This window comes from Triturus cristatus, chromosome 2_2, assembly GCF_964204655.1.
Source record: "Triturus cristatus chromosome 2_2, aTriCri1.1, whole genome shotgun sequence".
NCBI classification, from domain to species: Eukaryota; Metazoa; Chordata; class Amphibia; order Caudata; family Salamandridae; genus Triturus; species Triturus cristatus.
The window spans coordinates 111,613,387-112,766,819 of record NC_140582.1 but is presented as its reverse complement, the minus strand read 5'-3'; the positions used below and the strand labels follow the sequence as shown (position 1 = coordinate 112,766,819).

The 1,153,433-nt window shown below is 43.3% G+C and overlaps 1 protein-coding gene across 1 annotated transcript; it reads right to left on the bottom strand.

Annotated features, from left to right (window-relative positions):
- Positions 1 to 324,003: 324,003 nt before the first annotated feature.
- On the bottom strand, positions 324,004 to 846,131 carry CPLX1 (complexin 1). The gene is made up of 4 exons (XM_085641121.1): positions 845,735 to 846,131; positions 843,787 to 843,906; positions 560,051 to 560,226; positions 324,004 to 328,972 (listed from the first exon to the last, which is right to left on the bottom strand). The coding sequence occupies exons 2-4, from the start codon at positions 843,815 to 843,817 to the stop codon at positions 328,775 to 328,777; spliced, it is 405 nt and encodes a 134-aa protein (XP_085497247.1). The 5' UTR covers positions 843,818 to 843,906; positions 845,735 to 846,131; the 3' UTR covers positions 324,004 to 328,774.
- Positions 846,132 to 1,153,433: the final 307,302 nt, after the last annotated feature.

Sequence of the window (1,153,433 nt, the reverse complement as noted above, 5' to 3'; positions counted from 1 at the left end):
CAAGACAAAAAGAAAGATAAGATGGTGCATCATGCGTCCAGCAAAAGAGAGAGATAGAGAGAGAAAAAGAGAGAAAGAGTGAGAGAGAGGAAGAGAGAGAGAAAGAAAGAAAGAGTGAGAGAGAGAGAGAGAGATACAAGGAAGAAAGAAAGAGAGAAACAGTGTGAGAGAGGAAGAGAGAAAGAGAAAGAAAGAATGAGTTAGAGAGAGGAAGAGATAGAGAAAGAGAGATAGAGAGTGAGAGAGAGAAAGGAAGAGGTAGAGAGTGAGAGAGAGAGAAAGAATGTGAGTGACAGAAAGGAAGAGATGGAAAGGGAGAGTGAGTGTTGACACTGTGGAGAAAATTCTCACAGCTCACCTTTCTGCCACTGGTGTGTCTCCAACCACGTGCCGGGATATAGGGCAGCCCTCAAGCTTATTAATCTGAAACATAGTATGGAATCAGTAATGGATGAGTACATACAACTGCACATGCCTAAATCGCTGTCCCGACTTTGTGTATCCAGGCTAGTGTACTCCATCCACTTCCACTGCCCCGAGGTGTCTACTCGCTGCTTAACACCCAGGCTGCTGTACCCCATGCACTCCCACTGCCCGGAGGTGACTGCCCACCGCTGTGCAAACAAGCCTCTCTGCTCACCTTACACCTCCAGCATGTGTCGAAGAGGGTCCACCACGTGCAGAAGAAACCTTCTCAACCATTGTGTACACGGGGCAAACTAAGCTCACAATTCACATTGAGTGTTGATTGCAGGATGGCCACCCATCATTGGAGGCCTGCAAGATAAAAAGCAAGATAAGATTGGGCATCAGGCGTCCATCAAAGGAGAGAGATAGAGAGAGAAAGAAAGAGTGAAAGGAAGACAGAGAGAAAAAGAAAGAAATAGTGAGTGAGTGAGAGGAATACAGAGAGAAAGAGAGAAACATTGAGAGTGAGAGGAAGAGAGAGAGAAAAAGAAAGAAAGAGTGAGAGGAAGACAAAGAGAATGAGAGAAAGAGTGAGAGAGACAAAGAGAGAGAGAAACAGTGAGAGATAGGAAGAGAGAGAAAGAGTGTGAGAAACAGGAAGAGAGAGAGAAAGAGAGAAACAGTGTGAGAAGAAGAGAGAGAGAAAGAGTGTGAAGGAGAGAAAGGAAGAGATGAAGAGGGACAGTGAGTGCCCATAATGTTGACAAAACCCTCACAGCTCACCTTTATGCTACCGCTGTGTCTCCAACCATGTGCCGGGACCTATTGGAGCCCTCAAGCTCCCACATCTGAAACATAGTACAGAATTAGTAATGGGAGAGTATATACGACTCTGTTTGCCTAAATCGCTGTGCCGCCATTGTGTATCCACTCCCGCCGCCCAGACGTATTTGCCCAACGCTGCCCACCCAGGCCTCACTGCTCACCTTTTCACAGACAGGGCACCCTCCCCATCATGCAGTCCTGCTCCGCAGGCCAAAAGGTCTCACATTTGGGGCTGCGTCTTGATTTTGCCATGGCAGAGGACATACTAGTGCACCTATCATCATCGCAGGTTGCACACCCGCTCAGTCCTTGCGGTGAAACTAACTCAGTGGCCAGTGAGGCTACGCACGTGGCGTAGGCTTTCCTGTTTGGTGGCTCAAGCCTACATGAGGTGTCCGGACCACCGGGACGGGCCATGAAAGTGCATGCGGTGGGAGCAACTCTAAAATGGCGTAGAGCACGTGTGCCCGGTCTTTTTTATTGGTAGGGTCACGTGTCCTGTGATGCCTGTGCTGGATGGGTGTGGTGTAGTGTGGGTGTATACCAGCAGTGAGGGAGTGGCTGTGGCATACTGGCTACTAGACCTGTGACCAGCAGATCACTACAATGAAAATCTGGGCCATGTAGCGTTGTTGTCCTTCCCTGTAAGCTTAAGCAGTGTGGGCTGACCTAGCGTATGCCAGTCCTGAGTGAGGCTGTGAAGAATGAATCCGGAGCTATTGGCGTGACTCTATCGTGATCTGTATGAGGAATGAATTGTTGCCATATTGTGCTAGATCACGCACACTTGGGCTATATTTTTCCCGGTGGTGCGGTAACATTTTGGTTTGTGCTAGTTGCCAGATTATAAATATATATAAAGCGCTCCAGCAAACTAGTATGTTAAAGCGCTTTATTAGACAAATATTTACTTGGCAGCCTGCTGCAACATCAATGCCAATGCATTCACCGCCTGCTTGACGATGTCCCTGCCCCCTCCTTCCTTAAAGTAGCAATATTGGGCTACTTTTTATTTGGGTTTTGGCTAGAGAATGCTTAAAAAATGTGGCAACACTGGCATGCGGGTGTTCTTGTTGTAGTGCTGCCGTCACCCGGGTCGCAAGCGTCGATGTGTCACTCTGTGAGCCAAGTCCCACAACATGGCCAACATGGAAGGTACGAGGAATCACTGACCCTACAGTCATCCATAGTTCCACACAAGAAAGATGGTGAACATGACACATTTGTGTGGATGTGAATGTTTATTGAACATTCAGTGGAGTATTGCAGCTGTAGCAATACTGAGCCATGCAAAGTCCAAAATTCTGTTTTTGGGACATGTAGGGCAGCCAATTAGAGACAAGCTCGTTGTCGGAGTTAGGCTGCGCCAAAATATGCACTTATACAATCACTCTGCCAATCCCCACGCACTTATAAATTCACTATACACTCTCCTTGCAGTACTCTAATCATCCAGTCTCATTGTACGTACTTGTACAATGACCGAGACAAAGTTACATAACCAAAGTTTTCTCCCACTGTCAAAGGTAAGTTGGTTGCATACGCTGTCCAGAGCACAATGTAATGTGGTAGGGCCCAGCGGCAGCATGTTGCATACATAATGAACACACAGACACAGATAGATAGTGGAATTGGGTACGGGCATGTGCGCTCGACTCCTTTTTAGTACTAGGGTCACATGCCCAGTGACGTCTGTGCTGGATGCGTGTGGTGTGAGTGTAAGCCAGGCCTCCGGGAATGGTTGGTGCTGGCAACAAGTAGAACAGTAATCATTGGATCGTACACAGAGATTCAATCATAAAGGGTCAATGATTTGTGCTGCACTAAGCTAGGGGCACCAGATGTGAAATAATACATAAAAGATTCTATTGTAAAGGGTCCATGACTTGTGGTACACTGAGGTAGGGGCACCAGATGTGAAATTATACAGAAAATATTGTATCATAAAGGCTCCATGAGTTGCGTTAAACTGAGATAGGGGCATTAGAAGCATTCAGCGTGTGCGCAGCCAGCGATGATGCGTGGTCCGGGTGGGCCGCACTGGGAGCAATGTCTCTTACCTACTGGACTGCGTCATCTGCAATTGCGACTCGATGTGAATTGTGAGCCGTGCTATCCGCAATGTAGATGGAAGGTAGTAGTCAGCACAAACATCGAGGAATGCTTTTTGTCACTTCCTCTTGACAAAATCAGAGGACATAGAGTACAATTCTGTCTGAAATTAATAAATCATGTCTCATTGTAAATTGTGAGCTCTGCTGACCGCGGTGTAGGTAACAAAAGATGAAATATGTATGGAATACATTGTCGAAATGTGTAGGTTTTGGGGACGTTATAGTTAGTTGCCTACTGGACACTGAAATTCATGAATCAAGACTGAATTCGAACTGTGAGCTCTGCTGGCCGCAGTGTAGACTGCCATTCAGTGTTCCTTTTGACTTGCAAGATGAATTTCGTGAGTGTGCTAAAGCTATAATTGATATCAAAAAAGTTCTTGAAGCAAGGATACTAAAAGGATATTATTTAGGTTTTGAAGACGTTGTAGTTAGTTGTCTACTGGACTCTGTAATTAATGAATAAACACTAAATTTTAATTGTGAACCGTCCTGACCACAGTGTAGGCCTGAGGCAGCGGTCAGCAAGGGCCCACAGCCACGTGGCATTCAGTAAAGCTGCACAGTTATTGAAAATTCAGCATGTGTGCAGCCAGCGATGAGAAGTGGTGCACTGAGTTAGTGCCACCTGATGCACTCAGCGTGTGTGCACCCTGTGATGATGCGTGGTCTGGGCGGGCCGCACTGGTAGCAATGTCTTTTGTCTAATGAATTCTGCCTCAGTAAGGCCACATGGCAGTGACCTGTGGTGCACTGAGTTAGTGGCACCTGAAGCACTCAGCGTGTGTGCACCCTGCAATGATGTGTGGTCCGGGCTGGCCGCACTGGTAGCAATGCCTTTTGTCTAATAAATTCTGCCTCAGTAAGGCCACGTGGCAGTGACTTGTGGTGCACTGAGATAGTGGCACCTGAAGCACTCAGCGTGTGTGCACCTTGCGATAATGCGTGGTCCGGGCAGGCCACACTGGTAGCGATGTCTTTTGTCTAATGAATTCTGCCTTAGTAAGGCTAGGTGTTGATGACTTGTGGTGCAGTGAGTTAGTGGCACCTGAAGCACTCAGTGTGTGCGCACCCTGCGATGATGCGTGGTCCGGGTGGGCCACACTGGTAGCAATGTCTTTTGTCTAATGAATTCTGCCTCAGTGAGGCCAGGTGGCGGTGACTTGTGGTGCACTGAGTTAGTGGCACCTGAAGCACTCAGCGTGTGTGCAGCCAGTGATGATGCATGGTGTGGGCGGGCCGTACTGGGAGGAATGTCTTTTGTCTAATTAATTCTGCCTTAATAAGGCCACGTGGCATTGAGTTGTGGTGCACTGAGATAGTGGTACCTCTGGCGCTCAGCATGTACACAGCCAGCGATGATGTGTGGTGAGGGTGGGCCGCACTAGGAGGAATGCCTCTTGCCTACTGGACTGCGTCATCTGCAATTGTGAGCCCTGCTGTCCACAGTGTAGTTCGAAGGTAGTAGTCTGTACAGACATAAGTAGGCGGTGCTGTGCCGCTGTGTTTGCAGGGGGCCTGTGTCTAGAAGGCCAGCGGATATGGTGGCAGCTAGGTAGCAGGTTGAGGGCCGCTGCTCTGGCAGACACGTTGGCTTTCACACAAGTGAACCACACCCTGAGTCCTGGCCTATTTATTCACACTTCTACGCTGGAGTGGCGTATGTTGGACCAGCCCACTGCGCTTCCACTTACAGGGGACGACGATACAGATACATGACCGAGATCTTCCCCACTGCCTGAGGTAACAGGCTTGCGTCCACTGTCCACAACACTACAAGCACCAGCAGTATATGTACACATGGAGAGGTTTGTGCTCTGCATAGTGAGGCCTGTCCAGCACATCACAGCTACACTTGGTATTGTGGGCATTATTATTGGTGGGTGACTTTTGTCCTTCCCACATGTTTGGTTGCCACATCTCACAACATTCAGCTATTGTGTGGCTGAGGGGCCATGCCATTTTTGGAAGGTCCACTGTCCTGTTGTGCGCTTCCTCGGTGGTAGTTGGGGGGTGGTCCGGGGGGGTCCTAAGGGTGGTGGCAGTGGGTTTTGTGGCCTTCTTGGGTGTCGGAGGTGCATGATCAGTAGCTCTATGACATGTGTTGGTCTTTAGATGTGGTTCTGGGCTGGGCTCCCTTTCACACTGTAGGTAGTCGTCCTACTTTACACCAGTAAAAGGCAGATGATAAAGTCCTACTGCTAACGCAGCTTATTGCCTGTTTTTGGATCGCATCGCAAATTTAGCTGCTCGTTGAAAATATCGGGAAGTGGTGTTTTCGTGTTATTTTTGTACAGGAATGCCTACTCTGCATATTATTTGTGTTAGTTGTTGCTCTCATTTGTGGCACTTTTTTTTTGAGAAAGCTATTGCTGGAAAACTGGCGATATTGCCTGTTTTCACCAGGTTGAAAATGAAATGATAATTTAAATTCACTGAAAAAACCATAGGTTTAATGAACATTATAATTAGAAATTAGCATTTGAGATGTCATCAGTGATGTCATCAGTGATGTCACTGACCATGTCATGAGTGATGTAATATGTGACGTCATCAGCAGTGCATTGCGGGGGCGCGAGTTATAGTTAGTTCTACTAACTATAACGGCCGAATTTCCATGGTTTTGTACGAGTTAAATGTACAACTAACTATAACGTCCCTGAAACCTATTGTTTTTTCCAGTGAATATATATTTATAGATATATATATCTCAAATGACTTTCCATATGTTCCAAAAAAGCAATCTTGAGCCCAACTCCTTAAGCGTGAGTTATTTTATTTACAAAATAGCAAACAAACGCCCAACGCGTTTTAGTGCAGCCACACCTTGGTCACTTGTTTCAGATTCATTGATAAATTGTTTGGGTTACAAAGGAAGATAGACATTATAAACTATGATGTCCCTTAGTATGAGTTTCCTTGATTGATGGTATTTTGTATTTATTTTCAGTTCCTTTTACCTCAAGAAAGGCACATGGTTGTCTGAAATGCATTGGAATAGGGCGTGGAATTGTTCTTTCATATGTTTGGAAACAAGCAAGAAAAGTTTCTGGAATGGAACGGACCAATTACTGTTCATTTTGCTTGATGACATTACTCGATTTGACATTGTTGGAAAGAACTTCATGTCCTAATTTCATTAAAATTCAGTTTCTGAAAGGAATACTTGCATTAGTCATAGGTATATTTTTTCAAATGGGAGATATCCCAAGGCAAGTGCGCAGCAAGTCTGAATATCAGGCTGGTACACAGCATCTTTCACAGTCAATCCTAGAATGTCATATCACCATGCCTCACCTGTGCTAACGATTCTGCACAGCATGCTGGGGCAATCCAATATGGTGCCATCAAGTTGTCTCTGTGTACATCATCTTCGGGGGACCAGATCCTCCCGTAACTGACATCACTGCCAGGGACTTTCCCACCAAAACATTAAATGGGAGCCTCTACAGTATTGGCTCTGGATGTTTGTGATTCCTCCTTTGTTCAGTGGGTCTGGGCTGCCCCATTCCCGATACATTGTGATGGTTAATTATCAGATGCAGATTTTTCTCTGCATCCCTTCATCCTTGGGAGCTGAGTGAAGCACTGTTAATTGTTCATGTTGTGTTTGGAGACCTTTGTTCCCTGTGCTGGGGAGCAGAGTAATTAAACTGACCCAGCAGGGTGGCCAAAGGTCTGGAATCTTATAATGAGCCATAGAAATATGAAAATTCCAAATGACTCATAATGTGTAAATATAGGTTCTTTGGACCTGTATATTTAAACTGGGCATACATGTTTCATCCCAGTTTGATAACTTACTGTATTATGAAGGCCTAAGGGAAGCAAATCTGCAGTTTAAGGCACATGTCCCCCTATGTCTATAAATCAGTGACACTGCAGATAAACCAGTAAACCCTACTGACCTCACCTATGAGTGCCCACTAATATTATAAGGCCTACCCCGGGTCAACATCTATCCCTGCAGAGTCCTCCCTGTGCCAGGCTGCATATGTGCAATTTCCTGGTTGTACATGACTGTAGTCTGACCTGCACAGGCTGCACATGTGTTCACGTGTAACCAGCCAAGTAACTCATTCCCTAGCTGCGTCACAGCAGCCTTACTTAAAAAGAAAACACTGGTGGCAAACACACACAGTCCCATTACCATTGTGATTACCATGGTTGAGACTTGAGTAGTGAGACTCACTCACCGTAAAAAGTACAAAAATGGCTGATCAGAAAGTAAAAAATCCAGCCAGATTATAAGGATGGAACCCATTTTTGCTACAGGCTTCCTCTTGTAAGTTCTTACCATCATTGCAAGTATCAGCAACAGTCAACAACATGGTTGAAACAGTGTCATTTCTGAATCGCATGAGTGGTCTCTATTGAATATTTAAGACTCATGAGTGCAGTACTTAGCAATCTCATCCCCATAGAGGTTTCCACCAGTCACATAATTCCATCCGCTCTTGTGTGTTGTACATTTCACTCCAGAGATCTCAACAAGTAACTGTAATGCATTCAATAAGTCCATCAGATAACTCCCATTCCTGTTAGGGAAGCAAGAAGAAGCCATGAAATTTCTTTGGGAGCAGTCTTGTCCAAAATCATGGGCCATGTCAAACTCGTACTGGCTGTGAGCATAAATGGGATCTCTCAAATGGTTGGAGACATAGCATGCTCTAGTAGGAGTAATCAGTTCAGCCACCTGTGCAGAAGTTACAATGCACAAATAAGAGGCTTCCATAACACCTTCAAAGGTGCACACAGCATGAGCTAAATTAAGAAATTCTCATCAATCTCTTAAGCATGAGCCTTCCACAAACAGGCTAAAATCAGACTCTTGCATAGGGCATATTGGCCTGCTACATAATTCCGTTACATCAAGACAGTCATGGTCAACCACATCATCATCTTCATCAGTCATAAGCAAAGGTAAAAATTCAGCAGGGTTGAGGATGTGGCGCCTCTTCAGTGTCATAATTTTGCCTATTAAGATGATGTGCTTGTGAGTCTGCTATTTATTATATGTTATGTTTAAGTACAAGTTAACAAAATCTCAACTGAGTGATGGACCATCACAGTAAACAAGTATCACATCACTATGCTATCAAACTGTTGAATGCTAACATCTACTACACCTACTGCCTGAAAGCATCCAGGATATGCTGATGCCACCAGATGAAGTGTGGCAGAATAATGGGCAACAGGTCACCTCGATTTTTCATTGGTCTGTATCAACACAATCAGCACTCACCCTTCAGGATCATTACAATAAAGAAAAAACTATTTTTCGGAATCAGGCATTCCCAAAACTTGGGTGTGACAGAGACTTTCTCTCAGCTTGAGGAAGGCACTTATGAATTTGTTGTGTAAAGGGTTTGCCACTAGAAAAATGTCGGGAATCCACTGATGACAGTAGCCCACCATTCCCAGGAACATATTGCCTTTCTCTCTGTGTTGTGGGATTAATTCTTTAAGATTGTAGAGATTCTCTCTTGGGACCTTTCCTAAATCACTTTTTAACATGATGTCCCAGATACAGAATCTCCCCCTGACAGTAGTGCAATTTTGTAGGGGATACCTTGTCACTGTTCTCTGTCAAACAGTACAACAATGCAGTACTCTCTTGTCTGCATGCATCTAGGGTTGTTGACACCACAAGCAAGTAATCAAGTTACTGGACCAGAAACAAGTTGCATGGCAGTTGCAAGGTCTCTAGCTTTTTCTTCAAAATCTGTTTAAGGATCGAGGGGGTCTCTGTATAAGGGGTTCTCTGTATACCCCCGTGGAGCACAGCATTTATGAATGGATCTTCTTTTGGAATCGGAATGCAAAAAGGAAATAACTATCCCCTGGCAGAGGAATGGAAAAAATACCTGACATGTTAGAGACCGAAAAACATTCAGCACCACAAGGTATTTGGAAGAGATTCACCACAGGATTTGAAACAATTAGAAAAACATTTCTCAAATCCTGAATTATCCTCCACTTTTTGTTCAATTTCTACAAATCCATCACAGGTGAGTTGGAAGTACTACCTAACATGTCATATAAGATGCCTTGCTTTAGCATGGATTCAATTTTGGGAGTAATTCCAGCCACTGCCTGTGGTGAGTGGTAGCATTGGGGCATACAGGATACATTTCTCTTTTATTTTTTGGCTGGTTCGGCCTGGGCAAGTCTTCCCTTGTTAGGACAGGGAACAACCCAATGGCTAACTCTTAGGTCCTCAATATAAAATATCCATCTCCATCATGTGCCTGAAGCTCAAATCCATCCGGTGTTCAATAGAATATACAATTGAGTTTGCAGAGTAGATCTGTGCCCAATAGACTGACAGAACTTGAGTCACATATTGCAAACTGGTGGTCCTCCTCAAGAGCATCTATTTTCACGTAGACTTTAGCTGGAACTTGGTCTGTGCTTTGTTTGTTCCAAATACCCACAACTTGGTCTTGTTTTCCAGAGAGTGGTAGGTTAGGGACTTCTACCATTTTAACAGTGGAGCAGGTAGTTCAAGTATCAATCAAGAATGATACGGTTTGGCAATTCACCTCTCTGATATGGGCCACTTGGGTATACCAATAGAACTCCACTAAGCACATGATCTACCGCCCCTCTCATGCACTGTTGTTGTGATTAATATGCATATGCATTTTTTGCATTGGCATTGCACTTATGTTTGACACTTGAACATTGATTTGCATTTGGTTTGGATTCAGCCTACATTCACTATTCCAGTGTCCCACACACTGACACTGACACAAATAGTATTCTTCAGCATGGCTATATCCATCCATGAAACCAACCATCCCTAAACCTCTACCTTGTTGAACAAAGTTCCTGTCCAGTGCAACACTCGCAACTCCTCACGGCAGTTCGCACTCCACTGAGATCAGCTTTGTATAAGCAAAATTTTTAAAATCAAAACAATAATTCTTGTCTGTTCCGCTATAAAACTCCAAAGTAAGCAGTCACTCTAGGGAAATGAGGAATAACGACTTCCTGGTGCTGCCACACATTTGAAGCGAATTCTCAACCAGCGTGAAATCCCCCTGACTAGCATGGTCTACTCCTCTGTGCAGAAGGATTAAACAAACACCAATCTCAGTTAGTACACTCTCACTACAGTAGTTTAATAAGTCCCTATCTTGGTGTTGCAGATGGTGCCTCATGATACAATACCTTTACCTTAAGAGACAAGTCAAAACCTTAATATAACTCAGTATCTATCCTGAGGTCTTGGACTAGATTAATCTGATAACCAAACTTCAGCTCTTTGCAGCAAGCACATTTATCTCCATAAGCACAACCAATACAGGTGAAAAAAGCATTTAAATTCTCTACTTCAACACAAAGCCCTCTTCTTCTCAAATTTGACACCACACCTCAAAAAACACTATCTCATCAGAAGCCCCAAACACCGTAACTATCGACAACGGATAACCCTATCTATACTCACATTCCTTGGCCATTGCAACTGCTTCAGGAGTGCCATCAATACTCTGAATGGGACCTTGGAAGCTCAGGGTCAATGACTGGGTCGGGGCAGATTCCAACTATCTTTGGGGCAAATTTAGACTCCCTAAGCCTCAGTGAATACTCTCCTCTGGTACCGGTTTGATGCAAAACGTTGCACCATGCAAATTTCTGGTGCAAACTCAAGTACAGGCTGCAGTAAAGGGGATGGAACTTTAATTTCGACTGAGCCTGACACAACAATCAATACATTTCAATAATGTGAATGCCAGAGTGTATTAGATTTGCAAACCATGAAGGTTTATTAAAGGATTAGCAGAGTTACAATTTTGATCATCAAATTAGTTGTAAATGCATTGGTTAATATATTTAAAAGCACAAATGCAAAGACAAACTATTACAAAGTTGTCACAAAATAAATCAAAGCAGACTCAGTTCACATGAAGTGAAATCCCTGCTCGGCCAAGGTAGGGAAAAGTAGGGAAAGTTGGCAGAAGTCAGGCAGAAGGTGTCAGTCTGAAAAGCCTCTGAAAGGCTATATATATTAAACAAAAACAGTTTTGCTTAGCTGGTGAAAAAAGCTGCAACCTAAGAGTCTTCTTACTCCTTCAGGCAAGAGAAAAATGCATCATTGATAAAGCAAGCTAGAAAAGCAGCTTCAGAGTGGAAGTCTCCATTGCAATAGTTTGAAAACACAATTTCATCAGTTTGCTACACCTATGCGCGATTCCCATGAAGGGAACCATTTAGGTTAAGGTACATTCCAATAAGACAGTCTCATTAGTTTCACAAACTAAAGTACAATTTCCCTTCAGAAGAAGATACATTTGTTTCAAGGTTCTCCCCCCAGCAGCTCGTTTGCAGATGCTTCGAGGAGGATTGCGTGGACTAAATATTCACATGAGAAACCATCAATAAATGATTCATCTTGCAAAGCTGCTGGTAGAGCTTTCTCTCCAGAAATGAAAACGAAGATACACAAAAAAGAAAAAATGGAAAAAAATAACAGGGCATATTATCAAGCACAGTGTTAAAATTATCGCCGCTTTGGCGGCAGTTAAAGCCGCGATAATGGGCTTGATAATATGCCGCAGAGAATTCCAATAGAAGCCCATGTTGACACCAGAACATGGGCTTCTATGGGAATTCTCAAGGGCATATTATCAGGCCTATTATCGCCGCTTTAGCGGCAGTTTTCTGCCGCTAAACCAGCTATAATTTTTTACGTCGTTTCTTGATAATATGCCCCCTCATTTGCTAGTGGTCAGGTAAGTGCAAACAGTTATCAATAAGCTGCAGGTGTAACATCTTGCAATTACTTGCAGACCAGCTTGATATTCATAACACTGAGTAGTCATGTTGAGGTATGAAGGATTACTGTGCGTGCAAGTCGTGGAAAGTGGTTTTATTTAGTTGTATAACAGAGATGTGTGGGACTATGAGCCGCTGTTTTTGTGTGTGGATTTTTTCTTATTACCTGCTCAAAGCAGAATTGTATTTATAATATGGAATGTGGTGGTTTCACTCTAGCTGCTGAGTGTTAGCGGGATTAACTGTACAAGGCTGGGCTCGGTGTTTGTGTAAACTTGTCTCCTAAAAAAGAGTTGCAGTGTGCACTTGCCAATGTCTGAAATTGAGAGGAGGTTTCCAGTGGTCGGGTCCCACCCATTTCCACCTGCGGAACAATGCAGCAAAAAAGTAGAGAGACTTTTGCATCTCAGAGGCCTTCCAAAGTTTTAATCCTCTTGAAAGCTGTGCTTCCTCCAAGCTGCAGGGATAACAAGGGGGGAAATTGTTCTTCACAAGTGGGACAGGGGGCACCGAGGGGCATATTTACAAGCTCCTATCGCCACGGGAATGTCACTTTTTGCGATGTTCCGGAGGCAATATGGGCTTCACCTTATTTACAAGGAAGCGTTATGCCACTTAATGTGGCTTAACACTGCCTTGTAAATAAGGCTTCCTTTCACGCTATGCTTAGCGTAAAAGGGGTGGGTAGTGGGTGTTGCGGTGGGCGTTCTACCCCAACACCCATTGATTTTGACTCTGCCCCCTATTTACAAGGGTGGTGCACATAGGAAGCAGCGCCAAAAGTAAGACCTGGAAATACCTGGTCTTAAGTTGGGAAACAAGGAGATATGCTTTATTTCTCCTCGTTTTTGCTTTTTCTATGTGTACTGCCTTGTACAGCACACATGGAAAAAGCAAACAGCCTTGGATTGTTTATATGCTGGAAGGTCCCCCTTCCTGCACATAAACAATCTTTAAAAAAATTAACTTTGGGACTTCCATGTGTAATGCATTAAGCAGCATTAACAAGGCAAATACCAAAAAATACTTTTCAAACCAAGGGCAATATTGGCATGTACTTTGGAAGTAGCAGTGGTGGCTCCTCCTCTAAGGCGGGGAAGTGGCGCCTGACTGCTCTGCAGCAGTAAAAGAATGGAAAAAATAAAATGATAATAACGTAATGTTATTATCATTTTATTTTGTCCTGCTATAGCATTTTTGTGTGAGGGGCCGGGGCTGCAGAGTAGGGAAGGAGTGGTTTGTCCACTCCTAAGTGGGCAATGACTGTTTGGTCCGCCCTCTCGACCCGCCCTAACAAGTCATGTGCACCTCCCTGTTCTCCATCCCCCCCCCCTCATTTCACCCATGTGCGCCACACCACCTGTGAGCTGTGCCGGCTGCCACTGGGAAGAAGAAATCTTCACTGACACATGAAAAAAGGGGCCTGCACTCCAGATGAGGGGTAACACATATACATAGAAATCAACTACATGCTGGCCACCTAGAAGAAATATTCGTTCTTTACAAACATCAGACAAGTGGATAAAAGTTCAGAACAGATCAAATTCTTAGATAAATTTTAATACATGACTCAAATTGTGCATTAACGGTGAACAAACAGATTTTGAGGTATCTTGATGATGAAGCAGTTGAGTGTACTGCTTACCAAAGCACACGTGAGGCAGATTCAAGAGGCCTAGACCAAGTCAACTAAGCACATGAACATAGGCCCGAAAGTAAAGTAATGACCTGAGCACACATGATGAACTCTTCCAGCCTGAATGAATATATCAAGGGAGAGGGAAGCCTGGGAAATGGGTGAAGGAATCAAACAAAGTAGAGAGTTTAATAGACAAAAATCTGTACTCCCTGCTAGAAAACAGGTGTGCATTGTCAACTAAGGCCCTGCTCAGGGGCATAGCTTGGTCAGTAAGATTGAGGGGGGTGTAAGTTACAGATTTTCCAACAACCACGATGGCATATAGTATTAAAATACATTGAATGACAAATAGGGTGCATGAGAGAGGCCTAAGGGGCAGTGGAAGGGGAGAAGAGTGTGGATTGGTAGCAGCTCTAGTTGAGAGAAAACACAATATTTTGTCAAATAACCTACATTTTTTAGGAATTTCAAGAGAGGGAGAGAGAGTGTGTTCGCGTTTTTGTCTGTGTGTATGTACATATTCCTGGGGAAATCCGACAGACACCTCTCCAAACACCCCCCCCACCCCCCCCCCCAAAGCTTCACCCTGGGATCTGCTTATGAGTGAGTGGTGTTTTCTAAACTGCTGCGCAAACTCCTGTTTGTGCATGGGCCAGAATTATGAGTTGGGTGCTAATTAACACACCTAGTAATCACTGGGTGTGTTAAATATCCCTCCCTTCATTACATTTTGGCTGGTCAAATCTGCTGGAATTTAACATGAGGAAAGTACATGGTATTTACTGTACCATGCAGATTTATGTGTGGTAAGCATCCACATGTGCATGTGACTCCCTAAAAACGTTTTGATAGGTGTTATTTATTGCATTCAATAAGTAACAAAACCTGCAATATTGTCATTTATGAGGTGAGATGAATAGCACTTTGCATCCAACAAACTCAGATTCAGGACCTTAGATCCCTACAAATAAATCAAAATTCTCGAAATTTGAGACACTTATTCAAGAAGTGGCAGAAGATGGTCCTTCTTGGTCCCCTGTGATTGTCAAGCCTGAGTTAACGAAACAACCTTGTTTTAAGGTTTGGTTTGTGTTGGGTCACTTATCCCTCATTTTAATTCTGGCCTCGCATACACGCACCTTTGACATCTTACTTGCATTTTAATTGCGTTAAAGCACCGCACTTTGCGGGTCCTTTGCCCCGACTCGTGGTGGCCATATTGGGTGGGTGATCCTTTGCGCGCTGTAGTCCCCTTTCTCTTTCGACTTGCGCGCTTATAGGTAGGTAAATTCTGGCAGTCTGCCCTATTCCAGCGGTATCATTATACCTGCAGCGCTTGTGCGTGGAAGTGTGTGTTTTTAATATCCAGTTTTTATTTATTTCTTCGGTTTGTGTTGGGTCACGTATCCCTCGTTTTAATTCTGGCCTCGCATACACGCACCTTTGACATCTTACTTGCATTTTAATTGCGTTAAAGCACCGCACTTTGCGGGTCCTTTGCCCCGACTCGTGGCGGCCATATTGGGTGGGTGATCCTTTGCGCGCTGTAGTCCCCTTTCTCTTTCGACTCGCGCGCTTATAGGTAGGTAAATTCTGGCAGTCTGCCCTATTCCAGCGGTATCATTATACCTGCAGCGCTTGTGCGTGGAAGTGTGTGTTTTTAATATCCCGTTTTTATTTATTTCTTTGGTTTGTGTTGGGTCACTTATCCCTCGTTTTAATTCTGGCCTCGCATACACGCACCTTTGACATCTTACTTGCATTTTAATTGCGTTAAAGCACCGCACTTTGCGGGTCCTTTGCCCCGACTCGTGGCGGCCATATTGGGTGGGTGATCCTTTGCGCGCTGTAGTCCCCTTTCTCTTTCGACTCGCGCGCTTATAGGTAGTCATGCTGACGCGTAGCGGTCATGCGCAGCGGTCACGCCGGACTGACGCCAGAGTTACGCCAGAGTTCAGCCCGTCTGTGCCCGTCCGGGCCCAGATGGACTCAGGGCTGGTCCGGCTGCCCCAATCTCGGTTATCTCCGGCTCACCTGAGGTACTCGAGGGATGAGCTTATGCTCAGGCGGCCACCGAAACATGCCATATGTAGGTACGTTCATAAGGGAGGGCAAGTGGCCCGGCCCTGTGGGGTGTTTAATATGGGGCGGGTACCAGCTAATGACAATTGCGCGCTGGGAATGGCTTTGTTGAATTGTCGATCCCTCCCCAGTCATGTGATAGAAATCAATTCTCTTATACTTGACTATAATCTGGACATCTTGTTTCTAACTGAAACTTGGATTTCGTCCAGTTCCGGGCCAGATATGGTCAGAGCACTTCCTCCAGGCTTCCTCATATCTCACCTTGACAGACCAGCTGGGCGGGGAGGTGGAGTTGCCATTTTGTACAGGGATACGTTAACCTGTAAGGTCCAGGATGGAGGGATAAGCGATTGTGAGAGCTGTCAATTCTCTATACGGCTTTCGCATACCGCTTCCTTGGCAGGCCTCCTTGTTTACCGTCCACCTGGGACTATGGGCAACTTTTACAGTTCCTTTTTTGAAACGGTTGCGTTTCTCGCCTCTTCCACAATTAACTTTGTGGCATTAGGTGATTTTAACATCCATTTTGATGACCCCTTGGACTCTTTGGCAGTGGACTTTCTAAGTGATTTGAAAGCTCTTGAGATTAATTTGATCAACTCAGGTGCAACGCACGAGAAGGGTCACTTGCTTGACCCGATTTTTTCGAACTCAGATCACCTCATAGCACTGCCTGCGCTGCCCTTGCCCTGGACAGATCATTTTATGGTTCCGGCCCGATGGCAGTTCGATGTTCCAGCAGCACCTACACCCAGAATCCATTTGGTGGCAAGGGCCTGGTCTAGGCTCTCAGTGGACACATGGGCAGTATACTTGGAGGCGTCTCGTCCCCCTCCCGTGTGTGACCCGTTAGTCGCTGATGCGAATTTAAACACCTGGCTGATCAACTCGCTTGATGCTGTACTTCCTAAGAAAAGATTACTCACCAGGGGTAAGAGGGTGGGCTCAGCCCCTTGGTATACGCCAGAGCTGAGAGCTTTGAGGAAGGGCTGTAAGAGACAGGAACGGATCTGGAGGAGGGACTGGGATGAAGCTAACCGGAGAGAATATCGGACAGTACTTAACTTCTATAAATCTGCCATTAGGGCAGCGAAACGCAAGTTCTATGAGGAGAGAATAAGTCACTCTTCCATGTCCTCGAAACAGTCTTTTAAGGTCATAAGAGAACTGCTGCATGTCCCTGAATCTCCGGTCACGCATGATAACCCGCGTGAAAAATGTTTAGAATTAGCCACGTTTTTCAAATCTAAAATAGAGAACATCTTGGCGTCCCTCCCTCGGTTAGTACTAGACGCATCGGTCGATTGTAATCCTGGGCCTCAGACTGGGGAGAGGATAGTTGGGCTGGATTCTTTTAGCCCAGTCACTGTGGACGAGGCTCTTGAGGTCTTGACAACCTTGAAGTGCGGGTCTCCAAGAGATCCGGTACCGGTGAAATATTTGAAGCAGGTAGCCTCTGTCATCGGCGGCCCAGTGACGGATCTTTTGAATTTATCCTTTTCTCAAGGAATTGTGCCTCCCAGTTGGAAAGGAGCGGTTGTCAGGGCCCTCCTGAAGAAGCCCAGCTTGGACCCTGCTGACCTTGCTAATTTCAGGCCCATTTCCCTGCTCCCGGGCCTTAGCAAGGTGGCAGAGAAATTGGTGAACAGGCACCTTTCGGGCTTCTTGGAATCCAATTCCCTCTTAGGTGACTCCCAGACGGGATTTCGCCCGGGTTAGGGGACGGATACTGCCCTACTGGCAGTCGTGGAGAATGCCAGGAGTATTTTGGATTCAGGGGGATCGGTGGCAGTGATCCTCCTGGACCTTAGTGCGGCGTTTGACACCGTAGACCATCAGGTGTTACTCCAGAGACTGTCGGGGGTGGGGATCTCCGGATTGGCCCTGAAATGGCTCATGTCCTTCTTGGAGGATCGTACGTTTGAGGTTTGGGAAGGCCACGAGAAGTCAACCTCGATTCCCCTCCAGTGTGGTGTGCCACAGGGCTCATCATTGAGCCCCACACTATTTAATATCTATATGGCCCCACTGGAGAGTGTAGTACTTCCACTGGGTATCAGGATCATTAGTTATGCTGATGATACCCAGTTGGTGGTTGGCCTCCCCCAGCCGGCGAATCAACCCGATGTGCTGCATACATGTTTAACCAGGATTTTCACCTGGATGTGTAACTCAGCACTCAAACTTAACGGTTCTAAAACCGAACTAATGATGTTGGGGAATTCCTCCCCTTCTCTGCTTCTTAGTAGCTGGCCCAGCTGTTTGGGAACGCCACCTACCCCAAAACAGGAGATCAAGAGTTTGGGGGTGTGGCTTGAGCAGGATTTATCCTTCAAGACACACGCAAAAAAGACCGCAGGCGTGTGCTTCGGCCTACTTCGGTCAGCCCGGAAGATCTTACCCCTCCTCCCGATGGCCGTCAGGAGGTTACTAATCCAGGGTCTTATCATTTCCCGGTTGGATTACAGTAATGCGTTGTTTTTGGGGGCCCCCGAGTCAACTCTTAACAAATTGCAACAAGTGCAAAATGCTGCCGCCAGGTTTCTGACGGACCTTCCTAGGTGGCAGTCAGCTCAACCGGCGCTGAAGGCACTTCACTGGCTCCCTGTTAAAGAGAGGGTGAAGTTCAAGGCACTTTGCATGGCCCATAAACTTCTGCAGGGAAAAGGGCCTCCGATCTTGCGGCATTTGGTTCAACCCTACAAGGCTTCTCGTGCTTTCCGATCAGACCACCAACATCTTCTGCAAAAGGCTAAAGTAAAAAAAGCTAAGACTGGCGGAAGAAGATTTTCTGTTAACGTTGCAGCACTATGGAACTCTCTTCCGTTTGCCCTTCGATCTGAAACGTGTACTTTGCGATTCCGCAAACTTTTAAAGACTCACTTGTTCCCTGCTTAGTTGCGCTGATAGTGTGTTTGGTACTCTGGAAGAGCTCTGGGATGCCCAAGGGTAACCACGCGCTATATAAGACTCAATAATAATAAGGACATCCCTAACTCACTGTCCTATAGCCCTATCCTCACTCCACTTTATAATGAAACACTCCACTCAGTAAAGATGTACAGGGTAGCTTGGAAGGAACATAGGTAGAGACACAGAATCTATCCTAACTGAATAGGGGTGATGGCGTATACATGCTTACTGTCAAGTAGGAACAAATAATTAATACAATGTGGAAAGAGAATATAATTCAGCCCAGAAGTCAACTGTTTTGTCCAATTTCTTTTTCTGATCATACCATTACATACAACGGCATACTCCCTAGAGGCTAAATCTGGGTTCAGGTGACAGGAGTCTGAAAAGGGGAAAACTTTGAGGTAGATTGTGTAAGGTTGTTTTCTGGCCATGAAGAAAGATAGAAGAAATACACATCCTGGGTACAGAACAAACCAATGCAAACGCTCCCTGAAAAATGTGAAGGAATATTATAATCATGATAAATATAAAGAGGCTGAACAATAAAATAACAAGGCACAAAGTAAGATAGGTGTCATCTTTGTGGTTCTGCAGAAAGCACCCCTTTAAAGGATCGAATGTTCCAAACTCAAGAAAGGGTGGCTATAGAAAGTATGGACTTTAATTTAACACAGGGCAGCGCTGAACATCACTTTGCTGCACTGCGTCAAAAGAAAAGGGCAGGAATGCACTGTATCTAAGAGATACGGTGCATTCTGTCCTCTTTTACTGTGCTGGGATTCAAATGTCTGCCTTGCCCAATGCAGGCCCCCTTGCTCCATGGTGCAAGGGTGCCTGTGTTGCAATCAGGTTAATTTTGTAAAGGATGGGACAACCTCCTTCCCAAAAACAACCATTACGCTATCCCTGGGAAGGCATAGGATATTTACGCATTCCCATGTTTACAGCATGTTGTAAATGCGGGAATGTGTCAAATGCAATGGATGTTACGTGGGAACACCCACAGTATCGCTCATAGCATGGCAGAGACTCACCCGGCGTTGCCTCACACCGTATCTACGAGGCCATGAAAAGCCATACAGGGTGGATTTATGTGGCCTCATGGATATGGCTCTGCAGTGTGAGATGCCAGAAGGAATAGAAAGAACTTTGAAGTGTCAGGCGGAAAAAATGCTACATTGGCCACCTGGTTATGTGGCAATGGGTAGGGGACAAGATTAGGAATTTCCCATTAAGATAAGTTACCAATCGCACCAAGCAAATTGCAAACCGTAAAAGGCCTCAGAACTTCACCACTATATGCAGGATTTTTTTTTTATGTTCAATGCTCTTGATGCTGTTGCACCTGAAGGTTATAAACTAAAGGGCATATTTACGAGCAGAGATGCATTTCTCTTGCACCACAAAAGGTGGTGCAGAAGCGACGCAAGACCTAAATGAGATTTATGAAGCCACGCAAGGCCACTTAACATGGCCCTGTGAGGCTCCATAAATCTGGAGTAAAGCAATGCAGACCAAATTGCTGCATTGCTTTACTCTGTGCAAGGGAGGTGTTCCATGGGCGTTGCATGGGTGTTCCCATGCAACTTCCATGGTTTTTGATGCATTCCCAGATTTACCAAAACTAATAAACCTGGGAATGCGCCATAAAGATATGCCTTCTCAGAGAGGTGTAACAAGGAGAAATATATTTATTTCTCTTTTTTACTTCCTCTTTCTATGTGTACTTCATTTTGCAGCACACATAGAGGACTTTGCCTCTCTGGAATGTTTTTGCACAGAAGGGTGCCCCCTTCCTACACAAAAACAACCCTGTGTGCAACACAGGCACTCTTGCACCATGGTACAAGTGTGCCTGCATTGGTGCTAGGCAGTCGAAAGGGCTCAGACACAGGGGAAAAGGCAGGAATTTACCATATTGCCTTAAATAGAGCGCATTTCTGCCCTTTCTCTGTCCTGCAGTGCAGCGCAGCAAGGTGACTTGCTGTGCTGCATTGCGGGACTTTTTCATAAATCTACCCCTAAATGTGGGAGTCCAAACAGATGCCATTGTTGTGTAATTTGGAAAAAGAATATTTGTAATACTGCCCAATGTTATTCTAATATGCAGATTATAGGCTAGCGATTAAATGAGAAGGATAGAATGCGGTCACATACATGGTGTACTGTAAATGGAGACACTTCTGGATATCATGGGGGAGGGTTCACCAAGGTAATGGTGCTTGATATGGAGAACCTCTTGCACTATATTGAATAGCTATTCATCATTGTAGTACCTGAAAAAGTGCACTTCGCAGAGGTATATAGGGGAGGATGTTAAAACTATACTGGGCCCTAATTACAGGTCTGGGTTAAAGGATTACTGCCTTGGTCTATGATTTAAGATTAGGAATCCCAGTTTTATACCATATATTTTTTAACATTTCCATCTGTATTTATCCATATTTATCTTTTGGCCATCTAACTGGTATTAATCCATATTTATTTTGTGTTTTGTGAACAGATGGTGTGAAAAACTCGTATATTTCCACATTTATTTAACAGATAAATGTGCACTCATATATTGATGCTCTTCAAGTTTTATCACATTACACAGCGCCAAATAATAAAATAATAAATCCACATTAAAATATTTGCATAATAGAACAAATGTATATTGAGATTTGCAGTAATTTAAGCAAATCGCATTGAGCTTTGTAACTCGTCATTCTGCCAATATGTACAGCTATTGGCCTGAAAGTCATTATTCTCACCATGGAGTGTCGCTCAAAAAAAGCCCAACAATCTGTATGTTTCCACTATTAAAAATAAATACAGACAGGAAACACAATCTTGTCTGTCTGTATTTATCTCTCAAAATCAGTAAACATGGCAAACAGGGAGTTCTACTTAAGATGGGACACCCAGGATGGTTGTTTTCACTTTACTGTATTATTTGTACAAGTGATATAATCCATGGTGAAATCCATTCTTCAAAGGAGTGCCACAATAGGAATCAGAATGACAACAACAAGCCTGTGCACACGTAAACAGTATCTGCAAGTCAGTTCTCTGTGTCATGTATGGTCATGGAGTGAAAGTACAACATCACAGGGATACAGTGACTGTAAAAACTAATAATCAAGGGTTGTATTTGTTCTTTTTCTTTTATTCCAGAATGGTTGCCCAGCCAATACGTGTTTCGTCTGGGGAGGTTTTGCACGACTTCTTCAGGGCTGTAAAGATGTACAATAGAGCATCTCAAAACATGAACATGCCAGCAACGGTCAAAGTGTTTTGTGTACATAGAAACCAATCCATGATAAGTGAGAACCCTGAATAAGATATAAGAACCTGTACTGAACATATACACACCAAGATTATTGAGCAACTGGTGGTGACCAGAGATAGCACCGAAAATCGATGAGAGAGAGAAAAGGTACATCGATGAGTCAAAAGGAAGAGAAAAGGGAGGAAAAGAGGAGAAAGACGGGAGGTGTAAGCAGGCCCATGGCCGGGCTGAAAAGAAGAAAGTACAGTACAACTGCGATCCAGAAAAGCCAGTGTGTGCAAGCGTATGTCTAAAATGGGTGAAAAAACAGAAAAGAAAGCATGCTGGCCAATAACAAATGTAAATTCATAATGCGAGAATGCATCATCAGCTGACCAGTTGAGGTGTAAGGGCATGCTAGGGGAAAGGCCCACTGTGAACTATAATAATTAGGCAAAAAATTCTAAGGTGGTCTAAAGCTGAGAATAACTAGCGTCATCCTACCTTCTGGCAAAACAAGATGCGAGGAGATTCTAGCAGATAATAATAGAAGGTTGGGGAGGTTAGGGGAGAGGTCAAAAATGCCAAAAGGTGCACAAACAAGACAAAATAAAGGGCAGGTAAAAGAGGTATCTCACCTCTCTGCTGGTTTTACGTCCATCCCGGCTGGTGAAGGGAGATCGATAAACATGAAATGTAACAGTCCTGTGTAGGGACCTCGAGCAAAGCCTGATGTAGAGGTTGCAGCGTGAGTGCAACTACCCAATGCGGGAAACTGGAGTACTGAAATGAGTCCGTGGATGAGCTGAAACAAAGTGAAGCTCTATTAGCCAGAATGTAACATGTGATGATGATGGAGTGGGTGGCGGTCTAATTAAAAACAGGGGGATAACGGTGTGCTCAAAGATGGAATTTACAGAGGAGTAACTGGGAGCCCCATCTGGATCCCCAAAGGACTATATAAGTGTACTACAAACGAAAGCTATAATTAATACATATAGTGCTCTTTCTCACTAAAAACCAGATGCTGGCCAAACACAACTAATATATAGCCATGAAGAAATTAAAGCAAAAGCTTAAGAAAGGGTGACACTTGTGATCTAATAAGAGCAGAAGCCCTGAGACCCTCATGGGTGATTTGCCGTGCTTTACAAATCCTTGATCAATCGATTGATTGAGAAGCCCCAGTGTTCAAAACAATGTGCAGAAAGCTGGGTCTAACTATTACTCAAAACGTGATTGTACTAACTCCTTCTTCTGGACCTTAAAAACAATCTGAATATATTTTAGGTTTTGTCATTGTTATTTCATGGAAAAAGAGAGCATGAAGGGGAATTTGCTTGCTGATACCAGCACCAGAATGAAATCCAGTCGTCTTAGAGAGAAATAAAAGTACGTTTGTGTGGCATAACAAAAGCTCAGAAAAACTAACCAAATGTTATGAAGCAGCACAATTCCACTATGCAGGCACATAGCTGCTGGGGAACAGGATGGGACTCTGAGTGAGAAAAAAGCAAGAACTACTCCATCCTATCTTGCTTCTTCTGATTATACAGAGAGAAACGCGGGAGACACATGACATCGCTCCTAACTTAAAGGACTAGACCTTTAGAAGACTTGACAAAATACTGAAGAAATTAGGGATTCATGTGCAAATAAGGCATTTAAAAAAGTTACTTAGGCAAAGTATTATCTTGGGTTAGGAACATACTGAAATGTCATTCTTGTAACATTTTATTGAATAGCAAACATTAATTCCGTATTGAACTTCGGGGCATATTAGCAAGGGCTGGCGATATAACTATCGCCGCTTTAGCGTCCGTTTTTGGGCGAAAAGCGGCGATAATTATATCGCAATATCATCAAGGACACGCTAGCGCATGTTTCCTTGATGTAGAGCCTGTTTTTTCACAGCCTCGCCTCGCATCGCTAATGAGATGAAAAAGAGGGGTGGCTGCGAAAACAACACATGTTAATATCGTGAAGGCAGCTTCGCGATATTAAGAAGGAGGTGCAGCGATAATAAAAATCACGCTATCTCAGCCTTAACTCCGGAATTTAACACCTGTTAAATTCCTGACTAAGGCATACTTTTAATGGGATATGGATTATGCTGATAGGACCACAGGGTCCTATCAGCAATGTTATCGCTGTTTTCAATGGAACATCGCTGGAAAACCAGCGATGTTCCATTGAAAACACCGCTATCGCTGAAATATTATCGCCATAGCGCTATGCGTTGTAAATATAGCGTTATCATGGCAATAATATTCAGCGATAGCTGGCGATAATTTTTCTATCGCTATGAACGGCCAGCGATAATTATCGCTGGCCGTTGATAATATGCCCCTTCGTTTTTTTAGTACAAATGTCAGAAAAAAATATTTCTAGAACTGTGGTTAAGTTCTGCCTTTCTTGCAGAGGGCAAAAACATTTTATCCAGGCATGAACCTCCTGCTGTGACAGTAATTAGATTTCACTTTAGCTCTAAGGTCAGGCGAGTCTCTTCAGACCACCAATATGGTAAAGTGCTAATCCCTGAGTAGAGTAGCCCTGTGCCAAACATCTCAAACCCAAATAACCTTAAGTTACTGTGCAAGTGGTAAAAGGTGGGGTAACCTGATTACCACATTTTACCATTTGTATTGATTTAAAATGTTGCATAAAACCACATCAGTGACGCAATTTTCCAGCATCAGCACATGGTGACCAATTACACATGCCACCAACCAGACTGATGCCAATTGTGTTACAAAAATATGGCTAACATTAGCTAATGTTTAACCTCGTTATATGAAAGAGCTTTCAATGAAAACCTAAAATGAAAGGTATTACAACATTGTAATGTTATTACTGGAACTAGAAACCAGTCCCAGATTTACAGCGAAAAGTTACATGAGCTTCTATGAGGTGTACAAATACTACTATTTTTACAGATTATCTCATATGCCGTGCTAAAATATGAGATCTGAGGTGTTATTTAGTAAGGTTTGCATATGTGCTCATGGGGGTGCAAAATTAAGTTTTGCGCCTACCAACTCTTGTATGGGAAGATAATTGAGAGAAAGCTTTGCATTGCTTTTCCCAGCCAAGTGGCTTACAAAATCTCAATAAATAACACTCAAAGTCTGCTTAACACTTAGCCACACCAAAATCAACTACACCACACCTACATCACGTTTTACCTCATAATTTAACACCACCCAAAGAAGAATTTGCAGGTGCAGTAATTCTGATTGACTGCTTTTCATAATCTCCTCCATAGACAAATGTGAGCAGACAGCTTGATAGAAGAAAGTGACATAAAAGAGGGATAGCTCGGAAGAAGCCTAGAACATTGGAATGTTGGGAGCTCCATTGAAGACAGTGAAGTGACTCTAGGCTTCTAATGGCTGGTATGAGCCTTCTGCTCCAAAATGTCAATGTTTGTTTTTCTGTTTCTCCTGTTTTAATTTAGAACATTCTACTCTCAGTAAGTGGAATGTTTTAATAGCCTTATAGCCCTTCTGCAGTTATTGCTCTCACTAGCGGGCTATAAAGCGTGTCTAGAGATACACAGCACTGGCAGCACCAACATGGGTGAAAAACTAAAGACTGCCACTGAAGTCAATGTTGTCGTGCACTGCAATTACCATGATGCATTGGGGCGAACTGAGTGCTGAGATGAAAGGCAGTGTGTTCCTACCCTCTTTTTGTTTGAAAAGTCTCCCTTGAGCCAATGAGCTGGAGAGCTCTGGCTGATGCACCGGTGCCCAGTGAGTGGTACAGAGAACTGAAAACAGCGGTGGCTCCTCCATTATGGCGGAGAAGCATCTTCCTCCACCAGTAGATGCAAAACGTGTAAATAAAATGATAATAACACAGGTTTATTATAATTTTATTTCCCTCCATAGGGTCGAGTCTAGGGGGCGGGCCATCATTAGAATGGGCATAGGAGAAATGGTAGGCACTGCTGCTGATTGTGCATGTGGGTTTGCCGGCCGTCTTAGGACAGCCAGATTGACATGTGCACTGAGATGTCTTCAAACGAGCTGTGTTGCTGGGTTAGAGACAGCAGGCACTAGCCCAGTCTCTCAGGGCGTTGAAATTCAGGGAGCTCAGGCCAATCCCAGTCCTTCTCTCATGAAGCCAACAGCATGAGACCAATGTCTGGATTGGCCGCAGGGGTGTCTGGGAGACTCAGTCTGTGCTGCTGTGGAGCCAAAAGAGCAGCGATGCAGGGGGCAGCAGATAAGTTCTATTTTTGTTTTTTTTTGTTAGTGTCGTTGTCGCCCCCTCCTCCCGCCGGCGCTGCCTCACCACTTTTTCCTGATACCAGGTGCACCTGCCTGAGAAGACTTTGGTCAGCGTTTCCAGCACCTCTCAAAGCATCTGTTGCTCTCTACTGATGGACAACTATCCTGAAACACATGCCTGGCGATACACACCACTGCCTGCACCAACAATAATGAAACACTAAAGACTTACTGAAGCAAGTGTTATCATACTCTGCATTTACCATGATGTATTGGCAGAAAACTGAGTGCTGAGATGTGAGGCAGTATGTTCCCACCCTCTTTTTGTTTGAAAGGGCATAAGGCTATATTAAAATAAAAGTGAGGTGGCAGATGGGAGTCTTTTAAATGGCAAAAAGAGGTTCAAGAGGAACTGATACTGTTAAATAATAGAGATATTTTATGACGGACTGACCGATAAGAAAGGTTGCTATCTCTTGGCATGTGAAAATGGTTTACTGCTTGTATGTCCTTACTTCCCAGCTGTAGATAAAAATAGGCTGATCTTTCACTATGGAAATTGTTTAGAAAAGCACTCGTTTTTGCTTAAAACTTCATCAAAACTGGCCCGAGCTGCATGGGGTCCATCACACACAAATTTGCTAATGTAATATTTATTTAAACTGGAATAAAAGAAATTTGTTTCAAAGTGACAAAAATACATCCCCATTAGTGTAGATATTTAAATAAGACGTGTAAATGTTTCTCTTTTTTTTCTTTGAGATCCTACTCAAATTCAAATTTAAATTCGCTTTATTCGATTTTCATTTTGAATTAGAAAACCATAAGAGCATAATACACAAATATAAATTTATACATTTTAAGCATTCTAATTAAATTCATTTGAGGAGTACCCTACTCTAAAAGACAACAACATTCCTGCCGCCCAATGGTGAGTGATATGACGTGCTGTCTGTGGAGTATTTCGTGCTTTCTGTCTATGGTCAGTAAATGATAATTCCACAGGTAAACAAAGGATAGCAGTGAATACTGTGAAACAGGTGACCAAGCTTCCATGGCAAGATGTGGGTACATGGGGGCGAAGATCAAAAGAAGCAGAAAGACTCTTGGTAGGATAATGGGTACTGCCAGGAACTTGAAAATGTGAAATGGGTAGACTTCACACAAAAATAAATGAGATGGGCATTAGAACAAAGATCCTGTTAAGATAAAGTTTCTGAGAAACATGGAATGTCCATGTCCATATCTGTTAAAAATGTATGATCTTACCGTACTCCTTTTGGAAATAGCAGAGAACAGTGCATTCCCTTGACTGTTGGGTAGTATAATTCTCCACATTGCAAGATAGATTTTACAGCATAGCTAGGTGATTGTCTCTTTAATGTAACTGAGCCAAGCTGCAATTAATTTTTTTCTGCAAGTTTTGCTTTTGTGTAATGTTTGAAGTGCATCATGTTAATGCGGAGGAGAAGAGAACTTATGCCGCCATTACGAGTTGTTCAGAGTGGTATCCTAGAGTAGTATCCCTGGGGAACTACAACCAACAACTCTGAGTGGTCTGGCCTAAAATTACTTCATCTGGAAACATCGGATCCGGTTTTACCAGGTGTAGCTCCTGGAAAAATGTGCCTGGGAGAGGGGCAGGGGCAATGGCCAAAGGCACATCCCAGCCCCTGCATGCACCCTCCAGCACTACAAGGTGAGCAGAAAGAATTTTACCCAGAGTAGCCATAGCCCCCTCATCCCTATCAGATGCACTCCCCTCCAAATGCCTCCATGCCAGGGTACCCCACACATGCTTACTTCCTGCTTAAAATAGGTGGTAACTCTGAGTATTAAACTCTCAGAATCTTGCCTTTAAGATCCTGACAATTCTGGACCCAGCCGTTTATTCTCTATGCCGGGGAGTTTAAGGGGCAGATTTACAAGCCCTGTGCCCCACTTTTGTGCCACCGTTGCATCACTTTTGTGAAGCAGCGGCGGCGCAAAGCTAGCGCCATGCTGCGACAGATTTACAACGTGACGCATCTAGGGAGATGTGTCACGTTGTAAAGTCCTGCGCCACATTAAACCCGCTTCAGGTTTAATGTATGCATGGTGGGCGTTATGTCGGAAAAAGCCTCGGAAAAGTGACGCAGTGAAATCTTCAAGATTTCACGCGGTCACTTTTCCGACGCTGGTGCGTCAAATCCTTACGCTTGCTTCAAGCAGGCGTAAGGCGTGACGCACCATGTTAGGGATAGGGCAGGTTGGAACAGTGCTGGAGTTGCGTCGCGCTTGCGACACAACTTCAGCACTGCACCAACCTTACGCCGGCAGATGCGTCACGCATCTGCTTGTCCTTGCCCCATGATCCACCGCATTGTAAATGCGGCGCATATGCTTTGGCGCAAGGGCAAACTTGCGTGACGCATCTTCCCTGGCGCATCCCTGCTGATTTGCAGGGATGCGCCAGGGAACGTAAATCTGCCCTTAAGAGTTTAACTTGTGGTCCTGGTTAACTCAAGGGGAGATACAGGCCAGCATTATAAAGCCAGGCCCCAGTATGTTAGTGTTGAGTTAATGAGGATATTGGAATTGGGCCCTTACTATTTATTTTTAAGTATATCTCTTACAGAACCATTTTTTAATATTTAAACAGAGATATAGGCAACATAAATTGTCCTGAAAGACATGATCTTTACACAGAATTGGCAAAATGAAACATTTTGCAAAGTTAGAAAAGTTGCTATGTTTTATGTAGAATATCAGACCTAACTAGGCCCCAAACCAGGCCCTTTTGTTCAACAAGCACTTGGATCATTTTTGTACATTCACCTTGTTTAGAGTTGAAATTCTGAAACGTGCAGATGCCAGCCAGATGCACCTTGAGTTTTCCTTTATCAAGGGCAGTGATTGACTCAATGGAAACCCTCATCATTATTGTGGCTTGAAAAGCATCAATCTGTAGTTGAGTGCAACCAAGACATAAATGCATCCTTGTCACCAAAGACTTCAAACATGAAGAGGCTCTGCAACATGAACTTTGAAGGATTTTCAGCATTATTAAAAATGTGTGCAAAATCACGTAGCTTTACAATAGACTGCCCTCTCCTTCAAAGTCCATGTCCCAATGGAACACAGATAATATGGCATAAACTCTCCCTTTTATGGGAAGACAACCACCACCTGTTGGAAGCTGACTTCAGATTCGACCTTCATACACTTTAGTCTGGTTTTTGACAACGCCACTGCATCGGGTAGTGGCGTTGTCAAAGACCAGATGAAGGTTTTCCAAATTCTGTCCAGACTCAGTGATCTTAGGGGCATATTATCTAACATGGGCTTCAATTGGAATTCCATAGAGCATATTATCAAGCCCATTATCGCCGTTTAGCGGCAGTTTTCTGCTGCTAAAGCGGCGATAATTTTATCGCCTGGCTTGATAATATGCCCCTTAATGCTGCTGCGCGTCTCATCAAAGTACTACATCAGTTCGACCACATTTCCCCATCCCTAATAATTTGGCTTGCGCTCACAATCCTAGCCTACATAATCTTCTAGACTTTCAGCATCACATACAGTCTGTGAAAAACAGCACACGTCCCTCCCTAGTGGAAAATGTGAACATCTTTGCAGGCTGACATCACACAAGGAGACAGGGCATCTCCAGCTTGGACAAAAAGTGTAACAGGGGAAAAGGCAAGCTTTCTCTAGCTGTGGGCCATGAATATGGAACAACATTATTGTGCATCCTCACTCCCGCAATCGCAGAGAGATCTGAAGACACATACTTCAAAGAACACCTTAAACCCCCACTCTCTCCTGTCAGGTGTACTGCACACTGTGGCGTATACTCTGCATTCCACATTTGCTCACCAGCTAGGCGGGTGTTCAACAAATGCCAGTATAGAGATACACAATTACATACGTGCATTTCCATGTGATCAAAAGATTTTATATGAAGAGCTGCACTTTTTGACAATTCAGGGAAATTAGGAGCAAGGCAGTTCTGGGTGGATGCCGACAGAGCCTCCAGCTGAGGTCTTTGAAACATGACATGTGAATACATTGCTGTGAGGAGGGAATTGAAAAATATCACTTACATAGCTTGAAAAAAAACTTTCCTGCACAAGCACTGACTCAAATTAGATTTATGAATATCCAATTACTCTCTGAATCTAACTTCAAGTGATTAGAAATGCAAAGAAATACAATACAGAAATAATACAGAATGACCTTTATTCAGCAGCATATGTTTATTTTTTTATTTTTACCAGGTTTTTCACCTTTGCACAACATATGGTTTGTTAAGTGTACTCAATCTGTGGAATTTTAAATTAAACAAAATGTGTTGATGGTAGTGTTACTTTTAAGCAATAAAGGGCAGGATGTACAAAGGTATTTTGTGATCACAAAACGTGTGTTTTGCAAAATCACAGGGTTTTGCTAATGCAAAACGGCCTTTTAAAATAGGTTACCGAATTGGAAAATGGGTATATCAAATCTTAAAATGGACGTAGAAAGGCATAACGAATCATTATTGGATGGGGCTTGTTTATGGCGTCCCTTCTTCATAGCGTTTTGATATGGTATGTATCAATCGTTTTGTGACTGAAATTCGGTCCCAAAACTTTGAATATGTGCCGAATCTTGAGTTTAGGTCGTAACACATTTGCAAAAGGGAAGGGACCCCCTTTGGGCTCTTTCCTCTTTCTAAATGCAAAAGAGGTTTGTTGGGGGGTAGGCAGTGATCCACAAGACCTTGTTTTAATGCAAAATACAGCCTGTTTCCTTTAAGGAAATCGGTTGCAATAAAAAATAAAATGTACTTTATTTAAATACGATCACAGACATGGTGGTCTTCTGTCCTCATTAATATTCATGAGATAGGTCGGAAAATAGCGAACCATTGGGAACAGCCGGCACTCACAGGTATGGTGGCCTGCTGGGGTTCGCAGACCACCATGTCTGTGACTGCTTTTTCAACAAAGCATTTTGTTTTGTATCTTCTATGTGTGCTGCGATTCTATCCATTTAACAATTCCTAAAAAAAACAAAAAATCACATGTGGCATAGTGCTAAGAATAATATACTCCGATATAAAAACAGTACTTCAGAATAAAATGTGTTAGTGCTTCTAGCGAATAATATATCCTTGGGTGCAATGAAACTTTGGTACAGGAGAAATAGAAATTGCCAAATCAGAAGCAACTCTAAAAAAAACAAATATTCTCATGTTTTTTTTGTTTGTTTTTTTAACTTTCTGAAAAAGATCCCCCACAATTAATTTAGCACTGTGTAACCTTTTTCTTATTTACTTCAGCACCTTACTTCCAATAAATATCGCCAGGTGGCCTTATATCTTTTAAGTCCCCATACTCGCTTTGCATAAGCCTCTTTCTTCAACCTTCATGGTATGGGTCATTTTGTCTTTCCAATGCAACTTTGTAGGAGGCTTACTAGTTCAGGAAGAGACACCTTCCTGCACATAAACAATCATTGGTGTTTTGCTGTTTCCATGTGTTCTGCACAACGCAGCACACAAGAAAACAGCATAAACGAGTAGAAATTATAAATTTGTCCTTATTGAGCAGGGTAAGAGCAGGTTTTCCCTGATCTTAATTTTGGCGCTGCCCCATATTTATGCCACCCTTGTAAATATGGGGCAGCATAAAAATCAATGGGTGTTGCCATGGAACACCCACGTAACACCCATTGCCCTCCCCTTTCACACCAGGGGGCCGATTAGGATGGTGGGTGGACGAAACCCTAGCGGGGTTGGGACTGGCCACCAGTGGTGCGGCGGTCCCGCACCGCCAATTAGGATTCCACCGCCACTGTGGCAGTGGCACCCTCTATTCCCAGCATTGTGGCGGGCGGTGCTCACAGCACCGCCCGCCACAATGCTGGGAATGCACGTTGTGCATTGTCATGCACAAGGTGACAGGCACCACGCAGTGCCTACCACCTTGTCCATGACAATGTAGAGCGGTACCATAGGTACCCCCCATGTGCACCCCCCAATACCCTGGGGGCCCGCAACAGACCCCTGGTAGGAAAATCTGCCCGGCTATCCATGGCTGTGTCTCCGTCATGGAAAGCCATGCACCGCTGCCCATGCTAATATGGATGGCGGTGTCTAGCAGACCCCACCACCATATCCCGGCTGGTCGACTGGTTGACCGGCGGAAAACTGGCAGACGGTCTTTCCGTCCGCCGGGATCCCACTGGCATACTAATATGGCGGGGGGAATGGGTAGCTGGCAGAGGGAAATGTTGTGATCGCCGCCGCCATTCAGGCGGTGGCGATCCGCCCGACATCGTAATCACCCCCTAAGTATTGCTTGAAAGGCATCCACATTTACAAGGCAGCGTTAAGCCACCTTAGTAGCTTAACGCCACCTTGCAAATAAGCTGAAGGGTTTATCTCCACAGGAGCGTCATAAAAAGTGGTGTTCCTGTGGCGACAGGAGCTTGTAAATATGCCCCAATGATTTCCCAGATGTAAAACCTAGAAAGGGCTCTGCTCCATCTGCCAAGAGCAGGTGAAATGCATTATCGGTAATGGGGCAACATGGGAGACACAAGCGGTAATTCCTTCTTCCACATTCTCCATTACCGTGCAACTTGCACTCGTCCACCTAGACTCTAACCGAAATCGCGAGAACTGCTTGGATATTTTCTAATAAAAAACGGTGTTTTCGATACATTCACTGCATTCTGTTTTGTTTTTTTCTACGTTCTGCAGCTGCCACTGCCAGGAGTTATTCTTTAATCATCCCTTAGCCCACAGATGTGCATTTGTTTCCACCCTGTGCCAAGGCGCTGCAAAGAGAGGCCGCTGTGCTCTCACTGCACACTGAAGCCTCACATTGCAGTTTGATGAGCCGGCCCGGGACCGCATTGCAGTCATGTTGATCAGGTCATAATTCTGAACCAAGCCCGCACCGACAATGCAGCAATTTCAGAGGGAGCAGGAAGGCACCTCAATAAAGGCGGCAGCTGAAAGGAAATTAAATGCCGAAGGATACACATAATAAAGCATTCTATTAAGGGATTTTAAAGGATTTCCCGTAAGACGCCAAGTTAACAGCACCACCACATCAAATGAATTTGAAATGAGTATGTAACTTATTGTAGTTTTCCTCTTTAAATGAATATGTGCTTTGCTCTAAATAATCGCGTAAGGGAGATTGATGTGAAAGCATTTAATTGGCAAGATAAAATCAAAGCAACGTTGTTCTATTTCCTAGATCTGCCTTGTAAAGTTGAATTTGCAGGTTTAAAAGCTAGGTTATGTAGACATTGCTGTGAGGATAACGCTGGCAACTAACAGTGAACAGTCTCAGGTGTTCAATTATGTTTCCACATTTGAGCGCTCGGGGAAGGGAGGGCATGTTTCCCAACCAAAAAGATCTAATTTGTAAAACGTATAAATACAAGGGCCCAAAGTTGTTCTCGTATATCTTTATCTCACACTTGCAGAATATCCACATGAGATAAATGTGCATACAAGTAGTCTAAAAAGAAATAATTCACCTACTCAGTGGTTATCCGAAAAAGCTGGCATTGAATGAAATGAAATTTGTACTTGTATAGCGCACTGCGCCCCAGCAACAGGGCGTCCTGGCGCTTGTACTCATACCGCTGTGGAACCCTTCCTGGCTTTCCCTGTGAAATGTCCACTCCTGGGCACCCCCAAGGTGAAGCCAGGCATCCCCAGCACTGTTGGGGCCGTTGTGGAGATTAAGTAAGCTATTGCCCAGAGTTGCAGAGTGGGACCCATGATTAGAGTAGGCACCGAGGCGAGAATTATCAGGTCCGAGGAAATTGAGCCCAAGACCCGCCGAGGCGGGAATTGAACCCTGGTCCCGGACCAGATGTCTGCATCAGGGTCTGCCGCTCTAACCATTGAGCCACACTTCTCCACTGTACCTACTGTACCTGCACTAGACACTCCCAGTAGAGGCTGGTGTAAGGGAAATGTGGTGAGGCAGGGCGGGTTGATTTTAAAATAACCCCTTGGTCTTCTGCTAGCCGCTCTGCTCGCTGGTCATCTTCTCTGGGCACAGGCCTAAGCTCCCAGCTTCCTCTGCAGCCAGTCCCAAGGCTGATCTCACCATGAGAGCAGTGTTTTGCACTCCATAGGGTACTGGGAGCCTGTGCCTGCTGATCTCTCCACCTAGCAAAGAGGCTGGGTTGGAGAGATGTCAGTGTACATGAAGGTTGGACCGTACTAAGGGGCATATTATCAAGGACGGCGTTAAAAATATCGCCAGTTTAGCGGCAGAAAACTGCCGCTAAAGCGGCGATAATGGGATTGAAAATATGCCCTTGAGAATTCCAATAGAAGCCCAGGTTCACACCAGAACATGGGCTTCTATTGGAATTCTCTGCGGCATATTATCAAGCCCATTATCGCCGCTTTAGCTGCAGTTTTCTGCCGCTAAACCGGCGATAATTTTTAACGCTGTTCTTGATAATATGCCCCTAAGACGGCTGGCTAAACCATCACTCCTCCTTCCCCTGCTACAGTGCTGTGGCCCTGCCCACAAGACTCAGCCTCGGGACGAAAAATAAAATGACCTGCATTAAGATCGTTTTATTTTTTGTTTGACTCTGCAGGCAGTGGGGTGATGCTCCTCCGCCATAACGGAGGAGCTGCCCCTGGACACTTATGTACTAGTATATAGTGAGATTTATACCGAGATTGTGATTAGCAGGACTCTTGTTCAGAAGATATTAGATCTCATATCTGAAATAATGTGGACTGACTATGTACCCAATGTACAATGACCACAACAGCAAAGCCCATCAGCATCCTGAAAATGTTGTGAAAGTCAAAGGACAAAGGACGAGTGAAGACTTGATATGATGCAGGCAGATGCCCATGTGATAAGACAATTACCTAACTGGATATGTGTTAGAAATGGGATTTCTGGTTGGCTGAGGCTTGTGCTAAAGCCAGGCAGAAACCACCACTCTAGTCAGGATAAGGGAGTTACACTCCTAAAATAACCCCTGCTCACCCCCTTGGTAGCTTGGCTTATCCTAGAGGCAGTGTGTAAAGCGTTTGCACATAACCAACAGTAATACAGTGTAAGCACTACGAAGGGACACCACACCAGTTTCGAAAAATAGCCAATATTTTTATATACGTTAAGACAAGACCAAATACAACAAAAATCCACAATACTATATTTAAAATCTGCAGTTATCAAAATAAGCTTCACACAAAGTTCCTCGATGTCGATAGCTCCATCCAGGGCTATTACGGCGTTGTGAACAACAAATCCAATAGCTCTGGCTGGTCGCGGGGTCGCGGGCCAGCTACGGTGTCGAGAAGACCCGCAAACACTACATGTGAGAAGTGCAGGGCAATGGGGCCCTTGAATTCACTCGCTGTGCAGGTCGAGCTCCTCTCTAATGGAGTCAGGAGCGCTGCTGTCGGCAGGCATCGGGTCCTGCCGTGCGAAGTGCAGCGGTGTGGCGTGCGGTGCCCCCAGGTCGCGGTGCGAGCAGCGGCTCGGTGGCGGCATTAGAATGCGTCGTCGTGAGACCAGGGTTGTGGTGCGAGATGAAGGCGGTGCTCGTCACGGTGCTAGCAGGTCACGGTGCAAGCAGCGGCGGCGTCGTTGCTGAAGCGCTGTTGTCGGCTGACGAGCGGGAGCTGATGGTGCCGGCATCGGTAGGCTAAGGCTGCGATGCGGGGTGAGGGTGGTGCTTTGTGTGACTTACGAGCGGTGCCCTCGAGCCACGGTGCAAGTAGCGGCGTCGATTTTGGCATGAAGCGGCAGCGTCAGGAAGGCCACGGCGTCCTCGTGGAGCCCGGCAGTGCGGTGCCCACAGGTCGCGGTGCAAGCAGCGTCTCGGTGGCAGCGTCAGCAGGCGTTGTCGGTGAGACCAAGGTTGCGATGCGGCATTGCGGCGCTGTCCTCTGTGGTGCCTTCAGGACACGGAGTCGGCAGCGGCGTCGTAGACGTCATCGAGTTGCTTTTCCTCTGTTACAGCACAAAACACACAGTCCCCAGTGCTGCGGCAGAAGAGCTTGAAGTCTTTGCTGTTCCTGAGACTTTGTGAACAGGGGGCCAGCTCTACCTCAAGCCCTTGGAGAGACTCACAAGTTAGGTTGCAGAAAGTCCAGTCCAGGCCTTTCATTGCCCATACCAAAAGCAGCCACTGCAGGTCAGCCCAGCAAAGCACCCTGCAAAGCGGTTGTCCCTTCCCTCAGCTTCTCCAGCCCTGCTTCTTGGCAGTCTTCTTGATCCAGAAGAGTTCTAAAGTTCAGGGGTCTGGGACCCAATATTTATGTCCAAAAATCCTTTGATCTCTTAGGCAAAGAGGGCCTGCCTTCTCTGGTGTGAATTCCTGGCAGGAGGTGGAGACGGCTTTGTCAGAGGCAGACCAGGCCCTTTGAGGTGCAAGGTAATCTCCTCCCTCTTCCCCCATCGCAGCCCAGGTCTATTCACCCTTTCCTGGCCTACCTAGACTATTGGGAGCCACTCTTGCTTCCTAGTCATCTGTCATCCAAAACCCAGACAGGCAATTCATATTCCAGCAGAGGCACACGGGATGACTGAGCAAGAAAATACCCACTTTCTAAAAGTGGTATTTTCAAACACAGAATGAAAAAATCACCTCCAATAAAAGATGCATCTTTAGATTCTGAGTTCAGGCATAAAAAACGTAATTTTCTTACCTAATTCCCTGAGCCAGTTATGTTTATAAGATGTTATAAACAAACCTCCCATTCTCTCCTATGGGGAACCGGTAGCCTTGCAATAGTGAAAAACGAAATTGACTGTAATTCACTATCGGGACATGCCAAACACACCCAGGCATGTCCCACTATTCACATACACTGCACCCTGCCCACAGGGGTACCTTGGGCCTACCTGAGGGGTGCCTGATGTGTAGGAAAAGGGAAGGTTAGGAACTGGCAGTGTGTGCGCTGACCAGGTTGACATGGCGGTCCTGGACCGAACACGGGCTCTGCGATGGCAGGCCCGAGTTACCTTTTTACAAGCCGGTCAGGTGGGTGGCACACTCCAGTGCTGCAGCCCATCAACAGCGCTTGAGTCATATGGCCCTGGCACAAGCAGTGCACTCTACTAGGAATTGACACACGAGTCAAGAAGGCCAATCATGGAAACGACAATCCATACAAATTTTACTACAGGAGCACCTGCACTTTACCACTGATCAGTAGTGCGAAAAGTGCGCAGAAACACTAAGCCAGCATAAACAGAGTCAGAACTGGGAGGTCAGAAAGCAGAAACTCAGGGGAAACACGCCAAAAGTTGCCAAGTCTAACAATATGTTTAGTCACTGGTCATGTGTGGTTTAGTATTGAAGTGTGAAAAAGCCCTTACTGGCACTTAGGGCAATAATGAAGTTTGCTTTTTCATTTGGTCACCACAGTATGCAGAACTAGCTCATTATTCTGGGGCTGGTCATGAAGTAGGCTACAACGACCAGACATCATATATAACTTCCTCTTGACAGCTTTTTGACTTTGAAATTAACCTGACACAAAAAATAATTGGAGCCGCAGTCAGTAAGGGTGCAACACATGATATATTGTCCAACCAATTTATGTAGGAAATATTTACCGAAAGTCCATTTTCATTTATCAGGAGGATGGCCAATATTGCTGGAAATGTAAACAGTGATATTCTTGGCAAGAGGAGGGGTGAATGAGTGTCCCCACACCACCCTTACTTGACTACAGACGTCCCAAACCTCCCATCTGTTGAATAGCCCTGAGCTTCCCCCAGAAAGGACTTATTATCTGCTGTCCTCCCAGGTAACATTAGCGACAAGGGCCGCTTGTAGTGTGGGGGACAAGGTACTTTTCCCACACGTGACTAACCTCTTGAACATCCCACCTCATCTATAGATGGCCAGACCTTAAGTATTCCATCAACACCTCCCCGTTTTGACTTGAGCGATGGAATACTATCTCGTATGGGGTGATGAGGAAGAACTTTACCACACTTGTCCTATTTAGGGTGGAAGGTGTATTGCCTTTTTTCCTGTCCATCATCACCAGGAAAAACTTGGCAGTGACAGACAAGAAAAATGACCCCACACCCTTGGAGAATACACCCGGGCATTGGAGCCTTCAGGCTTTTTTCTCTTTAACAAACTTCCATTTTGGGAGTTTGTTTCTAAAAAGAAAAAAAAGTTTTGTGGACCCTCAACAAACCTTAGGTAAAGAGATGATTGCTGGACCGCGGTCATCTAAACATTTGGCTGATAAAGTTCCATTTGGATGGCAGGAACAATGTCCACCCAAACAGACACTACTCCAACTGACAAACCCTAAAAAAAGCCCTGAACATGAAATTCTACATTTGAGCAGCCTGAAGAGGGATACTGTCTGGCAGTCTGCCCACCACCCACCCACCAAATATAGGGGCATATTTTCAAGAAACGGCGTTAAAATTATCGCCGCTTTAGCTGCAGAAAACTGCCGCTAAAGCGGCGATAATGGGCTTGATAATATGCCGTTGAGAATTCCCATAGAAGCCCATGTTCTGGTGTCAACATGGGCTTCTATTGGAGTTCTCTGCGGCATATTATCAAGCCCATTATCGCCGCTTTAGCGGCAGTTTTCTGCAGCTAAAGTGGCGATAATCTTAACGGGGGGCTTGATAATATGTCCCATAGTCACTTAGAAAAGTTGCCTCTGTCTCTTTTATTAGCCGTATTACTGATTTCTCTAGGCCTGACAAATGGGCCTACCCAATTACTAAACCCATAATGCTGCCTATTACTCCAGTGACTTTCATTGTTTATTTACAGTATACACTTAGAACTTCAACGTTTTCTAGCAAAATTACCCATACTGGGGGAGTGGAACATCAATCACTCTTAATCTTTTAATGTCTTTTTTATATGTATATAGAACTATGCACATTCTTCTATTGTTTCCAATAGTCAGCTGCTTCCCTTAGCCTCGAAACTACCCTTCTTCAACCTCTTAGGGAAAATGATGAGGAGCAAATTGAGCCTGACCTAGCACCAGCTCAAATTGTTCCACCTCCACCCTTCCCTTTAAAAGCTTGGTGGTTTATAGTACAATTACGTCTATATTGTCTTTAAACTCCTTATTCTAACCTTCACTGCCTTATCTACTTTCTAGTGCTCAGTTCCATGACAGCCTCATGCAGTAGACTTGAGTAGATGCAAAGAAAATCCTACCACCCTTACTCATCTTTGCGTTAGTAACGTAAGAAGCTACATCACTATGCAGACTTTTAGAGGGGGTTACTAGACTTAATAGAAGACGCTAATAGCCCTTCAAAGGTAAGGAGTCCTGGGGGCATATTATCAAGACAGGCGATAAAATTATCGCCGCTTTAGCGGCAGAAAACTGCCGCTAAAACGTCGATAATGGGCTTGATAATATGCTCAATGGAATTCCAATTGAAGCCCATGTTAGATGTGAAGGACATCTAACCTGGGTTTCAATTGGAATTCCATAGAGCATATTATCAAGCCCATTATCGCCGTTTTAGCGGCAGTTTTCTGGCGCTAAGGCGGCGATAATTTTATCGCCTGTCTTGATCGTATGCCCCCTGGTTGCATAATTTTGAATGATTTAGGGGCATATTATCAAGCACTGCGTTAAAATTATCGCCGCTTTAGCGGCAAAAAACGTCCGCTAAAGCGGCGATAATGGGCTTGATAATATGCCGCAGAGAATTCCAATAGAAGCCCATGTTGACACCAGAACATGGGCTTCTATGGGAATTCTCAAGGGCATATTATCAAGCCCATTATCGCACCTTTAGCGGCAGTTTTCTGCCGCTAAAGCGGCGATAATTTTAACGTTGTTTCTTGATAATATGCCCTTTAGTAGTTAACAAGTTTACAAACTTCACACACTGGGATAAACTCTGCGCATGATTCACAAAGCCATTTAATCTCGTACATAAGAGAAATTTCAAGACCTATGACTGTCAGGCAATCAGAAAAAGGTAAACTAGTAGCCAGAAATTCATCTACTACTGTGAAATTCTTCACTAAAAGTGTGTAGAATTGTACAGTTGTAAATACTATGCATGAAGTGGGGCCTGGTGTTACAAAGCATTGTTTTCCTTGTAAGTTGTTTAGGTTTGTAAATGCCCACAAAGTTGTTAAGTGTGTGCATCTACAGAGGCTCTCGAGATCGCATCTTTTGATTCTTGGACATCAGACCAGAACAAGACTTATTTTGAACTTTCCACCTGTGGTGATCACATTTGCCTAAATAAAATTAAAAAGACAGCTTAGCCTGCCTCAGAGAGCTGACCTTTACCAGCCACAAGCCAAGACGTGCCAACACTGACATACAATTGGCAACCACAGAGGAAAGAAAGCAATAGAATAAAAATAAAAACATTCAACCTGTTTCAAATATAATATCTTTTATATAAACGTTATGGGATCCCTTAAAATATTTGATGTACCCTGTCACATACACTCATACAAAGTCCCATGCATCTCTTTCTCCCCTTGCAAAAAGCTCAGAGTTTCACTCTGCCATGAGCTGAAAGTACGTCCCCTCCGAAGTTGGAGGGGGGAATGGATCACTTTCACACTAGAATGGGGCATGCTAGAAGGGGTTTTAACTGAAATATTTTCCCAATGCATTGAAAAAGAAAAAATGTGCTTCAGCACATTAGGGGAAATATCAACAACAACCGGTGATAATTATTGCTGAGCGCACTTAGCGCTCGGATAATTATTGCCGGCTAGCGCCGATTTTTATCCCTGAGATAGAGTGCTATTAGCAACGCTTATCTCATCAGCGATAAAAATCCTAGCGCTAACTGGCTAACGTGAGATTATCGCTGGAAACCCAGCGATAATCTCACGCAATGTGGTGTTAGCTTGTTGATAGGAACTCACAAACTTAGCCATGATATCCACCTTCCATAGGATATCATGGCTAAGTCAATCCTGAAGCAGGCGTAAGGAAAGTAGCGATAACAGGGGTTATCGCTACTTTTCCTGACGCTATGCTTCATAGCGTTAGGCTTGCTGATAGGAGAAATGTCGCTTAGTGACATTTCTCCTGTCATGCCAGGTCCGGAACGCCCACTTTGCATCGTATTAGAGATGCAAAGCTGGGCGTTAGGAATCCTGATGCTAAAGCAAGGTTTCACGCGTTAGCGTGACCTTGCTGATTAGGCGATAAAATTATCGCCGCTTTTTGGCCGAAAACGGCCGCAAAAGCGGCGATAATTTTTTATCGCCTGCTTGCTGATATGCCCCTAGGTTGGCTTTGAACAGCAGGTACATTTACTCTATTTATTATTTATAAAGTTTTATATAGAGAGAATATGACCCGTGAGGGTATCAGAGCAGTTTGCAGTGGGTGGTGGGAGTGAATAACCAGTAAAAGATACAGAAATAAAGTGCAGGTATGACATAAATACAACCATAGAAGAATAACAAATTGGAGGACGCTACCTCCCTGGGAGGTCAGAAGGAGGTAGGCGTGATCAAGAGAATGAGTGTACAACAGGTAAGGTTGATCGATATATATGATGTGGTTTCAAATTTTAGGCCAAACACTTATTCTTTAGAAATATTTTCATTTCTATGTTGAAGGAGGTGGTAGAGGGAATCAGATGGATTTCCTTCAGAAGAGAATTCCAATCTTCGGTGCAAAGCCTGAAAAAGCTGTGTTGCACGTTTTCTTTTTGTAGAAAATCTGTGGATTCAGCAGCATGGACCTCGTAATACGCATGATCTACATCCGCAAGTTAACTTCAGCTTTTGTGCTAGATATATGGGAGTGTTGAAATGTAGGGCTCTATGGGTCATGCAAGCTAATTTTAGATGAATTTGTGCTTCATAAGGGAGCCAATTTAGGGATTTCAGGTCAGGGGAGATGTTCTACATTGGGGAAAAAACAGCCTTTAAAATTCGCAGGATGACTCATTCTGTAGTACACCTGGCACAGCTGTCTAGGTATATTATGGCTTAGTTTTGTGAATAAAAGAAAATCGTACATCTGTATGTGAGAAAAATATTACTTGTTATAGTGCAGATTTACAATGCTCATTGTGAATCTGGCCATCCGCATAATCCCTTTACTTGCTCTCGCTTCACTCCTATACTCACACATTCTTAGAGAGAGCTGTGACTTTATTAAGAGACAAGCATATTTTGGAGCAGGGAGTAGTTATCTGATATTTATCCACTGCAACACCAGGGCAATGTATTGGTGCAAAACCTGCATTAACAACTCATCGCAGGCTGTCTAATGATAATGTGGAGATGTTTTAATTACTTTAAGAAATGTGCTAAATACTTTTTGTTTCTCTAATGGAAAAGCATAAATCCCAGACTCCAAACCAAGAAAGCGTTTCCCTGAATGCCTGGAAATCGTCAATGTATAAAATACATGCTTTTCCTTGTGGATGTATTCTGGACAATCAATTTTGTAACATTAGTGCAAGTTACTAAATCGTGCCAAAATATCGCCTTTATAGTTTACTGTTGGTCTGATAACATATATCTACCTCAGTACTATATGGAGAGTATAAAAACTATACACTGTATAGTGCTGTACAACCTAAAGTATTTGATGGTGTTTGCCAAACTTCCCTCGCTCTTAGAGGCTGGCCTGGAGAGTGCTCTGAATATGACGTTTGTCAATTTTTCAGCAATTTCTTCCCTTGACATGGTAATTCTCTCCAGCTTCTCTTGTGCATTAACAAATCGATGCCAGGACTTGCCCCACCTCTGTGTTCCTTATTGCTGATGTATGACAGAACAACGCAGGGAAATTGTTCACATACATTTATAATGCATTTTTTCCCCGCATTTTTTTAGAATGTATATATTTTTACAATGAATGCTATTACCATGCATTGCTTATAAATATTTATATATATAAAACATGTATTTGTGGGAGAGACACTCGCACACCCCCAATTTACCTTAAATTCGTGGTAAAAGGCATGTGTTTAGTAAAGGCATTTACGTGGTAAAAATATGAGTTGTAAAAACTGCGTAGTAAAGGCACAACTTAGTAAAACCTTGATCATAAAGGCTGTTTCCCGTGTTCTTCTGAGGCTCCTAGGAATGGGGATACCAGATTTATATACTGTTTCTGTGAGTGTAGCGAGCTCACAGCTAATAATCTGAGAGCAGTGCATTCATGAAATTTACAAGCAACTGAAGGAGTAATGCTGGTTTAGAGAACCTGCATAGCTTTGATCGCAGGTATCTACTATGGGCTTTATGAAGACGTATCACATCTATATATTAACAACATTTACACATCCTAAGGTTTATTTCAGCCCTCCTACACTCTTACTCCCTGGCCTGGAGAATGCACTGAACATGAAGGATGTTTGTCAGAATTTCAGCGATTTATTCCAAAACTTGCCAATCCTCTTAGGTCTCCCACATTGGTTTCTCCTGGGTCTCCTAAGCATGGGCATACCAATATGTATGGGTTTCTGTGGGTTTGGGTGGCAAAAGGTGGCAATTGGCTGTAGTGCTTTCCTGAAATTTAGTAGGCAACCGAGGTGAAACGCCATTTGTTGAACCCTGTTTTGTGTTTGCAGGTTTCAAGCAGTGCTGTTGAGAAACATACCTTATCCATATATTTTCATCTACACGTCCTAAGATCTTTTTCACTGGGTCATAGACGTCCCTTACTCTTATTGTCCGACCAGGGGGATATGTGGAAAATGAGATTTGACAGATTTACAGCAATTCCTTTCCAAGACATGGTAATTGTATTTAGCCTCCCTTTCCATGAACATATGCCTTCCAAGGCTTGACCCACCTACGTTAACTGAGTGTGTGCAAACCATATTTATATGGGTTTTCTGTGAGTGTTGGGGTTCTACAGCTGATAAACTGGGTGTAGTAAATTCTTGAAATTAGGATAGCAACTGAAAGCAAGATGCCAGTTTAGAGTACAGGTCATTTGTCTGCCAGTATCACCCCTTCAGTCAATGAAAACATGTCATGACCACATATTTTCTCCATCTTTACTTCGTTTGGATTTTTTCGCTGGGTGCTAGGGCTTTCTCACTCTGATTGGCTGGAGTGAAGAACATGCTGAACATGACATTTAACAGATTTGCAGCCATTGTTTTTCCAACATATGGTAATTCTCTTCAGCTTCTCTTGCACAGAAGCACATGCCTGCAAGGGCTTGACTCACATTTATGTCTCCTCAAGAGTCCATATCATGGGAACCCCAGTTAGATATTGGTTTTATGTGAGTTTTGGGTGCCCACAGATGATAAACTAGGTGCAGTGCATTCCTGAAATTTGCAGGGAAACTACAAACAAAATGCAGGTTCAGAAGACCTATCTTTTGGTCACAGGTGTCATCCCTGGTTGTATAACAGGCCACAACCATATCGTTTCCATACCTAATCATCCCATGTTACTATTGCTGAGTGCCAGACAACACTAATCTTGATTGTGTGGCTAGGAGAACACACTGAACACATGTGCAATGTAAATATGTGTAACCCTACTGGGAGGTCTAGTATTGTCTTATGACATAATTTTACTGTCTGTAAATGGGACTGTTGGATTTTGTAAATATATCTCAGTGTGAAATATGTGTGTGAAATACCAAGTAATGCCACCTGCATTATTTATACCACGTGATGTGAAGTCAGTGACTAAAAACGTTAAAACAAATGCTTTCTCAAAGTTTTGAAAGCAAAATTGATAGAAATTACATCTAACTATGGGGCATATCAGCAAGTCGAGGCGATAGAATTATCGCCGCTTATGCAGCCGTTTTCGGCCGAAAAGCGGCGATCATTTTATCGCCTAATTAGCAAGCTCACGCTAAAGCGTGAAAACTTGCGTTAGCGTAGGAATTGCTAACGCCCAGCTTTGCATCTCTAATGAGATGCAAAGTGGGTGATCCTGACCTGACATGACAGGAGAAATGTCGCTAAGCGACATTTCTCCTATCATCAAGCCCCACGCTATGAAGCATAGCGGCAAGAAAAGTAGCGATAACCCCTGTTATCGCTACTTTCCTTACGCCTGCTTCAGGACTGACTTAGCCATGATATCCTATGGAAGGTGGATATCATGGCTAAGTTTGTGAGTCCCTATCATCAAGCTAAAGCCACATTGCGTGAGATTATCGCTGGGTTTCCAGCGATAATCTCACGTTAGGCAGTTAGCGTGAGGATTTTTATCGCTTTTGAGATAAGCGTTGCTAATAGCATGCTATCTCAGCGATAAAAATCCACGCTTGCCGGCGATAATTATCCTAGAGCTAAGTGCGCTTAGCAATAATTCTCGCCGGTTGTTGCTGATATGCCCCTATATTTGCCACAGTGTCTTATCTTGCAGGAATTGTGTGAATGTGTCTACTGTGTTTGGATATGTATGGCCTCAGTCTGGTGGCCTCTCTTTTTGTGTGCTTTCCTGGTAGAAGTGATAGATGAGTATGTATAGTAGTTTGAAATAGGGAAGTAGAGGATGAAGGATGTGTGTGTCTTCAAGCAAGTGTATGTGTGTGAGATTGTGAGAAAACAATATGCGGTTTTTGTTCCACATGGTGTGAAAACATTTGCTATTTTTGATTTAGCAATTTCCCTCTCTGAGTTCTTGTCTGGTAAGAGTGTGTGAGGATTGTACGTAGTGGTGGGCACGCATATCAGATGTGCATGTGCTTGCATTTTTGAGAGAGAGAAGAGTATATGAGGGAAGTGAGCTATGTCATTTTGTTCCATACGGTGTGAATGTGATTACTGTGTTTAGATGAGTTTAGCTACAGTTGGGGGATAAAGAGCAGGGAATAACACGGTGAGATTAGAAAGAGGAGGGTTCAATATTGCATTTCAGAATTATTTTTATTATGGTTTATAAAAATCACTGAACACATTTAGTATTTTATCATGGCGTATATCAGATTTTGCAGTGTGACTTTGCATAATTATAACTAGCCATGTTTTTTTAGAAATCAACACTAGGGGGCTCATCTACAAGAAAATGATGCAACGCGGCACCACAAGCCATTTAGCTGCGCCATGCTGCATAATTTTCAAAGCACAGGGACGCGTCGTATTAACAACAATATGATGCATCCCTGTGCTTTCCCCTGTGCTGTCACACAATTGGCTGCCATGCTCCAGCGCAGGCACCCATGCGTCATCTTGCAAGGGAGCCTGCGCTGCGGGGATGAATGTTTTTGTGCAGGAAGGGACACCTTCCTCCACAAAAACAATCATTGATGGCGCTTTCCTCTAACTATGCATGCTGAAGAATGCAGCATGCACAGAAAGTGGAAAAAACAAGAAGAAACAAAAGTATTTTCTCCTCATTGAGCCATTCCTATGCCCCCACTGGGGAGGCGTAGGATTCTGACGCATCCCCAGTTTCACAAAATGTTGTAAATTTGGGAATGTGTCAAGTTCCATGCGTGGGAACACCCAGAGCAACACCCATGAAATTCCCCTTTCAAGCAGAGTAATGCATGAAAGGGGCCCATATTTACAAGGCCATGAAAGGTCATGCAGGGTGACTTTATGTGCCTTTGGAAATATAGGCAAGCCCATAGCGCCGCCGGTGCGTCAAAAACAGTGATGCACCAGCAGCACAATGGTCTTGTAAATAAGACCCCCAGATCTTTTCTACAGCTAAAAGAGGTGGTGTCCCAAATACAGTTCAATATGAGTGCAAAGTGCTTACTCTTTGGTACTGCATGATCGACTTCGTCTATAGGGCAATCTGACAATGACAGTTTCATGGTCTGCCAGACATTTTCTAATGTTGATTTCCATGCTTTTAAAACACTGCAGCAAGCTCAAATCCATGCGATTTTCCATACCTTCCAAAACGGTTGTTCAGCATATCTTTACAAGTTCAAATCTGCCCCAACTTGCAAATATGGGACACTTTTTTAGCAATATAATTTATTAATGAGGTTCACTTTTATTTGTTGCCCGACCTATTTTCAGTCCCAGTGCGATTCTGGGTACTATAAATGCTTTTCTTTCTTTCCTGGGATTAACAGCAGCAATGACACAAATGGATCCTTCCAGGTGTGAGAGTGAAATTGTGGCAACAACAGCATCCAAAGAGCAGCTGCAAGGTGCAAGGAAAGAAGGGCAGAAGACAAGCAAGGTGGTAGTCTTGTACTCAAACTTGGCGATGGCCAAAAGCCCACACTTTTTTCTTTCAAGAGCCACCCCCTGTCAAAATCATTCACAACTACTACCTTCTTGACAGTATCGTCTGATCCTCAAGGGAATGTATTGATAGGTGGACAGGCTGGATAAGTGCTGGGCGAGGTGTGAGAATCATGAGGCCAGGCTTGAGAAAAGCTGGTGGAGAAGCCGCTAGATGGTGCTTTCTAGAAGGATGTTTTTGTCTAATTGACAGCCATATTTTCGAATTTGTCACCTGCTTTCAAGCTGTTTATAATAGTTTTTAAGGTTACTTTTAGGATAACTTCTTAAATTTAAATTTTGCTTGTTTTACTATGTGTAACGGCTTTTTTGTTTTAGTAAGTAAACATATATTTAGAAATTTCTCCAATTTTTCATTTGGGTCTGAATAGTTATTGGAAATCGGTTTAATGTTTTGTTTGCATAGAATGTCACTGTGCTGCAGTCAGTAGGGATGTAGTTAACAGTTATATTAATGGCTGGATGTGTTACAAGAAGTCCTCATTACCTGTTTATGAATTTCACGAGTGAGTTTTTAAAAAACATTTTTTTCATTTAAAGAAATATCTAGCAATACAATCCCTATACAAGTGTATTGCTAATGGAATAATGAATGAATCTTTATTGTTTGGTTCATTAATAGCAATATTGCATAAAAACATTTTTTTGTGTACTTAAAAACGCATTAGATACTTCTGAAACTGTTCTGTGTAATACAATAAGTTGTCTTTATGTTTGAACTGGTATGTTTTTTGTAGCTACTTCATGAATCTTTGAAAACTTTAGCATCTTACAGTTCAATTGCGTGTCTAATGGTTTAAGGCACTGGATTATGGCAACCCCTGGTGATGCACTTTTCGGCAGCTTCGAGGTCCGTTTATAATAGTTACCTGCAGTTTGTTTAGTAATATGGGATATATCCAGTGTTGAATGATACTGCCATAAGTTAGTGTTGGCAGGAACATTGCTGCCATCATTGCTGGCAATGGCTTGAATGATGGACGTGTCAGTTTTTTTGCTAGAGTGCTGAAGGCAAATGTTAACGAACCAGCTGTTTTTTCCATGTAATTCTGTTGTGCTTGTTGATTGAATCTGTTATCTAAGTAGACTCCTAAATATTTGTACTTTGTGACTTCTTCCAGATTTTTGCTGTTCAGCCAGATATTGAGTTTGCAGCTGGATCTGTTTTGAGCAGCATGGTTTTTATCCTATGTGTGTTGATTTGCAGTTTATTTATTGTTACGTAATTCTGCAGATGTGTCCACGCCCTCTGGAGACCTACTTGCGTAAGGCTCATTAGTACAACGACATCAGCGTAAGAGAGATGTGACAGTGGTAGCGGCCCTAGTCATGGGGGTGAGTGTTAATTTGATTCATCCTTTGGGCTAGGTCGCTCATGAATAGGTTAAATAGTTGGGGGATCAGCACACATTCTTGTTTCAAACACCTATTTGTCAGGATTTTTCTTGAGACTCTTGTCCTGTCGCCTACTTTGACTCTCACCCAGGTGTTGGTATATACTTGGGTTAATCCACACAGTATGTTTCCTGGGATTTCCCAGTCTTTTAGCTTTGTCCAGAGCCTGTTGCGGTCCACGCAATCAAAGTCTGCCTTCAGGACAATGAAGCAGAGGTGAAAACTTTTCCTATCCCGTTTGCATTTGTCGCCGATCTGAGATACCGCTAGTATGTTTGTAATGCTTCCGGTTCTTTTCTTGAATCCGGTTTGATTGACTGGGATCAAGTTCTGCTCCTTTGACCACTTAATTAGCTCGGTCAGAATCATGGAAGCATAATATTTAGATTCAACATCATGTAGGGCGATGAGTCCATCGTTCGCTGGACTTGTACGTTTGCCCCCTTGTGAATTGGATTTAATATGGAGCCTTACCCGCTTTTTGGGATACTACCCAGTATTTCTACTTTGTTAAACAGCATTGAAAGTTGTGTGCCCCAGAACAATATTTCGCCCTTGAATATAGCTTATGGAATACCATTTAGTTCAGAGCACCGTTACTTCTTCCTCTCTTTATTATTTCCATGGTATCATCAATTGAGAAGTTTTTTCTGTTTGAAAAGCTTTATTACAAGAAAATGGTAATACAGAGATATCAGCGGAGGTATAAGAAATTAGCAACTAGAAAATAAGTAACAGTAAACAAGCTAATATACAGTTTTGAAGGAAAAACAGGAAAAGGGAAAGGAAGGAGGCAGATAAAAAAAAAAAGGGAAATGTTGACAACGTATTATGAAAATATAAAATCATGCTTTAAAGAGTAAGTGCCGTAGGCAAGACAGTAATCAAAAGTGTAAGTCAGAAGAACAACTATATCAATAAAATACATCCTTTAGAGTAATATAGGAGAAAAAGAGGTAATTTCCTCAAGGCGGATCAAAATTTGCCGAAGTGATATTTGATACATTCTTCCGCACCATCCGATCTAAGTATGAAGTAAGTGGTAACCAGAAGAGATCCCTATTGTGTGTAGGGTTATAGGAGGAAGCAAAAGTGGTATCAAGCCTGTAAAAATGACAAAGAGAATTCCACCAACAACGTATAGAGAGCTTTGTGAGAGATTTCCAGTTAGAGGAGATGTGTTGAAAGGCTAGAGCAAGCATAAGGTCAAAAAGACCTCAAGAGTGTGGAGGAAGATCTAAAGAATCAGGTAAACTACCAAGAAAAAGGCTAGATATAGAATACTGAGATGGGAGTGTGAAAATACGAGAGGTATATAGCCAAACAATATGCCAGAATTGAGAAACAGAAGGGCACAAGAATAAAAGATGAAAGAGATTAGCATTAGGGGTAGAGCATGTCCAACAATTAGAATCAGTGGAGGAAGAAAAACGGGACAGAGAAAGTGGAGAGAGATATAATCTGTGATATAAGTAGAATAAAGATTGAGTGAGGGAGGCCGAACGGGAAATTTTCAAAGATCTGCACCAAAGTTTATTCCACAGGGCAACGGGCCAAACACAACCCAAGTCCGCCTCCCAAGAAAGTTCCAATTTAGATTTAAGGCGATCGGGATTAGGAGCAGAAAATAATTTATAAATGAGAGAAGCTTTGGGGAAAATAGAAAGAGTTTTAAGAAGAGGAGCTTGGGAAACAGAAGAAGGGGAAGAAGGAAGAGAGTAAAAAAGATCAAGAATAAGTGTCATCAGAGTAACAAACTTTTGCAAAAAGGAACGAGGACAGTGAAAGGATGACTGAAATTGGGGAAAGGAACAAGGAGATGTCCCGTCAAAAAATTGGTGCACCCATATGATACCCTTAGACCTCCAAGTTTTCCAGAAGATGGGTCTATTATTTATAAGAATTAATGAATTATACCAGATAGTAGAACCCAGAAAAGACTCACGGGTAAGAGGAGTAGGATTAAAAAGAGGCTTTAAAAGAGAAGAGGTGTGTTTAAATAGAGGAAATGACGTGTGCGGGGCCTTGGCAGTGAAGCGTATGATCTCTTAAAAAGAAAAGGGTAGCAACAGTATTTGTTCGATGTGGAGCCAAAAAGGAGCAAGAGGGGAGGGAATGGACGCAAGCCATCTCGACGCTTGACGAAGAGAAAAAGATTTATGATAGAGACGAAAGTCTGGGAAATTGACACCACCATTGGATTTGGACTTACGAAGCTGTGCCAAAGAGATTCTAGACCTCTTTTTATTCCAAAGAAATCTTGATAAAGAAGAATCAATACGTTTAAAATAAATTGCAGGGATATGAACGGGTAACATGGAGAGAATGTAGATTAAAATGGGAGCTATCATCATCTTGATTGAGTCCATTCGTCCCCACCAAGAGAGAAAGAGGGGGTTCCAGGAAGAAAATAATTGTTCCACACGAGACAAAACCGCAGACATATTTAGGACAATTGAAGAGGATATAGAGTTGGAAAACCATATTCCTAAATATTTAATTTTGGAGCTATTCCAAGCAAATCCAGTAGAAGAAAAGACATCAGGAGTGCAAAATTTTGTAAGAGGAAGAATTTCAGTTTTATCCGAATTAATTTTATAACCCGAGACCTGTGAAAAAGAATCAAAATCAGACAGTAGAGGGGGAATAGAAGTTTCTGGAGCAGAAATGAATAGAAGAATATCATCCGCATATGCAGAGAGTTTCAATTGATTAACACCATAAGGAAAACCTAAAATGGAATCATTGTTACGGATAGAAGATAAAAAGGGTTCAAGAGCGAGAACAAAAAGTAAAGGAGATAAGGGGCAACCTTGACGAACACCCCGCTGAAGAGGGAAATATGAGGAAACCTGACCGTTGACCAGAACCGAAGCTTTAGGAGAGGAGTACAACAGAGAAACAAGGGAGATGAAATAAGGACCAAAACCATGCCAACGCAATGAAGCAAATAGGAAAGACCAATCAACTCTGTCAAAGGCCTTTTCTGCGTCAACAGAAATAGCCGCTAAGGGGATAGAAAGAGATGAAACCTTATTTAAAACATTAAGGAAGAGGCGAGAATTATCAGAAGTAAGCCGGCCTTTAACAAAACCACATTGTTCCTTACCAATGAGGTGGGGCATTAGGGGATCTAAGCGTAAGGCCAAAACTTTAGCAAACAGCTTATAGTCCACATTTACTAAAGAGATCGGGCGATAGTTCTTACAAAATTTGGGATCGCGACCCTCCTTAGGAATAAGACAAAGGGTGGCTTCTTGAAAGGTACCCTCTGCCTTACCCATCAAATAAAATGATTGAAAGAGAGAAAGAAGCTTGGGAAGTAAAAGGTCAGAAAAGTGTAAATAAAATTCAACTGAAAAACCATCAGGACCAGGAGTTTTACCTTTGGTGAGAATATTCAAAGCCGTAGAGAGCTCATGTAAAGAGAGATCAACTTCCAGGTCAGGGAAACTAAGATGAGAATTTGAGGGATTAGGAAGTTTGTCAAAATAAGCTTGGACAAGAGAGGGAGAGGGAGAAGATTAGGGAGTATAAAGAATACGATAAAATAACTGAAACTGGTCAAGAATATCCTGAGCTTTATGCAATAAAGTGTTGTCAGAAGCGTAAATAGAATCAATAAAAGAACGTTCCTTACGAGACTTAAGATAATTAGCTAGAAGCTTCCCTGCCTTATTGCGACCACCATCAAAACGAGCACTACGAAGAAGAAGCATCGACGAAGCATTGTCAGTAGTAGATTTATTGAATTCTAGCTTGGCTCGAATAAGATCCGGAGAGATGGAATTAGTAGGGGAAGAATAGAACTTATGCTCCAAAGATTTAATATGGGCTAGTATAGTTTTCTGTTTCTGAAGAAAACGCTTCTTCTTCTTGGAGACAAAGTCAATAACAAACCTGCGAGCTGTGGCCTTAAAGGAGTCCCAAAGAAGATGCGGGGAAATGTTAGAAACATCGTTTAACAGGAAGAAATCAGTAGCAAAAGAGCGAAAAGAAGAGGAGAAAAAAGGGTCAGTAAGAAGAGAATTGTTAAATCGCCAACGAGCTTGGGATGTGGGGGAAGGAGATCAAGATGTGGAGAAGTGTGGCTCAGGGGTTAGAGGCGGCAGACCCGGAAGCTGAGATCGGTCCTGGACCAGGGTTCAATTCCCCGCCTCGGTGGGTCTTGGGCTAAAAATTCCACGGACTCGATAATTCTCGCCCCGGTGCCTCCTCGACTCACGGGTTCACACTCTGCGACTCTGGGCAATAGCTTGCTTAATCTCCACAACGGCCCCTCGCGGCGGGATGCCTGACTTTCACCTTGTGGATACCCTGCTATCTCACAGGGGAATACCATGACGGGTTCCCTAAGCAAGCGCCAGGAAACCCACAGCGGGTAGCTGTGCGCTATATAAGCTCAAACACATTTACATTTACAAGATCCGTTACAATAGGAGCATGGTCCGAGATGAGTATGGGTTCGATAGAAGAAGATAGCAGGTTTTGCGATACGGAGAGAGAAAGAAAAATATAATCAAGGCGAGAGAAAGATGAATGAGGAGGAGAGAAAAAGGAAAAGTCAAGGGTATCAGGATGTGAAAGTCTCCAAGAGTCAGTGAGATGTGCTTGAGAAATAGTATCTAGAAACTGTTTGTGATGTTTGTGAGGTATGAACCAAACCGTTGACTTACGATCAAGAAAGGGGTCCACAATCTGGTTACAATCACCACCTAGAATGAAGAGGTCATCTTTATATTGAATACATTTGTTCGTAATTGAGGGCCAGAAAAGTAAATCGGGCCATAAACATTAAACACAGTCAGAGGAATAGAATTAATTGATAACTTAGCTAAAATCCACCTACCATCAGAATCTGTTTCTTGTAATAAAACTTTACATTTTAACTTTTTATGACACAAAATAACAACACCATTCTTCTTATTGGTAGAAGGAGAGAATAAAACCGTACCCACCCATCCACGCTTTAACTTGAGAGATTCAGCCTCAGAGAGGTGAGTTTCTTGTACGAGAACTATGTCAGGGTTATAGGAAGCAAGGTGGGAAAGAATCCTCTGACGTTTAATAGGATTGATAAAACCTTTTACATTCCAGGAAATTACTCTGAATTGAAACACTGTATAACATTAACAGAAACCATACCTACAGCAACAGATACAAAGAAAGAGAATTGCAAAAAGTAGAAGAGAATAGAGGCAAGATAAGAAGGTTGAATTGAGGTAAAGGAAAGGAAGAATGAAGAGTGTAAAACTGAAACAAAAACAATAAAAAGATAGGATAATGATATAAACAGAGGAAGAATGAAAGTAAATAATAAGTGGAGGGGAGGCAAAAGGAAAAGAGGGGGAGAATAAAAAGAGAAAAATACAAGAAGAGACAGTACAAATCCAAAAAGGACGACTGAAAATAACATACCTGAAGGGGACATAAAGAGGATAGCGGGGCAATGGAGAGACGCAACAAGATTGATCTCCCGGAACCAGGAGACCGGACCGCACCAGGACGGAAGATGAGGAGGACGAACCATAAAAGGGAAACGGGGAACATACCAATCGATCTGGATAAGGAGGATAAATATAAGAAACGTTTATAATAAAGAGAAACACATAGAGAAATATGCAAAAATGGAAACGCAGACCATCAAACAGTTAAAAGCGATAGAAAGATTAGGATAGAAGAAGGATTTTAAAAGAAAGAAAACCGGCAGAAGTAGGGACAGACAATGAAAAACATCATAATAGAAAACTCTTAAAAATTAATCAAAAGGTGAGCTCACAATATAAGAAACAAAGGCAATGAAAAAACATTATCTGGGAAACCTGTAAGAAAAAGGAGAGTTAAACATTCAGCCACAAGCAGAAGTAGAAGTATCCATGCCGGCAATGGACTTAATGTGAATGAAATTTTTGAGTTCAGCAGGGTCTTGAAAAGTCCAAGTTTGATTCTGATGGGTAACTTTGAAGGTGCAGGGGTGGAATTAGCCGTATCTGGCACCAAGAGAACGTAAAGGGGCGCGAAGATTCAAACATTCTTTCCTTCTTGCTGCAGTAGCATTGGAAACATCCTGAGTAAGAAAAACCCTCTGGCCCAACCAGGAGACTTGGCGCTTAGATCTAGCCGCAGAGAGAACTAGAAGTAAATCTGTGAATTTCAGAAAAAGAATGATGACTCCTCGAGGCTTAGCTGAAGTTGATGAACGAGGACCAAGTCTGTGAGCCCTTTGGATACTAAGAGAGGTGGTAGCAGGCATATCCAAAAGTTTCAGGAGGAAGGAGGAGAAAAACGAGACGGGGTCATCACGTTCCAAGGACTCAGGCAGACCATAAATGCGCAGGTTATTCCTCCTATTTCTATTTTCTAAATCCTCAGTGTGTTGCTAGAGGGCAAGAACGGATTTCTCTAGTAAGGAAATACGGTGAGAATTAACTTGGATCTCTGAAACCTGCTGTTCCACTGAAGACACTCTGTTCTCCATAGTTGACCATTTCATTTAAAAAAGCTGCAATTTATTATTGGTCTCCTCAAGGATCGGACGTAAAGCACGTATCTCCTCCAGAAGTAGCTCCATAGAGATCGGAGAGGACGCTTTATCCGGAGGGGGAGAGTCTTGTTTCAAGCGTTTAGATGACGTGGTGGGAGGAGAAGACTTATTTGAAGCGGGCTGAGATGAGGAGGCACGGTTGGGAGCTGTTGCCGCCATGTGATCTGTAGCAGAAGAAGAGTCAGCAGTTGAGGAAGAAGAAGATGTTGTTGTGGAAGAACTCTTCGAGGGTACAAAAACAAACTTCGGATTGCGAAGTTTGCCCATAGGTACTGAGGTGACAAGAGAGCGCAAGAGAAGTGAGGTGATTAGGCAGAATAAAAGCTCTTCTTGGCCTTAGCAGGCTCTCGCCGAGTTCCCCTCGAAGAACTGCCAGACAGTTCAGTGAAGAAGCCCAGAGATAAGATGGACCTCTCCACCAATATCAAAGATTTGCCTCCGGCGATGCGTCACAAAAGACAGCCAAAGTACTTGTTATCTACCATAAGATTTTAAATTGTATGGCATCTGAATGAAATTCGAAGTATTAATGGTCTTAGCCGAGACCAAAGATGGCTGTCAGGTATGGTGCATCCGTTGCCACCTCAGTCGTCACAAAGATTCTTAGCGCCACAACGCAGAGCAAAAATCCTCAAAAGAGTTAAATCAAATACTACGCATGGCACTCAAGAACATATATCTCTAGTACATCACTCAGAAGCAGTACAAACGAGCTAGGTGAAGAGACATCATTGCCCCATAACAAGGTTAGCTCCATATAAGGCTTATCTGCAAGAAAAAATACATTGTATGCCGCCTCAGCTGAAGTACGCAAATGTTAAAGCATAGGAGCACCTGATGCAAAATTAGTCTCTTTGTGACATCTTTATTCCAAAATCCATCCTGGTTAACCTTTTAAAATCACTGAAAATAAATGAGGGAGAATCAGAGGAGCAGTAATGAGAACAGGTGAAGGAGTCCGTATGTGCGCGCTGGGCTCATACGAGCGACTCGGAGCACACAAAATGGTGGACGAGATGAGGAAAGCACAAAACGCAGCATAACTGACGCATATTGGCAAAATAAAAGTTCATATAGACCTCATTAGGTGCACAACATGTCCGGTTGCCGAAAGTATCAAAGGAATCCAAATTGAAGCATCAAAATCACCACGCTCCGTGAAGGTCCATCCCGGCGCAGCGGAGCTCCGGACTCAGGCGGCCATCTACGTCGGCGTCCTAGCCACGCCCCCAATTGAGAAGTTTTGATCAGACTGTTTTCTTTTTGGTTGTTCTGTTGTTACTGTGGCCGTCTTGACTATTGTATGTTTATTGTTTGATTCGTGAGATTGTATTTTCATTTGAGGTGTATCCTTAAGGATTTTCCTGTTAAATCTTTTTACCGGGAAATCTGCCCAAATTACCTCTTACAAGTTGGAAATGTGCAAACTGTTTATTTGTTCCCAGAAAGCTTTCAAGTTTATTTGCTTTGTATTGAATAATAACAAGGTCCAGTTTGCCTTGTGTAAGGTCTTTCTCTATTCACAGAGGAGTTTTTTGTACCCCTTTCTCAGCTAGCGTACCTTTTCCCATCCTTGGTGGTCTCTGCCCGTGGTTTTATTGCTCCTGATGGCCTTTCACAGTTCTTGTTTTAGTGTTTTCACTTCTTGTGAGGTGATTTCTTTTGTCATTCCCTGATTTCCGCCTGTTGCTGTTTGTCATGAAATATGTTAAATTGAATGTAAAGTCTGTCAAAACGCTTATTACATTGAAGGATTTGTTCTTGTGACTGATCAGGGCTTGGTTCATTATTATAAGATTCAATTCCTGTGATGATGTGTTTGTCCACCTCAGACATTTTAGGTTTGTTGTGTTTAATGTGCCAGCCAGTGCTAAATTGTTTGGGAGCCTTCCAGGGTGTACTCCAAATGAAATGTGCTGTTGACTATGGTCACTCTGTGTCGAGAAGTTGATAGAGAACTGGGCTAAATGCGGCATCAGGGATAGGGAAATGATTGTATAGTCCAGTATAGATTGAAAATTTGTATGGTGATATGTGAATTTCGGTGGTGAGTGTTCTGCCTTTCTCCCATTTACGACTCGCAGTCCTAAGTATTCTAGAGCTGTCAAGAGTTCCCGACCTGTGTGATCTGGATGGTATGCTGGTAGCTGAAATTGTGGTGGGACTTCCCAATGTATGTTGTCGGATGAGAGTTTATCATCTTCGTCTGGAGTGTGAATCAGATTGGAGTTGTAGTCACCTCTTATAAGTATATCCGAGAGAGACTCAGCGCCGCATTTATGAAAAGTGACGCATCGCTGCGAGAAAACAGCGATGCATCACTTTTCATTGCGCTCTCCTTGCGACACCAATGATGCGTCGTATTTACTGTATGACGCATCATGTCATAAGGAGTTACAGATACGTCAGTATTTCTGACGTAACTGTAGGCGCAAAAATGACGCATTGCTGGAGTGTGTCACAAAAGTGACGCAACTCCAGCAATGGGGCTTTACACATGGGAAAGTCTCATATGAAATGTGCCTGCGTCAGTCTTACGCCTGCCTCATGGCAGGCGTAAGACTGACGCATTTGCGTCCTAGAAGTGGGGCAGTGAAATCTTATAGATTTCACTGTGTCACTTCTACCACCCTTTCTTGCGTCGGAAAGCCCTTCTGCATACATTATACCTGGCGCAGGTATAATGTGACGCAGGGGTTGACAAAGTGACGCATCTATGTAGATGCGTCACTTTGTAAATATGGTGCAACAAGGCTCACTTTTTACGCCGCTGGTGCGTCTGAAAGAGTGACGCATCAGCGGCGCAAAAGTGACGCGAGGGCTCATAAATAAGCCCCTGAGTGTTTCTTATCTCTGTGACTATTGATACAAGGGCCAAAATTATTGCTTTTTTGGGGGGGAACTTGGATGTATGTATATGTTGATTAGTAATACTGTTCTAAAACCCGGATTCCTGCTGTGCAAGAGTTTGTTTAATTAGCAGCCGGGGTCTGGAGATGTTAGTTGTTCACATCTGAGGTCGAGTGATATGGACACATAGACTGCCAAACCACCTGTAGGGCAGCCGAGGCTCACAGTTTTTCTTGCTTCTATGATATAGTGCGTATAACTTTCTAGGGGGAGGTTGTCCAAGGCCCATGTCTCTTGGAGCGCTATTATATCATATTCTTCCCAGTCTTATGGGGGTATACCGTCTTCAAGCTGTTTCTTGGATCCAGGTATCTTCCAAGATAGGTGCAGTTCACTCTTTGTTTTTTTTTAATGTTATCTCCCAGGGTCATTCTGTCTTGTTAGCATTTAATGTAGTTGCTTGCCAAGGCCACTGTGGAACGGAGTGTTCTATCTGCGTTTCAATGTAGTTTGTCTTAGGCTTGTAACTGGGGCAGCTTCCTTGCTCATTCTGTAGTACCAAGTAAACCTGGGTTTTCCTCAAATGAATTTTAGTGATGGACCATATTCTTTGAAGTTGCATGTTGACCAATAAGGGTTGGGGATAGTTTTTCATGTGTTGCATTGAAAGTTTTATGACCCACATGTCGAGATTTTGTGTGTGGTTTGAAATCTGTTTAACTGTGCCTGTCGACTGCCAAGTAGTTAAAGTGTGTTCTGGACGTGTGCGGTCCTCGTTAGGCAAACATTTGACCGTTAAGAGATCTGTTGATACTATATATTTTAATTCTGCTATTTCAGCTATCAGTTTTAATATATTCCCTCTACTTAATATGTCATGTCGACCTTGTGATGTTTACAGTGGTGTAAAACGATTTGTTGCGCGTCCTTGTTATTTTGGAGGGTGGCGTTTCCAGTCCAGTGATTGGGGTAGTCTGATTCTGTCGTGATTTGCATTTCCTCACTTTTAGTAGCCTCTTTGGGTATTATATTTAATTTAGATTTGGTTATTTACAAACTCATATCCGGAATTGGAGTAAAATTAACCTGCTGCTTGTCACTGTTATTTGATTCTGGGTCACCTAAAGCTGTTTCCCTGGCGATGGGCATCGCAAGATATGTGGTTCTGGCACACTGGATTTGTTGGTCATAATTGTTTATTGTTCCTTCGCCATCAGCTTTGATCCAATTTGTTTGGTTATCTTTAGTGGGGCTGGGTACTGTGTATTCCAACTTTCCAAGGCTAGTACTTTAACCACCATAACTATTTAGACTGTTTTGTAGGTGCTAATGTGCTGTTTTTGGACAAGATTGTGAACCGTTCCTGGCTTTCCTCTTCTTTGATCTTATTTCCTTAGTTACCTCGTTATGAGCGTCATTGACATTGGGTGTTGTTAGTTCAATGTTTAGATCACTTCTTAGCTGACCTTGTAGTTTTGAGCTATCTGTGCCTGACTCTTCTATTATGTATATTTCCTCTGGGCTCTGCTTGATCGAACCTTCTCCCTCTACTGTACTATAGTCCTGAGCGGCAGGCACGCCGGGTTCCGCCCCAATCTCTGAGTTGTTTTGAAAAATGGGAAATGGTTTATGTACTAGTTAGTTTGGCGCTTGATTTGTTTTTTTTCTTGCTTTCCTATCTTGCTTCTTTTATCTTCTTGACTGCCTTCAGTGTTTTGGTTGTGAGTGTTCCCTCCTTTTGTTATCTGATCGTCCTATATTGATACCCTTTTCAGTGGTATTTGCTGCTGTAGACACATTGTTTTTCCTATTGGTGCACTGATATGCCACATAACACTGCCCTCGGGGTTCCATCATTACTGGGTTCTTGTTGAATCTTTCTGTGATGATCGTTGTCTTTACTAACCCATTGTGGATTGGGCTGTTCAGTGATTGCTTGTGTATTCACTAGGTGTGCTTTTTTGATGTTTATTATTTATTTCAGGATTGCAGGTAGGGAGCTTAGTATGTTCACTATGGGCCCACATTGGCAGGTTGCCTGTTTTGAACTAGGAGTGGCTTGAACTTAGTTTGTAAGTTGTTCTAATTTTGTGTTAATTCCTGAAATGTAAGTGGCCACTATGTTAATTAGATCTATTAGTATGTCTAGCTTGTCTGATTGCATTACCATTGCCCGTGTAGTGGCTTGTAATGTGTTGAGTAGCGTAGTAAAGAAGCCAGAGTGTCCCAACTGGTAACCTTTGTCACCTACTGTGTGGTCTTTGTCTTAATTTTCTATGTTGTTGTTTCTGATGCTCTCATTGTTTCTTGTGTTTCTTGTGTTTATTTCCCCTTGTTCGGACACTCTAGGACCAGCCTGATGTCAGATGTTGTTTGGACTGATGCCCTGAAAGTAAATCACTTATTCGTTTGTTCCATGTCGGCCTTTGATAGGGCTGTGTCCTCTGATGAAATTGAGATTATACTTTCCTTGTGTTCTCCAGGGCTCTTGTTTCTGGATTCCTGGTTAGTTGTTTTTACATCCATGGCTTCTAAAAGGTGTCTGTTGCCTGAAAGGTAGAGGGATCTTAGCCAGGAGTTTTCCGTATCATGCCTTTGTGCTTGATATTTCTATTTGACACCTCGGCATCCACTTCGTTTGTTGTTGTTCTTGGTGTGGAATGTATGTTTTTTGCCATCATAATTTTGGGGTTTGAGAAGGGTCCTGTGTGTTCTTTTGTGTTAACTCAGTTTGTTCTGCCATTTCGTTGATTACCTCTTGTTCCCCTCCATCGTTGTCGGTGCCATAGTTGATTTCCTGCAGGGCATTGATATTTATTTGTACATGTGTATAGTGTTTTAGTTGTGGCTAGCTTTGCTTCTGGCTTCCATAACCCCCTTTGGTAAATTTAAAGGGTTAGTGCTGTCTGCCAGCTCTTCCCCATTCTTGGTCATCTTACACGGGGTACTTTTTGATAATTCATAAACGGAAAATAAATTGGGTTGACCCCCTGGTATTTTATTTAAGAAGCAGAACTTCGAACTTGTGTTCAGTTTGCCAAACAAAGTAAAAATTGGCGATATGAGTGGACTGCTTTGGGTGGCTGTTGTCTCACTTGTTTGTTTTGTCTCCTTTGTTATGATTTGGTTGTTGGTTTTTGGTTTTTTATTTACACGTTTCTGGTTTAGGTTCTTTTGCCCGGGAGTCCGTTGAATCCTTCCAGAGCTCAAAATCCTTTTTTAGGTAATTACGTACACCCTCTTTTATATATTTTTTTTATTTAGTTAACATTTTTTGTTATTTTATTTGCTTTTTTGTTTACTTGGTTGTTCCTTTGTCTTTATGTAGACCTTCCCCTGTTGAACGTGTGACGTTCACCATTCCACCTATGGGGAAGTTGCTGCTGCTCAATTGCGTTGTTTGGCCCCTTTCGATGAAATCTTACTTGTGAGGTGTAGGGATGGAACTGGGGAGATGTGTAGGGGTGAACTCTCTAGGGAGAGATGCACTTGTACCTGCTGTCCTTCATTGTGATGTACAAGTGCCCTCTGTATGCGGTCTCCCTTTGGAATTTTGCTCCTTGTGGCTCTGGTTGAGTGGGGCCCACCCATACACCCTTGGTAGCCCCGTTTTGTTTTGCTCTTCCTTTATTTTGCTGCCCTGTTTGGAAACCCATGCCCAATGCCCCCTCGCCGGGCTTTTGATGGGAGTATGACAGGTGATGTGACTGGGTTGGAAACAAGGTTACGAAGTTCTTGCTTTCTTGCTTCCTGGCTGCTGCCGAGTGAGAGCTTCACCAGGCCTACCTGCAAGCTGCGCCCAGACCTGGCTGAACCGCTTCTGCAGGGGCCTGGGCTTGCGCTCTGCGGTACGGGCGCTACACCGACAGGAACCTTGGTGCCATCATTGCTAGCAATGGCTTGAATGATGGACGTGTCAGTTTTTTTGCTAGAGTGCTGAAGGCAAATGTTAACGAACCAGCTGTTTTTTCCATGTAATTCTGTTGTGCTTGTTGATTGAATCTGTTATCTAAGTAGACTCCTAAATATTTGTACTTTGTGACTTCTTCCAGATTTTTGCTCTTCAGCCAGATATTGAGTTTGCAGCTGGATCTGTTTTGAGCAGCATAGTTTTTATCCTTTGTGTGTTGATTTGCAGTTTATTTATTGTTACGTAATTCTGCAAATCTGTCCACACCCTCTGGAGACCTACTTGCGTAAGGCTCATTAGTACAACGACATCAGCGTAAGAGAGGTGTGACAGTGGTAGCGGCCCTAGTCATGGGGGGTGAGTGTTAATTTGATTCATCCTTTGGGCTAGGTCGCTCATGAATAGGTTAAATAGTTGGGGGATCAGCATACATTCTTGTTTCAAACACCTATTTGTCAGGATTTTTCTTGGGCCTCTTGTCCCGTCGCCTACTTTGACTCTCACCCAGGTGTTGGTATATACGTGGGTTAATCCACATAGTATGTTTCCTGGGATTTCCCAGTCTTTTAGCTTTGTCCAGAGCCTGTTGCGGTCCACGCAATCAAAGTCTGCCTTCAGGACAATGAAGCAGAGGTGAAAACCTTTCCTATCCCGTTTGCATTTGTCGCCAATCTGAGATACCGCTAGTATGTTTGTAATGCTTCCGGTTCTTTTCTTGAATCCGGTTTGATTGACTGGGATCAAGTTCTGCTCCTTTGACCACTTAATTAGCTCGGGCAGAATCATGGAAGCATAATATTTAGATTCAACATCATGTAGGGCGATGAGTCCATCGTTAGCTGGATTTGTACGTTTGCCCCCTTGTGAATTGGATTTAATATGGAGCCTTGCCAGCTTTTTGGGATACTACCCAGTATTTCTATTTTGTTAAACAGCATTGAAAGTTTTGTGCCCCAGAACAATATTTCACCCTGGAATATAGGTAATGAAATACCGTTTGGTCCAGAGCACCGTTACTTCTTCCTCCCTTTATTATTTCCATGGTATCATCAATTGAGAAGTTTTGATCAGGCTGTTTTCTTTTTGTTTGTTCTGTTATTACTGTGGCCGTCTTGACTATTGTAAGTTTATTGTTTGATTAGTGAGATTGTATTTTCATTTGAGGTGTATCCGAAAGGATTTTCCTGTTAAATCTTTTTACCAGGAAATCTGCCCAAATTACCTCTTACACGTTGGAATTGTGCAAATTGTTTATTTGTTCCCGGAAAGTTTTCAAGTTTATTTGCTTTGTATTGAATAATAACAAGGTCCAGTTTGCCTTGTGTAAGGTCTTTCTCTATTCACAGAGGAGTTTTTTGTACCCCTTTCTCAGCTAGCGTACCTTTTCCCATCCTTGGTGGTCTATACACGTGGGTTTATTGCACCTGATGGCCTTTCACAGTTCTTGTTTTAGTGTTTTCACTTCTTGTGAGGTGATTTTTTTTGTCATTCCCTGATTTCCTCCTGTTGCTGTTTGTCATGAAATATGTTAAATTGAATGTAAAGTCTGTCAAAACGCTTATTACATTGAAGGATTTGTTCTTGTGACTGATCAGGGCTTGGTTCATTATTATAAGATTCAATTCCTGTGATGATGTGTTTGTCCACCTCAGACATTTTAGGTTTGTTGTGTTTAATGTGCCAGCCAATGCTAAATTGTTTGGGAGCCTTCCAGGGTGTACTCCAAATGAAATGTGCTGTTGACTATGGTCACTCTGTGTCGAGAAGTTGATAGAGAACTGGGCTAAATGCGGCATCAGGGATAGGGAAATGATTGTATAGTCCAGTATAGATTGAAAATGTGTATGGTGATATGTGAATTTCGGTGGTGAGTGTTCTGCCTTTCTCCCATTTACGACTCGCAGTCCTAAGTATTCTAGCGCTGTCAAGAGTTCCCGACCTGTGTGATCTGGGTGGTATGCTGGTAGCTGAAATTGTGGTGGGACTTCCCAATGTATGTTGTCGGATGTGAGTTTATCATCTTCGTCTGGAGTGTGAATCAGATTGAAGTTGTAGTCACCTGTTATAAGTATGTCCGAGAGAGACTCAGCGCCTCATTTATGAAAAGTGACGCATCGCTGCGAGAAAACAGCATGCATCACTTTTCATTGCGCTCTCCTTGCGACACCAATGATGCGTCATATTTACTATATGACTCATCATGTCATAAGGAGTTACAGATACGTCAGTATTTCTGACGTATCTGTAGGCGCAAAAATGACGCATTGCTGGAGTGTGTCACAAAAGTTACGCAACTCCAGCAATGGGGCATTACACATGGGCAAGTCTCATATGAAATGTGCCTGCGTCAGTCTTACGCCATGCAGGTGTAAGATATTGACGCATTTGCATCCTAGAAGTGGTGCAGTGAAATCTTATAGATTTCACTGTGTCACTTCTACCACCCTTTCTTGCGTCGAAAAGCCCTTCTGCATACATTATGCCTGGCGCAGGTATAATGTGACGCAGGGGTTTACAAAGTGACGCATCTATGTAGATGCGTCACTTTGTAAATATGGTGCAACAAGGCTCACTTTTTACGCCGCTGGTGCGTCTGAAAGAGTGACGCATCAGCGGCGCAAAAGTGACGCGAGGGCTCATAAATAAGCGCCTGAGTGTTTCTTATCTCTGTGACTATTGATACAAAGGCCAAAATTATTGCTTTTTTGGGGGGGAACTTGGATGTATGTATATGTTGATTAGTAATACTGTTCTAAAACCCAGATTCCTGCTCTGCAAGAGTTTGTTTAATTAGCAGCCGGGGTCTGGAGATGTTAGTTGTTCACATCTGAGGTCGAGTGATATGGACACATAGACTGCCAAACCACCTGTAGGGCAGCCGAGGCTCACAGTTTTTCTTGCTTCTATGATATAGTGCGTATAACTTTCTTGGGGGAGGTTGTCCAAGGCCCATGTCTCTTGGAGCGCTATTATATCATATTCTTCCCAGTCTTGTGGGGGTATACCGTCTTCAAGCTGTTTCTTGGATCCAGGTATCTTCCAAGATAGGTGCAGTTCACTCTTTGTTTTTTTTTAATGTTATCTCCCAGGGTCATTCTGTCTTGTTAGCATTTAATGCAGTTGCTTGCCAAGGCCACTGTAGAACGGGGTGTTCTATTTGCGTTTCGGTGTAGTTTGTCTTAGGCTTGTAACTGGGGCAGCTTCCTTGCTCATTCTGTAGTACCAAGTAAACCTGGGTTTTCCTCAAAAGAATTTTAGTGATGGACCATATTCTTTGAAGTTGCATGTTGACCAGGGTTGGGGATAGTTGGGGATAGTTTTTCTTGTGTTGCATTGAAAGTTTTATGACCCACATGTCGAGATTTTGTGTGTGGTTTGAAATCTGTTTAACTGTGCCTGTCGACTGCCAAGTAGTTAAAGTGTGTTCTGGACGTGTGCGGTCCTCGTTAGGCAAACATTTGACCGTTAAGAGATCTGTTGATACTATATATTTTAATTCTGCTATTTCAGCTATCAGTTTTAATATATTCCCTCTACTTAATATGTCATGTCGACCTTGTGATGTTTACAGTGGTGTAAAACGATTTGTTGCGCGTCCTTGTTATTTTGGAGGGTGGCGTTTCCAGTCCAGTGATTGGGGTAGTCTGATTCTGTCGTGATTTGCATTTCCTCACTTTTAGTAGCCTCTTTGGGTATTATATTTAATTTAGATTTGGTTATTTACAAACTCATATCCGGAATTGGAGTAAAATTAACCTGCTGCTTGTCACTGTTATTTGATTCTGGGTCACCTAAAGCTGTTTCCCTGGCGATGGGCATCGCAAGATATGTGGTTCTGGCACACTGGATTTGTTGGTCATAATTGTTTATTGTTCCTTCGCCATCAGCTTTGATCCAATTTGTTTGGTTATCTTTAGTGGGGCTGGGTACTGTGTATTCCAACTTTCCAAGGCTAGTACTTTAACCACCATAACTATTTAGACTGTTTTGTAGGTGCTAATGTGCTGTTTTTGGACAAGATTGTGAACCGTTCCTGGCTTTCCTCTTCTTTGATCTTATTTCCTTAGTTACCTCGTTATGAGCGTCATTGACATTGGGTGTTGTTAGTTCAATGTTTAGATCACTTCTTAGCTGGCCTTGTAGTTTTGAGCTATCTGTGCCTGACTCTTCTATTATGTATATTTCCTCTGGGCTCTGCTTGATCGAACCTTCTCCCTCTACTGTACTATAGTACTGAGCGGCAGGCACGCCGGGTTCCGCCCCAATCTCTGAGTTGTTTTTAAAAATGGGAAATGGTTTATGTACTAGTTAGTTTGGCGCTTGATTTGTTTTTTTTCTTGCTTTCTTATCTTGCTTCTTTTATCTTCTTGACTGCCTTCAGTGTTTTGGTTGTGAGTGTTCCCTCCTTTTGTTATCTGATCGTCCTATATTGATACCCTTTTCAGTGGTATTTGCTGCTGTAGACACATTGTTTTTCCTATTGGTGCACTGATATGCCACATAACACTGCCCTCGGGGTTCCATCATTACTGGGTTCTTGTTGAATCTTTCTGTGATGATCGTTGTGTTTACTAACCCATTGTGGATTGGGCTGTTCAGTGATTGCTTGTGTATTCACTAGGTGTGCTTTTTTGATGTTTATTATTTATTTCAGGATTGCAGGTAGGGAGCTTAGTATGTCCACTATGGGCCCACATTGGCAGGTTGCCTGTTTTGAACTAGGAGTGGCTTGAACTTAGTTTGTAAGTTGTTCTAATTTTGTGTTAATTCCTGAAATGTAAGTGGCCACTATGTTAATTAGATCTATTAGTATGTCTAGCTTGTCTGATTGCATTACCATTGCCCGTGTAGTGGCTTGTAATGTGTTGAGTAGCGTAGTAAAGAAGCCAGAGTGTCCCAACTGGTAACCTTTGTCACCTACTGTGTGGTCTTTGTCTTAATTTTCTATGTTGTTGTTTCTGATGCTCTCATTGTTTCTTGTGTTTCTTGTGTTTATTTCCCCTTGTTCGGACACTCTAGGACCAGCCTGATGTCAGATGTTGTTTGGACTGATGCCCTGAAAGTAAATCACTTATTCGTTTGTTCCATGTCGGCCTTTGATAGGGCTGTGTCCTCTGATGAAATTGAGATTATACTTTCCTTGTGTTCTCCAGGGCTCTTGTTTCTGGATTCCTGGTTAGTTGTTTTTACATCCATGGCTTCTAAAAGGTGTCTGTTGCCTGAAAGGTAGAGGGATCTTAGCCAGGAGTTTTCCGTATCATGCCTTTGTGCTTGATATTTCTATTTGACACCTCGGCATCCACTTCGTTTGTTGTTGTTCTTGGTGTGGAATGTATGTTTTTTGCCATCATAATTTTGGGGTTTGAGAAGGGTCCTGTGTGTTCTTTTGTGTTAACTCAGTTTGTTCTGCCATTTCGTTGATTACCTCTTGTTCCCCTCCATCGTTGTCGGTGCCATAGTTGATTTCCTGCAGGGCATTGATATTTATTTGTACATGTGTATAGTGTTTTAGTTGTGGCTAGCTTTGCTTCTGGCTTCCATAACCCCCTTTGGTAAATTTAAAGGGTTAGTGCTGTCTGCCAGCTCTTCCCCATTCTTGGTCATCTTACACGGGGTACTTTTTGATAATTCATAAACGGAAAATAAATTGGGTTGACCCCCTGGTATTTTATTTAAGAAGCAGAACTTCGAACTTGTGTTCAGTTTGCCAAACAAAGTAAAAATTGGCGATATGAGTGGACTGCTTTGGGTGGCTGTTGTCTCACTTGTTTGTTTTGTCTCCTTTGTTATGATTTGGTTGTTGGTTTTTGGTTTTTTATTTACACGTTTCTGGTTTAGGTTCTTTTGCCCGGGAGTCCGTTGAATCCTTCCAGAGCTCAAAATCCTTTTTTAGGTAATTACGTACACCCTCTTTTATATATTTTTTTTATTTAGTTAACATTTTTTGTTATTTTATTTGCTTTTTTGTTTACTTGGTTGTTCCTTTGTCTTTATGTAGACCTTCCCCTGTTGAACGTGTGACGTTCACCATTCCACCTATGGGGAAGTTGCTGCTGCTCAATTGCGTTGTTTGGCCCCTTTCGATGAAATCTTACTTGTGAGGTGTAGGGATGGAACTGGGGAGATGTGTAGGGGTGAACTCTCTAGGGAGAGATGCACTTGTACCTGCTGTCCTTCATTGTGATGTACAAGTGCCCTCTGTATGCGGTCTCCCTTTGGAATTTTGCTCCTTGTGGCCCTGGTTGAGTGGGGCCCACCCATACACCCTTGGTAGCCCCGTTTTGTTTTGCTCCTCCTTTATTTTGCTGCCCTGTTTGGAAACCCATGCCCAATGCCCCCTCGCCGGGCTTTTGATGGGAGTATGACAGGTGATGTGACTGGGTTGGAAACAAGGTTACGAAGTTCTTGCTTTCTTGCTTCCTGGCTGCTGCCGAGTGAGAGCTTCACCAGGCCTACCTGCAAGCTGCGCCCAGACCTGGCTGAACCGCTTCTGCAGGGGCCTGGGCTTGCGCTCTGCGGTACGGGCGCTACACCGACAGGAACCTTGCTGCCATCATTGCTAGCAATGGCTTGAATGATGGTCGTGTCAGTTTTTTTGCTAGAGTGCTGAAGGCAAATGTTAACGAACCAGCTGTTTTTCCATGTAATTCTGTTGTGCTTGTTGATTGAATCTGTTATCTAAGTAGACTCCTAAATATTTGTACTTTGTGACTTCTTCCAGATTTTTGCTCTTCAGCCAGATATTGAGTTTGCAGCTGGATCTGTTTTGAGCAGCATAGTTTTTATCCTTTGTGTGTTGATTTGCAGTTTATTTATTGTTACGTAATTCTGCAAATCTGTCCACACCCTCTGGAGACCTACTTGCGTAAGGCTCATTAGTACAACGACATCAGCGTAAGAGAGGTGTGACAGTGGTAGCGGCCCTAGTCATGGGGGGTGAGTGTTAATTTGATTCATCCTTTGGGCTAGGTCGCTCATGAATAGGTTAAATAGTTGGGGGATCAGCATACATTCTTGTTTCAAACACCTATTTGTCAGGATTTTTCTTGGGCCTCTTGTCCCGTCGCCTACTTTGACTCTCACCCAGGTGTTGGTATATACGTGGGTTAATCCACATAGTATGTTTCCTGGGATTTCCCAGTCTTTTAGCTTTGTCCAGAGCCTGTTGCGGTCCACGCAATCAAAGTCTGCCTTCAGGACAATGAAGCAGAGGTGAAAACCTTTCCTATCCCGTTTGCATTTGTCGCCAATCTGAGATACCGCTAGTATGTTTGTAATGCTTCCGGTTCTTTTCTTGAATCCGGTTTGATTGACTGGGATCAAGTTCTGCTCCTTTGACCACTTAATTAGCTCGGGCAGAATCATGGAAGCATAATATTTAGATTCAACATCATGTAGGGCGATGAGTCCATCGTTAGCTGGATTTGTACGTTTGCCCCCTTGTGAATTGGATTTAATATGGAGCCTTGCCAGCTTTTTGGGATACTACCCAGTATTTCTATTTTGTTAAACAGCATTGAAAGTTTTGTGCCCCAGAACAATATTTCACCCTGGAATATAGGTAATGAAATACCGTTTGGTCCAGAGCACCGTTACTTCTTCCTCCCTTTATTATTTCCATGGTATCATCAATTGAGAAGTTTTGATCAGGCTGTTTTCTTTTTGTTTGTTCTGTTATTACTGTGGCCGTCTTGACTATTGTAAGTTTATTGTTTGATTAGTGAGATTGTATTTTCATTTGAGGTGTATCCGAAAGGATTTTCCTGTTAAATCTTTTTACCAGGAAATCTGCCCAAATTACCTCTTACACGTTGGAATTGTGCAAATTGTTTATTTGTTCCCGGAAAGTTTTCAAGTTTATTTGCTTTGTATTGAATAATAACAAGGTCCAGTTTGCCTTGTGTAAGGTCTTTCTCTATTCACAGAGGAGTTTTTTGTACCCCTTTCTCAGCTAGCGTACCTTTTCCCATCCTTGGTGGTCTATACACGTGGGTTTATTGCACCTGATGGCCTTTCACAGTTCTTGTTTTAGTGTTTTCACTTCTTGTGAGGTGATTTTTTTTGTCATTCCCTGATTTCCTCCTGTTGCTGTTTGTCATGAAATATGTTAAATTGAATGTAAAGTCTGTCAAAACGCCTATTACATTGAAGGATTTGTTCTTGTGACTGATCAGGGCTTGGTTCATTATTATAAGATTCAATTCCTGTGATGATGTGTTTGTCCACCTCAGACATTTTAGGTTTGTTGTGTTTAATGTGCCAGCCAATGCTAAATTGTTTGGGAGCCTTCCAGGGTGTACTCCAAATGAAATGTGCTGTTGACTATGGTCACTCTGTGTCGAGAAGTTGATAGAGAACTGGGCTAAATGCGGCATCAGGGATAGGGAAATGATTGTATAGTCCAGTATAGATTGAAAATGTGTATGGTGATATGTGAATTTCGGTGGTGAGTGTTCTGCCTTTCTCCCATTTACGACTCGCAGTCCTAAGTATTCTAGCGCTGTCAAGAGTTCCCGACCTGTGTGATCTGGGTGGTATGCTGGTAGCTGAAATTGTGGTGGGACTTCCCAATGTATGTTGTCGGATGTGAGTTTATCATCTTCGTCTGGAGTGTGAATCAGATTGAAGTTGTAGTCACCTGTTATAAGTATGTCCGAGAGAGACTCAGCGCCTCATTTATGAAAAGTGACGCATCGCTGCGAGAAAACAGCATGCATCACTTTTCATTGCGCTCTCCTTGCGACACCAATGATGCGTCATATTTACTATATGACTCATCATGTCATAAGGAGTTACAGATACGTCAGTATTTCTGACGTATCTGTAGGCGCAAAAATGACGCATTGCTGGAGTGTGTCACAAAAGTTACGCAACTCCAGCAATGGGGCATTACACATGGGCAAGTCTCATATGAAATGTGCCTGCGTCAGTCTTACGCCATGCAGGTGTAAGATATTGACGCATTTGCATCCTAGAAGTGGTGCAGTGAAATCTTATAGATTTCACTGTGTCACTTCTACCACCCTTTCTTGCGTCGAAAAGCCCTTCTGCATACATTATGCCTGGCGCAGGTATAATGTGACGCAGGGGTTTACAAAGTGACGCATCTATGTAGATGCGTCACTTTGTAAATATGGTGCAACAAGGCTCACTTTTTACGCCGCTGGTGCGTCTGAAAGAGTGACGCATCAGCGGCGCAAAAGTGACGCGAGGGCTCATAAATAAGCGCCTGAGTGTTTCTTATCTCTGTGACTATTGATACAAAGGCCAAAATTATTGCTTTTTTGGGGGGGAACTTGGATGTATGTATATGTTGATTAGTAATACTGTTCTAAAACCCGGATTCCTGCTCTGCAAGAGTTTGTTTAATTAGCAGCCGGGGTCTGGAGATGTTAGTTGTTCACATCTGAGGTCGAGTGATATGGACACATAGACTGCCAAACCACCTGTAGGGCAGCCGAGGCTCACAGTTTTTCTTGCTTCTATGATATAGTGCGTATAACTTTCTTGGGGGAGGTTGTCCAAGGCCCATGTCTCTTGGAGCGCTATTATATCATATTCTTCCCAGTCTTGTGGGGGTATACCGTCTTCAAGCTGTTTCTTGGATCCAGGTATCTTCCAAGATAGGTGCAGTTCACTCTTTGTTTTTTTTTAATGTTATCTCCCAGGGTCATTCTATCTTGTTAGCATTTAATGCAGTTGCTTGCCAAGGCCACTGTAGAACGGAGTGTTCTATTTGCGTTTCGGTGTAGTTTGTCTTAGGCTTGTAACTGGGGCAGCTTCCTTGCTCATTCTGTAGTACCAAGTAAACCTGGGTTTTCCTCAAAAGAATTTTAGTGATGGACCATATTCTTTGAAGTTGCATGTTGACCAGGGTTGGGGATAGTTGGGGATAGTTTTTCTTGTGTTGCATTGAAAGTTTTATGACCCACATGTCGAGATTTTGTGTGTGGTTTGAAATCTGTTTAACTGTGCCTGTCGACTGCCAAGTAGTTAAAGTGTGTTCTGGACGTGTGCGGTCCTCGTTAGGCAAACATTTGACCGTTAAGAGATCTGTTGATACTATATATTTTAATTCTGCTATTTCAGCTCTCAGTTTTAATATATTCCCTCTACTTAATATGTCATGTCGACCTTGTGATGTTTACAGTGGTGTAAAACGATTTGTTGCGCGTCCTTGTTATTTTGGAGGGTGGCGTTTCCAGTCCAGTGATTGGGGTAGTCTGATTCTGTCGTGATTTGCATTTCCTCACTTTTAGTAGCCTCTTTGGGTATTATATTTAATTTAGATTTGGTTATTTACAAACTCATATCCGGAATTGGAGTAAAATTAACCTGCTGCTTGTCACTGTTATTTGATTCTGGGTCACCTAAAGCTGTTTCCCTGGCGATGGGCATCGCAAGATATGTGGTTCTGGCACACTGGATTTGTTGGTCATAATTGTTTATTGTTCCTTCGCCATCAGCTTTGATCCAATTTGTTTGGTTATCTTTAGTGGGGCTGGGTACTGTGTATTCCAACTTTCCAAGGCTAGTACTTTAACCACCATAACTATTTAGACTGTTTTGTAGGTGCTAATGTGCTGTTTTTGGACAAGATTGTGAACCGTTCCTGGCTTTCCTCTTCTTTGATCTTATTTCCTTAGTTACCTCGTTATGAGCGTCATTGACATTGGGTGTTGTTAGTTCAATGTTTAGATCACTTCTTAGCTGGCCTTGTAGTTTTGAGCTATCTGTGCCTGACTCTTCTATTATGTATATTTCCTCTGGGCTCTGCTTGATCGAACCTTCTCCCTCTACTGTACTATAGTACTGAGCGGCAGGCACGCCGGGTTCCGCCCCAATCTCTGAGTTGTTTTTAAAAATGGGAAATGGTTTATGTACTAGTTAGTTTGGCGCTTGATTTGTTTTTTTTCTTGCTTTCTTATCTTGCTTCTTTTATCTTCTTGACTGCCTTCAGTGTTTTGGTTGTGAGTGTTCCCTCCTTTTGTTATCTGATCGTCCTATATTGATACCCTTTTCAGTGGTATTTGCTGCTGTAGACACATTGTTTTTCCTATTGGTGCACTGATATGCCACATAACACTGCCCTCGGGGTTCCATCATTACTGGGTTCTTGTTGAATCTTTCTGTGATGATCGTTGTGTTTACTAACCCATTGTGGATTGGGCTGTTCAGTGATTGCTTGTGTATTCACTAGGTGTGCTTTTTTGATGTTTATTATTTATTTCAGGATTGCAGGTAGGGAGCTTAGTATGTCCACTATGGGCCCACATTGGCAGGTTGCCTGTTTTGAACTAGGAGTGGCTTGAACTTAGTTTGTAAGTTGTTCTAATTTTGTGTTAATTCCTGAAATGTAAGTGGCCACTATGTTAATTAGATCTATTAGTATGTCTAGCTTGTCTGATTGCATTACCATTGCCCGTGTAGTGGCTTGTAATGTGTTGAGTAGCGTAGTAAAGAAGCCAGAGTGTCCCAACTGGTAACCTTTGTCACCTACTGTGTGGTCTTTGTCTTAATTTTCTATGTTGTTGTTTCTGATGCTCTCATTGTTTCTTGTGTTTCTTGTGTTTATTTCCCCTTGTTCGGACACTCTAGGACCAGCCTGATGTCAGATGTTGTTTGGACTGATGCCCTGAAAGTAAATCACTTATTCGTTTGTTCCATGTCGGCCTTTGATAGGGCTGTGTCCTCTGATGAAATTGAGATTATACTTTCCTTGTGTTCTCCAGGGCTCTTGTTTCTGGATTCCTGGTTAGTTGTTTTTACATCCATGGCTTCTAAAAGGTGTCTGTTGCCTGAAAGGTAGAGGGATCTTAGCCAGGAGTTTTCCGTATCATGCCTTTGTGCTTGATATTTCTATTTGACACCTCGGCATCCACTTCGTTTGTTGTTGTTCTTGGTGTGGAATGTATGTTTTTTGCCATCATAATTTTGGGGTTTGAGAAGGGTCCTGTGTGTTCTTTTGTGTTAACTCAGTTTGTTCTGCCATTTCGTTGATTACCTCTTGTTCCCCTCCATCGTTGTCGGTGCCATAGTTGATTTCCTGCTGGGCATTGATATTTATTTGTACATGTGTATAGTGTTTTAGTTGTGGCTAGCTTTGCTTCTGGCTTCCATAACCCCCTTTGGTAAATTTAAAGGGTTAGTGCTGTCTGCCAGCTCTTCCCCATTCTTGGTCATCTTACACGGGGTACTTTTTGATAATTCATAAACGGAAAATAAATTGGGTTGACCCCCTGGTATTTTATTTAAGAAGCAGAACTTCGAACTTGTGTTCAGTTTGCCAAACAAAGTAAAAATTGGCGATATGAGTGGACTGCTTTGGGTGGCTGTTGTCTCACTTGTTTGTTTTGTCTCCTTTGTTATGATTTGGTTGTTGGTTTTTGGTTTTTTATTTACACGTTTCTGGTTTAGGTTCTTTTGCCCGGGAGTCCGTTGAATCCTTCCAGAGCTCAAAATCCTTTTTTAGGTAATTACGTACACCCTCTTTTATATATTTTTTTTATTTAGTTAACATTTTTTGTTATTTTATTTGCTTTTTTGTTTACTTGGTTGTTCCTTTGTCTTTATGTAGACCTTCCCCTGTTGAACGTGTGACGTTCACCATTCCACCTATGGGGAAGTTGCTGCTGCTCAATTGCGTTGTTTGGCCCCTTTTGATGAAATCTTAGTTGCGAGTGATAGGGATGGAACTGGGGAGATGTGTAGGGGTGAACTCTCTAGATAGAGATGCACTTGTACCTGTTGTCTTTCAGTCTGATGCACTAGTACCCGCTGTATGCGGTCTCCCTTTGGAATTTCGCTCCTTGTGGCCCTGGTTGAGTGGGGCCCACCCACACACCCTTGGTAGCCCTGTTTTGTTTTACTCCTCCTTTATTTTGCTGCCCTGTTTGGAAACCTATGCCCAATGCCTCCTCGCCGGGCTTTTGATGGGAGTATAACAGGTGATGTGACTGGGTTGAAAACAAGGCTACGAAGTTCTTGCTTTCCTGCTTCCTGGCTGCTGCCGAGTGAGTGCTTCACCAGGCCTACCTGCAAGCTGCACCCAGACCTGGCTGAACTGCTTCTGCAGGGGCCTGGGTTCACGCTCTGCGGTACGGGCGCTACACCTCCCTCCGCACTCGGTGTAGTTTCACTGGACTAAAAGACAACTGCTGACTGGCTGCCGGTGTCCTTTTATGGCTGCTGGTGTCTTTTTACAGCACCAGGGAGGAAGCTACAGGATATTATCACAGTATATTATCTGGGATGCTGCTCAGAACTGCAGACTGCTGTTTAAAAAATTGTTTTCTCATCAGCCACTTTTTAAAAAAAGAAAAAAAAAACATTCCCGGCTGGTGTCTTTCCAGGCAGCTGGTGGTTTGGATGTGCCTGAATAGCTCCGGGCATCTTGCTGCTGGCTGTGTCTGCCACTCAGTGTGGTCGGCTTCAGCTTACCTCGCCTTTGGTTCCTCCTACTGCCAGTCAGCTTTGGGAGCCTCGAGTCCATGGTCCATTGAGTTTGAGGTGTTAATCCCCCTCTGGGGCTAAGAGCTCCGTCTCCGAGCACTAATGCCATGAACGCCACGCCCAATTGCCGCTCCACAACACAACAACACTCTCACCGATTGGCATCAATGGAAACTCATATTGCTTATGGGTCTTTCCACATCCACTAAATGATCACACTTACTTATGACTGCACATACAATCACTCATCTTGGTGGTTAAATCTCAGCAAAGAAATATCCCCATATTCTGATTTTGTAATTCCAGATAACTGAGTTACGAGTGGAGACTCTACATTTGCAAAAAATAATGAGGCTTTGTCCTTATTATAACACATATTGGAGTGGAAATTCTGAGGCTTTGTCTCCAAACCTTAGAAATACTTTGTCCAATCACCCAGATTTATGCTCAAGAGCTACTTTATCCACGCTAAACACATTTCTTTAATTTCTGAATTGCTTTACTCTGCCATATGCCCTGAAAGTAGTTATACTATGGTTCACCAAGGCTCTCCCTCTATCACTCCTCACAGTATGGGTGTATAAAGTTGGAAAAGTCAAGCCTTTGCTCTTCATGAAGATGGGCCCTGACTTTACCGGCCTTCACCTATGGTAGAATTTACTTTCCCTGGCTCAAATTCCCTACAAGTTGATATCCCACTCAACAAAAGTGGTAATTAGGCTAAAGGATTTTGCACGGGCAGTAGTCTACTGCACTGTCACTCACAGATGCCCTTAGAATAAGAGGAAATGAGGAGCTGCTTCAATAGCTGAAACTTGAAAGCTATACACTGTCATTTTATTGCAAGACAGGATTCTAGCTGTTACTCGTTGCGGGAATTAATTATGAGCGTCATTGTTTTGGATGCAAACAATTTCTTTTCTTTTATTGAATGCACAATAGCTCTGTTATTTTTAACTGAACTTCTTTTGTCTTCTTCTTCGTACTTTGGTCCTCCGGAACTTTGTCGGCACCCTTGACACAAAGGATATGTCAGGTAAGAGATTGTACTAACCCAATTGTGTCACCCTTCTTGTGGAGTTAGTTGGAATTAGAACTGTTGTCTTTCTTATCCCTAAGGTGAGATTAAAAGGGGTGGTGTAAGAAAATACAACTCAGTAAGTGGTCCCTTTCAACAATCTCAGGTGTAGGTAAACGTTCCCTCCTAGTCTTTAAATGTGGTAGGAATGATCCCAAACAAAAGGTAGCTGAGAAAAGGAAAGAAAGAATGAACATTTCGCAGAAATTATATCAATTTTCCTTTGAAACTGATTCCCTCTTTACAGCCCACTCTGTTCTCTCCTCCTGTCTCTCTCGCCCTCTCTCCTCCTTGATTCAGGAATCGTCCACATACCTGGCTTAGCCATACTCTTCCGGTAGGTGGTGAGAAGGAAGACTCTGACTGTGTTCGCTCCTTGTGTTGGTTTCTTCCCTGTCAGGAACTTCTTCAGCGGGTCATTGTGGAGCTCCCTCAACAAGTCTGGACTCCTCTTGGATGCTGGCTTTTCGGTTCCTCTGCTCTGCTTCTCCACCATTTCTCCTTCATCATCGCTCAAGCTAGCTGAGACACACACCCACTCATTTGTCCTCCAAATTCCCTTTTCCATGTTCTTGGACTCCTCTTCTTGTTTCCCTGCCTTATGCATGCCGCTAGTACTCTTGTCTTTCTTTGGTCTGCCTGACTTTCTGTTTGCTCACCCTATAATACAAGAAGTGCGCAGCATTTGTTGAATTCGAGTCCAGGGATGTGATTTGTTAAGTACTCGTCCCCCACATTGTGACACCAGCATTATGCATAAAGCATGTATTTACTTCATCCAAGCAGCAATGCTGTCAAGTTTCAAAAACCAGAACACTGTATGACACATATTCAAGAACAAAACACTCAGTACATAAGACCCTTCAACATTCCATCTTCTCCATCTTTTGATTGCTGCTTCTGAGCAGATAAGTAATCTCTACATTTTTCTCATTAAAGTTATGGGAGATGATACATTTGTTGAAAGATCCCAATTTATGGATTTTTAAGTGTTAATGTATGAATTAGTAATTTGGACTATGTCTTACTAATAGAGATTAAAGTATGTTTACTTGTTAAATAGGCTGACGTTTGTGTAAAGGAATCCCTTTGTTTATGAAACAGATGGTTAATTAATTGCAACGTTTGGATAATTTGGAAATTACTTTAAGAACTGAGTTGAAAGGGTTTTTTTCCAAAGCGTATTTTGAGGATTCCTAAGGGTCGTTTTCTAAGGGCTTCTATGGAAAGGACGTCATTTGGTATTTTGTAACAAATTTGTGGACCGTGTGAGAGATTATTTGTTTATTTTTGTGTGTGGCATGCAGAAACCAGCAGTTGAAGTGATGTTGCCACCTTGTACTGAGGTAGGCACATTTTCTGCAGTCAATTGGCTTTCATAAACCGTCAGGCTATCTTTGATGGTTGGTAGGTACATTATGGAATTGCGTCCGTTTTTCTGTCAGAGAACATGATTGCTGAGGACACAGTCACTGCTTTGGAGTCATAGTTAGCATCTCAAACACATTTGGGTGTAGGGTACGTTAACCCTGCAAGAGAATGGTTATTTGACAATATAGCATTAGATAAAAATAAGGATTTGGATGAATATGGGTTTGATTTGGATAATGATAATTGTTCCTGAAATGAGTTTGTAGACAGTAAAGACAGACAAGTTGCTTCAGGAAGACCAGTAAAGGATCCATTGGGCCGGAAGTTATTCAATCCAAAGGATGTGAGACACCCTAGGAGTTCTGACTGTTGGCCTTTGGGTCATGTTGGAAATTATACCAAACAAAGGATAAGAATGCTTTTAGAGAAAGATGAAAGAAGTGGAATGAGAGCAGAGGGTTCTTGGCCACCTGTAGGTGACAAGGAAACAGTGATACTAATTTACATCTGGGGCCCTATTATACAAAGTGCCCTAGGGTGCAGGCATTTGCACCTACTTTGCGCACCCCTGGGGCATTTTGCTATAACAGAAGTGGCTGCAGATGCTTGTGCAGCCCCTTCTGTAATACCGATAGTGCTGGCCCACATAAAGCACCAGTGCTATCTGCAGGAGGCATTCCCTCATTTGCATGGGGGCGTGCCAGACATCCCTTTGCATGTGGGTGCAGTCACTGGCTGCACCCCCCTGCAAGGGGATCTCTAATCTGCTTCAAAAGTGCAGGCGTGCTGCTGCCTGCACTGTGAAAACATGGAGTGGCTGCTTTACAGCGGCTCTGTTTTTCACGGGAATGCCCTGCCCAGGCTTCTATGTGCGAAGTGTCTGGAGGGGACACTTTGTATGGTAGGACTGGAAGGAGAGGGCAGTCTTCTGGATGTGGATACTGCAAACCCAAGTTTGTTCAAGGGAGTGGTGCATATAGAGGAGGGCAAGGATCAGCAGGTTTCTGTCTTCAAAAAGTAGTGCTCATGGTAGAGCAACAAGAGCAAGAGGTCAGCAATCCTCCTCTGGTCCCGGTGAGTAATAAGACTATTTCTGGTTTTATCAATGGAAAGGTGGGAGGCAGGCTGAGACATTTCCTATGAGAATGGGCAAATATAAGTACGAATCTTTGAGTTATTGCAACTATAAGAGGTTACACAATAGAATTCAAGGAGAATCAAGTTTAGGAGATGGAACCAAGGGAGTTAGTTTTCTAGCAAGATAAAGACAAATTGTAGAGAGCAAGATACAACAGATGTTGGAAAATGGTGCTGCTGTGAAAGTGGATGAAGGGGGAAAGGTTTGTGAGAACTTTACTTCTTGTAAAGAGAGAAAGACAAGGATAGGAGACCAGATATAAGTTACAGTCTTTGAATCTTTTTGTAACTCACTGTCAGTTCAAGATGTAAGGTGTGCATATGCTGAGGGACATTTTACAGAAAGAGGATTGGATAGTGCAATTTGGATTTGAAGGATGCCCATTTCACAATCCTGATGGATGTGGAGAGTCAGCGTTTTCTTCAGTTCAGATGAGACGGCCAGCTTTTTTAGTTGCAATGTCTCCTATCTGTACTTTCATCGGAGGAGATAATGAAGGCGGCAAATTGGTCAAATGAAGTGGTTTTTGGAAAGTTTTATTTCAAACCAGTTGAGCAAGTTTCTGGATTTGCATTGAGGAACTTTGAATATGCATAATGATAGCCTCCTATCTTGTTATAAAAGCTATAGGGGCATATTATCAAGCCAGGCTATAAAATTATCGCCGCTTTAGCGACAGAAAACTGCCGCTAAAACAGCGATAATGCGCTTGATAATATGCTCTATGGAATTCTGTTAGCCCATGTTAGACGTCCTTCACATTTAACATGGGCTTCAATTGGAATTCCATAGAGCATATTATCAAGCCCATTATCGCCGTTTTAGCGGCAGTTTTCTGCCGCTAAAGCGGCGATAATTTTATCGCCTGGCTTTATAATATGCCCCATAGTGAGTAGAGAATCATGACGTTATTCAAGACAAGTAGGCTAGCATTATCCCACCCTCCCTTTCCTGTACGTTTATTGAAAGAGGAGGGGAAGGGAAAAAGTATATTACGTTTGAGTGTATAGCATTTATAAAAATTGTTTCAGTAAATTTCAATAAAGTTTTTAGTTGCAAATCTGATGTTATGAGGAGCTATTTTCTTTTAATGCTGTTTATTGATTTTCATTTTTATTAACACTAGTTCTTGACAGTAGTAATTGAGCATATTATAGCACATTCAGTTTCAGATAAAGAGAAGAAAAAGGATACAAACATTATCGTGCGTAAAGGTAACCCAGTATTCCGCTGTGAATATCGCTTCGGGATCTTGCGGTTACAAAATTACATTATGTTGAATATGTTTGATGTCAACTGATTTTAGGCACGTCTCTGTTCACATCATGGAGTGGATGCTTGCTAAGCATCAGGGAGTTTGGAGTGAATCCACATGCTGTGCAGAGAGAAATATGTCAGTATCAGGGCTGCGACAGGGGTTATTTTCTGAGGCCGGTGGTTTAGTGCGGATTAATATCATCTGTGGGTATTAATAAGGTTAGGGTGCAGAGGTGGGGGGCCAGGGCATCAGTGGTGCATTTATCCAAGGGGGCAGTGTAGTACCGATCCTGTTGTGGGATAATGATAGTGACCTTTTGGGCCATATTATCAAGAACGGCGCTAACATTATCGCCACTTTAGTGGCAGGAAACTGCCGCAAAAGTGGAGATAAGGGGCTTGATAATATGCCCTAGAGAATTCCAATTGAAGCCCAGCTTTGATGTTCTTGACACCAGAACCTGGGCTTCTATTGGAATTCTCAAGGGCATATTATCAAGCCCCTTATTGCCACTTTAGCGGCAGTTTCCTGCCGCTAAAGCGGCGATAATGTTTGCGCCGTCCTTGATAATATGGCCCTTAGTTTTGACGCTACAAAAGTTAAATATTTATGTCAGTCTGTAGGGGCAGTGGAGATGGGTAAATGTGCAATGTTAGCTTGAGTCAACTAGTGCCCTGCAGAGATCAGTGAGCCACGTGTGTGTGCTGGCGCCGCTGCTGATTTCCAAGCCATGGCTAATCTGTACTTGGCAAGGCTGAGTGCCAAGTCCAAAAATATTGTTATGATGAGGTGATAATAATTTAGGTTGATCGGTACGGAATAGTATAGTTTGAATATATATTTTGCAGATATTTAATTTGTGGCGTTGGATGACGCACAAGAAAGAGCAAGCAAGATGAATAGAGAGCAGCACCAAAAGAAGGAGAACATGGAATGTTAAAAGGTTTTATGGACTGAATGCTCTGTTTTTGCTTATGCGTCGTACAGTGTTCAAGTATTGCTTTTTGGAGGCACTAAATAAAAGGTTTTACATAATGCCAGCCACTATGGCTTTCATAAAATCACGATTCTCTATTCACAAAAGCTCTGAGAAGAGACATTTCCTGGTGAGCCTGGTTGGCAAGTGGTTGCCATGTGGCTGCTGCAGGCCCTTTTTTTCTGGGAGCCTAAAGGCATCATTTTATTTCCTTTTTTAAAAGCTTTGCTGGCTTCTCAAAGCTGCAGGGTTTGAGAAGCATTGCTCCTTGTTTTGCCCCACATAACCTTTGCTCACATTGTTACAACTCTGATGCTGCAATGCGTTTGCACTGCCCTTTTTCAATTACATTTGTAAAGTTTGATGCCTTCTCTCATACATATTTGGAAACGAAACAGTGCAAATGTGCCTCCCATTGAGCAGAATGATTTAAATGCTTTAAAAGAAATGCTTGGGTGCTTGGGGGAATCCTGATCGAAATAGTGGGTATAACAATTCAAAGACTAATAATTATAAATCGTGGCCCATGTTTATCATAGTATTGCATCACCCTTGACCCACACAAAGGCGCATAAGAGTGATGCAACAGTAAAGTCAGATTTATCAAGCCATGCAAGATCACCTTGGGGTGGCCCTCCGCGGTTTGATAGTTCAGGAGTAACACAAGGCAGTGCAAATCACTGCCTGGTGTTACTCTGCCCCAGGGAGGCGTTCTATGAGTGCAGAGTGGGTGTTCCCACGCATCCACCCATGGATTTCAGTGCATTCCCAGATTTACCATTAGCGGTAAATGTAAATATGTATATGTCCAGTATTTGTAAAGCGCAAACAATTACCAGAGGGTGTCTAGGCGCTGGGGGCCGTCAGGAAGATTAAGCGAGCTATTGCCCAGAGTTACCTGGTGCTGGGCTGATCTGCCGCCGGGGATCGAACAGTGAGCCCCCGGGTTCCGGAGTCAGTCGCCCTGGCCGCTGCGCCACACCTCTTCCCTGGGAATGTGTCAAAATGCTACTGAAAAGTGAAAGTAGTCAATATCTGCATGTCTATACTCTACATGTGCTGGCTAGGGATCCAAAAGTAAAAACTGTTGAACCAATGACCTATGCATGCTAACTGTGACACCCCATTAACAATGTGGCCACTGCTTTTGGAGCATAGCGCGCCCTGTCACATTAGTAGTCTGAGGCTGCAATGTAGTAACAGACATATCAATGCAGACACAATGCCAATTGGAGTGTTGTTACAAGAGCTGCTGTACCATGCAGACCTCTATCTTGGCCTACACTACTGCAGGCAGCCAGGTGCTTAGATAATTCCTGCCTCACGAGTATTCATGAGGCAAGAGGTGTGTGCCTCAGTGTGGGAGATGTTCACCTCACTGCTCGCAGCTCACTTGCACTGTTAAGGATTACTACAATCTTTGCTGCATATAACCTAAGGCACGGCATAGCGAATTGCGAAACATTATACTGCAACCAGTTGAATAGAGAATCTGGACCAGTGCTCCCAAATGTAAAAGCATTTGGGTTTAAGGAGGTACACAACACCTAGTCTCAAATCTATTTTTGATAAAGTGACTAGAATGTATCACTTTATCTGACATTTTCCATATTGAATCACCAATTAATTTAGCACGTCAACATTAGTGTATTAAGTTATTTCAGTGTAAGCAGGCCAATATATTCTCACTGTGGCCTCGCAGCATAACCTGTGCTCTCTTTAGAATAGTTTGAATATTACAGCAACTTTGTATTGTCTAATATAGAAGATTAAAGCATAAATTCATCAAAAAGCCAAAGTTAATTACTGCATACTAAAATAGATTGCATAATGCCCTATTGGCTGGCTATTCGGTTGATTCTATTATCACTGCCTGGTTTGACACAGTATCTGACAAATATAATGATTGGTTTGAAAGATTATGGGCCAGATGTATCAAGATTACATTTTGCCAGTCTATAATTGCAATTATTTTCTGATCTGCTATTATAGAATCGCAAAATGCAATGTATGTAGGTTTTTGCAAACATTTTGCAATTCCTACATATTCCTTAACAGCGAATCACAAATTGTGAATCGCTATTAAAGAATGCATTCCCATTCATTCCTTTGGGCCTAGAGGTCCATAAGGATGAATGAGAAGATATTCGCAATTTGCGACTACCAAATAGGTACTCGCAAATTGCGAATGCAATTTCATGGGTGCAAGGGGGGGCAAAAGGCCACCATGACACACCCCTGAAATATGCATGTGTGCACATGTGGCACACATACATGCCCTAAGGGCATGTATGTGCGCCACATGGCACTTAGAAAAATGCAAGAAAGTGCATTTTTCTAGGAATTGCAAATTACCACCAACTAGAAGTTGGTGGTAATCTGCGATTCCTTAATGCTAATTCGCAATTTGAGATAGCTATCAGAATTGCATTTAGGGAATCGCAAATTGCGATTGCCTAACTGCATTTGCAATTCAGGTAATCACAAATAATTGCGATTACCTATATTGTGAATAACAAAAACATACATTGCAAAATGCATTTTTGCGATCGCAAACTGTCCGATTCTGCGAATCGGCCCATTTGCGATCGCAAAAACATTGATACATATGGCCCTATTTGCTGCATATGTGAAGGAAGGCATAATAGATCATCATAACATCTTGGGGCATATTTACAAGCCCCTATTGCCACAGGAACGTTGCTGTTAATGACGTTCCTGTGACAATAGCGGCTTTGCCTTAATTACAAGGCGGCATTAAGCCACTTAAAATGGCTTAACGCCGTCTTATAAATAAGGCCCCCTTTAACACTACACTTAGCGTGAAAGGGGTTGGCAATGGGTGTTGCGGTGGGCGTTCCGCCGCAACACCCATTGATTTTGACGCTGCCACCTAATTACAATGGTGGCATAAATAAGAGGCAGCATCAAAATTAAGACTAGGAAAAACCTGGTCTTAACATGGCAAAATGAAGAGAAATGCTTTATTTCTCCTCCTTTTTGCTGTTTCTATGTGTGCTGCATTGTGCACTACACATAGAAACAGCAAAATGCCATGAATGATTGTTTATGTGTAGGAAGGAGTCCCTTCCCGCACATAAAAAATAATTTGCTAAATGAGGATTTGCAACTTTCATGTGTGTTATTGTGCAGCACACATAGGAGTTAAAAAACACCATTCTGATTTGTTTATAAGCATAAAGGGGCACCCTCCTGCACATAAACAATAATTCCCTCAATGCAGGTACCCTTGCACTATGGTGCAAGGGTGCCTGCATTGGCACAAGCAGCTGATTTTGGCATCAGCGCAAGGAAAAAGGCAGAGTTGTGCAGTATTTTTGTAACGGTGCATCCCTACATTTCTAAAGTGATGGAGTGTCACGTTAGCAATTTTGGAGCTAACCTGCGCTCCGCCACTTGCTTGTAAATGTTCTCCTTTGTTTTGTAGAAAGATTTTTTATGACACCTAGCAAAGCTTTGAAAACATCAGCACAAGTCTATCTCCACTCTTTAGTACCCTTTCCCTGCCTTAATGGTAGGATATTTTCTTGTATTGACAGACTTTCAAAGTCTACATACCTTTCTTTAATTCCCACCTGTATTGTACAACATGGCAGCCATGATAAAAAGGATTTAGACACACTGAATCCATCAAAAATTCTTTTTGTAAAAGCTCCAAGGTCGATTTCTCAAAATGTAATTATTTTTTCTCTTTTTCCTGCACAGTGATCGCACAAATCGAAAACATAACTCTGCTTTTGTGAGGCTAGAACTACCAGCTGGAATTTCATTCCATCGAAGAAAGAGTGGTGTTTTTGTTGATGTTGCATTTGCTGTAGCAAATTTTGTCCTTTGCAAAATGCTTTATTAAAAATAATGTGAAGAACTTGGGTTTAAAAATAAAATGTGTTAAATGTAGTAGGCAGCCATACCTAAACTCGAAAAAGGCCTGTTACATAGAAATGAAGCACTGATTCTTAACTTGACAAAACCCACGATGCTATGAATGAATATAAAAATATATTAATACTGAAAAGCTTGTTTTTCACAACAATTGACTATTGCATGATGTTTTTCTTCTGTTTTTCTTCTCTGTGCTGCAGATGTTGCAATTTCAGAGACTACTGTTTATTAGTTAGAGAATAGACACTTATTAGTATTAGACAACTGACAGTAAGGTTCTCACTGCCAAAGATGCAGACAACAGTAAGGATGAGTCATGAAAAAAGTTTTTGGGAAACAAGAAAAGATGTGCCACAACATTGAAGGACACATGGATAAAAGAGGATTATATTCTGGTTAGAAGATGGAGAGTAAACCTGTTCCCAGGAGCTTGCTGAAATCATATTGGTCAACACGAAGAAGAAAGAATATTAATGTTGCAATATGACAATGTGTATTTATATTAGTGCATGTTAGACTAGTTTCAGATTGAGATTTTCATTTATTCCTTTCTTTAGACCGAGGGCAGCAGGTGTAGGTCCCTTATCTCGGACTCTCTGAGAGGAGGCACGTTATTGATTTTCTTAGACATCTCTTCATGGAAAGTCTTAGCTTATTACTTGGTCTGAGAACACATTCCGTCTTATTATGCTAAAGCTTCATGCTTATGCTGGATTCTCTTAGCAGAACTCTTCATGAGTATATGATCTTACACCTTTTCCTTCTTGCATTTAATTTTGATTCATTTAGCATAGGGGAGATCCCTTATGGAACACGCTTGTTGCATTATTATTGTATTGATTACAATATTGAGTAATTTATTGATTTACCTTATTGTCAAATATCATTTGATTGATAATAATAACCTTTGATGATGAGACTTGGAAAATAATACTTTGATAAAGATGACAAACTAAAAGATCTATAATAAAACCTTTTAACTCACACTAAATGTCTTTATTGACTAGAATGAGAATAAATGATAACTGATAACATTTTATATTGACTGCAGCTCCTTATAGCTTTGTTGACTTCAAAGATCCATCGACACCTAAGCAGTTTATGTTTGATGAGTAGATAGAGAGAAACCCCATGCTTCAGCACATTTTACTCATGCTACTGTTTGCATGAAGGTGGCCTCATAGATGTCTCTCAGAAATATCTTGGTCCATGAGTGAAAGACTGATGCCTCTCAGAAAGTCTATTTCTGCAAGTGCATTTAATGGTTCAGAAGGTTTTTGGTGTAATTGGCTTTAGAGAACAACAAGTTTGTATCTTTTTTCCAGGGCAAATCCAAAATGGAGGTAACAAAAACAAATTATTTGATCATCATTCTGAAGCTTCTTTTTCCAGGTACTTGCATATTGGAAGGCTAGATTTGGGCCTCCTGCTGACAGGGGGATGGCTACGCTGCTTAATTTGTAAAAAAATGAGTGTCTGGATCCAAAGTTCTGCTCAGAAACCAGCGGCCATGTTATCCAATGCCACGGGTGCTGAATATCAATGCTGTGTATCTTAATTCCACCGGAAGTATGATGTTACCATGTGTGGGTTACCACACACGTCTTTACTACATAGTAAATACCACACATATCATTAGGTCGCTTCAACATTTGCTTTCACTATAGATACACTAGCCATGTAAATGACTAGCTTGAACACTGCTACCACGCATATAATTGCATCGGATATTTAAGAATATTACTTCGAACTGTTATTTTCACTTGTAATGTTGATCAGTCCTTGCAATTAGAAAAAACACTGTAATTAAAAGTTAAAATGATGCCTTAAAAACTATATTTTACATATGTATATAAAAAAACCACCATCAAGATGGCGGATCCTGAAAATAGAGAAAGTCAAATTAGTAATGGCAAAAAAAAATGTTTTAACATAAATTCAAGGTTTAGTCACACTTCTAATGGTGACAAAATAACATTATCAATACATATATATTTTTTTAAGTAGTTATACCTCACCTATGACTATGAGACTGCCTGTTCTCCTTTCGTGTACATTGTCTTCCAACCCTCTAAGGTGATCAGACGTTGTAAACAGTACCAGAGTTTCACGCACAGAGTAACACTGCCACCCACTGGACATTTAATTTATTTTCATGTGAAACCTTTTTTATAACTTTGTTAAAAAATATTGTTTTTATACATGTTTTTATTTTATCATGCAAAATGTCAATTTATATTGTAAATTGATAATAATTTAATACTCAGGTATTAAAAATGATAGCTTCCCTGGCTCCCCATTTTGAACATACAAAAGCAGGGGAGGCTCTTGAAGCTTTGCTGGCCAATTTTAATATGTTGGAATCTATGAACACAGAGGGGGGGGAGCGCATATGCACATATAAGGGGCACGATCATGGTTTAATAATTGATTATATTTTCTTGACCCCAGGTATTTTATATAGGGCTGTGACCTATAGAGTAATTAGCTCCCCCTATAGTGACCACAACCCGGTGCTACTTGAGTTAATTTGGAGTGATATTAAGGCCAATGGTACGTCACCACTGAGAGGAGAAACTGCTCTGCTATCTAAGGATCAAGGCAGAAGAATTAAGTGGGCAAAGGTTGTCCCGGAAATTTTTTTTGATAATCTTTTCCCTAAAATTGAGGCTAGTGTAGCCATTTGTCAGGACCCAGCAGCTGCTAATGCAGACAAGATGGGGGCTTTTGAAAACATATGTGTCCAAATATCTCATGACTTGTCATCCACATCACATGGGTATGGTACTAATCATCGTAAATGGTTTGACTCAAACTGTTCCAGAGCCCATAGGGCCTTAAAGAAGGCCCTTTTAACTTCCCCAAGAGACAGGGTTCTTATTGCCAACCTCAGGAAGGAGTATAAGGCCATAACTGCCAGTAGGAAGAATGCAATTAAGCAAGAGGCATGGGAGAGCCTTCTTTATGTGGATGTTTTGCGGGATAGCAGTCACTTTTGGTCTATTATTAACCACCCTTTTTTCTCCGAAACCGAGAATACGGTTATTGACAATGTAATTTCTGATTCGGATTGGATGTTTCACTTCCAGAGAGTTTATGGAAATATAGCCTCTGATGGGACACATAACCCCACAGTGGCTTCCGAGCATGCCCCTCTCGTTTTCTCCTGTTCGGAGGTGGAAAATGTAATTCTAGAGTCCTCGCGAAACAAAATCCCCAGGTCCCGATGGAGTGCCCGCAGACTTGTATTCCCACTTCCCGAAATTTTGGGCTAAGATCTTAACAAACATTTTCTGTGCTGCAAATGGCAACACCCTTCCTTCTACCTGGGTCACTTCTATTATAGTGCCGATCTTTAAGAAGGGGCAGAGAGATGACCCGGGGTGCTACAGACCCATCTCTTTGCTTGACTCCGCGATTAAGATCCTGGGCAGAGTCTTGTTGAAGAGATTGAGGGAAAACATCGAGCTGAAGGGGGGCCTTGCAAATATTCAATATGGCTTCAGAGAAAAAAGAGGCACTGTTGACCAATGCCTAAATCTCCATTTGTTGATTTCTAAGTACACGGTGGCCAAGGAGGGGTCCTTATTTTTGGCTTTTATGGACCTCTCCTCGGCCTTCGACATGGTCAACAGGTCCAAGCTTTGGGCTATTTTATTGGAGTTTGGTGTTGATCCAGCCCTTGTTCATTTTACGGCTTCTCTCCATCAGGAGTTGTTTGCAATGGTTAGGGTTACCAGGGAGGGCAGGTGCACAAACCGTTTCAAGTCCGAAAGGGGGGTTCGCCAAGGCTGTATCCTGGCTCCCCTTCTTTTCACTATTTATATCAATGGACTTGGAAATAGCCTAGCGAGCGTGGGGACGGACGTTCCGCGTATGGGGGACATACTGGTACCAGCACTCCTATACGCGGACGACGCAGTCCTATTAGCACGAACGGGAGTTGGGCTCCAAAGACTTTTGGACCAATTTGGGGCGTTTATGGCCCAGCTAGATTTAAAAATCAATGCCAAAAAATCACATACGATGGTGGTAGGCAACTGCAGGAGTAGAAAAAAACCCAAGACGTTTTTCTGCGAAGGGGAGCTAGTCTCTAGGGTCACGGTCTTCCCTTATCTGGGCGTCCTTTTTGACGAAAAGGGATCTTGGGGCCCCCAGATCAAGGTGAAGAGCGTGTCTATGGCTCGCTCCTCCTCAGCCCTCATGGGCTTTTCACGAAGATTAGGGTCTCGGCCCATGGAGGCCCTCCTGAAAATCTATAATACTAAGTGCCTATCAATCGCTTCTTACGGCGCATCTTTGTGGGGTTATGCACAGCTGGACAGGATCCAAAGAGTGGAGAATAGTTTTATTAGACAACTTCTCTCTCTCCCTAAATCTTCTCCCACCTTCGCCTTACACACGGAGGTGGGACTGGATTATTTTACGGATAGGCTGAAACTGGCCCCCCTGATTCTCTGGTTAAAAACCTGGCTCAACCCGGAGCTAACATTAAACCATGCCATTTTGACTGATGTAAGGGGTTTGGACCGAGCCCATAAAATTGCATGGTTGTCCTACCTGGAAAAATCTTTTTATCAACTAGGCCGTATTGACCTTTTTAAATTGCCTGCCTCTATCAAGAAGGAGGATGTTAAATGGACTAAAATAAATTTCATGGAGAGGGCCAGATTGGAGCGGGAGGCAAAGGAACTGGAGAAACCTTCGGTTAGGGCTCATTTTATGCTAACCTCTTCCCCTTCTTTGGAGCCCTACCTTAAAATTGTCACGAAACCTTTACACAGGTTTTTGTTGACTAAATTCAGGTTTAACATGATCCACCAGATCCTAGGTAGTGACCCCTCCTGGATAAAACCTGAATCAGGCCCCCCCTGTAACTGCGATAATTTCTCGCAACAAGACACTTTACATTTTATTATGTTTTGTGAGAGTTTCAGGGATATAAGGAAAAGTTATTTGGTCCCATTATTGAAAGAGGCTGGCTTCATACAGGTTAGGCCCGCTTTGGTTTATCTCCAACACCTGGGGTCCCCTCGTATTATTTTTTGTGTGGCAAGCTTTTTAGTGGCAGCACTTAGGATTAAAAAGCAAACTTCCCTCAATGGTAATAATGAAATAAGTGAGGTTTTAAACAGTTTTTAAATAATTATTCAATTCGCCCAGAATTTTCTAGGGTTTGTCCCCTTTTTATGTAAAATTGTAATTGAATGTTTTCATTTGTATTTTGTGATTGTATATTTGTATGGTTGTTTTTTTAAATGTCTTTTATGAGTCTAACGATTCGAATAAAGAGTATTTGTCTGACTGACTGATAGCTGAGCATTAACAAACTTACCCACCCACTGCCCCTAAACTATTTTCATCCCTTCCCAGTAGTATATTGTGTTTCCTACCTTTATTTATTTTATTTTTTTGGTTTATACAATTATTTAAAAAAATGTATTATCAAATTAATACTCCTAGATTAATAGTAATTATTACAAATAAATAACTAAGTATTATCAAAACTACCTGCCCATTGCCACCAAACCCTAAAAATGCCCTTGTCACCCAAATACACTTACCCACCCCTAAACCCTAAAAACTCTCTTGCTGCCCAAATACCCTTACCCACCCATAAACCCTAAAAACTCCTGTGCCACCCAAATAGCCTTACCCACCGCTAAAAATACCCTTGCCACCCAAATACCCCTACCCACCCTAACCCCTAAAAACTGCCATGTCACCCAAATTCCCTTACTGTGCCCTAAACCCTAAAAACACCCTTGCCGCCCAAATACCCAACCTCATTTAAACTCCCTTACTGCCCAAATACCCTTATCCACCCCAAAACCCTAAACACACCCTTGCAGCCCAAATACCCTTAATCCTATAAACTCCCTTGTCAACCAAAAACTCTTAACCAGCCCTAAAGCTTCAACCGAGTCCCAACACAAAACAAAAACAAAAAAGAAAAGGGGGCAGGTTAGGAATAACCTGACCACCCAAGGCCTCTTTGCGGGGGTGGAGGGGGTCCTCTGAATTCACAACAGGCTCCCGCACAGCCAGCCTTCAAGGTAGAAACATGGGGGGAAGTTGCTGCTTGCAAAACAGCACAGATTGCTTGCTTGTTTTAGGGAGCGTAGGCTGGAAAAGTTTATTTTCTTAAATAAATCCACCTTGCAAAAATAAATTATAAATAACAAACAGTCCTTTTTTAATTTAAAGATCCATTTATATTTTCAGCCCCCTGTCATGATGAGGGTAAGGGTCAGGATTTAGGAACCCTTGGGGCAGGTTCTTCAAATCACCCACCTGGGGTGGTTTTTTGGAGGGAGTCTGCTCCTATTTTATTGATGTACTTTAACAAGCAATGTATTTTGTTCTCTCGAATATGGGTCAGAGGGCTAAATCAGTTGCACAACAAAAAAAATACCAATAGTTGTAAATTCTCATTGCACTTGGGATGCTTTTGAAAGGTCAATGAAATACCTATTTTCAGCAACTAAAGTAGTGCTATTTTTGAGACTTGAAAGTCAAAAGGGACAAGCGGGCTATGTTGTCGCATAACAGATTGAAGAAGAGAATTAACAAATTCAGTGGAAGTAAGCGAGGTTAAAAAGGCAATTATTTATGGAGAGATCAAGGCAAAATTGGTGGAAGAGGGAGGCAAATTCACTAAAATTATGTTCTGTGTCTCTTCTGAAGCAAGCCTCCAATATGCAATTTACAGGTAAAATTCGATATTTTAGCAGCCAGGCACAAAAATAACACAAAAAGGTGAACTACACTTTCTGCTAATAATATGTTTTTCCACATTGAAATAACTGTTTTCTGTTTCGAGGTTACCGAACTTGATACAAATGTATGGACATTTACAGCTTGCACTTGACAGTTTGCCAAAGTGTAATTGAAACAAGCTGCAGCTATTAAATGGGTGTAATTTGATATACCAGCGTTTTCAGCAATATATCCATGCATTGAGCCTTCCACACACAATCACAGCTTGCTTCAGTGAAACTACAAAAATAAATATATTTCAATAATTATATGTGTATATATATATATACATATATATATATATATATATATATATATATATATATATATATATATATATATATATATATATATATATTATCTACTGGCGGTCGCCAGTAGATAGTTATAATTAGGACCGTGTTTCCATAGGAAATCTGAAAATTCTATTTTGAATAACTTTGGCGCCGGTTGACGGATCCTCGCAAAATTTTCAAAACTAATGGGGCGCTCCGCTCAGCTCCTACCCTGGAAGTCTCGGGGTGATTCGTCAAGCGGGGGCTGAGAAAAAAAGGGGGTCCCAAAACGCGTTTTCTCCATGCATTTTCCCATAGGACCTTTAGTCGAAGGTACAGCCCGAACGGCTGAACAGAATTACTTGAAATTTGGCAAAGAGGTAGTCCTCAGGTCAGGGATGTGCCTTTTGCATATATGGTGTCAATCTGTTCAGTAGTTCCTGAGAAAATTGCAGTTAAAAGTACATAAATATCTATAGGCGCGCACCGTGTGCGCACGGTGCCGTGCGCGAGCGTAATTCTGATTGGTGGTTACATGTCAGTCAACATTCGAATCGGTCGAAATCAGGAAGTGTTGTCTGCCATTTTGTGTGTGACAGTGAAAGAGAAAGGTGGAGAACGTGAAAAGGGGGCAGGGTACAGAGTTCCTGACCCCCTAGCTTTTGTCAGGGGGTCCCTGAAGGACCATGAAGGGTGAAAAATAAATATATATATTTTTTTTTAAATCGCGGGATGCGCGCACGGTGCGTGCACGGTGGAAAACAAATCATAAAAAAAATAGAATTAAAAATCAAATTTAAGTGTTTAGATGTTAGGTGGCTCTAAAAAGAGCCGTTGTGTTAATTGAGGAACAGAGGAACAAAAAAATGGCAAAAATTATAGGGTGCCGCATGTGTGCTGCTGTATCTTGCTCTCTATTAGGGGAATGCTGGTGTCCCCATAAGAGAGAATAGCATTGCACGTGTTGCACCGTATATGCACCCTCTTAAGGGTGTATATCCAGAGGAACAGAAGCAGGTGAAGCTGCTGCCGCAGATGAAGAGCTCGGCTGAGCTGCCAATGATGTGCTCGGCTGAGCTGCTGCGGATGTGCTCGGCTGAGCTGCTGGAGGGTTTTCTCTAGCAGCTTGAGCATAAGCCACAGGATGTACATCTCTAACGTGCCTGATCATAGTGAAGATACTAAAAGAGTATTTATTTTTAGGATCTCCTCTTGCATGTGTGCCTGCGTGCACCGTGCGCGCACGGTCAAAAACACTTAAAAAAAAAAATTACAAGTGTTTATAAGTTTATAGAGGATATTAACTATGCTGTTCAACTCTATCCAACTTATAAAAAAAAAAAACTGAGCCATTCCATATTACAGGATAAAGTTAATCTATAACTATATATATAGGTAGCTTATTGTAAAATAAACATTTTAAAAATATAATAATACATTCATAAATTAGCATTTAAAAAACCTTGCAAATTCACTTAAAAAACCATAGGTTTCACACACGTTATAGTTAGGAATTAGCATTTAAAAAACCTTGCAAATTCACTGAAAAAAACATAGGTTTCACACACGTTATAGTTAGGAATTAGCATTTAAAAAACCTTGCAAATTCACTGATAAAACCATAGGTTTCACACATGTTATAGTTAGCTGGACATTTCACTCGTAAAAAAACAATGAAATTCCCCCGTTATAGTTAGATCAGCTAACTATAACTCGCGCGCCCGCAATCCACTGCTGATGACGTCACATATTACATCACTCATGACATGGTCAGTGACATCACTCATGACATCACTCATGACATCTCAAATGACATCACTGATGACATCACTGATGACGTCATCCATGTGATAAATTACCACATCTTCTCACACCCTAATATAACCTTTGATCCACCGACTCAAAATTTAAGAGTTCCATTCTCAAAACCATACATACTGCAATACCAATAACTACATACCCACTTATTAACTCTTAGGTCTACATACAACTCCACTCATTCACTTGTACAGTCCCTCATACTTACAGTCACTCCATACAAAACTATCATATACATTTATGCACCTATATAGACACTCACACACTACCAATCATCCATAGAGGTACTCTCACACCTACTCAGTCATGCAAATAATCACACTCCCATTTACTCACCTATGCGGTTATACACACTCAAGTTCACTTACTCATAAAAATAGTATCACATTCTTACGCTCTTATAGAATCATTGATACAAGCACACACTCATCCATACAGTCACTCTCACAATCACACACTCTCACATCTACCCACTTATATACTCTTACACGCATATATACTGCCTTTCACATATGTAGTTAGTCACAAATGTACCACTGAGATATACATTAAATCCCTAACACACCCATACATACACTCACTCAACCATACAGTCCATCACAGATGCACTCTTAAAACCATGCACCCATAGAATCACCCACTCACACATCTATGCATAGAGTCACACACACCCTACCCACACAAACACTCAGGAACCCATACAGATACTGAGACAAGCAATCAATAACTCATATAGACACTTATATAGGTATTCACAAAACCGTGCCGCCACTTATACACCAACATACAGACACATACAAACATTTACACAGTTTAGTCACTAGTCTGCAGTAAGATACATTTAATGACTCACTTATAGAGTCTGTTACGCACCAAAGAAAATCATCCATTTACACACTTGTACACCCACTCATTCTTCAACAGGCCTTTCCCTATATATATTAAACATATTAAAATTGTTCAGAAACACATACTCAATGGATGATGTCATCAGTGATGTCATCAGTGATGTCATTTGAGATGTCATCAGTGATGTCATGAGTGATGTCACTGACCATGTCATGAGTGATGTAATATGTGACGTCATCAGCAGTGGATTGCGGGCGTGCGAGTTATAGTTAGCTGAACTAACTATAACGGGGGAATTTCATTGGTTTTTTACGAGTGAAATGTCCAGCTAACTATAACATGTGTGAAACCTATGGTTTTTTTAGTGAATATATATATATCTTCACAGAAGAAGTGCCAAAGCCATGTATTGTGAACACAACCAATGATTATATAAGCCACAAAACCCATTCAAGAAAATGACCATGGAGGGCAGGAGGCATAGCACTGGAAGCACAACACACCAAAGTGGGCAACAGTGAGACTATAATGGGATACACACAGACATTGTAGGAAAGGTGGGGTGGGCAGGGGCAGCAAACTGACTACACAGGGCAGGTGGGAGGGGATGTGGCAGCAAAGAAGAATACTCATGGCAAGCAGGAGGGTTAGTGGCAGCACAACCGCCATGGTGGGCATGAGGGAGGGGACAGGGGCATGCACAAAGGGCCATGGTGGACAGAAGAGAGGGTAGGGGCTGGACACACAAAAAAGAGGGCAGGGGAAGGGGCTTCACAACAGACCGCGCATGGCAGGCAGGAGGTGCAGTTGCTGCAAAACAGAGCATGGAGGGCAGAAGGAGTGGCAGCCAAATAGACCATGGAGTACAGGACAGAGGGGATGGGGTATGGAACTTGGACTGTCAGGGTGGAGGTGACAGGGACAGGCGGAAAACATCTAACCATGCTAGGCAGGTGGAGGGTGCAATGGCACCTCAACCGAACACTCACAGTATATAGAAGTGTGACAGGTCCATGGAATTTGGTGGGCAGAAAGGAGGGAGCAGGAGCATTCGCATAGACATTGGTGGGCAGGTGAAGGAGAGTAGGGGCAGCAAGCAAAGCACAGATGCTAAGCAGGAGGGCAATGATGAGGCATAGAATTAGGCAATGGAGGGTGGGAGGAGTGGGCAGGGACATCAAGCTTAATGGAGGGCAGTGGCAGCACATCAGACCATTCAGGGCATGAAGGAGGGGGCTCGTGCATGGACTAGGACAACAGAGGGTAGAGGAGGAGGTGGATGGGACAGCAAGCTAACTGTTCAGGACAGGCAGGAAGGGCAGTGGCAGAGCAATAGCCACAAATGGCTGGAATGATGGAGCAGGGCCATAGACTTGAACAATTGATGGCAAGGAAAAGGGGGGCAGGAGCAGCAAGCTTGGGGGGGGCGGCACAATGCCAGGCCAGGCCCCATATTGAACCCCCCACTATGCATTGCAATAGGCATCTTACTTAACGTTATAAAAACATTAGAATTTTATTGAAAAAAACAAAGGTTAAAGGGTTGTTATACTTACAAAATAGAATTAAAAAAACCTTAGAAATTCATTGAAAAAATCAATGGTTACAGGAACGTTATAGTTAGGTTCAGATACCACTGCAGCAGCTATAGTCACCTGAGCTAACTATAATTTATGCCCCCACAATGCACTGCTTATGACCTTACATATTGGATCACTCATGACATGGTCAGTGGCATTACTCATCACTTCACTGATGACATCTCAAATGACATCACTGATGACATCATTCAGTGATTGTTAGTGTTTTCTAAACATTTATGAGTTCTAAACATATATACTAAGGTTCTACAAAAGTACCACATACGCCCAGATATACAAATTTGATTTCCTACAATAGCTTGAAAACTACTGAACAGATTTACACCAAATAAGAAAAAGCGTGATCTCTGGACAGAATCTACCTTTTTCCCACATTTTGTGTAATTCTGTCCAGCAGTTCGGGCTGCAGGAGTGTCTAAAGACTCTAGGTAATTAACAGGAGAAATGCATTTTCTTTTACCTCTGCCTTTTTCTTTGACCCCAAAATTTTCCATGCACGGCTAGAATCATCAGCACACTTTTCTGTAAACTTTTTTGAAGATTTGTCAACTGGTGCAAAAGATATAGACAAGTCAAAAAACACTAAAAATTATCTTGCCATCCAAGAACCCATACCCACACTCACCTCTAAAAGTACCTTGCCAATCAAAAACCCATACTCACCCTAAACTCTAAAAATCCCCTTGCCACCCTAAACCCTAAAAAGTCCCTTGCCACGCGGAATACCATACCCAAACTAAACCCTAAAAAATCTTTTCCCACCCTAACCCCAAACAAATCCTTTACCACCCAAAAACCCATACCCACTCTAACCTTAAAAAATCTCTTACCATCCCAAAGCCCATAACCACCCTAAACCCATAAAAATTCACTTGCCACCCAAAAACCCATACCCACTCTAAACCCTAAAAAATACCTTACCACCCAAAATGCCATAACCACCAAAAGCCCAGAACATGTTTCCGCCACCCAAATACCCATACTCAACCTAAACCAGAAAAAATACCTTACCACCCAAAAACACACGACCAGCCTAAACCCTAAAAATCCCTTTATCATCCATCCCAACCTTAAACCATACTTTTTCCCTTTCCACCTAAAATCCCATGCCTACACTAAAGCCTAAAAATTCCTTTGCCACCCTAACCCCAAACAAATCCCTTACCACCCAAAAACCCATACCCACCCTAAACCCCAAAAATACTTTACAACCCAAAAAGCCATAATTACCAAAAACCTGAAAAATTCCCCTGCCCCCCAAAAACCCATACTCAGCCTAAACCCCGAAAATACATTACCACTCAAAACACCCACCCACCCAAACCCCTAAAAATTACCTTATCACTCAAAAACCCATACCCACCCAAAACCAAAACATTTCTCTTGTCCCCCCAAAAAACTATACTCACTCTAAACACTAAAAAAATCCCTTGCCACCGAAAAACCCACACGCAACCTAAACGCTAAAAATTCCCTAGCTACCCATATAACCCATGCCTGCCCCAAATCCTAAAAAATCCTTTACCTGTTAAAAACCTATATACACCCTAAGCCCTAAAAATATGCTTGCCAAACAAAAAACCATACCCCCTAAACTCTAAAAAATCCCTTGCCACCTAAAACCCCATTCAAACTTTAAACCCTAAAAGATTCATTACCACACAAAAACCCATACCCACCCTAAACCCTAAAGGTTTCCTTGCCACCCAAAACCTATGCCCACCGTAAACACCTAAAAAACAAACTTATCACCCATATACACATACCCACCCTAAAGCCTAAAAAATGAATTCCCACTCAATAACCCATGCCCACTCTAAACCCTAAAAAATGCCTTGCCACCCAAATACCCATTCCCACCCTAAACCCTAATATCAATTTCTCTTTCTATATATATATAAATCTTTCTTTCTCTCTCTCTCTCTCTCTCTCTCTCTCTCTCTCTCTCTATATATATATATATATATATATATATATATATATATATATATATATATATATATATATATATTACCTACTGGCGGTCGCCAGTAGGTAGTTCTAGTTAGGACCACGTTTCCATAGGAAATCCGCAACATTCTATTTTGAATAACTTTGGCGCCGGTGGACGAATCCTCGCGAATTTTTCAAAATAGGTGGGGCGCTACGCTCCGCTCCTTCCTTGAAAGTCTCGGGGGGATTCGTCAAGCGGGGGCTGAGATAAAAGGGGGGTCCCAAAACGCGTTTTTCCCATGCATTTTTCCATAGGACCTTTAGACAGGGCTACAGCCCGAACGGCTGAACAGAATTACTTGAAAATTGGCAGAGAGGTAGTCCCTAGGTCAAGGAAGTGCCTTTTGTAGGTTTGGTGTAAATCTGTTCAGTAGAATCTGAGAAAATAGCCTTTTAATCAATATATATATCTGTGGCAGCTTACCGTGCGCTTACGGTGCGCTTACCGTACGCGTACGGTGGCGTGCGCGAGCGCGATTCTGATTGGCCCTTAGATCTTAGTAAACATTCGAATCGGTCGAAACCAGGAAGCGGCGGCCGCCATTTCGTGTTTTTCACTCAGAAAAAAAAGAGTGATATCTTGAAAAGGGGGCAAGGTGGAGAGTTACAGACCCCCTAACATTTGTAAGGGGGTCAAAGAAGGACAGAAAAGTACAAAGAAAACATTTATTGATTTTAAAAAAAATCGCGGGGTACGCGTACGGTAAGCTTACCGTACGCGTACGGTAGAAAAAAAAAATAAAAAGAGAAATAAAATTCAGATTTAAGTGTTTAGATATTAGGGGGCTCTAAAAAGAGCCGTTGTGTTTATGAAGTGATTTTTTAGTGGTACCTACAAGTAAGTACCGATGCAGAGTCTAAGGTTCAAGAGGAAGACTCTGTTCCCTTCATCATTGAAGTGTACACCATCTCCTCTATAAATGTCTTGCATGTCGTAACGCAAGTTGTTGTGGTAAATGGAACCCATACCATAGTCACGGAGGAAAGCAGAAACAGATTTGTTGACGTGCTTTCTTGCTTTGTCAATCTGCGGACAGAAATGATTGGACCAGTTCCATTTTTGCCTTTGGCATATGTTAGAAAACACAAAGGCAGTTTTAGGGAAAAGTGAAAACAGTTGTGCAAAGGTGTCCTTCATAAGCATTTCCAGACCTACCCCAGTCAAAGTGCCTAGGTCATTGCCACCACAGTGCACTATTATGAGGTCAGGGTGTTGGATTTGCATGAAGGATTTCACCAATGGCATCAATTGGTGCCACTTTAACCCTCTCTGACCAATCCATTTAATGTCTACATTTGGCAAAGCAAGGTCTCTCACCATACCTGTTTTCTCTGCATACTTTTCACTCCAGAAGACATAGCTGTGCCCTACAATCCACACTGTGAACATCTTCCAAGGAGATCTGGATGCACTCAGGAGGTGTAATTCAGTAGAATGGGAAAATGAAATGAAAGACAGTTTGGAAATGGAGGCATACATATTTTTTTCATAAAAAAAAGAACTGATTGGCTGTTTCATACCATTCTAGAATAAAAACTAGGCTGCATGTGTAAATTAATAGAAGCATGTTTTGTATTGGTACAGAAAAATGTGTTACCAAAGAACAGTACTTTGGATTTGCTGTTAGGTTTGAAAAGTCAAGCACTCTTGCTCTGTGGAATTGAAACATTGTTTGGCGAACTTCTGACCTAACTCCACACAGCAGTGTTCCATGAGCTGTTGCTATGGTAGCAGGCAGAAGTCAAGTTGGGGGAAGGGTACTAGGCAGAAGTCAAGTTGGGGGAAGGGTACTTTTGGAAAAGGGTTGGTTTTCAACCAATAGAAAGAGAATAGGAGAGAGGTGTACAGAAAAGAGATCCTGGCTCTGATAATCTGCTGTTTGAGTGCCACATTTCTTTCACAGCTAACTAATTTTAAAGGTGAGTTTAGAGTTTGAGAGGGGATGTATATGGTAAATTAAGAAATGAATAATAGAAATGGAATTCATTTTGTTGAAGTTGTGTTTATCATTTTCTGTTTTGGGAGAAATTTAAATGTGAGGAACATGTAAAATAATATGGACTATGTTTTTACGATAAATTAAGGTGTACTGGTATAAAAAAAGAATAGTTTAAGGGTTTGAGGTTGGACTCAGTAATGCAAATACATTCAGCATCACTAAGGCTGGTTGCCCTTGCTGGAATGTAGGCAGTCACCCAGGTTACACATGGTGGTGGTCTGAAAAAGCAGTTTGGACATGTGCAATTAAAAAAATCTGAAAAGTGGATTCATAATGTGTCAGTCTGTAAAAGTGATTATCACTTGTCAAAGAAAAGAGCAGTAAGTGTGCTTTCAAATTGGCAAAGAAATTTCGTTTTGTGACTAATGTGAAAATATGACTCTGTGTGCATATAGGAATTACAGGCAGAGATTTATTGTGTACTGCTCTGGTGATTTCATTGTTGCATTAGTAGTAAAAAGGGGGAGTCATTTTTTGGTGCAGAGGCAGACTCTTAGCACACACCCAGCTGCTTTCCATGTGGAATCATGCACAGTATTTACAAGCGAGTGGGGTTTGAGGTTTCAGTCTGTAATGCAAATACATTCAGCATCACTAAGGCTGGTTGCCCTTGCTGGAATGTAGGCAGCCACCCAGGTTACACATGGTGGTGGTCTGAAAAAGCAGTTTGGACATGTGCTGTTTTCAGAATCTGAAAAGTGGATTCATAATGTATTTTTCTTTTCCAGAGGGGGAGAAAAAGGTGAATGCTCAATTGGTCACTTGCATACTTTGTGGTCTGGTCCACTTTATCTCTAAAAGATTTAAAAAAATTAGTTATTAATTTCTCAAGGATCTTGAGATGTGGTAATTGATTTTTAGTGTTTTTAAAAAAAAAAAAAAAAATACGCTTACGGTAAAAAAAAATTAAAAAAAAGTTTCAAAGAAAAAATAAAAAAAAGTTGAGAGGTAAGGTTGGCTCTTATAAGAGCCGTTGGGTTCATACAGGGATGGAGGAAAGAAAGAATGGGAGTATTATGAGCGTCTACAAACATGCTGGTCTATCTTATTGTTAATAAGGGGAAGACTGATCTCCCCAAAAACAATAAGACCACCACATCTTGTACACCTCATTTCAACCCTCCCAAATCGAGGGTTGATGTCCACAGGAAAAGAAGAAGGTGATGCTCCCACATCAGAGGAAGGGCTCAGCTGAGCTGCTGATGATGTACTCGGCTGAGCATCTGAGGCTGGGCTCTGGTGACTTACTGAAGGGTTTTCTTCAGCATGTCGAGCAAAGGTCCTTGGGTGTCTGTCCTGGAGGTGTCTCTTCATAGAGTGATTTCCAAAGGAGTATTTCCTCCTTGGATTTCCTCTTGATAAAACACGACCACAAAGTTTGCAAGTGACCAATGGAGCATTCACCTTTTTCTCCCCCTCTGGAAAAGTGAAATACTTCCATACAAAAGAAGTCTTTTGTTTCCTCCTTCTCTGGATCATGGTGGTGCTGCTGGCCTCACTCTCAGAAGAGGTCTGCTGTTCTGCCATTGTATCCCAATGTCAATCCAGCTCCTGCTCCTAGAGAATCACAAGCAGAAATGAGGGGTATGGGTGTGGTGTGGGAAGAATCTGGAACTGAAAGTAGTTTCAACCAATGAAAAGTGTTCTTTCAAGCAGTAATGAGGGGAATGGGTGTGGTGTGGGAAGTTTCTGGAAGTGAAAGTAATTTCAACCAATAAAAAGTGTTCTTTGTAAGTCACATGACCTGCCGTGCGCGCACGTGACGCTTACGGTGCGCATACGCAGCGCGTATGTCACACTCGCGCATGCGCATTACACGCCCCTGCGTAACCGCGATGTTGCTTCCGGGTGTACGCGTACGTCACGCACGTATTGCGTATCGTGCATGCGCATTACACGCCCCTGCGACGTTGCTTCCGGGTGTACGCGTACGTCACGCACGTATTGCGTATCGCGCATGCGCATTACACGCCCCTGCATACCCGCGACGTTGCTTCCGGGTGTACGCGTACGTCAGTCACGCACGCGCACCGTACTTATGACGTACGAAGCGCGTACCGTCAGCTTACCGTACGCGCACGGAAAAAAATGCATAAATAAAAAAAAAAAAACATTTCCATAATGCAGGATATAGTACATATATTATTTTATACAAAGGGTTACAAAAAATGACAAAAAAAATTTGCATTTAAAAAACCGTACAAATTCACTGAAAAAAACATGGGTATCACACACGTTATAGTTAGAAATTAGCATTTTAAAAACCTTGCAAATTCACTGAAAAAACCATGGGTTTCACACATGTTATAGTTAGGGATTAGCATTTAAAAAACCTTGCAAATTCACTGAAAAAACCATAGGTTTCACACACGTTATAGTTAGGAATTAGCATTTAAAAAACCTTAGAAATTCAATGAAAAAACCAAAGGTTTCACACATGTTATAGTTAGCTGGACATTTCACTCGTAAAAAAACAATGAAATTTCCCCGTTATAGTTAGTTCAGCTAACTATAACTCGCGCGCCCGCAATGTACTACTGATGACGTCACATATTACATCACTCATGACATGGTCACTGACATCACTCATGACATCACTGATGACATCTCAAATGACATCACTGATGACATCACTGATGACATCATCCTTGTGAAATAGTAGCAGACCTCTTCTTCCCCTAATATAACCTTTAATACACACATTTAAAAAAATGAAACTAAAATGTTCGAAATAATGAACATATCAATATCAGTTACAACAACCTATTCAGTAATTCTAAGAACCACATACACATCCACTCATTCACCAACAGTCCTATACAGTCACTCATACATGTAGTCACTCATCATATGTATTCATACACCTGTACATCCTGTTACACAACGCCACTCATCCATAGAGTTACTCACACACAAAGTCACTCATGCTAATAAAGAATCAAACATCCATTTACTTGCATATACAGTTATACACACACCACCACACCTACTTCTAAAGAAACTTACACATACTTAGTCTTTTAAACAATCACTTATAGAAACACATACTTATTCATACAGGAACTCTTTCAATCTCTTACTCTCACATATACTCAGTTATATACACCAAAAGACACATATAACAGTTAAAAACATATGTAGTTACTCATGGAGACACTATTGAGACAGTCTTTCACTCACTAACACACCTTTACACATACTCATCCACCCATATAGTCATGCACACATGCTGTTTCCAACACATACAGTGAGTCACTCATTCATGCACCTATGCACTCCGTAATACCCCCCACCGAACCATGCAGACACTCAGACTGATACTCAAAAAACCAACTAATAACCTATATTGACTCCCATGTAGCTACTCACCAACCCATGCAGCCACTTATACACAAAGTGAGAGACTGATACAGATATTTACATATTTAAACATTACTCACTAAGCCATGTATTCACTATGATACATTTTAACAATCAGTTACACAATACATTTTTTAAAAAAAATCATCCATTTAGACACTTATATACCCATTTAATCTTCCATCGAGCTTGAGATATACTTATATAAAACCTATTTAATTTTCAGAAAAACACACATTCACTGGATGATGTCATCAGTGATGTCATCAGTGATGTCATTTGAGATGTCATCAGTGATGTCATGAGTGATGTCAATGACCATGTCATGAGTGATGTAATATGTGACGTCATCAGTAGTGCATTGCGGGCGCGCGAGTTATAGTTAGCTGAACTAACTATAACGGGGAAATTTCATTGTTTTTTTACGAGTGAAATGTCCAGCTAACTATAACATGTGTGAAACCTTTGGTTTTTTCATTGAATATATATCTAGACTTCATCCCCCAAGCAGCAGTGCATCAGGAGGGGCGTTGGTAGATTGGTGGAGAAAGGGGGTGTGGCATCTGACCACCTCTCAGGAATCCAGCTGTGTGGAGATTACTAGAGGTTGCCAGTAGGTAGCTATATTTAGGACCACGGTTTCTATAGGAGAAGTGTATTTTGTTTTGCCAATAACTTTAGCACCGCTTGACGAATCCTCACAAATGTTTAAAAAATGTCCCCTTTTTGGTTCAGCTGCTGTGTTGAAAGCAGCGGGGTGATCCGCCAAGCGGGGGCCAAGAAAAAAGGGGGTCCCAAAACGTATTTTGCCCATGTTAATTCTATGGGGACTTTTCATTTTTTTGAAGATGAATATAGCCTGAACTGATGAACGAAATTTCATAAAATTTGGAAGAAAGCTAGGTGTTGGCCTAGAAATTGTGCTTTTTGTGTTTTGGTGTAAATCCGTTCAGTAGTTGCAGAGATATGTAAGTTTAAGATATCTGGTTGCCCAAAAACCTACTGAAATGGTACTGAAATTTGATGGCTACCAACACATCAAACACGTAGTGTTGACAGCCATCTTGGGACTCGTTAGAACCGAGACCCACAAAAAAAGTAAAAAAAAGGAAAGGGGGCAGGGTAGAAACACCCTGACCTGCTAGGCCTCTTGGAGTGGTTGCACTGGGACTCCCAAGAGCCAATAAGAAGAATTTAAAAAAAACTTTCAGCAGAATCAACGGATCTGGCTAAACGTAAAAAAAACGAAGAACAGGCTCCCGCGCTTTGTTCATTATCTGCCCTGGGTGGGCCAGGTCCTGGGGGCATTTTTCTTGTAATATTTAGCCTGGGGCTCAATATTATCCCAGGGACCCCCACCTCCCTCGGGCTTATTTAAAAAGAAATGAAAGTGGTACGAGCCTCCCCGCTGCCCAAAGTCCACTATATATTGTTCTAAATGGGGCGCTCTTGGACCCCCCTAAGCCCCAATGACAGCCACCTCCCTGGAGCTTCATCTAAAAGTAAAGAGGGGCCCGCGCAGACCTGGGGCCGCACTTTCCCCAGGGCATTCCATTTACATAATGCGGGGGGCATGTGGACCCCCAAACCCTGTGGACCGCCACCTCTACAAGGCTTCATCTAAAAACAAAGCAGGGGGTGGCGCAGACCCCCCACATCCCCTGGGTCGCCACCTCCCTGGTGGCTTTCAATATATATAATGCAAGGGGTGTCAAGGACTCCCCTGTAGCCACGGAAACTGCCATCTCTCTGGGGCTTTAACCAAAAACAATGCAGGGGCAATGCGGCCTCCTCACAGCCCTGCGGACCACCACCTCCCGGGGCTAAAGCACACAATGAAGGAGGTGTGGCCTTCGAAGACCTCAAAGCAATTACACTCTCTGAGACTTACTGGAGGTAATAGGAGGAGTTGTTGGCCCCCAAGGACGTATGTCTGAGCCAACTACTCCTCCTGTTACCATCAGTAAGTCCCACACTGCTGGTTTGCTGAGAGATCTTCTTGACCTGCCTCCTTTCTCTATCACTCTGCAAACATGCCTCCTGTTGCAGTACTAGTTGGGGCATGAAGTCCCCTTGGCTGCTGAGGCTCCATGGGGGCAGACAACCCCTCCCGTTGCCTCCAGTAAGTCCCACACAGCAGGGTTGCTAAGAGGTCTTCAGAGACTATGCCCTTCTTTCTCCACCACTCAGCAAACGCCTCTCCTGGCACACTACTGGTTGGAAAATGAAGTCCTCTTGTATGCTGAGGGACCTTGGAGGCCAAGATGCCCTCCTGGTACTTTCTGTAAATCCTACACAGAGGGATTTTCCTGCCCCCTTTCTTCACCACTCTGCAAACGCAATGACTACTTAAAAAGCCATAGAAAAAAAACAACGGTTATAGGGACATTATATTTAGAAATTAACATTTACAAAAACTTAGAAATTCACTGAAAAACCCGAAGGCTACAGGGCCAGTATAGTTAGGAAATGGAATTAAAATGGCCCCCCTTCTTTTCAATCTGTTCATAGCTGATCTGCCATCCTCCCTCGAAGAAACAAACAGCCAATCGCCTAAGATGGGAGGTGTACCAATAAGTAATCTTTTATATGCCGATGACCTGGTCCTTTTCAGTTTGACACGGGTAGGGCTGCAAAGGCTACTAAACAAATTGGAAATCTACACCACCATAAATGGTTTAGAGGTTAATCTAAAGAAAACCCAAGTGGTTACTTTTGGTAGAAAACGTTACCGTGGAGGAGGTTGGCTGTTTAACAACTCGAGTCTCACAATAGGAAATGCTTATAAATATCTTGGTGTCAACTTTGACTCCAGGGGCAACTTTCACAAACAGCGTAAGGTCATTTCAGTAAAAGCCATGAACCTACAGGTGAATTTTTGCAAGATCTCAAGAAATCTGTCTGGCCCAAGCTTGTCCCCATTACTGGAAGTTATGAGAGCAAAAATAGGGCCGACATTGACATACGGTGTTGAGATTTTTAGGGGGAAATTAAACTCCTCTTTTAACCAACATGTGACGAAACTCTACAAAAAAATTCTCTACTTGCCCAAATCAGCCTCTGCTGCACAGATCAGACTCGAATTGGGTCTATTAAACTATGAAATTTCTGCCACTGGAATGTATTTAAACCTGTGCCACAAATTGAGACAAGCAAACACAGGCTCATTGGAGTCCTTAATTTGGTTGGATATCTCCCAGAAAAATCCACGTGGCTCTTATAGTCGTCTTTTTAAGGATTCGATCCAAGAAATGTCTGCAGGTGTACTATGGGACCTCAACCCCAGTAAATCAGTATTTAAAACTAGCATTAAGAAATGCACTTGAATGAGGTCCCTGATCATTGATAAAGCCCAATTTGCCAAACGCAGACATGCTTGGGCAACAATTACCTCGTATGGTCGGTTATCCCCCGCATCCTACCTATCTTGCACTTTCTCCCTGCACCTAAAAATCAGTTTTATGACTTCTAGACTGGGCGATTGGCAATTTCTAAAAGATCTGCCCGTCTGGTGCCGTCTGTCAGAGGACGTAATGTGCAGAGGGTACGGTATGTCTCCTGAAACCCTGGAGCATATAGTATGTCTCTGTCCATCTTTTATGTCACAATGTAGACGTAAATTGAAAATTGAGTGGAAAAGGCTGAGAATCCGGATGTGCAGACAAGCAATTATTGCAGCTTTAACGCCAGAAAACACATGTCTAAATATTGCTTTTACAACTTTTTTACGACATGCTTACCGCACTCTTAAGCAGTAATGGGTTTGGTATGTTTTTATGCTTTCTTTAAGAGCTACTCTATTTCATGCTGTAATTTCTCAAATGTTGCTAACATTAATTTTACCTGACTGACGCTTTGCACAATCGGTTGTCATTTTATGAAATATTGGATTGCACTTACGGTTGTTGTCAAACATTTGAAATCAAATGTATTTTAAACGTTATGCTTGTCATTGCATTTTGCACACTGAGTCCTTTTACCATTTATATATCAGTGAAGCTTTTATTGCAATTTGAAGTTTTTAATAATCACTGTTCTCATGTTAAGGTTTTGTTTTTAAAATGTGTATTGCTGTTGTAATTTTGAGGTGTTCTTTTAAGGATATTTTTATATCTAAATAAAGTATATATACTATTACTGGAATTAAAATATTTTTAGAAATTCACTGAAAAAATCAAAGGTTATAGGGACGTTATATCTAGCCTCAGGTTCCACTCGTACAAAACCAGTGAAATTCAGCAGTTACAGTTAGCTGAGCTAACTATAACTTGCTCCCCGCAATACACTGATTATGACCTCACATATTACATAACTCATGCCACGGTCAGTGACATCACTCATGACATCACTGATGACATCATCAACAAAATCACTAACACATCCACACCCCCGTAGAACCTTTCATACACCCACTCCCACACAAACATTCCAAAAACCCATTCACAGACCCATACCAGTACTTACTGATTCATAGACGACACACAGACACATCCACTCACTCACTCATACAGCCACTCACTCACTAATATAGCCATAACATTTCCACTCATACACCCATACAGCCTCTCACACACTGAGTCAGGAACCCATAAAGTGTAGTAATCACTCCAGGCTGGTTGAGATATTTTAGGAGTATTTATTGTAGATCAATAGTAGAGCCCCACCAGGAGCATCCAGCAGGCAGCTCAGCCCATTTACAACTGTAATTTCCAGACCGCAACATTCCATATTAGATCATCCATACAAGGTTCCATGGGTGGAGCAGTGGATGACATGAACAGCACTATAGCTAAGATACAACATATCCTCCTTTCTTCCAGAAGGAAAACAGAAAAGAGAAAATATAGAAACAGATGTAGAAACTAGAAGAACAAATTAGAGGGGAAAGTACCGGTGAGAAATAGAGCAGAGGTAGAGAAAAAGAAAACAAACAAGAAACTGGAAGAAACAGAGAAACATAACCTGTTTCCTATCCTCCTTTCTATAAATGAGAAAAGAAAAGAAAGAATATAAAGAGAAACCATCAATGACTACCCTCTGCACACCTACTGGCCAGGCAAGTATGCGAGAGGGCAACCCAACAAGACGACAGAGAAGACGAGAAATACAAAGGATTACTCATACATCTCAATCACATATCGAAGACTGAATCAAAAAAATAGAAAACAGCACTGGGCTATAGTGTTGACAAAGGAACAAGAAGGATAAGAAACCAAACCCCCAGTGTATTGAAACCTGAAACTCTGCACTATTGTAATGGGACAAATAACCCAAACAATACACCCAGTATGGGTAAAAAGAACTTATGCAGGAGTGACATCAGATGGAGAACTAAATGTTGTGCTCTGTAAAAGTAGAAAAAAAACACAACCCACACTAGACACCTTACGTAAGGTAAAACATGCACCTTAGTGAAGGTATAAGTAAGTGTTAGGAAAAATCAGTGTAAGGACGCACCTCAACTGGAGGCAATGTGTTATGCACACAACCATGGGAGAAAACCCAACAAACACACCTCAGGGAGAGATCAAGAGTTGTGCATTGCAGGAGCGGGACCCCAGTCCACGCAAAGCACCTTGTGTACTTAAGGTAAAACATTGTCCACTGTACCAATGGGCGTAAAGCCTGTAATACACACCCTGTGTAGGGTAACAGAACAAGATTCGACGACCTTGTGTGAAGGTCTGTTGTTTTGGGCTGTAGTAAGGGGAAACATCCAGGACTGAAACCTAGACATTGTGCACTATGTGAGGGTAAAACTATTGTGCACCGTACAATACTAAAAATATTATGCACCGTACAAAGGGGACGAGGTGGGAACATTGTGCACGGATTAGGTAACTAAACACTTAGCACAAAGACACCTCACATCGAGGTAATAACGTTGTGTACTCAAGTGATGTGAACCAAACCACACGACACCCTGTGTAGGGCAATAGTAAGAGAAAAGTATGGTAAAAGTCCCTTGCAGTGTTTATAACAAAAGGGACTGAGACCGTAACCTAACTGGTTTCATAGTTGAGAATACATTGAAAAAACTATGTAGAATACACACAATGAATTAACGCCGATGAGCGACTTCTCACCCGACTTGTACATCCATGTCCTGTGTACAAACAAAACTACACATGTAGCGCAACATGCAACCTGAAGTAGATAATAACAATGACACTGTGAACCAATTGTGTTGAAAACAATTCCTAGACTGGCAGAAGGAATGCTGTTCACCTGTAAATAGAGTCAAAGATAGATCGTGTTACAGCACGCACAATCTGTTGCAGCAAGAGCAAAACAAAAATGTACCCAGTAACACACTGCCAAGACAATTTCTTGAGCAAAGAGAAAACAGCGGTAGAAGGGTCCAGGGAACTGAGTCATCTGCATAGGTGCTCTGATGTGGACATCACTTGAAAAGGAAAGTACCTGGGTCATCTTGAGGGCACCTGTGGCGGTGCTCGTTGTCAACCGGAAAAGTTCAGTCACCTCGCAAATGTCACATCTATACCACCACGGTGAACGTGGTTGGCGACAGGAAACAGAATAAAGGGGAGCAGTTGCCTAAAAAGCCAAGACAAAGATGGAGGCACGCAGCACAGCGCCGCGCCGGGTGGCTAAAAGCATTTGCGTGCGCCAAAACGTGATGAAGAATCTCCGTAGATGAGAAATCCACTCCGCCACTGGAGGCGCCAGACCGGCAGAGAAGACACTGCATGCAAACATAGGCTAAGTAAAGGTGAGCGCGTGCAATGCAGGACACGAGCGTTGTTTGTTTTTGAAACACCAGGATGTCAGTTGGGTAACGCTGCAGACAAGAGGTCTCAGCGTAGCCTAACTACCATAGACATGAACATGTTGAACATGACTTTCACCGCAGGAACTTGATATAGATGTAAGGCGTCTGTGCCCATCTGTACTGTTAAACAGTACACAAGGAAACCACGGTCAGGAGAGGATGTTGGTGCAGGTTCAAGCACCAATTTACCCTTGACGCTGACGAATTGGAAATCTGTCCCAAGAGTAGATGATCTTGTGAGGCCCAGGAAAACATGTTCCGAACTATACACGCACTCGATCCAAGTGGAGTATAGCAATTTACAGTGCACTATACAACGCACACCTCACTGCGTGTGTGTCCGGGACACAAAATCAAGCAGTCCAGGTAGAGAGGAACAGCTTTCAGCACAGACAACACAGGTAGTGGTGAGGCTTGAAGAGCATCAGGCTTACCCTCACTGAAGGCACAGCACTACAGACATTAGAAGGCTACCCTCACTTGAAGGAATATCACAGGATACAGACGTTTGGAGGCTTAAACAGTGTCAGGTTTTCCCTCACAGAAGGCACAGTACTTCCCCAGATGTTAGTATGCTTACTCTGCCACAAACGGAGCTACGTTGCATACACCAGGCACAGGCACAGCATACAGAGACTTGAGCTGCAGTAGAGGCAGGAACTGGCACAGTTGCGTAGAGGGCGACCGATGTAGAGGTCACTGGTGGGGCTCATGTGTGCCAGTTAGTTGAGTAAGTGCAGCTGTAGTTACAGGAGTTGCTTGAGCTTGAGAGAAGATTACCAGATGCTCCACACTTGAAGATGAAGATGTTGAAAGGTACACATGCAGGTTCTTTGAGGTAACTCGTCGCCATAAATTTATAGTAATCACTCCAGGCTGGATGAGATGTTTTAGGAGTATTTATTGTAGATCAATAGTAGAGCCCCACCAGGAGCAGACAGCAGGCAGCAGGCAGCTCAGCCCATTTACAACTGTAATTTCCAGACCCCAACATTCCATATTACATCATCCATACAGGGTTCAACTGGTGGAGCAGTGGATGACATGAACAGCACTATAGCTAAGATACAACATAGAGCTACTCACACACCTATTCACTCACCCATAAAGTCAATCACACAACCACATACTCACCCATACAGTTGCTCGTACACCCACTTACTTACTCATACAGATACTAGCACATAACTTACCTATACAGTCACTGACACAAGAACACACACTCACCCATACAGCCACTCTCACATTCACTCACTCACCCATACAGTCACTCATACACCTCATCACTCACAGATACTGCCTTACAAATACCCAGTTACTCACTGACACATCCACTCACCTACATAGCCATGCACACACTCACTCACTCAAACAGCCCCTTCCATACACACACAATCACTAACCCATACAGCCACTGACTCACCCACTCACTCATCCATATAGACACCCACACAGGTACTCAGACAAACAATCAATCACCCGTGCAGCCACTGACATGCCCACTCATGCACCCATACAGCCACTTAGACACAAACTGACAGACTGATACTAACATTCACACAACCAGTCACTCATCCATAAATTCCCTGAGAAACCAAATCACTCACTTATACAGTCAGTCACACACCCAGTGAATCATCCATGCAGACACTCATACACCCACTGATTCACCAAAACTCCTTGGTACATAAACATGAACTGGTGATTAATTTTAGAACTACAGCAGAACCCACTTGGGGTATAATGATGTTGCAGTACCACCACTGCCAGAATGCACTGTAACTCACAAGTGAGGCCCACTGAGTGCGGGACTACTATTCAAGCAGGTGGCTGCAATTTGTATGCTGTTTTGTTCTGTGTTGGCCTGTGAACAAGAACTTCAGAGTTCAAAACGTGTTAGGCCCTTTTTTATATGATTTGATGACAGTTGCTGTTTTCACTGCAGTCTTCATTAAAGAGGTGCACCTATCTGCGAGGGCGTCTTCTCTCAAGGGCAACCTTTCTTTGTGTATGCTAAATGGCCAGTCGAGCTGGGAAGACACACCACCGCAAGCAGAAGCGGATCTGTGGTGACTCGAGATGGTGAGCAACTATTGGAATGGGAGGCCCTGAATGAGTGACATATTACTTGCAGCAAATTCAGGAAATGAAGTGGTGATTAATTTTAGAACTCTGGCAGAAACCACTTGGGATATAATGAAGTTGCAGTACCACCCCTAACAGAATGCACTGTAACTCACAGGTAAGGCCCACTGAGGGTGGAACTACTATTTAAGCAGGTGGCTGCAATTTGTTTGCTGTTTTGTTCTGTGTTGGCATGTGACTGAGAACTGCAGAGTTTGAAACGTGTTAGGCACTTTTTGATATGATACAATGAAAGTTGCTGTTTTTGCTGCAGTCCTCATTACTGAGGTGCACCTACCTGTGAGTGCTTCTTCTCTCTAGGGCAACCTTTCTTTGTATGTGTGTGTGTGTATATATATGTATATATATTTGTGTGTGTGTATGTGTGTATAATCTTTTTAACAAGCATCTAGCACTCTCTGAATATTTCTAATTTCACTGCATGCTTTACCTTGGAGTGGTGTGCACCAACTGGAATTCTGTGACGTTCTTCCCTAACCCGGGCCCGTAGGAAGCAGGTGAGCCAGACCAAGTTCAATGTCACTTCTGCCAGCCCATCATAAGGGGCTATGTCACAGTGGTGAAAAGAACTGCAGTGGCTTTCAGTGGCACTGCCAGAAATGCAGAGCTCAGCTCATTCCTGGTGGCAAAGGAAGGGTTGCAGCGAGCCCATGGTGTGTTAAACTTGTGTCCAGGTGCCTGTTTTTTTCTCAGCTTCCAGGAGCACTGCTGCCAGGGCCTCAGAACAAGCAGCAATGTCACAAGCCAACTGTAGCATGTTTCTGAACATTCTAGCCGGCAGGATGCAATCCACACAAATGTTGTTGCATGTTCCCCTTCTGCAACACCTATATACTGTGTACTGTCTTGTAACATTTTTGGATTTGCCACAACTGTCTGGAAGCACTGTATATACTCCTAGTTCAAATGCAGAGATATTAGGGTATGGGTCTCTGGAAGTCTGGGTTATACAGATTTCTGTGTGTGATATCATAGTCAAGATGACATAGATATAGTTAGGAACCCTTTAGATATTTATTTTGAGTTCCAGGGAGGTGGTGGTCTTCAAACAGCTCCCCTCCATTTTAAAAAACAAGTCCTGGGAGCTGCTGGTCCCCGGAGGTCAAGTAAACCCATGAAGTGGGGTCTGCGCAGCCCCTCTCCAATATTTACATAAAGCCCGGGGAGGTGGTGGCACCTCGGGCTTAAAATGGGGTAAGAGGAGGGAGAAAGCAGTAAAAAAGCAATGCAAAAGCAGGAGGAAGTACTCAGAAAAATGGGGGTGAGAAAGGAGATAGCAGTAAAAAAAAATGAGGCAAAAGCAGGAGAAAGCACTCACATACAAGGGGAAAAGGAAGGAGAAAGCAGTAAAAAAACAAGGCAAAACAGGAGAAAGTGCTCAACAGAACAGAGGAAAGAATGAAGAAAGGAGTAAACAATGAGGCAAAAGCAGGAGAAAGTGTTCAGAAATATGTCAGAAATGAAGGAAAAAGCAGTGAAAAACAAGGCAAAAGCAGGGGAAGTACTCTCACATCTACTCACAGACCCAAACTGTCACTCATTCACCGACCCATACAGCCACTCACACATGCACTCACACACCCACAAAACCACTAACACATCCACTTGCCAATGAATACAGGCACTTATACATCCACTTACAGTCCTATACAACCACTCACACACCCATTCAGTGACCTCTACAGCCACACAAACATCTACTTTCAAAGGTTACAGGTTACGGTCAGGAAATAAAACTTAAAAAACCTTAGCAATTCAGTAAAAAATCCAAAGGTTACAGATATATTATAGTTAGGAAATAACATTTTAAAAAACGTAGAACTTCACTGATAAATCCAAAGGTTACAGGGTCGCTACACTTTAGGCGTAAACTAAAAGGTTGTAAGGATGTTATAGTTGGGAAATAACATTTTAAAAACCTTAGAAATTCACTGAAAGAACCAAAGGTTACAGGAAAGTTAGAGTTAGGCTCAGATTTTTATTGTACAAAACAAGTGATATTCAACAGGTATAGTTACCTGTGCTAAATATAACTTACGCTCCGGCAGTGCACTGATATTGACCTCACATATTACATCATTCATGCCATGGTCAGTAATATCACTTATGACATCACTGATGACATCTCAAATGACATCACTGATGACATCATCCATAGAGCCACTCACACACCTACACAACAACTCATATACCCACTCACACACCCATATAACCATTCACACACCCACTCACTGAATCAAAGAACCACTCACATACCCATTCACTCACCCAGACAGCCACTTTCGCATACACCTACACACACAGCCACTCACTCACCCATGCAGCTGCTCACACACCCACTTATTCACCCATACAACCACTCACACACCCAGTCACTCACACATACAGCATTTCAACAGAGCCACTCACTTCTCCATACAGCCTCTCACATAGACACTCACTCTCCAAGACAGCCACTCAGACAACCAATCAGTTAACCAAACACCTACTCAAGGTCGACCTAGTCCCTCATGCTGCCAATTACACACACAGTTGTTCACCCATACAGTCACTCACACAGACATTCAGTCACTGATGCAGCTACTCACATATCCACTCAGAGTTCCATACAGCCACTCACCCATCCAGTCACTCATTCAATCACTCACTCACCAATACAGACACTCACACACCCACTCACTCATCCATAGAGCCACTCACATACCCCTTCACTCGTCCATAAAGCCACTCACACAGCTACTCCCCCACCAATACAGGTACTCACTAATTCACCAATAGAGTCACTCACACACCCACTCCCACACCTATAGAGCTGCTCAAACATCCCCTAACACATGGATACACACAGTCACACTGCCACTTACATAATATATGTTAGGAATAGTAGTACACAACGTATAGTAATTTAACTTTTGTAGTACCTTAGTATATGTATTAACACTCATAAACTTAGAAATCACTCACAATCACTGTATGATGTCATCAGTGATATCATTAGAGATTTAATCAGTGATTCACTGACCATGTTATAAGTGATGTAATATGTGAGGTCATCTGCAGTGCATTGCGGAGGGGTAATTTATAGTTAGCTCAGGTAACTTTACCTGCTGAATTTCAATGGCTTTGTACGAGTGAAATCTGAGCCTAACTATGACATCCCTATAACCGTTGTTTTTTTCAGTGAATTCCTAAGAATTTTTTAAATTAGATTTCCTAACTATAACGTCCCTGTAACCTTTGTTTTTTCAGTGAACAAAAATAAATATATATATGCACTTTGAGAAAGGCTTGGTTAAGCCAAAAATTGTCAGTGCATTGGAACTGGCTGCTAAATAAAGAAAACGAACACACTAGTACCTGAGTGCTCGCTGTTTTTTGGCTTATTGATTCATCTAGAAATATATATATATATGTATATTTCACTGAAAAAACTGAAATTACAGAGACGTTATAGTTAGGAGATATAACTTGCGTCCCTGCAATGCACTGTTTATGACCTCACATATTACATCACTCATGACATGGTCAGTGACATCACTGATGATTTCCCAAATTGCATCACTGAAGACATTACTGATCGCATCAGCCTGTGAGTGTAAGTGTTTTGTTAATGTTTCTGAGACTTGAAGATATATACTAAGCTACAATTAAATTATTATACTTTCTGTACTAGTAATCAGTCTCATCTGAGTGGCTGTGTGCCTGTCTGTATCAGTGTGTGAGTGGATGTCTCAGTGGCTGTATGGGTGTGTGAGTGGTTGTGTGGTTGGCACTGTGGATGTGTTTGGGGGTATGTGAGCAGCTCTATGGGTCAGTGAGAGACTGTGTGAATGACTGTATTAGAGAGTGAGTGAGTGGCAATACGGGTGTGTTAGTGGCTGTGAGTGGCTTCATAGTTGTGTGAGTGTGTGTATGAAAAGCTGTATCAGTGTCTTAGTGGCTGTGAGAGTAGCTGTATGGGTGAGTGAGTAGGTGTGTAAGTGGTTGTATGGTATGAGTAAGTGAGTAGCTGTTTGAGTGTGTGTACAGATAAGTGAATGTATGTGAGTGGCTAAAAGGGTGAGTGAGTGAGTATTTTATAGATGCCTGAATGGGTATTTAAGTGGTTCTGTGGGTATGTGAGTGGTTGTATGGGCAAGTGAGTGGCTGTATGGGTAAATGAGGGGGTATGTGTAGCTGTATTGGTGAGTGAGTGGTAGTGGCTGTATGGGTGAGTGTGTGGGTGTGTGAGTACCTCTATGGGTGAGTGAGTGACAGTGTGAGTTTATGTATGGGTGATTTATTGGGTGTGTGAGTGGCTATAGGTTATATGAGTGGGTGTGAAAGTGTTTGCATGAATGTATGACAGGATGTGTGAGTAGCTGTAATGGTGAGTGAATGGGTTCATGAGTGGGTATATGGGTGAGTTAATGGGTGTGTGAGTGGCAGTATGAGTGAGGGGATGTGTGAGTGGCTCTATGGATGAGTGATTGGTTGTGAGTACTGGTATGGGTCTGTAAATTGGTATGTGATGGTTTTTGTGGGAGTGGGAGTAGGTATATGAGAGGCTCTATGAGGTGTGAGTCATTCTGTGAAGGATGTCATCAGTGATGTCATTTGAGATGTCATCAGTGATGTCATGAGTGATGTCACTGACCATGTGATGAGTAATGTAATATCTGAGATCATAAGCAGTTTATTGCATGGGTGTAAGTTATAGTTAGCTCAGGTAACTATAACTGCTGAATCTCACTGGTTTTGTATGAGTGAAATGTGAGCATAACTATAACACCTCTGTAACATTTGTTTTTTTCAGTGATTATATATACATGTTTATTTATACATAGACATACACACAGACACATGTATCTATCTGTGTGTGTGTGTATGTATATATACACACATATATATTTATTTGTGTGTGTATATCTATGTGTATATTTCTATATATATAAATATATATTTATATATTACCTACTGGTGCTCGCCAGTAGGTAGTTATAGTTAGGACCTTGTTTCTATTCAAAAAGCGTTTTATCTTTTCCCAATAACTTTGGCGCCGGTTGATGAATCTTCGCAAAATTTTCAAAACGTTAGTCTCGCTCCGGTCAGCTCCTATCCTGAAAGTTTCAGGGTGAATTGCCAAGGGGGGGCCAAGAAAAAAGGGGGGTTCCAAAACACGTTTTCTCCATGTTATTTCCCATAGGAAACTTTAGACACGACTACAGCCCAAACTGCTGAACAGAATTACACCAAATTTGGCACAAAGGTAGCCCTTGGTTCAGAAAGAGACCTTTTTTTTAAATGGTGTGAATCTGTTCAGTAGTTGCTGAGAAATTAAAAAAATAAGAGTAAAAAAAATCCATTTCCCATAGGAAACTTTATGCAAGGATACAGCCAAAACTACTGAACGGATTCACCGCAAATTTGGCAAAAAGGTACTGCTCGGCTCAAAAATCGACCTTTTCAAAAATGGTGTAAATCCATTCAGTAGTTGCTGAGAAAATCAAAAATAAAGGTTTCGATATTTAGAGGTGCGGAGGATCCGCGGATCCACGCGGTGGATTTGCGCACCCTCATGAAGACGAACTTTATTCTAATTGTCTGTCAATATTCCAAGCAAAAACCAAAGGAAATGATCGACGGAGTGTTGAACATTGCAAGCACTAACCCCCAGTCAACTGATCTGGGTTTAATCCATCACCATTCTTTAGCCCACTCTGCCACCCCAGTTCAGACATGGCCATATGCAAATCAGTCTGACCCTGTGCCTCATGGGAACAGTCCAGCCCGAACTGCCAAGCCATGTCTTCCCTGGACCAGAAACAAGCTTCCTAGGACCGGTTTCTGGCATTTCAGCCGTCTTCAGCCAGGCTTGCTTGAATCCAGTGGCAAAGTGAGCAAGGTACTCACGTCTGAGCATACCCTGCCAACTTATGGCGAACAAAGCAAAAACCAAAGGAAATGCCAGAAACCGGTCCATCATTTCCTTTGGTTTTTGCTTTGGTCGCCATAAGTTGGCAGGGTATGCAGGGTATGCTCAGACGTGAGTCCCTTGCTCACTTTGCAATGCCAGAAACCGGTCCTAGGAAGCTTGTTTCCGGTCCAGGGAAGACATGGCTTGGCAGTTCAGGCTGGACTGTTCCCATGAGGCACAGGGTCAGACTGATTTGCATATGGCCATGTCTGAACTGGTGTGGCAGAGTGGGCTAAAGAACGGTGATGGATTAAACCCAGATCAGTTGACTGGGGGTGAGTGTTTGCAATGTTCAACACTCCGTCCATCATTTCCTTTGGTTTTTGTCAATATTCCAAACCAGGAAGTGTTGGCAGCCATTTTGTGACTCGGTAGAACCGAGTCAGAAGAAAACAGGGAAACAAAGGTGACAAAGAAGAAAAGGGGGCAGGGTAGAAACACCCTGACCCTCTAGGCCTGCTCAGGGGGTCCCACAAGGACCTCCAGGGCCAAAAAAAGCATTTCTTCTTTTTTTTAAATCAGCGGAATGCGCGCTCGATACGCAGATCCGGCCGAAAAATTTTAAAAAAACAAAGCGAGGGTTTTCTCGCTTCGTTATTTTTAACCCCCTCGGGAGGGCCAGGTCCCAGGGGGATTTGTTGAATGTAAAGCTTGGGCCCGCGGAGGCCCCCGCAGCCCTGGGGACCGCCACCTCACTGGGGCTATATTTTTTCAATTAAAAAAAAATGTGTGAGGGGACTGCAGCCCCCCCCACATGCCCCGGGGACCACCACCTCCCTGGGGCTTTGGAATTGTTTGGAGGGGGGCTGCAGTCCCCTCACACATTTTTTTTAGTAATTGAAAAAATATAGCCACAGTGAGATGGTGGTCCCCAGGGCTGCGGGGGCCTCCGCGGGCCCAAGCTTTACATTCAAAAAATCCCCCTGGGACCTGGCCCTCCCGAGGGGGTTAAAAATAACGAAGCGAGAAAACCCTCGCTTTGTTTTTTTTAAATTTTTCGCCCGGATCTGCGTATCGAGCGCGCATTCCGCTGATTTAAAAAAAAGAAGAAATGCTTTTTTTGGCCCTGGAGGTCCTTGTGGGACTGCACTTGGGCTGCACTTCATCGGCGCCACAGTCCCCGATGAAGTGCATAGGCCCCAGGGGATGGGGTCCTCGGGGCGAATATAAATTACTAGTAGGAGCCGTTTTTTAATCGACAAATTTGGAGTTGCAACCCTAGCACGACGCTCAGCGCGACCCTCTGGTGTGAACGCGAGTGGTGCGCGACTCCCAACATGGCCCCCTAGTGTGAACGCGAGGGGTGCGTGACCCCCAGCATGACCCCCTGGTGTGAACGTGAGGGGTGTGCGACCCCCTGGTGTGAACGCGAGGGGTGCGCGACTCCCAGCATGGCCCCCTAGTGTGAACACGAGGGGTGCGTGACTACCAGTGCGGCCCAAAAGATATATTAAATGTTAGCATCTTGGGAGGCTCTAAAAAGAGCCCTTGTGTTTATTGGGAAATTTTTGTAGCTACATGTAAGTGCCGATGCAGAGTCTGAAGTTGCTGAGAAAGACTCTGTTTCCCTCATCTATGAAATGTACACCATCTCCCCTGTATATGCCATCCAAATTAAAAAGCAGATTGTTGTTGTATATGGACCCCATACTATGGTCTCTGAGATAAGCAGAAACAGCTTTATTGACATTTTTTCTAGCTTTCTCAATCTAAGGACAAAAATGATTGGATCACTTCCATTTCTGTCTTTGGCATATGTTAGAGTAGACAAAGGCAGTTTTGGGGAAAAGCAACATCAATTCTGCAAAGGTGTCCTTCATTAGCATTTCCAGACCTACCCCAGTCAATGTGTCTAGGTCATTGCCACCACAGTGCACAATCATGAGGTCAGGGGGTTGGAAGTGCATAAAGGATTTAACCAATGGCATCAATTGGTACCACTTCAATTCTCTCTTTCCAATCCATTTAATATCTACATTTTGTAAAGCTAGGTCTTTGTCAATACCTCTGCTTTCAGCATACCTTTTGCACCAGAAAACATAGCTGTGCCCAACAATCCACATTGAAAGCATCTTGAAGGGATCTTTGTATTTAATCAGAAGATGTCTGTACCTGAGGTAGGTAGGTGGTAGAATGAAATATATCTAAAATGGTGGACAAGATGCTGTTTTTAAGAAAGTAGAGATTTGATTGGCTGTTTAAGAACACACTAGGGGGCAAATCTACAAGGCAGCGATATAAAATGATCACTGCTTTTGCAGCCGTTTTCGGCCGAAAAGCGGCGATAATTTTATCTCTATATCAGCAAGGTCACGCTATTGCGTGAAACCTTGCCTTAGCGCCTGAATTCCTAACGCCCATCTGTGCATCTCTAATGAGATGCAAAGTGGGCGTTCATCCCAGGATAGAAATGGCGCTAAGTGACATTTCGCTTATTATCAAGCCTCAAGCAAAGCAGCATAGCGACAAGAAAAGTAGCGATAACCTCTGTTACGCCTGCTTTGAAACTGACTTAGCCATGATATCCTATGGAAGGTGGATATCATGGCTAAGTATGTGAGGCCCTATCAGCAAGCTATCGCCAAACTTCGTGGGATTATCGCTGGGTTTCCAGTGATAATCTCACGTTTGGCAGTTAGCGCTAGGATTTTTATCGCTTTTGAGATAAGCGTTGCTAATAGCATGCTATCTCAGCGATAAAAATCCACTCTAGCCGGCGATAATTATCCTAGCGCTAAGTGCGCTTAGCGATAATTATCGCCGGTTGTTGCTGATATGCCCCTACATTCTAATATAGGGTGCATTTCACTTTGTTTAGAAAGCATGTTTCTTATTGGTTATTTTGAAATGTTTGAAAGGTACAGCAGAAAGGATAAGGGCATACTTTGCAAAGCCAACCACACCTGCTGTTGTCATTTGCAACATTGTGTGGTGAACTTGTGACCAGGCAGCTAAGTTGAATGTTGCATGACCTGTTGCTATGGAAACTGAAATTAAGGACAAGGGGTGAAGATGTCAGTTGAAAAGTATTATTCTCTGTGACCAATGGAAAATCGTTTTTCAATTTGAAAAACACTGGGAAGCAATGTAATTTGTGGGTTATGGGTATATGTATGGAAAATTAGTGGGAAAGTTTGCCATTACTGGTTTTAAATTGGAGAGTGTGCTGATCTATATTCTCTCGGACTAAAAGAAAATCCTGACTGAGTGTGTAAGATTTTTCATTCAACAGATTTATTTAAAAGGTGAGTTATACTTTAAAGAGATTTATGTAATATAAATTTGACATTTTTATGAAACTTTGCTGGTTAAATTAATTTATTAAATGTACAGATATATTTTGGGATAGTTTTATTGTACTTAAAGTTTGTTTAAAAAACTAGTATGTGCACTAATATATATATTATTAAGTGTCTTGAAAGGTATAGTTGAATGATGCTTCCTATTTATTAATAATTGGTTTAATATGGATAAAGAATGTGTATTATCAAAAAAGTTTATATAAGGTGCAGTTTATTAGGTATGCATATTGCTTCTCAGTAAAAAGGTACAGATTAATAAAATGGCAAAAGTATAGATAGTTTGGTAAAATGAGGTAGAACTGTGCTGTTTGCAAGATGATCATATACAGTATTAATGATTACAATTCTGTTATTAGTTTGTACATTTTGAGTGGCTTTAGAAATCCTCATAAAAAAGGTGTTGTTGATTCTTCTTCTTAATTAAGTCTGTTGAGAGGTACAGTTTGATGTTGTTGCATATTTCTAGATTTAATTGGCAATATGTATCTCAAAGAAAACCACTACATTTTACTCTTTCTGGTATGTAGCAGTTGTCTCCTTAAAGAGAATAGTATGTCATGAGTCATGTATTTGTTTAGATGACATTTATATACTTGTAGCTATATTTACTGAATTATTGAGAGGTACCTGATAGATTACAGGAGTGCAAAGGTAGTGAATATGTGATTTTATAGGTGCATGAGAAGAGTTGTTGTGGTTTTATAATGTCTAATTTCGTAGTTAGTATGTAGGTAAATGTGCACAATCTATACAGTCCCATAACTCCCTGCAGCCTACTGATTTACTCCTGCAAAAATCTAAGTGGTAGCACTGTAGTTCAGTAAACACAGTGTGAGTATCTGTCCACTCCTGCTATCATCCTGACAGAAGCATATCCTTATCTAATCTCTGTTTCAAAACACAAGCACTTATAAACTCACCCTGCTGTCAACTACCAGCACTCTATCTACTCACTGTGTATGCACTTGTAGAATGACTCAAGTATGAAGAGACACTGTGCTACAGTCAAATGTGCACAATCTATGCAGTTCCCCAACCCCCTGCTGACTACTGATTCAGTCCTGCAATAATCAAGATAGTACTCATGCAGTGCCCCAATCACACTGTCACTCTCAGTCCACTTCTGAAATAATTCTGAGAGAACCATGTCCTTATGTAATCTCTCTGCCAAAACATAAGCACTTATAAACTCACTCTGCTCTCAACTACCAGCACTCTATCTACCCAACCACTGTGTATATGCACTTGTAGAATGAGTCTGGCATTAAGAGATATAGTGCTACAGTCCAATATGCACAATCTATGCAGTCCCCTAACCCCCTGCTGACTACTGATTCAGTCCTGCAATACTCCGGATAGTACTCATGCAGTGCCCCAATCACACTGTCACTCTCTGTCCACTCTTGAAATCGTTCTGAGAGAACCATGTCCTTATCTAATCTCTCTGCCAAAACACAAGCACTTGTAAACTGATCCTGATTTCAACTAGCAGCACTCTATGTACCCAGTCACTGTGTATGCACTTGTAGAATGAGTCTGGCATTAAGAGATATAGTGCTACAGTCAAATGTGAACAATCTATGCAGTCCCCTAACTCCCTGCTGACTACTGATTCCGTCATGTAATACTCCAGATAGTACTCATGCAGTGCCCCAATCACACTGTCACTCTCTGTCCACGCTTGAAATCATTCTGAGAGAACCATGTCCTTATCTAATCTCTCTGCCAAAACACAAGCACTTATAAACTGATCCTGCTTTCAACTAGCAGCACTCTATTTACCCAGTCACTGTGTATGCACTTGTAGAATGAGTCTGGCATTAAGAGAAACAGTGCTATAGTCAAATGCGCACAATCTATGCAGGCCGCTAACCCCCTATAGACTACTGATTCACTCCTGTAATACTCCAGATAGTACTCATGCAGTGCCCCAATCACACTGTCACTCTCTGTCCACTCTTGCAATCATTCTGAGAGAACCATGTCCTTATCTAATCTCTCTGCCAAAACATACGCACTAATAAACACACTCTGCTCTCATCTACCAGCACTCTATCTACGCAGTCACTGTGTATGCACTTGTAGAATGAGTCTGGCATTAAGAGATATAGTGCTGCAGTCAAATGTGCACAACCTATGCAGTCCCCTAACTCCCTGCTGACTACTGATTCAGTCCTGCAATACTCCAGATAGTACTCATGCAGTGCCCCAATCACACTGACACTCTCTGTCCACTCTTGAAATCATCCTGACAGACCTTTGTCCTTATCTAATCTCTCTGCCAAAACACAAGCACTTATAAACTGATCCTGCTTTCAACTAGCAGCACTCTATCTACCCAGTCACTGTGTAGGCACTTGTAGAATGACTCTGGCATTAAGAGATACAGTGCTACAGTCAAATGTGCACAATCTATGCAGGCCCATAACCCTCTGCAGACTATGGATTTAGTCCTGCAATACACCAGATAGTACTCATGCAGTGTCTCAATCACACTGTCACTCTTTGTCCACTCTTGCAATCATCTTGACAGAAGCATGTCCTTATCTAATCTCTGTGCCAAAACACAAGCACTTATAAACTCATCCCACTCTCAAGTACCAGCTCTCTATCTTCCCAGTCACTGTGTATGTACTTGTAGAATGACTTAGGCATTAAGAGATATAGTGCTACAGACAAATGTTCACAATGTATGCAGGCCCCTAGCCCCTTATAGACTACTGATTCACTCCTGAGATAATCTAGGAAGTACTCATGCAGTGCCCCTATCACACTGTCACTCTCTGTTCACTGTTGCAATCATCGTTACAGAAGTATATCCTTATCTAATCTCTGTGCCAAAGCAAAATCACTTATAAACTCACCCTACTGTCAACTACCAGCACTCTCTCTACTCAGTCACTGTGTATGCATTTGTAGAATGACTGTGGCATTAAGAGATATAGTGCTACAGTCAAATGTGCACAATCTATGCAGGCCCCTTTCCCATTGTAGACTACTGATTCAGTCCTGATATAATCCTTATAGTACTCATGCAGTGCCCCAATCACACTGTCACTCTCTGTCCACTCTTGCAATCATCCTGACAGAACCATGTCCTTATGTAATCTTTCTTCCAAAAGAGAAGCACTCATAACCTCACCCTGCTCTCAAATACCAGCACTCTATCTACCCAGTCACTGTGTATGCACTTGTAGAATGACTTAGGCATTAAGAGATACTGTGCTACAGTCAAATGTGCACAATCTATGCAGGCCTCTAATCCCCTTTAGACTACTGATTCAGTCCTGTTATAATCCTGATTCTACTCATCCAGTGCCCCAATCACACTGTCACTCTCTGTCCACTCTTGAAATCATTCTGAGAGAACCATGTCCTTATTTAATCTCTCTACCAAAACATAAGCACTTATAAACACACTCTGCTCTCAACTACCAGCACTCTATCTACCCAGTCACTGTGTATGCACTTGTAGAATGAATCTGGCATTAAGAGATATAGTGCTACAGTCAAATGTGCACAATCTATGCAGTCCCCTAACTCCCTGCTGACTACTGAATCAGTCCTACAATACTCCAGATAGTACTCATGCAGTGCCCCAATCACACTGACACTCTCTGTCCACTCTTGAAATCATCCTGACAGAACCTTGTCCTTATCAAATCTCTCTGCCAAAACACAAGCACTTAGAAACTGATCCTGCTTTCAACTAGCAGCACTCTATCTACCCAGTCACTGTGTAGGCACTTGTAGAATGACTCTGACATTAAGGGATACAGTGCTACAGTCAAATGTGCACAATCTATGCAGGCCCATAACCCTCTGCAGACTATGGATTTAGTCCTGCAATACACCAGATAGTACTCATGCAGTGTCTCAATCACACTGTCACTCTTTGTCCACTCTTGCAATCATCTTGACAGAAGCATGTCCTTATCTAATCTCTGTGCAAAAACACAAGCACTTATAAACTCATCCCAATCTCAAGTACCAGCTCTCTATCTTCCCAGTCACTGTGTATGTACTTGTAGAATGACTTAGGCATTAAGAGATATAGTGCTACAGACAAATGTGCACAATGTATGCAGGCCCCTTACAGACTACTGATTCACTCCTGAGATAATCTAGGAAGTACTCATGCAGTGCCCCTATCACACTGTCACTCTGTGTTCACTGTTGCAATCATTGTTACAGAAGTATATCCTTATCTAATCTCTGTGCCAAAGCACAAGCACTTATAAACTCACCCTACTGTCAACTACCAGCACTCTATCTACTCAGTCACTGTGTATGCATTTGTAGAATGACTGCGGCATTAACAGATATAGTGCTACAGTCAAGTGTGCACAATCTATGCAGGCCCCTTTCCCATTGTAGACTACTGATTCAGTCCTGATATAATCCTTATAGTACTCATGCAGTGCCCCAATCACACTGTAACTCTCTGTCCACTCTTGCAATCATCTTCACAGAACCATGTCCTTATGTAATCTCTCTGCCAAAAGAGGAGCACTCCTAACCTCACCCTGCTCTCAAATACCAGCACTCTATCTACCCGGTTACTGTCTATGCACTAGTAGAATGACTCAGGCATTAAGAGATGCATTACTACAGCCAAATGTGCACATTCTATGCAGGCTCCTAACCCCCTGTACACTACTGATTCACTCATGTAATAATCTTGGTAGTACTCATGAAGTGCCCCAATCACACTGTCATTCTCTGTCCACTCTTGCAATCATCCTAACAAAACCATGTACTTATGTAATCTCTGTTGCAAAGCACAAGCACTTATAAACTCACCCTACTGTCAACTACCAGCACTCTATCTACCCAGTCACTGTCTATGCACTTGCAGAATGACTTAGGCATTAAGAGATACAGCATTACAGTCAAATTTGCACAATCTATTCAGGCCCCTAAACCCTGTAGACTACTGATTCAGTCCTGCTATAATCCTTATAGTACTCATGGAGTGCCCCAATCACACTGTCACTCTCTGTCCACTCTTGCAATCATGTCGACAGAACCATGTCCTTATCTAATCTGTCTGCCAAAAGAGAAGCACTTATAACCTCACCCTGCTGTCAAATACCAGCACTCTATCTACCCAGTAACTGTATCTGCACTTGTAGAATGACTCAGGCATTGACACATGCAGTGCTACAGTCGAATTTTCACAATCTATCCAGTCCCCTAACCCCATTCAGAGTACTGATTCACTTCTGCAATTACCAAAGTCGTAGCCATGTACAACGTGTTTATTTAGTAATACAATAGTATATTTTATAAATTTATTTTAATAATGTCCTATATAAGTTTTTTATTTTACAGATATTGTTCAACATCATTTAAAAAAAATTACCATGACTAGAATAACACAAAAGAAGAAACAACAGAAAAAGGGAATATTATTTGAAGAAAACAGAACCGCAAAAATTAGATGAACTACAACATGTGGGAAAAAAGAAAAAGTCTTCTGGTAAGAGAACAAAATAATTTGTTAAAAAACTTTCAAAGGCTAAAAACAGTGTGCACAATGTGGAATGTTTAAAGAATGACCCAACAACAAAGAAGAATAAAAAGAAAAAAAGAGAAGTTAATAAAAAAATGCATTCTGAAGAATCACTGTATGGTAAAAGGAGAAAGAATCCTTTTGAAGAAATTAGAAAGAGAATGTTTTACAATAGAGTTGTTTTTAATTTGTTGAAAGATGTGAAGAAATATAAAAGATCAGCAGTTTATAAAAAGAAGAAACAGATTGAAACTATTGTTGACAAGGCTTTTGAATTAAAAAGGAAATTATTCATCTTAGTTTTAAACAGAATTCGATCACTTGCTAAGCCAAGAAATTGTATGAAGGCCAAAAGTAAGAAGAAGAAAGTTATTAACAGAATTAACTTTTGTGATATTTGTTGGGGTGAATGGAAACACAGTTCAAGTTCAGAGCCTTTTTTTAATGAAGAAAGTTATTTTCGAACCAATTCATTGTTGCTTGCAGTTGATACCAGTGGTCAAGCTTATGAGGTTAAAAATGGTTGTCCAATTGAGAAAGAGAAGATGGTTCCCAGAGATGTAGAGGAAGTGGTAGCTGATAAAGTTCTAGGGAGACGTCCTAAAGCTCCTGTGTTTACTTGGGATTGTAGTAGTATTTGTAGTATACGACAGGAATCTATTGAAAATGTACCCAATTTCCTACGAGACTATAGTAAAAAATGTGTTAAACAAAAGATTAAGATGTCGCAAGGACTAGATCCTTGCAGAGTAAGAAAAATTACTGGTTTGCTAGGTCATTCTCTGGCTTGTCTTTCAAGAAAGTGTTTTTCATCATTTTAGATTGTTAGCAGTACATCATTCTCAAATGCGGAAGTTTGTGAGAAGATTGTATTATGCTAAAAGTCCAGCACTAATTTTAAATGACTTAAACAGTGCTGTTTTGCATGGAACAGTATCAGATGTTACTAAAGTTTGTGATGAAATAGAGTTTAGTTACTTTGGTCCTGAAGAAGAGAGTGGACAAAGTGAGACATTGATAGAAGTAGATGTTGAAGAAAATGTGGAAAATAGTAGTACAGAGAAGTTTGAAGAACAAATTACAAAGTTTCAGGTAATTTCGTGTGAAAGGCCAAATTACACTTGTATTTGTTGCCGACAAACTCACTATAGAAATCAGACGAGGACATTTGATCTATATTTAAAAAGTGAAAGAGAAAACAATGATAAATGGAAGGAATTTGTAACTTATTTGTTGGTAGATGATTGCTTTGATTTGGGTACTGATCTGCGTATTTGTAAATATTGTTATAACAAATTAGACGATAATAAAATGCCTGCTAGAGCTGTCCATAATAATCTAGAGTTAGTAACTATTCCTCCAGAACTGATAGATTTAAACACGTATGAGTCTATTCTGATTCAATGTGTGCACCCATTTCAGGCTATTGTTTGCATGGAGCCTAAAATAGGTAAATTGCCTCCTACAGATTTACAGCGAGGATTAAAAGGTAGAGTTGTATATTTACCTCTAGATTTAAAGAAAAATATTGAAACTATTGGTGTAGAAAATGTAGAAAGTGAATCACTAGTTATCCTAGTTAATGGTGTTCCTACTAAGAGTAAGACAATTTGGCAGGAATGAGTTGATGTTAGGAAAGTGCAAAAGGCAACATTATATCTTATAAAAAACAATGATTACTACAAAAATGTTTATGTAGAAGAAGAAGAAATAGTTTTAAGAGATGATAGTGAAACTTCAAGTAGTCAAAATGAAAAAGTTGACATGTCCAAAAGTGAAGAAATTTATGAACATTATAGTGTACATCCATTTCATTCAAAAGAAGTGATGGGGAATAGTATTGAATTATTCCAAATGAAGGAAGCGAAGGGGACTCCCATGAGTGTATGGGAAAAAAGTTTGGAAGCTTGATGTTTTCCCCAGCTGTTCCCAACTGGAAAAGGTGGACGCTATGATGAACGATCAGTACAGATTCCTGCATCAGAATATCGGACAACAAGATTGTATGCAGAAGATCCAAGATTTCGACAATGTATCCCATATATATTTCATCTTTTGTTTGAGAGTGTCTTGTCTGGACTTTCATATGCAGTCGACCACATCTTAAAACAAGCATTGACATAGCGAATAGGTCTCGCCTTTGGGACCTTATAAGTGTTTAGCCATGCAACAGTTGCATAACTAAACACTTATAAGGTCCCAAAAGCGAGACCTATTGGCTATGCCAATGCTTGTTTTAACTGCTGCAATCTATTGAAGCCTCACGGAGAACATCAAAGCGGCCGTGCGGCCGCGAAAGCGATCGCGATCAAACATCAAAGCGGCCGCGAAAGTGAAAGTAATTACGGTAAAGCGTGACACGCGCGCCTGCGCACATGCACTGTAGCTCTAGGCGGGCCTGGTAGCACTTTTTTGAGCCCTAACAAAATGTCTCCCCAGACCAGCGCATGCGCTGGGTCAGGCGAGACCTAAACAGGAGTACATCTTAAAAGTGTGTCTGCAAAGGAATTCATGGATAAAGTACATCAGAGAGAAGATCGTTTAGAATCTCAACTGATTAATTTGATGGCAAGTCAGCGCGGTACTAATGAGTATTGGTATCGTCGTCATGGAGAACTTAAATGCATGCTAAGGAACTTAGGAACTCCTATGTGGTTTGTTACCCTAAGCTGTGCTGAATACGCTTGGGATGATTTACTTGAATTTCTTCGAGAGGCAAATTCAAATATTACAAATATTGAACACAAGACTCCTGGAGAATTGTGCTCTTTGGATCCTGTAAATGAATGCAGATATTTCAACCATAGATTTGAAGCTATGATGTCTTTTATCTGCAATAAAAAGAATCCTTCTCTTGGAGAAGTTATTGATTTCTTTTGGAGAAAGGAGTATCAAGCTAGAGGTGCTCCTCATATACATATGCTTTTATGGATCAAGGATGCACCCAAATTTGGAACTGATTCAGATGACACTGTTTTATCTTTTATTGAAGATTATGTCACATGTGCTATACCAAAAAGAACAGAAGAAAACACCTTAAAGCAACAAGTATTACGATTCCAAAGTCATCGATGTGGCAAATACTGTCGACAGAAATACAAGTCGAAGGAAAAGTTTTATACCAAATGTCGTTTTGGATTTCCACGTCCAGTAATATCCAAAGGAAGAGTAAACAGTTTCATGTCAGTAGTGAGACATACCATCACTAGAAAATCTCAAAAAAATACGTACAATTTGAGAAGAAGTGAAGAATCAAAGTATATCAATGATTATAATCCAGTTATTCTCTCAATGTTGAATGCTAATATGGATATCCAGTATGTTGTGGACAGTTCCATTGCTGTTGCTCGGTATGTAACATCATACATAACAAAATCAGAAAAGACGGAGTTGAAAGAAATGTGGGAAGAAATTTCCCACGAGAAGAGTCTTAGGAAGAAATTGTACAGTTTTAGTTCGAAGATGTTATCCCATTGAGAGATTGGAGCGTACGAATGCTCGGATTGGTTGTCGTCTGCAAGTTTATATTCAAAGTCAAGAGGGATCATTTGGGTGAGTCTAGGTCTTGCTGCAACACGAAATCGAGTACTTAAACCTATACAAGAAATCGAATATTTAGCAGTAAATGAACCGGGAAGTACAGATATTGTCAAAACAAACATGTTGGATACATACTATCCAAATAGAAGTCGTCATCTTGGGAACATATGTCTCTATGAAGTGCTGCAATTTTACAGTTTTAAGAAAAATATTTCAGAAAACAGAAATGAAGGAAAATATGCAGTGATTGGTTCAGAAGGATGTTTGGTGAAACATACTAAAGGAAATTTTATTAATCACGGGAAATGAATTGTGATAGTGCTGATAAAAGAGAATTTTACTGTTTAGCACTTTTACAACTGTTCAAGCCTTGGCGTACGGAATTGGAATTACTTGGAGATTTTAAGTGCTATGAAGATTCTTTCAATGCATGTAAAGATAACATTGAATGCCCAGTTTTTGCAAATTATCTGAAAATATTGAATGAAGAAATTGATCAAGAAGCTACTATTGCAGCTGAGATTGCTAGAGACAATTCTCAAGACAGTCAAAGTTCTGGACCTCTGAGTTAAGATCCACTAGGACAACCAATTCTTGAAAATGAAGCAGCAATTGCTATGAATGAAGTGGAAACAGCAATGCATCAAGCTCAAGAAGATATTATGGACTTAGAAAACTTGGAAGAACAACTAAATATTGAATAGAAAGAAATATCTCAGCAAGTTAGACAGCAGATCGACCATGGTTTTCTTCATGAAAAGAAAGAATGCACATGCACATCATTTCAACCTATCCGAATGTATATCAGTGGTTAAGCTGGTACAGGAAAAAGTGTCTTGATTAAAGTTTTGACCACTTATCTACGGAAAATAACTGACTCACATTTGTCTTGTGTTGTAACTGCTCCAACTGGATTGGCAGCACACAACATTAAAGGAATTACATTACATCGTTTACTAATGCTACCTGTGGAACATGAACATAAATTGGAATATCACAAGCAATCTGGAGGAGCTTGTTATGAAGTTTCAAGAGTGCTAAAGAAAATGAAAGTTCTGATTATTGATGAGGTGAGCATGGTCTCAAACTTAATGCTTACCTTTGTGCATTTAAGAATGCAGCAAATTTTAAAAACAGAATACAATGTCTTATTTGGAGGAAAACATGTGATAGTTTTTGGTGATCTACTGCAACTTACTCCTGTAAAAGTGCAACCAGTATTTAAAAGACTTGTGCACAAAGATACCAGAATGTCTTTGGGAAGTGTTGGAAACGTTAACATTTGGTCATATTTTGAGCAGAAAGAACTCATTAAAAATATGCGACAAGCGAATGATGAAGTTTATTGAACCATTCTTCAAAATATAAGAATTGGGGTATTGACAGAACATGGCAAAGAAACTTTGCAAAGTCGGATACTTACCAACTTGTCTCCAAATGAAAATATAGATCCTGCAAAAATATACAAAACAATTGCAGAAAATAAATCTATAATCTGCCTCATGCCAACACTGCGAGAGTGTTGTACATTTAATGAAAAACTTTTACAGCTGGAAAATGAACAAATAATAAAAATGGAGGCCATTGATAAAATAGAGCATGAAGGAATTACTAATATTTTGACAGAGAAACTGAAAACAAAATTGGATTCTTTGGAAAAAATCTATATCTAAAACTGCTGGTTTAGAAAAGAATTTATATGTATGTGTAAACTGTTGGGTTATTTTACGGCGTAATTTGGATGTAGAAAAAGGTTTAGTAAATGGAGCAATAGAAAAAGTTGTTGATTATGTTAATTATCAAAAAAAAGATGGAATTGAATATTTGAAAATCAAATTTGATCAGATTGAAGAAGTAAAACAAATTGCTTGTTGTTCTGCTCGTTTTTTGCTTGTTAAAGATTTGTATGTTCATAGAAAACAGTTTCCTCTTTCTTTGGCATATGCGGTGACTATTCATAATTCTCAAGGTTTGAGTGTAGACAGTGCTTTGGTAATTATTGGAAGCACCGTATTTAAAGAGGGTATGGCATATGTTGCTTTGTCCCGAGTCAGAACTTTATCTGGATTGTATTTGATTGATTTTGATGAGAGAAAGTTTAGTGCAGATGTAAATTGTGTAAGAGAGTATAATCGGTTAAGGAGACTGTATGCTCCCAATTTAGGTGAATATCCAGTATATGAAAAGCGTGTAGTAGGTAGAAAAAGAAGGTATGAGAATATCTGTAGTGAAGTTAAAGAGAAGAAAAAAAACAGGATAATGTTGAAAATCCAAGCAAAAAGACAAAGGACACTATTGAAGAGATTGTCATATATCAGTTAGAAAATAGTTCAGGTATCAACTGCTATGCTAATGTAGTGGTAAATGTTGTTTTTTTTCTTGAAAATCTGCTACAGCAAATTATAGAAAACCGAGAAAAAAGGTTTTGTTCTTTGTTGTATTCTGTTTTTGAAAAATTGATAATTGATAAAAGTAATATCCAAACTGGTTCTGATATTAGGAAGCTTCTGGATATATGTTCTGGTTCTACACAATTTATACAGAATGTGAAACAAGATGCTCAGGAATTTCTAATGTATATGCTTGCAGTATTAGAAGAAGAAGGAATACAAATTGAAAATCTATTTGGACTTTGTTATAAGTGGGAACATGAATGTGAAAATTGTACGTTTACTTCTACCACTAACATAGACACTGAGAGATTTATATATTTAACAATACCAGACTGTAAAACAGTGTCTTTCAACAAATTAATTAAAGCAGCAAATCAAAACATGGAGTGTAGCCAATGCAAATCAGAAAAGTTATCAACACTATTTATACAAAAATTTAGACAATATATAATTTGAATGATACAACGTTGTACAGCTGATGGAAGAAAATTTGAAACTTTAATTAAATATTTTGTAGCAAGTCAACTATCAATATCAGGAAGAACTTTTGTAGCAGTAGCAATTATTTTCCACAATGGACTTTCTACAACATCTGTCTATTTAAAATGCAATAAAGGATGGACATATTGTAATGATGCTCATTTAGTTTTTAGATATCGTTTGCCCAACGAATTACCGAATTCATACCTAATATTTTTAAACCCAAAGTTCTAAGAACATAATTCGGGCTATTGGGAATATGTTAAAGTGTATTAATATGATTACATTGGACAATTTCAGTAGAAGGATTTGAGGAATATCATTTGGGTTAGAGGAAAGATATTAATATGAACTAAGCACTTTTTCTGGGATATTCTGGTAACATATATTATAAAGAACATCATTTAGAATATAAGGAAATAATACAGAATTGTTGATTGAATTATTATTTAGTTCTTTCTTATTGTAGTAACAATATTCTCTTGCAAAGAAGCATTTTAAATATGTGTGATTTGTATTATATGCTATGTTATTTTTACACAATGTGCATAGATAGTTCACCATGTTGAAAATATTTTTGACACATTTGTTTTTTTTTAAACAATCCTTTGATTGTTTTTATTTTTGCCTGCTGTTATGTGATGAGTAACATTGAAATCACTATTTATAGTGAAATTCAATATATTCTGAGAACAGCAAAAAAGGCAAACAAAATAATTTATAATATGCTTAAATTATGTTGTATTTATAAAATGATAATAATATATATTATAACTGTATTTTTTCTTCTCTTTTACAGATCCTGATTCTAAAGTTAAAAAGTTTTTAAACTTTAAAATATAACAAACAACTGCACAAAATGTTTACAATATTTTGATATCTACTACTGTAAAGGTAAGGTTAAGTAATCCAAACACTATCCACCCACTACTACATCCAGGCACTATTCATACACACCTTTAAACACCTACTCACTCCTTATTAATGTCTAAAATACATCAGGTACTAACCATACAGTCCACCAGTCACTATGTTACTGGTAATGTAGTTTTTAAGTCATTTACTACTAGCATATACTAATTCAATAACTCTGTCAGTACCCAAGCAGGTATGCATTTTCTCAGATGATCTCCTTGCTATACTCTAATCATTCAGTAGAACTATGTCCTTATCTAATCACTGTACCAAAACACAAGCACTTATAAACTCACTATGCTGTCAACTACCCCCACTCTACCTACTCAGTCAGTCTATGCACTTGTACAATGATTCAGGCATGAAGAGACACAGTGCTACAGTCAAATGTGCACAATCTATGCAGGCCCATAACCCCCTATAGACTACTGATTCACTCCTGCAATAATCTAAGTAGTACTCATGCAGTGCCCCAATCACACTGTCTCTCTCTCACCACTCTTGCAATCATCCTGACAGAACCATGTCCTTATCTAATCTCTGTGCCGAAACACAAGCACTTATAAACTCACTCTGCAGTCAACTACCAGCACTCTACCTACTCAGTCAGTATCTATGCACTTGTACAATGACTCAGGCATGAAGAGACACCATGCTACAGTCAAATGTGCACATTCTATGCAGCCCCCAACCCCTTGTAGACTACTGATTCACTCCTGTAATAATCTAGGTAGTACTCATTCATTGCCCCAATCACACTGTCACTCTCTCCACTCTTGCAATCATTCTGATAGAACCATGTCCTTATCTAATCTCTGTGATGAAACACAAGCACTCATAAACTCACTGTGATGTCAACTAGCAGCACTCTATCTACCCATTCACTGTCCATACACTTCTACAATGACTAAGGCATAAAGACAAGGAGTACTACAGTCAAATGTGCACAATATATGCAGGCCCGTAACCCCCTGCAAACTACTGATTCACTCCTGCAATAATCCAGATAGTACTCATGCAGTGCCCCAATCACACTCTGACTCTCTGTCTACTCTTGCAATCATCCTGACAGAACCATGTCCCTATGTAATCTCTGTGCCAAAACACATGCCCTTATAAACTATCCCTGCTGTCAACTACCAGCACTCTGCCTACTCAGTCACTGTCTATGCACTTGCAGAATGATTAAGGCATGAAGAGACACTGTGCTACAGACAAATGTGCACAATCTATTCAGGCCCCTAACCCCTTGTAGAGTACTGATTCACTCCTGTAATAATCTAGGAAGTACACATGCAGTGCCCCAATCACACTGTCACTCTCTCCACTCTTGCAATCATTCTGATAGAACCATGTCCTTATCTAATCTCTGTGCTGAAACACAAGCACTTATAAACTCACCCTGCTTTCAACTACCAGCACTCTATCTACCCAGTCAATGTCCATGCACTTCTACAATGACTCAGTCATTAAGACACGGAGTGCTACAGTCAAATGTGCACAATCGATGCAGGCCCGTAACCTCCTACAAACTACTGACTCACTCCTGCAATAATCCAGATAGTACTCATGCAGTGCCCCAATCACACTGTCACTCTCTCCACTCTTGCAATCATCCTGACAGAACCATGTCCTTATGTTATCTCTGTGCTGAAACACAACCACTTATAAACTCACTGTGTTGTCAACTACCAGCACTCTATCTACCCAGTCACTGTCCATGCATTTGTACAATGATTCAGGCATTAAGAGACACAGTGCTACAGTCAAATGTGCACAATCTATGCAGGCCCATAACCCCCTATGGATTACTGATTCACTCCTGCAATAATCTAAGTAGTACTCATGCAGTGCCCCAATCCCACAGTCACTTTCTCACCACGCTTGCAATCATCCTGACGGAACCATGTCCTTATCTAATCTCTGTGCCGAAACACAAGCACTTTTAAACTCACTCTGCTGTCAACTACCAGCACTGTACCTACTCAGTCACTATCTATGCACTTGTACAATGACTCAGGCATGAAGAGACACCGTGTTACAGTCAAATGAGCACAATCTATGCAGGCCCCTAACCCCTTGTAGACTACTGATTCACTCCTGTAATAATCTAGGTAGTACTCATTCAGTGCCCCAATCACACTGTCACTCTTTCCACTCTTGCAATCATTCTGATAGAACCATGTCCTTATCTAATCTCTGTGATGAAACACAAGCACTTATAATCTCACCCTTCTGTCAACTACCACCACTCTAACTATGCAGTCTAAGTATCCTCCTGTCTATCCCATGCACTTCTCCAATCACTTATCAACCACTATCTACTTATCCTATTATTTTGCGAATACCAGCACTATCTTCTTATCCTATCACTCCGCCGAAATGTAAGCACTCATAAATTGACCATGTACTGTATTTGCAGCACTGTGATCATTCCAATTACTAGTAATGTACTTATGGAGTGGTCTAGCCACTTACACAAGTATACCTCCAATATTCTGTACAGTATGCATGCAGACCTCAAACTAGGTATAATGTATTCATACACTCATGCAAATTCCCACTTACCACCCATGCAGCCTAGCAATCCTCCTGTTACTCAGAGGCACTTCCTCAGTCACCCATCCAGCACTATCTTCTTATCCTATCAATCCGCCAATAGGTAAGCACTTATAAATTGACCAGGCACTCTCTTTACAGCACTGTGATCATTCCAATTACTACTCATGTACTTGTGGAGTGGCCTAGCCACTAACACAGGTACACCTACAATATTCTCTGCACAATGCATGCAGACCTCTAACCAGATACATACTATTGGTACACTCTTCTAAATACTAATGTACTACCCATGCACTCTGGGATTCCTCCTGTCACTCCCATGCACTTCCTCAATCACCTTTCCAACACTATCTTCTTATCCTATCATTCCACAAATACCTAAGCACTCATAAATTCACCATGCACTCTGTTTGCAGCACTGTAATCATTCCAATTACTAGTGATGTACTTACGCAGTGGCCTAGCCAGTAACACAGGTACACCTACAATATTCTCTGCACAATGCATGCAGACCTTTAACCAGATACATACTATTGGTACACTCCACTAAATATCCAAGTAGTACCCATGCAGCCTAGGAACCCTCCTCTCAGTCCTATGCAGTTCTTCAATCACCCATCCGGTATTATCTACTTATCCTATCAGTCCGCCAATACCTGGCCTATTATAAATTCACCAGGCACTCTGTTTACAGACCTTCATCATAGTAGTTACTAGTCATGTACTTATGGAGTGGCCTAGTCACTAGCACAAGTGCACTTACAATATGCTCTGCACAATGCATGCAGACCTGTAACCAGATACATACTATTGGTACACTCTTCTAAATACTAAGGTACTACCCATGTAGTGTAGGATTCCTCCTGTCACTCCCATGCACTTCCTCAACCACCCATCCAGCACTATCTACTTATCCTATGACCCTGCCAATACCTAAGCACTTATAATTTGACCATGCACTCTATTTGCAGCACTTTGATAATTACAATTACTAGTGATGTTCTTATGGAATGGCCTAGGCACTAACACAACTACACCTACAATATTCTGTACACAATCCCTACAAACATTTAAGCACATACATACTATTGGTACACTCCAGTAAATACGAAAGTAGTACTCATACAGCCTAGGATTCTTCCTGTCAGTCTCACGCACTCAATCACGCATCCAGCACTATGTTCTTATCGTATCACTCAGTTAATACCTAAGCACTTAATGGGCAGATTTACAAGCCCCAGCGCCACCAGTACATCACTTTTTGTGATGTAGTGGTGGCACTGGGAGCACCTCCATATTTACAAGGATAGGAAAAGCCACTTTGCATGGCTTTTCCACTCCTTGAAAATACGGCCCCTTCACACATAGCACTTTGTGTTGAAGGTGCGTTCCATGGGTGTTGCTGTGTATGTTCCCATACAACACCCATGGAACTAGATACATCTCAAGATTTACGAGAAATCGTAAATCTGGAGATGCGTGTGAATGCTGCACCACCGCAGAGGTGGCGTAGCAAGGCGCAACAAGGAGAAATGTTTTAATTTCTCCTCATTTTTTCCTCTTTCAATGCGTGCTGCATTCCACAGCATGCATTGAAGGAAGAAAATGCCTTTAGTGATTGTTTTTGTACAGGAAGGTGTCCCTTCCTGCACAAAAACAATCTCAGCACAACTCAGGCATCCTTGCACCATGGTGCAAGGGTGCCTGCACCAGCGCATGGCTACAGTTTGTGCGCCACTGCAGAGGGAAGCACAGAGATGCGACATATTCATGAAAATATGTCGCATCCCTGTGCTTCGGAAGAGTCGCAGCGCGGTACAGCCAAAGGGCTTGCAGTGCCACGCTGCAGCACTTCCTCATAGATCTGCCCCTATAAATTCACCATACACTACTAATGCATTCTTTCAGTCAATCATGCTCTACACATATATTCAACCAAAATTTCAGCCATTACCATGCAATTATTGTTCTTTTTTAAAATTAGATAAGATAGTTCTGACAAGAACTTTCTTTTTCTTCTTTTTTTTTTGTATTTTTCTGTAGTTTTTGAAGAATTTTGTAGTTTTTTTGGTGTTTTTCTAAAAAATAAACAAAAAATTTTACAAATTAAACAGGTAGGTTTTGGAATTAAACATCATTCCCAAAACAACAACACAATTAGCATTTATGGTTGCCCTGTGCTGCGCAAATAGCATCTACTGATTGTTCTCCGTAGCAGATGATGGCTTTGCAATTAGTGCAGTGCTGCTGGAGAAATGCAAATTCTGGACGAAAGTCTATTTGGAGCTGTTGATGTGGACGCTCCGGAGGTGCTAGCAATGCCTGGTGGTGGATTTTTTGCTGCACGTCTCATCTCTTCTCGTGCCAGATTACGGGGGTAAATGGTACGTAAATGCTTATACATACTCGCAGTTCCACAAGAGTATTTTTTTCCACTGCCTCGTGACAGGACCCTGTCACACAGAGAGTATGTGACTTTTGTAGCATTTACCTTTTTTTGTCCAGCCGGCAAGGTAAAAAATGTCCAGACCACTGAGTCAGGCCTCTGCTTGGGTGGATCTTCTTCCAAGATATCTTCATCTGAAGAATGATGAGGAGGTTGGGAACCAGATGCCATTGTTCAAATGGAATATTTGAAAAAACACCCAAAAAATTGCAAAACCAGCTCTTGATGGAGAAGAGATGTCTCTCATCAATTGCTCCAAACAGAATGACTAAAATGGATGGGGTCCTTCAACTGTTGCAATGGGAAATGTTATAAACCAATCAAATCCCTTTTTTTTAGGTCACATGGGATTCGTGCACCCTGCGCTCACGATAAACGCACCCGACACGACTTCGCGAAAATATATTAAACAATAATATAAGTTTAAAACAGGTACAAATATATCATTTTTATGAATACCTTAGTTAATTTCTTACACTGATATGTACATTAAAGACACATACATATTATTATAGAATATAAAAACTTTTACGGGAGTCACGCACCCAGCGTGCCCCAGCACGTATATGACGTCACGCGGGGCCCGTCACCGTGCAAGCATCGCGTACCCTAATGTGCATGTGTCGCGAATACGCAGGAAAAGGAGTCACGCATCAGTCGCATGCCTATTGCGCATATCACATGATATTATACGTATATGATGTAACTGGAAGCCACACACCCCTCGCACACCCTACGTGGATCCTTCACAACTTTTCCAAAATGGCGGCTAAAATACGCGCCCTTGCAGTGTTAGATGCGCTTTGGGTGCGCCACTCCCCCCAAAAATTTGTAAAAAATATATATAATTTTTTTTAAAGATTATATAATTAAATTAAAATAAATTTAAAAAATATATAATTATACATTATAACACTTTTATACATTTTTTAAAAAAAGAATTGCAATTTTCAGAAAAGTATATAATATTGTTTAATAACTATTAATATAAATATTAGAGGTAGTTTTAACTTCTTCCTCTTTCATTACATGTCCTACCTCTGTAGGCATAGTTAGAAATTAGCATTTAAAAAACCTTTGAAATTCACTGAAAAAACCACAGGTTTCAGCCACGTTATAGTTATAAATTAGCATTTAAAAAAACTTAGAAATTCACTGAAAAAACCATAGGTTTCAGTGGTGTTATAGTTAGTTGGACATTTCACTCATGTAAAACCAGAGAAATTCCCCCGTTATAGTTAGATCAGCTGACAATAACTCACGCCCCCGCAATGCACTGCTGATGATGTCACATATTACATCACTCATGACAGTGTCAGTGACATCACTGATGACATCACTGATGACATCTCAAATTTCACATTTCACTCATGCAAAACCATATATATATATATATACACTTACCATGCTTGGTACTGGTATGCATGGTAAAAGTCCCAAAAACATGCATACGTTATAAATGTACGCATTGTATAAGAATGAGTACATTTCAACTTCCTTTTCTCTAAAACCCATGCATCTCTTCCCTACATTTTTATTAATAATAAAAATATAAAATATTAATTAGATTAATACTCAGGTATTTAAAAATAATACCAGCGTATCAGCACACCCAAAGAAGTAATAATGTAAAAACAAAACAAAAGGAAAGTGTTTTTTATTAATTTTCAAAATGTGACAGGTGTGCTATATTATTGTCGTGTGATTCCGTGAAACTGGATGTGTTTCTGAGCTTAGATTGAGCTTTCCTCTCACCACCTTCTTATTTTCGGATTCCTGGCTTGAGGTTTCTATGTACACAGCCCTTTCCCTGGTCGCTGGCAGAAAAACAATGAAAGGAAAGTTGTTTTTATTTATTTTCCTGGGCAATTGCTGGATTTCGTGCACTTTTCCAAAAATCTGTTGCGGACCTTCATGGTGTTGAATAGAGTTGGAATGGAAGCTCTGCTTGTACTGCTGCAATCAAGTGGCTGCGATTATGGCTAACAGTAATTGCTGGATTTTCATGGCAAAAACCTATGAAGCTGTGACATGCGTAGTAACAGTAAATGTGAAGTAAAAAATGTGTGGTAATTGCTGTTTGTAGTAAAAAAACATTGTGGTAAAGACTGATCCCCGATTCCACTTAATGCATCTTTTATCCACCACCAGCCACTCCCTGTCCTTGTATCTCTCTCTTTCTTGTTCTTTGTCATCCCCATTTTCATTCCTTGTCAATGTTTTTCTGTCTTTTAGTTCCTCCTTCTTTCCTCCTTTGGTGTTTTTCCTAGTCTTGCTCTCGGTCAAGGTTTGACGAGGACAAATAAGTACCAGTCCACAAAAATGAGTTCCAGTGAGACCCACTTGCAACTACTGATGCAAATTAAACACTGTGAGGATTGTATTTTACATGTCCTTGATGAACAAGTCCCAGCATTTTCCCTCAGTTGGTATGGATTCTTAATATCATTGGCAAAATATTCATGGTACTTAATATTGAAGTCATATTGTCCTAGGTACCATTATAACAAAGTTTAGAACTTCAATGGTAAGTATGGGGCATATTTACAAGCTGGCGATAAAAAATTATCGCCGCTTTTGCTGCCGTTTTCAGCCGAAAAGCGGCGATAAATTTATCGCCTAATTAGCAAGGCCCCGCTAACGCGTGAAACCTTGCATTAGTGTCGGGATTCCTAACGCCCAGCTTTGCATCTCTAATGAGATGCAAAGTGGGCGTTCCTGACCTGACATGACAGGAGAAATGTTGCTAAGCGACATTTCTCCTATCATCAAGCCCCACGCTATGAAGCATAGCGGCAGGAAAAGTAGCGATAACCCCTGTTATCGCTACTTTCCTTACGCCTGCTTCAGGACTGACTTAGCCATGATATCCTATGGAAGGTGGATATCATGGCTAAGTTTGTGAGTCCCTATCAGCAAGCTAACGTGAGATTATCGCTGATAATCTCACATTATGCAGTTAGCGCTAGGGGTTTTATCGCTATTGAGATAAGCGTTGCTAATAGCACGCTATCTCAGCGATAAAAATCCACGCTAGCCGGCGATAATTATCCTAGCGCTAAGTGCGCTTAGCGATAATTATCGCCGGTTGTTGCTGATATGCCCCTGTATTACTTTTATTTTTCAACAACATTTTCCGAATGTTAACTATTGATTGCTTTAATTTTTTTTTATTATTTCTAAAATAGTTACAATTTTACTATTATTTTTCTTTTTATTTATGTGTGTGTGTGTGTATATATATATATATAAAGCTAGATAGATAGATAGATAGATAGATAGATAGATAGATAGATAGATAGATAGATAGATAGATAGATAGATAGATAGATAGATAGATAGATAGATAGATAGATAGATAGATAGATAGATAGATAGATAGATAGATCATTACATTTCTTTGTAAAGTCACACAAGATGGTACAAATCACCCCTAACATAGCTTTGACATTTTTTATATTTATGTTGCCTTGCGTCTCACTGCGCGAGGCAAGGACAACACAAAGGCTTCATAAATCTGTGTCGAAATGTGCAGATTTTTCTCTTCTGGTCAGATTTAAGGTAGGCATATTTAACGTATGTTCTTGCACTGAAGACAGTTTAAAATAGACTTGCATTCTTTTTCGAAGTATCTGTGCCAGCTATATTTTATTGTACTATGCTATTTTGGGACATAGTAGCTGCAGGTGCCTGGGTACACGCAGTTATGGCATCATTTGACTCCTGAACACTAGTTACATTTATTTATAGAGCACTTCACCTGGCGAAGAGCACTCTGACAACGGTATGGCAGTCTATCAAATAAACACACATTTTATTGAACGAGATTTATGGAACAGTTATGTTTATTAAGAAAGAATTACCATTCATACACTCAAAAAGCAAGTGGCATTATATATGAGCAAACATCTGTCAACTAGAAAAAACACATGAATAAAGATACAGATTTATAGCAATGCAACCAAAGCCCAGACTTCACTTGTTCTTTATCAAAACATTCATGATACCTCGATCTGCTTTTTATTTTTTTTTGGGGGTGGTAATCCGTGAAGTTTTTTTCTTCACCTGCCAAGTCAGCAGTCCCGGATTACCAAATAGGCAAAGTAGGAACTGGCCTATGGGCTCCACTCCTTTTAGGGGCCACATGACAATGGCTCAAAATAATATTGGTGTAGGCTCTATGGGGCAGATTTACAAGAAAGTGACGCATCTGTACAGATGCGTCACTTTCCCTGCGCCACCCTTAGAAACCCTTGCGCCACCATAGATGCACCGTATTTACTATACAGCACAAGGATTGACAGATGTGTCAGAAATTCCGACGCATCTGTTGGCGGAAAAGTCACGCATTTGCTGGAGTCGTGTCGCAAGCACAACGCAATTCCAGCAATGCGTGTTGAGGCCTATTCCCACTACACTGCGTCACTACTTACGCCGGCTTGAAGCAGGTGTAAGGTTTTGACGCAGTGGCGTCCTAAAAGTGGCACAGCGAAACCTTGTAGATTTCACTGAGTCACTTTTACAAGGTCTTCCTGCGTGGGAACGCCCACCCTGCATACATTATACCTGATGCAGGTATAATGTGACGCAGGGCTTTACAACGTGACGCATCTCCCTAGTTTGCGCCGATGTTGCATCAAAAAGGTGACGCAACTGCAGCGCAAATGTCACGCAAGGGGCTTGTAAATCTGCCCCTTAGTATCCATCTAGGCCGCAGGTAAATCCTTCTTATCTCCTGGCATATGTTTAGATAGGGGAGCCCAATCCATGCACCAAATGTAGGAACTCTCAGCCTGGGAGAGTGGTAGAAGGCAATGATGTGAAAATAAAACCAGAGAAAAAGATAAGAAAAATTAACAGGCAGAGACAGAAAGAAAGAAGGAACATCAGGAAAATAAAGCAAGTTCGAAAAAAAGAATGCCCCAGAGGACCAGTGTCTATCTGTAGGTTATAAACTGTTTTTGGTTTTATGGGGCATGCATTAAAGTGTTTCATCAATAGATCAATATAGAGGTGCAATGCAAGACTCCTGTACATGCCTCAGTGCTGGGATCTCAGAGTCAGTGTCAGGATAAAGGTGCATTATGTGAATCTTGATGCCTCAGGAGTGAGGCAGCTGTCCATGTTGCAGGTCAGGGTGTATGTGGATTAAGAGAGGTCTGTGAAAGTCTTAGTGCAAGGGACATAAACTGCACTGGCACTGACAGAGCTCTGTGGAAAAATCAGTAGGGCAAAGTTTAAGGGGCTCACTGTGAGAGCTCTGTCAGTGTGTCAAGTAAATGGGTATCAATGCATGGCACAAGTCCTTGTAGAGGTGTTGTGAGAGCCATGCTAATGCCCCAATACTGGAATGTCAGTACTGCATGCTAGATATTAGGGGTATTCTGAAAGCTGTATAATTGCCTCGTAACTGACATCCCAAATATGTGCAGAGTTGCAGTAGATTTGCATTATGAACACAGTGGATATTTCATTGCTTGAAGTCTAGAAGATAAGTGCACTAGGATGGTCAGGGGTACTTATATGAGTCTTCTGGATATGCCAGTATTGTTAAAGCGTTGTGTTCAGGTCAGGATTGAGGCCTATTTCAAGAATCCCTAGGATGTCAGTGCACTGTAATAGCAGTGCATGGTGCAAACCCATTCCTGTGAGTGTCTCTGCATTGGGATAAAAGTGCATGGACCAGATCAGAAAAAAAGCGACAATAATTAAGATTCTCCCTTCTTTGGGGTTCCAGTGCCAGGTCTCTCAGATAACTCTGTAAATGGGCCTCTCACTTGACATATAATGATATTAGTCAACATTACTAGTCTTACAAGTGCAGCACTGACAAGTTGATGTCCCTCAAGCGTGACGGGCATCTGCTACTGGTATTCTGATATTGAAATTCATGCAAATTTGCCAAGGGACATGACACATGAAAAGCTGCAGCATTTGCTTTTCCTGCTCAGAGATCCTCCCTACTCGGGCGAGAAAGGGATGGAATGGAAAACCTGAGCCAAGAATGGCCATTTCAAGATAAATGTTTTTCTGCGCAAACACAAAAATGTACCACTCGTCACCCTCTTATGGGGCATATCAACAAGCATGCGATAAAAAATTATCGCCGCTTTTGCGTCCATTTTCGGATGAAAAGCGGCGATAATTTTATCGCCTTATCAGGAAGGTCACGTTATTGCGTGAAACCTTGCCTGATCGCCATTTCCCTTAACGCCCATCTTTGCATCTCTAATGAGATGCAAAGTGGGCGTTCCTCCCCAGGATAACGGGAGAAATGTCGCTAAGCGACATTTCTCCTATTATCAAGCCTCACGCAAAGCAGCATAGCGACAAGAAAAGTAGCGATAACCTCTGTTATCGCTACTTTCCTTATGCATGCTTTGAGACTTACTTAGCCATGATATCCTATGGAAGGAGGATATCATGGCTAAGTATGTGAGGCCCTATCAGCAAGCTATTGCCAAAAGTTGTGTGATTATCGCTGGATTTCCAGCGATAATCTCACTTTTGGCTGTTAGCGCTCTGACACTTTGTCACTTTATCACTTTGGAGATAAGCGTTGCTAATAGCATGCTATCTCCACGATAAAATTCATAGTTGGCCGGCGATAATTATCCCCACGCTAAGAGCACTGAGCGATAATTATCGCCGGCCCTTGCTGATATGCCCCTATATTCTCCCCTTTTCTCCCCTTCCTTTTCCCTTCATCCTCTCATGAATGTTCACCAATTTCAGCTCCATTTCTCCTCAATCTCTCTTGAACGCTTCTCTATTGTTTATCCTCCTTCCTTTTCTCGTACACATGCTCAGCATCCTCTTCTCTTTCTCAACCCTCATCCCATGGCTCTTTCCTACCCTCATATATCGTGCCCCCACCTTTCACTCCAATCTCTCGACATTCCCTGAAGACATGGTCTCTGCCTCCCTCTCTCCCTATCGCTTTTCCCTGATGCATCTTTAACATATTGCCTTACTTTGTCGTTCCCATAACCTTTTCTCTCATCACACATCCAGCTTAACTTTCTTCCCACATCCTTCTCTCCCTAACATCCCTTTTCTTCATAATCCTCTTACCTACTACCCCCTCTCTAAGGCACACTCATACATCTCCTGTCACTTTAACTCTCCCCTCATGCATCTTCCTCTCTCACGTCCTCCTTTCTCAAAGCCTTCATCTTACTGAACCTTCTCATACACCCTGTGGGTTTCACTCTGCCTCACCTCCTGATCTTCAGATTCACAGATATACACAAACGCACCTACACACAGACTAACAAACATGGCAGTGCAAGATTCGAATGATCAGTTAATCAAAACAGCAGTGGGGAAAAAGCTTGAAAATCCTGTGCTCTGCAGTGCAGCAGTATTCACTCGAGGTCCTGCTGGTGACTAAAGTCGAAATATGATGTATGAATCTAGGGGCAGATTTACACGTTTGCGCTGCCATTGCGTCACTTTTGTGATGCAGCAGCGGGGTAAACAATGCGGCCAATTTACAACATGAGGTATCTAGGCAGCTGCGTCACGTTGTAAAGCTCTGTGTCAGGTATAATGTATGCAGGGTAGGTGTTCACAAGCAGGATTAATTCTACTTCTACTTCTAGGATGCCACTGCGTCAAAACCTTATGCCTGCTTGGATCAGGCATAAGGAGTGACGCAGTATAATGAGTATAGGCCTCAACATGCAGTGCTTGCGACACGACTCCAGCAATGCGTGACATTTGGGACAGCATTGCATCTGTCAATCCTTGTGCCATGGTGCGCTGTATCGTAAATACAGCACATCCATGGTGGAGTAGGTAATCACAGGCTGGTGCAGATGTGTCAGTTTCTTGTACATCTACCCCTAGGCTTAAATCAATGAATTGATGATTTATTTATTTTTTAAAAGCCAGACAAGTATTGATTCCTCAGTGCACCATGTATTGAAGAAAGTTTTTTATAGAAAACATGTCAATTGATCTGAAGACGCCAAATCACCTCCTAAGTATCTCTGCTCCGATGAGACATGCCTCAATCAAAAGGTTTCAAATGTGCATGCACGCTTCACAGAATGCGACCCCAGCCTTTGGTTTGTGGACCTGTTACAATTGTTGAGAGCTGCCTCTAAACAGTCTGCAACCACTACAAAGGTTTTTTTGTCTTTTACATTGCTCTGGGTAAAGAAAGAGAGCTGAGTAAAGAGAGGGAGAAGTAGAGGAAAAGTATGTGCGAGACAGAAAGAAAGGGCAAAATAGAAAGTAACAGACCTAGGTAGACTGAGAGAGAAAGACAGTGGAAAAAAAGAGACCATAAAGAGAGAAACAGACCTAGGAAGACTGAGTTTGAAACATGATTAGAATGCGGGTAGAGAAGAGAAAGACAGATAGTGGGAGAAAGAGATAAGGAATACAAGTGTGAGAAAGTATGAGTGCGAGTGAACATAAAAGTAAATGTGAGGTTTTGAATAAAAGACAGAAGGAGGCAGTCTAAATGACTACTCATCGTTGTCAGGCATCATGGAAAACCTTCTGTTTTATTTGTTACCTCGACTCGTGTTTAGGCTCTTAGAGCCAACTCGGACCTCAGACTCTTCTCAGGCTCGCCTCCATCCGTGGATTCTGTGGCTTGCCCACCACTTCTGTTGAAAAATCCCACTTACAATGTCTTACACAATGATGGGGAGAGGGCCCAAACAAGGAGAAATTCCACATTGTTCATGTCTGAAGAGACAGACATGAACAATGTCTGCTTCCAAATGGGGAGGATTCTACTTGACGTTTTAGGAATGGATGAGGTGCGTACATAATATGGGAGGACACACGCCATATTTTATTGTACAAAAAGACACACTTGGTCTCAGAGATTAATCAACTGAGACCAGTCTCGAAAAAGGAGGGGGTCTATGTGCTGCAGGCAAGTCCCTTGGTTCAGGACGGTAACACTCAAGCACCCTTAGGTGGCACGCTTCATCATCAGGTCAATCCTCACACCAGGAGAAAGGGCTCCTGGAGTGGGTTACACCTCCTTTTAGCAAGGAAGGAGTGCTTTGGAGTGTTTTCGGATAACTATGGGCCCGATTCACAGAATTAACTTAAGAGAAAATCCTAAACTTACTACTTTTGGTATTCACAGAATGCACTTACTACTTTTGGTATTCACAGAATGCACTTACTACTTTTGGTATTCACTGAATGGATTTACGACTACTAACTTTACGTCCGTACTCGGGCCGGAAATTCCGGCCCGGAGACGGAGCTTCCGGTCCAAGAGATGGAGCTTCCGGCCCGGAGGTGGAGCTTCCGGCCCAAGGGCGGAGCTACCAGCCCGGAGGTGGAGCTTCCGGCCCAGAGGTGGAGATTTCGGCCATGGCTAAATCTCCGCCACTGGCTGGAATCCCCACCTCTGGGCCGGAAGCTCCGCCTCTGGGCCAGAAGCTCCGCCTCCGGGCCAGAATTTCCAGCCCGAGTGCGGACATAAAGTTAGTATTCGTAAATCCATTCTGTGAATACCAAAAGTAGTAAGTGCATTCTGTGAATTCCAAAAGTAGTAAGTGCATTCTGTGAATACCAAAAGTAGTAAGTTTAGGATTTTGTCTTAGGTTAATTCTGTGAATCGGGCCCTTAGGGACTATCACAGTTAATGTCGTGGATGAGGTATTCAAGCTGCAAGATAAGTGATAGGGGGATAAAACTACCTATTGGTAGGCAGAACAATTACTTTATTTTGGTGCCCCCAAGGAATAGATTAAAACTGAGAGAAGAGTGAAACTTCAACCCAATTGTAGACAGGTCAGCATGTTTATGCCTGGAGAGTGACCTTACAAGGAGGTTCTAGGCATTCTTCAGCACTGTTATTGTATATCATTACTCATACCATCCAGAGGCTCATTTGTGGTGTTAACCACAATTTACTGCGTTGCTATCAGAGGCAGTGGCCATTAGGTAGATACACGAAGGGAGCACTGATGTGGAACAATTGTTTGGAGGAGGCCTAACCCTGTCGTTTGAGAAAGTGCATGCACAACTATGGGTAAACGAAGATAATTTCTAGTATATTTACATTTAGCCCATGCAGCTCGATTAACATGCCTGAGTTTCCATAACTACCACTAATAGATAGGGTTGCAGGTGAATCACTAACTCTGATGACTAGTCATCAAGCAATATCAGCTCTATATGCAGCACGGATTCCTAGGTAAGTCTGGATGGGATCTGCAATTGACTGACTCAGGGGATGTGAGCATGATAATAATATCTGAGCAATGCCAGGTTATAGGTGGGACAACTTAAAATCCTACATAAGGTCTACATAACCCATAGAACGATTTACAAAATATACCCATCCCAAGAAGCAGCATGTCTTGGGTGCCAAAAGGAGGACACTGATTTCCTACAAATGTTATTTATCTGTCCAGAAGTTAAACATTACTGAGAAGAGGTGGGACAGATCAGCCAAGGATTGCTTGCTGGTTAGTGGGGCTCCATATTGATCATATCTTCTCAGATTTTCTAAAAAAAAGAAGAGAACAGCAAATTCTTGTCCCATATTAGATATTAGTTTGGTATAGAGTTGCAATCTATTAGCTACAAGCCACAAAGCCACTTCTAGACAGGTCGTGTAAGGCCATGCTTGAATGGGCACTTGCTGAACAGCTACATATGTAAGGGTAAAGACTGACCCAAAAGAAGAGGGAGATTTTGCCACTTGGAGCGACTTGATATATTCTGTGCTGCTGTATCTTGATGATATCATGCCATAATCAAATTAGTACTATCCAGGGATGGTCAAATAACACAAGACACTGGCTAAAAGCACATGAACTGAAAATTTGCATGGGATTTTTTATTTTTTTATTTACATGTTGATGCTTGTATTGCTTTTGCAAGTGGGACACCAGTGAAATGGCTTTGAGAATTCCTATGCTACTTAAAGATGGTTTATGTTGTTTATGCTTAAAATAGTAAAAATAATACAAATCAACTTAAAGAAATCAGTGACTAATATAATGTCTTCTACCACCTGCATTGTGACAGTTTCTGTTCTACTGCAGAAGCGAACACAATGGTTGCAAGTACTGGAGGAGCTTGTGAAGATCAAGGGGCTGCTTAACTAAGTTATATGAAGGGAGAGTAGATTGCTGTGTTGAGTGCATCATGACACAACTGCATCCACCTCACAGACAAAGACCGCCACAGTACAACTACAGTGCATCCTATTCAATGCACAATCGCTAGGCAAACACACCATGGAGATCTGGGGCATGATCTCATCCCTCACCCGGATGTCATCTTCCTCACAGAGACCTGGCCGAACCCCGCTTTTACACCGGGAAGCACCATTGCCACCCCCAAAGACTACAAGATAATTCACCGGGACCAAACCAACAAACATGGAGGTGGAATTGCTATCGTCTACAAGAACACCGTACACTGCACAACTTCCTCAGATGAATCAGCCCCTGTAATGGAGCATCTCAACTTCCAACACCACACAGATGGAAACAACACAATCAGAGGCACCCTTGCCACTAAGACCATGCCCCAGCTTCTGCAACGCCATCCCTGACCTCATCGCCCGGATCGCCATCACCTCTGAGCACTACATCTTGCTAGGAGTTCTTAAATTCCACCTCAATGATCCCAGCAACACCAGTACGACCAACTTCCTGGACACATGTACAACATTGGCCACATGCAACTTGCCACTGACCCTACCCACATCGCAGGGCACAGATATGATCCCATCTTCATGTCCAGCAACAGAGTCAAGTACAACCACATCTCCCAGCTCACCTGGACCGACCAATACATCATCCACCTCACCATCTCAGGACTTCCCAACACTTGCATCTTACCCCCCAGCTCCTCACGCAGAAACTAGAAAAATATATCAGAAGACCAGTGGGCCTAGGCTCACAGCACCCACCTCTCAGACACAACATTCAACACAGAACAGGCTGTGAAGAACTTCTCCCAGTGGATCACCGAATGCGCCAACACAATCACTCCCGCCAAGCCAGCCAAATCCAAAGTACCTGCCAGAAAAGCCAGCTAGTTCACCACAGATCTGAAATCCACCAAACACAACTGCCAGCAACTAGAGAGGAAGTGGCACTCCAGCAAAGAGACAGGAGACCACACCACCTTCAAGGCAGCACCTATCCAGTCCTCAAACAAAGAGAGAAGCCGCTCAAATGCAAGGGGTCAGGGTTTGAACAACCAAAGAATACTGAATTGCTCCCCTCACAAAATATTTCAGAAAATAAATCTACTCACATTCAGTCTCCACAATCGAACAAGTTTAGTGCCCCGATATTTTATGAAAACACATATAGATTATTTAATTGTGTATTCGATAAGGGAACAGCCATAAAACAATTGTTAGGAAAAGTACAATCAATGTACCTAATACATCATGACATAAATATTAAAATAAAACAATACACAACTTAACAGTTAAAAACGAGGAAGACGTTTTAGAAAACTCCAATTAGTTTTTCAAAAGTAGTCACATTCCCATTATTTATGTCACTGGATATGGATGGATATGTTCTGTGACCTATTATAACTGCTCAAGCACTACCATGTTTTGTTCTCCATCAACACGTTTCAGTTGTCTTAGAATATACCACCATCCTCAGGAAAAATACATTAATTGGCTCCTCCCACCCTGATATCTGCTTCTTATACTAGCCACATACAGTTGGTGGTGTAGCAGGAGATGGGGTACCCCAGTCCCTCCAAAAGAATAGTTATAACGTAAAAGATGTTCAGACAAGGGGGCAGATTTATGTTGGACTTGCGCCACTTTTACGCCGCCGTTGCGTCACTTTTGTGATGCAGCGGCGGCGTAAACCCTGCACCACGTTGCGCCCTATTAATATCGTGACGCATCTATGGAGATGCGTCACAATGTAAAGCCCTGCGCCACATGAAAACTGCGTCAGGTTTCATGTGGGCGTTTCTATGCAGGGGGAAATGTTCCATCGCAGGAACGCCCCTGAAAAGTGACTCCGTGAAATCTACAAGATTTCACTGAGTCACTTTTCCAACGCTGATGCGTCAAAACCCTGCTCCTACTTGTAGCAGGCGTAATGCTTGATGCACCACGTTACAGATAAGGCAAGTTGGAAGAGTGCTGGAGTTGCGTGTCGCACGCAACACTACTTCAACACTGCACCAACTTTACGTCCCAGATGCGACACGCATCTGTTTATTCCTGCGCCGTGATGCGCCGTATTGTAAATGAGGCGCATTATGGGTGGCGCAGGGGTAAACTTGCGTGCCGCATCTTTCCTGGCGCAACCCTGCTGATTTGCAGAGATGCGCCAGGCAACATAAATCTGCCCCAAGATGTGTTCGTGACCATGAATCACACTCAAAGATACCAAGATCAAGTGTATTATTTCGTACTCATTATTCCAAGAGGCTATTTTAAAAGATAAAAGATAAACAATATATGAAAATATGATGTTGTGCGCACATCTGCCTCCTACTAAAATTTTTAAAATATATATATATATACATAAATGTGGTAACACGACCGGGTATCTTTGTTCCTTCCAATTCTCATAACCACAATTATCAGCCACTGGTGCTCATAAAGTCAGAAAACCAGTACCACTGCCTCCCGAAAGAAACAAAGAAAAGTGCCCTAGCAGACCATGTAGAAACCAGCACAAACTGCAATAAGTACTTCACCATCGTGAAGGAGTTCTCCATCCCTGCAGCTGCCAGGAACAGCATCACCCCCTCCCAAGAACTGTGTGACACCCTGGCTGACTTCTTCCACAACAAGATCTCTGTCTTCTACAATAGCTTCAATCCCCATCCCACTTCCTCCAACAGCATTGGCCTGCTCAAACCCATAAAAAAAAACCTGAACACCTGATCACCCACTAGGACCCTCCCCCAGCTTAAGCTACAATCTCCATCATGAACTCCTTGCACTCTGGTATACCCACAGACCCCTGCCCCCACCATATCTTCATCCTCTGGAGCAAGGTGATCGGTGAAGAGTTCAGGAAATCCATCACTTCGACCTCCTTCCTGAAGGACTGGAAACATGCTGAAGTGAGGCCCCTCCTGAATAAACCTTCCACAACCCAGCAGAATCGAAGAAGTACAGATCCGTCTCCCTGCTCCCCTTTCCAGTGAAGGTTTTCAAGAAGGCAATCAACCATCAACTCACCAAATACCTGGAAGACAGCATCCTCTTGGATGCCTCTCAGTCCAGATTCTGCCAACCAAAGCACTGAGACAGCCCTGATCACAACCACTGATGACATCATGGCACTCCTGGACCGTGATAGAAATGGCAGCACTCATCCTCCTGGCTCTGTCAGCCACCTTTGCACCATGTCACATCACATCTTGATCAACAGACTCCAATTCATCGGAATCCAGGGAGACGCCCTCAAATGGATCACCTTATACCTCACCGGAGAGCCCAGAGAATCAGTCTCCCACCATTCACCTCGGAACCACCCAAGAAGATCATCTGCAGTATCCCCCAAGGATAATCCCTCAGCCCCATCTTCTTCAACACGTACATGACCCCCCCTGGCCATCCTATCAGATCACACGAGCTCAACACCATCTCCTACGCCGACACCCAGCTCATCATATTGCTGTCCAAAGACCCCTTACCCACCAGAGCTAACTTCCACAGATGTGTGATGAACGTCACCAACTGGATGAAGTAAACTGTCTCAAGCTCAACATGGTCCCAACAGAAGTCCTCGTCTTTGGGAACAACACCTCTTCATGGAATGATGCATTGTGGCCTATGGAACTGGACCCATCCCCCACCCCGATAGAATGCCCGCAACATAGACATCATCCTGGACAGCAAGCTTCCTATGAAGAAACAGGTAAAAGCAGTCTCATCTGCCTGCTTCCACACCCTTAGGATGCACTGCAAGATCTTCAGGTGGCTCCCAGTCACCACCAGAAGGACCGTCATGCAGGCGCTGATCACCAGCAGGCTGGACTACAGGAAAACACTCTATGTAGGAATCACCACACGCCTAATGAAGAGACTACAGACAATACAAAACTCAGCGGCCAGACTCATCTCAACCTTCCCAGACTATCCGACATCACATCCGACCTCAAGAAGCTACACTGGCTCCCGATCCAGAAGAGATGCCAGTTCAAGGGGTTGACCCAAACATACAAAGCCCTGCACAATTAAGGTTATTTTCCACGCTCTACAAATCCTTGATTGATTGATTGATTGAATAAATAATGGATTTTCTCTTACCTCACACCTAGGAAAAGCAATGAGCTTCTTCTACCAGTCCTTCTCGAAACTAACTTTCAGGAGCTTAAGAAAAAGCTGAAGATTATTCTCCATACGAAATTGTGCTTCTCTGCCCTTTGAATACAGTTGTCCACCACCAAGTAACCCTTATTTGGGCAACAGCGAACTTTATAAAAAATCACCTGACATAGAATAACATAACATGATAATATATTATGTGTTGAGATAAGTTTTTTAAAGAGGGGTAGATGTGTCAGTTTTCAGGGCTGAAGGGAAATGAAGTGTTAATAGATGAAGAATATTGTAAGGGCCAGAAATCCAATCATGAATTATTGTCAGAACCCCTTTCAGAGGACCACAGGGCAAGCAGGAGTTACTGGGCACAACTGTTGGGGCTGATGTCCAGGGGCACAGCCTACTATAGGCTTTGAGCAACTGGGCCAAATACCCCTTCACACTTGACTCTCAGGGGTAGTGTGAGTTGAGCAGTCCAAGACTTCTCATGGAGGAAGTAGGTGTAGGGCTCAAAAAGGCTCACAACTCAATGTACGGTCAGCAACCCCAATAAATGAATGTCCTCCAAATACTCACTTTTATGGAAAATAGTATTTATAAACACATGACGTGAAATACACTCTTTATAAGGGCCGTATTCCAGAATTTTATGCACTTGCACCAATGTCCTGCTTTTCTGGCTGTGCACTATTGTTATTCCTGATTTACTTGAGGCAACATCCAGGTTAGGTGACACTAGAAATTATGAGTCTTAGAAGTCCCACAATGCCTATTCAAAGCCCAAAGTGTCCCAGCACCTGTGGGGCTTCAAAGAGAGCAGGTTTCCCCCCACAAGGCACTGTGACTCAAGGTGGATTCTTTCCTGCTGTAGATGAGATGGAAGGCTCAGGAGCGTTAAGTGGTTCTGGGTTGCTGTTGACTTTGGATTGTGCCGGGGATGAGTGGTAGCCTCGTCGCAGCCAGCACAGACTCTGGACCTCTATGGCTTTCCTCCATTGTTGCGGTAAGTATGGGCTGTCTCTGATAACAGACCTGGGGTTATGATTTGAGTTCTGATGACAACACAGCAGCTCTGAGTTCACAGTTACATACTGTTGATGGGCAACGCTACTCGGATTCCGCTGTGCCTTCCCCCACCTGGCATACAGGGGTTGCAAGCCAAGCACTTAATGTGGAGTGCCTGTTTGGATCCTTTTTGATCTATTTCTTGCAGTCCCTTCTCCCTTTTCTCCTGCCATCACCTTCTTGTTTGCCTTTACCTCCACAAAGCTGCAATCATATTACCCCTATGAGGCTTGCAAGAAGCCTCTTGGCCATTTTGCTTGGGGGGACTGATAACGAAGCAACCAGAGCCAGACTGGCTACCAAGCATTTCACTGGGCTTGAGGGTGAGGTCCGGTGTCACCCAGGTGCATCCTGTGCAGGTAAGAGTGGTGGGGCAGGGTGGGGGGGAGATGACCGACGACCACGAGGGAAACTCAAGTTAAAAAAACTAAAACCACTTACCTTGCGCTCACCGCATTGCCGGCTCGTACCTGCATGAGCCACGCATTATCACTGCTGTGGGGGCTTGTTTTGTTGTTGGGGATCTGCGGGCTATGATCCTGCTTGCAGCACATCTAAATAATCAATGTAAAAGAAATGGTTTTGAAGTGGGCTTACAACTTACTTTAAAGGTCATTTCTTTTAGGACTGTTTGATTGGAATGAAACTGTCAGCAGCGAGTACCGCCCTGTAACCTGAACAGAAAGTTATCACTCACTGCACACGGCACAATGTCCAGTTTTGGGGACACTAGTGTTTGTGGTGAGCATGCAAATTGGTGGCAGTTGTGTTTTGTTACTAATTTTAAACAGCTGTTCCAAAAATTTCCATTAATAAGAAGTGATGAGAATCCCAAAAAATTACGTCTGACACAAATTGCTTTGAGATTTTCCATAGAATACATAAGGCATTCAGGGGCATGTTAGCAAGACCGGCGATAAAATTATCGCTGTTTTAGCGGCAGGAAACTGCCGCTAAAACGTCAGGAAACTGCCGCTAAAACTGCAATAATGGGCTTGCAAATATGCATTATAGAATTCCAATAGAAGCCCAGGTTAGAGGTGCAGGACATCTAACCTGGGCTTCAATTGGAATTCTATAACGCATATTAGCAAGCCCATTATCGCCGTTTTAGCGACAGGAAACTGCCGCTAAAACGGCGATAATGGGCTTGCTAATATACGTCATACAATTCCAATAGAAGCCCAGGTTAGATGTGCAGGACATCTATCCTGGGCTTCTGTGGGAATTCTCAAGGGCATATTATCAAGCCCATTGTCGCCGTTTTAGCGGCTGTTTCCTGCTGCTAAAACAGCGATAATGTTATCGCTGGTCTTGCAAATATGCTCCTTATCCCCAGGATATAGCGGATTAGCAAATTTAGCGGCACAAATATGGAAATTTAGCAGCACAAATATGGAAATTTAGCGGCACTTTATTTTACTCATAATCATTCATTTTCAGCCTGAAATCGCGAAATCCTTGTGGGTCTGTATAGGGAAGTAAGACAATGACTATTGGCAGCGGTACTCGTGCTAGATGCTGGCTCTCGGGATCAGCACTGCGCTTCTAGCTGACCAATTTACTGTTCAAGCTAAATAGAATTTATTTTATGTAGGTTAAAAAGTAAATCCCACAAATAAAACGTATGTAAATGTACAATTCTACATACGTTTCAACAAGTGTTAAAATAACTACAACCGGGCAAGTAACTTTATTAAATTATTGTCTATGTGGCACACTCATAAAAATCTACGAAAGGCGCTAGTTGCCAGCATGGAAGGTAAAACAGATTTGTTTTAAAAAAAATAGTGACATGGATAGCTTAAATAAATGAATTGGGTACTTTCCTCATATAGTGAATATCCTGGTTCTTTTGGGCATACTGTGCGTTAAACCATATAGCCTGATCATTAACAGCACTATGAGCTATTTTTTCTGTATAGTTAGGCGATTGTGCTAGCCGCTCCAAAACTATTTCTGAAAAATAAAGTTTATTATTATTGCCTTTATCAAGGAACGCAAGCGCTTCTGAAAACTGACACCGTCCTGAAAACTACGTGTGGCGTGCTGTGTGCTCAACTAACTTTCCTATCCAATTTAGATGTATTTTTTTAAGTGATTGTGCGGGGAAGAGCGAGATCACTGGCGTTAACGTTAGATGTTCAAGTTTGGCTCACTTTCTTGGCTGTACTAGCCTACTGCATGATGTAACCGAGTAAGCCCTAACTTGTCTTAGCTCCTCGAGGTTCACACGTGCACGTTAACAACGTTTATTCCTGTGCACGTTAACGTTTATTCCTCACTAAGTTAAAAGAAACTGAACATTGCTCAGTAAAATCCGCTATGTGTTCCGCACACACCTATGCTGTTGTCTTGAGTAGCCGTTCTGTTTATTGTTTGAATACATTCCTGTCTTTTTGTAGGTGTCATTCCATCATAGTTTGGTTGTCTTTACAGATTGGTTACAGGAAATGCTTCAGTGCCACCACTACATTTTGATGGGTTGTTTGTGTCCTTAAATCTTAGTCCTCTGTTCCTCGTTTGAGGTGCTGGTTCTGAGATGCGTTGGTTGCGTGGCACACTGCTTACATCTGTGCCAGCTTCGTTAACCTGGAGAAAGGAAACCTATTAAATTGTGAGCCAGGTGGTGGCAGTTAATTCAAGGTCACTCCATGTTACATTTTGGTGAAAAGCCGTCGAAAAAGTGAGTCACAATAAATAAGTAGAAAGCTAATTACATGTTGCACATCAAACGTTTTGTATTGCTCAAGTAGCAACAGCTTTGTTGTTTTACCCAAATTAGACGTAATCACCCCTCCTCCAGCCTGGGCCAGCAGCCGCTACCCTTCAATTTCGTGGACACTTTTGTAAAAAAATCGCGGCATTTTTACAAAAGTGGCGATTTCGCAGGCACTTTTGTAAAAATCGCTGAATTTTTACAAAAGTGCCGATTTTGCGGCAAATCGCGAAATAGCGAAATCCTGGAGGGTCTGCTTAGGGGCATATTATCAAGAAACAGAGTTAAAATTATCGCCCCTTTAGCGGCAGAAAACTGCTGCTAAAGCGGCGATAATGGGCTTGATAATATGCCCTTGAGAATTTCCATAGAAGCCCATGTTTTGGTGACAATATGGGCTTCTATTGGAATTCTCTGTGGCATATTATCAAGCCCATTATCGCCACTTTAGCGGCAGTTAAAGCGGCGATAATTTTAACTCCATGCTTGATAATATGCCCCTTATTTTGTTCTCCATCACACGTTTCCTCGTCATTTGTCTTCTGCTACTTTCATCCACCAACTTCTTCTCATGCTCGATTGTCTCTTAGGGAGCCATGGGTGTCAACTTATCAGGCAAGTGGTATCTGTAGAATCAGCAAGGAACAGGGATAATGGACATTATCAACCAGAAGAAACATCACTAGTGACAGGTGGCTGTAGCAGCCAGCCTGTGGAACAATGGTTCGCTTCTGAAATCTCAGGTGAGAACTAGGCTCAGAACGTGAGCAGAGCTCATGGCTGCTGACGCTGCCGTCCCTACCGCGCTGAAGTCCAAACACAAGTGTGTGTTGCCGCTGAGAAGCATACACACCAGTGCTTCATTTGTTAAAAAAAAAAGCATTAGTGGTGGGCTCTTATCAGGAGGCCACTTCAGCTTGCACCACGCATTTCCCTTTCTATGCTGTCAGTGATAATAACAACACAGCTGCTAACCATCACACTACTACAAGTGTGACAATTCGGACTGTTTCAGGCCTCTAATGCTATAAGAATGGCTTGGGTGGCAAGCAATAGGCATTTTTAATGTAAATTGAATTAGTCAAGTCAAGTCAATAAAACTTTATTCATGTAGACAGTACATACATATTGAATTAATAATTAGCTGTTGTTGAGGTCATCTCAAAAATAGCCAGACAGCACCACCTTGTGGCAGACTGTCACAAGTGCCAGTGCTGAAAATTAAGTGCTGGTGCCAAGCACCGGAAACCACTGGTTCAAATTAAGCACTGAATTGCACACTGCAAGTTTGTGACCTCATTGCACCAACCACAAGTAAACTGTTGAATGAAATGGTAAAATCTAGAAACTTCAAACACATCGACAAAAAGCATTGGGAATGTGAACAGGCCAGGCTTTAATGTTCTACTGCATGCAAACACTTGAAGGCACGAATGCACACAGTTTGTTTGTAAGTCTGATCAAACTGTCTTTTTCACTGTCTCTTTCTATGTCTCTGTTCTCTTATATTTCCAAGCTTATGGTGATAATGCCATGTAAAATCAAAAGTTTGGGGGATAAAAAATAGGTAATGCCCACAGAGAAGTGGCACGAACAGTATGTGGGCATATCTGCACATGTTTGCATGGATTAGCACATTAAACAAAGAGCTATTGACTTTGCCAGTGCTTGTTGGTGCTGATGGCATGAATTCTGTCAAGAACTTAAAAAAAATGACATTTATTCACTATGCAGGATATTGCTAATCAATCAATGCGTATGCTCATTTTGCCTTCCTATATGGCTCACATTTGAAAAAAAACGACAAACACCCAAATGTAATTGTCTTCGAAACACAACATGAGCTCGCTGATGGGCTTGGCCTTTACCGCAGTGTTACAGATAATGATGTGCAGAGGTCTAGTACTGTAACATGTATTGTCTGCTATTAGCATAAAGCCTGTCTCTCAACACAAATAATTCTCATTCCTAGTTATTCCTCACAATGAAATGAGGTTCCACGAAGCCTCTTCACATTTCAAACTCTGTATATCTAATGATGCTGCTAAGAGCAACTGCTTACATGAGATGCAATCTTCTTGAAAGCATATCGAATTGCAAAATTAAAATTAAATTATGCTTCTCGTGAAGAGGTGGCAGATCAGGCCCCACATTACTTGAATGCGACAGAAAGAAATATTGCCACCTTAATATGTTTTTGACTGCAGTGCTACGGCGGTGCTTTCTTCTTATAAATTCTAATTATTAAACACATTTACGTTGTTGGACATTAAAAAATGACATTAATGTTCTCCCGTCCAACGTGAAAATAAAAAGCAGCACATCAGAAGTGAAAAATATGTCACGTTTCAGGTACAACTATGCCATCTGTCAACTGAGTTATAATTTGTGTGGCCTGTCATCAAACATGACGCTATATTACATGTAGTTATATTGGTAGTTGATATGTCACACTACAGGCAAGATAGATACAGAAAGAGAGCTGCCATTGGAGGGGATCTGGAAGCTTTTCACAGCAGCGCTCCCCTGCGCCGGTAGGTGGCATCATGCAGCTCCAAGTTGACTTTGTTCCGCCCTGGAAGTGATGGGGCGGAGCGTATATATACGACGCCCCTGCATGCTGACATCAGTTCCTTTCTCAATAAAATTAAACCTGTGAGCAAGGCAATTATGTGTCTTCCAAAGACTTCAGTAATTAAGCCATGCAGAGACTGTTGCGAAGAAAAGTCTGTGTCAGAGCCCTATGGGGTGGGCCTTTCGTGTTTGGGCTGGGTGCAAGCCTACAAGTTGTGTGAGAAGCACACTCTCATGAGCCCAATGGTGACCTGGGACCTTCAAGTGAACCTGTACATCATAGAACAACATAGAAACATCTCAAGTCCAGCTCCCACTCGAAATAAAGAGCGTGGAGGCGCTACTCCTCCCAAGACTGTTCCTGTGATAGGTCATTATTGTGGTTAAAGTCTTCGGGTAAGTCCAGGTACAAGACTAAACACAAGCAGATATGTTAATGCGAAAATGGACAAAGTCTTGTTCTCATCAGCAAGCCTAGCATTTATGTCAACCAATGTCAGTCATTTACTTGGCTCATATATGCACACCCTTTGGGACATGGACGGCAAAATCTTGCTGGTAGTCCCTGAAGACCTTCGGGCCTCCCTGGTGCAAACCATTCAGGATGCTGCTAAACACATAGGGGATGATTTATGGCGCATCCCTGTAAATCAGCAGGGATGCGCCAGGTAAGATGCGTCATGCAAGTTTACCCTTGCGCCACCACAGGTTCGCCGCATTTACTATGCGGCGCATCGTGGTGCAAGGAGAAACAGATGCGTGACGCATCTCCCGTCGGAAGGGTGGTGCATTGCTGGAGTCGTGTTGCTAGCGCAACGCAACTCCAGCAATGCTCGTGGCCTGCCCATACATAACGTTGTGCGTCACGCCTTACGCCTGCTTCAAGCAGGTGCAAGGTTTTGACGCAGTGACGTCAGAAAAGTGACTGAGTGGAATCTTGTAGATTTCACTCAGGCACTTTTCCGAGGATTTACTGCGCCGGAACGCCCTCCCCCCACCCTGCGCCGGAACATCCACATGAAACCTGACGCAGGTTTCAAGTGGCGCAGGGCTTTACAACGTGACACATCTCCCTAAATGTGTCACGTTGTAAATAGGGCGCAACGTGGCGCATGGTTTACGCCACCGCTGCCTCACAGAAGTGATGCAACGGCGGCGCAAAAGTGGCACAAGGGGCTCGTAAATCTGCCCCATAATTCGGTTTGGCATGGACACCACCAACTGCTTAGGGCAAGAATTCAGTACTAGCGTGGTCCTCCGTCACCATGTGTGGATCATGCAAGATCTATTGGTTCAGAAAACCTATCCCTTTTGGGGATTCTATAAAGGGTTGGCCCACAGACAGTGCCAGGTGTCCCGGTGCCACAGCATGCAACCCAATCCTTTTGGGTCCAGAGATGGGGATCAGTCAGACAGCAATCCGAAAAGCAAGGACACAGAACCTCTCAGTTCCCCAGCCCTGAGGCAGCAGCTTCCAGGCCTTGTTAACGTTAACTTACTCTTAGTGGCTCACAACCACCCCATAGGAGCCTGGATTCAACACTTTCCCCAGGGGTGGTTCCAGATTATGTAAACTCATGGGTTCTTCGAATTGTACAATGGTGCTGCACCCTTCTATTCCTTTTTGACCCACTAAATCTTCTACCTGCATCAGAGCAACTTTCAGAGGACCTCCTTCCAATTTTACTGTGGGGGGGTGAAGGCTTTCATATCTAAAGGGTCAATAGAGAAGGTGCCAGACTTGGAAATAGGAAATGGATGTTATTCCTGATAATTTCTGGTGCAGAAGGAAGAGGTCCTTTGCCCAGTATTAGATCTTTGCCCTCTGCAGGCCTTTGAGCCGAAGGGCAAATTCAAGATGCGCCATATCAGTCCAGGTTCTGTTTGCCCTGGTACCACAAAACTGGATGATAGTCATGGATCTGCAGGATGCATACGTTTTGGATATGACAAGACCTTTTTGCTCACAATTTAACTCATGTCTTTTCTTTGGGTCTTGAGGTTGTATCCAAGGTGATACTGTTATTTGCTGCAGCAGTCCCAGTATGTCGTGTGTGCTACGGTTGCAATTGGTCAAGCAAGTTATTCTACTAGTACATTCTCCAAGACAGTTCATAAAGCAATAAAGGCTTAATCCAGGAAGTAGAAGGTTGGGAAGTTGCATAATTTATGACACAGATAAATACACCCCATAAAAGTACTATCTGTTTGCTGGTGATGTATCTTTGAAAAAAATAGGTAAGAGAGTGAGGCCAGAAGATAGAAAATACAATGACTATAAAGTTGTCTGGCTAGGAAGCAAGCCTAAATCCAATCAAAGAACTTAAGTGGTAGCGCATCAATATACAAATAACATTGGATAAGGGTCCTGTGGCTGATGTTTTATTATTCAGTGATAAGGGGTTTGATGTAACCCAAAAATCCGCTACTTAAAAGGAATGGATCTGGGGGGCGTGGGCAAGCTGCGAATGGAGTGAGACATGCTGCACTGAGTCTCTGCTCCTCCAAGGCCTGAATAAGTTGATTCACCGGCTGTGTGGCTCATTTACAGATGCCGCACTCGGGGCCCTCTACCTGGACATCTCTTGGCACCTATGGCTGGCTTGTGCGGTGACTGAGGGGCCTTTGCGGCTCAACCGCTGTGTGAAGGGGGACATGTCTGTGTGCTGGTGGCTGCCATCTTGGGCCTCACAGGTGAGACCACACTGAGTGGCCTGCTCTTACTGCCCTGATCCTGTGCCATCTGACTTCGCCTGCGCCTGGGACTCGGCCCTGAACTCAGCCCGGACTCTGTGGGCCCACTGGATTCCCCCGGTGTTGCTGTTTGATTGGGGGATCCACCTGCCCGTTGTAGGGCCTGGCTTGGGGCTTGCCTGGCATGCTGGAGGGCCCGCCCCAATGTCCCTGTGTCAACAGGGATTAGGCCTTGAGGACCAATCTATCATGCTGCAAGCTCCAGCCCCGCTGCTGCTGATTGCGCAGGGATCCTGGCGGGGGCCCCCCAGACCCGCGTGATACGCAGCTTTGACCTGCTCCCTGGGCCCAGACTGAACCTTGGCCCTGCTGTCGCGACCCTGGGCGAGCTGCGGAGGGCCTGCCTGGCAGCGGAGACTGTGTGAGTGAGACGATCGCTACAGTACCTGGGACCTGCACGAGAAACCTGGTCTCCCCTCTCCTCTGCGATTCGGCATGGGAGAACTGGGCAGCCTACTGTGAGCATGTCTGTTTGCTGAGTGAGCCCGTCCCCTCATGGAGCCTGTGGCCTTGGTGGAACTCTGAACCCTCTCGAGTCTTGCCCTTCTTGCCGATGCTGATGAACCACCCGATGGGACAGAAGGTAAGAGCGGTCGGCTGCGAGGCTTGCGCAGCGAGGGCTCCCTGCTACCTTCAGTCTTTACTGGTGAACCCTCCAGTGGACCTGCCTGACGCTCGGGGCCTCCCCCTCATGGACTCCACCAGAGCCCAACCAGACAGTGGAGACACCTGGGTTTGGGCCTGAGGCGCTCGGGCCTGTGGCGTAGGGGAGTGGGGCCTCCCTAGTATGTTAACCAGATAGGGGAGACTGGCTGTGGAGATCACACAGCGAGTCGGCACACTCCTCCCATCACTTTGGCTCTTGGCCCCTGAGCACCCCCTCACCGCTTGGGTCTGGCTTCCCCTACCTATTTGAGATCACCTCCAGCGGGGGCATACGCTTTGTGGTGCTGCCTTGGGGCATTTGTCTGAGGGGGCCCTGTGGTCTGCCTCACCGCCGCATGCCCGATACGGGCTCCTACCCTTGCTGCCAGATGTGAGGATGGACACCTGCCAACTTTTGGACTTGAGCTATGTGGCGGCTCAAACTAAAGGGCCTGTGAGCTGCATCTACATCAGGCCCCTGGCCATGGAAAGCCCCTACTGCCTGGTTTATCCTTGGTTGTCACCTGAGCCTACACAAAGGCACCTCTAACACCTGGCTTTCCCCCCTCCTCTGACTTGTCTTCCGCCCACCCTCAGGCGGTCTGTGGGTGCTGGCCTATACCCTCAACAGCTTCATCTATATATGAGGGACCCTCTTGACCATTTTACTCCTCAACTGACTCTCCTTATGTGGCGCCCTAACGCCCCGCAGGGAGTTGAGGTGCACGCTTCCCTCCCTGACCTGGGGCCTTTGGCAAAGCTGTCTCTCCCTACAGCGTCGGGCGAGTCTGGGTGATGGTTCCTGAGTCTCGAGTGTGTCCTACATCAAGTCTCACCGTCCACCACACTTCCTGGCTGCTGATCCGCATTGGACTCTCTGTCGTTAAAGGGGTCCTACCTCCCACAGTGCCGGCACCTGTACTGCACCCTTCCAGAGGGATCTGTGGCCTACTGAGAACACCGCCATGGCCATGCCTCAATCCAAGCTGGGCAAGGATACGGCCCCCACCCCATCTAAAGAGCGGAGGACCGCGAGAATCTTTGGCGTCGCATGGCGTAACTTGAATATCAGCATATCAATCTACAGCTCAAACAGGAATATCTCAAAAATCGAAGTCGGTGTAACAATCTACGCATCAGGAGAGTTCTGCGTGGAGCAGAGGGACAGGATATCGTGGCCTTTACGGCGGACCTCCTGGAGATGGTGCGGGTGGATAATGACACCTCACCCCTGACTCTTGACAGAGCTCATCGAGTCCCTGGGCCCAAAGGGCGCCCCGACTTTGTCCTGGATATCCTCACGTGAGTCCATTTCTTCCTTGAGAGGGAAGCCATCTTGCCGAGTGTGCATGGAGTCACAGACCTATCCTACAATGGTTTTCTGATTTATATCTTCCAGGACATAGCCCCTGTCACCCTTCGACGGTGCAAAGACTTTAAGCCAGTCACAGATAACCTGTGTGACCTTAAAATTAAATATCAGTGGGGCGACCCCTGCGCCCTCATCTTTCCGTGGGAGGGCAAGCGCCAAGTTCTCTGCTCACTGCACGAGGTGAAACAGCTCCTTCACCTCCCAGTGGACACTGGGAGGTGAAGTCCTCTTCCCCTCGAGACCGATGCAAGGAGCCATCTCGGTCAGAATGGTCCACTGTTCCACCCCCCAGGCACAGGACACGGGCCAAGGATCAGCAATCCTCTCAGGCAAAACAAGACATTATCAACCATATCTGCACCCTGAGTGACTCTCCTTCTCTGACCCACCTGTCCATGCTGGCAGACTAACCTGAACTGGGAGCATTGATGTCTATGTCTGTCCAGTCCCAAATGGGGGCCCATGCCTCCGGGCCCCCTGTGAAGTTAAAACAATCTTAGACCCCTTCGATGCTCCATCTTGTTGTGCTCCTGCTACCTCTTGACTTTGAACTGCTGGATGCCCATCATACATGAGGCACCTCCTCAAGCTCTCCTAGAACTGCACCAGTATGCCCTACTTCAATATACCGGGAGGGCCTGTTGGCTGGTGACTCTCACTTCCAGTGTAGAGACTGGCTGCTGGCAGTAGAGACTCCCGATCGACCACCTTCAACGGTCATGTTCCCCCAGCCGTGCAGTGTCTTCTGGAAGAGTGACTTCTGTGGAATGGTTCTCACCTTGCCCAGCAAGCTATTCCATGACGACATTTACCTATGTTGGCCCTGTTGGCCATTTCATTTTGATTCCCTCACTCTCTCTCCTCGCCCCTCTCTCCTTACTATTTCTCTGAAGCGAATATAGGGCAGAGTTTATTTCAGGACACTTCTGGCCCACCATATGCCCTGAGAACGTACTTTCCAATCTGGCACAGGGGGTATACCTGCACAAACTTACCCTACTCAGCCATGACCCACTCCTGTTCTAGCCCACTCACAGTCCACCAACTCCTTCTTCATGATGACACCAGCGCCTCCTTTTAGGTTTCTCTCCCTCAACGTCAAGGGACTCAATTCCCCTAATAAAAGGCGCCAGAACTGGTGCTACTTGCTCTTACAGGACCCTGATATTATCTTTCTCCATCAAACCCACCTACTCTCTGCAGACACACACCTCATGACCAACTCTAAATATCCGGCTCAATTTTGGACTTGCTCTCTTTCCAAAACTGCAGGAAATACTTCCTCTCGGGTGGTTTGGGACGTTGAAGGTCATTGCCTAAAACTACAAGTGCATTGGGTTGCACAGCATCTGACTGTCCTCAATGTTTCGCACCTAATCAAGCCTAAGATTTGTTCCTGAGATCCCATCTGAGTGACTTGCTACGCGCTCCAGAGGAGGCAATTATCCTCGGAGGCAACTTCAATCTTATATGGGACCCAGACAGAGATCGCAGTACACAGACGTACTAAAGCACCAGGGCTATGTCAGCGGGTTTTAAGAGGGTCATCTCTGACTTGGGACTTATTGACGCTTGGAGAAACTTGCACCCAGATACCAATGACTATTCTTTTTTCTCACATGTCCACCGCTCATATTTGTGAATCGACTACTGCTTTCTCTCACTCTCTTTAATCCACTCTCTACAAACCACTGAGATGTCTGACATCTCTATCTCAGATCATGTCCATGTCTCGGTCACTTTCCAAACTCCAAACAGACGTCAAAGCACCCACCCCCGCTGGCTGCACACACCCCACATCTTGCACGACCCGGTGGATGTGGCTGACATCCGCAAAAAAACTGAGGACTATTTAATTACAAATGACACTCCAGAACCCTCGGAATTAATTCAGTGGGACAGCTTTAAGGCAACCATGCGGGGCACCATCTCATCTATTGCCATAGCCTGTTCCCAGGAGGCTCGCCTTATAGAAACAAATCTATCCAAAGACAATAAGGCCCTGGAGCGCAGTAACCACCAACAGCCCTCTCTGCATAATAGAAAGCGCCTTGCTATGCTTCAAGGTCAGCTATGCCTACATCTCAATAACAAAGCTGAACGCTCCCTACTGGCCCTCAAACAAAAATTTTACGTAGGAGGGGACAAAGTGGGCTCAGGTTAGCAGTTCGCTTGCAGGCACAAACCACGAGAGCGCACATATCTAAACTCAAATGGACTGACGGTTCCTGGGCCACTACTGAACACAACAAGGGTCTAGCCTTTTTAAACTTTTACAAAGACCTATTGATGGAGCAAGGTTTCGCATAAAAAGAAATTTTCTCGTATGCAGTCCTCTCGAATAACCTGTAACATTATAATCAACCTGTCTGTGAATAATAATTATGCACCACATTTTACATATCGTATCAAGAGGAAGCTTTTCTATGTGCTTTACCAATAAGTAACCCGAGTGTCCTAAAATGGCTGCCAAAAACGCGGGAACTCTTCTGCGCATGCGTCTACTACATCTATGTAGTATGACATCTTCTGTCGCTTGGGGGAAAATCTTTGCAGCTGCGCAATAGCTTTTAATATGGCTGCTCGAAACTATTCCATTAACACACATATTGAGCTGAAACTAACCCATGCAAGCTTTACTAAGCCATTAATGCAAAAGATTTAGGGGCATATTATCAAGAAACAGAGCTAAAATTATCACCGCTTTAGCAGCAGAAATAAGGGGCATATTATCAAGCATGGAGTTAAAATTATCGCCGCTTTAGCGGCAGAAAACTGCCGCTAAAGCGGCGATAATGGGCTTGATAATATGCCGCAGAGAATTCCCATAGAAGCCCATGTTTTGGTGACAATATGGGTTTCTATGGTAATTCTCAAGTGCATATTATCAAGCCCATTATCGCTGCTTTAGCGGCAGTTTTCTGGCGATAATTTTAACTCCATGCTTGATAATATGCCCCTTATTAAGTAAATGGGGTTAGAGTAGGAGTAAGTGGTATACAGTGAATTCATTTAATTTTGTATTCTAACATGTTCTTCTCTGACTTTATTGATAGTTCGTATTTGGGCCTTGGAGGGTGACCAATGTCCCTACCCTTTGCGACAACTATGCATGCATAAATCCCTTCTTGTTCTGAGACCAATGAAGTCATTGGGTGACTGCCAAACCCAAGGCCCAGCAAGGACATTGGAAGAACAACTTCTGACCCTACGAGAGGAAGAAGATGAAACATTGTATTACAGATTTATCGATCTACATATGAAATGCTTGTGGGAATAAAGCTTGTGGGTATTAAAATGAAGGGGCGGGGAGCTAGACAATAGAACTAAAGAAAGTTATTGCACTTAGTATGGTGTGATGTCCTCACCCCACTGCTTGGCCCAATCAAATTGTGGGTGTACATGGAATTGAAACATTTGGGGGTAGATCATACATTTGAATTGGTATAACAGAGGTAAGCTCTAGATTTTGCTGCAATCTGACTGAAGAATCCAACACAAGGGAAAATTTGCGGAACAACCGAGGAGGCACATCTAGGAAGGGGTCCGGACGAGCCCGAGCCGGAGAGAGTAGCACCAGAGAGGGGTGTAACGCTGGCGTTACACTAGGAGAGGTCACCTTCCCGGTCCTGAACCTATTCTGAATCCATGACATTCTGATGTCTAGGTCCTCACACCATTCTAGGTAAATATAACTTTGGAGTTAAATGCTCCGTATTTGCTCTCAGTTCTTTCTCTCCTCAGGTGCTGTCATTGCAAGAATTTAATTAATGCAAATCGATTATAAGCTAACTGTTCTATTTGTCCTGACGGAGAATTCTGGTATATCTATGTGTATTCAGATTTGACTCACAACATTTATTATTTCAGATAAACCTTTAAACCCCTTTCTGAGTCTGTGGTTCTTTGAATAAAGAAAATGTATTATTAATATTAATTCCTCAATATTCTAATCTAACACTAGATATTTCAAACGTTCATTTACTCAGGAGACAGGAATGGTAAGGTTACTGGCGTAAAGGTTTCCTAGGGTAAAATAAAATTGATGACCAGTGGATATTTGCTAGCTCATTAAATGTATGAATGTATATGAGCCCAAATGAGTGTTGTGTGTATGAATGTGTAGAGCTGGTAAACTCCGCTGCATCAGTTTTTCTTGGTAGCAGAGGCATGGTTAGTATAGTTAGTTAAATGAGGATTGTATTTGAAATTTTGAATTATTGATTTATGTGTTAACCAAAACCCGTTATGTATTGGTTTATGTTGTCTGGAAATTCCCGGGAATATTGAATAGCGGGTGGTAAATGGAAGTCACACTGCAGTGAGGTTATTGGTCTGGATCGAGAAAGTGCTGAAAGTTATGCAGGACTGGAAGCACTACGTAAGGGAATAATTTCTTGTATGATAGTGAGAATAATTGGTAGCGAGGAGTTCGCTGGTGAAAGTTTGGTATTATAGCACCTAGAAAGAGTAATACTGAAGGAGTAGCAGGTTCTCTGATGCTTGTATGAAGAGTAGGCAGAAAGGTTTACTCGTAGTGTGTGAAGAGTAAGTGGAAGGGTTTTACTCGCAGTAAAATACATTCTTGCTATTCTTTGAATTAGTGGGTCAGACACAATTGCGAATGTTTATACATTGTTAATTAATGAAAATTGTGTGGAAATTTGTGAGAAAATAAGTTTTGCGTTACCTTTGTAAAGGAGGGGTCAGTTGCGGGTGCTGCACTGACGTCACTGAGAGCCGCGCTGTGATTGGTTGGAACAGCGGGTGTGTAGCTGATGCAAAATTGTAAAGGAGGGGTCAGTAGTAAGGAGTGATACTGACGTCACAATAAAAGCCGCGCAAGCATTGGCTGAGCAAGCGAACAGCGTAGAAACAGATTGGTCTTCAGAACAGAAAACGTGCTGGTATTGGAGAATCATTCAAATTAAAGCAAGTGTCTGATTGGTCATCAAAATAGAAATCCAAAGAATAATATGGATAGTGGGGTTTACATGTACTATCCAACATTAACAGGGACACTTCCAGACAGGAGATTCGTAGGGTTTGCTTACGAACAGTACCTTAACCAGCATAAGCATGCAATGTACGGAGAAAAGAGAAAAATGTCATTTATACAAAAAGTTAAGAATTGTTTTAAAAAGGAGAAACCCATTAAGAGTAGAGAGGGGATTCCCATTCCTCCTCCTAATATGCCTGCATCATACATGATGGTGGAAAGAGGCTATCATACCTGTGTATGGTTAGAAAATTGGGTAGAATAAATAAAAGATGATGGAATATTAGCATTTCCTGAGTACGAAAGCTTTAATGGAAGAATATTGTACAATTTAAGAACACAAATGAATGAAGTAGAACCCAGACCTAGATCGACCCATTATGAGGCTTTAGAAGAATGGGAAATGGAAGCCTTTGAACAGGATAGACCACGAAGTAACAGGACCCTAAGCAAATATTATCCGAAATTTCCCCGAGAGACTAGAGATAGTCAAATGAAACAATGGAGACAGGCCATGTTGGCAGAAGGTTTATATTCTGTGTTAACATCAGAAGAGCAGACAGGAGGTAAATGTACAGAGAAAACCAAGCACTTAACCATGTTAGGTAGCGGAGAAACAGAAGAGGGATACCTAGAAGACATATTGAGGAAAACACCTCCACCTTATAATAATGGATTCAACAGAACGACCCCTAGTGCCCCGAAGATAGGAACACCTTTGGTTCCCCAGATAGTACATGACAGAGCAGACAGGGTACTTCAAGAAAAGGAAAAGGAAGCAATAAATAAAAATAGAGATGAATTGATCCAGAGAATAGCTCAGATAAACGCACATCCTGAAGCATTGACCATGTCAGTGACAATAGGTCCGGTAGTTCCATTGTATGGAGAAATATCAAACGCTCCTAAATTTCCTGTAATACCTACCTAGAGCATATAACCAAGAAAAGAAAAGATAATAGTAGATGACCAAGCAAGTGAATGTGAATCAGTAATATCATTAATGGATTTGCCCATAAGAGAGCCAATGATGGAAACCCTGAAGAGAAATTTGCCCAGTTGTTCGAAGGAAGTTAGACTAGAAACATCATCAGGAACCAATGATGGAAACCCCAGAAGTTATTGAGAGATAGTCTAAAGAAATAGAGAAACCAAAGTCACAGCCAACATTATTGGACATTTTCAAATTGAGAGTAGAATTGGAAGAAATGGTTGCTGGAAATGTGGGTCTAGACAGATTAAACACATACAGTGAGGAAGAATTACTGTTTATTTGTAGAAGCGTTACACGAAATACAAAGGCATTCCATGAAAAACTGACAAATTTGGCATCGGAAATGGGAATTGACATAGGGAAATCAAAAGTGTTGCAGAAACCATATAGAGCAGAATCTTCTGATAAAGATTTGGAAAACATGAATGTGTCTGGAAGAAAGTTACAGATCAGGGAGTTGTTATTTCTTCTACAAAAATGGGGAGATCTTGAAAGATGGAAAGTTAGGTGGGCAAAGAAAAAGGAAGAAGCACAGATTAATCGAACAACATATGAATATGCCATGAGGGAAACAGAGAAGGCTGAGAGGTTGTATCCGATGTGGGAAGTACCCGGAGGGGGGAACGTACATGTATCATGGACTAGACAGGATATTTTGTCGTTTACAAATGATTTCCCAAAATTAAGAGAGAAACCAGTGGAGTGGTACAGACAAGTTGAGAGGTTTGTGAAAGTTTCAAAGGTTCTGTTAAAGGATCTGGATGGTTTGTTCGATATAGTAGTACCTGCAGATTTGTGGAAAGAGTGCAAAAATACTATAGATTGGCCTAGTGAAGAATATCCAAGAGATGCAAAGACAGGACCCCCGTCAGACGATGTAATGAAAAAATATCATCAAGTAATCACTTTTCTGAAGAGTAAAACTCTCCCGAAAGAAACAGATTGGGTAAAAATAGACAGAACCACCCAAGAAAAAAATGAGTCTGTACATGCATACTACGAGAGTCTCTTACAGGTGTTCAAACAGTACAGTGGATTTGAAAGTTTAGAAAATAAGCACATGACTCATTTTGTGTATCGATTTGTGACAGGATTGAGATTAGATATATCCCAAATGATTAAGCAGCACATATTGTGTTGGCAATCACAGAATATTGATGACATTTTAAAATATGCTAAATATTGTGGGGACGAAATTGATAACAAATGAAAAGCCTTAAAAGAAAAAGTAATGTGGGCCCAAGTAAAATTGGCTGAACAGCAAGAACTTCAATTAAATAAACAGTCAGAAAGTCAAGGAAGAGCACAAGGTCAAGGAGACAATAATGGGGGAAAACTGCGGGGAAGGTTGAATCAGGAAGAGGCAAAGAAAAGGTTTCCCTGTCATGGGTGCGGAAGTTGGGGCATTGGAAGAACAAGTGTAAAGTTGTACAAGTTAATAATGGCCAGATTCAAAATTTAAACCCACAGATGCAGAATGAGGTGTTAATGAGTCATCAGCAACAGGGTATAGATCTTCAGAGTCAATTGCCACCTGCCCCTAAGTCAAATTTTGTGAGTCAAGCCAAGTACAGTGTGGTAGCCGGATTTCCAGAAGGAAGTGGTAAGAAAAATTTAGTAACATCACAGTTTCTTTTGCAGGATCCCCTAATCGATTATGAGCAGGAATGATGGTGCCTGAGGGGGGAGGAAGGGGAGTGCACACTTGGCGCATCCCTACCGGTAGATCAGTCAGGTCCATACATAGAAGGTAAAGTAGAAGGAAATTATATCACTTTCTTGTTGGATACTGGTGCTACCAGGTCTACTGTGAAAACAGCAGACATTCCTAACCTACCCCTCTCGGGTGAAGACATCCAAGTCGGTGGTGTTTCGAACAAATGGATTAGAACTCAGATCACAGAACCAATGGAGGTGAGAATTGGAAATTTTAAAGAAATGCATAAATTCGTGGTGTGTGATTCAAGCCCAGTAAATTTGCTTGGAAGGGACTTGTTGTGCAAAATGAATTGCACTATATTTTGCACACCGGATGGTGTTGCGATGCAAACCCCAGATGAAGATGGAGTTTACAAGTTCATGTTAGCTAAACAGGGAACAGAAGTAAATGAATTATATTCGATGGTGACCCAAAATTAATTACCTGCCGAAGTCAAACTGACTGTAAATGCAGAGATATGTGATTTTTCTGGAAAAGAAATAGGATTAATGGCAAATGTAGATCCCGTAAAAGTGACAGTGAAAGAAGGTGCTGTTTATTTGAATACCCGACAATACAAGATGAGTCCAGACGTAAAAGCAGGTGTTGCAGCAGAGATTGAGCGATTGGTCGAACAAGGCATCTTGAAAGAAATAATGAGTAGCCCTTGTAACTCATCTATAATTGGTATTAAGAAACCTAACGGGAAGTATAGGGTGGTTCACGATCTTAGGAAAATTAATAAGATTGTTGTACCATGCTGCCCAGTAGTGCCTAACCCAGCTGTGATTCTTAAACAGATACCATGGAAAGCAGGATGGTTCACAGTAATCGATGTATATCATGCATTATTTTCTATTCCATTGCATCCAGATAACAAGTTTTTATTTTTGTTCAAATTTGAAGAGCATGTTTATGTGTGAAATTGTGTGCCTCAAGGGTACACAGCAAGTCCTTCAAATTTTAATCAGATTCTCAAAAGAAGCCTTGAATCTCTTGTGTTGCCCAGAGAGTCAGTCTTGGTGCAATATATTGATGACCTATTGGTGTCGTCAAATACACGAGATGACTGTGTTACTGATTCAATTGCACTGCTAAATCATTTGGCAAAGGGTTGACATAAAGTGTCCCCTGAGAAACTTGAGTTTTGTAAAAATTCAGTTAAATACTTGGGACATCAAATAAAAAGAGGGGTTAGAAGAGTGACTTCTGAAAGAATCAGAATAATAAGACAAATGCAGTTGCCATGAACCCAAAAAGAAATAAGAATGTTTCTTGGAGTTGTAGGGTATTGTAGGCAGTGGATTGTAGGGTTTGTATTACTAGCTAAACCCCTGATACAGATGACCAGAAAGAGAGCGAAAGATCCTATAGAATGAGATGATGAAAGCATGGGATCTTTTAGAGAGTTGCGAGAGTGTTTGTGTGAAGCACCTGCTTTAGGAATGCCAGACTATTCAAAAGAATTTGCATTAATCTGCTATGAGCGGGGTAGTTGTGCACTTTCAGTTCTGATACAGAGACATGGATTGATGAGAAGGCCAGTGGCATATTTTTCTGCTACCTTGGATCCTGTGGCCTGAGCATTACCAGGTTGCCTGAAAGCTGTAGCCGCAACTTGTGTAAACATAGAACAGAGTGAGTCAATTGTGATGGGACACCCTGTCAAGGTGTATGTTCCTCATGAAGTGGTGATTCTGCTAACCAGAACCCGAACGCAGTACCTCACTCTCAGTAGGCTGACAAAATATGACAGAATAATACTGTCGCCTGAAAGCGTGACTATAGTGAGGTGTACTGTTCTTAATCCAGCCACCTTACTACCTGATCCTTATGAAGAAGAAGTGAAAGATGAGGTTGTACATGACTGTCTTGACGTGACCGAACTTAGCACCAAACCACATCCTGACATACAAGAAGAACCCTTAAAATTTGCTGATCATGAGCTATTTGTAGACGGCTCATGCATGCAACACAAGGATGGAGGATTGAGTGCTGCTTACGCTGTGCTTACGCTGTGTGTACATTAACTGGAATAGTCGAGGCATCCTATTTACCGGAAGTCAGATCTGCACAAGTAGCTGAATTAATCACTTTAATTAAAGCATGCAAAATTGGGAAAAATTGGAGAGTAACCATATTCACTGACAGTCAATATGGTTATGGGGCTGTGCATGATTTTGGCCAACTGTGGATGCAGAGGGATTTCCTGACTTCCTCAGGGACCCCTGTTAAAAATGGAATTTTCGTGAAAGAATTAATTGTGGCAATTCAATTAACAAAAGAGGTGGCCGTGGTTAAGTGTGCTGCTCACCAATCAGGAGATGACTATGTGACAGCCGGTAACCGATATGCTGACCAGGTGGCCCAACACTGTGCGAGGCATAAAATTGCTTTAAACAAGGAAATCGAAACTTGTGGAATCATCTGCCAACTTATGCTACTTGCAGGAGTGGGAATCTGGGAGGAGGTGAAAGATCTGCAGGATGCAGTAGACATGAGAGAAAAGGAAGAGTGGGTGAATTTAGGATGTCAAAGAAGGGCAGAAGATGGTGTGTGGGTTTGTTATGATGGCAGACCAATTATGCCAGACAGTATGCTTGCACCAATGGCTGATATGTACCATGGCAAAACATGTGGGCAGAGATGCAATGATTCGACTTTTCAGACAAGATTGGTTTAACGCGAAGTTCAGGAATGTAGCAGAGAGCCTTTGCCAAAGATGTTTAATATGTCAACAAATGAATCCTGGCAGGAAAACTGTGGTCTGTATGGGAAAGATTGGAAAGGCAGAGGGTCCTTTTGTAAGACTTCAGTTAGATTTCATTTGACTGCCTGCTTGTCGAGGGTTGAAATATGTACTTGTCATAGTTTGTTTATTTTCAAAGTGGGTGGAAGCATACCCGACCCGAAGAAATGACAGCTTGACAGTGGCCAAACTTTTATTAAGAGGACTCATCCCAATATTTGGTTTTCCAATAACGATTGAATCAGACAGAGGGTCTCATTTTAATAATGAAATAATTATACTAATTTGTGAAGCATTCAAAGTCAAACAAAAATTGCACTGCGCTTACCGTCCAATGGCTTCTGGGGTGGTAGAACAATTAAATAGCACAATCAGACTCGGAAAGGTGTGTGCATCCACCCCACTGGAATGGCCTGATGCTTTACCTCTGGTTCTGATGGGACTCAGAAGTATTCCAGACAAAAATACTGGATTGAGTCCCCATGAAATACTCATGGGAAGAGCCCTGAGACAGGCATGTGTACCAGGACAAGAGCTGTTGAATATAACTGATCACTTGGTTTTGGAGTATTGCAAAGAGTTGGCTGACAGAGTGCGTTCTATCTCTCATCAGGTTGGAGAAGATGCTTTCAACAGACAGCTGAGCCAATCGCATGATCTGAATCCCGGTGACTGGGTAGTTGCGAAGAATCACACTCAAGAATCGTGCCTAGCACGAAGGTGGGACAAACCGAATCAAGTTATATTGACTACTTCAACAGCTGTAAAGTGAGCAGGATTGCCTAATTGGATCCATGCAAGTCATACCAAAAGGGTATCAGCTCCTGAAGAAGAAGAGTTTCATTTGAAACGAGAAACTGATGTTGCTGAAGGTTGTGCAGCTGAAGAACTTCCCATAGAAGATCCTGAGGTAGCTGCCCAAGAACAACCGAGCACTTATAAGAACGACTGGATCCCAGTGGTGGACATACCTGAAGTATTTAAAAGATCTAGGAGTCCGACACAGTTAGATAGACAGGAAATGAGTGAGGACTAGTCAGGTGTAGAAGAACTCGCTCAGGAATATAGGGAAACAACTGTTAGGGAGCCTGAGCAGGAACAGTTAAGGAAATAACAATATACTCAGACAGAAGAAAACCAAAGCCCCATTCCTGAGTCTGAGGAGGGACAGATAGGTTTTAGAGAAAACGTTCAGGCAGAAGAAGGTAAAGAGGTAAAAAGACCTGAACAGGACCAGATAGGCATAGAAACGCAAGTTCAGGATACAGAAGCAAAACCAGACATCACTAATCCTGAACAGGGTCAGATTGAGGTAGATGAACCCATCCAGGCAGAACAGACCAGAACAATAAGCCCTGGACAAGGTCAGATAGAGAGGAAATCTGAAGATGCAGCTGATCAAGTTGTGCCAAAATTAAAGGAAAATAAAAGGAGTCTTGAAGAACCTGGCAGTGCAGTGAAATTTAAGAAAAGTCGAAAAGGTGATAATTGGCCAAGTATTATTAAGAGACTGAGATACTGATTTAAGACAATCAGTGAAGAACCTGATCAAGTAAATGAAGTAACTAGTCAATCTGCGCCTTCTACAGCAATGCCAAAAAGAAGGAGTCAAAGATTGAAGACATTTAATAACAAGTTCAGGGGTCCTGAGTGGACATATGTTATTCTTGAAGACTTTAAAAATCTCGACTTAAATCAAGAAAGTGATGAATAGCTGAATGTTGAACAAATTGATGAAGAAGTGAGTCCGACTTGAAAGAGAGAAGACGCTTAAGGTGTTATCTCATATCAGGTTCTGAATTAAAGAAGAGACTATCTTCTTGGCCAAAAATGTCTGAGGATAAAGTTACTGGAAAACCAAAACAAAACTGTATAATGAAATGATGTAGAATCTGTGTATGTAGCTTAATATTAGTCCTCATAATGTGGGTAATATTAGCTATAGCTAGTCCTTATTTGATGGTTACGAACAAGCAAAATAGTACTAATGCACATACAGAAGTAGCAAACATTAAAGGAGATAGAGTAGACTTAGAAACACCAGATGAGTTAGATTTACACTACACAGTGAATAAAAACAAAACTAACTTAAATGTATTTGCAAATCTTTTAGTACATTATGTAGAAACAATGGACGTTAGTGATTGTTATGTTTGCATGAAATTGCCAAACTCAGTAGCTGAAGGGGTAACTTATCATCACTTACCCTTGACATATGGTATTTCATGTAGTGTATTAGCTAGTCTGTTTTATAGAACTGGAAAACTGCAGTATTATTATTCAAATGTAGATGTAATATTTTCAGAAGTCCTTATGTGAAAGAGCATAAACCCTGTCCTTAGTACTAGAGACTCACAATTCATGGGTGAATATTTCCTAACAATGAAGACAATAGATATAGCTGATGCACATAAACGCAACTTAACGTGTAAATTACATGAAGAAGAAAAGATATTTTTGAATCTAGTAGAACAGAGGAGAAGGGATTTCCAAAGAAGGGCCTCAGAACGGAAACCCCAGATACCTAAATGGGCTGAAAGGGAAAATCTTTTGGCAACTGGCAAGACTCATGCTGCTATGTCTCTGGATTTTGAAAAGAAAGGGAAAATCTGTCTCCATAGATTAAAAACAGAATATAACAATGCATTTATTGGTTCCAGTGAATGTGAACATAACTTCCTAGTAATTGGGGGTTGGGTACTAAAAGGAGGAACTGATCCAGTATTTCCTGGAATTTATTATATTTGTGGAAACAAAGCCTATTTTAGGTTGCCTGGTCGCTGGTATGGGAGTTGCTATTTCGGAATAGTATTCCCTAAAGTCTATCATGTTAAGAGAATCACTGGAAGCAATAATGACAGTAACGGACTAACCCGACATAAAAGAGCCAGTTTTTCAGAAATAGTAGGTGATATATTTGGTGCATTGATACCTTCAGTGTGGGTTCTGCTGAATTCTCGAAAAAACTGTCAATTGTCAACAATAGTTGATCGGTTATCTACTGACACTGCTGGAGGATTTTTACTGATCAATACTGAACTACTTGCCGTTAGATCTATGGTTTTGCAAAATCGACTTGCCCTTGATATCTTATTAGCAAAAGAGGATGGAGTCTGTAAAATGTTGAAAGCATAACATTGTTGCACATATATACCTGATAAAAGTGTATAAATTGGAAGGTATATTAAAAATATTACACATTTGGAAGAGGAACTGAAACCACTGGAGGTTGACAGTGTATGGAAGAAAATAACAAATAGTTTTTCCACCATTAGTAGTTGGTTTTCTAACATAGGTAAGAGTATCTTAGGTCAAATACTATTGCCGATCATGGGCATAACTTTGTTAGTTCTGATGATAATGTGTTGCCACAAATGCAAGGGAAAAAGAAAAAGGTATGAATTGAATGAGAAGTGTAGGAAAAGAAAATTAGATGAAATACGACTTGAAGAATTGAAGCGAAATATCTATAAAAGAATGAAAGGATCACAATTTAAGAAGGATACAGGAAGGACTAAAAGACTTGAAGAAATCAAAAAGGTAGAATGCTAAAGTTGGCATCTGATTTAATAGAATCTAGTGATGGCATAAAATGCCATCAGAGAGGGGATTGATGGAGCAAGTTTTCGCATCCTCTTGAATAACCTGTAACATTATAATCAATCTGTCTGTGAATACTAATTATGCACCACATTTTACATATCGTATCAAGGGGAAGCTTTTCTATGTGCTTTACTAATAAGTAACCCGAGTGTCCTAAAATGGCCGCCAAAAATGCGGGAACTCTTCTGCGCATGCGTCTACTACATCTACGTAATATGACGTCTTCTGTCGCTTGGGGGGAAATTGTTGAAGCTGCAAAATAGCTTTTAATATGGCTGCTCGAAACTATCGAATTAACGTACATGCTGAGCTGAAACTAACCCATGCAAGTTTTACTAAGCCATTAATGCAAAAGATTTATTAAGTAAATGGGATTAAAGTAGGTGTAAGTGGTATACAGTGAATTAATTTAATTTTGTATTCTAACATGTTCTTCTCTGACTTTATTGATTGTTCGTATTTGAGCCTTGGAGGGTGACCGATGTCCCTACCCTTTGCGACAACTACGCATGCGTAAAACCCTTCTCGTTCTGAGACCAATGAAGTCATTGGGTGACTGCCAAACCCTAAGCCCAGCAAGGACATGGGAAGAACAACTTCTGACCCTACGAGAGGAAGAAGATGAAACATTGTATTACAGATTTATTGATCTACATATGAAATGCTTGTGGGAATAAAGCTTGCGGGTATTAAAATTAAAGGATGGGGAGCTAGACAATAGAACTGAAGAAAGTTATTGCACTTAGAATGATGTGATGTCCTCACCCCACTGCTTGGTCAAATCAAATTGCGGGTGTACATGGAATTGAAACATTTGGGGGTGGATCATACGTTTGAATTGGTATAACAGAGGTAAGTTCTAGATAGTTAGACACACTTGACCCACGAGATGCCGATGCTATGCTGAGATGCTGCCTGATTTTGCTGCAATCTGACTGAAGAATCCAACACTAGGGAAAATTTGCGGAACAATCGAGGAGGTACATCTAGGAAGGGGTCCGGACGAGCCCAAGCCGGAGAGAGTAGCACCATAGAGGGGTGTAACGCTGGCGGTACACTAGGAGAGGTCACCTTCCCGGTCCTGAACCTATCCTGAATCCTTGACATTCTGATGTCTAGGTCCTCACACCATTCTAGGTAAATATAACTGGGGGGTTAAATGCTCCGTATTTGCTCTCAGTTCTTTCTCTCCTCAGGTGCTGTCATTGCAAGAATTTAATTAATGCAAATCGATTATAAGCTAACTGTACTATTTGTCCTGATGGAGAATTCTGGTATATCTATGTGTATTCTGAATTGACTCAAAATATTTATTAATTAAGATAAACATTTAAAACCCTTTCTGAGTCTGTGGTTTTTTGAATAAAGAAAATGTATTATTAATATTTATTCCTCCCTATTCTAATCTACTACTAGATCTGTCCAGCGTATATTTACTCAGGGGACAGGAAAAGTAAGGTTACTGGTGTAAAGGTTTCCTAGGGTAAAATAAAATTGATGACCAGTGGATATTTGCTAGCTCATTGAATGTATGAACGTATATGGGCCCAAATGAGTGTTGTGTGTATGAATGTGTAGAGCTGGTAAGCTCCACTGCATCACTATACACTGACAGCCCCCATGCCCCAGAGAATAGCACCTCCTTCTTCAATGCCTGTTCCTGGGAACCTATCAGCCCTCACCATGCGCGACTCTTATATCAGCCAATATCATTAGACAAATTGACAAGGGCATTAAAACAGCTCCCAGTGGGGAAAATTCCTGGACTGGACAGTCTACCCTTCGCCTTCTATCGAATGTTCCTCCCCCAGCTCCAAAGTCATCTCCTACATTTCTTCAATAGCTTCTCTGACATCACAGGCCTCACCCCCACTATGTCAGAAGCAGAAGAAGTACTCATACCGAAGCCATCCTATTGAACTAGCTCCCTCCTGAATACCGTTGCAAAGATTTTTACTAAGATCCTTGCTAACCGCCTTGACCCCTACCTACCTGGCATTATAGACCCAGATCAAGTCGACTTTATATAGCCCATCTCATCGAAAAGGTACAATGCAGAAACATCCAGGCCTGCCTGGTGTCACTGGACGTGGAGAAGGCGTTTGATTGAGTGGATTGGGGCTTCTACACACCGTACTGCATAAAATGGGCCTAGGCCCGTCCATGATCTCTAAGCTGATGGATCCTTACACTAGACCGTGTACAGGTATTCGAGTCACCTTTACCCCCTTATTCTATTCTTCAGGGCACCAGGCAAGGCTGCCCGCTTTCCCCACTCCTGTTTGCTCTGGCAGTGGAACCCCTAGCAATTGCAATTTACCAGTCACCAGCCATCTTGGTATCCCTTTCGGAGGCTCTGATCATAAGATTTCCTAATTCGCCGATGATCTCCACCTCTATATAAACAGCCCCGGCCATCTCCCTCCCGGCTCTAGCCTCACTTTTCCACTCCTTTGAAGGAGCCTCTGGCTTCAAGATTAACATAGCTAAATCCCACACCCTAAACCTTGCCATCTCACCTGAGGAGATTCCTGGACTACAGATCCTGCTCCCCCTAAAATGGGCTGCGCAATCATACAATATCCAGGCCTCAACCTGACCCCCTCCCTAGTCTCTTGGACCCAAGCTAACTGGCCAGCCTTTAGGTGCAGCATAAGGAAAGATATACAATGGTGGAAGAATCTCCCCCTCTCCTGGATGGGGTGACTCAATGTAATACAAATGTTCCTCCGTCCAAAAGTGCTTTATTAGTTTCAAGCCCTACCCACCCCTATTCGGCAACTGGATATTCAAGTCCCCCAACGAGATCTAACCACCTTCGTATGGGACAAAGGTTGCCCATGCTTCTCAAATAAACTTCTTATGTTGACCCTGCAACGTGGAGGATTGGCATGCGCTAACCTCCTTGAATACTACTGGGCATGCCATCTTCGTCATATGTCGGAATGGGTTGTTCACGACAACAAAAAACATTGGTTTCAGATTGATCGGGCGGTTTCATGGAGGCCTCTATGGGATCTAGCCTGGCTCCACAGATCAGCCTGACCCTGTAGAGCATACATAGCTACCCCCACAAAAGCTATTCTCGACATATAGGACAAACTTGCGGTCTCTCTGGGCTGGACATCATTCCCATCTCCCAACACCGCTATTACACGTAACCCTATCTTCCTTCCAGCCTCGCAACCAAACACCTTCTTAGCTTGGACTGAGGGAGAGTGCCGCCAAATTCAGGACCTATTCCACAGGAACACATTCTTAACTTTTGAGGAGTGTAAATCTGTATCTCACATTACAGACACTGCAAAATGCAATACTATGAACTCCACCACTGGCTGCTCTACCCCACCGATGTACAGGGAGCGACTAGGGTGCTAACCCCTTTGAATCCCTAGTCCGGGCCTACGAGGATTCACAAGGTCTAATATCTCTCACATATAACGTCCTGCAACACTTGTACCAGTCCCAGCCCCACATTTACCATAGGCAATTGAACATAAAGGTTGGAAAGGAGATCTCTCCAGAACGCTGGGATCAACTCTGGCGCGATATCCCAAAAATGTATAAAAGAATTCCCCAACATGAAACGGTCTACAAAATGATGATACGTTGGTACTATACCCGAGCCCTGCCTCCACAAGATGGCAATAAATCTCTCCCCAACATGTTGGAGATGCAGGGGCGAAGCTGGCGGCTTTCTCCACATCTGGTGAACATGCCCTAGCATGAAGATCTTCGGGAAGGAAGTCCTCAGTCATATTAAGGACCCCATGGGCTTTTCCATACCAAGCTCTCCTATTTATTAGGCATTAGACCTCCTCAGTTGGTACCTATGACCCACTTAGACTGGTACCTCATTATGCAGATGCTGGGGGCAGCACGACAGTCTATAGCCTTACATTGTAAAAAGACTGTACTCCCACCTATCTCAACTTGGTTCCTCTGCTTATGGTAAGTCCTGGCCCTAGAGCTACTAACAGCCTGTCTCAACCACACTGGCATTAAGGTCGGCCACACCTGGCAGTCGCTTTTACAACACCTTGCACGGATAGAGGACTCTCGCTTCACTCTCCCTCGGCTGAGGGCGCTGCAGCTGTTCGAAGACTCTCTCATACCCTACACTGGAGGGGCCCAACATCAATCTTCCCCAAATAGCGATCCTGATGAGACCCTTTCTCCTCTTTAACTCGCTCTACCACTTCCCTCTGCCTGCACTTTGAGCAAATCTTAACCTCTCCCTACCCCCATTCCTGGTTTCTGTCCCCTCCTTTTTAGATATGTTTTAACCTGTTGGCTTTACGACTTTGGATCTCAGTAGCATAATCTCACTACCCCTCGTGGATGTTCTATCTGCCATGTTGGCTTTCAGATGAACTCTCTGCACATACACATATCATGAATCTCCCTATCCAGGGCTCTTATAAGTCATATTACCTCATTCTGCATGCCCGCTTCACTGCAACACCTGGCAGACTCATGTCACTACTTATAACCTCGCTCTCTCTGTTACTGTTGGATGCAGTCAATAATGTATGAGCTCACCAATGTGCTATGGTAATTGTGAGGACTATTGTTAACTGGAAAACTTTCTTCTCAATAAACAGATTTGAAATAAAAAAATGAACAGATCTGTCCAATGTCCAATAGATCAGTCCAATGTCCAAAGTGATGACTAAATGTGTAGTGTGTTAGGGGTAATCTGCCAGGGGAGGATTAATAAACATTCATGTGGTACTCAGTCTCATTGAGGTGTTAGCACATTCTAAGTACTGCACAGAGGCATAACAGGTCAAGGAATGTGTTTTTCAAAAACTACTTTGTCCACAGTGCGTACATTGTCTGAGAAAACTGCTGACTAAGTCCATGAGCAGCAGATAACAACCATGGTGGCCGGTGCAGGTAATCGCGGTGGGCCGGAGGGCAGTGCAGGGGGAGTCAACAGATGACGGGATAGGATTGATTTATTTATTTACTTTTCCCTATTCCATCATCTGTTGACTTCACCCCTCTCCCGCCCCACCATGCTTACCTGGGATCACTAACAGAATATCGACCACCACAATATCGACTTACACAAATATCGAGACATAAAAATCTTTGTCAAAAATATCGCCCTGTATTTAACAATGTGAACACATAAATATCGAAAAAATATTGTTGAAAAAATATCAATGTACAAAATATCATTCTTTTATATGTATAATAAATTATGTAGAATTGATAAAATAATAAATGTAACTTACATTTTTTTATTTAGATTTATTAGTAAATTCCATCAATTTTAAGTAATACATTTAATTTAAAAAAAATTAAACATACAGATATAAAATGTAAGATATATATATACTTAAAAAACAATTAATAAATATTAATTTTAATTAAATTTAAAATGCTATACATATATTTAAAAAATAACAATAAAATAAAAATCCTTTGTCCCCCCTACTTTTCATTGTGGCCATGGACCCATTGGTCCGGCATTTGCAAAAAAAACGTATGTTTTTTGAGGTTTGCAATTCCCTTCAAGGCCTCTGTTGTTATCCATGACATCCTGCTTTTTGTTAGGCACCCCAACACCAACTTGCAGCCACTAATTGATGAGATAAGCCGCTTTGGAGATGTGTCTGGGCTGCGAATAAATTGGGGCAGATCTGTAGTATTCCCGAATACTGACGCCGCCACTGCTGGTGAAGTGGAGCTCCCCCTCGGATGGGCGGGTGATACTACTAAATATCTAGGCATCCATCTACACAAAGATAGGAAACAGGTTATTCACCTGAATTATGGGCCGGCGATCGAGCAACTTACCCTGCAAGTTGAAAGATGGATCCAATTACCTCTCTTTATGGCCGGGCGTATTGCCCTTATAAAAATGAACATGTTGCCCTGGTTCTTGTACCTCTTTGTCAATATACCTCTCCCACTCACAAACACCTTCTTTTCGCAACTATGGGGTCTACTTATTAGATTGGTATGGGCGGGACGTAGACCGCAAATCGCTTGGGACAACCTGACACTCTCGTACTTAGGAGGATTTGCAGTCCCAGAACTTCACCTTTATTTTTTAGTGGCACAGGCTCAATTTGCCCATCACTGGTTTCATCCTGACACACGCATACCGTATACAAAACCTGAATGCGACCTGGCCGCTCCTATGCAGCTGGGTGCTATATTACCACTGGGCATACCCCTGGATTCTCATGACATTCAACCCCTTTCCACTACCGGTTGGGCTTGGCGTAAACTTAACAAACTGCTAGGTAGCGGGCCTCTGTATTCCCCGGCTATCTCTCTGCACAACAACTCTTTTCTGATACCAACATCTGAGACACTGGTACAACACACCCTAGCTAAACTGGAACTTTGTACACTAGGCTCACTATTTCCTTATGGTCTGGCACTAACCATGTCGGATACATCCTCACGTGCCGAGCTGACATACATGGATAAATATATAGCTGCTAGACCACTTGGGGCAGAGACTCCGCCATGGAAAGGCATGCGTGAATCGCTTTGGGGGCCCGTTGTGTGCCCCCGTGGGTCTGGCGGGGTGGGAGGATGCACTTGGGGGGTACCCATGGTTCCCCCCTACATTGGCATACACAAGGTGGCAGGCACCGCACGGTGCCTGTCACGTTGTGCATGCCAATGCACAACATGCATTTACTACATTGTTTGTGGGTGCTGATCACAGCACCGCCCACCACAATGCTGTATATGTCGGATGTGACCACCATGGTGGCGGTTGCATCCTAATTGGCGGTGCGGGAACGCTGCACCACTGGCGGCTGGTCCCAGCACCGTAGTCTGCCCCCCATCCTAATGGAGCCCAATATTTTTGCAAACAATAATAATGACTTCGATATTTTTAAAAATGATATTTCTAACCTTAAACTCGATATTCTTGACCACGATATTCTTGCTGTCGATATTTCTGTGTCTAAATATTTCCAACTCGATATTAGTGGAAGATGACATTTCCAACTCAATATTATGTCTCTATACTGCCCACCTGCACCGGCCACCACTGTATAACAAAACTTTGAAACACAATCGTAATTGCCCCATCCATGTTTCCTAGCTATACTATGTGATGTTCATAAACTATCGCATTGGTTTCCAAGTAAATGGACGCACTGGATAAGACAGTGCAATTTGGAGGAATACAAATGCATGGATCCATTTTGCATCAGCACAGCTGTCCGAATGGGATCATGAAACGGCCCATGGCCTTCTGCTCTATTTCTTACTGAAGGAGTCACTACTGCATTAAAGCAGAAAAAATCAATGTTTCTATTTGGCAATTATAGATAACAGTTCACACAAAACACAAACATTGATTTTTCTACTGGTGATCAGCGTGCCCACTGCCCAACAAAATGGAAAAAGCAGCCCACCCTCATAAAATAGCAAACCTTACACTATTCGGCCTGAATGCTCAGTAGGATTAATCTCTGGAATATCAAGCACATGAATATTGTAGCACCTAAACAGATCAAAGAGATATATAATAATACCTCCGATCTGAATGAGTTCCTTATCTAGGCATCTAGTGAATCAGAGGTTCAGTTCGTGGTGATTCAGGTACAGGTCTCTACACAATGTACTTAATTTAAGCTACTATAAATAAAGGACTTAATTTAAGACATTACTAACTACCAGTTTTCTTTTACATGCCAGTTAAACTTCCTTTTTGCCATCAACCATATGCAGCGTGATACTTCTCTAAACATTAAAGAAAATGGTGACTCAAAAAAAAACCATATATATATATATATATATTATGGCACACTAAAATCGTGGACAAAATACTGAAAGGAAAGTCATACAGGGAAGTATAGATTTACTATTCCTAACTCCAGCTATATGTATCCACTGAAAACACCATTGGTTTCAGGGGCGTTATAGTTAGCTGGACATTTCCCTCGTACAAAACCCTAGAAATTCCCCTGTTATAGTTAGTTCAGTTAACTATAACTCGCGCCCCCGCAATGCACTGCTGATGACATCACATATTACATCACTCATGACATGGTCAGTGACATCACTGATGACATCACTGATGACATCTGAAATGACATCACTGATGACATCACTGATGAGGTCATCCAGTGTGTGTGTGTTTCTGTAAATTTTAAATATGTTTAATATATATAGAGAGAAAAACCTATGGAAGAAAGAGTGGGTGTATAAGTGTGTGAATGGATGATTTAGTAGGTGTGTGACTGACTCTATAAGTGAGTCATTAAATGTATCTTACTGCAGACTAGTGACTAAACTGTGTGAATGTCTGTATCTGAATGTCTGTTGGTGTATAAGCGGCTGCATGGTTTTGTGAATAGCTATATGAGTGTCTCTATGGGTTATTGATTGGTTGTCTGAGTATCTGTATTGGTGCCTGAGTGTTTGTGTGGGTGGGGTGTGTGTGACTCTGTGCATACATGTGTAAGTAGGTGATTCTATAGGTGCATGGTCTTAATAGTGCATCTGTGATGGACTGTATGGTTGAGTGAGTGTATGTATGGGTGTGTTAGTGATTGAATGTATATCTCAGTGGTACATGTGTGAGTAACTACATATGTGAAAGGCAGTATATATGTGTGTTAGAGTATATAAGTGGGTATATGTGAGAGTGTGTGATTGTGAGAGTGGCTGTATGGATGAGTGTGTGCTTGTATCAGTGATTGTATAAGAGCGTAAGAATGTGGTACTATTTTGATGAGTAAGTGAACTTGTGTGTGTATAACTGCATAGGTGAGTAAATGGGAGTGTGATTAATTATTTGCATGACTGACTACGTGTGAGAGTACCTCTATGGATGATTGGTGGTGTGTGAGTGTCTATGTAGGTGTATAAATGCATATGATAGTCCTGTACTTAGTGACTGTAAGTATGGGTGACTGTACAGGTGAGTGAGTAGATGTGTGTGTAGATCTAAGAGTCAATGAGTGGGTATGTAGTTATTGGTATTGGAGTATCTATGGTTTTGAGAATGGACGTCTGAAATTTTGATTGAGTATATCAAAGGGTGTGAGAAGATGCACTAATTTATCACATGGATGACGTCATCAGTGAAGTCAACAGTGATGTCATTTCAGATGTCATCAGTGATGTAATCAGTGATGTCACTGACCATGTCATGAGTGATGTAATATGTGACGTCATCAGCAGTGAATTGCGGGGGCGCGAGTTATAGTTAGCTGAACTAACTATTACAGGGGAATTTCTAGGGTTTTATACGAGGGAAATGTCCAGCTAACTATAACGCCCCTGAAACCTATATTTTTTTCTGTGAATTTCTAAGTTTTTTTAAATGCCAATTCCTAACTATAACGCCCCTGAAACCTTTGGTTTTTTCCGTGAATTTCAAAGGTTTTTTAAATCCTAATTCCTAACTATATCAGGCCTGAAACCTATGTTTTTTGAGTGAATTTCAAAGGTTTTGTAAATGACAATTTTTAATGTATTTGTTGTTATACTGATTTTTTTATACTGATTTACTAAATTTTTTAAACTATTTATTTTTAGATATATTTTTTTTAATTACATTATAATTACATTATACATTACAATACAAAATATACTTTCTCAGAATGAATTACTTTAGTTTAAATACTTGGCAAATAGGCAACAGACTTTTAAGTACAGTAGTTACAATTGTTGCAATGGGCAACACAATTTCAAACACAAAGCAACATTGAGCTCAATTTGAATTTCTAGTTAAATGCAATTAGTTACTTTATGGATTACTTTTCTAACCACAGGACTGGATCCTAGATTCAGTCCTTCGACATCTCCTATAATCCGTTGAGTAAAAGCGCTTTGGTTACAGTAGTAATTTTTAAGGAATATTATTGTATTTTAAAACTTGACACTTAGAAACTTTTTCCCATAGAATCACCAATGTTATCCTAAGGCAGAAAATTCACTTAGCAGTGTTATCGTTACTTTTTCTTACTCAGTGGTGGATCCTGGATCCAGCACTGGCCAACCTCCTGTACACAGTTGAAAGAATGTGATTAAGTCATACCGACGATTTTTTAGGAATATTTTTTAGTTTGTGAAAATAGACACTTAGAAAATTTTCTGGTGAAAACCACACAATGGATTCCTATGGAAGGAAATACAAGTTACTGGTAAGTACGCTTAGAATTACTTTTCGGGGTCAGTGCTGGGCTAAAAGATGCAGCCCTGGGTTTTCTCCTGATAACAGGTGAGTAAATCGGAATGCGGAGTTTGGCTGATTTTAGAGGAATATTTGTACGTTTCAAAAATGGACACTTAGAACATTTTCTGGTGAAAACCACACAATGGATTCCTATGGAAGGAAATACAAGTTACTGGTAAGTACGCTTAGAATTACTTTTCAGGGTAGGTGCTGGGCTAAAAGATGCAGCACTGGGTTCTCTCCTGATTACAGGTAAGTAAATCGGAATTCTTAGTTTGGCTGATTTTAGAGGAATATTTGTACAATGGGGAAGGAAGGGGGAGGGGCCTGAGGTGACGTGTGCAAACACGCCCTGTGGCGCGTTTTAAATTGGGGAATTAATTCCTCTTCAATCCTTAAGTCCCCTGGGTGCCAACTAGCCCACCAGGTACCTCCAGTATGCGCCAGGGAGCTGCATTGCAGAGAGGTATTCAGAGGCCACGCCCCTTTTTACAACACTCTGCAACACAGCTCTGTGGCGCTTACTGGAGGTACCTGTTGGGCTAGTTGGTCCCCAGGGACCCTCAGGATTGAAGAGGAATTAATTCCCCAACTTAAAACGCGCCACAGTGCGTGTTTGCACAGATCTCACCTCAGGCCCTGCTCCCTACCTTCACCACTGTGCAAACACGCCCCGTGGGGTGTTGTAAGTTGGGGGATTAAGTCCCCTTGAATCCTGAGGTCCCCTTGCGGCCAACTAGCCCACCAGGTACCTCCAGTATGCGCCAGGGAGCTGCGGTGCAGAGAGGTGTTCAGAGGCCACACCACTTTTTACAACACTCTGCAACGCAGCTCCGTGACGCTTAGTGGAGGTACCTGGTGGGCTAGTTGTCCCCTTGGGGACCTCTGGATTGAAGAGGAATGAATTCCCCAACTTAAAAAGCGCCACAGGACGTGTTTGCACAGTATCACCTCAGGCCCTGCCCCCTACCTTCACCAATGTGCAAACGCGCCCGTGGCACGTTTTAAGTTGGGAGATTAAGTCCCCTTGAATCCTGAGGTCCCCTGGTGGCCAACTAGCCCACCAGGTACCTCCAGTAAGCGCCAGGGAGCTGCGTTGCAGAGAGGTGCAAAAAGGGGCGTGGCCTCATTACACCTCTCTGCAACGCAGCCCCCTGGCGCATACTGGAGGTTCCTGGTGGGCTAGTTGGCCCCCAGGGACCCCCAGTATTGAAGGGGAATTCGTTCCCCCTCTGCAAACGTGCCAGGGGGCATGTTTGCAGAGTGATGAAAGAAGGGGGTGTGGCCTCCTCCCCGATCCCGTTTTTTTAAAAATGTTTCTTTTTAAGAAGGGGGGCTGTGTACCCCCTTTCTTTTTCCTAATTTTTGGCCCTGGCGACCCCAACCCCCAGGGCCTGCCCCCAATTTGTATTTTTGTATAAAAATAAAAAAAAAATCGGGAAGGGGGCCACATGGCCCCCCTCCCAAGGCCATAATTTGCCCCGGAGACCCCATCCCCCAGGGCATGGCCTTTTTTTTTATTTTTGTTTTTGGAGGGGGGCTGCCTTGCCCCCCTTCTGTGTCCCCTTTTGGCCCCGGGGACCCCATCCCCCGGAGCCGTTTTTTAAATTATTTATTTTTAGGAGGGGGGCCACGTGGCCCCCCTGCTGGGCCACTACTGGCTCCGGGGACCCCATCCCCGGGGCCTGGCCATCTCGTTGTGGACCATGGGGGTCCCAATCCCCCCACGGTCCCAGCCGTCTCCCCGCTTCCTGCGGGAGCCGGCATTGCTTTTCCACATGGGGAGCAGCTAACATGCTGCTCCCCATGTGGAAAAGCAATCGTCTTTGCTTCATTGAAGCGAGAGCAGGTTTCCCTGCTCTCGCTTCAATGAAGCAAAGCAAATTGCAATGGCAGGGTGAGAGCCGCGAGGCTCCCGCCCTGCCATTGCAAACAGCAGTGTCCCGGGGGTGGGCACCCCGGGACACTGCAGCAGCTGGCCCTCGGGGGTGGTGGTCCCCAGGGCCAACTTTGGCTCCAGGAGGGGGGTCGCGCGGCCACCCTCCCACTTAATTTTAAGCCCCGGGGGGGTGGTGGTCCCCGGGGCTTGGGGGTCCGTAACGGACCCCCTATTTAAAATAATTAGTGCCCCAGGGAGGTGGCGGTCCCCGGGGCGTGTGGGGGGCTTGAGCCACCCCAACACTTTTTTTTCTAAACAAACATGCACTGCATACATTAAATTAAAGCCCCAGGGGGTGGCGGTCCCCGGGGCTTGGGGGGCCTTTGAGCCCCCCACCCAATTATAATGAAGCCCCAGGGGGTGGCGGTCCCCAGGGCTGCAGTGGGCCATGAGCCCCCCCGCATTTTCAATCTTGGAGTCCCGGGGGGTGGCGGTCCCCGGGGCTGCGGGGGGGCCGTGAGCCCCCCCGCTCATTCAATCTTGGAGCCCCGGAGGTGGCAGTCCCCAGGGCTGCAGGGGGGCCGTGAGCCCACCCCGCATATTCAATCTTGGAGCCCCGGGGGTGGCGGTCCCTAGGGCAGTGTGGGGGGTTTGGAACCTCCCACACTTTTTTTTTAAATTATGCCCCCGGGATTTGGCCCCCAGGGGGCAAAATGGAATATAGAATTTTTTTTTTTTCGGCCGAAATTCGCGCTGGGTGCGCAAATCTCGCCGATTTAAAAAAAAAATTCTTTCCTTGTGGGACCCCCTGAGCAGACCTAGGGGGTCAGGGTGTTTCTACCCTGCCCCCTTGTCGCGTTTTTCGCGTTTGTTTTTTAGGTTTCTTGTGCCTCGGTTCTACCGAGGCACAAGATGGCTGCCAACACTTCCTGATCTGGAGTGTTGACAGCCAATTAGCATTCAGCTCTTGCACGGCAGGGTGCGCGCTGGGTGCGGGGAGGGTCTGCGGATCCTCCTCGGCCATAGATACATATGTACTTTTAACTGTAATTTTCTCAGGAACTAGTGAACGGATTTACACCATTTAAGCAAAAGGCACGAGTCTGAACTGAGGACTACCTCTTTGCCAAATTTGGTGTAATTCCGTTCAGCAGTTCGGGCTGTAGCTGCGACAACAGGTCCTATGGGAAATTGCATGGGGAAAACGTGTTTTGGGACCCCCCTTAATTCTCAGCCCCCGCTTGACGAATCACCTTGAAACTTTCAGGGTAGGAGCGGAGCGGAGCTGGCCAAAAGTTTGGAAAATTTCGCGAAGATTCGTCAATCGGCGCCAACGTTATTCCAAATAGAATGTTGCGGATTTCCTATGGAAAATAGGTCCTAACTATAACTATTTACTGGCGACCGCCGGTAGATAATATATATATATATATATATATATTATCTACTGGCGGTCGCCAGTAGATAGTTATAGTTAGGACCGAGTTTCCATAGGAAATCTCAAAATTCTATTTTGAATAACTTTGGCGCCGGTTGACGAATCCTCACGAAATTTTCAAAACTAATGGGGCGCTCCGCTCCGCTTGTACCCTGAAAGTCTCGGGGTGATTCGTCAAGCGGGGGCCGAGAAAAAGGGGGGGTCCCAAAACGCATTTTCCCCATGGATTTTTCCATAGGGACTTTAGTCGCAGCTACAGCCTGAACGGCTGAACAGAATTACTTGAAATTTGGCAGAGAGATAGCCATAAGGTCAAGGAAGTGCCTTTTGCAGGTCTGGTGTAAATCTGTTCAGTATTTCCTGAGAAAATAGCATTTAAAAGCATATCAATATCTATACGCGCGCAGCGTGCGCGCACCGTGCGCGCACCGTGCGAGCACCCTAACGTGCGCAAGCATAATTCTGATTGGTGGTTACATGTTAGTCAACGTTCGAAGCGGTCGAAATCAGGAAGTGTCGGCCGCCATTTTGTTTGTTTTCAGTGCGAGAGTGAAAAAGGAAGGTGGCGAACGTGAAAAGGGGGCAGGGTAGAGAGTTCCTGACCCCTAGCCTTTGTCAGGGGGTCCCTGAAGGACCCCGAAGGCTGAAAAAAAAAATTATTTTTTTTTGAAAAAATCGCGGGGGTGCGCGCATTGTGCGCGCACTGTGAAAAACAAAAAAAACAAAAAAAATGTAAAAGGAAAAAAGATATATAAAAAAATATATTGATAAATACATAACTTAGCATTTAAAAAACCGTACAAATTCACTGAAAAAACCATAGGTTTCACACACGTTATAGTTAGGAATTAGCATTTCAAAAACCTTGCAAATTCACTTAAAAAACCATAGGTTTCACACATGTTATAGTTAGCAGGACATTTCACTCGTGAAAAACCAATGAAATTCCCCCGTTATAGTTAGTGCAGGCAGCTATAACTCACGCGACCGCAATCCTCTGCTGATGACGTCAGATATTACATCACTGATGACATATGTGTCTTTCTGAAAAAAAAAAAATGTAATATATGTATAGCTAATAATTAATGGAATAAGACATGGGTAAATAAGTGTCTAAATACAGTGATGTAATATCTGACGTCATCAGCAGAGGATTGCGGTCGCGTGAGTTACAGTTGCCTGCACTAATTATAACGGGGGAATTTCATTGGTTTTTCACGAGTGAAATGTCCTGCTAACTATAACATGTGTGAAACCTATGGTTTTTGAAGTGAATTTTCAAGGTTTTTGAAATGCTAATTCCTAACTATAACGTGTGTGAAACCTATGGTTTTTTCAGTTAATTTGTATATATATATATATATCTATATATATTCACTGAAAAAACCATAGGTTTCAGGGGCGTTATAGTTAGCTGGACTTTTCACTCGTACAAAACCATTGAAATTCCCCCGTTATAGTTAGTTCAGATAACTATAACTCGCGCGCCCACAATGCACTGCTGATGACGTCACATATTACATCAATCATGACATGGTCAGTGACATCACTCATGACATCACTGATGACATCTCAAATGAGCTGTTCTTGTGTGATGTAACCAATGATCATGTAAAGCACTCCAATACCTGACAAGTCTGCACTACATAAAACTGCAAAAACACAAAAAATACGTGTTTTGCACACTTCTGTCATTGGGCTATATTTGGGTTACATCTGGGTGATATTTGGGCTACATTTGGGCTCTTTTGTCTCTGGTGGCCATCTTGGGATATTTATTTGTTATGAAGTTTCCTAATTTCCTCATTTACTGCAGTCTCCTCAGTAGGAAATGCTTTCAGTTTTTTATTTTGATTCCATCAAGAAGGTATTCAGATATGTTACACATTTGCCATAAATTCTGAATGTTAGTTGCTCATTAGATCACTGTGGTAAAGCTACTGTTCACCACGGAAGTCTGCTGCTGGTATTAAAAGTGCATGTTTCAGTCTGCATGTCAGAATTTTTTAATGAAATAGAAGAGGATTTGAGAAGTCACTCAAAATGTGCCCTAATTTTTCTTTCTTCAGCACTTATCATAATTTCTATGGCAAAACGAACCCCCTCATTGTGTTCCTTTTTAAATTAAATGTTTTAAGTGTTACCAGTTTATTCCAATCAAGATGGCTTCAGGTGTGCCATACTTTTGTCATAAGTAAGACAGTAAGCGCTCTAGTTGTTCTTAAGAACACTCTGGGACATCCTATCATTGGGCTATACTTGGGCTACATCTGGGTGATATTTGTGCTACATTTGGGCTCTTTTGTCTCTGGTGGCCATCTTGGAAGACTTATTTTTTTATGAAGTTTCCTAATTTCCTCATTTACTACAGTCTCCTCAGTAGGAATACTTTCAGTTTTTTACTTTGATTCCATCAAGAAGGCATTCAGATGTGTCACACATTTGCCATACATTCAGAATGTTAGCACTCTAGTTGCTCATTAGATCACTGTAGTAAAGCTACTGCTCACCAGAGAAGTCTGCTGCTGGTATTGAAAGTGCATGTTTCAGTCTACATGTCAGACTTTTTTAATGAAATAGAAGAGGATTTGAGAAGTCACTCAAAATGTGCCCTAATTTTTCTTTCTGCAGCACTAATCATACTTTCTCTGGCAAACTGAACCCCCTCATGTTGTTCCTTTTTAAATTAAATGTTTTAAGAGCTACCACTTTATTCCAATCAAGATGGCTTCAGGTGTGCTATACGTTTATCATAAGTAGCACTGTTAGCGCTCTAGTTGTTCTTTGGAACACTCTGGGAAGCTGCAGTAAAACACAAAGGAATCAACTGACAGTCTCTGCCCTTGTTGGATGTACATGTTTTACTGAGAATGTCAGACTTCATTCTCACATGACTGAGAAAGATAATGCAAATTTACAGAAAATATGCTCTCAGTTTAGCTTATAGATCACCTTCCAAACCTCTGTGGGAAAAGCATGAGAAAATATTTTTCTCTCAATCATGATTCATGATATCCCAGCAGAAGGCTTTTTCACATGGTAAAATCACCTTAGAACATACCACAATTCCTAAAATGAGTATGGCACCATCAACAAATGATTTATAATGTAACTAAAGTCTTAAAACCTTCTATTAACTGCAATGCTTTTTAATGAGGTGCTATCATGTATATTGGTCCCAAGATGGCTGCCAACACTTCTTGGATGAAGTGCTGACAGCCAATCAGATCTCACGCTGAGATGTGTGGTTAGGCTCTGCCAAGATATATGTGTGATTTTACTTTTGATTTTCTCAGGAACTACTCAATCGATTTACACAATTTAAGCAAAAGGCATGACTCTGAACCAAGGTCTACCTTTCTGCAAAATTTGTTGTAATTCCGTTCAGCAGTTCGGGCTGTAGCTGTGGCTAAAGGTCCTACCGGAAATTGCATGGGGAAAACACGTTTTGGGACCCCCCTTTTGTCTCAGCCCCCACTACACGAATCACCCTGAGACTTTCAGGATAGGAGCGGACCGGAGCTGGCCAAAAGTTTTGAAAATTTCGCGAAGATTCGTCAATGGGCGCCAAAGTTATTCCAAATAGAATGTTGCGGATTTCCTATGGAAAATAGGTCCTAACTATAACTACCTACTGGTATATATATCACTGAAAAAAACATAGGTTTTACTGAAGTTATAATTAGGAATTAGCATTTAAAAAACCTTTGAAATTCACTAAAAAAACATAGGTTTCAGGGACGTTATAGTTAGTTGGACATTTGACTCATATAAAACCATAGAAATTCGCCTGTTATAGTTAGTTCAGCTAACTATAACTCGCGCGCCCGCAATGTACTACTGATGATGTCACATATTACATCACTCATGACATGGTCAGTGACATCACTCATGACATAACTGATGACCTCTCAAATGATATCTCTGATGACATCACTGATGACATCATCAGGTGAATGTATGTTTCTGTAAAGTTTAAATATTTTTCATATATATCTATGCCAAGGTGTATTGAAGAATGAGTGCCTGAAGGGATTATTTCTTAGGTGCGTGACTGACTCTATAAGTGAGTGATTGAACATGTCGTACTGAATGCATGGATTAGTGACTACTCTGTGTGAAAGTCTGTATTAGTCTCTCAGTTGGTGTGTAAGCAACTGCATGGGTTGCTGAATAGCTACATGAGTATCTATATGGATCTATATGGGTTATTGATTTGTTGTCTGAGTATCTGTATGTGTCCCTGAGTGTCTGTATGGGTGGGTGGGGGGGTGTATGACTCTGTGCATAGATGTCTGAGTGGGTGATTCACTTGTTGTATGGATTCAAAAGTGCATCTGGGAAGGGCTCTATGGATGAGTTACTGTGTGTATGGGTGTGTTGGTGAGTGAATGAATGTCTCAGTGGTATATGTGTGATTAACTACATATGTTTTAAGGCACTATATGTGAGTGTTGGAGTATATAAATGACTATATATGACAGTAAGTTATTTGAAGAATTCGTGTATAAATGAGTGTCTGCTTGTATCAGTAATTGTATAAGACAGTAAATATGTGTTAGTATCTCTATAAATAAGTGATATGGTGTGTCTATAAATAACGGACTTGGTGTGTATAACTATATACATGAGTAAATGGATATGTGATTGATTCTTTGCATTACTGACTAGGTGTGTGACTAACTCTATGGATGAGCGGAGGAGAGTGACTGCATGTATAGATGTATGAGTGCAGATTATACTACTGTATTGATGAGTAACTATATGTATAAGTGACTGGATGTGTGTAGACCTAGGAAACAGTGAGTGGTATGTAGTATATGGCATTGTTGTGTGTGTATAGTTTAAAAAATTAGAGCATCAGTATGTGCATCAGATTATCACGTGGATGATGTCATCAGTGATGTCATCAGTGATGTCATTTGAGATGTCATCAGTGATGTCACTGACCATGTGATGAGTGTTATAATATGTGATATCATCAGCAGTGCATTTGCGGGCGCGCGAGTTATAGTTAGCTCAACTAACTATAACAGGCGAATTTCTCTGGTTTTATAGGAGTCAAATGTCCAACTAAATATAACGTCCCTGAAACCTATTTTTTTTTTAGTGAATTTCAAAGGTGTTTTAAATGCTAATTCCTAACTATAACGTCTGTAAAACCTGTGTGTGCACATTATTGTGCTGCCTTTCGACCTGGGTATTGCTGGCCCGAAGGGGTATCATCAACCACGGGCAGAGTGCACATCCTAGATCACATGTGACAAACAGTAAACAGTAATGTGTACATTTCTATTGCTGTATACTCTGTTGTCAGGCTTTAACAGTATAGTAGTGTGTCATATGTGAGACTTTCAGATTCACGTTTGGCATGCATTCCTTAACTATAATGAACGTTATCACTATTTATGACGTAGCCTCACTGCTGATTCTCCCTCCATCCAAGCACATTCACATGTGTGCGCTTCGCGATAGCAACACTTTCAATAATACCACACACCATTGACATGAGTGTCTGCGCATATCCACAACCTTGACAACGACATGTGATGTTGGCCATTCAATGTTTTCGAACAGCATCTCATTAGCGATAGTTGCCGCCCTCCTGGTACATGCTACAATAATGTAAATTGCACATTCTGCGATGTCAAAACTGCAACAGAAACACACATAAGCACACTTCCTAGCCAGGCAGGAACTGAACAACGCCCAGGTCCCCGGAACTATTATTCACACCCGTACGCTAGCCTGGCATATGCAAGCCCAGCTCACTTTGCGTACGTATAAATAGGATAACGATGACGCCACATGTCCCTGTTCTTCTACTTTGCCTCAGGTGATATGGCCGCATCCACCTCGCATAGCACAATGCGTAAAAATAAAAAAGGGATCCATGAGGCATACACCATCGTCGCAATCAACACTGCACCTGAATTGTGAACACTGCTGCTCATCGTGTTTTGACACACAACAATGACAGCAGGTGAGCAGTGGGGCCTGGGTGCACAGGGGCTGCAATTGAGTGCAATTCTGCGGGAGAGGTGGGGTGCATCAGCCTGGGTGCGCCGGTACAAACAAGGGATATTGCCCTGCTTAATAATGTGTTCTCTGACCTCATTCAGTCACATGTCTGTCTCATTTTAATTTTAAGGACCTGCTGGACAGTACTGTAGGCCTGAGCCAGAGGGCAGTGCTGCCCTACAGACACGTGTTGAGTGCAGTGCTGCGGGAGGGTTGGGGTGCATCAGCCTGTGTGCAAAGGTGCGAAAAACCGATGTTACCCTGCGTACCGATGTGATCTCTGACCTCATTCAGTCACATCTCTGTCTCATTGTAAGGACCTGTTGGACTGTACTTTAGGCCTGAGCCAGTGGGCAGCGCTGCCCTACAGACACGTGGCGTTGGCTTTTGGGGCACTGTAGTGAGCTGATTACTAAGTGTACATGCACACAGACTTGCGCCATTGCATTACACATGCACATTATACTTCTAGCATGCGCTCTGTTCCTTTGTATGTGAACGTTGTCATAACATACTATTATTTAGCCTTGTGTATTCTCGTGCACTCCAACTCCTCTTTGAACCACGACTACCACTAACAGTTTGAAGATCATACTTCAAGAAGGAACGATGCACTCAACTGGTGCTCACCCCGTCATGATGCCCTTGGCATTCTGATGCCTTCCACCATGGTATCAAGACCGGAGACCTGCTGGACACCCTGATAACGGCACCCCGGAGCTGGAGCTCGCACCGGCACGTCCTTGGACACACTGGTTGTGCCAGGTGAGCAGTCAAACCTCGGCCCGCAGGAGCAGCAATTGAGCGGAGAAAGGGGCTGGGGTACAGCAGCCTGGGTGCACAGGTGCATGTGCAGGCAAGCGATGTTGCCATAGATAATAATGTAATCTCTGGCCTCATTTATATCTCTGTTTCATTTTAAGGACTTGCTGGACCGCACTCTTTCTCACGGACCCCAGCGCCCCAGACACACGGGTGACGGGAAGTGAACAGCGAGGGTTGGGTGCAGTAGGCCGGCTCTCTGTCTCTTCCTCCCTCGGTTCTTTTCACTCTCCCTCCCCTTCTCCCTTCCACCCACTCGCTCTCTGTCCCATTCTCACTTTCCTCCGTTCATTCTCACTACCTTTCTTTTTCTCTTAGACATGGAACACATACTTATGTTTCCTTTTTGTCTTGCGGTTTTTGTACGCTGCTTCTTTCATGTTTTACTGTTGTTCTAATAAAGTTACATTTCCATTTATTTGTGTTGTGTTAATAAAAGTTATTTTTTTTACCAATAAATAACTGAGTGTATGGGTCTTCCTTTTCTGACAACACTTGTCTGTAGTTTATTGTGAAAATCGGCGGTTGATAGTAGGTCATAAGGGAAATTTTGTTTAATTTTCAAGAGTACCTTCCAAATATAAACCAACAGACTATTACATAAATGAAGCCTGGGTAATTGTACAACGGCAAAAGTTCTATGAGTGTATCACTTTATAACACCATGAGTACTGCCCGTGTGATTTCAGAACCAATAAGGCACTGCCTAGGGCCACCGAGGCTTGAAGGACTGGCGAGGCCCACCATGCATATTTAAATAAAGCCCCGGAGGTTGCCGATCCCTGGTTTTGAGTTGGCCTCGAAGCCCCCCGAACAATTTGTAAACAATCCCCGGGGAGGTGTCGATCCCCTAGTCTGCAAAACATCTCTGTGCCCTCCCGCGCCTAATTTACATGCGAGATTAAGATCCCCAGTGCTGCAGAGACCCTGCAATATAATAATAGGATTGGCCCCGGTGTGCTCATTTAAATGAATGGCTTCATTTTTTTCCCTCCATTTTTAATATCTGGTTCCACTTTATTGAAACAATACGAGGTTTTCCTCCTCTCGCTTCAACGAGGCAAGCAAGAATTTACTATCACAGGGTGCAAGCAATGCTCCCGCCCTGTAATAGCAAACATAAATGTCCCGCGCTTGCACACCCCGGGACATTGTATGACCTGCACCTGGGAGGTGGCTCTCTTAGTGCATAACTACAGAATTAGTATAAACGCATACTAACACTACTTGCACACGTGTGATACAGCAACCAGAGTGTAGTGAAGAGGCAGAGGAAGCCCAAAATCAAAAAATATAAATCCTACCAGAGGTAGGATCACATAGTTCCATCAGCCGATGACCCTGGGATGAGTAGAAACAGATTCACCAAGACAACGGGTCTTCAGCACACGACCCTGGGATGAGTAGAAACAGATTCACCAAGAAAATGGGGTTTCAGCACAAAGCAAGCAAGCGCAAAATCTTGGTGAGTGATGCCTTCTTTTCACCTTCTCCCGCTCGTCGCAAAACTTATGTAGTGAACAGGAAGACAGCAGTGGATCCGATAAGTAGATTTATTGCAGGAAAAGAAGACAGCTTAAACAGCCACCAATAGGACCAGGCACTAAGGCATCCATTTTCTCCAGTACCGTGTGCAAACTCCCCAGGATTCCCCTCATGACAGCCCTACATTTTAACATTACATACTTACATCATAGTATCATTACATACTAACATTGTACTATGACTTATGTTGAAATAGTACACAGAGCACATAACTTGACAGCAATGAGCTCACGGTTTCATCCCGGAGTCTACAGACCAGTAAGGGTGAGTAGTTTGCTTCCCACTCCCTGTATAGTATAAACACATAATAACACTACTTACAGTTATACTACAGCAGCCAGTATGCTACCGCGCCCACAGCCTATCACTTTACAACAATCAGCTCGGTTTGATCCCCTAGTCTTCACACCGGTAGGCGTAGTACTTCGCTTCCCACTTCCGGTATAGTATAAGCGCACGGTAGAGCTCAGTAGTTTGCTTCCCACTCCCTGTATGGTATAAACGCCTACTAACACTACTTCCACAGGTATCCTACAAACACCAGAGCACATCACTTTACAGCAATGACCTCCCGGTTTAGGCTCTAGGTTTCATACCTGACTGTAGCACCATCTCATCTCAGCACAATGTCACTCTGAGCAACACCGCAGTTTCAGTCCAGTAGGAGTGACTACTTTGCTTCGCACTCCCCAACAGAGGTTACAGGGCTCCTATCCTCCTGTTTCCTACTCTTTTCGCCCTTTTCCCCCCTTACTCGCTTCAATGAAATCACAAAATGGCGGCCAACACTTCCTAGTTGCAACCGCTTGAGGTGCTCACAATCAATAAGCAGCAAGCTCATGCTTGTAACGCCTCAGCCAATCAGATGGCAGAATTCCCAAATAACGATATCTGTAAATTTAAATATTTCTCCATAACTACTGAACGGATTTACACTAAATAAACAAAAGCGTGCTTTCTAGACCAAGACCCTTCTCCCTGCCAAACTTGGGGTAATTCCGTTCACCCGTTCGACCTGTAGCCTTGCCTAAAGTTTCCTATGGAAATGAACATGGAGAAAACACGTTTTGGGACCCCCTTTTTTTCTCGAATCACCCCCAAACTTCCCACATAGGAGCTGATATGAACAAATAATTTGTTTTCGAAAATATCATGAAGATTCATCAAACGACGCCAAAGTTATAAGCAAAACAAAAAATGCTCTTCCTATAGAAACTTGGTCCTAACTATAACTACCAACTGGCGACCGCCAGTAGGTAATATATATATATATTACCTACTGGAGGTCGCCAGTAGGTAGTTATAGTTAGGACCCTGTTTCCATAGGAAATCCGCAACATTCTATTTGGAATAACTTTGGCGCCGGTCGACGAATCCTCGCGAATTTCTCAAAATAGGTGGGGCGCTACGCTCCGCTCCTACCCTGAAAGTCTCGGGGGGATTCGTCAAGCAGGGGCTGAGATAAAAGGGGGGTCCCAAAACGCGTTTTTCCCATGCATTTTTCCATAGGACCTTTAGACAGGGCTACAGCCCGAACGGCTGAACAGAATTACTAGAAATTTGGCAGAGAGGTAGTCCTCAGGTCAAGGAAGTGCCTTTTGTAGGTTTGGTGTAAATCTGTTCAGTAGATTCTGAGAAAATAGCCTTTAAATCAATATATATATCTGAGCCAGCTTACGGTACGCTTACCGTAAGCTTACCGTACGCGTACGGTGGCGTGCGCGAGCGCGATTCTGATTGGCTGCTAGATCTTAGTAAACATTCGAATCGGCCGAAACCAGGAAGCGGCGGCCGCCATTTTGTGTATTTCACTCCGGTAAAAAAGAGTGATATCTTGAAAAGGGGGCAAGGGAGAGAGTTACAGACCCCCTAACATTTGTAAGGGGGTCAAAGAAGGACAGAAAAGTACAAAGGAAACATTTATTGATTTTAAAAAAAATCACGGGGTACGCGTACGGTAAGCGTACGGTAAAAAAAAAATACAAAAAAGAAATGAAATTCAGATTTAAGTGTTTAGATATTAGGGGGCTCTAAAAAGAGCCGTTGTGTTTATTAAGTGATTTTTTTGTGGTACCTACAAGTAAGTACCGATGCAGAGTCTAAGGTTCAAGAGGAAGACTCTGTTCCCTTCATCATTGAAGTGCACACCATCTCCTCTATAAATGTCTTGCATGTCGTAACGCAAGTTGTTGTGGTAAATGGAACCCATACCATAGTCACGGAGGAAAGCAGAAACAGATTTGTTGACGTGCTTTCTTGCTTTGTCAATCTGCGGACAGAAATGATTGGACCAGTTCCATTTTTGCCTTTGGCATATGTTAGAAAACACAAAGGCAGTTTTAGGGAAAAGTGAAAACAGTTGTGCAAAGGTGTCCTTCATAAGCATTTCCAGACCTACCCCAGTCAAAGTGCCTAGGTCATTGCCACCACAGTGCACCATTATGAGGTCAGGGTGTTGGATTTGCATGAAGGATTTCACCAATGGCATCAATTGGTACCACTTTAACCCTCTCTGACCAATCCATTTAATGTCTACATTTGGCAAAGCAAGGTCTCTCACCATACCTGTTTTCTCTGCAAACTTTTCACTCCAGAAGACATAGCTGTGCCCTACAATCCACACTGTGAACATCTTCAAAGGAGAACTGGATGCACTCTGGAGGTGTGGAAATGGAGGCATACATATTTTTTTCAAAACAAAAAGAACTGATTGGCTGTTTCATACCATTCTAGAATAAAAACTAGGCTGTATGTGTAAATTAATAGAAGCATGTTTTGTATTGGTACAGAAAAATGTGTTACCAAAGAACAGTACTATGGATTTGCTGTTAGGTTTGAAGAGTCAAGCACTCTTGCTCTGAGGAATTGAAACATTGTGTGGCGAACTTCTGACCTAACTCCACACAGCAGTGTTCCATGAGCTGTTGCTATGGTAGCAGGCAGAAGTCAAGTTGGGGGAAGGGTACTAGGCAGAAGTCAAGTTGGGGGCAGGGTACTTTTGGAAAAGGGTTGGTTTTCAACCAATAGAAATGTGTGATTACATTTGAAAAAAAGGGGGAAGCACTGAGATTTGAAACTTACATGTATATGTGTGGAAAAATAGAGGGAAACTTTGCCATTATCTGGTTCTGCTGAGAGGAGAGAGGTGTAGAGAACAGAGATCCTGGCTCTGATAATCTGCTGTTTGAGTGCCACATTTCTTTCACAACTAACTAATTTTAAAGGTGAGGTTAGAGTTTGAGAGGGGATGTATATGGTAAATTAAGAAATGAATAATAGAAATGTAATTCTTTTTGTTGAAGTTGAAAACAGCAAAAATAAGGCAAAAATATTTTTTGATAAATATGTAAATATGTGTACTGTATTATAAAATGTTTTAAAAATATTAATACTTTTTTCTTTTTTTTCAGATTGATATAGAAAATTTTCGAAAACTAGAACCATTTTTAAAGCAATTTTTTTTAAAAACAAATGAATAAATATTTTTTTGAGTGGGTATGGTAAGTCAATAATAATAATTGTAGTCTCTCAAGGACCTTGTAATGTGATAATTGATTTTTAGTGTATTTTTTAAAAAAAAAAACTTACGCGCACCGTACGCGGACGGTAAAAAAAAAAAATAAACAAAGTTTTTAAAAACATATATAAAAAAAAGATGAAAGATAAGGTTGGCTCTTAAAAGAGCCGTTGTGTTCATGCAGGGACAGAGGAAAGAAAGATTGGGAAAATTAGTCTCTGCGACAAGTGTGCTGATCTATTTTGTTGTTCACTAGGGAAACACTGGTCTCCCTATGACAAATTAGATCATGACAAGAGGCGCATCGAATATCAACCCTCAGAAATCGAGGGTTAATTTCCAGAGGGCCAGCAAAAGGAGATGCTCCCCCCACAGATGAAGGGCTCACCTGACCTGCAGAAGAAGGACTCAGCCCTGCAGATGATGGTCCAGGCTGAGCTGCTGTGGATGTGCTTGGTTGACTTACTGAAGGGTTACCTCCAAAAAGTCGAGCATGTGTCCTTTTGTGTACATCCTTGAGGTGCCTCATCATGGTATGATTCCCAAAGGAATACTTCCTGTCAGGATTACCTCTTGAAAGTACACGCTGACACAGCTTGCAAGTCACTAAGGGTGCATTTACCTTTAGCTGGCCTTCAGGAAAAGTAAAATAATCCCATACATAAGAGGTCTTTTGTTTCCTCGCTCTCTGCCTCAAGGTAGTGCTGCTAGTGCTAGCCTCACTCTCAGAAGGGCTCTGCTGTTCTGCCATCGTATCACAAAGACAACCCAGCTCCTTCTCCTAAGGGATCACAAGCAGAAATGAGGGGAATGGGTGTGGTGTAGGAGAGTTCTAGAACTGAAAGTAGTTTCATCCAATCAAAAGTTGTGTTTCATGATCACATGACCTACCGTACGCTTACGGTACGCTTACGGCAAAAGTACGCATGCGCGTAAAAAAGACACGCGCTTGCGCGCATGCGCATAACAGTCACTACCCGACACTTCCGCGTAACGTGCACGTGTAGCGTACACGCGTACGCGTCCCACGCGGAGGACGCGCGGCTACGCAAATTGCGTAACTATACGCAAACAGCGTAGATAGATTACGGACGTTGCGTAAACCGTACGCTTACCGTAAGCTTACGGTACGCGTACTAAAAAAAAAATTAAAAAAAAGGAAAAAATGTATTGCTAATAAATTTTACATGTTTATTTTATAAAATATATTAAAAAAAACATATTATAGAATTTTAAAAATGTAACCATAGTCTTTAAAAAAGGATAGAAAATTAAAATAAAAATATGTTAAAAAAAATAGAAGAAAAAAAAAAAATTAGCATTTAAAAAACCTTGCAAATTCACTGAAAAAACCATGGGTTTCACACACGTTATAGTTAGGAATTAGCATTTAAAAAACCTTGCAAATTCACTGAAAAAACCATGGGTTTCACACACGTTATAGTTAGGAATTAGCATTTAAAAAACCTTAGAAATTCAATGAAAAAACCAAAGGTTTCACACATGTTATAGTTAGCTGGACATTTCACTCGTAAAAAACCAATGAAATTCCCCCGTTATAGTTAGTTCAGCTAACTATAACTCGCGCGCCCGCAATGCACTACAGATGACGTCACATATTACATCACTCATGACATGGTCAGTGACATCACTCATGACATCACTGATGACATCTCAAATGACATCACTGATGACATTATCCTTGTGACAGAGTGGTAGACCTCCTCTCACCCTAATATAACCTTTGATACAAACATTCAAAAATAGACACTAAAATTTTCAAAACAATGGACATACCAATAACAGTTACAACAACCTATTCAGTAATTCTAAGATCCACATCCACTCATCCACCAACAATCCTATACAGTCACTCATACATGTACTCACACATCATATGTACTCATAAACCTAAACATCCTGTAACACAATCCCACTCATCCATAGAGTTACTCACACACATAGTCACTCATGCTAATAAAGAAACAAACATCCATTTACTTGCATATACAGTTATACACACACCAGCACACTTACTTTAACAGAAACTTACACATACTTAGTCTTTTTAACAATCACTTATAGAAACACATACTTATTCATACAGGAACTCTTCCAATCTCTCACTCTCACATATACTCACTTATAAACAACAATAGTCACATATACTAGTTTAAAACATATGTAGTTACTTATGAAGACACTATTGAGACAGTCATTCACTCACTAACACACCCATGCACACACTCATCCACCCATACAGTCCTGCACACATGCTGACTTCAACACATACAAACAGTGAGTCACTCATTCATGCACCTATGCACTACGTAATACCCCCCACTGCACAATGAAGACACTCAGACTGATACTCAAAAAACCAACTAATAACCTATATAGACACCCATGTAGCTACTCACCAACCCATGCAGCCACTTGTACACAAAGTGAGAGACTGATACAGGTATTTACACATTTAAACATTACTCACTAAGCCATGTATTCACTAAGATACACTTAATCAGTCAGTTATACAATCAATTTTTCAGAAACAAATCATCAATTTAGACACTTATATACTCATTTATTCTTCCATCGACCTTGAGATATACATATATAAAACATATTTAATTTTCAGAAAAACACACATTCACTGGATGATGTCATCAGTGATGTCATTTGAGATGTCATCAGTGATGTCATGAGTGATGTCACTGACCATGTCATGAGTGATGTAATATGTGACGTCATCAGTAGTGCATTGCGGGCGCGCGAGTTATAGTTAGCTGAACTAACTATAACGGGGGAATTTCATTGGTTTTTTACGAGTGAAATGTCCAGCTAACTATAACATGTGTGAAACCTTTGGTTTTTTCATTGAATTTCTAAGGTTTTTTAAATGCTAATTCCTAACTATAACGCTATAACGTGTGTGAAACCCATGGTTTTTTCAGTGAATATATATATATATATATATATATATATATATATATATATATATATATATATAATGCATATTAATGTGTGTGTACGTATATATATAATTCTTTGTTCATATCAGCTCCTATGTGGGAAGTTTGGGGGTGATTCGTCAAGGGGGTGCCAAGAAAAAGGGGGGTCCCAAAACGTGTTTTCTCCATGCAATTTCCATAGGAAACTTTAGACAGGTCAAACGGGTGAACGGAATTACCCCAAATTTTGCAGGGAGCAGGGTCTTGGTCTAGAAAGCACGCTTTTGTTTATGTGGTGTAAATTCATTCAGTAGTTTTTGAGAAATATCGAAATTTATAGATATTGATATTTGGGAATTTTGCCATCGGCTGAGGAGTTACGAGCACGAGCTTGCTGCTTATTGGTTGTGAGCGCTGCAATCGGTTGCAACTAGGAAGTGTTGGCTACAGGAGGGGCCGCACCTTTAGAGACCTACTTGTTCACAGTGACCTTACAACCAGTACTGTCCAGAGAGGCATCAATATTCAAGGCTTCTTCCCCTGCGGACACTGTAAGGCCTGTGCCAATAGTCGCATGGTGAAGGAATTTTGGAACACAAGTACTAACACGATGGTCAAAATCAATCAATTCCTGACATGCAATAGTACTTTTGTAATCTATGTACTAGAATGTCCATGTAAACTTAGGTACGTGGGAAGTACAACACACATGGCAAAAAAACGGATCCTGGAACACATGAGAGCGATTACGAATAAGGATAAGCAATATCCTATCGCTCGGCACTTCGAAAGCTTCCACTTCTCGGATTGCAAAAAACTTTCCTACTATGGGATAGAACAAATCTTACCAAACAAACGTGGGGGGGATCGGACCCTACGGCTCAGACAAAGGGAATCAAGACACATCATTGGGATGTGTACCAGATTCCCAAATGGGCATAATTTGGACGAAGAGTTGTCAATTCATTTACAATCTGATTGAATGACAGGCAGTAACATTGTGACATGTGTACTATTCTTCTTTCTTCTTTCTTCTTTTTCTGTTCTTTTAAAAGATCCCGTTATGGTTTAAATCGTTCTATTTGCTTAAACCATGTTTAGTAGGAGGGAGCTAAATGTTAGCTTTGTGAACAGCATCATAGCCTACTCTAGAGTATTTTATCTAGCAATATGTTGACATGAATCCCTTTACTGAACCATGTTGTACAAGACCATGTATTTTAATGAATTTTAATGACTTTTGACTCTCTTTTTGCTTTTTCTCATTATGCTTCTTTTCTCTCTTTTATCTTGTTCTTCTGCCTGCAGGAGGAAGGGAAGGGACTGTTGCCTAGAGGAACGAGGGGGCCCCTATCCTTTTCTTCGTTTTTACTTCCAGCCACTGGGCCTTTGACAACTATCAAGTATTCTGATTACTATCAAGTACTTTTTTATAGTAGCTGAGATTCTGGTTAGATATCCATGTATTCTATATTACGATGCACTAATTAGCTATGATTAAACTTTAATTTCTATGTTTACTATTGCCAACAGGACCACGCTGCACTATAGTCTCTCTCTCTCTTTGCAATTTGATTCCGTTCTCACATTTTGATTTACACATATGGGTGTTTATAGGAACTAAGTTTAAACAGGGCAAACCAATTTGCCACGTACATACTTTAATTAACTGCAGTGTGGGACCCTGAACAGAGGTCCAGACCACCTTTTACACAAGGTGATCACTCAAGACGGACACTCGTCGATACACCAATTAGATACATACAAACATCTCCGCATGTTTTACGCACTTATCTTTATATAGTAGAGTCGGTTCTGTGCCACTATTGGGCAAACATAACATTTACTTAAATCCACATGTTATTTGTGTATCCACCTACTCAAAACAGCGGCTTTTTCCCTCCACTCACATGAGTTTCATTGCCTGAGTCTATTATAGGCTACTCCCAGTCACTATTTGACGAACATTGTCCGCTATGCGATCAGGTGTTCGCATAAAGTTTTATTTGCACTAATTGCAAATACCCTTGCCTAGAGGAAGAGCGGTTGTTGTGCGATCACGTGATCGCATAAAGTTTCATTTCTTTCACTTGTACAAACATGTAATCTTGTTTGAGTGCACAGAGATAATAGAGATCCCAACCTGGATAGAGCGCAGATCCATCTGATATTGTCAATCTAGAGAAATTTTTGCGCCACCTTGCCGGGAACTTACACGTTTTGTGGCCATTTAATAACTTTTAATATTATCACTGTGCCTAAACGCTATTTACACTATCGTGTCAAATGTTTGTTTTTGATTGAAAAATCATGATGTGCGATGACTGAAGGACATGTTTGGTTTATTATTCAACACTGTTTATCGACATGAAACAGAGTACAATATGGCGCTGTGTGTTATTAACCGTTTCTGTTGATACATGTACTATGAGTAGACTTTTCGAAGTCCTCTTTCTATGATTACTTTACGAAATAGTATGTATTGTGACAATTGTTTTGAACACGCTGTGTGAACAAGCCCGTTCGCGGGTGAAACGCGTTGCAGCAGGTTTATGATGCTAATAAACCTACCTGTGTCTAAGTGACCTTCGTTTCCCTGGTGATTCTGTTTGTCTCCGAGAGCGCGTTGGGACTCCAATTTTCGTTGATATATATATATATATATATATATATATATATATATATATAATGCATATTAATGTGTGTGTACGTATATATATAATTCTTTGTTCATATCAGCTCCTATGTGGGAAGTTTGGGGGTGATTCGTCAAGGGGGTGCCAAGAAAAAGGGGGGTCCCAAAACGTGTTTTCTCCATGCAATTTCCATAGGAAACTTTAGACAGGTCAAACGGGTGAACGGAATTACCCCAAATTTTGCAGGGAGCAGGGTCTTGGTCTAGAAAGCACGCTTTTGTTTATGTGGTGTAAATTCATTCAGTAGTTTTTGAGAAATATCGAAATTTATAGATATTGATATTTGGGAATTTTGCCATCGGCTGAGGAGTTACGAGCACGAGCTTGCTGCTTATTGGTTGTGAGCGCTGCAAGCGGTTGCAACTAGGAAGTGTTGGCTGCCATTTTGTGATTCCGTTGAAGCAAGAAAGGGGAAAAAAGGGCAAAAAGAGTAGGAAACAGGAGGATAGGAGCACTGTAACCTCTGTGGGGGAGTGCGAAGCGAAGTAGTCACACCTACCGGTCTAAAAGTGCGGTGTTGCTCAGAGTGACATGATGCTGAGATGAGATTCTGGTACAGTCGGGTATGAAACCTAGAGCCTAAACCGGGAGGTCATTGCTGTAAAGTGATGTGCTGTGGTGTTTGTAGGATACCTGTGGAAGTAGTGTTAGTAGGCGTTTATACTATACCGGAAGTGAGAAGCGAAGTACTATGCCTACCGGTGTGAAGACTCGGGGATCAAACCGAGCTGATTGTTGTAAAGTGGTGGGCTGTGGGCGCTGTAGCATACTGTCTGCTGTAGTATAACTGTAAGTAGTGGTAGTATGCGTTTATACTATACAAGGAGTGGGAAGCGAACTACTCACCCCTACTGGTCTGAAGACTCGGGGATTAAACCGTGAGCTCATTGCTGTAAAGTGATGTGCTCTGTGTAGTATTTCAATGTAAGTCATAGTACAATGTTAGTATGTAATGATACTATAATGTAAGTATGTAATGTTAGAATGTAGGGCTGTCATGAGGGGAATCCTGGGGAGTTTGTACACGGTGGTGGAGAAGACGGATGCCTTGGTGTCTGGTCCTGTTGGTGGCTGTTTAAGCTGTCATCTTTTCCTGCAATAAATCTACTTATCAGATCCACTGCTGTCTTCCTGTTCACTACATAAATTTTGCGATGAGCGGGAGAAGGTTAAAAGTAGGCAGCAATCACCAAAATTTTGCGCTTGCTTGCGTTGTGCTGAAGACCCGTTTTCTTGGTGAATCTGTTTCTACCCATCCCAAGGTCATGTGCTGAAGACCCGTTTTCTTGGTGAATCTGTTTCTACTCATCCCAAGGTCGTCGGCTGATCAAACTATGTGATCCTACATCTGGTAGGATTTATATTTTTTGATTTTTGGCTTCCTCTGCCTCTTCACTACACTCTGGTTGCTGTACCACACATGTGCAAGTAGTGTTAGTATGCATTTATACTAATTCTGTAGTTATGCATTAAACAAAGCATCATGGTCCCTTGGAGCGCCACCTCCCAGGCGCAGGTCATACAATGTCCCGTGGTGTGCAAGCGCGGGACATTTATGTTTGCTATTACATGGCGAGAGCATTGCTTGCACCCTGTGATAGTAAATTCTTGTTTGCCTCGTTGAAGCGAGAGGAGGAAAACCTTGTATCGTTTCAATAAAGCAGTGCCGGGTGGTAAAAATGGAGATAAAAAAATGAAGCGTGGTCTCACCCGTTCATTTAAATGAGCCCACTGGTGGGTAATGTTCCCGGGGCCAATCCTATCATTATATTGCGGGGTCTCTGCAGCACTGGGGATCTTAATTTCACATGTAAATTAGGCACGGGAGGGCACAGAAACGTTTCGCAGACTAGGGGATCGACACCTCCCCGGGTACTTTAACGAATTGTTCGTGGGGCTTCGAGGCCAACTCAAGACCGGGGATCGGCAACCTCCGGGGCTTTATTTAAATATGCAGGGTGGGCCTCGCCAGTCCTTGAAGCCTCGGTGGCCCTAGGCAGTGCCTTATTGGTTCAGAAATCACACGGGCAGTACTCATGGTGTTATAAAGTGATACACTCATAGAACTCTTGCCATTGTACAATTACCCAGGTTTCATTTATGTAATAGTCTGTTGGTGTATATTTGGTAGGTGCACCGGAAAATTAAACAAAATTTCCCTTATAACCTACTATCAACCGCCGATATTCACAATAAACTACAGACAAGTGTTGTCAGAAAAAGAAGACCCATACTCTCAGTTATTTATTGGTAAAAAAGAAATAACTTTTATTAACACAACACAAATAAATAGAAATGTAACTTTATTCGAACAACAGTAAAACATGAAAGAAGTGGGTGGGACTCCTCCGGAAGCAGCGTACAAACCCTGCAGGACAAAAAAGAAATATATGTATGTCTGCCATGTCTAAGAGAAAAAGAAAGGTAGTGAGAATGAACGGAGGAAAGTGAGAATGGGACAGAGAGCGAGTGGGTGGAAGGGAGAAGGGGAGGGAGAGTGAAAAGAACAGAGGGAGGAGGAGACAGAACGCCAGCCTACTGCACCCAGCCCTCACTGTTCACCTCCCGTCACCCGTGTGTCTGGGACGCTGGGGTCTGTGAGAAAGAGTGCGGTCCAGCAAGTCCTTAAAATGAAACAGAGATATGAATGAGGCCAGAGATTACATTATTATCTATGGCAACATCGCTTGCCTGCACCTGTGCACCCAGGCTGCTGCACCCCAGCCCCTTTCTCCGCTCTGTGATCAATTGCAGCTCCTGCGTGCTGAGACTTGACTGCTCACCTGCCGCAACCGGTGTGTCCAAGGACATGCCGGTGCGAGCTCCAACTCCGGGGTGCCGCTATCAGGGTGGCCCAGCAGGTCTCCGCTCGGGGACAGTGTCTTTATACCACGGTGGAAGGCGTCAGAATGTCCAGGGCATCATCATGGGGTGAGCACCCGCTCCTCCCATTTTGGCTCCACTAACCCAGTGTCTGAAAAGGGAGAAAAATATAATGTTGGAAGTGTCTTGAGGTAAATGAATGTTTCTTTCAACGTTAATAGAGAACACCAGTTGAGTGCATCCTTCTTTCTTGAAGTACGATCTTCGAACTGTTAGTGGTAATCGTGGTTCAAAGAGTTGAAGTGCACAAGAATACACAAGGTTAAATAATAATATGTTATGCCAACGTTCACATACAAAGGAACAGAGTGCATGGTAGAAGCATAATGTGCGGGTGTAATGCAGTGGCGCAAGCCTGTGTGCATATACACTTAGTAATAAGCTCACTACAGTGCTCCAAAAGCCAACACTACGTGACTGTAGGGCAGTGCTGCCCGCTGGCTCAGGCCTACAGTACGGTCCAGCAGGTCCTTAAAATGAGACAGAGATGTGACTAAATGAGGTCAGAGATTCACATCCGTACGCAGGGTAACATCGGTTGTTCGCACCTTTGCACATAGGCTGTTGCACCCCACCCCTCCCGCAGCACTGCGCTCAACACGTGTCTGTAGGGCAGCGCTGCCCGCTGGCTCAGGCCTACAGTACGGTCCAGAAGGTCCTTAAAATGAGACAGACATGTGACTGAATGAGGTCAGAGAACACATTATGAAGCAGGGCAATATCGCTTGTTTGTACCTGCACACCCATGCTGATGCACCCCACCCTTCCCGCAGCATCGTGCTCAATTGCAGCCCCTGTGCACCCGGGCCCCACTGTTCACCTGCTGTCATTGTTGTGTGTCCAAACACGACGGGCAGCAGTGTTCACAATTCAGGTGCAGTGTTCATTGCGACGATGGTGTACGTCTCATGGATCCCTTTTTTTTATTGCACATTGTGATATGCGAGGTGGATGCGGCCATATCACCTGAGGCAGTGTAGAAGAACTGGGACATGTGGCATTGTTGTTATCCTATTTATACGTACGCAAAGTGGGCTGGGCCTGCATACGCCAGGCGAGCGTAGAGGTGTGAATAATAGTTCCGGGGACCTGCGCGTTGTTCCATTCCTGCCTGGCCAGGAAGTGTACTTATGTGTGTTTCTGTTGCAGTTTTGACATCGCAGAATGCGCAATTTACATTAATGTAGCATGTACCGGGAGAGCGGCAACTATCGCTAATGAGATACTGTTCAAAAACATTGACTGGCCAACATCACATGTCGTTGTCAAGGTTGTGGATATACGCAGACACTCATATCAATGGTGTGCGATATTATTGAAAGTGTTGCTATCGCGAAGCGCACACATGTGAATGTGCTCGGATGGAGGGAGGATCAGCAGTGAGGCTACGTCATAAATAGTGATATGCATGCCAAACGTGAATCTGAAAGTCTCACATATCACACACTACTATACTAGTAAAGCCTGACAACAGAGAATACAGCAATACAAATGTACACATTACTGTTTACTGTTTGTCACATGTGATCTAGGATGTGCACTCTGCCCTGGCTGATGATACCCCTTCCGGTCAGCAATACCCAGGCCGAAAGGCAGCACAATAATGTGCACACACACACACACCAGGGGCATTGTGTAACACACATTTGATTTTTGATGTAACGTTTGAGATGCATGGCCATCACATGTGGAAGGCTAATGTACAGACCATGAATATTGATCAAGATGATCGTTGCATGTTGTGTGTAGTAGGAGATATGTGTACACAGCAAAAAAAACTTTCAAAAAAGCTCTCTAAGCAGAAGGGGTGTGTCTCATCAAACGTTGTAGAGAGAATGACTAAAATGGGTGGAGTCCTCCAACTGTTACAATGGGAAATGTTATGAACTAATCAAATGCTTTTTTTTAAGGTCATATGGCAATCGCGCATCGAGGACCCAAGGAGGCCGCACCGACAAGATTTTGAGAAAATATATTTATCATAATATAAGTTTATTACAGTTAGAAATATATAAATGTCTAAAATATTTTAGATTATCGCTTGCTCTCATATACAGTTTAAAGTTATTTAGATATAGTTTTGAGACATAAAAAAAAACAAGGGAATGGCGTACCCGACGAGACACCATACGTCTATGATGTAACACAGGGCCTAGCAGCGTGCACTCGTCGCATACACAATGCACAGCGACCGCGACCCCATACGTACATGACGTAACACGTGGCTTGGTACTGCGTACCCATCGGATACCTATGTAGCAGCTGGCGTGAACTCATACGTATATGATATTGCACGGGACGCGGTGCCACGAATCCGTCGGATGCGAAATGCGCATCCTTTATGAGTTTAGCAATATGGCGGATAGGATACGCATGGTGATTGAGCTTGGTACACTACCGGTATGGGAGTGCAGTTTTCTAAAACAAAAAAAGATATACATATTTTTGGGGGAAGATATAAAACATTACTTAATTTTTACAGTTAAAAAAAAAGAAGTATAAGAGAGTTCCAAAATTTTACAAAAAATGTGAAAAAATATGGGTTTTATAAACATTAAAATATGAAATTAACATTTAAAAAACCTTCGAAATTCACTGAAAAAAACCATAGGTTTCAGGGACGTTATAATTAGGAATTAGCATTTAAAAAATCTTAGAAATAAAAAAAAAAACATAGGTTTCAGGGACGTTATAGGTAGTTGGACATTTGCAGACTACAATTTTTGAAACTATGCACACAACAATGCTGTATACTACATACCACTCACTGTTTCCTAGGTCTACACACAAATCCAGTCACTTATACATGTTGTTTAACCCTGGACGTAGTTTGTGAAGCTACGCGAAGTGCACTTCGCACTACGCGAGCTACGCGTAGCACTTCGCGAACTGCATAGTACCCTGTTCGCACTGTGCAAGATGCCGTTTTCAATGATTGCACAGTGCGGACAAGCATCGGGCACTGTGCAATCATTGAAAACGGCATCTTGCACAGTGCGAGCTGTAGTTTTCTGCCGCTCGAGTAGATTTTTACTCGAGCGGCAGCTTTCTCAACGCGAACTGGTAGTTTCTCATCACGAGCGGTGGCGAGCATACGCGACCACTCGCAATGAGAAACCTGACCTCCTCGCGTTGAGAATCTCGCCGGGATGTTTATTTTCCACGATCCCTATCGGCAACTTGATGTTGCTGATCGCGAACAAGGAAATTGTCTCGCCGGGATGTCATTTTGCTTGCTCGCGGTCGCCAACTTGATGTTGAGGACCGCGAGCAAGCAAAAAAAGACCACTGCACTACGCAACACTACGCTACGCATGTTTGCACTGTGCTACGTGCAATTCGCGTAGTGCGAAGTAGCGCAAACTTCGCAAACTACGCGAGCGTAGCGTAGTGCTTTGCCCAGGCTTAATGTTGTTACTCATCAATACAGTAGTATAATATGCACTCATACATCTATACATGCAGTCACACTCCGCCGCTCATCCATAGAGTTGCTCACACACCTAGTCAATAATGCAAAGAATCAATCACATATCCATTTACTCATGTATACAGTTATACACACCAAGTCCGTTATTTATAGACACACCATATCACTTATTTATGCAGATACTAACTCATACTTACTTTATTATACAATCACTGATACAAGCAGACACTCATTTATACACCCACTCTTCAAATAACTTACTCTTATGTATAGTCATTCATATATTCCAACACTCACGTATACTGCCTTAAAACATATGTAGTTACTCACAAATATACCACTGAGACATTCATTCACTCACCAACACACCCATACATACATTAACCCACCCATTCAGACCTTCCCAGATGCACTTTTGAATCCATACAACCAGTGAATCACCCACTCAGACATCTATGCACAGAGTCACACACCCCCCACTCACCCACACAGACACTCAGGCACCCATACAGATACTCAGACAACAAATCAATAACCCATATAGACACTCATGTAGCTACTCACCAACCCATGCAGCTGCTTACACACCAACTGAGAGACTAATACAGATTTTCACACATTTTAGTCACTAACCCATATATTCAGTAAGACACGTTCAATCACTCACTTATACAGTCAGTCATGCACCTACTAAATAATCCATTCAGGCACTTGTAAATCCACTCATTCTTCAATACACCTTGGCATATATATATATGAAAAATCTTTAAACTTTACAGAAACACACATTCACTGGATAAAGTCATCAACGATGTCATGAGTGATGTCATTTGAAATGTCATCAGTGATGTCATCAGTGATGTCACTGACCATGTCATGAGTGATGTAATTTATGACATCATCACCAGTGCATTGCGGGCGCGCGAGTTATAGTTAGCTCAACTAACTATAACCGGCGAATTTCTCTGATTTTATATGAGTAAAATGTCCAACTAACTATAACTTCCCTGAAACCTATGGTTTTTTAGTGAATATATATATATATATATATATTATCTACTGGCGGTCGCCAGTAGATAGTTATAGTTAGGACCGAGTTCCCATAGGAAATCTGAAAATTCTATTTTGAATAACTTTGGTGCCGGTTGACTTATGTTCGTGAAATTTTCAAAACTAATGGGGCGCTCTGCTCAGCTCCTACCCTGAAAGTCTCGGGGTGATTCGTCAAGCGGGGGCTGAGAAAAAAGGGGGGTCCCAAAACGCGTTTTCCCCATGCATTTTCCCATAGGACCTTTAGTCGAAGGTACAGCCCGAACGGCTGAACAGAATTACTTGAAATTTGGCAAAGAGGTAGTCCTCAGGTCAGGCATGTGCCTTTTGCATATATGGTGTAAATCCGTTCAGTAGTTCCTGAGAAAATCAAAAGTAAAATCATATACATATCTGGGCGGAGCCTAACCACACATCTCATTGTGAGATCTGATTGGCTGTCAGCACTTCATCCAAGAAGTGTTGGCAGCCATCTTGGGACCAATATACATGATAGCACCTCATTAAAAAGCATTGCAGTTAATAGAAGGTTTTAAGACTTTAGTTACATTATAAATCATTTGTTGATGGTACCATACTCATTTTAGGAATTGTGGTATGTTCTAAGGTGATTTTACCATGTGAAAAAGCCTTCTTCTGGGATATCATGAATCATCTTTGAGAGAAAACTATTTTCACATGCTTTTCCCACAGAGGTTTGGAAGGTGACCTATAAGCTAAACTGAGAGCATATTTTCTGTAAATTCACATTATCTTTCTCAGTCATGTGAGAATGAAGTCTGACATTCTCAGTAAAACATGTACATCCAACAAGGGCAGAGACTGTCAGTTGATTCCTTTGTGTTCTACTGCAGCTTCCCAGAGTGTTCCAAAGAACAGCTAGAGTGCAAACAGTCTTACTTATGACAAAGGTATGGCACACCTGAAGCCATCTTGATTGGATAAAGTGGTAACATTTAAAACATTTAATTTGAAAAGGAACAAAATGAGGGGGTTCATTTTGCCATAGAAATTATGATTAGTGCTGCAGAAAGAAAACTTAGGGCACATTTTGACTTCTCAAATCCTCTTCTATTTCATTAAAAAGTTCTGACATGCAGACTGAAACATGCACTTTGAATACCAGCAGCAGACTTCCCTGGTGAGCAGTAGCTTTGCTACAGTGATCTAATGAGGAACTAGAGTGCTACCATTCAGAATTTATGGCAAATGTGTCACATCTGAATGCCTTCTTGATGGAACCAAAGTAAACAAGCATTGAAAATGCAATAGGTCTCGCCCTCGTTTAAGTTAAAGCAATTCTGTTTGTAATTAGGTGGCTTTTTAGCTTTGCTTTTATTAGTGTTTTTCAAAATTTCATGTACATAACATGCATATATGTATATGTATGCATGCATTTATATTTGTATTTATATAGATATGCAGATTATATATATGTTTATATATGTATGTATATATATATTCACTGAAAAAACCATAGGTTTCACACATGTTATAGTTAGCGGAAATTTTACTGATAAAAAACCAATGAAATTGCCCCGTTATAGTTAGTGCTGGCAACTATAACTCACGCGACCGCAATCCTCTGCTGATGCTAATACTGTATTTAGACACTTATTTGCCCATGTCTTCTTCCATACATTTTTAGCTATACATATATTACAAATATTTTTTTTTATAAAGACACATATGTCATCAGCAGAAGATTGCGGTCGCGTGAGTTATAGTTGCCAGCACTAACTATAACGGGGCCATTTCATTGGTTTTTTATCAGTAAAATTTCCGCTAACTATAACATGTGTGAAACCTATGGTTTTTTCAGTGAATTTGCAAGGTTTTTTAAATGCTAATTCCAAACTATAACGTGTGTGAAACCTATGTTTTTTTCAGTGAATTTGTACGGTTTTTTAAATGCTAAGTTACTTTACGCCATTCGAGGCGTGCGCGCCCACTTAACGCAGTGCGTTCCGTGCACGGTTTTTATCAACTTTAATAAGCCCTGTACATTTGGTGGCCTTCGGCCACCAAAAGCACAGGGGGTGGGGTCAATGTGGATAGTGTTTTTTTTATTTCGATTTTATAATTTCATGTTGCCAAAATATAGTTTTTTTAATGATGTAGTAAGCCCTGTACATTTGGTGGCCTACGGCCACCAAAAGCACAGGGGGTGGGGTAAGTGTGGACAGTGTTTTTTTTATTTCTATTTTTTACCGTACGCTTACGGTAAGCGTACGGTAAGCGTACTCGGCGAAATTGCCGAAAAAAAAATAAAACCGTTTTTGCTCTTGGGGGATGTTTGGGGACTCCCTCGACATGACTATGTGGGAGGGAGTTGTCAAAACAGCCCCGTAACATGTTTTTGGGCATCATGTTTGATAAATAACACTCAGTGCGAGAGACAAAATGGCGGACGCCGCTTCCTGGTTTCGGCCGATTCGAATGTTTACTAAGATCTAAGAGCCAATCAGAATCGCGCTCGCGCACGCCACCGTACGCGTACGGTAAGCGTACGGTAAGCGTACCGTAAGCGGGCTCAGATATATATATTGATTTAAAGGCTATTTTCTCAGAATCTACTGAACAGATTTACACCAAACCTACAAAAGGCACTTCCTTGACATAGGGACTACCTCTCTGCCAAATTTCTAGTAATTCTGTTCAGCCGTTCGGGCTGTAGCTCTGTCTAAAGGTCCTATGGAAAAATGCATGGGAAAAACGCGTTTTGGGACCCCCCTTTTATCTCAGCCCCCGCTTGACGAATCCCCCCGAGACTTTCAGGGTCGGAGCGGAGCGTAGCGCCCCACCTATTTTGAGAAATTCGCGAGGATTCATCGACCGGCGCCAAAGTTATTCAAAATAGAATGTTGCGGATTTCCTATGGAAAAGGGGTCCTAACTATAACTACCTACTGGCGACCGCCAGTAGGTAATATATACACATACATATATATAAATGCATATGCATATATGTGCATATTTGTGCGTGTAGAGAGAGGTAGAGCGAGGTAGAGAGGTAGAGGTGTAGAGGTAGAGACGCAGAGGTAGAGAGGTAGAGAGGTAGAGAGTAGTAGAGAGAGAGGTAGAGAAAGGTAGAGAGTAGAGGATGAGTAATAGAGAGTAGAGAGAGAGAGTAGTAGAGAGTAGTAGAGAGAGTAGCAGAGAGTGAGTAGGAGAGAGTAGTAGAGTGAGTAGTAGAGAGTGAGTAGTAGAGAGTAGTAGAGAGTAGTAGAGAGTGAGTAGTAGAGGGAGTAGTAGAGAGTAGTGGAGAGTGAGTAGTAGAGAGTACTAGAGAGTGAGTATTAGAGAGTGAGTAGTAGAGAGTAGTAGAGAGTGAGTAGTGGAGACTGAGTAGCAGAGAGAGAGTAGTAGAGAATGTGTAGTAGAGAATGAGTAGTAGAGTGAGTAGTAGAGAGTAGTAGGGAGAGTAGTAGAGAGTGAGTAATAGAGAGTAGTAGAGAGTGAGTAGTATAGAGTAGTAGAGAGTTTTAGAGAGAGAGTAGTAGAGAGTGAGTAGTAGAGAGTGAGTAGTAGAGAGTGAGTAGTAGAGAGAGAGTAGTAGAATGCATATGCATATATATGCATATATATATGTGCATATGTGTGCATGTACAGAGAGGTAGAGAGGTAGAGGTGTATAGGTAGAGGTGTAGAGGTAGAGAGGTAGAGGTAGAGAGGTAGAGAGTAGTAGAGAGAGAGGTAGAGAGGTAGAGAGTAGAGAGCGAGTAATAGAGAGTAGAGAGTGAGTAGTAGAGAGTAGTAGAGAGTAGTAGAGAAAGTATCAGAGAGTGAGTAGTAGAGAGTAGTAGAGAGTAGTAGAGAAAGTATCAGAGAGTGAGTAGTAGAGAGTAGTAGAGTGAGTAGTAGAGAGTGAGTAGTAGAGAGTGAGTATTAGAGAGTGAGTAGTTGAGAGTAGTAGAGAGTGAGTAGTAGAGTGAGTAGAAGAAAGTAGTAGAGAGTACTAGAGAGTGAGTAGTAGAGAGTAGTAGAGAGTGAGTAGTAGAGAGTGAGTAGTAGAGAGTAGTAGAGAGTGAGTAGCAGAGTGAGTAGTAGAGAGTAGTAGAGAGAGAGTAGTAGAGAGTGAGTAGTAGAGAGTGAGTAGTAGAGAGTGGTAGAGAGAGTAGTAGAGAGTGAGTAGTAGAGAGAGAGTAGTAGAGAGTAGTAGAGTAGTAGAGCGTGAGTAGTAGAGAGTGAGTAGTAGAGAGTAGTGGAGTAGTAGAGAGTGAGTAGTAGAGAGTAGTAGAGAGTGAGTATTAGAGTGAGTACTAGAGAGTAGTAGAGAGCGAGTAGCAGAGAGCAAGTAGTAGAGAGTGTGTAGTAGAGAGTGAGTAGTAGAGAGTGAGTAGTAGAGAGAGTAGTAGTGAGTGAGAAGTAGAGAGAGTAGTAGAGTAGTAGAGAGTGAGTAGTAGAGTGAGTAGTAGAGAGTAGTTGAGAGCGAGTAATAGAGAATCAGTAGTGGAGAGTGAGCAGTAGAGAGTAGTAGACAGTGAGTAGTAGAGAGTGAGTAGTACAGAGTGAGTAGTAGAGAGTAGTACAGAGTGAGTAGTATAGAGTAGTAGAGTGAGTAGTAGAGAGTGAGTAGTAGAGAGAGAGTAGTAGAGAGTGAGTAGTAGAGTAGTAGAGAGTGAGTGGTAGAGAGTAGGAGAGAGTAGTAGAGTGAGTAGTAGAGAATAGTAGAGAGTGAGTAGTAGAGCGAGTAGTAGAGAGTAGAAGAGTAGTAGAGAGTGAGTAGTAGAGAGTGAGTAGCAGAGAGTGAGTAGTAGAGAGTAGTAGAGAGCGAGTAGTAGAGAGTGAGTAGTGGAGAGTGAGTAGTAGAGAGCGAGTAGTAGAGAGTAAGTAGTAGAGAGTGAATAGTAGTGAGTAGTAGAGAGAGAGTAGTAGAGAGTGAGTAGTAGAGAGTAGTAGAGAGTAGTAGAGAGAGAGTAGTAGAGAGAGAGTAGTAGAGAGAGAGTAGTAGAGAGAGTAGTAGCGAGTGAGTAGTAGAGAGTAGTAGCGAGTGAGTAGTAGAGTAGTAGAGAGTGAGTGGTAGAGAGTAGTAGAAAGTAGAGTGAGTAGTAGAGAGTGAGTAGTAGAGAGTGAATAGTAGAGAGTAGTAGAGAGTGAGTAATAGAGAGTAGTAGAGCGTGAGTAGTAGAGAGTGAGTAGTAGAGAGTGAGTAGTAGAGAGTAGTAGCGAGTGAGTAGTAGAGAGTGAGTAGTAGAGTAGTAGAGAGTGAGTAGTTGAGAGTGAGTAGTAGAGAGTGAGTAGTAGAGAGTAGTAGAGTAGTAGAGAGTGAGTAGTAGAGAGTAGTAGAGAGTGAGTAGTAGAGAGTGAGTAGTAGAGAGAGAGTAGTAGAGTAGTAGAGAGTCAGTAGTAGAGTAGTAGAGAGTAGTCAGTCAGTGTCAGTCAATGTCAGTCAGTCAGTGTCAGTCAGTCTGTCAGTGTCAGTCAATCAATGTCAGTCAGTGTCAGTCAATCAGTGTCAGTCAGTCAGTGTCAGTCAATCAGTGTCAGTCAGTCAGTGTCAGTCAGTGTCAATCAGTGTCAGTCAGTGTCAATCAGTCAGTGTCAGTCAGTCAGTGTCAGTCAGTCAGTGTCAGCTAGAGCAGCTCTGCTGACCTGGTTCTCTGGCTCTAAAGCAGCTCTGCTGACCTGGTTCTCTCTCTCTAAAGTAGCTCTGCTGACCTGGTTTCTCGGGCTCTACAGCAGGTCTGCTGACCTGGTTCTCTGGCTCTACAACAGCTCTGCAGACCTGGTTCTCTGGCTCTAAAGCAGCTCTGTTGACCCAGTTCTATGGCTCTGAAGCAGTTCTGCTGACATGGTTCACTGGCTCTATAGAAGCTCTGCTGACCTGGCTCTATGGCTCTAAAGCAGTTCTGCTGACCTGGTTCTCTGGCTCTAGAGCAGCTCTGCTGACCTGGATCTCTCGCTCTAAAGCAGCTCTACTGACCTGGTTTCTCTGGCTCTACACCAGCTCTGCTGACCTGGTTCTCTGGCTCTAGAGCAGCTCTGCTGACCTGGTTCTCTGGCTCTAAAGCAGCTCTGCTGACCTGGTTCTTTGGCTCTAGAGCAGCTCTGTTGACCTGGTTCTCTGGCTCTAAAGCAGCTCTGCTGACCTGGTTCTCTCGCTCTAAATCAGCTCTCGTGACCTGGTTCTCTGCCTCTAGAGCAGCTCTGCTGACCTGGTACTATGGCTCTAAAGCAGCTCTGCTGACCCGGTTCTCTGGCTCTAGAGCAGCTCTGCTAACCTGGTTCTCTGGCTCTAAAGCAGCTCTGCTGACCTGGTTCTCTCCCTCTAAAGCAGCTCTGCTGACCTGCTTCTCTGGTTCTCTGGCTCTAGAGCAGCTCTGCTGACCTGGTTCTCTCCCTCTAAAGCAGCTCTGCTGACCTGTTTCTCTGCCTCTAGAGCAGCTTTGCTGACCTGGTTCTCTGGCTCTAAAGCAGCTCTGCTGACCTGGTTCTATGGCTCTAAAGCAGCTCTGCTGACCTGGTTCTCTCCCTCTAAAGCAGCTCTGCTGACCTGGATCTCTCCCTCTAAAGCAGCTCTACTGACCTGGTTTCTCTGGCTCTGCAGCAGCTCTGCTGACCTGGTTCTCTGGCTCTAGAGCAGCTCTGTTGACCTGGTTCTTAGGCTCTAGACCAGCTCTACTGACCTGGTTCTCTGGCTCTAAAGCAGCTCTGCTGACCTGGTTCTATGGCTCTAAAGCAGCTCTGCTGATTTGGTTCTCTGGCTCTAGAGTAGCTCTGCTGACCTGGTTCTCTGGCTCTAAAGCAGCTCTGCTAACCTGGTTCTCTGGCTCTAAAGCAGCTCTGCTGGCCTGGTTCTCTGTCTCTAAAGCAGCTCTGCTGACCTGATTCTCTCCCTCTAAAGCAGCTCTGCTGACCTGGTTTCTCTGGCTCTACAGCAGCTCTGCTGACCTGGTTCTCTGACTCTAGAGCAGCTCTGCTGACCTAGTTCTTAGGCTCTAGAGCAGCTCTGCTGACCTGGTTCTCTGGCTCTACAGCAGCTCTGCTGACCTGGTTTTCTGCACTCACGACGCACGCACCCGACTTCGCGAAAATATATTTAAAAATAATATAAGTTTCTTATAAGTACAAATATATTATTTTGATGAATATCTTACATAATCTCTTGCCTTAATATGTATATTAAAGACACATACATATCATTTTGGAACATAAATTTTTTTTCCGGGAGTCGCGCACCCTGCGCGCCCCAGCACGTATATGATGTCACGCGGGACCCGCAAGCGTGCAAACATCTCGTAACGTAATGCGCATGTGTCGCGAATGTGCAGGAGCGGGAGTCGCAGACTGGTCGCATACCAATCGCGCATATCACGTGATATTAAATGTATATGATGTAACTGAAAAACACGCAGCCATCGCACACCATACACGGATCCTTCATGACTTTTCAAAAATGGCGGCTAGAATGCACGCACCCACCGTGATGTGTACACTTTGAGTGCGCGACTGCGAAAAAATTGGATTTTTTTTTAAAGAAAATGATATAAATATATTAAAATAAAAAATGAAAACAAGAAAATTAATCAATATTTCAGTTTTCATTAAAAAATGTTTTTTTGCAATTTTCAGAAAAATATATAATGTTATTTAATGAATAAAATATTTATAAATAAACAGTTAAAAAACTGTAGAAAATCAGTACAAAAAATAGATATAACTACTATCACACTTAAAAGTTAGCATTTAAAAAACCTTTGAAATTCACTGAAAAAAAACATAGGTTTCAGAGACGTTATAGTTAGAAATTAGCATTTAAAAAACCTTAGAAATTCACAGAAAAAAACATAGGTTTCAGGGGTGTTATAGTTAGCTGCCCATTTCACTCGTACAAAACCATAGAAATTCCTCCGTTATAGTTAGTTCTGCTAACTATGACTCACGCGCCCGCAATGCACTGCTGGTGATGTCACATATTGTATCATTCATGACATGGTCAGTGACATCACTGATTATATCACTGATGACATCTCAAATGACATCACTGATGACATCATCCACTTGACAATCCGATACACCACATCATACACTAGTATAACCTTTCATCACTCACTGTAAAATACAGAGTACCATAATTGAAACCATTGACACACCAATACCAGTTACTACATACCCACTCACTGATTCCTAAGTCTACACACACAACTACCCATTCAACAACAGAATCATCTATACATGCAGGGCCTGATTCACAGAACTAACTTAAGACAAAATCCTAAACTTACTACCATTTTGGTATTCACAGAAGGCACTTACTCATTTTGGTATTCACAGAAGGCACTTACTCATTTCGGTATTCACAGAAGTTAGGAGTCCTAACTTTAGGACTCCTAAATGCATTCTGTGAATACCGAAAGTCTTAAAATTAGGATTTTTCTCAGTTTAGTAGTAGTATAGTTAGGACTCCTAACTTTAGGACTCCTAAATGCCTTCTGTGAATACCGAAAGTCTTAAAATTAGGATTTTTCTCAATTTAGTAGTCCTAAGTTTAGGACTCCTAACTTTAGGACTCCTAAATGCCTTCTGTGAATACCGAAAGTCTTAAAATTAGGATTTTTCTCAGTTTAGTAGTAGTATAGTTAGGACTCCTAACTTTAGGATTCCTAAATGCCTTCTGTGAATACCGAAAGTCTTAAAATTAGGATTTTTCTCAATTTAGTAGTCCTAAATTTAGGACTCCTAACTTTAGGACTCCTAAATGCCTTCTGTGAATAACGAAAGCCTTAAAATTAGGATTTTTCTCAGTTTAGTAGTTGTAAAGTTAGGAGTCCTACCACCCCGGTAGTTTTTAGCTCATTTATTTCAGCTTTTTGTGATTCATTGCAGCAGTAAGAAACAAAGTGTGTATGTTTTATTCATGTGCAAATACAATAAAAAGGTATTATTGCAGCAAAACAACAGTGGTTGCCACAAATAGAAATAGAGGAAAATAGCAGACAGTTGCAGAATGTAATATGGTGCTAAAATACACCTCTGAGCAAATCAGCAAGACTGTGTCAGCCCAGGCCCTAATGGTGTGTGTCCTATAAGTTCATTGGATCAAAGACAGCCTTGCTGGCTTCCAGTCCAGCATGGGGGCTCAATCATTTCTGCTCCGCAGCATGTATTCATTTGAAACGGAAAGGGGGTTGAGAGGGACAGAGGAGCGTGTTTCAGGAAGGAGAGCACTGTACGAATTGGAATCAAAGGATAGAACTTTAGTGTTTCTGGATCTTAGGGGCATATTTATGAAGCCCATTTCCCGTTCGCAAACGGGCCGATTCTGAGAATCGGCCCGTTTGCGAACGGGAAAAAGCCTTTTGGGATGTATCATCCCAAAAGGACCTCGCAAAATAGGGAATTGCAAAATTTGGGATTCCCTATTTTGCAAATGCATTTAAGGAATCGCAAATTGTGATTCCTTAAATACGATGTAGAAAGCACCCAAGTTGTGCGATTTCTCCTTAAGAAATCGCAAATTACCACCAACTTCAAGTTGGTGCTAATTTGCAATTTCTTTGAAAAATTCACTTTTTGGCATTTTTCAAAGGGCCATGTGGCGCACATACATGCTCTTAGGGCATGTATGTGTGCCACATGTGCACACATGCTCCTTTCAGGGGTGCAACAGGGTGTCCTTATGACACCCTTGCACCCTTGAAATTGCATTCGCAATTTGCGAGTACCTAATGGGTACTCACAAATTGCGAATGTCTTCCCATTCATTCTTATGGGCCTTTAGGCCCATAGGTATGAATGGGAAGCCATTCCTGAATTGCGACTCGCAATTTGCGAGTCACAATTAAGGAATGCCAAGGAATCGCAAAATGTTTGCGAATTTTTAATTACATCCTGTTTTGCGATTCTCAAATAGAGATTCTCTAAAAATCGCCATTTGAGAATCGCAAAAACAGTATTTGATACGTATGCCCCACTATGACGTTAGGGTTCTAAGAACGTCTGTCGATTGTTTTGGGGTTAGGTCAGCACTGGTAGACCTTAGACTGAAGAATTTTTTATTTTTTTTAAACCAGAATGTTTTGATATAACATGCTTGTTTAACTTTAGTCCATGGCGTACCGATACTTGTTATTATTTCATGAGGTTGAGATGTGATCATACATGCCACACATAAAAATGGGTGTTTTTACACAGTCTGTGGGGATTCCAAAAACAGGAATGGAACGCTTTCCCCCTCCCACAATTGCACAATTTAAAACAACCACCTCTAAAAATATATCCCATCACTTTCCTCTTTCCAAAACAATCACAACAAAATATCTGGAGCTTATAAAAGTCAGCAGCCCAGTCACCACTTCAGTAGACGCTTGTCATTCAAAAATGTTCAAAACGATTCTTGTATCAACATCTGCAGCATAAGCTTAATTGCTCTCCTTATCGACATCAGACTTCCCAGAGGACGTAAAAATAGTATAAATAAACCAATTCCCAAAGAAAAATGACTTGGGCATCCACGATTATAATGATAGACTAATAGTCTACTGACTCCTTTTTGGCAAAGTATTGGAAGTAGCAGCATTCCTCCAGATCTCAAAATTTATAGAAGAAACCCATTTACTTTTAGGCCACCAAACCGGATTCAGCCCTGGGAGAGGCATTGATTTTGCTGTAGTCAAGAACTGGTACAACCAAATAAAGCTGTCTACAAAAATGGCATAGCTGCACTGCTACTTCTGACGGTTAAGCAGTTTATGGCGTGGTCAACCATGATACTTTAATTCTTAGAATAAAAAAAAAAATCAGTAAAAAGGGCATCATTCTAGGTTGAATTTCAGTTTACGTGTACAACCGGAAAAACATGATTCATACTGCCCTTTTTTCTTCAAAGCCTTACAACACAAAAAACAGGAGCCCCACAACGGTTTTATCTTCTCACCTCTTCTTTTCAACATTTACATGAAACCGCTACCAAAGCTAATCAATTGCTTTGAACTAATCTGCCACAATTATTCAGATGACACACATAACATTTTCAAATTGGAAAATCCTGAGGACATAGGAAACTCAACAGTTGCCTCATAGCCATAGACCCGCGGCTGACTTGAATACATCTCAAAATAAAGGCTTCAAAAACCAAAATACTCACATGTGGCAACTGAAAAAATGTATGAGGCTTTGGGGCTAAAACAGCGATAATGGGCTTGATAATATGCTCTATGGAATTCCAATTGAAGCCCATGTTAGATGTCCTTCACATCTAACATGGGCTTCAATTGGAATTCCATAGAGCAGTTTCCTGCCGCTAAAGCGCCGATAATTTTATCGCCTGACTTGATAATATGCCTCTTAATTCTCCTGGCTGGAGAAACTGGGACCTACGCTGAAAATAACTAAAGAGTTAAGAACCCTTTGAATTATCATGCATTCTGGACTCTCTGTGAAGGCTAGCATGGATAAACTGTCTAAATATCCTCTCTACACTCTGAAAATACTTTGTTGTATCTTCCCACACAATATTTTTCAAAAAGGTTCAAGTTACATCATCATTCATTCCCTCAAAATTGATGTATGCCAATAGTCTATATAATGGCACCCCACTATCAGCCATGGGAAGGCTGTGGAGAGTAAATGAAGCAGTAAGAAGGATTCTACATGTAAAGACAAGCATTCTCATCACTCCTCTCTAGAAGGCTCTCGCCTAGTTACCTGTCGCAAGAAGATCCTTGTTCAAGCTACCATGCATTACTCGCAGGGCTATGAATGTTAAAGGTTCTAATTTCCATCAGCAAACAATCACCATTTCTTCCAACCTAGGAACCTACATTCCTGCATTCCAGCATTTGTTAATTCTAGTGTACAATAACAAAAATATATATGTGGGTGCACCATTTCCTTTGGACAGGCTGCCAGATTATTGAACTCATTGCCACAAACATGAGAGCTACTGAGAGTTATCTGAAAATCAGATGAATGGGTAAAATCTGGTTATTCCCAACATGATCACCAAAAAAACATATGGAGAACTTATCTGCAAACATGTGATAAGATACAAATACCAGCAGCTGATACTATCCCATGTATCACTTTTTTTTTTTTTATTAAGTTTGAAAAAGTTAAATTTTATTGAAAAAGAAAAGGGAACAGGAGAAAAAAGGGAGAAAATAAAATGTAAATATACATAGATGATAACTTAGAATACTTCCAATAATACATAGATAAAAGATCATATATTAATTTAACAAGTTAAATACAAATTTACCAAAAATCTGGTCAGTTAATAGAACAATGCATAAAATATCATGAAAACAGTAATGATAACAATAGTGAAGATAAGAACAAATGAGAATGTCAAGGGGGTTTCAACACTTCTTTGTTCGAAATTTGAGGTACAGAGTAAGTGATGTAAGTCAGCATTATGGGACGAACATGACGAACAAACATCTGGGAGTTCAACATTGAATTTATGTAAAAAAGAGGGGGAGAGAAGTAATCTATTATATATAAAAAAGAGTGTTTTAGCTGCTTTGGATGTTTTCCTTATTTTGAGCCAAATGCGATTCCAAAGTGAAATAGGCCAAATAACTTGAAGGTCGCGTTCCCAATCGGATTTTACTTTAGTCTTCTCTCTATGAGAGGTTGGTTTATGTACGTATTTATAAATTGCTGAGGCTTTGGGACCTGAACTTAAAAACGTAAAAGCATTAATGGAAGGATCCATCATTTGACCCAAGGGAGGGTAGGGAAGTTAAACATCTGTTTAAATTGAGAGAAAGATAAAATCGTGTCATTTTGAAAGAGCTGATGAACCCAGAGGAGGCCTTTTTGTCTCCAAGATTTCCAATATATGGATTTATTGTTAACCAATATACGATGATTATGCCAAATTGAGGAATTAAGAAGTGAATTGATATCAGAAGAACCCTTTAATAAAAAAGGGTCTGATAATTTATGTGTAAGTTTTATAACGGGTGTAATTAATTTTTGAGGTTTTTTGGAAAATTAAAGGAATTCCGAGAAGGAGAAGGGAGCAATAAAGGATTTTTCAAGTGATACCAAGAGAGGAGAGTCAGCAGAGGGGTTATTAAGCCAATGAGAAGATTGTCAAAGAATAAAAGCTTTATGAGAAGAAGAGAAATCGGGGAAATGTACCCCACCTTCTGTTTTAGGACGCCAAAGCTTTGCTAGTGACATTCGAGCTTTTTTCCTACTCCAAAGAAAGGAAGACAGCAGGGAGTTAATTTTTGTAAAATATTTTTGAGATATGGTGATAGGAATATTAGAAATAGTAAACAAGACAATTGGGGATAACATCATGTGATGGTATCCAACCTCCCCCACCAAGATAAATACAAGGGATGCCATCTATCAATAAGAGAAGACATTTTTGAACAACATTTATCTAAATTAAGGGAGACTAAAGAATGGATAGAGGGGGAAAAATAAGTTCCTAGATATTTTATATGATCTTTATTCCAAGAGAAATTGGTAGATTTAAAATCTTCTTTAAAGGTATATTTAGTTAGGGGTAAAATTTCGCACTTGTCATTATTTAATTTGTAACCAGATTCTGAGGAATAAGATTGTGTTTGAGATAGAAAAGCAGGTAATGAAGTGGAGGGATTAGAGACAAACACTAAAATGTCATCCGCATAAGCTGCTAGCTTAACGTGTGAATCACCATAAATGAAACCTTGAAAATCCGCATTTTGACAGAGTCTACATAAAAAGGGTTCTAAAGCTAAGTTAAAAAGAAAAGGGGAAAGAGGGGAACCTTGACGAACACCTCTGCCCAAGGTAAAGTTCGAGGAGGTGAGGCCATTAACAAATATAGCAGCTTTAGGGTTCGAATATAATAAAGATATCAGCGAAATAATTTTCGAGCCAAAACCGAACCACTTGAAGGATGAACAAATAAATGGCCAGTAGACTCTGTCAAATGCTTTCTCTGCATCCAATGCTATAGCCGCTAAAGAATCCGATAAATTAGAAGATTTTGAAAGAATATAAAAAAACAAATGAGTGTTATCAGTAATAATGCGACCTTTCACAAAGCCCGATTGCTCCTTACCTAAATGTACTGGAAGAAAGGATTCTAGGCGCAATGCCAGTGATTTAGAGAACATTTTATAATCAATATTAACCAAGGAAATTGGTCTGTAATTTCTTTATTATCCTTAGGGATAAGACAAATGAGAACTTACAAGAAAGAACCTGAAGCAGAACCAGACTGTGAAAAAAAAGTTAGGAGTTTATGCAATTTAGGGAGGAGAAGTTGGGAAAAGTTAGAAAAAAACTCAACAGTGAATCCGTCAGGACATGGGGCTTTGCCCTTTTTAAGGGTATGTAGAGCATTATGAAGTTCCTTCAATGAAATATCTGTTTCTAATGATTGAAAATCGATATCACGGTCTGGGATGTTGGCGATAGAGGAAAAATAATCAGAAATGGATTGATCGGTAGGGCATGTTTCAGGAGTATATAAAGAATTATAAAACGTATGGAATTCCTGCAAAATCTCAGAATCTTTAAATGTAGGTGTCTGTTGAGCATTTAGTATTGAGTCAATATTGAATTTATCTTTCTTTACTTTGAGATAATTTGCCAGTAATTTACCGGATTTGTTATTACCACCATAACATTTTGCACTTGATTTTAACAAATAGAGGGAGGCATTGTCAGTAGAAACCCTATTAAATTTGAGTTTGGCAGCTACTAAAGCATCTAAAGAATCTTTAGATTTAGATGTGTAGTAGGCATGTTCTAGAGATTTTATTTTAGTAAAAAGGTCTGTGGCAGATTTTCGGGCTATATGGTGCTTCCTAGAGGCAAAATGAATAACAAAATCCCGTGTGGCTGCCTTAAAAGCATCCCAAATATTGAAAAATGGAAGGGCATCAGATTCATTAAAAGAGAAATGTTCATTAAAGAAAGAAGTAAAAGACGATGTAAAGACAGGATCGAGTAGTAGTGAATTATTAAAGCGCCATCGTCTGGGGGGGAGAAGATTTATGAAGAATATCTAGAGAAACGGAAACTGGGGCATGATCAGAAATTAGGATGGAATTTAAGTCAGAAGAAATTAAAGACTGCGAGAGAACATGAGAGACAAAAATATGATCTATACGAGTGCACTGGAGAAAAGAAGGTGTATTCTCTCAAGGAGGGATTACATAATCTCCAGGCATCGACTAGGTGTCTATGTTGAAAGGAGTGTAAAAAAGCTTTATGTGCTTTAGAGGGAATAACAGAGGAAATGGAATTACGGTCAATAAAAGGATCAACAATCATGTTACAATCCCCAGCTAAAATCAAATTGTCTTGAGGGAGTTGCATTCATTTCACTGAAAGGTGGGACCATAAAGAAAAATCAGAAATAGTCGTGGCATATACATTAAATAATGTAAGGAGGTCTTCTTTACCACTAGTTCTGTGAGAAGCCAACGACCTATATCATCAGTCTCTTGAGAGATAAGTTTAGCCTGAAGAAACTTATGACAGAGGGTAGCAACACCATTGCATATGCCATCGCCCGGGGAAAAGAAAACCTCTCCAACCGAGTCTCTCTTCAACTTTAGGGATTCAGATTCATTGAGATGAGTTTCTTGAATCATGGCTATATCAACATTTAGTTTAGAAAGATGTGAAAGAACACGTTGGCTTTTACATAGGGGAGTGTAAACCCCGGAAACAGTAATCTTAAATGTATACTAGTGACACAAAATATATTAACAATTGAACAAGTAATATATTGAAACGAAGAATTACTTTTCAAACCAAAAAGAAAGAGACAAGTAAAGGGAATAGTAAAAGGGAAAGAAAAAGGAAAACACTTTGAATATGAAACTGAATAGAGAATGAAAGAGAGAAACCAAAGAGTAGAATATAGCAAGTGGAAATTAATATATAAAGAGGTCACAGAGAAGATGGATAAGAAGAATGAGGAAAAAGAAGAGAATAAAAAATAGTGGGTAAGACCACGGAATGACAAAGGTGGGAAAAAATAAGATGAGGAATAAGACAAAATGTAAAGGAGAAAGAAGAAGAATATAAGAACAAAAAATGGAACACACATACCTATAAAATTCAAAAAATGGGAAGGGGGAGGGTGAAACCACATGGAAGAGCGGTACATCGAGAACTCATGAAGGGAGGCACAGATGAAACTAAGAAGACAAGATGCAAAACAACAATGAACGGGTAACACAGGTACCTGTAAGGAAAAGAAAAACTGTTAGAGTCAAAATAACAACCTAAGAAAAATAGTAGAAGCGAAGAAATATGAACTGAACAATGGTTAGAACATTCTGAAGTCAAAAGAAAATACAAATTATCCAGCAATGCAAGAGAATAAGGGTATAACAATAATATCTAAACAGACAATGAAATAATCATCCATACTGTGAGGAAGAAGCATTGGTAGTGTCCATATTGTCATTTTTACAGAAGTTAAGGAAACTCTTAAGCTTGAGAGGATCTTCATAAGTAGTGGTTTTGTTTCTATAAGTGACTTTGAAAAGGCAAGGATGAAAGAGACCATATTTAGCACCAAGATCACGCAGCTCTGGTCTCATCTTCAAGAAATCCCTATGTTGATCAGCAGTACTTTTAGTGTAATCCTGTGAAAAAAACGTGTGACCTAGCCTTGAAACCCGTGACATTTTTTTAGAAGCTGATTTTTTAGATGCTGATAAGACTTTAAGTAAGTCTGTATATTCCCAAGAATATAAAATGACACCTCTTGGACGGGAAGGAGTTGAAGCAGCAGTAGCAACATGTTGACGACCCAATCTATGAGCACGTTGAATATTAGATGGTGGCTCTGCAGGTAAACCCAAGACTTTAGGCAAAAAGGAAACAAAGAAGGCTATAGGGTCAGCACCTTCCGTAGTCTCTGGTAAACTATAAATTCTGAGGTTATTCCTATGGTTCCTATTTTCCAGATCTTCAACATGCTTCTGTAGATGAGAGACTTGTGATTGAAGGGTATGAACCTTGGAATTAGTTGCCTGAAAAGAAGAAACATTCTGCTATACTACCACTAGCCTTTCATCCAGTTGAGACCATCTATCAGTCAAAAACTGAAGCTTTGAGTTTGTTTCTTCCATAAAAGGTTTTAGAGATCTTATTTCTTCCAGAAGAAGATTTATAGAAGTAGGTGTGGGTGATTTTGCTAGAGGGGGAGAGTCACTTTTAAGCCGTTTAGCTGTAGCTTTGGTTGAATTGACTGATGTAGGTATTGATGACTGTGATCGTTGGGAGGTACCAGATTTTGCCGCAGAGATTGATAAAGATTCCATTAGGGCAAGTTTTGAACAAGTCGTAGAGTTTTTGAGAGGTCGATGAGATGAAGAAATAGATGCATAAAATGGGAGCAACATTCTCCTCAGAGATCACTAAAGGTGAACAATATATTGACCAACTAATTTTTTAACTGAATGCTAAATGAACAGAAGAGAGCCTATTCGGGGATTAGCATATTTGTCAAGATTCAAAATTTGAATATGTTGAACATAGATGTCTTTATAAAAGGAACAAAAATCTCAAATAAAAATGACTGATATTGCATGAAGGAGAAAGCTCACAACAAATTGATATGATGAGGTATAACTACCTATGAAGTCTCAGACATTAGATTTAGAACACTAAGGAGAGCAAGAAGACATCACAAATCTTGATTGTATAACAGTAGGTGCAACCATATTTGGTCATTTAATACAAACATAATGGCTGAAGTGAATATAGTTCATCAGCGTTTGAGGTTAAAAATGATGATCACATTTGAGGAGTCAATGAAGCATAGAGTAGTAGCTTGACAGGTGACATTAATATGGCATATTAATCGAAGCATGATATTGGTGGAGACCAAACTTCACAAAACGCCAAAAGTTACAATCCAGGAGGGCAGAGCACACCAATGAATGAGAGCACAAAATGGCGGCTACAACTCAGGTAGGAATGAAGGATGAATACGAACTTCACAAATAACGTTAGCGTGTGGATTATAATATCTACATGACCTCTAAAGTCTCAAGATGCAGCACTACATTTGGGAGTTAGCGCCGACCAAACACAGAGGAGTTAAGCACCTCAGCGCAAGAAAGCCACAAAATGGCAAGCACAGCTGAGGGGGCGGTCAAGACAGTATTATAATTAAAGTACCTGAAATGTTCAAACTTCACTCAGTTCATCCTGATGTTGATGTTGAAGAATCAGGGTGCAGCGTTTCTTAGGGGATGAACGCCGGTAAAATACACAGCAAGTAAGCGCCTCAGCTCAAGAGAGCCACAAAATGGTGGGCGCAATTGAGGCGGTAGCCGAGGCAGTGAAATATTAAAAGATCCTGAAAATATGAAAGTCCATTCAGTGCAAACTGATGCTTTGGCGCTGGAGTTTCATGAAGCAGCGCCTCGTGGAAGATGAACGCCGGCAAAACATACAGAGAATAATTGCCTCAGCGCGCGGGAGCCACAAAATGGCGGGTGCAACGGAGGCGGTGGTTGAGGTATTAAAATACCTGAAATACTTAAAAATGACGGAATGTGCTTATCTCAGTCTGACGTCCAGCACTTGCGATAGATGAGGCAGCCTTTCAGACGCAATTCCGGACGCGTTGTTCGCACTAAATAAGTGAAGTTAGTGCTGCGCCATCAAGAGCTCACGGGATGTCCGCCATCCTCCGTGGGTCGTAAGCCACACCCCCCCATGTATCACTTTCTAAGTATCCAAGGAGACAACAGCAACACTATAATGTAAAAACTCACAATCCAGGGTACCATTCTGTCTCCTTGAAGTTTACAAAATTATGGAACTCTCCCAGCTAAGAAAACAAATCAGGAAATACCATAGAACTTAAAGTTTGTCACTCTCAGTCTGAATGCCAAGGAATATAAGACCTACCTTTAAAGGTGAGCACCAATCCAAATACCAGCATCAAAGTTCTACTAACAAATGCCCCTACACCACTTGGAAGCCACAGGAAGGAGCGCATTCACCCTTAAACCAGACAAAAATCTCACCTAGATGCGTATATACCAGCTATTTCTATACAACTCGTAAGAATCATTCACCCCTCCCTACATGATACTAAATCTGACTTCCCTCCAGAATATCCTTTACAGTGTTTTTTTCCCCTTTTATGCCCCCTTCTAGTCCTGGCACAAGCAATCTTTATACCCTTTTATCATCCTCAGATTAAAACAAAGATTATTTGGATCTATATGCACTTTTCTGCACAAAACATAATAAATCTAATTGTTTTACCATCTATCTGCACAATTCCCAAATCCCTTTGCATCAATGCACAGATTTCTTTAACTAGCAAGGAATGGTTTTTTTAAAAACATTAATTAATTGTGATTTTTAGAGTACATGAAAACAATTTTAATATCGTACAAAGTACCCCACAAAGTACCATCATAACCACTATAATGAATAAGATCCCAATAAGAAATAATAACAACATAAGAAAGGAAGAAAATAGAGAGAAAGAAAATTGAAAGAGAATAAATAAATAAACAAACAAATAAATAAATAAATAAATAAATAAGGAACAGAAGAGTCATCACGTTTAACCAACACAGTTTAAGCAATACCTAGGGTAACCCTCTCCCACATAAAAAGTACTCCTCCTAAATTAACATATAGCACCACAAGTCCCAAGCATATCATCCAAAACGCTAATTCTAAAATGAAAGCACTCCAAACACCATCCTAATTTATTTGGGGGGAAAAAGAATAGTGGTCACATGCCAAATGGAAAACAGTCAATGATCGCAAAGGCTCACCAAAGGACCCCAATCCTCATCAAAAACATGTATTTGATCTACAACACTGTAAATTTGGCATTCATACGTAGGTAATCTAAAAAGCTCAGCTATCCACTCTTGATGTTTGGGCACCAGTGCAGTATGCCAATGCCTTAAAATACAGATCTAGGCCATCACAAGAGCCACTGACATCCATCTATGTCAATGGGAAGACGTATTATCCAAATCAACAAGTCATGTAACAGCCATTTTGTCTGACTTCTCAAAAGTAATAAAAGTAGTTGAACTTAGCGTTTCCAATATACAATGCCAGTATGAATCTAATGCAGGGCATAACCCAAGTATGTGGTACAATTCACATGCTGTGCTAGAGCACCTCAAGCCTGCCGCATTGGGAGCTAGACCAGCTTTGTACAATTTGAAAGGAGACCAATACCAATTGTGCAGAATTTTAAAATAAGCAAAATTTAAGCACGCTTCTCTGAGCAAGAGATTGTGATACTCTAAGATTCAATGATTGTTAACCACAGAATATAGTAATTAAATTCACTCACCTTCTACAAAAGCATTCAATTTCTGACTTTAAACTAATCCTAATTCAACTACTCTCATTAATGAAGACCTGTAGTCTTAATGAATGAAAGGCACATGTTGAAAATGCAAAGCTACATTTCTAAAACTCCTTCCACAAGAACCGTAGAATAATGTGTGAGACAGATTTTCTCAGAAGATCAAAACCTGAATAGTCAAATCACAAATAAACTCTGCATTAACAACTAGTCCGTGGTTCCTGAAGTAGCATGTGTGTTATGTCCTGTACTGGGCATCCTACAGTTATGTGCAGTGGTGACTCCTTCGCTATGGCAGAGGAACGTCGTCCCACTGTTTTCTCACAGTGCGAGAAGCAAAAACATAAAATGGTAATAACTTTTAGTTATTACCATTTTATGGGGTTTTTTTTGCTGGTGGGTGTGTGGGCAGTGTTGCTCTGCTTACGGAGCAGGGCAGGGAAGGAGTGGTTTGCCCACTTCTGAGAATGCAGTGAATGTTTGGTCGGCCCTCGCGGGCTGGCCAAAACAGCCATGCGCACTTCCCTGTCCTCCATGAAGGCTGCATTGCAGCCTGCATGGAGAACATGCCCATCCCTTCAGCCCCTGGCTGAGCGCCATGTCACAGCGCTCAGACCAATAACAATGCTGCCTTGTTGCAGCGTTGTGATTGGCTTAGGGGTGGTAGCTTGGCTGCCTGCTTCCTGTTCCGACCTGGAGTAGGACACAGGCAGCAGGAGAGAAGACGCGGGACTCCGTGGGCACAAGGTAAGTGTTTTTTTTAATGCAACCCGTGGCCAAACTACTTCCCTGCGTGCCCGCCCCCACCCATGAGCCATGCCGGCTGCCTCTGTGTATGTGGGTTTGACAATGAGGAGTTGGGTAAAATCAGAAAATTCTAGACTTCGAAGAAAACAGGATGAGGAAATTTGGAAGAGGGTGGGTGGTTGCTGGGCTGCCTCATGTTGGCTGTTCTTTTTCCTGTATTGTTCTTATACATATGATGTTCAACTATCATCCAGATGTCAGAGTGTCACCCGCAACTCATTACTGGCAAAGAGAATAGTATGTAAGATCACCTTTATTGAATTTGAGATTTGGGCTTCGTGCAAACCTGTTCTTTCTCCAAGGCAGAACCCTTTGTCAGGACTCACCAGGAATAGGAGAATGGAGGAATTAATATCAATTTCCTTTGGGATTCTGGGATGCCAGTGACTTGTTTGTCTTGGGGCCGCACTGTAGCAGTGGCGTAGCACAAAACCATGCTCCCCCCAGGAGAATGTGTTGGAGGGCACCTCGGACTCCCATATGTCACCGATATTCTTGATCCTGAGGATAAAGGGGGCACTCTGAAGGATGGTAGCTCCCATATTACACAACTACACTGACCCAAGAGTTTCATCAGAGTAATCTTTTGGAGAAGGAGTTATGCAATTCTACTTTTAAAGCAAACAATGCTCTGTGAGCACATGCAATGCTGTCACATTCCCACACATACAAGGCAGACATTTTGTGTGCCCAACTTCACTGTCAACCTTGACAACCGTGCATCAGTGAGCAGAAGCCAAGAGCAATGGAGCACTCTGAATGTGGTGACGCCCTGATGTCATTAGGCACACCTGCTGGCCATTTTGGGTGGTCTCTCTCCCGTTGCTAACTATGCCAACCATACATTGGTACACATCACTTAACTATTTCCAGTATGTTATTGAGGTAAAAAATGGAAGTATACCTGCTAAGCATAAACTAAGATGCATGTCAGTGAGAGTTAGGAAGGAATTAAATGAGCTTTTGAATCCACTGTGGGCAGAAGGAGTGATTGAAACTACGGAGTCTTCTGTGTGGTCATCCCCCATCATAGTAGTGAACAAAATAATGAGTTGATGATGTGCATTAGTTTGAGAAGCCTTAACAAGGTGATATGGGTGGATGGCCATCTATTGCCCAAGACAGATGAAACAGTAACTGTATTAGGTGGGCGGTGTTTTTTCAAAACGTAACTTGTGATCTGCCATTCTACACGTTGTATTGGCTAGGCCTGGTTGAAATTTGAATTAGCCTTATGTAATTTGCATATTTTCAGTACATTTGTGTTACGCTTGTCATGAGAAATTCCCCATATTACTGCATTAGGCTAATTTGTGTGGTTGAGCACCATTTGCTGTAAAGGTTTACCATGAATGCACCATTTTCGATAAATATTTAAAGTGAATGCATGGGAACAACAGAACACAAGCTGCTGTTGCTAACAGTGCTTTTTTTGCACTATTTTGTTAGCGCCAAAATGTGTTCTTGTATCAAAAATTGAAGTAAGGATGCATTTTGTGCTAAAATATATCTCTAAATGATGGATTGCATTGCAAGTAATTACATTCAACTCTTCTAATGTTGGTGAAATGTTGCATAACTATGTGAAAGCAAATTACAAAAATTGTGCACACCACTAGGATTGGTTTTGAGGCCGAGACATCTTACTGCTTTTGTAACGCCGTATGGAGTCTTTCATTTTTGAAGAATACCTCACAGCCTTGATCCAGCGGGTTACCAACCTCAGGTACTCACTTACTATATGTTCACTTGGGCCCATAAACACACACTCATTCATATAGGCTAGTAGATACCGCTGGGGTAAATTTATTGTGCTAATACCTGTAAGATGATTTTTATCTAATTATTTCTTACCAAATCTCTTGATCCAATGTATTTTCCTCTGGTCAATGGACCTTTTAGTTAACTAAATAGATGAAAAATTACATATCATAAACCTTTAATAAATAACCACAAACTATGGAGAGTTTTAAATGTTTATCTAATGAATTCATGTGAGCCAAGAACCAAAATACAGTTAGAACACCGTCTTCAACAAGGAGAGGAAGAGAAAGTAATTCAATCAGAATAATTGTTAAACAAAATTATTACGATGACAGAGCCTGAATAAAGAGGAAAAAGAGAGAGCAGTACATTGACATACTACTCAGAATTATATTTACCTAGTATGGTGTGGAAACCAACCCCTTGGCCAAGGAATTGGAAAGGGTCCCCCAGGACAGATCAGGTGACAAAGGCTCAGGACAGGATTCAGGACAGGATAGATGTACTCTTCTAGATACGACACCTGCGTCGCACCCCTCCCTGACACTATCTTCCTCCTCAATTCTTCCGCGATCTTCTTCTATTATGTGCCTCCTCGATTCTTCCGCGATCTTCTTCTATTATGTGCCTCTTCGATTCCTCCGCGATGTTCTTCTAATTAATAGTCGAAAAATAATTCAAGTCTGGAATTGGATCTTCTTCAGTATTTTATTAAATTTTGGACAACATCTCGGTCTCTCAGCATTCTCTGTCTCTCTGTGGTAACTAATCTAACTAAACTACCTCTATTATACCTTTCTAATGGCATGTACCACCCCTAAATGTTTCGAATTAACGAAAGTCCTAACTCTGATTGGACTAGGAAAGGGGAGATGATCATCACACCATGCTAAGTTTAATACTTTTCTTTAAGCTCATTGTTCTGTGTTCCCTCCCCTTAATTTGCTTTCCCATGCTTTATTTCTCACCCGTATTCACAAGTTAATCAATATAATGTAAGCAATTTTATTTCAAATCCTTTCTGTTCTCGGGACATCATGCTGGTTCCCAGGGTATGTTACTGTTTTCTTTTGGATGACATTCAAGGCTTTGCATCGCAGCTCCTAAGTCGTTACAACTGCGCATGTGAAATGGTCACATGATGCACAAGCTTCAGTCCCACACGGAGGCCCAAATACGAACTAATAGAGAGGTCAAAGAAAAAGAGTATTAAAATAAAAATAAATGATTTCACTGTATACCACTTATCTCTACTCTATTCCCATGTACTTATATAAATCATTCGCATTAGTATTTTAGTAAACTTACATGGTTTAGTTTCAGCAAAGCATGCGCATTATCATGTGAGTTCCAAGCGGTCATTTTAAGAGCAACCGCGCAGCTGCAAAGATTTCCCTCCAAGCGATAGTACATCATACTACGTAGATGCAGTAGACGCATGCTCAATGCAGAATCCCGCGTTTAGCAGCCATTTTAGAGACACACAGGTTACTTGTTAGTAATACAAATAGGCAAGCTTCCCCTAGATTCGGTGTACGAATTTTCTGGTGCAGATTAGTACTTACAAAAACAATTATTACGGTATTATAAGTTATTTGAGAGAATTGCTTCGGAGCCAGTCTCTTTTATACGAGTCCTTGCTCCATCAGCCTTATGTTAACAGCAGTCGTTTTTTGGGCGTGTCATGAGAAAGGTGTTAATGTGGTCTTGATGACTCTCTGATCTTTCAAGGTGACATTCTTGTTTATGGGGAGAATTTGGTCAATCACAATCAGAGATTGCATTCTGTGTTTCAAGCTCTAAGATGGTAAAGGTGGAGACTAAAAAAGTAAAAATGTACGTTTGGTGATTGAGAAGTTGAGTATTTAGGACAAATCGTATCTGGGAATGATATTGTGCCTTGTCTTGGGTTGTGAAAGGCTATAGAAGAGATGTCGATAATTGTACATCATTAAGAGCTGGTGATTTCATGGGCATATGTGAATTTATAGAAAATGTTGCTACCATTTTTTAACCTTTACACCAATTTGTAAACTAAAAACTGAAGGTTATTTGGGGTTTGAGCAAGAGGGATCATTCAGACAGATAAAAGGGTGTCTGCTCATTGCACCTTTACTAAGTACCAGGTAAAATGTAGCGTATAACTTTTGATGCAAGTATTATAGGTTTGGATCAAAGGAGAGGAAACAAGGAGCACACAGTGACTTTTGCCTCCTGTACCTAAAGACCACTAGAACATCACTACTCCCTCACTGAACCAACTGTTGGCTTGCACAGAAGCAGTTGAGAAATTTAAGTCATATAAATGGAATACCAAATTTCTCATTAAACTGATCATGAGCCACTTGTACCAATTGTAAGTGGAAGCAATGTTAATTTGAGTAAAGCTGCTGCCAGATTGATATAGTTGAGCTCAAAGTTATTTGTGCACCATTTTGAGGTTGAACACATTCTTGGAAATAAAAAAAAAAAAGCTGACTGCTTGCCTTATCTACATGGAGTTGAGGATGTGGGTGACATTGATGGTGACGAATAGCAGAATCTAGAATGCCTAGAGGCGAGGGTGTGCTAGACGACGGAAAAGTGTGTTGCTGAGGCGAAGTGGAAAAAGCAGTTGCTTGTGGATCATATATTAATGAGAGATGTAGAACATGCTAAGATGGGCTGGCCCAGAGAGGGGGTCTTGCCTGTGGTATTGCAAGTGTATAGTAAAGTGTAAACAGAATTGTCCATTGACTGTGAGTGTTTTTTTGGGGAGAATACATTAATTACAGCACACACCTCTAGGTGTATATTTTATGGCCATGAGCCAAGAGTGTTATTTGAGCATGTATATGACCAAGAAAAGATTGAGAGAACAGTTTCAGTGGTCTGCTATGAAAAAGGATGTAGAAAGGTTGGTCACCAAGTGTGTCAATTGTTTTCAGAATGTCATGGATATAAAATGTAGGACGTCACCCTTGATGGGAGGTGGGTTGACCTGACAGTAGGAGATGGTTCATTGATTTTCTGGGATCTTTCCAGAGTCTCTCTGTTCTGGTGAATTATATGTCTGAGAGGGCGGAAGTAAGGTTTGTGCGTCAATCTGATTCTGGGAGTATGATTGTGGTCTTGACTGATTTTTTGGCCAGAGAGGATTTCCCATTGGAATTAGTATCCAATAATGAGGTAGAATTTAATTCCAAAGTTTCAAAAGAATTTCTGCACAGGGCTGTAATCAAGCATAAAAAGTGCAGCTTGTATCATATTCAAGGTAGTGGTGATGCAAAAAGCTGAACAGAGTAGTGGATGAGTGTATTAAATGTGGGGATGTTGCTGGCGTTGATGTGGAGCATGCATCTGAGCCATGCTGTGGGTGTACCATAATAGTACTCACAGTGATACTGTTCCACAGTTCAAAATTCTTATGGGAAGGTCATATCAGGATTTTGTCTGTCTGGCATTGTTGTATAAGGAGGGGAGAGTTTGCTGAGTCAGGATAGCTTTATATCTAGACGGTTGCCAAAAGATATGAGGGGTAGAATTGACTGTAGGCAAAAGTAAAGCGAGGAAATATATGATTTTCTTAGGTTCAAGGCATGTTGGTTAAAAAGGGGCGCTCTAGTTCACAATAAATTGCTGCTGCGTAAGGTGAGGAGAGTCTGGTGAAGTTCAGCCATGTGCTTTGGGTCAATTGAGAAAGTTAGTAAGGGAGCTAGTGCATTAATCAGGGTTGAAACTCAGAACATTTGTTTGGGAGGGATGGGCAGGATGGATGCCCATCTGTTTGAGCTGCTATTGAGGCTAATACCTCTTTGAAGAGCATGTCTGTTGATTGGGGATGTCTGAAAGTTGTGTGCTGAACAGGGAATGATGTGCTGAAAGGGGAATGGAAGAATACTGAAGAGGTGGGGGGAGGAGCTTGCCGCAAACGAAGATGGCCGCGTAGAAGGAGAGCTCCACGAGCCATCGGCGCCACAATAAACTTATCCTGCCATCTACCCACCGTTGGCAGCCGAAAGTAACCGTGAAATGCTCCGGAGCAGCTGCGCTGCAGAATGATGTGTCCTGAGCCCGACTGTGCTCACTGAGATGTGGCGGCGGAGAGCGCGACCTTCCAGCTGCGTTGTGGGGAGAGACGACTTTGAGCTCCTCCTGGCTCCGCACTGAGGCCCTGCCTGGAGGTCGTGTCTGGAGCTACGTGCACCGCGCAAAGGGGGAGATGGCGCTGGGGCTGACGGCGACCTGACCGGGGCCCGGATTTCTTACTGAGGACCGTTCGGAGGTGAGGGCTTTGGAAGGCGGCATCTACTGCCCTGGCGCGGCCTGTTTTGAATGCGCGGCGGGGTGGGAGCGGGGTGAAGTGATGTGGACTGATTCTCCCCGCTCCCCCGCTGGGCGCGACATCCTGCTTCACACGGCGGGCACTGCTGTGGCGGCTTGGGGCCTACGAGCCCCCGGAGACGCGGGGCCTTTGCTGAGCTGGGAGCCATATGGGAGCTGCAGTGCTGCGTGGTGCTGCATGCAGAGCCTTCGATCTGAGGCCTACTGTGGGGCTTGGACATTTGTATAGTTTTACGTTGCCTGCAGGCCAGAAAGGCCAGGAGAACTGCTGCTGACTGCGACTGGAATATCGAGGTGTGCTGGTGACGGCAGTGACCTAGACAGTTATCTGTTGACCCCAGTTTGTGACACACAAAGTGGTAAGAGGAGCGATACGCCGCTGGTGGTCGACCAGCTTACAGAGGCCCCCCTGCGTGCAGAACAACGCTAATGCCTCCCCATCTACTCTTACTGCATTGCACAGGAGGGGAGATATGCACTGGGAACGTGGCCCATAGTGGCACTCCTTTGATAATACACACCTGGTGCCCTGACCACTGCCCCATTTACTATCTTTACAATTGCACGCACTCTATCACGAGGAGACTTGGAATTCACCAGACGCTCACTACGTGAGTGCTCTTCTACAAACGCTACTGGGACGCTAGTTGGTTCGTCCTAACTGAAACCCATGAACCGATTGGCGACGGATACCCAGTCCTGAGCTCTTGAATTGTGCATACAGTGGCTACAAACATGGGTCGAGTGGACGAAATGCAAACTAAGCTGCCTTTTGATGCCAAAGCTACTAGGTACAAGGAACCAGACCAGACTCGATCCACGGATGCTGGACCTGAGGAGTCGGGGGAGGAACCCGGAGATGTTAGACACATGTTCGCCACAATCCAGAAGAGTCTAACAAGCATGGACAGGAAAATAGATTTGTTGGTCTACCGTATGGATAGAATGACAGAGAGGCTATACAAGCAGGCGGAACGCACCCATATGGCGGAAAGTCACATCACGGAGGTCGAGGAAGCACAAACCGCATCAGACCAAGTGCAGAGGCAAATGGCTAAAACCATATCGGACCTGCAGGACAAACCTGAAGATTTGGAGGCCCACTCACGCCGGTGTAACTTGCGCGTTATAGGCCTGCCGGAGATGATCTCCAAGGGGAATGTAGAACACTTCACTGAAAATCGTCTGATTACCCTACGTGGCCCTGAGTATTTTCAGACATGTTTGTGGTTGAGAGGGCGCATCGCTCACTGGGGCCGAGACCTGCACCGGGTGCCATGCCGCGCCCGATAATAGTTAAGCTCCTGAATTACCGTGACCCTGCTTTGCGGCGTGCTAGAGAGCTAGGGGAACTCAAATATGAGGGCTCAACCATCTCTCTCTATCCAGATTTCACGGCCAGAGTACACGAAGCGCGCTGCCAATTCAACCCCCTCAAACGGCAACTCCGGGATCATAACATCTCCTACGCCATGCTCTATCCAGCCAAGCTGAAAGTCACCATGGACTGCTCTGCGTGCATCTTCACAGACCCGAAGCTGCTGCAGAAAGTGCTGAAGGACTTGCTCAAGAACGTGAAGAAAGTACCGGCACAAGGTGGAGCAACAGCGGCAGAGATGGAGGAGGGAGGCAGCTCCATGGAGAACAACGACTAGGACACTGACTGTTGCACTCGCTTTTTGATTCGTTTGTGAATGTTTTATAATACAATATCCCTGTTTTGGGGGTCATCAGCGGAGAAAGACGCCTGGGCGCTTCTCACTCTCCTTGTCACTGGGATGCAGCTGATCGGAGGAAGAATGACCTTACCAGCACATACTAACCGCAAGTCAAATGGTACTGATTTGCAGTGTTGATTGGTTAACAGTATATTGCACGGGGATAGAGTAGGCCCATAGCTAAGTTTTGTAACGGGGTGTAAGGTGTTTTCTTCAACCCTACCTTTCTTCTCCTTTTATTATACAATACAGTTGTGCATAATAATGATCCTAGGTGGTTAAATGGCATGCTATTCTTTAGTTCTATCAGAGTGGTCCTGCTGAGGGTATCGCAATGGTGCTTCGGTAATATCCGCCCATATGTTACACACTCTATAGATGTTCAATGGGTTGTATTTCACTTGGGGGGGAGGGAGGAGAAAATTCACGATGCACAGTTGGGGGAAGCATGGTGTGGGTGGGGGGATTGTATGTTTGTGATTATTTTTATACTTTGGTTTCTGCTCTTATACATCTGTGTTACACTCCACGCTGAACTCCACTTACAAATGTATACATTGAGCATGATGTTCGATCCCACAAGTCCAAAAGGAAGAACCAAGTCCCTGACATGCTACGCATGGTATCAGGGATGTTGCCCTACCTGCCAATACTCGCACGCTGCCGCGCTGTCATTGTAGCTCATGGGCACTAACCTGTGGCTCCTGACATGGAACGTCAGAGGCCTTAATGATCAGCGCAAAACTAGAAAGGTTATGTCTTATCTCAAAAGGCACAACGTCGATGTGGCACTCCTCCAGGAGACGCACCTCCCGGTGTTGAACTTTTAACACCTCAGAAGTACAATAAGGGGCACGTTCCATGCGGCGGGATTCACCTTGCATGCCAGAGGGGTACTGACGTGGATCAACCCTGCATCCAAACTTACACTTGAAGAATTACATACAGATGCAAATGGCCGCTATGTGATATCTAGATGTAGCGGACGGGGTGTTGACTATCTACTGATAAATGTATACGGCCCTAACTTTGACTGCCCGCAATTCTACTCTGACCTACTAGGGATGGCTAGACTGTTGCCTGAAGCTCCAGAGATCAGGGGGGGGGGGACTTCAACTGTACGCTACACCCTGACCTCGATCGATCCGGAGGTCCAACACGGTGCCGTACGCAAGCAGCAGAGGTATACTAGACACACTGACAGAGTTAAACATGTTCGATAGATGGTGTTACCGATCACCCCTACCTGGGGGCTTCACGCACTACTCTGCACCACACAACCTTCACACCATAATAGATTACTGGTTTCTCTCACGGATACTACAGCACGTTTTTTGGGACTGTGAGGTGTTCCCCCGAACCTACTCTGATCATTCTCCGGTGTTCCTGGTCTTGACTGCCCCGATCAAAAGGCCTCCCCCGTTTACTTGGCGGTTTCCCCCCAATGCATTATTAGATGAGCTATTTTGAACGGAGATGAAGGAGGCTATGGAAACCTTCTTTGCGATGAATGTAGGATCTGTCCCGCACTTCACCACAGTCTGGGAAACATTTAAGGTTTATGTGAGAGGCGTTGCCATATCTAAGCACTCAGGCATGCTCAAATCGATAAGTGCTTGGAACAAATGCTGGCGGATCTACAGAGAGTGACACAGACTGCTGACAATCCCACACTGCAAGACACAGTAAAAGCTACACTAAAAGAATACCATACTGAAGCAGACAGGGAAGTGAAACTCCTGGGTAAATATGCAATAGCCAGGGTATATGGTGAGGGAGAGCGCCCAGGTGCCAACCTAGCTAATCTTGCAAAAGGAAATAGAACTACATCACATCCCATAGAATTGTCCACAGACAACTGACCCGAAAGACGTGGCGGATTGTTTTCGGGAAAATTATACGACTCTCTATCAAACTAAATCAAATGTCACACAATCTGAAATCCTAGAATACTTGGAATACATCAAATTGCCATGGCTATTTGATGGTCACCGTGAATATCTGATGCGCCCGCATGAGACGTGGGAAATTAAAGCAGCTATCTCTGCGATGCGAGCAGGTAGTGCGCCAAGACAGGACGGACTTATGGTGGGATTCTATCAAATGTTCCAGGACTTCCTGGCGCCGCATCTGATTTCTTTGTTTGAAGAAATGGCGGAGGAGGGCACAATGCCTCCCACAATGAGAGAAGCGCTTCTGGTAGTCATGTTGAAACCAGGCAAACCTCCGAACTGTTGCTTGTCCTATCGTCCGCTCTCTCTACTGAATGTCAACACCAAAATATTCACCAAGGTACTAGCAAAAAGACTAGCCCCATTAATGCCAACCTTGGTGAGAATAGAACAATCAGGCTTTATTCCAGAACACACTCTTACATACAACCTCCGCACAGTATTCGGTGCCATACAACACACTGCCCCGGATAAAAAAGCAGCAGCAATATTTTTAGACGCTGAAAAGCTTTTGATTCGGTGGAGTGGAGGTTTATGATGCTGGCCCTGGAGCATATGGGACTGGGAAGTGTTTATTTAAGCCTAATTACCACACTCTACAAACACCCTACGGCTAAAGTGAAGGTGGGGGAGGTGGTCACGACCCCACTGGAAATATCCAGAGGTACCAGACAGGGCTGTCCCCTGTCACCCTTGCTGTATGCCTTAGTAGCTGAACCATTGACGTGTGTTCTGCGTGAGTACCACAGCCATAGGGGGATACGATTCCCAAATTACAACCTTATTGTCTCTACCTACGCTGATGACACTCTCCTGTATATTAGGGTCCCGGCTACCAATGTGTCTCCTGCGCTGGGTGAAATAGTACGCTTCTGTGAACTATCGGGCCTCAAAATCAACTGGTCAAAATCGATGATATTCCCTCTGACCCCAGCAACTATCCCAGAAGAATTGGATTTCCCGCTGCAGTGGACCGAGGACCTGGTACGGTACCTGGGGATACAGATTCACACGGATCCAGAGCTTATGTTCCGTGAGAACTATGATCGCGCAGTAGCCAAATTAGAAGCTGACATTGAGCGTTGGATTTGTCTCCCCTTTCCCTACTAGGCCGAATATCATTAATGAAAATGGTGGTTCTTCCCCGCTTTCTCTTTTTATTTTTATTTATTAACATACCTATGGTCCTATCAGCTCAATTCTTCAAACATATTCGTTCATTGCTAATTAAGTTGGCATGGGCCAACAAGCAACCCCGTGCCTCTTGGAAACTGATGGTCCTACCTTATTCGATAGGCAAATTGGGAGCACCGGATCTTGATCTATATTACCGTGTGGCCCAAGCCTCACATGCCTATTTTTGACTGCACCAGCAACCTACCCCCGCACCTGCACATAGAGCGCATAACACAAGCTCCAGCGCATCTAGCGACCGCACTCCATCACCTGCCTTGTAGAACTACCGCTGCTCTGAATTCAATAAACCCTATAAACAGACAGACGGCAACCATATTATACTCACCTCATACGCCCATAGCCTGGTGCGAATGCTTACCGACATTAACTTCACCAGAGATGATAGCAGCACTGCACACTTTGGGGTTGAACATAATAGGAGTCTTTTTCAGCGATGGCCGGGGAAGGGAGGGCGTAGACCTACTGGAAAGGGAACCGAGGCCCACGTTTTTAAATACCTTTCATTACTACAGAGTCCGGAGTGCCCTAAGGCAAATGCTGGGCAACGAAATGCTGGAACCCCCGGAGGTGCGCTCTTTTACTGCAACGATTCAAGCAACATCCCCTAAACGGATAGTGGCAAAGATATATTACCCGACGCAGGAATTATATAGAGACCGCCATAATAAAGCCCGACTTGCCTGGCAAATGGACTTAGAACTGGACATTGATGACGACATGTGGAGATACTGCTGTGAGGCTACTAAGCTTAACGGGCAACATAGGCTCATCCAGTTTAAATTCTTGAATCGCATTTACTACATGCCACAACGCCTCCACAAATAAGGGCTGCGTGACACGGTCAGCTGCGATCGTTGTGGGGCACTGGAAGCTGACTTCCTAAACCTAGCATGGCTCTGCCCACAGATTGCTACCTATTGGACACAAATCTTTACTGAAATTCGGACGATAACGCAGGTAGACCTTAGCCCAGACCCGCTACTAGCCCTACTAGGCTACTCCAAGAAGATACGGAAACCCCTTAGGCGCCTGGTGGATATGGCGCTCCTAGTTGCCAAACGAGTCTAGGCAATGCGCTGGTCCAGAGGCCCCCTCCCCATGCTGAAACAATGGACTAGAGATATGCTGTTTTGCAACAGGCAAACAGAAGCGTGCAGTGAGCTCCTTCCCCCTAGGAATCGACCGAAGAACTTTTGGGGCCTTTATGCCTCTTACATTGCGACTAAAGCACTGGATCTAATTGCAACACCTATTATAGCAGAGGATGATCTGTTGACACAGTAGACATAGCTAAAGTATCGGGAGATGGGATTGTATACTACTAAGATAACTGCCCAAGGTAGCTAGAATACTAAACCTATGACCTTGTTGACCCAAGAGGAGTACAAACATAGGGTTCTATAACCTTGCAAGATCTGGTTGTTGGTAGCAATTTGGCAGTGTGGAGGTGCATCTATTACACTATGTTTGGATAGAGGGCTTATGTGGATTGTGCTTTTATTATGTATGTATCATATTGCAAAGTGGAAACTGTTTTTTTTTCCTTTGTTAATTTCCTTTAGTATCCTTAGTTCCTCTTTTATCAGCATCATTTTTGTGATTCAATTGTATTGTATTATTGAAATGGGTAAATAAAATAATAATAATAATGAAAAAAAAAAGAATACTGAAGAGATTTGAAGATGTAGTGCTAAGGGCACAAATAAGACTTTAATCAATCCATTATTAAGTCTCTTTCTGTCTTTTTTATAATTGTGTTCTCTTTTCTTTTCCAAATGGATCTGTATCCTTGTATATTTGTCTTCTTTTTCTAAGCTTCTTGTTGGTTGTATAACTTATTCAGCACAGCATACATTTCTCTTTATAGTTATGAAGTTTTGCTGTTGTTTGTATTTTTAAGAAATGGGAGGTGGGTTGTGCCCTGTACTGAAACCCTTATGGCTGCTGAGATATGTGAATTCTGGAATGTTGAGTTGGGCATAACTTGAATATTCTAGGGAGAAAATGGAAAAGGGAAATTTGGAAGAGGATTGGAGGCAGTTACACTGCCTGATGTCAGCTGTATGTTTTCCTAGGTCACCTTCAACCATCAACCAGTTCAGAAACTGGGGAATTAGATGACGAGGGTGAGAACCCACCTCAAATAATATTTGCCATCCTTGTCAGGGCTGAAATTGTATTTGACCCTCTGGTAGCTTTGGCATAAAAGTAGTCAGGATGTAACTTAGTAGCAATGTGTTAAGTAATTATGCAGCGCTCAAGCCTCTGGCCTGGACGGGCTTCCCATTGAATTTTATAAAACATATATAGACCAGCTAGCCCCTATTATTAAAAAAGGTATATGAAGACACCCTTGAGACTGGCACACTTCCCCCCTCCATGAGGGAGGCACTCATTACTTCCCTTCGCAAACCCGGAAAATCCACACTCCATTGTGACTCTTACAGACCATTGTCCCTCATTAATTGTGATACAAAAATCTTGCCCAAGGTCATACCCAATAGGTTAAACCTGCTAATGGAAAAGCTGGTCCTTCCTGATCAGGAGGGCTTTGTTCCTGGTTGAGCAACTACACACAATCTTTGTACCTTCTCTTGAATCCTGCCTAAAGTTGATCCCGAGCTGCCGCTGGCAGCAGTTTTTTTGGATGCCACCAAGGCGTATGACTCCGTCGAGTGGGATTATCTTCTTGGGGTGTTACAGAGGATGGGCTTCTCCCCTTTGCTTCTCTCATGGATACGGCTGTTATATCAACTTCCGTCAGTCAAAGTCCTAATTAATGGCCACTTATCTACAGCCTTCCCCATCAGTAGAGGTACCCGGCAGGGGTGCCCACTGTCCCCCCTGCTCTTTGCCATGGCGGTTAAACCATTGGCGGCTAAATTGAGGCAACACCATCAGGACAAGGCGCTACGCTGCAACTTGCCGCAGATCCTCATATCTCTTTATGCGGACAACATCACCCTCTATGTCAGAGACCCACAGCACAACATTAACCCACTCCTGCGGGAATTTATCGTCTTTGGAAAATTGTCTGGGGTCCACATCAATTGGGAGAAGTCACTAATCTTCCCTTTTACCCATGCGGCCAATCAATTTCCCCTAGATTTCCCATTGAAATGGTGCGATACAGACAAGGGAAGAGCTGCCGGGCCTCAATTATGGCACCACATTACAGGGTGCGGCACTCACTGGATCTCATTGCTGATCTCCCTGGCAGGGCGGGCCTCCTTAATCAAAATGGTAGTACTCCAACAGCTATTGTATCTATTTCTCAATATTCCGCACCACCCTGGAAGACATTTTTTTAAGGCATTGAGATCGGAAATGATCAGGCTAATATGGGGGGCAAACAGCCGCGCTTACAATGGAACATACTCACCAAGCCCTACTCACAGGGAGGATTTGATATTCCGAACTTCAAGCTTTATTATACATGCGCGCAGGCCCACTACGCTTATTACTGGTTCCACCCTCCCCCGTTACAAGCCACAGGCCGCAGCAGAACAGTGGCTGGCAGATCCCATACCTCTAGATGGCGTGCTTTGCGTCACCACTCATCCGCAGGACAAGGCATCAACCACGATTACATGACTCTTCTTCACTTCCCCATGCTGTACTCACCATCACTCCCACTTTCATACCATCCCCGCAGGCAACTACTTCAAGAGACGGGATTTCTTAAACGCCTAGAGCGGACTAAAGTTGCAATGTGGTGGGACCTTTACCACAATGGGACGATTCGGTCGTCAGATCAAATATTCCATGGGATCCAGCCCTCTCCTCAGGATGTATTTCTCTGCGTACTGCTCCATCAAGGCGTGCGATCTATTACGCCGGAGTTCCCTCCGGAACCCCCCATTTTTGCTCCCTTGCAGCTGATGCTGCAAGCTACCTCTCCAGGACATCTGGTTTCTACGCTGTATCACACCATACATACTAAGCAGGAGGAGTCTCCATGCCCCTCTCGTACGCACTGGAACTCAGAGCTAGGTTACGAGCTGACGGATGAACATTGGACATACTGTTGTCTACAAACAGAGCAAATCTCTGTCACCAGTAGATTGTGTATCACGCACTTTAAATTTTTACATCGCTTGTACTACACTGAAGTTAAAATGTATAAATATAAACTAAAAGATTCAGATCGCTGCGATAGATGCGACTCTCCAGGAGCTGACTTCCTCCATTTAGCCTGGGAATGTCCTAGAGCGAATGAATATTGGAGACAGGTCTTTGATGCCATGGAACAGATGACAACACTCTCCTTAGAACGCACTCCACTGGTAGCTTAGTTAGGCTATACCAAGCTCATCCCTATACCATACTGCCGTTATCTCGCTACTGTTTTGTTGATGGCTAAACACCGCGTGGCCTGTAGATGGGGTAGAGGAAGAGCGCCAAAGTTCAAAGAATGGCTCAATGACTTAATATACTGCCAGGAACAATTGACTAACTATGCAGAATCACTTCCCCAGGCATCACGGCCTAAAGACATTTGGGACTCTCTCAAAAGCTACCTTCTAATGCACCCACAAGATACCCCTGCCGACACTCCGGAAGTAGCGGCGCCATAGAGGTACTAACACAAAGAGTACATGGGGCGAGCATGGGGCATATGTTGGACTGCCCACTTCACGTCACCCCCCTCCTTAACACGCCTAGTAACATGATGCACTGTCTAATACACCAGTACTGTGATGTTGATGTCAGGCACTCCTGTATTGATTATTTCTTGAACTAATGTGTAGTCATTGCCAAGATCAATGTTAATCTTGCTATAAGGCCTGCCTCATTGTGCTGTGAGCAGAAGGAGGACAACAATGTTATCCTGGACTGGGCTACCACCTCCTCGCACCACAAACTGCTTCGGAGACAAAAGCGGTACAAAAGGGGGTGGTGATGGACGGAGCATCAGAACCAATCAAACACTCACACCCAGTCAACAGATCTGGGTTTGATCCATCACCGTTCTTTAGCCCACTCTGTCACCCCAGTTCAGACATGGCCATATGCAAATCAGTCTGACCCTGTGCCTCATGGGAACAGTCCAGCCCGAACTGCCAAGCCATGCCTTCCCTGGACCGGAAACAAGCTTCCTAGGACCGGTTTCTGGCATTTCAGCCGTCTTCAGCCAGGCTTGCTTGAATCCAGTGGCAAAGTGAGCAAGGGACTCACGTCTGAGCATACATTGCCAACTTATGGCGAACAAAGCGGTACAAAAGGGGGTGGTGATGGACCGAGCATCAGAACCAATCAAACACTCACACCCAGTCAACAGATCTGGGTTTGATCCATCACCGGTCCTAGGAAGCTTGTTTCCAGTCCAGGGAAGGCATGGCTTGGACGTCTGAGCATACATTGCCAACTTATGGCGAACAAAGCGGTACAAAAGGGGGTGGTGATGGACCGAGCATCAGAACCAATCAAACACTCACACCCAGTCAACAGATCTGGGTTTGATCCATCACCGGTCCTAGGAAGCTTGTTTCCAGTCCAGGGAAGGCATGGCTTGGCAGTTCGGGCTGGACTGTTCCCATGAGGCACAGGGTCAGACTGATTTGCATATGGCCATGTCTGAACTGGGATGGCAGAGTGGGCTAAAGAACGGTGATGGATCAAACCCAGATCTGTTGACTGGGTGTGAGTGTTTGATTGGTTCTGATGCTCCGTCCATCACCACCCTCTTTTGTATCGGAGAGAAAAGGACATTATTTGTATTCCGAAATATTGCATATGTCATTGCACGCTTTATGTAGTGTTTCATTGACTAAATCAATAAAAAGAAGTTTAAAAAAAAATTACATTCTGCAGCGCTCAAACAGTAATAAAGTAAACAAAGAAATTCTGAACCAATTTAGAAAAATAGAGGTTAATGTAATTAATACAACAACACCTAAAGGACAAAAATCTAATAAGAATAACCAGAATTATGAACTTTTAGGGGCAGGTTTATGTTCCCTGGCGCATCCCTGCAAATCAGCATGGATGCACCAGGGAAGATGCGTCACGCAAGTTTGCCCTTGCGCCACCGCAGATGCGCCGCATTTACAATGCGGTGCATCGTGGCGCAAGGACAAGCAGATGCATGACGTATCTGCCGGCGTAAGGTTGGCGCAGTGCTGAAGTTGTGTCGCAAGTGCGACGCAACTTCAGCACTGTTCCAACCTACCCCATACCTAACATGGTGCGTCAAGCCTTACGCCTGCTTCAAGCAGGCGCAGGGTTTTGACGCATCAGCTTTAGGAAAGTGACTCAGTGAAATCTTATAGATTTCACTGAGTCACTTTTCAGGGGCGTTCCTGCGACGGAATGCCCCCCCTGCGTGGAAACGCCCACATGAAACCTGACGCAGGTTTCATGTGGCGCAGGGCTCTACACCGTGACGCATCTCCATAGATGCGTCACGATGTAAATAGGGCGCAACGTGGCGCAGGGTTTACGCCGCCGCTGCGTCACAAAAGTGACGCAACGGCGGTGTACAAGTGGCACAACTCCAACATAGATCTGCCCCTTAAAGTTTAAGTTCAAAATGGTGCCATAAAGCATTAATCACCTATCGTAATCATCTGGTTGCACTTAACTGGAAAAAGGGTCAATTTTTAAGCTGAATGCAATGGAGCTTGGATCAGAACCAGGGACTGAGTTTGTCCCGGTGAAAAGTTTTTCCTTCAGACTTACTCTCTGGGATAGAAAAAAAATTATCCTCAATGGGACAAGGCAGCAGGCTGTGGACAAAGAGCCCTCCACATCGTTAGATAGCCGCTGAGCGAGGTCTTGGTGAAGTCGCTGAGTTTTGGCAGAAAAGCTAAGGGTGGGAGAAATTTGAATTTCATGCCCAGAGAAGGTCCCTCACCGGCTGGATACGTTTTCCACCTTTGGTTATTGAATATTTACACCTATGGAGTTTCAAGCTTTAATTCTTCTTGTGGGGCAAATCCGCAGGCTATAGCCACAGAGAACTACACAAGGCCAGACATCTTCTTTGCAAGGTCACAGTTAAAATTGATTTGTTGCTGTGGTGAAGAACATACCAGGAGCAACCTAAATCTTTGGACAAGCATCCATGCAACTTCGTCAGATTGGCTTGGCAGGTTGAGCCCAGTCCCCTGTTGGTTCTGAGAGTAAAATGTTATCAAAAATATTCTAAGTCCCAGGTTTCATGAAACTTCAGGAGAGGCACACCTTGATACCAGCCAAGGGTCCAGAACTTTAGGTATAGCACTTGGGGCTCAATACCCACTTCAGCAGAGGCCAGCAGCAATGTCCTAAGCCGGTCCACTTGGAATTGGTGACCTGAGAATGCAGGGAAATCCTCTTAGAGATTGTTGTGTTCCTATAGCACAAGCAACAGGTCAGCCAACTGACACTTGGAGTCACTTATGGGGTACTTGGTTCAAGACAAGCAGGTGCAATCTTCCTTCAGGTCATCCAACAGCAGGCAAGTCCCTCTTTCGATTCTTCACAGGCCCAGGAGTGTTCTGAGAAGAGGTCCGTGGAGTCCACTCTCACATCCATGGCTAGTCTGTGAATAGGGAAACTTGTGACCACTTCCTAACCAATGGGGTAAATGTTTGCTGGGGTAAATCTACTCACTTTTGCTGAACTTTCTGTGTGTTTTACTGCACACTACCCTACAGCGCCCCTCTCCACATGAATCCAGCATGGCAGAACACTTCTTCCCTTGGTCAGAGCTCACTGTGCCCACCCAGAGGTGTGGCAATGATAATGGACAAGCCCATTCTTGTGGTAACTCCAAACCAGTTCTGGGGAAGCTCCCCTCTCCCACTGGGCTTGGAGGCAAGATGACTAGCAAGAAAAAGGGTGGGAGGTCATAGGTGTGAGCTAAATCTGCCAGTGATCTTTTTATAGCTTAGGAAGGGGCTGAGCACAGCCCCTCAGACCATCCTACTCAAGGAGGAAAAGTACCTCTCCACACCAGAGACTTTTGTCCACTGTAAGGGTGCAATCTGTCTCTCACTACACAGGAGCCATTCAGTGAGGTGACAGTGAACAGTGGCAGAAAGGCCCTTTTGGCTTAGGTAGAGAAAAGACAACTTTCTAAAAGTGTCTTTGCTAAAATAGCAATATAACATCTGACTTGGACATTAAGTTGGATTTTAAATTACTATTAAAATGAATGATTGAATTATGCTTCTAGCTGCTCCCAAGTTAAGCAATATTAATTTTTATACTGTGTCCCAGTGTTTTCCTATGGGAGAGCCAGTCTTGCAACATTGTAAAACAACTTTAAAGCGTTTTCATTGCCAGAACATGTGAAACATTATATATACATGTCCTACCATATAAATACCATGCATCCAGCCATATGAGCATTTAGGGCCTACCTTGTGGTTGACTTATAAGTATTAAAAAAGAAGGCTTAGATCAGGCAAAATGTGTATTGCTCCAGAACGAAATGGCAATTCAAAATTGCCTACTGAGGCTGCATTGGCAGACCTCAAGACATGTTTTAGAGTGCTACTTTAATGGGTGATCAATGGTTGCTGCATCCCTCTAGTAGCATTTAATTTACCAACCCTGGGTACATGGAGTACCACATACAAGGGACGTATAAGTATATTAAATGTGACAATTAGGTGTATGCTGATTCAACTATGTGTAAAAGGGAGAGCACAAACACTTCACCACTGGTTAGCAGGAATGACATTTGCGGAGTCCTATGGTCAACAAAAACGGACTCAGCAAAGGTAGGCAAAAAATCTCAGGGAATAGTACACACAAGGTGGTCATTTTCAAGAATCAGACGTCTGTGTGGTGTGTTGCCACACCTCAATAGTGCTACTTTCAGCAAAGCACTTCAATGCCTCATCAGAGGAAACAAGAGTTACCTAAATGCTATTGGAATACAATACAATATCTTAAATTAGGCTAGGGTATGGTTGGCATTTTGATATACTTGTATGCTCTTCACTTGTAACATTTCTGACAGTGGGTTCATGTAGATATTAAAGAGATGAGAGAGTAAGAGAGAGAGAGAGAGAGAGAGAGAGAGAGAGAGAGAGAGAGAGAGAGAGAGAATCATTGGGCACGCCGTACATTAGATAATACAATGATGATTTGAATGCATCAAGTTCTAGAGCTAGAAACATTAGCACACAGCAAATTACTTGATCTGGTATTATGAGGATGTTGTCATACTATGTAGTGTGGCTGATTTTGTTCTTTGTCTTGCCCTGAATACAGGCTGATTTTGTTTGCGAAATTATTAGACCTTGCATCCTTAGCGTGGTTACCCCTCTAAATTGTTTCTTTCAGCCCTCCCGTTTGCTGACTTTATTTTTGCTGGCAATAGGACTTTACCACTGCTATCAAGTGCTAAAGTGCTTGAGCGCTCTCCTTAACCCTTTCACTGCTAGGCCTCCTCATGCCACACCCTTTTTTTGCTATTTGGGGTGGTTCCCACTGAGGCCCCCATAACATTTTGTTCATATAAGGTATCCACGCCAACATCATGCCCTTTGCTTCCAACATCCTGCGAATTCTTAAGATACCCAGGGTTTGTGGATTTCCCTGGTGGGGACCGAGAAATTTGCCAAACTACAGCTACATTTTGTTTTATTTGAGAAAAATGAGGAAAAAGTGTTGCAGGAGAAAGCTTCTGTGTTTTTCCCTGCAAATGGTATCAAGAAACGGTTTACATGTACTAACACCACCATCTTCCCAACTTTTAGGAACAGTCAGACTTTTGTCAGAAAACCAAACCTTTCTACACAGTTTTTCATTTTACTGGGACTTAGCTTATTTTCCCCATGTTTTGTGCTTTAACCTCCTTCCAGTAAGTGGTAGAAATGGGTGTGAAGCCAGTAATGGATCCTGGAAAGCTATACATTTCTGGTCAGTAGACAACATTTTGAATTCAGCAAGGAGTCATTTGAGTAGGTCCTTCAAGGTTTTCCTATAGGCATTAACAGTAGAAATGATAAAATATTGAAAATGAGTTTAAAAAGACAGCCATTTCTGCCTATATTTTCACCTGTAAGATATTCTAACTATGTCAGATTTTTGAACGCTATATACTGTTATGTCCGCAGGATGCCTATGGTTGTGAGGATATATAGGGCTTCTGATTCACCAAGAAACCCGAAAACCCAGAGTCAATAACTGAGCTGCACCTTGCAATGGTTTTTCATTATGTACCGGGTATACAGCAATTCATTTGGTAAAATATAAAGAGTGAAAAATAGGTATCAAGAAACCTATGCATTTCCAAAATTGGAAAAAGATATGGAGTTTAGAAGCAGTGGTTATTTGCACATCTTGAATTCGTGGGTACCCATAATAGCTTCAAAATGTCTTCTTTTCTACACACTGTCCTACATTTGAAAGGCAGAAATGCATAACAAGACAACTGGTAATAACACTTGTTCTACTATTCTGTGTTCCTTTAAGTCTCCCGATAAAAATGTTACCTCACGTGGACACATCACATATTTTCACAAAAAACTGACCCTTTTTTTGCAATGTGTCTAGCTGTGGGCTTTAGGCCCTTGCTCAGATGGCACCTAGGGAAACGTAGCAAACCTGTGCATTCTTAAAAACTAGACATCGAGGAAAATATAGGATGGGGTGAATTGTGTGGCTCTGACCAGGTTCTGTTACCCAGAATCCCTTGCAAACCTCAAACTTTGTAAAAAAAAAAAAAAAACATTTTTCTCACATTTCTGTGATGGAAAGTTCTGGAATCTGGGGTGAGGCACACACTTCCACCCACCCAGCATTTCAGCAAGTCTCCCAATAAAAATGTTACCTTACTTGTGTTGATAGGCCTAGTGCCCACGACTGGATATGGGCCAAAACACAAAGTGGACACGTTACATTTTTCCACAGAAAACTAACCATTTTTTTTGCAATGTGCCTAGCTGTGGTATTTTGGCCCTAGCCCAGCCGGCACATAGGGAAACCTAGAAAAAGTGTACATTTTATAAAACTAGATAACCAGGGGAATGAAATATGGTGTCTCTTGTGTGGCTCTCATCAGGTTCTGTTACCCAGAATCCCTTGCAAACCTCAGACTTTGTAAAAATAAAAACACACATTTTCCTCACATTTCTAAGATGGAAAGGCTGGAATCTGTACGGAGCCACACATTTCCCCCACCAAGCATTACCCCAAGTCTCCCAACACAAATGGTACCTCACTTGTGGGGGTAGGCCTATTGCCACCAACAGGAAATGGCCCAAAATGCAACATGTAGACATAATTCTTTCCAGTGAAAAAAAAATATTTTTTCAGAATGTGCCTAGCTGTGGATTTTGGACGCCAGAGCGGCCTCCACAAAGGGAAACCTAGCAAAAATGTACATTTTTTAAAACTAGACACCAAGGGTAAGCCAGGAAGGGGTGACTTGTGTGACTCTCGCCAGGTTCTGTTACCCAGAATCACTTACACACCTCAAACTTTGTCAAATAACTAATTTTCCTCACATGTCTATGATGGAAAGTTCTGGAAACATGCTTTTTGTAGCTAAATTTGAGGTTTTCAGGGAATTCTGGGTAAGAAAACCTTGAGAGATCCATGCAAGCCACACCTCCCTGGACTCCCACAGGTGTCTAGTTTTCAGAACTGTTTGGGTTAGGTAGATGGCCACCAACAGAAGTGAGGTATAATTTTTGTCAGGAGACTGAGGGGAACGATGGGTTGTCAGACATTTGTGCTGGAGTGGTGATGCCACAACATTTCCACACAAAAATGTGAGGAAAGTGTGACTTTTTAGCTAAATTTGAGGTTTCCAAGGGATTCTGGGTAATAAAATACTGGCATATCCTAGCAAGTCACACCACCAGCCAAGTGCCATCTATACACACTGCCAGCCGAATGCCATCCACGTACACCATCAGCACACTGCCAGCCAAGCGCCATCCATGCACATCACCAACCAAGCACCATCCATGCACACCGCCATCCAAAGCGCTATCCACACACATAGCCAGTTAAGAGAAAGTCCACGACCACCGCTAGCCAATCAACAGTCCATGCACACTGCCAGCCAAGCACAAGTCAACACACACTGCCAGCAAAATGCAGGTTCACACACAGCTAGCGAAATGCTAGTACACACAGACTGTCAGCCAAACTCCAGTTCACACACACACAGAAACTTTTGCTAGTGTCTAGTTGTTTTCTGCCCCCCTTGGGGACAGATAAGCATAACAATATTTCTGATGGGGACAGAAATGTCCATAATGTGTGCACATTCGGTCTGAGGCCCACTCTTCTCCCCAGCAGCTCCGCTGTGCCCTGCCACTGCGTCGTGTTCAGAGCCCCACCCTGGTAGGGTTCGAGACCCTGTGCCGGCAGCTGCTGTGTCTCTGAGTTGGTTTGCTCCTAATTGTTTTAATTTTGTCACTGTGTTTTGTATTTTATTTAACTGCTGCCTGCACTGTAATTCTGTCTATTTTGCCCCTCTGTGCCCCTCTCACTGGTGCCCTTTCTGTTTTTACATTTCGCTTTTTCCCGCCGTTCCCGCCCCCGCTCCCGCCTCCCAGCTGCTGCACGCCCCTCCCCCTCCCCCTAAGTAATGGCGGCTGCTACGGGGAGCACGAGCAGGACCCCTATCCCTCAGTTTGAGGCCCGCTCTTCTCTCCAGCAGCTCAGTTGTGCCCTGCCGCTGCGCCATGTTCAGAGCCCCACCCTGGTAGCTACCGTGTCTCTGAGTTGGTTTGCTCCTAATTGTTTCCATTTTGCCATTGTGTTTCGTATTTTTTTTAACTGCTACCTGCACTGTAATTCTGTCTCTTGTGCCCCTCTCACTGGTGGCCTTTCCGTTTTTCCCTTTTGCTTTGTCCCGCAGTAGTTGCTCCCGCTCCCGCCTCCCAGCTGCTGCACACTCCTCCCCCCTCCCCCTACTTAATGGCAGCTGCTGTGCGGTCGCGCCGCTGGCGCGCCTAAGGCAAGCTCGTCTGCGCCCGTCCGCAACCCGTCCGTGGCCAGTGCCAGAAACCCAGGTTCTCCAAGGCCCCACCGCTACGATTCCACCACCCTCCACCTGCTCAACACCCGGAAGACACGCCGACTGCAAAGGATCCGCGCCGAACATCACCCACGGACATTTCTCATGCAGACACTGCCGTAGGTCCTTCACCATCGACAAAGCCCCCACTACTGCCGAAGGCCCGCCCTAGGCACGCACCGCAGAAACCCTGACATGCATCCTCCTCAACGTGCGCTCCCTGCACCGACACGCCGTAGAGATCTTGGACCTGATCTACACCCTCTCGCCCGACGTCGCCTTCTTCACGGAAACCTGGACCAATGCCACCTCTGGCCCCGACATCGCCACTGCCATCCCCGACGACTATAAGATCCAGAGTAAGAACCACCCCCATCGCCCAGGAGGAAGACTCACCATCGCACTTAAGGCCCCCCTCTGACTCTCCACTTCCAGCACGAGTGACCCCCACTCCAACACAGAACACCTCCACTTCCAGATGCAGACCAGCCCCAGGACCACGCTACGTGGCACCCTCATCTACAGACCACCGGGCCCTCACTCCCAGTCCGCAACCACCATCGACGAGCTCGCGGCACCCCAAGCCATCACCTCCATGGACTACATTCTACTCAGGGACCTGAATTTGCACCTCGACAACTGCAACGACCCCGACTCGACCACTCTCCTCGACAACCTCGCCAACCTCGGACTGAAGCAGCTGGTCAACACACCCACTCACAGAGCTGGGCACACCCTCGACCCCATCTTCGCAGGAGGGACAAACATCCGCTACAACCACACCACTCAGCCCCTCTGGACAGACCACCACTGCGCACACTTCACCTACAAAACCACCAACGCACCCAAGCCCTCCCCGTGCCCGCCTCGAAAGAACTGGAGCAAGGTCACAGAGGAACACCTCAACACCACCCTCCGCCAACCTGCCCCCAGTGCCATGACCGGCACCAACTCTGCAGCCAAAGAATTTCACCGCTGGATCTCCTGCTGCGCCGACAAGCTCAGACCCTTCCGACACCCCAACAAACAACACTCTCTGAAGGCCGCCTGGTGCACTACCAAACTACAAGAAACCTGGCGCTCCTGCAGAGGCCTAGAGAAAACCTGGCAAAACCAGAAAACCACGGAAACACGGAACACCCACAGGAGTGCCCTGAAGGAATACCACCAGCTCATAAGAGACACCAACCGGGCCTTCATAAGAGACAAAGTCCAGACCAATGCCAAGGAACTGTTCCACATCATACAGCAATTCGCCAAACCCCCTAGTGAAACCACGGACGTCACACCTTCCCAGGAACTCTGCGACAAGCTAAGCTCCTACTTCCATATCAAGATCAAGGCCCTCTACAACAACTTCAGTGAACAGACACCTGACACCACCTCCCTCAGCACTGCGCCGATAAGCCAACCATCATGACCTGGAAGCCCGCCACCGTCGAACACAAGGAGCCTCCCTCAACTGAACCCAATCCTTTCTCTCCGGCAGAACCCTGAGGATCAGACTCCCTCCCTTCCTCTCTGAGCCCACCGATATCAACTGCGTAGTCCCCCAAGGATCATCACTCAGCCCCACGCTCTTCAACATCTACATGGCCCCCCTAGCCGCCATCGTCAGACAGCATGGGCTCACCATAGTATCTTATGCAGACGACACCCAGCTCATCCTCTCACTCACGAAGAATCCCCAAAACACCAGACTCTGTTTCCATGAAGGAATGAAGAACATCGCAGCCTGGATGAAAGACAGCTGCTTGAAGCTTAACTCAGAGAAGACCGAGGTCCTCATCCTCGGACCCTGTACCTCCTCCTGAACAACACCTGGTGGCCCTCTGCCCTCGGGAACACACCCACCCCTACAGACCACGCAAAAGACCTCAGCATCATCCTCGACTCCTCCCACTCCATGAACCGCCAGATCAATGCTGTCACTTCCACCAGTTTCAACTGCCTGCGCATCCTCTGCAAGACCTTCAAATGGATCCCCACCGACTGCAGAAGGACCGTCACCGACGCGCTCATTACCAGCAGACTGAACTATGGCAACTCCCTATACGCCGGAATCAACAGAACTCTTCTACACAAACTCCAAACCATCCAGAACGCTGCAGCCAGACTCGTACTCGGGACACCGCATCACAAACACATGACCCAACACCTACGAGACCTCCACTGGTTCCCATTCGAGAAGAGGGCTACCTTCAAACTCCTCACCCACGCCTACAAATCCCTCAACAACATCGGACCCGAATACCTCAACGAGAGAGTCTCCTTCCACGTTGCCAAGAGGAGCCTCCGCTCCACCAACCTCACCCTGGCACAGGTCCCCCGCATCCGCAGGAACAGAGCAGGCTGGAGAGCTTTCTCTTACATTGCAGCCAAGACCTGGAACGAGTTACCAGTGAACTTCAGACGCTCCCCGACCCTGAACACGTTCAGGAAGGACCTCAAGACCTGGACCTTCAACTGATCCGGAGCTGCTCCCCCCTACTCTAGCACCTGAGACCCTCACAGGTGAGTAGTTTGCTTTATAAACCCTCTGATTGATTGATTGATTGAAAAAAAGGGGAAGTAAACCTTGGCTAAGGGCCCTCTCCCTGACATGCCCATGAACATATTTCTCCTGCCTAGTGGGCTTACTTCCCCCCGGGGAGCAGAAAGACTGTGCCTATTTTTATGGGGGCTTTGGCAGGCCCATTCTGGGCAGCCCCCACCCCTAACATACAAACAAAAAAGTCCCTGGTGCCTAATGGGCTTTCTGCCCTCCCAGGGGTGCAGATCGGGAGCTATTGTCCCATTGTGCTCCGCAGGAGGTAGAAAGACTGTGCTCATTTTGTTTTTGAGTGGGGTGGGAGCATTGAAATGCCAATTGTGGGCAGCCCACACCTCTACTCTGGCTAAAACAAATGACTTCCTGGTTCTTAGTGGCCTTTCTACCCCTCGGCAGGGGCAGACCAGGTGCAATTGCCCCCATATGCCTCCCGGGGAGGGGGATAGAAAGACTGTGGCTATTTTTTGTGGGGAGAGGGGCTCGTTGGCATGCCCATTCTGGGCAGTCCTCACTCCTAAAATGCAAACAAAAAAGTCCCAGGTGCCTAGTGGGCTTTCTGCCCTCCTGAGGGTGTAGATCAGAGACCATTGCCCCATATGCTCCGCAGGTGGGGCAGAAAGACTGTGGCTATTTTGTGGGGGGTCATTGGCATACCCATTCAGGGCAGCCCCCACCCCTGAACTACTAAACAAAACAGTCCCTGGCTTCCTGGTGTGTGCTTTCTGCCCCCTGGGGGGCAGAAAGGTTGTGTCAATTTTGTTGAGATGGTGGGGGCATTGGCATGCCCATTCTGGCAGTCCCTACCCCAGCTCTACTAAATAAAATAGTCACTGCCTGCCTGGTGGGCTTTCTGCCACCCCAAGGGGACAGATTGTGATCTAGTGCCCCCATATACCCCCCAATGGGGGTAGAGAGGCTGATGTTTGCCATAAACATTGAGGGGGAACAAATGCCTTTGCCCAAGGGGCCACTACGCCCTCCCTTGTGCCTAGTGGTCGATCCCTGCTTTGGGATTATCCTCCTGTGGCTAGACTAGAGAAAGGTGCCATTGGAAAGGGGAAATTCTCCACTTTCTACCTGTCCGGTACAGAAGGCTCCAACAATCTCAACCCCAGCATCTTGACTCCGCCATCTGTCAGCCTACCTTGCCATGTGGTGCGACTCCTGTCGTGGACCGTTGGAAGTGACCTAAGTTGTTCTGCAGCCTCTTTGGATCCAGAAGAACTCTGCTGCACGACACAACCCCAAGCAGAACTGATGCATCAACACTGCTGCATGGATCTTCACCATTGCAAAGACAAGCATTGCATCGTAGCCTGCCACCTCATCAGAACTTCTGCTGTGCAACGCGTCCTCATTGTAGGTCTTTTATCCATTGTCAATGGCAGCCTCAATGACGGCTACCGACTCCACATTGCAGCCTCGCAGCTCCTCGAAATGGAAGCATCTCTCCGAATGCAAGAGGAATCCTCAGCATCGGACTTCGCATTGCAAGCTCGAGTCAATGGAATCCTCGATGACTATACAGGACCTCAAACCGCAGACTCCCAGCATCTCGGAACCGATGCATCAATCCGGCTGCATGACACATCTTGGACGTGGAACTTCACAGTGCTCCACAAACCAGGAATTAAGTTACTTTATTCAGTGGGCCTATCTGGGTCCCTGTATCCAGCCCGTGATCCATGGTGGTTGGCCTGAACTTGTGTCTTCGTCTCAGACCAACGGAATAGATATCCATAGTTAGTGCTTTGTGCTTTCTGCTGCTATTTTCACTAAAAACTTTCAAAATGCATATCTCTGGTTCTAATTTAGAGCTTGGATGCTTTAGTCTTGTTTTACTTATTAAAAAATACCCTAATGTTTTTCAAACCAGGTGTGGGATCATTTTTGTGTGGTGTTTTCACTTTATTACTGTTGAAAGTCTTGCACAAATACTTTACACATCGCCTCTGAGTTAAGCCTGAATGCTCTGTATCAAGCTACCAAAGGGGTAAGCAGAAGTTAATTGCTTGTGCCTCACCCTAACAATGGCTGTGGTGGCTGTTTGACCAGGGCACACACCAAAGTAACCCAATTTCTTACAGGTTATCATTATTAATGTATGCAGTGAGTGGAAGATTTCCTGCTTTCTTGATGCGTTTGCCAACAAGTGATAAACTAGTCAATGGTGTTAGGGATGTACAAATTTAGGGGTCTCTGCCCCTATAGGTACGAAAGATTTTTTGGGTCTAGGATCTGTTTCTTGAGAAACAGTGTTACTTGTCCTGAAAAAACTGCATCTGGCCAGGAGCCTTCCATTACTGAAGTATCTGTAATCTTGAGTAGACGGACCACAATAGCTTCTATTTTCCTCTGTTCTGTGCTCCTGGATAGGCTGCTTCTAAATGTGAGGATGGATTGATTGTCTTATTTGTAAAGACCATTAATATCATACTTTACATGAACTTTTTTGGCAGATATTATTGTTGATAAATGTTGATCAAATTGATACATTTAGAACACAAGCCTCTAATGTAAGTTTTCAATTGTTTACTGAGAATCCTCCAGTGAAATCTGAATATGAAATATCTGCCTTATTCTTATGAACAGACAAGATACCCTCACTGGCATTTCACAATCTGAATTAGTTCCCCATAGACAGGACCGGTTGATTCCATGGTGTCTTCTCCTTCCGCCCTTGCTTGTCCTGTTGGTGTTTTGGGTCATTTATCTTGGGGTGGTGAACTATCTGGCAGGAATTTTAGCTGTCTCTGGAGAACATCTGTCTTGCTGCTGCTTTGGTTCACCCTCTACATGTCTTCTCCATAGCAAAGGTTGCATTGTCGGAGGAAGAGGAGACTTTGTTCTGCAGTCTATCCTATCTGTTGAGGCTTGATATGTACCATTCCTGTGTTCTGCAGTCAAGGGAGTAGCCAGAAAATTTAAATAATCCCCACTTTGATCCATTCTTCGAACGCTATTGGGTGATTGAAGCAAGTAAGCTCCAGCCACTTTAGTAGAGCTCCCTTCATTTCGCCTTCTGTCCATCTATATCACCATCTTTAAGCCTTTCATGCATCTATCATCTAACTATCCAGCTTTTCCTACTTCTATCCATCCATACATTCATCCTTTCACCATTTAATCCATCCTCCCTTTCATCTTTATAGTCACACTCCCAATCCTTTATAAATCCTTTTACTGATCCATCCATCCATTCTTTTTCATCCATCCACTAATTTGCCCTCCTTTTATTAATCCACCAATCCATACTTTTTACCTTTCTATCCAGATATCCATTCATTCATCCGCCCAATCATCCAGCATTTGATCAATCTAGCTGCTTTCTTTCACCCACCAATTGAAATGTGGTTTTACCCTTCCACCCATCAGTCCTTTCATACTTGCAACCAACCTTTCATCCTTTTCCCCTTCCTTCTTGTCACAGTTTCTTTCTAATTGCTATAAGTATTTATTTCCCTATCTTTTGCTTTTTATTTCTTTACTGTGAGTTACTTTGCAAGCCTGGCCTCTTTTGATGTTTTCCCTTATAGCTACAGACAGGAAAGTCTCATATATAAATATGTTAACACTACCCCCGCTTAAGCTGTGTAGGCGGTGGGTTCACAACTCCACTGTCTGCAGTTGTCTGGGTACTGAGCTTCATTTTGTGGTGGTTGTTTGGACAGCCCACATTTCTCTCTGGATAAATCCCCATGGCAGCAAAGACGAGGACAAGGAAGTGCATGAGGAGGTCATACCTCAACTACTTTCTGTTAGTCTAATTTCTCTGGATCCATCTTCCATGTGCAATTTTTCATCCCAGTCATCCTCTCTGGTTGGATTTATTACTTCACCCACAGGAGTCTTGGTATTGTACTCTGGAGTCGGTTATGTGAGGACCCAGCTATTTTTTGTTTTTTAGGTGGTGCAGCCAAGTGCCTGACTGGGAGAAGCACAAAACCTCACATTAGTTATAACGGGGATGAGGAATTGGAATTGGAGTAGTTAGATGACTGGTAAGTAATCAAAACATTGCATGCTCACTGTACTACTGATTTTATGCTTTACTTTCTGCAGGCTAACCAGTCATGAAAAGTGTCCACCATAAATACTTTAAAGTTTGTCAAATATTTTTTTACCTTAAAAGTAAGGTAGCTAATATCACAAGATGGAATTAGCACCACTGTAATAATCATAGCCTTGTTGTGTCACACATTTAGCACTTAATATCAAACTTCTGCCATTTCTAAGCACTATAGATGACAGATGTTTCAATTTACATGTGTAAATGTACTCAATTTACTGACCATGGAAAAAAGAAGAGCTGAGTTGACCTTGTGGGGATTTGTATTTGTGAGTTGCCCAGAAATGGGGGTCCTTAGTTGGCAATGGTTTGCACAGTTGTCTAAGAAAGGACCAGTCTTCCTAGTCAGGGTAAGGGAGTTACACTTCTAAAATAACCTCTGCTCACCCCCTTGGCAGCTTGGCACGAGCAGACAGGCTTATCTCAGAGGTTGTGTGTAAAGCATTTGGGCACACATGCAGTAATGCAGTGAAAACACTACAAATGGAAATCACACCAGTTTGGAAAAGTAAGTAATCTTTATCTAAACCAAGCAAGACCAAAACAACAAAAATCTACACTACAGTAATAAAAATATGACTTTTAAAAGGCAGAAACAGTTCTATCCATAGCAAACTATAGATGCAACACTTTCAACACAAAGTACCTTGGGAAGGTAATGTGTCAGTTCCTTACGCACAGGGAAGGTGATGTGCCGGTTCCTTACTGCCATGCAGGGGAGGTGCTGTGTTGGTTCCTTACTGAAGGGGAGGTGATGCGTTGGTTTCTTACTGTGCAGGGAGGTGATGCTTTGGTTCCTTACTGCGACCCCAGCGTTAATATAGGTTTGGCTTCCCCTTGCAATGTGTGAGGATCAGAGATGCGTTGGTTCTCAATGTGGAGGCGGCAACGGCACTGCATTGGTTTTCTCCAGTCTTGATCCCACGATGTGTTGGTTCTTGCAGCCGCACAGCAGGGCAGCGTTAGAATCGGTGTAGAGACCCTGGACTTCATAGATCAGTACACTCGATGCGGCGTGCCATGATTTCTCCCACTGGAGGCAGGCGCTGGGTCGGTTTTTTCGGCGATGCGTTGGAAACTGGTGCGGCATTGCATTACTTTTCCAGCTCCAAACAGCAGGGATAACCTCCAGAGGCCCAGAACAGCAATAGGCACATCTTGGCAGGTCAGAACTCCCAGCGAGGAAGTTCAGGGGAGCTTGGGTGGTCTTTTTATCTCTGAGATGTCAAAACAGGAGGCAAGCGCTACTTCAAGCTTTTGGAGAACTTCCTCAAGCAGGGGACACAGGGGACACAGCACACAGCAAAGTCCTTGTCCTTTCCTTGGTAGAAACAGCCACTGCAGGCCAACCCAAGACAGCACACAGCAAAGGGGCAGTACGTTTCCTTCAGTTTCTACAGCTCTTCTCCTTGGCAAAGGTTCCTCCTGAATTCCAGAAGTAATCCAAAGTTAAGGGGTCTGGGCCCCACTTTTTATAGCACAAGTTCCTTTGTTCTCTGGTGGCAGAGAAGCTCTTTGCCCAGTCAAAACCAGGTCATTCCTCTCTGGTGCAGCTGCCCGGAAGGAGGTGTAGACAGCATTGTCCCAGGCACACCAGGCCCATTTAGGTCTGAAGGAAAACTCCTCCTCCTATTCCAAAGGCAAACAGTATCAATCCAGCATTTAAGACCATCTGGATTGCCAAAGAAGAGTTTAAAAAATATTGTATATCGCGCAAAAACGGCGCTAAGGATGGACATTCAAAAAACATATGTACTGCATCAGCTGCATATAGACCGCAGCGGGGGCAACTGTCTCCCCTTCCAGTTTTCCACTTAGCTATCTTAGCAGGGGTGTAGTATAAATCAAAAATCACCATAAAGCATTGACTCCTAAAAGACCCAGTCAACAAAATTGAATTAGCCATTTCTAGGACTTCAGATCTATGTTCAAGATCCCAAGCCTGGTTTTCCATTTTTGTTCCTGTGCTATAAGGTCGTCCTGCTGCCCCCGACTAACTTCCTGATACATCAATGCCAATTTATCCCTACGGATTATTGCCTTGACAATAGGAGTGTCCTCAAGCGAACATGTACCTTTTAAAGTGGCCTTCTCTAGAAAACTCCGCAGTTGCAAATATTTGAAAAAGTCAGCTTTATCGAGACCAAATTCCTCCTTTAAAGATGCGTACGATTTGATTTGATTATTTTCGACTAAATCCCCAATATCCCGGATGCCGACAGTGCGCCACCTACGTGCGACTGAATCCTGAAAAATAACAGGCAGTGTCCCTAATAAGCCAATCGGAGTGTAGTGGTTAAAATCTACTATATTAAACAGAAAACATACCTTTTTCCATACGTAAAACGCGGCTGATATAGTTTTAAACCGCGTTTTTTTGTAGTAACTGGGTTCAATAACCCTCACAAATAAGTATAGGGCTTCTGGGCCCAAGATTAGTTCATAAACAGAAGGAGAGGTGGCCGGGTCCCATGAAGCCCTCTCTCCAGAAATCATAACCCCTATATGCTGTAATAATGATATATAATAATAGAGACGAAAGTTAGGGACTGACCACCCCCCACGACCATTTGGTAGATAAAGCCATCTCAGGGCCCTTCTCGCTCTTTTATAGCTCCACATAAACCGGGAGCACATCCTTTCTAAACTTATAAATATAGAGTTAGGGAACCATAGCGGGATAGCGCGGAACAGATATAGGAGTTTTGGAAAGATAAGCATTTTGATGACGTTACTTCTTCCATAGAGTGATAAATGCAGGTGGTCAAGCTTTTCCAAAGTTTTGTTAGAAGCTATAATAATAGGGTCAATATTTAGAGCGGGGATATTTTCTACTTTTGAAGAGAGTTTGATACCCAAATATACTGCCTCTTCAGTAATTTTAATACCGGATGGATATCCCTTAGCCGAGTGTAAAATCTGTGTTTTTGCTAAATTCAGTTTATAGCCAGAGAATGCTGCAAATTCCGTTGTCGCAATCTCAATTCTGTTTATAGCGCTGATCACATTACTTGTAATAACTGCTAGATCGTCGGCATAGGCTAAAACCTTAACTTCGTGCTGATAAGGTTTAACTGGGACGATTAGTGCATCCTGTTCAAGCTTAAATGTTAGCGGCTCTATGTATAGGGCAAAAAGAAAAGGTGAACAAGGGCAGCCCTGTCTAGTCCCCCTGAGCACTCTAAACTCTTCGGATTCCTCCCCTGAGATACGGACTGTAGCTGCTGAATTCCAATACATAGCCTGAATAGCCCTTAAAAAATCAGGGGGGAACCCCTTCCATGCTAAAACCGACCATAAGAAATCCCAGGAGACCCTGTCAAAGGCCTTCTCTGCGTCCAACAGGGCCACCCCCATCTGAGATTCCGTCGCCTGCGCCCAATCTAACAAGGATATAACACGCCTTATATGATCAGTAGTCCCCCGGCCGGCTATAAAGCCATGCTGGCGCACTGAGACTAATGAGCTGATTACTCTGGCAATTCTACCAGCCAATAATTTGGAATAAATCTTGCTATCCGAGTTTATCAGAGAGATAGGTCGGTATGACCCCATCTGGAGCTCATCCTTCCCCTTCTTTTTAAACACAACAATCTTCGTTTTAGACCATGACTCCGGAGGACAGCCTACTGAGGCCTGGATAATGGTATTCAGTAGCTCTTCTCTGAGCTCCGTCCTAAACAAAATATAAAATTCCAGTGGGATTTTATCAGGGCCCATTGCTTTGCCACGCGGAAGTGAAAGAAGAGCCACCTCCACTTCTTCCCACAAAATTGGTTCTGACAACCCATCTTTCTGTTCTGCTGTTAATGACGAAGAGAGAATCCCAGCTAGATAATCATCTGCCTTTTTTGTTTGCTCACCAGAATATAAGCCCTCATAATATGCCTGAAAGGCCTTGCGCACCCCTTGAGGGGATTCCTGGATTATCCCCTGCGTATCTTTAATTTTAATAATATCATTTTGTGCCTCCTTTTGACGGAGCCGATTAGCAAGACCCCTTCCAGTCTGCTCCCCATATTCATAGCATTCTCTTTTATGGAGCAAAAATTTAGCGGCAGCCTCCTCTGCAAATTGCTGATAGACTTCAGATTTTTTAATAGCTAATTTGTTCAATACAGAGTTAAGATCGATTCCCTCCTTCACTTTTTGGTCCAACTCACGTTCTACAATACTCAGATCCAAAATATGCTTTTTCACAATTGCCTTCAATTTTTTACGCTTTTGGGCGGCGAAACTCAGGGTCTCCCCTCTAAGTCCCGCCTTAAACGCATCCCAGACCACCGCTACAGCAGCAGAATTCCTATTGATCTGAAAAAAGCGCATGATCCAATCCCTAATATGTTTACAATACTCCAAGTCTAACAGCAATTTACGGTCAAAAGTCCACGCAGAGTTGCGCTGAATTATAAAATCAAACCCAATCTCCAAAATTAAAGGATTGTGATCAGAAATGAACCTTGGGAGAGTGTAAATAGATGCCTTGTTCAACATAGAATGGGAAACAAGAAAATAATCAAGTCGTACCAGTTTTTTATGAGGAGCTGAGAAGAATGTGTGGCCTGACTGTCCAGAATTAAGCCTACACCAAACCTCACATAAACCATGATCCAAAATCAGTCTGCGCAAGCTTTTATAAGCTCTGGGTTTCCTGCCATAATAAGCCTGCCTGCCAGAGATATCAAAGTCCCCGTCAAGATGTAGATTCAAATCCCCGCATATTATAATTGGTTGAGGATAAGCAGACAATTCCAAATTAAGCTTATCGAAAAACTCGGATTCATCTAAATTAGGACCATATATAGTACATATTGAAAAAATCTTATTGTTAAACGTTACTTCTAACATTGCCCACCGTCCCCACTTATCCTCTTTAAGTTTCCGAGAAGTTGTTGCCCCTCTTTTACTTAAAATAGCCACACCCCTTGAGTTAATCGACTGACGTGAGCATGCAATCAAATCCATGCCCAATGTTTTTAACCAGCCCCTGTTTGCCCATGAGATATGTGTCTCTTGCAGACATAGAAGGTCCCAGGATTGCGCCTGAACTACCTTAGCCAACACTCTCCGCTTATTAGGATTATTCAGCCCACATATGTTGAGAGTACAGACTACCAATTTACTCATTTATAAAAATTGTACACAAAAAGATCCTCTGCTCCCTTCAAAAACTTCTCTGGGATCACCCCCTTTTACTAGACTACAAAAAAAAAAAAAAAAAAAAAACACAACAAAAAAGCAAGAATTTGGCTATCCAGTCGGTAGAAACATAGTATAACACAAAATTTGTCCATAACAGCAAAAACAAGTCTCCTGCAGTGCCGATTTTTTAACCCCCATCCCCTTAACCCTCCTACCCAGTGCACCCAACTCTCACCCAAGTCCCCAAAAACCCCCTCAAACCCACTCCTACCCCCACCCAATCCCACCCTACCTACCCCATAAGGCAGCGGGACCATAGCCCCTTTTGATGTAGAGCCGGGACCCCAACCCCCCAATCTCTATCTACAAAATGTCAGATATGCAGATATACTAATTATCCTACTTAGCATTTCATTAAATCAAGCAAAATATATATATAAGATTAGACATAACTCATAAGTTCTATACTTCATAGTAATCGGTACCACTATTGTCATTTGCTATTTGCTATTTATACGTTTGCAAGAATTCTTTGGCAGATACATCGTCAAAAAACATTTGTGACCGTCCCTTAACAATTATCTTTAACTTGGCCGGATTCTGAAGGAAGACCTGTATTCCCTTCGCCTGGAATAGAGGGATCAATTGACGAAGCCTCCAGCGAAGGTCTACGGTAGATTGGCAGAAGTCAGGCCTTACAAAGAAGTCGCAGTCCTTCGCATGGGCTTTCTTATTGGGACGTGCCAAGTCATATAAAGCCTCTCGGGCCTAAAAATTATTTAAAGAAATAAGAATAGCCTTTGGGAGAGATGAAGTCTGATCTGACTTCTTCCTCTGTATAGCAGGGAAACGGTGAGCCCTCTGCACCTCTGTCTGCCAATTCCAGTGAGAGAGCCCAGGAAAGGCCTCACCCAACAACTCGACTACAAATTGGCGTGGGTCTGCACCCTCCTTGCCTTCAGGAACCCCCAGAATTCTAAGGTTATTCCGCTGGGAGCGGTTTTCAAGATCGGACAGTTTCCACTGTAGGTCATCACGATGAGCTTTTAAAGCAGCAACACTTTGTTTCTGTTCATTGAGATCGTCCTCCAAAGCAGATATCCGATTCTCAGCCTCGTTAATTCTATTTGCCATATCTGCACAGGTTTTAGCGACCCTCCGTATAGAATTTTGTAACTTCCTGGAGGCATTCTGTGTGCGGATACTCTCCGCCTTAGTTTCTGCTCTATGCGCCAGAATAAGATCATGGATTGTAGCTAGCGTAATCTCTTCGCTGTTACTTCTAACATCACCAGTGTCACCCGCAGATAGAGCTGGAGGAGAAACTGAAGGAATCAGAGTATTGGGAGAGCTTTGATAATCCCACGAGGTGTCTGATCCCGCTTGACTTACTTCTTCTATGCCTCCTTCAAAGTGCAACCCCCCTGGCCAATCTTTCTCAGCGCTACAAACTGAGGAGCGATCAGACAAAGAGAAAAAGTCATCAGCGTTGGAAAGTTTATCCTGTAACATGTCAGACTCTAAAATGTCCTTCTTAGCTGGCGCGTTAGCAGAAGCATGTTCCCTCTCTCCAGCCGACGTGACTGTTCCAGCTGATCCATAAATAGAGCTTGCATCTATCAATCCATTTGTTGTCTCACATATGACTACATCACCCAAAATGCACTTGGCCTGAGAGAGGGGTTCGGGTTCAGGTACAGCTTTAGTAAGTTCCACAGACAACAATACCGCAGTGTTAGACATAGCCCCATACTTTCCTGCTTCTTCATCAGCCCCTGCATTCCCTAATGTAATTATGCTGTCCATACACACCTGTACTTCCAGGGCGCTGCTCTGAGACGTCCGCGCTGTAGACCCCTCCGGAGATTTCTTCTTCTTTTCTCTCCGCTTAAACATCGCCGGAATAGCCTGGGCCGTCACATGTAACCCCTCGTTTCCCGAGTCCAGAGCACGATCCTGCATCTCCGACCCTAGCGCTGGGAGGGGATCAGCACCCCTCTGGCCCCCCTCGGCGCTAGGTAATAAGCGGGCAGCACCGCAAAAGGGTTTTCTATTTCTTTGTATGTCAGTGCTGCGTCTCTGCATTACCTCACAGTGGTTGAGTCAGGATCCACCTTTGTTTTCGGAATGGAGGGCGAGGATTCTTGCCATGTATCATATGGAAAAGGCCTTATATAAACTGAAAGGCTATAAAAGAAGGCAGCTGGGTGTGCAATTATGGGCGCCATTGACGGGATGGATATGATTGGTATCTGTATTTTAATTCAACTAGATATGAATATGCAAGAATTTGCTAAAGTTGTGTCTATGTCTGGTTAAAGGTTTCATTATGTATGTTATGTTATTGTAATCTGCTTGTGCCGAATAAAAAATTTATAAATATAAAAAATAAAAAATAAACTATTCTAAAGGCAGCCCAGGTCTATTCAGCCCAGCATCATTCAGGAAAGGCAGGACACACATCAACCCCCCCCCCCCCCCTGTGACTGTCTTAGGGAATGCACATCCCCAGCCCCTGTCACTCCAAAGCCAGACAGTCAATACATACACCTAGAAGAGGCACACTGCATGGCTAAGCAAGAAAATACCAATTTTCTAAAAGTGGCATTTTCAAACCCAGAATATAAAAATCATCCTTACTAAAAGATGTATCTTTATAGCCTGAGTTCAGGCATGCCAAACTCCAGCTTTCCGTCTTGTCCCAATGGGAAGTTATATTTATAAGAGGTTATAAATAAATTCCAATTCTATCCTATGGGACAGATAGCCTTTCAATAGTGAAAAATGAAATACACTGTATTTCATCACTATCAGGACATTGGCACACAACTCGGTACATGTCCTACCTTTCACATACACTATACCCTGCCCATGGGGCTACCTTGGGCCTACCTTAGGGGTGTCTTACATGTAAGAAAAGGGAAGGTTAGGGCCTAGCAAGTGGGTGCACTTGCCAGGTCAATATGACAGTACCAAATTGCCCACAGACACTGCAATGGCAGGTCTGAGTTACATTTACAGGCTGTAACATGTGGGTGGCACAATCAGTGCTTCAGGCCAACTGGCAGCATTTGATTTACAGGCCCTGGGCACACACAGTGCACTTTACTAGGGACTGAGTAGTAAATCAAATATACCAATCATGAAATCACCAATCCATAAATACAATTTACAGGGAGAGCATATGCACTTTAGCACTGATCAGCAGTGGTAAAGTGCCCAGTCATAAAACCAACAAAAACAGGGTCCAAAACAGCAGGCCAATAAGCAAAAAGTCTGGGGATAAACCCGCTGGAAAAACCAGGTCTAACACCCACTATATGACATGTTCACTGCAAACGTTTAACTGACTGAACCACAGTGTAATACATGAAACATATGGTGCTCCACCGTCATTGATTAATGAAACCCTAAACTGTTTGGAGGTTAGGCTTAGTATTAAATTGGTTGCTCAATCACTGGTTTTATTGGGTCTAACAGTATGTTCTAGCTTGCAGTCCAATTCAATCTTTTGAAATAACCTTTTGTGTTATAATGCAAGGGCTGTGTATAAATTTATACATACATACATACATACATGCATACATGCATACATGCATACATACATACATATTTATTTGAATAAGACCATGAACACATTCGTGCAATTCAGAATGCAAACTTAGTAACTTATTTAAAAATAAACGAGACCCGCAAATGAGGAGGAAAATACAAAAAAAATTAACTTCTGCAACCTGCATCGCTGACCTTCCCTCATCCTTGAAAAAAATCAATGTCTTTCTCGGTGCTATTTCTTTGTGCTCATATGATTGATTTGCAATCCTGGCTGCGCCGCCTTCGGTCCCATCTGTTTGTATAGAGGCGCTATTCATTTGTGCTGCAGTAATGGATGTTTAACACTTTTCGGCACAGTAAACTAACTCATCAACAGTTTCAAAGTGCATAACCCCGCTTTCGCCCACAATGCGCTGCGGCGCGGAATGCTGCATTGATCACACAGCGGAGCATAATTGTGTCTCCGTGTCAGTGGAGTAATAGCTGCGGCTCACTGGGGTTTCAAAAAAACAATCCAGCTTTTACAAAAGCTCCTATTTAGAGCTCCCCGGCGCACCTCTATTTCTTGAGGCGTTTTTTAAAAGCAGCAACAGATATTGATTTACAGTTTGGGCCACTAGCCTCGTCTTTATTTTCTTTTGTCCTTCTTTCCTTTTGCTGCGTACGCACGTACATTAAAAATATCTCTATTGCATCCATTCTGGGGAGGGTCACTTAGGTTCATCCGCTATTCAACTGAGGATTTCGGACTTGGCACACAGCACTCACAAAATAAACCTCTCCAGGACAATGGGGTTTGCTTGTCTATTGTGGCTTTCCAGGATGCTTAACATCGACAGACGCCATTTTCTAAACCTGCCTTCAATTGGAAAACGACATGCTGTTCTATTCAAAGCTATTCAAAATGTTATTTCCACCCTGAGAAACGAGGCTGATCAGGAGGCAGTCCTGAGTGCTTTGTCCACAGAAAGACATGCATCCAGTGGGAGCAAGATGTATTATTTGATGACACTGAGTTATTCTTTATTTCGATGACCTTTGGGTCTGATCTGTTGGAGCAGTGTAATTTAGGCTCTACCATTTGGCATGGGGGAGCTGGGCCCAGGCCCAGGGCACAAATCTTCGAGAGGGCGTATGGCGCTGTCTGGAATAAGGTCATGCAGACAGCAGTGTCTCTATCGCCTGGCTCCAGGGCTGCAAGCGCTCTTTATAACATGCCACCGACCTGCTTGCTTATCCTCCCATCTCCCTCGCACCCGGCTACCACACATATTAAACCCATCCCCCGCCGACAAAGAACCAGAATCATGGTGAGAAGGTAATCTGTGATTCAGCTGAGCGGCAGGTGCAGATGTTTATGTTCAGAGGCTAGTGATGGAGCAGGTTACCAGCTCTGGTTACACACACATACCAAATACTCACCTGGGCCCATAACATTCATACAGATAAGCTAGTACATTTAGAGAATTTACCTGTAATTTGATATTCACCTTTACCAAATCTTACCAACTCGATCTTCCTGTCAATACATTTCCTTTACCCAATGAATCAGGTTGCTGAGTTAGTTTAAGGTAGAACTGACATTTACTTTCCTTCGAAATGACCACAAACTCAAAAAGTTTTAAAATCTTTATCTAATCAATAATTTTGTGAGTCATAATCAATTGCAGTCAACACCTTCTTCCTTCAAGTAGAATTTAAAATTCAAATGAAACTAGTCACAATAAAAAGATCAATAATGACAGTACCTGTAAAGGGAGGAAAAGAGAGCAGGTACAAAGACAGGTTTCACAGAATTATATTTACCTAAGGTGATAGATGAACCCAACTCCTTGAAGATGGGCCAGTTGGATTCCAACGGGACAAGTGACAGACTGAGGATCAGGACAGGCTCAGATCTGGGAAGGTGACCTCTTCTAAGGGCAACGCCAGCGTCACACTCCTCTCTGGTGCTACTCTCCTCAAATTTCTCTTCCGAAATCCCCTTTCTAGATGAATGGATTATCGATCAGTATCTCGGTCTCTCGAGCAGGGTCTCTGGCATCTGCAGGGTCAGAGACAGTGTCTCGGACAGAGTCTGTGGCAGCATACGTGTTGGGTCTGAGTCTGACAGGATCTCGCTCTGACTCTATGACGGGTCCGAATCTGACAGTTAACATACTAGCTTTACCTCAATTATACTATTCTGTGTTCATGTACCACCCCCAAAAGTTTCAATATTCGTGTTTACCCTATTCTGATTGGACAGGGCAAGGAGGTGAGTTCATCACACCATACTGAAAGTAATATTTTCTCTTTGGACCATTGTTCTATGTTTCAGAAAAAGACACATTAGAATGCGAAAATAAATGATCTCACTGTATACCACTTATCTCTACTCTATCCACATTTACTTATTTTAATCTTTCACATTAATTTTTTAGTAGAACTTATAATGTTTAGTTTAAGCAATTACATGTGCATTATCATGTGAGTTTCAAGCGGCCATATTAAAGCTTTTGTGCAGCTGCAAAGTTTTCCCCCCAAGCATAGAAGTCATCATACTACGTAGATGCAGTAGACACATGCGCAATGAAGTTCCTGCGTTTTTGGCGGCCATTTTAAGACACTCGGGTTACTTGTTAATAATACACATAGGAAAGCTTCCCCCAGATACAGTATGTCATATATAATGCAATATTAGTATTTACAAAACATATTGGTTACGTGATTACATGTTATTTGAGAGGATTGCATACAAGCAAGTTTCTTTAATACAAAACCTTGCTCCATCACTAGTAACAATTCTGATGTAGACATTCAGGGACTGACCTTTCCAACACAAAGCAAGCATTGGGATAGCCAATAGGTCTCGCCTTTGAGACCTTATAAGTGGTTAATTCCAAATAATAATGCCATCATTGGAGCATGTTTGCTTCCGAAAGACAAAAGACACAACATTCTAAAAACCCAAGCTTAGGCAAACAAAGCAAACAGTGTGTTTATAAACTAAAATACCGCGTGTATCGAAATAAAATTTCCTGTTTTTAACTGGTGCCTCTTTCTGTCCATGACTATAGATTTTAAATCAAGCTAGTTTGCATAAATCTGAATAAACTCTTTCATCAATTGACATCGTTCAACTGAAAATAAGAGGCAGCCTTGGGCGGGGAAGGGATGGCACTGGTTATTGACGACGGTGCCAAAGTAGTTAAAATAACAGGCAGTGACGGGCGGGCAGCACACAGAGCCAGGAAGTAGCACACAGAGCCAGGGGGCCAGCACACAGAGACAGGGGGCAACACAAAGAGCTACACAGCAGTATATTAACATAGGTGGAAACGCGCACAGAGGCAGAGGGACGCGTTATTATAACGGAGACACGTGTCTGCCTGTGACTCGCAGAGTACAGCAATGGCGCCTGCTGGGCCCCTGGAAAGGGGGGGCGCCCCAGGTAATGGCTACAGCAGAGCTCTACCCCATGCACTTCCTCAGGGGCGGGTGGCAATGAGCTCCTGTGAGGGCGGGGGGCTTCCAGCTGGGGAAGTAAATGATGTAACATATCAGTAACCCGGGGGAGGTGATCTCAGCTGTTGGACTTCGCTGCCTGGGAAGAGGCCAGGGAAGTTCAGTCTTTTCCCAGCATGAGGGCGTGAGATGGAGGGAAGGGATGGAACTAACTCAAGGGAAGGAGGCTTAGACTACACCAGCGAAAACACGGGGTAGCCCTCACAAAGGTGTGAAGTTGTGACTGTAAACAGACGTGCTGTGAAAGCATCAGGGACTCGCATTAACTTTCCAGAAGAGTTTCCAACAGCTGAGGGGCCAGGCCGGGGGCCAGCGCTATGAACCACAGTACAAACAAGATAACATCTAATTGAAAAAACAGCAGCAGTTAAAGCTCTGCGTACAATATAGTTAATTTAGTGCACGCTGCAGACTGAAACACACAATGTAAATCTGCAGTTTTGGGTAAACATAGCGCTATATATCGCAAGAAGTATTTCCAATTTATTGACATTTAGGAACTGAGACACAGGGTGGAAAGTGAATTTACCAGGATCACACATTTTGTCAATTGTGCTATCAGACCAATGTTTTCTCCTCTGTCAACCTGCTTCCGCTCTGCGCACAAGCGCATTAAAGCATTCTCCCCCTGCTGTTGCTGCGTGGAATGTCATGACATTACCAATCTGTACGTCTTCTTATTTTTGTTATGAGTGTACACAATGTTTCCAAGCTGTGCTCGGGAGAACGGAACACAATGGCGGTGTAGTAGCTCGCCGTCAAGTTTATGGTTAAAAGGATGAGAAAGAAACCTCCCCCAACAGAGATGTTAATCCTTTACTCGCGTAACCCACAGAGTAAGTTTTATTTCTGTAGACACAGCAGAGGCACAGCCCATACTTGTCTCCCCACAGGCAAGTCGGCCACAAAGGGCTCACAATTCCACTCAGTGATGTAATGACAAACAAGATTTGCAGTGCTGAAGGTCTGGCGGTTCAGGTTTCGCTGCTCTCTGGAAGGGCCTTGGCTTGCCAGCATGGAAACTGACATTCTGGCAATAGAACGCACCAGCGCGACGTACATATTGTTTGCTTTCACTTTTAGCACTTCTATTAGCGTTTGCAGAAAGCCCCTTACCATAAATCTTTATAAAGAAAAGCGCGGCCGCGACAGCCAAGATAAAGATCAGGGAGGAATGCAGCTGGCACTCCCGAGACCCCTAGACCATGGGAGTGAAAGTTTTGAGAAATGGCGGGACAAGCACCCGTCATTGGGTTTTTGCTTGTTTTCATTATTGAAAGCCACACGCAAATGCCAATGGGATGTGTGGGAGGAGGCAGACGCACATGGAGAAGTCTCTTGGAAGTCTGGAGTGATTCCAAGAGGCCCTCTCCGAGGGCAGCGCATGCACGCTGCGCTAGGCGAGACCTAAAAAGGAATCCGTGATGCTCATTTGATTCACAAGCAGCAGTGACAGCACCAAATTTCTTTCTGCCTAGGAAGCTATCTTGTCATAGGCCGACCCAGGCTCCACCCTGTTTATGTCATGTATGTACATTTATGCAGTGGAGTAACGATATCCCTTGCAACCCTTGTGTTTGAGGGGGGCCCAAGATCCAAGGGGCCCCCCTCCGGCACAGTGCACGGGCGGCCTTAGAGCTCCTGACTGAGAACTTAGGAGGTATGTTGACTCCCCTTATAAATGGTTAGATTAGAAAAGGGGAATTTCTTTATGGAACACCTTTTTGTAACAATTGGGTTTCTTTGCATTGTGGATATTACTATTTTGTATCTCATTTTATTACGATTTATGTTACTGTCACATTTGGGCCTTCACACTATGTTGTTAAATCTATTGAATCTATTCCTACTTTGCGTATACACTGGTTGCATAAATGCTTAAAAATAAATCCAGACACACATTGAATTCACAAAGTTGCAGATTGGTTCTAATGTTAATTCCCTTACAATGCTTCAAGTCGACTAACAAAGGTCTAGACTGCCAATGGGGATTTATATTCCATGATTTTACTAAGAGACTTAGGTGCAGATATCCACATTAGGCCTGGGCGAAAATTAAATTCCGCTTGCGGAATTTGCGTTATTTTGAAATTTTCGCGTTCCGCAGAGAGCGCGAAAATGTCAAAACGTTTGCAATCTGCCGCAAAACAGAAGTATTTTTCTTGTTTGTGCTTTAAAAATGCGTTCTCGCGTGAGCGGTAGCCACTTACCGGGTCCCTGTGTTCGCCGACGAGTTTTCCTATCCGTTCGAGTGCGCCACATGATGTTGGATTGTTGGTAGCCGGTCGCGCTATCCCGCAAGAGTTTGCGATCGCGAACACATCATTTGACCGGGAACAGGAAATAAGCATCGCGAGCAAGATGGCCATGCCCATTAGCGACTGCATGATCAAGTTAGAGATAAATTTCTCCGCGAGCCCGCAAAAACACATCGCGAACGGGTGGGAAAAGCAATCTCCGCATCTTCGCGAAAGTTCCGCGTGCTCGCGGAGATTTTGAGCAATTTCGCAATAGTTTAACAAATTCTGCCCACCCCTAATCCACATGCCATCAAGCTGTAGCAGCTAGAGGATTAGTCACTGAAGTGACGGGAGCTAGAATACCCTTCTATGAAATCGAGAGTTGCCCAAGTCCAGTCCAAGTACTTAAAGTCCTTGGTCTAGTTTGTAGGATCAGCAGTGCTGCAGTGGTTCAGAAAGAGTTGCAGCAGGTGATTAGAGTGAGTAGTAATAGGTTCGCTCATTGCAATTGTGTATATCAAGCTTGCGGTGCTTGCTAAGACTATGTGGTGCGATTTGATGGTATTTTGAGTTGTTGTGCAGATGTAGATGCACTTGTTGTGAGCAGTGGATGTTTTTATTGGACTAGTCGCAGTCCAAGATCCCAGTATAGATATGAATATTGCGGTGTAATTTGTCTGCTACGTTTTGTGGTGTCCATCCTGAGGTACCATCGACCATACAATTGAGATAGGGGCTATAACTTAACTGTGAGATTACTAACAGTGATTCGTGCTATTGGGTCCTGTTTCTCAAAGGAGAAAATGCATTAGTCAGGGTGATTACCTGCTGGCCGAGATCTCATCCGTGGGTGTGTAAGTCAGAAAGTGTTAATCCTGACTATTTTCATGTGTGATTGAATACTTTAAATTCTTTAGTGGAGCAGATAAAAGTTTTGTTTAGTGTGCTTGTTTAGTGTTGCAGGAGGTCACATTTGTGAAATAGTTAAGGAGGGTGAACTGCCGTGAGGAGTAAGTATTGCGCATAGTGTACTGTGCTGGTATTGAACAGTTGGTGTAGGTTTGGCGCTGGTTTTGGTTGTTACGTCAGTGAGAGTAGCACAGCAGTAGGATGGAGCAGAAGATACTAAGCTGAGATTGGCTATTAGTGCCAGATAATAGATACTTGTGATTGAGTTAGAATTACTCCTTGTTTGAAATAAAATGCCTATTACATGTTTCAGAGGTTTTAGAGATATGTCTGGGGACATGTGAGGGTTCCTGTTCAAGAGGACAAAGAGGCACCACCAGAAGGGGAGGCAGGTCATTATACGGCCATAAATGTGGGACACCGCACAAGCATTTGGTAGAGTGAGAGGCATAGGATCACAGAGAGTGAAACTGCTTTGAGATTTCCTCCTGTGGCACATTTAATTTGAGAATTATCAAAAATCTGAGAACAGTATTTATGAGATGAAGCCACCCCCTAGACCTGCACAATATGATGCATTAAATGATTGGGAGAGTGCTGTCAATGTCAAGAATAGGGAGAAGTATCAAGATAAAGCTTGGAGAGCAGTGCTTACTGATGGTGATGCTAAGTGGGATGCAGAGCAACAACAGTGGCGAACAGAAATAGTTGAGGGAACTAGGCTATTCCCTGCATTGTCAAGTGAGGAACCCCAGAAAGAGAAAAAGACGAAAAGAAAGGAAAAGACAGACGTCGTAGAGGTCTCGGGTGAGTTGATTTGTAATGATTCTAATGATGACTTTTTGGATGTTCTTTTGACATCTTGTTTACCGCCTTATAATGTTACCCCGTCTGATGGGTCTAGTGGTGCTATCATGGGTAGAAACCCGGAAGAAGCAACCTATTCTGGTAACACAAATCCGATGACTTTTGGAGAAATGTTAGGGGTTCGTGCCTCTACAAATTCCTCAGTTCCTTATGCTTTATATGCAATACCTGTTCTTGTCACTATTGGTAGTGTGGTTCCCAAATATAAACCAGAGTCATCTGAGGGTACAATACATTCTAAGACAGTCCCTACTGGAGTAAATACTCCAACTGAAGTTTTGTTGCCCCTGACCTTGGAAGTGACGGGAAGGTTTCCTTTAGTTGATACTAAAGTAACCCTTCAATATAATGCTCCTGTATCTTTGACTTTAAGCACAACAGGGCTCACTATGATAGATGAGCCTGTCCTGATACCTCGGAGTGAGAGTAGCTATTAACACCTCCAGAACCCAAAATGGTGTTAATTCATTGGAAATAGATAATTAAGTCAAATTGTGTAATGGGTACCCTGGAGGCCGTGAAAGTTTGGAGTCGAGCAGGGAAATGCAGCTCTCAGAGAAGAAGAAACCTGTGGATGTGAAGAGACTGAGACTGGAGTTAGACTAAATGATTTCAGGAAATCTTGACTTTTCTTGCATAGACACTTAGCAAGAGAATGAACGTGTGTATATGTGCAAGGATTTTACACATCACGCAGGACAAGCCCATGACAGGATTTCAGAGTTGGATCTGGTGAATGGCATACATCTTAACACGACCAAGTAACTGCAAATGAGTTATCACATGTGTTTTGATGAAGAAGTTATGATAAGTATGAGAGTTTCAGTGATGAAACTGAAAATTAGGAACCTTATTGGCAGTATATGGAAGTGGAGAGAGTTAGACAAATGGGACGACAGACAGGCCAAAAAGAAAGATAACAAGCATTGGCATAGCCAATAGGTCTCGCTTTTGGGACCTTATAAGTGTTTAGACATGCAACAGTTGCATAACTAAATACTTATAAGGTCCCAAAAGCGAGACCTATTGGCTATGCCAATGCTTGTTTCTGTTTATTACTGCTCTGTAGTAATGGCGGCACCCATGCTTTAGCTTAAACATCTTAAGCTAAAGTCGGGTGCCGAGATTGCTTCAAAAGTAAAGAATTGTCTATTTCTTTACTTTTGAAGCAATCTCAGCACCCGACTTTAGCCTAAGATGTTTAAGCTAAAGCACGGGGGCCACCATTACTACTAGGGGTGGGCGGAATTTGTGAAATCCACTTTTGCAAATTATCGCGAAAATGTTAAAAATTATCGCAAACGCGGAAATATCGCGAAGATGCGGAAGTTTTTTTCCGGCATGTTCGCGAGATTTTCTGCATGGTTGCGGCTCGCCAACTTACCCATGCGGTTGCTCGCGGGCGCGGCCATCTTGTTTTCAGTTGTCTCGCGGTGCATGATCGCGAGAAGAAAGCCGTGATTGCGCGACGCATGACGTCACTGCGGGCGCGAACTGTCGCGAGACAGCGCAAATGGCTAAAAACAATACAACATCTCATGGAGAACGCGACCGGATCAAGAAAACTTGTCGGTGAACGCAGGGATTCAGGTAAGGCGATCGCGCGTGCGCGAGAATGTATTATTTTACAGCGCGAGCAAGAACCAAATTATCGCAAAGCTGCGGAATGCGGAAATTTTGACATTTTCGCGCTTTCCGCGGAACGCAAAAATGTCAAATTATCACAATTTCCGCGAACGGAACGAAATTTTAGCCCAGGCCTAATTACTACATAGAAGTAATAAATAGAAAAAAACAAGCATTGGCTAACGGAGAACATCAAAGCGGCTGTGCGGCCGCGAAAGTGAAAGTGATCGCGTTCAAGCGTGGCGCGCACGCCCGCGCACATGCACTGTAGCTCTAGGCTGCCATGGTAGCACTTTTTTGAGCCCTCACAAAAAGTCTCGCCAGACCAGCGCATGCGCTGTTTCAGGCGAGACCTAAAAAATAAATTGACAGTGGGGTCCACCACAGGGGGAAGGGAGAACCACTCAGAGTGCTCAAGACAACGAGGGAACACAAATGTTCCCATTGAGGGAAGTGGCAGATGGAGGTTATGTACTTGTGCCATGGAGTAGGAGTGATTGTGCATCATTCACAAATGATTTTCCAAATCTGAGAGAGAACCCGTTCTATGGTACAGTCAAGTTGATAGGTTTGTTAAAAATCTCATACTTGTTGTGGGTTGATTTGAACACCCTTTTCTCTATTGTGGTACTGAGTGATTTTTTGGCTAAATGTAAGGTTGCTATTCAGTGACCGGAAAAAGAGCCTCACCAGAACCCAAAATCTCACGTGCCATCACCTGAGGTAATGAAAAGTATCAGCACGTGATTATATTTCTGAAGGGTAAGGTGTCTGCGAAGGACATTGATTGGGTAAAGATTAACAGGACCACACAGAAACCTTAGGACACAGTGCATGCTTACTATGAGAGAATGCTGTACATGTTCAAACAGCATAGCAGGATGGAAAACCCTGAGAGAAAAGACATTGGAGGTTTCATATCTAGGTTTGTGATGGGACTTCAACCTGAAATCTGTATAATGATCCAGCAGCATTTGATTTGTTGGCAGACACGTCCATTGATAACATATTAAGATATGCTAGATACTGCATTGATGAATTGAACATGAAACAGAAGCGATTGAAACAAATGTGTATGCTCGTCCAGATGATGGAGGCACAAAGGAAAGGTCTGAATCAGCCATTTGTAGGGAATGTGGGTGGAATACAAGGAGCTGTAGACCCTTAGGGAGGCTCTATAATGCAAGGTGGAAATGATGTTCCACAGGGTAGAGGTTGTGGTATTCGGATTGACCCAAGGAGCAGGATCAACATTGCGACGCTGCAGAGATCTAATCCTTTTCATTATTGTAGTAAATTTGAGCATTGGAAGCGCGAGTGGCATTTGAAACCAAATAGGGGGACGAACGAGAGTCAAGGTCAGAAAGCGGGAAATACCAATACAGAATGGTGTTCCAACTGAGACGCAAAATGTGCCTATACCCAGAGTGCACGTTTCTAACATGCCACAAGTTCCAGTAATGCAATTTCTTTAAGCACTGATGCCTCAATAGAATGTGAATGTTCCTAGGTTTAATATTAATGAAGTTCCAAAACTGAATTAAAACTCTTTCCAAAATCAAAATTCTTTCAACAGTTCCCCATGTTTGACACATTTGGGGGCTACAGTTCTGACCAATCACAATGACGCTGCCTGAGGGGGAGGAAGATTGCATACTTTGTGCAGTCTTAGAGGTAAACTAGAGCGAACCATTCATAGAAGGCGAGGTAAATGGCCACCCTTGTCATTTTTGATTGACACTGGTGCTACCCGTTCACAGTTAGAACAGCAGTAGTTCCAAACCTACCCATCTCAGTAAAGGAATCGAAGTTGTAGGATTTGCTAATAAACAAATGACAAACCCTGTAACAGAAGAAGTTCCTAATTAAATAGGGTAATTTGAAGAAAGACACCAATTTGTGGTATGTGATTACAGTCCCGTAAGTCTCTTGGGAAAATATTTGCTGTGTGAACTAAACTGCCCATTTATTGAACGCCCAAAGGTGAGAAATTTCAAACCCATGATGAAGATGTTGATTTCAAACTGGCAAGCCAAGGGATGGTCATTGAACTTTGCCCTTTGATAACTGCAGATGATCTACCACCGGATTTAAAAGATACGGTGAAGCTTCTAGTTTGGGACTTTTCAGCAAAGGACATAGGTCTCATAAAGGAAATCAAACCTGTACGAATAAATGTTAAGTCCAATGCTGAGTACCCTAGAACACCTCAGTATAATTTAACATGAGAAATTATAGCTGGTTTTACCCCGATGATTGATTCAATGATACAACATGTCATTTGAAAGAGATTATGGGAAGTGCATGTAACCCAACCCTTACGGGCCTGCAGAAACCAAATGCTAAATACCGGATTGTGCAGGACTTTAAAAATATTAACAATATTTGCATCCCTTGTTTTCCTGTCGCACCAAATCTATCTGTGATACTGTTTCAAATTCCATGGGAGGCTGAGTGGTTCACTGTGGTCGATTTGTATCAGGCTTTCTTCTTTATACCCTCGCAGGAGGATAGTAAGTACTAACCCTGGGCAAAGTGGGCGTAGTGGGGCTACGCGGAGCATCATTTAGTGGGGGCAAATCTACGCACACCCGCACACTCCGCGTAGCCCCACTACGCGTCTCCCGCCTCCCTCCCACCCGCTTTTAAAATGCTGTGAGAATGTTCCAAAACTTTTTAAAAAACAAATTTAAAGTAATTAAAATAACTTACCTGAGCTGCGGCGTCCCGGGGCTCCCTCTTCCTTTTCTCTCGCCGACTTCTTCCTTACAAATGCGCATGCGCGGGTGCCCGCGCATGCGTATTTCTGAGGAAGAAGTCGGTGAGAGAAGGAAGAGGGAGCCCCTGGACACCGCAGCTCAGGAAAGTTATTTTAATTACTTTAAACTTGTTTTTTTAAAGTTTTTGAACATTCTCACAGCATTTTAAAAGCGGGCGGCAGGGAGGCGGGTGGCAGGCAACTCGCTCCGCCGTGTGTGTGCGTAGCCTGCCTGCCCTACGCCTACTTCGCGGATCGCGAAGTAGGCAAAACTACACACACTCCGCGGCCGGAGCGTAGCACTGCGCCCAGGCTTAGTAAGTACCCTTTTGCCTTCTGGTTCCAGAACCTTGTTTTGGCATGGTGCCAAGTCCCACAAAGGTCTACAGAGAGTCCTTCGATCATTAATAAGATTCTTAAAAAAGAGTCTTGACTCATTGGTAATGCTCTGCTATTCAGTTCTTGTTCGGTATATTAACGACTTGTTGGTAGTGATAGATACCCAAGAGGCTTGTAAACAAGACAATATTGCATTACTGAACTAATTGACCGAGAATGGACATAAAGTGTCCCAGAAAAAGTTACAATATTGTAAAAGAGAAGTCCTGTATCTAGGACACCACATTGAGAAAGAAGCGAGGAAGGTGTCACAGAAAGAATCTCTATGATTCTAAAAATGAATCCTCCCATGACACCAAGAGAAGTCAGAATGTTTTTGGGTATGGTGGACTACTCTCGCCCGTGGATTCTCATCTTTTCCCTAGTGGCCAGGCCGTTAAAGAGGCTTATACACAAAGATGTCCCTGATCCAATCCATGGGACAACGATTATTTGGCTGCGTTCCTAGAGATGACAGAAAGGCTCTGTTGATCCCCTGCACTGGAAATGCCTGATTACAATAGAGCTTCAGCAATCAGCTTTCTTTTGCAGTGAGAGGGAGGGCTGCACTCTCTCGATGCTTACACAAATGCATGGGTTACTCTTGATCATGTAGCTGCAGGTCTGCCGAGTTGCATTAAAGCTGTAGCAGCAGTAGGTGGCAGCATTGAAAAGTGTGAGTATAGTCATGGGACACCCTCTTACTGTCATGGTGCCGCACTCTGTAGAAATAATGCTGACAAGTACTCTCACTCAGCACCTGCCAATTAACAGGTTGGCTAAATATGAAATTCTGAATTCAACTACTCTGTTACCATTGCCTGAAAATGAGAATCCTTCCTCAGAGGTGTAGCCTATGCATAAGTGGCCATACTGGTGGCTCTTACTAGAGCCTGCTGTGTTTCAGAACAACTGAGAGTGACTATTTGTACTGATTGTCAATACAGCTTTGGTGTGGTCCATGATTTTTACAATTATGGTCTAAAAGGGTATTTATGATATCATCAGGTTCCCCCATTAAAATGGGGAATATGTCATGAAACTGCTGAAAGCATTGCAATTGCCTAAAGAAATTGCTTTTGTGAAGTGTTCGGCACACAGGAGCGGAAACAACTATGTGATAGTTGACAATCCATATGCCGATGAGCTTGCACAATACTGCGCTCATGGGTCTAGAACCTGTAATGGAGATTATGTAAATTAATCTGAAAATGAGAATGACTTTATCCTTTTGTTGACAGTGGCGACATGTGGAAGAAGTTATGAGGTTGCATGTGGAAGTACCCAAAGCAGAACAGCATGGTTGGATCAGAGCAGGATGCATCAAGTGGCATGAGGACGTATGGATGTCAACCTATGGAAGACCAGTGCTACCCGCTAGTTTGTTGTTCCCAATAGCTAGGCATTTCCATGGTCCTTCACATGTTAGGAGAGATGCTATAGTTCGATTGTTTTGACAGAATTGGTTCGACCCTTGGTCCAGATTGATGGTTTAGAGTTTGTGCCACAGGTGTGTTGTATGCCAACAGATGGATGTAGGTAGAAGAACTCAAGTGATGATGAATCACATGGGAGATCGCGAGGTCCATTCAACAGGATGCAATTGGACTTTATTGAAATGCCTGTGTGTAACGGGTGAGATATTTCCTGGTAATTGTTTACATGTTCTCATGTTGGGTTGAAGCCGATCCGACAAGGAGAAAGGACAGTGTTACTGTATCTAAGTTGTTGTAGAGGGAACTCATTCCCAGGTTCGGGATTCTGACTTCGCTGTAGTCAGACAGAGGAACTAATTTTAATAATGAGGTCCTGAAAATGTTGTGTGCAGCATTGCAAGTGGAACAGAGACTGCAATGCAGCTATCGAACTGAGGTTTCTGGCATTGTGAAGAAGGTCAACAGTGCACTGAAACCATAGTTAGCCAAGGTGTGTGCTTCTATATATTAAAAGTGGCCGGATGCTCTACATTTGGTGGTGATGAGTTTTCGCAGGGTACCAGATTGGATGACAGGATTGTCTCCCCATAAGATCATAATTGATCGAGCAAGGAGAATACTGCAGTGCCTACAAATGTTCTTGTGAATATTACAGATAATCTGATTCCTGACTAATGCAAAGGGCTAGCTGATGTGGTGCAGTCTGTGTCTCACCAGGTTGGAGCTGCCATCGCTCTCCTGCATCAAGAGCAGTGGCATTACCTAAGACCTGGTGACTGGGTCTTGGTGAAGAAACACGTTCAAAATATGTGCCTAGAACCTTGCAGGAGGGGGCCTTTCAAGGTAATCTTTGTGATCAACACTCTCATTAAGTGTGGATGTTTACCAACTGGGTGCATGCCTCCAGCACCCAGAGAGTAGGGTGCCCCATGATGATGTGATGGTGCCTATCCCTGAAGAGAAGACTGCAAATGTAGAGCACCCGAGAGAACCAGGGATGTGCCTGCTCAGAGAATGAGCAAGAGACTCAGAACTTGTTGCTAGACCAAGAATCTACAGTAGCGCATCCTCTGCGGGACGGGGGTCTTGAAATGTCAGCATCTGGGGTCAAGATAGATTAAGAGACCAGGCCATTGACATAGGTGGAGGCCAAACTTGATTGTGGTGTAGGCCCTAGTGGGTTAACCAGGCACATCGAAGCTGGTGAGGAATGGCTAAAAAGGCAAGAAAGCGTGAGACTGAGTCAATCTGTTGAATGCATACTGCATACTTTCACAGAAGAAATTGAAGCTGATGAACTAAGTAGTAGTGAAGACCAGCAGCCAATACTTATGAGATACATTTTGTGGCCTATGGTAGAGCCCAAAGGCCTCGTTACGATGTTGGTCGAAAAGACTCCAAATGTCATTCAGAATTTCCTAACCCTTGTCAGAACCCATGTTTCGGACTGACCGATTACAATAGAGGGTAACAGTTCACTCTTTCCGACTCACTTCTGACCAGCTTTCAGAGACTCCGAGTCGGTTGGAGATGAATCGTGCAGGTCTATGGACCGCATTTCTGACCGACGTATTACAATGTCGGATTCGGACAGCATTTCTGAATTGGTCTGTCTGACACTAAACGGCTGTCGGTAATTGACTTTGGGGGCCCATAGCAGGCCCACCTTCACCCCAGGGCCTCCAGTTGGTGCCTGTGGTTGTACCCTTTGGACCCCTCTGTACAACCATGCACAGTGTGGCAGGCACCATGGGGTGCCCGCCACAGGGTGTTAGGTTTTCCTCAACTGCCCCTTTTTTTAATGGGAGCCTATGATGTCGGTCGGAACTCAGGCTTCCATTGAAGTCTATGGGAGTCTGACCAAATAGTGTTAAGAAACATCGTAATCGGTCGGTCGGACTCCGCGGACCCAAATATCGGTCGGAAACGATTCCGACAATGAGTCGATCGGAATGTTTTCCGACTGACATCGTAATGAGGCCCTGGGTGTTCTATGATCTGGACGATGACAGTGCAGTGCCAAGTGAACCTCTGGGAACTTGTACGAAATGTAAAACACTGCTATTGAACTTACATTGTCACTAATTGAACTTAACTGTGTCTTACTGATACTTGGAACTGATTTTAACATCTCTTTTGAACTGAGAAAAGTTAATGAACTTTGTCTAAAAGAATTTAGAAGATTCCCTAGGCCTAAGGCTGCAAAAGGAGCATAAGGATGTAATTTTAAAAGAAAACGGAGTAGGAATAGGGATGGCTCATGAAGATTCACTGTAAATATGTTAATCACATTTATCGTTGAGCTTAGTTTTGGCACTTGCACAAGTAGAAACATGTAGAAAATCTGTTTGATGCTATTTTTTTCTCAACAGTCTGATTGCAGTGAAGTCATGGAAGCTAGTAATCCCAATAGGTTGTAGATTTATAATAGCTGCTGTTGTAGTGCTAATTATATTGCTTTTAGGATTAAATTCATCAACCTCTTCGAATCCAATTGAAACTAAACCTAGATCAATCCCTAGTATTCCTGCTTGTGCTGTAGGCAATTTGTGTACCTTCAATTTTAAGGCGCTACACGTAGATGCTTCAAAGGGAGCTTTTTACTTTGATTCCTTTTTATTCTAAAGATTGTTATGTTTGTGCGTAGTTGCCTGCCTCAATAGCTAAGGGTAGTCGTTACCAACTTATTCCTCCTGCCTATGGTATTTCCTGTAGCATTTTACTTAGTCTTTCATATAGACAAAGTTATTTTGAGTATTATTTTTTGAATTACGATTTCGTTTTCTCAGAGGTCCCACTGTACAAACATTTGAACCCAAATGCCAGTCCTAAATAAACGGACACTGACACTGTCTAGAGTTTTCCAGCTCATAAGTAAGCTGGATACTGATTATGCTCCTAGGCAAAAATCGACCTGTTCTCTGACTGGTGTAAAAATGAATGAGAAGATAGAAGAAGAGTAATTTAGGGAAAAAGAAGAACCAGGTCAGACCAGGGAGAAATACATGAATAATGGAAGAACTGGAACATAAAGAGTCAGGAGTTCAACTCACATTGATGTCAGATTGGCAACATACAAGCAAGCTGTGTGTACTCAGGGTTAAATCTGTTGTCCATAATCCACTTTTGGGAAGGAGTGACTGTGAATATATTTTTGGAATTTGGAGGAAATTTAGAGTAAATATTAGGAGGAAATAACCCTGTTATTCCTGAGGTCTATTATCTGTGTGGAGAGCATGCTTACTTCTCAATGCCTAGGACTTGGTATAGCACCTATTATTTGGCTAGAGTTTTCCAAAATATTTCCCATGCGGAACATTCAGATGATCATCCCTATGGATTTTAACCAAACATAGTAGTAGTGACTCTGAGAGAGTAGGGGCTATTTTTTTTATTGGTCTGATTCTCTCTGTAGGATTAATTTTGAATGAGCTTAAATTAGAAAACTTTATTCTACAGTGGGTAGATTAGCTACTAGTACAGATTGATCATTGTTGGCTATTGATACTGAATTGATAGCTGTTTGGTCTATGGTTCTACAAAACCACATTGCGTTAGACATCGTTCTCATGAAGGAGAGCAGAGTCTGTAAAATGTTGAAGGTTCAAAATTGTTGTAGCTACATACCTGGCATGAGGGAGGAGATAAAGAGATTCATTTAGAACATTACTGAATTAAGGAGGATTTGGGAGATTTGGAAGCTACAGATGCATGGGAAGTAATTGGAAAAGTCTTTGCTGCTGTAGGCAGTTGGTTTGGGAATTTAGGCAGTGGACTTTTTGGTGCAGTATTGAGACCTATCATCGTCATCATAATCTGTGTGATTTGTTTGTTTGTTATGTTCAGGATCAGTCGTTAAATTGTAGAAAAATAAGTGGCAGGGCCCTCGTCAGGAAGATACTTCAGCTTGTACCATCAATTTTCCCTGCCAGCACTGCCAATTACACAACAACACAACTACAAACCAAGGGGCATATTTACAAGCTGGCGATAAAAAATTATCGCCGCTTTTGCGGCGCTTTCGTCCGAAAAGCGGCGATAATTTTATCGCCTAATTAGCAAGGCGTGAAACCTTGCTTTAGCGTGGGGATTCCTGACGCCCAGCTTTGCATCTCTAATGAGATGCAAAGTGGGCGTTCCTGACCTAACATGACAGGAGAAATGTCGCTAAGCGACATTTCTCCTATCGTCAAGCCCCGCGCTATGAAGCATAGCGGCAGGAGAAGTAGAGATAACCTCTGTTATCACTACTTTCCTTACGCCTGCTTCAGGACTGACTTAGCCATGATATCCTATGGAAGGTGGATATGATGGCTAAGTGTGTGAGTCCCTATCAGCAAGCTAACGCCACACTACGTGAGATTATCCCTGGGTTTCCAGCGATAATCTCACGTTAGGCAGTTAGCGCTAGGATTTTTATCACTTGGGAGATAAGCATTGCTAGTAGCACGCTATTTCAGCAATAAAAATCCACGTTACCCGGCGATAATTATCCTCACGCTAAGAGCGCTGAGCGATAATTATCGCCGGGTGTTGCTGATATGCCCCCATCACACTCCTACAAGTGTGACAATTCATACTATTCAAGGCCCTCAAAACTATAATAATGGCTTGGGTGGCGTGTATTAGTGATTGTTAATGTGTATTAAATCAATAAACAGGTGTTGCTGTGCTCATACCCAAATTTGGTAGACAGTGCCACCATGTGGCAGACTGTCCCAAGCGGCAGTGCTAAGAAATAAGTGCCGGTGTTGAGCACCGGAAACCACCCGCTGAAAATAAGCACTGCAGCGGGTATATGTTCCTGAAATCTAGAATAGGAGAAGAGCATGGAAAGGGCTTCAAAAGGAAGAGAAGGGATGCAGAACTAGAGGAGAGCCAGTGTAGGTTCTATGATGAGATGAACCACCTGGAAAACACAAGGCGTAAGATGCTAAAAACAACAAGGTTCTAAGCTGGTCTCAAGAGAATTATTTATGGGATATTTGTGATGGCTATCCTAGCGGTCAGAGGAGGATTTGAGCAGTATAATTTAGGCTCCACCCTATTTTCATCATGTGTATACATTTATGCACTTATATACGACATTCATATTCAAAGTGTGGATTAACTTCGTTAACAGTGTGTGTATGTCCTTTTAATAAATTAACAGTATTGTAACCACTAAGATTTTACACATAAATATGTCAAGTTGATCAACTGACTAATGTAATGAGGTTCTTTGCATATTCATGTTTAACATGTGCTCCCCTTTTTTATACATAATAATGTAACAGGCATCCATTTTGATTTTCGAGAAATTTTAGCTTGACGTTAGGCCTTGATTGGGAATGCTTGCTTTAATACTGCCAGTATGTTGCTTCTTTTCTTCTGCGGGTGCCTTATCATATTTCTCGTTAGCTAGAGAAAGGCGTATTGTTTGAATTAGACTACTGATAGTGAGACCTGTGGGGGGGGGGGAGTTGGCAATGGACTCAAATAAAATGATGGTAGGAAAAGGCTGTCTGTTCATGGCATACCAGGAGGGTGAAATGCTCAAGGCTACAAGCTACATACCCAAGCCTGAGAAGATGAGAACTTAGGGAGTATGTTGACTCCCCTTACACATGGTTACAGGATAGGCTGTTGGTGGCGGGAGAGAGATATGGATGTTCTTGAATCTACTGTCTGTTTTTCATTGGTGTTTCTCAAAGTAATTAAACAGACTTTCCTTTGACTCTGGGTTAGAGCAGAAATCTCTGATAGGTTTTCCTTGAGTGTAAGCTTCATGCTGAACACTACTCCTTTTTTCCCTGAACTTCTACAAATGTTCAATTCTATGCTGAAACCTTCTATGCCCCCAGCTAGAAATCCCTGCTAGAAAATCTTGATCTCAATTTATGTTTAGATTAGAAAAGCTGAATGTATTTATAGATCACCTCATTACAACAAATGGGTCTCTTTGCATTGTGGATGTTACTTTTTTGTATCTCATTTTATTACGATTTAACTTATTGGCATATTTTAACCTTTAAACATCTTTTGAATTTATTCTCAACCTTACATACTGGTTAGATAAATGTTTTAAAATAAGCCCATACATATTTTAATTACTTGATTCTTGGTCTTCATGGTGGAATTACATTGGCTTCACATTGTTGGAATGTATTTCGGATGTTTACTCTATTACAGAGCTTCAACTGGACTAACAAAGGTCCATACAAGCAATGGGGAATCATCTTCAATGATTTTTCAAAGAGGCAATGGTTCAGATATCCAAGTGTCATCACTGTCAAAGGGTTATGCCCATTCTGTGATTCATGGGGAAATGTATTGATACATGAGGGCTTTCATTTATTTCAGTTGACTGCATTGGCAATTACCTGGTAAAAAATAGGCTGAATACTTTGCAACACGTATAATGGCATTTATGTGGACAGTGCTGGAAATGGAAAAAATCTTAAGTCGATTATAAACTCTGTGTAATGGTGTGGCTGTAGAAAGTGGTGGTCATGAAGGCCAGATCCCATGAGTTGCCAACTCATGAAGAGAAGATTCAAGGACTATCAGCTTGCATACTATTTTTTTTTTAACTCTTTTTTCTAAAAAAATTGGCAACAAGAACAAAAATAACAGGGTTTGATATGGCTTATTTAATAGGTCAGACTGTATTGCATGAACTCATAAATTGTTACGGCAGTTGCTCCAGAGATCTTCATGTAACTTGCACAATTCAGGGTATAATAGTGTTGATGTAACTCAAGTGGTTAATGTACCTGCTGGTGAGATCTGTGTGTAATCTGGTCCCAAGTTTTGTTCACTGTAAAAATAGCAGTGAGGGTTATTATACCTGCTGCAAAGCGCAATGTGTAACATGCAGGTCACATGTATATATTTAAGTAAGATACCTCAATGTGTTAATATTTCTGGGGCATATTATCAAGAAACAGAGTTAAAATTATCGCCGCTTTTGCGGCAGAAAACAGCCGCTAAAGCGGCGATAATGGGCTTGATAATATGCCCTTGAGAATTCCCATAGAAGCCCATGTTTTGGTGACAATATGGGCTTCTATGGGAATTCTCCAGGGCATATTATCAAGCCCATTATCGCCGCTTTAGCGGCAGTTTTCTGCCGCTAAAGCGGCGATAATTTTAACTCCATGCTTGATAATATGCCCCTTTGTTTCAGGGATCCTTGAGTTACCTGCAGGTCACAAATTACAATCCTGGTAACATAGCTTGGTGAGTTATGCACCCACATCCAAGAACTACTGTTAACCTAAAGACATACGATTAGAACTTTGCACATTTCTATTCAATCTTTCATCATTCTATAGTTTTAAAAACTAGGTCCTTTGGGTAGTACTACATATGTATTTTTAAGTGCTTCATAACTAGTTGCCAGTGTAATTGCACATATAGATAGATATATCTAGGGACACTGAAATTATGCAATGGTGTGGCTGTGGCGTTTTTTGCATAGTTATGAAGTTGTCACATAACCCATCATCTGTTGCATAATCTGCAGATTTTATCTAAAGAAAAATTGTTTCTGGCTCAAATGGGTCAAAAGTTAATATAAAAATGCAGTGACGTGTTGACATGCAGTGGAAGGCCCTTTGCAACGGTTGACCTGCCACCTTTCTGTTACATATTGCTACATTTAGGTGTTAAACCGGTGCTAATGAGGTACAACCTATTTACAGACATTGTTAACAAGTGTACAAATTGTTAAATAATGAGGTAACACTATCATAAAATGTGCCATATTACGCCACATAATTTGCCTTTTCTTGCTGCATAATTTAGTCAACCCTGCCGCATAATTTGAACTTCCCCTGCCACAAAATTCCAGTGACCCTGGATAGACCTGACATCGTTACAAGGTATGCATAGACCTACACCTCATACCTGCAGAGCTGGGAAAGTTAAAAGCCTGCTTCCAAATCTCACTTTATGGCTTAGGCACTTGTGACATTACACTCTGGCTGAGAATGTTTTTTTTTCCTGGTGGGCAATGGCATCAAGGTGTGATCCTTTGACATTGAATTGCTTCCAGTCAGGAGACTCCTCACAGGGCAGACTGGGACAAAAAAATAGGCCAGGCAACAAAATAAAAGTGGACCTCCCATTAGTGAATTAAATAGCTAAAAAAGTGTCCCACATCTGCAAATTAAGGTAGTTCTTATCTTATAAAGACACACTGTAAAAGTGTTTTGCAAAATGTTGAAGACTGCTTAGATTTGAGCTTGATCTAGGCAATGTTTGTTTTCATATCAAGTAAGATCAACAGCAGAAACCAGCCCAGCAGACCATAAAACAGGCCCAAAACGGTCAAAAACCAACCCAACCACTGACCCGTCAGCCCAGCCCTTCAGGAACTGCCTGATTGTCCTATAGGCCAGTCCGGCCCTCACTCCTCAGGCAAAATAAGCTCCTCTTCACAATGTCAAGAATGCTGGGATTTTTCACCCACAAATGATATTTTGGCAATTCAAAGCCCAGCTAAGGAAAACTAAAAGTTATGGATGGATTGATTGAATCGATCTCAGCCACTGGTAATTACTTTGGGCTTTAATCCTCTCATTCATTTTTTGACCCACTTTGTCACCTCAGAAAAGATTTATCCATATGCGAATTAGCCCTAGTCTTTCCCCATCAAATTCAAGCAAAAGGCTCTCTGTGAACAAATCTTCTCTTTCTACAAAGAGGTCTGTGGGTGTTGAAGAGTGGTTCTATTACCAGAACCTGAAGAATAACCCCAAACCTTTCAACACAATAGTATGGGTGACGGAGTGAAAAATGGTGTGAAGTAAGTCAAAGAATGAGGTTATATACCCCTTCCATAAAATAAATTATGGGAAAGAATAGTTTGCCACCAGGTTTGGGGAGGGAGATCTGTCGGAGTCGATGCAATCTTAACAAGAGAAGAAGCCTAAGGCTTGTCATGCAGATCTAAGGGGCATATTAACAAGGGCCAGCAATAATTATCGCTGCCCCACATAGCGGTAGAGATATTATCGCCGGCTATCGCTGAAAATGATCGCCATGATAACGCTATATTAACAATACATAGCGCTATGGCGTTAATATTTCAGGAATAGCGGTGTTTACCATGGAACATCGCTGGTTTTCCAGCGATGTTCCATGGAAAACAGCAATAACATTGCTGATACGACCCTGTGGTTGTACCAGCATAATCCACCTACCATTATTAGTATGCCTTAGTCTGGAGTTTAACAGATGTTAAATTCCAGCGTTAAGGCCGAGGTAGCGCAATTTTTTTTATCGCTGCACCCCTCCTCGTGAAGCTGCCTTCGCAATATTTTCAGGTGTTTTTTTCATAGTCACGCCTTCTGTTCATCTCATTAGCGATGCAAGGCTGTGAAAAAACGGGCTCTACATCAAAAAAACATGCGCTAGCGTGTCCTTGATGATATTGCGATATAATTATTACGCTTATCGCTCGAAAACGTATGCTAAAGCGGCGATAATTATATCGCCAGCCCTTGCTAATATGCCCCTAAATATGGTAGATAAACATTTTACTGGGTTTCTCTAGCCACTTACCTCTCTTCCTTCCCCGAAATATACCAATTTTGTGGGCATACATGAAATCTCTCTTGTTTTTTCACTACAATTGAGTTGAGTGTGAATGAATTGTATTTTGTACAGGAAGTTCTTATGAGGCAGGATATTCACATACAATGTTGTATAGTTTTGTCCTTATAAATGAAAAAATAAAATGTTATAGAATAAAAAGCGAACACTCCCAAACTCGCAGGTTTCTATATATTCTGAAGCATTTTTCAATTAACTTCCCGCCATGAAACGGTCGTGGGTTTACTCCTGTAAGTATATTCTCAAAGTATGAATGAGAACCATGCAACCCCAAAACTGATGTTAGAAGGGGGGCAGCGGTAATTTGCTGTAAAAATCAAACACTCAGTTAAAATTCCACATGTGTAAATAATTAAACATATTAGTATACCTATAAATTTGTGAGCAGTGCGGGCTGAGGAATGGCACACAAAGAAACAAATAATGGCCTGTAAGGGGAAGAAGCAAAAGACTTATGAATACCAAAGGCCATATTTATCAAAAATTCATGCAACGCAATGCAGCAAGCCACCTTGCTGCGCTGTGTGAAAGGGCAGTAATGTGACATATCTACAATTATACTGCACATTCCTGTTCTTTCCTAACACAGGCACATGTTTAGCTGCCTAACACCAATGCATGCACCCTTGTGTCATGTTGCAAGGGTGCTTGTGTTGCTGGTAGGATTGTTTTTGTGCACAAAAAAGAATCCTCAGAGGCTTTTTTCCCTTTCTGTAAAATGCAGCGCATTTAGAAAGAGGAAACAACAAGAAGAAATAACGGTATTTCTCCTCGTTGCACCTCTGGTTCACCTGGTACGTGCCCAGCAGGAATCTTAGATCTAGCTCTGCATTTATGGTTACGGTCCCAAGAGTCAAACAAGCCAACTGGGGTGGCAGAACACTAGCCTATCAGGGGGGGAAACTACGGAACTCTCTCCCCCGGGCTCTCCGCGCCCAGCCGGCGCTGCAGGTTTTTAGGAAGCAGCTGAAGACTTGGCTGTTTCCACTGTAAATTAGTGAGGTCACCTGTTTTTTTCTTCTCTACCCTCCCTAAACCTATGACTTCCTCTTTACTGCCTGAATCGGCTCAGCGTTAAGACACCCTTGGGTAATGTGCGCTTTATAAAATCATTTCACTCATTCATTCTGGTGCAGAGGTATTCAATTCAGGTGCATTCCCAGGTCTACCAATTTTGATCAATCTTGGAATATATCAGAAACCATGAGTGGATGCGTGTGAACATCCACGTTCAACTTATTGCTCGCCTTCCTACCGCTGAGTAATGTAAGGCAGAGATTTGGGATGCATGGCACTACTCTGTATTTATCAAGCCACTCAAGGCCAATCAGGGTGGCTTTGTGTGGCTTGAAAAATCTCATATAGGTTTTGTGTCACTGTTGCATCCCATTGTGCGCGGCAAGGGTGATTCAAAACTTTGATAAATATGCCCCCAAGTGAGGCTGATACTGAGGATGTTGAAAAATGTCTGAGGAGGCCGCAGGAGCAGATCATGGCTAAGAGTGTGAGGTTGGGGCCGTCATCAGTAATACAGTGTTCTAGGTGACAGATGCTGCAGCTGTGTTTGGCTCAGCAGGATGCTCTTTGCATTTCACTTGTGTGATCAACATATACCTTTAACCTTACACCTCTTCAGGCAATTCCGTCTTGCCTTAGTGACTATCTTCCCTAATTCAGTGCCTTCATCTTGCCTTGTCTTTCTATCAATACCAGCATGCATCATGCTTCTACTTCTGAGATGAAAGAAGACAGGGCAGGAAGTGAGAATATGTATGAAATTACTGGCACATTGGTCCTGTGAGTGTAGCTCGGTGAGAGACCTGCACATGATTTAAAGAGGCAGTTGTGCCACATTTTACACAAATCCCTCATTAAATGTATCAGCCACAAAATCATTAATGCATGCACTTGAACTAATATTGGCAGTAATAAAAATACTAAAGTGACTTTGAAGGGCCAGGTCATTTCTGTATCATAAGTTAGAAAAAATAAAGTCACAAATAATTTGGGTAGAACCTCCCATATGAGGGAACAATGGAGTGCAACAGAAAATCTTAGTCACAATGGTCTTTGACTAAAGACAAAGGGGCAGATTTACAAGCCCCTTGCGCCTCATTTGCGCCGCCGTTGCATCACTTCTGTGATGCAGCAGCGGTGGAAACCTTGCGCCACGTTGCACCCTATTTACAACGTGATGCATCTAGGGAGAAAAGCCCAGCGCCACATGAAACCTGCTTCAGGTTTCATGTGGGCGTTACGGCACAGGGTGGGCGTTCCCTCGCAGGTACGCCTCGTAAACGTGACGCAGTGAAATCTACAAGATTTCACTGAGTCACTTTTACGGCCATGCTGCGTCAAAACCCTGTGCCTGCTTCAAGCAGGCGCAAGTAGTGACGCAGCATGTTAGACATAGGGCGCCCCTGAGCCTTGCTGGAGCCGCTTCGCTCTTGAAACGTGACTCCAGCACTGCGCCGCCTTTACGATGGGGATGCGACACGCATCTACCCATCCGTGCGCAACGGCACGCCGCATTGTAAATGCGGCACATCAGTGCAAGTGTTCTGGCGCATCCCTGCTGATTTGCAGAGATGCGCCAGACCTTGTAAATATGCCCCAAAGAGTCAATCCAGATTTGGAGAACAAACTTTGTAAAGTGTAATCATTTCAGCAAAATGTAAAATAAGGTTGATTCATAGGCAGATACGTCTTTACATATATAGGTATGGAAATTATCAGGGCACAAGTTGGGGATGCACCTGGGTATACGACGTCCACCCACTATTTTCACAGGGTGGACGCTGTCCACCCTGCCAAGACGATGGGTCCCACTGATTTATGCTGAACTTGTCCCGGTGTAATTTTCTGACAATGGGACACATTTAGCAATGCCTGGATATTGTCTGCCTTCATTCTGAGCAGCAATGTGCAGGCGGAGAGGGGGCTTTCTTATTTTAAATTCTAGCTAGCTCACAGCAAGTGCCTTAGTTACGGGGCTATCAGGCCTCCTTTTGTTCGAGTAGCTTGGCTGTGAACTATCTGGAGCCTCACACCAAGATGCAAATGCAGTGGAAGGGAAACAAACAGCTTGTTATTACTTCACAAGTTTTTAGGAGAGGCATGGTTTTGACTTTGTTCAGTCCCTGTATCTAAGAGATGTGCATTCACTGTAAGAATGTGAGATGTATTGGTCTGTCCCAGTATGTACACAAATAACAATTTAAATATCACTATTTAGTTTTATTTCTTTTATAACTCAACTCATTCCAATGCAGGGTGTCAGAGCGCTTTACATCACCCATACACATTATACATTGACTATAAATCATATAGATGTGTAGATAAATGTATAGATATGTTACATAAGACAGTGAGCAGTACACGGTGTAGGAGTCACATGTCTGTAGCTCACTGTGCTATATTTATGAACTGCGAGTAACAAAATAATCTCTTTGTTAAAAGCAGTAACACACTAACCAAGCTACATAAACTAAAAATCTGTCATCTGCTTGTTTGATGATGTTCTTTGCTAGAGACATATTACCTCTCTATGCTACTTTGATTCTAATCTGGAACTAGACAAAACACTGATAATTCCAGCAAATGTGTTAATCTCCAGAGTTATTTTACCATTATTTTTGTCTACTGAGATTTACTGGGCACACAATAATCTCTACAGCAGGTACCTTAACTCCATAAAGTATGTTAAAATGCAACCTTTGCAACTAATTAAGCGTAAGAGATGTACTGCCTTGTTGCCAATTTCTTTGTGACAGAGTTTTTGAACAATAAAGGAATAAGTTGAGGCCCACATTTTGCATACCTTTTTTGGCACAGTCCCAATGTAAAATTTCATTTGGTAAATCGTGTAATGTGCTCAAATGTGCTCATGATAGACCTGCAAAAAATTTGTGTGAGATGTAAAGATCTGATATCACTTCTTATGATGTCACTTCCTGTGAGGTCTTGGGTTGTGACATCACTTCCTGTGATGTCACACAATGAAGTCATGTGCTGTGATGTAATGTACCATGAAGTCACTTGCATACTGCCTAACTTGGTTAGTCCGCCCACTTCTTTTTTTGTCAAAATTGTTTTTATTGATTTTTAGAGTCAGCACAGAAAGCAAATGGCATCATCAGTAGTTACCCCACCGTTCACTTATTAGAAAATTGATAAAACCCAGTATGTATGACAGTGAGGCACTCCATTCTGAGCCTTGATTTCTGCATGAACTAAACAGTAATTTCAAACAAATAAAACAATAACCATAAAGACAACAATAGCCAAAGGGGTTCTGGGTGTTTGAAAGTTTTATCATGTAGTTGTATGTGTTGGCAGGAAGCAGTAGGGTGTGATTCCTCCTTATAGTGATCACTGGAGGTGGTGGATTGGGTGAGGAGGTAGAAGGGCAGGGTCTACCTTAAGAGGTTAGAATTGGAAAAGATGTAGCGCTCTTGTACGTGTGAGGTAGGCGTGCTAAGATAAATGTTATGGGGATATTCTGTTTTTGACTTCCAGAGTACATCCCAAATCACCCTCCCCAAGATCACCATGTCCATGTGTAGTCAGTGCTGATCTAATTCATTGAGTGACAATTCTGAGATAACACGCAATGGGGCAGCTTTGTAGTAGAGAGGGAAATCCTGGAGAGCAAAGCAGCCAGGCTCCTTTGGCAGTCATAGTATTTTGAATGGCAGATGAGCTCTAATATTCTGCTAGAGGAAGCATATAATGAAAGTATGCAATGTTGGAAAAAGTTCCTGGTATAAGTCTATGGGGAGGCTTTGGAAGAGGTGTAACACCCTGGGTAGGAATTACATTTTTAGATCATGTATCCTCCCCATCCAAGAAAGATACGTCAGGCACTTCTTTTCAAGTCTACCTTCAGTTGTGATTAGGGGAGTGGAAAATTGGCTCACTAAAGATTGTCAACATGGTGTAATCTTGATGCCAAGGTAGGTGATTTCTCTCTTTGCCCAAAGGAAATGTGCTGTAGCTGCCAGTGTCTCCGTTTCCGCTGCAGGTAGTGTCAGGTTCAGCATGTAGGATTTAGTCAAATACATTTTGAGCCCTGCCATATCTTCAAAACAGCATAGCTCCTCCTGGTGTTCTACTTGTGAGGAGCCCATATTTGTAAGTGTTAAGAAAACATTGTCAGCAATTAGGGAAATCTTATATTCCATGGTCCTGAAAGGTATCCCCCGGATGTTGGATGAAGACCATATTCGGGGAGTAAAGGGTTCAATACGAAGTACAAATAATAGCGGGAATAAAGGGTATCCCTGCCGTTTCCCTCACTCCAGCTTGAAGAGCATGAAGTCTACCTGTCCCCCCGAACCCTGGATTTAGGTTTGGCATAGTTAGCATATATCATTGCTATAAATTGGCCACAGAAACCGTAGCACTTAAGAGTGTCGAATAAGAAAGACCAATCTACCCGGTTGATCGCCTTCTCAGCATCTAGACTTAATGTTATTGTGGGTATCTTTTTTTGTTGGATTTTTCTAGCAGATGGGTCACTCTTCTGAAGTTATCAGGCATCTGTCTTGCCTTGATGAAACCAGATTGGTCGGGGTGGACCAGATTTGGCATCAGGTCATCCAACCTGGCAGCTAAAATTCTGAATAGAGCTTGGCGTGCAAGTTTAGGAGTGTTATGGATCTATATGAGCTGTACGAATGAGGATCTTTCATTGGCTTAGGGATAACAGAAATCAGTGCGTCACTCATTGAGGGTGTGACTGCTGCTTAGATCGCCATATGATTAAATAATGACGTCAAATGCGGGATTAGGTCTGATCTAAAGGTTTTTATAAAACTGGAATGTAAGGACATCTGGCCATGGTGATTTGTGGAGTTTTAGATTGCCTATCGCTAGTCGCACGTCTTTGTCGCTAATTGGCTCTCCCAGCATATCATTTTGTGTAGAGCTCACTTGCTGTTGTGTCAATTAAAGAAATTAGCCTATTAAAAGGCTGGGCATAGGTTGTCTCTCTTTTTGAAAATGGCTAGAGTGCACACCAGGATGTCAGCCACAGTGATATGTGCATAAAAAGGTTCATCCTGGGCACCCAGCCGTACACTTTATGATTTCCTAATCAGTTTCACCTCCTTCCGGAAATGTGTCCAGGCCCTTTCCTTGTGATCTCTAACTGGATCAAAGGGCACTTTTTGAAGTGTACAGAGGTAGTCTCTGTCTCCTTTCTCCAGTACATCCCTTCCAGCTCACAGGAATGCAGCAATGCACAAATCTGTCAGGGGGATTCCTGTACTCCTCATGTCTTCAGGCAGGCCTAAACTTTACAAAATGGAACCCAAAGTCCTCGATGTAATGTACCATTGCAAGCACATTGGCACTCAGTGTATGAACTCAGCTCTTTTCAGTACTTTACCTTCATGCATTGTGCCCTCGCAGACATGCATACATTCAACACACACATTTGCTCAGTGCACTGTTAAGTACTGTAGCCGTTTTGTGTCGTGCCGTGGTGTGCTATGTCCACACACACACACACTGCCAGTACACACATTCATCCTGCTTACACTGCACAACACTTAGAGCCTGATTTAGATATCGGTAGACCGGTTACTCTGTCACAACGGGGACAGATATCCGTTCGCTGAAATATAAATCCCATAATATCCTATGGGATTTAGATTTTGGCAGATTGGATATCCGTCACTATTGTGATGGAGTAACTTATCCACGGATATCTAACTCAGGGGCATATCAGCAACAACCGGCGAAAATTACCGCTAAGCGCACTTAGCGCTAGGATAATTATCGCCGGCTAGCGTGGATTTTTATCGCTGAGATAGCGTGCTATTAGCAACGCTTATCTCAAAAGCGATAAAAATCCTCACGCTAACTGCCCAACGTGAGATTATCGCTGGAAACCCAGAGATAATCTCACGCAATGTGGTGTTAGCTTGATGATAGGGACTCACAAACTTAGCCATGATATCCACCTTCCATAGGATATCATGGCTAAGTCAGTCCTGAAGCAGGTGTAAGGAAGCATGGCGGCAAGAAAAGTAGCGATAACATGGGTTATCGCTACTTTTCTTGCCGCCATGCTTCATAGCGTGGGTCTTGATGATAGGAGAAATGTCGCTTAACGACATTTCTCCTGTCATGTCAGGTCAGGAACGCCCACTTTGCATCTCATTAGAGATGCAAAGCTGGGCGTTAGGAAGTCCTACGCTAACGCAAGTTTTCACACGTTTGCGTGAGCTTGCTAATTAGGCGATAAAATTATCGCCGCTTTTTGTCCGATAACGGCCGCAAAAGCAGCGATAATTTTATCTCCTCGTCTTGCTGATATGCCCCTCAGTTCCTTAACCTTTCATGTATTGTGCTTTTTGCAAGCTTCCACTGCACATGCACTGCTTAGCACTACATCTCTCATGTAATGTATTTGTTGCAGATATACATACACTCAGTTCACACACTCACAATGCAGGTACTGCACAGAACTGCTCTATCCCTGTTGTACCCTTTCCAGGCACACATGCATCCAGTGCAGAATTACAACTCCTGCGCTGCACAGCACTTTACATCTAACTGATGTAGTCCAAGACTGAGTTAAGCACCCAGCAGTGGAGCTTTAAAAAGGTGAGCAAGCCTGTAGGCCGCACTCTAGTGACACAGGGTAACTAGCATTGTCAAAAGCATTTGGTTTCGCCGATATGATTAACAATACATTTTTTCTCCTATGCTTAAAATGTAATTATGTTCACAGTTGTTAATGGAGGTCTTTTGATGTAAAATTACTCTGTAGATTATTGCTATTTAGCTACAACAGTAGTCTGCGCAGTGCTGCTAATGCAGGGAATGGGGAATCATTAATAAAAGTTTTCAGATGTTTGTGCATCTTCAAAGATGCTTGGTAAATAAACTGGATAGAGTGCAAGAGACAGAGGGGGGGACATGAACCAAGAGGCAGTGGGGTAGGTATCAAGAGACTAGTGTAGAGAGCAGGAGACAGACGGATATGTGGATAAGAGATTGTGGGGCATATTACCAAGCCAGGCGATAAAATTATCGCCGCTTTAGTGGCAGAAAACTGCCGCTAAAACGGCGATAACGGACTTGATAATATGCTCTATGGAATTCCAATTGAAGCCCATGTTAGATGTCCTGCACAACTAACATGGGCTTCAATTGGAATGCCATAGAGCATATTATCAAGCCCATTATCGCCGTTTTAGCTGCAGTTTTCTGCCGCTAAAGCGGCGATAATGTTATCGCCTGGCTTGATAATATGCCCCAAAGTTTGGCGAAGAAGAGTTAGAGATCTTGAGACAGGGTACAGAAAAAGAAATTGGGGTAGAGAGCATGAGATTGGTAAGGATGACTGGACCGAGTGTTGTGGAGCCAGAGACTGTGTGGTAGGTAATAATAAAGATACAATGAGATAAGGTTTGATGTTTGAAAATCAACTGAGAGGCCTAGTGTAGATAGAGAGGAGTAGGGAGGAAGAAAGGCAAGCAGCAAGAGACAGGCATGTGTTTCTAGCATGAACTGTTGACTAAAAAACATTAGATATGTGTTGATAGAGAGTGTGAGGGAGTGGTTCAAGGGACAGGTATGTGGAGAGGAGAAAAGGAGGAAAATGCAGTGCATTAGAGAATTAATTATTGGGGTGGAGAGACTCACATACATTGCAATAAGTGCCCAAGACTCACTGGCTGAGGCTTCTTCGCACAACCCAGCCAGTGGTGGAGGAGGGGAGGGGCAAGAAAGGGAAAAGAAAAACATATGTCCATAAAAACATTGAAGACTTTCAGGACCCACCCGGGCCTACCCCCCACATGTGCCAAGGATTTGGCACCATTACTGACAAGGTTTGATGGGAGATATTTTATCATTAGTTATTTATCGTGAACGAGTCAATCTTCAAGCAGCGGTTCTGCTTGATTCCTTTTAACAATGATGTTCTTCCTGGGAGATATCAGGGAGTATTTAGCAGGACTTTTGGATGCTGCACTTGCAGGGTAAGGAAACAAAGCAGACTAACGGGGGCTAATTCAGTTCCCGAGATCCTGAGAGACTCTCACCTGGTCTCTCCTGGATTGACAGAGCAACATTCTGCATTGTCAAGTGAATTAACACAGCTGATACACTAACTGAATACAAAAAATGCATCAAAGGACAGGAGTGTGTTTAAATACTATAAGTAAAGTAAGGGACAACAACCTTTGCAAGTACCCTTTGCAATATTAAAAAATACACTTGTTGAAGACCTGTGAGTGGGAAAAAGTGAGGGAGGAAAGAAAACCCAGTTTCAAATGCTTCCAGCAATGTAGTCCGGTATGGAAGATCTGTAAGTCCACAAACTGTGCAAGAAGCCAACAAATTAATCCACTGAGACAACAAGAGGTTATTTTACACATAGAAGTTGAGCCCCCACAGACGTCTGCCACTAAAAGCCCAATCCTAGATGAAGATCAATTGGATTTGTCAATGTTTTTTAGACATGCTGCACATCCGAGTGGGCTAAATACAACATGGTATCAAGTAAAACTAAAACAGAGCTATGACACGGCCAGTGCTGACCGCGTCTGAATTTTCTTGTCTTTAAGCCATGTTGCACAGCAGCCTGCAATTTCATGTTTTTCATGGTGGACGGAAGGGTTGGAGGGTGAAAAAGAGTTGGGGGGAGTTAGCAACAAAACAGACAAGGGAAGGAGGGCTAGGGGCACCCGACACAAGGGAGGTGTGGGGGAGGAGGGAGGAAGGACTGTGGCTGGGGATCAAGCAACATGAGGGAGGTGTGGGGGAGAGAGAGGGAGCAGCAACACAATGCGGGGGTGGGGGTCAAAAGTGCGGATGGAGGCCGAAGTGAATGGAGATGCATGCATTCATGTAGAGTGCATGCAAAGAAATTAAGAAACATTTACCTGCAGGAGCCTGCAACCAGTGGACAGTCATTAGTTGTGGACAAGAAGCTGTGCTAGGTCCATAAGCCATAGCAGGGACACACAGTGGAAGCGCTTGCAGATAGCAGGAGGCACTGACCAATCAGAAGTAGGGAGACCAGAGTGAACAGGAAGCCCAGTAAGTTTAAGTAAGTCCAATGTACAGTCAAAAATACGGACTAGGTCCTGGGTGCCAGAAAAAATATATATTACCCCAACTCCAGCCACAACATTGACTCAAGGAGAGTCTTCACCAAACCCTCACCTCCCCTTTTAAGTTACCCCTCCCCAACTTATGATTGAATAGCATTTAACCTATTTTATACAACTTAAATATGATGATTAAATGGAGGCTGGTCTATTGGTCAGGTGAGATGGTGGAGATTATTGGTTAAATTATGTCTGAAAGAGTAGTATAACAAAGAAAATATGTTCGGTACCTGGCAGCCCAATACCTAGTGAAGGATATCTTCCATTTATGAAGCAGATAAATGATGAAGGGAATTTGCTATGTGTATGGTAACCTGGCAACAGGAGAACAAGACCATCAGTAATAAGCAAAAACATCAGTTAGATATCTATATGAGCAGGCTGATTGTAGTTGGACAGACATCATGTGTTTTTATGTCACAACTTTATACCACAATTCTACTGCTTCAAAGTGCTGCAAATAGTCTTAGATCATGGTATTTGTAATCAGTGACTGTTCAATTCACTGAGCTATGCTGGCAGCAATAATTTTGAAGAAAATCTGCTAAGTAACAAAGAGCAAGAGAAAATTGAATTTTTAATGAGCTGATGGATAATCAGTGAAGTATCTCTGCCCACTGGATAGATATGGAATACCTCTGCTGTCTATGTGACATCCGAGTAAACATGTTTGAGTCAAGGTGTCGGCTTAACATCCTGTGATTCTGGACAAAATCCCTTAGGGGGATATTAGCAAGAGCCTTATCGCCGCTTTAGTGGCACTTTTTGCCGCGAAGCGCTAAAAAGATTTGCGCTAACCGCAAATATCGTTGGAATCTAACACCTGCTAAAAACCTGACTTAACCATTCTAGTCAATGGGGGGGGGGGTGGATTGTAAGGTTAAGTCCTCACCTGCCTATTAGCAAGCTTTTCATTAGTGGGTAGAATTTATTGTTGGTTTTCTCGCGCTATTGCTGTGTTTCGCCGCTATCGCTGGATTTTCTATCACCTTTGAGATAAGCCTTGATAATAACGTGTTACCTCCGCGATTAAATCCAGCGATAGCCGGCGATAAAAAAAACAGCGCTAAGCGCACTTTGCGATAATTATCGCAATTTCTTGGTAATATCCCCTTAGTTTCCCTTTCCTCCAACAAATACATGATTTGAAGCTGAGGAATGTTATTGGTGCTCATTTAAAGCACTGATACCTTACAGTCGAGTTTGCACTATTAAACAAAGCTTAAAGGGAAAAACAGCACTGACACGACCAACACTGACCTGTCATAGAGCTTTTTACTTCAAGCCATGTTGAACAGCAGCCCATGCTGCAGTGCAACATGTAAAAAAGAACAGTGTGGTGGGTTTGGGACACAACACAGGCAAGTGGGAAATACTATAGTGAGTGGCGCGGGGGTGGGAGAAACTGGGGGGGTTCGAAACCACAGGAAAGTGGGAGGGGTGGCGGGTTTAGAAGCAGGAAAACTAGGAGGGTGTTTGAGCCGTGTTCAACATACGTGGAAACATAAGAGTAATTGTGTGCCTGACGTTTTCTCTCCAGAAATGCATCGAGGACAAAACACAGTTACAATCCTGAATTATTGTGAGGCGTAACAAGGACCAGAGGCTAAAGAATGGTCCACCGACCTCCAACAGTGTTTGCGTAGTTCACATTCCGTTTGAATACTCACAGGCAGTGCTTACTTTGAGCCAGTGGTTCCTGGTGCTTAGCACTGGCACTTATTTCTCATTCTATGATTTCTGACCCTGCAGGTGGCAGTATCAATATAAATTGTTCAACTTCAAAATAAAAAGAATATACCCTGCATGGTGACTGTTTGGTATGTCTTCATCGACTGGTGTGCGCCTGTACATCTGTCCAGGCAGGCAGGCATGACTGTGTATCATCTCGTTAGTGATGGTGTCATCACGCCTGTCACAAATCCAAGAAGTAATCATCAATGAATGGCTGAATTTGTGTTCCCTGAATCCCCTGCACCCTGCTACTGCCTGAGCCTAAGCCTCCCTTTGGATAATACTGCCTCATTGCTGATTCGAGGTAAGGGGGGCTGATAGAGCACATTCTGAACTTGGCAGTGAGGGCTCCCGAGGAAGAATACATGAAAGTGTGGACTTTGCTCTTGCTGCCCAGCAGAGTAGCCTGCATTGCTTGCTATCCTCAGCGTGCGCGATAAGGTTGTGACCCACCACAACAGTTGAGCTCCATGGAGCCACTTTTTGTATTGGTGCGCTGCCACCTAGCACGCTAATTTCTGAGCTTGCATGAGTCAGGTAGGCCGCATCAGCTGTACTCACTGGTATTGGCAGCATTACAGCTAGGGAAAGTGCTTGAACACAACGAACCCAGAAGGACCACACCCATCTGTACCTGCAAACCCTATGTGTGTTCTAGGCTTTTCCCCCATGTGGCAGCTGAGAATAGCCTACAGTTTCTTATCGACTGACCAACGTGAGTCAGAGCCTTCACCACACTTTGGCATGTTGATAACTTTTCTTTTTGAAATAATCACTCAAGACAGTTAATGATCCGAGAAGGATAATTGCAGGTATTCCCACATAGATCAGTGAATGAAGCACTTGCCTTTCAAATAAGAGTGATCTGCATATCACACTTTCAAATCCTGGCCATGCTGGTCCACAATTATGGTGCCGATTACGATCCGGCAAAAACCGGGTACGAGCTGTCGGTCGGAGCGTTTACTCCGTCCGACTCGTACCCGGTCGTAAAACTTCACAAACATGGAATTACGATTCGCACGGAAACACCATTGCCGTACAAATCATAAAAAACACCGACCGACGAAAATATATATACGAATGTGCTCCTGGAATGCTGCGACATGACGTCGGGATGCTGTCAGGCAGCGTTTCACGACCCAGGAACCACGATTCGAACCCACAGCAGTCCGGACGGCAATATTTTCACGGCACCAAAAAAGTGCCGGAAAAGCGAAGTACGTCGCAAAACGTCCAGAGTAGGTGGCCCGGTACGTGCCGTACCCCCCCCAGCCCCGTACGTACGCGCTGACCCCCCCCCCAGCCCCTGTACGTACGTGCCGACCCCCCCCAGCCTCCGTACGTTCGAGTCATACCCCCACCCGTGTATGTACACCCGTGTACGTTCGAGTCGTACCCCCACCCGTGTATGTACACCCTTGTACGTGTCAAACCCCCCGTGTATGTACACCTGTGTACGTTCGAGTCGTACCCCCACCCGTGTATGTACACCCGTGTACGTTCGAGTCGTACCCCCACCCGTGTATGTACACCCTTGTACGTGTAGAACCCCCCCGTGTATGTACACCTGTGTACGTTCGAGTCGTACCCCCCGTGTATGTACACCCGTGTACGTGTCGAACCCCCCCGTGTATGTACACCCGTGTACGTGTCGAACCCCCCAGTACATACACGGGGGGGTTCGACACGTACATGGGTGTACATACACGGGGGGTTCGACACATACACGGGTGTACATACACGGGGGTTCGACACGTACACGGGTGTACATACACGGGGGTACGACTCGACCGTACACAGGTGTACATACACGGGGGGTTCGACACGTACACGGGTGTACATACACGGGGGGTTCGACACGTACTCGGGTGTACATACACAGGGGGGTTCGACACGTACACGGGTGTACATACACAGGGGTACGACTCGACCGTACACGGGTGTACATATACAGGGGGGTTTCGACATGTACACGGGTGTACATACACGGGGGGTTCGACACGTACACGGGTGTACATACACGGGGGGTTCGACACGTACACGGGTGTACATACACGGGGGTTCGACACGTACACGGGTATACATACACGGGGGGTACGACTCGAACGTACACGGGTGTACATACACGGGGGGTTCGACACGTACAAGGATGTACATACACGGGGGGTACGACTCGAACGTACGGAGGCTGGGGGGGGTACGACTCGAACGTACGGGGGCTGGGGGGTGGTCGGCGCGTCTGCGGGCACATGTGTCCATGGTTGCTATGGGAGTTCGGTGCGGACGGTGTTTTTTCCATACGGTTGTAACATCGGACGCACGGGATGGATCGTAATTCCTCGGTCGGACTTCACTTTTCACATTTGTACGGTAAATCGTCCGTGGACGTGTCGGACACATTTTCCGACCCGATGACGTGCGGGGAATACTTCCCAATGCGATTCGTATGGACTATTTACCATGCGAATCGTAATTGGCAGTTTGTACGGCACTTGTGCGATTCGTACGGTAAAAAGACCGGATACGAGACGTACGGGGAATTTTTTTACCGGATCGTGATCGGCACCTATGTCTATTGGAAAGTAAGCAAATTAAGTCTTATTGGGTAACGTTCATTTACAGTGTCTAGAACTGTTGTACGGGCGATTATAAAAGTGTGCAGAGATTTTTATGCTTACCAGTATATCTTAGAAAAAATCTACACAAGTACTTTTTGTAGGTGTCTGTGGTAAAGTAGGAGATAATGCCCATCCAGTGCCTGCACAATGCCCTAGATCACACACAATTAGAGTTAGCACTGTTGCGTTACAGGTTCTCGAGAAAAGCAAATCACGTGCCTTTGAAATTTGGGGAATTTCTGTGGACAATGCAATGCACAATCTGAAGTGTAGTTACCAAAACGATTTAAGATGAAGTTAAACTGTGTGTGTGTGAGGTTGAGTGGCTCTTTAAAAGTACTTGTACGATACTCAGCGACGTAGCTGAGTGCGTCATGGGCCCTTGTGCAAGAAAGGAAATGGCCCTGTTTGAACTGCGAAATGTTATGTTATGTTATGTTAAAGGAATTTGTTAAGCACACATACACCAAGCGGTTTCATGGCGCTGAGAGCAGATGGAGCGCTGTATTGACAGGGCAATTACCTTACTGATATGCTTGGGAAAATAACCAGGTTTTAAGCTTTTTCCTGAACTGAGCATAGGGGGTCGCCATCCTCACTTCCACGGGAAGCGAGTTCCAAAATTGTGGGGCCAGAACCGCAAATCTGAGCACTCCATGCTTTCTCCGTTGGAATGGCAGAGTAGACAGTAGGTTTAGATTGGAAGAGCGCAATTCTCGGGAAGGGATATAACGCTAAATCCTAGAAGAAATAAAAGCTGGGTCATTCCCTGCAAGGGCTTTAAAGATGGTACAGCCTAGTTTGAAGGCGCAGCGTTTGGTCACTGGAAGCCAATGTAGGCTCTTCATCAGAGGCTTGACTTGATGTCAGCTAGGCTGATTGGCGATTAACCTGGCCGCGTGGTTTTTCACCAACTGCAAACGGTGTAATTGATTTGCTGGGATACCAACATATAATGAGTTGGCATAATCAATACGCAAAATTACCAAGGCTAGAACGACCAGAGTCAAGGCCTCACTGGTAAGGAATCTGCTGATCTTTCTGATTCTACGCAGATGGAAAAAGCAGGCAGAGACCACAGAGCCAATCTGGGCTTTCATGGACAGATCGCCACTAATCACAATCCCCAAGCTCTTAACAGAGCCAGCTGGAAGTGGGGAATTACCCAGAAATGGAGGCCAAAAACTAGACTTCCACGGGTTAGCTGGTCCCCCTGTCAAAATGAGCTCGGTTTTATCAGGATTCAGTTTCAATTAATTGTCATTTAGCCAATTACTGATGAAGCTCATGGTAGACAGAAAATTGGACACTGAGAAAGTGGAAGAATTGATATCAAACACTAGCTGCAAGTCATAAGCATAGTTAAATGTTTCAACCATTCTTTCACGTAGTTACCGGATCAAAGGTAATAGATACAAATTAAACAGAAGGGGTGACGGGGAAGACCCCTGACGAACTCCACAGGTCAGTTTCATTTTTTAGGATGAGAAATTGGCCAGACGGACTGCTTGAAATCTGTTGCTAAGGAAAGAGGAAATTCACTTCTGCGCCAGACCCTGGATCCCGGCGCTGCTGACACGTTGGACCATGAGACCATGATCGACCGTGTCAAAAGCGGCCGATAAGTCAAGCAGTACCAGGGCCTGGGTGAGGTTCTTGTCAGCCCCTCTTCTGAGGTCATCGATAACTGCGAGGATGACTGACTCATCTGAATGAGCAGGTCTAAATCCTGCCTGATGAGGGTCCAGGAAGTGGGAGTGTTCAATGACGGAACTAAGACAATTCGCTACATGAGCTTCCAAAATGTTTCCTAGGTAAGGCACCAGTGAAATAGGGCGATAGTTACTAAGAACCAGGGGATCAGAGTTAGTCTTCTTCAGAATCTGAACAATTTCAGCACTTTTAAAGGTGTTGGGGACAATACCAAGTTTAAGGGAATTGTTAAGAAGTGCGAGAGGTGGGTCTGGGCAATTAAGAAAGGCTTCACGTAAAAAGTGAGGAGGGCAGCATCGGTGGGGGAGCCGGACTCGACTTTACTAAGAAGGACAAAAAGAAATTCCTTTGAGATGGGGGGGATTTTGATTTAATTTATTACTTATTAGGCACGCGAATGCCGTGGCGTCTTGGCGCAGACTGTGACACATGGATAACTAGCAAGAGACTCTAAAGCTTTAAATTTGAGAGAACAACCAGGTTTTCAGCTCCTTCGATCGGGATTTGATCGAGTAAAAGTGAGTTTCTACATAAGACTGAGGAGGCCATAGAAGAGACAGCAGAAGGGATACTGGCCTTAATCGTGGCGATTTTCTCAATGAAGTAGAAATTGAGGGAGTCGCATAAAGATTGTGAAGGGACAGGTTTTGCCATGACTAAATCCGGTTTGGCAAGTTCGTCAACTATGGAGAAAATATCCATGGACTTGTTTGCCGTATTTATGATTTTTGTGGAGAAATATTGAGCCTTAGTCTAAAGGATGGCATTTTTATATTCTTTAAGCAGTATTACATAAAAAGCCTTTTTGTCCGAGGAGTAATCATATCTCCAGCTACGTTCAGCTTGCCTTAAGGCTAGTTTCTTTAATTTTAAATCGTTAGAGAACCAGCGTTGGGCGTCATGGGGGCGCATAATCTTAATTTTCTTGAGGGGGCAATGGTATCACTGGCATGTTCCAGCCACGTCTTGATGTTTTTTTCCTGGATGTGGAGAGACTCTTGTGGAATAGGAGCTGTGGCAGTTAGTAAGGAACAAAATTCCCCAATATTAGCGTGGTTCCAGTTTCTGGCCAAATGATTCCTTGTCAAAGAGTTTTAGTAAAGGAAATACTGGAAATCGTGAATGTAATGAGATAATGGTCCGACCATGTACATGGAGAAATTAAAAACTTAGAAATTTCCAAATTGGATGTCCAGACTTGATCTAAATTGTAGGCTCCTCAGCGGCACCTGCTGCACCAGTGGAAGCTACCAACAAATCAACCATCATTTGCATCGACCGACCAGTGCTAAAAAGTGTACTGATCAATATGTGCAAAAAAATGCATGTTCATTTGGTGTAAGTTTTATCTTTGCACTTGTCTGTCGGTGTTGGTAAAGAAGTAAAACACGTGATCTTCCCCTGATTTAGGAATGACAACAAGAAAACGCAGAGTTCAAAATTGCAGGGACATGTGAAGGCTTGAGACGTGTGAGAGCAGTCGTAAAGATGAGAGAAATCAGGAGTAAAGAGGAGAAAGAAATAACAAGAGAGAAGAGGGATAAAATGGAGCAGAGTAGAAAGGAAGGTGGAGAGCAAATCAGATACTGAGAGAAAGAGAAGGCAGACATGGTGTGAAGAAGAGAGTGATAAGAAGAGAGAAGATAGATTGAAAGGATTTAGAGGAGAGGATAGAAGAAATGAGCAGAGAAAGGATACAATGGAGAGACAGCTAATTATTGCTAGACAAGTGATAGTAAATAGCCAAGATCTAGGGGAGAGAGAGAGCAGAGCTTGGATAAAAGTGGCAAGGAAAACAGGCAGGGGTAGAATGGATAGGGAATGGAGAGAAAATCAGAAATACAGGGAGAAAGGTAACACTCCAGGGGTGGCAAACCAGATAGAAAATGATTAGAGAGGTGAGAGGATAGACTGTTGGAGCAAAGATGTAGGGGACAGACAGCAGAGCATGGTTAGAGGATAGAGATTGCGGCAGTTCAAGTGTTGAAAGTGGGGCACACCAGAAGTAGAAGTGGGATGTGGCCTCCTTAGAAACATTTTCCGGACAAGCACAAGTTTTTTAAACAAATTAAGGGGCATATTATCAAGCCAGGCGATAAAATTATTGCTGCTTTAGCGGCAGAAAACTGCCGCTAAAACGGCGATAATGGGCTTGATAATATGCTCTATGGAATTCCAATTGAAGCCCATGTTAAATGGGAAAGGACGTCTAATAATTTTATCGCCTGGCTTGATAATATGCCCCTAAACTCTGCTCACAGGACATCCATCCTCCCAGAGCTTGCTGCCTTCTGCCTGTGCGGAGTGCAGTTTACAACTGCACTTGATAGCACAGATGGCTCCTGAAGTGTTATGTGGCTGGTTGCACAAACATTTGCCCTTCTTGGTGCTGTGACGTTCGTGCTGGCCTCAAAGCACACAGCCCCAGTCTCTAACACCAGGGGAAGTTCTGGGATTAGGCCCTGCTCAAGAGCTGTGAACAGCAGGGCATTTGAGAGTCCTTGTGGAAACAGCACATCAGACTCCCGCGGTGCAATCTAATTAAGAGGTACACGGGATAAAGGAATATGGATGAACGGAGGTAAGTACACATTTAAAAAATTAAAAGGAATTTCGTTGTGCGCGCTGCATCGCATTTTGCGATGCAGCGCGCGCAAAGGAATTCGTTTTATTTATTTAAATGTGTACTTACCTCCGTTCATCCATATTCCGGTGTTTACATTTCCCCGCCCCACCTCACCGCCCCACGGAACTCCCTCCACGGACCGCTACTGCTTAGTGGAGGAGCCGCCACTGGATTTCAAACTTTCTTTAAAGCAGATATAGATTTTCAAAATACCGTGTTTGAACTACAGTTTTCAAATCTAACGGTTTTCAAACTGATTGTTTAAACTATTTGCCAAATACCTGACAAGTGATTAGTGGTGATCAGAGATTCAACAGAGATTAGCATCCTATCAACTAAAATAAATTGACTGTCGTTATACCAAGGGAAAACGCGTGTAATTGTGATAATAATGGCATCCTTTCCCCTGAAATCAGAAAAGAATTGCATTTTGCTGCTAACATAACAATGCTCATCTTGACCTTGAATGCTTTTTGATAGGATTTTCCTGATTGTACTGGAGACACAGAAGTGCCTTAGCGGGATGTAATTAATACTTTCGGTCTGCTCACACGTGACTGATATATATCGTATGCCAAACCCTTAACTTTCAGGACACTAAACATGCATATTTCAGAACTGGCGCAAGACGCGGGTAGAAACAAAGGGGCAGATTTACAAGAAACTGACGCATCTGTGAAGATGCGTCACTTTCCCTGCGCCACTTTGAGAAACCCTTGCGCCACTATGGATGCACCATATTTACAATACGGCGCACCATGGGGCAAGGATTGACAGATGCGTCAGAAATTCTGACGCATCTGTTGACGCAAAAGTTGCGCATTGCTGGAGTCGTGTCGCAAGCACTCCAAATTTGATGCAGTGGCGTCCTAGAAGTGGCGCAGTGAAATCATGTAGATTTTACTGCATCACTTCTACGAGTCTTTCCTACGTTGGAACGCCCACCCTGCATACATTATACCTGACGCAGGTATAATGTGACGCAGGGCTTTACAACGTGACGCATCTCCCTAGATGCGTCACGTTGTAAATGGGCCGCATTTTTACGCTGCTGCTGCGTCACTAAAAGTGACGCAGCTGCGGCGCAAAAAGTGACGCAGCTGCAGCGCAAAAAGTGACGCAAGGGGCTTGTAAATCTGCCCCAAATAGTTCAACAAATGGAGAATTAATCCTGGATTCTTCTTTTCTTCATCTTTGTTTGCAATCTTTCTTTATTTTCACAAAACTTGACTATAAATATAGAGAAACCATGTGTGTATTTTTATTCAATAGACTCAATCCTACTGTTGTTTTATAATATGTAGTGTGTGTAATTATTTCAAGGGCTTGTTATAAGAGCTTGGTGATTGCAGTTTGAACAGTAACAGGAGTTACTGGCTGAAGTTGTTAGTTGCTGAAAGCAGCAGAGATTTCCAGGTGGAATACGGGGCATAAACATCCAGAAATCAGTGCGGAAATACCAATTCAATTTCTCAGTGCTTAATTTGAGCTGATGGTTTCCTGTGCTCATGCAGAAATCAGTATGGAAATACCAATTCCTCAGTGCTTAATTTGAGCCAGTGGTTTCTGGTGCTTAGCACCGGCACTAAATTGTCAATACTGGCGCTTGTGATTGCCATACGGTAGTGCTGTCTAGCTAATTTAGAGTTGCCCACAACAACAGTCAATTATTAGTTCAATATACATACAAAATTACCATTACCTGCTGCCCAAGCCATTTGAATAGCTTCAGGGGCCTGGAATAGTCAGAATTGTGAAACTTGTGGAACTGTGACAGTTAGTACTTATGTTGTTACTATCATTGGCAGCATGGCAGGGGCAATGTGTGGTGCAAGCTGCAGTGGCCTCCTGACGAGAGCCCTGCCAGTTATGTTTTTTACAAATTAGGCACTGTAATTCCAATTTATTATTCTTCAAAAACCCATAAATTGGATTATTCCCACCCTGGAGGTACTGTTTCCTCTGATATCTGTAAATTGGGAGATTCTCTGTGAGAAGAATATCAAGTAGAAATCCAACCCAATTCATATTGGAGCCTTAAGTCAATGGGTTGGTTGCGCAACCATCTCCACCTACTGCCATCTCACTCCAACGTTCACTTTGTTATTTTAAGATGTGGTAAATTCACGTTCACAATCCTTCTGAGGTCTAAGAGTCTGATGGACAACAAATTTAAGGGTCAACTTACACTTGCATTTAAGTGATGTATAGCCGCTTAACTATTCTGTATAATATGTGGATTTCTATAGAAATGACTTGCAAACCTACTGTTGGTCATCTGAGAATTAGCCTAATTATAATACCATCAGAGACCTGTATTCAGTGCAAATCTGTGCGCAATGCAATAAAGATTCATACAGGGTAGTTGTCTTGGCCCGCCATCTTTGTTAGGTTCACACTGCTGTGGATAATGCTGTGTTTGGCGGTTGTGCACACAGATTGTATTAGAAGATGTTGGGAGGTCACTTTGACCATGTTCTCAATTGACCAGCTTCAGGAGAGGCATCCACACACCAAGTAGATCAAAATGTAGAAGCAGGAAATACTTTTTTTTGCATGGAATCACATCTTGCATGTAGATCAATAGCTTGAAACAATTTATGCTACCAAAACTTATTTGATGGTGTTCATGAGAGGTATCTCAACATAACTGCTGAGTAGAGTGTCAAAGCCTGCACAGGAATCGGAGCAAAGGAAAATGTATGAAATCACTTTGTTTTTATTGGCTGTGATTCCACTTGAAAAGAACATTGTAATATTTATCCATCATGCAGTGAAAGGTAGCAGGCAAATTACAAACAGAATATACATTCACAGTCTCTACTTCACCGTCTTCTTGCTGCTCGAAATGGTAGTGCATGCATCCAGAGACAGGACAGGAGCACCCCGTGGTGCGAAATGCGCCAGCGGTTAAGAAAAGCGCTCCTCATCTGCTTGTGCACAACAAGCATTTGTGAAAAGACAAGTATCCAAACATTTTACAGCACACAAAAAACATTTATCAGGGAAAGACTTAGAGAAAGTGAAAGGCAAGTGGAGAAAGAGGGGGTGGGAGAGATAGAAATAGACAAGACCTTGACAGACATTGCTGATACATAAAACATTACAACCAGCTCACCACAACAGGTTTATAACAACATTATAATATGACATAATATTTAGGCTGGTCAAAAAAAAGGCATGTTGAGCAGCTCTGGGATGTCCTAACTCTAGCATGGGTGTTGGATGGGAGAACCTAGCTTACATACAGTCGTATAAATGTAGACAGAGAAACTCCAAAGTGGTGTAGTGTGTGGCTGAGTCTCAAGTACACAGAGAAGCATTTATATTTAATATTGCAGTCTGATTTCATATGGCTTTCACTAAAGATCAATGGAGGGTCATGGTGGTCGATGACAAATAAATTGCTCCAGAAAGGCTGAAGCTGATGAGTTTGTCTCTCTCTTTTGCTTATCAAAGAAAGAGATTGCGATACAGAGCGCTGCAGTCTTTGAATATGCGTAGGACTCGAACACCACGAGACATGGACATTCTCTGCAGCAATAATAAGAAAAAACAAAACGATAACAAACAGAAGACCTCATTTACCTGAGATTGAACAAATTGGCATATAAAGAAAGCTATGGTGGTTGGCCAAGAGAAATTGAGAATTAGAACGAAGAACCAGGTTCTCTTTGGTCTTGCTTCCGAACTTTTGGAGGAATGGATGCCGGGCATTGTGGTATTTTACTAGAAAGTGGCCACACTGTTTTTCTGTTCCACTTAAAATTGTGATCTGTGCCATACAATACAAGATGTCTGACAATATGCATACTTAACAAAAATACTGCAGTAACTCTCAGAGGTCGCTGTAACATGCTTAGCAGTACAAGCATGTCATAAGCGATATATTTTAACAGGCCATCCGACAACATTGTAAACGGAAGTCATCCACTTACAAGCAGCTCTTTTTATAACACAAATGATTACACTAATTCTAGTCGGGACTTCAGAATGACCAACATAGGTGATTTTTTTTTCCTTTACATTTCTTCAACGTTTTCATTCGAGGAATCTGAAAACGTTACTTTATTGTTCTACGGGGTGGATCAGCAATCTCATTCCTAATTTGAGTTTTAGAACATTGATTGATTTATTAATTGCTGAGGCTTATTACAAAATAAAATTACCTTCGCTTAAGATAGCCATTAAAAAAAAAAAAAAACATGGAATTTGTACAGCAATTTTTTATTCATTAAAAACTTGCTGTTGCCTTTTAAAATTTCGATATGACCAAACCAATGTACCACTCGTGGTGTTTCAGTATCACCCTATGGGGAAAGAAAACAAGAATGGTTTAGCCTGACTTCGCCACTTGATGCACTGAGTGGGCTCCTATGGGCCCTTGACCTTTAGGCTGGTAACTCATTCTAGCCTTGTAGGAAACTGTCCACCCTAAGCAAGATTTAGATTTGACTCAGTAAACGCTCGTTTCACGCAATACAAAATCTGTGCTGGTTTTCCTGCATTTGTGTCTTTCTGAAACAAAATGATCACTATTATGTTCGAAAAAGATAATTAGGCCCTTTTTATAGAGCTGGGCAGTTGTTATGCAGAAGCACCAAAAGCACAATAATGACATTTACTAAACCAGAAGAGGGTTCTTATTTAGGGAAGAAATCCAGAGTTTAGATGTGTGTGACAACAGGGGTCACAGCTGGCAGCTGCGCGTTCTCCTCCCAGCTCACCACGAGATGCGGCGTCTGATAAGTTCTAACTTGAGGATTGCAAAGGATGGTGTGTGCCTGGATGCAGATTTCCAAACTGTGGTGCGGTTCAAATCAGCCACACACTGCAGCCAACTATAATTGAGCACACTTGTCGGGAGTGATCATGCACAAAGAAAGTAAACAACCTTCATCGAATGTGTTTGGAGGTGTACCGCCCCTGCAAAAAACAGTCCCAATCCTAAATGATTGGCAGTGCAAAATAGCCCCTCCTCTTTTTATTTACACTACCAAAAGGAGTCTGGCAATTGACTGTCCATTGAAACTTGTCCATACACACCAGGTTGTGCCAAATTTCACCACAGCAAATTCTATAGCTGCAGGATCACATATGTATGAGTATGCCTAATAATAACCAATGCCCCGGGGACCACTTTCCTCCATGTGGAATATGCTGGGCGGATGTTATTTTAAGAACAAAACGAAGAATAGGCATATTTTTTCAGTCTATATTTTTTTTAGGCTTGCGGAGTTATGTTTTGGTGGATGTGGGACATCTGTTATAAATTGGTGGATTTCCTGTTTGTTGCATTTAGAGAGTACACCTAAGCTCTTGATTTAGAGAGTATACCCCTACATACAGTTTATACATTTCTGGCAGATGTTCAACAGGTGCCAAATCCTAAATAAACCTCTGTGTTTTTCTGTCTGTCTTGCAGACTGTTTCAATGGATACTTGACCAGAGGAATTTAACATGAAGTTTAATATTCCTGAATTTGAAATACACTTTACATATTTATTTACTACTGGTCAAAGACTCTTGGAGCGAGGAAATGTTTTCCCTAACTAAACAGTTTTCAATTAACTTCTAAGATATTAAAATATTTCAAAAACCTCAAACTACGTTTCACAAGTTAGTCTCAATTTGCAGTCGGAACCCTAAGGTTTCTTAAAAGAAACAGCTTCATCTACATTACATAACTTCAAATCTTCTCACCACAAGTAGCATGGCCTCTGCATGCAACAAAAAACCCCTAAAAAATACTGTAAGCTTGAACGTATGCCAGAATTCAAACATACAAAAAGATAGCCCGGATTCTGAAAATGAAGAATAAATAACTATTATTTTGGAAGATAAAACTCTGATGGTTGCATATAGATAATCTATCATTAAAATAAGGAAACCTCTTACAATTATGTATGGAGTAATAGATCTTTTGTATTCAAGGAGATTACCTGGTGACATGAAGTGAAGGGTAAGTTGTACTTTTATATTTTTGGTTATCCTGCCAGCATAGTTTATTATGTGTGAATGATTTAGCAGGAGATGTGAGTTTCTGCAGCAGAAGTCTCAATGCCCTACCATTCAGCACAAGAGCAAGCAATAACAAAGACAAGCAAAACATCCAAATTTGGCATTTTGAAAATATTGCAACTAATTATTACTGAATCTATTTTAAAAAGTAATATGTTGACAGTGAATTATTCCTTGAAATTGAAAATTGATCATTATGACACAGTGCTTTTCCTAATCTAATGAAGAGTTTTCCTAAACAAGAATCCCAGAATGTTAACTCTAATTTTACTTGGGTGAGATAAGAGAACTATACACAGTATGTTAAGTGCCCAGTACATATCTTTCAAATGACAGAAGGAGGTAAAGTTTTAAGATGAGGAACCTTCTTCATTTTAGCTGACCTACATGTCATGATGGTAAAATTAGATCTTTTCTGATTGCTTCTCAATCAATTTCATGGCAAATGTTTGGCATGAGGTCGCCGGTGGATATTCATTCCAACATCAAATGCAATTCTTAAAAAACAAGACATGTTTGTTAGTTTTGATTGCTTTCCAATGTGTAAAACTGAATCATATATTGATTCTATTACAATACATTAGAGAGATGCTTTTGTCTGGTAACTTAATGATTGAATTACTCTATGGGTCTCTTCAGAAGGAAATTGATTTTACATATGGAATGGGATGATCTAAGAAAAGGAAGATTGAAAGGGGTGGTGGTTCATTGAAGAAGATCAAATGTTAACAGCTTCTTCTGTATGCATGCATATGGGCCCAGAAGGGAGGTAAGAACAGTTTCATTAACTTACCTCCCATGTTTCTATCTTAGGTAATGCCAATATGTTGGTCACAACAGCAACTGAATTTTCAGTTCTTCCACTGGTCTCCGATCCAGTCAGGAAACAAAAGTTTCACATGGTTCAAGTTCCAAAATTATCTCTCTTTTTTCATGAGTATGATGTGTAACCACAGATACATTTCCACAACAAGGTGGAGAGAAGCAGGGATGGCAAATGCATTCAAGAGCAAACAACCAGAGAGGCCAACCAAGTTCTAAATTAAAAACAACATAAAAAACCGAAAAACAACATTTTAAAAAAACATTCAGCTCACTCTGAGAGAAAACTCTTCCTCGTTTTGGAATGGAAACAAACAAGAAGTTGTCCCTTTTCTCTGTTAACACTGTACACAATTGCCTTATTTTATATACTTAGTACTATGGCTTATAATTAAAGTTGTGTAGAACGCAGCTCGGTATCTTGACATCCATTCAAAGGTGTCTACTTTTATGTTACTATGTACAAAAGGAATTGATGACATCAAGGGGGTCTATAGTGAGCAAAGAGAGGGCCGGGGCAGGTGGAAGGGAGGGTGAGTGTGGCAATATTGGGGTTCCCCATCCTTTGATGGGGTACCCATTGCTTTACTGTTCATGACACAAACAGTCTCGCAGTCCACTGTGATTCACTTCTTGAACATGTCTTGAAGAGGTCCGGGTAGATATTTAATGACCGTGTCCAGAATGCTCTCTTCTTCCTCCTCATCTTCATCTCCGCAGCCGGCTGGGATGGCCTTCTTTGGACGTGTCAAGCTTCCCTCAGCAGTGGCTTCCATCGCAGCCTGGGCTTCTGCTTCCTTTTCCTCCTTCTTCTTGATGCCATACTGTTGAGAGAGAGAGAAAAATGGGGAGTCACTAACTGTTCTTATTTCAACACAGTCCTTAGTCTTCCCGAAGGAGTAAACTGCACCAACTTTTGAAAGAAAAAGATGTCTCAACCACACAATAAGTACAAATATACAATGAGATTCTGCTTGATTTAAATGCATAGTTGAGCAGTTCAGAAACCATGCAGAGACACACTGATAGTCCCTTTTTTTACCAGTCTCCTCCCTCATTTTGCACGATCCCTCTGTGACTGTTTTAAGACAATATTATGCTCTCTGTAGCTTTAAACTTGATACCAATCTGCTTGATGTTGCGGTTAACATGTTCTGTTGTAACCACAGCAACAGTCAGCTGCCTACTACTATGTAAATTAGTGGGATTAATATCACAGTATTGGCTTACCCATTGTTTACAACACTCTCATATGCATTCAGTATAAAGTGGGTGAGAAGCTAAAAAGAGCCAGGTGGAAGGACCTCTGATTGCTCACAGTGTTATGTCCAGATTTTTTTTAAGGTTCCCGGTTTGGGTGGGGGCTCTGTGGGTGAAAAAGGGAGTGGTAAAAGTATAACATGTAATTTTTGGAGTAAAAGTCTCTTTACTTCTTTGTGTAACAATAAGTTGTTATCACAATAATCGAAAATGTAATTGCTGTTTCACATCTACTATATCTGTTATTGATTAAATGGGTACACATTAGCTCCTTTGAATGAGCAAAGATTCCCACTGTCAGGAATCTGTTGTGAACATTGAAAGTCAATATCAGATGCTGAATGCATTATCTTATAGGGACTAAAAACACGGGCCTTCACCAGTTATAGCTAACTGAGCCAACTATACCTTGAGCCTCCGCCATGCTGTGCTTATGACCACACATATTACATCACTTATGACATGTCCAATGTTATTATTGACTGATGAGATCTCAAACGACATCATTGATGGCATCGCTGATGACATCACTGATTACATCATCCAAGAAATGTGCCAGTTTAGTGTATGTTTATCGTACTGGAAGGTATTCAGCAAGTTACATCTATTCCTGATTTGCTATGGCCTCTTTACTGCTAATGGGTGTAAGCTTTTGCAACATGCTTGGTCTTCCGTGTGTAAAAGGAGTGAGCTCTCCTTGAAAGTAGTGCACAGGGCGAATACAGTGGACAGCAGAGACTTACCGACACAAGAGGTTGGCTATCTGTAAAAGCATTGCTACAGGGCAAAAGTTGTACGTTGTAGCTGCTTGCAAGGGGCCTTGATTGTCTGGAGGGAGTGGGCTCTGCATGAGAAGTTGTGCATAGGAGTGATGACTGTATGCACCAGGTACTTTCCCTCCAATGTGTGCTTCATTGCCCATCAGAGGTCAGCTATCTGCAAAGTCTTCAGTACAAGGTGCCTACCCATGGTGAAGACTGTTTGCAGTAGATACTTTCCTATCCATATCTGATTCATTTCACATGAGAGGTTGGCTATCCTCAAATGGTTTGGAACAGGGCAAAAGCTGTGCATAGTAGGTGCTTGGCCACGTAATGGGGTAATAGGGTTTGGGTGTCTGGAGCTAGTGGCTCCCCATGAAGATTTGTTTACAGGGCAAAAACCGTGTGTAGTAGGGGTTTGCCTAGCTCTGTCTGGTTGATTACCCACATGAGGTCGGCTATACACAGAGTGTTTAGTACAGGGCAAAGGCTGTGTGTAGGAGGAGCTTGGTTCACATTAGGGGGCTTGGGTGTCTGAAAGGAAATGTATGCATTATATGATTCTGCGCATTTAGTATTTACTTTCAAATCTAAGGTGCTCTACTGGTTTATAGAGTAATTTGAACAGTAGTTTGGATGATGTCTTCAATGATATCATCAATGATGTCATTGGTGATGTCATCAGTGATGTCATCAATGATGTAATTTAATATGTCATAAATAATGTAATATGAGACGTCATAAGCAGTGTGTGGCTGTGGCGGAAGTTCTATTTAACCCAGTAAACTATAATTAGTGAATTTCAGCTTTTTTTTTTTTAAATAGTGTTTACTTTATTACAAAGCCTAAGTATAACGTTACTTTAGCTTTTGTTTCTTTTTCAGTGAATTTCTATTTTCTTTTAGCGTGAATTAAGATCTTATCACCTTACCTAACTATGGGGTCACTTTAACCTTTTTTTCAGCGAAATTCAGTTTTTGTAATCATATTTAACCAACTCTCTCACTGAGCATACATTTTGACGGAGCACAGAAGGGGGCTGGGCGCAGGGCCTGGCCCATCCTTCCAAGAGTAGACGACCCAGAGCAGGGTAAGCAAACCCTGATCCCCAGGAGCATTTGGGGAGGTAGTCCCAAGGGGATTCTCTTGATTGGCTGACCGCAACATGTGCAACATGTTGTAACAGCCACTACAGGACTCAGGGTTATGGTCCCCATGCATTGTAGTAATAGTTTTTGAGGGTCACAAACGAACTCATATAAAGAGTAATAACTGATTCTGGTAATAATAAAATCATTTGTTGGTGGTGTTATACTCATTTTAGGAATTCAGGTGGGTTCGCAGGTGATTTTACCCTTTGAAAAATGCTGTCTCCCCACTAGCAACTGACGGACAATGTTTGACAGAAAACTATATTCTCCCATAATTTTCTCTTAGGGGTTATAGAAGGTGCTCAAGAAAGTAAAATGAGAGCACATGTTCTGTAAGTTCTCGCTATCTTCCTCAGGCACTGGAGTATAAAATCTGATATTCTGAGTAAAAGTTTTACTTTCAACAGCAGCAGCAAATCAGCTGATTCCCTTGTGTTCTACTGTAGCTTTATCACAGCATTCTAATGAACAACTAGAGTGCTAACATTCTGTATTTATGACTAAAGTATTGCACACAGCAATGCCATCGTGATAGAATTAAAGCTGTAAAACGTAAAGCATTTCCTTTAAAAGTGAAAACAATTGTGCTCATTTTATCATAGAAATTATTTTTAGTGGTCTAGAAATCAAAAATGAGGACACAATTTCCATTAGTTCTCAAACATATTTCTCATCTACGGCAGTAAAACATTCTGCCTTGCAGATTAAAACAAGTACGCTGAACATCAGAAGCAGTCTCTCATTAACTCCGTAGTACGCAAATGCAGCTTCCCCACAGATTTCTAATGAACAACTAGAGTGCTAAGAGCCTGAATTTATCACAAAAGTGTGGCACAACTGAGCCAAATCTGTAAAACTGAAAGGAATTTGCAAACAAAAGATACTGAAGTAAATGGGCAAAATGGGGGGTTTATTTTTGATATCAAAATTATTGTTAGTGCTCTAGAAAGTTAAAATAAGGACACATTTACATGAGTTTTCAATTATATTCCTCATCCATTTCAGTAAAACATTTTGACATGCAGAGTGGAAAATGTGCTTCCAACACCAGCAGCAGCCTGTCAGTTAACTCCCTAGTAATCAGCTGCAGTGTCACTACAGAGTTTTAATGAACAACTAGGGCACTAACATTTTGTATTCAAGGCAAAGGTCAGGCACTCCTGAATGTGACTTTGTTGGCATACCACTTTTGAATTAAAAAGCATTTCATGTGGAGCAGGCTGAAGTAAATGAGCATTGAGATGGTAATGCAGGAATTAAAAATGTGAGGGAAGGCATGGGTTTTTAGTCATTTGAGGCATAATATATGTTTAAAGTGTCAGAAAATAGTTAAAATGAGAGTCTGCATATGTAAAGCATCGCATTTCCACACCCTTTTACTCAACCTACACATCTACTCAGACATTTAACAGCTCCCTAATTTAAAAATAGTAACATTTATATATATATATATATCGGAAAGTTCAAATCCCTGCTACTTCCACTCAACGGCGGCGAAGAAGGAAACTCGGACCCCACTGGACTTCAGGTAAGATGTTTTTATTGCAGATCACAACCCACACACGACGCGTTTCGGGCCTCAAGAGCCCTTGATCACATGCAAATTAACCCTTCACTTTCCGCTTTTAAGTGTGTTTTGAGTGTACCACCCACTTCCCCTAGTTCCGTGTCACATGGTAATAGACAAGGTAGAAAGACTTACAATGGGCGCTAGTGTAAGCTAACTCCATTATAGGAATATGTTTACATGTAAGTCTTGATTCACATATATGTTTTTTTGTATTCTTTTACATATTTGTATCATGCAATCAATACAATTACAGGATAAATCCCTGGAATTATAAAATAGAGCAACAATATAAGTTAAAAACGAATTCTCTAACTGGATAAATCCAGTACCATGGCTGAAAAAGAAAGTGCATAAGTGCAATAGCAGCAAGAAGGACTATATTAATGTGCAAAATGTGCAAAAAAGTGCAAGAAATGGTGCAAAATGCGCAAAAATATTTCATTATACAGTGCTTAATAAATATGTAAACAATCACGAATATTGATAACAGTAAAATTCCATTTTTGTATAGAGAAATATTTTAAAATACTGTTAAAAAGCATATACTGTAAGATTGCACATATTCAAAAAAAACCTATATTCTTTGGTTTCTTTATTCTAAAAAACTATTTTGTCATAGTTTTTTTGATTCCTTTTGAGAGTTGGTGGCGACAGGTTGTATTCTTTATGCTATTCTCTCTACAACGCACATCTTTTTGTAAATATTATGTACAGATACTCTATAATACTATTGATGGTAATTAAAAAGATGAAACATGGATCATGACCAGACTCTGATGTCATACATTCCCCTTTTGGTATTCCTACTGAGCCTTTTTTTGTGTACCCATTCATAGGAAGTTGTGCATATCCTCTGTATTATTCAAACCGTTAGGCCATTTACTGTCGAATTCCAAAATGATCCTAGTTTCTAACTGTCTTAATTTACGCTCTCTATTCCCACCCCTTCGTGACTTGGGGACAGCGTTAATGACAAAGTATGTTAGACAGTTGATATCGTTAGCATGGATTCGCTTAAAATGCCGTGCCACAGGATAAGCTGGATCACTGTGTAAAATGGCTCTAATATGCTGCAATATCCTGACGTGCACCTGTAGCTTCGTACTCCCGATGTAGTTAAGGCCACAGGTGCACGACAGGACATATACAGCATATTCGGTTTTGCAGTTATAATGGCCACGTATTGGTATTGGAGATTCACTGAATGGGGTTGTGTAATGGGTCTTGTTACAGCCAAACTTGCAGGCTCTGCAAGTTGCACATTTTCTGAAGCCGTTGCTGGGTTGTAACCAGCTGGCCGTTTTCCTGGTTTCTGGGGAACTCTTGTCTAATGAAGATCCCATGGTTTTGCCTCTTCTGAATGTGATCTTCGGGGTTTCTGTTAGTCTGTTACTAAGTACAATATCAGTCATCACTATAGGCCAATGTTTTCTAACTATAGCTCTAATTTTACGTTCTTCATTGCTATATGTTGTAATTAGTCTTGGGCTGTCAATTTTAAACGTGCTAGCATCTGATATACATTGAATCTCAGTGTTGGTGTTTTTGAACAGACTTTGCCTTGGACGCATACTTGCTTTTTTGATGGCGTCACCAATGATTTTGTCACTATACCCTCTGACCTTCAGTCTTCCCACCATTTCATTAGTACACACATTAAAATCTGACTCATTGTTGCAGATCCGCTTGAGTCTCAAAATCTCTCCATAAGGGATACTTGCAATAAGATGCCTAGGGTGTGAACTTTTTGCATGCAACATGATATTGCCCGATGTTGGCTTCCTGTATAGTGTGGTGGCGAGTCTCCCTTCCTTAATGTGCACTAATACATCCAAAAATTCAATGTGTGTCTTATGTATGTGGGATGTAAAGACAAGGTTCATGGTGTTTCTGTTGATGTCTTCAATAAAAGAATGGGCTTCTGCCTCGTTCCCCTTCCATAATATAAAAACATCATCTATGTATCTCATATAGGAAACTATGTGTGTCTCGACCACTGCATGGTGTGCTTTGTTGAGAACCTGTTCCTCCCACCAGCCTACATGCAAACATGCGTAGCTGGGGGAGAAACAGGCTCCCATCGCAACGCCTCGTTGTTGTTTGTAAATATCTTTATCAAAAAGAAAAAAATTGTTGTAGAGGCACCATGAGATGAGCTCCAGAATGACTTTGTTATGTTCGTAGAATTCACTAGACCTTTGATCCAAAAAATGTTTTACCGCTTGTAGACCCTGGATGTGATCTATACTGGTATATAATGATTCTATGTCTAAAGTAATAAGACATAGATCATCAGTCCAGTTTAGTTTTTCAATTTTTTGTAAAAAATCGCCTGTGTCTTTAACATAGCTAGGTAAATCTTTAACTATGTTCTGTAAGAAATGATCAATATATTGGCCAACTTTTTCACTTACGCTGTTAATGGCCGATATAATGGGCCTGCCAGGGACGGGCATGACATTTTTATGGATTTTGGGAATAAAATATAACACGGGTAATACTGGAAACTCATTATACATAAATTTGTACTCCTCCGTGGAAATAAGACCTTCACGTCTCCAATGTGCCAGCTTTTTGTGTAAAACTGTCTTGGCTGTGTTGTATTCTTTAATGCTAGATTTAGAATAGCAACTTTCATTATTAAGCTGTCTTTGTGCTTCCAAAATATAATCTTTTTTCGGCCACAAAACCAAATTCCCACCTTTGTCCGATTTTTTTATAACCACATTATGATTTTCACTTAGCTTTTTCATTAGCTTATAATACTCTCTTTTTTTAAAAAACATATTTCTTTGTTTTCTGCTTTTATTGATTTTGTGGTTCAACTTTTTTAGATCATTGTTGATCATATCGTGATATGTATCAACAGCATCTTTCGGCATTAGTGGTACAAAACATGATTTAGATTTAAAAGGGCTGATCCCAGCCCCTTTCTGTGTTTGGTTGATTTTTCTCAGCCTCTCTTGTGTATTCAAGTCTGTGTCATCATTGAGGATTTCAGATTCTGATTGTCCATGTAGGTCTTGCAATATGAGCAAAGTAGGAATGTCCGAGGCTGCCAACAGTGGATCTGGGGTGATATTCTGTTCTGAGGGTGTGTCCTCTTGTTGTTTGCTTGACTGTAACGCAAAGAATTTCTTAAGTTTGAGCTTCCTAATGAAGCAATAAACATCAATGCGAGTGCGTGCATAGTCAAAGCTATCACCAGGGCAGAAATTCAAACCGAGTGCCAGTAGTTGTTGCTCCGCTTTGGTTAATTCTATTGAAGTTAAGTTGACAATGCTGTTGTCTTTTAGCGCCGTTTTCTTTGCCACTGTGTTTTCTTCTTCGTGCTTTTGTTTGCACCTTTTGCGCCTGTTGGCTCTTCTCTTGTTTCTGCGTTTTCTGTTGGCCTCCTTTGCTGCCTCGGTCGTAGTGTTAATAGTCTTTCCTCCACTAAAAAATCAAGCTCTTGTTCTACGTTTAATTTGGTTTGTTTCGCATGAGGACGATCTATTTCTACACTCGATCCACTCGTCAACGAAACAGTGTCAATGCTGGATGTGTCTTTATCGTTGTCGATCTCGATATGTGCACTTGCAGTGTCGCGCTTGGCTTTTTCACTGTAGTGTTGTCTTCTTGCTGTATCGAACTTGCGGGCAAAAGTAAAGATTTGGCCATTTTCATAGTCCGCTAGATCACGGGCGAACTTGTGTGACTTTCTGAATTTTATTTTTTCTTCATGTTTCTTTACTCTTTCTTTTATAGCCTCCCTTGTTTTAGTGATCAGATCTGTTGTTTCGAATTTGCTCAACTGGTTGTTTATTTCCTCAATTTCTTTTAAGATTTCCAGGCGATCGATGTTGGCATATTTTACCAAAATATTGACCAGATTCATGGAAGCCGCTAAATTGCTTTCTCCCCACTCGCGTAGCATGTTGGGGTTTGGTTTGTCGAAGCTGGGTGCCAACAGAATGCGTAATCCGCGCGGGACCCTCCCTACTTCGGCATATTTAGACAGTGACTTATGCTCCCACCATTTTGTGGTCTCCAATTTCATTTTCTTTTCTAAGTTTTTCAATAGGGACTTGACATCTAAATCTTGATCACTCTCCATATTCACCATTTGTGCTGTGTTGTTCGAAGTGCTTGGAAGGATGCCAAACACCTCCTCTGCCGCCATTTCCCTCTCTCGCACCATTTCTGCCGACATTGTGGGTTGTGAAGATTAGCTGGATTCGTGCAAGTCGTGCGAGTCGGTAAACTCTAGACTTGTCGTTCGATAGCCTTAATGTACAGTCTCTCCCCACCTACAACATTTGCCAATGCAACTCACCGGTGAAGTACGTTTTCTTGCGGGTCCTCCGACCCAGCCGATCGCGTTCTCTCACCGATGCTCGTTTTCTTTCGCAATGGTAGGGGGCGGTCGCCAAAGTTCCACCACGGATCCTCGTTGTGCTTCGGTCGTGGGCGGCCACCTACTTTGAGGGGAGGGGGTCCGGTGACGGAGGCAACCGACCTCCGTGACGATATCGGAAAGTTCAAATCCCTGCTACTTCCACTCAACGGCGGCGAAGAAGGAAACTCGGACCCCACTGGACTTCAGGTAAGATGTTTTTATTGCAGATCACAACCCACACACGACGCGTTTCGGGCCTCAAGAGCCCTTGATCACATGCAAATTAACCCTTCACTTTCCGCTTTTAAGTGTGTTTTGAGTGTACCACCCACTTCCCCTAGTTCCGTGTCACATGGTAATAGACAAGGTAGAAAGACTTACAATGGGCGCTAGTGTAAGCTAACTCCATTATAGGAATATGTTTACATGTAAGTCTTGATTCACATATATGTTTTTTTGTATTCTTTTACATATTTGTATCATGCAATCAATACAATTACAGGATAAATCCCTGGAATTATAAAATAGAGCAACAATATAAGTTAAAAACGAATTCTCTAACTGGATATATATATATATGTATATATATTAATCCAAGGTGCCTCGGATCTTTAGAGACGTCACTCCACAAGGTAGCAGGTTTCAAACCCTTTATTCGCAAGAAGCTGCGCAATTCAACTGTTCCAAGAAAAGTCCTGACGCGTTTCGCAGCTCGCGCTGCTTCTTCATGGGACGGCAATCAACGAAGGACTGGAACCTGCAGCCATTATTTGCCCACAGCGCATGCACTCTCCGGTGAGTTGCATGCTGGTAGTTGCAGTATACTTTTCCCCCATCGGTGGAGTCCGTCATTCAAACTTTAATGTTTTTTTGCCTTATTTATGTTTCACAGCCCTCCAGTGGGCTACAGGCGCAGTGCTCAACTTCAATTAGCAGCTTCCTTGTGCCGCATGCAGGCTGTGAGATGGCAGCCAAGCAGCCCCGCTTCCATATTTCACGGCGGGTGGTTCATCTCCCACGGATGAGGCGTACCGCGTACAACATTAATCCAAGGTGCCTCGGATCTTTAGAGACGTCACTCCACAAGGTAGCAGGTTTCAAACCCTTTATTCGCAAGAAGCTGCGCAATACAACTGTTCCAAGAAAAGTCCCGACGCGTTTCGCAGCTCGCGCTGCTTCTTCATGGGACAGCAATCAACGAATGACTGGAACCTGCAGCCATTATTTGCCCACAGCGCATGCACTCTCCGGTGAGTTGCATGCTGGTAGTTGCAGTATACTTTTCCCCCTTCGGTGAAGTCCGTCATTCAAACTTTAATGTTTTTTTGCCTTATTTATGTTTCACAGCCCTCCAGTGGGCTACAGGCGTAGTGCTCAGCTTCAATTAGCAGCTTCCTTGTGCTGCATGCAGGCTGTCAGATGGCAGCCAAGCAGCCCCGCTTCCATATTTCACGGCAGGTGGAACATGAATTTTTGGGTTTGCTAATAACTTTGGTGCTGTTTGATGAATCTTCGTGCGATTTTCCACAAATAATTGTATCCACCTCAGCTCCTTCATGGAAAGGTTCAGGGTGATCCTTCACACTGGGGCAGAGATGAAAGGAGGCCACAAAGTTCATGCTCCCATGCAATTTTTCATAGGAACTTTAACGAACACTACTTCCAAAACGGCAGAACAAAATTACACCAAATTTGTCAGAATTGTAGATATTTACCCAGAAAGCATGATGTGTGTAATTTGGTGTAAATTTGTCCAGCTATTTGAGAGAAATTAAGCTTCAAATGTATAGATATCTAGCAACCCTGTGCTACCATGGGAGCACAGAGTAACTATACAGCAAATGAAGCACAATGATTGGCTGAATCTGCAGGACTGAAACAGACCTGCAAAATCAAGGGCTGTGTTTAGCTGGCTGCAATATGAAGAAACATTTGTCAGCTGCCATTTTTGGACCATATGTCTTGAAAAAAAACAAAGAAAAAAAATAAAATAACATATAGATGAAGCATAGGGGTACATTGACACCCTGGCACTTGTAGATACGGTTCCTTGGGGACCTACTAGGGTAAAAGTGAAAAAAAAACAATTTTTGTATTGCTGCAGACTCGTTTTACTCTCATGGTACGCAGTACAGAAATTCGCCGAAGTACAGGGCAATTACTGCAAGATTACTGTGAAATTACGATGGGACCACCACCCCAAAAAAAGGTTGGGGTGGGTGTCCATGGGTATTGTGAGACCATGGGTATGGCCAGCAATGGGTGTTGGCAATCGGTGGGGGGTCCTGTGCATGGTGTGGCATGGTCATGCATGGGGGCTTGGACGCATGATGCATTGCCTGGCATGGAGCGTCTACTTAGGTATGGTAATAAAATATTACTTTACGTTAAAAAAAAACTAGAAATTTTGTGGGAAAAAAAACAAAGGTTAAAATGGCATTATAGATAGGTGAAAATGTCAGCTAATGTTTGTCTACATGTACAGATGAGACCATTGGCCCACTTTGGAATATGAAGATTGCATTGCACAGTGGTACCAATGCAGGTAAACTTGTGTGTCATGTACCACAAGAGTACCGTGGTAGCCGCAAAATGTTTAAAAAAGGGAGTAGGCTATGCAGAGGTTGAGTGCACACTGCGATTGGATCCAGGGCCTGGATGAACGCTGTTTGCGGGCGTTTTGGCTGGGCTGCATGTGAATAGTAGGGCTGGGTGGAACTCGTGGAGTTTCACTCTTCGAAATTCCCTGTAGTTACATAAAAACTACATAAAGATTCTTGCAGCGTTCCGCCAATCAGTGGAATGCATCTTGCACTGCTCATGCTGCAATTTAGCGCCAGTAGAGCTGAAAAATCAGTGTGAATGGCACCATAAAGTGCACAAGAGCAGACAGCCATTCAAGGTGATTTTGCTGGCTCTTGAGTAGAAAATCCACATGAGTGGCAGCAAATTTACTTGCTCACACTTGCATTTCGTGAGCCTTACGGTAACAAATTCTGCCACTTGGGTATTGGCTGGTGTTTGGCCAGAACTCTGGCTACAATTGTAACGCAGAGTTTACATAATTCTGCCAATTCCGCCAGCTGAATGAAACATTTTGCCTTCCACTAGTGAAGAGATGGCCTTTGGTCCAATTTGGAATATGAAGCTTTCACAGTATCACAGAATCATGGGATGGAAGCTTGTGTGTTTGGTACCACAAGAACACCACAGCACCAGAATGATTTTTTTTAAAAAGGGAGAAGACTATGATGGGGTTGTATGCATGCATGGGGAGGTCACAGGACCTGATCACAGGCCAGGCCCTACGCCCACCTCATCTGTGCATGGCTAAAGGACAAAGTCTGTGGGTGGGTGGGACCAGGGCATCCAGAGTAGAGTACACCCAGGGGATGGGGTCCTTTGGGGCCAAAATTGGGGAATTGGGGTCGAGAGGGGGTGGTCAGCCCCACTACCTTTTATAGTAAAAAAAGAAAAGGCGGGCCCCAGGGGATGGGGTGCCTGGGGCCAAATCCGTCCAGGGAGGGTGGCTACATGGGCCCCCTCCCTTTTTTTCATAAAATGATTTTTATTTTAAATGGGGTAGGCACAAGGGAATTGGGTCCTTGGGGTCAAAATGGACCTGAGAATGGGGGCCCTGTGGCCCCCCTCCCATTAGTATTATTTTGTTTTAAAATAAAAATTGCAAAGGCCGGCCCAGTGGGATGGTGTCCCTGGGCCCCAAAACGACATAAAAAATAGAAAAAAGAGAAATGAAAAAAAAATTCCAGCAACCGACCGGAGGCTCCGCCTCCTTCCTCTACCACTCTTCAAATACACCACATAGTGCCCTGCTGGTTGGGTGATGAAGTTCTCTTGGCTGCCGAGGGTCCTTAGGGGCGAACAAGACATCCTGTTACCTCCAGTAAGCCCCACACAGTGGGACTGCTGAGAGGTGGTCGGAGACACCGCCCCCTTTCTCCACCACTCTGTAAATGCGCCTCTCGGTGCACTGCTGGTGGGGGTGATGACCCTTTGCCTCCTGAGGGCCTCAGGACTAAAGTGGACTTCTTGCCCCAAGCAGCAGTGCACCAGGAGGAGCATTTGCAAAGTGATGGAGAAAAGGGTGTGGCCTCTGACAACCTCTCTGTAATCCAGCTGTGTGGGACTTACTGGAGGTAACAAGAGGGCTGGTTGGCCACCAAGGACCCTCTAGATCCAAGGGGACTTTATCTTCCAACTAGTAGTGCACCAGGAGGTGCATTTGCAGAGTGGTGGAGAAAGGGGGCATGGCCCCCAACAACCTCTCAGCAATCCTGCTGCGGGGGATATACTGGAGATAACAGGAGGGGTAGTTGGCCCCCAAGGGCCCTCAAGTGCCAAGGGGACTTGCCCCAACTAGAAGGTTGTGCAAGGATGCACATTTGCAGAGTGGTGGAGAAAGGGGCGATGGCCCCCACGAACCTCTCAGCAATCCTGCTGCGGGGGAGGTACTGGAGATAACAGGAGGGGTAGTTGGCCCCCAAGGACCCTCAAGTGCCAAGGGGACTTTATCCCCCAACTAGAAGGGTGTGCTAGGAGGTGCATTTGCAAAATGGTGGAGAAAGGGGGGATGGCCTCTGACAACTTCTCAGCAATCCTGCTTGTGAGACTTACTGGAGGTAACAGGAGGGGTAGTTGGCCCCCAAGGATGTCCTTGGGGGCAGCTACCTCTCCTGCTACCGCCAGTAAGACACACACCGTAGGATAGCTAAGATGTCTTTGGAGGCCACACCCCCTTTCTCTAGCACTCCACAAACACGGCTCCTGGAGCACTACTGGTTGGGAGATGAAGTCCACTTTACTCCTGAGGGACAATGGGTGCCAAGAAGCCCTCCTGGTACCATCAGTGAGTACTACACAGCAGAATTATTGAGAGCTGGTCAGAGTCCCGCGCTATTTCTCCACCGCTCTGCAATCTCGACTGCTCATTAAAAAAACATAGAAATTCAATGAAAAAACTAAGGTTACAGGGATGTTGTAGTAAGGAATTGTTTATGTAGAGGTGCCTACAAGGGATTTCGTTCATTAATCTTAGTAAAATTGAATATAAACTTGTTACTAATCTATTAAGCCCCATACGGTGGCTGAACCTTAGACCCTAGACAAATCTAAACATCAATGTATTTTACTAAATGAATATTCAGCAGAACATTAGGAAGCAGTCACTGGATGATGTCATCAGTGATGTCATTTGAGATACCATCATTCATGTCCTCATTGATGTCACTGAGCATGTCATGAGTGTTGTAATAGGTGAGCTCATAAGCAGTGCATTGCAGGGGGCGTGAGTTACAAAAACTCTGCGATGAATCTTCCCCATTTGGGATTTCCACACAAGGTCCAAGCTACCATCTCCCTTGTTCTGTCCAAACTTGATTACGCCAATAGCCTCTACCACGGATCACCTTTAACAACCATGAAAAGACTACAACGGATTCAGAACTCAGCTTCCAGACTACTCTTGCATATCAAACCGCAAGACCGCATCTCCCCTGCCTTGAATGCTCTGCATTGGTTACCGTTTGCCAGAAGATCTACGTTCAAGCTACTTTGTATCACCCACAAAGTGATACATGAAATGGGATCACTCTTCATCAGAAATAAAATAACCAAACACATTAAAAAAAGGAACCTCCGCTCTAGAGTGGCACCTCGCCTCAAAACCACAAGATACAAAAAAAAAACATGGGTGGCACATTCTTCTCTGTTCAAGCAGCCAAACTATGGAACTCTTTACCCCGCCAACATAAGATCCAGTGACAACCACCTTATCTTCAGAAAACTGCTCAAGAATTGGCTCTTTCCCACATAAGCACCATACGCAAACAGAATGGCAGCATATTTATTGTTTACAGGGTGTATAAACGATAACTGAATGAATCTTTATTGTTCAATTAATTATAATTGATACAATATTCTATCAGTAGACAAAAGCTTGTTTAAAATCACACACAATTAGATAGGAATGAAAAGACGTTTAAAACGATTAAAATAGTAAAAGGACTATTACTAGAACTATTGTCCTATCTAGCAATAAGGTGCTGTACATGGGACTTGAGGAAAAGTTTTAACATATTCTCTCTTGCTTGATGCCCGACTGAATGCTTTTATGTCTCAGTTTCCAGTGTCAGTGCGGCCCAGATTACGTCTGTGAATTTCCCTAGTCAAGCCGCAATTTGAGGTGTTTTAGCGGAAAAGCACAGGTCTGAAACTTCTCTGCAACTTTGTAGGCCAAGCAACCTGTAAATGGGGAGAACCAAGCGCTGCCACTCACTGACTAACTTTGGGCAGCAGCACAACAGATGGAGCCAAGATTCACGGTGATAGTTGCAGAGTCGGCAAGCCACTGAATTGTCCTGCCGGGCCCAAGTTGAGTTAAACTCCGTGATGGGCAGAGCGAGAACTCTCATGTAGGTGATTCTTCCCTGAGCCGGGACTGTCAGAGCTTGCTCAAGGTATGGCTGCGGTTTTCCCATAATGTATGAGGAGTCCAGTGAGGAAAGATTAAATTGGTGATGCAAGCTTTCCAGGTCCCTTTCAAAAGATATTCTCTTGGCCTGAGTATTCACTGTTTTGCTCCAGGCTGTTATTGGGATATCGGGGTTGTGCAGATTCTGGGCGTCTATGTCCAGTAATCTAATGGCTGCTGCCAAGTGCACCTGCCATGGGGAACCTTCCTTTTTGAAGAGCGTTTTAATTTGCCTTTTTAATGACATTTCAAAGGCCTGCGTGGTCCTGATATAGTATATATATACGCAAACAGAAATATACAGCATATCACTCTGTAAATAAGCACTTATTTGTATTATAGATATGTACCTATATATGAGCATTGCTTTGTATAAACATGTAGAATATATATGTTTAAAATCAATAAATAAATACATTTTAAGTATAACAACACTTGAAAAACAGAGTTTATCTAATGCATCTGTAATCTACATATACTTACTTCCTTGATGCAGCTATATACCTTCCATTCACTTGGATCTATATATTTATTACTTTTCTGCTAATTCAGCATATCCAATGCACTTCCCTATTTCTCACCCTATACTGCTATCAATATATCCTCTACTTCAACTCTCTGACTCATCTCATACCTAGATCTACTACTCTTTCCAATGCACTACCCTGTTTCTCAACCTATACCTCGATCAATATTTGTAATCTACATATACTTCCTTCCTTTATGGAACTATATACTTTCCATGTACTTATGGATCTATATTTGTATTACTTTCTTCAAATTCAGCATATCCAATTCACTACCCTATTCTCACCCTATACGTCTCTCAATATATCTTCTACCTCAACTATCTGACTCATCTCAAACTTCTTTCTACTGCTCTTTCCAATGCACTACCCTATTTCTCACCCCATACCTCTATCAATATATCTTCTACGTCCACTCTTTCATTCATCCCAAACCCCACTACTATGTTCCCCCAAATAACCCTTTCTAGACTATCCCCTTCCCTACCCTCCTTGCATCATCTGACACCTCTTTTACTATACCGATCCCCCAAAACAAGCCTTTCTAAACTCTGCCCTCTGACTCTTCCCCTCCACATCCGTTTTTACTTATCCCAAGCCTCCTCCTACTGCTATGACCTCACAAACAAAAGTCAAAATCCTTCACACTTCTATCCCTCCATTATCCTTTTCAATCAAAATAACTGACTAACATGTCCACCTCTCCAATTTCATATTTCACTATACTAATTCACCACTAATCCTTTATGGGTTCCAGAGTAGCGTGCTACTCTCCAAAAAGAGCACTTCAACTCCTCATCAGGGGTAGCAAGCACTATATAAATGCAAACCTTTTTCCCTCTCCTGTCCCTCGGCTACCCTTCTCAATCCAAATAATTGACTAACATATCCACCACTCAAATGAATTTTTTATTACACTGTACTAATTCAATTCTAATCCTTTATAAGTTCCGGAGCAGTGTGCTACTCGCCAAAAAGCACTTTAACAACCCATCAGGGGTAACAAGTGCTATATAAATGCAAACCTTTTTCCCTCTTATATCCTTCCGCTACCATTCTCAATCCAAATTACTTTCATATTTCACTATACTAATTCACCACTAATCCTTTATGGGTTCTGGAGTAGCGTGCTACTCGCTAAAAAAGTGCTTCGGCACCCCATCAGGGGAAACATGCGCTATAGATGCAAACATTTTTCCCTCTTCTATCACTCCGCTATCCTTCTGAATCTAAATATCTGTCGAATCTATCCACCACTCAAAGTACTTTCATATTTCACTATACTAATTCACCACTAGTACTTTATGGGTTCCGGAGTAGAGTGTTACTCGCCGAAAACGTGCTTCGATGTCTTGTCAGGGGTTGTAAGCACTATATAAATGCAATAACAATACAATGGTATAGTTAGCACAGCTAACTATAACTGCTGAATTTCACTGGTTTTGTATGAGTGCAATCTGAGCCTAACTATAACATCCCTGTAATGTTTGTTTTTTCAGTCAATATATATATATATATCTATATATATATATATATATATCTAATATATATATATATATATATATATATGCATGTATATATGTATGTGTATATATATATATATATTCACTTAAAAAACCATAGGTTTCACACATGTTATAGTTAGGAATTAGCATTTAAAAAACCTTGCAAATTCACTTAAAAAAACATAGGTTTCACACAGGTTATAGTTAGGTGGATATTTCACTCGTAAAAAACCAATGAAATTCCTCCGTTATAGTTAGTTCAGATAACTATAACTCGTGCGCCCGCAATCCACTGCTCATGACGTCACATATTACATCACTCATGACATGGTCAGTGGCATCACTCATGACATCACTGATGACATCATCCTTGTGATAGAGTGGCGGTCGCGCGAGTTATAGTTATTCACTTAAAAAACCTATGGTTTGTTAAGTGAATTTGTACGGTTTTTTAAATGCTAAGTTATGTATTTATTAAATTATTTTTTTTTCAAGGTTTTACACCGTGCGCGCACCGTGCGCGCACGGTGCACTTCTTGCACCGTGCGCGCGCTTTGGGCTCACGGTGCGCTGCACGCACCGTGCGGGAACCCCGCGATTTAAAAAAATATATATATTTTTTTTTTGCCCCTTGGGGGTCCTTCTGTGACCCCCTGTCAGAGCCTAGGGGGCCAGGAACTCTCTACCCTGCCCCCTTTTCACGTTTTCCACCTTTTTTCCCCCTTTCCTTTTCAGTGCGAGAGACAAAATGACGGCCGACACTTCCTGATTTCGACCAATTCGAATGTTTACGGACATCTAACAACCAATCAGAATTTCTCTCGCGCACGGCACGGTGCGCGCACGGTGCGCGCACTGTGCGCGCACGGTGCGCGCGTTTAGATATTTATATGCTTTTAAATGCTACTTTCTCAGGAAATACTGAACAGATTGACACCAGACCTGCAAAAGGCACTTCCCTGACCTGAGGACTACCTCTCTGCCAAATTTCAAGTAATTCTGTTCAGCCGTTCGGGCTGTACTTTCGACTACAGGTCCTATGGAAAAATGCATGGGGAAAACGCGTTTTGGGGCCCCCCTGTTTTCTCGGCCCCCGCTTGACGAATCACCCCGAGACTTTCGGGGTAGGAGCTGAGCGGAGCGCCCCATTTGTTTTGAAAATTTCGCGAGGATTCGTCAACCGGCGCCAAAGTTATTAAAAATAGAATTTTGAGATTTCCTATGGAAACACGATCCTAACTATAACTATCTACTGGCGACCGCCAGTAGATAATGTGTGTGTATATATATATATTTATATATATACATATATCATATTTTTCTCAGTTATCAGCATGGAAATATGGGGCTATTTTCATTCTTTTCATTTTAGCATTAGGGATCTGTATACCCTTGCTTCACAGTTCCGTGACATGGAATATATGACACCACCTGAACACTCTTGACGTTGTCATAACATTATCACTTACTCCCCAACATACCCTAACATTCACATAACATCTAATGGAAAGCCCCAATTACGTGACACTTTCAGTCTGACAAACACTATTTCACTGTTGTGCCATTAATAATAGTCTCATAACCACCAAACCTCCAGTGTCAAAACCACATTGTACTCGCCCTGCTTCCTCTGATTGTTTACTTTTTTGGTTGAGTTTCAGATTTACCCTTTCTCCCCTCTTTTAACATGCTATGTAACAGGTTTTTCTGCCATCACCTAACCGTTTTTTAGACAGCTCCAGTTATCTGTGGGAATATCTGTTGTCCCTAATACACAACATATACTTTGACCAGTTGTGGGCCAAATCCTTGCTCATTATTACATGGCGTTGTTGCTTATCTCACGTTTCTGCTCTTGATTCAATGACATCCCTTTCTCTTCTTGTGTCAGTACCACCCAGAAGCATTTCAGTCTCCCATTGATCTAACTTGATGTGATTCTTTTTATTGTTAATCACCCAGCACTCCATTGCAATCCATGTGTTTCCATCCTACTTCACCTGTTTGTTCCTCTGCCCACTCTGTGAGCTATTGCCTTACTATCCTTCCCAATGCTCCCCATTTTAAATTTTTACTTACCTTTTTTCGTGCACACTTTATTTTAACTTTTTCATTTTTCTTAACTCCTATCATGGCTATCTTCACGTTAGTACAGCAACTTAAAAATAATAAGATGGCCACCACGCATTATGCATGCCCAAACACATGCACATGTGTCAGCATGCACATACATGCATGCTTCTGGGCAAAAGCACACATTTGCTTAGTGACCCTTGCGTATGCATCAGCGGCCATCTTAGAATGAGTTCTCTGTAAAAGAAAACCCATTGAAACGTTCCTGGCAATGCATGTCAATGCATTATTATACATGTGGAAACATATGTGTATATTTGAATGACTAAGCAAAGCCAATGGCTCGGCCTTTTATAACACAGACCTATTGGCTTTGCCAATGCTTGTATACCTGATATAGCTACGTTTTAATTGCAAATGCCTCCATTCTAAACCTTTCACTTAAGTTCTGTCTAAAGAAAGAAAATCCTTTTGTACTGGTGGATTGGGGAGGATTCGTTAACTTAAGTGGGTCTTCTGTCCCCTGTCACTTCAGATCCCCAACCCATAGGCTGTTCTTTTTAGTGGCAAAGCCTAGCCTCATAAATGAACACCACAATTTATTTCATTTAAATAGAACATTACAATAGCAGAGGGATTTGTCGCAATGCAGCACACAGGCACTTTACAGCCAATTAACAAGCTTTATGCGTTCAGCAGCGGACGCCGAGAGAAGCTATTTGCTCATGAAATAAAATTTAACAGGAATCGCAGAGAAGAATCAAAAGAAAAATACCTTCATGCTTTAAAAAGGGGAGCAGGTGGGTGCCAGGAGGTGGAAGGAAGCAGAATGGATACAGAGTTATAAAGGCCTTTAAAAACATCACTTTGCGGGGGAAATGTGTGTTTTTTTTTTATTTTATTCAAGGCGGTTCCAAATTGCCTTTTTCAACATGCTTAGTATCATCCTTATTCTTAAATTTTTAGAGAACTAACATCAACACGGTCACTTTAATCAACTCTAGAAGAACCATTGGGGTTCAAGGAAAACCTGGATACACAAGCACAAACAAAGCTGGCAGAAAATAGATCCTGGAGACTGCTGGGATCTGAGGTTTCAAGGATGGCTCTGCATCAACAAGGGCAGAGACCTATCTAAATTTCATCATTTATAATTGTACCCACCATGCCAGCCTGTGCATAATTGAAATGGTTGGCAACAGTGCATACTACTGAGGATGCCCCATTACGTTAACATGCACTCTGTGCTCATGTAAGTTAATTCGCTATATTCCTTTCTAATCATCAACCTATCCATTTATTTTTGTAAATGCAATTTTCTAAAATGAAAAAAAATCAAGTACGTGGCAAGCAAAATAAATACGAAGATAAAATACACTATACGTGCAGTAGGAAAGTTACACTGTATTTTCGGACCTCACATCTCAAAGCAATGATGAACAAGCCGAAGATATTCACTCTGAACTTTCAGCTTAAAGGATTCAAAGTAAAAAGTCGGATTCAAGTCATGCTAGTCACATTTTGATATTATTGCTTAGAAACAATGGCGGCATCTCCAGTGGCGGCTGCAGTGAGGCTCTGTGGTCATGGTGGTGAGGGGGGGTAAAAGAAAGAGAAAGAAAAGGGCACTTACCTGACCACCGCCTCTCCTCCGTTCTTCTTCGTCAAGGACGCTGCAACAAGGAGCACCCAGGCTTCCAGTCTGCCCCAGCCAATCATGACGCTGCTGATGCAGCATCGAGATTGGTCTGAGCACCGTGGTTCGACGCTCAGAGAGGGAGTGGAAGCCTGGCATGTTCTCCATCCAGGCTGTAATGCAGCCTGGATGGAGAACATGCAAAGTGCTTATGATGGTTTGGCCGGCTGTCATGCGCACTTAAGTGCACATACCACTCCTCCCCCTGCTGGCTGACAGCCCAGCCCACCGGTTAAAAAAAACTGGGCCAGTAGTGTAAAAATAAAATGATAATAACGTTATGTTATTATCATTTTATTTTTCGTCTGGGGCAACGCTCCTCTGCCTCAGCAGAGGACCCGCTGCTGGGCCTCTCAAGCCAAATGCTCAAAACTTAGGAAGTAAGTCCTGGGTAAATATCACAGAGGCCAAAAATGAGAAAGATCCTTTTGTTGGATTTGGACCTTGCTTTGAAGCACATACAGGGGACTGGCGGTGGCCTTCACTCTGACTTGAGTCCTGCAGTCACTGTTTTCCATGTAACATCAGCAAATAATCAACAAAGGTGTATAATATGGGGCCAGTTTTTGTTTTGATGAGGATTAGGGCAAAAAGGCTAACGAGTGATTTGCATATCTAAAGGTTGATTAAATGTGTACAATTTGGCATGTTTCTTTCACTAGATCCAGAGTGTGAGAGAAATTTGACAAAGGAAATTTAAAAATGAGTGACATTTTGAAGACAGATCAACACAGGAAATAGATGATACCCTGCTAGGTAGGTCATCTATCTGATTTTCTTTTTTGGGGTTACTATTAAAAATAATATTATCTGTGGTAAAGTGGTGCCTTTCTGCAGTTTGTGTACTTTGCATCTGCTCTAATTTACCTGGATTTTCTACAACATTAACATTTCTTGTACAGATGTATGTTAAGTATAGGCTCCGAGGTTGCTTCTCACGAATGTGTTTTTAATCCGATGGGGTTTTCAGGAAGAGCACTCTTTTCACCATGCTGTCTTCAAGACACTCTCATCCGCATGCTTCGTTTTGCAGAGGCCAGAGTGCCTAGGACCACACAAACTATAAAATGGACCTACGTACCAAAGATACTACACATTGTCACCAGGTAGTCGCTTCTTCAGTACACCCAGGTGCTTATTAACTAGTAGCGCAGAATTTGGAAATAGGACATTCCTATCATTTAATGTCAATATCATCACCAATAAAATATGTTTTTGTTACCCTGATAACAGGGCATCTCTTGTCTAAAGCAATCTGAATTGAGAACAATATATCCAATCTGAGGCTATAAACAAGAGTTGTCACATTCTGGCAGAGAGGAATGGATCCAATTGAAGGCAATGACAAACAGTCACTGCATCAGTTCAGGGCCAAGCTGACATCTATTTTGCAGTTTCTAATGTTCAAAGCATTATTTCATGCTATAGGCTCAGAACATCACTGTCTCATTCATCCAGGAGCATACTGGGCTATTAAAAATAAATCAACTGGCCTGCCCCCTATATAAAATGTTCAGTTTTGTACCCTTTCATCATGTTTCCTATAGGAAATTAATTTCCCTTCTAGGCAAGGTTTGCAAAGAAAGCAAAACCCTGCTTTATAATGGTAATCTGAAACGTCTTGGACAAAAAGATGAAAGACTCAATGCTTGCATAGCTGTAGCTCTGATTTGTAAAGCTTTGATAAGTCATTAAGTAGCCTTTGTTGTTTGCTTAATAGTTTGCTCTATATTTAGATGGTTGCATGAGTTAATTGAATGCAAAGCCTTTTAGAGTCATCTTGGTTAGGAAGGCTATTTAGAAATGGATACAAATAGCAGAGGGAAAAACACCCCTATTCAAATCAAATTTGTACATGGCTGCAGGGGATGTATGCATCTGATATAAACTATATGTACTTTGGAACTACTGTTTAAGCCACCCTACTCTTGCATCTGTATGGTGGCAATGCCCTGCTCCATGGCCTCCTAGACTCCACACTGGCCCTCTTTAATAACACCCTACACACCGCAGCACGTCTCTTCCAAGGCATAAAGAAATATGATCACATCTCCCCCATTTTTATGGATCCACTGGCCCCCCTTCCTGGCCCACGCAATCTTCAAAACAGCTGCATAATTTTCGAAGCCATGATGCTCAACACCTCTGCCTATCTCACTGAGAAGCTGATGCTCTCTTGTGGCTCTTGGCACACCTGCAGTCAGGACACCATCAGACTGTAACTAGAAAAAGAATACGACTGTATCCATCACAACCACAAAATTGTGTTATTAATTCAGAAAAGTGCTGAAGATGCACCTGTTTAAAGCACACTGAATCAAAATGCAGTAACAGTCCACAAACAAGCTACCTATATTTATCTGAATAAAACAAGACCAAAATGACAAAAATCCAACATACACAAGAAAAGATATCACTTTTAAAATGTCTAAAATAGTTCAGTCCAAAGGAAACTATTGATGCGTCACTTTTGCCACAAAGTACTTGGGATGCGTCAAAATCAAAGACAAACAGGTGCTGGGGAGGTGATGCGCCGGAAAAGCAAAGCGATACATCAATTCCTTACTCCCAGGGCAGGTGATGCATCGGTTCCTTACTGCCAGGGGAGGTGAAGTGTTGGTTCTTTACTGCAGTGCAGGTGAGGTGATGCGTCAGTTACTTACTGTCAGGGGAGGTGATGTGTTGGTTCCTTACTGTGAGGGGAGGTGATGCGTCGGTTTCCAGACATACAGCCTCAGTTCCTTACTGCTGGACAGTATCGATGAAGAACTTGGCTCACAGTTGCAATGCATCAAAAATCCGGGCGGGCTGGGTCAATGCGCCAGGCCTGAAACAGGAGCTGCGTCAATTTTCCAGTCATGGAGCAGGTGATACATTGTATTTCTTCAGCCACACAGCAGGGCCTGCGTTGGAGTTGGAGCAGGTGCCACAGACATCAGCGACACCGTGCTCAGGACTCAGGGTGCGGTGATCTTTCAGCTCCATGGCATGCGCTAATGGATTCTTTGGCCATGCCGTGGCGATGCATTGGTTTTTCAACTGCATGGCAGTGCTGCATAAGGAAAAATAGGTACTGGAAGTCGATGCGTGGAATTTCTTGAATCCTTTGCAAGCAAAACATTCTCCAAGGGCCCAGTACAGAAATTGACACCACTTGGCAGGTCAGAAATCCCAGCAGAGGAAATTCAGGGACTGCAGCTGAAATCTTTGATTGCCATAACACTTTATAACAGGAGGCAAACGCACACAAGCCCTTGGAGAACCTTGGCAAGCAGGATACAGAAAGCAAAAGTCCAGTCCTTTCACTGCCCAAGACAGAAGCATCAAGCAGTAGGCCAGCAAAACACAGCAACAAGCAGAGTGGCAGTTCCCCTCCTACAGCTTCTCCAGGTCTTCTTCTTGGCAGAATCTCCTCTTAGTTCAGAAGTGTTCTGAAGTTATGGTGTCACAGCTCCGGTACGTATACCAGCTTCTGCCTTTGAAGTAGGCAAACTTCAAAGGATAGTCTTTGTAGTACACACAATCCTGCCTATCCCTGACCTGACTCCAGAAACACTACGGGGGTGGAGACAGCTTTGTGTGAAGACAGGCACAGCCCTATTCAGGTGTCAGTGACAACTCCTCTCATCACTCTAGCTCAGGAAGATCCATCAGCCTGGTAATGGGCAACCTGGATATGCAGGGCACACCTCAGCTCTCTTTGTATGACTGTCTAGAGTGAATGCACCAACAGCCCAGTTGCCAGTCTACACCAGATGTGGATTCCACAGGCAGGTAGAGGCACAAAATGGTAAAGCAAGAAAATACCCACTTTCTAAAAGCGACATCTTCACTAACAGATGTATTTTTAAATTGTGAGTTCAGGGACCCCAAACTCTAAATCTCTATCTCTTTCCAGATGAAAGTTACACTTTTAAGAGGTTACAAGGCAGCTCCAATGATAACCTATGGAAGAGATAGTCCTTACAATAGTGAAAAACAAAATCAGCAGTATTTCACTTTCAGGACGTGTCACACACACCAGTACATGTCCTACCTTTTAAATACCCTGCATCCTGCCCATAGGGCTACCTTGGGCCTATTTTAGTGGTGCCTTACATGTAATAAAAGGGAAGGTTTGGGCCTGGTAAGTGGGTGCACTTACCATTTCGACATGGCCGTTTAAAACATCACACATAGACATTGCAGTGGCAGGCCTGAGACATGATTGCAAGGCTACTCATGTGGCTGGCACAATCAGTGCTGCAGACCCACTAGTAAGATTTGAATTACATGAGCTGGGCAGCTTTGGTGCACTCTGATAGGGACTTACTAGTAGCTCATATATGCCGCTCTTGGATAATCCAATCACCAGTGCAATTTAGACAGAGAGCATATGCATTTTAGCACTGGTTAAAGTGGTAAAGAGCCCAGAGTCATAAAGCCAACAAAAACAGATCAGAAAAAGTAGGGGCAAGAAGGCAAAATGTTTGGGGATAACTCTGACAAAAGGACCAGGTCCAACACAGCAGCATAATTCAGAGGCCTTTCTCAAAGAACCAAGCGCATCTGGTCACTGAAGCGCTAAAGGGTTAATGCTTGAATTTCAGGGATTCACACTAATTGATTACCTCATTTGAACTTCTATAATTTAATTTGTTTACATGTGGATATTGTGATTGCACTGATCAGTTGAATACAATGAAGACAAGCTTCAAAGGGAGCATATAGTTCCAGCAACATAAACGAGTGGGGGAGCAAAGCGGGTGCTCGACACATAGAATAACAATAAATAAATGCATGTCAAATAGTGGTGGTGGTGGGAGGGACCTCGGGACCAGAGGTAGGCACCGCATGAATCTTGGTGTAGTTACATTCTACTCTAAAGGGTTTTATTGCAGAAAGCAACCAGAAGAAAGTCCTCAAAGGGAACTACAATCCAATACCCTGCGGGCACTTACAGCAGGGTCTTGGGATGAAGTGACAGGCTCCCCATTAGCTCTACAGTCAGCTGTAAGCCTGATGAACTGGATGCTCACTTAATATGGATCTGCCTTGTCCATGAGTTCAATTTCCTGGTCTATGGGGTTACAGTTGTGGGCTTAACGAGAAAGGTTAGAACATCAGCTGAGGTGTGTTCCTCGTGCTTGTTGGCTCATCAGCTGCCCTTAGATAACCTGTAAGTTAATTAATTGCCTGGCCAAGTAAAACTAAAGCATACGTTTCTCCAATTAAAACTGGTGTGTTCTCCTTTATTTTGCTTGTGTTATTGCCATGCGGCCTCCCTTAGGACTGCTCTCCAGAGAATGCTCACATAAATCCTCCAACTTCCGCTTAATAGACTCAGTTTATCTGCATTTCATTTAGGCTTCGCTCGCCAACATCTTCAACCACGTTTAGTCATCTGCCTCATATGAGAAACCAGTCACGCCCCTTTTTCATGTTGTTAATTATCAAAATGTATTTGAGGCCTTCCGTGTCCATGTTAGAACTTTTTCATTGGTCCCCGCCAGTCCGTCCTGTAGGCCCCGAAATAATTTTAACTTGTTTCTCTTAATCTCTCTTAAAACGCTCTATTTTCTCTAAAAAAAAGTAATACCACAACCTTGAGAAATTCAATTGCCTACAATGTTGATGTAAATATGTGAAATATGAAAAAGTATTTTCAAAATGGATCCAATAAGTAAATAACTAACATATAATTCACTTCTGTCGTTTCCTTGAAAGATTTAGGTTCATATTTTGCTACAGGAGCTTTCAAACCAAGCAATGATGTTTTTCTGAAAAAACAAAGGGACACGATATAGTGGCCAGAAATCTTAATTTCGAGCAATATAGAAGCGTATCCATTCAGGTATACACGCGTGAGAATAAAGAGAACTCACTGTGTGCCCTAGCATTCCTATAGCTTCGTTTGTTTGCATTCCTACTCACGGGTGTGTTCACCTACCATACTTGTCTGCCTGAGAACGCATGCGCACACCATTTGAGGGCTGCGCACGTTGCATTGCAGTGTGCGCGAGACACCCCACGGATAAGACCTGGTAAGCCAGCCCATATTTTATCGAGCAGTATGTCCGCTCACCCCTACACCCTCACCCCCCCCCCCCGTGCGCAGACGTGAAAATGAACCCATCAGACGCTGCGTTCCCTCGTCGCGCACAGTTGATGGGTTCATTTTGATGACAGCCGCGGGCCAGGCTCTATTGCTTCATCCTTCAGCGAAGTTCTCCATGCAGTACAGTAAAAGGCAGGTGCCGCCATCAGAGCCTGCGAGATGGTGATGGAGCGGCCCACACCGAAGGAGGATTTCGCTTCAGTTTGGAGAATTGTACTGTGTTAAAGCTGAGAATGCCCACAGGCATGCTACAGAATGAACACATTGAAACGTTCCGCTTGAGGTCAGAATCAAGATTCATTTGCATATAGTTGCCCCCTTCAGTATTAGTGGACACGCGCTGAAAATTATCAATGCTACCCAGAGGAATTCCCAACATGACCTAATCATTTCCATTAATTCTCCATTTTCTCTGCAGGCTATGTGTTCTCAGTGGCACATGTTCAAACACACTGAAACAGGACTTACAGAAACTATTTCTAAGGAGCAGTTATCAATCTTTGCTAAATAAAAACAACAAAAAAAACATGTATTGTATATTATATTGATCCTTACCGTCCTGGTGCAATCCCCAAAATGATTTCATGTCTCTGTACTTTGTATGATCTCATCCGAGGGCCGAAACCTGCATTTTTGGTCCAGTCCGTTTTCTTCTGTGAAATGGACACATCCTATACCTCTCTGCACTCCATACTGCTAATACCCGTTGTCTGGGCACTAAGGGGCAGATTTACAAGTCCTGTGCGCCACTTTTGTGCCGCTGTTGCGTCACTTTTGTGACGCAGTGGCGGCGCAAAGCTAGCGCCATGCTGCGTCACATTTACAACGTGACGCATCTAGGGAGATGCGTCACGCTGTAAAGCCCTGCGCCACATTAAACCTGCGTCAGGGTTATTGTATGCAGGGTGGGCGTTACGTCGGAAAAAGCCTCGGAAAAGTGACGCAGTGAAATCTACAAGATTTCACGCAGTCACTTTTCCGACGCTAGTGCGTCAAATCCTTACGCCTGCTTCAAGCAGGCGTAAGGCGTGACGCACCATGTTAGGGATAGGGCAGGTTGGAACAGTTCTGGAGTTGCGTCGTGCTTGCGACACAACTTCAGCACTGCGCCAACCTTACGCCGGCAGATGCGTCACGCATCTGCTTGTCCTTGCGCCAAGATGCACCGCATTGTAAATGCGGCGCATCTGCGGTGGCACAAGGACAAACTTGCGCGACGCATCTTCCCTGGCGCATCCCTGCTGATTTGCAGGGATGCGCCAGGGAACGTAAATCTGCCCCTAAGTATACCTGGTGGTCTTTGCTTAGGGCTAGTGATTTGATTCACTTGCAACTTTTAGCTTTGTTTCTAGGATCCGGACAAACAACCTGCACCAGTCTAGTCTAAAAGCACATTAAAGAATATGATATTTCTTCGAGCTGTGATTATCTGTCACTGTGCAGCACTCTTCCAGCAGGTATCACTGGATGTTGACAAGCCTCTGGTCTCATATATCAGTGATTCAACTATTATATGTGTTGCATCTGGCCCCTATCCAGAGCTTTGCCTTCTGTTGCCGAACCTGTTTTTTTGTCATTAGAACTCTGTGCACTTTTTTCCTCTTAACCAGCGGTAAAGTGCTTGTGCTTCCTTACTGAAACATGTTACATTTGTATTACTCCAACTTGGTACATTTAATTTACTTATAACTCCATAGAGTATGATATTATGTGTACCAAGGGCCTGCAAATTAAATGGTACTAGTGGCAGCAGCACTTATTGTGCCACCCATGGAAGTAGCCTTTTAAAAATGTAACTACAGCCTGTAATGTAGTTTAAAACTGACATTTTGGCATGCACTTATTGTCAGGCCTAAACCTTCCCTTTTCTAATACTTATAAGTCACCCCTTAGGTTGGACTGAAAGGCTCACAAGGTTGGGTGCATTGTATTTAAAACAGCAGAACATGTGTAATTGTGTTTTAAATGTCCTGGAAGTATAAAATGTTTTTCACTGATGTAAGGCCTAGCTCATCCATCGATAAACAGTGGGTTACCTTAATATGTTTAAAACGTGCTAACTTTAGTTTGGGAGGAGATAGAGATATGATATTTACACTTAAATTAACTGTAATTTAAAATCCTCTTTAATGATGATGTCAGATTTTAAGTTACAATTTCGAAAATGCCACTTTTAGAAAGTTTACTTTTTCTTGTCCCAACATACTGTTTTTCTGCCAATGCCCTAGGTCACTTGACTGTAAATAGCACTGTTGTTGGGGTTTGTATATTACTTCCAGACAGTGACACAAAAGGGGCTTAGGTGTGGACAGGATGGCCCATCCTGGTAGGATGTATGGGGAGGGGCTGCAACAAGACCATTTCACACTGCAGCACACACAAAGGAACCTGACACCTGTCCTGACCTGCCTTTTGTCACCTCAGACTGTTTGGAGCTTAGGCCAGGGGAAGGGGAAGAACTTTCTAGAACCAGTTGTGGGATAAAGACAGGGAGTTCCACCATACAAAAGCAGGTTCCAGGTATTAATACTGGATCTCCATCTCCATAGCCACTCATTTGAACACTCCTTGACCTGTGGAAGATTCAGAAGAAGGTCTGCCCTGCTGTGTAAAGAAGGAAGACTGCACCTGCCTGCCTTGATCCCAGGCTACCTAGAGTGACTACAATGGTCAGTTAGCTGACCTCCTTTGTGAGCTACAGGGTTACAACAAGCTTCAGAGACCTCTCTGCAACGGCTGAGCTGCAATAAGACCTGCCTGGATCTGCCTGAACTCTGCTGCTGACTTCTGCTGGAGTGAGTCCTGATCCAAAAAGGGTGCCCCCCCAGGCACTGGACCCTTGGCTGGCATCAGTGGAAGCTCCTTATTTGCACTGAAACTTTGCTGTCCATGATGACCACCAATGTGAAGCTCTGGTGAAACCTGCTCTTCACAACAACAGCGACAGTCCACAATGACCAGTAACGTGAGACCTGCACTTTGTGCCACAGAAATGACAGTCCACAATGACTTGTGAGCTGAAGCTCCAGCGACGACCAGATCTACGCCCTACAGCAACAACCATCAGTGAGGCTCGACTGGTTCTTTGGTCTGGAAGCTTCCTTCTCATTGCCTCCTCCAATGCACTAACCTGGCCCCTGTATCCAACCTGCATTCCATTGTGCTCAGCTTGAACTTGCGACTTTCCACTGGTCTATCGTGACCACATGACCATGAGTTGCACTTTGTGATTTTAGGCGCTAATGTCTTTTAAGTAAAATTGAATATCTCTGGTTCTGTTGATTTGATTTGTGTTGTTCTGCGATCATTTTATTTATTAAAATTCACTCTATTCTTCTAAGTTGAATTGGGATTTTTCTTGTGTTGTGTTTTCCCTTTATTACTGTTTGTGAGCTACATAAATATGTTACACGCTGTCTTCAAGTTAAGCCTGACTACTTTTGTTCCAAGCTTCAAGAGAGTTGAGGACAGGTTATTTTACTGACTTTTGTGTTTCACCCTGACAAGGAGTGTGGTTGTTGCCAGAGTGGGGGTTCCACTCCCTCTGCTGATAATCCGGTTTCCTATAATAATCATTTATAAAACAGACCAGTTCACTGATCTGAAATAGATGAAAACATAAAGGTGTCTGCAATTTTGACAAATTAATGTTGGAGGGTTGAAGGAAGTCTTTGATGGCCCTGAGACTTCAGAACAGGGGACAAGTCAGCAAGCCCTTGGAGTCACTCTGGGTACACGTAAGATACATCCAGTCCTTGTCTTCTGCAGGGCAGTGATCAGCGGGCAGGAGGGCTACACAGCAAAGCAGAAAAGCAGTTTTTCCAGAGGAGCAGTCAAGCAGAGTGGCAATCCTTGTGGCATAACGGTCTTTACTCCTGTCAGAGTTCTTCACAGATCCAGTAGTGTACTGTCTTGGTAGGGTCAGAGACCCAGTACTTATACCCAGTTGTGCCTTTGAAGTGGGGGTTACTTCAAAGAAGGGTCTTTGAAGTGCACACAGGTCCTTTCTTCCCAGCACTGGATCCAGACTATCAACAGGGGGTAATCAGACCTTTGTGTGGAAAACAGGACACTGCCTATTCAGGTGTAAGCGTCAGCTCCCCCTCTCTCCCTGCCCAGGGAGAGCCATCAGAATGCAGATGAATGCAGATGAGTTCTCTGTTACACCCACCCTTCCTGTGTCTGTGGTCGTCTAGAGGTAATGCATAAAGTCACCCACCCCAGATGTGTATTGGAGACAGGCTGCAGGCGCACAGGACAGTAAGATCAGAAAAATATCCACTTTCTAAAAGTGGCACTTCTAAAACAGTAATGTTAAATCCAACTTTACTAATAAAGAGGATTTATCATCACCATTCCAAAGATATATAACATGATGCAGGTACTCTTTTCTACTGAGTAAATATAGCTTAAAAGTGTATTAAGGAATTCTCAATGTTAACCTATGAGAGGAGTAGGCCTTACAGAAGTGAAATATGTATGGGGGCATTTGCCACTACCAGGAAATGTAAAATTTAACAGAACATGTCCTACCTTTTACTTACCCAGCACCCTGCCCCATGGGCAGCCTGAGGCCTACCCTAGGGGTGACTCATGCTTACTAAAGGGGGTGTTTATGGCTTGGCAAACAGTTTTAAATGCCAAGTCAGAGTGCCAGTAAACTGCACACACTGGCACTGCAATGGCAGGCCTGAGACATGTTAGAAAGGCTACATGTGGGTGGCACAATCAGTGCTGCAGGCCCAGTAGTAGCATTTAATTGACATGTTCTATGTATATGGTATACACCTGACAAGGGACTTATGGGGACTTTAAATATGGAAAACAGGTGTAATTCAATAGTACCGTGTTCAAAAAGTTTGAGGTGACCATACACCATGTACCCTGCGCTCACATACCACATATCTCACACTCTTACACCACACACTATGCACTCACACAGCTCACAAGGCACTCACACATCACTCACCATATACTCACCCACATCTCACCATGCACCCACACACTGCTCCTCCCTGCACTCACAAATGGTTTGCCCTGCACTCAGATACCTCTCACTCACCACTCATGCTCCACTTTCCCTCCACTAATGCACTGTTCGCCCTGCACACACATACACCTCTCACACTGCACACTCATGCACCACTCATTCTCCACTCACCCAACCTTAATCCTGCACACTCCCACACTGCTTACCCTGCACACTAATGCTCCATTCACCCTTCACTCATGCACTGCTCACCATGCAGACACTGCTAACTCTGCATTTATCAATTGCTCACACTGCATTCATACTCCAATGACCGTACACTCAGACACCAATCACCCAGCACTCAAACACTGCTAATCCTGCATTTACACACTGTTCACCCTGAATTTAGAAACTACTTACATTGCACTCAGATACCGCTGACCCTCCAATCAGATACCACTCATCCTGAACTGGACATTCCTTACTCTTTACTCGGACACCATTCACCCATCAGGGAAACACCACTCACCTTGTACTGAATCACCACTCACACTCCACTGATGCACCACTCACTTGGCACTCACACAGTGCTTCCACTAACCTGTCACTGACACATCACTCATTCTCTTCCCACACTGCTACCCGTGCAAATACACACTGCTCACCATGCACTGGTAACCCGGCACTTTCAACCACCTCTCAACTGATATACTCACACACCACTCTGCCTGCACACTAATGCACCAGCTGGTCTTAAGCATCCTGCGAGAGACTTCTGAGATTTGCGTGGTGAGCCTTTACTGCAGGGACTGCACAGTTTAGCCAGACTTAAAAGGTGCACAGTGTAAAAGCCATGTTATTTCCCCATGCGGCAATACACACTATCTACAATTGTGCATGTGGAATCGCCTCTGCATATTCTCAAGTGCAAATTTACAAACGTTTTCCAGGAGTATGCCTAGAAACCTGCCACTAATATAGGTTTACAGGCATGGCCCATAATGAAAAATGTTTTGGATTCCAAAAATGTATATATCTGCACCAATGAAAAATTCTAAAAGTGCAGATGCGGCTTAAAAAAAAGAATATCCACCCATCCATCCATCTCTCTCTCTCTCTCTCTATATATACATATATATATATATATATATATATATATATATATATATATATATATATATATATATATATATATATATATATATATATATATTATCTACTGGCGGTCGCCAGTAGATAGTTATAGTTAGGACCGTGTTTCCATAGGAAATCTCAAAATTCTATTTTTAATAACTTTGGCGCCGGTTGACGAATCCTCGCGAAATTTTCAAAACTAATGGGGCGCTACGCTCCGTTCCTACCCTGAAAGTCTCGGGGTGATTCGTCAAGCGGGGGCTGAGAAAAAAGGGGGGTCCCAAAACGTGTTTTCCCCATGCATTTTTCCATAGGACCTTTAGACACAGCTACAGCCCGAACGGCTGAACAGAATTACTTGTAATTTGGCAGAGAGGTAGTCCGCAGGTCAAGGATGTGCCTTTTGTAGGTCTGGTGTAAATCTGTTCAGTAGTTCCTGAGAAAATAGCATTTAAATCAATATATATATCTGTAAGCGCGCTCCGTGCGCTTACCGTAAGCTTACCGTACGCGTACGGTGCCGTGCGCGAGCTCAAATCTGATTGGTTGTCACATGACTGTAAACATTCGAATCGGACGAAATCAGGAAGTGTCGGCCGCCATTTCGTGTGTTTCACACAGAAAAAAAAGGGAGATAACGTGAAAAGGGGGCAAGGAAGAGAGTTACAGACCCCCTAACATTTGAAAGGGGGTCAAAGAAGGACACAAAAGTACGAAAAAAACATTTATTAATTTTTTTTTAAAAATCGCGGGGTACGCGTACGGTAAGCTTACCGTACGGGTACGGTAGAAAAAAAAAATTAAAAAAAAAAAAAAATTCAGATTTAAGTGTTTAGATATTAGGGGGCTCTAAAAAGAGCCGTTGTGTTTATGAAGTGATTTTTTAGTGGTACCTACAAGTAAGTACCGATGCAGAGTCTAAGGTTCAAGAGGAAGACTCTGTTCCCTTCATCAGTGAAGTGTACACCATCTCCTCTATAAATGTCTTGCATGTTGTAACGCAAGTTGTTGTGGTAAATGGAACCCATACCATAGTCTCGGAGGAAAGCAGAAACAGATTTGTTGACGTGCTTTCTTGCTTTGTCAATCTGTGGACAAAAATGATTGGACCAGTTCCATTTTTGCCTTTGGCATATGTTAGAATACGCAAAGGCAGTTTTAGGGAAAAGTGAAAACAGTTGTGCAAAGGTCTCCTTCATAAGCATTTCCAGACCTACCCCAGTCAAAGTGCCTAGGTCATTGCCACCACAGTGCACTATTATGAGGTCTGGGTGTTGGATTTGTATGAAGGATTTCACCAATGGCATCAATTGGTGCCACTTTAACCCTCTCTGACCAATCCATTTAATGTCTACATTTGGCAAAGCAAGATCTCTCACCATACCTGTTTTCTCTGCATACTTTTCACTCCAGAAGACATAGCTGTGCCCTACAATCCACACTGTGAACATCTTCCAAGGAGATCTGGATGCACTCAGGAGGTGTATTTCAGTAGAATGGGAAAAAGAAATGAAAGACAGTTTGGAAATGGAGGCATACATATTTTTTTTAAAATAAAAAGAACTCATTGGCTGTTTTACACCATTCTACACTAAAAACTAGGCTGTATGTGTACATTTATAGAAGCATGTTTTGTATTGGTACAGAAAAATGTGTTACCAAAGAACATTACTATGGATTTGCTGTTAGGTTTGAAAAGTCAAGCACTCTTGCACTTTGAAAATGAAACATTGTGTGGTGAACTTCTGACCTGACTCCACACCGCAGTGTTTCATGAGCTGTTGCTATGGTAGCAGGCAGAAGTCAAGTCGGGGGAAGGGTACTAGGCAGAAGTCAAGTTGGGGGAAGGGTACTTTTGGAAAAGGGTTGGTTTTCAACCAATAGAAATGTGTGATTACATTTGAAAAAAAGGGGGAAGCACTGAGATTTGAAATTAACATGTATATGTGTGGAAAAAGAGAGGGAAACATTGCCATTATCTGGTTCTGCTGAGAGGAGAGAGGTGTACAGAACAGAGATCCTGGCTCTGATAATCTGCTGTTTGAGTGCCACATTTCTTTCACAACTAACTAATTTTAAAGGTGAGTTATGAGTTTGAGAGGGGATGTATGTGGTAAATTAAGAAATGAATAATAGAATTGGAATTCCTTTTGTTGGAGTTGTGTTTATCATTTTGTGTTTTGGGCGAAATTTAAATGTAAGGAACATGTAAAATATTATGGACTATGTTTTCACCATAGATTAAGGTGTACTGGTATAAATGAGGAATACTGTTTTCTGCATAGAATCAGAAGATGACTCTGTGTGCAAAGAGGAATTGTTGTCAGAGATTTATTGCGTATTACTCTGGTAATTTTAGATTTGCATTAGTAGGAAAGGGGCAGCTATTTTTCTGCAGAAGCAGACTCTTTGCACACACCCAGCTGCTTATCCTGTAGAAACATGCATAGTATTCACAACCGAATGGGGTTTGAGGTTGCAGTGAGTAATGCAAATACATTCAACATCACTAAGGCTGGTTGCCTTTGCTGGAGTGTAGTCATTCACCCAGGTTACATATGTTCCTGGACTCAAAAAGCTGTCTGGACATGTGCTGTTTTCAGAATCTGAAAAGTGGATTGAAAATGTGTCAGACTGTAAAAGTACTTATCACTTGCCAAAAAAAGAGTAGTAAGTGTGCTTTCAAATTGGCAAATAAATTTAGTTTTCTGCCTAATATCAAACCATGACTCTGTGTGCAAAGAGGAATTGTTGACAGAGATTTATTGTGTATTACTCTGGTAATTTTACATTTGCATTAGTAGGAAAGGGGCAGCTATTTTTCTGCAGAAGCAGACTCTTAGCACACACCCAGCTGCTTACCCTGTAGAATCATGCACAGTATACACAACCGAGTGGGGTTTGAGGTTGCAGTGAGTAATGCAAATACATTCAGCATCACTAAGGCTGGTTGCCCTTGCTGGAGTGTAGTCATTCACCCAGGTTACACATGTTCCTGGTCTCAAAAAGCTGTTTGGACATGTGCTGTTTTCAGATTCTGAAAAGTGGATTGAAAATGTGTCAGACAGTAAAAGTACTTATCACTTGCCAAAAAATGAGCAGTAAGTGTGCTTTCAAATTGGCAAAGAAATTTCGTTTTCTGCCTAATATCAAACCATGACTCTGTGTGCAAAGAGGAATTGTTGACAGAGATTTATTGCGTATTACTCTGGTAATTTTACATTTGCATTATTAGGAAAGGGGCAGCTATTTTACTGCAGAAGCAGACTCTTAGCACACACCCAGATGCTTACCCTGTAGAATCATGCATAGTATTCACAACCGAGTGGGGTTTGAGGTTGCAGTGAGTAATGCAAATACATTCAGCATCACTAAGGCTGGTTGCCCTTGCTGGAGTGTAGTCATTCACCCAGGTTACACATGTTCCTGGTCTCAAAAAGCTGCTTGGACATGTGCTGTTTTCAGAATCTGAAAAGTGGATTGAAAATGTGTCAGACTGTAAAAGTACTTATCACTTGCCAAAAAAAGAGTAGTAAGTGTGCTTTCAAATTGGCGCAGAAATTTCGTTTTCTGCCTAATATCAAACCATGACTCTGTGTGCAAAGAGGAATTGTTGACAGAGATTTATTGCGTATTACTCTGGTAATTTTAGATTTGCATTAGTAGGAAAGGGGCAGCTATTTTTCTGCAGAAGCAGACTCTTAGCACACACCCAGCTGCTTACCCTGTAGAATCATGCATAGTATTCACAACCGAGTGGGGTTTGAGGTTGCAGTGAGTAATGCAAATACATTCAGCATCACTAAGGCTGGTTGCCCTTGCTGGAGTGTAGTCATTCACCCAGGTTACACATGTTCCTCGTCTCAAAAACCTGTTTGGACATGTGCTGTTTTCAGAATCTGAAAAGTGGATTGAAAATGTGTCAGACTGTAAAAGTACTTATCACTTGCCAAAAAAAGAGTAGTAAGTGTGCTTTCAAATTGGCAAAGAAATTTAGTTTTCTGCCTAATATCAAACCATGACTCTGTGTGCAAAGAGGAATTGTTGACAGAGATTTATTGCGTATTACTCTGGTAATTTTAGATTTGCATTAGTAGGAAAGGGGCAGCTATTTTTCTGCAGAAGCAGACTCTTAGCAAACACCCAGCTGCTTACCCTGTAGAATCATGCATAGTATACACAACCGAGTGGGGTTTGAGGTTGCAGTGAGTAATGCAAATACATTCAGCATCACTAAGGCTGGTTGCCCTTGCTGGAGTGTAGTCATTCACCCAGGTTACACATGTTCCTGGTCTCAAAAAGCTGTTTGGACATGTGCTGTTTTCAGATTCTGAAAAGTGGATTGAAAATGTGTCAGACAGTAAAAGTACTTATCACTTGCCAAAAAATGAGTAGTAAGTGTGCTTTCAAATTGGCAAAGAAATTTCGTTTTCTGCCTAATATCAAACCATGACTCTGTGTGCAAAGAGGAATTGTTGACAGAGATTTCTTGCGTATTACTCTGGTAATTTTACATTTGCATTAGTAGGAAAGGGGCAGCTATTTTACTGCAGAAGCAGACTCTTAGCACACACCCAGCTGCTTACCCTGTAGAATCATGCATAGTATTCACAACCGAGTGGGGTTTGAGGTTGCAGTGAGTAATGCAAATACATTCAGCATCACTAAGGCTGGTTGCCCTTGCTGGAGTGTAGTCATTCACCCAGGTTACACATGTTCCTGGTCTCAAAAAGCTGCTTGGACATGTGCTGTTTTCAGAATCTGAAAAGTGGATTGAAAATGTGTCAGACTGTAAAAGTACTTATCACTTGCCAAAAAAAGAGTAGTAAGTGTGCTTTCAAATTGGCGCAGAAATTTCGTTTTCTGCCTAATATCAAACCATGACTCTGTGTGCACAGAGGAATTGTTGACAGAGATTTATTGCGTATTACTCTGGTAATTTTAGATTTGCATTGGTAGGAAAGGGGCAGCTATTTTTCTGCAGAAGCAGACTCTTAGCACACACCCAGCTGCTTACCCTGTAGAATCATGCATAGTATTCACAACCGAGTGGGGTTTGAGGTTGCAGTGAGTAATGCAAATACATTCAGCATCACTAAGGCTGGTTGCCCTTGCTGGAGTGTAGTCATTCACCCAGGTTACACATGTTCCTCGTCTCAAAAACCTGTTTGGACATGTGCTGTTTTCAGAATCTGAAAAGTGGATTGAAAATGTGTCAGACTGTAAAAGTACTTATCACTTGCCAAAAAAAGAGTAGTAAGTGTGCTTTCAAATTGGCAAAGAAATTTAGTTTTCTGCCTAATATCAAACCATGACTCTGTGTGCAAAGAGGAATTGTTGACAGAGATTTATTGCGTATTACTCTGGTAATTTTACATTTGCATTAGTAGGAAAGGGGCAGCTATTTTTCTGCAGAAGCAGACTCTTAGCACACACCCAGCTGCTTACCCTGTAGAATCATGCATAGTATACACAACCGAGTGGGGTTTGAGGTTGCAGTGAGTAATGCAAATACATTCAGCATCACTAAGGCTGGTTGCCCTTGCTGGAGTGTAGTCATTCACCCAGGTTACACATGTTCCTGGTCTCAAAAAGCTGTTTGGACATGTGCTGTTTTCAGATTCTGAAAAGTGGATTGAAAATGTGTCAGACAGTAAAAGTACTTATCACTTGCCAAAAAATGAGTAGTAAGTGTGCTTTCAAATTGGCAAAGAAATTTCGTTTTCTGCCTAATATCAAACCATGACTCTGTGTGCAAAGAGGAATTGTTGACAGAGATTTATTGCGTATTACTCTGGTAATTTTACATTTGCATTAGTAGGAAAGGGGCAGCTATTTTACTGCAGAAGCAGACTCTTAGCACACACCCAGCTGCTTACCCTGTAGAATCATGCATAGTATTCACAACCGAGTGGGGTTTGAGGTTGCAGTGAGTAATGCAAATACATTCAGCATCACTAAGGCTGGTTGCCCTTGCTGGAGTGTAGTCATTCACCCAGGTTACACATGTTCCTGGTCTCAAAAAGCTGCTTGGACACGTGCTGTTTTCAGAATCTGAAAAGTGGATTGAAAATGTGTCAGACTGTAAAAGTACTTATCACATGCCAAAAAAAGAGTAGTAAGTGTGCTTTTAAATTGGCGCAGAAATTTCGTTTTCTGCCTAATATCAAACCATGACTCTGTGTGCAAAGAGGAATTGTTGACAGAGATTTATTGCGTATTACTCTGGTAATTTTAGATTTGCATTAGTAGGAAAGGGGCAGCTATTTTTCTGCAGAAGCAGACTCTTAGCACACACCCAGCTGCTTACCCTGTAGAATCATGCATAGTATTCACAACCGAGTGGGGTTTGAGGTTGCAGTGAGTAATGCAAATACATTCAGCATCACTAAGGCTGGTTGCCCTTGCTGGAGTGTAGTCATTCACCCAGGTTACACATGTTCCTCGTCTCAAAAACCTGTTTGGACATGTGCTGTTTTCAGAATCTGAAAAGTGGATTGAAAATGTGTCAGACTGTAAAAGTACTTATCACTTGCCAAAAAAAGAGTAGTAAGTGTGCTTTCAAATTGGCAAAGAAATTTAGTTTTCTGCCTAATATCAAACCATGACTCTGTGTGCAAAGAGGAATTGTTGACAGAGATTTATTGCGTCTTACTCTGGTAATTTTAGATTTGCATTAGTAGGAAAGGGGCAGCTATTTTTCTGCAGAAGCAGACTCTTAGCAAACACCCAGCTGCTTACCCTGTAGAATCATGCATAGTATACACAACCGAGTGGGGTTTGAGGTTGCAGTGAGTAATGCAAATACATTCAGCATCACTAAGGCTGGTTGCCCTTGCTGGAGTGTAGTCATTCACCCAGGTTACACATGTTCCTGGTCTCAAAAAGCTGTTTGGACATGTGCTGTTTTCAGATTCTGAAAAGTGGATTGAAAATGTGTCAGACAGTAAAAGTACTTATCACTTGCCAAAAAATGAGTAGTAAGTGTGCTTTCAAATTGGCAAAGAAATTTCGTTTTCTGCCTAATATCAAACCATGACTCTGTGTGCAAAGAGGAATTGTTGACAGAGATTTCTTGCGTATTACTCTGGTAATTTTACATTTGCATTAGTAGGAAAGGGGCAGCTATTTTACTGCAGAAGCAGACTCTTAGCACACACCCAGCTGCTTACCCTGTAGAATCATGCATAGTATTCACAACCGAGTGGGGTTTGAGGTTGCAGTGAGTAATGCAAATACATTCAGCATCACTAAGGCTGGTTGCCCTTGCTGGAGTGTAGTCATTCACCCAGGTTACACATGTTCCTGGTCTCAAAAAGCTGCTTGGACATGTGCTGTTTTCAGAATCTGAAAAGTGGATTGAAAATGTGTCAGACTGTAAAAGTACTTATCACTTGCCAAAAAAAGAGTAGTAAGTGTGCTTTCAAATTGGCGCAGAAATTTCGTTTTCTGCCTAATATCAAACCATGACTCTGTGTGCACAGAGGAATTGTTGACAGAGATTTATTGCGTATTACTCTGGTAATTTTAGATTTGCATTGGTAGGAAAGGGGCAGCTATTTTTCTGCAGAAGCAGACTCTTAGCACACACCCAGCTGCTTACCCTGTAGAATCATGCATAGTATTCACAACCGAGTGGGGTTTGAGGTTGCAGTGAGTAATGCAAATACATTCAGCATCACTAAGGCTGGTTGCCCTTGCTGGAGTGTAGTCATTCACCCAGGTTACACATGTTCCTCGTCTCAAAAACCTGTTTGGACATGTGCTGTTTTCAGAATCTGAAAAGTGGATTGAAAATGTGTCAGACTGTAAAAGTACTTATCACTTGCCAAAAAAAGAGTAGTAAGTGTGCTTTCAAATTGGCAAAGAAATTTAGTTTTCTGCCTAATATCAAACCATGACTCTGTGTGCAAAGAGGAATTGTTGACAGAGATTTATTGCGTATTACTCTGGTAATTTTACATTTGCATTAGTAGGAAAGGGGCAGCTATTTTTCTGCAGAAGCAGACTCTTAGCACACACCCAGCTGCTTACCCTGTAGAATCATGCATAGTATACACAACCGAGTGGGGTTTGAGGTTGCAGTGAGTAATGCAAATACATTCAGCATCACTAAGGCTGGTTGCCCTTGCTGGAGTGTAGTCATTCACCCAGGTTACACATGTTCCTGGTCTCAAAAAGCTGTTTGGACATGTGCTGTTTTCAGATTCTGAAAAGTGGATTGAAAATGTGTCAGACAGTAAAAGTACTTATCACTTGCCAAAAAATGAGTAGTAAGTGTGCTTTCAAATTGGCAAAGAAATTTCGTTTTCTGCCTAATATCAAACCATGACTCTGTGTGCAAAGAGGAATTGTTGACAGAGATTTATTGCGTATTACTCTGGTAATTTTACATTTGCATTAGTAGGAAAGGGGCAGCTATTTTACTGCAGAAGCAGACTCTTAGCACACACCCAGCTGCTTACCCTGTAGAATCATGCATAGTATTCACAACCGAGTGGGGTTTGAGGTTGCAGTGAGTAATGCAAATACATTCAGCATCACTAAGGCTGGTTGCCCTTGCTGGAGTGTAGTCATTCACCCAGGTTACACATGTTCCTGGTCTCAAAAAGCTGCTTGGACACGTGCTGTTTTCAGAATCTGAAAAGTGGATTGAAAATGTGTCAGACTGTAAAAGTACTTATCACATGCCAAAAAAAGAGTAGTAAGTGTGCTTTTAAATTGGCGCAGAAATTTCGTTTTCTGCCTAATATCAAACCATGACTCTGTGTGCAAAGAGGAATTGTTGACAGAGATTTATTGCGTATTACTCTGGTAATTTTAGATTTGCATTAGTAGGAAAGGGGCAGCTATTTTTCTGCAGAAGCAGACTCTTAGCACACACCCAGCTGCTTACCCTGTAGAATCATGCATAGTATTCACAACCGAGTGGGGTTTGAGGTTGCAGTGAGTAATGCAAATACATTCAGCATCACTAAGGCTGGTTGCCCTTGCTGGAGTGTAGTCATTCACCCAGGTTACACATGTTCCTCGTCTCAAAAACCTGTTAGGACATGTGCTGTTTTCAGAATCTGAAAAGTGGATTGAAAATGTGTCAGACTGTAAAAGTACTTATCACTTGCCAAAAAAAGAGTAGTAAGTGTGCTTTCAAATTGGCAAAGAAATTTAGTTTTCTGCCTAATATCAAACCATGACTCTGTGTGCAAAGAGGAATTGTTGACAGAGATTTATTGCGTATTACTCTGGTAATTTTAGATTTGCATTAGTAGGAAAGGGGCAGCTATTTTTCTGCAGAAGCAGACTCTTAGCACACACCCAGCTGCTTATCCTGTAGAATCATGCATAGTATTCACAACCGAGTGGGGTTTGAGGTTGCAGTGAGTAATGCAAATACATTCAGCATCACTAAGGCTGGTTGCCCTTGCTGGAGTGTAGTCATTCACCCAGGTTACACATGTTCCTGGTCTCAAAAAGCTGCTTGGACATGTGCTGTTTTCAGAATCTGAAAAGTGGATTGAAAATGTGTCAGACTGTAAAAGTACTTATCACTTGCCAAAAAAAGAGTAGTAAGTGTGCTTTCAAATTGGCGCAGAAATTTCGTTTTCTGCCTAATATCAAACCATGACTCTGTGTGCAAAGAGGAATTGTTGACAGAGATTTCTTGCGTATTACTCTGGTAATTTTACATTTGCATTAGTAGGAAAGGGGCAGCTATTTTACTGCAGAAGCAGACTCTTAGCACACACCCAGCTGCTTACCCTGTAGAATCATGCATAGTATTCACAACCGAGTGGGGTTTGAGGTTGCAGTGAGTAATGCAAATACATTCAGCATCACTAAGGCTGGTTGCCCTTGCTGGAGTGTAGTCATTCACCCAGGTTACACATGTTCCTGGTCTCAAAAAGCTGCTTGGACATGTGCTGTTTTCAGAATCTGAAAAGTGGATTGAAAATGTGTCAGACTGTAAAAGTACTTATCACTTGCCAAAAAAAGAGTAGTAAGTGTGCTTTCAAATTGGCGCAGAAATTTCGTTTTCTGCCTAATATCAAACCATGACTCTGTGTGCAAAGAGGAATTGTTGACAGAGATTTATTGCGTATTACTCTGGTAATTTTAGATTTGCATTGGTAGGAAAGGGGCAGCTATTTTTCTGCAGAAGCAGACTCTTAGCACACACCCAGCTGCTTACCCTGTAGAATCATGCATAGTATTCACAACCGAGTGGGGTTTGAGGTTGCAGTGAGTAATGCAAATACATTCAGCATCACTAAGGCTGGTTGCCCTTGCTGGAGTGTAGTCATTCACCCAGGTTACACATGTTCCTCGTCTCAAAAACCTGTTTGGACATGTGCTGTTTTCAGAATCTGAAAAGTGGATTGAAAATGTGTCAGACTGTAAAAGTACTTATCACTTGCCAAAAAAAGAGTAGTAAGTGTGCTTTCAAATTGGCAAAGAAATTTAGTTTTCTGCCTAATATCAAACCATGACTCTGTGTGCAAAGAGGAATTGTTGACAGAGATTTATTGCGTATTACTCTGGTAATTTTACATTTGCATTAGTAGGAAAGGGGCAGCTATTTTTCTGCAGAAGCAGACTCTTAGCACACACCCAGCTGCTTACCCTGTAGAATCATGCATAGTATACACAACCGAGTGGGGTTTGAGGTTGCAGTGAGTAATGCAAATACATTCAGCATCACTAAGGCTGGTTGCCCTTGCTGGAGTGTAGTCATTCACCCAGGTTACACATGTTCCTGGTCTCAAAAAGCTGTTTGGATATGTGCTGTTTTCAGATTCTGAAAAGTGGATTGAAAATGTGTCAGACAGTAAAAGTACTTATCACTTGCCAAAAAATGAGTAGTAAGTGTGCTTTCAAATTGGCAAAGAAATTTCGTTTTCTGCCTAATATCAAACCATGACTCTGTGTGCAAAGAGGAATTGTTGACAGAGATTTATTGCGTATTACTCTGGTAATTTTACATTTGCATTAGTAGGATAGGGGCAGCTATTTTACTGCAGAAGCAGACTCTTAGCACACACCCAGCTGCTTACCCTGTAGAATCATGCATAGTATTCACAACCGAGTGGGGTTTGAGGTTGCAGTGAGTAATGCAAATACATTCAGCATCACTAAGGCTGGTTGCCCTTGCTGGAGTGTAGTCATTCACCCAGGTTACACATGTTCCTGGTCTCAAAAAGCTGCTTGGACATGTGCTGTTTTCAGAATCTGAAAAGTGGATTGAAAATGTGTCAGACTGTAAAAGTACTTATCACATGCCAAAAAAAGAGTAGTAAGTGTGCTTTTAAATTGGCGCAGAAATTTCGTTTTCTGCCTAATATCAAACCATGACTCTGTGTGCAAAGAGGAATTGTTGACAGAGATTTATTGCGTATTACTCTGGTAATTTTAGATTTGCATTAGTAGGAAAGGGGCAGCTATTTTTCTGCAGAAGCAGACTCTTAGCACACACCCAGCTGCTTACCCTGTAGAATCATGCATAGTATTCACAACCGAGTGGGGTTTGAGGTTGCAGTGAGTAATGCAAATACATTCAGCATCACTAAGGCTGGTTGCCCTTGCTGGAGTGTAGTCATTCACCCAGGTTACACATGTTCCTCGTCTCAAAAACCTGTTTGGACATGTGCTGTTTTCAGAATCTGAAAAGTGGATTGAAAATGTGTCAGACTGTAAAAGTACTTATCACTTGCCAAAAAAAGAGTAGTAAGTGTGCTTTCAAATTGGCAAAGAAATTTAGTTTTCCGCCTAATATCAAACCATGACTCTGTGTGCAAAGAGGAATTGTTGACAGAGATTTATTGCGTATTACTCTGGTAATTTTAGATTTGCATTAGTAGGAAAGGGGCAGCTATTTTTCTGCAGAAGCAGACTCTTAGCACACACCCAGCTGCTTATCCTGTAGAATCATGCATAGTATTCACAACCGAGTGGGGTTTGAGGTTGCAGTGAGTAATGCAAATACATTCAACATCACTAAGGCTGGTTGCCCTTGCTGGAGTGTAGTCATTCACCCAGGTTACACATGTTCCTGGTCTCAAAAAGCTGTTTGGACATGTGCTGTTTTCAGAATCTGAAAAGTGGATTGAAAATGTGTCAGACTGTAAAAGTACTTATCACTTGCCAAAAAAAGAGTAGTAAGTGTGCTTTCAAATTGGCAAAGAAATTTCGTTTTGTGCCTAATATCAAACCATGACTCTGTGTGCAAAGAGGAATTGTTGACAGAGATTTATTGCGTATTACTCTGGTAATTTTACATTTGCATTAGTAGGAAAGGGGCAGCTATTTTTCTGCAGAAGCAGACTCTTAGCACACACCCAGCTGCTTACCCTGTAGAATCATGCATAGTATTCACAACCGAGTGGGGTTTGAGGTTGCAGTGAGTAATGCAAATACATTCAGCATCACTAAGGCTGGTTGCCCTTGCTGGAGTGTAGCCATTCACCCAGGTTAGACATGTTCCTGGTCTCAAAAAGCTGTTTGGACATGTGCTATTTTCAGATTCTGAAAAGTGGATTGAAAATGTGTCAGACAGTAAAAGTACTTATCACTTGCCAAAAAATGAGTAGTAAGTGTGTTTTCAAATTGGCAAAGAAATTTCGTTTTCTGCCTAATATCAAACCATGACTCTGTGTGCAAAGAGGAATTGTTGACAGAGATTTATTGCGTATTACTCTGGTAATTTTACATTTGCATTAGTAGGAAAGGGGCAGCTATTTTACTGCAGAAGCAGACTCTTAGCACACACCCAGCTGCTTACCCTGTAGAATCATGCATAGTATTCACAACCGAGTGGGGTTTGAGGTTGCAGTGAGTAATGCAAATACATTCAGCATCACTAAGGCTGGTTGCCCTTGCTGGAGTGTAGTCATTCACCCAGGTTACACATGTTCCTGGTCTCAAAAAGCTGCTTGGACACGTGCTGTTTTCAGAATCTGAAAAGTGGATTGAAAATGTGTCAGACTGTAAAAGTACTTATCACATGCCAAAAAAAGAGTAGTAAGTGTGCTTTTAAATTGGCGCAGAAATTTCGTTTTCTGCCTAATATCAAACCATGACTCTGTGTGCAAAGAGGAATTGTTGACAGAGATTTATTGCGTATTACTCTGGTAATTTTAGATTTGCATTAGTAGGAAAGGGGCAGCTATTTTTCTGCAGAAGCAGACTCTTAGCACACACCCAGCTGCTTACCCTGTAGAATCATGCATAGTATTCACAACCGAGTGGGGTTTGAGGTTGCAGTGAGTAATGCAAATACATTCAGCATCACTAAGGCTGGTTGCCCTTGCTGGAGTGTAGTCATTCACCCAGGTTACACATGTTCCTCGTCTCAAAAACCTGTTTGGACATGTGCTGTTTTCAGAATCTGAAAAGTGGATTGAAAATGTGTCAGACTGTAAAAGTACTTATCACTTGCCAAAAAAAGAGTAGTAAGTGTGCTTTCAAATTGGCAAAGAAATTTAGTTTTCTGCCTAATATCAAACCATGACTCTGTGTGCAAAGAGGAATTGTTGACAGAGATTTATTGCGTATTACTCTGGTAATTTTAGATTTGCATTAGTAGGAAAGGGGCAGCTATTTTTCTGCAGAAGCAGACTCTTAGCACACACCCAGCTGCTTATCCTGTAGAATCATGCATAGTATTCACAACCGAGTGGGGTTTGAGGTTGCAGTGAGTAATGCAAATACATTCAGCATCACTAAGGCTGGTTGCCCTTGCTGGAGTGTAGTCATTCACCCAGGTTACACATGTTCCTGGTCTCAAAAAGCTGCTTGGACATGTGCTGTTTTCAGAATCTGAAAAGTGGATTGAAAATGTGTCAGACTGTAAAAGTACTTATCACTTGCCAAAAAAAGAGTAGTAAGTGTGCTTTCAAATTGGCGCAGAAATTTCGTTTTCTGCCTAATATCAAACCATGACTCTGTGTGCAAAGAGGAATTGTTGACAGAGATTTCTTGCGTATTACTCTGGTAATTTTACATTTGCATTAGTAGGAAAGGGGCAGCTATTTTACTGCAGAAGCAGACTCTTAGCACACACCCAGCTGCTTACCCTGTAGAATCATGCATAGTATTCACAACCGAGTGGGGTTTGAGGTTGCAGTGAGTAATGCAAATACATTCAGCATCACTAAGGCTGGTTGCCCTTGCTGGAGTGTAGTCATTCACCCAGGTTACACATGTTCCTGGTCTCAAAAAGCTGCTTGGACATGTGCTGTTTTCAGAATCTGAAAAGTGGATTGAAAATGTGTCAGACTGTAAAAGTACTGATCACTTGCCAAAAAAAGAGTAGTAAGTGTGCTTTCAAATTGGCGCAGAAATTTCGTTTTCTGCCTAATATCAAACCATGACTCTGTGTGCAAAGAGGAATTGTTGACAGAGATTTATTGCGTATTACTCTGGTAATTTTAGATTTGCATTGGTAGGAAAGGGGCAGCTATTTTTCTGCAGAAGCAGACTCTTAGCACACACCCAGCTGCTTACCCTGTAGAATCATGCATAGTATTCACAACCGAGTGGGGTTTGAGGTTGCAGTGAGTAATGCAAATACATTCAGCATCACTAAGGCTGGTTGCCCTTGCTGGAGTGTAGTCATTCACCCAGGTTACACATGTTCCTCGTCTCAAAAACCTGTTTGGACATGTGCTGTTTTCAGAATCTGAAAAGTGGATTGAAAATGTGTCAGACTGTAAAAGTACTTATCACTTGCCAAAAAAAGAGTAGTAAGTGTGCTTTCAAATTGGCAAAGAAATTTAGTTTTCTGCCTAATATCAAACCATGACTCTGTGTGCAAAGAGGAATTGTTGACAGAGATTTATTGCGTATTACTCTGGTAATTTTACATTTGCATTAGTAGGAAAGGGGCAGCTATTTTTCTGCAGAAGCAGACTCTTAGCACACACCCAGCTGCTTACCCTGTAGAATCATGCATAGTATACACAACCGAGTGGGGTTTGAGGTTGCAGTGAGTAATGCAAATACATTCAGCATCACTAAGGCTGGTTGCCCTTGCTGGAGTGTAGTCATTCACCCAGGTTACACATGTTCCTGGTCTCAAAAAGCTGTTTGGACATGTGCTGTTTTCAGATTCTGAAAAGTGGATTGAAAATGTGTCAGACAGTAAAAGTACTTATCACTTGCCAAAAAATGAGTAGTAAGTGTGCTTTCAAATTGGCAAAGAAATTTCGTTTTCTGCCTAATATCAAACCATGACTCTGTGTGCAAAGAGGAATTGTTGACAGAGATTTATTGCGTATTACTCTGGTAATTTTACATTTGCATTAGTAGGAAAGGGGCAGCTATTTTACTGCAGAAGCAGACTCTTAGCACACACCCAGCTGCTTACCCTGTAGAATCATGCATAGTATTCACAACCGAGTGGGGTTTGAGGTTGCAGTGAGTAATGCAAATACATTCAGCATCACTAAGGCTGGTTGCCCTTGCTGGAGTGTAGTCATTCACCCAGGTTACACATGTTCCTGGTCTCAAAAAGCTGCTTGGACATGTGCTGTTTTCAGAATCTGAAAAGTGGATTGAAAATGTGTCAGACTGTAAAAGTACTTATCACATGCCAAAAAAAGAGTAGTAAGTGTGCTTTTAAATTGGCGCAGAAATTTCGTTTTCTGCCTAATATCAAACCATGACTCTGTGTGCAAAGAGGAATTGTTGACAGAGATTTATTGCGTATTACTCTGGTAATTTTAGATTTGCATTAGTAGGAAAGGGGCAGCTATTTTTCTGCAGAAGCAGACTCTTAGCACACACCCAGCTGCTTACCCTGTAGAATCATGCATAGTATTCACAACCGAGTGGGGTTTGAGGTTGCAGTGAGTAATGCAAATACATTCAGCATCACTAAGGCTGGTTGCCCTTGCTGGAGTGTAGTCATTCACCCAGGTTACACATGTTCCTCGTCTCAAAAACCTGTTTGGACATGTGCTGTTTTCAGAATCTGAAAAGTGGATTGAAAATGTGTCAGACTGTAAAAGTACTTATCACTTGCCAAAAAAAGAGTAGTAAGTGTGCTTTCAAATTGGCAAAGAAATTTAGTTTTCCGCCTAATATCAAACCATGACTCTGTGTGCAAAGAGGAATTGTTGACAGAGATTTATTGCGTATTACTCTGGTAATTTTAGATTTGCATTAGTAGGAAAGGGGCAGCTATTTTTCTGCAGAAGCAGACTCTTAGCACACACCCAGCTGCTTATCCTGTAGAATCATGCATAGTATTCACAACCGAGTGGGGTTTGAGGTTGCAGTGAGTAATGCAAATACATTCAACATCACTAAGGCTGGTTGCCCTTGCTGGAGTGTAGTCATTCACCCAGGTTACACATGTTCCTGGTCTCAAAAAGCTGTTTGGACATGTGCTGTTTTCAGAATCTGAAAAGTGGATTGAAAATGTGTCAGACTGTAAAAGTACTTATCACTTGCCAAAAAAAGAGTAGTAAGTGTGCTTTCAAATTGGCAAAGAAATTTCGTTTTGTGCCTAATATCAAACCATGACTCTGTGTGCAAAGAGGAATTGTTGACAGAGATTTATTGCGTATTACTCTGGTAATTTTACATTTGCATTAGTAGGAAAGGGGCAGCTATTTTTCTGCAGAAGCAGACTCTTAGCACACACCCAGCTGCTTACCCTGTAGAATCATGCATAGTATTCACAACCGAGTGGGGTTTGAGGTTGCAGTGAGTAATGCAAATACATTCAGCATCACTAAGGCTGGTTGCCCTTGCTGGAGTGTAGCCATTCACCCAGGTTAGACATGTTCCTGGTCTCAAAAAGCTGTTTGGACATGTGCTATTTTCAGATTCTGAAAAGTGGATTGAAAATGTGTCAGACAGTAAAAGTACTTATCACTTGCCAAAAAATGAGTAGTAAGTGTGTTTTCAAATTGGCAAAGAAATTTCGTTTTCTGCCTAATATCAAACCATGACTCTGTCTGCAAAGAGGAATTGTTGACAGAGATTTATTGCGTATTACTCTGGTAATTTTACATTTGCATTAGTAGGAAAGGGGCAGCTATTTTTCTGCAGAAGCAGACTCTTAGCACACACCCAGCTGCTTATCCTGTAGAATCATGCATAGTATTCACAACCGAGTGGGGTTTGAGGTTGCAGTGAGTAATGCAAATACATTCAACATCACTAAGGCTGGTTGCCCTTGCTGGAGTGTAGTCATTCACCCAGGTTACACATGTTCCTGGTCTCAAAAACCTGTTTGGACACGTGCTGTTTTCAGAATCTGAAAAGTGGATTGAAAATGTGTCAGACTGTAAAAGTACTTATCACTTGCCAAAAAAAGAGTAGTAAGTGTGCTTTCAAATTGGCAAAGAAATTTCGTTTTCTGTCTAATATCAAACCATGACTCTGTGTGCAAAGAGGAATTGTTGACAGAGATTTATTGCGTATTACTCTGGTAATTTTAGATTTGCATTAGTAGGAAAGGGGCAGCTATTTTTCTGCAGAAGCAGACTCTTAGCACACACCCAGCTGCTTATCCTGTAGAATCATGCATAGTATTCACAACCGAGTGGGGTTTGAGGTTGCAGTGAGTAATGCAAATACATTCAGCATCACTAACGCTGGTTGCCCTTGCTGGAGTGTAGTCATTCACCCAGGTTACACATGTTCCTGGTCTCAAAAAGCTGTTTGGACATGTGCTGTTTTCAGAATCTGAAAAGTGGATTGAAAATGTGTCAGACTGTAAAAGTACTTATCACTTGCCAAAAAAAGAGTAGTAAGTGTGCTTTCAAATTGGCAAAGAAATTTCGTTTTCTGCCTAATATCAAACCATGACTCTGTGTGCAAAGAGGAATTGTTGACAGAGATTTATTGCGTATTACTCTGGTAATTTTAGATTTGCATTAGTAGGAAAGGGGCAGCTATTTTTCTGCATAAGCAGACACTTTGCACACACCCAGCTGCTTACCCTGTAGAATCATGCATAGTATTCACAACCGAGTGGGGTTTGAGGTTGCAGTGAGTAATGCAAATATATTCAGCATCACTAAGGCTGGTTGCCCTTGCTGGAGTGTAGTCATTCACCCAGGTTACACATGTTCCTGGTCTCAAAAAGCTGTTTGGACATGTGCTGTTTTCAGAATCTGAAAAGTGGATTGAAAATGTGTCAGACTGTAAAAGTACTTATCACTTGCCAAAAAAAGAGTAGTAAGTGTGCTTTCAAATTGGCAAAGAAATTTCGTTTTCTGCTTAATATCAAACCATGACTCTGTGTGCACACAGGAATTGTTTTTAGATATTTAATTTGTGATGATTTTATTGTGATTTTCACTTGTAGGAAAGGGGTACATAGTATTTTAAGATTTGAAAAGATCATAAAAAATATAGTAATATATTTTAATAAAATAAAGGAATTTTTTTTTAGTTTTTTTCAGGTATTGCTGAAGAGCAGTGAACAAAATTTAAGATGCCTACAAAATCCAGACTAAGGAAAAACCACAAAAATAATCTATATTTGAAGACAACTGGAGGACCTAAGTTAGTTGGAGATGCTCATGTTGGGAAAAAGAGAAAGTCTTCTGGTAAGCAGACAAAAGATTTTTTTTAAAATATCTTCAAAAAAAGGAAAAATGTACAAAATGTCTGTACTGGAAATAATGTTTTAAATAGAAAACAACAGGAAAAAATTGAGCATTTAGTTAATGCAAATATACCTTCAGAAACAATAAAGATTAACTTAAAAAGAAAAACAGCGTTTAAAGAGATTCGTAGAAAAATGTTTCAGAGAAGAGTTATGTCCAATTTAATAAAGGATGTGAAGAAATATAAGAAAAAAGCAAAATTTTATAAGAGAAAAAAATAAATTGAAGCCATTGTAGTAAAGGCTTTAGAATTAAAAAGGAAACTATTCATTTTAATTTTGAACAGGATGCGTACATTAGATAAAATGGTCAATGTACTGAAATCACAAAGCAAAAGGAAAAGACTAGTGAAAAGAACAATCTTTTGTAAAGTGTTTTTAGGAGAATGGATGCATAGTTCAAGTAGTGAACCTTTTTTTAATGAAGAGAGTTATCTTCAAAGTAATAGTTTGCTGCATGCAGTTGACACCAGAGGTCGTGCTTATGAAGTGAAAAATGGTTGTATAATGGAGAAGGAGAAAATGGTTCCAAGAGATGAGGAACAAGTGATGGCGGATGAGGTTATGGGGAGACGTCCTAAAGCCCCAGTGTATACTTGGAATTGTAGTAGTATTTGCACTGTGCGTCAGGAATCTATTGATAAATTTCGTGAGTTTCTAAGAGAATATAGTAAAAAAAGTGTTAAACAGAAGATTAAGGTGCTTCAAAGTCTAGATCCATGCAGAGTGAGAGAGAATACTGGTTTGCAGGGACATTCTCTGGCTTGTCTATCTAGAAAAGTGTGTAAAAGTGTTTTTCATCATTTTAGGATGCTGTCTGTTCATCATACTGAAATGAGAAAGTTTGTGAGACGATTGTATTTTGCTAAAAGTCCAGCAATAAAGTTAGATGAATTGAACAGGGCTCTGTTCCGTGGATCGGTATCAGATGTAGAGAAGGTTACTGATGAAATTCAGTTTAGTTACTTTGGTCCAGAACAAGACAGTGCAGGTAATGACACAGTTATTGAGGAAGATGTGCAAGAGAATGTAGAACCCTCTGTAAGTAAGAAATTTGATGATCAAATGACAAAATTTGCAATAATCTCTAATGAAAGACCAAATATTACTTGTATTTGTTGCCGCAGAACTCATTATAGAAATCAAACCAGGAATGTTGATCTCTACAGAAAAAGTGAAAATGAAGATAATTATAAGTGGAAGGATTTTGCAACATATATATTTCTTGAAAATTGTTTTGAATTGGGTGAAGATCAGCGTATTTGTAAATACTGTCATAATAAGTTAGAAGAAAATAGAATGCCGACCAGAGCTGTACATAATAATTTAGAATTGGATGCTATTCCTGCCGAACTTTCTGAATTAAATACATATGAGTCTATACTCATTCAATGTGTTCATCCGTTCCAGACCATAGTACATATGGAGCCCAAAACTGGTAAATTACCTCCTTCAGATTTACTGAGAGGTTTAAAAGGTAGAGTGGTGTATTTGCCCTTGGATTTGAAAAAAAATATGGAAACTATTGATGCAGATACTTTGGAAAGTGAACCATTAGTTATTCTGATTAATGGTGTACCTACAAAGAATAAGAAGATTTGGCAGGAGCTGGTAGATGTACGGAAAGTACAAAGAGCAAATTTGTATTTGAAAAGGAATAACAAATGGTATAAATCAATTTATATATAAGAAGAAGAAGAAGATTTACAAGAAGACACAGAAACACCAACTAGACAAATTGAAAAAGTGGACAAGTCAAAGGAAGAAGAAATTTATGAACATTTTAGCATACATCCTCTTCATTCAAAAGAAGTTATGGGAGACACTATTGATCTGTTTCAGATGAAGAAAGCAAAAGGAACTCCCGTGAGTGTATGGGAGGAGAGCTTGGAAGCTCGATGTTTTCCCCAGCTGTTTCCTACAGGAAAAGGAGGACGATACGATGAACGTCCAGAACAGATTCCAGCTTCTGAGTATCGGACTACAAGACTATATGCAGAAGATCCAAGATTTCGACAAAGTATTCCTTATTTGTTCCATCTTTTATTTGAAAGCGACTTGTCTGCATTATCTTATGCAGTAAATCACATTTTAAAAAGTGGAGTACATTTACAAAATGTGTCTGCTAAGGATTTTATGGAGAAAGTGCAGCACCGAGATGATCATTTGGAAACACAACTGATCAATCTGATGGCTTGTCAGCGTGGGACAAATGAATATTGGTAATGACGCCATGGTGAATTAAAATGCATGTTACGGAATTTAGGAACTCCAACATGGTTCCTTACCCTAAGCTGTGCCGAGTACGCTTGGGATGATTTACTGGATTTTCTACGAGAGGCAAATTCAAACATTAAAAACATCGAATACAAGACAGCAGGAGAACTGTGCTCATTGGATCCGGTTAATGTTTGCAGATATTTCAATCATAGATTTGAGGCCATGATGTGCTTCATCTGCAATAAAAAAAATCCACCTCTTGGAGAAGTTGTGGATTTCTTTTGGAGAAAAGAGTACCAAGCAAGAGGTGCTCCTCATATTCATATGCTGTTGTGGATCAAGGATGCCCCAAAATTTGGAACAGATACTGATGAAGCAGTGTTATCTTTCATTGAAGAATATGCAACATGTGCTATACCAAAAAGCACAGAAGAGAAAAAGTTAAAGGAGCAAGTTTTACGTTTCCAAAGTCATCGGTGTGGAAAATACTGTCTACGGAAATACAAGAGCAAAGATAAATTCTACACTAAATGTCGATTTGGATTTCCTAGACCTGTTCTTTCAAAAGGAAGAGTAAATAGTTTTATGTCAGCTGTGAGACATACAAGAAAATCACCTAAGAATACCTACAACCTAAAAAGAAAAGAAGAATCAAAAAATATAAATGACTACAACCCAGTCATTTTATCCATGTGGAATGCTAACATGGATATACAGTATGTAGCTGACAATTCCATTGCTGTTGCTCGATATGTAACGTCTTACATTACTAAATCAGAAAAAACTGAATTGAAAGAAATGTGGGAAGAGATTTCTCACGAGAAGACTGTCAGTAAGAAGCTATACAGTTTCAGTTTAAAGATGTTATCGCATCGAGAAATTGGATCCTACGAATGTTCAGATAGGTTATCTTCTGCAAGTCTCTACTCGAAATCAAGAAGAATAATTTGGGCAAGTTTAGGCCTTGCAGCAATGAGAAATTGGGTACTGAAATCTGTGGGAGAAATTGAATATTTAGCACAGTTCGAACCTGAAAGTACAGATATTTTAAAAACAAACATGTTGGACACATATTACCCAAAAAGAAGTCATCACCTTGAAAACATGTGTCTCTATGAAGGGCTGCAGAACTTCATTTTTAAACGGAATGCCACAGAAGACATCAACAATGGAAAATATAAAGTCAGTGGTGAGGAAGGATGTTTGGTGAAGCAAACAAAAGGAAGTTTGATAAATCATCGGAAGCTGACTTGCGACACTAGTGACAAAAAGGAATTTTACTACTTGGCACTTTTACAGCTGTTCAAACCATGGCGTTCAGAGGATGAACTACTTGGAGAATTCCAGAGCTATGAGGACTCATTTAATGCATGTAAAGATACGATTGAATGCAGTACTTTCACAAATTATGTCCAAATGTTAAATGAAGAAATTGAACAGGAAACTACTATTGCAGCTGAAGAAGCTAGAGACAGTTCTCAAGACAGCCAAAGTTCTGGAACGCTCAGTCAAGATCCCCTAGGACAACCAATCGTAGAAAATGAAGCTGCAATAGCTATGACTGAAGTGGAAACGGCTATGAATCAAGCTCAAGAAGAATTAATAGACTTACCAAATTTGGAAGGACAATTGAATGAAGAGCAGCAACAAATTTATGAAGAGATCAGAAACAAAATTGATCACGGATTACTACATGAAAAAAAAGAGTGCTCATGCACATCATTTCAACCAATCAGGATGTATGTAAGCGGACAAGCTGGAACTGGAAAAAGTTTCTTAATAAAAGTCATCAGAAGCTACCTACAGCAAAAAACGGATTCAACTTTGTCTTGTGTGGTTACTGCTCCAACTGGGTTAGCAGCATATAACATAAAAGGAATCACCTTACATCGTTTGCTAATGTTACCAGTGGAGCATGAGAACAAAATACAATACCACAAGCTAACTGGAGAAGCATGCTTGGAAGTTTCAAGAGTATTGAAGAAGATGCAAGTTCTCATTATTGATGAGGTGAGCATGGTATCAAACTTAATGCTTGCCTTTGTGCATTTAAGAATGCAGCAATTTCTAAGGAGAGACTATGACGTGTTATTTGGTGGAAAACATGTCATAGTTTTTGGGGATCTTCTACAGCTTACTCCAGTTAAAGGACAACCAGTGTTTAATACTGTGACACATGAAGACACAAAGAAGTCATTGGGAAGCATTGGTAATGCAAATATTTGGTCATTCTTTGAGTACAAGGAACTTACTACTAATATGAGGCAAGCAAACGATGAAGAATATGGAAGTATTCTGAAAGATATCAGAATTGGACTACTCACTGAAGCTGGCACGAAAGCATTACAGAGTTGGTTGCTACATAATTTATTCCCAAAGGAAGAAATAGTTGCAGACAAAATATACAAGCACATTGCAGAAAAGAAAAGTGTAATCTGCTTAATGCCAACTCTACGTGAATGCTCAATATTCAATGAGGAACTTTTGAAATTGGAAAAGGAAGAGATTAGGAAATTGGAAGCAGTGGACAAAATTCAGCATGAAAGAATTACTATTACATTAACAGGCAAACTGAAAAATAAATTGGATTCACTAGAGAAGAACATTTCCAAAACTGCTGGATTAGAAAAAAATCTATATGTTTGCATGAACTGTAGAGTATTTTTAAGGAGAAATTTGGATGTTGAAAAAGGTTTAGTGAATGGAGCTATGGGAAGAGTTGTGGGTATTATTAATTACCAGAAAAAAGATGGAATTGAATGTTTAAAAATACAATTTGATCAGATAGAAGAAGTTATAGACATTTGTCGTTGTACAGTTTGTTTCATGCTTGTGAAAGACTTATATGTACGTAGGAAGCAGTTTCCGTTTTCTCTAGCATATGCTGTAACTATTCACAAGTCTCAAGGATTGACTGTAGATTGTGCTTTTGTGAACATTGGTTCAACTGTGTTCAAAGAAGGTATGGCTTATGTTGCTTTGTCACAAGTGAAAACATTATCTGGTTTATTTATGATAGACTTTGATGACTCAAAAGTTAGTGCTGATGCAAATTGTGTAAAGGAGTATAATAGATTAAGAAGAACCTATGCTCCTCATTTAGGTCAGTATCCTGTGTTGGAAAAACGTGTTGTTTCTCGAAAAAGGAGAATTGAGAATATCTGTAATGAGGATGTAGAGAGGAGAAAAAAAAAGAAGAGTGATGTAATTGCAAGCAAAAAGAAAAAGGAAAATGTTGAAGAGGTTGTTGGTTGTCATTTTGAAAATAGCTCTGGTGTCAACTGCTACGCTAATGTAGTGCTGAATGTTGTATTTTATCTTGAAAGTTTGCAAGAGCAGATAATAGTAAATCAGAGAAAAAGATTCTGTTCTGAGTTGAGTCTCCTTTTTGAAAAGCTGAGTAATGATAAAACTAAAATAGAAAGTGCTACTGAAATTAGAAAACTTTTAGATGTATGTTCAGGATGTACACAGTTTTCTCAAAATGTACAGCAAGACGCACAGGAATTCTTGATGTATTTTCTTCAGGTACTGGAAGAAGAAGGGGTACAAATTGAAAATATGTTTGGTCTCTCTTATAAATGGGAACATAGTTGTAAAAACTGTTTCAATACATGTGCCTCTAATGTTGATTCTGAAAGGTTTATTTATTTAACATTGACAGAGAGTAAAACAGTCACTTTTGCTAAATTAGTTAAAGATGCTAATCATAGCATGGAATGCGGTGAGTGTAAATCTGACATGTTTTCAACGTTAATTTTGAAGGAATACGGAGAGTATGTAATTTTAATGATGCAACGATGTAGAGCTGATGGTTCAAAATTGGATACTTTAATAAAGAAGTTTACAGGACAGCAATTATCAATTTCAGGAAAAACTTTTGTAACAGTTGCAATAATTTTCCATGATGGACCTACAGTAACTTCTGGTCATTACACAGTTTATCTAAAATGTAAAAAAGGCTGGACAATGAGTAATGATTGTCAATTGGTTTTTAAGCAACGTTTGCCTTTTGATTTAGCAAATTCCTATCTAATCTTCCTGAAACCTAAATTTTAGAGAGAATTGGCAACATCTGTACAAAACAATTTTACCATTTTATTGGATTACCATTGGAATTTTTAAATAAAAAGATTTTTAAAATTACCATTTGGCCTAAAGGAAAGGTAACCAATTGTATTGTGGATTTATTTAATTCCTAATTAATCTTTCGGAAACCAAAATTTTAGAGAGAATCGGTAACATCTGTACAATTTAAATTTTGGAATTTTATTGGATTACCATTGGAAATTTAATCAAAAAAGGTTTTTAAAATTACCATTTGGCCTAAAGGAAAGGTAACCAATTGTATTGTGGACTTATTTAATTCCTAATTAATCTTTCGGAAACCAAAATTTTAGAGAGAATCGGTAACATCTGTACAATTTAAATTTTGGAATTTTATTGGATTACCATTAGAAATTTAATCAAAAAAGAATTTTAAAATTACCATTTGGCCTAAAGGAAAGGTAACCAGATGTATTGTGGAGTTATTTGAGATATATTATTTTTGTGATTATGCTTCTGTAACAAAATTGTCAGACGGTATTTTTTAGAAATAGTTATTGTTATTAGATGATATTTTTTTTGAATATTTTGCATTTCTATAATGTTATGTTTAAATGAGAAGAGATTCTGGGCTTTTTTAAAACAATCTTTGAGATTGTTATTTTTTTTTTGCCCGCTGTTAAGTGATGAATGCAATTGCTTTCACGATTTATAGTCCAGTATCATTTTGTTGTGCTCCCTGAGATGGGCCGGTCTGGATCTAAGGAAATGCTCACATGCTTTGAGACCTTGCTGGTGGTCAATAATGGTGTACAAAGATTGTACATCCAATGTGATCATCAGAAAGTACTTTTCCCAACTAACCCCATCGATCTTATTGAGGAAGTCTTTCGTGTCCCTGATGTAACTGGGAAGCTGAATCACATACTCCCTGAGGAAGTGATCTACATATTTGGATATATGTTCAGATACACTTCCCCTGGAGGACACTATGGGACGTCCTGGGGGATTAGTGGGGTCTTTGTGGAGTTTGGGGAGTAGATACAGTGTGGGCAACACGGGAAAATCATTTCTCAGGTAGCAGAACTCCTCCCATTCAAGGATGCCCTGGTCTTTCCAGATGGTAAGTTTGTCCCACACCTTGGTGATGCTGTTGCTATATTCATCCCTATTGATGGTCTCATAGTATCTATTGTCTCTCAGTTGTCTATGTGCTTCAGCAAGGTACATCTCCCTATCCATGATCACGATATTGCCACCCTTGTCAGCCGGGCGGATGACAATCTCAGTGTCTTCAGCCAGTGACTTGAGCGCCTGTTTCTGGGGAAATGTGAGGTTGTTTTTGGCTGGGATGTGACCCCTGCTTTTGTTCCTGAAGTTGCACAACGCCTTGCCCACACTCTCTTGGAACGTGTCAATCGTGTCAAAGGGTAGAGTAGGGAAAAATGTAGATTTAGGCTTAAAGCCTGATAGGGCACTATGATCAGTGGCAAGGCCTATGGACTCGCAAATCTGCGTATGTTGCTCAGCGGGTTCTGTCGCCTCACCCTGATTAAGTTGGATCATATCAATGAGGGTGTCAATATCACCCACATTGATGTTGTCGAATTCCCTGGGTGTGTGTCTGCTTATTTTTCTTGTCTCACCAAGTCTTTTTAATTTGTGCCATTTTTTTAGCTTGAGTTTCCTAATGAACTTAAACAAATCAATTCTGGCATCAGTATAGTTAAATGATTTAGAGGGACAGAAAGAAAGTCCTAGACACAGAGTCCTTTTCTCTGTTTCACTCATCACTCTTTTAGAAAGATTGATGATGGTCTTGTTTACCATTTCACTGTCCATTAGCGGGCTCTTCTGGAGCGTGTGTTGCCAGTTCCCACTCTGCCCCTTGCCCTGCCTCTTCTGCCATCGCTGCTGTAGTCTCTTTCGACGGTTTCTGCGTTTCCCCGGCCTCTTCCTCGGCCTCTGCTCCTCTGTCCCCGTGTTCTCATCGCCGGAGCTTCCTGCTTCGTCCGTCTGCTCCGGCGTAGATGACGATACTCCTCTAAAAAATTGACCGGACGTATTGCAAAGTCATTATTAGAGGATGTTTCGGCCGAGACATCCGATTCCGTTTCACTAGGTGTCGAAATGGTATTATCTTGTCTCTCATCCACAGTGGGGGAAACAATGGTTGTGGGTTCTTGCTTTTTATAAAGATGATCATATTTTCGGCTGAAGGTCAGAATTCTGCCGCTCTCATACTCATTGTAGTCCCTATTAAGCTTGCGTTCTTTGCGAGCTTTTCCCCTCCGGCACACTGAGCACCTTGACTGAAGACGCACGGGAGTCTGCATTAAGTACCATCTGGCACTTGCCAATTCTTTTCATCTGAACTGTCCTTGAATTTGTTCAGTTTTAACTGTATTGAGTTGATGGTATTTGGGGGTGATGTACTTGAGGACTGTCATGTGTACGTATGGCTCAATACTTACTTACAGCAAAGCAGGGACACTTGCCCTTGTTGATTGGGATCTCGGTTGCTATACCATTTATGCTATAATATTGTGTGTTACATACAGATTACATGATTATTCCTGACATAGCAGCCATCATTCAGACTGAATGCTCTTCACTTGTGAGCCTGATTTTTCGGCACTATGTTGGTTACACACATTGGCACACGCTTATTATTTCACCTCTTGACACATTCTCACTCCGGTCAACTCAGCCGGTGCTGTCTACAGTAGCCTAGAATGTGGGTTACGCTGTTCCTATGTAGATCTGTGCATTCTTGCGACTACATTAGTATTTAGACACGTCCTCTCCTTTACAGTTCTGGTTACCTAGCAACCTACCCCTGCAGACGCAGGCGCATCTGTTTACTACGAACCTTGGGTATCATGGTCATAACTATTATTTACTTATGTTATGTTTGCTAACATTCCACGAGTTATTTACACTTTATTTAATCATTTAAATAGTATTGTGTACCCATTTTGTGGTGGATTTCTGCCATTCACGCTTTGGAAGTGTCGACATTTGACCATTACAAGATGTCTGCCGTATGTAAACAGTTTTTTTGACTTGAATTGTCCTATGTCGATGTTTAGCGCTGTGCAACTTTATTAATTACGTTTGTCACTAAGCACTGTTAGTTTACGTGAGCAAGACTTCTGAGCAAGTCGAAACGCGTCGTAAATAAACACCCTTGGAGCCCTCTCTTGTGTCCTGTGGTCCGCTGACTGAGAGCGCGCGTATATTGACTTTCTGAAATTGGATTTATTTTCCGGCGTGCTCCGCCGGCGTGCGTGCCACCTTCCATGGGTCCCCTGGCTGTCAGCAGGAGCAACTTGGTGAATATATATATATATATATTCAGTGAAAAAACCATAGGTTTCACACACGTTATAGTTAGGAATTAGCATTTAAAAAACCTTAGAAATTCAGTGAAAAAACCATAGGTTTCACACATGTTATAGTTAGCTGGACATTTTACTCGTAAAAAACCAATGAAATTGCCCCGTTATAGTTAGTTCAGCTAACTATAACTCGCGCGCCCGCAATGCACTGCTGATGACGTCACATATTACATCACTCATGACATGGTCAGTGACATCACTCATGACATCACTGATGACATCTCAAATGACATCACTGATGACATCACTGATGACATCATCCAGTGAATGTGTGTTATTCTGAAAATTAAATATGTTTTATATATGTATATCTCAAGGTCGATGGAAGAATAAATGGGTATATAAGTGTCTAAATGGATGATTTGTTTTTGAAAAATTGATTGTGTAACTGACTGATTAAGTGTATCATAGTGAATACATGGCTTAGTGAGTAATGTTTAAATATGTAAATATCTGTATCAGTCTCTCACTTTGTGTATAATTGGCTGCATGGGTTGGTGAGTAGCTACATGGGTGTCTATATAGGTTATTAGTTGGTTTTTTGAGTATCAGTCTGAGTGTCTGCATGGTTCGGTGGGGGGTATTACGTAGTGCATAGGTGCATGAATGAGTGACTCACTGTTTGTATGTGTTGAACACAGTATGTGTGCAGGACTGTATGGGTGGATGAGTGTGTGTATGGGTGTGTTAGTGAGTGAATGACTGTCTCAATAGTGTCTTTATGAGTAACTACATATGTTTTAAACTAGTATATGTGACTATTGGTGTATATATGTGAGTATATGTGAGAGTGAGAGATTGAAAGAGTTCCTGTATGAATAAGTATGTGTTTCTATAAGTGATTGTTTAAAAGACTAAGTATGTGTAAGTTTCCGTAGAAGTAAGTGTGGTGGTGTGTGTATAACTGTATATGCAAGTAAATGTATGTTTGATTCTTTATTAGCATGAGTGACTATGTGTGTGAGTAACTCTATGGATGAGTGGCATTGTGTAACAGGATGTATAGGTGTATGAGTACATATGATGAGTGAGTACATGTATGAGTGACTGAATTGGACTGTTGGTGAATGAGTGGATGTGTATGTGGATCTTAGAATTACTGAAAAGGTTGTTTTAACTGGTATTGGTATGTCCATTTTTTTGAATATTGTAGTTTCTATTTTTGAATGTGTGTGTCAAAGGTTATATTAGGGGAAGAGGAGGTCTGCCACTCTATCACAAGGATGATGTCATCAGTGATGTCATCAGTGATGTCATTTGAGATGTCATCAGTGATGTCATGAGTGATGTCACTGACCATGTCATGAGTGATGTAATATGTGACGTCATCAGCAGTGCATTGCGGGCGCGCGAGTTATAGTTAGCTGAACTAACTATAACGGGGCAATTTCATTGGTTTTTTACGAGTAAAATGTCAAGCTAACTATAACATGTGTGAAACCTATGGTTTTTTCACTGAATTTCTAAGGTTTTTTAAATGCTAATTCCTAACTATAACGTGTGTGAAACCTATGGTTTTTTCACTGAATTTCAAAGGTTTTTTAAATGCTAATTCCTAACTATAACGTGTGTGAAACCCATGGTTTTTTCAGTGAATTTGCAAGGTTTTTTAAATGCTAATTTTTTTTTTATTCTTCAATTTTTTCAAACATATTTTTAATTTAATTTACTTACCTTTTATAAAGACTATGCTTTAATTTTTAAAATCCTTAAATATTTTTTTTTAATATATTTTTTAAAATAAACATGTAAAATTTATTTCCAGTTCTTTTTTTTTTTTTTTTATTTTTTTTTGGTACGCGTACCGTAAGCTCACGGTAAGCGTACGGTTTACGCAACGTCCGTAATCTATCTACGCTGCTTGCGTATAGTTACGCACTTTGCGTAGCCGCGCGTACTGCGCGTGGGACGCGTGCGCGCTTACGCCACACGCGCACGTTACGCGGAAGTGCCGGGGAGTGACTGTTATGCGCATGCGCGCAAGCGCGTGTCTTTTTTACGCGCACGCGTACTTTTTGCCGTAAGCGTACCGTAAGCGTACCGTAAGCGTACGGTAGGTCATGTGATCCTGAAACACAACTTTTGATTGGTTGAAACTACTTTCAGTTCTAGAACTCTCCTACACCACACCCATTCCCCTCATTTCTGCTTGTGATCCCTTGGGAGAAGGAGCTGGTTTGTCTTTGGGATACGATGGCAGAACAGCAGAGCTCTTCTGAGAGTGAGGCTAGCACTAGCAGCACTGTCTTGAGGCAGAGATCGAGGAAACAAAAGCCTTCTTATGTTTGGGATTATTTTACTTTTCCAGAAGGCCAGCAAAAGGTGAATGCACCCTTAGTTACTTGCAAGCTGTGTCAGCGTGTACTTTCTAGAGGTAATCCTAACAGGAAGTATTCCTTTGGGAATCACACCATGAAGAGACACCGACAGGATGTACACAGAAGGACACATGGTCATCTTTTTGGAGGTAACTCTTCAGAAAGACGAGCCAGTACATCCACAGCAGCTCAGCCTGGACCATCACCTGCAGGGCTTACTCCTTCTTCTGCAGGTCAGGTGAGCCCTTCATCTGTGGGGGGAGAATCTCCTTTTGCTGGCCCTCTGGAAATGAACCCTCGATTTCGGAAGGTTGATATTCATTGCACATTTTGTAAAGATCTAATTTGCCATAGGGAGACCAGTGTTTCCCTAGTGAACAACAAAATAGATCAGCACATTTGTCGCTTTGAATAATTTTCCCATGCTTCCTTTCCTCTGTCCCTGCATGAACACAACGGTTCTTTTAAGAGCCAACCTTATCTTTCATCTTTTTTTTACATATGTTTTTTAAAACTTTTTTTTATTTTTTTTTACCGTACGCGTACGGTGCGCGTACTTTTTTTTTATTTTTTAAAAAAAACACTAAAAATCATTTATCACATTACATTGTCCTTGAGAGACTACAATTATTATTATTGACTTACCATACTCACTGAAAAAATATTTATTCATTTCTTTTTTTAAAAAATAGTTTTAAAAATGTTTGTAGTTTTCGAAAATTTTCTATATCTATCTGGAAAAAAAGAAAAAAGTATTAATATTTTTTAAACATTTTATAATACAGTACACATATTTACATTTTTTACCAAAAAATCTTTTTGCCTTATTTTTGCTGTTTTCAGAATATATTGCATTTCACTATAAATTGTGAAAGCAATTGCATTCATCATTTTACAGCGGGCAAAAAAAAATACCAATCACAAAGATTGTATTAAAAAAGCCCTGATTCTTTTTTTAATTAAACTTAACATTATAGAAATGCATAATATTGTAAAAAAATATCATCTAATACCAATACTTATTTCTTTAAAATACCGTCTGATATGTTTGTTTCAGAACTATAATCACAATATTATATCTCAAATAACTCCAAAATACATCTGATTTCATTTCCTTTAGGCCAAATAGTAATTTTAATTTTTTTTTTGGAATAAATTTCCAACGGAAATCCAATAAAATTCTAAAGTTTAATTTGTCCAGATCTCACCGATTCTCTGTAACATTTTGGTTCACGAAAATTTTTTGAATAATTTATTTAGTCCACAATAGAATTGGTTACTTTTCCACATGGCCAAATAGTAATTTTTTAAATCATTTTTGAAAAAATTTCCAATGGCAGTCCAATAACATTCCAAAATTTAAAATGTGCAGAAGTTACCGATAATCTCTAAATTATTGGTTTTTCAAAATTGCATTAAAAATTAAAAAAGTCCACATTACAATTGGTTATCTTTCCATTAGGCCAAATGATAATTTTAAAAATCTTTTTTTTACAAAATTGCAATGGTAATCCAGTAAAATGGTAAAATTATTTTGTCCAGATCTTGCCAAGTCTCTCTAAAATTTAGGTTTCAGGAAGATTAGATAGGAATTTGCTAAATCAAAAGGCAAACGTTGTTTGAAAATCAATTGGGAATCATTACACAGTGTCCAGCCTTTTTCACATTTTAGATAAACTGTGTAATGTCCAGAAGTAACAGTAGGTCCATCATGGAAAATTATTGCAACAGTTACAAAAGTTTTTCCTGAAATTGATAATTGCTGTCCTGTAAACTTCTTTATTAAAGTATCCAATTTTGAACCATCAGCTCTACATCGTTGCATCATTAAAATTACATACTGTCCGTATTCCTTTAAAATTAATGTTGAAAACATGTCAGAATTATACTCACCACATTTCATGCTATGATTAGCATCTTTAACTAATTTTGCAAAAGTGACTGTTTTACTCTCTGGCAATGTCAAATAAATAAACCTTTCATTATCAACAATAGAGCCACATATATTATGACAATTATCACAACTATGTTCCCATTTATAAGAGAGACCAAAAAAAATGTCAATGGGAACTCCTTCTTCTTCCACTACCTGAAGAAAATACATCAAAAATTCATGTGCATCTTGCTGTTCATTTTGAGAAAACTGTGTTCGTCCTGAACATACATCTAAAAGTTTTCTAATGTCAGTAGCACTTACTATTTGAGTTTTATCTTTACTCAGCTTTTGAAAAAGGAGACTCAGCTCTGAACAGAATCTTTTTCCCTGATTTACTATTATCTGCTCTTGCAAACTTTCCAGATAAAATGCAACATTCAGCACTACATTTGCGTAGCAGTTGACACCAGAGCTATTTTCAAAATGACATCCTACAACCTGTTCTTCATTTTCCTTTTTCTTTTTGCTTGCAATTACATCACTCCTCTTTAAATGCACATGTCCAAGCTGTTTTTTCAGACCACCACCATGTGTATTCTCTGTGACTGCCTACACTCCAGCAAGGGCAACCAGCCTTAGTGATGCTGAATGTATTTGCATTACAGACTTAAACCTGAAAACCCCACTCGCTTCTAAATACTGTGCATGACTATACATGGCAAGCACATGGGTGTGTGCTAAGACTCTGCTTCTTCCCCCAAAAATTCGCTCCCCCTTTCCATCTAATGCAACTGTGAAATCACCAGAGCAAGACGCAATAAATCTCTGCCTATAATTCCTCTATGCACACAGAGTCATGTTTTCACATTAGTCCCAAAACGAAATTTCTTTGCCATTTTTAAAGCACACTTACTGCTCTTTTTTTTTTCGGGGCAAGTGAAAATCACTTTTACAGACTGACACATTATGAAACCTTTTTTTTAAATTTATTTAATTGCACATGTCCAAGCTGTTTTTTCAGACCACCACCATGTGTATTCTCTGTGACTGCCTACACTCCAGCAAGGGCAACCAGCCTTAGTGATGCTGAATGTATTTGCATTACAGACTTAAACCTGAAAACCCCACTCGCTTCTAAATACTGTGCATGACTATACATGGCAAGCACATGGGTGTGTGCTAAGACTCTGCTTCTTCCCCCAAAAATTCGCCCCCCTTTCCATCTAATGCAACTGTGAAATCACCAGAGCAAGACGCAATAAATCTCTGCCTATAATTCCTCTATGCACACAGAGTCATGTTTTCACATTAGTCCCAAAACGAAATTTCTTTGCCATTTTGAAAGCACACTTACTGCTCTTTTTTTTTCGGGCCAAGTGAAAATCACTTTTTACAATTGGAAATCACTTTTACAGACTGACACATTATAAAACCACTTTTTTTGATTTATTTAAATGCACATGTCCAAGCTGTTTTTTCAGACCACCACCATGTGTATTCTCTGTGACTGCCTACAGTCCAGCAAGGGCAACCAGCCTTAGTGATGCTGAATGTATTTGCATTACAGACTTAAACCTGAAAACCCCACTCGCTTCTAAATACTGTGCGTGACTATACATGGCAAGCACATGGGTGTGTGCTAAGACTCTGCTTCTTCCCCCAAAAATTCGCTCCCCCTTTCCATCTAATGCAACTGTGAAATCACCAGAGCAAGACGCAATAAATCTCTGCCTATAATTCCTCTATGCACACAGAGTCATGTTTTCACATTAGTCCCAAAACGAAATTTCTTTGCCATTTTTAAAGCACACTTACTGCTCTTTTTTTTTTCGGGGCAAGTGAAAATCACTTTTACAGACTGACACATTATGAAACCTTTTTTTTAAATTTATTTAATTGCACATGTCCAAGCTGTTTTTTCAGACCACCACCATGTGTATTCTCTGTGACTGCCTACACTCCAGCAAGGGCAACCAGCCTTAGTGATGCTGAATGTATTTGCATTACAGACTTAAACCTGAAAACCCCACTCGCTTCTAAATACTGTGCATGACTATACATGGCAAGCACATGGGTGTGTGCTAAGACTCTGCTTCTTCCCCCAAAAATTCGCCCCCCTTTCCATCTAATGCAACTGTGAAATCACCAGAGCAAGACGCAATAAATCTCTGCCTATAATTCCTCTATGCACACAGAGTCATGTTTTCACATTAGTCCCAAAACGAAATTTCTTTGCCATTTTGAAAGCACACTTACTGCTCTTTTTTTTTCGGGCCAAGTGAAAATCACTTTTTACAATTGGAAATCACTTTTACAGACTGACACATTATAAAACCACTTTTTTTGATTTATTTAAATGCACATGTCCAAGCTGTTTTTTCAGACCACCACCATGTGTATTCTCTGTGACTGCCTACAGTCCAGCAAGGGCAACCAGCCTTAGTGATGCTGAATGTATTTGCATTACAGACTTAAACCTGAAAACCCCACTCGCTTCTAAATACTGTGCGTGACTATACATGGCAAGCACATGGGTGTGTGCTAAGACTCTGCTTCTTCCCCCAAAAATTCGCTCCCCCTTTCCATCTAATGCAACTGTGAAATCACCAGAGCAAGACGCAATAAATCTCTGCCTATAATTCTTCTATGCACACAGAGTCATGTTTTCACATTAGTCCCAAAACGAAATTTCTTTGCCAATTTGAAAGCACACTTACTGCTCTTTTTTTTTTCGGGGCAAGTGTAAATCACTTTTACAGACTGACACATTATGAAACCACCATGTGTAACTACAACAAAAACAATTCCCATTTCTATTATTCATTTCTTAAGTTACCACATACATCCCCTCTCAAACTGTAAACTCACCTTTAAAATTAGTTAGTTGTGAAAGAAATGTGACACTCAAACAGCAGATTATCAGAGCCAGGATCTCTGTTGTGTTCACCTCTCTCCTCTCAGCAGAACCAGATAATGGCAAACTTTCCCTCTATTTTTCCACACATATACATGTAAGTTTCAAATCTCAGTGCTTCCCCCTTTTTTTCAAATGTAATCACACATTTCTATTGGTTGAAAACCAACCCTTTTCCAAAAGTACCCTTCCCCCAACTTGACTTCTGCCTAGTACCCTTCCCCCAACTTGACTTCTGCCTGCTACCATAGCAACAGCTCATGGAACACTGCTGTGTAGAGTTAGGTCAGAAGTTCGACACACAATGTTTCAATTCCACAGAGCAAGAGTGCTTGACTTTTCAAACCTTACAGCAAATCCATAGTACTGTTCTTTGGTTACACATTTTTTTGTACCAATACAAAACATGCTTCTATTAATTTACACATACAGCCTAGTTTTTATTCTAGAATGGTATGAAACAGCCAATCAGTTCTTTTTGTTTTGAAAAAAATATGTATGCCTCCATTTCCAAACTGTCTTTCTTTTCATATTGCCATTCTACTGAAAGACACCTCCTGAGTGCATCCAGTTCTCCTTTGAAGATGTTCACAGTGTGGATTGTAGGGCACAGCTATGTCTTCTGGAGTGAAAAGTTTGCAGAGAAAACAGGTATGATGAGAGACCTTGCTTTGCCAAATGTAGACATTAAATGGATTGGTCAGAGAGGGTTAAAGTGGCACCAATTGATGCCATTGGTGAAATCCTTCATTCAAATCCAACACCCTGACCTCATAATAGTGCACTGTGGTGGCAATGACCTAGGCACTTTGACTGGGGTAGGTCTGGAAATGCTTATGAAGGACACCTTTGCACAACTGTTTACACTTTTCCCTAAAACTGCCTTTGTGTTTTCCAACATATGCCAAAGGCAAAAATGGAACTGGTCCTATCATTTCTGTCCGCAGATTGACAAAGCAAGAAAGCACGTCAACAAATCTGTTTCTGCTTTCCTCCGTGACTATGGTATGGGTGCCATTTACCACAACAACTTGCGTTATGACATGCAAGACATTTATAGAGGAGATGGTGTGCACTTCAATGATGAAGGGAACAGAGTCTTCCTCTTGAACCTTAGACTCTGCATCGGTACTTACTTGTAGGTACCACTTAAAAAATGACTTCATAAACACAACAGCTCTTTTTAGAGCTCCCTAATTTCTAAACTCTTAAATCTGCTTTTCATTTATTTATTTTTATTTTTTTTACCGTACGCTTACCGTAAGCTTACGGTACGCGTACCCCGTGATTTTTTTTAAAATCAATAAATGTTTTTTTTGTACTTTTCTGTCCTTCTTTGACCCCCTTACAAATGTTAGGGGGTCTGTAACTCTCCTCATTGCCCCCTTTCCTTGTTTTCTCTGTTTTTTTTCTGAGTGAAACACACAAAATGGCGGCCGCCGCTTCCTGGTTTCGGCCGATTCGAATGTTTACTAAGATCTATGGGCCAATCAGAATCTCCTTCGCGCACGCCATGTTTCTTCCGTACGCTTACCGTAAGCTTACCGTACGCGTACCCCGTGATTTTTTTTAAAAATCAATAAATGTTTGTTTTGTACTTTACAGTCCTTCTTTGACCCCCTCACAAATGTAAGGGGGTCTGTAACTCTCCTCATTGCCCCCTTTTCTTGTTTTCACTCTTTTTTTTCAGAGTGAAACACAGAAAATGGCGGCCGCCGCTTCCTGGTTTCGGCCGATTCGAATGTTTACTAAGATCTAAGAGCCAATCAGAATCGCGCTCGCGCACGCCACCGTACGCTTACCGTAAGCGTACGGTAAGCGTACCGTAAGCGGGCTCAGATATATATATTGATTTAAAGGCTATTTTCTCAGAATCTACTGAACAGATTTACACCAAACCTACAAAAGGCACTTCCTTGACCTAGGGACTACCTCTCTGCCAAATTTTGAGTAATTCTGTTCAGCCGTTCGGGCTGTAGCTCGTTCTAAAGGTCCTATGGAAAAATGCATGGGAAAAACGCGTTTTGGGACCCCCCTTTTATCTCAGCCCCCGCTTGACGGATCCCCCCGAGACTTTCAGGGTAGGAGCGGAGCGTAGCGCCCCACCTATTTTGAGAAATTTGCGAGGATTCGTCGACCGGCGCCAAAGTTATTCAAAATAGAATGTTGAGGTTTTCCTATGGAAACGTGGTCCTAACTATAACTACCTACTGGCGACCGCCAGTAGGTAATATATATATATATATATATATATAGAAAACAGGAGACCTCTGGGCCCAGAGGTCGATGATACACGCACTCACTCGGATTCCAAGGTGAATTTTCAGTTCATTTTTTATTCCACAAAGAAAAATTCTTCAGCTCAGCACTGCCAGTTAACAACAACACTGGCCCAACGCGTTTCGGTTCTCACTCGAACCTTGATCACGGGTTACCAAACACAGTAGTCAGACATTATTTATGTCAGTTAATGCTACTACTTCCTGTTTAAGCCCTTGCAAAGCATGCTGGTTGTTGTAGTGCCTGTGTTTGTGAATTGTGCTGGTACATAAAACAAAATTTGTCCAAAAAAACAAAATTTAACTCCAGTAACTGGCGGAGAGAATGCTAATTAAGGATTAAACTTATTAATCATCCATAAGTGGAACGCTATAAGCAACGCAATAGTAAGACAAGTAATACTGACAATGATCAGATAACCATAAAACATAGTTTTCAATGCAAATGCATATGTGACAAGTAGAAGAAAATTATTTTGATTATATCATATTAACCCTCTATTGGTGTTAAGAGCAATATATATCAGTCTCATGTGAAACTACAAGTCACAAATAAGAGAAGAGAATACACCCCTCTGGTGGGGAGGCACATTTTGACACCAAATTCAATTAATCCAAGTGAAAGAACAAAAAGGCCAAAGATCACCTTCTAGTAGGGGTTTGGCTTCTATTGAGGTTAATGTTCATAATTAGTCCGATAAGACTCCTGCATTGAAATAAACAAAAAACAGTTTTTTACAATTGGTCAGTATTATTGTTGTGACTGCAAGGCTGGAATATTAAATGAAATTATAACCATAGAGTTCACAAATGTACAAAGAGTTCCTCATCCTGGTTGAGTCCATACGGGGTCAGAGTTCTGAATGACACAATATGCTTGGATTCTTTTTGGCGGAGGAGTTTTTCTCTGTTTCCTCCACGATCCAAAGGTGGCACGTGTTCAATGGCATAGTAGCGTAGTAGTTCCCATTTGCTGTCATGTGAACTTTCCATATGCTTGGCAATGGCATTTGAACGATCAATGTTGACCGTGGCTCTGATGTGCTCTAGGATGCGTTTCTTGATTTCACAAATAGTGCTCCCTATATATTTTAACTTGCAGGGGCATTCGACAACATACACCACGTATTTGGTTTTACAAGAAATGTGTTGCTGAATTTTCCAATTTCCTCCAATTCTGCCTTCAACCACTTTTTTAGGTATGCCAATTTTGCAAGCTTTGCAGTTTTTGCATGGCCAAAAGCCCTCAATGTTGGTCCATGGTTTTTCTTGCTTGATTTTAAAATGGCTGTTTGTGAGTCTGTCACCTAGATTTGGTGCTCTCCTATAGGTGACATCCGGGTGATCACCAATCAGGTCGGCAATAGTGGTGTCTAGTTTTAGGATGCCCCAATGTTTTTTTAAAATATTGACAAGATCACTGGTTTCAGTTGAGAAAGTTGTGATGAGGCGTATTTTAGTGAAATCGTTCTGGATCACCATAGGTTTGCTTTTCAAGATCTCCGTGCGATTTCTTTCTTTTGCTTTCTTGAGGCTTGTTTGGATTATCCTGTCTGGATATTGTCTTTTTTGGAATCTTATTGCCATAGCTTTGCTCTGATGTTCAAAATCATTGTTGGCGGAACAGTTTCTGCGCAAGCGTAAGAATTCCCCATAAGGTATGTTCCATTTTTGATTGGTGGGGTGGAAGCTGTCCGCATGTAGTAATGAGTTGGTTGCTGTTTGTTTTCTGAACAGGGTTGTTTGTATTGTATTGTTTTGTACATAGATTTCGATATCTAAAAATGAGATCTTGGTTGAACTGATTTCATAAGTGAATTGGAGTTTGGTTTCATTGTTGTTCAGGATTTGGAAATATGTGGCAAATTCTTCCGTAGTTCCGTCCCATATGATGAATAGATCATCGATGAAGCGCCACCATGCTATGATTTTCTGCACATGATGGTCATTGTCGCTATTCCATGCAATTTTTTGTTCGAACCAACCCATTACTAGATTCGCAAAATTTGGTGAAAATGAAAAGCCCATGGCTGTACCTTTCTGCTGTTGGTAATGTTTCTTATTAAAGGTGAAGATGTTATTCTGCAAGCATAGAGTGATCATTTGAAGCAACATGGAATTGTGTTGTTTAAATTGAATGTTTCGTTTACCCAGAAAAAAGCTGCAGGCTTTTAGACCTATTTCATGTTCTATGTTCGTGTATAAAGACACCACATCCATTGACACAAGTTTAAATTGATGATTCCAGGGTATCCCCTCCAGTTTCTGTAATAGGTCTGTTGTATCTCTAAGATAGCTAGTTAAGTCCTTTACAATTGGCGCTAAGAAATGATCGATATAATTGGAAATGGGTTCCATGATTGAACCGTTGGCCGAAACGATGGGTCTGCCTGGAGGTTTGTGTAATCGCTTGTGTACTTTTGGAAGAAAGTACATGGTGGCTTCAATAGGTTTTGTCACTGTAAGATATTTTTTCTCTTCTTCATCAATGAGACCTTCCTTAAGCCAGTCATTAAGATGTTGATTGATGACTGCTTGGATTTCTTTGATTGGATTGGTGCTGAGTTCTTTATAGCACGTTATATCCTGCAGCTGATGGTCAGCTTCCCATACGTAATCAGTTTTATTGAGAATTACGACGTTTCCGCCTTTGTCAGCAGGCTTGATCTCGATTGTAGAATCCTGCTGTAAATTTTTTAGCGCTGATCTTTCCGAGGGTGAAAGGTTGTCTTGTAATTTACGTTGGTTAAGATGGTATAAGTCATGTGTGATGGCTTCATGGAACAAGTCAATTTTGTTGCCCGGTGGTAGTGTCGGATAGAAATAGGATTTGGGTTTTTTTCCACTTATACCTGCTCCCAAGGGTGGAAGTATTTCACCCAGATTGTCACAGGGATCCGTTGTTTCCATATTCCCCATCGTTATGAGAGTGATAAGAGCTTGTTCGTCTTCTGCTAATAATTCACTGGTGTGAGTCATGGCAATTTTCTCCTTAGTGGGTGTTTGTTTTTCCGCAAAGATTTTGACCAGTTTGAGTTTGCGGATGTATTTGTAGAGGTCAATCCGTGTTTGAGCAAGGTCCAAATGAATTTTTGGGCAGAAGTTGAGGCCTTTCTTTAACAACCGTGTTTCCGATTCAGTTAATTGGCGAGATGACAAATTGATGACATTTAGTTCTTGAGAAATGGCGCTTTGCTCTATTTCTTTTTGCTGTATGGATGTTGTTAGGTCCGTTTGGGTCTGGTTCGGGTTTCCATGGAGGTATCGTTGCCTCCCCTTCCCTCTTTTGCCTCTCCTTGTCTTCCTCTTCCTCCTCTGCCTTGGCCCCTGCCCCTTCCTCTTCCTCTCCCACGGCCTGGTGGTCTTGTTTTCTCCCAGTTTTGTTGTTGCAGGGCCAGGCGCATTTCGGTTAAAAAAGGAACTTTTGCTGTAGTTGTCTGTGGGGCATTGCTGCTTTCATTTTCACTCACATCAGTGCTTGGCAGCGATTCGAAGCTAGATGATTGCGCACTTGCTGCCTCAAGCTGTTCCTTGCTCCTTTGTTGCTCATATTTTCTGGAGAAAGTGAAGATGCGTCCTTCTTCAAAATCCAGCCTGTCCCTCTGAAACTTAAGTTGTTTGCGTAATTTAACGCGATCCTCATGTTTTTCTAGGTTTTTGGTCATTTCCTCCTTAAGTTTTTGATGTTCTTCCGAGAGAGTGAGTTTGTCAAGCGAATCTTCCAATGCACTTAATTCTGTTTGTATGTCCGTTAGTGCTTTTTCAGTATGTTTAATTAGAATCGTTATGAGGCCCATTGAGGAGCCTAACAAATGCTCACCCCATTCCTGCAAGAGGTCACCGCTGATGTCTTGGTGGCTGGGCATTAAAGTGAGGCGTAAGCCTCGAGGTATTCGTTTGACTTCCACATATTTTTTCAGGGTGATAACTTCCCACCATTTATTAATCTCTTTTCTGGATAGACGTTCCCAGTATCTGAGAATCTCTTTATTGTCATTTGTGGCATCTATGTTGAATTTCCCTTTAGATTGATAGGACATGGGGATGCTGTCAAAGACTTGTGCTACATCTGCGTTGCGCTTTGCTTCTCTGCCTTCCATAATTGTTGTTATATTAGGCAAGTGGTGTGCTGATTGTTTAATTGTGTTTGAAAAACGAAACCGAGTTCTCTCTCACGTTACGAAATGAATGGCGATTTATAGTTGCTGACATGAAATGCGTGCTTGTATTCATCGAGTAATTGCTCTGAATGCTATTCAATAGAAACAATGTTGCAAGCTTTCATGACGCTAGCGTGAGGAAATTGTTTGGAGAGTTTTGTAGATTGCGTGTCTTGTTCCGCGTAAATCTAACTTAGCTGCTGCTTACGTTACTCCAAACAATTAAATTACTTGAGAGCCCCAGTTTAAACCGGCAAGGAGTGCAATTGATTATTTAAATATAACAATGAGAATTAATGCCGCGTCTTACCTCAAAGCAAAGGCTTCACTGTATCCTGCGTCCCTCCGGCTGCAAGGTAAAGTTTACACCGTCTGCCTTTTCAACGTGCGCGTGCATCCGAGGATTTAATGAAACTCTTCGTTCAGAATTGCACTCAGGATCGCGGTGGCTGCCGTTGCTCTTGTAACTGGAAACATGTAGTGTCCTGGGTAGAGGAACGGCGCTCTTTGGTCTGGGGGGTGCGTGTATATACACGCACCCCCCAGACCAAAGAGCGCCGTTCCTCTACCCAGGACACTACATGTTTCCATATATATATATATATATATATATATATCACGATTTTTCCTCCGTAGCTTATCCAAACTAACGGCTCTCCTGAAGAGAAAGGCACGGACCCAACTTGTAGTGCAAAAAATCTTTATTCCTCTGTCGCCATTACGCGTTTCGGCTCACCTGAGCCTTGATCACATGACAGTGGTCTAAGAGAGATAACACCTTTTTAAAGTGACAGTGCCAGTATGATCGTGATCACATGATCCGCTTGCTGCGATACTTTCGTAGTAGACATAAACAACAAGAACAGCATATATTGGTGACGAGACAGGTAAAATTACATAAAATTTCATCCTGAATTTATAATTGTTAATAATCTCATAAAAATATTAAGAAACTGTTTCACATGTTTTTTTACTTAGTGCACTGTCTTCAAACATGATTGAAGTTTTGTCTTCTGTTTTTGGCGTCACGATCAAGGTAAAATCAATAACAATAAATAACAATAATTGTTCTTGAAAAAAGGTGCTTAAGTGTAAAGTGCCATATAAGTGCAAAGAAACCTGGAGTATGTGCTGCGCGATATCGCGATAATTCAGTGAGGTTGAATTATTTGTTACATTAGTTACGTGATACTAGATGTTTATTGGATCATGGTTTTTAATACCAAAAGCGCTCTTAACATAAGCAGAGTGACAAGTGGAAAGGTCGAGAGAGTTATTGTAATATCACCTTAGGTTCGTGTATTATAGCCAATATATTTTAGAAGTTTGGTTGTTTTATGAAGAAAATATCCATGCCTTAATGCACCAATACTCCAATGAGGTCATTCGCCCTCTGCTTAGGAAATTAAATACTGCCTGACACTGATGTAGTCCTAGATCAAAGGGAAAGTGATATGTGCATCAATGCTGATACATGGTCTATGCAAATTCAACTAAGGTACGTCTACGACTAAACATATTGGACTTAATGTCATATGTAAAATGTATATAAATCAGTGTCGTAGCCTAGTGCAAATTGCTAATAAATAGATAAAAAAAAAAAAAAAAATATATATATATATATATATATATATATATATATATATATATATAAGCATTTTTATATCTTATGATGTTAAACTTGTCATGTTTGAATAAGGCCAAATTGCTCAGTAATTTTTCGGATGCAATATGATAATTAGCATTCTGAAAAATTCTTCAAGCGCATATAATATATGTGACATTTACATATAAAAAACTATTTTTTTACCTTCTGCCGTTTAACAAATAAGGGCATGAATGCTCTAAAATGTTTGTTTATAGGTTCATATGCATTTTACATAATGGACTATAGTAATTTTGATTTACAAGTTTTACAATCTTTTATGTCTATGAATCATGTGACACTTTGAATTATGCACTTGGCACTTTAAATACTGTTCCTCCTCATGAAAGCATCATGTGATCAAGGTCTCTTGCAGGCTGAAACGCGTCATGGCGGAGAAACGGGTCCTTAAATAAAGATTTCACCTTAGCACAGATTCTGGGTCTGCATCGTCTTTATGCTGAGGATTGCAGCGGCGAATACGTCCATTTTTTCTACCGAGTTGTGCTTCTTCGGTAAAAAAGCGGACCCCTCCTTCGTTTGGGCCAAGTAGCAGGAAGCCAAGTTTTCGAGGTTCGCAGAGAAAATTAACCGACCGTCCTGTCAGGACCAGCTACAGTAGCCCCCGGAGGGTGCCAGACTTCTCTTAATCCAAGACGGGACAGACGCAGCACGAGTTGGCTAACCCGAGCGACGCCTGGTTACCCGCAGTTGGTGGGAGACCGTGCAACGTTTCCGGTGAAGGAGTGTGCGAAATACAAGTACCAGCATTCCCCTGGAGTACTTGTTATTTCATCTTGGATTTCACCCGTGTAAACTATAGAAACATGTCGCCATCGCCTTGAGGAGTCGAGAGGAGGCTGCTAACGAGGTATTTGATGATTCACCGACTGGTGAATCATCACGCGCTATGCTGTCTAATGTGGCGCCAGTACTGTATCTAATTTGCGCGAACTGTTTAAACAACTTGAAAAACGTAAGAGGGCGCAACATGTAAAATGGTGGGAGCATCGCCCCCTATCCCGCTATTTGGAAGTTGGGCGCATACCTCGGGCCTGCGTATCATGTTGGCCCTGAGTTACGAAATTCCTGACCCGTCTATGCTCACGGAGTGGGCTGAGTGCAATCTGGAGTCGTCCCGCAAACTTATCATCATATCGGTTAAATATGCGGAAAGTGACCGCGTAGCACTCCAACTTAAAATCGATGCTTTAAATACTACTATCAGTCAAATGGAGACAACTGAAAATGTAAAAAAGCTCCGCGAAGACATGCTAATTAGACTACAAAAAGAAGAGGAAATTATTAAAAAACGGAAAGCGTATAAATTTCAAAGAGATAAAAATGACTATCAGCAGGGGCAGATTTTTATCTTTGCTAAAAAATATGATGTCATCAAAGCTTCCTCCAAATCATTAGCAGTGTCAAGCAGCAATTCCAATTCAAACATTCCAATTGGTGCTACGAGTATGCAGGTTGCCTCTTCTGCATCAGATCTCAGTTCCATTCCGGACAGTGAATCAGAGAATGAGTGAATAAGACGCAATACCGAGCTAGGGTTTACAAGGTTCTCTCTGGCGCAGGAAGTGGATTGCCTGCGCCAGGACCGAAGGGCTACCCTAAGACCCTGGAGTATCAACAACAAAGGCGCCAACAAGCCAACAGACAGCGCCGTGAGAGAAGGCAATGTCGCCGCAAACAGCAACTCAAATACAAACAGCAAGAAAGTGTTTACAAAGAAAAAATGGAATCGCAAGTAAGACCACTGTCCAATTCTGTCATCAACCTTACAAATATGCCTTTGAATACATCCGAATTGCAAATTTAGTCATTAGGGCTATCATACAGCCCAGCCAGCGATTTTGACTATGCACAAACTCGCATTGACCTCTTTAACTTTACTAGAAAATTAAAATTACGTAAATTCCATCACTCAAGAGGTAATAAACCGTCTACAGTGGCCAATGTGGAAAATCCATCCCTGTCTGTTTCACCTGCATTGTTGGTCAATGACCTGCCGTTATTAAAGGACTTACAATCCCTACATGAGGAGAGTACAGGCAGTGAGGAATCTAACATCTTGAATAAACCCGATTCAACCAAATTCAAATCCAAATCAACATTCACTCCTGTCACACTTCATGACAACTTGGATATCTTTCACGAACTGGTCACCGTGGAACTAAAGAAACTATGTTCCAATACCAATCGGGTGCGTTACAAGTTCAATGCACAAAATAACAAATATATCCAACTAATGAAGAAAATCCAGTCCAATGATAACATAATCATAAGACAAGCAGACAAGGGAGGCAATGTAGTACTATGGCCTCGTGACTTATACCTGGAAGAGGCTTATAGTCAATTCAATGATCGACAGTGCTACAAAATAAGTGATATTAGATCTGTAAAGCAATCATGGAATGACTTTTATGCCAAACTGCTAGCTTGGAAAAGTGCGGGCTTGTTGAGCCAAGACGAGTTTAAGTTTTTAAAAAATGACCATCCGGTCATTCCGGCGATGTACTTTATTCCAAAAGTGCACAAAAACATTGATAAACCGCCGGGCAGACCCATAATTTCTGCCAAACTCAGTCTTACAGAGAACATTTCCAAGTATGTAGATGCTTTCTTACAGGAGCATGTCAAATCTTTGCCTTCCTTTGTACAAGATACTGGGGATTTCCTACAAAAATTGAGACTGTTCGTGTGGTAAGAAGAATATCTGTTAATGAAATTGGATGTTACTTCATTGTATACGTGCATACACCATCAGGATGGTATCTAGGCAGTAGAACACTTTTTGGGTACTAGGCCTATGCATTTCTTTGATCACAACAAAATGCTTTTATCCATGATTGCAACTTGCCTCAATAACAACTTTTTCATGTTCTCAGGTCAGATATTTCAACAGATCAGAGGCGTGGCTATGGGGGCTTGCTTCTCCCCAAGTTATGCCTGTCTCCACATGGGACTTTGGGAGAAGCAGGTCCTACGAGGTTAATTAGCTCAGGAATTTTCTGACAATGTGGTACACTGGTTTAGATACATCGACGATGTGTTTTTAATCTGGAGGGGGTCTAATCAGCAGGCCCTCCATTTTATTGACACTATCAATAACAACTGTATCAATTTACATTTTACAGGCAATACCAGCAGTACTAGGCTATGCTTTTTAGATGTGGAAGTCTTCATTATGAACAACAAATTGGAGACTAGACTCTATAGAAAATCTTCTGCAGGCAACACTGTACTTCATGCCACTAGCCACCATCCTAGTCACCTTATACGCAGCATCCCCTTCGGGGAAATGATGCGTATAAGACGTATTTGCAGCACACAGTTTTAATGCAATATGGCACAAGAGTCTAGCAAAGAAAGGTTCCTGGCCAGAGGTTATTCGCAACAATTGGTGAATAAAGCAATAAGTAAGGCCAATGGCAGAAATATGGGTGTGGATCTTATGAATAAACAATCCATACTAGTCACTCAAGGTAACGAGGATCAGACAGTTACCAGACTAATACTAACATTCAATAGGCAGCACCAGGCTCTATGTAAAATGTTCAGAAAAAATTGGACCCTAGTTCGTAATGATCCCGTCATTGGCAGGATGATGCCTGCTCCAACAGACATCGTTTTTCGCAAAGCTAGATCTATGAGTGATGCCTTGGTTAAGAGCAGCCCTGAATTGTTGACTAATAGATCTTGGATAAATTGCAGGAAGGGTTTTTTTAAATGCACCACCTGCAAAGCTTGCAGGCAGGGCATGAACAAAACATCTGTTTCTATTCCGTTCAAAGATACCCCGGTTTCCATTTCAAAGTTGCTCACCTGCAAGACTGATTTTGCAGTTTATGTGCTGGAGTGTCCTTGTGGCCTGCAATATGTTGGTAGCACCGAGTTGCAGGTTCACAAGAGGATACTCCAGCACATAAGGGCCATCAAAAGCAACGATGCTACTTATCCGGTGGCTCGTCATTTAAGGAGTTCCACAACAACAACTCGGAACTCCTTAGATACTTTGTTATTGATTCCATAATGCCACTGAGAAGAGGCGGTGACCGTGATTTATTTTTAAATTATTTACACCAACTACTTAACACTCATGATCTTTTGTGTCAAATCATTGATTTGACATATTAGGCAGAGGTTGTACAATTTGCAAATACATTTGCGCAGTTTTATTCATTCAGATATTACAGCCAATGTTCATATATTGGAACAAGGTATAATTGCATTATTGATACTACTTTAGCCGTCTTTTAGCCAGTCATTATTGGTTTTAAGTTTTACCATCATATTTATACACTCACTGGGGTTTAAGCATTTTTATATCTTATGATGTTAAACTTGTCATGTTTGAATAAGGCCAAATTGCTCAGTAATTTTTTCGGATGCAATATGATAATTAGCATTCTGAAAAATTCTTCAAGCGCATATAATGTATTTGACATTTACATATAAAGAATTTTTTTTGTACCTTCTGCCGTTTAACAAATAAGGCAATGAATGCTCTTAAATGTTTGTTTATAGGTTCATATGCATTTTACATAATGGACTATAGTCATTTGATATACAAGTTTTACAATCTTTTATGTCTATGAATCATGTGACACTTTGAATTATGCACTTGGCACTTTAAATACTGTTCCTCCTCATGAATGCGTCATGTGATCAAGGCCTCTTGCAGGCTGAAACGCGTCATGGCGGACAAACGGGTCCTTAAATAAAGATTTCACCTTAGCACAGATTCTGGGTCTGCATCGTCTTTATGCAGCGGTGAATACGTCCATATATATGTATTTATATATATATATAAATATATGTTTGCTCTTAGACTCACTGTCCACTGGTCACTGCAAAAGGAGAATGAAATGCACTAAAATAGTACAACACCCCAAAGGGCATCATGGTGCTAACGGGTGTTCAGATTGGCACCTCTTTACCTGTTTACCGAAACAGAAACCTTTCAGCTGGCTTGCCATCTCTTGCCTACAGCGTTTAAGTGTTGCTACAAAATGTCAAAAATAATATCTCTGAATAACAGTAATTTTCAAGGAACACGAATCATCCTTCTTGCCTCCCACAGCCCGAAATAATAAATAAAAAGATTTCATCAACCGTTAAGACAGGTTAAATTCACGATTTTCCTAGTTCGAAAAAGAAACATACTTGGGGGCATATTATCAAGACAGGCGATAAAATTATCGCCGCTTTAGCGGCAGAAACTGCCGCTAAAACGGCGATAATGGGCTTGATACTATGCTCTATGGAATTCCAATTGAAGCCCATGTTAGATGTCCTTCACATCTAACATGGGCTTCAATTGGAATTCCATAGAGCATATTATCAAGCCCATTATCGCCATTTTAGCGGCAGTTTTCTGCCGCTAAAGCGGCGATAATTGTAACGCCATTTCTTGATAATATGCCCCTTGGAACGATATCCGGGACCGGAAAATAGCAGCTACATAAATAAAACGCATACTTTGCATCCGGTATGCAAGCGAAACATTTTCATCCACTTACAGTGACAATGTATTGCCCGAAATAATAGCAATCTCATTACTTTCTGTGAACCGATCAACAACAAAACACACACAGACACCTGCTACATGAATACAACTTTCAAGTAATGTAGCAAATCACATACCATTCATGAATTCTGGCAAACGATTGCTGGCACTGAAAGGCACATTGAGGAATATTGAATGCATATAGGAGTGGGTTATATAGCATTGTAAAGCATGAATGCAGTAAACTTACTCTATGATTAAAAAGTCATTATTCACCCCGTTTGCAGCTCTAATTTACTTCTGCTTGTGGGCATATGGTGATTTTGGGTTGGGAACATGCCAGTAACTACATTTTTATTTCTTGTGCTGGTACCTATATGCGTTTCATTTGTTAGATAACATATTCAGTCAATGCTTGCCTTTATTACAAATTATTAATCTTTAAGAATAAAATCTAAAGGGAAGCGGGGGTAAAGCGTGTGTGCGTGTTTGAAAGACTATGAGAGAGAGAACTGCAGAGCGAGGGAGACGAGGATGAAAGAGTAAGAGATGGAGAGACAGAGACATAGAGCGGGAACAAGAGAAACAGAGTGAAAAGAGAAAGAGCGTCAGTATAATAAAAGGAAGAGAGGAGATAAAAAGAGAGAACGGGAAGGAGAATGGAGAGAGTGAAATAAGAGGAAGCGAGACATGAAGAGGGATAGAGAGAAAGACAGGGACAGGATGAGAGAGAGAGAGTGTTGCGAGAGAGGGAGAACTGAGATAGGAGAAGGATAACTAGTTTAGACAGAAGAGAGAGATGGGGAGAGGAAACAAGCGAGATAGACAAAGACATTGAGAAAAAGAACAACGAGAAAGCGAGAGAGAGGGTAAGACAGAAAAAGCCACAGAGAAAAACACATGAAAATGGATAGAGAGCAAAAAAAAAAGAAAACAGAGAGAACGAAAAGGTACAGTGCTGTAGATACCATTCTGTAGAGGAGTATGCATGATGACATATGTGCACATGCGTCACCATGCATGCATGCTACTATATAACTTAAAGGGGACCTTTTTCTTTTTTATTTACCTATCCCAGGTAGTGGATACCACTTGGATTGGCAAATTAAAATATTTGTTTTACTGGTGCAAAATCTCCTTTATAATGTGGAGCAATTTAGGACTGCGAAGAGTGAGAGAGCAATATATAAGTGAGGGGGAGGAAAGTATCAGGTAGGTAGTGGGGGGGCTAAAAAGGGGGAATGTTAAACGCTGGGGTGAGGGGAGGAGGGAGCGCATAGGGTAGGAGAGTGGCTATAAAAGAGAAGCACCAAACAAGAGAGAAAGCAAGTGGAGGAAAGGAGGGAGCAGTACTTAATGCACAAGCGTGGGTATTTGGGAGTGGCCCATGCAAGAGCAAGAAAAACACATGCACTGTGATTGAGTGATTCAACTAAAATGGGAAAAACTATTTCCCTAAATGTAACCATTGAAACAATTTAGGTCAGCCAGTCAAAAGCATGGTAAAGAGACTATGCTCTAGGGGAGGGACAAATACAAGATGAGGAAGGCGTGTTATCAACAAACAAGCAAGGAAATTAGAGTGACAATAATGCTAACCAATAATAAGCAATATATACCGGTGCCAGGCCCACTGTACATTTTTGGTAAGGTCCACAACAGACTTCCGTCTAGACGGAGCTAAAGGTTTTCTGGTAAGTGAGACCTAAAAGTGTCCCCCTGGAAAAAGTGAAACAATGGATGTTCAATAAAGTCTTGACAAATTAAGGCACAGGAACCATGAGACTAATTAATGAAAATAAAAAGACACAAAGCATATTTCACGAATCTCTACATATGTATGCAAGAAAGCCACTAACTATAAATATGGGGGTCCAATTCTCGAACCCCACTGCCTTTAAAAATGATGATAAAGACACCTAAATAGGCTGGAAACCCACTGTCATTTAAACAATGCAAACTTAGACATTGACAGATGGCCAAAGCCTCTTACGGATAGACATAGTTGCCTTTAAAAGTACTGATTCATATTTTTGTGGTGGTAGAGCATCTTGCTTCTGGTTGATTGCTGATAGATGACCATGAATATTTTTTGCAGGGGTCGTCATTACTTGTGGTCTGACAATCCCAAGAGCATGGCTTGTTCTAATGATTGAGGTTGTGGCAATAAAAGTCTGGATCCCATGAAGTGCAACTATAGATGTTTCCTGCTGTTAAGGAACCTTCCTTTCAAGATTGTACTGCTGAATTTCGACACAAAGAGTATCAGGACAGAATATCAGGGGACAAAGGTAAGTGGATGTAGGGAAGTATAGATGTATTATTCCCATATCCACATTTCCCGACTGGTTAATATATCCCTCTAGAAGCCTCCATAATTCATGAACATATTTTAATAAAAAATTAAGTTTTTTCTCTATTTATAGTAGTATGGCTTTTGTCTTGTAAACAACTGTTAATTCTAACAGAGAAAGAATGCAGAGATTTTTTCCGCGATAAAAGATGACTGGTGACGTTTATCTCATATTGATAACTTGTGTTCTCTGGCATTCTCAACACAAACTATCTTAAAAATCAAAGGGGCGGATTTATCAGCAGAGATGCGCCAGAAGAGTTGCAACGCATCTGCCCACCCGTGCGCCACCACTGATGCGCCGCATTTATAATGCGGCGCACCGTGGCACTCGGATGGGCAGATGCGTGACGCATCCCCTGTCGGAAAGGCAGCGCATTGCTGGAGTTGCGTCGCGAGCGCGACGCAGCTCCAGCAAGTCTCGGGGGTGCCCTATCCCTAACATGCTGCATCAATCCTTACGCCTGCTTCAAGCAGGCGCAGGGTTTTGACGCAGCATGGCCTTAAAAGTGACTGAGTGAAATCTTATAGATTTCACTCAGCCACTTTTAGGAGGCGTCCCTGCGCCGGAACGCCCCCCCGTGCCAGAACGCCTGCTTCTGGCGCAGGGCTTTACAACGTGACGCATCTCCCAGGCGCAAGGGGCTTGTAAATCTGCCCCTAAGAGTCTGTCTTTATTTTCGTAGGTGGGATTCTGGCAACAGAAACTTTTGAGTAATTTAAACTAAATTATAAGTGAGTTGTGCCTCCCAAATGTGAAAGACTTTGGACTCACCATGTACCAGTGCTTGAAATGGAAAAATAGAAGTGCAGGCACTCTGTATCAGAGTTATCTGCTCGTTTCTGAGCAGTGCCGGTACTCTCCAATTAAAAAGTATTACGTCACTCTTGAGAAGTGCGGGTACTCTCCCTCTCAAAATAAAAAAGTGCCAGTACTCGGTACCGAACAGTACCGGCCCATTTAAAGCACTGCCATGTACTAAAAAGACACCACTTATAATTTACGGGGCAGATTTATGTTAGACTTGCGCCACTTTTACGCCGCCGTTGCGTCACTTTTGTGACGCAGCAGCGACGTAAACCCTGCGCCACGTTGCGCCCTATTTACATTGTGACACATCTATGGAGATGCGTCACGGTGTAAAGCCCTGCGCCACATTAAACCTCCGTCAGGTTTAATGTATGCAGGGTGGGCGTTCCAGCGGAAAAAGCCTCGGAAAAGTGATGCAGTGAAATCTACAAGATTTCACTCAGTCACTTTTCCGACGCTGCTGCGTCAAAACCTTGCGCCTGTTTGAAGCAGGCGTAAGGCATGACACAGCATGTAAGGTATGGGCAGCCCCTAAACATTGCTGGAGTTGCGTCGTGCTTGTGACACGACTCCGGCAATGCGCCGCCCTTCCCCATCAGATGCGTCACGCATCCGTTTATCCTTGCGCCACGATGCGCTGCATTTTAAATGCGGCGCATCTGTGGTAGCACAAGGGTAAACTTGTGTGACACATCTTTCCTGGCGCATCCCTGCTGATTTGCAGGGATGCACCAGGAAACATAAATCTGCCCCTACGTGTTCTTTTTGCTGCAATCCCTGTTGGACGCGAATATTCATTGCTTGGCCCACGAGCTGGCAAAGGTTAGGATAAATCTGTATGTGTGTCTCACCTGTGGTTCTTCCCTAGAGTGGATGCCTTGGTAGCATAATGGTAGTTAGGGTCATGCAAACTTTTTCTTACATATTTTTTTGCTCGACGAGACTTTTGCACTTTTTTTCTCATTTACAAAATACGCTATTTTACAAAATGTTCCACCTTGGGAGACTGGTTCGAGCTAAATATGTCTTGCTTTAATTGCAAAACTAATGTCTGCCACAGCCGAGACCCATTTTCTGCTTGAACCTGTCTTCTCTAGGAATTTTTCATGAGTTGTTTAAGCATAGGCTGTCCTCTTGTTACTTTTCATGTGCTAGGCATGAATTTCGGAATTGTTTTGCAAAATTTAGGTGTATTTTATAAAAGAAAAAAAATCACAATTTTGAACTAGGGGACGTACAAGTACTTTGCCCTGCAACCTGATCATGACTTTCCTGGATACTGACGGCAGATAAGGACTGTCAAGCTCCTGGAGTCTGAACATTTCACCTCCAGCAGAAACACTCACACACTACAGTTCCCCCTTACCATATTACATTTGTTTTAATCATATTTGCATTTCCTAGACCAGTAGAAAAGTTTTTGGTGCATTTAATAATGATCTTTAGGTTGATGGGAAGACGTGTTTCTGCGATGAGTCAGGTTTGGAATTTCTACACTTTAGCGACTTCTTAGAGCTAGTGGTGAACATTTAGGGCCATATGTAGGAAGCCAAATTGCGATCGCGAATGCTGAAATTCGCAGAATTTCAGCGTTTGCGATCGCAATTTGGGCAGTGTGCTATGTAGCACACAAAAACCCACACGCAAAATAAGGAATCGCAAAATTTGCGAATCCTTATTTTGCAAATGCATTTAAGGAATCCCAAATTGCGATTCCTTAAATGCAATGTAGGAAGCACCCAAGTTGTGCGATTTTGGCTTAAGGAATCGCAAATTACCACCAACTTCAGGTTGGTGGTAATTTGCGATTTCTTTAAAAAAAAAAGTATTTTTTTGCATTTTTCAAAGTGCCATGTGGCACACATACATGCCCTTAGCGCATGCATGTTCACCACATGTGCACACATGTTTATTTCATGGGTGCAAAAGGGTGTCCTATTGACACCCTTGCAACCATGAAATTGCATTCTCAATTTGCGATTCTCTAATTGAGAATCGCAAATTGAGAATGTCTTCCTATTCATTCCTATGGGCCTTCTAGCCCATAGGAATGAATGGCAAGGTATTCCTTATTTGCGAATCTCAATTTGCGATTCGCAAATAAGGAATAGGTGGGAATCGCAAAATATTTTGCTAATCCTACCTACATTGCATTTTGCGATTCTCTAATTGCGATTCCCTAAAAATCGCAATTTGAGAATCGCAAAACACGTCTTACCTACATATGGCCCTTAGTGCTCTAGCAGTGTTCACCATGAAAGAATATCTGCAGGACCAAAGACTTACGGAAGAAGTAGTGTGTCTGGTCTGATCTGTGTAAGCCTGTCTTTGAAAATGGCAGCTAGCCTTCCACTGTATGTCTGGATGTTGTCAGTGTCCCTTCAGTATATTTTGCAATCATCTTTATTTTGCACAAATAGCAATTATTTGTGTCTCTGTAAATTGCACACTATAAGTTTCAGAAAACCCCTCTAGAACCATTGACTTCCATGCTCATTAAATGTAAGGTTCTTCCTTTTGGTAGAGATTTATCCTTTTGGTCCTTGGACTGGTGGCCTATAGAATTAGGTCCTACTTAAGCCTGGGCAAAGCACTACGCTACGCTCGCGTAGTTTGCGAAGTTCGCGCTACTTCGCACTACGCGAATTGCACGTAGCACAGTGCGAACACGCGTAGCGTAGTGTTGCGTAGTGCTGCGGTCATTTTTTGCTTGCTCGCGGTCCTCAACATCAAGTTGGCGACCGCGAGCAAGCAAAATGACATCCCGGCGAGACTTTTTCCTTGTTCGCGATCAGCAACATCAAGTTGGCGATCGCGAGCATGGAAAATAAACCTCCCGGCGAGATTCCCAACGCAAGGAGGTCAGGTTTCTCATTGCGAGTGGTCGCGTATGCTCGCAACCGCTCGCGATGAGAAACTACCAGTTCGCGTTGAGAAAGCTGCCACTCGAGTAAACATCTACTCGAGCAGCAGAAAACTACAGCTCGCACTGTGCAAGATGCCATTTTCAATGATTGCACAGTGCCGGTTGCTTGTCCGCACTGTGCAATCATTGAAAACGACATCTGGCACAGTGCGAACAAGGTACTACGCAGTTCGCGAAGTGCTACGCGTAGCTCGCGTAGTGCGAATTGCACTTTGCGTAGCTTCGCGAAGTGCTACTTCGCGAACTACGCCCAGGGTTAGTCCTACTCCCATTCCAGTCACCGAGGAAAAGAATCTGGGAGTCATCTTTAACACCACCCTGTCTTTATCCCATCATGTGAAAGCGATTACCTCATCTACCTGCTACATTCTGAAGGTCTTGAGGAAAATTTTCCCTTTCATACCATTGGACCTGCAGAAAACAGTGCTCTCGGCACTAGTCCTGTCGAGACTGGACTACTGCTGTGGCCTTCTGATTGGAATAAACAAAGCTCTTCTTATTAAACTGCAGGTTATACAGATCTCTGCCACCTGATTGGTCTTTGGATTGCCAAAATATTAGTCCGCAAAGGCCCCCTCCATGCTCTACATTGGCTTCCAGTGGAAAAACTGATTATTTTAAGGCACTTTGCATTGCCTTTAAGGCACTGCATAACCAGGGCCCTGCATATCTGATTGACAACTTTCATTGGAATACACCGACCAGAATGTTGCGGTCCTCTGCACACATGTTGGTGGTGGTCCCCAAATCACAACTTTCTAACTGGGGTGGCAAAAGCTTTTTAAATATCACTGCCAGATTGTGGAATCATTTGCCATACAGACTTAAAAACTCGCCTGACCTGAACTCTTTCAGAAAGGGTCTGAAGACTTGGCTTTTTAAGGCTTAATTTTCTGTTATATCTTTATATCTTTATATCCTTATACTTTAGCACTTCCCCTTCTCACTGTTGGCAGGATGTAGGATGACAAGGGCATAGACGCCTTAGGGTATTAGCTGTGCTATACAAATAAATAAATAAATAACCATTTTAAGGGAGAGGAGACACATTCTCAATTGATAGCAAAATTATATTTCACTATCTGTCAATGTACACCTGGCCCTTTCAGATCCTCCAAAAGGGGCTCCTATTTGATCCTATCAAGGCAAATAAGGTGGAAGACTCTTCCTGCACCCCCATACAGCCCAAATGCCAAATCATGTTGACATATAGGTAACATACCTGATGTGGATCGTGTAGGGTCTCTGCATGTGTGAGAATAGAGCAACTGTCTTTGCTGACTGACAGCACCTGAGACCTTTAAAAAAGCTAAAGGCATGACTGTAACACTGTGTACAGTTTGACCTTCCCAAGTAGGTACTAGCATCCTCTGAGAATGCCTAATTCCCTTTCCTGCAGTTGCATTTTCACCCAGAAGATGGCTACAGAGGGAGTGAGAATGAGATCTTGAAAAGCTGTCATAGTGTCATCTGGAGGGTCCAAACACTTCTTTCAGACAACCTTTTCCACTTACAGTATTGCATTATCATTAGTGCAAAGTCCTTTCCAACAATCTCATGGCTCCACAAAATGAATGCACAGCAAGTATTTAAAGAGGGGATTAAGGAACTTGCAAATTAAACAATTGTGGAATCAGGTGATGCAATTTGCAGTCTTCAAGAAACATGTTAACTGTACAATGTGGATGTTGACTCTACTTGGACACAAAAACGTCCTAGCAAAGTTATCACACTCCTTCATTGTTACTACATCCTATCAAATTGGCACCAATATTATCTCAGCACTTGCAATGCTAACATCATGAAATTAAGATTCATGGAGCAACCTCTAGGAGGTCTTACATCTCTATATTATCGCCCAAAAAGGATATTGACGGGACATGAAAGTATCTTCGGATGATGTCACCAAGCTCAAGAAACCATTGTGCACATCATCTGCATAAGTCTGGCACTTCGCCCATAACATCGACAGCTACTACGGCACCATTTTGATAGCTTGGGAGTACGAACTTGTCACCAAGTCATTATAGAAAGTTATAACAGAGATAATGTGAGGCTATATTCACCAATTGTTCAATTTTTAATAGGGGTGGGCGATAAATTCCATTCTGCTGGCATAATTCGCAGAGTCCTGGCAAACTCTGCCAACCACCGCATGACAGAGCTTATTATTGCACGGAGCTCACCAATGTTAAGATGGCGAGCGTGAACAAGATTTTCCATTCCCTTCCACGACTTTCATGCACTAGAACACCTCCCAGCGGGATTTCTCAACGCGGGCGGTCATGGCAGCTCGTGACTGTTTGCCTTGAGACAGCTGCAGCTCGATTAGAAATCTACTCGAGCGGCATAAAGAAGCAGCAACCTCTGGCACAGCGTGTGGTGCTGTACATGCTGATTTTACAGTGCAGAACAAGCACCTGGTGCTAAAAAGCAGCGCAAGCAGCATGATATGCTGAATTCCTACAGAACACCCTGGAATCTTGTAGAGTTTTTATGTAGCTCTGCGGAATTCCATGGAGTGGAACTCCACGAGTTCCGCCGACCCCTAATTTTTATTTTGTTATATACTTAAATAAGGGCTCAAGGTATGGTAAGATATGAATGTAGATTGTACTGCAGTTCATAATCTTGTATCAATTTTAAATAATCCACGGGCAAAATTAATAATGTGACAAATATTTTTTATGATGTTATTTATGTAATTGTTTTTTATTACCAATGCATTAATAAATTTGACCTGACATACATTATTCCTTTTACATGTTCTTCAAATTTGAAGATAATCAGCCGATTCTGAAATATAAAACATTTTTTAGGAGATGATCTTTTTGGGACGAAAAGTAAGCATACTCTTTATAGAAAATTTTGCTTAGGATAATGATACTCTAATTCTAGACCAACTGTATTTGTTTTTACATCCTTGAGAAAAAAACTTCCATATCACTGTTTTTTGATACATTGGTATACTTACTATGCTGCAATGGCTGTCCTAAATATTTTATTAATTTCCTTGTGATGCCTAACCATGATTCTTTTCAGTACATGCTTTAGAACTGCTTAGCATGTAAGCCTCAATAACCTTCCACGTTGAAGCGAGCCTGGAGTTGAGACAAACATGCTCATTACACATCTCACGCTGCCAATCTCTCCTCTGCTTTCGGCGGATGCAGGGTGAGTAGCTGGAAGGGCTCGAACACACCGGGGTTACATTTCTGCAGTCGGCTTATAAGGTCACTCCATTTAGTTCAAAACTAATTGCACAAAAATGCCGATGGCCATACCGAGGAAAGCTCTGCTCCTAACTAGACTTTGAAGAGGCATGCCTGGCTGTGTTTTACCCCATGGGTCTTCTCGTTTGTTTTTACCATCTGTGGAAAAGAACCGTGTGCGCAGGGCCAGTGACGTTAGGCTGCTTTTGAATTTTTTTTTCTTATCCCTGCAGCATGCTTCCAAAACAAAGGTCTTTGCTGTGTTTATTCCTGAAAATGATGGCCAAACACGACCGCTGTTGCAACACAAGATAGCATTGCTGATTTGAAAATCTGTTCAGCATTTCAGAATGGTATTCTGTGTCCTGACTATTAACCACGCAAAGACCTCCCCAGTGATCCCATTGTAAGCATGACAAGAATGGGGGGTATATTCACAAGAACGTGTGATAACTCCCGCAAGAGTAGCTCAATGCAACTCTCAACATCGCAGCCCATTGCGGGAAAATAACCCCGTGAAAACATGGAATTCACAACAAGGCGGTACCATGCGATAGTCTGCCTAAACCGTGATACAACCACCTCGATGGAGATAAAAACACAAACCACAATACAAAAAAACCTGCGATGGGCCAAAGCGCGATGAGGAAATCAGTGCTAAGCAGCGCCAGGACTGCAACACACACCTGGCAGGCGGGAAAAATCACCATAAAAGTAGAAAAAATATCCAAACACAAACTGACCAACACCCAAGCACCATGGAGGCAGCCGGAGCAGGCGCAGAGGACGAGCGCAACCCCACAAGCACCCCGGACGACCAGCCCGGGACCTCGGGGACAGGGAAGGGTGAGGACAAGAAGAAGAGGAAGATGAAGTTCAGTCCGTAGGCGAACAGGATCATAGACACGGAGGTGATGGAACACCATCAACAACTGTTCGTCACCTCCAACGTGTCATTGGGCACCAAAACTGGAATATGGCGGGACATCATGGACAAGGTGAATGCCGTCGGAGATCACAAGAGGACAATGGACGAGGTAAAGAGGCGATGGAATGACATCAAGCGGAAAACCAAGGAGAAACTCGCAGCCAACCAGAAGGCAGCAATGCAGACTGGAGGTGGGGGCCCAGCGACACAGCTCGTGCTGGATGACATGGAGGAGCTGGAGTCGACAGTTATCAGTGTGGATACTGTGGCAGGAGTCGAGTGACTGGACACAACACAACCGCAACAGAGTGAGTGACCACCATTTACTGGGGGGACGGGTGGAGATGTCCACGATGGCACACATGCAGAATCAAGCAGAGCACAGTGCACACCCTCCTTGACTCTGGGTAATTGCCCAGATCTATAGACTGTCACAATGTACAATGCCATGCTGTCTGAATGTCAACATGTACCATGCGGCTACATACATGTGGACACATTGCAATACACCATCTCCCCTTCACATTGCAGGGCCACTGTCAACACCCCCTGCAGAGCAGTCCCAGCCACTCTTCACTGATGATGAGGAGGACAACCCCAGCATCGACGCACAAGCCCTCCTAGACATCATTGACATAATCCGCGACTCACCTCCAGGATCAGGGCTGCCCAGCTGCATCAAGAAGATCCCACCCACCACACAAACCAACCAGCAGGACGCACCCACGGCCCCAGCAGTCTCCAAAGACCTCCAGGAACAACACACAGCCTTCCAACGCCGTGTGCTGGAGGCCCAGAGGGAGATGGCTGAGCAGGTGCAGGTGGGGTTCGAACTCATGGCCGCCAAACTGGACGCCATCGTTGGGTGTCTAGGCCCGCTCCATGGTCTCCAATTAGCCCTGAGTGACATCGCTGGAGTCCTGATGCGGAGAGAAGAACATCTTTCTGTTCAGAGGGGCACCAGGGATACCAGCCTTGAGCTGGCACACATGCGGAGGCTCATGGAGGACATGGTGCGGATGGATGCGGAAAGGATGGCAGCCACCGCTGTACATCAGCAAAATGTAGCTGGGATCTACCATGCCCTGCAGATCATCATCATGGCATTGCTGCCACAAGGCATGGCACAGATGAATGCTGCTGCCCCCACACCATCCACATCTCCGCCCCCTGGTGTGCCATTGCCTCACAGTGCAGCAGACGTTTCCACTCCGGCATCTGATGTGTCAGTGGCACACAGTGCCTCATCCGGTACTGCAACACCCACAGGTAGGGCAGAGCACACATCCGGGGAGGAGGACGTGGATGGGTTTGTGATCAGGAGGCACTAGCATTCATTTCCGCCACCTGGCCTGTTTCTGCTTGGTGCCGTACATGGCCTCATGACCATCCACCCCCCGATACACTCCGATGCACTCACCTTGGACAGCGACATGGTCTCCATATCCTGTTTGATGACCAATGACACGGCGACCAGACTGCGGACTGTACCCTTCCTCTTCCGCAGTACTTGTCATCCCTTGATGGACTCTGGCTGGCCCTCCACGGGCCCATATTGTGTAGTGTGCTCGGCATTGCCCTGTACCGCTCCAGCTGCAGAACTGCATTAGATGTGCAATAAACATCCAGTGACGCAGTGCTGTGTCATGTCTTTCATCATTCATGAATGAATGTGTGGATGAATGTAGGGACAGTGATTTCCCTTGCGTCAATGATGCTCATCTGTGGGATGTCAGTCAGAGGGTGCTAGATTGCATATTGTGTACCGGGTCCCGTGAACACTACAACAGGGACACACACATCAGTCACTTTCATGTCCAGACATGGACTGAACCACACCCAGAGCCCACGAGTCATTTTTGCAGGCCCTGCTCTGGTCCAGCATACGGCAGGCCATACCACTCCATTTACGCTTCGAGGGGGGGCCGTCATTGCTACCCGTCGCAGGTGTACATGCTGGTGGTGTGCAGTTCACTGGTCTAGTTGTCCGCATGTCACAGCCACTCCCTGAGGGCAGCTTTGCACGCACACCACAACCATCCGGCACAGGCGGCACAAGCCATGTGACTCCGCCAACATAAGGGGCCAATGATGTCACATTCCCCTCTGCCGGCGGTGACTGGATGACGGACGCTCCACGGTTCTCAATCATAAAGGGCACATGAGTTGTTGCGCACAGGATTAGTGGCACCCGAGGCCTTGCAGCCGTCATGGGCCTACCACCATGAGGCACTGACTGGTGTTGCACAGGGTTAGTGGCACCCAAGGCCTTGCAGCCGTCATGGGCCTACCATCACGTGGCGCTGACTGGCGTTGCACAGGGTTAGTGAAACCCGGAGCATTGTGTCCGGCACTGAGTCAGTGGCATCTTAAGCTGCTGAGCGGGTGTGCAGCCTGCGATGATGCCCCGTCCCGGCGGTCCGGACAGCTCAGGTTTTTTGTGTGCCCTGCTGGACCGCAGTGTAGGTGAGCATGCAGAAGGTGAGCAGTGAGGCCTGGGTGTGCCTGGGCGGGTATGCTTCATTGGGCGGCGGGAGGGGCTGGGGTGCCTCTGACTGGGTGTGCATGGGCAGGCAGGCGATGTTGTCTTGTGCAATTACGTGTACTGTGCCAATCATGTATCTGGACTCTGTTTCAGATGACGGCTCTGTCTCAGATGTGTGACCTAATGTACTGCTATACATACCGGCAAGTGGTTGGAGACACACCGGTGGCAGCAGGTGAGCAGTGTGGCCTGGGTGCGCAGGGGCCGCACTCTCTCTTTCTCTCCCCCTCTCTTCTTCTCTCTCCCCCTCTCTTCTTCTGTCTCTCTCTCTCTCTCGCTCTCTCTCTCTTCCTCTCTTCTTCTCTCTCTCCCCCTCTCAGCTTCTCTCTCTCACTCTCTCTCTCTCTCCCCCTCTCTTCTCCTCTCTCTCTCCCTCTATTCTTCTCTCTCTCTCTCTCTCTCCTCCTCTCTTCTTTTCTCTCTCTCTCTCGCCCTCTCTTCTTCTCTCTCTCTCTCTCTCTCTCTCCCCCTCTCTTCTTCTCACTCTCTCTCTCTCTACCCCTCTCTTCTTATCTCTCTCACTCCCTCTCTTCCTCTCTCTCTCCTTCCCTCTTTCTCTGACCTTTGATGTGCGCAGGACACACCTTCTCATCATGATTTTTGTCTTGCAGGCTGTGACCTACGGATTGTCCCGAGGGGAGCCGCCATGTGTCTTCATTTCATGTCAGTGTTCATGTTAATAAACTTTCATTTGTTGCTTTAAAAGTGAATGTGTAATGCTCATTTTTGTGATGACACATGCATGTCACCAGTTGTGATTGTGCGACATCTAGCAGATTATTTTGGACGTGTTTAAGTGTAGCTTCCCATTTTAGGGTCTGCTTGTGGGCAGCTCAGGTGCACGAAAGATCTTCTGTCTTCAATTCTTTATAAAAAATAAAAAAAAGAAGTGGAGAGAGATAGTTGGCTTAGGGTCATCTTTAATCCCTTGGCGTTCACGTGTTTTTCATGGTTTCCATTGCTTGGATGGTTGCATTTTCCCATTTGTGTTCCCATTAGCTTTTGGTTATGGGCATCAAGTTGTCCGGGAGGAGATTTGACCTTGACACTAGAGCCACTGACCTTGAAACTGGGTAGACAAGATAGAATCCAGATTTTGACTTAACCTCCTGTTATTCTTAATCTTTCTGTGGCTAAAATTGTGCCACATAATTTGTTTCTTATGCAAAGAGGACTAAGGCCCGCCGGCCAGGTTTGAGCTGCATGAAAAACTGCAAAAAACAGGAGTCCTTATATTAAACTGCAGGTGGGACACAACAAGTAGCTTATCACTGTGAGTCGTTGTGATTTGATGTATTCTGTATGGTGTAACTAGTAATTGCCGGGATTGCATGTGGTGATTCTGACCGGTATGAGTAATTCTCAATGCCTAGAATTTCCACATGAAATTCAGTGCAATTAGAGCCTTCCAATGCAAACCTAATCCTCAAACTGTTTTCCATAACTTTCTTTGAAAACTCACATGGGGGCATATTAACAAGGGCTTTATCTCCGCTTTTTTGACTTTAAAAGCCAAAGAAGCGGAGATAAAAATATCGCCCTATCAACAATAGGGTGCTAACATGCAAAATCGTATGTTAGCACCCTTTTTCACTACGCTTCCCTTTGCATCTCTAATGAGATTCAAAGTGGGCGTTCCAGAGCAAAATAATAGGAGAAATGTCGCTAATCGACATTTCTCCTATTATCAAGCTTCACGCTAACCCTATTAGAGACAAAAAAGCAGCGCTAACCACGGTTAACGCTGCTTTTTTACGTCTGCTAATTTTCAGATTTAGCCATGTAATCCAATGGGAGGTGGATTACATGGCTAAATCCACCATGGGCTATCAACAAGGATATCCCTTTCCTTGTAGTTTTATCACTGCATTACTAGCGATAACCTCCCAAAATGCCGCCATCGCTGGATTTATTATCGCCTAGGCGGTTAGCGTTGTTAATAACGCGATAACCAGGCGATATTATCCAGCGATAGCGGGCGTTAAAAAAATGAACGCTAAGCGCCCTTAGCGTTAATTTTCCCCGTTCCTTGTTAATATGCCCCATAGTCTTCTTTCTTTAACCTTTATTCGGTTGAAAAGAACATAAAAGCACATACAGAAATGGTCAAAAGCATGGTACGATAAAAGGAAGAAACCTTGTACAGATCAATAATTAATTAAAAACGCCGTACACATGTAAAACCGAATGAATCATAGCACAGAAGCACAAACATTACAGTTATAAACCGGCATTTAATACAGCATTGAGATACGAAGTCCAACGGTAGATTTTAAGAATAGAACCACTCTATAACATACTTTCAGACTGCACAAAAAACTAAAGCACCTCTGCAATTTTTAATCTCTACTTTTTGGATCGCTGGAATAAGCAGGGTCTTTGACAAATGTTTATAAAATCTACACAAAAAAACAAAAGGGCAATTGGGTTTGGTCAAATGTTTTGTCGCAAAGGCAACAGCCGATGGTGGTAATATCGTACTGTCCAAGAGTGAAATTTGTTTCCATGTAACTGAGCCCAGGTGAAATCTAGTGAGTATCGATGTCCAAGGATGATTTACCCATTCCAAATGTGGCTCAATTCCAGGACACGTTTCGATCATGGCATAACCTCCAAAGATGTCCAAGTCCATTTCCCTGGCCCTCTTCCTCAAAAAAATGTCCTTGTCTACCTTCTTGATGGAGGTTGAGTCGGAGAACAGGTTAGATCTACCTAAACTGGAGAAGTTTGACTCAATATATTCACGCCAGGGTATCGAAAATCCCATGGCAGACGTCAAGCAATCCTCAATTATATCTCTATTAAAGGGGACCTGAACATTACTCCAGATGGGCCGGTTTAATACAATCTTCTACATAGTCTAAGCCAAACAAGCTCTTCATGCATCATAAGATAATGACTGCTGGGAGCTGCCCCAAATAATCTTCGGAGCACCCTACTTTCTTCTATCTGTAATTTATCCATTTTATAATAATCGCAAATCCCAGCACCATATATTCAGATGGGGACACACGTACGCTTGTAGATCTCAACAAGTGGGTGAATGAGTCTGTTCACTAGACAGGTCGAGATAATAAAAATAGCACCAGTGACACGTAAAACTAACACTCCTGTTTACCAGGCACGTGGCCCAGCTAAGATTTTGCTCCGAAAGTGACCCATAGATTGAGGAAAGATCGTACTCTTTCAATACGCGTGTCCTTAATGCTCAGGGTTCGAGGTTTCACATTCTGTGGGCCGCTGACCATAACAAAGGTTTTAGACCTGTTGGTTTTCAAGTTAAGGCTCTCCACAAAGGACACAAAAGCCAGCAACAAGAGCCATAAGTCCATTAGGGGTTCTGGCTAAAAAGACAGTGTTGTCAACATAGAGGAGTGAAGGCACAGATCTATTCTTAATTATCGGGACACCAGCTTCTACACCTTGCTATACAGACTCTATCTTGTTAATATATAGTAGAAAACTAATTGTGGCCAGCACACACACCGGACGGACTCCTCGCTGAAGACAGAAGGAGTCTGAACATTCTCCATTATTCCTGTATCTCACTGAAGCAGAGATTAGAGTGTAAAGTTCTCAGAAACAGCACTAACCCCCTTCTCCACCCTCATCGTGATCATAAAGTCCCACAGCTTTGTCTAATAATGCTATCAAACATGCTGGACACTCCATAAAGGCAAGATGGATAGCACTATGCTTGAGCAATGTATACTTGCTGATAAAGAGGTGCAAATTGTTTGATTGAGCCTAGTCCACAATGAAAGCCATACGGGACCCACAACAGGACATTGTTATCACTAATCCAGGATACAAGCCTGTCCCTAAATGTCCTACTATTTTGAGAGAAGAGTCTTGAAGGGAGATGGGCCAAGAACAGGTCAGATCCTGCCTGTTCCCTTTTTAGAAAACTGGGATAACAATCACAGCCCTCCAAAACTCTGGAAACCCACACACAAGGGAGGAATATAAAAGGTTCATGAGAAGGGGTGCTCAAAAATCGATGTTACGCTTATACAGGTCCAATGGGACACCATTACGACCAGGTGGTGTTCTGGCTGTTCTCTGAAAGGTAGCCGATGTAACTTGTTACAGGGAGAAGGAGATTTCAATTAGGAAATTAAACTGGACAGAATCAGGTCCTCCATGCTCATTGACCTTCAAGACATAGATATGATGAAAGTGGTTCACCCAGGCTTCCAGGACAATGTTACAAATGAGGGTCTGCTTAGGTGCATGGGATAATGAGTAGTTGTTAGCCATATTCCAATTGGACCTGAAGTCCTTAAGGATGCAGGCCCGAGCCAGCCTATCTCAATGCTCACTCCTTACCTTGGCTTTCCTCTCAACAAGGACCCATTTATACTCCTTCCAACAGTTGGCACTTTCCTCCCTATCCTTTGGAGATTTTCTCAAAGCAAGATGAAGTCTCCTGTTAGGCAGCCTGCCGCTTTATTAAACCAGGGGGCAACCCCTAAATCAGTGACTGTGACTTTTTTCATACGATTGTTTTTGGTCGCTAGTCCCAATGACACAAATGACTCAACTAAAATCTGCCTATCAACTTCAAGGGAAAGGAAGTATAGAATAGTACTCAGGTTGCCAGCCTTGAGCCTGGTAAAATGTGTGTGATGTAAACATGCTTCCATGCCAGTCTTCCCAAGGTATTCATGTCTACCATCAGTAAGATACCCACAATAACCCCCTCCCCCGATTGCCTTTCAAAGGATGACTGATTGAGAGGTGCAGAGAATTCTGGTTAATGAAGACACTTGAGATACCTCCACAATCATCAATTCTAGTGGACAACTTTCTTGTTACAAAAACATAATCTATGGTTGAGCACTGACCTCTCCCAGTAAATGTAGCTACCTTTGCATTGCCATGATCAGAAAATCAAGAGCACAGCATATATCATGAGTGAGTGGCGAGCATAGCAAAGAGCATGGCACCCCTAGCGTCTCGAATCTGACAGAGGAATTGAAATCAGGATATTTCATAGGGTTGTGACTCGAAGAGACGTGAAGTATCCCTCAACTTGGCATTGAAAGCTCCTGCTATCAACAAATTAAAATTTCCCCCATTAAAGAAGTGGCTCATGTATAAGGAATTGATCAAAGAAAAAAGGGCAATATCGTCGGTCCCTACAGAAAAATCCCCATTATAAAAATTCAGAATAAACAGCCTAAATTTGGATGACCATTTTAAGCAAAAAGCCTGGAAAAGCCTACTCCTTCTGTCAATATGTGTTATAAAGCAGTCAAGGGTAACCTTCCACCAGGCTAAAAGACCAGCATCAGCCATCCCATAAGATGACGGCAGAGCATGTAGAGATAAGCCCACAAAACCGTCACAAAATACATCCTTTAGTAGACTAGGTCTTTTGTAATAAAACAATGTCAAAATGCTAGATGAAATTCAGCCAAACCTAGGACCCAATTTTAGATATCACCCCTGCGATATTACAGCTGAGAATGTTCAAACAGTGTTTGGTAGCCTGATCTTTTCTAAAGAGTTAGCACCGTTGGCTCTATCTGGTGAAGAAATAGGAACAACAAAGCAAGCTAATGGACCGATGATAGGTCTTTCTGAAGCTAGGAAATTGTTTGCTGTGTCAAAAGAATCAGACTTCGCTGCGCTAGGCACAGGTTCTATGAATGAGTCCACCGTGGCCAGATTTGAAAGTGGCTCAAAACTGTTAGCGATGGAGATCCCCTGGTATTGTGAGGCATTAGTTGGGGCAATCAACTTCACCAATGGTGGATTCAGATTAGTGTAAAAGAAGGATAGAGGCAAATGCTTGACCACCTTCCATTAGACCTGATTTAACCTGGTGGATCAAGCCATAGACAACCTTAGGTCGTTTAAAATTAACGACAACGCAATCCCCGTCGAAGCATTTGGATCGAGAACCCACCCATTCGACTCTAGGAACCATTAAGCTATCATCAGGGAGACAGACAGAAAAAGATTTTTGACTTAGCTATTTTTTTACTGGGAGGTGGTTTCAACAGACCAATGTGTTAGCGCAGGGACTTTAGCCAGAACTATCACATATGGGCAAGATGCATGCTGCAGGTGCAATGCAGGCGCCCCCTCCTCTCATGTATATTGCACCCATGACCCCAATTCCTGTATCAGGGTGCTACCGAAGGAGGCACTCCTCCAAGAGTGGGCAGTGTTCTCAAACCTACGTTGGCCAGCCTCCAAAACCACTGGAAGGCTAGAAATTCTAAGAGCTAAATCACCACCACCAACTGCGGAACTGGCAGGGAAGCTACTAACAGACGTTGGGATTACACAACTTCCAGGCTCGTCCAGCCCAAATACAGCAGCATTACTAGGCCTCACTCGATTACACTTGAATGCTATATTCCATCTAGCTCTAACAGTAGCCAATTTAAGGTTGGTGGAGTAAAATTTGACACTTAGTAAAACATTGAGATTAGCCCTGAATAAATCAACTAAATCATCCACAGATTTCAGGTCCTGCCATTGGGTACCCATGGTTTGTGTCTCTGCATTAGTCATAGTGGGTTTCACCTTAGGTTTGACAGTCCTCTTCCTATGCTTTATTGCAGGGCTTGAACACTGTGAACAAGGAGACACCTGTGCAGTTCTAATTATATGGTCTGACTCTAACGAAAGACATGGGTTCAAATGGGAGGAAGGCACAGCGGCCCAAGTGGACATCTCAAGTTCAGCCTTGGCAGGCCATGATATGGAGTTGCCCAAAGGTGGAGTCGAGGGCAAGGTCCGAGAAAGGAGGCTATTTTCAGTCATAGAGAAGGCCCTCTGCAAGTTCTCTTTCCTTCTAAATAACCCTAACAGCACATATCAATAGTCGAAGTTGTTAGGGTGGCAAGTGGGGAGGGGGGCAGATTGTTAGGAGCAGCCTACTTTAGCTATAGTGTCGCTATAGTTTGCGATACACATATCACACATGTATGTGCTTAGGAACTTTGTAGAATTTAATTTTTTTTTTACCTGCACTATTTATTCTTGTAACAGATTCGTGTTTTCTATATGCATTATTAATGAATAGCACATCTCTAAGGAACTAAGGGGCATATTATCAAGCCAGGCGATAAAATTATCGCCGCTTTAGCGGCAGTGATAATGAGCTTGATAATATGCTCTATGGAATTCCAATTGAAACCCATATTAGATGTCCTTCACATCTAACATGGGCTTCAATTGGAATTCCATAGAGCATATTTTGAAGCCCATTATCGCCGTTTTAGCAGCAGTTTTCTGCCGCTAAAGCGGCGATAATTTTATCGCCTGGCTTGTAAACATGTCCCTAAGCTGATTTGTTCATGTTGCCCCATTTCTGCAATACTCACACCAGACCCTTCTAGGGCAGACATTTGGTGGTTCAATAAGGCAGTTTATGAAGGGTATTAGGTGCAGAGCCTAAATGTTTGTGCATACCCAAAATGTTACTTTTTGTGGTACATCAACTTTTGAAAACGTTATATTTGAGTCTCTAAATGGCAAAAATGTGTTGAGGGGGATTCAGAATTTCTGACAAACATGCAGATAATCTCCCTTGAAATGTATTAGAAGGAAATTGGCCTCATACATACTGATTCTGGAAATCCATCCTTAAGAGAGCAATCTAGGTATGACATTTCACAAAACCATCTGAAAATAAAGCTTTTCAAAAAAGTCTATGACTGAGAGAGCAACACGAATCAACCCAGTAATGCTGGGTGGCTAGACTCCGGTTAGCTATGCTGAAAAATAGGATCCCAGAACTCACATGAATTACCAGCTACTGCCCTAACTACTAACAACCTTCAAAATGGAACAGCACATTATGGCCTACAATATGAGACACATTTATAATATGGAAGCCTTGTCCTGCCTGCATTATCCGCACTTCGGCATACTGCTCCCAGGGGTATTAACATGACAAACGTTTGTTCCCTTATTCTGATTACTTCTAATAACAGAGCCCCAGCCACTTTTAAACCATAGAACCTGGACATCAGCAGTAATATTACTACATAAGCCAAACACTAGCACTTTTTCTCATTTAAAATCTTTTCTTCTATTTTAATAAACAAAAAGTGCAGAAATTAGATAGTCAAATGTGTGCATTAACTAGAAAGCGTCATCTGCAAAAGTATAGCATTCAATGTATTTGGCATCTCCAACCCTCCTACAGACAGAAACGCGCTCCAGTTCTGTAAATGCTAATCAATATCAATTGGCCCTCAGTTCATGTTTTTCAATAGTAGGTCTATAGTGAGCTCATTAGATAAAATCATAATTCTCAAATGCCTAGAGCAATATTTTCCACATCGTTACATGTATGTCTGTTCTCATATTTTATTAAACTGCTGAAACTGTATTTTACAATCACGTCTGATGTCTCCCAATGGATTTTGACATTTCTGCAATCGAGTATTTCATAGTTAAGATATCACGCTCACTTGTACTTTTAATTTGCATCTGTCACTTTGCTTGGTCTAAGGAGAGAGACCTGGGTGTATTGCTCTATACTTGCAATCTAGAGTGATTGACATTTAATCTGAATGTTCAATATGATGATGTTGATGCTCATCACGACAGTACACAATTTGTGAGCCACATATTCAGGGCATTCAGTGAAAGAGCTTGCCAAGGTTTGCAATAAAGAAACTGTGGATCTTACAAAACCCCCCATGTGGCCTGTATACATTTGGGTATTGCAGACAAGAAAGTAGATTCCTGTGGTGCACATATACAGGGCCACTTAAGGATGTGGCAGACGATCGTGTTGAGACTGATTACAGACCAGATTGCAGCTGGTTCCATGATGCTCCATATAAATTAAATATGGCATTTATAATTTGTGCATATTAACAGCAGAGTGACATGATTATGGTCCTGATGAATGCCTACAAATTAAATTCACGTGAGGCAGAAACATGTTGACCTAGTCAAATAGGGAACATCTATATTTCTATTCCTCATACTGTTTTTTAACTCTATCCACTTGGGCCAGCAGAATAAAACAATTTTGTCCCTTGTAGAGATAGCTTTAATTCACCCCTTTATATTATTATTTTTTGCACTCTGCCCCTCACTCACATGCACATTGGATGATTAAAACACCTCACGCTCCTCTCTTGTGGGAGAGTTGTAGCCCACACAGTGTACCTTGTGGACACAGTGTGCAAGAGGGAACCCACTGATGAAGCATGTCACCTCGGTGAGTGAGGGTTCGCGTCTTTAAAAATAATATTTTTTGTTGCATTTAGATCATTAGCACATCCTTATTTTACACTCACTCTTACATTTAGGTATAGTGGACATACCATCCGGTTACTTGCTGTGAGATTGATATTGTGGAGAGGTACCGTGGATGGTAGATTATTCCTCCAATACTTAACCTTGTTGTGGGACATTAATCTAGAGTGATTGACATTTAATCTGATTGTTCAATATGATGACGTTGATGCTCATCATGACAGTACACAATTTGTCAGCCACATATTCAGGGCATTCAGCGAAAGAGCTTGCCAAGGTTTGCAATAAACAAAACTGTGGATCTTACAAAACTGGTACTTTCATCTGTCTGCAGGTCATCAGCCGCAGTGTGACATTACCAAAAGAGCATTGAGACCCATCAATAGCACATAATGTGTAGGTAATGGAACGAATGTCTGAACACATTGGAGAATTCATTGATCTGTATGGAATTTTGCCCCATGCAAAGAAAAGTGTGCCAGTTCAGCCATGTGCAAGTTCTATGTTATATGCTAATGGCATTATATTGTTGAAGCAGACAAAAAGTGCCTCGAGGGGTGTGCATTTAATGTATCTGATAGGAAACTTTGGGAGCAGTCAAGGATCATCCTAATGATCTTCATACCCTCCAGATGAACATTTGGCATGTATGGGATTTACCAACCCAGTGGGAGGAGTGTGGTCCACCTCTCAAAATCACGTTCAGGGGTACAGAGCCAGGTAGCAAGCACAGTGGGTTATTTACCTTTTGATGAGGAAACAACTAGGTCATTGGTGGGATGCTTGAATTAACATCATCCACTGGTAATTGCTTGAGCTGTATCCCAGTCAATCATTTTTTTAAATCCATTATGCCATTCAACATGGGGCCAAATACATGCAAATCAGCCTTGGTCCTGCTCCCCTCTTTGTTATAGGGCCAATTTTTGCCAGAGATTCCACCTCAGCTACTTAATTTTGCTGAACATATTTTTTAGAAGATGTATCATATCCTATGGAATTTGTTTCCATTTGGCATAAAACATCTTTTCCCATAAAGCTTGTTACAAATTACCAAAACAAATGTTTCAGGGATTTATTTACATACATTATATTCCCAAGTTTCTCCTTGACCAGCATGATTTGTTTACCAGTTAAAATGGCTTATTGTACTTCGACAAAGCTTTGTTGAAAGATTTAGCTACATTTAGGTAAAAGAGAGCGCTCTAACAGACACACATATACTTTGAATGTTTGACAGTATTTTTCTACCAACGTTGCAACTTGGGGGCATATCATGAAGCAGCAGCGATAATTATCGCTGGCCGCACTCAGCGTGAGAAATGTTATCGCCGGGTATCGCTGGTAATTATCGCCATGCTAGCGCTGTATTAACAACGCATAGCGCAATGGCGATAATTTTCCAGCGATAGCGGTGTTTTCCATGGAACATCGCTGGTTTTTCAGCGATGTTCCATGGAAAATAGCGATAACCTTGCTGATATGACCCCTCGTATCAGCATAATCCACCCCCAATGGTAAGTATACCTAAGTCAGCATTTTTGAAGACGTTAAAAAAACTAACGTCTGCAAAAATGCGTGGGCCTCCTTGTAAATATCGTGATGTGCACATCAGCGATAATTTACAAGGAGTACTGCCCAGTCACGGACATTTTACATCTCATTAGAGATGCAAAGCGAGGCGTCTGGTAAACGAGTGCTAACATGCACAAATGCATGTTAGCATCCCCTTGTAGATAGGACGATGTCATTTTCGCCGCTTTTTTGGCTTTTAAAGCCAAAAAAGCGGTGGAAATGGCCCTTGATAATATGCCCCTTGGATTTTAAGTGATTTGTTTGACTGTAGAACATTTTTCATGCATTTTACTTGAAAAAAAAGTGTCTTTCTTCTGTGGCACCAACTATTTTAATTTGAATGTAAATACCACTAAGGTCTTGGAAGGTTTTGCAATTGATGTAGTTAATGTCATAGGTTGGACCTGCTAAAATGTAATGTTGGGTGAGAATTTTATCATACCTGTTAATTACGGGGATATAATTGTGATCTCTGTGCAAAAAGGCGCTTGTGCATAGACCACAAATTTTCAGGCCATAAGAGTCAGTTTTTCCCACTGGGAACTGAATTTTCATATCTACTTATGATGTAAACAGATTCTATATTTAAAGTAGTGCGAGTTTATCTTTTGTAAACTAGCATCTTCGTGAGAGATCTTTTCTCATGCTGCAATCAATCTTAATTAAACTGTACGGTCATTACAGGTGGTTTACGACGGGCTCAAGGAGCCCAGAGGCCAGCACATAATCTCAAAGGCCGCCTTTTTAGGTCTCGCCTGACCCAGCCCATGTGCTGGTCTGGCGAGACTTATTGAGAGGGCTCCAAAAAGTGCTACCAGGCCAAGCCTAGAGCTACAGTGCATGTGCGCGGGCGCGCGCGCCGCGGTTTACCACGATTGCATTCACTTTTGCGGCCGCATTGATGTTTGATCGCGATTGCGATCAATTTCACTTTCACGGCCGCACGGCCGCTTTGCATAGCCAATAGGTCTCGCTTTTGGGACCTTATAAGTATTTAGTTATGCAACTGTGGCATGGCTAAACACTTATAAGGTCCCAAAGGCGAGACCTATTGGCTTTGCCAATGCTTGTTGTTCTTGGGATTAGGATACTCGAACTCCGGCAGGCTTGTAAAGCCTGTTGGAGAGCGAGAATGGGGTCCCCTAGCAGGGCCCCCTTGCCTGAGCGCCTGCAGTTGGGGGCCGAGGGGGCACCTATGTTGCCCCTCTGTTTATCCCTTCACAGTGGCAGGCACCCTGAGGTGCCTGCCACACTGTGCAGGGATGAACACTGACTCCCATTTCTCTATGGGAGCTTGTTTTACTACGGTTTACGGCCGTAATATGGGCTCCCATAGAGGAATGAGAGTATGGGAGATTGTGACTAAACAGTGTTCGGTCACATCAGGCGGTTGGAACAGGACGACCAGAGATCGGTCTGTCCCAACATAGTAATCACCCCCTTTATGTAGCAAATTTTAAATTAAAGCAAATGCCTAATTCATTAAATGCATCCTAACCTCAGCTCATGATTTCAGAAATTGGGGCAATGTGCATCAGAAGAAAAATGAAACACAGGACTGAAGGTTTGAAAATGGTATGCTGTTTTTGTACATCACTTTACAATTTCATGGTTGCATAATATAGCAGGTGGAAGGCTTGGGGTGGGGAGTTACAAATGAACATATGAAACAGAAAGAAGCAAAGTGGCAAGCAAAATCAGGCCAGGTAGGAGAGAAGGGAAGGTGTTTTAGATGCAGGTGCAAGAGGAAGAGGTTGGTGTAGAAGACATAAAAAGAAATTGCATATGCAGATCTCCCAAAAGATGGGAGAGGCAGAGGTCTCTGCATCTAAGTTTGTGAACATCATAAGTGCATTTAACAGTACATGAATTCCTACTGTAGTCCTACTTCACTTATTACAAAATGCAGTTTGTAAATAGGTCCCAGAGTTAGTGCTTTGACAGGAGTAAATCAGCAATTGTTTTCACAATGGGGAAAACTATCTGCAAAAGGTTTGTAAATATTCATAAACATACCACTGTGAGAAGATTTACTAGCACATAAAATTGCACGTTACTGCTGTTAAATCACATGTGAGTAAATGTATTCGCACATGTTGAATTTTAATGCATTAATTCTGCATCTTGTGCATCTAGGTGGCACTTAGGTGTACACATATCTTTGTGAATCTGGCCCATAACACATCCCACCTCCTGGAAGGAAGACACAAACTAAAACTTTAAAAGAAAGGAACACATATGTTGCAATCTTTAAGTATTTTACTTGGTTCTTGGTGCTTCGGCCTTGACGTGTAAGCAGTTATCAATATATGAAGATTCCAAGCACATTTTAATGTATAAGCTTTACTCTAAAAACCTATCAATCCACGAGCCTTTAGGGCCCAATTAATATATGCCTAGTATTTAGAGGGGAAGACACCGGGCAGAAATTAACAATACAAGCCTGTGTCTGTGCCACACTAGTTATTGATCCTCGAATAGAGTAAATAGACAGGCTCTCTAATTACAGGGCCCATTTCCATATGCAGATCCCCTATTTCGTGGCCCATTATGCAAGGTGTTTCCACCTGCTCTCAGCAAGATGGCTAGTTGTGCATGGTAAAACATTGTGTTTTACCAGGTACGTTCTTGCACGCTTTAAAACAAGTAGCGGCTGATAAGGAACTGGGGTAGCGAGGCAAGGGGTTGAAAAAACAAAATGTGAAAATAACCACTTACTTCTTCACGGCCTCCGCCTCTCCTCCTTCGTCTCTCATTTGCTTCTCTTCCTGACTCCGAGTCCCAGAAGCAGAAAGTACACAGGCTCCCCTAAGCCAATCACGACGCTGCTGTCACCAGCATGGCAGCAGTGTCGTAATTGGTGTGAGCGCTGTGGTTCACTGCTCAGACAGGGACTGGGAGCCTGAGCCTGTTCTCCACTTGGCTGTGCAGTACATCCGGGTGGAGAACATGCTAAGTGCGCATGACTGTTTGGCTGGCCAAAGACCGCCGGCCAAACTGTCATGCACACTTATGGTGCACAAACCACTCCTCCCTGTGACTGCAGCCCTTCCCCATCCTCACCTAGCCCAGTAGCTACAAAAAAATAAAATAATAATAATGTTGTCATTATCATTTTATTTTTTATTTTTGCCACTGCTCTGAGAGCAGTGCAGCGACGCTCCTCCATCTTTGCGGAGGATCCACCCCTATAACCTGAAATCAAGCAGGGTGGTATTCCCCATGCATAATGTCCCACCCAACTCATACCGGGGGCCTCAGTATTATTAATGCTGATGCATGCATTTGGCCATATAGAGTGCTTAAAGCATACATTAGAAAGACAGTGTCATTTCGCATCTGTACTTTAACCCCTTCGATGCGTGCATCGGCCAACGGCCATCGCGAGCACTACCTCCGTAGTGCTGTGCACGTCCGCTGGCCGACGCGGCCCCACCCGCGCATGGAAACACCTGCACCGCGGCCGATTTTACGCTGCGGTAAATGGGTTAACCGCAAGCCATAGTGAGGTCATGACCAGCCTTAAGATGAGGAGTGGTCAGTCTAAGCTAGTGCCCTGTATGAGAGGTGAGTGCATACTGCTGTCCTTCATCTAAGCTTTTCCATCCTCCACAAAAGGGTTAAAGAATGAAAAAGAAGGAAGTAGTAAAATGGTTGCAGAGCAGTTTTCAGCATGCTTAAGGGAGACATTGAATCAGTGCAATGCCAACTGCAATCTCGTCCTGCATGCATAATGACATGCTCATCCATTAGCTTTTCAGGGCAACTTTCTCCTTGGCTGCCAAGTTCACTGGAGACTCAAATCAAACGGACTCTTTCCACGCAGTGCTTCTTGCAAACATTTGCTGCCTTGCAGAAATAATTGCACTGGTTATTTTTGTCTCTGGCACAGCTTATAAGGAGCGCTTTGTGTGCAGTTTTCAAAATGCTTTTGGCAGCAAATTGTATTATTTTTGTGTTTGATTATGAATGTCCACTGTTATTCTGTTTCATAAACTTAATTTCAGTAGTATGAAGACATCAATCGCTTTTCGCACACGCACACACACACACACACACACACACACACACACACACATATATATATATACAGAGAGAGAGAGAGAATTTATGCTGATGTGCCAAGTTTAATATATTTAGTACCATTATTGGGTGTGGAAGGGGTCATGACTCATGGGAGATAAAGACTTGGGTAGGTCATGATGCCCCTCCTCTCCCTCAACAATGGTAATAAGCAACATACTGCATTCTGCACACCTGCATATATGGATTACACCACTGCACTTTTTTTTATTATTGTTATCTGTTTTAGAAAAGGATATTTAATCAAAAGCAGGATGCAAGGGGTTAAATTGTGCAGCAAGGGTAAATCCTACTGAAATGTCCATGGAGCCATCACAAGTTTTCTTCCCATGTATTAAGTAACTGTATTATGCAGTCTGCCAGACTGTAAACAGACAATTTTGCTCTTCTGTGGTAATACATTGGAATTTGACCTTTGCAGATTGGTAATAAATGTGAGCATGTATATTATTAGTACAGTTGATTAAATAACGTGTTATTGGGCAATATTTTTCTACTTCCATGGGGCACGCGCACGTGCGCACACACACACTCACTCTGTCTTGTGTTAGCAGTCAAGTCTTAGCTCAAATGAGGTGGTGAGAAGGCTGAATCTGGATATCAATGCTGCTATTCAGATATAGATCAGTTCAGGGGAAAAGGTCGGAGGAGGGGATAAGACACAACTCCTCATGAATAAAACATAAAAAAGGAAGCTTCAAAATGTACCTCATATTTCCAGGGAAAAACTGAAAGATCCAAGATAATTGAAGAAACGCTAACAAAAATAAGGCCATGAGAATAACCACCTGTAATTATTCTCAAATGGATTTTACACATTAAATCATAAAAATAGTATATCATGTGACTCTACGAAATAGAAAGGCCCCAGGCCATCAGGCCAACCGCTGACCCTCTACTTTGTATGTGACTTGCCATCGCTTGAGCATCCAACTGTCCAGCTGTCCTCAGCTAAGGGCAGACATTCAGCATATGTTAGTGTCAGGGCAGGAGGTCTTAGAACTCTGCCCCTCACGTAAATCATCAACCCCAGATGCCACACTCACACACTGCTGCACTTCCTTTACCCAAACTCAGACCACACAAACACGATCTGCCTCCTTGCGTGTGCACTACCAACAACCTCATCCACATACCACTTCTAAGTCTAAGCTCAAACACCTCCGCAAGACCACTAACACTGGACTTGAACTCACGCTCATAAATGAATACTTTTCATTTACTCATGCTTCTGATACAGATGGCGAATTGCACATCCTAGACACACTCTTCATCACAGAGACATGGTTCGCACCCAAAGTCACACACATCTTCAACATTATCCCCCCCATAGGCTTCCCCCGCCACCATTTAGACAATACCTGTAAAACAAAAGGCAGACTTGCAGTCATCCTTCCTGGCCTTGCAACATTAATTACCTACCAACAACTAAGGCATTTGAGTTTCTCAACTGCTACTTCCATCTCTCAGCATGTCCGGCAGCCACCTTCCATGTGATCTACGCCCCACCCTGCACTTACCCCAGCAGCTTCATTTTACAAGGAGAATCAGCACAAAGAGAATGAAGGAATCCCTCTTAACACCGCAAACACACTGGCCATTAATCAGCAAATCACAGAGCCAACTCGCTACAATGGTGGCACGCTTAGCCTCATCCTGTCGGTCTCATCCACAATCATTTGCAAAGTCTTGGTAAATACAAACTAGATGGGCTACTTCACCAACCCTTCGCCATCCTTTGTACCACATGCTTATATTGAGAACAACCACAAAGATAAAACATATATGTGTGCTTCTTTAAGGGCTTCTTAACAGATGGCCTCCAAGACGTACTCATCAACAAGCCTAACACCTTCTATCACACATCATATGCCAAAACACACCACAATATCTACAGCACATCTCTGAAAATCTAGTAGAATTCAGTACTCTTCTGAAAATGCAATCATCCAAAGCTAAGTTCTTCAGCAATGTAGGACACACAGAAACTCTCTTAACAACTGCTTCATACACAGACTGTAACGGAAATAAAGACAGACCAATATACCACACTACCACACCAAACTCCAAGCACTCTGCTCTTCATGAAGAGCCCTCTTCACCATAACTAAAGAACATTCTGTAAGGCTATGAAATGCAAAGTGGCTAAAAGAAATGAAACCGTATCTAATTGTATCAAACACTGCATCATTCTGCTCCCAGTCCAGCCATTTGCACAATCAATTTATAAACGCAATGCCATCAATCACTTCTTTGCTGATATCAATAAAATCAGATCTCACATCAACAAAATGACACGCTACCCCTCATCATTTGTCCCTGAAGTAGACAGCCTTTCATCTCCCCTAGAAATCAAAACTTACCAACATCTTGAATTCCATCAATTCTATCTCATAGGAAGGTGATATTCCTGCGTCATCCTTCATTAAATTTCTTTCAGGAAATACCCTCATACCCCACCTATCTCATAGGAAGGTGATATTCCTGCGTCATCCTTCATTAAATTTCTTTCAGGAAATACCCTCATACCCCAAATCAAATTTGTCATCTCTTCAATTAGCCAAGAACCCACTCTGAATACTCTGAGGATGGTTATGATCCTCCACTTCTGAACCTTGACCCCAATGATGTGGCCAACACTGCCAACCTAGCTTTAAAAATATGAAAAAAGAAGTCTCCTATCATTGACAGGACAGATTAGCAAGTAAAGTCTACTCCAGGACTACCAATACAGATCCAGACAATCCTGCAGCATGGAGGCTGCTACTCTTCAGGATGTTAGGAATGCCTTCTTGATCAATACCAGAAATTTCCCTTGCCTTCGGGTCCTACTAAACCTCTCTGCAATCTTTCAAATAGTCAATAATTATGCACTGATTCACATTCTAGAAACATGTAATGGCTTCTCTGACACAGTCCTTTAATGGTTGACATATTCCAACTGCTTCCACGTCATACACCCTCCTCAAAACTACCCCATGGTTGCATGTTGTACCCCATTATCTTCAACATCCACATGAAACCTCCTGGATCAATACTTAAAGAAATAATCAGAATCCATCAATAATCAGATGACACTCAAATCTACCTCAAAATATCCTCAACCAATGATATGTTGTGGCTTATAAGCTGCCACAGGCTATTCCAGAACTGGATGTCAACTAAATGTCTCTATTCACCAGCTCAAAACAACCACAGATTGAAGTCTGGCTCCCAATGATGTACCTTCATCCCCCCCATAGCTTCCAAACAATGCAATAGCACTTTCATTAATTTAACCATAGCACTTACACTTAAAGAATACATTGCTAGGAAAAGCAACACATCATGATACCAGCTCTTGCTCATGTTGTAAATCCCTTTGTTCCGAAAACAATTTCAGAATAACAGAGCAAGGTTTGGTCCTTTCTCACTTGAACAGTCAACACTCTCCTTAATGGTCTCCCAGACACCATCTTGGCTTCTCTGAAAGTTATCCTACATAACTCTGTCCCGTAAAGAGATTGAAGCACCTTAGAGAGAGACTAGACTTGACATCCTTTCAGAGTTTTCTTGTTAATTCTGCATAAAGTTGTGTTTGTATGGTACAGATTTTATTAATGTTACTATGTGTTTTTTTACTTTTTTGGGGGGGAAGTTCTCCAGGCATTCTGATTGCGACGTGGAATATGAGCCTCTCTCCTGTTCCTGTTTTTTACTTAACACAACATGAAGTATGGAATCTCCTCTACCTCTAAATCAAGTACATCTAATCTGTAGGGCATTATTGTTTCCATAACAAAAAGGCAACCGATTTTTTTTTTCTGGGACATGAAAATTGCACAAAAACTGAAAACCTTCACAGGACCAATTACATTGTTAAGGGTGCCATTAGATTCAGATTTTTTAAGAAAAGAGCCACATTTACAGAGTAAATACTGCCTGCCGTCTTTTTAAGGTGGTAAATAACGCATACACATTTTTTAAATGCGAATACAATCTTGCAGTACCCAATATTATTTATGTCTGAAGACCTTAGCTACTCTGCATTGTATTTGGCATACTACTGAATATCGAGCCCAGAATATCGCGGTTTAAATATATCCAGGGCAGAATATTGAGGATCAAAATATCAAAAGGTACTTGCATTTAGGGAAGTATAGATTTACTAATACTAACTCCACGCATACGTATCTTGAAGCTTGTTCACAAAGGTACATATATTTTATGTTGAGTACAGGGGCGGCTCCTCCATTAGGGTGGAGGAACATCGCCCCACTGTTTTCTCGCAGTGTGAGAAGCAGAAATATAAAATGGTAAAACTACCATTTCATGTTTCTGCTTTTCGCACTGCGAGGAAGCAGAAGGGTTTGGTTGGGGGTGGGGGGTACGGGTCTGCTCGAAGGCAGGGGAGGAGTGGCTTGCCCAATGCTGTGGTCCCCGACCAAACCAGTCATGCGCACTCTCCCTTTCCTCTTTGTAGGCTGCATGCAGCCTACATAGAGAAAAACTGTCTCCCTATAGGTGCCCGGCTGGGCGCCATCCCCACCAATCACAACGCTGCCATTGCAGCATCAAAACACAGAAAAACGCAGGTCTCGGCCAGGAACTGAGGCGAAGAGGGACCCGGAAAAGTACGTTTTTTTACATTTTGATTAAGCCCTCCCCCCGCCTCCCCACCTGTACACCCGTGCGACCCCACGCTATGCCCCCCTGCCCCACGCCAACCACCTGCGAGTTATGCCGGCCGCAACTAGCTGAGTATAGAAATTCTTGGCTTACTTACCTGACAATATTTCTTTCAATATTTTTTCCTTTATATTGTGTGCCATCCATATTGTGGTGTACACATTGAGGGTTGCACCCCACATAACAGGAATGACAAATTTGGAGAAAAAAAAGTAAACAAATGTATATTTTACATAGACATGCGTTTAAAGAGCAATATTGCACACTGGACCCATGCAAAGGCACACAACTCGGGTGAGCACCGAAGAGCATGCAGTTATTTAAAATATATGCGGAAATATAAAAAATAAATTTTTATTGACACAAAGATATCAAGCTACAACAAGCAAGCCATTCCACAGACATACTGGTTATTAGCATCAGAATCCTTGCTTCCTGTAAAAACGATACTTTGACCTTCAACAAGAAAGACGAATCATAAATCATGTGCCGGTCCACCAGCCTATCTTTTTCTGAATTTTTCTCTCTTGCACCTCAATATGAAAAACGCGAGAAATCGTAAGAACAGAATGCCAGAAATGCGTCATTAACCACATTAGTACTGACACTGTACATTAGGCACGACCATCTGCTTTACAATAAGCTCTTCGCCAGGTGAGTAGAGCTCTTTTCCATAAGTGAATGCATTATTTGCTCGACTATTTTAGATAGTCTTTCCTATGTTTGTTATTCACCTTTCTTTTTTGTGCGTGCTTGGCGTGTTTGTGTGTGCGCGCGAACGTGCGCGTGCTGTGGTGAAGTTCCTCTTGCCTCCATCTGTATGCATGTGGGGATTGAGACTTGCAAGCTCTGAAAGGAATTGATAGATTTCCTGCTCAGCCTGGTGCATGAAGATGATGCACTGATGCGGCAAATGAAAACACTTGCCAAGCACTCTCAAGAGGGAGGAAAGATATGCTATACTGCAAGGGGAGAGGTTATTGGGGCGAAGGAGGAAGAGTCAGAAAGAAGACGAGATAAAGAGAGAGGGGGAGTAAGAGAGAAGGCAGGAGCTGGAGCGAGAGAGAAAGAGAGGGAGAGAGAGAGACAGGAGGTCAGAGAATGGGCTAGAGAGAGACAGAGAGACAAGAAAAGAAAGAGAAAGATGAGACAGTGAGAAAGAGACAAGAAAAGAGAGCAGGAGACAGCCAGGAAAAATAAAGAGAGAAAAGGAAACAGAGATAGAGAGACAAACTGGAACAGAGAGCACTATAAAGAGACAGAGGGGCATATTATCAAGCACGGCGTTAAAATTATCGCCGCATTAGAGGCAGAAAACTGCCGCTAAAGCGGCGATAATGGGCTTGTTAATATGCCCGTGAGAATTTCAATAGAAGCCCATGTTGACACCAGAACATGGGCTTCTATTGGAATTGTCAAAGGCATATTATCAAGCCCCTTATCGCCGCTTTAGCGGCAGTTTTCTGCCGCTAAAGCGGCGATAGTTTTAACGCTGTTTCTTGATAATATGCCCCAGAGAGTGCGAGACAGCGAGTTAGAAGAAACAGGGTGAGACATACATAGAAAGAGAGAAGGAAAGAAATGCTATACTGCAAGGGGAGAGGTTGATGGGAAGAAGGAGGAAGAGTGAGACAGAGGACGAGATAAAGGGAGAGAGGGAGAGTAAGAGAGAAGGCGGGAGCTGGAGAGAGAGAAAAAGAGAGGGAGAGACACACGAGGTCAGAGAATGGGGTAGAATAGACAGAGAGAGAAGGAGAGGAAGAAGATGAGACAGTGAGATAGAGACAGAAAACGAGAGCAGGAGACAGGCAGGGGAAATGAAATAAAGAGAGAAAAAGAAACAGATATTTAGGGGCATATTATTAAGCCAGGCGATAAAATTATCGCCGCTTTAGCGGCAGAAAACTTCCGCTAAAACGGCGATAATGGGCTTGATAATATGCTCTATGGAATTCCAATTGAAGCTCAGGTTAGATGTCCTTCACATCTAACATGGGCTTCAATTGGAATTCCATCGAGCATATTATCAAGCCCATTATCGACGACTTAGCGGCAGTTTTCTGCCGCTAAAGCGGCGATAATTTTATCGCCTGTGTTGATAATATGCCCCAGAGTGAGGGACAGCAAGTTAGAAGAAACAGTGTGAGACATACATAGAAAGAGAGAAGCAAAAGAAAGATAGAGGGAGGGAGAACACCAAAGTGTGTGAGATAGCGTATGAGAAGAGACAAGTAATATATAGAAAAAGAGAGGCAGAGAAAGAGATAAAGAGAAAAGGTGAGCTGAGTGGGAAAGGGGGAGACTTTGTGAAAGAGATCATGAGACATAGAGCGAGAAAGAGAAAACATGATGGGAGGGAAAGAGAGAGACAGAAAGATAGAGACGAAGTGGGAGAGAGAATTACAGAAAGAGAGGAAGTGAGAGCAAGCGAGAAGCCCGAGAGAGACAGAGAGTTGTAGGAGAGAGCGATTGAGGGAGAGATGTTTTTGTCTCTTTTGCATACCGACTGGACATGGACTTTTTTGTATTGTCTGAGAATCTTCGTAGACTGAAGGTCAAAACCAATTTCAATCAGAAACTGCACTTCGTCGCACTAATTCTGCTGCTGTGCGGTACCAGGCTGAGCATATTAAACAGATGTTACTGCTACAGGCAGGGACTTTGAAACATTTTACTCTTTTCCCTTTCACAATAAAAATGTCAACGAAACATTGCTATTTGGAGTGTCATACAGTCTGCACTAAAAGGGGCAGCGCGGACTTCCAATGCCCCTGCGGTGCTGTGAAGCCCGATCTAGCAGCAGGCCCTAGCCCTGCAGGCCAGCCCCTGGAGCCTCAGACACAGGCTGCAGCCTGTATTCCCCACGAGGGGCCCAGACACACGCAGCAGGCTAGGCCCAACAGTCGTTAACAAACAGCATGTTTATTTTGGAGCCTTGTATGTTTATTGTTGGAAAGCTACGCTGTGGATGATGGAATCGCCATCTTTTCTGTTACGTCACTAACTGAACTAGTGCATTGAGTTGGTGTAGCATCCTCAATAAAAAAAAAAATCCCCATATTTAATGTGGGATGTAATAGTTCGTGACAAGAACAATAGTGAGAAGTAGCTCTATTTTACTATATATAATACATAAGTGTGTATTTCTGCATCTGTTGTGTGCTGCAAGGCCGGAATGACTGATGGCCTGATAGTGGCATCAGGCTGGTAGATGGAAGGAGCCAGAGAAGATATGTTTTAACGGTCACAGCTGACGAATTTCTAACTGGGAAACCAAGGTCCTGGTGTCAAATCAACATCCTATGAATCTGCGCAAATCACTAAGGGCCATATTATCAAGGAACGGCGATAACATTATCGCCGCTTTAGCGGCAGTTTCCTGCCGCTAAAGCGGCGATAATGGGCTTAATATGCCCTAGAGAATTCCCATAGAAGCCCAGGTTCACACCAGAACCTGGGCTTCTATGGGAATTCACAAGGGCATATTATCAAGCCTATTATCGCCACTTTAGCGGCAGTTTCCTGCAACTAAAGCGGTGATAATGTTATTGCTGTTCCTCGATAATATGGCCCTAAGTGCCTTATTATGACTATGGTGGTCCACTGGAATGCTGTAGTTATGGTGGTGGCCTGAGGACAGCAGATTGGCGGTCCACCTGCCATATTAAGACTCAGGTGGTCAAACCACTACTGGACCACTGCTAACACAGTGGCGCAATGGTCTGAGACAACAATATTCTGGCGGTGCTGCTGCAGGACCGCCAAGCATATTATGATTTCCTCACTGCCACAGTTTTCATGGCGTTGAGCCTGCTATGAAAAGGGAGGCAGTGAGAAAACTAAGGAGGCCATACAGGCCTCTGTGCCAGGGGATGCATGCATGCATGCACCCCCAGTTCCTGCAGGGCATGGAATTTAAAGTCCGTGCCATGCAGGAATGTACAATGGGGTTCTAATTGCAGTGCCTTGTCAAGGCTCACATATGAGCCTTAGCATGGCACCGCCATGGGCCAGCCGCCCCAGGACCACCTGACCTGGAATTCAGTTGGAATCTGGCGGCCGTTCACCTTTTGGGTTTGGAGGACTTGAAGCAAAGCTCATAAGAAAGCTCTTAATCTCTCTGTGAATACAAAATATGGAGCCACATGTTTGACTGCCAGATGTTGCGAGTTCCTAATTGTGACTTTTTGCGACTCACAATTAGGAAGTTAAAAATGCGATGTACCAATGTGTCTTAGACACATTTCGTGATTCCTAACGGGGTTGCAATTGACCTACCTCATCAATATTCATAAGGCATGTCGCAATTTGGGGACAGCAGACCACCATGTCTGTGTTTGCTTTCAAATAAAGCAACTTTTTTTTAAAATGCAGACGTTCCAGTTTCAGCCAGCTCTTAAAGAATGTTTTCGCTACCATTCACAAAGGGGATGGGGTCCTCTCGGGACCTCTTCCCATTTGCGACTGGCTTACAACTTACTTGAAGTAGACAGTAAACTTCAAATGTTTTGTGACCTCGATCCTATTGCAAAACATTCCTACATCCACCTATGACTCGCTATTATGAAGGGGCGCCCTTGACACTCTCCTTCCTAATACTGACTCGCAAACCCTATTTTGCCAGTAAATAATAGGTTACAAGCTTGCAAAATAGGGTTAATATATGCCAATAGGCTCTTTAGCGGTCGCAAACGGCCCGATTCTCCATTTGCAACTCCAAAAACCTGTTGTATATGTGGCTCATGATCTTGTGAAATGTAAACTGCTGCTCATGTGAAGCTCTCTAATGCCTTTGATCAAACAGTGATACATTGAACAGACTACACAAGGAAAATCCCACACTAATTTAGAAAAATAGAGTAGAATTTAATAAATACTTCAAGACCAAAATAAGTAGAACCAGAGATATTCAAGTTGAAAGATTTTAGTGAAAATAGCGCGAAAAGCACCAGGCACCACTGTGGTTATCTGGTCGCTCTAGATTGGAACAAAGTCAGAAGTTCAGGACAACTGCGATAGAGTGCGGGCCGGCTACTGGGACTCTCTAAGCTCTCCTGAACACAGTACCTTAACCCTGGTTGCGATGAAATGCAGAGTTCTGCGTTGAAAATATGTCGCGTAACAGAGGCAATGGAAAATCGGGGTTAAAGATGTATTGCACCACGGAAGCTCCGATGGGCTGCATTAGGCGAGGCAATGTTCTTGCATGGTGATGCATCATGCAGCAACAGTTTCAATGGGCTGGGATGGGTGATGTGAAACCCTTGCTTTGGGGAAGTAAGCGCAGCAAAGGTGATGCATCACTTCAGATGTTCAGAGGTCAGCAGAATAAAGTTTGAGGGTCCGGCCAGGCGATAGTTTTTTTTTATCAGTCTTCACTCTCCGCATTCGGCTCAGCTCACCCTCACCTTAGTCTATCATAAGTTATGCTTAACATCTAAGATCTCCTCCTACTCAAGAAGTTGTAGCTCACATCACAAGAAGCCATTCTGGTGTGAGGAGGATCCCTATAAATAAGCATGCCACATGAGAGTTCTCGTCCTAAATAAACCCTTTTTCCTTTCCTTGTCAGAAATATAGTCCTTCAGTGATTATTCCAATATTGATCCAGAACCCAGTTGTTAGACCAAGCACATTGTTTTGATTGTTGATTCTTTGGGAGGCTGAACCTGCTGGTCACTAAATTCTCCTTGATCATTATTGTGTTACTACATAACATAACATGATAACCACACATCAGTGGTCATCACGTATGATGAGGAAACTCTTCCCACATATGCTCAAAGAAAAGACAAAACCCTTCCAACCAATCCCTCCTCTCCGTGGTGTACTATCTGTGTTGATGAGTGCTTCAGCACCCCATATTAGGAAACTAAGCACCATACAAAGATACAATGCAATACAAATACAAAGTCCTCCACAATGCCAGACCTGCAAACCTAAACCACTGCCTCTCCTTCTACACTCCCACCAGAAGTCTCTACTCCCCTCAACTGCCCCTGGTCACAATTCCACTGATCCTCAAGACCACAGCTGGAGGAAGATTCTTCTCCTACGTGGGTGCAAAGACCTGGAAATCCCTGCCACAACACCACACCCCAATACCTCATTGATAGAATCTCCTTCCACGCCTCCAACAGAAACCTCTGCTCTGTCAACCTAGCCATGGCCGAAAACACCCTTTATTCACAGAGCCAGAACGAGGGGCAGATTGCTCTCCTACATCGCAGCCAAGACCTGGAACAAACTCCCCCTCAGCATCAGACGAAGACCTACACTGCAAACCTTCAGAAACAACCTCAAGACCTGGCTCATCGGATGACCTCAGAGCTGCTCGAACCCCCTCCCCCGAGCAACTTGAGACCCTCATGGTTGAGTAGCACACTCTATAAATTCCTTATTGATTGATTGATTAAATCTCAAGCAATCACCGTCACTGCCTCAATTCAGAAAAGACCTCAAGACCTGGCTCTTCGACTGAACCGCAGATACACCCCCCTCCCCACTTCAGCGCCTTGAGACCCTAACGGGTGAGTAGTCACGCTCTACAATTAACCTGATTGACTGATTGAACGAGCATAGTCCAAAGCGCTCAAAATAACACTAACACTTTAGAGGAGAGTGGTTTGTGCTACACGAGTGAATATTGAAGGCAGTAACATGACAATAGTCAATTGTACATTATGTGTTAGGAAAAAGGATCTTACATCCATTCATAAGGTAATGTAGCATGATACAGCTTTCTGAAAGATGGGAACAGAGCCATTGATCTTCTGTCTAGCATCAGGGAGTAAGAAGCTCAGCTCCTCTTAATAAGGCACAGCAAGGTTGCATGCAAGTAGCAAAATGACCCCAAATGCTTTGTCGGAGCTGTGATAGGCCATAAACAGTCAGTTTCCCCCTTGTTACACTAGATCATGGTACTACTGCACCTGCTGTACCATCGATACCTGTGCTCCTGCTACTAAATGCAAATTTATAATGCCAGGTAGGAACAATGTTAATAACAACAACACAGAAATCAAGGCTGTAATGCAGTACAAACCATCCAATCCACCTCAAACAAGACATGTATTCGCCTGGGTGTAGCTCATTGGGACTAAGTGCAATGACCTTCTGCGGCGGGCATGTTGAGTCATACATGCACCTTCATTACAACCTTGTTCCAGTGTTTGTGCTCGTTTCTAGGGAGTGCCGTCAGAGAGAGCATCATTCAAGTCTAGGCATGCTGGTAGAAAGGCCGCAAGGGGAATGTGAGCTCATGGTAATCAGGAGAAATATACACCCTTTTGCAGCAACTTGGAGGGTGAGATTTAAGGGTGTGGTCACATGCATGCTAAAACTCAATTTAGGTGGAAAGCTCCCGGTTTTTTCATCCAAAATGTGACATTACTTTGCTTTTCTGTGCATTTGTAAGGAACTATCTTAAATTTTACTTAGATTTGCTAAGTGTTTTTACTTGTTTACAGGTTTGCTGGGATAAGAATCTGTGTGATCATTTGTAGCACTTGAATAAGCATTAATTCTACTGCTATGTCATACTGCAAAAAAGTAGCTGTGTTTTAACGCAAGTCCTCCATCCTGCGGCACTTTCATCTCCTGGGTGTGAATCGGTCTCTCAGAAGGCAGTCTGTTTAAAGCCTCGTTGGTCAGTGTCAGTGCTTTGTAACTGCAGGTAGAGTCTACAGCTCACAGCAGCAAGGTGATTGAAGTGAAGTAGTGAAAAAATAAAGATTGAACTGGTCTTCAATTTAATTGTCCAGTGCTTAATTTGAGCCAGTGCTTTCCAGTGCTCAGCACCAGCATCTAATCCTTTGCACCGGTGCTTATAGCACCTATTAAGGACACACTTATTTAGAAGGCACATGATATTTTCCAGATCACAGGATGTTGAGCCATGCTGAAACTCGAACCCGGTTCCCCTGCTCCAAAATCGGGTAGCTCTAACCATTAGGCCAAGTCCTATCCAGAAAAATAGGCGCTGGGGCTCTGGTCAGGAGGCAGTTTGCACCAGCACATTTCTCCTGTTAGCACTGCCTCCTGAGGAAAGCCCCAGCACTTTTCATTTTACAAATTAACCACTGGTAATGTCAACGGTGGATAGATCTGGCTGTACGGCATGAATGCAGGTAGTTATCAGTTAAAACACGGATTCAAAGAACAGACCTGTAACTACACCACCTTTTCAAGCTGTTTTTAGATTTTGTGGCCAATCAATTTGTCTTCCTAAGTTTTATCAACTCTTATACACCAGTGTTTTTGGTGGTCTCTTTTGCTACCTTTTATTTGCGCTGCTCTTAGTGATATAATTCAGTTTTCCTTTACAGTTACTTATATATTGTCTGTGTTTTTACACATTTTGGAATGCACACATAAATGGTTGCTTTCATGTTCTGCCACCACCTACCTTTTCTATGTAATATTATTTGTAGTAGTGTGTGAGGTTTATTATTTTGAATATTTTATGAAATCTTGTGAAGGTTTGGTGAAAAGTTCCAAATTTCTTGAGGTATGTGAATGTTATTCCTTTACCACTTTCACATCAAAACAGCCAGTATTAGCATAATGTGCTTACACCTGTTTTTGATTAACAGTATCAAAATGGTAAAAGGAATACTTTACAGAAACCATTTAATGTTTTTTTTTTTGGCATAATGACATTATGGATAAAAAACCTGCTCACAGGGTAAGCCAGAAGGAAAATATTTTTTTACCCCAAAAAACAAGAAAACAAAACAATGGGACAAGACTTGTAAATTCAGAAACATCAATATCAGAGAGGTATCATCCTTTAAACAACGTAATTGACAAGGTTTACAACTCATATATTATATTTCTCCGTTTCACGTGTCTCCTGCCCCACATATATTATTGTCCCTCCTCTCTATAAAGAGGAAAGTTCAACATAGGTTTTCTAGCTGAGCAGGATTTGATCACAGTCACTAGCAAACAAAAAAAAACAGTAACAAAAATAAAGCCACACCCCTACACCCCTAATTACTTGTGCTTGTGAGTTTTTTTCTTTATGAATTTATGTTATGCGCTTATGGTATGGTTTAACAGTGTGCTTATGTATTATTTGTAAGGTGCCAGAAAAGCTGAACTGGTGGGGCCGATTGGCATCAACCTCTAATTGAAGAGGAGTTTTAGATTTAATTAAAGTGTTACTTTTTTGTCATTTGACAGAGATCGAATAAAGATGAGGAAATTCAGAAGTTGGAAGCGGTCTGGCCCTCCTGGACGTCAGAGATTGTGTTTTTTTTTCTTTTTTGCTCAATATAAAAGCTTCACTAGGAAACAACAAGTCACCCGAGCTATGCGGAGTCATTTCTGTAGAGCTGGAGAGGCAGTATGAAAACACAAACCCATCAGACTCTCCTCTCTTCAAAGAAACCAAATCCCTAACACCAGGGGCATTGATTTGCTGATTCCTCTGCTCACGCTAAATGCTGAATAAATTATTGACTCGCCTTGTTCTGTGATGCCGCCTTAAATACCAGATCGATGTTCTATTAAGTGAGTACAATTCAAAAATGTGATGTTTCCATTTCGGCTAATCGCAGATCTTTAAGGATTGGGCTTTGACATTGTCCAAGGTTACCTTTTCCTTTTTTTCCATAGGGTTACAAAAAAGTGTGTACGTTAGTGTGTACGTTACATGCAAGGGAATGGCACCGGGTGGTGTGTTTGGGACGATGGAGCCTGCTTCTTGTATTGGATTAGCATGGGGGAATGTAGGGAATTGCTATTGAGCATACATGCAGAAATGTAATAGTTTACTGGCACATGCATCAACAAAGACTTTCGCGATTCCTTAATTGCAATTTTTAAGGAATCGCAATTAAGGAATTGCAAAAGCCTATGCATGTAGGAATCGCTATAAAAATAGCGATTCCTACAAATTCCTTAATTGCGACTCGCAAATTGCGAGTCGCAATTAAGGAATGCCGTCCCATTCATTCCTATGGGCCTCCAGGCCCATAGGAATGAATTGGAGATTGCATGAGCAAATTGCGAGTACCAGTATGTACTCGCAAATTGCTCATGCAATTTCAAGGGTGCAAGGGTGTCAAAAGGACACCCTATTGCACCCCTGAAATTGATCTGTGCACATATGTTGCACACACACATGCTCTAAGGGCATGTGTGTGCTCAACATGAAACTTTGAAAAATGCACAAAAGTGCATTTTTCAAAGTTTTTGCAAATTACCATGAAGTTCAACTTCATGGTAATTTGCTCCCCCCTATTAGCGAAATCGCTAATTTTTTACCTTTAATGCATTGCATTTAAGGAATCTCAATTTGGGATTCCTTAAATGCAATCGCAATTTAAGGAATCGCTATTTAGAGATTCCTTAAATTGCGATTTTTGCATTTGGGATGATGCATCCCAAATGCAAAAATACCGGTCGCAAAGGGGCAGATTCTGCTAATCTGCCCGTTTGCGACCAGTTTTTTCGTTGATGCATGTGGCCCATAGTATTTGATTTTGATGAGTTCGCAATGACGAATCCTCTTCGGTAGTGCAAGTGGATTGGACATTATGTATGTGGATATGTCACTTTGGGAAAGTGGGCATTTCGATTCTCGTGGCTCTGTGTGCCTGTCTCCAGTTCACATCTGGGTGCTAGGGTGACAGCTATATCTGTGTATTCCTAATAGTACCAGAGGCAAGGAGTGGAAGCTTCTAGGTTGGCACGAGTGGTGTTTCTTCTGAGGAAAGTGTGACAATGAAGGATACTACCCACTCCTTGACCAGCCTACTGATATCCCCTAAAGCCTAGAGTTATCTACGGAATCCTGGAATTAGTAGCCCAGGTAGGACCCACTTGGGAAACCTTTTAGGTGTTTCACTTTCATTAACACCTAGGGTCCTTTCGACACCTAGGCCAAAACGAGATCGATCCACTAGCCCTAATTAATGCCCCAGACCTATTAGGCTAATCATTGAAGGCAGAAACATGTTGGCAAGTAAAGAACGGGTGTGTGTCATTGTACTCTGTGATACCCGTCATTAGATTGGATTTTAGCATACCTAGTTCCTCATGAATAAAGGTAACAACTGAGGAACCCAAAGGTATTTGTAATTTAGCTGGGTTTATGTTTTTGTTCAGTAGTTTTATGTAAGAACTCCCTCCTACCGCGAAGTCTTCGCAGTTGGTTGAGTCCACCCTGGGAGCACTATCCTACCAGGTTGGGGAGAGGATGCTGATGCTGCATGACACTATTATGTGTGTGTGTGGCATCCTCTTTGATTAAGGATGGGCTTCCCATTTTGAACGATCCAATGTTACTTATAGTAGGAGGTGCTTGATCCGATCCAGGGTTCTGTGCCCTTTTGGTTCCTACTGGCACCCTACCTTGTTGTGGTTTGAATTCCTGACCGAAGGCCATGAACTAGGGGCTCAAGGGAAACTGCAGCCCTTTGACTCTGAGGGGCCTTTCTGGTATGGTAACATGAGGGTGGAATTGGCACCTGCATTTCAAGAGGCAGGGTCTTGGCCCCACTAAAGATAGTGATTAAACCTCCTGGGGTAGCATGGCAGACAGGACAATATTTAGAGAGGGCCTGTGCATTTCAAAGGTAACCTTTTGAACTGATCGTATCTTCAAAGGCCATTGCGGGTATAACTACTGGGGCTCTGGCCTTGCGGGTATAACTACTGGGGCTCTGGCCTCCAAACGTAGAGACACTTTTGGATTTGGAACCATACTCCATACTATGCTGGTTCGATACTGGGACATCAACATGAGGAATCATTAAAGCAAGAGAGACTGCAACTTGATTATCTACAGACTCAAGGTGGCCTAGAGCTTGTTGTGCTCCAGAAAGGGGACTATCACTTGGTGAATTTTGCCTGGACATTGCTTGCCTGCAGCTAAGTGCCATCTGTCGTGGCCCTGGTCCCTAAGAAATCTCCAAGGGCTGGTTGCCTACCCTCATGCAGGTGTCGCTGGGCACCTGGAGGTCTAATCCAGATGGAGAAAACTAAGTAACTGCTTCTTTCCATTTTAGGTAGTTCCAACAAACTAATCAACTTGACGCCAGCAGGGGCAACATGTATCTTTGGCTGTTGTATTTGATTGACTTTGACTGAGGGGCTGAGTCACGAAGGATATTCAAAGACCTGCGATTGCTTGACCATTGCAACTGTTTGGGGTATTCGATATTGGGGAATGTCATGTTGGATGAATATCTCTGATTAAGGCTAAGGGTGTGCTGTAAACTCCACTCCACGGATGGAGTTCACTGAGTTTTTGCCACTTCGCACTCAGCTTGGAGAGCGGTGTTCATCAAAAACCCTGCCTCTGCTGCGTGGCAGCATGTTCCAGTGCCCCTACCCACTCACAATGCAAAGACGGCAATGGAGGTTGGTTGGAAGATGGTAGACAGCCGAGGACAGGCCCTAGGACCATCCCTGCTATTGGTATGAACTGGGCAGCACTAGGAATAAGAACTTTACCTAATAGTGGCAGGAAGAGAAGTGGTCTGGTCCAAGCTCAGCAGCGTGCTGGCATTGGTCATTCGCCATGATACGTTGTAACCAATAGACTTCTCTATTTATCTCTGTGCGCTCTCACACATCAGACGTTGCAGATCACAGGCCGCACATGCAGCTCCACAAGCACCCTGACTGCACAACACCTGGGAACACTCGGTGTTGAGTCTATCCCACATTGCATCATGCTGAAGCTAGCGACTTTCATAGCAGTGAAACCTGCTCCCCGTCCCCAGCATCCCCTCCTCCCCAGTCAGCCTCCAGGGTGAAGCTAGGCTTCGAGAAACTGGAGGAGTTGAAAGCAAGCTGAACTGTGCTGCGGGCAGTGAAATCCAATAGCTGCGAGAGGCATCCTCTTGAGTTTACCAAGATTCAACCAAGACCCTGCAGCTCCTGGGGCATTGCACTGGTGCCCCCCGTCTGTCCACAGAGTGTCATCCTTGCAAGCAGCACCCTGGCTACAGAACTGCACAAAGGAGCGTAGATGGAGGAGAAGGCTGGAAAAAGGAAAGATGGGGTAAGCAAATAAACTGTCCCCATTACATCTTAGAATGCTTACTGGACTTGGACCTGAAAGCCCAGTCGGTGTCCCTGTAGTCCTCATCACACCTCCCCTTCCAGTGACAGTGTGGGGAAAATGGCAGATCTCTGGATGGAGGCTGTCGGTTCAATGCATGGTTGGCCGCAGAGTGCAGATCTGTTTATCTAATGTCAGGTTTACCGCCTTCGCTGATTCCGTTTGCGATGACATTCCCATTGGGCTATATTTGCATATGGGAGACTCTGGGTCCCCTCTTCATTTTCTGCAGAGGAAATCTTTTTGCGATATGACACTGCACAGAGTCATTGATTCATTATTACGTTATGTAAAAGAGAGCTATTGTGCAACAATGAGTTTACTAGACGTCCATTATGTTTTGCTGCAGTAATCAACAATATATTTTGCTAAGACACATTACAACACTGCCATTGTGTCCGCAATGATGAGAGTTTGGGCTTATATTTGAATCAAAGCAGGACTCAAAAGATGCATGATGCACATTCATGTCCATAGGCACTTAAGGATTTAGGACAACAACCTGAGGGATTGAGTGTAGGAAGGCTAGGCCGTAAAGATGGTGTATGAGCCGTAAATCTGTTGGATGACGTTGGTGTACTAATGTTTAGTTCGTGAGACATAAAAGGATGACACAGCATCGATTCTTAAGGGCGGAGGACTAGAGTTATTTACAGAATTCAACCTGTGAGCAAATCCATTAATAAGCTGCAGTTACTGACTACTGCTAAATGAAGTATTGCAGCGGTCAAAAGCCATGTGTAACTGGAATCAGCTGTGAAAGGAACAGCGTGGCAACAGTGCCCATGGAGGTGCAGTGATTATAATTCTTTTTTTTAGCTCCAAGTGAGCTGGCAAGGCCCAACTGCAAATTGAAGGATTACAGGACATCCTAGGGCTAGAATGAGCTATGGTATAGAAATGCCCCTGTCATGGAGTGTGCAGCAGTATGTATTTTGCTTCTGATACCGTCTTAGCACCATGCTGGTGACGTCCACCTAAAAGAAGGGGCCGAGCAAGTAGACCCTTCTTTGGTGTAGAGCATCTTGTGCTATAGTCTGAAATGTTGTGCTTCTGAGCATAGGAATCTCCATTTTAAACTGTTACTAACAGCTTAGCTGTTAACTACAGAATGCACAGATAGAGGTCAGGAAAAATATAGCCAATATCTCATTTCATCTATCTAATAAAGTGTCTGTGATATTATCTGCTTTTCCAAAGGGAGGAAGGCTATAATTAGTTTCATTAAAACTTTAAAAGTAGGACCAGGAGGCAATCTGCTGCATGTGGAATTCTGTGGAATTCCACAGAGTGTTATGCAACTCCACGGAATTCCGTGTAGTGCAACTCTGGGCACTCAGCCCACCCATAATTAAGGCATATATGTTAATGCCGTTCTGCTGCTATTGGGAAAGTTCAACGATTGCATATAACTGAAAAGTGTATATACAATGTGTATCTCGTTTTGATTTCAGTGGATGTGTAATACAAAGACCAGTGTTTTAAACATACAGGGGCAGATTTACAAGAAAGTTATGCATCTGTAAAGCTGCGTCACTTTCCCTGCTCCACCCTGAGAAACCCTTGCGCCACTATTGGTGCACTGTATTTACAATACGGCGCACCATGGCGCAAGGATTGACAGATGCGTCAGAAATTCTGACGCATCAGTTGACGCAAAAGTCACGCATTGCTGGAGTTGTGTCGCAAGCACGACGCAACTCCAGCAATGCATTATGAGGCCTATCCTCATTATGCTGCATCACTCCTTATGCCTGCTTCAAGCAGGCGTAAGAATTTGACGCAGTGGCATCCTAGAAGTGGCGCAGTGAAATCTTGTAGATTTCACTGCGTCACTTCTACAAGGCTTTTTGCATTGGAACGCCCACCCTGCATACATTATACCTGACGCAGGTATAATGTGACGCAGGGCATTACAATGTGACGCATCTCCCTAGATGCGCCACATTGTAAATGGGCCGCATTTTTACGCAGCCGCTGCGTCACATAAAGTGACGCAACAGCGGCGCAAAAATGATGCAAGGGGCTTGTAAATCTGCCCCTCAGTGTGTATTATTTTTGTGGTGTGTCCAATGTGTTGCGAGGGTAGTGTTGTCCCAATACTTTACACTTGGGTCCTGAGGATATGCCTGACTACTCAGTGACAAGCTACCGAAGGGTGAGCACAGATTTACAGACTCATTTATCGTACTCATCCCATCCCAAGCGGTGGATTTCGACTGGCTTCTAATGCGCCACAGCCAGCCGTAACCCCTGGGTCTAACAATGTGCTTGCCCCATTATTGTGTTGGTATAAAGGTATGAGTATTTGGATGATGTTATACACACATGCAACAAACACTTGTGCAATATTTTGTGAATCCAAACAAATACAACAATGTGGAAATTCCCAAAGATATGTAAGTCAATTGTATTTCCTTTCCTTTTCATTATCCTAATACAGAGCTAGCAAGCTATCCATGATGTGATATCAATTTATAAAATCCCACTGATGCTCAATCTTAAAATCATGGTGTGACGTTTATAAGTAGAAAGTAATGTTCTTCCCATATAACTGACACAAATGCATTTGAGAATTTAAACATTTGTTACACACATGGATCTAAGAATTAGCAATTTTGTAATTAAGGAACACAAGCTGTTTGCTGACACATGTTGACAAATTGTCACTTGCCTTTCACTGAACAACCTCATTCTTCAGTGTTCAGATCTTATTTTGTAAATTCAACACTGAGGCATTATAATTCATAACAAAGAGATATAATTAGGATTGGCAATTCAGGATCTACAAAAATTAAAAACAAATTCATTTTGAATCCCATATTTCCATATATAACCTAATTTGAAATAAACACCAATTGTTTAGTGCATTCTTACACAATTGCATGCATTGTGCCCAATTCAACTGTATCAGTCTCTTAACCCATTCAAGTTTGAAAACAGACAGACACACACTCACGCATACACGTGCACACACACACACACATGCACACATAGGTGTAGAGATATTTTGATTCTTCTTAACTTGCCCCATTCCATGCAGCTATTTAAAATAGAAAAAGGGCCACATAACTGTAATAACACATCAGAGACTGTAATGTAATAACACTAAAAACACCTATACAAATTGTCACTTAACCATGATGCCTAATGTAATTTCAGAACCTTGTAATATTTTGCTATGTGTGATCTTTCTGTTGTATTGAAAATAAGATTTACAGCTGAACAAACTTTATTGAGTTTGGTGGTTGTTGGACATCTGTCAGAAACTGGCAGATGTCCCGTCTGTGCTACTTAGATTGCATATAAATGTATACACTGTGTGAGATTCTTAGTAACCTATTTAATTTTTAATTAGAACCATATGTAAATTATTTTGGATTACATTCACGTTATTATTGCATTGACGGCCACTGCTGTGGCTACAGATCAAAGGCACAAGGGACTGCAAAACAGGTGTAAGGTTCATGAGGCAGAACCTTAATGCTTTTATGAATGCGAGTTGGCTGGATTCCTGAAATGTACTGCAAAGAAAACAAGCCTATAAATTAAATTTGAACTGGGTACTGTGAAGGAAAACATTTGAAAGGAAGATAAGAGTCTGAACAAAGCCTTGATCATTTGCTGATTCTGAGGTGATGGGTAAAACTTAATTTGGATGACTGGAGCATTGACCCTGTAGGTGGGTTGTCAAAATATAAGTAGGACCTCAGTTTAAGAGTTGCCTTGAGTAAAGAAAGGTGGATTATAGAGACTCTCCGAGTTATATCAATAACATATACATATATAAAACCATCAATTCTTATAACCTTTTAATAAACCTTTTTGGGGACATGGTTATTAATTTGGGCGTATGTTCTTGAGAAACAAAAAACTTTGCTTGGCAGGTGCATAAAAATGGCATCTGTTCAGAAAAGCTTTAGTGGCTTCCACCATAGGGCCTCATTACGATGTCGGTTGGAAAGGTTCCGACCACTAGTGGGAGGTTTTCTGACCAACATGGTAGGTTTAAAGTCTGACTGCCGTATAATGATGGTAGCAGTCGGAGTTTAAACAGGCGGGAAGATTTTGACACAATTCCAACGGGCTTAAGGAGCCTGTTGTTTGGTCGGTCGGAAAGACCTCATAATCCTTTATGGATGGCGTTTCCGCCATCTAGATCGGGATGTTGGTTTCCGACAACCATTCCATGTTGGCCCCTCAATATCCCTGAACCGGTGCTTGTCACACGGTGCAGGGGTGTTTACAAACTTTCATTTTTCAAATTGAAGTTTGTGAACGCACCATGTGCAATAGCATCCAAATGAGGCCATCGGAACCGCCAACCTGAGGTCGGTCACTATCCAAATTGCAACGGTGTCGGTCGGAGGCAACTCTGAACCGGCATCGTCTTAAGGTCCATAGTTGTGACTCCACTGAAAGCAACATGGTCACCATCAGCCTGTTTAGGATCTAAATATGCTGGGCAGTCTGGCATGCAGCTACCTATAATCTAAATGAAACCCTAAATATTTTACAAAGTTGCAGATTGAACCTTTCAAATGCATACAATTTTCAGTGAAACACTAGCTGAAACAAATTGTAATATCCAATATGGTGCACTTGTGTACTAATATCAAGCACTACAATTTATTCCAGCCATATTGAAATACTTCTTACAAAATAATTATGTTTGATCAGTCACATGATATTGATTTATTTATTTATTTTTAATGCATGGGATTCTTTAATCCCTCTGTAAAGGAAAGTCTCTAATTTCTTCATAATCGGCGACTTTGGTACACACCCAGTTGCCAATTATAAAGGAAAGACGTCAGAACTGGATTATTTTAAGTTATTACAGTCAAGTGCTGATGTCATAGGGCCTGCTGCCAGAGCCAGCAGCCAAGGTGAATGGCATGTCAGGTCACAGAGCATAATGTAGCAGCTGCTTAAAGCAATGGATGCTGCTTTTCTTGCTTCTGCTCTATTTTAATCGCTTACAGTGACAAGCGGAGAGAATATGTTTATATTTTGCACTCCTTAGATAGAGTAAAGCTGGAATCTTTTTACTCATTCTGAGCTACCACAGCTTTAATTATTTTTAAAATTGAGTTGTATTGAACTGTTTTTAATATCTGAATGCGACAAATGTCTAACAGGTTTTTGATGTGTTTAATTTTGCATTAGAGGTTTATTTTTTATTTTTTATTCATATGAAGAGCTATGCACCAATTATTTACATGGTTTGTGGGAAAGGTAATGGTGCGACTATGCAGTATATGGGATAAAGTACCTCCTGGGGCCAGATTATGCATGAGATGCATTTTTCAGGTTAGCGCTAGACACACTGTTCAAAAGGGGTGCCCAGTGCTAATCAGGAAAATGTGTTGCATTGTGGTGAATGTGTTGACCCCAGGGCAGCTGCAAACTTGTGCTGCCCTGGGGCAGCGCATTCAGGTGTTTTCACAGTGCAGGTGGCAACCCGCCTACACTTTTAAAGGGGATTAGAGATCCCCTTGCAGGCAGGTGCAGTGAGTGACTGGACTCGCCTGCAAGGGGATGTCTAGGGGGTCCATGGGACCCCCTTTTCCATGTCAGAGTGCTGCAATCAGGGGGCGTACTGACAGTGTGCCACCTTTTAGGTGGTGCACTATCAGTGCGCATCCTGAAAGCTTCTTTGCCTCTGTGCCCTCATCTGTAATATGGTACAAAAGGGGGTGGTGATGGACGGAGCATCAGAACCAATCAAACACTCACACCCAGTCAACAGATCTGGGTTTGATTCATCACCGTTCTTTAGCCCACTCTGCCACACCTGTTCAGACATGGCCATATGCAAATCAGTCTGACCCTGCGCCTCATGGGAACAGTCCAGCCCGAAATGCCAAGCTATGCCTTCCCTGGACCGGAAACAAGCTTCCTAGGACCGGTTTCTGGCATTTCAGCCGTCTTCAGCCAGGCTTGCTTGAATCCAGTGGCAAAGTGAGCAAGGGACTCACGTCTGAGCATACCCTGCCAACTTATGGCGAACAAAGAGGTACAAAAGGGGGATGGTGAGCAAAAAAACGATGGATTTAGGCCCAGCTCTCTGTACTGGGGTGAATGTATGACATTGTTCTGCATTCTGTCCATCAATTGTTGTTTTTGCATTTGTCACCCCGAGTGAGACGGGTATGCTCAGACGTGAGTTCCGTGCTCTCCATGCCACTGGAATCAAGCTATCCTGGCTGAAGAGGGGTGAAACCCCGAAACCGGTCCTAGGATGCTTGTTTCCAGTCCAGGGAGGACCTGGCTTGGCAGTTCGGGCTGGACTGTTCCCATGAGGCACAGGGTCAAGACTGATTGCATATGGCTGGGTTCAAACTGGAATGGCATGGTAAGCAAAAAAACGATGGATTTAGGCCCAGATCTCTGTACTGGGGTGAATGTATGACATTGTTCTGCATTCTGTCCATCAATTGTTGTTTTTGCATTTGTCACCCCGAGTGGGACGGGTATGCTCAGACGTGAGTCCCGTGCTCTCCATGCCACTGGAATCAAGCTATCCTGGCTGAAGAGGGGTGAAACCCCGAAACCGGTCCTAGGATGCTTGTTTCCAGTCCAGGGAGGACCTGGCTTGGCAGTTCGGGCTGGACTGTTCCCATGAGGCACAGGGTCAAGACTGATTGCATATGGCTGGGTTCAAACTGGAATGGCATGGTGAGCAAAAAAACGATGGATTTAGGCCCAGATCTCTGTACTGGGGTGAATGTATGACATTGTTCTGCATTCTATCCATCAATTGTTGTTTTTGCATTTGTCACCCCGAGTGGGATGGGTATGCTCAGACGTGAGTCCCGTGTTCTCCATGCCACTGGAATCAAGCTATCCTGGCTGAAGAGGGGTGAAGCCCCGAAACCGGTCCTAGGATGCTTGTTTCCAGTCCAGGGAGGGCCTGGCTTGGCAGTTCGGGCTGGACTGTTCCCATGAGGCACAGGGTTAAGACTGATTTGCATATGGCTGGGTTCAAACTGGAATGGCATGGTGAGCAAAAAAACGATGGATTTAGGCCCAGATCTCTGTACTTGGGTGAATGTATGACATTGTTCTGCATTCTGTCCATCAATTGTTGTTTTTGCATTTGTCACCCCGAGTGGGACGGGTATGCTCAGACGTGAGTCCCGTGCTCTCCATGCCACTGGAATCAAGCTATCCTGGCTGAAGAGGGGTGAAACCCAGAAACCGGTCCTAGAATGCTTGTTTCCAGTCCAGGAAGGACCTGGCTTGGCAGTTCGGGCTGGACTGTTCCCATGAGGCACAGGGTCAAGACTGATTTGCATATGGCTGGGTTCAAACTGGAATGGCATGGTGAGCAAAAAAACGATGGATTTAGGCCCAGATCTCTGTACTGGGGTGAATGTATGACATTGTTCTGTTTTCTGTCCATCAATTGTTGTTTTTGCATTTGTCACCCCGAGTGGGACGGGTATGCTCAGACGTGAGTTCCGTGCTCTCCATGCCACTGGAATCAAGCTATCCTGGCTGAAGAGGGGTGAAACCCCGAAACCGTTCCTAGGATGCTTGTTTCCAGTCCAAGGAGGACCTGGCTTGGCAGTTCGGGCTGGACTGTTCCCATGAGGCACAGGGTCAAGACTGATTTGCATATGGCTGGGTTCAAACTGGAATGGCATGGTGAGCAAAAAAACAATGGTTTTAGGCCCAGATCTCTAATACTGGGGTGAATGTATGACATTGTTCTGCATTCTGTCCATCAATTGTTGTTGTGGCGCAGAAGGAAAGCAATTCCCTCATTTGCATGGAGTCACGCCTCCATGCAATGAGAGAATGCTCTCTTGAGGAAGTGCTGGCTCTGTATGTGAGCCAGCGCTTTCAGTATTACAGAAGGAGATGTACAAGCATCTGAAGGCCCCTTCTGTAAAACCAAAGTGGCGCTGGGGTGTGCAAAGGGGGCGCAAATGTCTTTTGCACCCCCAAGGAACTTCTATAATATGACCCCAGGTGTATATGATAAGCATATAATATACACCTTTGGCCTTGTTCCTCTAAGCGGTTATTGAACTCCTCGGTGACTTGCAATATCCTTAAAATGTACTGCAGGGGTACTTCATCCCTTATATTTACAGCAGTGTTTTTGTCTAAAGCACCTTGCAAATATTACAAAATAGTACACAAATATTATAAAAATATATAGCAGTGTTCTATGAACAGTCCTGTTGTCTGATAACAGAAAGTGATCCCATGGTAGGTTTTTGAAGATAGCACATAAAGGCTCTGATCTGACAGAAACTGGAAGTGCATTCCATAACTGGAAGCTCATAATGAAAAAAAAAATTGAAGATTAAAAAGGAAGGCCCTGCACTGCAAGAAGATACAAATGAGTGAGAGGAAGTACATAGAGAAACAGGGGAATACAGGTAAGATAGAATCATTGAGTGTCGACACTTCAAAGCAATACACATGCATCGACTTTGCATTGACGGTACAAACGTAGCCCGATAAGCCATGCTTCATAGGGAGAGATGTGAGTTGGAGTGAAGTAAAAAAAAGGCATGTTGAATGACTAGAAGCTATCAGTTAAATATTTGAAAAGGCTAAAGTGAGGAACCATGATGTAGGCACAAGAGAACCAACGTTTGTATGAGCAATTTCGAAAGCAACAAGATTTAGTGAAAGTGAACATCTGTGAAGCAAAAATAGCAGATGACTTTAATAGAAAGCCAAGATTGCAGGCAGAGGGGGTATGAGAGAGTTGAGTCACAGGAAAGAGAACAGATGAAGGGGCAGACATAGAATATTTAACAGAAAAGAGAAGAATCTCCTTCTGTTATGATTGATAAATATAATAAGTAGTCATCCAAGATTCATTTGTGAAGCAATAGGCGGAAACAGTCTGATCCAAGGATGTACAGAAAGAGATAAATATTTATAAAAGATGTATTCGTGTAAAAGTGTGAATCATAGCCAAATGAAAAAATATTTGAAAAAAGGAGGAGATGTGTAAAAGTAAAGGAGTAGAGGGCCAAGAACAGAACCTTGAGTTGAGTGAGTACTGAACTAGTTGAGCTGGTATTTGAAAGGATTACAGGGAGATAAACAATTGCTGCTTAAACATATAGGGTCTGAGTCATAATGATTTGGCTAAAATAGGTGTGACTTTCACCTGTTAAACTCCAGACCTAATACTGGAATTCAGTAATAAGCCAGGATTACTAGTGTCTTAACACCTCTAATTCAGGAGTAAGCCAGAAGTAAATCGAGGGTAAGCCACACATACTCATAGACAAATGTTTGTGAGCCCGATATTACAGATCATAATTCTGAATGCCAGCAGGACCAAAACAGTCTTTCATTCTTCCAAGGTGGGTAAATTAGGTACCATGAAAAGTTTGTGATAATACAATCTGCTATTTAAAGTTCTTGGAAATTGTGAAAGGGGGGTGTGAAGTACTGTATAAAAAACATATTAACAACATTAGAAGACATTATACATATATTATTTTGTTTTCTATTTTATTTAGAATGTTTTTTTAAAATAGGAGTTTAGTACAGTGGTTGATCGTTTGCTCCCCCACAGAATATGCAAGGCGTTTTGAAGACAAGTAGAAGCATCATGGTCAATTATTGTACATTTCTAGCTAACTAATATGAACACAGCTGCCTACAGTAAGATGGTTCTGGAATAAGACCCTCTATTATCTTTTCAGTCCAGCACCCAAACTCTTTTATGAAAAGAGAACAGAGTACCCTTTGTGTTCATGGGTGCTTAATTAACCAGTTAAAATATTATTGTCTGCTGCATGTATATTTGTAATGAGTACTTACTGTATATAATTGTAGATGTTGATTAATTCCACGCTCTGGCTAATGATATGCAATTACCATAAAGGCAGACCCTTGATGACAACGTTTGGTATTCTCAAGAAGTCATGTTTACTGTGAGCATAGACAAAAAACTATTAAAATACAATGTTCTTTATTTTATAACTGAATTGATGAACATTACCAGCCAGTCATCCATTTCTCAATGCTACGGCCAACAACAGCTGTGCTTGCTAGCACCGCTTGAGCAGAACCACACACATGCAAGGAAATTCCCTACCCTTTTACAACTTTTTTAATCAAATGTTTTCAATAGAATTTCTTATCAAAATAATTAGATTGAATTACTTCTGAGTGAGGCCATTTAAAAAAAGATATTTGATCTTTACAGTTACACAAGCTTTTTTTACTCATTTTGTTTTTTCAAAGACAAAGATGATGCGTGTATAAAATGTGCCAGCAGTGTTGTTAGAACCTGTGAATTTGATTTGTAGTGGTGGTGAGAACCTTTTTTTGCTGAACATAATGTCTGATGACATTACTTAAATGTATAAATCCACTTGGATGTCTGCTGTCATCTTATCAAGGAGACCCTTTGAATGTTTTCATGGACCTGAACTAATTTTGCCTATCTTAGATGGTGTCAATACATGTGCTTTTTAGGTCCGGTCAAGAAATGCAGGTATGAGCGGTGCGGCTGGGTAGGGGGGATTCAACGGATTATGACGAGGGAAATCGTCTGTCGGAATCCTCCCCCACCCGGCCCCACCGCTCTTACCTGCACGGGCAATGGCTGCTTATAACCCTCAAGGAATCAAACAAAATTCATTAAAAAAAATAAAAGCATATACAAATATATAGAGTGTCTTTGGGTCAGCCTTCTTCAGTGCCCTGGTCATTACAACAGTCAGTCAGGTTTTGCTTCTAACCACCAAAGTGTGCAGCATTGGCCAGTGTCTCACCCCATTTTGGCCATTGACTCTCGTGAACGTGTTATAACTCAATTTTCCTGATCACATGTGCTCATCAACTGAAAAAGAAATGGAGCTCTTTTCCAATTTTGGTGAGTCACTACTCTACCTTGCAAATGCTTTTTTCCACTCTTTGTGCTTTTTTCAAATGTTAGTCAGCCTTTTGCTTTTAAACTCTGTTTTTTTCAGGTTACCATAGTCAAATCCAATAATACCTGTTCTTTGTACCAATAAGAACCATATTTTCCTGTGATGTGCATGAAAATTAGAAATGGTCTCTATGCCTGTTCTTAGTACAACTGTCTACTAAGGACCTCCATTACTGCTTTGTTCAAATCAAATTTAATAGTTATTGTTTTATTTGAAATTTAATTTCCTAGCATTAGACTTTCATGTTTAGAAAGACAATTTCTTTTCTCCTTATTTTGTCTTTTTATTTTTGTGGCATATGCTTGCAAGAATAAATACAAAATGACAAATAATAACTATATCACAAGCTTGCCAAGGGCAGACCTATTGGCTTTGCCAAAGTTTGTCATTATTTATTTTCTTCACATTTATGTCCTTTGGATAGATTGTGCTCCCGTGCACAACAATTGACTAAACTGGGCAGAGTATCTGCTTATAATTTGCCTTACTTATTTAGATGTAGAAATAGATGGATTAACACAATATGTCCATAAATAAGAAACAACTGGCAAAGTTGTCATAATCCCCTTTCTTTGGTACACGTTTATCCATGTTATTATTAAAGTATCAAACAATGATGATTTAATTAAAAAAATAATCAAGCCTACCTTTCTTTACCTTACCAAAAACTGTTCCCATTGCCAATGGTGTCCATTAAAGAATTATTCAAATTGAATTGGGAATGCTAATATAAAAATCCATTCATTCACTGGGTGTGTATTGCACAAAAAGAGAGTTTTTTAGTTAGTGCTTAAATTGTAATGATCAAAGAACAGTGGTCATTAATTAAAGGGTTAGATCTAAACAATATATTAGTATAACATAGTTTTAATACCAAATAATATTGTGACGAAAACAATACAAAAAGGTTGTTTTCAAGAATTAAATTAAAAGTACAAATCAGAACAATCATGCTTGGTGGCTATAAAACGTGACCGACTGATATTAGTATTGCATCAATTGAGTGTATCACGTGCTAGTATGGCCTGCACGTAGAACAACAAAATCATTGGTCGGGCCTGTAAAAGACGCCAATGGTGCTTCGGTCCCTTAAAACTATGGGAATATCAACAGGATTCTGGTAGAAGGGAGCCCAACAGCTAACTAGAAAAATTCAAGTAAGGAAATTCATAAAGATGAAGAGCATTAAATTAAGAATGAGGAGACATCAAATCCCTCGTGAAATTAAAAAAGTAGGAACACAATGGTGCTAAGGAGGTACTCAGGGGGATTCTACTGAGAAAATTGCATATTCACCTTTATAGGTGCATTGCTGTGAGAAAGCAATGGCTGAAGATGAATGGATGCTGTTGGAAAGCCGATGGTAATAAGGGCATGAGGCAAGAAAGATATGCAGAATAATGGATTGATGTCATGAAATTGAGTGCCTATATTGAAGTGCATTATTGCACTCACTACCTTGTTTCATCAGTTACCTGAAAATGAACAGTAGGATGGGTCTCAGGAAAGATCCTGTGATCAGATGGAGGTCCAAGACCTAGGGAACTGGTCAAAAGAATCTAGTAAAAAGAGAAGGGATGTGTGAATTGAATGAGAGCAGGCTGTGGTGTGTGTGGTTGGGGATCATGGGTAGGCAGGAGGTGTGGTTTGCCTGATGGCAAATTGGGAACAAGTAATATACCTGATCCTGTAAAGGGGTTCGGTGTCCTATAGGTGAATGGGTGAATGCTGCAAAGCCAGGGTTGCTTGAGGCTTCCAAAATGAAAGAGTGCAACCAGTGGAGATGCACCTGTAATTACAAGAGACAGCACTAGATGATATAGATATCAAAATGCGGACTTGTGTATATGTGTAGAAAATGGAACCCAAGTTTCAGCTGAGAAAAAGTAAAGGTAGTACCATCCTCTTCGATTCACTGGGCCCAATTGTAAATCCGAACAGTAGACAGAAAAAGCAGGAAATAGCAAGGAATCGAAGAGTGGAAAGGACGAGCGAAACTGAATCCACGTGTCTGTTCATATTGAATTGAAGTCATTAATTGGTAAAGTGGAGAGGAAAGATGTTTCTTGAGAGCATACAACAAAGTTAATTCACCATTAATAATGAATGATTGTAATAGGCTGCAGTATAGCTGGTGACTCGTGCGGAGTATAATAAAGTGGTCTTGTCTTCCACATGATTCAAGCCAGAGTTCATTGTGTCACACCGTAGAATCCATTTCAGTACCTCTTTGTTGAGAAGGTGACACATACTGCCTCCTCTGCTTGGTGGAGAAATCAGCAGAAAATAATGTGTCTGTTCAATTAAATGCTCAACTAATGGTGCAGAGAGGACCTTACACCTGAGTGTACTCAGATTTTGGTAGATGAGAATTCTGATCTTTTGTGTGGTACGCCAAATATAGAGCAGTTTACACGAGCAAAAACTAGCAAATACAAGGCTATGTGAGTTGTAGTTAGATACATTTCTCATTGTGACTTTAATGTTGCCATAGGTGTACTCCTTGTTGAAGGTACACATGCTGCACTGACCACACCTATAGTGTCGTTGTAAGGACAGAGATCACTGATGGTGATCAGTGGATTCTTTGGAGGGAGTGTGCAGTGAACCAACTGGTGTGAAGATTTTTGCCTTTGTTAAATGTGAACATAGGACTCTCTGGTACATAGTCACCTGCTTTGGGGTCTCTCTTGAGCCCTATCTTCCTTTTCATTTTCGGGTTCAAACAAATCCAGGCAGTGGCTGCAATCACACGCTTCAAATGAGGCACTCAATTTATCCATTGCAATCTATAATTTCTGTAGCTTTCTTTTCTCACTCCCTTCCTACATATTCCTTAGCATCGGCACCCATTCGTCCCCAGCCATTACTTTCTCTACAGCAATGCATCTACATTAGTGAATGCCGAATGTTCTCTGTGGAATCCCCCCTGAGTACTCCTTCATCCTCATCGTCTTCGTACTTCTTTTACTTTCCTTTCTCTTTAGAGATTCTGAACCCTTCCATGTGAGCAATAGCATGGTGTGTGAGTTCCACTTCATGAGTTATAAAAATCTATCCCTTTGATCTAACTCTTTAATTGGGGACCCCTGTTCCTTGATCATTAAGCTATACCCCAGGTCTCTAGTGATCCCAGCATCTCCCTTATCTTATTGGATATATTTAAAGTACTTACATTGTGACAGTTTTTGCAGGTGGTGATCACAGGCAGTTATTGTGAGATACATTGACCCAGAACACGAGAGACAAAGGCAGAAAAGGGAGAAAGAAATAGAAAGTAAAGGACAGGAAAACTGCTAGAAAGTGAGAAAGCAGGGATAAAAAGTAATCTGCAAAACTGAGCCTAGGAAACTGGAAGTGTAGGGTCCTGGAAGCAAGGGTGGAATCAAAACCAGGCCACCATGGTGTTCAACAACCCCGGCATTTGGCAATGCCAATGGTCAGCTCCTACAAAAACTTTGGCTCCCTTCACTTTTTTTTTTTTTTTAACAAAATAAGCACTTTTTTGTGTGGGTGGCCTGCTTCTTTCCCAGTATAATACAGATTCCCAGATTACTATGCAGCTACCAAGAGGTGCGCCCGCCCTCACTGAGGACCTTTCCTGTCACATGTGGCAGACTGGCTTTACCTCCCAGAAGAGTTCATGTCAAGCATGTGAGCAGCCAGATGGCATTTATTTCTACTCCGTTCAAAATGATCACATGCACAATATTAATTGTGGAACATTCTGGAAAAATGACACACGCGGCTTGTCCTCCACTTTCCCGCCTTGCTCTCCAGAAGCAAAGGGCAGCTTCTCCTTGCAAGCTGCTGCTTCAGTGCTGCAGGGCACTGGCAGGAGAATGAAAATGGAGAAATTGTGCAGGTGTGCAGCTGCAGTGTAACAATAAGGGGTCAGATGCAAAAACTGTCAGATATGTGCAAGGGCATGCGGCAGGCATTTGTGAGGTGCATGATTTGTCAAATGTTGTGAATTAGTGCTCCCAAAACAGCTTTCATTTCCTCCAGTTAAAGGACAAATGTTCTATAAGTTATGTTATGTACCGCCTGAACAATTTAAAACACAAAAGCACGCGATATTTGTGTTGCTTTTCTTTTTGTTTTAAAATTATGGTGAAAGATAAATACATTTGAACTAATCTAACTGATCATTAAAACATCCAAGCCCAGATTTAGCAAGATCTTGTATTGCGTTTCGTTACTTCTTTAATGTAAACCTGACACAAATTTTACTGGTGAAATTTACAATCCAATATAAATTGAGATTTGTGGTGGAATATGACCAATATGTGCTGTGTGTCTTTATTTTGCATTGAGGGGGCGTTCCATGTGTGGTGCACGGGCACTCCCATGCAACCAGCCAGGGGTCTTGTCTCAAATCCTTATCTACAAAGAACTGTAGCCATGGATTTGCTCCAAAATCCTGCACCTCTCTGACGCAGGCATAATGAGGAGAATTTTTATTCTAAAAAGGAAGCAATATTCTTTGCAATTATCATTGGTGAGTGTCCCGGTGCTTTCTTTTAGTTTTATTTTGATTCCGTTTCATGTCTCTTTATTCTACTACTCTACACTTAATTTCATTGCTTTCAATCTTTCTCTTCATCCATTTTTCCTTTTCTGCCTTTCTCTCTCTTGCTCTGAGTCAAACTCAAGTGATGAAGAAAATGTCCCTCTCCCCAAAACTGAGTGCTGGTGTCCACCACCTCCATCCACCTGCATAAATTGAGCACTAGACCTGTTGGCGATGAAGCTGCAACAAAAACAAACTAACCCATGATGCTGTCTCACAATTGTGTGAGTGGAGATCTGCAAGCAGATCAAAGATGGCTTCTATGTCATTTGCACCCTATTCTAAAATGTATTGTTTTTAGATTAGGTCATATTGGACCCAGTCATGAAAACTTTAAATTTTTTTCAGAACACAACCAATGTGTGGCAAATCATGCTAAGGACATCTGGACCATCAAACCCCTAAGTATACACCATAGTATTATCAAAAGTTGCCAATGCTGCAAGCTGAGAAGCTTACAGAGGCAATTGCAGTAGACTTAGAATAGCGAGTCCCAAATCTCGACCAAACAGAAAATTGTTACAAGAATATAGAGGGACAAAATATTGAAAGGTAAGTGTCTTTACAAGTTTCTATACCTAAATCAACTAGTATGTACCTTGGTGATATATAAATGTATATATCTTTAAGATACGTCGATGTGGAGTTAAGGAAGGTAAATCTTTACCTCTCTCTGTGCACTTACCTTTTGATATTTTGTTCCTCAATATTGTTGCAAGGATATCTTGCCCCATTGAGATTTGGGCCTTGATGTTTCCTACTTCAATCCCATTCCAGGAATTACTTTCAACTCACCGAATGCTTTATGTTTGCACTAATATAACAAATGTAATACTTGCAGTAGAATCTCACCAGGCTCAAAATGCAGAAGTGCAAAAAAGAGACAAATTGTCAGGAAGTCTTTTCCTGCTGCACACCCTTGATCTGCAGTTCCACCTTGTGCATGTTCAACAAGCTCATTCCTTCCTCCACTTAAAGAAAGAGCCAAAGACTCATCTCTTCAAGGAACACCTTGTCCATAAATACATAGATCTACTGCACCATCATCCTGGATGTTTCATGAAGAAACAAAACCTAATATAAATACATACATATCACCGATATGCTCCTCACTTATCTCTCCCCTTCTTTGCACATACCTCTTTTGCTCTTTAGCTAGGTTATCACTACACAAATAAAAATATACACACACATCACTCACCACTTCTATTTTCAGTTTACGAAAAGCTTTCATCGAAACACTCTTTGATGGAAACCCATTATCCTTAAAATGGGGTTCTCATCTCTCTTCTTGGAATTGACATTAGTGATGCCTAAATCTCAGGACCCTCTCTTGTATCTTGTTATCCCATTACCGGTATTCTGAAGGCTGACAACAAAGCTGAAGTGAGCAGCTATTCCATATGTTCTTTGGAGCCAGCTCAAATTAAACGGCCATCAATGAGATGGTTTAACTGTTCAGGCCACTTAGAGGCCAATTACAGGAGAGTAGTATTAACAACGACCTGGTAGCGTTATAGGATAGGATAGGATAACCATTTATAAAGCGCAACGAATGCCCATCAGGGATCACAAGTTGCATGAGAACACTGCAGATCAGGGTTTTTGGCATTTCATCATGTCCAGGTGAAAACTCAACCGAAACTGGAGAAAAACATGTGGGAATTGGTATGGAAACCCTGATTTGCACGTTATTCCTAATTATCTAGAAATCGAAGGGAAACCCATTCCCTAGAATAAATAATGACCGTGGTTTTGGTAAATTTGGGAGATACCGGGTCAGTTACCCACTCACTTGTCATGGGTCCATTTGCTGGGTACGGCATGCATTTGCAGATCACAGGATTGAGGTCTTGCAAGGTCGACTAGACCTCCATACTTAGAACATCCACAAAATGAAGAAAACTAGTTGTGATTCTTGTTAATTTATTGGGTACGTTTTTTTTTGGGGGGGGCAATCATTTATAGCAGCATAATTACCATTGTCAATTCTCCAGCTCTAAACTTTTCTGCCGCCTTCAAGCGTGAAATAGAGCAACTTCGAATATGAAAAGGCAAAGGCGGCAAATTATCGTCCCTGCAGGGACAGCAGAGCACAGGCTGCTTCGAGACTCAGAGTGGCACACATGTAAACAGGATTCCTTTATGCATTCATTGTTGATTCTGAAAGCGCATGTGGTTCACTGCCGCTGAGAATTGGAGCTGCGCCCACTTGAGTTTGCTTACCCTGCACTACTGACCCGCCTGCATGAAATAGAATTGATGATGACACAGTTCGGAAAGCAAAGAATACAAAAGCTCTTTTTAGAAACCATAAAACGTTACAAAAGGTTAGTTTTGTAAAATAGACACATTTCCAAAAACTTTTAGTGGCTCTTTATATGTATTTAAGGTGAATATATGTGAAGTTGAATATAATAATTGACACATTTCAGTTTAATTACACACACACACACATATATATATATATATATATTATGTATACATTTATATATATAGAGTGTGAGAGTACATATACATATACGTGTGTGTGCGTATTTATATATATAGATGTGTGTGTGTGTGCATGTGTGTGAATTAAATTACAGCCTCCTAGCGAGGCGGCTGGCATGACTAATGGCAGGCTGAGGGAGCAGTGAGCAAAGAGGCAGACTCCGCTGCTCCCCAGCCTTTTTATTACCGAGATCTCAGCCAGGGCAGTTCTAACCGACCTGGCATTAGCCCAAGCGCGTGACCCGGAAGTGCTTTCAATCACTTCCGGGTCACGCCCCAGGTTTTAACCAAATAATGGCGAGGCGTGCCTGTCACGTCATCACTGCGCGCGAAAGGCCCGCCCCTGTATAGTCGCCGGCGTCCAGCAAGACCGCCATAGCTTCGCCATGGCCGATGCCGGCCCACCTTTCTATGTGTGCGTGCATGCATGAGTATTTAGATATATACTTACTGTCCCAATATTTTGGAAGTTAATATTTGGGTCACAGTATTTTTGGAGTACGATATTTGTTCCACGATATAAAGGTACCATACCCTATTCTTGATCTTTTCTGCGTGTATTTGATACCCCTTCCTGCCTTCATGTTCTCCTTTTTTCAGAGATGAGGCACAGGACATTCTGGAAATTAGATCTCTTACCTCAACAGGTGTTAGGACGTATTTTAGTATGCCTGACCTGGAGAGAGAAGGATGACCAAAAACGTCCTCAAATTGGGTCTCTCAAAAACCAACCTGTTGGCGGTAGGTAACTACACGTAATTGGACAAACATTCCAAGTGCACTGGGTGCAGCTCCCACACCTGTTTTTTGGTAGATGACTTAGGAAATGTTTCAGACTCTATTGTCACCTGAAGCCATAGTCAAAACTGTGTGATTTCCACAGTGGTTAATTTGCACAAAAAAAATGTATGTGCGGGGGCTCTCGTCAGGAGGCAGCTTGCACCAGCCCATTTCTCCTGTTAGCACCACCTAGAAAAGAACCATGAAAGTGGGATAGGATGTGGCGTAATGGTCAGAGTGGCTGACTTCGAAGCTGGGAAACCAGGTTCGAGTCTCGGAGTCAGCTCAACATTCTGCGATTCTGGGCAAATCACTTAATCTCCCTGTGCCTACCAGAAATGAATGTGTCCTTAACTGGTACTCATGAAAAGCACCGGTGTTGATGATTAAGTGCCGGTGCTGAGCACTGGAAACCTCCGGCTCAATTTAAGCACTGAATTTCCACTATATTCTCTGATGAAACTGAAGCAGTTCCAGAATATTTAGGCAACTATAGCCCTTAGCAGATTTCAAATAGATTATGAAAATAGGCAGTGTTAGAGCAATTTTAGAATGCAGCTGAACAAGCTGTATTGAGAACAGCCCATCAAGGTCATATTATTGTAGATCTTGGACACTTGCCTATTAATCCAAAGAAAAGCACTCCAGATAAGGGGGCATATTATCAAGAGATATAATGCTGCTTTTTCAGCACATAGCTCCGAAAAAGCGGCGATTTTCTTATCTCAATATCATTATGGACATGCTAACAAGCGTTAGCGCGTGTTTCCTGGCGACTTTGCGTGTCAGCGATCAATATCGCTAATGACATGCAAAGTAGGCGTTCCTGAGTAGAACAACATGGGAATCCTCGCTAACATGGCTTTGCAATATTAGCAAGCCATGCCGCAGACCCGCGAAGCGATAAAAGTAACTGCACTAACCGCGGTTATCACAGGAATGTAACGCCTGCTTTAAAAGGGACTTAGGCATACTGATAATGGGAAGTAAATTGCCAGGTTAGGTCCACACTCCCCTATCAGCAAGCCTCTCCTTAGTGCTGTGAAATCATCACTGGATTTCATGCGCTATTCCTGTGAATCTACCTCTATCACTGGAATTACATTGCCTCTTAGCAAAACGTTGATAATACGTCGCTACCACGGCGATGTAATCCAGCGATAGAGTAAATCGCGCTAAGCACGATATGTGATCAATATCACATCTCATTGATATTATGCCCCAAGTTCTTTTGGGCCAGATGTATCATGAGTTTTTGAACTTGCAAAAGGTCCAAGTCGCAGAATCGGGCTGCTGGCGAAAGGAATAAGTCTTTTTGTAATGTGTGAAACCCAAATTTCGATTCAGTAACATGGTACCGAATCGCAATTTGGGTTTGGGACCACAAACTGAATCAATATTTGGAAGGGGCATGTTTAAGGCGTCCCTTCGAAATCCGGTTGCAAATCATTAATATTTTATGGACTACACAAATGTATTGGTAACCCATAAAAAAATGAAAAGGGTTCCGAAGGAGCCCTTCCCCTTTGTGAATGCTGACAAAAACCGTTTTTAAAAGTCAACACTGTTCTCTTAATCCACTTTCTACTGTTAAAAAGTGTTACTTAAACTTTTAATCTTTTTAAAAACACATCCCTTTTTCTTTTATGAAAAACTGGTTGCAAATTTTTTTAAAAAACTCATCAGGTCACCCTCTCTGCGAAGGCTGTGCTTCATAGTGGGTCATAATTTGTGACCTACCTATTTATTATTCATGAGGTAGGTCGAATTGCAACCTCCTTCAAATCATGTTTTTATGAACCAACCTATTAGTACGTAGGTCAGCAGAAACTTACTACCTTGTGAGTTCAGCTGCATCTCAAATCTCTCCACCTTTCATTGAGTAGTGAAAACCAGGGGCCATTTTATGGAAAGGGTGCATTTTCCCTGGTTGCTCCATGCACCCCTTTAAAAAGGTATGCTGGGCACAAACAGGGACAGTGTGTTCTTATATGATGAATGAGCTGCCCTCAGGGCAAATGTAAACTAGGCATTCAGTGAAATACAGACTGGCTGCTTCAAAGCTGGTCCATGTTTCCCAGTGAAGGCAGCATGTCGCCTGCACTTTAAAGAAGTCAGAGAGATCCTCCTTCAGGTGGGTGGACTGCTTGACTGTACCCTCATGCAAGGGGATGTCTGAAAGGGTCCATGGGATCCTCTTTTCCCTCCAGAGTGCTACCTTCATGTGGCGAACTGACAGTGCACCATCATTTTGTGGCACACTGTAAGTGCGCCTACTAAGGGGCTCTTTGCATCTGTGCCATCTATAATATGGCACAGACGCAAGGCAAAGAGATTCCCTCCTTTGCTTGGGGCTACAACGCCCAAGCGCGTGACCCGGAAGTGCTTTCAATCACTTCCGGGTCACGCCCCAGGTTTTAACCAAATAATGGCGAGGCGTGCCTGTCACGTCATCACTGCGCGCGAAAGGCCCGCCCCTGTATAGTCGCCGGCGTCCAGCAAGACCGCCATAGCTTCGCCATGGCCGATGCCGGCCCACCTTTCTATGTGTGCGTGCATGCATGAGTATTTAGATATATACTTACTGTCCCAATATTTTGGAAGTTAATATTTGGGTCACAGTATTTTTGGAGTACGATATTTGTTCCACGATATAAAGGTACCATACCCTATTCTTGATCTTTTCTGCGTGTATTTGATACCCCTTCCTGCCTTCATGTTCTCCTTTTTTCAGAGATGAGGCACAGGACATTCTGGAAATTAGATCTCTTACCTCAACAGGTGTTAGGACGTATTTTAGTATGCCTGACCTGGAGAGAGAAGGATGACCAAAAACGTCCTCAAATTGGGTCTCTCAAAAACCAACCTGTTGGCGGTAGGTAACTACACGTAATTGGACAAACATTCCAAGTGCACTGGGTGCAGCTCCCACACCTGTTTTTTGGTAGATGACTTAGGAAATGTTTCAGACTCTATTGTCACCTGAAGCCATAGTCAAAACTGTGTGATTTCCACAGTGGTTAATTTGCACAAAAAAAATGTATGTGCGGGGGCTCTCGTCAGGAGGCAGCTTGCACCAGCCCATTTCTCCTGTTAGCACCACCTAGAAAAGAACCATGAAAGTGGGATAGGATGTGGCGTAATGGTCAGAGTGGCTGACTTCGAAGCTGGGAAACCAGGTTCGAGTCTCGGAGTCAGCTCAACATTCTGCGATTCTGGGCAAATCACTTAATCTCCCTGTGCCTACCAGAAATGAATGTGTCCTTAACTGGTACTCATGAAAAGCACCGGTGTTGATGATTAAGTGCCGGTGCTGAGCACTGGAAACCTCCGGCTCAATTTAAGCACTGAATTTCCACTATATTCTCTGATGAAACTGAAGCAGTTCCAGAATATTTAGGCAACTATAGCCCTTAGCAGATTTCAAATAGATTATGAAAATAGGCAGTGTTAGAGCAATTTTAGAATGCAGCTGAACAAGCTGTATTGAGAACAGCCCATCAAGGTCATATTATTGTAGATCTTGGACACTTGCCTATTAATCCAAAGAAAAGCACTCCAGATAAGGGGGCATATTATCAAGAGATATAATGCTGCTTTTTCAGCACATAGCTCCGAAAAAGCGGCGATTTTCTTATCTCAATATCATTATGGACATGCTAACAAGCGTTAGCGCGTGTTTCCTGGCGACTTTGCGTGTCAGCGATCAATATCGCTAATGACATGCAAAGTAGGCGTTCCTGAGTAGAACAACATGGGAATCCTCGCTAACATGGCTTTGCAATATTAGCAAGCCATGCCGCAGACCCGCGAAGCGATAAAAGTAACTGCACTAACCGCGGTTATCACAGGAATGTAACGCCTGCTTTAAAAGGGACTTAGGCATACTGATAATGGGAAGTAAATTGCCAGGTTAGGTCCACACTCCCCTATCAGCAAGCCTCTCCTTAGTGCTGTGAAATCATCACTGGATTTCATGCGCTATTCCTGTGAATCTACCTCTATCACTGGAATTACATTGCCTCTTAGCAAAACGTTGATAATACGTCGCTACCACGGCGATGTAATCCAGCGATAGAGTAAATCGCGCTAAGCACGATATGTGATCAATATCACATCTCATTGATATTATGCCCCAAGTTCTTTTGGGCCAGATGTATCATGAGTTTTTGAACTTGCAAAAGGTCCAAGTCGCAGAATCGGGCTGCTGGCGAAAGGAATAAGTCTTTTTGTAATGTGTGAAACCCAAATTTCGATTCAGTAACATGGTACCGAATCGCAATTTGGGTTTGGGACCACAAACTGAATCAATATTTGGAAGGGGCATGTTTAAGGCGTCCCTTCGAAATCCGGTTGCAAATCATTAATATTTTATGGACTACACAAATGTATTGGTAACCCATAAAAAAATGAAAAGGGTTCCGAAGGAGCCCTTCCCCTTTGTGAATGCTGACAAAAACCGTTTTTAAAAGTCAACACTGTTCTCTTAATCCACTTTCTACTGTTAAAAAGTGTTACTTAAACTTTTAATCTTTTTAAAAACACATCCCTTTTTCTTTTATGAAAAACTGGTTGCAAATTTTTTTAAAAAACTCATCAGGTCACCCTCTCTGCGAAGGCTGTGCTTCATAGTGGGTCATAATTTGTGACCTACCTATTTATTATTCATGAGGTAGGTCGAATTGCAACCTCCTTCAAATCATGTTTTTATGAACCAACCTATTAGTACGTAGGTCAGCAGAAACTTACTACCTTGTGAGTTCAGCTGCATCTCAAATCTCTCCACCTTTCATTGAGTAGTGAAAACCAGGGGCCATTTTATGGAAAGGGTGCATTTTCCCTGGTTGCTCCATGCACCCCTTTAAAAAGGTATGCTGGGCACAAACAGGGACAGTGTGTTCTTATATGATGAATGAGCTGCCCTCAGGGCAAATGTAAACTAGGCATTCAGTGAAATACAGACTGGCTGCTTCAAAGCTGGTCCATGTTTCCCAGTGAAGGCAGCATGTCGCCTGCACTTTAAAGAAGTCAGAGAGATCCTCCTTCAGGTGGGTGGACTGCTTGACTGTACCCTCATGCAAGGGGATGTCTGAAAGGGTCCATGGGATCCTCTTTTCCCTCCAGAGTGCTACCTTCATGTGGCGAACTGACAGTGCACCATCATTTTGTGGCACACTGTAAGTGCGCCTACTAAGGGGCTCTTTGCATCTGTGCCATCTATAATATGGCACAGACGCAAGGCAAAGAGATTCCCTCCTTTGCTTGGGGCTACAACTCCATGCCTACAAGGGAATGCCCTGTCATGACAATGCTGGTACTACATGTGCACCAGCACTATCAGTATTATAGAAGGGGATGCACAAGCGTCTGCGGCCTATTTCATTTTGCCCCAGGGGCACAGAAAGCAGGCACATGCACATTTTGAGTCCTGGGGCTCTATGTATAATATGACCTGTGGTTGTTTTCAATCTAACCCTTTGAATAGGTAACATACCATGAGTCAAACTTTGTGTTACTATCAGTGCAAGGAGACATTAAAATTAAAGTTATGCTTTATGGATTTACCAATAACACAGTGTGAGTAAAAGCTTGCTAGCAGTGGGCTTTGCACTGGCACTTTCTTCAGACAGGTGTCATTCCATTTTCAAGAAATCTAGGATCCCACGGGGAGCCGAGGAGTGAGAGTGGAGACAGGGTATGTGTGCCAAAGGTGTGTTCAACCAGATATGAGTCAGCCTGATAACTGGAAGCAGCAAACTAACAGTCTCTTTTCTGTCTACTCTTGCAGGCTCCTCCTTGCTTTCTATGCAAATCTGCTGTATTGTGACATCTGTAAAAGCAGCTGCCCATCCTTAAAGTCAGAGGGCCCCCACACAATTTGGCAGACATGAAGAATATCTTTCAGGCTGAGCAATGGTCAGACTGGCAGACACTCATTATGTTCAGGTCAGGCAGCCAGGCACTATACATGGCTAAATGCACAGGCATCTTGCTGCCTGAGCTGAACTTTGCTGGACTGAAGCTGTAACAGTTCTGTAGGCCTAACTTCTTCGGCTCAGCAAAGCGCTTGGTGGTCCTCCCCTTCATGATAAGGAGGAGCATCACTGATATTCTTGAACCTGGGTGCTTCATTTGTAAGCCCTTAGGTGCCCAGGTCCGAGTGCCACCTCGTCACAGAGTGGAGTGGGGCTAGCAGTCTGAATGACCCCATCTCACTCTGTGACGAGTAAGGGATTGCTACCTCCACTCATAGGTTGACCTCGGCTGGACAATATAAGAAGGTGGCAGTGCCAATCCTCAAGGAAACTCAGAGGCTTGCCATCCAAGATCATGATTCATTGTTTGCTGTGTGCTTGTGTATGTGTGTGTATGTGTGACTGTATGTGTGTTTATGAATGCATTCTGTGAATGGGTGTGTGTGTGCTTGGGTGTTTGTGAATGGTGGGTGTATGTGTGCATGCTTTTGAATGCATAGGTGTGTTTGTGCATGTAAATTGGTACATGTATGTGTGTATGACCCACCTGCCTGCCCCTCTTCTGCTCGAAATACCGACCTCCACAGATCTGTATGCCAGGGGCGCGGAAAACACCTGCAGGCTGTTAATAGTGGTTGGTTATATTCCAGTTTATATACAAAAAACACGTATTCCAAGCACTATTTATAAAGATTTATGTATTGCCTGTCATTTTGGTCACAGCAGTGAGCCTGGTGTGTTTCATTCCTGATAGGGAGATTACTGCATCCCAGAATGGTAATCAGAAAATCTCAATGTTCCACAAATTCAACTTGCCTTGGTTCTATTTCACAAAGTCAAACAGATTCGTCTAAAGTATGTTTACGATGGCTGCTTTTCAGAGTAGAAGTCGCCAAATGTGATAAAACCTTTCAACAATTACAGAGCCCCACAGCAGCTGCTGCCAAGAAACAGTACAGAAAGCAAACATCTGGATGCTAACGAAATTGAATTTTTCCTATGAAATATGTCAATTTCATATCATTAAGCACTGTGACTACATAACAACTTATGATATCAGTATTATGAATATTGCTATGCATGTATGTATCATATGGCTGTATACATGAATACATTTTTATGTCTTGGTTGCAGAACATATTTGGGCCAAGTTGGTAACGTAGTAATGCACTGAAATATATTTGCTGTCAAGCAAATGCTACTTATAAAAATAGTAAAAATAACTTTATATCGTGATTCGTACTACAGCTTTGTCGTTTATAGGCTCGGAATTTCTTTTTTTATCAACCAATTTAATTGCACTTTAATGACACTTTAATGGCACTTTAATGATACTCAATTAACTTACGTTTGAAGTACACAAATATTTCTAGATTTTGTTAAACTGTAGCAAATAAACCTTAAAGCGGGACCTTCAGAAAAGTGCAAAGTGGAGAAAGATGTGAGGTCTGGTGAAATCGACATGGAATTAACATGTTTGGTACACTGATGGAAACACGGTGGTGGGCGGAGTAGGGCTAAGAGGGAAAAAAGCAATGTAGAATGAAGGCATAGCATAGCGATTACATTTTAATGAATAAGTAAGTGAATAACGTGAATAACATAAAATTCAAAAATTGCAATCTGGCATTTATGAAAGTGTCGGTAGAGAGAAATTGCTTTGTTAGAAGATTAAAAGAGGTGGCACATGTAAGGGGCAACGAAAGATATATATATATAGAACCAAGTGGTGTTTGGGTTCAGAATGGATAACTCACCCTTCATCGCCCCATCTTCTTACCTATAGTTAGCCCCAAAGAGGGTAGTGCGTATGGTCTCATGGGGTGCACAGTAGCCCAGGGTAAGTCATATTCACACTATGTAAGTCATAGGATGTATGTGTGTATCAAATACATTAACTGATGCCACAGTGAACCAGAAGTGTGAAAGGTTGCTAACGTTTTTTTTTATTTGCAATTTTAGGTGACCAATTATTTACTTGAATTAGTAATTTTAATGATCACTAAGATTGTAACTGAAGAATTAATAATGTTGTGCTTAAAACGATATGATTATCTCATATAAAAGTTTGACTACTAATGGAGTATTGTTGTTACATTTTCTTGTGAGGTACCGCTATTTTCAAAATAGATGGAGCTTTGGTTTTCTGTTCATCCTGCGCCCACTCATTTGTCCTCCCAGTCAGTTACCCACTTCTAGCTTTCTCTCCCTACAGTGTCTGCAGAACAAGGGGGGCAACATTGTCAATGTTCTGTGGGGTTCAAAAGCATGTATTGAGAATACAACTTTCCATCATATACCTAATGTATACTTTTGAAGGATGTTCGCTGTTAGTTCTGATGTAGATGTGCAGAAGTACATAATTCTATGAGCTATTGTTAAGAAAATGATTCATATTGAGTTGTACAGCTCAGCAGTGCAGTTGCTGAGGAAGCAAGTAGAAGATTTCTCTTACCCTAAGAAATGGGTTAGTGTTTAGAGCAGTCACAATTTACAAAAATGTTTTTGATTTGCCAGTGTGACCTAACCATAACATGCTGAATTTGCAGTTTTATTAATTAATGTGCATACATTGTGTTTAAAACCCCTGGTTTTGAAGGATTGGGGATGTGACTTTTCAATTTTCTCCTGAAACTCTGTTTGATTATTTTGAGATTTTCCTTTCTTTGGATGCTGTCAGGGCTCTTTTTGAGTTTGACGCTTAGAATTTAGTTTGATTAATCAGGGTTTATATTATGATTTATGATTAGGTAACTGAGCCTTCATGGTAGACTATGCAAAATTCTTTGTAATACTCATTTTTATGATTCTTTATTAAACCTTGTATACTTAAGTTTGAACTAGAATTTAGTTCTTGAGTGGTCCCAGTAACTATGATTTTACTCTGCTAAGTTTGTGTATTAATGGGGAGGGTAGCCTCTTGCTGCTAGATCAAAGAGAAGACTCATGGAGCTGACGTGCCTAAGGTAAATTATGGGTTTCCTTCGGTATAGGGGTTCTGGAGATTATTAGGGTTTGACAGTGGTGTAGCTAGTCATGTGGCCGCCCTTGGCGGTCCCAGCCTTGGCCGCCCCGCGGCAGCTGTAAGAGCAGAAGAAGTGTGCTGGCCTGTGCACTAGGCAAGAGCCCTCCTCATCCCTCCTTGCTATGCCACTGGGGTTTGGCTCACACATGGTCACCCACTGTAATAGCAGTGGTCAATTTTATGCCAATGAGTATCATTGTATGCTTCCTGTTGCCAGCATCTCACCTACAGAATGCCTATCTTGGCCCTGACTGTGAAGTTATTAAATACAAAAATTCTATTTTCTATTGAATTCCCCTTTCTATGTCTTTGTTTTTCGAATTGTGCCTATGAGCTTGAGGTTCCTTAAACTTATCTACATCACTGCACCTAAAAAACAAAAAAGTTCAGCTATCTGATCAAGTTAATGGACACTGGTTGCAAATCACATGGAGTGATCTATGCAGAGGGAATCCCTAAAACACATGTATGCGTCTTGTTATTAGTGTCCGATGTTAGATGTGTCCACAGAGGTGTTTGGCATCTATTGGGTGCAATTGGGTGCAAACATTATTGCCTATTTCCAGCTAAGCCTCCAAAAATGGGCCATAGGATGCGGATTTTGGTGCTACTTCACACCAAAATCTTCATGCCCTACCATTTAACAGGCATTTTACTTCAGGTAAATTTGAGCAGGTTTAACCAGTTGACAAGTAATGGATGAGTATGAGCGTTATCGCACCCAGTAGTTACCCACTTTGATAAACATCATGCCACTTATAATTGCGATGGGTTTGTAAAAGAATTACAATTGACCAAGGAACTCATACCTTGGCCATACATCTATAAAAGATGATATCTTCATGGCAAACCTGGAAATTCCAATTGATTGATAAATATGTTCCCTGAGTTAATGTAACAATCAAAATTAACTTACTCTCGTTAATGAATACTAACTTGGAACAGAGGAATCAATAATTCCTTCAGAGTGACTGCATAATCCAACATAGCCACAAACTAGCCACAAACTCTCTTTATCTGGTTATAGAAGTCAAAAGTGTGAATTGCACATTATGGTATTTAAAAAACAGCTCAGTTCACTTACTTTTACTCGGATATATACAAATAATCTATAAAACACATACATTCAACATCACATAAAACGATTGACTAAAACCGCAAATTCCATTACTAAATACTTTTAGCTAAAACCAAGAGTATGCCCAAGACGATATTGCCACTCTTTCTACAACACATCAGCTAGACAAATGTGCAAAAATAGCAAACTAGTAGTGCAATCATTAGAATTGAATCTGCGCTTATTCTTTGAAAGTTTTGTGACATAAATAATTCTAAATATCTAACAAACCAGTAGTAACAGTCTCAACTTTGCTTCCTCCTCATCTCTCATCAGGCCTTTTACAGTCAAACTAAATGTAACATCCTAGAAAGTGATGTAAATCTTTCTGAGACCAGTCAAGGACAAACAGTCATCAACCTGTGTTACACACTTCTACTACTCTCCCGTCTGAATTATCTCTCTCAGTCAACCTGAGCTGTAAAGTGATCACTAGAATGCAGCGAAGAGAGGTGATCATCGGATCCTAACAAACTTAAAAGGACTCATTTGACTTGCACAGCACTTTGATGCATTCCATATAAAAACTTAACTGTAATCAAGTGGCAACGCATGAATCTGTTTCTACCTCACAGATATGTAACAGCATTTTGAATATATGCAGCTTAGCTTTGGACACATACTGATGCTAGTGAATTACAAAAGAGGAAACTCAATGCATTGAAAATTGCTTACATCTACAATATACATCTGGATGTAGCTTCATGTGTGACAACTTGAAGCCTCTTAGGCGAGGTCTTTAATTACTGGTTTCTCCAGTCGTACCCTCTTACAAGCAGATGTCACTGCAAAACACTCTCATCTTCTTATTTATTCTTCTATATAACACAGCTGAATCCCATGATCCACTCCCATCCCACGCTGGAAGAACTTTATTAATGCTTCTCTTGATCAAGGCATTAACTATGTTTACCTATAAAAAGGGCATTATCAGACCGGTCCTAAGAATCTCAAAGACTGTTCTAGATAGCAATGTAAATAACTGTCCGAGCTTTGGTCTACCTTTTGTAGCTAAAATCATGGAGACGTGCGTTACTGAACCACTGAATCATTTAACCAATGAAACAAGACTCCTATACAGCTATCACTCAGATTTTATGTTAGGACTGAACAGTAAAACAGCCGAGCTAATGAAAAAGGTGAAGTGTGCTTACAAAATCATACTCAGACCTACTGGTAGTTTTTGTAGGGTTGACCATGATATGCTACCTTGCATTCTCTCGACATAGTTTAAAATTGGTAAAGTGGTTATTTAATGTTGATGTTACTTAGTGGTTTAAAACATATCTAAATGTAGAGGGATAGCCTGTGAAAATTATTTATACCTTCTCACACCCTGTAACAATAACTTCTGGTGCCCTGCAATGATCAATACTGACTCCACTCTTATTGAACCTATATTAAATTCTCCTAAAGATTTCCTAAATATACGCGGGCACCAATATCTTTACAACATTCTGACTTATGTAAGAATTAACCACAATACCTCAGCGTATTATGGTAAAGCATGCCTTTTCAAAGTATATATTTGGAGAAGCAGACGATGATTGAAACTATATCAAATAAAATGGAATTCCTTACAGTCAGTTGAGTCCCAAATAAAGACCGAAAAAGAGAGATAGGCAAGATGGGTTATGCAACCACCCTAAAAGAAGACGGTCTTTGGTTTGAGTTTATGCACAATGCCACATCTTTGGGTTTCATATTAAACAAAAAAACAAACGAATAGTACCTGGGAAAATAGTTGGTAAAGGTGCTCAATACCAGATATGACTACTAAAATTAATCGAGAGATTCACAACCAAAGATGACCTAAAACAAGTTGGACATGCACTATCATTTCAACATCTGGAATACGTGACTTCTGCTCTCACTGCCCTATGTGCCATCTGAACCACCTCCTTTAAAACAGCCCTTCATTCAGGTGGCAGAATGATCACTGAAACTAGAAAATGTAAGCATATTATGGCTATGTTAACTAAACTCTTATGGCTTCCGCTCAAGCATGTCACTTCAGGTCTTCCTGCATCTTATTCAAAGCTTTATAACTTAGCACACCTCACTACCTAAAATTAAATCACAGCCAGGTGTAATTGCCCTTGCAGTACTATCAATCACCACCTGGAAACAATATCCTTACCAGGTTTTGCTCTAAAGAAGTGGAATGCCATTCCCTTGAGAATCAGGCCCAATCCCTCTTTCACTTCCTTCAAAAACTCTCTGAAACTGTTGTTACTGCCTTTGTATTTCTCCTCTATGCCATCTCCTTGCATCTGCTACTAAAATTCCTATCTCTCCTTGTACATTCTACTATCTTCAACCTAATATCCTTAATTCATTATGGATGTTGAAATTCTCATGTCAACTTTACCTCCACACTGTTACATGACCTTATTGCAAATGAGCATCCCTAGATCATATGCATCATTAGTACCACAGACACTCATACATCATCTGTCTACAAGGTTCACTGTACATACACAAACTTCATATGTAGCATAGCATATAGCCTACCACCAAGGACAATACCAGTTGTAAAGTCTCTGAACCTGACTTATAGGCCTGAGCCACTAGTGAGGGCCTGCAATTAGGGCGAGGATCTTCAATAACATTATGGCTTGAGGCATAAGGTCTACAATGCTTATAAGAGATTATGCCCACTGATGATTAATTGTTTTAAAATTAACAGGTAGAAACAGTAAGACAAGCATTGTGATGTTGGAGTAGAAAGTCTATACCAGCCATTGTGTGCCCCAAACCACATTAGGGTCTTCTAGGGCGCTTTCACATTCTGATGTTTTATAATGTCTTATCTCATCCTCTTGTGCTTATTGCATGTAAACAGTTTCTTATCCTGCATCATGTGCAATATCACTATCACATATCACATATGCCATAAGAATCACTAGTGTAAAGGGCATTGGCATGCATGGCACCTTAGATTGGTGCAATGCCTGATAAGAGTGAAATTAAATGTAAAGACATTATAAAATTATATAAAGACAAATGAAAAACAGCTCACTGGCGGCTGCCACTATGGAGAATGTAAGGAGGAGGCCCAATAATCAAAGCAATGTGTACTGGAGAAAAACATGAGTATTGACTAAGACAGAGGAAGAAGATGATGAACCAAGAGTAAGCAATAATCATCTTTCAGCTAAATGGTGCCCCTAAACCTTGACGTGTACTAAGTGAAAAAGAGATTTCAGGAGCAACACAGGAGTATACCTGGGTGGAGCTGTCTGAGGTGTTATACAAACACAGTTAGGTGGACTTGACATGGTAATGAGGCTTGTTTAATTCTCAATGCCTCTGGATTTTAGATCTAGATTTCTGTGCCAGAGGTTTTTGAGGCCAAAGTAGTTCTCAGTTTTCTCGGCCTCGTGCACCTGGTTAGACTTAATAGGGATAACCTTGAATATTGAGGGTTGCGTAGCTTTCTGCCACCTAACCATCTAACATCTAGGCAGATGAGACCGGTGCTAAAGAGACTTGAGTAACTCCCAGCCACCTCTTCTTTTACCCCTCAGTAGACTGAACAGGAGATCTAAGCTTAATATAATTGATGATGGTGCTCTATTGTCTCATTATCTTACACCTAGGTCGACCTGACTTGGGTGCGTGAGGCCAGCTCATATATGCAGAACCTGCTCTCCTATTGGAAAGCTATAAAATGTGGCAGTTCCACTTTGCCACCACTTGAGCCTTTCAGTCAGCATCCGGGTTGCACAGAACCACCTCTACGTCTGGTGAGCTTCATAGTCCTTGGTTGCTCCTTTCTACCAACTCATAAGGCAATCAACCCTTAAAAATGAATTCACCATGTTTTGGAGCTGTATAGTCTCTAGCGTGGACTCGGGGAGGCCTAACCAGGATACATTCAAAAGAAGGCACAGCGTATCAAAATAAATAAAAATATCTGTAACACACACGTATGTAGCTTCACAGGCACCCCTGCCATGGCATGATCAGGGCATATCTCTGGCACACATGCATCTCACTCAACTCTTCTCATATAGGACACCATTAATGTATTGCCATTTTCAATCAAATACAGAAGTTCTGGCGAGGCACTGCTCCAAGACAAGGCAAGAGTGCTATGATACTAGCAGCAGCGAGCTAATAACAAATGCTATGTAACATACATAACATTTTTTTTCAAAAAAATTTATAGAAGTAAAATTGGCGCAGGATTAATATTAACGAAAAAGCAAAGAATAATTTTAGATATGCTCTCTTTCGTAAGAGTAACATTATAAAAGACCAAGACGGAAGGGCCTCACTCACCTTATCTGCTGTCAGGCTTTATGATTATGTGTTTTTATTACTTGTCTCAAAAATATAGCATTGTGTATCTGAAGGATGCTCGCACTTGATCTTTCGGTAATGTCAATCTTACTCACGAACTTGCAAAAGTCTCAGCAAGGTTCATTTCTAAAAATATTTTCGAACAAAAGACAAGCTTGGCTCATACTATCTGGGATTTATTCAGGTATTCCAAAATAGACAATGGACTTCTCCTTTTACAGAACTTGTGTTGTAACATCAAAGGCATCCTAGGGTCTCCAGGTATCCTCTTCCGGAAGAAAAGATTAAAGCAGACACACAACTTCTTTCTGATAGCAGATAAAGGAGAAAGTAAGCAGGCCATTTTGTTAATAGAAAGATACAGAAGAAGAAGGTAATATTTGCGAATTTTAAAAGCATTCTTTATTTTTGATACGGGTTAAGGTATCTTGATGAAAACAGACAACGAACGCTCTGCTTGATCAGTTGCAGTGGTACTACCTTCACTCAAAGGGGATTTTTTTTAAGTCTCAGGATGTGGTATTGGTGACTTCTTTTTTTGTTTTATAGGTTTGACCGAAAACAGTGATAGGAGATTAGGCAGACCACGTAGATTTGGATACCACAAATTTAGTTAAAGTCTTACATGGTGGAGATGCTTTTAACAACTTGAAGGTATTCTTTTTCAAAGCCTATAAGTAATCAGTGAAATCAAAATACAAATCGAAACGAACATTTGGAGGAAATGAAAAATAATAATATGTTTCTGAGTTGGATAGTTCAATATTATTACATCTCCAATCATTAGTGGTCAATCATGATGTGTTGAAGAAAAATCCAGATCTTCTTTGCTCCATTGCTTTCTAGCAAGGTTTGCACTATATGTTCACATGTACATAGAAACCATAGGGCTCATGCATGATCCAAGTGATAAGTATTTGTCAACGCCATATTTTACTCTAGGATCTGTTTATGTTTCTGCTGTCCTCTGGATTACATTTCCTTCTTAGCCCCCTACACACATTCTCAACGGGAATGTCACAAGACTTATCACTGGTATAAAATGTGTTCCAGTTTCTAATTTGGTATGCAGTGCAGTGGGAATTCTTCCGCATGTACTACAGACCGACTGTCTATTACCCCATCAGTTTCTAGGCACATGAGACTTCAGAAGGCAGACCTCACCACCTGATGTGACTCCTGCAAGCTAAAGGCTCCACTCTCTCATGGAGTCTGGCAGAATACTGTATATAAATACCCTGTCCCAAAGTCCTTTCAGGCAGAGATCAAAGCAGTGGTCAAAACAGCTCTCCTTGCTCTTAGCAGGAGAAATATTTTTCTTCCTTCTTCTTTATGCTTAAATATTGGTTCAGTGGGTCTACTAGACAATTTCCTGGGAAGGAACAAAAGTCATCGAATCCCTCTATCATGTAGAATACCATTATAAGGCAGGAAATATAGAAAGTTCAAAGGAAGGCTCATATGTATTCGCCATTGACGTGTTTCTACAGTTCAAGTATGTTATGAATTCCGCAATCACTCTCCGATTGATAAATAGTTGGCCATAACCGATGTATAACCATTGATTAACAGATGTAACACCAAATGTATAAACCTACTGCAAATTGCATTAATAGCTGCCACAATTCCAGAAATCGTCAATGATTCGACATTACATCTTGGAGAGGAGCTGCTGAAGGCGATCGTATCGCACCACCTTGTTTAACACAAATAGCCACGAGACATTTTGGTGTGATGGTATATAGGAGCATCCAATCCTGTTTATACCAGAAATCATCAATAAGACTAGGGCAGGGTAAAATATGAGAGCCAACGAGGATTGAGCCAATCAGGAGAGAGCTACAGACGCTGTGTCCAAACAGGGGTTGCGCGCACCAGTCATTGGTACTGGGTCGGGCCACAGGGATCAGAATAAGGCACCTCCAGGCTTAGTACAAAGACATTGTAGGACCAGGAAGACTTGCAGGGAGGGATGAGAAGAGACAGTGTATGAAATACTGTCTACCAGGGGTCGGTGGGTTACTTTTGTTACTCACTACACACTCATTACACATCTGTCTTGCAACCCTGCACTTTTTTGTATTTGTGAGTGTCCTGGTTAGGCATCTGTTGCTGATGTATTTCTTACTACAGCTCGTTCCTGGGCCTGCATGTCTCAAAGACTTCTTCCTTCCTTCCATCCTCCCTTGGAAGTTCATTTTTTGGTTCTTCTGCGGTCTCCAGGTTGCCGGGGAACTAGTAACAATAACATCCACTACTCTAGCGGGAAAGACTCCATGTTTATATGTTGTGTATACCTTACATTAGCCAAAATGTACTATCTTTATAACTAATTTTATTGTAAGACTAGCAGGCATCATTATATCAAAAACTCGCCTTAATTTGCCTCTTAGCAGCATTGAAAGCATAAACAGTATGACAATTTCAAACAATAAGACAGCTTGCCACCTAGCGGAGGCCCTCTCTGAATTGCTACTTAGCCCCAGTGTAGCCTCTCTCAACTCCCTCTTGAGCCTCAAACATAATGCCAAAACTAGTCATATTTTTCCTTTAATCTTTTTATTATCACTGCGCTATATCACTACTAATTCCTGAGAAATTAAATTTTAAAATGAAAAACTTTTGCAGTGACTCACACTTGCAAGATTAATCTCAGCAATCTCCCTGCTTCAAAGTGCACCAGAAAATTGAAGACCACTTTAAAGTTCTGGGAGATGAAGAGTATCACGTCAATGCAACTATATAAATGTTGATATAAAGGTCAATGCCACATTTTCGAATCTCCAGGATTGGCCTCTGTGATCAGTAACTTTCTTCAAAATCTCTGTATGCCCACTAGTAAGTCAGGGTGGTCGCCATTGAGTATGTGTTTCATATGAAAAAGGTACTTTGTGCACTCACATCTGGTAATGAACCTCAAGTAGTCGGTTTTTGTGAAATATGTTGTGTATTTGATCAGTGGGCTGGGGTAACACTGATGTGGAAATACTTTCAGGAAAATGTAGAGTCCTACATCAAAATATATATAATGGATAACACGTAGAAGAGTGTGAATATTAGACAAGCATTCTGGTTTATCCGTACGAAAATCATTTTCCTAATTAGATGTGTCATAACTAGATGATAAAAATAAAGTGGAGTCACTGTTAGAGTGATTTCCTTTCATGATTGCAAATATTCATATCCTAAACAGGTCTCGCCCACATCCAACTACTACACTGAAGCATGCCCTATCCACAGAGTGCGCCTACTGGTGGAGAAACTGCTGAGAATTGTGACTGCGACCGAACTTCCAAATGTCTCATTCATGGACTCTGTGACCGAAAATCTGAATGACGGAATCCCTTCAAGGCCCATGTTCCTTTTTCTCTGACATACAATCATCATTGAAGCACACAGATCTCTGGGTATGACCTCGAGACCACAGCTGAGACCACCTCATACCTGAGCCAAAATACCTGAACCCACAGGATCAGGTTGACTCTCAACGCTTAGATGTAGACTCGTCCTCACTGGCATCTCTAAGTTTGGGGGAGGTGTGACCCATGCCCCTGTTCTATTTGTGTCCCTTGGTCCACCACTAAAGCTGTTAAATGTCACATCACGCCAGGAGGAGACAGAGAAAAAAAAAGAAATAGACCCATGCCACACAAATTTACACTTTTCACTGGAAATCTGCGATTGTTTGAGGAAATGTGTGAGCCAACGCATTAAGTTAAAATGTTTCAATTATCTGTTAGCATGCATACATTTATGTCAACATTCATAGATACACACGTGCACACACACATGCACACACCCTGTTCACAAGTGCCCTTTGCAGGTGGCCCCATCGGTTGTTACTTAGGCCCTCTGTGTTCCCTCCCTAAAAATGACTTCTAGAGATGCTGCTGCCCATTCCTGTAGCTAGTGACCCAGAAACCAGGACAAGAGATAGGCTGGTGCAGAGGAGCAGCCACCCCAGATGTCTGCAAATATGACTAGGTGCCCTTCATGAATTGAGTAAGACTGACGGTTGCTGAATTATCTTTCCCATTTGTCACATTGAACTCTATTGCTACTTTAACTATATTGTACACCCAAACGCTACAAACAATGTAAATGTTTTTGTACTTGTATAGCGCACTGCCACCCCCAACGGGGGCATCCAGGCGCTTTTACTCATACCGCTGTGGAACCCTTCCTGGCCTTTCCCTGTGAAATGTCCACTCCTGGGCACCCCCATGGTGAAGACAGGCATCCCAGAGCTGCTTGGGTCGTTGTGGAGATTAAGCAAGCTATTACCCAGAGTTGCAACGTGGGACCCATGATTAGAATAGGCACCGAGGCGAGAATTATCAGTTCCGAGGAAATTGAATCCAAGACCCACCGAGGCGGGGGATTGAACTCTGGTCCCAGGCCAGAACTCTGCATCAGGGTCTGCCGCTCTAACCATTGAGCCACATTCCCTCCAGGGGTCAGCAAGCCGTAATGAACGGTCTGTTTACACGCTTTATTTCAGTATGTTAGTAACCATCCATAATGATTGTAAATTATGTATTTCTTAGATTTCTTAAAATAAATAATGCTGCCTGGAAGTCAGTGCTAGCTGAAGATATTGTTCGACCCCACAAGCACCATTCAGGAGTAAGCCTTGGATGTTCAGCCTCACTACACATGAAAGTTAAAGCCTAAAGAGGAGATAAATGGCAATTTAAAGTGGTCACAAAAATACATAGATTCTGTGAATCTAGGGAAAGTGTCAATACTTGTTACAAGGAGTGATTTTGGATTTGAGTGCCCCAGAAACATTACAGTCAAGTGTTGGGAGCATCCCTGAAAAATTAGATCATACTGTTAGGGTCGTGCACGCAAACTGGTGAAGGCATATGCGAAACACTGCTGATGCTCCACCTCTGCACACCCAGATTTCAATCTCAATTAGTAGTGTAATTTTAGGGATGTGAAAAAATACACTTTTACTGGTGAAATTTGAAAAAGTGGCACACTTTATAACTTCGGATAATTCCAAAATTTACCACCACTGTATAACGGTGTCTGCATGTGGATTCTCCTGCGAAAAAAAAAGATTAAGGAGAGATTTTCCAACAAAAAAAGATTTAGCAGAGATTTTCTGATAAAATATTTTGTAGAGAATAGTAGATTTTGTCATTTTCTGTGAGTTTCCTTACACTTTTTTCAACTTCACGAGTTTCACAAAATCCAGATTTGTATATTTTGCATTCTTGTGTGATATTCACATGTTAACTGAGGGCAGAATTACTGCATTCTTATACATCTTTTCTGTGCTCGGAAAGATGCCATATGTTGGTGTGCAGTAGAGTGGCTCAAATGTTGTGCTTCTTATCAAAACACAATAGATATGTAAAGAGCCCTACCGCACATGCTTACAGTGTAAATACATCGAGTGGGGAGTTTTCCCAAATTAGCTGCTTGTGTCACACTGCTTAAATATAAGGGGGCAGATTAACAATAACTGGCGCATCCCTGCATATCAGCAGGGATGCGCCAGTTATTGTGCGTCACGGCTCCGCCACCATGGATGCGCCACATTTACAATGCGGCGCACCATGGGGCAAAAACGGACAGATGAGTGACGCATCTGTGCAGTAAAGGCAGCGCATCGCTGGTGTTGCGTCGCAAGCGCGACGCAGCTCCAGCAAGGATCTGGGGTGCCCTATCTTTACAATGCTGAGTCAATCCTTATGCCTGCTTCAAGCAGGCGCAGGGTTTTGACGCAGCATGGGCTCAAAAGTGACTGAGTGAAATCTTGTAGATTTCACTCAGCCACTTTTAGGAGGCGTTCCTGCGATGGAACGCCCCCCGCACAGGAACGCCTACTTCTGGCGCAGGGCTTTACAACGTGACGCATCTCCCAGATGTGTCACGTTGTAAATACCCCGCAGCATGGCGCTGGTTTTGTGCCGCCGCTGCGTCACAAAAGTGACGCAACCGCGGCGTAAAAGAGGCGCAAGGGGTTAGTAAATCTGCCCCAAGGTGAATGTGAAATGTTTACGTTATTGCTCATACACTGAGATATTAATTTGCACTACAAAAAAGGTGCTCAACGGCTGAACTTATAAGATACATACTGCACAAGCATAATTTTAAATTTTAAATGGATACTGATGATCTGGCTGTTAGACTATGGAGGGAGCGAGAAGTCAATGATTTCCCACATTGCCCAAATAGAAGACACATAAAGACAATTAAGTTTCAACAAATGTAGTTTTGACACACATTTGGAGCTTTGTCTGTGCATCAAGGCAGCCCCCTTAGAGAAAAGCAAAAACAAATATAGTCAGAACAAAAAGAATGTTAATGGTACACACCACATAATTAAAAAGGTTTTAAAATATTAATGAAAGAAAAAAATGAAGAAAACAAAAAAAGGGTTCACATTTTTTGGGAACATGGAACAGTCCTGCTTTGGTGTTGCTGGAGATTCTGTGAGTGACTTCACTGTGTTATGCTATAAATCTGTATTCTTCAAGGTGGTGTTTAACATGGAAGTGTCAAAATATAAATAAAGTTATAGAACCAGCCCTGACTGCTTCAATTAATATCAACTGAATGAAGTTGCATTTGTTTTGTTCACAACAAATGTTTTTCAGTCATTGCCCTGGTCCAATGATGTGCATGTTGCAGGTTCAATAATTTGGATAGGTAAAGAAAGTTTTAAGAAAAACAACTTTTTCTATACTGCTTCTAAACTGGGCACTTGCAAAAGTATTTCATAGCCAAGCACCACTTACTAATGCCAGGACCTTCTCTGTCTCCGAACACCCAGTTTTCAAGAGACAGTTTGCCTAGCAGGTAAATAGGCTGTTCCCAGTAAACCCAGAACACATTCTCCTTGATGTAGGTGTTAATGAGGAAACTGCCTTCTTCAGTTCTTATAGAAAGTCAGTGGATCAAGGACAAAAGTCATCAAGTTTTTCACCAGGCCAACTAACATAGATGTTTCAATTCATATTATAAGATCAAGCGGACTGAGTTGAGAATGGTAAAGGGTAAAAGTGGATCCTTTGTCGGGGACCTCTAACCCAGTCCTAAACTCGTTCCCACAGACCTCATTCAGAATTTCCTATTTAGTCTAATTTATTTCTTGCTTTGAGAGAACACCTAACAACAGAGAAAGTTCCCCAGAGTACGCAACACATAAAATCCAAAATGGTAGCGGGCGTGTAATCACCAAACTTGAACCTTTCCACAACAAGAAAATGTCACCACTAACCATTATCGATCCCAGCAGGATATCCTCCAATGCGGGGCAGACACTGTAGAACCTGAAGGGACCTTCACATGAATAGACCAATGTGATAGCAGAGCGATTTACATACAGACGACAGAAGGGGAAGGGCAAAATAAGTTTCTGCTATCCTTCTGGATATTGTGTACAATTTATTAAGCCTGATCAGAAAGCAATTTGTCGTGCAAGGGGTTTTGCATGTACTACTTCTCTTCATCCTAGAAGATTTAATTGTTTCATTATTCCACCATGGCTGATAAAGTTACAAATTATGCAGTGCAATTACTGATGAACTAAAAACTAAGCTGGATAAATTAATTCAATTTTCAGATTTGATCTTCTCAATCAACATACAGAGGTTTTTTGATATGGCATAAATTTCTACTACTGGGCCACATATATGGATGCATGTTTGCAGTGTCCTTTATCTTGAGAGACATGGGCAACTGCGTGGCTTTCGGCCCTCAGCATGGCACATTAGGCCATGTAAGGCACTGTTGTATGTTGGAAAAAACACTCTATTTCACACCCACATAGCCTACACATATGTAACTGTTAAGAGCACAGGTTACCTAAAGTGACAGATATTGACATTTGAGATTCCACAGTAAATCTCTTAGCTTGACACCAAATAATACCATGAATGTAATAGGAGATGGCCCGGAAGAATGAATAGCTGATCAATTTTTAAAACTTTACATAAAAAAGGATTTAATATAGCCCTTGGAAGGGAGTACAGGCAGTATATAGCAGTAGCGATGGAACTAGGGGTGCCCAGGTGCTGCAGCAACCCTAGAGCTGGATGCAAATCTGAAAGATAACAGTTTCCCTTGTTTACCAATCCCGATTTTAATATGTTAGACAAGGTGTGGTTGGGATATTTTAAGGGTTTTGGTTTAGTAGTGGGAGAAATTTTTTCCTGCGTGTTGTTTTTCATTTAGTGTGATAGTAAAGCTGGTAGGAATGGATGCTAATTTCACCACCCACTGTGTGATCTGGGAAATGTACCTATGTGATCTGAAGGTCCCAGGTTCGAATGTTTGATGGGGGAATGGAAAAAGAGGATCTGTACCACCGCAGCGTGGTGGAAATATTGACCTGCAAAAATATTGCACCCCCAATCGGGACCACTACTATATTGTTAATGTGAGTTGACGTGAAGTTAAGGATGATAACTCTATACTTATCTCTATGTATTTACCTTGATGATTCAGTGTCAGTCAATGTTGTCGGTTTAATATTTTGGAAGCCAATATTTTTAGCACTATTTAGTGATGTACAACTGAAGGGGGAGGGTAACAGTGTCACCTTTTGTTTACAGTCCTGAGAAATGTTAAAAAAAACTGCGGTGTCAAACACCATGAACTGATTAATTACCACAATCACTATGTTTAGGGCCGGCTTTAGCACTGGTGGCACCCGGTACGACCATCATGTGTGGCACCCCAACACCCCATGGCCGGCTCCTTGGATTCTCTCAATACCACCGGGCAAAAGTGCCCCGCATCTCTCCAATCATAAGTTATTGCTAAACAAAGTGCACCCCCCTGAGGTGAGCTCCCCCTCCACAGGCCAGTCCGGCAGCACCGGTCGCACTGCCGTAAAGCCGGCCATGACTATGATAATCTTAACTGTACATAGTACAATACCTCATGTTCCTTCCCCAACCACCGGTCGCAGAATGCGTGAAGGGACATGGGTCACCAAGATGTGGCGGACCGGCTGGCTTCTGCACAATAGGTGCTGCACATCCAGCCACCCTTTAGGGAATAAATGTGCTTTTAATTGCTTCATTCTGAAGTGGGTCTGGAGAGGCATTTTTTGAGCTGCTAGTGACACCGCCGACTCAATAATTTCCAGTCATCATGAATGCGCTGCCCTCATTCCGTTTGCTCTTTAATGAAAACCAAAGCGCTTTCTGCGGAGCCCAAGCTGATGGAGCAGGATAATTTGTTGCGCTTGACCTTGGGGCACTTGCCTGTGTTCATGGAATATTATAGGTTGTAGCTTTTATGAAGTGTTCATCAAATCTGTGTGCTCGAGTCTCAGAGGAAAGATGAAGCAGCGCGCCTCATAATAACTGTGACCTTTAAGGTCTCCCTGAGAAGAAATGGATGGTGTCTGCGACGCCTAAAAGTATGACGTAACCTGTGAAGCCCCAGACAGACAGAGCCTGCAGGCAGATCATCTCTCAAGTGACTTCGCTTGTTTACTTTGCATCGCAGTGTGTGATCTAGGGGTGTTAAGGCACACCTGTGAAGTGTAGCATATATAGGGCTCCCGGTTTTATGGTATTTATTTTTGGGCATTTCCGTCTGTATTTATCCATATTTATTTAGTGCTAATTTTATCTGTATTTATTTGGGATTTTGTGGAAAAATGAAGGTGAAATTAGTATATTTCCACATTTATTTAACCAATAAATATACACTCATGCTTGAATGCCTGCCAGACTTCAGTGATATGAACACCCGCAGAAGATAAATAAATGCACTTATATGAAAATATGCACATTTCAGTATCAACCTTGTGCATATCTACTGGTGTTAAAGCCTCTATACTAAACTCCTTTCATTTTTAACCCCCTCACCTATCAATTCATACAACTATTGGCCTGGCAGTCAAGGCAGACAGTATTTAAGAATAACTCAAAAAGCAATCCCAATTTCTGTTTTTATCCGCATTTAAAAATAAATACAGACAAGAAAATAAATGTTTTCTGTCTATATTTATCTGTAAAAATCAGTAAAAACCGAAAACAGGGAGCTTTAAGCATATATTAACAGCTGTATATTGTACACTGCCACAGCCTATTAAAATAAAGCATTGGATGTTTTATTTAGTTTTTGTTAGGGCTTGTTTATGTGTACAGTGTTTCTTATAACCACTGGAACGCACAGCATACATTTATACTTTGATCACTCTTTCATGCTCATAGATTTCTTTCTGAAACATGAAAGGAGAGTGGATTTTATGGAGAGGGGAATGCTGCCTTCTGACCTTAATCAGGCATTGTTAAAAGTAGGGCTCCCTGTGTCTAAACACCCAATCAGGGTCTTACATATATACTAAAGTAGGTACAGCGTAAACTGCAGCTGCGTGCCGTATACAGGGCCAGACTGGGAACCCAAAGCAGCCTTGGCAATTTTGTCGGACCAGCCCCTGGGGGCTGAGAGGGTTGCAAATGTGAAGCACTGCTGCTTTTGTTACTGGTTGCCAATATTGCAGCACCGCTGCAAAACCGCCCTCCAGTAACAAAACTTCCCCCCACTGCTGCAGAATCAGCCCCCATGTTTCCAGCCTTCCGGGAAAATGCCGATGCATGCTATGGCTAGTCTGGCCCTTCCCATAGGGATGGTGAACCCACACACCGTGTGCAAGTTTCATTCTTGAGTCCGCTCCAGTTGTGGAAAATAGACGCCCAGAATGAGTCTCGGCCTAGCTCGGTATGTTGTCAGCGGTGCCCAGCAACACCTACCTTTGCCCAAAAATAATATCCTTGTCCAATAAAGCTACACAAACAGCACAGTCTGTTTAAATGCACCTACTAACACATGTCTCTAAAGGAGTCACCTCTACTTCTATATGATGGCTAGCCAAAGTTGTGTTGAGAAAATATTGAATGAGACATGTCCTGAGGAAAAGATATTAAAATGTAGGTATTACAGTGAAAGACTCTCCTGAACAAGTGGGACAGGGACCCTGTAGTCCAAAGGTGAAGCACAAGCTTTCATTCTCCTACAGCCACATAACCATCAGCAGCCAGTCTGTGTATGGCATGCATAATCTATGCCACTCAACAGTATAACATGAGCCCTTGTGAATGAATGGTACAGCTAACAAAAAATAAAAGGCACAGGTAATTTTATAGCAATTAAATAAAATGCAGAAACCTTTTATAGTCTCATTAGCAGTGCCATTCTAATGCTTTTTGGGGCACAAATTGCAAAGTTGGATTTCTGTATATTTTCTTTCCCTAAAACCATATATGTATGTGGTACTGTAGAATTACCAAATAAGCCCCGTTCTGTTACCTCCAGCCTTTAGCTAGTGCCATTCGAGGGCATGAGAAAAGCAGTTTGGCACTGTTTTATTTATTTATCTTTTTAATTATTTGCGTAGATTTTAGATCAAAACTCTAAGTCGTGTCATATCCAGACTTAATGCAATGAAATAATGCAATTGCCGCCTTTGGGCATTGATACTGGATTTTGCTCCCACCTCTAAGAGAGGCATTTAGAGTTGACATCTCAAGAGCAGGAATAGATAACGTCAAGGAAAAACTGAATTCAGTCCAGTAGAGGACCACCTCACTGCTAGGGGCAAGCAATGCTATTCAATCACTGTCCAAGAACATAGAACTCAGTCCTGTAGAGTGCTATCCCACTGCAAGTGTCAAGCACTGCTATTCATTCCTATAGCGGCCCGTCCCCCGCCAAAGGGTCGAGGCGGACCAGGCCGAGGAGGGAAGAGGGAGGTAGGGGTGGGGAGATCAGGGGATAAAAATAAATGAAAAAAAGTTTTTAAAAACTTAACTTCACGCAGTTGTCTCCTGACGCATACCGCTGTTCCTGGTTCTGGCCACAGGCTCCCAGAATGCACTGGGGCCAATCCTGATACTGCAGGAAAGCAGCATCAGGATTAGCCTGAACACCGGTAACTTGCGCTCCCAGGCAGTTTGGCAGCCTGTGCCTGCTCTCTCCAGCTCAGCAACATAGCTGGGGCTGGAGAGAGCTTCACTGCGCAGGAGGTGATTGGTCGGCCTGAGGCGGCCGTGAAGGGAGTGCCCACCACTCCCCCACCAGCAGTCATTGCCTGGACCCGCCGCCAAGACTCGTCATAGTCCTGGGGGACGATCCAGGGGATTAAAAAAAAACAATAAAACGTTTTTAAAACCCATTTTACTATTGTTTTATTAACTGGGGGACGGTGCTCATCCGCTCCAGTGAAGCTGCCACCACTGATTCATTCACTGCCCCAGAAAACTGACTTTACTCCTCTAGCGCAGTATCCCACTGCAAGAGTCAAGCACTGCTAGTGAAACAGTGCCCGACAATGCCTGAATTCAGTCTTAAAAGTTGCTGTGCTCTGCAAGAGTCGAGCACGGCAAACACTGCCCTCGAATTACTGAATTTAGGGGCATATTATCAAGCACGGCGATAAAATTATCGCCGCTTTAGCGGCAGAAAACTGCCGCTAAAGCGGTGATAATGGGCTTGATAATATGCCTTTGGGAATTCCAATAGAAGCCCATGTTGACACCAGAACATGGGCTTCTATTATGGGCATATTATCAAGCCCATTATCGCCGCTTTAGCAGCAGTTTTCTGCCTCTAAAGCGGCGATAATTTTAACGCCATTTGTTGATAATATGCCCCTTGGTCCTGCAGGGAGCTATCCCACTGCAAGTGGCAAGCACTGCTATACAAACACTGCCCAAAAACGGCTGAATTCCGCCCTGCGGGCACTATCCGACTGCAAGGGTCAAGCACTGCTAGTCAATCACTGCCCAACAAACCTTTATTCAGTCCTGTAGGGAGCTCTGTCACTGCAAGGAGCAGGCACTGCCCTTCAATCACAAAGCTTGTTCAATAAAATAAATATTTGCTTGAGCGAGTGCTACATCTCAATTCCAAAGAGATAAAACTCCAGCGATGACAGCCTGACCGGAAATATTTGAAACACATTTTTATATCATAGCTACACTAACATTGTATAGGTATATTATCTCATTTTGACAGCAGTTTTTGGCAATCATCACATTTCCCAAAATCACTGAGGTAGAAAAGTGCCATCACAAGCCCTTCCATTTTACCAGCAACATCATAGGAAGTGACATCCTGTAAACATTAACCACGAAAGACTCAATGAATGCGCATTTTACAGCCTTGGTTGAAAGTCCAAAGCACCATCATTTGAATAAGCAGTGATTGATGAAAGGAGCTATGGCAAGGGAGAAGTTGGGGCCACTGGCGTAACGAAAATTGAGTGGGCCTCCCTGCACGGTACGAAGAGGGGCTCCCTCCAGGCTCAATCAGAAGCTCTCTGGCCAGAGTGCATTGCCGAGGGGGGCCCCTGGAGCTTGGGGCCCCCCCGCACCGCAGGGGCTGCGGGGGCCTGTGTTACGCCCCTGGTTGGGGCCTGCTTTAGAGTTTGGTAGCCGGTTTACTCCGTGACAATATCACAAAAATGGCCGACATCCTGTGCACCTTATCACAAGTGCATTATATCCTATGGCACCTTTAACAAGATGGACAGCCTTTCTGTCTCATTTGTGATGGAGAGCCCATACGCCACACTCTCTATCAGGCCCTTAGTTTCAAAAGAAGAATCATCGAAAGCCCACAGGTAGCCGACAGCGATTGTAAGAAGCAACCGGGGCAGCAATTGTCGGCTTTCCTGTTGCTGCTCCTCAATGCGGAATCACTTTCAGAGACTTGAGTTAAAAGCTCCTGGCCTTCCCCTTACTAGGTCCGCCCTGGTGGAGCTCATGGTCAGTCAGAACAAAGACAAGCTACAGGCTCCTTTAACATGTTTTACAGAATGCCTTTACCACTTAGTTACATCTAGGGTTGAATACCTCAATTTAAATGCACTGCAATGAACAACTACAGTAGTCGTTACACTGTTTTAGTGCACACAGTGCAGGGCAGGCTGCCCTGACTTGAGGATGTGTCTCTGATCATTGGGCTCAGTGATATCACAATTAAATGGCTGTCTGAGTGTTTATGCTGCAGTTCCACCATTGTAAATGACCTTCCCTCCATAGTGTAATAGTGCTGTCAAGTGCACTTATTCAACTGAGAAGCGACAAGCCTTACTAATAAAAGAGAATGGCACAAAATAAGCACTTCATTGCCTTCACAAAATGGATTCGGAAAGAACAGGACAATGTGCTTCGTCATTACTATTACTGTTTGATTTCTGAGGAGTGTTTACGGTGCAAATGTTCAGTTCATGAGTAAAAATCGATTGCGCGGAATAAAAAAAGTACAAATCGAAATTATAAGAAATAGAATTCTGCCTTAAGAGAGCTCCATCACAGCCACACTCACAAGTAAATAGACACTTCAGAACCAGGAACTGAATGTTCCAGTAACAAAGTCACAAATGACACACCATTGTCATCAAACTGAATACCGGGTCATAAGGCAAAATAACGGCGTTTTCTCACGGGGAGCCAGTGCAGTTTGTTGAAAAGTGGTGTGGAAGCTGTTCTGGGGGGGGGGGGGAGGGTGTTTTCTACTAGTCGGGCTGCCTTATTCTGGACAATCTGCAGTTTGTTTAAAGAAGTCTCGCTGGCCGAGGTTAGCAGTGCATTACAGTTGTCCTGACGGCTTAACACTAGAGCTTGAATTAGTGTTTTCTTGGTAGAGGGAGGTAGCATGGGAAACACTTTTCTGAGAAGACTGAGAGTGTGATAGCAGGAATGGGCAGTGGTAGTGGCATGTGCTTCAAGTGTGAGATTCTGATCGATCCTGATTCCAAGGTTCTTGACCACTGTCTTTGGGGAGGGAGCAGATCACAGCTCCTCCGGCCACCAGTTGGGAGACCAGCTTATTACTGCACCCCCAAACAGCATGACCTCTGACTTTTCGGCATTAAGTTGCAGGAAGTTAGCTCTCATCCAGGCAGCAATGGTTTTCATACCCTCAGAGAAGGTAAGTTGAATGTTAGGGTTAGACTTATCAAAGATGAGAAGGAGCTGGGTTTCGTCCACGTGAGAGATGGGACTGAACCCCAGATTCCTCATTAGTTTTGCCAAGGGAGTAACATATGTTAAAGAGGGTAGGGCTCAGGCAGGAGCCCTGGGGTACTCCCTTGGAAACTTTGATGGTCTTAGATCTAAAGGGACCCAAAGTGACCGTTTGGGTTCTATCTGTTAGAAAGTCTGTCAACCATTTCAGAGCAACTCCTTGAACCCCGATGTCCAGGAGTCTTTCCAGTAGGATCTGGTGAGAGATGGTGTCAAACGCTGCAGATAGGTTAAGCAGCACTAACAGTACTGCCTGACCTTGGTCCAGGGCCATTCTGATGTTGTCAGTTACTTCTATCAGGGCAGACTCGGTACTGTGCTTGGCCCTGAAACCGAACTGGGAGACATCCAGGCAGTGCGAGGTTTCCACAAAGTTGGACAGGTGTCTGTTTATATGTGTTTCAAAGAGTTTGCTCTGAAGGGGGAGCAGAGAAATGGGGCGGTAGTTTGATAACTTAGAAGCAGAGATTTGGGGTTTTTTTCGAATGGGGATGACTTGTGCAGATTTCCATTCAGGGGGTAGTGTGCCAGCTCTCAGAGAGCTGTTGAGGATAGTGCAGATGGGTGTGGCCAGCTGTTGCACGAGGCGGGAAGATATTTTTGCAGGGATAACATCTAGGGGGGACCCAGATTTAACTTTAATAAGGAGAGATTTTACCTCTTCCGGTGTTGGTGAAGGGAAGACATACATCTGTGCAGTGTCGATAGGGGTAGTAGGACACTCTGGGCTGGAAGTTAATGGGAGTTCCGTTGGAAGTGATAATTTAAAGGTAAATAATGTCAATTTTCTGGGTTAGAAAGGACGCTATATTATCGCACAGCGACTGTGAGGGGGTCTCCGCGGTATTGCATGCCTTGGGGTTTGTGAAGGTTTTCAGAATTTGAAATAGGGTTTTAGAATCGTTTCCAGCTAGTTCAAGTTGATTAGCGATGTGCATTTTCCGTGCGGACTTTATGTTTTTATGATAAGCAGATAGCGCGGTTTTTAATCTTGCTTTATCCTGTTCATTGTGTGATTGTCGCCATTTCCGTTCCAACTTTTTACATTGGCTCTTTTCCTGACGGAGGCTGGAGGAGTACCAGCTAGTTGGGGAGTGTTTGGGAGAGTGGGTCTGCAGTTTCCTCGGTGCTATGTGAGCTATAGCGGATTGAAAAATAATGTTGTAATGTGTTAACTGTTCTTCTACAATATATGTGACAGTATCGGTGTTCCAGGAATTAAAAGGGATCTTGAATTGATCTGGATAAAGTTTATGCCATGGCCTGTACCAGTATGTGGCGTGAGATTTAGAGGTGAGATTGACTCTGGGACATGTGAGTTGGAAGTCCACCAAAGAATGGTCTGACCAAGTCAAAGGATGAGTTGCCCCGCAGATGATGTTAGGGGAATTAGTTAAGACACGGTCTAGAGTGTGCCCTGCATAGTGGGTTGGTGCGTTGTTGATCTTCAAGAGATCGAGTGTGACAAGATCTGTCAGGCAGGCTGTGGCGTTGGGATTGGCAGCGTTTTCACTGTGGATGTTAAAATCCCCTAAGAGTACAAAGTTCTGGGTAGAAATGACATGGGGCAAATGAGCTCCATTAATTGGTTTGTAAAGTCTGTCAGAGGGCCAGGGGGTCTGTATACAAGAGCCCCTATCCAGCTATGCTGTGGGTGTAGATCGAGTCTAAAAACTAGGCATTCAATAGAGTCCTTGCACAACTGGTCTAGAATGGTGATTGACACAGATTCCTTGTGTATAATGGCTATGCCTCCCCCGGCCCGTTCTGGCCTATCGAGATTTTGGATTCGATAGTCGTCCGGAAGAGCTGTCGTAATGGCGGGGTTGGAAGAGGGTTTGATCCAGGTTTCTGTGAGAAACCTGATGTGAGGGTCTGTGTCTGTCAGACGGTCCCAGATATTAGCGGCATGTTTAGGGAGTGATCTGACATTGGCCAGAAAACAGTTCCAGCCTAGGTTTGTGGGTTGGGGCTAGATGTAACTTTGAGGGTTACTCCTGCTAGGCCTCACTCCTGTTACCTGGTTGCGGAGCATCCAGTAAGATGGAGTATAATGAGGGGCAAAGCTCGGAAATTTACACAATTTACAAGAGAAAGGTCCTTCAAGAAAAGTGAGGGAGTGTGCTGTGTGTTCACAGGGGTTATGCTTAGTCTTTTATAATGCGTCCCTTGTTTAGGAGTGACGGTGGCGAGTGGGATTGGCAATAACTGGAGCGAAACTGGCAGGGGTCCTAGCTCCTGGTGACGTCCAGGTGCGGACGGGCTTGCCTTAGGCGTGCCTTTGGGGCATCAGCTGTGCGCCCGCTGCGCGTCGGTTTAGGCATCTGTTTAAGTAGTGGGGTATGCAGCTAGACTGCTAACCTTCCTACTCATCCCAAACGGAAGTGGTTGTGCCTCACTTCCGGTAGGTGGCGCCTCCCTCCAAACAGATGGAGCAATCTGCGCTGGACCGGGAAGGAGCGCCGTTACTGAGTGCAGCAGGTAATTTTACAGTTTTAAAATTAAAATTCTGCAACTTGTTAAAAATACATAAAAGTGCTGGTATATCAGTATATCAGTACAAACGGGGGACGCGCCGGAGGAGCAAAAGAGTGCTTTGCCTTGCCTTTCTTCGTTTGCCGTGAGGGGAACGGCTTGCCTTGTGGGGGAATTCTGCTACCTGCCTACCACACTGAATTCCCGTGCCGTGAGGGGAACGGCCGTGCAGACTACAATTCCCAGCACACCCAGACACCGGCGCAGCGCTTGACGTCATCCTAGCGCGCCGGTGTCCTACATAAGCCACTGAAAGCTCCCGCAGCGCGGGACGTGCCGGAGGAGCAAAAGAGTGCTTTGCCTTGCCTTTCTTCGTTTGCCGTGAGGGAAACGGCTTGCCTTGTGGGGGAATTCTGCTACCTGCCTACCACACTGAATTCCCGTGCCGTGAGGGGAACGGCCGTGCAGACTACAATTCCCAGCACCCCCAGACACCGGCGCAGCGCTTGACGTCATCCTAGCGCGCCGGTGTCCTACATAAGCCACTGAAAGCTCCCGCAGCGCGGGACGCGCCGGAGGAGCAAAAGAGTGCTTTGCCTTGCCTTTCTTCGTTTGCCGTGAGGGGAACGGCTTGCCTTGTGGGGGAATTCTGCTACCTGCCTACCACACTGAATTCCCGTGCCGTGAGGGGAACGGCCGTGCAGACTACAATTCCCAGCACCCCCAGACACCGGCGCAGCGCTTGACGTCATCCTAGCGCGCCGGTGTCCTACATAAGCCACTGAAAGCTCCCGCAGCGCGGGACGCGCCGGAGGAGCAAAAGAGTGCTTTGCCTTGCCTTTCTTCGTTTGCCGTGAGGGGAACGGCTTGCCTTGTGGGGGAATTCTGCTACCTGCCTACCACACTGAATTCCTGTGCCGTGAGGGGAACGGCCGTGCAGACTACAATTCCCAGCACCCCCAGACACCGGCGCAGCGCTTGACGTCATCCTAGCGCGCCGGTGTCCTACATAAGCCACTGAAAGCTCCCGCAGCGCGGGACGCGCCGGAGGAGCAAAAGAGTGCTTTGCCTTGCCTTTCTTCATTTGCCGTGAGGGGAACGGCTTGCCTTGTGGGGGAATTCTGCTACCTGCCTACCACACTGAATTCCCGTGCCGTGAGGGGAACGGCCATGCAGACTACAATTCCCAGCACCCCCAGACACCGGCGCAGCGCTTGACGTCATCCTAGCGCGCCGGTGTCCTACATAAGCCACTGAAAGCTCCCGCAGCGCGGGACGCGCCGGAGGAGCAAAAGAGTGCTTTGCCTTGCCTTTCTTCGTTTGCCGTGAGGGGAACGGCTTGCCTTGTGGGGGAATTCTGCTACCTGCCTACCACACTGAATTCCCGTGCCGTGAGGGGAACGTCCGTGCAGACTACAATTCCCAGCACCCCCAGACACCGGCGCAGCGCTTGACGTCATCCTAGCGCGCCGGTGTCCTACATAAGCCACTGAAAGCTCCCGCAGCGCGGGCGGCGCCCGGGCGAAGCCCGGGACAAGGGCGGGACCGTCTGTGGCCGTACGGGGCCGGAGGAGGCTGGGCTGGGCCATATCCCCTTCGTCCTGAGACTGTGAGTCACCTCGGTGTTTTATGTTATTGATTTGTACTTGATTAGTACTAGGCACAGGCTTCTGGATAAGCTTATTACTCATTGAAGCACAAGACCCCTCATTTACGGACTAGAGACTATTAACTGTTGGGATTGTTATTTCCACCTACTGTCTACTTGTGGCAGATATATTTTCATATTGTATTTATTAGCCCTACGTGATAAAATTAGGAAATGATGAAACAGGGAAGGAAAACAAATGCCAAAACCCCTGCAACGCGGTCACGTACTAAGCCTCTAGCTGCAGGTTCTCAGCCTCTACCAACATTGACTGCTATTGATAAGATGCTGCAGCAGACCATTGGGGTTGTGGCTAATGCTATAGAGAATACCGAGAGACGGCTCTCCATTACACCATCACTGTACATTCCAAGTCAGGAAAGAGACACTTCGGTCACTATGACTGAGGCGCTGGAGGCTAGCTCCTTTATGACATCATCCTATATAGATCTACCTTCTAGCCAGGTGCCAATAGAAAATTCTAAAGATCCCCGAGACAGATCTATTATACTGGCTTCTCCCCCTGTTGTAAAGAAAAGGGTGGATACATGTAAGCCGTGCCCGAGGAATAAAAATAAAAATAAAAATAACATTGCCCCAACTAAATTAAACAAAAATATCCACACCAATCATGACCTGGTGACTCCATCTGAAAATCTGCGTGACGCAGCGCCAGGAATACCGTGTTGGGTTACTAATATGGTCACGGACCTACAAACTTCCTTGGAACGTACAATTCTCACTCAGCTTAAGCCACTGGTATCAAAACTTGATAAATTGATTTCCATGTTGAACACCAGAGGTGGGGGGAAAACTGAGGCAGCTAATCCCCAAAGATCATTTGCCCCTCATGGAATGGAAGCCCAACAAAATAAAGCTCCCTGTATTTTAGTACCTGACACTACTAGCCAATCGGCACAGATTGTCAAAACGGGAGTGACTTTGGACACCCAAAAACCTACATCCCTTCCACCCCAAGACACTCTTAGTGCTGGTTCTCAGCAAAGAAATAGCCAACCTACAAAAACTCTGGCAAGTAAACCTGATAAAGTCACGACTACATTAAAGCAAGGCCAGCTGAGTAACAAAACTAGCATTCCTGCGAAAGTTAATATGATACCAGAAACTAATGCCCAGCACTTGCCCACAATAAATTTACCACCCGAAGCACAAACCTTTGTCGTTGCACTGGTGGGTGTCCCACCTTTAAGTGAGGGCAAAAGAGAAAACGAGGGTGAGCTAAAAAATAAGTGCATTCAGTGGCTCACAGTAAATAGGCCCCTACCAAGAGAGATTTCAGGAGAAATTTTGCTGGCTAGAAGAGTGGGCTGGATTGGGAGGAACCCAAAGACTGTAGCAGGAGATGTAATAATCCTAAATTTTAGGGATGCCACTGCTGTACAATATATATGTAGTAGTGACACTTATAAACAAAACACCCAAATATCTGCTCTACATCTCTCCTATTTCTATCCTACTCCTAGCTGGGAACCGCACTATTCTAGAGCCAGGATCTTTAATAGGGGGCTTTACCTCCCACCCTGCAATTCGGAAAGTAGAGGTATACATAGAGAAGGCTGGCCTATCCGTACTCCTCTCTACCCGTTACAGCCACATTGGAACAGATTCAGTGTACTGGAAGAGGTGGATTGACTTAGCTCAGGCGGAAAATTAGATCAACAACCCACTAGTAAAACTGCCAGCTGGACAAGGGCCATAGAGGAAGAAGCACCGCTAGCAGATTGTATAAACAGCTCACAAAGCAGGGAAACTAATATAAATAGCTCGGACACTGAGAGTCCTGATGATCTGACACAAGGCTGTATAAAATTGGTCTCCTGGAATATAGCTGGCCTAAAAAACAAGTTGGGCGCCCCAGATTGGACTGCATTTATGACTAAATTCGATATTTGCCTAATGCAGGAGACCTGGGCATTGGAGGATAGCAGAAGCCCGACTTTTGCTACCTATAATATCCTCGCAACATCACTAGGTAAAGGCCGCCCGTCTGGGGGATTATCGATATGGGTAGCCACACATTTGGGAACCCAGGCCGTACAAATACCAACAAAATCGCTGGATTTCCAATGTGTTTTTTTACAACTGCCAAATAACCCCCCAGTAGCACTAATCAATGTTTATTCGAGGCCAACCAGAAACGGTAAGGAATCAACCACACTGAGTGAGTTGACATCATTTATCTCAGGGCTAGATCCCTGTATTTCTATAGTCCTTGGCGGGGACTTTAACTGCCAGTTTGAACCATTGGGTGGGGTGGATCAGGGTGAGCAGGATGAGGTAGATGCGCTATGGCACATCCCAGACCCTGATATTTCCCCAGTCAGAGCTTGGACACCTTTGGTATTACAAGTAAAATCCTTCTGCCTTACAACGTCTCTGCGGGCGTGTAATGGGAGAATGGACTCTGACCGCCCAGCAGCAGGAACGTTTAACCGGACAGACAGGGTCTCCATCATTGATTATATAATGATTGAAGCTAAAAATTGGAGCAAGATAAAGAACTTCAAAGTTGAAAAAAGGCAGGATAGTGACCATAATGCTCTGACTTTAATTCTGAAGCCAGGGTCCTTCGGGCTAAAAAACCCAGAGACTACATTAAATGTGGCAATTCCTCCTCTTGTACTATCTAACAATCGCAGAAGGGTGAAATGGCCTCGTTTGGCAACGTCACCTCTACAACTTGCGAAAATTTATCAAAGTGCGATACCCTGGATAACTCGGATGGCTGCTGAAATTGGGCCTACGCAGGTAGTGGAAATACACAAACAGCTAGTAATGGAATTGGGGGATATTTTCTATCCAATAGCTAGAGCAAAGAGGTATGTGCCCAAAGCTTTTCCTTGGTTTAATACTAGGTGCAGGGAACTAAAAAAGAACCTTCTCGCAGCAATTAAATCAAAAAATAAACCCAGCATTCGAGATGCTAGACAAGCGTATAAGAAGGAACTGTCTAGGAGTAGGTTGGAATGGGAAGAAGAGAGGTGGGAAGCGCTGAGGGATGCCTTGGTGACTAAGGACGCTAAACTCTTCTGGGAGCTAGTGAGTTCTTCTGTAGGAGGCAGTGGGGAATCTTTTCTGCCAAACATTGCTCCCTCAGTATGGGAAACGCACTTTGCCACATTGTATTCTTCCCCCTCGGTCACTCTGGAGCCACTGAATAGGGCTCGGATAATGCAACCAAAAGACCAATTCTGTGTTCCATTGGATTTAAATCCTACACACGAGCATTGTCCTCAGGAGCAGTCAGATCGTGGAAACCACTCTGGCCACCTAAGAACTAGGAAGCAGATGACTACTGAAAGTACTGAGGTTATCTCAATCAAAGAAGTAGAATCTGCTATTGCCAGGCTACCCTCTAACAAAGCCCCAGGGCTTGATAAAGTGCCAGGTGATCTCTTTCGTTCACAACCTAAAATCTGGGGACCTTATCTAGCTGTACTATTCAATGCAGTTCTGGCAGGAGCTAATTTACCAGATACCTGGGCAGGGGCCGAAATTGTTCCTATTTACAAGAAAGGTTGCCCTTTAGCTCCCTCGAATTACAGGCCTATAAGTCTCTTGGATACTACACAGAAACTTATGGGCCGGATCATACTAGATAGAATACTAGAGTGGGCAGAGGAGAACAAGATATTAAGTACCTACCAGGCAGGGTTCAGAGCAGGGATCTCGACCTTGGATCAGCTCTTTAGATTACAGGTCTTGTTTTGGAAAACCGTAATTCTGGGAGGGGGTAGTCTCTACCTGGTCTTCGTAGACTTACGGGCTGCTTTTGACCTCGTGCCCAGAGAAAGTCTATGGAAGGTCCTGAAAGATCTAAACCTCCCGCCTTACCTTCTAGAAGTTTTGAAGCATTTCCATAAAGAGAACTATGCTCAGGTACGCTGTGGGAAAAATGGAGAGCTTTCAGAACGTTTTCCAGTTACCAGAGGAGTGCGCCAGGGCTGCGCCCTGGCCCCCACTCTCTTTAGCCTTTACATCAATGGTTTGGTGGGTGAGTTGGATAAGGTTAAGAATGGCGATGTTCCTCGGTTGGCATCTGGACGGGTGCCTGCATTGATGTTCGCAGACGACACCTTACTGTTGTCTCGAACCTCTACAGGCATCCAGAGGGTATTGGATGGCTTTGTAATATTCTGTGCCTCGCGGGGGCTTGAGATCAACCTAGAAAAGACAAAGTTCATGATCTTCGGGCCCCCGAAGCGCACTCGCCCCTCCCCTGTCCTAAATGGCACCCCATTAGAAAGGGTTGGTACCTTTGTCTATCTGGGTGTTACCCTGACCGAAGATTTTGGCTGGGGCCCACAGGTGGTCAAATCTGCCCTTAGGCTCACACAGATAGCGGGGGGTATAAATAAATTTCAAAGGAAAACGCTATTTAAACCAGTCTCCCCTGGTCTCGAAATTTATAAAGCCCAAGCTAGACCTGCTGCAATGTACGGTGCAGAACTCTGGGGCCATACCCGTGTATCACCCCTTTCTAAGGTCGAACATACATTCATTAGAAATTTGATAGGGCTCCCTCAGAGCACCCCGCTGATACCCCTGAGACTAGATTTAGATCTAGAGCCTATCTCTGAACTTCTGGCGAGCAGACCCCTCTTGTACTGGAGAAGGTTGTGGACAGCATCGGAGCTCGGCGATTACAGAGCTGAGTTTCTTGCAATTTGGGATCAGCTGAAGAGTAGAAACATACCTTGGCTATCCCATATAAAGGCCACATTATACCAGATTGGCCTTCCCCAACTTTGGGAGACCCCAGAGGAAGGCTGTCTGGCGGTAAAAAGAATGGAGTTGTTAGCTCTAGTTAGACAGCACAATCTGGACCAACTATACCGCCTGTCATCTATGGGTAGGCTGACAATGGAATTCCTGCAAGTAAAATTGACCCCCAGTAGGGAGGAGTTCCTAGACTTGATTCAGCCGCCCAGAGCAAAGAAGTTATATACTCAACTAAGGTACGGCTGTCTCCCGATTGGGGAACTGACTTGCAAGTGGACGGGAAGAGGTGTGGGGGTTTGTCCTGTCTGTAATAAAACCAAAGAAGACCTTGCCCATGTTTTATTTTTCTGCTCCGCTTATAACAAAATACGAAGAGCCTTGCTTGTGCCATTGTGCAGAAACTTGGGATTAAAGCATTGTGCACAAGCCTGCAGGATTTTACGCTATGACACTTCCCCCCCAATTGTGTTTTCTGTCTCCCGTTTTTTATATGGTATGTGGAGAAGAAGGTCAGCCCTGATAAACTAATCAACTATTAACTTTTAATACAAATGGAATTTTATTGTTCTTTGTTGCTACTTTGATAACTGTTGTTTAATAACTTTTTATCTAAAATACTGAATTATTTATGCATCTTATGTATATGTATATATTTTATCTGCGCTTTTATGGTCACTGACCGAAATAAAGCTATCAAAGTGAAGTACAAACGTGCTGGCTAACAGTTTGTAGCACAAGAGCCATTTCCCAGGCGCTCGACAGCTGCCTTATGCAGCGTGATAGTATTGTGGTTAAAGGCAGTAAATCAAGGAGAAATAAGCAAAGGAGCCCTTTACTAGACGCTCCACGAGTTACAAGTTAGAGTGCTGACTTTGGTTGCGTCCGCTGCGCGTCGGATTAGGCATCTGTTTAGGTAGTGGGGTATGCAGCTAGGCTGCTAACCTTACTACTCGTCCCAAACGGAAGTGGTTGTGCCTCACTTCCGGTAGGTGGCGCCTCCCTCCAAACAAATGGAATAATCTCCGCAGCACCGGGGACGAGCGCCGTTACTGAGTGCAGCAGGTAATTTTACAATTTTAAAATTACAATTCTACAACTTGAAAAAATACATAAAAGTGCTGGTATATCAGTAAAACGTGCTGGCTAACAGTTTGTAGAGCAAGAGCTCTTTCCCAGGTGCTCGACAGCTGCCTTATGCAGCGTGATAGTATCGTGGTTAAAAGTAGTAAATCAAGGAGGAATATGCAAAGGAGCCCTTTACCAGGCGCTCCACGAGTTACAAGTTAAGTGCTGACTTTGGTTGCGTCCCTGATTAGGGGAATTTACTTAACCCCTTGCATGCTGCGCGCATATACGCGCTGTGTGGGCGATTTAAATAGTGGGCGGGACTCGGGTGGCCCCCGGCCGTACTCCGCACACGCCCACCGAGATGTATGACGGCAAGGGGCCGTTCGAAGCATGCAAGGGGTTAAAAGACAACAACAAAATTACAGTGACACACCGGGTCTTTTCTACCTGTCCGTGAGGCCACAGTAGCCCTTCCCTGTTTACTGTTCACCAAGCCTCATCTAGCAGACCTAAGCATGGGCAGTACCCCCGGCTTGTGCATTGAATAGGTGGGCCGACTCCAATTGCAAGTTCCTGAACAATTGTGTTTCCAGAATAATGAGAAAGTACGGCTAAATCTGAAGAGTGCACGAGGGAAGGGGTTTCTTCTTGGGAAAAAACATAGACACCCAAAAAAAGATGGTTAATTAATATTCAGATGCAAATTGACATTGCATATCTGAAAGCGGGAAGTCCATGTTACAATTTTTCATTCATAAATGCTTAGTCATTTAGGTATTCTTGTAAATCTGTGACTATTACAAAATTGCAGGGCTACTCCTGGAATTTTTTGTGATCTGCTAAAAAAATTGAAATTTGCTGCAAACTACGGAGTAGCTCTGCAGTAGCAACTTTACCTTTATGTCCAGGAAAGTTTTGTGAACCAAGCCAAAATTGAAAACAAGCCTCAGCCTTTCTCCCATGAGTTGGCCCTCTGTTACAAGTGCATTATTACTATAACCCCCTGAGGACCTGACTCCAACCTCTTCTGTTCTATTGTACCCCAGTCCTCTCATAAGTACTGTTCTGTTTCTTGAGCCCTGGTTTGTGTTTCACAAATGTCCTCCATAACAAAACAGAATAAAATAAAAAATCTGGGAGGCTACATTTAAAGTCAAGATCACCTTTTAGAGATGGTTGCAGCTCAAAAAGTGAATGCTCCCATGTATTATATGCTACAAAACATCCCAGAGACCAGCTGGAGAGGTGGTGACACATCGACTCCCACAGCCAATGAAGGTCATAAGCGTGTTTGGCTTATGCACAGGAGGTTGGTGCGGTGGGAATACAAATGCACAAAACTCCCTGGGCAGACAGATGGAAAATGAGAAGATGAGATGCCTGCACAATACAAGGCTCTTCACTGACTAGAATGTTACAGTAATAAAATAATGGAATGATGTGTTGTTCCCTCATCAGCGGTAGCTTCAGCAGAGAAAATCTGAATGGGCATTGCTGTTGTAAAATTGTCAGGCAGCTGGCATGTGTGCCGTCGCATAGCTTGTTGTGGCCAGCACAGCTAATTAGTGGCTGCTGGCCTGTAAAGAAGCCAGAGATAGGTATATTGCATTGGATTCAGAAAGAGACTTCATCCCCTGAAAATTCAGAGCAACGGAATAGAATTTGGTATAGTGGAGAATTTGCACTCCTGTTTAGGTTGGATAATCAATTTAGAGAAAAGGTGAGTCTATCTACTTATTATCATGAATAATTATGAATTGAATTGTCTTTGATAATAAGTCAATGATTTACCACCCTGTGTCAATGATTCCTTTCAAATTAGTTTAAGTGCACAGCAATCCATGGCTCTTTAACTTTTAATTGCTTTGGAAAAGCTAGCTATATATGATCCAAAAATCTACCTTTGAGACTTTGTGACTAAGTAGAAATTTCAGTTTTTGGCGTGCATCAGTGGGCAGTGGTTGAAAGTTCCCATGTGCAGCCGGTCTGGTGACTCAAATGAGATGTGTTTGCAGGATGTCGTCAGCATGTGACCATTTCACCTTCATGATCATCATTGACCAGGCATCTGTCCATGTTCATTATTTGGTCCTTTACATTTCAAAAGGAAACAAAGTGGTGGAATGACCTTGGTACTCACCAACAAAATTTTGTGTCAAACTTTGGTCTAGGCAAATATTACATGCCGAGGCAACTAGGCACAGTGAATGATCCAAAGTATACGCGTTTGCCAAAAATCAATACCAGACAAAAGAGAGTTGAGCGGGTAACTCGGCAATGATGTGAAATCAGAAGTAACTTCAAAAGGCTACAGGGGTTCAGGTCTGTAGATATTGCATGCCAGCTAATGTGGCATAGCCTTTGTACTGGACCAGCCATTTCGGGGCATGGTGTTAGCACCCGATAACAAGCATTGGTAAACCTATTGGATTTGCCAATGGAGACAAAGACAAAGCACTTGCAAAATGGATGGTGTAGAAGAAAAGGGTTGCTTTTTTTTTTCAGTAGCATCCATTTTCATGTGTGTGTTCAGAGTTCATTCCACAGTGCTACCAGGCTGCTCGCTAACTGATTTCAGGTGAAAATAGTACTCACGCATTCCAGCGGAGGTCGATGGAAACACCCAAGCAATCAATAGAAACATAATGAGATTGATTACTGCTGTGGGATGATCAAGGATGTGATTCACAGTGGCTCAAGCCAATGACTGAATGTTGAAGAGAAAAATAAGCCAATGGCTAAGGGAGGCTGACTAAAAGCAGTATAGAATACAATTGCCCCCCAGGAATGGTCCAAGCGCCATATAAATCAAACTTATAAATAAAAAAAAACTTTCCTCTAAGTGACAACTTTAGATAACTGGGTTCAATCGTGTACAAACCGATGCAATAGGGTATGGCCTTTCTTATTCCACTTTAACTTTGCGGTATATTCATTGTGTCCTTCGTGCTTCCTCCACCCGGAGGCTTTTACCACTGGTAATCACAGTAGTGATCGTGAATCAAAAAAGTGAAGTGATTGTGATAAAGAAAAAAGGTGTTTAAAAATCTCGTAAAGCCAGTAGATTTCTTTATTGGTACTGGATTCGGGATAAGTTTAAAAAGAGTATTCTAGTTGTGCACGTATTCGACTTATTATGGTCAAGTGCACTTGTTAAAAACTGTGTCCAAAAAAGGTCGACATGTTTCAGCCCTCGTCAGCCCCTAGGGGTCAAGCGGGCTTTCTTCAGGACCTGGTGCAAAACAGATTAGCCCAAACTGCGGGCACCCTTGTGGATGTGCGGGGAACTTTTTCCTTTTTGGATGCACATACAATCTGGTCTCCTTCGTTACAGGCCACAACGGGTACTCTAGGGGGGTCGCTTCACGCTCTCTTTTGCGTCGGTCTGTGACCAGTGCTGACTCTGCCTCCTAGGACCCGGTGAAGACCTTTTTTGATTCACGATCACTACTGTGATTACCAGTGGTAAAAGCCTCCGGGTGGAGGAAGCATTGGATTAACCCAATGATTATGCGATCACGTTGAATACCACATCTAGCGGAGAATCAAGATATACCGCTAATCTCGATCCCTAACTAAACGTGAATGAGGGTTTCTTAAATAGTACCAACGTACTAACCATGCAATACCCTGGTTCTCCAGGACCAGTGATCCACTCTACAACTGATTTTTTGACACCCAAATATCTTGCCTGATTCTGCTGAAGTGGGGTGTATGTTCAGAGTGGAGTGCCCCTTGTGTGACAAGGACGACATTGATTTGATTATGGTAGGTCTCTGTCTGTGTGGCATTGAATACAATGCAGGCAGAACAATTATTAGCAGAGCAATCCAACGATCCAAACACCCTCATATTTTCTCTGTTCCGTGACTAGTTCATCCCAGCAATACTGTAGCATTTCAGACCATAGACCCAGTCAATAACGCTAGTCATTAGGCCCCATCAGACCTATGTGTCGTAGTCAACGGTAGGGGATCCCAAGGAGGGAACATGACAATAAACAGCATCATTGCCTGTCTTCAAAGTCAGAAATGGTAAAAGGCACATGAATATGCCTGGCCTCTCAGTGTCGCTTTCCCTGTTCCTCTAAAGATTTAGGGCCAGATGTATGAGAGCATTTTGCATTCACAAACTGTGTGAATCGCAAAATTTGGCCATTTACAACTGCAAAATAGCCTTTCCTCATGTATGAAAGGCTTTTGGATTCACAATTTAGGTAATTGCAATATTCTGCAAATACCTAAATTGCTAATGCAAATAGTTAATCACAATTTGTGCATCCCTAATGCACATGTAAGAATCGTTTCCTAAATGCCAACTGTGCATTTAGGAAATGTCAATTACCATCAACTTAAAGTTGATGGTAACAATGTGCAATCTTTAAAATATGAACATAAATGCATTTTTCAAAGTGCCATGTTGTGCACACATATCCCTAGGGTAAGTGTGTGCTTTACATCTGCACACTTTCTTTTTTGGGGGTGCTTGGGGGGGCCTTAGGTCCGCAGACACCCTTTTTCTTTTTTCAAAAAACCTTTATTGAAAAAATTGCATAGACAGATTACATTCTTGCACCGAATCAAAGCACCATATACATGAGCATAGCTAAAGATAGCAAGGAGGACCAGTAGCACAAAACATCAGAAAACAACAGCATGGCAGATGTTATGTAGGCACGTCTGGACAGTGTACAGTCATTGATAGGAGGTGCTCAGGCCACGGGAGGAAGGACGGGCACAGCCGGGAAGGAATAGGGATGGGGGAAGGCCGATTACTATCCTACACCGGCGGTCGCCGTGGGCGGGGTGCCGGCGGGGAGCGCGGGAGAGGTAGCCTGGCACTGGGGGGAGCAAGCCAGGAGGTATGACACTAGGGGCCCCCATATGTCGAGTGGGCGAGATCTAGCAGGCACGAAGGTCCCAGAATTCAGACAGTAGGGTTTGGCAGCGCGATGCGTCCTCGAGCCATTGAGCAAATTTAGGTACAGGCTTGCGACCCCAACACATGGAAACCCTGCACCGTGCGAGGACAAGCAGCATGGCAATCAAGCGGTAGGAAGTGTCCGGGCAGAATTTAACAAAGCCTACGAGGCAGCGCGGGGGGGTCAGGCTGAACCGGCGAGGAGGTGATCTCTGAGATAGCAGAACAGATCTCACACCAGTAAGCGGAGACCTTGGGGCACAACCAGGCAAGATGAGCTAAGTCCGCTGCAAGAGCGGAACAACGTAGGCATCTGTCACTGGGGAGGAGTCCCAGCTTGTGCAACTGAACGAGAGTACGGTGGAGCCTATGCAAATATTTAAAATGGATGAGACGCAGTCGATTGTTTGGGGACAATCGCTTAGTCTGATTAAAACAATAAAGCCAATCAGCTTGAGAGATCTCTACGCCAAGGTCCTCGCCCCATGCCACACGAGCACAATCAGTGGAGATGGCTAGCACGAGGGCGTAAAGTTTGGTTACCAACTTCCGAGGGGAAGAAGACGAATACAGGAACTCAAGAGCGGTCATCGAGGGAGGAAGCAGGGGGAGCGTAGGATGTAGCTCCTTGCAGATAGCCCGTAGCTGATAAAAAAGCAAAGTATCCATGGGGCTAGAATCATCAGCCAGGGAATAGAATGTGCTCCCCGGATAGAGATCCGCGACCATAGTCAGCCCCAGGCGGGTGGCATGTTTAGCCATACTTGAGGGTTGGAGAGGAGGAAAAGCCGGATGCCGAACTATCGGCATCAAATTTGCCGAAAGCAGGGGGGCACCGGAGAAGCGTCAAAGTCCCTCCCAGGCCCAACGCAACGTCTCAACCGTGTCTATTTCAGTACGTGGGAGTTTGGCCGGGGCAAACAGGGCAGTGGTGAGTGGCCACGGGGCAGCAAGATCCACCTCAACCTTCACATGCAGCTAGAAATGAGTGGGGTGAACCCAAAAGTGCAGAAAGCTGGCCTGAGCACACATTGCATAGAGTTTGAAGTTAGGGGCGCCGAGGCCACCACACGACATCGGGAGGGTGAGAATGTCATATGCGATCCTGGGTTGCCTGCCAGCCCAGATGAGAGAGATGATCAACTAGCGAACCCTGCGAAAAAAATGGGGGGGTGAGGGAGGTCCACGGACACCCTTGACTTTGCATTTGCAAATTTGCGATTACCAATTTGGTAATTGCAAATTAGCTTATCCAAAACCATTTGCACCTAGCCCATAGGAATGAATGGAGTCAAATTACTGAATAGCGATTCTCTAGGTAATATTAAGGAATCGCAAGAGGTTTACTGATTTCTTCATACATAGCATTTTGTGATTCCCAAAGAGTGATTCGGTAAAAATCGCTATTTGGGAATCACAATATGCTTTTTTGATACATCTGGTCCTTAGCTGTTTATTGTGAGGGCTGGAATTCAGGGCCTCTATAAGTATGGTATGTTCTTCAGAATGCATTTTATGTGCTTCCTAAATGAGAACATTTCACTAAAAAGTCAGACATTCGTACCTCTGACAGTAATATGTTTTTCTAAGAACGTATTTCCAAGATCTAAGTCATCAGTTAGCTTATACAATTGCCCAGAGCACATTCACCATGTTTCTGTCATGATCAAAAGCACAAGGGCAAAAAAACCAGATTCGCAGGAGTTCTACCTGACAACAAAGCATGCTGTTTCTCTTGACATTATGTCCCAAACAGTTATTTTATTCAATTTCCGTGAATTGCAGAGTATTCGAATTACACACTGCAAGATCAGACAGTCTCCTGGAAAAGATGTGACATTTTGTAATGACAAATCTGACGACAAAAACACTGTAAGAACAGTTGACAGTCACAGAAGCATCTGACCTTCACATTATAAGCGGAGGGATTCACACAGACACTACTGGTGTTTACTCAAAATCCATTCGATTTACTTTCATGGATAATTGGTGTGCAGATCTCCTGCCAATGTGTAACTAATTGAATGTGGGCAGATTTGAACTTTCAGTCAACAGTCCTCTTGATATGTAAATGGAAATGTGGGACTGATTAATACAACACTAAAAGATACACGCAGACACACATAGGGCTTGAATCATAAAGCTATTTGCGTAAACAAATTTTGTTACACAACAAATGGCTTTACTTGCCTGTGTAAAAACACAAAAATATTAATTTGCATCCATAACAGTATTCCTCTAGCATAAGACATTGGATTGTTGGTTGACTGGGGTGTGAGCCTTGGTCAAGCACAGCCACAATCCTTGCCAGGGTAAGGCACAAGCCAACCCTAACTTAACCTGTGCTCAATCTTCTGTCAGCTTGGCACAGAGCAGTCAGGCTCAATTTAGAGGCAATGTGTGAAGTATTTGAACAACACTTCAAACAGTAAACTGTGAAAACACACCACAAAAAGGTTCCCACACCAGGTTAGAAAAATAGTACTCTCTTCTGTAAATAACACAAGACCAAAACTACAAAAAGCCAATCAGGAGAAATGAAGACATGCAATTTGAAATATTTTAGTAAAAATAGCGCCAAAAAGTTCAAAGCAACGTCTGTGCGTATCTGATTGTGCTGAACTGGGACAAAGTCACAAGTTCAGGCCGACTGTGATGGAGCACGGGCTGGCAACAGGGACCCAGTTAGGCCTGTTCAACAGAGCATCTTAAATCCTGGTTTGTGGAGCGTTAGGGAGATCTGCGTCGAAGATGCAATGCACAGCCAAAGTGATGCATTAGTTCGGAGATGTGGCGAGGCTGCGATGCGAGGGTCTGCATCGTCATCAAGGATCCAGTTGATGGGGCTTGATATGTGAGTCCGGCGTTGAGGATGCGGTGTGCAGTCTGGCGATGCATCAGTTCCGAGGAGCTGCAAGTCTGCGATGCAGAGTTCGGCATCATCATTGAGGCTGCTGTCGAAGAGGGATGTGTGGGCCTGCTCTGAGGATGCACCGCATAGCGCCAGTTCCAATGAGGCTGTGAAGGTGATGCAGGTGTTTTTGACAAGTCCAATCCACGTATTGGTGGAAATGTGTTGGCTCTGCTTGGGTTTGCGCTGCGTAGCAGATAAGATGTGTTGACTCTGCTGAGTCCACAGGCTGGCAAACAACTTTAAGCCTCTGTGCAAGGGTTCAGGACTGGGGTGGCACCACTTGGCAGGGTAGACGCACAGATGTCAGAGTCCACGTATGGGTACATGGTTGTTGAAAGTCTATTATGTGCTTGAGGCTTCAGATCAGGAGGCCAATAAACTAGCCCTTGGAATCACTCTGGGTTCTGGGTTTAAGAGATGCAGGTCCAAACCTTTTTACCCGGGCAGGAGGGGAGCAGGTCAGCACAGCAGGGCAGCGGTCCAGCAGAGTGGCAGTCCTTTCAGCAGCACAACAGTCCTTGTTCCCGGCAGAGTATCCCGAGATCCAGAAGTGTACTGAAGAGTTGGTGTCTGAGGTCCAGTATTTATACCCAGCTGTGCCTTTGAAGTGGGTAGAAACATCTAGAGGCATCCCTTTAAATAGCACAGGTGACCTGCCTTCCTGGCCCTGGCTCCAGACTAACTACAGGGGGTAGGCAGCCCTTTGGGTGGGGACAGGACACAGCCTATTCAATTGTAAGTGCAGTTGGGTCCAGCTCATCCCTCTCATCCTGCCAGTCACACCTAAGCTCCCAATTGTGTGAGCCTGTCTAGGAGGAATACACAAAGCACAGTTGTCAACTACACCCAGTCATGTGGCCCAGAGACAGGCTGCAGGCATCAATTGGCTAAAGCAAGAAAATGCCAACTTTCTAAAAGTAGAATTTTTGAAATTGCAATTTAAAAAACGATTTCCCAATAAGTTAGGATTTTTCATTACAATTCCAGAGACACCAAACATAAACTGTCTACCTGTTTCCAATTAGGAATTGCACTCATAAAATGTAATACGTTAACTCCAATGTTATTCTATAAGAGAGGTAGGCTTTGCAGTAGTGAAAAATAAATGTACTCGTTTTTCACTACCAGGACATTTAAAACTTAAAAGTGCATGCCCTACTTTTTAAATAGATTGCACTCTGCTCTCTAGGCTGTCCAGGACCTTCCCTAGGGGTGACATATATATTGTAAAGGAAGGTTTGTGCCTGGCAAAAGGTGTACTTTACAAGTTCGAAATGGCAGTTTAAAACTGTACACCGACAGGCTGCAATGGAAAGACAGGTTTACAGTGTTACTTAAGAGCGTGGCACACTCAGTGCTGCAGGCCCACTGGTAGCATTTAATTTAGAGACCCGAGGCATAGGTAGTGCCACTTTACTAGGGACTCACAAGTGAATTAAATATGATAGTTGGGTGTAAGCCAATCTAACATGTTCTAAGGTGAAAGCACAAACAATTTATCACTGGTTAGCTGTGGTTAAGTGCTCAGAGTCCTAAGCCAGCAAAAGGGAAGTCAGCACAAAAACAGGAGGTTTGAAGGGAAAAAGTTAGGGGGAAACTCACACCAAGGATAAGAGGTCTAACATGTAATATGACTGATGAATAAATCCTTTCCCATAGGTGAGAGGCTTCCTATGTTGTATATACAAACAAATGTTTCTGTACACCCACCTACATGAGTTTATGTGCATTTTCAACTATCCCATTCTACCACTTTCTCCCTTGAAATAATCTGAGATTTACTACTTTCAAGGGAAGGACTACATTTGTTTGTATAAAGGGACTATGAAGGTTACACCATTCAAAGCTGGTGTAAATGTGGAGAAAAAGATTTGTTTTTTTGGAAAAATAATTTCCTCATGGACAAAATAAAATCACAACTGCACTATTGCAAAGGCATTTTTGCATGCCCAATCATATTCCCTGTGCATGTACTACTGCAGAGCTGCCTTCAGAATGATGTAATTAGGAATACACTGTGGCCCAGTTTTACAGTGACTTTGCATCGGGATTACTTGACTTTTTTTAATACAAACCCAATGCAAAGTGTTAGGTTAAGATTTGCAATCAACACAAATCATAATATGAGTTGTTTTGTAACCAAAAGTAATGCAAAGCTTCTCAATGCTCTGCCTCACTTTACTTTGTATCTAGGGAACATCCAAGGGTGGTGATTGGGTGTTCCTATGCAACCATCCATGGGTTTTGACGCAAATCGCTGTGGAGCAAGGGTGTCTGTGTTGACACAGGCAGCTCAAAATGCTCCAGCACTGGGAGACAGCAGAGCAGTTAAACACCTTTATACATAAGGCTGTGTTCTGCTCTCTCCTGTTCACGCAACACAACACAGGAACTTTACTTGCTGTACTGCATTACATTCTAAAGATTTTTAAAAGCACACGTGCAAACATGAAACTATCACAAGTTTTTGGGAGTACTCTTGTCAATTCTAATAGTTGAGAACTCTGAAGCCAATCAAGTGAGGAAACCTAGGGTGGCTGATGCACACGTTTTAAGAGCTCATACCAATACCTGTCAATTTCAAAAAATGTAACAGGCATACAGACACCGCTGCACACAGAACAAACAAACACACGGAATGACATACATAACTACCTGCAACAGAAGCAACATTGTAATTTGCACAAGCATAGATTTGTTTGCATCTAGAGAGCACAGAGTGATGTGCACCAAGTGTTGTATTTCACAATATCATGGCTGAAATGAAGCATGCAGATGCATTTTAACATAATAATGTCCACCAAAATAACTTCAAGATATGTTTAGATTTACTACTATTATCTCTGCAATGCCAATATTTTGGGAGTCATTATTATGGTCATGATAAAGCTGCAGGCAAATATTGTGGAACTACACCAAACAAAGGGTGATTTTCATGCGCATTAGGAACTATTTTGTGATGCACCTCAGAGAGTCACTGGGTTATGAGTCACAGGGGAGTAGGTGGTGATGTGTCCCATGAGATCTTTGAGTGATGTGTCTCATGGAAAAACTGAATTATGTGCCGCGTGTACACAATCACTGATATGTGTCATGAGAGCACAGTGTGCTGTGCATGCTGGTACACATATGCAATTTACACTGGGAAGTTAAGCCCCGCAAGCTTATACTTAGATTATCCTTCAGTAAGTGAGGGTGTCCTTATGTGGAAATTTTTAGTATTATCCATATCAGTCGCTGCTCCTGCAGGGAAGCGCAGTGGGCAGGGCGTGAGGGGAAGTCGACAGATGCCAAATAGGGAAAATCAAATCAATCCTATTCCATAATTTGTCGACTTCCTACCTGCCCCGCCCCACCGCTCCATCACGCTTACCTGCAAGAGCTGCAACTGATCTATATATTTCTTATCCAATGACATAACTACACTTTTCTACAATAGGGCCATTGCAAGCACTTTTCATTAACATAACTAACATAAAAGGAAGCATGATCTCATAACCTTTGTAAGAAATAACTGGGAAGCCGCTCAATCATTTCACCTGAATTTTCATACTGGAAGGTACTGTTATCAAGGCTGCAAGACATAGTGGGGTATATTTCCAAGCACCTATCACCACGAGAACATCACTTTTTGTGACGTTTACGTGGCTATAGGGGCTTCGCCTTATTTACAAGACAGCAGGCACTCTGAGAGGCCTCACTTACGAAAGAAACCCATCGCTCATCCTCAGCGCTGACTAAGCCTCGCTGGCCGACCACGTATGACTTTCGGCAAAGTGCCTTACAGTAAGGATTGGAGGCACCGCACATGATGCTTTGATTCTTGGGGCATTCAAGACTCACTTGTCTAGCAGAATAATTTAGTTTAATCATGAACTCTGGAGAATTATCTGCTTATTAATTACGCAACCACACAGAGATTAACCAAGGAGTCCCCACACGCTGCCAGTCATATGTAATTGGTGATTAGTTACCTATACCGTGATCAATTGCAAACCAGGGTCATTTGACAATGATTCAATCCCTGGGAAACTGATCATAACAACAGATTTGGCTGTCTGCTTCTTTTTTGTCCTGACGAAGCCCTGTACTGACCATCATTGTTTAAGGCTTCAGATAGGGTCGAAATGTCGACGGTTTTAACTGTCCAATGCTCTATAGATATTCCAGCTCCAAATGATTGTGAATTAAAAGGTTTAGCTGGAGATACTGATGTTATGTTGTTTGAAATTGGACTATGTAAATACTTGGTTATTCCATAAGATTATCACTTCTTTGTATAATACACTGATTGTGTCACTTTTGCACTTCCTTCACAGTATCACTATAAGTATCACTTGCGCAGGTATTCTGATTGATTCTTCAGACAGCTTCTTTATTGATGAATTTGATCATGTCTTTTTGTATTGAATAAAACAATTGTATACCTAAAATTCCTAAAAAATAAGTATTTTACTGTTTTTGATTCATGCATGATTCCATGACTTCATGTACTTGTGTTCTAGCGCATATTTGAGATTGATTTCCTTTTGATACAAAGAGTTTGTTTTCACCCGACAGAACCAATTTTGTGTTTAATTATTTACAAGGCAGCGTTAAGCCACTTAACGTGGCTTAACGCTGCCTCACAAATAAGGCCCCCTTTCACGCTATGCTTAGCGTGAAAGGGGTGGGCAGTGGGTGTTGCGGTGGGTGTTCCACCATAACACCCATTGATTTTGACGCTGCCCCCTATTTACAAGGGCAGCGTACATAGGAGGCAGCGCCAAAATTAAGACAAGGGAAAACCTGGTCTTAACTTGGCGAAATGAGGAAAAATGCTTTATTTCTCCTCATTTTTGCTTTTTCTATGTGTGCTGCCTTGTGCAGCACACATGGAAAAAGCAAAACACCTTGGATTGTATATGTACAGGAAGAACCCCCTTCCTGCACATAAACAATCATTAAAAAAAAGACATTTTGTAACTTTCAAGATTGTTTATATGCAGGAAGGGGGACCTACCAGTAAATAAACAATCTTCCCCAGCACGCAGACACCCTTGCACTATGGTGCAAGGCTGCCTGCGTTGGCACTATACTGTTAAGTGTAGCGCAAGCACACAGGGAAATGCAAGGATGCACCATATCCTTGTAAATATGGTGCAGCCTTGCGTTTCTGAAGTGGTGGAGTGAGGTGTTATGCCATGAAGGCTAACGCCTCACTCCGCCACTTCTTTGTAAATATCCCCCAGTATCTTGAATGTGACTCCGGGCAAATTGATCCTGGGTCCTCAATGGAACGCTTGTTTGCTTGATTGGGGATTTCTACTTCTTGAAGTAATAGCACGGATAGGGACTTCTGAATCAAGGAAATCCTTCAGACCATTGAGGGTTGGCAGTGAGCTGCAGGGAACTGACCATTTGTGGTGTGTGGACCTGTTTGAGAATACCTTCGTAACATTTTTGACAAGTAGATGGAGACGCTGTAGACCTGCACTCTAGATGCCGGAAGGAAAACAACTTGAAACACATGCAATAGCACCACACACTGAAATAGAATGCACCAAGGTAACTGACTTGTCAAAAGCCCATATGGTCTCTGTGTACACCGATACTAAAGGTCTCTTTTTTCTGTTCTTGATGCCCTAATGCTTTTGATCGACTTTTTATGATAAGACTATTTTTAATACTGAATGTTTTCATCTATTCCCTTCACCTTCTTCCTTTAAATGGGCCAGTGATTCTTACAACTAAGAGACTCATTTTGATTCTGGTGTTTAAACATTTGTGCTTTATATTTAACTCATTTAATACAACTGTGTTAATGGATAGTCGCGGGTCCAAAGACCTATTTTCTTGTTCCTTTATTTTTTCCATTTCAAATTCTACTCTGATTTCATCCATTTAATAGTTGCCATGCTTTTTGAATTCCCTACATATTTCTTACATTTTTGCTATATTATGTTATACAAATTTTACTTTTTGATTACAGTGGGCATGCAATTGTGAGCTCTTTCTTCCTTATGTATGATTAAACACATATTCAAAAAGTTTTGTTCCTTACCTGCACCAAATACACAGATATCGGGCAAGAGCACAGAAAAAGACCATGACAACTTATATAGCAGCACACATGCGCGACTAACCAATACTGCATGCCTTCTTTTACATCTTCTCCCAGTACTGACTGTAAGCACTTAACATACTAGGGTTTTTAAGCCTACTCTTACAACAGCAACCTCAATCTAAAAGTTCCATAATGCTAATTTCTGTTGGCTATAAAAATTGAACTGCGTGAAAATGTCATACAAGATATGTGTCACTTGGTAGCTAGAAAGTAGGTTACTTGAAAAATGTGCGATCTTCTAACTTTTCATTTACTTTGAACAAAACAAACCAGATGCTCAACACTAACCAGGATTTCATAGGGGTTGCAGAACTGAATTAGCAACTCTCAAAATTCAGTACACTACTGAAAGTATGAAGATGGTACTCAGTGCTTAATTTGAGCCAGTGGTTTCCGGTGCTCGGCACCAGCCCTTAATTGTCATCACCACACTAATGACACTCTGACACATAATGGCGCTCCTCATCTATTCAATATACATTAGAAAATACTAATAGCTGCCTCCCCAGCCATTCCTTTAGCTTTGGGGACCTGCAATAATCTGAACTGTCACACTTACAGGTGAGAGAGATGGCAAGTAGTTCTTTGGTACTGTCGTTGGCAGCGATGACAGGGCCAATGGGTGGTGCAAGCTTCAGTGGCCTCCTGGTCAGGACCCTGGCACTTGCTATTTTACAAATTAAGCACGGATGGTACTGTATACCTCCTCCTCCTACTTGGGTTGTCGGCGGCCATTGATATCATGATACACTTCACTAAGGGGCATATCATCAATGAGGCGATAAAAAATTTCGGCCGAAAAGCGGTGATAATTTTATCGCTATATTATCGCGTGAAACCTTGCAATAGTGCCTGTATTCTGAACGCCCATCTTTGCATCTCTAATGAGATGCAAAGTGGGCCTTCCTGCCCTGACATAACTGGAGAAATGTCACTAAGCGACATTTCTCCAATTATCAATGGGCACGCTAACCTGCAGAGCGACAAGCAAAGTAGCGATAACCTCTGTTATCGCTACTTTTCTTACGCCTGCTTCAAGACTGACTTAGCCATGATATCCTATGTAAGGTGGATATCATGGCTAAGTATGCCTTGCCCTATCAACAAGCTATCGCTAATCTTTGTGAGATTATCGCTGGATTTCCAGCGATTATCTCACATTTGGCAGTTAGCGCTGGGAATTTTATCGCTTTTGAGAGAAGCGTTGCTAATAGCACGCTATCTCAGCGATAAAATTCCACGTTACCCGGCGGTAATTATTCTAGCGCTGAGTGCGCTTAGCGATAATTATCGCCGGTTCTTGATGATATGCCCCCAGGTTCGTAAGTGGATTGGCAAGGTAGGGAGTTTCATCTCAGATACTAAACCAGTCACGTGTGGTGCCCCTCAGGGGACAGCTCTATAGTCTAGGTTATTTAATACACATCTTGAGTATTCGCTGATGAAGAACACTTCCTATGGAACTCGCTGCCAGAACACCTGAAATACAACACTTTTGATTTCCCATTGAAAGCTGAAACACTTGTGTTATAATTATACTTCCAATAAACTTTGTTCCATGATTTTGTCCACTGCAGACCGCTATTTATTTTCCATCTGCTGCTACTTTACCCGAACCTGTCTTCACACTCTTCTCATCAAATTGTGGTGCCTCCCTGTCCAACTCTCTTTCCTTCTCTTTCCCCTGCCTGTAGTCATTGACACGTTTTTGACTCCCTCCCATGCAACCTCATCCCTGTAATCCACAGGATACATCATCTGGTTTTCTCTACTCTTAAAGTGTATTTTGTCTCCAACAAACGGTTTCACTGTGTTGAGTTGTTGTTAGATGAACGTTGCTGAAAACCGTCACTCAGTTGTTGTATGTACAGTGGAGTGACACCTATCAGTCCAGTGGAGCATTATAAAAAATCAAAAATAAATAGATTGATGAATGGAAAATAAAAACACCATACATATCCTCTTTATATTGACAATCTGCCTTGATTTCCACTTGCCATTTTAAAGAGTTTTGGGATTTTTCATTGACCTATATTATGAACAAACTAGAAATGTTATTTATTTTCTTAATCTGTTTTATCTTCCAGCTTTTCCGCGGTCAGTATCTAAATTCCAATGCAGTCACAAAGCATCCCAAGCAATTAATGCAATGTGATGTGCCAGAGATAGGAGTTTCACTTAGACTGCTATCATGAGGCAAATGCACTGTCTGACTCCATGGACTTCTGTGCAGCTAGTTTATTTTACAGTAAAAATATCAGGTGCTTTGCAAAATAACAACGTGGAAGCATTGGGCTTACACTCTTCTCTCCCTCAACCAAACCCAAAGACAACAATTCCACTCAAGGTGCCAATGCCGTATGCAGTTGGTCATGGGCCCTGGTACAAGGAAGGAAATTGCCCTTCTAGCCCCTGTTTAAACTTTGAAATACACCACTAATCAGAGTTCAGTGGGTCCCTCAGGCCTTGATGTATGAATGCATTCACACCGCCAACCTCATAACCATACAGTGTGTCCCTCTCCAACATCCGAGAGTAAGCCACTCATGCAGCATACCACCAGCCCAAAACCACCCAGTAAAATCTGTGCTGTCCCTGTCTGGCTGGTCGGCCCAACCACCAGAAGTGTTCCCACAGTCTAAATAACCTACTTGCCAACCCGCATACCTTATGCCCCTTGTAGAAAAGTCTGATCTGATCTCAACAGCATTTATTGTTGCAGCTTTTCCTTTGACATTTCTACTCCAAGACGTGTCGACCATGGACGTGATGGAGCACCATGGACAGAGTGGAACACGTACACTGCATTTCGGAAAGCCAATTGGATGCTTTCTTATTCCAATCTATTTTTATGCTAGACTCTTTATTGTATGCTTTTAAAGAGGTGAGCGAATTTGAATGCTAAACATGTTGAATTGGGAAAAATGGGAACTTCTCAGATACGTTTAGGAGACAAAATGTTCCCATTTTTCTGAAACATGCCACATATGTATTGGCCATTCCATGCTCTACCACGTCCATGATCGGGACATCTTGGAGTAAGAAATGTCAAAGGAAAAGCTGTACCAATAGGTGCTGTTGAGATCAGATCTGACTTTTTTACAAGGGGCGGAAGGTATGCGGGTGGGCATTGGGCTTACGTTCCTCTCTCACTCAATGAATGCCAAAATCAGCAATTCCACGAGGTGCCAATGCCGTGTTCAAATGGTCATGGGCCCTGGTGCAAGGAAGGGAATTGCCCTCCTAGCTGCTGTTTAAACTGCGAAGTGCACCAATATTCAGAGTTCAGTGGGCCGCTCAGGCCTCTGTGAGCTGATGTCACAGTACCCGTTGCACCATTGAAAACTTTGCCCATGGGAGTTGCCTGGTTCCCAATCCTCAATATAGCTCCAAAAGAACTTGACTTATGAATGCATTCGCAACGCCAACCTTATAACCATTCAGTGTGTATCTCTCTAACATCTGAGAGTAATCCACCCGTGCAGCATTCCTTTATGTATATGAATATTGAACAATTGTTATGGAACAGAATACTGAATACTAATCCAAATCCATACTGGCAATTTCTGTAAAAGCAACATTTATTTTTTTAAGTGAATTCAGCGGCGGCTGGCTTCTACCGAGGGTGGTGAGACGGGTGGTGGTGAGGTGGCCCAAAACAAAGTTCACTTACCTTCATAGCGCAACATCCTCCTCACTCGGGTGCCTTCCAGGAAGCTCCTGATGCAGGGAACTGCACTACCCAATCCTGGCACTGCTTCTACAGCATGAAAGCAGCACCAGGATTGGATGGAGCATCCTCTCTCAGCGCTCCTAAGAGCACTGGAGGCATGTGCATTCTAAGTCAGCTGGGTTGGAGAACTTCAAAATCCGCATGTCAGGCTGGCCGTCCCAAGACAGCCGACCAAAGAGACATGCACATTTTAAAGCACACAGATCCCTGCTATAAATAAGTTAATTAACTTTATTACCATTTTAATTTTCATAAATAAACTTTATTACTGTTTTATTTTTCAGCTCTGGGGCTTGTGAGGTAACGCTCCTCCGCTCAAATGGAGGAGCCGCTCCTGTGTAGATTTAAATTTAATCTGTGAAATGTTTCATCTCTCTCTTCGGGAAATGTCTGGTAGCCTTAAACACTCTTTCCAGGGCTATTAAATATGTGTCTGAAAACCAGTATTCACACTTCAACAAGTGCCAGGTAACAAGTGAGTTGAAAGTGATGAATTTCACAAACACCAAATCGCTCACTTACTCAGAGCCCCCCACCCCTTCGCGCGACAGGAAAGATTCCTCAAGTTCAACCGAGACGCTGTCACAGAAACACACTGAACGTTCTTCACAAAGCAGGTGTCATTGGAAAGTTGCAAAAGGTATAGCGTGGCTTGTTACCAATTTCACTTATCTTTCTATCAATCAGACGTTGTTGAATGCACAGTCCGAGGCATCGCCTGGTGCTTAAGCTCCTTAGAAAGTCTTCAGCCTCTGCAGCCTTGAATAAACTTCATTGGCTTCCGGTCCCCAAAAGAATCCTTTTTAAGATTCTTCTTATTACGTTTAGGGCAAAAATGAGGGTTGGTCCCAAATTTTTGTCGACACGCTTCACTCCATACACTACTACCAGGTTGCTTAGATCTTCTTCAGCAAATCTTCTTAAACTGCCCAACTTTAGATACAAATTAAAAGGCGCAAGAACCCTGGCCTTCCTGGGTGCCAGAGCCTGGAATAATCTCCCAGCTCAGATTACACTTTGCAACACTGAACTCTTATTCAGGAAAGATCTTAAAACTTGGATTTATGGCATCTCGGAGGACTGCTGTCTTGCTTTGATCTAATTGCTCTTAGCGGGTCAATATTCTTTCTTTCTCATCACCGTACGACGTGAGCGCCAAGATACTCCTCGCGGAGTGATAGCTGCGCTTTAAAAATATAATCTCAAATCAAATCAAATTAAATTTGGAAGATTCTCATGCTTAAACACAGAACGCCGGATTATATACAATGAAAATGTATACTTTTTGTGAATTGTCTGGCATAATTGTGTTTTCCCTAAACCTCCATGTAGAATAATAGTGGCTTAGTGGGAAACTCATATATAACATTTAGAAAGTATTAATTTTACTTACAGTGGAAGTATTTATTGATATAAAGTCTCCCCTTCCTCAAGACCCCCTTAACTTTCCCACACTTTCTGCACGGTTTTTCTTGCTCATTTGGGTGGAGATTTAGCTGCACACAGAAGTGTGGGAATGGCACAGGGGCATAACACAGTCCCCCGCAGCTCAAAGAGCCCCCCTACCCTCCAGGGGCCCCCATTCAGACCAAGGTCAATGAATATATGTGAAATATGGGAGACACAGGGCCCCTCTTCACATTCTGCAGGGAGGCCCCATCATTTTGTGTAATGGCGCTGTAAAGGAATGACAAGTGTCTGTAAATATTAACAACTTTGCAACTTCTATGGATGGGGTCATATATCACAGCAGAACAGTCCCCTATCTATCTATCTATCTATCTATCTATCTATCTATCTATCTATCTATCTATCTATCTATCTATCTATCTATCTATCTACCTTTCTATCTATCTATCTATCTTAGACAGACAGACAGACAGACAGACAGACAGACAGACAGACAGACAGACAGACAGACAGACAGACAGACAGATAGATAGATAGATAGATAGATAGATAGATAGATAGATAGATAGATAGATAGATAGATAGATAGATAGATAGATAGATAGATAGATAGATAGATAGATAGATAGATAGATAGATAGATAGATAGATAGATAGATAGATAGATAGATCCTTTCATCGCCTGCAGCAGTATCAACTGATAAACAGCACATAACTCTTGGAGGATCTGAATGTATGACTTATTCTACTCTGTATTTTGAAGTGTAGCAATATTTTTTCAAACAGATACAGAGAGTTCGTAAATGAGGGATTTTGAGTGTGGGGAATACAAGTGTGAGACACACGATGGTTAGTAAGGGTGCATTATGTGAGAATATTGACTTTCACCTTTGAACTGTAAAAAATAAGTGTATTAGTGCAGTTTCTCTTGTACTCTCTCCCATACTTTGCCTTTTAACTCCTCCATCAGTCAGTCTAACTCTCATCTTTACTGTGCTATTTGTCTTTTCTGCTTCTAGTCAATGTTTTGCCTGCCTTGCTTTTTTTCATCTTCCATCTTATGCTCTCCCCGTCTTTACACGCTTCTCTACACATTTCTCTGGGCACTTCCTTGGTGGGCTGGAGCCTCTCGAGGCACTGCAGGTTAGCATTCCTGGCACCTCGGTCACTTTCACCAGCTCCTCGAAATTAATTGCAGCAGGCACAGAGAGGCTTCAAGAGAAAGAGAAAGAGAGGGAAGGAGGGGGAAGGTAGAGAAAATGAGATCAAAGAGAGAGAAGACGGGGAGAGGAGAGGGAGAGAGAACGGATGGATGATGGAAAGAGGTAGATTGCGCAAGGCGATAAAGAGAGTGGGGCTGGTTTGAGCCTTTTATCCAGGTCTGCTTTTGGGTCCCAAGTCTGGCCCTGCTTTATGTCTACCGTCTCTTACTCTGCATGTCCATAACTCTACACTCTTTCTGTCTTTCCTCTTATGGGCATATTATCAAGCCAGGCGATAAAATTATCGCCGCTTTAGCGGCAGAAAACTGCCGCTAAAACGGCGATAATGGGCTTGATAATATGCTCTATGGAATTCCAATTGAAGCCCATGTTAGATGCCCTTCACGTCTAACATGGGCTTCAATTGGAATTCCATAGAGCATATTACCAAGCCCATTATCGCCGTTTTAGCGGCAGCAGCGATAATTTTATCGCCTGGCTTGATAATATGCCCCTTTGTTCTTTAAGTCAAGCTTACTGGTCTCTCGTGCTATTTGAAAATGGGGCATATGATGAAATACCTTCCACTCTCTCACTGCGTTACCTTATTAAGAAAATTACGTCAATCAAAAAGGCCTTCAAGGTCATCCAAAGGACGAAGAAAAGCTACCTGAGCTGGATTAATGAATAGATATAATGAAACGCACACTTGCCTGCCGTTCAACTTCCAAATGCATGTTTACATTGACTACTAAAGAATGTTATTTTAAAAAGTAGTTTACGTACGCGAATAATAGTACACAGTCAAACGACTGGCTAGTGAGACTGTTGCAAATGTAGGCCGTTTTTAATATCTCACACTTGAGACATAAATTGTCAGCCCTGGTCTTTTCGGAAAAGCAGCCGGATGAGAAAGTAAGAAGAAATGTTTCTTTTTTTCTAAGTCTACGTCTCTCAGTATTCTCCTTTCACGATACCAGAAGGCAGCCTGGCCCGCAAGGTTAATAAGAAGTGCAAGCAGATTGCATTTCAGGAGGCATCAAAGAGCTTTGCTAACCATTAGGGACACTGCGTGGAAAGGTCAGCGTTCTTCAAGTGCATACTGAACGTTCTGCGCGCGCATTCAGAGCGCGCGCCTGAAAGAGCGCGCGGAAATCCCGGTCCCAGAAGCAATACAGGAAGTTATCCTTGAAAACACACAGGGGTCACCCCCGAATCTGACCCGCTGCCACGTGCCTCTTTGTGGATCTTGTGCTGCGAGAGTTAGAAATCATTACTGCGTATCCGACAAATACTCACTGTAGCAGAAAAAAACAACACAAACGCACAGCCGTTTCCAAAAGATAAGAAACGATAGTCAAGGAAAAGAAAGGAAAACATTTGCTGGTTTATTTTCATCTCGTCAGCTTTGTTACGCCTAAAGGGTCATATTGAAATGTATTTTCCGGTGCCTCGTTGGTTCCTTCTGATTCCAAGTTCGGTTTAGGGCACTCTATAACTTAGGGGAGCGAATGGGGGCCATATGTAAGAATTAACAACATGTATGGAGCGGGCCACTTGTCTAATGAGTACAGAGCACACAAACTGTGTCAAGATTTTAACAGATTAAGCATTAGAGAGCGCAAAAAAAATCCATCTAACATATAAGAAATATTGCCCCTTCTGAACTGAAATATTGAACAGTCTTTGATAATTGCCCTGAGGCAGGCACAAATGATAAATGGCTGAAGTGCATCTACTGTATTGTACAAGCAGGGCTTTAAGTGGGAGGTCTCTAAAAGGAGCGTGGCCAATGTAATTAAGAGCATGTCATAAACTTATAACCTAAATTTCTGTGATTTCCATAGTGTGCCACCCGACCAGTAGTTTGGTTCCCCTCTGAGCGACATACACTTAAAATGAGCCAGGACTGCTGGCTTTGTCAGTGGTTGTTAGCTGCTTAAGAAAAATGAGCAACAACAATGATTTTGCTATAAATCATTTTGAAAATGTTTCAGTTCTGGAAATTGTGAGATTCTGAATTGAACATTATTGAAACCAGTGTAAGAGTAGTGGTCTTCATAGTGTCACAATCACTCCTGTTATGTTCACTCTATGTTTGACAAGTACACCCTTTTTCACTCCACATCTCACCCATCTGCATACCCATCTGCATATCTTACATGACATCTCTTTCCTCTTCAGCACCCTCTTTAGTCTCTCCAGAACTGCACTTCCTCACATCTCCTTCACCACCCCATAAACGCACCATGCATGCACTCATCTATAAGCACTGCATTTTCTTTTACTCTCACCTTGGCAATATTTTGACAAAGGCGTACCTCCTTCACACACGTTTGCAAATGGAATACATGACCACTGCTCTGTGCACCAGCAGAGAGGCCAAGGATTGGATGACCATAATTTCAGAACACCTTTTGATCACTGTGAGAAAACCACACTGCTTTCAGCCTCAAATGCAGCGCTCCTAATCATGGCCCTATAAACACCCAGAGGCGACTCAGTTTAAAGAACGCACTATACAAGAATAATATGCTACACAAACAAAATACAGACATACAACATCTTGGAAATAGCTAACTATTTTAGGGAGTGCAAGATTGGATTAAACACATGAAATATAAACATGAACTAAATCACTGACATGGATTATTTTATTGTTTTTAACGTTCATTATTAAAAAATCGATCAATTCTTTTGCCATTCAGGTTAAGGACATGAACATAGCAGCTGAAAGGGACCTGTTTCAATATCCTTTTTAAATTACTAGTGTCTGAAAATTAAAAAAGTGGGATAATGATATGGATTGGGTTACTTCCTCAGTATATTAAATTATGAAAGTAATTCATCCCTAAAGTAAACACCAGCATGGTTATTCAACCAAGCCCTTGTCGCATAGGGTTATCTGGACTGCCTTATTTACAAGTATGCAGATGATCCTCAATTTGCATCCGGTTGCAGGCAGTGTAGTGCTTTTAGTGCAGATTTTATACAGCTACACGTATGACAATTCAGGCTCATTCCGGCTGCCTCATTTTGTAGCCTTTGCACCATGGCAATTAATCTCTTTTTGAGGACCTGCGGTGAGAAATGTTGCAACATTGAGACATGCCATGACAGCCTCCTTAATAGTCATTCAACAAGCAGCCTTTAGGCCATTCTCTCCACTGCCAATGATGCAACAGTGTGATATTTGTGACAGTGAAAAAAGTAGTACTTTGTGAATCAACTCCACTAGCTTTACAGGACTGAAGGTCTCATCAAGTGCGGTTACATATATATTTACGCTCAAAGCATTCTTAGCAAACTATTTGTAAATTGATTCAAAACTCATTACTTTGGTAAAAGTAATCTTGTTTCACCTTTAAACTACCCATTTGCTATATTCTTCAACTAGATGTCATAGGTATTCTCTCAGTCCAGAGAGATGGACATTATTATGGGTACAAAATAGCATGAGCTGACTGCGAAGGTAAACCACACGCTTCGTAAGTAATCCTTAAACATGGCTATCATATTTTTAGGTCTTTCAGAAGCTCAATCCTCCCTTGTTTCAGGACAATGCTGTACTGCAAAAGGCGTAATAATACAAATGGGGTCATGGAAAGCCCAACTAAGCAGTTTGCTTCCTTACATTGACTTACACTTACACTGCGTTTCGGAAAATCGATTGGATGATTTCTTATTCCAATCGCTTTCTATGCAAGACTATTTATTGTATGTTTTTAAAGATGTGTGCGAATTTTGATGCTAAACATGTTGTATGGGGGAAAATAGAAACATCTCAGATATGTTTAGAAGCCAAAATGTTCCCATTGTTCCCAAACATGCCACGTGTGTATTGGCCATTCTGTGCTCCGCAACGTCCATGGTCAGGGCATCTTGGAATAGGAGGCATGGGGTGGGCAAGTAGTTTATTTAGACTGTGGGAACACTTCTGTTGGTTGGGCGGATCAGCCAGACAGGGACAGGACCGATAATAATGGACTTTGCTGATTTGGGTGGTTTTGGGCTGTTGGTCAGGAATATAAGTGCAAACAGGGCTTATAGCAGGGGACTGGATGTAGATATTCTGGATGGTAGATTAGTGATCGTTGCTGAAGGCTTTTAATTTTTAAATACGATTGTTATATACCTAATCAACTAGTACATGATTTTTTAGCTTTTCAAACAGTATTTGTGTTTTTAAACATGTATTTTGCTTTTATGGTGTCCCCCTGTTTAAAAACAAAACTAAACCAAAAACAACTAGAGATATCTAGGCACTTTTAGCAGCCACCAGTAAATTGAAATATTTTGTAGTAGCGAGCCAACAGACTTTGCATCTTTGCACACTTTTTTTTTTTAGTGACAGCAAACATGGTTCACTGATCCCAGGGGTCAATAACATTGATTAAGCTCAACAATGGTTATTTCTAGTTATCAGATGGCAAATTCAGGTGCTCCTTCTAGTGTAATAAGGTGAATCAATAAAGCACGGATGCACTTAAGATTCGAATCTGTGATATACATTGAAAGGATCTTAGCACATGTGCCTTACCTAAAACTACCCAGGAGAAGCCATTGTGAACACAATGTTGCTGCTTGCGTTCCTTGTGGACTAATTTGAAGACCCTGTGATTCATCCCCTGGACTGCCCCCCGTTTAAATATATAGATGTCTTCTTATTCTAAACCTAGAATTTATTTTGTGTTTTTTTTTCAACAACTTCTGGTTTTGTGCTAACATGAGGGGCAGTAAAGGTTTCTTGAAAAAGAAAGGAGCATGACTCTCCTTGGAGATAAGGAACATGTGGTGTTAGTTTCTTCATTGCCATTGGGGGCCAAAGGTCACTCTACGTCACTTCCTGCCGCTATTATTTAAAAAGATCAGAGCAAAAGAGAGGTTGGATTTTATCTACTGATGTTCCACTATTTTTTCCAAGACCATAAATCAGATAAAAGGCTTCCAATTTGCTAAAATAATTTTTATTCAAGCGGTAACTGTGCTGTGAAAATTAACAATGAATGTTAATCTACTTGTAAGTGTTGAAAAACTCTGAAACACGAGGATCAGATCCCACTGACAAATAACATAAACTGGAAATACAACGAAACATATCTCAAAATTGTTGCCTTGCCCCTGTTATCGATTAGTGTCATTTTTTTAAATGGTGTATATACTCCTGGCGGAAACTACAACTTTCCCGGGTATTTTGTGTCCTCGCCAACATCTTGTAGTACATTTTGGTTGCGCACTTCATTTACAATGGGCACTTCTCTGATATTTTTGGGAAATAAACATGCTCATACATCAGCTAGTACTTATAACAGAGGTAGATTATACACACATGGTAGATTTTCTTCAGGCGTAAGCGCTATCTGTGTTCCATAGAACAAAAACTGGGATTTTACAGTGCAGTTCAAACATTTTGTTCATCTAAGCATCACTTACCTGTACTCAATGTATTAAGGTTGGCTACAAAGTGACTGTTTTTACTCAGGGATTTCTTGTACCAGAAAGACATGATGAAAGAAGTGTGCCCCAAAGAGAACCTATCTTCAGATTTGGATGCGGTAATGTTGCCTTACATATCACCCTAAATATTACACAAAATAATGCCTAGTAGTTATAGCTTGTCCCTGTAATATTTACCATTACATTTCCATTTGGGCTTTCAATGGTTGGTTCTCCTTCCCTGGGAACATACTTATAAGTCAGTGCCTTCTGAGGGCTGTATTATGGTCTATTCATTCCAAAGCACCACAGACCCTTTTTAATACAAGGGCTATTTCTATAGCAAGTGCTGAAAACCTACAGTAACCAACCACAATGACATTAAGTAGTTGGTTGCTAGTCAATATTCCCTGATGTCTACGCATGCATGTATTGATCGTCACTGCTAGTAGTCATTTGTGGGGGCTTGTTTCATACATCATGCCCCAGAAATAAAAACAATGTTTGTCATTTAGGGATCTTCAGACTCCAAGGACTGGTGGACATGTCTTGGATGAGGAGCAGCTCTGTAATTTTGACTTCTAAATGGGATAAGATTCGGATCTTCCATGCAGCATGTTTCAAATTGTTGTCCTTAGGCTGAATGTGATTTTGATCATGTTGAAGGTGTTAAATATTCCAGATTCGTGTGGTCAGGATGTTTCAGCTTTTTTCATTCACTTAGTTTTGCATATTTTTAAAAGGGGCAAGGAAGGTGTTGAGCAATGCTTGACAAAACATTCTGCCATAGTATACTTTGCCATGGAAGATGATCCAGGCAAAGGTAGTGGTCGATTTTTTATTTTTTTTAAACAAAGGGTGTCAAGTTTTGATCAATTTCTAGTACAAACAGCACTTTTACTTATAGACTCAGCTTTCCCTGGTTAGTGACTATTTGAAGAGATAGCCTGATGTTTTTTTTTTCATTGCGTGCCAAATAATGGTTATATTTATGAGTTTGGGAAAAATGGGGTCAGGTGTCTTTCTGGATCAGGGATCAGCCAACCACAGCTCTGCAGGACTGTTGCTGAGGATTTGTTAGTTCTCTTGCATACGGATCTTGATCACATTGAATATGGGGCCAGTCTATATTCTTTACGTTTTATATTGGATAACAGTTAGGTCAAGTTCGGTATTATGCAAAATTGCATGTTGAATTTATAATTGTGTGGTCAGAAATAGACCGTGAAATTAGCCAAAGACAATAAAATGGCAAGTGAGCACATCGAGTAAGCCTTATGCTTTTTAGGAAATAGAAAGGGCTATCGTCTCATAATTGTTTTTAAAAATGGCACCAATTATTTAATTTGCAGCATAATTTTGAAAATATATAGCCTAAAACAGCTATATAATTTCTGACACTTTGGAAGAGAGACTTATAAAACATTTGAACAGCTCAGCACTTGGCACGGTACCAAGGAATTCTTTCTGCACATTTGCAAATGATACATGTGCCTATGCCATCCCACTAGCCATGATAATAGTTCCATGACTTTTGTGTATGGCCAGTCCAGCTCTGTGCAATGGTTGATTGATTTCAGAGCACTGTATGATTATAATTTTTCTGGAGTTCTTAAGTATATTGAACCAGTGAAGGATTGTGCTACAAAACATACTTTCCAGATTGAGGGAGATCATGAGAAATGGAGCGCAAGAAACAGTAGAGAGGAGAGAAAGACAGAGATAGCAAGCCAATTGCAAAATCTTTCTATCTATAATAAGCACCATAGTGGTTCGGTGTACATGACCACTGGGGCCTCGTTACTAGTCCCTCTATAAGCACAATGAGGTCTGTAGCAAAAGCTAACACTTTAATTGAAGCTATGAGATCCCCTGGAACACCACATATTCTGTGTGCTTCACTTAGAGATATCAACTGCTGTTGAAACACCAGAGAAATAGCAAATTATCAGGGGAGAAACGTATTGTACTCACGATTGCCCTGGTAATTCTTCATTGCAAATAAGATCCTCAAGGTGGCGCTAGTAATCTCCCCGGTTATTCACCGCCGAGGGATACCAAAATCTTGTCTGTCTTGCTCTGTCTCTAGCTCTCGTTGGAGGGGGAGATACCAGAAGGGATAATGGAGTATTCAAAATGTGGCCGTAGTGGTCACACTATAGCTTCCAGATGGAAGGACGGCCAATCACTGTCTATGCTACGGCAATCTTTAATTCTCTTGTAATTGAGTAATATGACAGGGGTGGAGGAGGTTGATCTAGGAGGGAAGGAGATTTGGTAGCACTCAGGCTCCCAGGAGATACATTTGTGATGGATTCCAAGGAAAGCTTCAAGGGCAGGGAAAAGGACATTAAGCGGATCATACAAGTCGCAAAAAGCATTCGAATCTACAAAGATAGCATTGATGAACACCTTCAATCTAACCATCTTCGGTAAGAAATGATCCTTTTTGTGAGATTCTAATCTTTTGTTAGCATCATGTGCTTGGCCCAGCACACCCTCCCTTACCTACCACACTTTTTAACACTTACAGCCATTAAATTCTTACAATGCTTAATAAATAAACAAGTGAAAACAAAACTAAATTCTGAAAAAGCATGCACTCACTCCATATACCCAGAGACCATGAGAACATTTTCTATAGTATTTATGCATAAAGTTTTCAAAAACAATATATTGATGTGGCCAGAAAGCATGCTATCCATTTGTCATAATGGCGGCCTAGGTCTATAGTTCTATAGTGCATGCCATGAGAGACGGTGTGTCGATGAAGCTTTCCTTGCGTGTGGACTGCAGAGAAGTCACAAGGAGGGGCCAGCCGAAGTTTTTTGGCCCAGTCCCCAAGCATTTTGGACTGCCCTCCTGCAACATTTTTATTTTAAATAATAAAATGGAAGGCCTGACCTGTCTCTCCTACTGCTGCTAACACAGCAACACCACAACGTGGCAAAAAATACTGTGATTCCACTTTTGAGTACATAGCTCGCAAATTAGGACTGCTTATTTGATCTCACATTTAACAGAGTTCCAGAGAAGGATTTGCAAAGGGCCTTCCAAAACTTCCAAGATGCCAGGTGGAGTGTGACCCATTATGTATGATTTTAACAATAATTGTATCCTTTGTGTCTATCCTGGATGCATGCTGAATGCTGCTCCCATAAAAATAACAGAGTCTGCATAACTTACCCCGACCGACAACAAAAGTGTCGGGAGGTATTCTGGCACTTACCTTCAGGGTGATTTCCATTCTGCTTGGCAGCATCCATGACCCGGCAACGTACATTTTTGTTAAACAGGATCTTGTATAGGGACTTGATTGGGGTTTTTTGGGCGAAAAAGAGGAATAAACGCGCCAATCCACTGTAAATACGGATGAAAGGCTTGGAAGAAATACTGCAATGCCACTGCCATACACTTTCCAATGGAATTTAGGATTTACTGAAGATAAATCACTTTGCAGTAGGATGGCTGATTTACAATATTTCCTCTGTATTTGTATTAGTTATGAATAATTTTGCAACAACGTTGAAGTATCCTTCAAAATTAATATTAAAAATAAAACAAAAACATTTTTTTTTGTTACCTAAAAGATGTCTACTTCCTGATAGTCAATTTTTATAGTGACATGTCTGTCAATCATCATTTTTCTTGGCACGTTAATGTGTTTAAGCCTTTTTTAATTTTAGATTGCAAATCTGGCTTTAAGTCGTCCCCACCTCCCCAGTATGAATGTTAGAGCAGGTAAACAAATTGGGGCCACATGTACATAGACTTCAGTTTATGATTTCCTAATAGCGAATTTTTGTGATTCGCTATTAAGAAATTGCAAACAGCTATGTACAACAGTGTGTACACTGTTTGTGATTCCCAATGCGTCGCAAGGGACGCACCTCGTTAATATTCATGAGGCAGGTCGCAATTTGCGACCCAATGGGAATGGCCAGCACTCAAAGGGATGGTGGCCTGCTGGGGTCAGCAGACCACAATGTATGTGACTGCTTTTTAAATAAAGCAGTTATTTATTTAGAATTTCAGCCCGTTTTCCTTAAACTAAAACTGGATGCATTTTAAAAAGAAAAATGAAAAGTTTCCTTTTCAATTTTTAAGAGTAGGCAGTGGTCCATGTGACCACTACCTTTTCTTAAATGTTGGCACCCACATTCAGAAAGGGGCAGGAGTCACTTTGGGACCCCTTCCTATTTGCGTAAGGGTTGTCACCTGCTTCACGGAGTCGGTAAAGTATGAATATTTTGTGACGCATTCCCATTGCAAAACATTCATACATGCCCCTGTGACTCATTATTAGGAAGGGACAGCTTTGGCACACCCCTTCCCAATAGCTACTCGCAAACCCAATTTCTGATTCAGTAATAGCATACCAAATCGCAAATAGGGATTTATACATTTAAAAAACTCTTTTTAAGTCACAAACAGCCCGAGTCGGGCCGTTTTCGAGCTGAAAAAAAATGTGCACATCTGGCTCTTAGTATTTTCTCATATATTATTGGAGAAATCATTTCTAAGAAATAGCTCACGGGGGTGCGATGCCACCTTTGAATGCATCCAGTGTGGGGAACGGGCCTTTCAAAACTTCAAACTGAATATTTCACTTGTCACATAACGTTTTTTACGATTTAGACACTGATAAGTCTGTCCTCCTTCCTTGGACTAGGCTGCCCCATCACCTGACACTGAAACACCTCAAGCCTTCTCCATAGTGACTGCTTTTACAAAGCCAATTTCCTTTCGAGAGCTTTCAATTTTGACAGCGGTAAATCCAAGCCACGAGCAATTGGTTCTGCTCGCCGGAAGATTTAAGGTTATAATGATTTAGCCCCTTCACTGGAAGTCCTAGGATTTACCCGGTATCAGCCTTAAGCAGAAAATTTTCTTTCAAAATTGCACTAAACGACTTGAAAGTAGAGCTGGTGCCCACCGGCAGCAGATAGGGACTTTAACTTGCTGTCCCTGCCTTACCCAGATGGAAGGCAAAGTTTTGATCTATTGCCTTTCTTTATTGATTTGTATATGAGCATGCACGTGTGGGGCATGCATACCCTGTGCATGTGGTTCACAATGTTTAGCATGTAGCAGATTGCTTGCTATACATTGCTTGCACATTTACCCACACTTTGAACAACATTATTGAATCCAGGCAATCTTTTCAGGCTCTCAGTTACATGAGGAAACGCTCAATTAAATAAGTAATCAGAACTAATATCGAAAGGTGAAGTTGGATTAGGTAAGACCCCCAAGTTACTATTTTCTCCTATAAATCAAGCATGTCGTTATAAAAAATCTAAATCCAGCAAAAAGACCTCCACATATAGAGTCAATGCGAAGACCAAACCCCCCACATGATCCAGGGGGTGAGTACCACAACACTGCCTCGTTTTACCGTATTTTTCTAAATTTTCAAGACACAGGGACTGGGTCCCAATGTCCTGAAATGACTGCTGCAACACTTCTCCTTATGTTGTGGGCAGCCAATCAGAGCCCGAGCTCGCAGGAGCTTCTCGCTCTAACAGTAGCGAGATGGCTGACGGGAAAAGAGGCCCTCTTGCCCAATCAGATTTCTCTATTATTTAAAGTTGTGTGTTTGTGGGACTCCAGCAAGAGCCCTGCGCGCCCAGTCATTCTGAGTCTTAATTTTTTAAAGACTACTGTATGGCTATACACCAAATCACAAAAAGCATACTTTCTGGATAAAGATCTAGTTTTCATACACATTTGGTGTAATTCTGTTCAGCCATTTGGGCTGCAGGTCTGTTAAAAAATCCCAATGGGGTAGTTGTGTATTATGACCCTCTTTTTTCTAGGGGTGGGTGGAATTCAGAGAGTTTCGCTCCACAGAATTTTGCGGAGTTACATAAAAACTATACTGAGTTCAGCCAATGATGTAAAATATGCATGTCGCACTGCTAGTGCTGTAATTTACCAGTAGCATGTTAGGATTGTGTTTCCATAGGAAGTGCCTTTTTAGGTTTACTTATAGCTTTAGCATCGTTTGACAAATCATCATGAAAGTTTCCCCCAAAAATGTTTTTTTTACCATAGCCCCTAACTGGAAAGTTTCAGGGGGATTTGTCAAGCAGGGACCAAGAAAAAGAGGGGTCCTGAAATGTGTTTTCCCATTCATTTTTCTATAGGAAATATAGAAACAGCTGCAGCACAATCTGCTGAATGGATTTACAACAAATTGATGAGAAAGCTAGATATTGGTCCAGAAATAGTGCTTTTTGTGACTTGATTAAAATTCATACAGTATTTGTTGAGAAATTAAGGCTTGAAAACGTTGGATATTTCTCGTCGCAAAGGTACCACAGCCCTGGTTAATTTCTAAGGTTTTATAAATGCTAATTTCTAAGTATAACATCCCTATTAAGTCCCCTTGAATCCTGAAGGTCCCTGGTGGCCAACTAGCCCACCAGGTACCTCCAGTAAGCACAACAGAGCTGCGTTGCAGAGAGATGGTCCGAGGTCATGCCCCTTTCTCCCCCTTTCTGCAACACAGTTCTGTGGCACTTACTGGAGTTACCTCCCTCTAAAGCAGCTCTGCTGACCTGGTTTCTCTGGCTCTAGAGCAGCTCTGCTGACCTGGTTCTCTCCCTCTAAAGCAGCTCTGCTGACCAGGTTCTCTGCCTCTAGAGCAGCTTTGCTGACCTGGATCTCTGGCTCTAAAGCAGCTCTGCTGACCTGGTTCTCTCGCTCTAAAGCAGCTCTACTGACCTGGTTTCTCTGGCTCTAGAGCAGCTCTGCTGACCTGGTTCTCTCGCTCTAAAGCAGCTCTGCTGACCTGGTTTCTCTAGCTCTAGAGCAGCTCTGCTGACCTGGTTCTCTCCCTCTAAAGCAGCTCTGCTGACCAGGTTCTCTGCCTCTAGAGCAGCTTTGCTGACCTGGATCTCTGGCTCTAAAGCAGCTCTGCTGACCTGGTTCTCTCCCTCTAAAGCAGCTCTGCTGACCTGGTTCTCTCGCTCTAAAGCAGCTCTACTGACCTGGTTTCTCTGGCTCTACAGCAGCTCTGCTGACCTGGTTCTTAGGCTCTAGAGCAGCTCTGCTGACCTGGTTCTCTAGCTCTAAAGCAGCTCTGCTGACCTGGTTCTCTGCCTCTAGAGCAGCTCTGCTGACCTGGTTCTATGGCTCTAAAGCAGCTCTGCTGACCTGGTTTTCTGGCTCTAGAGCAGCTCTGCTGACCTGGTTCTCTGGCTCTAAAGCAGTTCTGCTGACCTGGTTCTCTCCCTCTAAAGCAGCTCTGCTGACCTGGTTTCTCTGGCTCTACAGCAGCTCTGCTGACCTGGTTTCTCTGGCTCTACAGCAGCTCTGCTGACCTGGTTCTAGGCCTCTAGAGCAGCTCTGCTGACTGGGGCTCTGGCTCTAGAGCAACTCTGCTGACCTGGGTCTCTGGTTCTAGAGCAGCTCTGCTGACCTGCTTCTTGGGCTCTAGAGCAGCTCTGCTGACCTGGTTCTCTGGCTCTACAACAGCTCTGCTGACCTGGTTTCTCTGGCTCTAGAGCAGCTCTGCTGACCTGGTTCTCTGCACTCACGATGCACGCACCCGACTTCGCGAAAATATATTTAAAAATAATATAAGTTTATTATAAGTACAAATATATTATTTTTATGAATATCTTAGATAATCACTTGCCCTAATATGTATATTAAAGACACATACATATCATTTTGGAACATAACATTTTTTTCCGGGAGTCGCACACCAAGCACGCCCCAGCACGTATATGACGTCACGCGGGACTCGCCACCGTGCAAGCATCTTGTACCGTAATGCGCATGTGTCGCGAATGCGCGGGAGCAGGAGTCATCAGTGATGTCATCAGTGATGTCACTGACCATGTCATGAATGATGCAATATGTGACATCATCAGCAGTGCATTGCGGGCGCGCGAGTTATAGTTAGCAGAACTAACTATAACGGAGGAATTTCTATGGTTTTGTACGAGTGAAATGGCCAGCTAACTTTAACACCCCTGAAACCTATGTTTTTTTCTGTGAATTTCTAAGGTTTTTTAAATGCTAATTTCTAACTATAAAGTCTCTGAAACCTATGGTTTTTTCAGTGAATATATACATATATATATATATATATATATATACACACACACACACACACACACACACACACACACACAGATCTGTATCTATGTGTATCTATGTGTGTGTATATATATATATATTCACTTAAAAAACCATAGGTTTCACACATGTTATAGTTAGCTGGACATTTCACTCGTGAAAAACCATTGAAATTCCCCCGTTATAGTTAGTGCAGGCAACTATAACTCACGCGACCGCAATCCTCTGCTGATGACGTCAGATATTACATCACTGTATTTAGACACTTATTTACCCATGTCTTCTTCCATTAATTGTTAGCTATACATATATTACAAATATTTTTTTTTCAGAAAGACACATATGTCATCAGTGATGTAATATCTGACGTCATCAGCAGAGGATTGCGGTCGCGTGAGTTATAGTTGCCTGCACTAACTATAACGGGGGAATTTCAATGGTTTTTCACGAGTGAAATGTCCAGCTATCTATAACATGTGTGAAACCTATGGTTTTTTAAGTGAATTTGCAAGGTTTTTTAAATGCTAATTCCTAACTATAACGTGTGTGAAACCTATGGTTTTTTCAATGAATTTGTACGGTTTTTTAAATGCTAAGTTATGTATTTTTTTTAAGGTTTTTCACCGTGCGTGCACCGAGCACCCATGTTACGTAATTCGCTGAATTTTTCCGTTTACACCGTACGCGCACGCCACGCGTACTCCGCGATTTTTCGTAAAAGATTTTTAAAAGATTTTGGCCCTTAGGGGTCTTTCTGGGACCCCCAGACAAAGGCTAGTGGGTTAAGGAACTGTCCGCCCTGCTCCCTTTTCACATTATCCACCTTTGTTTTTTATCCCCTCACACTGCGAGAGACAAAATGGTGGCCGACACTTCCTGGTTTCGACCGATTCGAATGTTTACTAAGATCTAACAACCAATCAGAATCACGCTCACGCACGGCAGCGTGCGCGTACGGTAAGTTTTACCGTACGCGCACGGAGCGCGCCTATAGATATATATATGCTTTTAAATGCTATTTTCTCAGGAAATACCGAACAGATTTACACCAGACCTGCAAAAGGCACATCCCTGACCTGAGGACTACGTCTCTGCCAAATTTAAAGAAATTCTGTTCAGCCGTTCGGGCTGTAGCTTGGACTAAAGGTCCTATGGAAAAATGCATGGGGAAAACACGTTTTGTGACCCCCCTTTTTCTCAGCCACCGCTTGACGAATCCCCCCGAGACTTTCAGGGAAGGAGCGGAGCGGAGCGCCCCACCTATTTTGAAAATTTCGCGAGGATTCGTCAATCGGCGCCAAAGTTATTCCAAATAGAATGTTGCGGATTTCCTATGGAAACACGGTCCTAACTATAACTATCTACTGGCGACCGCCAGTAGATAATATATATATATATATATAGGTAGATAGGTATACTCACTCATAAAAAGGGATGGCCCATTTATTTTCCGTCAGTTGTGAGTTGTGAGTAAATAATGAAAAGGAAAAGATGGCATTCAGTCACAGAGACTGACAATCACCTGAGTTTCACACTATGCCTTCATCTTAAGAGTTGCAGGACATGATAGGATGCCAGGATGGAAGCTCGCTATTTTTGCTTGAAGCTCTTAACCTGTCGACACACAGTGAACCTTCTTTGGGGCTTCTTCGTGATAAATCTCCGATTGAAGATTCACTTCATATGGCTCTAAAGGAAAAAAAAAACCTGCTGCAAACCGAGGCTTGTGAGGCCCAGGCCTGCTTTGAATCGACTCCTCTTCTTCCATTGTCCACCCCAATTATTTTATATTTCACTCCAGACAGATTCTATCTGTTCACTTTCAAAAGCCCCTGACCCTTAGCACCAACATACCAAGGATTGTGGGTAATAATAACAAAGTTTTATTTTGTCAACATACATAGCAGCAAACTGGGGATGTGTAGATACTTCCAAAATGAGCACAAGTGTTTGTCACAGCACATGTTGTTGCTGTTAATCCGTATTCTTATTGATTCAACTGTGCCCCGATTTTAGCTTATCGGAAACCCATTATACTACCAGTATATTCGTTTGGGAAAAACTCACTTTGGTTTATTAAAATTATATTATAATTTAGGGCTGGGGGAATGTTATCAGCGCAAAAGCAAGGCTTTCAGATTCTTGCTACAGCATGCATTCTTAAAATGAGAATCAGCACATCTCAACCCAAATTTGGCACGAAAAAATATAAAAAATCTTTGACACCGAAATAAATGTATTTGTGATAATAACTAACGGGTGAACAATGAATGCGTGGCAAAATAAATTGATCTACCCATTACAAGAAGGAATAGGGCTGTAAAGAAAAATAATTCTTTTTCAAAATTCTCCGTCTGATTTCCAAGTAGTTTCTGAAGAAAAGAACATTGCCAACCTCTACAATGTGTGGTTCTCGGAGTCAATACCAATGCTTTTAATCTTTAATCTCACTGAATTAACGATGCTTTTTCAGCTTTGCTGAAACGTAAAGTCTTGTTTGCAGTGGAATACATTTTGTAGCTCTTTAGGGCCTCCATTACAGATAGGCGGATGGAGGAAGTACCCATGTTTTGCCAGGTTACACCACCTGCCATCTGGCTGCCAATTGCAAGGGCTGGGTTAATGCCCTCCAGATGCCCGCCCTTCACATTATTTTACAACAGGGTCGTGCTCGCCATTAGATTGTAACATTAATTGGCAGTGAGGAAGGCTGGCTATTGCCTGGCAGTTCAGCCTGCTAACTCTGAGATGGATGTAGCTCACATGTCCCCTCCCCTGGTCCCACATAGGATGCAATGCATATGCAGAATCCCTGCGCAAATCCCGGAGACTCTTTGAGCCCCGGATAGACGATGGGGCAGATTTACAAGCCCCGTGCGCCACTTTTGTGCTGCCGTTGCATCACTTCTGTGACGCAGCGGCGGCGTAAAGCTAGCGCCATGCTGCGGGGTATTTACAACGTGATGCATCTAGGGAGATGCGTCACGTTGTAAAGCCCTGCGCAACATGAAACCTGCGTCAGGTTTCATGTAGGCGTACCGGCGCAGGGTGGGCGTTCTGGCGCAGGAACACCTTGGAAAAGTACCTCAGTGAGATCTACAAGATTTCACTCAGTCACTTTTCCGACCCCGCTGCTTCAAACCTTTGCTCCTGTTTGAAGCAGGCTTATGGTGTGACGCACCATGTGGGAGATAGGCCGGGTTGGCACAGTGCTGGAGTTGCGTCGCGCACACGACCCAACTCCAGCACTGCGCCAACCTTACGTCGGCAGATGCAACACGAATCCGCCTAACCTTGCGCCATGGCGCGCCGCATTTTAAATGCGGTGCATCCGTGGTGGCCCAATGATGGCATTGCGTATCACACGTTTCTTGGCGCATCCCTGCTGATTTGAAGGGATGCGCCAGGAAACGTAAATCTGCCCCATTGCAGGCTAAGAGGAACCCAGAAGGGCAAGGATGTTCAACGGCTCTTAGTTCCAACAAGTGACTTTGTAGGATCACCATGCAGAATTAGGACATCGTTATTATGGTACTGGCATCACTATGCTGATGCTCCCCATATACTAAATATCCTATTTTTTGAAGGGTGGGGCCTGATTGCTCATAAAATGTTTTCTAAGCTGATCTGTAAGCAAATGAGGAGGCAGTCACTGAATTATATGGGTCTGGGCCGAGTTCGCTGAGTTACTCTATTGACTTCTGTCTGTCACTGCAGATTCCTGCTCAACGACTACATCTGTCAGAGCACACTGCTCCACTGTGCTCACAGTGCTCGGCACAGAAGGCTGATGCAGGAGATTCAGCTACTGATCCTAGATTCTGTGGGGCATATAATCAAGGACGGCGTTAAAATTATCGCCGGTTTAGTGGCAGAAAACTGCTGCTAAAGCGGCAATAATGGGCTTGGTAATATGCCCTGGAGAATTCCAGTAGAAGCCCTTGTTGACACCAGAACATGGGCTTCTATTCGAATTCTCCAGGGCATATTATCAAACCCATTATCGCTGCTTTAGCTGCAGTTTTCTGCCGCTAAACCGGAGATAACTTTTAACGCCGTCCTTGATAATATGCCCCTGTGTTACTGCTGTGTGGTGGCGTGTTATTGTTGCCACAAAATTGGTGTCCGCTGGGCTAGAATTGTTGGAGTGCCAGAGTTTGTACTGGGGTTGAGTTGAACGTGCAGCAATGTTGCCTGGATCAGTTGATGGCAGAGTAGTATCTTGAGTAACTACATTGTTTGAATCTGTGGTCTGAATGGGGTGGTATGGGGGTCTGTGTCTTTAACTCTGATAATCTGCTATGATGGTGGTAGGAATGATTTCCACCACAATTCTGCTTCCCCACCCTGGTTTAGGAGTGAGGCACGTAGTTAAGGCAACTGTTGTTACAGTGGGAAAGGAGGATTCAACTGCTTGTTCTACTGCCCAGGCCTCAAGGACATCGGTCCATCACTGACTATGCATTGGTTTCTGTCCCATCTTCTTCTGCTTTCTTTGGCCGGCAGTAACATCTCCACTGGACTTTACTTTTCATTGGCTATTTTCTGCTGTTGTCACTCAAACCCTGGAACATTGTTCTACTTTGTCGTCTCTCTAACTATCTACTGACTCTGTATGTATCCCCTCAATATTAGGAGGTTGATAAAGACTGAATCTGTGGGTCAGATTTACAAACGAAAATGTACACTTTTGTGTAAGTTTACGATTGTTTGCTATTCACAAAGGGATTTTATGTGCAGAGACTATGCACTCGTAAAAATACTAGTCGTAAATCCCTTTGTGAATAGCAAAAATCGTAAATGCTTAACTTTGTGAATCAGGCCCCCGGATAATTTCATTTGTACTTTTATAACTTCAGCTCCTGCTCATTTTTTTCTAATGATATATTGTTTTTATCTTTCTTTTGTGTTGGGTTCCCACTTGTTCTAATCTGATTTTTCATTGGCCATTATCCTTCATACTTTGTTAGGGGCATATTATCAAGCACGGCGTTAACATTAGCGCCGCTTTAGCGGTAGAAAACTGCTGCTAAAGCGGCGATAATGGGCATGATAACATGCCACAGAGAATTCCAATAGAAGCCCATGTTGACACCAGAACATAAACTTCTATGGGAATTCTCAAGGGCATATTATCAAGCTCATTATCGCCGCTTTAGCGGCAGTTTTCTGCTGCTAAAGCGTCGAAAATGTTAACGCCGTTATTTGATAATATGCCCCTTAATTCTTTGTAGTTACTTTCTCATTAAAATATTGTGAAGTGCTTTGGCGTATGCACTATATACATTTCATACTATAAACCACAAACAACAATACGAAATTGTGGGACAAAGTGAAATTTACTAAGAATTGACACATATGATTTGTGGATTTTTGTGACTGTAAATTCCACTTATGCCAGTGAATCATTTGCCAAGAGGCCAGTACAATTACAGTGCTTTGAGAATAATACAATAAAACCCTGCATGAGTAAGTCGTTATAAATTTACAATAATGGGATCGATTTATAGGCCCACTTGGAGTTGGAATGGGCCAATATTAAAACACAAAACTCCAAATATTATAGGTCATCCTACCAACATGTGCCCAGGGGCTAAAACAATCTGCAGCCCCTGCGATTCGGGGGACACCTAAACCTCTAGGGCCCCCAGCAGGGGCATTACACAGGCCCCCGCAGCCCCCGCGGTGCAGGGGGGCCCTGAGCTGCAGGGGGCCCCCTCAGCACCGTACTCAGTCATGAGAGCTCCATAACTTTCATTACGCCAGTGGCCTCCAGCCCATCACAGTGGGCCCCATCCAATGAGTATTTGTAAGGCTAAGTTCTCCCCTTCACACTCTGCGGGGGGCATCATTTTGTGTTGCACCACTGCATGTGCCATAAACCTTTAGCACTTGGTAAAACATGTCCTCTTCTTGCCAAAAAAAAAGGGCTTTTACCAATGTGAAAATTATCTCTAATGTGTAACACTTGGGGAAGCTGGTAAAAAATGTAACTTTTAATGTACCTTTTGATAACTTGGCATCAGAATGTAAATAATATTTACATGAAATGATACCCTGTTCGCTTTTCATTGACGGTCCTGATTCCCCAACCTGACAGAAGTTCCTTTTCTTATATCCTTTATAACACTCCCTTCTCCTGAACATGCCCTTGCTTAAGGCTGACCTGAATTACACCTTGGGGAAAGTTGCTATTAATAGACAGGCGACCTTTTTTCCAAGGCTCCCTGTCCCCTTGAGGGGGGTCAACATTTTCATGGAACACATACTTCATTAGCCACCAGCTGCTTTGAGGCTGCAGTAGTATCCAAATGAATGCTAAGTAGAGCAGGCCTGCAGCTTTCCATCAATCAAGAATACCCATGCAGCCGCAAGGTTCCATTATTCCCGGACTCTTTGTGGGTCGACCAATCCAGTGCGGAGACATATACAACCACAAAGCTCAAGGAAAGATATTGGTTTTGCTATCTAGGATAAGTCAAACATTTACAACATCTCTGTTGGAACAGATGATAGAGAATAGTTTTACTAACATGCTGATCTTGTAAGAAAAAAGAACGAAATTGAATGGAACTTCACAGCGGGATACTAATGCAGTAAAAGATACAATTACAATGTAAATTGACAAGCGTGGTTATTATTTATATCTTCTGCTTGCATTAGCCGACAGTCTTCACCATAAAGGGGCTTGCTAGATGCAAAAAGATTCAAAGAAAACAGTAACTATGGGGTGGATGTGCAAAGCCTTTTAGAGGGCGCAAATGGCCCATTTCCAGAATCCCAATTCCGGTTTGCAAATCGGTATTTGGAAGGGGCGTTTTTAGGTCATCCATTCCAAATGCCGATTTCCATTTGTATGTACGACTGTTTTGCAACCAAAAATGCGGTCACACAAAATTCACACTTAACCACCAACTCAAAGTTGGTGGTAACCCATTTGCAAACAGGAAGGGCTCCCCATGAGACCCCTTACTCTTTGAGAATGGTTGAATAAATATTTTTGAAGAGGAGGCAGTGGTCCAGGAAAAATAAAACTTAAACGTTTCATTTTTTTCTTTATAAATGCATCCTGTTTTCCTTTAAGAAAAAATGACTGTGTTTAAAAAAAAAAGAAGATTGCTTTATTTAAAAAGCAATCACAAACACAGTGGTCTGCTGACCCCAGCAGGCCACCATCCCTGTAATAGCAGCGAATCGTAGTGGGTCATAAATTGCAACCTACCTCATTAATATTCATGAGTTAGGTCTATTGGCAATGAGGATGTGATATGGGCTGTGACCTAATATGACCTTCCCGCTGAATATTATTTAGGCAGATTGCTGTTTGTGATGTCCTGTGATAGACTAAAATGCAAAAATGATACCTTAAAAGCTACAGCAAAAGTCCATCTTAAGGTTCACATTTCCTAAGACAAAGCTTTATCTTTAAAAACCACCTATGTCCCTTAAAGGGACAAATACTACTTTTGAAAAAATATGTTTCACATTTGTAAAGACACTGCCTGCTCTTCCCAAGGCTACCCCACACTATTCCGAAATGGGAAGCTTTCCAATGAGGGCAACTTTTCCTTTGCAATTCAGACACAACCCCACCCTGGGTGTCAGCATCTGGCAATGGTTCCCGACTGTAATAGGAGTCACAAAGCATTGCTACAACCCATTATGGGTCACAATTTGGAGATGTAAATTCCTTTTATACCACCTCCTGTTTGCAATTTGGAAAGGGTTTCAAACCCTCTTTTCCAGGAAAGATATTGTGCCGTGGCAAACCAGGGATTTCACGGATCGCAGGGTTTGTAACCACACAACAGAGCCATACGTCAGTCAAGTTGTCATGTTGATGCTAATTCAGTCCAAACTGACCAAGGAGTTCAGATTGATACTTTGACAGAAAGTCATTTCACCTAGCTCCCTTCCTCCAATTAAAGAGGAGGTGTGTGATGCTGCTAATGGTAACAAAGACACAACACCTATGCTTCTTCAAGCTGGCCATCAGGAACCTACCAAGTTAGATCAGGGTGACAATTCCCAATATTCAATTCAGACACTAGTGGTCAGTATGATGGGAGGCCAAACAGTAGCTTCATTAGCTCATAGATGATGTCAGCCATAGGCCGGCTTTAGGGCAGTGCGACTGGTGCAGCCGCACTGGGCGCCGACTGGGGGGTGGCACTGACCTGAGGGGGGCGATTTGTTTAGCATAATTTAAGATTTAAAGCACCTACTGCAGAGTTCCTTGGGCATCCAGCTTTCAGGCAGTAATAAAAATGCCATGATAACTCTTGTGACTAATGTTCCTGATAGAGATCGAAGTTTTGTCTAGTGACAATTTTGATAAGCCATAAAGTAGCGCAGAGGGTTAATATGCTAGTGCAAAGAACAGATCTGAATTTTATGTTGATAGCTGAGTAGATTAGTAAAGTCAGACTTTACCAGCACTTTAAAACAAATGAAATGTTTGTGAGAGAGGGGCTAAGGAGCGATGAGGGACACTTTTCCAGGTGGTAGTGAGGGAATCTGAGGAGGAGGTCATTGGGGGGGGGGGGGCGCCAAAAAAGATTGTCGCACTGGGTGCCACCAGCGCTAAAGCTGGCCCTGGTCAGCCACCTGTACTGTCGTTTTTGTGCCTCAGTGATTTCTGGTTCCCTCCATGGACTGCTACATAGAATTAGAAGGCTATTAGGATTCCATTGTAATAACGTGAGTCTTAGTGAAGGACAAGTGTCTCTGTAAGTCTTGCAGCCTGTGGACCCACCACCCTGTTGAGTTGCCCTCCTGAGGGCGTGATTTGCTCTAAGGTCTATCAGGAAACCTCGGGAAACCATGTGGTATATGGCCTGCACATATTGTAGGCTTGAAGGAAGGCAGGGCCAGGGATGATATATATGTGGAGAGACCATTGAATTCCTGATATCACCCCTCGTTGCCAGTAAAGAGGAGTGGCACAAATGGGAGTGCCAAGAAATACTCATTCCTGGGGCTACACACACACTCACACACACGTATGTTACTACAAGCTGTAATTACGGACAACCACTAGGTTGCCTTATATAGCCAAATAGAGAAAAAGGACAACAGTATGATGGTAGCACAACCATGATACTGCTCCACCATGGCCCAGCAGCCACCTCAATTGTGTAGAAGAGTTGTCCCTAACAGTGGCAGAGTAGAGACCGGGGATACAACTGGCCTTTAGTCTGGATCAAATCCAGCAGAAGTGGCACTCTTTACAAATATAGAAGGGAGATTCACTCTCTCATAGCATGCACTTTGCCTCTGGACCATTTACATATCAACTCCTTTCTGCAATATGGGAGCATCAACACAGCACATATCTTGCACAATGCAGCTCCCACACATCCAACCAGGCGCGGTCGGTAGTAGGAGTAACTGCAGGGCGGTGACTGGGGAGGGGGAGGGGCAGCGTGGGGGGGTAGTAAACTATGGATTACGGAGGTTTACAGGTAAGTTAACATATAAATTAATAAAACAAATTTTGTTGCGTGCACTGCATCCCCAAATGCGATGCAGTGCACGCAACAAAATTTGTTTTATTAATTTATATGTGAACTTACCTGTAAACCTCCGTAATCCATAGTTTACTACCGTCCACCCTGCCCCTCCCCACGTCACCGCCCTGCAGTTACACCTACTACCGACCGCGGCTGCATCCAACATTGTCATGACATCGGGCGGGAGGAGGTAAGGGACACCCTCTAACCCCTATGTGATACAGGAGGCCCAATGCCACCTATTAGGTAGAAGGGGTGCCCCCACTAGCATGTCAACTCAGGAGTATGGGTATTGGGAGGGGGCCCATCCCTTGCAGTGGAGCCTTCTATGGTTTCCTTACGCCACTGCAAGCTGTGTGTTTTGATAGATACTGTAGTGTCCTGGAAGTGGACACTAGGACCTGGGGATGGGCGATGGCCAGGAAGGTCATCGGACACCACATCCGGTCGGGGGCATGAGGACACAAACAACGAGGGCAGTGGGACAGCAGGAAGGTCATCAGACATACGATTTGTATACTGAATAAATAAATAAAGAATTACGAAAGCTTACCGGTGTGTCGTGATCCTTTGCTGTGGAGCGACACGACAGATACCATCAAACATGTACTTATACATGTACCTTTATACACATGCTGCTGCACGTCTATCACATAGACTGGAAGACCATCCTAGGAATCTCTCAGGCCATTCCCGGTGCCTCCCAAAACACAATATGTCTCTGACTCGTTCTTCCAATCGCAGCCTGCGCTACATCCCATACCCGTTTGCCCTTCAGTGGGTGACCGAGTTGCCCTTTCTTACGCTTTCTTTATCATGCTCCTACATTCTCCCATTGTTCTGCAACCAGTGCTGGACCGGCTTGTCTGGGACTCTGGTACTTATAGTTGGACCAGCTTGAAAGAGCCAGTGTGGGGAACTTTTTCGGGGGGAAACGGGACCAGAAAACCTTGTCCACAGACTGGCTCTTTCAAGCCAGCCCATCTGGCAGTGTCAGAATGTCCTATAGGCCAGTCCAACGCTATCTGCAGCACCGCTATAAATGTGTGAACCGGGTAGGCAAGCCCTATTTCAGTGATATAGTCCTTAATGCTTTTCTTTTGCTTGCCTCCATGAGTAACACACTCTAATGTTCCAGCCAGTGAGGCTCCATGTTAACCCCTTCCCTGCGGGGGTAATTCCCTCGTGATGCGGGGGGGGTGGGGGTGAGGCTGCGGCGCCGCTGTGCTCGTGACGAGCCCAACTTGTAAATCAGCCTGTATTTTTAGGATTAAGAACATTGGCCTGGATTTGAGTCAGGTACGAAGAAGTTCATTCACTGTGAGTTTCAAAATAGGTCAATATAAAACAGTGCTCTCGTAAGGCTAAAAAAAGACTGGTTTTGCTGATCATGTGTAAAACGTTTTCCAGGCCTAATGAGTCAGACTGACAGATTGTACTTTCAGAAGGAATGTTTATCAGCCTCGGGTGCTTTAGAATGTAAATTCCCTGCTCCGCTTTTCGTTTTAAAATGGCAGGTCTGTTCTGGTGAGTACTCCAGAAACCTGCTCTTACTACCAAGCTGCATGAATTATTTTCAAAGGCATGACCCACAGTACATCAGAGTTTTCTTATTGACACAAGTGGGTTGTGTATCAGTTCAGATCCCGACGGAAAACAGAAGCGAGTCACAGAGAAGCCTGCCTCTGGCAGTGCATAAATGTCCTCGTGTAGAACCTTCCGTGTTAACTAACTGGATATGACATTCACTGCAGGCTCCCAAACAACGGGGCATATTATCAAGACAGGCGATAAAATTATCGCCGCTGTAGCGGCAGAAAACTGCAGCTAAAACGGCGATAATGGACTTGATTATAAGCTCTATGGAATTCCTATTGAAGCCTATGTTAGATGTCCTTCACATTTAACATGGGCTTCAATTGGAATTCCATAGAGCATATTATCGAGCCCATTATCGCCGGTTTAGCAGCAGTTTTCTGCCACTATAGCGGGGATAATTGTAACTCCGTTTCTTGAGAATATGCACCAACATATTTAAATGAAGCATTCATAAGAGATAGAAATTTCACGGTAGGAAACAGTGGCGTAACAAAACATGAAGGCCCCCCTGAAAAATATGCTGAGAGGGCCCCTCACACTCTGAACAGTAGGTGCTGAGGGGGCCCCTCCCAGTACGGGTATGTCTGGGGGCCTCCACACCGCGGGGGCTGCGGAGGCCTTTGTTACACCCCTCGTAGACAACGAGAGGATGGTGCGCCCCAAAGCGCAAAGAAACAGAAGGCAGTGCTGTTGAGTATACATTAAATAAATGCACCTGACAATTAATTAATTGGCTAGTATATCACATGAGGTTCAAAGGTGTGCCTTATTCTTCTAAGAGTATGAAAGATGAGTCGCCTCATATCTTTACACATACCTTATCCCGGATACCTTGCCGCATGGATTCTCGCTCGGCCTCCATCTTGGCATATTTTGCTTTCCTTTCCTCTTCTTGCTGTCGGAGGGCTTCTTGCTGCTCTTCCATCTTCTTCTGGGCATCGGGATCTTTCTCTTCATCTCCTCCAAGCATCTTCCCCATATCTTTGGTAGCACCTATAACAAAAAAGACCAGCCATTAACAAAAGGCAATCTCATTCTGTCTGCCAGTGCTTTATTTGAGCCAGTGTTTTCCGGTGCTCTGCACCGGCACTTAATTGTCAGCACTGGCGCTTGTAACAGTCTGCCAAAAAGTGGCGTTGTCTGGCTAATTTAGAGATGACCACAACAACAGATAATTATTAATTTAATATACATTATAAATTACAATTACATGTCGCCCAAGCCATTCTTATGGCTTTGGGGGCCCGGAACCGTCCAAATTGTCACAATTGTTGAAGTGTGATGATTAGAAGTTGTGTTGTTACTAGCATCAACAGCATAGCTGGGAAATTGTGTGTTGCAAGAGGTAGTGCCTCCTGACGAGGGCCCTGGCACCTATTGTTTTCCAAATTCTGATGCTGGCCACCATTAAACCTCACTTGTTCTAATGCCAACTAATAATTGGTTCTACTGTGAGTTTGGTGAGGTCAGAGTAGAGAGATGAAATCTATTCTTAATTCAATTAGGATGTAGATGGAAAAATTGGCAATGTACTTGTTTCTGAAATCATCAATTGATCACCTTTCCAAGAATTTATCGACTGGTTTACTTCCAAATGCATGTCGATGAAGGTTCTTTATTGGTTTAGATCGGAAAATATCTGTGTGAAAGGTATTCATCAAATATCTGTCTAAGCAAACCTTTCCAAATCAAGACCCCTGATGTTTTATCCTGAGCATTCATATTTTACCAGTAGGCGACATTTTTGTGAGCTGTTGAGGTCAATTGCATTTACTAAACAAATATTTTGTGCCATGTTCATTGTTCAGATCCGATGACCATATTAAGCAGTATCTTATGATCACTACATTCCGTCAATGCACATATATTATTTTATATTCACTGTTCATTACCACAAGCGAGCTGAAACTGAGTAGATATAGCAGTCCTCCAATATTTCAGTAAATCTACATACATCAAAAAGTTCTTGAAATTAATCTCCAAGCAGATGTTTTGCGGAAATCGCTAAAGGGTGGTAGAGCACAGGAAGAGCAAAGAGGACAGGTGTCATGACCATGGGGATTGTCAACCAGAAATCATGGCTCTGATAATGGATAAAATAGTGCCATACCAATAAGGGACTGTGGACTCGATATTCAAAGTGCTTTTGTAGTTGTAAAGCCTGTAAATTGCAAAAACATAGGTTTAAGTTTAAGTTCATTAAATAATTGCTAAGTTACTTAAAACCATTGCAATAAATTTGACAAGATGTTTTTACGTAGTTCGATATCTTGCATAAAAATAACAAGTTTAAAATGGAGTCTTTCACATTCATATTTAAAAGTATCTGTTTGTTAAAAGAAAATATGAGGTTTCAGAGTTATGGTGACCAGAACCTGCAGCAGTGTTACCTGTTAGAAGGTCGTACTGTTCTGAAGGGTAATATGTCAATTTTTCTTAAGTTGCAGTTTGGGTCCTCTGGGCTGGGTATATTGTATTGTGAGGCAGTCTTTGCTGGACCTTCAGCTAGAATTTAACAAACCATCAATTCAACTGGGGGTCCCCGGGACAAAGCAGGTCGCCATCGGCTGCCTTCTTGAATGGATTCCCCTTTGATTAATCAGGCCCTTGGCCATAAAAGGAACTTTGCATCCTCCGGGAAGGGCCATCAAAAATGTTGCTGCTTGTATAATGAAGTGTATTGATGCAGATGTTAAGGGAGGCAACTCGTATGTTGCTTCCCAGTCGGACAAATATAAGATTGAATGTTAGAGGAACAAATAGTTCTCCTTACTAAAGAGATGCAAAGAGTCTTAATAGGGTGTTGGTAACAACATTTACCGGTGTAACTCCTAAACTAATTCATAAAAAGCCAGACAAGCTTCATATCTGGCAGAAATACGATAACAAACTTGAAGCAGGTGTTTTGTCTAAAAAATAACCACAAAAAAGCAGAGAGTCGGTCCGCCTAAATACACAAAAACAACACTTCGCCCTTGGCGACAATACATAGAAATGAAATACACACAAGCAACACTCTACCCTTATGGGCAATACATGACAATTACTTTGAGAGTTTTGTTAAGAATATGGGGGCATATTATCAAGAAAGGCGATACAATTATCGACGCTTTAGCAGCAGAAAACTGCCGCTAAAACGGCGATAATGGGCTTGATAATATACTCTATGGAATTCCAATTGAAGCCCATGTTAGATGTGAAGGACATCCAACATGGGCTTCAATTGGAATTCCATAGAGCATATTATCAAGCCCATTATCGCCGCTTTAGAGATAGTTTTCTGCCGCTAAAGTGGCGATAATTTGATCACCTATCTTGATAATATACCCCATGATATTTTTGCAAGAGGAAAAACTCCTGCACTCCAATCCGGGGCGTGGGATGATTTTAAAAAGCACTATTAAGCTACCAGCGCTGGCCCCTTCATAGCGCTCTTTACTTCTGTTGGGAGGGGGGTAAAAGAGGAGAAGAAACAGGAAGGCGTGGGAAAAAATGTTTTTGAAGTGCTATAACAAAGTGCAAGTAGCAGATGGCCAGCGGAGGGCCACTAATCAAAGCTTTCTAATGTGTACCTAGTCCGTGGGCCACGGAAAGAAAATCAAGTGACGCAAGGCAAGTGCTGCCCAGTGGGAAGGCAGCAAAGAAGAGCAACAGTGATGCCAACAAATGGTAAGCGAGGGATGGGTTCCAAGTCCATTACTGATCACAAGAGTCTCGCAAGCGAGAAAATATAGAATACAAATGTAATTCATCCTTTACCAAGAGGATAATCCAAGTATGAGATACTTACTCTACTCCGCAAATAAATCACCCCAGAAAACGTTTCTTAGGACCTGTAAGACTGAAGTGTGCCACAGTGTCAAGACTTTTTGCACTCTAAACTGTTTCCCGCTTAAATCTTGCACGACTTCGTAAAAGAGGTATGCCTTCGGATACAGTTTTCATGCAGATGACTGATGAAATGTATTTTTTTGAAATTTGTATACATTTTGACAAAGTTATACCTTTTACTAGAGGAGGAAAAAACCAATTTTGCCTAGATGTAAGTGAGATCATACAGAACTAATGTTGCTTAGTCCACAAAACAGTTGCTGGAAATCATTTGCCGAAAGTCAGTCAGGGATGTAATCCAGGCCCCCGCAGCCTGGCCAATAAATATATGGTATGGGAGATACAGAGCCCCCATTCTGCTGTGGACCCCATCATTTTGTGTTATGCTACCAGGGCCGGCTTTAGGGTGATGCGGCCGGTGCGGCCGCACTGGACGCTAACCTGGGAGTGCCCTGACCTCAGGGGGGGCCCTGCCTTTAGCAATAACACAAATTAAAAACAGCTTATGCAGAGTTCCATGTGGTCCAGATTTCAGGCAACAATAAAATTGTCAAGAAAACTCGTGATTAATTTTCCTGCTAGTTAGAAATGGGGTTTCTGGTTGACTTGGGTATTCACCTAAGTCAGGCAGAACACACCACTCTAGTCAGGGTAAGGGGGTTACCCCATTCACCCCCCTAGGTAGCTTGGCAGAGCATTCAGGCTTATCCCAGAGGCAATGTATAAAGCGTTTCAGGAGCAACATACACACACATACACCGGTGACACACTAGGCACACCAGGAAAAGAGACTCCACACAAGGTTATGTATAAATAGCCTCTGTATTGTAGATAAAACACAATAGACCATAACCACATAAATCACTGTGCCACAAGGCACTTGTCATGACATCACATAGATCACACCAACCAGAAACCCCATTTCTAACACTGCTGGAAAGAGAAATTAGAGTTTTGTCTAGTTGCAGTTTTGACTCGCCATATAGTAGTGCGGAGGGTTATTATGCCCGCTGCAAAGAACAGATCTGTATTTGATATAGATAGCTGAGTGGTTTGGCTGCTATTGTTATTCCGATTTGGGAGCAAACTCTTGTCTGATACAAATCAAGGAAGTCATAGCTCTAAAAATGACAACCTAAGAGGCGAATGAACAGTAACATTGAATAATGGTTATTTATATAGTTCTATCACTTTATTGGCACTTGTGGCTTTAATAGGTGGCATTTTATGTTTAGCTAATATGATGGGGGAGTGGGGTAAGCGAGACACATGGAACCAGTTGAGGTGACGCGATCTTTATTGATTGCACAGAAGCCTGCCAACCATCACCTGTTAACGGGTAACCACGCCCCCAACCGTCCTCCTCTACCAACAACACCAGCATTCCACATGCCTCGCACCCATAAGCATAAGGTGGGTAGGTACTAAATTAAATAGACAATGATGTATACTAATGCAACATGATAGCTCTCAATTTGTTCCCTTCAGAGGAAGTAAAGGCTTAGTAGGTCCTACCAGGATGCAAACACTTGACGGGCAGGTTTCGAGGTTGGCACCCATCCCACTAAACATTCATTCAGCCAAAAAACCTTACTTCAAACTTTGAATCATTCATTCTGATGCATGTGCTCCTCCAGCAATTGTGGTTTAGAGATGAACATATACAGATTGCAGGAAGTACTTACTACACGTGGAGTTAGTGCATCGGTAACTGCCATGTCTTTAGGAACCATTTGAACGCTCCTTTCTGCTACCACGTCAGAACACGAGAATTCACACAAAAACGACATGAAAATGCCTCTGAACCACAATAATCACCACAAAACAAGGCAATTTTCTCAATTTCTCTCCACAAAATTGTCTGTGTGTATTTGCCAATTTACTAACAAGGAAAACAACATGTATTTTAATGCAAATCAGGCTCCATGCAGTGCCACAGAAACGAGGTAACCTGTTGTTTAGTAAAGTGATCCTCGGGTGCAGCTAGGCTGCACACACAACAGCATGAGCCTATATTAAATATTGCACCACGGTGCAATCACCTAAGCACAACCCTGCTCAAACACACTAAAAACACCAGGCACCACAAAACTAACAAACCTTGATCTGCTATGACGACCTAGACACCCGATACCGTAGAGAGTAAGAGAAGTTACAAAAAGAAGAACAGGCTACAAAATAGAAAATAAACATTGGCAAAACGAGAATTTCTCCTCTAAGATTAAAAGGAAAAAAAATCTGAAAATCACAGGTACGTGTGTCAATCGGCTGAATTTTTCAAATTTTGAATTTTGAAAGCCACTGTAATATGGGTGACTTTATCCATGTCACGTTTTGAGCCATATATCCAACTATAACATGAGGGACCTCATGGCACGTGATGTCCCTTAGGCCCAAGCACTGCAACATATGTTCGCATCCACTATTTGCCCACCAGGGGCCTATTATGTATAGAGCGCACTTTCCCTGTTTGGGTCATGGCACACCTTCAAACAGGTGAATCATGCACTGTTAGAAACTGGGGTTTCTGGTTGGCAGAGTATACACCTTGTCCAAGCAGGAGCCACAATCACAGTCAGAGTGAGTCAGATACACAACCTAAATTAGCTTGTGCAGGCTAGGTCCATTGTAAGTCAGAGCCAAATTTGTGGCCTCTATATGCACCACTGCTGTGCTCTTCCGATCCGAGGACAACATGGGTTTCCACCCACATGGAAACAGTGCATTTTTGTCATGCTCTGTTACACAGTCACCTTCTGCGTTGGACACACACAAAGACGATGCACTCAGAAAACAATATGACTATGCACCAGATTAGAGTACTCCTGCCCAGTGCTTCGATCACATACATTGCATGGTCTTGAGCAATATTTCACCAAAAGTGAGTAATTAACCAGTGACATTTGCACCAACGCTGCTTGTAAAAAAATATTCCTTTATTTGGCCAGTGCAAAAATTCAATTTTTCAGCAGGCAGTCAGTGCAAATGCCAGTTCAATACAGGTGCAAAGAAGCCAAGAAAGTTGTACCAAATTGCTGCACAGGGGTAGAAAATTGGTGCAGTTTGTGTAATCTAGTGTATTCTCTACGGTTTATTTCCAAAAAATATTACTGAACATTGGTGTGGGGGGCACAATATTTGTATCAACGTACCAACTAGCAGCAATATCACAATCACAATTGTAACAATCACTATTTAATCAAGGTAAGAAGATGTGAATTTATGAATTGAAATGTATGTTTTGTACATATACTAACACTGACGACTGGGAACCAGAACCGGCCCTGAACCCGTCTGGCCCCGGAGGGTGGGGGTGGGGCCGCTAGCAAAAAGCTTTGCGCCGCTTTTGTTGCTGGGGGCCAATATACTGCCCCCAGTAACAACCCCCCCCCCAGGGGTTTAAAATCAGCCCCCACCCTGGCGGTCCACCGGGGAAACACCCGGTGCCTGCTACGGCCAGTCCGGCCCTGATTGACGATATTGTGGTAGTCCTAATTTTGGATGCAATATTTTTGCAGGTCGATATTTTGAACGTGATATTGCGATACACATCCTTGACCTTGTCTGAAACACAAGGCATGGTAAGCAGTGACCACATATCTACACTGTGGACTTCATTCGGCATTTCGCACATTCATTCGCCTGCACGCTCGCTCACCTTTGAGAGTCCACCAATTCAGCACCAGCGTAAAATGCAATTACACATTTAAGCTGTAAACTGATATGCACAACAACTCAGCAAGCACCAGCTTTTACAGGTGCTTGAGAGGGAGCAGCTTACAGACAAAAAGCAATCTGCTCGAAACAGAGAATTTCTTCGAAATGAAAAGTGCTCTGCCTTCTATTGATCCGTAAATTGGTATTGATGCCTTTGCTTACCACTGAAGAAACACTTGCAATAGTTAATCACTGAAAGCAGCATATGGAGCACTCCATCAGTTTAACACGTTTTCCACCACGCATATGTTTGTCAAAGAGATGGCTCATGGAGATATACGCGCCTGTGTCTGGATTGAGGAACGCGCGGCGTAGATGCAGGAAATGGTGGTGCGGCCATTTTGTGTGCTTTGAACTCATTCCAGAATATTTCCTTTTCACTGATATGCCAATTTTAAAATGGAAGAAAATAGCAGCAAATGAAGCAACGTTACACGGGGAAGGAAGACAATCGTCCCCTTTAATGGTTATTTTAGAATTTAGATAAAGATTTTCTGAGTCGTGTTGAGGCCCTAAAGTGATTATCAGGTAAGGCAAGTACTTACTACAGCCAGGGCTGGACTGCCTATTGGGCGTTTTGGCATGCTGCCGAGCTGGGGGCTGATGTCACTGCGGTGGGGGCTAATTTCGTTGATAGAGACCTGTTTGTGCTTCGAAATAAACTAAGCAAAACTAATTTCGTTCAGCACACTCAGGTCCCCATCAACGAAATGAGCCCCCAGCTCGGCAGCATGCCAAAACGCCCGGTAGCCAGTCTGGCCCTGACTACAGCTATGATGCATAGTGCAAAGACCGAGTACGGTGGTGGTTGAATTCATCAGTGTTGAGTGTGCTCCACATCTGTTTAGTTGACATGTACGCACATATTATGCTTGTGGTTGCAAGCAAAGGAATTTGAGGATGGATCACAAGCAGTTTATGCAGTGATAGACCTACTTGTATGTTCGATCTAGCTTGCTCACTTTGCCACTGGATTTAAGCTAGCCTGGCTGGTGACAGCTGATTAGCCACAAACCGGTCCCAGGATGCTTGTTTCCGGTCCAAGGAAGACATGGCTTGGCAGTTCAGGCTGGACTGTTCCCATGAGGCACAGGGTCAGACTGATTTGCATATGGCCATGTCTGAACTGGGGTGGCGGAGTGAGCTAAAGAATGATGATGGATTAAACCCATATCAGTTGACTGCGGGTGAGTGCTTGCAATGCTCAACACTCCGTCCATCATCCCCTTTGGTTTTGCTATGTTTGATCTAGACACATATAATATTATTAACAATAATGGCCTAAAACTGTTTTTGTTCCAGCTTTTAGCAGGGGCAAATTAAGCACCCGTAACTTTAAAATTGTAGTGCTAAGCAGTCCATTAGATGGAATACCTCCTTGATAACTCAAGAAAAATGTAATATTTATGTGGGAGATTTTCTGTGCCTGAATATGGCTCAAAGTTCTAAAAGACCCCCAATGTTCAACAACGTCTGTCTGTTTTTGCAATTTAAAAAAAATCTGTAAGTACGGTACTGAGGCGGTGAGTCAGCACTAAATACATGTCTACATTAACTCAGGCATTCAGGCATTAACTTTTATTCAGAAAATATACAAAGATCAATAAGGTGAATCGTACGTAAATTTCTGTCAGAAAAATGTGCACTTTGAAGAATGGTCAGTATAGATGGTAGAAATGAGAATACCCCTTCTTGTGAGACAATGGAAGTGAATTACAATAAAAACCTTTGAAAGCATTTAAGTGGCAAATTACTGATATCCTGGCTCCATCAAAGGCAATGGTGAGTAAAGACTGGTACCGTGTTTGTAGAGAAGTATAGTTAAGAGTAAAGTTTGATGCATTCTAAATCTACGCATTCCTTTAAGATAGTGAAACTTTCAGAATCCCGGATACCTATGGGGACCTTACCCTTCTACTTATCGACTGTGAGACCCCAAGAGGATGTTTTAAATATATTGAAAGGTGTACACTGAATAGTAGTAGTAGAAAGTCCCCAACAACACGTAGAGTGCCCTTTTGCAATAATGCTCCGAGTTCGAGAGAACACCGTAAGGGACGTCCAGCCTAAATAGTCTGTAAATGTCACAAATAGTACAGAAAATAAACATAGAGGGAAATTTAAAATAGGGTTTTCAGACTATTCAATTTTTTCTACTTGTAGCCCAATACTGGATCATCCATGGACCAGTGGACTAAAAAGGCAACCCATTATGCAGAAGATTTCAATAAAACACCTGGCTTGAAATTGTGCTCTCCATTAATGAAACATGGTAAGTACGTAATTATAAGTATAGGGTGTTAGATCTGGGGGTCTCTAGTTGGCAGAGGTAAGTACCTTAGACCAAATAGGGACCCTTGCTTCTAGTAAGGGTACAGGGACACACACGGTAGATAACCCCTGCTCCCCCTCTAGGTAGCTTGGCTCGAGCAGACAGGCTTATCCCCAAGGCAATGTGTAAAGTATTTGCACGTAATCACCACAATGACCCCCCTAGTACACCACAAACTTAGACCACACAGGTGAGTATATCGAAAATATAGCTTTATCTAGTTTCAGCAGTAAAAATCTATTATCATAGCATTGCACATTAATCTTCTGTTTCTCTTTTAGCTTTCTTGGATCGCTAGGTACGCAAAATAATTAGTTTCTAGTCTCTTGTGAGCGTTAGGTGTCAAAAAGAATATGTCTTTAGACTCTCAGCACTGAAAACACCTTTTTAGCTATGCCCCTGCGCTTATAATTGAAGCGCTCCTCTCCGGCTGCTCCTCCAAGCAAAGGTACCCCGGGCGTTGGCCTCCGGGCCCCACAAGCTATGCGGGACGTTCGGGGGTTAAGCGGGCTGTCACAACAGTTACCGATGCTCCCTCTCCCTGCACGGACTCACCAGGCTGCGGGTCGGGGCGCAAGGACTCAGCGTGTCGAAGCCCTTCCTCGGGACAGAGTTCCCGTAGCTCATGGACGGCGGCCAATCAGGTCGCGGCTCTCTCGATGAGCCCCCAGGGACGACGTCAGACGTTACCAGGCCTCCGCCAATCGTAGCGCAGTTCCTCCGGCCAGGCCTCCGCCGTCAACCAATCAGGTCGCGACCTCCTCGCTTCGTTCTTCGCAGTCTGTGGAACGGAGAGGCACAGCTCCTGGACGATCTCGGGCCCCCGGGCCGTGGCAGTGAATTACGGGCAGGATATTTCAAAGCGCCGTAGTACAGGTGCCGATAAGCACGTCGATCTTCTCAGCGCAGCAGCCGGTTTCAGGCACTAATCAGCGCCGCTCTCTCAAGCAAAGCAGAGAGCAGACAGCGCACTTCACGGGACACAGCAGAGTCTTGAAGTCTCGGCAACCTTTATATCCCTGGGATGCCAAACAGGAGGCCAGCTCTTCTCAGGCCCTTGGAGATTCCAAATTGTAGACACAGCACACAGAAAAGTCTTGGTTAGGTCAAGTAGGCAGGGTCACAGCACACAGCAAGACCCCTTTCTCCTCCTCAGCTTCAGTTGGTCAGCAGGACAGGTCAGCCCTTAGAGCACACAGCAAGGCAATCTTCCTTTGGTCCTTCAGCGGTCCATCTTTCAGCAGAGGTTCCTCTTGATTGTAGAATCTAAAAATCTGTTGTCAGGGGTCTTGTACTTATACCCCTAAAAGTCTTTGAAGTCTTTGTGCAAGTGGGTCCTGAGCCCGGTCTGATCCAGTTCTGGGTGTTGCTGGAGCACTTTGTTTTCCTGGCTTCTCCTTTCTTTTCAGAGTGAGGGGCAGAGTCGTCAGCCGCCCAGCAGGAGGTGGAGCCAGTAGTGTGGCAGGCAGGCACAGCCCTATTCAATCCCAGGTGCTACCTCCTCCCTCCACTCTACTTGCAAATGTCGCCATTCAGCAAAGGGCTGACTCAGCCAACCTCCTGGAGGATCCCCAGCCCCTTTCACTCTCAAACCAGACAGTCAATCCACAAGCATGCCCAGGCACACAGAAGGGTCAGACAAGAGAACAGCTACTCTCTAAAAGTACTATTCTCCAACTCAGGATTTAAAAACAACCTCCCCTAAAAGATGTGTTATTAAATGCTGAGCTCAGGGATATCAAACACTCATGTCTTATCTTGTTCCTATGAGAAGATAGGCTGATAGCCATTGGCACCAGCCTCCCCCATGTTAGCCTATGGAGCAAGATAACCTTGCAGCAGTGAACACACAAAATGGCCGCTGTTCACTACCAGAGCATGGTACCTGCACTAGTACATGCTCTACCTTTTACATACACTGCACCCTGCCCAGGGGGGTACCTTGGGCCTTCCATAGGGATGACTGACGTGTATAAAAAGGGAAGGGTTAGGCCTGGTCAGTGTGGACACTGGCCAGGAGGACATGGCAGTCCGGGGACTGCAGGCAGGCCTGCGGTGGCAGGCCTGAGACACCATTTTAGGGCTACACAGGTGGGTGGCGCAATCAGCGCTGCAGACCCACTAGTAGCATCTGTCATCACCAGCCCTGGCACACACAGTGCACTTTACTAGGGACTTCATGGTGATACAGATATGCCAATCAGGTATATCCAATCAATATGATATTTTACACAGGGAGAACTTACACTCTGGCACTGATTAGCAGTGGCAGAGTGTCCAAAGCATCTAAACCAGCAAAAACGAAATCCAGCACAGCATCAAAAATCCAGGTAGTAGAGGCAAAAGATAGGGGAAAAACCCACGCCAAGGATGTCAGGTCTAACATAAGGGATATAAAACCCCTAAGTAAATGGGGTGAGATAAAGTGTGACAGTTGTATTTCTATGTGATTACAGATACTGCCCCATGAGAAGTAACTGTGGGTTAACAGAATGGATTATATTAAAAACATCAGCTGCATTTAAATAGTAAGTTTTCACCTGCACAATGATAAGAATACATGAATTAGGTTAGAGTATAGTAATCTCTTACTAACATTATATACCAATTTTAGGTAAGAAAGTGTCCTGAGGATCTATCCAGAAACCCATCAGGTTGCTCCATGTTGGAAAATAAATGATTGGAACTGGAGGAATAATACGGTAAATATCCCCAGAGCAGTGGACATTACTCCTTCTCAGAACGCTCAGACTGTGATTCAGTGAGGGCAGATGGTTTGGCTACATCACCTAGAGCCCATGAAAGAGTCATCTTAATTAATTTGCATTACTATATAGAAAGAGGTGGGATGTTACCCACATAGGCTAATGGTTTGCACTAAAGTACAGTTGAACTGGATGTTGTAATGATGATAACTTTTCATAACAATTTAGACTGTTATCAATTTTTACATTTCTCTGCCTCCTAGAAACTGTGTGTGATTTGTAAATATTTGGCCTAAAGAAGATGGTATAAAACATCTTCAGTGCCACCGAAATGCCCCTTCGACAGAATCTTTTGAGTTGTTTTTATAAATTGTTTTTTGGAATGAAAAATCTTTTTGAGTGATAATGATTTTTAGTAACTATAGATGTGTTAGAGAATGATGAACCGCAAATAGACCGCTTCTTTATCTTTGTATGTTTTTAATCCCTTTATACTATTTGATGTATGGATGATACATTTAATTGTATTTTAATATAAATAAATATGAATGACTTTTTATAATAAAGTGACAGTCAGACAGTTTTTGATTGTGGTATGGTTTTTCACTGTATATTATTATCTAATGCATCTCAAATTAGCCTAGGGAAGCAGAATTGGGGCTTTAAGGAAGTGAGCTTGCACAAAAGGAAGTTTCTTTTGTTCCTTGCATCATGAGCATATATTATTTTTAGGTAGGACATTAGACGGTAGCACCACTTGAGAGTTTCAATATATGTTTTGGCCATCATAAATAATTATTGGTAGCCTTGATCAGGTATTTTTCATAAAAATTGACTTGCAAGATATAGTAATTTCAGACGAGTGATTGAGCAGTAGACGTCTTTGTGGTAGAAGTGAGAAACCCATCCAAGGCAATATATGCCACCAACCGACAAACAGATGTAGGGAAGTATTAGTAATCTCATGGAGTCTAAATTGGAAAGCCATCAAACAGTTAAAACTTCGAAATTGCATGAATCCATGTCAAGTAAGTATCAATGTGTCTTTTTGAACATAAGAATAGACTCAGAAGGCGTTCTACCAAAATACTGAGGGGCATATTTACAATAACTGCCGCATTCCTGCATATCAGCAGGGATGCGCCAGTTATTGTGCACCACAGCGCCGCCACCATGGATGCGCCGCATTTACAATGCGGTGCACCATGGGGCAAAAACGGCACAGATGTGTGACGCATCTGTGCCGTAGAAGTGGCGCATTGCTGGAGTTGCGTCGCAAGCGTGACGCCACTCCAGCAATGGTCTGGGGGGCCCTATCTTGTTAATGCTGCGTCAATCCTTACGCCTGCTTCGGGCAGGCGCAGGGTTTTGACGCAGCATGGGCCTAAAAGTGACTGAGTGAAATCTTGACATATTCTAAAGGCAAGTAGATGGGTAATTAGAATAATAAGTCTACACTACCTAATGTATGCTTACCTTGACAAGAAATGTAAGTCTGCAGTGTGCAGTTGATAGAAGCCCAGGCCAATATTCTTGAAAGTGATAGTTTGCAGTTAATATAAGTGGAACTCAAGAATATTGCCAAATATTTTGCTACTGCTCAGAAATCATAGCCAGTTGAAAGCAAAAAGCAAAGCTTCAAGATAAATATCACAATTCATTTATTGGATGGTTATTTTTCATCTTATTATTTCTTAACAATTAACTTTTTTGAGAAGAAATGTAGACAAGGCTCACAAAGGCATTTTTCATAACTCGAAATGTCCCAGAGGTGAGGGTGTGGCGAGGCTACATTCTACACAAGTCTATACGGCAACTCTGTGTTGTTGAGGACTCCAGACCAGTATCATGAGGTACACAGCAATGGACACTGCAAACCACTGTTGGAAGCAGAGTGTGCCCTGAAGCACTGTGCACAAAAGATGAGTAAGTGCAACCACTAACTGGGATCATGGTGGGTTATGAGGGAATCAGAGGCACGTGGTTCTCAGTAACATTGAGCAGTGAGGGGAAGGGGAGGACTTTTGCTACCAATATTAAACAATAGTGAGGCGCCCAGTATATGGTGACTGACACTTTGCCAGACCTTGGACCACTGATACCTGCCTCCTAATGCATTGCATGCCAGAGCCCTTAGGCCACGCAAAATATGGTGTTTCTAAATACAGTGAGAATCATGGTGTAACATTTGTGGGGCGTCCACCAACAATGTTGATGATATAATACGTACCTGCATTTATATCAACATTCAATATTGACTACCAGCATGTCCTCACAGTAAGTAAGTAGATGCACAGTTATAGGAATGGTGAATCTATAGTTTCCTATTTATAGTGATGTGAATCCATTTTGAAAATTGGCATTGTGGAGTCGATATATGTGCAGGTCTAGCACAGTTATTCACTTCGTATTTCCACGTTTGCAGGGCAGTGTAATACCACCACACCTGAGGTAAGCAGCAGCATTTGTTTTCATGTAGACGTCCCCCATCTCTGCGTTAGGGTCCAAACTGGGGTGGTGTAGTGGGCAAAAGAACGATGGATTTAACCCAGATCTTTTGACTGGGGGAGAATGTTTGCATTGTCAGCATTCCGTCCATCATTTGTTTGCTGTAACAGGGTTACCTGTCCAGCACAGGTCTCAGAAATTAAACTGATGAGGTCAAGGTGATTTCCCTGGGGGGTGCAGGGGCCCTTCATTGCTTCTCTGGGGATTTTGCAAGTGGCTCCACCTGATCTGTTGGCTAGGATAGCTTCTTGGGTAGACCTTTTCAAGTAGGTTGAAGATAATGATACACTTTCCTACCTCCCAGGGTATCCAAATGCCTCTAGACAACCACTGTAAGTTCCAAAACATATGGACAGCCAGTCTCTCCCTTTTAGCGTAACCCTTATTACATCATATATATTTTAAGCTCTCTGTGCACCTTTTGGTACAGCAACACACATCACACAAGTTTCGCACCACTTCACTGCACAATGGTGTTGCATTATTCCATAATTGCATATACATATTCATTTTTGCGAATTTAGTCATCAGTTTCGAAACTTTAAAAAATGGTGTGAGTCCATAAGATTGAATGTTAGGAGCAGGCCAATTATTCCAGGTCCTTCACTAGTTTGCTCATTAGCAGTCCCTGGCTTGAAAGACTCAGGGAAGGCAAGCAAGATTGCAATTGGTGTCTACTGTGTAGAACGTCCTCTTACCAATGTAAAAGAGACACATGATTTGTGGAAAGGGGTTGCCTGAGGCACTTCAGGCTTGACATTTGTTGAAATAATTATGAAACAGAAGCTGATCACAGGAAGCCAAAAATAACTCTATTAATCAGAAATTAACTAACATTTAATTACAGCTGTCGAGTCCTGCAGTGCAAAGGGACTCCTGGCCTAGAACCACCACCGTTGCTGTAATTAGTGTGGAAACTGGACTGTTCAATACTTTGTGCTTATTAGTACTTTCATGTATAATAAATAATATTCTCAGCCTTTGATTAGCAGGTGTCGTCTGAGAAATCAGCATGAGCACAGGAAAGCCGGAAGAGAATTAATCATAGCATTCTTCAGAGTCTAAAGAACACAGGCCTGGTGGGCTTGGAAATTGGTGTGGCGGGTGGCAAAACATGTGTTTCATAGAGGTAGGAAGAATGCATTTCTTTCCACCCACTTGAGCAGGCTTGTATAACCTAAAGTTTCCCACAATTGTGGGATGAATTTTACATTCAGCCTTCTAAACAGGGCTCCTAATGCTAGAAATACAAAACCAAACTCAGGCAAGCATATAAAAGTGTTCAAGAAGGTGGAAACATTCACCCACTTTACAGACATCGACATCTGATGTGCCCCCACCTGCCATTAACAATTATTCGGGGGAACGGCGTGCAGCAGTAAAACAAGATGGCTGCCAGCTAGCGATCCCCCTGTGCGCTGAGGAGGAATGTAATGCCGGAGGAATGCTTACTCTGTGCATAATTCTTTTTGACACCAGAGAATGGCATTGGAAGCATAGGGGAGCGGCGAGGTGAGTTTACAGACCTAATTATAGTCTGCACATCTTTATTTATAGGTTAAGCCCAGCACTCCCATTTTAGCTCCGTTGCAGCCACCATTTTCTACTGAGGTGCGCTTATACATGGAGAATTTACTTCAAGTCGCTGCCATTTGGACCCTTTATTTCTCCAGTGCTATATTCCTCCCCAATATGCCTCACTTTTGTGCCTCATGGGTGCCTGTTGGGGGTTTCTCCTCAGTAGTGCCTCATATGTGTAGGTGACCTTACCTCAACACCTCAGCTATTCTCTGCATAGCTGTTTTATATTTGGAATAAACACCTCTAATTTCTTCAGTTCCTATTATTGTATACATTACTGGTCTGAACACAGGAAGCTTATCTGAATCTCCTCACCCTCGGGTGCCTCTTTAATAGACTATCCGGTCGAGACCATAGAGGGGACACTCCACTAATTTTGGAATCATAATGTGAATGTGTTACAATTTTCAAAAGCCTTACTTTATCTCCTTCCAATACTACGGACTGCAGAGAAATGCATGTGAACACCAATAAGAGTGTTAAGAAGGACCAAATCTCCCCCACCAAAACACCCTTACCTTTAACGTTAGACAACATAATGGACAAGCTTAAACTAATTAAACCTTTTGTGGTAGAGGCAAATACGGTCCAGCAAAGAATTGAAAAGAAGTGGTCCTATCTTGACTCTAGACTCACCTAGGAAGAACAGCGTGTTAGCGTCACCCAAGACATTATGGCTAAAGTTGAAACCTTCAATAGAGAAGTCAGTTTGCTCAAAAAACTAACTGAAGATTTAGAAAATTGTAACAGGTGGAACAACCTTCACCTTCATGGCATTCTGGAAGAATTGGAAGGGCAAGATATGATTAAATTTCTAAAAACCCATATTCCCAAAATTCTTGCCCTTTTTCTATAATATTCTGGCTTAATGAAAGTTCCGTCAGCAGCTAAACAATGTAAACAATTGGTATGGTCTGGACACAAGGGGCCATATGTAGGAAGCCTAATACCGGTCGGTAACGGCCGATTTTCGGTAAATATACCGTTACCGACCGGTATTTAGGCTTTTGGTATGTAGGGGGCTCATTTCAGGATTCGGTAATTTACCGAATCGGTAAAATCACCGAATCGGTAATTTTACCGATTCGGTAAATACCGAATCCTGAAATGAGATGTAGGGGGAGTGTGTCGTGGGTGTGGGGATTCGTTATTTACCACCAACTAAAAGTTGGTGGTAAATGACGATTAGCTGTGAAAAAGCATTTTTGTGCACTGTGAAGTGTGCAATGTGGCAGACATACATGCCCTTAGGGCATGTATGTGCGCCGCATGGTCACACATGCAGGAATCAGGGGTGCAACAGGGTGTCACTGTGACACCCTGCCACCCTTGATTGTGCTCCCCCCATTACCGAATCGGTATTTACTGATTCGGTAATGGTAACTGGCTTCCCATTGATTCCTAAGGGCCTCCTGGCCCATAGGAATCAATAGGAAGCCAGTTACCATTACCGAATCGGTAAATACCGATTCTAAATTACCGACCAATTCCGATTCGGTAATATTTACCGACTGATTACCTACATAGCATTTACCACTTCATAAATACCGAATCGGTAAAATTCGGTATTTATGAAGTGGTAAATGTTAGGCTACCTACATAAGGCCCAAGATCTTCAGTCAAGATGTCTCCAGAGGAAGGAAGACATGTTTACAATGAGACTAGTCTTAAGATCTATGAACACTCGATATGGCCTTATTTATCCATGTTTTTTTAAGGTCACATATAAAGACAAAACAACTACATTTGACAACCCAATGGATCTGAAGCAGTTCATTTACACCCACAAAGACAAAGCTATGGAACTTAGTAAGACTTGACTTTATCTGTTCTATCCGGATCCCCTAATCTTCAACTTGCTTTCTTTTTGCAGGTCCCAAGCTCTCCCTGGCATAGTGGATTCTGGTGGTATATCCTCCAGTGTCTTCATGGTCACATTTTGTCATCATTTCAGTGTTCATTTTCTTGTTGGTAAGTGCAAATGTTAGTTATTTATATTCATTTTTCAATGTGTTTCCTCCCTCAAGTATTGCGTTACCTTCTTCTGAATTACCTTCTTCATCCTCTGTGCTTTTGTCTCTGGCTGACTACTATTTCTCGCTTCATCTCCTTCCTCATTAAGATTCACCTACTCCTTTACTGTCATTATGACTAAAGTAATATGGCCTTATGTCATTTTTTTCCTTTATATCAATGGGGAGCCTTCTTATCTCCCCACTCACTTCTCTTTCCCATGAGCTCTCTTCTGTCTTTACTCTTTTCTTCATCCTTTAAATTCTTTTCTATACTCTAATGCAGTTTATTTTTCAGTATGCATCCTTGTCCGATAATAGCTCCACCAGATTTCACTCTTTAAATTCCCCCAAATGTTATATGGTCTACAGCATAGGTCTATTTGATCCCTTGTTGTCTATTTGTTCCCTATGCCTCCTCAATCAACAGCTTATGCATCGTCCCCTGAAATGTGAAAGGACTACGTAATCTGGTTAGAAAACAGAGTGCTTACTCATCTTTCAAGATTAACTCCCTGTCCTCTCTCCATTAAATGTGACGCAAGCAACAAGTGTGCCTACTCTAGTTTAAAAATGATTTTGTTAAATATGAATGTAGAAACATTCCTGTGTCTTCACTCTAATGACCATGCTATTAGTAAGTTGTTGTACAGCATATATGTGGCCTAGTTTCTTATGATACTTTAAGTAGCATTATATTCTGTGAAATCAAACATAAGGTCTTTGTACAGAGCATATCCTGAACTTGAGTATTTTAAGGCTCACTCATATGTGATAATGAAGAAAAGTGAGGCTTTGTAAAATAAAATATTTGCCTAGGATCACACAGTTTAGTCAAGTGGGGAAGCTATAATTGGTCAGAGGATTTCTGCTTTTACATTATGCAGTTCAGACCTTGTGATTGTGTGGTTGCCTTGCTCGTATCTTGAAAGAAAACTTTAATGCCTACCACTTTTAAATGTCACCAGCCGCCACTGCCAGTAAGGTGTCCTTGCTCAACAAGAACAATCCTGCCTACAATTCAGGCAACCGTGCACCATGAAGCAAGGGTGCCTGTGTTGGCGCTAGGCAGCCAAAAGTGCGCCAGTCTTAGGAGAGGACCGGAATATGCCATATAATGGTAAATACAGGACATTCCTGTCCTTACACATGCTGCAGCATGGTGGTTAGCTGCGTTGCAATGCGTGAAAGAATGATAAATGTAGCCTCTTTTTATTTTTCGTAGAGTCCATTCTTTTACCTTAACTCACTACTCAGCACCAAGTAAGAAACAGGATGAACTCTATTATATCATTAAGGGTCAAAGGGTACCGGATGTAACTTAAACTCCCCCTGCCATTTTGGTAAATTGACATCGACGATTTTATGTTTTATTTTTAAATACTTAACGAGCCCGTTATATTTCCCAACTCTGCGGGCACCGAATATATGAGTTAAATGTAATTTCTAACCATAGCAACCTAAAAGTTAGAGATCTCACAAACAGCAAAAGAATGCAATGCATGCTAATTAAAACTTCTAATTTTGTTCCTCCTGATTAAGAAACATGATTGTGATGCTTTCTCGGTAAAGCGTTTCTAAGCCTTTTCGAAGTAATTGGGCTGTCAATTCTAATGGGGACTAAAAAGAGACAATCAAAGCAGGCTCAATCCTGAGCATAATAATTCCACTGTGTATTTATACAGTGCGTATAATGTCCTGAGGGCTATGCACGGAAATAACATAGCCACATTTTTTGAGGCCGATGACGTCTGTGCTCATTACATGTACCCGCTAACAGATGGGCAACTGAACCACATAGAGGCAGGGTGACTTCCTGAAGTATTACACTGCCAAGAGAGAGAAGGACAGGTATATCAATACTTGCTTCTTCATAGACAACACACCTATCATAAAAATCGCATTCTTGTGAATTGTATTCTTGTAAGAATAAAAAAATTAAAACATAAAGGATTAAACTAGTGGCAAACGTTATTGAAGTATAAATGCCTCCCACTGCTGGACAGGAGCTTTGATGCATGAGAAAAGAAGCCTCGAGTCAGTCGTTCTACCCCTAACCTCCCTCAACACTGGTAATAAATTGCATTTTACTCCCTTGCGATCAAGCCAGGTCCATGCAGGTAAGAGCGGTGGGGCGGGGGGTATTTGACAGACGACGAGGAAAAATTAAATATATAATTAATTTTCCCTGTTTGTCATCTGTCGAAACCACCCCACCCGACCCCACTGCTCTTACCTGCACGGGCCGCGGCTGTTGGGATCTACATATATGGTTTATCTCACTCTAATTAGTAGTATTTATTGAGAAATGTATTTAACTGGAGCAGACTGCAGGCGATTAAATTATGTCCTGAGTTAGGATAGGTATAGATGCCATGAACAGAGCTGATTTCCTCTGTCAGGTGTTTCTAACACGCATTCTGTGGAGCAATAAGCTGTGTTTTATCGAAGTTTTTTTCTACGTTAGTTACGCTGGACTGTGGCAATGGTACCTGTGAGATTGAAACCCACAGGAGTTCAATACCTGAGTCTTCAATGGACCTCAACTTTCTGAATGCCATTTGAATCCCCCCATTCCAACATTCATTCTCTGCACATACATGTGGAGTCCCTCAGGGAACCGCACTGTCTCCCATTTTGTTTGAGGTATTTGATCGATTCTCATATCTTTTTTCAATTTTGACATACTCAACTTCTTGATTTAAGAGTTTCTACAGACACATTTGACTAATTGTCTTCCTTGCATTTGTATCTAGTTGGCCAGAAACAGAATGAAGCTAAATGCATCATAAACTGAGCCTGTGACTTTTGGAGCAGATCCGGACAACTTGGCTGCTTTTTAGGGGTCTTGCCTGTCCATGAGCCCTATGATGAGGACTGTACAGCTCTGATCACTTCTAGGCTTTCACTTCAGGCCTGGTCATAAAAGAAGGGTTCTCTTATCTGAACTTGATTAGACATATCTGCCCACGACTTACTTTTTAAAACAAGGTACTAAAGTTCTCAGCAGTTGTGCTGTCCAGGGGTGTAACACAAATGCCCCCGCAGCCCCCGCGGTGTGGGGGGGCCCCCAAGCTCCAGGGGCCTTCCTCAGCACAGCACTCGGGCTGCAGAGCTCCTGATTAAACCCGGAGGGGACCCCTCCACGTGTCTTGCAGGGAAACCCCCTCGAGTTTCGTTACGCCAGTGGTGATGTCCATAGTAGGCTACAGACCTCAAACATCTGAAAATGCTTCAGCATACTCAATTGTATTTAATGTTTTCCAAGCTTGTATATAGCTCTAGTCTTAAGCTCATCGCCCTGGATGTTGGGAAGTCAGAGCTCTTCAGAGTGTACCTACAATAGCCATTGTGCCTTATATGGCCTGGGTTCGGCCAGCGTTCATTAAAAACTGCTATACTACATTCAACAATACTTTTGTAGCCCCTTCTCTGCACCTTTGTTTCAACGACTGCATTTCACAAACAGGTGCATATGGGCTCAACACTTTCTTCATTTTGGCAGCATCATAGTGGAACCCTGTTCCATTAACCCTGACTGCCAGGACAACTGCAGGGCATTTCTTAAAGCCTATTGTTTTCTTCACTAATCTGAATTGGATATTGTGTTCAATTGTCTGTTCCTTAATGCCAAGTGGCCCACAAGAGCACGTGCTAAACTTTATCAAAACAATATAAAACACAACTAACATATACAGAATGATTCATGAAATAAATATGCTTGTTTATGTGATTTTGTAACTAATTCAGTGTTAAGCTTTAGATGTTGCACACACAGGTGCTGTATGTTAACGACTTGGGCATGGGCATGGCCTGGCACAATCACTGCACAAATTTCTTGAAATGCAATAAAATTGGGATCATTGAGGAATTAATTATTTTATAGAATTCACAGCCTTTCTTAAAACTTTCTAAACTTTCTTAATTGTTTTTACAGTTTTCCCTGTCATCCTTTTTTGGCACGTTTCATGTCTCTAAACCAGAGTTTCTTACACCTAGAGTTAATTTTCCTAGCATCACTATAAATTCCTCGGTTTCGCAGAGATTTATTAAAAAGCCCAATGTGTCCTTTTCTAAAGACACTGAAATTGGATATTGATTTTGAGCCTATCATGTAATCTTCTGCTTTTCTTTCCACTGAGGGCATTGAAGAGCTCAGGTGCTCTCTGACCAGAAGTAGAATCCCTTTGGAATCCTCCATTTTGTTTTTAAGTTCAAGCACAGTACTGTGGCAGAATATAAGGATTCAAGAGGTGTGGATCCGCCTTCATTTGTACATCTACAAATCCAGAGTATCTCCAATGCCTGAAATAAAGCAGTCACATACTAAGTATCGGTGTCTATGTGTTCCGCTTTAGTCTGATCGTACAATTGTTCCAAAGAGGTCTTTATATCACTGCATATCACACTAGATGTGTGGTGTTTTGACACTTTTTTATACGGTTTACTTATGCCAGAAGTCCAAAACTGCAGATATTTACCCTTTTGATCCATGGGAGTATATTATGAAAAACAATGGTTAAATGTAAATTTAATGAAGAAAAACAATTAAAATATTCCACGATTTGGCCATGATTGGAGGAAAAAGGCCCGTAAAAACCTATTTAGATTTGAAGCTTTTTTCCATAAAAGACCTGCTGAAGTGAATCATTTTCTTACAGTAACTATCGGATGACTGGACTTTTTGAACAAACACTGGCTTGACTTGCTGTTCAAATGTCGAAATCAACTGAAACTGAAACTCGCAGATAGCAGTGAATTTCATAATTTCATACAATATTACATCCCAATACTCATATTAGTGCAATTGCTAGAAAAATATTTGGGTTCATCCAAATCAGAACCCTCATAAGGCTATGATATTTTACGTTTGAAAAGTACTTGTATAGCAGAAAGGCTTTTTGGCACAGGAAGTGCATTGCGGGGAAACAAATAAGTCTTATGTTTGTTGCTAAACCATAATATGGTTCTTAATCAGGGGCAGCTCCTCCGCTAAGGTAGAGGAACATCGCCCCACTGAGCAGGTGAAAAAGGAGAAAATAAAATGATAATAACTCATTGTTATTCTCATTTTATTTTTCCGTCCTTGTTCAGCTGGGTAGGGACGGGGAAGGGGAGGAGTGGTTTGCCCATCTCATACAGTCATGCGCACTTTGCATGTTCTCCACCCAGGCTGCATAACAGCCTGGGTGGAGAACATACCCAGGCTCCCATTCCCTGGCTGAGCACCGAACCACAGCACTCAGACCAATTACAACGCTGCACTGCAGTATTGTGATTGGCTATGGGGAGCCTGGGAGCCGAGTGCTTCATGCCCTGGTATCCTGGAAGCGGGTGAAGAGCACCGAGAGGCGGCGGCAGCACAGAGGTAAGAGTTTCACTTTTTTTTCATTCCCTGCCCCTGCCTCCCCACCCCATTAAATACCAGCAGCCACTATTCTTAGCTCTGGGTGACCTTGGCCGAGGATTCCAAGGCCTGGAGGTAGTCATAGAAAAGTCTTATCTCCCTGTTCTGATAGGCCTATGTATAGGCTTTCCTGTTTTCAGTTTCTATTGTTGGTAAATTCTGGTGGGGTTTTTCCAGTGTTTTCAAGTGATTTCAATACCTTAAAAAACAGTGGTTATCAGTGGTTACAGATTTTCGTGCCATTAAAAACAACAGAAACTGTGTTTTTCCCGTGTTTATGGAACTCTTAGCTTTTATTATTGCTTGCTTTCTGTACTGATCGTGCATGGTATGTAGACAGTGTACGTACAGTGAATATGTGGTCCAAATACATTTTTACAACTCAAACTTATCATACTACTCCACACAATACTTCTTCAGTGAGTCTTTGGTCACGCACGCTCGTTCTTTCCTTCCCATGTAAACTTTTATCTGTGAAAAGGCCCTCTCAACATTGGCACTTGAGACAGGCAACGCCAAAATAGCCAATTCACAATTTTCTAACTCTGGCCACTGACATAGCTTTCCATGCCAATATTGGTACACCTGAAGATTGTGGTTCTCTGATCATGACCTGTCTTCGGAAGGACGAATAAAGAAAGAATTGAATTGAATTGAATTGATTCACTGCGCAAGTTCTGCAATTTATGCATTGAACTGGGCACATATGCCCTCAGAGTTATTATAGGGTCAAAAATGAGCAGCTCTTTTGAAACTTTTCCTTTACGGAAGGGATCTATAAATTGTGCAGAGTACCACAGTGAGGCTTCATTGACTTCTAAAGCCATGGTTGCTGGGCCGAACTGGCCGCTGCGGGCACCCGGCGTTTCCCTGGTGGGCCACAAGGGTGGGTGCTGGTTTTGGGCCCCTGGAGGGCAGTTTTTGTTACCTGGGGTCAGCAATATCGGCCCCATGTAACAAAATCGTCCGAAACTGGCCCTCGCAAACTGCTCAGCTGCACTCCCCCACATCCCAAGGGGGTGCCGGCTGAGCAGTTTGCCAGGGCCGGTTTTGGTTCCCAGTCCGGTCCTACATTGTTGGTGAAGGGCTATTTTTCATACATTGTAAAATAAAAGTTCCTGAATTGCTTCTCAACATTTCTTTGCTTACCAAGTGGCAAGCACTCTAATATGGAACATGTTGCAGTGCCAAAGTCATTAAAGTTTCGCCCAGCCTACTCTCAAAGAGATGTCTCACATCTACACTAATTATGCTGAACACTTCTTAGATAAGGGTGTTTTCAGACTCTAGTTCTTTTTATTATGTCCACTACAGCAGTCATGCTTTCGTGTAAAAATCTAAGAATGCACTAGAGTGTACTTTTTTTTCAAATTACTATTAATATGTGACCAAAGATCCTTACATTTCTTGCCTTTGGCATCATCACTCAGCAAAAGTTCTATAAACGGTTGCCAAACGGATACTGTAGCATTCATGGCCTTTAGGACTGAGAACCACCAGCTAAATGACACAGTTGAGATGACTCTTTCTTTGATGCCACACAAGCACAAAATGAGAAATATTTGTGTTTTAGTTTCCGCGCATAACAAAACAGTGCACCAGAATGGAATACAAAGTCAAGAGCATTCTTCATTAACTCTGAAGTTTGTAAATATGCTTTCAGCAGACCATCTAACAAGTGGCAAGGATCTCTTACAGGGAAGCACTTCAGCTAAGGTATCGATTTTGACAGGTCATCACACAACTTTTTCATATACATAGCTGAATCACTAGAAATGCAAACACTATCACTTCAATCTTTGTTGAACTTGGTAAGAACGTTTTGCAGCAGCATTCCAAGTGACACAGTGTTCCATGTTTTCCAAAAATCTGGTGTCATGTTTTCACCAGTATCCCGATGCTTTGTGACTGCACTCTTTTCACATATAACTGTCACTATGCCTTGCAATGAATGTTTAAATCCTGGCGTGTTTGGCAATTCACCTACTATCAATACTGACTCACTAGAAAAAGCGGGCTGATGTATCAAGGGTTTTTACCCATTCTCTGTGGGTAAATGTGATGGTACATATTGGGAAAGATTCTTATGAAATCTACATTTTTCCTATCAGTGAAAGACTGAAACGTAGCCAAAAAATAAAATATGATTTGATATTTCCTGATTCTCTACAGTTTGTAAAATAAATAAACAACACCTAAATCTTCTAACCCCTGTATCTTTAGACCAACACCCACAAAACTTAAAAAAAGAAGAAGAAACAATATTTTAGTGACATCCCTAAACAACAAAACTCAAGCAGAATAATGTTAGCCCAGTCTTTCTTACTGCTACCTTATATAACAAAGTTATATTGTATTGGCCCCTTCAGGAAGAAATAAAAATGAGCCTTTCACTCTCCTTTTCTTTCTTTAAATAGCATTTAGTTTGTGGTTGTGCAGGGTTTTTTTCAGTGTTTATATGTTTACACTGGTGAGGGCTATTTCCCTTCTGGTGGGGATTTTATCACTTATTATAGGTTTAAACCTAAAACCGGACAGCCTACCTATGTATTAGAAACAGAGAATGAGAAACCATTGAACTTTAGAAATGAACAATTTAGACATTTAACATCCTGGGTCCATCTCAAAAGAGTTGTTTATCCAATGGACCCCATAGTGAACCTAATGTTTCTCACCTTTTGAGTTGAACCTCGACAAGCGGGCCATCTCAACGAGCTACAATTCATGGATCCACATCTTCACAATTTTTATACAGCATTCGTCTTCAGGCAGTTTTGACTCATCATAACAACTTACTGTTATGCGTACAGCAAGAAGAGCATTCATGTCCTGGGCTTTATGGCACATAATTTCCATTCAAGCATTCACATTGTATGATGTACAGCAATAAGTCACCACTGTCTACAGTGGTAAAATTCCTGACTCAACCTTTCAATTTTTTGAGCCCTAAGCTGTCTCATAGAAGAACCTCCTATGTATTTGAAACAGCCCTAAGTTGTTTGAATGGTATTCCATCATAATATTGACTCCAAAATATAGTCTGTCCATAATAGTGTCTTCCAAACTTAGATAAGTGTTCAAGGGCACTGCTATGGATGTTTGTGCTGTGTCATTGGCACCCTGGTCTTTGGGGGGCTGATGCTTGTAGAATCAGGCGCAGCCGGTAAAGGTAAGAGCGGGTGGAAGTCGACAGACGGCGGGATAGGGAAAATTAAATAAATAAACCACTTAACTTGTGCTCGCCCAGTCGCCTTCACCGCTCTTACCTGTACCGGCCGTGCCAGTGTCAAATCCTCCCAGCACACCTTGCCAGAGCTGCAGAGTCCAACCTATTTCTGTGGTGCTGCACTGTTGATGCCCCTGATGTTACCACAACTCAACTCAAATACGTCCTTTCAAGTAAAACAGCATATACTATAGCCTTATAGCCAGCCGTACCGGCTAATAAAGGCCCGCTGCATTGTTAAAGGCCCAAGCCGAAGTCGAGGGCCTTTAACAAAGTAGCGGGACTTTAATAGCCGGTATAGCCCTGCTACGAAGGGCTATAAGGCTATTAGAACATTCTGCCACTAGAGGGAAGAATGTTCTAACAAATTAAACAAAGCCTTCTGGGAGCGCGAGGGGATTAAAATCCTCTCAGGCTCCCTGAAGCCTTTGTTCACAGCCAGAGCTGTGAACAAAGAAACATTGGAATGTTGGAGCTCCGGGCTTATACCAGCCATTATAAGCCCGGAGCACTCCATTGTTTTCAATGGAGCTTCCAACGTTCCAATGTTCTAATATGTCATATCTACTCAAGGTGCTTGTACACTAAACAGGCCTCCATCGCATTTTAATATCATTTTTAGAGATTGATCAAAACATTTTTATGGAAATTATTTTCCCAGTTTGGTAATATCCAGGGTCAAGTGCACCCCCAGGGGTACACAAATGGCCACTTCCTTATTGCTGCCTAGAAACGTCCTATAAAATGCTTCTTCCAGTATTTCAGATAAGTCATTTTTTATTGCCTTCCATCATACTGACAGAGTCTTTTCTTCTGGCTGAGCACTTTGAGAAAAGAACGTGTGCAATTTTATGAAAAGGCTTTCATGAAAAGGGAAACGCGGCTTGTAATATAGATAAAAGCAAAAAAATTGCTGCCTTTAGGACTAAAAGCTCTTCCTGATAAGTGAAGCTCCCTCTGTCTGAAAAAGCGCAGAATTAATGCACAACACGATAGATTTTACAGAGAGGAGGATTCTGCTTTTAATAACCCATTTCTCCGCCCATGGCCGCCTCACATTATCAAGGATTAGCTTTAAAAGGTAAGTAAATCTGTGGCAATTTATGCTGTGTTCAAGCAGCCCTTGTCATTTTGAGAGGCATTTATTTTTTCTAGGCTCCAAACAAACATCGAGGAGATTAAATTACGGTGATTGATTTAGGAATTTAAAAAAAATCATAAATACACGTTTGTCTGTCAGTTTCATCGGGGCCCCAGAGTGCTATCCCCATATGCACGCTTTGTGAAATTTGCCATTTTGCTTTAGCGCAATACAAATACACAGAACTGTGGCAATGAACAATACTCCCTCTGCTATGAATGCATTGTAGCGGGAGAGCAAAAATTACTTTTGAATGAACATTTACAAAGATATAGGCAAAAGTCTTAATGTACGGTAAGGATTATGCGTAAATTCGGACTCTTTGCTAATGCACTCACATATAGCTGACAATGGATCCATTAGGCACATACGTGTGCAAGGATATCAAACTATCTGTGTGTAATGTAGGCTGTTGCCCTCCCCAACACACATACACGCACCCAGGGCCGGACTGGGAACTGTAAGCACCCCTGGCAACTTTTGCCAAAGCAGCCCCCGTCCAGAGCGTAGTGAGCGTGCGTAGCGCGCGAGCCCAACCGCTACTAGGGGGATTTGGGGGGGTTCTTCCTCCATGAAAATTTTGGAAAAAGACAGACCAAAATGGTGAATTTTACAGCACATTTTTCATTACATATTCAATTATATTAACTTTCAAAGCACAGTAAATAGTGGATGATGACCTTAGAGAGCACCAGGTTACCCACCCAGTCATATGTACCCACATACATTCTTTCAGAGAGCACCAAAAATAGACACAAGTAGTGAATCAGAGAGAACAAAGTAAAAGTGAGACCAGCCTCCACAAGGTGTGTAGCGTGCAAGCGCAATGAGCAACCACTACTAGGGGAAGTTTGGGGGGTTGTCCCCCCAAGAAACGTTTGGAGCCAGAAAGGCCAAAACAAAGCCTTTTTCAACACATTTTTCATTGCATATTAGATTGTATTAACTTTTAAAGCATAGTAAGGGTCGCAGTGGTGGGCATAAGGGCATTTACTGTGGCATGGTAAATCTGGTCCCATTCTTGGACAGGCAGGAGTCCCGTCCTAAACCTTTCAGGAATTTAACAGAAACAAACGAGGGCCGCAAGTGTTAAAACAAATGTGACGGGGCGGGTCATTTTTGAAGCTCCCACACCACAATAAAATATGAACGGTGTAGAGAATGTTGATACGTGCAAGGAAGGGCGTCTAAGCCTCCCCTTTTGAGGGTTCCCTGTCTAGTCGACAACAAAACATTTTTGTATCTTGGCCACATAATTAATTACTCAAATGTTACCAAGAAAACATGCCAAACAGAATACCAATAATAGCTATGTTCTAAACTCAATGTACTCCTCCGGTTTCACACCAACGTCATAATATAAGGATACACTGGGTTCAACGCGTCCTGTGTGTGCTGCTCAGTACACTGCAAAATACAGTAACTAGTGAAAGAGGCCCATTTGAAGACTGCTCAACAAAATACCCTCAAACTGGAACAAGCCGCCCTGTCCCACTCTGCCAGGCCTGCACTCTGCCCAGTACCAGATCTCTGTGCAAACAAACAACTGAGTTAATTGAGCACAAACAGAGCAGCATCACCGGGTCCCACTCCCAGAGCTCTATCAGTGGGCTCTATATGGCACTGGGTCCTTCTTGCTAGAATCTGAGCCACCACCAGAAAGACAACTTTGATATAAAGGAATCACGCCACTACACCAACACCAGTCATTGAGTACCAGCTACTAAATAAGTCGTGAAAGATTCAGTGTAGAACATTAAGAGATTTCTCAAAACTTCATCCTTTTATTAGGCGTTACTAGCTTGTGTTCAAACAATACACTGCTGGCCGCTGCAGGACTGGAGACTCTACTGATTTCTAAAGTGCACATTTGCTAAAAACATACTTCTGTCTTTACTGGCAAAATATTTATGGGTACAGTAAGTTCTGACATTGACAACAGCTATGTTGTGCAGTCCTCGGGACAATATTTAGGCCAAGGCACAACTCAAGTCCTAAAAGAAATAGTGAAGGACTAATAGGAAGTGCACAATGACGTCAAGTGGAGTGACGTCGCGGAAAGCAATATAACCGCCTTACAGCTCACATTTCAAGAAAATAGATGTATCTTACATTTAAGGGTAAGAAACCGGGTGGCCAAGTAGGATCTTTTAATGTAAATGTACACACACACAGAGTACTTGCTAGTTACATGTAAAAACTGCAGTTTCGTAGAGTAAACAAAATAAAAAAGTGCACAGTGTATTTTTAGTGATGTTTAGTGTTCTTGCATTTATTTTCCTGCAGTTGTGTTTAACCAACATGAAAGCACAGATACGTCTCCTTTTTACATTATTAAGAAACACATTTGTAAATAGTGGGCAGTTAGTAGCTTAAAACAACTTTCTAGGCCAGGCTCCTGACTCTGCCGGCAAAGTCACAGCTCTGCTGGTGCCGCGCCAGGACTGGGACTGCAGGGCCTGCTGTGGCGAGGCGTAGATCTCCTGGCTAATGTCCTCGTGAGCCTGTAAATCATGTCCTACGTGCACCTGAGGGCACAGCTGTACTAGCTAAAACCTATGAGATCTGCTTAGATAGAGGCCTGTCAGTAAGTCCTGACTTCGCTGACAGCCAGGTAGCAGAGCAAGTCATTGAACATGTTAGCCTGAGTGAGATGTGCCCAGATGGGTCCCAAACTCCCTCCTACTCAAACGAGTCAATTGCAACTAATCTGATTACTTAAAAAGTGGGTTTACAATGGGCCGTACTTTTAAGAAAGCAGCGTGCCATGTTTTTCAACACCTTAGAATTTCTTTTGCACACATAATAATGGCATATATAAAATGTTATTACAAATTATTTGCAATAGTGTCAGAAAGAGAATGGGGTGTAAATTCTATGCATTTGCACTCAGTGAAACCGCATGTCTACTAATGGGGATGATCCCGGGCCTCGAATAGGCTGGAGTCCTCCCAGACCTGCTTTCCTGCCCCTGTCATCAAGTGATCATAGAGTACTTTCCATCATTCCATGCACAAGAGTGACTGGGCCAGTGACAGTCACATCCTTTGCATCATTCTAAGTGGTGCAATAGCATCATGGTTCAGAAACAATCAACTCCACTCTGACGCAGGCAGGGAATGGCCGACCAGGGACATCTGCATTTGGAGCCATCTCGGAATAAAAAACGCCTTTGCTCAAGTTGGCTGATGCCAGTTCGGTCACCAGCCCAGTTGTCACTCTCCCCAGTGTGTGTGTCTGTCTCAGGCTCAGCTCGGGGAGTCAGGGCCGGCCAGGCCCGCAGCGAGGCCGGAGCCGAGACGGAGCGCAACTCAACTCAAGTCAGGCAGACAGGCAGCACCACCACCCACCACCTCGCTCCAGCAGCCGGCTCGGCTTCTGCCGGGTCGACTCGTCCGCCCTGGCCCCTGCTCACCAACAGCAGGCCTGCCATGCTCACAGTGTCACAATTTTAAATCCACACTCAGGGGCCCCAGGGGCCACTGGGCCAGGCGCTAGTGTGCTGCTTAAACAAAGGTATAGGCCAAGTCCCTGGCCCCTGGGCCAGGGGGTGGGGTGGGGTGGTCAGAGGGCCTCTACCTTTGTTTAATCCCGTCCCGGCCCACAAACGAATGGACGCCGGACACGGTTATTACACGGACAGACAACAAAGGCACTAGTGAGTGTTTCACCACCGACCGCCCCACCCTAAGGTGGGTGAACTAAGGAGACTGCGCGGGCCGCGCAGACGCGGCGGCAGCTGCAGAGACATCTGTGCGCTGCGCGCGACCCACCCTCACAGTGCTCCAATGCAAATGCATGCCATTATTTGTGCAGATTGAATGACTCAGTCAGAGATAGAGTTGTGTCTGCTTTTTTTTCCCGGACGGAGCGCGGAGCGAGGAAAGACTCATGCAGAGTGTGAGTGAGTCGTGACTTTTGTGAACTCTGATTTTCTGATTTCTTTTTCTGACTAACGCCGTCGGCCGTACCAAAAATCGGCCCCAGCACCAAAACCGGCCCCCTGCCAAAAAAACGACCCCCATCCCATCCAGCCTACTGGGGGATTGCCCGGTGCCCGGCATTGCCAGTCCGGCCCTGCATGCACCAACTTATGTACGCACTCACACACACACACCACAATTATGCATCTGGGTTGTACCCAGGGGCGGTTCCTCCATAGGAGCGGAGGAACGCCGCCTGCCTGCTGCAGCAGGCACACACAAATAAATAAAACGTCATGGCAATGACACTTTATTGTCATGCCATTATATTTTCTAGCTGCCCTCGCGACTGTGAGAGCAGGGGGTGGGCTATATCCTGCATTGGAGGATTACAGCTGCCCCTGCAGTGCGCATGTCCAGTTGGCCGGCTCTCTTGCTACCGCCAGCTTGACATTCACACTGTAGACCCAGCAATCCCCTGGCTGTGACACTGCCGGGGAATTGCTGCCACAGGCCCCCAACCTCAAAATTAGCTCTGGGTTAGCCTGCTGCCACCAGTCCTGTAGCTCCTCTCACCTTGACAGCAGCTCCAGGATTGGGTACATTTGCATTCCACGTGCAGAAAGGAAGTCCTTACCTTTCCTGATCGTGGACCCGACCGGGGTAGAAGTGCTGCACCAGCCGGAGCAGTACTGGTGAGTTTTGGGCCATTGTGCCACACCACATTTTTTTATTATCCGTCGCCACAGGTTGTATCTTTTTCTGTACAAACTCAATTGCTTTTTCTAAAAGATTTTATCAGATTATTATTTAACATGTTTGCAACGTAGCATTTGCGTTGGTATCCTAGAGTTTCTGTGGCATTTTAATTTGATACAGGGCATTATAATCTAGATAGCAGCTGGTATTTAATTTAAAAAAGATCTGTATTGGTGATTTTTTTGTGAAACTGTTCTATGGCTGCAAAACACATTTAAAGATGTCTCTGCCTTGAGAGATCGCAGTTAGGTTTCATCCATAGGGTGGAGGAGATAACAGGTCTGGTTTTATTTATGTTTTAGTGGCTTCCTAAACTAGGCATCTAATGCTGTTGTGATTTTGCTGAGCATCAAAGATTTGTCCATTATGTTTCAACTTTTAAATTCTTGCATGCTGCTGGGATGCATGCGCTGTACTACAGTGATCAGGGTCTACGATAATGTGTTTTTCTCTACAGACTGGACTCCATGATTTAAAAGCTAATCTCTTCTCGAAGCTCCATTTGTTTATCTCAACATAGTCTTGGCTCCAGGCTGCTGTCATTCTCGAAAAATCTCTTTAAGTGGATATTGGTGATGAAACGATGACCCAGTATGTATTTGCCCTGGTGGATTTTCTTAATTTGATATGGTGACTTCAATGAATGTGCTGGGAGACAGTCTGCAGTAGATTTAATGGGTACAGCCACTCTCGCAAGTTTTGGTTAAAATTTTAATATTAACATGTTTTTCCCACTCACACAAAGTTTAGAATATACTCCTGGCACCAGAGGATACAACGTGCTATTTTCCTTCACTTACAGCGATTCAGTTAAAATCACATTTCTAATTGCCATGTTTGCAGAGCAAATAATGGGAAGCTCTTTTGCACAGGATTAGAAACATTTGTAAATTGATCCTTCCTGCCTTTAACCAAAAATGTATATTAAATATGGGATACCTGCATTCACCATAAATACATCCAACTTAATCCAATTCAATTTAATCAAATCCAATTCAACCCATTCCAACCCAACCCAACCCATTCCAACCCAACCCAATCCAATCTAATCCAATCTAATCTAATCTAATCCAATTCAATTTTATAAAATCCAATCCAAACCACATTTCACCCACCTGAGCCAATTAAATCCAATCCAAGGCCGCCATGTTTTTGGCAGGATGTCTATCCTCTAAACTCTAAATCAGGCCTGTAGCTTGTTTTTAGATGTACACTGATTGATTTAAAATGTTTCTATGATTTAGACTAAAGTTGTTGACTTTCCTCCATACCTGGAATTTAGGCTAAATATAATGATGTGGGTAGTAATTGATGAGTTCTTAAATTATCTGCACTTTATCCTCACATGCATCTGTCCTATCTGTCAGTTTTACCAGGTAGTCTTGCAAGGCTTGGGATACAAATGTAGCTATGCAGATCAGAGGCATACATGCAAAAGCTCAAGTAGAAATACACGTTTTACAGTATTTACCAGTCTCCTAAATGCAGGGGAAGGGACAAAGTTGCTTGTGGGGAGAGCAGATAAAATATTTAAAATGTCCCCAATTACTGAAGAATAATGTATTCATAAATGTAGTACCAGAATAGTTCTTGCCTTGAATCAGAAGCACTAAATAGAGCATTGCCCAGAAGCAGGGCAAGCAGCTCAGCTCCCTATCTGTAGCCCCCATAGTGAATCTTAAAAGGTCAAGACTTAGCTCCCCATTGCAAGTGGCCAAGGAAACGACTGGTATTTCCCTCAACTTGAAATTACTGAGACCGGGGGTTCCGATATATCAGATGGCGGGTAAATGTAGCTCATTACATGTTGGATCTGGTGGGTGCTCTAGTAAATATGGAATTACCAGAAAAATCAGTAATTTAGGGTCCCATTCCCTATTAATAACTGATTTTGCCACAGACTCTCAGCTAAGCATTTTACCACTTAGCAGTCTAGATTGCAGATTCAAAAATAAAGTGTCCGGTATTCCTCATGATCTTAAAATTCTGATGGGGTCAATAATTTCTATTAGAACATTGAAATGTTGGCAGCTCCATTGAAAACAATGGAGTGCTCCGGGCTTATAATGGCTGGTATAAGCCCGGAGCGCCAACATTCCAATGTGTCTTTGTTCACAGCTCTGGCTGTGAACAAAGACTTCAGGGAGCCAGAGGGGATTTGAATCCCCTCGCGCTCCCTGAAGGCTTCGTTTTGTTAGAACATTCTGCCCTCTAGTGGCAGAATGTTCTAATAGCCTTATAGCCCTTCGTAGCAGGGCTATACCGGCTTTTAAAGTCCCGCTGCTGTTGTTAAAGTCCCTCGCCTTCGGCTCGGGCCTTTAACGCTGCAGCGGGCCTTTAACAGCCGGTATAGCCCGCTACGGCGGGCTATGAGGCTATATTACCGACCCCTTCAAAAGTAAGTGGACACTCTTAATGAGAGATTCAATGTGCTGTTAAGCAAAAAGGCCAAATTACTATTACCGTGTGTGCAGCAGAGGATTCTACTAACAAAAAAGACTACTACTGCCTTTACCCAATGTCAACCCACCTGGAGGCACAGTGTCATCAACACTTGCGAATTGATGGACTTGGATGGAATGAAGAAGCAATAGCATTGTGGATCCTGACAATGAATACATTAATCTCAATGCTAGTCAGGCATTTCCTGGAACAAAACTAGATAGTGTCCTAGGACCCACATAGTCTGACTCTGCCACACAAAATGAGTGCACCTACAAATTGAAGGAGATCTGGGAATCTTTATGAATGTGGAAGTAGTCGTGGAATGCATTTACCCTTGTGTGGGGTCAAACGCCCATAGTCAAAGGCTAGATGCCTTCTGCAAACCCTCGCTTATAAACTGGTGAGACTGTTCCCTGAGAGGGTTGTGCTGCGCGATGAGTCATGCAGGTGTAGAGTATTGCCGTGCTGACTTGTACATAATCGGAGATGCTGTTTATGTGCTATGGAGCGCCAACCTAATGATCAGAAGATGGCGTGTGACTTCCTCTGCACCCACGGCATGCGGGCATGCGGGCATGCGGGCATACTTCACTTTTTGGTTCAGTCAAAGAGTCTATGAGAGCAACAGGCGTTTGTGCCGTTTCAAGTGTCGTGGGTCCTACTGATGTATAACAGACTGGCGCTCATTCGGTAAAACGTATTGCTCAGTGGCAGACTTAGTCCGAACACCGTGAAAAATGGGATTGATTAGGTTTGAAAATAGGGCTCAATAGCTTCCACAAAGGTGGGCATTCCACATACATGAACATATAATTCCCACTAAAACATTCTAAATATACAGATATACCTCTTTTTGTGTGGATGCCACAAAGAATAATATGTGCATGCCCAGGAAGGTCTTTGCATGCCCTCTAACGATGAATGAAGTGTGTTCCTACCCTGGGTTCAGGGGTCTGTTAAAGAACTGCGCAGGCTCAAAAGAGGAAAAACCACCAGTATATTTGCAGCCCATGTGCCTGAATGATGGCCCAAGGCATCAGAAGCAAGAGAACGGCGACATCACTCTTAAACCGCAGCGAGAAGCTCAGAGTGCATGTAGGCTGCAAACCCTTGATGCTTGAAGCAAAACCACTTCAGAAACATCAAAGAAAAAGTGAAAGCCCAAATTGAGAATAGGGAGATTACAAGAAAATGTAAATGTTCTGTGAAAATGCGTATTGTCATAGAAAAAGAAGGTGGGCCCTAGTGTTGTAATGTAAATAAAATTAATTTAAAAATAGTGGTTATTGATATAAAAATAACTTCCCATCAGATGGAAACGTTTTTAAGCACGATGTTTGAGTTATCTTGGATTTTGTGCAACACTCTTGGAGAGCAATGGAGACAAGGAGTACAGAAGAACGAGGGGAAAGCTCCTTCATGATGCCAGTGAACTGTGAGACATGTTATAGTATCCTCTTTAGCTATGGTAGGAGGTATTTTATTACTCATAATAGAAGATCAAACCATCACTATTTCCCGTAGCTCTGACTTAACTCCTCTTGGGCCAGATTTATCATTGGATTGAGCTGCATGGTGTTTGGTGCAAGGGCAGCACAATCCTTAACCCCTACCCTGCTCATGACGGAACCACTCCGTCATGAGCCACGGTCGCCGTGTGCTCATGACGGAGTGGTTCCGTCATGCTGCGGCCGTTGGCGGCCGCGCCGCCCACGCGGCGCTAATTCGCCGCCTGTGCTGGCGATTAGCGCAGTGGGCGGAGTCATGACGGAACCACTCCGTCATGAGCACAGCTCAACCGCGGCTCATGACGGAGTGGTTCCGTCATGAGCACCGCGCCACCGTGCTGCCCCCAAACCCCCCCCAGCGCTGCGGCGGAATTCCCGCCACAGCAAAAGGGTTAAGTCAGATTTACCAAGCAATGTAAGGCCACCTTGGCTCTGTGGTGCTTGATACATTTGGAGTAACACAAGACAGAGCAAGCCGTCTTCTCACCCATCAATCGCTGGATTTTAGTGCATTCCTCAATTTACCGAGACTGGTATACCTGGGATGCTATACCTTCCCATGGGAGGTGGAATGAGGAGAAATATCTTTATTTCTCCTCGTTGTTCCCTCTTTCTGAGTGTGCTGCATTCTAAACTTAGAAAGAGGGAAAAGCCACAGAAGACTGATTTTGTGCAGGAAGGTCTCTCTTCCTGCACTAAAAATCTTGTCTGCAACACATGGCATCCGTGCACAGTGACACAAGGGCACCGAGTTGGCGCAAGGCAGCACATTGTGCATCAGCGCAGTCTGAGAGCCGGGATGCGCCATATATTAGTAAATAAGGCGCATTCTTGCCCTCTCCCTTTCACACAACGCATAGCAAGTTGTCTTGCAGCGCTGCGTGAAATATTAATAAATGTGGCCCTTAGTATTTTGGGGCATATTATCAAGGTCCGGCGTTAAAATTATCGCCGCTTTAGCGGCAGAAAACTGCCGCTAAAACGGCGATAATGGGCTTGATAATATGCTCTATGGAATTCCAATTGAAGCCCATGTTAAATGTGCAGGACGTTTAACATGGACTTCTATTGGAATTCACAAGGGCATATTATCAAGCCCATTATCGCCGCTTTAGCGGCAGTTTTCTGCCGATAAAGCGGCGATAATTTTAACGCTGGACCTTGATAATATGCCCCTTTGTTCCTCCTTATGAAAGTGATATTTCGCTTGCAGGCATACACTGCCAATGTGAAATGTGTATAATGGAAATAGGTGGGTTCTACATTTGTAATGCAAATAAAACCATTTATGATAATGTGCATTGCAAAAACGCAGCTCGTGTTTAGTTACAAAATATATATGAATTAGTTGAATACGTCATTTTTAAAACGTAGTTAATAATGGGGAATAACTTCAAGAAGCAGATGGATGCCACTTTCATGATAAACCACAGCAGTGCAGCATGCGACAATAGCGCCATGAATGGCTCTCTTCCACGTGGTTGGCTGCGACGTTTTAGAGGAAAAAGGCTCAGGCAACAGATCGACATCTCGTTACCCTTTCTTTGTTGAAAAGACAGCTGTAATTGTCTCTGTGATCTGGCTTTCACAGGGCCTGCCGATTCTGGCAGCAGACACTGTGACGTCAACCCTAATGAGTGCTAATTTACTTTATTACATGCATACTAAGCGCGGGTTAGCTATTTCATTTAGCTGTCGCATGATTTAGCGCCCATGGGTGATGGGCGGTGGCAGTTCCATGACGGTGAGGCAACGGATGTGTAAAAGGACGACAGCACTGCGCGCGATCCATTAAGAACCACACGAGAGAGACCCGAATTTCCGCGGCAATTAGGACATTTTCATGAAATTATATTTTCGTATCTGAGCGCAGCAAGATACCACCTTCCGGTAAATAAATAAGAGGCCGCACACTGTGCTCAAATCGGCATGTTTACGTTTTGATCTTCCGGTGGCGACAGCAAAATTGGCAGCAGATTAATCACTGATATTTTCATAATCAAGCCCAAAAATGTGGCGAGGCGCCAGCTCTTCAGACGAATACAGCTATCGGGTTAGGAGATTAGGGTCAGATCAAATTCCACTAATTTGTTGCCCTTTTGATATCCCAACCCCATCATTTCAAAATGTCCGTCCCCTCACACTTCCTCGCATATCACGTCAGAGCAGCATAAATTAATAGTGATAATGAAGCTAGCAGCCGGAACCTGGTTAGAAATGTTTAGATAACACCGTGGCATTGCTTAATTACCTCACAGCTGAATTCACCGTGTAGCTACACTGAAGGCCAGAATGCACTCACCTGAGTGGTAGTGAGGCCGCTAAGAGTGGAGTCAAGGCTAAACTTTAATGAGGGTAAAAGAGAAAAAAAGGGAGTGGAGAGAAGAAAAGAGAAGAGAAGAGAAGAGAAGAGAAGAGAAGAGAAGAGAAGAGAAGAGAAGAGAAGAGAAGAGAAGAGAAGAGAAGAGAAGAGAAGAGAATAAACAGAGCCAATAGGTCTCTCCTGTTTTGATATTTTTGGGTTTGCCAATGCTTTTTATCAATCGTTTGCAGCATCAGGAAAAACCAAACAAAAAAATAGTTACAATGAGGCAATCATGTTGCAACATTCCATATGCATGCGCATCTCAAATGGCGTAAGTGAGCGCAGGTTTCACCACACTTGCACCTACCTATTGAATGGCGCAATTGTAATTTACTTTTCTTTAATTTACTGTTCCAAGATGGAGGGTGTCACTAGAAGTGATAAATAAAAGAATATGCATTTATGAATGCTCAAAAGCTCTTTTATTTGAAACAGAATAGCCCAGTAACAAATGGCAACTGTTGGGCCCACCAACAAATGCAAATAATATGTAGATATTTTAAAGACCAAGGGTGTCGGGGGAGCAGCAGGGGATCAGTGTGGGGTGGGTGATGGGAGCGCGCAAGGAAGCACTGATGAATGGATGAAGGAGGAACGGATGAACTGAGGTCAAGGATGGAGGAGAGTAAATTAGAAAAGAAAGCTGTGTGGAGGATGCAATGGACTGGGAGGGGCAGAAGAGAGCATTATAGAGTGCACGGGGTGCGGGGAAGCAGCACATGAGAGTGAGAACAAATTAGGGAAACAATGGACGAGCGCGGGGTGGGGGATGAAGCAACACAGCATGCATGAAGTTAGGATTTTGAAAGGGCAGCATATGAGGGACAGCGCAAGAAAGCATATTTCCTTTGAATAATAAATAAATATAAGATTTCCTGAATGTGAGCAGCAGAATGAAAGAAGTCATCCAATCAGAAGGATTGCAAAGGAGCTATGCTCCAGGGGATGGATACACTAATAAAGAGGAAAGAAAACTTTTGAAGAAAAAGCAAGCAAATGAGATTGACAGTTGTTAGACCTGACATCATTGGCATGGTTTTCCCCATAACTTATTGCCCTTGACCCTCTTGTTTTGCTGACTCATTTTGCTGGATTTAGGACTGCACACTTGACCATAGCTAACCAGTGCTTCTGCTTGATCCTTAAAACATGGTAGAATTGGCTTATACCCACTGGCATATTTACTTTACTTATAAGTGCCTGTTAACGTGGCACTACCTGTGCCCAGGGCCTGTAAATTAAATATTACTATTGGGCCTGTAGCACTGATTGTGCTATCCGCTTAAGTAGTCCGTTAAACACGTGTCAGGCCTGCCATTGCAGAGTTTGTGTGTGCAGTTTAAACTGACATTTGGGCCTGGCACAATAAAACTTTTGCCAGGCCCAAGCTTTCCTTTTTAATGCATATGTCACCTCTAAGGTAGGCTCTGGACAGCTCCCAAGGGCAGGTTGTAGTGTATTTAAAATGTTGGACATGTACTTTTAACTTTTACATGGCCTGGTAGTGAAGAAATCTTAAATTCTTTTTTCACTGCTACAAGGCCTATCTCTCTCATAGGATACCATTGGAGTTGCCTTATTCAATTTTATAAGTGTAATTTCCAAATGGGAAAGGCTAACTGGTACATGTTTGGTGTCTCTGAAATCCTAATTTGAAATCCTAACTTGTGGTGAAGTTGAATTCTAAATTACTATTCTGAAAATGCCACTTTTAGAATGTTGGCATTTTCTTGCCTTAACGATTTGATGCCTGCAGCCTGTCTCAGGTCAAATAACTGGGTGTAGTTGGCAGCTGGGCTTTGTGTATTCCTCCTAGACAGCCATACACAATGGGAGCTTAGTTGTGATTGTATGGCCATCACTGGCAAGATGGGAGGGAGGAGCTGGGTCCAGCCTCACTTACACCTGAATAGACTGTGTCCTGTCTCCACAGAAAGGGCTGCATACCCCCTGTAGTTAGTCTGAGGCCAGGGCAAGGGCATTCCTGCACTTCAAAGGCATGCCTCTAGAAGCTTCTCTTCACTTTAAAGGCTGTGTATAAAACAAGGACCTCAGACACCACCACTTCAGTGCAGTTCTGGACCTGTAGATACGCTGCCAGAATGAAGACCCGCTGTGCTGCCACAAGGACTTCAGCTCTGCTGAAATGCTGACCTCCTGCTGTGCTGACATAGTGCCTGCTACAACTCTCGCCTGGTGTGAGAACGACTGGACCTGTTTCTCTGGAACCCAGGACCCAGAGTGACTTCAAAGGATAGCTGGGTTACCTCCTGATCTGAAGCCTCATGGACATAGCAGGCTTCCAACAACCTTGCATCTGCACTTGTGCTCTGTCATCTGTGAGTCAACCCTGCAAGTGGTTCACAATAGTCCTGGACCCTTGGAAGTGGGCTGCTTTAGGTGCTTTTCCAGCCTCTGTGGGTCCTGCAGAACTGATGCATCACCTCTGCTGCGCAGCACAAACCCAAGCAGAACCGACACATCTCAACTGCTGCATGGGTTTTACCAGTCGCAAAGACTCTCATCGCCATCACAGCCCACATCGCCTTTGGAACCGGCACTGCGCGATGCATCCATGGTGCAGGCCCTCGCATCTCTCCACGGCAGCCTCAGCGACAATGCCTGACTCCGTATTATAGCCTTGTAGCTGCTTAGAACCGACACATCACCCAAACTGTGCTCCGCATCCCTGATGCCAGACTTTGCATCGTAAGTCCTGTAGACTGGATTCTCTACATTGATGCAACAGGACCTCACACGGCAGCTATTCACATCTCAAAACCGACGCATCCCCTCAGCTGCGCGTTGTATCTTTGATGTGGATCCACGCAACGCACCACAAGCCAGAATTTAAGGTACTCTGTTCAGCGCACCTAACTGAGTCCCTGTAGCTGGCTCATGCTCCATCGCAGTTGGCTAGAACTTGTCACTTTGTCCCAGTCTGGTAAGACAAGATATTCACAGTTGGTGCACGCTCTGTCCTGTTTTGTATAAACTTTTCGGTTGGGTGCAGAAGTGCTGTGTTTTTGTAACAAGTGGCCCTCATACAGTTACTGTTCACATTTTGTGTTTTTTGTCTGTGTGGTTACTGTTTTGTCTGTTTAACGCTTGTTTTGGAACTACCCGATTGGTGTATACTCCCTACTTTATGTTTTTTAGAAAAATTTAATAACAATCTCTTGTCTATTGTCTTTGGAAAAACCATTGGAAACTATCACGTTTCTTTAAATATTGTATGCACATTTATTAACTAGGGACCGTTGTTTGTCTTATTCCATAGTACACATGGTTCCTAGTGATTCTTGGGTTACCTTTGTGGTTTTGAAAACAGCTGTATGCCTTTTGGCACTCTTTTTCCTAAAAATATTAAAACTCAATACCGCCAGTTCTACTGATTGGAATTTTGTCATGTTGGTGTTGTTTTTTTTTTTTTTTAAATTAAGCTCTATTCTTCTAACATGTGTGGGATCTTTTTTGAGTAGTGTTTTCCCTGTTTTAGTGTTGGAAGTGTTGCACGAATACCTTACACATTGCCCCCAGGTTAAACTTGACTTCTCTTTGCCAAGCTACCAGGGGGGTGAGCACGGGTTAATTTTGGGTTTGCTTCTGCCTTACCCGGACATAGATTGTTATTGCTGCTTGAACGGGACTCACACCCAAGTCACCAAATACCCCAATTTCTAACACCTGTTAACACAGGGGAGAATGCAAGGAGAGCTAAATAAATTGCCTCCAGCTTCCTCTATTTGGATGACTTGACTCTCTGAGTCTGGCACCACACTCCCTGAATCTGATAAAAGTGCAACTATGTGCCCAATCCCACTGCACTGGCAATTGTGTCAGACTCACTGGTGTATGTGGAGATGGAGGAACCTCATTTAGAATGCTTCATGAAACAATCCACCAGTCCTGCTTCATTTACTGAGACCTCGGAATCAGAACTGACAAGTCCTCGTATGAAGGGCCGCAGTGCTGCAGAATATGCTTTACTTTTTTGTTAAATTGAAATCTGGGCCATGGAAACACAGTTGCTGCCAGATACTCTTATGCTTGTAACCCTCCTGCTACAGTCAGACATTGTAATGACAAGAGATGGGTAACGTGATTCTAGATCTTTTGAGCTCTTCTTTACAGAAGAGTTATCAATCCCATGTCTGTCCAGATTGCTGCTCCAATTAAGAATTGATCCTTTGGGAGTGACAGCTGTAATTTCTTTAGGTCTACCAGTTATCCATCTTCTTCTAGTATCATCAGGACTCTCTCTGCATGAGAATTTGTTAACTCAATGACACATATACACCCGACAATCGTCCAGGTAGGATTAGACGCAATCTGGTCCTGATGAAGGACTGGCATCAACTGAGCCTTTTGAGCAGACTTTAGCTTAAAGGCAGGTCTCTATTATTGGACGTGAAGATTAGCTGTCATAAAATAAAGAAACCTTTGATGTTTTGATTGAATATGGATATGAAGATAAGCATCCAGCAAATCGCGAGCATACAGAAAGTCATTATCTGAAACTAAAAATATGAATTGAAGTGTCTCAATTCTGAAATAAATTGTCTTTATCCTGGAGTTGACTCAGTTGTGATACATAAACAGTTAGTATTCTCCTGAAGCTTCCTGTAAAAAAAATAAGTTTAGAAAACAGGCTGGTTTACCTCTCTCTTGGTAGAATTTGAATGAAAACTTTTTTTAGTACCTATTGATGTTTGTCCTTTTTCACACTTTGTAAATGCTCATAATCCTTCTACGCACTTGATCTGATTTGGAAGGATGGATAAAACAGTCAGGACCTATGTTGGAAGGCCCTTGACTGGTCTGATGAATCTTCAGCTTGAAAGATTTTTTGAGATTGAATATTTTCCTGCGGAATGAAAAGGACCTTCTTTCCTTTCACGAAGAATCCTGTGAATTTTTTTTCCATGCCTTAAATGATTTTGATAAGCATTTCGTATATGGCAAAGTGTGTTTCCTGTCCTTAAATGCTTTTGTGATCAATTAATCTAACTGATCTCCAAAGACCGTATTCCACATGTTAGCAGCAAATGATTTCCTGAAACCACTTTGTACTTTGTGATCTGCTGTGTGGACTGAGGAACAGTCCTCTGGATTCAATGCAGTCCTCCTAGTTAAAAGGACTAAGATGGATTCCACCTTGATATAGTGAGGGAATATGTCCTCAGCATCTTCAAATGCTAAGTCCTTTGTAAGAACCTTGGAATGGATGACTGACCCACCTCCTTTCACTGTCTGAAAATAAGCTCTTTAATCTTTTTGTGGATGTGAAGGGTCAATGCTGGAGCCTTTACATGTTGTAAAAAAGACCCTCCCCCTGCCCTGGAGGGGGTTCAAATCGAAGATTTTCTCTCATGGGATAAAGCATCTGCACTGACTCCTCTCTTGTCACATACATTCCTAAAGATGAAGTACGTGGAACATCCACTGCTTACTTGTTCCTCTTCTCTCTTCTTTCTCTTCACACTTGCATTGGAGGGCAGCTGCCTCGATAATTTGCTGCACTTGTGGAGCAGCTAAAAGTGCTGGGCTACAAGGTGACTAAAATTAAGAGTCCATAGAGCGGAGGTTTGCTGGTTTGCCATTCTCCCTGCCGGAGTCTGTGGAAGGAGAACTGAAATGCTTTCTCTTTTCCCTTCTCTTGCCCTCCGTGTACTTGCCTGATCATTCATGACAAAGATCATGGAGTGGATTGTAGTAAATACTTCTGTTTAGCTAGAAAAACAACAATCACAAGAGACCAGACCAGACATTTTCCACAAATGAGAAGGTTGAATGAATGTCCAAAGCCCATGCTACCTCACATTGTGCATCCAATGACAAACATACCCTCAGATTGTAAATATATCCAGAGACAGTGGAAACTCTTACCTCACAAATTCCACTTGGAGTACCCCAGAGAAGCCCACTGTCTCCTGCAGGCCATCGCTAAGTTGCACACCTGCAGAGAGGCAGCATTTTCCTTGCACAAGTGTGCAGCCACTCCAAAACCACCAAAATGGCGATGAACTTGCTAGGAAGGCTAGCGCCTCGCAATGCGGCCATACCGCTAGGTAGATGCTGCTGCCCTCACCCCCAACATCAGACGGAAGACGCTTGTATCAAAATTCTCAAAGAACAGAAAACTTAAATGAAGCGACCCTGGAGTCGTTGCGCCATATCGTCCTGGGTATATTGTTAGGGGACACAAAAACAGCATGTGATAGAGGCAGCCGCGGTCCGTGCAGGTAACAGCGGTGGGATCAGGTAAGGGGGATTTCGAGGAACGATGCAGAGGGAAAATTAAATAAATAAATAATTTTCCGTCTGCATCGTCCCTCGAAATCCCCCCTTACGCAGCCCTACCGCTGTTACCTGCACGGACCGCGGCTGGATAGAGGAGGAATGGATCTTTTAAGGAGGAAACTTTAGTTTAGTGGTGTGTCTAAGAGACACAACGACCTCATAATGTAATTAAGCAAAGCAAAAGAGGAATGAGGATGAAATGCTTGTTAGCTATGTTTCAGAACCTAAAAAGATATTAATCAAGCTCCCACACATTTGTACCAATGGTACAGTCAGAGAGACGCAACTAGATATAAGTATATAGACATGCAGGGGCATATCATCAAGGCGGCGCAATAAAATTATCGCCGCTTTTGCATCTGTTTTCAGCCGAAAAGCCGCGATAATTTTATCGCCTTATCAGCAAGGTCACGCTGTCGCGTGAATCCTTGCCTTAGCGCCCTTTTCCTTAACGCCCAGCTTTGCATCTCTAATGAGATGCAGTGGACGTACCTTGACAAACTTACGTGGAGAATGTCGCTAAACGACATTTCTCCAATTAACAAGGAAATCGCTAACCTGCTTAGCGATAATAAAAGAAGAGCTACCCGCGCTTAACACAGGTTTCTATACGCCTGCTTCTAATCTGACTTAGCCATGTAATCCAATGGGAGGTGATTACATGGCTAAGTCCACCCTTCCCAATCAGCAAGGTATCGCCTGTCGCAGTGCGATTATCGCCGGTTTTCCAGCGATAATCGCACTGTTTTGTAGCTAACGCTTGGATTTATATCGCTTTGGAGGTATGCGTTACTGATAGCACGCAATCTCCATGATAGAATCCAGCGATAGCCGGCGATAAGTATCCTAGCGCTAAGTGTGCTTAGTGATAATTATCTCCGGTTGTTGCTGATATGCCCCGAAGTTCTTTAAACAAGCATTGAAAATGCAATAGGCCTCGCCTTTTATTAAGTTAAAGCCATTTGCTTTGCTATATAATACCATTAGCAAAGCTAATGGCTTCAACTTAATAAAAGGCGAGGCCTATTGCATTTTCTATGCTTGTTGCAAGTTGCATTTAGCCTTTGAGAAAACGAATACAAGATTCCAGGTAATCCACATAAAGCCACGAAAAACACGAGAATTTTGCCCCGACTCCCTCAAAATAAATACTGTGTGCTTACAGTATTGATTTGATTTGCTTTGCACTTCACTAGTAACCCTTAGATGTACTTGTGGGCTATTTTTACATCAGTGGGTTTTGTTTCATTATTTTTGAGATCTGACTTCCCCTGATGAAGGGTTCGCCCGAAATGCATTGGGTTTGAACAACCTGACTCATTTATGTCTATGATGATACTATCCTTTGAAATAATTCGAATTTGATCTCAAGTATTGTGTAGAATAAACATTATAGGACCTTAACTTACTGTCCATTTGCTGAACAACATTGGACGAACCTCCTTCGGGAGTTTGGCTGTGCAATCAGGGGACATTACCCGGTGGGATAACACTTTCTCAGTCTATTTCTAATAGGCTCGTGGATCAGTCAGCGATACCCTGGTCCGCGCAGAATACTAATTCAAATTGCTAAACCGCAGTTGATGCTGTTGGTGTGCACCTACCATTACCATAAGATTTTGGGGCTGGCACACACACGGTAAACATGTGCAGGTTGAGTTGACAGATCTGGTTAATGCTTCGCACTCTTTCTACGGTGCCACAAGTGCAAGCCTGAGGTGAAGGGCCTCGGGTCTGTGGCTTCGCCCACATCCTTTCATCGCAGCGCTACAGAGGCCTGCCTGACGCTACATCCAGCGGGGCGACCTTTCAGCTAGCTGCCTTGGACCCGAACCACGGCAGCTCTACACAAGCCAGTGCTGGGAGTCTCACAGTGGGAACAGACACCGCAGCCCAGGCTGTCCGCCCCCGCGCCAATGTGTCAATGTAGGCACTACAGTCTCACTCGAGGCGCACCCAGGCACTGATTGCGGCACTCGCCCCCGTCCTTGCCAGACTGAAGACGGGTTGGTGCGGCCACCGGGGTCTTTCGTCTCAGCGAGTTTCAAGCGCCAACTGGACATCGGAAAGAAAAAACCTGCATGATAAATGCTGCGAACGTCCACTTAAAGGTGGCAGCAATGAAAAGCCTAAAGGGACAATTCAAGCCGTCACCACACACACACACCACGTGGCGGGGCCTGGCAGGGGAGTACAGACTTCTAGCCGCTGAGTTTTTTCCAATTTTTAAGCACAGACGAAAAACTGCCCGTTTGCTTGCCTGTGTTTATTCTATAAACGGAAAACAAAGGCCCTTTGCCTGTCTCTCTGTGCTGCCAGCCATGACTAGGCCGCTGCCGATGCACACTGAAGCCTAAGGTTTTGTAATGCAGCGCTGCAGAAGTTCCCAGGTGCTGCTGCAATGTGATGCTTTCAGAAGAGGCTTGTGTCCTTGCACAAGTTCTCTCCAGACGCCAAAACACTCCCCATCTGCTACAGAGGCCAGAGATGCCACAAACCGAGGGGCCCTACCCACCCCTCTGCCCGGATGAGCCAGGGTTTGACGGGGCTTGAGGGGGAGGGGTGCTAGAACAGACTCTGGGTGACTCCATGTCACCGGGGCAGGGGTTCAAGCCTGGACTCTATTCACAAACTCGTGCTTCCTGGAAGCTTTCATGCAACTCCCCTTGCCCCAAACAGACCGAAATGCCAGATTACACGGCTTCTGAGGGGTGCACCGTCCTTGGCTGGCGAGGAGCCCCCGTACCCCCTCGCTCACAGTACTGCACTCCCGCCGAGGGGTGCCCCGTCCTTGGCTGGCGAGGAGCCCCCCGTACCCCTCGCTCACAGTACTGCACTCTTTCTGAGGGGTGCCCCGTCCATCGCTGGCGAGGAGCCCCCGTACCCCCTCGCTCACAGTACTGCACACCTTGAGGAGAGTGCGGGTCTCAGTACCTGGGAGCACCTGGGGAGGGTAAAGGCAGATCCCTGTAAAGGGGGCAGGGGGGACTGGAGGTCTGGCGGGGAGTGTTGGGGGGCAAGGGTGAATGGCAGACCTCGAAGTGATGGTCTGGCTAGCAGTGTGTGTGTGTGGAGGGGGGCAATTGCAGGGCCCCAGGTGAAGGAGTGTTGGGGGTACAAGGTAATGGCTTTGGGTGAATGGCAGATCTGAGCGATGGTCTGACGAGGTGTGTGTGTGGGGAGGGGGCTAATTGCAGGGCTCCAGGTGAAGGAGTGTTGGGGGCCGGGGGTACAGGGTAATGTATTGGGGTGAATGGCAGTTCTCGGAGTGGTTGTCTGGCTAAGAGTGTGTTTGGAGTGGGGGTAATAGCAGGTCTCTGAGGGGAGTTCTGGCTAGGAGGGTGGGGGCGATGAAATGGCTTAGAGTGAATGGCAGAGTTGAGTGGAAGTCAGGCTGTGTGTGGAGTGGGGGCAATAGCAGGTCGCTGAGGGGAGGTCTGGCTAGGAGTCCGGGGGGTGGGTGGGGGGGCGCCCAGGCCTCGGAGTAAGTGGCAGGGCTGAAGGAGGCATTATGTGCTGACGGCAGGGCTGGGTAGAGGGTGGCCTACGAGTCCGGTGGAAGGGAGGTTCCTGTGAAGAGGGCAGGGTTCAAAGTGAAGGGCAGAGCCGAGTGGAGGAGTGACTGGGAATGAGGACATGTCCCTGTGCTGAGTGCAGGGTTCAGACTTAGGGGTGGAGGCAAGGTTCAGAGTGAAGGACAGAGCCGAGTGGAGGTGTGACTGGGAGTGTGGGGGTGAAGGCAGGGTTCATAGTGAAGGACAGAGCCGAGTGGAGGTGTGACTGGGAATGAGGACATGTCCCTGTGCTGAGTGCAGGGTTCAGAGTGAGGGGCAGAGCCGAGAGGGGCTCTGGTTTATAGTGTGGGGGTGAAGGCAGGGTTCAGAGTGAGGGGCAGAGCCGGGTGGAGGTGTGACTGGGAGTGTGGGGGTGAGGGCAGGTTCCTGTGTTGAGTGCAGGGTTCAGAGGGAATGGACTGAATACGAGTACGAGGAGAGGGTTGGAGAGAGGCAGATGTCCGTGTTGATGGCTAGATTCTAAGCGGAGCTGTAGCAAAGTGTGTGTGTGTGTGGGTGGGGGTTCAGGGCAGGCTCCCACGCGCTGAGGGCCCAGCTGAGTGGAGGTCTGGCCATGAGTGGTGGGGGGAAGGGAAGGCCACAGCTTCGGGGGTAGGGGGGTACCAGAGAGCGCCATGTCCCCTCCTAACCTGCTGCCGGGTCCTCCTCCTCTGCAGGCCGCTGGCCCTCCTCCTGCCTTGGGACCCGCTCACTCCACCCGCTGCTGTCGCTCGCGCATCAGCAACGATACAGAATAACGTGCAGAACAAGAGACGAGCCGCCCCCCCCTCCGCTGCCTGCTAGGCAACCTGCGAGGCTGGGCCAATCCCAGCGCGGCTTGCGGTGACGTCGGAGCTTTATGAAGCTCCAGGCGGTGATCTCTTGTCTTTATGGGGCCATGTGTTTGAAACACATGGGCCCACAAAGATAAGAAAAGGCTTTACTACAAACGTATAGCAAGTGAGCCAGTCCAACTGGGACGGCTCTAAAAGAGAAAAGTGTACATCACTAGACGCTCTTTTCCAATGGCTGGCCACCGTTTAGCATAAACAGTGACGCCAGCCAATGGAAAAGAGGAGCGGGGCTTAAAGCCCACTAGAGAAATGTCTTCAAATCATTAAATCTCGCCAGCAAGACTGCGCATGTCTGCGCAGTCTTACGCCAGGCGAGACCTAAAAAGCAGGTACTGTCTGGCGCTGAGTACCGGCTCTTTTTTAATTTGAAAGGGAGAGTACCTGCACTTCTCAGCACTGCTGAAATACATTGAATGGGAAAGTACCCGCACTTTTGAGGAGAAGATACTCTACAGAGTGAGCCCCTGTACTTCTATATTTCCATTTAAAGTACCGTAGACACTTCTACATTGAGTAACAGCTAATATTTTGTGGAATGCGCACGCCATTTCAGTAAGCGATCCAACACACCGAGCCGCTTTATCACATAAACTGTAATTGATGAGGTTGCATTTTGTGTCAAATATTTTATCCAGGAATCAGTTCTGACAAGCAAGCACTTGAATGGCTCTCTTCTCTCGCCTCACCAGCCTCTGCACGGGTGCAGTGTGGCTACCCGGAAGTAAAATGATCATAAACGAAGCTGAAAGGGCCGAGACCTGCCAGTGGGCCGCGCGTGACAGTGAGATAAAAGCGAACCGATGATGAGCGTTTCATACCTTCTCGGAAATATGTGCGCACTCGCCTAGGTGCCTCCCCTCTTACTTTGGTGTCGGAATAAAGAACGCGAGGTGACATGATGGCACAGTAAACACAAACAAAAGGGGGAAAAGGCATCTTGCGGGGAAAATGGACCACACTTCAAAGAGCGGCGAGATGCAACCACCGCGAGATTCTGTTTGAGTCTGAGAAATGCGTTCCTTCGATCAGATTCACTCCCCGGTGTCATAGCAATTTTGTTGGGTCGCATACTAGCTTCAAAGCGCTGCAACATGTTATTCGGAAGAACCAATGTCAAGCGTTGCATGGGTTAGGAAAATAGATTGGCTGGAGGGGAACGTGTTAAAAGATTTACGTGCGACCTTGTAGGTCACAGGTTCAAATACCAGTGAGAGACTCAGGTCGATAATTTGTTATTATTGTGACCAAGTACGTCATTAAAATCAATTGTCATAGCAGTTCTCAGAAGACGCCGTTAAAATCAATTGTTGTTGCAGTTCTCGGAAGAAAGATGTGTTCTATGAGGAGAACCCGCACAAATAAAGTGACTATAAAATACAAAGTGAGCTGAACTCCAAGGGCTCTGCTGTCATGAAAATGGATATGGGAAGGATTATATGGGAAACTGTCCTGGAAAATCAGGCAGGTGATACATTCACAGGCTATCGCTGAATATGCCACACGCTATGTATTACTATATATGTTTATTTTCGTTTACAAACAAGGAACGCTTTTTATACTTTCTGAAAGGGAAATGTTCACTCTTGAAGAGAATATGACCTTTATTCATTCCCTGCATTAAACACATTAAAACACAGTGCTATCTAACTGGCTACATCAGCTGGACAGGTGTGTGGCACCAGCAGAACAATAACATATTTGGGAAGTAATATTAAATACATCCTGCTAATCGGTCTGACAACTGGCAGCAAGTGACTTAGCCTACTCAGCTATCTAACCAGGTACATTGCAAGCAATAATGTCCTGGCTTGCTTTTCTAGTTTTTTCATAATGCCTGCAGCAAATGTTGAAATCGCACCTGCTGCAGTCCTCTCAAGAGCTGTCTTCTTGCATTGCAGAGCCACAGTGCATGATTGATGTTGGCAGTTCTGGTGATGACTCAACTCCTGGGTCTGTATTACATATGCAGTACTTGGGGGCATATTATCAAGCCAGGCGATAAAATTATCGCCGCATTAGCGGCAGGAAACTGCCGCTAAAGCGGCGATAATGGGCTTGATAATATGCCGCAGAGAATTCCAATAGAAGCCCATGTTCTGGTGTCAACATGGGCTTCTATGGGAATTCTCAAGGGCATATTATCAAGCCCATTGTTGCTGCTTTATCTGCAGTTTTCTGCCGCTAAAGCGGCGATAATTTTAACGCCGTGTCTTGATAATATGCCCCTACATGCCTGGACCCAGAGTTTTGTTCTAAAGCCTGCTGCCAGAGCTATTGAAGGTTGGGGTGACAAATACCAAGGCTGCATAGTCTTGATTCCACCTCATGCCTCTTTAATGTACCACCAGACACTCCCTGCTGCTTTATCTTACTCTTTATCTCACACTTTTTCATTAAGAATGTCTCCCTATGTCACTGTTTTCCCATCTAGCTCTTCCTGCTTCTAACCCCTTTTGTGGTTTTCTAGCTTTTACTCTGGATCAAAGTTTGTTGAAGGAAAAATAAGTGCCAGTCAACAAAAATTGGTCCCGGTGGGTCCCACCTGCAACCACCGGCTTAAATTAAGCACTGCATATCTCGCAGCATTTGTAGTGTGTAATAGGCTGTATTAATGACAGGTCGCGTGCCCGCATCTGTATTGCTTGTACATCGCCTTACAATTGAGCCCCTTTACTAGTACAAATAACAACATCCTATCCCTCCTTGCCCTCAAACCCCTTTGTACCCTTTCTCCCCTGACCCCCTATCCTTTTGTCAAGTCCTTTGGCTTCCTAATATCTTTCAGCGGTAACACCTCAGTATAACCCCCACCCCCTAGCCCCCAGAGCTGGCCTGTCCATCAAGGAGTCTAACCAATACACTATCACCACCTAACCTCCCCTTAACTTCGCATCCCCTTCTGCCGCTTGTCCTTAAGACCCAACCTATCCCCACCTGCAGGAAACACACTGCCTTCCAATCCTAACAAAATACAGCTGCAGTGAAGGAAATTAAGCCCCCACCACCAGGTTAGCATTGGAGCTTCCAAGTATCTTCCAAATGGGAGAAGGTGGAAAATTGGAGTTTGGTGTCTCTGGACTCACAATTTAAAAAATAAATCTTTTAGTGAAGTTGGTTTGAATATTGCAGGTCCGAAAATGGCAATTTTAGAAAGTGGGCGTTTTCTTACCTTAACCATTCTGTACCTCTGCCTGTCTCTGAATACACATCTGGGTGAGGATGGCAGTTGGTCTGTCTGTGCATTCACTTTAGCCAGTCACTCAAAGGGAGCTGAGGTGTGCCCTGCATATCCTGAGGACCCACAACCAGGCTGATGGGCCTTCCTGACCTAGAGTGGTGGGAGGAGCTGGCATTTGCACCTGAATGAGGCTGTGCCTCTCCCCACACAAAGAAGACCCCTTTAGTGTGTCTGGTGCCAGAGCAGGAAAGGGCAGGGTCTTATGCGACACAAAGACCTTTCTTTGAGGTTTGCCTACTTCAAAGACTGAAATAGGTATAAGTATTGGATCTTTGACACCATATACACTTTTAGAGTGAGGACATTCTGCCAGGAAGAAGAGCTGTGTTGCTGTCAGGAGGGACTGCCACTTTATTGTTTACTTTGTTGTGCTGGCCTGTTGCTTGCTGCTCCTATCCTGGGAGTGAACAGACTGGACTTTGCTATCTACCTCCTACTTTCTAAGGTTCCCCGAGGGCTTGAGTTGATCTTCCCTTCTGTTGGAAGTTTCAAGGCCATCAAAGACTTAATCTGCCAGCACCTAGGCTCCTCTGCTGGGAGCCCTGCTTTGCCAAGTGGTGCCTGGGTTCTTGGAAGTTAGTTCTGATGCAATAAGAAGAAACATTAATGCAGCAACTCCATGCATCATTCCGAACCGCTGCATCCTCACAAAATTCGCCGCATCACCGCTGCCTGCACCGAAGCATGGTCCCTGCTCGATGCAACGACCGTGGATTATGACGCAGGCACCAACTTTTTGCTGCAGGGCCTCCGAAGAACCGCTGCTGCTTGAGTTTCGAGCATCACATCACCGAAGTCCGTGATGCATCACTCCGACTTCAACACAGCGCCTCCACACTGTGGAATCAACGCAGCGTGACTTGACTTTTGACGCAGCGTCTCAGGGAGCCAATTTCATCATCAACACAGAACTGCAGTAAGGAATTTAGGAATTGTGCCCGCAAACAACGCATCACCTCCCCTGTGCCACTCATCGTCCCCGGACATGGATGGCTTAACAATCTATCTATCTATCTATCTATCTATCTATCTATCTATCTATCTATCTATCTATCTATCTATCTATCTATCTATCTATCTATCTATCTATCTATCTATCTATCTATCTATCTATCTATCTATCTATCTATCTATCTATCTATCTATCTATCTATCTATCTATCTATCTATCTATCTCTGTCTGTCTTTCTGTGTGTCTTGTGTGCAGTTGTGTAGAGTGTAATATGCAATTTATTATTGTCGTTTAGTGTGGGGAGGGGGCATAACTCACAAGAGGTGTAGCTTCTAGCGAGACATGATGCCTCTTCCCTCCCTCAACAATGGTAGTATGTAGCACTATATTCTGCACTTCTGTATATATGGTTTATACCATGGCATTTATTCATGTGTGTTAGGTTTAACAACTGTATTTTACAGAAACAAGGAAGCAATGGTTACATGCATTCTGTGAGACGGAAAAAACATATGTCACTTTTGATGTACAGTGGTAATAAACTTGAATTTAACTTTTGCACTGCAGTAATAAATGTGTGAATGCAAATTTATAAGCATCATTGCTCTAAACAAATTGTTATTATGCTGTTTTCAGAACCACAGCATACGTATATTACTTAATATTTTTATGCTATGGCAGTAAATGTGGCTAAATCATACATTATTTAGAGCTTCTGTACTAATAAACGCACATTCCCACATGTATTGCTACAGTGCAAAGACACATATGAACAGAACAGTGCAGTGAAACTGTCATGAGTTTACTGCCTCGCAAATTGCATGTTACAAAGACTTTACACTGCAAAACAATCATCTTATCAGTAAAGTGGCCACTTCAGTGTGTTTTTACCTTTCTGCACAACTGTAACCCTTGTATCCTGGTTTTGTTATAGTATCTTGTTTTTATAACAAATACACATGAAAAAATGCATACACATTTAAAATGAGGCTATGGGTGCAAAACAAACCTAAAAACAACCAAAACGAAGTAGTCATGGTTAACTCACCAATCTGTAACTCGCCCAGCAGCCATGCAGACCATTACTTGCACATCAAAGACAGGGCTCACGACCTCACCATTGATGTGACAGATGCAATTAAATATGACATAAACAATTTTACAGACGAGGTAGCATATTATTATATTACCACTAACACTATGAATTTAGATGACAATGAATGTGGCATTAGTTAATGGGCTGAGTGTGTGTTGTTATTTTATGACATTATCTAGGTGATGCTGCTGATTGGTATAAATATTGTGAGTTTATTTCAATAGTTTCAGGTAGGTTCGCTGAACAGCACCAACATTATTAAGGAAACAGCATTCCATGGAAATGTAGTCTTAAACGAAATTTGTCTCTGCCACAGTTACACCTTCAATTTTCTGCAATTGCTGCCTAACCACTAACAATGTCAGATGTTAAAGGGACGATGCTGTCAGGCCAGTTTTAGTCGCACGTGTGCAGTCAAGCTTGTAATTTGTTTTCAAGACCTTGCTCCTTTAAATGATTGGTCCTGTGGCGGTCGCCATTTTTACGCATCATCACATTTGCGGGGAAAAAGCCTACAGACATAGCTTTCCATCCACTAACAGTAACTCTACAGGAGCGATGGCTGCTCAGTTGCAAACATAGCGCAGAGAAGACCATGCTGGACGTGCTAGGCTCTACAGTGACCGCAGATCACTTTTGTTTATGTTATGTTACTGAGTTTTATAACGCGCTCAGCTACTCATAAGAGTGTCCCGGCGCGAGCTAAGAGAACAGTAGACAGAACACAGGTTAGAAGAGATGGGTCTTAACAATATATTTTATTACTACTTTTGCATGATATATATCATGGGTCCGTGGCCCAAAGGATACAGTTTGAAGACATTGTATGATTACATAAACATACTATTGAAAAAAGTTTGACTTCTGCAAAACCTGCAGGTACAGTAACAAACACATTAATCAGTAAGTCCCAAATCCCATAAATCTATAGTTGTCCAATTGGATAAACATGCAGATCACTTTTAATAGTACACGACAATATTCCATATTTATTAAGAATGAGAGTCATAATAGTGTTTGGACTAAGTCTCTTGGGGCCATATTTACAAGCAGGCGATAAAAAATGATCGCCGCTTTTGCGGCCGTTTTCGGCCGAAAAGCAGCGATAATTTTATCGCCTAATTAGCAAGGCCACGCTAACGCTTGAAACCTTGCTTTAGCATCAGGATTCCTAACGCCCAGCTTTGTATCTCTAATGAGATGCAAAGTGGGCGTTCCTGACCTAACATGACAGGAGAAATGTCGCTAAGCGACATTTCTCCTATCATCAAGCCCCACGCTATGAAGCATAGCGTCAGGAAAAGTAGCGATAACCCCTGTTATCGCTACTTTCCTTACGCCTGCTTCAGGACTGACTTAGCCATGATATCCTATGGAAGGTGGATATCATGGCTAAGTTTGTGAGTCCCTATCAGCAAGCTAACGCCACATTGCGTGAGATTATCACTGGGTTTCCAGCGATAATCTCACGTTAGGCAGTTAGCTTGAGGACTTTTATTGCTGAGGAGATAAGCGTTGCTAATAGCACGCTATCTCAGCGATAAAAATCCACGTTACCCGGCGATAATTATCCTCACGCTAAGAGCGCTGAGCGATAATTATTGCCAGGTGTTGCTGATATGGCCCTTGACGTTTTCATGGCTGATGAAATGTACCAGGAGCGCTGCGGACCAAAATGTACACCTATGCACCAAAATCTGAATTAATATGTATCATTTCTATGACCTACTGGTAGCTTAGGCACACGGGGATCAATTTACTTTAATGAGCAGATGCCTGTGGTTGCGAGCTATCCTGTCACATTTTATAATTGAAGTCCACCATATTGCCATGCATTTTATTTTTATTTGTGGGCAATATTTTTATTCCTCTGCACACATGAAGATGTGATGTCCACTTTTATTTAGTGCCTGACTCTGAATAGGATGGAAATTGAATATCCTCCAGTTTCTGGATGAAGTGTTACATCTGGAGGAGAATGCTCCTTTGGAATTTCCTCTATGATTCAACCCCGGTGGATTTTTGACTACTTAAAGCTTTTTCCTTCAGTTAGCAGAGGGTGTTCTATTAACACCAAGCTCAAATTTTGCCATAGTGTCTCAGTATGATCACATCTTTCAAAGACCCAGAATCCGAGTTTGGCTAACATGCACCCTGTAAATTTCATGCACTCTGTAAATACCAGATCATGGGATGAGGCACTTAGAGCACGCGGTAAACTCTCTGGATCCCAATTGGTCCAGAGAAGGAGAAAATGAGAATTTACATATACAAAGGGGTATTTTACTGCGCATGTTTATGCTTGTGTCCAAGCTTTCTGCACATTTTATCCTGGAAAACTTGGCATGTTTGACCTGCTGAAATGATAACGTTTTGGAAGTGTGGTATTTATTGTAAACCTCGGATTTTTTATGAAAGCACAAACTCCTGCTTTCACAGGGATCAGAGTTCACCCCTCCATTTGGAATCAGGGCATAAAAGGAGAGCTGCTAACCTGCAGATTTATATCAATATGATCTGATGAGCAGGTATTTGTGACATAGAGGCCTTCACCTGTGTGAAAGAAAACAAGGGGAAATTATTCCTTCGTTTACTGCACTTTACACACACTTTAGGAATCAATAACAAAACAATCTCAGAAGAGAATCAAATCCAGAAGTAAAGGGGTTATTTTCCTCTAGTGGGCTTTATATCTCTTGTCTCTTTAGGGAGGATCTAGATAAGCAAGAAAATATTCAAAATGTAGCATCAATAACTCTTCTTGGTTTGAAAAAATGATTGTGTCTGAGGCTCATGTTCAGTTGCACTGGCTTCCAGTTAAAAATCGTATACTTGTGAAATCTACTTACTCGACGCACCATGGGCCATATTATCAAGGAACTGAGATAACATTATCGCCGCTTTAGCGGAAGGAAACTGCCGCTAAAACGGCGATAATGGGCTTGATAATATGCCTTTGTGAATTCCCATAGAGGCCCAGGTTCACACCAGAACCAGGGCTTCTATGGGAATTCTCCAGGGCATATTATCAAGCCTATTATCGCCGCTTTAGCGGTAGTTTTCTGCCGCTAAAGGGGCGATAATTTTAACGCCGTGCTTGATAATATGCCTCCATGTTTTTAACAATGAGAAATTGCTAATTGTTACCAGAAGAAAAGTCACTTGGGGGCATATCTACAAGGCAGCGATATAAAATTATCACTGCTTTTGCGGCCGTTTTCGGCCGAAAAGCGGTGATAATTTTATCGCTATATTAGCAAGGTCACGCTTTCGCGTGAAACCTTGCCTTAGTGCCTGAATTCCAAACGCCCATCTTCGCATCTCTAATGAGATGCAAAGTGGGCGTTCCTCCCCAGGATAACGGGAGAAATGTCGCTAGGCGACATTTCTCCTATTATCAAGCCTCACGCAAAGCAGCATAGCGACAAGAAAAGTAGCGATAACCTCTGTTATCGCTACTTTCCTTACGCCTACTTTGAAACTGACTTAGCTATGATATCCTATGTAAGGTGGATATCATGGCTAAGTATATGAGGCCCTATCAGCAAGCTATCGTCAAACTTTGTGTGATTATTGCTGGGTTTCCAGCGATAATCTTACGTTTGGCAGTTATCGCTAGGATTTTTATCGCTTTTGAGATAAGCGTTGCTATTCGCACGCTATCTCAGCGATAAAAATTCACGCTAGCCAGCGACAATTATCCTAGCGCTAAGTGCGCTTAGTGATAATTATCGCCGGTTGTTGCTGATGTGGCCCTTGGTACCTATCCCAAAGAGCGTTAAGATCATGCAACAATTCGTTGGAAACAATCCATAAATCCAAATATAAAAATGGTTGCCAGAGATTTTTTTTCTGCGAGGGCTGATTTTGGTTTTCATTCTGGCCCAGCTTGGTGAGCAAGTTGCGGATTCTCAGCGCTGAAAAATCCACTTGGGTGAACGGTCTGCTTTATGCAGTCCCGCATAATCAAATCTAGCTGAAACATCTATGTAAATTCTGCACGCAAATCATTCATCCATTGCAACAAATTGACATCAAAGGAAAATTGTCCTCAACTCAAAATGATTAATCATCAGACATCCTTCACAGACAACAGTTAGACACTCTTCTTGAATTCCACCGCACATCTCGCCTTGAGGAAATCCAGACTCCTGGTACTTGGCGACATGAACATTCATTTTGATGATGTCCAAGACAAGGATGCCTCCTGTATAAAAGATGAATTACTCTCCCTGCAGCTTACTCTTAAGAACCAAGAGCCTACTCACAGACAAGGCCACCTGCTCGACCCCATATTTGGTAACTGGAATGGAGTAGAAACGCTTCCTCCAATACCCGTTCCTTGGTCTGACCACTTTGTCATTCCCTTACGAATTTGGGTGTCCGAGCCTGAAACTAGGAGTGATAGTACGCAGATTTACCAATGTCGAAAGTGGAAAAACTTCAACTTAGACACCTTTATCGACAATCTTGAAGCGGCTGGACCTCCTGGAGGGTCCGATTGTGAGGCTGCCTATACATGCCTGAAGAACTGTGTCCTAACTGCCCTAGATAATACTGCTCCTACCCGTAGGTCAGCAATTACCAAGAAAATGAGAAAACCCTCCCCGTGGTTTACTTCTGAACTTCAGGTGGCAAAATCTGCATGTAAGAAACTGGAACGTGATTGGCGCATTAAATTTTGCCCCACAGCCAAAATCCAATATAAAAAAGAGCAAGCGGGATATTATAAACTTATTCGTTCCGCTAAAGCACTGTATTATAAGACCCGCATTGGAGAGGCTGAGAACTCCTCAAAGGAGCTCTTTAAAATTTTTAAAGAAATCTCGGTAGTATCTAATGAGAGCAATGCCCAGAGTGACTCTGTTGAATCATGCAATAATATTGCTAAATACTTTGCCAGCAAAATCACTAACATCTATGCAAACTTCTCTAAGGATCTGCCCTTGGGCTCTGACTTCACTGAGAATTTGGAGATTACTTTTGATAAGGCATGTCTATACTGCTTTTCTGTCCCTTCTACTACAACCTTAAATAATATCTGTAAAAGCATTAAATCGGGATCCCCTCGAGATCCTGCCCCTCCCAAGATATTAGCAGCTAGCCTTAAAGTCTTAGAACAACACTTCAGACATATTCTCCAACTCTCTTTTTCTACGGCCACCCTCCCTGTGGAGTGGAAGCAAGCCATTGTACTTCCAATAAAGAAAAAACCTAACATAAGTCAGGATATTCTTGAAAATTTACGGCCTATTTCGCTGTTACCTTATCTGGCGAAGGTGGCCGAAAAAATAGCTAACAGCCAACTCATGGCCCATCTAGAGTCTAATAAGGCCTTCCACAGCTCTCAATCTGGATTTAGGGCAGGATATTCCACGGAAACCGCCCTTCTGAGAGCGACCGAAACCTTACGTGCAGGCGCGGACGAGGGCCAGACTATGGCTTTGATTATGCTTGACCTTAGTGCCGCGTTCGACACTGTGGCACATTCCATCTTGCTGCAGTGTCTGAACAAAGCCGGGGTCACCCAGGAAGCACTGGGCTGGCTTAAAGCCTTTCTTACCAACCGCTGCTTCCAGGTTCAGAGAGGCATGCATCGTTCTAATAGCATAGCTTTAGAACAGGGGGTACCTCAGGGCTCCGCCCTGAGCCCCACCCTGTTCAATCTCTACATGGCCCCCTTGGCGGAAGTGGTTGAATCGTTCGGCATTGAACTAGTCTCATATGCCGACGATACCCAACTCCTCATTTCCCTGTCCCAAGCACCCTCCATTGATGCTAACAACTTTAAAACCTGCATGCAGGCTTTGGCAGGCTGGATGACCCAGCACTGCCTGAAGCTAAATGGCTCAAAAACGGAGGTTCTGGTAATTGGAGGAAGGGATGCGAGCTGGACCAAGGAGTGGTGGCCATCATGTTTGGGACCGCTACCCACTCCCTGCAAAGCAGCTAAGAATCTGGGGATCTGGGTTGATCCCAGACTCTCTTATGACAACCATGTACATAAAGTGGTTGGGAAATGCTTCGGGGTAATGAAGACCTTGAACCGTACCCTAGACCTTCTCCCTCTGGAAGCAAGGCGCACTATGACCCATGCTCTAGTGACCTCGAGGATAGACTATGGCAATGTGCTCCTGCTCGGAACTACACAAAAAAACTTCAGGAGACTTCAAGTACTCCAAAACACAGCAGCACGCCTAGTCCTTAGACTTCCGAAAAGATCAGCCTCTAGGCCAGCCCTAGCCACTCTGCACTGGCTCCCCATAAAAAAGAGAGTCCTATTTAAAGCTCTTCTAATGTGCTATAGGATCATCTCACACAAAGCTCCCCTTTACATGACAGATCTGGCTATCCCCTACGAGCCTACCAGAACTCTTCGCTCTGGGGGAACTGGATTGCTTAAAATTCCCCGCGTTAAGAAAGCCAGAATGGGCGGATGTTCTTTTCGTGCTATGGCTGCCAAAGAATGGAACTCTCTCCCCATGAGTATCAGGCTAGCGGATTCAGAGACCTTGTTTAGAAAACTTTTAAAAACCTATCTGTTTTCTCTTTAAACTTCCCTCTCTTGGCCCTGACTCTTCTCCACAGCGCGGGGACACGCCGGGATGGCGTCACCATGCGCTTTACAAGCTCCTTTATTATTATTGTGGTTGGCAAACCTGCTCATAGGAAATATCATTATTGCATGTTCCTGTTTCATCCCAGGACAGATTTACCAGCCAATTCTGAGTTATGCAAATTGTAAATGTAGGAAAAAAGATAAAATTTTGGTTTCAAGTCTTTTCCATCTCTAGGAAATGATTTTTCAAGTGCTCATTCCTCTAGGTAATACTTAGAAACATTTGTATGCGGAATGAATATGTTAATACCTTTGAACCTGTTTGATGACTGTGCTTGACCGTTTACAGGCATTTGACGAGTTTATGTTATGAACAACAAAAGAGGGAGGAAAAAAGGATCGCTGGCCACTCTCAATCCCCCAGGTAAATACAATCAAATCAACGCGAGAGTGTGCCTTGGATTTTTCAAAAGAGCACTACTGTAGAATCCAAGTTGTTTTCTTCAGAAAGCCCTCACTCACCAACCTGGTTGGTGACATGCTTCATCATCGGGCCCCACCGGGAGAGGCCGAATGCCACCCCGGTGTGCTTCGACGCCAGATTTACTGCCGAGCTGGTGATGTGAATGGTGTGTGGTGATAGTTAAAAATGTCTTATTTGTGTCAACAAAAATAATTTTAATGGAAGCCAAACAGACATATATAAAAACAAGGTGTAGGACGTATGGACTGAATAGATTGTTCAGCAAAGTCACTTTGGTGTGGTCGAGTTTAACCTAGTGTGAAGTTGTCAGCCTTCATCTTAATCCAACACTGGGTCCCCACCCACTGTCATACATACCTACCCACCTAGCTGCTGGTCTGAGCACAATCTGGCCCTAAAATCGAAATTTCGAATGTTTGCGTCATATGTAACATTTTCCTCTGGACTCAGAATAAGCCCATTATTGTTCGTTTCCCATGCAGAGGCATTTATTTGTGTAAAATTAAAACACAGAAGCATAGCACTTTTAATTCCTATGGATATGGCACTGTCATGGATAAAAGACTATAAAGAAAGACTGAAAAGAAGTATGGCAGCACAATTGTGCTAATTTAATTTCAGTTTGAAGTAACAACTGATATATAAATATATGAATTTGTATTTAAACAGTCACTGCTGAGAACATCTCAACTCGCAATGTCACCTCACCCACTTACAAGGTACCACGTGGAAAGAAATCATTTGTGCTTGATTAATATCACCATGATTTTACCATGTATTGCTTTTATGTTCCTGGGCATTCATAAAAGGTTGCCTAAAGATACAAAGGACTTCTGAAATGCAATATCACCTTTTCTTGCCACCTTTCTCTGCGGCATTTGACTTCCTCCAAAAAGTTCTATTACTCCTTCTCTTGGATGACCAGATTTAAGCTTTGCTGCAAAGAGGATTCTCAAAATTGCTAGGTAAGGCCAAAGGGAAATGTGATTAAGACCACAGGAGAAAATGTTGTCTTTCGAGGAAACAAGAATGAATATTTAATTTGATGAGTTCTGAACCCCTTTAAATCAAAGTTGTAAGATTGTGGGATCAGACGAGTTCTCCAGTTGTCCAAGTCTGCAGGATTAAAAGTCATTACAATTTCACACACTGTCCCACTTCCTTGTCTCCTTCCCAAGGCCCACAGACTAGGTAATGAGGTAGGCTGCACATTATGATGGAGTTAGGTGCAGCAAAGATGCAAGCACAATGTAACGCTTTAGATTCATGATCCTGCTTTCAGCCTGAATCTCCTGAGTGATTTCATTGACAAGGCAGATGAAAAGCATTGTGGATCACAGCTCTGTTCTGCAACACAGGCCAAGCTGAACTGCATCACACATTGTGTAGTGAAACGTAGGCTCTGCTCTTTTTTAGAAGTGCTTCTTTCAATGTATTGTCTGAAATTGGAACCCGGTAGAAAATACAAGCAAAGTTCTACAGTGCCTTCTCCTTTTGGCACTTTTCTTTTTAGGTTGCAACCAAGAGAGGCGAGGTAGGAGCCTTTGCAGCCTCTCTTTCTAAAGAATTTGGGGGCATATTATCAAGGGCCGGCGATAGATATCGCAAAGCGCACTTTCAGCCTCATGCATCAAGCCAAAATCCAGTCGGTAAAATACCGATTCGGTAATAGCTCCCGGTATTGAGTTAAAAATTCCCAATCCCAATGCATCAACCCAAAAGCAAAAATCGCTATTTAAGGAATCCTTAAATAGCAATTCCTTAAATAGCGATAGAATTTAAGGAATCCCAAATAGAGATTCCTTAATTTAAGGAATCTCAATTTGGGATTCCTTAAATGCAATGCATGAAAGTTAAAAAATTAGCGAATTCGCTAATAGGTGGAGCAAATTACCATGAAGATGAACTGCATGGTAATTTGCTAAAAGTTTGAAAAATGCACTTTTGTGCATTTTTCAAAGTTTCATGTTGCGCACACACATGCCCTTAGAGCATGTGTGTGTGCAACATATGTGCACATATCAATTTCAGGGGTGCAATAGGGTGTCAGTTTGACAACCTTGAAATTGCATGAGCAATTTGCGAGAACCTACTGGTACTCGCTATTTGCTCATGCAATCTCCAATTCATTCCTATGGGCCTGGAGACCCATAGGAATGATTGGGATGGCATTCCTTAATTGCTACTCGCAATTTGCGAGTAGCAATTAAGGAAAGTTAAGGAATCGCTATTTGAATAGCGATTCCTACATGCATAGCCTTTTGCTATTCCTTATTAGCGATTCCTTATTTTTCGCTAATAAGGAATCGCAAATGGAATTGTTGATGCATGTGCCCCTTAGCGCTTGCATATTTATCGGCGGCCATCTCTGGAATTTATTGCCCGGTTAGGGCGTTATCAACAACGCGTATCGCCGAGGCGATAGAAATTCCATTGATAGTGTGGATATCGCCGTTTTCCATTTGCTGAAAAGGTGATGAAATTATCGCCGCTTTTCGCCCGAAAACGGATGCAAAAGCGGCGATAATTTCACATTGCCGCCTTGTTAATATGCCCCCAACGTATCTAAATCTAAATCCGGTATTTGTAAAGTGCAAACTACTCACCCCTAAGGGTCTCAAGGTGCTGGGGGCTGTCGGGGAGATTAAGGGGAATATTAACAAGGCGGTGATATTAAATTATCGCCGCTTTTGCGTCCGTTTTCAGGCGAAAAGCGGCGATTCCAGCACGCCTAACTTTGCATCGCTAATGAGATGCAAAGCAGGCGTGGCTGTGAAACCAACCAGGGAAAATATCGCAAAGGCAGCTTCGCGATATTAACAAGGAAGGGCAGCGATTTTTTAAATCGCGTTAAGTAGGCCTTAACGCAGGAATTTAACGTCTGTTAAATTCCTGACTAAGGCATAGTTAACATAGGGGGTGGATTCTGTGGCTAAGACCACAGGCCCTATCATCTAGGATATCGTTTTCCATCATGGAAATAGCGATTTCCACACTATCTCTGGAATTTTTATCGCCTCGCCGATGCGCGTTGTGGGTAAATTCCAGAGATAGCCGGCGATAAATATGCAAGCGCTAAGCTCGCTTTGCGATATTTATTGCCGGTCCTTGTTAATATGCCCCTAAGTTAGCTATTGCCCAGAGTCACATGGTGCTGAGTTTAGCTGCTGGTGGCACCGAGGATCGAAGCATGAGTTTAGTGCTCCGGAGTCAGCCGCCCTGGCCGCTGCCCCACAGGGGACTAATGGATCCAAGCCGCACCTCACTGATAAGGCCCAAAAAGGCACAACCATAGAATCCAGGTTGGACCGCGACAATAAGCATCGAGAAGACTGAATAGGTCTAGGGTTGCTTGTGTTTCGGCTCAGAGGGGATGTGGCCTAGGAGCTTGGCTGCAGTGTTCCTATTGAAGAAGGATTTGCATATGGTTGCTCTCCATATGTAGTGCGCAGAGGGAGAAAACATGATGGACTGGAATGTTGCCCAAGCAATTTCCAGCAGCTGAGCTTTCTTATTTCATATAGGTCCCAAATCATTCTCTGCCTCATCTACTAAGAGAACGCCAAGTAAGAATAATATAATAGCTCCACTTTTTGCTGTATCTGTCATGCGGCAGAGCGTTGATGTCACACAGTATGACATGTCTTGCAATGCACATTTGAATGACTATAGAGTGAGGGTCCTTTTTTTTAGAGTAAAAGCATCACAGTATGGCAATAATCAAAACACATAAAAGTGATTTTTATTTCAGAAACATCACACCCAAAAATATATATCCAATTGATGAAGGAAGTTGGAAAATTATGCTAAAATGCTCCAATAAAACCTTCAATTGTATCCTTGGTGCCTCTGGAGATGTGTGAAAGTCACAAACATGTAAAAAAAATCCAGCAATAACCCAAGTTTCTGCTCTCGTTGTTTGTAGCCAATAAATAAAGCTGATTCTCACGAAATTCAGGCAATCCAAGCTATTAAGATCGTGTTGCTATGCTTATCAGGGTTGAGTTCTCAGGATAGAAAGGTGTGATTGAATTCTTTTCGGTGGCTGTTCTCTGATTTACATTTGATGACTATCCTTGAACTGTAGCCACCGGCATGCAATGAAGTAAGCACATCTCCCTATTCAAACTGCAACAGTGCTTAAGAGACAAAAACAGAAAACCAGGAGAAGATATGATTTTTTTTTTACCACACACAGAAAATCCATCATGATGCCAGTCCCACCAACTATTCCCAAAAGAGCAAAGCTAATTGCATCAAAAAGTAGACTGGTTAACAGGGGGCACTGCTCCTTGGGGAAAATGTGTGTTTCTTTCTAGCCCAATTTCAAGAGCCAAAACATTTTTGTGTGCATCACAAGTATGCTGCCTGTGATTTAGTCTTAGCCCTTAACCCCTTCAGTGCCACGCCCTTTCCCCCTCCTGTGCCGGGCGTTGCACTAGTGGGTGGGGTTCATGACGAGATAGTCTCGTCATGGGCACAGCGCAACCGTGCTCCATGACGAGACTATCTCGTCATGGGCACTGAAGAGGTTAAAGTGATTGCTGTATTAATTTGAAATTTGTGAGTCAGCCAGGAGTACTACAGCAGTAAGTCATACCTATTCCTAGACCGATCTTTGTGACTGAGACCCAAAATAATGATAATCATTAAGGGGCATATTTACAAGCAGGCGCTAAAAATTTATCGCTGCTTTCGCCCGAAAAGCGGCGATAATTGTATCGCCTAATTAGCAAGGCCACGCTAACACGTGAAACCTTGCTTTAGCATCAGGATTCCTAACGCCCAGCTTTACATCTCTAATGAGATGCAAAGTGGGCGTTCCTGACCTAACATGACAGGAGAAATGTCGCTAAGTGACATTTCTCCTGTCATCAAGCCCCACGCTATGAAGCATAGCGTCAGGAAAAGTAGCGATAACCCCTGTTATCGCTACTTTCCTTACGCCTGCTTCAGGACTGACTTAGCCATGATATCCTATGGAGGGTGGATATCATGGCTAAGTTTGTGAGTCCCTATCAGCAAGCTAACGCCACACTGCGTGAGATTATCGCTGGGTTTCCAGCGATAATCTCACGTTAGGCAGTTAGCGTGAGGATTTTTATCGCTGAGGAGATAAGCGTTGCTAATAGCACGCTATCTCAGTGATAAAAATCCACGTTAACCGGCGATAATTATCCTCACGCTAGGAGCGCTGAGCGATAATTATCGCCGGGTGTTGCTGATATGCCCCTAAAGTATTAAAAGAGTAGTAAATAAGGTACAAAATAAAGAGCCATATCAATGAACTGTAGTACTTTAGGCCATGGTGGTTGTCATGTACCCGGGAGAACCCAACTCTCTTTCCCTCATTTTCATACTTACGCCATTGTCCGGGAGGTTCTTGCCACTGCCCGTGGGGGCCCAATAATAGAAGCTCTGTCTTCAAAGATGGCCAATCTCTATAAACCGCTGCTTTAATTCTTACTCATTTTTAATTAGCATATTCATTACAATTTTTAAACCGCTATTCAATTTTGCGGCAAAAAAATTAAATATGTATTGTTCCTGCCTCTTTCACAATGTAGATAATTGGTGTGTTGAGTGCAGGAATGGCAACTTTTCACTATAGTCCATTATAGTCAGGCATATTGAAAACACAGTTGTTTTGAGCTCTAAAATATCCAAGTAGTTCATTTGTTGCTTTTTCATTTGCATGGATATGGTGTATTGATTGTAGTGCACTACCGAGTCACCGATTTGCAACCTTGAGTAATGTATACCAGCTGGACTCATCAGACTGTTCACTTTTCTAATTATATGTACAGCTATAATGGATAGCTGGAGGAAGATTAAGAGCCTGTTGGGATTTAAGTGACAGGAAATCCATCGTTTCATTCCATGGGGTAGTCTTTTTCAAGATGACCTCCGAGACCATTGTTCAAGGAGAACTCCTGAAAGACTCCACGTTGTGTCATTTGCATTACAATGCACAGGCAATAAATTGTTGTTTTAGTGCTTGCTCTGAACAAGCCATTTGATAATCTGAATTGAAAATGAAGGAGTTTGCATTTCTCTTTCTTGATTCCAGGTTTTGCAAGGATATCAATAAAAAGTGGGCTTGGCGGGACGCCGCATGTAGGAGGCCTTTCGGTAAGGTGGGGGCCTGTGAAAGGCGTACCCTGAATGCCGATGCTTTTTCAGAGTATGGTCTTGTCTGTTTTTCTACCATGATTGGGGTTTCTTCATTTTCGGATGCAATCACTGTATTCCTATTTGTCCTTATGTGTCGCCTTACCATTGGTCGCGTAATAGGGTTTTATTAGAAATATGAAAATCCCTAGTACTAAGCATATTACTGAAAATCTGTGTAAGGATGTAGGGTCAGATTTACAAGCCCCTTGCGCCTCATTTACGCCACCGTTGCGTCACTTATGTGACGCAGCGGCGGCGCAAATCCTGCGACATCTTGCGGGTTACTCGCAACGTGACGCATCTGGGAGATGCGTCACGTTGTAAAGCCCTGTGCCACATGTAGGCGTTCCTGCGCGGGGGGGCGTTCTGGCGCAGGAACGCCTCCTAAAAGTGGCTGAGTGAAATATACAAGATTTCACTCAGTCACTTTTAGACCCATGCTGCGTCAAAACCCTGCGCCTGACTGAAGCATGCGTAAGGATTGACGCAGCATTAACAAGATAGGGCCCCCCATATCATTGCTGGAGCTGCGTTGCACTTGTGACGCAAATCCAGCAATGCCCCACTTTTACGGCACAGATGCGTGACGCATCTGTGCCGTTTTTGCCCCATGGTGCGCCGCATTGTAAATGCGGTGCATCCATGGTGGCGGAGCTGTGGCGCACAATAACTGGCGCATCCCTGCTAATATGCAGGGATGCACCAGTTATTATAAATATGCCCCGTGGGCCTTAGTATGGGTGACAGCCGTTTCATCCTTTCCAATTTTGATTCTTCTGGCTTCTCCTATCATTTTCCTCTGTTGGGATCAATATGTTTGAGACCAATAAAAGCTGTACGCGGTTATATTGGAGCACCATCATTATTTAAGCTTTAGAATCTTTTGATCTGGAGTACACAAAGAGCGTTCCTACACAGCTCGGGGACTGCTACTGTCTGGGCAACAGGGACATTGACCGGCTCATTGGCTTTTCTTGCTCTGCCACTGAGAGTCGCCACCTCACCTCCTAGGAAAACCTCCTCAACCCCACCCCCATAATCAGTCTCTGAAAGAGTCCAAGTTGCAGCTTGAATAGAACCCTCTGCATCAATTTGGTGATTGCAGCTGTTGATGGCTGTGATTAAATGTATGATTACTTTCAAAGGTTTAATTGCCCGATGTAGATTAACATTTTCAAACGTTAGTGAAGAGAGAAAACAATGGATTTTTGACAACGTTTCAGAGCAGATCCTTTTTACCCTTTAAATTATTGTTTCCTTTTTCAAATATCTCCTGGCAAATTACAATGTGCTTTTGGTTGCAGATTCAAAGAAAATATCTGTAAAAAAAGGAGACCAGACACAGTAGCAGCCCGTGCAGGTAAGAGCGGTGGGGCCGGGTTGGGGGGGGGGATTCGACAGACAACCACAAGGGAAAATTAAATAAATAATTCATTTTCCCCTCGTCAACGTCTGTCAAAATTGCCCCACGGTCCTACCGCTCTTACCTGCACGGGCCACTGCTGCTAATTTAGACATAGGTGTGCGAAACCAACCCATGGTGCTAATTGGCTGGCAATAACTTCACCCCTTCTTCGCTTTCCTTGGCCTCTCATGTTCATCAGAACTTTCCGTCATTGGGGCATATTATCAAGAAACTGCGTTAAAATTATCGCCGCTTTAGCGGCAGAAAACTGCTGCTAAAGCTGCGATAATGGGCTTGATAATATGCCCCAGAGAATTCCCATAGAAGCTCATGTTCTGGTGTCAACACGGGCTTCTATTGGAACTCTCTGCGGCATATTATCAAGCCCATTATCGCCGCTTTAGTAGCAGTTTTCTGTCGCTAAAGCGGCAATAATTTTAACGCCGTGCTTGATAATATGCCCCATTGTTTCCCTGATTGCTTCCACATGGTGCATTGTTCATTGACGTGTGAGTCAGCGCTGCTAACCAATCATTGATTTGCATTTCGGCCAGAGAATAGTAAATAGATTTTCAGTGATGAAAAATCCATGTCGTTTCATTAAGTTTAAGAAACTTAAATATCAGGTTCCATAGGGTCATTTAATAAAATACTATACATTAAATAAAGCCAATTGACTATTACACCAGTGATGAAGATAAATACAGTGCTTAACAAATCACAGTGAAAGAAGAATACAAACATTTATAACCTAAATCAGAATAGCGAGCATATTTCTAGATTGCCCTAAGCAAACGATTACATATTTCGTGTAAAACACACACAATAAAAAAAATTTAAAAACTCATGGTAACAGTGAATTTATCATGGCCTTGAAATGGCGCTTGATTGCGAGACTTAAAGGCAAAAGCAATCAAAGTAAGAGCAGGCCACTCAGATTGACAGCCCAAAATGTCCAGCAACCCAGCTCGGGCAGATATGAAAGGCCATAAAAGATGCGACATGCCTCCTTAGAATGAAAACTGGGGCATCACATTCGGCCGAGCGCTCACTGGGAATTAAGCAGACACCCCCATGGAAATGCACAAAGCAAACAAAACCGCCGACCAGAACTTACATTTGAACCCGGCGTGCTGAAATTCGCTGTAAACACGTACGAAGAAAAGTCAGTTCTTGAAATCTGTGTAATCCTACAGTGCCACACATGCACTGTAGCTCTAGGCTGGCCTGGTAGCACTTTTTGGAGCCCTCACAAAATGTCTCGCCAGACCAGCGCATGCGCTGGGTCAAGTGAGACCTAAAAAACGGTTTAGCAAAATGGCTGTAGAAAAGGGACAGGAATTTGTGATAAAATGTGTTGTTTGTCTCATTCACACATGCCAATATTTGGAAGCAGGAAAGAGGAAGCTATTGAAAAACATCGGCAGGATGTATTTTCCCCATTGACTCACATTGAAGGGGACGTAATATTAGGTGCGAGACAGCTGAAATCAAGCAATCTGGAGCTTAAAACCAGTGGGGCTCACTTACAAAGTTTTGACGTAGGGCAGCGCCGCAAGCCTTCCTGCAGTGCTGCCCTACATAAAAAAAGGTCAGGAATGCGCCCTATCTCTGAGATACAGAGCATTCCTGTCCTCTTCCACAGCCCTGGTGCACAAAAGTCTGCCATCTGCCAACACAGCACCATGGTGCAAGGGTGTCTGAGTTGGAATCAGATTGTTTTTGTAGGGGAGGGGACATCTTTGTTCACAAAAACAACCCTTGCACCACCCCTGGGGCGGCATAGGCTTTTGACACATTCCCAGGTGTACAGCTTGTTGTAAGATGCCATGAGTGTTACATGGGAACACCCACCTTAACACCCATGGCACACCTCCCCGTTGCCTCACACCATATCTATGAGGCCATGAAAACACACGCAGGGTGGCTTTACGTGGCCTTGTAGATATGGGTAAGCCCAGTGCGCCTCTGGAAAATCATTAAAAGTGATGTTGCGGCAGCGTACTGAGCTTGTAAATATGTCCCTCAGTGTCTCCTGCCTTTATCAGGTGTGTTGGCATTTATGGTGGTTGCAGGTGGCTGTCAGTATGTCAGGAAGGATATTGAAGATATAGGTATTTTCGAATGTAAAGTGAATTGAGCAGATGTGGTAGGAAAGCAAAGTAGAAATTGCAAGCAACTAGGATGTAACCGAAGCTACACCGCATTATATTGAGGGTCTAGTGAAATACCATTGTCTCATTCACAAAAATACCTCCTGTCTTTCATATCCCCCTTGTATCTCTCATATTTGAGTGGAATTGCCAGGGCTTGTGTCTGGTCCTAGTCTGGCCATGTACACATGGACGCAGAGCCATTGACATCTTGATACACAATGACCCAATGTTTCTTATAATAACAGATTGAGGTTAAAATCAAGAGCCACAATCCGGTGGAGCTTTGGTCTAGTGACAGATCATCTGAATTTGAAATCTAATGACTTGGTATGAAATCCTGACTTAAGCACAGCAAAGTATTCTAGGTAAGTTATTTAATCTCTCCATGGCCACATGAAATTGTAAATATCAGAAATGTTTAAAATATTTAACATTATCTTGTCTTTCCCTCAACCCCTATCCTAGGATGTAGAGCATGTTCATGCAATATAAATACCAAAACAAAGTAACTTTGTGGTTGGTAGGAATCACAAAAATACCAGAAAAATGTATTTCATTGGTATCAATATATTACAAAAGTCTATAAATTATAGCAACTGGTTGGGGGAAGAATTTGGGAGCATATTATCAAGACAGGCGATAAAATTATCGCCGCTTTAGCATCAGAAAACTGCAGCTAAAACGGCGATAATGGGCTTGATAATATGCTCTATGGAATTCCAATTGAAGCCCATGTTAGATGTCCTTCACATCTAACATGGGCTTCAATTGGAATTCCATAGAGCATATTATCAAGCCCATTATCGCCGTTTTTGTGGCAGTTTTCTGCCGCTAAAGCGGCGTTAATTTTGTCGCCTGTCTTGATAATATGCCCCAAGGTTCTGTAGCATTTTGAAACTCATTTGCTTCTTCAAGAAATATGCATTTGTTTGCTTGACTCAATGTCCTGTGGGGGTGCCAGAGATTCAGGGCACTGCCCCTCACTGTTTCTCAGCAAATGAATGGTGTGAAGTTCTGTGCAGAGCCAATCCCTGAGAACTCAATCTTTCTTTGACTCTCTGCTCCTTTCATGTTTTCCCTGATTTGCACACTGTGCAGACACAAAGGCCCAGATTTTCTACGTTTTTTTGTTGTTGTCACAAATTGATGAAAAGTGATGCATTGTTATTTACTTTCTAGAGAGGAAGGTATTTTTCCCAGGACAAGTGCCCTTTTCTCAGTGCAAAAAGTGCTTCACACTGCATTGCATCAATGTGGCATCACTGGGGCATTACTTGGGTAGATCAGTTCAAACATCCGTAGCTTTTAATCCCCAGCCCAATTGACTAACATATCCAGACCAGACTTTGCATCATAAGTTAGTGCCTCCTTGAAGCAGGCGCTAACAAGGGGAAATGGTTTCATGTCTCCACATTCCACACATTAGATGTGTGCTGAAGTGCACAGCACACATCCTATGCATGGATCCTTCTGAAGTTGTCTAGACCTAGAATTTGTACTGGAAGCAGGTGCAGGGAATAAACTCATCTCTGCACCATATCCTGAGGCTGTGTGGTGCTCGAGGCAGCCTAGTCAGGGCACCAGAACAGGGTATGGGAGCGGCAGGAGGCCAATTTTAGTATGTATGGCTATACAATGTGTTTTGTCCTTGCACAACACAATGCAGCAAATTTGGGGGCATATTATCAACAAACGGCGTTAAAATTATCGCCGCTTTAGCGGCAGAAAACCAAGCGGCGATAATGGGCTTGATAATATGCTCTATGGAATTGCAATTGAAGCCCATGTTCTGGTGTCAACTCGAGCTTCTATGGGAATTCTCAAAGGCATATTATCAAGCCCATTATCGCCGCTTTAGTGGCAGTTTTCTGCTGCTAAAGCGGCGATAATTTTATCGCCGTGCTTGATAATATGCCCCTAGGTTGCTTTGCTGCACGAAAATGAGTAAATCTGCCCAAAATGTCATAAATTTAAAGTCAAGTGAACAGACACGGCGCTACCAGTACTGAGTGTATGCCTGTTGCTCGTTCAATATAGCCGTCAATGCGCCAGTCATTACCATCAGGGGCGTAACAAAGGCCCCCGCAGCCCCCGCGGTGCGGGGGGGCCCCCGAGGTCCAGGGGGCCCCCTGAGCACATTGCAGACTGGCTCGAAATATGAGCTTCCACTACGGACCCACCCACGTTCCAGACATGACAAAATGAAAGTATCTTACAATTCCGCGCAGATGACTCCGGGTCCGCGCCTGCGCATTTTTCACCCTTAGGGTGGCGCGCAATTGAAAGTGCGCGTCTGGTGAGTCATCACCGAGGCCAGAGATGACCGAGAGGGGCCGCCTGGGTGCATGCCATCATTTAATTATTAGCCTTGCATTGTCTTGTGACGCCTGCAGGGATGCATCGTGGGGTGGGCGGCTGGGAATAAAAGTAAAAGTTCATATAGGCCGGGGCCCCGGTTCCGACCGTTCTGCTGAGTGGAGACGGAGACCGTGACGATTGATCCATTGCGAGGATGTGGCACCTATCCTGACTGCACCGGCGGTTTCTTTCAGCTCCTGCCTCCGGTAAAGCTTTATATTTTCCACTCTAGGCTTTTTCCTCGGGGCACTGTTCCCCTTTTCCGGTCTGTTAGCATGAGGAAGATTCCCTATGGTCGCCTTCAGAGCCACAGCCATATCTAAATATCTATTTATTCCTGAGACTCTTACTGATTGTTTACGCGGCTCAAGTTCTAGAAGTTAACTGTGCATTGCAGCACTTTGTTATTGAAACCTGATTACAATCAATTAGGAGCCAATACGTTATGAATGACTACAAGTAGTGTTCAGGTTGTTTGCAAGTATTTTAGGTTTACAAGCATCGGTTGTGGTCTTCCTTTCCTCCATACATTTTCATACAACAATAAAAATGTCACGCTATAGATCGGAATTTGGTCTCGTGGAAGTTTTGGCTGATTATTAAGTAGAGCAGAGAGTTAATATGCCAGCTGCAAAGTATGTGTTGAATGCAGCTCAGGGAGAGCATATAATGTAAATAGGTTAGTGCTTTGTTCGAGACATCCTTTTGTTTACTTGCAGTGAGTGTTTAAGTTAAAATCCCAGTGAGCTATTAACTGTCATAGAAGAGCTGCATGCAAACTGCAAGGTATAGATTAGAGTGCTATGATCCACCCACCCCCAGCCTTTCATTATTAGAATATTGCAAAAAGGGTTCATTTTGGTAAAAAAAAACAACAGTTCTTATTATTAAAGAGAACCCCCTAACCACGGTGTTACGTTTTAAATTCTGAGTTTGTGCTTCTCTAGACCAAGCACCCTTAAACTATACTGTCTATCAGTATAGATGACATGTGACTCTTACCCCTTGTAGTCCTCAATCCAATGTAACATTCCTATACACTGATATACACATTTTGATTGATTGCCTCTGTGTAATGTGTGTGTGATTTAGAGTGCTCCGACACCCTACACTGGCATGAGTGGCGCTATAAACCTAATTAAATGCATCTCCGCAAAAGAGAGGTTATGGAGACTTGAGGGGCACTGTTGAAGCGTGGTAGTGAGGGAGTCCGTGGTGGAGGTTGTCATTGGGGGCATCAACAAACAAACAAACAAGCTGGCCCGGGATATAATAATATACGTACAGCTGACAGCAAGTAGAGTGCTATTCTGCAATGGCCAAAGTCATACAACTAAATTGAATTATCTCCTGTCTTGGTGACTCCACTGTTGATTATGCGTTTGTCCAATATTAGCAGGCTTGAGAGGAGCAATGAGCGCCCTGGCTGGCTGTAACCTATGTGCTCCTCAGCCTCACTCTCCTGAGCCTTGCCCAATACTGAGTGTCCTTGCCCACTGACCGATCAGATTACAAGGGCACTAGGTTAGTTCCCTTCCATTTCTGGTGCTTTTTTTTGCAAGTAAGTTTCAAGATCTTCTTAAGAGTTTCTCATTGCTCAAATAGGTGTCATTTCTGATAATTGTATGTTTCCCTCGTTTTCACTGCTTGATTTTTCTCGTGAGGAAGTGTCACTCATAGTCGTTGAATGTCACTCATAATTGCACTGAAATTATGAAAATGTCACACATAGCAATCTGAAACCTTGGCAGCTATGGTTGGTTGCGTCTTGCGCACCATCACGTGGCTGCAATAAATCCACATTTTTAATCAAGATGATTGTCACAATCATCATGATTAAAAATTGTGCAACCATAATCAAATTTGAGAGCATAATATAGGCCTCCAGTCTAGAAATAATGGACGGACGCGTAGTCACCAAAGAAACATACCTTACAGCATACATAGATCGAGGCCTGTGCATTGTGACCATTTCTGATGCTTCCCCTGATTCACTGAAGCGATAGGATTACAAGAGGTAGCTCTACATCTTCCATTACTTTTCTGAAAAAGGCCTTTCTCAATGATTTTTGCTTTTTGGCCCTCTGAAAAAACAGAACGTGTAAGGCTGGGATATGTTTAAAGCCTCGTACAACCTTAAAAGTTGGGAATGTTATGTGCACTTTCTTACACTTCCGAGACCACTTGTGCCTAATGCATGCCATTGGTGCCTAGGTGGGCTCTGCGATTGCAATCGCAATTGAAATGTCGCACATCAGCAATCTTAAAAACTTGACAGCAATGTCGCAGGTACGTGCGCACATTATTTCAAGCGCTTGTTGGCAAATGCAGCCGGCTTTCTGGCGGCCGTGCTTCTTTGTATCTTGGGGGTAATTTAAAACAGGTGGGTCTCTTCTGACAGTCATACTAGCTGTTGATTTTGCTGTGAGATTACTGCACAGCTCGTGCCTCAGCCTGAGGATAATGCAGTATGATGCCTGTCCATGCGTGAATCAGTGACACACTTAGGCAGCTAAGATGGATCCGTGTGTTGTAACTACTCATGTTGGGACTGCCTCACATCCTGTTGGGTTGGGTCCCACGTGAACAGGGAGGCCCTGGAGTCCTGGTGCTCTCCTGATTGATTGCTGGCAGGGAGGGGGCCCAGTGTGGGCAAAGGCTGGCAATTTTAGGGGCGCCTCTGCAGCAGGCAGCAATCTACATAAAAGCACATGGGAATGTGCAGATTAAGTATCAGAAGGTGTTTTGAATATTCCTTTTACCCCCACATACAACATGGGGGTTTCCATACTGGTCATGATGTGTACCACAAGCCGTGTCATGTGCTTAAATCGTGTTCCCAGCTGCCCTGTGTTATAAAACGCTACTAACAGCTTTTGACAAAACACACTTCCAACCCGTAGGTTGGCGAAACCTTTGATTTCTGTTTCCTAGCATGAGGTTTAGGTATGTGTTTCTTAATGATGCTTGGCCCCGGGGATTAGTTTGTATCAAGGTGGTTCTACGTTGCCAGCACTGCGCCCTGTGTATTGCGGTGCAGTTTCTGTGCCCTGCAGGTGTGCGTCTACGAGGATGGCGCGGCTTGAAAATGTACCATTGGCCTCTGAGGAAGGGAAGGACAAGCACAGTACATGACCATCTACTATACAATGAGAGGCCATACCGTGCCATTCCATGACTGAGTTCCCTTCCATTTCTGGTGCTTTGCACCATTTATGTTGTTTTAAGATCTTCTTCAAGTTTCTTCTTGCTCAAATGAGTGTAATTTCTGATATTTATATGTTTTGATCGTCTTCATTGCATAATTTTGCTCGCAAGAAAAAGTCACTCAAAGCCGTTGAAGTATCACTCATAATTACACTGAAATTATGAAAATGTCATACATGGCAATCTGAAACCTTGGCAGCTATGCCCGCAGAAGCCCCCGTGTTCCAGCCTCCAGGGGCCCCATCATCACTGTAGCACACACAGGCAGCACTACATTCTCTCGCCGTCGTTGGTTGCACCAGTGAGTTGCTCATAACAGTCCTGCCTCATAAATTTAATGGTGCGTGCCACGTTCGGTGGGTGCAGATGACCTGAGCTTAAAGACCCAACAGCAAGGGGGTTGAAGGCAACTGCCTTGAGGCCAGAGACCATTTGCATATTTACATACCTTTGTAAACTGGTTACAGAGGCTTAGTTTTTTCTGGTTCCAGTACCCCCTGGGCCCCCACTCTGCCTATTCCTTACATTTGCATTTTACATTTATTGCCCTAGTGTGAGAATGCATTTCATGAAAAGGAATTTAAAGTAGGGTTGCCAAAAGAAAAATGTCAGCCATATGTTGTTTAAAGAGCCTGTAAAGACCTTGTCTTGACACTAAATAGGGTTATAAATAAAGCATGTATTGATTTGTAATGTGACTTTTCTGTCTTTGTTCACTTTAATTATCAGTCCTGGATCATTCAGGCAGCCCTAGAACACAATTAAAAGTGCTTTCTATTCATATTTGTTGTTCGAAGTATGAACAGATAAGTGCTGAAAATACAGCTTTAGGTGACTGCTTATTTTTGTCCCGTCTGGGACATCAAAATAATGAGCTGGCGACCCTAATCACAAGACTGGAGGTTTGTTGCAGGATCAGCACATGATTTATTTCCTCCACCCTCGATCCCTGATTAACGCCATAATAGCAATAGTTTAACATGTATATCTGAAAAACCTACGCCACCCTCAATAACATGCTGAGTTACTTTAAGTGTCTGGGAATGCACCCTGCATTCAGACAACTCCCTCCCCATTCTCGCCCTTCACTTTTACGCTCACCTGCACTCACAGCAATCACAATGCACTCACTGATCACCATGCACTCCCATCATTCACCTGCTCACCCTGCACTCATAGTGATCACTCTGCACTCACAATGCACTTGCATTGTTCACCCTGCAGTCACATGAGCACACTACTCACCCTGCACTCATGTCACACTTCACTCAGCTGTCCCCCTCACTGCTCAATCTGCAATCTCACTTAAACAAGCCCATCACTAACCATGATTCTTTCGTCCCACTCTGCACTTACACCCTCATCCAAATTCATATGGTCACTTCACTCACCCTGCAGCCACTTCTCTTACCCTACTCTCACACTAACGTGCACTCACATGGGCACTCCTATCACCCACAAAAGAACGTGTACCATGCAGATCACAGAACTGAGTGTGAGTAAACTATGTGTAGCGCTATAAAAAAAAAATGTTTGTCAGAAAGGTGCTACAGAGAGATGAGGTGCATTGTTGGTGAGTAGTAGTGAGGGAATTCATTGAAAAGGAGGAGGAAGAGCGCGCCAAAAAGACTGTCAGATGCCATCCAGAGACTTTTTGAGGCATGGGCAAAGTGGGCTTTGGCCCAGGACCCAGACTTTCAGGGGTCCCCTGATAAAACCCGCTCTGTTCTATAGAATATTGCCCTGATCGCATTAAATTATTCTTGAACAGATTGTTTTAAATACAACTTTCCTTCGCTTTTTTCAATATTGATGATGTGTGACTATTACAGACATTTTGTAGAGTAATGTTGTGTTACATGCAACATCCATAACATTTTCTTTTGGATCAAATCAGGACCTCACACATATGAGAAATGGGAGAGTGTCACAGAGATTATTTGCAATAATATGCTGCTGTGTTACAATATTGAAAACACACATCACTATCCCTGAATATTACATGTAAACACATTTAGAATTTTGACTAGTGTGTCTGTGCACTGTCTGTGACTCGCCCAAAGAGGGCATGAAAGAGCTGAAATAGGCTCAAAAATTCAAAACTGTTCTTACAGGGATCCCCAAAATATGTTTGGCCCCTACTATCCTTAAGATGTTCCTGGTGCCATCTGCGAATATGATGGCCTTAATTACAACGTGGGCTGGCACGTCTAGGTCCATGGAAAAGACATTTAGTGTATAAAGTTTAGCAAAAAAACAAATTGTAGCAAAGGTGCAGAATGTTTAAACTCTGCATAAGTGTTTCTGTGGTGGTGCACATACAAAAGGGGAATTAGTTTGACTAAATAGGTTTGATGTATGTATGATGCTGCTTGCTGTACTTGTTATTGTTTTACCTGTCACTTTGAATAATTTGCACCTACATGCACAAGTACAAACCAAAAGGGCATTGGTTGACTAAAGTGGTTTGATTTTTGTATGCTGCTGTCTGCTGTACTTGTTACTGTTTTGCTAGTCACTTTGAAATAGTTGAGCATTCAAAAAGGTAATTGTTAGTTTAAACTGGTTTGATTATTATATGGTGCTGTAGTTGTTATTGTTTACCAGTTGCTTTGAAATATATGTGCCTTTATGCACACACCAAACAGGGAATTGTTTGACTAACCTGGCTTCATTTTTGCATACTGCTGGACTTGTTTTTATTATGCACTTTGAATGTATTTTCACATTGATGCAAGAAGAAAGTTAATTGTTTTAGTAAACATGCTTCATTTTTGTTTATTGCCGGACTGGTGATTGCTTTATTGTGCACTTTGAAAGCATTTGCACTTTTCTTTTGCTTTACCAACTACAGTTAGTATAAATTGTCATTAGGTACTTGCTGATATGGTTTGTTTTTATTCTACATGCAGTGTTATGTATGGTGTTGCTTGCACTTATCTGTAATACATGTGGCTTTATACTTGTATTTAGCATCGTTTACACTACAGAAATAATACATTAAAACAGACAAACATCTGCATCAATGTTCTGAAGCATCCAAACAGTTTTTCTTCCTCAGCCTTGTTTGCCTGCCTGTTTTGAAATGCTTACTAATAAAGACATGGTGGTAGAAATTGAAATTGCTTCCTCAGTTCACGTTATTATCATGCACAACCCTTTACAGTCGCTAGTGTGTGTTATGCAGATAATTCACCAGTCTATTTCTCTTGCCTTTCACAGGATACTGAGTTATATCTTGTGTTCTTCTCATGTATATTGTCAGTCGAGTTTTTATGGAATTGTTGGTTTGGGTTTGTCTTTCAAAGTTTCATGTTATTGTCCATTAATGTCAATTCTAATTAAGATCCTTCATAGATATTCTTCAGCCATAGGCAGTTCCTGAGACAATCGGACCGCTCTTTGGCATTGTTCTGATTGCTGCAGTTCCTGAGACAATAGGATCTCTCCTTGGCATTGTTCTGATTGCTGCCTCAGTTAAATAATCTGCTTTTGACATTATTGTTACAAATGGCAAAGCTTATATGTTAAGAGGGTTTCCCGCTTTCTCATTAGAACTTTGAGAAAGACAATATAGAGGCATTTCATTTAAATGTTGGAGGTTTCAAATCAAAATATGCCAGATTTTTGGGTGGTGGGGCAAAGTGGTAGGTGGTGGGCCGGGCCGCCGGGGGGCCCCCACATGTGTTTTGCAGGGGGGCCCCCTCAAGTTTCGTTACGCCACTGATTACCATGGCCAGTTCCGGATGACCAAATGGGCAAAGTAGGCACCGGCCAATGGGCCCCACTCCTTTTAGGGACCCCGCGACAACGGATCAAAATAACATTGATTTGATCATTAAAGAAAATTACAATGAAGCCTTCTTAATTTTCAAGGAAGGCGCTGAAATTTCGACTGCCTGGCGGCCTCCACAGGGTTGAATCCGGCACTGAACATGGCAGGTGAATAGTAGATGGCTTGCAAGGGAGCTGGTGAGTTGAGAAGCATGCTTTCTCTCTCTCACCCCCACAATTTCCCTCTGTCACTCTTACTCGCTATCTTTGCCTCTCTCACTTGCCCTCTCATGGCCTTTCCTGCAGCCTTTTTGTGTACCTCTCTCTGTTGCCCTGTATCTTTGAATCCACTTTCTCAGACCGTTCTGTATTTTTTTAAAGATATTTCAAAATGTATCGAAAAATGACTGCTTTTCGAGAGATGTATAAATGTCCCGATTTAACTGAACCAGACTTCAATGGTTTAACAGATTACAATGGAGATGGGTCAATGCCTCTCTGCTGACACCTGGCACAATAACATATTAGCACCTCCAGGAAGTTTTGGGGTTAAAGCCACCGCCATTTTGCATGCTGTGATTTTAAAGTCCATTATAACAATATTAAAAAAGAAACTACAAGTTCCAGAATGAAACGTGCCGTCGGCTGAAGGACGTTCAAGCGTGCCACCTGACACGGGCCCCTCGGCAGCCATTAAATACGATCCGTGTATACTTGTTTCACAAAACCATCCATTTTAAATTGATCCAGTATAGAGTGTAAGAAGACGGAGAGCCTGGTGTTTATTTTAGTTTATTGATCGATGGCTGCACAGAGGCGATAGAACGCCTTCCTAATCAATAACAAATACTAATGCTTGCCCCATTACTTCATCGAATGCCCTTGAATTTCACTCCCACCCACGCTCACAGGGTTGAGTAAATAAGAAACGCCAGGGAAGTCTGATAATAAAATACGGCGATGAGTTAGGATTGACAGCAAGTAAACAACTAGCAAAGCTAATTTCGCAACTAAACCTGGTTAACAATTCTTAAAACAGTTTTTCTGATCTTCATTTATGGTCAGTTCATAAAATTAAACACTAGGGTGTGCTGCACGACCTAAACATAACATTCAGAGTGCACGCAAAGTTCGTCTTCCTGTGTAGTTCATGTTTGCTCAGAGAAGTTTACAGAAGTCGCTCCAAAATCTTCAATCAGTCCTGCAGAAGCAACTGTTTGCTATGCATCTGATCGCTTCCATTCTATTCCAATTGGCAAAGAGCATTTTTTTTTAAAATTTCTTTATTAGTTTATTCCTCCAAATCTGCGGATCACGTTCATATACAATTACAATTGGCAAAGAGCCTTTGCCAAGACAGCCAGATCCCATGTATCCTCTCCCTTTTAGGACCAAAGAAGCGTTAGTTTCTATTTTGTCCACAAAGATTTTCCGTAAAACGTAAGACTCGTGGAACGTTCGGCGCCATATTGTCTGTAATCATAACCGTGTACTAATTTGGGTTAAAAACATAGAAAGCAGAAAAAAAAGAAAGATCTTCTATGCGCATGTGGATTCCATTACAAGACCTGCGGCTAGCATTTTGTCTAAACTTCCGTTAATGCCACTCCTGTAGCAGCTTCAAACTAACATGTCTTATGCTCATATGGATTGTTGTCAAGTGATAGTCCAAAGCCCATGTGTTGTAAGCAAGAGGCTCGCTGACCTTTACAATAGATTGTCTATCAGAGACATGCACAATAACATTTAGCAGACAGTGGGGCATATTTAGAACAGAATGGAGAAGCGTGGTGTTAAGCAAACATTGCTAACGCCACGCTTCTCCATTCTGAAAGTGCAGAGATGTGGCGTATTCACAAGAATGCAGCGCACCCTGCGTTTCCTCTAGCACTGGTGCTGAGTTCAGCTGCCTAGCGCCAACGCAGGCACAAGGGTATCTGCATTGGGGGGAAGATTGTTTATGTGCAGGAAGGCCCCCACAGAGCCCCCAATCAGTGTTGTGATTGGTAAGCTCCCAGGCTTCCCTGACCAATCACAATACTGCAATGCAGCAATGTGATTGGTTATGAGCATCCTGGTTCGACGCTCAACCAGGGAATGGGAGCCTTGGCAAATTCTCCACACAGGCTGTAATGCCGCCTGCATGGAGAACGGAGAAAGTGCGCATGACTGGTTTGGGTAGCTACTTAGGAGTGGGCGAACCACTCCTCCTCTCACCTGCCCATCTGCCCCCCCGCAAAGCAGCAGGAAGCATACAATTATAATAACGCAAAGTTATTATCATTTTATGTTTGTACTACGCCTCTGGATGCACACCAAACTTTTTTGTTTTTCAAAAACAAACTCCCAAGGCATCAGTTTTTTTTGGGGGGGGGGGAATTTTTATTGAGAGTTCACACAAATTACAAAGCTACAGAATTGTCAAGCAAAGTGCATATTGCGAAATACTCAGAATATTCAAGTTACTTTACCAATAGACAATGTATAGAGAAAAAATACGGCATTACATATCAGGAATAAATACCATATAAAGTGCAGAGTGCTAAACATTGAGGGGCAGATTTACAAGAAAGTGACACATATGTAGAGATGCGTCACTTTCCCTGCGCCATCATGCAAAACGCTTGCGTCACCATGGATGCGCTGTATTTACAAAACGGCGCACCATGGTGCAAGGATTGACAGATGCGTCAGAAATTCTGACGCATCTGTTGACGGAAAAGTCACGCATTGCTGGAGTTGTGTTGCAAGAATGATGCATCTCCAGCAATGCGTGTTGCGGCCTATTCCCAAAACACTGCGTCAATCCTTACGCCTGCTTCAAGTAGGCGTAAGGTTTTGACGCAGTGGCGTCCTAAAAGTCACGCAGTGATATCTTGTAGATTTCACTGCGTCACTTTTACGAGGCTTTCCTGCGTGGGAACGCCTACCCTACAAACATTATACTTGACGCAGGTATAATGTCACGCAGGGCTTTACAACGTGACGCATCTCCCTAGATGCGGCACGTTGTACATGGGCTGCAACTTTTACGCTGCTGCTGCGTCACAAAAATTATGCAACAACGGCGCAAAAGTGACGCAAGGGGCTTGTAAATCTGCACCTTTGAGGGAAACATATCTCATCAATCTTTCACATCTTCCTGTTTCAGAAGATAGATACCGTATAAAGTGCAGAGTGCTAAACATTTAGGTATAAACATAACCTAACAGTGCAAAGGTGTCTGCACTGGTGCTAGGCAGCTTTTTTAGCGCCAGTGCTAGGGGAAACTCAGGGGTGCACCATATTTTTGTAAATACGGCACATCCCTGTGATTTGAACATTTTGGAGTGCGGCATTGGCAATTTTGGTGTAACACTGTGCTTCGCCATTTTCATATAAATATCCCCCAGGGTTTGCTTTGGCCGTCACAGCTGTAGGTGAGACTGTCCTTCAGTAATACATTGTGCATGTTCTTTAACAGAAAAGGTGGATGTTCCCTACAAGAAAGATATCTAAGCGGACAGGACTCTTGTACTATCACTCCACATCTAAAGCCGGGGGCCAGTTCGATGGAAGCGCTGAATGGGCCCTTTTCTATGAAACATATTTCAAATTTATGCTAAATGTTGAAGCCTTTTTGAATTCACAGTTTTTGTAGATGTTCCTTACTCAAGTGTAACTCACTCAAAAGCAATCTACTTCTCCCAGGATCAGATTATAACTATAAGAGATGCCATGTTTATGATGTTCTAGTCTTTTTATCCAAATGTGCAATCTCAAAGCCAGCTCAAATAAGAATTTAGGGGCATATCAGCAAGGCGAGGCGATAGAATTATCGCCGCTTTTGCGGCTGTTTTCGGCCAAAAAGCGGCGATAATTCTATCGCCTAATTAGCAAGCTCACCCTAACGCGTGAAAACTTGCGTTAGCGTAGGAATTCCTAACGCCCAGCTTTGCATCTCTAATGAGATGCAAAATGGGCGTTCCTGACCTGACATGACAGGAGAAATGTCGCTAAGCGACATTTCTCCTATCATCAAGCCCCACGCTATGAAGCATAGCGGCAAGAAAAGTAGCGATAACCCCTGTTATCGCTACTTTCCTTACGCCTGTTCAGGACTGACTTAGCCATGATATCCTATGGAAGGCGGATATCATGGCTAAGTTTGTGAGTCCCTATCATCAAGCTAACGCCACATTGCGTGAGATTATCGCTGGATCTCACGTTAGGCAGTTAGCGTGAGGATTTTTATCGCTTTTGAGATAAGCTTTGCTAATAGCACGCTATAATAGCGATAAAAATCCAGGCTAGCCGGCGATAATTATCCTAGCGCTAAGTGCACTTAGCGATAATTATCGCCGGTTGTTGCTGATATGCCCCTTAGTCTGATCAATGAGAGTCCATAGAGATTTGTGGTTGTACTATAGCATCCTTGATCAAATAAAAAGTTGAACTTTCCCCTACAATTAATCGAACCAAAAACTCTTTTTGAGTTTAGGTCTTTGAAATACCAAAGACTGGCAGAAGTGTAGTTCCTGTTGCATACATCGCTCAAAAACGTAAGCACAGATATTCTATTGCTTTTAGGTAAATGTAGAGTAGGGTGCTACTCGCCAAAAAGTTCTTCGACGCCTCGTCAAGGGGTAGTAAGCGCTATATAAATGCAATTACAATTGTAGGCAGCTGCAGCAATGTACCTTTTGTATCTGCACGTTCCGCATATCTCCTCACAGCAAACTGCTGTCCTAGAATCACAGTTTTCCTTCCTCTAGGCAAAGAGTTCTAAAGCTCGAAAGCAAGAGGGAGTTCTACGCCATTGACTGACAAATCAAACGGCTCAGAAACGCAGAAACTCTGCCTGTATGAGGGGACCCTAGGCGTCGAAGAACACGTCTTCCGGCTCTGTCTCTATCTCCGCTAAATTATTGACTTTGACTTCAGTTTCAGCTCCGGCGTGAGGGATGCTCCCTCGGGTCGCCAGAGTGCATTTAGCCAAGGGAAGGAAAAGATACTAGCTCTCGTGTTCAAACCTCCTAGGAATACCTCCGTCTGCAACGTGTTCACCCTGGGTATTTCAGTCAAGTTAATGTCGCTTAGTTACCAGCCGGAGATCACAAGGGAGAGCTCTCAGTATCCCTGGTCACCTGAGCAAATTCATCTAACTATACATAGAAAGTAGAATTTATTACTTCTCCAAAGCTCAAGGTCAATTCGTAAAATCAATTGTAGAATTTACGGTACGAATGATTGACTCCATTTTTGTCAGCAAAAGATCGACACAGGAATTGGTAATAGAAAAAAAAATCACAAAAATATATATATATATATATATAAATATATATATATAATGTATTTTTATTTTTTATTTTTGCTTGAAAATACTCTCACTCTGATGCAATGGTACAAAGCTTTGGGGAAATTGTGTATCAGCGGCGTAAATGGCGAAATGAGAGATGGCGGTTCTTCCAATTATGACTTTGTAGTTAACAGTTGAATTTAAATTTCTGGGCAAAATGAGAGGTTCATGGTTAAAAGGGAGGCTAAAAGCGCCACAAAATATTTGTTTTAGTACCAAACTTATCTTCCTAGTTAGCCAGTATGATCTTCTCCAGGTGCATTTTTGGAAATTAACATCAACAATCTTTTTAAAAACAGGGCCCAATAATAAATTGTATAGCACAATGCTGGATTAGGTAAACAGTTAGTGCAATGTTTAAATGTGCTGGCGGCATTGGTGGGTAACCTGAACAGTTTTGTGCTGCTGTATCTAAATTTGGTGTGTCAAATAGTGTTTATCGAAATACCACTGGCAACAACAAAAAGATTGTATGGTGTAAACGAGGCCCTAACGGTAAACATTGCACAGTATCCTGTCGACAAATTCCATCCGCCAGAATTGCTAAGGTACAGCCTGGGTGGCAGAGCATTCTGTGGTGTGGGCCCCTCTTTGTGGAAAGCCCTGCCAGGGCCAGACTGGCCATAGCAGGCACCGGGCATTTCCTTGAGAGGCTGGAAGGGTGGGGACTGTAGCGGGGTCGTAGTATCATCTACTGGGCCTCAGATCGGGAAGATCAATAATTACACAGTATGCAGGTCTGGGCCAGAAGCCTCGTGCGACTTCCGCCCATTTATTTTATACTCTCTGGCCATGCGTGGCCAGAGAGTGATACAATGTGTATATGCACATCTGGGATAAAGGTCTGGGGGTGATGCCCTCTCAGCATGTAGACCGCTACAGAGACCAGGGGTGGCTCCTCCATGTGGGCGGAGGAGCGTCGCCCCACTGCTTTCGTGCAGTGGGATAAGCAGAAACATAAAATGGCATTATAAATACCATTTTATGTTTCTGCTTCTCCCACAGCGAGAAAGCAGAAGGGTTTCGTTGGGGGCGGGTGGGTGGTGGGGTATGCTCGAGGGCAGGGGAGGAGTGGTTAGCACAATGCTGCGGGCCCTGACTGTTTGGTTGGCCCCCTGGCCCGACCAAACCAGTCATGTGCACTCTCCCTTTTCTGCATGTCGGCTGTATGCAGCCTACATGGGAAAAATGGTCACCCCATAGACACCTATGTGGTCGGCATCCCAACCAATCACAACGCTGCCATTGCAGCGTTGTGATTGGCTTAGGGGAGAAAAGGGAGGCTGACTGCTCCCTGTTCCTGCGGAGGCAGGAAATCAAAGCAGGAGTTGGAGCTGGGAAAACACAGGACCCGGGAAAGGTGTTTTTTAAATTTTTTTTTTATCATTTAACGCCCCCTCCCCGCGCAACCCCCCTTCTCTTGCAACCACAAATCCTGACATAAAATCTAATTTGTTAAATATTATAATGTGCTCAAATGTACTCATGATAGACCTACTAAACATACATGTGAGGTCTTATGATCTGATGTCACTTCTTGTGATGTCACTTCCTATGAGCTCATGGATTTTGATGCCACATGCATTGATACGTGCCATGACATCACGCACTGTGATGTCACGCGCCATGTCACTTGCATACTGCCTAACTTGGCTAGTCCCCCACATGTTTGTTTATGACTTGTGCCCTGGTTAATTGTTTGCTTTGCGCTGTATGAATCAAGCAGGGTGACCACAACATCTCTAATTCTCCCTTTGAACTGCAAACATCATGTTCTAGAGGCTCTAAATAATTTGACAAACACTGTTTCTTGGTCAGCAGATTCAGCAATGTGGCTCTAAAGATGGTGAAGCTTTTTAGGTACTGTGAGAGGCAATTCTTCAAGAGATAACCAACAGCTTACAGATTAAATAGACATTGGCTATTTCTACCCTTTGGTAGGACTCTAGTTTTATAGAAATGTGTGACTTGAGTCATGCAACTAGGTTGTATGTGGGCTAGCACTCTAGGCAGTTGCCACACAATCAGCAAGGTTGTAAGATGGTCCAGATTTAAATTTACTTGTGGAGTATTTATTTTGCTGGCTTATGTTGCCTTTTAGTTTATGATTGTCTGTCAACAATATTAGTCTTTTTGATCTGGTGAACTCAGGGCTGGTGCTTTTTACATTTGTCTTGTATCATCTTCCAGTGTACCTTTGAGGAAAAACATTGAGTTTTTAAGCCTGCTTTGTATTTTGGTTAATGCAGGGATGTTGACAATTTAGAAAATTGGCAATCATTTGTTCAGATTTATTTGCATACCTTTCATAAACTAATTTAAAAAAAGAGGGAAATGTGGGGGCACACAAAACGATAATGAAAATGCCTTGCAAGAATTTCACCAGTGTTTTCTTGAATGGCAGTTTGTACATTTCAAAGACTTAACTGGGGAGGACATTTCCTTTCCCTTTTAGCAGATCATTTGTATGCAAGGAAGTAGAAATCACGGATCTGATTGGTTGCATTACATTATGCTTATGGTTTGTGCAGCGTGAGTCAAATTTGCGTATTCCCAGCTGTGCAGGGTCGGCTCCTCCGATATGGCAGAGGAGTGTCACCCCCCTGCTAGCACCCTCCAAAACTTGAAAAATTAAAAAAGCATGAAAAATAACACAATAATAAAAAAGCATGAAAAATAACACGATACTAAAAAACATGAAAAATAAAACGATAATAAAAAAACCAGTTCATGTCATTTTATTTTCCTTGTGCCGAGTTTTTGAGGGTGGGGCCACAGTGATGACAGGCACTAAGGAGAGAGGTAGGTGCACTGCCTTCATTACGCATGTGGGTTTGGCCAGCCTTCTCAGGCCGGCCAAACCCACATGTGCAGTGAAGCTCTCCAACTCCAGGTGCACTGCTGGGGTTGGCGAGAGCAGGCACAGGCTTCCAGTCTGTCCTGGAGCACAAATCATTGGTGCTTAGGCCAATCCTGAAGCTTTTCTCATGCATGAGAGCAGCTTCAGGATTGGCTGCTTGGCAGGCTGGGAGCCTGTGACTTCCGGCAGTGAAGAGGAGAGGAGCAGAAGAACGTGACATGATGGTGGAGGGTAGCAGGTAAGTAATTTTTTTATTCTTTACATTTGTTTCCCATGTCCCCCTTCCCGCCTCTTCTCACGGACATGAGCCACTCCTGCAGCTGTGTCCAAACACCCTGCAGAGCTCATGCACGGAACATTGTCCCGATACACCACAAATCCTCTTTTGTGAAATGCACAATAGAATATACAGGGGCCCCTTGCGTGACTTTTGCACCAACGTTGCGTCACTTTTGTGACGCAGCTGCAGCGTAAATGTTGCGGCCCATTTACAAAATGACGCATCTAGGGAGATGCGTCATGTTGTAAAGCCCTGCGTCACATTATACCTGTGTCAGGTATAATGTGTGCCGGGTGGACATTCCCACGTAAAAAGCCATGTAGAATTGATGCAGTAAAATCTACAAGATTTCACTGCGTCACTCTACGCCTTCCCTGCGTCAAAATCCCTTCGCCTACTCAGACCAGGCATAAGGAATGACTGTCAAGAATTCCTGTCATACGAGGGGAGGAAAACGGTAACCAGCGAAAACGGACTACATCTCCCAGGACGCTTAGCGGTTGAGAGGTTATGTAAACAGGAGAGCTGTTACATAACTCAAGGGAAACACGCCCTTATGTAAACAGGAGAGCTGTTACATAACTCAAGGGAAACACGCCCTTATGTAAACAGGAGAGCTGTTACATAACTCAAGGGAAACACGCCCTTATGTAAACAGGAGAGCTGTTACATAACTCAAGGGAAACACGCCCTTATGTAAACAGGAGAGCTGTTACATAACTCAAGGAAAACACGCCCTATAAAGGGAGGAACCGGGAGGTACAAGGCTGTCGGATATTGTGTTTACACCGACGTACCTGCTTCGTGAAGAGCAGTGTTCCGGAGTGGTGCTCCAGTAAGGCAAGAACGGAGGTAGGTCGAGTCGTTACTCCCTGGGCCGTGTCTTGCCCCATCGTCACCTGTGAAGGACCCGGAAGCTCTACCGGTCAACCATTGAGCTTCGCTTTTTGACTCGGCTGAGTCCAAGCGCAGTGGCGCTTTTGCTGGTTGGAGTCGTAACTCCCAGCCCGACCAGAGACACAGGGACTGCCAGCTGTAACGCACACCAGGAGGTGTTTGCCGCGTTACAGACTCGGAAGTCCACAGGATCGATCGAGCGGCTGCTCTCGGTTCAGTCGTCTTGCTTGTGATTGGGGTATCGGTGACGCATCACCAGGAGGTGACTCCGCGTCCCGGTGCAGTCTGAGGAAGAGGTTGAGCGGCTGCTCCCTTCAGGTAGAGACCCCGGCTGGGTGTTTCCCTGACTCCTCGATTCTCCCCAACACTCTTGGTGCCCCTCACAGCCTACCGATTGGCATTGTCGGCCATTTCATTTCTGCCCTCTGTTGGCATACGCCGGGATCGGCGTATATGCAGAGGACGGTTAGGACCATCCGTGCTGTGGGCTGGTAAGGTACTTAGCCTGGAGGATTCCAGTGACTATAACTTTTGTTTGTTCTTTGTATGTTATTTGCCTTCATTAAAAGAACTAACCCTTCACAAGTGGTTGCGTCCTCATTGTCGTGTCTATTAAACGATCCTGAGACGTTCAGGGCGTTACAAAATATCCGACCTTAATAACACTAACTGTCTCCCGGTCGATAACAGACATGGCAACACTTGATGATGTGCTGGCTGCTTTAGCGGCCATGCAAGTTGAAGTGGCTGCCTCTAGGCAAGAAACAGCCGATGTAAAAGCCAGACTGGATGCTATCCAATTGGACCCGCTCACGCCCAGCACCTCCCTCACGAACCAGACCCCTGCGGTAGTAGTGGAAATGCCGGTAGCCATCCCCTTGGCAACACCAGAGAGGTACAGTGGGGATCCTAACACAGTGCAGGTATTCCTCACACAAGTGGCGCTACATTTATCGTGCAAACCAAAGGCGTTCCCCACGAGTCAGGCTCGTGTGGCTTTCCTTATATCCTATTTGGCTGGAAACGCGGCACAATGGGCCGTACCTCTGGTGAGCAGGGACGACCCCCTCTTATGTGATTGGGGTGCTTTTCGCGAGGAATTCCTGAAGGTATTCGACAGAAGGGCTGACTCGTACACGGCGGACCGTGAAATGCTTGAGTTGAGACAGGGATCCAACGACCTGGTGCAGTATCTCAACGCGTTCCGAAGGCTGGTTGCGGAAACCAAGTGGCCTGTTGCTAAACAGACGGCGCTCTTCCATCAAGGGCTGTGCGATGAGCTCAAGGACGCCGTGGCTCATATTGACCCTCAACCCAAGACATGTGAGGGCCTTATCAACCTGGTATTACGGCTGGAACATAGGCTAAGTGAAAGAAAGGGGGATCATGGGAGAAAAGGAAAATCCCTTCCATCCTATGTGACGGTGGGAAGTCCTGAAACTTCCACCGCATCCAAGGGAGAACCCATGGACATCGGCGCAATACGAGCGAGCCTCACAGCCACGGAGAAAGAGTCACGCCGTAAACAAGGATTGTGCCTATATTGTGGCAAAAAAGGCCACTACGTACGTGAATGCCCTGCCAAACCGAAGACGTCACGTTATCGGGCCAACCGGTCGGTAACAGCCGTGGTGGACATACCGGCGGGAAACTAGAGGACTCCAAGACCAGAGAAGGGGCATCTCGGAGTCACTCATCCATCCCTTCACTTTCCAACTCGGTCACTAAGGGACAACGACACCTGTTTATCACGGTGCACGTGGGAGTGCATGACCAGTGGATACCCGTTGTGGCCATGGTGGATTCAGGGGCCACTGGCATGTTTATGGACCACAACGAGGCATGCAGGCTAGGGCTAGTGCTTCTTCCCAAAGCAGTACCCGAAGACGTCTATGCGGTAGACGGAAGGCGATTGGTGACGGGGCCCATCGGACAGCACACGGGGGTCCTTCCGATGAGATATGGGAGGAACCATTTGGAACAAATCGATTTTAACATCATCCGAGCGCCCCAATGTGGCGTCATATTGGGATTGCCGTGGCTACAGAAACACAACCCCTTTGTGGATTGGCCAACACATCGCATTGAAATGACGTCACCGTATTGCATCCTGCATTGTGGAATAAGAACGGAATCCCTTGACGCAGATGAGAGCGGGAGTCAGACGGTGGCTACAGCGGCAGAAAAAGATGTGGCTCTCCCCCAGGCTTATCACAGTTTTGAGGATGTATTTGATGAGGTGAAGGCGGAAGTGCTACCACCACATAGACAGTTTGACTGCCAGATCGACCTGGTGCCAGGGGCCAGCGTTCCCAGCGGCAGGCTGTATGCCCTGACGGAGCCTGAAAACGTGCATCTCCGGGGGTACCTGGATAAACTCCTCAAGCTAGGATTCATCCGCCCGTCCAAGTCTCCGGCCGCCTCGCCACTCTTCTTCATCCCGAAGGCTAATGGGGAGCTGAGAGCCTGTGTGGACTTTAGGGCATTGAATGCGATAACCATAAAAAATCGGTACCCCTTGCCTCTCATCAGTGTACTTCTGGAACAGGTCAAGAAAGCTCGTATCTACACCAAGTTGGATTTGAAAGGGGCCTACCATCTGGTGCGCATGAGGGACGGAGACGAGTGGAAGACCGCCTTTAAGACCAGGTTCGGCCTTTTTGAGTACCTCGTCATGCCGTTCGGTCTGTGCAACGCCCCGGCAGCCTTTCAGTACTTTTTGAATGAGGTATTCAGAGAGGAGTTGGATATCTACGTGGTCATATATATCGACGACATCCTCATCTATTCGTCCAGTGTGGAGGAGCACGTACACCACGTCAAAGCTGTGCTCCAAAAGCTGAGGGAAAACATGCTGTTTTGTAAACTCAGCAAGTGTGACTTCCACGTCACATCCGTGGAATTCCTCGGAGTGATGCTGAGTCCAGAGGGACAGGAGATGGCAGAACGAAAGATCAAGGCGGTGAAAGAATGGCCGGTGCCCCAAAGCGTGAAGGACGTCCAAAGTTTCATTGGCTTCGCCAACTTTTACAGGCGGTTTATAGATGGATTTTCAGGAGTGGTGGCCCCAATCACACAGCTACTGAGGAAGTCCAAGGAGTTTGTCTGGTCCCCTGAAGCGAACAAAGCCTTTGAGGCCCTGAAAAGCGCCTTTGGTAAGGCGCCGGTGTTGGCTCACCCCGATCCGGATCTCCCCTACGTGGTGGAAGCGGACGCGTCGGATGTGGCACTGGGGGCTATCTTGTCCCAACGCAACCACGACACAGGGGTGCTTCATCCCGTTGCGTACATGTCCCGCAAACTCAACGACGCCGAACGCAACTACCATATTGCGGAGAAGGAGCTTCTCGCAATCAAGGACGCCTTCACCGAATGGAGGCATTGGTTGATGGGGGGCAAGACATGTGGTATCGGTGTACACGGACCATCGGAACCTACAGTTCATGACGGCCACTAGACACCTTTCTCCCAGGCAGCTGCGGTGGATGATCTTCTTTGCGGGGTTCAACTTCCGCATCACATATCGGCCGGGGACGGAAAACCGGAAGGCGGACGCCCTGTCCCGTCAATCTGCAGTTAAGGAACCATTGCCTGCGACCGAGCGTTCCATCATTTCCCCGAGGATGGTATTGGGGGTTATCCAACCGGATACTTTCCTGAGGGGAATAAAGAGAGGGATCAGGTCATTCGCATGGCGGAGGTGGCTCCTCAGTCACAGAGAATGGCAGCTGAAGGACGGGATACCCCTGAAGGGCAGGTGCCTATTGATACCCACGCCTAGGCTAAGGAAACAAGCATTCATCTGGTGCCATGACTCTCCATGCGCAGGTCATTTGGGCTTTGAAAAAACGGTGGCTAGCATGGGACGGCATTTCTGGTGGCCAACCATGAGAGTGGATGTCAGGAGGTGGGGACAGGAGTGTCCTACGTGTGCTACCATGAAGGCCGACCATGGCCGAACCCAAGGGCTCTTACATCCACTTCCGACCCCGGATAGACCATGGGATAGCATATCACTGGACTTCGTGGTGGGCCTACCGGTAGACCAGGGGATGACGGCAATACTGGTGGTGGTGGATTACTTGACGAAAATGGGGCACTTCATCCCCTGCAAGAGAGTCCCTACGGCCGGGGAATTGGCGTCACTACTCCTAAAGAATGTGGTACGACTGCATGGATTACCTGGGGTGATCGTGTCGGACCGGGGGTCGCAGTTTACTGCGCAATTCTGGAAGACTTGGTGCACTGCGCTGCATGTTAAGACCGCCCTGTCCACCAGCTACCACCCTCAAACGGACGGCCAAACCGAGCGCCTGAACCAAACGCTCAAACAGTATCTGCGATGTTTTGTGGACCAGGGCAGGGAAGAATGGGTCGACTGGCTATGGGTTGCAGAGATAGCCTATAACAACGCCACTCACAGCTCCACACAGTCATCTCCATTCTATAGCAACTATGGCCAACATCCCAGGTTCTTGCCATTTCTACATCCGTTCAGAGAGGACAGGATTCCCGCCACAGCGGACAGGGTGGCACACATAAAAGACACGTTGATGCGCTCAAGGGCTGTCCTAATAGAGGCCAAGAGAAGATACAAGGCTGCGGCAGATAGGAAGAGAAGGCCCGGGCCACTGTACCGCACTGGAGACTACGTCTGGATATCCACAAGAAACATGAGGTTTCGAAAGAACAGTGTGTTCCATCCCAAGTACATGGGCCCCTATCGAATTACCAAGTGTATGGGTCCCGTGAACGTGAAGGTGTGCTTGCCCCAGTCATTGCGGATACACCCTGTCTTTCATGTATCATTGCTCAAACCAGCACCCTCCAAGCCGTCTGGGACACCTAGGCCGGTATGCGTGGAGTCGGAGGTGGAGTATGAAGTGTCGGGCATACGGGCGTCCAAATGGCGCAGGGGGAAGCTGTGGTACCTGGTTGCGTGGAAAGGCTATGGCCCGGAGGAGCATTCATGGGAACCGGCTGAAGGGGTTCATGCTCCGCGCTTGGTCTCCTTGTTCCATCGGCGTTTTCCTGCCAGCGCTGGACCCGTGGGGAGCCGCTGAGAGGGAGGATGTACTGTCAAGAATTCCTGTCATACGAGGGGAGGAAAACGGTAACCAGCGAAAACGGACTACATCTCCCAGGACGCTTAGCGGTTGAGAGGTTATGTAAACAGGAGAGCTGTTACATAACTCAAGGGAAACACGCCCTTATGTAAACAGGAGAGCTGTTACATAACTCAAGGGAAACACGCCCTTATGTAAACAGGAGAGCTGTTACATAACTCAAGGGAAACACGCCCTTATGTAAACAGGAGAGCTGTTACATAACTCAAGGAAAACACGCCCTATAAAGGGAGGAACCGGGAGGTACAAGGCTGTCGGATATTGTGTTTACACCGACGTACCTGCTTCGTGAAGAGCAGTGTTCCGGAGTGGTGCTCCAGTAAGGCAAGAACGGAGGTAGGTCGAGTCGTTACTCCCTGGGCCGTGTCTTGCCCCATCGTCACCTGTGAAGGACCCGGAAGCTCTACCGGTCAACCATTGAGCTTCGCTTTTTGACTCGGCTGAGTCCAAGCGCAGTGGCGCTTTTGCTGGTTGGAGTCGTAACTCCCAGCCCGACCAGAGACACAGGGACTGCCAGCTGTAAGGCACACCAGGAGGTGTTTGCCGCGTTACAGACTCGGAAGTCCACAGGATCGATCGAGCGGCTGCTCTCGGTTCAGTCGTCTTGCTTGTGATTGGGGTATCGGTGACGCATCACCAGGAGGTGACTCCGCGTCCCGGTGCAGTCTGAGGAAGAGGTTGAGCGGCTGCTCCCTTCAGGTAGAGACCCCGGCTGGGTGTTTCCCTGACTCCTCGATTCTCCCCAACACTCTTGGTGCCCCTCACAGCCTACCGATTGGCATTGTCGGCCATTTCATTTCTGCCCTCTGTTGGCATACGCCGGGATCGGCGTATATGCAGAGGACGGTTAGGACCATCCGTGCTGTGGGCTGGTAAGGTACTTAGCCTGGAGGATTCCAGTGACTATAACTTTTGTTTGTTCTTTGTATGTTATTTGCCTTCATTAAAAGAACTAACCCTTCACAAGTGGTTGCGTCCTCATTGTCGTGTCTATTAAACGATCCTGAGACGTTCAGGGCGTTACAATGACGCATGGCTTCTTGAATGGGACTCACCCATCTGTTGTGGCACATTGCTGGAGTTACATCACTTTCATGAGCAAATTCCAACAATGTGTCACTTTTGCGCCAAGAGATGCGTCAGAAATTCTGACGCATCTGTTAATCCTTGCGCCATGGAGCACTGTATTGTAAATACTGCGCATCCATAGTGGCACAAGGACATTCAGTCCTGACACAAGGAAACTAACGCATCTATGCAGATGCGTCAGTTCCTTGTAAATCTGCTCCAGGATGTTTCCCAAGAATCTAGCAGGCTGGGCCTGTTTGACCCTCAAGAAGGACATTCTGTAAACACCTGGGATCAACACACGAAACAGAATGTATATCCTCTGCTTTTGCACTGAATATCCTGCTCGGGTTTGTATTTTGTTTACTGGGTCTCATGTTTCACACATGACATTTAGCACTTATTCACATATGACTGAATCCTCGTTCTGGCGCCTGTTTCATCGAATCTGTGTTGCGGAGAAGCTGACACTGTGGTCTTTCCAGCAAGCACCATTTTTAGTAATGTGCAAACCTTCCTCAATTCTAAACACACATTTTGCTTAATCCCTGCAGAAATTTAGCCGTATGTTGCCTCAGCTGTAATATTAAATCCACTGGGGCCAGAGCCACGTCCCTGCCAGCAGCACATGAACAGTGGCTGACATGTGCATGACAGATTTTCACTTCTGGGACAAGTGAAAGGCCATCCTGGCTCATAAGTCTAGGAATCAGGAAAAGCCTAGATAAAAAGCAGCTGCAGGGAGTGAGGGGGGAGCTTATGTCCTAAAAATGGGCAGTACCTCATACTGAGCTTGACCTTCAAAAGATTCTGTGGATGCCCCTCCTTTCTTTCCATATTCTTTCCTCACCTCTAAGTGGTCCTGTGCTCTCCACCCCGACCCTTACTTTTCTTTTTGCAGTAAGTCTGAGTAGGTTTACTTGTTTTGTTGTGGCATTCGTGTCAATTATGCATCTTCGCTGAAGGCATCGAACGTAAAGCGGTTCGAGGCCCAACACCAGCCGTGGCTGGTCCATTGGGGCTGAGGGGCCACGCCTGCCTACCTTTTGCCTCTAACAAACAGTATCTGCCAGGCTGAGCAAAGGTCAGCCTGACAGACACTGTTCATTTTCAGGTCAGGCAGTCAGGATCTAGACATGCGCTAAATGTGCAGGCTCCAGGTTGCCTGAGCTGAACTTTGCTGGGCTGGGCTCCTTCGGGCGTGACGTCCTTAGCTCAGCAAAGGTCCCTGAGGCACACCCCTCAGTGACAAGGGGTAGCGTCACTGATTGCCTCGCACCTGGGTGCTTCAGTCTTAAGCCCTGAAGTGCCCAGGGTTGAGTGTCAACCAGTGACACTTCATCACAGAGTGGGGTGGGGTCAGCAGCCTCACTGACCCCATCCCACTCTGTGATGACTTTGGGACTGCTGCCTTCCCTCATTGGTTGATTATAGGTCAGCCAATGAGGGAAGGCAGAAGTCGCAAGCTTCCTGGGACATTCGAGGAAAAACTGCAGGTGAGTGTGTGTTTTTTTTTTAATTAATGTTTGGTGCGTGTGTGCATGTATGTATGCATGTTTGGTAACGAGTGTTGTGAATAGATGTGTTTGTGTGAGTGTGCGCGTGTAGTGAATGCATGGCTGTGAGTGTGTATGTGTGTGTGTGTGTGTCCCGTCTGCCCCCCTCTCTCCTAAACCTACTGGCTGGCACTGCCCAAGACAAGGCTCTTTGGTCTGGAGAGGCACCAGTAGTACAACTCTCATTTGGAGAGTGACTACTGTCATCTCCCTGGGCTGAGGATGAATGGAAATAGTGGCAATATGTTGTATGTCACTAGAAGTGTCAGAGAAGTCTTTTCCTGTTACCTTCGGTGGGCGAGATTGCACTGGCTTCTGTTTAAATTGTTCTGCAGGATTGGACTGGGACAGAAAGTATACCCAGGCATCAAAATAAAAGTGGCGCCCATTAGAGAAACAGATGGCTAAATAATTGGCCCACATTTGCCAATCAGACCAGTTTTGTACTTATAAAGATACACGGTGGGGGTATTTGGAATGGTTGGAAGACTGCATGCATGTGTGCTTTCTGCAGGCTATGTGGCTATGTTTGTGTCAATATTGGCAAAGTCAACAGTTAAAATCAACTCAAATGGTCATAAAACAGGCCCATAAACTGCTAAAAAAAATCGGTCCATACACTGACCTGTCAGACCAGCCCACTGGCCACTGTCTGATTTCCCTATAGGACTACGTGCACATAGCCAGCAAAGATGGGATTCAAAGCTCAACCTAGAGAGACAGAGAAGTGGATTTGAGGGAAAACAAATGCTACTCGAGGAGCCCCTTTGAAATGAACCAGGCTCCACTTAAGGATGAATAGGAATGAAATATTCTATTGATGCACAAAATAGCCATGAGACCCTTTCCTTCTTTCTCTTAGATGTGGTGCAGAGATGTGTTGTGGCCATGTAAAGAAGTGCCTCTCTTCTTTTGTAACTTTGTACTTCATCTACCAGTAACACCCCTCCTTCTTCATACTTCTTCCTGACAAAACCCAGATCAAACATTTTATGACTGAGCTGTTCTCGGGAAGAGATGTCAACCAACCTGACATCAGCGCTTCCCACCCAGGAACACGTTCTAGTCGGCTAGAAGGTATAGATGTTAGGTCGATTCTGAATCTCAGTGTTCACAGAAGAGTGATGGAGAAACTTTCTTTGTTCCTGGGTTGATTTCTTTTGCAGCCAAGCCACTCTCAGATTTGGAACAGTCCTGAAGCCCTGTAACAATCATCAAACCAACCTATTAGTAGGACTAATAGAGAGGAGGCTTGAAGAAAGGAGCTGTCAGTGGGGGTAACTGTACAGTGAGTTGCTGCTTGAAACTGTGATTTACCACCAAGCTGCATACAGAAGAAGGAGCTCTCCAGGAAGGATCAAGAAGCATGAATGCAGCACTCACAGCAACGCCAGGGTAGCATTCCCAGAGCTGTAGTGAGCCAACTGCTGTCCTATCTGGCTAGTGCACACTAAAGACAATGCTCTTGTGGCCCAGTGGCATTTAGATGGGTTATGTTACCCTGAGCAGAGGTGTCTCCTTTGACTACAGTGAAATGTGGAATAAACCCAAAGCGAATGCATGTGGCCATTGACTGATCAACACCCTTTGCACCTCAATGCAATTATTATTGCAACATTTCAGATCTTAGGGGCATATTATCAAGGTCTGGCGATAAATATCGCAAAGCGCGCTTAGCGCTTGCATATTTATCGCCGGCTATCTCTGGAATTTATCGCCCGGTTAGCGCGTTATCAACAACGCGCATCGCCGAGGCGATAACAATTCCAGAGATAGTGGGGATATCGCCGTTTTCCATAGTGGAAAACGGCGATATCCTAGATGATAGGGCCTGTGGTCTTAGCCACACAATCCACCCCCCATGTTAGGTATGCCTTAGTCAGGAATTTAACAGACGTTAAATTCCTGCGTTAAGGCATACTTAACGTGATTTTAAATATCGCTAACCCTCCTTGTCAATATGACGAAGCTGGGTCAGCGATATTTTCCCAAGGGAGTCTTGTCAGGCACGCCTCCTTTGCATCTCATTAGCGATGCAATGGGAGGCGTGCTGACAAGGGGCGCTATTCCCAGTAAACTGTCGCTAACAGCTGTTAGCGACAGCTTGCTGATAGGGCGATAATAATATCGCCGCTTTAGCGGCAAAAATTCCTGCTAAAGCGGCGATATTGCCCTTGATGACATACCCCTTAGTGCTCCGGCACCACGTGCCAACTCTATCCCCCAATGGACACCCATTGGCTTTCAGCTCATACCAACTTTAGCGGCCTGATTTTGGTGTAGGCTCTTTGGTCTATTTTGGGTGGCAAATGTTGTTTTGTGTATATGACCTCACAGAAGACCACACCAAAGATTTCTGCAGCTGGGATTGTGAGATGCAAGAAAGTCAGAGCCAGCATACCACCAGCAATGCCAGGGCTGTGGTACAAGCCTCTGCACAATAATCCAAGCTCTCTAAGAGCATGTAATAACCATCAGCGTACCCAGATGATCATTTGTGGTGGCATCAGCCGAGATCTGATGCCACCGAGGAATGGAAGCGGTCTAATCAAAAGGTGCATAATGCTAACGCTAACTGTGTATCCTCAAGCAAGAAGACATCGAGCAATAAGGTCTCTGAGGTAGACAGCCATGGCCCGTGCATGTAAGAGCGGTGGGGCCGGTGGGGGGTTTCGACAGATGACCACAAGGTAACATTAAATGAATAAATAATTTCCCTCATCGTCGTCTTTCGAAACCCCCCCACCTGGCCCCACGGCCCCACCGCTCTTACCTACACAGGCTGCGACTGGTGGCTAGCGTTACCAGGGTAAATCGAGGCAGCTTAATGGAAAGCAGTAAGCACAGATGGAGGGGGAAATTGTATACAATGAAAAACACTCTACTACTGTCAGCCACAGTCTTCTAATTGCTCAATCAACAGTGTAGATACTTCAATCTGTGTGAATATATGCAGGGCTAATGGAATTATATAATTCTGGCATTTTCTGCAAAATAATGGATGAACCCCTCTTTCCTTATAATGTCTGCTGCATAATCTGCAGTTTTCAACAAAGAATGTTTCTAGCTCTAATACATCAAATGTTACTAAAAACTGCCATATGAGTGTAAGGGTTTAAATGGTCACCTTTTGGTAATAATGAGTTGCAACATTTGCACAGGCAGTATTAATTTCTAATAGAACATTGGAATGTTGGGAGCTCCATTGAAAACACCGGGCTTCTAATGGCTAGTAGAAGCCCGGAGCTCCAACATTCCAATGTTTGTTCACAGCTGTTGCTATGAACAAAAGGCCTCATGGAGCCCGGGGGGATTTCAGTCCCCTCGGGCTCCCGGAGGGCTTTGTTTTTCCTCTAGGGGCGGAATGTTCTAATAGGCTTAGAGCTCTCCGCAGCGGGCTCTACCGGCCATTAAAGGCCCGAGCCGATGAGGCAGGCCTTTAATGGCCGGTAGAGCATGCTACGACAAACTATGGAAATAACACTGCACACCAAATGTTGTATATTATTCCACAAAATGTGCCTTTAAATGCTGCATAAGCTTGTAAACACTGCTACCTAATTTGATTTGACATTGATTTATTACATTATATTTATACGGAGTTCTGATTCTCCAACCCCACATCATCTCCCTGCTCTTCTTCACATCCTGAGACTCAAAAGCTAAAAGAGTGTACTTGGGAGGCAGTTAATAGTCCACCCGTAGTTTGGGACTCGGGGTATTAGGGGCAAAGTACTTCAGTTCGCACAATTGGAGAGCAGTGGCCCTTGTTGTCCAGTGATGCTGAAGTGACCCTGAAGATCCAACAATGAGTATTTTTAACTTAGAATTTTTCAAATCTTCTACCTTGTTATTGTTATAATGTGCCAGATATTTCAAAAGATTCTTGGAAGTCTTAATAATATTTAATTTATTGTGATGCCATAAACAGTTATTTCTTAAAAATGTCCTCAGAGTGTGTGTGATTTCGATAGAAGACGAAAAATTATTCATTTCATTTTACCTCATTGTCGTCTGTCAAAATCCCACCCCCACCCGACCCCACCATCCCACCTCTCTTACCTGCACGGGCCGCAGCTGTTCAGAACTCCTTGTTCTGCTACAAGGAACTGAATGACGCAAGCAATCTCAAAGGGAAAAGTCTTCACATACATTCAACACTCATTACTTGAAATAGAGCTTTTTTAACATCCCCACCTCATTAAACACAATGTCATATTCTGTGACAATACGACGTGTCGTCCAAAGAACATTTTTTGATTGTTGTATATTAATAACACATGGAATGTGGATTTAGATTGTGCACATCAGCATGCATTTTATGTAGGTCACTTAAAGTACTAAAACATGGCTGTTCAGCACACTGTACATGCTTACCAAGGAAAGCTAGCAGCCATTTTCCTTTGAGGAATGACGTGCACGTGCAGTGATTGAAAAGCAAGCAGAGAGTAATCACGGCGGCAGTCGCTAGAAGGCCTCAAACCAGACATAGTTTGAAAGAAGTAAAAGGGCATATGTTAAATAATGCAGTAATCACTGGGGATGAGCTGTACATATTAGTGCAGGAAGAAGAGCATCTATTCCTCGGGGAAAGTGCAGATTTAGAGACTTCAGCAGCTTTTGTTTCCAGTAATCTGGCTGCGCCACACACCACAGCTGTGCCCTGACTGAAAGTGCTGACATTACCTCTGCTGCGTTGCCTCCGAATCCGACGCCGAATGAGGTCATCAAAGCCGCCGCGAGCGTAGATGTGACAGGGAGTCTACTTCATCTTACTACCGCTTTTGCAGGGCCCGTATATCTACAGCACCCCATGTCAGAAGCAACAATAAAACCACAGATTGTGTGGCAGACATATTGCAATGTCAGCCATCATGAACATAGCTACAATACTCTTCAAGTCAATGAGCAGCACAAGGTTGCCTTTGGGTAAATGGCACACCAGAGGCGAGAGGAGTTTATTTTATTCCAAATATTTTGTTATTGGTACAAAAGTACTTAAAAATGTTGATGGTTTAAACTGGGGTACCAACTGATTTATAAAAAGGGCCACTGAAGTTATGCGGAGGGGGACCAAATTATGGTGCAGGATTGATTAAAATATGTGGTAACAAAAGGCAAATTATGCTGTGTAATGCAACACATTTTGTGATAGTATTGCTTCCTTATTTTGCCATTTTTACAAATGTCAACACTGTCTAGCTGAAGGTCTTACCTCATTAGTGCCAGGTTAACCCCACATACAGCAATAAGCAAAAGAGACGTGACAGGCTAACCTTTTAGACTGGCCTTCTAATGTGCAGAAACAGGTGTTGCCACAGTTTTAGCAACCTCTGATACGTTTGAGTTGCGAAACACATTTTAAAATAAAAATCTTCAGATTATGCAGCAGATGATGGATTATGTGGTATATGCAGCATATCTATAATTATGTGGAAAATGTACCAAATGCAAAATCGCATAATTACAGTGATCCCGCTTATAACAAATACATTTAGGGCCATATTTATCATTATTTTACGCAACACAATGCTGCAAGAACAGGAGAGGGTCAGAATGCACCACATCTAACAAGATATAGCACATTACTGATATCTGCCCGTGCTGGCACACGATCGTCCGCCTAGCGCTAACACAGGCACCCTTCCACCATGGTGCCACGGTGCCTGCTTGGAAGGCAGAATGTTTTTGTGCGGGAAGGGATACCTTCCTGCACAGAAAAACTATTATCTGAGGCATTCTTCTCCTTCTGTCAAGTGCTTAAGAATACCGCACATTTACACAATGGCAAAAACAAGAAGAAATCAAGATATTTCTCCTTGTTATGCCTCCCCTGGGAAGGATTAGCATTCTGACGCTTTCCCAGGTCTACCAGTATTGGTAAATAAGGGAATGCTTTAACATCCATGGGTGGATGTGTGGGAACACCCACCCTCCACTGGTGCCTCCTTAGGACAGAGTAACGCAATGCAACGTCTTGCGCTACCTTGCCTTACTCCAGATTTACCAATCTCATTATAGATTTTGCATCACCCTGCGCTCCCTTGTTTGGCACAAGGGCAATGCAAACACCCTTGATAAATATGCCTCTAAGTTAAACTCCGCTCAGGTGTGATTGACAAAACGTGCAACATGTACATGGTTAAAGGCCACCAGACTGTTATAATGTGTGTGTATTCGTGGATGAGGCAAAGTAATTCTCACAGTTGTTAGACATGCAAATGGTTTCAGCAGATATTTGGGAAAAAGTAGATGCGTCCTGTCATAGCTAAACATCTTGAAACCAGGTAGATCCCCGAGGCAAATACATGACATAAAATGTGAGCGCTATTGAGAAAGATTCACTTATGCAAAGTTTAGCAGTGACCTAGAATTTTCCCTCAGCTGTCTTCCATCATCACTGTGGAATACAAACTTGCCTTTCCAGACCCCTTGGAAAAGCATACAAAAGAAATAGGATTTGACGTTAGTCTGCAATCCGTTCAATATGCTTAAAATAGGCTCACAGGGCAAGCGCACATTTGGGGGCATATTTATAATTTTATCACACAGTCCAGCAATGCAGAACGCAGCACACATAGAAAGAGGAAAAACTGAGGAGAAATTACCATAGTTCTCCTCGTTACGCCTCACCTGGGGAGGCGTAACAGTTTTGGTGCATTCCCATATCTACCAGTTATGGTCAATCTGGAAATGCATTAAAATCCATGGGTTTTGCATGGAAAGACTCACGCACCACCCATAGAAAACCTTCCTGGGGCAGAGCAACGCAACACAGCAAATTGCACTGCTTTGCGTTACTCTCGATTTATCAAACCACTCAGGGCCATGCAAGGTGGCCTTGCATGGCTTGACAAATTGCATCCTAAGGGTGGTATCACTTTTGCACCCATTGTGTGGTGCACAAGCGCTGCAATCCTTGATAAAAATGGCCATGGGTTTGTACTCCACAATCTACTACTTATTAGCATACAGTGTGATGTATCATTGGCTCATTAGGTTTCCAATCAATAAAGTGGCGCTATCAATTCATAGTCACAATCCTTGAGACTACAAAAAACATTCTGACACGTTGTGTCCTCTAACCTAAAGAAGTAGTGATTTGATCCCTTTTTGCATCATATTTAGAGCAGGCACTTTTCAAAGAGTCTTCTTTTGCCAAATATGTCATTTTGCTTTGCAAATAACAAATTGTGAACTGAAGTTAAACTATTTTTAATAGCTTAAACAGTAAACAGTAGAGAGTCATAACTTGTAAAAAATAAAAAAAATGGGTCACTATTTTCATTAGTGAAAGTCTTGGCAGCACAAAATGTACCAATCCTGAATATCACCTGCTAATTAGGCACTGTTCTTCAGACAGTACAAGGCACAAAACACCACCCCAACATGCTTTATAAAAGTTCTAAAAAATTAGCACAAACACACTGTTGAAAAAAAATTTAAAATAAAGAAATATATATATATATATTCGTATATATATTTACATGTTGAAATGAGAATGAAGATAACATTAAAAAAGCCAATGAAATACACCAGTTATAGTTTAGTGAACTATAACTTACGTCACCATAATGTACTGTGTATCTGTGTATGACCTTACATATTACTTGATAATACCATTTTAATTTATTACCCACTAGAGGTTATGAACAATGTCAGGCCATGCTCTACACCTAACCATGACTGGACAAGGCAGAATAAAAAAATAAGGCAGAATGGGCACAGGGCCTGGCCGCAGCCCATGGTGTGTGGCCTAAACTCTCTGCACACGGGCAAAGGCTGTTCATAACGAGGGTTGAAAATTAAGTAACCCCCAAAAAATGTCATTTTCTGAAGAAAAAATCGCAATTAAAAAGTGAGTTATGTTTCTGGCTCAAAGCTGTCAAACCAACATTTATGATTAGCAAAGCACACAACCTATGCCATAACTCATGCCCCCACCATAGTGCCATGTTACTATCTTTTATAGCTCAAGAATGATTCTGCTGGTAAGGTAACAAAAATGATTTTTAACAAAATATTATTTGGTAAGGGGTCCAAGAATGCCCCTTAACAGAATGGGTATTGACTTTCAATAACACGCCACTTAACCCGGCATAATAATTCTGGAACTATATATGTATTAGGCCCATATCCTGAGGGTTACCGGGTCCACACCATCTATGTTTAATATGTTGCTATCTTAATCTCTCTTTTGCTTGTTTCTGTTCCTTTTCAAAATTGCTGTTTTGAACATGGCTAACTGTGCAATTTGGCGGTTCCATCACTAGTTCATTGAAGCCTGCAGGATACCCATCAAAAGGACAAGATCCTTTTGCCTGCAGTCTGCAGAACCCATACATGTTCGCAGATCTCGCCGGTTATATCAGCAATCGCATAACCAGCCTCAGAGTTCCTAGACCCTACTGCAAACATGTCCAATTTCTTCTATTTTAACTTGAGAGGTGGTCCTTCTGGCGCTTCTCATGTCAGACATGGAGATAGGGGAGGACTCCATCCCCCTTTCTCTTTTACTCCCACTTGGTTGATGGGCATGAAGCTTGTAATGCAGATGCTAAGTTTGATGGCATGTTTTTAAAAAAGTTTTGACATCAAAGTTATTAGCAAAATAAAAAATGCCTTTTCAGCAGAGAGTCTGACCGAAACATAACTATAAAGGCACTACTGCTGTCTCAGTGTATACAGAGAACACATTGAAATTTTAAAGTAAATGGGAACATTAATGGGTTTCATGAAATTAATATAAAAGGCACTTCAAAGTTCCCACAGTCAGAAATGGAGATTCATATGGCCGAGCAGTTTATTTGTCCACAGCTCGGACTTCAATTGAATATTTATTAAACTATTTGTTCAAAAGGGTAAAAGGGTAGAATGTTGATGAAGAATCGAAGTGGATAAGTTTGGAAAGTGTGAGAAATTGCTTCTTTTTGAGTAGTCACCCCATTGTTGAGGGCTGATGCTACTGGTTTTAAACTCTGTACACCGGGGTACTGTGGTGCAGTCCCAAGTGTAGTGCTCTTACCCCAATATATGGAAAAACTGACTAATCTTCAATTGGCATATTTAAGTTTCCAGTATACATATATGAAAAAAATATATATTAGTATGTTCCTACAGTGACTAGTCCCCAAAAACTATTTTGATTGTATATGGCTATAGCTGTTCCTATGAGAAAAACTAAAGTGCAATTAAAATATTATGTTAACTAACTCCGTTTTGAGATAAGCTATAACATTAATTCAACTACTGTTTTTACTATTTAATAAAAAAAAAACAATTCAATTGTGCAGTTGCATTTTTGATAAATATACAGGAAAAAAACCTTTAAAAAGTCATGCATTTCCTTCCCTCCGACAGTCTAACTAGAATTATTCTGCCTGTAGCTGGCCTGTCCCTTTATCTTCCACTAGCAGGCTTGCTTTGGGAAGGTACCTCCGCATTAGACTTGCAATTTAGTTTGAGGATCTTACTCAGGCTATAACCATCTATTATGCAATATCAAAAAGGAAATTTGAAATCTTAGTGTCAACTATTGATTCACTCTAGTTGTAGCAAATCGTTTTGTGATGCCTATGCAATCTTGTTTTAATTATCCTTTTATAAGGTAAAAGGATTGAATTATCAGAACCTGTTTCAAGAGCCCTAAAAAGCTGCAGTATGACTAGAAACACATGTTGTGCCAATCTATAAATAGCTCTAAGATGTATTAAGAACAGTCTATTTAAATAAACCCTTGATATGCATTGACTTCAGAAAAAAAACAGTTTGATTCCACACATTTTTGGATATTGTGTATTTTGGTTATAAATGGACTATTATTCAATCGCATATACCAAAGATGTTGGTGTAACAGCGTTTTCTGTAGAAGATTCTCACTGCTAAAAAGGAATGTATTTTAAATTTTTAATAAATTGAAAATAACCTTGTTTACGTATATTTTTGTAAATAAAATATAATGTGTGTGTATATATATGTATATATATATAAATATATATGTGATTCTTTATTTTTTCCTTATTTTAAAAAAATTGCTTTCTTTTTGTTTATCACTTTTTGTTTCTTCAAATTCAAAATCTATTTTGATAAAGGATGCTCCCTTTTTCTGCAAATGATTCCTAATACTAAAGGGGCCTCCAGCTGGTACCAACAATCCTGAAGTTATTTAATTGAAACATGTTGTAAACAAATTTGAAGGGTAGGTGCATATCGTTAAAGACCAGAAGCTGATGAAAGGAGATAATATCAAAAATCCGTCTTGGTTGTTTACGTCTCCCATACAAGAGCTTTGATGGTTCTACAAGTTGGTTGCTCTATTAATGGAGATGGTATGACGGCATGCCCATGTCTTGAAAATGTACTTAAAAGCATGGGATAATGCCAGCTGTTGTTAATTTAATATTAATTTAAGGAGAATACACTGCCTTTAGACTAGATTCACTATAAGGGGTGTAAAAGGCGCTTATGCAGCATTAAGCCCAGGTGCCTTTTGAATGATAAGTGTATCAATGCAATGCTTTGCGTCATTTGCACCACTTTTCACCACTGGAGTGCAAGCTCAAAACATGAGCAAATAGTCACCTAGTTTGATGTCAAAAATGAAAATGTGTTATTTTGCTGTCAAGCAACGTTAGAAGATGATGGTGGTGGACCTTGTATTAAATATTAAAAAAACAAAAATCAAAAGACGAGGGATATAATAAGTAGAAATTCTAATGACACTGCTGGATAAAAACAAATTTGCCAGCAGAGTTCAACACCCAGAAAGACTTAGGACTAAGGCACACTTTACACTTTATGACCCAGAACTCTACATTATTATTGTTCGTATTTGTTATTGCTTTCAGGACATTCACTTACTTATTAGCATATTATGTGAATTTGAGAAAGTACATTTAATTGCTTTACAAGTTTAATCTTTCAGTTCTGTTTCTTTGGAGTGAATCCCAGCCTGGTATAGATGGCATAAAGCAATCACTCAAGAATGTGCTTCAAAAAGAGATTGGTTGAGTTCTAATTTTCAATGGAGCCGTTAACGATATCTATGTTTGGAGTGGTTTAGCTACCAAAAAACTAAAACCAGTGCTCTTCCAATCATTTGTAATTTGTATCATACGCTGCACAAGAGAGAACAGGTTGTGGACATTGGTACTCATTTGTCGGGACCAAGACTTTTCATCATCTGACTTCATCCAGCACAAGAGAGGGAGAAAAGGAGAAAGAGAAAGATAGACAAAACAAAGCAAAGGGAGGAAGCAGAGATAAAAAAGAACCTGTAAAAGTGAGCTAAAGAAAGAAGACTTGTAAAGAGGAATGAGGTCATTCAAAACTAGTTACCCTTGGTAAATAGCAACCCGGCTATTCAGCAGCACGAGTAATAAAAACATATTGCCCTGCAACCATCTTTTTTCATTTTAAACACTAATGAAATATATTATGGATCATGAAATACTGATTTTCTTGTCATAACATTTGTGATAACAATACAAGACACACTATACTGACTGCTGGAGGTAGTTTAGTGTGCTTAAAATGGGTGTTTTATGTCTGGACTGCTCTACCACCCTAAAGGAATCTTCTTTATAAGAAGGAAATAGATGAAAGATTAAATATATCAAATTTGTAATTGAAATGACAAGAATTGTGGTGTAGCTGCCATCCATGATTTAGCCAGTGCTTCATTTGTGCCGGTGGTTTGATGTGGAATGCACCTTCATGCATTTTGGGGACTGGGACTTTTTTCGTCAAAAGACTTTGAATACGGAGCAAAAGAGAATAGGGAGCAAGAAAGAGAAAATTAATTCAGAAAGAAGTAGCAAAACGATAAAGCAGGGATGAAAACAAACCTGCAAGAGTGAGATAAAGAAACATAGGGCCTGATTCAAAAAGGTAAACTTACACTTTTGAGTAAGTATAGCGTTTTTTGAAATTCACAAAATAATTTTATGAGTAGTATTTTTACGATTGTGGAGACTCCGCACATAAAAAGATAGGCAGTCATAGATATACTACTGGCAAAATTCATTTGTGAATTAAGATTAATCGTAAATTTACACAAAAGTGTAATTTTCAACTTTTATGTAACTTTACCTTTGTGAATCAGGCCCATAAAATGTAGGGTGATGGGAGAATGTGGGGAAGGTGGATTCAAAAACAGGCAGGTGTTATGTTGTGCCTTGTATGCTGTTATCTAGTGTCTGCTATCTGTGTCTATTGTTTCTGTGGGAGTACACCCTGAATTTCAACCCCACAAAATCGATGGGACACATTACTGAGGATAAAATATCAGAAAGAATATTGACAGGTTAGTAAGTATAGATTGTCTTCACCCAACTCCATACATATGTACCTATGTGGTACATATATCTCTAAGGTACATAGATGTTGCGTTAGGGATAGTAAATCTATACTTCCTTATAAGCATTTACTTTTTGATAATTCGTCTGTTGATATTCTTTTGCTATTATAATTTGGAGGTCTATATTAAGTAATACAATTTTGCTTGTCAGGTAATATAAAACCCTTGTGGGCACATATTTCACCAATCAGTTGGAAGAGCTCAGAAAAGATAGGGCTGAGCTGCTGTCAGCATGCCCCTGTTGGGGAGCTCTTACATGTAACTTACTTCAATAAATCTACTTAAAAGTAAATCTACCTTTGGGCTTCTTTACTTTGTAGCATTAGGATATACAGCATACAATACATAGCATAGCACACCTCCCTAAATATTTCCCAAGCCATAGCCACTAAGAAAATCTCTGGTCCCTTGCAATTACTTTAGCTTACAAATTAAGTACTGGCAGTCTTTTTTTTATCGATCATTGGGTCCTGAATATTTTTGTGCTGTCTTTTGTGACAAAGAACAAGTTGAACAATATGTACTTCTGAAGTTATTTTATAGTACATTAAACACTTGTCATTTGGCCTGTACTTCCATTTCATCCTAAAATCACCTTCTTTATCAGAAAGAGATTAAAAAGAATTTGATATAGTTTATCTTTATGTCAAAAGACTAGAATTCAAGTCTGGCTGGCAACCGCGATTTAGCCATTAGTGTGACGGATCGTCAGATTACATGATGCTCGAGGGCACAGTACATGATGTCTTGTTTGTGCCTGACGCCATTTCTTAATGTTTGTAGATGAACAACTCATTCACATTGCTTTTTGTTAGGTAGTAATATACTTTGAGTAATAGGGTGTCAATTATTTGTATACTTTGTCTTCTTGTCACCAGAGCCGTTACCTAGGGATTAATTATATACTCTCCATGCACAAAGTAAAAGACACACGTTACATACTGTGAAATATGTACATGATTAACCCCGGGCGTAGCACTACGCTTCGCCCACGTAGTGTACGTGGCGCTGCCTGCTTCGCACTTTCCGAAGTAGGCGAAGCAGGGCAGCGCTACGCACACGCCGAGGGCTAAGCTAAGCGACATTTCTCCTATTATCAAGCTTTACGCTAACCCTGTTAGAGACAAAAAAGCAGCGCTAACCATGGTTAACGCTGCTTTTTTACGTCTGCTAATTTTCAGACTTAGCCATATAATCCAATGGGAGGTGGATTACATGGCTAAGTCCACATGGGCTATCAACAAGGATATCCCTAACCTTGTAGTTTTATCGCTGCATTACCAGCGATAACCTCCCAAAATGCCGCTATCGCTGGATTTTTTATTGCCTAGGCAGTTAGCATTGTTAATAACGCGATAACCGGCGATATTATCCAGCGATAGCGGGCGTTAAAACACTTAAAGCTAAGCGTCCTTAGCGTTAATTTTCCCTGTTCCTTGTAATATGCCCCTATGTATTCTAGAGTTCATGAATGCGTGTAAATCTGTGCAGTGATTAAAGACCATTGCACAAAATCCCCCCTCTTCCTTTTAGGTCATGTGTTAGCCAAGGCATTTTGATTTTATTGAGATTATACATTTGGGGCAGATTTACAAGCCCCTTGCATCAATTTTGTGCCACCATTGCTTCACTTTTTGTGACGCAGTGGCAGCGTAAAAATGTGGCCCATTTACAATGTGGCGTATCTAGGGAGATGCGTCACGTTGTAATGCTCTGCGTCACATTACACCTGCATCAGGTATAATGGGTCATATTTACAATGCCAGGCACATCTCTGCAAATCAGCAGGGATGCGTCAGAATAGATGCGACACGCAATTCTCCCCTTGCGCCACTATGGATGCTTCGCATTTACAATGCGGCACACCGTAGCGCAAGGATAGGCAGATGCATAGTCGCATCTTGTGGCGTAAGGGCGGCGCAATGCTGGAGTCGTGTCGTAAGCACGACGCAACTCCAACAATGCACAGGGGCCGCCCATACTGAACGTGGTGTGTCACTGCTTACGAAAGTTTCAAGCAGGCATAAGGGTTTGAGGCAGCGGCGTCGTAAAACTGACTCAGTTAAATCTTGTATATTTCACTGCGTCAGTTTTACGAGGCTTTCCTGTGACGGAACGCCCATCCTGCGACGGAACGCCCACATGAAACCTGACGCAGGTTTCATGTGGAGCAGTGCTTTACAACATGTAAATAAGTTGCAACGTGGCGCAAGGTTTACGCCACCGCTGCATCACAGAAGTGAAGCAACGGCGGTGCAAATGTGTCGCAAGGGGCTTGTAAATCTGCCCCTACGTATGCAGGGTGGGCGTTCCAACGCAAAAAAGCATCTTAGAAGTGACGCAGTGAAATCTACAAGATTTCACTGCGGCACTTCTAGGACACCACTGCGGCGTAAGGAGTGACGCAGCACAATGAGGATAGACCTCCCCCTGCATTGCTGGAGTTGTGTCGTACTTGCGACACGACTCCAGCAATGCGTCACTTTTGCGTCAACAGATGCGTCAGAATTTCTGGCGCATCTGTCAATCCTCGCCCCATGGAGCGCCGTATTGTAAATATGGCGCATCCATAGTGGCGCAAGGGTTTCTCAGGGTGGCGCAGGGAAAGTAACACATCTTTACAGATGTGTCACTTTCTTGTAAATCTTCCCCCTGGTATGCATGCTTATAGAGAATTTCAGTCGGTCCTTTTCATTCAATCATCTATTGTTAAATCATTCACATTATTTCCACCCAAAAAAGAATACTGCTTCAGGCAATGGGTTGTTCACTGCAGTCATTCACTGTGAGTGATGTCATTCTGCTCTTTGACAAGCAGTCCATAGGCCCTCAAAGTAGTTCCTTCAGTGCCATGGACTAATGAGGAGATGTGTGCTTTATGCATTACAAAAAATATCTCTGCTTTTACCTAATCATTTTAGATTCTTGTGAGAGCCTTGCAGCTCTCCCTACAATGCAGTTTTACAAAAAGCATAACAAGTAAAAGAAGCATTGACAAAACCAAAAGGCTGGCCGCCCACTCCAGAACTATTGGATTTTCCACTTGATTCCACTATTACCCATGTGGCCTGTGCTTGAATCAGTGCTAGACTTCTACCATTATTGTATTGTAAATTGAACAGATATTTCACTATGTCTTGATGATACATATTTCAGTAGTATTCATAAAGGACAGGCAGGAGTGCTGAGATAGACACTATGATGGTGACGGCAACACCAGGAAAGGCAATCTGCTTGTCACACGTAAAATGAAAAATGGATCTGCCTGGTGCAAATTCAGCACCAAATAGATTCTCATCTACTCCACTTCTTTACTGAACAGCAACAGGAGTGGAATACTAGATCAATAGAGACTGTATCGAGGGTAGTTTTAATTTTGGTTACATGACTCCACACTATTGTCTAGACTAACATATTCATCGCCTGGTCAGAGACCTTCAAGGTCTTCTGGGAAGTTCCCTAGTGTCCAATCTCACGGGCATGTCACATACCTAAAGGCTGATGACCGCAGTACTCCTGCACTGTTGGGGTATATTGAGCCAGTAAAGTTTATTTTTACTCCAAGAGAGAACTCCTTCCAGCAATCATTTTCCATTAGGTTCTGCTACCCTGGCTGTAGCAAGTGCCCCTCTTACATAACAGATCAGAATCCTGCATCATGGTGCCTCTGCTCCCAGAAATCTAAACTGTGCTATTGAAACAAGAAGAACAGGAGTTGAAAAGTCGAAGGAAAACAGATCACAGGTTTTATGTTTAAAGCAAAACAGCACAGAAGTGCGATATGCAACACTTCACAAGAAAACCTGGTATATTTGTAATTAAAAGGTGTCCTCACACTACATAATGCACTGCTCCTGGTAGACAACCAAAAATTCACTCAAAGATGATCTTTCATTTTTCGATGACAATATCTACCTAATTTACCGAACTTCTTTGGAAAACACAAGAGAACACAGTAAACCACAAATAATAGCCTTCCATTGGCGAGTCCATCGAGCATCAGATGAAACAACCGAATTGTTTTTTGTTTTAAAATGTTTAGAAGTATCTGCTTTAATGCCACCATCTGGGATTATGCCTCTTTGCTGCAGGGTGGCATTGTTTCTGTTATGTGGCACCAGCGCGTAACAGCTTTGTTTTTTCGAAGCCAGTGCGCACGTAGGAGAGGCGGTGACTGTATGGAAATAATATGATTTATTTAAATATACATTAATTATTTAACATGGAAAAAAACCCTTTGGTATTTGGCTATTTGATTTTAGAAAGTGTAATTTAATTTGTGTATACGACACTCAGTGGAACCATAATAATGCTATCTTATAAATAAGGGCCAGAAGCAATACTTTATATGTTTCCAGACCGCTACCTGTGACATTGGGCCTTTTTTTAGAGTCTGTTAGACAGGATACACTCCTTCAAAATGTGTCAGATATCCTGTCCATCATATTACATATGCCATAGACTAAAATACACTTGTAATACGGCGGTCCGAGTATCTGCTTCTCCTCCCATATCCCAGACCATGAAACTTGGCTGGTGCAAGTAAATACAAGTGTGTGTGTGTGTATGTGTCTGTTTGAGTGGTTGAGTGTGTGTGTTTGAGTGGTTGGGTGTGTGTGTCTGTGTGTGTGGGCATGTTTAACCAATGTTGTGAGGACAGGCTCAGTCCTCATAGCATGGGTTAATGTAGACCGAACCAGACTAGCACTATCTTTGTGAGGACTGGTGCATTATACGGACTGGTCTCGGTAGTGTGTTTAGGTACTTTCGAGCGACTGTATCAAAAAACTGAAAGTGCAATTATATTTGCCTCAGTCCGCTTTATAAACTACCCTACTATCAAAGTGCATATGGAGTTAGAATTGCAATCACACACTTCATTATGGTCAATGACCGTTCTCATAATTATTGGTGTGTTATGTTGCACGTGTGTGTGTGAGTGTGTGAGTGTGAGCGAGGGAGAGAGAGAATGAAAGAGAGAAAGTATTTGCATGTTTTTTGGGGGATAAATTTGACAGTGATGCAGTTGGTATTTCTCAAAGTGCTGTTGTGGATGCTCAAACTATGGGTCAGATTTAGAATCTGGTGGACAGTATAATCCATTGCAAAAAGTCCTTTAAAATGGGCAGAACGTAAGTATTCCGAAGACAGAACCACTGTTGGCTGCGTTGACTGAATGGTTCTTCTGACAGCCCAATGGAGTAGGGGTCATCAGAGAAGGACAATAGAATGTCCCCTTTATATAAGGTTGATGGTGTAATGTCTTATGTTCCTGTTCGTCATCACCAGAAAATTCCTGGTGGTGAGGGATTGGAAAAAACAGTAATGACACTCACACCCTGGGAGGACCACAAAAAAAACATACGTCGTTTTGTGAATGGCCGTCTAAACTGATGATGTCTGTAGATAAAATTTAGGGGCATATCATCAACAAAATGCGATAAGTATCGCAAATCGCGCTTAGCGCGTTCTTTCATATCGCCATCTATCGCTGGATTTTCTCACCCTGTTAGCGGTATATCATCAACGCATTGCGCAGAGGTGATGTGAAATCCAGCGATAGTGGCGTAAGGCAGCGATAATGGGATGAATCCTGCGATGATTTTCGGTGATAAAGGAAAATCTTGCTAATACACAAGTGTGGACTTAAACTTAGAATCCACCTCCTATTATAAGGATGGTTTAGTCAAGTTTTGATCAGGCGTACAATACCTGCGATACTCGCGGTTAGCGCTACTTCATTTATCGCTGGTGCTGTATTGTAAATAGTGCGAAGTTGTGCTTGCGCCGTTTTTCATGCAGTGATTGTAAGGAATGCCCACTTTCCATGTCATTAGCGATAATTGTCGCTGACATGCCAAGCATTAACAAAGCGGCTGCTATCGCAATTAACCATCATCCTAGCGCAGCCTTGCTAATAGAGCGATAATTAAATCGCCGCTTTTCAGCTGAAAAGTGCTGATAAAGTGGCGAAAAGTCACTTGATGATATGCCCCTTAGTACATTGGAAGGAACTGCCTTGATGGCAGTTACTTTCAATGCACAGAGATGACCGCCGAGCCAGCGTTCATCTCTAAATTGGGGTGCAGAGCACCCTTCCGATGACGGAAGTGGTAACCTCCTCCATCACGACAGACACTACTCCTCTGTAGGGGTGGGCGGAATTTGCAAAATTCACTTTCGCAAATTATCGCGAAAATTTTAAAAATCTCCGCAAACACGCGGAAATATCGCGAAGAGGCGGAAGTTTTTTTCCCGCCCGTTCGCGGTATTTTCTGCATGGTCGCGGCTCACAAACTTACCCATGTGGTTGCTCGCGGGCGCGGCCATCTTGTTTTCAGTTGTCTTGCGGTGCATGATCGCGAGAAGAAAGACATGATCGCGTGACGCATGACGTCACTGCGGGCGCGAACTGTCGCGAGACAGCTTAAATGGCTACCAACAATCCAACATCTCATGGAGAACGCGACCGGATCGGGAAAACTTGTCGGCGAACGCGGGGATTCAGGTAAGGCGATCGCGCGCACGCGAGAATGTATTATTTTACAGCGCGAGCAAGAAACAAATTATCGCTAAGCTGCGGAATGCGGAAATTTTGACATTTTCGCGCTTTCGGCGGAACGCGAAAATGTCAAATTATCGCAATTTCCGCGACCGGCACAAAATTTTAGCCCAAGCCTACTCCTCTGCCAAACTGCAAATCCGACCCTGTGTATCTTTGTGGAGCATGTTAAGGGGCTTTAGACAGCCATCACATGTACCTATATAATGATGTGGTATATTTCAAAGTTCGGTTCTTCCTGCTTTCTGTCTTATGCCTCTTACAGGTCTCCAGCATTTCTTATATCGTGCTTTCTGTATTTAGATCAGACAAGCAGTGGATGTATAGAATTCTAGAGCCTTCTCTCAGAGCAACTCGCCTTTCATGTTTCTCTGTCTCTGCCGTTTGAAAACCATACAAGCAGCAAACGCCCTGGAACGCTGTCAGCTTGCAGAGATGTTCAGCACCTTTTAGTGATGTATGTTCCCATTTCCCCTTGAATGAGGTACAAAGCAGGCTGCGCGCTTGGATCCTGGCCTGGGAGGCAATGATCCAGTGAACCTCCCGTGATTGATTGTTACCGACTCTTAGCCTGGGATTGCTTCCCCCAAAGATCGCCATTATCCTGCCTGGGCTCCTATCCCGGCTGATTTATCTCACTGCAGAATGCGCGCGCAGCCATCCATCAGGGATTGCAGCTCAGCTTTGCCGTTGTGCACATTTTATGTGGGTTGTTCATTACACCTGTCTTCTCGTTTATGGGCGACACATATCTGCATCCCTTTGCTTTGTAAGTGCCGAAGACCAGGGACTCTGCAAGAGCTCAGAAATGTGCATGAAGTTAGCTCCGCCACAGCAGCGCCAGAACCTCTGCTGTGCTTGGTGTGTGGTGTGCAAACTGCTCTCCTTCAATTAGCAAAGGAAACAATTCCACATTGTCCCATCTGTTCAGTGACATCATTACAGGGCGCCCCGCTGGTTCAATTTGACTTACAACAGACACTCGAACTGCACATGTAATGGAAGCACTGGGCACAACAGCTGGACCAGCAAACAATGGTGCACTCATACAGCAGGATGTGGCATGCATGGCAAGAAAGGAGGCAGAAACCAGAATATTTAGGTAGTCCAGCAAACTGGGCAAATAAAAAAAGAACAACGAATGCAGTTAGAGTTCATAGAGAAGATGCTTTCCCCTATTTCCCTCGCCCTCTAATAGTCTGCTGTTGTGTTTGCCCTCTGTTCTGCAGTTATAATATGTTTGACATTTTTTCCTACTTAAGTATATTACTTCTGCATAGCTGCCAAGGTTTGAGATTGCTTATGTGTGACATTTTCATAATATCTGTGTAACTATGAGTGACATTTAACGACTATGAGTGACACTTTCTCACAAGCAAAAATCAAGCAGTGAAGACGCGGGAAACATATAAATATTGGGAATTACACCCATTTGAGCAACCACATATTCTAAGAACTTGCTCAAGCTCCTCACATCCCACATGATTGTACACCTCTTTTAACCACTGCAGTTGAGATGCCTGCAGTACCATGGGCAAATTATGACATGCATGGGTGTCTCCAAACAGTCAGTGTAATATTTCCAGGCAATTGTAACTTGGCTACATAAACACTTTTCAACACAACTTATTTGCGATCCAACCCCTTTCCTCTATCTATACAGTATTAAACATTAGTGTGATATCATTATCAAACAGCACGGTGACAGACACCGCTGACTCACTCTCTCAGAGCTGGCATTAGCGCTAGGGTGTCCAGTGCAACAATGTCTTTTGGTGCCCCCCCCATTACCTCCTTCTTCCCTCACTACCATTCTCCAGCAGTGGCCCACGTCTCTCGACAGCCCAACTCTAGGATCCATTTATTGGTTTTATAGCGCTACTCATATCAGTGTAGGGTGACAGAGCACTTTGCATCACAGACACACTTGGGGGCATATTATCAAGCACGGCGTTAAAATTATCGCCGCTTCAGCGGCAGAGAACTGCCGCTAAAGCGGCGATAATGGGCTTGATAATATGCCCATGAGAATTCCCATAGAAGCCCATGTTGACACCAGAACATGGGCTTCTATTGGAATTCTCCAGGGAATATCACCAAGTCCAATATCGCCGATTTAGTGGCAGTTTTCTGCCGCTAAAGCGGCGATAATTTTAACGCCGTTTCTTGATAATATGCCCCTTGGTTTTTCTGCCCAAAGTAGCATATTTTTATCGCCTCGCCTTGGCTTGTTTCTTTCAATTGTGTTTTTCCTGGTAACAGGTAAGTTTATCTTGTGTACAGGGGCCCAGTTGTTTTCCAAATTCATCAAAGACACATTTTACAGGGACAACAAATCATACCTGCATAAATCAGTCTATAGTAAACGTTACACTAGACAATGAGGGTTACAAGGTGTAGGAGTCACATATCACCCATACTAGTCAGTAGTCAGCAGAATATTTTGAAATTGTTTGGTCTGGAGAAGCACAGACTCAGAATTTAAAACATACCACAGAGGATGGGATTGACTTTACTAATGAGAATGTATTTCTACATACACAAATAATAAATACAAATATTTTATACTGTTCTGTGGGCTGTTTTTATTGATCGGACGTAAGCCTGCCATTCTTAATACGTTTTAGAACATAACTGGAAGCATAGAATAACTTAAGCATAGATTTTATTTTAAGACTTGTGCAAGGGGGTGTTTTCTTTTGAGTGAAGCATGCTCTTCTTATAAATAAATGTTGCACACAATATCATGCACAGTGTAGGCCCAGAATGCCTAAATGCTCCGAAAAATCATCACCGTTTAAAAAAACCAACATTCTTCCAGTAAGAGGCATGAGCATCGATCAGTGTAGAGGGAGAATCTTCTGGCAGTAACAGCAGGGACTTCCCTAGGGTGGGATTGACCAAAGAATAAATTCTTGCATCCTACGGTTCAGGGTTTCACAGTCATAACTTCCTCACACTGGGCCTTGTTGGAGGTGACACTGGATGCAATGGCACCTGGTAGCAATTGCGCTCTCAGACCCTCGGATGCTCCAGGCTCGCACAACACTGCCTCAGAACGCCTCTTTCAAAAACACTAGACTCGCATCTGGTTCACAGCCTGGCCATCCCTACTACTTTCTCTCTTCCCTCAGCTCCATTCCAGTGAAAGTGCTTGACATTTTAAAGTGCATGCCTGCACAGACTTTCATGTCAGAATAGGATGCTCACACTTCCACCTGATCACTATAGCTTCTGGGTTTCAGAAGGAGGACTCCTTATGGCTTTTTTGGCAACAGCGTGCCCTCACGTGACAGTCTTAGTAAGGGAAGCTTATGCCTATGTTAAAGTGCTAGGAACAAAAATGGGTGTGGCTCCAATCAGCAAGGCTGAGCCTATAAACCTGTAAAACTAAAGAAAATGCCAATGCTGATAGCTTTTTCACAAATACTGATAGACTGTAGAAGAAAAATAGAACAACTACGTCTGCACTAATTAATCGTGTTTTATTCAGACTTGATCTCTTTTTATCTTACAAAATGAATTATTTTATGGAAATATTTTAATCTGGACACACAATTATAGTTCAAAAACATAACCCAAGGAAGGAAAATTCTTTTCACAAACAACAGTTAATAAACTCACAACAATGTAGTGAATAAAACACAATTAATTAGTGCAGATGTAGTGAACACAAACTCAACTACCAGTATGGCAGAAAGGCAAATTGAACACTCAATCATACACCACTCCTCATTCACAAGAACTCACACACAACCAGATCAACTCAATAAGCCTTTGGTTACAATTAATTAGAATTTAAAACGACCAAAGGAATATCCAAACAAAAAGGCTTTAAGGAAAAGTGCCGATGTGAGAGTGTACAAAAATTCTAATCAATTTATCAACTCATAACAAATTGAAACAATGCACCACAACGGACTTAAAAATGCAAATGTTTGGAAGAAACGGGAAGAAGGTCTACGCGTTTTGAACCCCGTTTTAATTGGATGCTGGGGTGCTCTTCAGGACCATGACACCTCAGGGAAGTACTTTGAAGGTAACCCTGTTAGAGACAAAAAAAGCAGCGCTAACCACGGTTAACGCTGCTTTTTTACGTCTGCTAATTTTCAGTCTTAGCCATGTAATCCAATGGGAGGTGGATTACATGGCTAAATCCACCATGGGCTATCAACAAGGATATCCCTATCCTTGTAGTTTTATCGCTGCATTACCAGCGATAACCTCCCAAAATGCCGCTATCGCTAGACTTTTTATTGCCTAGGCGGTTAGGCAGTTAGCGTTGTTAATAACGCGATAACTTGGCGATATTATCCAGCGATAGCGGGCGTTAAAAAATTTAACGCTAAGCACCCTTAGGGTTAATTTTCCCTGTTCCTTTTTAATATACCCCTTGGTTCCATAAAAGAAGAATAGCTGGTTGTCTTTGAGGAACACCCTAGGTTTAGCTCTCTAGCTCATACAAGACTCTTCCTGTAGTTCCTTTAGTGTTTTTTTTACATCTAATATTTCTTCTTCCTTGGTTATATATTTGGGTTGAAATCAGAATATAATGGCACACACTGCCTCTCTAGGTGAAACACCAATCATTAAAAAATGCCACTCTCAGGATCTCTCCTCTGCTCACTGGTTACTTCAGGGCTAGCCCCGGTGTGGCCCTGTCTGAGTGTTCTCTGCATGTTCTATCATCCATATTTGTAAGACCTGAAGAAACTCAAGGCGCTCTCAGAGGCTATCAATATTTCTGAGCAGCTTCGCCGCAGTTCTCAAAAAATCCCCACCCTCAAGTGAAGCTAGAACATCACTAGCTGTGCTTCTCTTCTGCCACTTTGAAGTGTCTATAGCCAGCGAAACATTGGCGGTGTGTTCATGTTTATTCCATCTCTTGTCCTTCTTTCAGTTTTTCTCTGTGGCACATGTAAAATGCTCAGCTGACCTCTGCCAATATGCACCTTCCCTTGCAACAACTTCTACATCTTCAGGCCAGTTACATAAGCTGCACCATCTCCTCTACTGCGATCATAAAAGATCCCATTGAATCACTTTTTACATGCAGGGTGTTCATAGTTACACTTGTGTTTTTTTTTTTAGTTTCCTTCTCTGATCCCTCCAGAATTCTGAGTCACTTCAGTGGTTTTAATTCTGAATTTCTCACTTGGAGCTCTAGAAATATAAAAGTTTTAATAACTCTTAGGACATCCTCTGCTTTTTCCGTGATGTGTTCATTATTCTTGGCGATTCAGGGATTTTGAGATATAATCCAGGTCTCTTTATTCCTAATTAAATGTCCACAACGACCTGAAGAGTATCCATGCAAGTGTTCATTTTGTTTATTTATCCAGCTGCCTGAGCTTGACATTTCAGGGGGCACACACATCAAGTTGCAATGCATTTGAAGTGTCCTAGATAACACATTATTTTATGGTGTTTTTCTTTGCCAGCAGCAAAGGTGGAAGGGGGACATGCATTAACCTACATGGATATTTAGGTCTAGTGTGACAGTGCAACTTTCACCTGACCTTTTAACCTACACAAATAGTATTCTGCATTGCTTTGCTTCCACACCAGTCAGGACATATCCCTGTCCATGCTTTAGACCTGTAATGCTTCACATTACCAGACAACATTACTTAAAAACCAGACCTACTGTCTTTCCAATGCTTGTCAACCTTGATCTTTTGTTTCATGCTGCGTGGTACCTCACAATTAGCTTTTGTTGGAATTTTGCCACCACAATTAAAAGGTCTTAAGCTGAATATCTTATAGCAGAGCCACACAAAATGGTTACGAGCTATATGATTTCCTGGAGAAGTAGGACAACAATGTGCATTTACTTCAAACCTTTTATCCTCTTGGTGAAGAAACAGATAATCTGAGGTTTTGATTGGCCTTAAAAACAGAACACTATTTAGACGCAGTACAAACAAGCATTGACAAAGCAAATAGGTCAGGTTATAATATGCTAATCCGTGCAACTAGTATTTGAGAATACCCGTGTTTGCATGTATTAGCAGATAGCACATGACTTTGTTACATGTTAGGGCTAGACCTATTGGCTTTTTCATTGCTTGCCATTGAACGCAAGCCGTTACTGGATGTTCCACATGGGTCAGGCAGAAGAAACTGAAGATTCTTTAATGAAGGTGGAGGCCTTCATCTATTGTGAGCCAAGTTCCGATGCATAAAGAGCCTCTCCCAAAGATGCCACGGCTAGTAGTTCATCTTGAGACAGGCACAAGAGCTTCAAGAGTGTTTCACAAAACACCACAGGGAGTTACTTGATCTTTTTCTTGGGGTAGTAATCTCTGTACCAGGCTGCAGTATCTTAGGTGATCATTAGTGGTGACAGACTTGTCCATTTCTGTCTCCTAAATCTCTTTCTCTCGTGTAATGGAACAGTGGGAAAAACACTCAACCATTCTTTTGTTTGGACATCACAGGTTAAGGACAGAGCCCAAATTCAGCATTATATTTTACATATTCTCTTTTGCTAGTCTGATGATTTGTGTTTGTTTTGCATTGGTTAAATATTTATGACAATTATGACAGGTCTGAGTGCACCTCCAGTATGTTCTGGGAGTATCCGATTATAATATTTGTAAGTATTACCAGTCACTACTTCTAAGAAAGTATAATTATTCTGTACATTGATCAGCCTTTTAGCGGTGTGGAAGTTGATTGCTAAAGCCAGCATGACCCACAAAGGCAGATATGCTTAAAGGACATGCGAAAAAAGAAATGCTGCCATCTATATACCACGATCAGTGGGCTTGATGATATCATTTACAGGATGTCCATGGATCACTGCCTACTCTTAAAAAACGTTAGATATTTTTTTTAAGTGGATTCCGTTTTTCTTAGCTTTTATTGCTTCAATGGTTGATTAGTCCATTATTTTAATATTACTTATGTTTTATTATCATTTTATAGTTTATTTGATTTATTTCAGTTATTCATAGCTGTCTAATAATATGTTCCAGCCTTAAACATTTAATTAAGATTACTTTAAAGAGATATATATATATAGAGGATGAGGACAGTAAGAGGGAGCGGGAGGGAGATCAAATGGTATAGGATATAATTTTCGCTAAACCTGTGACTAAGGTGATTTGGCAGAATTGTTTTTTGGCCAGCTGTATCAGAACTTTAAATGAAATTTGAAATGGAAGCTCAAAGTTATCTAACACCCCGCCTTAGACTCACAATTATTTTAAAACTTGGTTTAATATTTTTAAAATGCAGCCCCACCCCAAAGGGTGGCAAGAAGTCTATATACATAAAGGAATGATGCGTCTGCTAACGCTGGAAAGTGAAGATCCCCATATATGACAGCATGCAGCAGACCATCTCTAATGCACAATCCCGCAATTTCTGTATTTGCTTAAATATTTTAAAATGAATCATTTTGGCATGCCGGAGAACCTGGTAGGCATTCCGACTGCTAAGTCTTTATTTATTTATGTTTCAAAGTGCAATGTATAAATGATGTATGATCTAGTTCCTTAAAAATCACACACTGCAAGTACTGTCTATTTTTAACTCCACAGAACATATTTGCATCTCCAATTATCTCTTTCGGGCCCTAGAAGGATAAGCGTTTGTGAATGCAAAATTCATGTTCTTACCTCATGCTAGAGACACTAAGGGCCATATTATCAGGTTCACACCAGAACCTGGGCTTCTATGGGAATTCACAAGGGCATATTATCAAGCCCATTATCGCCGCTTTAGCGGCAGTTTCCTGCCACTAAAGCGGCGATAATGTTATCGCCGTTCCTTGATAATATGGCCCCATAAGTTAACATTTTGGGCAATACTGGTAAGCAGAAATATTTTTTGCCAGTCCTCTTTGTTGTATGTTTTTGCTTGTTTCTTGAGCTGTTTGCATTTGTTTTCTTTCTGCAGCCAGATTTGTCAAAGAACTGGTCTCAAAAAGTGATTGCAAAATAGTTGGTTTTAATTTGGGAAGTATATAATAGTGGGTAATGGAGAGGGAAGGGTGGAAACAACAGATTGACCACAAAGTTGGCCATAATCTATAAACTCTCTTTAAGAGTACTAGCATGAGGTTCAAGAATTTCACCCATTACGTAGCCCTGCCTTGCATTTCATGCTTGAGGAAGGAATTGGAAAAGACAGTGATTTTAGATTGGATATTCTCACGAACACTGATAGGTGCCATGAGTGCAGCACTGGAGGTACGGTGGGCTCTGGGTGGACCAACATTGGTAATGCCGGAAGTATTGGCCAATGAATCTCCTAATTTGCTGGTCTGGGACAAGAAACACTCTTGAGGGAGCTCCAGGCACGGTTAGAGGGCCCGACTGAAATATAACGCCTTGGAAGATAAATTCTCAGATCAGGAGATCGAGTGGATGGCTGCCGAGCAGGGCCCGCCCACACTATCCATCAACAACCTCTCAAATGAATTTTGCAGAGTTGGAAGCACATAGCGCTGGTGGGACTTAGGTAGCTCTGTCTCAGTGTTGGGGTGCTCCTGAGGCCCCAGACACCTTGGGAAAGAGGCTAACAATCTTCCTTCCTGTTGTGGGACACAGCCCTGGCACATTCTGCAGTACTTCACATTTTCTCCCAAGGTCCCTGCAGACCCCCACAAGATGCTGAGCCAATGGACAAGAGAATGGTCTTCTTTGTCCATTCTCTGGTCGACCCTGGCCGGAAAGGGTTACTTTATGCACCACCTCCCCACCGTTTCCTTGCTGCCTCAAGGCCACAAAATAGGAGAAGACTCTAAATGTTGTCAAACCTGATGGGAAAATGACAAAGAATGAGAACTTCAGGGTGTTAACCTAGAGGTATAATGAGTGGCAAAAAAGCGATTGTGTTACCAACTAAAACACCACTTTTACACCTCGCATTAACTCAAAAGTAACCTGAGCCCACACTATACATGTGTAAGGCTTCTTCACCTTCTTCAAGCTGAACTACACAATTTATGCCAGCATGGCTAAGTTTCAATTACAAGATCCCTGCATAGTCCATTGATGCCTTTTTTCCATTATTACATGTAAGATAGCCCATTGAGTTGAGCACTCAACGATATATTCTATTTGTCATCTGCAGGACACAGGCTCAAATCCCAGCAAGTTCAGCTCAGACGTTCATCCTTCTGAAGTTGGTCAAAGAAGTAGTAAATTTGATAGAGAAATACCAGTTGATCGATAAAATATGTTTTTGATGTAAAGCACTTTGGATGAAAATCATACATAAATACCATATTATTTGAGCGGGCCTGCCCTTAGCTTATAGAACAGTGTGACAGAGAATGTTTTGGTCAATGCCAATGTGCTGAAAAGTGATATGTCATGGCCACCGCTTGAATTCTTTGAACTCGACACACCATAATATTAGCAAATACTTTGCATCAAATGTGTAGTTTTTAGGTGTACACTCAAAAACGTAGAATACCGGATAGACACTTTTTTTACCTTTCTTTACAGGCTCTTTTTAATTACATAATTCAGTGGAAGGTAAGTCCATCCTGAAATTGCACAAGCAATGGCAAAGCCATTAGGTCTACTGTTGGCTGCCAACATTTTGGCTTTGTTAATGCCCATTTTATTTTGTCATGGTTTTTGCAAAACTTTATTGTGTGGGATGCTGAGTGGCTAAAAGCATTGGTCTCAAAAAGTACAGTGGGGATCATTTATGAGCCTCTGCGTCACTTTTGCGCCACCGGTGCGTCACTTTTTGTGACGCACCAGTGGCGTAAAACATGCGCCATGATGCACCATATTTACAAAGTGACCCATCTACGTAGATGCGTCACTTTGTAAACCCCTGCGCTACATTATACCTGCGTCAGGTATAATGTATGCAGGGTGGGCGTTCCCACGTGAGTAAGCATCGTAGAAGTGACGCAGTGAAATCTACGAGATTTCACTGCGCCACTTCTAGGGAGCAAATGCGTCAATATCTTGCGCCTGCCTCACAGCAGGCGTAAGACTGACGCAGGCCCTTTCACATGGGGCTTGCCCCATGTGAAAGGACACATTGCTGGAGTTGCGTCACTTTTGTGACACACTCCAGCAATGCGTCACTTTTGCGCCTACAGATCCGTCAGAAATACTGACGTATCTTGCGACATGATGCGTCATACTGTAAATATGACGAATCATTGTAGTCACAGGGAGGGCGCAGTGAAAAGTGACGCATCACTGTTTTCACGCAGTGATGCGTCACTTTTCATAAATGAGGCCCAGAATGTCAAGCGGTCTCTGGCAATTAAGGTATCTGCTTTGTGCGTGTTTGAGGGCCGATGGTCTCCCTATGAAAAAGTAGAATGCTGTCGCTCACAGTAAAGTTAGCCAATAGCATTCTATATGCTGTGGTGGGCAGAAGAAAAATGTAAATGACACAACAACACACCAATGACTGAAAAAATCTGGCTGACAGCCCATCCAAGTATATAAATTTAGTGAAATGAAGACGTCTTGCTAATAACGCCAGACATAAAAAATGTGAGACCAAATATAGAGTCCTCCAGAGACTTGGCAAGTAATTTTATTTCTACGGTTATTTGAGTCAGAAATGTGCTTTTTTTAATCGAGGTATCGGCAAATAGGATTCTGGCCTGACACCAGGGCCGGACTGGCTGTAGCAGGCATCGGACATTTTCCCGGTGGGCTGAAAGGGTGGGGGACTGGTTCTGCAGCAGTGTTGCAATATCAGCCCCCTGTAACAAAAGCAGCAGCAATGCTTCACACCAGCAACCCCCCCCCATCCCTCTGGGGTAGGTCCAACTGAATTGTCAGCACTCGATGGATTACCAGTCCGGCCCGGCCTGACATCCAGCTGCACATCTATACTCAGCGGTCTGTGCTTCATCTATCGGCAGCCTTACCACTATCAGTATCCTTAGCCACGCCAAACAGAATTCAAGCCGCTGCACCCCAGGTGCTAAGATCAAGCAAAGCAAGGACACTAGATAAAATAATAACCATGCCTGTGGCTCCTGCTTCAGATGTGCAGGGAATCAAAACGAGGCTGCTCTCCCTGTCGAGCTATTAATTTTCTGTGATAAAACGGAAAGTGCTGACATAAGCAAAGCTGTTGAACAATAAAGAATGATGATTTAATGTTTTTCAAGAGTGCAAAAGAAAATCTCTACGAGTCCCCTTGCTATCCTAGAGGATGCAGAGCTCTTACACCGGACAAATATGGGGCTTGTGGCACTTCTCGCCCAGTAAAAAATGATGTTTAATGGTTTTGTTTAATTTTAAAATTAGAGAGATGTACTGCAGTGAAATGCAACATATATATAATGCATTAATAGATAATATACCAAATACGAATTATAACACATAAGGGGCGTTAAAAATATAATATATACGAATGATATTAGGAAATGCAAGCGTGAATTTACACACTAAACAGAAAATGTCGAAGCATATTCTGAAAGGCAGAAGTCACCATGCAGTCACAGCGACTAAATGTGTCCCTGGCATGACATTTTCAGAAAGTGACTCTCAGCAGAATTAGGGCGCTATAAAATCAGTTTTTTGGATATATGAGCAATTAGCCTAAATTAAAGTTGCTCATCTGCATCCAGTGACTGCACTCATTTCACACTCTGTTTCCTGCCCGTCTGTGTTAGCAATGACATCACCTTGGGGGAGGGGGGTTGGTGGGTGGGGGGGGGATGCCAGATTTGTTCTTTTCTTTTAAAAAGAAAGACAACAAAATGGCGTCTGCGTCGATTTCGCCCATTTCACGTTTGGTCTTTCCTCATCCAAACTACCTACAAATCCGAACCATTAGCACAGGATTAAAAGGGTATATCGCGAATGCTGCAATAATCTAGGGGCATATTATCAAGGGCTGGAGATGAAAAAATCGCCGCTTTTGCGTCCGTTTTCGGGTGAAAAGCAGCGATAATTTTATCGCATTATCTACAAGGACACGCTAGCGAGTGTTTCCAAGCCTTAGCGCCCGTTGTCAGCCGGCCTTACATGGCATCGTTAATGAGATGCAAAGTAGGCGTGTCTGAAAAAACTCCATGAAAAAATATCACGAAGGCAGCTTCGCGATATTTACAATGAGCCCAAATCCAGCGTAGCGATAAACATTATCGCGCTATTGCGCCTCTAGCACTGGATTGTTACGTCTGCTAAAAAGCAGACTTGGGCATACCTACAATGGGAGGTGGATTCTGGGGTTAGGACCACAGGGTCGTATCAACAAGATTTTCACTGCTTTTAGTTGGACATCGCTGGTTTTCCAGCGATGTTTGCCCATTTCTACGCTATCGCTGGAAATCTTATCGCCAATGCGCTAAGCGTTGTTGATACAGCGCTAGATTGCGAGAAGTTCCAGCGATAGCCGGCGATATAAAAAAACGCGCTAAGCACGTTCAGCGATAATTATCGCTGCTGCTTGTTGATGTGCCCCCTAGTGTTATAAAGTTGATTATTTTCGATATTCAAATGTTGATGTGTGTGTAACATGTATGCATCAAAAAGTCACTTTTAAGGCTGCAAGACTATGAACCAGAGATCTAAATAGAGTTGTGAGTGTCTTAATGTATACAAAAAGAGAAAAATCAACAGCCAAAATCTCTTGACATCGTACATTGATGAAAATTCAAAACATGCCAAGGAAGACCCATTTGTATGGTAGACACTAGAACAGAGGACAAGTCAAAACATACACACTGTTGCTATTCCCAACCTATCAAATCACATGCCACAAATCCCTTTCTTTCATGTATATGGACACAACTGACACAACTCTGGTAAGCTTCCTGAGCAATCAAAGACATCTTTCCGTGGTAGGAGAGAGCGTAGTATCCTAATATCATATGTTTAGCATTTATACCGTCTGGCCATAAGAAATGGGGCAGCACTCATTTTCTCAGGATAAATGTATAAAACCAGCTGTGGCATAACTTCAACTGCTGAATGAGAAAAACTGGTAGCCGAATCTTTTATGTTTTGCAGTTTCGGCCGGCATGACTTGTTAGGGGGTTTGCGCGGGGGGTAAAAAAAAAAAATCTTACCCTCCCGAGTGTCACACCCCCTCCGCTCCTGGCCGGGTCCTGCGTTTTACTGTTGCTTTCCTGCTCTCCTACCTCCAGCAGGAGCAGGAAGCAGGCAGACTCCCTCCCCTCCCCTAAGCCAATCACAACGCTGCAATGACAGCACTGTGATTGGTGGGGACAGCGCCCAGCTGGGGGCCTATGGGGAAGCCAATTTCTCTATGCAGGCTGCATGTAGCCCACATAGAGAAAATGCAGAGTGCGCATGACTGGTTTGGTTGGCCCCAGAGGGTCGACCAAACAGTCAGGGCCACATCATTGGGCAATCCACTCCTCCCCGACCTGCCAACCTGCCAACCCGCCCACCCCAAACCAGGCATATCGTTCTGCTTTCTAGCAGTGAGAAAAGCAGAAACATAAAATGGTATTTAAAATACCATTTTATGTTTCTGCTTCTCGCACTATGAGAAAGCAGTTGGGCGACGCTCCTCCGCACTAATGAAGGAGTCGCCCCTGATATTTTGGCATGGAAATGTTTTGTTACCAATCTATATATCAAAATAAATCATATGGGGGTTAGCCCACTGTAGGGCTTCATTCCAGCTAATGAAAAAGGCCAAGATACTTCTTGTCGATGTACCTTAATTTGAGTAATAAAATAAAAAGATGAGGAGTCTATCCAGCACAGTCCAATCCTCGGAACCAGATCTCCAACCAAGAAGCACGGTCAAAGATCTAGAATCAAAATTATGGACCAGCCAGGAGGAAAAGGTGCACAAGACATATATATATATAAAAGAAAACATTCTATTGCCAAGAAAGATAATGTGATGCAATACCTCCCCTCTTCGCAAACAAAGCAATTAATAATTGGGAAGAGGATGTGGCCTAACATCTAGAGCGGTCGATCTCGAAGCTGGGTGAACCGGGTTTGAGTCTCAGCAGGGATGCTCAACATCCTATGATTCGGGGCAAATCACTTAATCTCCCTATGCCTGACAAAAAATGATTGTATCCGTCTCTAATGTAACTGGTGCTCATGTAAAGCGCTCTGATACCTTCAGGTCTCGTTTGCGTTACATAAAACTCCCCCAAAAAATTACAAAATTAAAGAGATTAAAAAAATAATATTACAAAATCATATAAATAATCTAGCTTCCTTGAAATACGTCCACAATGTGTAATGACCACAAAATCACTGACCATATTATTTCTTAAATAATCCAGTTATTCCATTTTCTTACGAACGCTTGGTTCATCATGTATTTCACTTCGTTCACACACTTCACCAATGGGTTCACTCTGCTGATGCACTGTTGTTCTAACAATTTACCACAACAGTTTGCTGGAACACCATGCTCAATCTGAATACTAGGATTTGTCTTCCTGGAAGCATTATTAATCACAGTTTGAATAGAACTGCTGCCAAAATTGTACAACAAATGATTAGATCCTAGCAAGTTCCCAACAGTAATTCTGCTTGAATTTTATGTATTAAAACTAGGTTGTATTTGGACCACCATCTATCATCTTGTAGTGTGACTGAATTACGATAAACATATGCAACCCTGAATGGTCATCAAAAATCAAAATCTGTTTTGTTTCTCCTTAATCTCATTACTTTTAGCATCACTCAAGTACCAACTGATATTTCTTTGCGCAACAATGTGTATCTACTATCATAGCGACTTTTATTTTCCTTTGTTTTTCTCTAACTTTGGATCTCATATGATTATAACTCACACTAATGGCTCTTGTAGGATTTTTACTTCCTAACCATCCTGGAATTAACACTGTTCAAGCATTCCTCCCTCTCAATAAAATAAAAGGAGACACTTCCTTTGTACTGAGCGGAGTTTTATCATATACTGATACTTTTTTACGCAAAAGTTCAACCACATGTAAACCACATGTGAGAGTAAAGTGGACATCTTCCTTCAGTAATTTGTTCACTCTCTCAACAGCACCATTACATTGTGGACTATATAGTGGTACAGAAACATTTTTGATACCTCTTTCTTGTAAAATATTTTTCATTCTGTCACAAGCTATTTGTTCTCCATTTTCTGTTACCAATTCAACCGGAAAACCTTCCAAACCCAATAGTTTATCCAGAAAATCAATGGCTTCATCAGTACTCACCTCCTACATGAAGCCATACTACACCCACTTTGAAGAATCTGTGAGAACAATTAGATAACACATATTTTTAGGCAATTGAATCATTGTTACTGCAAAATCCATGGCAATTTTATACCAAGCTTGTTCTGTAAAGGGACAAGTGCAAGAGGAACACCCATAATCTTCCAATGTTTTTTAACTAATTAACAATGCTCACATCAATCAATATTCTTCTCCTACAATTTGTCCATGGCCCGCCACCAGAAAGACTGTCTCAAAACGTTTATTTAGTAGAAATGGCACCTAAGTGACCTGAGTGGGGTAGAATGAAGATTTTGGAACTAAGAACAACCGGTGGAACAATGTGGGACCCTTTACTAATACACCCTTCGCTACTGATAATTCAGGAGAAACATGGAAACTATTCAAAAGTTCTCCCTTGAGATCTTATACTGCTGGCCACGTGCTGGAATCCTTTTTTTATGATGACATTATTCTCAGATGTATCCTGCGGCTCACTTTTTGAAACAATGCTTTAACAACGATAAGCAATGTCAACTATAGCAATGACACATTTATCATCAGATGATAATTCCTTCTCGTTGACACACCTCAATGGCATTCTAGACAAACAATCTCCACAAACGTTTGCACCTCCAGCTGTATATTGTACCTCAAAATTGTTTTCCTGTAATTTTAATAGAATGCAAATTAATCTAGAACAAGTAGATCCTACTCCATTCCTCCTTAACAAGTGAGTCAGAGGTTCAAGGTCAGTGAAATAATAAACTGTGGACCCCCAGATATATGTTCCAGATATATGTTTTATATTTTTCAGTTCCCCAGGCACATGCTAGAGCCTCCCTCTCAATAGTACTATTTCTTTTCTCAGCATCCTTAAGAACCCTTGAAGTGAATACCGTGTATTTTCTGAACTATTTAACACTGGCAAGGAAAGGCACCAATACCAACAGCAACGGCAACAATGGTAACAGTGCATTTATGTTCAGAAATGTGCATTTATGTTCATTTTATAATATTTTGAATGCCAGTGCTTTATATAGTTTTTTCATGACTTCATGTTCCTTGTGTGACCAAACAAAGTTGTTTTTTCCTGAGTGTTTTGTTAAAGGTTCCATACTAGTAGAATAACCTTCTACAAAACTGGAATATTATTCACTGAGACCAATACATGAACTCAGCTAATCCTTATCACTAGGGCCAGGCCTCTCTCAATGCCCTGATCAAATCATTCTTAGGTTTAATTGGTTAAATTCCATTAGATGATATTCCATGTCCAGAATAATCGACTGATGCAGTTGAAAACATAAACTTCTCTAATGATACAGACATTTCATGTTCCTTGAGATTACATAAGACTTTACCAAATATATTTTTGCACTCAATACCATCCAGAGCATAAATATGAATGTCATCTGGATTGCTTGAACTCCAGGTACATCCTTAAATAAACAATACATCAATTTTTGAAAGATGCTAGCTGCAAATACTAGCTCCAAAGGTAATCTCAAATTATCATATGCACCAAACTGTGCTATAAAAGTAGTTAATAACTGAGATTTTTTCCTCCAATGCCACTTGATGATAAGCGGACTTTAATTCAATGGTGGTAAAAGAATTTGCACCACCAATTAATGTCAATAAGTCCTGCACCTTAGGGATAGGATGGAAATCCACACAAAGGTTCTTATTGAGGGACCTTAGGTCCGCACAGAGACATATTTCACCCCCTTTATTGTTTACAATAACAAAAGCACTGACAAAGGAATGGCATACCCCTTCAAAACTAACATATGTTCAAAACCTTTTACAATGCTTATTTTGTTACTAAAAACATCCTCGTACTTCTACAAGAGATTAACAAGGTCAAGAGCTTGATGTCGAAAAAGCATAACTGGTTTATCTGTACCTAACTTCAAAATAATGACAGGTTTACATTGATCTATCTATCCCATGATATCTCCTCCATGGATCACTACATAGATTTTTCTGAAAATAATCCGGCCTAAAAATTATTCAAAGTGTCCTCAAAAATTCCATTTCTAGTTCACTGTTGCCATATATTACAGCTCTTATGTATGGTTTCTTTAACTTTTTTCAACCCAGAAGAGTTTGAAAGTCTACTCAGTCACCATAGTGACCAGACAACCTGAATCAACCATAATGGTCACTTCTACACCCCCAATGAGTACTTTACAAAATGGGCCCTTCTTATTAGCCATGATACATTTCTCAGCTTCAATAAGTATAGTTAAGATTACATTTTAGGATATAGCAGAAACACCTTGCTCAATTTAAATATGAAAGCTATTAACCTTAACAGAACCACCACTCAAACATCTGAACACCTGCACAAAATGTTCACTTTTTTACACGTTACATTTCTTCCCTTGAGCAGGACAGCTACTATAATTTCCAAGAAGGGAAGTAAACCCACACCTATAACAAGTTGTGCTAGGTGAAACTAATTTGGTGTTTTTAAGATCTGCATCCTGTATTTTGTTAACCACGTTCACAAATTTGCAATTTGTTTCAGTCATTTCTCTTGATTTATCTGAATGTTCTATACCTTTGGCAATTCGAAATACATCCTCATCACAGATGTTCTTGACACTTCTTTGAGGCACAATTTAAAAAGATTTGATCTCTAATGTGCCGCTCAACACAGTTCTCGAATTTGCAGGTACTTGTCTAAATTCTCAAAGACACAACTGACTGGTCAATACACTCACACAGACACACACATTGTTTGTGTGAATCGAAATTAAATTGTTCAACTACTCGGCTCTTCTGAGAAATGCTTTGCTAGTCTTTTCTATACCTCAAAAGAAACATTCCATGCATCCACGTCATCATCATTTGGTCGTAACTCTGGCAGATTTACCTACTACCCCACCATACCCTTTGAGACTCGGAGTAAGTCAACATCTACATCCACCAAGCACACTGGAGACCAATAGCAAACAACACTCTCAGGATTACATGATACAATTAGAACGACTGAAGGTTGAAAGTTCCATTGAAGACAATGGAGTGTGTTAGGGCCAATAGTGGATGGTACAGATCTTCTGTTCCAATGTGTATCATTCTATTTTTCTCCTTTTAATTTAGTGGATGTAATGTTCTAATGCATTTATTTATTTATAAAGCGCAAACTAATACCTGAAGGCGTCTGAACCAAGAGTGAAACCCAAACCAAAAGCTAGCTGCACTCATTCCTTCCATTATAGAAGATGGAATAACGGGAGAAAAGCCGGGTCTTGAGGCTCTTCCTAAAAGACAGCAAGTCAGAGGAGTGTTTTAAATTGGTGGGAAGGCAGTTCCATAATCTAGAAGTGTTAGTGCAAAACTTTTGCCCCCCCCTGTTTACAAGCCGAAACCTAGGAACCTCCACCAGCTCTACAGACGATGACCGGAGATTTCTTGGCGGAACATACCAATGCAAGTGCTGCTTTAGGTATTCTAGTCCGTGATTGTGGATGGCTTTAAAAGCAATACACGGGGCTTTAAAGTCAATCCTTTTCTCCACAGGGAGTCAGATTTAATAGCATGCTTAGCTGAATGATTTCTGGGGACCTAGACGTCTATGGACCTTCAGCCTTGGATGATACCACCTAGACGTCTATGGACCTTCTGCCTTGGATGATACCATCTAGATGTCTATGGACCTTCTGCCTTGGATGATACCATCTAGACGTCTATGGACCTTCTGCCTTGGGTGATACCATTTGTTAATGGATCTTTCACAACCAGCATTTGTTATAGCAGTGGGCTATAACGCTATATTAAAAAGAGAGTAACAAACACATAGACATAGTTAAAGATTAGGATCCAAGACCTCAATTTTTGGCGTCACTACAGCGGCTTTAAATTGCAACAGTAGCAAGACGCCAATGGAAACGCAAACGTTGCACTACTGAAACACTGTGTAACGTGGTGTACCCAGCTAACATAGCTGCCTTTATTTAATATGGCATCTGCATTAGTCTCAAACTACCACTGCATTTTAAAACACATTCATGTTCAAAGTGTATAAGTGGAAATTGTATTCCCGCCTAATTTCTTGGAAACCTAGTTAATCTCTGAATAGAAATGCGAAACGACAGTCACCCTCCCAGTTATTGCAGTGAGTGCAAATCCAGGACCTTCTGTCACTCAGAATTTAGCGTAAAACTCCCAGCTCATCACGTACCCCACTCCTGCCTCTTCCTAAATTGCCTTTCTCAGATCATTTTATTTATTCTGTTATGCTTCATCACATTTTGTATTAATCTTTCTGCATCGGCGGGCTGCTTTGACAGACGATTTAAACCTCTCCTCATACAGATTAAAGATCTCAACAATGGGCTCCTGACAGCCATTATGTTTATAGCGCAGATAGGCTGACTTGGCGCGTATCTGTCACAGAAGCGTGTCATGGGAATATTATTCTGGCGTTATGCAAATGCAGTATTGTTTTCATCTTTAGACATGATTCCCGTTGCGCTTGCTGAATAGCATAAAACGGGCACGTCATTATTTATTGCAGTTTATTAACCTTCGGAAGACTTTTGCCCGGCAAAACTTTCCCAGTCGCGTCGTCCTTTGATTTGTGCAGATTTAAAATCAAGATACGGCTCGGATTACGACAAGGCGCGATGACAGGTGGTTTAAGCAAAGGCACACGTGACCCAGTTTTAGAGCTTTGCAAAGTCAAGGAAAGTTTGACGCCATTTTCCAGTCAGCGGATCCTAACAGAGCAGCAGCTTTGTGCGTCGCACTTAATTTAGACACACATTTGACAAGATGCAGCTTGGCAATAAATCTTTAGAACTGGATTCATTTCTAATGAATTTTCAAATGGATTATGTGCAACGCTGTGATTCACAAGTGGCAGATGGAAGACACTGTTAACAGCCGCCGTTTGAATAATGTTCGCTGCGTTATTTTAAATTAATGTTGTGAGGGGTTCCCTAGACTTTATTATTTATGATTTGCAAGTATATTATGCAAGCAAAAGTCCCCAAAAAATAAAAAGTGCAATATGCGTCTGTAATGTCCACTTGCATGCACGTGTCTGATGAATAGCAGTGGTTACTTTGCATGCTGATACATCAGGAGTCTTCACATCAGCAGTAAATGCATCGAATGTTTTACATTTATTCAGGTTTTAAGTATGAGGAAAATACTCTTTTTGTGTGATAAGCCATCCAAGGGGCATATTAACAAGGCGGCAATAAAAAATTATCGACGCTTTTCCGGCCGTTTTCAGCCGAAAAGCAGCAATAATTTTATCGCTATATCAGCAAGGTCACGCTATCACGTGAATCCTTGCCTTAGCGCCCTTTCCCGTAACGCCCACCTTTGCATCTCTAATGAGATGCAAACTGGGTGTTCCAGCTCAAAATAACTGGAGAAATGTCGCTAACCGACATTTCTCCAATTATCAATGGGCACGCTAACAAGCATAGCGATAAGAAAAGTAGCGCTAACCAATGGAAGGTGGATATCATGGCTGAATCTGCACTGCCCTATCAGCAAGCTATCACTAAATGTTGAGCGATTATCGCTGTATTTCCAGCGATAATCGCACAATTGGCACCTTGCGCCTGGAATTTTATCGCTTTTGAGATAAGCGTTGCTAATAGCACGCCATCTCAGCGATAAAATTCGGCAATAGCCGGCGATAATTATCCTAGCACTAAATGCACTTAGCGATAATTATCGCCGGTTGTTGCTGATAGGCTCCTAAGTTCTTTGACGGATACTGCTGTTTTTTCGACTCTGAAGTGCACTGGGCCCTGCTGACCAGGCCCTAGTGCATGTTCTCTGACCCTTCAAAATATATGTGCAATTGGCTAACACCTCATTAGCACCTTTTACTTGCTTATAAGTTCCTAGAATATGATGCAACATGTACCAAGGCCTAGTAAATTAAAGGCTGCCATTGGACCGCATCACTTATTTTGCCAACACTGCAGTGGCAAAGTGAAAACATTGCTCTAGGTCTGCCAGAGTAATCCAGTCGGGCAGCTTTCAAGTGCCAACTCGACAAGGCAAAATGAACCATTTTGTCAAGTTCAAAAGCTTCCTTTTTGATATGTCACTCATTAGATAGACCCTTGTAGCCCACAAGGAAGGGTGCGAAATATTAAAAAGAAGGAAATGTTTATTCTATACTTTACATGTCCTGACAGTGAAAACTCTCAATTGTCATTTTCACTGTAATAAGGTGGTAGTCTCATTGGCTAACATGGAGTTAGACTAGCCCAACTGCTAACTTCCATTTGGGGCCATCAAATATGGCACTTCAAGGTATCAAGGCAATTAATACAATAAACCTGACTTATTGCTGAAGTCACATTTAAGGTAACATTTAATATAAAGCTGACTTTAGAAAGTCACTACCTTCTTGCTCCAAAGTTCTAGTGGTCATTTTTGATCTGCGACTCAGTTGACTGCCTGCTGCCCTCTGGTCAGAAGTGGGAAACCTGCTGCAGAACTGGTTTTCCAAGAAGACTGTCTCACTACACCGAAAACACACCTCAGGGGTGTGCCCATAGCTCTGACCAAGGGAAGGAAGGTTCTGACATCTTGGATTTGGGCGAAGAGATGCACTGTGGGATTGTTTAGTGCCAATCCGTTAGAAATTGATGGGTTGGGTTGTCAGTGCTAATGTTTACCACATTAGTTAGGAAATCTGCCCCCCACAAACTTGAAATAGGCATAAAAGTGGAACCCTGGATTCCAGCCTCAGCTATTGGACTCTCAAAGAACAGAACATGGACTGCACCTGCTGGGCCTGGGGACCTCATAGAAGAAGGCTACGCGAAGAAAAAGACTGCTCCAGTTGAACCAAGTCAGGACTTCAGAAAGAGAAGGGCTGCTCCTGCTGTTGACTTTGTGGTAAGAGAGACACCAAGAGCTAGACCTGCTCCCACCTGTGCCAAGGACCATTGAGTGAACTCCAAGAACTAATTGACTGGCTCCTGTTAAGCTTCAGGGACACAAAAGGTAAAGAAGCCTTGCACCTGTAATGTGCCCAGCTGACCAGTTACTACTGGACTTGCCTTGGATCTGTTAGTGTGACCCTTGAGATTGAGTCCTAGCCCCCAATAGGTGCTCCCAAAGTTCTGCTGAACCAAGACAGGACTTCAAAAAGAAAAGGGCTTCCCTTGCTGGTGACTTCGTGGAGAGAGAGACACCAAGGGCTGAGCCTGCTCCCACTTGTGCCAAGGTCTTGCCCTGGACTCACTAGTACGGCTCATGAGATCAAGCCCTAGCCCCCAAGAGCTGCCCCTCAGGGCCTAGACCTATGGCTGGTGCTAGTGTGTACTCTTTCTTCTCTCAGAACTGCAACTTGAGAGCTTATAGATAAGAGATACTGGTTGTTAGCACAGAATTCGAGGCTCGTACACTACCACCACATGCCAGTTCAGGGGTAGCTAACTCCCATCGAAAACCAAGGTTCCCACTGAACTGCTGTATGTCATCTGTCCACCGACATCAAACCCAACACCGGACTCAAGCTGCAGAGGATCCTCCGACTAGCCCATCAATTAGAAAAATAACTAGAATTCAATTTAGTTTGAATTCTTATTTGATTAAGTTCATTTTATTTAATATATATTCATTTTATATCATCGATCCCGATCCCTAAAAACCAGTTGCTATCCCTAAACACTACCCATTCCTGAACTCTGAAAAAGCTTACTGCCCCTGCTGCCTACCCATCCCCGAGCCCTAGAAACCCTCTACAACTCCAACTGACTATCCATCCCCTAACTTTAACACTTTTTAAAACACTTATGCCCTACCTATCCGTAACCCTAAAAATTCCTTACTATTCCTGGGCACTACCCAACACTTAACCCTAAAGAAATCCTTACTGCCCCTAAGCACTATCCATTCCTTAACCATACAAACTACTTACTAACCCCAAGCACTATGCATTGCAGAACCCTAAATACGCCTTACTAGGCTTAAGCATTACCCATCCCTGAACCCCAAAAACTATTTACTACCCTTTTACACATCCTGCCTTGATACCTAAATCTCCTCACTTCCCCTTAACATTATAGATTCCTAAATATTAGCACCCTTAAACACTACCCATCCTTCAACCCTAATAACTCTTTACTAACACTGCACACTACCGGACGCTGAATCCTAAATACCCATTTCAAGCACTAAAAATAAAATGAAACGTAAACCACACACCCACATATTAACCCGTTCCCTGCTCATGACGGAACCACTCCGTCATGAGCCACGGGCGCCGTATGCTCATGACGGAGTGGTTCCGTCATGCTGCGGCCGTTGGCTGCCGCTCCGCCCACGCGGCACTGATTCCCCGCCTGTGCGGGCGATCAATGCAAGTGGGCGGAGTCATGACGGAACCACGCCGTCATGAGCACAGCTCGCCCGTGACTCATGACGGCGTGGTTCCGTCATGAGCATGGCGGCGCCGCGCTGACCCCAAACCCCCCCAGCGCCGCGGCGGAATTCGTGCCGCGGCGAAGGGGTTAAATAGTATTTTTATTAAATATGCAAATATGTACAAATTTATAAATAATAATTATTCCTTCTTTTAAGCCTTTATACATTATACTTTTTGAATTGCCTTAAATGTAGTTATTTACATTTAAATTATTTTACCTTAATAATTATTTACATTTTATTGAAATCACTTTTAAACCACTATTACAAATGAAAGAAACAGGAGATACAAAATATTAGATTATATGTGTTAAGGTGCATGCAAAAACACACAAACGCACACACACACACACATATATACTTAAAACAAATAGTCACTCACCTAGGAAGTAAAAGACTGAAAACTTACCTGTGATGTAAAGACTCCCAATGTAGCTACTATCATGAAATAACTCCTGATGTAGAGCCTTCAAAGTAAAGGCAGCATACCATGTGTAACAAATGCTGAGTAGGTAGAGTTGTCCCAAGTGTGGGTCTTGCCCGTTTTCACCGGTAGGGGCTGACTTGCAGGTGTGGCCACTGTATTTCTTTGTGTATCCCTTACTCATAGAAGCATCTAGACACCGATGGTCTTGCCCCAGGCCTGCCTTTTCCACAGTCTCATTGACCAGTGCTTAAGACAGACGGTGGGTTTGCACAGTCAATTTAAGGTTTCTTTACAAGACAATGGGGCAGATTTATGAGGGACTTGCGCCCCTTTTACGCCGCCGTTGTGTCACTTTTGTGACGCAGCGGCGGCGTAAACCCTGCGCCACGTTGCGCCCCATTTACATCGTGACGCATCTATGGAGATGCATCACGGTGTAAAGCCCTGCGCCACGTGAAACCTGCATCAGGTTTCACGTGGGCGTTTCGACACAGGAGGGGGCGTTCCGTCGTAGGAACGCCCCTGAAAAGTGACTCAGTGAAATCTATAAGATTTACCTGAGTCACTTTCCCAACGCTGATGCGTCAAAACCCTGCGCCTGCTTGAAGCAGGCGTAAGGCTTGACGCACCATGTTAGGGATAGAGTAGGTTGGAACAGTGCTGGAGTTGCGTTGCGCTTGCAACGCAACTTCAGCACTGCGCCAACCTTACACCGGCAGATGCGTCACGTATCTGCTTGTCCTTGCACCACGATGCACAGCATTGTAAATGCGGCGCATCTGCGTTGGCGCAACGGCAAACTTGCGTGACGCATCTTCCCTGGCGCATTCATGCTGATTTGCAGGGATGCGCCAGGGAACATAAATCGGCCCCAATATGTTTTGCCCATGTAGTAACCCATTGCACTTGGGGATGTTTCCATCATACTTTCACTCTAGAAACAGTGTTATGTCAACTTTTTTACGGTCACTTGGCAAATATTAAAGGGACATGCAATATTCTTCTGAATACCTACAAATTGCAAGTATGTGTGTGTTAATTACAATTTGCATGGCTGAGCTGGAGACACTCCCCTTTCTCGTCCCTCTCTCTAAACTTATAATGACAACAATATGGCAGATTACACCCTTCAAAAGTATCTCTCCTGTCCTAAAAGGTCCACTGCAGGCTGGAGATTTAGCATCACAGATGGTTATGCTGCATACCTAAGTTTAAGGAAGACGTTTCTGCATCACTGTGACTCTATTCACAATAACCTGGTCAGTCAAATTGCAGTCTATTTCACTTCTTTTGATTCCGGCCTAGAGTCTGTAGTCATGACTCTAGTACACCAATATGCGCTCAGTTAGCGGGACTGATTATCATGCATTGTGAACTGAGTGATTGGTTTAACTTGTAGGCCAGATTCTAGAATTCGAAAGCACTTAGGGGCATATATATTAAAAATCCATGCAGCGCAGCAAGTGTACCATATCTGAAAAGACGTGGCACATTTCTTATCTCTCCCTTTCAAGCAACACTGCACAGTAACATGCCTTCCTGTATTGCATTACTAGCAAGGTTAGTAAATCCAAGCCATAGTGCCTTTTTCTGAAACATATTCTTGCATTGCAGCATCTAGTATGCTCTCCCAATGCGACAGGTCTATGTCGGCACAACGAAACTCCAAAAAGTAATGTGGAAGGACTTGCAGGCACATGCATCATCATAGGGTTTTGCGATTCCTTAATAGCGATTATTAAGGAATCGCAATTAAGGAATAGCAAAACCCTATGCATGTAGGAATCGCTAAAGAATTAGCGATTCCCACAAATTCCTTAATTGCGATTAGCAAATTGCGATTCGCAATTAAGGAATGTCTTCCCATTCATTCCTATGGGCCTCCAGGCCCATAGGAATGAATTAGAGATTGCGGGAGCAATTTGCGAGTACCAGTAGGTACTCGCAAATTGCTCCCGCAATTTCGATGGTGCAAGGGTGTCAAAATGACACCCTATTGCACCCATGTATGTTCACTCTGCACAAATGTTGCATACACACATGCTCTAAGGGCATGTGTGTGGGCAACATGTAACTTAGAAAAATGCAAAGAAGTGCATTTTTCTAAGTTTTCGCAAATTACCATGAGGTCCAGCCTCATGGTAATTTGCTCACGCTATTAGCGAAATCGCTATTTTTTAAAGTGTAATGCATTGCATTTAAGGAATCTCAATTAGGGATTCCTTAAATGCAATCGCTATTTAAGGAATCCCAATTTAGAGATTCCTTAAATAGCGATTTTTGCATTTGGGATGATGCATCCCAAATGCAAAAATACCGGGAGCAAAGGGTCAGATTCTGAGAATCTGCCCGTTTGCGACCGGTATTTTGCTTGATGCATGTGCCATTTGGTGTACACTTTCAATGTACAGCTATTTCTGGGTCCTTCGTCTATGCACCTTCTAATTAAGAAAGAGAGGAGCTTAGAGTCACGCATACTTTGGCATTGTTGGCCTCATTTATGAGGAATTGGAGTAGGGCAGTGCCGCAAGTATTATTGCTGCGCTGCCCTACAACAATGTGAGAAGGGCAGGAATGCACTGTATTTATGAAATACGGTGCATTCCTGTCCCTTCCCCCCTGCACTGGTGAACAATGTGCTGCCTAGCAACATAGTAGGCACCCTTGCACCATGGTGCAAGGGTGCCTCCATTGCAGGCAGGATTGTTTCTGCGCAGCAAGGGGCACCTTATTGCACAAAAACAATCCAGAGAAGCATTTCCTTTGCTATGTGTGCTGCAGAATTCAGCACATGTGGAAAGAGGAAAAAACAAGAAGAAATAAAAGTATTTTTCTTTGTTACACCTGCTCTAGCGAGCTGTAAAGTTTTGGCACTGACCCGGGTTTACTTGATTAAATAAATCTGGGGCAGCATCACAATTTATGGGTGCTTTGTGGGAAAACCCACTGCAACACCCATGGAACGCCTCCTTGACTCAGAGTAAGGCATTGCAGCATCTTGAGCTGCTTTGTCTTACTCCATGCAAAGCCACGCACAGCGTCTTTGCATGGCCTCATAGATATGATTGAGAGGCTTAATGTGCCGGAGCATCAAAAAAGTGACCCTTCGGAGGTGCAAGCCTCTTACAAATAAGCCCCTGTGTTTTCAAACTTATCCAAACTAAGAAGACTTTTCACTCCATCATATCTATGATATTCTTTAAAGTGTTTCCATTTTAGGCATGAGCAAATCTTCTTTTTGGTATTTTGTCTTTTGCAAAATACCAAGCTGCCATTTGGCAATCATTTTAAACTTCAAAAACAGCAAAGCTCGTTATAATAATTCTTTTTTATAAGAAATGAATTTTAAGTTTCCTACCACTGAAAAATTGTCATCAACCAGTTATAATTTTACATATTTAAAACTATCTTAATAATTTTCTATTTTTGGATTTTAGAATTATTACCTTGCAAATAGTGTCTATACAGTTCAATATAGATATTCTGGAGCAGAAGGGGAAACAAGCCTGCCTGCTTTCTTTACATACCAACTTCACTGGCTTGGCAGACAGGCCATAGATTGGTTAAAAACATCTATTGTGATCACAGAAATCATAGATTATGCATACTTTACATTACAAACAAGGAGTATAAAGTTGAAAAAATAGGCCTGTAATATAGGAACAGGCATTGGCAAAGCCAATAGGTCTCGTCCATGTTATGGGATGCAGAACTATTGTGTTTACAATGCTTTCTTAGAATGCCTTTTGTTTTTATCAAAACCCAGTTCATGATGGCAGACATATGTGCATGTGAATAATGGTCATCTTGAAATGTCTTTCTGAGAAACAAAACGCATTCCAAGATGGGCACCGTGCATGTGCACACATGCATGTGGAAAACACATTTCATAATGGCCACCATGCTTGTGTGCACATGCATGGCTGTCATCTTGTATTGGGGTTTGTTTAAAACCTAATCTAAAGGATTCTGATGGTTGTCATGCATGCAACCATCTTGCAATGGTATGAAAATCATTCCAAAATGGCCATCTGCAAATACAGCAACCGACAGCCAGCACATGGAGGGGGCAGGGGCAAGGGACACTGTGAGCCAACCTTATTTTACAATATAAAATGCAGGGAGAAAAAGGCAGGAATTGATGGACAAAATAGTACATCATGCATGTCAATGTATGACAAAGGCAGTGGAAGTATGCATGCCATCCAATTAAAAACAGTGAGACTGAAATGCTCCTGGGGCAGACAAACACAAGAATGGAATGGTAGCAATCAAATCAGAACTGGGGAAGTAACATAGACAAGAAATCAATCAACATATAAGCAAAGGGATAACCTAATAATGGCTCAGTGTATTTTATTCTTCAAGATAGATCTTTGACAACAAACTGCAAACACTGTCTAGGCAAGATGTAAAACAGACAGGAATCTGAGAGTTTGGTTGTACCTGGCAAATTTTCTTATTTTTTAACGAAGTAGATTTTTTGATCACCTAATCTTTCTGTGGACTTAATTAGAAAGTATGAATGTTTGGAGGTTATGAACTCCTTTTGCAAACTGGAAGCTCTCTGTTCAGTGACAATAAGTTAAGGTGCACAACAACACATGCATTCACAAATGCTATATACGTGCTTCGCATGCCACATACTCTTTGTCACATTAAAGTCTGCCCTCCTGACTCTGCCAGTGATGTGGAAAAAGGCAGCACAAATTTTGTTTTTTACTGTAAAATATGCACATAGGAGATAAACAACTGAAAATGAAAATCAGCATGGTGATTGGAGTGCACTTTTCTGATGAGGACTAGTTCCCTAAGCATTTCAATGTAAGCACTCCTTGGAAGTAGGGAAGATACACCAAAGAGTCAACAGTTGGGGTGAAAAATGGAAGCCCCCCTCTGGGTGGAGCCAATGTATATTTTAAAGAGGAGGTAACGATGCATCTTGCTGACAGTTGTGTTGAGAAGCCAGACCTAAAATTCAAGGGGGAAAGTGCAAAACACACTAATTGAAGAAGTTTTAGGCAGGAAAGAAAAACATGGTTCAACAGCTTATAACTGATGGAACACTCTGCTTGATGTCACTGCTCACACTAGAGCGGTCGACCCCGAAGCTGGGGAACCGGGTCCAAGTCTCGGCAGCGACGCTCAACATCCTGTGATTCTGGGTAAATCACTTATCTCCCCGTGCCTAACAAAATTAATGTGTCTGTCTGTTACGCAACTGGTTCTCATGTAAAGCGCTCTGATACCTTCGGGTCGAGTTCACGCTCTATAAAACTCCCCCCCAAAAAAATAAAGGATATCTTTTTGAAAGGCCCCTCAACTTTTGTGAATGGGTTTTTCTGGCATTATAACTCTTCTGTTCTTGGTCACAGTTAGGGTGCTTTGTCCCAATAGACATCAGTTAGATTTAGTTTCATCCGCTTAGCTTCTGTAACCTTCCAGCAAGGCCTTGATAAGAACGTGCCACACAGGAAATGCAACATGGGAGTTGATGTCACATGTTGGTTGTAGTATATATTTACACCACCTGCATATATTAATGCAAACATTCCACACCACAGTGACCTTTTTGGCTGCACATTTAATCACTGCAGTTACACATGTCAGAGAAAGGAACTTTAACATGTAAAACAAATCTACTTTTATACTTGAGCACAATAATTGCTAAGTGTGCCATGTAAGCTCCCAGTTTAATGTCCTTAATGCATACAAGCGGGGCAAGCTAAATTATTAAAGAAAATGATGTCCCTACAGTGAACATCTACTAAATGCTGTTTTTTATTGTACAAATAATGTTACATTTTCCTGATTGAGCCCGGATTGTGAATACAACTCTATTTTGACAATTTCAGCTAGGATTTATTAATTTAAATCTTACTTTGTGATGACTGAAAGCTTAGCAATAATAAGTCAGTTCGTCCTTCTTTCTCTTCCCTCCAATAGGACTAGTTAGCATACCCTCTTCGATGTGAAAAAGTGTTGTATCAAGTACTTCTTACGGCAGGAATCTTGTTGTGACGCTACCAATGGACACCCAGATGGAATGTATCATTTAGGTGTATACAGGGTTCACAAAAGATGGGAGCCCAGGTAACTCTCCATTTGACCTGAGATGCCACAAGCATGCCCTATTGATGGACGCCTCTTCATCCCGTGAGTTCTCTCAGTTAACTCAGCCCAAAGCAGGAACAAAAACGGTTCAAGATCCAAAAGAGGGGTGGTACCTCCTTTCCATGTGGATGGATCTGGGGGAGGGGATGGTAGACCGTGAGAGGGGAAACATATGTCTGCCAACTTAAATGGAATGGTTAGAGCCAAGTAATCAGGAAGTGCTGTAAAAAAGGATAGGTTTTGGTAGGCATTCTTCCTCCATTTGGCCTGGAAGTCAACATTCACTGGATTGTGCACTGGATAAGTATAGTGTTGTAATCCAAATGAAGGTCCGGACTTCTAGCGTGGATTAGTTAAGTTCTTTTATTAAGTTGTTACAACATATAGCACTACCTGCAAGCTCATCTGAGCATTTCTGGACCTTGAAGAAACATCAAAAGCAAGAAGACGCCTGCCTGACTTCCTATGAAGAACCGTGAGGTGTCTCTGCTCCTTTCTTTAACACAGGGACTAGACTTAGACTCAAAGAGTCAGTTGTCTGATTGAGTCAATAATTGAGGAGTTTTGTAGAGAATGCTCTTACCCAGTAGTGGGTGCTGCCATTCGACTTGGGGGCAGCGCCGGGAAAAAATGATTTAAAAAAATAATACACTTCCCTTTCGCTGCCGGCCGCCGTGATCTTCTGCTTCTGCGCCACACTGCTCCTCTGCTCCAGGCACTCCAATACCAAGGATCACAGGCTCCCAGACTCCCAGACTCCCCACACAATGCCGATGCTGCTCTCAGGCCATTACTCCCAGCATGAGAGCAGTGCTGGGATTGGGTGGAGCAAGCAGGTCTCATGCTTCAACAGGGAGTGGGAGTCTGTGCCCTGAGCACTGGGGATATCGCCAAGGAACAGCCTGGAGATATCCATGTGCGCATGTCGGTTTGGACAGCAGAAACCGACATGCGCTCTTTAAGTGCCTACCACCAATCCCACTCTGCTGCTGGTGCGACATGGCCGGCACGCCCCAGACTCGCCGATTGGAAGTCAAACATAAAATGACAATAAAACTGTTTTATTGTCTTTTTATTTTTATTCTGCCTGCTGCATTTCAGCAGTGGGGCGATGCTCCTCTGCCATAGTGGAGGAGCCACCCCTGCTCTTATCACGAACAGTGTCCTGGTGTTAGGCAGAAAAATGGGAAACACAAATAGAGATATAAACACTGCAGGCACTGGTTAGTTTTCGTTTTTTCTTTGTGGCATGACAGCAAGCTCCTTTCTTTATGAAGATTTGATGGTAAACAATTTCAAACTTTGGGACCAATTAGGAAAAGTCACAGCCTCCTACTCTGAACCTATAGATCTCTGGAACTGAAAATAAGTTCTCAATAGAGGGGCACAGGAACAGGGATAGTATCTAGGACTTGAGCTTGTGCTGAACATAGTAAGGACCTGTTTCAAAATCGTCTCAGCGACAAAAGTAAAGCGCTTCAAAAGATATGCACTTTTCAACCAGAAGACAAAGAAGCTTAGACAGAAAAAGTAAACCAAATGAAAATCGAGAGAGCTGAAAGAGTTGTTGGGCTGTGGTGTTTTGTATGATTTGCAGTTGTATGATGAGGTGCAAAGGATGACCCAAATGGTGACAATTCCCATATTTCAGAAACGAATGACTAAAGAACGATACCACAGTTATCTACCAGTAAATTTGAAGGAAAATCGAAAAATTGCAGATAATCTGGATGTAATAGAAACAGATGAAACCTTTTTAATCTAAATAGAGCAGAATTGAGGAACACATCTACATTTTAGCAGACTCACATGGGATAGGTGCAGAGGGACACATGGGCGAGTGGTCACCCAAAACCAATAATTATGTTTTTACTGAGTTACGTTTCTATCAGTTTTTGTTCACCCAGAGAGCTATACCTTAAAAAACATTTAGAGAAGTTCAGCTGGGAGAGAATTGTATTGTCATCAAATGGCAGATTAAGCTGAGTCCTCTCTGCATATGACATAAGATAAAAGACACAAGAAAGGATATTTGGCTAAGAGGTAATATGTTGAAAAGAGTAGAGTTCAGCAAGCCCTGCAGAAACCCAAATGACAAGGAATAGAATTCAGAACAAAAGGGAGGCAGGTGAACAGCCTGAAGGCATTGATCAAGAAAGGATGAAAACTAGGGAAAAGCTTTTCCCTATATACTCACAGGCGGTAAGCCGAGCAAGCAAATTCAGTTGCGGCACACTACTGAATGATGCAGAGAAGTCGAAGAGGATCAGGGCAGCATTCCTCCACTATCTTAGAGTCATCATCAACCGCAAGTAATACAGAATCCATACTATGAAGAAGCCAGATGCCAGACTAAGAAGGATCTAGGAGTGACTTTGGACTTAACATGAATGCACATCTATGTTTTAAAGTGTTTTTACACTGGTTTAGCTGGGGGCCAGCTGGATATGAGTCTGCCAAATGTTTCAATTTAACCTCTTGTAACTAGGTTTGGGGTGCCAGAGGCTTGGCACTTTTTCTATTGGAATTCAATCTACCGTGTAATACACGGTTTATGAAATACTATGGAAAATACTTTACTGTGAACTTCTGAAGTCAGCAATCTCCAACACACACAGTGTGAAAACTGGAATGAGCTGTACCATGAGCAGCGATTCTTTGATTGACAATGGCATCATGAACGCTAACGCATTTTCAAAGTATTGTATAGCATTGCGGATTTAGCTAAAACTTTCTGCTTTATTTAAAAGCTATGACATTAGAAGAAGAGGCCTATGCCATCTCAAAAGCTGCATACTATTTCATACTATACCTAGGGTGTCCATCACATAAAAGATTTAGGTAAGTACAACTCATAGACTTTAGACTGACATGATGGCAAATCCTTTTGACAAGTCTAGAATCACAAACACATATTATTTTTTCAACGCACATCTGAAGCTCATATGAACCCAGAGTAGGAAATTACTTAATTGATTTAGAGGATAGGGTCCATTGGAAGGTGATTACAAAAGGTAATTCCTCTTGACAGTGAGCCATATTAAATCAGAACCAGGTGGCTCTTTCTTCACCATGGCACACTACACTCACTTGGAGGACTGGCAGTACAGGGGACACAATATCCCCCTTGAATGGTGATGGGACCTGAAGATCCTAACTCTATCCATCCATAGAGCACTCAATTGACTCAGATTTTCTATAGCTCCATTAAAACATTACAAACATTTTCACAAATGTTCTTTTATGTGTTAGTACTAAAACACTGCCACTGTTTCTATAATAAATAAAAATTGGTAGAAGTAAGCGTGTCAACCAATCAGCTACAGATGTAGCCACTGTCATGGGATATAGTCCAAGTACATTGGTGTAACGGTGGTGAGGCCACCACAGCTCTGAAGGTGAGCTGCCAGTAGCCCCTCCGGCTTGCAGTCTCACCATTGATCAGTAGGGTGTATCCTACTACTTCCATCTGCCATACCCTACCACCAACTGCAAAATTGGTTCTTCATTTTTATTTTGAGTGGCACAGTGAGTTGCTGCATTGCCTAAAATCATTTCTATCTTAGAAACCCAAAGTGAACTGCTACTAGCAACAAGGAAATTAGTTATCCATCTGTGCAGACATTGTGAGCTCTCCAATTATCAATACAATCACTGCAGAGAAATCCATTGTAACAAATCAATTTATGCTTGCCGGGAACGTTTCCCAGCAGACATAAATCAAACATTTACACAAATGTACACATGAGATGGAAGATCCCGCTTATACCCCCACCAGATATTCACAAAGGGATTCTTCACGGCAGACGTAAATATTTGTTCTACTGCAGATTTATCCTACATGATTGCTGAGAATTCCACAGTAGTAAATCCCCCTCGAGGGACGGTATGGGACGTGGGCATTCCAATGTGGGGTTTTCCTGGGAAGTTCAGAATGCTTACATGTTTGTGGGCATTCTCAAACTCATCTCCAATCTTTTCCCTCCCTGGAAATGATCAGAGATTTACTTGAGCCTAGTACTGGATTGACTTCCCTTCTAGGATGGGAAGGGGACAGGATCACCCCCAGATTTTCTGCTGGTGAACAGGAAGATCTTTTGTCACAGGAGGCTTTATTCCACCTGTGCTGATTCCTATGCTATGTAGAACTTCATACAGAGGAAATAGGACCCAACAGGATGAGTCATATGGCATGCCCAGCAGAATATCTAGATCTCTGTGCAGCATATCTGGAAAAAAACGGTAGGAACATTCAAGTGTACATCTAAACCTCTGCCTATAATTGTGTGATATTTTTCGGTGCCTAGGGCCCATTCTTGATAAATGTCGCACAATTTGTTCCTTTATTGGGGAAGTATTCAAGGCAGCCCTAACTGTCACTCGAGCGGGAACTCTTGTTGGGTATCTGCCTTGTATTATTCTTCAAATAAAATGGAAGAAATGTTGCTCGATGATTTTCACTTGGGTTGAAAATTCAACTTCTGAAAGCACCTTACACATATATGATTTCATAAAGACAGAGACTAACATTATCTGTTTGCTTATCTGTATTTAAGAGTTCAACATCTTATACTTGATGATAGTAAGTTGTTGAGGGCAGAAGAAAGAAAGAAAGAAAGAAAGAAAGAAAGAAAGAAAGAAAGAAAGAAAGAAAGAAAGAAAGAAAGAAAGATATTTCAAATGGAAGAAAGAAAGAACTCAGAAAGAATGCAGGTTAGTAAATTGAAGATATGAAGAAAAAGGAAGAGAAAGACACACATTTGAGAGGAAAAAGGAACAAAAAGAAAGAAAGAAAGAAAGAAAGAAAGAAAGAAAGAAAGAAAGAAAGAAAGAAAGAAAGAAAGAAAGAAAAGAAAGAAAGAAAGAAAAAAATGGAAGAACAAGTTTACTAATGTGAACATGGTTTAAAAAGACACCCTGATGTAAAGATTGAACGAATAGCAGAATTTCTGTATCCAGCTCCCTGGCCAGTAAAAGGGTCGCTCATTCTTTCATGGATCACTTGTACATGTCTATCACAAGAGAATTACGAAGGCAGCTGCCGAAATCAATGCCAGAGGGTCAAATATATGGAGAGGCTGATCTAGGCAGCTTTGGAAGGATCATCGACCTAACCTAGCTCCATCTTTCAGAGTGACTCTCAAGGTCAGGAGTGACAGAAGATGAAGGGTGAGTGATGACTAACCTCGAGCACTCTTCAGAAAGGAAGAGGAGGAGGGGGGGGGGGGAGATGAGAGGACCTCAGAGGATGTGTGCAGAAAAAAAAGTGACGTTTTGTGCTGAGGAATTCGTCTTTTTCAGGTAAACTGAAGGACATATTTGAGGTGACCTACAAGAGCAACCTTTTCTGTAAAATACTCTTCTTAACGTATACGGTGTGAATGATTTTCTACTCAGCCTTGATCAAAAATACAGCACAGATATGTCACCAAAAAAATCTCATACAGTAATTGTTGCACAACACAGTGGAAATGTGAACAGCATACAATGTAGTGGCATGCGATAATTTGTTAGCTCTGACAGTCTCGGCCAAGAGATTCAAATGATAAACACGTTGCTGTCAGACTCTTTGGGAAAGATTGGATTTAGTGAATGTCCTGAAAATGATTTTATTTATTTTACTTTTTAAATGGCGCAAATGTAATCCAGATGGAGGGCAAAGTGCTTTACAGCGTTGCAGCGAACAACACAATTCAGCAATTTGTTTAGAAAGGACAACTTAAGAATTGCGAAGGGAGTAACAGGCATAAGAAAGACATGTTGTCAGTATTTTTCAATTCATAGGAATGGACAATGAGCAACATAAGACCACAATTATACTCAGGATAACCGATATGGGAGAGGAAGGAATCAGCACTAGCTCAGAGGAAACACCGAATAAGAGTTAAATAACGTGCAGGATTTAAAAGGCTGTTTGAGGTAAATAATGAATGGGGACACCACACATCATTGTGGCACTGGAAGTTGTTGGACGGATTTGTGTCTTAAATAGTTGAGTAGTTCGAGCAACGCCATTTTACCCTCCTAGACAGGCCTTAGGGGCAAATTATCAAGCACGGCGGTAAAATTATCGCCGCTTTAGCGACAGAAAACTGCCGCTAAAGCGGCGATAATGGGCTTGATAATATGCCGCAGAGAATTCCCTTAGAAGCCCATGTTGACACCAGAACCTGGGCTTCTATGGGAATTCTCACGGGCATATTGTCAAGCCCATTATCGCCGCTTTAGCAACAGTTTCCTGCCGCTAAAGCGGCGATAATTTTAACGCCGTTTCTTGATAATATGCCCCACAGTTGTCACACATTAGCACATTAAGGGCCATATTATCAAGAACGGCGCAAATATTACCGCCGCTTTAGCAGCGGGAAACTGCCGCTAAAGCGCCGATGAGGGGCTTGATAATATGGCCTTGAGAATTCCAATTGAAGCCCATGTTAGATGATCTTCACACCAGAACCTGGGCTTCTATTGGAATCCTCTAGGGCATATTATCAAGACCTTATCGCCACTTTAGCGGCAGTTTCCTTCCGCTAAAGCAGTGATAATGTTTGCACCGTTCTTGATAATATGGTCCTTAGAATTCTGCATTATTATTATGATGGTAAAAGGTAGTTGATTCAAACACTGCTTTACTTACCACCAAGGTTAAAAAATAGCACCAGTCAGAAATATTTTGTCATCAGTTCCAGAGTTGAATTGGAAGGAATATGGGAGTGGACGTGGGTGAGGGGCTCCAAGTGAGAAATGAGTGTAAGGGAAGGATGGAAAAACACTGGAAGATAATGTGATGAGACTATCCACAAAAAGGGAAGGGGGGACAGGGCAGTCCCACAGAAAATACTGATACAGCAGATGGTGCTATAGTTTTGGGTACCAGAGACTATAGGCAGATACAAGTGGCTGTTATATTTTTGTGGTAGGAGCATAGAGAGGAAAACAAAATAGAGTACCAAAGAGAAATGTAGGATGAAACCAGGGCACAATATTTTATTGAATAAGTATTTAGTGGACTACATCAGGAACCAAACTTTTCTGTACTGAGAGCTACTTACGTTCAATGAAACAAATTGAGAGCTACTCATATTCTTAGTGGTGTATAATTTCAATTGTTTTATATGTATAGTAATTCAACCAAGCAAAAGCTTTCTAATTTAATAGGCTCGGCTGCACACAGGTGAGCTACTCAGAGGTACGGGTTGGAGACTCCTTCCAATGAAGGATTTTAAACAGCAGCCCGAGCCCATGGTCAGGGATGAATGTTAACCAATTACACGCCTCTTTTTCTATAGCACATGTTTATGAGTAGTAGTTGTTTTTAGAGAAATGTATTTGTATTTTATATGCAACTTGTTTTTGCACTGATTACATTAAATGTAATTTGCTAAAAAAAAAAAAAACAGCAAGTTACCACCCATGCTATCAAGGAATGTACTCTCATTTACACCCATTCACCCTTTAGGAAATCAAACAATTGACCTCCACAAAACACTCTCTGTGCCGTTTCACACTGACCCAGTTTAGACACAAAATACCAGTGGCTAGTGCATAAGTCTTAAAACTCAAGTGGAAAAGGATTACACAAGGAAACCCTCTTTCAATAATCAGGTGGCACTCCTGGGCAGAATCAAGACTTGGGTAGATGTAGGGCAATGTAGCCCCTCCTGCAGAGTAGGCATTATAGCATACCCATATGTCGTGGGCACCTGTGGAATAAGAGGCTGATATGTTTGTTTCTGCTATTACTGGCCTTTGCCTCTACCATGACTGTAACAGGTCACAGGGCAGGCGGAGGAAGGGTATAATATGCATTAACAAGGGCCACCCCAACATGGGAATGTGGTCCAGTCCAGAAGATAGATGCAAACAGTATCCTCCTTGAGACTGTGCCTGTGCTGAATGTATCAAGTGGCCAACGCAGTCATGGAAGACAAACACCTTGGCTCTTTTTCAGTGGCCTCTATCCATTGGCACATTCATATAGTGCAGCCACTAGGAGCAGCAAGGCCCTTCACGGGGAGCTTCACCCATCCACAAGCATCCAGGCACTAAGCCACTATAGTCTCACAGCAGAAGTATCACAAGCAGGGCACAGCGGGAAGGAGCTGGGCTACAGATTCATTTCAACATATGGAACCAGATCAGCAGTGTGTCAGTGTCATCTTCTGAAGATGACCAAATGTGTGATCCATAACACATTCCTTAATTTCCTTGTGCTGCAGTTCTGCCAAATCTGGGTGTCCCTTTATACCAGTAAGCATCACTATGAAGAACTATCTAATGCACAAAGACACTGCCATACTTATATATAGGTCCGCACAATTTATTTTTCACGTTAAAAAATATTGCAGCTAAGCTTGCTGAAGGCATGAGCAGAGAGAGGAACACAAAAATATTCTACAATTACAAATAAGTGTTACCCTCCATTTAACCCTGGAAGCCAATGCGAATGTGCCAAAATATGGTCCTAATAGACAATGGGTTACCGTTATCCCAGCTCATCTACACGGCTGGACTGGCTGTAGCTGGCATCGGGCATTTCCCCGGGAGGCTGGAAGGGTGGGAGGCAGTTTTTCAGTGCGTGGGAGCTGGTTTTGTTACAGGAGGCCGGTGGGGGCAGGTGCTGGGCGTCAGCACTCAATCAGGGGACAAAACGTAATTTAATTATCAGACTTTGACTCAGAGCAGGAAAGAGAACAGCAGAACGGATCTGAGAAGAGAAAAACAGGAAAACAGTGACAAAAGGAGAAAGCAGGAACGAAAAAGAAACTGGCAGAGTGAGATAAAGAGACAGCAAGTTTAGGGTGGTGGAAGAAAGAGGCATGAGGTGGAATGAAGTAGAGACAGCCTTGGAATTCAGAAAGCCCAATTTTCTGCAGCACCAAGGGCAGGCTTTTTGCTTCTTGTGTTTTTTTAATTCGGGCTCCATACTTAGGGGCAGATTTACAACTTCTGGCGTATCTCTGCAAATCAGCAGGGATGCGCCAGAGCAGATGCGTCACGTAATCCCCCCCTTGTGCCACCACAGGTGCATCGCATTTACAATGCGGCGCACCATGGTGCAAGGAGGGGAAGATGCGTGACGCATCTAGTGGCGTACAGGCGGCGCATTGCTGGAGTCGCTTCGCAAGTGCGACGCAACTCCTGCAATGCACAGGGGCTGCCCATACTTAAAGTGGTGCGTCACTCCTTACGCCTGCTTCAAGCAGGCGTAAGTATTTGACGCAGCAGCGTCGTAAAACTGACTCAGTGAAATCTTGTAGATGTCACTGCATCAGTTTTACGGGGCTTTCCTGCGAGGGAACGCCCACACTGCGTCAGAACGCCGACATGAAACCTGACGCAGGTTTCATGTGGCGCAGGGCTTTACAACGTGACGCATCTGCCTAGATGCGTCACGTTGTAAATAAGTCACAACGTGGCGCATGGTTTACGCCGCCGCTGCGTCACAAAAGTGACGCAACGGCGGCGTAAAAGTGTCGCAAGGGGCTCGTAAATCTGCCCCTTATTATTTATTTATTTCCTTTTAAAATGTAACCCCCACTGAACTCGCGTTGAACTTTCACCAGATGTCTGCTTGAGTTCCGTCGGGAAAGCTGTGACTTTAAGGAGCGTGGGGCTAATCCACCTGCTTCCAAACCACAGAAGTCAGGAAACATCAGGAATCAGTCTCCTTAAAAGAGAATATAGAATTGACTGCACTCTCGAAACAGACCTCAGGCACCCAGCTGGATGTGACCTAGATTGTTTGTCCTTTTGGTTCACCGAGCTAGCGCAGGCAGGCCCAGCGCACTGACTTAATATTGCCTGCAATAGGTAAGCTACATCAAACAAGCACTGGCAACGCCATTAGGTCTGTCTTTCGTTTGAGTACTAAATACATTTAGTGAGAAAAACAAATGCCATTGTTTTCTGTATAAAATACACCCATAGGATAAAAATAAATCTGCTATGATTCGGTGTGCTTTTGAGATGTAAAACACTCTCTAATCTATGTATAGTAACACTAGAACTTAATAGGAGGTGGAATTATGCACAAAAATGGCCGAAAGCGTGAGGTCAAAGTGAAATAAACCTCAAAGCCCACTTTGTACATTTGAAAGAAATGGTAACAATGAGTCTCCTCAACAGCTGCACTGTCAAGCCAGACCTAAAAAGAGTCACCCGGTGACATTTTGAGCCACAAAGCCTTCCTTGAACACTGAATAAAAGAATAAAGGTCATGTTTGCTTCCTGGAATGGTTATCATTACCTTTCTCTCTTTACCGATGATTTTCAGCCAAGAGAGCCGCAGCTGAAAGCGTGTTTCTTTTTCAAATCTGATCATTAAGTCTGGATTTAATTTTAGAAACTCTCATTTCTTTGTGTGTAAATATTGCAGCTTAAAGGCTGGGCCAGCGCCCGTTTTGTTTCCACTTTCCTTTCAGGCGCACAAGGCGCTGACACAAGGACAAAGAAACACTGTCTCACACGAGGAGACGGATTAATAGCGCCGCGAACACGGTGTAAATCAGAAATCATTTGACGCTTAGCTTTGACTTTCCATTTGTCTTCCATTGTAACACGAGTCTGTTATCCTGCTTTAAGTAGAGGGCAATTTCCCATTAGATGTATGTGTAAGCTTTTCTGTCTTCAAACTTCTGCATTTATATTAAAGGAGCAACCATAGGTGACTGTCCTCCCTGTCACGTTGAAAAAACGACCAATATATTATATTTTTCGGAGTGTATGACTTCACAGAATTCATAAATCTTAAACATTTTAGAAGCAATATGGGGGCTTCACATAAAAAAAATAAGTTGAACAATTGAAACATTTGGCACCCAATGTACGTTTTACTTTTTAGCTTATTTAAAAGATTGTCAATGTTTTTGCCCCTTGGTGTAAGAAGAGATCAAGCTAACATTTTGTGATTTGGTCTTTCAGAATATCCAGAAAAATAACTGCACATGCGCACTTGGGGTTTTTGGACTTTAAAGGTAATATGATTATACATATTTCCTTTCTCCAGAGCACTTGTAAAGTATGTTGATGATCTCGCTAAAAGAGAACCAGTGACTATCTGCTGGTGATTTCACTTCTGTCAGTTGTGGCCAGGCGCGCAACACCCATTGGACTCAAAGGGCTTCAGCCCCCCCCCCCCGTCGTGTGTGGCAGCCCGGCTGAGACAGCTTCCCGGGCTCCCACACAGCTGCACCCGAGCACTTCACAGGTCTTTAAAAAACCATTTGCATGTTAATGAGGCCTTGCTGTTGTTTCACCCCTTCTAAGAGCCCCTGCAGCTCCACTCTGCCTATTGTTAAAGATTCAGTCCCCCCCGAAAGTTTTTCTTAGCCCCCCCCCCCCCGAAATTTGACTCCAGTTGCGCCTCTGGTTGTGGCCGTGTGTTGTGTTAATGCCACATTGTGTGCCTCCATGCCCTGCCAGGTGGACCTTTTTGATTAGCAAGACGAGTGTGTCCTTCTCCCTCCTCCACATCCTTGGACTGTAAAAAGTGCTGGCTGAAGTGGGAAGCTGTTAATGTGAGAAAAGAAGGTTTAAATATATTCATCATCTTACCCATCATGGCCGCCAAGAGGCTCCATGTCATGGGCGGCCCATATTCAGCCAGAGCTTTGCATAGTGGCACGTGATTTCGCTACCACAATGTTGTGGAGGAACATGAGAGAGAAAACACTGTCAGCAAAGATCAGTAGTTCAGGGTGAGGTTGGAGAGAGGAGATGAAGTTGATGTAATAAGTCACTTGTTTGAATGAAGTAATGTTGGGCTACAGAAGGTCCCTTTGGAAGCAAAATGTGTTTCCCATGTTTAGGGGTGTAAATCTACCTGCAAAACCTGATATGCATTTGTACCCTGAAAGCACAGATATAGGATTTGATCCAAGAAAGTTGGTAGGTGACCAGATGGGTAAAGGTACAGAGGTGATAATATGAGGTATAGGCAGAATGAAGTGTCATGCCACATGCGTGTAAATGGAGAAACTCCATGAGGGGGATTTGGCCCAAGTATTTAAAGACCAGAAAATTGGGTTCAAATATTTCAGCGTAGTGGGTGATGCACTTGTGGAGTGTTAAAGTGTTTGGCTCCCCGTTAGGAAAAGGTCCAGCCACTCATATGCATTTTATAATGAGACGCCACTTAAGGAGGCTTTGCAAAGCAGGTATACAGGATGGGATATAGGGATAAGAGAGAGACTGTGACTGCAGATAGAGAGGGCCAGACTGGTGGAATGCTTTACGCACCAGAGAAAGAGACTTCCTTCAGGTAGTGCGGAGCCCGTTTAGTCAGACCAGTTTGCAAGATATGGAAGCATGACGATAAATAAATCCACAACATAAGTCATACTGCGGCATTCTAAACTATTTGAAGCCTGGTCAAAAAGAGTTTATAAGATCCACATAAAGAGAGCCCATTATCGCCGCTTTAGTGGCAGTTTTCTGCAGCAAAAGCGGCGATAATTTTAACGCTGTGCTTGATAATATGCCCCGTGCTTGGTTACCATTTCAGTAAGCTTATTCAGAAGCGGATTGTGCGGCCTTAGATCCTCTAGGCACTGGATTCTTGCCCTGTATACAGGCACCAGTTTTCAAAGATGGACTATAGTTCAGTATTGCACCCGGTCTGAAAACGGACATGGGGGAGCCTTAAATCTCTGTACAGCTCCTCACAAGAGCAGCCAATGTTTTTGTCTCTGGAGTATTGTTGAGTCTAGATCGCATGCAAATTTCGGCTGAAGAGTGGGTACTGGCACCTGACCTTGAGCAGCGATCTTACGTGTGGTGCCCACCCGACCAAAATCTTTTGAGTGGTATGAGAGAAGGAAAAAAGAACTTGTGTATTATCATCATACAGCCTGATCAAATCACCTATGGATGTCCACTGCAAGCATCATACTGCTCTATAAATCTAAGCTGTAATCATTTGTTAAATTTTTATGTATAATGTAGCTCATAAATTCAAATCTGTTCTCATGTATGAAACATGTACATATGTAAACCGCTCTGACACCCTTTCATTTCCAGTTGCGATACATTCACCTGCAAAATAAATAAATGCATGTCTCCTGTTGGGCACACCCCCTGTGGGAATCAGTCTAGCACAATGATGTGAAGCCTTTTATTCAATGCGTTTGAAGGACCTCGTGGAGACGTCATCTGTAGATCTGTTGAAGTCCCATTAGAAAGATAATCTCTGTATCTCATTAACTGCACCAGAATCTCATTAGCACACCTCTGTATCGCATTATTTATCTCCGCATCTGGATGGTGCTTCTCCTATCCTGGTTAACTATATCCTGTGAGAATGAGGAAGGGCTTTGAGGAAATTAATTACCAAAGGATGAGGTGTATAGGCAGCTATACATTTTATGGAAAGAAATGTATAATTCCGATCACAAAAGAAGATTAAATCATCACCAGAGGATCCTAACCATATATGTTTGGCACTCAATTATTAGTGTAACAGATTACTCCAATTTATTTCCCTCTCCCGGAAATACCATTACTAGGGGATCTCAATAAATCTGGGGTGGGAAATATTTGGAATTACAGTTTTTGAGAAATTAAATGCAGTAATTGGTGTTTCCATGCTGAATTTTGCATCTTTCACCCAGTCTTTCACTCATTGATTTCAGCTTCTTTCAGCAGCCAATGTGTCTGTTTGAGGAACCAAGGGACATATTATCAAGGCAGGTGATAAAATTATCGCCGATTTAGTGGCAGAAAACTGCCGCTAAAACAGCGATAATGGGCTAGATAATATGCTCTATGGAATTCCTATTGAAGCTCAGGTTAGATGTCCTTCACATCTAACATGGGCTTCAATTGGAATTCCATAGAGCATATTATCAAGCCCATTATCGCCGTTTAGCTGCAGTTTTCTGCCGCTAAATCGGCGATAATTTTATCGCCTGTCTTGATAATATGCCCCCAAATGTGTAAATCCACTGTGACTGGTAACTCAACATGTATAGCCATTCGTATGAGGGTGTTAGCGGTAATAATGTTCTACCTGGACTCACAGTTGAATTTGCATAAGGCCACTATCACTTTGAAAACATTTACTGGGTATTGATGAATAGCTGGTCTTTCACTATTCCACTCCCTGTGGCACATTTATGTGGTTCTACAGCATATTGTCTTGGATCTTACCGAGGGCACAAGTCGGGGGTATACGGGGGTTGACGGCATCCACCCACTATTTTCACAGGGCGAACGCCGTCCACCCTGCCAAGAAGTTGGGCCCCACTTAAAAATATGCTGAATTTGTCCTGGTGTAATTTGCAAACCCCTGGACACAGTCAGCAGCTTCTGCATGTTGTCTGCTTTAAATCCATCCACAACAAGGTGCAGGCGGGGAGGAGGGATTTCTTAGTTCAGACTCCTGCTGGGCAATTACAAAGGTCGAATCTGAGGGGTCATCAGGCCTTTTGTTCGAGTCTCCTGGCTGGCAGCCTTCAGGACCCTCACACCTAGATGTAGATGCAGCAGAGGGAAACAAAGGCTCACGCCTTGTTAGCACTTCACACATACTTAAGAGAGGCAGTTTTTCACTGTGTTCAGTCTCTGTTTAAGAGATATGCATGCACTGTAAGAATGTCAGATGTGTTGGTCTTTCTCAGTATTTTCACAAAAAAAATATCATTTATATTTACTACCCCAGAGGAGGCGTTGTAATAATTTAAATTTCACTATTTTGTTCTTGTACAGCACTATGGGAAGAGGAAGTTTGTGCTGACAAAAGGCAACATTGTTTTATGTGTAGCTTACAAAAGTGTGAATCTTCTGCCTAAATCAGGAGGGCTTCCCTGAATACTCTAAATGTGCTCCAATGTACTCATGATAGACATGTTAAACATATATGTGAGGGGTTAAAAGCTGACGTCACTTCTTATGCCACTTCCTGTCATGCCACTTACTGTGATGTCACGTGGAGTGATGTCACGCACCGTGATGTCACTTGCATACTGATTATCTAGGTTAGCCCCCCCACTTCTTTTTTTAGGACTTGTGCCCTGATCTTACCAGGTGAAATCCCCACCTCCTTCTTATGAAGATTTGAAGTCTACAGTACTTCGTGCAGCAATAAGTCCCTCTTTACCTATTCAGGGCAGTGTATCTTTGCTCTCTACCATCTGTGTGTATTCAACAGTTCCCTAAATAACTTCTCTATAAAGGTTTCTCCCTATTACCACCACATCACCCCCTGCTTATGGGATATGTAAGGATATCCATCGCGCTTTCTGTTTGTTTTTTCCACTTCGCCCTGTTCCACAAGGAGATTCTAGCTCCAAGTTGCAGAATGTTGGGATAGGTCCCGTAATGATAACGTAAATTGAGCCCTCTCTCTGAACATCCAGCTTGCTGAGGTTAAACACTCTTCTCTGCCTTTTACGTAGATCCTGGAAATTCCTGCTTCCAAATGTCTATCAGCAAGCCATTTACCTATCATCTCATGGGCCCAGAACCTTGATTTACTATCTCACTTCTGTTAATAAGAAAACTTTCATTGTTTCTGACTGTCCCTGTGCCTGCTAACTGCCCTTTTGATTGCCAGTTTCAGTTCTGCCCCTGGCACATTTCTTCCTTTCCACCGCTCTGTTGTTTCTGGCACATACTGATCACTATGAATGTGTGTGAGTTTTGCAATACAGATATTTGTTCAACTGATAGGAGCTTATATTTATTGCTGTAACACCGTTTATTAATCGTTTGGATGGTGTATCCTTTGCCTGCCTCAGACAAGGAATTATAACTCTACAACTTTGAATCAATTACATTTTAGGGAGACCTTGCCTTAGCTCGGAAGCGGCCTGCCTGAAGGTAGAGTATCTAAGATTGAATAGTAGGACATGTTGATCACATTTACCTTCCAACTTTTCCATGAAGTTCTAGGTCAAACCTTCCCTTCCTATCCATTCCCTTCTCTTTCCTTCCTTTCCCTTCCCTTCCCTGCCCTTTTATGTCTGCATTTTCCATTAACCAATAGCTATCTGCTTTAAATTCACTTTACTCCACCCCATCTCTTGCCTCACCAGATTAAACGTTGGTGTTTTCTTTGTGAAGGGCTTCTCTTAATCTCAGGCATCACACAGATTCTCAATCTTCATTAGATTATCTAGTCACATTTGGCACACTTTATATATACTTTCTAAAAAGATAACAGCTTAACGCTACTGCTTTGATTTTTTATAGCCACTGTTATGTGGCTGGGTCTCTTTTGGTTAGACACTGCTAACTTTTAACTTTCCAGGATGTTCTCCTCCAATTTTATTTCACCCAGAGCAGTGCTCCATCATGGAATTGATCTTATTTTGGGGTCTCGCATGTTTATTCTATTTTGCTAATCTTTGATGACCTTCACTGACTTATTCTGGATTTTTGGATTCAATATAAGACCCACTGTATCACATTCAATTAAAAAAACCTTAGAAATTCATTAAAAAACCAAAGGACACAGGGACATTATAGTTAGGTTCAAATTTTATACATACAAAACTAGGCCTGTGCCGTAATCTTGGCTCCGTGGGTGGAATTCATGGAGTTTTGCCTACTCCACGCTCTGCCTGGAGCACAGAGTTCAGCCATAGCTCCACCTATACTGCATGGCGCAGTTTACCGGTGCTCAAGGCCGCTCACCTCTATCCAATGGGCACTGTCCTTCAAGCTGCATGGGCCTTCCCATACGAGATGGCAGCGCCATCACTCCATCCAATGAAACTAGGCATCTCATGCTGATTGATGTAACGCTTGTTGAATTGGGAATGGAATTCGTCAATTGATCGCCCTTGCGTCTAATCGTTGGTTGGTGAGTGGGTCCGCAGAGGTAAACCCACCCACTGCTGGAATATGAAGGTAGTTCGATAAGCAGTGGGAGCAGACATCAGGGAGCCCGAAGGCAGCAGCCACTGCCGACCTGACACCCTCAAGCCCCGGGGAAGGAGTAAAGTCACCACTGCAGACACCAGCATGAGCAGCAAGGCCGACATGCAGCAGCAGCCCAAGGCTGTGGAGATCAAGCCTGGCTTGCCTCCAGTAGTCCCTATGGGGGACTAGAATGCCCTCGGTAAGGTTGCAGGTGGCACGTACCAAGAGGTTCATGTGGGTACATATGCTCGGAGAGAACACCTTTAGAAAGTAAAGTGTTGAATGCGCGCTGACGAATTTCGTTGCACACGCAGCATCGCCAAATGCGATGCAGCGCACGCAACAAAATTTGTTTTCTTTATTTTTTTCGTAACTTACCTGCAATCGGCCGTATGCCGCATTTTGCAACCTCCCACCCTGCCCCTCCTCTGCCCCACGTCACTGCCCCGGTAACACGCCCTGTACAGGCCGTCGCTGGTGTGTCTGCACAGGGGCACTGTACATGTTTATTTAAGCCCGTTGGTTGCGCCACTTGATGTTTAAACCTGAGCTGCCCCCCGTTTTAATTGTTGTCACAAGATGTTGGATTAACACATTGCTGGAATAGCTGTGTGTTTACACTCCAGAGAGCCGCAACCCAGTAAACACTTTCCTACGGACTCCTTAATAGGATCAGACGGCATAATTCAGTTGCACGTGGAACTCTGCAGAATTTCACAGAATTTTTAGATAACGCCGCAGAATTCCGTGGAATAGAGCCCCATGAGTTCCACCCACCACTACACAAAACCATAGAAATTTGGCAGTCATAGTTATATTTGGCTCAAAAAACTATCACTCCTGCCCTAAGGTAATTACATCACTGATGACATCTCCTATGAAATAATTAATAATATTACTGAAACTTTTGTAGTAAAAGTATTGATGAGAAAACAGTGCATGGTGGGGGCACAAGTACATTTAAATGTAATTTAATGGCACTACCCAGAGCCGTTAATTGCCTTGGGGACTTTATTACCCTGAGCCAGCTACTGTATGTCCAGGAGTGACATAGGGGTTTCCCGGTCTGTACTGGCATGGACAGGTAAACCAGTGTTTACTCTCACTTGATAGAAGCAATGTCAAAGCTCTCAACAAGGGAGAGCAAATACAAAGTCTTCTCCCAGCTGGTGAGAGCTTTTGAAGTGCTCCCGCCAGCAGGGAGCGAACTTCAAATCTGTTTCCCTGCCCCCAGTGATGAGGGCAGGGGAACAGATCTGAATATCGCTGACACCCGCAGGGAGCATCATTTTTAGCTGCGTGCCCCCCTCCCTCCCAATATTACAAAAGACTGGGCCTTGGGGTCTCCACAGCACAAATCAGCCCAGGCAGGAGTGGTACACAGCGCCCACCCCTTGTAAATATTGGCTGTGCCCTGGGGGTGGCGGTTCCTGGGACTGGAATAACCCTGGGGAAGGGGTCCGTGTGCACCCCTCCCCAATTAAGATTATAAACCAATTGCCCCTGGGACCTGGCTCACCCAGGGGGATAATAACATGCACCGGAAACACTCATAGTTTTTTAAACCCCACCGCCAGGCCTAGGGGGTCAGGGTATTCCTACCCTGCACCATTATTATTTTTTGCGTCTTTTTGGGACTCTGACTGAGACCTGAATCCTAAAATAGCTGCCATTACATATAGTGCCCTCAGTGTAATCTAATTTCTTAAAGATTTTCTCTGCTTGCGATGTTGTATAATCTCTTCATAATTGCTTCATCTACTTTCCATGTTCTTCCTTAGTGATGACTGTTTATCTCTATTATAGTAATTTTTTATTTTATCTTCAATTTCCTATAACAGTTTATGAACATCCTCTAGATTAATTTTTGCATACTTCATATCATCCCCTCCCCATTCTTGTAGCAACTCCGATCTCACATCTGAATAGTTGGGCATGATAAAAATCCTTAGCCCCCTTGGGATCCTGTCCAGCTCAATATATTTTCCCAAAGTAAATATTTCCTACTTTTTGTCTATTTTTTTTCTCATGCAGTTGTTCCCGTTGATTAAAAAAGAAAATCCCCAATGCATTTGAATTTCTTTTGGCTATTCTCGCTTCCGTTATGTAATCTTTTATTTGTTGCTTTTAAGACAACACATAAACCTCGCTCACCAGAAGCTGTGTGTTATTCCTTTATAATAACTTGTTATTTTATCCCTGCCCTTTTAAAACAACTTTCAAGCCACAACACTTAACAGGGCTACTTCATCCTATACATTTCATTTATTGGGGCACTTTGACATCAATATCTAATTAGGGGTGTGCTAGCCCAGCACGAACCTGAGGGAGTCAACTGTCCGGGCGGGACCCTCCAATGCCATTGGTTCAGTCCTTAACCCTCGGTATGGCACAGCTGTCTCCATGTTCCGCCATGAAGGTGTATATAATAGAGATAGAAAAGTTGCTCACCACCATGAAAAAGACAGTGAAAGTCGAAACGCGTTAGACGAGCTGCGATTCCAAGAATAAAAGTTTTTGGTGTTTATACGTGGAGTGGCAATTTTATTTTGTTTGCAGGCATTATTTTGGAAGGCACCATCAGCCTTCCCCTCTGGCACCAGCTACAAGTGCATGCCTTAATTCTATTTGAAAGACCACTTTGCAACTATATATAAGCAGACTCTCAAACTCCCAGTTTATTTTTGAACATTGCAACCCAGACAGCGATTTGACTTAATTTTCTATATTTGTATGCATCCAGCTCGAAAGTCATTTCAAAGTGCCAGGAGGGAAGGAGATTTCCACCAAGTTAAAGAAGGTTGGTTGTAAAGTTGCAGTTTGTTGACAGTTCTGTTTCATCAAGAAGGCGTTTAAAACAGGCTGAGGTCATGCACCACGACCATAACCAAAAACCTGTTGGAACTCTTGTATGTTTAGTTCCTTTCTGTCTGTCTTGTGAGCCTGCCTCTTCCTCAAGGTTCTGCCCTGGTATAGTTGTGAAGAAGACTAGGCTGCCTTATTGCCTGCTATATGTTTACATGGTTGAATTTCAGGATCGGATGATTCAGAACAGTTTTTATCTATTTCTGAATAGGTAAGCTAATAATAGCTTGAAGCTGGCATTGCAGATGTTTGCCTTCCTCGGTCTTTGACCTTTGTGGAAGAAAGGAACAGCGGTTCAGATGTTTTACGTGGTAAAATAAATCTAATTTTAATGACAATGTAAAATGTGCCTGCATATGTAAGGATTTGAGAGCTCAGAACGAGAGGCCCTATTCACTAACAGGCAGACCCATGTAGAGCGGCTAATCAATGTTCCTTCATACAGATATTAGCAGAGCAGCAGGCCCTTCATAGCCAGGCTCATGTCTAATTCTTCGAGTGATTGCTTCTGAAAATGTGCTATATTTTGGAGGAACCCCGCTGAGATGTGTAGTGGCGAAACGTATCCATCTTAAAGTTTCTGACTGTCAGACGACATCAGAAGTGTCATAATGCGTAATGTAAGTCAGGCTCTTTACAGACGCCTTGCATATTCTGTTTCATCCAACCATCCATGGTACAGCGACACGGATAGGCAGTTTTGATGAACAATAAAGGCAACATTTTTGCAGCACAGTTGTGTTTTTGCAACATTTTCACAGCCCTTAATTGAATTCACACTCTTTAGTGTTGCTTACCTTTCATCCCTGAGATATGTGGCCCATTCCAGCTGAGTGTACTGTGCTTTAATGGTGCATGTTTAAAGTCTACAGTTTTCTGCACATCCCTTTGAGTTATCATTCTCCTGCCTCTGCCAGGTTGAGCACAACAATTCCTGGCTCTTAGCCACAACCACAGCTGCGCACCACAGGCAAACACAAGTATCTGGATTCCTAACCTCACGTTACCCACTGCCCCCTACTACAGAGAAATACTGGGGCATATTATCAAGCACTGCGTTAAAATTATCGCCGCTTTAGATGCAGAAAACTGCCGCTAAAGCGGCTATAATGTGCTTGATAATATGCCGCAGAGAATTCCCATAGAAGCCCATGTTCACACCAGAACATGGGCTTCTATGGGAATTCTCAAGGGAATATTATCAAGCTCATTATCGCGGTTTTAGCGGCAGTTTTCTGCCGCTAATGCGGCGATAATTTTAACGCAGTTTCTTGATAATATTCCCCACTATTAGGTAGTGTGAACATGCAAAGCAGCAGAAGTCTTTACCCAACATCCTCCTTGTACATCGTCACCATTAGATTTTATGTCTGGTTGTCTTCCCCCTCTCCATCCACAAACCCAGTCCATATTTAGTTGTTCAATCACCTTCTAAACCCAAACCCGACCACAAACATGGAACTCATACACCTGTTTGCCCTGCCATCGCTCCCCCCAAGGAGTCTTATATGTAGTTGAGTAATCGCAAAATGGAGAGAAGCTAGACAACTTTCCTAACCCTCAAGCACCCAGGCCGCCATACCTGACATCATTCCATATCCCACAACAAACCGAGAATCATATGTGGCTACCTGCCTTACCTCCCATTCAGTACAGCTTCTTCCCAGACATCCTTCTATAGCCTCCTCTAAACACCATTGCCCCATACATGCCATCATGCAATAGCAAGCAAACACAGTAGCCCCTCTACTTAGCAAGTGTTTCCTCTGAGTGGCAGGTGTTTCCTGGATTTAACTCTATACCGAAATGTTCTAACCTATAAGCACTGAAAATAACAAGTGCTATATACTCCCCATATGGAAAGAAACCTGAATTGGCTGAGATTTGAAGTGGTACACTACAGCACGTCCACACAAACACACACACTCATGTGCAGTCACGCACTCACAATTCTATCTCTACTGCCCTCTGCACCACTCTGGGTCCAGATTTGGGGTTAGAGATATCCCCTTTCAACAGTTCTGCCTCAGAGCCTCCACATTCTCTGTACAGACTACGAAGCTTCAGAGCTGTCTTCAGCTATGAATTAGCAATAGTGACGATGACCATATATTACAAAAATCTGCCGCACTTCAGTTGTTTACGGCATCTAAAACATATTTCCTTAGCTTGATTCCTCATCATCAATCCACAAGGGTTTTCTTTATTTTAGTCACCCTCCTCCCTTCTCACCATCACCAAAAGTCCTACAATGCATATATATAGTAAAGATGCAAAACTCTTCCCAGGGTGTCTTGTCATATATTTGCGGTGTCAAGCTTGATTTGCCGAATTGGAGCATATCACTCAGAAAAAGGCACACATTCCCACAACTAGGCACTGTTGATACCCATCTGCCTCGTGTCTTCATGTATGCACTGCCACGTATTCCATTGCAGCACCATCACAACTTTCAATAAAGTACCTTCACACCTTTCTTCGACAAAGTATTCCATAGATACGCAATCATCTTCGGACTGACATGACATGAGCTGATCATTGCCTCTCACGCATGACACCCAGGGAGATATTTGCAACAAAATGTCAGAGCGCAGTGTTGCACCAAAATTAGTAACGCTGGCTCCGACATTTTTGAAATGCAGGGATGCGCCGTATTTGCCAAAATACGATGCACCCCTGTGTTACCCCTGTCGCTGGCACCAATAAAGTTGCTTAGCACCAGTGCAAGCGCCCTTGGGCCATGTTGCAAGGGTGCCTGCGCTGCAGGTGCAATTAATTGTTTATGTGCAGGAAGAGGCACATTCCTGAATATAAAGAATCTTGAATGGTGATTTGCTCTTTCCATGTGTGCTGCAGAATGCAAAGAATTGAAAGAGCAAAAAACGTGGAGAAATTAATAATCTCTCCTGGTATCACCAATCTAGGACCAGCTATTCCCCGGTCTTAGTTTTTGGTGCTGCCACAGCCTTGTAAATATGGAGCAGTGTAAAAAACAATGGGTGTTGCGGCAGAATGCTCACTGCAACACCTTTTGCATCCCCTTTCACACTAAGTGAAGCCTGACAAGGGACCTTATTTACAAGACGGTGTGAAGCCACAGGATTACAATGCTATGTAAATAAGTAGAAGGGGATCTCACCACCTGTACGTCACTAAAAGTGACGTTTTGGTGGTGATATCTCCTTGTAAATATGCCCCCCCAGATCTTTGTACCCAGTGCCATACTCTTTATGGCCCTGTACAGTTGTCCTCGCGCACAATCCGCAGTCCTGGTATGCATCCTTATAACAAGCCCACACTTGTCGCAACAGTGTGCTATATACACGACAATGACAAAAAAAACACAATTGGAAAAGTCCATGTATATCATGCACTATATTCCCTGTAAGGTCTGCTTACTTTTCCTTCATTTCATCTCATTTGGAGCACGAATTCTCACATGAATTATAAGCAATTTTTTGCTGAGAAACTTGACGGCGGATCCTATTGTTTTTAGCAGTTCAAGCTATTTTATTCCCTCAATTTTTCAGGCTGTCCCCATGCTGTCTCAGCACTGTGCCTGAATGCAGGCGAGACTGCCTGACAGCAGCGCTCCCAGTCACGGCTAATCAGGAGGAAGTGGGAGTTGTGATGTGGAAGACCCAGACAGGCAGCGGCTAAATCTGGGGCAGCCATTTAGTCACTCACTTTTAATGAAAGAGTTGAAAATAGAAACATTTCTGTATACACCAGTGTAAAGCTGATACAAACGTTGCCCAGTTTTTCTGAAACATGCATGAATCCATGAACTTATGACGACAGTAAGTGCCACACCACTGGTTCTAATGAAGTTTCCTTTTCAAGAAATCATATTTCGCCTTACATTTATGAATATGGGTCTGGCACAAATCTGCAAATTAACATACTCCTGCCAAGTCAGATTTGCAGACTACTTTTGTAACCAGTGAAAAATATTTCCTATCTGTACCATGGATGGTCAGTTGGACAACAGAACTTGAAGTGAATGTGCATTATTAAACTTGTGTTGGGGGTGGATATGATACTCATTTTTGGGAACCAGGACTTATTTTTCATCATCAGACTTTAAAACACAGCAAGAGAGATAAAGAGAGAAATCAGCAAGAGAAAAATAGAAGAACAATTGAAAGAGGAAAAAGAGTGATGATGAAGTAGAGCCTACAGGCTTGAGAAAAATAGACTGGAATTCTAAGGTGGTGAAAAAAGGAGGCAGGAAGTGGAATCAAGACTAGGCTGGATTGGTATTTGGCAAAACTGACACAAACAGTATCTACAGTGGGCTCCTAAGAAAACCTTATGGCCCTTGCACGAATTTCATTTTTACAAATTAAGCAATGTACTGCTGAAATTTTGTCAGGAAAAAACAATTGCCAGTGCTTAATTGGAGCTGGAGGTTGCAGGCGGGGCTCACGGGTACACATGTTAGGTGACTGGCCCGTATTTTGTCTCATCAGACATTTGCAGAGCAAGAGACTGAATATCATACAAGAGGGAAGGAGAAGGAAGAGAAAGACACAAGCACTGTGACAAAGGGAGATAGGAGAAACCTGCAACAGTGAGATAAAAGGACAGGCAGTGGCTGTCTAGGGATGAATTAAAGAGGCATGAGGTAGAATCAAGCCAATGTAGCCTAGGTATTCAGAAGGCAACATTCAATAGTGTAGTCCGCAGGCTTCTGAGCAAAGGTTTGGGCCCTGGAAATACTTCCTTTACAAACTAAGGGGCATATTATCAAGACAGTCGATAAAATTATCGCCACTTTAGCGGCAGGAAACTGCCGCTAAAATGGCGATAATGGGTTTGCTAATATGCATTATAGAATTCCAATAGAAGCCCATGTTAGATGTGAAGGACATCTAACCTGAGCTTCAATTGGAATTCCATAGAGCATATTATCAAGCCCATTATCGCCGTTTTAGCGGCAGTTTTCTGCCACTAAAGCGGCGATAATTGTATCGCCTGTGTTGATTATATGCCCCTAAGTACTGAATTTTGCAAAACAGTATAGGGTTATGGAATGTTGCATCTTAACAAAGGGGGAGCCACACAACCGAAGACAAATGGTATACTCAACATGATCAATTTCACTATCGGCCTACAATCAGTAGCGGCCACTTCAGTTCTAAAATGGTGATGCAAATATTTTGACCCAATTAGGCAATGGGAGAAACCTGCAAAGCTCTTAATTGTGGTCCGTTATAAACAGTGTTTATAATGGGCCATGGTTGAGAGATCTGAAATCTAGGCTGAAGCCAAGGCAGTGCGAGTTTCTCTCACTGCCTGCAAGTGGATATAAGAGCATTTTTTTAATAAAAAAACAAAATGGCTTATTTACCCACTGCCTTGTGTTCCTCCTCTGTCCTGCAGTTCTAGGTTCCAAGGCAGTTGGGAGTCTCAGAGCCACTACCCTAACCAATCCTGATGCTGGTCTCACGCTGCTGTTAATATCACCCAACATGAGAGAAGCGCCAGGTTGGTTGGAGCAGGCTGCCTCGATGCTCCCTCAGGCAATGGGGGCCTGTGCCTGCTCTCCACCCAGCTGTCTAAGACAGCTCGGGTTGGAGTGGTTTAAAATGTGCATATCAGGCTGGCTGTTACAAGATAGCCATCCATAGTGCCATGCGCAGTATAAACTGGAGCAAAAACCACCACCACTACCTGCTGCGAATCAGCAGCAATGGCCCCGCCCTGCCCTGATACTCGGCTCGGGCTGGCTGCACTCAAAAATAAAATGGGAATAAAATCTCGCTATGACCATTTTTTTTCATGTTTGCTGCACTGGCAGCGGTGGGGCAACACTTCTTTCCCCAATGGAGGAATCACGATGCCCACAATGTGTTTAATAAAATTCACTGTGCATACACATGTAAACTCTTGCTTATTGCTTGCTGCTAAAGATGTTTTAAGAACATTTAAAAGATCATCAGAAGAGGTGTTCAGAACCAAAATTTCGAACCCCCTATTTCAAGAGAGTTTTGTGATTATGTTTTTCCTATGTGACTACCACAGGGTATGGATTGCTCTATAAATGCTACGATACAATATGCATTATTCTATTTGTTTTTCATCAATGTTGAAGTCTTTCTCAATACACAAAAATGTGTACATTTCTATTAGATGTACTAAATAAGGGTTCATTTTTTTAACCATTTGACAGCAGGGGCGGCTCCTCCACTAGGGCAGAGGAGCGTCGCCCCACTGCTTTCTCGCAGAGCAAGAAGCAGAAACATAAAATGGTAATACCTTCCAGTTATTAGCATTTTATGTTTGGTTGTGGACGGGACTGTGGGCGGGTCTGCTCTGCAACCAAGGCAGGGGATGAGTGGTGTGCCCACTCCTAAGTGCGCAAAGACTCTTTGGTCGGCCCCCTGGGGCCGCCCAAACCAGTCATGCGCACTCTGCTCTTCTCCTTGCAGGCTGCATTGCAGCCTGCAAGGAGAATATGGCCTCCCCATAAGCCGCTGGCTGGGAGGTTTCCCGACCAATCACAACACTGCTTGCAGTGTTGTAATTGGCCTAGGGGTGGGAGCCTGGCTGCCTGCTTCCTATTTCTGCAAGAGACAGGAAATCAGGCGAGCAGGAGTAGTGACGACGCGGGACCCGGCCGGCGGAAAGGTAAGTTTAAGTTTTTTTATTTTTTATCACTTTTAAATTACCCCCTGCATGATCTCCATGCACAACCCCCCACCCCGCTGACCCCCAACCCGCGAGCCATGCCGGCCGCGACTGTTAGACAGATGATGCCAGTGGCATAGCTAGACCTACTGGCAAGCACAAAGGTATGGGCATTTTTTTATTTATTCATTTTAATGAAACAATTTGCTAGCGCGCCTCTGAATCTCAAACCCCTTTTTCAGTGGCGTTGCTAGCCCATGTGCCACCTGTGGCGGTCCCTGGGGGTGGGGTGCTAGCGGTTACCATGACAACTGCAGGTAAGAGTGGGGGGCTCGTAAGTTAGTGCTGGCAATTCCAGGGACAGCCACAAGTAAGGGGGGGAGGCTGCTGCCTGGGGCAGACCACCCCTCCCGCCCCCGCAGACCCCTTGCAGTGACACTGCCCTTTTTCTGTAACATTATAGTGTTAAACAAAAGATGACCACACTGTGAAGCGCCGGCATATTTTGTGCCCAAAAATTTCTTTGAGGTTGCTATTGATCACTCAACCCAGACTGTTTTACAGTGCAGTTCATACTTCGGCACTCAAATCGTAATTTCATGCAAAAGTGTGACTCTTTTGATTACATTTAAAACAGAAAAACAAATGTTGCTTAGTGTTACAACCCTGAAATGGAGCCATCTTCTGGTGTTACCATGTCCAGGAAGCTTAGATTGCTTTTTTGAAATAGTCTAAATACAGTATATTATTGGAAGCGTTTTTATCTAGGGATCTATCATGGCTATGTTTTAAAAACAATATTCTCTGGAGTACAGAAACGGGCGTATATGCAGGACCCTGCAGTGCAGCCTCTGCGGTGCAGTGGACCCCCAGCTCTTCAGGGCCCCCTAACTCATCAGGGGGGCCGCATTTAGCCAAAGGCCAATGAATATCTGTGACATATGAGAGACTAAGGGACACCTCTTCATATTCTCAATTGTGTGCAACGCCACTGTACAGAAAAAGGATTTTCAAATTATTTCAAATGAATTTGATATGCATTTCCAATGGGAAATCACTTCCGGATTTCAAACTTTGAAAGTTTAAAGATTACTGGCCAAATCAGGTGTTATTAGCTGTTTATTGCAAAGTTTTTGAAAGTCCTAAGAAACTACATTTTTCGATGCCAGTGTGCTGTCACAAGTAGATTTATTTTCTCGAGTGCATAAAATTGCACCAGTCCTAGGCACTTTTATATTAGTGTCGGACAATTTTGCAAGTTGTGGAGGCCATTTTGCATTGGCACGTCGCCATTTTGTACCCACCCACTAACTGATACAATATGTTCTTCTTACTCTGGTCAGGCAGGACAAACGCCATTTTTTGGACTAGTGAAAGTAAACAAACATTGTTCTATTTGTGAAACACACAAGCGTCTTTTGTTTAATGTATATGTTACTTTAACAGAGATTTGTACAATTAACTCGTGCTATCATATATGTGGGCGCTTAGCAGTCCTCTACTCACTGGATTCTTTGAAATTGCCCACATGCCACATTTAGACTGATGCCCCAGCATTACATGAACTCCGACTCCATATGTGCCTGTGCCTCTGAAGACATTGTTATCAATGTGCACATGTGTCATCAGACTTGGCATCCGGAGACTACGTGGCCACAGCTTGTAACAGGCTCTCAGAGCTCCAGCTGTCAAGACACAAAAGAAAAGATAAACACATTGCTCTGCTCTATGATTTCTCCGGCGTATTTTAGATGGTTTAATAGGGCACCAGAGGTGGCAGGAGATCTGTAATATTTTCGAGTCAGGAGTGATAAATCATACCACTCTTCAACGCCCAGCATTGCTCCCATTTTCCCTGACACAAGCTTTTGAAAACATGTATCATTCATGCCTCACAGAGAGGAGCTGTACTTCTAAGGGGCTGAAAAGAAGTCAACTTCAGAAATGGCATATTTGTGTGTCACAAACACGGGTAACAATATCTGTCTAATGCTAGCAGCTTTATTATAGGTTAACATTCTCACAGTTTCTTTTTTTAAATAGTTCTTTGTTAGCTTTTTCATTTACTATAATGCACAAAATGTAATGGATCATCTGTTGTTCACACAGCATTATGCCACATGCCTTTGTATGAATATTAACAATAAACTAAACTAACACAACATTTTTTTTTTCATTTTTATACAGCACGAACTCGACCTGAAGGTATCAGAGCGCTTTACATGAGCACCAGTTGGATTACAGACGGACACATTCATTTCTAGGTGCGGGGAGATTATGAGGCATATTAACAAGACCGGCGATAAAATTGGCTTGCTAATATGTGCTATAGAATTCCAATAGAAGCCCAGGTTAGATGTGCAGGAGATCTAACCTGGGCTTCTGTTGGAATTCTATAACGCATATTAGCAAGCCCATTATCGTCTAAAACAGCGATAATTTTATCGCCGGTCGTGCTAATATGCCCCTAAGTGATTTGCACAGAATCACAGGATATTTGAGCCTCCCCAGACTCGAATCTGGTTCCCCAACTTCAAAGTCAGCCACTCTATCCATTAAGCCACATTCACTTGTCTATTGCTTCTGATTGAGCAGATGTAGATTTGGTTTATTTCAATGCAGTAAAATGATTAGCTTCTGTGTGGCCTGCAGTTGCATTGAGTTTTGGTTGGCTCATTGGTATACTGCCGGTTCACCCATAAGTGTATGAATACAAGCGCGTGCCAACCTTTATCTTGGTGTCATCCTTCCGCGCAACTAGTTGAGGGTACCTGTTCTGTGGGTGGGAATTCTTCGCATATTCTTTTGGATGTGTGTGTTTTCCGCTCCTGGTGACCGCTCGTCCGTCTTGATTTTCAGCATTGCTAGAAACATGTCCCAAATGGTCAGTGCTTAATTTGACCTAATGTTTGATGGTGGGAGGCACTGGCACTTATTTTTAGGGACCACCACTTCTTTTTCTGCATCAGATGTTTACCGAGAGCAAAAGAGGGAAAATACACAAATGAACAGGAAAGACGTGAAAAGAGAAAGATGGAAAACCCGGTCAAAGAGAGAATTCAGGAACCTGCAAGAGTGAGCTGAACGGGCAGGGAATGTCTATTAATGGATTAAAGAGGCCTGAGGTGATGACTGCTCAGTGTTGGTATTCAGTGCATGCAAATTTAACTGCACCAGCTGCATGTTTCAGAGCAGAGATTTAGGCACCAGCACTCTTTCATTTACAAACCAAGCACTGCAACTGGTGTCCACTGAGTCTCTCCCAGTCGATTCATATTTTTTGTCAGTGTGTCTATTTTGACTGCTACCCATCTACTGACATCTTGTAGCCACATCAGAATGATTGAAGCTGTCAGTGCCTTCCAGGCATTTCTATTTTTCTTTTTGCTTAAATTCGGGTTAGGCCAAGGTTAAATAACCTATTAGTGCAGCATTTCCCAAACTGTGGGAAATGACCAGGGCCGGACTGGCCGTAGCGGGCACCGGGTGCTTCCCCAGTGAGCCGGTAGGGTGGGGGCCAGTTTTGTTGCTGGGGGCTGGTTTTGCAGGCCCGTTATAACAAAAGCGCAGCATCAGTGTTACAGCACTGGTTATTACGTCTGACCGTGCCCCCCACCATCCAGAACCCCCTTTATCCCCAAGGCCGGTCGGACGCAACTGCCAGGGCTGATTTACGATCACAGTCCGGTTCTGGTGATGACCTACTGGTGGGGGGGCAGATTTTGGTGAGATGTGGAAAATCAGAAAAATAAACAAAGATGCCTTTAAATTCTTTGTTTTGGTAATTCTGAAGTGCGCTGGAAACTGAGGTTTTAATAAGATCCGAGCAAATCAAGAACCTTTACTTGGTAATACTCACATAATAAATAACCACAGAAAGTGGATTTCCACAGAATTAAATTTGTGTGCTACATAGTTTTATCAGCAAAACTGTATGTCTGCACAAAGTTAATGACCATTTCAATGGAAAATGTGCTTTCAGTAAATGACAATGCGCTACCACACGATGCTTTAGCCACATTCAACAATCGCCCCTCCTCAAGTCCATTTAAGTAAGGTGGTTTACAAACGTTTGTCATCCTAAAAAGTGGATCATGGTTCTAAAAGGTTTGGGAACCACAATGCTAGCATTTTTCTTAGCACTCAAAATGGCCCAAAAACACTTAGGGGATGATTACAATGGTGGTGAGACGGTGGCGGTCTCACCGCCATCGTAGACAGGTTTCCCGCCTGCCATATTACAATGGCGGACGGTGTGATGCCACCACGCATCCAACAGGCTCCTTGGAGGGCCTCGCAATTCCTGCAATGGTGGTGGTGCCTACCAAGCACTGCCATAGGGAATATGATGTCCCTCCCTGCCACCTGTTTCATGGCAGTTCACCCACCATCGAAAGGCTGGCAGAAAGGGACATCGCTGGCACATAGCGGGCCCGCCTTTCCCCCCTTTGCCCCCCCTTCATATCCCTGCACCATGTGGCAGGCACAGCATGGTGCCTGCCACATAGTGCAGGGACATGTTCCCTGTCCATTTCTTGTACTGTGGTGTGTGCTGCAGCACTCAGCTTCCGCCGCAATAAAAGAGATGGGCAGTGCGTCCATCTTGGAGGCAGTCGCATTGTAATAAGGTTGACGGGACCGCCGACAGCAAGTTGGGCAGTCCCGTTGTCCAATAGGGAGGCAGGTGGACATAAATCCACCCACCATCCTAATCCCCCCCTAAGCCTGGCCTGCTCTATGAATTTGCCTGTAAGATCTAGTATATTTCATAGTATGTCTACCACTTTTGTGAGTTTGCCTGGCACTCCCATACCATAGGGTAAAAGTTGGCTCCTGCTGAATGGCATCCGGGGCAGCTAATGCTGCCACCTTCATACATTTTACCAATACCTGAGGGAGAGAGGTATGTTTACTGAATATAAATGAACTGTGTGTCCCGAAAGATGGGTTTCTGAATACAGTCATAGTGAGTCCTAGGAACTACTGTCAGTTATTACCTGCTGCAGTCATTCTCAACTTGGTTTCCAAATTTTTATCTCTGTGCTGTGTCATCACTCAAGTACAAGTAGTAAAATCACCTGTAGTGGTGGAATATTATTAGTATGTTGTCTATTTGTCAGCTGCAATAATTCTGACCTGGAGGGTTAGGTCTCATTGTGTCCCCATGTCTGTGATGCTTATATGGAAAGTGCTTTAAGAGCCAAAAATTGCCCCCAGTATCATAAAAACCTCCCTCACATTTTCAAAATGTCCTTGATCATCCAGGTGCCCTATTGTAGTGAGGCCCACTTTCGTTCACAATCTTTTGTCATGTGATTTTGAAATTTCGCAGAACATGGGGAGGTACCACAATGGTGTATTAGGATAGCACAGTAGTAATCCCTGTGATCGCTTCACAAAACGTTGCCAACAATTCATGGCTACTAACAGCAGTCTGGGCAAACTGCCCAAGGATTGTTTGCAGTCTAGCATCCATTCTAGTATTCCTCCTTCAGGTGACATTGCCTGCACATCATCCCTCTCGAGGTTCCTGCCTGTGTAGATCCATCCATTTCTACACACTGAGTATTAGGTTCATAATTTGGGGTCACGTTTGACAATGGTACTTTTTGCATTGTGGATGGCTGCTTCAGGCAACCTGATCAGGTTGTGAAAAAGTACACCGACATGGCCAAAACCAGTATTTATGAGATGACTGCCTGGGCCATCATGGGCAATGGTAGCCTATGTCAAAATAACATGGACTGCTGCATGTTTGTGATCACCATGCCCAAATTACCTGCTGTAAGGATCTCTTCATTATGATACATGCGTACTGCTAGGTATTTGAACGTTTCATGGTTCCAAAGTAATCAGGTTTAAGTTAACATTTGGCTGTCTTTATCTGTAATAGGTGGATTGGAAGTAAACATGACTTTGACCAGTTTATTTTTACTTCTAAATTTATACTGAATTCCTCAAAGTCACTGCAGTGTGATGGCTACTATTAGCATCTCATGAGTATAGGGACAGGCCATTAGCAAGGTGGATATGACATGGCATTTTTTAACTGCACTCCCAGGCTGGGCCTCTGTCGCTTGACTTACAGGCAAGAAAGCATGGTCGTAGCAAACAGCATGGGCGACAGGAGGCATCCCTTAAATGCTCCACTGTCCTGAGAATATCCGCCCCATTCACACCCTGGTGAGTGGGTCAATGTATTGAAGTGTTATCCACTTTAAAAACGCTTGACCCATTCCTAGCTATTGAAGCCCTGCCCAAAGGTAAGATCAACTGTTTGTTGAATGCCTTTTCTGGGCAGTGGTAGGTCATTGAGGGGATGAGGATGCCCACCAGGGCTCCATCCAGTATTGTAAATAATGTGTTCCGACTAGGTTTGAATCCATTTTGGTCAGAGTGCGTCACATCCGAAAATGCTGGCATCAGTCTGTTTGCCAGCACCTTACTTAGACACATTCTCAGCTTTTCATTCAATAATCCATGCATTTATTTATTTAATCTTGCATCTATTTGACAGCACCTTACGTAGAAACATTCTCAGCTTTTCATTCAATAATCCATGCATTTATTTATTTAATCTTGCATTCATTTGCCAGCCCCTTTACGTAGTAACATTCTCAACTTTTCATTCAATAATTCATGCATTTATTTATTTATTTATTCTTGCATTCATTTGCCAGCACCTTACGTGGTAACATTCTCAGCTTTTCCTTCAATAATTAATGAATTTTGTTATTTATTCACTTGTGCATTCATTAGCTCACTCACCCATTCATTCAAGAATACCTGCATTCATTTGGTCAATGAGACATTATCTGCAGTGATTTTTTGGCAGCCCATTTACCCTCACACTCACACACGCATACACAACACAGATTTAATTATTCACACACAAACTAGCGCTCTTGAACCCACCCAGGCTCTCACGCTACTCAAACACAGTTACACATTTACATGTAAACACGAGCTCACACCCACACAAGTACACCCTCACACAAACACCACTCTAGGAATGCATGCACTATTTAATGAAAAGAAACTATATTGAGAAAACCCCAAGGCTAAAATATTTAATTTGAGCAAGCTTTACAATTTCTTATGAAGAAGATACAAAAATAACATTCCGTTCAGAAAGTGGGATTTCTGCACCTATTGTAAAATGAAAGATACAGGCACAGCGTGCCTGAGCACACTATCCTGATTTTAAAACTCATAAATGTAATCCTGTATAGCTTTCTTTCTAGGCGGCAAGTAGACTTCAGACTCGTTGGCAATTCATAAACAATATCAGGTGAAGTCTAGGAAATCTAGGACATGCTTGTATTTCCAATATCACAGCTGGTTCCCAATCCTTACTTATGAGCATTTTAAATCTCCTTATACCATCCGGCTCGAATTATGCACTGGCACATTTACGTTGTTTGCTTTCTTTAAAGGGAAATATTTTTGTTCACTGACACAAGCTCTGTCTCTACCCCCATGAAATTTGAGGATGTTGCCTACCAATTCACACCTGCAAACACAAGTATTACAACTTTTTAAAAAAGATTTCTAACCTTAACCACAAACTATCCATGGTGGCAAACTCACTGTAATAGCGATCACTTCACCATTTGCACTTTGCAACTGAAATTCCAAAAGTCCAAATAAGAACCAAAAGCGTCCTACACTTTGGGGTCAGAAATATTTGTGGAACAGTTCTAGAGTTAACAGAACACATCAGATGGTAAAACTGAGTACTGTTTGAATTGTATGAACCAATGTGCCTGAGCGCTAACCAGTGAGAATGGGGAAGACAGGAACAGATACTAGGAGCTGAACATGAAAAATTTACCACCAAAACTAAAAAAGATTCATGTCTAATGAGTAAATTAATGCTCTCATTGCCTCTTCATGAAAGCTCAGGAATTGTTCCAAGTTGTTCCGCCCCTTATAGTTACCAATACATGGCACATTAATAATTCTTGGAGGTGGAATTAAAGGGTATTAAATGTAAGTCCCTAAAGGTCACCTGACAAAAGAGGAACTACCAGGGAATCAGAAATGCTTTTTCCAAATCCATGGGTTTTTCCTCATTTTTCACCCAACCACAATAGGAGCACAAAGTTGATATTGTGTCAAAAATATTGTCTGATATAAAGAACATCATATGGCTATTGTGGTACAGAATATTGCAGTACCTCTAGCATGATTTGAAGTGATTAATATGATTTTGTTTTAAATATAGTTGTGTGTAGTACAATGTTTTATTATTTTGTAATGTTTATCGTTTTGTGTGTTTTAATTTATTAAATTTGGTAACGTTAATTTTTGTTGTTTGTAATGGTTAAAAGCTAAATAATTTAAATGTTTTTACTTATTTTTACAGTTTGATACATTTAATTGGTCATTTAGGGGAATATTTACATAAATGATGTTCACCTTCCTAAATTAATATATTTTTTTAAATGCTATTCAGTTTTTTCAATTAGTTAATTAGATTAGCAATATAGATATTTTATTTCATTAACTATTTTATTTTTGCTTTGTAAATTGCAATTTTTTATTTAAATTGGATAATCACAATATTAATTATTATTAAAGGATCCATTATTCTCATATTTTTGTGTTGTGATTTACTTACTATTTTTTAGTATAATTCAATTTAACTTTTATTGCAGGTTGAATTGATCGTAATGAAGAAGGGTCAGAATTGTTTTTATTGTAAATACTTTCAGTGTTTTTAGTTGCTAAAGAATGTTTAAATTGTTAATTATTTGTTAATGAATACATTTCCTAAAAATATATTCATAGTATATTTTATCTTTTTTTGATTTTCATTTTCTTTTAATTGTAACTTTGTAACAATGTTTTTTCTGATATTTTAATATATTAATTTTAAATGTTGTGATTTAAGAAAAATATACGTTTACAAAATAATTAATATATATTTCCACACAATGTTCCCTACCATTGCTATGTGTGTTGTGGGAATATGAAATTTGCCCCTTCTAAAGTCCAAGCCTTATCCTTCTATTGTGTAAATTGGAGTGTAAATGGTTAATCTGCCCCAGTTACATGAACACTTCGAGAGCCAAGCTAGATAAGTACAGCATTTATTTCATTAAGTACAAGGTAAATATGGAGACTTGGGCTGTGTGGGCCCCTGGAAGTGCAGGAGAAGCACTCACCGAGTAACAGCTTCGATGAGTGAAATGATCCTGATGATAGCATAGGTTATCCAGAGTCTGATCAAAATTGCCAAAAGTCTAACATTTGTGCATAACTCATTACCAGTAGCGGTCCGTGGAGGGAGTTCAGTGGGGCAGAGAGGCGGGGTGGGGGAGGGGCAGGGTGGGGAAATGTAAACACCGGAATATGGATGAACAGAGGTAAGTACGCATTTAAATAAATAAAATGAATTCCTTTGCACGCGCTGCATCGCAAAATGCGATGCAGCGTGCGCAACAAAATTTTTTAATTTTTAGTATTACATTATTCTTTCAATAAAAATCTTTTTGTTTAATTAGTATTGTTTATTATATGTTTATTTATTTAAACAATTTTAAGTATTTTTTTAAACAAATTATTTCCCTTATTTTCACATTTTTATTAAATGGATATGTTGTTGAACTTTTTTACAATAATTATACTTTCAAATACTTTTAAATATATATACCCACTTACATACATTTTGTAGACAATATTTTTTTAATTTTTAATTTCCATTGTAATTAAGTACACTCAATATGCAGGACCACCACATTTTGGCAGTGTTATTTGTGTATCAAAATATTTTTGACATGCTTATTATGTCATAGACGCCAACAATATTTCACTCTGTGACACCAGTAAGTGGTGTCTCTGGGTGAAATGAACCGGGACAGTGGTATACATGTGGAACAAGTCACTCCGATGAGGCTAGTGACACCCGCTACTATCCCCATCTGAATTAGGTGACCATTCATAATGGGATGCTCAGAGGGTACTCAGAAGTGATAATGGATATAGAGAAACTGAAAGGGAAGAACAAAATAATTCCCTTACACTTACCCAAACTGGCTAGCCAGCCTGTAGTTTTATGTCTGAATTGTCATAGGCATGACTGCAGCTCATCCAGTAAATTATTTAAAACTGAATTAGGCCTTTACCTGCGAGGATTAGAGCACTCGTCAGTATTATTGTAAGGCATAGGGTGAGCTCAGTTTTGGTCCTCAGTCATAAAAATGATAAATTCTTACCTCTATCCACTTTTGGTCAGTGCTATAATACCAGAGCTCTTATAAGTTCTTTGTAGATGCCGGAGTTCTTATTTCTATAGTCACTGTATGTAGTTTTAAAGTGTGTTTTAAACCTTATCTTGCTATTGACTTACTGCTTTGATTTTTCAGAAGTTAGTCTATCGCCTCCCAAGAGTCTCTGTTATCCTATTTTCTTTTCCTCGTTGTTAGTTTCTTTTGTTGGTAGCTATTGAAACCCACTTTTTAATTTTCGATTATTGTTAGTCTGTAGTATTCTAAAAAAAATTGTACATTTCAAAAGAGCATTAGTTGTGAGATGTATTTTGTACATTATCTACGTTCCTGTAGGCCCGGGTAGAATTGTAATTGTGCTCGTGCAACTGGAGTACGGAGTTCCTGCCAAATTCTGCCAATCGGTACGTAACGGAATTATTCTGCAACTCACACTTCACAGGAACAACGCAAGGCTCCACAATGCACGGTTGCAGGTGTGAGCGACATTTGCCAGCACCTAGCATGATTTCCAGTTAGCATGGAGCCTCCTGCTGCCATTTTATAATGCAGGCAAATGCAAGTGATCGCTGTCAAAGAGGGTTGCCATTCGAGTAGATTTGCTGCCACTCCAGTAGATTTTCTACTCGAGTGGCAAGCAAATCAACTCAAATGGCCACGTGTTCTTGCGCAATGAATGGTTCTCTTTGCTCTGATTTCCAGGAGTGCTCGCTCTACTGGCTCGAAATTGCAGTGTGAAGCATATTTTCAGCCCGTTGGCGAAATTCCATGGAATCTCACTATGTTTTTCTGTAACTCATCGGTATTCTGCAGAGTAAAACCTCACGAGTTGGGTGAACCCATAATTTCCTGGCTACTAAAGGGCTGAATATTTTGCTCAGTCTTGTTTTGTAGCCTGCAGATATACCATAAACAACCGATAACACATGATATACTGCAATTGCTGTAAAGACTGCATAATTTAATATCAACAATTTTAAATTCACTGAAAAAATAATTTAATTGATCTGGAAAGGAACCTCAACAAGGAAAGTTTATTAAGATGTATGGGCTGTGTAATGCTTTTTGTATGTTCCATATTGGTTTACAAAATTTAAAATATATCTTGTTTAGCAGACAGTCCTCATTGTGTGACGTGCGTCTCTTTTGCATTACACCCCAACAACATCTGAGTTTAATTAGGTAATTTGTCTGTCTTCAGCTTAGACCCTCATTCTGAAAGACGCTGTAAATACTCCCTCATTTTGCGGCCCCCGAGTTACTAATTATTGGGGTTCTTCATTTTTTTAGGACAAAAAAATATATTTCACTCCGTTACTTACATTAATCTCTCTCTCACTGGCATGTGCCCATGTACCTCTTTCTCTCATTTATTATTCTTAATATAAGATTTCGGATGCTTGGTCCTTTTAATCCACAGTGTTATCTCACCGTTTCTATGTATCTTAATGTTGGAAAGTTGATGAAAGACTGTGAGGATTTTCAGACATTAACTCCGTCTTAGACAAGATGGTGATGGTTCCCTTCCAGGTCAATACAGAAAACGTGTTCTACAGAACACTATTCAGCTCTAGCTAATTTCTTACAGGGGCCATCAGGTGAATGGTGGCACAACAGATTTCAAACCCCAAAAACTTACTTCATCTACCAAAAAGGAATTCCTTTTAGTTGCAGATTGTTAGAGATGCAGAACTGTGCAAAGACAAATGTTTCTTCTTTACACCGTATGGCTATTTCAATGACCTTCCAGTCAGTCTGTACAGCCAATCACCTAAATCTCAGCTCCCTGATACTACATTGTTGTTAGGTTTGCCAATAATTCAAATTCTATAGGAAACACGCTGGGCTAAGTGTTCAATCTTTGATGGATACTCAAAAATGGATAAAAAAAAATGCTCCTCTGGGGGAGCAGCGGCACCTTCCTCCAAATAATTGGGTCAAATGTGTCAGATGGACCATTTCTTGCCACTGTGGGGATTTCTACGCTGTTCCACGCAATGTCCCCGTGGAATACAGTGCTCTATATATTTCACACATGAACATTATCCCATGGGATAATTAGAGTTTCAAGAAATGCATTTCGGGGTCATGTACCAGGGAACGTATTATTATCACATATATATATATATAATTTTTATACCCCACTCCCGTGAAATTCAGAGAGACACTCTCTGGCTTACAAGTAACACCTCTATATACAGAATAAAAGACCACATTCCAAATCAGTAAATTTGCATTTTATAACAAAAGAATTTGATATGTTTTGTTAATAGCTCTTTATTTTGCATTGGTATATAAAATGTATTTTACCTACGTGCTTTATGTGGTCATGAAAAATACAGTCATATTCCTGCGCACAAAATTCTGTCATGTGTATGCACCATTTCTTCACTCTTTCCTTATATAGTGGTATTTGCTGACATTATCTACAACAGATACATTCTGCTAATAGGAAAGACTTGGGTATAAGTGAGTCACGCCTGTAATGTTTTGAATCTTTTTCTTTTTTAAAGGGATTAAAAAACGAAAACCTATATTGTGGACTATTGCAATAAATTGGTCTCCAAGCCCCCACAAAATCTGTTTGGCATTCAAACCACACGTATAAAATACATAAGGTCGCACGTAATCCAAGAAGCATGTGTACACTGTTGTGCATACTAAGGGGTTTATGGGATTATAGCATTTAGATCGTGGTGTCCAAACACGTCTGTGCTCAAGAACTCACACCTTTAAAAATAAGCACATGAACATGCATTTTCTGACAAAATTAGTCACTGACTTTAAATTATGACTCTTCAATAATGTATTGAGATTAAAGTAGCCATAGATAAAGAGAGATGGCATAATCCTTCTCTGGAAATAGATTTGAATAAATAGAAGCATTTACAAATTTATATGGCAGCACGGCACAAGATGACATCTGATATTAGGCCATTCTCTGTGAGTATCACATGAATCTTAATATTAAAAACCATTTGTTCTGGAAGAGCATTGGCAAATATTAAATACAATGGTCGTCTAGGGGATATATAGTCATGATCAGAACAGAGTTACTGCAACAGAAAAATAACTGTAATGATTTTTGGACATAGTAACATTTTTATTACTCATGGTGAGACATACAGGACACATTATCAAATAAAAAATTACATAATACCTTCTTTTTTAAATTTTGTTATTTTACGGAGTTTTATATAGCGCAAACTTGACCCAAATCAGGTATCAGAGCGCTTTACATAGCATCAGTTGCGTTACATGAGTACACATTCATTTTTTTTGTTAGGCACGGGGAGATTAAGTGATTTGCCTGGAATCACAAGACATTCAGCGTCATTGCCGAGACTCGAACCCAGTTCCCCAGATTCGAGGTCAACATCCCTAGCCTTTAGGCCAACTCCTCTCCTCTATACTTGCTTTAAACAAACAAGAGAAGGCACATAATGCAACATACATTTCTTACAAATTCAGCGCCCTTATTGATTCAATGAAATAGGGGAGAATAAACCAAGGCCCTCATTACGAATGGCCAAAAATTGGCTTGGTAATATTGGTAACTCCTATGGTGGAGAAAATCTAAGCCATTACAAGTTAGACACTGAAGATTAACTTAGAAATGAGGAATTGCCAGGGGAATTGGTAATTCTGTGCCGCTTGGATTTTCAAAGATTTTTGTTGTTGAATAGAGCTGAAATCTCTATGTGAAGATAAACAGGCCCCCTGAAACATCTTAGATTTCATAATTGAGATGGTGCTGGTAACTGCTGTTGGCAGCTCTTCAGAATTAAGAGACCACATGTAATGATGGTCAAAGGGCTTGATTACAAATTTCGGTGGTGCGGACTGGCCGCTATTGCCACACTCCCGTACCGTCGAGAGTCACGGCTGCCCGCCTGCCAGATTACGACTTAAAAGTGGTCTGGTTAGTGTGTGACGTGGCGGCCTGTTGTGGTGCCTCTTTCAAAGGCAGCAGTACCTTTTAAAAAAGTCACTGCAATGGAAACACCACACAAGTTTCCTGCACGGCATGGACTGCAACATCCATGCGGTGCAGTAACGGGGGCCACATGCTGTGCTAATGTGTGCATCCACATGGCGTGAGGCACCAGGAGCCCTGTAGGACCCCTATGTTACCTCTCCTCAACAGTTTTCATGGCGGTGGAGGGGAAGGGAGGTGAGGTGAGGTTTGCTGGGCTTTAGAGGCAGAGGGACTGCAAGCAACTCAGTAAATGCAGTGATGATGCCAACAGCTGGGGAAAGGTGCAGGTGGGCCCATACACCACTGCAATGGGAGCACCGGAAAAAAGACGTAGGGTGAGAAAGAGCATCTTGGGCATTGGGCAACCCAAAGCATAATATATGTTTCCCCAGGTTATTAACACTGTATGGCAGCAATACTTCTCTCTCGTTCTGCCTAGGAGGCCTGGAAACATGAGTTATTCAGCTTTTGCAGCAACAATAAAAATTATGAAATTCTCTTTTGCAGCGGGAAGCAGGTCCTCCTTTGTGAGATGAATTAGGACAAGCAAGCCAGCCTAATCCCATGCCCTCAGTTGCAAGCAGAAGCTGAGCTTCTTCCTTAGACCTAGACTCTTTCCTAGCCTTTCAAAGAAGGACAGTATGAGTCTTCCCTGGTTCCAGTCATTTCTCAGTACTAGTGTGCATGGTTGACATCAGCATTGAAAAAGTGAACTGATATCCTGGCTCACGGGGCTATTCCATAGACCCTAAGCTGGTGATTGTTGGTAACTGGACAACTAGCCATTCTGATGCAATGCTTAAAAATTTGGAAAGAGTAAACCAACCTCAAGGGCATCTTTCTTGATGTCCATTTCAATACAGTAGAGTCAAGGCTTTCCATTATATGCACAGTATTTCACAGTTCTTAGTGATGGCCAATGTCCCATAATAATTTAGGCCATTTATGGGCTTTTTCTGAGGCCTCAGCACTTCTTTCTCATTTGGAAATAGCATAAGGGATTTGTGCTCAGAGCACATCTGTTTGTCCAGGAGAGAAGAGATTATCATGGCTGTCACTTCCTCCTTTGCTAAGGAGCTGTTTCTTGTAAGATACAGGAAACAAAATGAGATATAGCAGCCAGAAAGGACTGATAGTGTTTAACATGGAAATACACCTGTTTGGGCAGTCACACACACACACACACACACACACACACACACACACACATACATGCACTTGGGAAACCCTTGGCTAAGAAATACTACTCTGTCACATACTCCAATGCCAGGCTGTACGCATATCTGATATCACCAACAGTGTCTTGAAGGTAGCATTCATAAACAAAACAAAAAAATCACGAATATTATAATATTATAAAATGTATTGTTCATCAACACAAATCCGTAAATAAGAAGAAAAGAAAGATATGTCCGAGAAATGTCTGAAATTAATTCAAAATAATTGATTGGGTATAACAATTGGTATTAAGCAGCAGCAAAATGCATATAAAGTGAAAGGTGCTCAAAGAGTGGAGTGTGCCTACAAGTCCTCAGACTTGTGCAGGCAACGCAAAATAATAGACTAAAAAGGCAATAAGCATCTAAAAGAGATAACAATTCAATAATGTGCGTGGAAAGTTTGAAGCTAACAATACATAGTAAAGCCATTGTACATATAGTTTTTTTTTAATCCACATCTTTTTCAGCCGGTATAATGTCGATGACGTTTTGAGTTTTCATAATTCACCAGGCCATCATCAGGACAAAGCATTAAAAGAACATCAAAATAATAGATTGCCGTGCGTTTGGTACTGGAACAATGAATGAATCTTGAAAATGTATTGCTCGAGGAATCGTAAAAAGAGGTACTGCTGGAATGAAGGAAACTGGAACCAGTGTTGTTAGCAGTAGCGGTCCGTGAAGGGAGATCGGTGGGACAGTGAGGCGGGGCGGGAGAGGGGCATGGTGGGGAAATGTAAACACCGGAATATGGATGAACTGAGGTAAGTACACATTTAAATAAATAAAACAAATTCCTTTGGGTGCGCTGCATCGCAAAATGCGATGCAGCGCGCGCAACGAAATTCGTTTTATTTATTTAAATGTGTACTTACCTCCGTTCACCCATATTCCGGTGTTTACATTTCCCCACGCTGCCCCTCCCCCGCCTCACTGCCCCACTGAACTCCCTCCACGGACCGCTACTGGTTGTTAGCCAGTACCAAAAAACAAGCCTGTAGACCAGGACCGGACTGGGAACGCAAACCGGCCCTGGCAATTCAGTCGGACCAGTCGGGAGGGGGAGGAAGGGGGCTGCTACACTGCATGTGGAAAACATTGTAGCCACTTTTGTTACAGGTGGCTGATAAGGCAGCTATGCTGCAAAACCTGTTCCCGGATCCAAAAATGCCCCCGCCCCCCAGGGGTCCAAAACGGCCCCTACCCTGGCAGCCCACTGGGGAAACGTTTGGGGCCCTCTACTGCCAGTCCGGCCCTACTGTACACTAGATAACACTTGTTCCAGTTCCCTTCATTCTAGTTGTACGCCTTCTTATGTTTCCTTGAGCATAGCATTTACAAGATTCATGGAGCTGAAAGCAGGCCCTCTGTTTCTCTACAGTCTGCTAATCTCAGATTCTCTGGCTGAATCATCCAAATATAATGATGCTATGCTCCCACTGGATCGAGTGACAAAAATAGCCCATCCACTACATCGCCTTAACCACCACCTTGCATGAGTATGTTAGCAGATGTGGAGTTAAGAACAGTAAATATAAACTTACCATGCTATTGTTGTGGTAGACGCTGCAGTGCCAACGATACTATTTTACATCAACCTCATTGAATTTGACCGAGTGTCGTACAAACATAATGATCACGCAAACACGAAGAACAGTCGCAAGCGATAAAATAAACATAATTTCTAAAAGAGTATAGAAAATGCTTCCCCAAAAATTCGATAAAATCACTTTTCTTACTCACTACCAAATTGCCAACAGCAGTTGTTTCTTGCCTTTTCAAGGATGAAAGCATGTGTCTACATTTTCTGGTGTGGGTTCTGCCACTCTCAGATATGCTCACAACGAGTCTGTTGAGGCATGAAGCTGAGTTTCACTTGGAAGCCTTCGAGCAGAGGGGCGCAGAGGCGCGCACTGCACTTATCTGCAGATGCCAAGACTCATTGTCATAATAATGCAGTTTTCTGAGAAGCTGCTTATGACTCAAGGTTTAGATCAGGCTGATTCGGTTACTTTCTCTACCTTGTTCGACTTCACATCCAGGCGAACACGCACACGGTTCAAATTACTATGCAGGTATTTCATTTTTATTAGACTTTCTCATATTGGCGGTTGAGTTGAAATGATGGACTAATGCAATCAGACGAAATGCAATGCACTTCCCTGACATTACATCTTAGCCGACACAGTACTTTGAAGTCATGCTGTAAGGCAAGCAATGGTGTAATACCAATGTATGTATTAAAATAAGATTTTTAATGCCTAAGTGAACTTATATCCAGCGGCGACCGGCACAGGTAAGGGTGTTGGGGCGGCGGGGTAGGGTGGGAGGGGGGAAGTCGACAGACGATGGAATAGGTATAATTAAATAAATAAATAATACCTATTCCGTTGTCTTTTGACTCCCCCCTGCTGCACCTGCTCCGCCCCACTGCCTACCACGCTTACCTGTGCCGGTCGCCGCTGCTTATATCCATTATTCTAAAAGTAAAATGTAGTACTTTTTTAAAAGAAAAAGCAAGAACAAAGAGATTGTCGGGTAGTGGTCACATTGTGGGGACAGCAGGGACATATGCCCGATCGGTGCCGTGGTGCACCGTTATTTGGTGCAACTGGTAAACATATGCCGGGACTATGTACAGCGCACTAGTGAAAGGACTCCTTGTTTCAAAACACCAGCCTGCATTTCACTGCACAACCAGTGTGTCCCTCAACAGATTCCTTACACCCACATCTGTAATAAAGACTATGTTAACATGCAAATGTGCACCCACATTTGCAAGGGGCCATGTGCCCTTGCTAATGAAGGAACGCCACGCGGGATTGTGTCGGCAGACATTTTACTGAAGCCAGAACAGCACAATAGTCAAGCAAAAAATTAACCATTTTCTTCCCACCATGACTCCCGCCATGTGATCCAGACATTAAACTCTCTAGAACAGATGATGGGAATGCTCGTCTAAGAGGTATTTCAGCATCTGTTCTAGCAGCCATCAAAGCAGTTCTACATTGAGTGACTAGACTGGATACAGGCACCAGGAAATGCCACCATATCACATGAGCTCTCAAGGAGCTACACTGCTTACCTATGGAAACTAGGATAAAATTCAAGTTGGACTGTGATGTGTACAAAGTATATCTTTGTCGCCAACATGGGGAGAGGATGTGGTCCGTCGGCTGCGCTGCCGCCTCTGGTGCAGGAAACCAGGGTTCGAGCCTCAAGGTCGCGTCCACATTCTGTGATTCTGGGCAAATCACTTAATGTCCCCGAGCCTGAATGTGTAATGTAAATACGGTGCTATGTAAAGCGCTCCAATACCTTCGGGTCGAGTTCGCGCTATATAAATATGCAACAAAAAAAAAAACATTGGTTATCTACATGATGCTCTCATGACTGCAGGAACGACCAGAAAACTGAGAAATATGCACAACGTAACTTTTGAAACCAAGAGGTTCTGAACTAGAAAACTGCTAAGAAGTTATTCTCAGAAGCAACGTCAGCATTATGGCAAGTTCTCCTAGTCAAACTGAGATGCTCAGAGATACTGTTCTAGTTATAGCAACTGAAAAAATAGCTGTTTAACCTACCTCTGAAGTAGCAATTCAGATGAAATGGGAGGTCTCTCTCGCAGTCTATGCCTCCTGTTCACCTGACCACTTCCTCTTGATAATTTTCAGTCTCTCCGTTTGCCCTCACAATCTCTCTTACTCCGTCGCCTGCCCTGCTGTCAAACTGTTCGCAAAGTTAGATGCCATTTTGTTTTGTTGTAATCACTAACTATTCCCTGTAAATGTCAATGCATTAGGTTAACTTCAAAGTGCACAGATACCATATCTTAAGCATACTTAGGAAGAACGCTAAACTGAAAGAAATATTAGAGCAGTAGTCACATAACGTTCTGCAGCGGATGTATGACGTTACAACGCGTGCTGTTTCAACGCATGCTGTTACAACGAACCTGTTACAACGCAAGTGGATTTACAACGCATGCCATTACAACGCAAATCTTTACATCGACTTGCGCTAGATGGCGTGCTAACATTAGAAAAGTGTAATTTACTATTCCAACTCCAGTCCACTTAACAGTAGGGAAGGTGTTGGGATAGTAAACTACACTATTTGTAATGTTAGCACGCCATCTAGCGCAAGTCGATGTAAAGACTTGCGTTGTAATGGCATGCGTTGTAAATCCACTTGCGTTGTAACAGTTTCATTGTAATGGTAGTGCGTTGTAAAAGTTGCGTTGTAAAGGTTGTTCCCCTTCTGCAGCTGCTTATGTAAAACAAGATTTGTCCATGTGTGACAAGGTGGGCACAAACGCCCTCTGCATCCTTGGTGCACTATTTGTGATATGGCCTTGGTGGTTAAGTAAAAGAAACTAATCAATGTTTCCACTTTGAGACATGATTCCCAAATATGTTAACTAAAAGTGAGCAAGTCATGGAAAGTCAGGAGTAAGTCATCCAATTTCACAAATGCATTTTTGTGACTGAGGCTTTAAATGTTTAAGATGTGCAGAGAATAATGACCTTTAACTCAAAATTAAATTTGAAATAATATTGAGTTAAGTGATGCTGATCTAAGATATGCAAATCGATTAGAAAGTAATGATCTGCTGTCACAAGTCGGTAAGATTGGAGTAAATCATAAAGCACAGTTATAATAGATTAGCAAATAGAAGTCTCACTTGGAAAACCACAAACCTCAATTTGCACAAACGTTAATTCACAAAACACACATTAGAAGAGGCACACTGATGAAGTGCTTGGACTTCCATATTTTTATTCATGCACAAATGTAGCAGATCTCTAGGGGTTGACTGTCTTTCAGAGCCAAGAGGAAAGGGAAGCAGCCGGGTCAGAGGAGACTGCACCACCAGAATCAGTCACTAGCAATATGCTATATTGCCCACCTCAAACGTTCTGCTGTTTGTAGAACATGAATAAATGCTTGAAAATGAATTGAATGAGAGGCAATATAATTAACACCAATGTGTCCGGTACAATACCAAACAAATCACATATACATATTTAGTATCTTTCGTCTTTTATTTTTCTTGTAGAACTTCGTAAAAACAACCAGCCAACGCGTTTCGCCCAAACATGGGCTTCTTCAGGGCAAAAGGGTATGAGTATAGGATTTGTCTTCTGTCGAACAAGTCAGCAAGCAAGAGAACATCAAATCTGTCAAGCTAGAGTATCGCGAAAGTGAGGCTCAATAAACAAGAGTAAACGATCAATATCTGTGTTGAGACTGATTGAATGTCAGTATTAGCCACATTCAGACAGGCTAACCGGAGCCGTTTCCATAGGCAGCGTCCCGAACCAAACTTGGTAGAAAGCAAAAATAAAAGACGAAAGATACTAAATATGTATATGTGATTTGTTTGGTATTGTACCGGACACATTGTTGTTATTATATTGCCTCTCATTCAATTCATTTTCAAGTCTTTCAGAGCCCAACATTGAAAAGGGCATGTCAGAGCCAGTTGTGCTAGTGGCAGGAAATGAGCATTCAAGACAGTGTAAACTCCTGGTATGTTTAATGTAAATCACAATATTTCAATTACAAATAATATCTTTAGAAAAAAATACTTGAGCCCTATTTGATGAACCACACAATTTACTCTTTGTAGCACTTCCGGAGTCACAGTTATTGTTCCATGGAAGAGTTCAGCTAACACATTGTTTATCCTTTGATAGCTGGCTTTTGCAAGATTAAAAATTACATACGTACCGTTATGAATGAGGCATAAGCAATGTTTTCTACCCCGAGAAAACTGCCAATAAAAAACTGCGAAAGCCACACTGGTGACATTTCAATCATGATATCCTTGACACCCTTAGATGCAAAGAGAATCAAAGCGGGCATAGATGAATTGATGAGAAGCAGAAAAGGTTTATCAATGATGGGGCACTTGTCTGAGGGTATGCTGCGGGTTGGTCTCTATTGCCTCACCCAAGAGCATGTTCGACCCAACAGTTTTGTGTTAGCTTTCAATGTCTTGGTATAGAACATCGGATAAAATGGTCTTCTCCAACCTGCAATGTGTACGCAACCCCCAGTCAAATCAAAATGAGCTGTATTCGATGTTCACTTTAGATATATTATAAACATTTAACCATAAGACTTTTGAGTCGTAAATATTGTGTTACTGGGTGCTATTAAGGTCTTGGGAAAAAAAGCCTACTGGGACTGTTGAGCCTCTGTTTCGTTTCACACATATATCAAATTCCCTCACTTGGCACTCTATCTAAAACAACCTTTTTTATTACTCTTGTTCTGACACATCTTGTTTGTGTAATGGCCTATTGTATGCTTCCAGTATTGTTGTTATAGCAATTCTATTTAGCCCCAGGAGTAATGCCACAAGAAAATGTTTCCAGTCGCATTTCTCTACGTTGAATTATTTTTAGACTGTTGTTTAGCTGCTCATTCCCAGCAATATATTTATCCTACACCCCTAAATGTTCCATACATTTAGGAGAATCTAATGAGATATCTTTAAACACAGTTTACTCCAATATTATTTCCATATGCGTAAGGCAAAGTGAGTCCGTAATCTAAGACTTTTCTCACTATATTTTACCAATTACAAGACAAGATTTCAGACACTAAGAACACTGACTAAGGGCCCAATTAGGGTGCTGTGCAGATAGCCAGGGACAGGCCATTGGCGACGGTCCATCCGTAATCTGAGGCTGTGAATCGACAAGCACATAATGATGCGGTCAGGCAGAGCCCAGCAGGGGAAGGGACCGACCAACATCTCCGACAGGTCCAAGGTGCCCGTCGGAGCATTGGTTGGAGCGTAATCCCTACAAGGGGGGTGGTGCCTGCAGAGGCACGGCAGTAGGGATTACAATGTCCATGTAAAGGCAGACGCAATGTGAATTTGGGGGCCCCTAGCAGGGCCCCTGTCCCCCTTGAGCCTCTGCTATGGGGCCAAGGGACACATGTGGTGCCCCTCCAAACATCAATGCACTGTGTGCCAAGCAGCTGGCAACATGGTGGGCATTTCTCAGAAAAACACAACTGCCACTGCTGTCTCCAGGATGAATGACACAAATATTGATTAAAACATATTGTGTTTCATGAATATTGTGTCAAAAATATAGTCACTATTAAAATATCTTGGCACAGAATATCTATGGTAAGAATATCATTTTTTCTGGTTTATAATATTGTTTTTAACAATGTTGTATTAAATATCACTTTCTTTACTACAGTTGTAATAAATATAATTTGTCATCAATTTGATATATATGAGTTTATACATTTTGGGTACCAGCCTTGCTATTATAATTGTTATTATTTTTTAAACATAGTTTGCCATTTTAAATATATAATGATTTTTTTTAAATTTGTAGTTTATAATGTAGTAGCAGGTTGCTGGGCTCGTAGGAGACTAGAGTGGGATGCTAATTAAATTATAACTAATGTAATGTTAATGCATTTTGTATTGTACATTAAATATTTAATTGATTGTTAGTTATGCAAATTGTTTAATTGTTTCATTTTTATTTTAATTAGTCAAATACAATCTGGTTATTCTCTAGCACATTTGCATTTTTATATTGTTGTTAGTGATTAATACTTTAGTAGTGGGTTGTTGGGTATGTGGGGGAATTTGGTGGGAAGATAATCAAATGATAAATGATTTAATTGTAATTGTGTTTTTTTAATATTTTATATTTAATTGAATATTCATTTTTTCAATTAGTTAATTGTTTTATTTATTTATTTAAGGCTCATGTTTAGTTAGGTATTGAAGATATAGATACATATTTTAAATAACGTTTATTTAATGAAGTACATTTTTAATTGTGTATTTATTTTGAAAATTATTTGTTTTATTTCAATGATTTTCTCACTGATTCATATGTCGTATTAATAATATTTCTAAAATATTGATTTTAAGTATTATTTCTTAATTTATGCTTGATTTATTTTTAAATAATATATTGACTGAAATATTTATTTGTTTTTCTGGTGTTTATGTTTTTTTAGTTGAAGGGATGGAAGTAAATTTAGGTTTACACCATTTTTTGTTGATATAGTAGTATTTTCATTTAAAATATGGTTTTAAAATTTTCAGTTGTGAATTATTTACATGTTTTCGCAAACAATGATTTTGAGTTGGAATGGTATAACTAAACCCTCCAAAGTACAACACTTTCCCTACTTTTGCATAAAAAGGAGTGGGAATACTAAATTAACCACTCATAAGTTCAACACTTTCTCAACTGTTGCTTAGACTGGTGTGGGAATAAAAAATCTAACCCCTCTGAAGTCCAACTCTTTCCCTACCGTTGCATACTTTGGAGTAGGAATGGCAAATATAACTTCTCTGAAGTCCAATACATTTCTCACTGTTAATTAGGTTGGAGTGGGAAGACAAAAGCTAACCCCCATAGTCCAACACTTTCCCTACTGTTGTTTACAGTGATGTGGGAGTAATAAATCTAAACCCTCCAACGTCAAACACTTCCCTACTGTTGACCATTTGAGTGATATTAGTAAACATAACCCCTCCAAAGTCCAAGGCTCTCCCTACTGTTGCTTAGACTTGAGAGGGAATAGTAGAACTAACCCCTCCAAAGTCAAACACTTTCCTCACTGTTGGTTAAACTGGATTTATATTATATTTGTACATTGTTGTTTCATTTTATTTGTTTTTATTCGAAATGTTTATATTATTTTTAAAAAGATGTATTTTTGTTTGCATTCGTCATATTACTTAATTAACTATTATTATTTTAGTATATGGCTTTTCATTTAATTTTTTGTTACTGTTAATATTCTTTTTTGTACATTTTTTAAATTGTGAAAATATAGTAATACATTTATTACTATAGACACATACATATCAAAATATCTGTATATTTTGTTTAAAGTTTTAGTTAAAACTTTTTTTATATGCTCCTTTTAATATTAAAATATTGCTTGAATTGTTATTGGTTATATATATGTTTGCTAATTTTAACTTTACTTTGTTGTTAATATCTTAATTCAAATTTGTTTAAAAAACGCTTATTTATTATATATAAATAACACACATCTATAAATGTATATAAATAACTCATTCAAACTATTTATTTTACATTTGTTTTTTAACACCCTTAATATTTAAGTACATTACTTTAAAGTATATTTTAATTTAAAAGAACAATACTCTTACATGTTTCTGCTGATTTTCCCTTCCACAATATTTCTGAGACTTTTTATTGTTATTTATATTATAAATATAGAAACATGATATTTTTGTAAACTATATTTTTGACACAATATTCACATCAGTCGATATTGTGTTGTTATGAAATTCTGACATACAACTGTCTCCACCCTAAACTTTCTCTCTTTTAAATTATTAGAAGTTTTAAAAATCTGTATTTTCTTTCATATGGAATTTTACCATTAACCTATTTTTTATTAGAAATCCGAATCTTGACATCAAATTAGTATATGGGAAAAGAAAACTTGGATATTTGTTGTGCTCGGGCTAGTCGTTTTGAAGTGCCTATGAATAAAGGTAGAAGTTCATATGTACAGAATTTTAAGCAAGGCCTCTGTACCTATTCCCAGTTTTCACTGATCCTTTACTTCAGTATTCTACAGTAATTAACTGCGTGACCTTTCTCTTTCACACTCAGTGAGTCAACGTATTCTCGTTTTAATTTCGTGGAGTGATAACACACTTACATGTCCTAAGTCCTGTGGTGACTTCTGAGTGCAATTAATAATTACATAGATGGAAATACGCTATTTCACATTGAAGGGCCACCAAACCCTATCTGACATTTCAATTAACGAGAGAAGTGTGACTTCGAGAACCTCTCCACCCGGGGCACGAGTAGACAGATTAATCGCTGCATATGCATTCTGAACATACTGTAAACATTTGCATTTAGATTACAAACCTGTCATGCACATTATTACAGTTTCCAATGACTGAACAGATATGAACTCATATTAAAGGGTGGCTTTTCCATCCTGTTAGATGCTGACCTCAAGCGTAAATATTTAGAGGTAAAGGCGTAGAAGATATGAGGGAACAGCGTCAATGAAACAGATATTTAAGCAGTAAACCCGAATTTTCTAGAGTGCAATTTTAAGATGCACATAATAGGAGAAGGGAGCGAAAACAGAATTACACTTTTTTTTATAATATGGCACCACCAACACCCATAACCAGTATTCTACGATGTCCTTTAAATGAGCACTATTCAGTCGAGGACGGTACCTGTGTATGGGACGCTGAAGGTCCTAGAGACAGTAGTAAGGGAATGACAGCACCTGAAAGAAGGACATTTACACCTATTTTAGCAACAAGAGGCAATTTAAGGGACTGTAAATAAGAACATTGACCTTAGACAGAAGGAAGATCCCTGGTCCTTGCGCACAAGAATCGATTTTTTTTAAATAAAAGCGATCTGCTCTCAAAAAATCTGTGTAAGTGGATTTTATTAATGGAAGCCCCATATGATAGCCTTAGCTGCAAACATACTTTAACTGCTTATTTTACCACCATCACTATTTCAAAGTCGTTGAGCAACTGACCCCTATTCAGTCAGTGATGGGAGGTGTGAGCAAAAGGAAGACTTCCACGCAGTTAGGAACATGTTCTAAATTTTATTTCTTTGCCCTTTTCCCAAGAAAAAAACCTGGTGAAATGTGTGGACGTAAATACAGACTGAAATGTGAGGAAACACACAAGGATCAGTGCGGGAACACTGTTTCTTACAATTATTCTCAATGTATCATTGGAAGTATCCTAAAAGTCTGGCAATACCGCACTGTGAGGTCATGGATTGTGATGCCACTTCCTATGATGCCACATATGATGTCACGTGCCGTGCTATCACTTCCTGGGATGTAACATGCAGTGATGTCACTTCCTGTGATGTCACATGTGGTGTGTCATGCATGGTGATGTCACGCCCATTCTGCCTAACTTGGTGAGTACCCCCTCAACTTTTTGTACTGACTCAAGTACTATTTTGAGCAATTTAAATGCTGCAGTAATATGTCCCGTAAAGTCTGATAGAAAAGTAGGGAAAAAGCTAGAGTACTGTGGGCAGCCGCGGTCGGTAGTAGGAGTGACTGCAGGGCGGTGACGTGGGGAGGGGGAGTGGCAGGGTGGGGGGTAGTAAACTATGGATTACGGAGGTTTACAGGTAAGTTAACATATAAATTAATAAAACGAATTTCGTTGCGTGCACTGCATCCCCAAATGCAATGCAGTGCACGCAACGAAATTCGTTTTATTAAGTTACTCCTACTACCGACCGCGGCTGACTGTGGTAGGTGAATTCGTTTGGCAGCCATGCATGTCCATCCGCTGCTCAGATGGTATGATATGAAGAAATGCAACATAACTTGCTGTATTGTATCTACCAACGTTAGATTTTCCAGCCTTCGAAACATTTCAAAGGATGATTACTTAACAGGTTTTACAAGAGGCTAGAGGAAGCGCATTAGAGGCAATGTGGTATGTAGCCAAATCCCTCATAGGACAGTGTCTCACTTTCAAGTGATTGGCAACACAGGGGCATTACTGGCCCAGGGCAGTAGACACTGTTGGGCAATATATTTCAAAGTCAAATGACAGGTAATGGCCTGGTATTGGAGTTGCGTTGACAGGTATTGCAGATGCAGTCTCCACAACCAGGCTTTAGACTCCTCCCACCCTTCTCACGTGCCATAACAATGGCATTTGGGGGCGCCTCCTGTGTCCTAGAGAAGCAGTAAACCCCGAATGTGTATATCACCACAGAGCATACTCACACAGTCACACTATGTTGGAAAAAGTCTTGGTTGAGTGGTTTCCCCCTTATCACGCTCTCTCGTGTGTGATAGGTTGGTTACCAAGTGCACGTGCCAATAATGCTTATTCTGTGTCATACGCTGGGCCACACACAGTTAGAAAGTCTGCTGAATTCACCTATTTCAAAGCATTATTTCAAAATGTGGGCTCCTTATAATTTGGATTTTATTTTAGGTCAGCAGTACAATCATGAATAAAGAAAAGCAACTCTAACATGTCGAATTATATGTGAGATTTACTACACCTATAGAGCAAACGCCAGAAGAGATATTTGAGATTTGCCTCGACTGGCTGCGTCGGATTTATTCCGTCTCCACTGCTCTCCAAGAAGGCCGCACTTCTATTTTGCTTCACGTCGGCTGAGGAGGTTGACTCAGCTCATCAGGGAGTTTTGTTGTGTTTCTTTGTGGAAACATGACCTAGAAGTTGGATGCCTTGTTGTTCACAGCGGGGTCCAGATGAGCTGTCTGTGCTGTGTAACAGACTACAGTAAAAGAGTGCTTAGTTTTCAAAAATTGCGACAGTTTAGGCCTGCAAAGGGATTTGCAGGAATGTGTGCAGGCCTCGCCTGAACGTTTCAGAGTGTTTGTGTTTTTATCTGCTCTGTGTTCATTTAAATATACCTTACTTTAGAAAAAGAAATCAGTGAAGAGCATTTTCCCTCGATTACTTTAAAGTCTGAGGGCCTCATTTATGAGAAGTGACGCATCGCTGCGTGAAAGCAGCGATGCGTCACTTCTCAGTGAGCCCTCCTTGAGACATGATGGATGCGTCATATTTACTGTATGACGCATCATGTCGCAAGGAGTTACAGATACGTCAGAAAAGTCACAAAAGTGACGCAACTCCAGCAATGTGTCCTTTCACATGGGGCAAGCCCCATGTGAAAGGGCCTGCGTCAGTCTTACGCCTGCTGTGAGGCAGGCGTAAGATATTTACGCATTTGTCCCCTAGAAGTGACGCAGTGAAATCTCATAGATTTCACTGTGTCACTTCTACGAGGCTTACTTACGTGGTAACGCCCACCCTGCATACATTATGCCTGACGCAGGTATATTGTAGCGCAGGGGTTTACAAAGTGACGCATCTGCCTAGATGCGTCACTTTGTAAATAGGGTGCAACAGGAGGCATGTTTTACGCTGCCGATGCGTTACAGAAAATGACGCAACGGAAGCGCAAAACTGTCGCAAGGCCTCATAAATAAGGCCCTGAGTTTTTGCTTTTAGAAAAATGTGTACGCTTCTGTTCATAATATATTTTAAAACACTAAAGAGATAGCGTCATGGACGCGGAGGATAACCCTGCGAGGGTGGTTGGGAACAACGTATGCTCCCATAAGTGCCCTTGTTAAAGGGCTCCCGACCCGGTATTAAAAGGCACTTCTAATGATTTATTCATATCGCTTCTTGAACACCCACAAATAAAGGAAACGTCTGTGTTCTATTATCAGCAAGGAGAGTTTTCCTGGAAAATTTCCAGTACTTTGTTAAAAAAATTAAATATTAATGAATACCGCAGAGAAAAGTTTTTTGTTAGATCCCACATCCGGAGATCCAGAATAAAAAACAATTGTCGATCAACAAGCCACTAAGAATGAAGGTTTTGCATTTTCCACATTAGTAATTCATGTATGGGCGAGGTCTGCTTATTCATTTATTCTGTAGGACCACAAACCAGCCCTACTCTGTTTTTCAAACAGAGGAAATTCAGAACCAAAGTGCGTAAGGTTTTGTCCGCCCTCCAAATGTTTGAGTTTATAAGCGTACATTGGGCGTATAGACCCATCAAAATCCTTTTGCTAAATCCTTTAGGAGCAAGGCTGTTAGAAATCTACTATTTTCTGAAGGTCCAATTCACAAAGATTGTGTTCTGCGTCGCTGTGACGTATTTCCATGGTGCTCCTGGCCTAATCCTAAACACTCGAATTTCAGAAGTAAAGAAGGAATACCACTAGAGTAAGCCACACCCAAATCTTTGAGAATAGGAGCCCTAATTATTTTCCCGAACTGCGAATGAACAGAACATACAGAGGTAGGCAGTGCCTAATTCACATCAAAGATAAGCGCAGGAGCCTACCTTGGAGCCACCAAATGTTGTGTTTGCTGAAACCAAGACACCTTAGTCGTAATTTCATTTCATGTCTCATTCTCCAACTATGATATATTTCTTATCTCTCTCCTCTAGCTGGCAGGTTATTTTTCACCCCTGCTTTCTTTGTTTGCAATTGTTTTCCTATTTTCAAAACATTCTGCAAACCACCTTCAGTCAGTTACTTTGGAATCGCAAAATTGCCAGGGTTTGCTTTATTGATTATACAAGGTAAGGAGCAGCATGGGAATCAGGGCGAGTTAACATCATCAACTGTGTGGAAAATGTGTGTGGTCCTCCAAGGTTCCCTTGATTAGTGACTTATTGAAGTCACTCATAGACACTTATTAGAAATCATGGACTCTCTTTCCATTCATTAGCAGCTGACGCATTGACTTAGCACACGCATTTGTGTGTCAGGGACTTGCAGGAAGACTTTGCCACATTCAAAGTGGGTATGGGCAAAGGTGGTGAGTGAGTGAATACAGGCCAGTTGCTTGAAGTGATACTCTACCAAAATTGAGGCACCACTGTTTGGGTGTTCGTCATGCTATCGATAAACCATCTACATTCCTAGGGTCATATTATCAAGGAACGGCGATAACATTATCGCCGTTATAGCGGCAGGAAACTGCCGCTAAAGCGGCGATAATGGGCTTGATAATATGCCGCAGAGAATTCCCATAGAAAGCCCAGGTTCACACCATAACCTGGGCTTCTATGGGAATTTTCTGCGGCATATTATCAAACCCATTATCGCCACTTTAGCGGCAGTTTCCTGACGCTAAAGCGGCGATAATGTTATCGCCTTCCTTGATAATATGGCCCCTAGTCTCTCCGTTTTTGGCAAACCTAATGCAGCCAATCCCACAAAAGCTAGGAGCGCAAACATAATTTGTTGGAGCAGCCCACACTGTGGATGCTCAAATTGAATTGGTGTTCCAAGGACCATTTTTTAGAGACCTCTAGGTAGGCAGATACATTCCATTCATCCCTTCTGAACAATAGCACATGGTTGTGGAATTCCACACCTTTCTGAACCTTGACCTTGCCAACTGACCCATTGTTGATCTTCCAGTTTACTAAAATCAAGTGATCTGAAGCCATATTTGGTGTGGAATTAGTGGTGCATCTGAGTGTTGGTTTAGCTAGAAAGGATGGTATGTTCTAGTTGATGTGATCTCCGTGGTGGCTACCTCTTGAGTAGAAGGCGTAATGGAAGAAGCTATGTTTTGTGCTTCCATATTTTAATGAATCAGAAACTTTATTTGAATCGTTTATGCCCCTGCACCCACTGCCCCCCCAGAAGCTTGCCCTCCTATGACCAGAATAAAGTGGTTTTGCCGTCGTTGAAGCTGAAACAATGTTGAAACTGGAGGTTTGCGATTCAAGCACCCATGCTGTGGAATGTTCAGCCATCTAAAATTTACTAATATCACTCTATTATTGCATTTCATAAAGCTTAATGATGTTTCATTCTGATAGTCTTTACTATTACTTTCGAAGACCGTCTATTTTCTGTGAAAAGAAGCGATGTTTACATATTTACAACATGCACAGAAAAAATAACAGCACAGATATAAATATGTCAATGTTACAGAAACAGATTTCACATGCCATTATTTCAAACCAAATTCAACTTGTATATGTGTTGCCAGTTCGCCTGCAGACTGCATTCAAAAGTTGCTTTTCTTTCAAAACGATTAGCTTTTTTTCAACACAAAATTAGGTTTTGGATTTGAGATCAGATTTTATCTAAAGGTAAACTAATGTAATATTTTATTTTATTTGGACACTTTCTCAACAGCAGATTTTTTTTGTTAAAGTTTTTTTCTTCTCTTTTATATAGATCTTGTGTGTAGAGTTTTATTTCCTGAAAATACTAAATTGTGATTTTCGAATCAAAATCTGAATCTAGTGCAAAAATACTCATCAATTTAAATCCAATTTAATATTTTTGGCAAGATAGTGGCTTTTAGGTCTGACATGGTGAATTAAACTATCTTAAATAAAATGTTAAATAATGCAGGGATAACCCAAGTTTAATACATGAAGGGTAAGTCAACTAATTTCAATGTTAGTGCATCAATTTACTTATCTTCACCGAAAAGTGCAAATGTAAACAAATATGTTAACATTTCAATTTTAGTTCTGTGTATTAATGGCAGAGCTGTGAAATATAAAGTACACGTTGCAGAACACTTACCATTGTTCCATGTACTGTAATGATAACAATATGCGGATTCTGACTTTCAGGCAGTACCATGCTGTAATTAATGTACATAAGTAATAGTATCGAACACTAACTTTCTTAAATAAATTACACTTTCACTAACTTTCTTACATAAATTACACTTTTATGTGATTGGCAATGAGCTGCCCCATCTTTGCTTGACTACCGACCGTGACTCTTTCGCACAAATTGGATATTTTATACTCTTTTTCGAAAAAGACCGGAATATGATAATTCTTCAAACCGCATGAAAACTGTGTTTAATGCTGAATGTAACAGCATGCTTCTTTGGGAACCTGCGGTTTGAAGAGCGCATTACACCCACTCTTTGCAGACTCCATTGGCTGCCTGCAAAGTGATATTTGCTGTGGAAGCTTTTAGCGCAACAGCTTGATGCAAATGTGTCTGTGACTAAAAAAGTGTCTATAAGATGGTGTAAGGCATTAACCCATTCCACGTAGGAATCCTGGGCCCAAACAAAATCCAAGTCCCGAAGAAGGTGTCTAAATGTTTCTTTCCTCGAGCAGAAAGAAGTTATTTCTGCATAATTACAAATAAAAGGTAAGGTGACATATTTTGAAAGCAGAGCCATACTACAACAAAGCTATATTTGAAAATTTGCAGTGGTGTAGAAAGAATACAATAGGTCCCAATGTAATAAAGAACAAGGACAGGCATCGACAGTAGGTCTACTTGGGACACCAATTGACTTTGCCATTGCTTGTTGATTTGCCCAGATGGCACTATACATGTGTGTGCATGCACAGTGGCTGTATTGTTTTTTTGTTGTTTTCTTTTTTGTTTCAGTAAAAAATATTCAAGTATGTGTGTACCTGCTCCTAGTTTGATTGTGTTTTCTTAAATCAAAAGAGACAATTTCATAGTGCCTGGCTTGCATGTACCCATATGTGTGGCAGACATCTTGTAATAGTTTCTCTATTGTTTTAAGAAAAATCTAGCATCACACAGGTGCACACATATGCAACGGCTATCTTTGGTCATTTTTTTGTCAAGTAAAAGGAAAATCATTTCAAGATGGCCACTTTCAATGCAAATGCAGGTGCAGACATGGGTGGCCATCTTAGAATGCTTTTAAATGGATTTGAAGATGTCTGCTTGCCAAAACAGTGGCGGGCCTCAGTGAGAGCACAGGTGTTTGGGAGTAAGCGGGTGCTGGTAGGTTAATGAGTTCTGAAAAAAGGCAGCAGGGGACCAGACCTGTGGGGACTGTAGGGAGAGACACACAGAGGGAGAGGAAAGAGTCTCTTTTGTTTTTCCAGAGAGATGTACCAGTTTAATGATCTTCCATCATTAGATGAACCTGATAGCATAATGCACTTTAGCAAAAGGGAACTAAAGCTTTTCTTTCTTAAAGCCAAGGCTAATGCTAGATGTGCCAAAGATATTATTAGACCCTCAGTTGTAAGATACCTTTCTGTGGCACAAAATGGGGGTCTACAGAGGAATTTTTTATTTGCATCGAATACCCAACATCGTTTCGTCCTGACACATCTACAACAGGGCACAACTCACGCTTTCGTAGCCTATCCAAAAATGAAACAATGGCCGGAGGCAGCTGTTAAATGTCCATGTGATGGAAGATCGATTCAAAGTACAATGCACATTTTTAATATGTACTTTCTACACTGAAATAAGGAAATTTGATCTAAAACCACTGTTTTTAGCTACCAATATTAGGAACTACAACAAAGTTTATTTATACCTTTGTTTCCTGGAGGATCCAACCACGTTTCAGGGTTGTGTCCCTTATATGCAAAACCATTTGTATTAGAACACACTTTAATTATATGCATTAAACTCTTTCTTGGCTATCATAAAATGTGTCAATGGCCTATATTTAAGTTTATTCACACTTTGGAATTGGCGCTCCATTGTGGGGCAGTGGTCCAGCAGTCTAGCCATAATGCTCTGTTGTCATGAAGGTGATAGCATGAAGATGATGGACTAGGGGATTTTAAGCCTGTAATTATTATAAGGTGCAGGCGGAACATGCAGAGTTTCACTCCATTGAGTTCTATAGAGTTATTTAATAACTCTGCAAGATTCCATCGAGCTCTGCCAATGGGTGTAAAATATGCATTCAGCGCTGCTCGTGCTGCAATTTAGCACCACTAGTGCAAGTAGCGCTGAAAAATCAGCACCAACTGCAGTATGTGGTGCTCAAGCAGCAGCAAATCTACACGAGAAGCAGAATATTGAGCAACAGCTCGCGACACCCCCCTTTTGAAAATGAGGCTAGGGGGCGCCACATCTCGCTCGCAATCTAGGGCCTCACCAGAAAAATGTCGCCCAATCAGCGAATGCCAGAATTTTTCCGGAAGTCCACGTTACAAGAGTAAAGAGGAGTCAACAGATTTTACCTATTCCCCCCCTAGTGATCATCTCTGAAAGTTGTGTTTCAGTAGGTTTTCCATGTTATGTGATATTAACATAGTGGTCCCGAGTTGGAGGTTTTTCGTTTACTGAGTCCAGCGGTTAACTTTTGAGCTTATTAACGCAGTCTAAATGGAAGTCATGGGGTCACCTCAATACAGCAATCACATTAGTCGATGCTAAATCTTAATCAAATCCATTTAAACGCATAAATGTGCATTAGAACTTTACGACCCTATGGGACTTGTTTAAATGTAGTAAATCCCATTAGCACCCCACAATGAGTTGGCTGACCTTCTATCCCGCTACTGGAGTTTTACGCTGGTTTTCTTTTGTTCCTTACTGATGATGAGTTTTGAAATGTCGAGAATCGTGTGATTTTCTACATTTATTGCTAGGGATTTTTGGAATTTTAGTTTTGGATTTTATATTTTGTCATCTTTGTACACGTTATCCATGATGAGCAGTGAAATGTAATATATTCTGCACTTATTGTAAGTCTTTTATGTTAGACGTTATGTAGATATGATGAGGTATTTTTATACACTATGGAATTGTATGTGTAATTTTATGGTATTACTTCAAAATCGAATTGGATAGAGTCCCTTCTACACTGCAATGAGGGGTTTTGACATGAGCAGTTGAAGAATGCAACTTATCCAATCATAACACTGTGACACTGAATTACTCCTTGGGCAGGACAAGCACAAGAATAGGGGGGACTGTCGACAAATCATGGGGAATAAACTGAAATAGAGAAGAACACCATCAAACCCTGAGAATGGAGGGACAAAAAGCTAACGCTTAAGTCTATAGTAAACATAATATTCCTGTTTGCCAACAGACAGTTAAAGCAGCCTAAAGGCAACACCTGAAAATGGCTATATTTTCTGGTTAGGTAAATAACAAAACCCTAAGCTTGGGTGCAGGAGGAGCCCATGCCTGGGCGTTGTGCTGCACTAATTGTAGTTAAGCCCCTGCAAACATACCATCATTTCCAGGTCATCAAGGTGTAATAGGTGGTACCACAATGTGACAAGTTGCAACCTCAATGGACCACTTTGTAATTCAGTAATTTAAATATCTGAATAATGAAAGTAAGAATATGTTTTAGTTATTGATAGTTTGAGTAAGTAGCTGTTTGTGCCTGTTATCATTTTAGAACCAATCACCAGTCTCAATGGTTTATAAAGAAAGCTTTAACAAAACATATAATGCTCCATTATAGGGCAGAGGTCACTTGAAATCACTTTCCCTGATTTCAGCAGCATGTCAAAAGGAGTGATATGTCACCTTCACTGCACTTATCCTTGCCATTTATTGTTTGATAAACCCTACATATTTACAGAAAACAGTGAATGCTAATAAAACACTTATCGACTTTATAAAGACGTAGATTAAAGTTCAGTCTTTCCCCAGGGCAGTCACTCCAGCACAGTTGTTTTATCTGCTTGAGAAGGTATGATGGCAAACTTTTTTATACGTATAGGAGATATAGACAAACTGTTATTTCCTATGCTCCCCAGTGCAATTCCATAAGCATTTCCTGGAGTTCTAAATTTCCTTTCGGTGCAATGTCCTTTTTGACATAAATTAAATTTTCAAACCTAATTTTTAAACATTATCATTTTTTAGCTGAATATAATTACCTATCACCTACTGTTTAGGGAAAAGTCTTATACATAAATGTGTTTATTTATTTTTTGAGTAAGGACTTTTTGTATAGCTCCACATTTTGTCTATTGATGACTTTAGAGTTTCGACAGATACAGCTTTCCTATTGGAAGTCATAGTTACTGTTGAGTTAGGCAAAGTGGGTAACAACGTCCGAAATTCTTCAGCACTACCCATATTTCATTTCTATCTAAACTTATGGTAAGTCTGAAGAGTTCAATTTTCATAAGTTTACCTGAACTTTATGTGGTGTGATTCTCCAACAACAGTAGAGTTCAGGTAACTTAGGGGCATATTATCAAGCACGGCGTTAAAATTATCGTCGCTTTAGCGGCAGAAAACTGCCGCTAAACACTGCGATAATGGGCTTGATAATATGCCGCAGAGAATTCCAATAGAAGCCCATGTTGACACTAGAACATGGGCTTCTATGGGAATTTTCTAGGGCATATTATCAAGCCCATTATTGCCGCTTTAGCTGTAGTTTTCTGCCGCCAAAACGGCAATAATATGCCCCTTAGAGTCTTGGTCCTTATACACCCAGAGATCTTCCAAACTCTTCTAGGATCTTTGCTTGATCCGGTGGGTAGATCTTTAACAAAGGTTTCTGATGGACATCTAGTGGGGAGTTAATGACTACATGTGTGCCAAGCTTTTTCTCCAGTTTGCTTTATAGACACTGCTCAATAACTTAAATGTAATCCTAGACTCTATCAGGGGGCATTTTTTTCACAACAAACTTTATTGGATTTTATCAGGGGGCATTTTAAGCATGGGTTTAAGAGGTCCCGCTCGCAGAGGTTTAGGCACAATCTGGCTACCTACTTCTGAAGTATTTGAAGCCTGGCAAATGGTGTGCTAGACTGAGAGCTCTTGTCAATTCAATGTTGTGGCCATTGTGTGGGAGTGGGGGATTGTTGTGGTGCGTAGAAAACTGCAATTTCAATCTCTTTATAGCAGAATTGACTTGAAGAGCAAAGGAGAGGTGGCTGTTGAATAGTGTTTCCAGATTCCTCACTTGGAAATCATCCACAGAAGTTATTTTGAGGGTTGTAGGCCAGGCAAACTGTAGTGAACCAGGCGCAGGACCTCTGGCCACAAGAAACTCTGGGGCATATTAACAAGGCCTTAATCGCCACGTCATTGGCACTTTTCTGCCGGTAACGTGGTGATAATTTTATCGCTCTTTCATCAAGGCAGCATTAAGCCACTTAACGTGGCTTAAAGCCACATTAATTGGCTTAGCACTGCCTTGATAATAGGGCCCCTTTCACGATAAACTTATCGTGAAAGGAGGGGTGCAGTGGGTGTTGCTTTGGGCGTTCAACCGCAACACCCATTGAAGTCGACGCTGACACCTATTTTTAAGCTTGGTGATAATAGGCGGCAGCGCTGAACTGAAGACCAGAAAAATCCTGGTCTTCAGGTGGCAAAATGAGGACAAATGCTTTATTTCTCCTCGTTTTCGCTTTTTCCATGTGTGCTGCCTTTTGCCATTGTCCGGTAGCTTTACCTGCCTTCCCTTTAACTGCTCCCTCACCCCCGGCTTTTTGCTAGACCCCTTCTCTCTGGCTTTTAGCATTGCTCCTGTCCTCTGATGGTAATATGGCCTCTTCCTTCTCTAGGGGTTGACACCCTCTCCTTCTTGTACCCACAATGTCCCTCTTATACGGAGGGGCAGTCTTCTCCTCCTGTGATCCTCAGGTACCTATCCATTCCTTGGTTTACAGCTGCCCCAGGTCCGGTGGTCAAAGATTGGACTCTTAATGCTCTCCTGCTCTGCCTTCCAGTGGAGGAGTCAAATGCAATCACTGCCGCTGGGACCTCCACAGACCCTGCCCTTCTGAGCCTACCTGGTGTCTCCACTGTCATAGGCTATCCCTGCAGCAGTGGAGGCAGCCAGCCTACTTTCCTGAGGAGAGTGATGGTTCAGTTGATGTCAGCCTGTGTTGGTAGAGAGTGGGCCAACAAGCTGCTGTCTTCTTGACCGGCAGCGAGGAGAACGATATCCCCCCTGCTGCACGCATGTAGTGCAACAATAGCATAAGATCATCGCCCCACACCAGCTCAAGTCCCTCTCTCAAACACCCTGGGCATAGATGGCGGATCCCTCCTCTCTGTTCACATTTTGAGAAAGATGTTCTGTGGTGCATTGGGGATCTCGGCTTCCAATACTGTTATAGCTGATGTGTTGAAAACAGCAACACAGGAACAGTGCAAAGATGACCTGTGTTAAAGACACAACACTGTGCTAGGGCACCTCCCCTCCACCAGCAGAAGGGCCATATTTAGAGTTTCCAGAAGAAAAATGTCACTCTCTGCTGCCTCCTGCAGGTAAGGTGCCTGCCTTACCTCATCAAGGACGAATTTGCCTCTCACTACATGCAAAACAAAGATGAAAATGGGCGAGAAACATACTGTAGCCTGCCTTCTAGGGCCTGAAGCTTAAGCATGCGAGGTGGCATCAGTGGAACAAATGCGTGCTCGGAAACAAGGCTAATTATAAGAGAGAATGGCAGTTTAACTGCTCGCGCAGTCCGCTGGTTCATAAATCACTGAGGCATGCGATGGCAAAGCTTGATTGTACTCGCAACCTGCAACCCCAGTCATTATCTGTTTTGGAGTCACAGTGACGACAACCACTTATTTCCTGTATGCTGAAGGACAGCTGTTTGGTAGAGCAATTACAAAATAAAGAGAAGCGACATCGGTTTAATGAGGCGGTCGAGCTACCAAAGCACACGCGCGCGCGCTCTCACAATGACGCGCGTGCGTACTTCGCCTTGTGCTTGTTGCTAGTTGAATCTCTGTCACGTAGCCCATTCTGCTGTTGTATGTGAACATGTTAGCTCGTAAAAAGGAGCACATATGGAGGGCCCGTACATTCTCAGCTGGAATAATTAGTAGAAGCCGAGGAAGCATGTCGTGTTTTCAATGAGCTTCACTTTGCACAGCACACCATGGGTTAAATACCATTTCCGTTGTCTCAATGCACAACTCACAAGGAAACTAGTGGGGGGGCTAATTATCATATGGAATTCAGAATGAAATAACGGTAATGACATCACAGGAAGTGATGTTATGACCTTATAATAATCCCCATATATAAAGGTTAAGGACCTATTTTACAAAAACAACAAATTCACAATATCACGAATAAATGTGATAAGAACATGTTTTGCTTGTACTTTTTATAAGTCTCATGCAGTATCTTGTTCTAAACACCAGTGTAAACTGATCTCAGGAGATGCAGAAAGTAAACATTTTTAAACAGGCACGTGGAACTTGATAATTTGAATTTAAACTTATTTTAGTGAATAAACAGAATGCGCTGGGCATGTTATTTTAAACATTAAGCTGGAAGTAGCATGCGTATTTGTTTCCTAGTAGTGTTCTTTATTCAGCTGCCAATCACAAAAGTTCTTCACATTTGCATATTGTTAAGCAAATAGAAGGGTGAATGGTGTCAGGTTGTATGTTCCTCAGATAAAAGGTTAAAACATTAATCCCCCCCCTCCCCGCCCCCTTGGACCAGTCTCACCAATGGATGCTGACAGTTGGATGCATGTTTACATACATCCTGATGCACACGTACATGTGGAAATGCAGCAGCTATAGTGCTGGTATTACAAGTTGGCACCCCATAGCCTTAGGCTATGGGGAAAGGAGTCCCATTTAAAAAAAAAGTGGGGGGCTCCGTCCACCCATGTCCACCCCCAACTGTGCTGTATTTAGTTTGCACAGCACATGCTGGTTGTACACAAGCAAGTGTAAGTTTGCACTTTTAGGCTATACGAGCAGTGTTATTAACATGTTTGTGGCGAATGAACTTGGTGTTGGGCACTGTACACCAATTCCTGAACCCCTAATAGGAGTGCCAGTGCCTGTTCCCTGAAACCACCGGCACAAATTAACCCCCAGAGAGCAATCCGTTAATTAGGGTGATCTCTATAATTGCAAAATAAGTGAATGTGCAGATATGATTTAACCATACCTGATTTTGTCTTTTGTGAATGTGGACCCAAATACCTGACAGTTAAAATTTGAAAATAAGGGTCACTGATTTTGCTGATTATTTACGATTTTGCTCCTTACCCCAGACGGTTAGGTCTGCTGAGTGTTGTTTTCCTTTCCATCTGAGCAAGTTTACTTTGGAGTGACCTTGATCTGCTCGGAGGGGAACTGGAATCCCATTACACAGCATATGGAAATCTGAAACTGGCTATAAGCCAACCTATTTCAATTTGGCTAGTTCAAATGCATTTTTTTATATTCCCGCAGTCCAGATCTTTGCATTTCACATGCATTATTTACGTTTAGAAATGAGTACACAGAGGGAGCTTTTGGCAGCTTATTTGAATGCACAAAAACACAATGCACTCCTTAACCATTCATCCCCAAGCCTCCACATCTCACAAAGTGCAAAATATAGTGGACCCTTGAGCCCAAAATGAGCCAAGCTTTCATGAGGCTTCTGTCTGCCAGCCACACTCTAATCTCGTGCACCAAGAATTAAAGCCAAGCTTTAGCTTTTAAAGTGGAACTGCAGATAAAAACAGATACCCATCCGGTGGCTGAATTGCACAATGTCAAACCATTGTGTGTTCCTAGGCAAATATTTTATTTTAGTTTACCATCCCTCCTTTTTCTTCATTATTGCATATGAGAGCGCCTAGAGTTCAGGATGTGCACTAATAGACTATAATATTGCTCCATGTATAACAAGAACCTAGACAACATATAGGGTACATACATATGACAACTAACTCACCTCTTAGCTCAGTTAATGGCATTGTCTTCAGGGTGTTTGGCATTAATGTTTCTAAGTTTAAGTTTAAAATGATACATTTTAATAAATGCCTCTTAATGCAGTGATATCATCTGATGTGAAAAGTTTCCACGTGTTAAAGGAGTACACTTGTTTAATTTCAAGGGGACTTTATATTTTTTTGCTATTATGTTTGTGGCGAGATTTACATGTCAAACATTTTGATAGCTTGACTCGTGCATGGGCTCATAGAGCCAAGCCAGACCCTTGGATTGTCTCTCCCTGTTAATTTGTTGACTCTAGTTTAGGTCAGAAAGAAGGAATCCGTAACACCATCATAACACCACATAAGTGCAATTTATCACAAGTGGAAGTACATCTCTCTTCATTTGCCCTAATGGCGGTCATAAACTCTCCTATATGACTGGGTTAATCCTTACCAAGATATTAACCCTATCCTTGTGACCACTGCTCTATTGCCTCTCTTTCTGGCCTATTTTAAACCAACTTTAGTTTCTTTGTCAATTATGTTTCATGAGCGACTTACGTTGTTGTAGACTGGGGGCATATTATCAAGCCCCAGCGATAATTATGGCTGAGCGCGTATAGCGCGCTTCTAATTAGCGCCGGCTATCGCTGGAATATATCGCCAAGCTAGCCCTGTATTATCAACGCTTAGCGCTATGGCGATAAATATTCCAGCGATAGCAAGATTTTTCAATGGAACATTGCTGGTTTTCCAGCGATGTTCCATGGAAAACAGCGATAAGCTTGATGTTAGGCCCTGTGGCCTTAGCCCCACAATCCACCTCCCATATTGGGTATGCCTTAGTCAGGAATTTAACAGACATTAAATTCCTGAGTTAAGGCAGAGTTAGCGTGATTTAAATTATCACTACGCCTTGTTGTTAGTATTGCGAAGCTGCCTTCGCGATATTTTCCCATGTTGTTGTCACAGCCACGCCTACTTTGCATCTCATTATCGATGTGAGGCGAGGCGTGTGAAAAACTGGAGCTAAGTCAAGGAAACACGCGCTAGCGTGTCCTTGTAAATAATGCGATAATATTATCGCCGCTTTGCGCCTGAAAAACGGACGCTGAAGCGGCGATAATTGTATCGCCGGCCCTTGGTAATATGCCCCATATTTCCTAATACAGCTCCTAGCATTGCCTCCTTAAGACAAAATGAGACCTTAACTTCTAAAAGTAAGCTTTCACTTTTATTCCTTGTGCTGTTATTTATTCATAACATCTCCTCTCATAACTTCTTTACACATGAACCATTATCTGAAATATACATTTGTGATATACATACCAGACACAGAACACAGGTAAAGTCGTAATGCCAGAAGGACAAATTCAGGCCTGTAATTGCAATAAAACAATTGCAGGTTATTCATTACTGAAAAAAGCCCCAGACAGATTGAATAGAAAGCTGTAAATTGTGAACATTTTCATGTTCGCACATCTTTCTTTTAATCTTACTGCTGTAGATTGTTGGCAGAAGGAACAAACCCCACATATATAAGAGTAGGTGCAGGAGAGTCATCCTTTTTGCCCTGACCACCCCCATTTTTTGCATGTTACTGACTCTGAAAGTAATCAGGGCTCTGCTAACCCGACCCAGGGCCAGTGCTCTGTCCTTAAAAGTTACATGGTAATTGGTGTGCTTATAATTGGCCAAGACAACCTACCAGTAAGCCCCTAGTATATGGTAGGCCATGTAGGTTTAGAGACCCCAGTGCACTGATTGCACTTAAGCGTGCATTGCTGTGGTGACTGATGTCATTTTTAAGGCCAAGCCTGCCTTGCAGGCTGGTTTTAAAATTGTAAATAAAACTGTGTCCAAATTTGACTTTGGAATTAAAATACTTTCAACGCCAAAACCACCTTTTTATTACATTTAGGTCACCTCTAATGTCTGCCCTAGGTGCCCCAAGGGTAGGGTGTCTTGATATAAAAAGCAGGGACATTATAATATATGTTTTATATGCTTGGATGAGGCAAAAACAGCCAAGGTTCTTTCTCCACCATTGTAGTGCTGCTAGCTCCATAAGCTAGCACGGGAAGGCTTTATTAAAATGTAATAAAGTCCAACTTTTGATTGGAAGTAGCTGGCAACTAAATTCAAAGTATCAAAATAATAGTTACAATCAATCCAACTACTTGCCAATGTCATATTTATTATAAAGATTACATAAAAGTAGTTTTAGAACTTACTATCCTGAAGTTACTTTCTGTAGCAGACTTCTGATTGGCCAGCCAAGCTGCCCCCTGAGGAGGTGTGAGGAGGCCTGCGGCTGAAAAAATACAGATATTTGGTGGGAAAAGATTTGCTTCTTCAAGAAGCCAGGTACAGGAAGGGGGCTGGGGAGATAAAATGAACTTCAAAAGCAGAAGAACAGATGTCACAAGGCACAAGACAGACTCCCACTTGTTTCAGCCCAAACCAGATGTGAGCCACCATAATTAGATTTGAAGAGTGGCTGGACAATTTCTCCATTTTGATTTCTGGAGAACTGTGCTTACTAGGATAAAAATATGCCACACTTCCCAGGAAGTGCTCATAACAGAGGGTGACATGTTGAACCCCATTGGTTGGAGTATCCCCCCTCTTGCCAGCCCAGAATGTGGAATAAATATGGGAGATCTACAGGAGCCCCTCAGAGCCCTGCCTGGAACATCTGGAGAAAAAGACTGCCCTGCCAGATCCTTGGACTGCAGCATAGAGGACTGCACTCAGAAATACTGTACCTGCAGCACTCTAAAGGCTCCACTCAAAAAGGACTGGGCATGTCTTAAAGGATAAGGAGTGGACTCCCTGAGCAGCAACAGGCAGAAAAGTGCTGGAATAAGTCACCTACAGCATCCGGTACATTGTGGGAGCTGGAGTCCCAGATTTCAAGAGGCAAACCAGAGCTTCTGAACCCTTGGTTGGTTCTGTTAGACCCTTCCTGACCCGCAAGTAACCTTTAAGAAGAAGTTCTTAAAGTTTGGGAACTTTTTGCCAAGTTTGAGAAAAAGTTCCATAAGAAGACCAGCATCGACAATGAGAGTCAAGCCGGTGACGTCCAACACTGGTTTGTCCCGCAGAAAGCACCATAACACCTCGCTGTCGATAACGAAGATAAAGATGTCCAGGGCCCACCGAGGCATAATGCTGCAGTAGGCCATGGTAACCTATGTGAAATCTGGATCTGGAGACACAATTGCTTGGTGCTGAGAGAAAAAGCTAAAAAAGGTAAAAACTGGACTGGGCCCAACTGCCCACTGTATCTGACCCACGATCCATGGCGGTTGGCCTGAAATGTTTGCTTCGTCCCGTCCAGCATGAATCTCTTTTTTTCCTCAGGTAGGAATACATTCTCCACATGGAGAAATCTATTCTTTTTCCACTACATCTGTATAAGAAATAAAAGGTTTAGCTACACATTGACAAACCTACTACATAACTCACACCTACAACATTGAAGTTTAGAAGTGGAGTTATTGCGGGCAATATGTATGGGAATTACAGTGCAAATGTTTGGGAAGGCACATAGAAATAAGACATTATGGGGGTTCTCCTCATTAGCATTTCTGACTTATCTGGCATTCCCATTGCACTCTCATTGCACCTCAGCATCCCCCCACCTCAGAAGCTTCCACTGGCTCCCCATCCATAAGAGATGCCAGTTCAAGCTACTGGCCCTTGCCTACAAGGCCCTTTACAATGCCGGACCCTCCTACATCAACCAACGCCTGACCTTAAGGCAGCCGGCCAGACAACTCAATCCACCTCCCTCGCCTTTGGACACATCCCCTGCCTCCGGCGCAGCCTCAATGGAGGTCAATCCTTCTCCTAGCTAGCCGCCAAGTCCTGGAATGACCTCCCACTGCCTCTCCGAACCTGTCCTTCCCTCATCAACTCAACGAAGGAACTCAGTACCTGGCTCTTTGACTAAAGCTCTTCATACCTCAGCACCTGGATATCCCCAGGGGTCATAAGTCATGCTATGCAAATAACGATTGATTGACTGATTGAAAACATAGTTCATCCGCCCTGCCTCACGCTATTACAGATGAAACAGCACATGTTGCTGCTTTTCTGCAATCCTGTGGGCAATTTATGTTCAAATATATCTACAAAGTTTTCCTCTTGTTAATCAGGTTCTGTGGAGGTTTCACAATTTTAGTGTGTAATTTCCACATCCATTTGCTAAATATTATGTAAATTATAATATATGTCTGCAAAATGTAGATGTCTTTGCGTTTACGATTATAGGTGATTACCGGATGAAATGAGTTCTCTATTGATTGCTCAGAAGCAAATTGTCATTAGCGCTGCTGTAAGGATGCCAGAATGAAATTCAGCTGAAAATAAAGATCTCCAAGCAGTGGCACTTGTTTCTCCTTAATGGTGAAACAAACTCTTCCAATTTCTCTCCTGTAGATTTTTCCACCACGGCTGACCTTTCTCCAGTGTCGGTGTTGGATTTGGTGTAACAATTGTGTCAAAGGTAAAAATCATGAGAATGAAGAAACAACCACTGAGTCCATCAGACAGTGACATAGGTTCCGTAACACAAATATGCTTGGAGGAATTAAATGGGATTGTTTTTTAATCACTCGATTACAATGTAGATATTGTCTACTGAGCAATTTGCCACAATACTGATGCGGTAAAACAACATCACAGCAATTTTGTGCGCTGTTACCATTAGCAGAAGGATGGTCATAACTATCTTGACTCATTTGCATAGAGTAAAATGATGGAGCCCTCCTGCGGAATGTTATGAGGGTTCCCACACTCTCCTATACAGTTGTGGCTGCTCCCGCGAATCCGTAGTGGGGCGGGGAGGGGAGGAAGGGGGGAGAAAATGAAATAAAAAAAATTCACTTACCTTCCCACCGGCTGGCTGGCCAGCTGCCGCCTGTCTTCCGTCCTCTTCCTGGCTTCTGTTGGAGCAGGAAGCAGGATAGACTTTCCTGAGCTAATCACCCCGCTGCAATGCAGCGTGGTGATTGGTAAGCACCCAGACTCCCCATAGCCAATAACAACCCTACAATGCAGCGTTGTGATTGGACTAAGCGCTGTTGTTCGGCACTCGGAATTACAATGGAAGCCTGGGCTTGTTCTCCACACAAGCTGTAAAGCAGCCTGGGAATAGAACATGCAAAGTGCGCATAAATGTTTGGCCGGTGCCAGAGGGCAACCACTCCGCCCCCTGCGCAGCCTAGCCCTACCCCACAAAACTGCTCCAGCACAGAAAAATAAAATGCTAAAAACATCTCTTTATTATAATTTTATTCTTTCAATTTTTTCTGTGCTGAAAAAAGGCAGTGGAGCGACGCTTCTCTACCTTAGCGAGAGATCCGCCCCTGCCCATATCTCACAGATATTAATTGGTCTTGGGTTGAACGTGGATCCCGCTGCAGCCCCTTTTTGTGCTACTCACACCTTGCCTGGCAAACTAAATCAGTAAGGGACACCAATGCTAACGTATTCACTCCAGAGTTAGTACGAAGTAAAATGAGACAATGGAAAAGTACTGGGCACAAAACTAACCGGAGGAATTACTATTACGAAATTGTCCCCATCTTACACAGGGTGTTTTTTATGCCCAATTTCAATTTTCCACATGGGAGTGAGAGGGATATTGTGCCTTTTCATCTAACTGACTGTTAAGATTAGACTTTATTCATTTTCTGCACTGTTTACCCTAAGAAGATTCCTCCAGGTAGCACATGAAGTAATTTGTGTTAGGAACACCTTTGTCGCACAAGCAAATTGCAATCAACTCAGAAAATGAAATAGGGGGCAAACATCATTTTGCGCCCCATTTCACAGTTTCTGCGGGCACTGTAGGTCTTGTATCATTTCGACTGGACTCTATGCTCTCTACTTGCAGTACCCACTTTCTGCAGCGGTTCATGCAGGTAAGCGTGGTGTGGCGGGGGGGGATGTCTACAAATGACGGAATACGATTTATTTAGTTATTTAATTTTCCCTATTCCATCGTCTGTTGACTTCCACCCCCGCCCCGCCGCCCCACTGCGTTTACCTGCACGGACCGCCACTGCGGCCACTTTCCACGCATGTCCTTGGTTTGCAGCTAAGAGCTAAAGTGCGCACACCAGTGGTGCACAATAGGTCATGCCACAAAGTCAGCAGGTAATCATGTGCAACTGATCCACCCCCTGCGCCACTTTATTATCCTGAAATTACGTTGCCGATGCTCTTAAAAGGGAAGTAATTTGTTTTTGGCATGCATTTTTCTGCGTTACATCGATTAACAGTTTTCTCTTCAAGTATTCATGTAAAAAGGTACTCTGTGCCGATGATGGATGCATCATAAGTTGTGGTACCGGAAATCCATTGTCTGAGCATGCATTTTTTTTTTAAATGGAACTGATGTACTTCTTAACTATGTAAAAGAAAGCAAAGAAAATGAGGGCGACTGTAGAGGAAATTTCCCATCACCGGCAGGAGTAGTAGTTTACAATGTGGCCACCATTAAACAACTTAAAACATATTTCTTGAGATATGAAATCTTTATTGAGCTTTCCTTTTGCCCTTCTTAAATGGCAAGTTTTTCTCCTGTAAAACAAGTACTCTGACATGAGTGAACAGAAATTTAATCAAGCAATCCATTTTCAGAATGATGCATAGCAAATGGATGCACTTAAACACACGGTTTGCTAATGGATTGTGGGAGTAGACATTAAGCAGCCTTTTTTTTTTTTTTAAATGCAGTCTTGAACCAGATTTTGTCTCCTCAAACAGTAACGTCTGAAAAGTGATTCATTAGGCTACAGGCAGTGTTCCTTAGCTTCAAAGAAATATAATAAAACTATCATCATATCTGCTTTTGCAAAAGCTGGGATAAAGTCAGTTCTCTCACCTGAAGCTGTGAGGATTTTTGTAAGTCCAGCTGTATTCCACACAAACTATCAAAATGTTTCACTTGCTGATTAGCATAGGAGCAATTGCTGCACCCTTTTAATTCCTTGATCAGCAAACAATCCTTCTTTCCTTTGATCTGTGAAAAAAGCGAGATCTATCTATCTATCTATCTATCTATCTATCTATCTATCTATCTATCTATCTATCTATCTATCTGTCTGTCTGTCTGTCTGTCTGTCTGTCTGTCTGTCTGTCTGTCTGTCTGTCTGTCTGTCTGCCTGCCTGCCTGCCTGCCTGCCTGCCTGCCTGCCTGCCTGTCTGTCTGTCTGTCTGTCTGGCTGTCTGGCTGGCTGTCTGGCTGTCTATCTGTCTATCTGTCTGGCTGTCTGTCTGTCTATCTGTCTATCTGTCTATCCGTCCATCCGTCTATCTGTCCATCTATCTATCTATCTATCTATCTATCTATCTATCTATCTATCTATCTATCTATCTATCTATCTATCTATCTATCTATCTATCTATCTATCTATCTATCTATCTATCTATCTATCTATCTATCTGTCTGTCTGTCTGTCTGTCTGTCTGTCTGTCTGTCTGTCTGTCTGTCTGTCTGTCTGTCTGTCTGTCTGTCTGTCTGTCTGTCTGTCTGTCTGTCTGTCTGTCTGTCTGTCTGTCTAATTGAAGCCCATGTTAGATGTGAAGGACATCTAACATGGCCTTCAATTGGAAATCCATAGAGCATATTATCAAGCTCATTATCGCCGTTTTAGCGGCAGAAAACTGCCGCTAAAGCGGCGATAATTGTATTGCCTGTCTTGATAATATGCCCCTTAATTCTTCATTACTTTGGTGAATCGGAGCCTGCAATCCTCCTGATAGAATCAGGGACCAAGAGTGACACATATCAGAGTCCAAAATGCTCTTTGTAAAGTATCAGTTGTGGGTCCTTCCTAGTACAACATAAAAATGCTCCTGGTTCAGATCCCCACAGAGGTCGTAGATATCCTGTACTATTTGGATACTGCATGCAGGGGTCAAAGCACCTAAATGTAAGACTTTGTATTCTGACAAAACAGCGCAAAATGACACTTTTTATAAAAATTAGTCAAACACCTCCCTGTGGCGATATCCACGGTTCTCAAGTTGGAATGTGCAAGACACAAGTGCCTTTATTTATAAACCAACATGACCCATTTCACAGATAAACCCACCTCCCCCTTAAATCTCTCCTTTCGCGCTCTATAGGACTCGCCCATGCAACTTCGACTTCCTCTACCCCAGGCCCTACATTCATCCGCGCCACCGTCTTCCCCCATTCATGTGAGATTATATTATTTTATTCGCTCCTGTGCATTCCGATGAGTCATAGATGTAAAGGTAAATAACTTTGCCTGATTTTTAACCTGGCTGTTTCTAACTCTCATGATCATATAAATGGTGTTGTATAACATGTATGTATGGCATTGTATCTCACACCATACAAAATGTAATGAGATGCTACGTAACCTTTGTGATATTCATACCTACATGCCTATGTATTATCCCTTATGCAAAGTACCGATCAACTCCTAATATAGATTGTTTACTGTATCATCCTATGCACAGTCTCCACCCCCTCCCCTTAGTGTTACCTTCCTTTCCTACTGTATATTTATTTCGTTTCCCACTGTATATCTCTGCTGTAAAATTTATTAAAATATTTTAAACAAAAAAAACTAGTCAAACATGTCTAATAACTTTATCTGAAGGGCATTATGATAGAAATTGAAAACTGAAAAACATGACGTTTCCTATGTACCGTTAACTTTACACACATAAAGTTGCCTATTGCCTTGCTCACAGCATCACACTTGATGCCACAAACTATATTATGAATGTTCTGCCTGGCATATTACGTATGAAGACCAGAGCCGCCAACCAGTAGCTGTCCTTGCAAAGATTACGAAGGTAGGATAGCCTCCTGCTGTCCCACTCGTAACCCACATATATTCCTAGCGATTTTAAATATAGATATAAGGTTGCCATTTCACTGTTGCAAACAAGAGATCCACTTAAAAGAGATTTTACAGAGAATAATGATATTCCATCTCCATACCAAAGTTAGAGATATCCTTGCCGGCATCAAACATAAATGTAAGGCTGCAGTTCCACTGTCATCAACTAGAAGTCCTCACAGAGGTTATCTAGATAGCGGTTGTTGAAGTTATATTCACTGGTATGGTATGGCCTAATCGACAATAAGTGTAGTTGTAAGCAGCCGTAATCCATAGTTTACTAACCCCAACCCTGCCCCTCCCCCTCCCCACATCACCGCCCTGCAGTTACTCCTACTACCGACCGCGGCTGGTTGTAAGGCTGCAGTGCCACAGTGAACAATGGGACACCCCCACAGAGCTTTGATGGAGAAGAATGGCTGAATTTTACCTAACTGGAAAGAGAAATGATGACGGAAATGAGTGTGCACTCTCTACGATGTCATGGATGATTTCAATTGTGAGTAAATGTGATGATGTTATTTGTGATCTCATCTATGATGTCATACGTGAGGGGCCCGAACAACACAACTGGGTTGATATGGCTGCATATATATTATATATCACCATAACTTTGGAATTTCAAAGCTTTTAGGTACAGGATCATAATCAAAATGACCTTTCAGATGGAAATTATGTTTTTTTTTATAATACACTTACTTTGTGGTCTTAGTAACCAACCATAATACTTTTTCATAATTATTTATGGTATATTTCATGTGTTTTCTAATGGTATTTTTTTATGTCAATAGACAAGGCCTGTGCACTGTACCCCTACATTTAGTGAACTATACCAATAACATGCAGCCATGTCAAGCATTGATTAGAAACACAATACTGTCTACTATCCACAGTGCCCACAGTGCAAATTGTGCAGCTGTACTTAATACTCTTGCCCCAATATACAATGGGACACTGAATCAAAATGTTGTGTTTTGTAAACAACCTAGGTATGTTGCTTATGATATGCTCCAGTTCAGGGAGAACATGGCCTGACAGTTTAGACTAGACCCTTCTCATTGGAGCAGGGTCAATACTGTTTTGCTTATTCCTGGGTCAAAACTGAGGTGGCATGGCGGGCAAAATAATAGTGGACTGGGATGCAGCCCAAGCAATTACCAGTGGCTGAGATTACTTCAAGAACTTCATCCACCGCTTTTTTATATACTTTAGTTTGAAACGTCTACTGGGTCATCAATTCAACCCCTCGTGAGACTTAGTTTACCCACATAAAATTTATATGGGGCTACTATGGAGCTGCTGCCCTCATGGTAGCCCCAAAAATAATTTTATAATTCTTAGAATGTTAGTGGTGCACCTCCCCTCTCTGGGGCATAACAAGATAAATATGCTTTTTTATGCCCAGTGGAAGTTCTTTGATTCAGCCGATGTGGGGAAAACAGCTTTTAAGTTTTTGGGGGGGTACGGTGCCCCATTACCAAGTCGGGCAGCCACAGCCGCATACCTTATTGGGGTTCAAAAGAGAGTCCCTCAGCCATGAGGCCCTACTGGCTCCGTCACATCCAACTCTGCTCTAAGTGCCAGCACAGGTGCCAGCAGCTCTCTTTTTTTCAACCCCATGTTAGCGCAGGCGGAGATCTATAGTGCCGAAACGCTTGCTACCCCTACACACAAAATTAAGGGATTGGGCAGCAGCGGAGTGCAATGTTTTAGGGATTCTGGCCCTCCCTGGGAGCTGTATGTATGCTTAGAGTCATGATGATCATGATTGGTTAACTCTCCAGGGTGGAGGCAGTCCATGGGACAATCATTAAAAGAGTGGGTTACGCTCACGCTGCCTCTGATCCCTGGGGCACCAGTTTCCCTTGGGACAATCTTTTGACACTCTTAGAAATATTAATGTTTTGGGGAGTACAAAACTCATGACTCACAACTACCTCGCAACTTTCAAGATGGCTGCCATATACACTTTTTTCAGCACTTAATCCAGTCAATCACATTTCTGAGAAATTTCAAATGTGATTGACCTAATTCATAAGCTGCAAACAGTTTAAATAGCAGAGATATACAAAAGTGTTAATCCTTTCAATTCCAACAAGAACTTTTGTAAAACATGAATATTCAAAAACTGCTAAACGGATTTACTTTCAGAGTAAAGTTCTGCTTTTATGCCAAATTTGCTTTAAAATTGCCACATTTAGTTAAAAGCCATCCAGAGGTTTTTGCTCTCTTTCTCAGTAAAATTTCCTATGTGAGCTAAAATGGGAAACGATACAATCTGTCAACAACCCCTTGAAGTTTTTTCTCGTGGGTGGATTTTTATGAAGCCAGGCACGATGAAACTTAACTGAGTTTGTAAATGGCCAGATTCCATGCAAACCTGTCCCTGGGGCTCACACTTATAGGAACACCAAAAATACCCCTTCAATGGAAACTGAGGCTGAACCATAACTACAAATGGGGACTGCCACTAATTTAAATATGTGTCTCTCTTGCACTATTCTCCTTCACATTTCTTCTGCCTTTCCCTCCACTCACTCTCCTTTTCTTTCTTACTCTTTTAATTTCTCTCTCCAGCTAACTCTCTCACTCTGTCTGTTCCTTTCTCTCTATATCTCCCTCTCTTGCACTCTTTAACCCCTCCTCTCTTCTGTTCTCTAGCTGCCTATTAGGACAAGGCTTCTGTGTATGCAAGAAGTATTGATTTGCTGTCTTCCATCCTATCTGCAAGGCGACTGACTACAAGCATAAGTAGGGCATTCAACCAAAATACTGACTCATCACACTGTGAATTGTTTTAGCACAGTACCTATCCTATTTATGATGAGGTGACTTACAGCTATCACATATTTGAAGGCTAAAATATACTTTGCATTCCTGTTCTCATTATGAAATCAAATATTCACATTTTACAGGAAGAATCACACCATTTTTCATGCACATGCTCATAGAAATGCAGCAGCACCAAAGTCATTGACAACATGTGACCTCAACAATGAAATCCAAAATGATAGTCATGACTCCAAATCATAAGATGCTACCTCTGCATCTTAATAACTTCATTTCACACATGACACTCTGGGGCTTATTTACCAGTCCCTTGCACCGATGGCGAGTGACTTCTATGGGAACAAGTGAAGTACCGGCGGCACAAGGGGCTTGTAAATAAGCCCCTCTATGTCTGGGTATTCTTACTAAACGTAGAAGCCAAAGTTCCACTCTGTTTGACACATACATAATATAAATACTAAAATCAATAACATAAATTCTGTTTATGTAGGTGAACTCACTGCTACCTGTGAGCCCATGGGAAAGTGTGCTGTAGGTCCCCTCCTGCAAGATTATACGTATTCCTAATGTAGCAGAAAGAGGCTGAATTAATCACTAACATAATTGGTGATGTCATCAGTGACATCATATGTGGTGTTGTCAGTAATGCTTCATGGGGTGAGGATGAGAAGAGTTAACCTTGAGACAAATCATTAGGGGCCTATGGTAGAGTGGTATGTCGGAATGGGGGATAGCATCCCGCCTTACTACAAGTTGCCTGGTGTTTCTGGACATGGGTTTACTGGGCCCAGAAATGCCCAATTCTTACTGGATGTGGTGTATGGTGGATTGGGATTGAAGCTATGATTTTAGCTATACATGTGTCACCCAACTTAATTTCTAAGACACATATCAAGACAAACAACCTGTTTTTGACCTATTGAAGCTAAGACTTTTTGCAAATTGTAAGCACCCAGCAGGGGACATTTGATTTCTGCTTTAGCATACCTGAATGGTACCTAAAAGGTATATGCATGATCACACTCATTATCCTTAATAGCAACACTGAGAGCAGAGCAATATTCTGGCATCTGGTACCTCTACTGTCCTCAACAGGCATTTTGGTCAAGTGCCCTCACTGTCAGAGTAATATTTTAGATAGCTGGCTGAACATGTTTTAGCCCTGACTCTTTTTGGGACAGATGTGGGTTGTAATGCAGCTAACTTTCTATTTGTGGGCAAAGAAAATGCCTTTGCAAACGTCATTTGAGATGTCATGAGTTATGTCATAAATGATGGAATAGAACATGTCATGAGTGATGTAATATGTGAGGCGATAAGCAGTGCATGGCGGGGGTGTGAGATATAGTTAGCTGCTAAATTTCTGTGTCTCTTTTATTTCAAAACCTTAATGTTGTCACTGACGTATTCACCTTAGTATAACATTGATTTAACCTTTGGTTTTTCAATTATTTTCAAAGGTTTTTTTTTTAATGAAAACCGATCTTTTTTTCAAATAATATAATTTAATTCAAAGATGGTTGCTGTGGATACATCCATGGCAACATCGTGGAATGCATTTGCAATGTTTTAACAAACTCATTCCAAGCTGGCCACCATGGATGTGCACGGTTCCACGTCAGTCATCATACACAAAAAGGGTATTGGCATAGCCAATTGATTTCACTGCTCACACCTATTGGGTTTGCCAATTTATTTTTATACTTACAAACATGTTTACGAAGCTCCTAAATGATACATGAACAGACTAAATGGAAGAATCTTATTTTCTGCTAACTAAATGTGACTTCAAGTCTGCTAGGTGTCACTGGTTAGGTTGTTCGAAATACAAATAATTCTAACCCACAGAGGTTTGCACTGGCACAATACCAAACAATCTTGTGTTATAAAATATCTTACTATAATGAATGAGCTATGCAGTCATGAAGAAAAAAAATCCAAAATCAAAGATTGAAAATTGAGAATGTTTGGAAACTTTTATTTTTAGAAGTAACTCCTTGGTATCTGAGCTATGAGATACTCTGTAATCATATGGGCACTGCTTCTTGTGCACTGTTTCAATAGAACTCTGCATTTAAGTAACAGAAACGATACATCTGATCTCGTGAATCCTTCAATCAATTTCCCATGGGAGAAATAAGTAGGTCACTCAATGCATACATCTATGAAGACATCCATCATAAAACATGGTTAATGTCATTGAAGAGTTGTGATTGCATTATGTGACTTCCTACCATCTCAAACAATGTTGTGGATAATGGTATCTGGTCTGGGCAGGTATTGCAAAGGAGCTAAACATATGATATCCCAGCAGTAATAAAGACTTTTTTTAAAGCTGCATTTCAGTACTCCAAACCTACGCAAACATGTATCCTCGGCTGCTATTTAACCCCTTCAGCGCTCATGACGGAGCCACTCTGTCATGAGCCACGGGTGCCGTGTGCTCATGACGGAGTGGTTCCGTCATGCTGCGGCCGTTGGCCACCGCTCCTCCCACGCTGCGCTGATTCCCCGCCTGTGCGGGCGATTAGCGCAGTGGGCGGAGTCATGACGGAACCACTCCGTCATGAGCACAGCTCAACCGTGGCTCATGACGGAGTGGCTCCGTCATGAGCATAGCGCCACCGCGCTGCCCCCAAACCCCCCCCCAGCGCTGCGGCGGAATTCCTGCCGCAGCCAAGGGGTTAAGCAAAGCAATTTTCCATGATAGTGAATTGAAAAAAACAAGTTGACCTACATAAGCTTTGTGTTTTTTCAGGTGCCTTGGAAATGGTGCAAAGTAAATTGCATATAATTATACTTTAGCAGTCGGGTCATGTTTGTCGATTCTTACAAGAACAATTACGCCAGACGTCCCAACTCACACGGCACCCTCATATGCCACATGATATTGGCTCCCTTCACACTGTCGCAGGTTGAGGAGCTGATATCACACGGTGTGCACAGAATAAGCTGGAAACCCCTGCAGAGAGTAGGTTTCCAGGTCATTCTGTGTGTGCTATGTGCAGCCAACGTCCATCAGTACATTCAAAACATCAGCTGACTGGAGGCCAGCGACCAGGGGGGTGTGGGAGTCGCTAGACACGTTTCTGGACGCCTACGAACCCCCATGAGCCCATTTGAGCCCTTTGGAAGGAAACTCGGCCCCCACACAGGGTTACAACCCCAGACTTGGTTCATAGCGAGAGAACACTTTTTGTAACTTACCTTTACTCTTTCTCTTCTTTCTCTTCTCTTCTTCTATTCGGTCTCTAATTTTCCCAACTAGTCAACGAGGAGGGGACCAGCTGGACGTGTACAAAACAGTATCATGGAAATTTTGTAATACCAACTACGTTTATCTGGGAACCCTCAATGTAAAAACAAATGTACCTGTTTTGTAAAAAATAATAAAAATACTTTGAAATCAAAAAAAACATCAGCTGCCTTGGAAGGATTTGTTTTTGCAAGGGGGGTCCCTGCTCAGACAGCACCTAACTCTAGCCCTGCTTAAACTCCCATTTCCCCTTAAATTGATAATCCTGTGGTGCTGGGAGTAAACCCCTGTCTCTACAACATTCCCTGCGTTTTAATGGCCACGCCTCCTCATCACACAGTGAACAATTTTTAAAGATGGCAGTTCTGAATTACACTTGTGCTCCATTGTACCTTTTTGGGATCAGACAGAGCGGAAGCAGGGCCGGACTGGCTACCGAGCGTTTTGGCATGCTGCCGAGCTGGGGGCTGATTTCGTTGATGGGGACCTGCGTGTGCTGAACGAAATTCGTTTTGCTTTGTTTATTGCGAAGCACATGCAGGTCTCCATCAACGAAATTAGCCCCCACCGCAGTGACATCAGCCCCCAGCTCGGCAGCATTCCAAAACGCCCGGTAGACAGTCCGGCCCTGAGCGGAAGTATATTATTCAAGAACCAGGATGGAAGAAGCTCCAATCACATGTATCTGGGAAGGGCCAAAAAGAAACCAACTGTGTCTGCCCCCTTGTATCGGCGAAACAGAGTCAGCATTCTCTGGCTTTGTTCCAAGTCAGTTCGGGGTGAATAGGGAGGAATATGTCAATTTAGCCAATTGGCTAAAGATAGCAAACTCCTTAGACGTGTGTTGTCTTTAACCTTAATTGCTAAGTACACTGACAGACAGTGTGCTATAAGTAGGTTGAAAAAGTCGGGTGTAGTTGATACAGGGAGAGGCAGAGTGATAAATAGTTCTATAACAAGTATAATGAAAGAACCTACTTGAGGGGCATCATAAATGTGACTAAACCTGGGTCCTAAGAAGTATAACAAAATACCCTTGTGAGAAGCATGGCGTGTGAATAAGACCCCTTCCCCTTAGTAAATTCAAGCGAAAACGTTTTAAGAGCAGGCGGGGGTCTAGACCACTGCCTACTCTTAAAAAATGAAGAGAAAGCTGTTCTTTTTTTCTTTTTGAAACACATCCTGTTCTTCTTTAAGGAAAACGGACTACATTTAAAAAAGAATTTGCTTTATTTAAAAGCAAACATCGTTTGTACCCAACAGGCAGCCATCTTTGTTGTTTTAACTATTCCCAGTGGGTCGCAAATGTGACTTACTTTATGAATATTAATGAAGTAGGTCAATTGAGACCCACTGATAATCACAAACAGTGTAATACACTGTTGTAAATAGCTGTTTTCGATTTTCTAATAGCAAATCGAAAACATTCACTATTAGGAATCTTGCCTCACCCAAATCTAAATGAGGCCCTAAATTGTTTTCTATATTGCAGTTCTATTTTTGTCAACGATACATTGTAGAAGACCCCATGGTGTAGCCCTCAGGGGCGTAACACGGACCCCTGCATCCCCTGTGGTGCGGGGGACCCCGAGCTTCAGGGCCCCCCCTCAGCACAGTATTCGGGCCTGAGAGCTCCGAATTCATTCCAGAGCGGGGCCCCTCCATGTACTTTGCAGGGGGGGGCCCTCAACATTCGTTACGCCAGTGGTAGCCCAAGGTGCACTTTCCAAGTTGCCATAAACATTAACAGTGGCCATAAAAAGGAAACAAAATTTTCATCCAATAGTCATGAAGCATTATTTGTTTTAGATGAGATGATTCAGCAAGTTTTTTGGTAAAACACTGTTACTCACTGACAGCAGTCTCTCGATTTATGGCTCAATTTGTAAAATGTCAAAACATAATACGAAATGCAACCCTAGGAGGTCAGTGAAACTGCAAACGACACATTTTACAAATACTAACTAATTTTATGCACACATAGCAAAATGTGCAATGTTTGAGTACAGCATTTTTTTTATATGTCTTCTACAATTTGATAGCTCACTTTAACATCTGGCACTCTGACAAGCAGGGAACTGCTAGTAAAGAGACCAGAGTGAAAGGTTTGCACCATGTACACTGAGGGAGGTTATTGAAACACCCAAAGAAATACGTTTACACATTTTAAATTATTAATGGATCTGAAAATCATTTAACAGCGTTATGAGTTATTATAAAAAGTGTATCTTAAATATTCTATTTTTTACAGCTCTCTGGTACAAAATGATTTCTACTAAATAACACCGAGACACATTCTGCAATAATCCACCCATGTCAGCGTTGTAAATCTCTTGGGTGCTCTGCATTTGACAATATGAGTCCCTGATATATGCACATCAGCACAGTGTAGCAGCAAGTGCAGGCACACTCTCGGAGAGTGGCGGTGTCGCGTGCCACTCTCCCAATATTTATCTCAATTATCCATCGCTTTATAAGGGGGTCCTGCTGGCCTCGACGAGAGCGAGTAGAGTCCCTCGCGGCAACGTACCGTTAGACACCCTCAAGCCCCGCCCCTTCAATGGGATGGGGCGGGCAATGTCACTTCAAATTCCAACAGGGCAGATCATTCATTCTGGTGCATTTTTGTCATGAAATATATTATCTAATGAGACTTGCACCAGGCAATATGGATTCCCTCATTTGCATGGGTAATGACCTAATACAAATAAGTGGCAAACTTCACAGGACATGCAGACATTTTTATCAGCACCTTGTAGCAGTGGCAGCGAATGACGTCACACATCTTTGGATTTCTAGATGACATCATTAAGACACGCATTGTCCCAGCCTCAGACCCTCATAAGTCTCTTCTTTCCTGCCTTGGGCTAGGGAGAGGGCAGGTATGGGAAACTACTGGATGTAAACAGGGCGGTTACTTCTAACTTTCTGCCGCAACCTACATAATCACTGAACTCAAGGTCTTTCAAGGGATCAAAAATCATACTATTTCACCAAGTGTGTGGATCACATACTCGAGCTGACCCATGTCTATAGTAGCAGTGGATAGTTTACATATGCGGATCGCCTACCCAGCACAATACAACTCATTAAGGGTCTGTTACAAATCTGTTCCATATGGAAAACCTAATGTATTCAAAACATTTTTAGTACAAGGATCTTCTCTAACAAGTGCATAGAATATCTCTCAGTTTAGTCTTTATTGACCCCCAGCTGTTGCCCTTGGCTTCTCTGCGGAGTGGTTGAGACACTGTCCGGGGCAGCGGTGATATTGAGACGCAGAAGTGTAGGTCTTTGGAAATATATCTAAGGCAAGCACAACTGTAGAAAGTGAGATGTTCACTCAGAATCTTGCAGGATGTCACACTGCAGGAAACATTATTTCAAACAATGGATCACTCTGCTTTTTTGCAGTGAAACAAAGGGAAAATAAAACGATAATAAACTGCTTTATTGTCATTTTATTTTCTCCTACTTATGCAGCTTTGCGTGAGGGGACGGGGACGGGAAGGAGTGGTAGGCAGCACCCTCCTAAGTGCACAATGACTGCTTGACCAGCCCTCTCGGGCCACCCAAAACAGTTTTGCGCACTTTGCATGTTCTGCATGCAGGCTGCATCGCAGCCTATGTGGAGAACATGTCCAGGCCTCCAGTCAGCGTCTGAGCACTGAAACAGAGCGCTCAGACCAATCACAATGCTGCTAAAGCAGCATTGTGATTGGCTGACTGGGATCCTAGGTGTGCTTCCTGTGGGCGAGTGAGGGAGGACCACGGAGGAGAAATGCGGCGAGGGAGCAGTGAAAATGTAAGTTTTTATTTTATTTTTTTATACCCGCTTCCTCTCATGTCCTCCCCCCTCCTGCCCCTGTCCCCTACCTCTGATCCGTGCCAGCCGCCAGTGCCTTTTAGTGTTGCAGAAGAGGCCAGAAATGTCTTTTGGTAACTTTGAAGTACTTAAAAAAACTGAATAAATCATGGTTCATCACAATGCCAGAGTTCAGCAGTGACATCACACATCTTTGGATTTCTAGATGACATCATTAAGACGCCGCATTGTCCCAGCCTCAGACCCTCATAAGTCTCTTGTTTCCTGCCTGGGGCTAGGGAGAGGGCAGGTATGGGAAACTACTGGATGTAAACAGGGCTGTTACTTCTAACTTTCTGCCGCAGCCTTCATAATCACTGAGCTCAAGGGCCTCAGGAGAACTGCCAGGGGCATCTAAGGGTAAATCAGGGTTAGCAGGAGCTTCTCATTTTATCTCTCACTGATGTCCTTCAAAATGCTGAATTTTATCAAAAATCATACTATTTCACCAAGTGTGTGGACCACATACTAGATCTGACCCATGTCTATAGTAGCAGCGGAAAGTTTACATATGCGGATTGTCTACCCAGCACAATACAACTCATTGAGGGTCTGTTACAAATCTGTTCCATATAGAAAACCTAATGTATTCAAAACATTTTTAGTACAAGGATGTTCTCTAACAAGTGCATAGAACAACTCTCAGTTTAGTCTTTTGTGACGCCCAGCTGTTGCCCTTGGCTTCTCTGCGGAGTTGTTGAGACACTGTCCGGGGCAGCAGTGATATCGAGACGCAGAAGTGTAGGTCTTTGGAAATATATCTAAGGCAAGCACAACTGTAGAAAGTGAGATGTTCACTCAGAATCTTGCAGGATGTCACACTGCAGGAAACATTATTTCAAACAATGGATCCCACTGCTTCCTGCTCTGTGAAATCAGGCAAAATACTAAACATAGTCGACGAAGAAACACCTCCACATGGCTGCCCACAGTGCCTTAGACAGGTGCGTGCTTGTCCTCTAAGCGCTTCACTCCTAATAGGGCATGTTTCATCTTATTAGAGAGCTTAGTCCAATGCTTTTTGAGCAGTTTGAGGAAAAACATTTCTTTACATAAAATACAGACTTCCCCCACAAGGTCTCACTGCAAAATGAAGGCTCTCAAGATAATTCCAGTATAGTTGATGGAAGAAGTCTTTCAAAAAGTAATAGTTTTCAAGGTCAGAGAAACATAGCAAAATGGAAGAGAATGTGAAAGAAACACGTGGCAAATTGTAAAGTTAGAGAAGAATTGCAGAATGGGAGCAATTAAGACTAGAGAAAAAGTAATTTCAAAGTAAAATAAAACAACCATAGGCAGTACAACTCAAGAAAGAGCACATAGTTACAATGCATTTCAAGATTAAGTGCTACTAAAATATACAATGGGTTCTGAATGTCTTCATGAAAGTTCACATTTGTGCATCACCCACCCTTGACTGGTAAGTGCTGCTTCCAGATTGTTGTCAGTTTTAATGGCAATTTTCACAAAATTTCAAATGACTAAAGGTGATAAAATGATTTGCATGATTGTTGCAAATGTGAATTTGGAAGATGTCAGCAACACATAAAAATGCCTATTGTTAGTATTAACAAAGACAAAAAAGGTGTTCTTGGTTCACTGATTGTTTAAAATTGTTCCTGGGAGGGGGCTTTACCACTATACACCCAGGATAGTGACCCAAGTGATTATGGGAGTGATAACAGCTGCTGTATTCATCTGCAAATCATACATCTCCATTGAGAAATTCAGAATTCACCCACGTCTGCAAATAAATGTCCTTTTCAAATCATTCATGCAAAATGAGTCCTATGGATGAGTTAGTCTTTTGAGGAACTGTGGTTCAGTGCTGTGTATTTGCCCAACAATTAAGTGGTTCATAAAGAAAAGACCAATAAAGATGAATTCAACAAGAATGTAAGAATTAGGGTTCCGTCCTGTTGGTGAGATAACCTTAGCTTTCCTGATTGACAAGTAGTAGATACTCCACTGGATGAAACATCTGCTTCACCATTGTTCAGTTGTAACTCTACTAGAAATGGTGGTGGGTCAAACATATGATCTGGGGTGACTGGTACACCCACAGGCAAGGGAGAGGTAGCTCCAATAAAGACTGCTTAAACAATGCTGCCCACTTTCACGGTTAGGTAGGTAAGAGCAATAAACAGTCTGGCAATCACTCTCAGCATGTTAGAGCGGCTATGTATGTGGTCACTAACAATCTACCTGCATTTTAGGTGTACATTTCCACTGTCAACATTAATGCTCAGAAACTCTTTAGGAAAACTGGGCAGTGGCAGATCTTCTGCTGCAATTGTCTCCACCAAAGGGGTCATTCAATAGCTGTGAACCCTCCACAGTTGTGTGGATGGGCATTCCAAAGTCTAAATCAGTCTTTAAGTATTTATATAGTTGGGAAACAATTTTAATTTTAATATATTACATGCATTAGGAGAATAACCCCATACCACAGGTCTCCATGTGTCAGCATTTTGAAAAAACCATCAATGACAAAGGTATTTAGGGATGAATTCATGAGTGGGTAGTCTTTCCATAGCATACAATGTATTCAGTTGTTTGTCAATGTACTCCACATACTCAGTGGCATGCATGATGGGTTTTAAAAACATAATCTGATCTTGAAAGGCTTTACCTAAATTCATGTGTAGATATTGAGGCAACTGCCAGCGGCTACCACTAGCTGCTCCACAAAAAACACACTCCACAACATTTCTTTTAAATTTCCTGCCTAACCAAAAATCTGGAGAATTTGGTACAGTGAACATACGTGATTCTACCCTCAATTGTGTGCTTTCTGTGACCCTATATTTGGGTTCAGCAATGATAGGGTCTGTACAAAAATATATACATTGTATATGTTTTTGTGACTCTCTAAGACATTAAATTTTGTGCGCCACCTACGAAAAGTGAGCCTTGTGCAGGCAAGCATTAAGCCTGATGACAATTGCCATTTCCCACTCCACATTAAAATGCATTTGGGTAATAGAAAAGAGCATTTGTTAACAGTTTGAATCTTCAGAATTAGTTGGGCTGGCCATGGTGCAGTGAGGTGCCTCTTCTGTCAATCGAGCTGCAGCTGGCCCCACAAATTTTGAGTTTTTCTGCCTTTTTGACAGACATCTGTCCTTGGACATGGCTTCAGTGAAGATGGTGGGAGCTGTTTTTGGAGTCCTGTTTTCATTAATATCATTTCCAAAGACAGACCACAATCGTTAGGAGGTCCTTCTTTGGAAATAATTTAACTAACAGTCTCTTGCTCTAGGTTTTCTCCTGGCATACGGAGGACATTCCTGGACATTTTTCTGTCAAGGACTGCCATGACTTACACTGCAGATCAGACAGAATTGATACCAGCTGGAATAGTGTCCGCGTACCTGGCCTAAATAGGGTGGCACCTGTGATGCAATTTCTGCTGGTGTTGAGCACACTGCAAGGGTTTTCATGATGCCAGAGCTGGTGATGGCACCTCTACTCAGAAAACCATACTTTTACACACTCTATTTGAGGCAGAGGAACCAAGACAAAGGTGGATAGAACATAAACCATATTTTTGTCGATATCCCATAACCCTTCTCTTCCAAATGATAATCTATATCTCTACTATCAGTTTTGAATTATAAATATGCTTTTCCTTGAAAATATAGCTCTAAAGGAGAAGATGGTAATTTGTGCACTTTTGTACCTATATCTTTTCCGGGTAGTAGTCAGTCAAGAAAATAGCCGGCCTTTTTCCTCTGAAATTGGTAAAGAGTAGTTGATCTGCTAGAGTGATGATCATCAACATTTGAAGATGTGCCTGAAATAAATTCAGATGGCACAAGCGTGACCCAAACCCCACTATTGTGAAGCCAGAAGCTCAGGCATTCTGATTAGAAAAGAAAGTCTTTACCTGCCCATAAGGTGAGATGCTTGTCCACTATGAGAAGGACAAATAATTTAAATTAGCAGTTCTGAGCCTATTTATGGATTATTTATTTTAGCACCTCTACTCTGTAGCTTGGGTTGAGCCATTTCAGGAGGATTTCTAATTGGTAGGCGTAGTAGCTACAGAAGTACACTAATCATAAAAGTCACAGTGGCAGTTGTGGATCTGATACCTTGAATACTATTGTATTATCTATCCCTGTGCAATTTGGAAAAAGGAATATACTACCACATTTGTGGGACTGCAGACTCTCTAGACATGAGAGTGCCAAGGTTTTGTCCCACAATCACAAGTCATCATAAGAAATTTTTCGAAGTTCCTTGACATCCTGGCTAGTACATCTCAAACTGTTGGCCAGAGTGTAAAATGTCATCCTTTGGCAGAACCTATTTATAATTACTAGAACATTTACAGTTTAGGTCAATGTTGTTTGGGAAGGGTAGGGTTGGGTTAGCCATGATCCCATCCTGCTTCAGAGGAAGGCAGTGTTCTGGTCCCATTTTCTGAGGGATGCTTAACAGCAGAGGGAAGGGTTCAAAGCTCCATGTGAACCGTTAATTTTTAGAAGAAATTTTAAAGTAAAATTGCTGCTGATGTCTTACGGTCTGATTCACAAAGCTGTTTGTACGCGTATGTTTAACTTACACATGCAAGTGGCTGGATTTATGAAAGTACAATCAGTCCTTCAAGACACAGAGTAGTTTTTTTTTTTACTTTAAACTCGTTTGACTTTCACAGTACATTATAGCAGCACGGTGTATTATTATTTCTTTGCAATAGATATATTCCCATGGGTGAAGACTGAGCATTCTGTGTTGGGAATGCACTGAATGTGTGTGCACACCCACAGCCAGAAAGTGTTAGGGTATTCAAAAGCTTTTTTAGGTCAATTCCCACTGTGGAAAAGAGCAGACCTGCTCCTGTCAAGAGTGGGGGTAAATCACTTTCCAGGAATGGGTAATGGGTCAAGAAAACCCTCAAAATTGGTAGGGGGGATATGTATTCCAAGGAGGAAAAAAGAATATAAAACTACACTAGTACAAATGCAAAACATCTTTGCATTCACAGCTGTAGACTGCATATAATTATGCATACAGATGTGCTTTCACACAAAGGTAAAGGGAACTCATAAATCATTTTCAGGACTAATTACTTGACGAATTTGGGGATCACTGAAAACCTGGCCCTGCGCACTCCACCCACTAGACCATATTTCCCTCTGATCTGAAAAATGTATAATGTAATCCTAAAGGTGAGGGGAGTAGTATGGTATTTAGCACAACCAAAAAGCTAATACTACTTAAACTGAATTAACATTAGTTCTTCTTGTTTGGTAAAAGAGAATATTTTAACACAAACTGCATTAGATCATATTGCAAAATAATCATGATATACAATTTGTCACAATGGTTCACAAAATATCAGGCTTCATGTTGCCTTTAAACAGCATAAATTCTTGTTGTTCATAGTTCATAAGCAAACAGCTCGTGTACAGCCAACAGGTGTTTCGCGGTAAAAACAAAGTTTCTCCAGTTCTGGTCATATTGTCATTTAGTCACTCAACACCATGTCCCTACGAATGTGCTCACAATCACTCCATATTCCAAAGATCCCAGTCAGGATTATAGATATGCCAAGTCTTTAAAACTAATCATCCCTGGTTCCTGAACTTCAAAAGCACAATAATACTTTCTGAGTGACATGGATTTATTTGGTAAAGTTAGGTGAAATATCCCATCAAGACCCTTGATCAGCCTGCACCCACATTCTATGGCTACCACAATGACATAGTATTTCAACCTGGGACACAAATGTCTTTTGAAACCTATTACAAGCCACTGATGGCTCCTCAAAAATATGAACATGAAACATAAATACAAGGCTAGACAAAATAGTTTCTAATTCAGCAAGGGGAAACTAGGCCCTTAACTGATGAGTGTCATGAACTCACAAAAATTCCTAAGCTGGAATACTGTAGGAGGGTCATATTACATAACCATGAAAAGGCGAATATACAACACCCCCTTAAAATGCTAACAAGAGTGACATAAGATATTTTTATATTTAAAAAAAAGGTATAGTATTAAAGAAGATGCACTGCCCTTGATCCTCACACATATAAAATTCTTTGACTTTGCGGATAGGAGTGAAAAGGTTTTTTCCATGAAGGGTGCTCCTTGTTGTCAGAAAAACAGACCTAAGATCTGCTCATAGAAAAATGTCTATAAATTTGGACCTGTGTATACATATGTTTTGCATTTTCTTATTGCCGCTAGAGTATATCAGGGGCCGTATTACAGAAAGTGCACGGGGGTGCAACAGGCATTTGCGCCCACTTTGCTCGCCCCTGGGGCACTTTGGTATTACAGAAGGGGCCACAGACACTTGTGCGGCCCCTTCTGTAATACCACCAGCGCTAGCGCACAAAAAGCACCAGCGCTTTCTGCAGGGGACGTTCCCTCATTTGCATGGGGGCGTGCCCTATGCAAACAAGGAAATCCCTTTGCCGCTGTGTCCGTGCCGTATTACAGTTGTGGCGAACAAAGCAAAAACCTAAGGAAATGATGGACGGAGTGTTGAACATTGCAAGCACTCACCCCCAGTCAACTAATCTGGGTTTAATACATCACCGTTCTTTAGCCCACTCTGCCACCCCAGTTCAGACATGGCCATATGCAAATCAGTCTGACCCTGTGCCTCATGGGAACAGTCCAGCCCGAACTGCCAAGCCATGTCTTCCCTGGACCGGAAACAAGCTTCCTAGGACCGGTTTCTGGCATTTCAGCCGTCTTCAGCCAGGCTTGCTTGAATCCAGTGGCAAAGTAAGCAAGGGACTCACGTCTGAGCATACCCTGCCAACTTATGGCGAACAAAGCAAAAACCAAAGATCTGTGACTGGGGGTGAATGTTTTGCCATTGTGCAACATTTCGTCCATCATCTTGTGTGTTTTGCTGTATTACAGTTGTGGGCACAGAGGCTAAGAAGCTGTCAGGCGGCACACTGTCACCTAAAAGGTGGCGCACTGATGTCAACCCTCTGGCGGGGGAAAGGGGGTCTCATGGACCCCACAGACATCCCCTTGCAGGCAGGTGCAGTCAGTGACTGCACCCGCCTGCAAGGGGATATCCAATCCCCTTCATAAGTGCAGGTGGGTGCACTGTGAAAACACGGAACGGCTGTAAAGCAGCCATTACATTTTTCACCTGAATGCGCTGCCCTAGGAGAAGCGCGAGTTCGAGGCTGCCCTGGAGCAGCGCATTCATCGTAATAGGGCTTACTTTATTGTTTACACCGGGGGCAACTTTTTAAAGGTGCGCCCGGTGTAAACAATGAAAATGCGCATATTGTGTAATGTGACCACAGGTGCATATCGTGCAGGGGTTTGAAGAAATTACCACAATTGCTTAATAAATGCTGCGATAGATAGATGGATGGATGGATGGATGGATGGATGGATGGATGGGTGGGTGGGTGGGTGGGTGGGTTGGGTAGAGTAGACTAGAGGAGAGGAGAGTAGATAGATAGATAGATAGATAGATAGATAGATAGATAGATAGATAGATAGATAGATAGATAGATAGATAGATAGATAGATAGATAGATAGATAGATAATACATAAAATGAAGATATAATTTGAAAGCTTCTACAGCGCTATCTATTAGGAATTTTCAACTCTATCTCTGTATTGCTTATAAAAAAAAGAGCTAGTTGAATAATGTGCGCTACTGTTGTCTGAAAATCTATTTAGAATAATATTTCATAAACAAATCTGATGGCGGGGGTGCCTAATCCACAGTGCACGTAATATGCAGATTTACGTTAATCCGGGCACTCGAAGGTGTCACGAGGCAGAGGACTGAAGGAAGCGTGGGCGCCTCCCAGTGTGAGATAAGAATATGGAGGAATATGGGGGATTAAAAGATAATAAGGCGAAGCATCAAGAATTGAGTGTGCATGATTAATCAGCGTCATGTTCCCTGTGCCGTCTGGAAATGAACATCGAAAATGTGGGCTGTTAGACTCCATTTGATAAACAGGCTCACAGCTTCAAGTTTGTCTTTTGTATGCAGATGTGTGAGTGTGTGTTCATCAATGTGTGTACATGCATGTGCCTATCAGTATGCATTTGCATGAGTTCACTTCTGGATGTGTTTGTGTTTCTGCATGTGTACATTTGTGCATACTAGTTTGTGTGTGTAGGTGTGAACGTCTGCATACATGTGAGTGAGTGTGTGTGTGTGCGTCTTCTGTTTGTTTCTGCATGTGTGAGTGTATGTCTGTATTTGTATCTGTGAATGCGAGTCTGTGATCATGTTTATGTTATTGTATGTGTGCATATGTGTTTGTATGTGTTTCTGAATGCACGTGCACGTGTATTTCTGCATGCGTGAGTGGTGCTTGCATTTGTAAAAAAATTGATTTTTTTTAGAAAGTTGTCATATGGCTGTGAGCTCATTTCAATGATTTCTGAAGTTGGATTGAGGATAAATTTGCCTGAATCCAACGTGCAGTGTCACACAGTCTCTGATTTTATTACTGTATGGGTGACATGTTCAGCTTTATATTTGTGAACTGGGTGTGCATGTGAAGTTCTCTAGAGGCTTTGGAGAGCAGGCTTATTTATCAAGATGAGTTAATTACAAAACCTGTTCCCGTCCTCCTGGGTGAATGCAGACGAGGGGGTCGACTGTAACTGCCATCAATGCAACTTTAGGAGGCATAATTTGACCTGGATGTCATCTCTAGGTCTGGATGTAAAGATCTGGCAGACAGCATGAAATTGTTTTGCTATGTGATGGACAAGTAAAGTAGAAGGTGGTAGATTACTTGGAGCAGGCAGGCACTGCCCAGTAGTTTTTTTTCAAAGAAGGTGTCTTTCAGGTTGCAGCAAAGGGTTTGTGAAGGTGAGGGCTTGCTTTGGTTTTGTCGTGGATTACGTGGATGATATAGAAACATGTATATAGATTGCTAGCATTAAGGTGGATTTATGTGGTGTCTTTCCATAAGGTTTTTGGCAGAGAAACAAGCTGATACGCGGATCTGTGCGACCAGCCCTTGCGACATTGCCATACTGTACTATATGCCAGTCCAACCCTCTTTGGGAGAATTTGGATCATGTTGACTTGTTGTTCACATGCGCAACAGTGGTATTTGTGTGACCGTACTATGTCAGCACAACAGTCTCACCTTCAGTCCTAAATTATGCTAAACACAATGGTTTAGGAATAGATACTAATCATTGGGTTGCTTGGTTCTGTGGCTGGATGGGTGGATGGAATGGTGGATGGATGGATGGATCTGAAAGCATTGTTTCCAAAGTCAGCCATTTCTAGGTGCACCTCAACGGCTTTTGAATAGCATAATCTTACTGAATGTCTTGTCCACAGGCTTAATTTGACCCAGTGGCTGAATGTGAGGCCCAACTGCACTCATTTTTGGGGGATGTGACTTATGTTTCCAAATCAGACTTTGACCCAGAGAAAGTGGAAAAAAACAGAAAGGAGGTAGCAGGAGCCGGGAAAGTGTGACAAAGGGGGAAAACAGGTATAGAAAGGACCCTGCAAGAGAGAGATAAAGGGGCAGAGAATGTCTGGTGGTGGATTAAAGATGCATAAGTTGTAATCAAGACTACACATTTAATAGAGCCAGTACTAGGCTTCCGAGCAAAAGTTAGATCTGCCACTCATACATTTACTAATTAAGCACAGGGCCTAGTCATGTAGTTGTGCTAAAACAAGAACATTTGAAAAGACTTAAAAAGCTTCAAAATGTTTTCACTTGCCAAAGTGAGAAGGGAAAATGAATCAAAATTAAAAGCAGCAATTTAGGTGAGGCCCTTGTTTTCAAAGCAGGGAATGGGAGAATTGTAAATATTATTTTTTTTTAGTTGGGAGGAAGGAGATTATTCAAGATAACATTAGTGGGGATAAACAGCTGTGATTCTGCAACACACAGCATGCTCAGCATATGCATCTTTATAGATGTTATGTTTTTAATTGCAGTGTAATTCAGCAAGTCATTGGTAACGTAGGTGCATATCTATACCTTTCCACTTGCAGAGCTAGTGGATGTTGTACATGGGGCTTGAGAAGCATGTGGAAAGGTATCAATTACCACATAAACCAAGAGTGTCCACACTCTCTAGTGACAGAGCAGAGTTAGTAGAGGGTTTATCTAGTCACAGTATGTGGTCTCCTAGGCTCAGAGGACTTGTTGTGGTTTTAGGACCCCCAGGGTTATCCTCATCCCAGATTCTCCAAAAATGTTTCTTATAAAACTAAAAAAGAGTCTGCTAGTAGGAGAACTAGCGGATAAACAAGGAAGAGTAGCATGATGTATGGGTCTGTGCAGATCATCCCGAAAATGGTCTTTCTGTTGTCACTTATAGCACCGTAACCGCGAACCAGTGTTGCAGAACTCCCATTCTTAGCTGTCAGTATTGTACTGATCCACGTCCCTTTGTGTCCTGTGACCTACCTAGAATTGATAGTATTATGGGGCATGTGAACCCCTAGGAAAGGGAGTCTTGGCATCCACTTTTTTTTCATCGAAGCAGGGATTGGTCAACCAGCGTCTTCCCTTTGAATTTGGAGTTCTTGACAAGTGTGGCTGATTCCCTCACTGTTTCCTTGAAAATGAGGTTTGCTTTAGGTCCCATGATGCTGTTTGCATGAAAGGGCCAAAAGTAAACTTCAGTATCAATAGAGCAGTAGTCCTTAATTTGTGCCCATGGTGTTTGGGAATGGGCCATCGCATTCCCTCTTGGGGAGCAAGACTTATTTTCCATCAAAAGATTTGACCTAGAGAAGAAAAATGAAGGTGTAAAAAGAAGAAAGGAGGAAAAGAAATGTTATAATAAATATGTCCAGTAGCCGAGCTGTAGATTATAGATGAAGGTTTATTGATTTAAGTTCTTATGATGGTCTTGTAGTAAACTCTGTAGTTAGCACCACCAGGAGCAGCAATAGGGAAGATGTAAAGTACAACCAGATATAGCAAGAAAGAAAGCAGGGACAGAAAAGAGCCAGCAAGAGTGATATATGGAAGTAGAAAGCATAGCATGGTGGAAGAAAGAGGCATGAATTGAAAGCAAAACTAGGCCGTCTAGCTACTCAGCAACCATATGCATTTGGCGGCGCTATAGCGGGCTCCTATGAAAATCTGTGGACTCCTACACTTATTTATTCTTTTAAACTAAGCACAGAATACAGTTAACTGTGCCTGGTTAGTGGGTTCCACAAACTTTAGAGACTTTAGGTTGCTTCCATTTTGTCTCTCAGTGCAGGGTAAACAAAAAACACCTCTAAATGTTATTGTGGTCTAGATGGGGGCATTAGCTGTGTCAAAATCAAGGAGATATGTCTAGTGGAAAAGATAACGTTGTGGCAGTGGACATTAAGGAATGATGGGAAAGCCATCAGAAAGGGGAGATTGCACTAGGTCAAGTGAAAATAGGATAGCAAAGTCTACAAAAACGATATCATAATGATTTTTTTTCCAGACGGTCCCACCTGAAGATTGTTTGACCAGTTCTTGCATTTCCAAGAATGCAAACATTTTTCTCTTTCTATTTTGTTATAACGGACACTTGAGATTGATGCTAGCTAAATATATATTTTAAGCCTAGTATTTTTGGGTTTGTGCATCTCACATAGAATACATTAATATTTCCACAGCTTTGTTTCGATCCTTCAAAACCATATGCAGCCACCACTGAATATGTATTTTCCGCGTGCAGTATATTTAAATCTGAGATGCTGTACCTGAAACATCAGCCTCGTGGTCGCTAAAATGAAAATAGGATCTGGTAAACAGTGCAGTGCATGCTTCTAGAATAGGCTTGCAGCAAATTTTTCCAAGACAAGTCATTTTGGTACTTTTAATTTCCAGCAGTTATTAGCCATAATTACTTTTAAAGCTTGTTTACACGTTTGCTATAACAGTCCTTCCCTCTGTTGTTTGAGAAGTAAGGGACTCTCTTGTTATTGTTTAAAATACAAAGCTCATTATCTTTTTAAATTTCTTGAGGATATATTTATAGCCTGCGCTTGACACAGTTAAGCCTGGCGAACACTCAATTAAAAGTCTCATTCGCAGCTATTAGACACACAATTAAGTACACCAAACACTTATTAACCCAATGACAGGGTCACCCGCAGACAATCAGATGCTCCACGCTGTGCTAACTAGTAATATGGCGTCCAATAATGCCGCGATATTTCTCGCCTTCCAAGTGGACATGCCAGACTCTCCTTTTCACTTCTTTAAGTGACGCATTGAGGCCAATGTGGAATCTGACACTGAACGTACAAGAGATTAGCTGTGCCTACATTTTGTGACATTAGATTAAAATTATTAAAATATTGAGATCTCTATTGCCGTTGATGGCCCTGTCACCCCGCTCAGTGTTCTATATCACACTGATGCACAACCCCAAGGGGCTTATTTATGAGAGCCCTGCGTCACTTTTGCACCATATAAAGTAGTACATGCGTGACACAAGGCTATCGTTTCGATTAATGAAGCCACGCAAAGCCACCCTGAGTGGCTTTGAGTGGCCTCATAAATCATGAGTAATGGGACGCAGTGTAAGTTGCTGCATCGCCTTAATCTGCGCCCAGGAGTTGTTCCATGGGACTTGCGGAGGGTTTTCTCATGCAGCACCCATGGAATTTGGCGTTGCTCCAGATATAAAAAGTGATGTGAACCTGGGAAGCGCCAAATCTGTATACTTCCTGAGGTGAGGCGTAACAAGTGGAAATATGTTTATTGCTGCTCGTTTTTTCCTCTTTCCATGTGTGCTGAATTTTGCAACACACGTAGAAAGAGGAAACCACCTTTTAAGGTTGTTTTTGTGTAGGCAGGTGCCCCTTCCTGCACAAAAACTATACTGCATGCAATGGAGGCACCTTTACACCTTGATGCATGCGTACCGCCGTTGGCGCTAGGCTGCCAAAATAGAGCCAGCACAGGGAGAAAGGACAGGGATGCACCGTATTGCTTAAGTATGGTGCATACCTGCCCTTTCACTTTGACATAGGGCAGTGCAGCAAGGTGCCTTGCTGAGCTGCCCTTCGCCAAAATTCCATAAATAAGCCCACAAGCATCTAGTCATGTTGAAATTGTTGTAGAGGTATGGCACAAAAATAGCTCATAAAAGTCCCGGCCAGTGATCCGTAGCACCTTGCATCAGAGATTTGTGTCACAGTGAATGACTGGCAAAAGTGATAATGATTATACCCTATACCAGGGTGAAAGTGTGCTGTACAAGTACATATTATATTATGCTGAACAAGCCTTGGGTTCTAATTTGCCGTCAATTCACACATAGGTTAACATCACCGCACAGCCATTCATAACATGGCTGCATGAATAAAGTCATCCAGTAAGATTGTTTGCCATCAGTAGCTACAAATACTTTCTGTTTTCTTCTTTACCGGTGTCTACAGAGGTGTATGTAGTCCAGTGAACCATGGTGTGCTGAGACATATTTGTGTGCATATGTGTGCGATTATTTACATAGGCAACTTCTGAAATTGAGGGTTACATAGTGTTTATTTTCTGCTACTTGGCATTCAAATGGTTTGCAGCCAGCTAACTGTCCTACAGATTACAATTATGTATTTAATTAAGTAGATTTAATATTTCCGGAATGTTATGAGAGAAACGGCGCTCAAAAGTAATTGTTGCCCTGAGTTGCAGTCACAAACAAATGTGAAGCTAAGTGCCCTTCTCCAGACCATAGGTAAAATCTACTCGAATGTACTCCCTCCTTGCACATTTTTATGCATTTAGACCAGTACCTCTAATTTTTCAAGAGTACCAATGTTTGTTGTAAGACATGGGTACTCAATTTTCTTTAACCCGGGGCCCAAACGTTTGGTCTCTGTTGTGACCGAGGGCCACACAGGTATAAGCAGGGGGTGGTCTGGCGTGAGTAGCAGGGGCGGGCAGTTAAAGTGGTTGTAGGAGAAGCAAAGCATGTACAACTACTGGCTGAATTAAACAATCCCGGCTTTCCGACTCCACCAAATTGTGTGATCTAAAACAATTGTTTTAATTTACTTTCATTCATTTCCACATATAAGAGGACCTTGAAATACATTACGTCAGAATGTTTCCTGTGCAAAAGCATCTCCTGTGTTTCATTTAATAAACTATAATGTTGTTCATGTATGTATATATATATATATGTATTAATGCATCCTATGCCTTTTGTGTTAATAGATGACGAATCAAACAAAACACTATATAAATGATGAAGTCAATACCAACTTTCACTTGTTTCTAAATTAAAGTATGTGCCTCTTCGGATCTTCCAAGTTAAACAACTTGTTTAAGTTTCAGATTTCATCACTCAACGTCCAAACAGATATAGACTCCTAGAAAGTGATTTCAAAATTCGAAGTTACTGTAAAGAAAGGCTGTATTCCATGTCTAGGCAACTTTTGCAGCATGGTACTCTACGTGAGGTAGACTTGCATAGCACTCTGCAAAATGAGTCCGCTCTAGGCCCTTCTAGTCGGTACAGAATAACCCACTTAGAATTATATCACACGACAGATGCTGGTTTTTAAAATTAAAAGGGACGCGTGCATGCAAAAAAGGGATTGTTTCAGGGTCACGCATGTTTGTTAATACTTGCAAACGTAGGCTAAAATGCTGATGTCTTGTTTCCAAAGTAAGAAAGAAAAGAGATTGAATTAATTTTACTCATAGGTAATTACTCAGTCCACACTTCAGAGTATTATTTTTTTGCATATTATCACTCTCATATTATCACTTTATGGACAGGGTCCAGCCATCTGGAGCTCCCACTTGGTCCTGAACCAGTAGCAACTGTACAAGCCAAACTAGCACCCAAAGACCCACCTAGAAATGAACATGATCCAAGTAATTACCTGGTCAGGTTATCTCCACCCCTCCACTCCTCAGACTGAAATGCTGACCCAAGTAATGAACAGTGTCTAAGTGTAATTCAAGCAATCCACCCATCCTTATTTTGTTTTTCTATTTAGATGACTTAGGTGTGAAGGACATCTCCTGAGTTTGCCATAAGACTCAAACTGCACCTAACAGATGAGGCCAACACAACATAAAATAATTCTGTGTTTTTTTATGCGCATGCCTAGAAGGAACCCAGGTTAGCAGTTTCAGCTGAACTGTTCCTGTTGAAGCTGAAACATGTCCTCTGAATTATAGAGGAAGTGTGCAGGGGTATTGGAGGAAGTGCTTAGCCCCACTTTTACAAACTGGAATTTCCTATGCCACTCAACTCTAAACCCAACTCAAATAGGGCTAAAAATTAGGATGCATGTCAATAAAAAGTATCTTAAGATCTGTAACAAAATGGAACATTGCATACTGGACAGGCAGTGGTTATACAAGTCATATTGGTCCCCTGATCATACAGCATGACTTGGGCCAACTTGTACAAACAAAATTATTGTTCCAACGTGAACTGTAGGAATACAAATTGAAATGTGTGCACATGGGAAACTGCTTATTGTCAAATGCCTTTGTGGGTCTGCAGCAGGAGATGTTCATCAAGAAATCACAAAGAAATAAAAGGTGGACCTTCAATGTTGAGCAGCCAATTATAGCATAGATCATCCAAAGAGACATGAGGGACACACACACACACCACACACATGCACACTCGCACACACGTTCTCTCCCTCCCTCCCTTTCTTTTTCTATCTCTACCTTTTCCCCTTCTTACTAACTGAAGTTACACTAGTTCCTAATTGGTGCAAGAGCCACGCACAAGCACAAATGGTTCCATTTGAATTCTGTATGACAACTAGTCTAAATGTGAGCATGCACACAAATGCCTCAAGAATTCAGACCTCAACCATTACATTTATCCCTGGCTAAGAAGTAAAAATACTGATTTCATTTATAAATAAAGCCCTCAGAAAAGCTTCTGTGAGGCAATTACTGAGCATTTCATTCTCTGTCGTGAAGGATAGAGGCTTGTTCTCTTCACCCTAACTTTGACAATGCCCCAGGTGATATTAGAGGTGTGTGCGCATGCAGGACCTGAATCATGCATGTTCATGAATGGGATGTAGAGCCGCTAGTCACCACAATGTGCAGAAGTCATGGGGGACTATAACCAGCCACATTCTGTGCTGCTCATGAATATATGCATTGGTCCCTGCATTCATGAACACTGAGTATAACATCTATGACCCTCATTCTAAATGCATCCAGTAATCCTGATGAGGTGGATAACGTGAGTTAGTCGACTTAAGGGGATAACCAGAAATGGTATTTCATCCGATTTCAATCTTGGACATTACTGGGAATATTTTTGCTCAATGTTTAATAAATTGTTTAATTGTTTCGGCAAATTCATTGCAGCTTTTAATAGTCGAGCAATGTGGATTTTTCTATGGCCTGCTCTACAATAGATAATATTTTGAGTCTGACATTGTGAGTGAGAAATATGTGGAGAATCAGAAAAGGAAGGTTTATGTGGCATATGTAGATTTTAGTTGTGCCTTTTATTCTGTAGATAGAGCAAGTTTATCTCACAAACGTATACATTCAGACTAAGTTGCTCTGTTCGATGATGAACCTTGATTTTGAATATTAGCTAAAAGTTCTACTTGGTACTGGGAATTCATAGTCTCAAAACCTTATGGATAATAACGACTCAAAATAAGGCAGTATATTAGCCTGTTATTTTTTTAAGCTTGCCTAATTTTCCCACTTGATTGAGAAAAGTCATCACTCATTCGACAAAATTAGGGATGAAGGAAGCATCAGCTTGGTTGTATGCTGATGACTTGGTATTAATGTCCCCTATCCCAATAGGTTTTCAGAAACAAGCTGATATTTTAGCCTCGTTTGCATTAGCCCTTAACCTCTCAGTTAATGAGAGAAAAAATTAAATTAAGACAATTGTGCAAGGGGCGGTAAATCACCTCGGTCTTGGTACTATAATGGGGAAAGATTAGAGGTATTAAAATATTTTACATACCTGGGAGTTAATATTATGAACAATCTCTCTTGGGTTCTTCATGACAAACTTCAGTTTCTTTAACACAGTCTATAGGTTTTGGTCTATTTCCATTTCTTAATGTGCAAGCTAAGACAGTTGTGCAATTTCTTTTTAAGATGTACATTGCAAAAATTCCTCTGGTGGTACTATACGTTATCGAGGCCAGGATGATGTCTTCTCTTAATAGTGTAACCTGTATTGAATCTGAGGTTTGGAAATGCTATCTTGGATTTTGTCATTTCAGCTGATTCGAAATTATTTGCCTTGAGCTCTGTCTGACTGGGATACTTTATCATGCCTACAGCCAGATTATCTGTAATGTTTATCAATTATGTGGTAATCCCCAAAATGTATTGGAAGAGGTCTTATGAAGAGAGCTGTCGCGTGATAGGATTGAGATTTAAACGATTGGTAACATTTATCCACACTGCTTCAAGCAGATGGTTTTGAATTGTGAAGAAGTGTTATCTCATATAAGTAAAAACACACTGAAGCTTCGATTAAAATAGATCTTAGAAATATGCATTCTTGTTTATAGATTAAAAGATTGCAATTGATTTGTTTGTTTGCAAGTCGTGGCTCAGTGCAGTTTTACTTGAAGGCCAAGCTGTGCCCAAATGTACAAATACATTTTTGGGGTTCTTTCTCAAATTGCAATGGCTTTTTAATAATTTTCTATTTTTATAGATTTTTTAAAACTTTCGTGATTACTGGTTAATGCAAGCAGAATTAGAATGTTTTATTCTCTTATATGTGTTTATGTTTTATAAGCAATTACTGTCTTTTTTAAGTGTTCTCTGTGGAAGTACTTCTGAAATAAATAAATACATAAATGCGATGGGGTATTTCACTTGGAGAGCTCGGCTGCCGAAAGCAGCTGAGATCCACAGCTGGAATACAGAGCACACACATGCAGACATATAGATTCCCTAATGCTATACTCTAGAATCACACATTCACAAGTGTTTCCACACCTACCCTCAGAGTTGCAGATGCCACCAGTATAGGCCCCTCTGAGGTTGGCAGGAAATGCTGGTGAGAATTCTACTTCTACTTGGAATGCAGCTCTATGAAGGGATCTCTCTTAACGAGACACCCTCTGCAAACTTTTGTATTCCAGTGCCTGCTAGACATGCATTACAACTGTCATGATTGATATACATAGATTATGTTAACAATATCATCTTTTAAATATCGTCCTGGCAAAATGTTGTAACCAGAGTATTAACTTCCACAATATCAGGAAGGTAAATATAGACAGGTAAGCTCAGATTCTTAACTTCATGTCTACGTACTTTACTAAAATGAACATAAATTCAAGTTATGTAGATGTGAAATTAAGAACAGTAAGTCTATACTCACATATGCATTTTGACCTCCATGCTATACTGGTTGTGGGGAACAGCCATTACAACGCGGTTTTTACCACGCGCAGCTATTCCATCGCATGCGTTACAATGCATGCGATGTTATAACGCAATGCCATTACAACGCAAGTCTTTACATCGACTTGCGCTAGATGGCGTGCTAACATTACAAATAGTGTAGTTTACTATCCCAACACCTTCCCGACTGTTAAGTGGACTGGAGTTGGAATAGTAAATTACACTTTTCTAATGTTAGCACGCCATCTACCGCAAGTCGATGTAAAGACTTGCGTTGTAATGGCATAGCGTTGTAACATCGCATGCGTTGTAATGCATGCAATGTAACTGCACGCGTTGTAATGACCCGCGTTGTAATGTCATAAATCCACTGGTTGTCCATATTCTGGATATGATGACAGGAAGTTAGTTGGATATTTTCTGAACTGATATTGTGCTACGCATGGAGTCTAAATAAGTAACAGAAATGTACAGACAAGGACCCCCTGCTATAAATGGCAGTTCCTAGGGCAAGGAAATAACTAATGTACTAAGAAATCCCCCGGCAACTAATCAAATAAAGAAAGCGCTAACCCAGTCGCAACTAGATGCAGACCCCCCCCCCCCCATAACTGCAGACCAATGGTCTTATTGCTGCAAGCAGATTGAGGTATTATCACCGAAATATAGACTGCGCCTCATACATTTCAAGTTCTTACACAGATTATATCGCACTCCCCTGCAGTTGAAACAAATGGGTTTTAACGTGGAGGCAAAGTGTGGGAGATGCTCGACACCCCTAGCAACGTTTCTACACTTAGCCTGGGAATGCCCCAAGATTTTGGAATATTGGAAGGAGATACATTCCACGATCCAATAAATCATTGGACACATGATCCCTTTCACCCCGCTGGTTAGCCTTCTCGGCTATGTTAAGGACATGCCGGTTCTTGCGTCGTCTCACAGCTATACTGCTACTACTAGCCAAACACCAACTTGCCAAACACTGGGGGAGGAGAGGGGTTCCTAAGGTTGCCTCGTGGCTACAAGATGCATAGTATTGTCAGGAGCAAATGGCCCTATACTGGGAGTTAATGCCCTTACAAAGTCGCCCGAAGGACATCTGGGAGCTGCTCTTAACACACTTGTGCTCAAGGGCTACAACCCTCCCTAAACACCGGCAAAGCAGCTCTTAATACCCCAAATTGCCCATACAGGAGAAGTTAGATTAGAGAAAATCGAACAGCTACGCAGCCCTGACTTGCACGCCGGCATGATTACTCAACATACTCAGGATAATTGTACAACGTGCCTTGCGTGCTAAAGTTTGGTACTGTGATAGTTGTCTGGAAATACCAGGCCACTATATTCTACCCAGTCGTCACTTGAAGTGCTCTGCTCAGCATATTAGAAGTGAACATTGTACTGGCTCTTTTTTTCCCTTTCCTTTTCTCCTCTCCCTCACCTGCTTCTGTCTTTGTTTTTTGTCTCATTGTGACTCAATTATTGTAATGTATGATGTTTTTCAAAATGCCAATAAAAAAATAAAAAAAGAATCAAATAAAGATTCACAATATACAATTAAGGGAGAAGCAAACCTGAATATATGAAAATAGAAACTTATTTTTTTTAACAATAGATACAATGTCCCTTGGAATACACTTTTCTAGGGTTTGGACAAGATCATTCTCGATGTAATCTTAAAATCTACATAGAAAACCACAGTCATACCTCCACACAGCCAACCACACAACCTACATATAAATGCATCAAGACAAAGGTGTTTAATCCTAAACATCCATAGACCTATACAAGACATACAACCTCAATAGGGCATAAAATGATCTCAAAACAACTGAATATTGAGACCAGTACAATTGTTTTAAGAAGACGATAATAGCTTGTCTTGTTCACTTTCACATCCAAAGGTACATTTTTCATAGTATATTTTTCAGATGTAAGTCTGTGGGTGTTTGGGATTGCCAGGGATTTTTTAACACGTTACACAGAAAATATACCTTATAGCTGGGATTTTTTTTATTGGATATTTTCAATTGTTGGGGTGAAAGTTCTTTAGATAAGCCTCTGTTTGCCGCATGATTATTTGACCTTGATTCCAAGGTCACTTTACCTCCTCATAAGGCAGCAGATTGTGACCTGCTGAAAATTCATAAGGAACCCGTAAGCAGTTTTCATATTGTAGGGAATGAGAAATCAAGATTGTAATAAGATGCACATCAACGGGTACCAAGATTTAATTTATTTTGTTTCCTTTAATGTATTTTTTTTTGTTGCTGTGGCTGAGTCCAACCATTTTAAAATTAGCTCATTTAAAAACGCAGAAGAAATCAATTGAAGCCGACTCTGAGCCGCCGCGCCGAAGAGTCGGTTAATCTGTTTGTGCAGAAGTGGAAATATCCAGTTTCCTCTAAATACTTAAGTTCTTTTTTTTAGAATTTGCTGTGATCTTTTCCAGTGTTAATAAGTTCATTTGTAAGTTCTGACGCTCCTATTGATCTCATTATCATGTAAATCCATTAGTCAAATTTATGAAGGCACCAAATTGCTTAAAACCCAGCAGAGGACATTCAGCACCGTTGGCAGATTTGACACAATATACGCTCTTGTCATTAAATTAAGTGGGAGGGAACAGAGATGCTTTAAGGCATGGGAAAAGTGGGCTCTGGCCCAGGGCCCCAGCCGTTCAGAGGGCCCTCTGATATAGAAAGCTCTGGTCTTGCCCTGATGACCTTTCATACATTTTAAACATATTGTTCTAAATCCCTTTTCCCTGTAATGTATTTTTAGGATGGGTGATGTGTGTGAGTCTATTAGAGACATTATACAGAGAAATGTTGGGTTTATGTTGCATGCAACATTGATTTAAAAAAGATTCCTTTAGATCAAAACAGGACCTCACATATGGGAAATGGGAGGTGTCGCAGAGATTATTTGCAGTAATATTAGTGTGCTGCCACTGTGCTACAATATTGAAACACAAGTCACTGTCCCTAAATATTAGATGTAACAATTTTACAATTTGGATGTATGCGCATGTGTATTGTCAGTAACCTTACCAAAGAGGGCATGAAAGAGCTGAAATTGGATCTTAAATTCCAAACAGGGGCCTTCAAAATACGTTCGGCCCGAACCCCCAAAATCCATTAGATATCCCTGGGAGGAAGATGACTCTAACCTGGAAGAGACTGTTGTATCCGGTTCAGTTAATGAGGGTGTGCAACAACTGCTAATTCAAATATTTGTTCTTAGCTCAAGGATTAGATGATAGTTTATGAAATGGGATGGTTCATGCTGTATTGTTTCCAGAATATAGCTTAAATAGTTAAATGAACATGACCCGATTTGGAAAGTCATACTGCAAAATATCTCTTTCTGGTCACTTAGAAATATTCGCTTTGTCAATTTCTGAAAACATTAAGAAATGGATTCAACGAACAAGATAGGATGGGAAAACCAAGCTGGTGTTATGGGTTGTTCAAAGTCATTTGTCGATCATCGCGCAAACTTGGGGGCATATTTACAAACCCCTATCGCCACCACAAAGACACTTTTAGTGATGTTGTGATGGCGACGTTAAGCCACTTAACATGGCTTAACGCTGCTTTGCAAATAAGGCCCCCTTTCACGCTACACTTAGTGTGAAAGGGGCGGGCAATTGGTGTTGCAGTGGGCGTTCCATCGCAACACCCATTGATTTTGATGCTGCCCCCTATGTACAAGAGCAGCATAAATAGGAGGCAGCTCCAAAATTAAGACCAGGTCTTAAACAGGCGAAACAAGGAGAAGTGGTTTATCTCTCCTCATTTTTGCTGTCGCCATGCGTGAAACACATGGAAACATGGAAGGGGGACCTACCTGCACATAAACAATCTTTCCCCTCAACACAAACACCATTGCACAATGGTGCAAGAGTGCCTGCATTTGTACTAGGCAGCTTAATCTAGTGCCAGCGCAGGGGGAAATTCAGGGCTGCACCATATTCTAGTAAATATGGTGCAGCCCTACATTTCTAAGGTGACGAAGCGTAACTTTAGCCTTTTTGGCTTCACAACACGCTTTACCAACTACCTGTAAGTATGCCCCTTGGGGTGGTGCCTCCACTGTCCAGTAGTTTAGGTCTTGGAAGCTCTGCTATTAGATAGTCAGCCTAATGGGTGATGAGTGAGGTCAGTGCAGCTAACTGGAGAGGTCAATATTTGATTCAATTGGTAGGTCACATGATGTAGTAAGTGGACTAGTTCCAGGACCAGAAACAGTAGTTTAGCATGTTTTTTTGTATGACAGTCAAATGTTTACCTGAATGAGGCAATTGATAGTTTTTACTAAATATGTTTATGTTTGTAAATTGCAAGGGTGCCAGTGCAGCCTTCCGAAGTGCAGCAGGATGGCATCTGAGCTAGTCAGTCGTATTAATTAATGTCTGGCATACAGAATTCAATAAAAGATGCCCGGATTGGGCAAAGAACCAAGAGAGACTAGAACAAATAGGCCACTGTGAACTAGAAAGGAAAGGAATGACATACTGCAGACAATGACGTGTGACTTGGTGACACAGAACTACAAACAAGATAATCACACACAGGCTACAAGGCAGGCAGTTGTCAAACCGAACAACTCTAGGAATAAAGAAAAAAACGTGATTGTAAGTGTAAGCATGGCACTGCAACCAGTAACTAATAGTGGCACCAGCAACTGGTATGGGCGAGCATATATCTGTCATAAATAACATCGAAAGGACAGAGCATTAAGGAATCTCCCAGTTAACATTGGTACCAGTCTTTTTAATGCAGGCTGTCCTGGCATACTGGCACTGTCACACATGACAGCCTCAGTACAACTGAGCATTTGGACAGGAATAATGTGTTATTAAAAGCCAATAAACATTATTTTTTATAACTTCTGATATTTATTTCTCTCCTTATGAGTTTCTCTAGTGAGATACTTTATGAAATGGGTGATTAAGGCCTCTTCAGGAGGATACTTCTAAAACTTAGCCAGGCTTGTATTCTTAACCTGTTGATAGTTGACTCCATATTAAAGTCTGCAACATTGACCTAAAAAGATGAAAATGGCAGGTTGAAGCACATATGACCCATCTAATTAGTCACTTAGTACACAATGCTTTGTTTAGCTGGATTACTGCACAGATATATGGCTAATGTATGCTCATATGTGCGCAGACAATTACAATATTAATGCAGATGGCAACTCCGGCCCCAGTTAGTAACTTGCCCCCAAACACTTTCTCTCTTTTTTTTTTTTTTTAATTGTCAAAAAGGAGAGATATTGTAATCATACATTCAAATACCATACATATAATTATATAAGAAGAAAGAGAGAACAACAAATGAATTAAATCATATAGCAAGCCCATATGTAGCCTAAATAACAAAAGTGGCTTGAATACAGAATCAAAATCAATATCAGGATCAAAATTCTTCCCTAACATTTATACTTCCTAACTAGGCAATCAATTCATTTATATGATTTCTTATTTTAAACAATAAATGTCTTGGAGTTTTCCTACTCTAAGGCGCCCCAAACGGATCTATATTTTAGGAGAGCCTGAGTTACCCTAACTTTAGCCAGAGCCTTCTCTCTTTCCCCAATTTCTTTAAGAGCTGACCACCATTCCATCTCCGTAGGAGGTTTAGGAGAGATCCATGCTCTAGCTATCACTAGTCGTGCAGTAACAATCATTGTTGACAATATAGGGCCATTCTGTCCAGCAACTTCTTCTTTATATCCTAACATCCTCTCTGTAGTTGACAGCCTAAAATCCCTAAAACCACCTTCAGGAAACAAGCCAAGTCAAGAGCGGCTACATTCGATTTCTGTTCGTCATTTATTCAAGCAACCCCAATGAAGTATTAATGACAGCAGAGCCAGCCACTGATGACCGCATCTACTGGCAATGAGGCTGTTAATGACCCTTCCTGTAGTTATGGGCCTGAGATGCAGAGAAGAGCCCATAATGAGGGGAGGTTAATTAAAAGCCATTATTGCCCTGAAGGTAAGGGCAGTAAGGCTATTCGTACCCCGCCCCCAAAAAATCTAGGGTGTGCTGCGGGAGCAGGAGCTGTCTCTCCCCTAAAAGATATGGAAACACAAATTCTCCATTCTTCTTTGTTACTCTCTCAGCCTCATCTAATGCAGCCACTGGTTCAGAGACAGCCGTCCCGTCTTCACCCTTTAATTTTGCTAACAGGATAGCCCTTTCAGCCAATACAGTAGAAGAGAATTGGCTCTGTTTTTCTGCATTTCTTGAATGACTGGGCATCTCTCCCAGCACGCCGGACTGGGAACTGAAAGCAACCCTGGGAATCAGCTGACCAGCCCTCAAGGAGTGGGGGAGGGGCGAGTGTGAATCACCGCTGCCGCTGTGTTCCAGGCTGCTGATATTGCAGCACTGCTGCAAAACCGGCCACCTGTAAGAAAACCGCCTCCCACCTTTCCGGCTCACCAGAGAAAAGCCCGGTACCCGCTACAGCCAGTCCGGCCCTGCCTCCCAGCAAAAGAAGGAGGAGGAGTTCCGGACCGTCACTCTTATCTGAACCTCTGGCCGCAGTTTGGAGCTCTTTTTCATAACCTATCTTGAAGGTAAGGGACAGTTCCTCCATACTCCGCACTCCCAGACCCACAGCACACATGAGGGACGTTGGGAGCTGACAGCACAGAATGCACCCCTTGCATGCACGTAACAATGGCTGAAGCGCACAAAGGGAGCATTTTGATTGGCAGGCCAGCTCCCAAAGTACCACCCAGAGTACTTTAGCAGTTATGTTCTCTCACGCAACTTATAGGTCAAAACTCAAGGCAGTGGAGCATTTGGAGTGTATGATTAGGGTTACAGGGTCAGTCAGTAATAATACTGCATATCAATGTAGGATGTTTTCTCTTTCTATTATGTCAGTCCCAGCTCCTGTCATTAACGTTTGATCTCCCTTGCAATGTTGATGAGGAGATGGTAACACCATTAGAGTTCATGATGTGGCGTGTGGCGTAGGGGTCTTCTAACATGGTTCTATCACTCTTCCATTGGGGTTTACATGGAATGAACTAACCATGATGTATCCATCTACACTTGTCTCTTTTCAACGCTGTCAGTTCAAAGTACCAAGAAGCTTTTTTTGTGCCCTCTATACCTGAATATCTAAAATATCGGTTGTCTGTTATGAGCAGGGCCACTGGACATATGCTGTAGCGGAGGGCCTAATTATGCGGTAGGGTTAAGTAAATAATGTGGCAATAAAAAAACAAATTATACGGCATAACTCAGCACATTTTTTGAAAAAATGAATTCATTATTTTGTCATTTTTACACTGTCTGGGTATTGGTTGCCCCCATTAGTACCAGCTTATCATCCAAATACAGCAAAAAGCAACAGAAAGGTGAGCAGTCAACCTTTGCAATGGGCCTTCCACTGCAGGGCAACACGTGTTGCTGCATTTTTAGTATCTTTTGAACCATTTCAGCTATAAACAAACTTTTCTGTGTTAAAATCTGCGGATGGTGCAGCAGATGATGGCTTATGTGGCAAATGCTGTAAATCTATAATTATGAGTAAAACTCTGCAACCCCACAATCACATAACTCCAGTGACCCTTGTTATGAGAGAAGCAACGGAGGGCCTGTGGTGGTAACTAGGGACTGTGGTCCAAGCAATCTGATTGGCTGCATCAATCTCAACATGCCATTCAAGGCACCAATTTGAATTACTGAATATTTCTTTAAATCGCATCTCTGTATATCTGTTTTTCCTGTCTGCTAGATCAGGAGCCAATAATCCTACACACACAATATATAGGTATTTTACTCATAAATTACAAACATTTCCTTTAAATATCATTAGTAGAATCTATGTACTATTCACATGAGTTTCTGTAGAAAAATATCACATAATGAACCTCTAGAAGGCAAGGTCGGGCTAGCTGTTATCTTTTGGGAAATCTTCACTTGCAAAAAGATAAGCTCAATGTCTTCAGTGGCAGCACCTTTTGGCAAGAATATCCCGAACAATTAATCTAGGTTAGCAACTTTCAACTAGGCCTGGTTGGAATTTTCAGAGTTTTACCCTGTGGAATTCTGCAGAGTTACAAAAAAACTCCTCGAGATTCTGGGGAATTCCGCAAATGGGTGGAAACAGGCACGTCGTGCTGCTTGCGCTGTGATTTAGCACTGGGAGCTCGTTACGCACTGAAAACTCAGCACAAACTACACAATGTGGCACAACAGAGGGCGCAGCTTCTCGAGTTGATTTTGATGCCACTCAAGTAGATATGGAGAAATCTCACCAGGTGCCAACTTACCATTCCGAGCTTCTCTTGAGAAAAATCTCCGGCAATAGGAATGAGGCTGGAATCCACATTACAAGTGCAATGCAGAGTGGCCAAAATTCTGCCAATTCCAGCAGCGGAAAGGAATATATCGCCCACCCCCATTTTCAACGCCAGCTCAATTGCACACCACCATCATCAAACTTAGAGAAGAGGTATGACAACTGGACTGACAACCAATTTCCAAACAGAATTGCATATATTTCTATCATCTATACTATGTTACATTTTGGAAATCTGGGCAATGCTTCAATGAGCAGCATTTTAGATGAAGAAATAAATGTTTTTGGCTTGAACCGAAAACCCGGAAGTACCACGAAATAAACAAAGTCGTTTCATACTGATATGATCTGTTGTTTTATTTACTTTCTTAACACATGCAGAATGAAGAGGTATATGGGTGACTTATAAGTCACTCTGCATCAAATACTTAAAACCACGGGTTCTTACACATCTATTGCATTAATGACTCACACTCTTCCTATTTATTGGTTTAACAAGGCATACCCACTCATAGATTTGCTAGAAAATACTTGATTTAGATTTCTGTAACAAAGCAGGAAAGGAAATTAAAGAAACCCAAAGTACCATGTACCATAAAATTTAAATTATGGATTTCACTGGAAATTCTGGGCATTTTGGGACTAATTCCGAACCCCAAAGATACACCATAATATTATTAAATACTAGCATTAATGTAAAGCTGTGCCCGATAATGTGCTTGAGCTGTAGGACGCTCCTGGGTTATGCTTCTCTTCGTTCCTGCTCATTAACCATGGGACTCATCTTGTTTCCTCATTAAATTCCCTGGTCCTGGTTTTGTTATTCTTTTACAAGATTGTTAGTGTCCCTTTGTATCCTTTAGTGCCAATGGGTAATATAACCTGCCCTGAAGTAGGTGTTTGCCATCTAGTAATGTAGGCATGTCTTGTTGCAAACCCCAATTAGGCCTACTCCCAAATTTAAGGTTTTTCTGAGTACCTTCCTACAATCCCGACCAAATGACCTAAACTGCAATTATTTTTCTAGACTTTGAATCTAAACTCTTCACTCATAGCCCTCATTCCACACTCCATCCATGTAGTCAATATCATTCTGCAGGGTTTGTGGTCTTGTTCATCTGAGTCTTCCAATCATCTTCCTCCCCAAAATTTCCACGGCGACAGGGAAAAAAAAATAAGGGGTATATCAGCAACAGCCGGCGATAATTATTGCTAAGCACGGTTAGCGCGAGGATACTTATCGCTGGCTATCGCTGGTTTATATCGCCGAGATAGCGTGCTATCAGCAACGCTTATCTCTGATGCGATATATAAACCAGCGATAGTTGCAAAAAGGTGCAATTATCGCTGGAAATCCAGAGATAAACGCACAGCGAAAGGCGATACCTTGTAGATAGGGCTGGGTGGTCTCAGCCCTATGATCCACCACCCATAGGCTAACATGGTTTAGTCAAAAGAAAAGCAGGCATAAAGAAACCTGTGATAAGTGCGGTTAGCGCTCCTTTTATCATCGCTGCACAGGTTAGCGTGCAGATTGATAATAGGAGTAATGTCACTTAGCGAAATTTTCCTGTTAACTTCTGTGAGTGACGCCCACTTTGCATCTCATTAGCGATGCAAAGATGAACTTTGATGTAACGGGCGCTAAGTCAGCAAAACACGCGATAGCGTGTCTTTGCTTATAAAGCGATAAAATTATCGCCGCTTTTCATCCGAAAATGGACGCTAAAGCGGCGATAATTTTATCACCTCTCCTTGATGATATGCCCCTTTGGCACTAAACCTGCACCTCCCAAACTGAACTTTTAGTCTTGAGAGATGGAAAACAAAGATGAGCACGTACCATTCTTTAGATGTCACACTTAGTGCAAATCATAGGAAATTCTCAGAACTCTCTATGTTGTCCAGTCTTCAAAATTCTAAGGGGCCTTGCTGATCAGTTCTTTTGGCAGCTGTTGACTTCGGCATTTTACAAAATATATAATATTCATCTTGTCCTAATATCTAGTATTTAAACATTTTCCAGATTTGGATGTTACAGTTGAACCTCATACAACATGTGAAGCTGCATCAGAGATTAACATATTGCGTGGATGGTGAGTGTGGATTGGTGAGTGCCTGCAGGGCCGGACCGCAGCGGGCACCGGGAGTTTCTCGGTTGTGCCCCCAGGGTGGAGGCTGGTTTTAGACACCTGGGGGCCGTTTTTTTTCCGGGCTGGTTTTGTCGGCCCACAGCAACAAAAGAGGCACACAGCTATCCACTGACACCCCCTGACACTCCCCCTAGATCCCCCCCATCCCCTGGGGACGGGAAAGCTCTTTGCCAAGGCTGGTTTTAGTTCCCAGTCCTGCCCTGAGTGCCTGGTCTAGAGACTCCCCCAGAAAGGCCCTCACCAGATGGGATTCCCATATCAAAACCTTTCTTTAACGTGACTGAGGAATATGAGTTCATTATGAGGTGCTTTGCTACACTATTGCACACATATTTTAAAGTAAAACTGTATTTCCATAGAGAGCTTGAACATAGAAGCTATCCCTTCAGAATTCAATACAAAGGTTTTCTTCAGGAATAGAAGATATGACTCACAAGAGGACACTGGTTTATTTATAATTCAAAGGGCCAAACGCCTGACAGCAATACCTCAAACTACTTGTGGGACCAATAGCATATCAAACTAAGCGTAGGGAGCTGCCACAAAATTCTATGTTTGACCACAAAAAGTTGTCTAACCAGTATTTTAATGGCGTTCACCATTAATACTTCGCACTTAGCCCAAAGGATCTCTTATCATACATAGGAAGGTGTGGTACTCAGACACTACTTTGAGTTGTGCACACTCTAATATGATTCCTAGATTCTAATCAAGCAATATTTAGGTAACAAGAAAAGGGGGTCAGCAAGTTTACTAAAACTCAAGAGCTAGGGGGCCATAAATGAATAGCTCACCATGCAAGAGACTTCCATGCTGCTGCACAGCTGTGTAGGGCACATTCAACTGTTTTCTCTAATTGTTTTTCTCTAATTTCTCAAGAATGCGTGTTTAAAGGCAGTCTTGAGGGAATGGGAGGCTGCTAAAAAACTACTCCCAAATTTAAGGTAATTTTAGTGAGATCAGAAGCCTGGACAACAAAGGTAAGGTTAACATAGATAGCTAGCTATTCAACTATATCTGGATAAATAAACAAAAACTGTTTTGTAACAATGGACATAAATATGGAAATTGACATATGTCTAAAAGAAATGATTAACGGTTATCTTATTGCTTTTTTACAAATGAGAGAGACATGTTAAAAATATTCTAATCCTGACTGAACTAACAGATACACATTACACAACAACTAATACATAAAAAATGAAAATGGACTTTGATGTGTCTTAACTGCAACTGTGTCATGAATGGTGATAAAGTGTACAGTCCGTATAGAAGCAAAGCAATGTCTATTAAAGATTGTGCAAAGATCATAGCTTACACGCAATCAAATATCCCTTTTGCAACTAATATGCAGATCGGATCACTAGAACAGAAAAGATTTGATGAAATAAATGTAACCCTAACCTCCAGACTACCAACAAAGTACCACCACCAGCCAGCCATTTCCATGACACAAAACATACTCTTGCTCCAACCTAACCTCAAATAGTAGAACATATAAAATATCCACAGAGAGGTGGCGATAGTAAGAATGTTGTAGACCAAATGTAAAGTTAGTGGATTAACCAGTTCATCTCATCATCCCCTCAAGGGATTAATGAGTACCAGAATTGTATGTATGCCTATGAAATGGAGTATTGGAAATAATAACAGTCAATCTAACTGCCTCAAAGTGTGCTTGTGATAATACATCATGTGATAAAAGAAAAAGTGTAATAAATAATTTAAGATAATAGATTTATGACACATAAAATAATCAATAGACACAAAGAGACTCTAGTTACTTGAATGCTGTTATACACATAGATCTGATCTATACAAAAACATTTGGATTACATAAATTGTTATGCCTTTTGTAGTTGCAGTACACAATAAGTTAAAAGAATCATAAAGAAAAAATATATTTCAAGATAGCTTCAACAGCCATTTTTCATTTTTTCCGATACACATGGTATAATGATAAGTTTGAAATTGAAGGAGTGTATTTATCACATCACAATTACAATATTAAATTATGTAATCTTTGAATCATAGCAGAAGTATGGAAATCTATGGAGATTGTAAAACAATAATCTACCTATGCGTATACAATTGAGTAATGTTTAAAACTGGAATATATACACAATGTATGAATACAAAAGGCATGAGTCCAGACGTACCTGCAGACAGCTCAAGATAAGATGGAGGAGCAGCAAGACCCCAGAAGACCACTAAGCATTCAAAACCACTATCACTGCACACCACCACATCATTAGAACAACAAAGAAAGTGGCACTACAAGAAAGGATCAACGCTAACTCACTCAATAGCAAAGAACTTTTTGCCGTGGTCAAAGAATTTGCCAAACCTAGTGCAGAGACCGCAGACATCCCAGACTCCCAAGACTTCTGCAACAACCTCGGCACCTTCTTTCACTGCAAGATTAAGGAGATCTACCTCAGCATCAACAGCCTCAATACCTGAAGACCCTCCCACCCCACCCACAACCACCGCGCCCAATGACACCGGACCCCAGCAGACCCTGCTCAGTTGGACTCCCCTCACCTCTGACAACACCCTCAAGATCATGAAAAGCATCCACTCTGGAGAAGCCTCAAAGCCCTGCCAGCACCACATCTTCAACCGAGCCAGCACCTCCATCACCCCCAAACTCTACCGCACCATCAGCCGCTTCATCAACTCCGCCACCTTCCCAGAAGACTGGAAACACGCAGAGATCAATCCAGCATCTCAAAAACTTCATACCCATCTCTCTGTTCCCCTTCCCAGCCAAGGTCATCAAAAAGGCCATCAATGCCCACATTTCTGAGTTCATCAAAGCGAACCACATCCTGGCCCTCTCCCAATCTGGGTTCCGATGGAACCCCAGCACTGTGACCGCCCTCCTTGCCTCCACAGATGATGACTGCACCCTCCTCGCCCAAGGCGAAACAGCAGCGCTCATCCTCCTGGATCTCTTGGCTGCCTTTGATACCGTCTCCCACGGCAGCCTATGCACAAGACTCTACGACGCCAGCATCTGCGACAAAGCCCTGGAATGGATCCGCTTCTTCCTCACCAGCCGAACAGAGAGTCAGACTACCACCTCTCCACTTTGAACCCACAGAGATTAGCTGATGGGTGCCCCAGGACTCCTCTCTGAGCCCCACTCTTTTCAACATCTACATCGCCCCGCTCACAGCCATCATAAGGAACCATAGACTCAACATCATCTTCTACACCGATGACACCCAGCTGATCCTTTCCCTCACCAACGAACCCACAGTCACCAAGAACAACTTCCATGACGGGATGAAGTCTGTCGCCACCTGGATGAAGGACAGCTGCTTCAAGCTCAACTCAGAGAAGACCTACGTCCTAATCCTGGGGCCCACCCCCTCCATCTGGGACGCTTCCTTATGGCCCACACGAAACCTCTGCATCATCCTGGACTCCTCGCTCACCATGAAACACCAGATCAACGCCATCTCATCATCCTGCTTCCACACCCCACGCCTTCTCCAAAAGATCTTCAAGTGGGTCACCACCGAATCCAGAAAGACAGTCACGCACGCACTCCTCAGCAGCAGACTCGACAACGGCAATGCACTCTACACCGGCATCTCCCAGAAACTCCTTAAGAAACTGCAGAACATTCAGAACACCTCCACCAGATTTTTATCCTAAAATCATGCACCGCAGCCACATCACCAGCCACCTGAGAGACCTCCTCCGGCTCCCAGTAAACAAAGGAATCACCTTCAAGCTTCTCAAACATGCCTACAAAGCCCTACATGTCGGAAGCCCTGCGTATCTCGTATTCCACGCACCCACCGGAGACCTCTGCTCTGCCCAACTAGCCCTGGCCACAGTACCACAAATCCACAAAACCATGGCCAGAGGAAGATCCTACTCCTACCTCACAGCAAAGACATGGAACACCCTACCTCTCCACCTCAGGTAATTACCGTCACTGCCTCAATTCAGGAAGGACCTCAAAACCTGGCTCTTTGACTGAACCACAGTGTCTTCGACAGATCAGCAGTCAACCCCCCCCCCCCCCGTGCCTTGAGATCCTTATGAGTGAGTAGTTGTGCTTGACAAGTCACTTGTTTGATTGCTTTATATGAATTATAATGTTCTCTAACGCAGACAAAGTCCCACCTGGATCACGTTTTAAAACAACATTTTAAAGACTACAAAGTAAAAGGCCACTAATTCATAATGGCAGTGGCAGTCAATCTGCTGACTTACAAGCTAAATTGATATGACACTGTGATTGAAACTTAGGGAGAACTTAAGCTCAGGTTATAATACAGCAGTTATAATCAGCATAAGGTAGGTAAACAGTGATCATCTTTATAAGAATGGAAACAGAGGATCTGTAAGTTTGAAATTTACCTGGGGCAACAAGATGAGTTTAAATATTGAATGAATAAAATGTACGCTGTGTCATATGACACATAGAAGTGGATCAAGAAGGTCCTTAAAGACACTGACAAATAAGGGACAATCTATCATAGAGAAATGTACTCTAATTTCAGTTTGCATATAAGTTTTTCAATCTGTTTTCAGATTTTCAGATGAATGCTTCATGCTTGCTCCATGTGATTACGTGGCATTTTCATCTATCAGGTACCGTTTATCTGGGATTGTATAATATGAAATACGTGAGAGATTAAACGTTCTTGAATTTTTTTTGTCTTGTTACATAGAGAGATGTGATTAACAAAATACTGCACTGTGAACCTGGATAAAAACTATGTTATATAAGTGATGAAGGAACACGCCTAACTATGAAAGTTATTAGAAGACATAAGTCTATTGATGGAAAAATGGAATGAGTAGGTTTATTATTTTTTTGTCAATAGAATCATATATGATAGTAAATATTTCTGAACTTTAGCTTTAAGATGTTCAATTCAAAGACTATCATTACATTCTGAGATGGACTAGGGCCTTTGACTTGAGCTTTCATGGGCAAACCTGAAATGTTACAACTGATGTATGATGTAACCTTCCACTACTACACAGTTTCATTTGTGAAATAATGGGCCTCTTGTCTGGAAATGTGCATGTTCTGTAGGTCTTCCTATGAACTGTTTCCACAAAACAGGTCATCCCTTATGTTCATGTATGTGCAGCAATACTTCATAGGCTTTCTGTGCCCTTTCACAGTGGTGGTGTAACATACTTTTCTTTTGCAACCAAACATTGACGAAATTCATTGGCTATGATTAATGTATTTCCACCAGTGAGAGATCAGCTGAAAAATATATTATATATTTCATGGCATGCTACCTGATTAATTTAAGATATAACATGGCATGCCATGATGTTATATGCCACATGTACTTGAAAAAATCCTTTGAACTATTTGAGCAGTTATGAAAAAAAGGGAATCTGTCCCAACTTTTGAGAGGTTGACAGATTAATAAAATATGAAGCCACTGGTAAAGTGTGGATTGTTTATTCAATGTACTGATAACAATACACAACCCCTCATCTTATTACAACTTTTTAAAATCTTCCCTTATTGTTTCTAATGTTTTATATTCTATATTGTGCCCTTTCTGATAATGCCTCTACCAGGCACATCAAAGCAGTCCAGTTTTGTAAATTGACAACAAACTAGGTGTGTGTTGATCTCTACTGATTCAGCATCTAAAGCTGTGTTTGGTAACTAGAGAGGAGAATAGGAGCTCCATCTCACAGGAGGTGGTTAAAGACATGGAAGCATGAGTGAATGCTGAGGGAAGAAGGAATATTTGTCCTTGAGAAAAGGTTGTGAAGAAAAAACGGAAATACAGATATTTAAAAGACAAATTTAAAGTCACACTTCTCAAAAACAGATACGTTTACACAATCACATCAAACAAATCAATGCCTTCAAACAAAGATTTAAAAATATTAATTATACACTGTACACATCATAAAATAACCTTTTGGTACTAACAACAAAAACATGTCACAAAAGGTATGAATGACTGAATAAAAGGTTTAGAACTAAATTCAGGTATTTTGTAGGTGAGCCCAACATGTGTAACTCAGTATGTTCATGTATTCCTGCTCCAAGAATGTCTCTACTCTCTTTTCTCATTTGGAGGTGTCCTTTGTTATCTTAAAATCTAAAATAGTCCGGGGCATATTATCAAGACAATTATCGCCGCTTTAGCAGCCGTTTTCGGCCAAAAAGCGGCGATAATTCTATCGCAGTATCAACAAGGGCATTGAAGTGTCATGTATACAATCTTGTCTCTCACTTGGAGGCTGGAGTCATCTAACCTTGTCACTTCCTGCATACGATCTTGAATAATAGCAAACTTAGGTGAAATAGCAGAGTTGCCCTGCCGTCCTCTCATTAGGAAAAAAGGTGAATAACCTGTTACACTATTAATTGTATTGTTGTACATATAAACTCTTTCACGAGTGAATTCAACTACTGGAAATCCAGCCGAAATTGCCATCTGAATACCATCTTTAAGAAAACGATTGACTCTCTCCACTTGACCATTGGATTTAGGCGAGTAACAAGGAGTCTTTTCTTGACATATACCGTTTCTCTTCAAAAATGTGACAAGATCTCCTCACATTAAAATGCCAGCAAACGCACCTTCTTTTGGAAAATTACTCCTAAAATGGAGTCACGCAACGTGAATACGTATGTGTGGGCGTAGACACTACGTCACAATAACTGTCAGTTACCTCAGGACGTTGAGAGGAAACCGTTACAGCTGAGCGCAAGCATGCGTGCGAACGTGTGCAAATACGTCACCTTCGATGACAGTTACAGCTGAACGTTGAAGGAAAACCGTTACAGCTGAGCAGAATGGCCGTTACTGTAATAGCGATCGATGAAACACTTCAGCAACTACAGTACGACAGGAAAATATGCACAAACACGGCGATTAGTAAATAATTAAACTTCCATGCCGTGACAATAACGTAGAAACTTGCCTTAAGAATCAGTTTGAAGCGGACATCACCCGACAAAACTTCTAAGCGTCTGTTGGCTCCGTGAAAAAAAAACTACGGCATAAAACCAAGAAATATACGAATCCAATTACTAAAGGATTAAGTAGAATAAAGCAGTAAACAGCAATAACTTGCCTTTCAGAATACTGCAGAAGTCCTCGAACACTGTGGACGCCAAAAAGCACTTCAGCATGACGGGTCTTCACTCGACACTCGCATCCCATCCTCGTCGCCAAATTGAGGTGTCATGTATAGTAAGTAAAACTAACGAAACTGTTAGACTTGAATTTAAATATTTATTTCCTAAATATAAGACCCGCCACAGCTGGAGGAAGAACGGAACCCACAGGAACCCTGTCACCGGCAGAATGTCAGAGTCAGTGGGTGACGTAGATTAAGTAACCAACCAACATTCGAAATGACGTGAAACGGTGACAACCAATAGGATAACAGTAAAGCCCCCGGTGCACGAGGAAGAAACTTATTACAATATACAACAGGCATGCTAACAGGCTTCAGTGTGTGTTCCCTTGTTTTAGCACCCGTCTCACCAACGCCTTGCATCTCATTGCTAATGAGATGCAAAGTAGGCTTGCCTGATATTCACAGCATGAGAAAACATCGATAACGCAGCTTCGTGCTATTACCAACGATGCCCCATACCCGCCTAGCGAGAATAGAATTCGTGCTAAATCCCTATTTAAGCAGGAATGTAACGTCAGAAACCTTTCTGACTTAGCAGCATTACCCTATGGGAGGTGGATTGTCCGGCTAAAGCCACTATGGCTTATTACCAACCTATTCCCTATCGCAGACATATTATTGCTGGATTACCAGCGATAATCCAGCATTTTGCCGCTTTTGCTGGAATTTTTATCGCATTGGAGATAGCCGTTGATAATAACATGCTATCTCAGCGATCAATTCCAGCGATAGCAGTCGATAGCTATATACGCGCTAAGCGCGCTTAGCGATATTTATCGCTCCCAGTTGATAATATGCCCCTCCAGCTCATCGCACCATATGCTCACAAATGCAGCTATGCAGTTCCTACGATAGCCTAGAAAGATGGTCGTGGAAACAGATCATAACATAGTAGTGACAGTAAAACATGACACTACTCCTCTTTTGTCTTATTTTCCTTATCCACCGTTGCCAATCCCTTTCCAGCATGTAGATTACTGGCAGGACCTGTTTAAGACCGAAGTTTGCCCAGCTGACATTTTGCATCAAGACCTCCCACAACTAAGGAAAATTACATGAATCTTGAATGATAAATCACTAATGTGAGGTTGTGTAATTGCCTTTATTAGACCTGCACTGATTCAATTCTAGTCACTTATGATAATGGACTTGGGAACCAATTGCTGCGCTAGGTGTGATGTCCAAGCCCATCTTTTGGAAGTTGTTGCTTCAATTTATGATGAGGCAATTTGTTCAGAATCCTCAGTTCATGCAAGGCATCTGGAGCATGACTGCATGGAAGCTAAGTCATTGAGGAGATGAATGCAAGAGGTGGACTAGATTAAACTCAATTTAAAGGTGTGGCACAACTAGATTGCCCACATGCCCAACAGAGAGTATGCACCAAGTGGCTTTGCTCAACTGCAGACTTCAGTTCATAGCTTAAAAACCATCTCACCATAACAAAGGCACAAGTGCCTCAGCTGCTAAAGACAATGGTGTCTCCAACATTTCAGAAATCTTTAGGATAATGTTATTAAGCTATTGCTTTTTTTTAAATCGTTATTTTCAGTTTGTTAACTCAAGTGAGGCAACTTATACACAGGTCGTTTAGGAATATACATCAGGATTATCCAACAAATACTGTGAATGGCCGATGACTTATAAGAAAGCCTATCAAACTTATTATCGCTTGTACCAATAGGCAGTGCCAAATCATGTGCAAATAATCTGCGGCTTCTGTGTGGCATCTCTGGCATTTTGGGTTTCCGTAGGAATATATACCATGTCGGCATTTGGGGGATAGATAAGTCATGTGTATAAAATGATATTGTATTAGCTTAAAATGTGTGCACACTGCAACTTTTTTAACTCCTGCATGTATCTTGAGCAAAGTCCCGCTGAGTACCCGGATCCTCGGTATGACGTTGCCATAAATTCTCTATTGGGAGGGCTGCAATCGCTTGTCTGAACGCAATGCACGATATGAGTGTGTTATTAGTTTATGACCACCTGCCATCGACAGCAATGCAACAAGAATCTGAGTGTGTTCTGGTGCCTCCGGGAATGAGGGCCATAGTTATCTAGCCGTTGTTGCTATCTTTGCGTATTGCAGGAATTGGCCTGTTCTCAGGTCAAAAGATTCCTGGTCTTCCTGCAAAGAAATAAATCTGTCTTCAGGGTAGAGGTCAGATAGTATTATGCAGCCACCCTCCTGTCATCTATCTATAGCCATAGTGTGAGCAAATTGTGCAAAGGGAACCTTCAACTAGGGAACTCTTCTAAGTACTGGCTTGACTACTCTCTCCCATATTTTGCCCATGTGTCGGATCACATGTGGAAATACCAGGGGTATACTAGCACCTTTCATCAAAAGTTCCCCCTATTGGTATCCCATATGGGAACCCTCTAGCAATGTCCGTTCCCAGGTTGGTTCCCCGTACAACCAGTTTACTGCTTGTTATAACTGCACCTCAAAGTAGTATAGTTCAAATTCCGGACCTTCCATGCCTCCCTTTTCCCATTCACGTTTTAACGTAAATAGGCTCAATCTACACATCTTACCCTGCCAAAAAAGCATTGTGGGCAGCTTGTCGAGCTCATCAAACACCGTTCTCGGGAGCTCATGGAAGGTATCTTGCATAACAAATAGAGAGCATGGGAGCACCACTATTTTAAGAAGTGCTATTTTACCCATTAGAGATAATTGTAGGGTGTTCCAGAATGGTATAGAAGGCTTCAAACCTGTAAGAACCCTCCCCATATTAAGATCAAAAAATAATTTCCCCTGACGGGCAATATTGATAAATATTTGACACTGTCTATCTTCCATGGTAGGCCTGTTTCTGGTAAAAGCTCCACCAGATGACTAGCCAGTAGGCACAATAAGAACAGAGCCGATTTTGAGACATTTACCCGGAGCCATGAGAGTTCCCAAAATCCCCACATCACATTTAGAAGGATCGGGCTGATATGTTAGGTTGTCGGAGAAAGACCATGACATTGTCTGCTTATATTGGAAGTATGTGTTCAGTATTGCCCGCCAGTATTCCCCAACCTTAGAGAGCCTGCCTGAGGTTACATGTCAAGGGTTCGATAGTCATGGCAAAAAGCAGTGGTGAAAGGTGTCACCCCTGCCTTTTTCCCCATTGGAGGACTATTTCTTCTGAGACTTACCGTCCCGTGCAGACTCTCGCTCTCGGGTTTGTGTACAATAACTTGATCCAGTTTTTGTAAGGGGTTTCCAGCCCCACTTTGTCTAGCACCTTCCATATGTACTCCCAATTAAGGGAGTCAAAGGCTTGTTCAATATCTAAAAAAGATAGAGCAGAGTTCCCCTCCTGAATGACCGGGGCATTCATGACGTGGACTAGTCGTCGCAGATTACGTTGGGTTTTCCTATGAGGAATAAATCCGGAATGATCAAGTGGATCAGTCGCAGGAGGTGGGGAGCCAGCACATGACTGAGGAGATTTAGGTCGAAATTTAGCATCAATATGGGGCAATACGATCCCGGTTTGAGAGGATCCTTTCCCGGTTTCAGTATCATGGAAATCAGGGAGGAGTTCTCATTGTTCATATGCTTCAGCGAACACCCAAACTAGTCTATCTAATAAAATATTTGAAACGGTTTTATAGAATTCGGTTAGTAGGCCATCCCCTCCCGGCGTCTTTGTCATGTCCATCAACTGTATGGCTGTTTGAAGCCCTGCCTTATTAATAGGAGCCCCCATTAGTTGTTTGTCTTCCCCAGAGATGACCGGCAGTGGAAGTTAATCTAAATATTCCATTATCTCTCTACCTCCACCTGGCTGCTGTGGAGATTCATAAACATAACGGAGATGAACCGCAAAAACAGAATTAATGGCATGTTGCATATGGACCACTTGGCCACCGCGGTCCCTAATGGGAAGGATAAGCTGTGGGGCTGACTCTGATCTAATCAGCCTTGCTAACAATCTACCCGCTTTGTCTCCTTCCACGTACCAGCACTGCCTACCTTTTTTCTCGTCATATTTTTCTAACTGGTCCCATAATTGACATTGTTTATGCTTCTGTCAATTCCAGGCTTGTCTAGCAGCTGCGTCTTTGGGCAAAGCCCTTTCCAGACTTTTTCTTGTTTGGCTAAGTCCAGCTCTAGGGTGCAATGGCCCCCACGGCAGTCGTCAAACATACCCCTCGGATAACTACCTTCATCATATCCCATTCTACGGCTCTGGTACCGGCCAATTCTCGTTAAAATATTAGTGACGTATTTAGGGTATCCTGAAACACTGGATCAAGCAGGGTTTCAGTGTTCAGCTGCCACAAAGGGACCCTAGAGAGATGCCTAGCAAGGGAGTAAGACATCAGCAGAAGGGAGTGGTCCTAAATGTACAGGGACAGGTACCGCATGTCACTGTTCCGGTGCGCAGCTGTCATTGGTATAAAAAAATATTCTAAACGACTATAAGTGGATGTGGCTGGGGTGTGACAGAAGTATGTAGGAGTGTGTGGGTGACAGTGGCTCCATATATCAATCAGGCCCAGGCTTTGCTGTACCTGTTATAGCGATGCCGTTATGCGGGGCTTAATTCCCAACCGAGGAGGTGACCAATCCTTCTCCCCATGTAATGCACAAATAAAGTCACCAGCCATGACAATCTCTGTACTTGGGCTACCTGCGTAGCCCGGAGCACTGAGACCAGGAAATCTGTATTAGGAGCGTATATATTAATAAGGCACAGGGGGTGTGCATCTAGTGTCCATTCTAGAATTATGTATCTGCCCTCTGTGTCCCTAACTACCTTAATGGCTTGAAACAGGATCACCGGGGCTATCCATATCAGGGCTCCCTGTGCACATCCTGAATAGGATGTGGCAAAAATCTTACCCTGCCACGCCTCTGCAGGGACTTAAGACAGTCTCCCCACAGATGTGTGTCTTGTAGGAAGGCTATTGCCACCCCATAGAGTCTAAGATAGGTAACTATTCTGTTATGTTTTGTTGGATTGTTCAGAACCCTCACATTCCGTGTTATGAACTTATAAGACATTCCTCTGGTCTCCCCAGGCATATTGTGTATCTAAGGTTCCTACTTCGTGAACTCTGACTCCCGCCAGTGTCAGTAATCACTGCGCCCCCCTGCATGAAAGTTTCCCCTTCAAACATGTAATAGTAAACAGTGTGGGAAATCATATTCAGTACAAATAACAAAATCATCAGCTCTAGCAACAGTAGAAAAACTTGTTTCCAGAAACCTGGAGGAAATCTCCCTTAGCTCCCCTCCACCCACAGGCAGTGGCCCCTAGATCCCTCTTATTCAACCATCTGTCAAGAGGTTTGTTGAAAACCCCGCCTCAAAGTTCCTCCTTAGAATCTAAACATAACTCAATGCAATACTTCCTTTGAGGTCTATACTCTAACCAAGACCCTAGGACCACATTCACAGAGGTCTGGGCCCCAGAGTCTTCTGACCCAGATTAGGTGTCATTTCACAGCATATTAGACTTTAGTATTTATGTCCTGTGAGTGCTATAAATATTCTTGAGCCCTGTTCTGGCCCTGGCTCTTCTACATTACATCTCCCTTTCCTGAGCCCCCTGTGCATGTCCCAGCTCCACATGCGATCCCATATCTCCTGTATAAAGGACTGCTCATTGAGGTGCTCAACCCATTAACATCTCCTGTTCAGCAGATTCAGACAGCTGGCTTAAAGCAGTAAAGGGGTTCTGAGTCACCAGTGAAAGCGATTCAGTCCTAAAAGTTCCATCTTCTGCCACTAGTATCCATTCTAAAGTCTATACCTGAGGTGTCCCTCACTGTTGGGGGGCTGTTTCTCTTTGGCTATCCGGGCACCGATTGCCCCAGCCCCGCTGTTTACGCCATTCCTTGAATTGTTTCCCCCGCACAGATCCAGGAAGTCCATCTGGCCCGCAGCCTCCTGCGGTATCTTGAAGAAGTGGTCCCTGCCTTCATGTTGGACACACAGATGGGTGGGCAAGATCAGGCTGTACTTGATGCTGTGATCCCTCATCCTACGCTTGATGGCCAGGAAAACTTTGCAGAGGTCTTGCACTCTTTTTTTATGTAGTCTGGATGTTTCTGAATTTCCTCACCTTCATATAGTGTGGGCCGTGTGATCTGACATATTGTAGTATTATGTCTCTGTCCCGGTGATTGAACAACCAAGCTATTATTGCTCTCCGTGATGCTCCTGGATGTGCTCCCGGTCCCAGGGTTCTATGCGCCCTGTCTATTATAAAGATTTAGTGAGACTATCTCAGGGATCGCAGCGGGTATCCAGTCCTCCAGGAATAGTTCAGTTGGGGAATTGTCAGCGTGCTCTGGGAAGCCCAGTATTCTAAGTTTGTTCCACCTAGAGTGACCTTCCGAGTCTTCTTGGAGCCCTTCAAAATGGGCTGCACTGCATTTCAGGTCTGCCACTGTTGTTTGTAGTTCCTTCACCTTTGAACGGAGTGTAGCCACCTCCCCCTCCACGGTCATGACTCTCTCCACCTCTTTCCTGAGGTCTAGGTGTAGATGGTTAATATCCATGGCCATTGAGTCCATTTTAGTTTTGAATGCGATTCGGAATCCTTTTATCGCTTCTAGAATGTTGGTAGTGCCCTGCATCTGCTCTCCCTGTTCCTAGAGCTGGGCAGGCTTCCGGCACCCCTCTTGGGAACCACGCCCCTGACACCGTGTATTGTACTATTTTGTGGGATTGGGATCCCCAACCGGTTTATCCTTTCCCATGTTGACCAGCTACACCACAAAGCCTCGAAGACAAAGGCTTATAAATGTGATAGATGAATTTAGCTGCAGGGGATCTCACCAGCCATTCATCTGGAGCCTCTTCAGTCTCTGGGGTATCTGTACATGAGGAACCTTCCACTCTGTCTGCAGACCGTCGGGCTCTACGATTCACGTGGTCTGCACTGCAGGACCTGAACTCAGCAGCCAGTGAGCCCCAAGGCAGAACCCACTCTGTGTCCCGGGATCTAGGGCAAGGCAGAAATTCGGACTTGCACCCAATGTTGATCCCTCAGTGGACGGAGGCCGGCACCCCCAAACCTGGATACGAGTCACCGCCATCCACGTGGGGTGCAGTTCTATCCTATTGTGAAACAGGCAAGGCTAATCCCAGGGGTGCACTCACCACAAACGCCCGGGGGCGGGGTCACACCACAGTCACGGTAAAGGAGCTAGTTGCCACCAGGGAACCGCTGCTGACCACCGTTGTGTATGTAGCACCTGTTCCTGTGTGTCCAGGTTGATTATGGCTCAATGGGCAGTCACGCCAAGATGATTCACTACTGCAGTTTCATCACGCTTCCTGGCCAACAGGCCTCACTCCCTGACATACACATTCGCCGGGGGCCCCAACACCTGCTCGGTGCTCTCTGCTGGCAATGCAGGGCATGGGGGAACTAATGGCTTCACTCGTAAATGCAGTAGCCCTTCGGAGGGTGGCTCCTTCCTTTCCGATCTGCGGTTCCTGCCCAGCACGCAGGCCAGATGCAGCTTGGTGACCCCCAACTAGAGGGGTTGTCCGCACAAGGCCACCCACCTCACTGGCAATGGAGGGCACGGAGGGACAAGCAGCCCCATTCACCAATGCGGCAGCCCTCTGAAGGCATTTTCTTTACTTTTCCGGTCTGCGGTCTCAGCCCAACTCGCAGGTCGGTCGCAGCTCAGTGACCCCTCCACCTCGAGGGTTCATCTGCAGCTTAAGCTCTTGCTTTTAGCCGCACATGTATGCAGGCTGCAACAACATAAGATGCAAAGTTTGTGCTCTAGGCAGTGACAGCAAAGTAGCCGTACCATGTCTGTCCCTCTATATCTACAATTAAATGATGTTACAATACAATATCTGCTTTGTTTTCTGTGTGAGTTACATCGACAACCTTTCATCTTCTGAGGCAAGACTGCAAATTCCAACAATAAGAGACTCTCCAAGTTCTACAAAAATAAAAGGGAAATAGTTTCACCTGTGATAGTATGGCCATTTTTACTGCAGACCTTCAAGATAGTGTGATTTTTTTTAGGCTCAGTGTTTTCCTGCTGTCTTCTTAATGTTTTGTTTCAGCCAACAAATATTCTAAGGAAAATATGTCTTCCCTCACCTTAAGCACATCTTGCAGCTGCAAAAGTGTAATATTGATATCTACTTCATCCCTGTTGTTGTATAAAATAAATTATGATTTATTGGGAACAGTATGAGTTTCGGTCTGTCACCCAAACCTTCTGTCAGGGGTCATGTCTATCACAGTTTATGGTGGATGAGTTGCTTTTGGTTATAATTCACAGGCATGAACCCAGAAATTGGCTGAGATTCATGAACTTTTGGTAACAACGGTGATAACTTAAAAAAAGGTCTATTTCACTGTCCTGTTCCTCTTCACCGGGAGACGACTGGCAGATCAATGGTGAGCCTGCATCAAGAGTCAAAGAAACTTTGCAGGCATGTTTGTTCTTATTTTCTACCTCCTTGTGCTCTATGCCTTTCGCAGTGGAGGAAGAACAGTCAACTCATATTGTAGAACAATCATTTGTGAATGCAATAGATCTTGCATTTATGCAAGACCTATTGCATTGCAAATGGTAGGCATCACGGACAACAGGAGGGAGGGCGGGGGAAAGGCACGGACAACAGGAGGGTGGGGTGGAGAGGGCACGGACAACAAGCGGGCTGGCAGGGGGGAGAAGGCAAGGACAACGGGACAGAGGGGGAAGAAGGCACGACAATTGGAGGGAGGGGGTAGTAAAGAAAGCACCAAAGCATGTTGTGCCTGCAGTAGGAGAACCTCATTAAAGAAAATAGTGCTCACACTCTAAATAACGCGTACCCTGTAACAACTGAAGTAAAGGGGCGGGTCGCCATGAGAAGTGACAAATGAAGAGGAGGCGGTACTAAGGAGGGACTAACAAGCCTATTGACGAATCAGAAGCCAGCATTTAGGACGGACAATGACACCAACCAATGGCAAATAGGGGCGGAGAGTGGGCGGGCGTCTATTCTCTACTCCTCTACAATAAGTCTCACAGAGCAGCACATGTGCACTGGCTGTAGGCCCGACGTAAAAATGAAATGCTTTCTGGCAAAAACAATAATTTTGACAGGAATTGCAATTGCACCTGTGATATATCTGGCGAATACAGCAACTTCATCCTAATAATAGTGCCTGCTGGAAAACTGTTCTTTCAAGAGTTTCCTGAGGTGTTGTGTCTTCAGTTTCGTCTGTGATTTCATCAGTTACCATGGATACTACCAAAGTACTTGATCCTTAGTTACTTTTTGTCATCATTTTCCTTCTCCATCTTGTATGGCCTATTTTCTCTATTGAACCCTTAGGGCTCAGTGTATACATTTTTAATAAGCAGACATTTGTAACTGCTCAGCCTCGTGGTCATCTTAGTCCCTCTTTCTGTTAATTCCTAACACATTTTTGTCTCTTCCTTTTGACATTTTTCTTGGATGTGATGATTTTGCTGCTGCCTCCACTGATACATGAAAACTGCCAAGTTAGATTGTATTAAAGAAAACAATGTGAATTTATGAGTAGTGTATAGACTTTATCCGTCTGTTTGAAATCCCTGTAATCAGTGCAGGCTATCTAGAAAGAACTAATGATACACCTCTGTGTGAGTGAGAGTGGAGGCTGTGGTGGAACTGCACACAAGTCACAAAGGAAAGTTACAAGCATTAGCAAGATTCCCATATTGGGTGTAATGCTTAAACAGACACAGTTTCAGGTGCTTGTATCTTCACTGCACAAATACACGTGGAGGTTTATTCCAGCTCAATCTATATTCCCCACATAGTTGTTACATATTTCAAAGATTTAGCCATCCTGACATATATTTTCCTCTTCCTCTTCAGATCACATTGATTTCATCTATGTATCTGGTTATTTTCCTGTATCATATTAGTATGTGTCAAGCTGTTTACCGAATTCTAAATGTGAGTGAGTGAGTGAGTGAGTGAGTGAGTGAGTGAGTGAGTGAGTGAGTGAGTGAGTGAGTGAGTGAGTGAGTGAGTGAGTGAGTGAGTGAGTGAGTGAGTGAGTGAGTGAGTGAGTGAGGGAGTGAGGGAGCGAGTAAGTCAGTCAGTCAGTAAGTCTGTCAGTCAGTGGGCAAAACTGTGCTGGTAATAGCATAGAACTTGACACTGTGAGGAATGGTTAATTTGTAAAAAAATTGTCTTGTCAGAAGGCATCTGTAGCTTGCACCACACACTGACCCTGCCATGCTACTAATGGTAGTAACAACACAACTGCTAACCATCACACTCTTACAAGTGTGACAATTTGGACTACTCAATGCCCCTAAAGCTATAAAAATGACTCGGGCAGCAAGTGATAGTCATTTTTAATGTACATTGAATTAATAATTTACTTTTGTTGTGGTCATCTCTAAACCAGTCAGGCAGCGCCACCTTGTGGCAGACAGTCACAAGGGCCAGTGTTGAAAATGATGTGCCGGTGCCCAGCACTGGATACCAACTACTCAAATTAAGCACTGACTTGCAGACTTGATATAAAAAGAAACAAGTTCTGTTGAGAATTCTATAGAAGGCATCTATTAATAATGAGGTAAGAAAATGTTATACTCTTCATGTGTAAAAGGGTTTGCATTGTTGCTATGCAGCTAATGGTTAAGGCAGAACCGGGTAAAATAGTTTGAACATACTTCAAATCACCCAGATTTTCAATTAATTTAGATTTGCAGTTGGCCCTTGGGGGCTGGCCTCAGCAGGGTGCTGCAATTTTTCCTTGTTGCTTTAACCCCGCGGAAACCACAGGGCAGCACTATGGACACAGAAAACAGACTATAATAATGTAATCAAGTGTGCAGTCAGAAAGAAAATAAAAGAATGTTAAAGTTCTAATGTCATCCCTGTGGTGCCCCTGTCCCACTTGGTTGGAGAAAAAAAAACTTGAAGATGAAAACTTTACATCATGATCATTTGGTATTTTTATGCCCCATGAAAATAGACATATTTTTCTGAATGTCAGTATAGACAGTTAATTAAAGATTTGAGAATTTCCTTAAACTTCTTATATCATTGAAATTCAACATCCGCCCCTCCTGGCCTGGACAGTGGCTGCTTTAAGAAGATGGTATCCTGTGAAACTCCAACCAGGTAGGTTTCGCAAAACCGCCTAAAATTGAAACAGGGTGGTACTTTGTGCCCTTTGTCTGTTTTTGTGTTTATTTAGCAGGGAAGTCGGTCACCTGGGGGTGATCAACCCCTATACCACGATGCAACTCCGTGAGTGGTTGGTTGAAACATGCAGGCCAGCTAGCTGCTTGTTCAACCCCATCTGCAGGGACCCTGTGGGTACATGGGGCAGTCTGCAACTGTGGGGCAAACTAAGCCCCCCACAATTGTTATATAGATTACCCATGCACATGACAGGAAAACCCCGGTTCATTGCTTTTTTTCGAGCAAGCACTGTCCTAAAATAAATTATTAATCTTCCCCTGCAGTTCAGAGAAACAAGCAGATTAAAACCATAAACACGGAAATGGCAGTCGTTTTGCTAAAAGAAAAAAAGTTAAATGCACCTCATTTCAAACAAGTCAATATAGAGAAAATTGTCCTGAGGAAACATTCCACACAGCGCCTCCTGCGTCTACAAAATGCCACAATATTGCTGCATGGTCGATTGCAGCAGGCCTTGTGCTTTACCTCACGATGCCATAAAATGCATGTTAAAAAAGAGTGACGTCTGCATTAAAGCAGGGACTAAATGGGTAGGAAAACAAAATCAGCAGGGGCAAAAATGTTGGAGGCAGCCCCACCCTGCAGGAGGCCCAGGCAGCTCTGGAAGCAGCCGCCTAGCCCTAAGTCAACCAGGGAAATGCTAGCGTGGCCGAATGGGCAGTGTACTGCAGGGCCTCTTCAAAGGCAGCAGGCCTGGCCCCCTGGTGGTGACACAGGCAGCTGCACAACTGGGACCACAGAAGGAGCATTCCTTCGATCGAAGGCAGCGCTGTGATTCTTTCTAGCTATGAGTAAATGTATATTGACCTCATGCATCTGTGGAGAAGTGTGGCTCAATGGTTAGAGCAGCAGACCTCGATGCAGAGCACTGGTCTGGGACCAGGGTTCGATTCCCGTCACGGCAGGGTCTCGGGCTATAAATTCCGTGGACCGGATATTCTCGCCTCAGTGCCTATTCTAATCATGGGTCCACGCTGCAACTCTGGGCAATAGCTTGCTTAATCTCCACAACGGCCCCAACAGCACTGGGATGCCTGGCTTCACCCTGGGGATGCCCAGGAGTGGACATTTCACAGGGAAAAAGCCAGGAAGGGTTCCCTAGCGGTATGAGTACAGTGCCTGGAAACCCTGAACCGGGGTAGCTATGCGCTATATATGCACATTTACATTTACATTCCAGATATGACCCTGAACCGGAACGTTTCCTAAACAAATGGTACCTGCTGCTTCTGCAGGAAACACTAGATTTTCCCAGCAGGCCCCCACTCTGTCCTTGGCAGTGTCAGGAATTTGCATCCCAACTCCGTCTTTCCGTCCTTGGGTCTCTTCTCATATGAAATCATTGACACGTTTCAATTTTCCAAATGGCATAATCATTTCACCCACACTTCAGTGGGTTTTAATCATTTCGTTATTGATATAGCGGTGTCCCGGACAAGGGGGCCTGACAAATGGCCCAACGCGTGGGCGGGTTAATGGCATGAATCCTATTTCGCCTTCTGCAGCATATTCCTGGAATCAGCAGATCTGGGTCCGCGCATCCATCACTCGGTGCGCAGCGAGAGCAAAGCGCTGCTGGGGGGATATTTAAAGGGGGGGGGGGAGGGAATCGACGCTAAGGGCATCAAAGGTGGCCATTTTAATTTAACGTCGCCCTAATTATATCATCAGCTGAAGAATAGTATTGAGATCTAGGTGTATCTTATTCTGCAGGTTCAACCCTACATTTCAGCTCCCAAACAATGCTGCCATCTTTCCATACTGTGGCCTTGAATATTTCATTATCAAATGTCATCAAAAAGCCACCTGATTACGGTTCACCTTTACAAGGTCATTGGTGCTAACAGATTTGGTTCAATGCTAAGCACTTTCTACTTTTTGTATTAATACTTTTGTATTTTTGTATTAATAATTGCAAACATTGGGGCAGATTTAAGTTGCACTTGCGCCACTTTTGCGCCGCCGTTGCGTCACTTTTGTGACGCAGTAGCGGCGCAAATCCTGCGCCATGGTGCGGGGTATTTACAGCGTGACGCATCTGGGCGATGGGTCACGTTGTAAAGCCCTGCGCCACATGTAGGCGTTCCAGGGCAGGTGGGGGCGTTCCGGCGCAGGAACGCCTCCTAAAAGTGGCTGAGTGAAATCTACAAGATTTCACTTAGTCACTTTTAGGTCCATGCTGCGTCAAAACCCTGCGCCTGCTTGAAGCAGGCGTAAGGATTGACGCAGCATTGTACAGATAGGGCCCCCCAGAACATTGCTGGAGCTGCGTCGCGCTTGCGACGCAACTCCAGCAATGCGCCACTTTTACGGCACAGATGCGTCACGCATCTGTGCCGTTTTTGCCCCATGGTGCGCCGCATTATAAATGCGGCGCATCCATGGTGGCGCAGCTGTGGCGCATAATAATTGGCGCATCCCTGCTGACATGCAGGGATGCGCCAGTTAACATAAATCTGCCCCCTAAAATGTAAGGTGGTGATCGACCTCTGCACAAAACACTCTCAAAGAGAACGAGTGGCCACCAGGTTGATCTCAGACCTGAAGCTGTCCTCCTCTAAGAGGTTCCAGAGGTTCAACGTAATTGACTAATTGTGTTGTTAATTGAAGAGCCATTATGTAAAAATCTCCACCCCATTATAAAAAACAAAAAACAATAATCTTAAAAAACAAAACACTAATTGTTTTCAGTGGTTTGCACCAGATGTGACTTTCTCAGACATTTGTGTGGGAGGTGGGGGGGGATCCGGGGGGTAGGGGCCTATAAGGGTTAGTGAGTGTTCCTCACCACCCCTCACCGAAATATAAGGAGCAATGGTGACAAACATTACAACAACAACAAAAGTGGTAAGTGGTAATAGCTGCTTAATAACGGGGGTCGAGATAAATGGTTCTTCTATTCACATAAGCGCACCTGAAAAGACTTACACCGTGAACTGGTGCAGTGGTGTGGCTGCTGTGTTCGTGTTTGTGCATGCAGTGCTAAGGACGGTGTTCAGATTTGGAAACTGCACACAGCACTTGGGTTGTGCATTAATGCTGGACAGGCACCTGCCGTCACAGAGCCACCAAACTGTCCTTGCAACAAGTCATTTGTGTATCAGATTTGACCGTTCTTCATATCTCCACAACCCCTGCTTCGCTCTGGTGAGCTGAGGATGGGGTGGGAGGGAAGTCTCGCGAGACAGAGCAGAGCACAGCGCCAGCACCTGCAGAGCTCTGCGTTGCCACTCTCTGGCTCTCGGCAGTCACTGCACGCTCCGTGCACGCTCCTAGCAATGAGGTGGGCTCACCTGGTAATGCTGTTCTCTGTGTGTTTTTATGAATATTTGCAGATTGTCCGAATCTTTAGCACTCAATCTGACAGAGGACTGGTTGGTGAAATGCTGGTAGTTGGCTTATGCTCTGTCTGGGGGGTGATTGGGGTTGGTAGTGTTTGCAGCATGAAGGGAACCCAGTGACACAATGTAAAATGATGGAGTCGCCTTTCTCAGTTCTTGAATTCCAGAAGAAACTGCAAACCTGTCTCTTCACCCAGCCCCGGCCCATACTCATCACATCCAGCTACTGCTTCAGTGCCAGGATACCCCCCCCGGTGAGTTTTGCGCTATACATGTACACATACAGAATGTGACGAGAGCCCCGGAGTCTCCCATATCTCACAGAGATTCTTTGAGCTTGGACTGACTAGCCCCCCTTAAGGGTTGGAGCACCCAGAATCAGTGGGTGCCCACTGCTAGCAGGGAGACCTTGCAATCTTTGCATGAAGAAAGTTTGGAGACATCATGTGTACCTCGTGCCTCAAGGCGGTGAGGTGTGAACGTGTGCACGCGAGGGGCGCGCAGGTGTTTGAAAGATGTCTGGAGAGGCAGTATGTTGTTCTATGGGTGGCATGAACGCGTTGCACGGTACTCCTCCCTCCTGTTTGTTCATACAGTGCCCAGGGCGTGTCTATGCAGCCCACACTGCAGATGACCTCAGCTGTGCATTCCCGTTTGTTCGTATGCAGAGCATCTGCATGCACGGGAGGTAGGCTCACGTACACCATGGCACGATGGGGTTTCATGTACAAATCTGTTACATACCACATTAAACAATGCACTTACCCCCCAACGCTTGCTTCATAACAAAATCCATGGTGATGGCTTCTGATTCCTGTCTCTCAGTAAGAATTCACCGGTGTCACATGCAGGTGCGCTGGAGCTGGGGTTCTGGGGGTGCAGCCCCTAACAAACAAACACACAAAGGGCACATGTCAGACCACCGCAACAGCATGCTTTCACCTCATTTCTCTCTCCGCGCTTTGCGTCGGCGCCTCCGTTCAGAAGCCTTTGGCAGCGGGTTTTGTAAAACTATTTCCTTGTTCGGGACATAGAAAGGCGCGCTTTGCCTCGCTGTCCCGAGTAATACCAAAGCACGCTAGCCGTGTTCAAACTGAGCCGGTTCATTAAAAATGTTGGGGAGGGGGTGAAAACGTGCACTGTTTGTGTTTGCTCCACCTTTGCGAGCTCGGTGGTGCATTGGAAGCCTCGGTGTGAGTTTGGCCACATGTTGTGTGCCTCGAACTGCAAATTAACCATGCACGTGGATAGACTGGACGCTAGGTGTGAATGGAAAGTCAAGGATATCGTTTGCGAACCAGACACAATGACATCTCTGAGTCTGTTAAAAAAGGTCAAAACATGTTGAAACGAGCGTGGAGTTTGATGAGACCCCGGCCAAACGGTTCATTCACAGACTCGCGCGCGTTTGGCAAATGGTGACACTGTGACCTTGCAGGTTCAACTCAATGACCTCTTTAATTCACGAGGATGTGAAAGCGTGGACACCCCCTTAAAAGCCAGCCTTCTCTTTCTGCTTCATTCACACATACGGTGTATGCTGCACGCGCGGAGAGGGTGCGGAGGGAGGGAGTTTACACGGCAGGAGGCGGGGCACGGGCGAGGGGCATCTCAAGGTGAAGCGCTCCAGTCCTGCGAGTGCGATACATGCGGCAGCCGCTGCTGGCACAGAGGCGCCTGTGGAGATGGCATTGTGCTCCCACCGTCCCTGCGGCTTCCTGAAGTGAGAGAGTGACACGCGCTGCTCGTCCCTCCGGTGTCAGCCACAATACAAACCGCTACACTGCCGGAGGGGGGTTCCCTGTAAAACCTTAGCAACTGCGGTGCTGGCGGAAATGTGCTGCAGTGAAAAATGTATAGGACATTGCAGGGGTAACTTGTACAATGCGGAGTCGTAACACAGATTAGAGAGGCTTTGGTACTCGCAGCGCTAGCAACGAAAAAGTGCTGAAGAAAAAAACACAGTGGCTGCACTAAATATATTACAGCAGTAGTAACACCGCCTGGGGTGGGGAAAGCCTTGTCTCGTAAGTGGACATTGTAAAGTGAGAAACGAGTCTGTTTGGACCCCCGTGCGTGGTGGAAGAGCCCCGCAATGTCCGCCTTGGTGGAAGGTGTTGAACTCCAGTATGGGTAAAAAAGGAGGTGAGGCGATCTGCCTCCCTCTGCTGGCACCTCGACATCGGTACTCACTTAAGGAAAACAACTCAGAGTACATTAGAAGCGGCACTCTCCTCGGAGCACACAGCAGTTATTTTAGGCAATGAAGGCTGGCTGCATCATGCTATCAGATATGCGTTGAGAAGCAACATGACATGATGTATATTTAAGCTGCCATTTTGCACACTCACTTTGAAAGCAGCTGGTCGTAAACAAAGTTCTTTATGGTAGAAATTGCACGAGCAGCGGTGCGACAGCGAATGCATGCTTAGAAAGATTTCCAGGAACTCAGCCGATTGACTTTTCCTGAGCAACATTGCGCATTCTGCAGAATCAACGCTCAGCTACGTTAAATAAAGGAGTAAAGCATCCCCCAGTCACCAAAACCCTTGTACGCCGGACTGAGGGGACAACTGCCGGCTACAGGACGCAGCCTTTTCCTGCCACCTCTGTAGCTGGAGCACCGAGAAAGGGATTTCAGCACCGGAGCCACCGGACAGCTCCCACCGCATCCTCTACAGAGAGACAGGAAACACACAAAACATACACGTACCGGTGTCTTCACTTCCTGGACGCAGCTACTGAGGGAGACCCGGCTCCAGCCTCCCCTCAGCTATCCCACGACAGGGACTCAGCAGCGAATCTCTATCGGCCCCGGTAGACCCTCTCCTCGCGGCGTGTCAGGCTCAGGCTGGCTCCATGTGTGGGGACGGAGCTCAAGGGCACCGAGGATGGATGGGAGCGGCCGAGGGAGGCGGGAGGAACGGAGCCCTGGAACCGACAGCAGCGCCTGAGAGAGGGACTCGGCACACCGAGAGAGGGGCTGTGACTTCTCTGAGCCCGGGTAGCCGGGAGGAGACGGAGAGGAAAGGGCGGAGAGAGGACGATCAATAGCCTCCCCACTCTTCTAGTCACAACTCCCTCTTTTTTCTCTATCGCAGCATTTCCGGGACCAACCCACTCCACTGTACGACAGGATCGGCCAACCCCTCCCACCTCCCCCTCCCTCTCCAGCAGGGAGCTCTACACACCGCCCAGGCGTCGTCGCATGCTGCATTTGTAGGTAATGGTTTGGAAGATCAGAGTGCGCGTGGAATGGGGTGCAAGGGGAGCAGGGAGGAGGGGTGCCACCAGTCCTACGGTCTTTCACGAGCTGCCCCCGGCTCTCAACCGGCGTTGGTCCCACTGGCGTCTCCTTTTCCCTTTGCTGAAGGCGAGCAGCAAGCGCTGGTACTGCAGGTGCTGCCTCTCTGCAATCTCATGTTATGCTTGGGAATTACCGGGGGCCTGGTCTAATCTACATGCACTGCCACAGTGCAATTACAACATATAGCTAGTCATACCTACGCATTTGTTTGTGTTCATGATGCGAGAAAGAACGAACGGAAGATGGTGGGAGATGATATACATTTTAATATAAGTAAATATGTGCATGTTTTACAAGTGTGTAGAAGTAAATATGCTTGCACAATTGAGCCCCAGTAAAATAACGATCTATTCATAATATGTTTCTCCATTGACGAAGCACATGAACTACCCATTATCGCTCTTTAAACTTAATGTTCTTACATTTCTTATTATTGGAAAGTCCATTTTTCTTTGCGATTCCGCCATTCCGTCTCGCTGTATATGGTCTAGCCCTAAATATTGCTTTCGATTGGCAAACACCAACTGGCATAGCTGACTTTGAGCTCACAACTGTGTAAACCCTGTCAATGCGGCATAAAAGTAGGCCTGGGCGGTGAACTCCTCTCCATTCGCGGAGTTTGTAGAGTTTTTCACACTCCGCGCAGCTCGCAGAGTTCTGAAAAACTCCGCTCCACGTAGCGGGCAGAGGTTTTCCTCGCGTGCGCTCCCAATGGTAAATTGGCAAGCAAGAGTGAGGAAAATCAAATGCTAGACCACTTCCCAGCGAGATTTCTCAACGCAAGTGTTCGCGTTAAGGATGAGCCACTTGAGTAGAACTTCTACTCGAGCGGCAGAAAGAAGCAACGCCCTCTTGCATTGCACGTGATGCCATTCGTGCTGATTTTACAGCATGGGACAAACACCTGGCGCTAAAAATCAGTGTGAACGGCGCGAGGTAACACACTCTGCCACTCGCGGAATTCCACATAGCTTGACTGAGTTTTTTTGAAACTTAGCAGAATTGTGCGAACTTCGCCCAGGCCTACATAAAAGTAAAATGCCAAATGTGGGAAACATTGTGACATTATGACACTATCTCGTGGAATTGAAAAGATAAAATCAGAGGGACTACTTTTTACAATGTCAATCTAAGCAGTTAGGACGTGCTTAATAACACCTCTCAAATTAAATAGGTAACTGCAAAAATGTGTCATGTAGCCTTCAAGCCTCAGATGCATAATATTCATAAGTGTAATGTGAAACTTGTGCTACCTTACATATTTTTATAGTTATCAGGGACAAGAAAGAATCAAGGCTGCACAGTTGTATGTCATTCTACAATAGGCAAAGCCTGCACTATGTTTTAAAAGTATATTTTTGTATCCTGGGCTAGAGACAAAGGAAGACATTTCATCCTTAAGGTCAGTTAACTGTTGAACTTAGATTTTGAGTTCAAATATCAAAATAATGATGTCTAGAAACGTTGCTATATTCTGCCTTCACTGGGTTAATTTGAAAACCAGTTCAGTCAGCTATTTCTTGCTGGGACTTCAAATAACAAATGTATTTCTCCTCAGTCCAGAGCTCTGCTAAGAGAGATGTGAAGTTCTGTAATACATCATGACACCATGTTCCACCACACAATCATCACCAGACTCCACCAGATCGGCATCCGTGGCAACGCCTTTAAGTGGATCACTTCCTCCTTCACAGGATGTACTTGGAGGATACCCCTACCACCTACGACCTTTCACCTCGGAACCCAAGCAAATGATCTGCTGCATCCCCTAGGGCTCCTACCTCAGCCCCACCCACTTCAACACCTACATGGTGCCGTTGGCCGTCACAGTCCACACCCATGAACTGAATATCATCTCATATGCCGAATCATGACACCCAACTCATCTTCTCCCTCACGGAAGACCCCGCCACCACCAGATCTAACTTCAGCAACGCCATGTCCAGCGCCGCTGACTGGATGAGGTCCAACTGCCTGAAGCTAAACAGGGACAAGAAGGAAGTGTAGCACACAAAAAGTCTCCACTGGATCTGTGGAGGAGGGAACTAGAGGCACAGGGGTTCTAGGAGCTGGCAGCCTCCACTATAACTGTTTACCACAAGAAGCCGCTCCTAGTGTGATAACCCAAAACGAGTTACAGGAACGTCGTAAGTGTGGGCATCTCACAAAAAGTTGCGGACTGGTCTCACACACCACCTGGTGTCATGCTTCATCATTGACCAGTCCTCGCCCTCTAAAACCTTCGTTTGATAGAGGGCGGGCATACACTTGGCGACAAGGATGCACTTTCTAAATGGTTAAGTGGGGGCCCGTGAGATTGTGAGTGAGGTTAAAAATCATTATAGTGGTCAAAAGTGAATTTAATGTAAATGACAACTATATGATATTAAAAATATGTGTGACGGTGTGTAGGGTTTTAATGTCCCCTAACCGTCCTATGTGTGGTCAACATGTTTCTGCCATAATGGCCCTGTCGGGTCCGCGGCATTCATCAGGACCAAAGTATAGGTGAGGGCTCCGTTCTTACCATGTGTCGGTAAGATACTACCACTTACCATGTGTCGGTAAGATAAAACCATTTTAAACAAAGGTTTAGGTTTCGTTCCCACTCCTAAAAATGATCCTTTCACTCTTAATGTGGAATTGGCCCAGTTTTTTCGTAAACTTAAGCTCCGAGATTTCTTCGGAGATACGCCAGAAACGGAGGAAGAGAAGAGGAAATCCACAGGGTTGCGCAAAAAGTCTACCTTCCAACCACCAAACCAGAACATCTCATGTCAAATACTAACATTTGAACGAGCAGTGCTGAATGACATAGAAAATCTTGATTACCTTAACATCAAAGGGTTTAATAACCTGTCAGGGAAGGAACGGATGGCTCTACTGGCACTTAAAAACAACCAGGATATCGTCATCAAACCGGCGGATAAGGGGGGCGCGACTGTTCTGATGGACCTCGCGATGTACCGAGATGAGTGCATGAGACTGCTAGCAGACACGAACAGCTATGCGATACACCAAAGGGACCCCACGGGCCCAATTAAGATCAAAATTAAGAGCATGGTGGAAGAAGCTCTAGGTCACGATTGGATCACGAAACATGAAGCGGAGTTCTTAATTAATGACGAACCTAGGATGCCGCGCTTCTACATCTTACCCAAGATCCACAAAGGTCGCATGCCACCGCCAGGTAGACCAATCGTCTCTGGCATCGGATCAGTTTTAGAACCTTTGTCCCAATTTTGCGATTGGTTCCTACGGCCCATTGTCAAGGAAACACAATCATACCTTAAGGACACGAAAGACGTCCTATGCCTCCTAAGAGACCTGGAGATTGATACCACAAGTGACTGGCTTATAACTATGGACATTGAAGCCCTGTACACCAGCATTCCGCAACGACGAACCTTGGAGGTGGTAGAAAACATCATCTTGCACAGGGAGTGGGATTTTGTTACCCCCCAACATTTTATCATGGAATGTGCTGAGCTGGCACTCACAGAAAACTTCTTCGAATTCGAACAGGTCATTTACCACCAAATAACAGGCACTTCGATGGGGAGCACATTTGCTCCCAGCCTGGCCTGTATGTATGTCCAACAGTTTGAAGATGATTTCATCAATAATGCAGTCAATCCATTCCAAAATCACATAAAGATCTGGAAACGTTACATAGACGACGTCCTGATTGTATGGAACGGAACAGAAGAGAACGCTACAGCCTTCGTCCAGTGGGTGAATCTTCAAGAAAGCCATCTAAAATTCACTCACACTATCATTAAAAACCACGCAATCTTTTTGGACTTGGATATAACACTCACAAGTGAGGGGATCACAACTAAAGTTCATAACAAACCCACCGACAAAAACAGCCTACTCCTTTATGAGAGCTATCATCCTAAAGCCCTAAAACAGAACTTACCAGTTGGTCAGTTCCTCCGTATCAGGAGAAACTGTTCCGAGAAAAAGACCTACACTGAGCAAGCAGAACAACTTGAGAAAAAACTGGTTGAACGCCATTATCCGAGGAAACTGGTGAAGAAGGCTAATAAAAGAGCCAGAAACAACCCAAGGGAGGCACTTCTGGAAAACGTGGAAAAGGAGAAAACCAACAGACCGGTCTGCGTCACCACTTTCACTCCAATTTCAAACTCAGTCCAGAAACTTATTCAAATAAGATGGCACATACTTAACAGCACTGGAAAACACTGGGAACCACTACTGTTCGCATACAAACGGAATAAAAATCTCAGAGATGAACTAGTACATGCCCAGATGAACAAACACGAGAATACAGACCAACTAAGACTCTGGGATCAACCACCCGTGGTTGGCCATTTTTCTTGTGGCGGATGCCAGTCGTGTAATCTTACAAAGAACACAAAATCAGTAGACATTGGAACCAACAGACCGTGGCAACTAAAATCGTTTAGCAACTGTAACACGGATAATGTGATATATCTACTGACATGCCCTTGCCAACTTCAATACGTAGGCATGACTACGAGGAAAGTGAGAATTCGTATCAATGAGCACCGCAGCACAATCAGGTGCAAAAAAATGAACACCAAGTTAACCCGACACTTTACTGAAAAAAACCATACAGATACAGACCTACAGTGGACTATCCTGGAGGTTATGAAGAAATCGAATTTTGATCTCACAAGGGCTCTTCATGTGAGGGAACAACGTTGGGTGTACCGCCTACGCTCTCATGAGAAAGGTCTCAATGATGACATTCCATGGGTGCAGTTAACTAATTGAAGAAAGGAGATATAATTCTGACAGTAGAATTACTATACGCAATGTTTCCTTTCTTTCTAGCATTTACATTCTCTTATTGGTCTAATACACAAATGATCCAACAATCAATAGCCATTATGCATAGTTTTTCTGCATGCTAACAAACGGGCCCATGTCTTCATTATTACCGTCCTTACGATCTGGGAACCGGGGCACTTGTGAATGCACTCGTTTTTATAAAACAGTACCTTGCACATGGGCTATCTAGCTATTCAGATCATCATTTTTCTGACGTGGATATGTCAAAAGATTATGCATCTCCGTTTTAATTTTACCCTCGCTGAGCCAATCCCACTTCTTACGAATCTGTCCCAGTCCGGTGCACTGCACTAGTCAGGCTGCAGAACGCCCTATCATCGGCATCTTTTCGATCACTTGTTCCTCATTGGATCGAATATTCACACCCCCAGGCTCCTCACCAAGCCTACGTCACCTCCAATGACATTGCGCCTATCTCTCGTAATGAACCAGACAGGCTACAGCGCGTACTATGAATGGCGCCTTCTCGATGCCTCGCATCCGATTGGACGACACACTCACACCCCCAAGCTCTCCACCAATGAGCTTCCCCGTCTCTTTCCCACACGCACTCCGCCATCTCGATTCCAGGCTCTGTGCCTCACAGACACCGGGAACCCATCACCTGTTTCAGGTCCCGGCTTAATTTATACAATTTAACGGCACATATAAGGCGGCGCCCGCTCTCTCCAGCCTTCGTAATCGGGAGGCTCGAGCGGACGCGCAGGACACAGGCATATTCAGCTACTTGTCACAGTAAGAGTGTGGATGATGTGAATGACCTTGCGGCATGCGTGTGTATTATTACAATTAACAGCAATTTAACAGCACATATAAGGCGGCGCCCGCTCTCTCCAGTCTTCGTAATCGGGAGGCTCGAGCGGACGCGCAGGACACAGGCATATTCAGCTACTTGTTACAGTAAGAGTGTGGATGATGTGAATGACCTAGCGGCATGCGTGTGTATTATTACCTTGCATTATACATGCTGGCTCCTTTAATGTCCCTTTCAAGACGGTTGGGGATTCGCTTGCAATGTTAAACCACCATTCTGCCTGTGTGACGATATTTCTTGAATCGTTTATTTTAAAGCATTGATTAAGAACTAGGCCATGTGCTTTTCTTCCTACAGAAGTAAATTAACAGTGGATCTCCACAGTCCCTCCTTCCCCCCTTGGGACAAGTTGTCCGACCAATTAGGGTAAGTTTGGTAGCAGTACGTACTGCTCCCAGGCTGCATTTGCTCACAAAAAGTGTACACAAATAGAGTGTCACAGAGTCACAAACACTATTTTTCACTCTTAGAGGTCAATGCATGCATTGTATTCTCTTTCTTTCTCCTTTTCGTTTACAGGTACGTTCGCATCAACAAGTTCTAAATAAATTCTGTTTTTTTACCTTGTTTTATAGGCTTCACCTTTGGAAGCACCATAGAAAGTGAAGTGCGGCCTATGCCACACTCACGCAGTGGTAGTATCTTACCGACACATGGTAAGAACGGAGCCCTCACCTATACTTTGGTCCTGATGAATGCCGCGGACCCGACAGGGCCATTATGGCAGAAACATGTTGACCACACATAGGACGGTTAGGGGACATTAAAACCCTACACACCGTCACACATATTTTTAATATCATATAGTTGTCATTTACATTAAATTCACTTTTGACCACTATAATGATTTTTAACCTCACTCACAATCTCACGGGCCCCCACTTAACCATTTAGAAAGTGCATCCTTGTCGCCAAGTGTATGCCCGCCCTCTATCAAACGAAGGTTTTAGAGGGCGAGGACTGGTCAATGATGAAGCATGACACCAGGTGGTGTGTGAGACCAGTCCGCAACTTTTTGTGAGATGCCCACACTTACGACGTTCCTGTAACTCGTTTTGGGTTATCACACTAGGAGCGGCTTCTTGTGGTAAACAAGAAGGAAGTGCTCATCTTCAGAAAGAACACCTCACCCTGGGTCTACACATAGTGGCCCCTGCACTCAGGACTATAAAAGGTGCAATAAGGGTGTCGCGCACATCACGCAAGGATTTGACTCAAACCACAAATATTTGCATTTTGGAATATGATAGTACTTGGACTTTTGTTAAGCTTTTGGTTTTACATTTTATACGATGGACGTATTTCTTACGTTCGGCGAATCTTGGTTTAATGACCGAAGTTTGTTTGGACTTACGAACATACTGGTCCCGTTAGCATCCCTTTGGACAATTTTTGAATAATGAGAAGAAGTGTTTGTAGCCTCCATTAGTGGCATGTGATGATAAGAGCCACGGTGAGGATTGAACATTTGTACTTTCAGATACCCCTGCTCCTATGTATGTTTTATTATTACTGTACAAATTAAAGACTGGTCCTGATGAAGGTGGTGAAAAGTATTTGTGTACCACCGAAATGTATGTCGACCATTTCTCCTTGGGGATCCACCTAGTGAGACATACAGGAAAATAAATAAATATGACGGTTGCATACAAAAATGAAAGATACAGTGATTTGTACACACTGCTGCAATGTCTTCATACTACAGATTAAATGCTTTTCTAATATGTTTTTCTCCTTTCTGTCACTGACGGATCCCCATAGTGTTGCTCAAATAGTATTTTTATTTCATACTATGTATGTCAGGGGAATGAGTGGTATGGTATGGAGTGAGTATGTTGTGGTTATGTATGATTGTGCTGGGGTACATTAGTTACATGGAATAGATTTGTATCAGATTTCAATTTTGTATATTTATGTCTTAAATTAATTCTTGAGTGTTTTTCGAAAATGAAAAATAACAAATATATAAAAAAATAAAAAATTATGTCTATTTAATTATTATTGTCATTTCTATATGATTCTACTATGGATAGGACAAATTTCCTTATTGTGGGGTACATATAAGCCATAGGCTATTTTTGAAAGAAATATAGATCAGCTAGAGGTTCTTTATAGTCCATGCCTGTTTCTCCCCCCTCCTCTTGGACCTGAAATTAAAACTAGAGGGTACCTCCTTTGTCCTTATTGGCCCCTGCACTCAGACCAAACAGACCCCCAAAGACCACATCCGCTACCTCAGCATCATCCTTGAGAGCCAACTCACCATGATGCGAAAGGTCAACACAGTATCCTCCTCCTGCTTCCAGATCCTCTGAAAGATCTTCAGATGGATCCCCGGCAACACCAGGAAAACAGTCATTCAAGCCCTCACCTCCAGCAACTCAACTACGGAAACACACTCTACACTGGAACCTCCACACAGCTCCTCAAGCGACTCCAGACTATACAGAACACCACGGTCAGACATATCTTTAACCTTCCCAAATGGACAAGCATCAACCCCATCTCAAAAGCCTCCACTGGCCCCCCATTCGGAAGAGATGCCAGATCAAGCTGCTGACCCTCACCTATAAGGCCCTCCACAATATTGGGCCCACGTACATCAACCACCACCTGACCTCCACAAACCCGCCAGACAACTCTGTTCTTCCTCCTTTGCTCTCGCACACATCACACTCATCCGTAGAAGCATCTGTAGAGGTTGTTCTTTCTCCTATCTCTCTGCCAAGACCTGGAATGACCTCCCCCTCCACCTCCAAACCCTGCCTTGTCTCAATGGCTTTAGGAAGTGACTCAAGACCTGACTCTTAGACTAGTGCCCTTCAGGACCATAGCACCTGGATACCCCCTGGAGTGATTAGCCGCGCTATACAAATATCTGATTGAGTGACTGCAATAAAGTGAGCTGCCTTGACTTTAGTGTGTAATAGGAGCCCGTCTGTGGGCTCATGTGCAAACAACAAGGAAATATGATTACAGGAGCTAACAAGTAGTTATGAGTAGAGGGGGGAAATGTTGGTAGGTATTCTTCACAGAGGTGGGCATGTCTGTACTGAACTATCACTCAAATTTCAAAGACAGAGCATAGTGGCAAAAGGAATCTAAAGTAGACCTTAGCCAAGACTGCGGACTGGTACAACTATCCTTTCAGTCTCTCTGTCCCCCATTGCTCACCCAGCCATTTCACCACCAACACTGTGGCAACGCTGATACCGCCACAGTCCTTACCAGTAGGGGTGGTGATTGTGCCTGCCCAGCTGGCATTCAGCACTGGGCTGTAGCTGTCCCGAGCTGAGGTGTGTGGGTTCCGGTGCCTGGGCCCTGAAGATGTGATGGCAGGAGTGGACCAACAGAGGAGGCGTCCCTCAGACCCTTCAACCTCTGAGTGTTCCTCGGCAGAGGGAAGGTGAGGGAGACGTTCCCCACCAGTTCAGTGCCTGGACTTCTGAGGCAGCTGAGCCGGACGCTCCCTATTGCTCCTCCACCCTCTCAGCCTTGTACCTCGAGCTGCTTGGGCCCAGTGAGGGAGGTGCACCACCGGCATGCCAGGCTGTCGGGGGAAGGAGGTGGAGGCTTGTGACTCTGGTGGAGAGACCCATTTCCTCTTCATTTCACTGCCCTGATCGTTGGGGCCGAGATTTGACGTGGACGAACCAGACCTGGCAGAGGAGCTCCCTGAATGTGGTTAGTGTGACTGGGCCTAGTGCCCTGCCCAGATTGCTTCTCTCCATGGTGCCCTCAGACCTAGTCGTAAAGGGTGTATCGAAGGGGAGGACTGGAGACTGGGCCCTATCCATGTGCCTCTGAGAACTGCGGGTCTGGCACTCTGACCAAGCGGGCCAAATTTCTCCCTGCTCAAGACCATCTCAGTTTGACTGGCCGGCTCCATATCGAAGTACTCCTTTGTCTTCTTATGCAACAGAGCCATTATCGCAGCGGCCTCTATTTGTGAGCTATACGATCAGGGAGACTTAAAAAGCATAGTATATTGGACACCGAGAGCTCTATCAAGGACATTTCATTACAGGATCTGGCTCTCGGCTGGCGCTGGGCCCTTTGTTGTAAAGGAAGCTACAGAGTCCATCTGTTCATGTAGGTTACTTCTTTATTGGTAGCTTGGTTCCAGTACAGAAGATCAGGATGGTAGGAGAAGTGAGATGGTAGAAAGATAGCCCCACCAGGAGCAAGCTCCTTACAGCTCAGCCTGAGTACACCAACTGACAATCTCCCCTAGAGAGGCACCCAGGCATTTCATGATGTCATGCAACATTCCAACAGAGCAGTACAGTAGAGAAAAGCTAACAAGTAATCTACTACACATCTTCTTTCCTTAGGGAACAACAGAAGTAAAAGTAAAGACACATAAGATACCCCAATAAATTTTAGCAGGAAAGTGCAACAATTAGATACACATATCCACAGGTGTATTGCATGAGGTATCATGAATTTCACTGGCATGAACAGAAATGTTAAGATGTTAAACATTAAAATCGCAAACCACATTACTACACGCCCCATCCCCCTCCCTTAGGGAAGACACAGCAGCTTAGATAAAAAACACTGCAACAAAGAAGGGCGGTCACCCACACAACCTCCCCATACTCAGGTACACCACAGGGTAGACACCCTGTTAAACAAAATTGGGTGTAAAACACAGACCCTTGGGAGAAAACAACATCCCCAACAAAGGGATACAATAGTGGCTAGATACTCTCTAGATAGCAAGAAAAGTACCACCACCACAACAAATATACTCAAGAGAGGACACACCCAGTAAAGAAACACGAGGTCCCTTGGTAGAAGACATGCTGACACATAAAGAGGCCTAAACACAGACGAAAAAACTTACCACTCAAAGTTGTACAAGCGTGAAACCCTTGGCCACGAATTCCACGCAGGTAGACTTTGACCGGAGCATGGTGTCCACATGAAAGAAGACTCAAGATAACATTAGGAATCAACCAAAAAAAAACTTCCCCAAGAAACACGACAGAGTACTAACCCCTGAAAACAAGACAACCTCCCCTAGATAGGGTACACCAAAGGGTACACACACCCAAGAAAACCGAAAACTAAAATAGAGGCATTAATAACCCCCACAACCACCCCCAAAGAGATGAGAACAGAAAGAGTCAAACACTTTACAAAACACCACAACTTCCCCTAGGTAGGGTACACCACAGGACAATCACCCTGGGAACTGACGTGTGGCCTTGACTACCCAGATACACAACCTCCCCAAACTAGTTTAAGCCTAGAAGGGCACACCACAGGGTGCTAACCCTGCGAACTGATATGGGACATTGACTACCCACAAATAACAGAACCTCCCCTAACAAGGGTAAACAAAAGCTACCACCTCCCCTAAATTTGGTACATAAGCATACCAACTGACCTCCCCATTGCCGGGTACAATACCCTTGTACCAGGGTACACCTTAGGGTATACGTCACCCAAAAACAAAACTTGAATTGGATCACAGACTGTTCCCTCAACCTCCCCATGACTGGGTACAGCGCCCCCAAGACCTCCCCATAAATGGATACACACTCCACTTGTAAAACTGAAAAAAATGAGCGCCATACAACAGTTATAGACCCAAAAAAAAAATAATCAGAACATGACCATAAAAACAGTCACCCTAATATTTGACATGCATTAAAATGACAAGTATTACAATAAAAGGAAGAGAAAAAACCATAAACTCTGGTGAGCGATCTCTCACCCGAAGTCTTCTCACAAAGCTCGATATGGTTGTTGGCATCAAAGCGATGTAGCACAGAGGCTCCCTCATGGTTAATGTTCCATGTCCTTTCAACGACATAACAACCAGATTCCTGAAGTAAGTTTTGCTTCGTGGGCAATAACGCAACAATATGAAAATGTTGCTGCAAAGTTCTCTTACTCGGTTTGAACACAAACAAAATGTGGTTGGCATGGTAACGCCACCCCGGATGGTCCTCAGTCCGTTCAAGCAGCATAGCGTCACAACCCAGCTCTGAGAAACACGGAGCCACACACAAGATGGTGGCACGCTTCTTGACGCCACACCGGGAGGTTGACGGCAATAGCGTGCGGCAAAGCGTTCACTAAACAATGCTGGCAGACGTCACAGAAGATGGCTGGAGGCAACACGAAACAGGTAGGGTTGCGCACGTGGAGAGTATGCGCGCGGTGGAGGTCGTGTGCGGACTAAATGGCAGCGGTTAAACTGCCAAGTTGAAATAACTGGAAGAGCATCCAAACCCGGCAAATAAAGTGCTTCCCCTCACCTTAAAACACGCAGCCACAGTCACCGCCCTTCCTAACCGGTACATTGGTTGGCCCGGTGTGCCGCCTCTCACAATGTCCGTCAAAGTAACTCCGAAGTCGAAATTGACACAATCCAACCCAGGTGACACACATGTCCACGCCACTCGACTATTGTGCTACACACCCTTCAAAATACCACAATATTTTTGCCGTCACAGCACGACGCTTCCCACGTAGATCTAGGACCCACACAAAGGATGGGCACGCCGCATGTTGGAGAGACCATTGATAGTAGGAGTCTTACATTAGACAGATGGGTGACAACAGACTAAAACACCCAGGATGCAGGCTTCTCATGTAGACTTATACAGAGCGTCAGCAAAACAATTCAACAAACTTGAGGATGAAGCTATACACCGTTGAAAACACTGTCGAAAACTCCCAGGTGACAGCTGACTAAACGCCCAGGCTGCAGGCTGTCCAGATGGAACAGGACACTGGTGGGGCTGGCCAGGGCGTTTCTTCCAACTTTCAATTGACGTTTTGAAAGTCCTTAAAGTCCTTTAAAAGCTTGTTCTTTAGTTCCTTTAGACCCTTTCTGCTGACTGCACGCTTAGGTTCAAAATCGTCGCCAAAATGTTGTAAAGGAAGCTACAGAGTCCATCTGTTCATGTAGGTTACTTCTTTATTGGTAGCTTGGTTCCAGTACAGAAGATCAGGATGGTAGGAGAAGTGAGATGGTAGAAAGATAGCCCCACCAGGAGCAAGCTCCTTACAGCTCAGCCTGAGTACACCAACTGACAATCTCCCCTAGAGAGGCACCCAGGCATTCCATGATGTCATGCAACATTCCAACAGAGCAGTACAGTAGAGAAAAGCTAACAAGTAATCTACTACACCCTTCTGTTGTCTCTCCCTCCACTTATAGCTCCTGGCAAACAGATAACAATACCTCTCACATCAACCTTTACATTGCCCCCAGCAGACTTTCCCCTTCCTGGACTTAGTACCACGACTAAACTACCCTTCTCTGCATGGCATGGTTCTCTATCATTGTTGGAGGGGGTGGCTACACTCAGGGGGAGAAAGGACACTCAGTAAAGGAAATGCTCACTAAGCCCAGGCCAGCATGGGGGTTGACTCTACTATGCCCTCTCCTTCTGAAACCACATTAAGCATAGAAGACACAGATGCCCCAGTCACACGTGTTTTTTTTGGAGGCCCTCTTAGAGAGGACCGTAAAACCCTTAAAAAATATCTATCTAGCGACATTAGAGAGGTCTGCTATGATCTGGAGGGATTGGGAGATAGAACTTCCCCCTTGGAGGATCACAAGGCAAGCAGAGATGAAGAGATCGAACAGCCCCAACAGGAAGATCAACAGATTGACTTGCAGGTCCATGCTGAGGACTTGCAAAACAGGAACAGGTGCAATAACCTTCGCATCAGAGGCATACGGACTGGTGCAGAATGCACTGATATTACTCAGTTTGTCACTGACCTCTTCAGATTGATTCTGGCTGAGTCATCAGAACTGAAAATCAGAATTGACTGAGAACATAGAGTAGGCCCTAAACGGCCTGTCTCAGTGCAACCAGTGGATATCCTAGTTTGTCTTCACAATTTCCAATTAAAAGAACATATCCTTCAGGCAGCCAGAGACATACATCCGATCCAGTTTAAAGGGCACATCCCACAGCTCTACCAGGGCTTGGCAGCTTCTGCACACCAAAAACCCAGAGAATTCCTTCCGGTCATGAACTACCATCGGAACAAGGACATTTCTTACTCATGCATACACTCATTCTGGATTGTCTTCTGACTGACTGACACCCTTCATCAACTTCGGTCTATCAAAGAAAAATGGCAGTTGTTTGGCATTGATGACGCCCTTCCTGGTGATCCCTGGGTCTGTGGGAGGTGGAGGGGGCCCCGTGCAGTCAGAGGGAGATGGAGGCTGGATCCTCTCCAAAGGGACTTCAACATGATCCAGCGTCAATGACCAAAGAGAGACAAGCTATCCTAGATACCCTCTCCAGAAACACAGCTGGCATAGATGAAACACAAGTCTATCAATGTTTTTTGCTTTCATCTTTTTAGCGGGTGGGTTATGTGTGGGGTTTGGGGGCCTGGGCCACCACTCATCCCCAACTACTTATTCCCATACAAGCTTACCTGGAGGACTGAATACAGTGGACTAAATTGTTTGTTTTCTGTTTATGGCGGTCACTGACCTTTCCTTTTATGGAACCCACAATCAGCAATCTCACCTTGCCTTTTGGTTAACTGAGCAGGACCTCCTGCAACTTTACACACATCATGTCTGTGAGTACCTTATTGCCATTCATAGAGACATTCACCTAGCATTCTCCTACCCTCCTCACTGATGAAGAAAGAACTGACAATTATCACCCTTTTGTTAAGGGCTTGAATAACCCTATTAAGAGATGTGCTATCCTTTAATACTCTGAGAACTCTGAAGCCCATATTTGCTTGCTTTAGGAAATACATCTCCTTGCTGGGGATACTCATGGACTTTGTTCCAGACCCATCCCCAACAATATTTCTCCTCCAACACCACCAAAATGGCTGGCGTAGCTATCCTAATATATAAATCCTTCAGGGTGATAGTGGGTCCCAAATGGCTGAAATGAAAGGTAGGCTTCTTGCATATACAATGGGCCCCTGTTCTTATACTGTAGGGACAATTTACACACCAAATAAAGGGCAGGAATCTTTTCTATGACATGCAGTGTCAGAGGTGAATAATACACCGGACCGTTCAATCTTCTTAGGGAGGATCTTAATCTGGTTTTTGAGAATCATTGGACAGATCGACACACCGTCATGGGCAGACTGGAGCTCTGTCTGGGGAGGGGCAGCAATGGCTGGGAGATGTAGACATCATGGACATCTGGCGAACATTACACCCTTGTACAAAAGGCTATACATTTTATTATCATGCACACAAAACATATGCCAGATTAGATTACTTTCTTGGCTCACCTAGGATTGCATCTATAGTTCAGAATTTTGAGATAGAACCTTGTTCCCTTACACTATTGGTACCCCCGAATAAATTGTCTGCTAAACCTTGGAGAGTCTGAGAAACCTATTACAATGCCCAGAAGTTATAGAACAAGCCACTAAAGCAATGGAGGATTTTATGGCCATCAACGATACAACCAACATTTCTATTTATACGCTATAAGAGACTTTAAAGGTTGTAATCAGGGGTGAGATTATTGTGATTTGCAACGCAAACAACAAGGCGTGCAGAGATAAAAGAGAATCACTGGCCCACCAGGTCCAGGAACTCGAGCATATTCACAGATGCACTGGGGGTCCCCTGATACGGCGTCAACTTGAGGTGGTCAATTCCTAATTAGCAGGCATCGGCTTAGACAGGGCAGAATATACAGCTCTTTGCCTCCAACATATATATCTATTTTACTTTGGAGGATAGATGTGGATGCTTCCTGGCCAATAGGCTCAGATCACAGTGCCAAGTGATGGGAGTCTAGACAGTGGTGGGTCCTGATGGTCAAGAATAGTCTGATGCTCCACATATTGCTGAGACATTCATAGAACGTTATAAAGATCTATACAGGGGACAGCAATTCACAATGGATGAATGGGATGCATATCTCTAGGAGGTTCACACTCCCAAATTAAAGTCAGAGCAAGCTACGGGCCTTGACTGTCCCATTCGGGTGGAGGATGTTATATCAATCATAGATTGACCAAATTTGCTTAAGTCACCCACCCCGGATGGCTTCTCTGCCATATTTTCTAAAACGTTCTGCTCAACTCTGGATCCTCTACTCACTAGGTCATTTAACGCTATTGAGAGCCCTTCCCCAATCTCCTCTTCTATACTACCAGCGTTAATTGTTATTTTGCCTAAGCCAGGAAAGGACAAGCGCTACTGCGCTTCCTATAGACCAATTTTTCAGTTGAGCTTAAATCTCAAACTCTTTACTAGTATTCTTGTGGGTCACTTGAGATCTCTACTACCGGTGCTCATTTCCCCATATCAAGCAGGTTTTGTCCCCACCCGCCAATGCAGTGATAATACAATGAAAGTACTGTATCTCAGTGGTAAAGCGCGAAGATCACACCAGCAGTGCATGCTGCTGGCAACAGATGCTGAAAAAGGGTCCGCTGGCCGAATATGGTGGCCCCTCTTGGGCATTTCAGCTTGGGAGACCGTTGAGGAAATATGAATTTTGTGATCAGTTATGTCCCCTATCGTAGACCCCAACGGCTCCATGTGCATGCTATAAGTACATGTATGTTCCCTCCTGCTCCAGTTTTGAAGACGCAAATATATGTGCGTCCACCGTCAATATGTCCTCTTTCAGATCCGCCATGAATGGGTCAGATATTCCATTCCTAAGTATGAAAGGCCACCGACTTTATGTGGTTCACTTTCCACATTTTACAGATTCAGGCGAGTAGGCCCTGAATTCTGTCATCAAGCCTTTTCCTGCCTTCTGCCTCTGAAAGCTCCAGTCTGAGCCTGCATCTGTATCCATGAACTTTGTCCTACTCCCTGCGCGGCTAACGGAGCCTGATCCAGCATATTGCCTGCCAAAAACTGTATTTCACCTTCAAGATTATCTACTCCGCTCCTCATCCGATGCATTCCTGTCTAGCAGTTTAGGTAAACATTCCTTCAGCTACCGTGCAAAGGGGCCAGGCCTCGCTGTCCTCATGCAAGTAATTCATAGCTCCGTTACCATGGAATATTCCTACCCCCTCGCATCTCATGTAGACACTTAGACGCTTGTACACGCACTAACAGTCAGTATAGAATAGATTCTATCCTAGAGACCTTTCCTTTTGGATAACACAGTTCTTTAAACATAGGATATTAGATATGATTTGGGATTAGGTTGACATAACCCCAGACTTCTGTCTCCACATGTAGAGCTAAATGTCAAGTCCCCTTCACCCTCTAGTTGCACGTCAATCACACGTCATGCAGCTGCGCGCGCATCTCTGCCAAATATTTCTGCTGACATTGCCGGATTCTTCTATGGATCCACCCACTTGTGACATCATGTTTAATGACGTATTTTAGTTACACCCATGTATGCGCCTTTGTTAGTTACGTATGCACCTTTTATCTGTACTATCAGCTGTTACGCCTCTTGCATCTGTCTCAATGTAATGTATTTTCTATAAAACTGCTTATCTGTCAATAATGTATGCCCTTCCTTCCTGAACTTTCGTGGTGATGGAATAGAAAGCCTACAATTCGAATTGTATTCCTTTGTATAGGAATAAAGCCTTTTAAAACCTCTAATACCACGGATTCTGCCTCTTATATTTACTGAGTTATTCTTAAAAGACTTTACCGCATAAAAAATAGTACCGGTAATTAAATATTTACCACATAAATTGGCGCCCGAACAGGGACACTTTCTCATCTCACGCGCCGGAGGTGCGTTGCAGGCCCGGTCTCCTGCCACAGCTGAACGGACAAAAACGCGTACCCGCAGGATTTCCTGTATCTCCCTCCGGCCGAGCGGGGGTGACTGAGGCTGCGATCAACACCCAGACGAGGCGGTGAGAAGTGCGAAGTATCCCGACCAGAGCCTAGCTGAGAGAGCAAGATCCGAGGTATACAGAAGCCCACCAGGTTCCGAAGTTCCGAGTCCAGTCGAGTCGAGTCCAGTCCGGTCCAGTTTCAGTTCCGTTCCGAGGCCTTCCGTTCCGAGCTACCCGGTGAGTACCATTACCGGGGAGGCATTTAACGTGCACATAGTCTGTGCCGGTCAAGACGGGTTTGGGTACACAAATCCGGTCTGCACTGTTCCAGCAGTGTATCTGTACTGTTTAGCAGTATATATAGTATGTCTTGCATATAAATAAGTACTATCTAGTGTCAGTATTATGTCAGTAACTAGTTTTCTATTAGTTATCATTGTTCGTTAAAACTGTTAAGTGTTATATATTTTAAAACGTTCTATATATTGTGGTGTGAATGACTGTTCATTATTGTGTTTTATAAAGTGTGTTCTAGTAATCAGGTCCAAAAATGCCGCTCTTTTCGAAACTAAGACAGATCAAAACCAGAAAAGGGGTACTCGAAGAAGCTGTTCCCATCCCACCTAGGGATACTCCAGGATACTTTATGTATCATAAGCATGGTCTAGATGCCGTATTATTTCTTGCTTTATGGGTGGACTACACCAAAGAATTACCAGAGAATCAGAGATGGCCCGCAGCAGGGACTTGGGATGCAGATTGCATCATGAGAGTAGAAGAAGAATTATGGAAAAAGAAAGCCAGACAGTCACAGAAAGATGCCATTGAATTATGGCGTAAAGAATCATACAGACGTACAGAAAAAGCACTCAGACAGGAAGAGAAAGGTAGAGAGAATTCAAATAAAACTCGAGAAAATCTATTACTTGAGGAAGGTACCCGAGTAAACTCAGAACAAATAGATAGACAAAGAAACACTCTTATGAATGGTATGTATCCTCTTTTGGCCGAAGGGTTACCTAAGGCTATCCCGGAAATACCAAAAGACTTAACTCCTCCATTGCTCCCGATAAAAGCACATTCCAAAACACATCCCAAAACAGCAAAGGACGTTTTCCTTTCCTCCTATTTAGATGACGTAGCTCCCGAGTATGCTAATGCCATACCACCCATACCGCTTGCCGATGGTGTTCAACACCAAGAGCATTCGTCTGTACCCCCGCAACTACAAACTCCTACACAAGTTCCCACAGGTCCGTCCGTTTCTACAGTTTTTCCCGCATCTACAATCTCTATCCTACGTCCAACGAATCCTTTCGTGCCTAGCGCCTCAGATGGTGCTACAGGAGGTACGACAGACATGTTTGCCACCCCGCCGCGAAATAAACAGACCCTTAGAGATTTAGCACTCCAACGTACACCCCAACTAGCGACATCCGACATGTTTAAAGAACAGCTTGTGGATTGTAGATACGACCCAGTACCAGGTAGACAGGATAAATTGCTCATATCATCACTACGTATAAGACGAGCTACATTATATTTAATGACAATACCAGGAATGGGTGAACACCTAGACGAAATATATCGCTTTGTCCAAACAGGGCGAGGTCCAGAAAGTATTAACGAAGCTATGGATTACCAGAAAGTGGATGTCCAAAGACAACTACTACGTTTTTTCATAAATTGTGTAATTAGGAATCAAGACAGGCCCGGGGCAGATCATGATACCATGCAAAGACTAGTCAAATGGGGTCAGAACATATCAGAAGAGAAACAGGATAGACAGGCGTGTATAATCGCCATGAGTCGAAAGATCCGCAAGGAAGTAGAACGAATACATAAAGAAAGACGAGAAACAGACAGAGTAGAATCAGAAGAGGAGGAGGAGCAAGAATCAGAACAATTAGAAACAATAGCTTATGTAGGTAGAGGAAGACCCCATAATAATACTAGAGACTTTAACGACCCGATACGTCCAATATGTCCAGAATATAATAGACATTTTCCAAATCCTATGTTAAATACAAAATCCCCTGAACACCTATTCCAAGCCGCTGATAAATTACTCCGAGATCGAAGGGGGTACCATATGCTCGATTCCATGGACGAACAAGAATTAGCCAGGTCAGCAGTACAATGGGCTGACAGTCCCAGCGACTACAATGATGATGTACTTGCACACACGTTTCTGAATCTTGACCCATACGAACAGCGTTTAGCTAGTATATACATGATTCAACACCTCCTTATATTATATAAAAGCCAACACTCCGATCCAGGACCCTTACCTGACATATTGACAGAACTACTAACGAACATATGGAGAGGGTCAAGTACTGATTTGATTAGGGAAATTCTAGAATCCCGAAACCAATATTTAAATTTCGTATGCCCAGAACACGTTCCAGTTCCCATCATAGGAAGAAAAATGTATCACATAGATAGACAGAACCCGTTACGCGAAGTACACCCAATCAGAGGTGACGGTAATAACTTCACACGCGTGTTTGTGTACACGCCTATAACTAAACTGGAATTATTAGAAATGAAGAAAGTAGTACCCAGCCATGACAAGGACCCAGCAGGTTTCCACCGCGAGATAAAAGACATGTTACTCATGGGAGAGTATACCTACCCCGACATTATGAAAATATTAAAAGTCCTATTACCCGCCGGTGTTTATGAGAAACTCAAAGAAAAGGAATGGGAGGTGGGAGACCAAAAGATAGATTGGACAGCATTAGAAAACGAAGAGAAGGCCCGAGCTGCAGGAGCAGGACTTGGGGAAAAGACTACAGCACTAGCAGGACTACTAGTACAGGTACTGCCACGTTTATTAACTACGAAAAAGGAGGACTGGGGTGCAATATCAGCCTGTAAACAAAAGCCAGATGAAGACACTAGTGATTTCTATTCCCGATTTGAAAAATGTTTTGGTATAAATAGTGGCATAAAAGCGAGTAGTGAGTCATATCCACATCTGTTCGTGACAAAATTAGTTGAAAATTCTCTGCTACAAGTCAAGAATAGAGTATTGAAATTCGAAAGTACCTGGCAAGGTAATACCCCATCACAGATGTTACAGATGTTACAATATCATCACAATAGAATTAGAGAAGAACAAGAACACGAACAAAGACGTATGAAAGATACAAAAATGAAAATGCTTGTTGCTCAGTCAGTTCCAGCCGATAGTCATCAAAAGGGTAATTCCGCAGGTCCTACGAAAGGGACATGCAACTATTGTAAACAACAAGGTCATTATATACACGATTGTCCAGTCCTGAAACATAATATTGCTACAGGTAGAACCCAGGAGAGACCACGTCCACCTAGACAGGATCAGAATCAACAACAAATCTCTCAGCATGCACAACCTAGGTTAGCTCCGCAACAACTAGCTCCGCAACAGGGAGCTCCACAACAGACCGTAGCACCACCACCAGCGCAGCCTATTGCTGCAACACAAGCAACAACACAACAGATGTATCAGTATGCACAAGCAGATTATCCCGATTATCAGCGATATGCATGACATAGCCTAGAGAGGGAAGTTGGCTTACCCCTTATCGAGGTTCCTGTAGACCAAGAGGGACCTTATGTACATAGTGAACTATTAGGGGAAGACAGAAAGTTTTTACTTGATACAGGGGCAAGCAGAACAACTATAAGACGCAGTGAAGTTCCAGGGGCACCCCTCTCAGGCTCACAAAATATTTCCCTTGGATTCTCAGGAAAACCTATAATAAATGACGTAACACAACCTCTTCCACTCACAATCGGTCCATTGACACGTACTACAGATTTATTGCTTACTAAATCATGTCCAGAAAACTTGTTAGGAATAAAAACATTGAAAGCTCTAGGAGCTATAATATGTTGTTCTCCGGAAGGAGTACGACTATTTTTACGTGACTTTAAAGGTCACTACGTGTCCAGAGACATGGATCACCGACTGCAGAATTTACCTACACATTTATGGGCACAAGGCCCCACTGATGTTGGTTGCATGAATATTACACCATATCGTGTCACACTAAAAACAGGAGTAATACTACCACGAATACGACAATACAAGTTACCACCCGATGCTGTTGTGGTTTTGCTGCAAATCATTGACGAGCTCATTGCACAAGGAGTGGTTGTCGAAACCGACTCCAATGTATGTAATTCCCCGATAATTCCGATTCTTAAAAGAACGGATCCAAAAGCACCACCAGTATATCGATTAGTTATTGATCTGCGCGAATTAAATAAATGTATTGTACCACAATACCCTGTGGTCCCAGATATCTCTTCATTACTAACAGCTATTGACTCAGAAGCAACGTTCTTCACTGTAATTGACCTCAAAAATGCTTTCTTTAGCGTCCCAATCGATCCGGAAAGTCAATACTTGTTCGGGTTCAGTTTAAATGGACGAAGTTTTAAATTCACACGCGCACCTCAAGGATTTACAGAAAGCCCCAGCATCTATAGCCAAGCACTGAAACGAGAACTTGACAGTATCCACATGCCAGTTAACACTGCCTTGCTTCAATATGTCGATGATCTGCTGATCACCGCCCGAAGCGAACCTGAATGTGAAACAGCGTCACTGACGGTTCTAAAATTTTTGGCTAACAAGGGACACAAGGTGTCCCCTTCTAAGCTGCAATTCTGTGTCCAGCGAGTTGTTTACCTTGGGCACTCGCTGTCCAAGGAGGGAAGGCAGCTTACACCCGACCGCATCCAGTTAATCGCTAACATGCCACCACCCAAGACACAAAAGGAGGTACGGGCATTCATAGGCCTCACCTCGTACTGTAGGCAGTGGATCCCTCAATATGCATTTCTAGCAAAACCACTCATCCAGTTGACAACACAGGAGGCAGCCACATTGACTGTCCTCCCTTGGACTCAAGAACATACACACGCCTTTGAAAGCTTAAAGAAAGCTTTATGCCAAGCACCTGTTTTAGCAACACCATGTTACAGCAAACAGTTTACACTCTTTGTTACAGAACGCGAAGGTACTGCCTTGTCAGTACTCACTCAGGAACAAGCAGGATCACACAAACCATGTGCTTATTTCTCTAGTACATTAGATCCAGTAGCTCAGGCTCTTCCTGCGTGCCTGAAATCGGTGGCAGCAACAGCTTTAGCTATCAGACAAAGCGATGCCATAGTGTTAGGACACCAATTGACAGTACAAGTACCACATGCAGTGGAGGTTCTCTTGAACCGCACACAAACACAACACTTGACTATAGCGAGACTCACCGGTTACGAACTGACATTGTTTCAGCCACACATAGAAATCAGACGTTGCAATACGTTAAATCCTGCCACACTGTTACCAGTGGGCGGAACAGATCCATTGGCACATGATTGTGTCGAAGTCATTACTATCACGACGAAACCCAGACAAGACTTGACAGATATCCCTTTGTCAGATCCAGACTTGACATTGTATGTAGATGGGTCATGTATGAGAACAAGTACAGGAGAGCTAGTGGCCACTTACGCAGTCACAACAGACACTGAAGTCATTGAAACAAATTGTATTAACATTTTGTCAGCTCAAGCAGCAGAGCTCATCGCTCTGACACAAGCCTGTATTCAAGCCAAAAATAAGAAAGTCAACATATACACAGATTCACGTTATGCATTCGGAGTCGTCCATGACTTCGGCGTACTGTGGCGAGAGAGAGGTTATTTAACTTCTCACGGTGCCCACATCCAGCACGGACCCCTCATTCAAACACTATTGGACGCGATTCATCTACCCACTGCAATATCGATTATGAAATGCAAAGCCCATACAAAAGTTACCGATATCATTTCTCAGGGTAATGACCTAGCTGACAGAACAGCTAAACAGACTGCTCAGAATCAGACTCTCACAACTGACATGACAAAGACAATAGTTCCGACACCAACACATTGCATGACAGTTAAGGATCCCGCCCTTGATGTAATTGACATACAGACACATGCTACACCAGAAGAAATAAAGAAATGGACTGAATTAGGAGGGATCCAAACGGATCAAGGATGGATGACGAAGGAAAAATCTATATGGTTTCTTCCCGACTCTATGGTTCAAGTCATCATTAACACAATACATAGTCCAGCGCACCTAGGAGAAAAAGCTATGCTAGACAGCATTCAACACATTTGGTTCAACAAACACTTGCGAGCAGCAGCTAAACAAAAAGTTCGTACCTGTATGATATGTTGTCAGTTTAATCCAGGTAAAAGCATCCCCGTAGAGCAGGGTGGATTTCAACCTCCCGATCATGCTTTTGAAGTCCTCCAGATGGATTATATCCAGATGGAACGATGTCGAGGATTCAAATATGTTCTCGTAGTTGTCTGTGCTCTTTCCCGTTGGACAGAAGCATACCCGGTTTCAGATTACACCGCTCCGACTACTGCCAAACAGTTAGTTCGAGAATTCTTCCCACGGTACGGTTTACCACGTGTTGTCTACTCAGATAACGGCCAGCCGTTCTCATCCGAACTAATGAAACACGTTTCCCTTTTGTTAGGCTACCAATGGAAATTCCACTGTGTCCGGCATCCCGAGGCCGCAGGTCTCGTGGAACGCCATAATCAAACTCTGAAAATTAGATTGTCCAAAATATGTAGGGAAAAAGGTGTCGATTGGATAGTAGCCTTACCAGTTGCACTCTTTTACATGAGAATGGTAGCACATTCTCGAACAGGGCTATCCCCGTACGAGGTGATCTTCGGTAGACCACCAAATATGTGGGGGACGCCTATACCTCGCAAAATCACTGATGTTGACTGTAATATGCTGACATATTACCTGGCTTCCTTGATGTCTGCACTACAATCTTGTCGTTCACAGGTAACCGCAGCTTTTCCCGATAATACTGAGGTGAAGCCCCATGACGTGGTTCCTGGTGACCTGGTTTTGGTCAGGAATTTCGACCGGAAGACCCAACTGGATCCTAGGTGGAAGTCGCCTAAGTTGGTTCTACTGACTACAAGGACTGCCGTGAAGATTGAGGGTCGCAAAGGGTGGTTGCACTCGAGTCATATCAAGAAATTTTATGGACTACCATCCAGTGTGAATGCTCAACCCTGTATTCCCTCACAGACAGACTCAAAGCTCCCCTTGGTTGAGAAATCAAAACCAGAACTGTACAAACTAAAATTGAGGTCTAGCAAGTCAGACAATTTGATTGTTTAAGTCCTCTCCAAGGTGAATCGGTTGAATTTGTCTCTGACATGTATCCTCTAGACCGGAATAGAGAAAGAAATCAACAGATGCAGCTGAAAAAACATGCGTATTGTAAATCACTTCGTAGTCACTGCATAGTAACATTATTAATTTTGTTTTTTCTAAGTCTTCTGATCATTATTTTCAGCATACTATTGCATATGTATTACCCTATTCTTAAGCGTGCTTACAACATAACTGCAGAACATTCTTTTAGCGAATTACCTCCGCATGAGTTGTCCTATAGATTTGCGCTGCGCAACAACACATTTATTAGTATGTTACATCATTCCCATCAGACCAGCAATGCCACAAATTGTTGGATATGTGGCCGACTCCCTCCCTATCAGAACTATAAGGGAGTTTTGCCCCTCTTTCCCTATCCGTTCACACACAATGGCTCCTGTGGAGCATGGTTTAGTTTGATTAATTCCCTAGATTCAAATTCCGCAGTTTATCAAGACAACTGGGTATGGGGAAACCTGAACCTAGTTTTGCTTAAAGTCTGCTACCCTAACAAGGAGGGACTTCCCAAAAGAACAGGAACTGATCTAGAAAATGAAGTATATGGATTAGGTAATTTTACACTTAACCTCATGATCCTGAACGTTGAATCTGAAGCTACACCAATCTTGCCCGCCATGTCAGTATTCCCAGTAAAAGGGGAATTATGTGTAAGAAAGAATGGGTCCATACACATGGGCCATAGTAAATGCACCACTGTAATAAAATTCAGTGATCAAGGCAAGTCTACATTTAGAGCTTCCCATCATTCCTACTTCATATGTGGCCAGACCGCATATATATGCCTACCTCTAGATTGGGATGGTACCTGTTACATAGCATTCCTTCTGCCACCTGTTTTCCTAGCTCCTCCTGATTATCATAGAAATACCCATTTAGTACACAATAGACAACAGAGAGATCTCCCAATTGTCGATTACACTGAAACAGCATGGGAAAAATACACAGATTTCAATAAAGGGTTCTTCCCCTATATAGGTACAGTCACTAATAGTAAGCTGATACGTAGATTAACCAGAACCCTTGAAGCAGTAGTGAATGAAACTATTTCCGCCTTAGGCAATTTAACAGAAGAGCAGTCTGCTATGCGGATTGTTGTGCTTCAAAATCGTCTTGTCCTTGACGTCATCCTGGCCGATAGGGGCGGAGCTTGTAGGGTCATCGGATCAAGTTGCTGCATTTTCATACCAGAAAATTCGCCGTCAGTATATAAAGCCATAACCCGCCTTCATAAGATTATAAGCCAGATACACCAGAGTCCAGGCACCTGGACTTGGTCCGGTTGGTTCTGGGGCGTGTTGTCAGCCTGGGGATGGAGAATCCTATCCTTCCTAGGTATTGGCTTTCTCATACTATTTAGTTGCTGTTTATGTCTACAATGTGGGCCAGCGATTTGTGGTCTGTGTGCCACATCGTGTATCCCACATCCAAGTTTTCGTTCAAGATCCCGGAAGAAGAAAGAAGAACAAATGATGCTATATGAACAGATCGATGGATTGATGAAGATCGATATCTCCTGAGGGTCCGTAGGGGACAAGGAGGGAATGAGGAAATATGAATTTTGTGATCAGTTATGTCCCCTATCGTAGACCCCAACGGCTCCATGTGCATGCTATAAGTACATGTATGTTCCCTCCTGCTCCAGTTTTGAAGACGCAAATATATGTGCGTCCACCGTCAATATGTCCTCTTTCAGATCCGCCATGAATGGGTCAGATATTTCATTCCTAAGTATGAAAGGCCACCGACTTTATGTGGTTCACTTTCCACATTTTACAGATTCAGGCGAGTAGGCCCTGAATTCTGTCATCAAGCCTTTTCCTGCCTTCTGCCTCTGAAAGCTCCAGTCTGAGCCTGCATCTGTATCCATGAACTTTGTCCTACTCCCTGCGCGGCTAACGGAGCCTGATCCAGCATATTGCCTGCCAAAAACTGTATTTCACCTTCAAGATTATCTACTCCGCTCCTCATCCGATGCATTCCTGTCTAGCAGTTTAGGTAAACATTCCTTCAGCTACCGTGCAAAGGGGCCAGGCCTCGCTGTCCTCATGCAAGTAATTCATAGCTCCGTTACCATGGAATATTCCTACCCCCTCGCATCTCATGTAGACACTTAGACGCTTGTACACGCACTAACAGTCAGTATAGAATAGATTCTATCCTAGAGACCTTTCCTTTTGGATAACACAGTTCTTTAAACATAGGATATTAGATATGATTTGGGATTAGGTTGACATAACCCCAGACTTCTGTCTCCACATGTAGAGCTAAATGTCAAGTCCCCTTCACCCTCTAGTTGCACGTCAATCACACGTCATGCAGCTGCGCGCGCATCTCTGCCAAATATTTCTGCTGACATTGCAGGATTCTTCTATGGATCCACCCACTTGTGACATCATGTTTAATGACGTATTTTAGTTACACCCATGTATACGCCTTTGTTAGTTACGTATGCACCTTTTATCTGTACTATCAGCTGTTACGCCTCTTGCATCTGTCTCAATGTAATGTATTTTCTATAAAACTGCTTATCTGTCAATAATGTATGCCCTTCCTTCCTGAACTTTCGTGGTGATGGAATAGAAAGCCTACAATTCGAATTGTATTCCTTTGTATAGGAATAAAGCCTTTTAAAACCTCTAATACCACGGATTCTGGCTCTTATATTTACTGAGTTATTCTTATTAGACTTTACCGCATAAAAAATAGTACCGGTAATTAAATATTTACCACACCGTTTCAGTGGCTGGGTCTTTAGTAACTATAGCTACCCATCAGCTTCAGTTAGGGTTAACAGATACTCCTCCTCTCCATTTCCAATTTTCAGGGACCCACGGCAGGGATGTCCGCTGTCACCCCTGTTGTGCGCATTATATATGTAGCCATTGGCCCAGAGGGACCGTGATGACCCCGTGATTCAGGGTATCCCCTTCTGAGGAGAGAAACATACCATTAGTTTCAATGCGGATTATGTTCTATCTACTCTGGAGGACCCCTCCACTTAGTTACCTGCCTTGTTTTTTAACAAATTGGAGATATTCAGCCAGGTGGCAGGCTTCAAAGTTAACATACATAAGTTCCAGGCTCTCAATCTATCACTTAGGGCCTCCATATATAAATCCCTACAATGGAGTAATCCCATTCAATGGGCAACAACTTCTATTCCTTATCTTGGTATCCACGTCACTACTGCAGCCTACACGATGGCGGTTCTTAATTATAAAAAGCTCATCCACCATGTTAAATCGGAGCTCCAACAGTCTCTTGTGGATTGGCTGCATTGCGGCCATAAAGATGACAATACGGCCTAAAACTGTATTTCTCTTCCAGACACTCCTTTTCCAGGAACAAACCAGACCCTTCAGTGGGAGCTAAATCACTTTGTTTGTATGGGCAGAGAGATGATCCCAAATGCTGTGCGAGCTGACCTATAGATTCTCAAGGGAGGGAGGACTGAGCTTACCGTATCTTTCTCGATACTATCAGGCAACTCAGTCTAGGTTCCTCTTAGAGTGGTTGCGTGCTGAATCAGAAAATCATTGACTGTTAATGGATATAGGGCAGTGACCAACTAGTCTTTATGGAAGATCCCTTTTCTTCATAGAACCGCCTGACCTAGGAGTCTCTATTCTTTCTCTAATACTAGGGCTTCTCTCAATGTCTGGCACTGAGTGGCAGAATAAAATAGTCTCACATGTGGCGCACATACATGCCCTAGGGGCATGTATGTCTGCCACATTGCACACTTCACAGTGCACAAAAATGCATTTTCACACCTATTCATCATTTACCACCAACTATTAGTTGGTGGTAAATAACGAATCCCCACACCCACCACACAGTCCCCCTACATCTCATTTCTATATTCGGTATTTACCGAATCGGTAAAATTACCGATTCGGTAATTTTACCGATTCGGTAAATTACCGAATACAGATATTATCCCCCTACATAGCAAAAGCCTAAATACCGGTCGGTAACAGTATATTTACCGAAAATCGGCCGTTACCGACCGGTATTGGGCTACCTACATGAGGCCCTTAGGGTATTCTTCCTGTTCACTCTTACAGTTACAAAACTTTCTGTAAAACTGCTAAGGTATCAGGTTTTAAATACCAGTAGGAGTCATGCTTCTCAACTTATACTGTCAGTAAGTGCTCCCGCCAAAGTGCAGTCCGACTGGTCATGTGGTATTTCTTACAAGATGCCCTTAGTCATCTTAGTACTTTGACATAAAAGGGGCCTCCTCTTTGCCATGAGACTTGCTTATATCGCTAGAAATTCAAGAAGAACCATTTTGTTTTCTCTGAACTTGTTCGGGTCACAGGAGTATGCCTTACTCAGTTTCTTCTCGTCATCTTCTGTTTCAAGCAGCATTTTGGTTTCGAGGTGGTGGACCCCCTTGTTTATAGTAGTAACCAAACACTGATTGGTGGTGGCCGTTAAATCTATCTCTAACAAATTCTCACAATCTGCTCTCTTTTGCAGTACTTTCCTGCATTTTATGGCAGGAGCTATCCCCAAGAGCGCTATTTCAGATGGCAGTAGGGAAGCTCAACTCTGCCTCACTGTTTGGGCTTCCTAAGCCTACCCTTCAGCTTGCCAGTTCTAATCATATATCACCCTCTCTTCATCAGAAAGAAACTCACTAAAACTGGATCTCTGTATAGGTAGGTGGGGTGATGTGCTAGTGTTTCTCTGGGAAGGTCTACTTTATGGTTCAAATTATTTTATTAATTTTCATAACCAGGGAAATTAGCAGTACAAGGCTTACAGCCCTTCAGCAGTATTCTCGGTACAAGTTCCTGAACAAACCCAAAGATACCCCCTGCCACCGCCCAGGACCAAAGCGATAGAAATGGAGTGAAATAGCAATATAATTAACAAAACCAGGCAAAGGAGCCAGGATGTATTCACAAAGGGCAACGAGTGTCTTGGTCAGTCGAAGAAGGCGTAAATATTTGGGTCAGGTGAGTCTCAGAACTCCGAAGACAATAAGGGCTTGAAGGGCCACCATAAATCCCGGAAGAAGGTTCCTTGATTCAATAGGGAAAGTGATAGGTGCACCTTACCCAAGGTATGCAATAATCAGTGTGCTAAAATGTTTTGTAAGACTGCACCCAAGGATAGTCCAATGTGTCTGCCTTGTCGAGATTTAAGAGGGCAGGTGAGTGCATTAGGTAAGCCCAATATAAAATAAGCTAAGAAATGGGGGAGCAGTGTATTGAAGTGAATGTCGATATCATCAGATATCTGTGTTCAATAGGATGTGAGTGCAGGACATTCCCATAATATATGGAGTAATGTGCCCAAGGAACCACAATTATACCAGCACTCAGGCTCCTGACTTGGGTTACCTTTGTGCAATTGAGGAGGAGTGAGGTACCAATACGTAACAATCTTGGTGGCTGTTACAACCCCACCTGTATTATGAGATGCATGTCTGATGCGGTAATAAATGTTTTCCCATTCCCACTGTGTGAGGGAATGGCCTAGTTCAATCTACCATCTTCTCTGAGCTGTGGATTTGACTGGTTGGCTACAGGACAAAGCAGGCTCCACAACTGAGTAATCAGACGTGTATTAGACGTCTTAGGAGCAGCTATTTGTCATAAACGTTAAAAGGGTGTTGGGCTTTAGCCCAAATGGAAGGGTGCATCAACCAGTGCCTGATTTGCAAATAATGTAGGTGCTCGGTTTCAGGCAAAGCGTGGTTGAAGCGTAAATTCTCAAAGGATAGTGGTCCCTCTATATCAAACAGGTGGCCAATCAATGTACAGCCCATTTGATTCCAGTGTGTAAAAGCTAAAGAGTACAGCCCTGGAGTAAAATCTGGATTCCCAACAATGGGCAGGTAGAGGGGAATGTGCCTGCCACCCTTGAATGTGCTCCCCCCATTACCGAATCGGTATTTACCGATTCGGTAATGAGGCATACCTTCCCATTGATTCAATCAATGGGAAGGTATGCCTCATTACCGAATCGGTAAATACCGATTCGGTAATTACCGACTTACTCCGATTCAGTAACATTTACCGAATTATTACCTACATACACTTTACCGATTCTTAAATACCGAATCGGTAAAATTCGGTATTTAAGCATCGGTAAAGTGTATGCCACCTACATATGGCCCTTAGTCTTTTGCGAAGTTGACACTTTGACGTTTTGTATCCTCCCCAGGTGCCTAATGCAAGATACAGAGGCAGCACGACAAAGGATCTCTCCAGGAAGACAAATGTTATCTTTTGTCCCACTAATAGATTTTCATTGTAAGGAAGAAAGTTTCAATGAGACCATAGGCTGAAGGAATCCAGCTTCTTGTAGGCATGCCTCACCATGGTACCTAGCCTTGCCTCTATGGAGAAGTTCAAGGTCACAAAAGGTCGCTAGGTACCAACATACAGCTTGTAAAAAGGAAAAGGTTACAAAGTTCTAGCATCTTCCCAGCCAGGGTACCCACCAATAACCACGCCACACATGTAGCTTAGATAACACGTCTTCATTCTGCTGCATGTAACTGCGAATTCAACATTCTAAAACAAGCTTTCATGGCATTGAGCTCTGATACCCACGTCACAGCTCTACGTAGTAGGCTAAGAACCAAAAGAGTTTCAGTTCGTAAATATTGCCAGACACTACATCTCCCCCTCTGTTAAAATTATTTTTTGTTACAAATCACCATATATATGGTGAAGAAGTAACAGCAATTGCTGGGTTCTCAGGTTCAGTCTTTCGTTCACCATAAGAAGACCGATGAATCAAAGGTCGAAAGTGAGAAGAGTCTTGGGTAACAGACTTCCCAGGATGCTGGGCAGTCACCCTATGTCCCTTGGTGTACACAACGTGGAAAGGTGCAGCATTAAATGGAGTATCAGATTTACTTCTTCGCAGGTGGAGGGCGATCACTAGATCTCCTGTCTTTAATTCAATATTCTTTGCATGTTGCGTCTTGTCAGCATATGCTTTCATCATTTCTTTAGTAACCATGTCCTTCATTCTTGTATTATCCCCTCCTCTTTTGTTGGTATATTGAGGTAACTTGGTTGTCATTGCTGTCCCAAACATCAAAGTCGCAGGACTTTTGCCCATGGTCGAGTGAGGTGTTGAACGATAGGCTTGTAGAGTGGAATTCAACACAGTTTGCAAATTGATCCTCTCAAGAGTTGCACTCTGAACTGCTTTCTTTAGCTTACTCATAAAACACTGAGTGAGGGCATTGGCCTGTATTCACACGGGTGTATTCTTCTGATACTTTAAGTTTAGATGCTCCAGAAAATCCTTGAATTTTCTACCGTTGAACGGCTGGCCTTTATCACACTTCAAAATGGCTGGAGCACCCCATGTTGCAAAAACGCTGTCAAGTCTCTCAATGACTCGCTCATGAGTTGTGAATGAGAGATATGTTAATGGAAATCAAGATTACTCATCCGCAATTACCATCAAATAATATACATTGCCAAATGGACCAAAGAAATCGATGGCTATTCTCTCCCATGCATGCTTAGGAAGTTCTGACATGGTAAGAGTATGTTGAGTAATGTTCATAGAGAAGAAATTACATAGATGATAGGCCTTGAGTTCCTTTTTAACCCTATCATCTAAATATGGAAATGAGACTCAACTCGGAGAGCTCTCTTGGTGAAAACAATACCACAATGCCCTTCATGAGCCACATCAATTTCCTTCTGTCTTAAATTCTCTGTAATTAGAATTCTTGATCCTTGCAGTATAACTTCTTCATGAGATATAGACAGTTCATCTTTAAGGTTTTTGTACTTTTGGTATTAACCATCACTGTTTAGAGGTCGAGCATGCCGGATCAACTTCAGCATGTCACTATAGTGGCTCATGGCAATGATGATCTGGGATAACCAGGTAGGAGCTGGCGTATTTGACTTTACAATGAAATTAAAGTAGGCTTCAGCCATCTTGGATAGAGTACCTTGACTTTTTATAGGCACTCTGGAAAAGTCAGCAGGGTTTTGATCCTTCCCTGGACAATGTACAATGGTGTAAACATATTCTTGTAATCGGAGACCCCACCTTTCAATGCGAGGTACCATCTTTTTGATTGCTAAAGTTTGTCAATAAAGTTTGATGATCAGATACAAGTGTAAACGGCTTTCCATACAGGAAGACATTGAAATGTTTACAAGCCCATACCATGGGCAAACTTTCTTTATGAGGTTGAGAGTAAGCACGGTCTATTTGAGGCAAACTTCTACTAGAAAATGTTACATTATGCCTTCAAGCATGGGGGAGTCTGCTTTGCTGTACCAGTAGAGTGCCTAACCCAATGGGGATAGCATCAACAACAATCTTTGTGTGAAGCTTTGGATTGAAGTATGTCATTTCAGTAGCAGTTTCAATGGCTTGTTTGATTTTCTTGAAACTTCTCTCACATTCCTGTAACTACTTGAATGAAACAATTATCTTTAACTCTTGTAAGTAAGCACTTATGGTCGCAAAGTTCCGTATGTATCTTGAACAGTAACTGGCCATGCCAAGAAATGAACGTATCATAGAACCATCTTGTGGGGATCAGCATTAGACAGCACTTGTACTTTAGCAGGACCGGGTGCCATACCTCCATCAAAACAAATATGGCTAAAGAATTTTAATTTTGTTTTGTGGAACTCACATTTGTCTGCATTCAAAGTCAGGCTTGCATTAGTCAGTAAACGACAAACATAAGTGAGAGCTTTATCATGCTCCATTTACATTGTCATCTCCATAGCTGAACGCATTCAAAACCAGCTTCATGACACATTAAATGAAGTGTTGGAAAAGGTCTGCAGCCAATGACTCACCAAAACAAAGTCTTTTATATTGAAACAGACCTATGAGTGTGGAAATCTGTTTTTGTAATATACCTACAGTCTTCTTCGAGTTCCAACTGAAGATTACCTTCATTTAAATCAAGACGTTGAAAACCTTTGCATTATTTATTTGCATTATCATGTCAGCAATATGTGAAACTGGGTGTAATTTTCGTTCAATTGCTGTGTTTGCTTGGCGCATATCAAGGCATATGTGTACAGCTCCTTCAGTATTAATATTGGGCACTACCACTATGGGAGAAAGCCATGTTGTCAAACCTGTTTAACGCTGAACAATGTCATGTTTAAGTAACGATTCAAGTTATTTTTCAACAGCTTCTTGTAAATGAAAATCAACTTGTCTATTTCCCTGAGCAACAGGGTTGACATCGTCATTAATGTGTAACTTTACTTTTATAGTCTTTAGCTTTCACAATCCATGAAACAATGAAGGAAATTAATATACTATTTTGTGATGAGCATTCAGGCTGTAATTCAGAGAAATCAGTCCCATATCAGCAGCGGTATTGAAACTGAGCAGAAAGGCACTTGCAACATATGGATCGGGTGCTTGCACCTTTGTTTTCTTGTGTTAAAATGTCGCTACAAATGAACTTTGAATTTTTATGGGCGTCGATGCAGGCCAACTGTACACTTGGGTTTTTGGAAGTCCATGTAATGGAGACAATTCATGATATTTATCTTCAGGCATCATATTTATTGATGCGCCACTGTCGATGATAAAAGGCGTCAAGCAGTCGTTTACTTTTAATGTTATTTGTGGGCAATGTTTGTATGGCATTGGTGCTTTGGCATGTCGACTTTTCTCTGACTGATATTTTTCCTCACATGTGACCAGTCCAAAATGCGCTCTTTTCTCTGAGGTAAACATTGACATGGTGCAACCGTCTTCCTCACTTTCAAGGCATACTGAAGCGTACAAACTGTTTGACGATGATTTAGCTGATAATTTGTTGAATTGCCCTAATTGATGTCGCTGCTTGCCCCTGTGGGGTTGCCCCAAATGTTGCCTCTGGAAGGTTCTGGCAGACATGTTTTCTTTGCACAGTGACACCCTTGCTTTTTCCTTTGCTTTACAAACTGTCACAAAATGTTTTTTTTTCCACAGACTTTACGTATCTGTCCAATGAGGGGACATTTACATTCATGTGGAAATGAAAATCCATATCAAAAACATAACTTCTTTTTACTTGTAGGCATCCCTTTGTGTCCTTCAGTCTTCTGCGTCGGCTTACTTTCTATGCTCATGACTGATTCACTTTGGGCACCTCTGGCCTCCATGTCAGTGGCTTGTCTGCCAGAGTTCTCCTCAGCAATGGCAGCCATCAACACTCATTCCAGACTAAGAGTTTCTCACAGCATTTGTCATCTGAATGAATCTGACAAGTGTTAGACCTGTCAGCCCTTTGGGTGGTCCCTCCTCATCATTATTTATTTTGTCCCACTTTTGCCTCAAACCCTGTTTGAATTTTTCCATTTTGGGAACCACCAGACTTTTTAGTGTTGCTGCAGATTCAGGGAGCCATTTTATCTACCCCTGAAACTTCTGTCTGAGGGCCTGGAGCACAAAATGGTGGCCACCTGTGACATCACCAGCACCCACTGGAACCTACTAGCACCTTCCAGAACATTCCAGAACCCTGTGACAGTTGGAGGCGGTTTAGAATATTGGGAAGCTAAGACAGAGAGTTGGCAGTTGGAGCTGGCAGTTGGCACCTGACTGGTGAAGAGAGAGCAGCAGAAACCTGAAGGAGGAAGGAGTGAGGCAGCAGGGGTGGAAACTTGTGCCTGGAGTGGGGTCCATAAACCCACCCTTGATACTAGTTCCTACTGACTGAGCCCAGCCTGGAGCCCTGTGTGGGAAGAAGCAAGAAAAACCATCTTAAGGACCTGGACAGCAGGAACAGGCCTTAGAATCCAAGAACAGCAAGATCCTGACCTGGATACTGGTTTCCCTGGAGTCCGACGTCGAGAAGCCTGAGACCCGGAGCCCGAGGTGGAGAAGCGGCGCTGACTGGAAAAGCAGACGTCGTACCCGGAGCCGCCAGAGGTCGAGAGAGGGCGCCGACGGAGGTCGTGAGGAGTACCAGAGGTCGAGGAGGAAGTCACCCGAGGTCGAGTGAGCGGCGTCGACGGGGGAGTGAAGTCCGCCCTCCGGAGTCGCCGGAGACCGAGGTGAAGCGTGCCGGAGGTCGGGAGTGGAGATCGCACTCCGGAGTCGCCGGAACCTGAGGAGAGGAGCACCGGAGGTCGGGAGTGAGGATCGCACTCCGGAGCCGCCGGAAGTCGACATCGAGCCAAGGCCGGCCGACTTCATCGAAACTGAGGTCGCCATCGGATCGGAGCCGCCCGAAGTCGACATCGAGCCAAGACTGCCCGACGCCATCGAATCGGAGGTCGAGATCGAGCCGAGGCCGCCGACATCGAACCGGAACCGCCTACCGGCGTCGTCAAGAACTGACATTGTGCCGAGGCCGCCGACATCGAACCGGAACCGCCGCACGGCGTCGACACGACTCCAGCGGCGTCAGAGCTTCAGAAAAAGGGCAGTAAGTGGAATAGAGGGCGCCAAAGGCCCTGTGGAATCCTAAGAGACTACTCTAAGGGTTAGAGAGGTGCTGGAACCAGCTGGACTGTGCCAGGGGTGAGCTGAGACTAATTTAGAGGGGTTGTGTAGAGTGAGAGAGAGCCAGGTCTCTAGTAGTACCCCCTTGATCTACCTCAGTTTAGGCCTCAGCCTTGTCCAAGCCAGGGAGTAGACACCCTCAAGCCTTCCACATCCCCACAAGCTGTGCCTGGGCCAAATCAGCCCATAGTAACCTCAAATGTGATCTGATTATATGAGTGTCACTGTCAGCTTTTAATTATTTATTGAGGGCACTGTATTTATTGTATTTAACCTATTTATTGCTTCACTGTATTTATTGTTCCACAGTATTTATTGATGCACAATATTTATTGGTTTACAGTATTTATTGCCTCAGAATATTTAATTGCCTGTATGTATTGCACTTATATTTATGCCTTCATTATTTATGATCACCCCTATTTATTGAATCATTAAGATAGTATTTATTTGACCTGCACTATTTAAAAAGCTTTGTATATTGTGATTGTGTATTATTTATCTAATCAGCAACTAAGAGAAAAAGAAGATAAACAGAGATATTTTCATAATTTTTACGGTGTAGAGTCGTTTTTGGAACGGATGCACGCATGGTTATTGTATGGGTATGCCGTATGCTTAGCACGGTGCCTGTTTCCTGATCACTCGAGCCAAGCTACCACTGTATGTCCTGGGAGGACCCCGTTACCACCAACCCTTACCGGTGTGGGAGTGGAGTATTTCCAACATTAATTGGTGTTCAGTGGTGGGATAGAGCTGTGCCTACGTATACTCAACAATAACTGTGGGTAGTCCATAGGCCTACACCGGGAGTTTTCTCAAAGCGGCCTTCCTAATTGTGGGTTTTTTGTTTTTTCCAAATTTACTCTGGTGGTGGGAGGAGGTATTATTAAAGGTACCCCCCTGCATTGTTACTGCAAATAACTGTCCTCTGACCTGAGTGGGCAAGATGGAGTTTGTACTGGAGAATTTAGAAACGTACACTGTGGCCCAACTCAGGGAGTTTTGTCAGCGGGAGGGGGTGTATTGTCCCCAAAGAGCAAAGAAGGGTGCACTCCAAACCAGCTTAAGGGCTTGGGGGGAGGCACGCCGAGAAAGCAAGGCTGAGGAGGAGGACAGGGATAGAGAGCCCGACAGTGAGGGAGCTGGTTTGTACCAACCTGAGGTGGGGAACCTGTCAGCGGGGCCCAGGACACTTTCCAGGAAGGGCAGCAGTGCCTCTAGCGGTGGCTTGTCTGAAGTGGAGTTAACAGACCGGAGGGAGAAAAGACAGCTCACATGGGACTTAGCAAGGCTGGAGAAAGAGAAGGAGGAACAGAGGATGGCTCATGAACTAAGGCTGAAAGAGATAGATCTTCAGATCCTAAGAGTCGGGGCACACACTGTTCCTAATGGTGGCAGCAAAGACCAAGAAAGAGAGTTCACCAGGGAACCCAAACCCTACCTGCCAAAGGACATAGTAGCTAGCTATGGAGTGGGCGACGATATTGCCAAGTGGCTAGCGGCCTATGAGGTCTCGTTAAGGGCCCATGGGGTTCCAGAGAAGTACTGGGGAGCGGGATTGTACAAGTACATGCCTCCAGCTGGTAGGGATGCTTTATTGGCCCTCGAGGAGGATGAGCAGACCCACTACCCCACCATGAAAGTGGCGCTCATAAGAAAGTTTGGACTAACACCCGAAAAGTACAGACAGAAGTTCAGGGGTAGTCACAAACTGGGCACACAGAATTGGGTGGACTTCCTGGACTATGCAAAGAAGGCACTAGAGGGTTGGATTCAGGGCAGTGAAGTGAGGAACTACGAGGGGTTGTTTGACCTAGTACTGAAGGAACACCTGCTCGAGAAATGTTTCCCTGAACTGCGTCAACACCTGGTGGATAGCAAGCTGACCAGTCCCCGGAAGCTTGCTGAGGAGGCGGACATTTGGGCTAGTACCCGGGTGTCCACAAGGGGGACTGGAGGGGATACTCAAAAGGCCGGACAGGGCGCCCCCCAGAAGAAAGAGGGAGGGGAAAAGAAAAAGGAGTTCTCCAAAGGCCCCCAAAATAACTTCCAAGGGAAGGGAACAGGATTCACCCCTAGGGCTAACCCACCCAGAAACCCTAATCCTGGCCAGAGTCAGCAGCCAAGGGTTGTCCATTGCTACGAGTGCGGTGGCGTTGGACACTATAAAGGAGATCCGAAGTGCCTGAAACGACCACCCCCTCCCATTGGAGGAAAGACCCCCGGAGTAGCTAGTGTAGTGCTCGGGGAGGAGATGCCCTTAACTAAGGGAAGGGAGTGGGCGGGTGTCACTTTAGTGTCCCTGGGAGAACGGGAGATGGTTCCTAAGATCCAGGTGCCCGCAAATACCGCAAAGTATGGGCAGTGGGTCACCATCAACGGCCAAAGAGGGGAGGCTCTGAGAGACACAGGAGCCAGTATGACTATGGTGCGTAGCCAACTGGTGTCTCCAGAGCAGGTAATTCCCGATGTACTCCACCCAGCCGCGATGGCTGACGGCAGAACAGGCCACTATCCAGTGGCCGAGGTTCCCTTTGAATGGGGGGGGGGTTGCAGGTTCACTTCGAGTTGCCGTAAGCCCTGCCGTGCCAGTCGATTGTCTGCTGGGGAATGACATGGAGCACAACGCTTGGAAGGAGGTGGAATACCGGACTCACACTGAGATGCTGGGTACACCTGATTGGGCCTGTGTGAGCACAAGGTCCGCGACTACCCGAAGAGGGAGTTCGTTTCGGCTGGAGCCTGGAACAAAGGCCCAGCCAGCTGCCAGTCAAGGGAAGAACCGAGGACAGGAGGAGCCTGCCTCGGCGTCCACACCCCGTAGGACGGATAGGCCACCGGAGGTGGTGGACCAGGAGTCTGCGGTGGGGGACGTTACCAAACTGGAGGACCTACCCATCCCGGCCGAGTGGCACGTGGAGGGAGGCCCGTCCAGGGAGGAATTCTGCCAGGGCCAGAGGGAGTGCCCTACCCTTGAGGGGCTGAGGCGGCAGGCCGAAGCCCAGGCAGCAGGGAACGTTGAAGGGAACTACAGTGTTTACTGGGAGGATGGCCTCCTCTACAGTGAACCCAAGGCACCCCTACACGGATCGTCACGAGCCTTGGTAGTCCCTCAACGTTATCGAGCCTTCCTTCTGGAGTTGGCTCACGAGATCCCCTTGGCAGGACACCTGGGGCAAGACAAGACCTTCGCCCGTCTTGTCCCACACTTTTATTGGCCTCAAATGAAAGTGTCGTCCGATACCTACTGCCGGACATGTGTGTCTTGCCAAGCCAGTGGGAAAACAGGGGTGAAGCTGAAAGCTCCCCTGGAACCACTTCCTGTCGTTAGCACCCCCTTTGAAAGGGTGGGCATCGACATTGGCGGTCCGTTAGATCCACCTACTACAGCTGGTCACAGGTTTATCCTGGTTCTGGTGGATCATGCCACACGGTACCCAGAGGCAATACCTCTGAGGACCATAACAGCACCTGTTGTGGCTAGGGCCCTGATGGGAATCTTTACCCGAGTGGGTTTTCCCAAGGAAGTTGTGTCCGACAGGGGGACCAACTTCATGTCAGCGTACATGCGGGCGATGTGGAAGGAGTGTGGAGTGACCTACCGGTTCACCACTCCTTACCACCCCCAGACCAATGGTCTGGTGGAGAGGTTTAACAAAACCTTGAAAGGCATGATCAGAAGTCTGCCTGAAAGCCTGCGGAGGAAATGGGACGTCCTCCTACCCTGTTTACTCTTTTCCTACAGGGAAGTGCCACAGAAGGGAGTGGGCTTCAGCCCCTTCGAGCTTCTGTATGGGCACCCTGTACGTGGACCTCTCAACCTGGTGAGAGACGGATGGGAAAGAACTCCCAGAAAGATTCCCCAGGATGTGGTGAGCTACATGCTGGCCTTCCGGAGCCAAATGGCTAAGTTGTGGAAGCAAGCTTCTGACAACTTGGAAGCCAGCCAAGCAGTGATGAAGGCGTGGTATGACCACAACGCTCACCCGGTGGAGTTGGAGCCTGGCCAGAAGGTGTGGGTGATCGAACCAGGAGAGCTTAGTGCCCTCCAGGATCGCTGGTCAGGACCCTTTGAGGTGTTGGAGAAGAAGGGTAAGGCTACCTACTTGGTGGACCTGAAGACCCCTCGTCAGCCCCTACGAGTGCTGCACGCCAACCGCCTCAAACCCCACCACGAGAGGCCCGAAGTCATCTTGATGATGGTGACTGACGGAGGAGAGGACGTGGAAAGCGAGCCTCTCCCTGATTTGTTTGCGTCTCAAGAAAAGGATGGGTCGGTGGAGGGAGTGATTCTCTCCCCATCTCTAACTCCTGAACAGCAGGAGGACTGTCGCCAGGTCTTGGGACAGTACTCTGCGTTGTTCTCCCTTGTCCCGGGTAGGACTCACCTGTGCGTCCATGACGTGGACACAGGAGACAGCCCACCTGTGAAGTCCAAGATCTACCGGATGTCAGACAAGGTGAAGGCCAGCATTCATAGTGAAGTCACTAAGATGCTGGAGCTAGGAGTGATCGAACCTTCTAGCAGCCCCTGGTCCAGTCCGGTGGTGTTAGTACCAAAAGCTGCACCACCGGGTGCCCAACCGGAACTGAGGTTCTGTGTGGACTACCGGGGACTGAATTCAGTGAGCAAAACTGATGCTCATCCGATCCCTAGGGCGGATGAATTGATTGACCGGCTGGGAGCTGCCCAATATCTAAGTACCTTTGACCTTACTTCTGGGTACTGGCAGATCTCTTTGACTGATGGAGCAAGGGAAAGGTCAGCCTTCTCCACGCCCAATGGCCACTACCAGTTCTGTGTGATGCCCTTTGGGCTCAAGAACGCACCTGCCACGTTTCAGCGCCTGGTAAACCAGATCCTCACCGGAATGGAGAGTTTCTCTGCTGCTTATCTGGATGACATAGCCGTCTTCAGTAACAGCTGGGAGGATCACTTGCGTCACCTGCAAGCTGTTCTCCAGGCCCTGAGACAAGCTGGATTGACGATCAAGGCCAGCAAGTGCCAGATCAGGCAGGGGTCGGTAGTGTACCTTGGACACTTGGTGGGTAGGGGAGCGGTGCAACCCCTCCAGGCGAAGATCGAGGCCATCATGGCCTGGGAACCCCCCAAGACACAGACTGAGGTCCGAGCTTTTCTGGGCCTCACGGGATACTACCGCCGCTTCGTGAAGGGATACGGTACCATCGTAGCCCCCCTCACGGAGCTCACGTCCAAGAAACAACCTCGACGGGTAGTCTGGACGGAGGCTTGTCAGCAGGCCTTTGTGAGACTGAAGAAAGCCATGTGCGAGGCCCCGGTCTTAAGGGCCCCAGACTTTTCCAAGGAGTTCATTGTCCAGACAGATGCATCAGAACATGGCATTGGGGCAGTGTTATCGCAACTCAACGAAGAGGGTCTGGATCAACCCGTGGTCTTCCTATCCCGGAGACTACTTCCCAGGGAACAGAAGTGGAGTGCAATAGAGCGTGAAGCCTTTGCAGTGGTATGGGCTCTGAAGAAGTTGCGGCCATACCTGTTTGGCTCGCACTTCCTGGTTCAGACCGACCACAGACCCCTTCGTTGGCTGATGCAAATGAAGGGGGAGAATCCCAAGTTGTTGAGGTGGTCTATTTCCCTACAGGGAATGGACTTTCAGGTGGAACATCGGCCTGGAGTGGACCACGCCAATGCAGACGGTCTCTCAAGGTATTTCCGCCTTAGTGATGAGAACTCCCAAGGGGTTGGGTAGCTCTCCCCACTTTCAGCTGGGGGGGACGCGTGTTAGACCTGTCAGCCCTTTGGGTGGTCCCTCCTCATCATTATTTATTTTGTCCCACTTTTGCCTCAAACCCTGTTTGAATTTTTCCTTTTTGGGAACCACCAGACTTTTTAGTGTTGCTGCAGATTCAGGGAGTCATTTTATCTACCCCTGAAACTTCTGTCTGAGGGCCTGGAGCACAAAATGGTGGCCACCTGTGACATCACCAGCACCCACTGGAACCTACTAGCACCTTCCAGAACATTCCAGAACCCTGTGACAGTTGGAGGCGGTTTAGAATGTTGGGAAGCTAAGACAGAGAGTTGGCAGTTGGAGCTGGCAGTTGGCACCTGACTGGTGAAGAGAGAGCAGCAGAAACCTGAAGGAGGAAGGAGTGAGGCAGCAGGGGTGGAAACTTGTGCCTGGAGTGGGGTCCATAAACCCACCCTTGATACTAGTCCCTACTGACTGAGCCCAGCCTGGATCCCTGTGTGGGAAGAAGCAAGAAAAACCATCTTAAGGACCTGGACAGCAGGAACAGGCCTTAGAATCCAAGAACAGCAAGATCCTGACCTGGATACTGGTTTCCCTGGAGTCCGACGTCGAGAAGCCTGAGACCCGGAGCCCGAGGTGGAGAAGCGGCGCTGACTGGAAAAGCAGACGTCGTACCCGGAGCCGCCAGAGGTCGAGAGAGGGCGCCGACGGAGGTCGTGAGGAGTACCAGAGGTCGAGGAGGAAGTCACCCGAGGTCGAGTGAGCGGCGTCGACGGGGGAGTGAAGTCCGCCCTCCGGAGTCGCCGGAGACCGAGGTGAAGCGTGCCGGAGGTCGGGAGTGGAGATCGCACTCCGGAGTCGCCGGAACCTGAGGAGAGGAGCACCGGAGGTCGGGAGTGAGGATCGCACTCCGGAGCCGCCGGAAGTCGACATCGAGCCAAGGCCGGCCGACGTCATCGAAACTGAGGTCGCCATCGGACCGGAGCCGCCCGAAGTCGACATCGAGCCAAGACTGCCCGACGCCATCGAATCGGAGGTCGAGATCGAGCCGAGGCCGCCGACATCGAACCGGAACCGCCTACCGGCGTCGTCAAGAACTGACATTGTGCCGAGGCCGCCGACATCGAACCGGAACCGCCGCACGGCGCCGACACGACTCCAGCGGCGTCGGAGCTTCAGAAAAAGGGCAGTAAGTGGAATAGAGGGCGCCAAAGGCCCTGTGGAATCCTAAGAGACTACTCTAAGGGTTAGAGAGGTGCTGGAACCAGCTGGACTGTGCCAGGGGTGAGCTGAGACTAATTTAGAGGGGTTGTGTAGAGTGAGAGAGAGCCAGGTCTCTAGTAGTCCCCCCTTGATCTACCTCAGTTTAGGCCTCAGCCTTGTCCAAGCCAGGGAGTAGACACCCTCAAGCCTTCCACATCCCCACAAGCTGTGCCTGGGCCAAATCAGCCCATAGTAACCTCAAATGTGATCTGATTATATGAGTGTCACTGTCAGCTTTTAATTATTTATTGAGGGCACTATATTTATTGTATTTAACCTATTTATTGCTTCACTGTATTTATTGTTCCACAGTATTTATTGATGCACAATATTTATTGGTTTACAGTATTTATTGCCTCAGAATATTTAATTGCCTGTATGTATTGCACTTATATTTATGCCTTCATTATTTATGATCACCCCTATTTATTGAATCATTAAGACAGTATTTATTTGACCTGCACTATTTAAAAAGCTTTGTATATTGTGATTGTGTATTATTTATCTAATCAGCAACTAAGAGAAAAAGAAGATAAACAGAGATATTTTCATAATTTTTACGGTGTAGATTCGTTTTTGGAACGGATGCACGCATGGTTATTGTATGGGTATGCCGTATGCTTAGCACGGTGCCTGTTTCCTGACCACTCGAGCCAAGCTACCACTGTATGTCCTGGAAGGACCCCGTTACCACCAACCCTTACCGGTGTGGGAGTGGAGTATTTCCAACAACAAGTATCCATCAATAAATCTAAATCACATAGCTTCCTATTCATTAAATTCATTGAACTTACAGTCTTTGGTGAGCGTATCAAATCTTTCTACAAATTCATCACCGGTTTCACCAACCTTTTGGCATTCTTGTCTGAAAATGTATCTTTTGTAGTCAACATTTGGAACTGGATTGAACTTTAAATGTAGCATTTCTCTATTTTGACAATATGTAGTTTCTTCGTCAGTTCACAGCATTTTCTTTATGACTTATTTCACATCATCAGCAGCAAGATGTTTTAAATACTTGATAATCTTTTTGCTATCAGTCTCTTCAAGTTCATCAATGGAATCTTTACATGTCTCTATCCATACAGTCCATCTATCACCAATATTTAGCTTTTTTGTTGTATCAAAAGGTGGTGGTGGTTTCAAAAAGGCAGCAGCATGGTAACTAACTATGGGAGTGGCTGATCTTGAGCTCCTTCTGCTTCTGTCAGATGTCCATTTGAGCCTGCGTCATTTATTCTGTTGATGAGGCATTGCGATGGACCATCCTCAGATTAGTCATAGACAATCAGGGATGTAATGACTTTCTTACCTATCTCCATCAGAGCCCTTCACTTGCTGGTGACCTCTGGAATTGTTCTGAACCATCACCAGGCAGCATTGGTGGTGGGCCACTTGAGGTATCCGACAGCTCAACCTTTGTGCTTCTTCTTGGGTCTCTTCACCCGGTACTGAGGTTGTGAAGCTCTGCTTATTGAGGCTCTGGTAAGTGCAGTGACAATATACTTCTTTCTTGCTTATTTTGTCAGCCCATACTTCTGCCTGTATCGGTACATAATCACCTTTTGCACCCTATAATGTAAAACTTTATCTTGCGTAGCAGCATGGTAACTTTTTGTATGGCTTTACCATCAGGTTCTCAACCATCTTTGTGTAAAATCTTTGCAACACTTCCATTGTCTTCTTGTGCTTTACAGTGGCTGGAGTTGCACCTTGATTCCACGTGCATAAAGTGTTAACTCCGATCTTCAACAACTACACATGTGGCACGGACAAGCAGTTTGCTTGGACCACGGTAAACTCTCTGGGAGAGCATGGTCATTCATCAGGTTACTTATCCCCTATCTTGTTGCCATTTGAAGCATCTTCCCAGTTGGGGTACTCGCCACTAACCATGCCACACACAGAGTTTAGTATTACATGTCTTTATTCTGCTGCTTGTAACTGAAAACTCAACATTGTAAAACAATCTTTCATGGTATTGCCTTCTGATACCTACATCACAGCTCTATGGAGTCCGCTAGGAGCCAAAAGGGGTCCATTCTAAAATATCACAAGACACTACGAAAGTGCCCCCCAGCAGCGGAGCAACCTTGGACGGTACCATTAATAAACATTGTCCTGCTCACACTCACAACTTTTGGCAGCCAAGTAACTAGAACCTGGTTACCCCCAGTTCATAGACTAACATTGGCTTTTGAGATCACTTTGGTTTCCTATCATCCTTTTTCCATTTCTTCAAAAATTAATATTGCTTCATCCCCTTAACCAATTAGCCTGTTTCTTCAGCCAAAACTATCAATGGAAAGGCTTCTATTCCTCACAGAAACATACTTGTATTTTTTAGGTGCTAGGCTCATCATGGTCTCTTAATTCCAGGGAGGCTGGTAACAGAAAATATCAGCCCCACCAAAATTATTAGACTATGGATGTAGGTCTGAAATCTTCCACTTACAGGCTCTACCTCATAAAAAGCAAGTTCATTCTCTGAATGAAATACCTGGGGATATGAGAACTAAGGGTCTCTTATGTAATACCTAATAGCTCTGCCCTGCTCACCCTTGGAGTTGCAAATGTCCCAGGATCAGGTAAGCATTAAATGAAAAGAAAATCACAGCAGTTACATCCACATTTTGATAGATACATTAGACATTCTCTCTCTCTCACACACACACATCTGTGTAGTACTTGGATACCCTCACGCGTGATTAGCAGCTCGCTACAAATCCAAGATGCTTGATCGCATGATACACACAGACAAACTAACACACACACACTCACACATGCAAACACATAAACACACACATACACATGCACACAGACACGCACACACAGAAATAATGAAAATACTGCTGCCTGCTATATTAGAGAGTTTACACATGATTGTCCTTGTACTCTTTTATATTCTCATAGCAGCTTCATTACATTACAATTCACGACGTTAAATGTTTTTAAAACATTTCAAATTTAAACAGTCCTGAAAATTATTAGGGTGAAAAACGAAAGTATATATTTACATTTTGAGTATTTGTTAGGTCTCCATATTCCAGTTCATATCTAGCTCTAGTGGAACGTTTCAGAATCTCAGTATCCTCAAAGTACTATTTCTGGTTTCGCTATGACAATTCATGAACAGACTTCAAGTTATTCTTATGGATAAGATTCCACTGACCTTTTTGATACAGTTAAAATGGAAATTAGATGTTTTCTAGGGCAGGGGAAAAAGCCCAGACTTAAGATTCAAGCCTTACATCTAGATTCGGAAGAGGGTGCCTTAGCCCTTCCTAATATAAAAATGTTCTACCAGCCGCCACTACTCAACTGGCTATCTAAATCCTCCTCTGCAAGTTCAAACAAAGCACGTTTTTATCTAAAGATTATGATAAAGGAGTCAGAGATAGGGATCTCCCCTTTCTTTAAAATTCCCAGGCTACCCAAAAGGTTTAGGCACAAGACTCCCTGTGTCATTGTAGATCAGTTCCATAAGATATGGGAAGAGTATAAGATCTCTTGGTTTCATCCTCAGCTGAAATTGCCAGACTAAATTCCCTTGGATTTGTGCTTGTCTATCCATACCTGGACCCGGTGGCCACATGTGGGATTTTGCAGGTTGTCAAATGTTTTTCACAATGGCAAACTTTTGAAGTGGCAGAGATTGGTGATTTTAAATGCCAATCTTAACACTTCTCTCTTCTTTAGCTTTGCTTAAATTAAGTACTTCTGCTCAAGATACATAAGGTGAAATTAGATACTAGCAGAGAATCTGGGAAAGCTTACTTTATTTCCAGAATACAGGGAATAGGAAATTGATAAAGGTTACTTCATCCAAAGAATTATAAGTCTTTGGTTTCAGACCTTCTGAGGTCAATAGATGCTTCTACAAGATGCTGCTTAGATATCTCCCAGTCGATGTTTTATAATTGAGTTAGCTTTAAGGCTACTAGAGCAGCTAATCTGAGAAGGATGGCATTTTCAGTAAATTAATGCTATACTATACCCCAGCAAAACTTCCTAAGACAAACTTAAGACAAAATCCTAACTTCTGTGAATTGCAAAAGTAGCAAGTTTAGGATTTTGTCTTAAGTTAGTTCGCTGAATCGGGCCCCACGATGATGGTGGTTCTCCAGTCTGGTGTGGAAACATCCATGACTTGTAACCAGCCAACAAATTTGACCCCCTTGCATAATGATGCAATGGTGTGTGAGGTAGTGGCAGGCACCAGTGTGTGTATCATCACAGCCAGGAATGTATAATCTGTAGTGAAAAAAACATCCCAAATAGACATGCTGTACTTCTTTCACACACAGTGCTACTGTAGGTGACTATATGTGTTGGGCTGTGTGCCAAATCACACAAAGAGGACCCCTTACAGTGCCTTAAGTATGGTGAAGTGTCCTTAAGTGACTCAATTGTGAGGTAGACTAACCCTTGTCCATAGGCCTCTCACAAAGAAAACATATAACTTCGAAGACTGCAGTTCAAAAGCTACATCATCTACTCAACTCAAACCTACTCATTAATAACTCAATTATGTAACGATTACGACGTTGTGAAAGTAGAACGTTTTTAAATATGAATAAATACATCCTAACCATAACCACATATCCTACACTAAATACGCTTAACATTACCTTACTCAAACTAAACTAATCCTAAACTACCTACACCTAACTATCCTACGTTAACTAACCTTATCACTACCTTACATTAACTTAACTTATCTCAACCTAACCTAAACATTGAACACAAATAACAAGATAATTATCAACACCCCACCCCTTAACATACAGATTGCCACAATACAAACAACAGCTGCACCTAAAAATATACTAACTACACGTGTAAAGCTAAAAGAAATATATACATTTGTCATATTTTTCTATTTTTTTTTCTGCAAGCAATACACACTCCACCCACTAAAAGCCATAAAAGCCTAAAACATTTTACTAAACATATACCCATTAAATTATCTAAAACATAAAACCTAACTACACTAAACCTATTCTAATCACTAACCTACACTATGCCTAACAACCATAAATGGAAAGAGCAGCTGTAAAAAAGGGAAGGTTTACATCCAAAGAGAGAGTTCAGAGTAATTGGGCAACCTTTCCCATGGCCTGCTCCATGTTGAGGACATGTTCCAGCTGGCTAGCCTGCTCCTGCCAGAAGCCATCCATCCTCTTATTCAGTTTACGCACGTCCCTCACAATGTAGTACTTGCAGGTCATGGTCCTGTGTCTTCTGGGCCGTCTGGCCCTTGTGGTTGGAAGCTAGTTGGCTATAGGTGTAGGCATGGTAGAACTGGGGGCTCTGGTTGGAGTGGCAGATGCTGGTTCTAGAAACTTTTGCTAGCAGCTGTAGTGGCTGTTGTCTCCTTCTTGGCATGGCTATTCCAAAACCACAAAGACTGTTTATCCACGTACAGTTTAGCCATCTTCCTATAGGACTTAGGAACATACCTGATGTGTCTGTAACATTCCCGACTCAACTCACAAGTCTTGGCATCCTCAGCAGACATGTTAACCAGGGTGGTAAGGAAAAACAACACTTAGATCAAGCTGTACAGGTACATTATGGTGCCGATTCGGATCCTGGAAAAACCGGGTACGAACCGTCGGACGGAGCATTTTCTCCGTCCGGCGCGTACCCGGGCAAAAAACATTACAAACATGGAAGTACGATTCCCACGGAAACACCATTTCCGTACGAATCGTAAAAAACAACGACCGACGAAAATATACATACGAATGTGATCCGGGAATGCTCCGACGTGACGTCGGGATGCATTCAGGCTGCGGTTCACGAACCAGGAAGTACGATCCGCACCGACATCACCCCGCACGGATTATATTTTCCGGCTGCCAAAAACTGCCGGGAAATCAGGACGACGCGCACAAGGAGCACCTGTACGCGACAGACAGCCATGGACCCGAACCTATGTGTCATCCCAGCCCTCATTGCAGTCCACCTGCTCTACAGGAACCGACGCAGACGCCGCAGAAGGTCAGAATAACACCCAGGGGCAAAGGGGGGGGCAGGGGCAGGAAACATAACCCCCACACAAGTCACAAATTAAAAATGCCCTGGACATACCTGACCTGCAGGACCTGGTCACCTCGAGGGGGTGGGGGCATGTCCAGCAACGCAAGCGTCCGCCACAACGGAAGTGGATGTTGACGCGAACCGGCAACACAACAATACCGGTACGTACCATCCCCACGCCTTAAGAGCGTGGGTATGGGCCGTACCACGCCCACCACTACGTCACCCCAACAATGGCGGTACGGCCCGTACCCACGTACTAAAGGCCTGGGGACGGGCCGGACCAGCATTGTTGGGGTGATGTAGGGGTACGCGTGGTACAACCCGTACCCACGCTCTGAAGGGCTGGGGACGGTACGTACCCAGGCCTGCAAACCGTGGGTAGGGGAATGTACGGAGCGTACCCCCACCCATGTATGAATGGAGCGTACCCCCACCCGTGTATGCATGGAGCGTACCCACACCCCAGCAGTGTATGTACGGACCGTACCCCCACCCCACCAGTGTATGTACGGACCGTACCCCCACCCGTGTATGAATGGAGCGTACCCACACCCATGTATGCATGGAGCGTACCCCCACCCCACCAGTGTATGTACGGACCATACCCCCACCCGTGTATGAATGGAGCGTACCCACACCCCACCAGTGTATGTACGGACCGTACCCACACCCGTGTATGAATGGAGCATACTCACACCCCAACAGTGTATGTATGGACCGTACCCCCACCCGTGTATGAATGGAGCGTACCCACACCCGTGTATGCATGGAGCGTACCCACACCCCACCAGTGTATGTACGGACCGTACCCACACCCGTGTATGAATGGAGCGTACCCACACCCCAACAGTGTATGTACGGACCGTACCCCCACCCGTGTATGAATGGAGCGTACCCACACCCGTGTATGCATGGAGCGTACCCACACCCCAGCAGTGTATGTACGGACCGTACCCCCCCACCAGTGTATGTACGGACCATACCCCCACCCGTGTATGAATGGAGCGTACCCACACCCCAACAGTGTATGTACGGACCGTACCCCCACCCGTGTATGAATGGAGCGTACCCCCACCCGTGTATGCATGGAGCGTACCCACACCCCAGCAGTGTATGTACGGACCGTACCCCCACCCCACCAGTGTATGTACGGACCGTACCCCCACCCGTGTATGCATGGAGCATACCCCCACCCCACCAGTGTATGTGCGGACCGTACCCCCACCCGTGTATGAATGGAGCGTACCCACACCCCACCAGTGTATGTACGGACCGTACCCCTACCCGTGTATGAATGGAGCGTACCCACACCCATGTATGCATGGAACGTACCCCCACCCCACCAGTGTATGTACGGACCGTACCCACACCCGTGTATGAATGGAGCGTACCCACACCCGTGTATGTCCCGACCGTACATGCCTAGACATAGGAGGGGTAGGTGCCTATCACTCCCAGCAGTGCCCAGACACAGGAGGGGTGGGTGCAGAGTCCTCCCAGCAGTGCCCAGACACAGGAGGGGTGGGTGCAGAGTCCTCCCAGCAGTGCCCAGACACAGGAGGGGTGGGTGCCTATCACTCCCAGCAGTGCCCAGACATAGGAGGGGTGGGTGCCTATCACTCCCAGCAGTGCCCAGACACAGGAGGGGTGGGTGCAGAGTCCTCCCAGCAGTGCCCAGACATTGGAGGGGTGGGTGCCTATCACTCCCAGCAGTGCCCAGACACAGGAGGGGTGGGTGCAGAGTCCTCCCAGCAGTGCCCAGACATAGGAGGGGTGGGTGCCTATCACTCCCAGCAGTGCCCAGACACAGGAGGGGTGGGTACAGAGTCCTCCCGGCAGTGCACAGACACAGGAGGTGTGGGTGCAGAGTCCTCCCAGCAGTGCCCAGACATAGGAGGGGTGGGTGCCTATCACTCCCAGCAGTGCCCAGACACAGGAGGGGTGGGTGCAGAGTCCTCCTGGCAGTGCACAGACACAGAAGGGGTGGGTGCAGAGTCCTCCCAGCAGTGCCCAGACATAGGAGGGGTGGGTGCCTATCACTCCCAGCAGTGCCCAGACACAGGAGGGGTGGGTGCAGAGTCCTCCCGGCAGTGCCCAGACACAGGAGGGGTGGGTGCAGAGTCCTCCCAGCAGTGCCCAGACACAGGAGGGGTGGGTGCAGAGTCCTCCCAGCAGTGCCCAGACACAGGAGGGGTGGGTGCCTATCACTCCCAGCAGTGCCCAGACATAGGAGGGGTGGGTGCCTATCACTCCCAGCAGTGCCCAGACATAGGAGGGGTGGGTGCCTATCACTCCCAGCAGTGCCCAGACACAGGAGGGGTGGGTGCAGAGTCCTCCCAGCAGTGCCCAGACATAGGAGGGGTGGGTGCCTGTCACTCCCAGCAGTGCCCAGACACAGGAGGGGTGGGTGCAGAGTCCTCCCAGCAGTGCCCAGACATAGGAGGGGTGGGTGCCTATCACTCCCAGCAGTGCCCAGACACAGGAGGGGTGGGTGCAGAGTCCTCCCAGCAGTGGCCAGACATAGGAGGGGTGGGTGCCTATCACTCCCAGCAGTGCCCAGACACAGGAGGGGTGGGTGCAGAGTCCTCCTGGCAGTGCACAGACACCGGAGGGGTGGGTGCAGAGTCCTCCCAGCAGTGCCCAGACATAGGAGGGGTGGGTGCCTATCACTCCCAGCAGTGCCCAGACACAGGAGGGGTGGGTGCAGAGTCCTCCCAGCAGTGCCCAGACATAGGAGGGGTGTGTGCAGAGTCCTCCCAGCAGTGCCCATGGAAAGAAAGGGGTTGAGTACACATAGATACAATGGCCACATTTGTCAGTCAGGTGCTTAAAGACCCAGCAGAACACAAAACACATGTGTGCGAGGCTGGGAGTACACACATGCATAGTGCGGAAAAGGGAACATGTACACATGAAGTCCTGTCAATATACTCCAGTCACAAGTACAGTGACCCCCAAGGATGACACAAATGATGCAGGTGGAGACCTTGGCCAGCATGCATGGCCAAAGTTGAAGGGGTCTGTCACACGCCCAGCAAATGTAGACACAGCACTGCACAAATGTCTTCACAACACCCTGCAGGGAAGATGTCAGGGTCCACAGAGGAAGGTACACACCTTGGGACAATGTCACCATGCAGTAACAGCTTACATGAGCAAAGTTTGATAGCAAATACCGTGTGATGCCATACAGATAACAGGGTCCACCCCACGAACAGCACACTACAACATATCCCAGACACCTAACACATTATCGCCACCCCAAATCATGGAGCAGCACCACCAACAGCAAGTCCAGGAAAGCATTAGTGTGCAAAAGAAAAACAAAATGCTTTATTCAGCATGAAAAATAAATTGTGTTATATGTCCACTATTTACAAGGCCCATGGGCCAGGCCATCAGCTAAGTCCTGGGGGGGTACACATCGGGACGTGTGTCCCCTAGCTTGCCTGCACAGTTCACATGTCCATTTCATCCACAGAAGGGGGGGCATCATGTGGGGGGGAAGGACCAGGCACCGCAGGGACAGGAGGGGCAAGGGTAGGTGTTGTGGGTGCAGGGACGGACGACTCCAACACAGGGGGTGGGGCAGCGCCAAAGGTGGATTCCAGCACGGCGCTGCACACTACTGCCAGGTCGCCCAGCGTCTCCCCTGCACCCAAAGGAACCACAGGCCCCAAGGAGGGGGGGGGTCGCAGGGATGGGTCGCAGCGCTACCGGGGGTGGGTGTGGACAGAGGGGGGACTCAACCACCCTGACCGGGGACTCCTTTGACCGCTTGCGGGGTGGTGTCACATTGGGGCTCAGGGACAGAGCGGCCATGAAGTAGTCTTTGGTGGAATCCTGGCCAGGAAAGCTGAGGGGAGTGGATTTGGAGGGTGGTGGTCGTGAGGAATGTGGACTCCCACTCTGGCTGCGTGTCTTCCGTTTCCCCCCCGACCCAGTGGGTGTGCCTACTTCACCCTGTGTGTGCGTGCCAGGAGGTGTGCGCTTTGCCTTCCCTGGTGGTGTGGTGCCTGTGTCTGGTGGGGTGCGTGCATGGTGAAGTCTGGGTGTGCTTTGGAGAGGCATGGGAGTGGGAAGTGTGGATGGTTCAGGGGCGGGGGGGAGGTAGCACTGCAGGAGAACCACTGCTGCAGTCAGTGTCGAGTCTATGGACCTCAGCAACTGGCGTTGGTCAGACTGCGCAGCTGAAATGCCCTCCATGTATGCCTCCATCTTGTTGAGCACTTGGCTGTGGCCATGGAGGACATTAAGCATCGCAGTCTGACCAACCTGCAACTGCCGCAGGATGTCCACAGACTCGGCATTGGTGGCAGCAGTGGAGACAGGGGCAGGGGGTGCGGTGCCTGGCAAGAAGGAGACACGTTGTGACCTAGCACGGCGGGAAGGGACACGAGCAAGTGGGAGGCCGGTGATCGGAATGGAGGGGGCGGGTAGTGATGGAGTGCTGGTGTCAGCTGTGGGAGCAGCCTCCGCCCCCTCGGAGTGCTCAGCCTCGGACCCGTCTGCATCATAGTCGGTGGTGGTTTGACTGGACAGGTCCTCCGCTGCACTCCCGTCGGCCTCCATGCCACTGGATGTGCCAGACAACTCAGCACTGCTGGCACTGGTGCTCGCTCCCTCCTCACGGTCCGTGCCAGTGTCTCCCTCGTAGTCCCCCGACGATGCTGTGGGCAAGGTGAAGAGACAGGAGAAATCAGACACCTGTATACATATGTCACATGAGTCAACTCTACATAGGTCACAGTGCATAGCCTGAAAAGCAACAAGAGTAACATCTACAATACAAGGTACATATGTAGTCCCTGCAACACACAGTTTGTTGACCCACCATGCCACTGTTAAAATATGGAGAGCATGACACAATAGCAAATAACTTGATATCAAATTGTACAGAGGAGCCAGGCCCTGGGGACAGTCTAGCACAGCATCAGCGACACACAGCGTAGCCAAGAAAGGGATGAGCAGGAACCATGTCTATCAACTCTTGGGACATGCTGCAAAGGTAATACTGAAAACCATGGCCAACATGACTGGGGCACTGCACTTTGAGTGTCTGGCCATACAAACATCACACACTGGCCAGACCGAGCAAGGAGACTTCAGGTTTGGACATGTAGGCCTTGCCCGCACCAACCCCCCCCCCCCCTACCTGAGACAATGTGCTTGAGACAGAGGAAGTACTTACACCTCTTAGTCTGGGATGAAAACACATGGCCTCCAATTAATCCTGGTCGCACACAAACTACCCCTGGTGCGCCTGTCCACATATATCACTGACAAACAACCATCATCAGATAGTTGTACCAAGACACACAGGCACTGGCCCCTGTGAGTATGCACCAGCTAAATTAGTTCACCCTGTACAGTGGACACATGTAGCACAGTATATGTGAATACAAATGAGGCCAGGGTACTATGCCACAGGGCCCAAACAATGCTGAAGACACAGAGATTGTCCACATTGTCTGATGACACACATGATACCTAGGAAAAGGTGCCCCAGGGGACTGTAGTGGCCACACTACTCCATGGCCCTGGATGGATATGACTGGAACACAAGCCACCACCCCTGCACTATGCATATCTCACACCAAGCACATCATGTCAGAGGGCACAACATTCGACATGCAGGCAGTAAGGCAGTACACATGAAACACACACTCCCATGTCGGGACTCAGCATCAGTGCCAACTAACATGGACCCCACAATGACAGAACTGGCCAGGGCACAGGCAACGTGCAAAAACCTGTTACACACCACCCCACACATGATGCTGCAAGTATTGGGCACTTGGAGTAACTGCCAGCCTAGATGACCTTGTGCAAGAGTGACTACACACAGACCAGGGAACACATGGCAAGGAGGGGAAGGGAGGAAGAACAGCACCGCTTTACTTTGGGGAACAGGATATGCACTGCACATTTAAACTCTGGCAGTGTATCCATGCAACTGTGCACTTCCAAAAGCTGGTCACACACAACAAACACACATGTACCTACCCCCTTCCTGCTGCTGCTTCTCCGCTAAGCGCCTGTCCAAGTCGGGGAAGACCACCGCCAGCACACGCTTCTGGATGTGGGTCAGACGCCGGCGCCCACGGTTTTTGTGGCTCACAGGTGAGTCCCCCAGCAGGACCTGTGCGATCCTCCGCGTCCAGCACCGGATGTCCTGCCAGCGTTTCCTCACCTGGGCTAGGCGCCGCTTCCAACCCTCCGTCCTCCTCACGGCACTGACGGCTTGCTTCCAGATCTCCCCCTTGGCACAGACGCCCACCTGTGTGGATGCAAAAGTGAAAATACATCAATCCACCTTATCAATGATACAGAGACACACATATTACAAATCATGCATGTTTGAACTGCCCATAGTATGCAGCCAACTCATTGCACCTTTGTCATAGTGACATCATCCTCCTGGGAATGGGCAAATGCAGTAGGTGCCATTGAAAGTACACAGGTGGCATGAGGGGTGCAACACAATCAATGATGCAGGCTCACACTGTGCATCCCAAGCTACAACAGGAATCTGAACAGTACCCCTAAGCAGTCACATGCCCCAGCCCACTTACGCTACCTCAGCAGAGTACACAGACACACACAAGCACTGAACAATCACCTGGCATTGGCAACTGCTGCTACAAACCTCACTCTGCACATGTGCCACTAGACTGGGCGTGTCACAGATGTGGGGCTGTCTCAGCACGGCAGACATCCTGCACAGCTCCCTGCTCACATCAGATGGGCAGGGTGTATCCATCCCACATGCAGCTGGGGTGCAACACTCCACATATGCACACACCTACATGACAGGGGACTCACACACACACACCAATGTCCAGGGGACGAACACATCATTTGGACACTCTCACCACAGGTACACTGAACAGACACACATCTGTGGGTCCTGGCACCTGTCACCCTGGGGGGAGCACAGACTCACATCAGGACTGTAGAAACAACATTTCCAGGAGGATTAGGCAGTCCGAAAGCGGCATGCACCAGGCAGTGATCGTCACAGTAAGCACCATGCTAGTGTGTTGTGCACACAGGAACTACAGCATGCTCTGCATGGGAGACATGAGCCCTTCCACCCCCTGGGAACCACTATGAAGAACCCTGCATGTCTGTCACACCTGGACACAATGCCAGTAGTCACAGTCACAAAAAGGGGCACAGTTTAAGCTAGTGGAGTCTGCACTCACCTGCTCCCCTGGTCGACAATACAGCATGGTGTACTGTAGGAGGATCACGTCCAGCAACGCCACATTCTCCTCCATGGTGAATGGCTGGGCCCTCTCCACATACCTGGACATGGTGCCAGAGGAATCACAAGCAGCAGCAGTGTTGTGGTATGGGATGATGTGCAGGCAAGTGCTCTCTCAAGGGACCTGGCTGCCTTATATCTTCCTTGCTGGCCTGTTTCATTTACAGGAGTACAGAGTGATTGGCTCAGTCACATTTGCATCCTACGTGTCCTCCAATCACTTTAAAACTACCCCAGTCACAGGCTTTGCATGGTTTCAAAATCTAGCATGATGTAATGTCAACAACTACATTGCAACAAAGTACATTGTCTCCAACCGACTTCTGCTGACCACATGATGCAAAATTCAAACCTGAAACTCGGTCTCCATGACAACCAGAGTGCATTTAGGCCCCTATACTTGTCCCTCATGTGTCCCCCATGGCAATCCTATGTTACAACACAGGTACGGTGCGTTCCACAGCCCTAGGGCACCCCAAATGCATTGCAACGGACCGTACACGCGTGTGTACGGTCCCCATCACGATGGGAGTGCTCGCGTACGTGTACGCCATAGTAGTCCGGACCTTACACACGCGTATGTACGGTCCCTATCACTATGGGGGTGCTCACGTACTTGTACGCCATAGTAGTCTGGACCGTACACACGCGTGTGTACGGTCCCTATCACTATGGCGTACACGTACGCGAGCACCCCCATAGTGATAGGGACCGTACATATGCGTCCCCAGCACGGCTGCCCAGCACCGCTACAACAACGCCCATGGGCGGACCAGGCGAGTGATAGAGAGGACGTTTGGCCTCCTGAAGAGCCGATTCCATTGCCTCCACAAGACCGGTGGCGCACTCCCATATGCACCGGTGAAGGTCTGCAAGATATTCCTCGTGTGCTGCATGCTGCACAACATGGCAGTGGAGAAAGCTGTGCCACTCATCCTGGATCCAGATGAGCTGGACCATCCACCCGTGGAGGATGAAGGGCTTGGTCACGAGGCAAGTGATGTGGAGGAGGAGGAGGCGGTAGAGGACATGCGAAGTCGGCTCATACGCAACTTCTTTGCTTAGTGGTGAGTTCCAGTGTCTGAGTGTGCACGCATTGGGCTGTGTGTGGCAAGTGTTGCAATGTGTGTGTCCATCTGCATGTCTTCCAAGTGAGTCAGAGGTGTGTTTGGATGTGTCACTCGAGTGTTGGTGCAATAGAAGAATGTTTTTCCAGAGTCATCATTGTCACCTAGCATGTTGACAACCTAATACGTGTCGAGTACATGCACATGCATGCAGATGTGCTTCTTTTGGCTGACTTCTGGTGTGTCTCTCATCCACAGGTACTTGCGCATGCTGTCTGCTGGTGGCATTGTTGTGCTCCTGCTATTCCTCATGAACCCAGCAACATGTGCTGAATCAGCGTTACATGCACGGACAAGTTCGAAAATCTCCTTCGGGTAAGGGATGCAGCACGGCTTTTTGGGAGAGGTATTTGTTTTGAATGTGTGTGCACTGCTCCTGTTCATGTTTGTATACTTTACATACATGTAGAATCACCATGCGGCACATGACCTGGAGCAGGATTCACCTGAATTGATGGTCAGACTTGGTGACAGTCATCTGTAATGGGATTGTGGATTGTGATGGAGCCATCAATGTGTGTAACACTGCCCTCGGAAACATACGGGTTGCACCGGTTTGACATGGTGTGTGAATTCCCCATTAGGGGCTCAATGGTGTATAGCAGCCTCTCCGTGAGCAGAAGGGGGTGTTTAGCTGTAACCCGTCACTTGTGTGCCAGTGCAATGGATTTCCAGCATCTGTGGTGGTAAGGGGGGTGCCAGTGTTGGTCCCACGTGTTCATCCACATGACCTGTGTATGTGTTGACAGAGTTGCATTAGCATTCGGACTCACATGAGTAATAAAGGTGTCCCTCTGCCTCCAAGGTGCCTCATCTCTGTCAATGGTGGTCTGTTGCCACTGTGCATTCGGCATGTCTGGCATAGTTCTCATAGATGGTGCATATGAGTCTATGTGTAGAGTAGCAAGATGCAAGCTGTTTGTCAGGGATTAGATTCTGTATTGTGCATGATGTCCATGGCTGTGTAGGTATTGTGGCATGTCAGTCTCCACGACGGCCACTGTGCTGCATGTGAATCCATTGTGTGTGTGTGTGCCATGTTGAACCAGACATTCCTTCCTTGACATACACCTTTTGCATAGTTCCTTCCTGAGATCCTTGTCTTTGTGTGCTACTTGTGGCATTGTTTCCTTGACATGGCGCATGCTGCTGCAGGCCCTGCAGCAAGGGCACCCAGGGTCCACGCAAACGAGCTGGTGTTCATCATGGATTGCTTGCTGACATGTGCTATGCTGATCAGCAGCATCTGTGCCTCATGCGGCAGCACACTCTGCATTATGCACAAGATCGCCAGTTTCATCCACCTCAAGGCAAGAGGGAGACCATCCCCCAGGTCAACTACGACATCCGTGTCTAATCCTATCCTGCACTCTACGGACATGTGCGTTAGAAATCCCATGATACTTGTCCACATCCAGGGTGCATCTGCACAGCTCTGCTACTACATCCAGCGACCAGGCCACATCAACGTCAAACAGAGATGGGGGGAGTGGATCACTGCCAGCTGCAGGATTACCTTCTCAATCCACGCACACACTCAGGATGCAGCCCACAAACACAACACAACCTTGTGGCACTGTGATCCAACAGCCAATTGTGACATCTCCATGCATCCAACCTTGGCTGGCCCACCATTCTCCACATCCACCTGACTCAAGCATGCAGGACATGGTTCTGCCATGTGTCTGCACATACCTGGGACTCCCACCCCAGGACACTCCACATGATCCCTGACCTCTGCGCATGACTGTTGCTCTTCTAAATAGATCTGTAGGCACAGTTGTGCGGGCTCCCCCTCAGCTGGTTGGGCCCATCACGGGTGAGCATGGTGCTCCATGTCTGTTTTGGATGGCACATTGTGACCCATGTGTGTCCTGTGCCAGACTCAGACCCCAGGGTATGGATGTTTGGGGTTACTTCAGAAATCAGGCATGGTTTGACTTTACAACACACACATGTAGTGGAATAATGCAAAATGACGGCATCATCTTGTGATTGTGATGATTTTTATTAGTGCTGGGGTACGTGTTTGGGGGGGTGACAAGAGGTGCTTTGCGGGAGTGTAGAATCCAAAGTTCACTGGGGGAGTTGGTGTCCTTGCCATTGAAAGTCATCAGAGTCTGTGCCACAGTCTTTGTGAACATTGGTCAGACAGTGACCAGCAAGGCCATGTGGCAGAGAATGTCCTTTGGTGCTGTGCTGCTGTTAGGCCAGAGGGCCAGGTGCCAGGCCAGGTGACCTGGGAGATGGTGATGTTCCGCTGACTCTCACGGTCTTTTTCGTGGACGACCCACCTTCCTGCGGGGACCCTCAGATGCAGGCCTTGACGATGGCAGGGACGCTCCGTCAGATGAATCCTCCTCCTCCTCCCTCCCTGTTTCTTGTGCTGGTCTATGCCTGGTGGCACAGGGAGGGTTTGCCAGGCTTTGGGCGATCTGACGGAAGGACTGGCTCACGTCCCTGTGCACCGCCAGGAGCTCTGCCTGTCCTGCCTCCATCCTGGCATGATGCTCGACCTGCATGTTCTTGATCTCATTGAGGGTCCCCACCACCTGGTCGATGCCTCTGGAGTCACGCCGGTATGCGTCCAGGATGTTTCTGACGTGTGACATAACCGGGTCCTGAGCTGGCTGGTCAGGCTCGTGCCTCCGCCGTCATCCACTCCCACCACCCCTGCCCACTTGCGCCTGGCCTGCCGTTGTGGGCACATCGGGTCTCCGGGACCCCTGAGGGATGGCATTTGCGGTGTCGCCTGCCTCCTCCTGGGTGCCCGGAGAACCTTGTCCCTCCTGGACAGACTGGCTGTGTTGTTGTGTGCGGGCAGGGCTCCTGGGTGTCTCCTGGGATGTGGCAGGAATGGGGGTGGTGGTTGGCACAGTTATACCTGATGCAGGTGCTGCAGGTGTTTGGACACCAGAGGGGCCAGGTTGGTCTGGGTCATCCACGGAGTGGTGAGAGTCGTCGCTGCCGGTGGGGTCCTCTTCACGAAGAGCCTGGTCCTGTGAGTCTTCCCCCCCAGTGTTGGGGGGAGATCGATGACATTGACCTGTGTGTGAGAGAGACAGTGTTAATTGTGTTACATGCGACATCCATGTTTCATTCATTTTTGATTTGGCACAGTTCCTCTGGGTGGTTGGATTTGGCTAGCATTCCTCACACAGTGCACTTGTGCATGGGTATGTCCCTTGGCCACAGCTTTCAACACTTTACCTATGTGTAACACAATCTTAGTTGATGCAGTCAGCAGTGTAGTGAGCGGGCGTAGGAAGCATTGCAGAGCCGCCTTACGTGTTGCACTGTACGTGGGCAAATGTTGTTTATTCCATGCTATTTGAGAATGCAGGTAGGTAACTTAACAATTTGTGACAGGGTTCTGACAAACACAGTGGGTGGGTATACTGGGTGTAAGGTTCTGTTTGGGCTTGCAGCAGCACGGATGTACTCGTGCACAGATTGACACATGGCCAAGTGTTTATCAAAGGTTGAAGGGGGGGTTCACGCACTGCAAAACCTTGTCTACATGCACACAGTCCACCTGCTGACGAGCGGACATGGCCACACCACCCAAGGGTGATGTGGTCTCCCTCTGTCTCCCTTTCTCCCTCCCTCTGTCAGCCTCCTCCCTCTGTCCATCTCCCTCTGTCAACCTCCTCCCTCTGTCCGTCTCCCTCTGTCAACCTCCTCCCTCTGTCCACCTCCTCCCTCTGTCCGTCTCCCTCTGTCAACCTCCTCCCTCTGTCCATCTCCCTCTGTCTCCCTTTCTCCCTCCCTCTGTCAGCCTCCTCCCTCTGTCCGTCTCCCTCTGTCAACCTCCTCCCTCTGTCCGTCTCCCTCTGTCAACCTCCTCCCTCTGTCCGTCTCCCTCTGTCTCCCTTTCTCCCTCCCTCTGTCAGCCTCCTCCCTCTGTCAACCTCCTCCCTCTGTCTGTCTCCCTCTGTCTCCCTTTCTCCCTCCCTCTGTCAGCCTCCTACCTCTGTCCGTCTCCCTCTGTCAACCTCCTCCCTCTGTCCGTCTCCCTCTGTCAACCTCCTCCCTCTGTCCGTCTCCCTCTGTCTCCCTTTCTCCCTCCCTCTGTCAGCCTCCTCCCTCTGTCCGTCTCCCTCTGTCAACCTCCTCCCTCTGTCCGTCTCCCTCTGTCTCCCTTTCTCCCTCCCTCTGTCAGCCTCCTCCCTCTGTCCGTCTCCCTCCGTCAACCTCCTCCCTCTGTCTGTCTCCCTCTGTCAACCTCCTCCCTCTGTCCGTCTCCCTCTGTCAACCTCCTCCCTCTGTCCGTCTCCCTCTGTCTCCCTTTCTCCCTCCCTCTGTCAGCCTCCTCCCTCTGTCCGTCTCCCTCTGTCAACCTCCTCCCTCTGTCCGTCTCCCTCTGTCTCCCTTTCTCCCTCCCTTTGTCAGCCTCCTCCCTCTGTCCGTCTCCCTCTGTCAACCTCCTCCCTCTGTCTGTCTCCCTCTGTCTCCCTTTCTCCCTCCCTCTGTCAGCCTCCTCCCTCTGTCCGTCTCTCTCTGTCTCCCTTTCTCCCTCCCTCTGTCAGCCTCCTCCCCCTGGCCGTCTCCCTCTGTCAACCTCCTCCCTCTGTCCGTCTCCCTCTGTCAACCTCCTCCCTCTGTCCGTCTCCCTCTGTCAACCTCCTCCCTCTGTCCGTCTCCCTCTGTCTCCCTTTCTCCCTCCCTCTGTCAGCCTCCTCCCTCTGTCCGTCTCCCTCTGTCAACCTCCTCCCTCTGTCCGTCTCCCTCTGTCTCCCTTTCTCCCTCCCTCTGTCAGCCTCCTCCCTCTGTCCGTCTCCCTCTGTCAACCTCCTCCCTCTGTCCGTCTCCCTCTGTCAACCTCCTCCCTCTGTCCGTCTCCCTCTGTCTCCCTTTCTCCCTCCCTCTGTCAGCCTCCTCCCTCTGTCCGTCTCCCTCTGTCAACCTCCTCCCTCTGTCCGTCTCCCTCTGTCAACCTCCTCCCTCTGTCCGTCTCCCTCTATCTCCCTTTCTCCCTCCCTCTATCGGCCTCCTCCCTCTGTCCGTCTCCCCTTCTCCCTCCCTCTGTCAGCCTCCTCCCTCCCTCTGTCTGTCTCCCTGTGTCCACCTCTGTCTCTGTCCCTCTCTCTGCCCCTCTCCCTCCCTCTGTGTGTCACCCTCTGTCACCTCAGCCCAGCTTCCTGGGCACACACAGTTTGCAGGTCTTGCAAAGGCCATTGGCTTGTTCATGTGGGTTTGTTGCTTATGTCCGGGCACCCATTGGGCGGAGTGTGTGAGTCTGCGCTGCTGCTGTGGCGGTGTGTGCTGACACTCTTTCAGAGTGATGCGTCTTCATTAGCTGCTGTTATGTGCAAATTGTGCCTTCATACCCATGTCATCCTGCAACACGGCCACCATTTGCAGGCAACACAGTACTGTGTGGGGACACACTGTGTGTATGGCTGTGCCCTAGGCCATATGGGCTGAGCGCATTGTTGTGTGCTTCAGAGTTGCTCTATGTTAGTTTTGAGGCCCACCCTCCCGGCATCGGGGACATCCTGTCTTGTGTTGGTGTTTTGTGTGGCCTGTGACTTGGCATGGCCTTGCTTGGGGCATGGGGCATGGAAGCGCTAGTGGCATGTGTGTGTTTTTGGAGTGTGGTTGTGTCCGGTGCTGGCTTTGGGGGGGTTGCATGCATGATTGGTATTTGGGTTGTATATGGCGTTCCCCCCATGTGAGGTGAGTTGTTTGTGTACTCACCAGGCTCTCGGACTCCTTCTAGTCCGTCTACTCCCACCGGTGGCAGCGTGGCCATCACCTTCTCCTCTCAGGGATGGTAGTGTACCGGTCTGCGGGACGGACCTCCTCCAGTGATGTTGGCCTGGTTGTGGTCGTCTGTCATTTTGCGGCGGACCGTCCTCCGCAGATCGTACCACCTGGCTTGGCACTCATGCCTGGTCCTTCTGGTGGCCCCAACAGCATTCACGGAATTGACTATCCTCTCCCACATGGCAGATTTTTCTGATATGCTGGTCCGTCTGACCAATGTTCCAAAGAGCTGTGGCTCGACTCTGATGATTTCGTCGACAAGGACCTCCAGCTCATCCTTTGTCAACTTTGGATTCTTGTTGATGGGCATGGTGTGGGGTGTGGGTGTGGATGGTTGGGGGGGTGTGGGTGTGGATGGGTGTGGGTGTGGATGGTTGTGGGAGTGTGGGTGTGTGTATGTGATGAGGGTGTGTTTGTGATGGTGGTTGTGTGAAGGAGTGCAAGTGTAAGGTGTATTGATGGTTGAAGTATGGTGCAGTGCGTTGTCTCAGTGGTGTGGCAGTCGTGGATCCGTTGCAAAGGATCATGGTTTGTGTGTGTTGGGCCTTTTTATTGGTCCATTTGTGGGTGTGGCTGTGTTTGAACTTTGGGTGGGTGTGTTATAAGGAGTGGTAGTGGTTTGGGCCTCTGTTTTGCTGTTTGTCAGTTGCAGGTCAGTGTATAGGATGTATTTGGCCTTGTTGGATATGTTTTGTGGTCTTGTGTGCCTTGAATTGACTCTCCTTGTGTTTTTTTGGTTTGTCCTGGTTCTGTATGAGTGTTTTTTGCGTCTGTACGGTGCGTACATGGGCCATGTTGTTGTACAGTGCTGTCCTTTGCTATGGGTTAGTACGACTCATACATGCCCGATGTTGGGTGAGGGTGCTGGTGTGTGGGCCTGGGGTAGGGTGCGTACGAACACGGGCAGGGTGTTGGTCCGCACCATCCATCAGTGGTGGTTTTTCGCACCGTACATACAGGGGGGGCTGTGTGAAGGGTCCGTACATACACTGGTGGGGTGGGGGTATGGTCCGTACATACACGGGTGGGGGTATGCTCCGTACATTCACTGGTTGGGTGTGGGTATGCTCCATTCCTACACGGGTGGGTGTACGGTCCGTACATACACTGGTGGGGTGCGGGTATGCTCCATTCATACACGGGTGGGGGTACGGTCCGTATATACACTGGTGGGGTGGGGGTACGCTCCATTCATACACGGGTGGGGGTATGGTCTGTACATACACTGGTGGGGTGCGGGTACGCTCCATTCATACACGGGTGGGGGTACGGTCCATACATACACTGGTGGGGTGGGGGTACGCTCCATTCATACATGGGTGGGGGTACGGTCCGTACATACACTGGTGGGGTGGGAGTACGCTCCATGCATACATGGGTGGGGGTACGGTCCGTACATACACTGGTGGGGTGGGGGTACGGTCCGTACATACACTGGTGGGGGTACGCTCCATGCATACTCGGGTGGGGGTACGGTCCGTACATACACTGGTGGGGTGGGGGTACGGTCCGTACATACACAGGTGGGGAGTTGGTATGCTCCATGCATACATGGGTGGGGGTACGCTCCATGCATACACTGGTGGGGGTTCGGCGCGTACATCCGCGGCCGGGGGGCGTTTTGCGTGTACATGCGGGGTCTGTGGTGGGGTGTTCTGCGCGTATGCGGGCACGTGTCTCCATGGTTGCTATGGGAGTTCGGTCCGTACGGTGTTTTTTCCGTACAGTTGTGAATTCCAAGGGACGGGAGTGATCGTACTTGCGCGGTCGGACTTCATTTTTCCCAATCGTACGGTAAATCGTCCGGGGATGTGTCGGACACAATTTCCGACTCGAGGACGTGTGGGGAAATTTTCCCGATGTGATTCGTATGGAGTTTTTCCCATGCGAATCGTACTTGGCAGTTTGTACGCTACTTGTACGATTCAGACGGAAAAAAGTCCAGAATCAATTCGGACGGGGGAAATTTTTCCAGGATCGGAATCGGCACCTATGTGTGTGAAAATATGTAATTATTGTAACACAATCATATGTGCCTGTCCAGAACCACTCCAGAATTTGAGATGGAGATATCGGCAACATATCGTCACTAGAAAGCTATCACCTACTTTAGCAAGGAAAACTGAGTCAGGTGCCGTCTGTGTAGGTGCATAATATGGGAATGTAGTCACAATGAGATTACAAACATATCTCACAGAATCACACTCATTATTTGCGGATTGTACGTAGGTCAAATGGTCCAAAGATTGGAATATTAGGTTTTGCCGATTGCATCATGCAGGGGGCTCTGACTTGCTCTTCAACATACGCAAAAGTGGTTAAGGGGATACCGACCAGGTAATGTCCCTCTGCATTGCATACCCCATATGAAATCAAATAAGAAAGCGCTTATTGCTGACTTCACCTACTCAGTGTTAGGTAGCCAACACATGGATAAGGGTTTGTCATTTATCTACTGCAATAGACGACTGGGGAATATATAAAACATTTTGGCCTCAGAAAAATGTACTGCAATGTAACATATTGCTTCTAGTTCACACTTGTAGCGATAACACATGTTGAGTCTTAACCGAACATCTTACTGCACATACATAATCCCAGGACTGCTGTCGTCTGCACACACTTAATATTACACAATGCTTCTCAGTAGTGTGTGTATCCATGCTCGAGTACTCATCCAAACAAGAAATTTGTAGCATATAATACAGAGAACTTTGCATCATAATGCCAGTGGACAACGTTGGTGTCACTCAGTCTCACGTAGCCCACCAGTATGTGCATTCCTGCATTTCTGAATGCCCCCGCACACACAGTGCAGCAAAATTACTATTCCTACTCCAGCAAGTGCAACAGTAAGGAAAGTGTTGGATAGCGGGTGGGTAAAAATTACTATTCCCACTCCAGCAAGTGCAACAGTAAGGAAAGTGTTGGATAGCGTGTGGGAATAATTTACTATTCCCACTCCACCAAGTGTAACAGTAGGAAAAGTGTTGGATAGCGGGAGGGTAAAAATTACTATTCCCACTCCAGTGAGTGCAACAGTAGGGAAAGTGTTAGATAGTGGAAGGGTAAAAATTACTATTCCCACTCCGAGTGTAATAGTAGGGAAAGTGTTGGAGATTGGGTCGGTAAAAATTACTATTCCCACTCCAACGAGTGTAACAGTAGGGAAACTGTTGGATAGTGGGCATGTAAAAATTACTATTCCCACTCCACCGAGTACAACAGTAGGGAGAGTGTTGGATAGCTTGTTGGTAAAAATTACTAATCCCACTCCAGGGAGTTCAAAAGTAGGGAAAGTGTTGGATAGCGGATGGGAATAATTTACTATTTCCACTCCACAAGGTATAACAGTAGGGAAAGTGTTGGATAGCATAGGGGATTGATTTAGTATTCCCACTCCTGCAATATAATTAACATTAATTAACAAATAATTGATGAAAAAAAAATATATCTCCCACCATATTCCCCTATAAAAGTCACCACCAATATTGTAAAATATGAATCAATTAACATAATTAATCATCAATTAATTAATTAACTAAAAACAATTAACAATAAAATTAATAACTGTCAAATATAAATCAATTCACAAAATGAACACTATAAAACAACTTAAAAAATATTATATAAAAATAATTATTATTAATTATTAACTTTTTAAAACACAATTAACATATTTTCCAACAAATAGTTAATTATTATTAATAAATTTATAATTAATTAATAATTATTAATTAGCACAATTAATCTAAATTATTAAATAGAAAAATATTAATTAATTAATGTATTAATTAATTACTTTATACTAAATTACTTCCCACCCTATTCCCCTATAAACCCACAACCCTCTACGGAATAAAATTACACAAAATGTAATATATTAAAATAATTAATGAATTAAAAAAAATCTTCATTAATATATTATAATTAAATTACTTCCCGCCCTATTCCCCTATAAACCCACAACCTGCTACAGAACTAAAATACGCAAAAAATAATTTAACATAAAACTCATTACTTTGAAAAAATTCAAACATACATTACAAAAATAATATATACTTTCAACACATATACTATCATTTTGAACACTAAAAAAAAATGATATTTTTAACAACGATATTATGACTGACAATATTACTGACTTCGATATTATGACAAATGATATTTATTACCTGCTTATTGATATTCTGTACCACTATATTTTTGACAGTCGATATTCTGTCCTCTCGATATTTAAAACTCAATATTTTGTCATCCCGATATTTTAAACTCAATATTTAGACTGTCTATCATCCTTAACAGCTAGAGTATTAGGTACTGGGTGTATTTGGTTCAACCACCTCTATGGGGTTCAACAAGCTCTTAATAACCTCCCTAAAAGATCTGTGGGTGGGCAGACCCCATACAAAGTTTTTTTGTATGTTACGGATCTTGACAGTCCAGACATTGTGGCAGCTGCCACAACCTTTGGCACAGATAGCCATTGTGCTGTCTTACTGGACCAACAAAAGTTCTGTGATGCTCAATCAACAAAACACTTGTACACGTCTCTCTCTCCAAGTGCAGACATAAAGACTAAAGTTTCCGGCTGGATTCCAAAAATTGGGAGTTTTGTTCCAGAGAAGGTTGTAATTAAAATGAGTTTGGCTCCTTCTACCTTGCTCCGGTGCTGGTCCTTGGAGTCCAAGGTACAAGAACTGTAATCTTGCCACCGCTTCCTGGTTCTAAAGACAAACGCTTTGTCTCCATCAAACATGTCAAACTATACCATGTGACCATGTCTAAATAGTAAGCCATGGGGTGTTCATGCTCCTCCATGAGACATTCCTTTGTAGCCCGTGAGCACCACCGATGTTAATACTTCCCTTCCTGGGAGTGGGAGACTGAGTTCTCAACCGACAACATGACCGAAGTGAGTGCAATTGATAATACTGTGTCTTCTGCAGCTGACATCATTTATACTGATCCACCATTGGTGGATCCACCTTTGTTGGATTTTTCGAGTCCTACTTTTCAAACTGGGGTGCCTGTTTTTCCACTAAGCATCTCTGGGTATTACATAATCAAGATGATTTTTCTTCAGACAGTTCCTCTTTTTTGCATATGCCTCCAGCACAGATTTGTGTTTTTTTATTTCATGGTTTACCTCACTTGGATATATGTACGGCTCATACTCTCCTTGTTTGTTTTGTTTATGTGGATTGGATTTGTGACTGTCTCTTTTCTGTTAATCAAATGCCACTACCTCCCAAATTATTCTGCTACAGAACTTGTCGATGGGATGTTGGCCCCCCATTCTTCTTTGCATAAATTGAAAAGAGACTTGTCCCTCATCAAAATTTCAGCCATTCCAGTGAGTAATGGAATTGTTTGGGATAAAGTTCCTTTAGATATATTCCACCCTAGGGAGATCCTGCAGATACCATATGTGTTTAAAGTTTCTATGGGTAATGTAATAATACCTGAGTTATATTCAGATGATTGAAACCACAAATTCTCAGAGTTGGAATGTTATACTGTTTTTGAAGTAAAAAGATCTATACCTCAATTCAGCTTCCTATGCTGATAAGTTCTGTTATCACCATTATGGGCATCATTTTCTACACAGAGCCAGTAGTCACCATACACCTTTTAATTATTCACAATGGTAACATTGCCCGACTCCCTCACAAGGGAGTTCTAAAATGCTCAAGGAAAAATCAAATATTTCACAGGATATAACACTCTAGACCCCACGTAATAATATTTCAAACTAGTCCCTACCCTACCAAAAATATTTATGCTTACACAGGCCAATCTCAAATATACAGCTTTGTTTGTCAACCGGTCAGCCCTCAAAAGCTATAATTAGTGGAAAAACACAATTGATTTGAAATCAATTTGGGGAACCGAATCTTGGCAGGTTCAGGGAAGGAAGCCTTATTTCAAGCCTGCTTAATTCCACACAAATGATCTTCCTGAATGGCACCATTTAGCAGACTACATGTCTGGATTTGGCAAAAATTAAAGAAATTAATGCCCCAACAATTCCCCAATTGCCCACTTTAATACCTGGCAAAGTTAAAAAAAATTATACCAAAGAACAAATCATTAGCATGGGGCAGAACGGTACATTTAATTCCACACTTTCAGGTCCTAACGGGTGGTTGTTGTGGCCAGTAGACACTAATGGTTGTCATGCTTGTTTTCTCAATTCCACACCTGAGTTCAAATCAAGTAGACCCAATCCCCGATACACTCAATCACAACATCCTGGTATTGCTATCACCTATTCGGCTGGAAAATGGTATCAACAAGTTTTTGGAGCATTAAACACTGTATGCAGTCAAACAACATCTTTGTCTCCTGTCTGAAGATATGGGGCCCGATTCACAGAACTAACTTAAGACAAAATCCTAAACTTACTACTTTTGGCATTCACAGAAGGCATTTAGTAGTAGTAAAGTTAGGATTTTCTCTTAAGTTTGACTTAAGACAAACTTAAGACAGACTTAAGACAAACTTAAGACAAACTTAAGACAAACTGAAGACAGACTTAAGACAGACTTAAATTTGGATTTTGTCTTAAGTTTGTCTTAAGTCTGTCTTAAGTCTGTCTTAAGTCTGTCTTAAGTTTGTCTTAAGTCTGTCTTAACTCTGTCTTAAGGCTGTCTTAAATTTGTCTTAAGTTTGTCTTAAGTCAAACTTAGGACAAAATCCTAACTTTACTACTACTAAATGCCTTCTGTGAATACCAAAAGTAGTACGTTTAGGATTTAGACTTCGGTTAGTTCTGTGAATTGGCCCCATGGATTTGTCAGATTTTCTTTTGGGTTCCGATAGACCTGTCATGTTTGGTGTGTTTTTGCCCTGAATGTGTGCTTTTGGCCTACTGTTTTTGACTTTGTGCTGCATTTCGTTTATGCTGGTTTTAGAACTCTGGGCATTTTACCACTGTTGATCAGTGCTAAAGTGCAAGTGATCCCTGTGTAAATTATGACTGTGATTGGTTATCCATGATTGGCATATTTGAATTACTGGTAAGACTCTAGTAAAGTGCGCTCTGTGTGCCCAGGGCCTGCAATTCAAATGTTACTCGTGGGCCCACAGCACTGATTGTGCCACCCTCATGAGTAGCCCTGCAAACATGTCTCAGGCCTGCCACTGCAGTGTTTGTGAGTGTAGTTTTAAACTGCCATGTCGACCTGGCAAGTGCACCCACTTGCTAGGCTAAAACCTTCCCCTTTTCTACATGTCAGGCACCCCTAAGGTGGGCCCAAGGTAGCCCCCTGGGTAGGGTGCAGTGTGTGAAAGGTAGGACATGTACTGGTGTGTTTTACTTGTCCTGATTGTAAAATACTACCAATTTCGTTTTTTACTATTGCAAGAACTATCTCTCCCATACTTTATAATTGGGGCTGCCTTGTAACCTCTTATAAGTATAACTTCCAATTGGGAAGAGATAGAGATTTGGAGTTTTAAAAGCACATCTTTTTGGGAACTTTATTTTTAAAGTTCTTGTTTGAAAATGCCCCTTTTAGAAAGTGCGACGAAAACCCAGAGGTGTGTCTGGGGATGCCTAGTGCACTACGAGAAAACACTATCCAGTGTAAATCTTTCAAATTTCAAAAATATTAAATCACATGTATCACATGAAACACATTACTACTTATGAATCCAAACATGTATCAATGAATCGAACAGAATCCAAACGAAGTCATATGTTGATTGTAAAACAGTTCTTTCTTTACTGTCACGGAAGATCAAAGTTCATAACTGATGCAGCAACCCACTGCATTAGACAGATGATCAAAATAAACGTCTCAATTTCTGAGTTTCCCAATGCATTTCGGGCTGATAAAACAAAGCCCTTCGTCAGGGGAATCTACGAAACATAAACGACAGCAATATACATAATTGTCACAACATCATATATGTACACTTAAAAGCTTACATTCAGGCCCGTTTGTGGACAGGACTCACGACTTGCTAACATTGCGTGATAATGAAAGAAATGGGACATCAATAAAGAAACCCGAAAGTAATGAAGTTTAAATAAATTAAAAATCAACTATAAACCAGAAGATCCCTCGCACCACGAGTGCCAAATAACAAAGCAGCAAGTGTTCTGATAGAGAAACACCCTCTCCCAACAACATGCAAGGTGCACAACAATCGAAAGTATAGTATCGTACCAAGAAACGATCGTAAACACGATAACCGATGCGTGCCAAACCCACGTTTGACAACGCTGGGGAACCTAAACAATGAATGAAGTAAAATAAAATCAATTGAGCAGAAACGCAATGTGTGCCTAAAACCATCACCAAGTATTTTTGTGCATCTTACCAACGTAAGTCGATACTAAGTACGACGGTTGCTCAAGAGGAAAAGTTGTACTGAAAAATACGAGAGACCGCACCAATGAGTCAGTAAATGAATAAGTTTAGCATCATAAGGACTGCTCAATAAAAAATACATTAAAGAGGAGAACCGTCTCCCGCTTACCCTTCGTCGTGAAACAAACAGTTCTTCACCCATAGTGTCGACCTTAACCGGAGGAAGGAGTGTAACGTTGTGAAAAACATGCGCGTCTAAATAAAGATCAGTGAAGTAGAAAGGGGACTACGTAAATAAACTACCGCGGCCATATTAAAAGATGCAATGAAAAGTAAAGAGGTGACAAGACGACATATTAAAATGAAAAGAGTGAAACATCATCAATTTCAATACAAAACAATCTAATATACAACACATTATAACATTTTATGACACTGTGTGGCATTATACATGAATTACAAAGCAAAAGCATATAGAAACAGAAATTTATAAGTAAATTAACAATGACTAGCAAATAATTAATACATAATAAGCACTAGAGTACCAGGCAGAGAGATACCACTTAAGCACGAAGATGACAATATGCTTAAACAGCTATAAGAAACATGATAATTCAAATTTGTCATTCAGCCCCATCGGGGCGAGTGTTTGCAGAAACCATATCCAATGAGACTCCCGTTGCGCAGAGCCACTTGACCTGGTGCACACACAATTGTAATAGTTAGTTTGAGAATTTAGAATATTTTGTGTATAGTTTAAGCTAGATTATTATTGAGTGCATCACAGCTGTTTTTTCTCCCTTTTAGAAAGTGGGCATTTTCTTGCTTTACCATTCTGTGTGTGCCTGGTTTAGACTGACAGTTAGGCTGTTTCTGCATCACACAAAAGGGGCAGAGGTGTGCCCTGCATATCCTGAAGGCCCACCATCCGGCTGATGGGTCTTCCTGAGCTAGAGTGGAGGGAGGAGTTGTCAATTACACCTGAGTAGGGCTGTTCTGGTCCTTACACAAAGCTGTCTCCACCCCTCTGTAGTGTGTCTGGAACCACATAAGGGAAAGGCAGGGTTTTGTGCATTACAAAGATTTTCCTTTGAAGTTCGCCTACTTCAAAGGCAGAAATTGGTATAAGTACTGGAGCTGTGACACCATAACCTCTGAACACTTCTGGGCTAAGAGGAGATTCTGTCAAGAAGTTGAGCTGGAGAAGCTGTAGGAGTGGAACTGCCATGCTTGTTGCTGCGTTGGGCTGGCCTACTGCTTTTTGCTTCTGTCTTAGAGAGTGAAAGGACTGGACTTTGCTTTCTGTATCCTGCTTGCCAACGTTCTTTCTTTAAGGGCTTGTGTGTTGCTAAGTACTGAACTATTTTGACCCTGTTAAAAGTGATATTTTTGCTTGTGTATGTTGGATTCTTGTCGTTTTGGCCTCGTTTTATTCATATAAGTATTGGTTATTTTTTAAAAATAGTGTGGTGTCCTTTTGTAGTTTTTTAACTGTGTTACTGTGTGTTTATCTACAAATGCTTTACACATTGCTTCTGAGAAAAGCCTGACTGCTCATGCCAAGGTGCCAAGGGGGTGAACAGGGGGTACCTTGGGTGTGAATCCTACTTAACATGACTAAAAAAGGGTCCTTACTTGGACGGGGTGCAAGCCACTGCCAACTAGATACCCCCATTTCTAACAGTTCTCAAATCTCCAAATTTAAAAGTTATATTTATGCTACTTATAATGAAGTTTGGAAATTGTCCCAAATGGAAGCTGCTGCACGTTTAAGACAAGACCAAGATAATTTGGAAAAAGTGCTGTTGTTGATAATAGTATTCATACATTGTTTTTTCATATTTCTAACTTAAATAATATTATGTTCACTGTTATTGACATTATGCAAAATGGCATGTCAACATTGTATCATGGGCAAGGTCAGCTTAGATCCATTATGCAGCTTAGCTGCACGCTACAAAGCCTTAAAAATGAGTACGTACCATGGCACTATTTGAATTACAGTAATTTGTTCTTGCCCTTTAATTTAAAACGAAAAAAAAACAACTGATGGCAATGAAAGACACAACCTACAAAATTCTGCATTTAGAGAAGTTACAACAACTTCCGTTCACTATACCTGAAACACCTTTGTTTGTGTGGTTAATACACCGCATTATGGGCCAGATGTATCAAGCGAAATTGCCTTTGCAAACGCTGAAATTCACAGAATTTTAGCGTTTGCGATCGCAAAAACTCTTTGTGCAATGTAGGTAAGAAAAACCCACTCGCAAAATAAAGAATCTGCGATTCCCTATTTTGCTCACGCATTTAGAGGATCACAATTTGCAATTCCCTAAATGCTATTCTAGTAGCCATCACAAATTGTGCTATTGCTGTAAGGAATCACAAATTACCACCAACTTCAAGTTGGTGGTAATTTGCGATTACCTTGAAAAATGCACTTTTTAGCATTTTTCAAAGTGTCATGTGGCACACATACATGCCCTTAGGGTATGCATGTGCTCCACATCTGCACACATGCACATTTCAGGGGTGCAACAGGGTGTCCTTTAGGAACCCCTGCACCCTTGAAATTGTGTGTGCACTTCCCATTCATTTCCATGGGCCTCATGGCCCATAGAAATGAATGGGAAGCCATTCCTTATTTGCGACTCGCAATTTGCGAGTCACAAATAAGAAATATGTAGGAATCGCAAAGTATTAGCAGATTCCTACATACATTGCATTTTGCTCATCTATAATAGCGAATCGGTAAAATTCGCTATTATAGAATCGCAAAATGTAATGTTGAAACATCTGGCCCTATCACTTTTCCTATCTCGACATTTCAACTTACAGCCTGTATGAAACAATTTTCTGTTGGTAGATATGAACTCCTCAGAGGCAGCTTAATTCATGAGTTAAGGTCACTTTCTTCCCCTATCCTTGTGAATGTGCCAATAAGGAAGATTTCCTTACTGGAGAGCAATCCAACTCTTGTGTTGGACATTCACTCATTTGCAAACATGTTAAAATCCACAGCTCATGTAATGCTTCAGCACCGAATTTGGCTTGCCATTTAAAAGGACTACCAGTTCTCCCAATGATTCCACTTTTTATGGTCCTTTCAAATGGAAGTAATTTAATGCTTAGTGATCAAGACTGTTGCGGAAGACAAGCTGGAGTCCCCTACATCTTGTCCTTGTCCTAGCTTGTCACTTGCTGCAACAACGTCCTTTTCACCCATATGCATGGGATTGCAGATAGCTTATTGTGGCCTTTCATTCCAACTTTGAACGCAGATTCCAACAAACTAAACAGACTTAAAGCATTATCGTTTAAAAAGGAGGTAGCTCTCACATCTGATCACGAAACCTCTGAATTGCAGGTGGTTAGAACTTCTAGTGCCATAGAGTCATTGTTAAATACAAACCTTCCCCTGCATTTTGGTTAATTAGTGCACCACATTTTTAATGCCTCTAAAACGGCTGGTCTCACACACTTTTTTGAAGTTACCGGTTCTGGCCTTGTCAGTCCTTTCCAAACTGTCTTTGGAATAATACCGGCTTTTATTCATTCCATTTTTCCCAGTGTATTCAAGGATGTCCACTGCTGTTATTCCTCATTTGTGGAATTCTTATCCTATTTCTGCTTCTCCGCAATGGATGTTCCTTTTGCAAGCTCCCTGGAACTACAACCGCTTTAACACTATCGTGAGCGCATGCTTCAGTATTTTGAAATATTACTACTACTAGAACTGGATCTTGATTGGTCCTTAACATTCCAGCCTGCCTGGTTTACCTGTGTACAACCTGCATTCCACTGCCTCTGCATGCTCCTTTAAATGGGCAATGGACATTTGCCTGGCTTCACAGACACCCACAACTGTGGACATTAAACTGTTAATGTATCCCTTAGTGATCCATTTTCAGGATTGTCCCTTGTGCTTGCGGCTTCTCCCCAATGCGATCACCTTCAAGGAAATATGTGCATCAGCATATGGATAACAGAATACAGTCTCTACTTACAAGGATGCAGGTTACCGGGTTACTTTCTCAGCGCCGTCTGGGACCAAGGATCATGTCTGGTTTTTTTAGATTGTGGCTCGGGCTGTTAATCAGTCATCTTTTGTGGAGTCAGACTCCTTTTTGGAGTCCCTGGCCTTTGAATTTGCAAGTGACACAATGAATTCCTCCAAAGCACCATAAATGTACTATTTTTCTAAATTGACTTTTCATTTTTTAGCTTTCCCAATATAATTTTATGAATTATGCTTTGAGTTTCTTTATCTTTCAGTTACATTTATATGTTTGAGTAATTTATTGTGCTATTATCTTCACCAAAGGGAGTGTGTTGTATGTTTCTTGTATGGCCCATTGTTGTTTTTCCTATGTTGGCCTAATTGTGCATGCTGTAGGCTTGTTTTATTTTGGATTCGTTCCTAAATATTATGCTTGCTTTTGTGCCACATTGTATTTTCACACAGAACCAGAACATGTTTTTGTATTTTATCCTTTTCCTGGGATTTATTCTGAACAGTCTAGGCAAGGTCAAATAACATTGCCTCTTGTTATTCTCTCTGGTCAGACACTAGCACCAAGACATAATAAAAGAATGCAGCTTATGTTTCAAATACACATATCTTGTCATATAACTGAGACTGGGGTTTTAAGAAATACAAACACCAGAGCGAAGGTCCCGAGACAAGAGTGCTGTGTAAGCTGATGTAGAACATCCACCTATGTTGCTAATGTATGGGGTCCACAACTTAACCCAGAGATCTATAATATTTAACCACTTAGCTTCAGTAGTACGGAAAGGTTTTGGCAGATCTGTCAGATAAAATTATAGGGCTTTTTATTGCATATTCTTTATTAACCATGCTGATGATATTATTGACATGTATTTCTTTTCTAATTGTGGAACAATTATTGCATCGTAGAGCACGATAGCTTAAATGAACATTGTAAACTTCCTTTGTGTCTCTTTGTTATCTTATTGTGGACAAGTAGGACTGAGAGAGTGAAATGGTGTGTCCTGTTACCACGATCATTGAGAGGGTCGCAAGTGTTGTGTTGTGGGGTGTCAAACCATTTGTTTCTCTGGAATAGTTAGGAGGGCAAGTGAGGTACTATAGTTAGTCGGACTCAGGCTCATAGATACTGAGATAGTATGGTGACTCAGTCCCTACATGCTGATGTTCTATGGTCCCAAACATGGTTCTGTTTCTGAGCAGAATCCCTGCAACAAGAGAAAGTGAAAGTAATTTCACTCTTCCTAGTTTGGAGCCTGCCACACCCATTGCATCATGTCATGGGCGTATCCTGCCTGTTTTCGACTAATGCATCGTTTTCTATGATGCATTGATACTCCGATGTCCATTGGTGATGAACCCACAACACATTAGCACTTATCAAGTGAATTCCACACATTAGCTTTGATACATGGTTTACGACAATTTTCAACTGGTGCTATGCGCCCAACAACAGGGCCGATGGGCGGGTTCTGACCCACACAAACAATGAGATTCCATGGGGCGAATTAAACAACTAGCTCACACCCCTTAGGAAGCCAAATTGAACATATTATGATTAAGGCTTCTGATTTTCCATTTGTACAGATACATACAAACAGAAAACAATGTGTTTCCTGACTGTATTTATTTTTAAAAGCAGAAAAATATTGATAATCAGGCTTCTTTCTAGAGACTTTCCATGCTGTTTTTCATGAATTCCAGGCAGCAGATAGTCAGCATGGAGAGTTAATATACAGGATGAGATTTTCTTAAATACAGGCATATGCTAATATATATTTTTGTATAGTGCTAATATGTACCTGTGAGTGTAGTCTTTATTTATACGTGGCTGCTTAATTTCCTAAAACATGACAGGCATCCATTAAAGAGTGCACGTCCAAAAGTTAAATCAACGTGGAAATATATCATTTTACAGCTCCATTTATTTTCAAAACACCAAAATAAATATGGATAATCAACAGTGAGATAGCCAAAAAATAAATATGGATAAATACAAACGGAAATGTTAAAAAATATAAATACCATAAAACTGGGAGCCCTAATTATGATCAATCAGCTACACGACATGGGCAATACCGCCCCTTAGCATCATTGCTCTATGTGCAGTATTGTTACATTGTACACCTACAGGGCAATATATACAATCACCTTCTGTCTTACTGATGATACATGTAATATGAATACTGTAGTGTTGCCTTGGGCTCTGACTCTGCCCCTTGAGGATTCCTATAAATGTCTTCCAGGCATCTCCTGTCATCTCACTCATCACGAATACTCTGTAGCCCTCACATGAGGAGGCTATCAGATCTTAATGTCCCACTGACACTGTAGCCCAATACTGTGTTCATTAGTCTCCATTTTTACAAGAATTCATCCACATGAAATGTCTCTTTGGGAGTTCACCCCAATAAGGCACATTTGAACTTTGTAATTTACTAATAGAGAATGGTGTGAATGTTCCACAATTCTGACAACATTTACTAATTTGAGGCTGGTAGTCCACATGCCTGTTATCAAACTTGTCACATAAATTACCACTCCATAGGAGTGAACCCCTCCTCCTTTCATACTGCCAACATGGCAACCGTCTTTTTCCAAGTGCCGCATTGAAAGCCGTTTGGCTTTAGCATCCCAGGGAATAGCTGAGCACTGATTGGTCTGCACATAAATAGACTCCACCCCACCTGCCTTGCCTCCCTCTAAAGAAGCAGATCTGTGGTAGATCTCACAGTGGATGCCATTCCGCATCAGTGTAAGTATCCCCTCTCCACGAGAGCCGAACACTCTTTTACTGACACACTAAGACAAGCTTAATCTAAACCTAATGTTCTCTCCCAGCAGGACAATAACCAGCGTCCTCTCTGCTTTTACTTGCGGGGGCCGAACCATTGCCCTAATTGGGTGAATCCCTGTCATTTTTCACTTACAGTTCGACAATGAAAGTGCCTGTTGAAATCTGTGAGGTACATAGGGTCATGCATATACGTTGTCTGTGTTGCCATTAAATTCATAGTCGATGTATGTAGGTATGCTGGGATGGATTGGAGTTTGGATATGTCTGAGATGTTTTACAGATAAAGATTGTGTGGGTGCTTGGGTTATTTTTAGTGGGGTAGTATTGTCTGACATTGGTGCACATACTTGAAAAGTAGGATTTGGATGTGAAGGATTAGGGTCGTATGGATGTGAAGGACTGGGTTTTTCTAAGACCCAGCGGTGCCAGGGAACAACACCTGAAACCTTCGTGGGTTACCTGTTCTGGCGTACCAAACACAGAGACACGGGACACTTCCAGCGGCGTCAGAGATCAGCGTTTATTTTACTGCAGGGATACAGAGGTCACAAGAAGTACACAGCGTGTAGGTTCTCGGAGACTGCTTCAATTTGCAAAAGTGGATCGCTCCTTTTATACACGTTTTTCCCATAGCCCAATATAGTGAACAAAGATTACAACTCAGTTCCCACAATAAACTTCAGAAAGGGTCGCGTTCATGTTTCAGGAGGCCGGAACATGATTACCACAGTATTGCCAGTTCCCAACTGTAAAAGCATATCTTCTCTGCAATAAAACACATTCCATCCTGATCGTAAACACATTAGGAGAAGGGACAAAAACAGATGCAAAGGAAGAACAAGGATGCACAACAGGTTAAAGAAGAGTGTTAGGAGTAATAAAGGAAACTTGATAACGGGATCAGAGACACCGTGTCTAATGTATGCATGGCTGAAACAATAGACCGGCACGGCAAGATGAGCCTCGAGCGGGGCCATCTGCCTTCGTCGTGTCGTTTCCCTCATCATAAAAGTCATACTCAAAGGAACACGTGTCTCTTGCGTAAGCTTGAGAGTCCCAGGGTCACGAAGCGGACAAAAGTCCGTTCGCTGGCTACTTGAGGGCAAGAAACAAAATGGATGCCGTATCTAAAATGGAACCCGAGGGTTCAGATGAATAAACCCAAAAATAAGACGAACCATACGTGGTTGCGTAGCGAAACTGCGTACACCCACTATACTCGTCATTTGCGGCTCGTAGATACCCAACTCATCCATATTCGTCACCACTCAAAAGTGTCGTTCCGTCCCACACGGAACCTCAGACGCTCCTTTTGCCCTCATGTAGGCAAGCACTAGTCAAGATCAGAATCTACTTCAATATTCATCAGGTCGTTCAGTTGCTGCTGGAACATCATTCTATTCATCAACGTCTCCTTGGTAACAGATGGTCGTCTTATTCACGTTGTAGCACATAGGCCACATAAGGCAGGACCACACTGTACACAAAGACAACACGTGAACAGAAACGTTACAACAACCCCTACGATCATCAGAATCTTCCAACCCCAAGTTGACATCAGGCCCCAAAACCATCCTAGGAGCGTCCAATTACCTTCGTCCACGTGTATGGACTCAGAGATCTTGTGCAACTTCGAGATGGCTTGGTAAACAGTTGGAGCATTGTCAGGAATATAAATGCAACAACTCGAATGGATAACTTTACACACACCACCTCTATCTGCGAGAACAACATCTAGAACCATACGGTTCTGTAACGTCATGAGTCTATCCGCCTGAAGTTCAGCTGTAAGATTACCAAGGGCACTTGCAGTAATATTAGCAGTCGACTCTACTACACGTGTCAGTTGTCTTAAGTTCCTACTATTAACCATAGGTCCCCAAAACGGCAGGAAACCCTTAAAGAAGTCTCCTGCTTCTTGACCGGCAGTATCCTCTTTGCTAATAACACCTCTCACAACTCTAGTTTTGTGATAATCTGAGGCGACAGTGAAAGTCGGTGGTAGAAGATTCGCAATATAACAGGTACCTGAAAAATCACGGGGTAACCATGTATATGCGTGTTCATAACATACAAAATAAGTGCCCTTGGCGGTCAGAAGAACAGGGGAAGAGAGCATCGGCAGAACATACGTGTCGGTGCAAGCACTGTTCCCAAGTTGTGCTCTCGGATTTCGACCCAAATCTTTCAAGCAGAAATTACCGAGGTGTGGTACAATCCATATTGGGGACGAGCTCTTAAGCTGTCTATCACCCACTGACGTACTATACTCAGCCTCGCTCAGATCCTTGTAAGCCTGTACCTCCTCACTTGGGATAAGCGATGCATCAAAAACATCTCTATCTAAATCCGCTATCGCTATCGCCAAAGGTTTGTGATACGGCCCAGGACCAAAATTGGCAGAACGTGGCTCTCGATTGGGGTAGGAATCTAGTGCACTACGGAACATAGTTTGGAATGCTCGAGCCGAACCCTGGGAGCTGTAGGGAAGAACCAAATACGGAATACCCCTATCCATGGTATGTGGCATTAACCCACACACCCAACAATTGGTAGTGTTCATCACCAACTGATGCTGATGTAGAAGTTGGACAAAGGAGTTGTTCATGAACTCCGCACGTCTAACCTGTTCATGTTGAGGCAGAGGATGAAAAGAATGTGGGGAAACAGTGGTGAGGGAGCTTAGTTTAGGAGAAAGGGTAGGTGAAACAGAAGGTAATAACAACTGTACTCCAAAATATACTCCACCCACCAATAACATAGATACGGTCAGGAACAGTAGGAACACCTGAAACAAAAAACATTTTGTACATACAACTTTTCTTAATTCTGATCTCTGCGCCGACATCCTTTCTGCTTCCAATAGCTTAGAGAATGCCATCCTCTACAAACCGTCCGTGACGTACTTGACGCACTTCGTTCTGAGAAGCGATTATCAATCCCCAGGAGTTCCCAGGAATCGACAAAAGTAACCGACCTAGCGTCAGAAACCTGCTAAACAGAAAGGAGTACCCGCACGGCCCTACGGTGACCCGGATGGAGAGGTTTCCTCGCAAAAAAAAACTCAAATCACAAATCTCTTAGCCGCGGGACAGCACATAAAAACTCAAAAAGAAAGGATATAATTGTCCATAATGTTCATAACATCAAAAAAAACAAATATATATAACTAATTTTTATTAGTCCTTGAACGAAGAAAATATCGGCTTCTTCCAGGTTGAGTTTGCTCTACAAACAATTGTTCAGCTGGCGCAACAGTGTTCGATGAAATGGACAACGAGTCAGACCTTTGGTTCTCTGAGTGCAAAGGAGTCTCAGTTTCTGTTGCCGAAATCCCAGTCCTCACCCAACCATCCGTTGGTAAGGGGATCGGCACCTTCTTCGTGTGACTGGCGTGTACCCAATTCTTCCTGCCCTCCAGTCGAACCGCAGTCCTCGTCGTCAATAAGACTTGGAAGGGTCCTACAAATCTTGGCTCCAAGTTACGCTTTCGACCAAAATTTCGGGTAACGACCCAGTCCCCTGGCCGGAGCTGGTGTCCAGGACCCTCTGTCTGCGCCGGTAGAGCTTCAAAGACCTGTTGATGGATTAACCGTAGTTTAGTGGTCAAATCATGCAAGTAATCAATTAACATTGGATACTCAAGACTATCAAAGGCCCTTGGTCTCGGAACCCCCCAAATATTCGCAGGGCGGCCGAACACAATCTCATATGGGCTAAGCCCTACTCGAGAGTGTACGGTCGCTCTGGTCGATAGGAGGGCCAGAGGCAAGGCATCAGGCCAGGTAGCTTGAATCTTGGCGAGTTTCAGTTTCAGGGTACCATTGTACCCTTCAACCAAACCCGCTGCCTGAGGATGATTAGCACTATGGAATTTCTGACAAATTCCAAGGCCCTTACACACACTCTGCATTACACTTCCCACAAACTCACTCCCATTATCCGACCATACAATCCGTGGCATTCCGTACCGAGGAAAGTATTCCTTCAGCAGGATTTTTGCTGTGGACAGGGCAGTGTTATCCTTAAGAGGATAGGCCTCAATCCATCTGGAGAACGCACAAACCACAACCAAAACATACTTTAGGTTATTGCATCTCTCCATATGGATAAAGTCCAGCTGGATAACCTCAAAGGGACAAACAGGAGGAGCAAAATGACCAGGTGGAGTGGGGGTACCCTTGCCAGGATTGTGCATCAAACACACCATACAATTCTTAACCACTCTCTCGGCACATTTAGCAATACCCTCATTTCTCCATACAGGGGACAAGAACCTACATATGCCTTTCGCACTGATATGTGCCAACCCATGAGCCATCGTCACAACAGCTAATACATACGCATCTGGTAACATCCACCTCTGACATTCCGTCAGGTCAACCCAACATCCATACATATCCAACTTTCCCGTACTTTCTTTCCACTTAGTCTTCTCAGCTTTGGTAGCCTCGTTCTGAATTGCTTTCACACTCTCAATAGTATTTTCACACATACCAGTCTCTGTCGGCCACCTTACTGAACTCGTGACATACATTCGGGTCGCAAGATCCTTAGCCGTTTCCTTAGCAATCTCATCCGCAAATGCATTACCACGACCGACATCGTCCGTCACTTTCCGATGTGCACTACATTTAACAATTGCCACTTGTTTAGGCAGCGTAAGTGCATCCAAAAGGTCATTCACGAGCTGTCCATGCTGGATCTTCGTACCATGCGATGTCATAAATCCTCTTTCTCTCCACAATCTTCCAAAGTTATGCGCAACACCGAATGCATACTGACTGTCGGTAAACACATTCACTCGCTTTCCTTTAGACAAAACGCACGCTCTTGTCAATGCGATCAACTCTGCAGCTTGTGCTGAATTCTGATTCAATCTCGCAGTTTCCACAATCGTGCTCAACGTTACTACAGCATACGCAGTCGTCACATCACCATTCGGCAATTTAAAGCACGACCCATCCACATACAAGGTACCATCGGGATCTGTCAAGGGAGTGTTTTTCAGGTCCACACGACCTTTTGTTTCCTCCTCAGTTCGTAAATAACAATCATGTGGTGGCACATCATCTGATTCCATATTAATCGGCAACAATGTCGCTGGATTCAGTACATTACAACGTTTGATCTGTATATGACTTGCCAAAAGGGTCAGCTCGTACCCAGACAACCTTGCACTCGTCAGATGTTGAGTCTTTGTCCGATTCAAGAGAGTATCAACTGCATGCGGAACCATCACCATGAGCATATTATCCATAACAAGACCTGCGGACTGTCGTATAGACGCCGCTGCTGCCGCTGTCGCCCTCAAGCAACTTGGCAACGCTCTAGCTACCGGGTCTAAGGTCGAGGAAAAATATGCACACGGGCGCTGCTTGTCGCCAAATTGTTGCGTTAAAACACTCAACGCACAACCTTCCCTCTCGTGAACGTATAATGTGAATGGTTTACTATAATCAGGAGTACCTAACACGGGAGCCGAACACAGCGCATCACGTAGTTCAGAAAAACTTTTCTGACATTCCTCCGTCCACGGCAAAGGAGTCGAAACATCCTTGCACGTGAGAGCTATCAATGGCTTCGCTAACAGTGAAAAATTCGGAATCCACTGTCTGCAGTACGACGTGATACCCAAAAAGGCACGCACATCTCTCTGAGTTGTTGGCACAGTCATTCGAGCAATTGCTGCGATTCTTTCAGGGGTCAACCTTCTTCCCGCCTTTGACAATAAGTGACCTAAGTAGGTAACTTCTTGACAACAATATTGCAATTTAGAAGGTGACACTTTGTGGTGTAAGTCACAGAGATGCTGCAACAGTGACACAGTAGCAGTCTTGCAAATTTGTTCAGTATCTGCGGCTACCAACAGATCGTCAACGTACTGAATCAAAGCCGCACCAGTCGGTAGCACAAATGCATCTAGTTGACTCTTAAGAGCTTGGCTGTAGATCGATGGGCTCTCACAATAGCCTTGAGGTGCGCGTTTGAACCGGAAACTGCGACCTCCTAACGAAAATCCGAACAAATCACGACTTTCCTCAGCAATCGGAATGCTAAAGAACGCATTCTTCAGATCTATTACCGAGAACCAAGATGCAGAGGCTGGAATCAGAGTCAGTAAAGCTGTAATGTCTGGAACCACAGGAAACTGTGGGACAACAATTTTATTGACTTCCCGTAAGTCGATAACTAGACGGTACACGGGAGGCTTGGACGGATCAGTTCGTTTCAGAATAGGCAACACGGGACTATTACACACGTTACCTCGTGTCTCCTCGATAACATCTTTACCGATCAGATCGTAAATGATCGCTAATAGTGCTCGTTCACCATCAAGAGAAATACGATACTGTGGTATGCGTGGTAAGCGCGCATCAACTTTCAATTGAACAACGTAAGGTGGGATATCCAACAGGCCCACATCATTGGGACCTGTTGCCCACAAAGAAGCTGGAAGAGAACTCAATTCCGGTGGGAGCTTATCGATCGATAGATACATAGGGGAAATCACATTCTCACCCAACGTAAGCTCCACACCCGTAGGAGAGCAGTACAAAGTCGCATGTAACCTCTTCAACAAATCCAAACCCAAAAGATTCTCACCACAACCAGTAGTCAAAATCAAAGGAGCTTCTAGCTCATGAGACACAATCGTAAGTGGCAAGGGGCTAGAAACTGGATTGCTAACGGGGGCGCCAGAGAATCCAACGGAAACATTCGTTAAGCCAGACAAAGGCGCGCCAGGGAGTTTCGAATGCATAATGGAACTTTTTGCTGCACCAGTGTCCAACAGAAAAGGCTCAACGATACCCAATGTAGCTACGTCAACATAAGGCCCTCTCTGATCAACCGGAACTGATACTTCTCCCTTCCTTCGTCTATGGCTGTCCTAGTAGATACCATCCATATCAACATCACGCTCAACGTAACAGTCATCCACATGATACTGTGCAGATCTACCGGACGATGGTTCACGTCGATCGAAACAATTCTGCGAGTCTGAGGAAGTGGCAAAACGCTCGGCCTGATTCTGAGTAACTCCACGACCTCTACCACGTGAAGCTTGTTGAGGACCACCACGTCCTCCTCGAGCTGACACACCATTATTCCTATCACGGAGAACCGGACAATTAAACTTCAAATGGCCCTCCCCTCGACAGTACGCACATTGATTATATCCCAACACAAAACGGGGTGCGGGAGAGTCATTTCGCGTCTGCGATCTAGAGAACTGTGATTGCGATCTATTTGGCTGTTGCGAATCATTAAAATTCGAGCGCGGAGGATACGCTTGCTGCAATAAGACCTTAGTTTTAAGATCCTTTGTTTTCTTATCTGCACGTTCACTTTCCTCCTTTTCCCTATTTTCGTAATATTGGGCCGTAGCCAATATTTGAGCAGTGGTAGAAACGGCCCACGAACTCTCAGAATTTTTCAACTTATTACTAAGTTCGGGCAACAAGTTCGACACAAACTTATCAACAAACAGCCGCTGACCACCCTCTGAGCCCATGTCCTGGCCACTATGATCGACAAATGCTTCCTCAAATCTCGTAAAGAAGTCGGATACGCTTTCATCCCTCTTTTGCTTGCACGCGGACAGCTTGTCCCAATTAACGCGCATCGCTGGCATAAGCGTTTTCATGAGGGTAATAATCCTCTGGGGCAATGCCACAATAAGCTGCTCAGGCTTAGCCCCACCGACTTGCTGAGCGTCTGCCGCTGTAAGGGCAGCCCAGTCACCGCCTAACTCAGCCGCGTGATTCTCGTGACGAATTTTCGCCCAAATCGGCTGAGGCACTACATTGCCAAACAACATATCAATATCAGCAAGATTCATAACAGTAGCATCCACCAATTGGGACAACTCCTTATAATAACCTGCTGGATTTTTACGGGGATCAGGCAAAGTTTGCTTCACCTGTAAGACTTCCGATCTTTTCCAAGGGAGGTGTATCCACACTCTCTGAAAACGGCCTGGGACAGCAGGGTTAGCATTAGGATCGCCTGGCATCCATACTGGGGGAACTTCCCGCATCGGATATTGACCAGGTTGCGCCATCCATGCTGCCGTCTCCTCCTTAAACAATGCTCGAGGTTGCACTGTACATCGAAAGGATAACAAACGTTCTAGAGCTTCTCGAACTTTGTCACCTACAATCACACCAGTTGTGAACCGATGCTGGAGCTCAGAAACCTCAGACGGTACAGTATCTACCACATCGTGATCCCACTCCTCCTTCAACGATTTACACAATTCCTCAAACACGAATCGTTGAGTGGGCGCAATAAACTGAGAAAATGTGTCAAACACTACACGCGAAGGATATTTAACAGGATTACGAATCCATTTACGTGCCATTTTTACCAGCGATTCGCGTTCTCTATCGTCAGGAAGCTGGCTGCGCCTCTGAGCGACATCTGAAAGAGTCGAGCCGAGTATTGGCCCAAAAAGCGGAGAATAAAGAGAAGCAACAGCAGTCAAGAGACGACTACGAACAGAAGGAGAAGAGGAAGAAGATCCAGGCGCGGCGACAGTAGGGGTAGAGGCAATAGAAGTTGACGCGGCACCAGGAGTAGCAGGAACAACAGACTGAGGAGGGACTTGAAAAGGCGCAGTAGGAAGAGAAGCCGGTAAAAGAGGAGGAACGATCTGTGGCACAAGGGGATTCGGGAGAGCGGGAGGAACAGCGGGCTGACCAGCAGCCGCCAAAACAGCAGGTGGAGGAAGAGGTAGAATCACAGGACCCAGAGTATCGGGAGCATAGGGGGGTGGTGATTTCAACAGATAAGACAATAGCGAATCCTCTACCGCTTCTTCTCCTGACTTATCATTGTTAGGCGGTAGCACCGGATAACACTTATCCACCGCCATATGATGAAGTCGAGCACTAACTTCCTGCTCTTTCTCATCTTTGTCTCGCTGATACTGTTCAGCATCTCGCATCACCGCGATAACGCCTTCTCTTTTACTTTTCTTACTCTGCTTGATTTCTTTCTGCTTGGCCTCTTTCCGCCACAACCGGAAGGAATCAAACATGGCCGGCCTAGCCTTCTTTTTAAACAGTTTAGCTTCCAAATTATCTAAAACGGCAGTTTCAAAACTACCATGAGATGGCCAACTAAGAACGCCATCATTTTTAGTGTAGCGGACCCAATATTCATTATACACGATAGGACCTACGCCATGGCGACTATAGAGCTCATAAATCGGAGTTCCAACCGGAGGTATCGGACATGAATCCTCCAGCCGGGAATCCATTCTGCAACATTTAAGAAACCCAAACAAAGTACTACGGCTAGGCATCGCGCACACTAACCGAGTTTACAAACTTCAAGGGCTATCGAATTTACGATATCCTCGCAAAAAGTTTGCGAGACCCTCGGTTTTTGGCAATTGCAATCGTCAAATAAAACCCAACAACTAAGAACCACAAATGCTATGGTACCATGTAAACAACAAAGGAACACAGGGAGCGACCCACAAATACTTAACTGAAAGAACAATGGCGTCACCAGGAAGGCCCGTCTATCGTCTCGCCGTACAAAGGACTACGCCAGGCGCCAAAAACAGGTCGACAGTCAGGGCATCAGTCCGTCGCAGCCGTCAGGAGGCGGGGATCTTCGCGGGAAAAGACGTCGGGCCACTTATTTCGACAACTGGATCGATGAAGCGGGGTGCACCTTCCCTCGGAGATTTCACACGAAGTTCCTCACGATCGTCGGGCTTTGGACCGGTACCGCTGATGTCGCCCCACGTTGGGCGCCAACTGAAGGACTGGGTTTTTCTAAGACCCAGCGGTGCCAGGGAACAACACCTGAAACCTTCGTGGGTTACCTGTTCTGGCGTACCAAACACAGAGACACGGGACACTTCCAGCGGCGTCAGAGATCAGCGTTTATTTTACTGCAGGGATACAGAGGTCACAAGAAGTACACAGCGTGTAGGTTCTCGGAGACTGCTTCAATTTGCAAAAGTGGATCGCTCCTTTTATACACGTTTTTCCCATAGCCCAATATAGTGAACAAAGATTACAACTCAGTTCCCACAATAAACTTCAAAAAGGGTCGCGTTCATGTTTCAGGAGGCCGGAACATGATTACCACAGTATTGCCAGTTCCCAACTGTAAAAGCATATCTTCTCTGCAATAAAACACATTCCATCCTGATCGTAAACACATTAGGAGAAGGGACAAAAACAGATGCAAAGGAAGAACAAGGATGCACAACAGGTTAAAGAAGAGTGTTAGGAGTAATAAAGGAAACTTGATAACGGGATCAGAGACACCGTGTCTAATGTATGCATGGCTGAAACAATAGACCGGCACGGCAAGATGAGCCTCGAGCGGGGCCATCTGCCTTCGTCGTGTCGTTTCCCTCATCATAAAAGTCATACTCAAAGGAACACGTGTCTCTCGCGTAAGCTTGAGAGTCCCAGGGTCACGAAGCGGACAAAAGTCCGTTCGCTGGCTACTTGAGGGCAAGAAACAAAATGGATGCCGTATCTAAAATGGAACCCGAGGGTTCAGATGAATAAACCCAAAAATAAGACGAACCATACGTGGTTGCGTAGCGAAACTGCGTACACCCACTATACTCGTCATTTGCGGTTCGTAGATACCCAACTCATCCATATTCGTCACCACTCAAAAGTGTCGTTCCGTCCCACACGGAACCTCAGATGTTGAAGGAGCCAGGAAAGGACTGGGTGTTAAAAGAGAATCTCTGGAAACAGGGAGAGGGGATACAGAGAAGTTAGGAGGTTTAGTTGTAGGGTAAGTAGGGGGAAACGTTTGTCTTATTAGTGGAGAATAGTGATGAAAGAGTGTTTTCAATGGCTTTGTATTACAAAAAGAGGGGGTTTTGTTGAAGAGGTTATGATAGTGTTTAATAGAGGATTGAGTGGGCCAGCAAAGCAAAAATTTGATTTGGCAAAGGGCAGTGGTACGATTTAGGAGAGAAAAGGATGTGGAATTGTGAGCTGTATGGATAAGTACAATGTGTGGTGGCAGCATAGAGTGGAAATGTGTTCTGGATTGGAGTTAAGCACAGAGTAGTGGTTTCTTTTGAAATGAAGGGGGCCCTTGTGTGGAGGTAGGGGTAGAAGGGTATGTTGGAGTATTTTGTAGGCGTGGAAGAGGTTGGTGGATGAGGTTGGGTGGAGTGACCTTGTTTGCTAGGAGTAGTAGCTGTGTGTTTAAAATGAGAGATTATGTGATTGATAGTTGTTGTGGATGTCTTCTGATTCACTTATATAGTTTGAAAAACAGGTGGCATTTCTGGCCCTAGTTTCAACCAGAACCAAACCGGGAAGTCAACTTTGTACTCTCCACCCTTTACCTCGATGCCAAGGCTGAGATACCCTGGGAAGAGGGCTTTTATAGGCTGGTGGGGAGGTCATGTGACCTTCTTTCAGTCTTTCAGTCTTGTCTTACCTGCAGGCCTAGCTTAGTAGTTGACCACCCACCAAATGAGTGCTCCTGGAGGAGGGATGTATCAGATTTCTAATCCACAACTTGTGTCTGAAAGAGCAGCAGCTGCGGTTCCTCCGCTTATGCAGAGGAGCGTCGCCCCACTGCTCTCTGAGCTGTGCAAAGGAAAAATAAAATAATAATAACACAACATTATTATCGTTTAATTTTTAGTATGGAGCCAGGTTAGGGCAGGGCTTGGTTCTCGTCAGATGGAGGAGGTGTGGTGGACACTCTCTAAGTTTGCATGGGGGTTTGGGCGGCTGTCTTGAGCATACCAAACCGTCATACACACTTAGCATTTCTCCACCTGGCTGCGTTGCACAGCTGGGTGGAGAACTGTCCCAGACCCTGCCTGAGTGGCCAAACTGGCCGTTCAGACCAATCACAACGCTGCTGTCATGCTGGTGACAGCAGCGTCGTGATTGGCTAAGGGGAGCGTGGGTGCTGCCGGGAGCCAGGAACAGAGGGAGGACGGAGTAGAGGTAGCGGCCGGCGACCAGCAGGTAAGTTGTCTTTTCTTTTTTCCCACTTTTTATCGAACCCTCTACACTCCCCGCCACTGTCCCCTAGTAGCCGCCAATGGAGAGCAGGTAAGGAAAGTGGAATGGAAGAAGATGGAAAGGAAGGCAAGGGCAGGAGGATTGAAGACAGACTGGGTCTTGATTGAAGCAGTAATGATTTGTAAACAAAGGGCAGAATTACTAAAAATTCACAAACTTTTATGGTTAAAGTTAAAGAAACAAAAAGCAATATGATGCCTTTACCATTGAAGCACCTGCAAAATGTCATTGGCTGCAAAATCATGCACAGGTGTGCTTGTAGCTTTACATCTACTCCTAATAAGACCTGGATTCTGATTGCCCAGAGGGTGGTGCACTTTCCATCACTCCAGATAAAAGGTGATATCAGCAGACAAAGTTTACTGTGTGAGATAAATATCATTGATTAGAAGTTTTCCTCTTACAGTGCAGAAGCAAGAATATTGTGGTGCTTTCAGAAGTAAAATCTGCCTGTCCCAGTATTTTTTCAGATGTTCAATTATGTCAGGTTTGACCTGCCAAAACATAACGAGGGAAATCTCTGGGGGTGTGAATAATTACTGGGTGGTGTAAAATTCTCACGTCTTGTAATCGCGAACCTTGAGAAAACAGGGATTTGCACATGGTTTGTGAATTAATAAAACACTCATAATTAAGATCAAAGACTAACACATTATAAGCTATATATGTCAGCACTTCCTGCAGACTGACACAAGCAAATGACTAATTAGTAGATCCCCCCCATTGGCAAACAAAGTAACAAAGAACTTCTGGTTTCATCATCACACATGTATCAGAACAGCGAGTATGATGAAGAGTCTATCTGCTTTTGAAGACTTCGAGGAATTGAAATGTAATCTATAGATTCAACGTTATGCAATGGAAGCTGTAGGACTTAACTGAAAGACTGTTTGCCCTACATCTGATACAGCACAGCTGTCCCTCTCCTGTTCTGATCTCATTCAAGTCCACTCCCCTTTTGTATATCAAAACTCAATCCTCTCTACTTCATTCCTTTCTCTGTTAACCACAATTCAGTCTAAACCAATTAAGGTCTGCCTAGCAAGTGTTGCCCCACCCAATCCCACATTTCCACCTCAAGCCTCTTCCAGCCCCTTGCACCAGCAACATACTGGCCCTGCCTGTTGGTCTGGGTATTTCCCAACGAATCTGTGAAGCCCAGTTCTCACCCTCATTACCTAATTTCTCAACTATGCTCTTGACTGCTCCTGTTACCTCCTGTTACCATGTTATGGTCTCTATATAAGGGCAGGCTGAGGGTTGGTAGCAGGACATATTTATTTATTTATTATTTTTATTAATTTTGAGAGTTATGTAGATCTGAGGCTGTCAGAGTGCTTTACATCAATGTCAGGACAGTTATCAGTCAATCACAGTACAATAAAAATAATAGTTTGGAGAGTCTAGATAATTATCGGTCAATCACAGTGCAAAAGAAATACAATTTTGAGAGTCTGGTCATTGTCATTCAGTAATAGTGCATTATAATTGTAGAGTTGAGCATCAAGTTGTTGTGTAGAACTTGCAGGCGAGGTACAAATAGCTAGGTGGAGTTTCCATGGTACGCTTGATTAGTTATGTCCCAGAGGGATAAAGGCGCTGATTTAGAAGGAATTCTTCTAGTTGTCTCTTAAAGCTTATGAAGGAGGAGTTAGTTCTGATATGCACCAAAAAAGAGTTCCAGATTTTGGGGGCGTTGACTGAAAAAGAGTGTGAGAGGGCTTTTTGTTTATGCCTTTTGGGGAGGATGAGAAGAAGTATGTTGGAGCTTCTTAACCTGGGGTTCACTAATCAATTGTCTCCCACATAATCTCCCCCTGCAGTGCAGTGTCCTAACAATGACTGAGAAGTGGTGCATTGATCACTGAATCCCAGCCACTGTAGCCTCTATCTTTTGTCTTCCCACACAGATATTTAGTTCATCAGTTGTCATACATCTTGGGACTGGAGGCGGTAAAAACCTTTGCCTGTGAAGTGAGGCAAATAATACCTAACTGTATCTGGGTGTAGTCTTATGTGTGTTGTCAGTTTCACAGATGCAAATTTGCCTTGCAGGTTGGCCTACCTAACTGGCCAATTTTAGAAGAGGAAGGCGCGTGACATGACTAGGGTGTGGCTCTTGTGGGCGGTGGCTGCCAAGTGGTGTCGTTCTGCTTGTTGCCCCTCATGGCAGTGAAATAGGTTTCCTTTTGTCGCAAAGGACTAATGAAAGAAAGTGTACATTTTCTTTTTATTATTTTACATTTTATGAATGCTGGCACTTCTCAAACCTTCTTGAACGAAGTTTTACAACGTTGACATAGTTGCATGCTTTGTAACGTCACCCAACCCTAGTTGGGATCAAATACAAATGAGCTTCTATAGCTATGTAATGTATCGTCGGGTGTACATGTCTCCTGTTAGTTCTGACCACAGAGCTTACCCTTCCTCACGAAACATATATGTTGATTGCATAAAACAGACATAAAAACAAGCCTAGACCCTCCCAAAAATCTGTAGAAAGCAGTGAAGGACTGATACAACACAGTTGCATCTTTTTCTGCTGGAAACGTGGCCATATTTTGTGATTTCCTCCAATCCTGAATTTCACTGGCTCATTCCTGAATCCTGTAGTGGCTTATTTTTTAGGGGGATTGTGGATCCACTGCACTGGTCATGAGAGCAGTAAGTTTCAAGAGACAGACACTGACGTTACTGACTCCACCTATGGGCAAGTCCTAAGTCCTTTACTGATATTCGTAAACATCTGACCATTGTCGGTCTGGCGCAGCTTTAGCTTTCTCACATAACATATACATTTTACACAGAGAGAGAGGGGGCCAATGGTCATTCAGCTCATCCATTGATTGCTCTATCATTAATAGATCCATGAATCCATATTCATGCATCATATTAGCCATTGGTTAACAGCAATTGCCGCTAATAGTATACAGAGTCTGTGAAAAGAGGGGTGTTCTGTTCTTTTCTTTTGTGTTAAGCAGCTAGGGTGGCATTCTTTTTAAAATCTTCCAAGAGGGTTCCTAATTTGAGACTACATTCATTGCTTATTGTTCAGTAACCAATTGATGGGCATTTTCGATCTAGTAATTATGGCCACAGCTTAAGCACTTGCAACCAATCATATATGAATACATATCTCCAATAAGTAATGGAAAAGTGCGATGAACTTGCATTAGTATTGGAACTGTTGTCATTATTGAATTAGCTCGGGTAGTCATATTGCTTATTTGTTGGTGGGTTTTCAGATAGCTGTGAGAGTTGCTAGGGCACCTATCTTGAGATGGGCCGGGGAATCGTTTGCCAGTTATTCATTGGCTGTGGTGTCCTGGAGAATGCGTGAATCCCTGCTACATAATCTGCCTATTGCATTTATTTATGTATGTATTTAACATTTATGTATCCCTACCAGGACTAGAGAAGCATATATAGCGCTGGCAAGTTTTGAGGATATTAGAGCAGTTTACAGCAATGTAAGGAAAGTTATCAGTCAACAACAGCACAATATAAAGGACAGTTTTTAGAGTCAGAGCAATTATCACTCAATCATGATGCAATAGAAATACAGTTTCAAAAGTCTAGTCATTGTCATTCAGTAATAGTGCATTATAATTGTGGAGTTGAGCGTCAAGTCGTTGTGTAGACCTTGTGGGAGAAGTACATATAACTAGGTGGAGTTTCCATGGTGCGCTTGGTTTAGAAGGAATTTTTCTAGTTGTCTATTAAAGCTCATGAAGGAGGGGTTAGTTCTCATATGTACCAGGGGAGAGTTCCAGATTTTGGGGGTGTTACCTGAAAAAGAGCGAGAGAGGGCTTTTTGTTTTTGCTTTTTGGGGAGGATGAAAAGAAGTGTATTGGAACTTTTTAACCTGGGAATCACTAATCAATTGTCTCCCACATAATCTTTTCTTGCAGTGCAGTGTCCTAATAATGATTGAGAAGTGGTGCATTGATCACTGAATCCCAGCCACTGTAGCCCTCATCTTTTGTCTCCCCACACAGATATTTAGTTTATCAGCTGCCATGCATCTTGGGCCTGGAGGCGGGTGGTATAATGAATCTTGTTGGGGCCCCCCTGCAAAGTGCATGGAGGAGGGCCCTCACTCCCCGGACCCAGTCAGGAGCACTCCGGCCTGCCTGTGCACAGTGCCAGAGGGGGCCCACTGGAGATTGGGGCCCCCTGCACCACTGGGGTTGCAGGAGCTATTGTTACACCACTGATAAACCACAATGTCACCATCTCCTCAGAGTCATATTAGATATAAGCAGAGGCATTGAAGAACAAGGTTATGTATGTCACTGGTATTGGATCTGGTCTTGGTTGCCTATCTCATGCAGTGTTCTAATCTAATGGTCCTCGGCATCATCCTCAACTCCTCCCTCTCCATAAACCGCCAGGTCAATGCCGTCGCCTCCACCAGCTTCATCTGCCTGCGCATCCTCCTCAAGACCTTCAAATGTATTTACCCACACACTCATAACCAGCAGACGGGACTACGGCAACGCCCTTTAGGCCGAAATCAACAGAGCTCTACTACACAGACTCCAGACCATCCAGAACGCCGCTGCCAGACTCGTCCTCGGGACTCCACGTCATGAACACATGACTCAACACTTACAAGACCTCCACTGGCTCCCTGTCGAGAAGAGGGCCACTTTCAAGCTCCTTACCCACGCCTACAAATCCCACAACAACATCGGACCCAAATACCTCAACGAGAGAGTCTCCTTCCACGTACCCAAGAGGAACCTCCTCTCCACTGACCTCGCCCTAGCAGAAGTCCCCCGCATCCGCAGAAACAGATCAGGTGGGAGAGCCTTCTCCTACAATGCAGCCAAGACCTGGAACGAGCGCCCTGTGAACATCAGACGCTCCCCAACCCTGCACCCTTTCAGGAAGGACCTCAAGACCTGGCACTTCAACTGATCCGGAGCTGCCCCCCCCCCAAAGCGCCTTGAGACCCTCGTGGTTGAGTAGTGCGCTATATAAACCCCTGATTGATTGATTGAATGTTCATTCTTGTTTATTCTTAATGAGGTGTGTGCTCCTGAGACATCTCGACTGGTAATCGGTTCCGTTTGGAAAGTGTCAGAGAAGTCAACAGTTCCCTGCAGAGGAGACAAGTACCCCTGAAAATTCTGCATTATGCTGGCCCTGAATTAAAGATGATAATTTGTGGCATAATTGTTCTAATTCTATGCATGCTGAATGTACCCATGGTATGAAGGTGAGGACCCTAATCTAGATTTTGGCCCTGGCATAAAAGGCATTATTCTTGTTATTTTGTTGACACACATGGAATGCTAGCATTCACTTCAGGCATAATTCTGTGCCTTACATAATGGTTATAATTTATTTGACATTGTGGGATTGCTTGATCTAGTCCTATTGCTAGACCTAGGCCAATAGCATAATAATTTTAATTCATAGCATAATGTGAGAATACCTGATATAATGATGCCCACTTCTGGCAAATGCTTGACTTGGTACAACGGTGATATTGCCTGTGTTTTTGAAATGTTTGCGTCCACTCCTGAAATTATACTAGCAATCCTGGCATGGTGGTATCAACTTCTGACATAATACTGGTGCTGCCCTTGTGGTGGCAATTCATGTCACATTTGTGGTACCATTTTCATGCACTGCAATGAAATGCAAGTTAAGCTATGGCTGATCAAATTAAATAATATTTGACGTATTGAGAAGCAAGGATCCCTTGCATCTTACTCTGCTGAGGGTAAGCCATACCACAATCCTAAGTAACCTTTCTAACATTCAAATCCCCCAAAAAATCCTAGACAGCACACCCTTATATTAGATTATCCGTCCAACATAGCAAGAGTTGATTCATAAGCAAAAGGAACATGTACTTATTGGTACATATGAATCTGAAAAATCAATTCAAGTGATGGTCTCCGTATCCAACAGAAAGTCCAAACCAAGTCAATTTCACAGATTCTCGTCTTTATTGGTTTAAAAAAAAAGGATTCCCAGCACACGATCTAGCCGACACGTGTTTCGTCTGTACTCAGACTTTTTCAAGGCGATCAGCAATTTGAAGCGTCGATGTTTGCTAGTCACGGTCGGGTATAGATTGGCTGTAGAAGCCCGTCAATCTGTATGTAGATTATCCATTAGTAAAATATTGTTATCTTAAGGTTCATGTGTACCCAGATGGACCAGCAGAATGCCCACCGGTATCAATCTATAAATATTGAGAAACCTCTGAATGAAATGAGGTCCAATTGATGCTGAACAAACTTCCTCCTCAATGACACTTGTGGTACACCTCCACAATAAGAGTGCACCTAACTGCAATATGGCAGTTCTTCACAGCGACCGGTAGCACGGCTGACAGACGGCAAAGTAGAGAGCCATAATGCTGGTGCTGCCCTTGTGGTGGCAATTCATGTCACATTTGTGGTACCATTTTCATGCACTACAATGAAATGCAAGTTAAGAAATGGCTGATCAAATTAAATAATATTTGACATATTGAGCAGCAAGGATCCCTTGCATCTTACTCTGCTGAGGGTAAGCCACATCACCATCCAAAGTAACCTTTCTAACATGTCATCTAAGTATTCACTCATTCATCATTCCCTGCACCACTTTAACCATGTACCCATCCATGCATTGAATCACAGTCAACTACCATGCACACAGGGATGAGTAGTGGCCACCAGGGCTTCTTTGCAGGTAATTTGTGGTTTCTGCCACTCTCTTCATTAGTTTTCTAGTCATTTCCCAATAAAGCTTGGCCAGCACACTGGAAGTCTTAATTTCATTAATTATTTGAGGTGACACCATCCTTGGAAGAACCAGGAAGGAAGCAGAGGAGAGGGTTGCATTGTCTTGTGTAGAGAATGTTACCTACATTCCATGAGAGATGGGTTGTCAGGTGGAACAGAAGAACTCAGAGGGAGAGTAGACAGTTGGTGTGCTGGTCGGCAGCTCCCTCTTTCATCATCTTATCCTGAACCCAATAAAACCACCATTCTTCAGAAATCCTGCATCTGTCATTCTTTCTCTTGTGATGAGAAGGAACATTAGGGGAGAGAGTGCTAGCCCAGGAGTTGGCAGCTGAGCAGAAGCAGGGCAGCGCTGCCATCAATAGGAACAGTACCAACGCTCCAGCTGGTGTTGAAGGGTGCTGTTGCCACCAAGAGGAGTCATGGCACTACCACTGTATTATGCAACTGCCGTGTTGTACAACTGCACAGTTCTCCTGAAAAGGCCATCATAACAGGGTACTGTATAAGACGAGAGTGAGTGCTATGCCAGATTTTGACAAACTGGTGCTCACAACAAATAATGTGACCAGCAGCCTTCCGTGAGCATCAAGCCTGCATCCTTGCGTTGCCTAACGACTGTGTTTGTCCGCCTTTGAATTACGGGGCAAGCTGATAGCAGGTAAGCTTCAAGTACTGTGTTATATGTTGCAAAATTCTTAATGGCTATTGTTGTACCTGGCCCTTTTTGTAGGTCTATCCTCAAACCTTTGCCTTCCTCCTGTATTTTTCTGACTGACTTTATGCTGATGTTAGGACTCTGGGCACTCTACCACTGCTGATCAGTGCTAATGTGCAAGTACTTTGTGTCAAAAATGTATTGGTATTTGGTTTCTCCTTGATTGGCCTATTAGATTTACTAGTAAGTCCCTAATACTGTGCCCGGGGCCTGTAAATCAAATGTTACTAGTGGGCCTGCAGTACTGATTGTGCTACCCACATGAGTAACATTGCATACATACCTCAGACCTGCAACTGCAGTGTCTGTGTGTGCAGTTTTAAACTGTAATTTCATCATAGAAAATGCACCCACGTGCCAAGCCCAAACCTTCCCTTTTATTACAACTTAGGCATCCCTAAGGTAGGCCCTAAGTAGCCCAATTGTCAGGGTGCAGTGTAATTAAAAGGCAGGACATGTACTGTTGTGTTTCACATGTCTTGTTAGCACAATACTGCCTTGTAACATCTTACAGGCAGCTCTAATTGGGAGCTGATAGAAAATTGGAGTTTGGTGTCTCTGGACTCACAATTTAAAAACATATATTCTAGTAAAGTTGGTTTTTAAATTGCATGTCTGAAAATACCACTTTTAGAAAGTTGGCATTTCTTACTTTAACCATTCTGTGCATCTGCCTGTTTCTGAGTACACGTCTGGGTCAGGATCGCTGTAAATGGCTAAATGGCCATTGGCAGATTCTGTTATGCTGCAAACTATTAAGACCAAGCCACTAATCAGCAAATATAGTTCTGAAACTGAGCAATGTGGAAGAGAAAGAGATAGTTCACTGTAACAGACATATCAAAAACTAATAAACATTAATGTCACACAGTTATTTATTGCCTTTCTTTCTCCAGCATTTCAGGAACAACCTCTATTTGCATGCTACAATTAAAGAAGTGGAGGAAAATCTAAGTTAATATTGAGAGACAAAAGACGCATTTTCCTGTATTACCACACAATTTATTTGAAAATCATCCTACCATACTTCAAGAAGTATAATAAACCTTTAACAAAAATTAAATATGGAGGGAATGAAGGCACCTGCATATTCTTTTAACATACAGGGTGAACCCATTACTACGTGAGAAGATTGGAAAGAAGGTTTTCAAGCATACGTTGAGGCTGTTGGTGGGGATATATCCACTGCCTCTCGCAAATACGCTATGTTAAAACATTGTTTTGGGGTGGAAAGGCACTGTATCACTAAACATCTACCACAGTTACCAGAGGAAGATGATGAAGAATCAGATGGTGATTAATATGAAGTGGCAATAAAAATTTTTAGATTTAAACTATTGAAAAAAGAAATGAAGTGGTGGAAAGGTTTAAATTTTTTAAAAGGGCTCAAGTGCTTTGAAATCCATAGATAACCTCATGGCAGGATTACAGAGTTTGGCAATTCTCGTGTAACTACAAAGGCTTAATGGATGAGATATTACATGATCAACTGGTGCAGAAAATTGGTGACAAACGCACACAAGAAAAACTTATGAACACAGAAAATTTAACTTTGCTATAAATAATGGATATATCAAAAAGAGCGGAGAATACCGAAGAATGATTTAAAGAAATAACATCAATTAAGGTTGGAGAAGTGGAAGTAGTTGAGGCAAACACATAAAATGCAGCTACGAACAACAATGAAACAGTGTTTCCTTTGCAAATACACTGGTTGGGTAATGACAACATTTTCTCATGCTATAAATGTTGGTTGAATGGGGGATAACTACTGATACTACTTGTTCTACCACTGGTCAAGTGTGTAGAAGGTGCAAGGAAAGGACATTTTGCTGGGTCTACAAAGGGAAGGGAGGTAACCTTTCTAAGTCAAGGGAGTCTTTTCAACTGGTTGGTAGGGAGAGTTCAGAGAATCATGTGGAGGGATTTTTATTGCAGGTCAGTGAAGTCAGGATTGCCGCAGATAAATATGCATCCTCATTGAACCATCAAGATTAATGGGGTAGAGATGTGAGTGATGGCTGAGTCTGGTGCGCGTTACACCTTGATTGGTGAAGCATATCTCAATAGATTTCCTGATAATGAGTTGTTTAAACCAGACATCAAACTTTTGGCCTACAGAAACAAACCCATAAAGTTATTAGGGTACCTTGAGAGTTTGTTTGAATTTCAAGGCATATAAACCTGTTCTAAGGTATACATTGCTAAGGATGGGTCATGTTTGCTAGGGTGGCCACAACAGAGAGATATATTGATAACACTAAACCCTAATCATCCAGATCAGGTATTGGGAGCTTTGGTGGATGGGAATGTAGTATGCAATAAGATATGGCAAGATATATTTCCCAATGTGTTCAAAAGTGAGTAGAGATTTCTCAAGGGATTTACACACAAGAGTGTGCTAACTGAAGGAGCCTGTCCCAAGGTGCACAAGCCTTGTCCCTTTAATTATGAGGGAGCCTTCAGGAAAATAATTGCAAACACTTTGTGAAGAAGATATCATAGAAGAAATCAAGGTTCCGAAATGGTTGAACCCAGTGGTTTTGGCTAAAAAAACATAAAGAAGAATTGACGTTGTGCATTGATCTATGAGACCCTAACAAGGCTAATTTGGTGTACAGCACATTCTCTACCCAATATTGGTGAGATGCTGGATCTTCTCTGGATTTGTCTTCCGCATATCACCAACTTGCTTTATATCCAGACTCAAGGCATCTTACATCTTTTGTCACTCCTGAAGAAGCATTTAGATGAACATTTATGTGATTTGGTCAGGCTTTGCTGTGTTTCAGTAGGAGAACCAACTATTCAAGGAGCAAAGCAATGTAACCTACCTCCACAATGCTAACTTGGTTTTTGGAGAAAGTGAGGAAAAACATGATGAAGTTTTATTTGATAAGTTGAAAATTTTACAGCAAAGAGGGTTGACTTTTAAATTGGAAAAATTAAAAATTTGTGCAAGGGGAGTTGAATATCTTGGGCACTGGTTAGACAAAAAGGGAATATCGCCAAAGTTAAAGCTCATGAAGGCCATTGAGGATGCCCTATCACCAAGAGAAAAAGATCAGTTGAGGTCCTTCCTGGGATTGGCTGAATATTATTCATGGTTCATTCATATGTTGTGGACAAAACTGAGATCATGCCAGATTTGACTGGAGCATGGACTGTTAGTGAGAAATTGAGCAACTGAAGAAGGAGATTGCATCTGCTCTAGCACTCATACCTTTTGATATACTGGATAAAAACATTTTGTGCATGGTTGCTAGCTCCGTGGGGTTTGGGTGCGGTGTTGCTGCAGCTTAGACAGGGGAAGGAAGTCACCATTGCATATGCTCCGAGAGCATTGAAGGGTGCGGAACGGACATACTCTACAATTGAGAGAGAAGCTTTGTCATGTGTGTGAGCAGTGAATCATTAAATATTTTTTTATGGATAACAGATTTCTGGATTTGCACAGATCACCATCCTTTGGTTGATGTCTTCACCAATAAATGGAATTGTCAAGCTTCATCCAGCATTTTACATTGGATTCTAAGGATTTTGGAGTTTTAATACACCATGGAGTATATGCCTGGAAAGAAAAATGTGGTGGCGGACTGTCTATCATTGTTGCCGGTGAATAACCTGGCTAATGACGATGACAATGAAAATGAAGAGTTGGCTGCAAATGTATGCAACATTTTTAAAGGATGCATATCTCATGGGGAGTGGGTGCAGGCTGTAAAGGAGGATGAAGTGTTGCAGGAGGCATTGAGGAATATGACCATTGGGTATTTATTTATTTATTTTAGTGTTTTATAGAGCGCGAACATGACCCATGAGGGTATCAGAGCGCTTTACATGGTTAACGGGAAAAAACATCATAGAGAAACAGTGCAAACAGTAAAGTATCAAAAGCAAAGAAATATAACATATAGGTGGGGGGGGATGAGGGAGCATGGGGGCAAAGGGAGCACACATGAGAGCTAAAATTCAAGCTAGGGTTGGCAGAGACCGTGGCCCCCTTGGGTCTCGATGGATGCCGGTTATAGGGTTGCGGAAGACGCAATAGTCATGGAATCAAGCAGCAAGTCATATCTGCTGAGAGGAGGACTTAGTACAGGAATTTACCCATGAGGAAGGTTTTGGCTTCCTTCTTGAAGCGAGCAAGAGTGGGGATTCTTCTGATAACGGGCGGGAAGGAGTTCCAAATTCTTGGTGCTGCCCCGGTGAATGCCCTATTGTAGGTTCTTTTTTTACGAAAGTGGGCGGGTCGGAGCAGGAGACTGTTAGTGGAGCGAGATTTCCTGTTTCCTCCCGATAGCACAAGCTTCTGTGAGAGGTATGCCGGGGAGTTTGCGTATAAGGCCTTGTGTGTAATGCACGCCAGTTTCAACTGTATTCTGGCCTCTAGAGGGAGCCAGTTTAGGGCTTTCAGATGTGGAGAGATGTGGTCGAATTTCCTGGTGCCGGTGAGTAGTCTGGCAGCCGCGTTGAGACAGGCTTTTAGCGGTGCCAAGGAGCGCTTGGGTAGGCCTGTGAGGGTGGAGCATCCAAATTCCAGTCTGGATATGACTAGAGCTTGGACTGCCATTTTCAAATCAGGAGCATTGATGAAGGGTTTTAGTTTCCAGAGGTAGCTCAGGTGGAATCTGGCTGCCTTGGCCATTGAATTAATGTGGTCACGCATGTTCAGGTTGCAGTCAAGAAATATGCCCAGTGATTTGGCGGAGTCCACGATGGTCGGGGGACAATTTAGGGCTGTGATGGCCGGGTTGGCTTTGGATGGGGAGATCAGGAGAAATTCAGTTTTCTTGGCGTTGAGTTTTAGTTGGTTAGTGGCAAGGCACTGAACGGTTAGTTTCAGGGTTTCTGACTGACTAAAGGAAAGACTTCAGATAAGAAAGAGTCATTCGGGAATATAACCATGGATTTCTCAGTGGAAGGAAATGTATTGTTGAGGGAGAGTTGGTGGTGCCAGAAGTATTAAGAGGACGCATTTATTGTTAGCTAATTGTAGGAAGGTGGATTAGAAGAAGGGGTAAGTATCCACCTACCACTAGCAATAAAGACAATAATGCAATATAAGGTCCAGTGCAGATCTCAATACTTTAGCCCCTGGCTCAACCCTTGGTAGCTGGCTGCGAGTAGGTAGGCTAAATTCAGGAGACAGGTGTGTAAAGCATTTGAAATCACCAATTCATTAAATAAGTAAGACACATCAAAGACCCCCACACCACTTTATAAAAATAGTAAATATTTTTATCTTTAAAATCAAACCATAACAACGTAAATTCAATATGGTTACAGATAAAACTAAGGGCGCTTGCCTTAGTGTTGACTGTAGTGTTGACACCGCAGTCAACACTGAGGGGAGTACACATTGTGCACTGCATATACCATGATGCAAAGGAGCAAGCGTTTCTGGGTTATGATGTAGTGTTCTGCCCAAACTATTTTTCATGACCTCCTCTACCATTTTATCACACATTCCTAATGTTCCTTTTTGTAAAAATTGCATTCTAGCCCATTGATTACACTTTATCCGGCCCGAGCCGGAGATTATGGTTCAAGCCATAGAATATGGCCCTAGCTGGAGAGTACGGTCTGGGTGCGGAGAGTATGGTCTGGGTGCGGAGATTCCGGCCCGACTGTAGACGTAAAGATAGGATTGGTAAGTGATTTCTGTGAGTACCAAAATTCTTAAGTACCTTCTGTGAATACCAGAAGTAGTAAGTTTAGGATTTTGTCTCAGATTAGTTCTGTGAATAGGCCCCATATAGTGCCAACTCCAATTCCCACTATGCACCTGGCCAAATCCTAAAAAGTTCACTGGACGCAATCCATATTGGGGACTTATTGAGGGAGATGGGACAGGTAAGCTCTGTTAACCTGTTGCTTTCCTTGGGGTGCCGGTCGGGGTTCCCGCAGGTCAGTTCTTCTTCTCCTTGTAGTTTCAGGCAGCAAAAACTGAGTTGCTATGCAATTTTCACATATGTATTCAATAATCTGGGGTGGCAAGCAGGGGGGCACCCCTGTCCAATGAGGTGCACGGTGCCACCCAAATGCATGACAGTTTCCTTCAAAGTGTGGCATATTGTTCCACAAAGCACTGCACTTTAAAATTCAAATGGAGAATTCCTCTCCAAGGGGCATATCATCAAGGCCCTGCGATAAAAATATCGCCGCTTTAGCGTCCGTTTTTCGGGCGAAAAGCGGCGATATTTTTATCAGCAATGACACGCTAGCGCGTATTCCTATGCCTCTGCGCCCGTTTCCTCAGCGCCCAGCTTTGCAACGTTAATGACATGCAAAGTGGGCGTAACCGACTAAAATAACGTGGGAAATGTCTCTAACAGACATTTCTCCAATTATCAAGCTGCATGCTAACCTTCATAGCGACGATAAAAGTAGCGCTAACCGCGCCTAACGCAGGTTTCATTTCGCCTGCTTTTAAACTGACTAAACCATTATAGCCTATGGGTGGTGGATTATAAGGCTGAGATCACCCAGCCCTATCAACAAGGTTTTGCCTATCGCTGTGCGATTATCGCTGGATTTCCAGCGATAATCGCCCATATTGCCGCTATCGCTTGAATTTATATCGCATTGGAGATAAGCGTTGTTGATAACGCGCTATCTCTGCAATATAAACCAGCGCTAGCCGGCGATAATTATCCGCTCGCTAAGCGAGCTTAGCGATGATTATCGCCGGCTGTTGCTGATATGCCCCCAGGAGAGTAAGACCAGGCTAAACCAATCTACTGTTGTGGCAACACTCCCCTTCAGACCTTCTGCAAATTCCATTCCTGGGCCTGCCATCTTTGAAGCTCAGTTTGATTTACTCAGCCCGAACTGGATGTTCTCGACAGCATCAGAGCTCCCCGCATCAGATAACCTCTGCTCTGTGCAAGCCACTTATCGCCTCATCAAAGCAGCTTGGCTAAGCCAGTTAAGACTGACCAATCAGGAGAGGCTGCCTGAAGGCTAGATATTGGCTCACAGAAAATAAAGTTCTAAAACATCTTTTCTGTACTAGTTATGATAAATTCAACAGTGGCAAGTTGTTGGATTTATCATTGCCAATTTATTTAAGTGCTTGAATGATTTTTAGCTCCTTTCTAGCAATATTCATACTTAAATAAAATAGTTCAATGTTAGCCTAGGAAGCTAAGTATCTACAATGGGGAAAACCAATATTGACAGTTTTCCCCTCACTAGGGCTTATAAAATATATGTTATAATATCCCTGCTTATAGTTACAAGGCACCCCACCCCTGAGGCGCCTAGCGGAGACCTTAGAGGTGACTCAAATGTAGAAATAAGGTAGATTATCACTCTGGAAGTACCTTTAAATCCAAAGTCGAATTTGCATATAATTTGCTTTTAAAGACAGTCCAAAAGGCGGGGCTGCTTTAAAAAGCAGGCAATGCAGCAGTGCACACTCCAGTGAAAGAAATCTACTGGGACTCTAAACCTTCCTGCCCAATTATATGCTAAGGACTTATAGGTAGTTTGAATTCCCCTTGCCTTATTATATACTAGGTACTTACAGGGGTCTGTCATTGCCAATTGCAATTACACCTAATTACCATATAACCTTTTTATTCAGAGCACTGGCCCTGGGCCTGGTTAACAGAGCCCAGGGCACAGTTGGAGTCAGTTATCACCAGTATCAGTCAGAATCCAGGTGTGATCAGGGAAAAAGGATGTTTTTCTCACATGCCCCCCCCAGGTGATGGGCAGCTAATCTACTCCCTGGTAGCCCTCATCAGCTAATTGGACAAATCTGGAAAGCCCATCCACATTGGTATGGGCAGCCCCACGTCTGTGTTCCACTGTGAAGTTCAAACCCTGTAGAGAAATGGATCACCTCAATAGCTTTGGATTCTCCCCCCTCATCTGCATGTGCCACCTGAGAGGTCTGCTGCCAGCTTGAACGTGGAAGTGAGTATCAAACATGTATGGTCTAAGCTTTTTCAGGGACCAACCTCAGCAAAGGCCTCCCTCTCAAAGGCACTCTACCTTTGTTCTTTGGGCAGAAGTCACCTGCTAATTAAGGTAATTGGCTAATCAAGGCCATCCTCATTTACCTTTGTCAACACTTCCCCAATCCCTTGTTCTGAACAATCTGTCTGAACCACAGATTTATTTATGTAGTCAGGGGCCAGTAACACTGGTGCTGAACACATAGGGGCAGATTTACAAGCCCCTTGCACCACTTTTGCATCACTTTTAACACGGGAAAAGTGATGCAAAAGTGGCGCAAGGGGCTTGTAAATCTGCCCCATAGCCTTTATGAGAGTGTCAAAGGCATTCTGACACTCTAGGGTCCACAGAACTTTCTTTGGTCGCTTTTTAGAAGTGAGTTCTGACGTGGAGACACAATAGTCCCATAGTTGTGAACACATCTTCTATAATACCCAGTCAGACCAAGGAAGGCCCTGACCTGGGTCTGGGTGGTAGGAGATGTCCAATCCAAAATCGTTTGAATTTTGGCCTCAAGAGAGATTTGCATGTCCCTACCCATGAAGCAACCCAGGTAAATAACTGAACTCTACCCTATTAGGCACTTACTGGCCTTAATAGTCAGTCCTGTCTGCTGCAGGGCATGAAGCACTTCCTTCAGGTGGCTTAAGTGATCCTTCCAGATGGAACTGTACACAGCTATATTGTCCAGAAAAGCTGCACTGAAGTGCTCCATCCCAGACAGGACCCTGTTCTCCAATTTATGGAAGGTGGTAGGGGCATTCCTTAAGCCAAAGGGCATTACTTTAAATTGATAAGGTCCCTCTGGTGTGGAGAATGCTGACCTCTCCTTTGCTCCGTCACTGAGGGCAATCTGCCAGTAGTCTAAGGTATATAAAACATACCCAAATACTTAGCAGCCTCTAAACTATCAATGAGTTAATCAGCTCTTTGTGACTTCATTCAGTCCTCTGTTGTCCACACAGGACCTCAACTCCTTGTTTCTACCCCCAGGGGTTAGGTTTGGGTGCCAGCACCACTGAACTGGCCCATGGACTGTCAGAGGGTTCAATTACCCCCAATGCTAGCATCCAAGCTACTCAGCCTTGATTCTGGCTCTCACCTGGTCAGACAACCTGTACAACGTGCTCTTGACAAGTAGGCTGTCACAATGTCCATGTTGTGTATTCACCAGCTGGAGATACCTGGAGTCTGAAAGAACAGAACAACAAACTATTCTAGCACTTGCTTGAAGTCTCTGTGCTGTTGCTCTGTCAATTCGGGGGAGAGTACCACTCCATCTACTGACCCATCTTTCAGATTGTTTGAGAGTAGTTCTGGCACTGGTTCAGTCTCCTCCCCTCCTCCCTCATCAGTGAAAATAAACATTGTCATGTGTGCCCTGTCTTGGTGGGGTTTCAATCTATTGACATGCAGGTCCTGGTGGGGGTTCCTGGGAAGTTAAATTCTACCAGGTAGGAAACCTCACCCTTTTTCTCTAAGACTGGATAGGGCCCATTTGTCATGGGGGTCCTTAGGAACCACTGGCTCCAACACCAATATCAATTGTCCTGGAGTGTACTTAGGCATATTTTCACATGAACTCATTCTGACAGACATGTTGGTGTCAAGATACATTCAGAGTATTAGCATACTAGACATTGATCTGGATGCATTGGTTTTTGACCTCATAAGATCACGATGTCAATGGTTATGCTTTGTTCTGTGTTTCTTTTGTCTTTATTCTTGTAGGTTAATGAAGTAAAATTGTTCTCAACGGATCCTCTTGGCCCAATAACAGGTTTCAGGTTGTATCGTAATTGTTTGTCTTTGTTATTTTGGCACAATATCACTTATGCAGTAGCTTCCTTTGGTCCTGACGAAAGCTTGGATAGCATTATCCGGTAGCTGAAACATGTAGACCATTTCTCCATCACAGTTATTTGTCTAAACTGTTGTAGCACTGTTTTTATTCATTGTCATCAAGGTAGAGCTCTAATAAATTACCTTCTGTGCCTTGATAGCCAATTTTAAATAGCACTTGCTCACTAGCACTTATCACTTGCACTGCAGTCATCATCCTGAACTATCACTATAGCATCTCTCCTTCATCACAAGAAAATCAACACACTGTTAAAGATATCTGGGACATATATGAGACCAATATCTACGATATCCAAGTAGAAGATGGTTCTCTAACAGGTCCCGGTTTCCCAGATGGTGAAGCGAGCCACATTATGTGGATGATGGGAACCAAATTCATATATACATATATCTACACATGTCAATTAACAGTCTCACTCTACTAAGCATTCCCTTTGTACTACTGTTTAGGTCTTAAACATCACAGGACTCATAGTTTTCTTTGTGTATTATAATACTGTGAACTGGGGATTTTGAAACTATTTGAGTCTTTAAACCAGATCCCTCCGACCCTCACTCTTCATTGAGATACTTTAATATTGTTATTGGAGCAGCTTAGGCTGCGGGTCTTTTTTTTCAAGTACTCACCTAACCCAGTGAAATACGAGTACATTCTCACTGCTCTTTGCACCACGTGTTTTGTTTTACCATGGCCGAGTTCACCGGTTTGTCATTTGATGAGGATATGCTACAATCCATCTTGAGCACCAATCCTAGTATTATTGATAGTCTGCCATCAGCTACCAACAATTCAGTAGTTGACTGGCAAGTTTTGCTCAATCTTAAAAAATCGCACTCTCTCACCTTTATACATGGTGCCATAATGACAGAGTATTTGAGAAACAACAGCGCTCCAATGGGCCTGATAGTGACAAATGCTCCTCGACTCTTCCTTACGGATAAAACCTTCCTTAAAGATTGGTCGCTTATCGCGTGGCGCTGTACCCGCGCTTGGCTGATTCTAATTATCAGCACAGCTAAAAAAGCGGCAGATCTTATTCTGGTAGAAATACAGACTTTGGAGGGTCAGATTAAAGCTACAATCACTAGTGCCCTATACAAGAGAAATTTGGAGGATACCAACAAATCCAATAAAGAACACAAAGATACCATCCTTTTAACAAAGATTGAAAAATTTAAAAAAGATTTGGCCCGTGTCTCGTTCGAGAAGGTATATCCATACACAAGTGACAACTACACCCCTCCGGAATATAACAGAAAGGGCAGAAAATATGGCTCAAACTATTCCTCGTCAGGGTCAGATATCCTTTCGACAGATTCAGAGGGCTCAAACACATCAGTACCACCATACAGAAACAACAACCAACGCTCCCGCTTTAGCCGGAGACATGGCACACACAACCATTATGAACAACAAAGCTCTTGGTGGTCTCCAGCACCTTGGGGCTATCAGCCTTCGCCATTTGCCCAACCCTTGCCACCCTTTCCATGCCAGCCCCCCCTTTCATTGGTCAGCAACCTCTTTTAGGGCAGGGCCGAGGACGCAGCAGAGGCAGGAGAAGAGGAGGAACACAATCTCAAGTACATTGGCAGTTAGATAAGCCTCCACAGAATACCCACAACACCAGGAACCAACAATCAACAGGGCAGAATGTGAACGTGACGAATTAGTGGTTAACTTAAGCCAGAGGCATCTCACACCAACTGAACTTGAGGTCCTCAATAGAGGTCTAGGGTTTGTCCCTACCTTTTCAGGCGATCCTTTCCAATTAAGATGCGAAATCGGCAAATTCTTTCGGAAAGTTCGTCTGTATTTCTATTTCAAGAACAAGGAGACAGAGATGACTAGCCCTTCTGACCAAATGTTGGTTTCTAACACTGGTTTGAAACCACCTTCGACCTTCAACCCTCCAGCCCATCTAGTACCAGATCAGGTCAAAGTCTTTGAACAAGCAGTAATTCACGACGTCACCTCCCTCTTTTCTAAAAATGATGGTGGTTACCGAAATGTTCCATCTATTCAGAAACAGGCCATGACAACTATCAAATGACGACACTATCACCATCAAGCCCGCCGATAAAGGCGGAGCAATTGTCATCATGAATACAGCGGCCTATCGAAAAGAATGCTTGAGACAACTCAATGATGGTAAATCCTACCGGGTTTTGTCTGAAGATCCCACTGCCAGACTATCCATGGAGATACATGATCTTGTCAATGAAGCTATAGAATCAGGCTGGATCACACTGCAGGAATCTGAGTTTCTAACTGCTAAACATCCTGTCATGCCTTATTTCTACATCCTTCCTAAAATACAGAAAGCCACTAGACCACCGCCTGGACGTCCCATTATATCAGGGATTGGGTCTCTTCTAGAACCCTTGTCAACTTTCGTCGATTTTTTCTTGCGACCGTTGGTCAAAGAAATGCCGACTTTTCTCCAGGACACAAAAGATGTCCTCAGACTATTACCGGAGATCCCTTTCAACATCGAGACTGACCTGCTGGTGAGTTTCGATGTCGAATCACTTTACACATGTATTCCTCAAGAGGAAACACTAGAAGCAATAAGGGGTCTTCTAGATACAAAAGATCTTGCTACGATAACACCTACCAACTTTATTATGGAGTGTGCCAGGTTGGCAATGACGGAGAATTTTTTCAGGTTTGAGGAAACAATCTATCTCCAAACCTCAGGAACATCGATGGGCAGTATTTTTGCGCCCAGCCTGGCGAACCTCTATGTTCATCTTTTTGAACAGAACAGTGTGCTAAACGACGTCAACCCCTTTCGTGACAGAATAGTCATTTGGAAGAGGTACATTGACGACATTCTTGTAGTATGGCATGGGAATGTTACCACTCTACTAGATTTTCATTCTTGGCTCAATTCTCAAAACAATTTTTTGAGATTCACAGTGACACATGATAAATCTAGATTGCCCTTTCTGGACATCGTCATCTACCCCATACATGGAACTCTTGGGAGTGAACTGTATAAGAAACCTCAGGCAAAGAACTCTCTTTTGAGTTTTCAGAGCCACCACCCCAAGTCTCTTAGACAGAACCTACCAGTAGGACAGTTCCTGCGGATTCGCAGGAATTGTTCCACCAAAGAGAGTTTTGAAGTTCATGCTAAGGAACTTTCTAAGCAACTGAAAGCTAGGAAATATCCGAAACATTTGGTCAGACAAGCCTGTAAAAGAGCGTCCAATAATAACAGAGACGCTCTCCTTGCACCCCCTATACCGAAACCACCACTCACCAGACTAACCTTTGTCAACACCAGGGGCGTAACAAACGCCCCCGCAGCCCCCGCGGTGCGGGGGGGCCCCCAGTCTTCGGTAGGTGAAGGGGGCCCCCTCAGCTCTTCAGTAAAGAGCTGTGAGTGAAAGGCTTCCTCTAGAAAGCAGGTGCAGTCTGCAGCCTGCTCTGCGCTCCTCCCGTAGACCCAGGGCAGGACTGAAGAGAAACAAAGTAGCAAGTTACATTGTTTCTCTTCAGTCAGAGCCGGCCGGAAAAAGGATGGGGCCCCGCACTCTTCAGAAACACCGGGGCTTTCAGGGAGAGAGGTTAGACTTGTAAAGAGCAGGACAGATAAAATTCTGCAGCGTTGTCGGTAAGTCTAGCAGTTTTAATTGTGAGTTTTCATTGTGAGCTCCTTCAAAAAACATGCTATGTTGTGGGTTGATAACAAATGCCTGATGTGTTTTAAAATGCAGCATTTACATTTCTACAGATAGGTTATCTGGGTCTTTAATTAGTCCCAGCTGTAAATATCCTCCTGTCGCTGACCCTTTTCTTTGTCTCACACCACTAACAAGTGCAGGATATGTAGTTACCTCCTGCCAGGCCCGGTTCTAGAGGGTGTTGTAATCCTCATTGGCTTATGTGACATTCCCCATAGACTGATTTATTGTCTCTGTATAATGCGTGCTGTTATGTAAAGTACTGTGACGCTATGAGTAGCGCTGTACAACAAATGGAATGGATATGAGAGAGGGGCAACGGAGAGATGAGGGGCACAAGTGGAGGGTGGCAGTGAGGGAATCCGAGGAAGAGATCATGGGGTGGGGAGCTACGGAGAGATGAGGGGCGCTGGTGGAGGGTGGCAGTGAGGGAGTCAGAGGAGGAGGTCAACGGGGTGGGTGGAACTACAGAGACATGAGGGGCACTAGTGGAGAGTGGCAGTGAGGGAAGCCGAGGAGGAGGTCCTGGAGTGGGGTTGGAGCTGCGGAAAGATGAGGGGCACTAGTGGAGGGTGGCATTGAGGGAAAACGAGGAAGAGGTAATGAATGGGGTGGGGAGCTACAGTGAGATGAGGAGCACTGGTGGAGGGTGGCAGTGAGGGAGTCAGAGGAGGTGGTCATGGGGTGGGGGGAACAGCAGAGAGATGAGGGGCACTAGTGGAGGGTGGCAGTGAGGGAATCCGAGGAGGAGGTCACAGGGTGGAGGGGAACTACAGAGAGATGAGGGGTACTGGTGGAGGGCGGCTGTGAAGAAATCTGAGGAGGAGGTCATGGGGTGGGGTGGAACTACAGAGAGATGAGGGGCGCTGGTGGAGGGAGCAGTGAGGGAATCTGAGGAGGAGGTCATGGGTGGGGGGGCTATGTAGAAATGAGGGGCACTAGTGGAGGTTGGCAGTGAGGGAATCCAAAGAGGTGACGGGTGGGGGGATCTACGGAGAGATGAGGGGTGCTGGTGGTGGGTGGCAGTGAAGGAATCTGAGGAGGAGGTTATGGGGGTGGGGGGAATTATGGAGAAATGAGGGGAACTGGTGGAGGGTGGCAGTGAGGGAATCTGAGGAGGAGGTCAGGGGTGGGGGGGAACTAACGAGAGATGAGGGGCACTGGTGGAGGGTGGCAGTGAGGTAATCCGAGGAGGAGGTCATGGGGCTCGGGGGGAATTACAGAGAGATGAGGGGCGCTGGTTGAGGGAGCAGTGAGGGAATCTGAGGAGGCGGTCATGGGGTGGGGGGGCTACAGAGAAATGAGAGGCACTAGTGAAGGATGGCAGTGAGGGAAGCCAAGGAGGAGGTCATGGGGTGGGGGAACTATAGAGAGATGAGGGGCACTAGTGGAGGGTGGCAGTGAAGGAATCTGATGAGGGGGTCATGGGGGGGAACTACAGAGAGATGAGGGGCACTGGTGGAGGGTGGCAGGGAATCCGAGGAGGAGGTCATGGAGTGGGGGGAAATACGAAGCTATGAGGGGCGCTGGTGGAGGGTGGCAGTGAGGGAATCTGAGGAGGAGGTCATGGGGTGTGGGGGAGCTACAGAAAGATGGGGGACACTGGTGGAGGGTGGTAGTTAGGGAGTCTGAGGAGGAGGCCTTGAGGGGGAGTGGCTATGGCGAGATGAAGGGTACTGTTGGAGGGTGGTAGTTAAGCTATCTACAGAGAAAGAGGTCAAAAAAGAGGTCAAAAAGACGTTTGCACCAGCAATAAAGCCGGCCCTGTCATGGCCTTTCTGTTTTCATTTATTTAATTAACAGTCAGGTGATTAGGACAACTGTGGAGCATACTTTATCATGCATGCTAATTATTTTTACTGCTATATTCAATATTTCAAGTTTGAAGGTGATTTTACTATTGTTTTTTACTGGGAATAGTGAAAGTGGAACTGAATGGTGGCTGATATGGGGCTAGGGCCCAAGGTCAGGTGTGAGATAAGGTGTGATGGAGAAGGGTGGTAGAAAAGTGGATAATCAAGCCTGTAAGAGAGTGCGCTGCAGAGTCAGAGGTCAGGTGGAGGTAGTAATGAAGAGGGTTTCTCCCTGAAGGCTCGCACAGAGGAAGCCCGGGTAGTGTCACTTGCTTGATACTCCCACCTTAGAAACTTCCTCTTCCCATCAAAGGGACATTGCATGGAAGAAAAGCACTTTTTGAGAGTGATAACATTTAGAAAGAGACTTTGAAAAGAGTGTGTTTTACTGGGCCTTGTAAGAGTAAGGAGAGATAAAGGAGGGCCCAGAAGCAGGCCTGGCTAGATATATAAGCGATAAATCGGGCCAGCAGTGGCCCACCCGAATGTACCCTTGGCCCACCCAAATAAAAATTCCTGGAGCCGGGCCTACCTCCTGCCCCCAATTTTACCATTCCCCGTCCCACCCTTCGTGTTAGTTGGCACTAGCTTGGCTTTATTTTACCTTTGCCAATGCTTGATTACTTGCTTCACAAGCATTGGCTGCCGCTGCATGGCTCCCACGTGCTGGCCTCACACTTCGGAGCTGAGGAGACCCGTCCCCTGTTGCTGTAGACGCCTCGGTGCTGTTGCTCCACCCTGGTGTAGGCTGCCAGCTCCTCACCCTGCTCCTAAACCTCTTACTCATCAGCTCACAGCCTCACATCTACCGGGGCACATGAGCTGAGCTACCGGGAGCCGTTTGTGTTGGTCTTGGCGCTGTTCTGTGGTATTGCTTGCTGTGCTGGAAGGAGAGAGGGCTCCTTCCTGTCCACCTCTAAACAGGTGCCGGGGACTATAGAGAAAGGGGGCCGGGATTGACAACCCTTGTTGCATGTGACAATAAATGACCTAGTATTACATTCTCTCTATAATGGTGAGTTCAAATCAGAACATGCCAAATGTGGCCCTCGGGGTAAACGCAATGCTACTGGGCGCTAGAGACACACAAAAATCACTATTCGGCTCCCGGGCATCGGCTAAGCTTTATCCAAACAGTTCTGAAGTGCTGCTCACATGGTATTAAGAAGTCTTTTCTTGCACTTTTTCGTCGAACAGCACGTCACAGAGACCGGTCTGTGTGCAACCCATTAATAAAACAAATTGTACCTCTGCCAGTGGCATAGTGTTAACTTTTGTTGAAATAGTGCCAAGAAACACGCTTATGCTGTTTGTGAGCGCTATAAAACACATAAATTGTACCTATTTCAGCTGCACGCAAGTTACCAACTGAAGCGTGTTACAATAGCGCTTAATGGAAGGTCCTTGCTCTTTATCTGATGTGTACATAAAATGAAAAGCATGTCATGCTTTGTTAGCACTGGAGTCGTAGAAGAATATGGAAGGATTTGCTGTCTTCGTCTTTCTTTTCTCATCATGGTCTCTTTCAATCTTACTTTTATTAATCTTGCACTTAATTTACTAACTTTTCCTACTTATGCCTAATGCTGATTTTTGTTTCTACTCATATGTTGCATACTTCCTCTTACTGTGCTATGTAACCTCTTAATTTTACCTTTCTCTTACACCTCATATTTGTTCCCACTCTTACGTTTTATTATTCCAACATACTCTTGCTTCCACTTACAATTTATTACGCCTATTTCCTCCTGCTCTTACTCATTTCTCCTCTTACTCCTATTACGTCTTCTAACTGCTATTCTTACTTTTGCTACCGTATTTACCAATGCCCTTATTACCATTAACTTACTTCTACCTACTCCTACTTGCACTCTTACTCCTGCATACTCCTACTTGAACCTACCTTCCACTACTTTTACATCTAAATACTTCAGCTCTTCTGCTTAGCCCTTCTTATGCCTATTCTTACTCATACTTGGGAGAGGAGTTGGCCTAACGGCTAGGGCGGTCGACCTCGAATCTGGGGAACTGGGTTCGAGTTTCAACAATGACGCTGAACATCCTGTGATTCTGGGCAAATCACTTAATCTCCCTGTGCCTAACAAATATGAATGTGTCCTCATGTAACGCAACTGGTGCTCATGAAAAGCGCTATGATACCCGATACGGGTCAAGTTCGAGCTATATAAAACTCCATAAAATAAATAAAAATAAAAAAAATGAACAGGATCTGCTCGGTCGCATTGGAAGGTAAACAAGCATTTGCAATGCAATTGGTCTCGCATTTGTGAGAGTTAGAGCTATTGACATTGTAAAGGACAGTGTATTTTACCTATGTGTTTTCTGCTTGGAGTGGAGTGAATGTGTGTGGTGTCAAGTGGACATATGTGGTTTGGATTGGAATTGTTAGTTGTGGAATTGTATTGTGTGGATTGGATCTGTGTAGCGAAATAATGTAATTATGTGGATAGTAGTTGTGTGGTATTGAGTGTACTGGAATTATGTGGAGTGGGATTGTGTGTCATGGAGTGGGATTGTGTGTCTTGGAGTGAGATTATCTGGAATGGTATTTTGCGTTGTGGAGTGGTATGTAGTGGAGTTTACTTATGTGGTGTGCTGTTAAATATTATAGCATGATATGGAATTTTGTGGTGTAGATTGGATGTATGTGGTGTGTTATGTAATTCTGTTGTTGGTTTGAATTATGTAGTTTGTTGTTGAATTATGTGGTGTGGAATGGAAATGTGTAGAGTTGAAATGTGTGACGTGGAAGTGTTCGCTGCTGGGTGAAAATTATGTTGAGTGGTATTATGAGGCATGGTGTGAAGTGTAGTTATGTGGAATGTTGCTACGGGACAGACTGGATTTATGTGGAGTGTATTTATGCAATATGGATGAGAGCATAATTATGTGGAGGTTAATTATGTGGTGCTGAGTGGTATTATGTGGAGTAATTATGTGTGATGAATTGTGTGGGGATGAATTGTGGAATTGTGACGTGTGGAATTATGTGGCATGGTGTGGTGTATAATTGTGCGGAGTGGAATTATGTAGCATTTTGCAGAGTTGTATTTTGTGGAGGGTAATTCTGTGTTTTGGAGTTGCGTATAAATATGTTGTGTGACGTATAATTATATAGGTTGAAGTGGAATTATGTGTACTTGAATTGTGTAGTGTGGAGTGTAATTATGTGGTTTGGAGTGCTATTAAGTTGTGTGGAATGTTATGATGTGATGTGGAATTATGAGGTATGGAGTGAAGTAGAAATATATGTTTTTTCATATTTAGGATTGTAATTATGTGGTATGGAATGTAGGGTTAAATTATTTATAGTTGAATAGTGTGGCATGGAATTATGAGAGGTTCAAATGTGCTGAGTTTGGTAGAATTAGGTAGCGTGGATTTGAGCAAGCTGTGCACGCTAAGGCTTTTATGTCATGGGGTATAAAGTTGACGATTGTCTATTTTTCTTTGTAAAAATAATTTGGGCTGTTTCTTTACCTTCCGGTACATTTCTGAACAATTTGTTAAGCTAAATTGTGATATTTCTTTTTGTGCGTATGCAGGAAAGAACGAGTGTATGTGGAATGTTGCTACGTGGCATAGACTAGATTTATGTGGAGTGTATTTATGCAATATGGATGAGAGCATAATTATGTGGAGGTTAATTATGTGGTGCTGAGTGGTATTATGTGGAGTACTTATGTGTGATGAATTGTGTGAGGATGAATTGTGGAATTGTGAGACGTGTGGAATTATGTGGCATGGTGTGGTGTATAATTGTGCGGAGTGGAATTATGTAGCATGTTGCAGAGTTGTATTTTGTGGAGGGTAATTCTGTGTTTTAAAGTTGAGTGTAAATATGTTGTGTGACGTATAATTATATAGGTTGAAGTGGAATTATGTATACTTAAATTTTGTTGTGTGGAGTGTAATTATGTGGTTTGGAGTGCTATTAAGTTGTGTGGAATGTTATTATGTGATGTGGACTTATGTGGTATGGAGTGAAGTAGAAATATATGTTTTTTCATTTTTAGGATTGTAATTATGTGGTATGGAATGTAGGGTTAAATTATTTATAGTTGAATTGTGTGGCATGGAATTATGAGATGTTCAAATGTGCTGAGTTTGGTAGAATAAGGTAGCGTGGATTTGAGCAAGCTGTACACGCTAAGGCTTTTATGCCATGGGGTATAAAGTTGACGATTGTCTATTTTTCTTTGTAAAAATAATTTGGGCTGTTTCTTTACCTTCCGGTACATTTCTGAACAATTTGTTTAGCTAAATTGTAATGTTGCTTTGTGTGCGCATGCAGGGAAGAAAGAGTGTATGCAAAAAATCATCCCATGACTCCGTATTAACTTCCACAGCTCTAAGCAGTAATCCCAATCCTTGAATGAGTTACCCGTTTGCTTTACAACAACAGTTAGTAAAACAAGTAAGTGCTTTGCGAGCCTGTGTAAGTAGCAAAGGTTTTAAAGGGACTTGTTTTTGTGCAAAGTATTGCTTTTCCCAGTTCAAGGAAGGGATGGATGGTGCGATAGCAGAATATTGATTTGTGTGGATCTGGTGAGGACTGCGGGCAGCAAGTGCTTGATACGCTATTTGCATAAGAAAATACTATATTTTTTTTTCGTTAAGGGGGAAGAGAAGCGTTCACCGAAAGCATTCGGTTAGTCTTAGGGAGACAAAGAATGCTGTGGTCTGTGGTAGATGGCGCCCAGAAGGCATAAGTTTATGTATCAGGAGCTGCCAATGAAAGGAAGTGGAAATGCGCTTTAGACGTTGCTGGTATTGATGGCTACTGTGCGGTTGCAGACTTTGCTGGGCTGACAGTTGGTGGGGAAATGCTATGTTGTCACTGTAGGTTTAATTCATGAAATGCATATTCTCTCTGGTGTTTGTCCTTGGGGTACTTGTTGACTGGTGCTACATATGGGATCTGGTTTGCCTTTGACAGCAGTTATGGTTTAGTGGGGTACATAGAGTAAATTAATGTTGGCATGAGTAAACAAAAATCGGACCCTTTGTACATTTGATATTATTGTGTGCATCATGCAGAGGATGAAAAGTAGCAGGAACGGCTTTGATGCCGTATAGGCTAGCAGGAAGAAGTGTGTTGAGGTGATCAGTTAAAGAGATTGTTTAACATTTTTTAAACTTCCATAGTGGCATTGGGGAGGCCAGCAGCTGAAAGGCTCTGTCTTTACTGGTAGGCAGTGGTTAGATGGTGACCGGTCATCAGTCTTTCTGTGGGTGATGGACAGGGGAGCAGTAGGCGGCGGTCACAGGTTTGCAGTGACATCCGAGGGGTGGTTTTAAAGGCGGACAGAAAAGCATAATTGCGGGTTTCATAGGGGTGAGGGTAGAGTGTAATGGATGCGTTAGTAGCAGGCACGACGGAAGTGATCGGCGTTTGGAGGTGGTTAACTGAGCGGGCTTCGCTTGAAGGTGGGTCATCAAGTAGGAGGATGTGTTTGGTGGGCCAGCTGGAGGCAGTATTATGTAACTTTGCTGGAGGGCGCAGCAGCAGTATTTACTGATGTACGTAAATCGCCCGATGAGAGGGCAGATGTGACCAATAGAGGAACCAGAATCCTTTTTTTATGGCTGGGGTGAGCCCCGGCAGTATGGCGGGTCGCTGGCCTGAGAGCTTTTGACTGGCAAGGAGAATGGGGGGCCCCCTCCATGTACTTTGCAGGGGGGCCCCCTCAAGTTTCGTTACGCCACTGGTCAACACCTTTACCACAATATCAAATAGTGTGCAAAAAATGGTTCGTAAACATTGGCGCATTTTGAATGTGGGCGATGAGAAGCTTCCCCTTCCCCTTTTTTCTTTCAAAAGAGGGACTAGTCTAAGGGACAATCTTATACACACAAGACCTAAAGACAAACCCAGCATCAAAGTACCAACACTGTGGGATTTGCCGCCTATACAAGGCCACTACCCTTGTGGTTCATGTTCGGTATGCTCTCAGACTCAACCCACTAAATCGGTAGATATTGGTTCTACAAAACCTTGGATTTTGCGAAAACACACTAACTGTAATTCAGAAAGAGTTATCTATCTGATTACATGTCCCTGCTCACTCAAATACGTAGGGATGACTACGCGGAAAATTAAAGTACAAATCAGTGAACACAAGAGCACCATTAGGCGTAAAAAACAAGCCACAAGACTGACCAATCATTTTGTAACACAAAACCACAAGCCAGAAGTTCTCAAATGGCTCATTTTGGAACAACCATTCATTCCACCACATGTCACGGATGTCACCAAGTTTCTTTTTATTAAGGAACAAAAATGGTTATTCAAACTTAAAAGTGACTGTGAAGCGTTAAATGACGATATTCCTTGGACTTTGCTATAATAGGGAACTATTGCATCACCCTACAATCGACTCTGCACCATCATTGGACACACAGTAATAGTCTTTACTGTCAAGTATTTATTGAGACTCTGAATATATGTCGAGTGACATTCCAGCTGCATCCACATATCAAGTATATATAAAAAATGTGTAGCTATCTCTGATTGATTTGATTTGATTGATTTGAATGGGATTTATAAAGCGCATGGCTGCCCGAGAGCGTCCCAGCGCTGAGGAAAATCAAATAAGTCAGGCGAAAGCGAAGGGAGGTTAAGGGAACAGCCACGTCTTTAGAGATTTACGAAAGGATAGAAGGTTGGGTTGGGCGCGGAGGTCCGGAGGAAGGGCATTCCAAATTTTAGACGCCTGATAGGAAAACCGCCGGCCTCCGGAGCGAGCTTTCTTGAACCTGGGTATTTGGGTGAGGTGGGCATTAGAGGAACGAAGAGTTCTACTCGTGGTGTGAGGGACCACGAGGTCTTTAAGGATGGGCGGGGCTTTCCCATGGAGAATTTTATGGGTTAGGCACAGGGCTTTGAACTGGACCCTTTGCTCCACGGGCAGCCAGTGGAGTGCTCTAATCGCCGGTTTGGCAGAGCAGCGATTTTTTGTGCCTGTGAGAATCCGGGCAGCAGCATTTTGCACCACCTGCAGCCTGGCTATGACTTTTTTAGGTGCGCCGAGATATAGGGCATTTCCGTAGTCCAGTCTAGAAAGGATGAGGCCCTGTAAGAGTAGCTTTCTTGACTGGAAGGGAAGTAGGTGGAGGATCTTGCGGGAGGTACGGAGTAGGCCAAAGCAGATTCCAGCCGTGTTCCTTGCTTGGGTGCTTAGGGACAGGTTATGGTCCAACCAAATCCCCAAGCTTTTGATGTCAGTTTTAGGGGTTGGGGGGGGACCCATGCACGGGGGCCATAGAGACTCCGGTCGGAAGTGGGACTGATTGCCAATTACCATTAGCTCAGTTTTATCCCCATTGAGTTTTAGTTGTGAGGCGTTCATCCAGCTGACTACGTCCCCCAGACAGGAGTGCCGGTCGGTGGTAAAATTCTCTGGCCGACTGAGGGAGACAACCAGCTGTGTGTCGTCGGCGTAGGTCAGAAGTTTAATGCCATACGGGACGACAATTTTCTCCAGGGGCGACATATACACGTTGAAGAGCGTCGGGCTCAGGGACGAGCCCTGAGGCACTCCGCAACGTACCGGGGTCTCCCTGGAGATAAAATCGCCATCCGCTACCTGGAAGGAGCGATTGTGGAGATAGGATTTGAGCCAAGAGAGGGCCAGACCCGAGATCCCAAGGTTTTCCAGCCGTTGTACCAGGACATCGTGGTTGACGGTGTCGAATGCCGCACTGAGGTCCAGAAGGATCACTGCCACTGATCCTCCTGCATCAATGATCTTCCTAGCCTCTTCGACAACCGCCACCATCGCTGTCTCAGTGCCTTGGCCCGGGCGGAAACCGGTTTGAGATGTTTTAAGCAGGTTGTTGGATTCCAGATAATTTGTTAGCTGACCATTAATAAACTTTTCAGCCATCTTGCTAATACCTGGAAGAAGGGAGATCGGCCTGAAGTTGGCCAAATTACCAGGGTCGAGATTAGGCTTTTTGATTAAAGCTTTTACCACAGCCTTCTTCCAATTTAAGGGAACCGTTCCACTTTCTATGGAAGAATTTATCAGGTTCACCATAGGTGTTAGGATGGTGGGGGCGACCTGTTTTAGATGTCTCACTGGCGCTGGGTCATGCGGGGAACCGCTTTTAAGGGAATGAAGTATGGGCCCTAAGGTTGCCTCACTGATGGAAAGGAAGCTGATGAGTTCTGAATCCCCATTCTGGCACTGCGGCAGGTGAGGAGGAATGGGGTCTTCAGAGAGAAGAGGGGGAAGGTGTTGGAGGATTTTTTGAATTTTAAGGTCGAAGAACGTGGCTAGCTCATTACAATGGTTGTCCGAGAGATTATGCGTGACAGATGGCGTAGGTGTCTTTAAAAGTTCTTTCACAATTAGAAACGTTTCTCTGGACGAACAGGATGCCTCTCTAATTTTTTTATTAAAAAAGGATATTTGAGCATTTTTTAGAGCCTTTTTGTAATTGAGAATAGTATGTTTGTAGTCATTTTTACTATTAGAATCAAAATTTTTCCTCCAAACTCTTTCCGCTCGCTTGCAAATTTTCTTAAGGAGGCGTATCTCTTGGGTGAACCACGGAGAGGTGGCTTTTTTCCTAGGTTTCCGATGCAGTTTTTTGGGAAGGACTGTGTCTAGCGATTTAACAACCCAGGACGTGAACTTCGCATCTGCCAGATGAGGGTTCAATTCGGGATGTGGCCTGGTGTCCTCTAATGCTTGTTTCCATTTGTCGATGTCCAGATTCGCCCAAGGGCGGGAAGGTCTGCTGGGTGCTTGGGTAGAAGGAGGTGTGGACTGGATTCGCCAAATAAAAGGGATGAGCAGATGGTCGGACCATGGTACAGGGATCGGTGTACCCACCACAAGGTCGGGAAAATTGCAGAAGATGGGATCAAGCAGGTGTCCACGATTATGTGTGGGAAGATTGTTTTGCAAGTGGAGTTGGTTGTCTGCCAGGTCTGAGATCAGTTCAGTGGCTGTTTCGTCTTTGCTATTATCGAAATGGACATTAAGGTCCCCTAAAATTAGGAGGTTGGGCTGTGTACTGACCATGGCCAAGGAGCATTCTAGAAGTGAGTTATGGAATTGCCCCATAGCTCCTGGAGGGCGGTAGATGAGAATTCCTGCGAGGGAGATACAGGGGGACATTTGAATAGAGAAATGAGTATTTTCACAGTCCGCCAGGGGGCTGTCTAGAAATCTGCAAGCGAGAGACTCTTTAAATATGATGGCAATCCCTCCTCCCCTGCCCTTAGGGCGGTTCAGGTGTTGAATCTGGAATCCGTGAGGTAGGGCCTGTACTATATCTGCGTCTGAATCAGGCGCAAGCCATGTTTCTGTAAGAAACAGAATCTCTAGGTGGTGTTCCTCGATGAGTAGGCGTATCTCAAGGGCGTGTTTGGGCAGAGACCTGCAGTTGATCAGGGCCATGTTGATGATCGTTTGAGGGTGGTGCTTGTTAGTAGAGGAAGTAAGTTTAAAAGGACAGTGGGGGCAGTGGGTGAAGCATGAATCTCCCCTCAGTGAGTGGGAACATGTCTGTTGAACAGGCAGATTGAGGTGGCATAAGGAATCCCTGGAATAAGAAATCCTCACTTGCTCTCCTGTGCCTGGCTCCTGGCTCGTTCTGGCGCGGACGGGCGCAGACGGGCTTGCCTTAGGCGCGCCTTCGGCGCGCCATCGTCGCGCCCGCTGCGCTCGTCCGCTGCGCTTCCTAGGGATGCCCATGTTTTATGGAAGGGAACTTCTGGCTGGGGGCGTGGCCTCACGGTAGAGGGCGTGTCCTGGTCAATCGGCAATGGCGGCAATCTTTCCACGGAGCCCGAGACAGCGCTACTATCCGCTGTTTGGGGGGCTCGAGTGAGTCAAGATGCAGAGGGATTGTGCTCAGGGAGAGAACGTGCCCAAAAAACAACAAGTAAGTGACTACAATTTTAAAAGTAGTGGCGAGTGGTCTCCCGGCTTCCGCCTCAGGAGATGTTAAGAGATTTTCTAAATACCGTTTGGATTCGGCGCCCTTTATTTAGATTTCTGGCTGGGGGCGTGGCCTCACGGTAGAGGGCGTGTCCTGGTCAATCGGCAATGGCGGCAATCTTTCCACGGAGCCCGAGACAGCGCTACTATCCGCTGTTTGGGGGGCTCGAGTGAGTCAAGATGCAGAGGGATTGTGCTCAGGGAGAGAACGTGCCCGTAAAAACAACAAGTAAGTGACTACAATTTTAAAAGTAGTGGCGAGTGGTCTCCCGGCTTCCGCCTCAGGAGATGTTAAGAGATTTTCTAAATACCGTTTGGATTCGGCGCCCTTTATTTAGATTTCTGGCTGGGGGCGTGGCCTCACGGTAGAGGGCGTGTCCTGGTCAATCGGCAATGGCGGCAATCTTTCCACGGAGCCCGAGACAGCGCTACTATCCGCTGTTTGGGGGGCTCGAGTGAGTCAAGATGCAGAGGGATTGTGCTCAGGGAGAGAACGTGCCCAAAAAACAACAAGTAAGTGACTACAATTTTAAAAGTAGTGGCGAGTGGTCTCCCGGCTTCCGCCTCAGGAGATGTTAAGAGATTTTCTAAATACCGTTTGGATTCGGCGCCCTTTATTTAGATTTCTGGCTGGGGGCGTGGCCTCACGGTAGAGGGCGTGTCCTGGTCAATCGGCAATGGCGGCAATCTTTCCACGGAGCCCGAGACAGCGCTACTATCCGCTGTTTGGGGGGCTCGAGTGAGTCAAGATGCAGAGGGATTGTGCTCAGGGAGAGAACGTGCCCAAAAAACAACAAGTAAGTGACTACAATTTTAAAAGTAGTGGCGAGTGGTCTCCCGGCTTCCGCCTCAGGAGATGTTAAGAGATCTCTAACATTCTAATACTGACTATACATGCGGTAGGGCTCTGCATTCTCTCATTATACGCTACAATATGAGAGATGGCACGAATATCGAGCTTATATACCGGTTGCTAAACTATGAGATGATTCTCTTTTTTACAGCAGAATCAGGGGCCAAAAATAAGTACAAGATTTGCTGTAAGTAGTTTTACCAATGATACTACGGCATTATACAAGTCAGAATGTATAAACGTGTTTTTTTAGTTCCTCAGATCGAGTATATACTACATTTCCCAGAGACTATAGTCACTGACGTAACGGCATGACATCATCTATTCGCGTCCCATGATCGACGCGCATTTCATACCCCTAGCAACCAACTTCACATTTCTTTACTTAAACAAGGAGCTCGACGCACGCCGGTTACCTCCCTTCGAGCTCAGCATCAGCGAGGGGTACCGACGGATAGGTGAGAGCTCAGCTATTATTCATTTACTACTTCTTGAATCTGAACCAAGCGACCAGAATCAAAGATTAGTTTCATTTTTCAAACACAGGGTGTTGTTTATGTATCTTTTATCTTACCCGAGTACACCTTATGATGTATATTAGCTGTAGTATACTTAGGAACTACTGGGGTTTCTCTTTCCTCTTATGCGACCTTAGAGAATAAACATCTATAGCTGATTTGTAACTGCCACTAGACATTTGTCTTTAACCTCACAACAGTTAACATTTACCGATCTCGTAACATCTTGAGACATAACTAATGTTAGCTCCTAACTAGCATTCTGAAAATCGGATGGCTTCCGGTGATCCTCTCGGCTATGTTTTTAATCTCACGCGCTGTATATAAAGCGGTTTTTTTATATATCAAACCACCGTAGGGGTTTTATAATGTTGAACCCTCTCATTATTTTACAGAGCGGTGCCTCCATTACCTGAGCAGTTGCCAGGTGAGGCGAGGCGCATACCCACCACAAATTAGGTAAGTGCCTTGAATTTTCACATGAACTCATTCTGACAGACATGTTGGTGTCAAGATACATTCAGAGTATTAGCATACTAGACATTGATCTGGATGCATTGGTTTTTGACCTCATAAGATCACGATGTCAATGGTTATGCTTTGTTCTGTGTTTCTTTTGTCTTTATTCTTGTAGGTTAATGAAGTAAAATTGTTCTCAATGGATCCTCTTGGCCCAATAACAGGGTTCAGGTTGTATCGTAATTGTTTGTCTTTGTTATTTTGGCACAATATCACTTATGCAGTAGCTTCCTTTGGTCCTGACGAAAGCTTGGATAGCATTATCCGGTAGCTGAAACATGTAGACCATTTCTCCATCACAGTTATTTGTCTAAACTGTTGTAGCACTGTTTTTATTCATTGTCATCAAGGTAGAGCTCTAATAAATTACCTTCTGTGCCTTGATAGCCAATTTTAAATAGCACTTGCTCACTAGCACTTATCACTTGCACTGCAGTCATCATCCTGAACTATCACTATAGCATCTCTCCTTCATCACAAGAAAATCAACACACTGTTAAAGATATCTGGGACATATATGAGACCAATATCTACGATATCCAAGTAGAAGATGGTTCTCTAACAGGTCCCGGTTTCCCAGATGATGAAGCGAGCCACGTTATGTGGATGATGGGAACCAAATTCATATATACATATATCTACACATGTCAATTAACAGTCTCACTCTACTAAGCATTCCCTTTGTACTACTGTTTAGGTCTTAAACATCATAGGACTCATAGTTTTCTTTGTGTATTATAATAGTAGCCTTCTGGCCATACCAAGGCTTCATGAGCTCCTGGATGGCCTCCAGTTTTATGCTTGCCTTGTAGATGTACTCTGCCATGCGAGATCTCAGGCCTAGCACATAATCCAGCACATTGTCCTTGGCTTCTTAGAAAGGCTTTTCCCAAGACTCTCTAACCATGCACAATGGCCCTCTTATAGGGTGACCAAACAACCACTGCTAAAGCCAAACCCTCTCTTTAGGACCTTCTGGTAGGTAAACAGTAGGCATGGGAGGAGAGCAACCCATCTCTTCCTGAGTTTGTCAGACAACCCATTGATCATGCCCTTCAGGGTCTTATTGAACCGTTCAACCAGACCATGAGGCATGATCCACTACTCCCAAGATATACTTGTTCCCTGATACCGTTGATGATTCTAGGGGACCCACAATGTCCACCCCCCCTTTCAAAGGGTATCCCAATCCCTGACAGTGATATCAAGGGAGCTTGCTCCCTGTCTTGCTACGGAGTTGACAGGTTGCAAAGGAGTTGCAAATGGCCTTCACTTTAGCAGACATGTTGGGCCAATAGAAATTGTTAACCAACCAGCTGCAAATGGCCGTCACTTTGGCAGACATGTTGGGCCAATAGAAATTGTTATCAAACCAGTTCCAAGTCTTATTCTGACCCAAATTACCTACCAGGGGGTGTCAGGGTGAGGAGGAGGAATTCTCTGTATGTCTGAGGGATCACCAAACTCCTCTTGTCTCCCTCTTTGAGGTCTCTGGCCTCAGTAAATAGGACTCTACCCTACCAGTAAACTCTGTGGAATTCACCGACATCCACCTCCACTTGCTTTTAGGTAGTCTGCCTCAAGCTCTCAAGGGTTGGACACTGTCCCTGTCCATGACAAAACTCCTCTCTGGAGGGTCCACCATCTCCTGCCAATTCTGTAAATTCTGCCAAATCTGACAGACCTTGCAGGGATCGACTCCCTTCTTCAGAGGACAGATCCTCCCAAGCAGGGTCAGATTTCTACAGCAACTCTGGAGTTCCTTGGGCTGGCTCATTAGACCCATTGCACTTTCTCTTACTATTGGATACTTAGCCCATTGTTCCTGGGTCCAAGTGTCTAGCTTTTCTCTTCTGGACAGTCTGTGACTTGGTCACAGCACATACCCACTCAGGGACATCCAGCATCCTTGCACAGACCATTTTTTCTACCCCAGACCCGTCACATGCTTCAAGATCATTTCCCAGTAGATAGTCAACTGGGAGTGCAGGAGAAACAACTACCTGCTTAAGGCCTGTCACACCTCCCTAGTCCAAACTCACCACTGTCATGGGATGGAGTTTGACTCTTCTGTCTGCATGGGTTACCTGGTAATACACATCAGGTATGATCTGCCGTGTGGAAAACCAATTTCTATGTGACCATAGTCACACTGGCTCCTGTATCGCTCATAGCTTCATCCTCAGTTACATTGATTTTAGGCCTCTGCCTATATCTCTCCATGCTAGTAGGCAAGACAGCCAGGGTTGCAAATTCCACCCCACCCAAGGACACTAAGGTTGCCTCTGTCAACCCCTTCGTCTTCTCTTGGACAATCTTCACCTCCACACCTATGCTGGCAATCCCTTGGCACTGACCACCATTGGGGGGCTTCTTTGTGTAGACAGCATTCCCTCTCTTCTGTCCTTGCTGATATTAGTCAAAACACTGACCTGCCTTCAACAGGTCACTGAATTTTTCTGCGTTTGTAGGGTGAAAGAATTTCCCCTGATACCACTCTCTTTTTAGAAGGGCCTTGGCTCAGGGTTCCTCCCCCCTGCACAGGTTTTTACGGCTCTTGTGAGGACTCTTTCTGTGTTTACCCTTCTTTGCCCTGGGCTTTCCATTGGGGGGGCAACCTGTACTCCCTTCTTCTGATCACCCCCCTGGTGTTGATTGGAAACCTGCGTTCTCAACCACTTGTCAGCTCCCCCAGCTCTCTAATGGGTAGTCAGCTTAGAGTCCACTAGGTACTGGTGTAACTTCTCTTGTGCACAATGAGTCAGAATGTGCTCTTGCAACAATAAATTGTACAGCTCCTCTTAAGTGGTCTCTTGGATACCACTAATCTAGACCTCTATTGCCTTCACTGAGATGTGCACAAAGTCCTCCCAGGACTGTGCTAACTTTCTGGGTGTACCTGAGTTTCACACTGTACTGCTGTGGGGTCAAACCCCATTTCTTGACTAAACATTGCCTTATATGGGAGTAAGATTTTTCCTCATCCCCCTGAAGGTCAGGAGCATATCCCTCCCAGCTACTGGGATCAGTTTCCACAGGAGCGACCCCCAATACTTAGAGTGGACCTCTATCATCTCAAGGGCCCTTTCAAATGCAGTTAGCCATTTGTCAATATTATCTTCCTCAGTGTACATGGGAACTATTCCCTTGGGAAGTCTGTAACTCAATCCACTACGGACAAGCTCTACTTATACTTAATCGAAGTTAAAAGTTTACAACTACATCCGTATTCAGATGTACTCCCTACATTGGTAGGTGTTGATACAATTAGTATTATATTCAAGTTAAAGGCTCCTTCTTCATTACAGACATGTTCTATTTGGAGCAGTCTCCTAAAGTCACTTGATAGGTGCTCAGGATATAGCGGCCATCTTGAAGTATGCAAGTATGGATAAATGTACGGAAGACTCATATCTACAAATACCTCGAAATAGTCGACCGGTCCCCCTTTGTTTGCGGACACCCTTTACTAATAACGGTCTCCCAAAATCACATAATAAGTGCTCCGAACTTGGCAACCGTTTTGTACATGTATAAATAAATATACAAAAGGTTCAGAGAATGCCCAATCATGACAAAATACGACAGCCATATTGGCCTGGTCTCAGATTTTGAAACCATAGGGATAATTTGTGAAACAAATCTATATTGGCATCAAAGATAATCGTACTTTTGAGTTCTCACTATTAGGTTGCATATATAGCAAAGGTCAAAAGGTAGAAAGAAGATAAAGAAAGCCACAGCAGCATGTAAAAACAAGTATACACAGTTGTTCTTCAATATTGTTACAATGTACAAAAGGGTGACAGAGAAAATATCATGATTATAACCAGAGAGTGTCAAGTTTACCTATCTTGCAAGAAATAATGCATCTCATTATCGCTGTTATGTCCCAATTCTACACTTCGTAGTCTACATATCCAACCTGCTTCTTTTTTTCTTAATGCTAGCTCTCTGTTCCCACCCCTGGGATGGGCTGGAATGTGGTCTATTCCTATGAACCAAAGATTTTCGACATGGCCAGTAGATAACGTGCTAGTGCAAAAATGAGTGGCTTACTAAGATCATTTCTTAGTATCCTTAGGGCGACTTAGTATTCTCTAGTGCCTGGTTACCGGCACAGCAGTGATATCCAGCAATGGCTACTGCTCTTGTATGCCGAGCAGAAAAACAAGACATGATCTAGGGTCTCTTTGGGAGCACCGTAAGATGGGCAGCGCCTCTCATCTGCACTGGGTACTTTAGCTCATCTAGCTGTGAAGGACCGGAAGGGAAAAAATCCTGTAGCAGACCAGCAGGAACAGGTACCTAGCCATAGGAGGTTTGATCTCATCCATAAAGTTTTCTCTGCTATACACATTCTTAACTACAAGGAATGCATTGGTCAGAGAACCTCTTCTCTCTGTGTTTCCTCCAATATCTATGTGCTGCCAATAGGCTTTTTGATGCTGTTCTTGGAGATCCAAGCTGACTTGTTTGGCATACTCCACATAGTTCAGAGCCTAATTTTCTCCAAAAGGAATCTCACATACTGGATCCAGAGAATTTTACTAGAGCCTGCAAGGCTGAGAATCCCGACTAAGCCTTCCCGGTACTGTTGGAGCTCCAGCGTAGTTCAGAGCCACTTCCAGTTCAAGTCTGGACGTATACCAGTTTTAACAGATAAGGGTCTCATTCCAAGGTCAAGTCTAAGGGGAAGCAACAAGGTACTAATAGGGACCCCTACCAGTTGCCTGATAAATCGTTTTTCATCTAATTCAAGCGTAGTCACATCCACATGGCCCCAAAGCTCTGCACCATACGAAGCTGTCCCTAGAGCCTGCTATTGATAAACTTGCAGGGCTGGGCTTCCTGGATGAAACTGCAATCTAAATGCCTTGTGGGATTTGCTATAGTTTGAGCCTGCCTAGGTTGATGTGTGCTTGCCACCCCATATGTTCTGTGACTGTAATACCCAGGTTCGTGAATAATCGCATACTTTCAAGGGGAGACTCTGCTAAAACTGGGTTAGACCTGGTTGAGTGTCCTGCTATAGAATCATGCACTTTGTTTTGCCTACATTGATTTCCAAGTCCTGATCTCTGCAAAATTGTTCAAAACGATCCAGGAGCTTTTGCGAGCCCATGGGGAATTTGTTTGTTGTAACGCTTTTCGCCCTAAGTGGGATGGGTATGCCCAGACGTGGGTCCCGTGCTCACTACGCCACTGGAGTCAAGCTATCCTGGCTGATGACGGCTGATAGCCAGAAACCGGTCCTAGGATGCTTGATTCTGGTCCAGGGAAGACATGGCTTGGCAGTTCGGGCTGGACTGTTCCCATGAGGCACAGGGTCAAGACTGATTTGCATATGGCCATGTCTGAACTGGGGTGGCGTAGCGGGCAAAAGAACAATGGATTTAACCCAGATCTCTTGACTGGGGGAGAATGTCTGCATTGTCAGCATTCCGTCCATCATTTGTTTGTTGTAACGCTTTTCGCCCTAAGTGGGATGGGTATGCCCAGACGTGGGTCCCGTGCTCACTACGCCACTGGAGTCAAGCTATCCTGGCTGATGACGGCTGATAGCCAGAAACTGGTCCTAGGATGCTTGATTCTGGTCCAGGGAAGACATGGCTTGGCAGTTCGGGCTGGACTGTTCCCATGAGGCACAGGGTCAAGACTGATTTGCATATGGCCATGTCTGAACTGGGGTGGCGTAGCGGGCAAAAGACTGATGGATTTAACCCAGATCTCTTGACTGGGGGAGAATGTCTGCATTGTCAGCATTCCGTCCATCATTTGTTTGTTGTAACGCTTTTCGCCCTAAGTGGGATGGGTATGCCCAGACGTGGGTCCCGTGCTCACTACGCCACTGGAGTCAAGCTATCCTGGCTGATGACGGCTGATAGCCAGAAACCGGTCCTAGGATGCTTGATTCTGGTCCAGGGAAGACATGGCTTGGCAGTTCGGGCTGGACTGTTCCCATGAGGCACAGGGTCAAGACTGATTTGCATATGGCCATGTCTGAACTGGGGTGGCGTAGCGGGCAAAAGAACGATGGACTTAACCCAGATCTCTTGACTGGGGGAGAATGTCTGCATTGTCAGCATTCCGTCCATCATTTGTTTGTTGTGACGCTTTATGCCCTAAGTGGGATGGGTATACCCAGACGTGGGTCCCGTGCTCACTACGCCACTGGAGTCAAGCTATCCTGCCTGATGATGGCTGATAGCCAGAAACCGGTCCTAGGATGCTTGATTCTGGTCCAGGGAAGACATGGCTTGGCAGTTCGGGCTGGACTGTTCCCATGAGGCACAGGGTCAAGACTGATTTGCATATGGCCATGTCTGAACTGGGGTGGCGTAGCGGGCAAAAGAACGATGGATTTAACCCAGATCTCTTGACTGGGGGAGAATGTCTGCATTGTCAGCATTCCGTCCATCATTTGTTTGTTGTAACGCTTTTCGCCCTAAGTGGGATGGGTATGCCCAGACGTGGGTCCCGTGCTCACTACGCCACTGGAGTCAAGCTATCCTGGCTGATAGCCAGAAACCGGTCCTAGGATGCTTGATTCTGGTCCAGGGAAGACATGGCTTGGCAGTTCGGGCTGGACTGTTCCCATGAGGCACAGGGTCAAGACTGATTTGCATATGGCCATGTCTGAACTGGGGTGGCGTAGCGGGCAAAAGAACAATGGATTTTAACCCAGATCTCTTGACTGGGGGAGAATGTCTGAATTGTCAGCATTCCGTCCATCATTTGTTTGTTGTAACACTTTTCGCCCTATGTGGGATGGGTATGCCCAGACATGGGTCCCGTGCTCACTACGCCACTGGAGTCAAGCTATCCTGGCTGATGACGGCTGATAGCCAGAAACCGGTCCTAGGATGCTTGATTCTGGTGCAGGGAAGACATGGCTTGGCAGTTCGGGCTGGGCTGTTCCCATGAGGCACAGGGTCAAGACTGATTTGCATATTACCATGTCTGAACTGGGGTGGCGTAGCGGGCAAAAGAACGATGGATTTAACCCAGATCTCTTGACTGGGGGAGAATGTCTGCATTGTCAGCATTCCGTCCATCATTTGTTTGTTGTAACGCTTTTCGCCCTAAGTGGGATGGGTATGCCCAGACATGGGTCCCGTGCTCACTACGCCACTGGAGTCAAGCTATCCTGGCTGATGACGGCTGATAGCCAGAAACCGGTCCTAGGATGCTTGATTCTGGTCCAGGGAAGACATGGCTTGGCAGTTCGGGCTGGACTGTTCCCATGAGGCACAGGGTCAAGATTGATTTGCATATGGCCATGTCTGAACTGGGGTGGCGTAGCGGGCAAAAGAACGATGGATTTAACCCAGATCTCTTGACTGGGGGAGAATGTCTGCATTGTCAGCATACCGTCCATCATTTGTTTGTTGTAACGCTTTTCGCCCTAAGTGGGATGGGTATGCCCAGACGTGGGTCCCGTACTCACTACGCCACTGGAGTCAAGCTATCCTGGCTGATGACGGCTGATAGCCAGAAACCAGTCCTAGGATGCTTGATTCTGGTCCAGGGAAGACATGGCTTGGCAGTTCGGACTGGACTGTTCCCATGAGGCACAGGGTCAAGACTGATTTGCATATGGCCATGTCTGAACAGGGGTTGCGTAGCGGGCAAAAGAACGATGGATTTAACCCAGATCTCTTGACTGGGGGAGAATGTCTGCATTGTCAGCATTCCGTCCATCATTTGTTTGTTGTACCGCTTTTCGCCCTAAGTGGGATGGGTATGCCCCCACGTGGGTCCCGTGCTCACTACGCCACTGGAGTCAAGCTATCCTGGCTGATGACGGCTGATAGCCAGAAACCGGCCCTAGGATGCTTGATTCTGGTCCAGGGAAGACATGGCTTGGCAGTTCGGGCTGGACTGTTCCCATGAGGCACAGGGTCAAGAGTGATTTGCATATGGCCATGTCTGAACTGGGGTGGCGTAGCGGGCAAAAGAACGATGGATTTAACCCAGATCTCTTGACTGGGGGAGAATGTCTGCATTGTCAGCATTCCGTCCATCATTTGTTTGTTGTAACGCTTTTCGCCCTAAGTGGGATGGGTATGCCCAGACGTGGGTCCCGTGCTCACTACGCCACTGGAGTCAAGCTATCCTGGCTGATGATGGCTGATAGCCATAAACAGGTCCTAGGATGCTTGATTCTGGTCCAGGGAAGACATGGCTTGGCAGTTCGGGCTGGACTGTTCCCATGAGGCACAGGGTCAAGACAGATTTGCATATGGCCATGTCTGAACTGGGGTGGCATAGCGGGCAAAAGAACGATGGATTTAACCCAGATCTCTTGACTGGGGGAGAATGTCTGCATTGTCAGCATTCCGTCCATCATTTGTTTGTTGTAACGCTTTTCGCCCTAAGTGGGATGGGTATGCCCAGACGTGGGTCCCGTGCTCACTACGCCACTGGAGTCAAGCTATCCTGGCTGATGACGGCTGATAGCCAGAAACCGGTCCTAGGATGCTTGATTCTGGTCCAGGGAAGACATGGCTTGGCAGTTCGGGCTGGACTGTTCCCATGAGGCACAGGGTCAAGACTGATTTGCATATAGCCATGTCTGAACTGGGGTGGCGTAGCGGGCAAAAGAACGATGGATTTAACCCAGATCTCTTGACTGGGGGAGAATGTCTGCATTGTCAGCATTCCGTCCATCATTTGTTTGTTGTAACGCTTTTTGCCCTAAGTGGGATGGGTATGCCCAGACGTGGGTCCCGTGCTCACTACGCCACTGGAGTCAAGCTATCCTGGCTGATGACGGCTGATAGCCAGAAACCGGTCCTAGGATGCTTGATTCTGGTCCAGGGAAGCCATGGCTTGGCAGTTCGGGCTGGACTGTTCCCATGAGGCACAGGGTCAAGACTGATTTGCATATGGCCATGTCTGAACTGGGTTGGCGTAGCGGGCAAAAGAACGATGGATATAACCCAGATCTCTTGACTGGGGGAGAATGTCTGTATTGTCAGCATTCCGTCCATCATTTGTTTGCTGTAACGCTTTTCGCCCTAAGTGGGATGGGTATGCCCAGACGTGGGTCCCGTGCTCACTACGCCACTGGAGTCAAGCTATCCTGGCTGATGATGGCTGATAGCCAGAAACCGATCCTAGGATGCTTGATTCTGGTCCAGGGAAGACATGGCTTGGCAGTTCGGGCTGGACTGTTCCCATGAGGCACAGGGTCAAGACTGATTTGCATATGGCCATGTCTGAACTGGGGTGGCGTAGCGGGCAAAAGAACGATGGATTTAACCCAGATCTCTTGACGGGGGGAGAATGTCTGCATTGTCAGCATTCCGTCCATTATTTGTTTGTTGTAACGCTTTTCGCCCTAAGTGGGATGGGTATGCCCAGACGTGGGTCCCGTGCTCACTACGGCACTGGAGTCAAGCTATCCTGGCTGATGATGGCTGATAGCCAGAAACAGGTCCTAGGATGCTTGATTCTGGTCCAGGGAAGACATGGCTTGGCAGTTCGGGCTGGACTGTTCCCATGAGGCACAGGGTCAAGACAGATTTGCATATGGCCATGTCTGAACTGGGGTGGCATAGCGGGCAAAAGAACGATGGATTTAACCCAGATCTCTTGACTGGGGGAGAATGTCTGCATTGTCAGCATTCCGTCCATCATTTGTTTGTTGTAACGCTTTTCGCCCTAAGTGGGATGGGTATGCCCAGACGTGGGTCCCGTGCTCACTACGCCACTGGAGTCAAGCTATCCTGGCTGATGACGGCTGATAGCCAGAAACCGGTCCTAGGATGCTTGATTCTGGTCCAGGGAAGACATGGCTTGGCAGTTCGGGCTGGACTGTTCCCATGAGGCACAGGGTCAAGACTGATTTGCATATAGCCATGTCTGAACTGGGGTGGCGTAGCGGGCAAAAGAACGATGGATTTAACCCAGATCTCTTGACTGGGGGAGAATGTCTGCATTGTCAGCATTCCGTCCATCATTTGTTTGTTGTAACGCTTTTTGCCCTAAGTGGGATGGGTATGCCCAGACGTGGGTCCCGTGCTCACTACGCCACTGGAGTCAAGCTATCCTGGCTGATGACGGCTGATAGCCAGAAACCGGTCCTAGGATGCTTGATTCTGGTCCAGGGAAGCCATGGCTTGGCAGTTCGGGCTGGACTGTTCCCATGAGGCACAGGGTCAAGACTGATTTGCATATGGCCATGTCTGAACTGGGTTGGCGTAGCGGGCAAAAGAACGATGGATTTAACCCAGATCTCTTGACTGGGGGAGAATGTCTGCATTGTCAGCATTCCGTCCATCATTTGTTTGCTGTAACGCTTTTCGCCCTAAGTGGGATGGGTATGCCCAGACGTGGGTCCCGTGCTCACTACGCCACTGGAGTCAAGCTATCCTGGCTGATGATGGCTGATAGCCAGAAACCGATCCTAGGATGCTTGATTCTGGTCCAGGGAAGACATGGCTTGGCAGTTCGGGCTGGACTGTTCCCATGAGGCACAGGGTCAAGACTGATTTGCATATGGCCATGTCTGAACTGGGGTGGCGTAGCGGGCAAAAGAACGATGGATTTAACCCAGATCTCTTGACGGGGGGAGAATGTCTGCATTGTCAGCATTCCGTCCATTATTTGTTTGTTGTAACGCTTTTCGCCCTAAGTGGGATGGGTATGCCCAGACGTGGGTCCCGTGCTCACTACGCCACTGGAGTCAAGCTATCCTGGCTGATGACAGCTGATAGCCAGAAACCGGTCCTAGGATGCTTGATTCTGGTCCAGGGAAGACATGGCTTGGCAGTTCGGGCTGGACTGTTCCCATGAGGCACAGGGTCAAGACTGATTTGCATATGGCCATGTCTGAACTGGGGTGGCGTAGTGGGCAAAAGAACGATGGATTTAACCCAGATCTCTTGACCGGGGGAGAATGTCTGCATTGTCAGCATTCTGTCCATCATTTGTTTGTTGTAACGCTTTTCGCCCTAAGTGGGATGGGTATGCCCAGACGTGGCTCCCGTGCTCACTACACCACTGGAGTCAAGCTATCCTGGCTGATGACGGCTGATAGCCAGAAACCGGTCCTAGAATGCTCGATTCTGGTCCAGGGAAGACATGGCTTGGCAGTTCGGGCTGGACTGTTCCCATGAGGCACAGGTTCAAGACTGATTTGCATATGGCCATGTCTGAACTGGGGTGGCGTAGCGGGCAAAAGAATGATGGATTTAACCCAGATCTCTTGACTGGGGGAGAATGTCTGCATTGTCAGCATTCCGTCCATCATTTGTTTGTTGTAACGCTTTTCGCCCTAAGTGGGATGGGTATGCCCAGACGTGGGTCCCGTGCTCACTACGCCACTGGAGTCAAGCTATCCTGGCTGATGACGGCTGATAGCCAGAAACCGGTCCTAGGATGCTTGATTCTGGTCCAGGGAAGACATGGCTTGGCAGTTCGGGCTGGACTGTTCCCATGAGGCACAGGGTCAAGACTGATTTGCATATGGCCATGTCTGAACTGGGGTGGCGTAGCGGGCAAAAGAACGATGGATTTAACCCAGATCTCTTAACTGGAGGAGAATGTCTGCATTGTCAGCATTCCGTCCATCATATGTTTGTTGTAACGCTTTTCGCCCTAAGTGGGATGGGTATGCCCAGACGTGGGTCCCGTGCTCACTACGCCACTGGAGTCAAGCTATCCTGGCTGATAGCCAGAAACCGGTCCTAGGATGCTTGATTCTGGTCCAGGGAAGACATGGCTTGGCAGTTCGGGCTGGACTGTTCCCATGAGGCACAGGGTCAAGACTGATTTGCATATGGCCATGTCTGAACTGGGGTGGCGTAGCGGGCAAAAGAACGATGGATTTAACCCAGATCTCTTGACTGGGGGAGAATGTCTGAATTGTCAGCATTCCGTCCATCATTTGTTTGTTGTAACGCTTTTCGCCCTAAGTGGGATGGGTATGCCCAGACGTGGGTCCCGTGCTCACTACGCCACTGGAGTCAAGCTATCCTGGCTGATGACGGCTGATAGCCAGAAACCGGTCCTAGGATGCTTGATTCTGGTGCAGGGAAGACATGGCTTGGCAGTTCGGGCTGGGCTGTTCCCATGAGGCACAGGGTCAAGACTGATTTGCATATGGCCATGTCTGAACTGGGGTGGCGTAGCGGGCAAAAGAACGATGGATTTAACCCAGATCTCTTGACTGGGGGAGAATGTCTGCATTGTCAGCATTCCGTCCATCATTTGTTTGTTGTAACGCTTTTCGCCCTAAGTGGGATGGGTATTCGTGGGTCCCGTGCTCACTACGCCACTGGAGTCAAGCTATCCTGGCTGATGACGGCTGATAGCCAGAAACCGGTCCTAGGATGCTTGATTCTGGTCCAGGGAAGACATGGCTTGGCAGTTCGGGCTGGACTGTTCCCCTGAGGCACAGGGTCAAGACTGATTTGCATATGGCCATGTCTGAACTGGGGTGGCGTAGCGGGCAAAAGAACGATGGATTTAACCCAGATCTCTTGACTGGGGGAGAATGTCTGTATTGTCAGCATTCCGTCCATCATTTGTTTGTTGTAACGCTTTTCGCCCTAAGTGGGATGGGTATGCCCAGACGTGGGTCCCGTGCTCACTACGCCACTGGAGTCAAGCTATCCTGGCTGATAGCCAGAAACCGGTCCTAGGATGCTTGATTCTGGTCCAGGGAAGACATGGCTTGGCAGTTCGGGCTGGACTGTTCCCATGAGGCACAGGGTCAAGACTGATTTGCATATGGCCATGTCTGAACTGGGGTGGCGTAGCGGGCAAAAGAACGATGGATTTAACCCAGATCTCTTGACTGGGGGAGAATGTCTGAATTGTCAGCATTCCGTCCATCATTTGTTTGTTGTAACGCTTTTCGCCGTAAGTGGGATGGGTATGCCCAGACGTGGGTCCCGTGCTCACTACGCCACTGGAGTCAAGCTATCCTGGCTGATGACGGCTGATAGCCAGAAACCGGTCCTAGGATGCTTGATTCTGGTGCAGGGAAGACATGGCTTGGCAGTTCGGGCTGGGCTGTTCCCATGAGGCACAGGGTCAAGACTGATTTGCATATGGCCATGTCTGAACTGGGGTGGCGTAGCGGGCAAAAGAACAATGGATTTAACCCAGATCTCTTGACTGGGGGAGAATGTCTGCATTGTCAGCATTCCGTCCATCATTTGTTTGTTGTAACGCTTTTCGCCCTAAGTGGGATGGGTATGCCCAGACATGGGTCCCGTGCTCACTACGCCACTGGAGTCAAGCTATCCTGGCTGATGACGGCTGATAGCCAGAAACCGGTCCTAGGATGCTTGATTCTGGTCCAGGGAAGACATGGCTTGGCAGTTCGGGCTGGACTGTTCCCATGAGGCACAGGGTCAAGATTGATTTGCATATGGCCATGTCTGAACTGGGGTGGCGTAGCGGGCCAAAGAACGATGGATTTAACCCAGATCTCTTGACTGGGGGAGAATGTCTGCATTGTCAGCATTCCGTCCATCATTTGTTTGTTGTAACGCTTTTCGCCCTAAGTGAGATGGGTATGCCCACTACGCCACTGGAGTCAAGCTATCCTGGCTGATGACAGCTGATAGCCAGAAACCGGTCCTAGGATGCTTGATTCTGGTCCAGGGAAGACATGGCTTGGCAGTTCGGACTGGACTGTTCCCATGAGGCACAGGGTCAAGACTGATTTGCATATGGCCATGTCTGAACTGGGGTTGCGTAGCGGGCAAAAGAACGATGGATTTAACCCAGATCTCTTGACTGGGGGAGAATGTCTGCATTGTCAGCATTCCGTCCATCATTTGTTTGTTGTAACGCTTTTCGCCCTAAGTGGGATGGGTATGCCCAGACGTGGGTCCCGTGCTCACTACGCCACTGGAGTCAAGCTATCCTGGCTGATGACGGCTGATAGCCAGAAACCGGCCCTAGGATGCTTGATTCTGGTCCAGGGAAGACATGGCTTGGCAGTTCGGGCTGGACTGTTCCCATGAGGCACAGGGTCAAGAGTGATTTGCATATGGCCATGTCTGAACTGGGGTGGCGTAGCGGGCAAAAGAACGATGGATTTAACCCAGATCTCTTGACTGGGGGAGAATGTCTGCATTGTCAGCATTCCGTCCATCATTTGTTTGTTGTAACGCTTTTCGCCCTAAGTGGGATGGGTATGCCCAGACGTGGGTCCCGTGCTCACTACGCCACTGGAGTCAAGCTATCCTGGCTGATGACGGCTGATAGCCAGAAACCGGTCCTAGGATGCTTGATTCTGGTCCAGGGAAGACATGGCTTGGCAGTTCGGGCTGGACTGTTCCCATGAGGCACAGGGTCAAGACTGATTTGCATATGGCCATGTCTGAACTGGGGTGGCGTAGCGGGCAAAAGAACAATGGATTTAACCCAGATCTCTTGACTGGGGGAGAATGTCTGCATTGTCAGCATTCCGTCCATCATTTGTTTGTTGTAACGCTTTTCGCCCTAAGTGGGATGGGTATGCCCAGACATGGGTCCCGTGCTCTCTACGCCACTGGAGTCAAGCTATCCTGGCTGATGACGGCTGATAGCCAGAAACCGGTCCTAGGATGCTTGATTCTGGTCCAGGGAAGACATGGCTTGGCAGTTCGGGCTGGACTGTTCCCATGAGGCACAGGGTCAAGATTGATTTGCATATGGCCATGTCTGAACTGGGGTGGCGTAGCGGGCCAAAGAACGATGGATTTAACCCAGATCTCTTGACTGGGGGAGAATGTCTGCATTGTCAGCATTCCGTCCATCATTTGTTTGCTGTAACGCTTTTCGCCCTAAGTGGGATGGGTATGCCCAGACGTGGGTCCCGTGCTCACTACGCCACTGGAGTCAAGCTATCCTGGCTGATGACGGCTGATAGCCAGAAACCGATCCTAGGATGCTTGATTCTGGTCCAGGGAAGACATGGCTTGGCAGTTCGGGCTGGACTGTTCCCATGAGGCACAGGGTCAAGACTGATTTGCATATGGCCATGTCTGAACTGGGGTGGCGTAGCGGGCAAAAGAACGATGGATTTAACCCAGATCTCTTGACTGGGGGAGAATGTCTGCATTGTCAGCATTCCGTCCATTATTTGTTTGTTGTAACGCTTTTCGCCCTAAGTGGGATGGGTATGCCCAGACGTGGGTCCCGTGCTCACTACGCCACTGGAGTCAAGCTATCCTGGCTGATGACGGCTGATAGCCAGAAACCGGTCCTAGGATGCTTGATTCTGGTCCAGGGAAGACATGGCTTGGCAGTTCGGGCTGGACTGTTCCCATGAGGCACAGGGTCAAGACTGATTTGCATATGGCCATGTCTGAACTGGGGTGGCGTAGCGGGCAAAAGACCGATGGATTTAACCCAGATCTCTTGACTGGGGGAGAATGTCTGCATTGTCAGCATTCCGTCCATCATTTGTTTGTTGTAACGCTTTTCGCCCTAAGTGGGATGGGTATGCCCAGACGTGGGTCCCGTGCTCACTACGCCACTGGAGTCAATCTATCCTGGCTGATGACGGCTGATAGCCAGAAACCGGTCCTAGGATGCTTGATTCTGGTCCAGGGAAGACATGGCTTGGCAGTTCGGGCTGGACTGTTCCCATGAGGCACAGGGTCAAGACTGATTTGCATATGGCCATGTCTGAACTGGGGTGGCGTAGCGGGCAAAAGAACGATGGATTTAACCCAGATCTCTTGACTGGGGGAGAATGTCTGCATTGTCAGCATTCCATCCATCATTTGTTTATTGTGACGCTTTATGCCCTAAGTGGGATGGGTATACCCAGACGTGGGTCCCGTGCTCACTACGCCACTGGAGTCAAGCTATCCTGCCTAATGACGGCTGATAGCCAGAAACCGGTCCTAGGATGCTTGATTCTGGTCCAGGGAAGACATGGCTTGGCAGTTCGGGCTGGACTGTTCCCATGAGGCACAGGGTCAAGACTGATTTGCATATGGCCATGTCTGAACTGGGGTGGCGTAGCGGGCAAAAGAGCGATGGATTTAACCCAGATCTCTTGACTGTGGGAGAATGTCTGCATTGTCAGCATTCCGTCCATCATATGTTTGTTGTAACGCTTTTCGCCCTAAGTGGGATGGGTATGCCCAGACGTGGGTCCCGTGCTCACTACGCCACTGGAGTCAAGCTATCCTGGCTGATGATGGCTGATAGCCAGAAACAGGTCCTAGGATGCTTGATTCTGGTCCAGGGAAGACATGGCTTGGCAGTTCGGGCTGGACTGTTCCCATGAGGCACAGGGTCAAGACAGATTTGCATATTGCCATGTCTGAACTGGGGTGGCATAGCGGGCAAAAGAACAATGGATTTAACCCAGATCTCTTGACTGGGGGAGAATGTCTGCATTGTCAGCATTCCGTCCATCATTTGTTTGTTGTAACGCTTTTCGCCCTAAGTGGGATGGGTATGCCCAGACGTGGGTCCCGTGCTCACTACGCCACTGGAGTCAAGCTATCCTGGCTGATGACGACTGATAGCCAGAAACCGGTCCTAGGATGCTTGATTCTGGTCCAGGGAAGACATGGCTTGGCAGTTCGGGCTGGACTGTTCCCATGAGGCACAGGGTCAAGACTGATTTGCATATGGCCATGTCTGAACTGGGGTGGCGTGGCGGGCAAAAGAACGATGGATTTAACCCAGATCTCTTGACTGGGGGAGAATGTCTGCATTGTCAGCATTCCGTCCATCATTTGTTTGTTGTAACGCTTTTCGCCCTAAGTGGGATGGGTATGCCCAGACGTGGGTCCCGTGCTCACTACGCCACTGGAGTCAAGCTATCCTGGCTGATGACGGCTGATAGCCAGAAACCGGTCCTAGGATGCTTGATTCTGGTCCAGGGAAGACATGGCTTGGCAGTTCGGGCTGGACTGTTCCCATGAGGCACAGGGTCAAGACTGATTTGCATATGGCCATGTCTGAACTGGGGTGGCGTGGCGGGCAAAAGAACGATGGATTTAACCCAGATCTCTTGACTGGGGGAGAATGTCTGCATTGTCAGCATTCCGTCCATCATTTGTTTGTTGTAACGCTTTTCGCCCTAAGTGGGATGGGTATGCCCAGACGTGGGTCCCGTGCTCACTACGCCACTGGAGTCAAGCTATCCTGGCTGATGACGGCTGATAGCCAGAAACCGGTCCTAGGATGCTTGATTCTGGTCCAGGGAAGACATGGCTTGGCAGTTCGGGCTGGACTGTTCCCATGAGGCACAGGGTCAAGACTGATTTGCATATAGCCATGTCTGAACTGGGGTGGAGTAGCGGGCAAAAGAACGATGGATTTAACCCAGATCTCTTGACTGGGGGAGAATGTCTGCATTGTCAGCATTCCGTCCATCATTTGTTTGTTGTAACGCTTTTTGCCCTAAGTGGGATGGGTATGCCCAGACGTGGGTCCCGTGCTCACTACGCCACTGGAGTCAAGCTATCCTGGCTGATGACGGCTGATAGCCAGAAACCGGTCCTAGGATGCTTGATTCTGGTCCAGGGAAGACATGGCTTGGCAGTTCGGGCTGGACTGTTCCCATGAGGCACAGGGTCAAGACTGATTTGCATATGGCCATGTCTGAACTGGGTTGGCGTAGCGGGCAAAAGAACGATGGATTTAACCCAGATCTCTTGTCTGGGGGAGAATGTCTGCATTGTCAGCATTCCGTCCATCATTTGTTTGTTGTAACGCTTTTCGCCCTAAGTGGGATGGGTATGCCCAGACGTGGGTCCCGTGCTCACTACGCCACTGGAGTCAAGCTATCCTGGCTGATGACGGCTGATAGCCAGAAACCGGTCCTAGGATGCTTGATTCTGGTCCAGGGAAGACATGGCTTGGCAGTTCGGGCTGGACTGTTCCCATGAGGCACAGGGTCAAGACTGATTTGCATATGGCCATGTCTGAACTGGGGTGGCGTGGCGGGCAAAAGAACGATGGATTTAACCCAGATCTCTTGACTGGGGGAGAATGTTTGCATTGTCAGCATTCCGTCCATCATTTGTTTGTTGTAACGCTTTTCGCCCTAAGTGGGATGGGTATGCCCAGACGTGGGTCCCGTGCTCACTACGCCACTGGAGTCAAGCTATCCTGGCTGATGACGGCTGATAGCCAGAAACCGGTCCTAGGATGCTTGATTCTGGTCCAGGGAAGACATGGCTTGGCAGTTCGGGCTGGACTGTTCCCATGAGGCACAGGGTCAAGACTGATTTGCATATGGCCATGTCTGAACTGGGGTGGCGTAGCGGGCAAAAGAACGATGGTTTTAACCCAGATCTCTTGACTGGGGGAGAATGTCTGCATTGTCAGCATTCCGTCCATCATTTGTTTGTTGTAACGCTTTTCGCCCTAAGTGGGATGGGTATGCCCAGACGTGGGTCCCGTGCTCACTACGCCACTGGAGTCAAGCTATCCTGGCTGATGACGGCTGATAGCCAGAAACCGGTCCTAGGATGCTTGATTCTGGTCCAGGGAAGACATGGCTTGGCAGTTCGGGCTGGACTTTTCCCATGAGGCACAGGGTCAAGACTGATTTGCATATGGCCATGTCTGAACTGGGGTGGCGTAGCGGGCAAAAGAACAATGGATTTAACCCAGATCTCTTGACTGGGGGAGAATGTCTGCATTGTCAGCATTCCGTCCATCATTTGTTTGTTGTAACGCTTTTTGCCCTAAGTGGGATGGGTATGCCCAGACGTGGGTCCCGTGCTCGCTACGCCACTGGAGTCAAGCTATCCTGGCTGATGACGGCTGATAGCCAGAAACCGGTCCTAGGATGCTTGATTCTGGTCCAGGGAAGACATGGCTTGGCAGTTCGGGCTGGACTGTTCCCATGAGGCACAGGGTCAAGACTGATTTGCATATAGCCATGTCTGAACTGGGGTGGCGTAGCGGGCAAAAGAACGATGGATTTAACCCAGATCTCTTGACTGGGGGAGAATGTCTGCATTGTCAGCATTCCGTCCATCATTTGTTTGTTGTAACGCTTTTCGCCCTAAGTGGGATGGGTATGCCCAGACGTGGGTCCCGTGCTCACTACGCCACTGGAGTCAAGCTATCCTGGCTGATGACGGCTGATAGCCAGAAACCGGTCCTAGGATGCTTGATTCTGGTCCAGGGAAGACATGGCTTGGCAGTTCGGGCTGGACTGTTCCCATGAGGCACAGGGTCAAGACTGATTTGCATATGGCCATGTCTGAACTGGGGTGGCGTAGCGGGCAAAAGAACGATGGATTTAACCCAGATCTCTTGACTGGGGGAGAATGTCTGCATTGTCAGCATTCCGTCCATCATTTGTTTGCTGTAACGCTTTTCGCCCTAAGTGGGATGGGTATGCCCAGACGTGGGTCCCGTGCTCACTACGCCACTGGAGTCAAGCTATCCTGGCTGATGACGGCTGATAGCCAGAAACCGATCCTAGGATGCTTGATTCTGGTCCAGGGAGACATGGCTTGGCAGTTCGGGCTGGACTGTTCCCATGAGGCACAGGGTCAAGACTGATTTGCATATGGCCATGTCTGAACTGGGGTGGCGTAGCGGGCAAAAGAACAATGGATTTAACCCAGATCTCTTGACTGGGGGAGAATGTCTGCATTGTCAGCATTTCGTCCATTATTTGTTTGTTGTAACGCTTTTCGCCCTAAGTGGGATGGGTATGCCCAGACGTGGGTCCCGTGCTCACTACGCCACTGGAGTCAAGCTATCCTGGCTGATGACGGCTGATAGCCAGAAACCGGTCCTAGGATGCTTGATTCTGGTCCAGGGAAGACATGGCTTGGCAGTTCGGGCTGGACTGTTCCCATGAGGCACAGGGTCAAGACTGATTTGCATATGGCCATGTCTGAACTGGGGTGGCGTAGCGGGCAAAAGAACGATGGATTTAACCCAGATCTCTTGACTGGGGGAGAATGTCTGCATTGTCAGCATTCCGTCCATCATTTGTTTGTTGTAACGCTTTTCGCCCTAAGTGGGATGGGTATGCCCAGACGTGGGTCCCGTGCTCACTACGCCACTGGAGTCAAGTTATCCTGGCTGATGACGGCTGATAGCCAGAAACCGGTCCTAGGATGCTTGATTCTGGTCCAGGGAAGATATGACTTGGCATTTCGGACTGGACTGTTCCCATGAGGCACAGGGTCAAGACTGATTTGCATATGGCCATGTCTGAACTGGGGTGGCGTAGCGGGCAAAAGAACGATGGATTTAACCCAGATCTCTTGACTGGGGGACAATGTCTGCATTGTCAGCATTCCGTCCATCATTTGTTTGTTGTAACGCTTTTCGCCCTAAGTGGGATGGGTATGCCCAGACGTGGGTCCCGTGCTCACTACGCCACTGGAGTCAAGCTATCCTGGCTGATGACGGCTGATAGCCAGAAACCGGTCGTAGGATGCTTGATTTTGGTCCAGGGAAGACATGGCTTGGCAGTTCGGGCTGGACTGTTCCCATGAGGCACAGGGTCAAGACTGATTTGCATATGGCCATGTCTGAACTGGGGTGGCGTAGCGGGCAAAAGAACGATGGATTTAACCCAGATCTCTTGACTGTGGGAGAATGTCTGCATTGTCAGCATTCCGTCCATCATATGTTTGTTGTAACGCTTTTCGCCCTAAGTGGGATGGGTATGCCCAGACGTGGGTCCCGTGCTCACTACGCCACTGGAGTCAAGCTATCCTGGCTGATGATGGCTGATAGCCAGAAACAGGTCCTAAGATGCTTGATTCTGGTCCAGGGAAGACATGGCTTGGCAGTTCGGGCTGGACTGTTCCCATGAGGCACAGGGTCAAGACAGATTTGCATATTGCCATGTCTGAACTGGGGTGGCATAGCGGGCAAAAGAACAATGGATTTAACCCAGATCTCTTGACTGGGGGAGAATGTCTGCATTGTCAGCATTCCGTCCATCATTTGTTTGTTGTAACGCTTTTCGCCCTAAGTGGGATGGGTATGCCCAGACGTGGGTCCCGTGCTCACTACGCCACTGGAGTCAAGCTATCCTGGCTGATGACGGCTGATAGCCAGAAACCGGTCCTAGGATGCTTGATTCTGGTCCAGGGAAGACATGGCTTGGCAGTTCGGGCTGGACTGTTCCCATGAGGCACAGGGTCAAGACTGATTTGCATATGGCCATGTCTGAACTGGGGTGGCGTGGCAGGCAAAAGAACGATGGATTTAACCCAGATCTCTTGACTGGGGGAGAATGTCTGCATTGTCAGCATTCCGTCCATCATTTGTTTGTTGTAACGCTTTTCGCCCTAAGTGGGATGGGTATGCCCAGACGTGGGTCCCGTGCTCACTACGCCACTGGAGTCAAGCTATCCTGGCTGATGACGGCTGATAGCCAGAAACCGGTCCTAGGATGCTTGATTCTGGTCCAGGGAAGACATGGCTTGGCAGTTCGGGCTGGACTGTTCCCATGAGGCACAGGGTCAAGACTGATTTGCATATGGTCATGTCTGAACTGGGGTGGCGTGGCGGGCAAAAGAACGATGGATTTAACCCAGATCTCTTGACTGGGGGAGAATGTCTGCATTGTCAGCATTCCGTCCATCATTTGTTTGTTGTAACGCTTTTCGCCCTAAGTGGGATGGGTATGCCCAGACGTGGGTCCCGTGCTCACTACGCCACTGGAGTCAAGCTATCCTGGCTGATGACGGCTGATAGCCAGAAACCGGTCCTAGGATGCTTGATTCTGGTCCAGGGAAGACATGGCTTGGCAGTTCGGGCTGGACTGTTCCCATGAGGCACAGGGTCAAGACTGATTTGCATATAGCCATGTCTGAACTGGGGTGGAGTAGCGGGCAAAAGAACGATGGATTTAACCCAGATCTCTTGACTGGGGGAGAATGTCTGCATTGTCAGCATTCCGTCCATCATTTGTTTGTTGTAACGCTTTTTGCCCTAAGTGGGATGGGTATGCCCAGACGTGGGTCCCGTGCTCACTACGCCACTGGAGTCAAGCTATCCTGGCTGATGACGGCTGATAGCCAGAAACCGGTCCTAGGATGCTTGATTCTGGTCCAGGGAAGACATGGCTTGGCAGTTCGGGCTGGACTGTTCCCATGAGGCACAGGGTCAAGACTGATTTGCATATGGCCATGTCTGAACTGGGTTGGCGTAGCGGGCAAAAGAACGATGGATTTAACCCAGATCTCTTGTCTGGGGGAGAATGTCTGCATTGTCAGCATTCCGTCCATCATTTGTTTGTTGTAACGCTTTTCGCCCTAAGTGGGATGGGTATGCCCAGACGTGGGTCCCGTGCTCACTACGCCACTGGAGTCAAGCTATCCTGGCTGATGACGGCTGATAGCCAGAAACCGGTCCTAGGATGCTTGATTCTGGTCCAGGGAAGACATGGCTTGGCAGTTCGGGCTGGACTGTTCCCATGAGGCACAGGGTCAAGACTGATTTGCATATGGCCATGTCTGAACTGGGGTGGCGTGGCGGGCAAAAGAACGATGGATTTAACCCAGATCTCTTGACTGGGGGAGAATGTTTGCATTGTCAGCATTCCGTCCATCATTTGTTTGTTGTAACGCTTTTCGCCCTAAGTGGGATGGGTATGCCCAGACGTGGGTCCCGTGCTCACTACGCCACTGGAGTCAAGCTATCCTGGCTGATGACGGCTGATAGCCAGAAACCGGTCCTAGGATGCTTGATTCTGGTCCAGGGAAGACATGGCTTGGCAGTTCGGGCTGGACTGTTCCCATGAGGCACAGGGTCAAGACTGATTTGCATATGGCCATGTCTGAACTGGGGTGGCGTAGCGGGCAAAAGAACGATGGTTTTAACCCAGATCTCTTGACTGGGGGAGAATGTCTGCATTGTCAGCATTCCGTCCATCATTTGTTTGTTGTAACGCTTTTCGCCCTAAGTGGGATGGGTATGCCCAGACGTGGGTCCCGTGCTCACTACGCCACTGGAGTCAAGCTATCCTGGCTGATGACGGCTGATAGCCAGAAACCGGTCCTAGGATGCTTGATTCTGGTCCAGGGAAGACATGGCTTGGCAGTTCGGGCTGGACTTTTCCCATGAGGCACAGGGTCAAGACTGATTTGCATATGGCCATGTCTGAACTGGGGTGGCGTAGCGGGCAAAAGAACGATGGATTTAACCCAGATCTCTTGACTGGGGGAGAATGTCTGCATTGTCAGCATTCCGTCCATCATTTGTTTGTTGTAACGCTTTTTGCCCTAAGTGGGATGGGTATGCCCAGACGTGGGTCCCGTGCTCGCTACGCCACTGGAGTCAAGCTATCCTGGCTGATGACGGCTGATAGCCAGAAACCGGTCCTAGGATGCTTGATTCTGGTCCAGGGAAGACATGGCTTGGCAGTTCGGGCTGGACTGTTCCCATGAGGCACAGGGTCAAGACTGATTTGCATATAGCCATGTCTGAACTGGGGTGGCGTAGCGGGCAAAAGAACGATGGATTTAACCCAGATCTCTTGACTGGGGGAGAATGTCTGCATTGTCAGCATTCCGTCCATCATTTGTTTGTTGTAACGCTTTTCGCCCTAAGTGGGATGGGTATGCCCAGACGTGGGTCCCGTGCTCACTACGCCACTGGAGTCAAGCTATCCTGGCTGATGACGGCTGATAGCCAGAAACCGGTCCTAGGATGCTTGATTCTGGTCCAGGGAAGACATGGCTTGGCAGTTCGGGCTGGACTGTTCCCATGAGGCACAGGGTCAAGACTGATTTGCATATGGCCATGTCTGAACTGGGGTGGCGTAGCGGGCAAAAGAACGATGGATTTAACCCAGATCTCTTGACTGGGGGAGAATGTCTGCATTGTCAGCATTCCGTCCATCATTTGTTTGCTGTAACGCTTTTCGCCCTAAGTGGGATGGGTATGCCCAGACGTGGGTCCCGTGCTCACTACGCCACTGGAGTCAAGCTATCCTGGCTGATGACGGCTGATAGCCAGAAACCGATCCTAGGATGCTTGATTCTGGTCCAGGGAGACATGGCTTGGCAGTTCGGGCTGGACTGTTCCCATGAGGCACAGGGTCAAGACTGATTTGCATATGGCCATGTCTGAACTGGGGTGGCGTAGCGGGCAAAAGAACAATGGATTTAACCCAGATCTCTTGACTGGGGGAGAATGTCTGCATTGTCAGCATTTCGTCCATTATTTGTTTGTTGTAACGCTTTTCGCCCTAAGTGGGATGGGTATGCCCAGACGTGGGTCCCGTGCTCACTACGCCACTGGAGTCAAGCTATCCTGGCTGATGACGGCTGATAGCCAGAAACCGGTCCTAGGATGCTTGATTCTGGTCCAGGGAAGACATGGCTTGGCAGTTCGGGCTGGACTGTTCCCATGAGGCACAGGGTCAAGACTGATTTGCATATGGCCATGTCTGAACTGGGGTGGCGTAGCGGGCAAAAGAACGATGGATTTAACCCAGATCTCTTGACTGGGGGAGAATGTCTGCATTGTCAGCATTCCGTCCATCATTTGTTTGTTGTAACGCTTTTCGCCCTAAGTGGGATGGGTATGCCCAGACGTGGGTCCCGTGCTCACTACGCCACTGGAGTCAAGTTATCCTGGCTGATGACGGCTGATAGCCAGAAACCGGTCCTAGGATGCTTGATTCTGGTCCAGGGAAGATATGACTTGGCATTTCGGACTGGACTGTTCCCATGAGGCACAGGGTCAAGACTGATTTGCATATGGCCATGTCTGAACTGGGGTGGCGTAGCGGGCAAAAGAACGATGGATTTAACCCAGATCTCTTGACTGGGGGACAATGTCTGCATTGTCAGCATTCCGTCCATCATTTGTTTGTTGTAACGCTTTTCGCCCTAAGTGGGATGGGTATGCCCAGACGTGGGTCCCGTGCTCACTACGCCACTGGAGTCAAGCTATCCTGGCTGATGACGGCTGATAGCCAGAAACCGGTCGTAGGATGCTTGATTTTGGTCCAGGGAAGACATGGCTTGGCAGTTCGGGCTGGACTGTTCCCATGAGGCACAGGGTCAAGACTGATTTGCATATGGCCATGTCTGAACTGGGGTGGCGTAGCGGGCAAAAGAACGATGGATTTAACCCAGATCTCTTGACTGGGGGAGAATGTCTGTATTGTCAGCATTCCGTCCATCATTTGTTTGTTGTAACGCTTTTCGCCCTAAGTGGGATGGGTATGCCCAGACGTGGGTCCCGTGCTCACTACGCCACTGGAGTCAAGCTATCCTGGCTGATGACGGCTGATAGCCAGAAACCGGTCCTAGGATGCTTGATTCTGGTCCAGGGAAGACATGGCTTGGCAGTTCGGGCTGGACTGTTCCCATGAGGCACAGGGTCAAGACTGATTTGCATATGGCCATGTCTGAACTGGGGTGGCGTAGCGGGCAAAAGAACGATGGATTTAACCCAGATCTCTTGACTGGGGGAGAATGTCTGCATTGTCAGCATTCCGTCCATCATTTGTTTGTTGTAACGCTTTTCGCCCTAAGTGGGATGGGTATGCCCAGACGTGGGTCCCGTGCTCACTACGCCACTGGAGTCAAGCTATCCTGGCTGATGACGGCTGATAGCCAGAAACCGGTCCTAGGATGCTTGATTCTGGTCCAGGGAAGACATGGCTTGGCAGTTCGGGCTGGACTTTTCCCATGAGGCACAGGGTCAAGACTGATTTGCATATGGCCATGTCTGAACTGGGGTGGCGTAGCGGGCAAAAGAAAGATGGATTTAACCCAGATCTCTTGACTGGGGGAGAATGTCTGCATTGTCAGCATTCCGTCCATCATTTGTTTGTTGTAACGCTTTTCGCCCTAAGTCGGCTGGGTATGCCCAGACGTGGGTCCCGTGCTCACTACGCCACTGGAGTCAAGCTATCCTGGCTGATGACGGCTGATAGCCAGAAACCGGTCCTAGGATGCTTGATTCTGGTCCAGGGAAGACATGGCTTGGCAGTTCGGGCTGGACTGTTCCCATGAGGCACAGGGTCAAGACTGATTTGCATATGGCCATGTCTGAACTGGGGTGGCGTAGCGGGCAAAAGAACGATGGATTTAACTCAGATCTCTTGACTGGGGAAGAATGTCTGCATTGTCAGCATTCCGTCCATCATTTGTTTGTTGTAACGCATGGGGAATTTGACAGCAAAAGATTGTCAATAGCGAACATGAGGGTAGGAATCTTCATGTTCGCCAGTTTAGGGACATAGTTATCAATCTGTCCCAGGTAGTCTATAAGGCTGTTGATGTAAAGGAAAAAAAGTGTTGGGGCAAGTACCCAGTCCTGTCTCACCCCTCTATTTACGGAGAAGGGCTCTCACAGCTCGCCAGCCTGGCCACACCTCAACTGAGCATAATTGTTCATGTGCAGCCTCACTATGATGTTTAGTAAATTGTTGGGTACTCCCATCTCTCGCAGTACCCACCACAGGGTAGATATGGGAATTCATAATGAATAATGTTAGAATGCTATTGTGATCTCAGTCAGGTGTGGTAGCAGATCATGTTCCTGATTGCAAATGGCTGGTATCAGCCTTGCCGATTCAGCATGCCAGTACTGGGCTACCAATAGTCTAATCACCTTTTCTTCCCACTCGTAATGGCATTACTGAAGATGAAATAAGGACTTCTGCTCTTTGGATGTGTACAAATTATTAAGGTCCCGTTTAATCTCAAGTAAGACTGTGAGAGTAGAACATGTTGTAGGACTTAGTAGGACTTTGTCAAGGTGTGGACCGATTCTTCTAGATCAAGTCTGGCTGTGACTATTTGTTTCTTCTCAAGCTCGGCATTCCGCATCAAGAGACCATGGATGCACACCTTGCCCACACCCCAAAGTGTCTGCGCTGACTCAATTGTATCTTTGTTATCAAATAAGTACTGTTTCTGGTGGGTGTATAGGTTTGCCTTGTCTCCGAGGTACCAGAAGTGTTAAATCTTCATGGACCAATGCTTCTTGGGTGGCTGTATAAGATCTGTCTTAAAGTCAATGTCAATGAGGTTGAGGTTAGATATCCCACTCGGAATAATGGCTACGTGTGTGAGATGCTGAACCAGAAATGATATCATAAAAAAGCAGCCAATCCTAGTGCGTATGTTGCAAGATGTTAATGTGTATTCTCAGTCATGAGGGTGAAGAAGGCACCAGTATTCTACCATAGCATGTTCATGTATGAGGTCCATTTAGGCACGTCTATTCTTGCCATGATGGAAATAAGGGGGCTCCTGATCTATCTAGTATGGGGTCAACCTTGACGTTCCAGTCTCCCCAATAGAACTTTAAATCTACCAAAGGCGACAAGAAATCTATGTATTTGGGAGAGGAAGGCCGTTTAATTGCCAGCCGAAGGATACATGGATCACACCACCAAGATATGATTGCGGGGCTTAAGTTTGGTGAAAATATACCTTCCCTCAGGTTTGACCCACCTTTGAAGGTTCTTGCAGGGGAATGAATTGTGAAGGGGTATTGCCACACCATTTATTTGGCAAGGGCTCAGGGTCGCGTAAAGTGCATCGTCCCCCAGCATAGGACACACATGGATAACATGGCCCACACAAGCTCTACAGAGCTTCTCACCTTTCAGATGTATTTCCTGCATGAGGTATATGTCCAGTCGCTGACGACCCCGAAAAGTGAGTGTTTTGTTACATTTGACATACTGTGTTAAGCTTGTGACATCTGACAAATTGATGGTCAATGTCTGTGGGCTATTTGAAGTGTTTGGGCATGCAATGGGTGTAGACATGATGTATCTAGCTGTCCGCTCAAGTGCCCGCCTCTTCCCTGGTACTCAGCGCTGCTTAATGAAACCTAAGGAGAAACCCACTGGGGAAGCCTCTGAGCCAATGTCTGTCGACAAGTCCACAGATAAAATACCCCTGAGAAACAGTGTGGTGTTCTGTGTACTGTGACAGGTCTAAGGTACAACGTCTGTCACATACTATGGAAGATTTTAGTAGTACAGCTAGGGGTTTAGAGGGACCAAGGGGCAGTGGGGTGGTCACGTGCAAATTGGAAAGCAACAAATACCTAGCTTGGGGAATCTAACAACTCGAAACTCTGTGAACCTGTAAATCTAAGGCTTGGGTTGACAGCCTAACCAACAGCAGCACAGCCTCTGGCCATAAGGCAGACTATGTGCTAAGCACACTGGTGTGTAGTGTCAGGTGCTGAGGATAAGAACTAGATACCCCTTAGTGCACTGAAGAAATCTATGGGACAACACCTGAAGAATAGGTGGTGGAGGGACATGCCCCACCAAGGTTCGGACTGAAATATAGAACTGAAGAAGAGATAGGAAGAGCAGTGACCGGTGTAGGTAATAGTCCCCAGGTCAGGCAGGCATTGGTCTTGTGGAATAAGTGTTCCATAGAACATCAAGGAGAAGTGGTCACACCAGGTATTCCACCTGGACATTTACCAAGTCTCATGCCATCATAGAGAGAGCAGGAAATAGGGAAGTTAGAAGAGAATTGGGAGCCTGCTAGCCAATGGAGGAAGCAAAGTATCCTATGTCACTGGAGCAGCATAACTTTGGCTCCACTCATTATGTTTTGACCATGCCATATATACATATACCTAGTCTCAAGTATTTGTGTGATTTATTATCATGTAATAATGTAGTTAACATAAACAGATACAAAAATGCATTTACTGTATAATTGGGACATTTATATAGTGAGCAAACAAATGTTTTCTTTACACTGTCATCAATTCTTACATAATCGTTCACTCATTTGAAAAGTATTTTGCATTTATTTTACAACTGTATATGGACCTATAACCATGTATTTAAACATGTATTGAGATGCTTGCCACGTTAACTTGATCAAAGGCCTTAGTATTTAAATTTTTATGTTCAACCTTCAACGTGAACGTTTACTCGGGTGCTATGTTTTCCTCTCCTCTGCAGGTAAATTTGTATGATCTCATAATTAGAGAAAGACACATTGTGGATGAGACATAGTGATGGTTGGGGAAGAGTACTTTTGGCGCGAAATAGAGGTGCGAACGAGCAAAGGTATGTGCTGTGTTAAGAGTTGTGCAAAAGTTGGTCGCACACTGCTCGTCACACCAGCAAGTTGCCCCAAAGGACTGTGGTAAATGTAGTGGCGACGGCGGGTACGCCTATGCCACGATGTGTAAAAAGAACAGTATGTGTTGCGTTAGCCATCCCTGGACACGTGTTTCGAGGTAGTTGCCTCTCGTCAGCAGGGAGCAGGTCAGTGTAAAGGGGTGCCGTGTGGACTGCCAAAATGTAATTAAAAACAGGTCAAGTACCTCTCATGGCGCGCAGGTGCAGATCCAAGGCTCGTCAGCCCGTTGGCTCAAGGGAGCCGTAATAAATTGTGCAAAAGTTGGTCGCCCACTGCTCGTCACATCAGCAAGTTGCCCCAAAGGACTGTGGTAAATGTAGTGGCGACGGCGGGTACGCCTATGCCACGATGTGTAAAAAGAACAGTATGTGTTGCGTTAGCCATCCCTGGACACGTGTTTCGAGGTAGTTGCCTCTCGTCAGCAGGGAGCAGGTCAGTGTAAAGGGGTGCCGTGTGGACTGCCAAAATGTAATTAAAAACAGGTCAAGTACCTCTCATGGCGCGCAGGTGCAGATCCAAGGCTCGTCAGCCCGTTGGCTCAAGGGAGCCGTAATAAATTGTGCAAAAGTTGGTCGCCCACTGCTCGTCACATCAGCAAGTTGCCCCAAAGGACTGTGGTAAATGTAGTGGCGACGGCGGGTACGCCTATGCCACGATGTGTAAAAAGAACAGTATGTGTTGCGTTAGCCATCCCTGGACACGTGTTTCGAGGTAGTTGCCTCTCGTCAGCAGGGAGCAGGTCAGTGTAAAGGGGTGCCGTGTGGACTGCCAAAATGTAATTAAAAACAGGTCAAGTACCTCTCATGGCACGCAGGTGCAGATCCAAGGCTCGTCAGCCCGTTGGCTCAAGGGAGCCGTAATAAATTGTGCAAAAGTTGGTCGCACACTGCTCGTCACACCAGCAAGTTGCCCCAAAGGACTGTGGTAAATGTAGTGGCGACGGTGGGTACGCCTATGCCACGATGTGTAAAAAGAACAGTATGTGTTGCGTTAGCCATCCCTGGACACGTGTTTCGAGGTAGTTGCCTCTCGTCAGCAGGGAGCAGGTCAGTGTAAAGGGGTGCCGTGTGGACTGCCAAAATATAATTAAAAACAGGTCAAGTACCTCTCATGGCGCGCAGGTGCAGATCCAAGGCTCGTCAGCCCGTTGGCTCAAGGGAGCCGTAATAAATTGTGCAAAAGTTGGTCGCACACTGCTCGTCACACCAGCAAGTTGCCCCAAAGGACTGTGGTAAATGTAGTGGCGACGGCGGGTACGCCTATGCCACAATGTGTAAAAAGAACAGTATGTGTTGCGTTAGCCATCCCTGGACACGTGTTTCGAGGTAGTTGCCTCTCGTCAGCAGGGAGCAGGTCAGTGTAAAGGGGTGCCGTGTGGACTGCCAAAATGTAATTAAAAACAGGTCAAGTACCTCTCATGGCGCGCAGGTGCAGATCCAAGGCTCGTCAGCCCGTTGGCTCAAGGGAGCCGTAATAAATTGTGCAAAAGTTGGTCACACACTGCTCGTCACACCAGCAAGTTGCCCCAAAGGACTGTAGTAAATGTAGTGGCGACGGCGGGTACGCCTATGCCACGATGTGTAAAAAGAACAGTATGTGTTGCTTTAGCCATCCCTGGACACGTGTTTCGAGGTAGTTGCCTCTCGTCAGCAGGGAGCAGGTCAGTGTAAAGGGGTGCCGTGTGGACTGCCAAAATGTAATTAAAAACAGGTCAAGTACCTCTCATGGCGCGCAGGTGCAGATCCAAGGCTCGTCAGCCCGTTGGCTCAAGGGAGCCGTAATAAATTGTGCAAAAGTTGGTCGCACACTGCTCGTCACACCAGCAAGTTGCCCCAAAGGACTGTGGTAAATGTAGTGGCGACGGCGGGTACGCCTATGCCACGATGTGTAAAAAGAACAGTATGTGTTTCGTTAGCCATCCCTGGACACGTGTTTCGAGGTAGTTGCCTCTCGTCAGCAGGGAGCAGGTCAGTGTAAAGGGGTGCCGTGTGGACTGCCAAAATGTAATTAAAAACAGGTCAAGTACCTCTCATGGCGCGCAGGTGCAGATCCAAGGCTCGTCAGCCCGTTGGCTCAAGGGAGCCGTAATAAATTGTGCAAAAGTTGGTCGCACACTGCTCGTCACACCAGCAAGTTGCCCCAAAGGACTCTGGTAAATGTAGTGACGACGGCGGGTACGCCTATGCACCGATGTGTAAAAAGAACAGTATGTGTTGCGTTAGCCATCCCTGGACACGTGTTTCGAGGTAGTTGCCTCTCGTCAGCAGGGAGCAGGTCAGTGTAAAGGGGTGCCGTGTGGACTGCCAAAATGTAATTAAAAACAGGTCAAGTACCTCTCATGGCGCGCAGGTGCAGATCCAAGGCTCGTCAGCCCGTTGGCTCAAGGGAGCCGTAATAAATTGTGCAAAAGTTGGTCGCACACTGCTCGTCACACCAGCAAGTTGCCCCAAAGGACTGTGGTAAATGTAGTGGCGACGGCGGGTACGCCTATGCCACGATGTGTAAAAAGAACAGTATGTGTTGCGTTAGCCATCCCTGGACACGTGTTTCGAGGTAGTTGCCTCTCGTCAGCAGGGAGCAGGTCAGTGTAAAGGGGTGCCGTGTGGACTGCCAAAATGTAATTAAAAACAGGTCAAGTACCTCTCATGGCGCGCAGGTGCAGATCCAAGGCTCGTCAGCCCGTTGGCTCAAGGGAGCCGTAATAAATTGTGCAAAAGTTGGTCGCACACTGCTCGTCACACCAGCAAGTTGCCCCAAAGGACTGTGGTAAATGTAGTGGCGACGGCGGGTACGCCTATGCCACGATGTGTAAAAAGAACAGTATGTGTTGCGTTAGCCATCCCTGGACACGTGTTTCGAGGTAGTTGCCTCTCGTCAGCAGGGAGCATGTCAGTGTAAAGGGGTGCCGTGTGGACTGCCAAAATGTAATTAAAAACAGGTCAAGTACCTCTCATGGCGCGCAGGTGCAGATCCAAGGCTCGTCAGCCCGTTGGCTCAAGGGAGCCGTAATAAATTGTGCAAAAGTTGGTCGCACACTGCTCGTCACACCAGCAAGTTGCCCCAAAGGACTGTGGTAAATGTAGTGGCGACGGCGGGTACGCCTGTGCTGTGTTAAGAGACAGGAGGAATCTAAAGATGTTCTTATGTGCATACCAAAAGAAAAGAGTTTCAAGTGTAGTCGCCATGTTCTACTGTGTGAAGATGGAAAGTAATGAGATGTGATATGGGATTCTCAAATGTCCTTTTGTGGGTTTAGTCTGAGATCACAAGTTAATTTTAGCCAGATTCACTTTGGACTCTGAGGGGTAAAGACCTCTTAGCCTTTCTTTGTTGTGTGGCTTCATACTTCTACAGAAGTCTCTGCAATGTTGACACCTTCCAGCTTTACTGGATCTAATTAGGGTTTCCCCAATTAGTGCTACTTAGAGTAGGCTTTGTTTAGGTAATTTAGATTTACTCATGCCTGGGAAAGAGTAACGTAATTCATATTCTGATCATCAAATCATGTTCCTCATTATCTGCATTGCCATTACTGAATTTCTTATGTGATTCATGTTGTTGAGACTTAACTTTGTTAAACGATTTGATCTGCCAGTAATGATTCTGTATTTTTTCAATGTATTTATGAGATTAGAGTACATCAGCTTGCCTTTGAATTTGTGATAAATTTATACCTAAACCCAATTACCGACTTTTGGGTCCTCACTATGTGGCTAAATTGGTTCCACTGTAAATTGACCTTGTGGATGATGTTAACTCCCTTTTGTTTCTTACACTCCTAAAAAGGTCAGTGGCAGGGAAATTTGGACGAGGTGCTCATAATGAGGATGGTCAGGTCCTGGAATAGGGGGAGTAAGGATAATTTGTTAGAAAAGGTCAGAGCTAACCCAGCCCTAGAGCTCATGTTTCAGTTTGGAGGATCAGCAGAGTTCCAGCAGTTCGAGAAAGAGTTGTAAAGCGGAGGTGTGAGTATTAATAGGGTTGCATTTTCTATTGGTTTATGCTTAGCTTACACTGTTCATGGAGATTGTGTGATGTTTGACAGAGATGCTTTGAATGTGGTGTGAATGTGGCTCTAAATGAGTCAAAGTTGTTATCAGGTCTGATGTGGCCAAAAATCCAGGAATTATATCAAAAAGTGTAGAAAACACTGTATTGTAATTGTCTGCTAAGGTTTTGTGTTGCTTGTGAGACGTCATCAGCAGCACAATTGTGATAGGGAGATTTATCTTTGTGTGTAAAACTGCAGTGTGATCAGTGTGGTGGACCCTTTGCACAGTAGGAATCTGCTCTACTCAGGGCGAGTCCCCGCAGGTTCAGGTCTCATTTAAGAGTGTTTGAATAGGTCAGAAAGTGTTACTCTGAATCATTTCTTGTATTGTTAAATACTGTTGATTTCTTTAGGGGAGGGGACAAAGTTCTTTTTTGCAATTGTTTTGTATTTCTTTGCATGTGTATTGCTGAGCGCAGTGCATTGGTGAAGATTGAAAAAGAAGTTGAACTGCTGCAGTGAGTGAGATTGACGTCTTGGTGTGTCGCCCTGAGATTGGTCGGTTGGTGTAAAGCCATTCTGTTATTGGTTGTGTACATCACAGAGTGCTGCGCTGGTATTGGTTGTCACTTCTAGAATGAGAATTGTGAATAAACTGTTGTTTGCTACTCTGAAATAAAATTGTAAATGTGATTATTGACATTCTTACCTTGAAAATGAAATGTTTTAAAGTCATACGAGATTTGATATGGGGAGATATGACAATACCCATTAGAGAAGGAGAGGAAGCACCACCTGAGGATACTGTGGGTCATTATATGGCGATAAGCGTAGGGCTCCACACTAGTATTTGGCTTAAACAATGACATAAGGTCACTGAGGAAGAAGGTGCATTGGCATTTCCACACTATGGTACATTTAATGTGAGAATTATTGAACATTTAAGGAGGCTATTATGAGAGATCAAGCCACAGCCTAGATCAACACAGTTTGAAGCACTCAATGCTTGGGAGCATGCAGCAAATGCCCGGGAGAAGGACAAGTATCAGGGGAGAGCTAGAACGGTAGTGTGAACTTACACTGATGTGAGGTAAGTGGCAGAACAGTGGAAGTTGGGAACTGACATGATAGAGGGAGCTAAGTTATTTCCTGCTTTAACGGGTGATGAATTCTAGAGGGGAACGAAAGAGAAGAAAAAAAGAGTAAGAGGGGATGAGTTAAAGGAACAAGATGAGATAGACAAAAATAGTGACAGTCTAATTACAATCTTCTAAATGTGTTGTTAGAACGCCCACTTCACTTCCGTATAATGATACCCATTTAATGGTAGGTGGAAGATCTAATGTAAACAGATATTTGGGAGTGGCTCTGCATCCATAAGTGTGAACCCTAGTATGACAAAAGCCACCCCTATAAATTTGAGTCAAACCCAGATAGGCTGAAACCCACAGACTTGTGTTGCAGGTACCCCCACAGCTCCTAATGTTCCAGATGCTCTCACTGTCCAGGTTACTATTGGTCCTGAATCAGACAGGGTTTGGATCTTTAAAGTAATTCCTGGTATTGCTGGATCTAGGTATGGGTACCTGGTAGCCACCTTTAAATGCACACAGTAGCACCTCTGGAGAGGGTACTGTGGCTAAAGCCCCTGAGGTGCAGTCAAATTTTAATTTTCAGGAATTATGATTGAAGGTTGTTATTTCCACTCTGAATGAGAGTAGAAGATGAGCCAAGTAATGATTAAGTGATCATTTTGGGTAATTCCAGTGGATGTAGATAAATTAAAACTTGAATGGGCTGAAATGATAAGTGAAAGTCTTGAATGGGCCCAATTGGACACTTATCAGGAACTTGTTTTTATGAGTAAGTATGTTGCCAGGCGAGCAATGCAAGCCTACGAGAAATTGGCTGAAGTAGCTCATAATTATGAAGTAGATCTGGATCGTACTAAAACTTTACAGAAAATCCATTGACTCTGTTTTATTGTTAAGGACATAGAGTGTATGAGAATACCAGGAATGAAGTTGCAAATTTGGGAATTGATTCAAAGCTTTCAGACTTGGAGAGCTCTAGATAAGTGGGAAGGTAAATAGGCAAAGAAGAAAGGTCCAGGAGTTTTTTTGGGGAACCGACTTCTCCTAGGGAAGGGGGAGCGAATGATACAAGTTTTCCTTTATGGAAAATACCCAGTGGAGGTTATGTTCATGTACCTTGGAGTAGGAGTGATCTTGCATCATTCACGAATGATTACCCCAGGTTCATCGAAAATCCTGTAGAATGATACAAACAAGTTGAGCGGTTTATGAAAATCTTAAAGGTTTTTGGACTGATCTGAACACTTTATTTGATATTGTGATCCCAGTGACTTGTGGACAGCAGGTAAAATAGCCACAAAGTGACCAGAGAGAGAGCCTGTATGGGACCAACTGACTAATGGACCGTCACCCATAATAATGAGGAAGTATAACCAGGTGATGACATGGTTGAAGTTTAAAGTGTCCCCCTAAGGTATTGACTGAGTCAAGATTAACTTAAAGGTCCAGGAACGATAAAATAAACATGAGGCAGAAGGAATTGAAGCAGAAAATAATGGTAGTGGAAATGAAAGCTGCTCAGACAGGAGGTCAAAGTCAGCCTTTTAGTGGAAATGCTCCCCCCATGCAGGGAGAGTATCAGCAGGGAGCTCCTGCGATGCAAGGTGGCGGTGGATTTCAGCAACAAGGTAGATGTTGTGGTGGTCCCTATTGTCCTGAGTACAGGGATTGATGTAGTCACCTTAAAAAAGTCCAATACGTGTTATTATTGTAATTGGTTGGGGCTTTGGAAGTGCAACTGTTGTCTTAATCCTAAAAATCAAGGTCAAAATCCAGGCTTTACACAGTCTCAGATTAATAACCCTGTGCAGCTGCAAAATTGTGCCAAGACCAAGGTCTCAAACTTTTTATGTACCGCAAGCCTCAGTGATGCAAATGCCACAATTCCTGATGCCACATGCCTGTAAATTTCTTGGGATGCAATTTGTTGTGCAAGCTCAATTGCACTTTTTACTGCACAACAAGAGGTGTGGAGTTTCAAAACCACGATGACGGCATTGCCTTTAAAATGGTTAATCAAATTCAAGCAATTTAACTGTTCTCTATGATGACAAATGAAGAGTTACCATTGGATCTCAGAAATACAGTGAAGTCAGAAGTGTTCGATTATTCAGGGAGGAACAATGGACTGGTCAAAGGAATTGAGCCTATAGTGATAAAGCCAAATGCTGAGTACCCAAAATCTCTGCAATATAATCTGACCACTGAAATGGTTGCTGTAATAACTCCAGTAATTGAGGCAAGGATCCAACAAGGTATTTTGTGGGAGATTATAGGGAGTCCATGAAACTCACCTACTATGGGCTTACAGAAGCCTAGCAGTAAGTACAGCACAGTACAGGATCTCTGAAAGATAAACAATATTGTGGTTCCTTGTTCTCCTGTGGTACCAAATCCTGCTGTGGTTTTGATTCAGATTCCATGTGAGGCAGAGTGGTTTTCTGTCATCGAATTGTGTCATGCCTTCTTTTCCATACCCTTGCACGACAACAGTCAGTTCCTTTTTGTGTTTCAATTCAGCAATCTTGTTTTTTCATGGTGCCAAGTGCCACAAGGGTATACGGTGAGCTCATTAGTTTTTGATCAGATCCCTAAAAAGAATTTGGAGATCTTGGTTATGCCCTGTAACTCTCTCCTGCTGCAGTATATTGATGACCTGCAGGCCTTGTCAACTACTCAGGAAGCTTGCAAGATGGATACTATTGCCCTGTTGAACGACCTGGCATAGAATGGCCATAAGTGTCCACCAATAAGTTGCAAGTCCTGTATCTCAACATCACTTTGAGAAAGGAGTCAGGAAGGTGTCACAGGAAAGAAGTTTAGCGATTCTACAAATGAAACTGCCAGCAACACAGAAAGAAGTCAGAATATTCTTGGGAATGGTGAGCTAATGTCACCAGCAGATAGCCAACTTTTCCCTAGTGGCCAAGCCTTTAAAGAGGCTTACACACAAGGATGTATCGGATCTGCTACCCTGGGATAATGATTGCTTGGCTGCCTTCCTAGAGCTGGGAGAAAGTCTCTGCCGCAACCGGCACTACGAATGCCTAATTATAACAAAGTGTTTTTGCTCATCTGCAGTGAGAGGGAAGGCTTCACTCTCCCAGTACTTACACAGACTCTGGAATGTGCCCATAGATCCATAGTTTATTTCTCTGCTATCCTTAATCCAGTAGCTGCCCGATGGCCATTGTTATGGACCATCCTTTAACTGTGTATGTGCCCCACTCTGTAGAGATACTTTTGACAAGTACTCACACTCATCACTTAACAAACAGTCGCTTGACTAAGTATGAGCAGATAACACTTGCGGCTGAAAAATTCACCTTGAAAAGATGTGCTGTTTTGAGCCCTGCCACCTTGTTGTCCCTTTCCGAGAATGATAATGCTGAGAGTGAAGTGGAACATGATGACTGTCTCTATTTTACAAAACTGTGCAGCAAGCCAAGACCAGATATACAAGTTGAGCCACTGCCTGAATCTGGTTTTGCATTGTTTGTGGATGGCTCGTGTTTGCGAGACCATGAAGGAAATTTATGGGCTGCCTATTCTATTCGAGCATGCTGCATCTCTGACCAGCAGAGAGTGACCATTTTAACTGATAGTCATTATGGCTTTTGTGTCGTTCATGATTTCGGACACTTATGGTCCCAGAGGGGATTAATGACCTCTTTGGGGTCACATATACAAAATAGGGAGCAAGTTAGAAAGCTCTTTGAAGTATTGGAGATGCCTTCTCAGATTGCAGTTGCAAAGTGCGCTGCTCATTCTAAAAGTGATGATTATGTGACCCTTGGCAATAGATATGCCAAGGAGGTCATAAAGTACTGTGTTCACAATGCTTGCACCTTTAATGGTAAATACACTAATGAAGTGACAGACAAGACCAACTGCAACCTTTTGTTAATGACAGTTACACATGTGGCTGCAAGAAGAAGTATCAGAGGCAGAAAAGCAGAGTTGGATTAATGCAGGCTGTGTCAAGAGGGATGAGGATGAGATTAGAGTTTCAAGAAATGGAATACCTGTGTTGCCAAATAGTCTTTTGCCCCAAATGGCTAGGTATTATCATGACCTGACTTATGTAGGGAGGGATGCCATGGTCAGGTTGTTCAGGCAGATTTGGTTCAATCCAAGATTTAGATTGATGGCTGAAGTGTTGTGCCACATATAGTCAACAGTACAATCTAGAGAAAATAACTGAGGTGACATTGAGCTACATAGGGAGATTAGGCTGTGTCTTCAACAGGACACATTTGGATTTCATTGAGATGTCAGTGTGCAATGGGTTTAGGTATATCTTGGTTGATTGTTGTGTGTATCTTTTCATGATGGGATGAGGCATACCTGACTAGGAGGAATGACAGTCTCATAGTGGCAAAGTTGCTTTTGAGGGAGCTATTACCTAGGTTTGGCTTCCCAACTTCTCTGGAAAAGGACTGAGGCACGCACTTAAACAATGAAATCTTGAGGATGCTGTGTGCAGCTTTACAAGTTGAACTGTGACTGCATTGTAGCTATAGATCTGAGGCTTCAGGCCTGGTGGAGCAGGTCAATGGGACTTTGAAATACAAACTTGCAAATGTGTGTGTTTCTACGTGTTTTTAATGGCCTGACGCTTTCCTGCTTGTGTTAATAAGTCTAAGCATTATACTTAGTCATAGGACAGGATTGTCCTCCCATGAAATATTAATGGGCAGAGCAATGAGATTGCCAGCTTTACCTGTAAATGCACTTGTGACCATAACTGATGACTTGATACTTGACTACTGCAAAGGACTGCCTGATGTGGTGCGTTCTGTGTCTCATCAGGTTGAAGCCACCGCAGTCTCACCACATCAGAAGGAGTGTCATGACCTTAGTTCCGGAGACAGGTCTTGGTGAAAAAGCATGTGCAAAAAAAAGAGTTGTCAGGAGCCCCACTGGCATGGCCCTTGCCAGGTGATTCTGGTCACTACAACTGCTGTGAAGTGCAGAGGTCTCCCTAACTGGTTCCATGCTGCCCAAACCTAATGAGTTCCGTGTCCATTTGATGATGTAACAGAACCTCTCTCCGAATTGGCATTGGTTGTCAAGATACAATGGGAGCAGATTATTCAAGCTTAAAGGGACCAGCAAGAATCTGAAACAGCACTTGTTCGGCCGAGGAGGGCCTTGGAGAACTGGTAGCCGAAGCTGGCGAGTCAATTCCTTTGGTTGTGGCCGAACTAGACTCAGACCCTGACGAAGGGTCTATAGCTGAAGAAGTGCTTCATCAGTTTACTCTGAGTGAGAAACGCCAGAGAAGTCAAGGGTATGAGAATGACTCCTGAATGCTGATGTTATATGCGGGAGGAGTCCACTTTCCCCGCTAGCTGGATCGATTGTGTGTGCGCCATTAGTGGTGTAGGATGCCCTTTCACTATTCTCCAATTGCTTGACGCCGGAGGTTACATGGGAGCACGTGTGCCCCTGATAATGTATCACCAATAGGACTTATGTTTTTGACAAAGGTCACACCCGATTTTTGAGGCTTAAAAGAGTTTTAAGGAGGAAAATTACTCCAATCTCAAAATTTTGTGAAGTATCTTTAGCCCCTGTGACCTTTGGAAATTATTCACCTGTAATTGAAAGTACGGGTTACTGAATATCGACAAGGCTAGCTGCTTCTTCATTCTTTCAGAAGGCAATACACAACTGTTCCATTGTCCTGATGAAGACCCCAAAGTGATGTTTTGTATATACACCTGTTAATAGGGGTCGAAACATCAACGTTCTAAACAAGTGTTGCTGCCCAAATAGACCCCTATAAAGAAAATGAATTAGAGGTAATGCTAGTGCTTCTCACTGTTAATACAATGCTATACAATTAATTTTTGGTCTATGTGTTAGATTTATTCTGTATAGTTTGTATTGTTGATACATGTATAATTGTAGTCCTACTACTGTAAGGACTAAGTAAGATATGTATTGATTCTTATCAGGGCAGAACCACTGCTCGTATAATGAACTGCGAGTGACAGCAAGAGGACGCTGGCCGAGAAGGCAGTAGAGAGGGAGACTGGTTCTGCAAAGCGAAGGTGGGATACAGGCTATTCCGGAAGATAGTGGGGATTCTGATTTGGGTGATGAAGGCGGTGAGGAGACTGTACTCTGAAGATCAAAACAAGCTACAGTACCCTGTTGGAGGTATTCTTTTCCTGAATGTATTTACTTTGCTGCAAAGGACAGAGAGAGAGAATACTGGGATAACGGTGGCAATTCAACTGGAACTTGTACCTCACTTGTGTGGGTAGGCCTAGTGGCCGCGACAAGAAACGGCCCAAAACGCAACGTGGACGCACCACATTTTCACAGTAAAAACGGACCCTTTTTTTGCAAAGTGCCTCGCTGTAGATTTTGAACCCTAACTCTGCCAGCACCTAGGGAAACCTAGCAAACCTATACATTTTTAAAACTAGACAAGCAGGGGAATCCAGGATGGGGTGACTTGACTGGCTCTCACCAGGTTCTGTTACCCAGAATCCCTTCCAAATTTCTAAATTTGTAAAAAAAAAAAACATTTTTCTCAAATTTCTCTGTGGGAAAGTTCTGGAATCTGCATGGATCCACACATTTCCTACCACCCAGCGTTCCACCAGGTCTCCGGATAAAAATGGTACCTCATTCGCGTGGGTCAGTCAAGTACCCGCGTCAAGCAAGGGCCCAAAACCTATTAAGACAACATCAAAATTACCTATCACAAAACAACCTCGTTTTGCACTGCAGAAAGACTGTGGCTATTTTTTGTGGGGGTGGGGGCATTGGTATGCCCATTCTGGGCAGCCCCCAGTCTCACGCATAAAAAAGCCAGCGTAATCGCTGGCACCTAGTGGGCTCTCTGCTCCCCCCGGGTGGGCAGAAAGACTGGAATTTCTCGGGGTGGGGTGGGGGTATTGTCATGCCCATTTTGGGCAGCCCCCACCCCTACTAGAATAAAAAGAAATCCCTGGTGTCTAGTGGGCTTTCTGCCCCCGGGGGGGGCAGATTGGGGGCCACTGCCCCCATATGCTCCCCAGGGAGGCAGAAAGACTGGAATCATTGCAGGTGGGGGGGAGGGTGGGGTCATTGGCATTGCAAAAATAATCCCTGGCATCTAGTGGGCTGTTTGTCCCGGGTGGGGGCAGAAGGGGGCTACTGCCCTCATCTGCCCACGAGGGGAGACAGAAAGGCTGTAATTTTTGCGGGGAGGGTGAGAGTATTGCCATGCCCGTTTTGGGCAGCCCCCACCCTAACTAAAATTGCCCAACAAAAAATATTTCTAGTGGGCTTTCTGCCCCCCCGGGGGCAGACTGGGGCCTACTGCCCCCATCTGCTCCCCAGGGGGGGCAGAAAAACTGTAATTGTTGCGGGGGTGGGGGCATTGGCATATCCATTTTGGGCAGCCCCCACCCTAATTAAATTGCCCATAAAAAATCCCTGGCATCTAGTGGGCTTTTTGCCCCCCGGGGGCAGATTGGGGGCTACTGCCCCCATCTTCCCCAGGGGGGGCAGAAAGATGGTAGTTATGGCGGGCTGGGGGGCATTGGACTGCCCATTTTGGGCAGCCCCCACCCTAATAAAAATCTCCCCCCCAAAAATCCCTGGCGTCTAGTTGGCTTTCCGCCCAAGAAAGGCTGTTATTGTGGCGGAGGTGGGGGCATTGGAATGCCCGTTTTGCACAGCCATCCTTCTGACAACAGAGATTTTCTTGAGATAGAGGATCACTTAACTACCTTTGCTCCTAATCACCCTGTGTTTTCATTTCTTCATTAGCTAAATTACACAAATTTTGACTGAAGGCATATCTTTTCCCCCTCCCGTATGGCCTCACAAAGCCCAATGGAGGCAATTAACATGTATGTGTTTTTACTACTTATTTTAAACTTTTGGTATATATGCGTGTGTTACCAATTTTGTGCCATTGTAAAATAACTCTTTCATTTGGTAGCACTAGAAGGGTTCAAATAAATCAAAAGAAAAGTATATCACATTTTTTTCCACAATGGTGATGTTTCCCATTATATAAGCATTATATATGTAACACGACCAAAAGCTATGCAAAAAATAATTTTCTTTCTTTCCATTCAGATGTTTTTGCAGATATTCCAGTGTCAAACACCAATAGGTGCTTTATCTATATATAGTTGTTTATAAGCAAGCAGTAGTACTCCTGTTGAGAAATAACAGAAGTGGTATCAGAGAGTTGTAACCCTTGGTCCTGATAAATTGCCTTAGGGTAGGGATTGAAACTTGTTGACCAGCAAAACTCAGGACCATTAAGACCATTAAGTTTCCAAACTCCCCATTTTTGAATCATACCAGATAGAGGTACAAATAAATATTTTTCCTATTAGCCAGGTATTTTAATTTTTCCACAAAGAACCCCCCCCACTCCTATCTTTTCATTCATCTACCATATAGACCAACAGCAAAATGCTCCCACGCAACACCTAGGTCGCAGCACGACCTGTTCCACAGCGGAAGTGGAAGAACCCAATGATCATGCATGCCACCAAGGAGAAACCCTGGTGGGTGAGGTTTATCTAAGGAAAACCTTCCATTTTCCAAATACACCCAAAGTAGAAAGAAAGTCCCAAGTGACAGATGGGCTCATTTTGATTACAGTACTTTTGCTAAGAGGACAATCCCCTGTTCTTTTTTTTCTCTACTTCCCCTTTGTTGTTCTTAGCACCTACATTTCTGACAAGAATAAGGATTTGAAGAAATGTATCAAGAATACTGACTTGCACAGGATTTTCAGGGGTTGGAAGCAACAGGTGCTTGGGAAGTGGATTTTCTGCCATAAGCAAAAGGTTTGGCAACCTGGGAAGCGGAACGTTAGGCGCTATCTTGAAACCCTTGTGATACTTGCCCTTTGTGTAATATTCCTAGTTGTGATCTTTAAGGGATATAAGTGCATGTAATTCAAATGGGGACTGAAGAGAAAGAGGAAAGTGGATATAGAGTTAGAGTAGAGTCAGAGTAAATACTATGACAACATGAAACGTTTGGAAGAATAAAGAAGAAAAATGTTAAAAAACTGAAGGTTTTAGCTGCTCTGTCTGAGAAGATCAGATCATGATCTGTGATGGCTTGATTTGCCATTAGAGGGGGGACTGGAGCAGCATAACTGTGGCTCCACCCTTTCATATTTTGTCCATGCCATAAATACATACACAAGGTCTCATGTATTTGTGTGATTTAATATCATTAACGTAATGTAGTGCACTTACTGTACAACCTTGACATTAATATGATTGAAGTTCTCATAAATATCTGTACTAGTTTGCTTTGAATAATTTTAATTCTTACATAATCATGCACTAATCTGAATAGTGTTTTGCATTTATTTTATAACTGTATATGTATCTATAACCATGTATTTAAACGTGAATAGAGATGCTTGCCACATTAACTTGACCAACACCCTTAGCATTTTGAATTTTTATGTTTAACCTTCAATGTGAACAATTGCTTGGGTTGCAATGTTTTTCTCTCCTCTGCAGATGCATTTGTATGATCTCATAGTTAGAGAAAGGCACATTGTGTATGAGAGTTAATGAGATATGTGATATGGGATCCTTGAATGTTCTTTTGTGGGTTTCATTTGTGATCACACTTTAGTTTTTGTCAGATTTCCTTTAGACACAAAGGGGTACAGATCTCTTTGTTTTTCTCTGTTGTGTGGCTTTATGCAATTCAATACTACTTATTTTGGAGAATTTCTACAGAAGTCTCTGCAATAATGATACCTTCCAGGATTACTAAATCGAATTCGGGTTTACCCAATTAGTGCTACTTAAAGTAGGCTTAGATTAGGTAATTTAGATTTACGCATGCCTAGGAAAGAGGAAAGCAAATCATATTCTGATCATCGAATCCTCTTCCTCATTTTCTCCATTGCCATTGCTAAATTTCTTGTATGTTTCATGTTATTGAGACGTAACTTTTGTAGACGATATGGTCTGCTAGTAGTGATTCTGTATTTTTACAATGTATTTTTGATATTAGCGCGCTTTGATTTGAATTTGTAAATAAATTTATACTTAATTCCATTTAACACATTTTGGGTCCTCACTGTGTGGCATAATTGGTTACATTGTAAATTGAACTTGCAGCTGATGTTAACTCACTTTTATTTAACACTGCCTTGATAATTGTGCCCCTTTCATGCTAAATTTAGCATAAAAGGGGCGGCCAGTGGGTGTTGCGGTGGGCGCGCCACCGCAACACCCATTGAATTCGACGCTGCTACCTATTATCAAGGGTGGCGATAATAGGTGGCAGCGCCAAACTTAAGACCAGGAAAATCCTGGTCTCAAGATGGCGAAAAGAGGAGAAATGTTTTATTTCTCCTCTTTTTTGCTTTGTTCATGTGTACTGCCTTGTGCAGCACACATGAAACAAGCAAAATGCCATGGTTTGTTTATGTACAGGAAGGTGTCCCTTCCTGTACATAAACACACCTTTTTATAAATGCCATTTAATAACTTACATGTGTGCTGCATGAAGCAGCACACACGTAAGTTACAAACTGGCATTTTCGGTATGTTTATGTGCAGGAAGGGACACCTTCCTGTACATAAACAAACCTCCCTGCTAGCAGACACCCTTGCACTCTGGTGCTGATAGAGATCAGGGAGCATATAATATCCCTACTTCCACAGATAGAGTAATCACACAGTTACACGCACATACATTCTTCATACACTAGGGCCCATTTCACTAACATACGCTCAAATACTCTACCAGCAATAACCTGTGGAAAGAAAAACTCCTAGACACCCTGCATCTATATCGGGGTCGATAAGATCTGGTTATTGAGACTGCCCTTAAACATAATCTAAACAATCTATACAATAATAATCAAAATAGGATACTCAATAATTGACAAGAAATAAGAACCAACACCATATTCAAAGTTATATTGCTTTATCTAAAATTAGTCAAAGAAAATCAATCAGAATAAATCATTTTTCTCATAGTTACCTATTCCAGCTAAATGTCAGAACGGGTCAGGACAAGTCTCTCGGTAAAGTCTCTCAAGACGAAGTCCTCTCAGCAACGATCCTCACCAACGCAGATTCGGAACGCGGCAAAAGGCAAATGGCAAGTGGCAAAGCCCTCTCTAGGCTAACAATTCTTATAGCAAGTCGAACAAAGAAAAACATAATTTGTAATAACTTCTTCCGTCAAACCTCTGAGCAAAGCGAGAAGGAAAGGATGTAGCATCGCTACATTTAAAAAATCTCCGCTCAGGAAAAATCACAAAATAAACATAACGGAACAGGAACCAAAAAATACATTTGTATCGTGTAATTCCACGTCTCCTCGGCAATGAGATCATAGTTCAGAGTCTTTCTTTAAAGCTCCTTTGTTTCCCAAAGCTGCCAAGGACGCTTCATTTCACTTGGAGATCTCCCAAAACTGCTGCTGTCCTCACGGAAATTTTCAATCAAGCAAAGCAAGGACTGTGGTCAGCTGACTTCAGGACCATATTCAGCAAGGCTCTCTCTCGTCACGAATTCTACTCGAGGCCAGGCCTTTCGTATCGGCCATCTTTATTTAGGCCACAATAGGCCACAATAGACCATCTTAATTAAAAGAGACAAAAACAACGTTACCACAGCATAGTGATTAAACAGTGTTAACCCCACTAATACCCTTATGTGTATGCAATTATCTAGCTCTTGCAACATAGAAAAGCATTATTCGAAAAGCGTTTCGTGCTTAAAAATAAACAGCACTCAGCAACGTTTATTTAATAAAACATGCACATTGTCAATAGCAACACATAAGCGTCCCTCGTGTCGGTTTTTCTCTTGTTAATACATACATGTTGCTTAATAAAAAACATTTACACAAGACAAATAATTAATAATTAATAATTAGTAAATTAATATAACAAATAGACATACCAGAGCTTCGAAACCCAGTTATTTTCAAACTGAAAACTCTGCTCTAGCAATCCCCCCTTTGGTGATTTTATCACCAAATAAACCCAAAAAAAAAGAATTTGTGAAAATTTAGTCCCATTTTAGGAGAAATCGGAAATGTCTTTTTCTCATTACACAACACTACACACCAGTCACTCTTTCATCATCCCTCTTTGTTTCCAAATAAACACTCTCCCTCAATTCTTCTAATTCAATTTCTTGTGGTTCTCTTTTCAACCTTTTGTTTTTCTTCTCTTTATTCAGTTTCTTCTTCCCTCCCCTGTTTTACAACACACACACACTAATCTCAGTATCAATAAAGCAATAATTATGCAAGTTAAAGGAAACAATATTCTACCTATAATAGTACTACCTATTTTTGCAATAAAATCTTTAACAGCTATCACTTTATTAGCTATTTTAGTCCATAAACTCTCAGCTTCAAGTGGTACTAATTCTTCATGCAAATCAGTAATATTTTTGATATAGACCTTCAGGTCTTTGCTTTCATCTGGAATGTAAGTGCAACAATGTTGAACTTTCAGCATTCCGCAAACTCCACCCTCCTTGGCCAATAAAATATCAAGGGCAAGTCGATTTTGCATTGACATGGCACGTACGGCACTTAATTCCGTATTCACTAAAAGAAACCCCCCAGCGGTATTTGTCGATAAGCGATCCACCACTGTTGACAGTTTCCGAATTCCATAAGCATTTAAAGAAATTCCCACTGCTGGAATTAAAACCCCAAAAATATCACCCACAATTTCAGACCAAGTTTCTCTCTTGAAACGCATTAGTAAATTAATATGTTCTACATCTGTTATTTTGTCTATATGAAAAATCTTTGGAAAAACCAAACCCACATAACACGTGCCATACCAATGGTCAGGCAACTTGTAATAAGCCTTTTTCCCACAAACATAATACACTCCTGGGAAAACTGTATCTTCACCACCTCTGAAACCCCAACCTGTTGCAATGAAGTATGTATCATGGCACTCACTAGTCCCAACAAAATATGTATCATATTGGGATTTCCTTCTTGTAATGCATAGTTTACCCTTTTGTGGTACATCTAGAGCTAAAGTTGGACTAGCCCCATTTCTCAATTCTTTTCCCATCTCAATGTCCCAAATTGTTTCACTCACTTCATATTTCCCTGCTTTCTCATGCATGTTCAATCTCCTTTCCTCTACCATATCCAGGAAAGCTTTTTCCTCTTCTTTCAGACTGCAAGTTAAATTATTCTTAAAAATGTAATCTAATGTTAATCCTTTTTCTTCAATAAAAATTTCACCAAAAGTGTTAGCTTCTTTAGCTGGATTCAGCTCTTTGTTCATTGGCAAATGCCCAAAAATACTATCTCTGTTAGACATCTTATAATCTACTTTCCCTAACAAATAAAAAACACTACTTAATATACTACATGAAATACCATATGTAGCTGGCAAATGATGATAAGTAACACCCTCTGAAACGGATGCAGGTAATTGCATACAAACGTAGCAATCCCTTACTTCCATTGTTTTCACATATTCGTACAACAACTTCGAAAAAACATTACTAGAAAAATTATTAATTGACCTATCTTTGTGTATGTAAGTATTACTAATTCTATTCAAAACTACTTTTTGCGAATTCTTCTCTATATCTGTCATATTTTCTGTATGCATCTCAAATGTAACTTTAAAAGTAACTAATAAAACTAAAACTCCCCATAGTAGCATTAATAATCCAGTACAGCAGCAGCACATTCTACACCATCTTTTAAAGAAGGCACATCTACTTTGATTATCCTCTATGTTAGCCATTTTATTACTTTGACCTTGTCTTTTGACTTAGCCTCTACTACTCCACTACTGTTATGCTTTGGATTACTTCAGACAACTGAATTTCAGACTTTCTCTTTTCACTTTTCCTCCAAGTGATTTTTCAGTTCACTCAATTTGGATATTCATCAGTTTTCACTCCTTCTTCTTCAGCAACATCAAATTGTATCAAATCATCAACAACATCTTGTGCATCTGACTCTTCTCCAATGTCAGTCAGAATAACTTTTAAGATTCCTTCTTTTTCCTCAACCACTTTTCTCAAGATCCCCTCCGGATTATCTCGAGTCACTGTTTCTTCTTCTCCTTCTTCAGACAGTGCCACATAAGACCATTCCGGTGATCTGTACTTTTGGTTGGGTCTTCTTATTCTTTTTATTTCCTCAGGTTCTCCTGATTCTTCTTGCTCCTTTCTTTTCACTTCATTTTGACTCGATACTTCATTCACTTGTTCAGCATTTGATGTATTTGTTCTTATTACTCTGTATCTCAATCTCTTTACTCTGTTGTTAGGCCAACGATCTCCTTTTATCACCTTCTTCGGCCTAATTTCTTTATTGTTTCTTTCTCCAATCCAAGTTCTCTTTCTCAGAACTCGACCCTCTGTTTGTTCATTCTCATTCTCATCCAATTCTGTTTCAAGTGCCTTCTGTTTTCGTTTTCTAGCAGTTTTCTTTTCCTCCACAGTTTCTTTCACCACTATTTGAGACTTCCCTACTCCTGTCCCTCCTCGGGTCTCCGACACGCAATCTTCTTGCTGTCTACTTGTCCCTTCACCTAGCTTATTAGAAGAGTTCCCTACACCTCCTCGGGGGTCTTCCGCAATCTGTCCCTCTCTATCTTCTTCTGACCCTGCTTCTTCAAATATAATCTCAAGTGGTTCTTCAGTCTCCTCTTCTTCTGATTCAGGAGTAATCTCTGTGGAATTGCTCTTTTCTTTTCTTTTTTCTTCACTGCTTTTTGAAACTTCAGGCTCTCTTACAGAATCTGATCTCCTTTCTGAGACTCCCAATGGTTCTCTTGGAGTTTTTTCTGCTTCTTTTCTCATTGGTTCTGGGTCTTCATCATCACTGGAATCTGATTCTTCAAAATACTCTTTACCAGTTCCCTCTTTTGGGTTTGGAACTCTCAGAGTATGACTCGCATGCACCCAGTTTTTCACACCAGCACACTTCACTGCAGTTGTCGTTGTTAGAATGACTTGTCTCGGTCTTCCCCACCTTGGAACTAAGCAATTTCTTCTTCTGTGCACCTTAATCCTCACCCAGTCTCCTGGACTCGGATCATGAGCTTGCTTCTTCTCAAGTGTGGTAGCTTCTTCTCCAACCTGGTGAAACACAGAATGAACTGCGTCAGCCAGGCCTTTACAGTAATCCAAAATCATGTCATCAGTTATTGTCATCAACTTATTGACAGGTACAAATGCATGGCGCATTGCACGTCCCATGATTATCTCGTGCGGACTTAAACCAGTAGTTCTATCTGGAGTAGATCTAATAGTCATTAGCACTAGAGGCAAGACGTCCGGCCATTTCATGCCAGTGGCTAAGCACATTTTTCCAATCCTATTCTTGATTGTGCCGTTTATCTGCTCAACCACACCAGAAGCCTCTGGTCTGTATGCACAATGTAGCTTCTGCTGTATGCTTAATGCTTCACAAATCAAACTCATGAGTTCATTATAGAAGTGTCCACCTCTATCAGACTCAATCGTCACTGGAAACCCGTACCTAGGAATCAACTCCCTTAACAGTAATTTTGCCACTGTCACTCCATCATTTCTCCTAGTCGGATAGGCCTCAACCCATCTTGAAAACAAACAGACTACAACTAGTACATATCTCAGTCTGTTCACTTGGGGCATTTCAATGAAATCAATCTGCATTCTTGTAAAAGGACCTCCTTCTCTGCCTATTGTTCCCAGACTCACCACTGTCTTTTTCCCAGTGTTAAATTGCTGACAAATCAAACACCTTTGACAGATGCTTTCTGCAATTGTCCTGAACTTTGCATTGTACCAGGTCTGTTTGAACGACCTTATCATCGCATCCCTCCCCAAATGTCCCTGGCCATGATACATCCTTGCCATTGACGACAAAATGGAGTTGGGCATTACTGGTCTGCCATCCCTGTAGACCCAAACATGGTCTTTTTCTCTTGGGGCACATCCTGCCTTAATCCAATATTTTTTCTCTTCCTCTCCTGCCTCATCCTGCAACTGCTTCACTTCATCCCATGTCTCTAAGGCATTAGTAAACATCACAGAGCAAAAAGACATTTCCCCCTCTCTTTCCCTATTAATTGACTGATTCGATTTTGCACAGTATTGAGCAATGTCATTTGCGTACCGGTTTCCAACCGTGATAAAATCATCCCCTTGTCCATGGGCAGCACACTTTACAACTGCTAACTCTTTAGGCAGCTGTATCGCCTCAAGTAATTTCCCAATTGCTTCAGCATTCTTTATTGGAGTTCCACTCAATGTCAAGAAACCTCTTTGTAGCCAAAGCTGGCCAAAATCATGCACCACTCCAAATCCATACTGACTATCAGTCATCACAGTCGTCCTCAAATCTTTCCCAATTTCACAAGCTCTTGTCAATGCCACCAATTCAGCAACCTGTGCAGATTTCACTCCTTTCAATGGTGATGCTTCCATAACCTCTGAAACTTTGCACACCGCATATGCTGCACATAGCACACCATCATCATTTCTCAGGCATGAACCATCCACAAACAACACATGATCACTCTCATGTAAGGGAAGATCCCTTATGTCTGGTCTCGGTTTTGTACAGTACTCAAGCACATCCAAACAATCATGATCATCTTCTGTTTTCACACCCACATTTTCAATATCCGGCACAAGTGTCGCTGGATTCACATTTACACATCTCTCAAGAGTCACATTTGATGCTCCTAGAATCACTTTCTCATATTTAGTCAACCGACTATGTGACATGTACTGAGTTCTGCTTCTTGTCAAAAGAATTGCCACATTGTGAGGTACGAATACCCTTACAGGATATCCCATTATGATTCCCTCACTCTGTTCCAGACTCCTGCATGTTGCAGCCACAGATTTTAGACAACCTGGTAAACCCACAGCTACAGGGTCAAGTGTCGATGAGAAGTACGCAATAGGCCTTCTCAGTAATCCATGCTTCTGAATTAACACTGAAAGTGCACATCCATTTCTCTCACTGCAGTACAATTCAAACTCCTTTTCGTAATCAGGCATACCCAAAGCTGGAGCCTCACACATTTTATTTTTAAGCTCTTCAAATGCTGCCATTTGTTCCCCATCTAGTTCCAATGGGTCTGTCATCTCACTTTTTGTCAGTTTAATCAGTGGCTTTGCTATCAGCGAAAAATTAATTATCCACTGACGACAATAACCCACCATCCCCAGAAACATCCTCACTTCTCTCTGGGTCTTTGGAGCTTTCATTTCCCTGATGATTCTGATTCTGTCATCAGTCACTTTTCTCAGACCTTTTTCAATATTATGTCCAAGATAATGCACCTCTTTCTTGCAAAATTGCAATTTGGCTGGAGATACCTTTAACCCTCCATCTGCCAGATGATTCAGTAAAGCTATGGTATCTACTTCACAAGCTTCTCGTGTCTTTGATGCCACAAGTAGGTCATCAATATATTGCACTAGTACTGAACTTTCAGGCATGATCAAACTCTCCAACGATTTTTTCAACAACTGATTAAATATCGAAGGACTCTCTGTATACCCCTGTGGGATTCGACACCATGCTAAAATACGCTGGCCAAACCTAAATGCAAAAATCGGCTGGCTGTCATGATGCAATGGAATTGAAAAGAACGCATGACACAAATCAATCACTGTCTACCACTCAGCATCATGTGGAATCTGATACAGGATCACTGATGGATTTGGCACAATAGGACAACATGCCACCACAATTTGATTAACTTTCCTCAGATCCTGTACGATCCTAAGTTTCCCATTAGGCTTCTTTAGCCCCATTATCGGTGAATTACACGGACTACTCAGTAGTTCTCTCAGGACTCCCTGCTGAATCATTTTCTCAATTATAGGAGTTATTCCCTCAATTATTTCTGGTGTCATTTTGTACTGAGGAATGTTAGGATATGTAATTCCCTCTTTCACTGCAATTTTCACTGGATCTACATTATTCATCAATCCCACATCCTCTCCAGTAAAATCCCAAACTGTCCTTTTCACTGTGTCCCTCAGCTCTCGAGGCAAATCCTCTGGATCAAACACAGCAAATGCACCAATTAACTCACTTTCCCTGTTTTCTAGAGTCACTCGGTACAAAACATCCTCATCTGGTGTTTCAAAAGCTATTCCATCCGGTGTACAGAAAATTGTGCAATTCATCTTGCATAACAGATCCCTACCTAACAGATTCACTGGACTCGTGTCACAGACAATAAATCTATGCATGTCTGAAAATTTCCCTATCTGTACTCTTACTGGTTCCGTAAGACGTGTTCTGATTTGTGTATTGGCTACACCAACTACTTGGATTGCTTCATCCGAGAGAGGAAGATTTCTAATATCTGTTGACCTGACAGTTGATCTTGTCGCACCTGTGTCTACTAAAAAAGTAACACCTTCTTCATTTATTTTCCCATCCACAAATGGTCCTGCCTGGTCTATTTCTAGAGTTGCACCAAGTATGCACTCTTCCTCCTCTCTTCGGCACCGTCAATAATCACCCTCAGACTCACTCCCTTCATTCTTTAACAAGTACTGTTGTACCTGATTAGAACGCCTTGGTTTGTTTACCTGCTCATCATTGTAGAATCCCGAATCCTGATTATACTTTTGTGCTCCTCTATTCTGCGGCAAGGGCGGTTTTGGCTCTTGACTCTGCTGTCTCACAACTTTCTGCTGTTGCTGCTGTTGATTATTCCCCTCGTTCTGCACCTGTTGATTCAAGGTTTTACCCTCATTATTCACTAATGGTGGATTCGTACAATCATTCCTCCAATGTCCCAATTGGCCACAGTTGTGACAAGGAAACTTTTTTTTCGCTTCCTCAAGATTCCCTTTTCCTTTCCCTGCATATCTAGGTCTATTCCCTGCATTATTTCCTGGATTATTCGCCTGTTCCATCAACTGTGCTTCCTGTCTTTCTGCAACTTTCACTTGTGCCCACATTGCTTTCTCTTTCAGCTTTCTTTGTTTTGCTTCAATTTCATCACTGAAATATTTAGCATGTCTCAGAATTTCATCTATTTTCTTACTCTGCCAATCCACTGTATGTTCACGAATTCTCTCACCAATTTCAGGTCTTAGGCCATATACAAATCTGAATACAAAATGACTCAAATCTTTGTCACCCAGGTGTTCATCTCCACTGAATTGTTTAAACACCAGTATCAGCCTCTCGTAAAAAGCATGAACTGATTCTTTTGCTTCCTGTTGTGTTCTATCTATTTTTACCCAATCTGTCTCTTTTGCAGGTACTTTACTCTTCAGGTATACCATCACCTGATCATACTTTCTCATTACCTCTGGATCTGGTGCTCCTGTTCTTGGATCTCTTGGATATTCCTCAGTAGGCCAACTCACAACTATTTTACACTCAGTCCACAAATCTGCTGGAACAATTATATCAAACAGACTATTCAGGTCAATCCACAGCACTTTTGACAATTTCACAAACCTATCTACCTGCCTATACCACTCGACGGGCTTTTCTCTCAATCGAGGAAAATCATTCGTAAATGATAAAATATCCTGTCTGGTCCATGGAACATGTACATATCCTCCTCCAGGTATTTCTCTCATAGGATAATTATCCACTGATTTCTCTTTTTCTCTCACTGGAAAAGCTGAATAAGTTGTTCTATCTTCAGATTCCTCTCTTTTCTTATACCACCTATCCTTCCATTTTTCTACATCTCCCCATCTTCGCAATAATGCAACCATTTCTTTAATCTGTCCTGTTCTACCAGTCGCATTCAAATTTTCAATGTCCTTTTCTGAAAAATCCATCCTGTAGGTTTTTTGCAAAGCTTTAACCTTATCAATGTCAACTCCCTGCTCATTCGCTATTGCTCTTAACCTGTCATGTGTATTTCTCGCTCTCCAGGTAATATTTTTGCACATGAACATTAGTTCACCATCATGATGACTTTTAAGAATTTCTGTTGGAACTGTCCCTGTAACAAGCTCTTCTAATTCTACCCGTAACCTAGCCACATCAATTGCTTGTGAATCCTTATCCTTTTTCTGAAGAACTTTCATCCAATCATTCAAATCTTCAGCTGTTATTGCAGTAGTTTTCCTCACTGGAACCACTCTCTTTTGCGGTTCTAAAATTGGCATCCCTGAACAACTAGCTTCACTAGCATCTAATATTTCACTACATGTGTCATGTCTGGACTGTCTCAGGTCATTACTTTCTGTCCTTTTTCCTGAATCTTCTGAAGGACCAACTGAACTTATCAAATTATTCCCAACATATGGAATCACCAAACCATTTTCACCTATTCTCTGCTTGTCAAACACAGGCATAACCGGACCTATTGTTACAGGCACCGTAACAGCTTCTAGATTTTTCGTTAACTCCCTAATCTTTTCAGTTAGCTCTGTTGTAGTTCTAGCTAATTCTCTTGCATTTTCGTCACCACTTCGATTCACTTTCTCCCTGAAAGAATTACCACTTCTTGATTCAGGTGTCACATTTTCTGTCTCAATGATACAAACTGTATCTCTTATTGGAGAAACAACTGGTGTACTCTCTTCTGGTTCTGGTCTATATGGAGGTGGTCTTTTGTAAATCATGTCATTCAAGACTTCATCTTCATATTCATTAACTCCATATCTTCTCATTTCTGCCTCAGGAACCCTCTCTGCTCCTTCTTCAACTGTTCTCATTGGATTTAATCCCTCTGACATATTAGCATCTCGCCACCTTTTCATTCGATCATGATGAGTCTCACGATCATGTCTCCTCCCAAACATGTACCTGTACTGTCCTCCAGATCTCTGTTTTTCTCGCTCATGTACTTCCTCTTCCCATTCCACTAAAGCCTCAAACTGTGTAGGTCTTGGTCTCGGGTCAAGACATAACATCTTTTCCCATAAATTTCTCAACACGGCCAAATTAAATGAACCATGTTCTGGAAATGCTAGAACACCATCTTCTTTAGTATACCTAACCCAATTCTCCAACCATATACAGGTATGATACCCATATCTTGCAGCCATGTAGGATGCAGGTGTTTTCGGTGGAGGTAACAATTCACCCTCTCTTGTCTTAACATCTTTATCCTTGTTAAACCACTTTTTAATTTTTCCAAAGAATGTTTTCTTCTTTTTCTCTTCTTGGTAATACATTTTAGTTTTTACCAAAGCTCTCTACTCTTTTCCGTATTATAAATATACAATACAGATTTTCAACCAATAATAGCGCGACTCACACTAACGCACCAATCCTGGAGCGTCTACGTCACTAGAATAGCTCTTCCAATCCTTGCGCGGCTCACACCAACGCACCAATCCCAGCGCGAACCCTATTCTGATCTATTATCCAATCAGAGCGCGGTCTTCCTGACGTCAGCAGTCGCTGCAGTCGCTTGTCTCCTGTCTCCTGTCACTCGTCTACCCCTCCTTTACAAAATCTTTTCAATAGACTTTGTGTCAAAATTTCTACAAAATTTATTAGTTACAACATATAAACATCTCCATTGTCTGCTTCGCTAACCACAGAATAGTAAAAGAAATCTATTTCACAAGAACCTCTCGTTGACACAGTAGCACTTCCCTCTACTCTGCCCTTCTAACATACATTCATTAACTGTTTCCTCTAGGACTTATCCAAAGAGTCTTACAATCAACTAAATGTATATGCATTCACGCACATTCATGCAAGAAAATATAGTACATACACACAGAATCCTGCTTCCCGAGAACAGCAAACAATCTGCTCCACTACAGAATTATAACACACATTAACCAAGCAGTTTACCCTGCCCAGTTCCTCAAACAAGCTCAGAGAATACCTATTACTCCTCCCGCGATAAGCTTTAACGGCAAACCTTACGGATCCCTGGGACTTAAGACCAGAGTTTCACAGATAACCTTCACTATCATACACACTCCTTATATACCAGAAATATATTCTAATAGTAACATACAATAATGTCACTGATTCCGAACCCAGACAATGTGAATTTTCCTGCATACATACAGGACCAACAATCCCGTCTTTCCCGAGAGCAGCATATACTTCCCTCTGCCCTACTACGGAACTGCTACCAGCTTCCAAATTCCAGAAGCACTACATATAACTCAACATGACAACTCCAACATATAGTATTAGTACATATACCAACATCAATAATCAATAATCAATATGTAATCTAATCAGATCAAGACAATCATCAATAACCATCCTCTGCTACCAGGAAATTGATAGAGATCAGGGTGCATATAATATCCCTACTTCCACAGATAGAGTAATCACACAGTTACACGCACATACATTCTTCATACACTAGGGCCCATTTCACTAACATACGCTCAAATACTCTACCAGCAATAACCTGTGGAAAGAAAAACTCCTAGACACCCTGCATCTATATCGGGGTCGATAAGATCTGGTTATTGAGACTGCCCTTAAACATAATCTAAACAATCTATACAATAATAATCAAAATAGGATACTCAATAATTGACAAGAAATAAGAACCAACACCATATTCAAAGTTATATTGCTTTATCTAAAATTAGTCAAAGAAAATCAATCAGAATAAATCATTTTTCTCATAGTTACCTATTCTAGCTAAATGTCAGAACGGGTCAGGACAAGTCTCTCGGTAAAGTCTCTCAAGACGAAGTCCTCTCAGCAACGATCCTCACCAACGCAGATTCGGAACGCGGCAAAAGGCAAATGGCAAGTGGCAAAGCCCTCTCTAGGCTAACAATTCTTATAGCAAGTCGAACAAAGAAAAACATAATTTGTAATAACTTCTTCCGTCAAACCTCTGAGCAAAGCGAGAAGGAAAGGATGTAGCATCGCTACATTTAAAAAAATCTCCGCTCAGGAAAAATCACAAAATAAACATAACGGAACAGGAACCAAAAAATACATTTGTATCGTGTAATTCCACGTCTCCTCGGCAATGAGATCATAGTTCAGAGTCTTTCTTTAAAGCTCCTTTGTTTCCCAAAGCTGCCAAGGACGCTTCATTTCACTTGGAGATCGCCCAAAACTGCTGCTGTCCTCACGGACATTTTCAATCAAGCAAAGCAAGGACTGTGGTCAGCTGACTTCAGGACCATATTCAGCAAGGCTCTCTCTCGTCACAAATTCTACTCGAGGCCAGGCCTTTCGTATCGGCCATCTTTATTTAGGCCACAATAGACCATCTTAATTAAAAGAGACAAAAACAACGTTACCACAGCATAGTGATTAAACAGTGTTAACCCCACTAATACCCTTATGTGTATGCAATTATCTAGCTCTTGCAACATAGAAAAGCATTAATTCGAAAAGCGTTTCGTGCTTAAAAATAAACAGCACTCAGCAACGTTTATTTAATAAAACATGCACATTGTCAATAGCAACACATAAGCGTCCCTGTCCCTCGTGTCGTTTTTTCTCTTGTTAATACATACATGTTGATTAATAAAAAACATTTACACAAGACAAATAATTAATAATTAATAATTAGTAAATTAATATAACAAATAGACATACCAGAGCTTCAAAACCCAGTTATTTTCAAACTGAAAACTCTGCTCTAGCAGTGCAAGGGTGCCTGCGTTGGCGCTAAGTTGTAAAACTTAGCGCCATCGCAGAGGAAAACGTGAGGCTGCACCATATCCTTGATAATATGGTGCAGCCTTGCGTTTCCGAAGTGGAGGAGAGAGGCGTTATGCCAAGAAGGCTAACTCCTCTCTCCGCCACTTCCTTGCTAATATGCCCCTTGGTTATCTCTGTACTGAAATGGGACATCTTTTTTCACTGCCATGATAACTTGTGCGGCTTGTTGATGGTGAACACAGCAGATCAAGATGTTTCGAGGTTGGGTACCAGAGGGGGTGAGTGAGGATCATGTGTGTGTGGCAAAATGTCAGGTGTGGGGGGCTGAAAGTGACCTTGAATGTCTTAGGAATAAACATGGTCAAGAAGCCCAACAAGGCATCCTTCTCGACTTGCTTAGGCACATCTAGTGTGCATACATTGTCTCTACGACTATGGCCTTCAAGAGCTAATCTTTAATGCAAAAATGCTAAAACTCAGTTTTCCAATCCAGTTGTTGGTCAAGGTGTGACACCACTTCAGAGAGCCTCTGTTCCACCTTCATAATCTGCATCCTTAAGGCTGTGTAATCACCATTGAGCGATTGCACATCTGAGGCTGTGGCCTTTACAGCCATGTTCATGGAACCAATGGATACCTTGATACTCGCAAGTTCTTTCATTAGGTTAGCAAGGTCCATGTCTGTGCCCTCAGGTGGGAATGATGTAGCTGAAGGCTTGGAGGGTGGCCGTAGACTCTTGCAACTGCATCCAAAAAAATAAGCTGTTGCATGAGTTTACTCTTTGGCATGTAGCGCCAAGGAGACTAGCTATAGGTGTCAGTTCAGCAAGCAAGTAAATGTCCCTCAACCTGTTGTAGCCTGAAAGTGCCACATATGAATTGAGGTGAAGGGGCTACTTTGGCTGGAGTTGAGGATGCACAGTAGGAAAGGGTGTCAATGGAAGAGAGGCACCCAAGAAGGACAAGCATTGGTCACTGTCCCACTCAAGACTTGTGCATCTCCTGTCAGCAGGTACACTTCCACTATGCCCTAAATGCACATTGTGTTGTTGGGCTAATGATTGGGCTTTAGTGGGAGCCAGAGATGTGGAAGTGATCGTTTCACATTCCAAACTAGCCATCATATATGCAGCCCAGAGTCCTCTTTCTATGTCCAATACATGGGGGTCTCTGTTGGTTCTCCCGGTATGGAAATCTCTCAGTTTCAGGGGGTTCTTGCCTGCAACAAAATATTCTAGGTGAACGTGGGCAACACAAGGGCCTTCTGTGCCTTCCCAATGCACTCCACACCCTCCAGCACCTTCACTGAGATTTGTACTGCCCGTTAAAAATTTAATCCTATGAGTGATTGATGCTAACTATGGGGGGGAATGGGTGTCTTGGGGCAACAGATCTCGCCCAGCTTCCAAGCTCCCGCACAAGAGGACAGCCGCACCTCCAAGTGGAGCAGCGGGACGGGGCCATCACTACTGCTCTCTCCAGTATGAGGTAAGGGTGGTGGCTACCTTTTCATTTTAGAGTCAGTGACGCCTCTGTGGGTGTCCTTCTTCTCCACATTGTTCAAGGGGTACTCTGCATGGCCAACAATGATGAAGCCACAGCCTGAGGTCTGTGCTTGCTGCAGGAGCAACCGCAGGGTGCCTCCATGCTCATAGGCATCAAGCTCCATCGTAGTTCCACCACTCCACTTCTCCAAAGTGCTTTTGCTGCCAGTTCATGTTAATATCAATTAAATCAAGACAAGTGAGTTGGAAACATTACTATTTGAATCTGACTTGAAGAGTGTGTTTATATTTATTATTGGGAATTGTTACTGGTATGAAGTGCTCGCAAAATTGTACTTTGATGTAAGAGGAAGTAAGTACAGCTGCTGAGCTGTATGGAAATGAGAACTAGGGGTATATTATCAAGCACGGCATTAAAATTATCACCGGTTTAGCGGCAGAAAACTGCCGCTAAAGCGACGATAATGGGCTTGATAATATGCCGCAGAGAACTCCAATAGAAGCCCATGTTCTGGTGTCAACATGGGCTTCTATGGGAATTCTCTGCGGCATATTATCAAGCCCATTATCGCCGCTTTAGCAGCAGTTATCTGCCGCTAAAGCGGCGATCATTTTAACGCCTTTTCTTGATAATATGCCCCCTAGAGAGGAGATAAAAAAAGGCAGATTAGAAGTGAGAAAGAGAAGACAGAAATGGAATGGGGAAGGTGAGCGAGGAGAACGTAGATAGGTAGGGTTAGGAGAGATGAAGAAGAAAATATGCAATACCACAAACATGGACGTCATGTAGGACTAACCAGAGAAAGTAATTGTTACCCCTATCGTATCAGTGACATTCCCTTTCCTAGCCATTTTCTTATGGTCTTAAAGGCATTGGTAGGATAAAAATGTAAACAGTGCTTAAGTAGTGACAGTTGAGCTGTCTGTTGTATAGAGTTAGAGTAGGCTTTTTTCCACCTCTTGCTCGCGATTCAATGCCTTTACCCATCGCAGTTCCCTACTCCTGTTTTGATTACCTTCCTCTCTATTTGAGTGTTTCCCGCACCCAACGAACATTTTAATTTCTCTGTTTATATTTAAATGAAATGTATTCTCCCATTGCTGACACTAGATATTGTATTGCAGTGCACAAGGGACTATTTTCTCTCCCCGCCTTTGTCTCTTCCTGCTCCTCCTACTCCTTATCTACCCCACGTTGTCTTTATTAAAAAGATATCCCAACGGCCCCACTTGCCCCCCCATTTCCTTTGGATCTCTGGTTAAAATACAGATTTATTTCCAGTTTACATGCCACTAACATAAATGAAGACCGGTCTGTCTTGTGGAAGCAATGCTAACCTGCTAAAACACCCTCGCCCTCCCAAGCACTAAGGGGCATATCAGCAAGCTGGCGATAAATAATGATTGCCACTTTAGCGTCCGTTTTTGGCCGCAAAGCGGCGATAATTTTATTGCTTAATCAGCAAGGTTACGCTAACCCGTGATTGCTTGCTTTAGCTCCCTTTCCCATAACGCCCACCTTTGCATCTCTAATGAGATGCAAAGTGGGCGTTCCGTCCCAAAATAACTGGAGAAATGTCGCTAACCAACATTTCTCCAATTATCAAGGGAATCGCTAACAGGCATAGCGATAAGAAAAGTAGCGCTAACCACAGCTACTTTCCTTATGCTTGCTTTCATCCTGACTTAGCCATTATATCCAATGTAAGGTGGATATATCGTCTAAGTATGCCCTGCCTTATCAGCAAGCTAACGCCAAAATGTGTGAGATTATCGCTGGATTTCCAGCGATAATCTCACTTTTCGCTGTTAGCTCGAGGAATGGTATCGCTTTTGAGATAAGCGTTGCTGATAGCACGCTATCTCAGCGATAAAATTCCACGCTAGCCGGCGATAATTATCCTAGCGCTAAGTGCGTTTAGCGGTAATTATCGCCGGCCCTTGCTGATATGCCCCTAAGTGAGTGATCAGCTCAATACCGTCTCTATGACTGCTCAGAATGAGAGAAACAAGATAAAAGAGTTGAAGACAGTGCCTCGTGTTCTGTATCTTCCCCCTGAATCAATCTTGCTTGAACTTGAAGGTCAGCTGCATGAGACCTGATGTGATTTTCAATGCACACACAAAAAAGGAAAGCTCAGTTGCCTTCCTTCTATGAATCTTGTTCTACAATCAGTGAACCTCACATAATAAAGATTTTCTCAGATTATTTGTTTATCTACCTGTCATTATATTTTGCGATTCTCTTGTGTTCCCTGTAACTGTGCGTGAAAAACTCATTAAATCTGACACACTGCATAGGACATTACCTTCCTGTTTCAAATCTTACTATCAAACTTTAGTTAAAAACATTTGTTAAAAGCATCTGAATTATCATAGTAATGGTGCCAGGTTTTTCTTTCAAACAGTTGGTTGCACAGTCTGTGAAGCCAAGGATTTTATATTGTCCTGTTTAAAGTACAAGACGTTCTCTTCCAGAAACCTGTTTCCCCGAGTATAGAAAATGTTCCATTTTGATCACACATCTTTTTAATGGCGTCACTGGCCCAATTTTCGATTGTGAGAAATTAACCCAAAAGTTGTACTGATGCCATTACTGTTGCTGGGTCGAGCACAGGGGAAAGACCCTGGCAGCAATCTTCCGCCTTGACATTTTCACCTTCAATGTACATAGACCAGGATGTCCTACCCATGCCTCGGTAATTGATTTAAAAGCTGTTGAAGCAAGTGTGACAAGTGTCCTTCTCGAAATAAAAAAAAAAGATATATCAAGATGATCACAGGGCTTGTCACCCTATCATGGATTTTTTTTTGTTATCATGCAGAAGAAAACGCGTCGAAACATGGCTACTGTACATGCACACAGATGCAAGGCAAACATTTTGTAATGATTTTTCTAAAAGGGAAAAAAAAGATGACGACCGTACATGCATGTAGGCGCTCAACAGCCATCTTGCAATGATTTTTGTTTTGTTTTAAGAAAAAGTAATTCTACATGTCCATCATGTGTGCGTGTGTGTGTGTGTGTGTGTGCGCGTGCGTGCACATAAAATGGCCCTCAATGAACAAACAAGGGTTGGTATGGCCACTATGTCTGCACCCCTGTGTCATGGACAAAACAATGGCTTTGCCAATGCTTATTGCTTACCACAGTGTACACGCCTTTACTCCCTTCAGACTAAGTATCAGAGGGCAGATTTACAAGCCCCTTGCGCCACTTTTGCGTCACTTTTAACATGGGAAAAGTGACGCAAAAGGGGGGCTTGTAAATCTGCCCCCAGGTTGTTAATCTGCTTGCGGTGGGACAAAGTGATTACCAATTGATGCAATCTTTGTGTTTTTATCATATGCAACTCCCACCGTATTTCATATATTCTTACATTTTTAATTTAAACATGTGGTACATTTACTATTCAATTGCACGTGTACGATATATAACATTTGCTTCATAACAGTTTAATTGTGCTTCAATTGTTCATATATATATGTATTCATCGCCACTCGACCACTTGCATTTGAAGTAATCCAAGGACACAGCATTAAGGGAGCCCTTTATTCACAGGTTGGTACAGCATAATGCATTTCGGCCATCTCGCCTTCCTCAGATGTTGTTTACCACCGGATGTCACCTCCTCCCTCCTTTGAATATGCTTGGGCGCTCCCATTGGTGGGAGATCAGCTGGTCTATGTAGTCATGTGACGTACAATACATGGGAACATTCAGAGAAGATAAAACTAGATTAATATGAGAACGTCTGCATATTGCATCTTTCTGCAAGAAGGATGCCTTTTTTAAATTAACCCAAAAAGTGTATTTAACCTGGGTACAGACATGAATTAGGCAGAGATGATTCTTTGACTATCTACGAGACTTGGTTTTAGTGCGAGCTACAGCAGTTAACATCCTCAGTAAAAGTCAAAGGGGCATATCAGCAAGGACCGGCGATAATTATCGCTAAACGCACTTAGCGCTAGGATAATTATCGCCAGGTAATGTGGAATTTTATCGCTGAGATAGCGTGCTATTAGCAACGCTTATCTCAAAAGCGATACAATTCCAAGCGCTAACTGTCAAATGTGAGGTTATCGCTGGAAATCCAGCGATAATCTCACAAAGATTAGCGATAGCTTGTTGATAGGGCAAGGCATACTTAGCCATGATATCCACCTTACATAGGATATCATGGCTAAGTCAGTCTTGAAGCAGGTGTAAGGAAAGTAGCTATAACAGAGGTTATCGCTACTTTGCTTGTCGCTCTGCAGGTTAGTGTGCCCATTGATAATTGGAGAAATGTCGCTTAGCGACATTTCTCCAGTTATGTCAGGGCAGGAACGCCCACTTTGCATCTCATTTGAGATGCAAAGCTGGGCGTTCAGTAAACAGGCGATAATGCAAGGATTCACGCGATAGCGTGGCCTTGCTGATTAGGCGATAAAATTATGGCCGCTTATTGTCCGAAAACGGACGCAAAAGCGGCGATAATTTTATATCGCCTCCTTGATGATATGCCCCAAAGTCGTTTCAGAGCAAGTTTGGTCTTTGGAACACCATAACTGAGGCACAGAGACAAAGACCAACCTTCTCGAAGTACAGACCTACGGGCTTGTCTATGTGCTAAGGTTGGGGGCTGGAGAACTTCTCAATAAATTCAAGCAGGCACCTCTGGTGTTAAGGCAGCTAGTTAGGGGGTAGAAGGTTGGTGAAACAAAGGATGTTTACATCAATTAATGCAATACTGTCACATTGCTGCAATTCTTTTTATTATTTATCTATTAATTGCTTTCATTACCACTATTTTGTTTATTTGCATAGTTACATCGATACACATTATCTGCACTAGATTAGGATGTTGATTTCAAAAAAAGTTTTAAATTATATATCAGTAGTGTGTTTTCTTATGTGTATCCATTTCTAAGTCTCAAAGGGCTGATCATTGCCCAGAAATTACCATCCTCACGTAATAAGCCCCTGGTTGGTAAATTGGCATGGAGACTGTTCTGTGCCATGGATTCTTGGAAGTCTAATCCTGGGCCATATTTATATAAGATTACTGTTGGACTTGGCCCTTTTTGAAGTGTCATCTCCAAATTTTTTGCCTTCCTCATGTATTTTTTCTGACCTTTTGTTGGTGGTTTTATTACTCTGGGTACTTTATCACTGCTGATCAGTGCTAAAGTGCATGTGCTCTCTGTTTTAAACTTGGTAAGATAAGTCTACACCTGTTTGACATATTTAATTTACCTTTGAGTCGTTTGTACAGTGGTATCCCATATACCCAGGACCAGTAAATAAAATGTCACGGATGGGCTTGCAGCACTGCTTGCGCCACCCACCAAAGCAGCCTCTCAAACCTTTCTCAGGCCTGCACACACAGTTTGCAGCCACTGTGATGTGGTAAATAAAGTGGTTGCCACGTCTGCAACTCCCTTTTTACTACATATCACTCACCTCTAAGAGAGACCCTAGGTAGCCCTATGGGCAGGGTGCGGTGTCGATAACAGGTAGGACATGTGTGGCATATTCTGATAGTGACAAACAGCCTATTGGTTTCTCAATTCTGTGAGGGGGCCCTCTCATAGGGTTTTATTGGGGATTACCTGATGTGTTTCAGTGGTAGTTCCTGACATGAGAGGGATAGCGTGACCATGTTTGGTATGGTTGGAATAATAGTGATAAATCCTGCTTATTGGTGAAAGCAGATTTATTAGTACTATTTTAGAAATGCCACTGTTAGAAGGGGGCATTTCTGTGTGCTATGTGTCTTTGTGCCCTGCCTGGATATATATTGACTATCTGCTTCTGACTGACAGGGGAGAGGGGATGTGCATTCCCTCCAGCCAGTCCCTGGGGGTGTTGAGGGGTGTCCTGCCCTGCCTGGGTAAATCAACACCTTGCTTGAATTTAGAGTAGCGGAAGGTATTTTCCCTTGCAACTGAATAGGCCTGATCTGCATTCGAAGTGGTGGGAGGAGTAGCACTTGCACCTGAATATGGCTGTGCCTGCCTTCCACAATGCTGGCTGTGCCCCCCTGTGGTGTGTTGGGGCCAAGGCGTACACTGTTAATGGGGGGTGTTGTGCACTTATAAATGTGTCCTAAGACAAAGACATTTGGACTATAATTAAAGGGCCTGTGACCCCATGTAAGGAGAGAAGTTACTGCGTGGACTGCACGAGGATTGCTGTTTGCAAGGAGGTGCCGCTGTCTGGGACTACCTGCTGTCTGCTGGGTGGTTGAGAGGACTGCCCCTCTGCTAGTGGAGCCTGCATGCTGGCTTGCCTGGGCCCTGTCCTATGCCCCAGTGATCTCTCAGGACCTGGTGGCTTGCCCTGTCTGAGTGGCAACAGTACATGGTTTGCACTGTGTTATTTACCGCCTATCTTTGAACACAGTATGTGTTGAGCACTTTTAATTCCTCTCCCAGCATGGAGAGGACTGGGATTCTGAGGACACTCTGACACCAACACAGCGCGTGGTGAGCGCTAATTGTCAGCCCCAGCACTGGTGAGCCTTACTTAGAAGCGCATGGTTAGCGCTATGCCATTGTTGCAGTTAAGGGCCTAGGCGAGGACCTGTATTTCACATGCAGCGGGCGTAGAGCGAAATCACTGTGCCATCCCCGGAAGCCCTAGCAATGCTAGGAGTGTAAACGCTGCCTCCAGTCAGTTGCCGTAGCAACGAGAAAGTCGTGAGGGAACCTGGCCCCGCCCTCAGATTGCCAGAGAAACCCAAGTGTCCCAGGAGGCAAAGGGTTTACTGAGAGTGGCCGGTGGATGCCCCTGCAAATCCCGATGAGAAGTCTGCAAGCAGCCCGGGTACTTGGTACATGCCAATCCGGCCCCGCCTGCCTAGATTGAGGCGCGGGCCGAGAAGGAGCGTAGGGACGGTGTTGTTAGCTCCCGGTTCCCATCCACTAAGCTCTCATTTGTGGCCAGTGCCCAGGCCAAGACAGGCAGCACCTTCATTTTTCTTTGGGTTGCTCCTGAAACTGTTGTAAAACCTGAAGTATGCGTGCAGATGCTCCTGTGGCCTACTGGTCAGGGAGGCCTTCATTGGAAATCATGGGGAGGAGCTACGTGTCTGTTCCTCCCACCTAATGGCTGCATTTGTGCCCTGGTATGGGGGGTACATGTTGTGCCTACTCACATGCCACATGTGGGTACAGCCGGGCAGTAACAAGTATTTACTATGCCTTCGGATCGCATCTTTACTAACTACCTAATGGTGACCTAATGCATTGGGCATACTACACAGAAGTGATTTATGACCTGGTTGCAGGCTCGATGATTCATGTGCCTGTTAGTTCTGGAAGTTGCCCAATGAGCTGTGTTATGCCCTGAAGGTATTAGGCTTTGGATATTACTTTGCCAGTGAGGATTACAAATGTAGGCACTCTTCCTAACAATTGCAAAATACGTATCATGGTTGTCAAGTGGTGTGTCAATCACAATACCTGTGCTCTGACGCTTCTAGTACCAGTGGCATTTTGGAGAATTAATATCTATGAACACATGATAATGTGAGTGTATGAGAGGGTCAGTAATACTATAGGGCATGTTCTTTCATAATTTTTTTTTTCTTTTCAGGTATCCTGACTCATTTATATTACTAAAGTCTTCATGCTCAAGAGAGTGGGATCTTATACCGTGTCAAAATTTGCTGGCGTGGAAGCAGGGAACCATGATTGTGTGATCATGGCAGAATCACTTCAGACGATGCGTTAGACACCTTATCTGAAAACATTATAAGTCCTCAGAAAAAGTATAGTCATTTGCATTATGCACTAAATAAAAATATTGAGAGCATCATTTACAAGGTTTTGCCGTAGGGCAGCGCTGCAGGCATACAACAAATCTAAGAGATACTGCACATTTCTGTCCTTTCCCCTCTGCTCCGGCACACAATGGGCTGCCATGAGCCAACTCAGACACCTTTGTACCATGGTGCAAGGGTGCCTGCCTTGCGGGGATGATTATTTTTGTGCAGGAAGGGAAACCTTCCTGCACAAAAGCCATCACAAGGGGCTTTTTCCTCTTGTTCTGTAGCACACATAGAAAAAGGAAAAACAAGGAGAAATAAAGATATTTCTCCTTTTTATGCCTCCCTTAGCGAGGTGTATGTTTTTGGCACTGCCTCAGATTTATGATTTCTCGTAAATATGGGGCAGTGTCAAAAAGCCATGGATGTTGCTGGGACCACCCCCAGCAACACCCAATGCATGCAACTTTAACACAGAAAACGGTGTTAAATGGAACAATATTTACGAGGCAGCATTAAGCCAAAAAAAGTGGCTTAGTTCTGCCTAGTAAGTATGGAGCAGGCTCCTGCACCACGGAACGTCACAAAAAGTGACGTTCCGGCGGCGCATGGAGCCTCATAAATGAGGCCCTGAATATTTGAATTTCTTTGGCCACATTCTCAAAGGAGTAAGCTTGAAGTGCTATTTTTGAATTGAGCTACAATGAGCCTCTCCACTTGTGGTCTGAGGGATGCTTAAAGTGCTTGCGCTACAAAGTCCTTTTGACTAGGAATCAGAACATTGGTCCCTGAAGAATATTAAGGAGGCAGGAAGTGTCTTGGGGCTCCGAGTAGAACAGTTCAGAATGCTGGAATGGAGGACTGCACGTGACAGCATACCTCCATCCCAACATTCGAAATTGCAAAGTGCTGGCAGTTTTTACCTGTACTTTACCAATCAGCCATAAATGGCACACTGTGATTCATTCAGGGATTTAGGTAAATATACAGCAGTCCAAGAGCAATTCAGCGTATATTTGTAAATTGCAAGGGAGGGACATTCCTTTCTCACGCCTTTTCCTTGCATTTCAGTAAAAGACACAATATGCACTATTCAGTTCCCAATTGTGCATTTGTACTTTTTTGCATTGAAATTTAAACCTTCTATTTACGAAGTGCATTGGACTGACTGTGCAGATACAAATTTGGAATCCTTCCTTTTTAACCTGACAGAACTCCCTACTTGTACTCCGCAACCAAAACATGGGTACGGTTACAAAGTAAGTCAGTGGGGAAAATCTGACCCTGGAGTTCTGCTTGCAAATCAATATTCTTTGTGCTGCTTTTTCCTAGGGCATACATCAGATGTCATTGGTAGTCAGTCCTCCTACTTCAAAGGCGGCACGGTACATATTTAAACCCAGAAATTGCTCTAAAAAAGTGGTGGGATTCCACAAGGACGATGCGCTTTTATGCTCATTAATAAAACATTGTTTTAATATATGATCGACTTTAGAGCCGACCTGAAGAAAGACAGAGCTGTTCCAGAGTGCTTCCTTGTCATTTACTTGTGACCCACACTATCCAAATCTAAAGCAAAAGTTAAGAAAAGGTGGCGATGAGTTCCTTCCCAGAAATGCAGCATAGAGATTTATAAACATGACTGCAAACCTTCTGTTATTCACAAACAAGTCAGGTGCATTGTGATTAATACTTAGGAAAGAACTCTCCACATTGAGGTGCTCGAATATCCAATAGGGGCAGAGCATTTAATCTTTAGCCCATTCCAGACCCCTTAAGAAAATGAGAAATCAACATCTTCACCAAGAGAGCAGATAAGATCGAGGCCAATGGAAAAACATGACAGACTTTGAAGGAATATTTCCAAAACTCAAGTGGACCAAAACACAGCTCTTTCAGTGAAACCATGTATGTTGCTACTGTCGCCCAAATACAGAATCCCAGAGACTCAACACAATTGGTATACTATCCATGTCACCAGGTGCTCACTATACAGATGAGTGAGCTCCGCTAGCACCATCCAATGGGCCTAATCCTTACCTCTGACCTCTTTTTCACCAACCTCCTGAGATTTTCCTCCTTAAACCACCTAACATTGTTTAACTAACTACTCCATACCAAGCACGGCAATGCCACAGCTCTAGTTAGCTCTCAGTATTCTGTTTGAATTGAAGGCCTCATTTGGTTTCAGTCCTCAATTAAAAGTGGGCTTCATTAACTCTCATGTGGTCCTAAATCATGCTCAGTATGCTCACAGTTTACTATCCGAAACTAACTAGCACATAGGCAAATGGAAGTTCACTGTGCTGGGAATCTGATCTGGATAATCAGTGACTTCCTTCCAGCAGGTAAAAAAAAAACATAAGATAAGGAAGCTGAAGAGAGGAGGCAGAACACCTGTAGTTCATCTGCTAAACTGATCTATAGAGAACTCCCTGACATCCAGTGCTAGTGTTGGAGTGTTATCTTGCACTGCATAAACAAAAAATTAACTGCTACAGTGATCTTTTCTGCCTTCCGCAAAAAAAAAAAATCCTGACTGAATCCTATGAATGAACTCTTCATTTACAGATCATTGCTATGACAATTCTTATCATGATGTTTTCAGCCCATGGGTTGATAAACCAGGTTCAAATAAGCTAAAGATGACCATGAAAATGTGCAATCCTTTAATTTCAATCATCAACAACAATAATGGTTGCCTTGGTGGAAGAGAGAAGCCTGAGTTCCCTTGGCATAGATAATTAACATACAAAACGTATATTTACAATTGCATTTAACTCATCATTGACAACAAGATCAATGACTTTGCATGTCAAAAGTCGTGAAGTAGGTACTTAAACAAATGGCGCTGTGATTGTGAATAGTGACATAGGTGACTGGTAGCGCACTGGGTGCTATTAAAATTAATAGCAAGCAAATTGAAGACCGGTTAGCAATAAAAAAAATTGAAAAATCAACTTAAAGTACAATTTCAACAAATAACAATGAAGGCCAGGCATCATTTTTTAGCACTGATGTTTCGACTCCTCAAAATTTATTCCCACAGGTTCTTCATCAGGACTCTATGGTGGCAGCTACAGAAATAATTAGGGAAACATGTTTTATCCCACTGTTTTAATTTTACAAACACTTAAGAAATATGTGCATGTGGCACATACTCTGTACTAGATCACATCACAAAATTCCATCATTTGCTACACCTACACATAGTTCCCATAAAATGATCCAATCAGGTTACAAAAATACTCAGCTCATTAGTTTCTGAGAAGCCTCTACAATACAGCTACTCTAAGCGTCCTTACAAATATTTGCAACAAAACGAGACACATTGGACTAGCCTGTACGCTGCAGGTGAGCCATTGCACACAACGTGTTTGTTAATCTAGACTTCAGCTTCTCCGAGAAACAAAATGCACATGTGTCATGAAGCAAAATTGCACGCACATGTTAGCCATTTTAAGCACAGACTTACATTAGCTATGGTCAATCTAAACATGAATAATACATGGGTAATAGCATTCACATATTTACATGTTAATATTGACAAAATGCAAAACACTTAATATGGAGAAAAAAACCTTGTAAACTCATAATAAAACACATTTGTACAAGTGTGTGCCTGCATAGTTTATAGAATTTCAAGACATTCAGAAAACCTACAATTCCAAAATGTCTGTGAATTATCCAGGTGCATTTAAACATGTGTTGTGGCCTGGTCCTGATTAGTGAGTTAACAAACGTACCCCTTCCAGGAGTTATACTTTGGACTTGAATATTTATTAGCCAATAAAAAATCAGCAGTGTTGCTCTCTTTGAAGATTGTTTGGGAAGTTCACCACTTAATATCATTTCAAAACAGCATCCCAAACCCTACCAAATGCACAACTTCTCTCTACTCAACGATGCTAGCCACAAAGTGCAAGAATTTTGAAAAGGGCAACTTTTTGTCACTAATGACAACATTTCTGCTCTGCTTTCTCCCCTTCCTCCAAATTGACCTATCTACCAGGAGGCGCTCATAGAAGTATCAAAAATATCTGACATCTTTGTAATGCTTAAACACATTCTTAGAAAGAGCATCTGCTCCTAACAATAATGCTTCATACATGCAATAATGAAACCGGAAGCAATACTCAAGATTCTAGATTTTCTTGTCTAAAGACACTGTCCGATAACGATACATTTTTCCTTAAAACACATCCTATATTGTACCAGGAAGAAATCGTGAAGTTCAAAACACGGTTCTACAGATTTGGTTATTACATTTAAATTCGTTATGGTCCTTCACTATTTAGAAGCCTATATGTTCCTAGAGACCATGCCCTTAATGATGCACCAAATGTAGAAAACAAACAAATAAAAATATTACAAAGTACATAATATCCGCTCAGGTGTAGCAAACCACTGGCCAGTTCTCTAAGTTGATGTCAGTCCTCCGTCAGATTGAGCCAGACACCCATCACACATCATGTTGCCTTCATCAACTACCACAAAGAAGGGGTACATTCACATCCATCAGCCACGAGAATCAAACCCATTTCCCCAAGTAGTAAAGAATGTACTGCACGATAAGCACAAACAATATCTGCATCTAGTCTATGCATTCATGGGCAGTGGTACCCTGCTAGCAATTATACCCTCCTGAAATCTACCCATGAAATACTCAAGAAACCGTGTAAACTACAGATCATGGGATAACGATCTTACTCACTGAGGACATTGACGACTACAGCTTCCCTGCGGAGGGGGATGCTGAACCCGGGGGGTGTGCTGTGTTTAGCAAGAACTCAGGATTGGAGAAATGAGGGGCACCTTTGCCCAGTGATAGTGAGAGAAGACGAGGAGGAGGTCATGGGGGGGCCAAAAACAATTGTTGCACTGGGTGCCACCAGCGCTATCAATTATCTGTCAGATAAATTCTAAAGCAACGATCACCAAACACTTTGACCAGAATCATGCAAATAATAAAAACATCTGCAAAGCTCAATAATACAGTACCTCATTCCTAAACAAGAGAGTGAGAAGCAGCTCACAAACACAACTTGAGATGAGGGGTGCCTCAAGGTTCAGCATTGTTTCCTTCACTCTTGGATATCTACTTGAAAATCGAGAATCTACATAAAATTGTTCATTTACACTTCCATCTAACTTAATAGAGCATCAATTAGAATGGCCATTTTTTGTTCAGATAACATGTGCACAGTATGAATTGTCTGACATATTCTACAACCATCTCTTGGTCATACAATGGATGGATATTCACTGACCGAGAGTGGGGTCTAATTTAGCTCTATTGTTGCTCCCTGCTAGTTTATGCTGCATGCTGAGGACATCTCATGGAGTCTACTGGATCCAAATATGTTGGTGTCAATATGCGATGTCAATCTTTTTTGTTTAGTTTATATATTAATTTCGTTTTTACAAAGCACGCGAAAACATAGGGGTATATTCTCAAGGAATTATCGCTGAGTTAGCTGCACTTTATCGCAGCCATAGTGGAGATACATTTATCTCCCTATTTACAAGCTGGTGCAAACTGGCCATATCACCAGTTTTCTTCCGATAGCAGCCGCAAAAAGCATCGCCACAGGTGACACCGGCAACTAACGCTAATGAGATGCAGAGTAGGCGTTTCCGTGCGAAAAGCCACGACAACACCACTTCGCAACATTCTCAGCGACCAGCCAGATCGGCGATAAGATCACAAAACATGCGATAAGGCGCGTTATCAGCAGGGATTTACCACCTGCTCCTACCTGGTGTTAGGTCAGACGACTACCTGCAGTATGAAAGGGAGCCCAGCCTAGAGCCACACCTGAAGAACAGCAGATGCCATGGAGCTACTGATTATGCAGCTCGGACACCCAAGAGGGCCACAACACCCACCGCCCCGCCCCAGGACTACCACAGAGGCAGCACAGACAAAGACAGCCACAGACCTTTAGAAAATGCACCAGACTCACAGACTTAACGCCAGAGGATGTCATTGCCCACTACAGGCTCAAAAGGACAACCATCCTCCGCATCATGACCATCATTGCCCACAGGCTGACGATACCAACACAGCAGACAACCAACATCCCTCCACAGACAAAGCTGCTGACTGTGCTGCAACTGCTGGCCTCTGGTACCTTCCAACTAACAACTGCCAGAGTTGGAGGAGTCACAAAGCCAGCCATATTCAAGTTCATCACACCTGTCTTGGATGCCATCATCAGCTTGGTACCCCAGCACCTTCACTTCCCCCACACTGCGCAGGAACAGCTGGAGACCAAGCAAGGCTTCTATGTCATAGCTGGCTTCCCGCACGTGTTGAGGGCAATCGACTGCACACAAGTACACAATTACCGCAACAGGAAGCATACACATTCCATCAATGTGCAGGCAATAGTGGACCACCTGGGACTCTTCACCACTGTCGTCGCCAACTACCCAGGCAGTGTGCGTGATTACTTCATCTTCCGACAGTCCATCATCAACAAGCGCTTTGAGGCTGGCACCTATGGGAATGCATTGCCCGTTGGTAAGTACCAAATGAACACACCACACACCTCAACTCCACAATCATGCAACTCACAACTCTGGAAATGCACATGTTACAAACTCACATACAACATGCTCAACAACATGCCCACCTACCAGACACGACAGCACAACTTACTGTGGTAACCCGGGCTGGCCAAGTACACAAGCCATCAATGGCATGGCACCTCAGCCACACAATAGCAGAATGTGGGGAGAGGTGGGAACCAGGCATGTGCGAAGGAGGCAAATGACCCATGAATGAGAATGTACACAATGCCAAGTGTGGCGTGGATGTGCTGGACAGACTGTAGTATGCAGACCACGGACATGTCCTGTCCATGTCGACATACACTGCTGGTGTTTGGAGTGTAGAGGACAGTGGACGCAACCATGTTACCTCAGCTAGTGGGAAAGATCGTGGAAATGTAGCTTGTTACATCCCCCCCTGCAAGCGTGAGCGGAGTGGTCTGGCCTGGTGTACTCCAGGCCGGCATCGAGGTGTGAATAAAAAACACGTTGCTCTGGGCATGGATCTCTTCCGGAATGACCAACATGTCTGCCAGGGCGGCGCCTCTCACCCCACTACGAGGCCGATGCCGTGAGCGGTGGTGCCGGCGATCCTGTGCTCCTGCTGCACCCCAGGCCGCTGTTCCCCAACCCGTCTTGCCCGCCCCTGCGCACCCAGGCCTCACTGCTCACATGCCGACACTGGCGTGTGTCAAAGAGGGACCACCACGTGCTGGTGCAAGCTCCAAGCCCGAGGCCCGTGACCTTGGAAGCCTCCTCAGACCATTGCTGTCCTCCGCGAGACAGGCCATCAGCACTCCGTTCTCGTAGACATACTCCACCGCTGCCTCCGGCCTACACTGCGGTCTAGTAGGTCACACATTTGGAACTGAGTCTTGATTTCTTCATGGCAGAATTCATATAATTGTCCGCAAGGAGAGGAGTAAGAGAAAGATGCGTTTTATCCTGGAGGAAAAAAGGATAATTGTTACGGAGGTGATCGAACACTACCAACAACTGCTCTGGTGCCACTAACTCTGTGCATCGCAAGCCAACGACACGTGGCTGTGGGCCTCTGCTGACCGCTGCCTTCTGCCTACACTGCGTTTGAGTAGGTCACACATTTGGAACGGAGCCGTGATTTACCTATGGTAGAGTTTATATCATTGTATAGGCCTCATTGCAGACTGCATCCCCTGCCAGCTCTGGTGCCACTGAAATTCATGAATACTCTCTGGTTGAACTTTGGTGGCTTCTGAGTATATGGCCTGGGGGTTCTCTTCATCATCATGTAGCTGATACTGACTTGGTGTTAATAACGAGTCTGTAGCATTCATCTCCTCCATATTGCCTGTTTCTGCTTGGTTCTACACTCTGCAGCATGCCCTGGAAGAACACCCTCGACTGTCCCCCGGAACACTACGCGACATTTACTTTGGTCATCAACGACGACCCGCTCAGCTCTCGTGGCCCTTCCTCAGTGCACCGCAAGTCACCATCTCTTGCGGGTGTGCCTGTGCCGGCTGCAGTGCATCCGGGCCACTAACTCTGTGCAGCTGAAGTTATGGACTCTTTCTGAATGAATATTGGATGGCCTCTGGGTCGATGGCCTGGGGGTCATCAACGCCATGTGTCTGTGGCCCTGCGTTGACCGACGCCTCCGGCCACAACTGCGGTCCACCAGGGTTCACACATCAAATCGAATCCTTACCTGCCAAAACGACGCATTACCGCAGGATGCACATGAGACCACCGCCAGGCCCACCTCCAACCAACAACTGCCAGAGTCGAAAGAGTCTTACAGCCAGACTATCAGAGTTGCTCACACCTGTCATGGAGGCCATCATCAGCTTGATACCCTGCTCAGCTCTTCAAGTGCCACTAACTCAGTTCACCACAACTCATGGACCCTTTCTGATTGAGTCTTGTGCTGTGGACAGCTCACGCAGCAGTGTCACCTCAGGCAGTGGGGAAGACCTGGGACGATGATGAGGAAGATGATGCAGGTGTAACACACCCCACTGCAGCTGCAGCAGGAATATCCTGAATGGACACAATCCTAGACAATTTCTTCACATGAGCACGCTCAGCTCTAGTGCTCCAACCACAGTGAACTGCAACTCATGGACCCTTCTGATTGCACATTGGGTGAACTCTGTACTTGCTACGGCTACCACCATGATGCTTCGCAGTTGTTTGTGTTATGTTGGTGTTTTCTCTTTCTGCTTTAATAGTGATCACTGTTCAAGTTGTTGCCAGCACCATCCACTGCATGAGGGCTGGCTTACACTCACCCCGCACCCATCCAGCACAGGCGTCACTGGACATGTGACTCTGGCAATAAAGGGGGCTGGGCACACGTGCCCGTAGCCAGTTCCACAAACTATCTCAGTGTGTCCGTGTGGTCATAATGTATGCATGAGGGCCCCGGGCTCTACCACATTACATTGTGCTGTGTACAGTGGACGCAACCATCCTACCGCAGGCAGTAGGTGAGACCTTGGACGTGTAGCTTTGTTGTCCCCCACTCAATACGAAAAGGAGTGGACTGGGCCGGTGTACCCAAGTTCAGCATGGGGGTGTGAATGATTATCCCGTGGCTCTGGGCATGGTTCATTACTGGAAATGTGAAAATGCGTGTGTCTCTGTCGAAGTGTGGGTCTCCATTGGAGTGTGTAAGTGGTCCCTGATGGGACTTAGACACCTACGTATGTGATCTAGTGCGGCTGCCATGAGGTCGAACCCCACCCGCACCTGTTCGGCCACCTCCTTCTGGCAGTCTAATGCCGGGCCTAGAATGCGATTAATTCTTCGGTGAGGTGATGGGAGGCAATCGTGGTGGTGGGTGCTTCCCGCTGTGTGGTCTGTGCAGGGGGTGGGGTCTCCTCGATGCAGCTGGGCTACCCTGCTTCTGGAGGTGGGTTCTCTAAGATGTCCATGAGCTGTTGTAGGGCATTGGTGTCGAAGGTGTGGAGGTCCTCTTCATCATCACTGATTAGTTGTCTGGTCTGCTCTGCAGGAGGTGTTGATTGTCCCTCTGCAATGTGAAGGGGAGTTGTATTTTAACATTGTGTTGACATGTATGTTGACGCATTGTTCAAGTTTTCATAGAGACTGCATGACAATGTACATTGTGACTGTTTGGTAGGAGCTGACTATTTGATGCGGGACAGTGAACATTTGAACTACATCACGGATGTGAGGTTGTATACGTTCATTTTCATCTCACAGTTTCCTGCTATGCCAGATGTGATTGGCCAGTTTCTACGCACAGGCGGAACCAGTTGTGTCCTCTGTTCTGTGGTGAAAGTGTTGAACTTTGTACCACATTGTCGTCAATGTCGATGTGCTTTTATTGCTATGTGTGTGTGCTGCATTGTGGGAGAGTCACCCCTGCAGCTCTGATTTTGCTGCCCCTTATCCCTTTGAGGCAGTGTGCCTTTGACTTGTGTGCTCTTACGGTGCTGAGATGTTGGCGACTTGGGTCATTTGTGCTCTTGGATGTTTTTTGTACTCTTGTGCATTGTTTGTCTCTAGATGTCTTGTTGACGTCAGGGGTTGTTTCTGCACATGGATTTGTCAGAGTGTGACTTGCTCCTTTCCGGATGTGGTCCACACTCAGCCACCTCAGTGTTGTGGCGTGCACAATGTAATGATGATTGGACTGCAGCCATGGTAATCGTCATGTAGTGTCACTTGCATTGTCAGTGTGGCTCACAAATATGCATCTTTGCTGGGTTTCGCACGTGTGCATGTGTTGGTTGTGGAATTGGTGATGTGTGGGGTGGGACCCCTTTGGGCACATGCTGGATGGGGCCTACTTGGTGTTTGTTTGTGTGCTGCAGTGTGCCACGGGGATCAGGGACATGATCCAGAGTCATTGTGGGTGTGCCGTGTGCTACACATCATTGTGCATGTGTGCCATTGTGCCCATCTCCCCCCGTCCCCCCAGTCCCTGCTCGTTACTCACCCTGTTGCTGTTGGGTCAGGTCATATCAAGGTGTGTCCGGACTCCCAACTCCTTGCACCATCTCCACACTGATGACTGTGGCCACCATTTCCTCCAGTTCCTCCTGTGGCGCAGGACTCTCATCTCCAGTCGCAGTTGCTGCCTTCCTGTTAGCAGTGGGTTTCTGCTTGGTTTGGCTTTTCACATCATGCCAGCGCCTCTTGACCTCCTCCATTGACCTCCTCGACACTCCGACTGCATTCACATTGTTCACGATGGGCTGCCATATTTCCGTTTGTGTTGCCAATGACACAGTGGAGGTTTTGAACAGTTGTTGGTAGTGTTCTGTCACCTACGTGACGATGATCCAGTTTTCCTGCGGACTGAACCCCATCTTCCTCTTCTTCTTCTCCTTGGCCTTCCCTGAGCATGGAGTTCCTTGCTGGTCGTCTGTGGGTCTTGTAGGGTTTGCGTTGTCCTCTGAACATGGTCCGGGTGCATCCATGGTGCTACGCATTTTATTTTTTCTTATCATTTTTTTGTTCTGCTTTTATAGTGCATTTTCCCGTATGACGCTTGGGAATTGCAGGCCTGTTGCTGGTTATCACTGATTTTTGTATCGCGATTGGCGACATTGCAACTTTTCTTGCGTTCGTGTTTTGCGCTTTTTCGGCATCGTGTTAGTTTTTACGTGGTCATTTGACGCGTTATTGTGAGACTATCGCATGGTGCCGCCGGGTTGAGAATACAACGTTAACACAGTGTTAATTTCCCGCGATAGACTGCGATATGCAAAGTTGCGTTAAGCTAATTTTGCGATAATTAACACACGTTCTTGAGAATATCACCCATAGACTTTATGGTACCAGGGACAGCCCTCAGACAGCTGGACTTAACTTGAGAAAAACAGTGAGATCAGGTGGGATCTACATGTGGTACACACAGAGATTGAGAGTTCAATTGGTCCACAGACTGTAATCCAAGGCCCTTCCAATTGTTCTGGCATTAGGAAATTTTCAAACTTGTGTGCACCTCCCCTTCATGCATTGCGTCTTTTGGGTTTACTCCACTCACCTCTCAATGGCACTATGCCTTTGCATAAACTCACACACTCGACTCACAAACCCAGCTTATGGCTACCCCACCTCAAAATGTCATTAGTGCTGGTGTCCTGCATTATTTCAGTGTGCCTGGTCACTTGGTGGGTGAAGTTGTACTTTATCCTGGACAAGACACACTGAGGACAACAGGGGATGTTGTGCTGTTGAAAACCGGAGGATATTTTCATACAGCTAATGAATTATCAATCCTACCTGTGACTAACATGCATGTGGGTGTAGCAAAACATGACTGGGTGTTGAAGCTGCTGGCGGATTCGTACCAGATATGCTGCATGGATCCTATGCCAGCCCCATGCTTGAAAGGTCTGGTCTCCTGTACTGAGTTCTGCATATTGATGCATATTTTTAAGGCTGTAGGAATGCTATTATGATAGTCTAGCTGGATATTTTCAGTCCTGTCATCATGAACCCATCTGACAATTATATTTGGACTAGGTGTGATCCAGGTAGATGGCTGGTGTGTTATAGGAGGGCACTCTTTGCAAGGCTGCTGGGCATATATTTGTTGTGACCTTTACTGTATGTACATTTTGGATTATGATTTAGAGGACTAATTGGCTGGGATTATGCTTATTTCTTATCAATTTTTAGGTCTCGCCTATGCAGCGCGCATGTGCTGCATAGGAGGAACTTTAGCCGTCATTCTGCTCTTTTTTCGAAGCACACACTCGTGCTTGTGGCGGCATCACCATGCGGGAGCGCGCAGGGGCACGTCATAAGCACGAGTGCAGTGCTTCCAAAAAGAGCAGACTACGCGCGCACGCACCACTCCCGGGCTTGTTAGGTCTCGCTTGCTGCAAAAGTAAATAGAAGTTTTTTTTCTATTTCTTTACTTTTGTAGTAATGGCGGCACCCGCACTTTACCTTTTACATGGTTAAAGTAAAGTGCGGGTGCTGCTATTCACCTGCGATTGCTACAAAAGTAAAGAAAAAGAAAAAAAACACTATGTCTTTACTTTTGTAGCAATCGCAGGTGAATCGCGGCACCCGCGCTTTACTTTAACCATGTTAAAGGTAAAGCGCAGTGCCGCGATTGCTGCAAAAGTAAAGAAATAGAAAAATCCATCTATTTCTTTACTTTTGCAGCAATCCCGGCACCCGCGCTTTACTTATATGTATTGTGATCCCTCATCAGCTGATCAAATGGAGCCTGTTGCTGTTTAATTTTAAGCAGCAAGCCAGAATTTGGTCTGTTTTAGTGCTCATCTTGTATCCAAATTAATTCAGATTCCAACCAGATAGTTTACAACTTATTCCTCAATCAGTTGTGTATTGTACACAATAGTGTAAGTGATTAAGCTTCATTGTGTTTCTACTACGTATGGATGAGAATTTTTTTCTTCCTAAGGCAAAATAGTTTTAGCCTATTGTACAATAACTATGTATTTCGCTTCGAGCACCGTCTTTAGTGCCCAAGGCAGTGCTTACCCAGATGCACCAACTTAAATCCTCCTACCTGGTTTCAGATTTGCTCAGGATGAACTGAGCCCTTTAATAATTTACCACTGAGGAATCGTTTGTAATAATTGCAGGGAGTCAGCATAATGTCAATGTAAATTCCACTGTGGATTGGTCTAAATGAGTGATATGACCAATGGTTGTCATTTTCGCTTCATTCTGTATCATGCAGAAGACAGTCTATTCTGGCATAAGTGTGGTGGGTGTTTGTAAAATTGTGAAATTAGACAATCCATAGAGTCCCTCTTGCCACACAACCACAGGCTGTGTCCATAAATGCATGCTTCTAAGGGCCATCTTATCAAGGACGGAGTTAAAATTATCGCCACTTTAGCGTCAGGAAACTGCCGCTAAAGCGGCGATAATGGGCTTGATAATATGCCCTTGTGAATTCCCATAGGAGCCCATGTGCCAGTGTGAACCTGGGCTTCTATGGGAATTCACAAGTGCATATTATCAAGCCCATTATCGCCGCTTTAGCGGCAGAAAACTGCTGCTAAAACGGCGATAATGGGCTTGATAATATGCTCTATGGAATTCCAATTGAAGCCCATGTTAGATGTGAAGGACATCATATTATCAAGTCCATTATCGCCGTTTTAGCGGCAGTTTTCTGCCGCTAAAGCAGCGATAATTTTATCGCCTGGCTTGATAATATGCCCCCAAGTTGGTAGTGGCAGATCACAGCAGAATATTAACCAGTCTTTTATTGAATGACTTTATGTACACAATTGTACATATTAACCTTCGGATGTTTTAAACAATGAAGAAACAAATATGCTTTAAGCAGGAGGCTTGCACACCTTCAGGATGAAGGAGTCACCTGGAATCTTACTTCACAATACCAATACAGACATCATTTACTACTAGTGCAATGCAAAGAAGCACCGTGGCAGTAACAATTCATCAGACAATTTAAGTGTCTGCGGTGGCACAAGGAAGGCAATCACAGAGCATATGAATTATTTTCCCTTTTACATTCAGCCCAGTTGTTTAAACACAGATGGAGTGGATGTTTTTATGTTTGGAGAAACAAGTACCCCTCAAGCACAGAAAAATCGCACTCTTTTTTAGCTGTTCCAGTATCTAACAAGTATTCTGAAAAACAAATGGCCACTGCTCGCGATGCTGTTTCAAACAAGCCCGGCAGTCTACCTCTCTACCTCTCTCTCTACCTCTCTCTCTACCTCTCTCTCTCTACCTCTCTCTCTCTACCTCTCTCCCTCTACCTCTCTCTCTCTACCTCTCTCAAAGATGGTTGCAGCTTCTACGTGGGATGCGGTGGACTAAGTGGCAGCCGGAGCCTGATAGCACTGCTTGTCCTTAAAACAAAACAAGCATTGGAATAGCCAATAGGTCTCCCCTTTGGGACCTCATAAGTGTTTAGTTATCCAGTACAGTATCCTTGGTGCAACAACATCAAGTGTTGCATGGCTAAACACTTATAAGGTCCCAAATGCGAGACCTATTGGCTACGCCAATGCTTGTTTTTAATTGTGGGAGAGCTTCGGCACAGGCACTTTAGAGAAATGGGTCTTTTCGAGTCACTGCCCAGAGTTTTTACTTGTCCTTTTCATAACGCTCCAATCATTCTACTCAGTTTTATGGCACTTTATTGAAGTCATAATTTGTATTTGTGTTGTTTCCAATGTCTCACTATTCTGCCTTGTTTGTTATATTGTGCCGGTTTTTAATAACTAGAAACAATAAAATAAATCTATTTATCTATCTATCTATCTATCTATCTATCTATCTATCTATCTATCTATCTATCTATCTATCTATCTATCTATCTATCTATCTATCTATCTATCTGTCTGTCTATCTGTCTGTCTGCCTGTCTGTCTGTCTGTCTGTCTGTCTGTCTGTCTGTCTGTCTGTCTGTCTGTCTGTCTATCTATCTATCTATCTATCTATCTATCTATCTATCTATCTATCTATCTATCTATCTATCTATCTATCTATCTATCTATCTATCTATCTATCTATCTATCTATCTATCTATCTATCTATCTATCTGTCTATCTGTCTGTCTGTCTGTCTGTCTGTCTGTCTGTCTGTCTGTCTGTCTGTCTGTCTGTCTATCTATCTCTCTATCTGTCCATCTATCTATCTATCTATCTATCTATCTATCTATCTATCTATCTATCTATCTATCTATCTATCTATCTATCTATCTATCTATCTATCTATCTATCTATCTATCTATCTATCTATCTATCTATCTATCTATCTATCTATCTATCTATCTATCTATTATCTACTGGCGTTCGCCAGTAGATAGTTATAGTTAGGACCGAGTTCCCATAGGAAACCTGAAAATTCTATTTTGAATAACTTTGGCGTCGGTTGACTTATCTTCGTGAAATTTTCAAAATTAATGGGGCGCTCCGCTCAGCTCCTACCCTGAAAGTCTCGGGGTGATTCGTCAAGCGGGGGCTGAGAAAAAAGGGGGTCCCAAAATGCGTTTTCACCATGCATTTTCCCGTAGGACCTTTAGTCGAAGGTACAGCCCGAACGGCTGAACAGAATTACTTGAAATTTGGCAAAGAGGTAGTCCTCAGGTCAGGCATGTGCCTTTTGCATATATGGTGTAAATCCGTTCAGTAGTTCCTGAGAAAATCAAAAGTAAAATCACATATATATCTGGGCGGAGCCTAACCACACATCTCATTGTGAGATCTGATTGGCTGTCAGCACTTCATCCAAGAAGTGTTGGCAGCCATCTTGGGACCAATATATATGATAGCACCTCATTAAAAAGCATTGCAGTTAATAGAAGGTTTTAAGACTTTAGTTACATTATAAATCATTTGTTGATGGTACCATACTCATTTTAGGAATTGTGGCATGTTCTAAGGTGATTTTACCATGTGAAAAAGCCTTCTGCTGGGATATCATGAATCATGTTTGAGAGAAAACTATTTTCACATGCTTTTCCCACAGAGGTTTGGAAGGTCATCTATAAGCTAAACTGAGAGCATATTTTCTGTAAATTCACATTATCTTTCTCAGTCATGTGAGAATGAAGTCTGACATTCTCAGTAAAACATGTACATCCAACAAGGGCAGAGACTATCAGTTGATTCCTTGGTGTTCTACTGCAGCTTCCCAGAGTGTTCCAAAGAACAACTAGAGCGCTACCACTCCTACTTATGATAAACGTATGGCACACCTGAAGCCATCTTGATTGGAATAAAGTGGTAACTCTTAAAACATTTATTTTAAAAAGGAACAAAATGAGAGGGTTCATTTTGCCATAGAATGTATGATTAGTGCTGCAGAAAGAAAAATTAGGGCACATTTTGTGTGACTTCTCAAATCCTCTTCTATTTCATTAAAGAATTCTGACATGCAGACTGAAACATGCACTTTCAATACCAGCAGCAGACTTCCCTGGTGAGCAGCAGCTTTACTACAGTGATCTAATGAGCAACTAGAGTGCTAACATTCTGAATTTATGGCAAATGTGTGACACATCTGAATGCCTTCTTCATTGAATCCAAGTAAAAAACTGACAGTATGCCTACTGAGGAGACTGTAGTAAATGAGGAAATTAGGAAACTTCATAACAAGTCTCCCAAGATGGCCACCTGAGACAAAAGAGCCCAAATGTAGCACAAATATCACCGAGATGTAGCCCAAGTATAGCCCAATGACAGAAATCCCAGAGTGTTTTAAAGAACAACCAGAGCGCTAACAGTCTTACTTATGACAAACGTATGGCACACCTGAAGCCATCTTGATTGGAATAAAGTGGTAACACTTAAAACATTTAATTTGCAAAAGAACAAAATTAGGGGGTTCATTTTCCCATAGAAATTATGATTAGTGCTGCAGAAAGAAAAATTAGGGCACATTTTGACTTCTCAAATCCACTTCTATTTCATTAAAAAGCTCTGACATGCAGACTGAAACATGCACTTTGAATACCAGCAGCAGACTTCCCTGGTGAGCAGTAGCTTTACTACAGTGATCTAATGAGGAACTAGAGTGCTACCATTATGAATTTATGGCAAATGTGTCACATCTGAATGCCTTCTTGATGGAACCAAAGTAAACAAGCATTGAAAATGCAATAGGTCTCGCCCTCGTTTAAGATAAAGCAATTCTGTTTGTAATTAGGTGGCTTTTTAGCTTTGCTTTTATTAGTGTTTTTCAAAATTTCATGTACATAACATTCATGTATGTATATGTATGCATGCATTTATATTTGTATTTATATAGATATGCAGATTATATATATGTTTATATATGTATGTATATATATATACACATACATATATATAAATGCATATGCATATATGTGCATATGTGTGCGTGTAGAGACAGGTAGAGAGAGGTAGAGAGGTAGAGGTGTAGAGGTAGAGAGGTAGAGGTAGAGAGGTAGAGGTAGAGAGAGTGAGTAGTAGAGAGTGAGTAGTAGAGAGTAGTAGAGAGTGAGAAGTAGAGAGTAGTAGAGAGTAGTAGAGAGTGAGTAGTAGCGGGAGTAGTAGAGAGTAGTAGAGAGTGAGTAGTAGACAGTAGTAGAGAGTGAGTATTAGAGAGTTAGTAGTAGAGAGTAGTAGAGAGTGAGTAGTGGAGAATGAGTAGCAGAGACAGAGTAGTAGAGAATGAGTATTAGAGAATGAGTAGTAGAGTGAGTAGTAGAGAGTAGTAGAGAGAGTAGTAGAGAGTGAGTAGTAGAGAGTAGTAGAGAGTGAGTAGTAGAGAGTAGTAGAGAGTAGTAGAGAGAGAGTAGTAGAGAGTGAGTAGTAGAGAGTGAGTAGTAGAGAGTAGTAGAGAGTGAGTAGTAGAGAGTGATTAGTAGAGTGAGTAGTAGGGAGTAGTAGAGAGTGAGTAGTAGAGTGAGTAGTAGAGGGAGTAGTAGAGAGCAAGTAGTAGAGAGTGTGTAGTAGAGCGTGAGTAGTAGAGAGAGTAGAAGAGAGTAGTAGAGTAGTAGAGAGTGAGTAGTAGAGAGTGAGTAGTAGAGAGAGTAGTAGAGAGAAGTAGAGTAGTAGAGAGTGAGTAGTAGAGAGTGAGTAGTAGAGAGTAGTAGAGAGTGAGTAGCAGAGAGAGTAGTAGAGAGTAGTAGAGTGAGTAGTAGAGAGTGAGTAGTAGAGAGAGAGAGTAGTAGAGAGTGAGTGGTAGAGAGTAGTAGAGTGAGTAGTAGAGAGTAGTAGAGAGTGAGTAGTAGAGAGAGTAGTAGAGTGAGTAGTTGAGAGTGAGTAGTAGAGAGTGAGTAGTAGAGAGTGAGTAGTAGAGAGTAGTAGAGAGTAGTAGAGTAGTAGAGAGTGTGTAGTAGATAGTGAGTAGTAGAGAGTAGTAGAGTGAGTAGTAGAGAGAGAGTAGTAGAGAAAGAGTAGTAGAGAGTAGTAGAGAGTGAGTGGTAGAGAGTAGTAGAGAGTAGTAGAGAGTGAGTAGTAGAGAGTAGTAGTAGAGAGTAGTAGAGTAGTAGAGAGTAGAAGAAAGTCAGTAGTAGAGAGTGAGTAGTAGAAAGTAGTAGCGAGTGAGTAGTAGAGAGTGAGTAGTTTAATTTAAAAGGAACACAATGAGGAGGTTCATTTTCCCTTGGAAATTATGATTAGTGAGGAAAAAAGAAAAATTAGGGCACATTTTGAGTGACTTCTCAAATCCTCTTTTATTTCATTAAAAAATTCTGACATGCAGACTGAAACATGCACTTTCAATACCAGCAGCAGACTTCCCTGGTGAGCAGTTGCTTTACTACAGTGATCTAATGAGCAACTAGAGTGCTACCATTCAGAATTCATGGAAAATGTGTGACACATCTGAATGCCTTCTTGATGGAATCAAAGTAAACAAGCATTGAAAATGCAACAGGTCTCGCCCTCGTTTAAGTTAAAGCAATTCTGTTTGTAATTAGGTGGCTTTTTAGCTTTGCTTGTATTAGAGTTTTTCAAACTTTCATGTACATACCATGCACATGTATGCATAAATGTATATGTATATGTTTGCATGAATTTATATTTATATAGATATGCAGATTATATTTATATGTTTATATATGTATATATATATATATCTATATATATACACATGCATATATATAAATGCATATGCATATATATGCATATATATATGTGCATATGTGTGCACGTACAGAGAGGTAGAGAGGTAGAGGTGTATAGGTAGAGGTGTAGAGGTGGAGAGGTAGAGGTAGAGAGGTAGAGAGTAGTAGAGAGAGAGGTAGAGAGGTAGAGAGTAGAGAGCGAGTAATAGAGAGTAGAGAGTGAGTAGTAGAGAGTAGTAGAGAGTAGTAGAGAAAGTATCAGAGAGTGAGTAGTAGAGAGTAGTAGAGTGAGTAGTAGAGAGTGAGTAGTAGAGAGTGAGTATTAGAGAGTGAGTAGTAGAGAGTAGTGGAGAGTGAGTAGTAGAGTGAGTAGTAGAAAGTAGTAGAGAGTAGTAGAGAGTGAGTACTAGAGAGTAGTAGAGAGTGAGTAGTAGAGATTAGTAGAGAGTGAGTAGCAGAGTGAGTAGTAGAGAGTAGTAGAGAGAGAGTAGTAGAGAGTGAGTTGTAGAGAGTAGTAGAGAGTGAGTAGTAGAGAGTGGTAGAGAGTGAGTAGTAGAGAGTAGTAGAGAGTGAGTAGTAGAGAGTAGTAGAGAATTAGTAGTAGAGAGTGAGTAGTAGAGAGAGAGTCGTAGAGAGTAGTAGAGTAGTAGAGTGTGAGTAGTAGAGAGTGAGTAGTAGAGAGTAGTGGAGTAGTAGAGAGTGAGTACTAGAGAGTAGTAGAGAGCGAGTAGCAGAGAGCAAGTAGTAGAGAGTGTGTAGTAGAGAGTGAGTAGTAGAGAGTGAGTAGTAGAGAGAGTAGTAGGGAGTGAGAAGTAGAGAGAGTAGTAGATGAGTAGAGAGTGAGTAGTAGAGTGAGTAGTAGAGAGTAGTTTAGAGCGAGTAGTAGAGAATCAGTAGTGGAGAGTGAGCAGTAGAGAGTAGTAGAGAGTGAGTAGTAGAGAGTGAGTAGTACAGAGTGAGTAGTAGAGAGTAGTACAGAGTGAGTAGTAGAGAGTAGTAGAGTGAGTAGTAGAGAGTGAGTAGTAGAGTAGTAGAGAGTGAGTGGTAGAGAGTAGGAGAGAGTAGTAGAGTGAGTAGTAGAGAATAGTAGAGAGTGAGTAGTAGAACGAGTAGTAGAGAGTAGTAGAGTAGTAGAGAGTGAGTAGTAGAGAGTGAGTAGCAGAGAGAGTAGTAGAGAGTAGTAGAGAGCGAGTAGTAGAGAGTGAGTAGTGGAGAGTGAGTAGTAGAGAGAGAGTAGTAGAGAGTGAGTAGTAGAGAGTAGTAGAGTGAGTAGTAGAGAGTGAGTAGTAGAGAGTAGTAGAGAGTGAGTAGTAGAGAGAGTGTAGTAGAGTAGTAGAGAGTGGGTGCTAGAGAGCAGCAGAGAGTAGTAGAGTGAATAGTAGAGAGTAGTAGAGAGTGAGTAGTACAGTGAATAGTAGAGAGTAGTAGTAGAGAGTAGTAGAGAGAGAGAGTAGTAGAGAGTATAGTAGAGAGTGAGTAGTAGAGAGTAGTAGCGAGTGAATAGTAGAGAGTAGTAGAGAGTGAGTAGTAGCGTAGTAGAGAGTGAGTGGTAGAGAGTAGTAGAAAGTAGTAGAGTGAGTAGTAGAGAGTGAGTAGTAGAGAGTGGATAGTAGAGAGTAGTAGAGAGTGAGTAGTACAGAGTAGTAGAGCGTGAGTAGTAGAGAGTGAGTAGTAGAGAGTGAGTAGTAGAGTAGTAGAGTGGGTAGTTGAGAGTGAGTAGTAGAGAGTAGTAGAGTAGTAGAGAGTGAGTAGTAGAGAGTAGTAGAGAGTGAGTAGTAGAGAGTGAGTAGTAGAGAGAGAGTCGTAGAGAGTAGTAGAGAGTCAGTAGTAGAGTAGTAGAGAGTAGTCAGTCAGTGTTAGTCAGTGTCAGTCAGTGTCAGTCAATGTGAGTCAGTCAGTGTCAGTCAGTCTGTCAGTGTCAGTCAATCAGTGTCAGTCAGTGTCAGTCAATCAGTGTCAGTCAGTCAGTGTCAGTCAATCAGTGTCAGTCAGTGTCAATCAGTGTCAGTCAGTGTCAGTCAGTCAGTGTCAGTCAGTCAGTGTCAGCTAGAGCAGCTCTGCTGACCTGGTTCTCTGGCTCTAAAGCAGCTCTTCTGACCTGGTTCTCTCTCTTTAAAGCAGCTCTGCTGACCTGGTTTCTCTGGCTCTACAGCAGGTCTTCTGACCTGGTTCTGTGGCTCTAGAGCAGCTCTGCTGACCTAGTTCTTATGCTACAAAGCAGCTCTGCTGATCTAGTTCTCTGGCTCTACAACAGCTCTGCAGACCCGGTTCTCTGGCTCTAAAGCAGCTCAGTTGACCCAGTTCTATGGCTCTGAAGCAGTTCTGCTGACATGGTTCTCTGGCTCTATAGAAGCTCTGCTGACCTGGTTCTCTCCCTCTAAAGCAGCTCTACTGACCTGGTTTCTCTGGCTCTGCAGCAGCTCTGCTGACCTGGTTCTCTGGCTCTAGAGCAGCTCTGCTGACCTGGTTCTCTGGCTTTAGAGCAGCTCTACTGACCTGGTTCTCTGGCTCTAAAGCAGCTCTGCTGACCTGGTTCTATGGCTCTAAAGCAGCTCTGCTGATTTGGTTCTCTGGCTCTAGAGTAGCTCTGCTGACCTGGTTCTCTGGCTCTAGAGCAGCTCTGCTGACCTAGTTCTTATGCTACAGAGCAGCTCTGCTGATCTAGTTCTCTGGCTCTACAACAGATCTGCAGACCCGGTTCTCTGGCTCTAAAGCAGCTCAGTTGACCCAGTTCTATGGCTCTGAAGCAGTTCTGCTGACATGGTTCTCTGGCTCTATAGAAGCTCTGCTGACCTGGTTCTCTCCCTCTAAAGCAGCTCTACTGACCTGGTTTCTCTGGCTCTGCAGCAGCTCTGCTGACCTGGTTCTCTGGCTCTAGAGCAGCTCTGCTGACCTGGTTCTCTGGCTTTAGAGCAGCTCTACTGACCTGGTTCTCTGGCTCTAAAGCAGCTCTGCTGACCTGGTTCTATGGCTCTAAAGCAGCTCTGCTGATTTGGTTCTCTGGCTCTAGAGTAGCTCTGCTGACCTGGTTCTCTGGCTCTAAAGTAGCTCTGCTAACCTGGTTCTCTGGCTCTAAAGCAGCTCTGCTGACCTGGTTCTCTCCCTCTAAAGCAGCTCTGCTGACCTGGTTTCTCTGGCTCTACAGCAGCTCTGCTGACCTGGTTCTCTGACTGTAGAGCAGCTCTGCTGACCTAGTTCTTAGGCTCTAGAGCAGCTCTGCTGACCTGGTTCTCTGGATCTACAGCAGCTCTGCTGACCTGGTTTTCTGCACTCACGACGCACGCACCCGACTTTGCGAAAATATATTTAAAAATAATATAAGTTCCTTGTAAGTACAAATATGTTATTTTGATGAATATCTTACATAATCTCTTGCGTTAATATGTATATTAAAGCCACATACATATCATTTAGGAACATAATTTTTTTTTTCCGGGAGTCGCGCACCCAGCGCGCCCCAGCACGTATATGATGTCACGCGGGACCCGCAAGCGCGCAAACTCTCGTACCGTAATGCGCATGTGTCGCGAATGCGCGGGAGCAGGAGTCGCAGACTGGTCGCATAACAATCGCGCATATCACGTGATATTAAATGTATATGATGTAACTGAAAAACACGCAGCCGTCGCATACCATACGCGGATCCTTCATGACTTTTCTAAAATGGCGGCTAGAATACGCGCACCCACCGTGATGTGTACACTTTGAGTGCGCGACTGCGAAAATAATTTGATTTTTTTTTTAAAGAAAATGATATAAATATATTAAAATAAGAAATGAAAACAAGAAAATTAATCAATATTTCAGTTTTAATTAAAAAATGTTTTTTTGCAATTTTCAGAAAAATATATAATGTTATTTAATGAATAAAATATTTATAAATAAACAGTTAAAAAACTGTAGAAAATCAGTACAAAAAAATAGATATAACTACTATCACACTTAAAAGTTAGCATTTAAAAAACCTTAGAAATTCACAGAAAAATCCATAGGTTTCAGGGGTGTTATAGTTAGCTGCCCATTTCACTCGTACAAAACCATAGAAATTCCTCCGTTATAGTTAGTTCTGCTAACTATAACTCACGCGCCCGCAATGCACTGCTGATGATGTCACATATTGCATCATTCATGACATGGTCAGTGACTTCACTGATGACATCACTGATGACATCTCAAATGACATCACTGATGACATCATCCACTTGACAATCCGATACACCACATCATACACTAGTATAACCTTTCATCACTCACTGTAAAATACAGAGTACCATATTTGAAACCATTGACACACCAATACCAGTTACTACATACCCACTGACTGATTCCTAAGTCTACACACACAACTACCCATTCAACAACAGAACCATCTATACATACAGTCATTAATTAATAGAACACTATCAAATGCACTTATACACATATATAGACATTGACACATCACCAGTAATATTAGTCGGTTATGCAGTCATCCTACTCACTCATGAAAAAAATGTATCGCACTTAAATTTACTCACTTACACAATTATCCAACGACACCTCATTTATTCAAACACATAGTAACTCATTGTTAATATGTTAAAAAAAGCACCATTACAATTATACACTCATTCATATATTTACTCTCACAATCACTGACTCTTACACAAACTTATTTATATACACCAACTCTCACATACAATGCCTTTTATTTTTTACCCAAACAACTGTTTCGACATGCACTCTTAAACCCATACACCTAGTCAATCAACCATTCACACATCTATGCATAGAGTTACACACACCCCATCCAACCACACACAAACTCAGTGTCCCATACAAATACTCACCCAACTAATCAATAACTAATATACACACTCATGTAGTTAGTGACCAACTGAGGCAGCATGTTATACAACAACAGAGACAGTGCTGCACACATTCACATAGTTTAGTTACTAATCCATGTATTAAGTGAGACACTTTTAATTACTCACTTAAAAAGACAGTCAGACAGCTACTAAATCCTCCATCCAGACAGTTATATATCCACTCAATCTTCAATACAGATTGGTATATATATAATACATATTTAAATTTCAAACTAAACCACATTCAGTGGATGATGTCATCAGTGATGTCATCAGTGATGTCATTTGAGATGTCATCAGTGATTTCATCAGTGATGTCACTGACCATGTCATGAATGATGCAATATGTGACATCATCAGCAGTGCATTGCAGGCGCGTGAGTTATAGTTAGCAGAACTAACTATAACGGAGGAATTTCTATGGTTTTGTACGAGTGAAATGGGCAGCTAACTATAACACCCCTGAAACCTATGGTTTTTTCTGTGAATATATATCTATCTATCTTATCCAATGATTGACAAAAGCACCATGGCACGTCTGTCTTGTTTATTAATTTCTGATTCCATTTTGGCATATCTCTTTCAGCCCTTCATGTTACCAATGTATTACTTTATGCTATGTGCCCCTGGGTACGCTGGCTCTGTTTCTTAAAATATGTTCCATTGACTATTTATTGTTATTAATTTATATATTTTACTACTTCAGTATGTGGAACTGTTAGAAATGGGATTTCTGGTTGGCTGAGGCTTGCGCCAAAGCCAGGCAGAAACCACCACTCTAGTCAGGGCTGGAGAGTTACACGCCAAAGATAACCCCTGCTCACCCCCTTGGTAGCTTGGCACGAGCAGTCAGGCTTATCCCGGAGGCAATGTGTAAAGCGTTTGCGCGCGCACCCAGCAACAACACCCAAGGCCCACCACAAAGGAAACTCCACACAAGGTATTCTATAAAAATAGCCTTTGTATTATACCAAACACATTAGATAAAAACACACACTTTACAATGTGCCAACAGGCACGGGCAGAATTTACAAGGGATTATATATACAGGGGACAGGGCCACATGGACCACTGTCAGGAATTAGCACTTAGAACATAGCACAAATCACCAATAGTAAATGTAGAAAATAACACAAAGTAACTGTAGAGCACAACCAGTAACTACTGGCGCAATAATGACCTCAGCGTCATCACCCTAGCATCAAGTATAAAACCTATCCTGCATCTATCACAGGGGCATAAATCACATTATGCAATTCTCATTGGTCTAACGCATTAGACCTAACCACCTAAGTATAACTATACTAGGGGCGCACATCGCACAGGGAAGTACATTCTCCCTACCATCAACCTGAAAAGGTAAAACAACCTCCTAGGCAGGAATCCTATCTAGAGGTCTGAAATACAGGGTGCGCAAAACATACTATACACAGTACATTTCCTAACCCCCATAAGCATGAACACAGGGTGCGCAAAACATACTACACAGTACATTTCCTAGCACCAAAAAGCATATTAGAGTCCAGGTTGCGCCAGAACCTAAACGTAGCAGCTGCCCACTACTTGCTGGGCAGCTGGGGACAAGGCAGGGCCTAAACGCTGCAGCTGGCACTACGTGCTGCGCAGCTGGGGGAGGCAAATAGGCGTAGGGGGGCTCTCATTAGCCCTTCAGAACACACTGAACAACCTGCGCCAATCCTTGGAGCCCTCTAGGCTCTTGAAATACTGTCCAAACGTTGGAGCCACCTAGGCTCTGAAAACAACATGCCCCCATAGCGTTGGAGCGGCCCACTGCACACACGGGGCCGCTCTGACTCTGTGCCTCGCACCGAACACCAGGGAAATGCCTCTGATTGTAGCGTTGGAGCCTCGTGGGCTCAGAGAAAACAATGCCCCGTAACATTGGAGCGGCCCGCTGCCTTCCGGCGCCGCTCTGAGTACCAAATGAACTGCCCCCGTATGCGTTGGAGCCTCGTGGGCTCCCAGGCAGAGAATGCTGTCCCCTTTGGTGGAGCTTCCTCGTGGGGGGGCTCAGACACGCACAGAGACCACCCCGAGCCCTCTCCTTACCGGGGTCTCCTACGCGCCGGCTCTGCTCCTAATGTCGGCTCTCCTGAGGCCGGGCAGTCGAGTCGCGCTGCCTGGCTCTCTCCACGGCCGGCTTGTGGGGCGTTGGCCAGAGCGGGGTAGGCTCCCGCCTGGCTTCGTGAGGCTGCGAGGCTTCCCAGCTCCCGGGTGCTTCTCGATGGAGCCTGCGAGGCTCCGGGACTTCAGTTTGCCGGCAATGGCCGTACTTCCCCTTCCGTCCCGCGGCCCCGCCCACAACCAGGCGAGCCGCGGGCTCGGCGATGCCTTTCAAATGCAGCTCGGGCCGCAGCGGTGATTTCTTTTGTGGCGGCAAAGTGAGGGGTAGGCTCCCTCGGTTATTTAAATCGAGAGCGGGGTGGGCACCCGCGATTAAACTACAATAAGCGGGGTGGGCACCCGCCTTAGTCATAAACTGGAAACGAAGACGCAGGGTGGGCACCTGCATAAAATTAGCACAAAAGCAGCGGGGTGGGCACCCGCGAGACCAGTATCACGGGGGAATCCCTACGTCGGGATTCCCTCGGCGGCGATCGCAGCCCAGCGCTGCCAAGGCCCACATGTTCCTCCTTCCTGGGGGAAAAGATAGCGCTTTTCAGGCGCTAGGTCAACAGAAGGTCCTGGAGGCATCAGGGGGGCAATGTAGGGCCCAGGGGCCAGCACACAGGGCCCTCCAGCAGGGAGGCAGCCCCCATGGCGGTCCCTCCTGGGCCCCACCAGCAGCAAGCCCCCTCCCGCCAGGATCCAAAGCAGAACAAGCAATAAAGCGCTCACCAGGCGCTAGAAGTAAAGTCCTCCAGTGTCCAGGGCATCCAGGGGCTGGGCAGGGCCCAGGGAGGCAAGCCTTCCCCTGGGCCCCAGCAGCAGCGCGCCCCTGGTAGATTCAAGTGCAGAACAAGAACATTTTGTAAGGGGACACAGCCCCTTTTTATACACCAAATCCCTTTGTTCTGGGTTCAGGGTGAGGGGGAAAACCAGTCGCAGCTGGTTGGGGAGCACCCTTGATGTGCTCAGCCCCTCACTCTATTCACTGGCAGGGCTAGGGTCGTCAGTCGCACCACAGGGGGCGGAGCCAGCATTGTGTGGGGAAAGCCCTGCCCTATTCAGGACCCAGGTGTACTCCTCCCACCCATCTAGCTGCTGATCTCCCTATTCACCACCGGGTGACTCCTCCTGACTCTGGGGAATCCCTAGCCCGTCACATGACCTCAGCCAGCCAATCACGCGACAAGGCACACATTTTACACTGCACACCGAAGTGCCCACTTCTAGAAGTGGCACTTCCATACTAGGTACATGCACGCCGCACACATCATCGCGCAGCATTCAATCACACGAGTCCGCACATACCAAACTCGGGCCTGCACACCCCACGCATCAGGAACTACTAGGGACACATACATTCCCCATGCATTCCTATGGGAGGGCAGGTCTATCTCACCACATGCACTCAGAGCGCGCACGCACTTTACCCTGGGACAGAGGGAAAGTGCGCAGAAACCAAAAATCACCACACCAAGTCACCAATAAAAAGCAAAAAGTTCAGGGGTGAACCTGCCAGAAGGGCCAAGTCCAACAGGAACTGTCTGTGTGTGTGTGTGTGCTGGTAGAGAGCCATCATGATCTTTTCGCACTTGAGTTGTGTGGGTGTGTATGGGTGTGCATATGTTTTATGCTTGATGAAAGGTATCCACTTGCTTGGGTTATGCGTAGGATGTGATTCACATCTATCATCCTGAAGTGCAGTTGTTGTCAATTATACATCTGTACTGTATTTGTCCATGATAGTTTGTTTATTGTTTTTTATAATGCTTATCCCAGATACCATCGGACTTATGCACTGTTTCCCGTATTTTTTAGTGCATGGATGGGAGTCTAGTTTATTATTGTATTCATGGGGTTGTGCTTGTAGATATGTTGTTATAATAATGTGGATTTTTAGGTGTACATGTTGTTTTTGCATGAATCTCAAATGTAATTTGTTCTTTGGCATTTTGTTTGATTGTGGCAGTTACTTTTATAAGCTTTTACTTTTTTGGTGAAAACCTTTTTGCTGATTATGTGATTTCATCTCTCTCTCTCTCTCTCTCTCTCTCTATCTCTCTCTCTCTCTCTCTCACTCACACACAAACACCTTATTTAAATGGACCCATAAATTAGTAACATAGACTAAATATACTTGCTAATGAATCACACTTTGCAGCAAATGTTAATGAGACAGTCGATGCCATTGGTTCTTATCCTTTAAACTTCTTTAGTCATCATTACTGGAACCCGGGGACACCCCACTAAAACACTATTGGAATCCAGGATCCCCCACTGAGTCACTACTGCAAGCCAGGGTCCCCAGTCTATTAATTTTAGATGATTTGAACCGTAAAACAGTACACAAAAAATACAGAAAGAAGCCTTATTCACACGGCGGCGTTAGGCCATGTTAAGTTAATCGCCACCACAACATCGAGAAAAGTGACATTGTGGTAGCGATAGGGGCTTGTAAATATGCCCTACCATTTTAATCAATCCTAGCCATGCTCATTCACAGGGAGGATGGTGATCGATTTTGGCTGTGCCCCTAGAGGGCATACTATTACTATAAGATTGCATTTTGTTTTCATGCTTGCTAGTGCACATTTCATGATAAAAGAGAGGCAAAGTGTAAACCTGGACAGGTGAGCTTAATTTCCGGCTTCAGTGAAAGATGTTTCTCAGTAGCAAGTTTGCCTACTCATCTGGGGAAGACAAGAACGTCTACTACTGCCACATGGCTCCATGCCAAGTGTGACACCTTCAGCCAGTCTGTTGTAATATCTGAAACCATGCTGCATTCTGGGACAGGTAGATTTGCTTTCATCATTCCAAGCGTGGGCTCAAATATCCAAGTATGTTCTATGTTTTGACTGCAAAGTTAAGGCTGGCTGAGGGTGATAGATGTCATGAGCCAGCTTGAAAGCTATGAACATAACCAGTGGGAACAAACAACAGATCAAGCACGGCTTCAAATAAAATATTTCAAGCTGTTTCAGATAAGCAGTGAATAGCAGAAGGGTTTCTACAGAAAAGCGGGAGTGGGAAATAGCTAATAACATGAGCTTTTCAATAAAGTAGTACTGCTGAAGTAGTACCTTGAAATGACTATGACTTGTTTCTGTCCTTCCTTCTGTCAAATAGTCCTGGCTTCCTATCTGTTTTGCACAATAACGGGTCTTTCTCTGACAGTCCACACACATATTTGAATGCATATATAGCTGGGTCTGCTCTCAACTCACCCTGTACAGTTAGCTCCGAAGAAGCCTATGTGTTAGAAATGGGGGTCTGTAGTTGGCAAGGGTTTGCACCTTTGTCCAAGTAGGGACCCTTCCTTCTAGTCAGGATAAGGGAGTTACACTCTTAAAATAACCCCTGCTCACCCTCTTGGTAGCTTGGCACGAGCAGTCAGGCTTATCTTAGAGGCAGTGTGCAAAGCATTTGCACATAACCAACAGTAATACAGTGTAAGCACTACAATAGGACACCACACCAATTTAGAAAAATATCCAATATTTTTATATATTTAAGACAAGACCAAATCAATAAAAATCCACAATACAGTACTTAGAAATCTTCAGTTATCAAAATAAACTTCCAATAAAGTTCCTTGATGTCAATAGCTCCATCCGGGGTTATCACGGCGTCGTGAACAACAAATCCAACCAGTTCTGGCTGACTGCACATCGCGGGCCAGCTACAGTTTCAGGAAGACCTGCAAATCAGTACCTTCAGAAATGCAGAGCGTCGGCGACCTCTCGTTGAGCTCAGAAAGCAAGGCGTCCCCAGGCAGCGGTTCCGGAGGTCGATGCAGGAGTCACATGCGTTGCAGATTGAACTCCTCGCGGTTGTAGTCAGGAGCGCTGGTGTCAACAGGCGCCGGGTGCTGCAGTGCGAAGTGTAGCGGTGAGGTGTACAGTGCCCTCTGATCGCAGTGCAGGCAACGGCTCGATGATGGTCGTCCAGTGGCGTCAGCGAGACAAAGGCTGCGGTGCAAAGTGATGCGGTGTTCGTCGCGGTGCTGGCAGGTCATGGTGCAAGCAGCAGCTTCTTTGTTGCTGAAGCACTGTCATTGGCTGATGAACTGGAGATGATGGCACTGGCATCAGTAGGCCAAGTCTGCGGTGCCGGATGAGGACTGTGGGTTGTGTAACTTACGAGCGGTGCCCTCGAACCACGGTGCAAGCTGCGGCGTCAATGTCAGCATGGAGCAGCATCGTCGGGGATATCAGGGCGACAGCGTAAAGCAAGGTGAAGAGTGCGGTGCCCACAGGTCGCGGTGCAAGCAGTGGCTCGGTGACGGCATCAGGTGACACCGTCGGTGAGACCAGGATTGCGGTGCGGCGGTGCCCTCTGCGGGGCCTTCAGGACACAGAGTCAGCACCGGCGTCGTAGACGGCGAGGAGTTGCTTTTTAACTGTTGCAGCACAAAAACACACAGTCCCCAGTGCTGATGGCAGAAGTGCTTGAAGTCTTTGCTGTTCCTGAGACTTCTTGAACAGGGGCAAGCTCTACCTCAAGCCCTTGGAGAAACTCAATAAAGAAGTAGTAGAAAGTTCAAGTCCAGTCCTTTTACTGCCCAAAACAGAAGCAGCCACTGCAGGCCAACACAGCAAAGCACTCAGCAATGTGGTAGTTTCTCCTCACAGCTTCTCCAGCTCTTCTTCCTCACAGTCTTCTTTTTCCAAAAGATATCTGCAGTTTAGGGGTTTAGACCCCACTTTTTTTAGCCCAAAATCCTTTGTCCTCCCAGGCAGAGAGTGTCTGTGCCCAGCCAGAACCAGTTCTGTCCTCTCTGGTGCAGCTTCCTGGCAGGAGGTGGAGACATCATTGTCAGAGGCAGACCATGCCCCATTCAGGTGAAAGGAAATCTCCTCCCCCTACTCTAAATACAGCCCAGGTCTATACAGCCCAACTCTGACCCATCTAGACTCTCTGAAGTAGGGGCGGGCGGAGAACTCCGCTCCGCCAGATGAGTGTGCGGAGATTTGCCTACACTGCGTTCTGCGGAGAATGCCGAGAAGGCAAATCTCCCCACACTCTGCAGTGGGGCAGAGTTGGCCATCCCCCGCCTCCACCCCCTCTATTAACAATTTATTCTACATTAATTAAAAGTGAATTAAAAGCCACTTACCTGTACTGCGGCATCCCTGGGCTGCCCTCCTCCTCCATGCTGTCTCTGGTAATCCTTGCGAAAACTGCTCATGCGCATGCGCCCGCGCATGCACATTTCTCAAAATAATGTTGGAGGAATGACATTCCAGTGACTGGGGGAGTTTGAGTAGTGGCGGTTATCCTTGACCTTTTCAGAATTTGGCATACTGAAAGACAACTTATGAATATAGCCATCAGACCTCTTTCTTTGTTTTTTTGGATTAAGTTTAATTCTTTGATCAAGTTCATAACTAGTATGATCATTCCTCAAATAATTTGTCATCAAAAAAGAAAGGATCACTTGTACCTGTTATCCAGGGTTTAGTGGTTTTTCAACTGTTCCTTATAAAACCCTCATTCACATTTTAGATGGTTCGTGTGGCGGTATATCTTGATTCTCCGCCTAAATAACGTGACAGCATCATCATTGGGTTTAGTGTTATGCTTCCTCCACCTGGAGGGAACCACTGGATATTCACAGTAGTGATCAGAGATAAAAAATTTGGAAAAGGTGCTCGTGTGCTGTGAATATAGTGTGATTAAAAAGGATATTCCCTCATGCTACCTGGACTATCGTTTTTATTGTTGTCTGGGGCATGGGAAAAGAATAAAAAAGAGGAAGTTGTGCAGAACGGACATTAAGTGTGTCCTCAACACCATAATCTCTAGGACACACACTTGATGACCTAAAATGGATTGTCCTAGAGACTATGGTGTCGAGGTCCCCTAATACCAAAAAGCGACTTTTTGAAAAAGAACAAAGATGGGTACATCGTTTGAAAATGAACTCAATAGGCCTGAATGATGACATCCCCTGGCTAAGTGTATTATAACCTTTTTTCCAGTAGAAAAAGAAGAACAACATCTTTCTCAAAGTTCCAATAACTATAACTGACCAAAGATAAAATAGACCCGTTATCCAACATAGTTTATTTACATTTTTTTATTTATAAACATCACCAACCTCTATAGTACATATACAATACTTTAGGCATCATTGAAATCAAAATTCGGACCAAATCCAGTTTTATGACGAAATATCAATTCACAACAAAACCATGATAAATCGTGGAGACCTTTGCAGCGCTTATACCGTTCTTTAGCGGAAAATGTAATTCACACCCAGTATAAGATTCATGAATTAAGAACACAATTCTCTAGGCTACAGATTACTTTTAAAACGATTGTGGGAGCTTTACTAACATCGATTTAGCCAGTAGTCTTTCTTCACTCCATACGATAACCTTAAAAGACTATCAATACCGACGCTGTCTTCAGCAAACAGGAAGACAGCGTCAGCACAAGTCGTGCAGAGCGGAATCTCGGTAGGAAGACGCCACGACAAGAAGACACGTAACGTTACTCCAATAGTGAATGCCTTAGTGTCTGATCTTTGTCTTCATTGTTTCCCCCCCATTTTTTTCCCCTCTCCCCCCCCCCTCCCCTCTCCCATTTTTCCCGGACCCAGCTCAACTGCGCTGACTCTTTCCTTTGAAGCCCCAAAGCGGAGCGCTTAAAGGTACCCGTAAAACATAACGCACCATGCCGTTCCATGCTTTGTTTTGTCCTTTTGTCATTTATCAGTCACTAACACCTGTAAATATACTTAAATGGCACACCCCACTGGCAGAAAACTACACTGCTTTTAATGTCGCTTTGCCTAAAACATTTGATCAGTAATGACGACTGTCTTAGAAACGAATACCAACACCGCTAGTCGTCTTCGCAATATAACGACACACCTCTGCATTTGTATCTTAAACCTTTCGTGTAGCGATTTCTATGTATCTTGGTTTTAAACCTTGCCTACAATTACAGTGAATAACACACATGGCAGTACTCGTTACTTTATAGTATGTTAACAGTACGAACATAATAGTCAGCCCAACATAGTGGCTTCCCATGTATCTTTTTCCCTTGGTAACACACGGTGACCTCCGTCATATTAACTTATTCCCAATCGTTTTATTTAGCCATATATTTTATTTAGCCACAACTTTTATTTAGCCACAATTTGTACGTAACAACTGTATAATGATACCGTATGAGAATAACTACACTTCCTTAAAGATGTCTTAAAACAAAACCAGTCACATAAGAATACAAATATACATACAGATATCATTGTAAAGATCTGCCATTTATACTTGCTTTTGTCTTTGTGTGTGGATAAGCTGTGTGTTCGAACACCACTTGCATTTTACCGTATCTAAAGAATTGCCATGTTGCTTTGAATTTTTTCATCATGGGTCTTTTAACTTTTAATTTAAAATCACAGAATAAGGTTTTTTGTGTTATTCACCCCCCCCCCTTTCTCCACCGCAGGTAATAACCTCTCATTAGGAGCTCAGCGAATTTAAGTCTGAACTCCTCATCTAGATAGGGGGCAATACCCCTCTCAAACTCGAACACCCTAAGGTCCTGAAGAAAGCTCACCTGACCCTACGGGGCTAATGAGGAGCTGAAACATGTCGACCCACCCCTTGGTCTGATTGTACAGTGGACACACTTAATGTCCGTTCTGCACAACTTCCTCTTTTTTATTCTTTTCCCATGCACCAGACAACAATAAAAACGATAGTCCAGGTAGCATGAGGGAATATCCTTTTTAATCACACTATATTCACAGCACACAATCACCTTTTCCAAATTTTTTATCTCTGATCACTACTGCGAATATCCAGTGGTTCCCTCCAGGTGGAGGAAGCATAACACTAAACCCAATGATGATGCTGTCACGTTATTTAGGCGGAGAATCAAGATATACCGCCACACGAACCATCTAAAAACGTGAATGAGGGTTTTTTAAGGAACAGTTGAAAAACCACTAAACCCTGGATAACAGGTACAAGTGATCCTTTCTTTTTTGATGACAAACTAGTAACTGGAAGGTGAATGGATCACGTTTCCTTCTATCTCCCTTACAATTGATTGGTTACATTCCTCAAATAAGTCACACAGCTCAGCCTCGTTCATTACGCACCGTACAAGCTAGAGAGATTACCAACTTTACGCTAAGTATGGAAACTCTAAAATAAATATATCCATGACATACCAGGATCACTATTATGCCAACCATGGTTACTAATATACCAGGCATACCAACCACCAGCCATGGCCCATGCAGATAAGAGCGGTGGGGCCTGGTGGGGGGGGGATTCGACAGACGGCCACGAGGGAAAATTAAGTAAATGATTCATTTTCCCTCGTCCCACGAAAAGTAATACACAAATACCTAAACAATACAAGAGTGATGGAAAAACTCTTTTGGAGACACTAGTCTTCTACCTGGAAGAAGCAATTAAATCAGCGATAGTGCCAGAATATGTGGCATTCTTGGAATTTATCAAAGCCTGCATGTGTGTGCCCACACAGCCTTCTCTCGGTCACAGGCTCAGGCAGACAATATCTTGCCTCTAGTTACCTGGCAGGAATCCTGATAAGGCCTATTCTTTGCGTGATTGCCCTAGCTTGTGATCCACTGTCCCCTCCTCCAGGAAATGCACATAGCCTGGCCATGCACAGATGGTTCAAATAGGAGACTAAAAGAATTCAGTGGAATACATTATTTCTCTCTGGCCATGAGAGTTTCTTGTGTGGCAAGTAGTTGATTTGCTATATAGCAGACGCAAAGCAGTGCAGGCTTTCATAATACCCAGAGGGGCCAGAGCCCTCAGTGAACTTTGACAGAAGGATGAGTTCTGTTTAGCCCTCATGAACTCGGTGCCTTCATATGCGATGAAAGTTTGGGTGCTGGGGTGTGTATCACCCCCAATGGAGATCAGTTTCACATGAATGAGCAATAAAGATGCCCCTTTTTATCTCGTCACGTCTGCTCCATAAAACCTGACGCTGTCCCCGCGGGCTGTATCTTCCAGGTCAACCACTTTCTGCTTGAGATATCGAATGTCATAACTCAAAAGTCCACGGAATCCAGTCTTTCCTCCAGAAGGGACGTGTGCTGCTCTAAACCAACCAGCTTTGATCTTGCAGTGATCTTTTTCAGAATAAGGTCCATTGAGGCTTTCATGCAAGGGTGCTAGCGTGGCGCTGTGTGGTTTCCCTCCACCCACGATGTCCATGAAGGGTAGTTGGCACGTGGCCTTGCCATAGGCCGACACCTGGGAGTGGCATGTGCCATCTGTTTCCTGTAGACTTAGGTTAATCTGAAAGGACCTGTAAGGCGGGCCCAGGTCACAGTAGCCCTCCTGCCTCACAGCCAAGGATGATAGGCTCCTGCCATCTGACCCCACTGTGGGGCAGGACAGACCTCCAGGACATCGGGGGCCGAAGAGCAGAGAGGATCTGGTAGGGTTGAGATCAGGCCAGGGTCGCTAGGAGGGCCCGTTGCTGCCCTCTGTGCCTTGAAGCAGCCCTGAATGTGGAGAGGAGGGTGTGTCTCTGAAGCCGGAAGGCCAACCAAGGTAACAGAGCAAAGCTCCCTGTCTCTCTCCCAGGTGCTGCCTTGCAGAAACTCACCTGCCAATGTCGCAGGTGTCAGGTCTAAGTGAAGCAAGGTCACAGCAGGGCAGTGTTGGGGTCGCAGAATGATAGAAACAGTCCCCTATAGCCCAGTGTCCGTCGTCCCGTCTGGTGGAGGGCTGGGGAAATGGATGTCAGGGCACGAGGTCACAAGCAGCAGGAGGTGTGGGTGAGAGTCTCAGCAGATGGGCGAGCAGACACTGCTACTGCCACCACACCACAGTAAATGGCTTGGTTTGTCCCATGGGCCACAGTGAGGCCTGAATGTCAATACAGATGAGGCGTTCCAGGGGGTGGGAGTATCAACGTCCCATATGGTCTCCCCCGTTGGGGAACACCATGGTTATGTAAGCCATTGAGGCACAGGAGGGGACTCAGCTGGCAATGTGGCAGCCTCTGGAAGTTGACAGTAGGCACATGTGCTCTAAGGTGCAGCCAGCAGGGACCAGGATAGCTAATTGGTTCATAGTCAGCATGTGTCTCAAGGGGCTGGAGATAGAGCCTCATGTCAAAAGGAGAGGAGAGAGAGAGACATATGGATCTTGCTCACCCCACAGGTGGAATGATTTCCCCAGACCAGGCCTAAGCCAAAGCTGCAATGAGGAACGTGTGGGCCGCCCTGTCCCGGAGAGCTCACGGGCCACAGATGTCAGCTCAATCTGAGGGATTGGTGGAGGTGATGGTGTGAGCACCCTGATGTCTCAATACCTCTCCTCATCATGGTGGGATTTCTCTGGTGCCATCAGTGCAAGGAAAACAGCCCCTCACCCACAGGTGTGCAGAGCATTACACAGAGGCAGCCATCGCTGTTGGTGGCCTGAATTGCTCCAATACTCAGGGGTATATTTACTAAGATATAGCACCATGTTTGCATTACAAAAGTGATGCAAATTGAAGCAAAATCATTTTTTACTAATTTACTTTCCAGCGCAAAACTTGTTTTGCGCTGGAAAATCCCTAGAGATGTAGTGCAAAGCAGCACATAGTGCTGCTTTGCATTACTTAGTGCCAAGGGGGCATTCCATGGGTGGTGCATAGGCGTTCTCATGCAACCACTGTAGGTTTCTGACCCAAAACCCTATCAGGGAGAAATGCTTTTATTTCTTCTTTTTTTGTCTCTACATGTGTGCTGCACTGTATAGCACACATACAAGGAAGAAAAAGTTTTAAAGTTAGTCTAAGCATAGTATTTAGTACTGGAAGGGTATCCTTTAAGTACAAAACCTATGCTAGACTCACACAGACACCTTTGCACTATGGAGTAATGGTGTGTGTGTGTGTGTGTGTGTGTGTGGCGCATGGCAGCACATTTCTGCACCGGCGCTAGAGAGAGGGGAGGAGAGTGCATTATTTCTGTAAATTTGGCACTCTACTTCACACACTGTGCACCCTTTGCGGGTGCTGCAATGTGCTGCGTGATAATTTAGGAAAATCTGGGCCTTGGTGTATCAAGACAAATACTACATTCTTAAGATATTAAGTACAACACCTTTTTTCACCATTACAAGTTGTTTTAAACAGCTGTCAAGAAGACACTGCTTATTACAGCATCACAAGACTTTTTGAACAGCCATCAAACAGACTCCACCATGGCCAGTCCCAAGCCTAGCTGCAAAAGGGGAAGAGTTATGCATGGGGCTAGCCACTCCACCATGTAAAAAACCTAGCTACAGAAATGGCAACTAAAAGATAAAAAGAAATCCCAGCCTTGGGCGAGGATTCACCTTCACAGAGAGCTATAATGACTTGTGGTGAAAGCCAAAGATCCCTGGAAGCCACAAAGCCGGTCCACCTGCTTTCGCTGAAAACCATCACTATCAAGATATGGAATATGAGGCCCATGTATGAGACAGGCAAGATAGTCCAAGTGGCAGAGGAGATGAAAAAAAACAACGTTGCCCTGCTTGGCATACGCGAGACTGGAGGGGCACAGTCTGGACAGAAACGACTGGCTCCAGAAGGAATGCTGCTGTATTCTTGAGACGAGGAAAAGAACGCCCCACATACTCAGGAAGTAGCACTGATCCAAAAAGCAGAAGCCAACTGAGCTCTGATTGGATGGGAACCCCACCTTCCCAGAATCATCACAGCAACCTTCTGTACAAAGAAAAAGAGGATCAACATGAATTTGATCCAGAGCTATGCACCTAAAAATGACAGCAAAGAAGAGGAAAAAGAACAGTTTTACAACAGACTCCAGTCTACCCTGGAGAAATGCATTGAGAGAGATATCACCATACTAATGGTGGACCTCAGTGCCAAGATTGGAAGGGACAATACTGGGTACTGGAGTAACACAATTTAGACTTCACCCTTACAAGCCACAGAAATGCCCTTATGTACCTACATATGATTCTATATTTACTGTGTGCAATAACTTAATTAACATGTGTGAATATTTAAATGCATTAATGAAATGTATCTAATGTAGAAACTAGAGTTTTATAAATGTGTGCACTAATGTGCAGTTTTAACATGAAGATGTATTCTGTACTCACGTTTGCATTTATATTTTAAGTCGCATTTGCATTTATTCTGAGAGTTACCTTTGAATGTGTAATCATTTATGATTTTACTCATCTTTGCATTGGTTCTTGAGTTACATGTGCACAAATACAACCATGTATTTTGAATGCACATTTAAATCTTTAATTGAAGTTTCCCTGGCTACAGACCTTAACTGAAATGTATTTTGATTTGCCAGTTTGCTCTTTTCCTTTGCAGTTGCATTTTCATGGTTTCATTAGCTAGAGACAGGCGTATTGTTGTCTGTATTGGTTTCTTGATAGTAAGGCCCTAGAAGAGACATCTTGCCAAGAAATGTGAAAACCTAATGAGCAGATAAAGCCTCCTCTTCATCGAGTATCAGGAACGTGAAAATGCTCAAGGTTGCAATTACTGTCCAAGTTCTGAGGAATGAGAAATTCAAGTGATGTTGCAAATGCATACCAAGAGAAGTGAAATGATTGGTTTCTGGTGGTGTGGGAAGAGATATGATTGTTGTTGAAGTTTTATTGGTTTTAGGTAGTGTTCACACTGCTAGAAGTTAGAGCAGAGTCCCTTAGACTTTGAGGGATAGAGACCTTTCTACGTCCTTTATTTCAGCAAGTTTGAGGCTTGCCGCTAAACGCTTCACTATGCTGATGCCTTCTTGCACTTTCCAATTTCCATGAGACCCTATTCTATGAACCATCCTTATTCTAAACTTAGGGACTTTATTAGATGAATTTAAAACATATTCATGTTTAGGAGAGAGAATCTTAGTTTCTGTAACCCCTTGAGTGCCCCGCCCTTTCCACGCCCTGTGCCGGGCGTTTCATTAGCGGGCGGGGCTCATGACGAGATAGTCTCGTCATGGGCACAGCGCAACCGCGGCCCATGACGAGACCATCTCGTCATGGGCACTCAAGGGGTTAAGGAACACGTATTCCTATTTCTCAGTTTTTGTATTGCTGTGACTGTAATTATTTCATATCTCATTCTACTGAGAGTGAAACAATTGCAATATTTCAGTTTGATAGCTGTAATTCTGTATCTTTTTAATATTACTTAACATCACCCTCTGATTCCTGTTCCTTATTGTGTGGGCAAATGTGCTTCATAAAAGTTTAATTGTTTTATTATTGCTAAATCCCTTTGCATCTCAATCAACTTTAAAAGAACCACCAGATGAGAGATTATAAATCATGCACCTGCACGCTCTCAGTACGAAGAAGTCATGTACAACCATGGCCTTGGGTGACATGAATAAGAATGGCAAAAGGCTCGCACATCTCTGCACTGAACTGTCTGGTGATAGGTGGTAGTGTATTCCCACACAAACTAATACACAAGACAATGTCGGTGCCATAAGACCATTCCTGCAGGATGGGAGAGGAGTGATAGGAGGAGCGGATGCGATGTCATACCATCACCTTGTCGAGGCCAGGCTAAAGCTAAGCTGAAGAAAGCGTGGATGGAACCAATAAACCAACACCAGTATATAACACTACCCTCCTCAAACATGCACAGAAAGGAAGTGAAGATACAGCAAGCCAGAAAGAACTGTTAAAGATAAAGCTGAGAAGACAATCATGGGTAATGGAGGCCAACAATGAAGATGGGTGGAGCACTTTGAAGTACTGCTAAACCAGCCTGTGCTGCATTCTCCACCAAACATACAGTCAGCAGACAATGATTTTCAAATCGACTGCACTAGACCAACCAAGGAAGAAATACAGCAAGCGATCAAACATCTGAGAAATGGGAGACAGCAGAACCTGATGACATTCCTGCAGAAGCACTAAAGGCAGACATTGAAACAACAATCGATGTGCTCTACCTTATGTCTGGAAGGATTTGGGAACAGGAAAATGTGCCATCAGACTGGAAGGAGGGATATCTCATCATGATACCCAGGAAGGTGACCTAAGGTACTTCACAAACTACAGAGGGATAACTCTTCTATCAACCCCACGCAATGTGTTCAAAAGATTCCTCCTAAACAAGTAACAAATCAATGCTCGATTGCGAGACCAGCAAGCTGGCTTCTGCAAGGATAGATCCTGCACAGACCAGAGTGCAACATGGCACATCATCATTGAGCAGTCAATGGAATGGAACTCCACTCTCTATGTCAATTTTATCAACAATGAGAAGTCATTCGACAGCATGGACAGAAAGACTCCTTGGAAACCTCTGCCACTACGGTGTGCCAGATAATCTTATAAGAATCATCAGGAGCTCTAATGATGGAATGTCCTGCAAGATAGTCCATGGAGGACAACTCACAGAAGCCTTCCAAGTGAGGATTGGAGTCTGCCCGGGTTCTTTACTCTCTCTTTTTCTCTTCCTGCTGCCCATAGACTTGATCATGAAGACATCCAAAGCAAGGAGAAGAAATGGGATCCAGTGGACTGCCTGGTCGCAGCTCAATGGCCTGGACTTTGCAGATGACCTGGACCTACTCTCCCAACCCATCTGGAGATGCAAGACTGACAATGTGGCAGCCACATCAGCACAACTTGGCCTCAACATCCCCAGAGGAAAACCCAGATCCTGAAGGCTAACACGACCAGCATAACTACAGTCACTCTTGAAGGCAATGCACTGGCAGTGGGGTCATAAAAGTTGAGTGTTTGGACAACAGAGACTTAATGAACAACACACCAGTGCGCCTTTTCAAGCCCATTCTGCCAGTGTGCTTTTTCTTGTAATGCACTGAAAGAGGTTATGGCCTTCACCCACCTGGGCAGTGCCATAAACAAGCAGAGTGGCACAGACGCTGATGTCAAGGCAAGAATCAGCAAAGCAAGGGCTGCATTCATTCTGCTAAAGAAGATCTGGAGCTCCAAGGACCTAACGCTGCAAACCAAGATCAGGCTTTTTAACACCAATGTAAAATAGGTCCTTATGTATCGAACAGAAACTTGGAGAACAACTGTGTCCACCGCTAATAAAGTTCAGACTTTCATCAACACCTATTAGAGGAAAATCCTCCAAATCTGCGGACCACACACCATCAGCAACAATGTCCTATGGCATCAGACTTTCCAATTTCCTGCTCATGAGGAAATCATGAAAAGCCATTAGGGCTGGTAGGCCATACCCTTCACAAGTCAGCATCAAACACCACCAGGCAAGCCCTGAACTGGGACCCTCAATGGAAAAGGAAAAGAGGAAGGCCAAGAAACACCCGGCACTGAGGCTTTGAGGCTGACTGTAAGGAGATGGGTTACACCTGGAATCAGTTTGAAAGAAACACCCTTCTTCCCCCAGAGTTCCTTAGCACCCATGCAGATTCCATCTGCCCATTAAAGTTATATTTTCTGTGCACATACTACTATAAATCATCTCCTAGGTTACACTAGAGTAGTCCTAAAACAATTCCAACTCACTGTATTCTCATCATGGTACTTCTGGATTTATATGTCCGTTATTAGTAGTAGCAAAAGTTGTATTAGTAACACATTTATTGATAAATACAGGCAACTATTTTAATGATGTACAAGAATAGACTCTGGTCTAATTCTTGCATCCAAAAAACGTAGAACCCGGTAAAACTGGATACTTTACTGAACTTTGATTTTTGAACAACGCGTTTTGGGGAGTGCTTCCTCCAATATATCGATTTTCGCTTTTGACAATTTGGGTCATTAAGGTGATATGATCTGGGATAGTAAAGAACCCGAATTCAAATATTTCAAGGGCCTTATTATGTGTACAGCAGTCATGGGACCGCCACACTCATAGTGGTGGTCTGACCACCACCACAAGTCCACCGTATTACGAGTTTGGTGGTGGACTGCCACAAGTCAGCCGTCTCTGCCGAGATCAGTGATCCTGCTGCGGTGGTGGTCTGCAAAGGGCCTTAAGATGCTGGTGGTGCCAAAGCTGGCACCTCTGAACATATTACGACCTGCATATCCACCGCCTTTTTCACCATAGGGACCACGTCATGAAAAAGGTGGCGGACATGCAGGTAAGAGGGTCCTAACAGCGAACCCCTGCCAAACCTGGGCCTGGGGATGCATGCAGTGGGCATATGTTACTGCATGGTGTGGCATGCATGACATGGTGCTAATTCAAAGTAATGCATAATGCATTTCTCTCCCAGGTGTAATTCATATCATAAAGTGTGAAATTACTCTCAGATAAGCTGTTTTGGGTATATCCTTCACCCTGATGATGCAGGCTATGGATTGGAGATGGTGACCAGCTCATATAGAAAAGGCGCTTTGCGTAGCCATTGCAGACATCTTTGTTGTTTTAATTGAGAGTTCTTAATTTGTAATAGAATAAGTGCTGGGGCCTAAAGGTTGATCAGAAGCCCACTTCCGGCACTGCCTCATGTCGGGGGTGTTGAATATCAAAGTTATCTAGTCACTGTATTTCCTCCTTTCTCTTTCTTCTTTGGTTCCCCTTTTTCTGACTTTCTATCACTCCTTCCAGGGCAATATCTGAGGATGCCAAATATGTCCCGATTTCCAGAAGTGTGTCCCCTTGGGCTTCAAATGCAACCTCCTGGCTCAAATTAAGCACTCTCTGTATTGATCTCTGCTTTGGTTCTTCTGAATGTTAATGCATAAACCAACTTCTGAAGCTTTTATTCTCCTGCCTTTATACAAATAAGGAGGGATAAGAATGCATTACTACGGATATGCTATTCATGAATCTGCAGGCCCCTGGGGCACAACTCTTGAACAAATACGTATCTGAACACTGCCTTTAAAAGTATGATGGTTGCTCAAGTAGCCATTTGTGTGGGTCGGTCACGGAAATGTAAACATCATTTTCATCCTGGATTTTAAAGAACACTGAAAAAGGAGTTTTCTGATAACGAGAAATGGTCAGTCGAAACAGTAGAGACTGTTGATATAATAATGTCTTTTTTGTGTAAAAATCTTTTTCCCTAAAATAAATTTTCACTTTACTGATAAAGGTTATTGAAAGCAAACCTTAAACAGTGTGCTTAGTTTTAGGCCTTTGCTACAAACAACTTAAAGCTGTGTTTGTGTACAATACTAATGCAAAGAGGGGTCTTTGGGTCAGCCAAATGTGTATTGTTTGTTGACTTATTTGTCAATCTCTTTTTTTTTAAAAAATAATTATTTTTGTTGATGACATCCTTTATACATTCCGATTGCAATTTCAAGTATTACTTATAACAATATGTTTACAATGAGTCATGCTTTTACATCCCTATCTGTAGCATCTAATCATACTAAAACTATCTATCACTCTAAACTGTTCTTATTCTATGTCCGTTTCAGGATGATGTGTTACCTGTGGGGGCTCACAAATATTTCCTATGTATTCATTCCGTTATCCCCATATATGGGACCATTTCTTGGGACAGCCTCGTGACTCATATACAGTCCTTTCCACACAGACTATTTCAAGAGTATTGATAGCGCACTATTGTAGATGGGGAAACTGCAACGCATAGCGACCCACAAACTAATAAGGAGATAGTATGACGGCGATATAGGACTCCCTGACATCAGAAGATACTACTGGGTGGCACACTTAGCACCCATAATCAATGCATGTATAGACTCCATGACGACCCCGGTTACAGAATGGATAGGTGGCTTCTTCCGGACAGGAGTTATTCCAAAGTACTCTATGTCAATCTGGCAAGAACAAAATTAACAGGCCCGACCAAGCATACAGTTCAAATATGGCACACAGTTAATAAAAGCATGGGATGGGCATGGAAAATAATGCAAGCCATTCTCCTGTGGGATGCGGAGAAACTTGGCACTTTGAGAAAATTCAGGGGCTTTGTTAGCTGGGACCTGATTGGGATCTCTCAGGTAGGGGATTTATGGAAAAAAGGTGGGGGGATCCCCTTTGCACAGATGCAAAGAGAGTTTGAGATGGCCGAGACAGAAACATTCCAATATCTGCAGGTCAAACACAGGCTACAGGTGGCTATCCCGAAGGGACAATCGCTTCCCGAGTCCTTCCCACTTGAGGATAGGATTCTGGAAGAATATGTGCCCAAAAAAGCGATCTCAATGACATATCAGAAGTTGATCAATAATATGCCTGACTCCCTCCTACAACTCCGTAAACACTGGGAGAGATATATTGCGGAGTTGGAGGATGATGACTGGCAAGAGGCCTTGGCATCCCCTAAAGAAATTGCAATTTCATCAAGAATAAGACTGGCAAAACTCAAGGTGCTACATAGAACATATTTATCATGTACCGCTTTTGTGAAAATGGGCTACAGAGACAACCTTGGGTGTGGTAGGGGGTGTGGCCAAGAGGGAACATTTATTCATATCATCTGGGAATATGTTCACATTAAACGTTACTGGGCAGAGGTGACCCAGTGTATGGCAAATGTGCTGGGAAAACAAGTAAATCCAAAGATAAAATTATGTCTTCTGAATGTATGGGATCCTACTGACTTAAAGGGTATAGAGAAAACCTTGGTGGCACTGGGGATGACTGTGGCTAAGCGGAACACTGCCAAGCTGTGGAAAGCACACGAAGCACCAACATTAATTGCATGGTAGAAAGATATGGACTGGTGCATGGTAATGGAAGATATGGACTGGAACCTGGTGAATTTTGCAATATGTATAAGAATCATGGCAGTGCCATCATTTTGAATAGTGCAGCTCACCCCATTAGTGACAGTGGGAGAGATCTCCAGTGTTTAACGTCACTCTTACGTCTCAGCAGTGGGGGCAAGAGGTTCGGCTCGTAGTATTGTAATGGATCTTTGGTGACATAAATGCCACAGTACTTAAATCCTTCTCTCGCCTCTATTATTAAGTACCCTCTAGGCAGCAGGGGAAAGTCACCCCTCAACACATAAATGACAGATTTGGACCAATATATGGTATAACCAATTTCTCCGTACTAGGTGATTTTAATATTCATTTTGATGATATTTCTTCACCTGTTGCAGAGGAATTGACTGACAGTTTGGGTGCCCTTCTACTCAAGTTGAAAGTGACAGGCCCCACTCATCTAAAAGGCCATCTACTTGACCCTATCTTTTCTAACATTAACAATCTTGTTGAAAAGCCAATCCCGATACCTTGGTCCGACCATCATATGATCTCCTTTTCGTGGACCCCCCTGGTCATTAGTCCGCCAGTGGAAACAGTTAAATAGTTAAGTCTCAATTGGTCTAAACTCTCCACTGAGTCCTGGGCGCTATTTCTTAGTAACACCAGACCTGTGCTCGAGGCCAACCCAGTTACCACCAACGATAAGTTTAATAACTGGCTTGAATCCTCTTTAGACTTGGTGACCCCCAAAAAATGGATGACCAATAAGAAAGGTCCCAATAGAATAGCATGGTACACTTCCAAGCTTAGCGAGATGAAGCAAAAATGTAAACGCTTGGAGAGAAGTTGGAGGAAAGATCTTTCCACCTCTAAGAAAATTAAATATAGAGAGGCTACCAAAGCATACAAGGCAGAAATTAGAAGTGCTCAATCCCTGTACTACGAACAAAGGATTATCTCAGCCTCCAACTCTCCTCGTGAACTTTTTCAGATTGCAAAATCTCTTCTTAACCCCCCTTCTCAATCCTTTCCCTCGGATGATACTTTAGGGCACTGCAACAATCTCGCACAATTCTTTTTTTTTAAATTCAAAATATTTATTTGGCATTTTCCCTGAGCCCTTCATTTCAAAATGCCTCTCCTTTGGATAACCAGCCCCTAACACCTGATTTCTCCCCAGCAGAAATTCCTCTCCAACTGAAATCCGGTTCCCCTGGAGATGTGCCCCCCATTATTTTAAATCAGGCCTTTGGTACAGTTTCCCCAACCATATTGGACCTTATCAATATTTCAGTCTCCTCTGGGTTCGTTCCCTCTCTCTGGAAACGGGCCATGGTCAAAGCCCTCCTTAAAAAACTGAGTTTGGATCCAGAAGTGTTCGTGAATTACCGTTCGATCTCGCTTCTGCCAGGGATTGCAAAAATCACTGAAAAGTAAGTCAACTCTATTCTCTCCTCTTTTTTAGAGAATAATGAATGCTTTCATCCCTCACAAACCGGTTTTAGACCCCGACAGGGCACGGAGAACGCCCTGCTGGTAGTAGTTGAAGAAGCCAGAAAAATTCTGGATGTCGGCGGCTCCGCGGCAATTGTTCTCCTAGACCTTAGCGTGGCCTTCGACATGGTTAACCATCAACTACTTATTTCGAGACTTAGAGAGGTAGGAGTGACAGGAATGGCACTTAAGTGGCTAGAGTCCTTTATGGATGACAGATCATTTCACGTAGTTGAGGATAACTTTATCTCTGAAAGTATGCCTCTGAAATGTGGGGTTCCTCAGGGTTCTTCCCTGAGCCCCACGCTTTTTAAAATGTATTTGAGCCCCCTGGCCGAGGTTGTTAAGCCCTTTGGCATTCAGATTGTTACTTTTGCTGACAACATTCAGCTGGTTGTCTTCCTAAGCCAATTTGATAAAGCGGAAACCAATCTGGCCGGCTGTCTTGAGAGGGTGTCCGCCTGGATGGAAGGCTCATATTTGAAACTTAATGGGGCTATAAATGAGCTGATGTACTTGGGCAAAGCCTCCCTCCTGAATACCAGCTCACTCTGGTCTAGGTGTTTGGGCGTAATGCCTCCTCCTAAAGATCAGATCAAAAGCCTTGGTGTTTGCTGGATCATAATCTAATCTTTAACGAGCAAGCACGGAAGGTGACAGGTACCTGTTATGGGATCTTGAAGATGATAAGGAAAATCCTTCCCCTGCTACCTTTCAATGCCAGGAGATTGTTGGTTCAAGCATTGATTCTTTCGCGACTTGACTACACCCAAAGCTCTTTATCTAGGATCTCCGTGCTCAACGATTAAAAAATGGTAGACTGTACAAAACTGTGCAGCACGCCTCCTCATGCAGGTCCCTAATCGTGAATCTGCAAGACCGTCTATCGCCACCCTCCTTTGGCTTCCGGTCGTGGAAAGAGTTCAGTTTAAAGCACTGTGTATCGTCCATAAGACTATATCTTCCAAGGGTCCACCGATTCTCCGGTCTATCATCTCTTCCTATTGTCCCAATAGGTACTTGCGTTCCGGGAATAAACATCTGGCAGTTGTTCCCAGAATAAAAAGGTCCCGGAGTGGTGGACGCCTCTTCTCCTACAATGCGGTGAAATGTTGGAACCAGTGCCTAATCAATCAGTCTTGAGGATAACTATCTGTCTTTTCGAAAACTTCTTGAAGACTAGCCGTAGTTCTTTGATGACTCTGCTCCTAGCGCTGGGAGGCCTTCTGGTAGCTATTGAAATGCAAATTAATTCATTCATTTATCGAAATTTGTAAAAATATGAAGTGCTCTGTTTATAGAGGCTCTCAGTGATGCCAGGTATAGCAGTATGTCATCGGCATACAGGGAGATACTGTCCTCCCAGTCTTCTGCCCACCTTAGTCCCCTCATGACTGGGTCTTACTTATCCATAGTGCTAGAGGCTCCAGCATCAACGCAAAGAGCAGTGGGGAGAGGGGGCAGCCCTGTCTAGTCCCTCTTTCTACGGTAAAACCAATCTTGATTTCCTGTTGCTAACCACTATCTGCGCCAATTGGCCACTAAACAGAAGCTTCACCCAGCTGATAAATTTGGGGCTCAAACCCATTATTCTTAGTACTGTGAACATATAAGGCCATGGAGGCATCTGAGGATACCACTACTGCATCCTCTCTCAGTGTCTCTATTCTACCCATTACTCCATGCTACTGTCGAAGGTTGAGTGAGGTAGTCCTTGATGGCATAAAGCCAGACTGATCAGGATGCACGAGTTTCATAATAACCTCAAGGAGAAGGTTGGCCAATAATTTCCCCAAGATCTTTACCTCAGCATTGAGCAAAGATATCCGTCTGTATGAGGTGCATTTGTTTTTGGGCTTACCACTTTTATGGATGACCACTATAGTGGCTAGTCTGATCAACTGGAAGCTTCCCTTGTTCCCAGCTCTCAACAAACATGTTAGTGAGGTGTGGTGTGGTGCTATCTTGCTGGGGGCTAGCTTATATAGTTCTATGAGAAAGCCATTGGGACCCATCGCCTTCCTGACTGTAGTTCACCAATCGCTTGCTCTACTTCTGTGTGTGTGAGTTCGCCATCTAACCTGGTGAAGTCTTCTTTGGAAAGGGTGGGAAGAGGCATGTCCGACAACAGGGTTTCTGCTTCCTCAACTGTGGAGGAAGTTTGGGATTTAAATATGTTTTGTAAGTGATCAGCGAATCCCTTTGTTATTTCCTGTGGTTCCATCAATTGTAACTCTGACTCAGTCCTCAATTCAGCTACTAATCTATTGACCTGTTCTCTTCTGTCGAGCCATGCGAACAGTTTCCCTGCTTTTTCCCTGGCTTCATAAATCCTACATAGCATGGCCCTATGTTGCACCTGTGCTGCATCTGTGGCGAGATCTCTGTACTCTTTTATTTTAATCTCTAACATATGCTTGACCTCTGATGCTTCGTCTCCCCGTGCCCTCCCCTCCAGATTTAAAATTTGTGCTTCCTACCTGGCTGGTTTGGTGATTTTTTTGTTGCGGATGCCGACAATATGGGAGACTGCGTGCCCCTGATCACTATTTTGAAGGCATCCCAGAGCGACTGCGCTGACTCAACCAACCCCTTGTTATCCTGGAAATACAGACCTATTTCTTTTGACACTGTCTTCTTAATTGACTGGTTTTTCAGGAACCAAGGAGTAATTGGTGCTACTCCTCCTGACTGCTCTACCATCTCCATCAGGGCCCACAAGGGGCGTGGTCAGATATACCCCTCGCCATGTTGCGTACCTCTTTGATTTGTCCCACCTGGTCTGCAGGTACTATTATGTAGTCTAGTCTGGAAAGACTCCTATGGGCCCCAGAGTGGTATGTGAATTGGGTTTCTGTGGGGTGAAGGATGCGCCACGCGTCGGCTTGCCCCATGGCACCCACAAAGTCACGGAGTGTTTGTGAGGGTGGTACTTCTTTTGGTGGATGTCGATCCAGACTTCCAGAAATAATTGAGTTAAAGTCACCTCTCAGTAACAGCCTCCCTTCCAGAAGAGCAAGCAAGAGGTCCCCTAGATCTTTAAAAGCTGATAAGTGGAGGCCATGGTTCCTAATATTAGTGTTTTACCTTCCCATATCCCCGAGATCGCAGTGTATCTGCCCTGTTTGTCAGTCCATGTGTGTTCAATTATCATTGGGAAGTCTTTCCTAATCATTATGCCAAGCCCTCTGGATCCGCTGGTGAATGCAGAGTGCGCCACTAGTTTGTAACCCCACCTGGTCAAGGCCCAGCATGCGTTTCCCATCAAAATGCTTCTCCTGCAGGAGAACCACATCCGGTGAGTGTCTCTTTATGTATTGGAGCACTATTCCCTGTTTGAGCTTCACCCCAGGCCATTCACATTCCAGGACAGATGTCTAATTCTCCCCCCTGCTGACAGATTGATCTTTGTTAATACCTTTTGTACTGTGTGTGCTAGGTGGTCCTGCGTGCGCAAGATTTCCCCTCTCAATTGTAACTGATACCTGTAGATAGGCTACCGAATTCGGTTTCAAACATGTTCTAGAGGAATTGCATGATACCCTTTTCCATTGTAAATTAATGTCATCTAAACTATAGAAAATAACTGTAACCCTGAACCCCCCTCCCTGCTTCCCTGCAATCCGGACTGAAAATTGCTCCGATCCCCAACTATGCAGATTGCCTGTCGCCCCTTGTGAAACTCTAATAATGAAAGTTGGGAGGGGGGTGCTATCTCTACCCCTACACTACCGCCATTACATTTGGAATGAAGGGAAAAGAAAAGTTAGATCCCACCATGTATCTGCAACATCAATGAATCTCACTTATCCATGAGTTAGGGGGTGCTGCTGTAGATTGTTTCCTTCTCTGTGACGATCCGTGATTTGAGCCTCCCTCTGATCTGTTTTGCAGTTAGTAAGTCAGTTTGTAGTACCAACTATTCTCTCCCTTCTTTTGTCGCCTTGGCTGTATATCTGGCATTGTTTGCTTACTTGGATATTCATCTCTTCTCTGCCTGGCACCATTTCCATTGACCGGTCTCTATCCATCAAGCCACTCCTGTGCCGACTCCAGGGTGTCAAAAAATCATGTTTCCCCTCTGCTTACACTCGCAGTCTGGCAGGGAACAACATAGAGTATTTGAGTCCTCTTTCTCTGAGCTTGTTTTTAGTACCCTGAAAAGAGCCACTTTTACAGTGAAGGCGGGGAAGAAAGTCATGATACTATTGTTGATCTTGATCGGTGTGGCAGTGTGGGCGGTTTGTAAAACTACATTGCGGTCTCTAAAATCGGAGAGTCGTGCCAATAGCGATCTTGGGGAGCCCCATGTTTTGGTCTGCCGTCGGGGGTGCAATGAGCCCTTTCCACCGAAAAGAAATTTGAGAGATTTTTAGGTCGGAGGCGTTTGGTTATCAGTTCTTCCACAAAGAGGTCAGGTGTAGGCCTCTCCGCTTGTTCCGGCACTCCAGGGATTCGTACATTGCTCCTGCATGACTTCCCTTTGTAGTTATCCGGCTTGTTTTCCATCCCTTTACCTGCTGCTTGCAGGTCTTTGATATGTTGCTGCATCGTCCTGGTATCGTGGCAGAGATCTGTTGTAACTGTTTCCATCGTCTTGACCTTTTCGCTCATTTTCTGTAGTTCAGCCCTTATTAGCATTACTTCGGTTGTTACTGAGTCCATTCTGCTCTCAAGTGACGCACGTACTCCGGTGATGGAGTCCATAATATCTTTCAGGGAGGGGTCATCTGCTCCCTGCCTAAGTGCAGTCTTCATCTCAACCTTTTCTGCTCCTTCAGTATCTGCAGTCTTTGAGGAGGCATATTTCTCCATTTTGGTTTGATAGGTAATCTTCGACCCCCTGCCCCGGACATTGCTCGATCTTACCTCCGGTGGGGGGAGAGGCAACCAGAGAATCCCCACTATGCCATTGTTTCTCATCCCCTGATGATACTACTCGCCGCCTGCCTGTGGAGCACTAATCCTATGTGAATCACGCGGCCTGTCGGGGTTCTCAACAGGGGACAGACTCAAGTCTGTCAGTCTGAAAAAGTGTTCCACTCCCTGTTATGTAACTTCTGTTTACTGCTCGGAATGTGCGTGCCACTTGCAGTTTCTTCTTATCTTGTTCAAGTAATGCAGCAAGCTGCCACCTATGTTTCCAGTATTTGGCATGTGAGCCCCGAAATCAGGTTGTCAACCAGCGTTTAGGCTCCTGGCTCTGATTCGGGCTGTTACGATCGTTCCCTACACCCACGTCACTCCTCCCAGTTCGGAGAGTTAACTCAGTGGGTTCCTATGATGGCGCATTTCCAATGTAAATGATGCCCGGCCAACTGTGAGAGGCAGCTTTATTGGTCAATGGTGCATCAATGCTCACCTGTGTTGGCTTTTTCGTGAGGGTGCTGGCATCCTGCCGGGAACCCTTGAGGATCCAGTATTATGATCAGTGACCTCCCCCAATTCTCTGCGCTTTTAATTGTGAATTGGGAGCCCGTTCCTCACAGGGTGCATCGGGTATATAAGTCTCTAGGGCCGGAGCATTGAGCACTAGACTGCTGGAAATCTGGGGGGGAAGGGCTGCCCACCTTGTTTACTGTGGGGCAGATTTATAATAACTGGCGCATCCCTGCATATCAGCAGGGATGCGCCAGTTATTGTGCGCCACAACTCCGCAACCATGGATGCGCCGCATTTACAATGCGGCGCACCATGGGGCAAAAACGGACAGATGCGTTACGCATCTGTGCCGTAAAAGTGGCGCATTGCTGGAGTTGCGTCTTCACAATGCTGCGTCAATCCTTACGCCTGCATCAAGCAGGCGCAGGGTTTTGACGCAGCATGGGCTCAAAAGTGACTGAGTGAAATCTTGTAGATTTCACACAGCCACTTTTAGGAGGCGTTCCTGCGACGGAACGCCCCCCCCCTGCACAGGTACGCCTACTGCTGGCGCAGGGCTTTACAACGTGACGCATCTCCCAGATGCGTCACGTTGTAAATACCCCGCAGCATGGCACAGGATTTGCGCCGCCGTTACGTCACAAAAGTGACGCAACGGTGGCGTAAATGAGGCGCAAGGGCCTCATAAATCTCCCCCTGTATTTCTTCCTTCTGGCTCTGATCACTAATCAAGCCAGAGGCTCCCGGTCTGGCCCAAGCCGCACTGCGCTGTTCGTCAATGCTCCTTCAATGGGGCAGCACCGGTCCTTTCAGAGATGCACAGGTCCTATCCACTCCCCAACTGGTAGGTCCCTCCGAACTCCTGGGAGCCTGCACACTCCTTTCGTGGTTTGGCTACTTCGGTGTTTGCTCTCTCGCACGGCTCCGTCACTCACGCCATCCCGCGGCTTACTGTTGGGCCTTGGCAACACTTCAGTTCTCGGCTTCGCATGGTAGCTGGAGGCGGCAGTTTTTTTGTCAGTGGAGCACCGCTCGCATTACTGTGATCAGGGCTGAACTTTCCGATACTTGGGTCGGATTAATTAATCGGATATTGTGGCGGTGGGAGTAAGAGATTGAGGAGCTCTTCTACCGCGTGTCCATCTTTGTTGATGCATAGCCACACCCCCTTATATGTCAATCTCAATTGCTTGTTCCACATGTTGCATTAAAGCCCAAGCCTTGGCACAAAATGCTGCATTTTTGGAACTGGGAGAGGTGGCTGCCTACTGAACTCACTCAGTACCATTTAAGACCAAAAGGATACTTAGCAATTAGCATGAATGGAATCAAGACGTCTCTTCTCCTGGAAGCTTGTAAATCTATTTCCCCAGGTTGCTGCATAGCACCAAATAACTGGAGCATTTTTTCCAGCTCTTGTGTCTTGGCCTTGCCAAGAGGTTTTCTTTAAATCACGTGCGACTGACTTTTTAAATGCTATTCAGAGTTTACTGAATGAAAAGTATTTGAAAATGTATTGGAAACATAACCATTTATAACGAATGAAAATGTTGAATTCAATGTTAAGTCTCATGATAACTTAGGATATTGCTATGCTTTTCCTCTTTTTGAAATGTTATTTCTTTCACTTTCTTAACCTTGCTTTACTAACAGGCATTGGCAAAGGCAGTAGCTTGACAGTTTTATTATAGATGCAGGATCTATTGACTTTGCCAATGCAGGGGTGCAATTGCTGCTATTAACCAGAGTCCCTCTGGTAAGGCCCCCTGGCCTGATGGAGTGCCATTAGATCAATATAATGTTAACCTTGCCCTATGGGACCCAATATTAACCAATAGCTTCAGGGAAGCATTAAAGAAGAGGGAAACCTCTTCCATCGTGGCGGGAGGCGATTGTTGACCCCATTTTTAAGAAGGAGAACAGACATTGCCTGTGTTGCTACCATTAAATTTCCCTCCTAGATATACATTCAAAATATTAGGTCGGATCCTGGCAGACAAATTAGAGCTTGGTTGGTGTAAAAACAAGCCCTGTTCAGAGTTCAGTACCGTTTTCTGCCAGAGGTAGGAGCTGTGAAACGTACCTTAACCTTTGTCAGTAAATATGTCAGGGCCAGGAGGTTATCCATTCACCTTGCATTTACGGACCTCTCCTGTGCCTTTGACATGGTGAACAGGGTGAATCTCTGGACTATTATCAAAAAACGATGGGGCTTGACCAGGTCCTGACCGACTTACTTCAGAGGATGCATTGGGATACTGCGGCAAGGATTAGATACGGCAGAGAGGGCGAGCTTTCCTCAATTATAAGATCTACATGAGAGGTTTGTCAGTAATGTGTGATGGCCCCATTGCTCTTTCTTATTTTAATAAAAGGCCGAGACAATATTTGTGCAATATAGGGAAATGTCTACTTCAAATCAAATGAAATCATGTGTAAAACTGCTTTTAATCCATGCAGATGATGTGGTTTTCAGTTAAAGAACGGCACATGGTCTCCAACTTCTTATTGATGCTTTTTATACTATTATGTGTGGGTTGGATCTTAAAACCAATCTAACAAATCCTTTGCCATGAGTATAGGCCCAAAAAATGTTAAAACAAGAACATTTCAATTTGGAGGGACGGTAATCTCTAAAGTAGCAACTTTGACCTATTTATGTTTACCCTTTGACTCAAAACTAAACTAGTCTAGCTTGTTTTACACCAGGGTAATTCAATGTCAAAGAGCCATAGAGTAGTAATCAGTTTAGCCTGTTGACTCGGGCACAAACCTGTGAAATAGTTAGATAATATTTATAAACGCAAGTGTGTTTCATTGGCGGTGTATGGAACTGGGGTATGGGGAGATACAAGGGTGACAAACACCTTCAACAGGTTGAAAATACATTTTTAGGTAGACTCCTAGCAGTCCCTCGATCCACACCATCCTTCATGTGCTACTCTGAGGTAGGTTTGCATCCTATGGGGCATATCATCAAGGAGGCGATAAAATATTATCGCCGCTTTTGTGGCCGTGTTCGGCCGAAAAGCGGCGATAATTTTATCGCCTAATCAGCAAGGTCACTCTATCGCGTGAATCCTTGCATGAGATGCAAAGTGGGCGTTACTGCCCCGACATAACTGGAGAAATGTCGCTAAGCGACATTTCTCCAATTATCAACGGGCACGCTAACCTGCAGAGTGACAAGCAAAGTAGCGATAACCTCTGTTATCGCTACTTTCCTTATGCCTGCTTCAAGACTGACTTAGCCATGATATCCTATGTAAGGTGAATATCACGGCTAAGTATGCCTTGCCCTATCAGCAAGCTATCGCCAAACTTTGTGAGATTATCGCTGGATTTCCAGCGATAATAGCACAATTGGCAGCCTGCACTCTGAATTTTATCGCTTTGGAGATAAGCGTTGCTAATAGCACACTATCTCAGCGATAAAATTCCACGTTACCCAGCGATAATTATCCCAGCGCTAAGTGCGCTTAGTGATAATTATCGCCGGTCCTTGATGATATGCCCCTATGTTGGGTAGGATACAATTGAGCCCCTTAGTTCTTGGATAAGAGTTTGGAGGACTCCTGAAGCCCACTTTACAAGGGAATTGTTGACAGACTGTCTAGCTTTAGCCAGTGCCATGGCAATTCCTTGGATCAGTGACCTTAAAAGAGTTTTCTGAGATCAAGGGGCATATTAGCAAGGACATGCGGTATTTTCCGCAAAATCGCGCTTAGCGCATTTTTTTTATCGCCGCCTATCGCCGGATATTATTGCAGAGACGACACGCTATTAGCAACGTTTATCTCTAATGCGATAAAATATCCAGTGATAGCGGCTAAATGCGTGAATATCGCTGGAAATCCAGTGATATTCATGCATTAACGCCAATGGGGACCTAACCTGACAATCCACCTCCCATTGATTACACAGGTAAGTAATGTTTTGAGCGGGTGTTAGATTCTGGCGATAATCGCGCTTAGAGCGACTTTTTTTATCGCACAGCCTGCGCTGCTAATAGGCGATAGCTGTGTTAGCGACTGCTTTCAGTCGCTAACAGTTTGGGTACGCCCACTTTGCATGTCATTAGCGATAAATATTGCTGGCATGCAAAGCGGGCCCCAAACCGGTCGCTATCGCCTGAAAGCTTTCGCTAACTGCTGTTAGCAACAGCTTGCCAATAGGGCGATAAAAAAATCGCCACTTTTGCGGCTAAAAGTGCCGCTAAAGCGGTGATGAAGCCTTTGCTAATATGCCCCTAGGTTTGTCGGAGTTGTTCTATAACCTAGAGGTTAGAAGCACGAACAAAGTTGGAGGTGAAATAAATGTTTTTGGAAATGCAAGTCAGGCTTCACCATAATTTTTTTTTATAAATAGCATTCTAGCACTAATTGTATTCTAATTTAACAGTCTCCGGGTGGTGGGTGTTACTTAGTGCGTTTACTTAATGGTGAGCACAGGTTTTCATTTTACGAGATTTCGTTGTAACATTATCCACTTCTTAGTGGGATTTCCTAGACAGACTCTGTGCTACTAAAATGTCCCCGTGATGATGCCTCCCTTCAAAGCACTTTGCACTTTATGTTTTTTTGCCAGCTGTATTCCTGTGTACGGAAGTACTATCTGGTACCGGTTTTGCGCAACTCTAGTGTCAGATACCAGAAGGGAGTTTTAGTTTATGTACAACAATTAAACAATTTGGAAATATGTGCTGCAGTGGCAAACTTTATTCGAGGTGCTCTGGTGATCATAAATGGATACGACACCAGGGCCGGACTGGCTGTAATGGGCATCAGGCATTTCCCCGGGAGGCTGGAAGGCAGGGCGCCAGTTTTGCAGCTGTAGGGGCGTTTTTTTGCGGGGGGCAGTTTTGCAGCAGTACTGCAATATTGCCCCGCATTAACAAAAGTAGCAGTGCTTCAGACTTGCACCCGCACTCCCTTCTGGTGGACTGGTTCAACAAAATTACCACGGCTCCTTTGGGTTTCCAGTCCGGCTCTGTACGGCACTATGTAAATCAGTTTGTGATCGGATCTTTCTGATTTATAGATTTTTATGCATAGGAGAATTGTTTTATTTGTGATTTTAACGTAAATTGTGTAAATTCAGGTATGTGAATATGAACTGTTTTTAAGGTGTTTACTTTTATGGCTTTTAGCCGAATAAAATTTGCTGAACGAACGACTTTGCCAATGCTTGTTTCAGAATGAGCACAAACGGCCTGGCTTGTTCTAAATGTTCAGATCTGGTGCCGCCATTTCCAGTTAGGATGCCTGTATATCATGGTGAAAAAACCGTAGAGAAGAAATGAACCCCAGCTTTTAACTAAATATAGCTGCCGCGCATGCCCGCTTCAGAGCTCTCCCTCCTCATGGTAATGTACCATAGGTGTAATTAGTTTCATTTGCTCTTGGGTACAATATCTCTATTTGACTTAGCATATCATCAAAGGCAACAGGGCTTGCTACAACTTCACAGTTTAATGGGATAAACACTTCTGTCTATTTGCTCAGCACAAACAAGAAAAAATGTCATTTGAAATCACCATGGGAACTGTTACATTGTTATTTATTATTAGCTGGGGGGGGAACTGTCACTAAGATTGGCTTCGGAGAGCAACCATCTCACAAATGAGAAACAACATAAAATATCCCACCAGATGACCGTTGTAAATAACAGCACAGGAAGTGTCTTCACGTCAGAACTCAGAACTGCAACAGGGGTTTCCAGTGCACATTCATCTACTTCAGTCGATTGGCTGTACTATATATAGTTCTATTATTAACAGCTGCATGGCTATGAAGCAAATCCTGCTTATATATGATGGAAATTGAATTTAGCTGTCACTTGGAGCTGGCCATATACCATGTGTGAAAATTCAGTTTACTCATGTAGCTCAACTGCTTATTTTTCTATTTTTACCTTAATTTTTTGACAATTTAACCCTTTAAAAAATGAAGAAAGGCAGCCTCAAACTGTTAATTGGCTTTCTGGTGCTACCCACAAACCTGTTGAAGTGGTGCCATCTTTACTTTCAAATGTACATTGAGGCGCAATAGTTATGTTTATAATTTTCCAGCAGAATATGTATCATACGTTAACTCTTTCATTTGTAAGGCTCTGAACTTCTTTGTTTGAGTGCAAATCAAGGTTTTCAGTAACTAGGGCCTCTTCTCTCTACTCTGCCATCCACCTTCTGACTCCATTTGTTTATGTTTGATCTGTGGTATTCGTGGTAGATGTAAGGGTTTAATGTTTTAGCTCTTCTGGGAAAATGTAATTAGAATTCCGGTCGCGTCTTTACATATTTCATAGGAGTATAGTTGATGGTGAGAAGTCGGATCTGAGAGAAATCAAGAAAGGTCCTTTCTGGTGTTGTATTTCAAGCCTTGTTCCTTGACATAATGGAAAGTTAGTGACGTAGACACCCCTCAGCCTCTTTGCATCTTAAGACTAGCATTGGTCTGCCAACAGGACAGCCCACTTAGAATGTTGAGTAGAATCTTTGGCCTAAACTCATACAAATGCCCATGCTATAGATCAGCATAGCAGTATTTTATCAATCGTTAATAATTGAGATGCATTGGACCTCTCACACTCCTGGGCCATGGTGTCACTACACCTGTTGCTCTTCTGAGAGTTATGTCCTCGGTTCTGAGTATGCCATATGTTAAAACGATGAATGATGCGCAAGCAAGTCTTGTATGTAAAGGTAGTTGATTTCTTCTTCAAGTTACATCACAGGCTCTAGGTTACAGGAAGATGTTCTGATCCATAAAAGTACCCCACCAGGAGCAGCCTCCTCGCTGCTCAGCCCTTCCACACCAACTGCTTCTACCTTCAATCCAAACCCACTCAACATTCTATATGACCTCATCATAGGCTGAGCAGCCAGGCAAAGAACCACTGTAGGGAGAGTGCATTGGGTGATAAGTACATCACAACACCATACTTTCCAGAGTGGCTGGGAAATATGGATTGGTTCAATTTTGCAGTTCCTGAGGTCAGGCAGTAGCTAGCCAGAGTCGCTATTGAGGATACATATGGAAATGCTCTTTTCCACATCACCGATTTTTCTAAGTCTCACTTGCCAGAAAAACACTTTTGTGATTTTCAGTGGCTGAGACAATCATCCTTTCAAACCTGAGTCACACACTGACTTTGATGTATTTTACTTGTTCCCTTTTTCTTTTGTCTTCGCAGACATAACAAAGGATGGAAGCCTGACCATCTGTCCAGCTTTTTTTGTCATCATCATTATTGCTTTTTGCACTGGTGAATCCCCTATAATTTGCCTTTTTGGTGCATTTTGAGGGGCCCTCAATTCAAGGGGCCCCACCAAATCACATATCTGGTACTCCTTTGAGACACTCTTGATATGCCCTCAAATAAAACAGTCCATCAGTTTGTGTCCTCAATATATACTCTCGATGTGGGTGACCATCTCAATCCCCATTTGCCCAGATCTTGGCTGGTGGCAGTAGTGTGTTGCTTTGGCGTGCAATAGCTGTGCCCATGTGTGAGGATTACTCCCCTCTCCGTTGCAAAAATCGGCAGTCCTTTGAGTTCATTTGTTTTTAAAGACGGTTGAGATCTGGGAAAATCTTAAGATAGAAAATGTATACATTCACCCCTTGAAGAATCTTGTCCCAGAATAACAGGTCTTTATTGTTACCCAATTCATTGGTACTTGTTTTATCAACCTCAGAAGGATGAAATCCCTAATGAATTCACCAGCTTTTAAACATGTGAACCTGTTCCCCTGTGGTCAAACACAGATTTCTGGAACGCATGCATTAGTCCACTAAGCCACCACACCTACATTACTATCATATGCATCGGATTCACAATTATGATTGAGAGCATGGGAACAATTGCGACCAGAAAACTCATTAAGATCACCTTCACTATACTAGTCATATGAATTAGCCTTAAATAATCCTGAACATCTTTTTAATCTGAAATGGCGAGTGTAAAATGAAGAGTGGCCACAAAGAAACAAGGAAGCTCCATTCCACACTTTCCTTCCCCACTGCTTCGTCTTCAGTTCCTGTCTGAAGAGAACAAAAGGTGCAATCCATAAAGGAAAATATTTCTGCCTGTAAGTTGGTGAAAATAGCCACCTAACATGAGGGGGTGACGATACTTACAGCATAAATTACCACTGTAACGCTACAATAGTAACTTTATAACTGGATTTCAGATCTACCCCTGTAGATGGAGATCTCCGCAGCCAAGACTTCATCATGTGGAAGGGGTTAGCTTCTCAGGTCACACTCCCCATCACCCACTTGCTTCAGGGGAGGCAAGCGGGTCTTACCCATCTGTGAAGCATTGCTCTCAGCCTGTCCTCATTAGTCTGCACGGCTCCAGCGATCAGCATCCACATATATGACTATCTAATTCTTTATGCCATCGATTGTGGGGCCTCACAACCCGTCACATCCCTCAGGGGTTCTGTCCGGCAGGCGGTCCTAGTGACAGCAGTCATCTTCGAAATAAGCTGACCATGTCTCTATATAGTAATTCTTTCAACTAATTTGCTCAAGGCAGTAAAATCTCCCATAGATTTATTACATTTTCTTTTAAAAGCAAGAAGATGGTCAGTGAACAAATATTTGATAGACATAACCAAGGGTGAGTTAGAGATTAATGTAAAAGTAGAACAAGTATGGCTGTCAAATATATACCCAATTGCAAATTGGCAGAGGGGTGACTTTCTGCTTGCAAAAGTTCCCTTAGATCTGAGGGGTGGATCATAATGAGGATGCTAGGAGCTGGTGGATCACAGAAGTTCTGAAGAGAAACATATGGAAAGAAATATGCATATCAATTTTTCTGGCATTCATACATGGCGTATGGGGTGAACATAAAGATCTCCTGCGTCGAAGCTAGTGGGATAATACACATTTATAATTTTTGGTAAATGCTGACATGACAATAGAGACCGTATGCTTGCATGATTTAAACAACATATTATTCACCAAATGTAAGTATATTTGGATTAAGGTTGGTGGGTGTAAGGGACACAGATATACTTACCCCCTAAATCTGAGCAACATAAGGATGGATTTTGTGATATAAGGAGAGTTCATACATACAACTTGAAAACATATTTTTTTCAGTTCATACATGCGGAACATGGGTTCTATTTAAATTAGTAAAAAACCACCAAAAAAAACATATCCAAATCGTTACATAAAGAGCAATGTGGTTAAACACAGTGAAGGTGATATTACTGAAGATTTACCTGTCTCTTTAATCCATCAGTTGTGTGTGGCCAGTCCACATGTCAGTGTACTACTTTAATCCGAATAGGAGATGCACACCATGGGAAATTGAGTAGAAAGCAATGGACTTTCAAAAGTTAGTATGGCATCATGTGAATGACCACACTGGACAAAATGGGACATTTCAATGTAGTTAGATGTTGATTATATTTTCTACAAACATATATATAAACGTATAGTGATATCAGAGTTGAGGATTAACATAGAAACTATAAAGTGCGGTAGTGTAATGGTTATCAGTGTGTGTAGCTGGGAGTTGTATATATGTGTGCCATGCGTGTTGCCTTGCCACACTAGATGATACCTATGCTCCTGCTTCAAATGCACATGGCTTGCTAAAGAAAAGGAATGGTTTAAGATAACTCCAATTATGAATTCTACTGGGGTGCAGCTGTGGGAAATGTGTGGCTGTTTCTGAGAGAGGGAAGAAGTGCGTGTGAGATAGGTCTCTATTAGTAAAATAAAGGGATGTAGTTTCTTACCTGGTTTATTACCTGGTATATATTATACATAATGGGAAAGGGGGTAATATAGTACAACATTGCCATTGAGGAGTGCTGAGGACATCAGAAACCATGATACTAAAGACTGAGTATTAAGTTAATGAATTCGAACCAAGCAGTGACATTATAGGGACATTATAGGACTATGTTACCTATTGTTGCTGTTTATGCATTTATAATATTACATATTTATTGTGGGGTAGTTCACTTAAATAAAGCTGTTTTCTTCAAAGTGCAAATAGAAATGATTATAATGAGAATGTGTAGGTTTTGTTGAGCAAGAATAAATTGCTGAAAAAACAATGGCCAATGGTGAAAGCCGATTAATGTAGGCAATATATAATTTTCACTCAAAACAACATTATTTTCTTAATTTTGCCCGAGTAGAGGTAGTGTGATTCCGGACTCTTTTGATTTCTATGAGATTGTATTGCTGTTCTAGTGATTGGTCTTGTATAGTCTTGGACTTACTCAAAGCCAGGCTTCGTTGGAGTAGACTTGAATATGTTTTTATCAGTCGTTCTACTGTAGTAAATTTAGATGTAACGTTTGTGAATAGCAATTGTACCATTTTTTTGTAGGAGTGTTTTATTAGTTGCATGTCCCTTCCTAAACACCTCCTTCTTTTTCCTTAACTCCACCTATTTACTATTGGATATTCATCATTTTTGTACCAGCTCCCTTGCCCCTTCAAAACATGCACCTAAAATGTGTATCTCTGCATGACAATTTCTCTGCACTCATGTCTGAGAACGCTATACATAAGAGATAAGGAAGGTGCAGCAGAGCTCTCTAGTTGTAGATTAGAAAAAAACATTTGTGAGTTTGTAAAGTTGTACTATCTGAGTAATACTTTACTCAAAAATTCTTTCATGAATAGATCCCAAGTTCTCTATCCAGAACCAGCCACAGAGATTGTATATACTTGATATCATATAGAAACCAACACCCATGGTGTATTCTCTGGAAAGGCTGAAGGCTGGCCTTCCCATAACCCTTCCTGATGAGAGATACTCTACCCCAAAATGGTTAGGTGGAACATAAATATGCACTGATTTGCAATGGGCCGCTAACAAAATGTCTAAATATGGGAATATTATCTAGAACTCCACTGCAGTTTACTGAGAATAGCAATCAACATAGGACTCTTATATGGTGTTTCCTGTACATCTGACTGTGTGCTGCCAAATTCCTCAAAGCTATACCTAAAGCTAATACCCTGTTAAAGCCACATGTCAAGAAGCTATCTCGACTGATCATTCACCAGCGGAAGGCAAGAGCTACTTAAGAATTAAACCCAATTGGTCGCACACTGCTACACCTACCAGTCGTGTTCCCCCAATGAAAATGGTCCCTGAAGGTCAGCGTCGGTGGATACACCTATGCTCGAGTGTGAATGCAAGTATGCGTGGCGTGTGCCATCCCTGGACACGTGTTTCGAGGTAGTTGCCTCTCGTCAGCAGGGAGTAGGAAAATGAGTGTGGGGTTGCTGTGTAAGCTGCTAAAATCGTTATCAGGTCTAGTACCTCTCGTAGCGCGCAGGTGCGTAACCAGAGTCCGTCGACTCCACCGGCTCAAGGGAGCCTGAATATAAAGTTAAACCCAATTGGTCGCACACTGCTACACCTACCAGTCGTGTTCCCCCAATGAAAGTGGTCCCTGAAGGTCAGCGTCGGCGGATACACCTATGCTCGAGTGTGAATGCAAGTATGCGTGGCGTGTGCCATCCCTGGACACGTGTTTCGAGGTAGTTGCCTCTCGTCAGCAGGGAGTAGGAAAATGAGTGTGGGGTTGCTGTGTAAGCTGCTAAAATCGTTATCAGGTCTAGTACCTCTCGTAGCGCGCAGGTGCGTAACCAGAGTCCGTCGACTCCACCGGCTCAAGGGAGCCTGAATATAAAGTTAAACCCAATTGGTCGCACACTGCTACACCAACCAGTCGTGTTCCCCCAATGAAAATGGTCCCTGAAGGTCAGCGTCGGCGGATACACCTATGCTCGAGTGTGAATGCAAGTATGCGTGGCGTGTGCCATCCCTGGACACGTGTTTCGAGGTAGTTGCCTCTCGTCAGCAGGGAGTAGGAAAATGAGTGTGGGGTTGCTGTGTAAGCTGCTAAAATCGTTATCAGGTCTAGTACCTCTCGTAGCGCGCAGGTGCGTAACCAGAGTCCGTCGACTCCACCGGCTCAAGGGAGCCTGAATATAAAGTTAAACCCAATTGGTCGCACACTGCTACACCTACCAGTCGTGTTCCCCCAATGAAAATGGTCCCTGAAGGTCAGCGTCGGCGGATACACCTATGCTCGAGTGTGAATGCAAGTATGCGTGGCGTGTGCCATCCCTGGACACGTGTTTCGAGGTAGTTGCCTCTCGTCAGCAGGGAGTAGGAAAATGAGTGTGGGGTTGCTGTGTAAGCTGCTAAAATCGTTATCAGGTCTAGTACCTCTACAGGGACCACAGTTCTTTGGGGTAACACGCAGGTAGGTCAGCAGTGTGCGACCATTTGGATTTAGTTATTTAGTGGCTCTTTGAGCCGGGGAGTCGACGGGCTCAGGTTACGCACCTGCGTTGCTACGAGAGGTACATACCTGATAATGATTTTAGCAGCCTACACAGCAACCCTGCACTCTTTCCTACTCCCTGCTGACGAGAGGCAACAACCTCGAAACACGTGTCCAGGGATGGCTAACGCTATTCACACTTGCACTCACGACACGAGCATAGGTGTATCCGCCGACGCTGACTACAGGGACCACAGTTCTTTGGGGTAACACGCAGGTAGGTCAGCAGTGTGCGACCATTTGGATTTAGTTATTTAGTGGCTCTTTGAGCCGGGGAGTCGACGGGCTCAGGTTACGCACCTGCGTTGCTACGAGAGGTACATACCTGATAATGATTTTAGCAGCCTACACAGCAACCCTGCACTCTTTCCTACTCCCTGCTGACGAGAGGCAACAACCTCGAAACACGTGTCCAGGGATGGCTAACGCTATTCACACTTGCACTCACGACACGAGCATAGGTGTATCCGCCGACGCTGACTACAGGGACCACAGTTCTTTGGGGTAACACGCAGGTAGGTCAGCAGTGTGCGACCATTTGGATTTAGTTATTTAGTGGCTCTTTGAGCCGGGGAGTCGACGGGCTCAGGTTACGCACCTGCGTTGCTACGAGAGGTACATACCTGATAATGATTTTAGCAGCCTACACAGCAACCCTGCACTCTTTCCTACTCCCTGCTGACGAGAGGCAACAACCTCGAAACACGTGTCCAGGGATGGCTAACGCTATTCACACTTGCACTCACGACACGAGCATAGGTGTATCCGCCGACGCTGACTACAGGGACCACAGTTCTTTGGGGTAACACGCAGGTAGGTCAGCAGTGTGCGACCATTTGGATTTACTTAAGAATTAACAACATATAAATTTAGGTGAACTGACCAATGACTATTCCGATGAGGACACTCCCTCATTGTGCTAATGTTTATATATTTGGGAGCACCCATATAACATTTACCATAACCAATTAGCTTTATCCCATTGTTGTGTGAGCATGGGCAAATCACTAACCTGAGAAATGCTGGGTGCTTAAGCAGGTGCCCCCTGCTCTCCAGCGTAAATGTCTGACACCTAGCTGGTTTACCTACTACTGTGATCCTGTTAGATTTAAAAGAGCCAGCAGTGTGCACAATGCATGTATAACGTTTTGCATAGTGTGGACCACCACAGGCTGGTTGTCAGTGGACATTACAAATAATTCAATTCAATTCAATATCAAACTTTAATCGGATCATACAAAATGTCCATAAAAGCATACTATAAAATACAATAGAAATCATTTATAGCCCAAAGGAAGCAGCATCATTACATATTTAAAATACACATAATCATTATACAGTTGTACATATCATAACGACAATACACTTTATATTGTTTCATATTTCAAAATTTCTAAGTGGACGAGTTCATTCCTTTGTTTAATTGCCTACATTATATAGCAAATTACTGCATTACAAGCAGATTTATTTTCCACATTTCGTAAACAATTAAAACCGGCTTTATAGGAATACAGGCAATTTTCTTTAAAAATTTGACGTAAAAATTGTTTCCTAATTTCTATGTAAAAATTACAAAAAAGTAAAAAATGAAGGATACTTTGTTTGGACCTACCATCACATGGGCAATTTGGAAGATTGGCACACCAGTTAGCCCTTTTTGGAAAGGCAAAAAGATAATGTAATGTGTTCAACCATAGTCTGGTTAGGTAGAATCTATGCTGAACATTTGTTATAAAAAAGAGGTATGGCTGTATACCCTTTGCAATTGGCCCCTCAAAATAAGAAACAATGGTTATCTTGGTACTTGAAACCACATCTCTTGACGCAATCCTAGCATTCAAGAGGCTTCTTTTTAATTCAACCTTACTGATTTTTTGGATATCATCAGGTTGATTCCAGTTCAAGGCCAAATTATATTCTTCTAAAAGACCACTGATATGACTTAACCAGGGTATTTTCTTACATCGGTCTTGGGATAGACAGTATAATATATTATCCCTCGTAAAATGAGTTTCTTCTCTAATCCAGACATGGTGCCACAAATTTAAGGTGGCCAAACTAATCAGATCATAAATATATGATGTTCCAGTTTCTCTATGCAAAATAATCGAAGGGGTGGAGGCAGGTACGGCTAACAAACGTCTTAAAAATTTATTTTCAAGGGTGTGTATCGGCGTAGTATCTGCCTGACCCCATAAGGCTTCCTCTTAACAACTCCCTGTAATGCATTTTGCTTCTAATAACTTCAAGATCTCCCGTACAGATTTATTGCTGATTTTATGGGAGAATATGATAATGGCCTCCACTATTTTCATAAATTTCAATGTGCATAGAGTTATATGTGTATCCCAAGTACCCTTACTGTTAAAAAGGATGCCTAGATAAGAGAATGTAGATGTTCTCTCAATCGATGTCCCATTAATATAATGAGTTTTTATTTTGATATTTCTTTTACCACAGGACATAACCAAAGTCTTACTCAAATTAATTTTTAAGGATTTTTCTGTCATAAAACTAGTAAAATTGTCCATCAAAGTTTGTAAGCCGTTCGCTGTCCTTGAGATTAGGACTGCGTCGTCGGCGTACAATAAAAGGGGCATAGGCCGATTGCCAATCTTAGGGACATTTACCCCCAAATTCTGTAATAAAACATCAACACCATTTATATAAAGTGAAAACAAAAGAGGCGCAAGAGTACAGCCCTGTCTTATCCCACGTGTAATATTAAAGTGCTTCATGCATTCCCCGTGTTTTCCGTAGCGTATCTTTGCAGACAGGCGAGTGTAAATTTAAGATAAGAAACCAATATTGTCCTCGGGGGCACCCATCCCTCCTAACGTCTCCCATAGCTTTGAATGATTTACCAAGTCAAAGGCACTTGACAAATCTACAAAGCAGAGGTGAAGGCAACCCTCCCTTGCGGATGTATATTTTCCTATTATTAGTTCTAAATTCAAACATGTTCAATTGTTCCAACGCTTCGTCTAAAGCCATACTGAGCTACAGATAGGATGTTTTTTTCTTCTACCCATTGCTCCAGCCTGCCCAACAACATTCTGCCCATAACTTTAGATGTTGAGTCAAGCAAAGATATAGGGCGATAACAACTGGCACTACTGCTATTTCCTTTTTTAAAAATGGGGACTATCAAACTCTCCGCCCAAGTGGCAGGTATCACCCGGTCAATTGTGGCATTAAAGAATTTATGCAAGACAGGTAACCAAAAATCCATATTATATTTAAATATGTCTATTGGGACCCCACCGGGGCCAGCCGCTTTACCACTAGCGCTATTCTTGAGGGCTGTTCTTATTTCCTCTTTACTTATGCTTCCTATTTTAGTATTTTTTTAAAATTATGGCGGCTTTATCCTCATTAAAATGTGTCTGCAATGGTACAGTGTATGAAAGACCCTAGGTTTCACTTTGGGTAGCCAAGGCCTGCATGGTAAAGGCATAAAGAGAAGAGGAAAAAACCCTGACAGATTTGTGTATTGCTGCATTCCTGTGATCTGGGAGGGACAGCCACTGAAGCGTAAAGGAAGACTCTCCTCTTTACAATTCAAAAGACTAGTCTTTGAATCAGTGACAGATCACAAGGATGAGGCCTGAACACATCTCAAGAAGGGAGATGGGGCTGATAAGCAAATTATAAAGAGTAGGGCTGCAGGTCTGGGTTTAACTTTTTGATGCACATACCACAATGGCTGACATCCAGGTGTGAACTCCAGTCGCTCCCATGGATTGTGTTGTGAAAAACTCAGCTTCCGAGTCTTTCCTGCTGTGACATACATGTTTCATGAGGAAAAAAGAAGGCGAGAAGTGTTCACTTCAAAAGGAGCAGAACCCCAACATAAAACGTCAAAGACTCAGATCTTAAATCACATTTGTTGTCTGGAAAAGGACTATAAAAAGGGGAGGTTGAGTCCCAAAAATGTGTCATCTGCCAAGTAGCTACATGGGCTGTATGAATAGGGGAAGCTCTGCAAGACATCTGCCTGTGACCAGGACTGGGGAAGGAGGCCTGCTAGAGTTCTTTCTAAGTGAGGTGATGTCACCCTGGACACCAATATCACCTACTCTGGAACCTGGAGCACCATAACGTGACTGCTTGCCAAGACTAGTGTGCCCTGTCATGGAGAGGAGAGCGTTGGAGGGAGCGAGGTCCAGTGGGGAGCCCTGCATAAGGATTCCCCTAGCGGGGTATGAAGCTGTGCACTGACTGGGCCATTGCCTGTGTGCAGTATCAGCTCTGTGACCCTCATATGCATGTTGAAGTGCTGAGCGGGAAGCACAAGGCTGCACCACAGCGCCACTGTGAAGCCGTATGCAGAGGGGGTTACCAGTGACTGACAGTATCGGTGACCCCGTATGCTAGGAGAGACCAATTTAGTGAGGGCTATTGCATCAGGAGAGGCTGCGCCTGGATCGTGATTATACTGGCAAACCTGTATGCCAGGAAGGTTGGCTGGTATTACTTGGACCTGAGATTAGGTTTGTTGTCTGGACTAGAGAAAGACTGATCAAGCCAACAATGTGATCTGCACCTGAGAAGACACCAAGGTACCCCAAGACACTGCAGAGGTTGGCTTACCCTCATTGAATCTCCAGTCAGAAGCTAGAAGATCACACCAGCACCCCTCCCCCACTGCTAAGTCGAAGAGCAGTGTACTTCTTGAGACTGCCGAGCGGGAGCAGCTCAGATGACTGGAACAGCCCAGCCATGCTGCTGGAAAGGACTGCACTTAGGGCTTGTAAATTAAATGCTACTAGCAGACCTGCAGCATACATTGGGCTTAAATAGCCCTTTAAACTTGTCACAGGCCTGCCATTGCAGCCCGTCTGTGCAGTTTTAAAATTGCCATTTTGACCTCGCAAATGTAACTTTTTACCAGCCCAAACGTTTCTTTTTAATACATATAAGACACCCCTAAGGTAGGCCCCACTGGGTCTACAGGGCAGAATGCCATGTATTTAAAATGTAGGACATATACTTTTAAGGTTCACATGTTCTGATAGTGAAAAATTCTTAAATAATTTTTTCACTATTGCAAGGTCTACCTCTCCCATAGGATAATATTGGTGTTATCTCATTACATTATATAAGTGTAATTTCCAAACAAGAATAGGTATCACTTCATACTTAGTGTCTCTGGAAACCTAATTTAAAATCCTAACTTATGGTCAAGTCGGATTTTAAATTACAGTTTTGAAAATGCCAATGTAACTTCCAAATAGGAAGAGGTAAACAGTTAATCATCATCATATCAACTTTATTTCGATCATAAGATCATAAAAGTGCACATCACCATAAAACCAACAGCACTCAGTTTAGAAATCATACAACCAGAATAATTTAAAAAATACATAGCACCATAGTTGATAAACAAGATAATCGGATGCTTAGGATCCCACTTGTCTACCAGGGGTGATCTTGTCAGTGCAAATTAAGTTATAGAGACACAATACCATCATGTTTTCAAAAGTGGCCAGATCTCCTAAAACATGGCACCAGCCGCAAATAGATACATATTAAATTACTGTTTGTTAATCTAGAACATACCTTCCAAAAATTTGTATGAGTGCTTTGTTAACACTACATCTATAATATATCTATAGCAATAAATCAAATTGAAAAAAGTCATAAAAAGCAATTCCGTTGGGTCCAGAGTTCCAAAGGGGTCACATAATCAACATACTAGCTCATATACATCCCAAGTCACTGAAATTAGTTGTTTCCTAGCATGGAAGATGTTCTATCACCGGATCTTGCAGATAAAATATAATTTGTTGTAAAATAGGGCATATCCTAAAATAGTAATAAAAACATTGATTAAATGCAATCACGCATCGCAGTGACTACAAGCTGTTAACAGTAAAGTGCATAAGGTTTTCTTTTTAAAAGAGGTTGAGATAGGGAAATCAAAAAAGCTTAGAACAGGACATCATCCAAGCGATAACACATAGGTATTTAAGGTTTGTGTTGATGCCTTATCGCTACCTTGGATACATTTCAAATTGCAAATCCAACCAGACATAAGATATCTTGCTATAGAGAACACCTCCAGCCTGGAGCTGTCAGTCCTGAAGCAGCTTTAATGCTGTTCATTCTTTACACGACACATTAACATATAATGAGAATAAAATGATCGTGCACTTTGCACACATTTTAGAAAATGACAATGATCATGATAGAAAATATGGTAAAAGCATTGGGGAAGCATGCTTAGGATGTTGAAGCAGTCAAAAAATGTTTCTAATAAAACTAACAAATGAATATTTCTAAATGATTACGGTGGCTGCATAACTGACTTCCTAACTGAAATGCATTATTAGACTTTATCTACAATAAAAATGAGTCTCATGTTTTGGAAAGACAGAACACTGCACTAGATGATATATGTAGGTTTATTTCAGCAGCTCATAACGACCCCTGGCCAGTGTGATCCTCAGCAACTGTCTGCCACCAGCCTCAAGAATCCACAGACTGGATTCCAGTAGTGGAAACCTCCCGTTGCCTAGGAACAGCATCAGAAACCAGGAACATTTCATCATAGAATATAACACATTCTCCTTTTTAATAAAATAACAAATGAACACTGTAGATAGCTGCCACAATCTAATTAAAATATTGAATTATCTAAACCAACTACAAAACTTCTAAACTCTCCTTAACTACCATCATGAGTGAGCATTTGTTCACCATGCAAGCTACAAATGCATACATACATTTTAAACAGCTTAGGACTTTACCCACTCCCAGTGCAACGCTCCTCCTCACTGGTCTTTGCATCACTCTTCATTCTGCAGGTTAATCTCTTAACTCTGCCACACTCCTTGTATCGGCCGACTTGACATACCCTGTCATCACCCTGTTGCCAACTCTCCTGGGTTTGAACAACTTAAAATACCCTCTCATCATACTGTTACTCGACACACTCTCATGCACACCGTCCTCCACTTTCCTTCTATTCCTTGCATACTTTCCATTCATTCCATTCTGACTGCACATACATTGCTCCCTGTTTTCATTAGACATCTAAAAATCCCACTCTAGATACCTAGACTTGACCCACCTTGCAGGTTCCTCCACAGCACAAGACACTCTCCTTTTAAGTAAGCGAAATGAAGACCCCCCTGTCATAGAGTGTGGAGTGGTCCTATATTTCCACAACACATCCTTAGCTTGACTCCTCCAATCAACCTCATTTGTCACTCAGAGACTCTCTCTCAACATGCTGATAAAGCACTCCATCACACTCTTCCCCTTGGATTGGTTTATCATGAATCTGCTATGTTTAATTCCCCTCTTTTTCAAGAAAGACTCAAACTCTTCTGAAGTAAATATGGAACCGCAATCGGTCAGTATGGAGGCAGGACAACCCTCTCTTCAGAACACTTCATCACACTAAACAATCAATTTTTATTCCTTTACCTTTCTCATAAATGCCACCTCTGGCCATTGCGAGAAACAATCCATCATAACTACAGCATACCTTTTACCCATACACAAACAGTCAAGGAGACCACAAATTTCCATCGCCAAAGTGTCCCATGCATGCACAGGCAAGGCTGTTGGTGATATGGGATTTTCATTCACTTGTTTAGGATGATTAGGGTTCAAAATCATGGCCAAAGCTCATTGTTCCTTCCACACCAACAAAGATCTTACCTTCTCAACAACATAAATCTTTCCCATCGACTTTCTATACTGAAATTCCACATCTGCATGGAAACATCCTAAAACTGGCAATTTGTCCCCACAATACCCTTTGGGTTCAACATCCTGGGAACACAGATCACATGCATCCAATCTTTCCAATGTCAATTTATCAATGATGGTAAATGGCGAGACAGTGAGCATGAATCAGCTCAAACGAGTATCTTTTTGTCTTTCACTTTTATTGCACATTTAGGTAGGCAATACTCTTCACTAGACTCCCTTGACTGACTTGTAAGTTGGGGTTCCTTCTCACTCACCACCATCATTTCAATCTCTCACTCATTGCTCGACCCCAAATTCATGTAATCTCAGGGTACTTCCGGTCCATTTACAACATTCACTAAGCTCCTGGACTTCAAGTTGTTTACCATCTTGCACATTCTGGAGCAATGACCCATCTTTTTGCATTTGAAATACCTGCTCTCAGCCGTAGGACTATTGATTGCGTGTTGCTCACTACCACACCTGTAGCGCGTTCTCTTTTTTTCCAACATTCAGAGTTTTCTCTTCTTTCTTCTCTCCTTCATTACCCCGACACAAGTATTTCTTCATCACATTCACATTACCTTCATTCTCCAATTCAGATGCTCTGATTACAGCAGCACTTCCCAATTCCTTGACATAGCGATAGGTGTTCTCCATACGCTTAGCTACTTCAATGGTCTTATCAAAAGTAGGGTCCTTCAGTCCCAACAGCTTCACCTGGATCTCAATATTGTTAGTCCTGTTAATCATCTGATCTCTAACAATTTCATCCCAGAGATCTCTGAATTTACATCAAACAGTCAACTTCTCAGGGCTGCCACATGCTGCTCAATGTGGGTCTTTCGACCACAATGCTGATTTTCCTACCAAAATTCTCCTGCAGGGCTCTAATCGCGGTTTTGTACTCATCGTTCTCCTCCACATCAGACCCCTCATCTGCATTACTGCCTTTCACAACCAGTTTTGGCAGAGTCTTGAGAACGTTGTTGCTTTCCAGCCCCAAACTATGTTTTAGAATGGCCAATTTTCTTTTGGCAACAAAAACATGTCTCCTATCGCCTCCAACTAGGTTTTAAATGTTTCCTTCCAGTCTTCCCATCCCATACATGAAACTCATGGATCTTGTAAAAAAAACTGGAGGTGGAGATATAGACTTTGTTGTCATGAAAGAACACACTTTTGCAAATAAAGATTAAAATGGTTTCTCCTGACCCAATTCACAACATGACTATACTGGTAACTGACAACCTAACATTCAGTACAATTTGCCATCAGATAACTTAAAGTCCTCCATGTGATAGTTTGCAATACAGTTTATATGCAAGCCTAATCGTTTTCACTTATTCACTTATCTTGTGTGACCTACACCCAAAGAGATTTGCTACACATTCCTTTGTAGTTCAACAAACACGTCAGTGTTGTGACATACTGCTGTTGAGCTGAATGTCACAACTCATCAATAGAAGCTCTTAATTTGGCTTAGTTAGTAAGACAAAATGGTGTAGGTGTAAGGGAGATATTTAAACCCCCTCCCCCCCAGTAGAACACACAGAAACATGATCCCCAAATGGTATCAATGTAGCACTCCAATGGAACGCATTAGCCTGATTATCCTCTGATGTAATCACAAAGCTGTAGACATCAGCAAAGACACCCTTCAACCCGCACCCTGCTGTGTGCATCAGCGAAGATTCAATTCAATGCACACAATGCTGTGCACATCAGAAATACTGTAGACAGAAAAATTGTTTTGGACAGACGATGCACCTGAAATACCAACCCAGTATCCACCAGTTGTCTGTACCGGGATGTGGAGTGCCTGCCAACAGAACTCCCAATGGAAAATCAGCTGGCTGACAGGCAGTGTGCTTGACACTGTATGTACATCATGAGTTTTCAGGCCCCACTACTTCTCAAAATTACATCACCTCCACATAAATTAAACGGGCCACGCAACATGCAAGACACCGCTGGTTCCTTAAAGGTTGACAGTGCTATGCTGCACCCACCTCCAACATACAGCGATTCTGGCTCAAGTCAAAATGCCGCCGCGTTGGTGTGTGCCTCATGTCACTCTTGTCATCATGGACATGGACAGATGTGAGGTCACTATTGGTTGTGCATGCCTTCCCCTGTTGACACTGCTCACGCACTATTGACACTGCTCAAGCTCCGAACTAGCCTGTCAGCTACGAGCAAAGGAGTGCGTCCTCCGCACTTTGAAAAAGACACAAAGGAGCGCTCTTTTCTGTATTGGTGGGATTCAGAGATATCCTTGAGCTTTATGATGCTCCCGCTCTTCTTTCGTACCAAGATATGTGTAGAGGCTGGCTCCTGCATGGACAGTAAACTAGTCAAAGGTAATCACACAGCTTACCATGTCTTGCTCGAGTCACACCTTATATTAGCCCCACTTAGTGGAGGCCTGACGTTGCAACCTCAAATTTAGATTCTCCTCAGGTCCTAAACCGTTCCACCTTCACAGGAACTTCTCTGAACCTGGGGTCTCATATAACGCACAATCTTCAGAATTGCTAGAAGTCCCCACACACTTGACTTGCCCACGGTGTTCTTTATTCTAGCATTCCATCCTCATCTCTAATTTTGGAAAGACAGAACACTGTGCTTGAAGATATATGCAGGTGCATTCAGCAGCTCACAACAATCTGTGACCAGCCTGATCCCCAGCAACTGCCTGCCACCAGCCTCCTAGAATCCACAGAATGTATTCCAGTAGTGTAGGCATCCCGTTGCCTAGGAACAGCATCAGAAACCAGGAACATTACATCATAGAATATAATACACTTCCCTTCTTTAATACAATTAGAAATGAACAATGCAAATAGTTGCCACAGTATAATTTAAATATTGAATTAAATCAACTATAAAACTGCTAACCTCTCCTTAACTATCATCACAAGTTGCAGTATAATAAGCATTTGTTCAACATGTACACTACAATGAAATATACAAAAACTTTAAAACAGCTTAGGACTTCACCCACTCACAGCTGTCACAATCCTCCTCACAGGTCTTTCCTCCAAACTCCATTCAATAGGTTCACCTTCCTTCTTCCACTCTAATTTTGGAAAGACAGGACTCTGTGCTTGAAGACCGCAGAGACTTTTCCATACTCAAGACGCATTAGGCACTTCACTTTCGAATGAAGCATTTCCTCAACCCCTACATAATTACAAGGCTCACTGAACATTAATTTACAATACTTTCTGCCTTGAGAAAGCCCTTGGCTTGCCGTTCACACAGGTAAAAGATGTGTTGGCTGTTCTTTTGGTTTATTTCTGGCAACTTATAAATACAGAATGCTATATTTAAAATGACATCGGATTTTGGGATTTCTTACCCCAGTAACTTACATACATACATTAGGCACCAGCCTATCACATGTGCAAGACAATTTCCTCTAAATTGGTGGTTCTTGGGTGAAGCTACCTGATAGGCACTTGCCACACCAAAAATTGGGTTATTTCCTATTGTGTGTGGACCCCGGCAGTACCCACCCCCCGAATGAGCTAACTAGTTGAAAATATATGCAGGCTTTTTCAGAAGCTCATTATGACCCCTGGCCAGCCTTATCCTCAACAGCTGTTTGGTGCCAGCCTTCTAGATTCCACAGACTGGATTCCACGAATGGATGCATCCCATTGCCTAGAAAAAGCCTCAGAAGCCAGGGACATTACATCATAGAATATAACACAATGGGGGATATTCACAACGATCTATCACCGAGTTAACTGCACTTTATTGAAGCCAAAGTTGCAATAAACTTATTGCCCCAATCACAAGCTAGTGTGAACAGCCCACAGCACCAGTTTACCCGTGATAGCAGCCAAATAAAACATCGCCACACATGACCCCCGCAACTATTGCTAATGAAATGCAGATTAGGCGTTCCCGTGTAAAAAACCACGTCAACACCACTCCACAACTTTCCCAACGATAAGCCAGAACTGCGTTAAGAACACAAAACAGGCGATAAGGCACGTTAGCAGCAGGAAAATAACACCTGCTCTGACCTGGTGCAAAGTCGGACCGCAGCCTGCACCACAAAAGAGAGCCCAGCCCACAGCCACATTGGAAGGGCAACAGATGCCATGGAGCCACTGGACATGCGGCCCGGACACCCAAGAGGGCCACAGCACCCACTGCCACCACCCCAGGTCCCCAACACTCACCTGGAACCCACCCCCCAGACCATCACAGAGGATGTGCAGACAAAGACAGCGGACCCCCAGGAAATGCACCAACCTCACAGACCCAACACCTGACAATGTCATTGCACACTACAGGCACAAAAGGACAACCATCCTATGCATCCTGACCAACAACGCCCAACAGGCCGACAGCAACAAAACCGCAGACAACCAACAACCCACCCCACACAAAAGTGCTGGCTGTGCTGCACCTGTTGGCCCCTGGTACCCCACAACCAACACACGCCAGAGTCAGAGGAGTCTCACAGCCAGCCACATCCAAGTCCCTCACACCTGTCCTGGACATCACCATCAGCCTGGTACCCCAGTCCCTATTCGTCCAACACAATGCGCAGAATCTGCTGGAGACAAAGCAAGGACCATACGCCATAGCTGGATGCTTGCACGTGTTGGGAGCAATCCACAGCACACATGTCATACCTGTGCCCCCTGGTGACACAGCACACAATCACCGCAACAGAAAGCACATGTCTCACATCAATGTGCAGGCAACATCCGAACACCGTAGAACCTCCACGCCTACAAATACCCAGCCACTGTGCATGGCCCCTTCATCCTCCGACAGTCCAGCAGCAACCAGCGTTCCCAGGATGGCACCAAGAGAAATGCATAGCCCCTTGGCAAGTTCCAGATGAACCCTCCACTCACCTCAACTCCACAACCATGCAAGGCACACGTCACAAAATCACAACCAACATGACAAACACGCCCACCCACCAGACACAACAGAACAACTCACAATGGCAACCTGGGCAGGCCGTGAACATGAGCCATCAATGGCATGGCACCTCAGCCACACACTGGCCCAATGTGGGGAGAGGTGGCAACCAGAAATGTGTGAAGGATGCAGGAGAACCATGATTGGGAAAGTACACAATGCCAAGAGTGGTAGAGATGTGCTGGACAGACCGCAGTATGCTGAACACACCCATTTCCAAGGCGACATACACCTCTGGTGTATGGAGTTTAGTGGACAGTGGATGCAACCATGTCACCCCAGCCAGTGGGGAATTTGCGGAAAGGTTGACTGTTACGTCCCCCCATAAGCGTGAATGGAGTGGGATGGCCCGGCGTACGCCAGGCCAGCATAGGGGTGTGAATAAAAAGCACGTAGCCCTGGGCATGGTCCTCTCCTGGATAGGCCCAACGTCTCTGCCGGGTTGGCGCCTCTCACCACGCCACAAGGTCGATGCCGTCCTCCTGAGTGGAGTTGCCTGCGATCCTGTGCGCCTGCCGTAAACCGGCCCGCTGGACACCGAACCAATCAGGGCCGCCCCTGCGCAGCCAGGCCACACTGATTACCTTCTGACACCGGCGTCTGTCAAGGAAGGCCCACCACGTGCCGGCGCAAGCTCCAAGCTCGAGGCCCGCGACCTTGACAGCCTCTCAGACCATCACGGCCTCCAGGACACAGGCCCGCTTTACTCCTTTCTCATTGACGTACTCTACTGCCGACTCCGGACTACACCACGGTCAAGTAGGTCACACATTTGGAATTGAGTCTTGATTACACCATGGCAGTGAACATTATTTAAGGCAGAGTTCATGTGACTATACTCCCTTCGATGTGGTGCCTCTAAGTCTGTGCATAGCATTACAACCACACGTGTCTGTGGGCCTACGCGGACTACTGCCCTCGGCCAATGCTGCGCAAGAGTAGGTCACAGAATTGGAACTGAGCATCGATTATACAAAGGCAGAATACATATCATTGCACGCAAGGCGAGGTGTAAGAGGATGACGCGTTGCAGTCTGGAGAGAATTGGATCATCGTTACGGAGGTGATCGAACACTATCGACAACTGCCCTGGTGTCACTAACTCTGAGCATCGTGAGCCAATGACGGGTGGGTGTGGGCCACTGCTGACCGCTGCCTACGGCCTACACTGTGGTTCAGTAGATCACAGAGTCTTGATTTAGCGATGGCAGAGTTCATATCAGTGTACCGGCATCATCACAAACTGCATCCACTCTCAGCACTGGTGCCCCTAATTCTGTTCCCCGACATTCATGGACAGTCTCTGGTCGTACATTTGTGTCGTCTGAGTCTATGGACTAGGGGCTAGTTTTCATCCTTATGTAGCTGATACCGAATTGGAGGTGAAAACGAGGCTGTCACTTTCCACTCCACCATTTGCTGCATCCGGATAATATCAGACCTTCCGCATCATGCCCTGGAGGACACCTTCCTCTGTCCCCCTCAAGACTCCGCCACATTCATCTTCAACGTGGACCTACCTCAGTGCACTGGAATTCACCGTCCCATGGAAGGGTGCCTGTGCCGGCCGCTCTGCATCCGGGGCCACTAACTCTGCGCTGGTCCGGTCCGGGACCCCTTCTTCTGAGATATTGGATGGCCTCTGAGGCGATGGCCTTAGGGTCATCAACACCAGATGACTGTGGCCCTGCGCTGTCCGCTGCCTCCGGCCTCAACTGCGGGCCACCAGGGCTCACACACCAAATTGAGTCCTGACCAGCCCGGACGTCGCATCACCGCAGGAAGTACACGCCACCACCGCTAGGACTACCTCCAACCGCCATCTGTCAGAGTCAAAACGGTGGTCCTGACAGACTTATGGAGTTGCTCACTCCTGTCGTGGATGCCATCATCAGACTGATACCCTGCTAGGCACTCCAGGTGCCACTGACTCAGTGCACCGCAAGCTATCGTCTGTTACTGATTGATTTTTGTGCTTTGGAGAGGAAGCACAGCGATGTCACCTCAAGCAGTGTGGGAGACCTGGGACATTGATGAGGAAGATGATACAGGTGTAACACACCCCACTGCATCTGCATCAGGAATATCTCGAAGGGACACAATTCGAGACTTTTTGTTCACATGGGCGTGCTCAGCTGTAGTGCCCAGACCTCAGTGCGCTGCAAATCACGGACACTTCTGTTTGCTCATTGTGTACCCTCTGGACTTGCTCATGCTACCTCCATGATGCTCCACAGTTGTCCCTGTGGTGCTGGTGTTGTCTCTTTACGTATTCATTGTGTTAACTGTTGTATTTGTTGCCATCACCAACAAGTCCCTGATGGCTGGCTTGCACCCACCCCAAACACATCCAGCACAGGCGTCACTGTACATGTGGCCCTGCCAATAAAGGGGCCGGGCGCACGTGCCTGTAGCCAGTTCAACATTATGTCTGAGTGTATCCCTGTGGTCTTGTTGTATGCATGGGGGCCCAGGGCCACACAACATTACCTTGTGCTGTGTACAGCGAATGCAGGCATGTCACCGCAGGCATCGGATTTGAGCTTGGACATGTAGCTTTATCGTCACCCACTCAATTCGAGAGGGGAGTGGCCTGGGCTGTAGTACGCAGCGCCAATGTGGGTGTGTGACTGATATGTGCAGGCCCCTGGGCGTGGTTGTGTACTGTGAATGTGCATCTGCATGTGTCTCTATGGCAGTGTGGCTCTCCTTTGTGCGGTGAGGGTGGTCCCTGAAGGGTTATAGACACCAATGTATCTGATCTAGTTTGCCTTCCATAGGTTCGGAGCCCACCCACACCTGTTGGGCCACCTCCTTTTGGCGTGCTGACACATGGCATTGGGGTGCCATGTGTGGGTGGGTGAAGTGTCGTGAGCCGGCTGTGCTTGCAGGTGCTTCCTGCTGTATGGTCTGTTGCAGGCTCTGTGTTCTCCTCTAAGTAGCTTGGCTGCCCGGGTCCTGGTGGTGGGATGCGTGGGATATCCATGGGCTGTTGTAGGGCGTCGGTATCGAAGGTGTGGTGGTCCTCTCTGGCATCACAGATGTGTTGTCTTCTGTGCTCTGCTGGAGGTGTTGTGAGCCCCTCTGCAATGTGAAGGGGAGATGCATGTTGACATTGGGTTGACATGTATGTTGGCGCATTGTACTGGTTTACATGCAGATTGTATGACAATGAACATTGTGACTGTTTGGGAGGTGCCGGATTCTTCTGCGGGACAATGTACATGTGGACTACATGACGGATGTGAGGTCGTACGCGTACATTTCCATTTCATAGTTTCCAGCTCTGTCAGATATAGTAGGCATTTTTCTGTGCATGTGCGGAGCCAGTTGTGTCCTCTGTTCTGTGGTGTCGGCTTTGCACATTATACCATGTTGTCGTCAATGTGGGTGTGCTGTTCTTACTATGTGTGTGTGCTGCAGTGTGCCAAGGGGATCAGGGACATGATCCTGGGTGATTGTGGGTGTGCAGTATGCTACACCTCATTGTGCATGTGTGCCATTGTGCCCATCTCCCCCGTACCCCCAGGCCCTGGTCATTAATCACCCTGTTGATGTTGTGTCAGGTCCTCTCGAGCTGTGTCCCTACTCCCTACTCCTTGCACCGTCTCCTCACTGATGACGGTGGCCTCGGTTTCCTCCAGCTCCTCCTGTGGTGCAGAACTGCCACCTCCTGTCGCCGTTGCAGCCTTCCTGTTGGCAGCGGGTTTGTGCCTGGTTTAGGTTGTCACATCATGCCAGCACCTCTTGGCCTCCTCGATTGGCATCCTCTGCACTCCGACTGCATTCCAGGTGGTCTACTTGTGGGTCAGTTGCTGGTAGTGTTCTGTCACCTAGGTGACGCTGATCTGGTTTTGCTGCGGACTGCACCCCGTCTTCCTCTCCCTCTTCTCCTCGGCCGTCCCCATCCCCGTTGTTCCTTGCTGGTGGTCTGTGGGGGTTGTGGTGTTTGTGTTGGCCTCTGCGCTGGGTCAGGGTGCATCCATGTTGCTACATGCTTTGGCTTGTTTCTGGTGTGTTGTTTCTGTGGTTTTTATGGTGCATTTTCCCACCAGACGTGTGGGATTTGCAAGCCTGTGGCTGGTTTTCGCTACTTTTTGTACTGCGATTGGCCTCATCGCATAATTTTTTGCGTTCATGTTTCGCATTTTGGCGGCGTGGCATTGATTTTTGCGCGGCCATTTGATGCGTTATCTGGTGACTATCGCATGCTTCCGCCATGTTGTGAATACTTGGTTGGCACGGCGTTATTTTCCCGCGATAGGCTGTGATGTTGAGAGTTGCGTTAAGCTACTCTTGCGGAAGTTATCACACATTCTTGTGACTATACCTTAATGTATTGTTACAAACGAAAAAGAAAATGTGTTAGTAGAAACTGTTCTTTTTCCTTACCATTCTAAAGTAATAATGAGTAATTATTATCTGGTGCAAAATCAATTTCATAATAGTTAGAAAGCTAAAACGTTCTAGATGTGATCCTTATATGTGTAGAGTCTTAAATATTCTAAAACGATGTTAGGATTTACATTTATGAACATATGTTACATGTATATGTTTTCTAATTGCAGTAATTGACTACACCTCCTAATGAACATTTATGCGAGACAAAATAATTGATTGCCTGACAAATACACAGATGAAGTTACATATGCTCATCTTCAGAGATAAATTGTTTATTAATAATGTCCTATTACTTTTTAAATGCATTTAGCTTGACGTTAATTTCTAGGCCTGTGCCTTCTTATGATGTCTACCAGAAAGTATTTTATCATACCTCTGCCTTATGTAGCATATTTGCACTTTTCCCATGAGATCCTAGAGGAGGTGTTAAAATCTTGATACTCTCTTGTGAACTGGACTTTAATGATTAGCACGCAAGAAGCTTATGACAATGAATAGCCTATTGTAATCTAAGCTATGTGCTTATAACTGATGCTCATTTCTCATGTTTGATGTGGGAAAACCTCAGAATGTTGCCAGTTTAGCAATTTGTGAGCAGAAGATCATCCATGTATGTCGGGCAATGATGGTGTATCACAGTGGGTGTCTTCTCTGGAATGATTAACTATAAAATCAAAGTGTGCAGGGTGTACAAATTCTCTCAAACAGACACACACGCACACACAGGTGCAAACCGTCACCATCTCCATATCTTCCTCCGCTCTTGCTCAGAGGAGTCTTTGACCAGACCCCATAGTTAAGCTGAGAGACCTTTACAGACCTTTCCCCTGCCATTGAATTGGCAGGGACCTGTTATAATGAATGTAGGAAATGAAGAGTGCCCACTCATGTCAATGCAAGCATCAGCAGAAAGAAGTATACAGTTGTACGTGTTATAGGTAAAATACTGGCCTAAGTTGTCTGCATTAGCAGAACAGAAAGCACAAATTGAGCAAGGGCCTGGGGGGAAGGAAGTAGACACGAGATTTAGTAGAGTAAAGAAATGTAATTAGACACAGTAGAAATGGAAAGTCACAGGCCCTCATTGTAAGAACACGTCTCTGAGAAAATATGTAGATAAAGCAGTACAGAGGAACAGGATAGTTGGGAGATAAGGCCTTGCAGAGCAGTAGACATGTAGGGAGTGGAGCACTGCCAGGCTTTAAAGAGACAAGCCAAGGACACCAGTAATACAGCGGTGGTGTGGAAATGTAACAAATAACATGTGCACCCGTCGCATCCCATAACCATTGTGAATAGCTGTTTTTGCAGAATGTATTATCATTTGATATATTTTGATTGAGTAAACGTTTGAGTAAATATGCAAATGTATGACATATTTGTGGTTACAAATGTATAAAAGAAACTGTGCACCACATTCTAAGTTAACAGTCAGATTCCAGTTCCACAGAGCTGATTGACCTTCTGTGTGCTTTCATAAACTCAGTACTATAGAGTCAATAGAAGTTGTGTAATCTTTTTTTCTTTTGTCTGGCAACATTTAGGGCCTCATGTAGGTAAATAAAAATTACCGATTCTTAAATACCGAGCCGTACCGAATCGGTATTTAAGAATCGGTAAGTTATATGTAGGTAAAAATTCGGTAATAATTACCGAATCGGTAACATTCGGTAATCAAGAATCGGAATTTACCGAATCGGTAAATACCGAGGTGGTATTTACCGAATCGGTAAATACCGAATCGGTATTTACCGAATCGGGAAAAAAAAACACATGACTTGATGAAACAGCCAATCCTGTGCAACCACATCCCACCCAACCAGGAAGTGGCCACACCCAGGCAGGTGCCCACAATTAACAGACCCTGGAGAGGCGTGGAGTGCAGAGGAGAGGCAGGGAGCCAGTGCCTGTGTGTGCAGCAAAAAAACATCATGTCCAGCCAGAGGACACAGAGAGATGGAGGGGAAAGGAGGAGGAAGCTGAAATTCAGCCCCAAGGAACTCCAGGTGCTGGTGGAGGAGGTGGTGAAGCAGCACCAGAAGCTGTTTGGGAGGCAGTCCCTGCAAGTGCCTGAGGCTGAAAAGCGCAATATTTGGCTGGCCATCCAGGCGCAGGTCAATGCTGTGGGAGTGACCCACAGGGACATAGAGGTCCTCAAAAAGCGCTGGTATGACCTGAGGATTGTAACCAAGAGGAAGATGGGGGAAATCCAGAAGGAGGCCAGCCAGCCTGGAGGTGGAACCAACAGGGCACCTGCCCTCACCGAACTGGAGGAGCTGGTGGGGGCCACAATGGAGAATGAGAGCGTCGTGGGTCTTGGGGATGCTGACAGCTCTGCCAGAGCCGCCACCCAACAAGGTAAGACGAATGCACAGCAATGTAGCCCCCCTACCCCTATCCCACATCCCCCATTGGTAAATGAGTATCCCACTCCAGTCCATGTGTTAGTGCAGACAGGCAATGCATTCTGGGAGATGTAGTCAGGGAAACCCCAACCATGAAGTAAATAGCACAGGACAACAAGGCATGTTACACACATTAGCACAAGGAGGCAGAGGACAAATTTAGAGTATAACATGATTTATTGTGATGCTTGCAATGCAGCCCTTCAGGGACACTAAGCCGATGTTGCATTTCTGTCCACAGATGTGACATCACGCAGGACAGGACATGCTGCAGGAGAGAGGACACACCGGCCACACAGATCAGCTCTGGCCAGCACAAGTTCAGCCCAGGGAGCAGTGCCACAGGCAGCCGCACCACTAACACAGGCAGCCTCGCCTCAACCAGAGCCAGCCTCACCTCAACCACAGCCAGCCTCACCTCAACCAGAGCCAGCCCCACCTCAACTGGAGCCAGCATCACCTCACCCAGAGCCAGCATCGCCACTAATGTTTGAGTCACCGGCCACATCACCGCCTGCAGGTGTGAGAATGAGGAGGCGTCCTGCCACCAGGCTGCGAGCCTTAGACACCTCGTCTGACGACAGCAGGGGCCCTGAGCAAATCACTATGCCCCAGGATGGGAGCCATGCCACTGTGTCCTACACCTCACAGGCAGCACAGACGGGTGCAAGAGGGCACCGCAGGTCGCGTGTCCAGAGTCCACCAGCAAACATTGACAGCCATGGTGTCTTCTCGGGGCTCGAGGGCCAAATGTTAAAACAACAGCGCCTGCAAACAAAGGCAGTCATGTCAGTCCAGAGGCATATGCGGTTCATGAAATCTACATTTGTCAACATGGACAATAACATCAGCGCAATGGCAGCGGGCATTCGGGACATGTCCCAGTCAATCCAGCAGTTGTGCAGCAAATTAGATGCTGACATAGATGCACGGCGCCGGGAACGGCAGAGGAGGGACACTAACACCAGGGCACTCAACAGTCTGGCAACTGCCACTTCTCTACTCTGCCGGCGCTCTGTGTCGATGCAGGAGGGCCTGACACACTGCTGCAGCGACGTGTCTCGGGGGATGGTGCAGGTGACAAGTGCACTAGAGGTGCTATTAACAAGTCAGGCGACGACAACTGCTGCAGGGGATGCTGCAGAGAGCATTGACTCCAGCAGCAGGAGCAGCATCACACCCCCCGTCCCAGAAGCACGCAGGAGCAGCAGGCCGCTTGGGGTTGGCTGTAGTGAGGATGCTCAATCCGTGCCATCCCACACTGCAGCGCGTATGCGCAAACAGTGATGCAGCCCTGCGTAGCCAATTCCCAATGGGTGACGTAACCCTGGACTTACTCATTGTAAATATGCTATGTTGCCAGATTGGCTTGATCTTGTTTTCATGGCGTAATGCCCCATTAAAACTACGTCATGACATACCACAACTGGCTGTGTCCCCTTACTTACTCGGAAATAGTTGCATGTGATATCTGCCCGTCTCTCTCTCCCATCTATTGCAGTTGGCACTCCAGCTGCGTTGCCCTCTGGCTGGCCTGACTCTTCCTCGTTGTCCTCAAAATCTGTTAGTTCCACATCTGTACCTCTCTTCGTGGCAAGGTTGTGCAGCATTGCACAAGTGGCAATGATCTTGCAGCAGTTGATCGGTGTGTACTGGCGTGCACCTCCGCTCTTGTGGAGGCAGCGGAACCTGCTTTGCAGTAGTCCAAACGTGCGCTCCACCACATTGCGTGTAGATTTATGTGCCACGTTGTATCGTCTCTCACTCTGGGTTGATGGGTGTAGGTAGGGAGTGAGGATGAATGACCGGCAGGCATATGCACTGTCGCCTAGGTGAGTAAAAGGGAACCATCAGTCACATGCCTCTATACACTATGATTTGCAGGTTTCATGGGGCGTCACTGTTACTTACCTAGCAGGTATCCCTCTCCAAATTCTCCGGCAATCAGTCGTGTGTAGATCCCACTGTTCTGGAAGATGTAAGAGCCGTGGGTGCTCCCAGGAAACTTCGCTACAATATCAGTGATGATGTTCCCTGCATCACAGATCACCTGCACATTGATGGAGTGGGTGGACTTTCTGTTCCTGTAGATGTGCTCTGTGTCAGCTGGTGGGCAGATTGGGATGTGTGTGCCATCAATACAGCCAATGACATGGGGGAACTGTGCCATGTGATAAAAGTCAGTTTTAGTTTTCTGCAGTTCGGCCTGTGTGTTTGGGAAGCTGATGTAGTGGTGCATTCTCTGCATCATGGCATCCAGGAACTTCCTGAAGAAACGGGACAGGCAACTCTGGGATACACCGCCCACCGCAGCTATCACCCCCTGGTAACTGCCAGATACGAGTAGATGTAGGCTGCAGAGCACCTGCACATGTGGTGGTATGGCATGCGCCCTTCTTGTTGGCTGGTCCAGGAGTGGGTGCAGGTCCCTTATCAGGTCCATGATGGTTTGGGGGTGTAGCCTGTACCTTTCATGTATCTCTGCATCAGTCAATTGGAAGAGTGTGATGCGCTGTCTGTAGATGCGTTCCTCCCGTCTCCATATCCTCAGACCTGCTGCCTGTAGACGTAGGCGCCTTGCAATGACATACAGAGCGGCCATGTTGTCCACGCTGTTGCATTTTGGGATTGCTTATATGGTCTGTTGATGGTTACCACCTGCTTTCACTCAGTGTTAATTACCGACTCTTAATTACCGAATTTCATGGATTTCTTAATTACCGAGTTTTCCTACATGTCATTTTCAGTTTTACCACTTCATATTTACCACTTCATATTTACCGATTCATATTTACCACTTCATATTTACCGAATCGGTAAATATGTATTCGGTAAATATGAATCGGTATTTTAGAATTCGGTAATTATGAATCGGTATTTACCGCTTCATATTTACCGAAAACTGGTTTTTGGCCTCCTACATCTCACTTGTCTAAATACCGGTCGGTAACGGCATATTTACCGAATTTCGGCCGTTACCGACCGGTATTTGGCTACCTACATGAGGCCCTTAGTGAGGCAGCCTGGAGTTCATCCCAACTTTCCAAGACAGCCCCCGATGGAGATGTTTTCTGCCCTCAATTAAATCTATGCTGTGCAAATTTATCAGGTAAGCAGAGACCGAGTTTTATACTAAAGTCTGCCTATTCAAAAGACAGGCGGATAAGAATCCTAAATTGCCTTCAAAAGGGGAGAGGAGAGATCGAACTTTGTACCTTAAAATCTTAAATGGCATGATTCTTTGGCAAGTATAGTATAGCAATGTATATATTGGGTTTTTCTTTGTTATTTGTTAGGTTAAAATGATATGTTTAGAGAATTAAAATGTGGTGCTTCTCGGTATACACCAGAAGACCAGCAAGTGTGGATTCCCCTTTGAAATTGAAGATAAGAATAGCAAGCAGTAGTGCATTACCCAGGAGACAGCTCCTAGAAGAGAACACTCCTTCTGGAGTGATCTAACAGGTAGTTGTGCATAGCCAAGGATACAGCTCCTGGAAAATAAACTCTTTCGGTAAGACATCTAGCAGGCAGTAGTGTATTGGAGAATATCGATTACTAATGCATAAAAGAGATAATCTTAGATTTTTCACTGAACACCAGGTTCTGGTGCTGCTGTTCTGTATAGCATTTTTATTCAAGATTTAGTGCCCGAGTTTTGATTATTGTGAGTCTCTGTTGTTCTGACCCATTTGAACTTTTTCAGAAGATTAGGACTTCCAGATGCTATCCCTTATCTTTACAGTATGGTTCTAAGAGTTTTATGGTTAAATCTGATTACTAACCTGTAAATTGGTTGCAAATTCCTGGTCCTCATTGTGTAGCCAAAGGTGACCACCCTTAATTCCTTCACCCCTGAATGCGATGAGCGAGATTCATCGAAGGACCAAGTGAAGTGAAGTTAAGAAAAACTCAAGTTTCAAGAGAAAAGGGCCCGGTAAATGCTGGATCGGTTCTAAGGATCCTAAAGGCCTGGAGGTGCCGTCTAGCAACCAGCTCCCTGCGCAGGGGAAATATCCATTTTACTCTGGTGAGCAACATATGTTGGGCAGAAAAATAACATATCAGTTAAAGACTCTGAAACCCCTCTACGAGCCCGACACTCCTCTCCCACATATTGTACGTTGAACCACTTTTTAGAAAAAACTCTAGATGGAAAGGATGAGTACCTGTATTGTATGTACAATGTCCGAACAAGAGGGAACTGATTTTAGCAAATGAGCTCTCATATAAAGGGAGCAGTTTAAAATCATTAAAATCTGTTGTTAGGGAGCCTTTGCTTCTCCGAACGATTTTAACAGACATGTTCTCCCAATATAATGATGAAATATCCATTTTTGAAAAGGAGTTTGATTCCTCTGGATATAACCAAAGCCTCTCCAGACTCAATTTCTTCAATACAAGCCATGGTACCTTCTGGACACAAGAAAGGGCCAAAAGATCACTTACAAGTTCTCGATAACCTCCTATTGCAGTCAATGCCCAAAGTCTGTGTCAGTATATCAAGGATCTACACACAGCTTTCGAGTCAATTATTTTGATTACCATGTCTAGCTGGAAAAGGATCAAGGACGTGCTCGTTGGGAGGGCAAGAAGGACCTGATAAATCTGTTTTCTGCAAAGGTAAATATGCTACAGTTTGCATGTCCCCAAATCTCTGAGCCACATGAAATGGCTTCCAATGTCTTAATATTATAGGTCTCTAATGCTGGGCAGCTCTCTTAGAAATAGTTTTCCTGTGAATCTTTAGCAATCTTGTTGTATATTGCAGTATGTAAACCTGAGATTATTGTACTTGCATAGACCAGTCCAAGTTGGGTGTTAATCTTAACACCAAATAGTCAAAATGGGAGACCTGTTCTAAGAGATTATTGACAATTTAGAGGTTACATTTATAGTTCTTAGACTACACAGGATTAAATATCATACATTTAGTTTTAGAGCTATTAAGCTCTGATCCCCACTCTTCACATAAAGATTGAAGTTATTTAGGAGCTGTTGGAGGCCTTTGTGAGATTTCTAAATCAGTAAGGTATCATCCGCAAAGAGCAAAGCGGGTTCTCGCCTTCCTACCACTTTCGGAGAGTCACAACCATCCCTATCCAACTGCTCTACTACATCATTTATATATAATGAGGACAGAGTATGGGCCAGGACGCAACTCTGCCTCAGACCACGAATAATCCTTATAGGTTTGGTAAATTGGCCCTGGTAAACAGTTCATGGAATTGTAATGAAAAATCCTCTTTTGTGGTGAAGTCGGATTTTTGGTTCCAGTTTCAGTAATGCCACTTTTAGAAAGTTGCAGAGCAAGTGTAGAGAGGCAGGTGCACTCCTTCCCTTAATAAAGAATAAAATGTTGCTTTGAATGATGAGTGATGTGTGCAAAACAGCGCTATGACTGTCCAAACACAGCATATCAATGATTCTGCCAAAAGGGTGACGCATGGCGCCCCCAGCTGTTGCACTGCTCAAGTGAGGAACGTTTCCTCTTGAAGTGAACCAATTTTTTTTCACTCTTAAACAAAGTAATCCATAGTAATCCCAAGTTTTTAATTGTCGAATAATCCATGTACTCCATATTTATTCGATCACTCCAGAGACAGGTAGGTTGAAATAGATGCTTTATTCCGCATTTTCAGATGCCATACGCTGCTAATCCAAGCTTAAACATAGACACGTGCTTTCAACCATCCTTCGAGCCAACAAAGTGATAGCCCAATGCATTTCGAACTTTTAGTTCTTCATCAGGGGTACTGCAATAAATCAGAAAAAGATGCATAAACAACGCGCTTCATGCCTGTAACTCGTAAAATCAGCAAGAACCATACTGACGTGTGACCATGATCTGCCTCATTAACCCACCTATAGGTATTCATATTAACAAAAATACATGAAATGCATAAAAAACGTAATGTGCTTAATACATGTAAATCGTAAAGTCAACTACAATTGATCTTCCCAAATTCTCACAAAACCCCTTTCCTTATTCCACCATGCGTTTACTTTAAGAGGAAAAGTTCCTCACTTGAGCAGTGCAGCAGCTGGGGGCACCATGCGTCGCCCTTTTGACAGTACTTTAAGAAAGTTGGCATTCTCCTGTTTTAGCCATTTAGTGCCTGCAGTCTGTCTCTGGGTCACATGACTGGGTGTAGTTGGCAGTTGGTCTTTATGTATTCCTCCTGGGCAGCCATACACAATAGAGAGCTTAGGTGTACCTGAATGGCCCATCACTGAGAGGATGGGAGGGCGGAGTTAGTTATAGTCTCCCTTTACACCTGAATAGGCTGTTGTGCCTTCACACAAAGGATTGCATACCCCCTGTAGTTAGTCTGGAGCATGGGCAGTGGAGGCATGAAACCTGTGCACTTCACAGGAAACATCTAGAAGTTTCTCCCACTTTAAAAATGGCACCAGGTATAAATATTGGACATCAGACACCAACTCTTCAGTACACATTTGGACCTGTGGAAGTTTCTGACAGGAAGAAGGACTGCTACCTGCTGTGCTGCCCTGCTGCACTCCTGCCTGGATAAGAAGGACTGGACCTACAACCTGCACACAGGACTGTCAGTGTGACTCCAAGGGCTTGTCCCTTGTAACCAGCACCTGGACTTGCAACTGTGAGTTCTACCCTGCCAAGTGGTACCACCCTAGTCCTGGAACCTTGGAAGTGGGCTTGAAGGTGCTCTGCCAGCCCTTCTATTGGCGCAGCAGAACCAATACATCTCCTTTGCTGCGGGGCGCAACCCGAGCAGAGCTGACACATCTCCTCCGGTGCGAGAAGTCTTTCAGCACAAGGATTTCCCATCAACCTCACAGCGTCATCGGGACTACCACTGTGTTACGCATCCCTCATGCATTCCCTAGCACCGGAGCCCTCATTGATAATGCAAGACTTCACATAGCAAGCCCCGCAGCTTCTTTGGAACCGGTTGATACGCAACATATCCTTGAGGCAGGACTGTGCTTCACAAGCTCCCTTTGTTGGAGTCCTCCTCGATGACAATGCAGGACTTCGCATCGCAGCTCCTTGGAACCGATACTGTACGACGCATCTCTGACCCGGAACTTGCAGCATCTCGGGTACACAACTCAACCTCAACGAAGGACCTCGCAACAAAGGATTTTATGTACTCTTGTTCAGTGGACCTACATTGGTCCCTGTAGCCACCTCAGGCTCCAGTGCAGTCAACCTAATACTTGTGACTTTGTCTTGGTCTGGTGCAACCAAATAACCACAGTTGCTTGCTTTGTCTCTATTTTCACTGATATCCACAATATTGCATATCTCTGGTTCTACTGATTGGATTGTTGTCATTATGCCCAAATACTTTACATATTTCCTCTAAGTTAAGCCTGACTGCGCTGTGACACGTTACAAGAGGGTTCAGAGCAGGTTTATTTAGGGTTTGCTTGTGACCTCACCCTGACGAGGATTTCGGTTCCTGTTTGAGTAGGGTTTTACCACCTCAACCAGGCAGCAATCCAGTTTCTTACAATAACACTATCTGCTCCTCATTTTAATATTCCCGCCTGGTCCCGTGTAGTTTGTGTCCAGGACACGCGAATCAAAAGCCCAAAAAGGTTGTACATGTTTTTGAAATATGTTGTGCTCCTCCGGACTCGCCAATATGTGATGACTTTACATTCTTAACCCAATATTTGCAGTAGTTATGTCAAACCCAGTAATCTGTTTAGGGAATTTAAGATATTTATTGAGAACTTCTCAATCAATGCTTTGCAAGTTATTCAACTTTACTTTAATCAAGCAACAATCCATTACAATGTATTGCGCGCAGATATATTCCCCCCGCCTCCATACGGGCCTCTGTAAATAGATTCATTTCCGTGACTTATCTTTTTTAATGAGTCGCGCGAAGAATGTGATAATATTTGCGGCAAATTAGTGAAAAGCACACCAGATGGTGCGCGCCTTTCTTCTGATATGTAAACGAGGACATGCTGTAGCAGTTATCTCATAATGTTATTAACTTCAAAAGCGCTATGTAAAAAAGCAACAGTGTTATTTTAATGTGGGAAGTCAGTTTTATGTTTGCTTGAATGCTGCATACCTCATTTGCAAAGCAGTCCTTAAGGTGAAACACGACCCACAAATTCAAGTCACCACTTTCATTCTATGATCAGGTAAACAGAAAAATAGGACCTGCCGTTCTGCACGTATCAAAGACCTAATGGGAAATCCAGGGCTTGATTTCTGCTTGTGGGTGCGTGGGATGAGGAGCCCGGCACTTATTTTGTGGATCGGGTCTTATATTGCAACATCAGATCATAAGCCAAAGTAAGAGCTAACACGAATTAGAAAGTCAATGGGTCTTGGCTATAAAATGCAGTGATTGGCTCTATCAATGTTATTTTTCAATTGCATGCATGTGTATGCAGGGCTTTAAGTGAGATGAAAAAACTGGGGGGGGGGTCTCTCAAAGGGGCGTGATCGATATAATTAAGGGCGTGTCTTTAAAACACCTAAGCTAAAAATCTTTCCTGAGCATAGTGTGCCCCCCACTACTGGTATTTTGCACTTCCGTCATTGCATCCAGACATATAATACAAAAAGTAACATTACATTCACAAGAAGCCAGCACTATTGGCTTTGTCAATGGTTATTAGTCGCATAGGATAAATAATTAAAAGTACTATAAGGAGTCCCTTGAAAGTTACCTAGAAGGCAGTGAAGGGTGGTGCTGATGCAGAGGTAAGATTTGCTTTTCACCCTGAAGGTGAGGGCGAAAACGGAGAGCCCCATAGGGGCTTTCTAAAACTGCCGGTGCTGAGCACCAGCAGGACCCGGTCCACTTAAAGCCCATTGTGTGTATTTATCAATAGGCAGGCTCACAATCTTGGAATGGGTTTCATGTAAAATAACACAAAACAAAATGGCCGTATGTGAACATGCATGTGTCATCTCTTCCAGAACACATGGGCATGCACGTGTCGCGATTATCATAACACAGGCAGCCATTATAATTTACCGATGTACTATGCCCATATTACAACTATCTCTGGCAGAGGCCTGAAAAGGCAGAAAAGGAAGAAACAAAGAAGATAAGAAAACAGTGACTAAAGGAGAAAGCAGAAAGGGAAGAGGATGTGGTCTGACGGCTAGATTGCCGGCTTTTGAGCTGGGAAACCAAGGTTCGAGCCTCATGGTCGTGTCCACATCCTGTGATTCTGGACAAATCACTTAGGGGCTTATTTATGAGGCCTTCCGAGAGTTTTGCGCTTCCGTTGCGTCACTTTATCTGTGACTCATCGGCAGCGTAAAATATGCCTCCTGTTGCGCCCTATTTACAGAGTGACACATCTAAGCAAATGCGTCACTTTGTAAACACCTGCGCTACATTAAACCTGCGTCAGGTATAATGTATGCAGGGTGGGCGTTCCCTTGTAAGTAAACCTCGTAGAAGTGACGCAGTGAAATCTACGAGATTTCACTGCGCTACTTCTAGGGTGCAAATGCGTCAATATCTTACGCCTGCCACACAGCAGGCATAAGACTGTCGCAGGCCCTTTCACATGAGGCTTGCCCCATGTGACTGGACACATTGCTGGAATTGCGTCACTTTTGTGAGCCACTCCAGCAATGCATCAGTTTTGCGCCTACAGATACGTCAGAAATACTGATGTATCTGTAACTGCTTGCGACATGATGCGTCATACAGTAAATATGACGCATCATTGGTGTCGCAAGGAGAGCGCACTGAGAAGTGACGCATCGCTGCTTTCACGCAGCGATGCGTCACTTCTCATAAATGAGGCCCTTAATCTCCTCGTACCTACCAAAAAAATGAATGTGTCCTTGTGTAACATAACCGGTGCTCATGTAAAGTGCTCCAATACCTTCGAGTCGAGTTCATGCTATATATATCTACAAAAAAAAAAAGCAGGAATGAAAAAGTATCAGCAAGAGCACGATCAAGAGGCAGGAAATGTTGGTTGGTGGGAGGATGAGACTTGAGGTGGACTACGCAGCGTTGCTATTCACCAACCCCCATATCTGGAACTGCTAACAGTGGGCTTCTAAGAAAACTTTAGGCCATTGCAAATATTATTATTAGTATAATTGTTATTATTACCATTATTATTATTGTTGTTGTTGTTGTGGTTGTTATTAGAATTATTAACGTTTTTACAAATTAAGTAGTAGAAAACTTGTAAAAACAAAATGTACTTACAAACATTTTCATGCACAAAGGTTAGGCGAGAAGCACTGACATGTATGCACCAAAATGAAACATAACCCCAGTATGTCTTAAATTACCATCTTTCTACTATAACCAGCTTTATGCTAGAGATAGGCATCAGCATACTAAAAAATGCCCATAATATACTAGTGACTATTTGCATGCCTTCAGGACCAGCATTGTTCTGGGAAATGCACCATGACACCATGGATCCTCACCATGTGCCAGGAAAGGCCATTCTTATGCCAAGGCCAGCCTTATGCAAGAGGTTGACCCCAGCAGTAACAAAGATGACCAGAATGTGCAAAGAATTACCACCACACCAGGGGTGTAACAAAGGCCCCTGCTGCCCCTGCAGTGCATGGGGGGCACCCATCCTTATCCATACTGGAAGTAGCCTCCTCATCCCCTACTGATGTGACTGTGAGGGGCCCCTTCAGCATATCTTGCAGGGACCCCCCTCACGTTTTGTTATGCCACTTCACCACACTATGAGGAGCAGCCTGTATGATCACAATTGAGATGAAGTAACATCATTACATGAGGGCCAGCATTCTATCAAGGGTGAGGATCACCCTATGGATATCGACAAGTGGCCAAATATACACATCATTAAACAATGGGAGCTTTTTACCACCGTGCACGTGTTGTCCAAAAATACCACATTATGCAAAAGTCAAAAAGTTATCAGGGGTGCGTATTATGCTATGGATGCCCACAGCAGCAGCGGCCGGTGCAGGTAAGCGTGGTGAGGTGGGTAGGGCACTTCTTGGGGGATGTCCACAGACAACGGAATATGAGGGGCATATTATCAAGAAATGGTGTTAAAATTATCACCGATTTAGCGGCAGAAAACTGCTGCTAAAGCGGTGATAATGGTCTTAATAATATGCCCTTGAGAATTCCCATAAAAGCCCATCTTCTGGTGTCAACATGGGCTTCTATTGGAATTCTCTGCGGCATATTATCAAGCCCATTATCACCGCTTTAGCGGCAGGTTTTAACACCGTGCTTGACAATATACCCCAGGAGTTATTTATTTATTTAATTTGCCCTATTTCATCGTCTGTCGACATCCCTCCTCCTGCACCAAACCACTGCACTTAACTGCACAAGCTGCTTCTTCCCACAAGTTACCACTAGTGGGCCAAGTCCAGCGCCAAGTCCAACATTTTAACAAGGTGGGCAGTACGCACAAGGGTCGCACAGTCTCCCAGATACACGCAAACACTATTTTTTTTTAAAAACACACAATTACTATTATTAAAATGAAACTTGTAGTTTGAGAATACCAAAACAAAATAGTAAACTTACACACAAGTGTAAGTTTACCTTTGTAACTCATGCCCACCGATTTCTGAAGAGAAAGGTGTATTTTATTAAATATACAAGAAAACAAAACAAGGTTGTCAATCAAACAATATCGAAGCCCGTACCAGTTTGAGAGAATCGGACGTTTTATTAGTACCCAAGGGACATCGGAAAGGCTTTAGGGTGAAAACATTACCTGTATCGAGAATGACACTCTCTTTTGTCAAGTGGAGTTCTATGCGATCTGCTCCCAGTAGTGCAGGTTATCTAATATTTTTGGCAGAGGTACAAGTATGATGGATACACAGACAAAACAACCTCTCCTGTAAGGCTCCTCATTGGTTAAAAACAATGGAGTCTAGGAAACAGAGGGGCAGATTTATGTTTCCTGGTGCATCCCTGCAAATCAGCAGGGATGCGCCAGGAAAGATGCGTCACGCAAGTTTACCCTTGCACCACCACAGATGAACTGCATTTACAATGCAGCGCATCGTGGCGCAAGGATAAACAGATGCGTGACGCATTTGATGGTATAAGGGCAGCGCATTGCTGGAGTCATGTCGCAAGCACGACGCAACTCCAGCAATGCTCAGGGGCTGCCCATACCGAACATGCTGCGTCATGCCTTACGCCTGCTTCAAGCAGGCTCAGGGTTTTGACGCAGCAGCGTCGGAAAAGTGACTGAGGGAAATCTTGTAGATTTCACTGCATCACTTTTCCGAGGCTTTTTCCGACGGAATGCCCACCCTGCATGCATTAAACCTGACGCAGGTTTAATGTAGCGCAGGGCTTTACAACGTGACGCATCTCCCTAGATGCATCACGTTGTAAATAAGGCGCAACATGGCGCATGGTTTACGCTGCCGCTGTGTCACAGAAGTGATGCAACGGCAGCGTAATTGTCTCGCAAGGGGCTTGTAAATCTGCCCCAGAGTGACTGACGTCACTCACAGTAGTATTTAATCCACTAACACCCCCAGATAATATTTTCACGGTAAGACCTTTTCAAAGTCTAAATCAAGCCTTTGTGAATGTAAATTCTGTCCCACTGTTACTGGCTCCCACATTGGTCAGTTTGAGATGCTTGTGTTGGCTTCCCGAGAAATGTAGTATTTGATGATAATGATAACTCTTTTCACACTAGCTAACTCCCCATCAGAAATCTGCCCTTTTAAATAATGGAGGTGATCAGGAAACTACTACATCCACCCTGTTCAAAAGCAATTCTTTAAGAGTATTCAGGCTAAATGTGCACTTTCCCACTTGAGATGTCAGTGACTCATTTTCCACTGACAGAGTGCCCACTTTGTTGCAGTTTTCCTACCATCTATTATATTACAGGTAGTTACACCTTTTATGTATAAATCTCATTTTACATGTTTTTATTAAAATGTTATTCAATATAATACATAGATGTTTCACCCATGAGTTACATTTTGGATTTGTGAAACTAATGTGTTTTACTTGCAATTTATAATAAGAAAATATGCCACTAATTAACTTGTTTGCTCGGGAGCTGATAGGGTCTTTGGAATTCTTGACCAATATTTATAGGAAAACTGTAAATTCAAGATGTTTAAAAAAAATGTATGTTTTGCCTCGGATTATACACATATTATTATTATTATTACTATTATTATTAAAATGTATACCTTTATTGTTTATGGTTATTTAAAACCTTACCAATGTAAAACAGCAAGTACAAATAGTAAAACAGGGTCGAATTCATAAGAGTTAAGCAGAAGTCGAGTTCATGCATATTAAAACAATATAATCAGTTATTAAAAGACACATACTGTGGTTACCACATTAGTCGGCTCCATAGATGGGTGTCCGCTAGTTATTCCCCAAACACTGGGTCAGATTCACACGATTTAAGGAGAGGTCGAGTTCATGCATTTTAAAATAGTATATTCTTATTTAAAAAGGAAGCATGCTAAGCTTACCACATTGGTCAGCTACATAGGGATATCAGGTAGTCATTCCACATTTAAAGCAGCATAAAAGTTAGAAAAAGGACAAATGCATTGAGACAGCAGGCCGAGAAAAACAGCAGGTTATTCCTCAATTAAAGCAACACAAAGATTCATAAAGTGCGGGTGCACTGAGACAGCTATGTTTGCAGAAAATAATGTTGCATATCAGGTTCAACAAATAAGTTAGCTAGTGGAAAACATCTGCTAAATGTACTTCGTTGGAAACAACACAAGGATTAAGTACAGTTCCAATGCCTTGGGTATGTCCCATCTGGTTAGCTTTTCCAGAGCAGCAGTGGGTTTTTCCTTATTACGAATGTAGCCGAGGTCTTTCAAAATGCAGGTGCAAAGTAAAATAGCCTTTAATTGCAGCAAGGTGGTCATCAGGGATGGGACCCTCGAGGTCTGCAGTGTTCAAGGGACAGGTTTGGTTTAATTGTAGTTAGAAGCGGCTGATCACTTAGATCATGGGTGTATACAAGGACAATCATCATGGACCCCCCACCGACTTAACATGTTGGATGTGGTGGTGACAAAAATCTAGCCAACAAGATGTTGAGAGCTGTTTTGTTGGGATTGAAAGAGGCAATGATTGGCTGCCGATAGGTGTGAACTCCCAGTTTGTTTCACTCGCTTCGTAGTCGAGGCCTGCGTTCATTTAGCAGAGCTGGGCAAAGGCATACGATGTGGTCGAATGATTCTTTGCAGTTGCCACAGCCCCTGCAGGTTGTGTTCTCACTTGGACGGCAGCAACTGGCTAAAGGAAAAACCACTCCCCCAGCCTAAGGGTCATACATGTTATCTTCCAATGGACGGCGTAATTGGAGGTAAGATATGGTGCTGGAGTGGTTGGCTGATACCTGCTGATGATTGACCAGGTACCCTGCGTTTGGTGAATTGTGCTCAATCGGAATAAAATGTCTATATGTGAATGCACTTTCTTTATACTAATTTTGGAGTGTTGGGTTGGGTTACTGTGCCAGAGATCTTTTGCTTCCAGAAGCTACAGGCAGTCTTTTAGAATCCAACTATGTGCTTGGCCTGTATATAACAAAGGGGAAAGCCAAGTCATCCTCTGAGGCCTAGCCTTATACTAAAAACTATGCAGTAGAAAAAAAGGTACATAAGGGATAAATTAAACCTATTATTTTATAAACAACAGAATTACATTGGCTGTTGCATTGTCGTATTCACTTGATTTAATCAAGTCAACTAATTATTATACTGGAAAAAACTGTTCTGAACAGCTGTGATTACTGGTTCATATTCATATTTATTGTTGTAACAGAATAATAGCCATTTTTATCATATTTCATAATGCAAACAAATCTTGACAAATCTAGGCAAATTACACTCTTTACTCATCTATTTCTTTAAAAAGAATAGGCAATCAACTTCTTTTATATATGTTTGTTTATCCGTCTTTCAAGGACATCCACCAGTGTATACCATTATCAACCAATCACATGTCCGAATCCTAAACATTGATCTCCAAACATTAGTGATTTTATAAAATTGTTTTTCCATCTAGAGTGGCCTCCCTATGTAGAAAATAGTTGACGCAATTCAGCCTATTCAATTTCTGGCCTCCTCAGGTCAACACAAAGTGAGTGATACCTTGAATTAAACATAAAATACCCACTTTGATTGTTTCGGACCATAGCAGTGCCTCCAGGCTACCGACCCTGGCCCTTCGTAACTTGTGTTATATGTTGGGATAGGCACCGGCACCTGCCACCCATTGGTCAGGGAGGCCAAATTTGAGCTTGACCTGGGCAGGTCATGAAGATTTCGTTTGTCGAAGGGCTTGCTTGTAGATCTTAACAACAAGTTTATTCAGCAGGCTATTGCTTCTACCTAAAATGATTTTCTGGCCATAGGTTAAAGAGGGGGGATCTTGGCCTTCATAACTGCAATTAGTGGACACAGACTTGGGTCCAGTAACTGTTTCACTAGCTTTGATAGCGTCACCTGAAGAGTCTGGGCTGTTGCTTCAACTTCTTCTTCTTCTTTCACAAAACAGCATCTAGTAGTGCACCCCTACAAACTTGTAGGAATGTTCTGTCGTGATACTGTTCCCCTGTAGGGCATCCTCTTCCCTGGTGGTTTTTCAGCCCATATGGTATGACCTTAGTTTTGGTCAGGGTCACCTCCAATTTGTTCGCAATTGTTTTGATGCACAGCTGATCGGGTAGCCGCTGAAGGCCTACCCTTGGATGACTGAACAGTGCAAGATCATCAGCATATAGCAAATTACTGATTCGGGTGCCACCACGTTTTTGGGGAGTGACTATTGATGACATTAAGTGACTGCTGTAAGTCTGCAATGAATAAGTTAAAAAGCAAAAGGGTTGGGGCATACCACTGCTTCACAACTCGCGATGTCATTATTTTTCTGGATCTGTGGGCTCATATATCCACATACAAATATTAGAATTTTAGACATTATTACAAATCATACATGTGAGTCCGGTATTAACTTATGTCTATCTATAATTCCTTCAGTACTAAGGTCATTTAAGTACTTTATAAATGCATGTGACTGGGTCCAGGATATGTCTGGTAAGACAAACGAATCAGCCCTAGTTCTTCAGGTACACATATATGAACATTTTGGGAAAGGCTCCATATATCAACACCTTTGATTCTTTATTCATTTTTGAAACTATATATCCTGGACAAATTCAGGGGGTTTGCTTGCATACCTTTCATTGAGTTTTTTCTCAGACTGCCTTGGAAATGGCACAGTATAGGAGGAAGAACTAGACTTTTTCCTATTTTTGTGACCATGAATAACTCCAGGAATTCAAACCAACAGCAACAGTTCTACAATCCTGCATACCTATGCTTTCCTCAATGGAAACAGTACTGGAAAGGAAAGGGCTGAAACTGTGACCCAGTGCAGTCAATGTAGAGTCAATTTGTTTCTCACATGGTCACAGCACTGCTTTGTTCAAGTTGCAAGTGATGAAACAACCTGTACGTGTGGGGGAATAGTTTTTTTTATGAGGGATCATGTGGAAATACAGAATGGTAGGATTTTTAATGAAGCTTTTTGTCACACGAGCATGAGGAAATTGAGTTTCTGTTATCAGTACCTTGACATGTACAGAACATTTGAGGTAGGAGAAAGCGATTGTGTCCATTCAAGCCACACAGCCCTATATTCCTTTGGTATTTAGATGTCATGTATTCCTAGGGTTGGTAGGGTTTCTTATTTTCCAACTGACCCTGAGCCCAAATACTGAAAGCTCTCCCCTGAAAAATGTGAAGAAATTGCATTTTTAGGTATGGAGTTAACATATGCCGAACATTCTGGGTAAGAAGGCATTTAGGGATCCATGCAGGCTGGATTTTCCTGGGCATCTTATTAGCAAAAATGATGAGGGTTGGTAGGGTGCCTTGGCTGCCAGCCCACTAAAAAAATACTGCAGCCCTCCCCACTGGAAACCAAGATGACTTTGTTTTTTATTTACATGTTAACTGAGCTCACATAGTGCTACAACTCTTCATGGAAATTGAAATGGCACTGGCTGGCTTTAAGCAACGTGTTGACTTTTAAAGAGCTTATTGGGTAGGAAAACACTCAATGATTCATGCAAGCCATTTCACCATGTATTCCCAGGGGCTCTTGTCGTCAGAAATGCCTGGGGTCAGTAGAGTACATCGGGTGCAGGCCAACCTTGGGCCCTCGCAACAACTTGAATATGCAGACATTTATGACCAAGAATAGCTACACCATTACGTTTCCCCGAACCAGGAGAAGCAAAAACATGGTCCACCCATTGTCGCTGAAGATTGGATATCTCTTTTTGGATTATATGAATCTCCTGCAATAAAACAATATCACCTTTCAAGCCAACAATATGTGATAAAACCCTTTGACGTTTTATAGGTGAACCCAAACCTTTAACATTCCAAGATAAAACCTTTAACAACATCTTAAATTATCTAACAATAATTAAAAAAATACAGTACTATGAAATAGAAATAGTAACAAGGAAAGCACTAACAACAAAAGAATGGTGTAAATGAATATAAAGAAAAAAGGAACACAATTCAAAAAGATTATGTAATATTTAATGAGAAAAGGAAGATAGAGAAGCCAGAAAAAGGAAAAGAGAGAGGAAAAAGGAAAGGAAGAAAAAATGAGAGCATATAGAAATAGATAGGAAAAAGAGCTAGGGAATAAATATATAGTCAAAAGGAGAGACCAAAAGAGGGTAGAAAAAATAAAAAATAATGAGAAAACAAAAGGACTTACCATGAACATACAATGAAAACACGGGGGTGGTGGAGCCACATAAGGAAGACAGCACAGCCACTTAGAAAACTCCAGGACGAGGACGGGAGAAGGAGGAGGACATCCAGACTGAATAACAGTCACAAACAGGGAACCACGAAAATCTTACCTAGTGGTAAAAAGAAAGAGAATATACTATGTAAAAAACATAACCATATCATCTAAGAACATATGACAGTCAAGAAGAAAAACAAATAACAAGGTTTAAAACAGAAACAATCAACTCCAAGAAAAACTAGTAAAATGCCATGTCGTTTTTGTTACAGACAATTAAACTTGAAAAATTATGAGAAAAGAGGAGAAAAATATATAGCAACAATGATAACACAACATTTCAAATCAGCGAAAAACGAGGAATTTTCATATCTTCTGCTCTACAGGTATCCAGAAAACATGGTAATAGAACAGGATCTTCATAGTTAGTGGTTCTATTCTTGTAAGTCACCTTAAAAAGGCATGGGTGAAACAAGCCACATCTGGCATTCAAACTTCGAAGTGCAGGTCTCATATCTAGAAATTGCTTCCAACGGTCTGCTGTCGCTTTTGCATAATCCTGAGCAAATAACAGATTATAACCTTGCCAAGAAATGTTTCCCTTAAGCTTGGCCGCCTGTAAAACCTTAAGTAAATCAGTATATTCCAAAAAGTATAGAATCACACCTCTTGGTTTAATTGATGAAGAAGAGGTTTGTGAGACACGACCCAAACGGTGTGCTCTTTGTATATTCAAAGGTGGGGATTCCGAAATATTTAGAAGCTTTGGAAGAAAAGACTGGAAGAAGCTAATAGGGTCAGAGCCTTCAAGACCTTCCGCAAGACCATAGATGCGTAAATTGTTACGCCTATTTCTATTTTCTAAATTTTCCACTAGTTGTTTTAGGCGGGAGATTTCCTGATGCATGGAAGGCACTTGGTTGACAACAACTTGAACAGAATCTACTCGATTCTCCAAATGAGTAACTGTTTGATTGGTATGAAACCAATTATCTTTGAGACTTTGGAGGCGAGCATTTGTTTCGTCATATAAGGTTTGAGAGCACGAATTTCGTAGAGAAGTAGTTCCATAGATATAGATGTTGGAGAGCTTGAAGGAGAAGGCGGATCATTTTTGACACGTTCACTTGTTGCTAATCTAGATGCAGAGGGTAACTTAGAGACTGGTTTAGGTGCAATTCGAGTAGTAGCAGATGCAGCTCCACTTGTGCCAGAGGAGACGGAGTTGGAGTCCATCTCATCCATGTTGTCTTGTAGAATGTTGAACGGGTTATAGTCTACCAGAGTAGCAGGATCAGGAGAAGTGGCTGCACCAAGGGTAACTCGTGCTTTCGCCATGGACCTTACACCAAATGCTAACACCCTCGTATATATAGCAAGAATAAAGTGCCAAAACTTTGATGAAGAAAATGAAAAAACTGTGAGTAAGAAGAAACTCACCTCAAGTCAGTTAGTAAAAATTATGATATTTTCATTGTGAAAAAGGCAAAAATGAGATTAAGCCATGAAGATGTTGAACTGTAACATTAAGATTTCTGGGACTCAAAAAGAGTTGGTTGGTGCCAAAAGTGGAAATTAACCTTGGTAAAAAAAAAAAAAAGCTGAACAGGCCAACGAAAGTCCCAAGACATCAAGTAAGCAGTCTAGCCCCCTATGCTACACAGAAGCAGAGTAGAAAAACAGCATTCAAACACAGAGTCCCAGCTAACTAAGAGAGGGTATTTTCACGAAACAGTGAACAATTTGACACCCCAAGGTTGCAGTGTAAAAAGGGACTAAATTGGAGGTTAAAGGTGCTCTTCATCAAGAGAAGAGATTATGCAATCCAGCATTGCTAGTGGAAACACATTACTTCACAGTAAAGCTCATGCAGGTTAAGCCATATCAATTCCAGGGCTCCAGAAATGTGCCAAGGTCTCCAAAAATGCCAAGATCAACCAGAAAGAGCTAAAATGGCAAAGCCAGACATAAAATCATGGGGAGAGCTCATCTGTCTTAGCTCGTATGACCACCAGGTAGAACTCTGAAAAACGAGTGATAACAACGCTCAAAATGGCAGCCACGAGCTGACTGGAACGAAAGTCAGTGGAAAAAGACAAAAGCACTCACCCCAGACAAGCAGGAACGCCACAGTATGTCATTGTGGCAGCAAAACATCGAGATGTGACATCCCAAAAGCTTCTTCCTCTGCTGTACCGCCCCAGAGCCTCACGGAGCAGCTGCCATCTTCAAAGGTGCCGAAGCCCGTAATGCTTGCCTTCTTGAGGTGTAATATTGTGAGTTAAATCCCTATGTGTACATGTGAGTATATGAGGATTTTCATCAAGTCCATGCTGTCCATTGAAAACTAAATCCCTGAACAACACTTGCCACTGTGTTCAGATTAAGTAAATAATACAACTGCTAGAGTAATAAAAAGATTACTCACTCCTAATGTGAAAGTGTTATTTAGGAATGCTTTAGGTCCTGAGTATGCTTCTTATGATAGGGATACGTACATTAAACTTAACCACTCCCTTGGGATCATGAGGGCCTGCATTATAGCCAAGACAGAATTTAATCAACCAGAAGTGGATGAGTGGAGTTAGATACAAACAACTTTGGCATCAACAAGGATTCATATACCTTCTCAACAAAGTACCCCTTGCTATGAAATTGGTGTAGCAGGCTTGAATAAACTTTTGTTTTGCTCTTCGAAGGGGGAGGACCTAAGTAGGATTTTAGACAATGCTGATACATTGCAGTTTATTTCCTCTTTCAACATTACATTGTTTCAAGAATTATGTTTACTTAAGGAGGAATATGTAATATCTTATGTGATATCTCTGTTGTGAATGTTGTTTTACTCTCTGTTCTTAGAATGTTATGGAGCTCCTAGCAACTATGCTAGGATGATTCAGTTGAGTTGGAGCTGCTCTTGGAGTCAGTCCTGTCCGTCACTTCTCCCCATGTAGCCTTAATAAACCACTTATCTTACTCGTGACCAGTGTGGTTACTTCAGAATGCCTATTAGGACATACTGGTGAAACGTAGAGGGTTATCTAGTGGGATCAATTAAGCAAACCTTGCTGGGCACAACCATAGTGATGCTGCTTGATGTAGCTTATTAAAATACAACCACATACTGAATATGTATATTAATACTGCACGTACTGCATCACAACACATATTGCAACAGGTCAAATGAGTATTCAAGAATTAACTGTAAGTTTGACATCTATTATAAATGATATAAACTAATATCTAGAACCTATGAGAATCATTGAAAGTCCTTGCTAAAATTCATATATGGTTTCTGTGAGGTTACTATACTTTACCTGCTCATTATTTGTTTTTGACTCCTAATGCAAAATGCACTGCTTTATGAATCTCACCTCAAGCTTGACATGTTCCAGCTGAAACAAAGATGTTCCCTGAAAGTGTCCACTGCCCCTTGGAGTTAAGCCCATTCTATACATCAATAATTTAAAAATATATATGAAAAGAAGCCTTGAGGATACACACACACATACATACATAGTCATATATTAACACACACACCATAGACATGTGTTTTATGAATCAGGAGCATTTGCCTACCAAGTTGTTTTACCAGCTTTGCAACATATGACCTGAAAGTATTTACTCACAGGGGAGCAGTCAATTAGCCTTGTGAGCTTTCTAATTGCATTGGAGGCTGTAAAGTGCAGGTGGCAGTTTCCTAGTGTCATTGTTTCCAATAGACTGTGGTGCCCCAAACTGTTAACAAGCTCATCCTATACAGCAAGAAAATGCATATAGAGATTTGAAGGGCTTCAAGATTTTTAGTGGATTAAAAAAAGATTGCCATACTTTCTTTTGACGTATTTAACTTCTACGCTCTGAATATTGGTTGTGCAGCCATTCAACTCTTGCTAAGCACAGTCTTTCTCAGCAGGGTATACTTGGGAGATGGTTGAAAAATGTCAAACACTTATGAATCTCACTGACTAAACTACCCCCTCACTCTCTGACTTCCATGTTACCTTCAACATAGAAGCAAGTTGGCAAGGAGGAAAAAATATCTATCTCTTAGCATCTAAGGAACTCTATATTTCCTTATGAACAGTACACAGTCCTGTTGTCAATTCTTGTATATTATTTAAACAGTCACATACCACAAGCACATCTTTTATAAAAATATTTTAGTTATCTTCATTTGTTTTCGTTATTAGTTATACTGATTCTTAGTCATCAATATTTTAACAATCTTTTTTCTTCTTTCAAACAACTAAACATCAACACAAATAGATACACATCACAAAAATATATTCTTACATTCCTACACCCCCTACAAAAATAGAAAACAATGGTCGCCTCTTAAATAAAGGAGATCCACTCATGAGGTAGTCAATTCAGCACACGAGATAATGATCCCTCTCCAAATAACAAATCATTAGTGTGCATTCACTAATAAGAAAATAATCTCAATTATGTTCAGACTCCTCTTGTAAAAGACTTTCGACGCGTGTGCGTTTCGGCCTCATACTCCTTCTTGGCCTCCTCAGGACAAGGGTAAGGAAACTTCTCGTATCCCATCCAAATGCCCTGCAAACAGGGATCCGTCCTCCGACGGTCTCAAAATCACCTGGACGCCCACTTCGTTACTTCATTCTCTCAACAATCGACGGGGCGTCACTCAAAATACAGATGCTCTCACCCAGCTAGTTGCGGAATTATTACGCTATTTCTTATAAATGGGCTCGTGGGACGCTAATTCATATGAGGCTCCTTTCACCATGTTACCTTCAGCAAGATGGAGTAGTTGAACAGCTAAAGCATATAGGGCCAGATGTACGACCAGTGTAAATTGTCACTCTGTTGCGAGTCACATTCTACAATGTACAACAGTGTCTGATTGCGATTCCCAATGGGGTCACAAAATGCGAGGCTCATGAATATTAATGAGACACTCGCAATTTGCTAACCCATTGGGAATGGCTAAACCTCCCAGGGATGGTGGCCTGCTGGGCTCAGTAGACCACCATGTCTTGGCTGCTTTTCAATCAAGCAATTTAAAAAAAAAAAAATGCAGCCCGTTTTCCATGAAGGCAAATAGGATGCATAAAAAAAAAAGTAAACATTTTTGTTTAATTTTGAAGGGCTTGTAGTTGTCCCTGGGACCACTGCCTGCCCTTAAAAAATATTTTTAGAGCCAGTCACAAAGGGAAAGGAGTCCCTTGGGACTCCTTCCCATTTGCAAATCCATTACCACCCTCTTGAAGGGGGCGGTAAATTGCGAGTGTTTTGTGACCATTTTTACATGGCTTGTGAGTCGCTATTAGGAAGGAAATGCCCCTTCCTGACAGCGAGTCGCAAAACACTATTTTGCGAGTCACATTTTTGTGAGTCGCAAAATAGTGTTAGTACATGGCTAAGCAGGTTTTTGCATGAGCAAACAGGTCACAAACCCGATTGTGCATGCAAAAAACGGTCATACACCTGCCCCATAAGGGGGCTACTTGGTAAGAATTGAAAAATTAGTGATTTCTAATCAAGTATTAATAGAAATATGCTACTGATCATTGACTCCAGCCTTGCTAAAATTGGTAATTGATAAATGAAGATAATTTCTTTATGTAACCAATTAGCCAGCTCATTAAGGCTTGTACTGGAAGAATGTAACTCTTATAGGAAGTACACTGGTTTACTAAAGACTTCAAAAGGCCATACATTGTGAAATTAGAACTATCAATAGAACACCAAAGTGCCACAATCACATAGAATATTTAGACTCTATATGAAAGGGTTATCAGAATGCCATTTGGCCTAGCAAAGCAGAAATATATACAAAACAACATTTAATCACAATTTGTAGACAAAATGAATAAAGCAAATCATACAACTAACATAGATAAAAAATTATAAAATGAATCATAATAATTATGTGCTTATACCTTAGCTTGAGAGTATCACATCCTTATACATCCCAAAGTGAAAACTAATTTCAAACTTGATTTATAATGACACTGCAGTCAACATGTCACTTCATTTTTAGAGTTTTGCTGCAGTTTTTAAGGATAGCATGGGTCTTTTGGCCTTAAGGCTGCAGGAATAATTTTTGCCATGTAGGGTCTCCATTCTGATTTCAGAATCATGGAAAGGTGATACATTACAATCCCTGTGGTAAAAAGGGTATCTAGGTATCAGTGTATTGCCTTGCCTGAAACAAACGTTCCATATTACGCAAAATGGCTTTCGACGTAACTGGGAGCCCAGGCTTTGAACCTAAAAGTTTACAACTGGTTTGCAACCCAACTGTGGGGCATTGAATAGCCTAGGCACCCTGTCAGTCTTGACAGATTTATCTATCAGAAGGCAGCCTTCCATGGCAGTTTTGTATATTTAAGGATTGCCTTTCTTCGTGATTGTAACTGGCAAAATTATGGGGCATATTATTAGTGATACTTTTATCGCCGCGTTTGCGTCCGTTTTCGGAAGAAATGCGACGTTAAAAATATCGCTTTATTTACAAGAGCCCGCTAACGTGTGTTTAATGGGATTAGCGCTGGCTTCAACATCGCATTGCCTTGCTGATGAGATGCAAGGGAGCCGTGTCCCATGAAACAACATGGGATATTATCGCTAACCCAGCTTCTCTCACTTTTGATAGCAGGTTTAGCTTGAAAAGAAAAGACTATGGGGTTATGGTCGGATGTAATCCTAGGGCAGATCTCCATGTCAGCCAATGCCAATAAAGTATCTGAGACCCAGGCCATATCAATTCTCGAATATTGGCGGTGTGGCACTGAGTAATACGTATAGCCCGGCTTCTTTGAGTGCAAAACCCACCATGCATCCTGCAGGGAGTATAGTCTTGCTAATTCTAAGATAGAAGCTCTCACCTTCATCATTCTTGGAACAAGCGGCTGACTAGTGGAGTCTAAACCATAAGTGATAACACAATTAAAATCCCCCATCAATACCATCTCCCCCTGCCATCCCGCTAATTCTAAACAAATATCATCAAATATAGTTAGATCGTCAATGTTCGGGCCATATAGAACACAAAAAACATATCTTACAATTAATTTCCATTTGAGCAATGACCCATCTTCCCCTTTGATCTGCTAAGACTTTATGAACTTGGCACTCTAATGTTTTTGATACTAAAATAGCAGCCCCCCTAATTGACACACTCTAAGTGGTAAATACAACAATCTCAAGCCCAAGTTTCTCAAGAAAGCGCCGGTCCTTATAAGCTAAGTGTGTTTCAGTTAAAAATACTAAATGGAGTTTATATGCCTTGAGCTCCTCTCAGACTAATTACCTTTTAGACCTTCTATTCAATCCAGATGCATTGCAAGCTAAGCACCTAATTGATGCCATATCTGTTTAATATTATCAACCTTCAAAAACATAATAGTATCCATTGTTCTCCCACCACCTCGAATACAACAGCCCTCCTTCTTTTTGACTTTTTCCCTTTTTTTACCCCTTCCCCCCTTAAAGCATCCTCCCCTCCCCTCTTTAAGGCCATACCAGCCCATCCTCCCTGTTTCCCACAGAAGGAATCATCCCCCCAAACAGCTGCCACTGAATATGGCAGCTAGCGTCTCAGCACCCCACAGGCCCAACCCCCATCTGACCCTCCATAAACAAACAGAAAAATAACTATGAAACGACTTCCAACTTTATTATACACCTACTGCACCCCATAAGATCCTAGCTTATTTTATAATAGAGTCCTGCTTAATTCCTATCTAGCCGCTACATCCCTACTAATAGTAAGAAGAAAAAGAAAGGAAAAAAAAAGGGTGAAAACCTCGAATGGTTCGAAGGCAGAGCTAAGAAATCAAGACAACCAATGTAGTCCTCCAGGTACTCATACTATTGATAATCAAACAGTCTACCATCTTTGTCAGCGCCAATTTGGCCTCCAAATCAGAGACAAAAAATAGTGGCTTTCCACCTTTAATAACTTTCAGTCTTGCTGGTACACTTGAGCCACAGTCGCTTTAAACTGATCAATGAGTTGTCTCAGCTTCCACCTTCTTTCCATAGATGCCCGGCTTAAATCTGACCTCAAAAATATCGATAAAGAATCCCTGCCACTGGAGCATTAGGACGCGCCTTAAAAGACAACGCTTGTCTCAACAAAAAATTCCCCCCCAAAAAACAAAATAGGGCGGGGATATCCGGCATTGGCTTTTTGTTTGGTTAGAGGTAGCCTATGTGCCCTTTGAACTAGACAATCCCAGTCCCAATCCGATAGATCAGAAAAAAGCTTTCTGAAGGAGTTGAACCACAAAGCTTCGGGGGTCTGAGTCTTCCTTGCCCTCTGGCACCCCAAACAATCTCAGATTATTGGGTCTTTGCCTATTTTCCAGGTCCTTGATCTTAGCAAGGCAGATATGGAGTTGTTGCTCGTGTGAATGAACAGTCTGTGCGACTGACGTAACTGTCTCCTCTGCTTATGCACCTCTGCTTTGCAGCTCCATCACATCCTTCGTAACATTAGCGACTGTGTTTGTTACCTCGTCAAGTGAAATCTTAATACTTAAATAGTATGCCCTGACCTGTGCGTGATGTTCCTGTGCTTCCCCTCATTGTTCCTGCAGTGCTTGTAGTATTGCTGCTAGAGAGGGTTCCCTCCCTATACTTGGATCTCCTCCTATTTCTGCTTCTACCCTCAGCGAGGTTCTCTGTACGTTGCTAGCCCCCACCATACGTAATACAGATGGGCGATCTGCACTAATTAGTGGGAAAGTCTGACAAGTGTCTTGCTCCACATTAGCCTCCCTATTTTCACCAGAAGTTACACTTGCCATGCCTTGGCTCTTGAGTAAACTATTAGCAGACAGCCGTGAGATCATTGCTCTAACTTCCCCCTTGGCCTGTAGCCATTACCTTAATGGGCTATTTTCCAGTCCCCGGCGGGCACCCAGGTTAGTATACGAGCCCCCCCTTGTGAGTCACTAGATTTCCTGTGAGCATTAGTATTTTTAATGCCTTTCTCTTCTTTTGATTTGGTGCCAGGATATTATGAGCATTATATGCGCCCCTTTGTTGATTCTGTGACTTTGTGGGCTCCCCCTCAGGGACAGGCTTATTTGAGCTTTTCTTCTGCGTGTCAGCTGTCCTCTGAGAGTGATCAACTACGCTATTCCGGTTGCCTTGATCCGCTTGTGTGTCGTTACTAGGCTGGCTTAACTGGCTGGTCTCAAGGCTAAAAACCTCACAGCTTGGATTAATAATTCCGGGGCTAGCACAATTACTCTCACTGTTGCTGTCACAATTACTGTCCAGCTGGCTAGAGACTAATCGCTGTCTAGCATTATCAGTCTCTGCCCCACTTTGTATGTCCAGACAACCCCTTTGAACCAGGCTGCCAAAGAGCTCCCGCTTTACAAAGGGTTCCTTTTCCCTCCTTTCAACAGTATTCACCAGAACCTTACTCCCTACAGTGCCCGCATCTTTTTCTTTTGTACTAGGGCTACAAAGTAGCGAGGCAAGCACAATGATATCAGCAGTCGCGGTGCGGAGCTCAGCCTCCACTAATTGCTCCGCCGCCTTACCTGCCTCTAGAAGCCGCGCTGTAGTCTTGCTGTTTTTAACAAATGCAGCTTTGGTCCCGTTCTCCGTGTTGTCTTCAGGATGTAGAGAAGGCTGTAACCCCGCAAGGCGAGCAGCCCGAGTTGCTTTCAATGCATTCTTCGGCGGCGCCATATCCAGGTGCGACCAATAGACCCGGGATTCACAGGAGCAGTGGGAATACGAGACTCTCCACCTAGCTTTCCTCGAAGCCTGCCAAAGTCTACAGCTGAATATGAGCATCTACAGCACACAAAGCAGGATCCAAGGAATTGCTATAGGGGTGCGAATTAAAGATAAGCGTCTTAATTACTGCATAGTAACAGTCAGTCAGACCAGGCGGAGCTGGGAATCCTGTGAGGCTGTGAGACGCGGCAGCTCTAGTACGCCATCTTCCTTCCACCAATATATGTCCCAATCATCGAAAATCATTTCCAGCACTTATTCTAAACTTTAGAGGCTAGAATGACACATAGGAACACTCCTGATAGAAAGAGCAAATTTTTGCTTTCAAATTAGGGCTGCTGTATTTGGATTATGTCTATTCAGTTTCTTACTTTAATTACACAGTGTTGTATTTAGATGTAGTATTAACTCTTTTGTGGAGCATAAAAGGACTGTTGAATTTTTAAGTAGACTTCGACGACATTACTCCCAATAGCCTGAATAATGTCTAGAAGATTGACGAGCCACATAGAGAAACACAGTGAAACAGGGTCTAGTTTTACCATATAGTGCCCCAGGCCCATTCTGTCCACATCAAAAGCAAGAGAGTCTCAATTGTCCCTGCCAGTGCCCACAGACAGGGTTGTGTTAAGACCGTCCACACTGCCTTGAGCATCTACAGAGGCAGTAGGCCCCATGCCCTCCTGTATACTCGGATGTATCTCTCCTATGACCTCTTCATGTACATCTTTTCTGAACATCACGATATAGCAATACCAGGATGTGTCTGTCTTTTAGAAGAACAAAATTGGCTAACAGTAGGAGTGAGGGCCAACTTGGCCAACTGGGACTTTCCACAGCTTTAGAAATTACAAGTGACCTCTAACCTAATGTAATCTTCTGCTTCCTTAAAAGTTTCCGAGAAGTGACACAAATTGTTTTAGATAAATGTTCAATTTATTTTTATGAATTACAGTCAAACATCTGACATAATCAGGGCTTGTGGTCAGCAGTTCCTCATTAAAATATACAATTTTTTAATCCAAAACTCCTCCTTAAAACCTTGGTTGAAGAAAGAAAAAATAAGTGGTAATTTGAAAGGAAGTTTTGGTTTAAATATAAGGTTGATGTCATCACATTCTGTCCATTCAGTTTCACTCTTCAAATAGAAAGTGTAGAGGCCAGAGGTTGTATTTATTCCTTCATGAAAGATGATAGCCGAAGTAGTAAAAGTTCTTCCCGAAACTGATATTTGTACAGCCGTGAAGTTTGTAATTTGATTTTCCAATTTGGAACCAACCCCACTGCGTCGTTGTAGCATTACTATAAAGTATGTTAGCATTAACGTAGGCATAACATCTGATCTGCAGTATGGGTGGATCATATTTTGGTTAACAGTCTTCAAAAATTTGTCAAAAGGCCCACTTTTTGAATCTGGTAATGCTAAATAGAGAAAACACTCAGAATCTATTTTAGTTGTAGATGAATAATCATCACAATTTTCACAGTCATGGTTCCATGTGTAACTCATTCCGAATAAATCATCAATATTTACATCTCCTTCTAAAACTCCAAACATAACCATATTGAATTCTTGTGCACCTTGTTGGCTGTTGAGAGTAAACATCACTGATCCTGTACATATATCTAAAAGATCTTGAATACCTAAAGCCGAATGTGTCATAATTGTGTCAGTTACTAAACTTTGCTGCAAGTGATACAGTGCTGAACACAATCTCTTATCTGGTTTTTTTTCAATATGGTTAACTAAATGTGGTAAATGAAGACAGTACATTGAGAACAACATTTGCATGGCAGTTGACACCCGAACTGTTTTCCAACTGGTAACTTACAATATCTCCGTTAGTTTCCAGTTTTCTCTTCTTAACAGGTTCTAATTTGTCCTTCTGTTCTTTCTTTTCTTCAGCATGTGTACACTCCTTTTGTAATTTTCAGATTTGGACAGATTATCCATTTCTTATAAACAGGGTATTGGCCTAAATGAGAAACGTATACACTTCTTAACTGATTGTTCTCTCTTATACAGCTTGCATCAGCACTAACTTTCTTTTCATTAAAATCATTCAAAAACAAACCAGACAATATTTTAACTCGCAATATTGCTACATATGACATTCCCTCTTTAAATACAGTACTTCCAGTATTAACAGAAGCTGCATCAACACTTAGACCTTGTGATGTATGGAAAGTTACAGTATATGCATGAGACAGTGGGAAGTGCTGGCACCGCAAAATATAAGTCTTTCACTAGCAAAAACGTACAACACAATGGGCAATCTACTTCACATCATCAATGTGATCACATTTTATGGCCAAATATTCAACCTCATCTCTATTTGGGAAATTAATCAAATTAATTACTATATGTCAGAACCACTGGGCCTTCGACACGAGTAGTCAATGCGATTTACACATATCCGAAAATAAGCTGGAACAGGAGATGTGGAAAATGCACAAAAGATCGCGCTTGGAGTGCCTTGCTGCAAAGAAGACATTCCAAGATGGCCGCCGTGGTACAATCGCGGTAGCGGTCTAGTCTTGTCTTCACACCTGTGTGGAGCCTTGGTGGAACGCGCTCTCCCTAACGAGTGCGCACTTCACCGAAGCGTCGCCCGAGGTCGGAGCTGAACTTGCGCGTCTCAGGAAAATCTTAGAATTTCAAAGATAGTGATTAATACAGTTTACAGTAAGGGTTTAGAGAGTCAAGGCCTTGTTACTTAGTTCTTACCCAATATTTTACCCAAGTCAGGAGATTTCAAGACTTGTGTGAGGAACTTTTCCTGACGTAACTACTCCACCTCAGCAACTCTTGACAGGAGTTAACTCTAGCGGCCCGAAGGAAGAAGGACACGGAGCCGACTTCAAAAGCTAAGTTATATGTTGTTCATTTGTGGAAAGAGTATTACAAGAAATACATTGCTAGTAGAAAAAATATAAAAGACATAGGGCCATATGTAGGTAGCCTCATACCGGTCGGTAACGGCCGATTTTCGGTAAAAATCCCGTTACCGACCGGTATTCAGGCTTTTGGTATGTAGGGGGGACATTTCAGGATTCGGTAATTTACCGAATCGGTAAAATTACCGATTCGCTAATTTTACCGATTCGGTAAATACCGAATCCTGAAATGAGATGTAGGGGGAGTGTGTGGGTGTAGTGTGGATTCGTTATTTACCACCAACTAAAAGTTGGTGGTAAATGACGAATGTCTTAGAAAAAGCATTATTTGGCCCTTAGAAGTGTGCAATGTGGCAGACATACATGCCCTTAGGGCATGTATGTGTGCCACATGTGCACACATGCAGGAATCAGGGGTGCAACAGGGTGTCACTGTGACACCCTGCCACCCTTGATTGTGCTCCCCCCATTACTGAATCGGTATTTACCGATTCGGTAATGGTAACTGGCTTCCCATTGATTCCTATGGGCCTCCTGGCCCATAGGAATCAATAGGAAGCCAGTTACCATTACCGAATCGGTAAATACCGATTCTTAATTACCGACCAATTCCGAATCGGTAATTTTTACCGACTGATTACCTACATAGCATTTACCACTTCATAAATACCGAATCAGTAAAATTCGGTGTTTATGAAGTGGTAAATGTTAGGCTACCTACATAAGGCCCACAGTCACTAAATAAGAAAACTTACCTGAATATAGAGAGAGATAACTGCTAAAGTATCAAGCTAAAAGAAAGGATGAAAACAAGATAAAATAACTGAATAAATGCAATAACAAGAAAACAACTACGCAGAACATAAATCCTAGTGAAGGAAAAGACGACGAAATCTTATCACAATGATAAAGAGAAGAATAGATAGCGCTACATTAAAAAGTTACTGGTAGGTGAGCTGATAAATAGAATAATAATAATTACAATTAGTTTAAGGGACAGGTATTAACCATTAAATGTTTATATGTCTCAGGTAGAACTGTACAGAACCAATAAGAGAAAAAACATTCCAGGCAGTCAACTACCACCACACGAAGAGGGGCTAGTTCAAGAGGATTAAGGGGTACGTTCCT

Coding starts and splice junctions, on each gene's coding strand:
- CPLX1 (XM_085641121.1), bottom strand. CDS start 843,817: ATGGATTTTGTTATGAAGCAAGCGTTGGGGG. Junction 560,227..843,786: donor TATGAAGCAAGCGTTGGGGG/GTAAGTGCATTG, acceptor TTTTTGTTATAG/GTGCTACCAAAGATATGGGG. Junction 328,973..560,050: donor GGCAAGGTATCCGGGATAAG/GTATGTGTAAAG, acceptor CTCTCTCAACAG/TATGGCATCAAGAAGAAGGA.